Source organism: Ambystoma mexicanum, chromosome 1q, assembly GCF_040938575.1.
Source record: "Ambystoma mexicanum isolate Mex_15411 chromosome 1q, UKY_AmexF1_1, whole genome shotgun sequence".
Classification (NCBI taxonomy): domain Eukaryota; kingdom Metazoa; phylum Chordata; class Amphibia; order Caudata; family Ambystomatidae; genus Ambystoma; species Ambystoma mexicanum.
Genome location: NC_090922.1, coordinates 27506521 through 28455526, shown reverse-complemented (window position 1 = coordinate 28455526; position 949006 = coordinate 27506521). Strand labels below are relative to the sequence as shown.

The window sequence follows — 949006 nt, the reverse complement described above, 5'->3', positions numbered from 1 at the left end:
ATGCGCATAGCAAGAAACAATCAACTAAGTTAAGTCAACAAGTGGGAGGGATCTCTCTTTGTTTGTCCTGCTGACAGGGACAACCACTGGATGTTGTCTTAAAAATCTACTCTGCCCAGACGAAAGCAGTGACCTTATGTGGAGCACCACTATGGGGTTTTCAGAAAGCCCCTGATCTTTAAATGAAGGAGAATACATTTTTCAGAAGGCTATTGGGTCTCCCGGGATCCACCCCCTGTATCTCTATTCATAGGGAACTGGGAATGGAATTCTGGCAGGACCGATGGCCCCTGGCACCAATAACCTTCTGGATTCGACTTTGGTTGAATTAATACACTACCCTATGCCATTTCATCATTAGGACTTTAATGGCAAGGGATAATTGGAGGAAAATCCTGTGGCTCTACTATATTGATGAAGCTTTGTCCCGTGGAAACATTCTGGAACTTTCACACTTAGATAACCTGTTGACCAAAGGCCAAATGAGATCCTATTAAAGCAGCCTGGGAGAAGCATTCAAGATGAAAAGGGATTTCATGGAGTTCACAACCAATTCAGACAAAGCACATGCAGTGATCAGCCGGGTGAAGGAGATCCAGCCCTATTTAATATGGGCTTCTACTAAGAGAGATCGCTGGCTGTTCACCTGCGCTAGATTTGATTGCCTGCAGCTGAGGGGAACCACAGCTAAATGGGGTGGGTACCCTGATGTGGCGGGCAGTCAAGCATGTCGGGCTGCTAGAGAGGACATGGTTAATCTTTTATTGTTCTGCCCAACAACCAAAAGTATCAGACAGTCAACCCTACTGCCGGTCCTTAGGTCAGCTAACATCCGCACCTATAGGCCGGCACTTCTCTTTCTTTTGACAGTAGATTCTGTCCTGACAGCTTGGGCACTACTATCATTTTTTAAATGAGCCATTTTCAAAGAAAGGGACTGTTAACCCAAATGTTCTGAAAGGAATAGCCACCTACTGGGAAACTTGAACGAGTATTGGCCCTAATGAACTGGGGTATTTTGTGGTTCTCTTTCACTACTCAGCAATTCTTAGGAATATTTATAATCTATGAATTTTAAAGTATGCACCATATTGGATTGGATTGGAGTCTATGAATTTTTTGCGCTCTGTGTTATCGTTATTCACTTTTTGTCATGATGCCTACCCCTGGGCATCAGGACCAAGGCCCTCAGCTCCGGGAGCAGGCATCCAGACATTTGTTTAAACCTCAGCAGCCCCGGCTAGGGGCTGTCTGGGTTCAGTCCTGGCGCCTTAGGCGCCAGGCACATCATAGAAATCAGTACTGGCGCCATATGCGCCAGGCTCATAGACTTTACTTACCTGATGCAGACCATGCTGCAAAAGAGTCCAAGCCTACATGAGGCCTGGATGGGACTATTTTGTTACAGGGACTATTTTTTACTCGGGCATGGCTCTAGGGAACTTCTTACCTGGAACTACTTTGGAGGCTATTTAAACCACACCCGAACAGCAGCACATGCTTCGCGTTATTCTGCATCCAGCAGCGTGACGCTCACCGTGCCTGCAGCCAGCATCCAGTCTTCTGCCACGCCCGCCTCGAATCCGGAGCTCCTAGCATAAAGAAGAAGAAAAGGACAAGGTTAGAAAACAAACTTATTTCAAATTCCTCACCTAATTCCGGAACCATTTCATCTCCGGACCTGGAAAGTACATCAGTCCTGCATGCGTCGCTACGCCAGCTCCAGCACGGCGCCATACTCACCAGTTCTCACAGCATCTTTCGATCCGGCACTGTCTCCATCATTTCTTCGCCGTAATCAGGCACCTAGGGGACACAAGAAAAAACAAGGTGAGCCAAGGGAATCAACAAATACAACCTCTTACCACCATAGACTTACCTGATTTACCACCGGCGGTATTATTCCATAACTTCATATGCCGCATCTGTAAAGAGGGAGAAAAACAACACGTTAACGCATGCAATAGTTACCGGACAGCGTTGGGTAACACAGACTCTTACCTGAACGCCAGCAGCAGCTACGAGACCTTCTTCTCACGAACTCAGTTGCAATTTAAGGAAGGAAGGGGACAAGAGTGAACATCAGGCACATTGAACTCTTTGAACTTGATACTTACCAATCCCACCAGGGACTTCAGAGTCAATACTTACCGGAACTCTCCCAACGCCTTCAAACCAGTGAAGTAACTAGTATCTACGTGCCCCTGCAAGACACGCAGGATGGAGAGCTCATCTTTTACGAACATAAGGTGAGGTTACTAAGGGGATATCGGAGGTGATTAGTGGGGGAGAGCGAGAACAGTTGGGAGGCCATCACCAAAACCCACAGGTGGTTAATCCCTGTCTCCACTTGCAGGAAAATACTACTTCGGGTCCAGCAGACAAGACTAGGCGGGCCAGTCCAGACAGTCATCTCTGCACTACGCATCACGTTGAAGGAGACCGCAGCTGTCCGGGTCCGATCGACACCCCTGTGGGGTTCAGGTGAGCGTAGCAGAACGCAAAGCCTCTCTACAAATACCCTCCCGGGTGTTATGGAAACCTCGGAAACCGACCAACTGGCCTAATTATTGGGGGAACTTAGGGCGGAAGTACATGCCGCTCGCCAAGAGACTAATGCCCTGAGGAGAGAACTGATTGCCTCAAAGGAGCGCACGGATGATCTGGCTAGGCAACTACTGCAAAACCAAGCTGGGCAAACGTCCCTACCTGGATATGGGGGAAACCCAACCCCCGTTTCATCAAGCAATCCTGTGCAAGTGGTTTTCCCAGGAAATATTCCATTAGCTCCACCCGAACGCTTTGCTGGGGACCCCAAAAGGTTTGCCGTGTTTATGAACCAATGCCGCTTGCACTTTTTATGCAGACCGGGAGCCTTTCCAAATGACCAAGCCAAAGTAGCCTTTGTATTGCCATATCTTCGTGGCAGCGCACGGATTGGTCCATTCCATTAGTCAACCAGGATGATCCTCTTCTCCAGGATTTTCAGGGTTTTCAAAGGAGCATGGAAAAACTATTCTCCAGACACTCACAGGGTCAAGCCCTGGACAACGAAATTTTATCCTTACGACAAGGTAACCAGGATCTGCTAACCTATATTGCAACCTTCAATAGGTTGGTGGTGGAAACCGGGTGGCCGGAGGAAAAACGAATTACATTGTTTCATCGTGGACTTCGGGGAGAACTCAAAGATGTCTTGGCTCAAGTTGTGAACCCACCTCAGGATTGCACAGAATTTATAGACTTAGTGGTCCAGCTAGACCACCGACTTCAGAACCGAAAGACTGATCGAGCTAAGCTCGAGAACTGGGTATTGGTTAAACCCAATGTTGCCCCCAAAGGAACAGATGCATCTGAACCTATGCAGATCGTAGGGTTAAAGGACCCTTTACTCAAAAGGAAAGAGAAAGAAGACGACAGATGCAGTTGTGTCTGTACTGTGGAACCTCAGGACATTTTCTACGGTATTGCCCTACAAAACCACCCAAGAAGGTGGTAGGAGTTGCTGATAAAAGCCACATAGAGCCTGATTCGGAAAACAACCTTGCCCGACAAGCGTAGAGGTCCGCTTGCCGAGCTTAAAGAAGGACACTCAGACCTCGCATCTGATCATCCCAATGGTCCTACTTGATCCCAGGCAGCCATCACGTATGCATGCAGTAAGGGCATACATAGATAGCGGGGCCGTAGGAAACTATATGGACCACGAATTGGTGTCAAGGATGAATCTACCTCTTTGCAAAAAGACCACTTCGGATGTCATCACCACAGTTGATGGAACTGAGATTGCCTCGGGGCCTGTAACTCATTCCACTACAGAGATGACACTGTTGAGTCAAGATGGGCATCGAGAAACTATTGTGTTTGATCTAATCAAAGCCCCACAGTTCCAGATAATACTGGGGATGCCATGGTTGGAAACACATAATCCTTGTATAGATTGGCGAGAGAAGAGAATAACCTTCCCGGATTGTGCACACACCTGTTACCCGGAGAAAACTTTGAACAAAGGCCTGGCTACAGTCGTTAACCCAATCGTACAGTTACCTCAGGAATACCAAGAATTTCAGGATGTTTTTCAAAAAGAACAGGCCAATACATTACCTCCTCACAGATCATACAATTGTTTAATCGACCTCCTACCTGGTGCACAACCCCCATGCAGTAGAATCTACGCCCTCACGGAACCTGAAAATCGTCATCTACGGCAATACTTGGACCAATACCTTACTAATGGCTTTATTCGTCCTTCCAAGTCTCCTGCATCCTCAGCTTTATTCTTCGTGCCAAAAAAGGAAGGTGACCTTAGAACATGCATAGATTACCGTGCATTAAATAAGATTACGGTAAAAAACCGATACCCATTGCCTCTAATCCCCGAATTACTAGACCAAGTAAAGGATGCTTGTATCTACACTAAGTTAGATCTCCGAGGGGCATATCATCTGGTACGTGTCAAGAAAGGTGACGAATGGAAGACTGCCTTTTGCACCAAGTACGGATTATTCGAATATCAGGTGATGCCCTTCGGGTTGTGCAATGCACCAGCAGCCTTCCAGTATTTTATGAACGATGTCCTTCGTGAACTTATTGACGCCTGTGTCGTCGTATACATAGATGATATTCTAGTGTACTCCTCCTCAGAACCAGACCATGTTAAGCATGTGTGTGCAGTCCTTGAGAAACTACGCCAGCACAAATTATATGCAAAATTGGAAAAATGTGTTTTTCATGCTACGAAAGTTGAATTTCTTGGATTTATCCTGACTCCAAAAGGAGTCCGAATGGACTCTGGAAGGGTGGACGCAATTCTCAAGTGGCCATCACCCAGTTCAGTCAAAGGGGTACAAAGCATGCTCGGATTTGCTAATTTCTACCGCAGATTAATTCCGGACTTCTCCCATGTTGTACACCCCATCACAGCACTTTTGCGAAAAAACAAACACTTCTTGTGGACTGAAGAGGCTGAAAAGGCCTTCCAAGAGCTGAAAGCGAAATTCACATCAGCACCTGTCTTAAAGCATCCACGCCCTGAGCTTCCATACATAGTAGAAACTGATGCATCCAGTTTAGCCATGGGAGCTGTCCTGTTCCAGAAGGATCCTGAAACCGGTCAACTTCACCCAGTAGCGTTTTGGTCCAGAAACTATGCGGTTACCGATAAAGAGCTATTAGCCATCAAATCCGCCTTTAAGGCTTGGCGGCACTATCTTCTTGGTGCCAGGCATACTATTACCCTAATCACCGATCACTGGAACCTGCAGTATTTAAAAACAGCCAAAGCCCAATCATCGCGACAACTTCGATGGGCATTGTTCTTTGCCGAATTCGATTTTGTGATCACTTATCGACCTGGCTGCAAAAATGGCAAAGCAGATGCCTTATCCCGACCCGAATAGGGATGGGAGAAGCATATGCAAACCCGGAACCGGTGCCAATAATTCCCGAGCAAAGAATTCTTGGCATAACTACTCTACAGACACTAGAAGATATTCATTCAAAAATCCAACAACTCTTCGATCCAGCAACCCTGCAGGACTGGGTAAAGAAAGGCCCAGACTACTCAGTCGTCAATGACCTACCTTACTTTCAAGGACAACTTTTTCTACCACACAACGAAATACAAGAACTAGTCATCTCCAATTACCATGACACCCTGATGGAAGGGCACCCAGGTATCGCAAAAACTGAAGCGAAAATTAAGAGACAGTTCTGGTGGCCCACTTGGCGAAAAGATGTAAAGTCATTTGTGATGTCTTGTGGCATTTGCGCCCAAAACAAAAGCCAGAAGAAAAAACCTGCTGGTCTTTTTCAACGTTTGGATATTCCACGTACACCATGGCACACCTTGTCTTTAGACTTTATTACAGATCTACCTCCATGTAATGGATTTAAAACCATCCTAGTTATTGTGGATCTTTTTTCCAAGATGGCCCACTTTATTCCTTTAAAGGGGTTACCTTCTGCTTTGATTCTGGCCAAGGAGTTCCTTGAAAACATTGTTCAATTACACGGATTCCGTTCTGTATTGGTTTCTGACCGAGGTAGTCAATTTATCTCGCATTTTTGGAAGAAATGTTGTCAACTGGCACAAATCGACGTGAGGCTATCAACAAGTCACCATCCCCAGACCGATGGTCAGACGGAAAGGACCAACCAGACCCTTGAACAGTACCTACGCTGCATGCTACACCAGACCGAAAGCAATTGGAAAGATATTTTGTGGATTTCCGAGTACGCATACAATATCTCTGTACATTCAGGAACCGGACAAAGCCCTTTTTATACCATATATGGACATCACCCTTGAACCTCAGAACTCGATTCGCCTCAGCACTTAGAAATGCCCGCAGTTAGTCATTTGCACTCTACTATTGCACAAGCCTTTAAGGAAGCCACAGAACATTTGAAACAAGCAAAAGAGAAATACAAGAAAAATGATGATCAACATAGAAGTGAAACTCCACAATACCAGATTGGGGATCAAGTTTGGCTGGCTACAAAACATATACCTCTGAAGGGAACGCAGACTTTTAATCCTAGATATTTGGGACCTTACACCATTAAGGCCATTATCAACCCGGTGGCCGTCAAATTGGAATTACCCTCTAATATGCAAATTCATCCTTTCTTTCATGTTTCACTTCTAAAACCAGTTCAACCAGGGACAAGATTAACCAAACCACCTGACCCCATCTTGATAGATGGAGAACCTGAATTCGAGGTAAAAAATATCCTGGACTCCAAGATGATTAAATCAAAACTTTTTTATTTGATCGATTGGAAGGGCTACGGACCACAAGAAAGATCATGGGAGCCTAGCGACCACGTTCATGCACCTCGGTTGGTGGAAAGATTCCATTGGAACTTCCCAGACAAACCGGGGCCAGGGGGAAGAACAACTTTAGGAGGGGCCTTGGGGGGGAGTGCTGTCATGATGCCTACCTCCGGGCATCAGGACCAAGGCCCTCAGCTTCGGGAGCAGGCATCCAGACATTTGTTTAAACCTCAGCAGCCCCGACTAGGGGCTGCCTGGGTTCAGTCCTGGCGCCTTAGGCGCCAGGCTCATCACAGAAATCAGTCCTGGCGCCATAGGAGCCAGGCTCATAGACTTTACTTACCTGATGCAGACCATGCTGCAAAAGAGTCCAAGCCTACATGAGGCCTGGATGGGACTATTTTGTTACAGGGACTATTTTTTACTCGGGCGTGGCTCTAGGGAACTCTTACCTGGAAATACTTTGGAGGCTATTTAAACCACACCCGAACAGCAGCACATGCTTCGCGTTATTCTGCATCCAGCAGCATGACGCTCACCGTGCCTGAAGCCAGCATCCAGTCTTCTGCCACATCCGCGTGCCTGAAAAGAAAGGTTAGAAAATGAACTTATTTCAAATTCCTCACCTAATTCCGGAACCATTTCCGGACCTGGAAAGTACATCAGTCCTGTACGCGTCGCTTCACCAGCTCCAGCACGGCGCCATACTCACCAGTTCTCACAGCATCTTTCGATACAATTTGTATAATACTTATAATAACAACTGACTGAACCTAACCAAACTTATATTCAAAATTTAAAACCCAAACACACTACCACATATCCCTATTTTATAGTAGAAAACCAAACATCTCAAGACAAAAGACAATACAACACCAACAAATACAACACACAACACCGAGTATGAAAATAATAACCTCCATCTATTCCAGTCAAAAAATGAAGCATGCAATCAGTAAACCTCAACTGTATAATTAATTGAAGGAACCCCAAGTTCTAAGGTAATGCTCCTCCCTCTTTTGTTTCACTAACATAATTTTCTCGTAATCAGACAAAGTACGGACATCACTCAGCCATTCGTCCACAACCGGCTTTTTCCTTGACTTCCAAACTTTTAATATATTTTTAGCCGCTACCACTAATACACTATTAATCCATCCCGTTCTCACACTGCCCATGTCCTCTCTCTCTCTACTCAACAATAATATCGTTGAGTAAGGTGTTTGCGGTAGGGAGTCCCCTATCACAATATCTAAACTGTTCAAAACATCCCTCCAAAAGATGGACACCCTTGAGCATGACCAAAGCATATGAAGCAGGGAGCCCCCACTAAGACCACAACCCCAACAGAGAACATTATCCAACAATCCTAGCTTGGCCATTCAAGTAGGGGTCCAATACAATCTACATAAAATTCTCTGTCTAACATACCTCAACCATAAATCCAATTTGGACTGCAACCCTATACCAAGCAGACTTTCCCATTCCCCAGTAGGAATATCCATTCCAAGTTCCTCTACCCAATTCCGGCGCAATTTTTCCCATGACTCAACATGCGAGTTATCCAACGGCATAAGTCTCATGTATGTTGACACTGTGCATGGAAGAGAATGCATAACATCACAAACCATAGGCCTCTCCCTCATTGGTTCCCTTAACATTCTCCGTCGTTCAATTAAAAGGGAAGTCAGGTCTCTATATCGTGCAGGTTCCCTACCCGCAAGCCCGAAGGAATCTCTGAGGCGTTCAAAAGATATCATATGATCACCCTCCCATACATCACGTATTCTGAAAATGCCCTTATTGATTCAACTTTGCCAACAGAGTCTTATTTGCTATTTGTAATCCCTCCTTACGCCACAAGGAGGCATCGCAATGCACCCAGATGTTTTCCCCTGTAGCCATCATAAAAGTTTGTAAGGTCCCCCTAGCTGCACCCAAGGTAGGTAATTTCACAGCAGAATTCGGCAACTTAGACATCGAGTACATGTCACGTAGAGCATAAGGTGAAAACAGCGTACTCTCAATGATATACCAATAAAGCACATCAGTATCCACATCAGAAAAATAGAACACTGACTTTTTTAGAACGAACTCAGCACAATAATTCATTAAATTTGGATATCTGAAACCCCCTTTCTTCACATACCGCAGCAAATGCACCTAGGAATCTTAGGTCTATTTCCCACCCCCCAAAGGAACTCCTGGAAGACTTTGTCAATACTACCAATGATCTTCTTAGTGAACTTCAACGGAATAGATTGGATAATGTAAAGAACCTTTGGCAAGAGAACCATTGATATTTTTTATCTGGAATATTGTATTTTAAAAGCAAGAGTGGGTGGTAATTTTATTTTATTATGTATTGTGTTTTCGTACTTTGTATGTGTTTGATGGTTTATTGGATCCAAATAAACATATTGGGCCTCAACTCCAGCGGAAACTGTGCCAGTAAAACCGGCAGGCTGCCGCCGGAGTTGTAATTTATTCCGGCGCCTGGCTTCACGGAAACACTGGGGGATTACGACTCCAGTGTTCCTGGAAGTCAGGCGCCGGAAAATCGGTAATCCCCACTCCCATTGAGTCCCATAGGACTCAATAGCTATGGGGATGACAGAAGCACCGGCACAGTTAATAACGGTGCCAGTGCTTCCGTGAAAATCTGCATGCGGCTGCCGTCCCTGCCCGCCAGGTCAGACTCAGAGTGTGCCGGTCCGGTAACAATGGTGCCGGTAGGCTTACTGGCACTGTTGTTACTGGACTGGCACACTCGTGATGAGGCCCATTGACTGACTGACTGACATTTACCAAGCAGGAGATTATGAAATGTAGGGTAATCAATATTCGGACGTATCTATTGACAATGGTCAAGTTAGTGTGGGCAAGTGTGCCTATAACTATCAGTTATCTGCCCTCAGATCTTGCTCATGAATATGTACTTTCAATCTAAGGGACTTATGAATTAACGTGAGCACTCCATGTGAATTAGAAGAAAAGGATGTAAAATTCTGGAGGAGCCCTAAAGCTTAGTAAAGGACTCAGTGTCCGGGCCTGAGATCTGTGTTTATTGCAGTAGGATTGTTTTCACCCCGTGCCATTCACAGCAGGATTGTAACCTGTGGGCCTTTATAGGCTTATTGAGACCCTCAACATTCCAGCTTAATAACATACATCCTGGAGGGGGGAATTGGGGTACCTCGTTAGATGTGGTTTAGTGACGGTCATGATGTGAAGTTAGTTGCACTAAAGAGGCTGCATGTTGTGGATAACCCTGTGCTGTGATATGAAGTCATTTTAAGTTTTGCCTTGCTCTCCGGGAGCCGAGCCATTTCCTCCTCCAACCCCCTTTCTTGACCACAACAAGCAGTGATAATACCAACCCATGCCATCAAACAAACCCAAACATAAAACCTTGAGCAACTGCCCAAGGGCAACGTCGAGTCGCTCATCCATTTGCCCACACTTTGAGGGGGGAGGAGCTCCAGAATCATGCATTTTTGACAGAAATGTACTTAGGTTTTCTATCCTTAGGCATATGTTGGGGGATGATACCCCATTAGGCATCCTTGTGCTAGAGTCAAAGGTGCAATGAAAGAGAGTGTTCGACCGTTATATTGCATCGACATCAGGGACACTGTTTATTCAACTTACATCATAAAATTATACCCTTCTGTCGAGGTGTCGAGGGCGCTTTCCCATATTCTACTATTTGAAAAATTTAAGGGTGTTTCACTGCCCAGTCCCAGGGGGTCCCTTACTCAGCTGGCCAGGGAAGGGCCATCGCTATTCGATCCCGACCCTGGGGCAGACAAGCGAGGGAGGATCACCTGGGTAGGGTGTCCTCGGGAAGTGGGGAAGAGACACCCAAAGGCGAGACATGGTAGCCCCCATTTCCTGACAGCTATCTACCCAATATTCCCTCTGCATTTATGGGATACTACAACTCCCACAAATCCGATTCTCTCTCTGACAACCCAACTACTGAGATGCGGAAGAAGAAGACTGGGATTAGGAAGATCACTGCTAATGAGGCCAGGCAGGGTCAAGCATTCAGTCACAATTATACACACCTGAAACACATTGACGGCCAAACAGAGTATAAGAGGTGGAGCAAAGAAGCACACAGAGAACGCGAATGGATATGAGAAGGAACAGCTGAGCAAGGGCTGTTGTGAACCAGGCTGAGGAGAACAGAAAGCCGAGGGGCTAGCAGACTGCAGAGGAGAGCAAGCGAAAGCCAGGCGAGGGAGCCGTGTCTCTAAGAAGCCGAATGGGCTCCGGGAGGAAAGCTAAACAGCTGGAGGAATCCTTTCTTTGATGTGCCTAAAGGTTAATAGTTTCCCCGGACCAACAAGAGTGTCTGGGATGGTCCGAGGTGCAGGCGGGAGAGACCCTGACCTCGGACGTGAAAGCAGTGAAGGACCCATTCAAAGCAATCACACCCTGTGAGTTCTTGGATGAAGGGAGAGCCCGGTTTGTGAAGAAGTGAATGATAACAGAGTTGCAAACAAGGTTATGCGTATGACGACAGACGCATGGAGAGAAAGACTCTATTGTTAAGAAGTACAATGTAACAGAGTGGTCCTGCAGAATGAAATGCATTATCGAAAATCTCTGTGAACTGTGAAAGAATCTTAAACTACGATAACCAAGATGCATTGTGTCGAAGTGGTCATGCATAGGCCTGAGTAAATGTATGCAGTTTTGAAAATCTTCAACGTGAAAGTGAACCGACAACTAAGAAGGTTGGGGAAGGGAATCCTTTGGAGTGAAATATAAATTGAAAGAAGGTAAAGCCTAGAGAGGTCTGAACTTGGGTGAGGAAGCCTGAGGGGCCTGTTATAAAACTGTTGTGAATCGTTGTCTAAAGTAAAGAAAGGTCTAGACTCGGGTAGGGGAAACCTGAGGGACCTGTGGTGAAAGTGTCACCCTGAAATATCGTTATACCAGAAATGTGTTACATTGAGCTGATGGTGAATCAGACAAGGGAAGCCTGAGAGAACTGTGTTATATTGATCTGTTGGTGAATATGGCGAGGGAAGCCTGAGAGAACTGTGTTGTGTTGAGCTGAAACTGAATCAGGCGAGGGAAGCCTGAAAGACTTGTGTGAACTATTTGAACTGTGCGAAGTGGCCTCCCGAAAGGAACTCTTAAAGAACCCCAGGGGCTTGAACTTAGGGAATGCAGTTGTGAACCAAATCCATTGCCATTCTGACTTTCTTTTGATACACTTTTGTTTTGATACATTTCCCTACACTTAGGTATTGTAAAAGCCTGAGGGCAAGCATAGGTTTCTGACATAGGGGGTCATTCTGACCCCCATCAGTCTGGGTTCCTTGAATGGGGACTTACCGGGTCATTCCAACCTAGGAGGACCCAGTAAGTCCCCATTCAAAAAACCAATCCCCATTCCCATTTGAGCCCCCATAGGGCTCAATGGGAATGGGGAGGGAGCTAAGAATGGGCCCGCTAATAGCAGGCCCGTTCTTTGCTCCCTGGTCCCTTAGCAGCTCCCGCTAAGGCGGCTGGTAAAACCAGCCGCCCTTAGAGGGACCCGCTAAGGGACCTCGTAATAGGGCGGTAGGGGGTTAACAGCACCGGCATCCTTACCGGTGCCGTTAACCCCCTACCGCCAGGGTCGCAATGACCCCCATAGACTTTTCTTATTTTGACTGACTACTGACTGTTAGGGAGAATTCTCCAAATGTGCTAATTTCCTTTACCTTTTGAGACCCCCAGCAACTTTGCTGGATTTCTAGGATTTGATTTTTTACCTGGGAAGAGTGTGAGCCTTTTTTTCCCACTCTTCCATTTATTTTGTGTGTGTTTTACTTTTGTGTTCTTTGGTTATGGAGTTTTTAAACAACTCCAGTGGCATCATCTTTTTCTGTGTGTTACACAGCACCTTCAGTGCAGTGGCACAGGGGTGTCTTTTCAGGTGCCCAAAAGGTTTAAATACCTTCCCTGAGAAAGACTACTGTCTCTCAGGGCATGTAAAGTTAAATTGACTTTACTAATCTCTTTAAATGTACTGACCCAGCACACCTTATCTTACTATACAGTGCTGGAGGGGTTGCTTAGCTTCCCCCGAGTCAAAACATTCATGTAACAGTCAAATGTTACCTTTTCCTATTTTAAATGGCTGGTGGCAGTGGTTTAGATCAATTACTGTGATTTTTCGCAACCTCTAACAACGGTTGCTCAAAATCAGGGGTAGCCATGTTTTTCAATATGGCGCCCCAGCCCTATCTGTAAAAACAGACTCTGGTCATGTTTTTTCGCCATTTCTTTTAGGAAAAGTCCTTCTTGTGTTTGTCTCTGTGCGCCTAACCAGGTTTGATCCCTTTGTTCGTGCCCTTTGGTGGGCTTCTGTGCTGAAGCCCTCCTCTGGTGCCAGAGTGTCTTGTGTGGACAGAATGTGAGGGAGGTGCCCGAAACTCCCTGTGCTTAGTCTCCTAGGAGACCTGAATGCACTCTGGTATGATTGGCCGGCTGGCTGACCAGAAAGGACAGCCACCCTGCTGGTTGAGTGACAGCCAGGCTGAATGAATGGGGGGAAAACTGTTTAAAAGCAGGTCTCTGGGACTTGGAAAGAAGAGTTAACCACTGGAACGAAAGAACCGAAGAGGAGTGGAAGGAAGAGGGCTGCTGCAACACCTGGACAACCGGTGAAGCCCTGCTGAAAGTCCGAATTGCCTGAAACACCGACGACAGAGAGGCCCTTCAAGGTTAACTTCTTCCCTTGAGTTTGGTGGGAACAACCAACTCGCAAACCACCTGGACACCGTCCTATTCTGGTCGAATTTTCTTCACAGTGCTGTTGAAAACCGGATAGCCAGAGGGAAGGAAACCAGTGGGACTTTAAGGCACTCACACCTTAAACCGACGTCTTGCTACAGCTTTTAGCCTCTTCTCTGGGCAGTGCAGGAACCTCCCGACGTCCTCCTTCTTGTCCCCATGACTGAAGCTCAGGAACAGCGAGATCTGCTCGAACTGCCAGGAACAACTGCCTCAGCTACAGTTTTCTTCATTTAAAAAGGTACTGTGTAAACGCGGTCTGGAAATATTTTCGGCCATCGAGAAAGTGCGTGAAACCTTCCTCAACTACAAAGGCTTGTCCTTCCCTAAACATTCGTCAAACATTTTGCCTAGCCAAATCCTTTAAAAATCTGTGGCAAAGACTTAACGGTTACTTACCAGAACTGTGCTATCCTATACAAGAGACTCTGAACCATTGGGCCTCATTACGCGGTTGGTTGTAAGGGATCACCGGCACCGGTAAGGTCACCGGTGCCTGTATTCCATTACCACCCTATTCCGAGGTCCCTTAGCGGGTCCCTTCTTTAACGCCTGGTTTTACCAGGCATTATGGATGGGACCCGTTAAGGGACTACAGAGCTAATAAAGGTACCGCAAATTGCGGTACTGTTATTAGCTCCATTCCCATTCCCATTGAGCCCTATGGGGGCTCGAATGGGAATGGGGAATGGTTCCTGGAATGGGGACTTACCGGGTCATCCAAGGTTGGAATGACCTGGTAAGTCCCTATTTCAGGAACCCGGACCTGGAATGCGGTAAGGGGGTAGCCATGGTGCTAATAGCACCATGGCTACCTCCTACCGCGTAATGAGGCCCACTGACTTTGGCCCAGGCCTATTGAGAAGAATTGCTGGTTGTATTAAACTTGAACCCTTTGCCCTGCCTATGATTGTATTTGGACTGTCTATTCTTATAACATTGGGCCTCATTACGACCCAGGCGGTAAGTTACCGCCTGGGCCGTGACTTTACCACCATGGCATAAACTACGTTTACGCCATGGTGGTTGGCGGACTTACCGCCCCATTCCGAGGTTGGCGGGGCGGTAAGTCCCCAATACCCATTTACCCTTCCCCATTCCCATTTTTGCCCCATAGGGCATAATGGGAGTGGGGAAGGCGTTAATTACGCCACCGTAAATTATGGTGGCGTAATTAACTCCATGGTCCCTTAGCGCCATGGATTTTAACACCTGCTAAAAGCAGGTGTTAAAACCTCCATGGCGCTAAGGGACCTCGTACTCAGGCGGTAAGGGTCGGCGCTGTTTACGCCGCCGTAAAACCCTTACCGCCTGAGTCGTAATGAGGCCCATTGTCTTTTCCTCCCTTTTCTAAAGTGCCATTTTGCTCACACTTCATTTTTGAGATAAACTTGTTTAGTTACTTACCGGTTGGGTTTTTGTGGTATATTAGTGTGTGATATTGAGCTGCTTGTGCTAGTGTAATGTTTTATAACTGATTGAGTAAATAAATGTATATTCTTTTACTGAGAAACCCTGAGTAAGTGTTTACTTGAATCACTGTATTGGTTGGTCATTTGTGTAACTTGTTCTACTGCTCACTTAAACTCTTGAGATAAGTCTGGCTGCTCAGCCATCGCTACCACTTTACTGTGTAGTACAGGCTTGTACCAAAGGTGAAATTGTGCTTACACTTGTAGTCCTAATTACCTGTAGGGTTCCCAAAGGTTACTGCAGGTGATTCTGCCTAACACTGACATTGACTTTGTTATTTTTCCTTTGATGGTTGAGACTACTCCCATTAATGATATAGGGCCAGTTAGGAAGTCTCCAACCCCATTCAGAACTTATGAAGGTGTTGAAACTTGTATCTTTGTGTCTGTGTCTAACTCTTGGTACCATGCCTGCCTCACAACTCTCAGATCCTGCTCAACTCAGGGGCTCTAGGGAGTTCAGATAAGAGTGTGCTTCCCTCCCGGCCAGTAAAGAAGGTGTTTTATTGTTTTGAATGATAAGATGATTGGACAGGTAAAATATCGCATATGTCAAGCCTTTGTCCCACAAGCTGAGCTTTACAGAGGTGAATGATATTCGGGCCTTTTGGATAGATAATGTAAAGTCTGGGTAAAGGAGATTCTAGCCTCCTGATAGTTTAGTTCGCCTAATTTGCGGGCTCGCCTTAGAATCAGATCTCGATGTCTGTAGTTCAACAGTCTGACAATCATTGGGCGGGCATTTTGTCCAGGTGGAGGATTTGGACTAGCTACTCAATGTGCCCTCACCACCAGGAACTGTGTAGACAGGGCTGACAGAGCACTTCCCTAATGAACGTCTCCATAAAGATTTCCATGTTGCTCCCGGGAATAGATTCAGGTATGCTGACCACACGTACATTATTCATTCTTGGCTTGGATCCCGTTCACCTCCTGTTGCAGTGCTCTTATGATGTGGCGCACCTCTGAACTGCTGTCTTTCAGGATTGCTACTCAATGCTCTACCTCAGATATACGTTCGCTTTATTTCTCAATACTTTGTTGAATTTGCTGTTAACTGGGTCAAGCCCAATTTCATTTGGTTAAGCATGATGGACAATTCAGACTGGTCCCCTTCCTGTGCATTGGCCGGAGCCTCAGGCATCGAGGATTCCAAGGCCACCGCTGACCCATTATATTCTTCTGTTGAAGTCATCTTGGAGGAGGGAGCCTTCTGTCTGGGTGCAGCAGGGAGGTCTTTATTTGAAAAGGACAATTTAGATTGTCTTGTGTTTCCCTTGGCCATGTCAAAGACTAGGCCCGGTGGCTTCAATGATCTGCATAGTGTTAAGCTCTGTTAAGCTCTTCTGGCATGTTACCCTTAGGGCAGGATCATTTTAAATGGGACCACTCATGCACAACAATCCCAGCCACGTTTGCGTATAGGGTTGAGATGTTGGGGCTAACTAGTTGAGAGCAGGGGCTAGAAGCAGCTCTGGCAGTTGTGGCATCCCAACTGGAGGTTGATTGCTCAGAAAGGATTGTGATAAATCACAAGATTCAGTCACTTCTCCCAAGGGGGGAGCCTTCCCTGGGAGGCTAGGGAGGTGAGCCCGCTACGCGATACCCTACCTAGGTGTACAGGCAAGCAGGACTTCACTGGGAGAGACTGCCCCCTTGGGGACAAGGACTCCTGTTCTGCCAAGGAACTCCCTGAGTTATTCACTCTGGGACCATCAACAGCCTCAAGGCTCAAGAAGGGCCAAGAATATCAAACCACTGTTTGTTATTATGACCTAAGGTTTATGATTTAACCCTAAGAAATAAATGGTATTGGTACTGTGAAGAGGAAGAATGAGCGAGTGATGCTGATCACTCAGTGGAAAGAGAAAGAGGACTATAATCCTCTGCTGGGGAGGGTCAACCAAGTGACATAAACAGAGATGAAGGACTCTTATTAGAGAATCCTCTGCGGGAAGGAGAACCGCAGGAGCTTCAAACCTGAGTTGCAGTCACAGCTGATCGTATCCAGGAGGTCCTGTGTCCCGTGAAGGCAACCAGCTGGCGTGCGAGGGATGCGCCCGTAGAGCTGGGAGCAGGAGAATCAAGGGGAAGGAAACCCCAACCAAGAGAGGCAGTCATGAGAGGTGGTGTGATCCAAGAAGGGTGTGCTGTGCAGTCTGCTAACTGCGCTGAGGCCGCTGGTATTTGGGTACCGTGGAGTGGATGCTAAGAAACCGAGAGAGTCGAAGAGAACAGGGAAGCCATCCTGACCAGAAAAAGAGGCATTCCCATCCTGCGAACAAGTCTGGTGATGTCAAATCCCTGGAGAGCAAGTAACGGGGACAGTGGGAGACCCGGGAGGGATTTCGATGATGCCGAGCACCAGAATCATACTCGTCCCAGTAATATTGATGTGAGAAGACCAAGTGTGGATCATTACTGGCGCAACCTTACTTGTCCCAGTAATATTGAGGTGAGAAGGTCAAGAATGCAAATTTACTGGTACAGTCCCACCCGTCCCAGTAATAAAGAGAACTGGAAGTTAAAGTTGAATGATTACTGGACGAAGCATACTCATCTCAGTAAACCTAAAGGAGAAGAATTGAGTAAGAATCATCATTGGCATAATAATACTCGTCCCAGTGACAGCGGGAAGTATCAACCAAGTGATTATATGTGTTGGAAGAAACAGACTTTGTAATAAGAGTGTGTGGTAAAATACTGAAAAGGTGGCCAAGAGTGTTATTGGCTGGCTCAGCGAGGAAAGGAATGGGGCACTATATCCCAGGGCATAAAGAATATATTGAATGAAGAGGAAGAAGAAAGGCATTTCAGGAAAGAAAAGCCCAGTGTTAAAGTCAAACTTTATGAACTGATCAAAGTAGTGACTAGAAACTAGTTAAAGATTAACTATTGAAGTGACATTTGCTAAGAGCATAGTACAGGAGAAGGGAGTCATTCTCCTGTACTCTCGTAGGTTTGGAATAGTGATAGGGACAGAGCAGATTAGAATTCGACAGAGGACAGTGATTATTTTTGGAGACTCAACAACAACAGACAAACACCTGAGTTAGTTTGTTAGGTAGGCATAACATCTAGCTTAGGGCTAGCGAGGAGTTATTTTATTTTCCTTTTGATTTAAAAATAAGTAATTCAAATGCCTGCATTAAGTCTCACTCCTTCTTCTGATTCGCCACAGGATCCTCAAAGTAAACCAAACATAGATTCACCTGCGAGTTTAAAACCATATGGAGCACAACTGTTAGATACCATCCACCTTCCTTCTCTCCTGAATCTCACCTGCACAACCATGTGTCCCCAGAGGAACCTCTTGATGGATCTCGACTCGACTCAAAATGAGCGGAGTGGGGTAGTACTACTGCGGTTAATCACTATGTGAATCGTAGCCACCCCCAGCTCGCCAGCAGCTTGTAGGGGAGAGGCGGGCCCATTGTTCCCACGCCCATGCGCGATGGCTCCAGTACAAAACCAAATCCCTAAGCAGGTAATAGAGGCCCAGTCTACCTGTAAGGGTCCAACTCAGCAGGGCATCTATGGAGGTGGTCAAGGGAATAGTTCATTTACAGGCTGAAATACTCCCCAAATCTTGCCATCTCCTGTGTAATTGGGGCTAGGTTAGGAGAGGAGCTCTTCACTTATGATAAGATATCATCTGTATAAAATGAAATTATGTCTTTATAGACTACTAGCGTCAATCCCCTGTGTGAGGTAAACAGGTGCAGACAGAGATGGGATCCCTGCTTGTTAATGATCTCAATGGGAAACGTGCAGAAGAATGCCCAGCACCAAATACCCTTTGTCGAGGGCAGGAGTAGAAAAAGAACATGGAGTCTGAGAAGTAACCTGCAGCCCCACGACAGTGAGCATGTACCCTCAGGACACATAATCAAATGCTTTTTGGAGTCAACAAATGCAGCAACCACTGCATGATAGTTTTGAGTGAGGATGTAGAACAGACAGGGAAAATTCATGGTGCTGGATCGGCCAGGTATAAACCCTTACTTGGTCCAGGTGTGCAAGAATGTCAGCATATTTCAGCAGCCTGCCCACAAGAATATTGGGAGAAACGTTAGCATCTACATTGATCATCGATCGCAGTTTCTAAGGACCACATGTCTGGGGGGTGTCACAGTTTGACTTTACTAGCAGTACGATTATCATCTCACTCAAGCCATCAGGAAGTACACAAAACTGATTCACCTCCCCCACAACCACAGGAGATAGCACACACACCACAGAGATAGCAGGGGGTGCATGCTCTATCGCACCTGATAATCTTGGTTCTTGGTTCTTGGAAGGATGTCAATGCACAGTGAAAGGAGTATTCAGCTCTTCATGACATGGCAAACTGAAAGACTTCCAGGGTATGCTGTATGAGATAATAATATCACCAGATACCAAATCATTGTCAGCGTATAGCTCTCTATGAAAGGACTTGAACACCTTGTTGATCTCTTAATCAGCTATATACGCAGCATACTCTTTATGTTGTGGATATCCATGATAGGAGAACCCTTGGTCTTCATGAAGAAGCCATGCCATCCTACCTTGATTTGACCCTCACAAAATCTCCTTGCCAAACCAGGTTAACAAAGGAATGTGACCCTTTTGATCTGCCACAGACCAGATATAGTCCAGGTTTGGTTGTAGAGAATACACGCAAGCCGGGGCTCTGTTCTGGCATGCTCATTATCAAGGGTCCATAAGGGGGACAATTCATGCTTGACCATTTTGATAATTCTTCCTTCAACACCACTGTATAATATCCATTGTGTACTCCTTACATGTTTTCCTAGAGTGTAACTGGTGTGACAGGGCCAATAATTGGGCCTTATCAAAAGGTGGTCGGAAACCACTTTACCAGCCCTTTCCTTTCCTCTCTTGTTCCTTCAGTTGATCCCCATCTCATTTTGTTCCATACGGCTCTTTTCAACTCTTCACTCTCAAATGCTGTATTTCCTTCTTCCTTCTTAGCTATCCTCAAAAATCCTTCCTTGGACCCTTCCTCTCCAGCTAAATTCTGTCCTATCTCTCATCTGCCTTTCCTCTCTAAACACCTGGAGCACATAGTTTACTCCCACATCTCTCCTCATATCATTTCAAATGCACTTCTCTCCCCTCATCAATCAGGCCTACAACCTCTGCATTCCATGGAAACAGCTCTCCTTGCTATCTCCAACTCTCTCCTTACTGTGTGTTATTTTAAGCTCTCTTTTCGTCTTGTCCTACTTGATCTCTCTGCTGCTTTCAACACTGTGGAACACTCCTATTCTTCTTTAATCTCACCACAATCTTGGTTTCTGTGGTTCTGTCTTACAATGGTTTGCTTATTATCTTTCAGCAGGTACCTACTCTGTTTCCTGCCTCATAAATTCTACCTTTCCTTTCCACTTATTTATGGTGTTCCGTCCTAGGCCCTTTTCTTTTCTCCTTATATACGAGTCCTCTAGATTCCATTATTTCCTCCTTTAGAGTCTCCCACCATCTCTATGCAGATGACTCTCAAATTTTCCTTTCCTTTTCTTCAGACCAACAGTTTAATCTCTCTGGCTGTCTTCTTGCCATCCAATCTTGGATGGCATCCCATTACCTTCATCTGAATCCTTCTAAAATAGAGGTTATCTTCTTCCCTGTTTTATCCACCCCCTCCACTCTTTCCCTCTTCTATTGCCCCCTTCTATTGCTCTATCTCCTACTGCCAGGACTGGGGTGTACTTTTTGACTCTCATCTAACTTTTTCCCCACACATTTCTCCCATAGCTCGCACCTACCATTATCAACTGTACAACATCCCCAAGTCTCGCTCTTTTCTAACAACTCATGCTACTTAGCTCCTGCCTTCTTCCCTGGTATTCTCTCGACTTTTCTTTTGCTCATCTATTCTCTTCGGTCTTCCTTCATCAAACTTGCCCCTCATTGCTCAATCTGTAATTCTTCTATACATCTTATCTTCTCTCTTTCTCCCCGAGACTACATTAGTCCCACTTTTCTGTGCCTACACTGGGTCGCCTTCAACTCTTGTCTACTATATTATTTCCTCTGTATACTTTTTGAATGCCTCAACGATCTTGCTCCTCCTTTTGTTCTTTAATCTCACTCTATGCTCCTACTTGCACGCTTAGATCTTCGTCTCAATTTCTCCTGTCAAATCTTTGCCCCCCATGTGTGCCCTCAAGATTCCGTTCTTTTTCTTTTCCTTACTTGCTCCAATGTTTTGGAATGCTCCTCTTCTCTCTCTCTCCATTCTATCTCTACCTTTCCTCAGTATAAAGTTCGACTCAAGCAGCGTCTTCTTTGATCCTGATTACCTTTCCCAGACTGCATGCATTTATCATGTATTGTACCGATTCGGCTGCTTGTGCATTGCTTTGGTGTAAGGCACTTTAAAAATTGAATAAAATACAAATACCAGGGTTGTCGCCAGAGCCAGTTCTACCCCTGAGGTGGATGGTGGCAGCAGAGAAGGACCCAATTCCGGCCCCTCCTCCTTGTGCTCACTTGTTTCTCTGCAGAGCCATGTTTCAAGCTATGTCTCTGCATGCATATGCTTGTCATTCTCCTCATTCCATTTCGGATGCAAAGTCCACAATAAGAGAAGAACAGCCAGTGAACACAGAGACATGGGGAGAAAATGCAGGAATATCAGAAGTGACTACATATAATTCCAAAGCTCCAGCGCCACTGAGACCTGATCACTGCAGCGGAGCGGCGAGAGACAGAGAAACTCTGGCTCCCATCCTGCAGAGACGCAGAACAGAAGCACAGCTCAGCCTTGCAGTGGCTTCAGCTCGCTGGTAGTCCTGATCCACTAGACCAACATGGACTTGTAAGGGCAAAGGTCCCCAGACTTAATGGTAGGGTCCTTGAAAACGAACTTTGCACTCCATCTTCCAACACCGCCAGATGTCCTGGTGGCAAGTCCATGCAGAGAATGTCGGCGGACTAAGACCCATTTTAAAGCCTTTTCTCTCACAGACACGCCCGGGAGGGGAAGGAAGCAATAGGATTTGGGTAGGGACAGATGACCAGCCCTTTAGTAAGTCAGATATCTATAAGTAGGGGACAGGAAATGGGAAGTGTTGGTGAATCGGTTGAGGTCAGAGGAGGAGGTGGATGGCGACCAAAAGACCAGCAGAAGAAAGGAGGGAGCGGTGGATTGTGGAGGAGGCTTTGGAGTAGGTGAAGCATTAGCTTAGGAGTGTTAGTGGCTCTTTATTGTTAGTATGAATTTGTGTGAGATATGTGGGTAGAAAAGACAGTACAAGGTATGACTATGAGAAGACTGATGTAGCCCGGGCCCCCAAGAGACCTGTATATTAGGGGCTACATGCTTATCCCCTAAGGAACCCTAGAAATGAAGACACAGACACCAGGGTTAATTAATGTACGTCATTAAATGTTGTGTGTGTGTTTCCTTTTTTCTGTGCCTGTATGTGTTTTGGGTTAAACCATCCAGCCACCATGAGGGTGGATGGAATGTTCAGAAAAAAGTTAAGAAAGGTGAGAACAATGAAACAGAACATGCCTGCCCAAAAATGGACTGGGCAAGGGAGAAAAGAATCCAGTGAAGAAAAAAAAAGTTATTGAAAAAAGAAAGCAGGAGCACAAAAAGAAAATAACCCCCTGAGGGGCTGCTGCCTCGAGCAGTCCCCCAAGGCACAGACAACATGAAGCACCGGATGTCACATGAGGGAGCAAATTAACTATTCCCTTGACCAGCATCAAAGGAGTGAGCTAGCTGCTTGGCAGGTGTAGCCCAGCAGTCCCATGGACATGGAGGGTGTCGGCCCACCCGGGGGCAAGACCGAAGGGGCCTAGAAATGACAATGGGTCAGACGCCATGCGTGGGACCGCCCGGGCTGAAGAGGAGCAGCCCAGTCTGGGCTGAATGAGGGGGCAGCCCAAAACAGGCTGCCCAGCCATGCCCCAGTCAGCCCACCTCATGGCCGGCGAGGTGTGTGCCTACTAAAAGTCCTCCTGGACTGCATATGCCTGGCGTGACCTGGGAGGGTAAAAGTGGTGAGTCCCCTCCACCCCGGAGAGCACACCAGTGAAGAAAGTCCCAGACTGACTCAATGGCCAGCCCGGACGAAGAGCGATGCAGAAAAGTCCCAGGCTGCTCTGTCATGTAGCCTGGGTGAAGAAAAGTCCTGCTCTGCCGCAATGCAGCAGCCCGAGGGAAGACCAGCAATTAGAGACTGTGGGAGGAGTAGCAGGGAGGGGAGTAGGAGGTAGGGAAATTAGACATAGAGAAGATCAGTGGTTCCTACGTCTGTTGGGTTTGATGGTGAACAGTGTTCTGCCAGCACCAATAGCCAGATTGAGGATGCGCCACACCCAGCTACATCTCTGACTCCCTAATCAAGGTGCTTTCCATTACGACCTGACTCCAGCAGGATCGTCTGTGGTGGGCGGATCACAGGAGCCTCTAAATAGGCACTGCATTCCAGGATCTCACTCACCAGTGTACAATCTCAACAGACTCTTCCCTATCAAGTTGGGGAGCAACCCTGGGAGATCTCAAAGTCCACGACAAGTGGAACAAGGATGACTCTGAGGAACAAATACATTTCCTGAAATTGAAAGTGTCCTTCCTATCCTTGCAGGCATTCTTGCCAGTGATAGAGATCTTCAATATCCTTATACTGATAGACAATGTGACCACAATGTTCTACATCAACAAGCAGGGAGGCACCAGGTTGGGGAAACTATGTGCTCTGGCTGTGCACACGGAGTAACAACATACTGCCACAAGCAGCTCATCTGGCAGGAACAGACAATGTTCCAGCAGACGAGCTAAGCAGGAGATCCTTCGCCAATTTCAAATGCGAGTTGAGCAAGCAGGTCCTCTGGAAGATATTTACCTCCAGAGGTCTTCCCCCGGTGGATCTATTTACGATGGAACTGAACAACAAGTGTCTTCATTATGCCTCATGTCAGGAGAAAGGGAAACATTCCATGGGAAATGCATTGCCAGTCTCACAGAACAACCAGTTTGCATATGCATTTCCTCCTCTCCCTCCGATTCCGAAGGTCGTGCAGTGGTTCAGAGCCTCCAGTCATTGCGAATGTCTCCTACCAGCCCCCCCAATGCTTGCACAGGCATTGGTTCTCAGAGCTACTACTTATGGCAAGTGAATCACCTCTCCTTCTCTTCCTCATTCTGGACCTGCTTCACCAGCAGGGGGGAAAGTAATAGACCTTTGCCCATGACTACTTACTTTGGTGCTCTCACACATGAATTGATCTATGCTCATTTGGAATTATTGGATGACAACCTTGAGGTAATTGGGACATCCGAGAAGCCTTGTATGTGATCCCAACACAAAGAAAAACATTTTTTTTGCCATTGGATGCTGGGATTGTTAAGGGATTGCTACAGGCATCCATAGATGACATCCTTTCCTTCTTCACAAGTAATGTTCATTCTGGGTCTAGTCTCATCAGAGAGAGAAATAGGTGTCCACAAGCTTGTGGAACACTCCCATCCCATGCACACCTAATTTTATTGTGATCCACTCAACATTTCAAACTGTCTGGCTAATTACTTATGGATGCCTGTTATATTTAACTCTATAGAAATAACTTCACTTCAGTAGTTTTCATATATCAACAATCTCGATTATGTAAAAATATTTTTTTCAAACACAATATATTGTACACAATTGCTTTCAAACAACAATAGTTTCAACAAGGGAATGGTAAAGATTCTCAAATCAGTAATCCATGCATCATATAAGTTGTTCTATTGGTTAAACTTAAGTTAGTCTGCTGAAATAAAACTATTGAAGTGAAATTATTTCTATAAAGTTAAATATAACAGGCATCCATAAGTTATTAGCCAGACAGTTTGAAATGTTGATTGGATCACAATAAACTTCGGTGTGCAGGGGACGGGAGTGTTCCACAAGCTTGTGGACACCTGCTTGTCTCTCTATTTGGTAACACAATCTAGTGTCAGGGTTGTTTTTCTCTCCCGCTCCCTATCACTTATCTACAGAAGAAACCTACTACAAATTAATCTAAAGGATTGCTCCTTGACTATATAAATTAGCCCTCACATCTCATCAAGCAGACTGTATCTAGCGGCTATCGGGGCATACCTCTGAAATAATGACAAGCTGGTCTCCTTTGCCAATCCAGCCATCAGATGACACTTCAGGGGACTTGTCCATCTTTTCCCTCTGACACAACATTCTATTGTGAACTGGGATCTGAATATAGTCTTGATAGTTCTCATGCACAAGTCCTTTAAGCCAATCGCTCTATTTGATTTACGTCTGGTGACATGAAAAACATCTTTTCTAGTGGCAATTAACTCAGCCCGTCCTATCAGCAAACTGCAGGTTTCATCCATCGAGAAGCCCAAGAATGGTATTTTCCCAAAACCTCAGACAGAAGCAGATACATTTCTCCTTTGTAGGTTCGAAGGGATTTTGGGGTATTTTATCGAGAGGGCTAGTGAAGTATTTCTCAACACAAATTTGTTGAAGTAAAAGGATCTATTTAAGAATAGTGTTTAGCCCACCAGCTCAATAAACAGCACAAAAGCAACTGCTTGTTATGACATTCTATCTCTACATCTTTCCTCCAATGTTCCACATTCTATGTTCCACTCTCCCTTTCAGTGTTAGAGAGGGGAAACGTAGAATAAAGAACTCTGTAACACAGAATGAAACACCCCTCTCTCTTTTAAACAAATCACCAACATTTTCTAATTTATTTATAACATAAAACTATTTGTTCAATAGTAAATAAACAGTGTGAAAACTCCATGTATATTGGTTTACTAACGTGTTCTACACATTCCTAACAATGTAAAGAAGATATGAGAATAAAATTCACCAAGTCCTACAGATAAAATGCTTCTACAAACACATATTGTATATATATTGATTTACTAACAATATTCTACAAAGTCTTAACTGACTTAAGGCTTTTGCATGTGAGGGATTCAATTTATATAATCCTTCAAATATGAATGCTTCTTACAAACACGTTTGGTATGATATAATTCGTCTGTTGCACGTATCTACATTGTCTCCCAAGACTTTATTTTTTCCAGATACGTGATGTTTCAAACAATTCTTACCACTTTCAACTACAGTGGTACTCTGGGATTGTATTTGGAACATTTACATGCCCTGTTCACATTCCATACTCTTCCATCTGACACTTTTAAAGCTCCATGAAACCTCTCTAACACTTATGTGGCCGCTGACTACTTTGCATAACTGCCTGAAGCTGTTTGTGGAAGTTTTATCCTTACCCAATCACCCACTTTCACACCACATTCTTTCACTGCCTTTCTTGCATCAGAACATTTTTTATTACTTAACTGTCTATGCGTTATTTTCTTCTCAATATCCTTAAAATCAATCTCTCTTTTGCATGCTCTACCCACCCACGAGGGACAAACTCTTGTGTTGAGTTTTCTGCCTCTAAGCATTTCAAAAGGACAGACACCCGTAGTGGTATGCCGGGCAAATCTGTGCGCCACATCAGTGTCTTCAACAGCCTTCTTCCAATCACCATTACTCGCTAAAGCACCCATAATGCTATTCTTTATCACTTTATTGAATCTCTCCACAATACTGTTTGTTTGGGGATGATAAATAGAATTAGTCTTGTGTTCTACTCCATTGTCCTTAAGGAACGTTTTCATTTCCTGTGATACTAGTCGTACACCATAGTCAGTAATAATAGTTGTACGATAACCTTCTCTTTTGAAAATGGTATCCAAAAACAAAATAATATCTTTGGAACAAATATTTTGTACCCATTTGATTTCCACCCATCTCTATAGCATGTCAATTAGTACCATCCTTCAAAATTCCATTACTTCTTACTGGCCCCACAATGTATGTACCTAGTCGTTCCCAAGGTATTGTAGGTATAGACATGACTGTCATTGGTTCTTGCCTCCAATGTACCATTTAGCGGCATCATCACAACTACAGCATTCTCTAATAATTATTTCTACTTCTAAATCCATCCCAGGCCAACAATAATCTTGACTGACAGGCTGTTTAGTTTTCGTTATACCTTGGTGTCATTCATGTGCTATTTCAAAAATGTTACATCTTATCCCACTGGGCGGATACAATTTGTCACCCCTCAACACCACATTCTTATTCAAATGTAGTTCATCAAACACATGCCTGACAGCCTCAGGTAGATCACCTTTCCTGATTTCATCACCCTTTACTCCATCCTCAAGCCGCTTTTTTTTTTATAAGGACTTCATCCAATGCCATGACTTGTGCCCATTCATGTTCAGACACCACTTCTTGACTGGCATTTAATATTTGCTCATCATTGCTCTCAACCTCATCGCTATCAACAAAGATTGTTAACCTTGGCAAACCATCAGCACATTTATCTTGACACCAGGAACAAACTCTACATCCCAGTTATACTCTTGCAAACCTGATACCCATATCCGGATTCTTGATGATACCTTATCCAAACCTTTTGTGGTCAAAATCTCTTTGAGTGGCTTGTGATCTGATCTTACTACAAACTATGTCCCCCAAAGAAACGAACAAAATGTCTCAATGGACCATTTCACAGCCAACAGTTCTTTCTCAATGGTGGAAAATTGCATTCTGCCTCCTTTAAAACTCTCGAAGCAAATGCAATGGGTTACTCAATTCCACCTTCCACTTGGGATAATACAGATCCCAAACCATGATTACTTGCATCTATGGTGAGGATACTCTTTCTATTGGGATTAAAAGACTTCAAAGTGGGTGCACTGTTCAAGTCAGTCTTTATCGTGCTATAATTCACAATCACACTGATCATCCCAAACAAACCTGCCATTTTTCTTGACCAAATTTCTCATATGAAAACGTTTACTTGCCAAGTCTGGAATAAACGTGGCATAATATTCCACCATACCCAAAAACGACATCAGTTTATCTTTGGTATCTGGCTGGGAAACTTTAGAATGGTGTCTACCAACTCTTCTTTGGGTTTCATACCTTTATATGAAATTCCATGTCCTAGATATTGTATATTGGATCTATTAAACTTACATTTCTCCTTGCTGAGTGTGAGACCAGATTCCGGAAAAATATCTAAGACCTTACAAATTCTACCATCATGCTCTTTTTGATCCTTTCCATAAACTAAAACATCATCTTGGAAAAAGAGTACCCTTTGCATATGATGAAATAATTGATGCATCACATGCTGAAATACAGCCACTGAGGATATTAGTCTGAAAGGCATCCTAATACACTGGAATAAACCCTCAGTGGTAATAAAAGTAGCAACATTTCTGGACAATGGATGTAACATGATCTGATTATATGCTGATTTCAGATCTAAAGTACTCATTATTTTGGCATCTTTAATCATTCCTAGCATTTCTGCTACATTGGGTAGAGGATGTCTGTCTGGAATCACACATTTGTTCACAGATCTGAGATCTATACACAACCTAAGTTTTCCATTGGGTTTGTGTACTATTACTAATGGTGAAACCCATTCAGATAATTCCACTCTTTCTATCACCCCTTGTTCTTCCATCTTCTCAAGTTCTTCTTTCACAGCAGCCTTGATTGCTAAAGGAACTGGTCTAACCTTTTGTACCACAGGAATGGCATCACTTCTCATGCAAATGCTGTGCTTAAAGTTCTTTAAACTTCTTAGTTCATCCCTAAAAACAGGATGTTGTTCAAATTGTTCAGAATGTGCTTCTTGATCCACTGCATATACCATATCCTCAGCATTGGGATCCAGTTTTATTTTTACTCTTCTCTGATGGGACCAGCTCAATAATGGATGCATTCCTTTCTTTGAAACATATATTTTCCCTTTTGCTGTTCTGTCCTTGAATTTCATTGTTGACCAAAACCGCCCTTCTAGTTCAATACGTCTACTCCCATATGCAACAGGCTTAACATCATTCTCCTTCAAAGTGGTATTTAACTTGAGGTATTTCTAGAATATTGTTCTGGGCAATAGAGTGTATTTGGCACCAAAGTCAATAACCATCCTGACATTTGAGCCGCCAATTTGTACATTTGACATGCGTTTTTCAACATCTGCATCTTCATCTTCCACTACATTGATTTGTGAATCTTCGATTAAAAGGTGCATTCCTCTACCTTCTCACACAGTTCATCAATGCACTCTATATTCTCCATTTTCGTTCTGCAAAAGTTTGTAAAGTGCCCTTTTTGATTACATCTTTTGCATGTTTCTTTAATACCATGACACTTTTCGCTACTGGCTAGATGATGTATGCTATCACATCGATAGCATCTTCTTCTGGCATTGATAGCCCTTCTCTCTTTAAACTTGGCTATCTTTTTTCTTTCATATACTGGATCCTTTTTGAGAAATTGTCTCGTTTTTGTCATGTTCTTTTCCTGTACTAGTAAAACATCTGGTATTTAATCCATCTCCTCTTTTTTGTTTTCAGTTTCAACTCTTCTTTCAAGATCTTTTACACATGTATTAGTGTGTTCCACCTCTTCTGCAACTCTGAGGACTTCATCTAAAGATAGATTTCCTTTAGAGCATAGTGCTTCCCTCTCTTGGATGTCATTGCATGCTAGCAAAAATTGATCACGAAGACGTTCATCCAAATTACTGCCAAATTCACGTGAAGTAGATAATCCTCGTAATGCTGTAATGAATTGTTGAACTGTCTCTCCAGCTTCTTTTTTCTGCTTTCCGAAATATCTTTCAAGAATGACACTCACAGATTTCCTATAATGCAAAGTCTAACATTTGAATATATTTCTCATATTCTGTAAACCTGGATGCTTCTTCATTAGATAGAAGCGGAAGGTTCTCAAATTGTTCTTGGCCGTAATTTCCTAGGCGGTGTATAAGTAAGCTCTTTTTCCGTTCATTGGAGAAATTCAAACCATGAGCTGCAAAGACATAGGCCCTCATTACAAGTCAGGCGTTAAGGGTTTAACGGCGCCGTCAGCGCCGTTAACCCTTAACGCCTGATTCACACTTTAACGCCTGCTTTTTGCAGGCGTTAAAGTCCAAGGCGCTAAGCAACCTTGGTGCTAATTACGGCACCGTAATTTACGGTGCCGTAATTAGCGCCTTCCCCATCCCCATTATGCCCTATGGGGCAAAAATGGGAATGGGGAAGGGCAAATGGTGAATGGGGAATTACCGCCCCACTCACCTTGGAATGGGGCGGTAATTCGGCCATCCACCATGGCGGAATCCGGCATGGACCATGGTGCTAGTAGCACCATGGTCCACCGCCTGACTTGTAATGAGGGCCATAATGATCAAAACGTTTGTTCCATCTTTTCCAAGGCACTGTTGGCTCACTCTTTGTATCTAAAAAATAATTTGGTGGTGGTATGCCTTGCATAGTTGATGGCCAGCTGTTGAGTTTACGTTGACTCAGTAATGCACTTCCTCTTCTGGATGTTGAAATACACTATAATAAAAGTCACTGTTAATAAAGCAATAGTGATGGATTGTTGGTAGTGTAATCGAGCAAATCATTATTAGTTAGGCTTGTTGAGCCACTTCCAATGACACCCTGAGTGGATAGTCTTTCATTTGCCGTTGTATAAGTATTAACTATAACTATTTTCTATAACTTCCTCTTGAAATACTTGTAATTTACTTGTTTGCTCTCTAATGTTACTATTGTTATCACTCTTATTTTGTTTGTAATTTTTGCGGTTGCTGTGCTTATGATACTTTATCCGTGATTCATTTCTTTTAAATATCTGTGCTTAAAACAGATCAGATATGTTGGTGCTTTTCAGCGGATTAACTTGGTTTGAACTCAACCTTTATGGTTTGCGTAAAGAAACACTTAATTTTCATCTGTGCGTGCCACTTTCAAACATGCAATGACTTTGCATAACAATTGGAAAGGCTTTGTCTATGCGTGCATCTTTTAAATCAGTAATAACATCAGGTTACCACGGAAAGCAAGTTGGCGGCACATTTTTCATGACGTCAGAGGGTTTATTTTCTCTAAAGCGCGCGTTGCGTCATCACCTCATCGCTGATATGTAATTGTGGCTTAATTCGAAAGATGCACCGTCTCGCTCTGGTAGGTGCTGCCGCCTTAATATGCTCGCACAATGGTATAATTACGCTGCGATGTTCAGTTATTAGCAATAAAGTTACAAAACGCTGGCAGTGCTAGACTCTTGCATTGTATGCGCGCAATTTACTTTCCAGCCTGGTTTTAATTACGCACAAGTTACTTTTCATCCAGAAACACTGTTGTCTCACGGCTCGCTCTGTAAAATGACACTACTACCTTTAAATGCACGCAACTTTTTTCCAGCTTGTGTTTAAAATGCGTGGCTTACTTTTCATCCGGAGTAATGTTGTTAGGCAATTCGCTTACACAAGCATCAACTTTCCTCCAAGCACTTTTGCTGTATCACCTCTCAACCTCGTTTCTTGCCGCTGTGGTGTAGTCAGTATCGTATCTGCAAGGTTATTATCCTGGTACATAGATCACGCAGTGGGCTGCTGTTCCTGGGTAATCCCATCCTCGTCCTCACTGAAGTATTTCTCAACACAAATTTGTTGAAGTAAAAGGATTTATTTAAGCAATAGAACCCGAAGTCCCCGGGGCATTACCAGAGCCGGTAATGCCCCCGACGCAAGGGTTCTATTGCTATTAGTACCCCGGCCCGCAAAAATTGCGTGACCGGGGCACTAAAAGCTTTTTTTTTGTCCCGAAACGCTGCAGCGTTACGGAAGAAAAAAAAAAAGAAAATGTCCGCCGCTGTGGAAAGGGAAAACGGAGTCCGTTTTCCCTGTCCATGGCGGCCATCGGGAGCGGACGCGCTGGGAACACAAGTGTTCCCAGCGCGTCCACTCCCGAAAAAGGATCAAAAAGAAGGTGAGTGGGGTTGGGAGGGTGGGAGTGGGACATGGGAAGAGATAAAAAAAGTAAAACGTACCTGCGTCCCCGGCGGGGGACGAAGAAAGCCCCCAGCCGTGTGGTGTGGAGGCGCAGAGTGGGGATGGCCCCGCTCCGAGTCTCCACACGGCTGGAGGCTTCCCTCATCCCCCGCCGGGGACGCAGGACCAAGAAGGTAAGTTGGGGGGCGGGTGGGAGGGAGGGAAGGGAATAAAATTTTTTTTTAAAAAAGACTTACCCGAGTCCCCGGCGGGGGGCGAATGTAGCCTCTCAGCCGCGGGGAGGCTCGGAGCGGGGATGGCCCCGCTTCAAGCCTCCTCATTGGCTGAGGGGTTTCCACGCCCCCTGCCGGGGACAAAGGCCGTGGAACCCCGACGGAGGGATTCCCGGCCGGGTAGGGACCTGGCGAGAGCCAATCAGAATGTTTGTTGCATTCAGATTGCCTCTCGCCGGGTACTAATTAAGAATAGGGTTTAGCCCATCGGCTCAATCAACAGCACAAAAGCAACTGCTTGTTATGGCATTCTATCTCTGCATCTTTCCTCCAATGGTCCACATTCTATGTTCCACTCTCCCTTCCATTGTTAGAGAGGTGAACCATAGAATAAAGAACTCTGCTCTGTAACACAGAATGCTACAGCTAGGCTTCACAGGTCCTCAGACAGAGTGATTTTCACCTTTTGTGGAGTACATCAAGGTAGGCTGGTGGCTAAAACCACTATAGCCAGATGATTTTCTTGGTTTCCCACGCCCTGATGCCCGCGGGCTACCGGCGCGTAATAAGCAAGTACATAACATAACATAACGTACATAACATGAATAGTCTCATGAATTTCTCACGCTTACCAAGTGCAGGGCAAAATCCCTCCAAGACCTGCATGCCCACTTGACGAGAGCTAAGAACATGGCAGTAGCCTTCCAACGTCACAAACCCTGCGAGGCCATATGCAAAGCAGAGATATGGGCTTCCCCTTGAGCGCTCTGTAAACTCGACACACTGGATTTAAGATCCAGGGTTCACGCCTGATTCAGACAAGCAGTCATAAGGAATATCTTTACAACTGTGTAAATGCCATCCTGCCTGGGTCACAGTAGTGTTTTATACTTCCCCATAAATATGGAGGAAAGAGGATGGGACGAAAGAGTAAGGAAACGTTGCTCAGCGTAGCGGCTACTGTCCTCCTAGTCCAATGTCCCCTTTACTCCATCCACCTGCTCTCAATCCACCTAAGCTAGTTAAATAGGTCCTTCCAGTCCTCTTTGTGGGTCCGAGACTGAGGGGGAAGAGTGCAGGAAGCAGGGCATAGGGCTTGGTAGCGCTACATGCACATGGCCCGCTGCACTCTCTAACTACATAAAGAGGAAGAGCGCTCACTTGGGCTTGCCATAGCTCCAGTCGCATTCCAGCTATGCAGGAACTCATATAACTATGCAGGAAAGAGGACATTGACTAGAAATACAGTAGTTCCTGCAGTGAGTAACTTCTCCTTTCTCTTTTTTGGAGTACTCCCATCCATTTTTCTGGGAATACCAATTATGATATCATATTCAGTCCTGTATTATTTAGTATCTCTTTAATTTCGAGGGTTAATGCTGTACAAATATACTAAGGGGGTAATTCATAGAATTTAGCGCACAAGTGGCGCACGCGGCTGGCGCACAGTGTGCGCGTGAGAATCTATACGCCAGCCGCGTGTGCTAAAATCCATATCCGCGCACAGCGTATTCTTGGATTTTAGCTACCAAGACCAGCCGTGGCGCACAGTGGCGCAGCGACCCTGCAGCAGCGCCAGTTACGCCCCCAAGAACGCCCCTCGCGCAGGGAAAAGCCATCAAAATCCCCAATCCAGCGCAAAGGGCTGCGCTAACCCTGTACCAGCACGGCAAGCGGGGTACATGTATTACTGGGGTTCGCAGGAAGTTTTACACGCGATTGGCCCTGTGCGAGCGGGGTACGTGTATTACTGGGGTTCGCGTGAAGTTTCACACGCGATTTCAGCAGGGTACGTGTATTTTGGGGGTGCGCGGGAAGTTTGACACGCGATTTCAGCAGGGTACGTGTATTTCAGGGGTGCGCGGGAAGTTTTACATGCGATTGGCCTGGGTACGTGTATTTCAGGGGTGCGTGGGAAGTTTCACACGCAATTTCAGCAGGGTACGTGTATTTCAGGGGTGTGCGGGAAGTTTTACATGCGATTGGCGTGGGTACGTGTATTTCAGGGGTGTGCAGGAAGTTTTACATGCGATTGGCCTGGGTACGTGTATTTCAGGGGTGCGCGGGAATTTACACATGCGATTTCAGCAGGGTACGTGTATTTCAGGGGTGCGCGGGAAGTTTCACATGCGATTTCAGCAGGGTACGTGTATTTCAGGGGTGCACGGGAAGTTTTACACGTGATTTCAGCAGGGTACGTGTATTTCAGGGGTGCGTGGCAAGGTTTACACGCGATTGGCCTGGGTACATGTATTTCAGGGGTGCGTGGGAAGTTTTACACGCGATTGGCCTGGGTACGTGTATTTCAGGGGTGCGCGGGAAGTTTTACACGCGATTTTGCTGTCAGAGCGGGGAACGCATATTTCGGGGGTGCGCGGGGAGTCCTACACGTGAATTGGCAGTGTGGGTCCTCCCAGGTGTCCCCTCTACCCCCTGCACGGTCCCTGCAGACAGCCCACACCACAGGGGACTACCCTGCACCCCTGGTCATGTCCCCCAGCACCCCCACCCCCCCAGCAGTGAGGGGGACCTGCCAGCAGGCCCCCATGCATGTCCCCCTGCACCCCCACCCCCCCAGCATTGACGGGCACCTGCCAGCAGGCCCCCACTCATTTCCCCCTGCACCCCCACCCCCCCAGCATTGACAGGCACCTGCCAGCAGGCCCGACACATGTCCCCCCAACCCCCCATCATTGACAGGGACCTGCCAGCAGGCCCCCACTCATTTCCCCCTGCACCCCCACCCCCCCAGCATTGACAGGCACCTGCCAGCAGGCCCGACACATGTCCCCCCAACCCCCCATCATTGACAGGGACCTGCCAGCAGGCCCCCACTCATTTCCCCCTGCACCCCCACCCCCCCAGCATTGACAGGCACCTGCCAGCAGGCCCCGACACATGTCCCGCAGCCCCCCCCAAACCCCCATCATTGACAGGCACCTGCCAGCAGGCCCCCACTCATTTCCTCCTGCACCCCCACCCCCCAGCATTGACAGGCACCTGCCAGCAGGCCCCGACACATGTCCCCCAGCACCCACACCCCCCTGCAGTGAGGGGCACCTACCAGCAGGCCCCCACGCATGTCCCCCAGCCAACAGGTCATCACAATCTAGATCCCTGGCTCTTATGGCCACCCAAATCCCTCCCCACGCCACCCCAGTCCAAACACCCAACCAAGCTTTACATCCACTCTAAATTGAAATCCCCATTACATGATAGATCATAAATAAGCAGTATGCGCATGAGTACAAGTCTGTCAGACCCACACAATGGCAACACATGACTGAGAAAACCCACATTGTGACATGCTTGAAACCAATGAGAGAAGACCACACATTGAAGTAAGAAACAAAAATGTATTAAAGTCAAAATGAAGGGAATGAAATCAAAACACACAATAGACACACGGAAGACACTCCCATTCCAGGGTCCTCCTGCCCTCCGGCCGATGCCTGCCCCTCTGATGTAGATGGCCCCGAGCCATGATGCCTCCCACGTTGAGCCTGCCGCTGCCTCCGATGCAACTGCCTCTGCCAGCACGACGGCATCCAGGCTGATGGAATCCACCGACGCCGTTGTGCACGTGCCCTGCCCAATGATGCCGGCACATCCTCCATCTGCTGGGGTGCAGTTTCTGTGGTGTCCACCCCTGCAGGACCTCCGGATCCCGACTGTGGCATGGATGGGATCCCCACCGAGCTGGCTGCGTTGGTCAGGGCAGGTCCACAGGGGGCCCTGGTGGCATCTGGGCCGGAAGACGGCATGGAGAACGACTGGCGCATCGTCTCCACAGAGGAGGAGAGGGCCGCCAGAGTGGCCGACACATGTACAAAACCCTCGACCATGGACACTCCCAACTGGGCCACGTTGGCATGCTGCTCTTCGTGATGACGTACGTGCTCCCCCCGGGAAGCACGCACGTCATCACGAATGTCACGCGTGCGCAACGCAACACCAATCAGGACCTTCTCCATACGGCCAGGGGTCCCCTTGTCCGCAGGTAGAGGAGTGTCAGATGGACATCCCCCCTACCTGCGGACGGGCCTGGGATGGGGCATCCCTGCTGGTGCATGGTGGTGCAGTCACAGTGTCAGGGACAGTGACATGTACAGGCCCCTCCACGGCGACCTGTGCTGCCTCCTGGCCCTGCCCCTGGACTGCACCACTTGCACCAGTGGTACCACCCCCACAAGGCCCCATGTGCGGCTCAGTAGCGGCCTCCTCCTCCTCTGTGGAAACCACCAACCTGGATGGCTCCACACCGTCTTCCGCCGTTGCAAGCCCCTGTGGGGCTCACCCACCCCTTCGGCTGCAGCTGTAGTGACAGACGCAGCACCAGTCCCCTCACTCCCGGACGATGGTAAATTCTGGGAGGGTGACTGGGCCTTGCGTCGCCGGCCGGTGGGGGCATCCCCGCCGCTTTACTCCACAGCGCCGTCTCCGCCCTCTTCATCACTTGCCGCTGTGTAGAGGGAGACATAGAACACAAGCATCAGGGTATTGTACAATGGTCCCCTAGACAGGAAGCAATAGCAGATGAGTGGCACTGTCAAACATCACTTCCATCATGTCCCTCCACAACACATGGGTCAGTGCAGGCAAAACACATGCAGTAACAGGCATGGCGCATGCAATGAACATTAGCATACATGTCCAAGGGACTCTTGAAACCTACAATGCTGCTTTGAAACTCACATGCATCATGGGTCATGCCTATCACATGCACACAATTCACTGTAGTTTCATCCATCTGGCCTCGTACACCCCAGACACAGTGGATACAAGGATGAGTAGGCTGCATCAGTGAATCTGAACATTGTCACAGACATGTGTCATGCATCCATGGCATTTACAAGTCACAGACTCTCAAGTCAGGCACACAGACATGGCCACCATACATGTCCATGACCGCAGCACCCATCTCTCACACCCCATCCATGTCCAATAACAGAGACAGGCATGCATTAATGTGTGCATTCTGCATGCTGCCCCGCATGTTGCATTGTAACACATGCACCTACCATCTGGTTCACACATTACTGGTCTCACATGCATGACCATCATGTCCCTGCACACACAGATACGTACATTGCCTAAGCCACACATACAGGCAAGTATCAGACAACCAGCACCCTGCAACATGCCCTGTCTCACACAGCAATGCTTGGTCACTTACCGCTCAACTCCAGACGGATCTGCCTCTGAAGGATCTGGGCGTGGAGCGCTGGTCCTACGCGTTCCAGGACCCTCATCTGGATGGTACTCATGCTGCCCCGTTCCCCTCCACGAGGCGCCGGGCCTTTATGAGGGTCCTGGACCTCAAGTCCTCCCAGCGCTTCTTGACTTGCTTGATGTTGCGGGTTGCCACCCCCTCCACGTTGATGGCAACCACAAAGTCGTCCCAGATCCTATCCCGTCCTTCCTTGTTGGCGCGTGATGTTCCGAAGAGGGCATCATAATGCCTCAGGGCATGCTCCACCAGGACACCAACTTCCTTCTGACTGAAGCTGGTGGCCCTCTGCCCCTCTGGCTGGGGGTTGCCAGTGGTCTCAGATGGTGTTTGCCCCGACATGGCGACCCCCGAGGCAGGCGTGGGTGGGCAACTGGGTCCTGGGCTGGGCTGTGGAGCGATGGTATCCCAGTCGGGAGTCTTCTGTTCCAGCAGGGGTGGACACAGCAACTGGACCCCTGCAGATGGCTGATGTGCAGGCACCAAATAGCAGGGCACGTGGGCAGCAGGCAGTCAGGCAGCAGCAGATGGCAGGTGGGAGCGTGCTCAGGCTCTGGGGGCAGGAAAATGGCCTTCAGGGCAGGAGCGTGGTCTTCCGTGTGTTTTCGCGTGGCCAGCTTGATACGGAGTGATTTGGCACGTGAAAAAATTGCACATCAGCGTGTAATTCGAGGAAAGGCCCCTAGCGCATAAGCGCATCAGCGATTTCATTGGACCAAAGGCCCTTCGCGCATAAGCGCTTCTGTGACGTGCACGGGCGTGCGCGGGCGTTTCCCTCGTGACGTGGGCATAGTGGATTAGCGCGTGTGCGAAAAAAATGCACGTCCCAATGTGAATGCGTGCAATCCGAGGAAAGGGCCTACGCGCGTAAGTGACGTGACACGCGTGGGTATTTCCCTCAGCATGGGTTAAAGGTTAGCGGGGCCAGCAGTTCGATGTACGTGCCTTTCGTGGAGACCGACTTGTGTTGCTGCTTTGTTTTTTTTCGCGCGCCATCACAACTTCACAGCTATCAAGGACGTATCTCTTCTTTTGGCCGGGGTATTGGCTACGTGTGTTTTTCTGCATCGCGCTAGTCAGACGGTGAGTCGTGCACGCTATTTTTCCCCACTGCGGGTGCCCCTGTGTATCGCACCGATTTTGATGTCATAGTAGCCTGCGTATCCCACGCGTACGCGTTTTTCGTGTTACGGGGTGCCACCGCGTACTGCGGGAGGTTGAATCCACGCACGTAGGCTGCAGGGTTGCGTGCACGGTTTTCCAGCAGTTGTGGGGTGCCTGAGCGTTGCGTGACCCGTCACTACATCACCGGGGTCACATACAGCCTTGCAGTTGCAGGGGGGCTGTTAACATCTTGCTTCCTACCCCCTTCACCCCAATTGCCCAGGTCAATGGTGTTGTACACCTCCCATTGGCGCTACTCCATCTGTGCCGGCACTACTACATCTGTGCCATGGTTGGGAGGACACCAAAGGTGAGGGGCGCCTCAGCTGGGCGTCCTCCTCGTGGTGGGCGTGGTCAGGGACGTGGCCGGGGTGACCAGGGAGTAGGGGGACTCCAGGGTGTCCAGGGCAGCCGCAGAGGGGGAAGAGGCAGGGGTGCGCCACTTGAGCACGATGTCATGCCATGTGTCGGTGCAGTCATGCCACCACCCCCTGTGGTTCCGGGAGATACAGCTTCTGCATCTGGCACTGGCGCCTGTATGACCCGGCAGTCCGTTTCATCGACTGCCACAGGCCCAAGGGTAGTGGTATCTGCAGGTGCAGCTGTGGACACCGCCACCCAGGCTCAGGGTCTGCCAGCGCAGCCTGCATTGGAACTTGAGGAGCCCTTGGAAGATTTCCAACAGGCCAAGAGGGAAACTGTAGGGGCACGCAGGGCTGCCCTGACCAAGACACGTGTCCCTGGGGCAGTTATATCATCTGCTGCCCCAAACAGCCGGGTGTTGGCAAGTGCAGGGGCAGATGCACCCAACAACACCCCGGTTGTGAGTCTGCCAACCAGGACAGTTGCGGTCCCTGCCACAGCGGATGTTGCTGCGCAGGGTCCATTAGAGGGCACCCAGCTGCCACTGACAGAAGTCAGGCCTTTGGTCGTCCCTCCACCTGCCACTCCCTTGGCTCAATCCACCGAACCCAATGGCCATACTGGTCAGGGCGGCATTAGCCAGCCAGGGTCTGAGCCACAATCCAAGAGGAGGAAGGTTGCACCTGCAGCACAGGCTGGGACCCCACACACATCCACGACCTCCTGCACGTCGAGGAAGAAGCCTTTCTGCAACCAGGAACTGGACTTCCTTGTGGGCTACGTGCGGTGCCACAGCCGTGACATGCTAGTGGGTGCCAATAGTCAGACTACGACTGCCCAACGTGATGCCCACTGGAAGCATGTTGCGGAACATGTCAGTGCATTCGGCCATGAGGTGCGCGTGCCGCAAGAGTGAAAAAAGCATTGGAATGACATCAAACGCAGAGCTAAGGCTAAGCGTGCATGAAATTACAACTTGACTCTGATGACTGGCGGTGGGCCTGCACCAGAGGAGGAAGTCCTCACTCCGCATGAGTCACTCGTTGCAGAGTTCATACCATCTGAATTGGTCGAAGGAGTGGGAGAGATGCTGGACTTTGATGCCCAGTCCAGTGAGTGTTGCTGCGTTTCTGTTGAGGACGTGTGTGTTTTACTTGTGGGATGTGTTGTGCATGATTGCCACTACATGTGACGTGTACATGGTTCTGATGTGCAAGTAATGCAATGCTTCCGTGATGCATGTCTGCTCTGCTGGATGTTGTACATGTGGAGGAGACGGGGACTGGCCGCATCAACACTATTGCACCCTACTCACATGCTGGTAACCAGTATGCCCCTCCGGTCCATGTTCCAGCTCACTGGCTCTTCTGCATGTAGCGTGGGGTGACCTTCCTCTCAGCCCAGGCACAATGTCATAGCATGACTGACGTGCATGTGTCCTCTCCCTGCATGCACCCTTGCCCCTCCACCCCCGCTCTGCACCCCAATTCCACCTTTGCACTGGTCTGCTTCAATATTGCTGTTGGGTACTTCCCTGTTGATGCGTCCTGTGTACATGCTAACCTCCCACAACCAATCTGCCAGACATATGCTGTGTGGTACAGCCTTAGTACTTGATGCAGGAAGGGTATCTCACTTGTACTGTGCAGAGGTCAGATGCCCCGCAGGGACATGAGTGCCCATTCATGCTCCATGTGCATTGCACGCATGCCCCTATGTGTCCTTGACTGGATGATCACTGTAATACAAGTCCTGGGTGACATACATTGCATGGCATTTCATCAGCCTTCCCATGTCAACTGTGGCTCAGTACTGCATTGCACACATGTTTAGGGTCTGACAATCTGGGTGGGTCACAGGCCTCAGCCTGTTTAATGGCCAATGACTCTGTCCAACTGGTGTAGTGTCTTCTTCACACGTGGGTGGCCTCCAGACGTTTCATCATGTGTCCTGCTTACTGTCGCATTATCATTTGCAGTGTTGTCACTTGACTCACATGAAGCTGTTGATGCTAGTCAACACTGCCTGTCAATACCCAGGTCTATGGTCAGCCTTTTGATACCATGCTAGGCATCCATGCTTTTGCACTTGGGTGGAGGGGTACTTTACGTGTAGATATGCTACCCATTGAATGCATATTGCACGTGATGCCTGAAATTGACCTTGCACTGCCTTCACATTTTCTGACACACACCATGAAGTACGTGTACATGTAGGTAGTGAGTAACATACACATTGGCTGCACTGCATAGACCCACTTCAATGCAAACTGCCACCTTTCAACAGGTCTGATCACAGAAGCAGTTCCAAGTTGACCCAGCATGCATGGCAGGTTCTATTTTGTGTGTCACATGTCTGCCTGATGTTGTCGGTGTGTGTGTGTGTGTGTGTGTGTGTGTGTGTGTGTGTTGTGTGCTTCTGACATGTGTAGTGACCTTTTTTCTCTCTATTTTTCAGATGATGATGCAATGGAGCCGGAGGATGGTGTTGTCATGCCAGGCACAGGGTTGGTATCACTACATCTACCCGGCACAATGGGGGTCGTGGGGTGGCAGGCCACGAAAACCCTCAAGTGCTACAGGCCATCTTGTCTCTGGCTGCCTATGAGTCCAGCCCTGATGACGACTCTGACGTCCATGTCGAGTTGGATGAGCATCAGGTCCATGTGTCAGGGGTGAGTGATTCTGATGTGGACACTCCTCTGTCTGCGACACCTGCACTGAGGGGTCAGACAGTCTTAGAACCTCCGCCCGTGGTGGATCGGGACGCAGGGTCACCCTCCACACCAGTCACTGATGTGCCTGGGACATCACGTCGACAGGGGCATGTAGTCGTGCAGCCGCGGGCTGTGCCAACACGACGAGGACACCCGGTCCTTGGGTCACGCAGGGGTCAAGCCCAGCAACGCGGTCGCCGCGTGTAACCGCTGTATACTGAGTGGGAGCAAGACATGACTGCCAATTCAGAACGGCAGGGGGCAGCAATGGAGAACATCGCTGAGAGCATGGAGCGTGTGGCCCGATCCGTGCTCCCCTCTGCTAGGCAGGTGCTTCTCCAGCAGCAAGCGGCACGGTCCACGGCCTGCTCGCTCAGGCTGGGCATGGCGGCCTCAGACAGGGCACGCCAGGCTGAAATGTCGTCTCCGCGTCAAGCAATAGCTGCTCACGCAGAGGCACACATGGAGGCCCTGAGGGAGGAGTATGCTTCCCTCATATCCACTCTAGGTGTCCTTCTGATGTCCCAGAGGGAGCAGTCAGAGGAGAGGTTTGCACAGCTTGAGCGTACCATCTCGGCTGAGCTACAGGCTTGCCGGGAGGTGCAGCGGTTGTCCAGCCAGGCCTTGCAGGAGGAACTCTGTGTTATACGTGCTACCTTGCAAGAGGAAGCACGTGTATCACGGGCGGTTCTGCATGCAGACCTACAAGTCATCGCCACACAGAATCAGGCTCACCCGGTCCTGCAGACTTGCTGCCGACGAGAGGCAAGCTGCGGCTAGGCATGGCCAGGCTACTGTGCCACGTCCTCCTTTCCAGGATGAGCCAGACTCGGACGACAATCTTTCTCCCACGTAGGTCAGGCTGTGCAGGCGTTGAGCCCATGGATGTTTTTTTTTGGCTTAGCATCATCGTGGGTGTTGAGCAGCACCCTGTACCTCCCCCCTCCTGGGTGCCCCCCCCCGGGTCGTATGTGGCCATTTTTGATTTTTCTTTTAGTTTAGTTAGTTAAGTTTCTTTTTGATAGTTAGTTTAATTAGGTAATGTAGGTTTTTCATAGTTAGTGTAATTAGTTAATATAGTTTAAAATTGCTTGTCTATTGTGCTTTCATGTGACAGTGTGGTACTTTGTGGCTTTTGAAAGCATCCACTGTCTGTTCCAGCTGGGCCCTTCAGGCTTGTCTTGTGTATGTGTTTGCTGCTTGGGGTCCTTGACTCACATATGCCACTCCTGCTTCCCTTAGCCATGGGCTCGCAAGGATGGTTCGGTGTAACAGCCTATTACACAAGGGCTTTGGACTGTCATATCTGTGGCATGTCTGCTGCTGTGGAACTTGTGTTAACACCCCTAGTGGGAATGATTGGGGTGTTATTGACCACTGATCTGCTTTTGCTAGATGGGGTGTTTCATGATTCATGTGTACATTCATTGCTATGCATTGTGTAGTATGTTTCTTATCTTTACTGTACATGTGCTTGTTGCAATTCATGCCGTAGATAGTGTGTTCCACACTTTGGCTGTGAAAGACAGACTGATGGTGTGATTTCTGATGTACGTCTCTCAATGGTCCAGTGATGTGATGCCTGAAGAGACACACACAGATGAATCTATTGCATTAATCATGTGTTTCATGCCCTTTCTGCAGGGGGATGAGCCTCCAGACAACCTTTGCAAGCAGACATGGCCCATTGGACGTCTAAAATCTGGACATGTTTGGTGGTGCCCACATGCACATGTGTGCACAAGCAGAGGCACAGGGATTGCAATCATACATCCTAAAACTGCTGACGTGTTTCAAGGGACTCCAGGCAAGGTGAGCAGCACAGGGGGGCCACAACACAGCAAACCTTCCACCAGGCCAGTTGCACATGCATGCTTAGTAGCAGCACTGAGGGTGAGCTTGGACAAATATTGGTGTTGAAGCGCACAATACAGCTCAGATGTGTTGGTGGATTCATGGCTAGTTGATTGTAAGGTTGTCTGGGGCACCTGCAGGGGCAGTGGCACATACCCTCCGGTTCACCATGGTCCATTGAGGCACTTGTATCACCCATGTAGCGTTCCGAGACATGGGAAGAAGCAGCTCACAGGGACAGACAGCAAGGGACAGACTCGGGTGCAGTGCATTTCATTTCCATGTAGAATTTGAAACATGCACTGCCTACTTTATTTCGGTCATGGTGGAACACGACTTGTTCTGAAGTCATACCTTGCTATATGCGTCTGTCTGCTTACCCAGGGAACATTGCATGTTGTGTGAATCGTGACACATTGGTATTCCATTTGCCACGCACCCACCAGCGCCTGATTTATTGCATTGACTGTGTATGAACCATCACTGGGGTAATGTTATGTATGGGTATGAAGCATCCACACCAGGTTGTCTGTTTGTAGAGTAGTTTGTTACTTTGGGGCATATTTGGTGGTGTATTTCTGTGTTATGGGCACGCACAGATTTCTAACTGTGGCTCTCTTTGCAGCATTGAAGTGCTCCTGTTACCGGACCTGAGAGTGCGCAGGCAGGAGGCCAGCACTCACCCCAGAGATAAGTTTCTCTTTGACTTCCATTTCAGTGAATTGCTGCTATGTGCACGATAAGCAAGTTTGGTATGATTGTGTATGTGTTAATGTGAGTACGGCATTTTTGGGCATTCCCTACTTTCCCCTGTCAATCCTACTCCCCTCTCCTGCCCCTCATTCCGGTTATCCAGTATGCCAACGCCTGTCCCGACTGCATATACCTGACCCTCCTTCCCCACTAGGGTCTCAGAGGCCTGTGTGAGTTTGACCTTGCAGCCACCCAGACCACGGTGGGGGTTGTTGGTTCATGCCACTCCTGCGCCTGTACACGGGAGCAGTGACAGTACACATCCGTTTGTGGTGCATCATTCTATGTTATGTACCACACATGGTACACATCCTGTTGTGACATTGTTTTACTGTGCTACCTTGGTTGTTACGTCATTGTGGTAGTGCTTGGCCTTTGTGAGGTACTGCTACTTCAAGTCATCTACTGAAGGCTGTTCTGGTTAGTTTTTCTGCCTGCAGGCTTTTTGCTTGGCTTCTGTGTTGGCCTGCTTTGAGTTCTCTTGGATGTAGTGTTTTTGCAAATCAAGGTGGACTCTGAGGGTGCAGGCAACTTTTTACACACAAGTTGGGAGATGGTGACAAAGGGGAAGGGTGATCCTGTGGCCAGGTGAAATTCAAGGATGAAGGCTCCATAACCCCGGTGCAGTTGTTCAGTGGGTCATGGTGATTTGTGAGGGAGGGGGTGTGCTTTGTTGGTGATAGTTGCCTTGCCCTGCAGTGTGATGGGCACCCTGACATTGTAATTGTGGTATCCTATGTACATGATGTGTTCTGCTGATCAATGCCTGTTCATGTGTTGTGTTTACCTGTCAGGTGTGAGGGGATAGTTGTGGTTTGACATGCTGGGGTGTACACATGGTGAATGTTCACATGTGATGTGTAGAGGACACTGATGGTCACTTGATTGCACATGCATATGTTGAGTGCATGTCCCTACTGACCCACACACTCGCACTATAATGCACTACATGTACAACCACCCTTCCATGTCCACGTGTACACTCTGTTTTCCTTCTGGTGCCCACTGTGTCCCTGCAACATATGTCCTAAGACCAATTGTGGCTACTGTACATGCCTAATTTGCTTTTTGATGTGGTTTGTCGCTTATATGTGATGCTCAGAGTGTACATCACACGCAATGGCTGTTAACTTTGCTGTGCACTGAGCAGTGTGTTGCAGGAGGTGGACATGGCACACAGAAGCTGCAGTGTTGATTTTGCAATGCACAATGTGCATGTAGACAGGCATTCACTGTTATGTTACAACTACGATTTTTGGAATGCATTTGGGTATGACTTATTTTGGGTGGGAGGTTGTTGGTCATTCATTTCATCTGATTCCATGTTAGGCATCATTGTCTGATGCCAATTTACATTTTTCACCTGGCAATGTGTACCTTTTTGGTACTGTGTTGGTGTATGGCTATTGCTTGCCATGTCATGTTGTGGTTTGGGAGGGTTTGAGTGATATACCAGTGATAGTCATGGCCTGGTTTGCAGGTGTGTGTGATTCACACCTTGCATGTGTGCCTTTTGGTCACACAGGATTGCTTGTGTTTAAGTAGCTAGGGATGCACACAATGTGGCACTTCCATGGCAACAATCTCAGGGTGGTAAGCTTGTGACAGTTGACTGTCTCTTTGTCATCATCGATTGTCACCTGGTATGTGCCAGGCCTGTGTGCACTCCGCAGGGGTGGGAGTTTAGGTGAAAAATGTGTCCACAAGCTGGGTCCGGGCTTCCTCGCCACTTGCCCTATCCCCACCCATGGGCAGCGCCTGTGCCTGTGGTTGGGGATGTGGGGGCACCACCATGTCCACTGGTACGCCCTGACGTGTTGCAACATTGTGCAGGACACATGCTGCCACAATGATCCTGCACACTACTGGGGGTGCATAGAGTAGCTGCCCACCAGAGCGGTCAAGGGAGCGGAAGCGTGACTTGAGCACTCCGAATGTGCGTTCCACTATGGCCCTGGTTGCAATATGGGCCACGTTGTATCTTACCTGGGGTGGTGTGGTGGGGTTCCGGATTGGCGTCATCATGTGGTTGCTCAGAGGGTCGGCATTGTCCCCAGGAGAGGTGATAATGGTTGAGATTATTGGGGTTTGTGTATTTGTGTGTGTGACATGCATGCATGTGCAAGGGCATTTGTACTCACCTAGGAGCCATGTGTCGCCATGCTGCCCAGCTTCCAGGGCCCGGCTCAGGGCGGACATTCTGTATATGAAACTGTCATGGGTGGAGCCAGGGTAGTTTGCATAGACAGAGGTGATGATTCCCTTTGCATCGCATACCACCTGTACATTGATGGAATGCCAGTGCTTGCGGTTTCGGTAGATGTGCTCAGTGGCCCTAGGTGGACGTAGGGCCACATGGGTGCAATCTATGGCACCAAGCACTTTGGGGAAGTGTGCCACCCTGTAAAAATCCAGGACAACGGCCTGCCTTTCTGCGGGTGTTCTGGGCATGTATATGTGCCTGCGGACTGAGGGTCGCGCTGTCATGATTGCCAAGACCTGGTGTAGGCAGCGTGACTGCGTGGCCTGTGAGACCCCCCCCCCACTATGGCAGTAGTCCGCTGAAATGACCAAGTGGCCAAAAAATGCAGGACATTGAGCACCTTCTCCAAGGGGCTCAATGCTTGGGAGCAAAGGGTGGGGGGTGTAAGGTCATCTTCCCACTCCCTGACCAGGTCTAGGATGATACGGGGTGGAAACCTATACCTGCCATAGACCTGGTCGTCAGGCATCCCAAAAAGGCTTGTCCGTGGTGAAAAAATACGTGTCCTGGTTATTCTCCTCCTCCTGCGGTGTCCCATGATCAGTGCTGCGACAAATGGGGCATTCATCGTAGCTGTATATACGTGTTTGTTGTTTGCGTGCACTTTTATACTGTGCGCGGGGACGCTTCCGCCTGCTTTCGTGTGGCGGACGCATTCACGCCTGTGTGCGTCTTTTGCCGTGCGCGGGTTTCCCGTATTCGAATCCATGAATACGGGTTGTTCACGTGCGTGTGGGCGTTCCGTGTAGTTCCCTGCAGTACTTCCCCAGTTACGCCTTCTTTTTCACGCGTTATTCCCCATTCCGCGTGTTACGCCCACTGTTCCGCCTACTTATGTTGTGTGCGCTGCGCTATGTGCGCTTTTGCTGTGCGCGTAGCACACGCCGTTTGATGACGTGTGTGCCCGCATGCGACATGCACCGATTTAGCGCACAACCAGTGGGAATGAAGCGCAGCGCCTTCCTTGAATCGCATGCGTGCGCGTGCGCTTGCTTTCTTGCGCTTGCGCCTCCTTGCGCCTGCTTGCGCTGGGATTTTCGGTGCACGTTTGTTCCATGAATCGGCCCCTGGATGTTTTTGCATTATACTCTCCTGCTTGGAGTCCTCTCATCCATATTTGTGTGGATGCTAGCTATAGCAGCGGATTCAGTGCTGTAATATTGGTTATCTCCTTGATTTCAAAGGATAACATTTAACAAAATGCTGCTTGAACCTCCCTTGAGTTTGGGGGTGAAGGCAGTAGAGTATGTGCCTGCACAATATTCTTCTTTCGAGTCCTCTCATCATTTTGTTGTTGGGATGCCAAAAATAGTAGCCAAATGTAGTAGCCAATATAATGCCTTAATTAAGCTGACAATACAGTGACCTTGTTAAGAATTTAGCGGTACTGCTAGAGAGTATGCAGCATGCATTGCAAACACATGGATCCATGTTTTTCAAGTTGGGGGGTACCCCCACAAAAACCCTGTTTCCCTAGCCTTATTACCTCACCCTCACCCCAAAACCCTCCTCACCTATTTTCAACCCTTACCCATCCACCATATATATTTTTAATCAAAAATTTGACATTTTTCCGTTAAGGTTTCAGAACCGAAAATCAAAAGCAGATGCACTCTCAGACTTGAACGCAGACACGGGGCAAATGATTATCTGACTTCAAACAGGACCACAATTATAAACCTATTTAAACAGATACAGAGGCTGCGATACATACAGAGCAATGATTTTGAGGAACCCTATGACACAGGACGGAAGGACCGTTCCTACTTACATATCAGGTCATTAGTAATAAGAGACATGCTTCTGAAAGAAGTTGAAAGCTTAGAAGTTTTGGGCTATGACCTGATAGAATTTCAGCAAGTAAAAGAGAAACCAGTGGATGAAATTAAATCTAAGCCATCCAATTCTGAGCGAACACCTAAAGACGACAACACTCGAAGACCAGAGACCAACCAGGAATATGAAGAATGTAAGGGACAAACAAAGATGGGCAAAGGTAAGCAACCCTCATCTAGACAAAGGTCCAGAGAAGAACAGGAAAGCAATCAAGTGCACTGGACCCATCATACACAGGAGTATCTCAGACCCCACAAAAGGAACAACTTCACGGAACCGGATGAAGTACGAACGGAGGGGAAACGTAACTCAGATCGACAACTAAAGGGTTCAGCTCACAAAACAAAACTCAGTTTGGTACAATCACTCTCCTTATGCAAAGACAAGAACCAGTCTACATCACGTAGATTGGACAACAATAAGAAATCACCATCAAAGTGGACATGGAAATCTGTGGCACCACACCTAAGGCAGAAGAATTAGCAACCACAACTGATGGAATGGGATCCAACGGAGGACCCCATCTTAAAACCCTGAGTAACGCCCAAAATCCAGAAGAATTATATCAACATGGCCTCATGGAACACTAGAGGCTTTGGTCACTTAACAGTGAAGAGTGACGTCAACTTGGGCCGATGGGATATCCTCTGTCTCCAGGAGACATAGTTGCTCACCAAACTGGAGATGGATGGATACATGATATTTAATCCACCAGCCAAGAGGGGCAAGGCTGGACGTCCCACGGCCAGTCTACTGACAGCAATACACTCAGGTAGCGGTTTGGAGGTGACAGAACAGATTCACTCAACTTACTTATTTCAGGCTTTCATAATTATTTGGAAGCATTTAGACACAACATCAGCTACGGAAAAGGAAGAGAGGATACTACTGATAAACACATATTGGAACCCTGAAGTATCCTCTAATAAAAATTACTTGGAATTAGTGAACAACATCTTAAACGAAGCTAGTGCAAACTATCTGTATAATTACACAATAATAATTGGGGACTTTAATGCCATCTGTCCTGATATTGGAAATCAGCGGCCCCATCTGGCTAAGTCACCACCAATCCTGGAGCGAGGAAGGATCTTATAGAAAACATTTGCGGCAAGAGACCTGCATAATTTACACTGGCTCTGAACAAAGCTAATTCCGAGATTCCCTCATGGCAAAGGGGAGACCAAACAAGAACTATTGACCACACATACGTGTCAAAAGAACTCCTAGGGCTGATTGTCAGCTTTACGATAGAGCAATTTTTAAATAGTGACCACAACTTATTATGCACAAGATGGGCTGCTTTTCAGAAGCCTCAACAACACCTAGTGCATGAACTAGAAGTGACCGGAAGGGGAACCCGGCTGAAGCTCACGGAGAACGCCATCAAACAACCCTCAGAAAGATATACAACATCTTCCATAAAAAACACCAATGCCTTGGAAAACAGCAAGGGGGGAGTGGACTATATCCCTCTGTTAAAAAGTACACACAGAACGTATGCAAGAACAAAAGCATGTTTACTAAACATCTGCACACCTATAACATGGAAGTAGTAGCAAGAAGACAAACATTGAGAACAATAAAAATAACGTCAATTATATCAGGTACCCCTGCAAACAAGGCAAGATGCAAACAAGCTCAAAAAGAATATAAATCCTGGGTTCTGCAAAAAAGGCGCAATTTATATCAAGCAGACTCAGAATTAATGCTGAAAACACTACGTGGGAGGAAAACCAAAGAATTTTGGTCTTTGATAAAAGGGACAGCGACTTCTTGTAACAACGCATTACAAAACAGTGTAGGTGAAGCACAGTGGGTGACACATTTCACGAAGCTCTATGGTCAAGTCCCAAATGAAAACCGAGGGAATATCCCTCTGGGAACCTGAAGAGCAGGGTGTATACAGTTTTGGAATATCCCTTGCGAAGGAGATGAGATTCTGACCAAAATCAAGAAACTTAACAACTCAAGGGCACCTGGCCCAGATGGGATTTCGAATAGTGATCTGAAACAACACCCGTAATTATGATCTCGCTTTATCAGCAAAATGTTTACAAACTGCAACCAGGAACAAACCATCCCAGCTTCCTGGAGAAAAGTCATAGTCGTCCTCATCTTCAAACGTGATGATAGAGAGGACCTGTGTTACTATTGTCCCTTATCACTCCTAGATGTGATTGGGAAAATCTTTGGTGGACTTGCCTTGGAAGCTTTCTGAAATTGGCTTAACTTGGATAAACGCGGTGACCCATTTCAGACGGGTTTTGTTAAGAATGCGGGAACACCTACTAATATACTTATGCTCAGTACAATAAAAGCCAAGTTCCTTCAGGGCAGCCAGACAGTCCACATGGCGTTTATTGAACTGGTCCAGGCTTTGGAACAAGTCAATAGGGACTTGCTATGGCAAAAATTGGAACTCATTAACTGCCCCGGCTCAGTATTGGGCCCAATTCAAGCCTTTTATGAGGAAACATCGATGAAAGTAAGGCTCAGTCAAGAGGGACTATTGTCTAAAGAAATCAACACGGCCAGGGGAGTTAAACAGGGCTGTCCTCTGGCCCCCACATTATACAACGCTTATATTGATGACTATCCAAACACAGAAGCCGAGGTTAGAAGTTCTCCACCGATGATTGGAGGAGTAAAAGTATCTCACCTTTTATATGCAGTCAACATCATTTTGCTGGACACAACGCCAATCAGACTCCAGAGGCAGCTGACGAACCTGGTAATGTACTTGAAGATGAACAACTTGCAATTGAACACGACAAAAACTAAGGTGATGTCTTGGAAATCTTCAATAAGAACGAAACTGAACAAATCAACCTGGTTCTCAGACGGCTTAAAACTTGAAAAAGTTAACATCTTCAAATATCTAGGAGTCATGATGAGCAATAGTCCTTCAGAGAATTCGATGCAGAACTTGCTATGGGCAAAAATGAAGTTCCTAACGACGCAAGCTAAGGTAATGAATAAAAAATACGGCAGATTTTCTCTTGTTGCAGCAATTAATTTCTATAAATCAAAGGTGGTGCCATCGATTCTATATGGGACTGACGCAATGTTTTTACTACCTGAAAAGAGCTGGAACAAACTTGAGAGCTTCTTTTGGAGGAGAGTATTGGGTTTGTCCCACACTACACCAATGCTGCTCATCAGACATGAACTATGCCTCTCATCAATGAAGGCCATCAAAGAAAGAAATTCGCTGATGTTGTATCGGAAAACTCTCTTAGACACTAAACCAAAAGCATTGGAATTGGTCAGCAAAGAAATGGAAGCTGGAAACATCTATGCTTTGACAGACTTGAAGAACCGGAACTCCAGCCTATTGACAGGGCTGGATGCTTCCGTAGAACTTCTTCTAACTAATCGTGACAAGGTGACCAAAAAACTCTTTGAGTTAGATTGGATAACCACCGGAGAGACCGCAAATAAGTATAGTCTGACCAAATTGTTCCCTACGTCACCCAAGAAAGTAAATGAAGTGAGAAGTTATCTGGAAAAATCTCTAGACAAAAGTTTAAGCAGGATTTTCTTGAGATTTCGCTTGAACCAACTTAAAACAAATGAAATACTTTTTGTAAGGGAGCTAGCATCTACGGACAAGTGCAGATACTGCAAAAAACTGGACAAACTAGAAACAAGCAGACACCTTTTGCTGGATTGTGAGGGGACGGAATCTGTGAGATTAGCTACCTTAGGTAATATTATGATATCTTACACTACATTTACAGAAGACAACTGGTGGGCGGCGCTGACAAGCAGCGATGATAATCGCTGCGTGATTGCAGTAGCAACTTTTATTAAAAAAATTGACCTGGAGCAACAGGAAAGATGAAAATCGGAAGGAACTTCCAACGGGAGTATAAAACACCATGAGATCTAAAACGACTTTGTTTTACTGGCCTATTTGTTGGACTTGGTTAGATTTTTACTTACTCATTTTGTAAAAATTGTGTAAACAATTAAAGCAAATAAAAAAAAATAAAAAAAAGAATTCTGCATTTTTCCGTTATTTATTTTTAGTTAAAAAAAGTTATTTGTTATTTTCATTTTGTTATATTCACCTGTATACTCAAAAACATTTTTGCTGATTGACTCCTTACTCAGTCAAGGCCCACGCCCCATGGAAGCTTTGAGTACTCCCAGCAATTTAACATGGGGTTGCTAACATAATAAAGAATTCAGTGCAGCAATATTAAGTATCCCTTTGATTTTGAAGGGTAACATTTAACAAAACACCAGATGATATGGCCTTGTATTGAAGAGGTAAGTACACTAAGTGCCTGCATGATATTTTCTTTCTTGGAGTCCTACTGTCTAACTTTATTGGGAATGCCAACTATAACGGGAAATTCAACGCTGTAATATTTTCTATCCACTTGATTTCAACGGCAAACATTCAACAAAAATGCTGCTTGGGAAGTGAATACAGAATTTATCTGCACTCTGTTCTGCTTGTTGGAGTCCTCCTATCCTTTCCTCTTTTGTGTGGATGCCAAATATAATAGCTAATGTCCGAGCACCCACCATCTGAAACTCACTTCCACTAACTATCGGCTGCATAGAGGACCACCTCACTTACAGGAAGGCTCTCTAGACCTGGTTCTTCCCATCGGCACCCTAAAAGTCTTAGTCGGATCACTCGGGTGCCAACCATTCACTCATTCCTTCCCAGGAAACTGGAAGCACATGAGAAGCAAATAGGGGTGATATAGCACTTTCTATTTGGACCTATATGATACACTCTTCAAAGAAATAATCTATCTAGGTTTTCAGTCTACCACAACCAGACCGTCATGCACTTTTATCGCAGGGAATACAGCTGTGCCTCTGCGGGGGATTGACCTGCACAGCCACAAGCAACTGCAATACAAATAGCCTAAAAACACATCACCCTCAGAAGCGTAGACAGGGTAGGGCCTGAGCAGTGTTAATGTAACTGTGGTGGGTCCCACTACATTAGATTCAGGCTCCGCTTGTTAGACAATCCTGGCTATGCCTCTGATCACCCTTGGCCCAAATAGCTTTTTCAAGTAGAATACAGCTGAGTCCCACGCAAAACTTGGTCCAGGCATCTCACATAGCTTGACTTGTAGTGACTGTCATGACTTCTTTGACTCCTTCGATACTTTCATAGCACCGGCCCCACCTATTGATAATTAAAAGTTGTTGTTAGGAACCTAGCCACCCCCAACCTATGCTACCCTTGTAATGGCTATAAATGCACACACTAAGTTTACAACTCCTCATCACTTCTCAATCATCAGGCTACGGTCTTCCAAGGGCATTTAACCTCACAGCGCTTCTAGGCCATACTAATGGCAATAAGAGCTATACAGCTACCATAAAATGGGCTAATGTTTGACAAAAGGCCACTTAAATTGGTATTGTATTGGGGAGGGTTGTAGGACAAATGATCGAATCTAAATGGTCGACAGGACAAATGGTCGACACCAAAAGGTCGACAGGTCAAATGATCAAATTTTTTTTTTTTTCACTTTTTTGTTTTGTTTTTTTGGGGGGTCCCCCAACCCCCTTTTTTTGCTTAAAACCACTTTTTTTTTCCCTAAACTTAAACCTAAAAATATATATATAACTAAAAAAAAAATTTGATCATTTGACTGTCGACCAAATTGTGTCGACCTTTTGACTGTCGACCCTTTGTCTGTCGGCCATTTGACTAGACACATTGGGGAGTACATCATAAACATAAATCTATACTGTGACGCCTGCTGGAATTCATCCCATCCTTTTTTTCTGGGGATACCAAATATAACAACTGATATAGCATTGTAATATTTGGTATCCCCTTGATTTTGAGGTTTAGCATTTACAAAACACAGCTTGAACTATCCCTTGTATTGGGAAGGGGAGTGCATCATAGGTATACACTGTGACTCCTTCTGGATGCCATCTCTTACTTTTTTCCTGGGGATACCAAATTTAACAGCTGATATAGCTTGTAATATTTTGTATCCCCTTGATTTTGAGGCCTATTGTGTAACATATTATCACTTGAATTGACACTGAATTAGGGAGGGGAGTACTGTATGATTCTGTATTATATTGTCCTTCTTGGAGTCCTCCCATCCATTTTTGTTAGGATACCAACTATAAGAGCTAATATACTGATGTAGTATTTTGCATCCCATTGATTTCGAGGGCTCTCCTTTAACAAAACACTGATTTTCCATGCCTTGTATTTGGTAGGGTATCAGAGTATGTGCCTGCAGTATGTTCTCCTTCTTGGAGCCCTTCCATCATCCTTTTTTATGTGGATGCTAAATACAGCAGTTTATTTAGTCCTGTAGTATTCGCTTTGACTTTAAGGGCTAACTTTTGACACATTAGGCCTCATTACGAATGTTGCAGTAAGGCAACAATGGCGCCAGTAGGGCTACCGGCACTGTTGTTGCCATGCCGCAACATTACGAGTTTGCTCGCGGGGGGTGCTCTGCACGCCTGGTCAGACCAGCCGTGCAGAGCGGCACCCGCAAGCAGACCAGGATGGTAGCAACGGTACCGTAATGAACGGTACCGCTGCTACAATCCTCCCCATTCCCATTGAGCCTTATGGGGGCTTAGATTGGGAATGGGGATGTACCGGGTCCGGGTCCCGCGAAAGGGAATTACCAGGCCCTCCAAGGTTAGAATGGCCTGGTAAGACCCCTTTTGTGGGACCCGGCCCCGAGTTTGGAGGTAGCCATGCCCTTATTAAGGGCATGGCTACCTCCAAACTCGTAATGATGCCCAATGTCTCTTTAATTGGCCTTGAATTGTATAGGTGCATAGCGTATTGGTCTACGCCATATTATCCTTCTTCGAGTCCTTCTATCCTGTTTCGTGGGTAATGCCAACTTCAACAGCCCATTATGAGCTGTGATATTTCATATCCCTTTAACTTTGACGGTTAACATTTACGAAAATATACTTGAACTATGCCTTTTATCGGGCGGTGAATACATTATTTGTCTACACTATGACTCCATCTTTAAGTACTCCCATCCTTTTCTCCGGGGAAACAAATATATTAGCTAATTTAGAGTTGTAACATTTGGTATCCGTTTATTTTGAGGGTTAACATTTAACAAAACACTTCTTGAACTACCCCTTGTATTGGGGTGGTGAGTACATCATTTGCCTACACTATGCCTCCTTCTGTAAGTCCTCCCTTCCTTTTTTTCTGGGGATCCAAAATATAACAGCTGATATAGTGTTGTAATATTTGGTATCCCCTGGATTTTGAGGGTTAGCATTTAGCAAAACACTGCTTGAACTATCCCTTGTTTTGGGGAGGGGAGTACATAATAAGTCTACGCTATGACTCCTTCTGTTAGTCCTCCCATCCTTTTTTGTGGGGATACCAAATATAGTACCTGACGTGTTTTGTTATTTGGTATTCCCTTGATTTTGAGGAGTAACATTTAACAAAGCACTGCTTGAACTACCCCTTGCATCTGGATGGTGAGAACATTGTTTGTCTACACTATGACTCTTTCTTTAAGTACTCCTATGATTTGTTTCATGGGGATACCAAATATTATAGCTGATTTAGTGGTGTAATATTTGGTATCCCCTTCGTTTTTTTTTAAGGTTGACATTTAACAAAGCACTGCTTGAACTATCTCTAATATCGGGGCAGTGAGACCATTCTTTGTGTACACAATAACTACTTCTTTAAGTACTCCCATCCATGTTTTCTGGGGATACCAAATATAATAGCTGATTTAGGGTTGTAATATTTGGTATCCCTTTACTATTGAAGGTTAAGATCCCTTGTATTGGGGAGGAGAGTACATCATCATTCTACACTGTGACTCCTTCTGGAAGCCATCCCATCTTTTTTTTCAAGGGGATACCAAATATAACAGCTGATATAGCCTTGTAATATTTGGTATCCCCTTGTTTTTGAGGGTTAGCATTTAACAAAACACTGCTTAAACTATGCCTTATATCGTGGGGTGAGAACATTGTTTGTGTACTGTGAGAAACTCATGGTGGCATCAGTAAAGACAGAAACAATTGACGTCTAAGCTAAACCTAAATCTAAGATGGGAGCAAGCGTTGATCATCAAATGAAAAATAAGGCAGTTCTTGTGGCTTTGTGCCAAAATGAAAAGGCATATACTAAACAAAAACCTATTACCAGTTCCTTACAGCTAATCATAAAAAGGGTGTGGAATAAGGGTTCAATAAATCAAGAAGTGTTCACAAATAAAAAGTAGGATCTGATTTCTAGGGGTCTCTCTTCCACACATTTCTAGCACGGGGCAAAGTGGATTTCCTAAGCTCAGCACACACTTGACCCTTCCCAGCACGAGTTGACAGTTCTGCGTCAGCTATCAGGCTCTTCGATGGTTAAGTCTCTTTTTTGCAAAAGTCTCAAGCCCTCGAAACCCTGATATTCTTAGCAAACAAACAAACAAAGCTCAGTTCCACGAATACTTTGGGTGATGGCTTTACCCCTGGGTCCCCCTCTTCTGGACGCAGACCCTTCACAAATCCTGGATCGCCCTCGACTAGGCTCACACCCTATCAAAGTTCCTTAATTATTAAGTGCAGTTCCACTAAACAGTTCCTTTCCCAAGAAACTTTGGGTAATAACTTTTCACCCCTGGATCTCCCTTGGTTGGGCTCGGACCCCAAATGACAAGCAGGACAGTTCAATTCTCCTTGTCTTATAACGTTTCCTGTTTCACAAATCTTAATGGGCGTCATTATGTGTTTGGAGGTAGCCATGCCATTTTTACTGGCATGGCTACCCCCAAACTCGGGTCTGGGTCCCGAAAAATGGGAATTACCGGGCCATTCAGACATTTGCGGGCCCTGTAATTCCCATTCGCGGGACCTGGACCCGGTTGGTCCCCATTCCCATTTGAGCCCACATAGGGCTCAATGGGAATGGGGAGGATGGTAACAATGGTCCCGTTAATAACGGGATCGTTGCTACCATCCTGTTCTGCTAGCTGGTGCCGCTCTGCACGTCTGGTCTGACCAGGTGTACAGAGCGGCCCCGCGAGCAGAACTCGTAATGTGGCGGTAGAGTGATAACAGTGCTGGCAGCACTACCAGCACCGTTATCACTCTACTGCCAGGGTCGTAATGAGGCCCAATGTCTTTTCAAACAATCCAGTGTGAGCGTCCTTCAATTCGGTTTCCCGTTTCCAATCTTTGCAACACAATGTTCACACGCTCACTTCACCAAGCAGGGCTCGTTCCCTTAGATTTCCAATCATCTGTCGGTCAAAGACTTTCGACAGTACAAAGTATTTTAAAAGACCCATATATGAGCACTTTCACCTCTTCTTCTTTTTCCCAAGGCCTTCTGGTTTCAGTAGTTTTCTATCATCCGGTAATTGGCCAGAGATTTCTGTGTGAGCACCCATGTGGTGCCATACTCCTTTGTTGCTGCTTGCTGGTTTTCCCCCTCCTTCCTCAATAATATCTTTATGCGTTCACAGTTCAGTTTTAGCTGTTGGCTACTTTTCATTTAACACAGTTCAGTTTCTTATTAGTGCTTGACTTGACTCACCAGCTGTGATGAACTGCTGTGCTTTCTTCCTCCTTGGAGTCAAGGTCGATACCACTGAGACAAGTGTCTCTCACCGGCTTGGTAATCAGCAGAGGAGGGTTTTGTTTACCATTGACATCTGTTGCAACACACGTGGGCTATTGTTTGCAGACTTAGGTTTCCTTCTTCTGAGGTTTCACAGGCCTTGGTTAGAAAGGGCCAGGTCGATTCTCTCATTGTCACCCTCCTCTTGAACTGCTGTGCTGAGTTAGCTCTCATGGCGTGTGGTCTGCCTTGCTTGTCCTGTGCTATTGTGCTCCACCTTTTGTTCCTGTGGGGAAGGGAAGGGGCCATAAGGTCTGTGTGATTCTGGTCAATTGCCTGACTTTGCCTGACCCTTGTATTGGGACATGTCAGGTAAACGGCTCGGTGTTAGTCCGTTGTCTTTCGTGTTGTGCGAAAGTGTTAGTGTGGGAAAAGGAGGGTAGTGCCTTGGAATATCCTATGTGGTAGGATGGGGAAAAGGTGTTGAAAGAAGGGGGATACTGCGTCTGACCCGTCGGTGTCCCACTCTGCAAGGACCCCCATCAAGGTGATCCTCCCTCACTGGTCCACCCCCAGGAACTGGATCCAATAGCGATGGCCGTGTCCTGGACACCTGGATGACTTATCCCCAGGGAGTAGCTAGGGAGAGACTTTCAGGTTTCTCATAGTACACAATAACTACTTCTTTAAGTACTGCCATCCTTTTTTTCTGGACATACCAAATATAATAGCTGATTTAGTGTTGTAATATTTGGCATCCCCTTATTATTGAGGGTAAACATTTAACAAAGCACTGCTTGAACTATCCCTTGTATTGGGGAGAGAGTACATCATTAGGCTACACTCCTTTTGGAAGCCATCCCATCCTTTTTTTTTCAAGGGGACCACAAATATACCAGCTGTAGTGTTGTAATATGTGGTATCCCCTTGATTTTGAGGGTTACCATTTAACAAAGCACTGCTTGAACTATCCCTTGTATCGGGCGGTGAATACATCATTTGTCTACACTATGACTCCTTCTGTTAGTCCTTCCATTCTTTTTTTTCTGGGGATACCAAATATAATAGCTGATTCAGTGCTGTAATATTTGGTATCCCCTTCTTTTTGAAGGTTAACATTTAACAAAGCACTGCTTGAGCCATCCCTTGTATTGGGGATGGGAGTACATCATAAGCCTACACGGTGACTCCTTCTGGAAGCCACCCCCTCCTTTTTTTTCAAGGGGATGCCAAATATAACAGCTGATATAGCCTTGTAATATTTGGTATCCCCTTGTTTTTGAGGGTTAGCATTTAACAAAACATTGCTTAAACAATCACTTGCATTATGGAGAGGAGTACATCATAGGTCTACACTGTGATTCCTTCTGGACATCATCCCATCATTTTTTTCTGGGGATGCCAAATATAACAGCTGATATAGTGTTGTAATATTGGGTATACCCTTCATTTTGAGGTCTATTGTGTAATATAATATCACTTGATTTGACATTGAATTAGGAAGGGGAGTAGAGTATGTGTTTGTATTATATTGTCCTTCTTGGAGTCCTCCCATCCATTTTTGTTGGATACCAAATACAATAGCTGATATAGTGTTGGAATATTTGGTATCCCCTTAATTGAGGGTTAACATTTAACAAAACACTGCTTGAACTATCCCTTGAATTGTGCAGGGGCACGGGGCACCCAACACACAATTAATGTGGCAGAGATCACCCTTATGGCCGTGGTCACACGACAAGACCGCACCTGCCTTGGTCTCCCAGACAAGCAGCTGCTCTGCGATCACACAGAGGGCCAGTGGCCTGGAGGCCCCCAGGTTACACATGCTGGTCTGGGGGCACCCAGACCGCACCCAGACTAGCAGGGTTGCAGGCCTGTCATCACACAGGGTAGGCCTGCAGGCCCAACACAATGAGACACAGAGACAGAGTGCCATTACATTTAGTCTGCGGCTGTTGTAGTGCACGTGCATACGGAGGCTCCTTCATTTTCCAGTCAGTCATGAGGTTGACATGATACACCCATGATACACCCATAATAGGGGAAATACATGTTCTTAAAAACAAAAACACCACAAATACTCCCACTGGGCTGTACTTTTCACCACTGAGCAGCAGAGCACTCACACTGTGTAGCTCTCAGAACTCTCGAGCTTAACAGAACTCACACTCAGAAGCATCTGGAGGCAGCACACACACTGAGTAGTACTCACAAGCAGCACTACAATGGGAATTACTCACATTAAGCAACACTGACAGACAATACAACCACTGTGCTGTACTCTCACCACTTAGCAGCAGCGCACTCACATGGAGTAGCTGTCAGAGAGACAGAACTCACACTGTGCAGCACCCAGAGACAGCACTCACACTAAACAGCACACCCAATTCGCAGCAATAAACTGAACAGATCTCACTTGGAGAAATCACTTCCACTGAAGAGCACTACAAAGGGAAGCTTGCACAGCAACACAAAGCAGCAACTGCACTGACATTGGCCGGCATTCACAAAGGACACGGGTCAGACAACTTTAAGAGCAGCACTCAATAATACTCACACAGAGACACCCCAAAGGGGGGGGCAGGGAAGTACTAAGACACAGAGCAGCACAAATCTGTCCCTCTGAGATAGAGCTCGAAGGAACATCCCTCGGAAAAAGCAGCACTCACCCAAGCGCTGTGTTCGCACTGAGAAGCACTCGGGCCCTGGATCCACCTCTCAGGCATAACAGGAGCTACTGCAGTGCAATGTTTACTGGAAAGAGACACCCCACCCATCTTTTTTCCCAATACAAAGTGCTTTATTTTCCACATGGAGATTTTGAAAACAAAGTGCTTTATTGTCCACAGGTTTTGGAAAGTGTTTGGTGTGGTTGGTGTTTTCCAGTGGAAAAAAAGGCAAATGCAAGACTTATGAAGCATTTCACCATTTGATTTTTATTAGAATATGGACCTTCCACTGCATTCCAACCTGCAGCCTGTTTATAAGACTTGCCTCCGGGTTTCCTGGAGTCTTATAAACACCCTGCGGTGTGACATGTTTCATAAGACTCCATTGCATTAATATAAAAGCTTGTATACAGATGCATTCGGATGCTCATTTGGAAAGAAATCGGTGCTCAAAGTAATTTTTACAATGTGAGCCTGCCAATGCTTGCATATACAAGCTTTTATAATAACGCAATGGGGCCTCTTTTAAATAGTTTACCAGAGCAGGTATTGTGCAACCTGGCCTGGGGCCATGCCCGTTAGCCCTGCCCCCTCCTTCCACAGCCCCGCCCCTCCAAAGAGGTGACAGTTGCCCCAATATATTTTTTCCATTTCCACCACTGATAGTAGTACAGATGGGTATTTCAAAGTAAAAGAAATACATTTTGGAAAAAAAACATGAAGCTATTAGTAGTAGATGGCTGCACACTCAGCAGTGGGTGTAATTGGGATGACTGATGTTCTGTGCAAAACAATGACAACAAGGAGGTGACTTTATTACATATTTTCTTGCATTGTGCGTAAGTCTTGATAGTATAGTTGTAAAACCCAGAGGAGATGGTTTAGTTTCACGCTACTTTGCTTGTAGTTGTAATCTTCCAGTCAGGATTGGGAAAAAAAAGCCTCATTCATACAATTTTTACTCAAAATGTTGCTATGATGATGTATGATCTCTCTCTCTCTCTCTCTCTCTCTCTCTCTCTATATATATATATATATATATATATATCGTTAGCCTGGTTTATTGTGAGATTTATCTGCGTTTCATGTCAACCCTGTAAAACTGTAAAATGAAATACTATTTGTATGTGTTTTACATTTTTTACAAGCCTGTGGCGTGCCTGCCATGATACCTGCACCACTAGGCCACACCCTCAATTTCACAAGGAGGTAGTATTCCAGAGTATTTTTTCAATTTCCAGGCATATTTTGTGTACCCATTTCCATCACTGTTGGCAGCTGTGATTTTTTAAGCTACAAATAACCATATAACCCACTAAACCTCATTCAACTCAATGCAGGTCAGCTGACCGATCAAGTTGCTCATCAGGCCTTTAGAGGCTTCTCAAAACTACATTAACAAATTGAGCATTATGCTGCTGGTGTTATGTAATATTTGGTACCCCATACCGAGGCTCGGAACTCTCCTACTTTGGTCTGCGATCTACGAAGACAACCAAAGACAGGGGATGCCGGATCGGAATGGGATACCAAATATTACATAACACTGGCGCTTCTGGAGATCATATAGTTGATTAGTGCTGGAGGAAGCTGCCTGGTTATGCGGTTAAGTGGTGCACTGACGTTTCTACTAGCGGCTCATGTGTTTGACACAGACGTAGTCGTCCCTCTTGGGAGTCTGCAGCCACTCTGTCTCAGGTGTCTGCAGAGACTCCTTCTATTAGCTTGGGCCACTCCTTTTCCATAACAAACAAACAAATATTACTAAAACCTATGCAAACCTCTCCCCCGTTACAGAACAACATTACTTGGGCTACTTCCAAGTCGTATAAACAACAAAACAAAGGATATATTTCGGCTACACGCATGGGGCTCACCTAGTCATTGACATACTACTACACATGTTAACACACTCTACGCACCACCCGCGGATGACAGTCGCGGTTGGCGAACCACTGGTAAAATGATGGCAGCTCAACCAAATGTTTCAAACCCTTTATTAACCTGGGGTCTGGCACTGCAACCACCGAATGACGCCATGGTCAGACTACCTGCAAACCGCGGGATCACAGTTTCACTTAATGGGTTCCTCCCGAACCCACGTTACTCATGTACCTAACGTACAGGCTCACAGCATCAACCACCTGTTCACTGAGTCCTCTGTAATCAACTGCAGGGCTGTGGGAGACCAGTAAGTGTCTATTCAGGATAGCCATTTCCACAGGTCCAGGTCCGCAGATGTCACAGTTTGACAACCGGTAAAGCGCACCTGGTGGCACCAGGGTCCACATCAGTTTAGTCCTTGATGCTGGGCAGCCAGACGCAGGTGACTGGACGTCTAGGCTGCGTCACATGATTGTCAACAGGGCCGGGGTGTCAGGATATCACTCACCCCTACTTTCTTGCAACCAGTAGTGTCACTATGTGACTGGGGGCACAGGCGGGTGCACAGGCACTCGTGTGGAGCTGCAACCCTCTCCTGAACCTGGCTCTTTTATCCAGGTGACTGACTTGCCCAACACAGATGCTCGGGTGTCTGGGCCACTCCATCTCCTCCCATGCAGGGGTCACCTCCATTGACACTGCACATGTCCCAGTTCGGGGCTGGCAAAGATCACACCGAGGGCCACATCGGCCTGGTCCATGGAGGGTTGGCCCGGCAGGGTGCACACCAGTGGCAGAGCGATGAGGCAACTTGCTAGGCAGGCTGTGCAACACTGGTGGCAGGGTGTTGGGGCCGCCTGCTTTCCAATTCGCCTCCCCCCCCCCAGGCAGGACACTGTCCATGGCAGAGGGCACACAAGCACTCACACTGAGCTGCAACCCTTCCATGTCTGTACCTTGCATGTGCCAGTTTAGTCCTCCTACCGCTTCCCAGTGGTCCATTGCAATGTCATGGTTGGCTGAAGACCGAGCTCATCACATACTCTAGACTCTACTCTGCTACAGTCGGTGGTCGTTGGTTTCTTTTCTCCTCAGCTATCACCAAGCCTATTTACAGGGCTTGTCTACTACTTGTACACTCACACACATGCAGCTGCGTTGCTTCATTTACCTCCCTTCGTTGCCACAGATCTATTGAATGGCCCATCTCTTTGGTAAAGGAAGCAAAACACTGTGGTATAGGGCTGACCGCATTCCCCTCGTTGGACGTTCCATAGACCTTGCGCATCAGTTGCTTCACGGCCGTGCACGGGATCTGCAGGGGGACTTCTCCTTGTTCTTTTCAATGATGTGGCCATCCTCTCACCCGCCCCGCCACCATTAGAGCATCAGGCCTTTGGAGAGGCTGCAGAGTCATGGGAGCACTGCTCTCTGTACCAACACGCGCGGCCAGCCAACCAGAGCCAAAGCCTTGCTCGCTGGCAGAGCCCCGGAGCCTTCAGCGGATCACTTACCTGTGCCTGCACTGGGCCAGCAGCCCTCTTCACTAAGCAGCATTGGCAGGCCACTCCTGTTGCTTCCACGTTCCTGTCCTTCTTACCCACATCTGCTGTCTGACCTTGCAGCACGCTGTTATGCTGGCCCGGGATCACAAAAGGTGGTGTTCCACTTTCAGCCACGTGACTCTGCTTGTGTTCAAAAACTGGGAGGACCGGAGCACTTGTCATTCACTTCTCTGAGCTCCGTTGTGGGCCCCCCAGAGTGGTATGGACATCAGCCCTCAACAGGCCCAGTGCCTGTGGGGGTTGGGGCTAGCCCTGGACATCCAGCAGGCCACATGGCGCCAGAGGACTCCAGCACCGCATGAGGGTCCCACGCATCAGGGCATCCTGGGCTGTGCCTCCACTGGTAGGCCTGCAGGCCTACATAAATGCGACACAGACTCAGCCATTCCTCTTGGGAGTCTGCAGCCACTCTGTCTCACGTGTCTGCAGAGACTCCTTTTTATTAGCATGGCCCATGTTAAAAGGGCAATACATGGGGGAGGGACACATTCCCTTAAAATGGCAACACACTTAGGTGGGTCACACACCACAAAATATACACATTCTCTGCTTCAGCACTGACCTCCCCTTTCTACTCTAGGGCATCGGGTGTTGTGTTTTGAAGTATCCCATAGAACGCCTGTTTCAATACCGTTGAAGAGCCGTGATATATAAAAGGCTTCTTCGACATTTTAGGGCGAGGCGTTAGGTAGACAGGGAGGGAGCAGAATTATTACAGAAAATGATGCATTGAAAGTATACATTTGACTGCAAGGGTTCCACCAGAGCGAAATTAGGCCTTTTTCCTAAAAGGAATGTTTGTGGGAGCTGGTGTAATGTCAGCATCAAGTGGTGCAGTTTTTAAGCACATCGGCCACTGACATTGCCCATAGGCATGATAGGATCATATGATATTAAGGGCAAAGCGTAGATGTCTATTGGTACTTGAGCGCATGCCAATTAAGTGGCTGTTGTTGGTTTTGTCAGCTGCTGCTGTATTGTTGACCCAGCTGTATTTACAGTAATTCAATTTAAGGCCACCGCTGGTCTACGGGACTATCTTTGAGGTGTCCCTGGGAAGTCGGAATGCAGGGCTTCAAATTGTGGCCCCTGAATTCGTGCCATGGCAGAATGTCACTTGACATAGCATGACATATGCTAACATCAAATACATCATAACGAGTCAGTGTGTAAAAATCTGCAGCATTTAGACCTTATGTGGTGTTTGTGTTTCCTGATGTCGGGCTTGTATGCCCACGTGCATCAGGATGTTCCACTACTTAAATAAATAAAGACAGGCACGGAGCAGTGTAAGGAATGTCTTCTTTATACCTCACCATGGTTAGCCCCCCTTTTCATGATATTTTACAAAAAATGATCTGTTTAGTTAGATCTCTGTTAGATCCAGTTTGATTAACTATTTTTGAAGTTAGATCCCTACAAAATAGGAGTTATAAGCAATTCTTTAGTGTCGGGGGATAACCTGTATCTAGCCCACCCACAATCAAAAAATGGACCCAAATGCATGTCATTTGTTAGATCTTTGTTAGATCTGGTATGATCAACCATTTTGAACATTAGATCTGCTACAGAACAGGAGAAATGGACCAGCAACCAAGGCTTAAACTCTCAGGAGGTGATGCAGGCAGGTTCTTAAGTACAGTGTAGTCCCCAATGCCCCACAAAGGAATGTCCTCACACTGTTATGTGCTAACACAGTTATTTATATAAAAATGAAGTTCAAAGTATATACATACATCAATAACACACTTTGCACTCTGGAAATTCTAATATGGCAAATACATGCAATGTGTACGTGCTACCACACTTAGCTTCAGATTCCTTTAAAATGCAGCAACTGCTGACAGTTATAATGGCATACAAATCAGGCAGCAAGGTGTAACAGCATAGATCAAAGGAAGCAAGCCAAGGTAGGTTAAACAATGGCAGAATGCTTTGTCCAACTACTAAGACACAATTCTGAGTGAGGATCCCCCCACCTGGGCAACCTGTAATAAAGAGTATTAACAAGCCCAGTCCATACATTTTTAAATACGTCTTGCTTCCTTGTCAAAATGTTCAACCAACCCAATGTATATGAGATAGAAGAGTTTCTTCGAAGGTTCGTCGACGGATCCCTCGAGAGTGGACTCCCTTTAAAGCAGGAGCCACATGGCGTCGAGATTCCTCGAAGAAAAGTGAACACTTGCGTCGGGACTGCAGCTTCGACCTTCACGGTGCTCTTCGATGATCATTCATGGAAGTCCTGGGAAGATGAGGCTTGAGGTCCACCTCGATGCAAAGAGTTTGGTGCCACAAAGATTATTCGGTGATGAATGTAGGCCCAGCCGCAGGCGTCGGTTGTCGGGAGATGCTTTGGCGGTCCTCTGGCCTGTCGGTGGTGCAGCCGCAGCACGTACCGCAGGATAGCTTCGGCAATCGATATTCGACCACGGGCTGGACTTTGGATCTTCACGTCATCAGTGTCCTTGGGATGTCTTTGTCGGCTTCTGGTGGCGGGAAACCCACCAGCGGACTTTCCTCGGTAGGGGATGACCTCGACTTTCTCCGGCAGGAAAAAGCAGTCGATTGTGATGGCAAGGGAGCCCTTCCTTCAATGTTCTTAGGCAAGGTGGAGCGTTGCGGCTCCGGTCATCGAGCAGCATGGCATCAAGCTGTCCACGTTTATGGGCAACAGGGCTCGACTGGCTTCCAGCGGTTACAGAAATCCTCCAAACCCCGGTCGACGGCAATGGACTTCGATGGCCTCGATGTCCGGTGCTTCACTTCAAGATTATCGGTGGACCCCTTCTTTGCTCCACAGCCTTTTTGGGACTGGCTTGCAGGGTACCTCGATGGAGATTAGCTTCTGCACGATGTTCCCTCGTAGCTTGGGGAGAGGTCTCCTAGCCAGGTCCTGTCTTGGATCAATCCTCGACAGACTCGACAGCTTTTAGATTTCGTGGAAAGAAATGCAGCAGCAATTCTTCTTCTTCTAGCTCGGCTTCAAGGATAAGCAGCTTCAAGTTTCAACTTCACCTTCTGAACAAACTGGGAAGTGAGAGGTCCCCAGATATACACATCTGTCCCTCATTCAATCTGCCTGAGTCAGGCTCAATCAGCCAATCACACAGAAGGTCATTCTTGCAGGCAGGCAGCCATTCAGGCTCCCTTGCATTCAGGCTCCCTTGCATTCAGGCTATTCACTTCCCCCCAGATATCCAATATACCCATAACAAGGAATGTGGATTGGGCCAAGCACCCAGACTTTCAGCACACCACACTGCATTCATGTCAGTTTCAGGCAGGGCTGTCTCAGTCATTGTGTCACCACAACCAAAACGAGGAAGAGCTGCACGACCAGGAGTTCAGCTGGACTCCTGTGCAGAAGACAACACAGAACACACAGGACAATGACATGGATGCCCTGTCCCTCAAATGAAATTCCAGCATCACAGTCGCCCCCAGCCCCATAGACTGAGTTTAGGGAAGTCTAATCTCCCACGAGATTGACACCCTCATCCAGACGTTCAACATACTTTCTAGAAAGGCCATCTGCATTATCATGACTGTTCCCTGGTCTTTGCTCAATAGTAAAGTCTAGCCCTTGCAGGCTAATAGACCACCAGAGCAGTTTAGGGGTTTCACCCTTCATCTGCATAAGCCAATTTAAGGGCTTATGGTGGGTTTAGACCTTGAGGGTAGACTCAGTAAGGTAAGGCCTAAAATGCCAAAGGCTCCAAACTATACTGAAGCATTTCTGTTCAACAGTAGCCCACCTAGATTCTCTGTCTTTGAGTTGCCTACTGAGGAAGATGATAGGATGTTGCCTCCCTTTGTCATCTAACTGGGACAAGACAGCTCCAATTCCGGTGTCACAGGCATCAGTTTGAACAATACAGGGTTTGCTGTAATCAGGCGCACACAACACAGGTGCCCTACACAGACTTTCCTTCAAGCCAACAAATGCCCCCTGACAGTCTTCTGTCCAATTAACCTTCCTCGGTTGCTTGGGCGATGTCAGAGCTGTCAGAGGGGCAGCTATGGTTCCATAGTCCACCATGAAGTTCCAGTAATACCCAGTGAGGCCCAAAAAAGCTCTCATCTGGGTTTGAGTAGTGGCAGTTTCCCAGTCATGTACATCCTGTACCTTACGGGGGAGAGGTTGGATTCAACCCCCTCCGACCCCATGACCAAGGTAAGTTACTTTCCCCTGAGCTGTCTGGCACTTGGTGGCCTTGATAGTGAGGTTAGCCCTTCGCAAGGCCTGCAACACCCTATCCAAATGAGTTAAATGCTCTTCCCGGGTGGAACTATAGACAGCAATGTCGGGTAGGTAGGCCACACAATAGCCCACTGAGAACATGATTGAACAACCTTTGGAAGGTGGCAGGTACATTCTTCAATCCGAAAGGCATGACTCTAAACTGGTAGAGCCCCTCAGGTGTTGAGAACACAGTTTTTTTCTTGGCCTGGTCCATCAGAGCTATTTGCCAATAGCCTGAGGTGAGGTCAAACGTGCTTACAAATGTGGCAGCACCTATGGTGGCCACAAGTATTTCAGCCCTGGGCAATGGGTGCGTGTCAATCTTGGTGACGGCATTGACTCCTCTGTAGTCAACACAGAACTTCCAATCCTTGGTACCTGCCTGGAAACTTGCCTTGAGGACAAGGACCACAGGGCCGGACCAGGGACTGGTTGGGGATTCAATTACACCCAGATCAACATTTTGGTGACCGCAGCCTGGATGTGGTTCTTTACAGTATCTGACATCCGATAGAATCTTACACTGTCACCAGTGTCAATTTTGTGACTGCACCACGGGGTGAGGCCTGGTGTCAGTGAGAACAGAGGGGCATACTGCCGAAGCAAAGCCCTGCAGGCCCTCTGCTGCTCTGGTGTCAAATCTGGAGAGAGACACACTCCCTCCACTGAGCCATCCTGAGGGTTGCTATGCAGCAAATCAGGATGGTGCTCACTCTCATCCTCCTTTTGCCCTGAAGCTAGCAGAAGACATGAGACATCCTCTCTTCTGTGGAAAGGTGTCAAGACGTGAGTACCGCGTAGACTAAAAATACCTCCATCCCCAAGCACGAGTCAGGGAGATATTGAAATACTCGCTGACCAGTTATTGGAGCCACAGATGGCTGTGACAACTGCACGGGGCCCCCAGGTAGCTAAGGAGGAAACCAAGCAGGTTATAAGCAACACAGTATTACCATTAACAACAGGAGAACTAAGGAAACCACGAAAAGTACACCTACCAATTGGTGGCTTGGGACAAGCATAAAGGTGAGGGAAGGAAGCAGCGTCCCTGTACTCAGGAAGTGTTTCCCCCACTAGATTTGGTGCATCTGAGTACTGTGGCAAAACGTCCAGCCTCAGGTGGTTAATTCCTTGAGAGCAGAATCCGAACACTTGGTGATAGTTTGTGGTACAAAAGGAATGTTCAAAGGCAACGTCCGGGTCAAAGAGCAGTAGCACAAGAACAATGCATCAAAACAAAGTCCAAAGGCAGTCCGTTAAAGCAGTAGCCAAGGTCAGGATCTGGGAAGTCAGAAATGCTAGAAAAGAGGAGCAGGGAAGAACCGCTTGGCGCTGAGTAGAAACACAGCTGAGAAGCGACAAAACGAGCGCCAAGGGTCCTTTTGAGGAGTTGCTGTGGTTACCGATCACGTGATTGCGAACGTATCACGTGATCGGAAGGCAGTGCTAATCATGCGTCCCTAGTTTCCAAGGCAATAGCCATCGGGAACGCGGCCTGATCCGCCAATGACACAGTCTCCGCGAAGTGCCAGGAAGTTTCCTTTGATGGTAGGCACCGCTGTTCATAGAGCGTCATCTGCGCCTCTGGTTGGCAGTCCGCCGTAGTGAACGGTGAGCGTGCCTTATGAGCCTTGTGTTTCTGTGGACAGGTTGTGCGGGGGAATGTATGACAGAACTCCCACCAAAGTCCCACAACCCTGTGGGTTAGAAGGGTTCTCCCTATGAAACCGGGCTACAAGGACCAGGGGAATGAAAATTCTCTGCAGGTTCCCAGGACCTCTCCTCAGGGACGAACCCAACCCAGTATACTAGACAGTAAAGGCGCCCCTTAGGGGACATGAATCGAGTATCTCATGTACCTCATATTCCTCAGAGGAGACCAGTAATACCGGAGGGGAGGCAGAACCACCCAGATAGAAGGAGGAGAAGGTTTGAGGAGGGAGGTGGGGAAAACAGGATGAATGCATCAGGATATAGGCAGGGGAATGTAGAAAGCGACAGCATTGATGGCTTTAGTGACTCTGTAAGGGCCTACAAAACGGGGCAGTAACTTCCGACACCAAGGTATACAGAGATGTTTCGTAGACAACAATACCCTGTCATTGACAGCATTAGGAGAGGCCGGGGTGCGTCTCCTGTCTGCTGAACTGCCCATAGACGCTTGAGCCTCTTGAAGATGGGCGAGCGTCTGGTCGTGTACAACAGTAAGATCTCTAAGACAAGCATCGGCAGCCTGTGTGAGGAACACAGACAGATCAGAAATAGGAAAACATGGGGATGCTGGACATACAAGGAGTAAAAAGGGGAAACGCCAGTGGAGGAATGCGGTGTATTGTTAGGAGCGAATTCTGCAATGTGGAGAACGTGATACCATGAATTTTGATATTGCAGGGACAAACAATGAATTTACTGCTCGAGTGTTTGGTGAACATGCTCTGTTTGGCCGTCTGTTTCAGGGTGGTATGAAGAGGAAAAACGTGCATCAATACCCAAGAGCATTGTGAGAGCCCTCCAAAATCTTGAAGTGAATTGGGAGCCCTGGTCAGTGACCAAGACGGAAGGTAGACCAAAGAGACAGAACACAGGCACAGCGAGCCATTTTAGTAAATGCGTCTACCACGACCCATATGGTATCATAATCCTTCACCCTTGGCATGTCCGTGATAAAATCCATTGTCACAGTGTGCCCGGGTTTTGTTGGTAGAGGCATAGGTTGTAGTAAACCTAAGGGCCACCCTTTATGGTGTTTTGTACACAAATGGAACAACTATTTAGTATTCTGTAACGTCTCTACGCATGGAGGTGAAGAGAGATGGGTGACCCCTATTTTTGGTTTTCAGGGGACAGACTTCTTAGGGGACGGAAACATATAAACTAAGAGCACAGAAGGCAGTTACCCCATTCTCAAACACGACTTTTTTTTGGTTAGTGCACCATCAAAGACTTACATGCTCCCTAATTCAAATTTCAGGAGAAAAATATCCATTTCAAATGACTGTACCCAATCAAAAAAAAAACGTAGAAAAATACACCATTTATTACAAAATTATTAGAAACACAATACTAAAAAACATCCTGGAATAACTCAATTACAGATGTTCAAAGATAAAAGGAAAAACGAAATTAGAACAAGTGGGGTTAGTACGTGAATATGTTGTTCAAAACTCTGCACATGATATGTTGAAGAAAGGTCAGCTCTTGACAATTTCTGTGCATGTTATTATTGCACAATCACAAAGAGGGTGGTAGCAGAGGTGCAATATTTAAAGTCTCTGTCATGAAGGCTAAACTATTTATAGCCTATTAGATGGTCGACATATGTTTTGGCATACTGCATTCGATAAGGCACTATCTCTAGTGTCTTTCTTTGCTGTTTAGCCATCTTCAGGACAATGGCGCTGATTTTATGTTATATTAACATTACCCCTTCTTTCGTGTATTCTTATTGTTCAAGCCCACTATAAAACAAAACAAAAAGTACTTTTTAAATCAATGTCACTGGTGACAGTTTTAAAAACAATGTTAGGTGGGGAGTCATATAGATGCAATGGCAATGGTGGGCACTAACCTTAGTGTTTTTAGCAAGTCGAGTTGGAATGAATGTCCTTGTATCGATCAAGGTTTAACCATTTCTTAAAGTGAGTTCTTAAAATGAATTCGAGGCATTCAATTTTGCCTGTAATGTTAAATTAATACGTTAGTTATATTATCAACGGCCTATGTCATTACGCAATTAATCTTGTTATGAAGAAGCTCGCCATACTGACCTATCTACTGGATGGACTGATCAATGTATCCTTGTTAGGAACGTCACAAATAGTAACTTCAATGGAGTCCTGTGGTTTAGCCAGGAAGGGCGTCTCCCTGTATGATGAAAAAAGTAGTGAAGAGACTGACCCGGGTCCGTATGTTACTTACGGAAGGTGTCTTTTTTTAATTACTTTTGACTAACTTGGCAACTTTCTAAAAACATGAAAGAAAGACATTGTTTACACATACTTGATATTTCCTGATCTGACTTCATGTGTTTGTAGAAGTCTGCTTTGAGGAAATATATTTGCCTGTTTGTTTTCTCAGCCATTGGGTCGGCGTTGCCCTCAACTGTTTATTATGTCTCGCGGTGTGTGTGTTTTCTTTACTATTCTCCACGTGGCACACAGTTATTTCTGTATAGAAAACAGAATATTTTACTATCTGAAATGTTCACATATCGCTGAATGAATAAGAAAATCTCCTCGTGTCACAGTGTGATAGTTTTAAGAACAGTACTGAAAGAGAGCGTACTCACTTTTTCAAATGATATGGGTACGTCGGCATCTGTATATCAAATGATCATCTATGTACATATTGAATTTGATAGGTTTTTAGTAGCGCAACTTAACCATAACGTCCCCTTAACAACGTTTTTTCATTTAATATATACATAGATAAGAAATGGTTTGCTTACCCTTGTCAGGTTGCGTATGTCTGCTTGGACCTCTAGAACAACATATACTATGGTATAATATGAACAGATAAGATGAATGAGTCAGTGGCATTCCTACACCTCTCTACTTCACATGGCACCATTGGTAAAATACCATGACAAGCCCTTCCCCTTTTCCCTCAAGCATTGCCACCACTACGCCATTCTAACTGCCACAAATGGCAATGCTGTAAACCAATTCTGTGTGTGCTCAAACCGTGACACGAAAGTGTGGAGCCTGATAACCAGCACAACCCCAAGTGACCTTAGCAAACAAACAAGGAAACAATCATACTCCTAAAACTATAATTAAAACTGAAACACAACTCAATACTAATACAATACTAATTCTTCAATACAATGCAAAAAAAGTACATAGCAAACACACAAAGGGGACGGGACGTGCACTTGTTTGATTTTTTTGTGTTTTTTATTGGTATCCATATAGGTGTGGGAAATATTCACTTTTAAAACTGTTGTAAAGCAACAGAAAAGGGTAAAGGAACAAGGGGAAAAGACAAACTTTTCTTGTCATTTATTATGGGGAAAGTTACGCAATACACTACTACGCTCTGAACAAACACTTAGGAGAAGTGGAACAAATGGAATACTTCATAAACACACTTAACAGTAAAAAGCTACAGAAAGGACCAACGAAAGACAGACGCAACTTCTCCAAACTCATCAAAAGTCTTCTCAAAAGCTCCAAAATGCAACAACTGCCATCCAAGTGTGAGCCTGTCCCATACCTCTCAACTCACATGCTTATGACGAGTGTCACCTGCCATATAAGCAGCTGTTTCTCCCGACAAGCCCCTTACACGCCCACTTAAGTCAATGGACTTTCATCTGCAAAAAGCTAAATCCTTTGTTTTCACCTGGCCTGGGGCCTCAAAAGGTTGAGAGATATGCGGCCCTGTGCAACACCTCCTTCACAGTTAAACAAAACCCACAAAGGAACAGGGAGTGAGCCAGGCCTAATATTGTTGGTGAAAACTTTCTTCAGGAGATGTTGAGCCTCTGATTGGCAGCGAAAACTCAGATGAACTCAACAAACCACCAGAGAGGTCTCTTATTTGCCAATATTGCTCCAAATTGGACAACAAATAATTCTGCAAGAACCAGAAGGCCGCTGTGTGTTTGTCAGGGATTTGTGGGCACCAAAAATGTAAGTTCGGACAGGTGTACCTAATGCATGTCCTGCTCATCATTAATGGATCCAATTGAGTTTTGAACTATTTTGGTATTGAATACTTGATAGTTTCAGTAAGAGATTTTGCAGATTTGAGGATAAATTCAATTTTCTACAAAGATAGAGTCTACTGGGTGAAAGAAGGTACTAGACATAGTAATGTGAAAGCAAAGTGGTTTTCTTCTGCAATAATCGTGTGGCTGATGTTGTGGAGGGGATGTTCCAATTAACTTGCCAGGACACACAAGGTTGTAAAGCACCCAGAAAATGACAGCATCCATGAACCTTAATAAAAATACTTTTTACCATTATATGCAACAGATAAAGTTATGTGTGCCTCATTTAGGACCTGAGATATATTTAGTACCCCCAAAGAATCTCCAAATATATGAGAAGGAGTGAAATCAAGTTGATTTTCAACATCATACAACCATATAAAAATAGAAGCATCAGATATCATTATAGTTTAGGAGTTAAACAGATTTTAAATGTTAATCAAAAACATCCTGAGCAGCTCTTTAGCTCCAAGGTGGTGGACATACTATAGCCCTGTCAAGAATAGCAGGTGAGCACTGGGTGTTTTGCCATCATGATATGTGTAAAAAACAGGCGTCCATACAAAAGAACAACTGTTTTACTACTATTGTATATGTTATATATGACAAATAAAAATATATTTTGATATTTGAAACATTCTTACACAATTGTTCTTCACTGCCAGACCAGGGTGTGGCTGTTTATAGGTTCTAGTATCCTGACAATACCAAATGTGCCCTTAAGATGTCCAAATCTGTCCAACCATGGGGGTCTCTCAAAGGCCCTCTCCCTGCTCACTGTGCAAGGCTCATTTTAGCTGAGTGGGCTCGCTGATTAATGGCAACCGTTTGTGAATGCCTATGGTGGTTATAGTCTACAGTGCCCAGGAGTGGCACCACCTGGGGACCCCTATGATATGATAGGTTATTTATAACGTGCTTAATTCCCAGAGGTTTCTAAGCACGGATGCGGGGATCGAACCTGTGTTGCTCCGTGTCATCTTGCTCCCAAGGCGAGCACGTTGCCACTGAGGTCTCCTCTTATGCACATTCAGCAGTGGCAAATGCTGTGTGTTGGGCCTCGTGATTAAGGCATACAGCAGCTGATAGTTCCCGTGGTAGTGTGTTGGGATAGTGTGTGATGTGAAGAAAGCAATTTTGATGGATGCTCCCCCAATCTAGACTTGTATTTTTCGAAATAACCTCTTCATATTTAGAAAGCTTCATTGTAAATTGTACATGTGAAAGAAAGATATTGTTGGATATTTTTTTTAAAACCTTTTATTTTTTATTTGGTATTGATCAATGAAGTAGAAACAGTGAATTCAGATGTTATCGTTTGTATGGATAAAGTTGTGACCAAAGTGTGTTTTTCTTATTACTGCTCTGCTATTGCCCATGGGCAGTACCGCACCAACTCTGTCTACAGCCACTGGCCCAAGAACACATTTCAAACCCTGTAATCCTACAACGCAGCTCACATCACTGCTCCAAATTAAGTACTCATGCAACACATTCCATAATCATGGCCACCTTACAAAATCTTTCTGAGTCATAAATCCTTTGTCACCTTCTGCAGGTAGCACTTGTGCTGTACATAGACAAAATCAATATTTTCTCGAACTGACTGTGCTCATTTATTTAGGACGGGGTGATGGGATTGAGAGTGCCATAAACAGAGTTGGCCGGTGGTATGCAAATATTCATTTACACAGCTGCCCAATGAAGAGCACTTACTGTTCATGACCTCACTCTCATAAATACAAACGTCCAGTTTCCTGTAAAAATAACTTTTCCTCACAGACTCACTGTGTTCATGCGCGATGTATGGCTGGTTTCCTTTATGTTCTTTTCTTTACTTACAAAGGGAACAGCTTGTAAGGTTGGGATTGTGGCGTTTGAGTGTAGAAGCTTCAAAGGTTGACATCCAAAAAGAAGACGAAACTGTTAAACATCGGCAAGGCCAAATGTCGAATTCCCATAACGTTTTCAGATCGAAAAGTCAACTTAAAAAGAATTATTTTGAATTAAATGGAACAGTGAGTGGCAAAGGGTGAGGACAAGAGTCAAGAAAATGTTAACGTAAAGAGAAAAGAACGGGAAAGTGGTACAGCACATTTCAAATGTCGGCAATATTGGCTGGCACATGGACTACCCTTTGCGCAATACAAGGGCAATTGCCGTGTTGATTGACCTCTGATTGCATTATTTCTCCTTTCCCAATTGCGGATAGCGTGAGCAGAGCTAACAGCACGTCTCCACTCCATGCACAGTGTGGCACAAGACAGAATCTGCATTGACAATGCGAGAGGTGTTGGCAGTGCATGGCATATGACAGCGTTCATGCTTCTGTAAGCTTCTACCTTCTTCATACATGCAGTGTTGACTGTGAAGTGATATGGACACATCTCTGGATGAACAGCTGTGTTACTGTTGACAAATAGAACAAAACATGCTTACTGTATGTAATATAGGGTTAAATAACGTGTGCATTTTGGGCCAGAAGGTATGTCGCAGCCTGTGCAACAATGGTTGTAAAACAATGCTATTTTTTGTTCCTTCTCCGTATACATATTCACTTTTTAATAACAAAAACTATAGAAATCAAACAAAAAACATGTTTCTTTATTAAAATGGGTGGGTAAAGTGTAACAGGTACTTCGCGCTCATGTCCTGTTGTCTTAGATTCGATTTTCCAAAATCAAAGTCCATGTGATGTTTTAGTGAAAGATATGTCATCAATATCTTTATTAGTACAGGATGTCAGCCCACACGTGTTTCTGACGTTCGTCGTTATCAAGGCAGTCGTCATCTGTAGGATGGCCAATTTGAGTAGTGATCCTGTCTTTTAGTGTCTAATGTAACCAAAGCTTGTCCACAGTATAGAAGACCAATCATTTAATAATTATGCTGATTCAAAGCGCTGAAGGATGTAAGGTCCTGTCCATTTCGTCCAGCATCAAAAGGTTATTAGAGGCCGTTACGCCGTTAGGCAGTTGAACTTTTCAGAACCTGAATCCAGGGCTCAATCCCTGTGTACATGCACCCGACTCAAGAGAGCCAGAATTACTACTCAAATTGGCCAACGATATTGATGACATATCTTTCATTCAAACAGCATTTGGACTTGGGAAATCGAATCTAAGTCAGGGCATGAGCGCGAAGCACCTGTTACACTTTACCTAAATATGGGCACACCTATATTGTAATACTTGTGACGCAGCTCAGCCCCCCTTTTTTCAACTTTTTTGGGTGAACATAGCGCACGGCCCTAGGCCCTTCACCCATACTCACACATTTTATTAAAATGGGCATTGGAGTCTTCTTTGTGTTGGGTTTAGGTCAGAGCAACTCCATTATCACTTGCCTCCGACATTAGCCTTCATTCCTGCCGGCCTCTCACCAAGGAACATCGTGGGCCCTTCCCGCAGGTTTCTTCTTCTTGTTTGACTTCACCCGCTGTTCCTTCCCCCTTGAGCTCAATTGGGCTTCCGATCCCACTTCTCTGTGTAGGTATCTCCTATGCCTACTCCTCCCTGCGTTCACAGCCTGTGATGGCCCCCCTGCGGCATCTGTTTCTAACTCTGACTTTCCCATGATCTCTCTGCTGCAACCTTCACCGCCCACCTGCTTCACCTTAAGCGGCTCGGTGGACGCCTTCACTTCTTGTGCATATTTGCCCACACAAAATCAGCATTGCATTTTGCCTGTATGGTTTCACAATCGAATCTGGCTGTTTAGAACTGGTCTCCAACTCAGGATTGCCCAGTGCTGACACCTACATCAATGCTTCCTCCAAGCAGACTATAACAGACATCCTCTCTGCTGTCCCCTCTCCCGACCTATGGGCTCCTCCCCTGGTCTCTATCCTCACCCCTTTTTCCTCCTCACCCATTAATAGTGGAACCAGATGGAAAGTGCTCTTTACACACTTCTCATCATCGAGGTGCATCATTAATGTCTACTAGAATGGCACTATAATAATAATAATAATAATAATTTCACATTTATATAGCACTACGAACCCTCAGGTACCTGAGCGCTGCTTATTATTACCCACGGTGTGTGGTGCTCATTTATCGACCTCGGATGGATGAAAATTCGAACCTGCATCAGCAGGCTCTGTATGGATGTCAAAGCGAGCGCTCTACTCGCTGTGCCACTTGACTATCATGGCTCAGGGTTCTCAGCCCAACCTCCTCCTTCTTGACAGGCCTCTTCCCTCTCTCATTAAATTAACTTCCTACCTTTCCCTGCCACTCTTCTTTCTGCCACCTCCCTGGCCTCTTCGCCCCCACCGACAGGTGTACCTTGTCCCTGTACCCCGCCTTGGAAGACCTTTAAAGGTGGCAACCTGCTTGACCAAGTCACCTCAATTCTCGCTCTGCTGTCAAACACTCCTTTGACAATTGTCACCTCCTTGAAAACTTTGACCTTGATGTCCTCACTCTCACTGAGACATGGTGCAATGCCAGTTCTGTCACTGCTTTTGAAACTCACCTTCCTGAGGGTTACAAGATCCTCTCCAAGCCTATGTCTAACAGGTCTGGAGGTGGAGTGGCTCTTGTCTTCCCTGAATGTCGCTATCTATCTCTCCTATCTTCTTTAACTGCTTCTCCTATCCTTCTCCTATCACTAAATCTGTCCGGAAGAAACTTAAGGACAAACTGGGCTCCAACCCAGGCTTTCCTATTGCCGATACCTATGTCACGGCTTCCGCCAGAGAAACTCTCACAGACATCTTCTTTTTCATTAACTCATCTGACCTATGGACTTACTACATGGTTAGCTTTCTCTCTCCTATCGGCTCTTCTCCCATCAATGGTGACACTCGCTGGGAGGTTCTCCTTGACCTCTTCACCATTTCTAGAGTCATTAATGTATATTTCAATGGAACCATCATGGTTTAGGGTCCTCAACCCAACCTTCTTCTCTTTGACAGGCTCCTCCCTCGCCTCTCTAACCTCACCTCTTCCTCCAGCCAGGCTCCCTTGCCTTTTGTGCCTACTTCCTCCTCTGCACAAACTCCCTTGCCCGCGGTGCCTTCTTCCTCTGTTGCACAGGCTCTGTTGCTGACCGCGCCTTCCTGCTCCTCTGCACAGGCTCTCTCGCCCACTGCGCCTTCCACCTCATCTGCACAGGCTCCCTTGTCCACTGTGCCTTCCTCCTCTGCACAGGCACCGTGGCCTTGCCGCACTGTCCCGGCTCCTGTGTCGGCCTTGGCTCCTCTGCCATCCTCCACTATCCATCTGGCCCTCTTACCCCCCACAGAAGACCTTCAAAGATGGCAAGGTGCTCCACATTGCCAAGCTCAATGCTCGCTCCACTGTCAAACACTCGTCTGACATCTGCAACCTCCTCGAACTCATGGATCTCAATGTGCTTGCCATCACGGAGACATGGTTCAAGGATACCTCTGTCATAAGCTTTGACACACTCCTCCCTGAAGGCTACACAATCCTCTCTGTGCCCAGGCCAAAGGAGACAGGCGGGGGAGTGTGTCGTACTCCGTGCAGTCTACTACCAGATACTGCGAAGCCGAGCAGACCCACTCCTACCAATGATAATAAGACTTTCTTCCTGAGAGGACGGCTTGCAGGGTATAAAATCCTGTCTGGCCAAGGACTCAGGCAAAAGGGCAGGAGACACAGCAGAGCTAAAGGGAGAAAACACAAGGGAAACAATAAATACCGTTCCCTCCTTCTTGTCGTTAACACCACACTCGCCTCCTGCCCACAACCTTACCTGTAGCCGTCCCTTGATTGCAGTTCAACCTACTTGTGGAATAGCACAAGGTAAGTTGGAGCGGGTAGGCTCTGATGCATTCAGCAGAAGTGCAGAAGCAAAGATACGTTTTGAAGGTATGTGTTGTAGGTAGAGGAAACCCCTAACCCGGGCGGAACGAGGACACAACTGGGGCAAAGGAAGGCAATCCAAGGAAATACCAGCAGAGCGTCCATGCATATAGTCCAAACAATGGGAATACAAAGTCCTCTTACTCAATACAGCAGAGCATCCAGGAAAGTAAGAGGAAAGTGTGCCTTACGGAATCACAGGCGAGCACCCGACTTCCGTAAGAGGTGGGTGTGTCCTCGCTTAGCAGCAGAGCGTCGGACGAGGCAAGGACACGGGACACAATGTTGAAAGTTGGGATGCAGGTAAGCAGGAGGTACGCTAGGAAGAGTGACAGGGAAAATGAGGTAATAAGCATACAGACATGTAAGGGTCACGCAGGAGCAAGCTAGTAATCAATCCGAGGTCAACAAGGAACTGGGGGACAATCCGAAGCAACAGAACGCCAAACACAGAATCAGAGTCTGAGGCGGAGTCCAGAGAAACAAAAGCCAAGTCAAAATGCAGGAGCAGGAAAAACGTAGAATCACCAGGAAACGCTGCTTAGATGTTCCAAAGATAAACGGTTTAGGTGCACAGGCAGGTTGTGAAGGCGAATCCTAAGTAGTCAGCGTACTTCCGGCTGAGGCGTGGAACGCAGGATAGCAGGCGTTCCACGCCATCACTGAGCGCTAATCCTGCTGGGTAACGTAGTCCCATGAATACGGTGTCATTGGCATTCCCCTAAGCGCCATGGCAACAGCCAAGCCTTCTCCCACAGACATAGCAGAATCTCGGAGAGGTGTGGGATGTGGCAGAGTGGCACTGATCTTCACAAAATGGATACTTGTTTCCATCATTCTTACTCAGGCCTACTCCTACTTCGAGTGCCTAGTCTGCAGGCTCTCACTCTCTCCTATATCTTCCCTCCTTCTGGCCGCCTTCTATCAGCCACCAGGACAGTCCACTATCTTCTTCTCGGAATGGGCTGACTTGGTGTCCTTTCTACTTTCCTTCTCCTCTCAACTCTTCCTGATGGGTGATGTCAACATCCACCTGGACTCTCCTGACTCCTCAGGACCTTTCTGGAACCTATGCGACTCTCTCTCCCTCTCTACCCTACCTTCTGGCTCCATGCACACTGCGGGCCACACTTTGGGTGCTCTCATCTCTACTGACATCTCTCTCTCTATCCCTCTCTCTACCTCTCTCTCTTGGACTGACCACTCTCTACTCTCATCACACTTGAAGCCGGCCACACGGCTTCAAAGTCACCAGACCCATGAAAAGAGTGACAGCAGCTGCCTTTGCCTCCACCTACTCTCCTCCTCCTATTCTTGCGTCTGACTCCCACCCTGACACAGCCCTCGCTAACTTTATTCTCTCTATCTCCAACGCTCTTCTTGCCCCTGTCACGAGGTACCAACTGAAGCCTTCCAAAAAGTGCAACTCTTGGTATAACTCCAATCTTGCTGCCGTTAAACGCAAGTGTAGGGCAACTAAGCTGAAATGGAATATATCGGACGGACCCTGAGACAAACTGGCCTGCCGCCTCCTTTAAAGGCAATATCGACTCTGCATCCACTCGAAGAAAAGAGTCTTTATTCAAGCCTGCATCTCTGGGGCATCAAGCAACACGGCCAAACCTTTCAAAGTCTGTAAGGAAACGGGCAATCCTGCTGAAGCCTCTTCTTTTGTACCACCCATCTGAACATTGATCTCCTTTATATGAGAACCATATAAATCTAATTAGAGGGCCTATGCTTCAACCGCACTACTTTCCCGCCAACTCCTATATATGGTACTGCATATCTACTAGGGGTGCTCCCCCACAATTGCAATCTCAGCACCCACAAATGTTAAATATGACTCAACGGCTGCCATAGTTGCTACTTAAAGAACTTCTAACAATAGTGACCTGGCTCACGGATTGCATGCTTCTTAGTGGACCGAAGACCGAACACTAAATTAATGTTCCCCAGTTTTCGTTTTATGTAAATATCAAGGTACTGGATCTTTCAGTCTCACTGGCATGTGTAGCCTCATTTTTGGCTCAAAGAACCTGTTACAAATAAGCCCTTGATACTTTACATTGATCAAGGTACTGATGTATTCAGTCCTAATGGGAACTGGCGAACCCATCTTGGTTGACTTAGGGCCTCATCACGAGTCTGGCGCTAACCCTTAAATGCAGTGGTTGCACTCTTACCGCTGCATTTAAGGGTCTGTCAGATCATGGCTTTGGCAGATTTCCCCCAGCTCTGAGCTGGGGGGGAATCCGCAGCAAATTTGCTGATTTCTGGCGCTATTACCGCCGGCTGGAAATCCGCTGGGCGTAATAGCACGAAAATTCCCCATTGGGCCCAATGGGGAATGAGGAATTCCCGAATGGGCCCAATGGGGAATGGGAACCAACCATTCCGCCAAACCTGTGGTCTGGTGCTATTAGCGCTAATAGCTCCAACGCTAATAGCGGCGGGGTTACCGCCCAACTTGTGATGCGGCCCTTAGTCTTTCACAAATAGGCCATTATAGATTTCATACTGACCACACAACATATCCATCTGCGGAACCACTTTGTTAGTTCTCGAGAGCTCGCTGACTTCAATGACAGCTTTCTGCAAGAACCATCGGACACAAGCAGACGGAAACAGCAGGAGCCTAAGTTGCCTCTGCAACGTTTATACCATATCGACGTGCTTCGCGCAGCCGCATTCTTTAGTATTTATACTGAACGGCCAAACTGAAAGCTAATCACCATAGAAGCACACTAACAACATGGCAATGTTGCGCGCAACATTTTGTGGCGTAAGCTCACTATGCTTCAAAATCTTGTGATCACCATGACAACGCAGGTTTGTCATTCGGTGAAGACGCGTGCTGCTGTTCCACAATCTGCTTCTGTGAAATAAGGTATTTTGCAGCCCTGAGGGGCTTTCACCATTATTGTCAGGCTTGACTGTGTTTGCACCCTATTCTACAGCACTGAAGTGAATGAAGTCACCTATGCATTTTATGCACCCTCCAATCAATGAAGAATAAATTCAAATTCAAAAAAGAAACTTGAGCTTGGAAAGGATGGAATAAATACGCTTTTAATGTTTTCAGTAAACTGATTTAAATGTTGATTCACATCAAAATAATGTAGAGGGAGGCCTTTTGTTTGAATGAATAGTCAGTTAAAGTTTGAGCAAACCCTCGACACGTGTTTCTCCAAAATGAATTCATTTGGTTCCTCAGAAGGGAGCATTGGACATGAAGATTAGCTGAAAATAAAATACAATATATAAAAAACCTTGATGAAACTCCTTTTTTTTAAAAGAAGAAAAAAAGATTATAACTGTGCATCAACAAGTACTGATTGATTCTTGTTAAAGAACGAGATCTTGACTGACTAGAGATAGAATTTTCGGTAACAATCAATTTTTTGATTTTCCCTTGGAAGAGGCTAACATTGTATCATAGCTGCATGTATTGTTAGTACTTAAAGTATTGATTACAAGATAGATACTCACTTTTCTTACTGATTGCTGTTGTTTGACGTATATCCAATTATTACAATTTATCAGTCACTTTGGCTTTGATGAACATTTTTCTGAAATAAACTGTTGATTTGTCTGTGGGAGTGGTTCTGTCCCTTAGTTTATGGCAGCAAGGTTTCTACTTTTTCTGTTTAAAAAAATGGGGAAAGGCAGACCACCAGAGGGCGCAGACATGTTGGAACCTTAATCCATCGTCTCCCTCTTCGGGCTAAAACATGCCGGAAATATCTAGATGAAAACGAATCCTCCGTCCCTGATACCAAATGATTGGCAACGGGAACGGCTACACAGTGAAATCGTAAAAGGCTTTGTGGAGGAAACCGAGTACCAATGACGAGCCCCTGGCCTTGCTCTCCCGACTCGAAAATAGTGGCTGATTGATGAACTCCTGGCTGAAGAGGACCCATTACAACCCAACACGACTGAGCCAGCCAAATTATCAGGGTGATCCGGGGCACAGTGACAGGAGGTGTGCAGCGGCAGCTGGAGAGGGGAGCCGGGCCCGTCAGATCAAACGGGAGAACTAAACAGAGTACAGTATGTCATCCCTCCGCCACCCCAGTGCTTTTGCCAGCACAGTTCCACTCCAACGATCCGTAAGACACGCGTGCTCCTCATAGGCCATAATAGCGATCAGCCCGGCCCGTCGAAGGAGAGCTAGTGAGGCACCAAAAAGCACATAGTGAAATACCAGTGAGGTCGGGCTGCGGCTGCAGAAAGGCTCCAGCCCCCGGTGCATTGAGCAGAGGGCGCACAAGGCGGGCTGGAATTCCGCCCCCCCTCCACAGCATTTCCCGCTAGGCAAAAGAAGGGGTTCCACCCTGGACCGTAGGCCATATCCACGCCTACAATAATTATTGGCCTCGGAGCGAGTGGCAGCACCGTAGCCCCATAAATACTTGCTGCACGCACTGAAAAAACACTTCTGGCCCACGGTGTGCGGAACCCCTGAGCAGCACCAAACATACCCTTGGGCCCCGGAGTGCGACTGTAAAGACTCAGCTACTCCCACCCACTAAAACGAGCAATTGTGGGACTAACATTCATCAGCTAGACACCTTGCTCCCAGATTTACCCAGCCACTGCATGCAACCAAGAGGGGCTGGCCATAGAAGCAGAGCAGAGCACTCCTCGCCTGATTTTGTGAAATATGAGAGGAAAAAGGTTAGCAGGCAAATTCCGAACTGTATAAAGCGCTAGCTTTAATAACGTGCAGGTCAATGGTATTGGGGGAGCTCATACAGTAGCAGCAGATCACTAGTGCCAACTGAAAGAAAGCTGGACCCACATGCCTTAGCGCTACTTCAAACGTTTCGCCGAGCAGACACAGCCATGGAGTCGAGCGAAGTCCAAAGCTCCTCAGAGATTCCAGGCAATGACATCGACAGCGCAACCAAGTCAGACATTCGGCTTCTGCTTGGCGAGATTAGGTCAATCAAGTCCAGCCTTACAGAAACCGTCTCAGATCTGCAGACCAAGATGGCTAAAGTAGAAGACCGACTGGATGCTGTGGAGAGCAACCAGCATTCAGGAGATATAGCAACGATGCAGTACGAAGCCCGGCTTCAGTACTGCCGAGGCCCAGAGGACTTCAGAATAACATCGATAGAAGAAGCGGAGAGAGCCCTGCGACACCTCGAAGGTCCAGCAGAGGCCATGGATACCGACTCCTACAGGAAACCTACAGGGCCATTGCTAGACCCGGCCCCGAAATCCCCCAAGAGAGGTCGAGTACAAACAAAGTGGAGTACAAGCGCCTGAACACTCCATGATGTTATACACTGAATCTTTTCTTTTTCTACCATGCATTTTTCTCCCTGATTTTTGCAGACTGCTAGCTTAACGGAAGGAGCGAGACTCATTCTAGGAGTACTCACCTAAATGAAGGAGGGATGGATCTCATTCACCCATGTTACTAAACACTGTACCCATCGCATGTGCATAGTAATATGTTTACATTTTCAAATAACGGCCCTTCTTAGTTTAGGGCGTCTCCTTTGACGACAGAGAATGGTAGGTTTAGCTTTTCTCTAGGAATGGAAGGGGTGGGAGAACACTCAACTAGAAGGAATGTCAGAACCACAAAGTTAAATCATGCTCACATTCAGTATTACAAAAAAGGTAGCAGGTGCCCCTCTCTCGAAAGAACACGGCATGATAACCTGTTCAGTGGTAATTAACCACTTTGAGAGTTCGCAGCCTTTCACAGATTGGAAATACCCATTTGCATATCAGTCTTTGTCCCGCCCACATGGGCAGTCCAGCACTGAAATGCTATGGCAATTCCCTACTGAACAAGAGTACCAACAGCAACCCCATAGTTTGCAGACTGCTAGATTAACGGAAGGAGCGAGCCTCATTCTAGGAGTGCTCGCCTAAATGAAGGAGGGGTGGATCCGATTCACCCACGTTTCTAAACACTGTACCCATCGCATATGCATAGTTGTATGTTTACATTTTCAAATAAAGGCCCTTCTTAGTTTAGGGCGTCTCCTTTGAAGACAGCAAATGCTAGGTTTAGCTTTTCTCGGGGAACGGATGAGGGGGAGAACACTCAAGTAGAAGACAAGGAATATCAGAACCACATCGTTAAATCATGCTCACATTCAGCATTAGCAACATGAACATTCCGAAACATTGCAAGGGTAGAGTGTCCTACACCTCTTAGAACGCAAAATATGAAGGCTTCACACAACATACTTACACACCACTATGGCAAGGCTTGATGGTATAGCCTTTGGATCCCTGAATGTAAGGGGTTTAAACTCCCCTCATAAAAGATCCATGCTAGCACGACAGTTCAAACAATCCAAACTAGACATACTATTCATGCAAGAGACAAAATATAACCAAGGGGAGGAACGCAGAATCGTGGGAAGGGATATCGTTGATACAATATGGGCTTCTGGCCCCCAAAAAAGATGTGGGGTAGGTATTTTGTTTAGGAAATCCTTGGCATTCCGAATAGAACATATACACAGAGACGCTCAAGGTATATATGTAGCGCTAAAGTGGGAACTGGGACTCGGAAAATCACCCTCTGTTCAGCTTACGCTCAAAACCAAAGTCAATCGAGATTTATTTAACCCCTGTTCGATTTTTTAGAGGACTGGAAGGCAGGTACATTCATTTGTGAGGGGGGGGGGGTTTAATGTTGTAGCGGAGCGGGAACTGGATTGGAACCCGGTATGGCAAGCCACACAGCCGCTGAGCAACCTGCAAGGAAATCGATTGCTCAGTCAGCGTAAAGAGCACCACTTAATTGACACATGGCGCACATCCCATCCCAAAGACAGGAGTTTTACCTCCCCCCCTCCCCCGCATCAGATTTTCTCCAGAATCGACTATCTTTTACAGGGGGTAGAATGCGAAAGCGAAAGTGAGATTCTAGAGACATCCATAGAGGTAGTGGCTTCGACGGATCATGAGCTATGCACACTCAGATTGGACCTGGGCCCTGCCTTTAGAGCAGACAGACGGTGGATCTGCAATGACTTCTTGTGTAGAGAGTGTTTAAGCAGACTCTCTCGGAAGCCATCACAAGCTACTTTGAAATAAACGATGTGGATGGAAAGTCATTAAACACGGTATGGGAAGCAGTGAAGGCCACGATAAGGGGAATCCTAGAAGAGACTCGGGCTGCTTAGGCAGGCAGAACTCAAGTCTACCATTTTGCGTCTAGAATGTGATCTCCGTCAACACCCTGCCCAATCATAAGATAGTTTGTCTCAGATTGTGGGGGTGAGAGAGGAGCTAAAAGACATATGGAATGGAAAGGCACTCACACAACTCAAATACCTTAAACAAAATGTTTTCGAGAAGGGAGATAAAGCCCACACAATGCTCGTGAACTGGCTATGAAAACAGAGAGCCGACAGGGCTGGATACAAAATACACAACAAAACGGAGCTGCGCTTACAGACCCCTACGAGATAGTGAACTGCTTTTCCAGGTTCTATTCGCAGTTGTATACTGCGGAAGGGGACAGCACACTCTCAGTAATTGACAAATACTTGACTGCTCTCCCTCGTCCTCCCATAGTTTTAGAACATCTGGAAATATTAAATGCACCAATCACCACAATAGGAGCGATCTCTAATCTGAAGGCAGGTGCGGCACCCGGGCAAGATGGCTACAGCCCGGCCTTTTACAAAATGAATAGCGGGACCCTTTCCCCCTTCCTCGCCAAGCTGTTTAATTCAATATTAATGACAGGCCTAGCCCACAAATCGTTCACTAAGTCGATAATTATAGTAATTCCCAAGGAAGGAAAAAATCCCCTAGACTGTACGTCGTACCGCCCAATGTCCCTTATTGTAGATGCAAAAATGTACTCCAGCATCCTGGCATCCCGCCTCGCTCTGGTCCTCTCCCAGTAGGTACACACAGACCAGGTGGGTTATGTTAGGGGCAGATAGGGAGCAGATAATATCAGGAAAACCTTAAATGTAATGGCCGGCCTCCAGGAGGCCGATGGCGACCCCCTTCTACTGTCACTAGACACTGAGAAGGCGTTCGATCGCGTCGAATGGCCTTTTTTGAGGGCAGTATTGAAATGGGTTGGGTTGGGTACAGCATGGACGCAGGGAGCTGGTGCACTATACCACACAGCTCAAGCCATAGTTTCCATCAATGGCACCTCCTCAGCCCCCATCGCCATCACACAAGGTACTAGGCAGGGCTGTCCGCTCTCCCCCCTGATTTACGCCCTGGTTATTGAGCCCTTTGCCCAGGCATTGAGATTGAGCCCCCTATTTCATGGTATGACACGGGGAAACAAAGAATACAAACTGGCAATGTTTGCCGATGACATTCTGCTATACCTCACCCAACCGGCAGAATTTAACCCAGCCCTCTTCCAAGAATTGTTAAAATACAGAGCCCTGTGCGGTTTCAATGCAACCCTTCAGAAGACTATAGCAGTCCCATTGAGAACAGACGGTAGTCTCCCCCAGTCATTGGACGCGAACTGGGGCTTTCGGATACAATCTCAATCTGTGAGATACTTAAGGGTAACCATCAATGTGTCCCTATCGGACCTCTTTGAGGCAAATGATGTCCCCTTATGGAAGGCTGTTAGAGACATTAATACATGGTCTAAATTGTCCCTGTAGTGGGCTGTCAGATTCCCCTCTATTAAAATGAACATCCTGCCCCGGTTTATGTCCCTCTTTCAATCCCTCCCGATACTTGTTCCGAATCCTTTCTTGCTGAAATTAAACGTACGCTAGTATTTTTGTGAGCCAGAAGAAAGCCCAGAGTCCCCTACTCCACTCTCATTCTACCCAATAAATCCGGTGGCATGGCATTTCCAGACCTTAAGGAAAACTACATAGCCTCCCAACTCCGTGTTTTGGCCAACCACCTATGGGAAAACCCTGAGAAACAATGTGTAGCCATAGAAAACAGTTCCTTCGCATCAGTTACTTTGGGGGAATGTCTGTGGGTTCCCCTGCCAGCCATGACGCGAATAAATCGATAACACCCGGTTTTGAAAGTGTTATGGTCGATCTGGCGTCCTTCTCGAGCCATGCGGGGAGTTACTTTTTGACCCTTCACGCTAAGCTGTGTCTGGTCCCCCCCCATTCAGAATCTTATTTGTGATGTCCACCGCTTTCAGAATTGGTACGAAGCTGTGCTTGTGAGAGCGAGCCAAATGTGGAAGGATGGGGTGTTCATCTCCGTAGAGGACCTTCGGGAGGCCCTGCAGGGGGTTGACATTTCTCCCATGCAATACCTTCAAATGCGAAGTGCCCTTAAGGACCCCCGTTGGGGCGACTCCCTTTGACAACCCCTCACTTCATTTGAACTAATCCTTAGCGTGCCCCAAACCCTCATAGCCTCATTGCCGCGTGTACAAAGCATTGATCACAAGGGGCCACCTAATTCGCCCGTCATCCGAGGTGAAATGGGAGGCAGAATTAGATCTGATAGATCAACCCAGGGTTTGGAAGGCCACACGAAGAGCAGTATGGGCAACGTCTACCTCTACACAATATAAGATGCATAACGCGTGCATATGGGTCAGGTGGCACTACATTCCTAAAAGTTACAGCTCTTTGGTCTATTGCATTCACCTTGCATTCACCTTCTTTTGTGTTACAAAAATAGTCTTACTGACCTTTACTGTGAATTCAACGTGTATTATGTCAAACTTGTCATAAAATCCATAAAGATTTTTTTTTTTTAATAAATAGGGAAAGAGCAGTTGTGCTATGTCAAAAGTTTGTTAGCAATAGCCATAAGGGAAGCGCTTGGCTATGTATCCTAAGGGTCTAAATCTTACCTTAATTATTTGTGCTTGATTTTTGAGTAGGAAAAACAAGCAAATACCAAGATGACTTGCTGGCCTGATAACCGCGGCTGTATGCAAGTTTAACTTTCAAAATGGCTGCTTATTTAACGTTACGTGATGACCTGCTGCCAACCGTTACTTGATGACCTGTGTTTGGGATACCAATCATCCCAAACACATAATTTAAAATATCCCATACAGAGAATTTCTAAGAATTAAAAGAAATTGCACAAATACCAATGAATTCAATAAACATATAGTACAAGCTAAATGCAAATTCTTAGCAAGAGGCTTCGATGCTAAAAGACTCAACCAAGCCAAACACAAGACTATTCTAAGACCAAGATCTGAACTACCCCAAAACAAAGTCAAAAGCCAGTCAACAGTTTCTAAAGAAGTAAGATTCATTACAATTTACAATTCAGAGGCATCAATAACCCACGAAATATTAGAAAACATTGGTCAATACTCACATCAGATGAAGATCTCCAATATTATCTCAACAAGAATCCTTGCATACCTACCGGAAATCCAAAATCTCAAAAACCTGGTTTGTCCATCACATTTTCAAAAGAACAAACCACAAAAAGGACTACAACGACTTTGGAACAAGTTAACCCTAAAAGGCCACTACAAATGTGGGTCCTGTTCAGTTTGTGCTCACTCTGAAAACTCTAAAACATTTCAACCATTGTCAAATGGAAAAACCCATAAAATTCAAGATTTCCTCAGTTGTAATTCGAAATTTGTCGTATACGGCATTAAAATGCATTTGTCAAAAACTTTATATAAGCAGTACGATTCGTCATCCAAAAACACGAATTACAGAACACTTTAGAACCTTGAAAAATAGAGACATAAGGTACCCTCTTGCCTACCATTTTTACCAGGAACACACCAACGAGGACTTTAATCAAATACAATTCTTTGGCAGTGAGAAAATTGCCAAGCCGTCAAGAGGAGGCAACAGAGAAAAACAGCTGAGGCAATGTGAAGTCAAATGGGTTTGCCTGACAGACTCTTGCTTCACAGGCCTCAATTCGGACACAAAATTGATCCATTTCCTATAAGTGACATGCATAATTCTTGAAATTTTCTTTAATTTATTTGAAGAAATTGTATCCTTTTTTGCTTTGCAGCATTCAGACATTCTTCAATAATGTATTGTTCAATATGTAAAATGATAAGTAGGTCTAAAATGTTAACAATTAGCTACATGCTAATTCTTCAAGGTAACCACTAGTTCAATTGAAGTTCTAGTTCCGTATTTGATTACAAGGCATTTTATCTTTTATCTTTACATAACATGGAAAATTAGGTATAAGTTAAACAAAGTCCAATTTTTCTTCCTTTCCATTTTTGGCATTTCATTTACATGTTTTTCTAACCACTTGATATTAGGGCAATTATACTCATTATGCACATTAATGCATTACACAAAAATAAACGATAAACTATAAGATTTAATGATAATCAGATTTAGTAATAATAAAAAGCATGATCGAAAATGGCGTAGTTACACGATCCCCAGTGAACACATGATGACGTCATTACGTTGCAAAAAGACGCAGCAGATCATCACGTAACATTAAATAAGCAGCCATTTTGAAAATTAAACTCACATACAGCCGCGGTTATCAGGCCAGCAAGTCATCTTGGTATTTGCTTGTTTTTCCTACTCGAAAATCAAGCACAAATCATTAAGGTAAGATTTAGACACTTAGAATACATTGTCATGAACTTCAGATCACTCCCCTTTTGGCCCTCCCGGTCCTTGTCTCAACGGGGCTTACATTCTGTACTACTTCCAACATGGCCGTCCAGAGCTGAAGCCCTTGCTCGCTCCATGCGCTGAAAACGGCATGATCTATTTATAGACCACGCCTTCCGCGGCTCCGTGCGTCTCAATGCTATTGCAGAGTAGCCCAGACGTGTGTTCGTAGGTCGCGGTATTGTTTCCTTTGTCCCACTGCTATTACCCGCTCCTGTCCCTTTCCCCCTTCCTGGTTCCGAGCATTTCTAGCCTTTCTCAGTCTCCCGGATTCCTGGACTCCCCGTTCCCGGAACTAAATGCAACCTGGAACCAGACGAGACTCAAGCAGCGCTGTTCAGGACCAGGAGCGTTCGCAAGAAGGCAGCAATTGAAGACACCGGCAAACACCGGACCCAGGTGAGAAGGGGGGAACTCCTTGACATACATAGCCAAGCGCTTCTCTTATGGATATTACTATTGCTAACAAATGTTTGACACAGCACAATTGTTCTTTCCCTATTTTTTTAAACAGAAAAAGGAGAAACCTTTCTACCATAAACTAAGGGACAGAGCCACTCCGATAGACAAATCAACAGTTTATTTCAGAAAAATTGCAATCAAAGCCAAAGTGACTGATAAATTGCAATAATTGGATATACGCCAAACAACAGCAATCAGTAAGAAAAGTGAGTATCATACCTTGTAATCAATACCTTAAGTACTAACAATACATGCAGCTATGATACAATGTTAGCCCCTTGCAAGAGCAAATCAAAAAGATGGATTTTTACCGAAAATTCAATCTCTATTCAGTCAAGATCTCGTTCTCTCACAAGAAACAATTAGTACTTGTTGATGCACAATTATAATCTTTTTTTCTTCTTTTTTTTAAAAAAGGACTTCCATCAAGGTTTTTTATATATTGTATTTTATTTTCAGCTAATTTTCATGTCCAATGCTCCCTCCTGAGGAACCAAATGAATTAATTGGGAGAAACACGTGTCAAGGGTTTGCTCAAACTTTAAGTGACTAATCATTCAAACAAAAGGCCTCTACATTATTTTGATGTGAATCAACAATTAAATCAGTTTACCGAAAACATTAAAAGCGTATTTATTCCATCCTTTACAAGCTCAAATTTCTTTTTTGAATTTTAATTATTTCTTCATTAATTGTAGGGCGCAGAAAATGCTTAGGTGACTTCATTCAATTCAGTTATTTCTTTCAAACTGGACAGCCTCAGTTAGTAAGCACCTATCACCGCATCCCCAGGTACTATCAAGTATCTACAAATAGCTGTAATTGAGTACTCGCCTTAAGATTGTATTCAGGCTGTAATGTCTAGTATTCTACAGCACTCCTAAATTTTCACCCACTCCAATACAAGAATAGTTTACAGATCGTAAACTGTTATCCTGAATGAAAACGGGAACCTGCTCATGTTTAAAACTTTTACTCCACTGATATCTATACAGCAAGGTAGGACAGTATAATCATTTACTCGCTGAGTTTGCAATGTGTGCATGCTTTTTTTAGAACCTTGCCTTCATTTGCTCTTTCCACCACCGCACACATTTATTGGAACTTTGTGTACACCCTCTCACCCACAGGCAATCCAAACAACTCTGTCCCATAGGGCACAGATCACTACTGTGCACATTCAGTTGTACCGCTGATTATTCTTCCCAAGTCCTCACCAGAAGAAACCCAGGTACCTCCTCCTTTTTGGTTTTAAATGCAATTAGTTACATACGATATACAGTGACCTCCACACGCACCGTATGCTGTTTGCAATTCTTCTCATACAGACTATGGACTCGTGACTGATACGCTCATCTGTCGAGCAAAGGGGTGTCCCCTCGTGTGAGGAACCCGTCATTTTGGACATACACCCACACATCCCCTGTGAGAAGTACAGGGTAAGTGACATGTGGGGTTCTTTGAATAGAATGGGCAGTTAAGTTATTAAACTGTTGAGTATCTCAAACACTTTCATAGTACCATTCAAATACAATCTTTTTCTGCCCCCCCCAGGGTTCTTTTTCCTGCCCTGATGAAGGCATATATGGATGCCATCACTACTGGCACACCGAAACGTGTATCAATGCCCAGAAGAAAAGAAAGGAAACTGCTAAAACATTAGATTACAAACTTTCACGTCGGCACACTTAATACATGATTATTAATTAATTATGCCTCATTCTCCAGGGTATTAGCAATTATACCATGTAGTACATCGCAAAATGAATTGTTAATAATCAATATGACTGTTAGTTTCGTTTTGGTCCAAATTTTGTTTTTTGTTTTTTGTTTTTCATGTCATTGTATCATATTATATATATTTCTCTAGATTGTCATTGTTTTATTTAGTAATTGTATCACAATCTAGCTCATGTAAACAGGCTTCTTGTTTTTCTTTGTATGCCCAAAAAAGTCTCTTAAAAAACCTTCTTTGTCGCATGTACATTAAAATTAACCTCCATTTGAGATACTCTCCGTGATTTTTTTGCACTGTGATTTTTCATAAATAATTGTAATATATACAACATATTGAGATGTTTGCAGCATGGACACCTCTTCGTTTATTGCAGCCTCTTCCTCTGTCACACCCACCCAGGACCTTTGCTCGGCCCTGGCTGCACACTTCAACAAAACAAAAAAAAAACAAAAACAAGACATCCTTTCCTCCCTCATACAAAAGATATATCGAGGTCGTCCCTTAAAGCATGGAGTGGATTGGGACTAATGTGAGAAATATCTATACACCGAAAATATCCACTCTGCTGAAATGAAAAAAGTTTTTTTCTAAAGGTTTGTTCAACCAACGTTAATATTATAGTGTAACCTAAAGCAAGGAAATCACAAATATTATTTGGCCACAGTATTTATGCTCTGAAAACATTCCTTGTTTTAACAAGATAATTTATTGCAATTTTTGCAAGTGGATGAATGCAAACAAAATACAAAAACATATATAATGACAAAGCAAACAAAAAGAGGCCAGGTACCCTCAACTAGAGGGAAACTTTCAACCCACAAAATTCAAATATACAGGTGCCGCTGCTTTAGTAAATAAATGGAAGCAGGTCTGTCTCTAAAGACAGAGCGAACAAACAAAGGCCATATACCCTCAAATGGAGGGAAACTTTAAGCGGCCCACATTTCAATATACAGGTGCCACTGTTTTAATAAATAAAAGGATGCAGGTCTGCCGACGTGTAGGTGTTTGATGAGAAAGAAAAAACTCCTGATCAGAGGCACGCAAGTGTTCGTGCAAGAGCAATTCGAACTACAACTTGAGTTCCAAAATAGAGTTTTCCAGTCAGTGAAGATAGTTCAAACATCCATATCATGTTTCGGATCTGCCCCCTGCTGGGCATGTGCATTTACAATGAAGCCTTCCTCAGGGCGAGAACATGAAGAAAAAGGGGAAGTCAGACTTGTCCCTGTATGAAGGCAGACAAAGAAAGAAGGAGTATCATAAAACAGGTTTTATTTTAAGGAATGTTTTCAGCTTGCATGGCATAGGTCTGAATCCAAAGAAGATTATTTTCTTAATAGTTTTGCAACAACAATTAAAAACCCTAGTGGGAGCATGGTCCTTACCCTGATTCTGGGCATGGACTGAATAAAAAAAAACACTTGGGCTGGGATTGCGGTCTTCCACAGATAAGAGGGACGCAACTTGGAACTCGAGGGCCCCAGAGCGCAGCTACCCGCTGTTATGTTAGCAATTAACTGTGGCAGGGTAAGAAGAGAGACAAGAGCAAAAAACCAATGGGTCTGTCTTTCTGGCAATTCATATGTACATTGAATTAAAATGCTGGAAGGAGATATATTAAATAGTTTTCACATACCTATTATGAGTAAGAATCGTGTCTAGGTGACTCTTGCTCCATGTGGGGGGCGTGAGGTTCAATTGTGGATGTGGTCATACACAAACTAGAGGAGCCCAAAGCAAAAAGAGGACGAAAAACAGAGTCGGAAATAATTGCGTTGTTTTAAAATTGCGTTTTGCTGTATATTAGAAACCTCACAGCAGAAGCCTTAGTGCGGGTTTCTAACTTAAAAATGGTCAAAGATGGATGCGGTGCATTTCGTACCTTCATTTGAAATGGTTTGTGGAGTGTCCCATTGCAGTGGAGATGCCTTGCCTGTAGCCGCGAGTACACGCTTATCAGGCTGTCTCAGCTGACTGAATGCTGAGTCATAACTGACGAGCAAGCAGCACCACCGTTACTGCTGCGGGTGTGACTCGTCAAGCTTGATTGGCTGGGTCCGGTCCTGGAAAACCCTTCCTGGTGGGTGGAATAAAGGTGCAATGCGATAGGTGCGCTCGAGCTGTCAGTCAGTCAGTGCTGCCGGAGTGTGTCCCTCCAGCATTGGAGCTCGAATGGCAACCAAAGTGAGAGCCTAATGAGCTATCACCCTTCCTGATGGGTGAAGTAAAAACACAATGAGATAGGTGCGTTAGGGCTGTCAGACAATAAGTGCTGTGAGGTTGTGTCCCTCCCGCATAGGAGCTCGAGCGGCAACCTAAGTGGGAGCGTGAATGTACTGTCACAGCGGGTGCAGATGTCAGTAGGTGAGTCGAAGGGTGTCAATTCAATTGTGAACGCCGAGTACGGCGTTCATTCACAATAAAGGGAAAATATGTGTTGGATGATTGCTTCTCACACGGCAGCAAAGAAAGCAGCCGGAGAGCAAAAACCAGGGCGCTGGTCACTCCCCTAGCTGTCAGAAAAGGAGGTCCTGGATACTTGGGAGAGTCCAGGGTGTGCTTGGGGAGGCCAGTCGGATAAACACAAGAAACCCACTAAGGACACGCGACTGTCCCTGGCCGTGAGGTTAAAAAAGAGATATGCTCATTCATGGTGCTTTAAATTAAAGGAACATATTCTTCATTTAAACCATTCTCGTGACTGGAGAGTCTGTGCATCCACCTTGCTTCTTTTTGCTGGAGACTGCGCGGTATGTTGGCAGATCCCTTGACTACATCCAAAATCCACCACTTGATGTCATTAGGGGTGTGGTGTCTGTCTAAAAAGTGGTTCACAAGAGGTGCTGATGTGTTTTTGCATCTAATGCGGGATCGATGCTCAGAAATTCTGGTGTTCACTGATCTGCTTGTCTGGCCTACATACCTGAGGCCGCACGGGCATTCGATGCAGTAGATAGCTTGTTTTGTCTTGCAGTTTGTCATGAAGTTTAGGTGCCAGGTCTTAGTTCCAATATCGAAATTTTTGATTTTGCAAGTGAATTGGCACACTGAGCACGAGCCATACAGAAAGTGTTGAATGGTCGTTCTGAGGTCCCAGAGTCCAGTTCTGGGTGCTGGTTTTTTAAATTTCGAATGTACCAGAGTGTGACGTATGTTTTTTGCCCTTTTAAAAGCAAACCAAGGCATTGGGGAGTCTGGCAAACTTAGTCTTACAATGGGCCAATATTTGTGAATTAATTTCTTAATCCGAAAGGTGTGGGGGCCATGTGTGATCACACAAGTTATTTTGTCAGAGTCAGGGTGTACCCGAGTGGTGTTATTGGATAGAAGAGTGTCTCTATCTGTGAATCTGGCTAGTTTCTTTGAGTTTGAAATCAATTTTTTGGGTTAGCCTCTGTCAAGCAGGTGGTTTGTAAGGTCCTCAGATTGTTGGTAAAAGTCTGCAAGATTGGTACAATTCCTCCTTATTCTGAGGAACTGACCGTATGGTAAATTTTCACGAAGGTGGCGTGGGTGATTGCTTGAGAAGTGCAGGAGGGTGTTCTGTGCAGTAGTCTTCCGGTACACACTGCATTTCAAGATGCCATCTTCGTGCCTGATTTTAAGATCGAGGAAGCAGATTTCCTGGTTGCTGTTTTCCATGGTAAACTGGATGTTGTTGTCAACATTGTTTAGCCAGTTTAGGAAAAGATTGAGTTCTGTTTCAGGGCCATTCCAAATGAAAACGATATCATCAATATATCGTTTCCAATATGAAATGCGGGAATGGTAGGGGTTCTTGTCACATAAGATGTGGTTTGACTCAAAGTTGAACATGAACAGTATTGCAAGGCTTGGAGCAAATGTTGCGCCCATCGCTGTTCCTTTGGTCTGCATATAGAATTGCCCGTCAAATTCAAATACGTTTTTGCATAGAGCTAAAGTCATGAGTTCCAGAATGAAATTCTGTGGTACTCTGCGTTGTTGGTCATGATGAGTAAGTATTTCATGTATACATTCAATGGCCTGATCTTGCGGAATACTTGTGTACAACAATTTGATGTCCATTGTCACAAGTCTTTGTGTCCGAGGATCGAAGGGAAGTTTTTCAAAAACTTGAATAGTGTGTATGGTGTCTCGTAAGTAAGTTCCTGTTTTAATGCTTAAAGGTTTTAGAAAGATATCAATGAATTTGCAAACTGGTTCCAAAACTGACCCGCATCCAGCTACAATAGGTCTACCTGGTGGGGTAACCAAATTCTTATGGATTTTGGGTAAGGCGTATATAGAGGGGGTCCGGCCCTGGCTCGTGTTTAGGAATTGGAATTCTTTGTCACTAATCCATTGCCTATCATAGGCATATTGGGCCATGTCTGCTATCTCAGATTTAATTTCACTGTTGGGTCTTTTTTTATTTTCTTATAGCTTTCATGGTCTTGAAGCAATTGGTTAACCATGGTGCAATATTGATCATTGGTCATAATCACAATTCCTCCGCCTTTATCATCCTGTTTAATCACAATGTTTGGCATTTTAGAGAGCTCGGTTAGTGCCCTCTGTCCTTTCCTCCCTCAACATACACCAATACCAGTGCCTCCCATGCCCCCCTCCACTTCCCCTCTCTTCTCTCTCACCTGTCACACCCGATGAGGTCGCCAGACAAGTCCAGTCTATGAAGGCTTCATCCAAACAGGTGGACCCTGCCCCTCCAAAACCATTAAGGACAACATTGACTCCCTCCCTCCAGCCTTGGCTGATCTCTGCAATCTCTCTTCTGCCACTGGAGTTTTCACAACTGCTCTTAAACACTCTCGTGTACACCGCCTGCACAAAAAACCCTCTGTTAACCCCTCCATTCTTGCAAACTACCACCCTATCTCTATCACTCCTTTCCTGGGCAAACTCCTGGAGAAGTTAGTTATCTCTCAGCTGACCTTCCACACTGAATCTATTGGTGGCTTCCACAACCATCAGTCTGGCTTCAGAGCATCCAGAGGCACAGAAACTGCTCTTCTGAACATCTTAGAAGACTTGCTCTCAAATCTTGACACTAATCTCCTCTGTCCTCTTTCTCCTTGACCTCTCCTCTGCCTTTGAAACAGTTAACCACAACATCCTGATCGCACGTCTCTGTGACAACCTGGGAATCACAGGTCAGGCTCTGGTGTGGTTAACCTCCTTTCTTTCCGACCGCCCATCCCAGGTGGAACTCAGAACCTTTATTTCTACTATCGCTCTTTCAACCTGTGGCGTTCCCCAGGGATGTAACCTATCCCCCTGATTCTTCAACATCTATATGGCTGCCTTGGCATGTGTGAGTGTCACTTTCACCTCTAACTTCCAGTGTTATGTGGATGACATACAACTATCATTCAGGCTACCCTCAGCCGCCTTCTCTTCCTCGCTCATATCTGACTGTCTGTCCGCTATGCTGTCATGGTGTGCTGCAAACAAGCTCTGCCTCAACGCCAGTAAGACTTATATTTTTCGCATTGGGACCCCTGCTCCCGCGTTCCCACTATTACTCTGGCCGCCCCCCCCCTTGGCCATGGGGCCGCACCCGCCCGCTACGCTAAAAACCTTGAGGTCATCTTCGACTCCACTCTCTCCTTCTCCTCTCACTTTTCAGACATCTCTAAAAAATCTAACTATCAGCTACACCTCCTCAGAGGCACTCTCCCATTTCTCACTTTCCGTTAGCCGCTCACTGTTTCCAGGATCCATGGTTTTCTCTAGGCTGGTCTACTGCAATAGCCTCTTTCTCAACCTCCCTGCTTCTGCTCTGCGCCCTCTGCAACTCATCCAGAACAGAACCGCAAGACTTATCCTTGGCCTCAAGCCCATGGGCTGTATCTCTCTGGTGCTGAAATCCCTCCACTGGCTCCCCGTGGCTACAAGGATCAAGTTCAAGACCCCCTGCATTGTCCACAAGCCTTACCGGGGCCTGGGATCTACCTATCTGCAATGATGCCTTCCTAAATACTGTCCCCCCGAACCCTCCGGTCATCTACTTCCAACCTTCTGCGAGTGAGCCGGTTCTTCAAGCAGAGATTAGGAGGGAGGTCTTTATCCTCAGCAGGGGCCTTCCTCTCGAATAGCCTCCCTGCCGCCCTCCGTCTTGAGCCAGATCTCCTTAAGTTCCAGAAACTCCTCAAGACTTTCCTCTTCTCCTCTTCCTTTTCTCTCCCTCTACCCTGCTAACCTATCCCTCTGCTCTTTCCCTCTCTGCCTCCTGGCTGACTGGCCGCCTGGTATACCTCACAGACTCACAGGTCCCTGGCTGACCCGCCAGTCCTCTCACACTCGCCTCGGGGCCCTGTATTCGCCTCATCATCACTGCACTTGATATGATATGATATGGCATTTATAACGCCCCAATGGAGTGACATCTCTATGCACTTACCCGAGCCCCCACCGACTGGGTGCACTTGGACCGCCCGTATCCTCACCGAGGACTGGCCTGCCCACCCTGACCTCCCCCTCCCCTGTAACCGTCTGTGCACTTGCGCGATCTGAATGATCATGCGTGAAGATTGTCTGCATGTTCCCCCTGTCTTCACTCCCTAAATAGTGGCACCTTAAAGCACTTAGAAAAACTGCAGAATCGTCGTCAGGCCTGGTTGCTGTTATCTCCACAGTTAATTGTATTATATGCACTTACTCTGCCTGTGCAGACTATTATCGTTTCCCAATTTCAAGGGCTCTGAACGACTGTTGTTTCTCCCTGTGTTCCCTCCCTCCTTGAGCGCTTTGAAACACTTGTACAGGCGCTTTACAAATAAACATTACCACACCATATTTGTAATGCATTCAGTAACGTCCCGGCCACGGAGTCGGTTTACCCCCTGCTATCCGGCAATCTGCCGATCTGTCTTCGTCCTGGCCCAGTTGTTCCCTCTGCACCTGTCTCTCATCATGGTGGGCATACTGGTCTTTCACAGAGGCCATTCCGATTGTGGTTCAAGCCGCTGTCCCGTTGGCGGTTGCCTTGGCGACTGTACGATGTGCAGGGAACGCTCGCCTCCACTCACATGATGTGTAAGAAGTGACGTGACCAATTGCCAAGGTAACACGTATAAACGAATGCACAGCGCAGTAATCACTGCTTCTCAGCTGTGTCTCCAGTCGGCGTTGGGCGTTCCTTGTTGCTTTACTGTGTTTTGATCTCTTGTTACCTGACCTTTGGCTACACTCTTCTGGACTGCTTTGTTGGACCCCCCTGAACTTGTTTCCTCTGATTATTCTTCGTTTTGGACTGCTTCTGTGCCTGACCTTGGATTGCTTATTGGACTGGCGATTGGATTCCCAACATTGTACCTTGAACTGAACTACCTCTTTGCCTTTTTCCCTGGGTTTTTCTGGATTCCTACGTTGTTCCTCTGGTGGGTTTGCTCCTTGCATCCATTCCCACTGGTGCTCTCTACTGGCTGCTGGAACCTGCTTGTGACCCACACTGCACCACATCGAGTGGGGAAGTGCCTCCTGTGTATCGGGAGCTCTTCATCCTTCCCCCATTTCGGCGCCTTTCCACAGTCTCCCTTTAGGTAGGTGAAAGTTCTGGTTTTGCAAGTTACCAGTTAGTGACATACTGTATAGTTGCTAACCTGCTCTGTTTCCTTTGCAGCTATCTGGAGACCCGGTGCTGTTGTTCCAGCCACCTGTGGCTCCAATAACCAGTCAGCGAGTGATCATTCTCTACCTGACTGGTGCTTGGGGACGGAGGTACTTTAGTCCACGCGCTAACCCACGTCTTGACAGACTGAGAAGCCGTTTTTTTACAAGTAGCTGCTCTGGTACAGGCTATCATGGTACTACGGGCCGACATGTCTGCCGCTACTACGGCCATACATTTGTATTTTGTATTTTATTTATTTGTAGTGCGCATCGAGCCCTGGGGCAACTGAGCGCTAGTCTTACAATTTTATACAATTTTACACAAAGCAGTGTATAAACAGTTTGCACATGGCTAAATATATACAGGCATTGACACTGAAAGGAGAGTTATATGACATAGGCACAAGGCATAGAACGAGAACCTGTACAAGCAGAGGACTAGAAATATACATAAATACAGTCCTATATACAACAGAGGCTATAGTGTGGCGGAGCATGTGTTAGTGTGTGGGGAGGTTATGGTCCTGGTCCCGAAGCCAGGCTTTAACCTTATTACGGAAGACCGTGAAGGAGGTTTCTGCTCTTATGGTAGTAGGGAGTGAGTTCCATTTGTTTGCTGCTACGACTGAGAAGCTGACCCCAACCGCCCGTTGTTGGTTAAACCGAGGTATTACAATACTATGTGACTGGGCCGTTCTAATGGGCCGTGTAGAGGAATGACGTGTAAAGGTGTGGTATAGGTATACATCAACGCCTAGACGCTATACAGAGCGAGCGCCATGCCCTTCCTCCTGATGCAGAGTTCGGGGACTTACCTGCTCAACCAACTGCTCCAGGCAATGTGCAGCCCCAAACCCCTGTTTACGTCCCCACATATTTTCCCCTGGCCACCCCATAAAAAATCCACAGTGACCCTCAGAAGTTCCGGACTTTCTTGAACCAGTGTAAATTACACTTTTTTCTGCCGGTCTCAGGCATTCCCCAATTCTACCACCAAGGTCGCCTTTACTCTTTCGCATCTGAGTGGAATAGCGGCAGGACCTGGTTCAGGGCAAAGCTAGTCTCATAGAATACATCACCAGGTTTAATCAACTGCCAGTCGAGACCGCCTGGCCCAAAAATAAAAAGGCGGTGGTGTTTTACAGAGGTGTTAGTGACCCCATGAAGGACGCCTTAACCGTAGTCCCCATGTTACCCATCCAATACCCGGAACTGGTGGACTTAGCACTTCAAGTAGACGCACGTATGGCAGAGCGAAAAACCGAATCTAGTAGGTCTCCTTGCCTCCCTTTTTCAGACCGTTCTCCTTCTGTTGAGACCTTAGGGGAACCCATGCAGATAGGGGGAGTACGTGGCCCGCTGACTCCCACTGAACGAGAACGACGCTGCCTGTCCAATGCCTGTTTTTGCAGCGGGCAGAATGGACACTATGTGAAATAATGCCCCAAGCGGCCTAAAAGGCCTACGGTTTTTCAGAAGGCTCATCCCTAGAGAAGGGGCATGAATGAGCCCGGTTATGATGCCCTCTGTTCCTATGCATACCATTAGTTCGACTGCTCCAATGGCCCTCTGACGATACAAGACACATTCTTCATTTAGTAATAGACTCTGGAGCCACAGGCAATTATATTGATATAGCCCTGGCCACTTCCCTGAACCTACCCGTGCAAAGCAAGAATAGACCAGAATCTGTGCAGGCCGTGGACGGTTCCCTGTTGATTTTCGGACCTATTAAACAGCAGACCTTGCCTGTTACACTCATCATCCAAGACACGCATAGGGAAAAGGAGACATTCGACTTGATAACCACCCCTCAGTTCGGGGTCATCTTGGGTGTTCCCTGGTTGAGGGAACACAACCCGCTGATTGATTGGACTCAGGGCCCCATTTCCTTCGAATCCCCACATTGCCAGGAGCATTGCTTAACGCTAGATGATGTTCCCCATTCTCCTTGCCAAGCTCTTGTGCCATTGCCCATCTCAGTCCGTCTGAACATCGAGACGCACCACATTTTTCCACCACCCAAATGGTGGGTGCAGTTATGCCAGACATCCCACCGGAGTATCACAACTTTGCTAGTGTTTATGACAATGTCTGTGCCGAAACCCTACTACCTCATCGGCCGTACGATTGCCCAATAGACTTGACCCCAGGGACAGAGATACCATGTGGCTGTATATACTCACTGTCACCCTCTGAAGACCAGGCTCTTAGATAATAGATAGCTTTGTCCCTCCGCTTAGGTCACATTAGGCCCTCCCAGTCGCCCGATGCAAGCCCTATCTTCTTCGCACCCAAGCGAGAAGGGGACCTCTGTCCTTCTGTGGACTACAGACTTATTAACCAAATCACCATAAAAGACTGTTACCCCATCCGCTGATCTCTGCTTTACTAGAACAGCTAGGCCTCGCCACAATCTTCTCTAAATTAGACCTCAGGGGGCTTATAACCTGGTTCGGATCAGAAGCGACAACGAGTGGAAGACGGCTTTATGCACTCGACACAGTCATTTTGAATACACCGTGATGCCCTTTGGGTTGTGCAATGCCCTGCCACATTTCAGCAGTTTATGAACGACATTTTTCATGACATCATTGATTCCTATGTTATAGTCTATCTTGATGACATCTTGATCTTTTCCCCGTCCTACTAGACCCACGTACAGCATGATCTGGAGATTCTCACCTGCCACAAGGCCAATTCCCTTTATGCAAAACCAGAGAAATGTATTTTTCATGTAACAGAAATCGAATTCCTGGGGTTCTACATCATGCCTAAAGGTCTCTATATGAACACTGCTAAGATCTAGGCCATTCTTGAGTGGCCCGTTCCCACTTCCATCAAATCGCTTCAGTCTTTTTAGGCTTCGCAAACTTTTACAGAAGGCTCATCTCTAGTTTCTCCGCCATTGCATCCCCACTGACCAATCTTACTAGTCCAAAAAACCCTTTTGTTTGGACCACGCTGCACCAGGAAGCCTTTGATACATTGAAGGCGGTGTTTACGCCCGCCCGCCCCCATCCAACAACACCCTAACGCAGACCTACTGTTTATAGTGGAGGCCGATGCCTCATTGTCAAGACTCGAAGTGAAGTATGGGCTTTCTTGCCACTGCGCTAATCATGGGCCTACAACCTTCATCTCTCCAAATGTTTCTAACTACAGCTCCCTCCACCCCCAACCAGCGTGATCAATGGCGATAGGTCATATATATTGTAGTATAAAACATCCAGAGAGGTGAAGTTTACAAACCTCAAATTTTAGCGCTATGATAAATGCTTACTATCATATCACAGAGTCTGGAGATGGTGAGTAGTATAAGAGTTGTTTATTAATCTTCTGCAAATAAGGTGATGTGTGTAACAGCCCAAGACCTCTTCCACACCAGCAACTGCCTTTCACTTCTAATATAAACATTCTACCTCTGTATACAATCAACTCAGAGCTCTTCTATGGAATACAGGCACAGGACAGTTCCATGTACATTGCATCTAAACATAGGAAGAAACTATATACAAAATAAACATGAATTGCTCCTTGTTGTTAGTACTGGTGCCAAACCGTGAGATGGAACCACCATATATATATAACACACCTCCTTCCCTTTAATACAGATACATTTTTCTTTCTTTATATATTATTATGATTGTGTGTAAATGATGTAAAAGTGCATACATGGAACACAGCCTTCGGGAATCATGGATAACCGCCACCCTGTCTTTACACCACTTCTCTCCATCACTGAACAACACTGTACTTCCTAAATCCTTTACAACCCACAATGGCTTTGAATATGTCATGAACCCTTTATGTACTCTTCTGCCACTCTTCACCTTTACCACCTGTACCTTCTCTCATTACTTGCTCTTTTCACAGTTCTTACTGACGTATCTCACCTTTGACTTGATTTGATTATTTACAATCCTCTTGAATAAAAATTCTTCCAACACCATATTGTGTGCACACCCAAACTTGTTCATCCACCCCAGAAGCAATCTAGAGTTGGGCAATCTCCTCCTCAATGCTTCAAATGACGACATTCCTGTCACCTGGTGCGGAGCAATCCTATACTGAACTACACGTTTCATAACAACACATGCCCAATCCCCTCCCATGGCATTTGTAATTCTTATAACCTTCTTCAATGTTCTATTGAACCTCTCTACTGTCGCATTGCCCTTGGGATTGTACAGGGTGGTGGTGTGTTCTACACCATTGTCTTTTAAGAACTCCTCCATTTTTGTAGCCACAAACTGCAAACCACTATCTGAAACTATTTTATGACCATGTGTGCACTGATGTATTTTACCACACAGACCTCCAGCCACTTAGATAGTAAATCGACCATCACAATTACATAAGCATTTTGACAACCTCTTAGGCCCCAATATATCCATTGCAACCACATTCCAAATCGAGCTTGGGGCTCCACAACTCTCATGGGTGGTACCCTGGCAATGAGGGGCTTGTCACTGTGCCTGCAACCTTCGCATTCTTTAAAAAAACGTTCAATATCTTTATCCATACCGGGCCACCAGAAATCCTGAAGAATAAGACCCTTTGTCTTACAAATGCCCAAATGCCCTTCATGGGAAATCCCAAGCACTACTCCCCTCATCCCTTTCGGCACCACCATGCAATCTCCTCGTGTCAAAGTTCCTTTTTCAACACTCAACTCATGTTTTACCCTCTTGTACCCTTCCAGCACTTCATCAACTTCCTCCAAGGCACATCCCTCCTGAACATAACTCACTACGGTTCTCTAAACCACATCCTTCTCACAATGCTCCCTCCAATATTCCTCATTGGCTACTTTGCAATTGGCAAACACTTCTCCTTCCTCTTCACACTTGCTCCAGTCATCATCCTCTATGGGATTGCGAGACAACGCATCAACTATAATGTTTAATTCACCTTTCATGTGCCTCACCTCCACATCTAAACCCTGCATCGTTGTGATCCATCTTACAATCCTAATCGATTCTGTAAGAATAGACAGTCACTGTATTCACTTGACCCCACAACCAAAATGAAGGCTTACTACACAGGGATTCTACGTTTCAACCCTACAACCTTCACATTCTTGCACTTCAACTTTGGCTTTGCCCACTTCTGAGGGTGCGGCAGTTAGCCCAGGAATGTCTCAGCAGGCCGGACAAAGCCCCTAGTGTGTTTGAAAGCCCAGGTAATGTTACAAAATATCAATGTTCTCCCAGTATTCCCAGACTATGGAAGAAATTAACTTTTACAATGCTTAAGCGCTGCCACGCAAACTCCAATTTTACCCACAAAAGCTTGGAATACCACTTTGACCCCTGAAGCCCTGCTGTGTAAGAACTGTGACAGGTAAGCCAGGTGAAATACACAAACCGGTTTACACAATGTTACATTCCAGTCACAAATTATAAAGGAAATCTTTTATAAGAGTCCTGCAAAGACAGGGATGCTCCATCTGGGCGTCAATGTCCAATCGATAACTAGCTTCCATGTTTGGTTTACTACAGGCTTGGAACCGTCTGGAAGTCTCCTCCAGGAGATTGAGGCACTCAGTGAGTCTGACCAGCACTGACCCACTCTTCCATGCTCTTGGGTGGGCCTACAGAGTTTTCTGTTGATTGACCACCTCCCTGCTATAGGGCCCTGGTTCCTGGGACAACTCCTCAATGATCACCTCTACTATAAGCTCCGAGGCCCCCAGTTAAATGGCACCATCTCATACCTCCTCCCCCATTCTCTAGTGTCTGCTATAGACAGATCTGGGCCGTTAGAAGGGGTCACTGTTCTCCTTCCACTTTCTTCAGTACAGTGATGGCAACCCTTCCTATAATTCCTTGCTCACTCCTGTTAATGTTCAAGCTTTCCACGTCCTTCACCCTCTTTGTCTGTTAAGCTCTGGGTGGTTCCTCTTCTCCAAACTTCCCAGTCTAACTGTCTCCAGATGGTATTGAGTCCCCTCCAGCCTCCTCCCAACTTCTTATCTTTTTAAGATGGTTTGCCATCTCCACTTCCTGATGACCCTTCTCTCTTTATCCACCTTTTCCACACTCTCCCTCCAACCTGCCAGATCCCTGGGTGGTGCTTGAGGCTATTTGGGACCCTTGTGTGTTTAGGGCTATGCTATCTGGTAGTTAGATCACGCAGTGGATTTCTGGTTGCTGGGAAGGGGGCTCGCCTGAGATTACTTAAGGCCCTGCCACCATTTTGGAATTCAGTAGGTCGTGAACGTGTGTGGAGTTTCCATCCCACACCACTGAATCCTTGCTACCCTTGGCTATGTCAATCGGAGTATTCCAGTTCTCTCAGTATATGTGTTTGAAACCGAAAATACTCTGCTCATTCAGGAAAGCTCCCTGTTGCTGTTATCATACTGCTCTTGCACGGAATTAGAACGTTTGTGATCCCTGTGATGTTAGTGAAGTCAGGTTAATGGAGTCTGCTTAAAGGCAGAGGCACTAATTTCCATGCTGTCAGTCTCGGACTGGCTACGGAGATGTATTGGCTCTCCTATGGTGTCAGTTTTAAAAGAAGGAATTTCCTTAAGCGTTTTGGGCATTTCCTTGCCCTTTGAGTGATTGTTGGCATGGGTAAGGATAGTGGGTTTATGAGTGCCAGTCTGTGTGCGCTGGTGGTCCTGTGCTTCTGGAGTTGTAGATGGGGGAGCACCCTTCTAACTGTAGCCTGCCTTAGTGAGGGGGCTCACTTAAGGTGGTTTGGAGATACCCCATATACCTCCTGCAGGCCCCTTATCCCCTCGTCTGGGGAGGCACCCGGCCTCTTGAAACTTCCCACTGTGTGTTTCTAAGGTTAGGCAGGGTACTTCTTCACAACTCAAATGTAAATGTATGTGCGTTGTTACTGCAATCGCCAATTGCCACCTCCTAGGAAGATTGGAGCTTCCATTGTAATCTCATTTAGTAAACCTCTAACATGCTCCTTTAATAAAACAGTGCTCCGATGCCTATGAAACAAGTGCAAATCATGTGAATATTAATATTAATCACTCAAAAGAATTCCTGGAACTTGACCATGGAAATATAGCGTCCATGCTAGGAAGGTTTATGTTCAGACGGATTTCTGAACTCTGCCCTGGCGGCGCAGAAGTTCAGAAGGTCAACCTAATTACTTGGAACAGGGTAACCTCTGGACAAGCCAGACCAATCAGGGTAGCGATCGCGGCAGTCAAGACTAGGTCTCAAGAGGGGTGAGGGTGACTGAAAGCCCGCAATGAGCACTCAAAGCAAGGACACTTACAAACTACTCCAAACAGGTGTTATATTAAAAATATATACACATTTATTCCAAGGCCTTTGCAATAATGACCGTAGCGAGAAATCACAATAAAACTCTAGTAAACCAACACATACCAAATCAATACAATATATATACAAATACAAACGAGTCTAAAGCGTTAGATGCACGAAATGTGTAGTCCACCCAGAAGGGGAGGAAAACAGGCAGTGCGAAATAATGATTAGACCCAGTCCGCCTTCAGAGACACCTAACTAAAAGGAAGTCCAAGCCCTATGAAGAGTGGAGCCTTGTGCTCAAAAGTACCTGCACACGCTGGTGCCAACGGGCAAAAAGAGGAGTCTCTTCGAGGGAATCAGGCAGTTCAGTTTGGTGCACAAATGAAGAAGAACAGAGTTCCGCGACTCAAGCGCAGCCTCCACTGTGGGCAGAAGCAGAGCACGAGTACGGAAAGGCGTGCTGTTTTGACACAGCGGGGAAAAGCTATGGGCTCCTGCAGGAGGGCGACCAGTTCCTAGCTATGCTACTCACCGGTCCCGATGCAAGCAGACCCGGGCTTCTCCGCGTCAGTTTCAGTGCTGGCAGGTTCAGGAGAGCAGGGGACGTCTCGTCGTCGTGTAGATTCTGCAGCAGCAGAGTTGAGTTAAAGATGTCCCAAACGAAGTGAACCCGCACAGTTTGTTACCACAGCAGGGCAACGGAGCGGCCGTGTGTATCTCAGCCAAATGTACACTACTCACTTCAGACCTGGGAACGCCAAGTGTACGGCGGTTACAGAGCAAGACTCCTGGGTAGGCTGGTCAGTCTGCTGGATGGCCCAGAGACACTTCCAAAGGCTTACGTGCAGGAGATGGTGAAGATGCCGAGAATAGCTGTCCCCGCTATTCCAAGGGTCGAAGTACCAGTACAGGCCTTCTGGTTCGATCAGAGGTAAAAAGGGTTTCACAAGGCGACAGCAGTGCAGAGGAGCAGTCCTTCAGCGGGTCACCAGTGATTCCTCGGTTCAGCCTCGTGGTTGCAGGATACTTGGCTCCTGTATTCATTTGTTCGTGAGAACTCAGGAGATCGACATGGTAGTGGCGTTTCCAGCCCCCTCTTATCCACGGATCTCTTTGCGCCAAAACGGAGGGGACCCAATGGGAGATCCGCTTATCAACACTCACACCATACGTGGACCTATCACGGACCACGGTGGTCCCAGGCATTCACACCACCCTAGAATCTCTGGTACCCAGGATGTGTATTGGGACCAGACATCCCAGCCCACATCCTGGAGGCACACACAAGGCCTGTAGAAGCCCGCGAAAGCATCCGTGTTTTGCGGGAAAGTACATGCCCAAATAAGGAAGGCCCCGGGTCGGCTCGACCTGGGGAAGGTGAAGGGAGCAAGACGGTCAGCGGACAGGACAAAGGAGCCTCGTGGTCTGGCCATTTTTGGAGCCAGGCCACCATTTTGGGCTAAGTGCGAGAAACGCGCTTAAAACGCCAAAAGGAGCTCAAAACACAAGAAACGATCGCTGCCACCATTCCCGTCCGTGATTCACTTGCGCCGATCAGTTACAATCCAAAAAGAGTATCTAGGGCCTGTAGAAGGCTAGAGACCCAAGAGAGCAGTAACTTAGCTTACAGTGCCCTCTTGTGTCATGTTGCACGAAAGCCGCAACGTGATAAAGAAACTACGGAAAACAGCGTTTCCCGGTACTGACTGTCTTAAGGGCATGTCACTTTCCCCGTAAGAATGGAGCGAAAGCCCAGAGGAGTGCGGCAGAGGGCTGCACTTCTCTGGCAAAGTCTAGATCATGGTGAAAACAACAGCAAAAAGTTTAGGGGTTGCCACATGGAAGGAAAATTACCCACAATTACGACATCTTTCCTAACAGTTTACTCCCAGTATCTGGCCTACATGTTTTGTCAGGCATCTATCAAGTTGAACCATACTGAATCTTATGTGTGGTCAGATTCTTGGCGGCATATGCATGGACCTTGCGTGTCGACCTTTGTGTCAGGAATATAAATTCAATGTACTGTATGTAGCTCATGACATAAATGTTCTAAATATCTCTATTCTTCACTTCTTGTTTACTTTGGATTCATTTTATTGTGCTGGTAAATGTTTTGGATGTATTTTTGTTGAATATGCTTGTATGACACTATTGTTGAACAGAAGGGGATGCAGATGGAGATGAAGTAGATCACAACAGAAGGGTGCCCACAGATGTATGCACACAAAAACACACTTGTTCCATCGGCACTGGTTCTTCCGAGTTGTTCAAGCAGTAATGAGCCACAGAAGAATGTATATAGGGACCTGCAAAAAACAATCATACCATTGTCACGTTTCTGTCAATGTGCCCCCCTGATATACACAAAGTGCACACTTGCTCTGCCATCTTCTACATATCCTGATATTCTAGAACAATGTAAGAAAGGACCAGGAAATACATTTGACGCACTGCCATACCTGTTCGGAACCATTTCATCACCCATTATGAATACAATATTAAGGGGCCATAGGCAGTGGTCCAATACAGTACTACATAGCTAGTGCTCCTATAAAACCTCCAACGGCAACTTCCTAGTGCACTGTCATCCGTACACTTAGCACCACATTGTTATTGTGGAGTTATCTCTGCCAATGTATTTGGGAAGGTGGAGTTTAACTAGGAGTGCATTTAAAGGTGCTATTGAAGTAGCTTAATTTGTCACTTCAAGAGTTGAGTATTTACCAATGCCTACTGTTTGTGCCTTCTGTCCTTTGGAAATATATATGTTCAGTTCTCATAAATCGCAACACTTACTGAGACACGCAGGCTCTGAGAGAACAGGATGTACCACGTATAGAGAGTCCAATGACCTGCTGATAATGTGCGAATGTCAGTAAGTGGTAGAAGTCTGCTGTGAGTGTGGAGGTTTTTAGAGGTTGGGGCCATGACTGTGCAGCCTTTTTCTCCATGTGGTGATGAGGTGTAGACATTCCCTCAGCATCAAAAATTTGCTTCCCAACTTTGATGATGGTTCGGAGGCTTGGAGCAGGCATGGACCCTATACAACGCATCCAAGGCACAAACATGTCTGCGTGTCCTTCTATGAAAAGGTCCAAATTACCTTCAGTCCCTGGCTCATCATTACTACCCTTCAACAGGTCTGAGAGCATCCCATTCTGCTCCGATTTGAGAACAGAAGCTTAGGCAAAAAGAAGCCAGGATGTAGAACACTGAAATGACAAGTTGCGCCGCTATAGATCAACATTGATCAAAAACCTAAGAAACAACCAAACTATCAATGATGCAGGAACGAGCAGCAAATAAGGTTCTCTGATCACCAGTCTTTCCACCAAGGAAGTTACTGTACTTCACTGAGAGCACAAACACACCCCCTTCTCCAGTTGGGGCCAGGCCCCCCTATGCACTCAAGGCCATAGCTGTATCATTGTTAATGTGTTCTCCACTATGCGTAACAGATCACGCATAGCTGATGGTCTAAATCACCAGTTCTAATTAACCAATGTAATGTGCACCACTCATCATACAATGAGGAACAGGCTAGACCTACCCTTACACAACTATTTAGCATCAATGTGATCCACAAGGGCCAATGAGTGCTCACTAAAGTGGCCAAATAGCAACATATTCAGCGAATAACGAAATAAGTAAATACATAAATAAAGATTCAGGACAGTTGTTATCTAAGAATCTGTGATCGATATTACCTGAGAGTTTGGAAGAAATCATATTACCTGTTGTTGCTATTTATACTTTTTTGCACAGCATGGCAATGAGTAATTGCTGGATTGGAGGCAAGTGACTAGAGGATGGGGGCAGGTCATGTTGGTAGATGGGAAGCCTGTTTCAAAGAAATAGGTTTGGTAGAGCAGCAAGCTGCAAGTAGTTCCATTGCAACAGAACTTAAATTATCTGCACCATAGAGAACTGCCTTCAACAAAAAAATGACCTTATCATTATTAAATTAACCGTAACACATTTCAATATTGATCCACCAGCTTCCTTGTAAACACCCCAACTAAAATGATCTAAGTAGCTGATTAACAGCAAAACGATGCTTCTCTCCAATGTCCAGTTTTAGTCATGAAAGGGAATTTTTTTTCTTATAAATGCTCTTCCATGGAAGAATGAAGTTCCAGAAAATAAAGAAAGATTAATCAATAACACAAAGCACTGGTTGTGTGATCCAAGACAGGGCACATCTGTTATTACAGATGACATCATAAATATTAAAAGGCATTTTCCTGAATTATTGTGGGCTAACGATGATCATAGCAAGGCAATAGAACTCGCTTGTGTACCCTGTTCAGAATGTTCTGCTTGACTCATCCAAGCAGGAATGAGAACTCTGAGCAAATTACAGACACTATTACTCGGGGCTTTCTCAGAATCCTCTTCCCTGCCCAGCTGGGCCAAGCAAAATGCCCCTATCCTGACTCTCCCTGATGCTCTCCGCCTCCCACATACCTTCTTTCCCTCAGATGCGTGTGGGCGACTCAGCCCTTTCACCCTGCCACCACCATCCTTCTCCTTTTTCCTTCCTAACGACACTGCATCAGTTGTGTCATGTACCACCAATGTGCCTTCCCTCAGCCCACCAACATCACTAAGCAACATGGAGCTGAGGGAAGGCTTGCCTGTCCTAATATTTTGTATAAATCCTTTCGTCCGACCCCATGGATGCTAAGTGCTTTAGCAGTGGTGGGGGCGGGGGGGGGTTCAATCCCTGTGAATTAGAGCTTTCCTTAATGCCCTTGCTCCACTCTGGACATTAAGCTGGGCTTCCAAGTGCCTATTGTCTGGGAAGTCAAGCCTCCCAAAGCAATACATCTAAGATATCCCAGATTGGTTTGGGCGTTCATTAATGAGCATGCTATCAGCAAGTTATTAACATCAGATAAAATGGACATTAACTTTCATGGTGTGTCCAAAATAGCGGCCAACTACCTAGAGAACGAGGGTAATCTCAGTTGACCTCTCTTAGAAATTCAATAAACATCCAGGTGAAAGGCCATGCTGGTAAGAACTCTCCATACAGTGATTACCCAAATCAAAAGGATGTCATGAATCTTGGAGCAAGTGTTTCTCACAATGGCCCTCATTACGACCCTGGCGGAAAGTGACTGACCGGACCGCAACAGCGTAAATAGCGTTTCCGCCATTGCACGAAGGAGCAAAGTGCGGCTAATTACGACCCATCGGGCACGAGCATTACGCCATGGCGGAATCCGAAAGGCTGCGATGGCGGAAATGACCCCAAAACGGCCCTTACCGCCGCCGTACGCTGCACCAGGTGCAATACCGCCACCCATCTTAGCGGTCACCGTAATGAGCGGTCACCGTAACGAGCGTGCACCGCAAATTACGGGCACCGTAAATATACGGAAACGGAAGTAAAAGCATGTGGCCGGAACGGGAAACAGCACGCCGCACAACTATAAAAACCGAATCCCAACACAACCATTAAAAATCCGACCCTGACACACATCCCAACCCGTTAGCAACCCCAGTTAAAAAAATAAATATGGGAAAGGTAGCCAAGAAAGCGTGTGACCGCAAGCGGCAGGTACACTTCTCCCGAGAGGAACTGACCGTGCTCACCGAGACCCTCCAGGAAAATGCCGCCGTCGTCTTCTCCAGTCAAATGACCAGGACGGCCCTTGCCAACAAGAAGGCCATATGGGCCCTGGTGGCACAGCGCGTAAGTGCGGTGGGGACAACACCCCGCACGCCACAGCAATGTCGCAAGCGGTGGGACGACCTGCGGATCCGCGTACGCAGCATACTTTCTGCGAACAGGAACATCGCCACAGCTACCGGGGGGGGTTCAGAGTCGCCCATCAAGTTGACCCCCTGGGAGGATATCTGCGCCTCCACCATAGGAATGGAGAGCATAGAGGGAGTCGGAGGGATGGAGAAAGGAGTGCCGACATCCGGAGAATCAGGTAGGTTGGCCAAGAGAAACAATGCGAAATCCACAAACCACGAACATGTGCAGTACCATGTGACCCCATAGTGCAATACATACTTTGCCCTGACAGCGCCCTCTAAAAGTCAGAATGAACAAACAAATCAATCAAGATGCCATAAACAACCCCTACATGTGCAGCATGCACCCCCTAACTGCAGGCAGCCAAATGAATGCATCCTCAATCCACACGAAAATGAGACCACCTCCAAGGCCCAGTCCCAAATCAGCCTCATGTACCACCCCAATGCATTTGATACGTTGCCATTCCAAATCCGACAGACCCATAACTAACGCTCGCCCCTCTTTACTCCACCACAGGGTCCGATACCAACGACGAGCTGCAGGACACCCCTACCAGCACGCCTGCAAAGAGGGCCAGGACCAACGTCCCAAGAGCCTCCACCTCAGGTGCAAGGATCAAGACACGGCAGCAGCAGGAATCAAGTGGCAGCACACTGGAGGGGACTGCAACAGGCACCCCAGCAGCCAGCAAGTCCACAACCCCAGCACCACAGGTCCCCCCAAAGAACGTATCTGATGGCACTGCCTCTGGTGGTAGCAGCACCATAGGTGACACAGCTGTCATGCCAGCATGCTCCGACACGGAAAACAGTGCTGGCGACGTAGGTACCATCCATGACCTTTCCCAATCCCCCTGCATGTTCCATCCCCTACACCATGACGAAACCACGCAGGGGCACCCTGAAGACGACGACTGGCCAACCCCCACAAGTCCTGTGCCAAGGCAACATGTGTTGAGCAGCCCCCCTGTCACACCACCGCAAATGTCCATGGCCCAGCAGAGGCAACAGTCCCTCGACCTGCTGATCGAGCAACAGCAGGAAGTGTCCACGCTACTCAAGGACCATGCAAATGAATGCGGGGGTTCCAGGGCAGCCATGGAAACATCCACCGAGACACTCAGGGCACAAATAGAGAAAAGTAGTGAGAGCCTCAGGGGAGAAATGGAGAAAAGCACCGAGAGCCTGAGAGCACAAATGGAGAAAAGCACCGAGAGCCTGAGAGCACAAATGGAGAAAAGCACCGAGAGCCTGAGAGCACAAATGGAGAAAAGCACCGAGAGCCTGAGGGGGGAACTGCATGCGACGTCCAAAGACGTTTGTGCTGAACTTGCTGCTGTGCGCCGTGTGCTCTCGGAGCTCTCACAAACCCTCAGAGACATGCATGGACGCGAGCAGGCAGAGACATCATCCGTGGCAAGTTCCGTCCAGGGCAGCCCCCAACGCAGATCTGGCAGGAACCTGCGCTCCACGGGCAGGGGTGCCCCTGATACCCGTAGAGGGGGCTTGCAATAGCGTCCAACCACGGACAGCATGCATATTTGGACACTGGTGTTGGGGGGGGAGGTAGTAGGGTGGAGGGGGTGTGTTGGGCTTCACTGGGTGGCGGGTCCATAGGGTGTATAAATCAAATCACATTAACAATACAGCATCTCATTATCATCCAATGACATGTGTGGACATTGATATTTGCGTACGAGGCCTTCATAGGCGTACAGTCCACAATGTGCCTGTACTACACACACACAGTGCCACAGGTCCCCTTTCCGTGTAATAGGCACCATGCGTGGTTGCTAGAAGCATGCATCTATGATGCTCTGTCGGATTGCACGTGCATCCTGTGCCTCATGGACTCCTTGAGGTGCCTCCACATCCCCACCCTCATCATCATCATCATCTTCAGGTGCATGCAGTACAGCGTCAGGGGGCATGGCCACATTCCTACGTATGCACATGTTGTGCAGCATGACACATGCCATGACCATCTTAGAAACCTTCTCATGGCTGTACATGAGTGCCCCGCCAGACCTGCTGAGGCTGCGGAAACGAGCCTTCAGTAGGCCGAATGCCTGTTCAATGACCACACGGGTACGTGAGTGGGCATGGTTGTAGTCCTCCTCATGCTCGTTCTGTGGGTTCCGGATTGGTGTAAGGAGCCATCTCTTCAGTGGATACCCGGCATCACCTGTATGAGACGAATAAAGGGTGTCAGTGGAATGATAGTGCTAAGTAGCCCCCCCCCCCTCCTGCAAGGTCATTGACGCATCAAATGGGCCACGATGTCATGCATGGAATGAGACTCACCAAGTAGCCAGGATCTGTGCCCTGCGTGTCGCTCCATGTAGCGTGGTATTCTTGTATTCCTCAGGACCATAGAATCATGGGTAGATCCTGGAAATCTGGCACAACAATGCGTAAATATCTTGTTGGAGTCACACACCATTTGCACATTGATTGAATGAAATTGTTTCCGGTTGCGGTACTGGACCTCCATGGCATGTGGGACAACCAATTCAACATGGGTGCAGTCGATGGCACCAATGCAACCCGGGATGCCGCCAAGTGCATGGAATCCCACTTTTGCGTTGGTAATCTCCTGGTACGTGCGTGGTAGTGTGATGTGGTCGTCGGCGTGCTTCAGGAGGGCATCGTGCACTTGGAAGAGTGTCCGTGAGAACAGTGGCTGTGAAATGCCATGCAACTGTCCCACTGTGTGCTGGTAGGTGCCTGTGGCCAGGAAGTGGAGTGCAGACACCACCTTCAGTAGGGGTGGGATGGCGGTTGGGCTATCTATCATGCTCACGAGGTCAGCATGTGTCATGTCCACAATGGCGATTATGGTGTCCCGGTCCAAACGGTAGAGGGTGTGGATCTGCTCAGCAGTGAGGTTGAACGGATCGGCTCGGAGGCGTGGGATTGCGGGCCGCCTGCGTGGTGGTAGTGGCAGTGCTTGTGGGCCTTGCTGACCCTGCCTTGCCCTCCTCCTCCTCCTTCTCCTCCGTCTCCCCTGTGCGCCCGGTTGTTGTACCTGTTGTTGTTCGTCGTCTTCTTGTAGTTGTAGCACTTGCAGTGCTATCTGGTCCCCCAGGCCCAACATCGCTAGTCCTGCCGGTAGCATTTTGGAGTGGGAGTGGTTGTGGGAGGGGTTTGGGTCTGCAATATATGTGCTGTCGGCCTGTATGGCCTCCACCTGTGCTGATTGAATGAATCTGTGGCAGATGCAATCCCTTCTGGCCGAGCACGTCCCGCACGTAAGGCTGCATTTGGCCGCATGGCATCTTGGGATTGGAATCATGTATCAAATCCCGATGGCAGTGTGATGTACTTTGACTGATTTTCATGCTATGCTCCCATTGTTACACATGCTATGATTGCAGCCGCTTACATACCTGTGAAGAGTCAGTGGTATGTAGGGCTCGATCGATGGCCGACCCTCATGCAGCACAGTAACGTACTTCACCGACGGGCGTGGCGTCCCATTTGTGATTGCAGCCAGTTAGCATTATGACACACAGCCGCACTACATTGATGTAATTGTGAATGCAAGCGTTCACAGAAGCCTTTTCGACGTAATGTTGCAAGTGAGGAATTCGAAGGCCAGCATTTTTGGTTTTGAAGTAGCGGCGAGGATACGCCCACAGGTCTGGCTGCAAATGTAACGTTCTATTGTAGAATGTCCTTGGGACATGGCCCATAACGAGCAGGCAATGAATGATATGAATTGAATGGGATGCGCAATAGCGTAGTGGACGATAAGGCAGGACGTTCCCAAATCCATCTTGCTTCACAACACTACAGATCCGGCCAGGAGCACAGTGGTTTTTGCAGACTGCATTACGCACAGACGCGATGGAAGTTTCACATATTATGTGAGTGAATATTCATGCGTTTTCATTGCGGGATGAGGGAATGATGAATGGATGCATGGACTGATGATTCCGTTTAGGGTCTGCCATGTACATGGGTTTTTTGAATCACTCCCCTTCCCCTGCGCTATGTGATGCAAGGCTGCCATAGTGGGACTTACGTCTATCTGCCCTTGTCGGATCCTCCCTGTCTCGACGCGCCTTCATACACTTGTGTCTAGGCACGTTACTAATCCCATGTCATGGGTTCTATCTTGACGGACGCATGCACAGTAACCGACGTTGCCAATGGTGTATTTACCTCGATTGATTTCGTTATGATTCGATACTGATTTAGGGGTGTGTATATTCCTTTGGAGTGGGCTAGCATGCATATGGGTGTGGATTTGGTGTGTTGAATGAAGATTGTAATGCATCATGAGTCCCGTAATGCAATCGGTTAATTTGTGTTTCTTTTGGGTGACAGGTATCTCCTGCCCTATTGCAGATGCCATCTCTACGCCACTCCTCCAGATGGTTTTTACTCTCGACACCTGCAGCTTCGGGTGAATCAGTGGAGCACCATTTCGATCTTATGGGACGATCGCCAATGGGCCACATGCCCTTACGCTGTACTGGTGGCTAGGTGCAACATTTCGGCCTTTCAGCTCGACTAGTGCCTGCCTCATGGGACGGACCTGCGGTTCTTGCCGCTTCCATGTTGCCTTTTGGAACGTTGATGTAGGCCCTGTGTGCCATGATGGTACAGGGCGTCACACAAGTGGAAGCTGGTCAATTATTGCAGATGCAGCCCTCGGTGATGATGGTTGTTTTGGTGTTATTTTGCAAATTGCTGTGGGGCCTTTGTCATTTGGATGTGCATTTAAATTGTATTCCGATATTTGTCGTGTTGCGTTGTTCTTTGCAGGTGATGTGGCGATTTTCGCTTTGTGGCGGTATGTATTGCGAGATGATCTGCATTGTGTTCCGCCTTCTGAGTTGAGTTGTGTGGTACAGTACTGGCCGCGTTTGCCTACGTAGCACAGTATGGTCACGGATAGGGGCTGCCATTGTGACTGTTTACATGATGTGCTGTTCAGGGGCGGGGGATTGGCTTTTGGCCGACTGGTGCCTGTCAGCCAGGTCGATTGGTGGAATGATGGGATGTTCAGAATGTGGCTGGTCACAGGTGACTGTGTTTGCGTGCGTTTGTTGGAGGGGGACTGGGGTCATGTCCATTGGAATTGCTTCTGTATTGATGCCATCTGTGCCCTGCAGCTCCCATCGGCCCCTCTTGGGATGAGCCTGGCTGCTCAGTCACTCTGCCAACTTGTGTGGTACATGCTTCTGCTGATGGTTGGTTTGTTTACTGGCAAGAGTACAGGGCTGGTGCAATCCCCCTCAGGATGCTGTTTTGGATGTTGCCTTGCGCTGGTGGCAAGCGATGGGGGACTACTGTTGTTTTGTGTCATGTGTTCTTGATTTTCATTTTGATGTATTGTACCTTCACATGCCTGTGCTGCATCAGTACGGCTATGGTGACATGCCGTACATGGATGCCCACTCACGGGGCGCTTTGAGCCCCTGCATGCTTTTCTACGTTGGCATGCATGGGTGAATTGTAGATTTCACTGGTTGCATAGTGTGAGTACATTGCGCCTGCCAGGAGTTGTGCAATGTGGCCAGGGAGTGGAGTACAGGCACTCAGTGGGCCATTTACGGTTGGTTCACGATGCCGTATTTCTCGCCATGGCGGAATGGTACTTTACGACGTGCTTGATGGCGTTCAGTACATGTCCGCTAGGGTCGGAATTCGCGTACCCTTGCGCCATGGTGCTAATTACGGTTTGGCATGGCGCGCGCGCGCGTACTTGGTGCAGTTAGCGTTGCCGTTCACTGCGGTGTCGCTAATGGCATCGTACTTTACGGTGACGGGTCATAATCGCAACGAGCGGTGTTCGATGGCGGTATTGCATTTCCGCCATCATTTTTCCATTTCCGCCAGGGTCGTAATGAGGCCCAATGCATCTCCTCTCCCTGTGTCACTAGATGAAGGAATAGAAAGCATAGTTTACAGGGGTCTCTCCCTCTTCAAGCTAATGTTATTTTCCCTGCCAATCACGTGTTGGTAAAGTCCAATTAGACCCATAACACTACTATCCACACCATTAGCCTAGTAATGTGAAATATGGAAGAAAAAGTTTCAAACTGGGAACCAGAGACTGCAAATAATTCAAAGACGTCACTGAAGAGTATCTATCACACAATTCCTTCCCAAGAACATTGGGCAACTACTTTCACATATAAACCTGATCCAGTTGTCTTTGGATTAAAAGGAGTTCAGCCCCTGGGAAGAGCCCACTGAGTGGGACACGAGTGGCTTAACACAATCATTCCAGTGAGGCTTGTGTGCTCTCAGACAGTATTCAGAACCTAGAAATATATGCAGATGAGTGTGCAATTATTGATTTATATTATTCACCGCCTGCAACTGGCTGGTCTTCAGAAGCTACTGAGGGGTAATGAAACAGTTGATATGAATCCTTAAATGAATGGACCACCCTTCCCACCACCCCTGATAGGCCCTTTTGTAGCACTTGGCTGGATTTTATTTGCTGATTAATATTTTTTTGTGTTCTTGAACATCACCCATGGCTCAGGCGCTTCCGAGTGCTTTTGAGCACAGGGTTGCAGAGGAGAACAAGAGGCCAATTTTCAATTTATTTTGGCACAAGTGATGAGTTGCGCTAATCTATCTCCTTCATTTGTGGCAAGAAATTCAAGCCCAATCCACAAAAGTTAACTGAATGTGTCAATCGTAGATGTTCAAATTCCGATTCCTGTTAGAAACCCTCCCCTTTGCGCAGTAGTGCAAATAAGGGGGCATGGCTCCACATTTTGAAGAGTATCCCAAAATCATAAACAGGTGCTGCTTAAAATGCACAGAAAACAAACACAATCCCCTGTGCCTCTATTGAATTGAGAATCTTAAAAAAAAAAAAAAATGACCAGTTGATAACCTTTGGGTTCAACACAGATTTTCATGGAATATTATGCAATTGATTGTGTGCTTTTGTTTTATGTTCATGTAAATTTCAATGTATTGATTTTTTCTTTAGTGTCATGTCTGAATAAGTATTATCGGATATTTCATCTTAGGGCCCCATTACGAGTTTGGAGGTAGCATGGCTGCCTCCAAACTCGGGTCCGGGTTCCTTGAATGAGGAATTACCAGGCCATTCCAACCTTGGATGACCCGGTGATCTCTCATTCAAAAAACCCATCCCATTCCCATTTGAGCCTCCATAGGACTCAATGGGAATGGGGAGGGAGCAAATAACAGGCCCATTATTAACAGGCCCGTAATTAGCTCCCTGGTCCCCTTACGGGACCTGCAAAGGACGTCTGGTCTGACCAGACATCCAGAGCGGTTCCCGCAAGGGAACCTCGTAATAGGGCGGAATGGGTTTACCGGCACCGGCACCATTACCGGCACCATTAAACCCATTCCGCTCACTTCGTAATGAGGCCCGTTTTTTTGTGTCAAGGGGGGTCATTACGACCTGGGCGCAAAGGGATACTGGGCACCGTTAATGACACCGGTGCCGATAATCCCTTTGCGCCCTATTCCGAGGTCCCTTTGCGGGTCCTTCCCTTAATGCCTGGTTTTACCAGGCGTTAAGGACGGGACCCGCAAAGGGATACCGGGGTCAATAACGGTACCGCAATTTGCAGTACGGTTATTGACGCCTTCCCCCTTCCCATTGAGCCCTATGGGGGCTCAAATGGGAATGGGGAATGGCTTTTCAAATGGGGGCTTACTGGTCCCTGTTAGGAAAGATTTCTTAATTGTGGGTAATTTTCCTTCCATGTGGCAACCCCTAAACTTTTTGCTGTTGTTTTCACCATGATCTAAACTTTGCCAGAGAAGTGCAGCCTTCTGCCGCACTCCTCTGGGCTTTCGCTCCATTCTTACAGGGAAACTGACATGCCCTTAAGACAGTCAGTACCGGGAAAGGTTGTTTTCCGTAGTTCTTTTATCATGTTTCAGCTTTCACGCAACATGGCACAAGAGGACACTGTAAGCTAAGTTACTGCTCTCTTGGGTCTCTAGTCTTCTACAGGCCCTAGACACTCTCTTTGGATTGTTAACAAATGGTGCAAGTGCATCACGGACGGGACTGGTGGCAGAGATCGTTTCTTTGTGTTTTGAGCTCCTTTTGGCTGTTTAAGCGCGTTTCTAGCGCTTAGCCCAAAATGGTGGCCTGGCTTCCAATATGGCCAGACCACGAGGCTCTTTGTCCTGTCCGCTGACAATATTGCCCCCTTCACCTTCCCCAGGTCGAGCCGACCCGGGGCCTTCCTTATTTGGGCATGTACTTTCCCACGAAACACAGATGCTTTCGCGGGCTTCTACAGGCCTTGTGTGTGCCTCCAGGATGTGGGCTGGGATGTCTGGTCCCAATACACATCCTGGGTGCCAGAGAGTCTAGTGTGTCGTGAATGCCTGGGACCACCGTGGTCCGTGATAGGTCCACGTATGGTGTGAGTGTTTTGTGAGCAGATCTCCCATTGGGTCCCCTCCGTTTTGGCGCGAAGGGAACCGTGGATAAGAGGAGGCTGGAAACACCACTACGATGTCGATCTCCTGAGTTCTCACGAACAAAGGAATACAGGAGCCAAGTATCCTGCAACTACGAGACTGAACCGAGGAATCGCTGGTGACCCGCTGAAGGACTGCTCCTCTGCACCGCTGTCGCTTTGTGAAACCCTTTCTACCTCTGATCGAACGAGAAGGCCTGTACTGGTACTTCGACCCTTTGGAATAGTGGGAACAACTATTCTCGGCATCTTCACCATCTCCTGCACGTAAGCCTTCAGAAGTGTCTTTGGGCCATCCAGTGGACTGACCAGCCTACCCAGGAGTCTTGCTCTGTAACCGCCGTCAGGTTGCTGCTGTATTACTAGTCCTTGCCGCTCTCACACGATTCATACACTTGGCGTTCCCAGGTCTGAAGTGAGAAGTGTACTTTGGGCTGAAATACACACAGCCGCTCGTTGCCCTGCTGTGGTAACAAACTGTGCGGGTGCACTGCATTTGGGACATCCTCAACTCTAACTTCTGCTGCCGCGGAATCTACACAACGCCGAGACATCCCCTGAACCTGCCAGTACTGAAACTGACGCGGAGAAGCCTGGGTGTGCCTGCATCGGGGACCGGTGAGTAGCATCGCTAGGAACTAGTAGCCCTCCTGCAGTAGCCCATAGCTTTTCCCTGCTGTGTCAAACAGCACGCCTTTCCGTACTCACGCTCTGCTTCTGCCCACAGTGGAAGCTGCACTTGAGTCGCGGAGCTCTGTTCATCTTCATTTGTTCACCGAACTGAACTGCCTGATTCCCTCGAGGAGACTCCCCATTGCCCGTTGGCACCCGCGTGTGCAGGTACTTTTGAGCACAAGGTTCCACTCATCATAGGGCTCGGACTTCCTTTTAGTTAGGTGCCTCTGAAGGCAGACTGGGTCTAACTATTATTCGCACTGCCTGTTTTCCTCCCCATCTAGGTGGTCTGCACATTTCGTGCGTCTAACTCGTTAGCTCGTTGGTAATTGTATATATATTGTATTTGATTGTGATGTGTTGGTTTACTTGAGTTTTATTGTGATTTCTCGCTACGGTCAATGTTACAAAAGGCCTTGTAATAAATGTGTCTATATTTTTAATATAACACCTGCTGGGAGTAATTTGTAAGTGTCCTTGCTTTGTGTGCTCATTGCAGGCTTTCAGTCACCCTCACCCCTCTTGAGACCTAGTCTTGACCGCCGCGATCGCTACCTTGATTGGTCTGGCTTGTCCAGAGGTTACCCTGTTCCAAGAAACTAGGCTGGCCTTCTGAACCTCTGCCCCTCCAGGACAGAGTTCAGAAATCCATCTTAACAGTCCCGCCAAGGTCAGACTGGACCGGTAAGTCCCCATACCACCAAGTCGGTGGCGGTACCGGTATTGGTGCTAGTCATGGCGCTAACAGCGCCATGACTAGCACCAACCTCGGAATGTGGGCCAATGGCCCTCATTACGAGGTTGGAGGTAAGGGGTTACCGGCACTGGTAAGGATGCCGGTGCCGGTAACCCCTTACCTCCGTATTCCGAGGTCCCTTAGCGGGTCCCACTAAGGCCGGCTGGCCGGTAACCCCTTACCTCTGTATTCCGAGGTCCCTTAGCGGGTCCCAATAAGGCCGGCTGGTTTTACCAGCCGCCTTTAGCGGGAGCCGTTAAGGGACCATGGAGCTAATAACGGGCCCGCTATTTGCTCCTTCCTCATTCTCATTGAGCCCTATGTGGGCTCAAATGGGAATGGAGAATGGTATTCAGAATGGGGACTTACCGGGTCCTCCAAGGTCGGAATGACCCAGTAAGTCCCCATTCCGACTACTCGAACCCGGGTTTGGAGGCAGCCATGGTGCTAATAGCACCATGGCTGCCTCTAAACTCGGAATGACCCCAATGTATTGATTACCAATTCATTATATTTGAGAGTAACCATATATCTTCCAGATTTCTGCTTCTTTTTGAGATATTTTGTATCAATTAGTTTCTTTTGAGAAAATATTTTCTGACCTTTTGTCTTTCTTTTGAATTGTTGTCCTCGTGAGAGAGGAGGGAAAGAAAAAGGGCAGAGAATGGCAACAAGACTAAAAACAATGTCCTTCAACCTCTCCAGAGAACTCAGTCAGAATCAACCTTATATCGATTCACAAAAAAAAGTCCCTAATTTCCATCTTGGCCTGATCAGAATCCATTTATCTATCCAAGTATATTAGCCGACAAACAGAGACACTCAATCTCCCCAAAAAACAACCAGTGTTACCTGTCATCACATTGCACCTTTCCAGGATCCCATCTTCTTGATTACACCATTCTGGGTGGAAGTCAATTTTTTAAATGTTTGGTGGCACCTTTTGGACCTACCCAAAAGCCCCTCCCTCTTCCTAAATCTACCTGCCTCTACTCTCCGCCCTCTCCAATTAATCCAGAACAGGACTGCAAAACTTGTCCTTGGCCTCAAGCCCTGGGATCATATCTCTCCAGCTTTGAAATCTCTCCATTGGCTCCCAGTGGATGCAATGATTAAATTCAACACCCTCTGCATTGTCCACAAGGCTTTCTGGGGCCTCGGTCCAAAATACCTTCAGCTATCCCTCCATAAATACTTCCCCTCTCGAGTTCTTCATTCCTCTGCCTCTGAAAGTTGTTTTTCAAAGAAACGAGCTGGGGGTAGATTTGTGTCTTCAGCTGGGGCCTCCCTCTGGAATAGCCTCCTTGCCACTCTCATAACTTGAGGAGACCCATCTCCATTAACAGAAGCACCTCAAGACCTTCCTCTTTGCTTCTGCCTTCGCTCCACCTCTCCCCTGCTGATCTGCTCGCCCTTGGCACTGTGCACCTGTTCACCCTCTGTCCCCTAGGCCCAGGTACCTGCTCACCCTGCCACCCTCCTGCACTGCAACCAGGCCACCCCTTGAAATGGGGACTGTATCTGTACCCATACAGTCTCCCACCAACCCCCCAATTTCTTTGTTTTCTGCACTTATTCAGACTTACCCAGTTTGCTGCCGTAAACACTGCACTTGTCACTTGCTGGCTGCACTACCATTGTTTATTGCCTCTATTATCTATTTATTTGTATTTTTATGATTTAGTTTGACATCAAACTTTACAATATTTTCCTTTTACCATAAAACATATTGTTCATTAGCAAAAAAATGTTCTTACTAACTTTTCTGTTTGTTACGTATCATCTTGTCTGTTGCTAGTCCTCATTTTTTAATTTCAATGAGTCCCAGAATTGCACAACTCTCATGGTCCATCTTTTATCCTGCCCCAACATGATGTGAGACCATCTCTCTTTCTTGTCCACGTTTCTCTTATTTTTGGGCAACATTTTTGCAAACATTTGTCTTTTCTCGTTCAGGGCAGAACATTCCATTATCAAATGGTATGTTGACTCCACTTGTTTATCCTGTTTGCAGAATCTGCAGACATCCTTGTGTTTCTCTATCTGGTTTTTCTGCACCAAATATTCTCTCGTAGGTAGCGTGTTGAGTCTTAATTTTAGGAAAGTGTCTCTGATATCACGATCTGGAAATGTTTTCAAGTATTGCAGTAATTCGTTCAATCTTCTTATATCTTGATCTGATATAATATCCAATCTTCACTTTAAATTTTCAGTTTCACTTTCTGTGGTCTATTTAACAACATTTCCTCTTTAACATACACAGCTTGGAGTAGTTGTTTACAATATTTTTTCCAAGCGTTTATTGCAGATGCATTTCGCGCAGTTGGATAGTCTTGCGTTATTGTCATTGCTAGTATATTTTCATGTGTCATGGATTTCCTATATAGGTCAAGGGTTTTCCACTTCACTATCGTGACTAAGGATTGCAAACCTAACTCAAACCTGATTCTTGGCATTGGGTAGGATTTTGGCAGACCAAGTATCTTCCTCCAGAATATACCTTCGTACTTTACCCAATTTTCAGTCTGCATATTTATCATGGACTCACTTCTGTCTGTTAAAATCGCTACAGCTTTCTGTTTGTAGAAATTCCAAACTGGTAATATAGAAAATTTGCCATATTTCCTGTGAATGACCAATGCCTGACGCGCTAAAGATTCCGCCTTTGTCTTTAGAAGTTCACTCCATTGTCTATTTGTTGCTGATTGATTTACCCAAATTCCTAAATATTTTACTGTAGTAACAGCAAGTATCCTCGCACTTTTAACAAATATCTTTAAAGGTCTTTTTCCCTGGGTTAGCTCTTGTTGTCCAGGCCATTGTTTGAGACTTTCCTATCTTTATTTTTAAATTATTCTCCTCAGTAGAGTATATGAAAGTATGCATTCTTTGCTGTAGACCTTTTTGTGTTTTGTCAAATAAAACAACATCATCAGCGAATAGTATATACAGTATTTTGTCGCATTCAATATCGAAGGAAAACCCACCTTTGCCACCTTTGTTGGTTTTAAATCAGGAATGTATAGCAGGAACAACGTTGCAGCCAATGGACATCCTTGTTTGAGACCATTGTCTGTAGATATTTAATCTGATAACGTTCCATCCATTGTTAATCTGATCTTTATCGATGTTTGTGAGTTTAATGCTCTAATCGGCTCCAATATGTTGTTCGGACATTTCCATTTTTTTAATTTCTCTCATAACTTATATCTGTTCACAGAATCAAAAGCAAGCTTTAAGTCCACAAAAATAGCAACTATTGAGATGTTATTCTTTATTGCTTCTTGTTTTAAGCAATTTAATAGGTAGATGTTAAGATTGGTCCCGATATTCTTAGTAAATCCAGTTTGTCTTTCATCAAACAATCTTTCACTTTTTGTACAGGCGTATAGCTGTTTCTCTAGAAATGCCGCAAAGATTTTTTCCAGCGGATCTAGGAGTGCTAATGGCCGATAGTTAGCAGGATTGTCCCTAGGCCCCTGTTTGTAGATCGGAATAATTATTGCAGTTTTCCACGTATTTGGTATTTGCTGCACTTTTCCTTTTTTTAATTCATATTAAATAATTGGTAACATATGCCAGCCCAAATTTCTGGTTGTTCTTTCATTATAGCATTACTCATTCCGTTGGGCCCAGGTGCTCTGGATGAGTTCAGTTTTTTAATATGAAGTATTATTTCATCTAATATCCATGCCCTTTTCCAGTTATTCTTGTTCATATCTTGCATAACTTCTGTTGTATTTTCAGGTGTACTGTAGATCTCATCAAAATGTTTTTGCCAACTTTCATTTGACACACCCACAATCTGATTCATCCTCAGGTCCTCGTTATTATTCAATAATGTCCAGATTTCACTTGTATTTCTTTGATTCATTATTTTTAGAATTTTTTCAGCATCCATTTGAGACATCCATGTTTGTTGTGCACGTATCCAGTTTATATATCTTATCCTGATGTGACGGGATTCTTTCTTATATTCATTTATAGGCATTTTTTTAACTCGTGCAATGTCTTTCCTTACTTTTTTCTTCATTTGTACAATCGCCTCATTGATGTTTATGATTCCTTTTTTGTAGTATAGCTTTCTTCCTCTCCTTTTTATATGGGATCAATAATCCTACGTAGTTCAATTTAGATGTAATATGCACATTAGGATCTTCAAAACTATGTTTCATTTTTTGCATGTTCCTCTCATTCAATCTTAGCCTCATTCCTGCACTATCGGTACTCAATGCAGGTAATTGTCTCATCTCTCGTTGTTCAGAATCTTGTGTCCACCTCAAAATTACTTTTTTGTGATCACTATGCTGTGAATCGATCACTTCAAAGGCTTGAATTCTTGTTAATTGCGTCCGGGACACATAGATATAATCCAGCAGCGAGTTCGTATTTTTTCCCTTTCTCGTCATTTCTGGACCGTTCTTCCTTGCCATAGTTCATTTACCATTTCCAGGTCTCTTTTTTTCATTTCCTGTCCCCAAATTTTGACTTTTCTATGTTGTAATTCATATGGTATTCTAGTACCGTCATGCTTGAATATATGCATGTTGAAATCTCTGCATATTATTATCTCTAATGGTGCATACTTCAAGTTTAGCTCATCGATTTTCGTGCGTGTCTCATCTATAAACTCTTTGTAAGGCACTTCATAAGTGCTCCAGTAGATGTTAATTATTGCCACTCTTTTTTCTCTACTATTTTTTCTACCTTTTTCAGTAAAGTAGTTGTACTCATTATTCCCAATATTGATGCTTGAATAAATGGGTTTACGTTCACTATTTCTAGTCTTTACAACCGTATCTGTGTTTTGATAGCAGTAATTAAGCCAGCCGAAGAGCATCCTTTCTGTCTCTGGATGGCCGGATTGATTTTTATTTGGTAGCCATCTGAAGTTAATTGCCAAGTTTCCTGCAAACAGATAATATCTGCTAATTTAAATTCTTTATTGGAATCATTGAGTAGATGGCTAAAGCCCTGCGTATTCCAAGAACATAAAGTTAACTAATTCTTTTTTCGGATTTCTGGTTGTTAATCTTCATAAATTCGTCTTATGAGTTCTTTATTTTTGTCTTGTCTCCATGATTCAGACAAATTAGCGTTTGCATGAAAGAAAGTTTGAGGTCCTCTTATTTTTTCATAACTTCTATGCCTTTCTATCTCAGTCCGATTTTGGTCAATATCATCTAAGATTTCACTTTTTTTTTCCATGGATTTTTCCCATTTGTTCTTTCTTCAGTGCTCCATAGGATTCATATTCATTTGTTTCTTGTATGACTTGAAAACCTAATGTTTCTATTTTTTTCTCCATTTGCTACTATTAGGTCATATGTCCTTTTATTCACCAAGTCAATGAAGCATCATTGGGAAATGTTACGCATTGTATGTCTTTTGTCGAAATCATTTTTAAGTTAGTAATTGCCTCGAATAGTCTCAAGGTGTTAGTTCTATTTAATATTAGATATTCTTTTGTTCTTTTTTAATCTTTCAATTCTGAATTTATTTTCATCTCTTATTCTTCTGGGGCTAGTAAATCTTGGTTGTCTTAGCTGCTCATTTCCCTCATGTGCCTTTTCATAATATTTTTGTCAGGGATACAGGCGGGCAGAGAGATAGGCAGGCTACACACAAGGGTGTTGTGGGGCCTATTTTGCCAGAACAGGCTCTGCGTGGGAAGTTGCAACCATATAAAAGGCTGCTTTGCCCTATGTGCAGGAAAAACGCTCTAAAAACAACATTGCCCAGCAGCCGGCGCAGAGTGGCTACAATTCCCAGCATGCTTTGGGCAAATTCGGGCCAATCAGGAACCAGGAAGGGCGCGGCATCTCCATCGCGCATGCCCAGAGCCACAGGCACGGGGCTTGCGCTTGAGACTCCACGACGAGAGGACGTGTGGACCGGAGCTCCAGCAAAATCACACACGAGAGGCCCAGCCCCACCCGAGCAGCAGCCCGGCCCCTCGCCTTCACAAGATAAGTACCTCTTCATGCCTAAGCCTAAAAGGAATCGAGGGGAAAGTGCAGGGGGCCATCATTTGCCCATCCAGAGCCCCTGCAGTACTACGGAAAGATACGTGGGCATAACTTCGGCGCCGAAGTGCGCAGGCAGCATTTTCTGGGGAAATTAACCCGTGCAGGGGTCCGCATTGTTGTTGGGGTGTTTCCGCCTCTTGGAGACCAAGAAAGGCTCACAAGGCGAAAACACCAGTGACATCTTACCAAGTTTTAAACGCACACGCGTTTAAGTCTGCAGAAAGACTGCTCGTGTGAATCCAGTGAAGCCTATAATTACACTTGCAAGGGTCTGCAGGAAGACCGCTTGCTACTAGTCGTACACTCTGCTGTACATCACTGGTTCTTGGTGCATCTATCTTGCACAATCCGTGCCTTGAAAAAGGCAACACTGTGTGTGTGTGAGTGTGGCATGATGTGAATGCTGGCAAACTCAGAGGACACATTTTAATGCTTGTCATTTCTTTTAGCTTGGACCGTTGGAGAGAACATTTCACAGACGTGCCCAAGAACTCGACTGCCCTTCATGGACAGGACTCTAAAGACCAGAGCTAAGTCTGCATGATAATTGTATTGTTTGAAACTGTGCACTGGTCTGTTGACATAGGGCTAGTTAGTGGAGGGGCGAGCTTATGGGCAAATTGGTGACCATGCAAAGAATAGCTAGTAAGGGCTGAGGACACCTGAACAAAAGTGCGCAGCAATCAATCTTACCCTATATTCCCCCTGTCCTGTTCATAACCTCTCCCTTGTCCTCAGCCCGGTTTACCTAACTTCCCCCTACCTATCCAGCCATCGAGACCCTAACCCTCCTTCCCTGCTCTGGACAACGTCGCTCCTGCGCCTTGGATCTGGATATCGTGACAGAAGCGCAAGCCCACGAATTATTCAGGTGCCCGAGCGGCGTTGCCAGCCCCCATTGAAGTTATGGAAGAAATAGCCAAAGCCCTGCAGGATTTGCAAGGGGAGTTGGCGGCGTCCAGACAGGACTATGCTACCCTGTCTGCACAAGTGTGCAGTCCAGCAGCCCAAACAGTGCCATTGTCCCCTTAGCCCCCCCAGAGCGATATGCAGGAGACCCCCAGAAATGTTCTACTTTTATAACCAAGTGCCGTCTCCATTTACTAACCAAGACTGTAGCCTTTAGGTCAGTTCAGTCACAAACGGCCTTCGTAATATCGTACCTTTACGGAGACGCGGCTGCATGGGTAAACCCTTTAGCTCAGAAGGATCATGCCAACCTTTACGATTGGGATGATTTCCTGGGGGAGTTCGAGAAAATATTTAACCGGCGAGCTGCCACTCTTTGTAAAGACTGAGAACTGTTGAGCCTCAAGCAGGGGAATAAGGAGTTGGTGACTTATGTCACACATTTTAATCGGCTGGTAGCCGAAGCCGATTGACCCCACGACAATAGGATGTCCTTATTTTATCAAGGCTTGAGAGACGACATTAAGGACCTTATTGCCCAGATAGACCCACAGCCAAGGGAGTGCTCAGACACGATTGATCTAGCCATACGGCTAGATCATCGCATGGCAGAAAGGTGGGCGATAGGAGAAAGGGAGACTTGTGACCAGTGCCTCCACTGGATCAGTATAAGGGATCCCGGCGGGTGGCGGACAAATCTGAGGGAGACGAACCAATGCAAATAGGTTCCATCCGAGGTCCCCTAACCAAGGAAGAGAAGGAACAAAGGAAGAAGGACGATGTTTGTATGTACTGTGGCAAGGCTGGGCATTTTGTCTGCGAGTGCCCAACCAAACCTAAAACCCAGGGAAACGCTTTGGCTCGATGGTAGTGGGGGTCACCCGGTCGAGCCTATTCAATAGCAGGGCCCCAATGGCTGGCCATTCCAACTATGCCACGCATGTCACCTTGAATGGTTGTTTAGAATTCCTAACACATAAAAAACAGGTCACTATGTTAGTGGACTCAGGAGCAACGGGGAACTTTATAGATGCCCAGTATGTGGTTACCTTGGGTATTCCGGTACAGCAAAAATCTAAGCCGGAACCAGTACGTGCCGTGGACGGCACTCACCTATGCTCTGGGCCTATAACACATAATACCTGTTTGGTGACCTTACAATGCTGAACTTGGCATAGGGAGGATATTGCCTTCGATATCATTGCTGCCTCTCAATTTGGGCTAATCGTGGGATTACCTTGGTTGAAGAAGCATAACCCCCATATACACTGGACCACAGGGTTAATCAATCTGAACTCACCGCAATGTCAAGAACATTGTCGGCAAGAAGTTTCACCTTCTTTGCACACTATTAGCACCACTAGTGACCAATTGGAAGTGCGTTCCGAAGACCTACCCCAAGAGTATGTAGACTTTGTGGATGTTTTTAACAAACAAGCTGCAGAATCTTTACCCCCACATCGGTCCTTCGATTGCCGAATAGATCTGGAGCCAGGGGCAACCCTACCTTGTAGTCGGATTTACGCCCTGACGGAGGCTGAAAATAATCACCTCCAAGATTACATCAACACTAATTTAAAGAGTGGCTTTATTTGACACTCTAATTTACCAGTGTCGTCACCTTTGTTCTTCGTACCAAAGAAGTCCAGAGAACACTGGACTTGCATAGATTACCATGGGGTGAACCGGATAACTATTAAGAACCGTTATCCGCTTCCCCTAATCCCAGCCCTTCTTGATCAAGTCAGGGATGCGGCTATCTATACCAAGTTGGACCTTCGAGGCGCATACCATCTTGTACGGGTGCGTGAGGGAGACGAGTGGAAAACCGCCTCCCGAACTAAGTTCGGATTGTATGAATACCTGGTTATGCCATTCGGCCTTTGTAACGCTGCTGCAGCCTTCCAACACTTCCTGGATGAGGTCCTTAGGGAATATCTGGATGTGTGTGCCGTTGTATACATTGACGACATCCTCATATATTCACATAATCTCCAGGACCATGTCCAACATGTACATACGGTTTTGCAAAAGTTGCGAGAACACCATCTTTATGCAAAACTGGAGAAGTGCGCGTTCCATCGTACCACCGTGGAATTTTCAGGCTACTACTTGACCCCAACTGGAGTACAAATGGACAGTAAAAAGGTGCAGGCAATCTTGGATTGGGCTCCCCCTACTAACGTTAAAGAAATACAGTCTTTTCTGGGGTTTGCAAACTCTTATAGGCGCTTCGTTAAAAAAATGTCAGCATTGGTTACCCCAATCACGAAGCTTCTTCGTAAAGGCTGCCCATTCGAGTGGGACACCTCGGCCAAACAGGGGTTTCAGCAGCTCAAAAAGGCCTTCACCGATGCTCCGGTACTAAAACATCCAGATTTGTCCAGACCGTTTGTAGTAGAGACGGATGCGTCAAGCTACGCTCTGGGCACCATCCTGTCCCAACAAGACCCCCAAACAGACCTACTACATCCAGTGGCCTATTACTCTAGGAAACTACTCCCTGCCAAGCAGAATTACATCATTGCAGATCGGGAATTGTTGGCAATAAAGGCAGCTCTAGGTGAGTGGCGACAATATCTGATGGGGGCACGTCATACCATCACGGTAATAACGGACCACCGTAACCTCCAGTTCTTTAAAACCGCCAAGACCCTAAGCCCGCGGCAGTTACGATGGGCTCAATACTTCGCTGAGTTTGATTTTATAATTACGTATAGGCCCGGAGCAAACAATCGAAAGGCTGACATATTGTCACGATACCCAGAGTCAACAGGGCGGGAAGCTGGAATTGCACCCCAACCTATCATTCCTTCGACCCGTGTTATTGGTGCCACTTCAGATTTCTTTGAGACCATTCTGAAAGGTTTTACCATGCAAGAAATACAACAATGGTGCAAACAAGATCCTCGGAATGCACTCATTGAAGGACTCCCCTACCATGGATCAGCCCTATACCTGCCCACCAAACAATTACAGGAAATGGCCGTATCATGGTGCCACGATTCATCACTGGTGGGACACCCGGGAAAGTCAAAAACCCAGGAGCTGGTAGCTAGACATTTTTGGTGGCCTAAGTGGCGACAAGACATTTTACAATACGTCTCAAAATGCGAGGTCTGTGTGCGAAACAAGGCCAGTCACCAAAAACCAGCACACCATCACCATGGACCTTATTGTGGATCTTCCCGAGGTACAGGGGTATACCTCTGTATTAGTGGTGGTTGATACCTTTTTGAAGATGGCTCACTTTGTCCCCTGCAAGGGAGTCCCGTCTGCCGGCACAATCGCAGAATTAATTCTGCAGAATGTAGTTTGTCTCCATGGCCTCCCTTATTGTGTGGTTACAGATAGAGGCCCACAGTTCACCTCCCGTTCTTGGCGCAAATTTTGCAAGATTTTGGGAATGGAAGTCCGCTTGTCATCTGGGTACCATCCCAAAACTGACGGCCAAACAGAACGCATCAATCAATGCTTTGAGCAATATTTACGCTGTTTTGCCACAAGCAGAGAGGTAACTTGGGTCCAACATGCTTGGTTGGCAGAGTTGGCATATAACAACGCCACACATGCTTCCACCAAGAAGACTCCTTTTTATTGCCTTTATGGGCGACACCCACAAATTCTCCCTATGGCTATTCCATCTTCCAAACCAGAACTCCCTACGTTGGCAGGACAACGAATTGGCATAGAGCAAGTGTGGAAGGAGGTGCAAGGCAATCTCAAAAAAGCCAAAGACACATACAAATGCTACGCTGATAAGCGTCGCCGAGTTAGCTCACCCTACTGTGTGGGGGACAAGGTGTGGCTATCCACCTGCAATCTGCGCCTGGACGGGCCGAGAAATTTGCAACCCCGTTATTTGGTCCTGTTTCCAATAGCCAAGATTATTAACCTGGTTGCTGTCCAATTGACTCTACCTTCCCAAATGAAGATTCACCCAACATTCCACACCTTCTGAAACCTGCCCCACATGGAATGGCCACCAAGAAACCACCCTCCCTGTTAGCTCACGGGGAGCCTGAATACGAAGTTCAAGCAATATTGAATTCCAAACAAGACAAAAACGGCCAGGTGTTTTATCTTGTGGACTGGGTGGGGTACGGCCCTTAAGAGCGCACTTGGGAACCCTCACAGCATATTCATGCCCCCAGATTGCTGCACGCTTTTCACAGGAACTACCCTAGAAAACCTGGGAAAGCTACCTTCTGTGGGATAGGGAGTGCTGTCAGGGATACAGGCAGGCAGAGACATAGGCAGGCTACTCACAAGGGTGTTGTGGGGACTATTGTGGCAGAACAGGCTCTGTGTGGGAAGTTGCAACCATATAAAAGGCTGCTTTGCCCTATTTGCAGGAAAAATGCGCTAAAAACTACATTGCCCAGCAGCTGGCGCTGAGTGACTACAATTCCCAGCATGCTTTGGGCCGATTCGGGCCAATCAGGGACCAGGAAGGGCGCGGCACCCCCAACGCGCACGTGCAGAGCACCAGGCACGGGGCTTGCGCTTGAGACTCCACGACTTGAGGACGTGTGGACTGGAGCTCCAGCAAAATCACACGCAAGGGGCCCAGCCCCACCCAAGCAGCAGCCCGGCCCCTCGCCTTCACAAGATAAGTACCTCTTCATGTCTAAGCCTAAAAGGGATCGAGGGGAAAGTGCAGGGGGCCATCGTTTGCCTATCCAGATAAGTGGGCATAACTTCCTTCGGCGCCGTAGTGCACAGGCAGCATTTTTTGGGGAAATTAACCTGTGCAGGGGTCCGCATTGTTGTTGGGGTGTTTCCGCCTCCTGGAGACCAAGAAAGGCCCACGAGGTGAAAACACCAGTGACATTTTACCAAGTTTTGAACGCACACACGTTTACGAGGGTCTGCAGGAAGACCGCTCGTGTGAATCCATTGAAGCCTATAATTACGCTTGCAAGCGTCTGCAGGAAGACCGCTTGCTACTAGTCGTACGCTCGGCTGTACGTCACTTGTTCTTGGTGCATCTATCTTACACAATCCGTGCCTTGAGAAGGCAACACTGTGTGTGTGTGAGTGTGGCATGGTGTGAATGCTGGCAAACTCAGAGGACACATTTTAATGCTTGTCATTTCTTTTAGCTTGGACCGTTGGAGAGAACATTTCACAGACGTGCCCAAGAACTCGACCGCCCTTCATGGACAGGACTCTAAAGACCAGAGCTAAGTCTGCATGCTAATTGTATTGTTTGAAACTGTGTACCGGTCTATTGACATAGGGCTAGATAGCAGAGGGGCGAGGGTATGTGCAAATTGGTGCTCATGTAAAGAATAGCTAGTAAGGGCTGAGGACACCTGAACAAAAGTGCGCAACAATCAATCTTACCCTATATTTCCCCTGTCCATAACCTCTACCTTGTCCTCAACCCGGTTTACCTAACTTCCCCCTACCTATCCAACCATCGAGACCCTAACCCTCCCTCCCTGCTCTGGTCAAGAAAACCCTTGTAAGCTTTGACTTGTGGGCTCCGCGACCATAGTGGGGGTGGTTGGTACAGCGTCGCTCCTGCGCCTTGGATCTGGATATCGTGACAATTTTCCATCACCAACTTTCCTTTCCACCCTTGATGACTCTCTACTGTCCACCGTAAAGTTTGTGTTTAAAGATATTCTCGAATGATGTGAATATGATGAAAATTCTAGTTCAGTTTCTGATAAAGATTCAACTTCATTGTTCATGGATGCTTCTGATTCATGATTCATATTCATCTACCACATACAATGTTTCATTATTCTCTATCGTTACCTTAGTTGATTGTTCATTCCTTTCCACTTCTTGACTACTAGGATCTTATGTTGACAAATTTATCAATAGTTGGATCATTTCATGATTTGTAAGCTGTTTCTTTTCTAAATCATTTCCCTTTTTCTGGGGTATTAATGGGTTCTTGTCTTTTTTATTTGACAACTCTTGTTTTGGTTGGGATTTTTCATCTTTTTCCCTTTTTTTTTCTCTTAAATTTTGGGTTCAAATATAGAAAAGCTTTCCACTAATTTAGGATTTATGATGTCGATCTTCCCTTTTATGTTTGTTCTTTTTGTGTGTGATGTTTTTTCCCCAGTTTGTGTCCTTTTTGCCTGTTGTCATCACTCTTATCCTGAATTATTAAAGATTGTTCATTTACTTCAGGACTTATTGGTTCATTCCTCTGAAGCGGTCTCATTATATTTTGCACCATTCCAAGGTTATTTCTATTCCCGTGGTCTTCAGGTATGTTCTCTTTAACTTTATCTATTTTCTGACTCTCATAATATATTCTTTTATTTTCTTTCTCTAAATCTGCAATCATTTTCGCTGACTTTGTTATCATAGATAGATTTTCCTTGTGTGTTAACAACGTAATTTCTGTCATCACTTTTGCTAAGGCTGCTTTTCACAATCTGTCATTCATAATCATCTTATGTATTCTTTCTTGCCATTTTGTTGTTGTTTACGCTTCTTTACATATTTTTTGTTGCACTTTCTCTATAAATGATTCGAGAAAGATATGTTTCCTATGAATCATCGCTAACATCAATATTTGGTCTTTTATATTCTCGGCAAGAGTCTCATATAATGTCATGTATGGTTTGAGCACATGGGTTGCTGCTGCCATTAAGGTGTTCTGTAGATCCAACATAGTTGTTGGAATTGAAGGATACTGTGGGCTTTGATCGTCAGTGTTTTGATAGGCGATCTTCTCCTTATTTAAGTTATTAACATTACCTTCTTGTTGTTGAATTCCCGTCTGTGTTGTAGCTGGGTTAGTTTTCAAGACCTCTCTTCTAACCCAGTTCGAAGATTTTTTCTTGTTTCCATTCTCTAATTCTGTTTGCTCTAATCCCTTCTTCCTTTTTTGTATCGTATCTTGGGGTAGATGTCATCCTCATCAGTATTTGGGGAGTTTCATTAATATTTAAGGTGTTAAACAATATCCCTCGTTTCTCTTGATCCTGCATGAGGGATTCGATCTCTGTAATATCCAATGCGAGGCTTTGTATTTTCTGGCTCACATCATTGGATCTTGTTTTCTCAGTTTGAGAAATCTTAGTTCGTTCTTGATATTTCTTTTGCCATCTTTCCGTTGCCTGTTCGGCTTTTTGTTGCTGGGACAATTTGATGTTTATTGTTTCTCCTAAATTCACATGTTTTTCTTTGTTACTGCTTTGTTCAATTTGGTCATTACAACTAGGCAGTTCTGTAATTTACTTAAAACCTCTGAATTAATGATCATCTCCACTTCACTTGTGCACTCTTCTTGTTGTTTTTCATTGGACTCAACAAATGTATGTACGTTTTTTAACATTTCTTGTACTATCTTATCACCTGGATTTTATATCTGCATGTCATTCATCGTTGTTTTTTTTTGTTCGCCACTTTGTTCGCATTGTTTTAGCTCTTTCCTTGTTCTAATTTTTTGATCATTGCTCTCATTGAAATTTCTCTCTTTATTGATTGTCTCTTCCTTTTCAAATTTCTTACCGTTCAATGCAACTTTATTCATTGCATCTACTTTCTCTAACATCAGGTTTCCCTTCTCTTTCTTTTTACAGGGATTTGTTGATCTCTCCCTTATTTCAGTTATTCTTTCATCACATTGTACAATGCCCGAGAATGCAGGTTGTTGTTGGTCCAATGGATATATGCTTTTAGGGGGGCAAAAATTACTTTTCTCCTTCACCGCTTGTTTAATTATCTGGGTCACCAGCAGTTTCCTATCTATACTTTGTGTGTTTTTTCTATCTTTCTGTCTACCTTGATAGCTGCTTTCATACATCGCGCTTCTCAAGTTGTAGCTTTTCGACATTGCAACAGCAGTTTAGTAGCAGAAGTCTTTCGTTAATGCTTAATATATCAGTCCACTCACTATGGTTGGCAAATCTGCTCACAACTTATCGCTGTTTCCAGTGTTATTTGTTTGACTTTTGCGTAGTAAGTATAACTACAGGGATGAGACTCCTGTGGCTTGTAGTCCAGCACAATGCAGGTCAGCGATGGTATGACTTATCGCGGCACACTGTAGTTCCAAACTAACACATAAATATCTGCAATGTCAGTCTTCTGATACTTACCTTTCTGTTCCACCCCGATTTCAGCAGTCAGTTTATCAGCGTAAACAGTGAGAAACTGCAAGTTGACTCGTTCCTTTTCTCCGCTCAGGGCTTCTCACTGCAAGGGTTCAATGCAAGTGTTTTTATAACGCAGTTCCGGGGGGTGTGTCAATTGCTTCCTCATAGATTTAAAGCAACAGCCGCTTCCAAATGCTGCTGCTCCCCGGCCCCAAACTCTGCTATGAGACGTAATCCACAAGTGGCAGAATTCACCGATGTCACTCCTATATTGACAGCAAAGCTTACAATTAGCAGTGCAATCCCTTGTGTCACTTCTCGCCACAGCCACAGCGGGAAACAGCAAGTCGACTCAGCCTTTTTCTCCACTCAGGGCTTCTTTGTATTTATTAGTATTTATCTGTTCTCCTCTGCTCCGCACTCTCCACTCTCACCCTTCCATGCACTTTCTCCCCTTTCCCTTTCCCTTTAACTTGCGTGTTCTCATTGTCACTGGGCCTAGTAAGATCGTTGATTTGTTCTCCCCTGTTCCCCTCCCTTGCCTTGTCGCGCTCTGAAACACTATACAAATAAAATATCATATCATATCATATACCTGCCAATTCTTTTATGGACCTACAGCTCGGGGGGTCCCCGGGACAAGGGCTGCATAATATTGGGATGGTCGATAGTGGTCTCAATGCGAAAGAAAGGTTTGCATTGTGCACGCCATATTGGTGAATGGGTAAAACGCGATGATAATGCGTTGTTACAGTCTGGTACATATCTCGTATATTTAATGAGAATGGGATGAGTGTTACTATTAGTGTTATTTTGTGAATAGATTGATACATTTTATATTTGCATACATGTAGCAACATAATGACAATCATACAGATATGGTCTGACTACAATGTAGCTATGTGACTTGCATTTAGCGCCTAAAGATGGGAAGCAAGGAGCTTTATATGCACACGTGAGAGGAGAAATCCACAGATGGGGAAGCCACTGTGAGGGGATGCAGTAGTCATGAACACACATACATGAATATAAATATACAGGGGTTTTCAAGGGAGATGGGTTTGGAACATTTGGGCAACAGGGGGTGCATGGTTGTAAACCGCAGGTCTCTCATATTCGGTGTTAGTATAGGCCGCTGAAGCCTGGGTTGGTGAGATGAACTTTGTGTGACCTGGAGAGTTGGTTGATCGGTGCCAAAGGAAGGGGGAAGGCAGCTAACTGCATTTGACCAGCTGTGATAGTATCAAATGGTCATTCAATGTCAGGACAAAATGAAGTGCAAGTGGTCAAAGGTTTATGACTTGGTGCTGTCGTATATAAAGGTTATCATCTTCCTGAGAACATGGGAACCTGTTAATCAGTGACCGGAAAAGTCCAGCCACATGGCAGGGTTGACTTGGGGCCAGTTAATAAACCAGGTGCAAGAGGTGTTTAAGGGCAGAGGTGGCAAATGGTTCATGGGTTACAATTAGGTTCTCATGAAGATGACCAGGATGTGGCCAAAGGCAATGTGGGCTGAAATGGCAGTTGTAATAAATTAGCATCAAATGAGAAATACTGGGGACATCAGTAAGTCCCGGTAGATAAGATATTCAGTGCTGGTTCAAAGGAAACTTGTTTATTTCTCTCCCTCCTCATATTGATGAAGTGTTCTTGTAAAAGCCATGTGCATCACACCCGGAGTTAGAGGTCCCCGACTCGATGGATTGATGTAGGTGAATAAGTAATGATGTGCTGATGTCATGATCAACCATGGAAAGAGCCCAACAGGGGTTGTACCTGTAAATATGATGTAATGTAAATGTATGTTGAAAGGGATGGTGTTTAGAGGAATGTGTCCAATAAGAGAGTGGGAATTTATGGGGATTAGATGTCCTTGTATAGGGTAAGCCAATCATATTTGGGGGGATAACTTTGGAACAAAATATGTGGGTGTGTGTTAAATGTTGCAACAATGAATAGAAGGTGCAACTTTTGTGTGGTTCGAGGAGAATCTGGTTAGTTCAGTCTCTAAGGAGCCATCTAGCCCCTCCTGGCCGTTTGTATACAATAAACCTGCTTTACTGAGAAACGTGCACTCACTACTTGAGAGGTGGGCTTATTTTGAGTAGAGAGTTCTGAAGTCAGGCCTGACATTAAAGTCTCCTGCGTCAACTTCCACCAAATCTCCCAAGACAACATCCACATAGCCACTCCTTTGCAGCTTGTATCACACCGCAAAAGTGGTATCTATTGGCAAATGCTGCATATATAAGACCAACTCAGCGGAAGGCAGCCATCAAGGCTGCCGCTGCAGGGCCAGTTTAATGCATGCCTCTCCCTTCCCGTTGTCCTTTTTGTGGGGGAACCCCCATACCTTCCCCTCCCGCTGCACGGCCCTGCAGCCACACACACCCTATCTTCCCCACATAGCTGTAAATGCCCCCAGGCCTCCCTAATAGCCATCTCCAGACTAGGTTCTTCCACACTTGATACATTACTATTTGTGCTTACTCTTTTGTGCATTAGGTTTTGTGGAACACAGTCTACAGACCGCTAACGCAAAAGAGACTGGACCTCATCACAGCATTAATTTCCACCATTCCATCGAGCAGCTGCACAATCACAAGGATCATCTTGAGAGACATTGTTCGTTGGTAAGGGTTGGCACCCGAAGAGCTGAGACCCCACTCTACATGCCAACTGATTGAGTATGGGGTTAAAACTCTATTAAGGGGGGCAGGGGGAGGGTGGGGGTGTTGGCTTATGTTGGTAGGGAGAAAAGTGAAAAGGAGGAGTTGTTGGGTTTTGTTTATTTGCCATTGTCTATTTTTTGTGTTATGTAACAACTGCCAAGTAAATACATTAAAAAAAAACTCCATGATGCCTTCAATAGATTCTCCTCCAAGAAGGACATCCCCAATTCACATGCCCCAACAAGTTCAGACATCACTGCACTGTCAGAAGGTCTTTGTCACCTGAACATTCTTCAAACACCAGTTGACACAGCATAGTTAGCTGTTCTCTCCTCTTCGGTGTCTACCAAAAGGCAATGCTCAGCAGTTTTGCTGCCCTTCTTCTTTCTTTCCATGGCACTCTGTGCACTGGGGTTCAAAGCTAACTGGTCACTGCTGTCAAGTGCACGTTCCATCCCAGCTACCATTTTCATACCATCAGCCAACCCCCTGACCTCCACAATAGGTATGGTAGCAGACTTGATCAGACCTGATCAAAATGAATTTGGAAAGGTTGATCCCGCTCCACATTGCATCTTCCACTGACAGGAGTACCAAACATGTTGTTCCATATAGCCCAGTGCACTTAAAAGACCCTGCATGGGGAGTTGCACCTAAAGCTCTGAGTAAGTGTGACCCCTCGGGAATAAATGATAAAACCTAGGAAGTTCACTTCAGCAATCTATGTGAGGCAAACCTAGGTGTAGAAGTATCCCATAACTCCCCATAATTGCATCAATGGAAAAAAGTGCAAATTAAGTCGAAAATAATAAAATACAACTCACAGCAATGTGCCCCAGAAGACTCTCCCAGAGGGTTACCTTTTGCTTCTACCAGTGAAGAACCTGGCAATGAACAAAACTTCCCCATGAGAATGCATTGACCACTGTGATGAATCCTGCAGAGTCATCACTGATTCCCAGCCTACAGTCTCCTCCCAGGTGGCCAGGGGAATGCAGCTACTACCTGATCCTGACCCTGGGGGTGGTATTCTGAGGGTGGATCACATGGGAGGAGATAGCTTTCAATGTAGATGGGTCACTCCAGGAGAAGAGAAGCAGTAGTTTTCACTTTCTTGCGAGGATGAACCCTTTTCCAGATTTTTGGATGGCATGTTGTCATTATTCAGAACCATCTACTTTCTTAAAACAGAACTCTATTCATTCTTCATGTGTGTGTGATAAGTCTAGAACATATAACATCTAATGTTTATGATGATTGTTATTTAAATAAAACTGTCCAACACTGTAATTTAAAATCATCTGAAACGTCCTTGTACTCCAAGTCCCAGAAAGTACTGAAACGAGCAAGAGGAGGCAGGAGTCAATGTGGAGGAAATGTGACTCAAAGTACAACATGCAGTCTAGTTGTCCAGATCAAAGTCAGCTTCACAGGACATTTATACTTGGAAATCATCTGCAAGTATCAGATCAGAGAAGAAGATAGGAGAAAGGCTGCATTGTGCGCATAGAGGTAAGCGATTCCATCCAGAGACAGAGCCAGACTCACAGAGAAGAGCTGTAGGGAAGAGTGGGAAATGTTTGCCGGTAACAGACTGGAGACGTTCAGGAACGGAGAAGAGGAACGCCAGTGAAGTCACAGTGAGTGCCCTGGAGGGGCCGCTGAAAGTGAGCTGTGAGCAGCAGGACCGGAGAAGATGCAATTCTGGAGTGTGCCAATGGTTCCATCATTGGATGAATGAAAAGCCTATGCGGGACCCAAAAGACACTCTGCAAAGAAAGGAAGCTTGCTCAACAGAAACTCCTCATCGCAGCTGCACATTAAACCGGTGAGTCAACCCAAAACAGTAGGGAGCCCTGGTCTGTGCCAATACGTAAATGAACATTTCGGAAGCATTTTTGAATACAGACCAAACAGAATTGAGAAGCAAAGGTAAATGTGGTACAATTCTCCTGATAAGAGATGTCAATTGGGGGAAACCTGGAGCCAGCATTGCCATAAGCCAAAAGACATTACAGAAGAAACAAACAGGCAAACGTTGTACAATCCTTCTAACATGAGATGTCAATTTCAGGGAAACCTGGAACAAGCATTGCCAAGAGCCAAGAGATATTAAGAGAAAGTTTTACAAACAGAGCTTCAACAAACCCTTATATTTGGATGTCAGTATGGGGGAAATTGGAACAAATAATAGCTGAAGTCAACAAAGCTTTACTATTGAAGAAGTACAATTGTGTTATACCTAAGAGGAATGTGAATGTTACAGAAATACCTAATGAGAGACACACATCAGTTAGTGAAACCTTTGGCAATAGATGCTGGGCAGGAGAGTACACCAAGGGATCTGTATGGGTCAAAAGGGAGATATTCCAGGCAGGAGAGTAAACCAGGATATCAAGAGGGTCAACTGAAAAGTTTCCTAGTAGGAGAGTACACTAGGAAATCCATTGTGAACTGATGTTGTTAATGAGAAACATTGGGCCTCATTACAAATCGCCCGGTATGGAAACAGCGGTGGCGGTAAACCCGCCGCCACCGTTGTTTCCATGCCGGGTGATCACAACTCCTGCAGGCGGAGGTGTCAAACCCACCAGGTCTGACCTGGCGGGTTTAACACTGCCCGCCTGCAGGCGGACGTGGAAACACCAGCACCATCACGAGATAGTGCCGGTGTTTCCATGATCCCCATTCCCATTGAGTCCTATGGGACTCAATGGGAATGGAGATTAACACCATTCCGCCTCCGGAATTCCCGGGACACCAGGGTTGTAATGCCCTGGTATTTCCGGTAGTCATGGAGCCGGAATGGTAATACGAGTCCGGTGGTAACCAGGCGGTTTTACCACCTTGGTTACCACCGGACTCATAATGAGGCCCATTGTCATTTCCAGTTTTGTTTCAAATTGAACATTTGGTCAATGAGAAAACTAGAAAAGACTTCCTTTTGCCATAGTTTAACCAATATTGGAGAGAATACGTTTGTTTAAACCATTCTGAAAATTAGGAAATACTTTCCATTGCTATATTCCAAACACTGCTGTCTACAATCCTGATGAAAATATTAAGCAAGAGACATGTTTGTTGCCTTTAATGCACTATTGGTGAAGCAGAACATTTTTGAACAATTTTCCTTAAACAATTCAGGGGAAGGGAATCAACCACTGAACATAATAATTGTTTTGGCTGAAATGACATGTCTAGGTTTTTACACATTTTTGGTGAATTGAAATTAGAAACCTTTACTTAGCACTTTTTGATTGTGTATGTTGCTATGAGAGTTAGAGATAGTTTGGACACAAAATATGCATGCTTTAGTTTCATAGGAAGGGACATTGGGGGTCATTCCGAGGTTGGAGGTAAGGAATTACCGGCACCGTTAAGGGTGCCGATGCCAGTAATCCCTTACCTCCGTATTCCAAGGTCCCTTTGCGGGTCCTTCCTTACCTCCTGCTTTTAGCAGGAGTTAAGTACGGGACCCGCAAAGGTACTTCGGAGGAAATTACAGTACCGTAATTTACAGTGCCGTAATTACCTCCTTCCCCATTCCCATTGAGCCCTATGGGGCAGAAATGGGAATGGGGAAGGGCAAAAGGTGAATGGGGAATTACCGGTCCCTCCAACCCTGGAGTGGACCGGTAATTACTCCATTCACCATGCTGATTTTGGACGGTTTCGGAGGCAACCATGGAGCTAATTACTCCATGGTTAGCACCAAACCCGGAATGAGGCCCAATCTCTTTAGGATAGGGAAGGATAGGCCTTTATCCACACCCCTTTCCTTTAATAAAAATGGATGATATTGAGAACATTAGAACTTTGTGTCCACCTTTCATTTCTGACCCCTCACATCACATTCACAGTTCTAAAGACAATGGGCCTCATTCCGGGTTTGGAGCTAACCATGGAGTAATTAGCTCCATGGTTGCCTCCAAAACCGTCCCAAATCCGGCATGGTGAATGGAGTAATTACCGGTCCATTCCAGGGTTGGAGGGACCGGTAATTCCCCATTCACCTTTTGCCCTTCCCCATTCCCATTTCTGCCCCATAGGGCTCAATGGGAATGGGGAAGGAGGTAATTACGGCACTGTAAATTACGGTACCATAATTACCTCCGAAGTACCTTTGCGGGTCCCGTACTTAACTCCTGCTAAAAGCAGGAGGTAAGGAAGGACCCGCAAAGGGACCTCGGAATACGGAGGTAAGGGATTACCGGCATCGGCACCCTTACCGGTGCCGGTAATTCCTTACCTCCAACCTCGGAATGACCCCCAATGAAAATCTGTCAAGGGTTACCTCGAAACTCACCATAAAATTACAAATGTAGTCAAAAAAAGAGTATACGCCGGTGCAAGAAGTAACACAGTTTTATTCAGGGCACCAGAGGCAGCTGAGACAGCAAGTTCAAACAGATCACAGAACAGAACTGCATGAAAAGGCGCTGTCAAAGAAACACCCCAAAATCTAGAACTTTTATACAATGCAAAGTAATTAGCATTGGTGATTGCGCGAAATGAAAAAATCTCCCACACAAAGCTGATTGGTGTTTGCACTTTTTAACCCTTATAGAAAAGCATACATTATGTTCAATAATTGGGTCCACAAACCTTCCCAAACCGCCCTCAATTACAATATGTGACATCCCAATCCACCCCCAATTTCCACCGCACAAAGTTAATTCATTGAAACATTTGAAACGACCAGCGGAATTTTAATCATTTGCCCTGGTCGCCTCATCTCCATTAACATCAGAAGCGCTTACGACCATGTAACTGTCAGAGCCTTGACCCACGGACGTACTGCTACACCAATGTTGCATATCGGGGACACTCTAACCTTTTTCCCAGAGAAAATGTACTATGGGGCAATGTGAAACTGCTGTGGCTCTTTTCAGTTCCATTAGAAAATCGTATTTTACAAGTGAATTTTAAATTATAAAATGGTCATGCATTCATTACTTGTTGATGGAACCTGCAAACTCTAATCTATGACCTTGAAAAATAACAACCATTGTATACTTCTTTCAGTACTGGCCTGGGGTCGCAGACTCTGCAATAAATCACCAGCCACAGCAGCTTTTTCTGCACATACAAGGCTAACACACGTTTTCTGCAAAAGCAAGCTTTTAAGCCCTACTTACTGTGTTTCGTCCTACCACTTAGTTTGATTATACTTACCTGTGCATCTGTATTTATGAATTTGTTTTATTATGGATTTTATTTCACAAGCATCAGAATAAGCCCCCTCTCCTTTTACAGTGCTATGCTCGCAGCAAATTAGTGCATTCCTTTTTACCGCATTGAACTTGCATTTTTATTACAAAGTCTATATGGTAATGAACGAGGTGTCGGAGTCAGTCTCCACAGAGATATGCAGGCTTACAAGAGTGAGCCAGAAAAAAGCATTTTGGGATTCAGAAATTATGTTTCATGACTGTGCTTGCATGAAGTTGAAATTAGGCTTCCTTTGTGGAGCTAGGGCTCTCTTTATTTACCGCATGGCTTGTTTCCATGCTGGTCTCCACTATTCATCTTCTCCTGTGTTGTTATCTTTGCTTTTCTCCTCCTTTTTTCTTGAAATTATTTCTGGGAGCTTGTCCTCAGTTTACCAAGACCATCTGTATGGCTTTGTGCCACAAAGGTTTTGTAGGTCCGTTGTCTTAGTAACAGGAATGGTGGGCCCAGAGTTGTGAGCCGAAACTCTCCCGATAGTGGAGTCTCCACCAACAGGGTGTGTATATATGTAACCTGACACTATTTCTCTACTCTCACTACTATAGATAAAAAAACATTGAACTTGCAAAAAGCATACTGATTTGTTCTAAACAGGGTGCATTTCAGATATTTCAAATATGGCAGATATATGCTTATATGATAAAGGGGGACAACTGTAATCTAGAAACGTTGCTCACGGATTGATCAGGAACAATTATATTGACAGTTACTATGTGTAAGAATGTATGTATGGATGGGGTATCACGTAATTATTTTGACATTTTAGGGTGGCCTTAAAAAATGCATTGGTGCAATCAAACAATACATTAAGATAATTATCTTAAGTAAGTTGACTTGAAGAATGGTGTGCAATATACATTACAAAACTGCTTTTGATTTGGTGACAGACAGAAACTGTGGCATACTCTGCACATGTTATAATGTATGAGGACATGATACAGATCGTTCAATAGATTTACAGTCATAAAGCGAAGGAATGGTTTGATCCTCCTGGAAAATGAACAGTCAATTTTCCTATAAAGAAAGGTGTTACGCAAGGGTTCACTCAGGCACTCAGGCATGTGTTCTTGCAGGGATATACACAGAATTGACCAATGATCCCCTGTCGTTTTTGCTGATGACTGCAGTCATTTGAAAGAGAGGGGAACACACACAACACTCCAAAAACGTGTTGGTGTACTTAAGAATAATATATGTGCATACATTAAGTGGGTCACAGACTCCAACGGCCTGATACTCATTTCTTACAAAAGTACTACAGAAAAACCCTGTAGGAGCGCTGTCACACTAGCCCCAGGAAAACCAACCACGCACATCTAAAGGGTCAAGAAAATCAATAACATACTTTCATGATTTGTTTCACTGCCATATGGAAGTCTAGAAAAAAGCCAAATATAGAGGACTGGATTAATGATCTGATTATATTGTCTGAATATGAATTGATTCTATCCAAGAAGCAGGGTAAAGAAAAAGAATATTGGTTTTTGTGGAAACCTTTTACTGATTTGTATGGTGATATAACACAAGATGATGGAAGTGAGGTATGAGTGTATTTGGTTGATGGTTTGTTTGTTTGGTGTGGATTGTTTGTTGTTTGTTTTCTTTCTTTTTTTTTGTTTGGTTGTCTATTAGTTTGTTTTATCTGTGGTTGTTTTATGGATTTTGGGTCATTTTACTATGCGAGTATCTTTGTTTAATGATTATTTCTTATTGATTTGTTTAATCTGTCATTGTATTTCTTATTTGATGCTCATTTTTAATTAATAATTTTGGAAAATACTTCATGTGATCATCTTTATAATGCTTTTATCCTTTCTTGTTGTATTTGTTTGAAAATTGTAAATAAATATGTAAAAAAAAAACTAATAAAAGAAAATCAATAACAGAGACCATAGACACACAAGTGTTTTTTTAGTGGGAAAGGAAAGACAAGATGAGGGAAGACAAATAAATCATCCACGCAAACCACAAACACAGATGAAAACTCATGGCTGACCTTGCTAGTGGCACATTATTTAAAATTTAAGTACATATTTTACAAAAGGGTTTATGTTATGTTCCGTCTTACAGTTATAATTTTTTTCAAGAACAAATAGAGCTGTTTAAATTGATGAGAAAATAAAGTAAAATTTAAGCTTTTTCACCACACTTGATAAAACTAGTTTCAAAGATTCCCAACTAATTGTCTACAAAGAGTTCAAAGCACAAAGCACATTGAATTCCCCAATTTTGCATAAGATGTTTGAAAAAGAAGAATTTGCTAAATTGAGTCACTTGAATTATTCTAAGAAAAATAGAAGTCATTTCTCATGAAATAAAATGAATGGACTAAAAACATGGCTGATGATCCTAGTGTAGTGACTAAAAAGGGTTATAAAGCAGAGGCTATAGAACACATGACTACTGAATGTTATAGTTATGAATGTTTGAGACAAGCGATGAAACAACTAATTTACTGCTTCTAAAGGATCCTACACAAATTGTTATTACCGTAATTAAGGAGACATTAGAAGAAACTAGATCTAAGGGTTGGATTAGAGAGAATACCAAACATTTCCTTATTGACAAACATCCCACTATGCCTGTGTTTTGTGTATTACCAAAAGTATCTCAACCTCCAGGATGCCCCATTGTAGCTGCTACTAACAGCTTATTGGAACCATTGGCTCAATACTCTGATGATACTTGTCAAGCTTTCATTCAAAACACAGAAACATACCTTAGAAATTCTTCACACCTTCTAAAACTACTTGATGAGGCAGAATACTCAGATATGGACATGTTAGTTACCATTGACGTTATAAGCTTAGACACCTTAATCCCCATGCAGAGGGACTTGAGGCTGTTGAATGGTTTTATTGACTCATGACCTCACTGAAGCTAATCCTGTTTTTTTATTAACTATTTTGAAATTAAAACGGAATAATAACTTGTTTTGCTTTGAACAGTAATACTACATACACATATCTGGAACCTGCATGGGTGCCTATATGACACCAGTATATGCAAATACCTTTATGCATTTTTTTAACACCAAGACATTATTAAAACACCAGATTGCAATCACACATCAAATTCTATTAACAAGATATCAGTGATAGTTTCTTCTATGTGGCACGGGTCAGTAGAAAAATGTACTTACCCCATGTAACGTTCTTTCGACTGGATGTTCCTCCCACATATTCATCATCTTATGATAGCTTTGTTTCCAGATTCAGCTGCTTTGGAAATTATTTTCTTTTGTTCTTCTCAGCAGAGGGTGCTGTGCATCGAGACGGTCGACTCGATGTCCCTCGAGGGCTTCCATCTCAGCTGACGTCATTGTTGAGTACATATACCACATGCAGCACCCGTTGGATTCAGTTCAGTTTTTTCACCACCATATGCAGAAATACCACCTTTGATGAGTGTCTTTAATTGATCAGACCTTAAAATTGCGCAAGGTCTAAAGCTAGGAAATTCTACAGTGGGTTAGGTTGGGAGGGCGATGAGAAATAAGTGGGAGGAACATCCAGTCGAAAGAATGTTACCAGGGGTAAGTAACTTGTTATTCAAATGAATTGTGTCCTCCCACGTATTCCTCCTCTTATGAGAGACTACCAAAGCAGTATTAGGTTCTTTTGGAGGAGGGAGTAAGAATTTGAGAGTTAATGTTTGTCCAGAATGGATTATAGAACTGCCTTATGTAGGGTAGGCATTGTATCACAAGTATGACACTGACACAACAAATACAATTTGTAAAACCTTTATTTTGCCCTATAACTAAGATGGGAGTAGTCTCGACCATCAAACGATAAACAAAACAGTCCTAATGGAGTCCTTCAATCAAAATGACCTATGCTACCAAAAACCTAATGCATGCCCTATCTCTTGTACAAAAAAGTGTAAAAAGGAGAAATGTATGCAATGGAAAAAATCAGTGTTCAGAAGAATAAAGGTAGTTTAACCAGCTCTCCTCACGTTAAACCTCACAGAGCAAGGCTGTCCTTGTAGTCAGGATGACACACTCCGGCTCGGTATTTAACACTCTAAGCAGTTCCAATCCGTGGTTTCATTTTTAACTTTCAAAATTGTATTCCAATGTAAAGTTCACGAAGGTCCCCCTCTGCTCTGCTGGGCTCAGACCTTACAGCACACAGTTCACAAAGGTCCCCCTGTGTTGGGCTCAGACCTCTCACGTCACAGTTCAACACAATCTTGCAGGGGAGCTCCCTTCCCCAAGCTTATTGTTCTTTGGGTCTCCCTCAATCGGGCTCAGACCCCTTTCGGATGTCGAAGGCTTTGGAATGTGTGTGGCTCTCTTTACAGAACACAGCAGGATCACTTCGACTCAGAGTTCACGTTTTACTATAGCTTAATTCACTTTTGCCTCAAACAATGTACCTTTCACTAATAATTTTGAATGGGCTACTTCCTTTCGCCAGACCACTTCGTTACTTAGTATCACTGATCTCACAGCTGTTTTTTTTCTTCAAAGTTCATTCACAGGTCTGCCTTTCTTCGCGTCTCATCCACACGTGTGCAGACTTCACTTGTGATATAAAGTTGTACTTCATTCGCTTTAACACACACCGGTCTCCCAGGTCACTTGCCAACTCACTGGCTGTGTGCGCTTCTTTCTTGATTTGCTATTCCCGATTCACAAGTCAAGGTTAGTGCCACAGGCTTGGCCTCGCCTCCCTAACTCTGCCGTTCACCCGGGAGGGTCACAGGCATCCTTGAAACACAATGCAATCTTCAATTGTGGAATCTGGCCTTCTACCATGTGTCTTTTGCGGCTGTCGGAGGCAACGATCTGCAGTGGGGAACACTTGGGGTTTTCAGCCCGCTACTCTCATCCCTTGGTCCTTTGCTCTGCTCCAGTAGGTGTGCCTTCGTCCCGGAAGTTCTGCTCATACGCGTGTTCTGCCCTGCTCAAACTGTGTCTTAAGGTGTTGCCTTTTATTTGTGTGAGGAGAGCTAACTGCTATCAGGTGTATGCACTTAGGGTAAAGGGCCTGACTTCGCCTGACCCGATTAACGGGACATGTCTAGTACGATGTGAGAGAGTTAGTCTGGTTACTCTCAGTTACCCACTTCCTCTGCCCAGTGTTTGTGTGAAAAGGGGTCGGGAGTTGGGGATTTGGAAAATCCTACAAAATAGGATGGGGTATATAAACAGAAAAGGGGGGAATTCCACGTCTCACCATTGGCTATCTCACTCCCATGCCCAGAAGACCTCTCATCCAGATGATCCTCCTGCACTGGTACAGCCCCAGTATCTGGATCCAAAAGCGATGGCCGTGGCCTGGCCACGTGGATGACAGGTCCCTGAGGACTAGCGGGTGAGACACACTTTGGATGCTCACACTTACCAAATCTTCCTGCATTGTTAGAAGTGTCTAAACAATAATGTTTTGTGAACGTGTGGAAGGTGGACCAGGTAACTGCCTTGCAGATGTCATTTATTGGAACTCCCCTCTAAAGGGCAGTGGAAGTTGCCATGCCCCTAATGGAATGAGGTCTTAAACCTTCTAAGGGGTCTTTCCCAGCTAGCCTCTAGCACTCTGAAATAGCCAGTATGATCCATCTGGATAGTGTCTGTTTGCTAACTGACAGACTTAGTTTGTTCTCTGTATAACTATGTCATGATGCCTACCCCCGGGGAACCAGACCTGGTCCAGCAACCCTGGAAGCAGACATCAAGTTATTTTGAGCAAGCGCAAAAACCCCTGCTAGGGGCTGTTTGGGTGCGGTCCTGGCGCCTATGGCGCCAGGCTCATATGGAGAATCAGTCCTGGCGCCATAGGCGCCAGGCTCATAGAGTAAAACTTACCTGATGCAGACCATGCTGCAAGCTTACCTGATGCAGACCATGCTGCAGAGCTCCAAGCCAAATGAGGCTTGGAAGGGACTATTTTACCTAGGGACTATTTTTTACTCGGGTGGGGCTTGGGAGGAATACTTACCTGGGACTACTTTGGAGGCTATTTAAACCACGCCCGAAGAGCAGCACATGCTTCGCGTTATTCTGCATCCAGCAGCGCAATGCTCACCGTGTCTGCAAGCCTGCATCCAGTCTTCTGCCACGCCCGCCTCGAGTCTGCAGCTCCTAGAAAAAGGGAGAAACAGAAGGAGAAGAGGTTAGAATAAGAGCAAAACCTTCGATCCTTACCTGAATTCCGGATCCACTGCGCCTTCGAGCTGGAAGAAAGAAGCATTTTACGCGTGCCGCCTCGCCTGCTGCAGCGCCGCGCTAAACTCACCGGCCTTCGCAGCATCCTCACGATCCACCGCATCCTTCTGCACGTTCCCACCGCACTCTGGCACCTAAGGGGAACACAAGAACAGCAAAGGTGAGCCAAGGGAATAAACAGAGGCAATAGTAACTACCCCCATAGACTTACCTGATTACCGCCGGGGGTACTATTCCTCTTCACGGGTCGGCGCAGTCTCCATTGCATCCTCACCGTACCCCTAAGGGGAACAAAAGGACAACAAGGTGAGACGAAGGGACAAACAAGGGGAACTCTTCTCACCACAATAGACTTACCTAATTTTACCGACGGAGGCATTATTCCCAGAACTTCATATTTTCTCTCCACACCTGAATAAGGGAGCAAGCCACAGGTTACATTGTGACCTTATTTTATTGAACTGTGTAGGATAAGCCAAATCCTTACCTGAACTTCGTCAGCTACCACGAGGAACTCTTTGCTGGGGTCAAGCTGCAAACTGCAAGGAATTGGACAAGAGTGAAAGTCAGACATGTGAACTCTTACGAACTACTTACTTTTCGGAGTCAATATCGTTCTGGAACTCACCAATTCCTTCGAGCCAGTGAAGCAACTGGTTATCTACGCACCCCTGCGCTCAATGCAGGATGGAGAGCTCATCTTTTCAAACCATCAGGTGAGACTATAAGGGGGGACATCAAAGGTGATCTGTGGGGGGAACAGCAGGGGTGGGGGGATTTACGCTCAACCCCACGGGTGGTTAATTCCCTTTTTCCATTTACAGAAGAATATTCCTACGGGCCAAGCAAACGAAGCTAGGTGGGCCAGTCCAGTCCGTCATCTCGGCCCTACGCGTCACACTGGTGGAGACCGCAGCTGTCCAGTTCAGATTGACGCCTCTGTGGGAGCCAGGTGAGCGTAACAAACCAATGAAAAGTTGGTAATGCTGTTGCAACTTTGCCATCCTTGAAATATAAAACCTTAGAGCTCTCCTCAGATCGACTCTGACATCGTTCCTCTTCCTTGCCAGGATGAGGGGTAGGATAGAAGGCGGGAACCACAAATCTTTGTGCTAAGTGGTAATCCGATACAATCTTAGGTAGAAAAGAGGGTTTGACCTTAAGGACAACCTTATCCTTGTAAAAGATGGTAAACATACCTGCAACTCACTCACCCTGCGGGCTGATGTTATCGCTACAAAAAAATATCACAGGAATGGAGTGGCTCAAAAGGAGTGCATATCAAAAACTTTAAAACCAAGTTAAGGTCCTAAGTTGTTATTTGTAATGTTGTAGGAGGAAACACATTTGTGAGTCCTTTAAGTACATGAATTATTAAGGGTATTTTGAAGTAGGCCACCTCTTCCAAGGTGCGCTTAAATATGGAAAGAGTTGCTAGATAACCCTTGATAGTTCCAATCTGGAGCCCCAGATTTGCCAAATATAGTAGAAACGATAACACCATAGGTGTAACACATTGAAAATGGTCCACATCATTTTCCCTATAACAGCTGCAGAATTGTTCCAACAGCATGAGTATTTTGTTGCTGGCCTTCTGGCTGAAAGCAAAATCTTCATTACATCATCCGGGATGTCCCAATCCTTGTACCTCAGCCTCTCAGAAACCATGCGTGAAGGATGAGTATCTTGACCACTGGATGGACAACCCAACCCTCCTCTCGTGAGAGAAGATCCTCTCTTTGTGGAAGACGTATTGGAGGGCAGTTGGGCATGTCCATACAGTCTGGGTACCACATCCTCCTGGCCCAATCCGGGGCAATTAGGATCATGGATTTCCCAAACTTTCTCAACCTCCTAATCATGTGAGGAATGATGGAGACTGGAGGAAACATGTACAAGAGTGGAAACTCCCAGTCCACTATGAATGCATCCCCTAGAACTCGTCTTGGTGGAAATTCCATGGAACAAAACAGTTTGCACTTCCGGTTGACACCAGTCACAAACAGACCCACTTGAGGGGTACCCCAGATCTCTTGAAGGACTTCCTGAGCTAGTTCCCACTAGTGGGAGACTGTGCTCTGCCTGGTCAGAGCATCTGCCGCCGTGTTCTCCTCTCCGGCTAGGTGAACTGCCGATAGAGAGATTCCAAGAACTCGAGCTGCATTGCTTCTCTGCACAGTGGTAGTGACCCTACGCCTCCTCTCTTGTTGAGGTAGTACATGGCCACTGTGTTATCCGTCATCATCAGTACATTCTTTCCCCATGTAGAGAGCAGAAAGGCCTTCAGCGCTAGTCTGATTGCCCTCAGCTCCAAAAGGTTGATGTGTAGTTTGGACTCCGATGGAGACCAAAGACCGCTGATTGTCAGATCGGTGGTGTGGGCTGGCCACCCCGTAAGTGAGGCATCCATAACTACTGTTATCTCCGGCCATGGTTGCCAAAAAGGTTCTCCTTTCAGAATGTTGTCTTCGCAGGCCCACCACAGAAGGTCCTGTGAGACCCTGCTCAGAATCTGAAGGAAGTCTGACGTCCTGTCTGAGAATTCGTACCACTGTGTCCTGAGAGCCCATTGAAGGGATTTGATTCTAAGGCGAGCCTCTGGCACCAGAAAAATGCAGGATGCCATGAAGCTGAGCAACCTCAAATTGATGCAGGCCGGAAGACGCTGGACACTCTGAAACTTGGTGACCATCTGCAAAATGTTTTGAGGCCTCACATTGGGTGGCAAGGCTTTTCCCAAGGATGCATCCAAGACTGTTCCAATGAACTGGAGTCTCCGAGATGGTATCATGTGGGACTTCTTGTAATTGCGGGAGAAGCCCAATCTGTGCAGGGAGTGGCAGGTGATACTGAGATGTTCCTGGGCCTGTTCGGGTGAACGTGCCTTGATCAGCAAATCATCCAGGTAGGGATAAACATGAATCCCCCCGTTCCTGGAATTTGCTGCCACCACTGCCAAAAACTTGGTGAAAACCCTTGGGGCAGAGGTCAGCCTGAATGGCAGAACTCAAAACTTATAATGAGAACCGCTAATGGCGAACCTCAGGTACTTGTGCTTGTGATGGATTGGCAAATGAAAGTAAGCATCCTGAAGGTAAAATGATACCATGCAATCCTGGAGCTGGATGGCCTGAAGGATTTGAGAAAGTGTGACCATCTTGAATTTATCCTTCCTGAGGAACTTGTTAAAGTATTTCAAGTCCAAGATAGGCCTCAGTCCTCGTATAGCACGTTTCTCTAGCGGGGTCAAAATGTGCTGCAACAGGAATGGATCTGGAACATTTAGCGAATGGCTTCCTGGTGGATGATCCCAAGGTCTCTCTATAAAGGGGAGGCAGTAACCCTGGGCTACTGTTTCCAGTGCCCATGCATCTAAAGTAATACCTCGGCATTCTTTCAGATGCTGTGACAGTCTGCCTCCCACCAGGGTGTCGTGAGACAAGACCTCAGAGTGGTTTTGAGGTGGCTGCAGCAGCGGCTGATGGTAAAGATGCTGATGCTTGGGCGGGCTTTGCACCTCTCCCTCGTCCACCACAAGGGAATCTTCTATGTCCTCCAAAAATCTAGCAGACCTGTAGTAGGCATATTACACGCCGCTTTGAAAAACAATAAAAGTAGACACTCTGAAGTGGGCAAAACTAAACCTTTAGAAGGCGGGAAGATTTAGGGCGATAAAAATGAATGTTTTGCCAATGCTCCTCTTCCTTTACCAATCACTCCTGGTTATCCTTCCAAACGCTTTTCAAGCCGAAACCAAGTGCTTCCTTCTCGCTTTATTATGGGAGGGGAAAAAACCTTGCATTGCATACAATACAATGATTCTCCCCAAAAATAAAGGGGGAATGGCATACCCGGATTTCTGTGAGTTTTAGAGCGCAGCACAGTTGAGGGTGTTATTAGACCATCTCAGGGAATCTGACAGCAAACAATGTGTACATCTGGAAAATGGTTACTTTGCCCCAGTCATGCTTGGAGAATGGCTCAGGGCCCCTTGAAACACATTTCCACGAAGGGCAAGAGAAACCCCGATCCTAAGGGTCTTGTGGGCCCTATGGAAGAATAGACCAGACATGTGTGGTGTCATCACCTGGCCCTCCCCCCTTAGCTGTATATGGTGCCCCCCCCCCCGATCAGAGACATCATAATAGGTCTGATTTGTTTCCGTGCTCAATATGAGCAAGGGCTGATTAGAGCGGGAGAGATGTGGAAGGAGGGGGCTTTCTTGATGAAGGGAAGAATTAAAAGAAGCACAACAGGGCCTAAAAATCCAACCACTCCCATATTTACAACTGAAGTGAGCGCTCACAGACCCTAGATGGGATGACCAGCTATGGTGAGGTCTCGCCCCCTTCGAATCTACATTAGCTAACACGCAAACTTCAAGGGGCTGATTGCAAAACTCTACTGTGCATTTTTAGGAAGAGGACATCTTCCAACACCAAGCACCGAAATGAAGTAGGAGAGAGACTTGGGGTGGGAAGAAAATCAAGAGGGATGGGTTGCAATATACAGAGTAGTCTGGAGCGCCATCGTATCAGTTCAATACAAGATGCATAACAGTAGACTTCTAATGCAATGGCATTTAACCCCACAGGGCCGAGCAAAAAAATATACACAGGCATAAACCCCTATTGCTGGCCTGGCTCCGCGCAGATCAGCACCTAATGGCACCAGTGGTGGGAGTGCCCCTGCGTTCAGGTCTACTGGAAGGAAATCTTGGGATGGATGCATGATGTAGAGCGCGCAAAAATGGGGATATCAACTTGTGAAACTCTGTGCCCTATTTCATCTGTAGGTTTTATATGGTGTCGCATGTGTGTGAAAAAGTAGAGTTCCTCCACTCTGTGTAAAGTAATTTAAATGTTTGCTTTCACACAAAGTTATGCGCCACTCTGTATCTATGAAAACTCGATACAAGTAGTAGGTTTGAAACCTGTTCTAAGTTTTAGTGTATCTTTATTTATCACTCATTTGAGTCCTTTATGAGACACGTGTTTCGGCATCTATTGTGCCTTCTTCAAATCAGGTCATTGTCTATTTCATTTAAACAAACATCCATTATAATGCATGTTCCAATACCATCATCAATAATTGTGTATACATCAAAATAACATAAAAAAATGAAAAACGTTTAAAATACAATAGTCGATGGCATATGAAGTGTAAGTGATCAGAAAATGATGTGTTATGACATATACAGTACACAGATATGAGGGAGTGGGGACCAGGGAGGAAGATTAGGGTTGAAAGAAAACGACATGGAAAAAGAAAACAATGAAAGTGTAAATATACATGTACAAATGCAGCAACATTATCCAAATGTATACTGAAAAGTCACTATTTTATGACCAACTATTTATGTCTACATTTAATTAAATGGTAGATTCAATTCCTTAGTGTAATTGTCCACATTGCCAAACCGTGACTCATGTTGGTAAAATTTAACATCTCGTTGATAAATGCATATAAGGTATCTCATTTGGGAGTCCATATAACCCTAATGTGATAGGAAATGTACTTGTCATTTCCTTATTACGGCTGCATGGACTGCAAGAAGTGTTGATTTTGGATAGAGGGTCCCGATTTGTTCCTAGTTTTTCGGCTGATAATCACTAACCATTTTCTGCCACAAATGACCCACTTATCACCCCAGTGAGATGGTCAGACGGAGAGTAAATCAAGCTTTTGAGCAATTTCTCAAGTGTTTTGTAATACAGTGCCCAGATGAATGGAATATGTGGATTCCTATAACCAAATAGGTTTATAACAATTTATGTCATTCCACAACCAGTTTTTCTCCATTCTTTAGCATTTATGGATTTCACCTGATAATGTTCAGATCAGTTATGTCACATGTCATGATGCCAGGGACAAAAGAACTGGGTTGGAAGGTGCAGGAAAAATAGAAAAGGTGGTAACTCATGTAAGAAAAATCTAAGGAGGTGTACAAAGCCTTCGCTGAAAGGAAATGGAGGGACATTGGATGGCAGAGCCTGGTTATCAATCAAATATAAAGACTCTGGGGCATCATCCCAAGTTTGCACCTTGATTTGTGGGCCTGTTAAGAATACTAAAGGTGATCAGTGCAGTAGCAGTACGATTAGAATGACCGAAACATTGGAATAGTCACCCAATATTCCATATCTCACTTGCAAAACCAGTCAAACAGTTGCTTTGAAAAGAAGAACAGCATTACCCATACCAGTAGACCGTTCACTAGAATATGCGGTACAGGTTGCTGGTGTGATTGTTTGCTGTGACCCTAACGGCAGCACAAGCTCCCTTCTCGCCACTTTTGGCCCTTCCCATCAGGTGAGCTTGTGTGCCCAAGACCCTCCAGGGCCTCCATTTTGTTGGTTGGTGCCTGCCCTACAGCGCTTTTCCACGCTGTTGTCCTCTATCCCTCCCTCCCCTCCACAGCATTCATTTTCTGGTTCTTCCCTCCCACCTTCCAGGCCGCCTCCTCCAGCCCCGATTCATGCTTCTACTGGTCATCACTGAACCTCCCAGGGCAGCCCCTGCCCGGCAGCCCCTAGGCAAAGTGCGGCTCCAACAGAGGCGGCTCTAGCTGTGTCTGCAGGTGTCTGCAGGGGAAGCCAGCGGCCAGCCGTCAACCAGCAGCGACTTACAAGGTAGGAGCGGCCCTGGTTAGTCTTTTGAGCCTGCACTCTACCCTGTCAAGCCTACCCCATAGCAGATTCTCAGACATGCATTGTGAAAGTATTTAAAATTGCATTGTGAAACGTAGCCCCCGCCCCCCTTACATGACTCTCAGACTTAGGTGGGGTTTCCTAGGTGTGTTCAAACTAAATTGCATTGTGAAAGTATTTAAAATTGCACTGTGAAACCTAGGCCTTTTTCACCCCTTACAGGACTCTCAGACTTAGGTGTGTTTTTCTAGGTGTGTTCAAACTAAATTGCATTGTGAAAGTATTTAAAATTGCATTGTGAAACTAGGCCTACGTGTGTTTCACCAGTATCTAATTATCACTGTGATAGTAGGGCCACTGTGGTCGACTTCTTAGCTAAGCACCCATCTAGCAACTGTCTACCATTGTCTGAGTACCTGTCGTCCTGTCCAATTGGCAACTTGTCGCGTCTCTCTCTGTCACCTCTGCTTGCACCCCACCCTGTGTCCTTCCCTAGTGTTCTCCCTTACTCCTCCCACTCCCGTCCTCTTCTCTCCTCTCTCTACCCACCCTATGGTGCTCTCTGTCTCTCCTATCGTTTCTAACTGCTACTCTATTGACTATCCTGCTCTCCTCACTAAATCTGATAGGAAGAAGTTTAAAAAGGATATCCTGGTCTCCAACCTAGGCCTCCCTATCGCTGACACCTATACCAGCGCCGCCTCTAGGTAAATCTTCACTGACATCCAGTTTGTCGCCCCTCGCCAGAGCTATGGACTCTTCATATGGTCTCTGTGCTTTCTCCTTTCTCTTCTTCACCCATCAATGGTGGCACCTAGTGGAGGCTCTCCTGGCCTCCTTCCACTCATTTTAGGTCATCATTAATGTTTACTTGAATGGTACCATCTTGGTACAAGGCCCTCAGGCCAATCTCTCTTTGATAGACACTTTCCGTGCCTCATCAATTTCCTTCCTTCTCCTGCTGTCCCCTCTCTTCCCTCCATGGCTTCCATACCTTCCCCTGCTGTCTCCTCCTTGGCTACCTTGCCCTCTCCTCCGTCCACTTCTATACCTCCGCAGGGCATACCTCTGATTTGTACCCCTCCCCAGAAGTCTTTCAAGGACGGCAACCTTCTCCATATTGCCACTCTTAACTCTCGCTCAGCGTTCAAACACTCCTCAGACCTCTGCCGCCTCCTGGCGGAACTTGACCTCAATGTCCTTGGTCTCACTGAGACATGGTTCACGGCCAGCTCTGTCACAAGCTTTGACACTCTCCTCCCTGATGGCTACAAGATCCTCTCCTCGCACAGGTCCAACCACTCTGGAGGGCGTGTAGCCTGATCTTCCCCGTGTGGATTCCTGCCTCTGTCATTCCGATGTAGGCTTATTCCTCTTTTGAATGCCTCGGGTGCAGGCTCTCTCTCTCTCCTAGCCATTCCCTTACAGTGGCTACTATCTATCAGCCACCTCGTCAAATCTCCTCCTTCTTCTCTGAATGGGCGGACCTTTCATCTTCTCTCCTGGTCTTGACCATTCAACTCTTCCTTCTTGGAGACTTTAACATCCACCTGGATGCTTCCTGTCCTTCCTCTGGACTCTTTTGTGACCTCTGCGACTCTCTCCCACTCTCTATTCTCCCCTCTGGCCCGACTCACTCTGCTGGGCACACTCTGGATGTTCTGATCTCCTCAGATCTTCCCCTTTCTATCCCTCTCACCACTCCTCTCTCCTGGAACAATCACTTTCTCCTGTCCTCCCAGCTCACCCTCTCTTCCCCCCAGGCTAAGCCACCTCCATCACTGGCACCCACCTTCTCAGTTATCCGACCCATGAAACGTCTGTCAGTTGAGGTTTTTGCCACCACTTTCTCACCCCAATCCCCCTTTGGCTGACTCACACCCTGATACAGCCCTTTCCACGCTCCACTCTGCAATATCTGATACTCTCAATGTTCTTGCCCCTGTCATGAGGATCCGCTTGAAGCCCAAAGCCAAGTGCAATTCCTGGTATGACTCTGACCTCGTCACCCTCAAACGCAATTGCAGGGTGGCTGAACGGAAATGGCATGCCTCTGGTACATCCTCTGATAAACTGGCCTGCCGCCTGCTCCAAAGGCAATACCGGCTCTCTGTCCGCACTAAGAAGATAGCTCGCATCTAACAACTCGGCCGAACTATTTAAAATCTCCAAGGAACTGGCCAATCATGCTGCAGTCTCTACCTCTCCTGTCCCTTCCCAGGATCTGGCTTCACACTTCATCTCTAAAACTCAGGACATCCTGTCCTTACTCTCTTCCTCTTCCCGTGCCCAATCTACTCTCTGCTCTTCCTTTGGCCCTTCTTCGGCCACCTCTCCTCCCTCATTCTCTGCCTTTCCCCTTTTCTCACCAGACGAGGTTTCTAGACAAGTCCAATCTATAAAAGGGACATCAAAACAGGTTCAGCCCTGTTCCTCCAAAACCATCAAGGACCACATTGACTCCCTGGCTCCTGCCCTGGCTGATTTCTGCAACCACTCCTTCGCCACTGGAGTCTTCCCTCCTGAAGCACTCCCTTGTGCACCCTCTACTTAAAAAACCCTCTGCCGACCCGTCATGCCCAGCTAACTATCACCCAATCTCCATCACTCCCTTCCTGGGCAAAGTTCTGGAAATGCTGGCCATTTTCCAGTTTAATCTTCACACTGAATCTGTTGGTTGTCTTCATGACCATCAGTCTGGCTTCAGAGCTGCCGGAAGCATGGGAACTGCTCTCCTGAACATCCGTGAAGACCTGCTCTCAAACCTTCATTCCAACACCCCATGTGTCCTCATCTTACTTGATCTCTCTTCTGCCTTTGACACGGTCCACCATGCCATCCTGCTCAACCGTCTCCATGATAACCTGGGTATCACCAGTCTTTCTTCTCTGATCGACCCTCCCAGGTCCAACTTGGGTCCTTCCTTTCCACTATCTTTATCTCAACCTGTGGTGTTCCCCAGGGGTCTAACCTCTCTCCCTGGCTGTTCAACCAATACCTGGCACTTCTTGCCCAGAGCATTGCTGCTCTCTGCCCCAACTTTTAGTGCTATGCGGATGACACTCAGCTCATTTTCGTGCTTCCTTCGGCCACCTCTTGTCCGTCTCTCATCTCTGACTGTCTGTCTGTTATCCAGGAGTGGTGTGCCGCCAATGATCTCTGCCTCAATGCCAGTAAGACTGAGATTCTCCTCATCGGCACAGCTGCTTCCTCCTTTCCTGTCACTCTCTGGCCGGCCTCTCTTGGCCCTCTTCCTGCTCACACTTGCGAGGCTAAAAACCTCAGTGTCATCTTTGACTCCACACTCTCCTTTTCTCCTCACATCTCTGACGTCTCTAAGAAGTCACAGTACCAGCTGCTGCACCTCCTCAGAGGTATTCTTCCTTTCCTCTCCTTCCCCCAGAAGCTCTCTGTCTCCAGATCTCTGGTGCTCTTTAGGCTGAATTACTGCAACAGCCTCTTTCTAAATCTGCCTGCTTATACACTCTGCCTTTGGCAACTCTTCCAGAACAGGACTGCAAGACTTGTCCTTGGCCTCAAGCCCAGGGATCGTATCTCTCCAGGACTGAAATCTCTGCACTGGCTCCCAGTGGCTGCAAGGATTAAGTTCAAAACCCTCTGCATTGTCCACAAGGCCTTCTGGGGCCTCAATATCTTCAACTCTCTCTTCCTAAATCTTTTTTCCTTCTCGAGCTCTTCGCTCATCCGCCTCCAACTCCCTCAGAGTCAGTCGCTTCTCCAAGCAACGAGTTGGTGGTAGATCTCTTTCTTCGGCTGGGGCCTATATCTGGAACTGCCTCCCTGAAACTTGAGACAAACCATCTCCGGTTCCGTAAGCACCTCAAAACCTTCCTCTTTGCTTCTGCTTTCTCTCCTCCTCTCCCCTGCTGAATTCCTGGCTGAAACTGTACTGGCAACCTGACCACCCTCTGATCTCGGGCCCAGGCCCCCTCCCCTGCCAGTTACACACCTGCACTGCCTCCTTGGCAACCCCTGCGCTTGGGGACTGTTTCTGTATCCCTGCAGACCCCCACCAGAACTTGACACCTGATGTCTGCACTTATTCTTGCACTTGCCACCAACTGGCCTTACTTCTCTTATTGTTTTATTTATTCTATTACCCCTTGTACTGCACTGTCAGCACCCCCCTCCCACTCTGCACTTCTCCTCCTCCTCCCCCTTCTTCTGCACTTGCACGATTTGAATGACACTTGGCCTAGTAGGATTGCTGTCTCTGTCGTCCCTCTGTTCCCCTCCTTTGCCGCTTCGCGCCTTGAAACACTTGTGTATAGGCGCGTTATAAATGCCATATCATATCATATCATATCATAGGAGATGCACAAGGGAGCGGGGGACAGCTTCAGTATTTAATCGATTGGAAGGTGATGAAGGTTCCTGGGAACCAGCTGGCCTAGTACATGCCCCACAGTTGATTAAAGGATTCCCCAGGAACCTCCTAGAGAAGCCCAAAAAAGGAAGGGGGAGAATTAGAGTAGGGCGTACAGTCAGGTTTTGGGGAAACTGACTGGGTCATGCAGATTATGGCCAATATTGAATATCAGGGGCAACACCATTCAAAGATTGAGTGCAGCATAATCAAAGGAGGCACAAAGCAGTTGAGGGACTGATAGGGTAATGGCAGAGGAGCCTTGAAATAGAGAATGGACTCAGGCTTTGATGCTTGGCAACATTATGGTGTCCCTTAAAGTTCCTGCATATGCTGTGGATATTTGATCTTCATTTCCTGTTTGCTGTATAATGTCCTGTGTTCCTACCCTTCTTTTCTTGGCACACTAGTACATCTCATACTCCATTCTGCTTGCTTCTGGCATACCTTTACATCTTACGCTAATCCCCTTTTGCCCTTCCACGACACCCTGCATCCCACTACGTGACTCCAGCTTCCCCACCACTTGCGCACCAATCTTCACCTCAGCTTAATGGTACTGGGGACACGATTCCAGCTTCTTTTATTATGCAGCTTCTTAAGCTCAACATCACATGGTTAAGCAGTCTTTGAGTCAGCTATCGCAATGGCTTTCACTGGTGGCTCTATGATGTGAAGTGGCATTTAATAAGGTTCCAGCGGTCATGTCCTGAAACTATTTGGATGGACAGGCTTGATTGGCAATTTGATGGTTCAAGGTGGGACCGAAAAGCTCAGCAGTCCGTTGGATAGGGACATGGCAGTTTGATAGGGGATTTGACAGTTTTTGATGGATGAATGCCTGCTTAAATGTATTTTAGAGTCTAATGAGCAACAACAACATCCAGAAGTGACTCTTCTTGTCTCTAGGATGCTTGTGGACCTTCTTTTAAGAGCCTTTTCGATCCTGCAGTTCTTTGCCTACTAGCACATTGTTAGGAAAGATTTCTTAATTGTGGGTAATTTTCCTTCCATGTGGCAACCCCTAAACTTTTTGCTGTTGTTTTCACCGTGATCTAGACTTTGCCAGCGAAGTGGAGCCTTCAGCCATACTCCTCTGGGCTTTCGCTCCATTCTTACGGGGAAACTGACATGCCCTTAAGACAGTCAGTACAGGGAAACGTTGTTTTCCGTAGTTTCTTTATCGTGTTGCAGCTTTCGCGCAACATGACACAAGAGGGCACTGTAAGCTAAGTTACTGCTCTTTTGGGTCTCTAGTCTTCTACAGGCCCTAGATACTCTCTTTGGATTATTAATGAACGGTGCAAGTGAATCACGGACGGGACTGGTGGCAGCGATAGTTTCTTTGTGTTTTTGAGCTCCTTTTGGCGTTTAAGCGCGTTTATCGCCCTTAGCCCAAAATGGTGGCATGGCTCCCAAAATGGCCAGACCACGAGGCTCTTTGTCCTGCCCGCTGACCGTCTTGCCCGCTTCACCTTCCCCAGGTCGAGCAGACCCGGGGCCTTCCTTATTTGGGCATGTACTTTCCTGCGAAACACAGATGCTTTTGCGGGCTTCTACAGGCCTTGTGTGTGCCTCCAGGATGTGGGCTGGGATGTCTGGTCCCAATACACATCCTGGGTGCCAGAGAGTCTAGTGTGTCGTGAATGCCTGGGACCACCGTGGTCCGTGATAGGTCCACGTATGGTGTGAGTGTTTTGTGAGCAGATCTCCTATTGGGTCCCCTCCGTTTTGGCGCGAAGGGAACCGTGGATAAGAGGGGGCTGGAAACACCACTACGATGTAAATCTCCTGAGTTCTCACGAACGAAGGAATACAGGAGCCAAGTATCCTGCAACTACGAGGCTGAACCGAGGAATCGCTGGTGACCCGCTGAAGGACTGCTCCTCTGCACTGCTGTCGCTTGGTGAAACCCTTTCTACTTCTGTTCAAACGAGAAGGCTTGTACTGGTACTTCGACCCCTTGGAATAGTGGGAACAACTATTCTCCGCATCTTCACCATCTCCTGCACATAAGCCTTCGGAAGTGTCTCTGGGCCATCCAGCAGACTGACCAGTCTACCCAGGAGTCTTGCTCTGTAACCGCCGTCAGGTTGTGTTGTATTATGAGTCCTTGCCACTCTCACACGATTCGTACACTTGGCATTCCCAGGTCTGAAGTAAGCAGTGTACATTGGGCTGAAATTCACACGGCCGCTCCGTTGCCCTGCTGTGGTAACAAACTGTGCGGGTTCACTGCGTTTGGGACATCCTCAACTCTAACTTCTGCTGCTGCGGAATCTACACGACGCCGAGATGTCCCCTGCTCGTATCTGAACCTACCAGCACTGAAACTGACACGGAGAAGCCTGGGTCTGCCTGCATCGGGGACCGGTGAGTAGCATCGCTAGGAACTGGTCGCCCTCCTGCAGTAGCCCATAGCTTTTCCCCACTGTGTCAAACAGCACGCCTTTCCGTACTCGCGCTCTGCTTCTGCCCACAGTGGAGGCTGCGCTTGAGTCGCAGAGCTCTGTTCATCTTCATTTGTTCACCGAACTGAACTGCCCGATTCCCTCGAGGAGACTCCCCTTTGCCCGTTGGCACCCGCGTGTGCAGGTACTTTTGAGCACAAGGCTCCACTCTTCGTAGGGCTCGACTTCCTTCTAGTTAGGTGCCTGTGAAGGCGGACTGGGTCTAACTATTATTCGCACTGCCTGTTTTCCTCCCCATCTAGGTGGTCTGCACATTTCGTGCGTCTAACTCGTTAGACTCGTTGGTAATTGTATATATATTGTATTTGATTGTGATGTGTTGGTTTACTTGAGTTTTATTGTGATTTCTCGCTACGGTCAATGTTACAAAGGCCTTGTAATAAATGTGTCTATATTTTTAATAAAACACCTGCTTGGAGTAATTTGTAAGTGTCCTTGCTTTGTGTGCTCATTGCGGGCTTTCAGTCACCCTCACCCCTCTTGAGACCTAGTCTTGACTGCCGCAATCGCAACCTTGATTGGTCTGGCTTGTCCAGAGGTTACCCTGTTCCAAGAAACTAGGCTGGCCTTCTGAAACTCTGCCCCTCCAGGACAGAGTTCAGAAATCCATCTTAACACACATATATTTATGATAAAACGTAGATGGTCATAATATCCTTTCTGTTCATACTATAACATGTCCCTTGCTTTATTTGTACAAGTAACTATCCACCAATTTGTAGGTTGATGGTCCAGTGACAGCAGATATGACAGAACATTGACATACCAATGTATTTTAACATGAATTCAAAAGGGCTGGAATCCCCTATACTAAGAATGAACACGGCCAATTAACCTGTTCTATGAGTAGGTTACAACTAGGTAGGGTCTACAACCACATTTTAGCTCACTGTACCTTTCACAGAGGAGAACACAATTTAATTTGCATATCAGTCTGGTCCCACCTGCCTCCAGCTGTGTAGGTGTATCTTTGAATTGAGTACAGCAGATGGTCACTTTTACATGCAGACACTATATAGATGTCAGTGATTTAGTTATGGCCCCTTGATACAAAAGTATACCCAGTTTAATCCACAGACACAAACTTTTATAACTACAGGGCATGTGTGGAAAGTGGGTTTGGTTGGCGAAACACAATTTTATTATTATTATTATTATTTATGTAATGTGTTATAGTATAAAATGTACACATCAATAGTATAAAATCAACATGAACTAACAAGTTTCATAAAAAACAAAAATAAAATAGAGAACATAAACAGAGCTATGCATACAATTGTATCAAAAACATTTTGATACGTTCAATTAGTTTGCTGTTACTTTACATTCAATTTTCATTCATACACATTACTCAATTAAAACAAATCAACCATGACTCATTGCGCAGTTAATTTTTTGTTTAGTTGCTATTAGCCAAACCCTGTATAGGCTTAAATGCAAAGATCTACTTTGAGTGCTCAGACACCATACCAAAATGAACCAGTCCTAATGGTATTCATATGGTGAGACTTGGCTGAATGAGACTTCTGGCCCTGCCCTCAGCCTCGCCATCCCAAGCGGCTACACCATATTTAGGCAGGACCGTTCCTCTCATAGGGGCAGTGGGGTAGCTGTCATTGCCAGGGAGACTCTCTCTATCAGAAGGATTCAAGAGGAATCTGGTCAGAATTCCGACTACTTTCTGCTCAAACTGAAGCTCTCCCCCAACTGTACCATTGCCCTCCATGTCGTCTACCACCCTCCTGGCCCCACCACTGATTTTCATGAGGCCCTAATCCACGTGCTGTCAGACAACCCAAAAAACTCATCCAAAGTCATGCTCCTGGGTGATCTCAATCTATGGCTTAATGACCCTAACAATGCCCACTCCACCGCCCTGAATAAAGACTTATCTACCACAGGGTTTACCCAAGCCATTTCTTTTTTTTATTTTATTTTTTTAAAACTTTGTTTATTAGTGGTCACAGAGAGATTCACAGCACCTTTCCACATTGCACCATACACAATTAGTACACTTACATTTTATGGTCATCATATTCATTTGCAATCATATAGTTTCATCATCATCCAAGGCCATGTTACATAGATAAGTTCTGAATGGGCCCCAAATGTCCTTGGGCCTGCAGGTCGGTGGTCGGGTAAGGGCATATTGCTCCTCAGTTTCATTTTCATGCGTCAATTCACGAAGAAATTAATATCAGGTGGGCCCACACTTTTCCATTTTAGTAGGATGCACTTTTTGGCCACCGAACATGAAATATTAAACAACCTTCTAGTCTTCTCAGAGCATTTGCCTATGTCTCCGAATAAATATTTTTGGGGCACCAGGTCAGGATCGATCTGTGTTATTTCCTCTAGCATCAGCGCCACTTCTCTCCAGAAGCCTGCCACCACCTGACATTCCCAGTACATATGCCATTCTCCTGCCTGTGGCATCCTGCACTTAAGGCATGCATCAGAGACCTCCGGGGTGAACTTTGCTATTTTGGCCGGTGTATAGTGTAACCTATTCAATATTTTGAAATGGATTAGCCTCAGTCCTGCATTTAACGAAACTTTCTTAGTGAGTGAGCAGTATCTAGACCATTTCTCCTCCCCAATGGGTGTCTGTAAATCCATTTCCCATTTCTCTTTAATTTGGTTAATTGTAGGGGTCTGTGCCTGTATTGCTGAGTACAGTCTGGAGATTCCCAAGCCCTCGTTAGCGGTCACCAGTTGTACACATGGGTGTGGTTGGGGCTCGTCTGAAAATAGCGCCCATTTTCTCTGAAACGCCGACCTCATACGGTAGTATTGAAGTGTCCTAAGTGGCCCACCTCCCAGTGCCCTGAGTAGCTCCCCCAGTGTCGCAAATTTGCCATTTATAAACATGTCTCCTATTTTCATTTCATTATTCGGGTCCCAGGACTCCTGTATTGTATTGTCATGTGTGGGGGGTATGCCCGGGTAATTCCACAACAGTATTTCCTGGTTATAGGATGTAAACAACTGCAATTTTTTGTATATAGCCTCGCATGCCCTGACCGTACAACTGACCGGGTTGTAGTCACACGTGACTTTGTACTGCGTGTCGAAGATAACGGATCTTATATTTGTGGGATGTGTGGTGTATGCCTCTATCCATGCATGGGGTGCCTCGAGTGTGTCACTATACCAATATTTTGCAAATTGTGCTTGTGCAACATAATAGTAGAGCTCAAAGTCGGGGGCTGCTATTCCGCTAGTGGAGTATGGTTCTGTCATCTTTTCCCAGCTTATTCTAGCTGTTTTCCCATTCCAGAGGAACGTCACCACCATGGATCGGAGTTTGGAGAAAAACGTTCTGCCCGGCCATATAGGGATATTGACAAAGAAGTAGAGCAGCTTGGGCAGAATTATCATTTTAAGGACAGCGACCCTACCGTATAGCGATATCGGAAGATGCCCCCAGAATTGAAGCTTTGTATTGATATTCTGTAGTGTGGCCTCATAGTTGTCGGAGTATAGCGTAAGCTTGTCTCTGGACACAAGAACCCCCAAGTATCTAATATGGTGTTTGGACCATTTAAGACCGTTCAATGCGTTGGGGCACTTGGTGGCCGGTGTGAGTGGAAATATCTCCGAGTACCCCAAGTAGGCTGCAAAGTTCTGTACTTCTGCCATTATGGGTGCTATATTTATCTCTGGTTCACAGATATATAATAGCGTATCGTTGGCGTATAATGAGATCAATTGGGTTGACCCCTTCATATTTATACCTTTGTCAGCGTGTCGCAGTCTCACTGCAGCTGCCAACGGCTCAATAGTCAGTGCAAATAGCAGGGGCGAGAACGGACAGCCCTGCCTGGTGCCCCTACCCAACAAGAACAGTTCATAGATGGATCCCCAGGTTCAGTGTATAACAGTTTTACATATCTAATGAAATTGGGACCCATCCCGAATGCCTCTAGTACCACTAAAAGATACACCCAGGAAACCGAATCGAAGGCCTTCTCGGCGTCTAAAGATATGGCCGCTGTGCTTCTCTTTGGGTCTATCTGCGCCATTATGCCAAACAGCCTACAGAGGTTTAGAGCCGTAGACCTCGTCGGAATGAACCCATTTTGATCAGGATGAACCAGGTCAGGGACCGCCGGCAAGAGTCTATTGGCCATAACCTTTGTGAATATTTTAGCATCAGTGTTTATGAGTGATAATGGTCTATAGGAGGATACGTCCTGTGTTGGTCTCCGTGGCTTGGGGGAGCACCGTGATCACAGCCTCCCTCAGCCTCCTGCAGGGTGTCTCAGGTCGTCAGATGTGCACATATATAGAACGGGATCAATATTCCCCACTATTAGGGTATTTGCTGTCCCAGAAGGCCCCCTCGCTGCTGTATGAGGGTGTGGGCAGTGGCCGGCACTGATTTTTATAATTTCCTGGCGGGCAGGGACCCGCGAGCGCCGCGGAGGCCGGCTCCTGGTCTATCGAGAGTGTTGCACTAGCCAGAGCCTCTCCCCCTTTGCCGTATCTACAGTCTCCTTATCTCGCGCGGCCCGGAGCGTGTCGCTGCTCCAACGGGTGTCCGCGCGGTCAGATGTTGCCGCAGTTTTCCGTGGCTTCCCCGTAGTGGGTCAGTGGGGTATGGGGTTCGCTAGGGATCGACGGGCGGCGTACATCGTGAGCACCGGTGTCACCTCACCTCCTCTGCCTGCTCAGCTCCCGAACAGCAGCCGCCCACCACAGGCGCGAGTCGGGCACCGGCCGCAGGCAATGGCCCCGTCCCTCCGCGGCCTCCTTCTTGTCCGAGTCCTCGGCCCTGTGTTGTTTCCTCTCGGTGCTCTGAGCCGAATCGCGCCTGCAGCACGGGCCGGTCAGGATTCAGATCGCCACAACTTCGGCGCTCAAGACCGCAGCTTCCTAGGATTTTCAGGTGTTAGGGACTGGACCTTATTCTGTCTGCACCACCGTTTGTAGCTTCTCAGACGGCTCCGAAATGGATATTTGTTAGATGGATTTCTCACTGGAGCGGGAGCTCACAATTCAAGCGGCCATTTTTACTGTGTGCAACAGCGCCCACCCAAGCCATTTCTAGGCCTATCCACATTAAAGGTTGCAGCCTCAACTGGGTGTCCACTACAATTGTTCCCTCCTGGTCACTGTGATTACTCCCATTTCCTGGTCTGACCACCACTGCATTAAATTTGACCTCAATACTTCTAAAGGGACTCCTAAGCCTAACATCTCTCTCCCTGCTGCACTCTCGAGAAGCTGTTGAAAGCTCACTAAGGAGAATATCACCCCTTACCTCACGGTGCCCGCCCTCCTGCCCCCTTTCTCCAAGGACCCTGAGTTATTGGCAAATGCATTCAAAAGGGTCATTACCCAAGCTGTTGATAACGTTGCTCCACTTGCCTTTAAGTAAGCTAAAAGAGCGAAGCACTATAATGCCTATAATAGCACCCAGGAGCTCTTGGAGTTACGTTCCAAAAAAAGGGCAGAGCTTGCTACCTGGAAAAATAACCCTAATGATGCCTCTAAAGCAGCCTTCAAGGCTATGTCTGTCACGGAGTTCCCCCCTTCTCACCTGAGCCCGATCTTTGCTGGATTTCTTGGTCGATGCCTTCTTGCGGACGGATCGGGTCTTGAATAAGGCTGCGCGAGTCTCTTCTGACTCCAGCGTGTGTTCAAAGTTCCGGGATGCAACAATCCAGGAATCTGGGAAATGAAGAAAGTGCACTACTCAGCACACAAGTCCAGGAAGTAAGAAAGAAAGGAGAGGCACTAGGAATGGAGTTAGTAGGGACAGAATCAGGGAAGCAATACAGCGAGCTACGGAGCACACGTCTGGTCGCTACTTCGAAATAGCATTGAGACGCGCGGAGCCGCGGGGGCGTGGTCTATTAATAGAACACGCTACGTCCAATGTGTAGAACGCGGAAGGTGTTTCACGCTGGACGGCCATGTTGGGAATACCAGGGAGTGCAAGCCCCGTTGAGACAAGGACCAGGAAGTCCAAAAGGGGCGCGTTCTGTAGGTCATGACAGCATGCCTCCTCCGAAGACCCGTTCCTCCAGGTTTGACCGAGTGTATGAGGTGATATTTTCTGAGCAGTCGAGGGGCCTTGAGATTAGAAAGTGGTTCCCAATTTCTTTCACTAGGAGGATAGCCCTTCCATTCAACCAGGTATTGAAGCTGACCCCGTTTATACCTGGAGTCGCATATTCGGGACACTTCATATTCCAGTTGGTTGTCGACCAGCAGAGGAGGGGGTCGGCAGGATTTCCGGGAGGATTGGATGTAGGGTTTTAATAAGGATGTGTGAAAAACTAGGTGCATTTTCTTCCAGGAGTCTGGTAGTTTGATCCGGTATGAGACTGGATTTGTTTGGCTGTAGATGCCGGGGTAGTAATTTCGAGGACAACCAGACTTGATCACCAATTGCATAAGAAGGCCCTGGTCTTCTTTTGGAATCCGCATACCTCTTAGTCTGTGTTCTGGCCTTCTCTAAGTATTCCTTGGCCTCCTGGTGTACGTTGATGAGGGTTTCGATCCAGGAGTCGACAGTAGGTACTGGTGTAGGATGAGGGAGAACAGAGGGTAGAACTGATGGATGGAAACCTTGGCTACAATAAAAGGGACTTGTCTTAAGTGCTGAATGATCGGAATTGTTGTAGGCGAATTCAGCCACGGGTGTCAGGAGCGACCAGTCATCCTGAACCTTGGTGGTGAAACATCGAAGATACTGTTCCAGGGTCTGATTAGCACATTCTGTGGCCCCGTTGGTTTGGGGATGATAACCTGATGAGAGGGCGCGTTGGATTCCCAAAATGCGACAGAGATGTTTCCAGAATTGTGAAACGTATTGAGGTCCTCGATCAGATATGATCTTGGAAGGAAGTCCATGCAGATGGAATTTGTGTTCCAGAAAGATTCCAGCAAGTTCGGATGAGGATGGTAGCTTACACACGGGTGTAAAATGAGCCATATGAGTGAACAAGTCAATGGTAACCATGATGGTCGTGTATCCTCGGGAAGGTAGTAATTCCACAATTAAGTCTGTAGCAATGAATTCCCATGGCCTTGTTGGCAGTGTAGATTGCAGTAGAAGACCCGCCGGTCTCTTGTTATCATGTTTATTTTGACTACAGATAGCACAAGCTTGGATGTACTGCTGTACGTCGGTCTTCATTCCAGGCCACCAAAACTGTCTTTGTATGAGGCGCAGGGTGTTGGTTATGCCACGATGTCCGGAGTGGAGGGTATCATGACAGAGGTTTATTATTCTTTGTTGTAATTTCTGTGTGGGAATGACCAGTGCATTGTCCTTGAATAAATATCCTTCCTTGACTCTTAGATTCCATTGATTCTTCCTTGAAATATCCTTCCACAGATCAGAGGATTGGGTTTGCACTCAAATTTCTTCCAGGAGATTGACTGCTTGAGCTACAAAGATCGTGTGGGTAAACTTCTTAAGGTAGGCCCTATCTTCAGTAGTTACATAGTCAGGACGTCGAGATACGGCGTCAGCAATCAGGTTTTGTGATCCGGGAACATGAGTGATGTGGAACTGGTACGGGGCAAAGAAGTAGGCCCAACGCACCTGATGACTGTTCCTACACTCCAATGACTGTAGAATTTGAAGATTCCGATGGTCCATGCAGAACTGAACTGGATGTCTAGCACCCAGAAGTAGATGTCGCTATTCAGTGAAGGCTTGGCGGATGGCTAACAGTTCCTTTTCCAGGACGGAGTAGTGTGTCTCACTGGGAGTCAGGGTTCGTGAAAGGTAAGCAATGGGGTGTTCCAGTTTATCCTCAAATTCCTGCTTCAACACCGCTCCTATGGCGTAGTTAGAGGCATCCGTTTCCACTAGGAATGGTCAATTTATGTCGGGTTGGGCTAAGATGGGGGCTTGCGTAAACTCAGCCTTTAAACATTGGAATGCATTATCTTGCGGTGTAGACCAGATAAAGGGGGTGTCTTTCTTCAAGAGAGCAACGATCGGCTGAACGATCTCGGAAAAGGTGGATATGAACTTCCGGTAGAAATTGGCAAGCCCCAGGAAGGATTGAACTTGTTTCACGGAGTGGGAGTGGGTCATGCCAGTATGGCCTTTAACTTTGAAGGGTCCATATCAATTCCTTCTGGACTAATGATGAATCCTAGGTAGTGAACAGAAGTAACGTGAAACAAGCATTTTTCAGGTTTGGCTAAAAGTTTGTGTTCACGGAGTCGTTGTAATACTGCCTTTACATGTTCTTCATGCTTTAGAAGGTCCTTGGAAAAGATCAATATGTCGTCCAGATAGACAATGACGAAGAGGAATAACATGTCAGAGAACACCCTATCCATGAAACGTTGAAAAACTGTGGGTGCATTAGCTACTCTAAAGGGCATGACTAGATATTCATAGTGACCAAAGGGTGTTCTAAAGCCTGTTTTCCATTTCTCTCCTTCCCGGACACGGATCAAATGGTAGGCACCCTGGAGATCCAACTTTGTGAATATTACGGCGCCTCTCACAGCTTCCAGGATATCTGAGATCAAGGGCAATGGTTATCAGTCTTTGAGGGTGCATTGATTTAAGCCACGATAGTCGAGGCAAGGTCTGAGTTCCTTGGTCTCCTTCTTGGGAACAAAGAACATCGAAGCACCAGCTGGAGATTTTGAAGGTCTTATGGTGCCATTTTCAAGGTTGGTATCCAGGTATTCTCGGAGGGCCTTTTTCTCCGGTTCGGAAAGGATGAACATTCTACCGAAGGGAATCACTGCTGAGGGATCTGTATCTATGGCGCAGTCTCCAGGTCTGTGAAGGGGTAAGGCCTAAAATATGGCAGTTGAAAATACATCAGCATATCCCTGATAGGCCTCAGGGACTTGTATGATATTGGAAACCATGAGTGGTGTTTGCTGGTCTCTGCGTGGTTCTTTAGGGGGTGTCAAGGAGGGATCCAGGAATAGACAGTGAGACATACAAACCTCTGAGCCTAGGAATAGTGATCCTGCTGTCCAATTGATATACGGATTGTGCTTCTGTAACCAGGGCATACCCAATACCATGGGGTAATGAGCTGACTTAATGATGTCGAATCTAATCCACTCTTGGTGATGGTTTATAGAAAGCTGGATCTCTTTAGTCTGCAGGCTTTTGGGCCCTGAAGTGAGGGGTCTTCTGTTGATTGCTTCCACCGGCTGCATGGTGCTTCGTGTCTCGTATGGAATGTGATGACTAACAACCCAATCTTGATCAATGAATATTCCCAGAGCTCCGCAGTATACCAAGGCCAAAATAGAATAGGTCTTATTCTTGGAGGGCGATAGGAAGGCCTGCAGTATCACCAAATTGTTTTGTCCAGGAGAGTTCAAGGATGGAATTGATGTGGAGCAAACATCGCTCTCCCGAAGCTTTGCTCTATCTAGGATCGGGAGCTGGCGTTTCCCGAACGCCGAGGAGGGGCTAGAGGACATTCCCTAACCAAGCGTTTATCTGAGGCACAATACATGCACAACCCCGTATGAATCCTTCTCATCCTTTCTTGCGGGGATATAGGTCCACGGAAGGCTCCTATCTGCATGGGTTCTGGTTCAGTGACTGAGCCTGGGTTTGTGTCTGTCTTGGTGGTGCTCTCAAAGGACACTTTTGGAGGATTTCCTCTGGATTTCTTCTTCTCTGCCTTCCTTTCCTGGATACGAAAGTCTATTTGCATGGCAAGGTCCATTAGTGCCTGGAATGAGTTTGGGCGAGCCACTCTGGCCAACTCATCCTTAATCTCCTCATTCAGTCCTCTCCTGAAAAGAGTAAAACTCGCCTTAGGGGACCAATCAGCTTCCTTGGCCAATTGCTTGAATCGGGTTACAAAGGTGAGCATATCCTGGGATCCCTGCTGAAAGTCTAACAGGCGTTCCTGGGCACTGTAGACCTGCTCTGGGCAGTCAAACATGTTTTTAAGGGCCTGTATGAACCCATCATAGTCATCTAGGAGAGCATCGCCGGAATTAACGAGCGGCGTAGCCCAGGTTAAGGCATTTCCTGAAAGGTGAGAAATTATGAAACCCACCTTAGCCCTGGGAGTCGAAAAGTAGTAGGGCTTAAAAGTAAAGCAGACCAAATATGAATCCAGGAATCCACAAAGGGTTTTTGCCGACCCATCGTATTTGTCAACAATGCCGCCCAGCAACACACTTTCTTTTGTGGCAGAATCATGGGATAGAACTAATTGTTTGAGAGCAGCGTTTTCCGCCTTTAGATTCTGTACCTCGGTTGTTAGTTCTTGCATGCCACGCATCAGGTCCTGAACGGCCGCTTCCATGTCCATATCGAGTTCGGTCGGGTGGCGTCTGAAACTGTCACGGAGTTCCCCCCTTCTCACCTGAGCCCGATCTTTGCTGGATTTCTTGGTCGATGCCTTCTTGCGGACGGATCAGGTCTTGAATAAGGCTGCACAAGTCTCTTCCGACTCCAGCGTGCGTTCAAAGTTCCGGGATGCAACGATCCAGGAATCTGGGAAATGAAAAAAGTGCACTACTCAGCACACGAGTCCAGGAAGTAAGAAAGAAAGGAGAGGGACTAGGAATGGAGTTAGTAGGGACAGAATCAGGGAAGCAATACCGCGAGCTACGGAGCACACGTCTGTTTGCTACTTCGCAATAGCATTGAGACGCGTGGAGCCGCGGGGGGCATGGTCTATTAATAGAAAACGCTACATCCAACGTGTAGAGCGCGGAAGGTGTTTCACGCTGGACGGCCATGTTGGGAGTACCAGGGAGTGCAAGATTATAAAAATGCCATCATTAAGGCTAAAGCTGCATCTTTCAACACCAGGATAGAAAATGCTAAATCTGGGACGAAAGAAATCTTTGCCATCTTTGGAGAGCTGGAAACTCCCTCTTCCCCGCCTCCTACTCTCCTGAAGAATGAGACTTGGTGTAACACAATTCAATCTGCCATGCTTGATAAGTTGGACACTTTGCATACCAAAATCTTAGCCCACCAAAAGGCACTTTCTAACCTGGTAGCTAACAGTCACAGTATCCCGTCCCCAGTAACCTACTCTAGCCAATCCCCTATGTTTGAATTTAAGGATATGAGTGAACTTAAAGTCATTGCCCTCCTCAAATCCATCAAACCTTCCAATTGTAAAGGGGACGCCTGACCGGTCCAGGTCATTAAAGACTGTGCCTCCTTCCTTGCCCTGTTTATCACTGCCTTCATTAATTCCTCCTTCCAGTCTGGCCATGTCCCAACTGGACTTTCGGAAGCATTGGTCGACCGCTCCTTAAAAAACCCTCCCATGACCCATCGGCTCCAGGGAACTATAGGCCTATTACCACTGTCCCCTTTTTGTTAAAAATCCTGGACAAAGCAGCCTACCTGCAAGTCCAAAAATTCTTTGAAGATAACCATCATTAAATGTGGGATCCCACAGGGTTCGTGCATTGCTCTCACCCTCTACAACCTTTTCACAAGGCCTCTGTTCAAAATCCTGTACGCCCCGGGCATCTCATACATGAACTATGCAGATGACACCCAGGTGCTCATCCCCCTCTCAGGTGATTATTTGTCTGACTTGAACACCCTGAACTCCATCTACTCAATGTTCCAATCCTGGATAGCAGAAATTGGTTATGCCTCAACAGCGAGAAGACCGAACTTCTGTTAATTGGACCCCCGGCCACCTTGGGTAAATTGGACAAGCAATACAGCTCCTTCACCGTTGATAACATCCCCATCTCTGTCTCCCAAGCGGTTAAGACCTTCGGTGTATATTTGGAACCTAACCTGACCATGAATAGGCAGGTTAATGCCATAGCAACCTCCTTAGCGTACCATTTCAAATTGCTTAATGCAGTTAGACCTTTCTTATACCAACAGAACTGCCTCACCATTGCTAGGGCAATAATTGGGTCAAGACTGGACTACTGTAATGCCCTCTTTGTAGGGACCTCCTGCAAGAATCTTGCTAAATTTCAACTAGTACAAAATAACGCCCTCAGGCTGCCACAGGTATGTCACAAAGGGACCACATCTCTGAGGTCAGGAGGCAGGTCCACTGGCTTCCCGTTAAGGAAAGGATTGTTTTCAAAACCCCCGCCCTGACACATAAGTGTGCCCATGACTTGGCACCCCCTTACCTGGTCCAAAGAATCACCAAACCCATTCCATCCAGGCCAACCAGAGCAGCATGTTCCAACAGGATCACCGTACCCAAAACTCGCAGAGTTTGTGTGGGCGGTACCAGCTTCCCAACTATGGCCGCCACCTACTGGAACGCCCTCCCTTCTCATATCAGGTTAATTGGCTCTCATGCAGCTTTCCAGAAAGCCATCAAATCCAGGCTTTGTATGACACTGCACATGTACTACCTGTATGTATCTCTGTATATGTAACCTGTACCAAGCTTATTTTTTGTTGGGCTGCATTCCAGTAACCCTGAATTGAGCCCTCTTACGCTCCTGTTATAGCGCCTCAATGCCTGTGGGCTGTAGTGCGCTCTACAAATCCAAAAATAAAATAAAATAAATACATATTCTCCTAGGTGTCGCATATAGGTGGGGCCTAATAGAGTGCATGCAATTAGAACGTGTTTTTGACTTTCCATCATCGTTTGGTGAAGACAGATTTGACAATATCTCTCGGCCTTCGGAATCCTAGTTCTACAACTCACCACCAAAAGCACAGGGAGACAGTTCAAATGAAGTAAAAGTATGAAACGTCGTAGATTCTTGAAAGGACAAATAATTAAGTATGGCTGGGGTTTCATATAGTGTCTTGGTTACAAAACCATAGCTCATCAATGTTTTTAAGTGGGTAACATGTGACCCCCAGTCCCAAAGATCAATTATCTTGCTTAGCTCTTTTTTCAAATCATGGAATCCCAGATCCAAACTTGGACACCAGCCCATCGCTTCAAGAAACCCCACCATGCTATGTACTGTAATTTCTCTTCTTTTGTGCAAGCTTCCAGGCCGATGTCAGACACAAAGTGTGTATCCGGGCTAGTCTTCATCTGAATAAAGCTAATCTTTTAAGGACCATGCTTTCAATGAAATCAACCAAGCTCCAATCTCACAATTGCCATGGGAATACCCGATGGCAACCCCCAATAACTTCCTTCAGTACTTTCCCTGAATTTTCTACCGCCAATCTAGATCCATAATAGTCAGACTTTCAAGGCTGTATGTTATAGCTGTTAAGAAAAACTGTAAATACAATCTTCTTGCACTTTCTAATGTAAACCCCCAGTACGAATAACAAACCTGTGTATCAGAGATGTCATATGGGCAGCTTTTGTGATTCGAGTGATCTTACATGCTAGATAGCCCAGTTGTAACGACAGGTCATCTCCTAGGTATTCGTATTCAGTAACATACTGAATTATGCTAGATACCCCAGTTGCAACAACAGGTCATCTCCTAGGTATTCGTATTCAGTAACATACTGAATTATGCTAGATACCCCAGTTGCAACAACAGGTCATCTCCTAGGTATTCGTATTCAGTAACATACTGAATTATGCTACATAACCCAGTTGCAACGACAGGTCGTCTCCTAGGTATTTGTATTCAGTAACATACTGAATTATATCTTTCTCAACTACCAAGCGAGGCCATGAAGATTTTCTTGAAAAGAATAGCATTAGTTTAGTCTTGGCTACATTGATTTCGCAATGTGTTTTCCGCTGCATAATTCCATGATGCCTTAGCCTCACGACCAAGTCCTGCAAAAGTGTGATCTAAAAGTACTAGGTCGTCAGCAGAGGCCAATATCTGACAGTGAACACTGTGTATTTTAGGAGGACAGCTCCTCACCTTAGCTATAGTTCCTGGCAAAATCAGAAAGGTATAAATTGACAAGCAAGGGAGCCAAGGCACACCTCTGTTTTACGCTTCTCCCAAAAGGGATTGGTGCTGTCAAGGTTCCCTCGCCGTCCAATTTCACCCTAATAGTGGCATTGGTAAGGAGTAATCTAACAAAGTACACAATCTCAGCAGGACATCCTAAGCATTCCAGCTTCTCCAATAATCTCTTCCTGTCTACAGAGCAAATGCACAGCTAAAGTCCACAAAAAGGGTATCTGGAGAATCTCTCTTGCGTGTTCTCTCAATGACATGATCCATTAACATAAGGTTATGTGATGTTCAATACCCTGGCCAAATACCGCTCTGGAACCTATCAAGGAGACCAGAGCTATCGACCAAGCTCGGCAACCCCTTCAACAAGAATGATGAAAATAGCTTCCCGGTGCAGTCAAGCATAGACAAAAGATGATAACTGATGACCCCTTCTTAATCACAGGAATCAGGATGGAAGAACACCAGGACGATGGGATCCTGCCTTCAAATAAGATCTTGTCAAACAAAATGTTCAGGAGAGGTGCCCAAATAATAGTGTCCTGCTTCAAAACAATGTTAACCAGACCATCTGGTCCTGCGGCCCTTGAAGACTTGAAGCAAGAGATCCTAGTTTGTATGGTATCCCTATTGATGTCAAAATAATTACCATACATACTAATGCGTGTCGATTCATCCCCCTGTAGCCACTCAGCTGGAGACCATTCACTCAGGCTACACTTCCAAGTCTCCTTGTTAATGGGATTAAGAACCTTTTGCGTTTTATTACCTTTAGCAGATTTCAAGACATTAACCATTTTCTGCCATTGTGTATTGGTACACGATGTCCTCCACCAATGCACCCAATTCCTATATGTATTCTTAGCTGCCTTTGTTTGTCTGAAAGATTAGATTAAGGCCACTTTCTCTAATTGGGCGGACTTCCTGTCTCAATTGACGCTTTTTATCGCGTATAGATCTATCATAGCATACATGCCTTCCGATTGTCTGGATGTTGGGGCTCTCACCTCGAGCACCATTCAACTGTGAAAATGCAGAGAACCACTTCACAATCTCGTCAACATCCTGAGTCAGGAAATCCGTCATAGAACCAGAGTCATACACACTAGTAGAATATTTGGCATGCTGGAGATTCTTTAAAGACCAGCTGATTTGATTGCCAGCATGGTTTACTTCAACTTCACCGATAGCCTTTTGGTGTGACATAGGGTCACTTTCGAAGCGCAATACCAAGGTAGCATGGTCACTCCAATTATTCAATTTTTACTAATAATTAATGTATTGATGGAGACACTTTTATATTTACAAACAAATAGTCCAAAGTTGCCAGCTTCTCCCTGTGTCTCCAAGTAAATGCCCCTTGCTCGTCACCCTGTGCACGGCCATTGAGCATTTTAAAGCCCCAATTGTCTAGGAACAACTTCCAGTTTGCTCCAGAGTCATTGGGAATGCTCTGCTTCATCGTAATACAACCTCGTACTCCTTTACTTCAAACGCATTCCTCATGGCAGAAAATATGTGAGTTAAAATCGCCCCCAATGATAATGATGTCCTCACCATATCCCTCCACTCAACTGAAAAAGAATTCTTGCAATGTTGATTGAATATGAATACTGTTATTTGCCCAAACCGGATCATATATGTGGAGTACCAGCCCTGGTCGACCAAACAAAGGTAGCGGAAATACTACTTCCACCGCTAGCACATATTAATATTCTAAGGTAGGAAATCTGCGTGATCTATACTTGTGAGTACCCCTTTCACCCTTTTTTTGCCTTAGTCTGGTAGATAGTATAGCCATCAACATACATGTTAGTCGTTAACTAGGACTCCTGTAATAGGAACATGTGATTATCAGTTACTAGATTGATAGAACCAGTTCATGCGAAAAGGTGGGCAAAGCATCGGGTATTCCAGGACATTATTGTTAGATCTCAATTCCGGAAGGGAGTCAGCCAGCCATTTCAAACTTGACAGAATATCAGAGAGTTGAACGCTTGCAGTTTTTAGGCTGAGACAGGAGGGAATAGATCTAGCATTGCTCTTTGTGGGTTCTCTGCTCCGTAGTAGCATTGGATCTTCATATTCTTCATCTACGTCCAGCTCAACACCTACACTTCGGAGCAGTTTCTTAAAGCTACATAAAAATAGTACTGTCCCAGAGTTTTTTCAATGGATCTTGGATGTATGTGGGATTAGTACATTGTAGTGGTTGAAAGAACTCAAAATCTTCAGTTACCAACACTTGCTATTGGGGTATATGATGCAGATTCGCTAGGAATGCAGTGTGATATAACCAGGCAAATCTACTTTTCTGGTTCATGTTTTTTATTAACAGTTTCTCATCAGTCAATAATGGTACTGCTTTAGGTGTCCCAGCGCAAGCAGCTAGAATGTTATTTCCTTGCTTCTCCGTCATTTTATTAACTAACTTTGTTAACGGACACATCGACTCCATAGAAGCCACGTAATTAGATGTTTCGTTCAAGTCCTGAATTAAATCAATGGCTACAACTACTTCAGTTTCATCTTCATCCTGTGCCTGGGGGATGACCCAGTTCGCAAGGTTTCCCAACGCCATTTGCTGTTGTTTTTTGTTGTTCCGGGCAATTTTCTTATTTGCTTCTTCTGCTGTTCTATAGTTGGTGACCCTGCTTCCTTTGTCTCAATGAGGCTTTCTTGGCAAGCCGCTTCTGTCTCCGAGAATAGAAATGATCAGGTGCATCTGAAAAGTCCTTCTCTACCTCCATGTTATTTGGCTCTGCATTTAGATTGCTCTGTTCCACAGTCTCTATGACGTCTAGCGGGGCAATTTGTGGTATTATACAGCTCTCCACTTCATCCTGCAAATTTACCTCATTGGTCAGAGGATGAATAATAGGCAGAGAAACTTGTGATTGTACATGATCGAGGATTCTGCCACAAAGTTTTAGCAGGACCATTCCAAGATGGCTGTTTGCAGGGAAAGGATGTGCTGAGTGTAGCTCATCTCTGGCACAGAACGAAAGAGGAATGCTGCGCATCTTCTCTCCCTCCCCACTTCTTAAAATATAAACCTCTGGTGACCCCCACACACCTCCAATAAGAAAACAGAAACACGTTCAGGATATTACATCGAGGGAGTGCAGCGGGACGAAAGCAGGGCAAGGCACTCCCACAGGAGCAGAGAGAGGGAGCAACTTCATTGAGGGAACGGCCTCCCTTGCAGATCGTGGGACGGAGGAAGAAGTCCCCCCCCCCCCTTCGTGAGCGAAGGAGCAAAAATAGGCGGTGCATAGCAAACCACTGAAGGAGGCAGTGCAGAGGAAAGTGCCACACCTCTCATTACTATTAGAACAAATGGACTCTTTGGTATTGGCAACATAGAAGGAAACGACGACTCGCTGGGGGGTAAGGCACACAAACCTTATGACACTAGTTAAACTTACGGAACACTTATTGGCGGAGCTTATTTTCACCAGTACTTGGAAAACTCTCTGTTTCAATTGTCTTTTATACCGATATCAGAAGGTGAGTGGGGAAGGCAAAGCGGAGCAGGAAAGTGGGGGAAATTAAGATCACAAAGCGCAGGCTGCCAGGGAGTTGGGGAGGTCAAGCAGGAATAAAAACTCAACAGTCACCCCCGCCACTCCCACAGCCATAAAAGCCTCTGATTAAGGTGCAAGACCCTCAACATCATGTGTGAATTATGAAGGTTAGGTTTGCTGCCTTGGAAACAGTCCCTTTGGTGACAAGGGGTCCTGGGACACTGAAAAAGCCCTCTGAGAACCTAGTACCACAGTGATGCAGATGAGCCCTGCAGGACTGAAAGTGCGCTAGGGAGAGCATTCCATAGTTTGCGAGCTATGTGGGGGAAGCCTAGACCTCCGGCGTTAGCTCTTTTGATTAGTGGGACTTGCAGTTGGTTTGCATGGTGACTTCTTTTTGGTTCGGTAGAACTGACTCTGTTGATAGTATCAGTTAGATATGCTGGTGCAGTGCGACTCATGCATTTGTATGTGATGGTTAGGATTTTGAAGTTAACCCTTTCCTTCACGGGTAGCCAGTGAGCAGCTTGCCTGGCTTGAGTAATGTGTACTCTTTTGGGAATGCTGAGAGCTGCGCGCAGCACATTGTTCTGCACTATTTGGAGCCTGTTGAGATTTTTGGCTGAGGTGCCTGCAAGGATGACGTTGCAGTAGTCCAACTTAGCTCTGAGTGTGGCACGGGCGATGGATAGGCATTTTTGGTGGGAAAGGAAAGGTTTGACGGCATTGATGAATTTCGTGGTGAGGGCTGAGGCAGAGGCAATGGCACTGACCTGTCGAGTCATGGAGAGGGTCGAGTCTAGGTAGACTCCCAGGGTTTTTACGGAGGTGGAAACAGCGATAATGGTGTTGTCGATAGTGAAGTTGTCATACTTTTTGTTGAGTTTAGGGAAGATTTCTTTGGGACCCAGAAGTATGATCTCGGTTTTGTCCCCGTTGAGGCATAGACCATTTATAGCCATCCAGGTTTGTATGGTGGTGTAGATTTGGAGGAGGGCTGCTGCGTCTTGGTCATAGTCACCATAGAGGGGGAGCAGTACCTGTGTGCCATCAGCATAGTTCGTGTATGCAATGCCGATCGAGTCAAGTAAGTTAAACAGTGGCTTGGTAAATAAGTTGTAGAGGGTGGGGGCAGTGCATCATCCTTGGGATACTCCACAGCGAATTGTGTCAGGGGCAGCATTGGTCTGGTCGGCGTAGACCTTCATGGCTCTACCTTCTAAGAAGGATGTTATCCATGAGGTTGCTTCTATAGAGAAGTGGGCTGCGTTGGAGAGGTGGGAAGTCAGAATGTTGTGATCTACGAGATCAAACACGGCCAAGAGATCTAGGAGAAGCAGAAGGGCTGGTTTGCCCTTATCCATGATGTTGGTGATTTGGGTTTTGAGATCTATTAGGGCGGTTTCTATATCATAAGCAACCATGATTCGGACCAAAAAGAAGTATTTTAACTAGACTCATCTTCTTGAGATAGAAAATGGTGGAGACTTGGACAAGAACTCCCCAGTTGTATTAATCCTCTCTTATCTCTCAGTAGCATATGATACGTTCAATCCACAACACCTGGAAGATAGATTGCAAGACCTGTGAGAGTAGTGCACTGCGTTAGTTACTTCCTACAAATCAAGACTACAAAGATGAAAACAGAATTCAAATATGCCGCATCCCGCCTATCGAGTGGAGTTCCTGAGGGAGTCATTATCTCTTCATGGCTATTCAATATGGATGTGAGTCCTTTGTCCACAAGAAGCAAATCATTCATCGGCACCTTCCGAATGTATAACAATGGCTCACAGATACTGCTTAACCTCATCTCGGAGGCAAGTCAAAAAACACATATCACATCTTTCCCTCAAAAGAAACAAGGCTGGACAATTGATATTAGCACCTAAATGCAGTGAATATGCCGATGCTCTTTCTTTGGGAAGCCAATCCCTGTGTCATTATTATTCAAATTCCCTCCACCCCCAATGGGTCCACAATCTACCCCTTTTGCCAACACAAAAAATATAGGCTTGACATTTAACGAGCTGTCTCTTGTTGCAGTCTCTCAAAAAATCATTAGTAACTCCATTTCATTAAGAAAATAATTACGTCAAAAAGTGGAAGTTATCATCAGAATGCTCGTTGTATCAAGCCTCGGCTACAGTAATGGCTTGGACCTGGGAATAAACTAAGAAAGAACACATGAACCAATTCATTCTAAATGAATTGGTCAGATTCATCTGGTATGCACGTTTTGTGACACAAATACCTAAGCTGTGCATTTTCAACCAATTGACCAAAGGCTAAGGCTCAAGATGTGTATCAAACATGGGAGATTTGGGAAATGTTACCAGATCTATCATAACTCAAGCATTAAGAAATACATACCAAGAAGAAATCCAAGCTATTCAGCATGCAAAATCCTGATTGTGCCACCCTTCAAAGGTCACTGTGGTTGTGGCCGACTACTACTAGTAGCAAGAGCACCAGTTGCTCCCATATTGGAATCAAATCTCACAAAATTTAGGAATGGCCTTACAGTGTGGCTATTCACACAAACTTTCAAAGGTGGAGTCTGGTTCTAACAGTAGACTCTGCAGAAAACATGAGCCCACCTCTTCTAAGGCCTGTATTAATCAGAACCTCAGGGCATTCTGCTTGGATATCACATGCTAAGACACTGACCATGTGACATCGGATCTCTAGGACAATCAATCCTACTTATTTGACAATTGGAATATCACACCTTTGTCTCATTTACCTTGTTTCTATGTTACATAGTATTCTTCATTTCAGTTTTTTAAAGGTTAACACAATGGTCGCCTTCCTTCCTCTTCTTCATGCTTCCCTGACACTCCCTCGTCTCTCCCTCTTCGCCCACCCCCAACCTTTTCCGCATAGATCCTCAAAATCATCATCATCCTCATCAATAACTTTATTTCGGCCTGGGACCATAAAAGTTCATCATGACACATATAAAACATCAATAAAACATGACGAGATTATACATTCCAGCCACATTATGATTAAATCAATGACGGTGACCCTAGGACCCGGCTGTGCTCCATCATACTCAGTTCCCAGTAAGGACTTCTTCACATAAATTAATAATGAATCCAAAACAACTAATTTTTTCCCAAAAATATATATGGGGTGGGAGTTAAAGGGTTAAAACGGGTGGGGAGGGGTTCGGGTGGGCTTTCAAACATAGGTAAATGCGCTAGACAAACTGGTAAAAGGCTTAAACATAAAATGAGGACGTCTTCTAGACTATTTGCCCTCCCTTCACCTTTAACCCCTGTTTTTGGCAACAGATTTCTCCCTAGGTTTTCAGTCCCATTCCTTAGCCTGGAGGTCAGGAGGTTTCAGACAGCTTGGACAGCTTTTTGAAAATGGCCGCCCAATATTCAGGCTTGCAAATAAATCTTGAGACTGCCTGAAAAAGAACGTTTTCATTATTGTCAGCTGAACACATCTTCTCAATCATTTATATGTACTACAAACAAAGCAGCTGTTTCCGATGGGAACTTAAATGTGTGAGATTGCATTGGATGCACCCCTCACATTTACTTTTTTTGTTGGAGATGTTTGTTAGCCAGGGGACACTGATTCATTTAAGGGGGACGTGCTGTGCAATGCAACCCTTCTGGAGCAACACCCTCCTGCAGCGTAAACTGATTACTTTCTATTGAACATCCTGTAGATCCACCAGTACTACTGCCTGGAGATGTGGATCCAGGCACTCTAGACCCCCTTAAGGGTTCATCCTCAAAGCTCATTGCACTTTGCCTAACTGCAGCCAGGATAGTCATGACTCAAAATGGGCAATCCCCTAAACCTCCAAAGAAAGGTGGGCGGAAATGTGGCAAATGGCAGCTCTGGAGAAAATCACGCCTGTCTGGCTAATACATTGACGAGATCGCATACAATTTGGGCTCATTTCACTAGATTTATATTGACTAATGATTTCCATCATGTTTCATCATGAAGTACATGTTCAATCCCCTGGCACGCAACACTTTTCTATTTACTAATTGTTCATATTTGAATCTGAAGAAATAATGCACAATAACCTAAACAATGTTTGCCGGATTGTGTAGTAGAGCTTACCTCTCTGCTTTGGCATGCAATAGTCTCATTCCAGGCGTATGCCATGTGTTGCAGTCTCTAGCCAAGCCCCATGGGCGCCTGGCCAGGAGGGGACCTTTATAAGGGAGGCAGCAGCTCTGGTCCGGAGCAGCCTCTGTGAAGACTTGGCAGAGGAGCTTCCAAGACTCAGGGTGCTTTCCAAGGAAGAATCATGTAAGGATAGAATGCAAATAGATATGCTACTAATATTGCTGTGATTTATATATGTGCTTTTGTTTGCATGCCTTAACCACATGACCGTGCACGCACATTAGATTCAACAATCGGACCTGGAAGCAGTAGAGAAAGCTATGCAAATGAAAAGCTGCAAACATTGATTGTTCACTAATGAATAGGAGCAGATTTTAGTTGGAATCCGGCAGGGATACGAGAAAATAGTAAAATAAGGAGCAGAGGTGTGGTTTGTATAAAAGAGCTCTCAGTATACTTGCTGAGGGACCAGGAGGTTGGTTGCTTTGGGGCAAAGTTGAAGCACATCGGTTCTAATGATGCTGTAACAGCTAAATAATATATCAAATGACCTGGAAAAAATTCAAAAAATGCAAGGAGAATACTTTAGAAATGAGAAACTAGGAATATTATGTGTTTATCGGCTCATCGTTGTCCAACATCACAAGAGATAAAGGTACCCGGAATGGCACAGAGTGTTATGAAATTAGAAACATTTCCAATTGATAAAACAGTTGGGAAAGGTAAGAATATTTTCGATAGAAAAATGCGAAACAAGATGCTGTTGTTAGCCCCTTCCCGCCCAGAAACTATTCTAGAGTGTTCAAAGTAGTTTGGACATGTATAAATACTTCAGAGGTATATTTTGAAATGTAAATATTGAAGATAAAGTGGGGTCGCATCACAAAGAAGGTCCTATGAGTAAATTGCGAGGAAGTCAGAAATACTCAAAGTCATTTTTTTGTCCATCAGCCCCTATACTTTATAAACACCTTCCTGGCCAGTGCCTGTTTGGACATGGAAAATGTGCCCAAAACACCTCAGAACCACTTGCTTCTTGGAATGTAAACATCCAATTGCAGAGACAGATGAAGATTTTGAAGCAGAAAAGTAATATGCTATAATTTACGTGAACCTACCCAGAACTCATTCTAAATAGCAAAAAGTGCAGCGCCCAGTCCACAAAAGCATTATAACATGGTCATTAGGGGTGTTTCTGCAATATTGGCAATATTGGGCCAAATATGGAAAAGCTGACAGTTATTTGGCCAAAGCAGATAATATTTGTTTTGATAAGTCGATCCCCAACCTGGAAAAACAGTATTTACTTGAACAAAAATCACACTTTTCCGTTTCTGTTGGCGATTCCTCTATTCCTCTTTAATTTCATGAGCCTATGCGAGAGAACCCCACTCATTCCTTGCCCCTTCGCCCTTGCCAGTCAGCAAGGTATGGACCGGGAGGGTAGCTCAGGGCAATGGTTTTGTTTTGGAAGCACAGCAATCCGGCCCTGCGCTTAGAGAGACTGGTCTCCGGTATTCATGACGTCATCTCTAGCCATACCAATCCCCTCAAACCAACACATCATGAGGTTGTCATATGATCAGAATGAGCTGATCCAATTAGAAGGAGCCCTTTTCGGTTGGCCTATCACTTTGTGCCATTCTCCTTTCCAAAACAATACAGACCTCACCCTGAATCCTTTAGAACGTTTTGTGCAGTTTTTTCAAGGGAAATAAGGTTACAGGTGGTTACAATAAAGTTACAGGTGGTCCCAAAATGTATGCTTTCCTACTCATTCTCCATTAATAAATTGTTGGTCGCACCTAGAGCCGAACTACTAACCGGATTTGCATGACATTTTCTCGAGTATGGCTCACAATCCTTTTTTGGTTTGGTCCAAATCCATTGTACGATGTCTAGTGTTTAATATAATAATACATTAAACCTTACCTTTGACATTCACAACATTTATATATTTTTACTTTTTATGCAGTCACCTTAACGTTTTAAAAAAATGTTGCCCCCCAGTTATTTGTTTGTTTTGGTTTTTAAAAAGTATTGTACAATTTATATGTGAGTTATTTTGGCAGATTTGGGTTGGTGGGCAGGTCATCTTATACATTGTGCAGAATATCTTCAATTTTGTGGATTGCTTTTCATTTAATTGTGTCCCTTCAGTCCTACTGCCTCCGTACAATTGCCCTGCTGCATGTTTGCTGTGGCAGATCACCTTTCCAAACTCATTGCGCGTGACCAAATCAATAGCGATGTATGTGTGGGTGGGGGTGTCCGTGGGCTGTGGATTGTACCGTTTGTGTGGATTGCACCTACTGTGCATTGCTGCAGATAATGATACTTTTCATTGCAAGCTGAGTATCTCCAGTTGCTTGATCTGTTTTTGTGCATATCGGTGGCATTCACAACTTCAGCCTAATTCTGAAGTGTTTGCCAAGCATCTCAAAATCGAAGCAGCCACTGACTGTTGCCGTAAGCTGTGCTAAACAGTGCATTTTGCAGCCTCGTTGGAAAGCTCCATTCAAATTTGACAAGAGTGTTCGAATTGCAGATCACCAGGGGCCTGCCAAATGCCGTGAACTTTAATGGATGGGAACAAAGGTTACAGAAGAAAGAGTGTTTGCATTTTCCGATACAAAGTTCACTGTAACCCTTACTACACTGCCGCCATTGAAGCAGTACAATATCAATATTGACTATGGACCCATAAATCGCCCGTGGCCACAGGCTGAGTGGTAAATACTCAGAGACCTTCTGAGTACAGTACATACATTTGGCCGTATACTGTGACAGCAGTCATTATTTCATTTATGAAACCGCCATAAGCAGTTCATCAAGCTAAAAGTGCAATTGTGTGTTTGTGAGGTATTTTATAATTTGGATATTTTTAGCATTAAAATACTTTGAAAGTTAATGAGTGCATCACTTTCCTGCATTATGGCCGATATTATTTTGATCTACATTTTAAGGTTCCGGGACCATTGTCACCAATTCCTGCTCCAAGGCCCATCATCCCTGCTCCATGGCCTTAAAACCGCCAAGGCATAGCCTTACTCTGAAGCCCATCCCTGCTCTAGAGCCCATCGCTCCTCTGAGGCCTGTTGATGCCTATTGAAAGATAATTAGACCCCCCCATGCCTTTAGACTGCTCAATATGGGGGCTACATGCACGCCCTGTGAACCCCTGGCATTGAGCATGCCTCCAATTTGACATATACAAGCTGCTCATGCTCCTGCATATTAATTCTTCCGGCAGGTGCACTAATTTGTTTACAAACATCACTATCTCTGCTCAACACTTACTCCTCACTAAAATGGATAATTAGGGACATGGACACCTCCCACCTTTAGATGATATTGGCACCTAGAGGTACAAGTGTACCAAAAGAAGCATTAGAACTGTGACCCGAGCAGACGACATGGGTGCGTAACAGCTTGTAGGTTCCCATATCTCAAGGGTAAAGGCTGGCAAACCTTGGGGAAAGCAAGCCACTTACTGGGAAAATGTTTAAGGTGCAACTTGTTCATGGAGATTTGCAAGTGTCCCCAGTCAACGTTCCAACAAGTTGGAACAAGGACAACAAGCTAGAGGAGCATGTTTTCATATTTTTTGCATGAATCAGATTGCAGACACCTCCGTTTTGTACATATTGCATCAGTGAGTCTGGTGGTGCACCCATCCCATGCCCAATAAATTGCACATGCAGTAGTCAATTCTGACATCAAGAGGGCTGAAGCACGGTTGTATACTTGCTTCAGCCCTCTTTAATTTTTTTTATATCGGATAAAGGAATGGGATTTTTAAATTGCATAGCTGACTCACCTAAATTGTGCAACCAGATCATAAGGTGGCTGCTTTATGCAGATGATCTCCTTTTGATTTCCAAATCACCAATGGGCTTGCAAAACATGCTACATACTTTGGAAAAGTATGCATGTAATAATCAAATTACAATTAACGTCAAAAAGACTCAAATAATCCAATTTCGCAAAAGGAAACATCGTTAATCCTCCAATACCCGATAGATAGAAAAAGATTAGAGGTAATTACAAGCTATATCTATCTTGGAGTAAATATTAACAATGATACAAAGGATTTACCTTATGAAACAAGCTTGCAAATGAAAGTAGATACACTTATATCCTAGGCACACATTATAAATGGAAGATTTTGTAAATTAACCATTCAACCATTGGCCGTTTTTTATAAACAGAAAGTCGTGCCCATTTGTATGGCTCCGAAACAAAAAAAGGGAGGCGTCAACATTTTGGAATTTGATGGAAACTACATTTTGGAGAGCACTGCTGAAGTTGCCATCTTCTGTGCCAATAACATTGATTAGACATGAACTTGGTATGATCTCTTTATATGCAGGGTACAGATGGAAAGTGTGTGCCTTGTACAGAAAGTGTTTCTTAGGGAGAAATGGAAAGGGATTACAGTAAATACTGTAAGATAATAATATATATTATCTTCGGATATCAACTTTATGAATTGTTGGAGATCCAAGGCGCTGGAGTTTCTGAGCGCTGCAGATATAATAGAGGAATTGCTTCTGCAAAATCCCGACCGAGCCAAAACAAAATTATGGCAAACTGATTGGATTACCACTAGAAAGCATAGTGGCACATATAAAGCATTTGAAATGAATCCATTTGCTCCAAAATGCTATGGATCACTAGAACCATACCGTATAAAATCTCCCAATCCTTGGCATCGCTCTGGTCTCCTGCGTTTTCCATTTAATGTATGGAAACCTAGGGAAATTACATCAAGATGGTATCCCCTAGCCCAAACAAACCATATGTGTCGCTTTTGTGAAAAGGCAATTGAAACTCTAGAACATATTATTATCGAGTGTGCCAACATGTTGTTATTGCAGCTTAAATATTTTAAAGATTTATTTGACTCATTGATTTGTATGGATGCCAAGGATTTATGGAGATATGTTTTCCATATACACTCGAAATCAATTGGTTATGCGACTGTAAACTTTCTGCTTGAATTGCATCCAGAAGCAGAAGGTGCAGGAGACATACGAACAACCTAAAGTATTATAATAATTGATAAAGAAGGGATAGTTATTTTTGTTATGAAGAAAATTAGTGCAATATGTGATTCTCTCCTTACTTTATTTTTTTCCGCTGTGTTCTTTTTGTTATTTTAATGATGATCTTTTATAATATGAAAATGTTATGTTTATGAATGAAACAAAGTTTAATTGTAAATAATTCAGTATTGTTATGTTTATTATGTTGAAAAGGTTGAAAGTTTCTGCCAAATCAATTAAAAACATTTTATTTAAAACATTTCATTATCCTGTTGTGCCTGGTCGCATAAGGCATTTTGCGCAGTTTTGTGTATTAGACACAATTTGCATCTGGTGTAATTTGCGCATTTTGCTGGCCACAAATGCATTTGTAACCAATAACATGTTTTGCCAATCGCCCCTCTATGTTGAATGAAAAATGTGTTCACCTTATTGGGAGCTCTGTTGGCAAGACTCTCAAAGGGAAAGAATTATGTTTGTACCCTTGCACAAATACATGAACTGGAAACTATTTTGGGTGACCATGCTCATTTCCCTCGTCCGCATGCATAAAGTGAATGTGTTGTAAAGAATGCGAATATTTCAATGGTTATCACATACATTAGTGATTTACACATTTTCTAACTTTTGTGCACGTGCAATGAGTATGATGCATATGCTTTGGGTTACTTTTATTTGTCCATTGAAAAACATATTTTCTAGAATACATTGCACCCCTTGAGAAACACAATGTGACGAAAAGGCACTCATTAGCGCAAGCTGAAGGACAAGCGTATCCATCGCTAACAGCCTGTACCATTGTAGAATCCTCAAGAAATTGACAGGGTAATTCATAGAAATTCACACAAAAGTGGTGCACGCGGCTGGCGCACAGCGTGCCCATGCGAATGTCTGCACCAGCCGCGTGCGCTAAAATCGATTTCCGCGCACAGCGTATTCATGGATTTTCACATCCAAAACCAGCCGTGGCGCAGCGTGGCGCAGCGACCCTGCAGCAGCGCCAGTTATGCCCCCAAGAACGCCCTCGCGCAAGGAAAAGCCTTCAAAATCCCCAAATAATCGCAAAGGGCTGTGCCTACACTGGACCAGTTCACAGGGCTGGCAAACAGCAAACGCCAAGCGGGGAACGTGTATTTCAGTGGTTCGCGGGAAGTTCCGCACGCGATTGTCGTGTGTACGTGTGCATCAGGGGTGCGTGGGAAGTAACACACGCAAAAGCAGCAGGGTACGTGTATTCCAGGGGTGCGCGGGAAGTATCACACGCAAAAGCAGCAGGGTATGTGTATTTCAGGGGTGCGCGGGAAGTATCACACGCAAAAGCAGCAGGGTACGTGTATTTCAGGGGTGTGCGGGAAGTATCACACGCAAAAGCATCAGGGTACGTGTATCTCAGGGGTGCGCGGGAAGTATCACACGCGATTCCATCAGGGTACGTGTATTCCAGGGGTGCGCGGGAAGTATCACACGCAAAAACAGCAGGGTACGTGTATCTCAGGGGTGCGCGGGAAGTATCACACGCGATTCCATCAGGGTACGTGTATTCCAGGGGTGCGCGGGAAGCATCACACGCAAAAACAGCAGGGTACGTGTATTTCAGGGGTGCGCGGGAAGTATCACACGCAAAAACAGCAGGGTACGTGTATTTCAGGGGTGCGCGGGAAGTATCACACGCGATCCCATCTGGGTACGTGTATTCCAGGGGTGCGCAGGAAGTATCACATGCAAAAACAGCAGGGTACGTGTATTCCAGGGGTGCACGGGAAGTATCACACGCGATTCCATCAGGGTACATGTATTACAGGGGTGCGCGGGGAGCACCACACGTGAATTGCACGTGTGGGTCCTCCCAGGTGTTCCCTCTACACCCTCCACGGCCCCTGCAGGTGTCCCACACCACAGGGGCCTACGCTGCACATGTCCTGCAGGCACCCCATCCACCATGACCATGCCCCCCAGCCAACCCACATGTCACCTTGCACTACTGCCCACCAACGCATGTCCCCCTGCACCCCCAGCCACCAGGGGCAGCCTCCACCAGGCCCCCACCCATGTCTCCCATCACCCCCACCCCCCAGCAGTGCAGGGGCAGCCTCCACCAGGCCCCCACTCATGTCCAACTCATGTCTCCCTGCACCTCCACCCCCCAGCCACCAGGGGCAGCCTCCACCAGGCCCCCACTCATGTCCCCTATCACCCCCACCCCCCAGCCACCAGGGGCAGCTTCCACCAGGCCCCCACTCATGTCTACCACCACCGCCACCCCCCAGCAGTGCAGGGGCAGCCTCCACCAGGCCCCCACCCATGTCTCCCATCACCCCCACCCCCCAGCAGTGCAGGGGCAGCCTCCACCAGGCCCCCACTTATGTCTCCCATCACCCCACCCCCCAGCAGTGCAAGGGCAGCCTCCACCAGGCCCCCACTCATGTCTACCACCACCGCCACCCCCCAGCAGTGCAGGGGCAGCCTCCACCAGGCCCCCACTCATGTCTCCCATCACCCCCACCCCCCAGCAGTGCAGGGGCAGCCTCCACCAGGCCCCCACCCATGTCTACCACCAACGCCACCCCCCAGCAGTGCAGGGGCAGCCTCCACCAGGCCCCCACTCATGTCTCCCATCACCCCCACCCCCCAGCCACCAGGGGCAGCCTCCACCAGGCCCCCACTCATGTCCCCTATCACCCCCACCCCCCAGAAGTGCAGGGGCAGCCTCCACCAGGCCCCCACTCATGTCCCCTATCACCCCCACCCCCCAGCCACCAGGGGCAGCCTCCACCAGGCCCCCACCCATGCCTACCACCACCACCACCCCCCAGCAGTGCAGGGGCAGCCTCCACTAGGCCCCCACTCATGTCTCCCATCACCCCCACCCCCCAGCAGAGCAGGGGCAGCCTCCACCAGGCCCCCACCCATGTCTCCCATCACCCCCACCCCCCAGCAGTGCAGGGGCAGCCTCCACCAGGCCCCACTCATGTCTCCCATCACCCCCACCCCCCAGCAGTGCAAGGGCAGCCACCACCAGGCCCCCACTCATGTCTCCCATCACCCCCACCCCCCAGCAGTGCAGGGGGAGCCTCCACCAGGCCCCCACCCATGTCTACCACCACCGCCACCCCCCAGCAGTGCAGGGGCAGCCTCCACCAGGCCCCCACTCATGTCTCCCATCACCCCCACCCCCCAGGGGCAGCCTCCACCAGGCCCCCACTCATGTCCCCTATCACCCCCAGCCACCAGCAGTGTAGGGGCAGCCTCCACCAGGCCCCCACTCATGTCTCCCATCACCCCCACCCCCCAGCCACCAGGGGCAGCCTCCACCAGGCCCCCACTCATGTCCCCTATCACCCCCAGCCCCCAGCCACCAGGGGCAGCCTCCACCAGGCCCCCACTCATGTCTACCACCCCCGCCACCACCCAGCAGTGCAGGGGCAGCCTCCACCAGGCCCCCACTCATGTCTCCCATCACCCCCACCCCCCAGCCACCAGGGGCAGCCTCCACCAGGCCCCCACTCATGTCCCCTACCACCCCCACCCCCCAGCAGTGCAGGGGCAGCCTCCATCAGGCCCCCACTCATGTCTTCCATCACCCCCACCCCCCAGCCACCAGGGGCAGCCTCCACCAGGCCCCCACTCATGTCCCCTATCACCCCCACCCCCCAGCCACCAGGGGCAGCCTCCACCAGGCCCCCACTCATGTCTACCACCACCGCCACCCCCCAGCAGTGCAGGGGCAGCCTCCACCAGGCCCCCACCCATGTCTACCACCACCGCCACCCCCCAGCAGTGCGGGGGCAGCCTCCACTAGGCCCCCACTCATGTCTCCCATCACCCCCACTCCCCAGCAGTGCAGGGAAGCCTCCACCAGGCCCCCACCCATGTCTCCCATCACCCCCACCCCCCAGCAGTGCAGGGGCAGCCTCCACCAGGCCCCGACTCATGTCTCCCATCACCCCCACCCCCCAGCCACCAGGGGCAGCCTCCACCAGGCCCCCACCCATGTCTCCCATTACCCCCACCCCCCAGCAGTGCAGGGGCAGCCTCCACCAGGCCCCCACTCATGTCCCCTATCACCCCCACCCCCCAGCCACCAGGGGCAGCCTCCACCAGGCCCCCACCCATGCCTACCACCACCACCACCCCCTAGCAGTGCAGGGGCAGCCTCCACTAGGCCCCCACTCATGTCTCCCATCACCCCCACCCCCCAGCAGAGCAGGGGCAGCCTCCACCAGGCCCCCACCCATGTCTCCCATCACCCCCACCCCCCAGCAGTGCAGGGGCAGCCTCCACCAGGCCCCACTCATGTCTCCCATCACCCCCACCCCCCAGCAGTGCAAGGGCAGCCACCACCAGGCCCCCACTCATGTCTCCCATCACCCCCACCCCCCAGCAGTGCAGGGGGAGCCTCCACCAGGCCCCCACCCATGTCTACCACCACCGCCACCCCCCAGCAGTGCAGGGGCAGCCTCCACCAGGCCCCCACTCATGTCTCCCATCACCCCCACCCCCCAGGGGCAGCCTCCACCAGGCCCCCACTCATGTCCCCTATCACCCCCAGCCACCAGCAGTGTAGGGGCAGCCTCCACCAGGCCCCCACTCATGTCTCCCATCACCCCCACCCCCCAGCCACCAGGGGCAGCCTCCACCAGGCCCCCACTCATGTCCCCTATCACCCCCAGCCCCCAGCCACCAGGGGCAGCCTCCACCAGGCCCCCACTCATGTCTACCACCCCCGCCACCACCCAGCAGTGCAGGGGCAGCCTCCACCAGGCCCCCACTCATGTCTCCCATCACCCCCACCCCCCAGCCACCAGGGGCAGCCTCCACCAGGCCCCCACTCATGTCCCCTACCACCCCCACCCCCCAGCAGTGCAGGGGCAGCCTCCATCAGGCCCCCACTCATGTCTTCCATCACCCCCACCCCCCAGCCACCAGGGGCAGCCTCCACCAGGCCCCCACTCATGTCCCCTATCACCCCCACCCCCCAGCCACCAGGGGCAGCCTCCACCAGGCCCCCACTCATGTCTACCACCACCGCCACCCCCCAGCAGTGCAGGGGCAGCCTCCACCAGGCCCCCACCCATGTCTACCACCACCGCCACCCCCCAGCAGTGCGGGGGCAGCCTCCACTAGGCCCCCACTCATGTCTCCCATCACCCCCACTCCCCAGCAGTGCAGGGAAGCCTCCACCAGGCCCCCACCCATGTCTCCCATCACCCCCACCCCCCAGCAGTGCAGGGGCAGCCTCCACCAGGCCCCGACTCATGTCTCCCATCACCCCCACGCCCCAGCAGTGCAGGGGCAGCCTCCACCAGGCCCCCACCCATGTCTCCCATTACCCCCACCCCCCAGCAGTGCAGGGGCAGCCTCCACCAGGCCCTCACTCATGTCCAACTCATGTCTCCCTGCACCCCCACCCCCCAGCCACCAGGGGCAGCCTCCACCAGGCCCCCACTCATGTCTACCACCACCGCCACCCCCCAGAAACCAGGGGCAGCCTCCACCAGGCCCCCACTCATGTCTCCCATCACCCCCACCCCCAGCAGTGCAGGGGCAGCCTCCACCAGGCCCCCACTCATGTCTCCCATCACCCCCACCCCCCAGCAGTGCAAGGGCAGCCTCCACCAGGCCCCCACTCATGTCTCCCATCACCCCCACCCCCCAGCAGTGCAGGGGGAGCCTCCACCAGGCCCCCACCCATGTCTACCACCACCGCCACCCCCCAGCAGTGCAGGGGCAGCCTCCACCAGGCCCCCACTCATGTCTCCCATCACCCCCACCGCCCAGGGGCAGCCTCCACCAGGCCCCCACTCATGTCCCCTATCACCCCCAGCCACCAGCAGTGTAGGGGCAGCCTCCACCAGGCCCCCACCCATGTCTACCACCACCGCCACCCCACAGCAGTGCAGGGGCAGCCTCCACCAGGCCCCCACCCATGTCTACCACCACCGCCAACCCCCAGCAGTGCAGGGGGGGCCTCCACCAGGCCCCCACTCATGTCCAACTCATGTCTCCCATCACCCCCACCCCCCAGCAGTGCAGGGGCAGCCTCCACCAGGCCCCCACCCATGTCTACCACCACCGCCACCCCCCAGCCACCAGGGGCAGCCTCCACCAGGCCCCCACTCATGTCTCCCATCACCCTCACCCCCCAGCCACCAGGGGCAGCCTCCACCAGGCCCCCACTCATGTCCCCTCTCACCCCCACCCCCAGCCACCAGGGGCAGCCTCCACCAGGCCCCCACCCATGTCTACCACCACCGCCACCCCCCAGCAGTGCAGGGGCAGCCTCCACCAGGCCACCACTCATGTCTCCCATCACCCCCACCCCCCAGCCACCAGGGGCAGCCTCCACCAGGCCCCCACTCATGTCCCCTATTACCCCCAGCAGTGCAGGGGAAGCCTCCACCAGGCCCCCACTCATGTCTCCCATCACCGCCACCCCCCAGCCACCAGGGGCAGCCTCCACCAGGCCCCCACTCATGTCCAACTCATGTCTCCCTGCACCTCCACCCCCCAGCCACCAGGGGCAGCCTCCACCAGGCCCCCACCCATGTCTACCACCACCGCCACCCCCCAGCAGTGCAGGGGAAGCCTCCACCAGGCCCCCACTCACGTCTCCCAGCCAACGTGTCACCACAATGTAGATCCCTGGCCCTTATGGTCAGCCTCCAAATGGCAAACACCCACCCGAGTATTGCATCCACCCACTTAGAAATTGCAAAAACATGACAGAAGCCCAATTGCAAGTTTTGAAATGAACACATGTCCCTCACATACACCCAATGGGTGTCAGTGAATGTCAAAACCCATATCATGATATGCATGAAACCAATGAGATGATACTACACATTGAACTTTGAAGAAAAAATATGTATTAAAAGCAACATAAATTGAATCAAAAATAAACAAACAATAATAGAAATTTAACACAAAAAAAAACAGCAGGTCCGTGAAAAAATGCTAAACCACAAATCATAATGCAAAGGAAAGGTGTCCAAAGTCACAAATTAAAATCGAAAACCATTGCTCCATGGCGAAATCATAATAAAAATTGAAAATCCAAAAGTCAACTATGTACAGATAACTATCCAGGGTCCATGATTCCAACCGAAGAAATGAAACCTATCTAATAACACTACCTAAAAAAAATAACTATATACAAAAATGTGGCCCATTGTCCAAAAGGTCCAAAAATAAAGCCAAACCAAAGGAAACCTAACACTAACTATATAACTATTTACAAGGGCAGCGGGCTAGTCCGACGGCTCACTTCGGGCTGTTCCGTGCCAGGGCATTATCGAACTCCTGCTCAATGTCCCGGAGGCGCTCCTCCTCCATGGCCCCGAGGGTCCGCAGGGCCGTCCACATGTTCCCCCCAAACTCCCTGCGGATTGCCTCGAGACACTCGGCACGCCTCAGGGCCCTCTGCATGGAGTTCTCCACCCGGACCATCGTGAGCCGTGCCTCTTCCGCCCGCTGCCGCTCCGCATCTATGGTGTGGCCCAACCGCTGCCACACGGAAGACACTTCCCGTCCTGGGTCCTCCTGCCCTCCGGCCGATGCCTGCCCCCCCGATGTGGAAGGCCCCGAGCCATCATGGCTCCCACCACGTTGCTGCTGCTGCGCCTCTGCCCGTGCACTGCCTCCTGCTGCCTGCACATCCTCCGCTGGCTGGGGAGCAGTTGTTGATGTGGCCACCCCTGCTGGACGTCCGACTCCCGACTGTGGCAGGGATGCCTCCTCCACCAGCCTGGCCGCACCATCAGAGGCAGCTCCACAGGACACCCAGGTGACTGATGGGTGGGAAGATGGCACGGAGGACGACTGGCGCATAGGGGGTTCAGTTGAGGAGGGGGTCTGAGCAAGCCCCATCAAACGGAGGAACCCGGCCTGGGTGACCTGTCCCAGTAGGCCGACGCGGTCAACGAGCCATTCGAGATGACGTGCAGTCTCCTCATGAAAAGACTGCAGGTCACCTCGCATGGCCCGTTGACGCAACGCCACACCAGTCAGGACAGGCTCAACCCGGACACGGATAGCCACGTCCGCAGGCAGAGGAAGGCCAGTTGTCGTGAGCTCATCCCCTGCCTGAAAACGAGTCTGGACGTAGGCATCCCTGCTGGTGCAAGATGATGCAGTGACAGGATCAGGGACAGGATTGCACACAGGCACCTCTGCGGCGACCTGTGCTGCCTCCTGTCCCTGGTCCTGCACTGCACCACTAGCACCAGTGGAATCCCCACCTCCAGACCCAGTCTCTGTTGCTTGCACGGCCTCCTCCTCCACCAAACCCCCCACCAACCTGGATGACTCCGTGCCATCTTCCCCCGTTGGGCCCTTTGGGGTCCCAGCTGCCCCTTCTGCTGCCGAGGTGTCCAACTCCGACCTCCGCCTCTTGGACCTCCCCCCGGCAGCTGCGACCTGGGACGCGGCACGGGACTCCTCACTCCCCGACGAGATCACAACCTGGGAGGGGAGCCGGGCCTTGCGTCTCCGGCTGGCGGTGCGATCCCCGCCGCTGTGCTCCACAGCACCTTCTCCGCCCTCTTCATCAGTTGACGCTGCAGACAGGGAGAAATTAAACACAGGCATCAGGGCACTGTACAATGGACACATACACACATGACAGTTGCACATGAGTGGCATTGGCAAACCTCAGACATGGCATCACAATCGGCAACACACATGTCATTTCAACTTGCACACATGAGCCATACCACAGCCAGATCCCAACTGCCAGCACCATCCATACACATACAACAGCATGAGCAGGCAAAGGTGAGCCAGACATCACATGCAACACAGGGAGTGCACTACACATGCATGCACACCACCACACTTGCATGCATGTGTACACCTCAGCCAACTGTCGCAGTGTTCCGATGGGCATCCATGTCACATCTGCCAATCAGGCTTCCACATCCCGATGTCACATGCATCCATGTTGCATCACTGTTGCACCCTTGTCAAATACACACACATGCACATGTACACAGTGCTGATACATGCAGCTGAAAATAACATACATGCGTGACATCACGAACATGCCCACTTACATACACATTCATCCAAACATGTGTGCCCACACAACTGCATTTGGCATGCAAGCCTACACACACAAGCACCATCCATGTCTCACACATGACAGCCCTCGCATGTGTTAGCCTCACAGCCCTGTACACCCCCACCCATACTCGGCCCCATACAAACAGATGTGCAACCGGCACACTACTGGCACATCTCCACACGCACAGCTTACAATCATGATGCATGTACACTTACCGCTCGACTCCAGATGGGTCTGCCTCTCAAGGACCTGGACGTGGAGCGCTGGGGATATGCGTTCCAGGACCCTCATCTGATCTTCCGACAAGTGGCCCCGGCGCCCCTTAGCATCCGCTGCCTTCAAGAGGCGCCGGGCCTTGTTCAGGGTCCTGGACCTGAAGTCCTCCCAGCGCTTCTTGACATGTTGGAAGTCGCGGACTGCCACCCCCTCCGCGTTGATGGCAGTCACGATGTCCATCCAGATCCGAGTCCGTCCTTCCTTGTCGGTGCGAACACTTTCGTAGAGGGCATCATACTTCCCCAGGACTTGCTCCACCAGGGCACCAACTTCCCTGGCACTGAAGCTGGTGCCCCTCTGCCTCTCTGGCCGGGGGTTGTCAGTGGTGCCAGATGTTGCAGTGCCCGACATGACAACCCCAGAGGCAGGAGTGGGTGGGCAACTGGGTCCTGGGGCTGGGCTGTGGAGCGATGGAATCCCAGTCGGGAGTCTTCGGTTCCAGCAGGGGTGGTCACAGCAACAGCACCCCTGGCTGATGTGCAGGCAGCAAATGGCAGGGCACGTGGGCAGCAGGTAGTCAGGCAGCAGCAGATGGCAGGTGGGAGCATGCTCGGGGCTCTGGGGGGCAGTAATTCGGCCTTCTGGGCAGGAGCGTGGTCTTCCGTGTGCTTACGCGTGGCCAGCTTGATACGGAGTGATTTGGCACGTGAAAATCCTGCACGTCTGCGTGTGAATCGAGGAAAGGCCCTTAGCGCGTATGCACGTCAGCACGCATATGCGATTTCATTGGACCAAAGGCCCTTAGCGCGTAAGCGCGTCTGTGACGTGACGCGCGCGGGTGTTTCCCTCATTACACGTGATGACAGAGCACACGTGGATTTCCACCAATCGCGTGTGGAACTTCCTGCGCACCCCAGAAATACACGTACCCAGGCCAATCGCGTGTACGCTCACTTCCCTCCGATTACACGCGATGACACTCGGACGTGCAGTTTTACCACGTGTGCTCGCATATGCAATTTCATTGGCCCAAAGGCCACCATGCGCAGCTGTGACGTCACGCGCATGGCCGTAGAGAATGGCACGTGTAAAAATGAAGAGATACACGTCCGAGTGTCAAAGCGCGTAATTGGTGGAAATGGCCTCATCGCGTATGTGCGTCTGTGACGTGTGTATAAAAGGTACGTGTAGAATGCCATTTCCTTGTACGTGCTTTTCGTGGAGAGGGAGTGGGTGCATTCTGTACTTCTTGTCGGTTCACACACGATTTACTTCACAGCGTTTCCAGTTCGTACTCCCTGTTACCTCTGACAGCTTTTTCTCTTTTCCTCTTTTTCCTGGGCCTGTTTCCTCAAACAGCGTTCCCTTCTACTGTTGTCCTGTCTCCTCAGACAGCGTACAATTCTTCTTTTGGCGGGGGTGTTGCCAACGCGCACATGCGCATATTTTTCACGCTTTTGTTCCTGGCAGACGGTGAGTCGCGCACGTATTTAACATCTGTGCTTGCCCCGTGTGTCGCGTACCCCTTCAGAGGTCATTCTAGGCTGCGTGTGACACGCATACGTTCATTCTTGTGTTTCTGGGTCCCACAGCGTAGTGGAGGTTTATTTTTCCACGCACGTGGTCTAGGAGGGGTTGCGTGCACTGTGGGATGTATTTACCCATGCATCCTAGCCCTACCTCAAAACTGTGCAGTACTGACATGGAAAACATCATGATGGCCAGAGCTTCCCAGAAAATGCACAGGGAAATGCAGGAAGAATAGGCTGCCACCCATTTTTGCCGATGTTATGGGCACAGAAGGAAACTGCCTAAAACCACCATTGGACTACCCACACAGTAGTCTGAAACCATTGGGAATGGCAATGCTGATTGCCAAATGCAACCTAGAATTGTGGGGAATTCATTTTCTTAAATCCCAAAAATGGGTGCAGTACCAGTGCTCACCACTATCCAAAAGCCGGCAGTTTAAAACCACCCTGTGTTTCTCTGAAGGCAAGCCAAAGTGCCTATTTCAAACATTGCAATATGTGCAAAATATTTACTGAACACCAGCAGACATTTGGCAGAATGGAGTGTTGTGTGCCTACAAAATCTGGGAAATGAAGAGCCCAAAACAATGCTTATAACAAAACTGCTATGGAGTCAGCAGTTTAAGTTGCACTGGATTTAAAGACACTAAAATCGAAAATGTTTAGATTAAATGAGTGAGCTATGTTTGGTGTCACATGCCTTTGTAACTGTTTAAATGTCATAGTTTTAAACTTAGAATCAGCCTTCTAGCTGCATATGTAAAAATGTTTAGTTTTATTTGAATGCAGAAACTGGGGAACAAAAAGTGACATTTTATCTGAAACCCGGCTTAAGGAACTGAATTCTGCCTGGCAACTACCCCCATCAGGAGGAAAACTTGAGTCACCACTGTGTTCCCAGGCCAACCTTCCTTTTGCTGCCCACACTAAGGATATGCCATCTATCTGATAATTGAATTATCTGTGCTCTGCAGGAGAGTGAACAAAGCCCTCTTCACTCAGGCAAAGGTTTTTATTACCGCAGTCGTAAATTGTAGCTTCCTCTTGGCAGGAGCTGGGAGGAGCACTGCCTGTGAGAGCAAGCTGGCTTGGCAGAAACTGGAAAGACTGGTTTCTATACCATGTGACCTGGGAAACCACACCCCTTTGGAGCCAGAACATAACTTTAAAAAGATGAATAACTCATAGAGCGGACATGTGAAAATTTTATAAATGATACCATAATTCTTGTGATTTTTCTGCCCACATTTTAAGAGGTTTTTCGACCCGGTGGCATGTTCAGGGGGGTTTTAGCGGAAAAGTGGATATTACTCTAAATGTATGCATGTTAAAAATCTGAAACTTCATCAGTTAATGTCCCTACTCCCTGCACACATGTATGTAAAGTTGGGTCAATGTCAGAAATTGCAAAATCAGTTAAAAAGTGAAATATGTGCCATTTCTGAATGCAAGCTCCCAGGAAGAGCAGAGTTTGAACAGGGTATACCTCCTGTAATGCATGATGGGTGCATATGATTTTAAAACAATATGTACCTCTGCAAATATGTATTTGTTTCAAATCTAGATTTGTGTGTAAATTGACAGGAGGAGTGGACTTTCTGCAGGCTGTAAAATGACATCACTCTGACTCACAGTTCATTCCCCAATCAAATGATAAATGGAAGTTTGACCAATTAGAAGCTGAGAGAGAGGTAGGGTCAGTGATGCTAGAACACACCCACATTCTAAACACATAAAAGCAGACAGACAGGACAGATAGGGACCTTCAAAATCCATCTGCAGCGGGACGCTCTGCCGGAAAAATCCATACTTACTTCCATCAACCTCCAGAAAGCCAAACTAGAGACTTCAATCTATCCAGAACTAAGAGACCAGACCAGAGGGAGAAAGCAGTGCTGTACCCAGAGAGAAAGCAGTGCTGTGCCCAGAGAGAGACCCGAGGCCAGTCCAAAACCCTGACCAGATCCATGGCGAGGCCCATTTCACTCAAGAATATAGTGTGAGTACCTAGAAAACTGTGCAGAACCAATCTCTTAGTTAAAATAATATAATTCAATCTATTTTAATCTAAGTAGAACTGCCTCCTAAGTGTCACCTGTCATTTGTAAAGCTGTCACTTGTCATTTTCTAGTCGCAAGCTGCACTTGTCTTTTTGAACTTTAAAATTTCAAATCTGAAAAACGACCTTCACAAAATCACTCATATCTCCGCAACCGTTTGGGCTAGAGACTTGCAATAACTTTTATTTGATAGCTTAGAATCGTGGCTTTCCTACGAACCTAGAACCGCATTTCTACCCCCTATAGTTTTACCGCAATCACGGAACACGCATCCGCGAATTTTGCCGTGATTTGCAAATTTCTTCACATGTAAAAACTGCTGCTGCTTGCCTTCCATTTGCCAGAAATTCGTTTAACCTGCTAACTATCCCTGCATCATTGCTAGTGTGAGCCTGGACTAATATTAACTAGATACCACTCACCCTGAACCTCTGAAAGGGAATTAAAAGCGTTTCCAGCATATTTCTCATTCATTGCCAGCACATATCAAAGCAATTTGGGCCTGTGATTTCAAAACTCCTATCTGTTTTCTGTTGTCTAAGCTTGCTGGATTGAACTGATTACATTGATTGCATTTCTGAGAACTGTGTGCTTTCCTCCCATTTCCTTGCATTGCATAAAGAGGGGGGGAGTGAATAGCCAGAGAAAAGTGATTACATTGTTTGGTTGAAATCATATTGAGTATTTTCTGTACTGCATTCATTGAATATTGCATCCACCTGAGCTTACATAAAGCATCCTCTACCACATTATACTTTTGTTCCTATTTACCAGTGTGCTATCTTATCCATTTCATGTCAACTCATTAGTGATTATAAAGAAGTGTGCTAGTGCCAGATTCTCCATTGTTAATCTTTATCATATCAGATTAAGGGTGATATTCAATTATTAATTTATTATAAAGTGGGAGATATATACCTATTGTTTAAATTATCAAATAAACCTTTTAAACTTGCAAAACAGAACTACTTCTTGGCTCAGTGGGGTCAGGGGGATTCCAAGAGAGGGGTGTTATATAGGGGTAGTCATCCAGAACGCATGAACTGGACCTAAAGATATATCAATAAGGGTTTTCATTCAGTATTCTAGACTAGGCGTTAACTTAGCTGTAGTGCTGAATTGAATCCTCTTACAAAGTGGGGGCTCGAGCCGAGACGTTGGGTTAGAATACCATTTGTGCAGCTTAATACAGTGTGCTAACTGACGGGATACATACATCCGGTCGGATCACCACGCTGCATTACGCTGTGAAGCATTCCTCAAAAGGGACACTCCAAGAAAAGTTCTGTTCTGCAAAAATAAAATACAAACTTCTGTAAGTCAGGACAGAGACCAATCTCTAGAATGACGACCTTGGTAGATATGAAAATAGCCAGAGAGCACTTCTTACACAAACTATTTGTGAGAGGTGAATGGACTCACCAGGACCAAACAGTCTGGTTGCAGGCCATCACGCAACAGGTCACTGAAACAGGGTCAGATATATATAGAGATCAGGGTCCATTACACGTGGCCCTGAGTGAACTATATATGGCTCCTAAGGCCAAAGAGGAACACAATAAGATTGCCAGGATAGCAGCATACCTGTACCTATATATGGGAGACATGCAGGATAGATGTGTTGAAAGCCATGATCTGGCAAAAAGGCAACAGATGGCGTTAGAGAAGGCCCAATCTGATCTGGACTCTTCTGAGCAAAGGCTGCACAGAAGCCAGGAGTCAGAAAATGACAGCAGACAGTACATCACTAAAATAAAGGAGGATATGGATGTGCTGCAAAAGGAAAAGTCAGAACAGGATACCAGATTTCTGGCCTTGCAGAAGGAACACCAAGAAGGTTTGGACTCCCTACTGCAAAGCCAGAAAAAGCTGGAGCAACAGCTAGACTTCAATAGGGCATGTGCTGAGCAGGTAGTCACCCTGCAAGGCCACCTAGATAGAGTGAAGGAGGAGAGCAATAAACTGATTCTGAAAGACCTGGATACCCAGGCAGAGTTTGATCAGGAGCGCCAGAAAGCTGGTGCCTTCCAAAGGCAAAGGGACGACCTGGCGGCACAAATGCAGGCTCTTAGTCAGGAAAGAGACGCCTTAGGCCAGGAAGTCTGCCATTTAAAAAGAAAAATGAAAGAAAATCACCTGGCCCACCAGGGGCTGGGTGACCTCCAAAAAGAAAACCAGAACTTGGTAGAGCACACCAGAAGGGTGGAGGATGCTCTAGCAAGAAAGGAGCAGGCCAATAGGGACACAGCTCAGGAGGTAACCCTCCTGCAGCAAAGACTGGCCCAGTTCTCCAGGACCAACCAGGAAGCACAGAGGGAAAATGAGGCCCTCTGTCAACACAATGATAGGCTCCAACAACAGGTAGCGATGCAGGAGAAACTGATAGAGTCGAGAAAGGCCTTAACAGAGGAACTGAAAGCACAACTGCAGGCTCTTGCATTGCAACAGGGAGCAGGGGCGGATAGAGATGACGTCCGCTGGGAAAGAGAGACTCCTGACCATAACCGCAGGAGCCCTAACACCAGGGGCCTTCATCTCCCCCAGTCCCTGGGCTCTACCACCCCTATGTCCCCTGGCGCACATGAGCACAGGGCCGCAGGGATGGCAGATTACTATCCAGCTAAGAGTATGGGGCTCATAGGCCAGTACCACTCAGGAATGGAGGGGTGGGCATCCGGGTATGGGCACCCAAGTACAATACAGTTCAGTGGGGAACCCCAGGAGAGTAGGCCCATTAAGGGCATCCTGAAAACCTCTGCCCAGTTAGGTCAGTGGAGGGGGTACCCATCAAATCCTGGCAGCAAGGAGGAATCTGAAGACTCCTCTGAACTGCGCAGGACACAGGAGACCAGGTCCCCACATTCTGCCAGCCATTCCCAGGCTCGCAGAATCCGGGAACACCTGGAAGAACAGACGGGAACCTCTGGGAGCAGTGCCTCTGAGTCCGAGGAAGAATGGACAAGGGTTACCCGAACCAAAAAGGCCAATAAGGCAAAAAGGGCCTTGCTTAAGGACCCCTTAAAGCAGATTAAGGCGATCAGGAGCGTCATCACGCCTTACCATAAGAACGCTAAGTATTCTGTTTGGGAGCACTTAGAGTTGTTTGAACAAATGATGGAGACTTTCCATTTGAGGGACAGCCAAAGCTGCATTCAATATGTAAAGTGGACCTTCTCCCCGGAAAACTCCAGTTTCTTTGCGGGGCTGGAGGACCAAAATCATTTAAGATGGTCCACATATAAGGCGGCCATCCTGAAACATTTTTCTGTTCACAGAAATCCTCAAGAGGCTCGCAAGGCGGCCTACAATTTGCAATGTGGGGAGGATCAGGCCCCACGAGAATTTGTGCAGGAGTTAAAGCGTGCTTTTGCGCAAACCACCAGAAGGGTGCGCACAGATAGTAGAGAGTTTATAAATACGTTTTTCCATGCCTTGCCCAAATATATCATGACCCAGCTCGTGAGGGATTTTCATGAGAAAAGATCTTTAGACTGGGTCATTGAACAGGCTACCCGGATCTATGAGGTGCAGAAGCCCATAGAAAATAAAAGCAATGCCCAGAAAAACCCCAAAGCCAACAGCATCCCTGCTGCTGCCAAGGTGGCAGAGGTAAAGGTCACCCCCGTTTTGGATTTGGAGATGGGGGGGCCTAAAAACCTACCTGCACCTAATAATGCTAGGCCCAGAAGGTCCTCGGGCCAGTCACAGACATGGAGCCAGGGAGGCAGCCCCACAAATGGGGTCCCTCGCTCTCCTGACTATGTAAGTCCTCGCTACAAAGGTAACAGACCCATCCTGTGTTATGTGTGGACTCCTCCAGCCCAAGGGGGGGGATCCAGCCAAGCACCTAACCCAGGGAACTTCCCTCCAAACTTCCCACCGGAGGGCAGAAATTTACCAAACCCTGGGCAGAACTTTTTCCCCAGATATCCTCCTGACTTTCAGCCCCAAAACCATCCATCCTTCTTTCCCCAATTCCCTGAGCCCAGACCACTGAATCCGGGAGAGGGGAGGCCAAGGGTGGAGGGGTACCCAAATCTTCCCAACCAGGGGTACTACCAAAGAAGGGACAGCTACCCTTCCCGGGATCAGCCCAGGGGAGAAAACAGGGCCCCGTATCAGCCTGAGCGGGTTTCCCAGTTAGAGCGCCAGGTTCAAAACATGGCGCGGGATCTGGGTCACATACTGAGGGCTCAGCAGAACCCCCAGATGGGCGTGCCGGCGCAGAATGCACCCAACTCTGGACCTGGTGCTCCAGAACAATGACGGGCGCAGCACCCCGATAACTCACCGGTTCCCAGGGAGGAGGCACAAGGGGAAGGGGGGTGTAAAGCCTTGGAGGAAGCTTCCTTCCTCACTTGTAAACAGCCCCTGGAAACCCAGGAACCGGAAACAAAATCTCTTGCCCCTGAAAGTCTGCCTCCTAAGGAGCAGAGGGGGGGTAGGAGAAACAAAAGACCCAAACAGACTCAGTTTGAGGAGGAGGTACAGATCTTCCAATTTGAGGGAGAGGGATCCTCAGAGGATCCTGAGAAAAGGATCTTCTCCTTCAGAGAGGGGGGAACTCCCCCCAAAGAAAAATGGGTCCCTAGGGATGCAAATCCAGACTGGGGAGATGTGGAGACTGAGCTACCGCCGCCCACCATCTCATCCCAGAACCAACAGCAAGAAAATCCCCGGGTTCAAACCCATACTGGGGACTGCCTCCAAAAAGGGGGGGGCGGCCCAGAACTGGAACCAGGGGAACCCACAATGGCTCTGATCTCCAGTTGCCAAATTTTTCTTTCAGATTCCCAAGGCTCTCCACAGAATTCTGCCCAAAATTCTTCTCTCGCGATGTCCAAAACCAGAAAGTTAGCCCACCAGTTGTCCAAAAATGTACATTATCTGTGCCCCCTTGAGGAGAAGGAGGGAAGATATTATGCCCCGGTACAAGTACAGGGGCAGGGTACAATCTCGGCACTGGTGGACACTGGATCTCAAGCTACCCTTCTGTCCAGAAGGGCCTTTGATGAACTGAATGCAGGAAGGGGAGAGAATTACCAAATTCCTCTCACCTCACTTCCTGGACAACTCCAGAACTTTGACGGGAAGGAAATTCCCGTTGAGGGGACTGCAGACTTGGACATTAAAATTGGGCGACATAAGTTGAAACACCCGGTCATAGTTGTGACCCCGGAGGGCACCCCTTGTTTACTAGGGAATGACCTCCTGAGAAGGTTGTCACCCCTAATAGATTGTGTAAACAAGGTCCTCTGGACCCAGACTAGCCGACCAATAAAATTAAAACAGAGTGTCAACCATGTTAGTTTAAACGGCACCTGCCACATGGTTGAACAAAAATCTGACCAAGTAGAATTTCACTTCCAGAACAACCAGATTCCAGACGTGACAGTAATAGCAGTAGGACAACAGACTGGTGATGGGGGGTCCTCTCTATTTCTGAAAATCAACCTTCCTTCCAGTCTAAAGTGGTATTCCACGCTGGAAGGAAACACTCTGAAATTCTATACCAATCCACAATCTGAAACTCCCACTCCTATAGTCCAGAAAGATGTGAAATCAGCTCAGAGCCTGGCTGATATTCAGCAAATTGGAGAGCAGTTGTTCATCCCTGTTCAGTTAAATGATGGGAAGGACTCTGTTCTCGCTCGAGTGTGTGTGAACAACGGTAAGAGCTTCATCAGCGAAGCCATGTTTCGCCAACTCCCAAAAGATCCAGCCATTCCCACCTCCAAACTGATAGACAAATGGGAAATGGACCTGGAAGCACCTAATTCCAAACATCTCCTGCCAAGCAGGTGTATGCTCAAAATCTCCATTGGCAACAAGAGCATAGTCCACAATTGTTGGGTCGTGCGAGACGTCCCTGCCGCCTTTTACTTAGGCAGTGACATTCTCAATCGCTTTGCCATTAGTTTGGACCTAATAAACTTCAAAGCTTGGTCCCGATTAGCGGATAATCCCATGGGCTTTGATGATCCAGAAAAAGCATTTAGGTCAGCTCAATTGCTACCTTATGCAGTTGAAATTCAGACTAAAGAGGAAGTCACCATCCCAGAAAGGACCCGACAATTCTCCCTGGAACTGAAAGTTAAAAGAGGACAAGAGTTGAAAAACCCTGATGCTTACATACATCTAAATGCTTCTCTCCAACAGCAAGGGTTGGGGGTAAACCCAACACCATTAGTCAACATAGAACATGACACCATTCCAATAGAGGTGGATAACAGCGACTTAAAGAGTATTACTCTAGCCGCAGGCACCATTATTGGAATGGCGGTTGATGACCGACATTTCTCCATTGATCTTAGAAATGAACTGTTAGGACCAATCCCCAAGGACTGCGTTGACAGTGACAGTGAGGACCACGCAACACCAGACAGGATTTTTACCCGGCATGGGGGGAACTTCCTGGTGTACACTTCCTGCCCCTATGGTAAGGAAGATGTGACTTGCGACTTCAGGAGGGATGAGGTGATTTTCCAGGTCCATGAGGGCTGCCTTTCCCACCTGAAGCCTCCGGTCCAGATCAGCACTCTGACCAGGGACTTCTCCACCCAGCTGGAGGAGGCCGCGGAGATAGCCAAACCAGAAGTCTTTCCAGGCTTCAGGCAGATGGTGGAAGAGAGAGTCAACCTAGCGGATGCCTGTGTGACTCTGGAACAAAAGCAAAAGTTGAAACAAGTTTTCTCGGATTTCCAAGATCTCTTTGCGGTAGACTCATATGACTGTGGTCGCACTGACATCCACACAACAACAATCCCCACGGACCCTGGCATGACTCCTGTGTTTGTGAAGCAATATCGATTGCCTCTCGCATCAATGGAGTCCCTTACTGAAATAATTAAGAACCTTGAGTCCCGGGGAATAATCCGTCCTGTCCATAGCACCTTCAATAATCCGGTGCTGGGGATATTGAAGCCAAACGGCCAGTGGAGACTCTGCGCCGACCTCAGGGAGCTCAACAAACGGGTCCATACTTCCCGATGGCCTCTTCCCTACATTGACCAAGGGCTGGCCCAGATCCAGGGGTCACAGGTATTCACTGCAATAGACCTGACCAATGGATACTGGACTGTGCCTGTCAGTAGGGAGGACCAATACAAACTGGCTTTCACCTTTGGGGGCCAGCAGTACACATGGACCCGGACTCCCTTCGGATACCTCAACTCCGGCAATGAATTCAACATTTTTCTACACAAGGCCCTGCCCGACTTGGGTGCAAGGGGTAACCTGGCTTATGTAGATGATGTCCTCATCAAAATCTCAACTGTTGAGGAACACATAGCGGAGATCCGTTATGTTCTGACACAATTGAGGGCCGCCGGAGCAAAACTTTCCTTTCAGAAAGCACAGTGGTGTAAAACCCGTGTTAACTTCTTGGGGCATGAGATTACTCCTCAGGGTCTTTGTCCCCAGGAAAAGAAAGTGGAAGCACTTCAGAAACTGAAAGACCCCACAACTCTGCGGGAACTAAGGAGCCTCCTTGGACTGACTAATTACAGCAGAAAGTTCATTGAGGGCTACGCAGAGATCACCAGACCCCTGATTCATCTCCTGAAGGGGGGGGTCAAGTGGGAATGGGGTCCAGAACAAGCCGAGGCGGTAAAACAACTCAAGAGAAGCCTCTCACAAGCGCCTTGCCTAGCTTACCCTGTCAGAAACAAGGAGTTTTTCCTGGAGACGGGGTTCTCTAATACGTGCTTGACGGCAGTATTATATCAAAAGCATGACAAGGTCAATAAAGTAATCTCCTATGCGAGCAAAACTTTATCCTCTGTGGAGGAAAAATTCAACGATTGTGAGAAGGCACTCCTGGCAACGGTGTGGGCATTGAAGAATTACCGCCCGTTTATCCAGGGGGAACACATCATAGTGGAGACTCCACACCAGCCTCTGCAATATCTCCAGAGTGACAGAATCCGGGCCGGAAATGTGAGTAATTCCCGAATTACTTCCTGGATTCTGTCAATGCAAGGCTTTCCTGTCGAGGTCAGATATGGCCAAAACAAGAAGAGTCCCCTCGCGCAAGGTCTGGCTGACTTGCATGATTGTGCCAGAGAAAACTGTCTCGAGGACGAAAGTCTGAAAATCAAGGACAACATGGAGGCATACCTTAATTCCCCCCACAAAGTCTTTGAAGAAGACAAGTGTGAGGGAATGCCCACTGTGTATGTGGATGGATGCTCTTACCATGTTGACAACAACGGGGAGAAAGAACTGGTGGCCGGCGTAGGGAATGCATGGGTGAATGAGTCCCCAGAACCCTCCGCTGGATACAAAATTGGTCCCCGAAGTAGTCAGGTGGCAGAATTGATGGCTGTGCATCAGGCCATCCTCTCTGCTGTCCAGCATCACCTCCACGAACTGGTCATAATCACAGATTCGGATTATGTACGGAACGGGTTAGTGGAGCACCTGGTTAATTGGAAAACCAGAGGCATGTTATGTGCTAACAACAAACCCTTGAAACATGGGAAGTTGATCCTAAACATTGATGATCTGGTCACATCGAATGGGATGACCATCTACTGGAAAAAGATTAAGGGTCATTCCAAAGTAGAGGGACCAGACAAAACTGGAAATGACTTAGCTGATCAGCTGGCCAAAACCGGAGCCGTCCAAGGGGATCTAATTGAGATTGAGTCCCTGTTGGGGGAAATCCAGGTCACTGCCATCACTAGGTCCCAGACAAATGCTCACAACGACCTTTCAATTGCACAATGGAGTAAGGAGACCCCTGATGCTGATTTGATTACTGCTCAGAAGGGGGATCCAATTATTGGTAAATTTTACCAGCACCTTGAGGACCCTGAGAACTTTCCCCTGACGGATACCGATTACATTGGGAAAGAGGACCTAAGAGTGTTGATGAAATGTCCAAAAATGTTCCGGATCCAAGACGGTTTGTTGGTAAGGAAATCCAAAGCTGGCCACGATCAGTGGGTGGTTCCTACCTCATTCCGAAGCCTGATGTTAAGTCACGCCCATGATGCGGCCACTGCCGGTCATAGGGGGTTTCCCACAACATTGGAAATCTTAAGAGAGGTTGCATACTGGCCACACATGGGGCAGGACCTCGACCAATACTTGAAGGGGTGTCTTGTGTGTGCACAATTTCAGCCATCATCCCTCACGCACCGGGCGCCTTTACAAAAGAGGGGAATGACACTGCCATGGTCAGATTTACAAATCGACTTTGTAGGCCCTGTGATTCGCTCGGCTAGGGGGAATAAGTACATGTTGACTGTGACATGCTTGTTTACCAAGTGGGTGGAATGTCTCCCAGCCCCAAATTGCAAGGCAGAAACGGCAGCTGCCTTGATGATTAACCACATCTTTTCCCGTTTTGGTCTACCTCAAAGGATTGAGTCAGACAGAGGTAGCCACTTCACCAGTGAAGTAATGACAAAGATGTGGGAGATACTGGGGGTCAAAAGGAAGTTTCATATTGCTTATCGGCCAGCTTCTTCTGGGGCAGTAGAGAGATATAACCGGACAATTGTGAGCATATTAAAGAAGTTTGTGGCAGATTCTGGGCCAAGTTGGGATATCCGATTACCTCTGGTCCTAATGGCCATCAGATCTACCCCTTCATCTGCAACCAAAATGTCACCATTTGAGTTGATGACTGGGTGCAAGATGGTGCTTCCTCAGCATTTGCTCTACAGGACCCAAGAGCAGACACTAATAAATGCCTCCACTACTCATGAGTATGTAGAGAATTTAAGGAAACACCTCCAACATGCTTTTGCTTATGCTCAGCGGAATCTAGAAAGATCGGCTGATAGCATGAAGACCCATTATGACCTGAAAACTTCCAGGAAGGAATATCAGGTGGGAGACCGGGTCTATCTGTACAACTTCCAAAGGAACCAGGCCAAGCAGCGCAAATTTTTGCCTACATGGAAGGGACCCTTTGAGATCGTCGATAAGATCTCCCCTGTGGCCTACAAGATCTGCATCCCCAAAGGCGGTTCGGCAGAGGGGGAAGACAAGTGGGTACACATAAACCAGTTGAAGTGTTGCCATCCCAGGCACACTCTGCAACAACTGGAGGAATCCTCTGGAATCCTAGCGGGTACTGTCTCAGACTAATTCTGTTCCAATCATAAAACATACCACATCTAGTCTCTAAAATATTGTGATTTGCATGAAACTGTCTCTTAGTTGTACTGTTTTTTTATCAAAATAAGAATGTAATGTTTCGTCATGATGAAATGCATATGCTGTCCCACCATCTCAACAGTGGTGGAAAAACGTCTATGAGTAGGTATTGCCGCTCTTCCTTTGTCGTCCTAGGAGAAAGAAAACCTGAAGACGGGCCAAGGAGGATGATACGGAGACCGGGAACGAAGATCCAATGGGCCCAGTGGACCGCCCAATACTCCCATCAGGACTGGCGAGGAGAACCGATCGATCAGTACCGGATGGAGGAAAAGATGCTGAACTGTGCCATCTATTGGAAAAAGATGAGGAAACATCCCAGATCTTGCGAGTCCCATCAGTGAAACCGAATGGCCATCGCAAGAGGGGGGCTTGTGGGATGTATTTACCCATGCATCCTAGCCCTACCTCAAAACTGTGCAGTACTGACATGGAAAACATCATGATGGCCAGAGCTTCCCAGAAAATGCACAGGGAAATGCAGGAAGAATAGGCTGCCACCCATTTTTGCCGATGTTATGGGCACAGAAGGAAACTGCCTAAAACCACCATTGGACTACCCACACAGTAGTCTGAAACCATTGGGAATGGCAATGCTGATTGCCAAATGCAACCTAGAATTGTGGGGAATTCATTTTCTTAAATCCCAAAAATGGGTGCAGTACCAGTGCTCACCACTATCCAAAAGCCGGCAGTTTAAAACCACCCTGTGTTTCTCTGAAGGCAAGCCAAAGTGCCTATTTCAAACATTGCAATATGTGCAAAATATTTACTGAACACCAGCAGACATTTGGCAGAATGGAGTGTTGTGTGCCTACAAAATCTGGGAAATGAAGAGCCCAAAACAATGCTTATAACAAAACTGCTATGGAGTCAGCAGTTTAAGTTGCACTGGATTTAAAGACACTAAAATCGAAAATGTTTAGATTAAATGAGTGAGCTATGTTTGGTGTCACATGCCTTTGTAACTGTTTAAATGTCATAGTTTTAAACTTAGAATCAGCCTTCTAGCTGCATATGTAAAAATGTTTAGTTTTATTTGAATGCAGAAACTGGGGAACAAAAAGTGACATTTTATCTGAAACCCGGCTTAAGGAACTGAATTCTGCCTGGCAACTACCCCATCAGGAGGGAAACTTGAGTCACCACTGTGTTCCCAGGCCAACCTTCCTTTTGCTGCCCACACTAAGGATATGCCATCTATCTGATAATTGAATTATCTGTGCTCTGCAGGAGAGTGAACAAAGCCCTCTTCACTCAGGCAAAGGTTTTTATTACCACAGTCGTAAATTGTAGCTTCCTCTTGGCAGGAGCTGGGAGGAGCACTGCCTGTGAGAGCAAGCTGGCTTGGCAGAAACTGGAAAGACTGGTTTCTATACCATGTGACCTGGGAAACCACACCCCTTTGGAGCCAGAACATAACTTTAAAAAGATGAATAACTCATAGAGCAGACATGTGAAAATTTTATAAATGATACCATAATTCTTGTGATTTTTCTGCCCACATTTTAAGAGGTTTTTCGACCCGGTGGCATGTTCAGGGGGGTTTTAGCGGAAAAGTGGATATTACTCTAAATGTATGCATGTTAAAAATCTGAAACTTCATCAGTTAATGTCCCTACTCCCTGCACACATGTATGTAAAGTTGGGTCAATGTCAGAAATTGCAAAATCAGTTAAAAAGTGAAATATGTGCCATTTCTGAATGCAAGCTCCCAGGAAGAGCAGAGTTTGAACAGGGTATACCTCCTGTAATGCATGATGGGTGCATATGATTTTAAAACAATATGTACCTCTGCAAATATGTATTTGTTTCAAATCTAGATTTGTGTGTAAATTGACAGGAGGAGTGGACTTTCTGCAGGCTGTAAAATGACATCACTCTGACTCACAGTTCATTCCCCAATCAAATGATAAATGGAAGTTTGACCAATTAGAAGCTGAGAGAGAGGTAGGGTCAGTGATGCTAGAACACACCCACATTCTAAACACATAAAAGCAGACAGACAGGACAGATAGGGACCTTCAAAATCCATCTGCAGCGGGACGCTCTGCCGGAAAAATCCATACTTACTTCCATCAACCTCCAGAAAGCCAAACTAGAGACTTCAATCTATCCAGAACTAAGAGACCAGACCAGAGGGAGAAAGCAGTGCTGTACCCAGAGAGAAAGCAGTGCTGTGCCCAGAGAGAGACCCGAGCCCAGTCCAAAACCCTGACCAGATCCATGGCGAGGCCCATTTCACTCAAGAATATAGTGTGAGTACCTAGAAAACTGTGCAGAACCAATCTCTTAGTTAAAATAATATAATTCAATCTATTTTAATCTAAGTAGAACTGCCTCCTAACTGTCACCTGTCATTTGTAAAGCTGTCACTTGTCATTTTCTAGTCGCAAGCTGCACTTGTCTTTTTGAACTTTAAAATTTCAAATCTGAAAAACGACCTTCACAAAATCGCTCATATCTCCGCAACCGTTTGGGCTAGAGACTTGCAATAACTTTTATTTGATAGCTTAGAATCGTGGCTTTCCTACGAACCTAGAACCGCATTCCTACCCCCTATAGTTTTACCGCAATCGCGGAACACGCATCCGCGAATTTTGCCGCGATTTGCAAATTTCTTCACATGTAAAAACTGCTGCTGCTTGCCTTCCATTTGCCAGAAATTCGTTTAACCTGCTAACTATCCCTGCATCATTGCTAGTGTGAGCCTGGACTAATATTAACTAGATACCACTCACCCTGAACCTCTGAAAGGGAATTAAAAGCGTTTCCAGCATATTTCTCATTCATTGCCAGCACATATCAAAGCAATTTGGGCCTGTGATTTCAAAACTCCTATCTGTTTTCTGTTGTCTAAGCTTGCTGGATTGAACTGATTACATTGATTGCATTTCTGAGAACTGTGTGCTTTCCTCCCATTTCCTTGCATTGCATAAAGAGGGGGGGAGTGAATAGCCAGAGAAAAGTGATTACATTGTTTGGTTGAAATCATATTGAGTATTTTCTGTACTGCATTCATTGAATATTGCATCCACCTGAGCTTACATAAAGCATCCTCTACCACATTATACTTTTGTTCCTATTTACCAGTGTGCTATCTTATCCATTTCATGTCAACTCATTAGTGATTATAAAGAAGTGTGCTAGTGCCAGATTCTCCATTGTTAATCTTTATCATATCAGATTAAGGGTGATATTCAATTATTAATTTATTATAAAGTGGGAGATATATACCTATTGTTTAAATTATCAAATAAACCTTTTAAACTTGCAAAACAGAACTACTTCTTGGCTCAGTGGGGTCAGGGGGATTCCAAGAGAGGGGTGTTATATAGGGGTAGTCATCCAGAACGCATGAACTGGACCTAAAGATATATCAATAAGGGTTTTCATTCAGTATTCTAGACTAGGCGTTAACTTAGCTGTAGTGCTGAATTGAATCCTCTTACAGCACCTTACTTCGCTTTTTTGGGGTACCTGTGCGTTGCGTGACCCGTCATCTTTCCCCAGGGGTGACATACAGCCTTGCTAGAGCACTAGGGTACGATTACCATCTGGTACCCAACCCCTTTGACCCCCAATTGCCCAGGACAATAGTTCACATCGACTCCCATACGCACAATAACATCAGTGCCATGGCTGGGAGGCGACCAAGCCGTAAGGGTGGCAAAGGTGGCCGAGCCCCAAGTGGTGGCCGTGGTGGATCCAGTAGGGGACGTGGCAGTGACTTACAGGGTGCCCCTAACCCCCCATGTGTGGAGGAGCAGTCAGGGACACCCATGCCCCCCCCCCTGGTTGAGGTTACCGTGGCTGACACCATCCATGCTCAGCCCTTGTTGGACCAGCCCACTGTGGAACCAGACCTGGCACAGGGTGACTCCATGGCTGACTTCCAGGTCAGCAGGTCTAGGCCACGTGCGCCGGTGAACGTTGGTGTCATTGGGCCACATGGAACAGGGGCAGCTAGGTCATCTGCTGCCCCGCGTAGGCAGGCTGGGGAGGCTGTAGGGGCAGCTGCGGCTCCATCCACCCCACCTCTCACACACCCATCCAGGACAGTGTCGGTCCAAGTCCATCATGCTGACATTCCCCCTGACACCATCACACTTGAGCTAATGCCTGCACCAACTCCCATGCTGAGTGTGCAATCCCACGCTCCTGCCCCTAGTGTCCAGAGTGGCGTAGGACACTCAGGATCCCCACCACCTTCCAAGCGGAAGAGGAAGAGTGCTCGTCCAGTAGAGGCTGATGCCCCAGACACGGCTACACAGTCCGGCCCATCAAGGAAGCCCAGCTTCAATGAGGCCGAACTGAATGCACTTGTAGAGTATGTGTCCGCACATGACCGCAAAATGGTGATTGTTGCAGGATCCAAGACCACACCTGCACAACGTCAGGCACACTGGCAGACCATTACGGACATCATAAGTGCCCTTGGAATCGTGAGGCGCACAGCTAATGATTGCTACAAGCGCTGGAATGACCTGAAGCGCAGGGCAAAGAATAAGCTGGCCTCAAGTCATGCCGCAACTCTAGTGACTGGAGGTGGGTCTCCAGCAGACGACATAGAACTCACTCCACATGAGCAGGTTGCTGGGACCTACGTCACGGAGGAACAGATCCAAGGCGTGGGAGAACTGGCAGATTACGAGGCATTGTCCGGTGAGTGCACATGCATGTGTGTGTCATCCATGTGCATGGTGTGTGTGGAAGGGCTTCTGTTTGTGTGCCAGGGGAGGGTGTGTGTGCCTGAGTGGTTCGGCTCACCCATGTGCCTCTTCCTATACATTCTTGGCACCAGCATTTGGGTATAGCAGCATCCCTTCGGCCAACATTAGACATCCAGCCCAACACCACGCCAGTTGCCCTTGGAGTGTCATCTTGCCACAACACTGTTGCTTATTTACCTCTGTTTATTCAGGCAGATTGTTTGCATACCACCACTTTTACTCGGGATTTCTCAGTCCTATTGTCATATGTCTGACATGGCTATGGTACAGTGGACTGGCTCAGTTTCCTGGACATGATTAGTTTAGACATGTCCCTGTGCTATAGGACCATTTTTGACTGGCAGCTGCAGGTTAAACATTTGAACCATTACAATGAAAATAATCAATTATATGAGCAAACTGGACTGAATGAACAATTGGTGACCTCCTCTCCCTCTTCACTTCATGGCTAGGGTACATGCCATCTGTGTGATGGCATGTGTATTTGACCTGCCAATCACTGGCTAATGTGTGATGCCACTGCTAGGCAGCATGCAGCAAATGTGTTCATCTTCCATCTTGGTGTCATCAATGTGTGCCATCTGCCTCCCCATCACACGCAGTGACGGTGCATGCATGGGAGTGTTCTAGTCATGTGGGACATGTGTCAATCAAGTACTGTTTCTGTAGCCTCTCAGCCCTAATTGTGTGCCATAGTGCTAATGCCTGTTTCCATTTGTTTTCTTTTATGTCTTTGCAGGGGAAGACGCACTTGATACTGCTGGGGTGTGGAGATGGTGCAGACCCAGGAGGGGTCTGAGGGCCGACCGACCACCAGTGAGGGACGTGGTGTGGTGGTGGGTGAGAACCCACAACTGCTGCAGGTTGTGCTCTCAAGGGGTGTCTCTGGCTGCACCTCCCCCAAGCTGTATTCAGGTGTCGATTCGGATGATGAGACCTACGTGCCGTCGCAGGTGAGTGTTCCTGGGAGGGATTCTGTTCTGTCTGACCCACCTCCACCAGGGTTAGAACCCTCAATGGGGATGTCAGTGTTGGCAGGTACGCCTTTGGTGGTTACGGATGCAGGGTCACACTCCGCGACATCTGATCCTGTTCCTGGGCCAGCAGATCAGAGGGGGAATGCAGTCCTGCAGCCTCAGGCAGTGCCGGCACAGCAAGGCGCAGTTCGCCTTGCCCCAGACAGGTGTGGTTCCCGCCGACGTGGTGGCCGTACGCTACCTGGCAATACCGCATGGGAGCAATCCATTTACGGTATGGCAACCCAACAGGCAGCATCATCAGAGATGATGGCTCAGGCCATGGATAGGGTGGCCACTTCCATTGTCCCCCCCGAAAGGCTGATGGAGCGACTACAGCAGGCAACCGACTCCATCTACCAGTCACACAGGGAGGACATGTTGGCGTCCGACAGGGACAGGCGGGCGGCACTGGCGACTCTGCAGGAAGCCATCTCCATAGAGTCCCAGGGCCACAGGGAAGCCCTGAGGCTGGAACTCCACCTCAGGACGACTCTTGTTGAGCTTGAGGCTTCAACAAACCGAAGGACAGAACAGCAGCTGGAGCGTCTCACCCGTACGCTCTCAGCTGAGATGCAGGCAACTAGGGCGGAGGTCCGGGCATCCCGTGAGTTGTTGCATGGGGACCTCCGCACACTTATCCTCCAGAACGAGACCTACCACACCCGCATGCTTGCAGCCATGGAGGAACAGACTAGGGCTTTGCGTGGGCTGCCTCCCATAGTGCCACCACCTCCTGATGCAGCTGCAGAGGGTGAGGATAGCGACAGCAGTGATACTCCCACAATAGGGTAGCCGTGTAGGCCATGAGCCCATGGAGGTGTTTTTTTTTTCGCAAGATCCACACAGGTGGGTTTTGGTGTGCACCCTGTCCTCGGACCTCCTGGGTGGCCTCCCCCACCCCCCCGGGCCCATTAATGGCCATTTTTTTTTGTTTTTTGGGACAGTGTGTTGCCTTGTGTGGCTCCCGTGGGCATACGCTGCATTGTGGCTGAGCACATGCAGGCTTGTCATGGATTTGGTTCAGATGCTTGGGTTTTTGTCACACACACCCCTCCTGCTTCCCGTTTCCATGGGCTTGCAAAGGGTGTGCCCAAGTGACATTGACGTATATGGTGACATTGGACTCCCATGAGCTGTGTGGGCAGTCTGTAGTCAATACTGTGTATACATTCATAGTGCATATTGTTGTTGTATTGTACACTGCATGGTGTATTGATATGTGCCTCTGCATCCATCTCATCCTCCATATTTGCAGGTCCATTCCTCATGTCTTCACAATGCGGTCCACCTTGGAACTGGAGTCCATGTTGTAAGCAGTGCACCTACACTCTTGCGTGGCGCTAACACTGTATACTTGGAAGTGTTCGGAGGGCGGTCATCATCAGGTGGTGAGGCTAGCTAATTTTTAAGTCTGTAATGTCATGTTTAAGGTAAGTTGGAGGTTGTGTAGGTGATTGGTATTCTTGGTAAGTATTTGGTAATGTGGGTTGTAGGTCCTGCATTACTGTGAGCATTTCATGTGTGGACATGTTTCCATTAGGGACACTGTAGCTGGTGACACTTGGGGCATGTTGTGGGGATTAATTTCTTTCCTCTCACATTGCATGACATGCCATGGTGTGTTGTGTGGCCGTGCCGGGGAGGGGGTGGGTGACATGGCACTGTTTTCATGTAGTATTTTGCGAGTGGGTATTCATTTCTGCAGCATGGAAGTGTCTTTTCATGACACTGCATTGGTGGTGTTTGTGTAGGTAGGGATGCACACATTGTGACACTTCCACATGAACAATCTCAGACTGCTATGGTTCTGACAGTTGACAGTCCCTTTGTTCGTCTTAATTGTCAGGTCGAGTCATCATTGCTTATCAGATGGTATGTGCTAGGCCTGTGTGCACTCCACTGGGGTGTGATTTCTATGTGAAGTAATTAGCCACCAGCTGCATACAGGCTGCCTCACCCCGTGCCCTCATCCCTCCCATGCGCAGCGGCCGTGCATGTGGTTGGGGATGTGGGGGCACCACCATGTCCACAGCCAGGCCACGGCGTGTTGCAACATTGTGCAGGACACATGCTGCCACTATGATCCTGCACACTACTGGGGGCGCATATAACAGCTGCCCGCCAGAACGGTCAAGGGAGCGAAAGCGTGACTTGAGCACCCCGAATGTGCGCTCCACTATGCCCCGGGTTGCAATATGGGTTGTGTTGTATCTTACCTCTGGAGGCGTGATGGGGTTCCGAATTGGCGTCATCATGTGGGTGCTCAGAGGGTAGGCACTGTCCCCTGGTGAGGAGGTGATGGGTATCCTTAGTGGGGTAGTGACATAACTCTGCATCTGACATGCATGCATGTGCAGTGGCATTCATTCTCACCAAGCAGCCATGTATCGCCATGCCGCCCAGCTTCTAGGTCCCGGCTTAGGGTAGACATTCGGTAAATGAAGCTGTCGTGGGTGGACTCTGGATAGTTGGCATATACTGAGGTGATGATTGCCTTAGCATTACATACTACCTGCACGTTGATGGAATGCCAGTGCTTGCGGTTCCTATAGATGTGCTCAGATGCCCTGGGGGGACGTAGTGCCGCATGGGTGCAGTCAATGGCACCTAGCACTTTTGGGAATTGTGCCACACCGTAGAAATCGAGGGTGGCAGCCTGCCTTTCTGCAGGTGTCCCGGGCAGGTATATGTACCTACGGACTGATGGGCGTGCAGTGATGATGTTCAAGACCTGGTGTAGGCAGCGTGACTGCGTGGCCTGTGACACCCCACCCACTATGGCACTTGTCCGCAGAAATGATCCTGTGGCCAAGAAGTGCAGTACATTGAGGACCTTCTCCAGGGGGCTGAGTGCTTGGGAGCACAGGGTGGGTGATGTGAGGTCATCCTCCCACTCACTGACCAGGTCCAGTATTATGTGTGGGGGAAACCTGTACCTCCCATACACCTGGTCATCAGGCATCCCAAAAAGGCTGGTTATGGGAGTGAAAATTCGGGCCCTCACTATCCTCCTCCTCCTCCTTTGGTAACCCACGGCCACTGCTGCTAGGAATGGTATATTCATCCTGGCGTATGAGCTTGTTTGTTGTTTGCGCGCACTTTTATGCTGCGCGGGTCGACGTACGCCTGCTTCATGCTGGCGTACGTGTCTCAGGATTGGACCATTTATTTTTCGGCACATCGTAGGCGAACGTGTGAATCTTCCCGCCCACCCCAGGAATACACGTAGCACGCTCTCCCAGGCCTAGTCGCGGGTAAATATTCCCGCCCACCCCTGGAATACATGTACCCCACTCTCACAGGCCCAGTCGCGTGTGGAAGTTCACGCGCACCCCGTAGTACACGTACCCAGGCCAATCGCGTGTAGGACTTCCCGCACACCCCGAAGTACACGTGCCCAGGCCAATCGCGTGTGGAAGTTCACGCGCACCCCGAAGTACACGTACCCAGGCTAATCGCATGTGGGAATTCCCGCGCACCCCGTAATACACGTACCCAGGCCAATCGCGTGTGGAACTTCCCGCGCACCCCGAAGTACACCTACCCAGGGCAATCGCGTGTGGGACTTCCCGCGCACCCCGAAGTACACGTACCCAGGCCAATCGCGTGTGGAACTTCCCGCGCACCCCGAAGTACACGTACCCAGGCAAATCGCACGGCTGGGGAGTGGGGGTGCAGGGGGACATGTGTGGGAGCCTGGTGGAGGCTGCCCCTGGTGGCTGGGGGGTGGGGGTGGTGGTAGACATGGGTGGGGGCCTGGTGGAGGCTGCCCCTGCACTGCTGGGGGGTGGGGGTGATGGGAGACATGAGTGGGGGCCTGGTGGTGGCTGCCCCTGCACTGCTGGGGGGTGGGGGTGGTGGTAGACATGAGTGGGGGCCTGGTGGAGGCTGCCCCTGCACTGCTGGGGGGTGGGGGTGATAGGGGACATGTGTGGGAGCCTGGTGGAGGCTGCCCCTGGTGGCTGGGGGGTGGGGGTGGTGGTAGACATGGGTGGGGGCCTGGTGGAGGCTGCCCCTGCACTGCTGGGGGGTGGGGGTGATAGGGGACATGAGTGGGGGCCTGGTGGAGGCTGCCCCTGGTGGCTGGGGGTGGTGGTAGACATGCGTGGGGGCCTGGTGGAGGCTGCCCCTGGTGGCTGGGAGGTGGGGGTGCAGGGGGACATGTGTGGGAGCCTGGTGGAGGCTGCCCCTGCACTGCTGGGGGGTGGGGGTGGTGGTAGACATGAGTGGGGGCCTGGTGGAGGCTGCCCCTGCACCACTGGGGGGTGGGGCTGATGGGAGACATGAGTGGGGGCCTGGTGGAGGCTGCCCCTGCACTGCTGGGGGGTGGGGGTGATAGGGGACATGAGTGGGGGCCTGGTGGAGGCTGCCCCTGGTGGCTGGGGGGTGGGGGTGCAGGGGGACATGTGTGGGAGCCTGGTGGAGGCTGCCCCTGGTGGCTGGGGGTTGGGGGTGGTGGTAGACATGTGTGGGGGCCTGGTGGAGGCTGCCCCTGCACTGCTGGGGGGTGGGGGTGTTGGGAGACATGAGTGGGGGCCTGGTGGACGCTGCCCCTGCACTTCTGGGGGATGGGGGTGGTGGTAGACATGAGTGGGGGCCTGGTGGAGGCTGCCCCTGCACTGCTGGGGGGTGGGGGTGATAGGGGACATGAGTGGGGGCCTGGTGGAGGCTGCCCTTGGTGGCTGGGGGGTGGGGGGGAAGGGAGACATGTGTTGGTGATCAGTAGTGCAAGGTGACATGTGGGTTGGCTGGTGGGCATGGCCATGGTGGATGGGTTGCCTGTGGGACATGAGCAGGGGTGCAGGGTAGTACCCTGTGGTTTGGGCTGCCTGCAGGGGCCGTGGAGGGTGTAGAGGGAACACCTGGGAGGACCCACATGGCCAAATCACGTGTAGCATTCCCCGGCACCACTGAAATACACGTACCCTGCTGAAATCGCGTGTGAATCTTCCCGCGCACCTCGGAATACACGTACCCAGGCCAATCACGTGTGGAACTTCCCGCGCACCCCCACCTACCCAGGCCAATCGCGTGTGGAACTTCCCGCGCACCCCGAAGTACACGTACCCAGGCCAATCGCGTGTGGGACTTCCCACGCACCCCCACCTACCCAGGCTAATCGCGTCTGGAACTTCCCGCGCACCCCGTAGTACACGTACCCAGGCCAATCACGTGTGGAACTTCCCGCGCACCCAGGAACACGCGCACACGCTATTTTTCACACAGCGGGTGTCCGTGTTTGTCGGTGCCCCTTTGCACCTCATTTGTCCTAGAGGGCCACTGTATGGCCCATTCATCATGGCTGTATATGGGTGCTTTTTGTTAGCGCACATTTTGGCGCACATTTTTTTAAGTCGCAGGGGCGCTACCGCCTGCTTTCTTGTGGCGTACTTGTTTGGCCCTGTGCGCGTCTTTGACCGTGCGCTGGTTTGCCCTATTCGATTCCATGAATACGGGTTGTAGGCGAGCGTGTGGGCGTTCCGCGCACTTGCCTCCTGTACTTCCCCCGTGACGCCCATATTTTCAGGCGTTGTTCCCCATTCCGAGTGTTCCGCCCTGTGTTCCGCCTACTTTTGTGATGTGCGCCGCGCTATGTGCGATTTCGCAGTGGCCGTGGCGCACGCTGTTGGAAGACCTGTGTGCTAGCGTGCGCGGCGCACATTTTTAGCGCACATCCAATGTTTTTCTCGCGCACGGACTTCCATGAATTGCTGTGCGCTGGTTTCCCTGCGATTTTCGCACTTGCACTGCGATTTTCGCACTTTTCCTGCGATTCGCACGTTTTGGCACCTCTGCGCGGGAATTTTTGGCGCACATTATTTCCATGAATCGACCCCTGAGTTTCTGGTTAAACTAAACCCTTTTGAAACTGGAACCCGCATTTGAAACAATAAATGCAAAACAAAATAACTGAACGGAATACCTATAAAATCGGAGAACGGATGAAAGACACATTTGAAACACTCTCCCGATGATCCCTTTTTGAATGGATTATAAAGGGTGAAACACGTGTAGAGAAACTTTAAACTATCCTGTAACAACAAAAATTAACGAACACATTTATGCAAAACTGAAAGTGTGGGAACAAATGCTTTGGCGCTCACAACTGAAAGACAATTTAATTTAAGTTGTCGCAAGTGGATATGCATAAGCACTCATGAACCCAAATATCCTATCTTTGGCAATTAAGATATAGATGCAAAACCACAGCTGACAACCTACTTTAATAACTAGAAGCCACAAATTCTAAAAGAAGAATTTGCCCAAAGACTGAAGTCCGCTTATAATTGCCAATTTTGTGTCTACATAGTATTCAGGCACTAAGTGCATTTTTGTGGTTACCCAAAACAATTGCTACTTTGCGGATGGGGCAACTAACATTTAAACACTATGTTCCTGGCCATTACGCTAAGAATATCCAATTATGCAAATTACTTTGGGATGTGAGTGCGCAATCATACTTTATACATACATATTTTATTCACTCAATTCGTTGACCAGATTATGCATATTTGAGCACATGTGTAGATTGTAACTTTTTCCAGGTGTAAATCTGATTTACTGCTGCAAAATATTTTTTATTAGATCCCATTGGATCCACTAACCACTTCCTTCAACCCTCTCCCAACCGCACAATTAGCAAAGAGAACAGCCTGCAATGCATAGTGCAGTAACGTAATACAAAAGCACAATTTATAAAACAATGGGCCTCATTACGAGTATGGAGGTGTTAGGGAAAAAGCCTGGTAATGCATGAACTACATATTTTACTGCACCTCCACATTAACACATTTGTCAGGTGTTGGAGGAAAAAGCTTCAGCACCTGGCTGGAAGATTTTCTGAGAGAAAAATTGAGCATTTACGGCATGCGAAATGACCGTTCTTGGTAAATGCTCCCAACCCGACTGCAAATCAGACCTAGATGGCAAGCCCACTACTTGTAATGTGGCCGAATTACAGCTAAAACAAGCTTGTGGCAGCGATAAATGAGTTTGGCAGTACTCCGGAGGACCAATATCTCCAAAATACTTGAATGCACTGATTAGCTTCACGAATGTATCTGCTTGTTGCTCTCCTCACTACCATTGTCAAGAGGCAGCCATTAACTATGAATAATCAATTACCAGAGTGTGCTTTGTGACCCATCTTAGACTTGCTGACTGTTTTCCTTCCTTCCTAGAGAGGCGTGGATAATGAAGGTCTTCTACTTCCTGCTGGTCTTAGTGCCAATTACCTGGAGTGCTGCTAACGGTAGGAACTTTCAATAAAACTGACTTTTAGTTGCACAGTTAAAATCTCAAATTCAAATCCGATAGCTCCAAATCGTTGCATTGTTTTGCCAGAAAATTCCTCAAAACCTTTTCAAAACGTAACAAAGATTAGTTTGAGCAAGTTAGATGTGTTGCTAGTTAAAATGTCAGGCAAAAAATGAAAGTAAAGATGACGTTATTTTCAGAAATGTTGAGTGACATTTCTCAAGCTTCACGGGTTGTTTTGGCAATTGAACCAGGAAGGCATTGGGCCTGATTCTTTTTATAATGGCACAATCCCAGTGAAAAACCTAAGTAGGTGCTTGTGGGCAAACCCGTTCCAGTCCCATATGGTGGATTAGTGAGTGGGAGGTGGGGCTTCTGAAGACAATGGTGGCTACAATAGGACTACATTACAACTATCTAACCAGTGTTTGTCCTGAAATGGGCTGGAGGGTGGCCTTGAGCGCATTGTTAAATACTCGTTTTCTTAATGCAGCTTTGATCTGCTGTGGAATGAATGCCTTTGATGAGATCAGAATATTTTTTGGGTCACAAATAGTTCTGCTGTTTATTGCAGATCTTGGTGAAACCAGACATTTGATGTCAAAATCTATTGCTTTTAGATGTGCAAGAATGCATGGGCTCTATTTGTAAGAAGGTTGGCACTGTAGAACTGGTTGCCAAGTGGAGTCCTGCAGAGGGGGAACCGAAATATGGCGACCTCCTTCCCACAAAGAGTTTATTGCGCAGCTGCAAAGAGATCATGGACAAAGACAATACCTCAGAAGGTGAGATAATAATTCTACAAAGTTAGAATATGTTTCCCTACAATCCCTCTACTCAATATTTCCCATAAGGTTGTTTTCTATGAGAAAAGATATGTTCTGACTCCACTTCCACTGTTTGGATGAAGTTTCAGATATTGGGGAGATGGAAAAAATCTGAGAAAATGAATTTGTCAATGTGCTCTCTATGGGGAAGAATTGAGGGGGGGGGGGTAAATGTCTGCACGCACTTTAGAAGCCCATAAGGAAAACAATATTTCTGAAATGTTACTTTAATTAAGATTATTATAGCACCAACTTTCACAATGAAAGGGTCTTTTGGAGATCGCTCTGCGAAACTGAATCAGTAATAAGTAATCCGAGGACTGGTCTGAAATATCCGAGTGACTTGTACAATTGCAGAAATTACTGATTTCCTTGATTTCTCAATTATGTGTCAGACTCTTCAAAGGGATGGAATTTGGTTATGAAAGTTTATATATAAATCTGCAACCTGTGGGTAGTATATTTTATTAAAGCAACAAAGTGGGTATACAGTTAATATCTAATATAGAGCACTTAATGAATACAAATGTATTTTCAAATGTAATACCCGGAAAGTGAGGTAAACACAAAATGTTCAGACATGCAGGAATTCTACTTGGAATACAGACTTCTTTTTTTTTTTTTACTTTTATTTATTGGCGAACGTTAGCAGCAAAAACACATTTCAAGCATCGACTGTTACATACACAGGTATATAGATCATGTACAACTATGAATAATATTTACAGGCGTGTTGGCTTAGCGCATGCTAGTCTACTGACTTTAGGGCTCAGTGTGGTCGTGTATGAATAGCGTTTCAGGGGATTCCGGTTCTTCGTCACTTTGTCTGTTGAGATAGCTACAGAATGCAGTGTAGACATTTTTCGGGCGAGAGTGTGTGGGGAGGGAGTTAATGTATTCCTCTTCGCAGGTCTGAGTCCAGGTGAGTGCGTTCAGCCACATTTCAAGTGTAGGAGGGGAGGGGCACTTCCAGCACTGTAGTATACATTTCTTAGCCACCATACTGCTTACATTAAAAAACGTAGCCCTTTTCTTTGCCCCATCCCCGCTCCATATCCCAAACAACACTGCAATCGGATCCGGATCAATTGCAGTTGCCACAATTTCAGAGAGAATCCCCTATGAACTCGCCCCAGAATGTACTAATTGCATTCCCGAGCTCTTCACTCATCCGCCTCCAACTCCCTCAGGGTCAGTCGCTTCTCCAAGCAACGAGTTGGTGGTAGATCTCTCTCTTCGGCAGGGGCCTCCCTCTGGAACAGCCTTCCTGCCTGCCTGAAACTTGAGGAGAACCATCTCCGATTCCGGAAGCACCTCAAAACCTTCCTCTTTGCTTCTGCTTTCTCTCTTCCTCTCCCCTGCTGATTCCTGGCTGAAACTGCACTGGTTACATGGCCTCCCTCTCTGCTCACAGGCCTGGCCCTGCCAGTTGCTCAACTGCACTGCCTCCCTGGCTACCCCGCACTTGGAGACTGTTTCTGTATTCCTACAGTCCCCCTACCTGCACTTATGCCTGCACTTACCTTGCACTTGCCACTAGCTGGCCGTCTATTTATTCTTATCCTTCTATCCCATGTACTGCACGTTCCCCTCCCCCTGCACCCTCGCACTTTTCCCTTTCCCCCTTCCCATGCACTTGCGTGATCTGAATGACACCTGGCCTAGTAGGATCGTTATCTGTCTTCCCCTGTTCCCCCTCCCTTGCCACGTTGCGCCTTGAAACACTTGTGTATAGATGCGTTATAAATGCCATATCATATCATATGATTACATGACCAAAACATGTGTATATGGTCGCCGCTTTCAAAGTGGCATCTAGGGCAAGCGCGTGTCTGGCTCCGGTCAAACTTAGTCAGTTTATGCGGGCTGTAATATAGTCTGTTTAGCAATTTGTATTGCATACAGCAAAGCCTGAAGTTAAGTGAGACCCTGCGCGTATGTGAGCACATTTTTCTCCACGTCCTGTCCGTGATCTCGAGGTCAAGCTCTACCGCCCCTTCATCACGTCCTCTAGGGGGTTGGTCAGGAGAGTTAGCTAGCAGTATTTTGTACAGGGAGGAGACTACACTGCGGCTATTACTAGAATTGGCTATATATTGTATTTCGGGTGTATCTGGGGGCTCGTCCGGGTATAATGGCCGCATATCACGGGCTGCAGCCCGTAGTCTATAGTACTGCAACATCTTCAATGCTGCCCCAGAGTGGCCAGGGCACCATGTCTGTGGAGTGATAAACTTCCCCTCGGGAAATAGATCTGTCAGTGCCTGGTATCCCAATTCTAACCAGTGCTGGGAAAGGAGTTTCCCGTGTGTAGACACGAGCCCCTGGAAACCCCCACATAGGGAGCCATTTATAATAAGGCCGTGATTCGGACCACTCATGGAACAGCCGGGTCCATGCCATCAATGTGGTCGAGACGGGGTCAGATGGAGCGTCGGCCTCGTACTTGCGGTGGAGAAGGATGCAACATTATGTTCACTTCGGCCGCTGCTAGTCTTTCAAGTTTAACATGGGGGGAGCGGATGGGTTCTTGTACCAGTATGTGGCGTATTGGTCTTGAGCTGCAACCCAGTAGAGGGTCAGATCGGGGGCAATGAAGCCTCCTCTCTCATATGGTAGAGTCATGTGTTGCCATTTTCTGCGGATCGCGCCAGCGTGCCATAAGAATTGTGCACAAAGTTTGTGTAGATTGTTGAAATATTGGTTCGCTGGCCAGACTGGGACATTAGCGAACACATAGAGAATTTTATGGACCAGTATCATCTTGTTCAGCGAGAGCTTACCCGCCAATGAGACAGAATGCCATCTCCCTATCTTTGACTCAACGTAATGTAGCGTCGTAGTATAATTATCTGACAGCAGAGTCGATTTGGATAGCGATATTTGGACACCCAGATACCTGATACCACCCGAGGAGCAGTGGAGAGGGTATTCACATGTCGGCTTCTGGGTTACGCTCATGAGCGGAAATATTTCAGATTTAGAGTAATTGATGGTGAAGCTGGAAAAGGTGCCTATCATCGTTAAATCCTGTATAATGGGGTCGAGATGAGTAGTCGGGGACCTTACGAATAGCAAAACGTCATCTGCATATAGTGATATTATCTCAGGGGTATCCTTTAGGCGTATGCCTGTACGTAAGTGCCGTGCCCTGACATAATCTGCCATTGGCTCGATGGCCAAAGCAAAAAGGTTTGGGCTGAAGGGGCAGCCCTGACAGGTACCTCTTAGCAGTGCAAATGATGAAGAGGTTAGTGAATTGATCAGGACTCTAGCTGTGGGGTTTGTGTACAATAATTTCATGTAAGATATCATGTTTGGTCCTACCCCCATTTTCTCTAGAACTGCCCTCATATACTGCCAGGAGACCATCTCAAAGGCCTTTTGGGCATCGAGTGTGACCGCCACAGAATCTGCTTTTTGGTCACTCCTGGACAAAACGTAGAAGAGTTGTCTGCTATTAAGGGCCGTTGAGCGTACAGGAACAAAGCCACTCTGGTCTTCATGGACTAAGTGCGGCATGATCGGGAGGAACCTATTAGCTATTATCTTGGCAAAGATCTTAGTATCGATATTCATAAGCGATAGAGGCCTGTAGGACCCACATTCGTCGCTGGGCTTGCCGGGCTTGAGAAGAGCAGTTATAATTGCTTCTCGTAGAGATGGGGGAAGAGTGGATTCACAAAGAGATTCAAATCAGACTTCCAACATCATTGGCGCTAGAAGCGCCACATGCTCCTGGTAAAACTCTGAAGGGAGTCCATCGGGGCCAGGGGTCTTACCTCTTGGGAGATCTGTGATGGCCCTAACAATCTCGTCTAGCGTGAATGGGGTACCGAGTTGGTCCCTGGTGGATTTAGAAATGTACGTCATGGGGATCTGATCGAGGAGTTTGCATACGTCTTGTAAGCTGTGTTCATGATGTGGCGTATACAGGTCGATATAACATTTTGAGAAAATGTCAAGTATTTGTTGGTCTGACCATTGTTGAACGCCTTGTTTATCTCTAATGCATTAAATCTGGGTTCTTCCCCCCTTCACCCAAACCAGTCCGGCCATTGTCCTCCCACGTCTATCACCCTCACCATATTTCCTTGCTGCTTGTGGGTGAGTGAAGTATCGTATTTCCCTCAGGGCATGTGATTCAAACGCATCAAGTACCTCAATTATCTGTGCCAGTTTCGTGGGAGTAGAGGCGGTTGCGCATTCTCGCTCCAGTCCTTAAGCTTAGACTTGGAGCGGTGTAAATGATTTCTTATGGCCTTCAGTATTCCCGCTTCCCTGGAGATGGACATACCCCTTATGTAGACTTTGAATGCCTCCCAGCGAACCCTGATAGTGGTGTCATGTTGTGTATTACATTCAAAGAAGGTCTTTATATCAGAACGATCTCTGCCCTGAACACTATGTCCTGTAGTGACTCTGATTTGAAGCACCAGGCCAAGCGGGCAGGCGAAGTGGGCCCCAGCTCTACTAGCACCGTTACTGGGGCATGGTCAGAAAGCATGTGGGTAAGTATCTGAGTATCTGCGACCTTGCCCATTAGACCACCTGTTAGAAGAAACAGGTCGATCCTGGATGAACTATCATGCACAGATGAGTAATAGGTATATTTCCGCTCTTGAGGGTGGAGGGTCCTCCAGACGTCCTGTATGCCAAGCAACAGCATGTGTGTTTGTAATCTACGAGCGGCCCGGGAAATGGCCCTGGGCGATACTCCTGTCCTATCAAGGTCATTGTCCAATATTAAGTTCATGCCCACCCCCCCAGATGATTGGAACCCCAATGTAACCCATAAGAAGGGAAACCACCTTGTTGAAGAATTCAAGGGTATCAACATTGGGGCCATATGTATTCACAAGTAGGCACTCCCCATTCGATATTACACAATGCAAGACGATGTATCTGCCATCAAGGTCTATATGGCTCTTTTTCAAAACAACTTTAATAGATTTGTGAATTAACGTCAAGACTCCCCTGGATTGCATTGAATACATTGCGTAAAACCTATTAGGTCCACAGGACGGCGCTAAGCATGATGCCAGGCGACCCATGGCGTGGGTCTCCTGTAATAGGAGTACCTTCACCCCATGTCTCTGAGCGTAAGCTATGACTTTACGGGCCTTAATGAAATTACTTATCCCACGGACATTCCTTGACATTAGCCAAATAGGCATGGTGTTACTTTAGGGAACATCCCAGCAATGTTGCCTCTATGCATAGAAAAATACATAACCAGTAGTTTCAACTTACTCGCTCTCCATGTATAATGCCACGTCACCTCTGCCCTTTTTGGTGTAACATTCCTCAACATCTCCACCCCCCACCCTCACTGCCCTGACCCAGCCAGCATTGTGAACTTCCCCCTTCAGACTCTTTGGTAGTGAGCCTCCCCCAACTCGGCTCATGTACGTCACAGGCCCAACAGGGGCTTGAGTATAACAAAACCATCAGAGTAACTATTGCAGCCGCAAAGGGGTACGCCGCTGCCGCGTTACCAACATTCGCCTGAGACATCGAATAACCCACTTCATGTTGTGTGTTCAGGCGGTAATATTCACTCTGGGGCAATGAACATCATAGCTATAGACATCGAGTGTGTCACTCACTCCTGTAGCTCGGTAACACCACTGAAGCATGGGACAGGTGAGTGGCACATGTACGCCCCAACCAGTAACCCATGAGTGTAGGGAGTGCTAGGGACTGCCATAAGACCTCGCAGTGTGGGCAGCCACTTTCCAATTAACCCTGCTGTGTCTAATTTAAGAGGCAGATGATAACTGTTTGGGGTACTAACAACACATGGACAGGAGGATAAAGGAACTCAGTGGAAGGTCTCATTTGTAGGTAAGGGATGGTATCACCTCTCAGTCATTTTCCATCAATTCGTCCATGGGGTTTTCCAACAGGATGTGTGCCTCTATGAATTTCACCACTTAATCCGGAGCTGTGAAAAAGTAAAGCTTGTTCCTGAAGGTGAACTTTAGATGTGCAGGGAATAGTATTGCATATGCGACGTTCCTTTCTCTGAGCATTTTCTTTACTCCTGTGAATTGTCGCCTTTCCTTTTGCACTCCAGTAGAAAAGTCTGGGAACATTCTGATGACTTGAGAGGCCAACCTGAGTTCCCCGCTCTCCTGCGCCAGGCGGAGTAGGAGATCTCTGTCCCTCTAGCTTAAGATATTTGCATGGGGCTAGTGCGAAGTAGGGAGACAGCTCAGGATTGTCCAGTAGGTCCTTAAGAAGATTTTCCGTCGCAAGTTCCATGCGTCCCTTGAGGGCATTCTCAGGAACCCCGACGATGCGAAGATTGTTTCTGCGCGATCTAGACTCCAGGTCGTCGCATTTTGTTTTGATGAATTTCATATTGAGGGTGAGGTTAGCCACTGTTTCCTGCAGTGCTTGTATACCATCCTCGTTTGCTCTGATCCTGGTTTCAGCCTCGGTGATCCTGGTGCCCTGCTGATCGAGTTTGGATTTAAGTGATGCTACATTCGCGTTTATGTCATCAAGCTTTTCGTGAAAAAATGCAAAGTTTTTGGCCATGGATTCCAAAATGGTGGTCAAGTCAGAAAGCAGGCGGCCATTGGCGTATCTGCATCCTCCTGGGCAGGCGGGAACTGACCCCGATCAGACCTAGGTGTTGCCTTAGCAAATGTATCCATTGCGCCAACCTTCTTGGATCTTCGGGATTTGTTGGACATTATACAGGTAGGTGAATCTTCTCCCCAGAGCAGCCGAATGGTGTTTGAGCGTGCTGTTGTTCCACACAGACGTGATGCTCACGTAGTATCTAGGGCCTGAAAAGTGCAGCTGATTCAGTGGCAATGGTGGGAGCTCAAATACAGCACAGGAGGCACTCGTCTGTCCCCAGCCGGCCCCTAAAGCAGTTAAGCAGCGGGGAGGGTGTGGAAAACTCCTCAAGAATGTCCCAGTTGTGGTCAGGGGGTCCAAAGGGCGGTGGATCAAAAGCCCGGCCGTGGGGGAAGAGCGTCGGGTTACACATCACCCTCACAACGGATGCGTGCCTCGTTCTTCTGGCTGCCGGGATTGGTGGCAGGAGGCCGTTTGAGTGGCAAGGTGGTCCAACAGGGCCACAGGCTAAGAGAGGTTTGTCTATCCAGTGTGGGTCCAAATGTCAGGTGTGGTCAGAACTGTTGTATACACCAGATAGCGGGCAGCAGCTCAGGAGAGTAGGTGGGTTCTGAGTCTAGAAGGCTCTGTCAGGTCGCTAGTGGGTCATGGGCCCGCCTGCCTACTGCCCTGATATATGCCCGGGGGTCACTGGCTGTGGAGCCACGCACAGTGGACGGTATCTATGGGAAGGCCCCGGTGGTGGTGAAGGAGGAGGTGCTGGCGGAGGTAGCCGCAGGGTGTGTAGCGCATGGACAGCTCCCAATAGTAGCGCGGTTCAGGCGAGGTGGGTTGCGGCAGGAAGGCAATAGAGGTCCTCCGGGCCGTTGATGTGATTGGCGATGTTTGTTTCCCCCTGGGCGGTGATCTATGTTGAAGGCCGAGTGTTTCGGCTGCTGCAGTTGGATGGAACTAGCTTAATCAAGGGCGTGCAGCGAGTTAACAGCGTCACCAGAAAGCAGGAACCTTAAGTGCCAGCCGGAGAGTGCCCCAGGTGCACAGCTGCATCACCAATGGCCCAGCGTTCTCCCCAACAACTCAGGACTAGTGCCAGATCAGTGTCACTTCCGAGTGGTGCACTTACTAGTTGTGTTATGGAGTGCCGTTGTATCCACTATCTCGGGTCTGGCGACGGGCACTCTACACCCAGCTTGCAATGGTGTTGTGATCTGAAGCATTCTATGCCCCGCCAGGCCTCCGGTGAGAGGGATGCACGGCCGAATCCAAGGCTCCGTAGTAGGTAGGGGGCGGGGGTCCCAGGGCAGCAATGTTTGATCCACAGCGGGAGCAGTGATGGTCTCTGGCGGCTGGGGTCCGGATCCGCCCCTCCTCAGGCACCACAGGAGCCCAGTAAGGCCCTCCCCAGCCCGCCAGGTCCCACAGGGAAACATTGTCCGCTCCCAGCATGTGTCTGGGATGGGCGAGCCAGAGGGAGGTCAGGGCGGGCAAGCAGGCGCGCCTCCGCGGCCCGCTAGCAAGTCAAGTTTGGGGGCACATTCAGCTGCAGTGTGGCTGTCCGAGACCCCAGTACACCAAGTCTCGCAGGGGGCGCACCCCCACCAGGGGCCCTGTAGGGGCGCTCGCCACCCAGGTGGTAGGGTCAAAGAAAGACAGGGGCCCCCAAGGCTCGGCTGCAGGCACAGGGGCACAGTGACAGGTGCTGCCCCCAGGATAGCTCCAGGTGCCGAGTCGTTCACACAGATTGGCGGTCGCTGTAGCCAATGGCTCCCAGGGCGGCCGCCGGCCATTCGATGCTGCGCACAGCAGTCTCAGCAGGATCTCCGCCCAGGTGTGTTCAATCAGCCCAGGACTCAGGCCGAGGGCACCTCACCCCTTCAGCATCATCTGGTCCGCTTAAGGAGCCATGAAAAACCGCCATTTCAGGGATGTTTTTGTTGGTGTAACGCAGAGCTGTAAAGCTAAGCAGCCATCTTTGGGCTGCTCAACAGCGCCCCCGGAATACAGACTTCTAAGTAACAATGATAATACAAAATTCTGGAGAATAATTAATGCTTACCAGAAGCACTGTCCTGGGGAGTTGTTGAATCCGATAAGTGAGAATAATTGGAAAATCCATCTGGAAAGTGTGTATTGTATTGCACCTACATCTGTAATCCATTCTGCAGCAAGCGCTTAGAACACTTTTGCTATTGAAAACAGAATTAGGTCCATTATGGCCTTAAGTGCTTCAGACGGTCCACACGGCTGTCAAAACTAGTGGGGGAATGAGCGATGTCGACACTCTCCCCCGAACCACAGAAGCCGAATGAAGTCGACTCTCCACCCGTGGTTGGCACAGGTATCTGATTATAACTTGCAGAATACCACGTGGCAGCCAGTAGGGGGAAGAGGGTTAGGGAGAGGTGGTGGACGGGGAAGGGAGTATAGGAACACCGGAAAGAGGGTAAGGAAAGTCCTAGTGTGGATAGGTTAGGGGAAGCAACAGGAACAAAACCCTACTCTATCTAGTATCTTTACTAGCATATCATAAAACGAATACCTCTTAATACAGGTCTTAATGTACTGGTTCCTGAACACACAGTTATATTGTACCCCTTGATACAGGCACACACATGGCATGAACTACATTTAAGCAACATGTACATGGGACTAGTTCCCACCATGAAGAAACCATAACACATCGCCCTTAGGGCAAGCTGTTTGCACAGTTACACAACATAGAAACAAAACAGTGATCAACACATAGAACAACACAACCATGGTACATAGTGTGTCTTTCCCAGTAATTCGGTTGAATGCACTGAAAAACACTGTGCTACAAGAAGGTTTTACTATACTCTAAACGCATGCACTGTAAGCAAAGCAGAATAAGATTCCAGAGTTCCTAGATCTGCGTATTGGGACTTGCTCAGCGCCCTCTGAGCCATATGAACCACAGAATGCGTGAAAATGCCCATCAACATGCATATTACACCATGAAACAATTGCAAACAGTAGCGTTTTAAATAAAGAAACCAATGCAGCACTTATCTGTCGTCCGGGATGCTCGTAAGCCTTCCCGGACGTAATCTGTTATGGCTCGTAGAAGCAGCGTGAGTCTGTGTTCCTCGCTGCAAACGGAACGTGTTGAATTTCCAGCAGACCGCGTACCCGACGAGAACGTTTCCAGCATGAACGGCATGGAGCAGCGGTCTCTTAGTCCTCCAGCATGGCTTCGCCTCAAGATGCAAAATAAGCCACACCTGCCGTGCACCGTTGGCTGTTGATAAGATGCCCTAATGAGTGTCAGCTGGCCACACACGCGCACGGCATGAACTACAAATTGCCCTAGGAATGCTGGGCAATGCAGTTCATGCACAGCAATACCGTCTCCTGATGCCCTTTCTCCTCCATCCCAAAGTCCTAACATTACCTCCTCTCTCAGGGCCCTTTCCAGGACCTGGTTTACCTGGGTGTTGCTGATGAAATTGTTTGTCCAATCTAGGAGCATGCACTCCCACTGCCGGCTCCCAAGAACAATCCTCCGGTCCATAACCCTTCCAGTGAATCAAGTACCACAAATGATTCTTTCTCTTCTTCACATCCAGAATATGTTGCACTTCATATTCTTCTTGGCCTTTTGTCATGATCGCTGGAGGCCATCTGGTAATCGTTCCCGGAGCTGCAGGTTTAAGTAAAGATACATGGAACACTGGATGTATCGGTAGAGATTTAGGTAAATGCAATTTCATGGCAGTTGTAGATATACATTTACTAATCACATAGGGCCCAATGAACTGAGGTGTACATTTTCGTGCCCCAACCAAAGACAAATTCTGAGTAGATAACAAAACTCTGTCCCCCACTTTATATGTAGGACCTTCCTGTCGATGTTTATCTGCTTGATTCTTGTAATGTCTTTTGGCTCTCTCCAGATTTTCTTCTGTCTTCTGCCTAATCCCTAGAAGCAACTGTTTGCGCTCCTGCAATACTGGTATACTTTCTATCTCTGGCAGGTGCTCTGGTATCATATTTTGTTCTTGTCCATACAAACATTCATGAGGGGCCATCCCCAAGGACGTATGATAAGTATTATTATAGGTAAATTCAGCCAACCATAAAACGTGCACCCATGACTCCCTGCCATCACCTAAGTAACCTCTTAAATATTGCTCAAGTGTTTGATTCGCTCTTTCAGTCTGTCCATCAGTTTGGGGGTGATAGCTAGTGGACAAGGCACAATTGATTCCTAGCATTTGACAAAAGGCACGCCAAAATCTGGAGGTAAATTGTGAGCCCCTGTCCGAAACAATGCTCTTTGGCAACCCATGTAATCTCACCACATGTTGCAAGAATACCTCAGCCAACTTGCCTGTCCCAGGTATCCCCTCACAGGGAATAAAATGTGCCTGTTTGGACAGAAAATCCACCACAACCAAAATGGTGTCACATTGCCTATCTGGCGGCAAATCCGTAATAAAATCCATGGAAATATGCATCCATGCTTTTTCAGGAGTTGGTAATGGTTGCAATAACCCTCATTTCCTAACATGCTCTGCCTTGTTGCATGCACAATTCTCACATGAGTCTACATATTTTTCCATATCTTGTCTTAAAGTAGGCCACCAGAAATATTTCTCCAACATCATATACATTTTCCTCCTACCTGCGTGACCTGCTAAAGGAGATTTGTGACACCAAAACAAAGCCTTCTCTTGTAACTCTTTAGTTGGGAGATATAACTGCTTTTTATGATAGAGCAACCCATGCCGTATGGACCGGGCCGGATGACTACTTTGCCACTCTAACAATTGCCGTGGTGTGAAAGCTCTTTTGACTTGTTCAATAACCTGGGTAGTAATAGCTCCAACAATTTTATCTGGCGAGATAATGGGCTTAACTTCGCTTTTTACATTATCCATATTTTGTTGCCTGGACAGAGCATCGGCCTCCCCATTCTTGCTGCCCGGCCAAAAAGTTACAACAAAGTCAAACTCATTAAAGTTTTGTGACCATCTTAATTGTCTAGGACTCAGAGTATGAGCCGTTGTAAGGTATTGCAAGTTCTTATGATCCGTTACCACTATTACCTGGTGCCTGGCTCCTACTAAGTAATGTCTCCATTCCAAGAATCCGGATCTTATGGCCAACAACTCTTTATCAGTTATGGAGTAATTATGTTCACACCCTGACAACTTCCTGGAATGAAACGCTACAGGATGCCATACTCCCTGCTCATCTCTTTGGGACAAAATTGCCCCTATCGCCACATTACTGGCATCAGTCTCAACATGAAAAGCCCTCTCTGTATTTGGATGCTGTAACACAAGAGCAGTAGTAAAGGCTATCTCATTTCTTGAAAGGCTTTCTCTACCTCCTCACTCCAACTAAACTTCACTGCTTTCTTTAATAAGTGCGTGATTGGCGTGACAATCCTAGAGAAATTACTAATAAATCGCCTATAAAAATTGGCAAACCCCAAAAATGACTGAACATCCTTTACACATTGGGGAGAAGGCCAATCTCTAACAGCTTGCACTTTTTTAGGGTCCATCACAATTCCTGTATCTGTCAATATAAAGCCCAAAAACTCCACCTGAGTTACATGAAAAGAACATTTCTCCAATTTTACACATAAGTGATAATCCTGTAGTCTTTTCAACACCTTTTGTACATGTCTTACATGTTGTTCAGGAGATTCCGAATAAATTAAAATGTCATCAATGTACACAATAACAAAAGTATCAATACATTCATGCAATACTTCTTGCATAAAAAAATGAAAAGCTGCCGGTGCATTACATAAACCAAAAGGCATCACAAGATATTGAAATAAACCAAACTTAGTTCTGAACGCTGTTTTCCATTCATCCCCCTCCTTGGCCCGTATTAAAAGGTAAGCTCCCCTTAATCCAACTTGGTATACATTTTGGCCGCCCTTACTTGGTCTAACAGCACTGAAATCAAGCGTAATGGAAAACGATTCTTTCTAGTCACTTTGTTTAATGCCCGATAGTCAATGCAAGTGCGTAGGGTGCCTTCTTTCTTAGGAACAAAAAATAAAGGGGACGATACAGGTGATGTAGAATGTCTGATAAAGCCTTTTGCCAACATCTCGTCCAGATATTCTCTTAAATGCTGATTTTCCTTTTCTGTAAGCGCATAGATTCTACTACATGGCAGTTTGGCTCCCTCTTCGAGCTCAATTACACAATCATATGGTCTATGCAGAGGTAATTGCTCTGCAATCCTCTTGCCAAACACTCCACTAAATTCCACATACTGTGAGCGAATTTCTTCTGTTACTGCTCCTACCAAATGCTCTTCCGACCTCGTTTCTGTTAACAATTCTACGGGTCCTCCTTGCTGAAAAATGTGTGCCTGACACCTCTCTTCATTAAACCACACTGTCTTTTTTTCCCAGTCAATGCTGGGGTTATGTAGAACTAGCCAAGGCATGCCCAAAATGAATCCAAATTGAGGTGCTGCTATTAAATCAAATACTATTTCCTCTTTTTGACCGTGTCCACAGATCATGTTCAATTTTTCTGTTTGCTTTCGAATGGGCCCTGACACCAATGTAGAACCATCCACGGATTGAACTCCTTCCACTTTCACCTTGTCCAACAGCGGTAATCCTAACTGTTTTGCCAACGCAATGTCCACAAAATTACCAGTGGCTCCTGAATCTACCATGGCCAAAACCTCCTGTTTAGTTAATGCAAAACATAATGTCAGCAATATGTATAAGTGAGACGTTTTACTTCCCACTGTGTTTGCCGCCCATTTGGGGAACCTTATATCTATCAGGCCTGGCGCCTGTGTTCCCCTTACGGCCGGCCCAGCTCTTTTCCTGCCTCCTTCGTACTTTTTCCCCCACCAACACTTTTCTGAGGTGTATTAGGGCATGTTCGTATAAATTGTCCTGCCTGTCCGCAATAAAGTCACAACTTATTAGCCTTCCTCATTTCCTTCTCTGCGGCAGACAATGGTTCGGCACTCCCAATTTGCATTGGGTCTCCTTCACTTGCTCTTCGTCCTCTACTCCTATCTAAACGCACGAACGGCCCTGCTTCTGGTCTTTTCTTATCTCCTCTCCTCTCATTCATACGATGATCTAAACGTAACGCTAAATCAATCATGGCCGTGCATGTTCCTGGTTGCGGCTCTACTTGAGCAATTGCATTCTTCAATTCCTCCCATAATCCCTGGTAGAACAACACTGTTTGTTTAGCCCAGCGTTCTCCCCAACAACTCAGGACTAGTGCCAGATCAGTGTCACTTCCGAGTGGTGCACTTACTAGTTGTGTTATGGAGTGCTGTTGTATCCACTATCTCGGGTCTGGCGACGGGCACTCTACAACCAGCTTGCAATGGTGTTGTGATCTGAAGCATTCTATGCCCCGCCAGGCCTCCGGTGAGAGGGATGCACGGCCGAATCCAAGGCTCCGTAGTAGGTAGGGGGCGGGGTCCCAGGGCAGCAATGTTTGATCCACAGCGGGAGCAGTGATGGTCTCTGGCCGCTGGGGTCCGGATCCGCCCCTCCTCAGGCACCACAGGAGCCCAGTAAGGCCCTCCCCAGCCCGCCAGGTCCCACAGGGAAACATTGTCCGCTCCCAGCATGTGTCTGGGATGGGCGAGCCAGAGGGAGGTCAGGGCGGGCAAGCAGGCGCGCCTCCGCGGCCCGCTAGCAAGTCAAGTTTGGGGGCACATTCAGCTGCAGTGTGGCTGTCCGAGACCCCAGTACACCAAGTCTCGCAGGGGGCGCACCCCCACCAGGGGCCCTGTAGGGGCGCTCGCCACCCAGGTGGTAGGGTCAAAGAAAGACAGGGGCCCCCAAGGCTCGGCTGCAGGCACAGGGGCACAGTGACAGGTGCTGCCCCCAGGATAGCTCCAGGTGCCGAGTCGTTCACACAGATTGGCGGCCGCTGTAGCCAATGGCTCCCAGGGCGGCCGCCGGCCATTCGATGCTGCGCACAGCAGTCTCAGCAGGATCTCCGCCCAGGTGTGTTCAATCAGCCCAGGACTCAGGCCGAGGGCACCTCACCCCTTCAGCATCATCTGGTCCGCTTAAGGAGCCATGAAAAACCGCCATTTCAGGGATGTTTTTGTTGGTGTAACGCAGAGCTGTAAAGCTAAGCAGCCATCTTTGGGCTGCTCAACAGCGCCCCCGGAATACAGACTTCTAAGTAACAATGATAATACAAAATTCTGGAGAATAATTAATGCTTACCAGAAGCACTGTCCTGGGGAGTTGTTGGATCCGATAAGTGAGAATAATTGGAAAATCCATCTGGAAAGTGTGTATTGTATTGCACCTACATCTGTAATCCATTCTGCAGCAAGCGCTTAGAACACTTTTGCTATTGAAAACAGAATTAGGTCCATTATGGCCTTAAGTGCTTCAGACGGTCCACACGGCTGTCAAAACTAGTGGGGTAATGAGCGATGTCGACACTCTCCCCCGAACCACAGAAGCCGAATGAAGTCGACCCTCCACCCGTGGTTGGCACAGGTATCTGATTATAACTTGCAGAATACCACGTGGCAGCCAGTAGGGGGAAGAGGGTTAGGGAGAGGTGGTGGACGGGGAAGGGAGTATAGGAACACCGGAAAGAGGGTAAGGAAAGTCCTAGTGTGGATAGGTTAGGGGAAGCAACAGGAACAAAACCCTACTCTATCTAGTATCTTTACTAGCATATCATAAAACTAATACCTCTTAATACAGGTCTTAATGTACTGGTTCCTGAACACACAGTTATATTGTACCCCTTGATACAGGCACACACATGGCATGAACTACATTTAAGCAACATGTACATGGGACTAGTTCCCACCATGAAGAAACCATAACACATCGCCCTTAGGGCAAGCTGTTTGCACAGTTACACAACATAGAAACAAAACAGTGATCAACACATAGAACAACACAACCATGGTACATAGTGTGTCTTTCCCAGTAATTCGGTTGAATGCACTGAAAAACACTGTGCTACAAGAAGGTTTTACTATACTCTAAACGCATGCACTGTAAGCAAAGCAGAATAAGATTCCAGAGTTCCTAGATCTGCGTATTGGGACTTGCTCAGCGCCCTCTGAGCCATATGAACCATAGAATGCGTGAAAATGCCCATCAACATGCATATTACACCATGAAACAATTGCAAACAGTAGCGTTTTAAATAAAGAAACCAATGCAGCACTTATCTGTCGTCCGGGAAGCTCGTAAGCCTTCCCGGACGTAATCTGTTATGGCTCGTAGAAGCAGCGTGAGTCTGTGTTCCTCGCTGCAAACGGAACGTGTTGAATTTCCAGCAGACCGCGTACCCGACGAGAACGTTTCCAGCATGAACGGCATGGAGCAGCGGTCTCTTAGTCCTCCTGCATGGCTTCGCCTCAAGATGCAAAATAAGCCACACCTGCCGTGCACCGTTGGCTGTTGATAAGATGCCCTAATGAGTGTCAGCTGGCCACACACGCGCACGGCATGAACTACAAATTGCCCTAGGAATGCTGGGCAATGCAGTTCATGCACAGCAATACCGTCTCCTGATGCCCTTTCTCCTCCATCCCAAAGTCCTAACATTACCTCCTCTCTCAGGGCCCTTTCCAGGACCTGGTTTACCTGGGTGTTGCTGATGAAATTGTTTGACCAATCTAGGAGCATGCACTCCCTCTGCCGGCTCCCAAGAACAATCCTCCGGTCCATAACCCTTCCAGTGAATCAAGTACCACAAATGATTCTTTCTCTTCTTCACATCCAGAATATGTTGCACTTCATATTCTTCTTGGCCTTTTGTCATGATCGCTGGAAGCCATCTGGTAATCGTTCCCGGAGCTGCAGGTTTAAGTAAAGATACATGGAACACTGGATGTATCGGTAGAGATTTAGGTAAATGCAATTTCATGGCAGTTGTAGATATACATTTACTAATCACATAGGGCCCAATGAACTGAGGTGTACATTTTCGTGCCCCAACCAAAGACAAATTCTGAGTAGATAACAAAACTCTGTCCCCCACTTTATATGTAGGACCTTCCTGTCGATGTTTATCTGCTTGATTCTTGTAATGTCTTTTGGTTCTCTCCAGATTTTCTTCTGTCTTCTGCCTAATCCCTAGAAGCAACTGTTTGCGCTCCTGCAATACTGGTATACTGTCTATTTCTGGCAGGTGCTCTGGTATCATATTTTGTTCTTGTCCATACAAACATTCATGAGGGGCCATCCCCAAGGACGTATGATAAGTATTATTATAGGTAAATTCAGCCAACCATAAAACGTGCACCCATGACTCCCTGCCATCACCTAAGTAACCTCTTAAATATTGCTCAAGTAGTTGATTCGCTCTTTCAGTCTGTCCATCAGTTTGGGGGTGATAGCTAGTGGACAAGGCACAATTGATTCCTAGCATTTGACAAAAGGCACGCCAAAATCTGGAGGTAAATTGTGAGCCCCTGTCCGAAACAATGCTCTTTGGCAACCCATGTAACCTCACCACATGTTGCAAGAATAACTCAGCCAACTTGCCTGTCCCAGGTATCCCCTCACAGGGAATAAAATGTGCCTGTTTGGACAGAAAATCCACCACAACCAAAATGGTGTCACATTGCCTATCTGGCGGCAAATCCGTAATAAAATCCATGGAAATATGCATCCATGCTTTTTCAGGAGTTGGTAATGGTTGCAATAACCCTCATTTCCTAACATGCTCTGCCTTGTTGCATGCACAATTCTCACATGAGTCTACATATTTTTCCATATCTTGTCTTAAAGTAGGCCACCAGAAATATTTCTCCAACATCATATACATTTTCCTCCTACCTGCGTGACCTGCTAAAGGAGATTTGTGACACCAAAACAAAGCCTTCTCTTGTAACTCTTTAGTTGGGAGATATAACTGCTTTTTATGATAGAGCAACCCATGCCGTATGGACCGGGCCGGATGACTACTTTGCCACTCTAACAATTGCCGTGGTGTGAAAGCTCTTTTGACTTGTTCAATAACCTGGGTAGTAATAGCTCCAACAATTTTATCTGGCGAGATAATGGGCTTAACTTTGCTTTTTACATTATCCATATTTTGTTGCCTGGACAGAGCATCGGCCTCCCCATTCTTGCTGCCCGGCCAAAAAGTTACAACAAAGTCAAACTCATTAAAGTTTTGTGACCATCTTAATTGTCTAGGACTCAGAGTATGAGCCGTTGTAAGGTATTGCAAGTTCTTATGATCCGTTACCACTATTACCTGGTGCCTGGCTCCTACTAAGTAATGTCTCCATTCCAAGAATCCGGATCTTATGGCCAACAACTCTTTATCAGTTATGGAGTAATTATGTTCACACCCTGACAACTTCCTGGAATGAAACGCTACAGGATGCCATACTCCCTGCTCATCTCTTTGGGACAAAATTGCCCCTATCGCCACATTACTGGCATCAGTCTCAACATGAAAAGCCCTCTCTGTATTTGGATGCTGTAACACAAGAGCAGTAGTAAAGGCTATCTCATTTCTTGAAAGGCTTTCTCTACCTCCTCACTCCAACTAAACTTCACTGCTTTCTTTAATAAGTGCGTGATTGGCGTGACAATCCTAGAGAAATTACTAATAAATCGCCTATAAAAATTGGCAAACCCCAAAAATGACTGAACATCCTTTACACATTGGGGGGAAGGCCAATCTCTAACAGCTTGCACTTTTTTAGGGTCCATCACAATTCCTGTATCTGTCAATATAAAGCCCAAAAACTCCACCTGAGTTACATGAAAAGAACATTTCTCCAATTTTACACATAAGTGATAATCCTGTAGTCTTTTCAACACCTTTTGTACATGTCTTACATGTTGTTCAGGAGATTCCGAATAAATTAAAATGTCATCAATGTACACAATAACAAAAGTATCAATACATTCATGCAATACTTCTTGCATAAAAAAATGAAAAGCTGCCGGTGCATTACATAAACCAAAAGGCATCACAAGATATTGAAATAAACCAAACTTAGTTCTGAACGCTGTTTTCCATTCATCCCCCTCCTTGGCCCGTATTAAAAGGTAAGCTCCCCTTAATCCAACTTGGTATACATTTTGGCCGCCCTTACTTGGTCTAACAGCACTGAAATCAAGGGTAATGGAAAACGATTCTTTCTTGTCACTTTGTTTAATGCCCGATAGTCAATGCAAGTGCGTAGGGTGCCTTCTTTCTTAGGAACAAAAAATAAAGGGGACGATACAGGTGATGTAGAATGTCTGATAAAGCCTTTTGCCAACATCTCGTCCAGATATTCTCTTAAATGCTGATTTTCCTTTTCTGTAAGCGCATAGATTCTACTACATGGCAGTTTGGCTCCCTCTTCGAGCTCAATTACACAATCATATGGTCTATGCAGAGGTAATTGCTCTGCAATCCTCTTGCCAAACACTCCACTAAATTCCACATACTGTGAGCGAATTTCTTCTGTTACTGCTCCTACCAAATGCTCTTCCGACCTCGTTTCTGTTAACAATTCTACGGGTCCTCCTTGCTGAAAAATGTGTGCCTGACACCTCTCTTCATTAAACCACACTGTCTTTTTTTCCCAGTCAATGCTGGGGTTATGTAGAACTAGCCAAGGCATGCCCAAAATGAATCCAAATTGAGGTGCTGCTATTAAATCAAATACTATTTCCTCTTTTTGACCGTGTCCACAGATCATGTTCAATTTTTCTGTTTGCTTTCGAATGGGCCCTGACACCAATGGAGAACCATCCACGGATTGAACTCCTTCCACTTTCACCTTGTCCAACAGCGGTAATCCTAACTGTTTTGCCAACGCAATGTCCACAAAATTACCAGTGGCTCCTGAATCTACCATGGCCAAAACCTCCTGTTTAGTTAATGCAAAACATAATGTCAGCAATATGTATAAGTGAGACGTTTTACTTCCCACTGTGTTTGCCGCCCATTTGGGGAACCTTATATCTATCAGGCCTGGCGCCTGTGTTCCCCTTACGGCCGGCCCAGCTCTTTTCCTGCCTCCTTCGTACTTTTTCCCCCACCAACACTTTTCTGAGGTGTATTAGGGCATGTTCGTATAAATTGTCCTGCCTGTCCGCAATAAAGTCACAACTTATTAGCCTTCCTCATTTCCTTCTCTGCGGCAGACAATGGTTCGGCACTCCCAATTTGCATTGGGTCTCCTTCACTTGCTCTTCCTCCTCTACTCCTATCTAAACGCACGAACGGCCCTGCTTCTGGTCTTTTCTTATCTCCTCTCCTCTCATTCATACGATGATCTAAACGTAACGCTAAATCAATCATGGCCGTGCATGTTCCTGGTTGCGGCTCTACTTGAGCAATTGCATTCTTCAATTCCTCCCATAATCCCTAGTAGAACAACACTGTTTGTTTAGCCCAGCGTTCTCCCCAACAACTCAGGACTAGTGCCAGATCAGTGTCACTTCCGAGTGGTGCACTTACTAGTTGTGTTATGGAGTGCCGTTGTATCCACTATCTCGGGTCTGGCAAAGGGCACTCTACACCCAGCTTGCAATGGTGTTGTGATCTGAAGCATTCTATGCCCCGCCAGGCCTCCGGTGAGAGGGATGCACGGCCGAATCCAAGGCTCCGTAGTAGGTAGGGGGCGGGGTCCCAGGGCAGCAATGTTTGATCCACAGCGGGAGCAGTGATGGTCTCTGGCGGCTGGGGTCCGGATCCGCCCCTCCTCAGGCACCACAGGAGCCCAGTAAGGCCCTCCCCAGCCCGCCAGGTCCCACAGGGAAACATTGTCCGCTCCCAGCATGTGTCTGGGATGGGCGAGCCAGAGGGAGGTCAGGGCGGGCAAGCAGGCGCGCCTCCGCGGCCCGCTAGCAAGTCAAGTTTGGGGGCACATTCAGCTGCAGTGTGGCTGTCCGAGACCCCAGTACACCAAGTCTCGCAGGGGGCGCACCCCCACCAGGGGCCCTGTAGGGGCGCTCGCCACCCAGGTGGTAGGGTCAAAGAAAGACAGGGGCCCCCAAGGCTCGGCTGCAGGCACAGGGGCACAGTGACAGGTGCTGCCCCCAGGATAGCTCCAGGTGCCGAGTCGTTCACACAGATTGGCGGCCGCTGTAGCCAATGGCTCCCAGGGCGGCCGCCGGCCATTCGATGCTGCGCACAGCAGTCTCAGCAGGATCTCCGCCCAGGTGTGTTCAATCAGCCCAGGACTCAGGCCGAGGGCACCTCACCCCTTCAGCATCATCTGGTCCGCTTAAGGAGCCATGAAAAACCGCCATTTCAGGGATGTTTTTGTTGGTGTAACGCAGAGCTGTAAAGCTAAGCAGCCATCTTTGGGCTGCTCAACAGCGCCCCCGGAATACAGACTTCTAAGTAACAATGATAATACAAAATTCTGGAGAATAATTAATGCTTACCAGAAGCACTGTCCTGGGGAGTTGTTGAATCCGATAAGTGAGAATAATTGGAAAATCCATCTGGAAAGTGTGTATTGTATTGCACCTACATCTGTAATCCATTCTGCAGCAAGCGCTTAGAACACTTTTGCTATTGAAAACAGAATTAGGTCCATTATGGCCTTAAGTGCTTCAGACGGTCCACACGGCTGTCAAAACTAGTGGGGGAATGAGCGATGTCGACACTCTCCCCCGAACCACAGAAGCCGAATGAAGTCGACCCTCCACCCGTGGTTGGCACAGGTATCTGATTATAACTTGCAGAATACCACGTGGCAGCCAGTAGGGGGAAGAGGGTTAGGGAGAGGTGGTGGACGGGGAAGGGAGTATAGGAACACCGGAAAGAGGGTAAGGAAAGTCCTAGTGTGGATAGGTTAGGGGAAGCAACAGGAACAAAACCCTACTCTATCTAGTATCTTTACTAGCATATCATAACACTAATACCTCTTAATACAGGTCTTAATGTACTGGTTCCTGAACACACAGTTATATTGTACCCCTTGATACAGGCACACACATGGCATGAACTACATTTAAGCAACATGTACATGGGACTAGTTCCCACCATGAAGAAACCATAACACATCGCCCTTAGGGCAAGCTGTTTGCACAGTTACACAACATAGAAACAAAACAGTGATCAACACATAGAACAACACAACCATGGTACATAGTGTGTCTTTCCCAGTAATTCGGTTGAATGCACTGAAAAACACTGTGCTACGAGAGGGTTTTACTATACTCTAAACGCATGCACTGTAAGCAAAGCAGAATAAGATTCCAGAGTTCCTAGATCTGCGTATTGGGACTTGCTCAGCGCCCTCTGAGCCATATGAACCATAGAATGCGTGAAAATGCCCATCAACATGCATATTACAGCATGAAACAATTGCAAACAGTAGCGTTTTAAATAAAGAAACCAATGCAGCACTTATCTGTCGTCCGGGAAGCTCGTAAGCCTTCCCGGACGTAATCTGTTATGGCTCGTAGAAGCAGCGTGAGTCTGTGTTCCTCGCTGCAAACGGAACGTGTTGAATTTCCAGCAGACCGCGTACCCGACGAGAACGTTTCCAGCATGAACGGCATGGAGCAGCGGTCTCTTAGTCCTCCAGCATGGCTTCGCCTCAAGATGCAAAATAAGCCACACCTGCCGTGCACCGTTGGCTGTTGATAAGATGCCCTAATGAGTGTCAGCTGGCCACACACGCGCACGGCATGAACTACAAATTGCCCTAGGAATGCTGGGCAATGCAGTTCATGCACAGCAATACCGTCTCCTGATGCCCTTTCTCCTCCATCCCAAAGTCCTAACATTACCTCCTCTCTCAGGGCCCTTTCCAGGACCTGGTTTACCTGGGTGTTGCTGATGAAATTGTTTGTCCAATCTAGGAGCATGCACTCCCACTGCCGGCTCCCAAGAACAATCCTCCGGTCCATAACCCTTCCAGTGAATCAAGTACCACAAATGATTCTTTCTCTTCTTCACATCCAGAATATGTTGCACTTCATATTCTTCTTGGCCTTTTGTCATGATCGCTGGAGGCCATCTGGTAATCGTTCCCGGAGCTGCAGGTTTAAGTAAAGATACATGGAACACTGGATGTATCGGTAGAGATTTAGGTAAATGCAATTTCATGGCAGTTGTAGATATACATTTACTAATCACATAGGGCCCAATGAACTGAGGTGTACATTTTCGTGCCCCAACCAAAGACAAATTCTGAGTAGATAACAAAACTCTGTCCCCCACTTTATATGTAGGACCTTCCTGTCGATGTTTATCTGCTTGATTCTTGTAATGTCTTTTGGCTCTCTCCAGATTTTCTTCTGTCTTCTGCCTAATCCCTAGAAGCAACTGTTTGCGCTCCTGCAATACTGGTATACTTTCTATCTCTGGCAGGTGCTCTGGTATCATATTTTGTTCTTGTCCATACAAACATTCATGAGGGGCCATCCCCAAGGACGTATGATAAGTATTATTATAGGTAAATTCAGCCAACCATAAAACGTGCACCCATGACTCCCTGCCATCACCTAAGTAACCTCTTAAATATTGCTCAAGTGTTTGATTCGCTCTTTCAGTCTGTCCATCAGTTTGGGGGTGATAGCTAGTGGACAAGGCACAATTGATTCCTAGCATTTGACAAAAGGCACGCCAAAATCTGGAGGTAAATTGTGAGCCCCTGTCCGAAACAATGCTCTTTGGCAACCCATGTAACCTCACCACATGTTGCAAGAATAACTCAGCCAACTTGCCTGTCCCAGGTATCCCCTCACAGGGAATAAAATGTGCCCGTTTGGACAGAAAATCCACCACAACCAAAATGGTGTCACATTGCCTATCTGGCGGCAAATCCGTAATAAAATCCATGGAAATATGCATCCATGCTTTTTCAGGAGTTGGTAATGGTTGCAATAACCCTCATTTCCTAACATGCTCTGCCTTGTTGCATGCACAATTCTCACATGAGTCTACATATTTTTCCATATCTTGTCTTAAAGTAGGCCACCAGAAATATTTCTCCAACATCATATACATTTTCCTCCTACCTGCGTGACCTGCTAAAGGAGATTTGTGACACCAAAACAAAGCCTTCTCTTGTAACTCTTTAGTTGGGAGATATAACTGCTTTTTATGATAGAGCAACCCATGCCGTATGGACCGGGCCGGATGACTACTTTGCCACTCTAACAATTGCCGTGGTGTGAAAGCTCTTTTGACTTGTTCAATAACCTGGGTAGTAATAGCTCCAACAATTTTATCTGGCGAGATAATGGGCTTAACTTTGCTTTTTACATTATCCATATTTTGTTGCCTGGACAGAGCATCGGCCTCCCCATTCTTGCTGCCCGGCCAAAAAGTTACAACAAAGTCAAACTCATTAAAGTTTTGTGACCATCTTAATTGTCTAGGACTCAGAGTATGAGCCGTTGTAAGGTATTGCAAGTTCTTATGATCCGTTACCACTATTACCTGGTGCCTGGCTCCTACTAAGTAATGTCTCCATTCCAAGAATCCGGATCTTATGGCCAACAACTCTTTATCAGTTATGGAGTAATTATGTTCACACCCTGACAACTTCCTGGAATGAAACGCTACAGGATGCCATACTCCCTGCTCATCTCTTTGGGACAAAATTGCCCCTATCGCCACATTACTGGCATCAGTCTCAACATGAAAAGCCCTCTCTGTATTTGGATGCTGTAACACAAGAGCAGTAGTAAAGGCTATCTCATTTCTTGAAAGGCTTTCTCTACCTCCTCACTCCAACTAAACTTCACTGCTTTCTTTAATAAGTGCGTGATTGGCGTGACAATCCTAGAGAAATTACTAATAAATCGCCTATAAAAATTGGCAAACCCCAAAAATGACTGAACATCCTTTACACATTGGGGGGAAGGCCAATCTCTAACAGCTTGCACTTTTTTAGGGTCCATCACAATTCCTGTATCTGTCAATATAAAGCCCAAAAACTCCACCTGAGTTACATGAAAAGAACATTTCTCCAATTTTACACATAAGTGATAATCCTGTAGTCTTTTCAACACCTTTTGTACATGTCTTACATGTTGTTCAGGAGATTCCGAATAAATTAAAATGTCATCAATGTACACAATAACAAAAGTATCAATACATTCATGCAATACTTCTTGCATAAAAAAATGAAAAGCTGCCGGTGCATTACATAAACCAAAAGGCATCACAAGATATTGAAATAAACCAAACTTAGTTCTGAACGCTGTTTTCCATTCATCCCCCTCCTTGGCCCGTATTAAAAGGTAAGCTCCCCTTAATCCAACTTGGTATACATTTTGGCCGCCCTTACTTGGTCTAACAGCACTGAAATCAAGGGTAATGGAAAACGATTCTTTCTTGTCACTTTGTTTAATGCCCGATAGTCAATGCAAGTGCGTAGGGTGCCTTCTTTCTTAGGAACAAAAAATAAAGGGGACGATACAGGTGATGTAGAATGTCTGATAAAGCCTTCTGCCAACATCTCTTCCAGATATTCTCTTAAATGCTGATTTTCCTTTTCTGTAAGCGCATAGATTCTACTACATGGCAGTTTGGCTCCCTCTTCGAGCTCAATTACACAATCATATGGTCTATGCAGAGGTAATTGCTCTGCAATCCTCTTGCCAAACACTCCACTAAATTCCACATACTGTGAGCGAATTTCTTCTGTTACTGCTCCTACCAAATGCTCTTCCGACCTCGTTTCTGTTAACAATTCTACGGGTCCTCCTTGCTGAAAAATGTGTGCCTGACACCTCTCTTCATTAAACCACACTGTCTTTTTTTCCCAGTCAATGCTGGGGTTATGTAGAACTAGCCAAGGCATGCCCAAAATGAATCCAAATTGAGGTGCTGCTATTAAATCAAATACTATTTCCTCTTTTTGACCGTGTCCACAGATCATGTTCAATTTTTCTGTTTGCTTTCGAATGGGCCCTGACACCAATGGAGAACCATCCACGGATTGAACTCCTTCCACTTTCACCTTGTCCAACAGCGGTAATCCTAACTGTTTTGCCAACGCAATGTCCACAAAATTACCAGTGGCTCCTGAATCTACCATGGCCAAAACCTCCTGTTTAGTTAATGCAAAACATAATGTCAGCAATATGTATAAGTGAGACGTTTTACTTCCCACTGTGTTTGCCGCCCATTTGGGGAACCTTATATCTATCAGGCCTGGCGCCTGTGTTCCCCTTACGGCCGGCCCAGCTCTTTTCCTGCCTCCTTCGTACTTTTTCCCCCACCAACACTTTTCTGAGGTGTATTAGGGCATGTTCGTATAAATTGTCCTGCCTGTCCGCAATAAAGTCACAACTTATTAGCCTTCCTCATTTCCTTCTCTGCGGCAGACAATGGTTCGGCACTCCCAATTTGCATTGGGTCTCCTTCACTTGCTCTTCCTCCTCTACTCCTATCTAAACGCACGAACGGCCCTGCTTCTGGTCTTTTCTTATCTCCTCTCCTCTCATTCATACGATGATCTAAACGTAACGCTAAATCAATCATGGCCGTGCATGTTCCTGGTTGCGGCTCTACTTGAGCAATTGCATTCTTCAATTCCTCCCATAATCCCTGGTAGAACAACACTGTTTGTTTAGCCCAGCGTTCTCCCCAACAACTCAGGACTAGTGCCAGATCAGTGTCACTTCCGAGTGGTGCACTTACTAGTTGTGTTATGGAGTGCCGTTGTATCCACTATCTCGGGTCTGGCGACGGGCACTCTACACCCAGCTTGCAATGGTGTTGTGATCTGAAGCATTCTATGCCCCGCCAGGCCTCCGGTGAGAGGGATGCACGGCCGAATCCAAGGCTCCGTAGTAGGTAGGGGGCGGGGTCCCAGGGCAGCAATGTTTGATCCACAGCGGGAGCAGTGATGGTCTCTGGCGGCTGGGGTCCGGATCCGCCCCTCCTCAGGCACCACAGGAGCCCAGTAAGGCCCTCCCCAGCCCGCCAGGTCCCACAGGGAAACATTGTCCGCTCCCAGCATGTGTCTGGGATGGGCGAGCCAGAGGGAGGTCAGGGCGGGCAAGCAGGCGCGCCTCCGCGGCCCGCTAGCAAGTCAAGTTTGGGGGCACATTCAGCTGCAGTGTGGCTGTCCGAGACCCCAGTACACCAAGTCTCGCAGGGGGCGCACCCCCACCAGGGGCCCTGTAGGGGCGCTCGCCACCCAGGTGGTAGGGTCAAAGAAAGACAGGGGCCCCCAAGGCTCGGCTGCAGGCACAGGGGCACAGTGACAGGTGCTGCCCCCAGGATAGCTCCAGGTGCCGAGTCGTTCACACAGATTGGCGGCCGCTGTAGCCAATGGCTCCCAGGGCGGCCGCCGGCCATTCGATGCTGCGCACAGCAGTCTCAGCAGGATCTCCGCCCAGGTGTGTTCAATCAGCCCAGGACTCAGGCCGAGGGCACCTCACCCCTTCAGCATCATCTGGTCCGCTTAAGGAGCCATGAAAAACCACCATTTCAGGGATGTTTTTGTTGGTGTAACGCAGAGCTGTAAAGCTAAGCAGCCATCTTTGGGCTGCTCAACAGCGCCCCCGGAATACAGACTTCTAAGTAACAATGATAATACAAAATTCTGGAGAATAATTAATGCTTACCAGAAGCACTGTCCTGGGGAGTTGTTGAATCCGATAAGTGAGAATAATTGGAAAATCCATCTGGAAAGTGTGTATTGTATTGCACCTACATCTGTAATCCATTCTGCAGCAAGCGCTTAGAACACTTTTGCTATTGAAAACAGAATTAGGTCCATTATGGCCTTAAGTGCTTCAGACGGTCCACACGGCTGTCAAAACTAGTGGGGGAATGAGCGATGTCGACACTCTCCCCCGAACCACAGAAGCCGAATGAAGTCGACCCTCCACCCGTGGTTGGCACAGGTATCTGATTATAACTTGCAGAATACCACGTGGCAGCCAGTAGGGGGAAGAGGGTTAGGGAGAGGTGGTGGACGGGGAAGGGAGTATAGGAACACCGGAAAGAGGGTAAGGAAAGTCCTAATGTGGATAGGTTAGGGGAAGCAACAGGAACAAAACCCTACTCTATCTAGTATCTTTACTAGCATATCATAACACTAATACCTCTTAATACAGGTCTTAATGTACTGGTTCCTGAACACACAATTATATTGTACCCCTTGATACAGGCACACACATGGCATGAACTACATTTAAGCAACATGTACATGGGACTAGTTCCCACCATGAAGAAACCATAACACATCGCCCTTAGGGCAAGCTGTTTGCACAGTTACACAACATAGAAACAAAACAGTGATCAACACATAGAACAACACAACCATGGTACATAGTGTGTCTTTCCCAGTAATTCGGTTGAATGCACTGAAAAACACTGTGCTACGAGAGGGTTTTACTATACTCTAAACGCATGCACTGTAAGCAAAGCAGAATAAGATTCCAGAGTTCCTAGATCTGCGTATTGGGACTTGCTCAGCGCCCTCTGAGCCATATGAACCATAGAATGCGTGACAATGCCCATCAACATGCATATTACACCATGAAACAATTGCAAACAGTAGCGTTTTAAATAAAGAAACCAATGCAGCACTTATCTGTCGTCCGGGAAGCTCGTAAGCCTTCCCGGACGTAATCTGTTATGGCTCGTAGAAGCAGCGTGAGTCTGTGTTCCTCGCTGCAAACGGAACGTGTTGAATTTCCAGCAGACCGCGTACCCGACGAGAACGTTTCCAGCATGAACGGCATGGAGCAGCGGTCTCTTAGTCCTCCGGCATGGCTTCGCCTCAAGATGCAAAATAAGCCACACCTGCCGTGCACCGTTGGCTGTTGATAAGATGCCCTAATGAGTGTCAGCTGGCCACACACGCGCACGGCATGAACTACAAATTGCCCTAGGAATGCTGGGCAATGCAGTTCATGCACAGCAATACCGTCTCCTGATGCCCTTTCTCCTCCATCCCAAAGTCCTAACATTACCTCCTCTCTCAGGGCCCTTTCCAGGACCTGGTTTACCTGGGTGTTGCTGATGAAATTGTTTGTCCAATCTAGGAGCATGCACTCCCACTGCCGGCTCCCAAGAACAATCCTCCGGTCCATAACCCTTCCAGTGAATCAAGTACCACAAATGATTCTTTCTCTTCTTCACATCCAGAATATGTTGCACTTCATATTCTTCTTGGCCTTTTGTCATGATCGCTGGAGGCCATCTGGTAATCGTTCCCGGAGCTGCAGGTTTAAGTAAAGATACATGGAACACTGGATGTATCGGTAGAGATTTAGGTAAATGCAATTTCATGGCAGTTGTAGATATACATTTACTAATCACATAGGGCCCAATGAACTGAGGTGTACATTTTCGTGCCCCAACCAAAGACAAATTCTGAGTAGATAACAAAACTCTGTCCCCCACTTTATATGTAGGACCTTCCTGTCGATGTTTATCTGCTTGATTCTTGTAATGTCTTTTGGCTCTCTCCAGATTTTCTTCTGTCTTCTGCCTAATCCCTAGAAGCAACTGTTTGCGCTCCTGCAATACTGGTATACTTTCTATCTCTGGCAGGTGCTCTGGTATCATATTTTGTTCTTGTCCATACAAACATTCATGAGGGGCCATCCCCAAGGACGTATGATAAGTATTATTATAGGTAAATTCAGCCAACCATAAAACGTGCACCCATGACTCCCTGCCATCACCTAAGTAACCTCTTAAATATTGCTCAAGTGTTTGATTCGCTCTTTCAGTCTGTCCATCAGTTTGGGGGTGATAGCTAGTGGACAAGGCACAATTGATTTCTAGCATTTGACAAAAGGCACGCCAAAATCTGGAGGTAAATTGTGAGCCCCTGTCCGAAACAATGCTCTTTGGCAACCCATGTAACGTCACCACATGTTGCAAGAATAACTCAGCCAACTTGCCTGTCCCAGGTATCCCCTCACAGGGAATAAAATGTGCCTGTTTGGACAGAAAATCCACCACAACCAAAATGGTGTCACATTGCCTATCTGGCGGCAAATCCGTAATAAAATCCATGGAAATATGCATCCATGCTTTTTCAGGAGTTGGTAATGGTTGCAATAACCCTCATTTCCTAACATGCTCTGCCTTGTTGCATGCACAATTCTCACATGAGTCTACATATTTTTCCATATCTTGTCTTAAAGTAGGCCACCAGAAATATTTCTCCAACATCATATACATTTTCCTCCTACCTGCGTGACCTGCTAAAGGAGATTTGTGACACCAAAACAAAGCCTTCTCTTGTAACTCTTTAGTTGGGAGATATAACTGCTTTTTATGATAGAGCAACCCATGCCGTATGGACCGGGCCGGATGACTACTTTGCCACTCTAACAATTGCCGTGGTGTGAAAGCTCTTTTGACTTGTTCAATAACCTGGGTAGTAATAGCTCCAACAATTTTATCTGGCGAGATAATGGGCTTAACTTTGCTTTTTACATTATCCATATTTTGTTGCCTGGACAGAGCATCGGCCTCCCCATTCTTGCTGCCCGGCCAAAATGTTACAACAAAGTCAAACTCATTAAAGTTTTGAGACCATCTTAATTGTCTAGGACTCAGAGTATGAGCCGTTGTAAGGTATTGCAAGTTCTTATGATCCGTTACCACTATTACCTGGTGCCTGGCTCCTACTAAGTAATGTCTCCATTCCAAGAATATTATGGCCAACAACTCTTTATCAGTTATGGAGTAATTATGTTCACACCCTGACAACTTCCTGGAATGAAACGCTACAGGATGCCATACTCCCTGCTCATCTCTTTGGGACAAAATTGCCCCTATCGCCACATTACTGGCATCAGTCTCAACATGAAAAGCCCTCTCTGTATTTGGATGCTGTAACACAAGAGCAGTAGTAAAGGCTATCTCATTTCTTGAAAGGCTTTCTCTACCTCCTCACTCCAACTAAACTTCACTGCTTTCTTTAATAAGTGCGTGATTGGCGTGACAATCCTAGAGAAATTACTAATAAATCGCCTATAAAAATTGGCAAACCCCAAAAATGACTGAACATCCTTTACACATTGGGGAGAAGGCCAATCTCTAACAGCTTGCACTTTTTTAGGGTCCATCACAATTCCTGTATCTGTCAATATAAAGCCCAAAAACTCCACCTGAGTTACATGAAAAGAACATTTCTCCAATTTTACACATAAGTGATAATCCTGTAGTCTTTTCAACACCTTTTGTACATGTCTTACATGTTGTTCAGGAGATTCCGAATAAATTAAAATGTCATCAATGTACACAATAACAAAAGTATCAATACATTCATGCAATACTTCTTGCATAAAAAAATGAAAAGCTGCCGGTGCATTACATAAACCAAAAGGCATCACAAGATATTGAAATAAACCAAACTTAGTTCTGAACGCTGTTTTCCATTCATCCCCCTCCTTGGCCCGTATTAAAAGGTAAGCTCCCCTTAATCCAACTTGGTATACATTTTGGCCGCCCTTACTTGGTCTAACAGCACTGAAATCAAGGGTAATGGAAAACGATTCTTTCTTGTCACTTTGTTTAATGCCCGATAGTCAATGCAAGTGTGTAGGGTGCCTTCTTTCTTAGGAACAAAAAATAAAGGGGACGATACAGGTGATGTAGAATGTCTGATAAAGCCTTTTGCCAACATCTCGTCCAGATATTCTCTTAAATGCTGATTTTCCTTTTCTGTAAGCGCATAGATTCTACTACATGGCAGTTTGGCTCCCTCTTCGAGCTCAATTACACAATCATATGGTCTATGCAGAGGTAATTGCTCTGCAATCCTCTTGCCAAACACTCCACTAAATTCCACATACTGTGAGCGAATTTCTTCTGTTACTGCTCCTACCAAATGCTCTTCCGACCTCGTTTCTGTTAACAATTCTACGGGTCCTCCTTGCTGAAAAATGTGTGCCTGACACCTCTCTTCATTAAACCACACTGTCTTTTTTTCCCAGTCAATGCTGGGATTATGTAGAACTAGCCAGGGCATGCCCAAAATGAATCCAAATTGAGGTGCTGCTATTAAATCAAATACTATTTCCTCTTTTTGACCGTGTCCACAGATCATGTTCAATTTTTCTGTTTGCTTTCGAATGGGCCCTGACACCAATGGAGAACCATCCACGGATTGAACTCCTTCCACTTTCACCTTGTCCAACAGCGGTAATCCTAACTGTTTTACCAACGCAATGTCCACAAAATTACCAGTGGCTCCTGAATCTACCATGGCCAAAACCTCCTGTTTAGTTAATGCAAAACATAATGTCAGCAATATGTATAAGTGAGACGTTTTACTTCCCACTGTGTTTGCCGCCCATTTGGGGAACCTTATATCTATCAGGCCTGGCGCCTGTGTTCCCCTTACGGCCGGCCCAGCTCTTTTCCTGCCTCCTTCGTACTTTTTCCCCCACCAACACTTTTCTGAGGTGTATTAGGGCATGTTCGTATAAATTGTCCTGCCTATCCGCAATAAAGTCACAACTTATTAGCCTTCCTCATTTCCTTCTCTGCGGCAGACAATGGTTCGGCACTCCCAATTTGCATTGGGTCTCCTTCACTTGCTCTTCCTCCTCTACTCCTATCTAAACGCACGAACGGCCCTGCTTCTGGTCTTTTCTTATCTCCTCTCCTCTCATTCATACGATGATCTAAACGTAACGCTAAATCAATCATGGCCGTGCATGTTCCTGGTTGCGGCTCTACTTGAGCAATTGCATTCTTCAATTCCTCCCATAATCCCTGGTAGAACAACACTGTTTGTTTAGCCCAGCGTTCTCCCCAACAACTCAGGACTAGTGCCAGATCAGTGTCACTTCCGAGTGGTGCACTTACTGGTTGTGTTATGGAGTGCCGTTGTATCCACTATCTCGGGTCTGGCGACGGGCACTCTACACCCAGCTTGCAATGGTGTTGTGATCTGAAGCATTCTATGCCCCGCCAGGCCTCCGGTGAGAGGGATGCACGGCCGAATCCAAGGCTCCGTAGTAGGTAGGGGGCGGGGTCCCAGGGCAGCAATGTTTGATCCACAGCGGGAGCAGTGATGGTCTCTGGCGGCTGGGGTCCGGATCCGCCCCTCCTCAGGCACCACAGGAGCCCAGTAAGGCCCTCCCCAGCCCGCCAGGTCCCACAGGGAAACATTGTCCGCTCCCAGCATGTGTCTGGGATGGGCGAGCCAGAGGGAGGTCAGGGCGGGCAAGCAGGCGCGCCTCCGCGGCCCGCTAGCAAGTCAAGTTTGGGGGCACATTCAGCTGCAGTGTGGCTGTCCGAGACCCCAGTACACCAAGTCTCGCAGGGGGCGCACCCCCACCAGGGGCCCTGTAGGGGCGCTCGCCACCCAGGTGGTAGGGTCAAAGAAAGACAGGGGCCCCCAAGGCTCGGCTGCAGGCACAGGGGCACAGTGACAGGTGCTGCCCCCAGGATAGCTCCAGGTGCCGAGTCGTTCACACAGATTGGCGGCCGCTGTAGCCAATGGCTCCCAGGGCGGCCGCCGGCCATTCGATGCTGCGCACAGCAGTCTCAGCAGGATCTCCGCCCAGGTGTGTTCAATCAGCCCAGGACTCAGGCCGAGGGCACCTCACCCCTTCAGCATCATCTGGTCCGCTTAAGGAGCCATGAAAAACCGCCATTTCAGGGATGTTTTTGTTGGTGTAACGCAGAGCTGTAAAGCTAAGCAGCCATCTTTGGGCTGCTCAACAGCGCCCCCGGAATACAGACTTCTAAGTAACAATGATAATACAAAATTCTGGAGAATAATTAATGCTTACCAGAAGCACTGTCCTGGGGAGTTGTTGAATCCGATAAGTGAGAATAATTGGAAAATCCATCTGGAAAGTGTGTATTGTATTGCACCTACATCTGTAATCCATTCTGCAGCAAGCGCTTAGAACACTTTTGCTATTGAAAACAGAATTAGGTCCATTATGGCCTTAAGTGCTTCAGACGGTCCACACGGCTGTCAAAACTAGTGGGGGAATGAGCGATGTCGACACTCTCCCCCGAACCACAGAAGCCGAATGAAGTCGACCCTCCACCCGTGGTTGGCACAGGTATCTGATTATAACTTGCAGAATACCACGTGGCAGCCAGTAGGGGGAAGAGGGTTAGGGAGAGGTGGTGGACGGGGAAGGGAGTATAGGAACACCGGAAAGAGGGTAAGGAAAGTCCTAGTGTGGATAGGTTAGGGGAAGCAACAGGAACAAAACCCTACTCTATCTAGTATCTTTACTAGCATATCATAACACTAATACCTCTTAATACAGGTCTTAATGTACTGGTTCCTGAACACACAGTTATATTGTACCCCTTGATACAGGCACACACATGGCATGAACTACATTTAAGCAACATGTACATGGGACTAGTTCCCACCATGAAGAAACCATAACACATCGCCTTTAGGGCAAGCTGTTTGCATAGTTACACAACATAGAAACAAAACAGTGATCAACACATAGAACAACACAACCATGGTACATAGTGTGTCTTTCCCAGTAATTCGGTTGAATGCACTGAAAAACACTGTGCTACGAGAGGGTTTTACTATACTCTAAACGCATGCACTGTAAGCAAAGCAGAATAAGATTCCAGAGTTCCTAGATCTGCGTATTGGGACTTGCTCAGCGCCCTCTGAGCCATATGAACCATAGAATGCGTGAAAATGCCCATCAACATGCATATTACACCATGAAACAATTGCAAACAGTAGCGTTTTAAATAAAGAAACCAATGCAGCACTTATCTGTCGTCCGGGAAGCTTGTAAGCCTTCCCGGACGTAATCTGTTATGGCTCGTAGAAGCAGCGTGAGTCTGTGTTCCTCGCTGCAAACGGAACGTGTTGAATTTCCAGCAGACCGCGTACCCGACGAGAACGTTTCCAGCATGAACGGCATGGAGCAGCGGTCTCTTAGTCCTCCGGCATGGCTTCGCCTCAAGATGCAAAATAAGCCACACCTGCCGTGCACCGTTGGCTGTTGATAAGATGCCCTAATGAGTGTCAGCTGGCCACACACGCACACGGCATGAACTACAAATTGCCCTAGGAATGCTGGGCAATGCAGTTCATGCACAGCAATACCGTCTCCTGATGCCCTTTCTCCTCCATCCCAAAGTCCTAACATTACCTCCTCTCTCAGGGCCCTTTCCAGGACCTGGTTTACCTGGGTGTTGCTGATGAAATTGTTTGTCCAATCTAGGAGCATGCACTCCCACTGCCGGCTCCCAAGAACAATCCTCCGGTCCATAACCCTTCCAGTGAATCAAGTACCACAAATGATTCTTTCTCTTCTTCACATCCAGAATATGTTGCACTTCATATTCTTCTTGGCCTTTTGTCATGATCGCTGGAGGCCATCTGGTAATCGTTCCCGGAGCTGCAGGTTTAAGTAAAGATACATGGAACACTGGATGTATCGGTAGAGATTTAGGTAAATGCAATTTCATGGCAGTTGTAGATATACATTTACTAATCACATAGGGCCCAATGAACTGAGGTGTACATTTTCGTGCCCCAACCAAAGACAAATTCTGAGTAGATAACAAAACTCTGTCCCCCACTTTATATGTAGGACCTTCCTGTCGATGTTTATCTGCTTGATTCTTGTAATGTCTTTTGGCTCTCTCCAGATTTTCTTCTGTCTTCTGCCTAATCCCTAGAAGCAACTGTTTGCGCTCCTGCAATACTGGTATACTTTCTATCTCTGGCAGGTGCTCTGGTATCATATTTTGTTCTTGTCCATACAAACATTCATGAGGGGCCATCCCCAAGGACGTATGATAAGTATTATTATAGGTAAATTCAGCCAACCATAAAACGTGCACCCATGACTCCCTGCCATCTCCTAAGTAACCTCTTAAATATTGCTCAAGTGTTTGATTCGCTCTTTCAGTCTGTCCATCAGTTTGGGGGTGATAGCTAGTGGACAAGGCACAATTGATTCCTAGCATTTGACAAAAGGCACGCCAAAATCTGGAGGTAAATTGTGAGCCCCTGTCCGAAACAATGCTCTTTGGCAACCCATGTAACCTCACCACATGTTGCAAGAATAACTCAGCCAACTTGCCTGTCCCAGGTATCCCCTCACAGGGAATAAAATGTGCCTGTTTGGACAGAAAATCCACCACAACCAAAATGGTGTCACATTGCCTATCTGGCGGCAAATCCGTAATAAAATCCATGGAAATATGCATCCATGCTTTTTCAGGAGTTGGTAATGGTTGCAATAACCCTCATTTCCTAACATGCTCTGCCTTGTTGCATGCACAATTCTCACATGAGTCTACATATTTTTCCATATCTTGTCTTAAAGTAGGCCACCAGAAATATTTCTCCAACATCATATACATTTTCCTCCTACCTGCGTGACCTGCTAAAGGAGATTTGTGACACCAAAACAAAGCCTTCTCTTGTAACTCTTTAGTTGGGAGATATAACTGCTTTTTATGATAGAGCAACCCATGCCGTATGGACCGGGCCGGATGACTACTTTGCCACTCTAACAATTGCCGTGGTGTGAAAGCTCTTTTGACTTGTTCAATAACCTGGGTAGTAATAGCTCCAACAATTTTATCTGGCGAGATAATGGGCTTAACTTCGCTTTTTACATTATCCATATTTTGTTGCCTGGACAGAGCATCGGCCTCCCCATTCTTGCTGCCCGGCCAAAAAGTTACAACAAAGTCAAACTCATTAAAGTTTTGTGACCATCTTAATTGTCTAGGACTCAGAGTATGAGCCGTTGTAAGGTATTGCAAGTTCTTATGATCCGTTACCACTATTACCTGGTGCCTGGCTCCTACTAAGTAATGTCTCCATTCCAAGAATCCGGATCTTATGGCCAACAACTCTTTATCAGTTATGGAGTAATTATGTTCACACCCTGACAACTTCCTGGAATGAAACGCTACAGGATGCCATACTCCCTGCTCATCTCTTTGGGACAAAATTGCCCCTATCGCCACATTACTGGCATCAGTCTCAACATGAAAAGCCCTCTCTGTATTTGGATGCTGTAACACAAGAGCAGTAGTAAAGGCTATCTCATTTCTTGAAAGGCTTTCTCTACCTCCTCACTCCAACTAAACTTCACTGCTTTCTTTAATAAGTGCGTGATTGGCGTGACAATCCTAGAGAAATTACTAATAAATCGCCTATAAAAATTGGCAAACCCCAAAAATGACTGAACATCCTTTACACATTGGGGAGAAGGCCAATCTCTAACAGCTTGCACTTTTTTAGGGTCCATCACAATTCCTGTATCTGTCAATATAAAGCCCAAAAACTCCACCTGAGTTACATGAAAAGAACATTTCTCCAATTTTACACATAAGTGATAATCCTGTAGTCTTTTCAACACCTTTTGTACATGTCTTACATGTTGTTCAGGAGATTCCGAATAAATTAAAATGTCATCAATGTACACAATAACAAAAGTATCAATACATTCATGCAATACTTCTTGCATAAAAAAATGAAAAGCTGCCGGTGCATTACATAAACCAAAAGGCATCACAAGATATTGAAATAAACCAAACTTAGTTCTGAACGCTGTTTTCCATTCATCCCCCTCCTTGGCCCGTATTAAAAGGTAAGCTCCCCTTAATCCAACTTGGTATACATTTTGGCCGCCCTTACTTGGTCTAACAGCACTGAAATCAAGGGTAATGGAAAACGATTCTTTCTTGTCACTTTGTTTAATGCCCGATAGTCAATGCAAATGCGTAGGGTGCCTTCTTTCTTAGGAACAAAAAATAAAGGGGACGATACAGGTGATGTAGAATGTCTGATAAAGCCTTTTGCCAACATCTCGTCCAGATATTCTCTTAAATGCTGATTTTCCTTTTCTGTAAGCGCATAGATTCTACTACATGGCAGTTTGGCTCCCTCTTCGAGCTCAATTACACAATCATATGGTCTATGCAGAGGTAATTGCTCTGCAATCCTCTTGCCAAACACTCCACTAAATTCCACATACTGTGAGCAAATTTCTTCTGTTACTGCTCCTACCAAATGCTCTTCCGACCTCGTTTCTGTTAACAATTCTACGGGTCCTCCTTGCTGAAAAATGTGTGCCTGACACCTCTCTTCATTAAACCACACTGTCTTTTTTTCCCAGTCAATGCTGGGGTTATGTAGAACTAGCCAAGGCATGCCCAAAATGAATCCAAATTGAGGTGCTGCTATTAAATCAAATACTATTTCCTCTTTTTGACCGTGTCCACAGATCATGTTCAATTTTTCTGTTTGCTTTCGAATGGGCCCTGACACCAATGGAGAACCATCCACGGATTGAACTCCTTCCACTTTCACCTTGTCCAACAGCGGTAATCCTAACTGTTTTGCCAAAGCAATGTCCACAAAATTACCAGTGGCTCCTGAATCTACCATGGCCAAAACCTCCTGTTTAGTTAATGCAAAACATAATGTCAGCAATATGTATAAGTGAGACGTTTTACTTCCCACTTTGTTTGCCGCCCATTTGGGGAACCTTATATCTATCGGGCCTGGCGCCTGTGTTCCCCTTACGGCCGGCCCAGCTCTTTTCCTGCCTCCTTCGTACTTTTTTCCCCACCAACACTTTTCTGAGGTGTATTAGGGCATGTTCGTATAAATTGTCCTGCCTGTCCGCAATAAAGTCACAACTTATTAGCCTTCCTCATTTCCTTCTCTGCGGCAGACAATGGTCCTCGGCACTCCCAATTTGCATTGGGTCTCCTTCACTTGCTCTTCCTCCTCTACTCCTATCTAAACGCACGAACGGCCCTGCTTCTGGTCTTTTCTTATCTCCTCTCCTCTCATTCATACGATGATCTAAACGTAACGCTAAATCAATCATGGCCGTGCATGTTCCTGGTTGCGGCTTTCCTTGAGCAATTGCATTCTTCAATTCCTCCCATAATCCCTGGTAGAACAACACTGTTTGTTTAGCCTCTGGCCACTCCGTCTCAATTACCAATCTGTTGAACTGGGTGACATATTTTACCAGATCCCGCCCATCTTGTCTTAAACCCAATAACTCCTTGTCTTGAGCTAATGATACTTCGCGGCAATCAAATAACCTGCCAAATTCCCCTAAAAAACCATCCCAGTTGTATAACAAAGGATCATCCTTTTGTAATAGCGGCATAGCCCATGCTGAGGCATCCCCAGTTAAATATGAAATCACAAAAGCTGTTTTAGCCTGAATGGTTTCAAAAGATGAAGGTTTGCACACGAAATGAAGCCTACACTGGGTAAGGAAGGTCATATATTTCCCAGGATCCCCCAAAAATCTTTCTAGAGCTGCCAATGGAACACTACTAGGTGATTGAACAACAACTGTGGGATTTTGACCCGTGGTTCCTGTACTAGTTCCCTCCAGCGATGTCCGCTGAGCTACCAAACTCTGTACTTGCGTTTTCAAGTTGTCAGATTCCTGTCTTGCTTGCACCAATTCTACTTGAATATCCTGAAGTGCCTTTAGCACATCGGCCAATACAGGAGTAGTCGCTTCCATTTGGCTTGGGTGGTTGTAAGTATCCCAATATGGGGGTGGCTTATTATGTCAAAACTAGTGGGGGAATGAGCAATGTCGACACTCTCCCCCGAACCACAGAAGCCGAATTAAGTCGACCCTTCACCCGTGGTTGGCACAGATATCTGATTATAACTTACAGAATACAATGTGGCAGCCAGTAGGGGGAAGAGGGTTAGGGAGAGGTTGTGGATGGGGAAGGGAGTATAGGAACACCGGAAAGAGGGTAAGGAAAGTCCTAGTGTGGTTAGGTTAGGGGAAGCAACAGGAACAAAACCCTACTCTATCTAGTATCTTTACTAGCATATCATAACACCTCTTAATACAGGTCTTAATGTACTGGTTCCTGAACACACAGTTATATTGTACCCCTTGATACAGGCACACACATGGCATGGACTACATTTAAGCAAGCAGTATGAAACATGTACATGGGACTAGTTCCCACCATGAAGAAACCATCACACATGGCCCTTAGGGCAAGCTGTTTGCACAGTTACACAACATAGAAACACAACAGTGACCAACACATAGAACAACACAACCATGGTACTGTCATAGTGTGTCTTTCCCAGTAATTCAGTTGAATGCACTGAAAAACGCTGTGCTACGAGAGCGTTTTACCATACTCTAAACGCTTCACTGTATGCAAAGCAGAATAAGATTCCAGAGTTCCTAGATCTGCGTATTGGGACTTGCTCAGCGCCCTCTGAACCATATGAACCATATAATGCGTGAAAATGCCCATCAACGTGCATATTACACCATGAAACAATCGCAAAACAGCAGCGTTTTAAATAAAGAAACCCATGCAGCACTTATCTGTCGTCCGGGAAGCTCCTTATCCTTCCCGGACGTAATCTGTTATGACTCGTAGAAGCAACGTGAGTCCGTGTTCCTTGCTGCAAACGGAACATGTTGAATTTCCAGCAGACCGCGTACCTGATGAGAAAGTTTCCAGCATGAACGGCATGGAGCAGCGGTCTCTTAGTCCTCCGGCATGGCTTCGCCTCAAGATGCAAAATAAGCCACACCTGCCGTGCGCTGTTGGCCGTTGATAAGCTGCCCTAATGAGTGTCAGCTGGCCACACGCGCACACGGCATGAACTACAAATTGCCTAAAGGAATGCTGGGCAATGTAGTTCATGCACATCAATACCGTCTCCTGATGCCCTTTTTCCTCCATCCCAAAGTCCTAACATTTTCTGGGCAAAATTGCTACATTTATTGTTTAAACAGGTATATGAAACTGGTACAATCCTGCAATACCTGATGGGTGGCATATGTCACATATTAGTCTGATATTTAAGAAAGGATCCTGTGTGGATCCAAGTAATTATATAATGCTTGCTAGGAAAAACATTCAGTATCGTGATCCTGCATGAGATCATAGTATGGGTTGAGGAGAAGCAAATATTACCCCCTCATCAGACAGGCTTTGGGGCGGGTAACAACACTCTCTTTAATATAAGGATATTGCGGTTTGTTATGTATAAGGTAATCAGAAGGACTAATGAGCGTTTGTAGCTAGCATTTATTAACTATAAGGCGGCCTTCGATAATGTTAAACATTGGGTATCCCTGCAAACTTCTTATCATTTATTAGGCAGTTGTATGAGGGTACTAGTGTAAGAATAAGGTTACCTGAGCAAGGGGAAGTGTTGGAGAGAATAAAAACAGATAACAACTAAAAGCAGGGGTGCGTGTTGGCATCCCTGCTATTTAATTTAATTTATACATCTCCGATCAGATGTTTATATTAAGGAAGTGAATAATTACAGGCCCAGCAATAATGAGTAACGCATTATATGGCTGGGGTATGCTGACACTATTGTGGTCCAGGTCTACAAAGATTGTTGGATGCTCTAGTGACCTACTCTAAAGTCTATAGTCGTGTGATAAAATTGACGAAGACTCAAATCATGTGTGTGGGTGGAAAAAGCTCCTTATCAAATCGATTCACGTGGAAGATTGGGGATTGTGCTCTGGAACAATTACCCTCCTTTAATTATCTCGGGGCATTGTTGTCCTCTTTAAATTGTAGCAAAGCCCTGAAAAAGAATGTTATGAAGAAGCTGAATAACAAATGGTTGGCTAACTATAGTTCTATTAGAATGGCAAGTGGCAATTCCTTGGAGGGATAAATGAAGCTCTATACTACATGCATTGTACCAAGCATGATTGAGAAAGAACTATTCTGGCGAAAGGCCCTCGAGGATAATTTATGGTGCAGAGTCTTGGGATTGAGTAATGGGGTACCTGTGGAATGTATGAGATTGGACCTGGGGATATCCTCATTATATGTCAATTATAGGTTTAAGCAAAGTTTATGGCTAATAAAGTTGATGACATCTGAGGAAAACTCCACATTGGGTGACTTCCATGCCTTGATAAATAACGGCTCATTCAAGACTTATATATTTTTGAATGACCTAGTTATTTCTTGCAGTAAATTCCATCAGCACATCCAGTGGTCCTCAAATTTGGAATACAACTATTTGCAGGATAAAAAATATCTGAATAAAAAAGCTCTGCAATGGGATTGGTCCCAAAATATTAACCACCTGGCTGCTGCATGAAAAAATACATCAGAATATGCTAGGCAATCATTTAAGTTTTTAACAAATCAGATTCACGTAAAAGCTATTCCGAATAGAGATCTTTACCCATTTGCAATGCCCCTGCAACTAAATTGTCTCCCTTCCTTGGCAAAAACTGGTGTAATATTGATTATCAATCAAGGCTATGTAGGTTGTGCCACCACTGCATAGAGACTAGCCGTCACCTGTTAACCATGTTTGTCATCCTTGAATCAACCTATACGGGGCAATGTGTGAAATTTGTCCATGATTTGCAATCAGTTAAAGAGAACCAGTTCTGGTCTTATTTGTGCTCTGTACAATAAAGATCACCCCTGCTAACTGTGCAGGGAGTATTAATTATATTAAAGACTAAGAGGCAAGCAATATGCTTCAACTTCTTTATTCACTACTCTTCAGCAGTTTCAACAAACTTACAACAAAACACTGAAAAATGCCCAAAGTGACTTTTCTTCTTTCTGAACTACAATCTCCATAGTCTCTGTAGTCCATGCTCTCCTCTGCTCAGCTATGACCACATCCTGTCCCTGAGCTCCTCCTCTCTTTTACCTGCTCTGAACTAGCACTCGAACATTCCCAACCATGTCCTGCCAACAGAGCGAAGACTTCAATTACTGCAAACTGACACCCCGACAACTCTCGGCCTCTTGTCCAACTCCAACGTCTGTCATCTTTCCTCAATTATTCTACTGTTATTCCCCTAGGGAAATATAAAACAGCCGTATCAGGGTGGCATTCGTGTATTGCTATTATCATACAACATCATCAATTACAATACATGTTCGGGTGGGAAATTAATGCAAGCCTCCTAGTTTTTAAGAGAATTAATACTCCCTGCGCAATTAGCAGGGGTAATCTTTATTCTATGACAAGACTGAAGGCGAGCATTATGCTTGTTCAAAGCTTCCCCCACACTGTCTTTGCTAAACTCTTGGTTGGCTTAAAGTAAAATTCTTTAAATGTGCGATTGCTCGCCCAATCTGCTGCTAGCATGATCTCTCTCAATGACACTCCTGTTGAAAAGGCTTTGGATGCCATTGCTCCCCGCACTGAGTGCGCTCCGTACCTCCCCAGATCGATACCTGCTGCTTGCATTATCTCCTTAACCCATCTAGCAATCGTGGCAGTGGATACAGCGTGGTGAGGTTTTCTGTGCGCTATGAGCAATTGCGTGGTACTGGCTGCTCTATACTCCGCTGTCCTGCTCTCATTTTCTTTGATGCAACTTGCTATGCACCATTTCTTTCTATTCGCGAAGTATGGGTAGTGGACTGACGCGGTCCCTGTCTTAGTCCTTTTGGCTATGGCAAATGTAACTCCTTCTGGACCAAGGGATCTCCTATTGACCTCTAGCGCTATAACGTCTGATAGGCGCTTGCAAGATATGAGACATAACAGCATGGCCAGCTTACCTGACAGCTACCTGAGGGATAGATACTTGTCCGATGGCCAGTCCTCCAATAATCGGAGTACTGTCGACACGTCCCAGACTGTGTTATAACGAGGCTCCGGGGGCACCCTAAACTTCGCTCCTCGAATAAGTCTTACTACTGCTGGGTGTTCCCCTGCCGGTATTCCTTCAATCGGCTAGTGTCCTGCTGAGATTGCTGACCTATACACTCCTATAGTACGGAAAGCTCTGCCGTCTTGCAGCAGTTGTGCTAGGAAATTCAGGATCACTACTACAGGGGCAGAAATGGGATGAACACCTCTCCCCTTGCACAAGCTAGTTCATTTGGCCCAAGCCGCCTCGTAGCTCCTTCTAGTGGAAGGGGCCCAGGATTCTGCGATGGGCTATGCAGCTTGCGTCGAAATGCCTACCAGCGTCTCCTGATATCCTGCACGTGATGAGCGGGAGTGTGTCTCTCACTCTCAGAGGATGATACGACCCAGCTGGGTCCGTGAGCAGTCGGTCTCCTTCCGGTAGTATTCTCGGAAGGTCCACTGATAATTCCATCAGAGTGGGGAACCATACTTGTGACTTCCACAGTGGTGCGACTAACAGTAGTTCTGCTCTCTCCCTTCGACACTTCACTGGAATTCCGCTCAGCATCATGAAGGGGGGAAATGCGTAATGCGGTCCTCCTACCCATTCCTGCAGAAAAGCATCCGTTCCTCGCGCACCCGGATACCGCCTCCAGCTGAAGTAATCCGCTGTCTGCGCATTTAGGCAAGATGAAAAAAACTCTTTGTGTAATGGGCCCAACCTCAGATTCAGTGTTTGAAACACAGACGGATCCAACCTCCAGTCGCTGGAGTCCGTGCACTCCGGGCAGGTACTCCGCCGTCACTGACGTCTCTGACTGGAGGCAAAAATGCCAGAAATGCTTTGCTAGTTCGGCTAGCATCTTGGACTTTGTACCTCCGAGGTGGTTTATGTAGCGTACTGCTGAAATGTTGTCCATCTTCAGCAGTACGCACAATTTCATTTTCCCTTTTGTAAAGGCTTTGATCGCGAAAGAGCCTGCTACCAGCTGCAGACAGTTTATGTGGAAATAAAGCTCTTCTTCGCTTAATTTTCCTCCTGTCTGCATGTCTCCGCATCACGCTCCCCAGCCTAGACGACTGGCATCTGACGCTATGATCAGGTCTGGCCGATCTCCGAAAATGGCCTACCCATTCCAGGCATCCATATTCTTCAACCACCATTCCAGTTCTGTCACAGATTCTTGATCCAAAGGTACTAATTGATAATATCGCAATCCCTGTTGCAGGTGACGTATCTTCAACCTCTGCATGGCTCGATAGTGTAACGGCCCTGGGAATATGGCCTGGATAGAGGCTGCAAGCATCCCCACTATCCTTGCTAGTACTCTGAGGGAAACTACTTGTTTCTGCATACATCCCCGGATTTCTCTTTATATGTCTCTTACCTTCTACATTGGTAGCTCTTGCGTGGCCTTCCTGGTGTCTAGGACAAAACCTAGAAAGTCTAGTCTTTGAGCTGGAGTGGTGTCCGACTTCTCCACGTTCACCAGCAAACCCAGTGATCGGATCAGATCCTGTACCCACCTCGTCTGGTAGACCAGCGTCTCTCGGTCTTCGTCCAGCAGCAGTAAGTCGTCTAGGTATATAATAAGTCTAATACTTTTCTCCCGGATTGCTGCCGTGACCGACTTCATGAGCTTGGTAAAAGTACAGGGTGCTGATGCAAGACCGAAGGGCATCATCTATAATTGCCAAGGCTGCCCTTTCCAATAAAAAGCTAGTAATTTTCTGTACTCTTCTAGCACTGGATCTGTCAAGTATGCATCTTTGAAGTCTAGTCTCCTCAGCCAGTCTCCTTCCCTGAGGGAGTCTCGGAGCTGGTGAATGCCTTCCATTTTGAAATGGCGGTAGACTATCCAGCCGTTCAGTTCCTTCAGATTTATTACTGGGCGGACTTTCGCTTTCCTGTGTACCAGGGACATGTTGCTCACGAAGCTGGGAGGCTTCGGGCATCTCTCTATGGCGTTCGTCTGCGCGAGTTGCGCTAACTCGTGGTCTAAACAGTTCTTGCTCTGCTCGTGCTAGGTGCTGCTGAAAAGGCCTGCGCTCCTGTACCGGCTGCTCTATAAACTCTAGTTTCAGCCCTCTCACGGTTTGAAATATCCAGGCATCGCTGGAAAGCATGCACCAGTTTTCCCAAAACATACCAGTCCTCCCTCCCACCGGAGGGTAATGAACTTTTCTCACCTTGTGTGAATCCTTGTCCTTGTCCGGAACCTCTTCCTCTGCGCCCCCTAGGGAAATGTCCCCTAGCCGGGAAGAAGGAATCCTGCTGTCTGCTCCCTGTGGGAGGGCTGCCAGTCTGAAGACCTCGGGTTCCGAATGCTGTTTGGGTCAAACATATCCTCTTGGTCCTCCTTGAGGTGTTTCTCCTTGCGGGTTCTCTTATCCCCGCTGGGCTTAGCCCAATCCTCCTCTACTGTCCCTTCCTCGTCCTGTGAGGTTGGGTCTCATTCTGCTGGCTCTTGTTCCAAGCCTGGGTCATCCACTCCCATATTGTCTTCCCCTGAAGTGGCGGTTGTGAGGTTCGGCACTGTCTGGCGCTGCAAGTATGCTTCTCTGAGCTTTGCAAAAACATGGATAACATCCGGGGCCTTTTCTTTTGCCCCATCCAAAGGGCTATGGGGGTCAGAAGGGGCTTTCCTCTTCCGGGTCTGATTATTCCCCTTATACCCTGTTTCAGAGGGTTCGGTGGGCTTGCGCTCTGTCCCAATGGTGCTATCTCTGGGCTGGTTCCACATTGCCTCCATGGTCTCCAGCCTTTCTTGCAGGGGTCTTACCAATTGAGCCACAGCATCAACTAGTGAATTCCCCAGCACCTCCTTGAAGCTGGCAGCTAAGTCCCATGACTGCGCCTCTTCACTCAAATTCCGACATTTTCGGGGAGGGTGCTGTGTGCCTGAGTACCTGCAGCAGGTGTCTGTGCACGCCCACTTCGCAAGTCAGATGCTTAAATCAGAGTCTTAATTATAGATGTCTTGATAATGTTCTGAATTTAATAAAATATATATATTTTTTTTTACTCTTTATGTGGCTGCACCAGACTTATTTTGCTGATAATGCCTGAGATCGGCTGTGCCAATCCCATTGCCCTTGTTGGTGCTTCGTGTCTCTACAAGAGGCTTAATCCCCTTGTGTATTGTGTAGGTAACGGAGCTTCCTGCTCCTGTGCTCACTTGACAGCAGCTCCTCACGTAGTATGCCAGGAGCAGCGAGCGCTTCTGTAGTATACTAATCCTTTGTGGATTAGAATGTTAAACTCCCTTCTAAACGTTACTGGGTCACATGTGAGTGATCACCGCTGGGCCCGGCTCCCCACAGCTCTGAGTCGTGTTGAAGATGCGACGTGGAAGCTCGGGGCTTTGAGCCCTGGCTCCGCCCCCATGAAGGTGGGGACCGGAGGGCTCCGGCGTTCCTCCTCTCTGCTCCGAGGGCTAAAAAGCTCCACGGCAGCCAAAGATCCCCTAGGGTGCCGGTCATGCGGCACAGGGCAGGTGAGCCGCGGGAGCCCAAATCACTGAAGTGATAAGGTATGTGAAATGTTAACGCGACTCGAATACCAACTAATTCAAACTACGTCCTACGCGCTTATGCTATGTAACTCGTGGCAACAATCACTTCTAATCTTACGTCTAGACGACCTTCTATCTGATATTCTATGCACATCACAAATCTAGCTGTCTATACCCTCTCTGAGACTATAAATCACCTTTGTTTACGATAAATAGCGGGAGGTAAGAGAAATGGTACTTATCTGCTTGAAGAGCAGTAAAAGAAGAGGAGGCGCTCAGGGACAGGACGTGCTCATAGCTGAGCATAGGAGGGCATGGACTACAGAGACTATGGAGATTGTAGTTCAGAAAGAAGAAAAGCCACTGTGGGCATTTTTCAGTGTTTAGTTGTTAGTTTGTTGAAACTGCTGAAGAGTAGTGAATAAAGAAGTTGAAGCATAATACTCGCCTCCAGTCTTGTCATAGAATCGTTATTATTATCTAACTGCGCCTATAACACATGGAGTGTAGCTCTGAGGAAAGTAATTTGATTATTTTTAATGCATTTGTTGTAATAGATAAAATGTGTAATTTTATGTCGTTATTGATATATGATTCATATCCTGGTTTTATAATTCTCTTATCATGGTTTCTAAACCACTGTTAACTGCCAGTCTTATGAATTCCATGTATAATGTTTGTAAATGATGTATTATAGCCAAAATGTATTACCTTTGTGTTATATTTGTGTGGTTTTTAAGGTAAAATTCAACTGTATAACACTAATAATGAAAAAAAGAATACTGAATTATAGGAGATTACTCTGTATCTCTTGCAGGGAAACGTTTCCTGAATGTTCACATCAGTTTTAATATATTAAACAGTACTCTGAAAATAAACTAGCACAATTACTACAGTGAGTCAGCAATTGCTTTGAGTCTTGACAAATGAACATCAAATAGGTGAAGCTCGCCTATCTTCGGCTGGGATTCCATTCTAAAGTGGGCCGTATAGCCAGGCTTTTTTTTTTTTACAGCTTTTGCAAAACAGGGCAGCCTTCATGGCTTAGGAAGTACTAGTGACAGCAAATTCAGGGCAGCATATCGTGTTCAACTGTCACAGAAGTAGGTCTGTTTTCTGACACATGTGGGATAAGGCACCCACTGTAGTACATTATCAGGATATTGCAATTTACTGGGGACTTTTGTGACCAAACAACAGAAAGGGTCCAACGGACATCTTCCTTTAGAAGGTCACTGAATCCTAGGGTGTCTTGCAATATCCTTGTAGATTGTGCTAGTGGATATTTCATTCATTATGAGACATAGGCACAACTTTATCCGCTTCCACAAGATACCTTCCAATAGTGTATTCCTTATAATGTTCTTACATCAACATTCATTTTTTCAATGGGATTTATTTTCGAAATCCTTTTAAAAAAAGCTCGTCAAAAAATAAAAGTAGGGGGGGGGCAGAAAGTGCCTATAAGGGACAGGGGGTCACGAATAGATTATAACAACAACAGGCAATCTAAAAGAAGTGGGAAAATGTCGATAGTTGGCAACTCTCCTATGTTAATCTCCAGTAGTGAACTAAATAAACATACTAACATACATGTCTCCTTACCCTCTAATGGCGGTGAATGGTCACAAACAGTTCCTAAGAAAGGGACCTGAAAAGCTACACGTGCATAACACTGCACTTTCGCCAACTGGAATCCAGCTCTGTGGTGGCTCAGACGGCAGTACTTTGACATCACAACTCAATTTAACAACTTATTCCAGTGGTATAGTGAACAGGAATATTAATTCACCAAAATGTCTGGGGTACCAAAAGTGACATCACACACCCAATGACATCACAGGCAGTGATGTCATACTACCTTTGGCTCTGATGACACCCCATGAAATAAAATCACATGACAATTAACTCCAATGACATTGCTTGACGTGACTGACGAGTGTACACGACATACATAACCTTACATTTCATATACCAAACTGGTACTAATGTTGATATAAGACATTTTTACATACCAACCACATATTAACTAGGCTGCTGCCTTAATATGCCATAGAGAGGGTCATGTTATGACAGGGGTAGCCCATGGAAGCCAACAGAGGCTAGTGGCACTGGCTTGTTTATGCAACTACAGCCCCATATGGCCATTTACTGCCATTTTACAGTAATTATAGCAGCACATTTCAAGTCTAGTAATCATGTGCCAAATAAAGCCCCACATTCCCAAGTGCTACTACAATACAGTATGCTGCCATCTTAGAGTCTGGGTACAGTACACGTAGGTTAGTTACATCTTTATATATGCAGTTGCTTCTGACATATGCCAAGTGCATCCTCAAACGTACTGTAATGCCACCCAACATCAATTGATGCCTCATACACCTGGCATGGTTGCCGTATGCAAGGGAGAGCTTCATATGTCTAATTGCTGCCATCATGTGTGAAGTGCAGCCTTAAATGCCCCAGTAATGCCACTGAGTCCCATTCATGCATTGTATGAGTGAGCCTCACGTGTAATTGATTCATCATGTGCCAGGCTCAGACTCAAATGGTCCATAACCACCACATCATTTCATTTAGGGCCCATCTCTATGGAATACTAAACAATAAAAAAGCTTTTCCATCCTTTGGGGGATGGAAATGCCAGTGTCACTGCCGCCATTTAAACCACAGCTGTCACACTTAAAGAAAAATTCATGTCGGGGACAGAAATGACCCTGTCATGATTTGTGCCTCGCTCTACACCTGTTCCCAAGAGGAGTAGGGGAATGATCTCCATTTCTGTGCATTTAAAAGCGCATCCCGTTTGTTGATTTAGGATACGCTTTTCCATGATTCGCGCAAATGCGCTAAGAGTTGAAAAAGGGCATCTGTGAAAGCAATCTAAAATGCACTTATTCACCTGTCCTATGGCTTGGTCTGCTCCTTTTTTATTGCGCATGGGATAAGATGTGCTAGCACATCTCATCACTTCCTCTAAAAAGGTTTGGAGAATTTGTCCCTTGATATTATTCTGAGTAATGCTTTGCTTTCTTAATGCTAACACTTAGGCATTTCAGTAATGTATTACTTATATAGCTCTTTTGCCAAAGCACTTTACATAAAACACTCTTACATAACATTATTTTACACAGTAATCGAAATTAAGGCTCATTTGTTGACCTCAAAAGGATGGGTAGACCTGTGTAAGATCTAAACCTATGAAATGCAGCACACACAATGATCCCAGCATAACCCACTTAGCTATCTTATCAGCAATTTCCCGTTGGATGTGCATAGCACAGCATTTGGTAATGCTTTGGCTTTGGGGGTTGCAGTTCTCAGTATTATAACACTTATTAGCACATGGAGATCGTTATTGACCTCTTCTCTGTCAATCAAAATGTTTCGAGTGCTGTAAATAACTACTGGTATTGACTGCATTCAGAACATTCTGTCTTCAGAAGCAGACAGGGAAACAACAATGTAATTTCCAGGTAAGATTTCTTTCAACAAGACACTTCGGGCCTAATTTACAAAATATCTAGGGAGGTGCAAAGTTTGTTTGCGCCGTAAAAGTACACTTTGAACTGTGCTTAAAAACAATTTCCGAGTTACAGTTCAGACTTTGCGCTGGTCCTTCCTAGTTTGCGCTGTGCTGGTGGGCTTTGCGCGACACAGAGTGCAACGTGTGGGAAGGCCCAGCGCAAAGAACTAAATAAGGGGCGTAACATGCAAAATCCCCATTCAAGGAGGAAAATGGGTAAGAACATGGGCGTGTGGAGGGAGGTACCATGCAAACAATAAACATGCCCCAACAAGCTCTAAGGAAACCCTATTCACAGAAGCCATTGCGCAATTGTCCGTAGAACAAAGGAAAACACACATCTTGCAATCTTACCGCCACCCGTTACAACTCGCAAAGTCCAAAGCGCAATGAAAGCTCACTCATAATAGCGCAATGAAACCCAATGACCATAAATTGCAACAATAGATTTTATCCTGCATCGCTTTCATTGATACTATTACATGGAAGACGGAGGATGAGGAGGAGGCCCAGAATATTCCATCCAGAACAACATTATTCGGGATGCCAAAGGCGGAGGTGCATGGACTATACCGCTTCCCTCCCCATGTCATCCTAGACCTGGTCAGGGAGCTCGAGAATGACCTGGTATCACCCGCCATGTGCTCACAGGGCATGCCACCTCTGGTGAAAGTGCTATCAGCCCCTCACTTCCTGGTGACAGGATTATTCCAGCACACCATAGCCATTGTGGGGTGCATATCACAGCCCACACAATCACAGAGCCTACACCAAGTCTTGCGCTGCATCCTTGAACGTGTGCATAGGAACATTTACATGCCATGAACACTGCAGGCAAGGCAGAGAGTGTGCCAGGAACTCTATGCATGTGCACACTTTTCCCTAGTACTGGGAGCCATCGACTGCACCCATGTAGCGCTGCAACCACCCAGAGACACTGACCACATATTCCGAAACAGGAGACATTGCCTTTCCATCAATGGCTGGGGAACTGTGATGCCAAGGGGCCCATCATGCATCTTAATGCCAATTACCCAGGATGCATGCATGACAGCTACATCTTCCGCCGTTCCCCCAGATACCAGGCCCTTGCATCAGGAGCCTTTGGAAACACCTGGCTGGCGGGTGCACACACGCAGTCACATGACACCCAAAAATATGACAATACATGCAACAACCATTTACTCTGTTACAGGGTACAGTGGCTACCTGCTCTCACCATTCCTGTTATCACCCATCAGGAATCCAGCCGCCCCATGTGAGCCTACCTACAACACATAATCAATAAGGGCCAAGTAGAGCGCACACTTCGCTCCTTGGACCACTCAGGTAGCGTATTGCTATATGCACCCCTTGTAGTATGCAAAATCATTATGGCATGTTGTGTCCTGCATAATATTGCCACACGCCGTGGTATAGCAGTAGAGTTGCAGGAGGGCTTCCGCCTTCATCCACAGGCACAACCCATTCCCTTAGCAGGCCAACGGGCACAGGGACAAGACACATGCAACAAGGTAGTACAAACCTACTTCACATGAATACCAACCCCTGTGGAACACACACAGTAAAGCCACATCCCTGATGGCCTTCAATGATGCAATCCGGCTAATGCAGATTGCCCATAGGAATACCGTGAGAATGCGCCTCTCTGACTTCCAAACTGTGTGTGACCCACAACAAGAAAAGTTCAATGCTAACCCATTGACATCCATCACATGACGTGCACAAACAACCGCCATAGTCATTTCAAGTGGAATTAAAAGTGACCATGTCTCAGGCCCAAAATGCAAGACATGGTGAAGGCAGCCCCTGCCACAATGTTCCCACACCATCTGCCCCCCTGAGTGACATCTGTCAAGTGCAAGAATGGGCCCACCTGACTGCCATTGTGATGATGTGTCCCTCTGCACCATTGCTGCTGGTCCTGCCCACCTCCACACACCACTGTCATGTACGTACATTGCTCCTGCAATGGGGAAAATCAACAGCTGTCCACCCCCTCCACATGCATGTCTCTGATAACCTTCACATGTCTCACGTCCAAACATGAAGATGCCCTCCAGGAATACTAGAAAGCAAATTAGCCAGCCACAGGATACATAAACATGAATACAAATACAAATGTAAGGAAACAAACTCCACTCTATCAACAGTCCTTGACCATATCAATGAGAACACATCAGCAACATTACACTTGACACATGAGAAGGACATTGCAGCCCCTGACACCTACACTTCACCAGCAGCACACTGCATACACACATTCCCACATGCATACTTGGCAACTGGATCATCCATCCATGTGGATTGTGACAGTCCGGTGTTTTGCATGCTCATGGGACATGGACAGAGGTGGATTGGGAAATAATATGCAAACTGGGACCATACCACACTTCTACTATAAGGTCAACCCCATTCCCATAAGAAAATGTGAAAACACCACACAAAATAGGCTGAGGATGTAGAGTCCTACAGTAAAAGAAACTGAGTTCCCAATAGACCAGTCCACCCCTGATCAGGGAATGGCTACCCAACAACACACATGTTAGGAAATAGCATGCAAGGCTGACATGACAGGAGTGCAGATGTAATGCCACATAAAAAATGAAGCTACTGCATCAGCCCTCACAAAAAACATGTGCAAAGGAATATCCCGAAGAGACTGACTCCAAGCAGTAAGTCGTGGATGTGCAACCAGTAACACAGAGCACATGCATAGCTGATCAAGGAGACATGCACACACATAATTATGTAGGGCAACTTTCTCCTTCAGTGGCAGTGACCATCACCCAATCATTACCAAATCACATCAACCATGCACACCCAACCTGTGCCACATCATGATACAATTGGGATGCATATGTCACCAGCCATGAAGAAGAATGACAGTGCACAACCTCACCTGGTGGTACTCCAACTTCCCTAGTGTTCTCCCCTGACTTACCCCCCTCTCATCCCACCCTTTCCTCGGCTCTCCTCTCCCCACCTACTCTATGGTGCTCTCTGTCTCTCCTATCTTTTCCAACTGCTTCTCTAGTGACTATCCGGCTCTCCTCACTAAATCTGGTAGGAAGAAGTTTAAAAAGGACATTCTGGTCTCCAACCCAGGCATCCCTATCCTCTCTCTTCTTCTCCCATTAATGCTGGCACCCGGTGGGAGGCCCTCTTGGCCTCCTTCAACTCCTTTAGGGTCATCGTAAATGTTTGCCTGAATGGTACCGTCTTGGTCCAAGGCCCTCAGGCCAATCTTCTACTCTTTGATAGATGCTTCCTGCACCTCATCAACTTCCTTCCTTCTCCTGCTATCCCCTCTCTTCCCTCCACGGCTTCCTTGCCTCCCCCTGCTGTCTCCTCCTTGGCTACCTTGTCCTCTCCTCCTTCCTCTTCTGCCCCCCCTCGGTTCCATGTGTTAATATCCCTGCAAAAATATCGCCATACAAAAATATTGCCATATTTTTGCGGCAATATTAAGGCATGGAACCTGCAGGGACACCTCCGCAACCCCTGTATTAATTTAAAAGGAGCGGGGGACACCTCCCGCAACCCCAGCTCCCAAGAAACCCTAATATTATCCCCACTAAAAATATCGCCTATGGCTGTTCTCGACGAACATATATACGACAATATTTTTGGTGGGGATAATATTACCTAATACCCCCCGGGCTTCTTCTACACCTCTGCAGGGCATACCTCTTAATTGTACGCCTCCCCGGAAGGCTTTCAAGGGTGGCAACCTTCTCCATATTGCCACTCTTAACTCTTGCTCAGCTGTCAAACACTCCTCTGACATCTGCTGCCTCCTCGAAGAACTTGACCTCGATATCCTCGGTCTCACCGAGACATGGTTCACGTCCAGCTTTGACACTCTCCTCGCTGATGGCTACAAGATCCTCTCCGCGCCCAGGTCCAATTGTTCTGGAGGGGCTGTAGCCCTGACCTTCCCTGAGTGGATTCCTACCTCTGTCATTTCTACGCAGGCCTACTCCTCTTTGGAATGCCTCGTCTGCAGGCTCTCGCTCTCTCTCCTAGCTATTCCCTTACTGTGACTACCATCTATCAGCAAACTCTCTCCTCTTCCCTCCTGGTCTCGACCACTCAAATCCTCCTTCTTGGAGACTTTAACATCCACCTGGATGCTTCCTATCCTTCCTCTGCACTCTTTCACAACCTATGTGACTCTCTTTCACTCTCTATTCTCCCCTCTGGGCCGACTCACTCTGAAGGGCACACTCTGGATGTTCTGATATCTTGAGACCTTCCCCTTGCTAGCCCTCTCACCACTCCTCTCTCCTGGAGTGACCACTTCCTCCCTTCCTGCCAACTCACCCTCTCTACTCCTCAGGCCAAGTCACCTCCGGCACAGCCACAAACCTTCTCGGTTATCCGACCCATGAGCGTGTGTCAGTTGAGACGTTTCCTGTTACTTTCTCACCCCCCCGTCCCCCTTAGGCTGATTCCCACCCTGACACAGCCCTTTCCATGCTCCACTCTGCTATATCTGATACTCTTGATGTTCTTGCCCCTGTCATGAGGATCTGCCTGAAGCCCAAAGCCAAGTGCAACTCCTGGTACGACTCAGACCTCGTCACCCTCAAACACAAGTGCAGGGTGGCTGAGAGGAAATGGCATGCTTCCGGTACATTCTCTGACAAACTGGCCTGCCGCCTGCTCCAAAGGCAATACCGGCTCTCTGCCCGCACCAAGAAGAGAGCTCACATCCAAGCCCGCATCTCTGTGGCATCTAACAACTAGGCCGAACTCTTTCAAATCTGCAAAGAACTGGCCAATCCTGCTGCAGTCTCTACCTCTCCTGTCCCCACCCAGGCCTTCTGCATAGCTCTGGCTTCTCATTTCATCTCTAAAACTCTTCCTCTCCCCCTCCTCCCTCTACTCCCTGCTCTTCCTCTGGCCTTTCTTCGGCCACCTCTCTTCCCTCCTTCTCTGCCTTTCCCCTATTCTCCCCAGACGATGTTGCTACACAAGTCTGATCTATGTAAGTCTCGTCAAAACAGGTTCATACATGTTCCCCCAAAACCATCAAGGTCCACATTGACACCATGGCACCTGCACTGGCTGACTTCTGTAATCACTCCTTTGCCACTGGAGTTTCCCCTTCCCCTCTGAAGTATTCCCTTGTGCAACCTCTCCTTAAGAAACCCTCTGCCAACCAGTCCTGCCTGGCTAACTATCGCCCAATCTCCATTACTCGTTTCCTGGGCAAACTCCTGGGAAAGCTGGACATCTCCCAGCTTAATCTTCACACTAAATCTGTTGGTTGTCGCCATGACCATCTGTCTGGCTTCAGAGCTGCCAGAAGCACATAAACTGCTCTCCTGAACATCCGTGAAGACATGCTCTCCATCCTTGATTCCAACACCCTGTGTCCTCATCTTACTTGATCTCTCTTCTGCCTTTGACATGGTCAACCATGGCATGCTGATCAACCGTCTCCGTGATTGCCTGGGTATCACCCATCAGACCCTGACTTGGCTGACTTCTTTTCTCTTTGATCGACCCACCCAGGTCCAACTTGGGTCCTTCCTCTCCTCTATCTCTATCTCTACCTGTGGTGTTTCCCAAGGGTGGGACCTCTCTCTGTGGCTGTTCAACCAATACCTGGCACTTCTTGCCCACTGCATTGCCACTGTCTACCCCAATTTTCAGTGCTATGCGGATGACATTCAGCTCGTTTTCAGGCTCCCCTCCAACACCTCTTTCCTTTCTCTCATCTCTGACTGTCTGTCTGCTATCCAGGAGTGGGGTGCTGCCAATGATCTCTGCCTCAATATCAGTAAGACTGAGAGCCTCCTCATCGGCACGCCTGTCCCCTCCTTTCCTGTCTCTCTCTGGCTGGCCTCTCTTGGCCCTCTTCCTGCTCCCACCTTTGAGGCTAAAAACCTCAGGGTCAACTTCGACTCCACACTCTCCTTCTCTCCTCACATCTCTGATGTCTCTAAGAAGTCACATTAACAGCTCCACCTCCTCAGAGATATTCTTCCTTTCCTCTCCTTCCCCCAGAAGCTCATTGTCTCCAGAGCACTGGTTCTCTCTAGGCTGGACTATCACAACAGCCTCTTTCTAAATATGCCTGCCTCCACTCTCTGCCTTCTGCAACTCATCCAGAACAGGACTGCGAGACTAATCCTTAGCCTCAAGCCCAGGGATCGTATCTCTCCAGGACTGAAATCTCTGCACTGGCTCCCTGTGGCTGCGAAGATTAAGTTCAAAACCATCTGCATTGTCCACAAGGCCTTCTGGGGCCTGGGGCCTCAATACCTTCAACTCTCTCTTCCTAAATATCTTCCTTCTCGAGGTCTTCGCTCATCCGCATCCAACTCCCTCAGGGTCAGTCGCTTCTCAGAATCCCTCACCACCTCCACATATCACTGGGCATCCGCATTGGCGGTAGGAGGGTCAGTGTCCAGCTGAGGAATGTGGACTTTGGTGCAAATAGTGTGCTGGGGGGGGGGGTTCTCACAGGGAGTGTGGGCACTGAATGAGGCAACACACCTAAAATAACATTGGACAGTTGTTTGGACCAGCTAAAGGAGTATGTCTGACAGACTGTATGTATACACATCAATGGATACTGGAATGTTCACCTGTATGTGGGAGGCTGTAGAAGTCCACAACACCATGTCAGTTCACTCCCACTGAGCATGGCTGCATGTCCTGTCCCCAAGTCCGAAATTGTGCCGACTACCATGAGCAGTTGACTCACTGCCCACCTGAGCACAATGGCCCTGACATGAGGACAAAATACAAATACAGTCCACCTTGGATGGGGGTAAAAAAACAAATACAGTCCACCTTGGACGGGGCTAACAAACAAATAAAGTCCACCTGGGCCTGGGTAAAAAACAAATACAATGGCAAGAGGAGTGGTGTGTGTTGGGACATGGGCATTGGCACCACCTGCTTGGTTCAACTAGAAACCCCATCCAGTGGTGGTGCACTCTGACCATGCAATGCCCAAGCCTGGTCCTCATTGGCTACAGCCACTTGTCAGAGGGATGCATGCATGAGGTCCCCAATAGCTACTAGGTCCTGGTGATGCATGTCACGAGTGGCCAAAGAGTTATCATGCATGGTGACCATTGACGTCTCCAACTGCATGATGAGAGAAAGTCTCAAGGAATCCATCCCTTGGCGGAGGTTGTCCCTTGTGGCAAACATTTCATCATGCAGAGATTGCTTCAACAAATCTGTTTCTTGACGGCGGGACTCCCTTAAGGCCGACATCTCTGCCTGCAGGCCTTTACTCTGGGATTCTGCATCTTAACGTTGGATTTCCCTTGGTGTCAACATCTCCACATGCATTATTTCCCTCAAGGTGTCCATCTCCAGCCGCTGTTGGTCCCTTGAGGCCAAAAACTCATCATGAAGGGATTGTCTCAAAGCCAAATCATTGCAAATTTCCTGCCTCAGTTGTTGCACGTCCTCTCTCTTCTCCTTCCGCTAAAGGGAGTGTTCAGCAGTATGCACAACATTAGAGGAGACTGCATTTTCTGCCAGGCGATGGAGGTCCCTGGCCATCTCCTGCAGGACCTCGCCCTGTTGGGCACTTGCATGCAGCAACTGCTCCTCCCACTCTCAGTGTCCGGCAGGCACACGTCAACCACGTGTGCAGGGCCTGCCAAGCTGGGATGCCGTAGCACTGATATTGGGTGTCAGTCTACAACACTCCAACTGACACCAGCCTCTGCTGCTGACTCCATGATGGATGATGGCAAACTTGCAGACACTGAAGTCACCATTGATGCAGGGCTTCCCACTGCCAGGCCTACGGTTTCCTCGCTCTCCTCCTACAACTCAGTAGCCTCAAGGTACTCAAGGAGCTCTGTGGCATCTGGACTACTTAGTGGTGTACCCTCCACCATGTGCCTCAGTATGCCCTCCACATCAGATCCAGCAGCATCATCTGAAGAGTTGGCAGGCCTGCCGATGATGGACTGCAACACGAGGGGATTCTCACCAGGCACAGCACCCCGGGCAGCACAGGTGGGTGGCTGTGCCTCATCTGCCTCCCCCTTTTCCTCATCCTCTACCTCCTCATACCCTGAATTCTCACCTGCACAAAGTCAGTTGACAATATTCAGAGGCCTACCCATGTGGCTGAACATGCATATGTGGATCCAAATGCATACAGACACAATAGGGCCAGCCACGCATAGATCACACATCGACACTGGTCACTCTGAAATGTGAACAGCACAGCTGACTGACATTCAATGTTCTGTGCAATCATGCTGGTGCATATCAGGTCCTTCAACATGCCACTGATTGGGGAGTAGGTGCCCATACATACAGACATGTATGAGAGTGGAAGGCCTGTATACATACAGACATGTATGAGAGTGGAAGGTGGTAGACAGATGGAGGTCTGTGCCTCATTGCTGAGCCCCTCTCTACGTCAATAAAGAAGCCTGTTGTTGCCAACGGCAAACCCTCATGCACTCCTATCGGACTGTGTCCTTCAAGGAAATCTTCAATCCTTTGTAAATTAAGAGATCAATAATTTTAATGACTCACTCAAAGAGATCTCGTGTTACATATGTTTAAACAAAACACCCAAGAACTGGGCTTATCCACATATTTCATGACCAATTTTTTGCACAAAGTTTCACTCTTCAAGTCTCGCAACAAACAAAACAGAAAAGCTTAAACAAACAGTACAGCTTAGTTATAAAAAAATACAAAATTGAACTCCAATGGAAATCTCAATTTTAAATTAATCAGTGTCAACGCGTTTCGGATAAAACAAGTTTGCCATCTTCAGGGCTGTAAACTGTGCTTTCAATGGGGATTTTGTACAAGTTGTACATTCATCTGTGACCTACAACGAGTAATACATATCAATGATTCTGATGCTATAGCATAGGTGACTCATGTGATACTCAGTACAATTATAGTGAACTAACCTTCAGTCTACCTGTAATTAGATATAGCCCATTACCTAGGAATCTATTAAACAAATCATACTTTCCAACAAATTCCATCGTCAATTCGCCAAGAACCACACTTACACAGCTCATGTCTTAAGGCGTGTGCTGGAATCTTAGCGCAGTCTTCTCACCTCCGTTTAACTCGATCGTACTCTGATACGCGTTTTATATTTCTGGTCATGCCCAAATTCTTCTACAACAGCTGCCTGACTCAATGAGGGATCACTGCTGTGATGTCGCAATCACGAACGACGCATGCGCGAATCTCGCTCCGGGTCGCGCATGCGCGTTCGGAATAAAGAACGTCCGTGCGGCAGTTGCCGCCGGGACTCCGGAAGACACACATGCATGTCCCGTGTCTCCTTGTATGAATGTGAGTGCGTGTGTGCTATTGCGGGGCGGCCTGAGGCACGGGCTCGCCCACAACATCTGGCGACGAGGCGGGACGCGAATGGAGTGGTTCGTTGACACAACGCTACGTGTCAACCGTTGCAACGTTACACCGTTGCGTTCCCTGAATCCAAAGCGAGCAAAGCGGATGTGTTTCCATGAAAAGTGTGTGGCAGTAGCGGCCTGGAAAGGTGCTTGTGCACTGCCCACATTTTAAAGGAACAGCACCACACCAATTTTTGGAACCCTGACAGTCTTCAGCATCCAAGAGGACTGCACTTTAATCAGTGACCACGGCATGAGTGGTGACAAGATGAACACAGAAGCATAGAGGAACGCCCAACAACTGGAAGGTCCTACGGCTACGTTACTCCTCATGGCGCAGTGGGTTGAGGTACGTCTATTTGTCTGTCCAAGTCAGGTTTGCAGCCTCTGACCCCGGTATGAGGTGCCTGTGCGACCTGCGAACATGGCAGAAAGTGAAGGAGAAGCAGAGGCAGCGCAGGTGGTGGTGCGGAGACAACAGGGGTCTTTGTTACCCATGCAAGAATTTGACACATCGGGTCCCCCCTCAAAGTTGGGCCCAAAATGGTTGTTGTGGATAAAAAAATTGGACATGTACTTTACTGCGACGGGAGAAACCAACGACGATGCAAAAAGGGCGACTCTGCTATACTCTGCTGGTATGGACGTCCTGCGCATTTATGAGTCTCTTAACCTGCAAGTGGTAACCTATGACGCAGTCAAAACTGCCTTAATGAATCATTTCATTCCATTGTCCAATGTAGACTACGAGAGATTCCTTTTCTGTGGTGAAAAACAGCGGGAAAAGGAGTCACTTGACCAATTCTGCGCACGCCTACGACAAATGGCCACGACCTGTAGATGGGACAACTATGAGGCCATGATCAGAAATCAAGTGATCCAAGGTTGCAGTTCAGGCAAGCTCCGCAGACAGGTGTTGAGGGAGCCGGGCTGGACTCTTGTACAGATCCTGGACAGTGGGAGAACATATGAACTGGCTGAATCAAGGGGTGCCAAAATGGACGCGGCGGTGCAATCGGGAAGCAGTCGTCGTCGAAGGCGAGGTGGAACCAGAAACGCCAGGAGGTGGGTCCAACGCAAGGGGCTGCGTCCATATGTCAGTACTGCGGGTATGATTTACCACACTCTGAGGACTGTCCCGCCAAATCGAGATCCTGTGGCAGGTGCAATGGACCAGGACACTATGCCCGAATGTGTCGTGCTCCAGCACCAATCGCTATACAAAGGGGACCGGCCAGGTTGATGGGCGCCGGTTCAAGGAGGCAAAGGAGCATTGCGACATTGGAACAGGATGTTCAAAAGCTAAACATTGCCGAGGAAGAAGAGGAGGAAGATGAGGTGTTCTTTATTTCGAACATAGCGACAGGGGCAAAGAAAAAGAGGCAGCCCAAGTGTGTCGTGGACATTCAAGGGGTGCCGACACAGTGCTGATAGACACGGGAGCCTCAGTGTGCGTGCTTGCCACCGATCACTATCAGTCAATCCCGGGCCCCACCTACATTGGACACTTCCAAGGCGAAGATTTTCACTTTTGGCGGAGACACACCACTCCCCATTCAGGGCGTGTTCGTGGCGCCTGTTTCCAAGGGCGACACGACCATAAAAGCCTGATTTTTCGTCACTGACGTTAGCCCTCACTCTCTGTTCAGTTGTGCGGCGTCAGAGGCATTGGACCTTGTACATTTTGCATTTGAAGTTTATCAAGTAGATATCGAGCAGTTGTTGGCCAGTTTCTCAGGCATTTTGGGAAAGTTGAAAGCTCCTCCTGTACGTCTGCACATTGACGGTACCATCAGGCCTACGGCTCTCTAACATCGACGGATCCTCTTTCATCTCCGGGAGCAGGTGGAGGAAGAACTCTGTTCACTGATCCAAATGGACATCATTGAAAGGGTGGAAGGCCCGACGCCCTGGGTCTCGCCCATAGTGGTGGCCCCCAAGCCAAAACAGCCGGGAGCGGTGCGCATTTGTGTTGATATGCGCCTCCCGAATGCGGATATCAAAAGGGAGAGACATATAACACCCACTCTTGATGACATTATAGGAGAGCTGCAAGGGGCAAGAGTGTTCTCAAAGTTGGATCTGAGGTCGGGCTACCACCAGCTTGAGCTCCACCCAGATTCACGTTATATCACAACTTTTACGACGCATGATGGCCTCTATCAGTTTAAGCGCCTGAGCTTCGGCATTTCATCTGCTGCAGAAGTTTTCCAAAATACAATCAGGGGGGCGCTAGCAGGACTGAAAGGTGTATTAAATATGAGCGATGACATCTTGGTCTTTGCCGAATCTGAGGCAGAACACATGAGAAGATTAGAGCTCACCCTGAAGAGACTGGAGGAGTTGGGTCTTACCCTGCACCGTGAAAAGTGTGAGTTTTTCAAGAACAAAATTGGTTTCTTTGGTTTCATCTTTCATGCCAGCGGCGTGTCACCCGATCCTGCAAAGGTCAAGGACATTTGTGAGGCCGCAGCACCCCAGTCCCCCACGGAGGTAAGGAGTTTCTTGGGGATGGTCAACTACTGTGGGCGTTTTATTAGGGGTCCGGCTTCCTTGTCGGAACCCCTCAGGGTGCTAACCAAGAATGAGTCTGTGTGGGTGTGGGACAGGAAGGAGCAGAAGGCCTTTCAGGTCATCAAAAATGCCCTGTCGGATGGGGATACCATGGCGTACTTTGACCCCACCGCAGAGTCTGAGATTGTTGTTGATGCCAGCCCGGTGTGTGTGGGGCGGTCCTGATGCAAGCGGACAACAGAGGGGATATGCGACCCATCTTTTATGCGAGCAAAGCGCTCACAGACACGGAAAGGCGATATTCGCAAATAGAAAGAGAGGCCTTGGCGATTCTTTGGGGCTGTCGTCATTTTCGTCTATACATCTTGGGCAAGCCTGTCGTGGTCGTGACTGATCACAAGCCCCTGCTCCCCATCCTGGCGGGGGTGTCATAAAAGCCACCGCCCAGAATAGAACGATGGATGTTGGCTCTTATGGAATATGGGGTCAAGCTTGTGTACAGACCGGGGATCAATAATCCGGCGGACTATCTGTCTCGCCACCCAAACCATGAGAAGGCGGAACAGACCAAGGAGGCATCTGACTGTCAAGGGCTGCTGTGTCACGTGGTGGAGGTGCGTTGTCGGTGGCACTGTCCAGGCTCACCATAGCGACAGAATCGTCCAAGGATGAAGTGTTCCACATTATCAGAACTGCGTTAAGAAGCGGTGATTGGAGAGAGGTGCTTCAGAACAATTCCAGGCGGCAGGCAGATGCCCAAAGAGATCTTCAGGCACTTTGGAGGGTGAGGGACGAACTGTCCATTTCAGACGACGGACTACTGCTGAGAGGGAGGCAAATTGTGATCCCACAGGTACTGAGAACTCGTGTAATGGAACTAGCCCACATAGGGCATCAAGGGGTCGCCAAGACCAAGGCGAGACTCCGACCCAAGGTTTGGTTCCCCGACCTAGAGGGGATGGTTGAGCTCTTTGTGAGAAGGTGCTTACCGTGCCAAGAAGCGAGTCCGGGGGAGAGAGCTCCACCTATTAGCTCGATGGAACGGAGCGAAAAGCCCTGGGGAACTGTCCATGTGGATTTTGGATCAACGGGGCGAGGCATGTATTTTTTGGCGGTGGTAGACCAATGGTCAAGATATCCCAAGGTGAAGGTAGTGGAAGGCACGGTTACTGCGTACACCACCAGGGCCCTGGACAGAATGTTCGCAAACACATGGCTTCCCCCAACTACTATGTTCGGACAATGGCCCTCCATTTACGGGCAGCCAATTCGCTCAGTACCTAACAGAGAGGGGCATCCAACACAGGAGGGTGTCACCTTTGTGGCCTCGTGCAAATGGGGAAGCCGAGAGGCTCATGCGCACTTTGAACAAGGTGCTGAGGATATCTGCAAGTGGAGGGGAGGACCTACAGAAGAAGCTAGTGGAGTTCCTGAGAGAGTATAGGACCACGCCTCATCAGTCAACTGGTGTCGCCCCCGCTGAAGCGCTCTTCGGGCGCTGCCCCCGCGGAATGATACCCGAAATAGAAGGCCGGGGACCTGGGGTCATTGACAATGAGAAAGTAAGGGAAGAGCGAGCATCACACAACCAGAGGGAGAGCGAAAGAAGGGCTCTACAAGACAAGGAAGTAGCCGTAGGCTATTCCGTGCTAGTACGGAACCGCCGACCAGAAGGCAAACTGTGCCTTCCCTATGAACCTCACCCGTGGACAGTCACGCATGTGAAGGGAACAATGGTCACGGCGGCATGTGCACGAGGGACTGTCACTCGCAATAGGTCCTTCTTTAAGAAGGTGGACACTTCAACTGATGCGATTGATCCTGGCGAGGGCACCTCCTCCGAAACCGTCCAAGAGAATCCAGTGGAGGGCGCAGTGTGGGATGCCGTTCCGCTAGCAGAGGGTCCCAGCGTAGTTCCCTCAAGTACCCCGCGGTATCCCGCGCGACGAGACCGCAGACTGCCTGCTCGCCTCAAGGACTACGTCCTGGACTCTGGAGATTGAGCCGAGGTTACAGCAGTTCTACAACCCATGTTGGGTCACATGTTCTGTATTCACAGTTTGCACTGTTTTGCATTGGCAATGGTTATGTTGTTTTGATTAAAGAAAAAAAGGGATGTGATGTCGCAATCACGAACGACGCATGCGCGAACCTCGCTCCGGGTCACGCATGCGCGTTCGGAATAAAGAACGTCCGTGCGGCAGTTGACGCCGGGACTCCGGAAGACACACACGCATGTCCCGTGTCTCCTTGTATGAATGTGAGTGCGTGTGTGCTAGTACAGGGCGGCCCGAGGCACAGGCTCGCCCACAACAACTGCTACACACGCTGGTGTAAGGGGGGCTGGGGGAGGGGGGGCGGTAGAGTTTTGTGTCCCGCTCCCCAGCAGACCTGCAGTATTTTTGGGGGAAATTGTATGGACTGTTGGAGGTAGGCTGCTTGTCTGATGTGATGGGATGGGGTGGGGAGGGATGCACCTCAGATATTTTGACTTCTTCCAATGCCTGTGCATGGTGTTGCTACAAATGGGACTCTATATATGTGGTACCCAAGTTAGTCCCAGCCTTACCACAGTACACCACTTAATGGAAAAGTGAGTAAGTGAGCAGATTTCTTTCCTGTTCAACCATCAATGTGCGCTAGCACACAGGCTGGGCTCATGTGGGTTTGACGGTGCTGGCAGTAGTGGCGCTGATGGTGTTATGGATGCCATTTAATGATGTGAGGCGCTTTCTGTTCTTTCACAGAAAGGCTGTTTCTCAAAATGACTGTCGACATGTAGGGGTGAGCATCTGTTAACACTACAGCCTATACATCTGTGTTGTCATGTGCCTCAGTATTGCTGCTTTTCAGCAACAATTGTTCCCTTCTGAACTTTGATGGATCCTAACCTTTGTCTTGAATATCTTCCTTGTCATCATTATTGTCTGAATTATCAGTGGATGGGGTGGCAGAGGTAGGGAACTGGGATTATTTCAAATGCCTCCTGCTGTTCAGCTACTTCATTTGTTGTTCGTCACTGATGTTCGGTAGGTAAGATCTGTCCATCTTCCTCTTCTGCTGCTGATGCAGTGGATGGAACTGAATGGGCCCCAGAGTGACTTTGTACTGGGGGCATGGAACGTGAGTTGGAGGATACCTTTAATTGACCCCTGCAAACATTGCATTTCTCACCTCTCCAGTGTACACAGCTGCTGCAGGAGTGAAAGAGTCATGAGCAGTATGTCTCTCCCTGCCTCTGGCTGGTTTGGGTGCTAACATGTTGTTCCAAATGTGTCATATGCTCAGTAATTGATGTGTCTCCTGCCTACCCGAATCTCTGCTGCTGCCTCTCAGCAAAATCAGGCGAGAATATCTCTCCCACAATCTTCTCTCAGACAATCCAGACTCCTCTCACTCCTGCTAACAGGTGTCCCCCAATGGCATATGTCTCATCCACTCACTACATGAGACAGGAACTAGCTAGTGTGTCATCTGCCTCACCGAATCTCAGCTCCTTCCTCCCAGCAAAATGGCATGAGCATGTCTCTCGCAAAAGCATTCCTTAGAGACTTCCAGCTCCTCCTGCTCCTCCTTCCAAGTGTAACCTGATGGCACATGTCTCACCCACTCACCTCAAAAGACAAACACTGGTTAGTGTGTCACTCTCCTTCCTGAATTGCTGGTGATGAAACTTGTTTTGTTCACTCCACTTCAAATTACTTGTTCCCTTACTTTCCTAAGCCTTCCTTCAGCAAGGACATCCTGCATCCCTTAAAGCTGCCTGAAGCTGAAAAGGAGCTCCAACCATATGCTGCTCTTTAAGCTATGTGGTTGAACTTCAGACACATTTTTCAAAAACTCTATCAAAGATTCAGCCTGGACGAATCGCCTGAAATTCTTGCGATTCGTGGTTCGTGCAGGAAAGTTTGCCGAGGCCTAGATGCTGGTGATGTCTAAACTGACTCATTTTTTATAAGCAGTGCATGCTCACTTTCTGCGTTATCAGTTATTGCCTGTGGACCATGTCAGACAAGAGCACATATAGAACATGTGCAGATCACTGCCAACCTAGAGGACTCATTGAATTATTAAATTAACCATGATCAGAGATACCCTAATCTGCAATCATTTATGGCAGGCTTTCAATCTGATAATCTAGGGGTGCAGGAAGGAAGTCTCTCTTTTTAATTGTAATGGCTTGTAAATAATGCCACAATATTGCAGCTTAAAATGTGTGTTTGTCAACCCAATATGCATATTGTGATGAATCTAGTGAGATCATCCCAAGATCGCAATATGGGCCTCCTCTCACATGGCCAGGGAAAGCCAGCCGCTACCCGATCCTGACCCTGGGGGTGGTATTGTACAGGAGGATCACGTGGGAGGGGACTCATATCAAGAGGAGTTAGGGACTTCACTAATTTATGATTTCCCTAATGTTCCCAAAGTCTTAATGGCTTATTATAAACAAACTGACATTTTTCCCATAAAAACAATTATAGACTTCAAGTCCCATAACGCCTGGGGTACTGGGATGAGGAAGAGGACCTCAGAGTTAATGAAGCACTATGAGCTGTCTAGTTGTTGTGGTGGAAGGCCCCTGAGCAGGACCTTTAAAAGTAGGAATGAATTTCAGGTGTGAGAAGCAGCAGCAGGAGAAGGAGAAGTTGTTAATGTAGCAGAGGCAGCAACAGGACTAGGTGCAGGAGACACTGTTGTACCGGGGGAAGCAGCAGCTGGGGCCAACGTAGAAGAAGAAGTGTGGCTGTGCAGAGAATACGCAGATGGAGGTGTCTCTAAGGCAATCTACGCCAAGTGGGAGACGGGGCTCCTGACACGCTGTGTACCTCTCAGGTAAAAAGGTTAAACCGGAGTTCACACAGAGTTGTCAGTGCTCTCCTGAAGGACTGCGCACACTGCGGCAGTCAGACTGGAGCTGGCAGAAGTGTAGAGGGACCCGAGGAGATCCGCTGCAGCACACGCGAGTCGGACGGAGGTGCAGAGGGAGACCAGTGAGTTGGCCTGATGCAGGTGACCCCGGGGCACTCTGAAAAGGATAGCTAAGTAGAACAAATGAAACAGGGCAGACTGGGCACAAGCCTCGTAATAAGGGATAGCAATTGGGAGATCAACGTAACCCGCATTGCCAAAGCAATAGAAAAGTGATTCCAAAGCAGACTGGGCGCAACTCTCCTAATAAGGAATACCAATTGGGAGATTGTTGTAACCTTCATTGCCAGCAGCCAAGAGGTTGCATCAGAGTACAAAAGCTTTAGGAGCACAATTCTCCTTATATGAGATACAAATGGGGAGAAAACTGTAACCTGCATTGCCTACAGCCAAAAGGCAACCAAAGAATAACACAGAAGTTAAAAGACAAGAATGACTGGCCAATAGATTGAACAAGGTCCTCCCCCAGATAATCAATGAAGACCAAACAGGGTTCATTAAAAATAGAGGGGCCCATGACAACATCAGAAGCATAACAGACTTGATAGCACAGGCACCTAAACTCCCGGGGGGCTTTTCGTTCCTTTCCCTCGATGCTCACTGTGCGTTTGATAGCATGTCACGGGAATTCCTATGAGCTATTCTGCCAGCATATGGTTTCGGGCCTATCATTAGCAAATTAATCCTAGCCAACTTCTGGAACCACTTGCACAAATGATCCGAAATAGCCCACTCATAATAGGTCCGCGTCATGAAGGCAACACAAATAAAGTAGCAATGTACGCTGATGACGTAATTTGCTTTCTTCAAGAACCCATGTGTTCAATCCCTCCTCTGATGGAGCTCCTTAGCAGATTCCACATGGTTTCAGGATTTTGCATCAATCACCAGAAATCAGTGGGAATGGCAAATGGTATAGCACCCGAAATCCAAGTAATGATGCAATGAACATTTCCTTTCAAATGGGTTGATAACGAATTTACATACCTAGGTGTACACATCACCAAATCATTCAAAACCCTCATAGGGGCTAACATCACCTAACTATGGAAAGAGACAAAAGCCACACTGAACAGAAGGGAAACACAAGAAATATCATGGCTGGGGAAAATCACTGCAGTAAAAATGACAGTCCTACCTAGACTCTTGTTTCAAGGCCCTACCAACCATTATCCCTGACAAAGAGCTATTAGATTTACATAAAGCAGTGAATCAATACATCTGGCAAAATAAACCACCCAGAATTGCGCGTCATACAGTCCTCAGATCAAAAGGGATGGGAGGACTGGGGGTCCCGTCGATACAGAGATATTATCGCACGGATCAGATTGCGTCAATCTTAGAATAGGTGCTGGGAGACAGGGGGGCAAAATGGAAAATGATTGAGCAAGACTGTAGTCGTATCTCCTTGGCCCACTTGCCGTTCACATCCAAAATGGCCAGGGCTGGCTTGCTAGATGCCACTAGAACGACCCTTAGGATCTGGGACAAAGTGCAAGCACAGCCGGGTATAGGAGGGGTATAGGAGGGGGTCTAGGACCAATGTCGCAAATATTACAGAACCCAGAATTCTCCCCAGGCATGAGGAAGGAGATATTTATACAATGGGAATCGCTGGGGCCATTAAGACTTAGGGATCTCTACAGAGATGGGCTTGCCCCCACATTTACGGAATGTACAAGAAAAATCACCCTATACGCTTTCAATATCTCCAAATCAGACACTAGGTTTCCAACCAGCGAGTAAAACAGGCGGGCACAGGCCCCTCTATAAGAATTGAACTCCAACTTTCAGAGGAACTAGAAACTCTGAAAATATCCCACTGCTACCGCCTAGTGGAGAGGCTCTCATCAACGTCAAACTCTCGTACATGTCAAGCTGGGAGAAAGACATAGGGACAGAGATACTACCAGACTCGTGGCAGAAAATATGGTCCCGAACAGCTAAAAGCTCACGATGCACGGTTTCTGAAGAGTGTGCGATCAAACTGTGCTACAGATGGTACATGACCCCCCAACGGTTAGATGCAATATCACCAGACTATTCAGACCACTGTTGGCACAGCTGTGGCCAATTGGGAGACTTTATACACATGTGGTGGCAATGCCCGATGATACAGTCTTAATGGCAAGAAATCAAGTCAAGAATAAAAGATATAAATGGAGCCTTGCTCCCTATGTGCCCTTGCATCTTACTACTAAGAGATATGTCTGAGGATAGTGCATTCTCTTCCTCCGGCCACAGGGCGTAACTAATAACACAGCTGTTACTGGCGGCCAAACTGAACCGAGCACGCTTCTGGAAAACAAAAGAAGGACCGATCTTGTCCTACTGGTGGGTCAAGATTTGGGAAGTCGTCGCCATGGAAAAACTGACCGCACACACAACTGAAAAGATGGCACGATACTCCCAAATATGGGCCTCATTCTTCAAATATGTACAAGACAAAGAGCACATGTTTTTTAGACCTCAACCTCTAAGGCACCTTTTACAAGATTGAGGCATTAAGCAAAGAGAAACATTAAGGACTGAGGGGTATGTTGGAAGAAAGATTTGCTGAGTAGAGGCATGGATTCGGATACATAACTGAATCACTGAATATATGGTCAATATGTGATAGTATATAATGTGGTAGTGAGTGAAATGTGGACTCAATGTTGATGGGATGTGCCAAATGCCATTTATCTACAAGACCTAGCTGATATACAGCGTACAAACTCTGTTTTATTTGTTTTGAACAAAGAACTCAGATTTCCGATCCATATATGGATATAAATTATCAAAATCCCCACAAAGTATGAAATTCTGAGGAATCACATTTCAAGAAGTGTTTTTTTTTTAATTGGGCCAAAATAAAGGGTCGGAAATATTGGGATCTTAAATATCAAAGAGAGACTTCAGAATAAATTAACAATTTGATGAAACTCCATTTGCGATTTGTTTTTGTATTGTTAAAAGCGCATACCGAGGTCGAGAGCAGTGGAGCGCTGTACAAAGTCTGGGTAGCCTGCATTTGGGCTGGCATCTTTTAGTATTCGCGCCGTACTGTGTGTTAAGGTCTGTGCGTCAGTATGTGTATCCATTGGAACAAGTCCTTGGTCAGGTTTTGAAAAAGCCTTGTTTTGTGAGTATTACGAAATTGGAGAATTATGGGTGCATTCCAAGCTGACACCGGGATCGAGTGCTTAACAAGAGAAATATTGTGGCTCCTCTCTTTGCGGATGAGTTGTGATTCGGGCCAGTTGGTGGATTTGTTGCACGAGGAGCGTGTGTCACCAAAATATGTGGAGCTTAGCTGCCAGGTACGTTGGGTGCTGCTCCTGACTGCTTGTAGATGATACATGCATTCTTGAACAGTACCCTGGTCTGGAGAGGAAGCCAATGGCCCTCATTACGACCCTGGCGGAAATCGAAAAACGATGGCGGAAATGCAATACCGCCATCGAATAGCGCTCGGTGCGATTATGACCCGTCACCGTAAAGTACGATGCCATTAGCGACACCGTAGTGAACGCCAACGCTAACTGCACCAAGTACGCGCACGCGCGCCATGCGAAACCGTAATTACCACCATGGCGCAACGGTACGCGAATTCTGACCCTAGCGTACCTAGAAAGTACCATTCCGCCATGGTGAGAAGTACGGCATCGCGAACCAACCGTAAATGGCCCTACTGAGTGCCTGTACACCACTCCCTGGCCACATTGCACAACTCCTCGTAGGTGCAATTAAGTCACACAATGCAACCAGTGAAATGTACAAGTCACCCATGCATGCCAACGAACAAATGAATGTAGGGGCTCCAAGTGCCTTGTGAGTGGCCATCCATATTTGCCATGGCACCATTGCCGTACTGATGCAGCACAGGCATGTGAAGGTACAAGTACAGCAACATGAACTGAAATATGAGACAAACAAAAACAGGCCCCCCATCGCTTGACACCAGTGTAAGGCAACATTCAAAGCAGTATCCTGAGGGAGACTGCACCAGCCCTGTACTCCTGCCAGTAAACAAACCAACCATCAGCATAAGCATGTACCACACAAGTTGGCAGAGTGACTGAGCAGCCAGGCCCATCTCAAGAGGGGCCAATGGGAGCTGCAGGGCACAGATGGCACGAATACAGAAGCTATTCCAATGGACATGTCCTCAGTCTCCCTCCAAGAAACGCACGCAAACACAGGCACCTGTGACCAGCCATATTCTGATAATCACATCATTCCACCAATCCACCTGGCTGACCGGCATCTGTTAGACAAAAACTAATCCCCCTCCCCTGAGCATGACATCATTAAAACAGTCATAATGGCAGCCCCTATCCCTGACCTCACTGGGCTTCGTAGGCAAACGCGCCCAGTACAGTACCACGCAACTATACTCAGAAGCCGGAACCCAATGCAGATCTTCTCACAATACATCGCTCCACAAATAGGAATATGCTACATTACTTGCAAAGAATAACGCTACACGGTCAATATCAGAATAGAAATTTAATGCACAACAAAATCACCAAGTCCATACAGCCATTAGGTCATGAACTCCAAAATATATTTCATCATTGTGGGCTGCATCCGCAATAAATGACCAGCTTCTTCTTGTGTGACGCCCTGTTCCTTCATGGTACACAGGGGCTACATTCACGTTCAAAAAGGCAACATGGAAGCGCCTACAACCGCAGGGCCGTCCCATTAGGTAGGCACTAGTCCAGCTGAAAGGTCGATATGTTGCTCCTAGCCACTAGTACTGCGTAAGGGCATGTGGCCCATTGGCGATCGTCCCATAAGATCGTAATGGTGCTCCACTGATTAACACGAAGCAGCAGGTGTCGGGAGTAAAAGCCATCTGCAGGAGTGGCATACAGATGGCAGCGGCAAAAGGGGAGGAGATACCTGTCACCCAAATGAAATGAAAAAGAATAGTATGGGCATCAGAACTTCATTTGAATTACTCACTTCAATGATCACACTAAATCCACAGCCATATGCATGCTAGCCCACTCAAAAGGATTATTCCCACCCAAAAATCACTTGCGAATCATAACTATATAAATCGAGTTGAAAACACTATTACAAACGAGTCTTTGTGTGCATGCGTCTGTTAAAACAGAATCCATTAGATGGGATTAGTAACGTGCATAGACACAAGTGTTTGAAGGCGCGTCGAGACAGGGAGGGTTCAACAAGGGCAGATAGACGATGGTCCCACTATGGCAGCTCTGCATCACATAGCGCAGGGGAAGGGGATAGATTCCAATAAGCCATGTACATGGCAAACTCGCAATTAAATCATCTGTCCATGCATCCATACATCATTCCCTCATCCCGGTATAAAAACGCCTGATTATTTACTCACATAACATTTGAAATTTCCATTGAGTCTGTGCGTAATGCAGTCTGCAAAATCCACTGTGCTCCAGCCCGGAATTCTAGTATTGTGAAGTAACATGTATTTGGGAACGTCCTGCCTTATCGTCCACTACGCTATTGCGCATCCCATACTATTCATATCAATCATTGCATTCTCGCCATGGCCCCTGTCCGAAGGACATTAAACAATAGAACGTTATATTTGCAGTCAGACCTGTGGGCGTCTCCTCGCCGCTAGCTGAAAACCGAAAGCGCTGTCCTTCGAATTCCTCATTTGCAACATCACGTCGAAAAGGCATCTGTGACCGCTTGAAATCACAAATTCATCCATGTAGTGCGGCAGTGTGTGAAAATGGCAACTGGCTTCACTCACAAATGGGACGGCCCGCCCGTCGGTGAACCTCGGTACAGTGCTGCATGAGGGTCCACCGTTAATCGAGTACTACATTCCACTGACCCTTCACAAGTTTGTTCGCGACTGCAAAGATAGTATGTGAAACAATGGGACCATAGCAGAATGAACATATTAACCAATATTTCACTGCATCGGGATTTAATACATGATTGGAATAGCAAGATGCCATGCGTCAAATTGCAGCGTCGTGTGCGGGACGTGCTCGCCCAAAGGGGATTGCAGCTTGCACAGGTGGAATGAATCACCACAGGTGGAGGCTATACAGCCTGAAAACACATAAATTGCACACCCAACCCCCTCCCACAACCACACCCACTCCAAAATGCTACCGGCAGGACTAGCGATGTTGGCCCTGGGGGACCTGATAGCACTGCAAGTACTCCAACTTCAAGAAGAAGACGAACACCAACTACCACAACAACCGGCCGCACAGAGGAGACGCAGGAGGAGGAGGAGGGCAAGGCAGGGCCAGCAAGGCCCGCCAGCACAGCCACTACCACCACGCAGGCAGCCCGCAATCCCACGCCTCCGAGCTCATCCGTTCAACCTCACTGATGAGCAGATTCACACCCTCTACCGTTTGGACCGGGACACCATAACCGCCATTGTGGACATGACACAGGCTGACCTTGTCAGCATGATAGATAGCCCAAACGCCATCCCACCCCTACTGAAGGTGGTGTCTGTACTCCACTTCCTGGCCACAGGCACCTACCAGCACACAGTCGGACAGTTGCATGGCATTTCACAGCCACTGTTGTCACGGACACTATTGCAAGTGCTCGATGCCCTCCTGAAGCACGCAGACGACTACATCTCTATACCACGCTCGGAGCAGGAAATTACGAACACAAAAGTGGGATTCCATGCACTTGCCGGCATACCGGGTTGCATTGGTGCCATCGACTGCACCCATGTGGAATTGGTTGTCCCACATGCCATGGAGGCCCAGTACCGCAACCGAAAACAATATCATTCTCTTAATGTACAAATGGTGTGTGACTCCAACAGGATCATTACACATTGTTGTGCCCGATTTCCTGGATCAACCCATGATTCTATGGTCTTGAGGAACTCTACAATACCACGCTACATGGAGCGACACGCAGGGAACAGATCCTGGCTACTCGGTGAGTCTCATTTCATGCATGATAATGTGGGGTATGTGATGCGGCAATGACCTGGCAGGAAGGGGGGGGGATGCGTACGTAGCAATGTCATTCCACAAACATCCTTTATTGTCCACATACAGGTGATGCCGGGTATCCACTGAAGAGATGGCTCCTTACACCACTCCGGAACCCACAGAACCAGCATGAGGAGGACTACAACCATGCCCACTCACGTACCCGTGTAGTCATAGAACAGGCATTCGGCCTACTGAAGGCTCGTTTCCGCTGCCTCAGCAGGTCTGGCGGGGCACTCCTGTACCGCCATGAGAAGGTTGCAAAGATGGTCATGGCATGTGTCATGCTACACAACATGTGCGTACGTAGAAATGTACCCATGCCCCCTGACGCAGAACTGCAAGCACCTGAAGATGGTCATGATGAGGGTGGGGATGTGGCAGCACCTGAAGGAGTCCGCGAGGCACAGGAGGGCCGTGAAATTCGTCAGATTCTCATAGATTCATGCTTCTAGCACTCACGCCTGGTGGCTGATACATGGACACGGGACTTGTGGCACTGTGTGTGTCTGGAACATGCACAATATGGACTGTACGCCTATAAAGGCCTCGTACACAAAGATCAATGTCCACACATCTCATTGGATGATTGTGAAATGTTTATAGCATATGTGAAATTATGTTACACACCCCATCGACCCGCCACCCAAGTAAGCCCAAAACACCCCCTCCACCCTCCTACCTCCCCCCCGAACACCAGTGTCCAAAGATGCTCATTGTCAGTGGGCAGACGCTATTGCAAGCCCCCTCTCCGGGTATCAGGGGCACCCCTGCCTGTGGAGCGCAGGTTCCTCCCAGATCTACGTTGAGGGCTGCCCTGGACGGAACTTGCAACGGATGATGTCTCTGCCTGCTCACGTCCATGCATGTCCCTAAGGGTTTGTGAGAGCTCAGTGAGCACACGGCGCACAGCGGCAAGTTCAGCACATACGTCTTTGGACGTCGCATGCAGTTCCCCCCTCAGGCTCTCGGTGCTTCTCTCCATTTGTACTCTCAGGCTCTCGGTGCTTCTCTCCATTTGTGCCCTTAGTGTCTCTGTACTTCTCTCCATTTCTGCCCTAAGTGTCTCAGTAGATGTTTCTATGGCTGACTTAGTACCCCCACATTCATCAGCATGGTCCTTGAGGAGCGTGGCCAGTTGCTGCTGTTGCACGATCACCTGGTCGAGGGACTGTTGCCTCTGCTGTGCCATGGCCATTTGCGGTGGTGTCACAGAGGGGCTGATCACCTCATGTTGCCTTGCCACAGGGCTTGTGGGGGATGGCCAGTCGTCGTCTTGTGGGTGCCCCTGCGTGGTATCCTCATAGTGTACGGGATGAAACGAACAGGGGGATTGAGACAGGTCATGGATGGATCCTACATCGACATCACCGTTTTCTGTGTCGGAGCATGCTGCCATTAATGCAGTGTCACCTATGGTGCTGCTGCCACCAGAAGCAGTGCCTTCTGTGGCATCCATTGGGGGGACCTGTGGTGGTGCTGTTGTGGGCATGCTGGCTGCTGGGGTGCCTGTTGAAGTCCCCTCCTGTGTGCTGCCACTTGATTTGTGCAGCTGCCGTGTCTTGATCCGTGCAGCTGAGGTGGAGGCTCTTTGGCCGTTGGTCTTGGCCCTCTTTGCAGGTGTGCTGGTAGGGGTGTCCTGGAGCTCGTCGTTCGGATCGGACCCTGTGGTGGAGTAAAGGAGGGCGAGCGTTATTGATGGGTCTGTGGAAATTGGAATGGCAATGTATCACATGCATTGGGGTGGTACCTGAGGGTGATTTGGGTCAGGGCCTTGGAGGTGGTTTCATTATTGTGTGGATTGAGGATGCAGTTGTTTTGCAGCCTGCAGTTAGGGTGTGCCTGCTGCACGTGTAGAGGGTGTTTTTTGGATTTGTAATTATTTATGTATTTAATGTGACTTTTAAAGTGCGCTATCAGGCCAATGTATGTGGACGTTCTCCTGGACATGTGTTTCTGTTGCACTATGTGGACACATGGTACTTCACATGATTGGACATTGTGGATTTAGCATTGTCTTCTTTGGCCCACCTACCTGATTCTTCGGATGTCTGCACTCCTTTCTCCATCCCTCCGACTCCCTCTATACTCTCCATTCCAATGGTGGAGGCACAGATTTCTTCCCAGGGGGTCAACTTGATGGGTGATTCCGATCCTCCCCCGGTAGCTGTGGCAATGTTACGGTTGGCGGATAGTATGCTCCGTACGCGTATCCGCAAGTCGTCCCATCGCTTTCTGCATTGCTGTGGGTTGCGGGGTGCGGTCCCCACCGCACTTACCCGCTGTGCCACCGGGGCCCATATGGCCTTCTTGTTCGCAAGTGCCGTCCTGGTCATTTGCGTCGAGAAGACATTCTCCTGGAGGGTCTCTGTGAGCACGGTGAGTTCCTCACGGGAGAAGTGGACCTGCCGCTTGCGGTCGCACGCTTTTTTCGCTACTTTTGCCATTTTTATTGTTTTCACTAGGCTGGATGACGGGTTGGGATGTGTCTCAGGGTAGTGTTTTTAATGGTTGTGTGGGAATTCTGATTTTGTAGGTGTACGGCGTGCTGTTTCCCGTTCCGGGACCATGTTTTTACTTCCGTTTCCGTATATTTACGGTCACCGTATTTTCCGATTGCCGCTCATTACGGTGACCGCTATGATGGGTGGCGGAATTGCACCTAGGGCGCCGTACGACGGCGGTGAGGGGCGTTTTGGGGACATTTCCGCCATCGCGGACTTTGCACTTCCGCCATGGCGTAGTGCTCGTGCCCGATGGGTCGGAATTAGCCGCACTTTACTCCGTCGTGCAATGGCAGAAACGCTATTTACGCTATGGCGGTCAGGTCGGTTACTTTCCGCCAGGGTCGTAATGAGGGCCAATGTATTTTATGTAGGGTGGGGATGATTTGGTCACATTTCTGTGCAACCGTAATAAGACGTGCTGCAGTGTGATGGAATGCTTTTAGGGGAGTCAAGTGTGCAGCTGGGACCCCCATCAGGAGGGTATTTCCCGCATCAATGTGCGGGACTACAATGGCCTGCACTACGGTCCAGAAGTCTTGCGGTGGGATGAAGGGTTTGATTTTGTGAAGGGTAGAGATTCAGAGCCAGGCTGTTGGGACCTTCAAGGCTATGTGTTTCTGGAATGACAGGCTACTGTTAATAGTGAAGCCTAAGGCTATTGCTGAGTCTGAGTGTTGTGGATCAAATCCTTCTTGGTGCATAACATTGAGCCATAGTTGGACAAATTGTTGTTTAGCGGACAGACCGATGAGGATGAATTCAGTCTTAGTTTGAGGTAGGCAGTCGACGTCCAGAACTGTATGATGGCTAGCTAATCGCAGAGACGAGTGATGTCATGCATGCTATTTACTTTCCCAATACAACGCGTATTGATGGATGGCTATATTGGGATCTTTGAGCAGAGTGCCCAGAGGCTCCAGATAAGGTTAAAAAGGTTTGGTGAGAGGATGGAGCCTTGGGTGACTCCAGCAATGAGGAAGAGACATCTTTACATACACAAACACCTAAGAAACACAGTTTCTATTAGAACAGATAAAGTGGTACATGAAAGGCAATAGACAGGATACCACAAACATGTCAGATTTGTAGAACCACTAACAGAACGTAATACAACACAGCACATAGATATAGAGGATGCGGGGGGGGGCAGAAAGAGAGGCAGTAGAAGAGGAAACAGAAAGGTCAATAATGACCAGAGCAGATTACAGGAACCAACAACAGGCGCCAATGAGGAGGAACCCCAGAATGTAATCATTAATCTTTCTATGAGGAGTTTGGATGAAAATGAGACTAAGGTACTCGACAGAGGTATTTCATACGCACCTACTAAATTAATGGACTACATGAACACGCAAATAGATCTTTTTGGATTCATTTGACAATTGAATCTTAAGACATTTTTTCATGGGAACCCACAGGATAATGTAACTATTACAAGTAAGATCTCACCAAGTACTTTTACAATTAAGGACATAGAAGACACTAAATTAGTACTGTCATTAGACACTAACTACCATATCAGGACCTCCGATCATACAACATCTGGGTATTGAATCTGATACTATTGCAGACTCTACCCTTAGGATAAAATCGAAATGTATACCACCTGTTCCAGTGGATAGTAACATTGAAATATTTCATTGAGCTGTGCTTTCTGATATACATAAGAATATCGACAGACAGGGGTATGGGAACAAATTCTCAGCGCCAAAAACAATGACAACAGGAGAGATTCGGGCCCTACAGCAGTTAACCAATGACCATGCTATAATCATAAAGGAAGCTGACAAAGGGGGAAATTTTGCCATTCTTAATCATCACAACTATGTTCTTATGGCATAGAAACATCTGCATAACTTTGAGTATGTGCTTTAAAATGTCAGATTTGTGTTTAAGATCTGTCAAATACATTGGCATGATTACAAATACGGAATGATTACTATAATTTGATTGTGACTTCATTTAAGAAACGCTTTTATAGAAGTCGCTTTTGCTGCTATGCCACCCACTTTAATTTGTAGTAAGTTTCGGCAACATTAGGTTGTGCGCTGGGGCAAAAACAGCATAGCCGACCAACTCTAACTGAAATTGTTGATTTACTATATTTTTGTTAGAAGGCGCAGTTCCTCAGTACCCACAATCTAGCTTCTCCATTTCAGTTTACTCATTGCTGTATGCCTGGAGTTGGCCTAGAGTCCTTAAGCGGAGGCTTGAAAGGCGCAAAAAACTGGTGGTGGGCTGAGCAGCTGAGTGTCAGGGTCCGGTCACGTGACTAGCAGCCTACTGAATGATTTCTTCCTTGAGCTTGTCTAGAGTCCTTAAGTAGATGCCTGGAAGGCACTTAAACTTGTGGTGGGAGGAACGTGACCAGCAGCCGACTCAATGTTATCAAGGCCATTATAAGATTCACCTTATAGCAATTTATACCTAAACTTATTAATTAAGATAGAAACAACATTATTTTTCCCAAATGCAGCACTAGCAAAATAACCCCCCACCAAAAGTTTGTTTAATTGGGACAGAAACCTTTGTCTTTTGACTGGGCTATTGAAATCCTTCACATTACATGAAATACAATTCAATAGTATTGATTAATTTATGAGATATAAATATAATAACATGTTTTAATAGAAGGAGCCATTTGGACAATAAACATAACAACAATAGGACCCTCAAAGTAAATTTGAAAAAGGATTTTAAGAACATTAGCAAAGTATAGAAAATAAGATACTGCTTCAAATATTCAAAATGAGGAACACAGACAAAAGGAAAGACAGACAAATAATATATAAAACTGGCTCAACCTCACAATATATTACTGACAAACTTGTCAAAAAAAGAAGGTGTCAAATACGTCTGCAGCCATCAAGACCCAAGCAAATGATTCAAACTTAATAGGGAGTTAGGAACCAAATACAACAGGTCACCACCGCCAATATCTCAATCTACCATACTGAACGGCTATAGAAGGCTGAACGCTGGTTCTCTCAAGGAGACGATTATAGTATGGTGCTTGCTGTGTTAAGTCCTTGCAATAGCCATAGAAGGCAGCTGATTATCTGGGGAATGCAATGTATCCATATATTTCATTTTACAAGAGTGAACAAAGATCTACTGGGTCTTCAACAGTGGAAGTATGCCCTCAAAGTGTTACTTTAAAATTGCAAGGATGATCAATGCCATAACAAGCATTATGTGTTTTCAAGGCTGGCCAGACACCAAGACATGTTTTGCTCCGAATAACAGTATTATTTGTTAAATCATTTATTCTATAGCTCATGACATCTGTCATCTATTTTTGCAATTTAGCATTAGTACTTTCCATTAACAGTGTTGAGCCCTTCATTCCAATAAAACTGTCTGCATAATGCGATCAGAAGTTTACTCTTTTGGGGGAAGAGAATCGCTTTCAGGTCTTTAGTCTTGAGGGTGCTCTCTGTACCACGGGTAGCGTCTTCTTTAATGCTTCCCTTTTGAGCGCCATGTTGAGATATAGTACCCCTGAGGCACCAGGCAAGACAACAAGCCTTTGACCTGAGAATAAAGCACCCAGGAAGAGTAAAGTACTCCAATTTTAGAGAGCACAAGATGTTCGGATGGGCAGCAATTTAAAGTAACTTCTCAAAGTATTTAAATAATAATGCCACAGCCAAATATGCAAATACCAGCCAGGCATAAAGAAGAAAAACATTGTAACTAATATGCTGATTGGCTGCACTGAGCTTCCAAAATATTTATTATATGGAAGAGCAATCAATACATCAGTGAAGCAAGACACATTCAAATCTCATAGAATAAACGTTCAAGTGATTTTTCAGTTACTAAATGCAAATTGATCTTCTCTTCATAACATTGAAAGCACAGACTGTCTTCATATGCCTCTAAGTTTATTACATCCTGAAATAGCTGACATTTGAGGAGAAAGACCAACCCCTAAACGGCCCCTTCTCAAGCCATGCTTCCTCACAGACGTGGTGGTCATACGGAGAATGCTGATTCCACCTCAATGGAGCGAGTGCCACAGCGCCCACCCGCTTCAGATGTCCTGACTGCTGGGATGGCGAAGACAGCAGAGTGACGCTGCCAGATCGAAGAGAAAGGTAAGTCTTCTTTCTCTACCCGTGCCCCTCCATATCACAATTCACCTGTTTCAGATTCCGTTGCTGTAACTGTGGATAGGGAGCCTGCGGATTAGCCGGCCATGGTGTTCGGTGCTAAGCCATACACCTCACCTAATCATTATTTATATATTTATTTATTTTGCACTTTGTGTAGCGCCCCAGTCCGGAGGCATCTAGCCCTATATCAAACAATATTAAAATGTGTTATTAATTGAAGTCGCGCAAGGAAATATTGGAATTTTACATGTATGCATTTATAAAGATTTGTTATACTTTGCTACGTGCAGCTGAATGACTGTTCAAAGTGTGGAAATGCCAGTAAAAGCTTCAGATGTCACCAATGGCCATTTAAGCAATATGCCCTGAGCGGTGAGGGCATTACCGACTGTTAGGGAGAATTCACTGTTTAGGCTGAATTTCCTAACCTAGTGAGTCCCCCAGCAGCTTTGCTGGATTTCTGGAGTTTGATTTTTCTCCTGCCAACAGTGAGACTCTTTTTCCTCACACTCTTGGACATGATTTGAGGGGTTCCTTTGACTGTTAAAGTGTTTTATGGGCTATGGGGTCTTTTACTCCATAGGGTCTCATGTGTTTTTACTATGTGTGTTACACAGCACCCTCAGTGCAGTGACACAGGGGTGTCATAGTGACACCCCACCATAGACTCCATACCCTGGGACTGACTACTAGACAGTAGTAGTCCCCAGGGCAGTAGTAGTAGCAGTAGTCTCCCAGGGCATGTAAAGTCACCATTGGCTTTACTAGTCCCAAATTTAGTAACAGAACCAGTACAAACCATCATAATGTGGAAGTACTGGTAGGGGTAATTCGATTGCCCCTGGGTCTGTTTTTCAAGGGGGTACTCCGCAGTCCTCCCTCGTCGAGTTTCTGGCTGGTGACAGTGGTTAGCACGCAAATATTCCTTAAGAATATTCTCTATGGGATTTTCCCATGTATTTTAAACGCACCACTTTTTGGTGCAATGCTAAAGATACCGCCGGTTTATTTATTTAATATTAATTCACCGGTAGGGTCTTTTTGCCAGAACTTGGTTTTAAAATGGCTTTTGTGTTCGCCTCTGTAACTCCACACCAAAGGTCGAGCCCTTTGTTCCACTTTTGGCGGGCTTCTACACAGAAGCCCTCCAAAGTGGTGCCATTCTGTCTGGGTACCACAGGGGGCGTGGGAGGGGATTTAGGCACCTTGGACTAGGTTGCCTTGCCAACCCAAGTCGCACTCTTGCATGATTGCCCCAAGTGGTGAGCCGCCCCGCTCACCACTTAGCATGTTTCATTGACAGCTAGGCTGAATGAATGTGGGTTTCTTGCATAAAAGCAGGGCTTTTGGGACTGGAACTTCAAAAGTCGCCACAGGACCTGAAAATCCGAAGAGGGAGAAGCTGAGCCGACCTGCAACGACGACACCACCGGTGGAGCCCTGATGAACCGTCTCACCACTTCCCGACGACAGAGGAGATCTTCTTGCCGGAGAGTCTCTTCCCCTTGAGCTGGTGGGGACAACCAGTTTGCTTTCTTTTTTGCCTACCAGGACGTCTAGGGGTCGAATTGCCCGTGCCAAGCACCCCGGCAACCGGATAGCCACTTACTACTGAACCACGAATAAAAGGACCGCTCCTTTTAATCGAGAACTCTGCGGCTGGTTTCTTCCCTGGCAGTGCAACAACCTTCTGCTTTCCTCCCCGACGAGATATTCTCTTCCCCCGGATGAAGCACTGACTTGCACCCGCTGCCAGGAACAACTGCCCCCGCTGTACCGTTCTCACCATTTCAAGGTACTGTGTCCGCCTGGCCTCCCTTTCTATAGATTGCTACAAGGTGACAGTAAATCCTTAACCTTCTAGACTGGGCTGGTCTCTTGACCATCTAACTGGTCCCTTTCTTTTGGTCCAACTTCTTTCTGAACCTTTTCGAGACTTTTGTGCACTTTTCAACCGTGTGATCCTCTTAAAGTGGGTCCGGCTTTCTGAACTCTAACTTCCCAGTTTTATTCTGCCTTCCTCTCTTGCTGTGTTCTTCTGAAAGTGTTGGGATCTGTTTCAATGTATGCTCTGCCTTTCTCTCCCTTTTAAAACCGAATTATTAGAGGGCCATCTGCGTTAAGCGCTCACCGCTGTCTGAAAATAAGTGGTGCTTTACTTAAGACTTGTCTAATATTCTTTTAAGGGAGTGTATATACTTTAGTGACTGTGTTTTTGAACTGCTTGATATTAGTGCCAGTGTGTTTTTATAGATGTGTTTTTAAATAAATAATTATATATCTTTTACACCAAAGCTCTGGTCAGTGTTTGCTTGTTTTACTGTGTTTAACTGCCCTATTGTGTTTGCTCTGTATACTGCCTAACTCTTCTTGAGAGAAGTCTGACTGCTCAGCCACAGCTACCAGGTAAATCTGGGTGGTGCAGACTGCTACCAATTGGGTTTACTGCTAACTCATGTAGTCTTAAACTTTTTTCAGTGGTCCCTAAGGGAACTGCACAGGTTTCTGCCTAACACCGACTCAAGTAATGCCCCGGGGCCTTACCAGAGTCAGTAATGCCCCCCGTGAGGGGCATATAGCTATTAGTACCCCCGCCCACAAGATCTGCGTGACCGGGGCAATAAAAGCATTTTTTCCCCCCAAAACGCTGCAGCCTTTCGGGACAGAAAAAAGAAGGAAAAAAAAACAACAGAGAAAATGACCACCGGGAAAGGGAAAACGGAGTCTGTTTTCACTTTCTGTGGCGGTCATCGGGAGTGGACGCACTGGGAACAGAAGCGTTCCCTGCGCTGCCGCACCCGACAAAAAAAAGAAGGTACGTGGGGCTGAGGGGGCGGAAGGGAGGGAGGAAAAAAAAAGAAAACCAAACGTACCTGAGTTCCCGGCGGGGGACGACTTGGAGCGGGGGTGGCCCCTCTCCGACTCTCCATACAGCTGAAGGCTGCCATCATCTCCCACCGGGGACAAAGCAGGCTCAAGGTAAGTGGGTTGGAGAGGGCGAGGAGGGGGGAGGGAAACTATGAGAAAAACTCCATAGCCCATAAGCACAAAAATAGGTTGAAACACATATCAAAATACAACTAAGAGTGGGAAAAAGAGTCTCACTCTTAGTAGGAGTAAAAAAATAAACCCTGGCAATCCAGCAAAGCTGTGGGGGACTCTATAGGTACGGGAAATTAGTCTTTTAAGAGAATTCTCCCTAACACTCGCCTTCCCACCACCCAGACTAAGGACAGGAGGATCTAATCCACTCCTGGACAGTGGTCGAAGTGTATGAAAAGAAGTAGTGGAGCTATGTTCCCTGTCGGTCTGCTCCACTCCCCACAAACCCCATCGCTGCGCCCCTCCCACACACAGTCTAAACCCCCAAACAAACACACCTATTATTTAAGGGAAGGTTCAGTGCAGTGCACTGAAGTGCAAGCTTCAACTTCTTCCTACACTTTTACTTTAAAACGAAACCGTTCCGGAACAGTTTCTTTTTAAAATAAAAGTATAGGAACGGTTAAACTGAAAAATAAAAAGTATAGGAGCACCGCTCCCGACCGCTCCCGCGCACTTCGACCTCTGCTCCTGGATGAGTCTGTTACCTCTAGTCGGTTAAAAACATCCTAGAGAGACCATCAACATTTTGGTGGTGACATCCTGACCTGTGCTCAATGGTACAATCAAACCCTTGGAGGCAGATTGACCATCATGAGACAGATCCATAGTTTTGGGTTCTCCCCTTTCATTTGCATCAACCATCTCAAGGGTTGGTGGTCAGTCTGAATAATAAAAGTAGAACCATACAAGTATGGTCTAAACTTCTTCAGAGACCACATGATGGCAAAACATTCTCTCTCAATGGTTGCCCACCTTGTTTCTGGTTCCTTCAGTTTTCTACTGATGAAACAAATGGGGTGCTCCCTACCTTTCGCATCCAGTTGACTAAGGACTGCACCTATACCTGTATTGGAAGCATCTGTTTGCACAATGAAGGATTGGTGGTAGTCAGGAGCTCTTAGAACTGCAGCTTAACAAAGGGCTCTTTTCAGGTTTTCAAAGGCCTGATTGCACTCCTCATTCCATTTGACCTTTTTAGGAAATTTTGGAGAGGAGATTACATTCAGTGGAGAAGCTATGGTCCCATAGTTTTCTATGAAATTCCTGTAATGCCCAGTTAGGCCTAAAAAGGCTGTCACCTGGGTTTGAGTAGAAGGGGTTGTCCAATTTTGCACAGCTTCTGTCTTGCTGGGCAATGGCCTTATTTCACCACCTCCTACCGCATGACCAAGAGAGACCACCTTACTCTGATGAATTTGACATTTGCTTGCCTTTATGGTCAGTTGATCCTGTTCAAGAGCCTGCAAAACATATCCTAGGTGGTCAACATGTTCTTTCCAAGTAGGGCTGAACACTGCAATGTCATCCAAGTATGCCATGCAGAAGTCCTCCATCCCATTCAGAACCTGGTTAACCATCCTTTGGAATGTAGAAGGTGTATTCTTTAATCCAAAAGGCATAACCATAAATTGGTATAAGCCAGCTGGGGTGGAGAATGCAGTTTTCTCCTTGACATGGTCTGTCAAGGCTATTTGCCAATAGCCTGACATGAGACCAAATGTGCTGAGGTACTTGGCTGAACCAAGCCTATCCACCAGCTCATCTGTCCTTGGCAAAGGATGGGCATCAGTCTTAGTGACTGCATTTAGAGCTCTATAGTCCACACAGAATCTCAACTCCTTGGATCCTGCCTTTGGTACTAACACAACTGGGCTAGACCATGGACTAGTAGAGGGCTCTATTACCCCGAGATCAAGCATCTTGTTGACCTCTCCTTTGATGTGGGTTCTTACATTCTCTGACATTCTGTAACTCCTGCTTTTGATAGGTAAACAGTGACCAGTGTTGATAACATGCTGTCCCCAAGGTTCAAGCCTGGTGCCAGTGAAAACAGGGGGGCAAATTGATTCAACAAAACTTTACACTCCCCCTGTTGTTCAGAAGTCAGATTAGAAAAGAGATTAACTCCTTCTATTTTCTTATCTAAAGGTTCGCCTCTGAGAAGGTCACGCAGAGGTTCACTCTCCCCCTCCTCTTGAGCTGAAGCTAGAAGCAAAGCTCCCAGTTCTGGTCTCGAGAAATAAGCCTTTAGACGGTTGGTGTGAAAGACTCTTGGAGCCTCCTTAGGATTGCCTAAATCCACCAGATAGTTCACCTCTCATAGTTTTCCTACTACCTTGAAGGGTCCTATCCACTTATCCTGCAAGTCCCTCTGCCTTGTTGGCACCATAACAAGAACTAGCTGGTCTTGAGTGAACTCAACCATGTTGGCCTTCTGGTGATGCCAATGCTTAACCAGAGCCTGACCTGCTTTCAAGTTGTCACTTGCTTCAGCCATCATGTGTGACATTCTTCCCCGGAGTCCTATCACATAGTCAGTCACTCTGACTGGCTTGGAGGAAGGAGCACTCTCCAACCCCTCCTTAATCAGGGCCAATGGACCTCTGACTGGATGGCCATAGAGAAGTTCAAAGGGACTGTAACCCACTCCCTCCTGAGGGACTTCTCTATATGCAAAGAGAAGGCATGGCAGTAGAAGATCCCACTTTCTTTTAAGGTGGTCTTCTAAAGCTCCTATCATGCTCTTCATGGTTCTGTTGAACCTTTCTACCAATCCATTTGTCTGTGGGTGGTATGCTGTTGAGAACTTGTAGGTAACTCCACAGTTTTTCCACATGGCCTTCATGTAGTGGGACATAAAATGTGACCCCGTCAGATATTACCTCCTTAAGAAACCCAACCCTGGTAAAAATACCAAGGAGGGCCTTATCCACAGCCTGGGCTGTAACAGTCCTCATAGGAATAGCTTCAGGGTACCTAGTAGCATGGTCTACTACAACAAGTATAAACCTGTTGCCTGAAGAGGTTGGAGGGTCAAGAGGACTGACAATGTCGATTCCCACCCTCTCAAATGGTACTCCCACCACAGGGAGAGGCACTAAAGGTGCCATGTTCTTGGAGCCACTCTTACAAGAGTTTGGCAGGTGTGGCAACTCTTGCAATACTTTTCTACCTCAGCCCCCATTTTAGGCCAATAAAAGTAGAGAGAGAGCCTTTCCTTGGTCTTCTTGGAACTCAAGTGGCATGCCAAAGGTATCTCATGGGCTAGTTGCAAGAATTGGAGTCGGTTCTCTTGGGGCACTACAAGTCTTTTGTAGTCTCCAGGGGTTGACTCAGGCCATCTTCCCAATGCAACTTATACTTCCCAGGCTCTTGCCCTTCAAGCTGAGAAGCTGCCTGGTGATGAAGATCTTCTAGAGTTGGACTTTCTCTTTGCCCCCTACTGAAGTCTGACCTATTGGGCCCACCTTCTGTCAGTAAAGACTGCAGCTCAGGATGGTCCAAAGGGTCCAGATCTTCAATAAGATCCTGGCCTTCTACTAGATATGAATCCTCGTGCTCTAGTTCAACCACACAGGGTTGTAACTCACTCTCAGCCTCAGCTGGAGGAGGAGTCACAGGTGTGACTTTGGACAACCTAGGGGATGTCCTGGTTGGAAGCACAGGAGTGCTTGCTGCTGGTTTCTTCTTTGAAGTCTTGGGTTTCCCCTTTGCTTCTGGTTGCTTAGAAATAGCAGTTAGTAACTCCAGTGGAGTAGGAGTGATTTCATTTTCTATCATCTCCTCAGGAGAGCCCCTCAAAGTCCTCTCCCTTGCAGGTCTGGTGAGCTCATGCAGTCTTTTGCTGGGAGGTCTGGGAGTACTTGACACTACTCCAAGATCTTTAAGGTCATTTCCCAACAGAACCCTTCCAGGTACTTCAGATTGCACACTAACAGGTATTCTGACAGTCATATCATTGCACTGGATGAGAGCTGGTAACTGGGGAAGCATCTGCACAGGCCCTCCAGCTAACTTGGTGAGGCATTTGGGTGCCTTAGCAACAACCTCCACCTTGAAAAAAGATTTGTCCACCACAGTTATGCTGGCTCCAGTGTCTGTAATGGCAGGGGTCTCCTGACCATTCACTAGGACACTGTCCTTATAATACTCTTTAGTATTATTTGGGATAGAATTATAGACATCTAAATTCTGTTGTTCCCACAACCCCAAGGAAACTAAAGAGACACTAGCTGAAACTCTGATGGGGTCTTCAGCTAGTAGTTGAAAGTTTGCACTGACCATTTGTACTTCCTCCTCAGGAGCGAAGGCTAAGGAGACAGTGTGTACCCCTGAAGTTTTACCCTTACATCTCGGATCCCCTTTCACATGGTCAGTTGAACCACAAACACGACATTTTCCAAATGTCTTTATAAATGGTGGCTTGTTCTGACCTCCTTCTGGTCTGGGACCAGAACGTACACTAGCTTGATTTGGTTTCCCTTGTGGCTTACCCTTAGAGTTTTGTTTGTGGCCCTCTTTGGAAGTGGAATTATTTGAATTGTCTTTGTTGTCTTTCTTAGGCTGCTTTCCCTCATCCTCTTTCTGAGTGACCCCAGGATCCTTGTGAGTAGCCCTGTTGGCAACCTTAGCTAGTTTCTTGGAATCTATTTCCTTTGAATCACCCAAGTGCTGTCTGAGCTCAGGAGAGGAGGCATCATAGATAGACTCCAACATGACAAGACTTTTCATTCCTTCATAAGTGTTCACTACGTAACCCTTAATCCATCCCTCTAAGTTTTTCAAACACTCACTCACCCAGGTAGCCCAAGGGGTACCATCATGCTTTTTGAGGGTCCTAAATCTCTTAAGGTACTGGGAAGGGTTCTTCCCAAATCTAGCAATTAAAGCTAGCTCCACACATTCATAGTCCATCCTATCCACCTCCCCCAACTCCATTACCACATCAGATGCAACAGGGGGGGGCCTAGAGAATAACCAGGGAAGCAACTGATTCCCTGTGATTTCCTGGAGCCCATGATTGTACTCAAACATAGCTAACCAATCTAACACATCCAACTTAGGTTCATACATACCCACAATCTCTTTAGGCATCCAGGGGCTCTTTGGACTGGAAGATCTAAAGGATCCGGGGAGAGAAGAATTTTCCAAAGACAATTTCTTAATCTCTAACTCATGATTGAGCTCCATTTCTCTGAGCCTTAGTTCTTTGTACTTCTGTTCAGATTGGGCCTTAATTATTTTGAATTCAAGTTCAAGCCTCATTTTTTCTAGTGAGATAAACTCAGGACTTAATGTAGGACTAGACACAGGTCCAGTAGACAAGGCTTGAGGCCTTTGAGCAGGCAGAGGGCCAGTGGGGGCTTCATTGTCATCCTCCTCTTCCTCATCTGCTTCAACAATAACATCATCAACATTATGCACCACAACGTTTGCTAGAGTTGCTGGAGGAGTAGGCACTACAGCCCCATTCTCTAGACTTTGTTTCTCTAACAATCTTTGAATCAACTCTGTTTTCTTGCCTTTGCCAGGTAGACCTTTCTGTCTGCACAGATCCCTTAAATAATCTGCAGTATTTACAAGGAGGGTCTCCTGGCTATAGCTTTCCATATTTGACTTTTGTTTAAAATAAACTTTTAGTGATTGTTAAGCCTTGTGGTTAATTGAACCAAGGTACTAGCAGCACTCTAAAATGTAAACGCAATACTTTTTTCCTCACCACTGTACACCAGTGTTAGGCAGAATCCTATGCAGTTCCCTCAGGGAGCACTACAAAAGATTAGGACTACAGGTATATGCAATACATCCCCTTTTGGTATCAGTCTGTACCACAAAGATTTAGTTGGTAGCTGTGGCTGAGCAGTCAGACTTATCTCAAGAGGGAGATGAGCAGTATTCAGGGTTTACACAATAGGACTACAGCCCTATGGGACAAGGAAACACTGACAAAAGCTTTGTATCAAAAAGACTATATATATTTATTTTACACACTCTTAACTCAACACACAAATCACTATCATTAAAGCATGTTAAAACAGTCAAGACAATTATGCACAACTCCCTATTTAAATTGTAGACAAGTTTGAGCAAGAGTGAAAACTGAGCAAAACGGCACAGTGTAAACCAAGTAGAAATGGTACCCTAACAATTTCTTCAGAGGGAGGGAAAGGTCAAGTTATACAGGGTTAGACTCCGAAACGCACCAGCAACACTTCCCAATTGGATTGTGAACAAGTTAGGCAAGGTAGTACTTTAGCATAAGCAATACTTCGGTGAAAAACAGGCAAAATGGCACTTCAACAATGTGTAAAGGGGAAGGAAAGGTGGTTGTAAGAGTTTAGGTGCACCAACACAGTTCTTCATGAAAAGCAATCTAGAGAAGGCAGTTGTAACTGAAATAGCCAGAGTCAATAGGCCTGTGCCAGCGTCAATGGTACAGGGCAATGTGCCCAGGATCAAACGGTTCTAGTAGCTGCAGTCAAGTCTTTGTTTAACGATTGAAAAGGCGGTTGCAGAAGGTAAAAAGACAATGTTAAATGAAAGGGATGGCCAGCCCAGAAGGTAAGTAAAGGATTTAAAACACCTTTAGCAGTACCCAACGAAATGGGAGGCCTGGCGGACAATTTACTTTAAAAGTGGATGAGGCTCCTGCGGTGGCGGTAGTTCCTGGTAGTTCCTGCAGTTCGGGAGATCCAGCAGAGGAAGAGAGGCTCTCGTCATGGAGGAAGGTTCGAGTCACTGCACTGCCCAGGGAAGAAGCCGGCCGCGGTGATGCCAAAACGGAATAAAAGTTATGCTCCTTTAAATTGCGGTCGTGGTGGACGGGTCCCTGGCTATCCGGTCTCCTAGTGCTTAGCACTGGCGATTCGACCAAGGCAGGTCCGGGAAGGCGATTGGCGAACTGGTTGGCCCCACCAGCTCAAGGGAAGAAGGATCTTGCAGGTGAAGTTCTTCTCTGGTCGTTGGAGAAAAGTGGTGAGGATCTGCAGCAGGGCTTCACCGGTGGTTCAGTCATTGCAGATGTCTTCGGCTTCTCTCATCTTCGGATTTCATAGGTCCAGTGGCGACTTCTGTCTTCCAGTCCGCAGGTCCCTGCTTTTATGCAGAAAAACCCCCATTCATACAGCCTAGCTGTCACTCACACAGCGGGTTGGTTATCCTGGCGGGATAACCCCCCAGCCTATCAGGGCAGGTTGCCTATTACCCCTCCCACACATCCTGTCTACCCCAGACTCACTGGCGCCTAAAGGAGGGCTTCTGTCCAGAAGCCCACCAAAAGGACGAACCAAGGGCCCTGACCTCGGTTTGGATTACAGAGAAAGACACAAGAAAGAAATATTATTAAATATTTGGCAAAAAAACCCTACCTGAGTAAAGTTAATTATAAAATAATCCGGCGGTATGTTAAAGGCTATCATAAAAAGTGGTAGCCTCGAACAATGGGAACATCTCATAGGAAAATATTTGCGGTCGAATATTTACGGTAGTAACCACTGCCACCAGCCAGAAACTTTGGAGAGAGGGATTGGACAGTACCCTCTCGAAAATGAACACCAGGGAAAAACTATTAACCCTTCCCAGTACCTCCATAGTAAGATTGTGTGTACTGGTTTTGTTCATAACTATTGACTAGCAAAGTCAATGGTAACATTACATGCCCTGGGAGACATTAGTCAGTCCCAGGGAATGGAGTCTATGTTTGGGGGTCACTATGACACCCCTGTGTTACTGCACTGAGGGTGCTGTGTAACACACATTTAAAAAGATGATACCTATGGAATGAGAAAAACTCCATAGCCCATAAGCACAAAAATAGGTTGAAACACATATCAAAATACAACTAAGAGTGGGGAAAAGACTCTCACTCTTAGTAGGAGTAAAAAAAGAAACCCCTGCAATCCAGCAAAGCTGCTGGGGGACTCTATAGGTAAGGGAAATTAGCCTTTTAAGAGAATTCTCCCTAACATGGTCGAGAAGTCCTCATTCGCTGGCCAGGACTGAAAAAGTCTGAAGACCTTGTCCATGTCCCATGTTTGTGAGTACGCGGGTCCCGGGGGGCTTCAGAAGCCTGTCCCCCTTGAGCAGTCTGTACACCAGAGGATGCTCCCCTACAGAGGAGCCTTCCACGTGTGCGTGCCCTGCTGCAATAGCCGAGTGTGCCGTGTTAACCGCCTGGCAAGCTTTACCTTGTGTCGCCAAGGTGGCCAGGAAATTCACTATGTGCACTACATCTGCTCTAGCGGAATGAACGTCTCGAGCCAGGCACCTGCTACACCATTTTCCCCAGGCGACTTTGTATGCATTCCTGGTCCTGGACCAGGCTCTCCAGAAATCCTCTGGGCAACTAGAGTCACATGGCCCGCTTAAACCAGCTGATGCTCCTCTCCTGCTGTGCCCCACACTATTGTCGATACTCACGGCAGTAAAACAGGGATCTGGCAGGAGAGCTCTAACTGGCTCAGGAACTAGGCCTTCCCTCTCCAATCTAGAGTGACGAACACTAGCTTTGCTTTCTGCCTCCTGACCTGAGCCAGCATATGAGCTGTCATCACGAAGGGCAGGAACACATATTCTGTGCCTGGCCCCCATGTCTGCAGGTAAGCGCCTGCCGCTACTGCCTCCAGATCCGGCCTCCATCTGTAAAACTGCTGCAGCCGCCTGTTGAGTCTGGAGGCAAATAGGTCCATCTGGCAGGGCCCCCTCCTAGCCATGATCTCTAGGAATACTGCCGGGTCCAGTTGCCAGTTGCTGGAATCACTGAGCTATCTCGATTTCCAGTCGCCCAGCTGATTCTGGAGCCCGGGGAGGTACTCTGCCATGACACTGATGTTGTTCCGCCGGCACAAGTGCCAGAAATCTTTCACTAGCTCTGCTAGCATCCTGGACCTCGTCCACCCCCCCCCAACCGATTGATGTATCGGACCGCAGAGACATTGTCCATCTTCAGCAGTATGCAGCACTGGGCTCTCTCCTGCGTCCACCACTTCATCGTAAAGGAGCCTGCCAGCAAATCAAGGTAGTTGATATGGAGAGTGAGCTCCTCCTCTGACCGCCAGCCCCCAGTCGCCATGGCTTTGCATCGGGCTCCTCAGCCCCAGCGACTAGCATCCGATTCAATGACGAGGTCTGGGGAGGATCCAAATATCGCCCACCTGTTCCAAGCCTCTGTGTGATGGTACCACCAGGCCAGTTCGGTCCTCGCTTCTGAGGAGGGCGGTACACTTTGCTTGTAAGAGAGACCCCTGCAGAGATGCTGAATCCTGAGGCATTGAAGCACCTGATAATGGAGGAGACTGAGGAAAGATCGCCTGGATCGGCGATGCATGGTGTCCCACTAACCTCGCCAATTCCCAGAGCAAGACCTGGTCCTTTGACATAAAGGCCTTGATCTCATTCCTGATGGGGTTGACCTTCGCCAGCAGAAGCCACGAAGCCCAGGAACTTCATTGACTGGCACAGGGACGTGTCTGACTTGCCCCAGTTGATATACATATATATATTTGGTTATCTGTAACATGCGTAATACCCAAAGGTTTCTAAGGGTGGACCCGGGGATCAAACCTGTGTTGCTCCACATCGTCTTGCTTCCAAGGCAAGCGCGTTGTCCCTGAGCTATCCTCCCTTGATCAGGAATCCTAGCCCCTCCAGCAGGCCTACTGTGCTCGCTACTTGGTTCTGCAAAAGCTGGCTTTCCTGGCACATCAGGTACACGACGTTTAGGTAGATAATGAGCCATACTCCTTGCACTCTCAACCTGGCCACGACTGGCTTCATGATCTTGGTAAAACACCAAGGCACTGACGCCAGCCCGAACGGGAGACTGATGAACTCCCACCCTTTGATGTGCCAGAGGAACTGCAGGAAACACCGGAATTGTTGCGCTACGGGCACCGTAAGGTATGCACCCTTCAGGTCTATCCTTGCGAGTCAATCCCCTGGTTGCAGGATGTCCCGCACAAGATGAATGCCCTCCATTTTGAAATGATGGTATACTAAGAAGGCGTTCAGCGCCCTGAGGTTTATCACTGGGCGCAATTTGGTTTTTCGCTTGACCAGAAACTTTTTGCTCAAAAGGAGATCCCTTGCTCTGCAGCTGTACGATCTCTTCTCCTAACAATTGCTCATCCTCGGCTGCGAGCACTATGGGCAGCTGAGCTTGCACAGGCTGCTGATAAAATTGTAGACAGAACCCTTTCACTGCCTGCAGCACCCACGCGTCCTTGGTAATGTCTAACCATCTGCCTGCACCCTGCACTTGCCTCTCCAGAGTACTTGAGCTTCCTAGCTCACTTCGTGGCACGAACAGAGCTCTCACATGAGTTGCTGGGCTACTGTTTGCTGCCGTGCTTTCAGCCCCTTCCTCTTCCTCTTCCCCGGGATGCGAAGAATGGATTTGGCTTGCGATCATCCTCTTGCCAGCTTCAGCTGGAAGGAGCCCCGTAGCCAAAGGAAGGGCTGGCCGAGCAGCTCCTGTCTCTGCAAGCCCTTCCAAAAACTGTTTCCAAAGACTTTCTCTAAGGCGGCTTGAGCATTGTCGAGAGCTGCAAAGTTTTAAAGCGAATTTGCTCATGCCCTTAATTAAGCTGTCACTAAGCATCTCCTAGTGCTTCTGCAAGGCAAGCTCCCCGAGATTTGAGTCAATTCACACTAGAACTGACCTGCGTTCGTTCGTTCGTTCGTTCGTTCGTTCGTTCGTTCGTTCGTTTGTTCATTCGTTCGGACGCAATTGGAGTTCCTTAAGAGGCAAATTGCCAGTTGCGCCCAACCTGCAACGACCTCTGGGTCCACGGCCTGGCGCTGCCGCTTGACTTCCTCTGCCAGATTTTGGCGACCCGCCCAGCCAGGTCCAACACCTTATCCTGACATGCCCTCCAGGACCAATTGATTCCCTTCTTGATGTCTCTCCCGTGGCTCCCAACGAAGGTGAGCATCCGCTCATCTATTTCCAGGTTCTGGGCTGCCTTATTTGGAAGACGAGGGCACTCAGCCCTGAGCTTGCTTCTGGCTTCCTTATCTAAGGGGGTTTGCAGATATTTCCCCAGATAAACAGCGATCTTCTCCGGTGGCTCCCACTAGGCCAATGTGTGGTGGACGAGGCTGTCTGGATGGAAAACGTCCTGCTCTTCCTCCCCCAGCCGCTTTCTTTTTTTTCATTGCTTTGCCCGGTTTTTCCGCATCTGAAGAAGGATCTTCCCTCGGCTCTGAATTCACTTCCGAGGGGTCTGCCCAGCTGTCCTCATCTTGGCCACTCGGGGAGGGGGTTTCACCTCCGTGGCCCTTGCCTGTGCCGTCCCATGACCTTGCTCTGCTCCTGATGCGCTTAATGCTGGGAGAGCCAAGGGGGTCTGGGTGCTTCGGTCCCTACAGGCTTTGAGTCTTCCCCCTTGCTGGTAGCTTCTAAGCTCCTGCATGCCTTGTGAAAAGGCTCAAAAGTCCTCCATTGAGCTCTGCTGCTTGCCAAGCGGCTCCAAGCTAGCTGAAATTGCCTTTTGCACTATGCGTCCCATAGAGTGATGCAGCCTGTGGCTGGAGTGCAGCATTTCAAACTCCTCTGCGGAAGAAAAACCTCTTCTGCTCATCGTGCTGCTGGTGGCAGTGGGGCTCCTGGTGTAACAGATGAACTTGGGCCTGCCCCGTCAATAATAATATCAGATATATAAATATTCACAGGATGCACCAAAGCTAAAAGGCCTGGGAAGCACGACAATATTATCTTGGGACTGCTCCCGTCTGTGCCCAGTCCGTAGGCTGAATTCGGAAGAGGCAGGCTGGGGATGAGCTATGCGTGTTAAACTTTATGGCCACCATTTGGCACTGCTGCAAATCAACAAGCCGGCGAGCTGAGGGATATGCAGGCAGTCAGCCGGCTCATATCAGGCTGTGAGCCAAGAATAGAGTAAAGATAGGGCGATTTCACCCTGACTTGCTCCGGCACGGAGCTCGCGTTGCCGGCAACTAAAAGAAATCCAGCAGTAATGGCACGCGGAAGTGCGCAGGCGAGCGCCAGACCTGGCTGTCCCGTTGTGCGACTTGTGCCTGCATGTGGACCTCCGCAGAGCCCGCCCCCTGCTGCTGCTCTGAAGTGCTGGAATTCCGAGGCCCTGTTACCGGTACACCCCGTTTCGGCGCCGCCGGTTTGGCGCGGGCCGATTCGCCGCGGCCAGTTCGGCGCTGGGATGTTTTGGCGCGTCAGCGCCGAACCGGCGGCGCCGAAACGGGGTGTGCCGCAATACTCATACAACAAGTTGTGGATGAAATGTCCATTATATCCGGTATATATTCTACCTCTGGGACCTCAGAACAAATATCCAACTCATTAACAAGTTCAGGAAAACTATTGGGACGTCATGGGATGACCCATGTATCATGACCATTACAGTAGCCTTTACAGATAACAAGACTTGAGGCACATCTATGGTATTTTTATCTAACAGAGAAGACTGTTCCCGGAGCACTATTAGGTGCGTGCATAGAAGTCACCAGTTCCCTCAGAGGCAGCAGCATCTGGATATCAGAGCCACTTCAGGCAGAGCGATTACATTGTCAAGAACCCGTGGCCAGTTCGGCCGGGGTTCTGTGCGGCCAGTTCGCGGCCAGGCCAGTTCGGCGCGGGTTCTGTGCGGCCAGTTCGGCCTGGTGCACGGACATGCAATTACCAGCATGGACATGTCGGTAATAACGGATACAATCATGCCGTTAACACCAGAATCACGGTGCCTGTCGTAAATAGGAATCTGGTCTGTAGAAACCTGCCACAGGTGCACACAATCTGCACAGGTGGAGGCAATGGAGTCTGGCACAGCACAAAAGGAGCACTCCCACACACCACACACCACACCCCTCCCAAACCCAGCATGCTACCATTAGCACTAGCAGTACTGGAGCTGGAGGACATGCATGCACTGCTACTCATTGCTTTGGAGATAGTGTACCGCAACACAAAGCTGTACCATTCCCTGAATGTACAGATGGTGTGCGATGCACACAAAATCATCACACATTGCTGTGCAAGATTCCCTGGCTCCACACATGACGCCATGGTGCTGCGCAACTCCACGCTGCACAACGTACCTGGCTGCTGGGTGAGTGTTAGGCAGAAACCTGTGCAGTTCCCTCTGGGACCACTGCAAAAGATTTAAGACTACAGGTGTTTGGCAGTAAATCCACTTGGTAGCAGTCTGTACCACACAGATTCACTTGGTAGCTGTGGCTGAGAAGTCAGACTTCCCTCAAGAAGAGTTAGGCAGTATACAGAGTATTCACAATAGGTCAAAAGAACATAGTAGAACAAGTAAACACTGACCAGAGCTTGGTGTAAAAGAGATATAATTATTTATTTAAAACCACATCTAGAAAAACACACAGGCACTAATAGTAAGCAATTCAAAAAAACGGTCACTAAAAGATATACACTCCCTAAGCAAAATATTAGACAAGTCTTAAGTAAAGCCCCACTTATTTTCAGACAGCGGTGAGCGCTTAAAGTAGATGGCACTCTAATAATTCGTTTTAAAAAGGGAGGGAAAAGCAGAGAATAATATGAAACAGATCCCAACACTTTTGTAAGTTCAAAGCAAGAGAGGAAGGCAAGTAAAACCATGAAGTTAGAGTTCAGTAGGCCGGATCCACTTTAAGAAGATCAGAACGAAATGTGTACAAGGTCACACGGTTGAAATGCACAAGAGTCTTGCAAAGGTTCAAAAAGAGTTGGACCACAAGAAAGGGACCAGTTAGAGGGTCAAGGCGGCCAGCCCAGTCCAGAAGGTTAAGGGGTTATTATTACCTTGTAGCAATCTTTAGAAAGGGAGGCCTGGCGGACACGGTACTTTAAAGTGGTGAGAATACTCCAGCGGGGGCAGTTGTTCCTGGCAGCGGATGCAAGTCAGTGCTTCATCCGGGGGAAGAGAGGATCTTGTCGGGGAGGAAGACAGGAGTCCGTTGCACTGCCAGGGAAGAAACCAGCCGCAGAGTTCTCAGGCAAAAGGAGCGGTCCTTTTATTTGTGTCCAGTGGTAAGTGGCTATCCGGTTGCCGAGGTGCTTGGCACGGGCAATTCGACCACGAGACGGCCTGGGATGCGAAGAGAAGAAGGTAAACTGGTTGTGCCCACCAGTCAGGGGAAGAAGCCTCTCCAGCCGGGAGATCTTCTCTGTCGTTGGGAAGTGGTGAGTCGGTTCCGCAGGGCTCCGCCGGTGGTGTCGTCGTGGTAGGTCGGCTCAGCTTCTCCCTCGTCGGATTCTCAGGTCCTTTGGTGACTTCTGAAGTTCCAGTCCCCAAAGCCCTGCTTTTATGCAGCACACCCCCATTCACTCAGCCTAGCTGTCAATCAAACATGCTAAGTGGTGAGCCGGGCCGGCTCACCACTTGGGCCAATCACACAAGAGTGCGACTTGAGTTACCAAGGTAACTCAGTCCAGGGTGCCTAAACCCCCTCCCACACCCCCTGTGGTACCCAGACAGAGTGGCACCACTTTTGGAAGCTTCTGTGGAGAAGCCCGCCAAAAAAGTGGAACAAAGGGCTCGACTTGGGTTGGAGTCACAGAAGAGAACACAAACGCCATTTTAGAATCGAGTCCTGGCAAAAAAATACCAACCGGCGAATTAATATTAAATAAATAAACCGGCGGTATGTTCGAGGCTATAAGAATTTAATAATTAAAGTTGGTGCCTCGAACAATGGGAAAATCCCATAGGGATATATTCGCGGTCGAATATAAAAAGAAGTTTCCACTGCCACCAGCCAAAACTCGATCAGGGGGGACGGAGACGTGCCCCCTCGACTTACAGACCCCGGGGCAATCAAATTGCCCCAACCAGTACGTCCACAATATGATGGTTTGTACTGGTTTCTGTTCATAATTTGGGACTAGTAAAGCCAATGGTGACTTTACATGCCCTGGGAGACAGTAGTCAGTCCCAGGGTATGGAGTCTATGTTGGGGTGTCACTATGACACCCCAGTGTTACTGCACGGAGGGTGCTGTGTAACACACATGGTAAAAACACATGAGACCCTATGGAGTAAAGGACCCCATAGCCCATAAAACACATTAACAGTCAAAGGAACACCATAAATCATGTCCAAGAGTGGGAGAAAAAGAGTCTCACTCTTGGCAGGAGAAAAAAACAAACTCCAGAAATCCAGCAAAGCTGCTGGGGGACTCACTAGGTTAGGAAATTCAGCCTAAAGAGAGAATTCTCCCTAACAGTGAGTCTAACCACAGGGCCATGAGGGGTGTTGATTGGGGGAGGGGGGCTCACAAGCATAGGCATTGTGTCTGCTGGCTGGGCCATGAGGGGTGTTGATTGGGGGGGAATCACATGCATAGGCACGTTGCCTATGCATGCTGATCCATTGTACATGCACAGTCCATTTCCATTGGTAACACATCAATTAAATCTGAGGCCATCATGGACATTTGAACTTGATTTCTGAGAGTACAAGTCCACATTGAATGGTCTGTGGGATGGCAACTGCACTCATCCCCCCCCCACCCAAGGATAAGTCCTAGGTACACTTAGCTGGGGCATTGTAAATGGAACATGTCATGTGCAGTTATGAATCGTTAGTTGCATTTAATCATAAGCACTGTACAGTCAGTGCTAACATGGAATTACAAATTATTCACAAGTACCCTTTCCTTGCTCCCATGCAGGTGATGCTGGGTATCCCCTGAAGGCCTGGCTCATGACCCCTATCAGGCAACCAGTCAACAGGCACGAAGAGGACTACAACCGTACACATGCACGCACTCCTGTCACCATTGAGCAGACATTTGGCCTCTTGAAGGCCCGGTTCCACTGCCTCAGCAGGTCGGGGGTGGGGAGGGCACTCATTTACGGGCCAGAGAAGGTGGGAAAAATTGTGTTAGTATGTGTCATGCTACACAACATATGCATCCGGCGCAACGTCCTCCTGCCCCCTGACATGGACATGTTGCCACCTAAGGTGAGGATGATAATGAGGAAGATAGTGGAATTCCTCAGCGGCACAGTGTAAATTAAGGATGTGCAGCACAGCAAGATTGAATTGCCCACTACTTCTGATGGTCTGGAAAAGACAAGGCACGGGGCATGGGTCACACTGGGCACTGGGCACTGTACATAATTAAAAAGACACACACTCAAAAGCAATTTCCAGTCATGTCTTTTTCTTTTACACACCAGCTGTATTGAATAATGTAGAACTATTTACAGATTTGCATTGCTAACTACCACTACTGTTCCCTTAAAGAGACCCCCACAACCCCTACCCCACTATCCCCACACCCAATACCCCAACACCCCCTCACCCACACCCCCACAACAACTTCACAACTACTCCCTCCCCACATGCACTTGTGAGTTCTCCTCTTCACGCCCCCTTTTTGGAGGGGGGAGTGAGCCTCTGGGCGGTGAACAAGTCGCTGTGAGCGACGCACAGGGTTCATTTGCGTTGAACTAGCTGGTGTTGTGCTGGATGATGGACCGCGTTGGGGGATTGTGGTGATATTGTGGTGATATTACGTTGTTCCGCTATGACGGATGCCAACTGGGTGATGGACTGGGCCATGGCAGCCATGACTGCATTCCCTTCACGCACAGGCCTGGCCACGTGGTACACGGCTCAGCTCACCATGCTTGCAGTGCTTTGCAGGGCATCCTGCATGGCCTGCCGCGTCTGTTCTGTGTCCATCATGTACTGTGCGACCAGGGTCTGCATTGCCTGCTACCGCCCTTCCATGTGGGAGAGTCGCCCCTCGATGTCCCTGATGTGCTGTAGACCAGGTACTGGCAGGGGAGGCTTGCCTGCCGGGGTGGCATTTTTCCAACCTCTTCATGCTGGCTGTGGCTGGGGGAGTCTGCCTCCTCATGCTGGCTGTGGCTGGGGGAGTCTGCCTCCTCCTCCTCACTGTACAGTGTGTTTTGAGCCGCCTCACCCTGCTCACTCTGCACTGCAGATAGTCCCTCCTCCTGCTCGCTGGCCACGGGGATACCGGCTCTGCCACTTGAGGTGCCTCCTGTGCTCCAGATGTCGATGTTTGCCAGGAGGCCTTGCTGGCAGGAGTAGATGTTTGCCGGGGGGTTTGCTGGAGGTTGATGGTGGCTGCTCGGGCTGCTGGCCAGCCTGTGTTTCCTGTTGGCGGGGGGGTTGTGCCATGGATGGTGTGGCATGCTTCTGCCTTGCCGTGGAGGTAGATGGCTCCTGGCTGGAGATGTGCAGCAGCTCTCCGGGGTGTTGTGGCATGGTCGCCCTCGCTGTCTGTTCCTCTGCCTGTGGGGGACAGTGAGGCAGGGCATTAGTTATGGGTGTGCATCCATCTGACATACATCGATGCCAGTACATTCCGAGTCATGCGCATTCTCATGGACATGTTGGAGGGCCTGGCATGGTGCACACAAGAATGGGGGGGATGCAGTGTCGGAGGAACCATCCGGTGCGCCCATTTTGCGCACAGTGTCTGTTGGGTGAGGTACAGGTGTCTAGTTGTTTGCACAGGGGCTGTGTGCCATGTGGTGTTTCATTGTGGAACTGATGTGCTTCCATTCTGTACATTGATGCATTGATGTTCACTCTGCGTGTAAGGATATGGTGGGTGTGACAGGTGTGCAATGGGTGGAGGTGATGTGTGCATCTTGCCATGAGGTGCCACGGTGGTGACGGCTGCAGTTGTGCGGTGATATGTGTGTGTGTGTGTGTGTGTGCGCATGCTGATGGTACTTGTGTTGGCAATACAGGGGTCATGTGAGGTGTGTCAGTGGGGTTTGTTGAATGTGTTCCTGGCAGGTAAATTGTAGATGTCTGGGAGGTGGCTTTCAGTGGATGCAAATGCCACCTACTTGGCATTTGAACTTCGCATTGGGGATGAGGGTGTGTGGTGTGACTTTGGGATTGCGGTAAAGGACACTCATCGTCATCATCCAATGTTGCAGCGCCCATCTCTGCATTTCCAACACCCTCAATACCTTCCGTGTGAATGACAGTGCTGCAGGTCTCCTCCCACGTCAGTTTGAGAGGGGATGGCGGTCCACCTCCTGTGGCCAGCCCCTGGCTGCGTTCTGCAGCAAGGAGGTTGCGGACCCGCAGACGGAGATTGTCCCAGCACTTATGGCAGTCACGGACAGTCCGGGGTGTTGTCCCCACTGCCGACACCTTGCGGGCTGCCTTCTCCCATATGGCTTTCTTCCGTAATTGGGCTGGTCGCCGCAGGTCAGCACAGAAGACGACGTCGGCATGTTCAACGAATGTGTCCGCCAACATGTTTAGCTCTATCTCACTGAATCTTGGTTTCCGACGACAGACGGTGCCTTGCCTGGATGGCATGATGCTCTGGTTTGTTGCTGCCTACTCAGGTATCCCGTTGGACTGCTGCAGACTGAGGATTGCAATGGATTGCGTTTTTTAAGTTAGCCGCTGGTGCATTTCCCGTTCCGGCATGATGACGTTATTTCCGGCATCGTGGGTACCGGTAATTACAGCATTGTTGGTGCCGGTGTCGGTGCCTGCGGCATCGAGAATGCCTGTATCAGCTGTTTGGGGGCCATTACCGGCATGCCGGTGCTACCGTTTCTGGCATGCCGGAATGCGCTTGCACGCTGACTCGTACATTCCAGCAGCAGTGCTACATGGACACGGTAGCACCGTCATGCCAGTAATTTACTTTTTTTACCGGCAAACTCGTAATGAGCTCAATGTTACCTTATTTATGTTAAGGAAATCTGGGATAAGTTGTTGAGTTACTTTACTGATCAAGTGACAGCAGTGTGGTAGCCACACCTTTTTTTGGGGTGGGGGCAGTCCCCAATATTTTTAAATATGAAGCACTTCTTCACGCTTATTGTTGAAGAAATATATACATTTTTGGGCCATCCATCATTACCTCAGTATGCCTAATAGTGCTCCCTACATCCCCAATTTTGTCACTAAGAAAAGACATTTTCGAACTATAAATGTAGATTTATGTGAATTATTTTAAGATACTAACATCAAACAAAAAAACATTTCTAGCTTCCCATCATTAAAACATGGATCCCTCCAAACAGCTGACAAGCCCACAGAGTGACCTTCATGCATGAGGTAATCAGGATACCAGAGGAGAAAACAAAACTTTTCAGCAACACTGCATCATTCCTGAGAGACATGGAACAGATATGTTTTCTTCTGTTGCTAAATAAGCCAAACAAGAGAAAACTATTCTTTACCGTATTCAAATGTTATTTGTAAACATTACTATCCTTTTAATATTTTAATCACCGCTGGATGTGTCGTGTTTTGGCATGCTATTAAAGTATCAGGTTTCACAGTCGTTAGAGCCAGACGAGTCTTCCCTGCCCAGTACGTATTACAAACCACTGTTGCATTTTTCTTAGTTATCGCTTTTACGGCGTCACAGTATTCCATCAACCCCTCTAAATGGAACATAACATAGACAAGGAATGGCTGAATGTGTCTTGAACAATAAGGTGTTGTTAAAGATTCTCCGAAAAAAATATCACCTGTGGGTTCACCCACAGAGAAATCCAAATAGAAAAGAACTTAGGATGGTCTGGTATGGAAATGGCAGTACTCGCCCCTCAAGGCACAAATGGGGCACCAGAGCTCCCTTTTAACCAGCGTTAACACTCAGCGGCAGCTCGGAAGAGAACCTTGTCACCCCCTACCCCAACAAAAAGGCAGCAGCATAAGCGTTGGCCTCTTAGATTCAAAGTGTGTGGTTCACTACTGACTCCCACACATACTTTTTCCATCAAAGGAAAGGACCCACCCCAACTATATGGGCACGAGCAGCCACAAGAACCACATTTCAGAATTTGCAGGTCCCACCAAAGGGACTCGCACACCTACACTAACAGCAGGAAACCACCAACGACCAGTTACCATTAATGCTATAGGTATTTCAGTGCCAAAAACTCCTCAGCATTAACATTATCTTACATTTAGAGAAGTTGATAACGAGGCATATTTGGTCCAAGTACTTAGTGTACCCAGTAAATAACGGAGAGCCAGCTTGGCTCGAGCCAGTAGGGCAGTCCCTCTGTGTAGACCAAGAGAGGAACCTCATTCCTTGGCACTAATGTTACATCAACGTTAAGCTCTTTAAGCCATTCATATTTCCATAACTTTATACAACGTTTCCAAGGGGTTTGATAAATGTTCTTTTTTTAACTGTCAAACCATACCGTATAATGTTCCTTGATAGGCTCTTTAAGCTAATAACTTTATTTGAGCTACTTCTGAGTTGGCACACAGTAAAACAATGTGAAAGACCTTTCATTGATGCCACTAGCTCTCGTGTGTGTGCTGTCACAGCAACGGGTTCCACAGACAGCTGAAAAACCACACATAAGTTCACTTTCTTTTAACCAACAAAAAAGATGTACGTTTTTAAACTGAGCCCATGGGATGGGTTTACAGATTTTCATGAACCAGTCAGTTTTCTTTAAAAACCTGGGCCTCAGTCCTTCACTCTTTCGCTTAACTCAGGTGCGTATTCTTGATGGTGAACAGTCACTCAGAATCTGTGGGATTTATAGAGTCCGGTACTTTTTGTTCTTGGTTTCCGCTTGGTCGTTCTAGGATTGTAGTTCATCTGGCACCACCTCCTGGTCCTCTGAGTTGTTTTGAATTGGATCAGATGCGGCATCAGGCTCTTTATGTACCCCTAGAGTTATCAGACATCCCCTCCTTTTGTTTATGGGTAACTTCGCCTGACAGAACTTCTGGATCATTGGTTGCAACCTTGGGACTTGGGACACTCCCCGCTAAAATCCTGTTTAGTATGTGGTTCTGGGGATATATCTTGTGCACTCCATTTCCTCCTTTCACTTCTCTGCTCTTTGACCACATTGTGCATTTATTGTATTTATGTTACACTTCCTAAAGCAATGGTAGAGGCTTAAAGGCCAATCATAATAGCTTATTTTCTGGGCCGTTGAATTCCTTTGGTACCCATGTTTCAAGTGTTTCGATTTTTTGCAAACTCAAAGATGTGTGCGTATAATTTTCACATTAACAAAATTACTATTGTTTTCTTTAATTATCAGCATCTCCCAGAGACTTTTCAGAGGAAGAGAGGGAGATTTGAGAAAATGTATATTCTCCAACACTTTATCACGGTGTCGCTCCATTCTCCCATTCACTCCTTCTACTCTTATCCTCACATCCTGCACTTCCACTACTCTTTTGACACTTCTCTTTGGCCAGTTCACAATAGCATCTGGGGCTGTGTATGCATCTGTGTCTTTCTCATAACTAGCACAAAGGGGGAACAAGGAGGTGTGGGAGATGGCTGGGGGAGGGTAGGTTAATGGCATTAGAGCCCAGTAACACCTACAGGGCAACCTCTTTAGCTGGATGCGATGCACACACCCCCAACCCCTGCCTCTCATTTTACTTCTAGTAATGACACTCATACTTCTGGCTGTGGAAAGTCCCTTCTCCAGAATCTCACTGAGATAGGTGCCGTCCATTGAAGCTGTGTGAAGAGCAGGTGGAATTGTCTGCCCACTGCATACTGACACATTGTGGTGCATGGAAGATGAGCCACCCCCACTAATACTCTCTTATATTTCTGTTAATATTTGTACAAGGAGGCCTTACCCTCCCTGTGCATTTTTATGGTAGAGACTGGCTGACTGTGACCCAGGAACAAATCTTTCCCTCCCCTCTCAGCTGTTGCTTGCCAGGAATGACCCTATCCCATTCACTCCACTTGAGCGCAAAATCTTTAATGGCCCTCACAATAACAATGATTGATTCATCAGCCTCCTCCTAATCACTGTCTTCTCCAAGTTAATGCACTGAGGAGATTGCCGTTTGGTCATGTGTGTCACCAGACTTGTGTATTCAGCTGCCATTTCACATAATGGTTCTCACATCCCTGTTCTCCACGGAGGCCTAAGTACAACTGGGAAAACTCAGATGCAAATGAGAAATGTGTAAAAAGAGCATAGAGAGGGTAAATATAGCCTAGCTCTCCTCCCCGGGCACCATTTACTGGTTGTTCCATTGGCAATGAAAGCTTTCCCTCTTATTTCGGAAGGATGCAGCTGTGACCTTTCCTTATGGGAAGACAGCAATTCAAACATTTAGAATCACCAGGTCTTCAGCTATGGCTTAACCCCCCCTAGATGTTACCTTGGGTAGAAATTGACTAGGAGTCAATATCTTGGAAAATGCAGACCTTTCCAAATTAGGATACATATTATGAAAATGGCAGTGTTCTTCAAACTCTGAGGCTGGCTCCCCTAGGGGATACCAAACGAGGTTGGGAAGCAAGGCTCTTTTAAAAGAGGGGGCCTGCTTTTAATAGAAAATATAAGCAGATCAAGCATTGGGTGGGGCGACAGCCAACATTGTTCTTACCTATGGGGGGGGGGGCTCACCATAAAAAAACGTTGGAAACCCTGTTTTAGAACAATGTAAGATGAGAGACATAGTTACTCCCGTCATGCCACTGAGCTCCTCGCACACAAATTAGGCGGAGCACAGACAAAGAAAACCTTGAATTTTGTAATTGTTCTTGGGTGGCATTATGCCATATAAACTATTTTAAATATGTAAAGCCCCGGATTTGGACTTTATACATATTAAGCAAAGATGTATGGAAAAATTGAAATATTAACTCCAACACTGATAGCCATCTCTTCCTGGCAGGACATTGAATGATCTAGACGTGCTATATTACCTTGAATCAAGGACAACTCAATCAAGCTAGGTTACCACTTTACTCCTCGCAGGTTAAGCAAAATTAATTCTTGAACATTGGTATGTTTAGGCAGAATCCTATGCAGTTCCCTTAGGGAGCACTATTGAAGATTAGGACTACAGGTATATGCAATAAATCCCCATTGGTATCAGTCCGCACCACAAAGACCTAGGTTTGGATTACAGAGAGAGACACGAGAAAGAAATATTATCAAAGATCTGGCAAAAAAAAAACACTGGAGTAAAGTTAATAATAAGATGACCCGGCGGTATGTTAAAGGCTATCATAAAAAGTGGTAGCCTCGAACAATGGGAAAATCCCATAGGAAAATATTCGCGGTTGAATATTAATGGTAGTAACCATTGCCACCAGCCAGAAACTTTGGAGAGACGGACCGGACAGTACCCTCTCGAAAATGAACACCAGGGAAAAACTATTAACCCTTCCCAGTACCTCCATAGTAAGATGGTGTGTTCTGGTTTTGTTCATAACTATTGACTAGCAAAGCCAATGGTAACTTTGCATACCCTGGTGTTACTGCACCGAGGGTGCTGTGTAACACACATAAATAAGATGATACCTATGGGGGTGAGAAAAACCCCATAGAACATAAGCACAAAAATAGCCTCAAACACACATCAACCATATGTCTAAGAGCTGGAAAAAGAGTCTCACTCTTAGCAGGAGAAAACAATAAACCCTTCAAATCCAGCAAAGCTGCTGGGGGACTCTATAGGTAAGGGAAATTAGCCTTTTAAGAGAAATCTCCCTAACACTCGCCCCCCCAGACTAAGGGACAGGAGGATCTAATCCACTCCTGGATGAGTCTCTTACCTCTAGTCGGTTAAAAACATCCTAGAGAGACCATCATCATTTTGGTGGTGACATCCTGACCTGTGCTCAATGGTTAATCAAACCCTTGGAGGCAGATTGATCATCTTAATAGTTTTGGGTTCTCCCCTTTCATCTGCATCAACCATCTCAAGGGTTGGTGGTCAGTCTGAATAATAAAAGTAGATCCATACAAGTATGTTCTAAACATCTTCAGAGCCCACACAATGGCAAAACACTCTCTCTCAATGGTTGCCCACCTTTTTTCAGGTTCCTTCAGTTTCCTACTGATGAAACAAATGGGGTGCTCCCTACCTTTCTCATCCAGTTGACTAAGGACTGCACCTATACCTGAATTGGAAGCATCTGTTTGCACAATGAAGGGTTGGTGGTAGTCAGGAGCTCTTAGAACTGGAGCTTGACAAAGGGCTCTTTTCAGGTTTTCAAAGGCCTGATTGCACTCCTCATTCCATTTGACCTTTTTAGGGAATTCTGGAGAGGAGATCACATTCAGTGGAGAAGCTATAGTCCCATAGTTTTCTATGAAATTCCTGTAGTACCCAGTGAGGCCTAAAAAAGGCTCTCACTGGGGTTTGAGTAGAAGGGGTTGTCCAATTTTGCACAGCTTCTAGCTTGCTGAGCAAAGGCCTTATTTCACCACCTCCTACCTCATGGCCAAGGTAGACCACTTTACTCTGACCAATTTGACATTTGCTTGCCTTTATGGTCAGCTGGGCCTGCTCAAGAGCCTGCAAAACATATCCTAGGTGGTCAACATGTTCCTTCCAGGTAGGGCTGAACACTGCAATGTCATCCAAGTATGCCATGCAGAAGTCCTCCATCCCATTCAGAACCTGATTAACCATCCTTTGGAATGTAGCAGGTGCATTCTTTAATCCAAAAGGCATAACCCTAAATTGGTATAAGCCAGCTGGGGTGGAGAATGCAGTTTTGTCCTTGGCATGGTCTGTCAAGGTTATTTGCCAACAGCCTGATGTGAGATCAAATGTGCTGAGGTACTTGGCTGACCCAAGTCTATCCACCAGCTCATCTGTCCTGGGCAAAGGATGGGCATCAGTCTTAGTGACTGCATTTAGGGCTCTATAGTCCACACATAATCTCAACTCCTTGTATCCTGCCTTTGGTACTAACTCAACTGGGCTAGACTATGGACTAGTAGAGGGCTCTATTACTCCGAGATCAAGCATCTTGTTGACCTCTCCTTTGATGTGGGTTCTTACATTCTCTGACATTCTGTAACCCCTGCTTTTGACAGGTAAACAGTCATCAGTGTTGATATCATGCTGGCCCCAAGGGGTCAAGCCTGGTGAAAGTGAGAACAGGGGGGCAAATTGATTCAACACAACTTTGCACTCCTCCTGCTGTTCAGAAGTCAGATTAGAAGAGAGATTAACTCTTTCTATTTTCTCATCTAAAGGTTTGCCTCTGAGAAGGTCAGGCAGAGGTTCACTCTCCTCCTCCTCTTGAGCTGAAGCTAGAAGCAAAGCTCCCACTTCTGGTCTCGAGACATAAGCCTTCAAACGGTTGTGTGAAAGACTCTGGGATTGCCTAAATCCACCAGATAGTTCACCTCTCCAAGTTTTCCCACAATCTTGAAGGGTCCTATCCACTTGTCCTGCAAGGCCCTCTGCCTTGTTGGCACCATAACAAGAACTAGCTGGTCTTGAGCGAAATCAACCATGTTGGTCTTCTGGTCATGCCAATGCTTAACCAGAGCCTTACCTGCTTTCAAGTTGTCACTTGCTTCAGCCATCATGTGTGATATTCCCCTCCGGAGTCCTATCACATAGTCAGTCACTCTGACTGGCTTGGGGCAAGGAGCACTCTCCAACACCTCCTTAATCAGGGCCAATGAACCTCTGACTGGATGGCCATAGAGAAGTTCAAATGGACTGTAACCCACTCCCTCCTGAGGAACTTCTCTATATGCAAAGAGAAGGCATGGCAGTAGAAGATCCCACTTTCTTTTAAGGGGGTCTTCTAAAGCTCCTATCATGCTCTTCGTGGTTCTGTTGAACCTTTCTACAAACCCATTTGTTTGAGGGTGATAGGCGGTAGAGAACTTGTAGGTAACTCCACAGTTTTTCCACATCGCCCTCATGTAGTGGGACATAGAATGTGACCCCCTGTTGGATATTACCTCCTTAGGAAACCCAACCCTCGTACAAATACCAAGGAGGGCCTTATCCACAGCCTGGGCTGTAATAGTCCTCATAGGAATAGCTTCAGGGTGCCTAAAAGCATGGTCTACTACAACAAGTATAAACCTGTTGCCTGAAGAGGTTGGAGGGTCAAAAGGACCGAGAAAGTCGATTCCCACCATCTCAAATGGTACTCCCACCACAGGGAGAGGTACTAAAGGTGCCACATCCTTGGAGCCACTCTTACCAGAAGTTTGGCAGGTGTGGCAACTCTTGCAATACTTATCTACCTCAGCCCCCATATTAGGCCAATAAAAGTAGAGAGAGAGCCTTTCCTTGGTCTTCTTGAAACTCAAGTGACAAGCCAAAGGTATCTCATGGGCTAGTTGCAAGAACTGGAGTCTGTTCTCTTGGGGCACTACAAGTCTTTTGTAGTCTCCTTGGGTTGACTCAGTCGGTTCACTATAGAAGAGGCCATCTTCCCAATGCACAAAAGAAGATGCCCTGAACTAACAGGGTATAACTAGGGGCACACACAAAGAATTAACTAGTTCAGTAGGTCATAAACAAACATTCAAAACAAATACTTTTCAATTGTTCAATACTTAATTAATAATCAAGCATATGTCTCACTTCCAGGTAAGTGTCGATCTGTTTCCAAGACACTTTTAATTTCACCAAATAACCTATGTATACAGAATTCCTCAACCTTGGGAATGCTTACATAATCATTTCATTCAATTTCTCATGAAAAGTACCAAACATAAAAGTTTGTATTCATAAATAAACAAATAACATCATTTTCCAACACTTCCAAACATATATGTGTGTATGTGTATCTCCAAATCAACAGACAGGTAATGTTGTTCTATACCTATCTATCTAGCTACTACGCGTTTCGGGCCAATCCGGCCCTTCTTCAGGTAAAGGAATATCCAAAGTAATTCATTCATTAGGGTCTCCCAACTCCAAACTTTGAAAAATACTTTAGTTTAAACCAAAAACGATTCGTGTCTGTCAATATTCATTCATAATCATAAATAAATCAAAGAGATGCTGTTCTGTTCATCAGCCTTTACTGGGAGCGAGTTTTAGGGCGAGATCTGACACTTAGGTGGTCTTGACTGCAGTTTCCTTCTTCACAAAAGGACCCTGTGAGAAGACATCACTGTATTACTACCATCGATAGTATCGCCTAGTACAGTCATCATCGGAGTTTGTGTGGGAACAGGCGCAAAAGTATGCGCTGGGTCCCACTACAAACTCCTAGTTCCATAGATTCAAGTGTCATGTTCAACCATTCCAAAAGTACTCACTCATAGTATTCTTTTAATATGCTCCGAAATGAGTGATATCTGCAGATTCCCTTGGACTGCCCTGTCTGTAATGAGATACCCGAGTCTCCATTAGTGTGTTTTAGATTAGCCATAGGCGTGTCTCTGGTGACTTGTAAAAATAAGAATGGATAGGCATACCTGTGGGACTACGGTCCCCTTAGAAACGAGAAAACAACCCCCGTTGGCACGGATGAATCAGTTCTCAATTTTGCACCGTAATTCGTGTCGCCAGAGTTGTGATAATGGGCTCCTTATGGATGAAACTGCTCCTATTATAAATAATATGGGTCTAAATTATGGGCCCGCTAAACTCCAGTTTTTAAATATGCTTATTAGCGAACTTTGAAAACAATTCAGGTGTAAAACCTACCTCGCGCGGACGCACCACATGCAGCATGGAGCATGAAATGCGCCCGGCTGGTGCGCGTGAGCCGCGTTAGTGTTCGGCTACTTCCTCCGTGGGTGGACAATCTGTCGGAGCTGCTAATTCTCCCGACTACTCCGACCGAGTGGCGGGTACTGTGAGTAAACACTGTACCTTGCTGGTTACTCCCTCTAATCTACGCTGCCACATCTAGTGCGTTACACTTCAGCACCTTGACCTCCATTCTGGGTGAGTATCAAAGTACTCACCCAGAATGGTGTAGATTCTGCAAGTCATGTGATACGCGTGTTACGGTCACGTGATTTGTATTTACTAGATGCTAATATTTTAACCATCTATATGAATCAAAGTACTCACCCAGGAGGGTGCAGATTCTGCAATTTGATCACGTGATGGGCATGTTATGGTAACATGGTTAATATTAATTAGATGCTGATAGTATAACCATCTATATGAATAAACACTGTGAATGTGCTGATGTCGGCTATATTTCTTTAAAAGTTGATTATGAATCAGCTAAGAACCTATCTTTAATAATGTAATCTACGCGTTTACAGACTGATTATCGCGTGAACCAGCCCTCAACATGTCTTTCTAATGTTACACTCAAGTAGGGACATGTTAAATGCATATATTACACTAAATTCCTTACTTTGGACCTCAATGAAATTATTCAATTGCAGCAACACACATTTATGTACAACTCTTGCTAATATGTAATATCTTGATTAAACCTGCCTCTTGTTCAAAAAAACAGTGTTATCACATCTCCATAGAAAAGCACCATATCTTAGTTGGCATACACAGTGATGTAACCAATTTCTGCTTCAGTACTACCATAAGGGTTCTTGGATAACTCAATAGACAGAACAAATCCAATATTGATAGGTGACATACCATCTGGTCTATACATGTATTCTCATTGACATTAGTACATGAAAACATCAAAGCAAGGGAGCAAACTGTTTGGTATTAAAGAACAAATTACAACTTGATTTTCACAGGTAACAAGATAGATCCCAATCTAAATTCATCCCCCGGGGGCACATTGAATCGAGCTTGTCTATCCAATACACTTCTCTCTGTTGTAACAATTTCATTTGGTCCCCACCTCTTCTGGGTAAGATCACATGCTCCAGGATTATAAACTTGACTTGTGCCACTGTATGTTTGTATTCTTTAAAGTGCATAGCCACCAGGGATTTGGGTGAAGATTGTCTGATGTTCGACTTGTGTTCTCCCCATCCAACTTTGGCCTTCCTGCTCGTCAGGCCTACATAGAAAAAACCACATGGACATTTTAACCCATAAATTACATTCATAGTGTCACATGTGGACGTGTGTTTTAGTGGTATTGAAAACCCTTTATGAGGGTGATTTACTTGGTTGCCTTGGATCACATTATGGCAACAACTACAATTGTTGCATGGCAGTGTTCCCTTGTGGATTTTTAATGTATCTTTCTTGTGACTGAAATCTGATTTGATCAAAGAATCTTGCTATAAGCAAAGAGTGGTGTTGTTGGGAAGAGTCTTGCCAGATTTGGGTCAAGGGTTAACAATCCCCAATTCTTCTTTAGTATTTTTTTCACTTGATTGCTCTGCTGTGAGTAGGTGGTAACATATACTAATTCTGTACCTGATTTCTTGGTACTTGGCTCCAATGCTGATTCTCTCGTCATACTCTTGACCTTATCTGCCTGTGATTGTAGTTTTTGAGAATCATATCCTCTTGCCAGAAATTTCCTGGTGAGATCAACCGATTTTCTTTCAAATTCTTCCTCTTCTCAAATTATTCGCCCATCCCTAAGGAACTGGCTCAGTGGAATACTCTCAATGGTATTCTTAGGGTGAAAGCTTGATGCCAGTAGTATACTGTTCCTGTCAGTACTTTTTGTGTATACTGTGGTTTCTAGGCGATTCTCTTTGTAATATACAAGAACTTCTAAAAATTCAAGTTGCTTCTTGCTTGATTTGTGCGTGAATTTGATCCTAGGTGATAGTGTGTTCATCCAATCAAAGAAACTATTCAATTCCTCGTTTGTACCTCTCCACATGCCGAAGAGGTCATCGATGTATCTCACAAAGAATTGTAGTTTACCGTTCCATAGGGTACTGTTTAGAATCTGTGTTTCTTCCATGTATGCCATATAGATGTTAGCATAACTTGGGGCCATGGCGGCCCCAATTGATGTCCCAGAGGTTTGTAGGAAGTATCGATCTTCAAATTTAAAGAAATTATTATTCAGGATAATCTTGAGAAGTTTCAAAACAAAAACTTTGTCGGATTGGACATTTTGTGTGGTATTCAAAAGCATCCATTCCACTGCTTCTAGACCACTCTGGTGTGTAATATTAGTGTATAAACTTGCCACATCCATAGTAAACAGGATGTCAGTTTCTTCAATGAACGTGGAACCACTGAGTTTCCTCAGAAAGTCATTCGTATCTTTGTTGTAGGTGGTGATCGTCGGCACCAATGTTTGTAGAATCTTGTCAACATATTGTGCTAGAGGTTCAAGTAGGCTGTTGGAGGCTGCTATGATTGGTCTTCCGGGAGGATTATGTAAGTCCTTATGAATTTTTGGAAGAATATACAAAACTGGCATGATAGGGTGTGTATTGGTAAGAAAAGCTTTTGTTTTGTGAGTAATAAGTTCATCCATCTCTGCCGAATCAAGTGTAGCTTTAATAAGTTCTCTGACTTGTGCTGTAGGGTCATTGTAGATTTCCAAGTAGGTATCTTGATCAGATAGTTGTCTTTCTATTTCTGATTTGTACTTCTCTGTATCCCAGATCAAGAGAGCTCCCCCCTTATCAGCGGGTTTTATAATTATTTCCGGATTGTTCCACAATTTTTTCAAAACATGTTTTTCTCTATTAGTCAGATTCCCTCGAGATCGATTTTGAAATTTAATTTTCTTCATATCATTTAGTACAGATTTCTGAAAAGCATCCATTATGTTATTTTGAATGGGCGGCATAAATACACTTTTTGGTTTCATCTCTAGATATTTTGAGTCCGGCCCGGTGTCTGTTAGGTCTATTGAATCAAAGAACAACTTCAACCTCATTTTCCTTGTTAGTTTGAAGAATGACATTTTGTCTTTCAGTAGAGAACTGCTGTAATGTGGTGCAAAAATTTTCCTTGTTAGTTTGAAGAATGACATTTTTTCTTTCAGTAGAGAACTGTTGTAATGTGGTACAAAGGAAATTCCTTTTTGCAAGGTAGCTTTCTCAAACTTACTCAAATTGTACGCCAAAATGTTAACAACTAAGTCCTCTTTATTGGTTGACTTACTTTCCTTGGTGGATTTTTTCTTTTTCCCTCGTCTGCACAGACCCGATCTAAAAAAGAATAACTAACAGGAATGATTGAAGGTATCTGTCTGGAAGTACTGGGTCTCTGTTCTGAACTCTTGGGTTCTTCACTCCTTTCTGGTTGGTTCTTAGTAGGTGCTTCCGTGTTGTCAGCCTCTGTACTTGAGAAGTCCGATGTTGTTGGGGGGGATGAAGGTGTTTTTCTTCCTCTATTATAGGGCTGTCTGGGATTTTTCGATTGATCTTTCAAATGGTAATATTCTTTCCAGGTATAGACGATGTCTAATTTGTAGTCAAGAGTATCATGTCTGAATTTTCTTATTTTTTTAGATTCAGTCTCACTTTTGTAATCCTCCAACTTTGTGTTAACCTCTTCAAGTAGTTGTACTAGCTCGTCCTTAGTGACAAATGCTGAAAGTGCCTTTTTAGTATTCTCTATATCCGCTTCCAATGTAGTTAAAGATTTGGATAGTTCCTCTATTGTTAGTATAATGAGGTCCAGAGAGCATTTATTTAGTATCAACCTCCACTTTTTCACAAACTCAGGATTCTCTTTACAGAGTGTGGGCTCTAGATCAATCCATAGCCCCTTTGGGATGCGTTGGGCCCTATGATACTGAGCTAAGGTGGTAGCATGTAACTGTTGATTAATTTCTCTTCTAATGAGTCTCTCTAATTGAAAAACTAGCTCTTCAGGTTTCGCTGATGCTGAGACTTCCTTCTCCGTAGTCTTAATTAAATCCAGTATGCGTTTTGCATCCTCCTGGGAGAATGCTAATGTTTCTGCTCTGTTGGTAGTAAGAGATTCAATTTTCGAAAAGGACATATCTGTTAGAACTCAATGTAAGTGATGGTGCAACCTCTAAAGTTGGTGTAGCAACAAGAGATAGAATTAACAAAGCTAAGGGTAGAGGTGCACTCCTTAAAATTTGACTAAAGATTGAAAACAGCTTAAACAGATATCCTAATAGCCTTATCAAATTCCAGGTGCTCCCTAGTGAGTCTGTGCTACCAGACCGTAGAACATGTGCAAAAGAAGATGCCCTGAACTAACAGGGTATAACTAGGGGCACACACAAAGAACTAACTAGTTCAGCATTTTAATTAAACAGAGTAGGTCATAAACAAACATTCAAAACAAATACTTTTCAATTGTTCAATACTTAATTAATAATCAAGCATATGTGTCACTTCCAGGTAAGTGCCGATCTGTTTTCAAGACTCTTTTAATTTCACCAAATACCCTATGTATACAGAATTCCTAAACTTTGGGAATGCTTACATAAACATTTCCTTCAATTTCTCATGAAAAGTACCAAACATAAAAGTTTGTATTCATAAATAAACAAATAACATCATTTTCCAACAATTCTAAACATATATGTGTGTATGTGGATCTCCAAATCAACAGACAGGTAATGTTGTTCTATACCTATCTATCTAGCTACTACGCGTTTCGGGCCAATACGGCCCTTCTTCAGGTAAAGGAATATCCAAAGTAATTCATTCATTAGGGTCTCCCAACTCCAAACTTTGAAAAAAACTTTAGTTTAAACCAAAAACGATTTGTGTCTGTCAATATTCATTCATAATCATAAATAAATCAAAGAGATGCTGTTCTGTTCATCAGCCTTTACGAGGAGCGAGTTTTAGGGCGAGATCTGCCACTTAGGTGTTCTTGACTGCAGTTTCCTTCTTCACAAAAGGACCCTGTGAGAAGACATCACTGTATTACTACCATCGATAGTATCGCCTAGTACAGTCATCATCGGAGTTTGTGTGGGAACAGGCGCAAAAGTATGCGCTGGGTCCCACTACAAACTCCTAGTTACATAGATTCAAGTGTCATGTTCAACCATTCCAAAAGTACTCACTCATAGTATTCTTTTAATCTGCTCCGAAATGAGTGATATCTGCAGATTCCCTTGGACTGCCCTGTCTGTAATGAGATACCCGAGTCTCCATTAGTGTGTTTTAGATTAGCCATAGGCGTGTCTCTGGTGACTTGTAAAAATAAGAATGGATAGGCATACCTGTGGGACTACGGTCCCCTTAGAAACAAGAAAACAACCCCCGTTGGCACGGATGAATCAGTTCTCAATGTTGCACTGTAATTCGTGTCGCCAGAGTTGTGATAATGGGCACCTTATGGATGAAACTGCTCCTATTAGAAATAATATGGGTCTAAATTATGGTCCAGCTAAACTCCAGTTTTTAAATATGCTTAGTAGCGAACTTTGAAAACAATTCAGGTGTAAAACCTACCTCGCGCGCACGCGCCACATGCAGCACGGAGCATGAAATGCGCCCGGCTGGTGCGCGTGAGCCACGTTAGTGTTCGGCTACTTCCTCCGTGGGTGGACAATCTGTCGGAGCTGCTAATTCTCCCGACTACTCCGACCAAGTGGCGGGTACTGTGAGTAAAGACTGTACCTTGCTGGTTACTCCCTCTAATCTACGCTGCCACATCTAGTGCGTTACACTTCAGCACCTTGACCTCCATTCTGGGTGAGTATCAAAGTACTCACCCAGAATGGTGTAGATTCTGCAAGTCACGTGATACGCGTGTTAAGGTCACGTGATTTGTATTTACTAGATGCTAATATTTTAACCATCTATATGAATCAAACTACTCACCCAGGAGGGTGCAGATTCTGCAATTTGATCACGTGATGGGCATGTTATGGTAACATGGTTAATATTAATTAGATGCTGATAGTATAACCATCTATATGAATAAACACCGTGAATGTGCTGATGTCGGCTATATTTCTTTAAAAGTTCATTATGAATCAGCTAAGAACCTATCTTTAATAATGTAATCTATGCGTTTACAGACTGATTATCGCGTGAACCAGCCCTCAACATGTCTTTCTAATGTTACGCTCAAGTAGGGACATGTTAAATGCATATATTATACTAAATTCCTTACTTTGGACCTCAATGAAATTATTCAATTGCAGCAACACAAATTTATGTGCAACTCTTGCTAATATGTAATATCTTGATTAAACCTGCTTCTTGTTCGAAAAAACAGTGTTATCACATCTCCATAGAAAAGCACCATATCTTAGTTGGCATATACAGTGATGTAACCAATTTCTGCTTCAGTACTACCATAAGGGTTCTCGGATAACTCAATAGACAGAACAAATCCAATATTGATAGGTGACATACCATCTGGTCTATACATGTATTCTCATTGACATTAGTACACGAAAACCTCAAAGCAAGGGAGCAAATTGTTTGGTATAAAAGAACAAATTACAACTTGATTTTCACAGGTAACAAGATAGATCCCAATCTAAATTCATCACCCGGGGGCATATTGAATCGAGCTTGTCTATCCAATACACTTCTCTCTGTTGTAACCATTTCATTTGGTCCCCACCTCTTCTGGTGGGGACCAAATCACATGCTCCAGGATTATAAACTTGACTTGTGCAACTGTATGTTTGTATTCTTTAAAGTGCATAGCCACCGGGGATTTGGGTGAAGATTGTCTGATGTTCGACTTGTGTTCTCCCCATCCAACTTTGGCCTTCCTGCTCGTCAGGCCTACATAGAAAAAACCACATGGACATTTTAACCCATAAATTACATTCATAGTGTCACATGTGGACGTGTGTTTTAGTGGTATTGAAAACCCTTTATGAGGGTGATTTACTTGGTTGCCTTGGATCACATTATGGCAACAACTACAATTGTTGCATGGCAGTGTTCCCTTGTGGATCTTTAATGTATCTTTCTTGTGACTGAAATCTGATTTGATCAAAGAATCACGAATACTCCTGCTCTTGCTATAAGCAGAGAGTGGTGTTGTTGGGAAGAGTCTTGCCAGATTTGGGTCAAGGGTTAACAATCCCCAATTCTTCTTTAGTATTTTTTTCACTTGATTGCTCTGCTGTGAGTAGGTGGTAACATATACTAATTCTGTACCTGATTTCTTGGTACTTGGCTCCAATGCTGATTCTCTCGTCATACTCTTGACCTTATCTGCCTGTGATTGTAGTTTCATTTCGGAGCAGATTAAAAGAATACTATGAGTGAGTACTTTTGGAATGGTTGAACATTACACTTGAATCTGTGTAACTAGGAGTTTGTAGTGGGACCCAGCGTATACTTTTGCACCTGTTCCCACACAAACTCAGATGATGACTGTACTAGGCGATACTATCGATGGTAGTAATACAGTGATGTCTTCTCACAGGGTCCTTTTGTGAAGAAGGAAACTGCAGTCAAGAACACCTAAGTGGCAGATCTCGCCCTAAAACTCGCTCCCAGTAAAGGCTGATGAACAGAACAGCATCTCTTTGATTTATTTATGATTATGAATGAATATTGACAGACACAAATCGTTTTTGGTTTAAACTAAAGTTTTTTTCAAAGTTTGGAGTTGGGAGACCCTAATGAATGAATTACTTTGGATATTCCTTTACCTGAAGAAGGGCCGGATTGGCCCGAAACGCGTAGTAGCTAGATAGATAGGTATAGAACAACATTACCTGTCTGTTGATTTGGAGATCCACATACACACATATATGTTTAGAAGTGTTGGAAAATGATGTTATTTGTTTATTTATGAATACAAACTTTTATGTTTGGTACTTTTCATGAGACATTGAATGAAATGTTTATGTAAGCATTCCCAAAGTTGAGGAATTCTGTATACATAGGTTATCTGGTGAAATTAAAAGAGTCTTGAAAACAGATCGACACTTACCTGGAAGTGACACATATGCTTGATTATTAATTAAGTATTGAACAATTGAAAAGTATTTGTTTTGAATGTTTGTTTATGACCTACTCTGTTTAATTAAAATACTGAACTAGTTAGTTCTTTGTGTGTGCCCCTAGTTATACCCTGTTAGTTCAGGGCATCTTCTTTTGCACATTTTCTACGGTCTGGTAGCACAGACTCACTAGGGAGCACCTGGAATTTGATAAGGCTATTAGGATATCTGTTTAAGCTGTTTTCAATCTTTAGTCAAATGTTAAGGAGTGCACCTCTACCCTTAGCTTTGTTAATTCTATCTCTTGTTGCTACACCAGCTTTAGAGGTTGCACCATCACTTACATTGAGTTCTAACAGATATGTCCTTTTCGAAAATTGAATCTCTTACTACCAACAGAGCAGAAACATTGGCATTCTCCCAGGAGGATGCAAAACGCATACTGGATTTAATTAAGACTACGGAGAAGGAAGTCTCAGCATCAGCGAAACTTGAAGAGCTAGTTTTTCAATTAGAGAGACTCATTAGAAGAGAAATTAATCAACGGTTACATGCTACCACCTTAGCTCAGTATCATAGGGCCCAACGCGTCCCAAGGGGGCTACGGATTGATCTAGAGCCCACACTCTGTAAAGAGAATCCTGAGTTTGTGAAAAAGTGGAGGTTGATACTAAATAAATGCTCTCTAGACCTCATTATACTAACAATAGAGGAACTATCCAAATCTTTAACTACATTGGAAGCGGATATAGAGAATACTAAAAAGGCACTTTCAGCATTTGCCACTAAGGATGAGCTAGTACAACTACTTGAAGAGGTTAACACAAAGTTGGAGGATTACAAAAGTGAGATTGAATCTAAAAAAATAAGAAAATTCAGACGTGATACTCTTGACTACAAATTAGACATCGTCTATACCTGGAAAGAATATTACCATTTGAAAGATCAATCGAAAAATCCCAGACAGCCCTATAATAGAGGAAGAAAAACACCTTCATCCCCCCCAACAACATTGGACGCCTGAAATACAGAGGCTGACAACACGGAAGCACCTACTAAGAACCAACCAGAAAGGAGTGAAGAACCCAAGAGTTCAGAACAAAGACCCAGTACTTCCACACAGATACCTTCAATCGATCATGTTAGTTATTCTTTTTTAGATCGGGTCCGTGCAGACGAGGGAAAAAGAAAAAATCCACCAAGGAAAGTAAGTCAACCAATAAAGAGGACTTAGTTGTTAACATTTCGGCGTACAATTTGAGTAAGTTTGAGAAAGCTACCTTGCAAAAAGGAATTTCCTTTGTACCACATTACAACAGTTCTCTACTGAAAGAAAAAATGTCATTCTTCAAACTAACAAGGAAAATGAGGTTGAAGTTGTTCTTTGATTCAATAGACCTAACAGACACCAGGCCGGAATCAAAATATCTAGAGATGAAACCAAAAAGTGTATTTATGCCGCCCATTCAAAATAACATAATGGATGCTTTTCAGAAATCTGTACTAAATGATATGAAGAAAATGAAATTTCAAAATCGATCTCGAGGGAATCTGACTAATAGAGAAAAACAGGTTTTGAAAAAATTGTGGAACAATCCGGAAATAATTATAAAACCCGCTGATAAGGGGGGAGCTCTCGTGATCTGGGATACAGAGAAGTACAAATCAGAAATAGAAAGACAACTATCTGATCAAGATACCTGCTTGGAAATCTACAATGACCCTACAGGCCAAGTCAGAGAACTTATTAAAGATACACTTGATTCGGCAGAGATGGATGAACTTATTACTCACAAAACAAAAGCTTTTCTTACCAATACACACCCTATCATGCCAGTTTTGTATATTCTTCCAAAAATTCATAAGGACTTACATAATCCTCCCGGAAGACCAATCATAGCGGCCTCCAACAGCCTACTTGAACCTCGAGCACAATATGTTGACAAGATTCTACAAACATTGGTGCCGACGATCACCACCTACATCAAAGATACAAACGACTTTCTGAGGAAACTCAGTGCTTCCACGTTCATTGAAGAAACTGACATCCTGTTTACTATGGATGTGGCAAGTTTATACACTAATATTACACACCAGAGTGGTCTAGAAGCAGTGGAATGGATGCTTTTGAATACCACACAAAATGTCCAATCCGACAAAGTTTTTGTTTTGAAACTTCTCAAGATTATCCTGAATAATAATTTCTTTAAATTTGAAGATCGATACTTCCTACAAACCTCTGGGACATCAATGGGGGCCGCCATGGCCCAAGTTACGCTAACATCTATATGACATACATGGAAGAAACACAGATTCTAAACAGTACCCTATGGAACGGTAAACTACAATTCTTTGTGAGATACATCGATGACCTCTTCGGCATATGGAGAGGTACAAACGAGGAATTGAATAGTTTCTTTGATTGGATGAACACACTATCACCTAGGATCAAATTCACGCACAAATCAAGCAAGAAGCAACTTGAATTTTTAGATGTTCTTGTATATTACAAAGAGAATCGCCTAGAAACCACAGTATACACAAAAAGTACCGACAGGAACAGTATACTACTGGCATCAAGCTTTCACCCTAAGAATACCATTGAGAGTATTCCACTGAGCCAGTTCCTTAGGTATAGGCGAATAATTTCAGAAGAGGAAGAATTTGAAAGAAAATCGGTTGATCTCACCAGGAAATTTCTGGCAAGAGGATATGATTCTCAAAAACTACGATCACAGGCAGATAAGGTCAAGAGTATGATGGGGGAATCAGCATTGGAGCCAAGTACCAAGAAATCAGGTACAGAATTAGTATATGTTACCACCTACTCACAGCAGAGCAATCAAGTGAAAAAAATACTAAAGAAGAATTGGGGATTGATAACCCTTGACCCAAATCTGGCAAGACTCTTCCCAACAACACCACTCTTTGCTTATAGCAAGAGCAGGAGTATTCGTGATTCTTTGATCAAATCAGATTTCAGTCACAAGAAAGATACATTAAAGATCCACAAGGGAACACTGCCATGCAACAATTGTAGTTGTTGCCATAATGTGATCCAAGGCAACCAAGTAATTCACCCTCATAAAGAGTTTTCAATACCACTAAAACACACGTCCACATGTGACACTATAAATGTAATTTATGGGTTAAAATGTCCATGTGGTTTTTTCTATGTAGGCCTGACGAGCAGGAAGGCCAAAGTTAGATGGGGAGAACACAAGTCGAACATCAGACAATCTTCACCCAAATCCCCGGTGGCTATGCACTTTAAAGAATACAAACATACAGTTGCACAAGTCAAGTTTATAATCCTGGAGCATGTGATCTTACCCAGAAGAGGTGGGGACCAAATGAAATGGTTACAACAGAGAGAAGTGTATTGGATAGACAAGCTCGATTCAATGTGCCCCCGGGGGATGAATTTAGATTGGGATCTATCTTGTTACCTGTGAAAATCAAGTTGTATTTTGTTCTTTAATACCAAACAGTTTGCTCCCTTGCTTTGATGTTTTCATGTACTAATGTCAATGAGAATACATGTATAGACCAGATGGTATGTCACCTATCAATATTGGATTTGTTCTGTCTATTGAGTTATCCGAGAACCCTTATGGTAGTACTGAAGCAGAAATTGGTTACATCACTGTATATGCCAACTAAGATATGGTGCTTTTCTATGGAGATTATGATAACACTGTTTTTTCGAACAAGAGGCAGGTTTAATCAAGATATTACATATTAGCAAGAGTTGTACATAAATTTTTGTTGCTGCAATTGAATAATTTCATTGAGGTCCAAAGTAAGGAATTTAGTATAATATATGCATTTAACATGTCCCTACTTGAGCGTAACATTAGAAAGACATGTTGAGGTCTGGTTCACTCGATAATCAGTCTGTAAACGCGTAGATTACATTATTAAAGATAGGTTCTTAGCTGATTCTTAACCAACTTTTAAAGAAATATAGCCGACATCAGCACATTCACAGTGTTTAATCATATAGATGGTTATACTATCAGCATCTAATTAATATTAACCATGTTACCATAACATGCCCATCACGTGATCAAATTGCAGAATCTGCACCCTCCTGGGTGAGTACTTTGATTCATATAGATGGTTAAAATATTAGCATCTAGTAAATACAAATCACGTGACCATAACACACGTATCACGTGACTTGCAGAATCTACACCATTCTGGGTGAGTACTTTGATACTCACTCAGAATGGAGGTCAAGGTGCTGAAGTGTAACGCACTAGATGTGGCAGCGTAGATTAGAGGGAGTAACCAGCAAGGTACAGTGTTTACTCACAGTACCCGCCACTCGGTCGGAGTAGTCGGGAGAATTAGCAGCTCAGACAGATTGTCCACCCACGGAGGAAGTAGCCGAACACTAACGCGGCTCACGCGCCCCAGCCGGGCGCATTTCATGCTCCGTGCTGCATGTGGCGCGTCCGCGCGAGGTAGGTTTTACACCTGAATTGTTTTCAAAGTTCGCTACTAAGCATATTTAAAAACTGGAGTTTAGCAGGACCATAATTTAGACCCATATTATTTCTAATAGGAGCAGTTTCATCCATAAGGAGCCCATTATCACAACTCTGGCGACACGAATTACAGTGCAACATTGAGAACTGATTCATCCGTGCCAACGGGGGTTGTTTCTCGTTTCTAAGGGGACCGTAGTCCCACAGGTATGCCTATCCATTCTTATTTTTACAAGTCACCAGAGACACGCCTATGGCTAATCTAAAACACACTAATGGAGACTCGGGTATCTCATTACAGACAGGGCAGTCCAAGGGAATCTGCAGATATCACTCATTTCGGAGCAGATTAAAAGAATATTATGAGTGAGTACTTTTGGAATGGTTGAACATGACACTTGAATCTATGTAACTAAGAGTTTGTAGTGGGACCCAGTGCATACTTTTGCGCCTGTTCGCACACAAACTCTGATGATGACTGTACTAGGCGATACTATCGATGGTAGTAATACAGTGATGTCTTCTCACAGGGTCGTTTTGTGAAGAAGGAAACTGCAGTCAAGAACACATAAGTGGCAGATCTCGCCCTAAAACTCGCTCCCAGTAAAGGCTGATGAACAGAATAGCATCTCTTTGATTTATTTATGATTATGAATGAATATTGACAGACACAAATCGTTTTTGATTTAAACTAAAGTTTTTTTCAAAGTTTGGAGTTGGGAGACCCTAATGAATGAATTAATTTGGATATTCCTTTACCGGAAAAAGGGACGGATTGGCCCGAAACGCGTAGTAGCTAGATAGATAGGTATAGAACAACATTACCTGTCTGTTGATTTGGAGATCCACATACACACATATATGTTTAAAAGTGTTGGAAAATGATGTTATTTGTTTATTTATGAATACAAACTTTTATGTTTGGTACTTTTCATGAGAAATTGAAGGAAATGTTTATGTAAGCATTCCCAAAGTTGAGGAATTCTGTATACATAGGTTATTTGGTGAAATTAAAAGAGTCTTGAAAACAGATCGACACTTACCTTGAAGTGACACATATGCTTGATTATTAATTATTGAACAATTGAAAAGTATTTGTTTTGAATGTTTGTTTATGACCTACTCTGTTTAATTAAAATACTGAACTAGTTAGTTTTTTGTGTGTGCCCCTAGTTATACCCTGTTAGTTCAGGGCATCTTCTTTTGCACATTTTCTACGGTCTGGTAGCACAGACTCACTAGGGAGCACCTGGAATTTGATAAGGCTATTAGGATATCCGTTTAAGCTGTTTTCAATCTTTAGTCAAATTTTAAGGAGTGCACCTCTACCCTTAGCTTTGTCATCTTCCCAATGCAACCTATACTTCCCAGGCTCTTGCCCTTCAATCTGAGAAGCTGCCTGGTGGTGAAGACCTTCCAGAGTTGGACATTTTCTTCGCCCCTTACTGAAGTCTGCCCTGTTGGGCCCACCTTCTTCCAGTAAAGACTGCAGCTCAGGATGGTCCACAGGATCCAGATCTCCAATAAGATCCTGGCCTGCTACTAGATCTGAATCCTCAGGCTCTAGTTCAACCACACAGGGTTGTACCTCACTCCTAGCCTCAGCTGGAGGCAGAGTCACAGTTGTGACTTTGGACAACCTAGGGGATGTCCTGGTCGGAAGCACAGGAGTGCTTCCTGCTGGTTTCGTCTTAGCAGTCTTGGGTTTCCCCTTTGCTTCTGGTTGCTCAGAAATAGCAGTTAGTAACTCCAGTGGAGTAGGAGTGATTTCTTTTTCTATCATCTCCTCAGGAGAGCCCCTCAAGGTCCTCTCCCTTGCAGGTCTCGTGAGCTCCTGGAGTCTTTTTCTGGGAGGTCTGGGAGTAATTGACTCTACTCCAAGATCTTTACGGTCATTTCCCAACAGAACCCTTCCAGGTACTTCAGTTTGCACACTAACAGGTATCCTTACAGTCATTTCATTGCACTGGATGAGAGGTGGTAACTGGGGAAGCATCTGCACAGGCCCTCCAGGGAACTTGGTGAGGCGTTTGGGTGCCTTAGCAACATCCTCCACCTTAAAAAAAGATTCGTCCACCACAGTTATGCTGGCACCAGTGTCTCTAATGGCAGGGGTCTCCAGACCATTCACTAGGACACTGTCCTTATTATACTCTTTAGTATTATTTGGGATAGAATTATAGACATCTAAATTCTGTTGTTCCCACAACCCCAAGGACACTAAAGAAACACTAGCTGAGAATCTTATGGGGTCTTCAGCTAGTAGTTGAAAGTCTCCACTGGCAATTTGTACTTCCTCCTCAGGAGCGAAGGCTAAGGAGACAGTGTGGACCCCTGAAGGTTTACCCTTACATCTGGGATCCCCTCTCACATGGTCAGTTGAACCACAAACATAACATTTCCCAAATGTCTTTATGAATGTTGGCTTGTTCTGACCTCCTTCTGGTCTGGGACCAGAAGGTACACTAGCCTGATTCGGTTTCCCTTGTGGCTTACCTTTAGAGTTTTGTTTGGGGCCCTCTTTGGAATTGGAATTATTTGAATTCTCTTTGTTGTCTTTCTTAGGCTGCTTTCCCTCATCTTTTTTCTGAGTGACCCCAGAATCCTTGTGAGTAGCCCTGTTGGCAACCCACAAGTCAGCAGCCTTAGCTAGTTTCTTGGAATCTATTTCCTTTGAATCAGCCAAGTGCTGTCTGAGCTACGGAGAGCAGGCATCATAGATAGACTCCAACAAGACAAGATTTTTCATTCCTTCATAAGTGTTCACTCTGTAACCCTTAATCCATTCCTCTAAGTTTTTCCAACACTCACTCACCCAGGTTGCCCAAGGGGTACCATCATGCTTTCTGAGGGCCCTAAACCTCTTAAGGTACTGGGAAGGGGTCTTCCCAAATCTAGCAATTAAAGCTAGCTTCACACATCCATAATCCATTCTATCTACCTCCCCCAACTCCATTACCACATCAGATGCAACAGGGGGAAGCCTAGAAAATAACCAGGGAAGCAACTGATTACCTGTGATTTCCTGGAGCCCATGATTGTACTCAAACATAGCTAACCAATCTAACACATCCAACTTAGGTTCATACATATGGAAAAGACACGGTTGGGGAAATAGCACCAACCTGATGTCAACTTGCGCCCAAAAATAGTTATTTGTGGAGAGAACGTCAGGGTGTCGCAGTTTCAGGAGAAACAGAGGTCAACACCCCACCTCTCTCAATCAGAATTAATGGAGCCCCTCCAAAAATTGATTCTGCGCCACACTCAGCAAATTGTGCTTAAAATACGTGTTTGTTTAATGATCACAACAAAATTAGAAGAGAATGGCCATATGGGCAAAATATGACCATTCTCTTCTAATTTTGTTATGATCATTAAACAAACATGTATTTTAAGCACAATTTGCTGAATGTGGCGCAGAATCAATTTTTGGAGGGGCTCCATTAATTCTAGGTTCATACATACCCACAATCTCTTTAGGCATCCAGGGTCACTTTGGACTGGAAGATCTAGAGGATCCGGGGAGAGAAGAATTTTCCAAAGACAATTTCTTCATCTCTAACTCATGTTTGAGCTCCATTTCTCTGAGCCTTAGTTCTTGGTGCTTCTGTTCAGATTGGGCACTAATTCTTTTGAATTCAAGTCCAAGCCTCATTTTTTCTGGTGACAAACTCAGAACTTAATGTGGGACCTGACAAAGGTCCATTAGACAAGGCTGGAGGCCTTTGAGCAGGCAGAGGGGTAGTGAGGGCTACATTGTCAGCCTCCTCTTCCTCATCTGTCTCAACAATAACATCATCAACATTATCATCCTCAAGATTTGCTACAGTTGCTGGAGGGGTAGGCACTACAGCCCCACTCACCAGACTTTGTTTCTCCAACAATCTTTCAATCAACTCTGATTTCTTGCCTTTGACAGGAAGACTTTTCTACTTTTCTGCCTACACAGATCCCTTAAGTAATCAGCAGTAGTTACAAGGAGGGTCTCCTGGATATAGCTTTCCATATTTGACTTGATTCTTTTTTAAATTAGCTTTTAGTGATTGTTAAGCCTTGTGGTTAGTTGAACCAAGGTACTAGCAGCACTCTAAAATGTAAACTCAATACTTTATCCTCACCGCTGTACACCAGTGTTAGGCAGAATCTTATGCAGTTCCCTTAGGGAGCACTACAGAAGATTAGAACTACAGGTATATGCAATAAATCCCCTTTGGTATCAGTACGCACAACAAAGATTTAGTTGGTAGCTGTGGCTGAGCAGTCAGACTTATCTCAAGAGGGAGATGAGCAGTATTCAGGGTTTACACAATAGGACTACAGTACTATGGGACAAGGAAACACTGACCAAAGCTTTGTATCAAAAAGACTATATATATTTATTTTACACACTCTTAACTCAACACACAAATCACTATCATTATAGCAAGTTAAAACAGTCAAGAAAAGTATAAGCAACTCCCTATTTAAATTGTAGACAAGTTTGAGCAAGAGTGACAACTGAGCAAAATGGCACAGTGTAAACCAAGCAGAAATGGCACTCTAACAATTTCTTCAGAGGGCGGGAAAGGTCAAGTTATATAGGGTTAGACTCCTAAACACACCAGCAAGACTTCCCAATTGGATTGTGAACAAGTTAGGCAAGGTAGTACTTTAGCATACGCAATACTTAGGTGAAAACCGAGCAAAATGGGACTTCAACAATATATAAAGGGGAAGGAAAGGTGGTTATAAGAGTTTAGGTGCACCAACACATTTCGTTATGAAAAGCAATCTAGAGAAGGCAGTTGTAACTGAAATAGCCAGAGTCAATAGGCCTGTGCCAGCGTCAATGGTACAGGGCAATGTGCCCAGGATCATACGGTTCTAGTAGCTGCAGTCGAGTCTTTGTTTAACGGTTGAAAAGGAGGGTGCAGAAGGTAAAAAGACAATGTTAGATGAAAGGGACGTCCAGCCCAGAACGTAAGTAAAGGATTTAAAACACCTTTAGCAGTACCCAAAGAAACGGGAGGCCTGGCGGAACAATGTACCTTAAAAGTGGATGAGGCTCCTGCGGCGGCGGTAGTTCCTGCCAGTTCCTGCAGTTCAGGAGATCCAGCAGAGGAAGAAAGGCTCTCGTCGTGGAGGAAGGTACGAGTCACTGCACTGCCAGGGAAGAAGCAGACCGCGGTGATGCCAAAAGGGAATAAAAGGCACGCTCCTTTAAATCGCGGTCGTGGTGGACGGGTGCCTGGCTATCCGGTCTCCTAGTGGTTGGCACTGGCAATTCGACTAAGGCAGGTCCTGGAAGGCGATTGGCGAACTGGTTGGCCCACCAGCTCAAAGGAAGAAGGCTCTTGCAGGTGAAGATCTTCTCTTGTCGTCAGAGAAAAGTGGTGAGGATCTGCAGCAGGGCTTCACCGGTGGTTCAGTCATTGCAGATGTCTTCAGCTTCTCTCCTCTTCGGATTTCTCAGGTCCAGTGGCGACTTCTGTCTTCCAGTCTGCAGGTCCCTGCTTTTATGCAGAAAAACCTCCATTCATACAGCCTAGCTGTCACTCACACAGCGGGGTGGTTATCCTGGCGTGATAACCCCCCAGCCTATCAGGGCAGAGTGCGACTTGGGTTGCTTAGGCATCCCTGTCCAGGGTGCCTATTCCCCCTCCCACACATCCTATCTACCCCAGGCTCTCTGGCGCCTGAAGGAGGGCTTCTGTCCAGAAGCCTGCCAAAAGGACAAATAAAGGGCCCGACCAAAGTTTGGATTACAGAGAGAGACACGAGAAAGAAATATTATCAAAGATCTGGCAAACAAAAAACACTGGAGTAAAGTTAATAATAAAATGACCCGGCGGTATGTTAAAGGCTATCATAAAAAGTGGTAGCATCGAACAATGGGAAAATCCCATAGGAAAATATTTGCGGTTGAATATTAATGGTAGTAACAACTGCCACCAGCCAGAAACTTTGGAGAGAGGGACTGGACACTTCCCTCTCGAAAATGAACACCAGGGAAAAACTATTAACCCTTCCCAGTACCTCCATAGTAAGATGGTGTGTACTGGTTTTGTTCACAACTACTGACTAGCTAAGCCAATGGCAACTTTGCATACCCTGGGAGACAGTAGTCAGTCCCAGGGTATGGAGTCTATGTTTGGGGGTCACTATGACACCCCTGTGTTACTGCACCAAGGGTGCTGTGTAACACACATAAATAATATGATACCTATGGGGTTGAGAAAAACCCCATAGACCATCAGCACAAAAATAGCCTCAAACACACATCAACCATTTGTCTAAGAGTGGGAAAAAGAGTCTAACTCTTAGCAGGAGAAAAAAATAAACCCCTCAAATCCAGCAAAGCTGCTGTGGGACTCTATAGGTAAGGGAAATTAGCCTTTTAAGATAATTCTCCCTAACAGGTATACCGATGGAGGAAATGCATGGATTAAGAGATTGTGATACACATGTGGTGGGACTTCCCTAAAGTCCCCTTACTTTGGAAAGAGGTACTAGTCTGGACCAAATATGTTCCAAGGTTGCAACTGCCATGAAGTCCATTGGTTGCGCAGCCTTTGGTGTGGATTCCCTGGGTGTTTATACAATGGGATAGTTGCAGTCTGAAGTAACCTCGCACATGCTGGTTAGCGTGATGTTAAAAGTGGTACAGAGGTAGACAGAAGGAAGAATTGTGGTCAAAATTATAGAATCTGTTGGCCATGAAAAAGGTCACCTTCATTGTAACACAAATATTAATGTGCACATTCGTGCTGTTGACTATTACAAGAAAATGGGGCTTGTCTCCCAACATAGTGTTATTAAGATACTTTGATTTACACTAGCATTTGTGGTTCTTTACGGATGCACACATGTATTTATTGAGGTCCCTGAGGTAGACTAGGGCTATATAATATTTAATGACTGGAATAGATTTTGTAATACTAACAAAGGTTTAGGATATGCCAAAGACTGCCTGATATTGCCTTTACATCTTTTGTAACTGCACCAGATATGTTTTTCTGTCGGTCTGTATGTGCAATGCTCTGATGACGACATGCCTATCCAACCTAAAATGCAAAAAAGCATCAATTTAAAAAAATGCTTATCTAACTTACAGTCAGGCCAGGGCAGCTGTCTTATTTTTTGAAACGGGAAAATGCCAAATAATGAAAAATGTCATATTGTGTTTGCTATTTACTCTACAGATGGACTATACTTTCTCATCAGTGAAGCAGGTCTAGTTTACCAGACATACTGTGATATGACAACCAATGGAGGTGGTTGGACCTTAGTGGCCAGTGTCCACGAGAATAACATGCATGGGAAGTGTACTACAGGGGATCGCTGGTCCAGTCAACAGGGAAGCAACCCAAAGGTTCCCAATGGAGATGGTAACTGGGCAAACTATAATACATTTGGGTCTGCAATAGCTGCAACCAGTGATGACTACAAGGTAAGATGTCCATGGGTTAAGTTTCACATTGGTGGTACTTCCCATTCCTTGGATATATGCCACATTTGTGTATTGAAACCAATGTCCTGTTTTGTTTTTCCCATGTGATTTGATGCAGCACACCTGCGAGTCGGACATAAACCTGTGTCCGTGGGTTCAATGGTGGTCTCACTTGTACTAAAGAAGGCTCGTAGACATTTTTCTAGAAAAATGTTGCAACTCTAATTTCAGTTGGAACTAATTCACTCTGTTTGTCGAAACAATGGAAGACCACATTTTAATACTGCATTTTCTGATGTAGTCAAGGGTCTGTTGGCAAGATTAACAACTGGTATTTCACAGTCCATAGCTACCTCTGATACACACAGCATCTGGTGTGAAACATCCCTGGGGACCCCTGGTTCGTTTGTCCCTGATGGTATTGATCTGCGGATCTGCCTCTCCCCCATTCTCTCTCTGAAAAAAGAACATATATTGCTTGGGAAAGATTGGGAGCCGTGTTCGTATTATGACAGATCTTCAGGACTCGAATCACTGGAGTCTGAAAATATGACCCGTCTGCGCTATAGGTAGGGTTGGCCCCTGGAGGGGTATGATATGATATGGTATTTGTAACCCGCCTATACACAAGTGGGTAACCTCTATGATGTGTGCTAGTGTTCAATTGCAATTTGGTTACATAGGGCCTCATTACACGGATGGCGGTGAACCATGGCGCTATTAGCGCCATGGTTCATGCCGGTAAAATACCGGCACTGCCTTGGTGGAAAGGGGAATTACCGCCCTATTCCAAGGTTGGCGGGGCGGGAAAAGCCCCCTTCCACCATTGCCCTTCCCCATTCCCATTTTTGCCCCATAGGGCTCTATGGGAATGGGGAAGGCGCTAATTATGGTACCGCAAATTGCGGTACCGTAATTAGCTCCCTGGTCCCTTTGCGGGTTGGTTTTTACCGCCTGCAAAAATCAGGCGTTAAATTCCCCAACCCGCAAAGGGACCTCGTAGTAAGGTGGTAAGGATTTACCGGTACCGGTAAAATACCGGTACCGGTAAACCCTTACTGCCATCCGTGTAATGAGCCCCATAGTCTTCTGCAAGATAGGGATATGTGATCTCCTTAATGTTGTTTCAGAGCTCATTAGTTGTTTCAGCTATAGTCTTGGTCCTAAACTCACCAATTTCCTTGTTAATATCTGCCAAACTATACTTGGCACTCTGTACTGTAGTGTTTAATAAACAGTTACGTTGAGCTTCATCCAACTCCTGCTGTATTATGGAACAGACCCTTTGGGAGGTGGTGATTGCCAGAACCATCAATTCAACGCAGAAACAACTATCAACTATAGGTTCAACATGCAATGTCCACATAAGTAGAGTGTGCTACACATGGAGCACTATTGTCCTTAAGTGATTGCCTCTCGCAAGTTAGGGAGCCGAATCGTTGACCAGTTTCTTTTTAGCTAGGTTTTCTGCCATTGTTCAGTGCCTCTCTTTAAATATACAAGACTAGATCTCCATGGCTAGATTACCCGACGATATGCATTACTTTTCTTTGAATACACAATATACATTACACAGCACCTTTGCATTAGCTTCTATATTGTAAGATATTACTTTTCTCTTTGTTCTCTTTGTTGAATTGTCTTGTGTTCTCTCTTAAATACAATGGTGATAGCATTCACTGTGTGATATATGCATTGCTATGAGTTATGTGATGATGTTTTAAACCTTTTGTATATATATGAACTTTGTTAAGCACAATTCAATAATGATTACCTTTTTTTTAAAGTCTACAATGAATTAAACCCGAAAAGATGCATTCTTTATTTAAATCATTGTTCACATATATTGAACATAGTAAGTAGTGAGAATGAACTAGTAATATTAGACACAGAGGTGTCACTTCTTTGTTGACAAAATCCTATAGATTGGCAGCCAATGTACCATAATAATGTGGCATTGTGTGAACCCTGTTCCTACACTGTGTTATGAGTTTAACTGATGTATTTTCTACACTTAGCAGGTTAGCCAGAGAGTAACAAGGGGAAAAGGAGAAGGTAAAAGGTATATTTGGTTGGAAGTACAGCTAATTGGTAACACCAAATTGTGTGGAAATCCTTCCCACTACAGGATATAACATCCAAATCTGTGAACCCTATTATCTGTAGGGCTACTAATTACTTGGTGAAACCAGTGGGAATCTAAATGTGGTAGAGTAGAAGGTTGCAATGGAACGTCAATCTGCTTGTTTTTACAAAACATTCATGTTGGCCTGATGGTCATATTGGCATGATCTACACCTCTGCCTGTCACCAAATAGGGCGCAGAAAACGATAAGTGGTGACTCGTGAGTCAGAGTTTAGGAGAAGACATTACGTTACTGTGGTTACTGTGATTATTTTTGTTCTGTTCTCTAAACATCACAATTTTGGATGTCGTTAATCTGAATTTTGGTCACCACTTGTATTTTGTTGGTGCTTGGACTTGCATGGGGGCCGTGCCACGGGGTGCTGGTCACAATTAGCCTAGAGGAGACAATAAGGCTTTAACCCAATTTCAAGTTGATGAATTTATATATATTTTTTCTCGATTTCTGTTTATTTCTTTTGGTATTTTTTTATATTGTTTGCCTACATTGAACTGCTACTGCTGTACCACCCTCCTTACCTGATTCTTGGTATGTTTTTTACTTACACCTTTTTCAAAATTGTCATTTACTGAATATGTTGATTATATGATGCCACTGATGTTTGTGATCTAGCCTTGAAAACGACCTGAGTGTCGAAACACGTGTCGGCTATTTCTCAATCTACCTCAATAAAATACTGTACCTTGATTGCTGGTTGTTGTATTATAATGGTGTCAAGCGCACTCCTACCCCTTTTTACCATATAAGTGTTAATTTAGTATCTGCCTGTGTGGATTGTTTGGTGGGAATTGGATTGCTGCTTACACTTCTTTTTCATTTGATAATATGCCTTCTAAACTTATTAGTGATAAATAGCGCACAGGTACCCTGTTCGTGACTCCACACTCTCTGTTCCTGTTTCTTTGTCACTTTTACTTGTGCCAGCTGACCATCACTCCCTTTATAATGGCTGATTATATGACTAACAGAGACCAAGATAGAGCAGCCTTATTTGCCCCGAGGGGCAGTACGGCGAATGCTTTCAAAAGTAATTTCTCGGTCCCTGAGACCCTGAAACAGAAATTCATTAAACTTGAAAGATTATCAAAAAAAGAAATCAATAAGTACTGGGAGCAAGCATCCCTTACCAATTATCTTGAAAATAACCTCATTCCCAGGGGCTTACGTAACTTAACTTTCCCCAATTTCGATAATGAGGAGGATGCAGGCCTAACGGCCCAGTGGGTAGATAATCTTAATCAGAGCTCTGAGAACATGTTAAAATTACTCATTTTACATGCTACTAGAGAGCATAAAAGAGTACTCACTCAAATTCGGGAACTCAAAGAGGAAATCACCAAAATGCCAAACGCTGAAGAAACCAAACAAAAGAACTTTGATAAGATGCATGAAATTTTAGTAGAATACCAAGATGAAATTAGGATGTGCAAATGTAGAAAGTTTTTTTGAGATGATAAGGACTACCGTCAGGATAGAGTCTATACATTTCAAACCAAATATGACAATATTAACATCAGTTCGAAACCCTCCTCTGCTACTACCTCAGCAAACACCACTCCCGCTAGTTCTGATCCTGATTTGGAAACCGAATTAAGTGAACTACAGACTAATGATATTCCAACCAATGAACCCAATCTAAAAGGAAATTTTTTTTTAGGAGAAATTCGGCAGTACAAGAAAGGAAATGTAAGATTTGCAAGTACCAAACAAGTTCGCTTCAACAAAACTACCACAGTATTTCTCCAACCCTGCTAAACATACCAGGGGCAGGAGGGGGGCAAGTGGCAGCGGAAGCGGCAGTTCAGACGAAGATCAGGCCCGTCCGGGCATCTGACTCGCTCCAAAAAACGTCTGGGACAATAACTGATGTTGATTTAGTAACTAATCTGTCCAAACGTACTCTATCTGCTCATGAAATATCTGCCCTTAATAAAGATTTATCATTTTCACCTAGTGTGTGTACTAGTTTTGTTAATTTCCAGGTTGATCTCTATAAATTTCTGAGAAAACTCAAGCTCAAAAAGTTTTTTGCCACACAGGTGACCATGTACAATCCTAAACCCAAACTCGATCCCCCCGAGTACTTTCAGCATTGGAGATTTAAGAGCTATTGAAACCCTGGTTTCCTTGAATCAAGAGGCCGGTTGTGACACTTCGAATGTTATCCAGGATTTGAAAATTAATCCGCTCCATATGGACCTCAGGGAACTCAAACCCAAATCCAAATTTATGCCAGAATTTACTGGTGACAATGTTATTGAGACCTTTATCCAAGCATTGACTCGTGATATCCATCAATATTTGGACAAGCACTCAAAACCCCAGTGGAAATCCAATCTTACTAATAATCAAAAAATTGCTCTACGAGAACTAGCTAATGATACCAATATTGTAATTAAAGAGGCAGACAAGGGGGGTAATATTGTCATTTTAAACTCTTCTGACTATACCACCATGGGTGTTAAACATCTTGATACCCCTGGCTGCTATCAGATCCTCAAATCCAATCCTACTAAACGTGTCGTATTGGAACTAATTGACTTGATTGATTACTGGTATTCCAGAGGTTATATGACTGATGTTGAAAAGGATTTTTTGCTAATCACTGATCCCACTTTACCCACAATGTATTTTTTGCCTAAGATGCACAAACCTTATGATGTTCTACCTGAAGTTAGGCCCATTATGAGCGGAATCAACTGGGCTACCGAGGGCTTGTCTAAATATCTGGACGAAGCGCTTAAACCATTTGTAATTCAAATGAATTCCTACATTAGAGACAGTACTCATATCCTCCAGGACCTTTTTGCCATTACGTGGCATTCAGACTTTATGTTAGCTACTATTGATGTTGTTGCTCTGTATACCAATATCAATCATGACTTGGCATTGCTCACATTAGATCATGTCTTTAGAGACAGCTCGGCATCATTCCTTGAACATGTTTCTATGCTTAACCAATTTCTGCAATTTGACTTAGCTAATAATGTTTTTCTTTTCAATGAACAATTTTATCTACAATTGAAGGGGGTGGCCATGGGGGCTAAATGTGCACCCTCCTTGGCCAATCTCTTCATAGCATACTTTGAAGAAACCCACATTTTGAACCAAAATCAGTATGTCTCCAATATCATTACTTGGCGACGCTTCATTGACGACATTTTTCTGATTTGGAGGGGTACTGAAGAGACTTTCAATGACTTTCTAACCTTTGCTAATACCAACACATTTGGGATTAATTTCACTAGTAAATGTGATTACAAACAAATTGACTTTTTGGACCTACATATCTTTGTAGAGGATCAACAACTCTTCACCCGTACTTATAGGAAACCCACTGAGGTGAACTCTATGCTAGCAGCACAAAGTAATCATAGGCGAACCACCATCAACAATATCCCTACGGGAGAATTTCACAGGGCTAGGCGAAATTGTACTCGCCCCATTGATTTTGACAATTAATGTAATACTATTAATCAACGCTTTCTGAATAGGGGATATAAAACCTCTACTATCAATGAAGCCTATGCCACGTTCACCAATGTCACTCAGCTGGACCTCCTGAGCAAGGCGCCCAGACCCAAAGACTCTTCACCACATATTTTTTTGGTCACCCCATTCACGGCTGACTCTTCCATGTTGTATAAAATGGTTGCTGAACATTGGCACATCCTGAGACTCGACAAGGATCTTGAGCCATATCTGTCATCCAAACCCAAATTCACTTTTTTGAGATCACCCACTATTATTATAAATGGCTAATTCCTCTTGGCTACAACAACCTACTGGCTTTCATAAATGTGGGAATTGTAATCAGTGTCATGGGCCTTCTCCAAATGTCAAACTTTCACTGACAAGTTTGGAACCACAGTACGATTAAGGACTTCATTAATTGTAGGGCCACCCATGTGGTCTATGCCATTATATGTGTTTGTGGCAAACTCTACGTGGGTAGCACTATCCGCCAACTTAGAATTCGCATTAGAGAACACTTGGCCAGTCTCCGGATGTGTGAACCAAAATCCCCTCTGGCAATTCATTGGCAATCGGAACATCAAATGGATTCAACCTCTGATTTACGTTATATTGGATTGTTGAAAGCACATAAGGGGAAAAGGGGCGGGAATCTCCAGCTTAAACTGCGGCAGATGGAAGCAAGATTAATATGTCTGCTGCGATGTACCACACGTGGATTAAACTCTGATCACGAAATGCACGTCTTTTTGTGAATTTTAGCTCACTGAATCTCTATGTATTATTGCTGAACCGTTTTTTTTTGTATGTCTAGTTTGTTTTCTGATATGTTCACATTATGGATTTAGCCATTTATGGTTTTGTGGCCAGTCATCACTGTGGCGCACCACTGATGCGCGTTCAATCGCCAGCATCCACTTTCCGTATCTTCTATCAACGTTACTGGGAACATTCATATTTATCCTTTTTTGTTCGTACAGAGATCATGTTATACAGTAATTTCCTGGTATTTGCTACCTCTTCTAATATGTTTCATTAATGTGGGCTTTAGGGGTTGGCTCCCCTGTAGTACTGATTACGTTCTGTGCTTTCAATGATTATTGATTGTTCACCACTTCTTCCTGGTTAAATATTCTGATCTAATTGCATCTCAACGTGATGCTGGATTGTTTGCGGCATTTGCCATTACCCTGATTATTTTCTGGTGCCGTGTTTACATTGGACGTCATTGCTTGCGACTGTATTCACCAATCTCCTTGTTGATCGTCACTCTGTTGACATCACACGTCACTGCAGCGACATAACGTGCGAACGTACCTGCCGGCGTCACTCCCGTGACGCGCTTGTCGGCCTCCATTACTACGGAGCATTTCTGGTAAGCGTTGAATGGAATTGTCCAGATATACTTGAATCTCTCTCGATTTGTCGAGTAAGTATTCATTTCTTTTGACCCTGGCTTTTCTCTGTTTACATTCATGTCCTAGTCCCTGATTTATTCTGATTACCTTTTTAGGCAATATATCCGTGCAGGCCATTTGTGGCTTTTGACACTGTTTTCCTCATTCGCAATATACCCTGACTGATGGGAACCGATTAATCAATACTTGATAGGTGAGTGGCCTTATCTCCCATTTTTTGGTCCTTGACATACTGGAGTTCACAATTCAGTTCAACTTTAGTTTTCTCTTGAATAGGATACCGCTATTGAGCTGTTGTTTACAATTTTGAGGGGTAAGCGATCCATTGTTCCTTGCTATTCTCTGATTGACTTAGCACTTTACCACTGTGGACTTATATAGTTTCACCTTATTGCTTTTGTTGTTCCTTTCCCGTCACCAATTACTGGTTACTGTGATTATTTTTGTTCTGTTCTCTAAACATCACAATTTTGGATGACGTTAATCTGAATTTTGGTCACCACTTGTATTTTGTTGGTGCTTGGACTTGCATGGGGGCCGTGCCACGGGGTGCTGGTCACAATTAGCCTAGAAGAGACAATAAGGCTTTAACCCAATTTCAAGTTGATGAATTTATATATATTTTTTCTCGATTTCTGTTTATTTCTTTTGGTATTTTTTATATTGTTTGCCTACATTGAACTGCTACTGCTGTACCACCCTCCTTACCTGATTCTTGGTATGTTTTTTACTTACACCTTTTTCAAAATTGTCATTTACTGAATATGTTGATTATATGATGCCACTGATGTTTGTGATCTAGCCTTGAAAACGACCTGAGTGTCGAAACACGTGTCGGCTATTTCTCAATCTACCTCATTAAAATACTGTACCTTGATTGCTGGTTGTTGTATTATAATGGTGTCAAGCGCAATCCTACCCCTTTTTACCATATAAGTGTTAATTTAGTACCTGCCTGTGTGGATTGTTTGGTGGGAATTGGATTGCTGCTTACACTTCTTTTTCATTTGATAATATGCCTTCTAAACTTATTAGTGATAAATAGCGCACAGGTACCCTGTTCGTGACTCCACACTCTCCGTTCCTTGTCCAGAATAGATTATGCCTGGGCATCATGAATTACACTAGGCCGGGTCACAGAGATGGAAGTGGTGCTCTCGGACCATTACACTACTGATCAGGTGGAAGGGGGAACCACCGGGAACATGGAAATGCGGTTACCCTGCCCAGCTGTTGAAAGACCTTAAGCTGAGGGAGGAAAAAAGGATGGGCATAGGGGAATACTTCGGGGACAGTAGGGAAGGGGACACCTCTCAACAGATAAGGTGTGATGCCTTCAAGGCAACCATTAGTGGCAGGATCATAGCGATAAAAGCAAGGAGAGACAGAGAACTAAGGCAAGCTGAACAAGATCTCGAAGAGAGACTGAAGCAGGTGATGACCCGAATGGGGGAGGTGCAAATAGAGAAACTGGGAAGAGTATAGGGCAGTGAGATGGCAACTGGAGATGATCCAGGCGCAAGCGGTGGAGCACTCCTTGTTTTCTCTCAAACAGAGGTATTATGTCAAAGCCAATAGGGCTGGTAAATTATTGGCAAGGATGCTGAAAAGGGAGGAAAAAGCTAACGCCATTTTGAAAATCCAGCTAGAGGGAGAGGGGACAAGCACAGACACAGAAGATATCACCAGGGAATTTTGGGAAATATTTGCACCAAGATATACACCTCAGAGGAGGCATCGGAGAACGAGCATGAGGGGTACCTAGACAGCATGCCGCTCACACAAATCTCCGAGCAGGATAGGCGTACACTGGAACAGGAGATAATCGGCGATGAGTTAAGGAAAGCTATTTCGTCCTAACCTATTAACAAGTCCCTAGGGCCCGACAGATTCACCAAAGAGTTTTATAAGGCCTTTAGAGAATCACTACTTACATATGTGGTCTCCCTCTTTAATTAAATCGGAAGAACGGAAAACATTACGCCATCTATGGAGGAGTCAAAGGAAGTCCTGCTGCCCAAACAAGGTAAAGATCCCTCAGCCTGTCCCTCATTCAGACCAATCGACCTGATCAACGTGGACACCAATATTCATACCAAAATCTTGGCAAATCGCCTAGAGACCATCCTCCCCTGGCTGATCTCACCGGACCAGTCCGGTTTTATAAAGGTAAAGCAAACGAGCGACAACACAAGGAGGGTAGCCCACCTAATAGATAAGGGCAGTAAGAGTGGAGCACCTGCCCTTCTGATCGCTCTGGATGCCGAAAAGGCTTTTGACAGGGTCGAATGCCAATTCTTGTTTCTCACGATGCAGAAGATGGTGTTTGGGGAGAGGTGTATATTTAAGATCAAGGCCAGGTGTATATCTAAGATCAATAACCCATCAATACGCCTGGCAATCAATGGCCAGCTGTCACACGCCATTAAAGTCCAACGAGACACAATGCAGGGCGGCCCTCTATCACCCTTCCTGTATGCGATTCACCTGGAACCTTTATTAGAAACACTCAGGGCAAATAGGGAGATAAGGGAAATTACCTTTGGGGGTATGGAACTCAAAATGGCTGCCTTTAGGCGGATGACATGCTACTAGTGATACAAGATCCGGAAAAGTCTCTAAAAGATTTGGACGGAGAGTTGCAGGAATTCAGGGGAGTGGTGGGTCTGAAGATCAACACCCATAAATCCAAAATATTAAATATGGCAACCCCCCACTTATGGAAGTAGCAATCAGAAGGGAGTACCTGCATAGATGGGTCGAGAAGGGTATAAAATATCTGGGGGCCTATCTCACCAATTCCTTAGAAACTATGGCGAGAGTTAACTACCTGCCTCTTCTGGAGGGCATACAAAATAAATTAGTGGATTGGGGCCCTCTGAAAGTCACGTGGATGGGTAGAATTTGCGTCCTAAAGATGGTGGTGCTATCCCGGCTTCTATACCATTTCACGACCCTCCCAAAACAGGTCCCTCGGTCCTTTTTTCGGGCCCTACAAAGACAAACAGGGAGGCTCGTGAGGAATTTTAAAAAAAAACGAGAGTGGCAAGGCAAGTTATGATGATTCCCAGAAATAGAGGGGCAACGGGACAACCCAATTTTCAAGTGTACTATCTGGCGGCGCAGGAAGGGTAATGAGGGACTGGTTGGCGGATGACCGTGGGAAGTTGTGGAAGGCAATGGAAGAGGCAGTGGTAGCAGGGAAACGTAAGGAGGTCTTATGGAAACCTAAGATAGATAGACCCACCAGCATGTATAGAAGTGGAATTGTGACAGTGGTGGGGGAGGCCTGGGATGAGCTGGTGGGGAAAGCCTGATTCACAATGTTCCCGTCACCGTATACCCCCATATTCTATAACCCACAGTTCTCATCAAGGATGGGAGGCAAAGGATTTCATGCATGGCAAGAGGCAGGGTGCCAAAAACTTCAGGACCTGTTCGACGGAACCAAAATCAAATCCTTTGATCAATGTAAAGAGGATTTTGGGCCGGGAGAGGTGGAAATGTACAGATACATCCAACTACGGCACTGGGCAATGCAGGTCACGGTGAGGGAAGGGGCGACCAGGTTATTGACCCAGTTTGAAAAGTACTTGGCGACTGTCACAACCTGTCACCTGGCTGCGTTTTCTAAGCACTTTGCCACAAAAATGTGGAAATTACCCTGGCGCCTCTCATTCGGCAGTATCCGGGAAACTACAACTCCCATTGTTCCAGGTTCAAGGAGAGTCACGTGATCCATAGGCGGCATGCCTCCCATCATCCTCCATAGGTAAACCATAAGTACGGCAAGAGAACGCTTCTCGAGTGCTCCTTAACTGTGGGTTACCTCCTGTTAAGTCGCGCTTTGTTTATGTACCTCAGCTCCGTTATACTGACCTTGGACTGCTTTTGGATCAAGTCGTATCTGTTTGCTCTCGATTTCTGACATTTGGTCCCTTCCCTTCGACTTGCTTACCTGGTTTCCGAATCTCTGCCTGCTTTCGACCTTGCTTCCTGTGATAGCCTTTAGCGGAACGCTCATTCGGCGGACTCGCCTCAGGTCTATTGCTTCCCGACCTCATTGCTTGAACTTGCATTTCATCGGAGGAGTCAGCTGCCTTAGCTCACTGTACACTTCGGGATTTTGTTTGTTTTCTTTTGTTAAGTGACAACTGGACGCTCTGCTGGTATACATTTGTGTCACTTTAAACTCAACACTCCTTGGTGAACTTTTATGGACGCTCTGCTGCTCATTGGGAATTTGTAGGACGCACTGCTGTTTCCTTTGGGTTTGTGTGGACAATATTAGGTGCGCCCTCGTGCCGTTCGGTTAGGTTATTGGGACTTTACAACTTGGATTGTTCCTTTTTGCACCAGCTTCTTCTGTTCAACATCAGTACCTTCACAATCAAGTAGGTTTACAGCCTTACTCACGTTCATTGCAGGTAAGAGTTGGGTTGTAAAAGAGGGGGTTGCGCTTATCTTCCAATATTTAATGTTTATGACATTGATCTTGTGAACTGACCTTTTTTCCCTTAGCTCTGTTGCTGCTCCTGACTCCCCCCCCCCAGCCCCTGGCCTGTCAGGTGTATTTTATCTCCTGCAAGATGCACTCTTGAGGGGTAGGTTTTTTCTGTCTATGGTCCACGTTGCTACTGATGAACCGTTTTGAGATTGAAGACAGTCAACAAGGGTCAGATCTTCATTTCTCCTTTAGTTTATGACAGGATCTTCTTTCTCCCTTAGTTTATGATAGCAACAGAAACGGGGAATGCCCACATGGTGGGGGCAATTTACTCACAGGTCAAATAGGTAGAAATGGCAGGGGCAAAAAGCTACATGAGCAAATGGGAGGGGTGAACAGAACAGGAAATTGAGGAGGCAGACTGGCATCGACTGTGGAGAGACATCCCTAAATTAACTAGGTCCCTTCAAATCCAGGAAATGTGGTTGAAGCTGATGGTGCAATGGCATCTGAAACCGGTGAGGCTACATAAGAGCAATGACTCAGTCTCGAAGATGTACTGGAGGAAATGTGGCGGGGAAGGGGCGTGGGGCCACATTTGGTGGGAATGCCCACAGATAGAGAAGTTCTGGGGTACAATTTATGAAGCGCTAGAGACGGCCCTGGGGATAACAGTACAGGGAAACAAAGGACTGATGCTGCTGGGGATGGGGGCTAACTTAGAGGAACTATCCACAAGAGCCGAACGGAAAGTGCATGCAATAATGCTGATGGCAGGGGCACTCACCTTGGCGCAGAAGTGGAAATCGAAAGAGCCCTTTCAGGAGCACGAGTGGGTGGGAAAAATGTAGAACTTTGTAGCACTCAAATGAGTGATATATTCATTACAGGGGGACCATCAGGGCTTCCTCGCAGACTGGTCACAGGTGATGGAATACCTCCAGCAGGGGGCAAAAATGGTATGGTGCAGAGGAGAATGAGACTTTTGGATTTAATCTAGGGAACCAAAGGGTCTATACAGATGGTTGATGGCTTGGAAATAGATTGGGTAAAGGGTGGAACTGGTCACGCCTTCAGGGGTGGAAAGAACAAGAAGCCGGCTCCGGCCAAACCCGGGGTAGGGGTTGGGGGAGTTGTTAATTGTTCTTGTTGGAAAATCAATAAAAAAACGTATTTTAAAAAAAATAATGATGGGCTCACAGTCAGGAATCTTACTATGAAATACAGTGCAGTTTTAACTGTAATGTTGTCTTTGTAGACAAGGGCTACTCCAAAACCTGATTTATGATTATACGTTCGTTTGTTACGGCTTCAAGGCCTATCTGGCGAGCTTCATCTGAAGCAATTGGTTAAAGGGCCTTTTCACAAAGCTTTGACACACTTTGGATGGTGTTTGTTGCAATGAGAAATTCACCGTCCTTTATTGCCCAGTGAACTTACCTTGGGAAGACCACTTTTCTATCCCATTCACCATCTTCTCTAAAACCCAGCTACTGGGCTGCCACTGTTTACATGGACTAATGGTAATCCGTTTTCTAACTTGGATTTTGCATTTATGGATAAGCCCACAAGATCTTGCTGTACTAACTTGACTTCCACTTTTGTCTCTATTAGTGATCATCCGTCATATGAGATGGTCACTTGAATTGCATCGAACACACAGGATCACCAGGCTCCAGAATAAGGCCAGCATAAATTGTCAAGGGAACCGCATAGTGTGGGGCTCTAGAAACATCACCCATATTGTCATATACATAAATCTGCATGTCAAATCATTAATTAGTTGGCTTGATACCAGCAATTGGAGCATACAGTGTTTCATGGTGTGGTTGAATGGGGTGCTGCATTATCAATCTCGTGCTCATGGACAGTTGGTGCAGCATTCTAATTGATTTGACCCTTCTATACATAGGGCTAAAAGAAACCTGCAGAACTACATGACATCTATACGCACTTCTTGCCATTATGATGCTCACTGCAAGAGCAAATTACAGACTCTTGCTATTTCTAAATATAAGAACTGGCTAAGAAGCCATCGATTTTCCCTGCAATCTTCGAACTGGATGTCCTTCTGGGAAATGGCAAAAAATAATGATGAAAAAAGGTTCTGGGCCATGTGAAGACGCTCTATATCTAATAGCATGGTCATAGAATTGAATCCAATATGTGAGAGTGTTTGGGATGAAACCACAAGGAATCTATTCTATTGCCCTAGTATGGACCCCGAGGTAAATACTCCCTATGTATATAAGCAAGAATTTGCTGAGGGTTTCCAATGTGATGATGTCATCCATATAATCCATTCTTTGAATAACTCTCGTGCTCCTGGTCCTGACACACTATCCAGTGCAGCGCTTAAAAAAACTTTACACAGTATATAGTAAACAGGGTTTGGTAGAAACGGCAGAAGTGCACCATGCACGTATCTAAATTAATTCTACTCGGCATCGATTAGGAGATTTATCATCTATTTGCGCAGGAATATTCTCCCTACTTTGGAGCATATGGGCAGATGGAAAGCTCTACCCAGGGAGGAATGACTCTGTCGTCTGTGCAACCAAACAGTGGAGACAGCAGGTCACATCCTAACACAATGTCCAGCTATGACGTCCTCTATGAAAAAGGGTAGCCGAGTTTTGTCTCTCATAAGCAGAGCAGAGAAAATTATCCATTCTGGAGTACATTGGTTGGAGCAGAATAAGTTGTAATTTCTGCTCCAGCATATAATGTGTGGAACCGTGCTTGTGCACTTATTAATGAACATTGATGTAAACTCTTCTTCTTTTCTTCTATTTCTTTTAATGTTATTGTTCATTGTGATTGTAAAGATATTTTTATAATTATTCTTAGAATATGAAGATAAATAATACTATCTTATTTTATTATGTTATTGATGTGTATTGTATTTTATTTGATAGTATAAATTGTGTATAAAGTTTGTTTTAAAACCAATAAAGACATTAAAAAAAGAAAGCCAGCACTCACAAAACACTCCTAAGGAGTGCTAAACGACCCCTAAAAAAAGATCAAAATAAATGGCCTTCTGAAAAACCTTGAAGCATCCAAACCTTGTATTATAACCAAAGCTCAGACCAGAACAACAGATGTCCAACTCAACGTCATTCACAAATGCACCTGCCTGCCTGGAGTCTATTCTCCGCAAACGCCTGTTCCTCCTATAAGGCAAGCGGGCCATTCACTATATTATTAAGCGATCACTGCCCCTATCCTGTGCTACCTCTACCTCCGACCTACCATTCCTCTAGATGAGAGCCTCTCAGTGGCCACAACATTTTCACTGGGACACCTGATCAATTTGGCAGAGAATTATTGTGTTCTTGATGGGATCCCCTACGGAACTATGATGAAACTTTCAATTTTGCACATTTCGAACTCTGCCGGTCAGTGTCTCGAGTACTGCTCCAGCACGATTTCTGCCTCTTAGACTGTCTTGATCCCTCAGCCCGTGCCTCTACGTGTGCCTTCCTATGTATCACTTATTTAGTATAAAATATGAGGAAATAACATGGTCTGTTCTCTGCTGCCTACTACCTTTTCTACTATTTCCCCACCCTCCTTACCTTAGAACCTATTACCAACAGCCTCGACTATTATATTTGTCCAATTGTCGTCGGTCACTTTGTCTTAGTTCGTAGGAATCTTGCATGATAGGTTCGCTATCCGCGTACTATAATCTTACCGACTCATTACCACTTTTGCCCCCAAGATAGTGCCCACAGCCTCCTCCTCCTTACCACTGTAATATTCAGCTGTATTGTCCTCACCTCTATCATAAGCGATCCAGTTTCTGACCGCATTTCACATGTTTTACACAATATCCTACTGTCTTGACATGTATTCGATACCTCACTCATTTATCTCATATCTGTTGTTGTATTGTACCTTTTGTGTCCCCACAAGGGGTTCCCTTCATGTAGGTGAACTGCCTATTGAGACTTTTTGCACTTGATTGTTGACGCTGCCCTGCAACATGGGGTAGGCTCCATGCAGGTGAACTTCCTTTTTGAGACTTTTTGCACTTGTGTGTTGACGCCTCCTTGCAACATGGGGCAGGCTCCATGCAGGTGAACTGCATTCTGAAACATTGATCTGACACTTCCATTTTGTTGTGGTTACTGCCTTATAAGATGGGGTTGGCCCCACTAATGCTGCCCACTGATTTGACACTGGCATCTGTGTGATGCTGCCACCCTATAAGACGGGGTTGGTACTATGCATTTCGCCTTTAATATGCCACTGTATGTATGTGCTGACGCCAGCCTTAACCTGGCGCCTAGCTCAATGGATGTATCTAATCTGTACTCCCCTTTGTGCACTTTGCGTATGTTATGCTACCTTGCACGTTCTGTAATGTTGTACGCTTCCTTTCTGTAACCCGAAGCACTGATTCTACACTTAAGCGCCGAGATAACTCGGGGTCCCGTGCGCTATACAAATAAATAAAACAAACAAACAAACACACAAACTGGATAAATACCACCCTGGGCACCAAAAAATACTTTCAAAACGTCACAAAAGTAACAAGTATCCAAATGGTTCACTCCAAAGTAGAATCCCATCAAGAAAGAAAAATGGAAGCTCAAGAAAATTTGAGGAAGACACATCCTCCCAACAGACAGAGAAGAAACTATCAAAGAAAAAAGCCCATTAATTACATAATATCAAATCAGCACAACATGGTCAGAAGGAAGTCTTGAGAATCATTCAAGAATCCAAGAGCCGTGCATCCTGCAACACAAATCCAACACCTCTATGATTCCCTCGAAACAAACTTCAAAAATAAATTCATCAAACCCAATTCCACATGGATAGGAAAGGAGCAATAGTGCCCTTACCAGCTAGAAAAGTAACACAAACATAGAATTCCTCATCATCTTTAACTGCACGTTGTCCCTTTGTCACTCAGGACTTGCTTTCCATGGTCATCTGCAGCGCCCAGCATATACTCTGGAAGACCTGAAGCCCTACCGACCTATAACTAAGCAATCAGAATCAGCACCCCCCCACCCCTTCCTATTTCCTCTCAATGCCTTCATCAAACAGGGGACATGATGTACATAACAACCTTTGTGAAATCACTCCTCAAAAAACCTATGGCTGACCAAAGTGACCTACCTAACTACCGTCCGATCTCAAAAATTCTTGTAATATGCATAGTTCTTGAGTAATACATATACCAATAGCATTGGTAATGTTTTGAGACACGCAATCTCCTCCACTGAATCACAGGGCAGGTTCAGGTAAATAAAAGGGACAGGAACGACACTCCGCTCCATTTTTGACATGCTAAAGGACAATGCAGACAACAACTCAAACTGTGTACTCATCTCTTCCGCTTTCAACACCATTAGTCATGCAATCCTTCTAAGAAGACTAGAAGGGATTGGGTTAAGAGAAGTTGTCCCCCACTGGATTACATCTTTTCTGACCAAGGGAACAGAAACCACACCCATGGCCCTTTTTAAATAACCCCTTCAAAACCTGGTTCCAGCCTCTCCTCTTTGGCATATGCATGATCCCTCGTCTGGATCCCATCAGTAAAAGAGGCCTCACATGCTACAATTATGCAGATCAAACACATACTTTCTACTAAATCCCCAATGACCTATCGACAGACAAGCCTAGCCGCAACACATGCCTTGCACATTTGAAATCCCAGATGAACACAAACAGGCTTAGGCTCAACCCATCCAAAGCAAAGCTCGTGATCTGTAGTGCAATTTGACCAAACTCTCCAGAAAGGCCCTAGCCACACATAGTGGGCCCTTGCCCACTACCTACTTCGACTGTTAGCAATTAGCAATAATAATTAAGCCGCTAGAGGATGTAAAATAATTAATAGGAGGGATTGAGGTACTCCTGAATGATTTTGAAAACTGAGAAGGTTTTTCTATGAGTTCAAAGCCCTCACCCACACACAAGAAGATGGCAAAAGACAAGAAAACGATGACCCCTTCAAGACAAAAGACAGTAGCAGGATCAAACCTTATGTCAGTGCAGCTAAGCCCACATTTACTCAGGGAGTAGAAGGAGAAAAAAGGATCCCACTCATAGCAAAACGTTGTGGGGTAGATGATGCCTATTTAGCCCCATACAGGCTCCTTAGGAAATCTTCACGTATAGGTAGAAAATCATATAAGACACCCATTGAAGTTTATATTTAGATTGCCGAAGGGACAGAACAGAGTTAATAAATACATCCCCTAAAGTGAATCGGACGACGAGTAATCCCAGCCTCTACAAGGGAGTATTTTATTACAGAAAGGGAAGATCAGCCTATTGTATTTGATAATTCCATTCCACTCTCATATAGATTTTTCTCTCTAGCTCTCACTGAGGTTCAAGAAATTACAACCACTCATTTGTTAAATAGGACAACATTTTGATAAACCTCCCAATTCTAATGCAGGCACAGCTAAAGGAGGATGCATGCATACAAAAATAGGGAATAAATAAAAAGACTAGGGTTTAAAAAAATCTGTAAACCTGTTAATTCGAATCCCTCCATGGAGAATTCACAGCTTAAAGGTATAGGAATCTTACAATGATTTTCACCCATAATACTCTCAGATGCAATAACGAATTTATAGTGCGGGGGGATCTATGACCTTAGAAATATAATGGGTATACTTTAAAAGGATTTGTAGACCCTTGTATCAAGCACTGGAAAGGTGATAAAACTGATGCAAGGATTCCGCCATTATATTGATGTACTAGAATTGATAAGCGGTGTTGAGAAACTATAACACCTGATGTCACCTCTCACATAGATGCCAAAAGGAAAGATAGTGAAATAAGAAATGACATACGGAAAGCCCACTAACATAAGTAAGGCAAGTACAAAACCACCTCAGGATGATAAACACGGTAGCGCCCACAGGGTAATAGAAAGGTACTATACATTAAGTCCCCCACCTGACAACTACAATAAAAATAAAGCACAATCAGGGTAATTTGCATATGATAATGGTATTCCTAAACAAGAACATGGACGGCCAAAAATAGTGACGCGGGAGACATGTACTAACGTGGTCTTTATGAGGTTGATCCTGAAATTACCATGTGACTCTAGAGAAAGGGGAGATTTGCTACTAAAAAAATCCATACACTGGTTATAGAATGTTAAGGGGTGCTGTTCAATTATTCACAATGATATAATCTTTGCTAACTGCCACCCTGACTATTTGAATCTGAATTTCGGTTATATATACGCCTGTCTCTAGTACACCCAGATCTCGTTAATGTTCTTGTGTCCAGTGACCATAGAACCCTACCACCGAGAGGTTCTTATATAGAATTCAAAGCCACCCTGCCCTATGTCCAGAAGAGATATGAGGAATTCTGGTTACAAGATGACGATTTACCTTCCAATAGGCCTGTTCAAAAGGCCATCCCGAGTATGAAACCCTTACCCTTGCCGGTGAGGTGCTGACCCCATCCGCCAATGATTTGGTGCATGGGATCATTAACATGGACCGATGTCTTGCTGACAAACTCCAGGGAGACAGGGTAAGGACATTAGACCACAATAATTTTTGATATGATATGACATGATATGATAAGTCCTTTATAACGCGCCTGTGTTTCTTTGAGGTGAGGCAGGGACTAGAACGTGTAGATCACTGTGCTCATCATTTGATTATATTGGGTGCCTGCTGCCAGTGATGGGGTTCTTGGAAGACGACGCCCTTGCGTCTCGAAATTGGGTTGAGCAGAGATGGGTAGAACCTTAGTCACACAGGCGCTGGGTCAATGGTTATGTTGTCAGATATTGTTATCCATTCTCAAAAAACTCAACTGAGTCTGAAATGGTTGGTTACTGGGTGAGTTTAATGACAAGTTTAGCCAACACGTGTTTCGACCATGCTGGGTATTTTTCAAGGCATGTCGTAGGTCATTTGATACATCAATGTGACTGATGAGCTCTGTATAGATATGCTCTTGTTGGTTTGCAACCTGACAGGCCGGGGTCCTCTGCATTTGGAGGAGCGGCAATCTTTCAAATAATTCTTTACCTGGTTTCCTTGATAACAACCATGTGTCTTTTCCCCATTCTTTTATGGCATATTGTAGGGTGGATAAAGAATCTTGTTTGTTTACTGGTCAGCAACCTTATATGCATACCTCTCCCTTTATTACTGAGATGAGAAAGTGTGATGGAGGAATTAAGATCACTAAAAGCGACTGGCAGGCCCGGTTCCAGGAATATTCTTCTGGGTGGGCCAGGTTTGTGATAAGGGGGGGCCCAAATTCCTTTGTGTTTGAGTCTACGCGCACCCTAAAGAAAGTGCTGCCGTCGATCCAGTTTTCACAGGTCTGTGATCCTGCAAAAATGTCTTCCCAGATCTGGAAAAATACATTTACACCACTCTATAAAAAAACAGTACAGAGCAACAGGAGAAGCAGGGAAAATAGTGTTGAAAAAAAATCAATCCACCTATCTTCCCTTCCCATTTGTTCTTTCCTTGCTATTATATATTCCTTCCGGAATGTTCTCATATCATTCAGTTGGCTAGAGCTAATCAAGCACCAACATTTGCACTTTCCTTTTTGTTACTCTGACAGGGCCAGCTCCCTGGCCCTGTCAGAAAGGGGTGAAGGCACCCCACTGGTGCCTGAATGCTGGCATGCCCCCTCCCAACCCCTTTTTACCTGCAGCGACGGCCGACTCCGTACTGCGGCAGCCAGGGAAACAGACAAAGGAGGATGCCGGTAAACAGCGGGAGAGTGGCGGCATCCTGTGGATGCCCCCAAGCTTCACAACATTGGTCAGAAATGGAACACAGCTCCAGCTAACAACTATCAGCTGGAGCCCGCATGCAGATGCTGCCACTTATTGACATTCTAATGAATTAAAGGCCACACACAGGCCTTTTCCCACTAAACCACCAGGGATTTTATATGAAAAAACGATGGCCTTATCCACTATCCCTCCAGGGATTTGGGCAGCCATGCTGTAGGGACACGTTTCCTTGAGCTCCTTCAGATCCGTAATGATCCTGGCCTTAAACATAGGCACTAGTGCAGGAGGATTCCTGTCAGCACCACACTAGATGGAAGAAACAGGGTACCACAGGTGTGTGCATACAGAACGTTGGTGGAAGCAGGATTGCCGAGAGCGGGCTCACAAAGAGCATAACTCAGCCATAGGCGGCGAAAACAAAATGACGGACGCAAGGCTGGAGCTGGCTATGCATAAAGAACAACACGATCTGAGGTAAGGATAGAACGGTGGCAGGGACTCCAGTGTCCCAACTGTCCCTGTTTGTGGGTGAATGCAAGCACTTCGTCCTGCTCGACAGATGGAAGAAGTAGAGGAAGCGGTCGCCACAGCTGACGTGGCGTACCGTGTAGCTGAGGGTGCAGCACCCGAGGAGAGAAGGAAGAACAGTGAGCATGTCGGCAGCTGCTGGCGGAGCACCGGAGAAACCGCGCATAAAGCGGCAGGGTGTTTGGAGGTGCTGGGCCTCGGAGGACAAGTTGCCGTGCAGTACAGTAGGGTGCACGACAACAACAAAGCGGAAGCGAGGCAGGAGCCGGCATACGCCTCAGGACAACGTGGCCCGGAGCAGTGTTTAGCATGGCATGAGGGATTCCCAGAGGCTCAGCCGACCCCTGGTATTGGACTAATGCAGGCACTTGCCCTGTCCGGCTGATGGGAGGAACAAAGGAAGAGCTTGCCACAGCACGGGTGTCGTACCGAGTCGACAGGACAGCGACCACGTCGGCGACTGCTGGAGGAGCACCAGAGAAGCCACACGCAAGGGAAAGAGGGTGAGGTGGAGGTTGTGGCCCAGGGGACAAGCTGCCTCACAGTGCAGCAGGGTGGGGGCAACAACCTTGTCGTTGTGTGAATTCAGGGGTCCATGGAAGCCTGGAGGTGCCCGGTGCCCGCATTAACCCCTTATCCCTTGCCACCAGACTCTGTGCACCAGAAACTTGTGCAGGGACAGAAGCGGGTCACAGCATTTGACTACTAACGATCAGGGGCAGAAGCAGACCCCTGTCCAAAGCGGCAATAACAGAAGTAACAGTTTGGGAATAAGCCAACGGGGCGCACAGCACTGTGGTAGAACCCGACATCTATGCAAGCATGGCCCAGGAACGGGGACTAGTAAAAGCACACGCCGGAACAAAAACAAAGCCTGAAAACAAATATGCGCATAGTAATCAACGCCGATCACGGAGCAGCAACAGACCTGTCAACACACCCCAAATGGCAGCAGCACACTGCAAATAGAGCTGACAGGTAGGTGCGTAATACATGCACATGAGCACGGCACGATACAAGATGCTCCATCATAGGGTGAAGCCTATGCTGCAGAAACGGTTTATAAGCCAGCAGCCAGTTCCCAACAAGCAATAAGGAACCCTGCAGGAGAACTTGCAACTGTGATATGCCCCAGAAGTCGCAAACACGCGTGGGTGTGTGCCGTCAATTACTAACCCAACTCGGGCAGATTGGATCTGGCATCATGTGCAACACACGGTGGGGTAATAAGCCATTTCTCAATGTGAAGCAGCAAGCCAAACATCAAACCAAGGGGTAGAACGTCGTACATGAGCGAAGTACAAGGTGAACACCAGTAAGGCAACATTGCAGCACTAGAACACAAGAAGTTGCCAACAGCCAATATAGGCGAGCGACAAGAGAACAACCAACGATAAGTGCGGAACCAAGAGGTGGCAGAAGAAACGGATTGAGTTAATTAACTATGGCATCTAAGATGCAAAAGAATAAATTCAAGCAACCCACATTGGACATTTTCACTAAAACTACAAACCCAGCTGAGAATGCGACACCAGTGACCTAATCTCCACAAGGGGAACAGTCCCAAACGAAAGGGGATCAGCATGTTCTGGACACCATAGCGGCCCTGAAGATAGCATTAGACACAAAAATGGATGCCATTAGCCTGGACGTGAACCTCCTGAGGCAAAATGTTTGGTCACTTGCAGAGCGCACAGGAGCCCTTGAAAAGGAAGGTGCAGTGAATACTGCCAGCATTGGCGACACCATTAGAGACGTATCAATACTCTAGAAGTAAGTGAGGAATCTTGAGGGCAAAGTGGAAGACGCAGAAGGACAGGCCGGACGCAACAACATCAGAATGATCAGACTCCTGGAAGGGGAAGAGGGTGAAAACCCCACCAATGTTATAGAGAATATGCTATTACAAGAAATTGGCCCAGGCTCCTTCACCCAAGGGTTCACAGTAGAAAGGGCACACATGTCCCTAATGAGGAAACCGTCACCAGGAGCCCCGCCACGGCCCATTATTGCCCAGATTTTGAATTACAAGGACAGATAAAAGATCCTGGTACATTTCCGCAAAGGAGGTGCGATACAGCGAGCATCAGTCACTATCACTGCATACCCGGACTACACTTTGCAGGTGCAAAAACAGAGGATGCATTTCACATCAGTTAACGGTAAAGATATGGCTCAACCCGGCTGACTGTTTGCAGTGTGGACAACCTGTTTTATAAGAAACTCGGCCAATAATAAATTTGTACATTGCACGAGCCAGCGGTGCAGTTAATAACCAGGAACGCACGGAGGAGAAGTGTTCTTCAACTAAGAGTGCATTTGTTTACGGATACTAGCGGTTATGTATCTGCCTGCTGCACCCCATGCACCAGGAAAAGCTACTGGGGCGGGGGTGAGAAGCAGGGATGCCTGCGCACAAGGTTTTGAGCTGGGAAATTGTTTGGGGGGAGAATGGGAGTTGGGTTAGTTAGTGTGGAGTTAGCCTATATTTCCACACAAGAAATGCAGAATGCATACATTGGACTGTTGAGACATGCAAGAACACCAATTTATGATGGGGGAACTTAGACTAGCTTCATGGAATGTTAGGGGACTGAGGAGTTACATTAAACAAAATGGGATCATGACATACCTGCAGCGCCAAAAAAATTGACATAGCACTCCTTCAGGAGGAACATCTTACAGGGGGGAAATTAACTGCCCTGGCTCGGAAGGGGAGTAGCACAACTCTGGGGTCATCATATTCTGCATCTGTGAGGTGGGTCCTGATATGGGTGTCGCCGGCTTTGCCATTTAAAGTCATTAAGACCGTTAAAGATGAAGAAGGGAGGATGATCATAGTACGGGGTCTTGTAGAACAGAAGGGACTGCATTATCAACACTTATGCACTGAATCATGATACGGCAGTCTACTTCCGCTTGTTGTATCCACAAATCAGCAACCATAGAGACGGTACATTGGTATGGGGAGGAGATTTTAATTGTACGCTGAACCTGGAACTTGACAGCTCAGACGATAAATTAGCACACCCAGGCACTTCAGCTAAGACCTTGATTACACTGCTGCGAGCATTCATTTTGTCTGACATATGGAGGGTCCTATCCCCGCATGCCGGGGGTCATTCTCATTACACAGCCCCCAATGAGCGATACACTAGACTGGACTATGTGTTCACAGGGGCCGAGACTATAGGAGAATTCAAACAGGCTGGATACAAAGCACACATGTTATCAGACCATGGTCCCCTAGTGGTCACATGGCAGAAATCCCCCCCTCCCCAGGGAATGTATCCCGACCTGGAAGCTTAGAAGTGAATCCCTAGGAGATCTGATGTTTTGGGAACTCGTAAAAGAGGGGGTGAAGGACTATTTCAAAAACAATACGGGAAATGCAAAGTCGGCAGGCATACTGTGGGAAGCCTTTAAGGTAGTTATCAGAGGGACAGTGATAGCTAAAGCAAAGGGAATGCAAGCTAGAATAAAAAAAGGACTTACATAAGGCTGAAATTAAATTAGAAGTCATAGATTGCGCAGGGAACACATCTAAAGATAAGTGCTCAAGAAGTCACCCACCTTCAACAAGAGTGTTTGGAGCACTGGGACAGATTGGGCAAACTGAGCTATACAAAATAGGTAGAAAGGCAACATGCTAAAGGGGACAAGCCGGGATGCTTGCTGGCCTGGCGGAACAAAAGCGAGTCTAAACGAGACATGATATGTGAGATTGCGAGGGACAACTGGGAGGTTTGCAGGATGCAAGAAGGCATAAACAAGTGCTTTCATGAGTATTATAAGGCGTTATATGCAGAAACATTAGTAACACAGCTGGCAGACATAGATGAAGCCCTTGCACAGATAGATCTCCCCAAGCTGGACGCAGAAGCAGCAAGTAAGCTGGAGGCCCCCATAACCCGGGAGGAATAAGAATCTACTATTAGAGTGTTGCCGACAGGTAGGCCCCGGGGACAGATGGTTTTACCCAATACATTTTTATAAAGAATTCATGGCTGAGGTTGTACCCCCAATGCTTGCAGTGATAAATTAGGCGCTAGAAACATGCATGCTACCAATGATGTTACGAGTGTCTATTATTGTCCCACTGTTTAAGCCCAACAAGCCAGACACTTACTGCAGATCTTACAGACCCCTGTCGCTGCTTAACCAGGATGGGAAAATATTCACAGCTTTATTGGCCAACAGGCTTAAGCCAGAAATATCTAAGTTTATACACCCGGACCAGTCGGGATACGTCCCGGACAGGAATATTACATGCAACTTGAGGAGGTTACAACATATTATTGATCATACCTATGACAGTTCAGACCTGTATGCTGTGGCCTCGCATGATGCAGTCAAGGCATTTGACTGAGTCAGATGGCCATGTTTGCTGGCGGTCCTGAAGAGATTCAGCATGGGACCCACATACATAAAATGGGTACGGCTTCTATATAGCAGCTCAATGGAAAGGGTCAGGACAGGCACCCGCATTTCAGAACAATGGCAGCTAGAGAAAGGCACGAGGTAGGGTTGCCCATGGTCTCCTATGTTATTTATACTTGCTTTGGAGTCATTAGCGGCATACCTCAGGAAGGAATACCAAGAGGCACGCATAATAGTATGAGGCGTGGATAATCTGATTTAGCTATATGCTGATGAAATGCTATTATACTTACAGCACCCAGAAACCAACCTCCAGTATATTTTAGATGTACTTGAGCGCTATGTAGAACTATCGGGTATTATGATTAATGCACAGAAATCGTGCTTGTTTCCCTTAGCTGGGTATAGAGGGAAACCCCTGATCACATTGCCAGTGCTACCGATTAAGTGGGAAGTAGACACATTTAGATACCTAGGGGTAGGTATCTTTCAAAACCCTAAGACAGAACACTTGCAGAATACATTGAAAGCAGTAAATAAAATAGAGACGTCTATGATTTTCTGGGCCAGACTGCCGCTCTCAGTTATGGGGAGGGCAGCATTGCTAAAGGTGGTGGTGCTCCTGAGGCTCCTGCACTTCTTCACTAATGTCCCATACACCATACCCAAAAGCTTTTTTAAGAGACTCAATACAATATGTCGTAGTTTCCTATGGCATAACACAAGATGCCGAATAGCACTAGTGAAATAGCAAAGGCCGTACGACAAAGGAGGTATAAATGTGCCCAACTTTGAGACATACTTTATGGCGTGCAAGCTGTAATTTGTCACAAATTGGCTGCCTGAGGAGCAGAACCAGGACACGCAGTTGCTGCAGCCAACATGCGCCAGGTTCTTCTTGAGGGAGGTGATAGGGACTGAGACACTGTGAGTCCCGAAATCCCTGCTGCTGTTGATGCTAGGTAAGAGGATGTGGCATAGGGCTTGTCGCTTTCTAGAGAAGGAATCACCCACTCCCCCCAGATCCCATTGGTGACACTAAAAGATGAGGACCCACAACTCAGACTGAACGTAAGGAAATATTGGGAACCCATGGGATTAGTGACAGTGGGAGAATGACTACGATGGGGTAGACCAATGGACTTTAGGGCACTCACTTCAGAAATAGGAATAAATCAGGGACAACATATAATACACGCTTCACTCCTCACCAAGCTAAAGCAGAAATGGACAAGCACAGACGGGGTATTACAGGAAGATGAAAGAATAGAAACATTCTATGATATTTCGGAAGGCGGGCATGAGGTGTCTAGAATATACAAGGTATTAATGTCAGGTGGGAGGATATGCTTGAGAAGACCAAGGGTGGCTGGGAAGCAGAATTGGAAGAGAAACTGACAGATGCAGTATGGAAGAGAGCACTAGTTTATCATTAAAAAAGTATCTAGAAATGCAAGTCTCCAGCTGATTCAATTGTACACAACACACAGGGCGTATTTAACCCCAAAGGAGATAGCTAAATTTAACAATGCGACCAAACAGGTCTGCTCAAAATGTGGATAGATCAATGCAGACCTGGTGCACATATTCTGGGTTTGTAGCATGATCGGACAATATTGGGTAAAGATAGCCCATGCCTTAGCCAAGGCAGGTATAACATTAGGCATAGGATCTCACACAGCCGGTGTGCTTCGCATCTTTGCACGACCAAAGCAAGCAAGACATGTGAGTAAGCTGAAAGATCTGGCATACATTCTGGCGAAACGTAGGATAGCAATGGGTTGGAAAGCGCACAAGGGTCCTGATGCACCCCAGTGGTGGAGGGATCTCCAAAAATGGTCGCTGGCAGAAACCTCAGTGTGGCAAGAGGCGGCCTGCCGCAGCCAAGAAGAACAAAACGTAGATTTAGACTTGTGGAAGCACATGGTATAGGAATTGATGGACTCTGCGCAAATTGGGTACCAAGGGGTAACAAATGCCCAGTCACAACGGCCGGATTAGAGTTATTGAATATGTGTAGCACAGTTTGATGTGAAGAGGCAGAACAATATAGGTGGTATACGCTGGGGAGTGGGCGTGGGGGGTGGGCGGGAACATACAGACATCATCTGTAGTATATTGTCATGCAGCATAAGAGTCTGTAAATTATACTGTGTTAATAAAACAATAAAAATATATTTTTTTATGCCTACAGGCGTTAGAAGTGTTCCAGCATTCTGGGACCCCAGCAAGGTCCATGTTGGAAAAGGGGCAGGGCTTAGTAGCCCTTTTAAGCCGTGCATTGGACTTCCCCTGTCACACACCCTGAGGGATTGGTTGAGGTAAGTGGCCAATCCTGGAAGGGGGTGGTGGGGTATATAAGTGTGTGAGAATGTGTAAGTGTGTGGTTTAGTTGGGTGAGAACAGGAGGCGGATGGCTGAGAGACCAGTGAAGGTGAGAGTGTTTTGGAGTGTGGAGGATATTGTTAAGGAGGCGGTCTGTGGAGTGTTTGTGTGAGGAGTGTGGGTAGTAGAAGTAGGAGTAGAAGAGTGGGGTAGTAGTAGTGGTGGAGGTAGTAGCTGTTGGGAGTAGAGGTAGATGGAGTGAGTAGGAAGCAAAAGATATTAGTAGTCAGGTGGGGGTTAGTACAAGTAGGGTGAGTAGGGCACCATATACCTGGGTGAGCAGGGCCCCATATCCCTGGGAGTACTTGAGGGTCAAACAGCGACTAGTACAGAAGGTAAACATGGCACCATATCCCTAGGGGTTTGTAATAGTGAAAGAGGTGTGCACGAAATAATATCCCTGAGTGATCTGGAAGATAGCAGAGTGATACTGGAGTGGAACCGGTAGCTGTGGTAGTAGCGGAAAGAGTGACAGTGGGTGGGTGACTAGGAGAAGTTATCGGTATAGATCAAAATAGGGGTTAGGATTAGAGGAATAGTAGGAGGTGAAGAAGCAGAGTGAGAGGAAGGGGGGGAACGGAGATAGAGGAGTGGTGGGAGATATCAGTCATTATGAAAACAGGAGCGGGAAGGGAAGTAAGATCCAAGGGTGGAGGTGGAAAGGCAGAGTGAGAGATTGGCAGGGACAGTGATATGGTTGGAGGAGAATCTTTGGAAGGGATTTGTATAGGAAAGGGTCAGGAGTGAGAGGTTGTGGAAGGATTGTAAGTGATGTTGGGTGAAAGAAGGCACAACTCCCTATTTTCCCCAGCAACTAACAAACGATATGAGAGGGAGAGTTAGAAGTTCCCTATGAAGTCAGGTTGCCAACGACTTAGGGAGAACACCATTATTGGTAGTAAGAAAAGAGACAGATAGGGGTTACCGATCAGTAAACGACTAAGAGCCCCTAGTGGACATCTGGGGATGGGAGGTGAATTCCATGCAGGGGGCAGTCGAGAGAGGAGAGGGACGGACCTAGTACCAATCATCCCCAGTCCCATAGACCCCAAAGAATTAAGGAGAGAAGCACCATTTTGACAATTTATTGTAATAAACACCCTTGAACTTGTATTCAAGAGTCAGTGTGGTTATTTGTGGTGGGTCGCCCCATCACATTACTTGTCACAACCAGATCGTCCCATATACAATTCACATAATCTCTCTTTTTTTCTCACAAGGACATTTTCATAGGACCTTGTTACTGCTCCTAGTACTTCTATATACAGGTAATTAGGTGCTTTAATATGTTAACGAATACAATTTCTGCTTCCATGCAGTCTTTATCAAACCACAGAGTCATTTTGAGTGTCATCGTTCTTATGACATTTCTTCCAATTGTGATTCTATAGTCCTTTAACCAGGGGTTTCACTATCCCCACAAACTATTTCCAAGAAGAACAAAGATTCCATATATATTTTGGGTACAACCCCTGATTTGTTTACACACTCCCATTGAACGGTACATCAGCCATGCCAATTATATTAATTGTATTGAAGATAATTTATTGTATCTTTTTAATGAATCAATTGCCATTTGTCCATTTTATTTATATGCACGTTTATGGTTGATTAACCAAAATAAAGTTGATGATGATGATTAATTGGTACATTCCTAGAACCCCTATTCTAGAAATCCCCTCAAATTATTTTTAAGGACTGTGAGTTTACCAACATATAATCAATGTGACTAATACGGGCTGCGCTACCAAAGTGTGTTTGACTGGCTTTAAAAATGCCCATATTTGTGCCATTTTTAAAGCATGTTAATGTTGTCTCCTAGGTTTAGTGGTAAGCAATTCCAGTATGCCCCATGCCTCATCCTCATCATCTAATAGGCCAGCCATTATTTCAAAGGGCTGACATTTCAAATTCAAATCACCCACTGCTATAATACATGAATTTGTGGGGTGATTATTCTTCCAAGTCTCTATACATGATTCCACTAAGCGAATGATCTTCAGCCCGATCCCAGGCGACTGCCTGTTGTATATATGTATTAGCAACAAATATTTACTTCATTCTATGTTAGTTTTTTAATTTTTTTTATTATTTATAATGCTCAACATACCCGAGGGTAACAGGGTGCAACGGTTACAAGTATATGCGAAGCTTAGTTACAACAAAGGTATAAAATCAGCATACAATTAGTAATTAGATAAGGGTATATACAGACCAGGGTATATACAGGGGGTGCAAATATACAGGTAGAGGGAATAAGAACGGTATATACAAATGAAACAGATATCTTACATCAACAATGAAAGCCGGTAGGTTGTTAGTAGAGTATACAGGCAATAGGTGAGGCAGATGTGGTTGCCATGATGTGTTAGGTTAGGGAATGTGGAGGATGAACTCCAAAGCAGAGGTTGTGTCGGTAGTGGGTCCTAGCAGCTTACTAAGAAGGAATTATCATTTAATAATCAATTGCATTTCAGCCACATAATGATGTCGGATCTCAAGTTTTGGTACGATTGGTCAATTCTCAATGTAGGAGGTAGGGAATTCCACAATTTGGCTGCTTTCACAGGGAAGCTGTTGCCTCAGATTGTGGATCATTTGAAACTAGGAATAGAGAGGAGGTCTCTATAGGCTGTTCTAGGTGTTCTCAAGGAGATCTGTTTGTGGTATCAATCAGACAAGTAGCTAGGGGCAGCATTGATGAGAGATTTGTGGGTTAGCGCCAGAGTTTTTAGGAGGATTTTGTCGTTAGTTGTAAGCCAATTGTTCTGTCGGCTGCTCTCAGAGATGTGATCTCTTCTAGAGATACCTAATGCCGCCTGGAGGGCATTATTTTGTAATGTTTGGATTTTTCTGATAGTGGCTTTAGTTGATCCTAGATAGAGGGCATTGCAGTAGTCAAGGTGAGACAGGACGAGGGCTCTGGCCAGGATGGTGCAGCTGGTGTCAGAGAGAAACGGTTTACCTGTGCAGATGAGTTTGCACATATAAGCCGTAGAGGACGCTAAGGAGTTGACTTGTTTGGAAAATGACAAGTTTGAGTTGAGGTAGAAACCTAGTGTTTTTACCTCTTGTTCTACTTTGATGCTATTGCCATCGATTGTAAATGTGGTGTAGTCATAACCTAGTTTTTTTAAGTTGGCAGGGGTGCCCAAGATGATGAGTTTGGTTTTCTCATCATTCAGGCATAGTCCATGCGTGGTCATCCATGCCTGGATGATGAGGTACACTTTGATCACCGAGGCCAAATCCTTTTCATAATCTCCTGAAAGCAGGAGGAGGATCTGGGTATCATCTGCATAGTTAGTGTAGGTGATACCGAGATGATCCAGATCATGGGAAAGGGGCTTGATAAAAATGTTGTACAGTGTGGGCGAGACGCAGTAGACCTGAGGCACACCACAGGTAATAGGTATAGGGTCGGCCGCTGCTATGAAGTTTAATTTGATGCTCTTGCAATCTGGGCTACCATTACCTATAACTTCATCTAGAATAGCTAAGGTTGTATCAACCCAGACTATGAAGCCACCACTTGGTCTGCCTCCTTGCCCTTTTGTGGCATATGTACCTTTGCGGAGGCCCATCTCTCCTGAAACCAAATACGATGGTATTGCTTAGTAAAGCTATACAAGATGTAATCGTACAGGTTCTTCATTAATGTGGAGATATTCCATGAAATTAAAAAAAAGGTATTGGAGCTCCTCTACGGAGAGCGAACACTGCCAAATCACCTGCTCGTTGGGAAGGTGCCCACTCAGGAGTGACTACAACCACGTTTTAGCTCACTGTACCTTTCACAGAAGAGAATTCTGGATTACCCTCTGGGGCAACAACAGAAGATTAGAAGTTCACAATAAGATGTAAAAAGCTGAATACTTGAAAACAAATGGATAGGGACCCAAAAATAAAAATTGTAAGAGTAAGGGCCTCATCACGAGTTGCGCGGTAGGCCAGGCGCTATTTCCGCCGGGGCTATTAGCGCTATCGCCAAACCCCTGGCGCTATTAGTGCCGGATCAGGGGTTTGGCAGAACGGTTGGTTCCCATTCCCCATTGGGCCCATTCAGGGATTCCTCATTCCCCATTGGGCCCAATGGGGCATTTTCGCGCTATTACCGCCGGCGGATTAACCACCGGCGGTAATTGCGCCGAAAAATGACAAATTTAGGGCAGATTTGCCCCCAGCTCAGAGCTGGGAGAAAATCCGCCAAGCCCATGATCTGGCGGACCCTTAAATGCGGCGGTAATAGCGCTACCGCCGCATTTAAGGGTTACCGCCAGACTCGTGATGAGGCCCTAAATGTCAAGTGCCTGAATTTCAAGAAGTAACGAGAAATTATCATCATCAAAATAGTTTACTTAGAGACATGACATAAAACCAAATAAATACAAATTAGTGATACACACAGTATACATATTAAAATCCATATGGCAGTAAAGTCCATGCCCTACAAGCTAATACTATTATAAATCAAAAGACTTGTATAATTAAAACATTGTTCCTCCCAAAACATCCTGGTGCAGAATCATGTTGTCTTAGTTCTTATCAGTTTATCCCTCGAGCGCCTTGCTATTTGCATATACTTTGTTACTGCTTGTATTACGTTGAGGTTTGTAGTGGTTTTACAAAACTCTTCTGCTTCTCCTAAGGTTCATATCTGATGGTTATCCAAACAAGGTTTAAAGTTTCATTGATACACGTATTTATAAAATGGCCATAAAAAACATAAAGGGGCCGATTCATGGAACAAACGTGCGCCGAAAATCCCAGCGCAAGCAGGCGCAAGGTGGCGCAAGCGTGAGAAAGCAAGCGCACGCGCATGCGTGCGATTCAAGGAAGGCGCTGCGCTTGTTTCCCACTGGTTGTGCGCCAAATCGGTGCATGTCGCACGCAGGCACACGTCATCAAATGGCGTGCGCTACGCGTACAGCAAAAGCGCACATAGCGCAGCGCACACAACAAAAGTAGGCGGAACAGTGGGCGTAACACGCGGAATGGGGAGTAACGCGTGAAAAAGAAGGCATAAATGGGCAAGTACTGCAGGGAACTACACGGAACGCCCACACGCACGCGAACAACCCGTATTCATGGATACGAATACGGGAAACCCACACACGGCAAAAGACGCAGACAGGCGTGAATGCGTCCGCCACACGAAGGCAGGCGGAAGCGTCCCCGCGCACAGTATAAAAGTGCGCGCAAACAACAAACACGCATATACAGCTACGATGAATGCCCCATTTGTCGCAGCATTGATCGTGGGACACCGCAGGAGGAGGACAATAGCCAGGGCACGCATTTTTTCACCACGGACAAGCCTTTTTGGGATGCCTGACGACCAGGTCTACGGCAGGTATAGGTTTTCACCCCGTATCTTCCTAGACCTGGTCAGGGAGTGGGAAGATGACCTTAGATCCCCCACCCTTTGCTCCCAAGCATTGAGCCCCATGGAGAAGGTGGTCAATGTCCTGCATTTTTTGGCCACTGGGTCATTTCAGCAGACTACTGCCATATTGGGTGGGGGGTCTCACAGGCCACCCAGTCACGCTGCCTACACCAGGTCTTGGCAATAATGACAGCGTGCCCCTCAGTCCACAGGCACATATACATACCCAGAACACCCGCAGAAAGGCAGGCCGTTGTCCTGGACTTTTACAGAGTGGCACACTTCCCCAAAGTGCTCGGTGCCATAGATTGCACCCATGTGGACCTACGTCCACGTAGGGCCAGTGAGCACATCTACCGAAACCGCAAGAACTGGCATTCCATCAATGTACAGGTGGTATGCGATGCAAAGGGAATCATCACCTCTGTCTATGCAAACTACCCTGGCACCACCCATGACAGTTTCATATACAGAATGTCCGCCCTGAGCCGGGTCCTGGAAGCTGGGCAGCATGGCGACACATGACTCCTAGGTGAGTACAAATGCCCTTGCACATGCATGCATGTCACACACACAAATACACAAACCCCAATAATCACAACCATTATCACCTCTCCAGGGGACAGTGCCTACCCTCTGAGCAACCACATGATGATGCCAATCCGGAACTCCACCACACCACCCCTGGTAAGATACAACGCGGCCCATATTGCAACCAGGGCCATAGTGGAGCGCACATTCGGAGTGCTCAAGTCACGCTTCCGCTCCCTTGACTGCTCTGGTGGGCAGCTACTCTATGCACCCCCAGTAGTGTGCAGGATCATTGTGGCAGCATGTGTCCTGCACAATGTTGCAACACGGCAGGGCGTACCGGTGGACATGGTGGTGCCCCCACATCCCCAACCACAGGCACATGCGCTGTCATGGGAGGGGACAGGGCACGTGGCGAGGAAGCCCGGACCCAGCTTGTGGCCACATTTTTCACCTAAACTCCCACCCCTGCGGAGTGCACACAGGCCTGGCACATACCAGGTGACAATCAATGATGACAAAGAGACAGTCAACTGTCACAACGTTACCACCCTGAGATTGTTGCCATGGAAGTGCCACATTGTGTGCATCCCTAGCTACTTAAACACAAGCAATCCTGTGTGACGAAAAGGCACAAATGCAAGGTGTGAATCACACACACCTACAAAACAGGCCATGACTATCACTGGTATGTCACTCAAACCCTCCCAAAGCACAACATGACATGGCAAGCAATAGCCATACACCAACACAGTACCAATAAGGGACAAATTGCCATGTGAAAAATGTAAATTGGCATCAGACAATGATGCCTGACATGGAATCAGATGAAATGACTGACCAACAACCTCCCACCCAAAATAAGTCATACCCAAATGCCTTCCAAAAGTCAAAGTTGTAACATAACAATGAATGTCTGTCTACATTCACATTGTGCATTGAAAAATCAACACTGTGTTCCGTGTCCACCTCCTGCAACACACTGCTCAGTGCACAGCACAGTTAACAGCCATTGCGTGTGATGCACACCCTGAGCATCACATCTAAGCGACAAACCACATCAAAAAGCAAATTAGGCATGTACAGGATCCACAATTGGTCATAGGACATGTGCTGCAGGGACACAGAGGGCACCAGAACGAAAACAGAGTGTACACGTGGACATGGAAGGGTGGTGGTACATGTAGTGCATTATAGTGCGAGTGTGTGGGTCAGTAGGGACATGCACTCAACATATGCATGTGCAATCAAGTGACCATCAGTGTCCTCTACACATCACATGTGAACATTCACCATGTGTACACCCCAGCATGTCAACCCACAACTATCCCCTCACACCTGAAAGGTAAACACAACACATGAACAGGCATTGATCAGCAGAACACATCATGTACATAGGATACCGCAATTACAATGTCAGGGTTCCCATCACACTGCAGGGCAAGGCAACTATCACCAACCAAGCACCACCCCTCCCTCACAAATCACCATGACCCCTGAACAACTGCACCGGGGTTATGGAGCCTTCATCCTTGAATTTCACCTGGCCACAGGATCACCCTTCCTCTTTGTCACCATCTCCCACCTTGTGTGTAAAAGGTTGCCTGCACCCTCAGAGTCCACCTTGATTTGCAAAAACACTACATCCAAGAGAACTCAAAGCAGGCCAACACAGAAGCCAAGCAAAAAGCCTGCAGGCAGAAAAACTAACCAGAACAGCCTCCAGTAGATGACATGAAGTAGTCATGTACTACCACAATGACGTAACAACCAAGGTAGCACAGTAAAACAATGTCACAACAGGATGTGTACCATGTGTGGTACATAACATAGAATGAAGCACCACAAACGGATGTGTACTGTCACTGCTCCCGTGTACAGGTGCAGGAGTGGCACAAACCAACCACCCCCACCGTGGTCTGCGTGCTGCAAGGTCAAACTCACACAGGCCTTTGAGACCCTGGTGGGGAAGCAGGGTCAGGTATATGGAGTCAGGACAGGCGTTGGCATACTGGATAACCGGAATGAGGGGCAGGAGAGGGGAGTAGGATTGACACGGGAAAGTAGGGAATGGCCAAGAATGTAGTACTCACATAACACATACACAATCATACCAAACTTGTTCATCATAAACATAGCAACAATTCACTGAAATGGAAGTCAAAGAGAAACTTATCTCTGGGGTGAGTGCTGGCCTCCTGCCTGCGCACTCTCAGGTCTGGTAACAGGAGCACTTCAATGCTGCAAAGAGAGCCACTGTTAAACATCTGTGCGTGCCCATAACACACAAACACGCCACCAAATATGCCCCAAAGTAACAAACTACTCTCTCTACAAAGAGACAATCTGGTGTGGATGCTTCGTACCCATACGTAACATTACCCCTGTGATGGTTCATACACAGTCAATGCAGTAAGTCATGCGCCGGTGGGTGCGTGGCAAATGGAACACCAATGTGTCACGAATCACACAACATGCAATGCTCCCTGGGTAAGCAGACAGACGCAGATAGCAAGGTATGACTTCCAAATAAGTCTTGTTCCACCATGACCCAAATAAAGTAGGCAGTGCATGTTTCAAATTCTACATGGAAATGAAATGCACTGCACCCGAGTCTGTCCCTTGCCGTCTGTCCCTGTGAGTTGCTTCTTTCCATGTCTCGGAACGCTACATGGGTGATACAAGTGCCTGAATGGACCATGGTGGACCGGAGGTAATGTGCCACTGCCCCTGCAGGTGCCCCAGACAACCTTACAATCAGCTAGCCATGAGTCCACCAACACATCTGAGCTGTATTGTGCTTTTCAACACCAATATTCGTCCAAGCACACCCTCAATGCTGCTACTAAGCATGCATGTGCAACTGGCCTGGTGGAAGGTTTGCTGTGTTGTGGCCCCCCTGTGCTGCTCACCTTGCCTGAAGTCCCTTGAAACACGTCAGCAGTTTTCAGATGTATGATTGCAATCCCTGTGCCTCTGCTTGTGCACACATGTGCATGTGGGCACCACCAAACGTGTCCAGATTCCAGACGTCCAATGGCCCATGTCTGCTGGCAAAGGTGGTCTGGAGGCTCATCCCCCTGCAGAAAGGGCATGAAACACATGATTAATGCATTAGATTCATCTGTGTGTGTTTCTTCAGGCATCACATCACTGGACCATGTCAGAGACATACATCAGAAATCACACCACAGTCCGTCTTTCACAGCCAAAGTGTGGAACACACTATCTACGGCATGAATTGCAACAAGCACATGTACAGTAAAGATAAGAAACATACTACACAATGCATAGCAATGAATATACACATGAAATATGAAACACCCCATCTAGCAAAAGCAGAATAGTGGTCAATAACACCTCAATCATCCCCACTAGGGGTGTTAACACAAGTTCCACAGCAGCAGACATGCCACAGATATGACAGTCCAAAGCCCTTGTGTAATAGGCTGTTACACCGAACCATCCTTGCGAGCCCATGGATAAGGGAAGCAGGAGTGGCATATGTAAGTCAAGGACCCCAAGCAGCAAACACATACACAAGACAAGCCTGAAGGGCCCAGCTGGCACAGACAGTGGATGCTTTCAAAAGCCACAAAGCACCACACTGTCACATGAAAGCACAATAGACAAGCAATTTTAAACTATATTAACTAATTACACTAACTACGAAAAACCTACTTTACCTAATTAAACTAACTATCAAACAGAAACTTAACTAAACTAAAAGAAAAATCAAAAATGCCCACATACGACCGGGGGGGTGCACTCAGGAGGGAGGAGGTACAGGGTGCTGCTCAACACCCACATGTGATGATGCTGAGCCAAAAAAAAAACTCCATGGGCTCAACACCTGCACAGCCCGACCTATGTGGGAGATAGATGGTCGTCCGAGTCTGGCTCATCCTGGAAAGGAGGATGTGGCACAGTAGCCTGGCCACGCCTAGCCGCAGCTTGCCCCTCGTCGGCAGCAAGTCTGCCGGACGGGTGAGCCTGGTTCTGTGTGGCAATGAATTGTAGGTCTGCATGCAGAACCGCCCGTGATACACGTGCTTCCTCTTGCAAGGTAGCACGTGTAGCACGGAGTTCCTCCTGCAAGGCCTGGCTGGACAACCGCTGCACCTCCCGGAAAGCCTGTAGCTCAGCCGAGATGGTACGCTCAAGCTGTGCAAACCTCTCCTCTGACCGCTCCCTCTGGGACATCAGAAGGACACCCAGAGTGGATTTGAGGGAAGCATACTCCTCCCTCAGGGCCTCCATGTGTGCCTCTGCGTGAGCAGCAATTGCTTGACGCAGAGACGACATTTCAGCCTGGCGTGCCCTGTCTGAGGCCGCCATGCCCAGCCTGAGCGAGCGGGCCATGGACTGTGCCACCTGCTGCTGGAGAAGCACCTGCCTAGCAGGGGGGAGCACAGATCGGGCCACACGCTCCATGCTCTCAGCGATGTTCTTCATTGCTGCCCCCTGCCGTTCTGAATTGGCAGTCATGTCTTGCTCCCACTCAGTATACAGCGGTTGCGCGCGGCGACCGCATTGCTGGGCTTGACCCCTGCGGGACCCAAGGACCGGTTGTCCTCGTCGGGTTGGCACCGCCCGCGGCTGCACGACTACATGCCCCCGTCGACGTGATGTCCCAGGCATATCAGTGACTGCTGTGGAGGGTGACCCTGCGTCCCGATCCACCACGGGCGGAGGTTCCAAGACTGTCTGACCCCAGTGCAGGTGTCGCGGACAGAGGAGTGTCCACATCAGAATCACTCAGCCCTGACACATGGACCTGATGCTCATCCAACTCGACATGGATGTCAGAGTCGTCATCAGGGCTGGACTCATAGGCAGCCAGAGACAAGATGGCCTGTAGCACTTGGGGGTTTTCGTGGCCTGCCTTCCCCCGACCCCCACTTGTGCTGGGTTGATGTAGTGATACCAACCCTGTGCCTGGCATGACAACACCATCCTCCGGCTCCATTGCGTCATCATCTGAAAAATAGAGAGAAAAAAGGTCACTACACATGTCAAAAGCACACAACACACACACACACCGACAACATCAGGCACACATGTGACACACAAAATAGAACCTGTCATGCATGCTGGGTCAACTTGGAATTGCTTCTGTGATCAGACCTGTTGAAAGGTGGCAGTTTGCATTGAAGTGGGTCTATGCAGTGCAGCCAATGTGTATGTTACTCACTACCTACATGTACAAGTACTTCATGGTGTGTCAGAAAATGTGAAGGCAGTGCAAGGTCAACTTCAGGCATCACATGCAATGTGCATTCAATGGGTAGCATATCTACACGCAAAGCACCCCTCCACCCAAGTGCAAAAGCATGGATGTCTAGCATGTTATCAAAAGGCTGACCATAGACCTGTGCATTGACAGGCAGTGTTGGCTAGCATCAACAGCTTCATGTGAGTCAAGTGACAACACTGCAAATGATGATGGGACAGTAAGCAGGACACATGATGAAACGTCTGGATGCCACCCACGTGTGAAGAGGACACTACACCAGTTGGACAGAGTCATTGGCCATTAAACAGGCTGAGGCCTGTGACCCACCCAGATTGTCAGACCCTAAACATGTGTGCAACGCAGTACTGAGCCACAGTAGACATGGGAAGGCTGATGAAATGCCATGCAATGTATGTCACGCAGGACTTGTATTACAGTGATCATCCTGTCAAGGACACATAGGGGCATGCGTGCAATGCACATGGAGCATGAATGGGCACTCATGTCCCTGTGGGGCATCTGACCTCTGCACAGTACAAGTGAGATACCCTGCATCAAGAACTAAGGCTGTACCACACAGCATATGTCTGGCAGATTGGTTGCGGGAAGTTAGCATGTACACAGGATGCATTAACAGGGAAGTACCCAACGGCAATATTGAAGCATACCAGTGCAAAGGTGGAATTGGGGTGCAGAGCGGGGGGGTGAAGGGGCAAGGGAGCATGCTTACATGGAGTACCCGCATGCAGGCAGAGGACACATGCACGTCAGTCATGCTATGACATCGTGCCTGGGTTGAGAGGAAGGTCACCCCACGCTACATGCAGGAGGGCCAGTGTGCTGGGACATGGACCGGAGGGGCATACTGGTAACCAGCATGTGAGTAGCGTGCAATAGTGTTGATGCCGACAGTCCCCGTCTGCTCCACATGTCCACCATCCTGCAGAGCAGACATGCATCACGGAAGCATTGCATTACTTGCACATCCGGAAAATGTACACGTCACATGTAGTGGCAATCATGCACAACACATCCCACAAGTAAAACACACACGTCCTCAACAAACACGCATCAACACTCACTGGACTTAGCATCCAAGTCCGGCATCTCTCCCACTCCTTTGACCGATTCAGATGGTATGAACTCCGCAACAAGTGACTCATGCGGAGTGAGGACTTCCTCCTCTGATGCAGGCCCACCGCCAGTCACCAGAGTCAAGTTGTAATTTGAGGCACGCTTAGCCTTAGCGCTGCGTTTGATGTCATTCCAACGCTTTTTGCACTCTTGCACCGTGCGCACCTCATAGCCGAATGCACTGACATGTTCCGCAACATGCTTCCAGTGGGTATCACGTTGGGCAGCCGTAGTCTGACTATTTGCACCCACTAGCATGTCACGGCTGTGGCCCCGCACGTAGCCCACGAGGAAGTCCAGTTCCTGGTTGCAGAAAGGCTTCTTCCTCGACGTGCAGGAGGTCGTGGCTGTGTGTGAGGTCCCAGCCTGTGCTGCAGGTGCAACCTTCCTCCTCTTGGATTGTGGCTCAGACCCAGGCTGGCTAATGCCGCCCTGACCAGTGTGGCCAGTGGGTTCGGTGGATTGAGCCAAGGGAGTGGCAGGTGGAGGGACGACCAAAGGCCTGACTTCTGTCATAGGCAGCTGTGTGCCCTCTAATGGATCCTGCGCAGCAACATCCGCTGTGGCTGGTTGGCAGACTCACAACCGGGGTGTTGTTGGGTGCATCTGCCCCTGCACTTGCCAACACCCGGTTGTTTGGGGCAGCAGAAGACATAACTGCCCCAGGGACACGTGTCTTGGTCAGGGCAGCCCTGCGTGCCCCTACGGTTTCCCACCTGGCCTGTTGGAAATATCCCAAGGGCTCCTCAAGTGCCAACACAGGCTGCGCTGTCAGACCCTGAGCCTGGATGGCGGTGTCCACAGCTGCACCTGCAACTACCACTACCCTTGGGCCCGTGGCAGTCGATGGAACGGACTGCCGGGTCACACGGGCGCCAGTGCCAGATGCAGAAGCTGCATCTCCCGGAACCACAGGGGGTGGTGGCATGACTGCACCGACACATGGCACGACATCGTGCTCAAGTGGCGCACCCCTGCCTCTTCCCCCCTGCAGCTGCCCTGGACACCCTGGAGTCCCCCTACTCCCTGGTCACCCCGGCCAAGTCCCTGACCACGCCCGCCACGAGGAGGACGCCCAGCTGAGGCGCTCCTCACCTTTGGCGTCCTCCCAACCATGGCACAGATGTAGTAGTGCCGGCACAGATGGAGTAGTGCCAATGGGAGGTGTACACCACAATTGACCTGGGCAATTGGGGTGAAGGGGGTGGGAAGCAAGATGTTAACAGCCCCCCTGCACCTGCAAGGCTGTATGTGACCCCGGTGATGTAGTGACGGGTCACGCAACGCTCAGGCACCCCAAACTGCTGGAAAACCGCGCACGCAACCCTGCAGCCTACGTGCGTGGAATCAACCTCCCGCAGTACGCGGTGGCACCCAGTAACACGAAAAACGCGTATGCGTGGGACATGTAGGCTACTATGACATAAAAAACGGTGCGATACACAGGGGCAGCCGCAGTGGGAAAAATAGCGTGCGCGACTCACCGTCTGACTAGCGCGATGCAGAAAAACACGCATAGCCAATACCCCCGCCAAAAGAAGAGATACGTTCTTGATAGCTGTGAAGTTGTGATGGCACGCGAAACAACACAAAGCAGCAACACACGTCGGTCTCCACGAAAGGCACGTACAGCGAACTGCTGGTCCCGCTCACCTTTAACCCATGCTGAGGGAAACGCCCGCGTGTGTCACGTCATTTACGCGCGTAGGCCCTTTCCTCGGATTACACGCATTCACACAGGGATGTGCATTTATTCGCACGCGCGCTAATCCACTATGCCCATGTCACGGGGGAAACGCCCGCACACGCCCCCGCACGTCACGTCACAGAAGCGCTTACGCGCGAAGGGCCTTTGGTCCAATGAAATCGCTGACGCGTTCACACGCTAAGGGCCTTTCCTCAAATTACACGCTGAGGTGTAATTTTTTCATGTGTCAAATCACTCAGTATCAAGCTGGCAACGCGAAAACAGAGCCCCGAGCACGCTCCCACCTGCCATCTGCTGCTGCCTGACTGCCTGCTGCCCACGTGCCCTGCTATTTGGTGCCTGCACATCAGCCATCTGCAGGGGTCCAGTTGCTGTGTCCACCCCTGCTGGAACAGAAGACTCCCGACAGGGGTACCATCGCTCCACAGCCCAGCCTCAGGACCCAGTTGCCCACCCACGCCTGCCTCAGGGGTCGCCATGTCGGGGCAAACACCATCTGAGACCACTGGTGACCCCCAGCCAGAGGGGCAGAGGGCCACCAGCTTCAGTCAGAAGGAAGTTGGTGTCCTGGTGGAGCATGTCCTGGGGCATTATGATGCCCTCTTCGGAACATCACGCGCCAACAAGGAAGGATGGGATAGGATCTGGGACGACTTTGTGGTTGCCATCAACGCGGAGGGGGTGGCAACCCCCAACATCAAGCAAGTCAAGAAGCGCTGGGAGGACTTGAGGTCCAGGACCCTCGTAAAGGCCTGGCACCTCGTGGAGGGGGGCCGGGGCAGCATGAGTACCATCCAGATGAGGGTCCTAGAACGCGTAGCCCCAGCGCTCCATGCCCAGATCCTTCAGAGGCAGATCCGTCCAGAGTTGAGCAGTAAGTGGCCAAGCATTGCTGTGTGAGACAGGGCATGTTGCAGGGTGCTGGTTGTCTGATACTTGCCTGTATGTCTGACATAGGCCATGTACGTATGTGTGTGTGCAGGGACATCATGGTCATGCATGTGAGACCAGTAATGTGTGAACCACATGGTAGGTGCATGTGTTACTATGCAACATGCGGAATGCACACATTAATGCATGCCTGTCTCTGTTATTGGACATGGATAGGGTGTGAGAGATGGGTGCTGCGGTCATGGACATTTATGTTGTCCATGTCTGTGTGTCTGACTTGCGTGTCTGTGACTTGTAAATGCCATGGATGCATGACACATGTCTGTGACAATGTTCATATTCACTGATGCAGCCTACTCATCCTTGTATCCACTGTGTCTGGGGTGTTACAGCCTAGATGGATGAAACTACGGTGCAGTGTGTGCATGTGATAGGCATGACCCATGATGCATGTGAGTTTCAAACCAGCATTGTATGTTTCAAGAGTCCCTTGGACATGTATGCTAATGTTCATAGCATGCGCCATGCCTGTTACTGCATGTGTTTTGCCTGCACTGACCCATGTGTTGTGGAGGGACATGATGGAAGTGATGTTTGATAGTGCCACTCATCTGCTATTGCTTCCTGTCTAGGGGACCATTGTACAGTACCCTGATGCTTATCTTCTATGTCTCCCTCTACACAGCGGCAAGTGATGAAGAGGGCGGAGACGGCGCTGTGGAGCAAAGCGGCAGGGATGCCCCCACCGACCGGCGATGCAAGGCCCAGTCACCCTCCCAAAATTTACCATCGTCCGGGAGTGAGGGGACTGGTGCTGCATCTGCCACTACGGCTGCAGCGGAAGGGGTGGTTGAGCCCCCACAGGGGCTTGCAATGGCGGAAGACGGTGTGGAGACATCCAGGTTGGTGGTTTCCACAGAGGAGGAGGCCGCTACTGAGTCGCACATGGGGCCTAGTGGGGGTGGTACCACTGGTGCAAGTGGTGCAGTCCAGGGGCAGGGGCAGGGGCAGGAGGCAGCACAGGTTGCCGCGGAGGGGCCTGTGCATGTCACTGTCCCTGACCCTGTGACTGCACCACCATGCACCAGCAGGGATGCCCCATCCCAGGCCCGTCCGCAGGTAGGGGGGATGTCCATGTCATCTGACACTCCTCTACCTGCGGACGAGGGGACCCCTGGCCGTATGGAGAAGATTGGTGTCGCGTTGCGCACGCGTGACATTCGTGATGACGTGCGTGCTTCCCGGGGGGAGCACGCACGTCATCACAAAGAGCAGCGTGCCAAAGTGGCCCAGTTGGGAGTGTCCATGGTCGGGGATTTTGTACATGTCGGCCTCTCTGGTGGCCCTCTCCTCCTCTGTGGAGACTATGCGCCAGTCGTTCTCCATGCCATCTTCCGGCCCAGATGCCACCAGGGCCCCTTGTGGACCTGCCCTGACCAACGCAGCCAGCTCAGTGGGGATCCCATCCCTGCCACAGTCGGGAGTCGGAGGTCCAGCAGGGCTGGACACCACAGCAACTGGACCCCAGCAGATGGAGGATGTGCCGGCATCATCGAGCAGGGCACGTGCATGACAGCGTCGGTGGATTCCATCAGCCTGGATGCCGTCGTGCTGGCAGAGGCAGTTGCTTCGGAGGCAGTGGCAGGCTCAACGTGGGAGGCATCATGGCTGGGGGAAATCTACATCAGAGGGGCAGGCATCGGCCGGAGGGCAGGAGGACCCTGGAATGGGAGTGTCTTCCGTGTGGCAGCGGTTGGGCCAGCAGATAGGTGCAGAGCGGTGGCGGGCGGAGGAGGCACAGCACATGATGGTCAGGGAAGAGAACTCCATACACAGGGCGCTGAGGCGGGCTGAGTGCCTCGAGGGAATTCGCAGGGAGTTGGAGGTGGACATGGCGTTATCCCTGCGAGACCTTGGAGCCAGAGAACAGGCCCGCCTCCAAGACATTGAACAGGAGTTCGATGATGCCCTGGCCCATGACATCAACAAGTGAGCCGTTGGACTTGCCCGCCGCCATTGTATATAGTTCATTCGTGTTGTTTCATTTCTTTTTTCTTTCATTTGGGGCGCATGGACTATGCCCCACATTTTTGTATATAGTTAGTAATTAGGTAGGTTTCATTGTAGGTTTCATTTATGTCATTGGGCTCATGGACCCTGGATTTGCTATTTGTACATAGTTTTACAGTGGATTTTTCGCCTTCATCTTTATTTTTCTTCACCATGGAGCAATGGATATTACGCTTTTCTTTCCCTTTGGATTTGCTTTGTTGGACGGTGACTTTGGACACATTTTCATTTGGATTAATTTGGATTCTCATTTTTTCTATTTATCATTTTATGGGACATGCTGCATTTTCATTATTATTGGCATTATTGTGTGTTTTTATTTCATTCCCTTCAGTTTGACTTGAATACATTTTTGTTTCTTACTTCAATGTGTGGTCTTCTCTCATTGGTTTCATGCATGTCACAATGTAGGTTTTCTCAGTCATGTGTTGCCATTGTGTGGGTCGGACAGACTTGTACTCATGCACATACTGCTTATTTGTGATCTATCATGTAATGGGATTTCAATTTGGAGTGGATGTAAAGCTTTGTTGGGTGTTTGGACTGGGGTGCTGTGGGGTGGGATTTGTGTGGCCATAAGAGCCAGGGATCTGGATTGTGATGACGTGTTGGCTGGGGGACATGTGCCAGGGCCTGCTGGCCGGTGCTTGTCAATGATGGGGGGGTGGGGGTGCTGGGGGACATGAGTGGGGGCCTGCTGGCAGGTGCCCTGCACTGCTGGGGGGTGGGGGTGCAGGGGGTCATGAGTGGGACATGAGTGGGGGCCTGCTGGCAGGTGCCCTGCACTGCTGGGGGGTGGGGTGCAGGGGCCATGAGTGGGGGCCTGCTGGCAGGTGCCCTGCACTGCTGGGGGGTGGGGGTGCAGGGGGTCATGAGTGGGACATGAGTGGAGGCCTGCTGGCAGGTGCCTGCACTGCTGGGGGGTGGGGGTACAGGGGGTCATGAGTGGGGTCCTGCTGGCAGGTGCCCTGCACTGCTGGGGGTTGGGGTGCAGGGGGACATGTGTGGGACATGAGTGGGGGCCTGCTGGCAGGCGCCCCTGACTGCTGGGGGGTGGGGGTGCAAGGGGACATGTGGGGGGGCCTGCTTGCAGGTGCCCCTGACTGCGGGGGGGGTGCAAGCTGACATGTGGCTTGGCTGGGGGGCATGCCCATGGTGGATGGGCTGCCTGCGGGACATGACCAGGGGTGGGGGGTAGTCCCCTGTGGTGTGGGCTGCCTGCAGGTGCCGTGGGGGGTGTAGAGGGAACACCTGGGAGGACCCACACTGCCAATTCACGTGTAGGACTCACCGCGCACCCCTGAAATTCACATACCCCGCTCTGACAGCAAAATCGCGTTTGAAACTTCCCGCGAACCCCAGTTATACAAGTACCCCACTCGCACAGGCCCTTTCGCGTGTGAAACTTCCTGCAAACCCCCGTAATACACGTACCCTGCTGACATTGCATGTGAAACTTCCTGCGAACCCTAGTTATACACGTACCCCACTCGCACAGGCCCTTTTCGCTTGTGAAACTTCCCGCGAACCCCCGTAATACACATACCCTGCTGAAATCGTGTGTGAAACTTCCCGCGAACCCCAGTTATACACGTACCCCACTCGCACAGGCCCTTTCGCGTGTGAAACTTCCCGCAAACCCCCGTAATACGTGTACCCTGCTGAAATCCCGTGTGAAACTTCCCGCGAACCCCAGTTATACACGTACCCCACTCGCACAGGCCCTTTCGCGTGTGAAACTTCCCGCGAACCCACGTGATACACGTACCCTGCTGAAATCGCATGTGAAACTTCCCGCGAACCCCAGTTATACACGTACCCCACTCGCACAGGCCCTTTTGCGTGTGAAACGTCCCGCGAACCCCCATAATACCCGTACCCTGCTGAAATCGCGTGTGAAAATTCCCGCAAACCCCAGTTATACACGTACCCCACTCGCACAGGCCCTTTCGCGTGTGGAACTTCCCGGGAAACCCCGTAATACACGTACCCCTTGAAATCGAATGTGAAACTTACCGCGAAACCCAGTTATACACGTGCCCCATACGCACAGGCGCTTTCGCGTGTGAAACTTCCCACGAACCCCGTAATACACGTACCATGCTGAAATCACGTGTGAAACTTCCCGCAAACCCCAGTTATACACGTACCCCACTCGCACAGGCCCTTTCGCGTGTGAAACTTCCCGCGAACACAAGTTATACACGTACTCCACTCGCACAGGCCCTTTCGCGTGTGAAACTTCACGCGAACCCCAGTAATACACGTTCCCCGCTTGGCGTTTGCTGTTTGGCAGCCCGGTAAACTGGTCCAGGGTTAGCGCAGCCCTTTGCGCTGGATTGGGGTTTTTGATGGCTTTTCCCTGCGCTAGGGGCGTTCTTGGGGGCGTAACTGGCGCTGCTGCAGGGTCGCTGCACCACTCTGCGCCACGGCTGGTTTTGGAGGCAAAAATCCATGAATATGCTGTGCGCGGAAATGGATTTTAGCGCACGCGGCTGGCGCAGACATTCGCAGGCGCACACTGTGCCCCAGCCGCGTGCGCCACTTGTGCGCCACTTGTGCGCTAAATTCTATGAATTACCCACAAAATGTTAAAAGGTCATCAGAATGATTGCAAGCTGGGCATAAGGTGCAATGGACTGGTTTCCATGATACTTGCAGAAAACCTAGTCTCAGCTTTATAAATAACATTCTTGTATAAGGAGGTCGAATTTCGTCAAGATAATTTTCAAAACCTTGAAATGCTTAACAATTGTATACTCTGTGAACTGTGTTTTTAACCAAGCATTTTATTCAAGTTTGTTCACCTACCCAACAGTGGTAGGCTAATTTTACTTGTTGATATGTTATCAGTGATTGATGCAGGTTTTGGTCCATGCCTTAACTTGCCCTATCTTATACAAGGTTTGATTGACACATTTAAACCAGGGTAGCTGAGTTCCTCCATTACATCACACATCGTGTCTTTATATTTGTTAAGGTTGTGATAAGACCACAGGTTAATCCAAAAGTGAATAAGTTTTAGTTTAACCAACTTGTGTATTTCTGTCCATCCTAATTTGTAATGTAGCACACTGGTGCGAGTTGATTGAGGGAAGCCCAATAATCATTTTTGAAACTTGATTTCCAAAATTGATAAACATGAAGTACTACACTGGTCCTTTAGTTCAGCTAAATATAATGACGCTTTCTTGCCTTTATAGAAAATACCGGGAGGGCTGAGGTGACTGATTGTTTGCCGGTATCTGCAGCAAACATTGCAAACACCGCACTCACACTATGTTAGGTAAAGGTTAAATTGTTTTTCTTTATCTGCTCTCTTCAGCACTCTTGATCAGTGAAGCGTATGCCAGGCAATCATAAGAATTGATGTTCTCTAATCGGTGCCTACCTGCCTTAACATGCATTCCTTTCTTAAGTCTGTCTCTTCAACAACATATCATGGTCTTAGTTCTGCTCTCATTTATCTTTAGGTCTTTGGAGCTGCACATATCCGCAAATACATTTATTTGTTTACGAAGGCCAGTTTGAGTCCTGGAGGTTGGCAGAGCGTTGTCTACGAATAAGAGAACTCAAATCTTGGAACCGGCCAGTACTGGTGCATAAGCTTCAAGAGGTTTCAACCTTAAATTTCGGAGGGCATTCCCCATCTAAGCACCACCTAACTATTGCAGTATTTTCAGAATACAATACAACTATTGGGTTCAGTATTGCCTATAGGAAGGCCGAAGCCAGCTAAGGGCCACCATAGTTTCTGTCGCGGTAATCCGTGAAACAGAGCCTTCATGTCAACAAAGGTCATGTATAATGACATCTTTTTTAATTTGACATATTTCATCATTATTAAGTTCAACCTAACGGCATTATCAACTGTACTAAGTCCATTTTGGAGCACCACTTGAAAATGTGAGATCATGTTATTACTTATGATCCAATCTTCTAGCTGGGCATGGAGGGTCCTCCCAAAAATCTTACAGGATGCATATAATAGCTTGTCACCACAAATCTGGTGTACTACTATTTAATAATGTTTAGTTTAACAGGCAAGTCAGGTATGGGGCCCAGATTGCTATCTCTTCTTCAAATAAGTTTTCTTTTTAAAATAAGTTTACAGGAACACAGTCAGGGCTAGGAGCTTTATGCGAATCCTGAATCTTAATTGCTTCAGTAACTTCAGTTAAACCTAATGCCAGGTGCTGGAAATCACTGCCTGATATATGAATGGCCATGAATGAATCATCTTCCCCTTGTCCCTGATTGGCTGCGACTTTATATAAGGTTTCATATTGTGTATGCCATTCCTCCAGGGGACTACAGGCCTCCAGTCTCTGTTTATTACTATTTAACTCACCAACGACTATTTTCCAGAAATTTCTTGAATTTCCGGATTTAGTCACTGAAATCAAATTCTCCCATTTACAAGCTTCGTACTCTTTTTTTCTTTTTGGGGGGATGAGCATCGTAGAGTTAAAACGAGCATTTGATATTTTATTTCTATGTATTCCTCTTTCCTTCTTTAATGTTGTCATTAAACAAGTTTTGCTTAATCAATATTCTTTATCGTACCATCCACACCTTCGTCTGTGACATAGACTGCCATTTTGACCCTTTCCTTTGCCTTGTTGGGTGACAAAAGATGTAGTCACCTCCAGGAGGTAATGAAAAAGACCCAAACTTTGAGAATCCCTTCTTTTGGGTAATTCAGCATTTGTTCGTCAGCACGGATTGAAACATGTTTGTTAAAATCCTGTTGTTCATAATATTTAACCATTTTTAAACCTTTCTTGTATTAGTACATTCTATCAGGGAGTTGCAATCATTCAGGATTTTGAATGTGTTGCTCTCTACCTGTAAGAAATAGTGCAGTCTCACAGCTTTATGTTCGCTTTCTGTTCTCTCAACGATTTCCAACTTCAGTGCTCCAGCCCACTCACTCAGGTTTAGCAGATTCCAATCTAAGTGGCTCTTACATCCCCCAACTGCATAGGTTGGTTTCCGCTTGGATGTCCCTGTTAATTCTACCATTACAGATTGTATAGCAAAGGCACAACCATATTTGAGCCACAACCATGGCAAGACGTTTTTGTTTTTGGGTTTATTTTTCGTTAACATAGCATTACCCCACATTTCGTCCTCATCATCTGCCAATTAGTTTCTAATATCTAGCAGTTCAAATTGTACATTTAGGTAACTTGTGTTTAGTTTGATGATTCTTTTCTTATTGTTAGGCTCCCTATCTCATTGTACTCCATGGCCGATTGTACACATTGAGCACCAGCATCATGAGCTCTGATGTAAAATCAAGGGCTACTCCCTGAATATATTCAGGGGACCAGTCAGTAGATCTTTGCATCCAATATATGTCAGGGTTTGAAATTGATGGGAGTTGGGGGCCATTTCGCTCCTGCTTGAAGCCTAGAGGAGCCTGGTTAGCTTGACACTAACAGCTACCAGGAGTCATTTTTGGCTCCCCATGACAGCTGATGCCAAACCAACACATCTATATGAATTTAACTCTGATTAAACTATGAATAAACATTAGCACACATTAATACTATGTTTAAAGAATTATGGGTCATAAATAAGGGGCACAATTATAGGTTTGCATTTTATGTGGAAGTTAGATTTGCAGAACACTATGCTCTAGCTCCTGGTTCTCCAGTGGTAGCCCTGGTCACTGGTTAATGTTGGATACTCAGGATCTGGTTTTAGCTCATGCTTATCCAATCTTAATGTCGGTCCCTACATAGCCCTATATTGATCCAGATTGCCAATACCCCACTGGGATGTCCCAATCTCCCTTTTTTAGCACGTTTGTTATAGCACATGAAACCTTCCGTGGTATCCTGTTACAGGGATCATGTTTCTTGGAAACATATAACCTCAGATTAATTCACAAAATCTACCCAGTCATCAATGCCCAGTTTAGACATAATGCATGCAATGTTACAAGAGGTGATATCTACGTATCATTTTGCTGAGCACCGATGGATTTGACACGTATCACTTCCCCAGGCACAGTAAGTAATCCAGTGGAGGGGCCAATCATCAATCTACCAGGCTGGTCTTGTGCCTTGAATCGTCAACTGAGAAACCTAGTACTTCTGTAAATCCTTAGTATTCCCCTTGTGGACAGGTCTTTTATTCACTAAATCATTAAATAAATGTTGTACACTGGCAGATCTTTCCAGATCGGGTGCAAATGGTTTGAACTGTATGTGCAAAACTTTTGGAGGTAGGGTTGTGTGGTCAATAAACAAAAGGCCATTGACCAAATCTGGATGTACCAGTGATAACGTACTATAATCAAATTCGGAATTAGAAAGGTCAGGGTTCCTAGTTGCACTAATTATGTCCTCTCGATAATGAAGCAGCATCCTCTTACTCTGCTTATCCAGTGCACACTTTCATTAATTAACGAGTCATCCATTTCTAGGAAGGCTTATGGTAGTTTCAGGACTGAAGTTGTTTTTATAATGCCCTTGTACCTCAGATTTCGAGTGTGCAAAATTCTCTGGAGCATATAAAAGATGTTTGGTTACTTGTGCATTGTCTAAAATGGTCATTATAACAACCAAGTGGGGGATTTAAAGTAGTATGCCCTTCTAACACATTTTCCAATGTATGATATTGGTCTTCCTATTGATTTGAATTGTGGCTAGCTGGTGTCAATTTAATTGGGACATCCACATTGCGAGCACTATACTGCAAAAGAACCGGTCACACTGAAGGATGACTTTAATAAATATTATAAAATGGGATACATTTTCTTAGAAAATGAAGACGCCACTCTAGAGGATGGATGAATCTTTATTATATCTTATGGATGTCATGGAAAAGCAAGAGTTAATACATTAATTATTGTTCTTTATTGTTAATACTATGGAGGAAACAGTAATTTGGGTAGCATTTCAAGTCACTCTTTTAGGTCGGCTACTTGCTGCAAAGTCTGGAATATGAATGTTTAAAGGAAATAATGAAGACATCTTAAGGGTGAGAAAAAGGCTTCCAAAGGAACAAGCAAATAAAGAAACATCGGGAGTGAAATATGAGAGCGCTTAATAGTTTGAAAGAGCTCATTAGATACATTGAATTTGAACATGTTAATTGGTGCTCATATACTCAAAAACCTGTAAAGAAGGAATGCAATGTGAGAGGTTTTTTTAGCTTGCCATGTTGAGTGTTAAACAGATAGGATATGTTCCCCTTGCCTGGGGAATTTGATGACTAGCTGAATAAGTGAGACCTTCCACATCTTACTGATGAATAAAAAAAATGAATAGTTGGATTTAAACATCAAATCTCCTTGCCTTGAAAGGCTTGGATTGTTGTCGTAATCAGCAAATTAATTGGGTAAGTTCGAACAAGCTATGTGCCAAAATGGCAATTATGTGCAAACACACTCTATATTGTGAAAGCAATTAATTATGTTGAGATTATGAATTCCAAGTGTATTAGATGATGATGAAGCTGATGACATTTTGAACTGGGAAGTATTTGCAAAGTAATTGAAAAGTTTCCATCCCACTTCACCAGGGATTTTAAAGAAGGTTAAGACGGCTCAAAGACGAAAGTTGACAGGGTTCATTAGGATTGAAAGTGGAACCAGACGTGGATAACCCCTTTCACTATTCGTTTTTACTATAAATATGGACCGTTTGTCATTAGCAAGAAAAGTGAATACTGTGCTGAAAGAATTGTGCCTGCAGAAACCCACGATGTATGGTTGTATGTATGCAGATGCTTTGACCTCTTCTTGGAGGCCAGCTGTAATAACATCCAGAGACTGTTTTATGTCTTAGATAATTTCAAATGCAATGGAATGAAAGCAGAGTTGATATTATTAAAATCAGATTGCAATTACCTCCCATCAGCGTTCAGATTAAGCTAATTATGTAAACTGAAAAGGGATCAGGATATCATTTTATCAGATGGATTGGAAGATTTGTATTGGCTAAATTACATTCCGCTGGTACAGAAGATTAAAAACTAGTGTCTGGCTAGAGTAGGATCTTCTTGACAACTGGGGTATTTTCAATGGCTGGGCAAAACCCAAAACAATGGTCGGAAGAATAAATGTTATTAAAAGTGGAGGTGTTCCCAAAATGTAGTTTTTTCAGAAAAGTACTGAGTCATTTTTGGCAAAATAAAATTATGTTGTTTAGGATTATACATGGCAGCAACACGTTTCATATTAAATTAAATCAAAACACCAGAGAACTTCAGAAAGGGGGGCGGGGCCTGCACAAACTTGAAAAGTATTATTTGGCCTCAACTGCTCAATGAATTAGTCATTGGCTGGCACCAAGGTTATTGTTTGGCTATGAGAACTCATTAGTTACTGCAAGGGCAGTGTCTTATTCTTTTCCAGTCTTTCTGTGTATGTTTTCCCTCAAATGTTTATTGGTGAAGGTTTGATTGAAGCTGATATGTGTAACTTGGAGAAGGACAGTGCTGAAATCATCTAACCCTGAGGTTTATCAATTTTCCCCATTGTAGGTGATCCCTCTGTCCAAAGGTTAAGTAAGGGGATTTTAAATCACTGAAAAATGTTTTAAAAGGAACATGGCCTTTAATGTAAGGGTTCCTATTTCCGTTACTTTCAACTCAGGAGTTATTGCAAATAAATCAGACTTAGATATGCTGAACATGATTTTTTATCAGTACTCTAGTATTCAACATGCCCTAAACCATGATTGTCATAATTATCTCTAATTTTGACTGCTAGGTGACAGACAGAATATCAGGTAATTTGAGAAAAATGCAGAAGAGACCAAGGGATTTTATTCTCGGAAGATGGGTTGTATCAGCTATGTACTTTGGCTAATACATGTGATAAGAATAGACCTTAGAATAATCTAATATTATCACAGATGCTGATTATATTACATATCATCAACACTTGCTAACATATTTCCAAAGATATACTATATGTGCTGGCAGTTATAAGCAAAAGAAGGCAGTTGGTGATATGGTGATATTTATTTTGGTAATCTCATAATGCATCTCTTTTAATAAGCACTAGAGAAGTAGCTCAGAAATATCTATGATCCGTGGATTATATCTAATAGATCAATAACTCCTTTGGGAGTTGAACAAATTGAACCTAAATTGTATGCACCCCTTTGATTTTTATAATCTCTCCTGTAGGACAGAGTTTTATAGCTGCTAAATTAAAATGTTGATTAGCATCAACATCAGAGGAATGAAGGGGACAGATGAAATCAAGCATGAATTTGAAAAAAATAGTTTTACATGCACAATGAAATATATATCTTTAGATATGGTTGGAACATTGGCTGTATTTGGAAGAGTTTGATGTAAAGTGTTTACTGTAGTTGCCAGAGAGCTAACTGGTGAAGAAGAAGGTAGGTTGTGGAAATGATGGGAGAAAACTTCTCTGGTTATACAATGCTTGTACTTATGTATTAGAATTGATTTGATGTTGGTGAGAAGATTGACTATTTATGGCAAGGAATTGACTGAAGTTATATAATTTGTATCATATTGTACATTCTCAGAAATACGAAATACACATGTATAAAAAATGATCTGGTCAGATCTAGATGTTACCTCACCACACACTGTGAATATTTTCCAGCTGTACCGGAATCTGAACCGGAATGCTGCTTTTAAGTATTGCTTACATTTGGGCCTATCATACCCAAAATATTCATGTACTTGAATTGTTGTATCTATTTGTGTTTGTATTCATTTGAAAAGCAGTGATGTCAGTTTCGACTGAAAATGACTTATAATAACGTATGTACAGATGCTGGAGGCAATGACCGTAAGGGTACCTGTACAATAGCACAAAGACAAGAACAGGTAGTGAGACACTTTATGAGCCCGTGCACAAAATTGGACAAAGAGGCAAAACAATGTTAACATAAGAATAAAATGCATGCCGATTGTGTAATGAGTGAGGCTCATACTCGAGAAACGTTGAAGCATTTGTTATTAAGCTGTACAAACCTCCATGGTCTGAGAACAATTTATTTTAAGAAATATTATGAAATGTTTTAACTTTTTGTATAGAGTCATATTGGTCAGAATGTTTATCTGGTCGCTTTACTTCATTGGTAGTAGCAGTTATAGGTTTTCCTAAAACACTGAAGTTAGATGTGAACTCAATTTAGTTAAATACTTTGTTGTTAAATCGGATGAAATCCTTTTTTTATTGCTCTTTTAGTATTTGTAATTATATTTGCATATAAATTGCTAGATGAAATATTGTAATTGATTGTGTTTTTATTATGTGTTACCTATGTATGTTTGCTATATAAAGTGTTAAAGGTTGATATGTTTTCAACCAAATAACAATTTTTTAAAAACATACAATTTAAGAAACAGGTGAGCTACAAAGGTAACATTAACCCAGTTGGGCAAAAGCTTCAAACTAAAGCAGAGTACTGTACAAATATACACAATTACATTATTATGCAGCACTGTAGAGAGTGGTGGGGTCCATTAGGGAGTAAGGGGGAAAGGTCAGGGGGATCGTCAGCTTTATCAAGTAAATTAAGTTTAAGCCAAGCTTTGAAGAGATCCTCAGTAAGCTGTCTCTGATTGTGCTGTGCAACAGGTTCCAATGGAGCAAGGTGAATAGGAAGAAAGAGCGGAAGCGAGAGGATGCATTGGGGGACATAGGACAGTAAGGTTGAGTGCGAAGGAGGAGCAAAGGGAACAAGATGGTAAGGATAGAGCTATAATTAGACTGAGGAGCAAGACCATCTATAGCTTTATATACAAGGTGTACGAACTTGGAAAGGGACTGGATGCTCCTGAATTTAACAAAGTAGAGGACCTTTGTCTGGAAGAAGTATGGTGTAGAGCAGTGCTTAAGTTGTCTGAGCGGTAGGGTGAAGATTGGATTTTTTTGTAGAGTGCTGAGTAAGAAAATGACACATTTTCTGAATGTTGAGATGGTTAGTACAAGCAACAGAGCAGTGGTTAGTGATGAACAGTCCTCTATCAAATCCAAGACAGCCCCAAGACGGTGAGCCTTGGATGAGGGAGCAAGAAGTTCAGACAGGAAGGAGTTGGGGGAGTAAAGGATAGGGATGGCATTGGAAGAAAGATTACTTCTTTTTTTAAGAGTTAATCATGAGGCAGCAGAGAGCCATCCAGTTTTGGAATGCAGTGTGACAGTTGGTAATCCATTCCGAGATGGCTGGGGTGAAGGTGCAACAGTAGAACAATATTTGATTGTTGTGATGCTGGAAATGCCTTCTGGAGGGACAGGGCCTCCTAGTCCTTGTCCTACCACTTCTCTGTGTGTTTTCTCTATGTTTTCGGCCACTGAGATCCAGCTGGACCTCTGGCAGTGCAGCTCTTCATGTTTTCCGTTTGGTGAACAACACCCATGGGATACCCTTATGGCACCCATGTGTGGGGTACACCCTTATACCCCTTATGTGTGTTTTTGGCCACTTGTGTGTTGCACACAGAGCAGGGTATGGGCTGGTAGCAGCTACATGCTGACTTGGCGGTGGCTCTGAGTGTCCTCCATTTTGGGGCACCCAGGCCATGCAATAGGAATCAATGGATTCCTGATAGAAGTCAAGATGTCCCCTGTGGCCTCTTGGTTTCTAATGCATTTTGCCTTGTTTCCCAAATTCCTGGAAAGCCCTGTCTCTTTTTTTTTTTTTTTTATTTGTTTATAGTTCAAAGAACCTTTACAAAATAGCACAGTAATACAAAACAAGGAAAAAAAGGAAAATACAGAAAAGAAAAATTTGGAAAACCAAATAGAATACAGAACATCTCATTAAAATTATAAAAATAGCACAAAGCATTAACACAATTTCTATATGAGAATAGCCCAATAAAAACAAGATTTTAACACTGAAATAACGAAATCTCTTTCTCAATTACTTTCAAAAACTCAACCAAGGCAAAGATTAAAGCTCTCTCATTTCCTTGCATCAATCGAGTCCAAAGAGATATCATACAATCTTCGTAATTTATATTGATGAAACGTAGAAAATGCTTTGTACGTATATCTCTAAAATGTGGACATTCTAAAATCAAATGTTTAAGAGTTTCCTTCTGTTCAGTACACCTCGAAAAGCGACATTTAGTGACGCCTAGATTAGTTCCTACAGTTCGCCAGAATCTTGTTCGTTCAAGAGTATGAAATTGATTTAATCTAAATCTCATGTAGTACATTCTGATTTTATTACACGGAAACAACGCTATATAATCACAACAATCATCTCTTTTGTGAAGGAATTTTGCATATTCCTTATAGGTACTCAAAGTTGATATTTCATCCAGAGTTTTACACCAGTCGTTCGCAAACAATTTATATTTAACATAGTTAGGACGTATAAGCAAATCATCATTATCGATGCCCAATTTAATTAAAGTTTTAGCCATAGTTTCAAGGTAGCTGGTGAATGACCTGGATGAGCACCCCTTTGTAAATTCAAAAAGATCCTGGTATAAAGAATTATCAGGATAGTTAAGAATTTTAGAATAGTTTGAGAGAGCCCGCCAGGTAAACCTAGTGGACAAGGAAATCAGTCCCAACTCATATCTAATGACACAGTTTGGGATTGATATAGATAAACATAAAGCTCTCTTCACTAAAGTACCCTGTATGGAATCAAGTTGCCCATGCAAATTACTGACACAAATATCCATGGCATATAGAATAATAGGCTCAACCTTCAATTTAAGAAACTCTAATAGCGGAATCATTGAAAACTTACACAGCTTATGAAAGATAAATTTCATCTGGCTTAATAGTGGTCTGGCTTTCATCTTTATATATTCCACCCATAAGTTTATGCTATTCGCACTACTCAGGCGATATCCTAAATAAGTCGATTCTTGTAGTTCACACAGTTGAGTCCCCCCGATATTCCAGTTGAACTTTTTGAGTTTCTTATTTGATTTAAAAATCATTATACATGTCTTGGATGGGTTAGGTCGAAGATTATGTTCATACGCAAAATCTGTGAAAATATTTAACTTGGCCTGAAGACCAGCAGGAGTTAAATCGAAAAAGATGAGGTCATCTGCAAAGGCTAACCAGTGTATTCTTAGTGAGCAAAGCCTTGCTGGTATCGTGAGTGTGGATTCCCAGAGTTTATCTATATCAGAGAGATAAAGATTGAACAGCAGGGCTGCAAAATTGCAGCCCTGTTTTAAACCAAGATGAAGTTGCACTGGTTCAGTTAAAGACCCGCCCTGAGTTAGACGTATTCTGCAAGATGTATTGGTATGGAATTTCTTGATCCAATAGATCAAATATTCCGGAATTCCAAACTTACGCATTTTGGTCCATAAAACATTGCGCACAACAGTGTCGAACGCAGAAGACATATCAATGGATGCAATATAAATTGTGCTCAGTTCATTATTATTCACTCCGGCAATCAGATGTTTCATTATAGTTGCATTTAATGTTGTTCCCATTTGACGTCTAAATCCCACTTGGCATTTCGAATATATCTTATAAGTTGCTAGATGTTTGTCAAGCTCATTGATAACTAGTATAGCGAACACTTTTGCCGCTGCATCTGTTAACGATATTGGTCTATAATTCTCGGGCATTCGAGGGTCACCCTTTTTATACAATGGAATAAGAATGGAAGTAACCCATGAAGACGGGATAGTGCCACTCATTAAGATACTATCAAACTTGATTTTTAGGATCATACTCCAAAAATTTGGATCGGACCTATATACGCAAGATGGAATCCCATCAGGGCCAGGGGCACGAGAATTAGATAGGTATTTAATGGCCCACATAATATCAAAAGTAGTCCATACAAATTGTGTATCAATAAATGATACCTCTACTTCATCTTGGTTTGTTGCAAAGCGTTCTGGTAATTCATATTTTTGTTTAACATAAGCTATCCAAGTTTCAGCGCTGATTAAAGATTAATTACATAAATCCGCCGTATCCCCTTTTTTTAGGGCAACCCAAAATATCTCGGGAATTCCTACTGCAAATAGCTTTGATCATCTCACAATTTTCTTTGTTATATTGCTCTATATGTACTCCCTTTACATTAAATTTGTATTCTTGGATTATATTCTTCTTTTTTAGTAAGTAAAGTTTAAGAGGTAGTTTCGCTAATTCTAACTTTCGTATATCACGATTTTTATTTCTTTTCAGAATTTTAATCTTATAATTAAATCTATATTTGTGATTTGTCACAATAGAAGCTTGTTTTATTCCAAGTTTTATAAGAGTTTCTCTGATACACTCATTTATCATCTGATTTAAACATTCTATAGAGTATAATTCCGGCATTAAAGGATTGACCTCATGTTTTAGATGGTTTGAAAAATTCTCCACTAATCTCTTACATAAGGTAGGATTCCATCTAAGTGATATATTTTCTCTTTTCGTCTCTAAGGCTTGCAAGCACTGATTAGCATGCCATTGATTCGTGACCATGGAAGTGTTAAGAGTAATGGGGGCATGATCACTATAAATAATGTCCCCAATTATAACAGATTCAATGCATGGTAACAACAAATCAGAGACACAGAAGAAATCAATCATTGATGTAGTATCACCCCTTTTGCAAGTATAATTGTTAGAATCCATAGCGAACTTCACAAACGACATACCCCAGTCATCAAAATAATTCCGATATGTAGTTCCTCTCTTAGAGCTATTTAAATTTGCCTGTTTGTGGTCTTTATAATACTCTGGTGTTCCAATACAATTTGAATTAAAATCACCACCCATAATAATGTCATATTCGGGGTATAGTGTTGACGCTTGGTCAAAACAACAATCTATATCATCAAGTATCTCCAACAATTTATACTTCAAATGATTACAATATACATTCATAACTAAAATAATCCTTTTGTCATGTTTGTTTGGATTCAAGAAGACCGCTATAACATGTATGGATGAGTATACCAGAGTTATAGTGCAGGCGATGGAATTACTGACAGCAATTGTTAACCCACCAAAAGGTCTTCCTTCAACCCCTTTACTAGCTGGAGAACAATAAGAACAATAGTCAGGGATAGCAAGTGGTTCAATTTTCATTGTTTCTTGAAACATAAAAATTGATGGCAATTTAACAAGAGTGGGCAGCCAAGTCTCAATGTTTTTAAATCCACATGAGTTCCATGACAGTACTGTAAGTACTGTCTTATCCTTTACTTATGGGGTAAATAAGTTAGGACTTGCCTCAAATATCGTTTTCAATAGTGGTTCAATCCACGCCATTTCTCTATTTGTTCGAGCATTCGTTAATAACTGCGAAATACACATTTTTTGATGTCCTGTGCTGGATGACAATTCTCCATTTGTATTTTGCTCAGAAAGTACGGATTTTTGATTATCAAACAAGAATTCACCTGCCAATTTTTCATCATTAAATGTGAATAACAAGAAACCCATTTCCTGTAGTTCCCTTCTAAAAGACCAGATAAGTTTCAGCACATGTTCAGAAAATAAGTGACATGTCATACGGTAATTGTTAGTTGGAGCCAAAGAAATACAATCAATATCACTAGACGCAATTATCCTCAATGATGGAATAGTATATAGAAGTTCCAAAAAATATCTTCTATTAATACGTGCATCGCCTAGAATTTCTTGCTTACCTTCCAGGCCCAACATATTAATGCATTTCTTACTATTTACCTTAGTGTGGCAGGGCAAATGTCCAGTAATCTTACCCTCATTAGCATTTTCTGAACCATTTAACTTTACCATACGATCGTCTAGATTCAACACACTTTTCAAGTTGATGTGGGTTTCATTATGATGACTATCTGCAGGTTCAGATAAATTAAGTTCTCTGCATAAAGGAATACTTACAAATGATTGACAATACGAATTGGGCAGTGCAATATTTTCATCATCGCAGTCTTGGTACTTCGAAAACTGGTTAGTTATTTCAAGTGGTGGGATACTAGCTTTTACGGCATTAAGCATAAAATCATGCACATTCTTTACATCCTTATTTATACAAGGCAAAGTTTGCTTAGTTTTTACGTTACTATCGCCAGTCATCTCACATGATGGGATTCCACTTTTTTGTATATTCATCGTAGACTCATAAACATTGATTACATCGTTATTTATGCATGGTATTAGTTGAGTATTTTTTTCATGCGTATCATAAATATCACTGTTACCTTCACCCAAATCCTGATGGGGTAAACTCTCAATATGCAACTGTTTGTGAATAGTGGTAAGCTTTCCTCCACCATTTTGGATAACTGTTGCATTACCCATTGTCATAATTGTATCAAAGACAGGTTTTTTTAAGATTTCAGAGTACAAAGACGGAGCCGTTTTAGGCAATACAACAGAAGAAGATTTAATACCTTTGTTCAATACAATAGGAGAATTATGAGATTGTCCGTTTCTCTTTGATGTCTGTTTTCTGCATACACTTTTAAAGTAAGTCGGCAGAATTTTTTGAGTTGTTTGTACTTCTATTTCATCTACAGTTGTTTTAACGGGATCAGTTGGAGTATCAAGTATAGTTAATGAGTTTGCACAAGTTGAATGTACATCAACATTAACCATTTTAACATGATTGTTTGAAGTAGAAGGCTGTATTGTATCTAATGTCTTTATCGCCTCCATATTCCTTGCCCCAAGGTGTGATTGGCATTCTACAGAAAGCTGTTCCACATCAATCACATCTTCTCCCCCACTTTCTGATATCGCAGAGATTTTTTTTTTTGATTTTTTCATTTTTTCATTGGCGGATCTCAGTTTTTTTTCAGCACGTTTAACACACCGTTTTTGATTTTTGCGAAATCTTCTAGAAGAGTAGCCTATATAATCAATGTCACTATCGACAATACCTTCATTGTGTTTTCGTTCTTCTATAAGTTTAACTAAGACTGAGGGGCTATCAGCAGTATTCCCACTTATCTCTGGTAATATATTAGGGGTTGGAGGTTCAATTTTATTTTTAAGTTCAGCTATTGTAGAGCTGATAGATCCTAGTTCTCCTAGGAGCAAGTCGAATCATTTAAAGGGTTGATTGGCAAATCCTTGAAGAGAAGAGTCATTGATTTCAGTTTGTGTGCTTTGTTCATGACAAATGATAACTTTGGCCTCATTGGAATTTTTTGCTCCTACATTAAGCCCTTCCAAAGCAAGAATAAATCCTTCCATCCTTGTCACTTTGGACATAATCTCATTCATAGAGTATTTTATATCCCTTAATTCTAGGTGAGTGACATCATGTCCTTTGTCTAACAGATCCAATATCCGAATTATCACTGGGAAAGTAAATGGTTCTTGGTCTTTGGAATTAGGGGATGAATTAAGTTCACTCCCAACATTTTGTGAGTATGGAACATGAAGATCAGGGCTTATAGGAAGTTCCGAGTGAGAGGCATTATCTAAAGCTATATCATTTGCAGGTGACAGTGGCAGAAGTAAGTTTGATGGTAAATATACATCAGAATTATCTGCATTCATATGTGAATCACGATTTTTTGTTATTAGTGGAGTCAATAAGCCGATAGATAGCCTAATACGGGAGTCCAAATCAGCCAAAGTTTCAAGATCTAGATTACTGTTACAAGGCTGTGATTCATTAGTGGTGCCTGGAGACAAGTCATCGGGCTTTTTTGATTCTATATTCAGATCAACCGGATGTCTTGTAATATCCATATCGGCAGTACTCATGGAAGATGCCCCGTTATTAGTTTGGTCAATAAGATTAGAGGGGATCGCCATTTCTGAGCATTTTCTGCTCCTCAGACCACAGGCCATCATAAATGATGACAAAATAAATGCCCGATAAAATAACTCACACTTTTTTTTTTTATTATTTTTATAGTGATCACAGAATAGCTATGGATTTTAAATAGCAAGATCCTACCTAGAATACAATAGAGGACTCTACAAGTGTACTAATATAAAAGGAAGAACCTATATTTAATCCTAGAATAATCCACGAACGCCCTCCCGCTCACCCGAACAGCCAAACAGCCTTAGCACTTCCCATGCACTTCCGGATGCGCGCGCGAGATGCGCGGGCACCGGAGATGATGTAGGGAAGACGCGATCTGCAAGTGGGCGGGTCGGAGGGCGGGGCTAGGGGGAGAGAGAAAGAAAAAAAAAAAGAGTTGGCACGTATTTTCAAAGAAGGAAAATGCAAAAGTTGCACACAAGTCCAGCACAAGTCCAGCAGATCTTACTAAAGATCTACACAATATTGGTTAAGGTGTTTCCACACACCTCGCACTTCCTCTTGCCGACGGCTTCACTCGCGGCATGAAACGAGGAACAAAAGCGAGGAAAAGCAATCCTTGAGCAGCGGTCCCAGCCAAACAGCCTTAGCACTTCCCATGCACTTCCGGATGCGCGCGCGAGATGCGCGGGCACCGGAGATGATGTAGGGAAGACGCGATCTGCAAGTGGGCGGGTCGGAGGGCGGGGCTCGCACTTCCTCTTGCCGACGGCTTCACTCGCGGCATGAAACGAGGAACAAAAGCGAGGAAAAGCAATCCTTGAGCAGCGGTCCCAGCCAAACAGACTTAGCACTTCCCATGCACTTCCGGATGCGCGCGCGAGATGCGCGGGCACCGGAGATGATGTAGGGAAGACGCGATCTGCAAGTGAGCGGGTCGGAGGGCGGGGCTCGCACTTCCTCTTGCCGACGGCTTCACTCGCGGCATGAAACGAGGAACAAAAGCGAGGAAAAGCAATCCTTGAGCAGCGGTCCCAGCCAAACAGCCTTAGCACTTCCCATGCACTTCCGGATGCCCTGTCTCTTTTCCCTTCCTCCTGACTGGCTGTTGTGTGGAAATACCATATATGGCTCTGGTGCTGCCTCCTGTCAGACTGACTGGAGCCTTCCCAGGGGCTGTGTGTTGTGGTACACCGTAGGGGTGGGACCTGTATGAAGGGAGTCTGAAGTGAACTCACATTCTGGGTTATGGGTGCCTGGTTTCTGTGTATGTGTGACACAATGAATGAGACAGCCCTGACTGAAACTGACATGAATGCAGTGCAGTGTGCTGAAAGGCTGGGTACTTACGTCAATCCACATTGTTTGTTATGGGTGTCTGGGTGGAGTGAATGACCTGAATATCTGTGAGCCTAATTGGCTGCCTGTCTGCATGAATGCCCTTCTGCGTGATTGCCTGACTGAGCCTGGCTCAGCCAGAGTGAATGGGGAGCAGATGTGTATATCCGGGGACCTCTGACTTACCAATTTGTTCAGAACCTGAAGTCGAAGCTAAAATAAGAAGAAGCTGGGAGAGGGCCCAGAGAGAGTGGCCAAAACTCAGGAGTTCATAAAGCAAAATCAGAGGAGGGTCCCACCACCAACACCTCAGTTTTTTCCACCGTTCATCTTGAGCCAGTTGTTCCGCATCCATTCTCCCATTGCTTCCAAGCATACCCTAAACCTGGTGATGGACTTAGGAAGATCAAGGTCAAGGCGCACCAGAATCTGGGTATCGTCAGCGTAAGAGTGTAGAGAAGGAGCCAAGTACCCCACCTCAACCACCTTCGCCATATTGCCTATATGTTGGGAACCAGAGTGTGAAACACACGCAGAGCCATTGAAAATACAGATACCAAGGAGAATCCTGGAAGCAAGATTCCCATTGAGAAAGCCATACCTGCATACATGACAGTATGATGGCCATTTGAATGAAATCCCAGAAGAAACAGAGCAAATGTGTGGAAGAGAAGAATGGTGATGTCACACATGAAGCAAGACTGACGTATATAGAAGAGATGCAGAGACAAGAGAATGTAAAGAGTCTATAATGCATCAAGAAAGTATCAAAGATAAGTGACATCTTGGGCTCAAGATGAAGAAACTTATGCTACAGAAATGATGAAGATATCGATTCATTTTACACTTGTACATATGCAAAGAAACACAAGCAAAGTATTCTTGAGGCGAGCTTTATAGTGAATAGATTGTGGCATGTGCCAACGTATACAGATATAGGAGTGAGTAAAGACTGGATGTTTCCACTACTATACTATAGCAGTGCTGGACAAGAAAGGAAGGCCTTTCCAGTGTGTCGCAGTTAAAACAGCAATTGAATTAACAAGAGTGAATCTCAGAAAGAGGAGGCTGGATGAACCCCAAGAAGCCAAGGTCGTATCAGACTGGGATGAAGAGACATTAGTTACAATCGTGTGAAAGAATGAAACTCCTGTTCAGAAGGCATGGGCAAAAACAAGGAAGACATAAGAGGTCTATTAGAAAATAGTATTTTAAATGCACTGTAGCTCACTTTTGGGTTCTTCAGTCACGTGGAAGGATGAAGATGGACAAACATGACGAACCACACCTATGCATGAAGGCAGAGCGGGCCTTCACTCCCCTGAATTCTCCAGAACAAGGAACATTTCCAAGGACGAGTTCAAAGCCTTAACACTGAGGTGATGATAGATGATATGCTAATTGGTGGGAAGCTATGGTCAAGTAACACCAAGGCACCAACTCCACCCTGATCATGCTGTCGTGCCAGGTCATCCACCACAGTCACCAAAACACTCGTGGTGTCACAGCCTGGGCAAAAGCCAGATTGTGAGTAGTGAAAAATGTGAGTATTCAAGAAAAGCGCTAGGCAGTGGACCAAGGATTCCAATTGCTTCATGAGAAAGTGAAGCAAAAAAATGGGCCAGAAGTTAGAAGTTAGGGAGGAGAGGATCGAAGGAAGCTTTTATTAAAAGCGGAATGACCATGGCATGTTTAAGAGGTGCAGGAAAAAATCCTGTTCTGAAGGAATGGTTAAAGCAGCCAAGAGCAAGGGAGAAATGTGTGGAAGTATTTCTTTCAAGATCCACAGGTGAATAGGGTCTTTAGGGGAGGCTGACTTTAATTTCTTTAATTTCAAGACAGTAGCAGAGATGTGATCTGCCGTGAAGACAGGGAACATAGACCAGGTTTGAGATGCAGGCGGACTAGAAACAACAGTAGGAGGAGACACCACCATAATGCCTGAAGAACAGATGTCAGCACGTATTTTGTTGATTTTATCAACAAAGAAGAGGGCCAGGGAATCACAGAGATCCTGTGACAGAGGAATGGGTTCAAAAGAAACAGAAGGGAGAGAGCAAGCCACTTTAAACAGCTCCTTAGTATGATTGATAGAAACTTCAATGCGAGAAGAGAAATAAGCCTGTTTGGCTGGGAAAATGGCTTGATGGTATTTGGCTGAGGCATTTTGAAATGCCATTTTATCAGCCTGGTTGTACTTACAGTGCTATTTGGGCTCAGCTTGTCTGCGTACAAGACGCAGAGCACGCAATTCATTAGAATACCAGGACTCAGCAGGCCTAGCCGGAGGTCTTGAGGATTTTAAGGGTGCTAATTGATCAGCTACAGAGGCAAAAGTTGAAGCAAGAGCACCAAGCTGCAGGGCAGCGAGATCACTATGACCTGCCTTGAGCTGCGTCACAACCATTTTACCACTCTACAAGTCTTTAGGTACGGTCCACCAGCAGTTTCTGGGATAGAGAATAGTTCAGCAGGGAAGGAGAGCGAGCTCTGGGTTTGTTAACTGTCATTTGGCTACCTATAGCCCCATTCTAGTCCAACTCAAAACGTACACCTGTTTCTTCTTAGCCAGCCAACCCCCTTCCCTTTCTGCTCACCCACCTACACTCCCTCTCTCTTGGACTGTGCCCTTTCTAAATTGGCTTGCCTTAGCTATTTCTTCTACCCTTTAACATGCAATGATTTCACTTCATTCCTCCTTCTACTTACTTTTCTCCTTCACTTCTCTCAGCCTCAACTTGTAGTAACATCTGCATCAGTCTATGGCCTCACCCTCTTCCTCATTCCGCCTTGCACCCACAACGCTCAAATAAGACGCTCCTGTGCTCCCAGGATCTCCAACCTCATCTATCCCCTTCGCTTACCACACAACACTTGCTCCTTTCCCATACCTCCCATCACTCTTTCACTTGGCCTCTGGAATGCACAATCCCTCTGCAACAAGTCTCCCTACTTCACTGACCATTTCTGACTCTTATTACTCTCTACTTTCTCTTCTTGCCATCACAGAAACCTGGATCACCCTTCATGACTCTGCTACACTGGCAGATCCTGACATCAGCTCTTCTACCTTCTCCCACTCACCCAAACCTGTTGGGAAGGACATAGGTGTGGGGTTCATAAGGCCCTCAACACTCCCCATATATCACCTTCTCAAATCAACTCTTGCTCTTTTGAATATGCCCCCAATTAAACTCCTCCCCCCTACTCTCACTGTTGTCATGAACCACCGAATTCAACCTTTTTGGACTTCGTGGTCCATGATTCACTGCGGCGTAAGCTCAGTGTTCCCTCCAAGATGGCCAACGGCCCAGAAACGCTGCGCTCTAGCCTTGACGCGCAACACCCTGCCTTCTACAAAACAGGCACGCCCCCGCAGCTCTGCGCGTCTCAATGCTTCTGCTTGGAGTTGCTAGACGTGTGCTCTAGTCTGCTGTCCGTGTTTTCAACACTTCTAACCTTCTTATCTCCTTCCTGGAACCCTCTTTCAGTTTCCTACAGTCCCGTAGTTAATTACCTTCTTCCCAAATAGCGCCCTACTTTTGGTACCGTGTACCTACCCCTACGAGCGTAGCTCGTGCTCCTCCTTCCTGGATCCGTGACTACCTTCCTGGATATTGAACGCCGTCCAGTTTAGACAGCCGGACTTACACTCTGGAACCCGAAGAGCCGCGTTCCACCCTGTACAAGTCTCGAACAGCGAGAAAGAAGGAACTTGCATCCAAGAAGTCCTCTAGCAAGGAAGAACAGGTGAGAAAAAGAGAAAGTATTGACAGATTGAGACGCCTAAAGCCTGACATTGAAACTGACATGGAAGCTGCAGTCCAGGACCTCATGAGAGGTATGCAGGAATTAACTACAGAGGTACAGAACCTCAAGGCAGAAAACGCAGCGTTAAAACAACTGGTACTGTCCCGAGATTCCGCAGTCAAAGAAAGCGTCCTGGTAGGAGGAGTAGTGGATAAATATGATGGATCTTCAAAGTCCCTGCGTTCCTTCCTTGATTCCTGTCTAGTGCACTTCACCTTCAAGCCTTACTATTTTTCCACACCATGAACGAAGGTCGGATTTATGATATCTCACCTCACAGGCAATGCCTTAACATGGGCGACTCCCTTAGATAATTCAGAAGACCCACTCCTGGATAATTACGACAGGTTTGTGGATTCCGTTAAGGGCATGTTTGATCGACCAGAACTTGTCTACAGTGCACAAGAAAGACTTCTTGAATTTCAACAAGGCAGTCAAGATATGCTCACTTATGTGACACGCTTCAAGCAATTAGCTAAGGAAGCCGATTGGTCTCAAGAAGCCAGTTTCACTCTATTTTGAAAGGGATTGAATGATGAAGTAAAGGACGAGTTAGCCAGAGTAGCCCGTCCGAGTTCATTCCAGGCCCTTATGGACCTTTCCTTACAGATAGACTTCAGGATCAAGGAAAGAAAGGCAGAGAAAAGGAAGACTAAGATAACATCCCCTAGGGCAACTGCGGAATACTCTTGCCCTAAAGAAACCTCTATTCCATGTGCCTCAGAACCAGAACCCATGCAATTGGGTGCCTATCGTGGCCCTATTGCTCCTCAAGAAAGGCTCCGTAGGATCAATACTGGCCTTTGCATGTACTGCACCTCTGATAAACATCTTGTGAGAGAGTGCCCAATTGCACCACCCCGACGTTTGGGAAACGCCAGCTCCCGATCCTAAGCGGAGCACAGCTTCGAGAGAAAGATGCCTGCTCCGCATCCATTCCTTCCTTGAACTCTCCAGGACAGAATACCTTAGTGAGTCTCCAGACATTCTTGACAACTACTGAAAAAGAATCCTTCCCCATCCTTGCTTTAGTGGACTGCGGTGCCATGAGTATTTTCATAGATCATGACTGGGCTGTCGCTCATAACATTCCTCAAGAACCTAAGGCAATAGTTCAACCTGTAGAAGGAATTGATGGCAGACCACTATCTTCTGGACCCATTACTCACCAAACCAAGGAACTGCAACTCTCTATAAACAACCATAAAGAAAGGCTCCAATTTGACATCATAAAGGCCGCTCACTATCCCATGGTTCTAGGAATGCCCTGGCTTCAGAGGCACAATCCTTACATCAACTGGGCCGCTGGATCCCTATTTCTGGGTTCTGAATTTTGTATGAATCACTGTTTGTTTCAAGACACAATGCAAACCCTTTCAGTGTGCTCCCAGAACCACAAGAAATCATCCTTAAGTGTGTCCAACATTGTCCAAGTACCAGAGCTCTATCAATCATATATGGATGTGTTTTTAACAGCCATTGTTCAAGCTCTTCTGCCTCATAGACCTGAGGATTGTGCCATTGATACAGATTCCTCAGCCGTAATTCAATTCGAAAGAATGTTCATATTGTCTGAACCTGAGAAGAAGGTGCTACGAGAATACCTGGATACCAATTTGGCAAATGGAACCATCCGACCTTCAAAATCTCCAGCTGGTGCTTCTATGTTCTTCGTTCCAAAGAAAGACACTAAGGAACTTTGCCCTTGTTTGGACTACTGTGGTCTCAATCAGTGTACCCTCAAAGACCGCTATCCACTACCCCTTATTTCTGACATCCTGGAGGCAGTTCGTAGAGCCGTCATCTTCACTAAACTCGACCTTAGGGGTGCTTACCATGTCATTCGAATAAAGGAAGGTGATGAATGGAAGATGGCCTTCAGAACTTCCTTTGGCCATTTTGAATATCTGGTTATGCCCTTCGGTCACGCCAACGCTCCGGCGGGCTTTCAACGATTCATGGATAGGGTTTTCTCTGACATGCTGTTCCTCTTTGCCATCGTATGTCTGGATGATATCCTGATTTACTCCAAGGACCCCCAGATCCATCAAGATCATGTAAAGGCAGTTTTACAACGTTTACGTGAAAACAAACTCGTGGCCAAGCCAGAAAATGTCTCTTTCATGCTCAGACTGTTCGTTATCTCGGATTTGTGCTAAATTCCAAAGGAATTGGAATGGATCCGGCCAAGGTCGATTCCATACTCTTCTGGCTGGCACCCACATCCTTCAAACAAATTCAATCATTTTTGGGACTTGCAAACTTCTACAGAAAATTAATTCCCATATTTTCTGATATAGTACATCCCATAGTGGCACTTCTAAAGAAGGATACTCCATTCAGTTGGTCCACAGCTCAAGAAAAGGCCTTTCAACAATTGAAACTAAAATTTACCCAAGCTCCTATTTTGGCTCAACCCGACATCGATCGAACCTTCTTGGTGGAAACAGACGCCTCTGACTATGCCATTGGAGCGGTCTTAAAGCAAGAATTCAAAGACAAGATGGAACACCCTATAGCCCACCTATCCCGGACCTTGACTGCCAGTAAAAGCCATTACTCCATCCTGGAGAAGGAGTTACTGGCCATCAGACAAGCCTTCACCGACTGGCGTCATCTAATTTTGGGTGCTAAACATCCAGTGCAAGTACGAACGGATCATCGTAATTTACAAATTCTACAATCCCTGGAATGCAGGAATAGTCGACAAGCCCGTTGGGCCTTTTTTTTTGCCCAATTCCAAATAGATCACTTTCCTGGAACTAGCAACTTAGTTGCTGATGCCTTATCTAGGCATCCTGACTACGAGAATATAGAAGCCCGGGCCTTTCCGAAGATGTTCCCTAAAGCAGTGTTTGTGGCACAAGCAAATTCTCTCCTGGAAGACATCCGTGCAAGAACACCTTCTTCCGACCTCTGGAAGGATTATTCCACGAATAATAAATGGAACTTAGCAGCAAAGGATGGTTATCTTTTCAAAGACAAATGGCTAGCCATACCCACATAAACACTGAGAGACAAGATCCTGAACCTCTGTCATGACACCTTACATTCGGGACATCAAGGCATCACTACCACCCTCTGCCTCATACAGAGACAATTCTGGTGACCAAGATTGATTACTGACGTAAGAACCTACATCCAAACTTGCGCGGTGTGCAATCAGTACAAACTTGACAACAGGAAACCTGTAGGTCTTCTACATCAAGCCGCGTTACCAACACGCCCCTGGGAATTCATCGCCACTGACTTCATCGTGGAATTACCCTCATCCAGAGGATATACAACCATAATGGTCACTATCGACTTGTTTACTCACATGGCTCACTTTACACCCTTGTTCAAACTGCCATCATCGCTTGAACGGGCTGGAATATTCATAAAACATATATTCAGACTCCATGGGTTACCTTCCAAGATAATATCCGACAGAGGACCCCAGTACATATCCCAATTTTGGAAACAACTATGCCAAATATTGGGCATCCAGCGTGCATTGGCTTCGGGATACCATCCTGAGACCAATGGGATAACAGAACAAGTAAATCAGACCCTGGAACAGTATCTTTGCTGTTTTGCAACAAAGGTCCAGGATGACTGGTCACTTTTGATACCTGTAGCTGAATTCGCCTACAACAATTCTGATCATTCAGCCATCAAAACAAGTCCATTCTTTTGCAGTCAAGGATTTCATGCTTCGGTTCTACCTTCTGCCCTTCCAAATCCTACCCCAGTCCTTGTGGTTGATTCCTGGATAGAAATATTGGTGAGCGTACATAAAGAGGCAAAGCAAAACCTGGAAAAGGCCAGGATGAACGTCAAACGCTATGCTGATACTAAGTGGAGACTGAGTCCTTCCTATGCAATCGGAGATAAGGTTTGGCTATCCTCAAAACTTCTGCCTCGACATCTGCGGGCAAATAAACTGCCTCCCAAGTATTATGGACCTTTCTCCATTAAGGAAATCATAAACCCAGTGGCCTTTCAACTCCAGCTTCCTGAAACTTGGAAGAGGATTCATCCGGTCTTCCACACTTCCTTATTGAAACCTTATGTACCATCCACTCGAATTGCTCCAAGACCTAATCCTGTGCTCGTCAATGATCAGATTGAGTTTGAAGTCTCCAGGATATGTGATTCCAGATACAGGCGGGGTCAGCTCCAATATTTGGTCGAATGGAAAGGATATCCATCCAGCGAGGGCACCTGGGACCCAGTAGCCAACATGAATGCCCCTCGTCTAATACAAGGATTCCATCGAGTCCACCCGGGCAAACCCGGTGGTTCCGGGTTCAGGAGGAGGCATACTGTCATGAACCACCAAATTCAACCTTTTTGGACTTTGTGGTCCATGATGCACTGCGGCGTAAACTCAGTGTTCCCTCCAAGATAGCTGGCGGCCCAGAAATGATGCGCCCTAGCCTTGACGTGCAACACCCTGCCTTCTAGAAAACAGGCACACCCCCGCGGCCCTGCGCGTCTCAACGCTTCTGCTTGGAGTTGCTAGACGTGTGCTCTAGTCTGCTGTCCGTGTTTTCAACACTTTTACCCTTCTTATCTCCTTCCTGGAACCCTCTTTCAGTTTCCTACAGTCCCGTAGTTAATTACCTTCTTCCCAAATTTCGCCCTACTTTCGGTACCGTGTACCTTCCCCTACGAGCGGAGCTCATGCTCCTCCTTCCTGGATCTGTGACTACCTTCCTGGATACTGAACGCCATCCGGTTTAGGCGGTCGGACTTCCACGCTGGAACCCGAAGAGCCACGTTCCACCCTGTACAAGTCTCGAACAGCGAGAAAGAAGGAACTTGCATCCAAGAAGTCCTCTAGCAAGGAAAAACAGGTGAGAAAAAGAGAAAGTTTTGACAACTGTTCTGGCTATCTGTCAAACCCTTGGTCCTCTCAACTACTTATTCCCTGATCTGACCGTTCTCCTTGAGTCCCTTCCTACCGACATCCCCAGTGTCGTGCTGGGGGACTTTAACTTTGCCACCAGCCCTAAACCTACATCCCTCCTATCTGACCACTCCTTCTACGCCCTCCACTACCAGCCTACCCACTCTAGTGGGAACCCTATTGACTTTGTTTTTCCCTACAATTCACTCTCCTACTCAGACCTCTCCACAGACCCCTCTCCCTCTGCTCAATCAATTTTTCACTTTAACATCTTAGTCACTCTATATTCTACTCATCATCCTCCCCCTTCAATGACTAAGAGGAATTCAGGTAGGACTCTTTTGTCCCTTACCTTGGTGATGTGAGGACCTCTCTTCTGTCTGTTCCCCATATTCATGCCCATTCCACTGGCTGTGCTTACTCTGACTGTGACTATACACTTATGACTCTGTTTGTCCACCGCTATCCTGCTTGCACCTTCACACCTTCTCGTCCCCATCCTCAGCTTTGGATCACTACTGAAATTCAGACCCTGAAAGCAAACATGCGCCATGACCTATGACGCTGATGTAAATTACGGACATCTTCCCTACTCCTAGAATGCAAAAAAGCCCTTGCTGGTGTGAGAAACCTGAGGGTATTCTCCCAAGCCAGCCTCGAGAATCCCTTATTCAGGTGGCCTAGGAATTGCCGATGCTCTCGGTCCCAAACTCCAGGGGCGAACGGAAGAGAAAGGATCACCTGGATGGGGGAACCAGGGGTTGTGTGTGGAGAAAGGCCCCAGGTGAGGAGCGGTATTATACCGCAGAAGAGGGAGAAGAGGACGAGACCTCTGAGGCATTTGCAGGCTATACGACATGCACCTCCCTTCCTCTAAGTAACCTTCTCGGATCCAACTCCAAAAATCCTCTTTTTTCTGTTGTCCACCCTAATAATCCTGTTCATTTCCATTTGGTTAGCATACACCACCAATCTCACCTTTCCCACTTTACCAAAACCCCTAGGACAAAGAGCATCATTTTCTGTGACAAAACCCCTTTTTCTGACACGGACACTTTTGCATATCACAAAGGATGACGGACTACCACCCAAACCAGTTACCTGATATTGATACTGATATTTTATTTATATCGCGCTCGTGTACAAGTGTTTCAGAGGATGACAAGGCCAGGGAGTGGAACACAGGAGAACAAAACAGCGATCTTACTAGGCCCAGTGACATTGAGAACGCGCAAGTGCATAGGAAAGGGAAAAGGGGAAAGTGCATGGAAGGGGGGAGAAGTGGAAAGTGCAGAGCAGAGGAGAAACAATAAATGATAATAAATAAATAATAATGAAATAAAAGTGGTAGTGCAGCCAGCAAGTGGCAAGTGCTGAGTTTAAGGCAGCAGACAGGGTATGTCTGGTAAGTGCAGAAAGAGAAGAAGGGGATGGGGGACTGTATGGGTAAAGATACAGACCCCAGTGCAAAGGGTGGCCCGGAGGCAGTGCAGGAGGGTGGCAGGAGGGTGGCAGGGTGAGCAGGTACCTAGGCCAGGAGGACAAAGGGTGGCCAGGTGCATAGTGCCGAGAGAGAAATAGATCAGCAGGGGAGAGGGGGGGGGGTGAAGGCAGAAGCAAAGAGGAAGGCCTCGAGGTGATTCCGGAACCGGAGATGGTTCTCCTTAAGTTTCAGAGTGGCCACAAGGCTGTTCCAGAGGGAGGGGCAAGCCGAAGACTGAGATCTACCCCCAGGTAGAGGAGCAAAAGGCTCGAGAGGGGCGGTATTTACGGAGGGATACTTGAAGGTATTTTGAACCCAGGCCCCAGAAAGCCTTGTGGACAACACAGAGTGTTTTGAATTTAATCCTTGCATCCACTGGGAGCCAATCGGGATTTCAGAGCTGAGAGATACGATCCCAGGGCTTGAGACCAAGTACAAGCCTTGCAGTCCTGTTCTGGATGAGTTGCAGAGGGCAGAGAGTAGAAGCAGGCAGATTTAGAAAGAGGCTGAGAGAACCAGAGCTGTAGAGACAGTGAGTTTCTGGGTGAAGGAGAGGAAAGGAAGAATACTTCTGAGGAGGTGCAGTTGGTAGTTTGACATCTTAGAGCCGTCAGAGATGTGAGAAGAAAAGGAGAGTGTGGAGTCGAAGAGGACCCTGAGGTTCTTAACCTCAGAGGTGGGAGCAGGAAGAGGGCCAAGGGAGGCCTGTTCTGGATTAGTTGTAAAGGGCAGAGAGTAGAGGCAGGTACATTTAGAAAATGGCTGTTACAATAATCCAATATAGAGAGAACCAGAGCTTGGGAGACAGTGAGCTTCTGGGGGAATGCTAGGAAAGGCAGTGTAGCTCTAAGGAGGTGCAGTAGGAAGTTAGATTTTTTAGAGACGTCAGAGATGTGGGCTAAGAAGGAGGGTGAGTAGTCAAATATGACCCTGAGGTTCTTGGCCTCACAGTTAGGGGTAGGAGGAGGGCCAAGGGAGGCCTGCCAGAGAGTGAGGGGAAAGGATGGTGAAAGAGTACTGATGAGGAGGATCTCACTCTTTTTGGCATTTAGACAAAGATCATTGGTGGCACACCAATCTTGAATGGCAGTTAGGCAATCAGAGATGAGAGAAGGAGAGGAGGTTGTCAGCGTAACACTGGATATTTGAGTAGGAAATGGCAATTCAGTGGGCAAGAGTTGTCAGGTATTGGTTGAAAAGCCAGGAAGAGAGGTTAGACCCCTGGGGCACACCACAGATAGAGAGTGAGATAGATGATAGGAAGGATACGAGTTGGACCTGGGAGGGTCGATCAGAGAGGAAAGAGGTCAGCCAGGCAGAGCCTGATCAGTGATACCCTGGTTATCACAGAGATGGTTGAGCAGGGTGATGTGGTTGACCGTGTCAAAGGCAGAAGAGAGATCGAGTAGGATGAATACAGAGGGAATGTTAGTCTCAAGGGTGGAGAGCAGATCCTCACGGATGTTCAGGAGAACGGTTTTCATGCTTCTGCCAGCTCTGAAGCCAGAGTGGTGGTCATAGAGAAAGCCAACAGAATTCAGAGAGAAGGTTTAGCTGAGAGATGGCCAGGACTTTACCCAGAAAGGGAGTAATGGAAATAGGGTGATTGTTAGCCAGACAAGAAGGATCAGCTGTGGGTTTCTTGAGAAGAAGATGCGCAAGTGAGTGTTTGAGAGGGGAGGGGAAGGCTCCTGAGGCAAAGGAGAGGTTCCAAAAATCAGCAAGGGCCGGAGCAAGGGTATCAATGTGGTCCTTGATGGTTTTAGAGGAACTGGGATGAACCTGTTTAGACAAGGGTTTCATAGACTGGACTTGTCTAGCAACCTCATCCGGGGAGAAAAGAGGAAAGGATGAGAAAGAGGGTGGGGTTTAGCTGAGGAGGGTCAGCAAGTGCAGCCGGAGAGGGGAGAGCAGGGGGCAGGGAGGAGAGGGTCGACTGGATGTCCTGGGTTTTTTAGATAAAGTGAGAGGCAAGGGCATTGCAGAGAGCCTGGGAGTCAAGATGAGGAGTAGACACTGCAGCAGGGTTGGAAAGCTCTTTGCAGAGTTCGGCCGAGTTGTTAGATGCAGCAGAGACACAGGCTTGAATGTGTACCCTCTTCTTGATGAGAACGGGGAGTCGGTTTTGCCTTTGCAGCAGGCAACAGGCCAGTTTGTCAGTGGATGTACAAGAAGCCCTCCGTTTCCTCTCAGCCGCCCTACACTTACGTTTAAGTGTAGCTATCTCAGAGTCATACCAGGAATTGCACTTGGCTTTGGACTTGAAACGGATCCTCATGACAGAGGCAAGAGCATCAAGTGTATCAGAAATAGAAGAGTAGAGCAGGGACAGGGCTGTGTCAGGGTGCCTCAAATGACACACACTTCATGGGCCTGATGTCCGAGAAGGTAGATGGCTGTGTTGGGGTAGGCTTGGCTTGGTGGCAAAATAGGGAGAGATGTGAGGAGAGGAGACAGTGATCGCTCCAGGAGAGAGGAGAGGTCAGAGGGATAGAGAGGGGAGGCCAGAGGAGATCAAGACATCAAGTGTGTGTGTCCTGCAGAGTGAGTCGAGTCAGAGGGGAGGATAGAAAGGGAGAGGGAATTGCAGAAGTCACAAAAGAGCACAGATGAGGAACAGGGAGAATCAAGATGGATGTTGAGGTCACCAAGATGGAGTAGTTGAGTCCAAGAGGGAGGAGGAGAGGTCTGTGCACTCAGAGAGAAATTAGGTGATTTGACCAGGGGGCCCGTAGAGGGTAGCAACAATAAGAGAGTGGCTAGGAGAGATAGAAAGCTGCAGGCAAGGTATTTGAAAGAGGGAACTCTGGGTGGGAATGATAGAGGCAGGAATCCACACAGGAAAGATCAGTTCAAAGATACGTTCCAACACTAGGGTCAGGCAAAGTCAGGCAATTGACCAGAATCACACACACCTGACATCCCGTTCCCTTCCCCACAGGGATAAAAGGTGGAGTACGAGAGCACAATACGAGCAAGGTAGACCGCACGTCGAGAGAGCTAACTCAGCAGAGCAGTTCAAGAGGAGGAGAAAGACAGCGCACAGTGAGAGGGTGACAAGGAGAGGGATGACTTGCCCTTTCCGACCAAGGACCGTGAGACCTCAGCAGAAGGAATCGTAAGATGTGAACAATAGCCAGCGTTTGTTGCAGCAGATGCCAATGCTGCACCGGACCCTCCTCTGCTAATAACCAAGCCGGGGAGAGACACTTGTCCCTGTGGTACCAACCTTGGCTCAAAACAGAAGAAAAGCCAAGCAGTTCCTCACAGCCGTTGAGTCAAGGGGAGAGCCGATAAGAAACTGAACTGTGTTGAACGAAAAGTAACAAATGGCTAATTGAACTGTGGTAGCATAAATAACTATTGATACTAAAAAGGGGAATAGCCAGCATCAGTCCTGCACCATGTGGGTGCTCACTCAGGAAACTCTGGGTGATTACACGATTGTGGAAACTAACATTACCAAAAAGCCTTGAGAAAGGCGAGAAAGGGGGTCAAAGTGGTCATAAAGTGGTTCAGTTAAATCCTCTGTACAGTCGAAAGTCTTTGACGGGCAGATGATTGTGAAGCTAAGGGAAGTGAATCCCGCCTCGTAAAACTGATGACAAAGTTGGCAAAAATGAACCAGAAGGAGGGATGCCGATAAATCAGGCGCAACATCTAAAGTCGTAATATACTGTGTGTTGACAAGAGTGAACCCGGCTGATGGATGTCCACAGTGAACTGTTTAAAAAAGACATTAAGATTTGTGAATGTCATAGACAAAATTGCATATAAAGCAATAGTGAACCCGAAGGAAGGAGGTTAACAGTCGAGTAGGATCTGAGCCCGGAAGAGGGGGATCCAAGGGTGAGAAGCCAACACCCACCAACCCGTGAATGCAACAAAGAACAGTGCAACAGAGAAAGTCTTGGAATTCATGCCAGATTGAACCTGACAGAGGGAGCTGATATTCGAGAGGGGTCTGAGCCCAGAAGAGGAGGACCCAAGGGTGAGGAACCATCATCCAAAGTGCAACCAGAAAATAACTTTTGTGGAACTTTTATTATGTACTCTGAACCTGTCAGGCCCTCAGAAGCAAGAAAACCTCACTACCGTAGGTCCTGATATCATTAAGAACTTTTTGTGGATCAGAGTCCGGAAGATGGGATCCAGGGGTGAAAAGTCAACCCCACCGTACATACAAAAAGGCATTGCCCAACATATGTACCGAAAGGAACTTTTGTTTATTATTTTGAAACCCATCAGATCCTCTGAGGCAGAGAGACTTTTTGTAGAAAAGAGACTTAGCCACCGAATGCCCTAGTTGCTGAGAGCGCAAATGTTGGCTTGTGCAGGGAAAGCTCGAGCGTGTGCTGTGCTCCAGAATCCTACCTTATCCCGGGCTTAAAATGTTGGGAAGGAGACCTAAACTACTGCATCCTGACTTATTAATTGTGAACACTTCCTTCTTTCTTATGAACATTATCCCACACTTTGCTTTGTATTTAGCGTAATGATTGCCAATCGGTTTTCTTAGTATACGCCCTTTTATTTGACAAGACGCCACTAGGACTGCCTTATTATTATTTGATTGTCGAAGCTTGCTCCCATCTTAGATTTAGGTTTAGATTAGGTGTTTTCCAACCTACTGTCATTCGCCGTCCTGTTTGGCGTTTATATCCGCGTAGGCGGTTACGCACTGGAAGGGCAAGCGGAGGTTCCGCTACGTGATTTCTCCTTTACGCACCCTACGGTCTAGGCATACTGTCATTCGCCGTCCTGTTTGGTGTTTATATCCGCCTTGGCGGTTACGCGCTGGAAGGGTGAGCGGAGGTTCCGCTACGTGATTTCTCATTTACGCACTCTACGGTCTAGTGGTTTTCCAACATGGCGTCGCTGGGAAGTATTTCTTTCCTCCTCTCCCAGCGATCGCCGCGTTGCAACCCCCTTTACTGCGCTAGCTCGCTTCTTTGGGTTTACACACTAGTTTTTCCAGCCTCGATCGCCACGGTCACTTTTCTGTACCCTTTGGTCTGCCTCCCTCGGACTACCTTTCCCTCTCTCTCCCTTTCCTCGCCTCACCTCTTCTTTCCGCTTTCTCCTTACCTTCCGGCTTGTTTCCTCTTTCGGTGCGCTGTCCTCCGCGCCTGCCTTCTCTGCCTTACCTTCGGCTGCGCTGTCATCCAGCCGCCCTGGTTCCTGTTGCTCCGGAGTAGTTTTCTCCGCTGGTACCCTTTCCGGTGGCTCTCTTTCTCTCCGGGTCCTTCTCTACTTTGGATGTCCGGCTTCGCCTGCTCCCATAAACTACCTGCCTCAAGAACTCCACTACAACTGTTTGCTCTGGATCCTCTCAAGCCGCTGCACTCCTCAGAGGGTTTTTTCTGCCTGAACAGGCTTTTTCCCTTCGCACTGTCTGGCCTCGGGAAGGGGGCCCCAGGTTCGCTATACTTTAGCGCTCACTGTGGCTTCCTCTCGACACAGATACGTCCTACACAAAAAGGAGAAGGACTACCTCTCTCACAGGCAACTGCAACCAGAGGATTTCGAATCAGGTGAGGAGAGTGGGGAGGAACGGGAGTTAGCGGAATCTCCCAGCCAGGACAGATAGCAACGCCCATCAGAAGAAATGTCGGCAGAAGAGCAGATACAAGAACTATGGAAGGCTATTCAGGGAATGTCCCAAGAGTTACAAACTGTTAAGGCAGAGAATGTGGTCTTGAAATAGATGATTACTGCCCGCGAACCACAGTCCCCAGAACTTCCTGTCATGGCTCTTTCGGCAGGGAAGTTCGATGGAACTCCTAAAAAAGTCAAAGAGTTTTTGGAGGCCTGTCTAGTATATTTTACTTTCAGGCCCCGGCTGTTTGCCACCGACCAGACAAAGATCGGGTTCATGATATCGAACCTGACCGGCAATGCCCTGGCATGGGTTACTCCGCTGGTTACCGGGGCTAATCCCATTTTACACGATTTCGCTGGTTTTCAGACCCTGTTGAAGCAAACCTTTGAGAGGCCCGAACTGACCTACACCGCCTGCGAGGACCTTTTGGATATCCGACAAGGGTCATCGGATGTTCTATCGTACATTTCAGAGTTCAAGAGATTGGCTTCGGGTGCTTGGTGGTCTGAACAGGCACAATATGCCACATTCCGGCGAGGCTTCAAGGAGGAGATTAAGGACGAACTCGCCAGAGCATCCAGGCCGCCTTCTTTTCCGGATCTGCTTTCCGCAGCCTTACAGATTGAATATAGACTGCAGGAGCAACGGTCAGAACGCCGAAAACAACGAACAACTGTTCATTTTTCCGATTCCACCTCATCCTCCACTGTCTCCTCCTCTCCTTCCCATACTTCAGACAAACCCATGCAGATTGGATCTACTAGAGGACCTCTTCCCGCGGCTGAAAGAAGAAGAAGGAAGGAGAACGGTCTATGTGCCTATTGTAGGTCGGATCAACATCTCCTCAAGGAATGTACTGAACTTCCTCAGAAACGTCAGGTAAACGGTTTCCCTCGGCGCCAGTAGGGACCTGGTTCCGAGGGGCTTCTGAATCATCCACCAGTCCCTATGTTTCTCTCTCTATTTCGGCTCCTTACATCCCTGAGGATTCCAGGCTCATGGTTCTACCTGTTATTATAAAGGTCAACGGCAGAGCAGTTAAGTGCCTCGCACTTCTGGACTGCGGGGACGCCGGAAACTTTGTCGACATCATCTGGACCAAAAGAATGGGTCTCCGCACCCTGCCTCGCAAAGAAGATCAAAAGGTAGAAGGGGTTGACGGTTCTCCTCTCTCTTCAGGACCCATTACTCACACCACCGAGGACCTATCGGTGACCATATTTCAACATTCCGAGACAATCTGGTTCGACATTATTCGAGCTGCCCATTTTCCGGTTATTCTTGGAATCACATGGCTCAGAAAGCATAACCCTCATGTCAATTGGGCGGACAATCAACTACAATTTTGTTCCTCCTACTGCAAGCTCAACTGTTTTTCTGATGACGGTATACCTCAGATTGTTACAGGGTCTACCAAACAGCTGGCTGGGGTTCATGCTCTACCTCTGTACTGTTCCCCTTACTTGGAGGTGTTCGTCGAAAGAAAGCCAGCGACTTTACCTCCCCATAGGCCAGAAGATTGTACCATAGACTTAGAACCAAATGCTTTGGTTCCCTTCTGTAGGATGTTCTCTCTAACTCAAGCAGAAAGAAAGGTTCTAAGAGATTATCTTGATGCCAATGTTCAGAATGGGCTCATTCAACCTTCCAAGTCTCCTGCCGGAGCTTCTTTGTTCTTTGTCAAGAAGAGGGACTCTACTGACTTGCGCAGTTGTATAGATTACCGAGGCCTCAACAAGGTTACCATCCGGGATCGGTATCCTATGCCATTAATACATGAGATCATTGAAGCTGTTCAAGGTGCACGTTGGTTCACCAAATTAGACCTCAGAAATGCATATCATTTGTTACACATTGCCAAAGGAGATGAATGGAAGACCGCTTTTCGCACTCCTTTCGGCTTATTTGAGTACTGAGTCATGCCCTTTGGTTTAGTGAATGCTCCTGCTGTTTTTCAACGGTTTATGGATCGGATGTTTTCAGACTTATTGTCTGTCTCCATGATCATATACCTGGACGACATCCTGATATATTCCGGCAATCTAGCGGATCACAAAACCCATGTCCAACAAGTTCTGGAAAGGCTTAAAGACAACCAACTTCTTGTCAAACCAGAGAAGTGTGTTTTTGCTGCTACTTCAGTGCCCTATCTAGGGTATCACCTTTCTGAAAGAGGTATCTCCATGGATCCCAGCAAGGTAGCAGCTATTCTGGACTGGCCTTCTCCGACATTGATCAAAGAGGTCCAAAGGTTTCTCGGGCTCTCTAATTTCTATCGCTCATTCATCCCTAACTTCTCTGAAGCAGTCCTCCCTATTACTTCTTTACTCAAGCAGGTCAACAATCCCTTCCGCTGGACTTCCGAAGCCGAACAGAGTTTTCACGATCTCAAGAACCTCTTTTGTATTGCTCCCATTCTGCGCCATCCTGACCAGAGCAGACATTTCATCGTCGAGACTGACGCCTCGGCCATGGCCATTGGAGCTGTTCTGCTACAAGTATTCGAGGAACGGGAGCACCCAATTTGCTACCTCTCTAAAACGTTGACTCCCAGTCAACTCAACTACTCCGTACTGGAAAAAGAATTGCTGGCTATTAAACAAGCATGTGAGACTTGGCGACATCTACTGATGGGAGCAAGGCAGACCGTTATCATCAGAACGGACCATAAGAATCTCAAGGTCCTTCAGAATATGGAGTGTGTCAACTCCAGGCAGGCTCGCTGGGCATATTTCTTTGCCCAATATGATCTGCAAATCACTTACTTGCCTGGTACTAACAATACGCTTGCTGATGCACTCTCTCGGAAGGGTCCCAAATGTGAGGAGAAAAGACATACCCCAGAGTCGATGTTCCACAGGAATAGGATCCTAACTGTTGTTAAAACCTTTTTGGAAGAGGTTCGAGCTGGTGTTGCTTCGGAAGGTACTGTTCCGCTACCCAGAGGAGAGACATCCTACACCAAAAAGTAGGGTTTGCTATACCTCAACCATCGGTTATACATACCTTCCGGTCCACTACGTCTCAAGATCATAAATTGGTGTCATGATTCACTCACTGCAGGTCATCGTGGAACGCTTAATACCACAGAATCTATCACTCGTTCTTTTTTTTGGCCGGAACTCAAGAAGGATGTAGAGGAATACATACTCAGTTGCCCGATTTGTGCCATGACTAAGTCCATAACTGGCAAACCTTTGGGTCTTCTCACCCATCCTGAGGTACCCTCTCGCCCTTGGGGTTTGATTTCTACTGATTTCATCGTAGAACTTCCTGTTTCCAACTCCTGCACATGTATTATGGTTACAGTTGACACCATGACCAAACTGGCTCACTTTTCCCTATTGCCTGGTCTTCCTACCGCAACTGAGATGGCTGAGGTTTTCACCCAGGATATTTTCCGTCTTCATGGTCTCCCTGACAAGATCATCTCTGATCGTGGCAGCCAATTTGTTTCGAAGTTTTGGAAGGCTCTTTTTTCTCGCCTTGGTATGGAAATGGCCCCGTCGTCTGGTTTCCACCCACAGACTAACGGTCAAACTGAGCGCCTTAACGCCACATTGGAACAGTACCTTAGATGCTACAGCAATCGTCTTCAGGACAATTGGGTTTCTTTGCTTCCTACGGCCGAGTTTACTTATAATAACTCATTTCATACAGCCATTGGACTCTCTCCTTTCTTTTGCACCTATGGGGTACACCCAAGATCTCTTCTACCCTACATTCCGTCGCCCACCAATTCCCCGACGGCTGAAGAGGTTCTGCGGTCTATTTCTGATGCACACGTCACTGCCAGAAGGTGCTTGGAGAAGAGTCGTCAATACAACAAAACCCAAGCGGACAAACATCGTAGGTCTTGCCCTGAATGGAAGGTAGGGGACAAGGTTTGGCTGTCCACCAGATTCTTGCCACGATGGGTTCACCCTTCTAAACTCTCTCCTCGCTTTTTGGGTCCTTTTCCCATTCTTTCCAAAATAAAACCTGTTACCTTTCGACTTAAACTACCTTCTTACCTCAGCCGCATTCATCCTGTCTTCCATGCCTCTCTTCTCAAACCTTTCATTCCGGACGTCCACCAGAGAGCTGTTCCCGACCAGCCTTTTCCTCAGGTGGATTCCTCTATGGAGTATGAGGTCTCCACTTTACGTGACTCCCGCCACTACCGTGGTAGGTTGGAGTATTTAGTGTCTTGGAAGGGTTACCCTAGGTCGGAGGACTCGTGGGAACCGGCTTCCAACATTCATGCCCCTCGGTTGTTGGCTCAGTTTCATGCCCGCTTCCCCTTTAAGCCGGGGGTCCTACGCTCTAGGAGGGGGCATACTGTCATTCGCCGTCCTGTTTGGCGTTTATATCCGCCTTGGCGGTTACGCGCTGGAAGGGCGAGCGGAGGTTCCGCTACGTGATTTCTCCTTTACGCACTCTACGGTCTAGTGGTTTTCCAACATGGCGCCGCTGGGAAGTATTTCTTTCCTCCTCTCCCAGCGATCGCCGCGTTGCAACCCCCTTTACTTCGCTAGCTCGCTTCTTTGTGTTTACACGCTAGTTTTTCCAGCCTCTTTTTTCCAGCCCCTTTGGTCCGCCTCCCTCGGACTACCTTTCCCTCTCTCTCCCTTTCCTCGCCTCGCCTCTTCTTTCCGCTTTCTCCTTACCTTCCGGCTTGTTTCCTCTTTCGGTGCGCTGTCCTCCACGCCCGCCTTGGTTCCTGTTGCTCCGGAGTAGTTTTCTCCGCTGGCACCCTTTCCGGTGGTTCTCTTTCTCTCCGGGTCCTTCTCTACTTTGGATGTCCGGCTTCGCCTGCTCCCATCAGCTACCTGCCTCAAGAACTCCACTACAACTGTTTGCTCCGGATCCTCTCAAGCTGCTGCACTCCTCGGAGGATTTTTTCTGCCTGAACAGGCTTTTTCCCTTCGCACTGTCTGGCCTCGGGAAGGGGGCCCCAGGTTCGCTATACTTTAGCGCTCACTGTGGCTTCCTCTCGAGACAGATACGTCCTACACAAAAAGGAGAAGGACTACCTCTCTCACAGGCAACTGCAACCAGAAGATTTCGAATCAGGTGAGGAGAATGGGGAGGAACGGGAGTTAGCGGAATCTCCCAGCCAGGACACCTACCTACACAGTGTAATAAACAACCTTGAACTGTGATCACTTGTGTCTGTCTTTACTGTTGCCACCATGAGTGCCTTACACTGGCATAACCTCTCAACTGGCCTCTTCCAAATCCTCCTACTTCACAAACCCCCTTTGCAATTACCCCCACACATGTTCACCTGTCCTCCAATCTTTGCTCCCATCGCACAAACCAATATCCATTTCCTCCTCCCTTTCTGCTAATGACTTTGTTCACTAATTTGCTTCTGAAATGTCTCGTTCATTATACTCTCACAGCCATCCTCTCTCTTCCTCCTCTAACCATCAACTCTCTACCTGCCTCTTATACTCTTGACTACTTCTCCCACACCTCTCCTACAAATTAGCCCATATCCTTCACAGCGACATGCCATTTTGTGCCGCTTTCCACTAGTTTGCTCCTCAAAGACGTAATCCCAATCACCTGCCATATCACTTATTTGTTTAATTTGTATTTGTTTAAAGAATAGGTATGTCAATTTGAATCAGAAATTACTTACAATAAAACATTACAGATGGTGGAAGCATTCCCACAAAGGGTGCCTGTGCAATAGCATCAAGATGAGAACAAGTTGTGACCCAGTTTATGAGGGTGTATGAAATGAGGACATATTCCATTGCATAATGAAACACATGTAAACAAAATGTATATTAGAAAACAGGTGACTTTTAAATGTAACATTAACCTAAGGGGGTAAGTGCTTCAAACTAAAGAGGAGTACTAATTAAATGTACAAAATTAAATTATTAAGTGTCACTGGAGGCAATGGTGTATTGGTGTAGGTAGGAAAGATGGGGGAGAGAGTAGGGGGCTCCCTCATTAGCAAGAAGGGGACATTTAAGGCGAGCTTTGAAGAGATCCGTAGTTGGGATGGCTTTCATTCTTATGGGCAGTGGAATTCAGTGGATCGTGGTGGGTAGGGATTAAGAGCAGAAGCGAGAGAAGGCACCTGGAGTGTATCGGACAGTGAGGTTAAGTGCAGAGGCAAAACGAAGGGAACAAGATGATAAACTAAGATACAGTCAGAAAGGGACTGAGGAGCAAGATCATTGAAATGTCAGGAGCGCACAGGGCAATAGATATATGTTGGAGTACACACTGTAGTTTAAGAATGACTCGGGATTTAACACTTAGCATGTAACAGAAACAGGGTACATACCAGGCTGATCTTTATGGAGACAGGTTGTCACAATAACTGCAGGGGTAGGAGCGGGCTAAAAGCAAAGTGACACAGAGAGAAAGAGAAGGCATGCAAATATACTGGGTAACACGGATTGATCAGAATAAAGGGTGTATTGGAATATGATAAGGGGTCTCCATGAGATTAGGAAAAGCCCTTGGTCACTGGCAACTCACTGAATAAATGGTTCAAGAAACTCAGTGCACTAGTCATAGACAAGAGAACAAGAGAAAGGGCCGCTGTCAACCCAACGAATATGTGGTTCATGAAATTCAGTGCACTAGTAACTGACAAGAGAAGGCATTGCTGCAAACATGTGGTTCAGAAAACTAAGTACACTAAAAAGCAGGTACGTAAATTATGGACAAAGGGCTTAGCATGTAAAGCACGAAACTTGGATTGCAAAGCAACATGGGGGAGGGGCAGCTTTGCCAGATACAAGGTGAGCCTGTGAGCCAGGAGGTGAGGGTTGGGGGGGGACTGCTCTTAGCAAAACAAGGTTGGAGGATAGGCAAAAAGGCAGCACAAATACTTTCGGAAAAAGTATTAGCTTTAACAGCAAACAAGACAGAAACTGTAAAGAAGCTATAGCAGTTAGGATTTAGTAACTAAAAGCAAGATAACCCAAAAGGTTCAAAAACTGCACGAAGCAGGAACTCCAGGTAAAGGCAGTTCATAGAACACTGGGTCAACCTCAGAGTGAGCTTATGAAGCCCTCCTAGCCCACAGCCCAACAGGATGGAGCTGATTGCAACCTGGGGCAGCTGTGTCCAATTAAGCCCAGTCCAGGTTTCAGTAGCTTGCAGTAGTGGCTTGCAATTAAAGCCTCACCCTCTCTGGGTAGCCTATCCTGCAGGAGCGTCTAACAGGTGAATGCAAACAGGGTCTCCAACTTGTAGCAGCTTCTTGCAAGTGAATTGATTTAGTATGCCACCCCCAGCCCTTTGCCTTTTGGACAGCATACATCTACCAGAATGCATCAGCTGGTTTAACCCAAAACCTGGAATGGCCGTTTGTGGGTTTTAACATGAGAGTTATGCTATGAGCAAAGTCTATGAATCCGTGCATAAAGTGGTACTGGGTAGCATGTGGAATCTACATTCCTAACAGTATAGCTTTTTAGAGTAGGAAAATATATTAGAAAAGAGAGAGGTTGTGCATGAAGAGCCAACCAGCATGTTGTCGGTAGGCAGAAGTCGGGGAGGGACTGAATAGGTTATAAAGAGTGCGGGAAGCAAAGTGGAGAACTTTGTCTAGAGGGAGGGTGAGTAGAGAGGAAGACCAAAGAGTAAGCTTGGGCAGTAGTTTAGTTTGCTAAGCACAAGAGGGGAGATTATAGTTTTGTAGAGTGGTTAGTGAGAAAAGGACACATTTTCCAAATGTTGCAGTGGTTAATACAATGAGCATAGGTAGTAGTAGTGATGAATTGTTTCAGTCGTAGGTCGCTATCAAAGAGCACCCCACGACTGGGAGCCTTGGGTGAGGGAGCAAAAAGGTCAGACGAGAAGAAGATAGAAGAGAGGAAGATAGGGTAGGCATTGGAAGCTGAGAGAAAGAGGACTTCCGTTTTTTAAGTCTTCCTCGGGGAGCGGTATAGAGGGTGAAGAGCAGAGATCCAAGGACTGATCCTTGGGGGACATCGAGAGGTAGAGGGGCGGGTCAGAGGTTTGCGAGTCCCAAGATATTTTAAATGATTGACCTTCCAGGTAGAAGGCGGTCCAGGCAAGAGCAGATTTGCGAAACCCAAGGTCCGAGAGAGTGAGGAAAAGAGAGGATAAGTCAACCGTGTCAAAAGGGGCAGAAAGGCCCAAAAGCTTGAGTGTAGAAGAGAATTTGGAATGGTGATCATTACAGGGAAAGTTGGGGATATACATGAGTGCTTTTTAGGTACAGTGTTTACAACAGAAGCCAGATTAAAGTGGATCTCCAATGCCATTATCAAGGTTCTTAGTGATACAATCGAAGACCACCTACTCCAGGACCTTTGACTAATGAGTATGCTGGGATGTTTGGGTCAGCAAACGGTTTCTTCAATAGGGGTAAGACAGTTGCAGATTTAAAGGAGTCAGGGAAGAGTTCAGCGGAGAAAGGTTAAAGAGCTCATAGAGATGCAAGGGCAAGTGATGGAGACTAAGTCTTTGACCTTGTCATGTGCATCTCTTTCCCTCTTCTGAGAGAAGATGCCAAAACATGGCAAACCTGTATTGCTCAAAGCAGTCATCACAGGGGGCTTTCTTCTTGGGCGTGCAGCAAACATGGGATGCCCAAATCCAAAAAGCCAAGTTACATATAGATGCAAATGTCAACACGCACCTGCAGCTCACAAGAAAAAGTGAATTGGCATGACTGGTGAGAAGAGAACAATGATTATGTCTAAAACATTCAATGTGTTCCTTTTTTACAGAATCCTGGCTACTTTGATATTAAAGCAAATGATGTGGCTGTGTGGCATGTGCCCAATATGAAACCAATTAGTGAGTGGAGAAACAGTTCTCTCATGCAGTACCACACTGAGACTGGCTTCCTTCCGAAAGAGGGAGGAAATCTGTTCAACCTTTTCCAGGTAAGTTCAGATGTGAAAAACTGCTTGTATTTTTGGGACATTAATTTAATTTTAAAAGACTCTCTACTACTAACTGACCTCAGAAACATACATTGATAGGGATATCTACACAAGGTGTAGGTCGGGAGGACCGAAATCACAAATGGTTGTCTGGAATCCCCTTTATCAAAAGGCTACCTTCTTTTAGTTTCTGTTCCTTTCTTTGCAAGATCTCTTCTCTTTGCCTCCCCTTATCTGATCTTTGTTTTCCTTTTTGTTGTTAGTTTGTTCACATTGTTCCTTATTTTTATCATCACTTTATATTGTTATCTCTTCCTATTAGATTAATTATATAAAAGTTCTTGCGGGGAGAAGGCCCCTAAATCTTCGGTTGTATACTAATTGACCTTTTCACAATTGACCTCGGGAGAATTGACCTTGGGAGAATTGACCTAATTTCGAAGGTCAGTTAGGACAGATATACGGGGGGAAACCCCCCGCAACCCTCCACCCAATCCAAAACCATCCCTTACATTATTTATGATCCAAAACCAACCCAACACATATATACAGGCATGGCTACCACCGGCGTTGTAATGAGGCCCATTGACCTTTCACATTCTTACAAAAGAAAAACATTTTAAAACTAAAAAACACACTTCATACAAATCATACACAAGAGAAAAATTTGCCAGAAAAACTACCAGAAAAATGTACTGAATACAGATTAATCCAGCTTAATCAGCAAGTTGAGTTATTTTATTACTGTCATTACTTCTCGTGTCAACATTGTCTTGTGTCTCACATTAATGCGTTCCCAAAATGAATGTGTGTCTAACCACAAATCCTTATCCACACATTTTTTAAACCTTTTCACTCTCAGTACCTTCGTCCCATGGCAGTCGATCAGGACATGTCTCAAACTCTAAACACATGGGCCGTCACAGCGTTTACATAGATGATCAGAATATAAATCCTTGTGCCTATAAAACAGGATCTCTCTGGTAGGCAGAATGTTTAAGCGGAATCTGAAGAAATCAGCTCTACCAGTAGGACTAGGAAAACGCTTCAGATAACCCATTATTAAACCCTGAGGATTGTCCTGCATTAACAATGATTGGTGTATTTTCTGGTTGTGCATTTTAGAGATTGTTTGAATCCAATCATTTCTTTTTAGGCACTTGCTTCCATGCTCTAAATTGATATCAGTGACATGTTTGGCATGTAGTATGTTATTGTTATTGTGCATTTATATAGCGCCTTATATACCGTTGGTATGGTCTGAAGGCGCTGGTAGGTTGAACGCCCTTGGGAACCGAAGTTCATATCAGTAGAGAGAGTAGAGAGAGACAAAAGGGTGCGCGTGGGCACCGGGTATGTGTGCAGCTCGTGCGGTGTCCGTGTTATAGCTGCATTCTAGCGGTAGGTGTGCTGGTTGAGAGGTCAGGAGTATGTGTTCGTTCTGGCAGGATTTATCCAGAGCAGATGTGGCTGCGTTAGGCCTGAGGAGAACGCCTGGCTGGGTGGGGGTGTTACCAGCAGTGATTACTTAGAATGTTGTGGAGTGAGCAGCGAGTGTTGGTATGAGAACAGTTATACCGAATGGTGTCATAGTATCACTGTGTTCTAGTTGAGTGGTGATGTAAGGAGAGAGTAAGCGTGGTGGTGGGATACGATGGGTTATATACGCTTTCAGATAATCTCTGCATTCCAAATCATACTATATACGTCGCGTGCTCCAGACCGTTCCATGCATTCCTATTCACTCCATGGATCCCAGTCTGTTCCATATATTTAGGTCACGCATTCATGCATTCCGGCTTACCGCGTTCGTTTGAGTTCGCGCTTTGTGCTCCAGTTCGCCATGCGTACTCCAGTCATTGTGAGTTAAATGCTCTTTAAGCGTTCTCTGCGTTCTAACCCATACTTTATATGTTGCGCAATTCTATGCGCTTCAGTCCGTTCCATGCCCCCCTATCCAGTCTTGTTTGCCCCACACATGCACTCTTGTCTGCCTCAAGCATGTACCCACTCACCCCCTCTACCCAATCACCCCTCTACGCACTCACCCCCTCTACGCACTCACCCCCTCTATGCACTCACCCCCTCTATGCACTCATCCCTTCTATGGGAGATAAAAGGGAAGAATCTTCGTGTGAGTACACTGAATCCGCCATGATATGTGGTCTGCTTATGGCAAGCAAGGCATTACGGTTCCATGACAGGTTAAAGACAAGCATACCTGTGGCATGGCTGCATCATGCGAAGAGTACAAGGATGTGTCCGTTTCAGATATATTTTATGCTGCGACATGGATGCCTACACATCCATATGTTTAACATTATCACATGATTAGGGTTGATCTCAGTTAACAACGTTCGATTATGGGGTACTGATCCCTATGTCTCTGTGAAACTTTGTGGAATAATCTTTGTTACCATTGGATTGTCACAGGTATATCAGGTACCTGTATGTTGGTCATTTATGTCTTTGTGTGAACTGAATGGCATATCCTCTAAAGTAAGGACTGTGAGAAGGAAGGGCAGCTGTGATGGCAATGCCCCGATTAACTACAGTGCCAGTAATATTAACTACTCTTCATCCAGCTTTTCTCATCAGTCTTTTGAATTCATTGCCTTACCAGGCAATTCCGTGCAATGATCAGATCAATCCTCTTGGTAAGTGTGAGGTTCTTTATGAGGTTTTAAAACGGGAGAAGTTCCTACAAAGGATACAAAAGAAAACATATTTATGAAGGGCAATTGAGTTGCCTGTCTCAGGGTGATGTGCAACTTTGCCATGCCCGTGCCACCTCTGCACATAATCCTATGCCCACAGGCATGAGTAAACTACCATATACACTCATCAGTAGACCAAATACCGAACCCATGTATTGCCCCACCTGTCACCACCCGACCATGTGTGGGACCTCCCTGCAAAACCAGACTCCACGCTTGAACACATCACCTCACCACCACAGCATCTCCCCCACCAGACACTCCCAAAGTCACTACTCTATCGACTCTGACCTTCTCTCCCTCTCCATGCCCTGTTCACAAACCACAGCAACATCCTTCAGATGTCCATCCCACCACCCTATCCAAACTTTCACAGGTCTTAAAATGTGCCCTTCTAAATGTGAGATCCTTGGGTGCGCATGCCATCTACATCCACGGTCGCATCGTTGAACACCACTTAGACATCTTTACGATCACTGAATCTTGGCTCCACAAAGCTTCTGGCCCTCTGATCTCCTTAGCTCTCCCCTCTGACTACACCATACTCAGGTCTGACCGACTCAATGCCAGTGGAGGTGGAGTAGCCCTCATCTTCAAATCCTCCCTGCAGATCAGGCATTGCATCTTACCTACCACCCCAGGTTATGAATTGTTGCTCGTTAAGCTCAATACTGACCCCCCAACCACCTTTAACCAGCTTCTTGCTTACAGGCAGCCAGGATCCAGCCATCCTGACCTTGACATCCAAATCCTACTCACCCCCTTCATGAAACCCTTGACTAAATGCATTATCTTGGGAGACCTTAACCTAGGTTGCAAAGATGCCCAAGATCGTAAAGCTACGCTGCTCAGATCAGCTCTTAGCAATACGATTTTGACCCAAATGGGGTACTAAAGGGTGTACTCTGGATTGTACCTCACATCTAACATGACCGTCAACATCTCAGCTGTTGAGCCGGTTCTTTGGTCGGACCACCTCCTTATACAGTTTCAGATTTCTGTGACTAAACTCCACAAACCTCCAGCCACTAGACCAAATCCAATACTAGTTTGTAATACCTTCAACATGACCCACCAGGATCTTAAGCCTTCTCTGTTAGCCTATCTCATCTCATACACTCTGACCCCCAACCCTTCCCCACTAGACTTGGCTTACCAATACCATGCTTGTCTGCTTCAAACCCTCGACCTCCATGCACCTATCAAAAGCAAACTTCCTAAACCCTACCAACCCAAGAATACTTGGTTTACGGATGACCTAGTGACCCTACGGAGGACCGCGAGATCACTAGAACATCTTAGCAAAAAGCACCCATCAGCCCAGCAACCTCACAACCTTTGCCACTGCAGCTGATTCATACAAAAAAGCTGTAATTGCTTGCAAAGCTAATTCTTACAGTGTCAGAATGGCTAATGACAGTTCAAACACGAGAGAACTATTCTACATCCTTGGAGAGCTGGAAACACCCATTCCCCCTAGCTGGAGTTATCAAGCAGATAACGCCTGGTGTACTACAATACATGATGCCTTCTCTCAAAGAATTGACTCGCTACTGACCAAAATCAATCCTAAAAAGGCTGTGCTTGAAAACCAAAGCACCCCTGCCCAACCTGCCTGCCCAACCCTTAGACTTGAATGCTATTCCTGCTAACATTGTACCTTGCATTAAGCCCTAATCAAGGCACGCCATATCGGCCCTGGCTTCGCAGTGCTTACTGATGCTATAAACTGTACTATTCCCAATCTACATCGCACTGTGTTCACCAATGTAACCCTGAAAATAATTTGACGTATCTGGCAGAAAACCACATACAACGCTGCTAGCGTTTTGCAACCTTAACCCAGCGTGCCCTGAACTTTCCTGAACACTGGAACTTTTTACCACTAGGCTCCCTGCTCACTAACATCGACCTGGAATGTACTCTTCCTCAGCTGGTGTGTCGCTGGAATAGTTATTTGTGTTGCTCTCTGTTCACTAGTAACCTGCCTTGCTGCGCATGACTCCCCAGTGACTTTTCGGCAATTAAAGGTATCTTCCTGCCTTGTGCATTTGAAAACATGTTGCACCTTGCCCCCTAGTCTTAAACCATAGCCCTCTGTACTGCGATTGATGCAGGCATTCTACTCATACTACTGCTCACCCTCTATTATTTTATCAAATGTATACTGTGTCCTTTTTTTACTGCACCTAACCCCCCCCCCAACTTCTATCCAGCGTACACCTAATGTCACTGGCCACTTGGATCTCACTGCATTTGCTACCCTACTCACTAGAATCATTACAATGCATATCTTATATTGATTGTTGTAAACATTTAAAGCTTGCTAGATGCCGCTCATCGGCATACATTTGTGTGCACATTGCATCTGGTTTACCACATATAGCACTCCAATGACAATCCAGCTCACAGTGTCTCCTCTACCCGCCCCTGATCCCAAATCCGATTACAACCCACAAACACACTCTGCCCCCAGCAGGCCTTTCGTAAAAACAACCACCTATAGCCATCCAATTGACTACACCATGCCCAACTCATTGCCATGCACGGCAGGCGCCTTCACCCAGCTTGGAAACGGCCTGGCCAGTCTTTGGTGCCCCCGACACCACCCTCTACCCTGCCCGACACAATTTGTACCAATAACCCCCGCCTTCACATGCCCAGCTACTTTGCCCTGTAACTTCACCACAATCTCCTCACCTACAGAAATATTAGGCCACAAATTCCAAAACAAACCCATAGAGATCTCGCCTTCTAGTAACCCCACAAGCCCACCAAATACTACCACCCCATGCCTAGTACCAACACGCCACAAGCACATTAGCTCAAGAACACCAGTTGCTTTTCTCACCAATACCCGCCCCATTCTGGGCAGCACTAGGCTATCCAGACTAGCCTCACGAACAGAGCCCTATCACACCCATCAGTCTACTGCAAACCCAGAGCACCTCTTTCCCCCCTCTACACCTCATTATGTCCAGGATGCCACTCAACCCAAGGCACAGCCTACCTCCCCCACCTCACGACAGTGCGACCATGATCCCATACAAGCCACAACACACCCCCTAAACTCCACCACCTCCTCACCCTCGGATCTCTCCTCACACAGACCCTTGTCCAATACTAACTTTAACGGTGCCCTCCTCAATGTATGCTCCCTAGGAGTGCATGCCATCGACACACATGACCTACTCCTTGACCAACAACTAGACTTTCTAATAGTCACGAAACTTGGTTACATCAAGCCTCTGGCCCACTACTGGCCCTGGCCATCCCCCCCGATTACACCATCCTCAGGGCTGACCTCCAAGATGCAACGGGAGGATGAGTAGCCATCATAGCCAAAACTGCCCTGAATTTTAGAATCTGTGCATTAGACCCAGTAGTTGGATATGAACTCCTCCTACTCAAACTCACAACTGATCCCAAAACCACTATTAACTTTCTCATCATATACAGGCCCCCGAATAATGCCAACCACCCCGAATCTGACATCACCCTCCTTATCACCCCCATCCTCAAGCCCAATACTAAATTCATCATCTCAGGTGACATCAACCTCGGTTTCAATGACAAACTAGACCATAAAGCTACAGTTTTTCACACAGCCCTCCGAGAAATGCATTTCACCCAATTGGTCAACTCCCCTACCCATTCCAAAGGAAGAATCTTGGACTGTATTCTGGCCCTAAACATCAGCCTCTCGCTAGAGAGGTCAGTCAGCAAACTAATAAACTTCAATATTCCGACGTCCAGCTCCCAGAGCACACCGCAATCCACCCCAGATCCCATTGCAGTTAGAAACACCCGCAAACAGAAGAAAACCTAGCCCCCATTTGAACTAACCACCTTGTGTCTAACACAATGCCATCATCCACTCCTGATAGTATCTCCTCCATCTATCACAACTGCCTATACTCAACCATAAACGCTATCACTCCACTCCTATCTAAAATACCCCACCCTACCAAACACTGCAACTTCTGGTTCAATGAAGAGCTCATCACTCTTCGACTGAACAAAAGAGCACTAGAGCACATACGTAAAAAGTCTCCAACTATGGAAATGACAAATGCATATCGGGCAGCCAACAAAAACTACAAAACAGCTGTCATTGCTCACAAAGCTGACTCACTGAATTCCCGCATAAACAATGGCGCTTCCAACAGCAAACAATTATTTGCTATCCTCAAAGAATTGGAAGCTCCTCTGCCCTCCACTACCCCCATCAACTCAGGCAAAGCCTGGTGTACCACTATCTAGCTTGCACTATCGTCTGAAATCACCATAGTACAAGACAAAATATAATCAAAAAGGAAATTATTGGCCGGCAAAAGTCCCTCTGAACACCCATCACCATGGCTAACAAAACAGCTCCCCAATTCAACTTTGCAACTGTCTTTCAAGACCTAGTTCTGAATACCATCTCAACACTAAAACCGACAAACTTCAAAGGTGACAGCTTTCCAGCTCAACTTGTCAAACTCTGCACCTCCACCCTAGCCCCCATCATCACCAATTTCATTAGCGCCTCGTTCACCTCCAACTCGGTTCCTGCTAGCACCAAAGAAGCCTGGGTCACCCCCTCCTGAAAAAAACCCTCCTTGGGCCCAGCTACTCCCACCAACTATATTTCCATCACTACTGTCCCCTTCCTGGTAAAAATAATTGACAACATTGCCTATTCACAAATCCAACAGTACCTAGAAAATCACAAACTTTTAGGAGCCAGACAGTCAGGCTTCCGAACCAAGCACAGTACAGAAACGGCCCTACTGGACCTCAAAATCCAGATGCACCTCACAAGAGACTCTGGGAAACTGTGCATCCTCCTACTAGTGGACTTATCCGCCGCTTTTGATTTGGTGGACCATGACAAACTATGCAATGCCCTGACAGAAAATGTCAAGTTCTCCACAAGATGCTACCCCTTGGGCCAGGTCATTCCTATCGGAACGTACGTTTAGAGTCTCCATTGGCAAAGAGTTTGCAGACCCTATCCTAGCACCTATAGGGATCCCTCAAGGTTCATGCCTATCCCCCACTCTATACAACGCCTACACCAAACTCCTATTCACAGCACTTAACGCCATGGGATTCAGCTATACTAAATTTACTGACGATACCCAGATCCTCATCCCCATCACGGGCGACTATGAACAAGACACCTCGGCCATTAACAAGATATACGCCATCATACAAAACTGGATGGCCACAGTCTATGCCTCAATGATGAAAAACTGAGATCCTCATTGTTGGCTCCCCAGCCCAACTAAAAACCCTTCCCTCTGACTATGCGACCATAACCATTGATGGTACACCCATACCATTTCTCAAACAGGTCAAAATGTTGGGTGTCTACTTATCCGCAAACTTTACCATGAACAGACACATCAGCGCACTTGCATCCTCCACGGCCTACACAGCCAAACTCATTGCACTCAGATGCCAATTTCTCACCCCACAAAACTGCCTCCTCCTAACGAGAGCCCTATTACTCTTGAACTTGACTATTGCAACATCCTCCGTCTAGGCACCTCAAATAATAACCTGACCAAAATTCAATTGCTGCTCCAAAACAAAGCACTAAAGGCTGCCCATGGTCTAGAAAGAAGAGATCACATCTCTCACATCAGGAGAGATGCGGACTGCTTCCCATCCATGCCAGAATCCATTTCAAGGCAGTCATCATCACACACATATGTATCACCAATGATGCCCCTGCATACCTCAACAATAGTGTCACCTAAAAAAGCTCTACCAGCCCCCTAAAATCAGACTCCAGCACACACCTATTTGTCAATACATTCAAGACCACCAGGGCTGGGGGTGCAAGCTTCCCAGTCGCTGCACCTCAGATTTGGAATACACTGCCTATGCACATCAGAAATTAACCCTCCCACCAGCGCTTTAAGAGCCTCATCAAAACATGGCTGTTCAACAAATTCTAATTATACCATGTAATGTCTGACCGCTATTGTAACTCTGCTTCTCACAAACTGTTCTGTATTGTTTTCTGACTAATCCTACTTACTTTCCTTCCGATTTGTAACATCCTCTGTAACCAGACAAGTTTTTTCCATATAACTTACGCTGTGATAGCCCAGGGTTTGGGCGTGTAATAAATGTTATAAATAAATAAACCCATTGGGGCTCACCACCCATCACTTCCCCCTTTTACTTTCAGCAAAGTCTCACTAGAGCAAGAGACCACCACTATCCAATAGCTCAAACCATCTAATTGTAAAGGTCACCAGTGCCCTGCCCACCTAGTTAAGCTCTGCGATCCCACGTTAGCAACGATCATCACTGAATTTGCCAACGCCTTTTTTACTACAAGCTCTGTGCCTTCCAACACCAAATCTGCTTGCATATCACCACTTCTCAAGAAGCTCGCCCCAGATCCCTCCATCCCTACTAATTACCGACCCATCACCACTGTCCCTTTCCTTCTCAAAATCTTGGACCAGCTGGCCTATATCCAAGTGCAACAGTTCATAGAGCAACATCATCTACTCAGCAATAGACAATCTGCCCTCCGCCCTAAGCACAGCACCAAAACGTCTCTGCTGGATTTAAAAATCCAAATGGACATTATTTGTGATTTCTGCAACCTTGCCATCCTCCTCTTACTAGATCTCTCAGCTATGTTTGATTTAGTTGAACACAACACTCTCTGCCAGCAACTCAGACAACACTTCCACTTCTCTCCTGAAGCCACTGCGTGGATAAAATAATTTCACAATGAGCGTACCACCAGAGCATTCTTTGGGCACTTCACTCCTGACCCTATCCCAGCCCCCCTAGGTGTCCCGGAAGGTTCTTGCCTCTCGCCCAACTATACAATACTTACACAAAACCTCTTTTTGATCTCCTTGATCCCAGTGATATCATCTATACTTAATTTGCGGATGACACGCCAGTACTCATCCCTCACCCCCATCTCAGGCAATCACTCCCAGGACTCTGCTATCATCAATTCAAAGTATAGTACTATCCAAAACTGGATGGCCACCCACAACCTATGCCTAAACGATGACAAACTGAGCTCCTCATCGTGGGGTCCCCTCACTGCCTCAAAAACCTGGACTCTGCCTTTACTTCATTTTGTATTGATGCTACTACATTCCTGTCCTGAACCACATAAAAAACCTTGGGATTCCACCTTGAAGCGGACCTTTCAAAGGCTAGACACATCAATTCACTTGCCTCCTCCACTTCCTACACTGCCAGGCTCATCTCGCTGAGCAGGCAATTCCTTTCACCTGAAAACTGCCTAACTCTAGCCCGTGCACTCATCCTCTCAAAACTGGATTATTGTAATGTCCTACTCCTGCTGGGCACTACTGCTACTAACATTTCCAAACTACAATTACTACAGAACAAAGCACTTTGAGCAGCCCTGGGATTAAAAAGCTCTGATCACATCATAGAATCAAGACACGTGTCTCATTGCCTCCCCATCAAAGCACGTCAAATCTTCAAAACACTGACTATCGCGCACCGATATCTTTACAAGGTTGCACCCCGCTACCTCAGCAACTGCATCATTCAGAGCAACCCCACTCGCAAGCTAAGATCTAGCTCCAGCATTTTTCTGGTCACTCCCCGCTTCAAGAACAAAAGATTTGGTGGGGCCAGTTTTTGTGTCTTGGCTCTGTCTCTTTGGAACTCCTTACCAGCACCCATTAGAAATGAACATTCCTACACTATGTTTATTAAACTATTGCAAACCTGTTTGTTTGTCAAGTGCGAATAACACTGTTTCTGGCTCCCCCTACCTGCTACCCATATGAACTTCTATGATTTTTATTTCTGTACTTAATGCTGTGATCCCCTCGAGTCTGGGGTTGTCACAAATATTAAAATTAAAATAAAGAGTAAGAACTGTGATTAGAAAGTCTTTTATTCGGAGTAATGAAGATTGCCAGTACGTAATAATGGAAATCATCCATGTATTCCTAATAAGGCAGTCAACATGCACATAACCTGAATAACTACTAGCACAAACAGACAGTTTCCAACGTATCTTGGTAATTGTTTGTTTGTTTGTTTATTTATTTGGTAATGCGCTCCGAGCCCGTGGAAATCTAGGCGCAGCAGTACAAGAGGACTCGAAACTTAGTTACAAAGCCTGACACAGGCTAACACAGCAAAACAGTGGTCACTTACAGTGGGTGATACAATGCATATAAAATAAAAAGGGTTTAGGCGCATAAGAGTAACATATTAGCAGGTTGTATCGTTGCCGCTAGGGTGAGGGTCGTTGCATATCATTGTTGTGCAGCCATTTGAGAGCGTAGGATCTGAATCTTGTGTAGGGTAAAGGGCATCTAAGGTCAGGTAATGCTGAGGTTCATACACTACTAAAGCTCAGGTCTTGAGCCAAATTCTATGCAATCATTCAACATAGTATGGCCTTCTGATCTTCTAGGTGAATCATATTTGAGAATCTCAACTGAACATTTACTGTATGGGAGAGTACCCATTCAAATGTGTAATTTATGTTTTGGGAGCGCAAATATCTTGGTATTATTATTTGGATGGTTTTTATTTGCCAATATGTTCAAATAGATCCAACTTCTTTATTGGTATGTGATTTCAGCACCAGTACAAAGCTATTGGACTACTAGGCCCAACATCTCAGTGACCTGGGCAATGCTTTGAACCTTGTCCTGCTCTGACATTCTATATCTCATACTTTTGTTATGTATACACCAGTGTCGACCGCGACGGCGTGCTTACACTATGATGTTGGTCCGGAAGTCAGTGAGGAGATTGTTGGGTCCTAATGGCCTACTGTTGCATGGATTATAATTGAAGGCAGGAGATGCAGTCTCTCAATTGCCCCATTGATGGACTCTCCTTGTAGCATGCTAGGTAGTGGGTTACTTTCCCCATCTTCCTTGTTAAACATAATGGCCCTCATTACGACCCTGGCGGAAATCGCGGTGCTAAAAGCACCGCGGAGCACGGCGGAAAGCTGCCGATAGCGCCATGGAGGTTGGCGGATTTTCCGCCCCATGCCGACCTTGGCGGGGCGGTGAATCCCCATTCCCCATTTTACCCTTCCCCATTCCCATTTTTGCCCCATAGGGTATAATGGGAGTGGGGAAGGCGTTAATTGCGCCACCGCAAAATACGGTGGCGTAATTAACATCAAGGTCCCGTAGCGCCATGGATTTCTCCGCCCGGAAAAACCAGGCGGAAAACGTTCCATGGCGCTACGGGAACTCGTAGTAGGGCGGACGGGTCCGCCGCGAATAACGCTGGCGTAAACCCACTCCGCCAGGGTCGTAATGAGGGCCAATGAGTGCTACCAATTCCTTACTGTTGAGATGGATTTCCAAAATCACTTCTGGTAGGAGGATTTTGAGAGGCCACCCTATTATGATAAACAGAGAAGACTTTGAGGGATAAGCCAACTCCAACCAAGGTTGCATAGCAGAGCGGCCAGGCTTACTCTCAGGAAGGGTGTGAAAGTGGTCTAGGGGTACAATGAGCCCACACAGAGCAGCACCAGTAATTCAAGTTAGACAGTAAGTATATTAAAATGCAAAGGTTTACCAGGCCTTTAGTTTGATCATAGATAAAAATCATAGGTAAATATTGTCACACAAAACCTTATAAAAACATATATATACCTCCACCTTTAGGAGAAATAGAATTGCATATGAATTAATTACCAGTCCAAAACAGGTGAGTAGTCAGATGCATAGAAATAGAGAGCGCTCTTAAGAATTAACACAAAACATATATAGTCCAACCCAAGATGGATAGGGGCCTGTGCCCAGAGGTCAACAGTTCCAAAGAATACTGTAATAACAAGGTCTAGGCCAGAGATGACACTGAGACTGGTATAGGAACAGGAAACATCTTTACTGAAGTTCCAGTCTCAGTTACAAGGCATAGGTATACATTTAGGGAACATCAGGTAAGTTACATGGGCAAAACATCTACCGACATCTTCTCTCAGTCGAACCATTTTCCAACTGCCACTCACAGAACCATTCAGAACATAACATTATCAGACACATCATTCCACATCAGTCACACCTAGCATTCCATTCATACAGGGCAGGGTGCAGGGAAAGGCAAAACACAACACATACACTCCTTCAATTAACTTTATATAGAGATTTGAAGTGCCAGCGATTAAGATTATTAAAGAGTTAGATAAAAGTTCAAGTAAAGTTCAGGTGAGTTCTCAACTCAATGCAACACACTACGATAGGCCTAATGAAGGATCCTGAGCCTAGGTTCCACCACCAAATATCAGGTTAGAGTGAGCTAAGGTCAGGACCTTACACCCTGGTCACACTATGGGAGGCAAGGGGAGAAAACACAAGGCGTGCAGACTTATCCCCCTGACTGTGAGTTCTTTGGGTACTACTTGTGGAGCTTCCAGACTTCGTTCCAGGCTTGTTCTTCTGATTTTGTTCGTACCACGAGGGTCGTCTAGATATCTAGACACAAGAGATACATTGTTTTACAGGATTACGTTTCGGTCGGTCACAGGACACCGGAATCGGTTGAAGAGAGCTTCCAGTTGAAGGCCCAAACATAGACAAGCGAAGACTTCTTTGGGAGAAACGGCCAAAGGACACCTCATGGACACAAAGAAGAACAGATCAAATAAAGGTTACCACAGTCAGTCAACGACATGCGATTGTAAAGCGGCAAACACAAGTGAAGCCCCAGCACAGCTTCCCTTAAGTGAAATGGCTGAAAATGCAGGAGCAGGTGACTTGGGGCTGGTTGTTTGCACCGGTTCAGTGGTTGAAACCACTCGCAGTCTGCAGAGCACTTACCAAGAAGCCTGGGTCACAAAAGGTTGTGCACAAAAGCATGCTGGGCTGTTTCCTCGGGCCTCCAGGTACATGTTCTGCAGAGCACTGAAGGAACCACGAACTCTGGCGGCAGGAGCTCCGAGGAGGTGAGTAGGACCGGAGGTGGGACCGGAGGTAGGGGGACAGAGGGTGCCACGTATCGGCCAGTTGTTCGGGTGGTACCCCCGACAAGGAAGGGGAGACAGCCCAAACAAAATGATGGCACCTGTGTCATTGCACCATTTTGTGCTGCAATCCTGGGTCGACCTTTTGTGCGGAGCCTATAGATATAGAACTGTCAAAACACCAACAAAGTCCTTTTTTAGATGAAGACATTTAAGCAGGGCTTCACTGGGACAACACTAAAATCTATGCTGGTGTGCTTCAGGGGCCAACAACAGGTCGTTAGCGGGATGCTCATCTTCATGGAAGTTTTGGTTCCAACAGTGACCTGCCCAACAATCACAGGTGTCCTCCTTCCATCTAAGATTCAGGCTGGGAGCAAGCCCAAGCCCACCAATGGTATGGATCTTCATCATTCAAACAGCCAGTGGCTATCCAATCATGGATAGCCACTGGTCCTCAGATCTGCCCAGCAACAGACTTTCAGGCACCAGAGATGTGCATTAGGACTAGACAATCCCAGTCTCTTCCTCTTGCACACACACACACACACAATGCTTCTTCGTCTTTGAAATCCACAGCTATCAATGGGAGAGTGATGTCCATATAAGGAATTTTGTGACCTGAGAAGGCTGGAAAAAACCTTATGGCACAGCCATTTTACGGTGCTTGCCACCTTTAGTAGCCATTCACTGTAAATGCAAAATTACGTCAATAAAATAACCGATAAACTGTGAAAGTATCACATCTGCCACCAACTTGTCTTAGGCACATTTTTAAAGTGAACAAAAAGCCATTATTTAAAAAGATATAAGGATAATAAGTATCCTAACTGCAGTTCAATGTAAGGTGATGTTGTGTACAGTTGCAACAATACAGGAATTCACGAAGAGAGACATAGGGTCTCATTATGAGTTCTGAGATGTGGCCAAAAACGGTGGTAATAAAGTTACCACTGCATTACCGCACTGCTAAACTATGAGGTTGGAGGTAAGGTGGAGGAAAAATCTCCAAGGAAATGCTGGAAGTAATTCCACCAATTTTATGGCAAAAAACTGTCATTTTGGCAGAATTACCACCAAAATCCCCATGGAGTCCTGGACTTCATAAATGAGGACTAATGGCACCATATCACCACTTTTAATCCAGCAGTAATTCCGCCGGACCAAGTGGCGGCAACGGCAAATCTGTTTGGTGGTATCTCAGCAGATTTAATGAGGCCCAGAATCTCTCAGTCCTGACAGTCTTAGGGAATACGATTCCCCAAAAGAATGAGCAAAATAGGCAAGTGTAATAAAGCAGGAGACTTTGCTTGCCTCCAAAAAGCCATGACGGGGTTCAACACAAGCAAAAAGAAAGGGTGACCCATAGAAATCTATGGCGGTAAAGGTGCAAAAAGAAAATCTCGCCTAACTCTCACACTTAAGGAATGTCTTGAATCTATTCATATGGACTACCCTATTAGGATATTCTGGAATTCCGGTCACGGTGCACCTAATTAGGTGACATTCCTGTCTTTTTAGGAACAGTGTAGGTTTATTCTGCAGATCTTTCACAGCGGTAAGATATGTAGCCTTCATCACAAAGGACACTTCTCCAGCCCTGCCCTTTCACTTCCCTTGCCACCTTAGCATTATCGCATTCCGCTCTGACCGGCACTCCTCCCACCCCACTCCCCACTCCCCTGCACTTCGTCTTACTACACTTGCACAATCTGAATGACACAAGGCCTAGTAGGACCGTTTTTGTTATTCTTCATCCCTGTTCCCACCCACCCCCTTTTTTAAACAGCATTTGCTGCATAAACTCATTATATATACACAATAAACAAAATAAATAAATAAAATACGTTGCCAGTGTAACATTCTGACCAAACCTCTGCCTGATCAGCACCTTGCTCACCTTAGTTGTCCTTCGGGTTTGGTTTTCATTTGCAGTCAGTCACCGGCCTTTGCAAGAAATGGAAAAGAAAGGGGAATGTTAAAATATGAGTAGGAAGTGGGTTATCTCAAAGAGGGGAAATGAGCATGCACAATGTTCAGTAGATTTTAGCATGCCCAACTCAGTTCTGCATGAGCAACATAGTTCAGTAAGGGCAACACCGTTCAACACATAATTACTTTTTTTTGTATGGCAACACGTTACATGGGGAACAGGATTCAGCATGCATTGACAATATTCAGCACAAGCAATGAAATTCAGCAAAGGAATGCAAGTTTATCATGGCCAACACATTTCAGCATGGACAGCTACATTCAACATGAGAATCAAAGTTCAGCATGAGAAACACAACTGAGCTATGGGGAAAAAACGGTATCCAGTAATTTTAGTGAATAGAAAACAGAGAATTACTTTTTTTTTTTACCAAAACCATAATAACGAAAAAATACTGCATTTTTTATTAAAATGTATATGGTGGGAAGGGTGAACGGATAAGAAGGGGCGAGGAGGCGGTTGGGGAGGGTTTTAAAGCACAGGGGAACGGGGGCTTGGGAGAGAGGACACCCCAAATAAAATAAAATTTAAAAAATTATATTTTTTCATTGAAAAGGTTTCGTTAAAAAAGCATTCTCTGTAATTTCATTAGTTAACATCACATAGATCCCTTCCTACCTTGTTCTTGATCACGTCTTTGTCACTTCTGTTTCAATAAGTGAGCAAACAGCAAGGAGGCAGGAGCTAGTCAATTTTAAGTCAGAAATATCCTGAAGCAAATACATAAGATGAGCATTGATGCTGGGCTATAATATAAACGAAGCAAAGTCGACAGTGGGTCTGGCAGTTTCTGTTGTATAGAAGCCTGTGTTGTGACTCACAGTGAATTGTGTGGCCTCAAGGACCTACTTGTGAAGAGCCCACAATTAGCTCTCATCCTCCCAACACAATTTGAAAAACTGCTGGACTGTACAGTAGCACGTGGCCAAAGGAAGCTAAGGACCTGAAAGTCTGGGGCAGTCAGGGACAAGTTGTGCAGGAGGTGTAAGAATGCATGAGATACAACTTATGGGTAAAAACTTCTCAGAAGTAATTGGTATTGTGATACATCCCTGCCATTTTCCTGTGCCTGTGTATCTATTGACACCAAAATCCCCATTGACACTCATACAGACTTGCATCCATGGTAATGTGTTGTCAGTGTCAGAGGTGAGGCAGTGGTTGATGAACTGTGTGCTCCTTAAAACTACGGGGATTTAAGAGGCCACATTCTCAGCCCAATATTCACTGTTACTTACTGCCAAGAAAGAGGGGAGAGGGGCCTCTGTGTGGGGGGGGGGCGCTATCTTCTGAGGCTGGGCATGCTCCTGGCTTCTGAGTTTTCTGCGCTGCACAACTCAGACGGCTCACTCCAAACACACTCCTATGACTCACACCTCATGTATTTAACTCTTGATTTCATGTGTGCACAGGGCAGGATTTCTAAAAGGCAGGGTCCACGTGGTTTGGCTGCAAGGACCAGTGGCCATTGAGTGTCCTACTCATGAAAAGTGGAGTCGGTCTCCTCAGTGTTGCCTACTCTTACAAGAGTGTCTCCTCAACACCTAGGCCATCAGGTCGCCCCCGTGCCACCGGACTCGCTAGACGCCATCTGCCCCTCTCCTCCCCGCCACACTGTACAGCTGTACTCCTCCATGCCCCTCTGTATCCTACCTTTGCTGTATATCTGTTCCTCTGAAAAGTGCTGCGTTATGCATCTTTACTGTTGTATACCTCTGTAAAGCGCCCTGTTGCTTCTCGAAGCTAGGTCTGTGCTCAATAAATACCATAATAATAATAATAATAATAATAATAATAATAATAATAGTAAAAGAGAGGAACCTAAACTGGTCTTAGCGTCATAAGCTTCAGTGGTGGAGGTGTTGTTGGTTGGGGCTAGGTTGACCTTCAACAGGTCCTGCACAAGTATGCAGCCCTGACTAATTCGTTTCCACAGGTTAACCAGATGCAAGGTGAGAATGTAAAACTGGATGAGGGGAGAAGGGAGGTGAAGAACCCCCTTTTTACTGTGTAGGGGGCCTTACCCTGAGAACACTTGGAGGTTGTTAGTTGAAGTGGTCCTTATAGTTTATGACCTAAGAGGTAGCCCAGGACTCCCTGATTGAAAATCCAATTGTCAATCCGTTTGGACTACATTGTCCCTGGATATGGGCACTACCTTTTGACCCCTTGTTAGGCAGAAACCTGTGCAGTTCCCTTAGAGACCACTGCGAAAGATTTAGAACTACAGGTGGTTGGCATTAAACCCAATTGGTAGCAGTCTGTACCACCCAGATTTACCTGGTAGCTGTGGTTGAGCAGTCAGACTTCTCTCAAGATGAGTTAGGCAGTAGATAGAGTATACACAATAGGTACAGAGATACAGTAGCACAAGCAAACACTGACCAGATCTTTGGTGTGAAAGTATATAATTATTTATTTAAAGACACACTTGTAAATTACACTAGCACAAAAAGAGTTAAGTAAATTCAACACACAGTCACTATTATATATATATACAACCCTGATTACTTATTAGACAAGTCTTAATGAGAAACACCACTTATTTTCAGACAGAGGTGAGCGCTTAACATAAGATGGCACTCTAATAAGTTATAGAAAAAGGGAGGGAAAAGGCAAAGTTATGAAAGCACACAATTTCAATACTTTTCAAAGAACCCCAGTGAGGCAGGTTAGGCAAAGTCTACTGGAGAGCAATGAAGTCAATTGCAAGGCCCACTCTTGGAGAGAGCAAGCAAAATGTGTCCAGGATCACACAGTGGGGTCATGCCTTTGTAGATAGTTCATAAAAGATTGAGATCAAGTCAGGAAAAGTTAGTTAACAGGCCTCAGGCTAACCCAGGTTAGAAAGTCGAGGATTTACTGTCACCCCGACCGATCTGTCGCAAGGGAAGCCAGGCGGGACACAGTACCTGAAATGGGAAGAACGCTCCAGCGGGGGCAGTTGTTCCTGGCAGCGGTTGCAAGTCAGTGTTTCGTCCAGAGGAAGAGGAGGTCTCGACGTGGAAGAAAGATGAAGGTCGTTGCTCTGCCAGGGAAGAAACCAGCCGCGGAGTTTTCCGGTTACAAGGTACTACCCTTTTCTTCACGGTAGTGGTAAACCGTGGTTTTCCGGTTGCTGGGGTGCTTGGCACAGGCAAGGCGGCCACAAGATCGTCCAGGAAGGCAAAAAGACGGGCAAACTGGTTATCCCCACCAGTCAAAGGAAGAAGACTCTCCGGACTGGAGATCTCCTCTGTCGTCGGGAAAAGTGGTGAGACGGTGAGACGGTTCAGCAGGGCTCCACCGGTGGTGTCGTCGTTGCAGGTTGGCTCGGCTTCTCCCTCCTCGGATTCTTTAGGTCCTGTGGCGACTTCTGAAGTTCCAGTCCCCAAAGCCCTGCTTTTATGCTTTTATGCAGAAAACCCCCATTCATTCAGCCTAGCTGTCACTCAAACATGCTAAGTGGGCGGCTCACCAATTGGCCAATCACACAAGAGTGCGACTTGAGTTGCTGAGGCAACTCAGTCCAGGGTGCCTAAACCCACTCCCACACCCCCTGTGGTACCCAGACAGAGTGGCACCACTTTTGGAGGCTTCTGTGGAGAAGCCCACCAAAAAGTGGAACAAAGGGCTCGACTTGGGTTGGAGTCACAGAAGCGAACACAAACGCCATTTTGGAACCAAGTTTCGGCAAAAATACCAACCGGTGAATTTATATTAATTTAACAAACCGGCGGTATGTTCGAGGCTATTTTAAAAAGTGGTAGCCTCGAACAATGGGAAAATCCCATAGGAATATATTTGCGGTCGAATATAAAAAGTAGTATCCACTGCCACCAGCCAAAACTCGGACGGGGGGACTGGACAGTGCCCCCACGAACAACAGACCCCAGGGCAATCGAATTGCCCCGACCAGTACGTCCACAATATGATGGTTTGTACTGGTTCTGTTCACAATTTAAGACTAGTAAAGCCAATGGTGACTTTACATGCCCTGGGAGACAGTAGTCGGTCCCAGGGTATGGAGTCTATGTTTGGTGGTCGCTACGACACCCCTGGGTTACTGCACGGAGGGTGCTGTGTAACCCACATATCAAAAACACATGAAGCCCTTTGGGGTAAAGGACCCCATAGCCCATAGAACACATACTAAAGTCAAAGGAACACCTCAAATCATGTCTAAGAGTGGGAGAAAAAGAGTCTCACTCTTAGCAGGAGGAAAAAAATAAACCCCAAAAATCCAGCAAAGCTGCTGGGGGACTCACTATGTTTGGGAAATTAGCCTTTACAGAGAATTCTCCCTAACAACCCTCTGTTGGGTGACCCAGATGTTGCAAGCAGCAAGCATGTTCCTGAGAATGTAATCTTAAAAATATGATAAGGTGCTTTGAGTGAACCGTGCCAGAATGTGCTTGCACTGGCCTATGGTTGGACACTTGTAGTTGCAGGTTGCCTGTTCAGCACCTGGGCATGGAAACTGTTCACTTGCCACTGTGAGGAGATCGAGGACAGTGACCTTGGAGGAGTCTCGTGTGAAGAGACACCTCATGAAAGGTGTGTGGGTCTTGCCTGTCCACAAGAAACCTGAATGAGACTAATTGTGGCCATGTACTGTGTACTGTGGCACCATGTTGTCTTGGGAAGCTGTACCAAAAAGGAAATAATCCAACCCTTGAGGGAAACATCTGTACTGGACCAGGTGATAAAGAGGGAAGGACACATATGTCTGGTAGCTAAGGACACTCACCTGCATAATGCCTGTAAACTGTCAATAAAGACAGGTTGCATGGTCTATGACCTATGGACCGCCAAGTACTGACTGATTAAGAGGGGGCAGGAGACACATGTACCCAGACTTGGTCCGCCAATGTGGGTAATGCTGCTCCCTAACCTCTCAGAGGTGAGACAGGACAGTGACTCTGAGTGCTACCCACATCCCAGTCCCTGAGTTGTCAACCTTCAATTGAAAGAGGGCTGTCTAAGTGAGAGGTTTCCGGAGGTGCCAGCCCTAGACTCATAAACGACTCTTGTGCATCCATGTGGGTGCCCACCCACTGGATAAGAACAAAGCCTATCTGCTGTGGTCCAGTGGGGCACCCCTGAGGCAGAGCTGTGAGCTGGACTATGTATGTCCCACGTAGGGCGCATAGAGTTAAGGGCTATGGACCCGTCCCCTGAGGTTACCAAGGGCTGGTTAGTGGCTTGCAAAGTCTCCTTGGGTAATTCTATAGTGGCCTTAGAGGGTTCACTAAGTGAAAGAAGCCATGAATTACCTTTCCCTGTCTTAGCAGAGCCTCTCACAAGTTCAATGAGGCAACTCAGCTCCTGGGCAGGGATACTACAGTTTGGTGTCTCAGCGGGCAAAAGGTCAGTGACCCAAGAGGAGACTTGTGAAAATGCACCCCCTGAAAGTTCTGCTGTTGTTTACCTTTGTAGTGCAACAGAGCGCATGGAGAGTCAAGCGGTAAGGATAAAACATCCTGCATTGTGTCCCTTAAACACAACAACTGTACCAATACAAAGGAAGATGGGGACTTAAGCAATGAGCATGATCTCTGCATCAACAGTCAGGAGAATGGACAGAGTGATTGTATCCCTTCCCTCTCCTCTTAATGGAGGGCTGGACCAGGCCCAGTTGCAATGACCCAAGTCATCCACGCTTAGACTGGGGAGGAATGGTTGTCTTTGCACTGAGTGAAGCTGATGGGCATACACTGAGAGATGAGCGACCTAAGGGACCACTAAAGAAAGCTTTCAACCCCAACTCCAAGAGAATATGGGATGGCCACTATAGTTTGCCAGTCTGAGCAATCCCACAGAGGTGAATAGATCCCGCAGAAGGGCACTGGCATTACACACCCTCCTGGGGAAGAGAGTGGACAGGGCTACTTCCGAACCTCTTGTGTGAGCACAAAAAGGGCAAGCCCCACTCAACAGGATTGGATGGAGTTCTAGTTATAGACCTGCCCCTTCCTCTGTCCCCAGGGTGGGATGTGAGCATGGACATCGAGGGTACTTGGTTTCATAGTCCACCTTTGTTCAGTGAGACAGCGATTTGTTAAGGGATGCACCAGAACCACAAGAACGCATGCACTTCTGGCAACCAGAACCCCAAGGTTGGTGTTAGCCAGGAAAAACTGGTGCAAGATAGTCAAGCGCAGATTGCTCCCTGAAGTCAGAGCACTGGGATGATGATGCTGACACATTAAAGGATTAGCTCGCTGGGGTGACATGGGATGGATTTCCATCTGCTTTTTCATTATAAGTTCTCTATTGAATGAATTCTGTCTGAAATGTAGGTTTTCTAGACAGCGTTACTTTCATTAAATGGTCTTTTGTTATGTGCCTTAAAAGATGGTGTTAGTGGTTTCTGACTAGATAGGCTTTCCAGTCAATAGGGTGCGTAACTAATGTACTCACATCCATATATCGACACTGCTGCGCCGCACTATTTATTGGTATTGGTTAACTATTGGGCAACATAGCCCTCTTTCAGAAAATGGTGCATACAGTAGCCAAATTCAGCACCCATGTAATTTTCTTTAAACGCTGCAACAGAGGTCCATGTCTTATGCTAAGGGATGGCACTGGGGGCACCATGGAGACTGTTGACCAACATACGCTCCATGATATAGGGCCTGAAGGAAATACATAGAGGATCCCCATCCCCCAGGCCCACCAGTCCAGCAGTAGGCTTGAGTCTGACCAGTGATCTCCCCTTCCAGAGGATGACAAAGGTTCTCACATATGTCAGCAAGGGTTTCCTGCTGCTCCCATTGATAGAGAATTAACTAGTGCCCCAAAGGGAAATACCACTGTCTCCCTCTAGAGAGTTCCACGTAGCTCTTTTGAAAAGGGTTTACTGTTTAGGCAGGATAATGGGATACATTCTGCAACCAACGAAGATTTCAAGCAGCGAACCCAGCAGACCATGGAGCCGAGATTGTGGGTTACCTGCAAAATGTATGAGAGTGTTGTGTAATGGTTTTATCAAAGTTACTGCAGCATAGCAGCTAGCAATAGCTCACTTCTGCATGGCCCAGGACCACTGGTATTCGTGAGAGCTTACATACAAGAGGAAAGCCTTGGCTCACCCGACAAGTGCACCCAGAAACCCCATAGCCTGTAGAGTGAAAGGGTACGCTACGACAACGAAAAGGAATACAAAGTGGCAGACAAGCCCAAAGAGAGCTCAAGTTGCTGAGCCTCGCACAAGCCACCTGGTGATCGTTCGCACATGGGAAGTATGAAGTTCTGTAGCAAGGACTCAAATCAGAGCACTCTCTCACCACAGGAATACAGGTGAGATGAATCCAACAATTAAGTGACCTGCAGGTAGATCCACTAGACTATGAAAGTTAGAGAGTAAGAGAGAAAGGGGTTGGAATTGGGAGTTGCGGTCGAGGCCAGTACATTGCAGAGCTGCAAAGAAACAATTGGGGGGCAGAAAGGAAGAGCAGAGGAGGCCACAGGAGATGGGGTAGACACCACTGATAGACAGAGGGGTGGAAGGGAAGGAGGAGGAGGAGATATGATAGTTTATTTATGTAGCACCTATACACAATGTCTTTCAAAACGCTTCAAGGCATGGGAGGGAACAAGGGAAAATACAATGACATTCTTACAGTTCATGAACAGTAAGGATGTGAAATTAACTATCATACTCTGCCTGATGACATTTCAGATAGTGCAAGAGCTAAAATATAGACCAGGAAGGGAGGGGGAGACTGGGAAGAAATGGAAACAGACAGAAGACTACTGTACTAGGCCTGACGACATTTCTGGTAGAGCCGGAGAAAACAAAAGGTGAGGGAGAGGAGTGCAGAAAGGGAGGGGAGGAAAAAAACAAGCGACGATCGTACTAGTTCAGATGACATTTCAGATAGTGCTGGGGAGGGGGGTCAAGTAAGGGGAGGGGGGAGGAGACAGACAAAGTTGCTATCATACTAGGTCCAGGGACAATTCTGATAAAGTACATAGAAGAAAGTAAGGGGAGGAGGGGAGGAGATAGGGAAAGGGATAAAAGGGAGAGGAGGAGAGAACAGAGAGTAAGCATTCAAAAAGAGTGGAGAAGCAAGAGGGGAGAGCGAATACAATTGCAGAAGTCAGTAGTAACACATAATGTTGCAAGCCTGGATACAAGATGAAGATGGGAACAGCATAATTCAGGGCCACCATAAAAGTCAAATTCAGCATTGGCCACAAGACGGTGATGCTGAAACCAGAATGTATCAGGACAGACTCCTGCAGAAGTAGGTTGGAGGGGGGGTTAGGGGGAGGGTAGAGTAGAAGAATCAAGCAAAACAGGCAACACCTGTGTGTGAGAAGGGGGGGCACAAGGGAACATCACGGGGGGGTAGAGGGGTGGGGAAGGCCTGTGGGGACAGAGGGAGTAAACACATGTTGGTGCATGCTTACCTGCAGTCTGAGCAAAGGTTTGGGCCCTGGATCCTCCTGGTCCGAACATGTCCAAACAGGAATTGCCCTTTTCTTTGTCTGCCCTTCGCTTCGGACGCCCGTGCGTGAGACACCCATGATCTAAGAGTTAAGAGCAGGAAGGAAGGGGCAGGGCTAAGAAGGTGGGTGGTGCTTAGGCCAGGTGACCTAGATCCACTTGCACCTGCTCCCCACCTGCAAAGGAAAATAGGCCAGAGTGCTCCTTAAGTAGGGAAAAAGAGCAGCAACCAGGAAGGCACCAGGTGGGCGAGGCTTGCTAAGTGGGGAAAAAGAGCGGCAACCAGGAAGGCACCAGATAGGTGGGGCTTAGGCTAGGTGACCAAGATCCACTTGCACCTGCTCCCCATCGGCAAAGGAAAAGAGGCTGGAGGGCTCCTTAAGTAGGGAAAAAGAGCAGCAACCAGGAAGGCACCAGGTGGGCGAGGCTTGCTAAGTGGGGAAAAAGAGCGGTAACCAGGAAGGCACCATGTGGGCGGGGCTTAGGCCAGGTGACCAAGATCCACTTGCACCTGCTCCCCATCTGCAAAGGAAAAGAAGCTGGAGGGCTCCTTAAGTAGGGAAAAAGAGCAGCAACCAGGAAGACACCAGGTTGCCGGGGCTTGCTAAGTGGGGAAAAAGAGCAGCAACCAGGAAGGCACCAGGAGAGGGGCAGAAAGGAGATGAGGAGGAAGGGATGAGCACAAAGAAGGAGGGGAGACCACCAATGAAGAGTGGAGTTGAAAGTGGAAGAGCGGAGCAGAAAGAGGAGTAGGTGAGAAGACCATAAGTAGATGGTGGCGCTGAAGCAAATGATGGGAAGAGAGTCTGTCAGAAGGAGGATTGGAAGACATCAGAGTTTTAAAGGAGAATAAGGGGACAATGTGGCAAGAAGGCAGAATTAGAAGCAGTGCAGTTAAATTAAGGAGAAGAGAGAAAGAAGCTTGGAACACCAAAAAGGAGGAGGAGAAGGTGGAGGAGGAGAAACTGAGACTTACCATGACAAGGGTGATAATACCAGAGGAGGAAGAGAAGAAGACAAGAATAGGAATGTGAGGGGAGGAGGTCCAGGCCACAGTTCTGCAACTCATCAAGGAGAAAAGGAAGAGCTAAAAATAAGAGGGAAGGTGTGAGCTGATGACTAGAGATCAGAAAGAGGGAAGAGACCAGGAGGAAGACATTATCAAAAGAGGGGGCTGATTGAGACCCAATCGCCAAGAGAATCTCCTTGCTTGTTGGAGAAGCAATATCCCCCAAGGTCTCTGACAGCCTAGCAAGAGGTTACACCTGACCGCTCCGAAGCCTAACATGACCCTGCAAAAAATCTTCAAGTATCTTACGCCTGTCCTACGTGTAGATGGCTGAAGGCACTATGAGTGGTGGTGATAGTTTTGCTGGCAAAGAAGTGCAGATTCCTGACAACTCCAAAATACAGCAATGTCTTCCCGCCTGGTGGTTTTCATTACTAGTGGTTCTTAAACTGAACTGCAACAGCCATCAGATGATGTTGTAGTGATCTAATGATGTAGCTGCTGTCCATGCAAAAAGAGGTATTGGTATAGTGAATTCAGAGCGACAATTGCACCAAAGCTCATTCACTGCAAGAGCAGGGGTCAGGATGATGGATGAAGACCCATACAATCAGTTGAGGAAACAGGGAGAGCTGGAATGATGCTTACATGTAGTCAGACATACAAGCCAGGCCTTTCTCAAGAGGAAGTGAATGTGTTTCTTAAAATAAAGAAGCTAATTATTAATCCTGATTTTGGATTACACACCAGAGCTCTTTTTATTTGGGCTAAAGGAAAGGATTAGACACAGTCTCTTTTGGACCCTATAACATTCCACGCATGAAACAAACATAACCGAAACATTGAAGTCATTACGAATATATATGCAAAAATATATGTCAAACATACATCAAAATATAATGACATCAACTCACAATCGATTGTTAACAGTGCAAAATAATGGAACTATGTATTTTCTCACAATGCACCTTAATTTCAAACAAATCAAGCATGATTTAGGGATAAAATGACTCAAGTAAAACCGAGTGGATGGAATGGTTTCTTCTGGTTTCTCACTAAAAAGATATATATTGCCAATAACAGATGTATACAGGTAGACCTCACTCAATTTCCTGTGGTAGAGGTCTTAAGTAGCCAGTGAGCCCATTGCTACAGAGTTGATAGAGGCTGGGTGAAGTTCAGTGCTCAACGTGTTTAGCAGTTTAGCATAGGATGGGCTTGGCTCAGGCTTATTCATCCATAAAGAGGTAATATAAAATGATTGGAAGGTAGATCCTACAAGGGATGATGGTGCTGAAGGGGATCCAGTGATGTTAGATGTTTGACTACAATCTCATTGTAATTTGATATTTTTGGATGGAGGTCCCGTAGACATCAGATGATTTGAAAGTTTTACATTGGAGATCGTTAATCCAGGCCGTGTTAGCGCGAATGGGATACATTAGAATATCATTATTTTTGTTTGACAAAACAGCTTGCAGTGAGGGTTAATTGTGAAAAGAGACCAGCCGTGTTATGTGGTGTGGAAATACGGTAAAATACAAGGTTTATTCAAGTATTTGTTATACAGATCTGAGAATGGATGGGTCTCAGTTGATATGCACGGCTGTGGCCAATCTCAAGATTGCACACTACAGACATTTTTGGAGAAGCTGTAGGACTTGCAGCTGGATTCTGGGCTTGACTTGGACCAAGATGATTGTCTGTGTCTCTCAGATGGGTACCATACATATGTGTCTTTTCTAACGCAATTAGCAAAGTATTTATAATTCGAAGAAGTCAATCATAACACCAGTTTTCAAAAATGCTCCCAGAGATATGCCAGGGAATTACCGCCCTATCAGCCTGCCAGATGGCACAAGTAAGATATTGGGCAAGGGAATCCTTAATCATTTGGAGTTATGGGTAGAAGAAAATAAGATTCTTAACAAATGCCAATCAGGCTTTCGTACAGTTGATCACTTGTTCAAACTCCATCTCTTAAACTAGAGATTTTTTGTTATTATCAGAACTGCCCATTGCATTGGTTGTTTTTGGACCTTAAGACAGATTTGGTCAGTGTTCCGAGAGGCGAGCTGTGGAAATGTTTGTTGTCTTACAACATTCCTCAAAATCTTTTATGGCCAATAATGGAATTTAATAGCTGCAACACAGCCAGTGTCAGGTGGGGATTCTGTGGTGAGAGTTCGCCAGAATTCCCACTTGCTAAGGGTCTGCGACAGGGCTGTGTCCTGCCACATTGTTATTTAGCTAGTAACGGCAACAGACCCACTGAACAAATCATGGCGTTCAACTCTGATGCCTCTCAACTGATGGTTAAGAGACTAGGAATATCGCTTTAAGTAGGCAATGCTGTCTTCGTGTCAAAGACCCCCTTGGGCTTCAGCAAGCAATCCAAACTGTTCTGCGAAGGCTGTAAACGAATGTGCATGGAGGTTAACTGTAAAAACAAAGCTGTTGATCTATAAGCATTAAAACACAAAGTTGAGAAAATACACAAACAAGAGTGGCAATGTCATTATTAAAGACATTTCCCCATTTGACTTTTTGGGCTTTAGGTTCAGCAGTGATGGAGGCTGGGAGAAACACAGGGACAACAGCCTCCCACTCAAATGGATATAGATCCATTAGCGCTGCATGTGAAGTATACAGGGGCAAGCCTTGCTGAATCCACTATATGGGGCAGAGGTATATGGTTGGCTGAAAAGCCCAAAATTAGCTGTAATCAAAAATCAGTTTCTGAAAAAAAACTTTTGTGAATACCTCTAAGTGCCCCAAATGCACTTGTGTATTATGACCTGAATGTATAAAGTATAAGTTATGAACTGCGCATCAGACCTACACTCTATTGGATTAGTCTATGAACATAACCAAGTCAACACTTTATAAAAGAAGAACTTCTGGATGCTTCATGTTGTGGTGACATCCGTTGGATGTCCCACGTAAAATACTTTATTGAATCACTGAGACTTAGAGAATTTTGGATAAACCAGCAGTCCTAAATAATGCCCCAGAAAAATACCTCAAAACTGTCATAAAACTGATGAAGCTATACCAAGAGATGCTTTTAACAATACTTTGGCCCTTGGTTATTTTTAATTCAAAACCAGAAAGGGCTTTGAACACTTACCTGGACAATATGTTTCCGGTACAGAAGGGATGGCTGTTCGTTAGAATGCTTTTGGGGATTCTTCCATTCACTAGAGTTACAAATAGGTGGGACCCTGGAGTCTCTATATGCTGTTTTATTTGCAGCAGTAAGGCTAAAAGGCAACAACATTTTCATTTAATCTGCCGGTTTACAAATACCTAAGGCAGAGAGAGACACCTCAGGCCAAGTCTGAAACAATATGGGATTAGGACTTTGCTGGATGCCCAATATTTCTGCAGCTCGACTGATCACCCTGACGCAGTCTCTAGTGTGGCTACATTCATCTATAGAGCTTGGCCAAAAACAAAGAAGGATACAATTATCTATATACATTAAATCTACATTGGTCTGACAAGGTTTTGTGGATATTAAATGTTCTTTTTATTGATTCTTCGATGGCCAGTTATTGATTAAAAGCTAAAAGAAATGAATGAGTGAAATATAGAAGGAAACAGGGTTGTTTCACTGGTCCAGGAGAAACTATAGATGCACAGTACATAAGTCTTCGTATTTGTTATTATTATAGTACAAACCTTCTAATCTTAGTTGGTGTTGCCAGTGTTTTTGTCTTAAGCCTGGGGAGTGTGGGGAAGAAGATTTAGGCCTTACTGTATGCAAGGGACTTGGACACACTTCGTGCTTCTATGTTTTATTGCACGATTAGCTCAAGTCTTTATATATTACAACTTGTTTGCAATGATGAACTTATGTCATTGGTTTTAGTAAGACTAAGATAAGACCAAACGGATCTATGAGGTTTCCTCGCAGCAATTTGCCTGAGGCCCATTTGCACTAATAATTATTTTAGTACATTTTGCTGCAAAAATATTTGGGGGTAGACCACTGCAGCAACCACACACCCCCATCTTTAAAAAATGGTCTGCGAGGAAATGGGCTAGTTCTGACAAAATTACAATTTATGAATAGAATTATATGCATTGTTTTTATATCGTTGTAAATGTATATTTTGTTTAAAGATTTTGAAGGTGTTGCCCTAAATTCACTTGTTTTTGACTGACTGACTGATTATCTGTACATGGATTTAGGCAGGGGATTGGGCTGGGGTTTTTCTTTTACTTTATGGGACCTGTGAAGGCATCATGAATTATGACACAGACAAGAGACTTCAAGTTTAAACAAAAGGTATTTATTTTACTGGAATGTCAGGATGGTTGAAGGCCTAACCTGCCCTATGCTAAGGTGAGTTTTCCCTACCTTACTGAAACTAAGGAAAGTCTGCGTCGAAGAGTTCAACTTAAAAGTCTGTGTGTGTCCAAACCCTATCCTTGCCCTCACAACTGTAATCTACCAATGCGTAGGCATGTGAAACTCAAAAGAAACAGTGCTCAACACAAAGTTCTGAGCTTCTTCCAGCTCACAGCTTTCTTTCCTCCCCTTCCCCAAGCATAAGAAAGTTTCATGAAAGAAAAGTCTCAAAGGTCAACTTCTCCATTTCAAGGCAATATAGTTCACAACTAATCCTTGGGGTTCCCTTACCCATGTTTTAGGTTGTACAATGCAAAACAAAAAGGGTCTCAGGACTCTGTTCCCAAGACAACAAGTACAGTTCGTCAAGTCTCAGGATTCCCTTCTCCAACACTTCACTTGCTTTAGTCTTTTAAAAGTGTTGCAGTGATTTCATTGAACTTGTTTTGTGGTTTCCTTAGCTTTCATCATTCAGGATCTTCTCGTCTAGGTGCATTTGTCTGACCACACGGGCCACCCATCACAGGTCACACAACCAGGATCCCTGGCCCCTCGTTGGGCTTCTTTTGGGGTGTTTTTAGCTGTCATCATTCAGGAATCTCTGGTCTAGGTGCAGTTGTCAGACCACCTGGTCCACCCATCACAGGTCGCGCAACTAGGGTTCATGGACTCCTCAGCCCCACACACAAGTCCTTTGGCACTGGCTCCTGTGCACCAAGTTACTTTCACTTGGCTCTTCTGTACTGGCCTGGCCTCCTGGCTTTAGGATGCATCCTTATAGTCCCTTGGCTTCTCCTTGGCTGCCTCGTGGCAATGCCACCATGTTTCATACACCCTTCGCCAAGTTGTTGTCTTGCCACACTGCATTCACTCATTAAAGTTCATTGTTCACGTTTTCTTTAGCCTTTAATGTAGTCAACTGTTATGTTAGATGTAACGTGTTGTGCAACATAAGTTTACTATGATTTGGGTTTCAGTTCAGAGTTCAAAAGCGTTCCTATGTTGCTTAATTAAATTCAAGTTTTAATGCACAATCACGTCTCAAAGTTAAAGCGTTTTGGAGTTAGATTTTCATTCTGCTCAGTTACTTCAATGTGTAGTTTCCCTATAATGCAGTGTTTAATAGGCTGTGGTTTTATTTCAGTGTAAGTTTCAGATAGCGAGTATTCGGTATACCTGGGTTTCCTTGCAATGTTAACTTTTCGTATAGTTGGGTATTCAGTATACTTTGGTTTCTTGCAATGATAAAGTTCATATAGGTCAGTATTCAGTATACCTGGGTTTCTTGCAATGCCAAAGTTTTCGTATAGTTCGGTATTCAGTATATGGACTGGCACTTGCCTTCATTCCGTTTCAGAGCTCCCCAGTGTCTGCGTGTCCATCTGACTCTCACCACTGGTCTGCTCCTCTTGCCTGCAGTTAGTTTCGGAGCTGCCTGTGTCCGCGTGTCCCTCTGACACTCACCGGCGGTCTACTCCTTCTCCCGGCGCTTCTGCTGCTGTCTCCGCTCCACCTCCGCCAATGTAAACCCTGTTCGCCCTTCAGCTTCCTCACAGATGTGGACGGTGTTTGGGTCTGCTGGCAGCCTAGTTTGGCATCCAGTCCCACCACGGCTGCTCCCACGAAGAGCAGGTCTCCAGCTGACCTCTGCTACACTGGCCTCCCTGCTTCTTCTTCGCAGCTGTCCTTGCAGGTTCTCTTGCAGGTTCCTTTGCGGGATCTCTCTTCTCTCTGCCCCATGCCTCTTATTTTATATACCTGCAGCCTTCTAACAGGCTGCAGGTGTGTCTGGTCAATTCGATCTGCCTGACCATAGTTAGGCAGACATGCCTGACCTTACCAGTGTTCGGGATGCAGCTTCCTCGTCCCAGTACCTACGTGGTGAAGAGGGGTAATCTTCATCACTCTTGTTTGCCTCTTCTTCGTCTCAGTACTGTCAGGTGTTGTGTGTGGAAAAGGGAGGGGAACTGGCTTGTAACAGCCTAAAAAAGTTGGGGGAGGGTTAAGTTGACTGCCACTAGGAAAAGGGGGATACCATGTCTTGCCCAAGGGCATCCCACATCCAATCCTCAAGGACCCTCCATCCAGGTGATCCTCCCTCACTTCTCCACCCCCAGGGTCAGGAGCCAAAAACGATAACCTTTCCCTGGCCACCTGCGTTGATGAACCAAGGGGAGTAGGAGTGAGAATACCCTCAGGTCTCTCACAGACCACAGAGCTGTGTCTTTATAAGGGCCCAGATTAAAAAGCTACTTTTGGCTAGTGTCAAATCTTGATTTTTGAAAAAAGAAATGCCTGACTACAATTTTTCCTGCAGAGTGGCCTATGACATATATTTTGGAGTGCCTGATTTTAAGATGGCATAGCTTTATTACAGTTTCTAGCGATCAGGAATACAGTTCCTCAGCAGAGCATTTTGCCTAGCAATCAAGAAGCTGTGACACATTCCTGAGCAAGAAGCAAATGATGCTCAGGCTTCCTGGTGTAGGCCAGTGACTCGTACTGCATCTTCACTACCTGTTGTTTCTCACTTCTAGAAATTCAAATCCTGAAACACAGTAGCCATCAGGTGAAGTTGTGATGATCCAATGATGTAACTGGCTGTGACATGATTGTCTGGTGGAGTGGTTGGTGAGCGGCAATAGCGATGAAGCACACAATGCCAGATCAAGGGCCGGGACCCAAGATGAAGACTCAGGATTCCCTTCCCCAAGTTCCAAATCACACAAAATGACCTTCTAGTCAGGACTCAGGGTTCCCTTCCCCAAGTTCCAAGTTACACCATTCCAAAAGAAACACAGAGGGGCCGATTCATGGAACAAACGTGCGCCGAAAATCTCAGCGCAAGCATGCGCAAGCATGCGCAAGCGGAAAAAAACACGGGATGTGCGCCAAACCCGTGCATGGCGCACAAGTCACTGCAACATCGCGAAAGGCGTGCGCGACGCGCACAGTGAAGCGCACAACCTCAGCGCACACACCAGAAAGTGGGCGGGACATGGGGCGTAACGGGCGGAATGGGGAACAACACACGAAAATAAGGGCGTAACTGGGGATGTACTGCAGGGAAGCAGACGGAACGCCCACACGCACTCGAACCACACGTATTCATGGAATCGAATAGGGCAAAGCCACGCACAGCCAAAGACACGCACAAGCTGAAACACGGCCGCCACACAAAGGCAGGCGGTAGAGTCCCAGCGCATCAAAAAAGTGGCGCGTGGGAAGTTAAATACGCGATTGAGCGGGGTACGTGGATTTCAGGGGTGCGCGAGAAATGCTACACGCGATTGGCCTGGGTACGTGTATTACAGGGGTGCGCGAGAAAATCTACACGCGATTGGGCTGGGTACGTGGATTTCAGGGGTGCGCGAGAAATGCTACACGCGATTGGCCTGGGTACGTGTATTACAGGGGTGCGCGAGAAAATCTACACGCGATTGGGCTGGGTACGTGGATTTCAGGGGTGCGCGAGAAATGCTACACGCGATTGGCCTGGGTACGTGGATTTCAGGGGTGCGCAAGAAATTCTACACGCGATTGGCCTGGGTACGTGGATTTCAGGGGTGCGCGAGAAAATCTACACGCGATTGGCCTGGGTACGTGTATTATAGGGGTGCACGAGAAAATCTACACGCGATTGGGCCTGTGCGAGTGGGGCAGTGTATTACGTGGGTGTGCGGGAAGTTGAAGAGGTGAATTGCCAGTGTGGGTCCTCCCAGGTCTCCCCTCTACCCCCTCCACGACCTCTGCAGGCAGCCCACACCACAGGGGACTACCCTGCACCCCTGGTCATGTCCCGCAGGCAGCCCATCCACCATGGGCATGCCCCCCAGCCAAGCCACATGTCCCCTTGCACCCCCACCCCCAAGCACCGTGGGGCACCTGCCAGCAGGCCCCCAACCATGTCCCACTCATGTCCCCTTGCACCCCCACCCCCCAGCACTGTGGGGCACCTGCCAGCAGGCCCCCAACCATGTCCCCTTGCACCCCCACCCCCCAGCAGGCCCCCACTCATGTCCCCCTGCACCCCACCCCCCAGCACTGTGGGGGCACCTGCCAGCAGGCCCCCAACCATGTCCCACTCATGTCCCCTTGCACCCCCACCCCCAGGCACTGTGGGGCACCTGCCAGCAGGCCCCCAACCATGTCCCACTCATGTCCCCTTGCACCCCCACCCCCCAGCAGGCCCCCAACCATGTCCCCTTGCACCCCCACCCCCCAGCAGGCCCCCACTCATGTCCCCCTGCACCCCCACCCCCCAGCCCTGTGGGGCACCTGCCAGCAGGCCCCCAACCATGTCCACTTGCACCCCCACCCCCCAGCACTGTGGGGCACCTGCCAGCAGGCCCCCACCCATGTCCCCTTGCACCCCCACCCCTCCAGTCACCAGGGGCAGCCTCCACCAGGCCCCCACCCATGTCTCCCACCACCCCCACCCCTCCAGTCACCAGGGGAAGCCTCCACAAGGCCCCCACCCATGTCTCCCACCACCCCCACCCCTCCAGTCACCAGGGGCAGCCTCCACAAGGCCCCCACCCATGTCTCCCACCACCCCCACCCCCCAGCACTGTGGGGCACCTGCCAGCAGGCCCCCACTCATGTCCCCTTGCACCCCCACCCCCCAGCAGGCCCCCACTCATGTCCCCTTGCACCCCCACCCCCCTGCAGGCCCCCACTCATGTCCCCCTGCCCCCAGGTCCTGACGAAACGCAATCATGGCAGTAATGGGCAGCATACCCAGCACAAACACCCAGCCAAGGATTGCATCCACCCACATAGTAGATGCAATTACATGATACAACCCCAATGGCAAGTATGTAAATGAACACATGTCCGTCACACACACATACACAATGGATGCAAGTGAATGTCAAAACCCATATCATGACATGCATGAAACCAATGAGAAAATACCACAAATGTAAGTAATAAATATATGTATTAAAGATGAAAATGAAGTAAAGAAATAAAACACACAACAATGGGGATGACAAAACAAATGGTCCATGTCCGAGAACTAATAGAAAAAATCAAAAAACAAAGGAATCCAAAAACTAATGCAGTCCAAAGCAAAATAATGGGTGGAAAAAATAAGGAAACACCATTGCCTCATGGTGAACACAAATATAAATCCAACAAATGTTTTCCAAACATCAAACTATGTACAAGAATATCCCAGGGTCCATGAGCCCAACACCATAAATGAAACCTACTACTACTAACTAATAAAAAAAATATATACAGAAAAGTGGCCATTGTCCGAGCGGTCCAAAAAAAACTTAAAAAATAAAGGAAACCTAACACTAACTAACTAAAGAACTATATACAATGGCAGCGGGCAAGTCCTGCGGCTCACTCTGTGATGTTGCCGGCCAGGGCATCATCGAACTCCATGTCGATGTCCCGGAGGCGGGACTCTGTCCTGGCCCCGAGGTCTCGCAGGGACAACCCCGTGTCCACCTCAAACTCCCTGCGAGCTTCCTCGAGGCACTCAGCCCGCCTCAACGCCCGACGCATGGAGAACTCCGCCCTGACCATGGTGAGCCGCTCCTCTTCCGCCCGCTGCCGCTCCGCACCTATCCGCTGGACCAACTGCTCCCACACGGAAGACACTGCCATCCCAGGGTTCTCCTGCCCTCCGGCCGATGCCTGCCCCTCTGATCTTGATGGCCCCGAGCCATGATGCCTCCCACGTCGAGCCTGCTGCTGCCTCCGACGCCACTGCCTCTGCCAGCACGACGGCATCCAGGCTGATGGAATCCACCGATGCCGTCGTGCACGTGCCCTGCCAGATGATGCCGGCACATCCTCCATCTGCAGGGGGACAGTTGCTGTGTCCACCCCTGCTGGAACAGTAGACTCCCGACTGGGATACCATCGCTCCACAGCCCAGCCCCAGGACCCAGTTGCCCACCCACGCCTGCCTCGGGGGTCGCCATGTCGGGGCAAGCACCATCTGAGACCAGTGGCGACCCCCAGCCAGAGAGGCAGAGGGCCACCAGCTTCAGTGAGAAGGAAGTTGGTGTCCTGGTGGAGCTTGTCCTGGGGCATTATGATGCCCTGTTCGGAAGACCACGCGCCAACAAGGAAGGACGGGAGAGGATCTGGGATGATGTAGTGGTTGCCATCAACGCGGAGGGGGTGGCAACCCGCGACATCAAGCACATCAAGAAGCGCTGGGAGGACTTGAGGTCCAGGACCCTCAATAAGGCCCGGCGCCTCGCGGAGGGGGGCCGGGCACGCCTGCGTGACATCCAGATGAGGGTCCTGGAACGCGTAGACCCAGCGCTCCACGCCCAGATCCTTCGGAGGCAGACCCATCTGGAGTTGGCCGGTAAGTGGCCAAGCATTACTGTGTGAGACAGGGCATGTTGCAGTGTGCTGGTTGTCTGATACCTGCCTGTATGTGTGACATAGGCCATGTACGTATGTGTGTGTGCAGGGACATCATGGTCAGGCATGTGAGTAAGTACAGTGATGTGTGTACCACATGGTTGGTGCATGTGTTCTATTGCAACATGGGGGGCTCTGTGCGGAATGGACACATGGAAGCATGGCAGTCTCTGTTCCTGGACATGGGTGTGGGTGAGGGTTGGGTACTGGTCCCATGTACACGTATGGTGTCCATGTGTGTGTGTCTGACCTGCGTGTCTGTCACTTGTAACTGCCATGGATGCATGACACATGTCTGTGACAATGTTCAGATTCACTGATGCAGCCTAGTCATCCTTGTATCCACTGCGTCTGTGGTGTACGAGGCCAGATGGATGGAACTACGGTGAGGTGTGTGCATGTGATGGCAAGACCCATGATGCATGTGAGTTTAAAACCAACATTGTATGAATCATGAGTCCCTTGGTCATGTATGCCATGCCTGTTACTGTATGTGTTTTGCCTGCACTGACCCATGTGTTGTGGAGGGACATGATGGAAGTGATGTATGACAGTGCCACTCATCTGCTGTTGCTTCCTGTCTAGGGGACCATTGTACAGTACCCTGATGCTTGTGTTCTATGTCTCCCTCTACACAGTGGCAAGTGAAGAAGAGGGCGGAGAAGGCGCTGTGGAGCAGAGCGGCGGGGATGCCGCCACGGCTGCAGCGGAAGGGGTGGGTGAGCCCCCACAGGGGCTTGCACCGCCGGAAGACGGCGTGGAGACATCCAGGTTGGTGGTTTCCACAGAGGGGGAGGAGGCCGCTACTGAGCCACACATGGGGCCTGGTGGGGGCATCCCCGCTGGTGCAAGTGGTGCAGTCCAGGGCCAGGGGCAGGAGGCAGCCCAGGTCGCCGTGGAGGTGCCTGTGCATGTCACTGTCCCTGACACTGTGACTGCACCACCATGCACCTGCAGGGATGCCCCATCCCAGGCCCGTCCGCAGGTAGGGGAGATGTCCATGTCATCTGACACTCCTCTACCTGCGGACGAGGGGACCCCTGGCCGTGTGGAGAGGGTCCTGATTGGTGTCGCGTTGCGCACGGCTGGCATTCGTGATGAGGTGCATGCTTCCCGGGAGGAGCATGCACATCATCACGAAGAGCACCGTGCGTATGTGAACCATTTGGGAGCCGCCATGGTCGGGGGTTTCCTACATGTGTGTGGCCTTCTGGCGACCCTCTCCTCCTCTGTGGAGGCTATGCGCCAGTCGTGCTCCATGCCGTCTTCCGGCCCAGATGCCACCAGGGCCCCCTGTGGACCTGCCCCGACCAACGCAGCCAGCTCGGTGGGGACCACATCCCTGCCACAGTCGGGAGTCGAAGGTCCAGCAGGGGTTGACACACCAGCAACTGTCCCCCTGCAGATGGAGGATGTGCCGGCATCATCTGGCAGGGCACGTGCACGACGGCATCGGTGGATTCCATCAGCCTGGATGCCGTCGTGCTGGCAGAGGCAGTGGCATCGGAGGCAGCAGCAGGCTCGACGTGGGAGGCATCATGGCTCGGGGCCATCAAGATCAGAGGGGCAGGCATCGGCCGGAGGGCAGGAGAACCCTGGGATGGCAGTGTCTTCCGTGTGGGAGCAGTTGGTCCAGCGGATAGGTGCGGAGCGGCAGCGGGCGGAAGAGGAGTGGCTCACCATGGTCAGGGCGGAGTTCTCCATGCGTCGGGCGTTGAGGCGGGCTGAGTGCCTCGAGGAAGCTCGCAGGGAGTTTGAGGTGGACACGGGGTTGTCCCTGCGAGACCTCGGGGCTAGGACAGAGTCCCGCCTCCGGGACATCGACATGGAGTTCGATGATGCCCTGGCCGGCAACATCACAGAGTGAGCCGCAGGACTTGCCCGCTGCCATTGTATATAGTTCTTTAGTTAGTTAGTGTTAGGTTTCCTTTATTTTTTAAGTTTTTTTTGGACCGCTCGGACAATGGCCACTTTTCTGTATATATTTTTTTTATTAGTTAGTAGTAGTAGGTTTCATTTATGGTGTTGGGCTCATGGACCCTGGGATATTCTTGTACATAGTTTGATGTTTGGAAAACATTTGTTGGATTTATATTTGTGTTCACCATGAGGCAATGGTGTTTCCTTATTTTTTCCACCCATTATTTTGCTTTGGACTGCATTAGTTTTTGGATTCCTTTGTTTTTTGATTTTTTCTATTAGTTCTCGGACATGGACCATTTGTTTTGTCATCCCCATTGTTGTGTGTTTTATTTCTTTACTTCATTTTCATCTTTAATACATATATTTATTACTTACATTTGTGGTATTTTCTCATTGGTTTCATGCATGTCATGATATGGGTTTTGACATTCACTTGCACCCATTGTGTATGTGTGTGTGAGACGGACATGTGTTCATTTACATACTTGCCATTGGGGTTGTATCATGTAATTGCATCTACTATGTGGGTGGATGCAATCCTTGGCTGGGTGTTTGTGCTGGGTATGCTGCCCATTACTGCCATGATTGCGTTTCGTCAGGACCTGGGGGCAGGGGGACATGAGTGGGGGCCTGCAGGGGGGTGGGGGTGCAAGGGGACATGAGTGGGGGCCTGCTGGGGGGTGGGGGTGCAAGGGGACATGAGTGGGACATAAGTGGGGGCCTACTGGCAGGTGCCCCACAGTGCTGGGGGGTGGGGGTGGTGGGAGACATGGGTGGGGGCCTTGTGGAGGCTGCCCCTGGTGACTGGAGGGGTGGGGTGGTGGGAGACATGGTTAGGGGCCTGGTGGAGGCTGCCCCTGGTGACTGGAGGGGTGGGGGTACAAGGGGACATGAGTGGGGGCCTGCTGGGGGGTGGGGGTGGTGGGAGACATGGTTGGGGGCCTGGTGGAGGCTGCCCCTGGTGACTGGAGGGGTGGGGGTGGTGGGAGACATGGTTGGGGGCCTGGTGGAGGCTGCCCCTGGTGCCTGGAGGGGTGGGGGTGCAAGGGGACATGAGTGGGGGCCTGCTGGGGGGTGGGGGTGGTGGGAGACATGGTTGGGGGCCTGGTGGAGGCTGCCCCTGGTGACTGGAGGGGTGGGGGTGGTGGGAGACATGGTTGGGGGCCTGGTGGAGGCTGCCCCTGGTGACTGGAGGGGTGGGGGTGCAAGGGGACATGAGTGGGGGCCTGCTGGGGGTGGGGGTGGTGGGAGACATGGTTGGGGGCCTGGTGGAGGCTGCCCCTGGTGACTGGAGGGGTGGGGGTGGTGGGAGACATGGGTGGGGGCCTGGTGGAGGCTGCCCCTGGTGACTGGGGGGTGGGGGTGGTGGGAGACATGGGTGGGGGCCTTGTGGAGGCTGCCCCTGGTGACTGGAGGGGTGGGGGTGGTGGGAGACATGGGTGGGGGCCTGGTGGAGGCTGCCCCTGGTGACTGGAGGGGTGGGGGTGGTGGGAGACATGGGTGGGGGCCTTGTGGAGGCTGCCCCTGGTGACTGGAGGGGTGGGGGTGGTGGGAGACATGGGTGGGGGCCTGGTGGAGGCTGCCCCTGGTGACTGGGGGGTGGGGGTGGTGGGAGACATGGGTGGGGGCCTGCTGGCAGGTGCCCCACAGTGCTGGGGGGTGGGGGTGCAGGGGGACATGAGTGGGGGCCTGCTGGGGGGTGGGGGTGCAAGGGGACATGTTTGGGGGCCTGCTGGCAGGTGCCCCACAGTGCTGGGGGGTGGGGGTGCAAGGGGACATGAGTGGGACATGGTTGGGGGCCTGCTGGCAGGTGCCCCACGGTGCTGGGGGGTGGGGGTGCAAGGGGACATGTGGCTTGGCTGGGGGGCATGCCCATGGTGGATGGGCTGCCTGCGGGACATGACCAGGGGTGCAGGGTAGTCCCCTGTGGTGTGGGCTGCCTGCAGAGGTCGTGGAGGGGCTAGAGGGGAGACCTGGGAGGACCCACACTGGCAATTCACCTCTTCAACTTCCCGCACACCCACGTAATACACTGCCCCACTCGCACAGGCCCAATCGCGTGTAGGATTTCTCGCGCACCCCTGTAATACACGTACCCAGGCCAATCGCGTGTAGAATTTCTCGCGCACCCCCGGAATACACGTACCCAAGCCAATCGCGTGTAGATTTTCTCGCGCACCCCTGTAATACACGTACCCAGGCCAATCGCGTGTAGATTTTCTCGTGCACCCCTGAAATCCACGTACCCAGGCCAATCGCGTGTAGAATTTCTCGCGCACCCCTGAAATCCACGTACCCAGCCCAATCGCGTGTAGATTTTCTCGCGCACCCCTGAAATCCACGTACCCAGGCCAATCGCGTGTAGAATTTCTCGCGCACCCCTGAAATCCACGTACCCAGGCCAATCGCGTGTAGAATTTCTCGCGCACCCCTGTAATCCACGTACCCAGGCCAATCGCGTGTAGAATTTCTCGCGCACCCCTGAAATCCACGTACCCAGCCCAATCGCGTGTAGATTTTCTCGCGCACCCCTGTAATACACGTACCCAGCCCAATCGCGTGTAGTATTTCTCGCGCACCCCTGAAATCCACGTACCCAGGCCAATCGCGTGTAGGATTTCTCGTGCACCCCTGTAATACACGTACCCAGGCCTATCGCGTGTGGGAACACCCGCACACCCCTGAAATACACGCTCCCCGCTCTGCGTTTGCTGCTGCCCTTTGCGCTGGATTGGGGATTTTGATGGCTTTTCCCTGCGCGAGGGGCGTTCTTGGGGGCGTAACTGACGCTGCTGCAGGGTCGCTGCGCCACTCTGCGCCACGGCTGGTTGTGGATGTTGGAATCCATGAATACGCTGTGCGCCTGAATGTGTATCGGCGCACGCGGCTGGCGCAGACTACCGCACGCGCACACTGTGCGCCAGCCGCGTGCGCCACTAGTGCGCCGAATTCTATGAATTGGCCCCAGAATGTCTTTATCATTCATTTCATTTCGAAAGCTTTATACGGATAGACCTTTAGCAAAACATGACCATAAATAATTAATTTTATACATTATGATTAATACATAGGGTTAAAACACGCAGATACTATAAAAGTTATACAAAGAAAAGCAGAAGAAACTGCTAGCAATAGGGACTCCTCAGATAGGAAAGCAAGCTTGCAGTCTCTCAATGGTGGCATGTGCGTAATCATCCAGTACCCAACAATATGCTTCTTAAGAGCGAGGCGCGATGCGCGTGCTGTTGTAAATATAACCTTCCACTCCAAAGAACAGGTTAAAAACTGCATGGCATCACGTGTATTTCTTATGGTCCGCTCCAACAAGATGTGCCTCAAGTACCTACTTCTCAGAATTCGAGAAGCAGGGCAGATTAGCGTAAAGTGCAATAGAGTTTCAACAGATACTCGCCACAAAGGACAAACACCAGACTTAGAAACAGACCATAATCAAGTATAGTAAGCAATATATAATATCCCTAGTCTAAAGCGTACATAAAGGGAGCGCTCATAGGGTGGGTGAATCTCATCCCAGATATGCTTGCAATTCTCCATCATACTGATAGGTATGAATTCTGGCCCATTCTTCAGGGCACTGCCTGCAGACTCTAAGTTGGACCTGGCAACAAGCTTGGATTTTATTTTCAGGTCACCTTTAAAGGTAGGCCGGCATTCTGAAGAGGCAGTCCAAACGGATTCTGCGGTTAGCCCTATTAGCATGGATTACACATGCTGCACACACCCACAGTTGGCCGCACCATTAAATTAAAGGAAATCTCTAATCCGTAAGGAATGAAACCAGTGACGGTCCAATTTCTCACCCAATAAGCACTGGCTTTAGGGCAATCTGAGTGGCTACTGGCCATGTCTGCAGGTCCAGATGAATCAGTGATGTCAGGGCATTTTTAGGTAACAACAACAGTTTCTTGAGAAAGGTATTCTGAATTATAGATAGGCCTTTTGAGGGAGTATAGCCCCATATCTCAGCGCCATAAAACACAGTTGGGAGGGCTTGCTTGTCAAGCAATTCCACAGCCTCAGAGATTGCCCCACTACCATGGCTCCAGAAAAAGGAAGAAATTCCCCCCTGTACTTTGATAGGTTAACCTTAGCTTTCACCAATTGATCAGCACATCCTCCTACCTCTTTAAATTTGATCCCCAAATAATCAAAATACCTAACTTGCACCAATCTCCACCCTTCTACTTCGATTCTCAGTGTATGGGACTTGATAAACGGTGGCTTAAAAACAAATTACCTTTGTTTTAGTAAGATTTCATTACAGGCCAGGTTCCTTGCATTTCCCCAGTAAGATATCAAGTGCTATTTAAGTCCCTTCAGGGTTGTTGCAAGTATTGCATCATCATCAGCAAAGAATAAAGTGGGCCACCTCGTAGAAGCAGATCTAGGCACATCACATACAGCCTGTTGCAAGGCATTGACTATTTCCTGGGTATAGAGCAAAAACAGGAGCGGAGCCAGGACGTAGCCTCTGCGCACCCCCCTGTTTACCTCAAATGGCTTAGTATGTTCCCCTTCAGTCCCATACTGAAGGGGAACTGAGGCTTTCTCATGGAGCAATTTAATTGCTTCTATAAAGGGTTGGGGAGCATTTCTAATCTTTAGGACTTGCCACAGGTTTTCTCTGGGCACTGAATCGAACGCTGATTTCAGGTCGAGGAAGATAACAGATAGCTTTGTTTTAAGCAACTTAGTGCACTTTTGAATAAGTAGAAATAACACAAAACCATGATCAACAGTTCCTCAACCCAACCTGAACCCCGCCTGTGCATTGCTAATGATACCAGTGTCGTCCACGCATACCTGTAGTCTGGTTTGTAATACTTTGCCAAAGGTCTTCCCAATGGAATCCAGCAGGGATATAGGGCGGTACTTTTTGGGCTGCTTCTTGCCTTCCTTCTTATATACTGGGACTATTGTGGCCTCAGTCTAAGTACTAGGGTCCTTTTTTGCACATATAACCGCATTAAAAAGTCTTGTCAATACCGGGATCCATATTAATGATTCATCCCGGCAGAAATCCAACGGTATCAAGTCAGGCCCTGTTGATTTACCCAGTTTCTGGGAACACAAAGCCTCTCTCACCTCCAGGTTGGAAATAACCATTGCCCCTTCAGTGGGAGAGGTGGCAGCTCTTTATTTACTTCCCCCTCTGTCGAATAACCGCCATCTGTAAATAAATTTTAAAAATGCGCCCTCCAGGCAACGCCTGGGATATAACATTGCAGCGGCCACACGCCACCAAGGGCACAGGAGGTAACCAGTTTCCAAAACCTTGCCATATCTCTTTGGACCATTGCCTCAAAAAAACCCTCCCATGCACTTTTTTCATGTCTTTTCTTTGCAGCTAGAAGCTGTTTGTACTTTAGTCTATGTATCGGGTTAGGCTATCTGGCGTGGAGAACAAACTCTCTTTTTGCCACTGCACATTCCTCTTCATACCAGGGGTTATTTTTCTCTAACCTTCATTTTGCCTTCCTCCAGTGGGTGGACAAGAATGGTATTAGTATCTTTGACAGAGTTTCAAATTCCACAACAATTGGTCACACCAGATACAAGCACAGATAATACCCAGGTTATCCACAATGGCCCCATAGGCCTCATTTTTACCATCCCTGCCGATCCAATCCGCCCATTTTAAAGTTTTTCTGGCATGCCCCTCCACATTCATATTTTGGGTAGGTCTCCATGATGACCCCCCCACAAGGCCCACCACTAGCTAGATCACAACTAAGGGGTAGGGGCTTGTGATCACTCTCACTCCGATCGTTTATGACCAGGTCCGTGGTCCTAAACCAGTTGCTGGTCGTAATAATGAGGTAATCAATATGGGATTGACTCTAGGGCCCCTTAAAGGTTGTTTGGGCCGGCTGATCACCCTTCAACTTGCTCTTGCAAGATCTGAGTTTCAGATTGGTAATAATACATGTAGACTCCACTGCCGATTTATGGGCCCTCTTGTTAGGACTTGGGATTTCCTTCCCCAAGTTCAAATCACACAAAATGACCTTGAAATACAAGGCTTCTAATCAGGACTCATAGTTCCCTTGCCCAAGTTCCAAAGCACACAAAATGATTGAAATGAAAGAATCCTAGTCAGGACTCACGGTTGCCTTCCCCAAGTTCCAAGTTACACCATTCCAAAAGAAACACAGAATGTATTTATATTCCAGTTTGGTTAATATTGTTTTCAAGTGCACAGTTCAGATAATTGTGTAGTTTTTCCACGGGTTTAACATGTCACTGTGTATCAGGCTGCAATGTCCTTTGTTGGCCTGTTCTTGTCACCTCTCATTATATTTCAGCATACAATTGTTGGTTTTATAATTATCTTCGTTTTAGCACTTCAAGGTATAATGAATTGTACAGGTTTAAACTTTCTTTCCTCTTTTAAATGTCAACTGTTTAATTCTGTTGAGTAGCAAAGGCTTAGCAAAGGCTTAGTTCAGTTTAGCAGCAAAGTCTTACTTCAATTTGGTGTTCAATAATTAAACCGCTTGCCTAAGGTTTGTTTTCCCTTCATATTAAGTTCAAAGTGCAGGGACCTTCGAAGTTGTGTTTCTTATCACACACAACCACTCCGATGCAAGATCTTTCCTTTTGTTTAATGGTAGACATATATAACTGCTCGCTTTGCAGTAATTGGATAGTTCGGTGTCCAGAAACTTTCGAGAACATCTTTGTTGCTACACGTGACCCCTCTGATACAAAGTATTCCCCTTGTTTAACAAGTATAGATGTCCGTTCCACTTTAATTGAGCTGTTCACTGTTCAGAGATCTTTGAAAACATGCTCCTTACCTCATGCGACCACTCCGATACAATGTGTTATTATAAAGTGCTTAAGATCATCCACATGCACCTGGTTTCTCAAGCCCATTAAACTCACTGGTCACAGGATGTTTCGGCTGCAGCCCGGATCACACTGCCTCTTTCCTCTAATCCCAGGGCTCCAGTTTCTGCACCTCAGACACTCCTGGGGTGGTCCTCCACCACAGGGGAATTAGCACTTTAAATAGAAAGGAACGGTGCAGCCTTCCAGCACGCCTCCCTTCACCTTTCTCGGTCTGCTCTAGGGAGTCCCCACTCCCAGGCCATGCTGAACAGCCCTCTGCTGCTTGCTCCGGCCTCCTGATTTCTTCTCCTGTCGATTCCTGTTGATTCCCTCTACCACTGGGTTAGGCTTCATCTATACACATGCAGCCCTCTGACAGGCTGCATGTGTGGGTGATTATCCAGCCCTGTGCCTGACTCTCATTAAAGGGCCATGCATGACCCTCACTACTCATAGCAGGTACCTTCCTCTTCCCATTACTAGAGAGGTAAAAGAGCATAGTCTTCATTACTCTTAGCTGCCTCTTCTTCGTCCCAGTACTGTCAAGCAGTGGTAGAAGTGAACCAAAAAAAGTAGTGGAGCTGTGGTCTTGGCAGGGGAGAGGGTAGGTGGAAGCATAGTGTAACATGTGACAAGGTGTTGCAGTCGGGGCATTGCAATAGTCAGTGACTAGTAACTAAGGCTCCCATTAAAAGGTTACACTTGCACAGGAATGGACACATCCTCTACACAGAATGGTGAATATGGTCGTAAAAAGTATAGGAATGCTAAACCGAACAAAATAAAAGTAGTGGAACACCGCTCCCGACCGTTCCTGCTCACTTCGATCACTGCTGTCAAGTGTCAATTGTAAAGAAATGAGAACTGGTTTAGCCCATAAAGGTTGGGGAGGGGTTGTGTTGGTTGTCACTAGAGAAAGGGGGACACCATGTCTCGCCCAAGGGCACCTCACTCCCAGTTCCCAAGGAGCCTCCACCAAGGTGATCCTCCCTCCCTTCTCTGCTCCTGGCGTTGGGATCCAATAGTGATGGCCTTTCCCTGGCCACCTGTGCAGAGGATACAAGGGGTCTAGGTGTGAGAATACCCTCAGGTTTCTTACAGCATACAGTCGTGCAACTTAAGAGTAAACATTGGTATTCACATCTCTGATGAGCTCTGCAATCCGAGAACACCAGTTAAAAATTGATTAAATCAGCAGTACAAAAGCGATATAATTAGGACACTGCCTCAGTGGCACATCAATGGACTTTTAGTCGCACAACTGTTTAAGCATTATGGAGAAGTGCACTTTGTGGTACCCAGTTTCTATTCACTTTGTTGAAATGAAAATTATATTTTTTACATATTTAGAGAAACATTGGACACACAATGCTGTACTTCCTCAATATCCTCTTTTAATTTCACATATTCATACTTTTCCCACAGAAATATCCAGTAAGATTTGGAATTGGTAGTTGCCCAGCTGACCACGGCCCAGCAGTGCCAATCATATTCGACAAAGGCAGTGCCCAAAAAGCTGTTGAGTTTTATGCACCGAACAAAAGAGGTAATTTAACACTTTGTTTTTTTCCTATGCATACTTTTACACATTGGCCAGTTTATCTCTCAGTGGATTTTAGTTGTACAAATGTGATAGCAAATTCAGTATCAACTAAGCAAAACTCTATATAGTCTCGGGAGGATAGCTCAGGGGCAACGTGCTCGCTTTGGCAGCAAGACGGGACCATGCTTAGAAACCTCTAGATTTTAAGTGCGTTATAAATAACCTATCATATCATATCACATATTTGGTTTGTTACTGGGACGTTAACAATATGCACCCACACCAAAATAATGAATTCAAATGTATGAAAATTAATCTTTTGCAATAAGAATTTTTACAATTTGAAAAGGTGACCTGCACATCAGTACAACATACTGTATTGCTCTTGTTACTATTCTCTTTTTTAGTACAATCACCCATTTGTATGCCTTGTTATAGAGAGCTTTGACTTTTTTGCAAATCTATCTGGCTTGAACTGTGCTGTCAACCACCTGCTTTGTGAAGCAGAGAGTGCATAAAGTTGGCCCATTGCAACATGGCTCAATTATTTTCCACTAGTCTATTGTATCTTGACTTTGACTGTTAGAGCACCACAAGCCCTTTCTGCAGTGTAGCACTGTCCAGTTTAGAGGCCATTTTGAGCAAGGCAAATGGGCTGGCTGCGATTCTGCAGCTATTCCATGTGCCTCACACCACGGGCAGGACTTATTGTTGAGAATGGCAGCCGAGAGAGGATAATTCAGGTTTAGCTCACAACTACATTAGTGTAAGGGCAGTTAAAAAGGAGAAACACGTTAGCAAAAAGGCCCTATGGCTTTTGACGGTTTTCAAGAGATCCTGGCAGCACCACGTGCAATTGCAGGAGAGACAACAGTAGGGGTGTCCCAGGCGAGCAAGTCCTGCGGGATCCAATTGATTACTCTCAATGTAAAGGCAAGACTCACGCCTTGCAAATCCCTTCACTCATATGAATGAATATACAGATATGCGCTATAATGGATTACAGAGAGCACACACCATCTAATGTATGGCGTAAGATAACCTCCCTCCATCATGGTGTTAATTTATGGCACTCATAGATATCCGTGAAAGCTTATTTTCAGAAACATTACTCTTCATTCTCATACAATAACTCTGAGGTCTTTACTTTGAAAGAAAAATTAATTACATGACCTATTAGATGTTATGAAAAATGGTACTGTTAGGAGCACATGCACCAAGGTGGCTCCTGGGATATACAGTACAGTGCATTATAGGTCATATTCTTCACCTCAGCTTATATTCATTGATGGGGTTGTGTAAATTACTATTCAAAGTAGTGGTAATGGGCCAACTGTTCATAGTCAGAGAGGGTAGAAATATATTATGGTTTGTAAATGGGACTTAAACCATGCACTACAGCCATTTGCATTTTCTCCAGGAGCTCTTGGGCTTGGTTAATGGGTGGGGAGGGAAAGCGCATGTTAGCTTTACTATTATGTTGATGAGTGCAGACCGGAAGTACCCTGGGACCTGAATGGGTGTGACTTTCTAGGTTTACTATGTAAAGGTCATATAGGCATTTTTGTTCAGAAAGTACAACTCATATGCCCATATTGTTGGGATGCTTTGGCCAGGTTTATAGTCTCTAAGCATGTTGTAGAGGTGGATTATTCAGTTTGAAGTCTGTGGGGGATTCGGGGGGTTAAATGCTGCTTGTGAGTGGCTAAGGTGGTAAGCATATAGTGTGTTTGAGTGTATATGTTAAAATATTCATGGGTAAGGGGCACCTAGGTTGCTGTGAGACATTAGGGAGCAGTTATGGTTTAATTCCTCATATTGTGTGGATGTTTGAGAAAGCCAATCTCCTGTCTCACTCTCTGATGTAGCATGTGATCTGTAGTAGCACTTTGTAGCTGGATCAGTACTCTTCCTGATTGGTATGGAATCAGCTTTCCATGGATGAATTCAGCTCCTGGCCTCTGAAGTCCCAGTAGTAATTTTTCCACTGTGTTCTGGATGCGTTGAAGTTTCTTAGTAGGGCAAACAGGCATGCAAAGATATGCTGTTGGCACAGCCAATTCTGATAAAACCAGCCATATGCCAGCAAGAGTCATATGAGAGAAGGTGAGGAAGGGTGCTATCTTAGTGATGAGAAAGGATTGTAGAAGCATTTGCTCCTGAGGCTGTTATTTGTGGTTCCTGAGGCTGAGGCTATTATTTGTGGTTCCTGAGTTAATCCGTTGTCTGTAATCTGAAAGCTCATGAGCACTTTTAAAGTTTTGAAGTTATCATAGGGCAGGCTATTGTTGCTTGCTTCAGGTGTAACATTGGGTGATTTATGTCTTGTCTGGACTGTGTTTCAAGTTGTCAATCATGTGTTTCCTTAGGTTAGGCAGTTAGTGAGGGTGTTATTACTGTCCTCACTCATGGTAGATTTAAAATGGTTTGTGTGTCATCTATATAGATCTAGCAGGTGGTTCTGTGCTTTTTATGACCATCTTAAGTGGGGCAAAGTATATGTTGAAAATCAGTAGAGATAGTTTTGAGTCTTGCGTGGCACCACAGTTTATTTTGTTGAATCTGAAAGGTCGTTTTTGTTCTGTCCATGAGGAAAGACCTCACCCACTGTTGTGCTCTGTTGTGTGCACCTACTTGCTCCTTATTAGTGATGCATGGTTGACGATATCAAAAATCATGGATCAATTTACTAGTATGAGGGCTGAGGTGAAGTTAACATCCGTTTTTCCAAGATTTTTCCTGGATGCAGTGTATTGAAGATTGGTTGGTAGTTAGTGGGGTCATCTGGATTTACAGTGCTGTTTTTCAGGTGAGGAGTGGCTTGACCTAGTCTGTCATGATAAGTCCTGGTACGATTCCTGTTTCTAGCGAATACTTCATGAAATTTCAAAAGTAGAGAACTATTTTGTTTTTTTGATGAGGATCTATGATCAGCAGTGAACATCTGTGGTGCCTGCTTTGTTTCTCTCCTTCATCAGTTTAGTGAAATCCGCTTCAGTGAGGGACTTATATTGGTTGAGGGATGGGGTTGTGATTTTGTTTTATTTCAGAATGGAATCATTGTTTCAGTCAATTTGGGCTGCGTCTAGGGCTTGCTGGAAGTTTTTGACCTTATTTTGGAAGAGATTGGTCATGTCATTGCATGATTTGCAGAAGGGTGTGGTGCTAGGGTTTCTCCTTTCCTTATTATATTAAACATTACTATCGCCAGGCGAGTTGCTGTTCTGATGTGCTCAGCATAGTTTTGTTTTCTGGTCTTTCCAACTGTTGCTATGTAGTTTCAAATAGGTTGCTGGTATGCTGTTTTATTTTGCTGGTTGTAGTGCCTCCTCCAAGCTTGTTCTAGTTTCAAGCTTGGCTTCTTCAGGATTAGTTGCTAGGATGTAATCCCCACTCTGTTGCTTTTTCTGGAGGGGTGAATAGATTTAATGGTATAAGTATATCCACGGTTTACCGAATCTAAGTTTGCAGCATGTCTATTCTTTCCTCCAGGAGCAAGAGATCTGATGCAGATGTGTTTCACTTGGTGTCATCCATTAGTGTTTCAGGTTCCTCTAACTGAGCGGAGCACTGGAGAAGCGCCGGCACCTGTACCTGCATGTTGTGTGCGTCAGCAGAAGAACTTTTGGTGAATCTTGCCATACCAAAGGGCACCAAAGTTGTAGGCAGGCAGCTCAAGTTTTGAAGTGGATATTGAAGCCAAACCCCCCATATAAGAATGAGAGGCGATTCTTTGAGCTTTTTTAGAGAGCTTTTAAGGAGGCTCTGTTTGACTGGTTATGATTATGGGACTGCTGGGAATAGAGTGGGTAGCCCATCTGGAAGGGTAAGAAATGGTGACTCTTGAAAGCAGTATTACTGCGTAATCCCCACAAAGTGGGGAGTAGGGGTGCCAGTAATCTTTAGGTATAATCTAGCAGGACAACTTTCACGTATTTTCTCATGGACCCAAGGAAACCTAGCCCCAAGGTGTATACAAATAGAACAAGCTAATGGCCCACTACCGGTTCCTAATCTTTTATATATAAATATCACCAAACTCTCACATAGCTCTCAGTTGTTATCTGCCACTAAGGTATCCCTTCACTATTGGCGCAAAGCGATGCAGTGCTGGGACGTAACAGCCGGTCTAGGGCCATTATTCCCGATATGGAACAACGCTGAATTTACTTGAGAATGTCAAAATCATCATTTAGAAAATGGATTCATGGGGGTCTCAAGAAGGTAGTCCAGCTATAGGAAAATGAAATACCATTGTCTTTCATGCGATGAAAGGAGAGATTCAAACTTAACAAAAATGAGAGATATAGATGCACTCAACTCCGACACAGCCCATGGTCAAAGCGAAAGGGATTAGACCGGCAATGGACCTGGAACTGACATTTAAAGCAGGCCTTACACGTGCTAAACTCTCAACTTTATATAAATTATTGGAAAAAGATGATTAAAACAAGGACTTAGCATACATGAACAACTGAGGAAAGGGCTTGGGCTGGACAATGGATGTCGACACACGGAAGGCAATATGGGCATGCATCAGACAGCATCAAGATGTGCCGTGAATAAGGAATGTTCATTAAAGCTTTGCTATTGCTGGTAATTCCACCACACAAAACTGCATTAAAAGAATGCTGCATCCCCCCAAGACTCGGAGGGGATGCAGAAAAATGGTGACATTTGTCACATGTGGTGGACTTGTCTGAAGATTCTAAGATATTGGGTGGATATCCTAGAAAGTCTTGAGGCTATAACAGGCCTTCAGCTGCCGACAGATCTGCTAGTGCTGCTGGAGGCCAGGACGAAGAACAACATCTGTGAATAGGCAACATGGCTAGGCTCATTACTCAGCTGTTACTGGCAGCCACAGTTACAGTGGCAAGATATAGGAAAACCCTGAAAGGCCCTTTGAAACCCCTGTGGTGATACAAGGTGAGGGACATAATAGTGGCAGAGACGATCACAGCCCTCCTATACAATCTGCTCTTGAGATATTTCTAAAACTAGTTGCAATTAATAGATTTTAGCCAGGAATACCCATTGTTAACTTTTAAGCCAATCGCACTATGTAACTTTACATTGTACTGACAATTTACAGATGCTTGAACGGGACCGGACGATGAAAATTGGGCACGATCACGGGGAGTGTCAGGAGGGTTGATATGGGGAGGAAGGAGGGTTGAGATAGTCTCGGGGGATCATGCTATAATTATCCTCACAAATACATGGTTTGTTTATTCACTGGTAGGTATGCCACAACTATTAAACAAAGTTATTTTTAAATCCAAAATATTTTTAACATTGTGCTAGGTTTGACTGTGCAATCATTATCATTGATTGTCATCTGGCACAGAGTGGGACTATGTGCCTACAGAATGGATAGTTTAGCTAATGTCTGGTCCACTTCGAGTAGGTTTAAATTGTTGACATTTGTTATGGGGAACCATAAGCACTCCACCAGCCCTGTGCCAAGAAACACAGGCAAGGAAAATGTTTAAACTTTCTCTTCAAGGCTATGATTTTGACAGTTTATAGAATGCACAGCAGAAAAAGGGTTTCATTAGGAGTATGCCGATCCTGAATTAACGTGCCAGTAATTCCGTTTACCGGCACATTTCCGGAGCGGCATACTCCAAGTTTGCCAGTGGGATGGCCTGATTTACCTCCAGCCAACCGCTGGAGGTAACTCAGGCACCCCACCAGCAAAAAACAGCAAGTATATTACCAGTGCCGGTGATGCCGGCAATTCCCCCTTGGAGTCCTGTCGACACCATGGAATGGGGATTAACCTACTGTTGCCGGCACCTGTAAGATACCACGTAATGAGGCCCAAAATCTCAGCGATGATTGAACCTATTATGGAGGCTGATAGAATCATTGAAGGAAATAGAAACCCTCGTATTTGGTTTTAGACTCTAGAATTATCCGGCTGGTAGACTGTGTATAAGCTTTGTATTTAGAACAAGCTCATTTGAGAATCAATTGATTCACTTAACATGGGCTAAGTATTGATGATATTTTGCAGGTGACTTTGGGTAAACTAAATGCTCAAAGCATGCAGAAACCAGACATCTGTGAACTGCTTTGTATAGAGAGTAAACTACATAACACAGTACAGCGAAAAGAGGATATGTGAGATAGCTTTAAAAAAAGATGGTGCAATCGAGCCCAGAATTCAGTGTAATTCAGAAGTTCACAGATAGTCAGAAAACCTTGCCTGGCTTCAAAAATCGTGGCTAAAAATCTGTTAACAAAAAGAAAACTAAGGGCAGTAATAGCCAACCCAAGCTTTTTACCTGGCTTTATTAACCATGAAGAATAACCTAACCATAGTAATATCGTTTATTAGGAGTCCTGAGGTTGCTAAAAAACTAATTTTAATAGAGTTGTTAACAAATAAAGTATCACATTGGATTGGGCATAAGAGTGGCAGGCTTTCTTGATCAGAGATGATATTATAAAAGTTACACGGACACCATACTGGAATACTCTCGAAAAGGATATCCTCTGCGTAACGCTATCGCTTACGTTTTTTAATGGAAAGGTTTCTTTCAATTGATTTTAGTTCCCATCCCTGGAAAAGTGCACTTAATAAGTGTGTGTATGGTTAATTTTGTTTAACCTTACTTATCAGCTTTGAAAATGGCCAACGATTTTGTTTTTATTTGTCCAACTGCTCCTTAACAAAGATGTTTACCTGCACGACAGCGTGAAGTAGGGAATTTCATTATTTTGGACAGATGTGAAGGTCCTCCAATTCAAGAGAGAGGAACAGGATGTAATTGTAAATGTAAGGTGAGATGAGATGGGGAGATACATTTTTTATCCTGGAACATAACAAGGATTAAAAAAATAAAAATTGATAATATGGATTGGGCAGCTTTTCTCAAAAATGTTCAAATTATTTGTTTTCAGGAGACGTGGGCTTTGAAACCTATCATTCTTCAAGACTGTATCATCCCTTCAAGAAAAACACCACACATTTGCATCAGTGTGATATGGAACTGGGGGTGAGCAGAGAAAGAAGATATCTAATAAGAGAGGGGTCAGGCAGCGGTGTGCATTGGCCCCATTGCTCTTTCCTTTACATATTAATTCCCTAGCAGTAAGATAAACTGAGTTGCATGCAGATGCTCTATTGATGGAAAAGAAAATCATGCAATTTTATTTCATGGGGATGAAGCTGTGTTGATTGCTAAGCCACTTATTATGTGGGTTGGGGGTGTAATGTGAATGAAAGGCGTAAAAGCCTCGAGTAAGACTTAAATGCCTTTAATTTACATCATGCCCCATTTTCAATAATTTGTATGCAGAGAGTAGGGTGTGGAACGCAACTTGCATTTCTCCAGCATTGGATCTTTCATAGATTCATATGCTGTGAATATTCCCTGTCGTCAGGCTGGGAATCCTCGGTTAATTTTTGATTACCCTTGCCCTATGCAAGAAGAACTACATTTTATAGCCTAACACCCTTGTTACGGGTATTTGCGGTCCCAACCAATGGGACCTTGAGGAACTGTAGACTAGACCCTCCTCTTCCTCTTTTCTTCACATTCTAACTGCGTGTTCCGCTGAGGAAGTCCTCTGGTTCAACACTGTTAGAAAAAACAAGCTATTTCTTCTAAATCAACTTAAAAAGGACTTTACTTTCAAGGAAAAACTATTTTCCCCAGGAGGGGAAACTTTTCAAAGATGAGGAGTTTCATTCTAAGGGGATGAAGGGTAAAAGGAGACCTCTCTTCAGACGCTGTGCCACTTGTGGCCTTAAGAACGTTTATGAAGGGGACAAATACTCCGACTGTATTTACTGTCTCTACCCACATCACAGCCTGGAGGGCTGCACTATCTGCAGTGATCTTAGCTCCAAGACCCGCAAGGATAGACACAGATGGCAGGTATGCTGGTTAAACAAGTGAAATTATCCGGAATACCCCTCCGACATCGAGTCGACCAAAAGCATGGCCATTCCCGCAGAGAAGCACCCACGTTCGAATGAGAGGGCCCAGTCAAAGGAGCGCCTAGGGAAGAAGCATAAAATATCCAATGGCTACGGGCCGTCGGCGGGGGAGAGACCGGGAGGTGTAGGTGGCCTGGCATTGCCCGCAAAAGAACTACTGTCACCGGCGAGGAAGTCGTTGATGGGACCGGAGCATCAAGGCCATAGCTCAAGGTCAGTGAGAGAGGGCAAAACCCATTCCTCAGGGCCTAAGGTCACGTCAGCAACTGCTTCAAAGCCGCATAGACACAGCTCAAAAGAGGCTTGCGAGGAGCAAAGGACGTGTAAACGACCACCATCCACGGAAAGGCAGCAGAGATCAGCGAAACAGCAGACTCTGCACCCGTCCACTATGCCAACTACGAAAACTGCCTCGTCCACTAAAACGGACTTGTCGGCGACATCGCAAAAGACAAAAACCATCTTGTTGACGACAGCTCAAAAATCGAACCCATCTGCGACAGACCAGTCCTCGAAACATAAAGCTGCCTTGTCGATGACTTCTCAAAAATCTAGCCTGTCAACGGTGATGCATCATACTCCTAAACGTACAGGACCACCTTGTTGACATCATCTAAAAAGTCAGGTTCGTCCATGTCTAACTAACGTCAATGACGCCCTCGATAACGGCCCAGCCATTGGCATCGCCTGCGGCAGCCCAGGTGACGGAGGTGGAACAGCGGCAACCCCCACAAGAGGGGCAACTGATGGTCTTGGAGTAAAGCTCACAACCACAGGTCACCCAGGAGTCTCCAATTCAACACACTCAGAAATGCCAGAGGACATCTTGCAACATCAGGTGGATACCGATTTTGAGGTACAGCACCAACAATCAGACTCAAAAAGGTTGGTTATATGGCAGGACGAAATTTCAGCCAAACCATCTATGCCGGGGAGGCATATTCAGCAAGTTGACCCCACAAAAGGGGAAATTCCCCACTGAACCAATCACAACAGAAGGATGTCCCAGGTCCAACCAGGGGACACTCCCACCAACACATACAGTTCCAACAAGGGGATGTAAGGTTGATGCTCGCTAATCCGCAGGCCCTACTGTCTACCCAGGTCCTTTCATCCCTACAAAGGGTCATCACCCAGATAGATGCAGCACTGACAAGACCAGGACCTCCAGCCCTGCCACCCCAACCCTCCCTTCAACAGGAGTCTCCTTCCAGACCCAGGTCGGCATCAAGGGAAAAGGCGGCAAGGTCCACACCTCCCAGGACAAGGTCCACTTCAGGGATAAGATCAATGCACTCCTCCAAAGGACGATCACAGCCACGATCCTCCTTTCCATCACTGCCACACCGGCTCTGAGGCTACAACCAATCCGTAGACACAGAAGCAATTATCTGGTGCCATTTACTTCGTCCAGAAAGAGGCCTCATGCACTGACCCAATCAGTGTTAGAGGAAGGAGAACTAACCGGTATGGATACAGACCAGTCACAGGACACCACATCCTCCTCAACCACACCAAGATGGGATGATACTGGGAAACGGATTCCCCCAGGAAAAGGAATCTGAGAAACCATGTCCCCGCTATGACATCACAGCGTTCCACTCCACAGTCGTGAAGGCATGGAAGGAGTTTGGTCTCCTCCCCTTTCGAGGAAGACAAAGAATGCTTTTTATTCAACCTCATGGGCAAAGGGAGAAAGACAGTGGTTTCCATCCCAATCCTTGACCACGTATGGCAGGAGGGGGTAAAAGCACTGTGGCAACCATTCACAATCCCGGCCATCACAGGCCGCCTAGTTAAAAACTATAACCCTCCGGACAATGCCCCGAAGTGCCTCTCCTCTCAACCATCAACCAAATCAGTGGTTTCGGCAGAGGCAGGCAGAAAAGCAAAGTTGGAAAAGCAAAAATGTGCTGTCCCTCCAAACAATGAGGCTCATAAACAATACACCTTTAGGAAGAAGATACTAGCTGTGGTGCCACAACAGTGAAAGCAGCTAAATTCCTACTCATCATAGCTAGGTACGACAGAGAATGTGGCATAAACTTGCACCAATCCTGGACCACCTCCTAGTGGAAAAGCGTAAGGAGGCAAAGGCAATACTGAAGGAAAGTGAAGACACCTCCAACATAGGGATCACCATGGCAGTAGACCTGCCAGAGACAGGTTTTAGGCAGGTGGAAAATGGAGTAGTTCTAAGAAGGCAGGCTTGGCTCCGCTGTACGGGCTTCCGGCCAGACTTCCAACACAAGGTGGTAGGTATGCCATTCGAGAGGGAGGAGCTATTCTGTCCTAAAATCGACGAGGCCCTCAAGACAGTAAAAACAGACACAGAAACGGTCAGGTCTCTAACATCTCTATAGAACCGATGCAACTTTTGTCAATTAAGGGGAGCATCCGGCAGACGTCAACAGCCTCTTCCTACAAGAGGCGGCAGTTCAATAAGGGCACAGCATATTACTCACAGGGGTACAAAAAGGTGTACTAGGGGTATAAAAAGTCAGACCCAACGCTGCAAGCAACCATCCGTCTCCCAAAGGGGTCGGCGGGGTAAACCTCAACAATGACAGTCATACACACAGCACACTGGGGGAGAGAATCTCCAGGCTTGCCGGGGTATGGGACGCAATAACATCAGACAAGTGGGTGCTCGTTGTGGTCCGCTATGCACCTGTTAGAATTCGAATGGGCCCCCCCTCCCATGCCACCAAACCCCCAACCGCAAGCGCACAAGGACGCCCTACTACTAGACCTCAGAAGGTTAAACTAGTTCATAAAATGGCAGAGGTTTACCATGATCACTCTACAAAAGGTCATAGAAGTTATGCAGCACCACAGCCTCCTTGCATCCCTGGACCTCCAGGATGTGTATTTCCACATACCAATCCATCCGGGGCACCGAAAATTCCTGATTCATCATCTGTAACCAGCATTATCAACTCAGGGTCCAACCATTCGAATTAAAGTCAGCGCCCAGTTACCTTTGGGTTGGGAGCGCTATATAAATAAAAACAAACAAACAAACCATGCACCTTTACAAAGTGCCTTGCACCGGTGGCGGACAGCCTGCTGAAACAAGGTCACCATGTCTACCTTTACTTAGAAGACTGGCTCGTACGTTCATCCTCCAGGACTGAACTCTACGGTCAATAGCGGCAACAGTGGACTGGCTGCAAACACTGGGCTTCTCCATCAATTACAAAAAATCTTCCTTATGGCCGTCCAAGAAGCTCATATTCCTAGGGGCAGAATTCTCCACACACGAGCCAACAGTGCACCCATCTAACGACAGGATAAACGCCCTCAACACTTGGCTACAATACTTTATACCAAAGCAAGATAAAAAATGGTGCAACAATGAATCAATGGAACTACTCGGAACAATAGCATTGTGCATCCCACTAATGCCACACTGCAGGCTACACATGAGGTCACTGCAGGAGTTCCTGTCGGCCATCTGGTCGCAAACCAATGGGTCATGGGGAGACAAGGTTCAGATCCCTTCCAGAATCCACTCGCAGCTTCAGTGGTGGGCAACCAAACCCAATGTCCACAAAGGAAAGACGTTCCAAGACCCTACACCCACCAAGACGCTGGTGACGGATGCCTCCCTACAATGGTGGTGTTAAGGGTCACGCTGCTCCTGGCGCAGGACTGGAAATAACCAACCACCCCCACAATGGTCTAGATGCCTGCAAGTCAGTGCTTACACAGGCTTTCACGACCAGAGCAGAGAAAGAGGGTTAGGGTCTCGTTGGTTGGATAGGAAGGGGAAGTTAGGATAACCGGGAAAAGGGTTAGGTAGAGGTTATGGACAGGACTGGGGAGATTGGGGAGGATTTTGATTGCTGCACACGTTTTATCTTCTGTTCCACAAGGCAGCTTCCATGAAGCCTCTAGGCTGACTCACAACGTTACAACTTTATGTCCCAAGACAGTTCTAACAACTGTGTTAAAATTCACATAACACTGGGCATCAAATACAGGCTGTCAGTTAGCGAGTCACTGACACTGAATATCTACACATGCACACTTAGCTTTCTGCTGTCCAAGTCCGGTAACAGGGTCCTTAGCGTCACCAGTCGGAGCTGTCAGTCTCAGGCGGCGTCTTTGAGGTAGTCCAGGCAGGGTTCATGCTACAAGGAAAGAACACATTGTTATTGCCTGTATTGTAGATTCATACGGTCATCCTCTCTCCACACTACACGCGTGCATCCACACACACTTCCAATGGCGTGCGGCACCGCACGTGGTCCCCGCACACTGTCCTCATTAGATGACCCCCCAAAAGCTAGCTGTTCTATCATGCCAGCACGAGCGTCGCCGTGCGTGGCTTGCAGCTCCTAAGTTTGCACTTCGTTCTGCGGTGTCGGAGATATGTTTCTCCGTGACCCATGGCATGCGCCTTTACACGTGTTCTCGGAAATATTCCACGTTGGAACCTGTGTCCTCGTCGAGCGAGAATATAAGTAAAAAAAGTAAAGGGAGTTGCTTCAGATGCGGCTATTTATCTCTTTTTGCAGACGCAGGGGCGATTGGTATGGGCAGGGTGAAGGTGCCCCCTTCACTTCCCCAACTCCCTCTGCAACGCTTCCCACGTCTTTAGTTTTAGCCTCCCCGCTCCCTCTGCAGCGCCTCCCTGACTTATCTTTCAATAGGCGAGGGGCCGGATCCGTGATCTGGTGGGGCAGGGCCCCTCGTGTGAAGTCCGCGCCTGAGCTGCTCTGCACACGTCCTCCTCCGCTGAGTTCTCGAGCACAAGCCCCGTGCTTGGTAGCTCACGCATGCGCGATGACTCGCGTCACACCCAATCTGCTTCCTGATTGGCCGCCCATGCCCAAAGCATGCTCGGCAATGTCGTTTTTTAGTGCTTGCTGCCTGCAGAGAGGACAAAGCAGCCTCCTGTAAGGCAGCATACTCCTCTTTGCAATTTTCAAGGGTGTAACAATGTTTTTAAAGGGAACACAACATACAGTACCCACACACCCACCTGTCATGGCATTGTTTGTGTGTTTTCTCCGCAAGTTTTGCCTTTTCTTTGGTCTGCCCTGACAGGTGGGGAGCTCACTTAGACCAACTACACATCAAGGGCTATGGACGCCCCAGGAGACATCCCTGAACATAAATGTACTTGAACTGAAAGCGGTTCAGTGGGCACTCAAGTTCTTCCTCTCGGTACTACAAAATCAAATGGTGAAGGTCCTCACAGACAATACCACCACAATGTATATTACCTGTGAAAGCAGGGGGGTACCAGGTCTAAGATACTGTCCAGGGAGGCACAGCTCACATGGCACTGGGCCATAGCCCAACATATTAGCATGAAAGCATTGCACCTTCAAGGTATCTACAACCAAACAGCGGACAGCCTCAGCAGGTAGCTCTCCCAAAACCACGAATGGGAGCTCAATCAAACATCACTTAAGTTGCTTTTTCGCTGCTGGAGCCAGGAATAGATCTATTCGCCATGGCTTAGAACAAGAAATGTGTTCAGGTATGCCAGCAGGTGTTACGCTCACCTGGTGATGCAGAATTGGCTGCCCCGACCCGAGATGAGGTGAGTACCCCCTGTGGTAATCAGGTAAGTCTTTGGGGGTAGGTTGTATTGTCCTTGTTTTTTCCCCTTAGGGGCCGGGGTGCGGCGGTGATACAGGATTGACTGCGCCGACCCGAGATGAGGTGAGTACCCCCCTGTGGTAATCAGGTAAGTCTTTGGGGGTGGTTTGTATTGCCCTTGCTCACCTATTTGTTCTTGTCGTCCCCAGGTGTTAAAGAATGGCCTGGAGATGCTGGGTTCCCGATGGAGTAAAGGAATGCAGCCCCGGATGGTGAGTTCAGCGCGGCGTTGCGAGGTGCGTGGCAACGCACCTGTGAAGGCTTCTCTCTTCCAGATCGACGATGTGCCGGATCAAGAATTCAGGTAAGGGTTTTGTTCTGATCTCTTCTCCTTCTCCTTTCTTGTTCCAGGTGTTCCAGGGCTGAAGCAGGCGTGGCTAAAGACTGGAGCTGCTGAAGACACGGTGAGCGTTACGCTGCAGCACGCAGAATAACGCGAAGCACGTGTGGTTGTCCGGGTGTGGCTTAAATAGCCTTGGAAGAAGTCCCATGTAAGTATTCTTCCACTGCCCCACCCGAGAGGAAAGGAGTCCCGGAGGTAAAATAGTCCCTCTAAGCCTCATTTGGCTTGTGGCTTCGTGCAGCATGGTCTGCATCAGGTAGGTATGCAGCATGGTCTGCATCAGGTACGTTTTCTGTAATGAGCCTGGCGCCCATGGCGCCAGGACTGCCTTTATTCTTATGAGCCTGGCGCCATAGGCGCCAGGACTGTAGCCAAATAGCCCCTAACTGGGGATTTTGGGCATGCTTCAAGTGGCATGATGCCTGCTTCCGGGGTGGCTGGGCCTGGTCTGGCTTTCCGGGGGCAGGCATCGTGACAGCAGGACACTGCAGGAGGGATCCATGGGAAACTTGTTTACTTTTCAATGGGACGGCATCTTCGCATACGCGTTCCCTCCGTTCCCGATCACGCAGAACGCTGATGACAATCAAGAGATACACCTGCAAGGTGATTCTCATCACTCCATACTGGCCTTGCCAGACCTGGTTCTCTGAGGTAATCCAATTGGCTGTGGATAATCCTGTCCGACTCGGCACTCAATTAGACCTGATAACACAGGGAAAGGGGAAGATCCTACACCACAACCCGCAATCGCTACGCCTCTCAGCGTGGCTCCTGACATCACAGAGTTCAGAGGCCTTAAAATTCCCCAGGACTGTAGAGGGGTGTTGGAGGCAGCTAGGGCGCCCTCTACCAATAAGTCATACCGCCTATAGTGGATGCATTTCTGCAACTGGTGCAAAGCACAGGACCAACACCACCAAGGTATCCTGAACCCATTTCGGATAACGCCATAGCAAGTCTTCCCATATCTGCTAGGCCTAGCCAAACAGGGCCTATCTCACAACTCCATTAAGGTGCACTTGGCTGCCATCTCAAGATACACCAGAAAGGACAAGGGCATGTCCCTTTGTTGGAAAATGCTCATAAAACATTTCCTCAAGAGCCTCTTCAGAAATGTCCTGCCACTAAAATGGCTCTCGCCAGAGCGGAGCCCCAACACCGTTCTCTCAGGGTTAATGTGAAAACCATTTGATCCTCTTGCCTCGGCACCATTACGTTTCCTGTCATGGAAAGTTGCATTCCTAGTGGCTATTACGTCTGCAAGGATAGTGTCCAAACTACAGGCCCTCGCTATCAACCACCCATAATTGAGGTTCTAAAGAGAAATCCTGACCAACTCCTTGACCAACCCGCAGTTCACCCCCAAGGTCCGCTCGGAATTCAATAAAAATTAGGTCAAATCCCTGCCAGCATTCTTCAACAAGTCTTATCACCGGTGGTGTTGGCGCTACACTTGTTCGATCTTAAGTACTATATAGACAGAACGTAGTCGTTCAGGCATTCAACGCAACTGTTTGTGATATATGGGCAGGCAAGGAAATACAACGCTATCTCCAATCAAAGCATAGCAAGATGGATATCGTCGGCCATTGTTTTCTGCCACAAATCTGTAGGGAAGCACCTCCAGGCCCCCCTCATGCACACTAAACAAGAGCAACAGCGGCCTCTGCGGCATGCTGGTCAGGTGTATCGATTGCTGATATATGCCAAGCAGCCACCTGGGCCATGCCGAATACATTCACAAGGCACTATTGCCTGGAGAAACAACATGTGCGAACAGGAAGGGTAGTCCTACAACACCTGTTCCAGTAAGCTATGATCCTCGGATAAGTGGTAAGGTTGGGTGCAAAAGGTTCTATTCCCAGCAAACACCTCCTATACCTGTGTACTGCTACGTAATCTATTCACAGCGTGTGAATCTATGAAAGATCCAGTTCTGGAGTAGTAGTTTCTTACCTGTAACTTCTGTTCTCCAGCATTGGTATCTTTTATAGATTCACATGCACCCTCCTTCCACCCCATCGGAGAGAAAATCCCTCGCCCACCAGTGACTTCCGGTTACACAGGGTTAGAATGTGAAGGGAAGAGGAGGGTCTAGTCTACAGTTACCCAAGGTCCTATTGGCTGGGACCAAAAGCACCCATAACAAGAGTGTTAGGCTATACAATTTAGTTCTTCTTGCCTAGGGCAGGGGGAATCAAAAATTAACTGAGGATTCCCAGCCTGACGACGGGGAATATTCACAGCATGTGAATCTATGAAAGATACCAATGCTGGAGAACAGGAGTTACAGGTAAGAAACTATTTGTTTGTCCACTCCCTTCCACTCCACCATATAAATGTTCCAGCATCTGCACCAGCATGGATTTTCATGCCGGTGGAAATGCTGAAGATCCCTATGTTTTCCGCCTGTTTTGTGCATCAGCATAAAACTGGTGGACCCGCGTAGGGATCCATTGTACACTATCCCTGACATGATCGCGTGTTGAGTAGGGTTTCATTTCACTTGGAAACATTGCTTAACATGCACGCATGGTAAGTAGTGTCCCCAGTTGAAGTTAAAGCAGTCATCACGCATTTCAATTAATCAGTCACTGAATTCAAAACAACAACCCTAAAGCATTACACATGTAGGACATTCCTCAGGGGTATAAATGGTGGCTTCTCCATAACATTGAAAAGAGTAATCCTATGGGGAACTCATAGACAAGGGCTCCCCAAGGCCTTAAATGGTCCAAAACGTTCTTCTATTAGGCCAAATGAGAAGTGAAGTGATATAACCCATCCATGAATTCTACAAGACAAATCAAAAGCAAATTAAAAAATGCTATGTATAACTCTCATAGGTCATTGTAATTCAATAACCCTTCAAAACAATACATGTATGATTCAGCCTCACAAACAACCTAAATACCTGGTAATTATCCAATGGTGTAGGTCTGGCACATAAATTCAGTGTATTCACTTCAGTTGTGCCAATAATCAAGCAACCATATCAATAAACAACATCCAACTCTAGCAAGGTAATAGAAATTTCACTTATTCCTTCAAATCCGCAGATATCCCAAAGTAACAGAACTCACACACTACCCTTACCCCTCAAGATCAGTGCCATCAGAGGGCCCCTTGTGGGCAACACTGCAGCTGTTTAGGAAACGTCCTAAAGCACGTTTTTTTAATGTCCAAACTGAACAATAAACAACACACAATAAACTTCCTTAAATGACTTCTCCTGTTACTATGATACAGTGACTGCACGTAGGTCCCCTTTCCTTCTCCACTCTTCTATGTCTGCCTGTTTGTTTGTTATATAAGCGCCCTGAGACCTTTGGCTTAGTGTGTGCTATATATGAATGAATTTAGTTAGTAAGTTGTAAACCATTAACCGGTTGCAGGGGCCTCTAAATGAATTATACATGGACAGAAAGGTGTGACTGTATATATCGCATGCAATTCCATAGACGGCTGTAACACCCACAGTAAATTATACCTCAAGTCCGTATCCACTGCACATGAAATATGATCACTTATAGCCGCACATAGCAGCTAAACAAAAAATGATACATGAATGCTAATGGCAGACTCGTAACTGGGAGACCAATGCATACCATACTGCGCAATCATATAAAGTGAAAGCAACCCTTTAATAGGAACATATACGGTCTGGGAACCCCAACGTTACTCCTCAGAAAATAGACAGCAGCGTGGCTGCATGTTCAAAAAGGGCCGCTGACCAGTACTGGAAATAGCGTCCTGTACCAGCTGCTGGCGTTCAAAATCACGTGACGTCAACATGTTGATGTGCAGCATCGTGCAACAACTAGATCGCAGCATTACTGTAAAGTCTGAATACATATAGTCAAATGCACAAGAACGTCCATGCGAATCTAAAGGTCATAAATACCAATTAGTATGGAAGAAATTGCCCACAAGCGCAACTCCAGAGAGCAATAAACGCCATCATTGTAATCAGAGCACATCATCATAGCTGCCAGTTCAGTAAAAGGTAAAACAACCCAAACATGGAGAAATGGTTTAACAAACAGAAATAGTAGGTATAAGTAGATATGGATGGAACCCTATATATGTCTATTTCCTGCAACAACCATCACAATACAACTGCAGGTCCCAATGATTTTCCATAATCCAAGCATGGTAAATGCCACCCTACCTAAAGGCAACAGCATTACATTATCTCACCTTATGCCACCCCACAATGTCCTTCAACCACAAAATATGGCTCTTGGTTGGAAAAATGTATTTCTGTTGCAATCTAAGCAGTATGAGTATTCCTTTGACTTTCATCAGTATCACTCTTATTTAGTTCTACAAAGCTATGCCCCATCCTCAGATGGTTCTACCATGGAAGCATTTTCGATGTTATTCCTCATACTACTGCGAATGTCAATGATATGAGACTTGACACGATTAGTCGTATTGCACAAGTGCACTGTGATCCCCCCACCTCTTTTGCCTTCTCGATTGACCTGGATGATTTTAAAGTTGTTTGAGAAGAGTGTGTGTCCTACCACCTCCTAATCATCTGATTGCCATTTTGTCCAGGATTGATAGAATGTTGTTAGTTTAGGATTGTGTGGATTACTGATCTGTACTTACACATAAAACAAACATTTATCAGGTTGCAATGTTTCTTAGATTCTGAGTCCTTCTTTGATGCTGCTTATAAAGCCCTATGTTGCTCGTGCCTCTGGGGTTTGTCGTATCCTCGTTGTTAGTATTAGTTGGGAAGGGAATGTGGGTGAGCTGCCATTATCAGATGTTCACCCCAGGTTCTTTTAATTGAAAATTCGCTTTTAATTGAAGCTTGTGGGTATGAATACAGAGATCGGATCTTTAAAACATCCGTGGCAAAGACACTGGGCCTGGGTTCCTCTGAGAGAATGTCTTATGTAGTCTATATATGTGTGTATCGGTGGAGGTCTGATGGATGTGTGGTTTACAATGTGTTTTTGTATTTAATAGTTTGAGTTGTGCGTGTATGAATTGTCTATTTGATATTAATATCAAGAAATTAGCAATATACAGAAATGTGCACGAAATATAGCAACGATAATATTCAATATTCAAATGAAGATTGGCCTTACAATAGAATTGAAAGGGGAAAATCGGATAATTGAACATGGTAAATGTCACATGGGTCTGTCCCTGTGGGAATAAGTAATTTGCTCCAACTGATAGTACTGATTTTCGAAGAATTTCTAAGTGGGACAAGACGTGGCATATATTAGAAATATAAAAGCTTGGTACTTAAATTGCAGACATGCTGCAGGATGGGCCAATTATTAGTTAAATGTCTTTATCACTTTTTATGCATTGAGAGGTTCCTAGTTGCCAGCTTTGCTACACCAGGGAACACACATAAGAAGTAACGTGGGGATGTCAGTACAGAAGCTCCCAATGCAGTACATGAACACCTTGATCATGGAATGGCGACCCGACCCTGTGGCCTAGGAGGGTGAGAAAGATTAGGCAGGGGCCTCTGCGCGAGCTCAGGCTATCCCACAGCCTTAGGTGTTTAATTCAGGCAACGTAGGGTCCTGAGGGTTCCTAAAGGCTGACAGAAGGAGCCAAAGAGAAGGACTCTTGATGTCTGAACACCTTTCCTTTTCAGCCCTTTTGGACTGGAGACAGAGACCCAAGATAACCTTAATAACTCCCTGTTGTGGGTTTCTAAAAGCAATCCTTAAAAAGGGAGGGTTTGTGTAAAGAACTGGGGAAAATCCAGCATCTCACCTGAGTGAGTTTTTTGGAGAGAAGGAGGTATGCCGCTATCAAAATGTAGGTAGCGTTGAATGCTTCCGAATCCTACCCCTTTCAGGAGCACTAGACAGAGCATTGCAGCACTGCACGGCATGTCTAGCACTGAAGAGGTTGAGGTTTTACCAAACATTCACCACGGGAAAATGGTAGACTGGGGGTGTCCCAGGGCCAGAGGCAAAGGCAGATGTTTGCAGCATATGCATCTCCAGATATTTTGGACTTCATCTGCCAAGACCCCCACCGTTGAACATGCTGGTAGGAATTCTAGTCCAAATCATCTGGAGGTTAAGACTGCGGCCTTATAGGGAAAGACATGAAGTCCTACACTGAGTGTTTGGCACTGACTACGCAACTGTAATGCCTCTCTAGGAATGCTCCTAGTATGATCAGAAACATCCTTTTTATAGTGGCCATTGGTGTTTGAGTGTGGGCATGTTCCTTTGTCACAGTATGTATGTACTGCAAGAGGTTTGTGTGTCTGTGAGTGCATGTGTGAAAGAGTGCAGTCTGTGAGTGTGTGTAAGTGAGTGTGTGTGTGTGTGTGTGTGTGTGTGTGTGTGTGTATATGCTGATATATATTGGTAAAATCAGCTACATGAAAGGTTTTTGCAGTGACAATGATGACATCTGCTATATGCATCAGTATATGAATCAGTGTCATGAAAGCATTTTAAAGCGTTATTGAGGACATATATTTCGGACACATTAACACAAGTAATTTGTAGTGGCAATGATGACATATATTGTGGGTACAGGCATCGCAAACGTATACTATACCGTGCCAGTCGTAGCTGAAATTGGGGGCATAAGCATTTTGAAAATGGGTTGTAAAATTCACCTGTGTACTGTTGGTGACTTGTGTTCTACTGGATTTTTTCTAATGTGTTACGTCACATGGCTGATTGTAAATTGTACGGCATTTTTCCCCACTTCAGCAAAAAATCTGCTGTGAAACTGCAACATTTCAATCAACATTTAAAAAGCATTTGCAGACGGAGACAATACCCCTTGGTTGGTTTTAGCACACGTGCAACGCTCAGTCCCCCATCCAAATGTGTGTGGAATGTTTATGCTACTCCACTGTCAATTTCACCAGCTGCCACTGCCTCGGGGACCCCGTAGGGAACTTCTGACGCACTGTGCGAAACATAAAGCATTGGGTACATTCCTTAACTTCCCATAAAACAGTCTCTAAACCAATCACTTTATAGCCAATATTGTTGGGGAAAATGTGCAGAGATAACTCCACACTTTTCCTGCCTCTTCACCCTGTTTACTTTGCTCCTTATTGCCCCACTTTCCCTCCCTAACACCTTTCTTCTCTCATCACCACTCCTCTTCTCTTCTATCCGTCCTTCCCGTGATCCTCACGTACCTTGCATCCAAACCAAAACTATTGTCTTTGGCAATGCTTGTATTACATTCTCATCGGTGTGAATTTTACCACTTGTGAATTTTACCACTGTTTTTAATGTTTTGTCACATTTGGATTGTGTTTTCCAGTGAATTGTTTACATCATCTTTATTGCACCTGGGATAAGTGAAATACCATTGATTTGATAAAAAATGTAAATATGTTTTTTCTTTACAAGAAGTGGGTGTTCTTTATCAGACTGAGGATTCATAGACCCCTAAAAATAAATAAAGGAGTTGTGATAGTAAGTTGTTTAGTTTATTCGCTTAAGAAAATCAACAGGGATACACAGATTTTGTTTAACATTTCAATAGTGATACTGTACTTTTTTCCCTCCCTCTTTTAGACGGGTATGTAGGTGGGTTCATTCAGTTTCGGCCGATAAACGAAGAGAAAGCTGCTCTTGCCATATGTTCTGGGCTGAAGCCTGTTACTTCCTGCGGCACCGAACACGTAAGTTGTACAATTCTGTGTAAAACATGCAAGTTACGCATTTTTGAACATGACAAAAGCAACAGCAGGACCAGAAGCCCTTTTGCATACATTGGTGGAAAGTTTTTCATGCTGGTGAATGGTTTATTTCCACAGGTATCCAAAGGACAATGTTTATTAGACAAAAGAGTATAAAATAGTAAAACTGCTGTGGCATACATTGGCTGATGGCATCATAAAAGTCACTGTGCAAGACATTTTCAAGACAATGGGCCTCATTATGAGTGTTGCGGTAAGGCAACAAAGGCACTGGTAATGCTACCGGCGCCGTTGTTACCTCGCCGCAAAATTCCGAGTTTGCTCGCAGGTGCCGCTCTGGACACCTGGTCAGACCAGACGTCCAGAGCGGCACCCGCTAGCAGAACAGGATGCTAACAACGGTCCCGTTAGTAACGGGACTGTTGTTAGCATCCTCTCCAATCCCATTGAGCCCTATGGGGGCTTAAATGGGAATGGGGACGCACCGGGTCCGGGTGCCGCAAAAGGGAATTACCGGGCCCCCCAAGGTCGGAATGGCCCGGTAAGTCCACTTTTGCGGGATCTGGACCCAGGTTTTCAAGGGCATGGCTACTCCAAACTCGTAATGAGGCCCAATTAATGAGTACATTCATTTAAGTATAGAGCTTTAATGAATTAACCGAGAATTGGTGCCCGCTTCATTATGACAATAATGTTGAAGTCGTGAAATTCTTACAGCCTTCATCTATATCATTCTGCCTAATTTACATTTATCTACATTGAATCTAAATGCTCTAAAATCATAAGAACTCTCAATCCAAGGAACACAACTCTGTATTGTTGCTCAGTGTAAAAGATTGATTGTAGCAGAACAGCTATGCTATGTGTCGTAATATCATAAGAGGTCATACAGTTTCGATGGTTGGCAATATTTATATTCTGGAAAATCCCATTCTTTCTTCTTTCCAATATGGGGTTTGAATGTCCATGAGAAGAATTCCAAGATTTGGAGAAATAGAACTAGTATGAACAAAAAATGCTTCTCCTTTGCTTCCTGGCGTGAATTACAGTGGGCCTCATTACGAGTGCGGCGGTAGCCATGCCGGTAAAACCGGACTTGTGGGGATTTACCAGCTCTGTACTTGCCGTAATTACCGGGGCATTACAGCCATCCTGTAAATCCGGAGCCAGCATTCTGTAAATCCCCATTCCCTTGGAATCCCATAGGACTCCATGGGAATGTGCAAGTGGAAACACCGGCACCACATGGTGCCGGTAGATCCCGCGTCTGTCTGCGGCTGGTGGCGTTACGCCCACCAGGTCCGACCTGGCGGGTGTCACACCACACGGCCACACAACCTGTAGTTAGCCGGTCCGGAAAATGGTGCCGGTACGGACCGGCTAACATGTAATGAAGCCCAGTGTCTCTGCTTTGTGTTTGAATACCGCTACTGTCTTCCTGGCCCAATACTCTCGTCCAGTGCAGACCTGGAGCTATTGGGCCATTGTTTTGCCATCTTTTGCTTCATCTCTTTTGATAAAAATTTGTAATTTACACCTAGAACCCACTTTATCTTTATTTTATTTTGCTACTCTGCAGTCATTAAGCTCTTTTAAATACATTTCTTACTGATCCAATGGTCAGAATTGACACCTAGTTTTATTTTCTTTTATATTCAATCTACTTCATAATATATGTCATTGTAGCATCAAACATTTGTTCGGTTCTTTTAGTGATCCCTGCCTACTCCTAAGTAATGTATTGCCAATGCTATGATCAGTGTTATTTTGATTGCTATAATTATTTTCCGCCTCCCTTGCACTTCCTTGTTTTTCTATCATTTCTTGTAATGCTGAAGACACCCTGTCCACTCAAACTATAAATTATAACATTCATCGATCAGACCAACCCCCACATCCCTCACTTAATTTGCCTCTGTTGTTTCCACTCCTTTGCAAACATTGAAGTGCATTTCTTGAAAAACATTCAGTGTCTGACTTGTCTGTGTCTGCTGGTCCACATGCAGAGTATACATCTGAATATAAATCCCACAATGTGGTCTATTTCCAATCCTGTATCAGTTCAATGTCTGCTGACATCTTGTCTCTATCCCATAGTGCTTTTGTGTTCGCTCTTCAGCCAACCCTTTGTACTCTTCCCCGATTGAGTGCTTCTGATGCCCCTCTATGTGCACATCTGCACAGACCCACTAATGGCATATCTAGCTGTTTTTGCATCCATCTGTCTGTCTGAAGTGAGGTTCACCCTGTCCTGAGTTATCCCCATACTACCTCTGTCAAATTCATTCCTCCAATCCCGACCCCTAATATGTTTAACCTCTTCACTTTTTCCTTACCTAAACACTTAAGCAATCTCTTCATTCTCTCTTCTAAACAGAACCAATTTTGATCAAACCCCTTCTGCAGAATTCCATCTTCGTTCTTTCAAAACATCTTAAAGTTCTGGTTCGCCCACAGCTGTCCCCGTCAGTCAAATGCCACCATTTTCTATTTCCACTGCTGTCTTGATTTGGCTCTGTTCACTCAAAGCCACATGCCAATAGCCTATTTACTATTTAACTTTGCATGTCTCTTAGCCCCACCTTAATCTTCCTAACATCAATATTTTATAGGTCATTGCCGTAATCCTGTTCTACATTTACCTATTGCCCTAAATGGACGCCCTGTGATATAATTTGAGTCTATTATATATGTTTAACTCATCTTTTATTTTTTCACCAAGATCTTTTTCCCTTACCTGCTACAACATACTCTTTCACAATCACAGAAACACCCTTCCACAGATAGGACCTTTACTCAGTCTCTTAGTTAGTCTTGTGCATTCGCATCCCCTCAAATTTTATTCTACCAAATGCTCTTCACCCTTCCAGCCAATTTGATTGCTGATGGTTTATTCTTGAACAACACTTTTCTTTTGACACTTCATCTCCACTTTGCTTATTTTAATCTCTCTTCATTTTAAATCCTCTATTCTGTGGATTGCGTTTAAATGTAATCCAGGACCAATTTCGGTAGAGCTGTATGCTTTTATCTCTCTTAATTCTCTCACACAAGCACTTTGAACACTACTAGCCCAATCACACGTCTTCAAAATACCACCCATTTACAGATGAACCCTGCCACTTTCATTAAAAAGATGAATTATTTAAGATTCTGTCAATGTCATGATTGTGCTCCAGGACACTGAGACCAAACTAGGCGGTAAAGTTCTCACCAATAGACTAAATACAATGATCAATTGCATTGCCTCCTCTGAACAACAAGACTTCCTCTCATATAGAAGGGCCATAATAGACACTAACCTGTCAATCATGCCAGAAGACATTTTTCTTTTAGCTGTGATTTGGTGGGAAGCTGAGTACGCCAGATTAGTTGGTTGTTGCCCTGGCTATTGATGTCTAAATTTGGCTTTCCATATCAATTAAATAGCTAGGCTCAGTCAGTTTATTACAACTCATGGACGATTGACAGAGTTAGCTTTTTGTGCCTTTGCTCGCAGGTAGTACCTGAGAGGGGCACCATCATTATAAGAGATTGAAATTCACTGCTAGCTGGTGAACATTTTTAGTGTAGGGGCACTAATATTTCCCTACAGTTAGTGACTACAATTGAGTGTAAAGAGAGAGGCCCGAAAAATGTGGGGGATTTAGGGTGTTCTTCCATTTTGAATCTTTTAAAATACTGGGTTAAAATCGTGCAGTTAACAGTACCATGTTTAAGAAAAATGGCATAAAAAGGCACAATACATATAGGTATTTCCACAGTAAAAACACCTTCCTGATGCTGCAGGTATTACCACTGTGAAAAACCTGAATGTGTTTCACAACTCAGTCCCCGGGGATCCCTTATACAGGTGGCCAGGGAAGGGCCATCGCTATTGGATCCCAACCCTGGGGGTGGACAAGCGAGGGAGGATCACCTGGGTAGGGGATCCTTGGGAAGTGGGGAGGAGAAACGGAATGTGAGGCATGGTATCCCCCATTTCCTGACGGTTATTTACCCCATATTCCATAAGGTTATTTACCTTATGGGATACTACAACTCCCATAAGTCCCTTCCTTTCCTTATCAGCCCAACTACTGAGATGAAGAAGAGGAAGACTGAGACAAGGAAGATTACCACTAGTTACATGTACTGGCCTTGTCCCGCTAATAAGGCCAGGTAAGGTCAGGCACTCAGTCACAATCATGCACACCTGAAAATCATGAACTGTTTTCCAAACTATAAAAGGTGGACCACAGAAAGATACGCAGAGTGAGACAAGGGCCAAGAAGGAAGGCAAGCTGGATGGTGAGACACGAGGAGAAGCTGAGAGAGAGCTTCTGAGAACCATGCCAGGGAGAACGGGATGCTGAGATGCTGACAGGCAGCTGAAAGCATGGCGAGGGAGCCGTGTCTCCAACAAGCCGGGAGAGTTCAGAGAAGGGAGCCTAGTGACTGGCTAATCTCTTTCCTCCATTTGCCAGCAGACTGCTTGTTTCCTCCCTGGGGCCGTGCGGCTTCCCAGGAGTGTCTGAGGGGCAGGTGGGCAGGACCCTGACCTTGACGAGCTTAAAACAGTAGGACACGCAAAAGCAATCAAAGCCAGAGAGTTCAAACAAAGGGAGAGCCCGGTTTGTGATACGTGCGATTGTGGAAAGCTACAGTGTTATACGCAAGGCTAAGCGTTGAAGGATAAAGCTATTAAACTGAAAGCTTAAATGTATTTAGCCGGCAAGGGAGCTGATGAGAAACAAAGTAACAGAGCGGTGCCATATGACAAGGCATGTTGGTAAACGCTTCTTGAAAGATAACAGAACAGTGAATGATGAAAGCAAAATGTGTTAAGCCACTGGAGGAAAGGGCACGAGGGAAAGAGAGCTTGCAGAGATCCTGAAAGGCTAATGTGAAGGTGAATGGATATTTTTCTGAAATGAGGAAGAGAGTAGCCTTGGGCCCATTTTGCGAAACCAAGTGCAAGAGGCACGGACATTGAGAAACCAACCCTACTGTCAGAGTGGTCATGCGTAGGGATGAGACTACTGTGCGGTTGTGAAAGTCTCTGTCAAGGCGATAATGATAAAGACTCTGCTGTCGGAGTAGTCATGCCTGGGGGTGATAATACTATGCGGTTGCACAGTCTCTGGCAGGTAAACATTGTGCAAGAGAAGTACAAAGGTTGGGGAAGGGAGTACTCCGTGAGCTCTATGAGGTGGAGCTGTTTGGCTGGAAAAGGTTTCACACTTAGAGAACACACAGATTCTTTACTGGGGTAAATTTAAGAAAGGCACACATCTCTTGCTTGGCTTTCAAGTCTGTGTTAATGCATTGTGTCGTGCTAAAAGGCACATGTTTGCCCACTCTGGGCTAGACACATGTCTGCTGCTCTTCGGATGAAAGAACTGACATTTTTTAATGGGTTTTCTCCGTCAGGCAGGTGCAGATGTGTTTTTAAAAACAGGGAAGAGAAGGTTCTTCAGTGGGTTCCTCTCTTAGAATATTTGGTATTGCTGGATCCTCAGAAATAACTTCCAAGGAGGATCCTTATCAGGAACAGGCTGACTCTGTGCAATATCTGTTGAGCACTAGATCAGTTTGTTCTTAAAGCTGACCGGTTTCTGTGGTACAAGGTAGCTAAGCCACATTCCTCAGGGCTATATGGAGGGCATCAGATTGTATGCCTTCTTGGTTGCAATGGCAGCATGGTCTGCACTATTTGGAATCCTCTACCCTTTCTGTGTGAATGGTTGTTCTATGCACGGGGGGTGAGGCGGCCTGAAACCTCCTGCTCGTGTCCGTGGAATCAGGCGGGCCGCGCGTCATGCCAGACTCATGCGGTCTCACAGGTAGATCTTATTGGCAAGTAACCACAAACATGGTAATGCCCTAGGACCTGGATGGCCTTGGGCGGAAACGGCCAGAAAAAAGTAATCAACATTGGAATATTGCAACCCACGCCTGTGCAAAGCGCATATAGCTGGGTAGCAGAGCCTCCCATGAACTGGAAGCTGAGAGGACCTGCCCTCCATTATTGCAGTTCAACACCCAAGGGATCCCAGGGATCATAGGACTTATGGCCTGATCACGAGTTGGGTGGTATCCCGGCAGTAAAACCGCTGGGATACTGCCCAACGTTAATTGAGTTAGCGCCACCTGGTCACAGGTTGGGTGATAATGGGAAATCCCCATTCCTCATTGGGTCAATTGAACCCAATGGGGCATTTACAGCGCAATTACCGCACGCTAATACCACTGGTGGTAATGCGGATAAAATGGGGTGCTAAATGGGATTTTCACCTCCATCAAAATGCTGGAGGTAACACAGCCCATTTAGCACCCAACTTGTGATCAGGCCAGCCCTTAAATGCGGCGGTATTGGTTGCATTTAAGGGCTACCGCCCAACTCATGATCAGGCCCTTTAAATTGTACTGTGAGTACTCCTTGCTTGCACCAATTAGTTAGCTGTAGCTAACTGTACCCTCTTAAATTTTGATTCACTGCAGTCTGCTTCATGCTCTGGGGGTGAAAGGACCCTCGATGATCAGAAGCATCTAGGGGAAGTGCTTGGAATTCAGTAGCAGTGGGATAATCTTGCTCTGCCACGGCCCCCCACCCCCTAACCACAACAACACTATCAAGTACGTTTTCGGGGCTATGTATGCTAAAACAAACAGCTAAGCCATTGGCCTCTCGCTTCTTGCTTTTCCATTCTTTCTTTGGTCTTGCTAGAGATTCCCCTAATCAGCTTGCTCTGCCCCTACCACAACAGTGCCATCATCTCTGAACCAAACAGCCTCAAGTGTCTACAAACTACTGAATATGGACCACAGTGTTGGAATCTGGTTGCTCCGTTAGCCAATCGAGCATTCTGTCAACTTATGACGCAACACGTACTCACCTGACCCAGTTGCTCGTTCATACACATATTCTATATGACCGAGGGTCAATGAATGTTGTTGAATTTGATAGCTGGAATTGTGAGGGGTTTTTCTGTCTTTTTTAACAGACAATCAGCTCATCTTGTTTGATTTTTATACATTAACAGTATTGTGAGACCTTTTAACCAATAGATTGCCATTTGCTCCTATCTTAGATTTCAGACATCGTGCACATTTTCCACAATTTGCACATACTACAAGTGGCACCTTGACCTTTTTACACTTTGACAGTTACACACTCTTTGTTCTGACAGTCTTATTTCTTGGGCCAAGCTTTATATCCACTCGAAGAGATAAAGAGGCGTACTTACTTTTCACTTTTGCCTATTTGCACTTAATTTCCTCTAAGGCAACTCAAAGAAAACTGTTTCCCAGATCCCTACCCACTGCTTCAAAGAAGCATAACCTTTCCCTCTTCCTTATAGAGGGGGCAAATGTATTGATTAATGGTATTGTGATCCTTCTGAAGGTTTTAGACCCCAATGCAAAACCTCAAGGGACAAACACCGGGAAGGTGGAGCAGGAATAATAGCCGGCCTCAGTCTGTGATGGACAAACTAGCCTATGTTTTATCTTTGGGATACAACTGAAAAAATAAGGGAACATTCTACTTACTCATCCACTTACCCAGGCTAGATCCCAAGCAATGGAGGGCACTACTAATAAACCGATAGGTCAAAAAATCCAATCCATGGTTCCACAGCCCAATTCTCGTTTTCTTCTAATCTACCATGTACAAAGCCTCTAGAGTCAACCCTTCTCCCACTTTTAATAGGCGTGTTGGACCACCTTATCCCCCTAGAAGGCTTACTTTTGGCAACAAAACCTCTGAAACACCTCCCTCAGTGGTCCATAGAAATACGGTGGCATGCTCATCCTGCCTAAGCCAAGAACCTGCTCCTTTAGGAACCCTGGCAATTGCTTCTTTATGACGAATGTCCATACGGTTAAAAGCAACATTAAGGAAAGCTGCGCTGATCTTATTAACTAAGTTATTCATTGTATCCGACGCAAGAAAGGGTGTTTATGTATCATATGGGAAGATACCTAGGATGTCCGTAGAATATCCGATCAAAGATCACCAGGGATGAATCCGATCAAAGTATCACTTACAAATTCATATCTAATAAAGGGTTTACTCTCCATTGAGCAAAGGACCCTCCCCCATTGACACTTCAAATAGGTATCCGCATTTGTGAAGAACACAATGGTCCATGGCAAATCCACTCCTGTAAACTTAACACTGCTCGCCCTAATACAGCAAAAGTTATTTCACCCTGCAATAATATTAATCCACCAATGGGCCCACCAAACTCTACCTTAGATGAGCTAGATTGACATCTTACATTCCATGCCATCGACCACGCGTATGTCAGCATCCCTCTTTCCGCATTTAGAGCCCACATCAGAGCTAGGTATTATATATTGCAATGGCACAGTGCTCAATGCTAAAATGCAGGACTTAGAGTGACAAACTTTCCCGGATCAATTCCAGGTGATCTGCCTCCAAGAAACCTAGTCTGGTAGAAATCTACCAAAGCCAGGCTATGCCAACTATTCCAAGCCGGCCATTCCCGGACCAAGAGGCAGATCAATCAGTGATATAGTGGTATGGCTAGATGTAAGTATTAGTGCCCAATTTTAGGATTTGGAGACTCTGGCCAAAGACTACAGTGTTTAAAGTTAATCTTTCCAAGCAGGATAGTATTTATTTTTAGTACATACCTACGTACAGGGACTTGAGGTAATATCACCTCAGTGCTAGGTGAACTAGAGGAAGTGTCATCTCAATATACTAATAACCGGCAACAATTGTCCTACTTAGAAAATATTTGTGGGAGATTCTGATACCCAAATCAAGCCAATTCAGAGTCTAACTAGCCTATACAATGGCGAAGACCTGACAAGGGGCATCCCGTAGCTGTACGGCTCTCTGCCCAAGCATAGATATCATCACGCTAAAGAGATTACTATTACTTTTTTCTTTCTGGGTATGTGCGCCTGCAATGGGCGCTTGCCTGCGGATCATCTTGCAGTACCTACTTTCAGGAGAGCGTTATCATTAGGCCATATAGACGTCATTTTTATAGAAGTGGGCCCTTGGGAACTGGGGAAATCCTTAGTGGATATCATGATCCTGTGAGGGCCTGAAATTAGCCAAGACATTTCTTTTTAGTGACTTGACATATCTGGTACAAACCTTCAGCACTGATCTAAGTCTCACGAGTAACCACAGGAAGATCTGGTGGGAGGGTTTTGATTATGATGGAATGGCCCCTTTGATTTTTGAGATTCTCCTCTTATTATTTGAATCAGTTCTAATACAAGAGTATGTTTACCGAATGTCAATGGAAACTCTCTATCTTTCGATGATTTCAGAGCTCATACCCATGGTGACTTAAAATTCTGTAGTCATAAACTGTAAATCGCGGTCCAGATTTCCCTGCCATCTAGCTAAGAGTGCCCATCTAAGAGAAATTAAAACCAATAAACTCTCTGATCCGATCCCTATACTAAGGACATTTTACAAGGTCATGATTAAAACCGATAAAAGGGCAGAGGTGTAAGCGAAATGGGAATGCCTATTGGATGCTACGGTGAATAATAAGCCATGCTCATTGTGGAATCTTATCTCAGAATTATTATCAGGTTTACCCTTTTTCTGTGAAATTGAATCATTCATCACTCAGGACATTTGGTTTTGTCATTTTTGGCTCTCCATTCTTAGGGATTGAAATTACACCCCCCCAGCAACACATTATTCCTGAGCACTCCTTTGTATTTTCCATCGAAGAAACCTGCACTGCACTTGGGATGCAAAAGAAGGTCAAGGCACCTGGAATTAATAGGATCCCCACCAACCTCTTTAAGGAAGATGATAGTATTTAGGCTCCTATACTTGCCTATTTAACTATGTCCCCTCTAGCTGGTGGCAGGCAGAGCGTGTGCTTAGCTACAAAAAAGGTGATTATTTAGTACCAAGCAATTATAGGCCCATTACACTGATTGATGGCCCCTCGAAAGTATATGGGAAACTACTCCTCTCCCGATAAGAGAGTTGGGCAGCAGACAGCAACATTATCTCAGACCCCCATGCAGGGTTCAAAAAGGGGGTTGATACAATCAAGCAAGCTTTTTGTCTTTTTGCTATTTTAAGTAAATATGTGGTGCTAAAAATAAATCTTTCAATTTTTGTTGTCGATTTTAAATTTGCATTTGATTCTATTGACAGTAGCATTTTATAGAACATTTTAATTGATCTTTAAATTCCTCAAGAATGTTTAAGCGCTCTAAGGAAACATTAATAGAATAAAATGTTGAGCTATCTGTACTAAGAGATTTTGCAAATAAAAAAGTATTTTAAGAAATTGTACAATAGTTATGGTGTGCCATGCCTCACAGAAAATGAAAACCAATATCGGTATTGAAGGTGAACGGCTCCAGTATTCCTCTTGAATACGGTGTACCCCAAGGGTCGGTACTTGGTCCTTTCCTATTCTCTCTTTACACCTCCCTCATTGCCCCTGTTATCTCCTCGTTTGGTTTCTCCCACCACTTTTATGCTGACGACACTCAACTCTTTCTCTCTTTCTCCTCCTTCTCACCTGACCTTCTCCAGAAACTCTCCTCCTGCCTTACTGCTATTAAAAACTGGATGTCTTCCCGATTTCTCTCTCTTAACCCAGACAAAACCGAAGTTTTATTCTTTCCCTCCAACTCTCTTCCACCTCCCTCCCCTCCCCCATTCATTCACTTTCCTCCCTCCAATCTTCCTATCTCTCTTCAAGCTCGTAATTTAGGGGTTCTCTTTGACTCCTCTCTCTCCTTCTCTCAACATATTTCCCTCACTTCCCGCACCTGTCGCTACCACCTCTTTAATATTCGCAAAATCCGTCCTTCTCTCACCTTCCATGCTACTAAACTCTTAATCTCCTCCCTCATCTTCTCCCGCCTCTTTTACTGCTCCTCCCTACTCTTTGGGCTTCCTACTTCTCACCTTGCCCCTCTTAAATCCATCTATCACTCTGTGGTTCCAATCCTCTGTCTACTTACCACCCGTGACTCCATCTCTACCTCTCTCTCTTCCCTTGCCTGGCTTCCTTTCCATTCCCAACTTAAATTTCAATTTCTCTGCCTTGTCTTTAAATCTCTCCATGGTCTCGCTCCCCCTTATCTCTCCTCCCTTCACTCCTTCTACTCTCCCTCCCGTTCCCTTCGTTCAGCTGACCACTTCCTTCTCACTGTACCTCCCTCCCCCTGTGCCTCCTCTCGCTTCCGCTCCTTCCAACTCCTAGCACCTCTACACTGGAACTCCCTCCCTCTTGCCACCCGCTCTACCCCCACCTTCACCTCCTTCCGCTCTTCCCTTAAATCTCTCCTCCTCCATTCTCCTCCCTGAATCACCTCCCCCTCCTACTCGCCCCTCTCCTCCCTATTCTTCCCCTAACTATCCCCCCTCACCTTCCCCATCCCTCCTCCTACCATTTTTCACCACTCCCCGCCCATCCACTCCCTCTCCCCTTCCCAACCTAACTCCCTCAGTTAATTGCTCTTTTCATTGTTTAGTCGACTGATTCATAATGTATTTGCTTCTACTGTTATTGTTTGTTTATGTAATCTGTTGTTCAATAGTACAGCGCTTTGGCGTAAAGCGCTTAATAAATCAATAAATACAAATACAAATATAGTGGGTTCATTTTTATGATTACTTGGGTTACTTGGGGGCCAGGTTTAAGAAGAATGTAAACATGGACATCCCAATTAGATATGAGGGACCATACCCTCGAAAGAGTCTTGGGAGTTGTTAGGAACATTTTCTCTTTTCAGCAGCTTTCCCTCCATTTCTGTGGGTCCCCAAACTTTTTGCTTTTGTTTTTGTACCCTATCCTAACTTTTTCTAGTGAAGTGCAGCCTTCAGCTTCACGCCACTGCACATGTGCTCATTGTTATGGGGAAACTGATCAGTCCTTCAGACTGTCAGTACTGGCAAGCTATGTTTCCCTTTGCTTTTACATGTTATCTATCTTTTGTGTAACCTTTTACCATTGCACCATGGATCTTAGAATGCAGTGCAATGGGGTTTATTTTGTATGACCTTAGACTACACTAAAAGGAATTTCTTTGGTTACTTTTGATGTGCCTAAGGACAAACTGGTGGCAGCAGTTACTTTCTGAAAATGTTTACTGTATGTTTTGTCAGCCTTCTCATGTTTACCACGTTTGGCTGCTAACAGTGGCTTGTGTCCCAACATGGGTGTGCTGCAAGGTTTTTTGTTTGTTCCTTGGCCATCCTGTCCTGTTACCTTCTTCTTACCTTGCCAGGAACTTCCTTTTTTGGTCATGCACTTCCTAGGAAAGCCTTGTTTTTTGCGGGCTAGTGCAGGATGTGTGTTCACAGGAAGTGGGTTGGGACTCCCTGGTCCCAATCCCCAAACTGGTTTCTGTATGTCTAGAAAGTATTCATGAGATTCACCATCAGTATTCCTGATTGGACCACTGCTTCAGTGTGTGAGATGGGAAGATCTTCCATTGGGTGGGCTGAGTGTCTGTCTCACATGAGTTCCTGGATAAGAAGAGGAGTCCTGCAGCTATCCCACAGAGATCCTACAAAGGAGCCAATTATCCTGCCCAGGTGTGAAGACTTAAGAAGACCCATGGACCCATCCTAAGCAGGCCTTGCAACCAACTTTTGCTGCAGTTCCTGTGGAACCCTGTCTGGTGATCTTAGGAGACCTTCATCTGTGCTTCGTCCCATAGAAGTGGTGGGAGCAACCATTCTCTTCCTCTTCTGGTAACCCAGCAAGTTGGAGCCCTCTGAAATGTTCCTGGACCATTCATTGAACTGACCAGTTCCAAATTGGGCTACCATGGTAAAAGTGACATTGTTTTGTGTTTTGGCTCAAAACTTGAGGGGTCGCAGCTTTTCCTGAAAGAGTTCTTCCTGTGTTTTAGCATTGATTGAGGCCAAGATAGAGGACAGACTTCGACTGTGACATCTGTGCCCCCTTCTGTCACACTGCAAAGGTGACGTCCCTGAAACTAGCGTTCTCGCATCTGGTCGTCCGTCTTGAAGAGTCCTGCACCGGTGGCTGCTGCATTGTTTGCCAGGAAAAGGTTGCACCAAGCTCCTGTCCCCGACACAAACTCCTCTTGCACCCGCTGTTCCTGGGCTTCTTAGACCAGAAACAACGGTGGGAAAATCAACATCAGGTGACCCTCCAACAACCTGTCAAGTCTGAGGAAAGTTACAGCCGTACTTACCTGCACGCCTATTTCCACCTTTAAATGTTTTGAATACTTTTGAAAACACTTTCAATTGTTTGGCCTTGGCAACACTTGTTGCCAAAAGCCCTCCAAAAGCTAGGAACAGTCTTACAAGTATACAACTTCATCTATCTTCAGGAACCATTTTCCCACCCACAAGACCCTTCTCTTAACATTTTCCCAGCTCCCAAATCTTTTGGAAACGTTATGATTGCTTTGGGCACAAGGCCCCAGTCAACTTAGAGTTGGACGTCCCAAGTTAGGGTTGTATTCTTGTGGACTGCTATTGCAAATAATAACCACTACCTTCCCTTTCAGGATTGTGGGCTGGGGGATTGTGATTTTATTGCACTGGCTACTGTGGCTGTATATATGTATTTTAGTACTACTGTTGTGTGATAGTATTACCTGCTGGTAGCCATTTTCATAGAGTATTCTTTGGCCATAAATAAATATACTATTTTTATAACTGATTGTCTAAGTGTAATCTTCAATTACTTGCGGTGTGAACTCATTGTGGACCCCTTACCACACTCACTCACTCTTGAGACTTTGCCTTGACCACTCGCCATGCTATCTTGATTGGCTTGCTACAGCTCCCAGAGTTGTCCCTGTTCATTATAACTATGATGGCCTCCTGTTAGGCAGAATTATATGCAGTACCCTTTGGGAACACTACACACAATTAAGACTACAAGTGACAGTACAGATTCACCTCTGTGACAAGCATGTACTACACAGAAAAAGTGGTAAAAGTAGCTGAGCAGCCGGACTTATCTCAAGAGTAAGTGAGCAGTATCAAATAGTTACACAAAGGACAGCAATTACTATGATTCAGGCAAACACTGACTCAAGGTTTTCAAGTAAAAGAATGTACATTTATTTCACTCTTCAGTTGTATAACATTACACTATTATAAGCAGTTTAAAAATCACACTCTTAATACACCACACCACTTCCCTTAAATTCCAGCCAAGTTAAGCTCACAAAATGAAGTGGGAGCAAACTGGCACTCCATCAATTTAAAAGGGAGGGAAAGACAAAGTTAATAGAAATTAAATCACACCAACAGGTAAGTACTCAGTGCAATTGAACAAGAGGAACTACAGTGATAGAATGAGGTAGAAAAGGCTTAGGGCCAAAGTCAATGGGTCAAAAGTCTTTTGCTCAAGATCACACAGTTCAGGGTAGTTCGCGATAAAGTTTGTTCCACGGATTTCGGACAAGGTTGGTTGGTAGAAAAGTTAGTTCAAAGAGAAGAGAAGGACAAGCCCTCAGATTGGAGAAAGATTTCAAACACTTTCACTGCGGCTGAACGAAACGGACAACTGGATTTGCACAGTACCTTAAAACAGAGAGAGAGCTGTAGCTGAGGCAGATGTTCCTGGTGGTTCCTTCAGGCTCACGGATCCTGAAGTGACTGTCGGACTGACATGAAGTAGGAAGCTGGAGGATCCTGCACCACTCAGGGAAGAAGCCAACAGCAGAGACAAACAATGAATAAAAGGTGCGCCTCTTAAAACCCAAGCAGGGTCCGACCTTCCTAGCTATCTGGCCCACTGTAGCTCTGTTCAGCAAATTCGACCAGAGGAGGGGTCCTGGCTTGTAGTTTGGGTGAACTGGTTGGTCCCACCAGCTCAAGGGAAGAAGTTTCCTGGAGGATCTTCTCTGTCATCGGATTCTGAAGATTCGGACCTGCAGAAGGGCTTCACCGGGCGGTTCAGTTGTTGTAGGGGTCCTCTTCTGTCAGTGCCTCATTGGTTCTTTCGTTCCAGTGGTGACTCTGCCTTTCCAGTCCTATAGACCTGCTTTTTATGCAGTTTTCCCCCATTCATACAGCTTGGCTGTCAATCGCTCAGTAGGATGGCTGTCCTGGCAAGGACAGTCCCCTCAGCCAATCAAACAGGAGTGTGAGTTGGGTTACTAAAGGAACCCATGGCAGGGGTCCGAAGACCCCTCCCTCACATCCTGCCTACCTAGACTTTCAGGTACCTTAAGGAAGGCTTCTGTGCAGAGGCCTGCGAAAAGACGGCAAACAAAGGAATCACCACTGGTTTGGAACACAGAGTAAAACACGAGAAAGACTTTAACAAAAGGAAATGGCAAATAAACCCAGCCGGAGTCAAAATAAAATATATTTGGTCAAGCGGGTTTATTTTCAAGGCTAATATAGTAGCCTAATACAATACCATGGTTATGTAAGAGAAACAGACAAAAAGGGATAAGAATGAACCCTTTCCAATACTCCATGTAAGATGGGGTGTACTGGGTCTGTGGTTTAAAGAGACTACATAAAGTTAATGGCAACTTTACATGTTTCTGGGAGACAGTAGTCAGTCCCAGAAAAATGGAGTCAGTTGGAAGTCTAAAAGACAATCCTGTGTCACTGCACTGAAGGTGCTGTGTAACACACATAAAAATAATGCTCATGGAGTAGGTCAGGCTCCAGAGTCCAAGATCATACAAATGGTAAAAACACACACAGCAAAACATATGTAAGAGTGGGGAAAAGGCTCACACTCTTACCAGGTGAAAAAGATAAACCCTAGAAATCCAGCAAAGCTGCTGAGGGACTCATTAGGTAAGGGAAATTAGCCATTTATGAGAATTCTCCCTTACACTCACCCGCCCACCCCCACACTAACGGACAGGAGGATTTAATCCACTCCTGGATGAATCTCTACCTCTAGTCAGTTAAAAACATCCTTGAGAGACCATCAGCATTTTGGTGGTGACATTCTATATTTGCAGACTATAGGACCTAGAAACCTGTTGAGGTACATCATTCTTTTTTAATGTATAGGGGATCTGATCTAACAGTCCCTCAGAAGTTGTAACAACCTCTGAACCTACAATAGGCTTTTTCAAGGAGCCCTTAGAAAGGATCCCTTAGATCTAGAGGGGCATCCATGGTTCCTCACCACCTCTCTCACCAGAACAGGTTGGTTCTCAGGTATCTTGGTTGGAGGGGCTGTGGTCAAGCAAGGTACATGCTGCCACTTCCTCTGAAATATGAACTTACCTATTCTAGAAGTTTCTCTCCTAATACTAGGATTTACATTGGAGTCTTCAGTAGAAGCTCCAATAGTCTTAAGGTTTTTAGCCTTAGACCTATTTTTCCTGGTTTTCCACCAGCTTTGAGAATGACCAGTTCTCACAGGCCTAGAGAGGGGTCCAATCTGCCTATCCACCTCTTCCTTAGAAGCAGGGGGAGTCAAAGACTTTACAATTGGATGGGCCATGATGGAGCTTGGTTGGGGCTCCCATTTCCCTACTATACCAGCCTCAGATTTGCCTGGGTTAGAGGTCAATTTACTAACACCAGGGCTTGCAGTTGGGTTCTCTGTAGAGGTTCCCACAGGCTCAGAGTGGTCTCTTAAGGTTGCCTCTCTAGCCAATTTGGTTTGGTTCTGTTTTCTCTCACTGGGAGGCCTGGGGGTACTGGATACCACTCCTAGAGCTTTTAGATCATTCCCCAACAGGACTCTCCCAGGCAACTCATTCTGGACACTGACAAGGATCCTTACTGTCATATTGTTACACTGAATGAGAGCTGGCAGAATTGGAACCAACTGGACAGGGCCTCCAGAACATTTAGTGGGACCTTTTGGGTGCCTTAGCAACATCCTCACGCTTGAAAAAGCTTTCATCCACTACTGTTCTGCTGGCCCCAGTGTCTCTCATTGGAGGAGTGTCCTGGCCATTGACAAGAACACTGTCCATATAATATTCCCTAGAGTTTTCTGGAATAGAATTGTACACATCCGTATTCATTTTCTTACCCAGACCCATGGACTCTAAGGATACAGTTGCCTGAAGACCCAGGGGTGCTTCAGCAAATAGTTCAAAGTGGGTACTATCCATTTGTACTTCCTCCTCTGGGGAGAAGGCTAAGGAGGCAGTTCTGATCCCTACAGGTTTACCCTTGCACCTGGGATCTCCTTTGACATGGTCAGTTGACCCACACACATAGCATTTGCCAAATGCTCTCTGGAATGGGGGCCTCTTCTGACTTCCCTCTGGTTGAGCACCAAAGGGTTCACTAGCCCTGTTTGGTTTCCCATGTGGCTTACCCTGCTTATGTTGTTTGTGGACCTCTTCTGGTTGGGAGGTATTTGAATTCTCCTTGTTATCTTTTTTTGGCTGTTTCCCCTCATCCTTTTTCTGAGTAGCCCCAGAATCCTTGTGAGTAGCCCTGTTGGCAACCCACAAGTCAGCAGCCTTAGCTAGCTTCTTTGGATCTGTCTTCTTAGAATCAGCCAAGTGTTGTCTGAGCTCAGGAGAGCAGAAATGAAAATTAGACTACAACATAACACGATTTCTCATTCCTTCATAAGTGTTTACTCTGTAACCCTTAATCCAACCATCTAAGTTTTTCAAACACTCACATACCCAGGTAGCCCAAGGGGTACCATCATGCTTTTTGAGGGTCCTAACCTCTTAAGGTACTGGCAGCGGTCTTCCCAAATCTAGCAATTAAAGCTAGCTTCACACACTCATAATCCATCCTATCCACCTCCCCCAACTCCATTACAACATCAGATGCAACAGTGGGTAGCCTAGAGAAGAGCCAGGGAAGCAATTGATTCCCTGTAAGACCTTGAATACCATTGTTATATTCAAACATTGCCAACCAATCCAAAATATAAAGCTTAACCTCAGACATACCCACAATTTCTTTAGGCATACGGGGTCTCTTAGGACTGGAAGACCTAGAGACTATGGGAGAGAAGCATTTTCAAGAGACAATCTTTTTATTTCTAGTTCATGATTCAACTCCATTTCTCTGAGCTTAAGTTCTTGGTGCCTGTGTTCAGTTTGAGCATTTAAATGTTTGAATTCCAGTTCAAGCCTCATTTTCTCTAGAGCAATGAATTCAGGACTGAGTGTAGGAACTGTGGGGGGTCCCAGTGTACAAGGGTTGAGGTTGCTGAGCAGGCAAGGGGGCAGAGAGGCCTACATTAAGAGACACATCTACCTCTTCCAACTCATCATTAACAGACATATTATCATCCTCAATTCTTTCCACATTTGCTAGAGAGTCAGGTATTTTAGACCCACTCCCCAGACTTTGGTTCTTTAACAACTTTTCAACTACTTCAATCTTTTTGCCTTTGGCAAAGAGTTTCCTTTCTTTACACATGTTTCTTAAATAATCAGCAGTGTGACTCAGGAGGGTCTCCTGACTGTGGCTTTCCATATCAGACATGATTAATATTGCTTTTTAGTGATGTTAGCCTTGTGGTTAGTTGATCCAAGGTAATAGCAGCACTCTAAGTGTAATTACTATACTTTGATCCTCACCGCTGTACACCAGTGTTAGGCAGGATTATATGCAGTACCCTTTGGGAACACCACACACATTAAGACTACAAGTGACAGTACAAATTCACCTTTGGTACAAACCTGTACTACACAGAAAAAGTGGTAAAAGTATCTGAGCAGCCGGACTTATCTCAAGAGTAACTGAGCAGTATCAAATAGTTACACAAAGGACAGCAATTACTATGATTCAGGCAAACACTGACTCAAGGTTTTCAAGTAAAAGAATATACATTTATTTCACTCTTCAGTTGTATAACATTACACTATTATAAGCAGTTTAAAAATCGCACTCTTAATACACCACACCACTTCCCTTAAATTCTAGACAAGTTAAGCTCACAAAATGAAGTGGGAGCAAACTGGAAATCCAGCAATTTAAAAGGGAGGGAAAGACAAATTTAATAGAAATTAAATCACACCAACAGGTAAGTACTCAGTGCAATTGAACAAGAGGAACTACAGTGATAGAATCAGGTAGAAAAGGCTTAGGGCAAAAGTCAATGGGTCAAAAGTCTTTTGCTCAAGATCACAAAGTTCAGGGTAGTTTGCGGTAAAGTTCGTGCCATGGATTCCAGACGAGATTGGTTGGTAGAAAAGTTAGTTCAAAGAGAAGAGAAGGACAAGCCCTCGGATTGGAGAAATATTTCAAACACTTTCACCGCGGCTGAATGAAACGGACAACTGGATTTGCACAGTACCTTAAAACGGAGAGGGAGCTGTAGCTGAGGCGAATGTTCCTGGTGGTTCCTGCAGGTTCCCGGATCCTGAAGCGACTGTTGGACTGACATAAAATAGGAAGCTGGAGGGTCCTGCGCCACCCAAGGAAGAAGCCAGCAGCAGAGCAAAACAACAAATAAAAGGTTATATAAGCCAGCAGCAGAGCAAAACAACAAATAAAAGGTGCGCTCCTTAAAAGCCCAAATGGGCTCCTTCCTCTCTGACATCTTTTTCTCCACCTGTGGTGTCCCCCAGGGATCCAACCTCTCTCCCTGGCTTTTCAACCAGTATCTGGCACTCCTTGCCCACCGCATCGCCGCTCTCTGCCCCCACTTCCAGTGCTATGCGGACGATACCCAGCTCATTTTCAGGCTACCCTCGGCCTCCTCCTCTTCTTCCCTCATCTCCGACTGTCTGTCTGCTATCCAGGAATGGTGTGCCGCCAATGACCTCTGCCTTAATGCCAGTAAGACTGAGATTCTACTCATCGGCACACCCACTCCCTCCTTCCCTGCAGCTCTCTGGCCAGCCTCCCTTGGCCCCCTTCCTGCCCCTACCTGCAAGGCTAAAAACCTTGGGGTCATCTTCGACTCCACACTCTCCTTCTCTCCTCATATATCTGACGTCTCTAAGAAGTCACACTACCAGCTGCACCTCCTCAGAGGTATTCTTCCCTTCCTCTCCTTCCCCCAGAAGCTCACTGTCTCCCGAGCCCCAGTTCTCTCAAGGCTGGATTACTGTAACAGCCTCTATCTTAATCTGCCTGCCTCCACTCTCCGCCCTCTGCAACTTATCCAGAACAGAACTGCGAGACTTGTCCTTGGCCTCAAGCCCAGGGACCGTATCTCTCCAGGACTGAAATCTCTTCACTGGCTCCCAGTGGCTGCGGGGATTAAGTTCAAAACCCTCTGCATTGTCCACAAGGCCTTCTGGGGCCTGGGGCCTAAATACCTTCAACTCTCTCTTCCTAAATATCTTCCTTCACGAGCCCTTCGCTCATCCGTCTCCAACTCCCTCATGGTCACCCGCTTCTCGAAGCAACGAGCTGGGGGTAGATCTCTCTCCGCAGCAGGGGCCTCCCTCTGGAACAGCCTTCCTGCCTCCCTGAAACTTGAGGAGAACCATCTCCGGTTCCGGAAGCACCTCAAAACCTTCCTCTTCGCTTCTGCCTTCTCTCTCCCTCTCCCCTGCTAAACCTGCTTAACTCCCCACTGAAATTCTGCACTAAACCTGCATCTTGGCCACTCTCAGCGACCTCGGTCCAGGGCCCAGCCACTCCACTTGCACTGCCTCCCTGGCTCCCCCTGCACTGTGGGACTGTCACTGTATCCCTACAGCCCCCTTCCTAGCACTTGCTCTGCACTTACCTCGCACTTGCCACCAGCTGGCCCTTTTATTTATTATTTTATTACGCTACTTACCGTGTACTGCACTTTCCCCCCCACCTCCTCCCCCTGCACTTTCTCCTTTTCCCCTTACCTCTGCACTTGCCCGATCTGAATGACACCTGGCCTAGTAGGATCGTTTGTCTGTCTTCCCCTTGTTTCCCTCCCTCCCTGCCTCGTCGCGCCTTGAAACACTTGTGTATAGGCGCGTTACAAATACCATATCATATCATATCATATCATATCAAGCAGGGTCCGACCTTCCTGGCTATCTGGCCCACTGTAGCTCTGTTCAGCGAATTCGACCAGAGGAGGGGTCCTGGCTTGTAGTTTGGGTGAACTGGTTGGTCCCGCCAGCTCAAGGGAAGAAGTTTTCTGGAGGATCTTCTCTGTAGTCGGATTCTGAAGATTCACCTGCAGCAGGGCTTCACCGGGCGGTTCAGTCGTTGTAGGGGTCCTCTTCTGTCAGCGTCTCATTGGTTCTTTCGTTCCAGTGGCGACTCTGCCTTTCCAGTCCTAGAGACTTGCTTTTTATGCAGTTTTCCCCCATTCATACAGCCTGGCTGTCAATCACACAGCAGGGTGGCTGTCCTGGCAAGGACAGTCCCCTCAGCCAATAAAACAGGAGTGCGACTTGGGTTACCAACGGAACCCATGGCAGGGGTCTGAAGACTCCTCCCTCACATCCTGCCTATCTAGGTTTTCAGGCGCCTTAAGGAGGGCTTCTGTGCAGAAGCCCACGAAAAGACGGTGAACAAAGAAATCCCCCCCGGTTTGGCACGCAGAGTAAAACACGAGAAAGACTTTAACAAAAAGAAATGGCGAATAAACCCAGCCAGAGTCAAAATAAAATGTATTTGGTCAAGCAGGTTTATGTTTGAGGCTAATATAATAGCCTAAATTAATACCATAGTTATATAAGATAACCGCGGTAGAAAAGTTAGGGTAGTTACCACTGCCACCAGCCAAGTCTTGATGGAAAGGGAGCGAAACAGTGCTCCATGAGAAACAGACAAAAGGGATAAGAATTAACCCTTTCCAATACTCCATGTAAAATGGGGTGTACTGGGTCTGTGGTTTAAAGAGACTACATAAAGTTAATGGCAACGTTACATGCTTCTGGGAGACAGTAGTCAGTCCCAGAAAAATTGAGTCAATGGGAAGTCTAAAAGACATCCCTGTGTCACTGCACTGAAGGTGCTGTGTAGCACACATACAAATGATGCTCATGGAGTAGGTAATGCTGCAGAGTCCAAGATCACACAAATGGTGAAACCACACACAGCAAAACACATGTAAGAGTGGGAAAAAGGCTCACACTCTTACCAGGTGAAAGAAATAAACCCTAGAAATCCAGCAAAGCTGCTGAGGGACTCATTATGTAAGGGAAATTAGCCATTTATTAGAATTCTCCCTAACACCTCCTAAACTCTGTCCATCAGGCCAGAGTTTAGAAATCCAGTCTAACAGTAGCAATACACTCAATTAACACTCAAACTGGCCGGCACTTTCCATTAACAGTATTAGATGTATTTGTGACACAGGTGTGGTCTGCAGCCTTATACTGCAGTGAGATCTGGGGATACAACACTATCCCTCTTTGACCACAACAGCAAACAAATTTGTAAAGAAAATTCATAGTCTCCCCACAAGCAGGCCTACGGTCTCACTACTGATGGAAACTGGCATGACAACTCTCAGATTTCAGGCCACGAGTAAACCCTTATACTTCTGGCTTTGTGTGAAAAAATTCAACTCCATTTACATTGACATATTCAAAGATGTAACCATCTCTCCCAATGCCACATCTTGGAAGTGGTAAAGGCATCTGTATAGTGTTTTAAATAGAAGTAGCAGCCTCACGGGGGAGCTAGCCAATCAGGTGGCTAGGAACGTGGGCTTGAACCACCAGTAAAAGCCTGCGTTCCATGCTGCCTGTCAGCCGGCTCCCCCACGACCATCTTCCCCCCACCCTCTGTTCCCTTATCGTTTTTTTTGTTGCCCTTTTCCCACCCCCACTTACCTGTTTGTTGTGGCGGCGCAGGCTGCGGCCGCAGCTGCTTCCCCGCTTCTCCAGCCACCATGGAAAGGGAAGAGGTGCTCCGAAGAACCCTGCCATCCCTTTCCAGGGTGGCAATCTTGGAAAAGGATTTCATTCATTGACCAGGATGCCTCACGCGTCCCTTTCAATGAATGAAATACTTTATTTTTGTAGCAACCCGGGTTACCACTTTGGTAACCTGGGGTGCTAATGTGGCGTTAAGCACCCGTTCCAGGGGCTTATTCCAGCCCCTGGAATGGGTGCTTAACCAAACATTCACTAAGGCTTTAATATGCGATTTCTCTATCTTTTAAAATATTTTGTGGCAGGGACCTAGTGGGTTACTTTCTGTTCTTGATTGTTTGTTCTCTATTATTTTTCTTTGTATCACTGCAGAGGAATCAGAACAAACTGCCAGTTTATACATTTATTATTATTATTAGCTAATCATGGCAATAGTGTTAGTATCATTTGTAAGAGCGTGGAAGGAGGAGACTGGCATGCTTTTCAGTACAGACTTTAATTTATAACAAGAAAAATTAAAGAAACCTAGCTATACCTAACTATAAGAGAGGTATCCCTGCCTCAACTAAAACAAACAAAATGTCAGAATGTCCATAGCTAAGAAGTCCACTGTCCTGTGTCAAAATCCTACTTCAAATGGATTGTGTCCTCACATGTATTCCTCATTTTATGATAAATATCTCTCCAGCTTTGCTGCATCGGAAATATTTTTCGACAGAGGGTGCTGTATGCAGTGTCTTCGAGTCGATGTCCCTCGAGGGCTTCCATTCAACGGTCAAGGTCATCATCAGTATAAATAGTGCATGCAGCGCGTGTTGGCTTCAGTTCTGTTTTTCCAAGGTAACGCTTCGAGTGAATTACGGTGCGCTTCTTTGAAAGATTTTCGTTAGAAAATGTCTTCTTCTACAACTCCATCGACGCCCAAGTCGGGTTTAAAAAAATGCCAGGACTGTGGGTCAAAAATGTCGATTATCGACTCTCGCCATGTCTGTCTGTGGTGTCTGAGCTCCGGGCACTGTAGTGAACCCGAAGGCCCTTTAAGACGAGGTAACAGTATCTGAGACGGATGGTGTAAGAGGATTCAATTCAACACTACAGCTAAGTCAATGCCTAGTCTGGGATACTGAATGGAAACCCTTATTGATATATCTTTATGTCCAGTTCATGCGTTCTGGATGACTACCCCTATATAACACCCCTCCCATGGAATCCCCCTGACCCCACTGAGCCAAGAAGTAGTTCTGTTTTGCAAGTTAAAAAGATTTATTTGAAAAAATTTAAACAATAGATATATATATCACACTTTATAATAAATTAATAATTGGATATCACACTTAATCTGATATGATAAAGATTAACAACGGAGAATCTGGCACTAGCACACTTCTTTATAATCAATGATGAGTGGTTATAGGATGAATAAGATAGCAACAATACTTTTATGGTTTCAAATGGATGCCAGGTGGAATGAAAATGCAGTACAGAAAATACTCAATATGCGTTCAACAAAACCATGTAATCACTTTTCTCTGGCAATCCCCTCCCCCCTTTATGCAATGCAAGGAAATGGAAGGAAAGCACACAGTTCTCAGAAATGCAATCAACTGTAATTCAGTTCACCCCAGCAAGCTTAGACTACAGAAATTGGAAACACAGGCCCAAAATGCTTTTATATGTGCTGGCAATGAAGTGAAAAATATGCTAAAATGCTTTTAATTCCCTCTAGAGGTTCAGGGTGAGTGGTATCAAGTTAATATTAGTCCAGGCTCACTTTAGCAAGGATCTAGGAGTAACTAGCAGGTTAAACGAATTTTTGGCAAATGGAAGGCAAGCAGCAGCAGATTTTTACACGTGAAGAAATTTGCAAATCGCGGTAAAATTCGCGGTTGCGCCGGGCGCGATTACAGAGGAACTACAAGGACGATCACTATCGTTTTGGGGTCCTAGGACAGCCTAGGATCCCAGCTTCCAGATGAAAGTTACTGCAAGTCTCTAAGACAAACGGTCGCGGAGATATGAGCGATTTTGTGAAGGTCGTTTTTCAGATTTGAAATTTTAAAGTTCAAAGTGACAAGTGACAGTTTGCAACTACAAAATGACAGGTGACAGTTAGGAGGCAGTTCTACTTAGATTAAATAGATTGAATTATATTATTTTAACTAAGAGATTGGTTCTGCACAGTTTTGCTAGGTACTCACACTATATTCTTGAATTAGATGGGCCTCGCCACGAATCTGGTCAGGTTTTAGACTGGACTCTGGTCTCTGCACTTCACAGTGATCTGGGTCAGCTCTCTCTGGTTCTGCTAACAGCGGTCTGGTCTGGGTCTGCTCTCTCTCTGGATTCTGGAGATTGATGGATTTGAAGTCTGGATCTTTCTGCACAGCTTTCTCTAGAGATTGATGGAGGTAAAGTATGGATTTTCCCGGCAGAGCTTCCAGCTGCAAATGGATTTGAAGGTCCCTATCTGTCCTGTCTGTCTGCTTTTATCTGTTTTTAAAATGGGTGTGTGTGAGCAGCATCACTAGCCAGCCCCTCTCCACTTGTCATTGGCCACTTCATCCGCTTCCACTTGATTGGGGGAATGAAATGAAGTGTCATCATGATGAGGTCTGTTTATGGTACAGAGAACCCACCCCTGTCAACTTTACACACAATCTATATTTGCTCAAAAAGACATATTTGCACAGGTACACATTTGTTTAAAATTACATGCACCCATCATGCATTACAGGAGGTATACCCTGTCCAAATCTGCTCTTCCTGGGGGCTTGCATTCAGAAATGGCAATATTTGCACTTTTTAACTGATTTTGCAATTTCGGACATTAACTCAAATTTACACACATGTGCGCAAGGAGTATGGACATGAGTTGATGAAGTGTCAGATTTTTCACATGCACACATTTTGAGTAATATCCCCTTTTCCGCTAAAACCCCCCTGAACATACCACCGGGTCCTAACACGTCTTAAAATGTGGGCAGAAAAATCACAAGAATTATGGTATCATTTAAATAATTTTCACAAGTCCGCTCTATGAATGATCCATCTTTTTAGAGTTAGGTTCTGGCCCCAAAGGGGTGTGGTTTCCCCCCAGCACAAGGTTGGATTTCTGGTTTTTCCAGTTCTGCCAAGCCAGCTTGCTCTCACAGGCAGTGCCCCTCCCCTGTCCTTCCAGGAGGAAGCTCCATTTACGACTCCCGCCAATAAAACATTTGCCTGAGTCAGGACAGGGCTTTGTTCAGAGCTCCTGTATTCTGTGGGGGCTCCCCTTAATTCAATTATCAGAGAGATGGCATATCCTTAGTGTGGCCAGCAAAAGGCAGATAGGCCTGGGAACACAGCTGTGACTCAAGTTTCACTCCTGATGGGGGGTAGTTGCCAGGCAAAATTGGAATCTCTTTAAGCCAGTTTTTAGCTACATGTCATTTCTGTTACCCAGTTTAAGTCAAGACAATGTTTACATATGCAGCTAGAATGCTGATTCTAAGTTTAAAACTATGACATTTAAACAATTGCAACCTATGTGACACTCAAAGTAGGTCACTCATTTCTTTTAAACATTTAGATTTTTAGTGTCTTTCAGTCCAAATTTACTTAAACTGCTAAAATCCACAGCTCAGCCAGTCTTGTTATAAACCTTCAAGTCACTTCAGAATATAACTTTACATTGGATCCACCTCTCAGTAAGTCTTTCTTTGGCTTGCCTTGGGTTCATTTATTCAGTTTTACACAAAAAAAGTAAAATCTGGTGTTGTTTTAAAACGCCGGCTTTTTGATAGTGGTGAGTACTGGTACTGCACCCCTTTTTGGGATTTAAGAAAATGAATTCCCAACAGTTATGGGTTTGCTTTTGGCAATCAGCATTGCCATTCCCAATGGTTTCAGACTACTGTGTGGGTAGTCCAATGGTGGTTTTAGGCAGTGTCCTTCTGTGCCCATAACATCAGCAAAAATGAGTGGCAGCCTATTCTTCATGCATTTCCCTGTGCATTTTCTGGGAAGCTCTGGCCATCATGATGTTTTCCATGTCAGTACTGCACAGTTTTTGAGGTAGGGCTTGGATGCGTGGATAAAAACATCCCACAAGCCCCCCTCTTGCGATGGCCATTCTATTTCACTAATGGGACTCGCAAGACCTGGGATGTTTCCTCATCTTCTTCCAATAGATGGCATAGTTCAGCATCTTTTTCTCCATCCGGTCGGATCGATCGGTTCTCCTCGCCGATCCTGATGGGAATATTGGGCGGTACTCTGGGCCCGTTGCGTCTCTGCTCCCGGTCTCCGGATCGTCCTCCTTGGCCCGTCTCCAGCTTTTCTTTCTCCTAGGACGACAAAGGAAGAGCGGCAATACCTACTCATAGACGTTTTTCCACCACTGTTGAGATAGTGGGGCAGCATATGTATTTCATCATAACGAAACATTACATTCTTATTTTGAAAAAACAAACAGTATAACTAAGAGACAGTTTCATGCAAATCACAATATTTTAGAGACTAGATGTGGTATGTTTTATCGTTGGAACGGAATTAGTCTGAGACAGTACCCGCTAGGATTCCAGAGGATTCCTCCAGTTGTTGCAGAGTGTGCCTGGGATGGCAACACTTCAACTGGTTAATGTGGACCCACTTGTCTTCCCCCTCTGCCGAACCGCCATTGGGGATGCGGATCTTGTAGGCCACAGGGGAGATCTTGTCGATGATCTCAAAGGGTCCCTTCCATGTAGGCAAAAATTTGCGCTGCTTGGCCTGGTTCCTTTGGAAGTTGTATAGATAGACCCGGTCCCCCACCTGATATTCCTTCCTGGAAGTTTTCAGGTCATAATGGGTCTTCATGCTATCAGCTGATCTTTCTAGATTCCGCTGAGCATAAGCAAAAGCATGTTGAAGGTGTTTCCTTAAATTCTCCACATACTCATGAGTTGTGGAGGCATTTATCAGTGTCTGCTCTTGGGTCCTGTAGAGCAAATGCTGCGGAAGCACCATCTTGCGTCCAGTCATCAACTCAAATGGTGACATTTTGGTTGCAGATGAAGGGGTAGATCTGATGGCCATTAGGACCAGAGGTAATCGGATATCCCAACTTGGCCCAGAATCTGCCACAAACTTCTTTAATATGCTCACAATGGTTCGGTTATATCTCTCTACTGCCCCAGAAGAAGCTGGCCTGTAAGCAATATGCAACTTCCTTTTGACCCCCAGTATCTCCCACATCTTTGTCATTACTTCACTGGTGAAGTGGCTACCCCTGTCTGACTCAATCCTTTGAGGTAGACCAAAACGGGAAAAGATGTGGTTAATCATCAGGGCAGCTGCCGTTTCTGCCTTGCAATTTGGGGCTGGGAGACATTCCACCCACTTGGTGAACAAGCATGTGACGGTCAACATGTACTTATTCCCCCTCGCGGAGCGAATCACGGGGCCTACAAAGTCGATTTGTAAATCTGACCATGGCAGTGTCATCCCCCTCTTTTGGAGAGGCACACGGTGCGTGAGGGATGATGGCTGAAATTGTGCACACACAAGACACCCCTTCAAGTATTGGTCAAGGTCCTGCCCCATGTGTGGCCAGTATGCAACCTCTCTTAAGATTTCCAATGTTGTGTGAAACCCCCTATGACCGGCGGTGGCCGCATCATGGGCGTGACTTAACATCAGGCTTCGGAATGAGGTAGGAACCACCCACTGATCGTGGCCAGCTTTGGATTTCCTTACCAACAAACCGTCTTGGATTCGGAACATTTTTGGACATTTCATCAACACTCGTAGGTCCTCTTTCCCAGTGTAATCGGTATCCGTCAGGGGAAAGTTCTCAGGGTCCTCAAGGTGCTGGTAAAATTTACCAATTATTGGATCCCCCTTCTGAGCGGTAATCAAATCAGCATCAGGGGTCTCCTTACTCCATTCGGCAATTGAAAGGTCGTTGTGAGCATTTGTCTGGGACCTAGTGATAGCAGTGACCTGGATTTCCCCCAACAGGGACTCAATCTCAATTAGATCCCCTTGGATGGCCCCGGTTTTGGCCAGCTGATCAGCTAAGTCATTTCCAGTTTTGTCTGGTCCCTCTACTTTGGAATGACCCTTGATCTTTTTCCAATAGATGGTCATCTCATTCGAGGTGACCAGATCATCAATGTTTTGGATCAACTTCCCATGTTTCAAGGGTTTGTTGTTAGCACATAACATGCCTCTGGTTTTCCAATTAACCAGGTGCTCCACGAACCCGTTCCGTACATAATCCGAATCTGTGATTATGACCAGTTCGTGGAGTTGATGCTGGACAGCAGTGAGGATGGCCTGATGCACAGCCATCAATTCTGCCACCTGACTACTTCGGGGACCAATTTTGTATCCAGCGGAGGGTTCTGGGGACTCATTCACCCATGCATTCCCTACGCCGGCCACCAGTTCTTTCTCCCCGTTGTTGTCAAAATGGTAAGAGCATCCATCCACATAGACAGTGGGCATTCCCTCACACTTGTCTTCTTCAAAGACTTTGTGTGGGGAATTAAGGTATGCCTCCGTGTTGTCCTTGATTTTTAGACTTTCGTCCTCGAGACAGTTTTCTCTGGCACAATCATGCAAGTCAGCCAGACCTTGCGCGAGGGGACTCTTCTTGTTTTGGCCATATCTGACCTCCACAGGAAAGCCTTGCATTGACAGAATCCAGGAAGTAATTCGGGAATTACTCACATTTCCGGCCCGGATTCTGTCACTTTGGAGATATTGCAGAGGCTGGTGTGGAGTCTCCACTATGATGTGTTCCCCCTGGATAAACGGGCGGTAATTCTTCAATGCCCACACCGTTGCCAGGAGTGCCTCTCACAATCGTTGAATTTTTCCTCCACAGAGGATAAAGTTTTGCTCGCATAGGAGATTACTTTATTGACCTTGTCATGCTTTTGGTATAATACGGCCGTCAAGCACGTATTAGAGAACCCTGTCTCCAGGAAGAACTCCTTGTTTCTGACAGGGTAAGCTAGGCAAGGCGCTTGTGAGAGGCTTCTTTTGAGTTGTTTTACTGCCTCGGCTTGTTCTGGACCCCATTCCCACTTGACCCCCCCCTTCAGGAGATGAATCAGGGGTCTGGTGATCTCTGCGTAGCCCTCAATGAACTTTCTGCTGTAATTAGTCAGTCCAAGGAGGCTCCTTAGTTCCCGCAGAGTTGTGGGGTCTTTCAGTTTCTGAAGTGCTTCCACTTTCTTTTCCTGGGGACAGAGACCCTGCGGAGTAATCTCATGGCCCAAGAAATTAACACGGGTTCTACACCACTGTGCTTTCTGAAAGGAAAGTTTTGCTCCGGCGGCCCTCGCCCTCAACTGGGTCAGAACATAACGGATCTCCGCTATGTGTTCCTCCACAGATGAACTTTTGATGAGGACATCATCTACATAAGCCAGGTTACCCCTCGCACCCAGGTCGGGCATGGCCTTATGTAGGAAAATGTTGAATTCATTTCCGGAGTTAAGGTATCCGAAGGGAGTCCGGTTCCATGTATACTGCTGGCCCCCAAAGGTAAAAGCCAGCTTGTATTGGTCCTCCCTACTGACAGGCACGGTCCAGTATCCATTGGTCAGGTCTATTGCAGTGAATACCTGTGACCCCTGGATCTGGGCCAGCCCTTGGTCAATGTAGGGCAGAGGCCATCGGGAAGTATGGACCCGTTTGTTGAGCTCCCTAAGGTCAGCGCAGAGTCTCCACTGGCCGTTTGGCTTTAATATTCCCAGCACCGGATTATTGAAGGTGCTGTGGATGGGACGGATTATTCCCCTGGACTCAAGGTTCTTAATTATTTCAGTAAGGGACTCCATTGATGCGAGAGGCAAGCGATATTGCTTCACAAACACTGGAGTCATGCCAGGGTCCGTGGGGATTGTTGTTGTGTGGATGTCGGTGCGACCACAGTCATATGAGTCTACCGCAAAGAGATCTTGGAAATCCAAGAAAACTTGTTTCAACTTTTGCTTTTGTTCCAGAGTCACACAGGCATCAGCTAGGTTGACTCTCTCTTCCACCATCTGCCTGAAGCCTGGAAAGACTTCTGGTTCGGCTATTTCAGCGGCCTCCTCCAGCTGGGTGGAGAAGTCCCTGGTCAGAGTGCTGATTTGGACTGGGGGCTTCAGGTGGGAAAGGCAGCCCTCATGGACTTGGAAAATCACCTCATCCCTCCTGAAGTCACAAGTCACATCTTCCTTACCATAAGGGCAAGAAGTGTACACCAGGAAGTTCCCCCCATGCCGGGTAAAAATCCTGTCTGGTGTTGTATTGTCATCACTGTCACTGTCAAAGCAGTCCTTGGGGATTGGCCCTAACAGTTCATTACCTAAATCTATGGAAAAATGTCGGTCATCAACCGCCACTCCAATAATGGTGCCTGCGGCTAGAGTAATACTCTTTAAGTTGCTGTTATCCACCTCTATTGGAATGGTGTCATGTTCTATGTTGACTAATGGAGTTGGGTTTACCCCTAACCCTTGCAGTTGGAGAGAAGCATTTAGATGTATGTAAGCATCAGGGTTTTGCAGATATTGTCCTCTTTTAACTTTCACTTCCAGGGAGAATTGTCGGGTCCTTTCTGGGATGGTGACTTCCTCTTTGATCTGAATTTCAACTGCATAAGGTAGCAATTGAGCTGACCTAAATGCTTTTTCTGGATCATCAAAGCCCATGGGATTATCCGCTAATCGGGACCAAGCTTTGAAGTTTATTAGGTCCAAACTAATGGCAAAGCGATTGAGAATGTCACTGCCTAAGTAAAAGGCGGCAGGGACGTCTCGCACGACCCAACAATTGTGGACTATGCTCTTGTTGCCAATGGAGATTTTGAGCATACACCTGCTTGGCAGGAGATGTTTGGAATTAGGTGCTTCCAGGTCCATTTCCCATTTGACTATCAGTTTGAATGTGGGAATGGCTGGATCTTTTGGGAGTTGGCGGAACATGGCTTCGCTGATGAAGCTCTTACCGTTGTTCACACACACTCGAGCGAGAACAGAGTCCTTCCCATCATTTAATTGGACAGGGATGAACAACTGCTCTCCAATTTGCTGAATATCAGCCAGGCTCTGAGCTGATTTCACATCTTTCTGGACTATAGGAGTGGGAGTTTCTGATTGTGGATTAGTATAGAATCTCAGAGTGTTTCCTTCCAGCGTGGAGTACCACTTTAGACTGGAAGGAAGGTTGATTTTCAGAAATAGAGAGGACCCCCCATCACCAGTCTGTTGTCCTACTGCTATTACTGTCACGTCTGGAATTTGGCTATTCTGGAAGTGAAATTCTACTTGGTCAGGTTTTTGTTCAACCATGTGGCAGGTGCCGTTTAAACTAACATGGTTGACACTCTGTTTTAATTTTATTGGTCGGCTAGTCTGGGTCCAGAGGACCTTGTTTACACAATCTATTAGGGGTGACAACCTTCTCAGGAGGTCATTCCCCAGTAAACAAGGGGTGCCCTCTGGAGTCACTACTATGACCGGGTGTTTCACCTTGTGTCGCCCGATCTTAATGTCCAAGTCTGCAGTCCCCTCAACGGGAATTTCCTTCCTGTCAAAGTTCTGCAGTTGTCCAGGAAGAGAGGTGAGAGGAATTTGGTAATTCTCTCCCCTTCCTGCATTCAGTTCATCAAAGGCCCTTCTGGACAGAAGGGTAGCTTGAGATCCCGTGTCCACCAGCGCTGAAATCGTACCCTGCCCCTGTACTTGTACCGGGGCATAGTATCTTCCCACGTTCTCCTCAAGGGGGCACAGATAATGTACATTTTTGGACAACTGGTGGGCTAATTTTCTGGTTTTGGACATCGCTAGCGAAGAGATTTGGGCGGAATTCTGTGGAGAGCCTTGGGAATCTGAAAGAAAAAGTTGGCAACTGGAGATCAGAGCCATTGTGGGTTCCCCTGGCTCCGGTTCTGGGCCGCCCCCCCCCTTTTTGGAGGCAGTCATCAGGATGGGTTTGAACCAGGGGATTTTCTTGCTGTTGGTTCTGGGATGAGATGGTGGGCGGCGGTAGCTCAGTCTCCACATCTCCCCAGTCTGGATTTGCATCCCTAGGGACCCATTTTTCTTTGGGAGGAGTTCCCCCCTCTCTGAAGGAGAAGATCCTTTTCCCAGGATCCTCTGAGGATCCCTCTCCCTCAAATTGGAAGATCTGTACCTCCTCCTCAAACTGAGTCTGTTTGGGTCTTTTGTTTCTCCTACCCCCCCCCTCTGCTCCTTAGGAGGCAGACTTTCAGGGGTCGGAGATTTTGTTTCCGGTTCCTGGGTTTCCAGGGGCTGTTTACAAGTGAGGAAGGAAGCTTCCTCCAAGGCTTTACACCCCCCTTCCCTTTGTGCCTCCTCCCTGGGAACCGGTGAGTTATCGGGGTGCTGCCCCCGTCATTGTTCTGGGGCACCAGGTCCAGAGTTGGGTGCGTTCTGCGCCGGCATGCCCATCTGAGGGTTCTGCTGAGCCCTCAGTATGTGACCCAGATCCCGCGCCATGTTTTGAACCTGGCGCTCTAACTGGGAAACCCGTTCAGGCTGATATGGGGCCCTGTTTTCTCCCCTGTGCGGATCCCGGGAAGGGTAGCTATCCCTTCTCTGGTAGTACCCCGGGTTGGGAAGATTTGGTTACCCCTCCACCCTTGGCCTCCCCTCTCCCGGATTCAGTAGTCTGGGCTCAGGGAATTGGGGAAAGAAGATTGGATGGTTTTGGGGCTGAAAGTTGGGTGGATACCTGGGGAAAAAGTTCTGCCCAGGATTTGGAGAATTTCTGCCCTCCTGTGGGAAGTTAGGAGGGAAGTTCCCTGGGTTAGGTGCTTGGCTGGATCCTCCCCCTTGGGCTGGAGGAGTCCACACATAACCCAGGATGGGTCGATTTCCCTTGTAACGGGGACTTACATAATCAGGAGAGCGAGGGACCCCATTTGTGGGGCTGCCTCCCTGGCTCCCTGTCTGTGACTGGCCCGAGGACCTTCTGGGCCTAGCATTATTAGGTGCAGGTAGGTTTTTAGGCCCCCCTATCTCCAAATCCAAAACGGGGGTGACCTTTACCTCTGCCACCTTGGCAGCAGCAGGGGTGCTGTTGGTTTTGGGATTTTTCTGGGTATTACTTTTGCTATCTACCGGTTTCTGCACCTCATAGATCCGGGTAGCCTGTTCAATGACCCAGTCTAAAGATCTTTTCTCGTGAAAATCCCTCACGAGCTGGGTCATTATGTATTTGGGCAGGGCATGAAAAAATGTATTAATGAATTCTCTACTGTCTGTCCGCACCCTTCTGGTGGTCTGCGCAAAAGCACGTTTCAGTTCTTGCACAAATTCTTGTGGGGCCTGATCCTCCCCACATTGCAAATTGTAGGCTGCCTTGCGAGCCTCTTGAGGATTTCTGTGAACAGAAAAATGTTTCAAGATGGCCGCCTTATAGGTGGACCATCTTAAATGATTTTGGTCCTCCAGCCCCGCAAAGAAACTGGAGTATTCCGGGGAGAAGGTCCACTTTACATATTGAATACAGCTTTGGCTGTCCTTCAAATGGAAAGTCTCCATCATTTGCTCAAACAACTCTAAGTGCTCCCAAACAGAATACTTAGCGTTCTTATGGTAAGGCGTGATGACGCTCCTGATCGCCTTAATCTGCTTTAAGGGGTCCTTAAGCAAGGCCCTTTTTGCCTTACTGGCCCTTTTGGTTCGGGTAACCCTGGTCCATTCATCTTCTGACTCAGAGGCACTGCTCCCAGAGGTTCCCGTCAGATCTTCCAGGTTTTCCCGGATTCTGCGAGCCTGGGAATGGCTGGCAGAATGTGGGGACCTGGTCTCCTGTTTCCTGTGGTGCTCAGAGGAGTCTTCAGATCCCTCCTTGCTGCCAGGATTTGATGGGTACCCCCCCCACTGACCTAACTGGGCAGAGGTTTTCAGGATGCCCTTAATGGGCCTACTCACCTGGGGTTCCCCATCAAATTGCACTGTGCTTGGGTGCCCATACCCGGATGCCCGCCCCTCCATTCCTGGGTGGTACTGTCCTATGAGCCCCATGCTTCTGGCTGGATAGTAACCTGCCATCCCTGTGGCCCTGTGCTCATGTGCGCCAGGGGACATGGGGGTGGCAGAGTCCAGGGACTGAGAGAGATAAAGGCCTCTGGTACTAGGGCTCCTGAGGTTATGCTCAGGAGTTTCCCTTTCCCAGCGAACCTGGTCTCCATCCGCCCCTGCTCCCTGTTGCAATACAAGAGCCTGCATTTGTGCTTTCAGTTCCTCAGTTAAGGCCTTACTAGACTCTATCAGTCTCTCCTGCATCGCTACCTGTTGTTGGAGCCTATCATTGTGTTGACAGAGGGCCTCATTTTCCCTCTGTGCTTCCTGGTTGGTCCTGGAGAACTGGGCCAGTCTTTGCTGCAGGAGGTTTACCTCCTGAGTGCCATCCCTACTGGCCTGCTCCTTTCTTGCCAGAGCCTCTTCCACCCTTCTGGTGTGCTCTACCAAGTTCTGGTTTTCTTTTTGGAGGTCACCCAGCCCCTGGAGGGCCAGGTGATTTTCTTCAATTTCCTTTTTTAAGTGGCAGACTTCCTGGCCTAAAGTGTCTCTTTCCTGACTGAGAGCCTGCATCTGTGCTGCCAGGTCGTCCCTCTGCCGTTTGAAGGCACCAGCTTTCTGGCGCTCCTGATCAAACTCTGTCTGGGTATCCAGGTCTTTCAGAATCAGTTTATTGCTCTCTGCCTTCTCCCTATCTAGGTGGCTTTGCAGGGTGACTACCTGCTCAGCACATACCCTATTGAAATCTAACTGTTGCTCCAGCTTTTTCTGGCTCTGCAGTAGGGAGTCCAAACCTTCTTGGTACTCCTTCTGCAAGGCCAGAAATCTGGTATCCTGGTCAGCCTTTTCCTGTTGCAGTATATCCATGTCCTCTTTTATTTTAATGATATACTGCCTACTATCATTTTCTGACTCCTGGCTCCTCTGCAGCCTCTGCTCAGAAGAGTCCAGATCAGATTGGGCCTTCTGTAATGCCAGCAGTTGCCTACTCGCCAAATCTTGGCCTTCAGCACATTTGTCCTGCATGGCTCCCATATGTAAATATAAATATGCCGCTACCCTGGCAATCTTGTTGTGCTCATCCTTGGCCTTAGAGGATATATATAGTTCACTCAGGGCCACATGTAAGGGACCCTGATCTCTCCATATATCTGACCCTGTTTCCGTGACCTGTTGCGTGATGGCCTGCAACCAGACTGTTTGGTCCTGGTGAGTCCACTCACCTCTCACAAATAACTTATGTAAGAAGTGCTCTCTGGCTATTTTCATGTCTACTAAGGTCGTCATTCTAGAGATTGGTCTCTGTCCTGACTTACAGAAGTTTGTATTTTATTTTTGCAAAACAGACCTTTTCCTAAGAGCGTTCCTTTGAGGAGTGCTTTACAGCGTAACACAGCGTGGTGATCCGACCGGATATGTGTATCTGGTCAGCTGGCACGCTGTATTAATCTGCACAAATGGTAGATCTAACCCAAACGTCCGGCACGAGCCCCCAATTTGTAAGAGGATTCAATTCAACACTACAGCTAAGTCAATGCCTAGTCTGGGATACTGAATGGAAACCCTTATTGATATATCTTTATGTCCAGTTCATGCGTTCTGGATGACTACCCCTATATAACACCCCTCCCTTGGAATCCCCCTGACCCCACTGAGCCAAGAAGTAGTTCTGTTTTGCAAGGTAAAAAGATTTATTTGAAAAAATTTAAACAATAGATATATATATCACACTTTATAATAAATTAATAATTGGATATCACACTTAATCTGATATGATAAAGATTAACAACGGAGAATCTGGCACTAGCACACTTCTTTATAATCAATGATGAGTGGTTATAGGATGAATAAGATAGCAACAATACTTTTATGGTTTCAAATGGATGCCAGGTGGAATGAAAATGCAGTACAGAAAATACTCAATATGCGTTCAACAAAACAATGTAATCACTTTTCTCTGGCAATCCCCTCCCCCCTTTATGCAATGCAAGGAAATGGAAGGAAAGCACACAGTTCTCAGAAATGCAATCAACTGTAATTCAGTTCACCCCAGCAAGCTTAGACTACAGAAATTGGAAACACAGGCCCAAAATGCTTTTATATGTGCTGGCAATGAAGTGAAAAATATGCTAAAATGCTTTTAATTCCCTCTAGAGGTTCAGGGTGAGTGGTATCAAGTTAATATTAGTCCAGGCTCACTTTAGCAAGGATCTAGGAGTAACTAGCAGGTTAAACGAATTTTTGGCAAATGGAAGGCAAGCAGCAGCAGATTTTTACACGTGAAGAAATTTGCAAATCGCGGTAAAATTCGCGGGTGCGCCGGGCGCGATTACAGAGGAACTACAAGGACTATCACTATCGTTTTGGGGTCCTAGGACAGCCTAGGATCTCAGCTTCCAGATGAAAGTTACTGCAAGTCTCTAAGACAAACGGTCGCGGAGATATGAGCGATTTTGTGAAGGTCGTTTTTCAGATTTGAAATTTTAAAGTTCAAAGTGACAAGTGACAGTTTGCAACTAGAAAATGACAGGTGACAGTTAGGAGGCAGTTCTACTTAGATTAAATAGATTGAATTATATTATTTTAACTAAGAGATTGGTTCTGCACAGTTTTGCTAGGTACTCACACTATATTCTTGAATTAGATGGGCCTCGCCACGAATCTGGTCAGGTTTTAGACTGGACTCTGGTCTCTGCACTTCACAGTGATCTGGGTCAGCTCTCTCTGGTTCTGCTAACAGCGGTCTGGTCTGGGTCTGCTCTCTCTCTGGATTCTGGAGATTGATGGATTTGAAGTCTGGATCTTTCTGCACAGCTTTCTCTAGAGATTGATGGAGGTAAAGTATGGATTTTCCCGGCAGAGCTTCCAGCTGCAAATGGATTTGAAGGTCCCTATCTGTCCTGTCTGTCTGCTTTTATCTGTTTTTAAAATGGGTGTGTGTGAGCAGCATCACTAGCCAGCCCCTCTCCACTTGTCATTGGCCACTTCATCCGCTTCCACTTGATTGGAGGAATGAAATGAAGTGTCATCATGATGAGGTCTGTTTATGGTACAGAGAACCCACCCCTGTCAACTTTACACACAATCTATATTTGCTCAAAAAGACATATTTGCACAGGTACACATTTGTTTAAAATTACATGCACCCATCATGCATTACAGGAGGTATACCCTGTCCAAATCTGCTCTTCCTGGGGGCTTGCATTCAGAAATGGCAATATTTGCACTTTTTAACTGATTTTGCAATTTCTGACATTAACCCAAATTTACACACATGTGCGCAAGGAGTATGGACATTAGTTGATGAAGTGTCAGATTTTTCACATGCACACATTTTGAGTAATATCCCCTTTTCCGCTAAAACCCCCCTGAACATACCACCGGGTCCTAACACGTCTTTAAATGTGGGCAGAAAAATCACAAGAATGATGGTATCATTTAAATAATTTTCACAAGTCCGCTCTATGAATGATCCATCTTTTTAGAGTTAGGTTCTGGCCCCAAAGGGGTGTGGTTTCCCCCCAGCACAAGGTTGGATTTCTGGTTTTTCCAGTTCTGCCAAGCCAGCTTGCTCTCACAGGCAGTGCCCCTCCCGTGTCCGTCCAGGAGGAAGCTCCATTTACGACTCCCGCCAATAAAACATTTGCCTGAGGGCTTTGTTCAGAGCTCCTGTATTCTGTGGGGGCTCCCCTTAATTCAATTATCAGAGAGATGGCATATCCTTAGTGTGGCCAGCAAAAGGCAGATAGGCCTGGGAACACAGCTGTGACTCAAGTTTCACTCCTGATGGGGGGTAGTTGCCAGGCAAAATTGGAATCTCTTTAAGCCAGTTTTTAGCTACATGTCATTTCTGTTACCCAGTTTAAGTCAAGACAATGTTTACATATGCAGCTAGAATGCTGATTCTAAGTTTAAAACTATGACATTTAAACAATTGCAACCTATGTGACACTCAAAGTAGGTCACTCATTTCTTTTAAACATTTAGATTTTTAGTGTCTTTCAGTCCAAATTTACTTAAACTGCTGAAATCCACAGCTCAGCCAGTCTTGTTATAAACCTTCAAGTCACTTCAGAATATAACTTTACATTGGATCCACCTCTCAGTAAGTCTTTCTTTGGCTTGCCTTGGGTTCATTTATTCAGTTTTACACAAAAAAAGTAAAATCTGGTGTTGTTTTAAAACGCCGGCTTTTTGATAGTGGTGAGTACTGGTACTGCACCCCTTTTTGGGATTTAAGAAAATGAATTCCCAACAGTTATGGGTTTGCTTTTGGCAATCAGCATTGCCATTCCCAATGGTTTCAGACTACTGTGTGGGTAGTCCAATGGTGGTTTTAGGCAGTGTCCTTCTGTGCCCATAACATCGGCAAAAATGAGTGGCAGCCTATTCTTCATGCATTTCCCTGTGCATTTTCTGGGAAGCTCTGGCCATCATGATGTTTTCCATGTCAGTACTGCACAGTTTTTGAGGTAGGGCTTGGATGCGTGGATAAAAACATCCCACAATGGGGATGCAGATCTTACTCATACATATACAATAATCAGGTCGACTCAGGAAGTTGGCACGCCACACAAGCAATCTCAATGCATTTCATGTTAAAGCATTCTTTTATAGCAAAACCTTGTCATTACTGATGTCATCCTACCTGGCAAAATAAGAAAATCTACTGGGGGATGTGATGGGATTAAGTGGAACATCTAAGTATACTTTCTATGGGAAATGGAATCGTGATTGGGTCTCTAAGGTCAGGTGGACAACTATGCCCACCCTAGTGCAAGTCATCTTCCGCGTCATAAAAATACATGACGTTTCTTTGGCTTCCAAACTATAGGGCTCTCTGCTACGTGGCCCTCTACAATTGGATGGCATGCTTTTACCCTTCTGGAATATTCCACTCGCTAGCAGCACACAAGCTGTTACTCCAGGTGCTGGAGGGTTAGCTTGATCATGCCTCCCCACCTAATTAACCCATCACCTATCATCACTCCTACTGCCTGCTGGTCAATTAAAGTGACATTTTAGATTAAATCTATTGCCTTTGGCCCTCTGTACTTCTAATTGGAAGGGGTTGTAGTGCTTACTGTCTGCACTGTTTGACCATAGTTGAATCAGGAGTACAATTTTGTTACTCGGCACTGCTTATACTTGTGCTCGGATGAGATGGACCCTCCCATCCATTAGAAACACAGGTATAAGAATAATTTATGAATCTATGACATTTTTTTAAAATACAGACATTTTATCTCGGGTGATTGCTGTTGCAGACTTGTTATACTCGGCTTGCTTTTGTAGGCAAATATATCTTAGTTAACTGATCATGAAATACTCTAGCCAATCTACTCTGCACTGAATAATCATTATGATTTTTTAAATTATTTTGTTTATCTGAACTGTGTCTAAATTCCTACTATCAGATATTTTACCCTATATCCTATTTTTTATTATAAGTTTGTGTTTTATGGCATGTTAATTCCGAAATAAACATGAAGATGATGATGATGTTGAAATGTAAACTCTTGCTCTCTGCCAAAAAGCAAAGGTACTTCTGGTAAAACTGATATACTAGGATGTGCAACTATACATCCTGAAGGGTCTTGATTAAAACCAATACAACGAAAAACAATACAATACAATACAATACAATACTCTATTTTGGATAGCATAATACATATGCATAAAACACAAATAAATACATGGAATCGCTAAGATCAAGTTTCAAATGCAAAATCAATAAAATCAAATGAGTCGGTCCACACCAAACCCCTCAGTAAATCAGGAGTGACCTGGTACCAAGCTAACATCCGATGCCTTTCCATTCTTTTATTTATAGGTACTCCAGACCAAATCCCCCAAGATAAAATCCTCTTTTGACCCAAATACCTGAATGAAATTCCTTCCAGCACCTAAATCTTCTGCGGTTTTCCTACCGCTCCCCTGGTCTAACGGGTTACAAGTTCCTATTTCAGAACACTTAACCATGAAGATGGTAACACATGATTCCCAGGCAACGTAGCAGTAGTAACGAAAAACAATGTGATGCTTCATCATGTGGTCTTGGTCTGTAGCACAGACAAGTCTGTGCTCGTCTTCTCTCAAGCGGGTATCCTAGACTTAGCATTAGCATTTTAGCCTGACATATAATGAGGGTCATCCGATTCTGCAGAAAAAAGTAATTAGATGCCACCCGCCCATCACTTAATACCACAAGGGCCTCATATCGTATCAGAAATTCCAAATATTCTGCAAACGTATTCCAAAGGCACCTACAAGTCGTCCAGAGAAACTGAGAGCCTTTAATATCAAAGCGCTGATGCCAAGACGTTCCTGACAATGGCATTGATCCTGATATTATGTATTAACAGGTTAACAACCCAGGTTTGCACGTGGCACCAGCCACAGAACCTTTCTCTCTACTATCTGAGTAACAATACAATTGGTATAGAACAAAAAGAGAGAAGCAACACAAATTATGAGCAACACATGCGAGTGACTCCCATCCAATCCCCTATTTACTGCTACACACAACAAAATGCATAGTTAAACATATACCTTTATTATAAAATTCATATATTAAAGGTGTTACATAAAATGTAACATCAAATAAAACCCACTACACACATAAACATATATTGCGCGTGTTTATAAAAACAAAATTCCATTTGCATTAATAATCAAACCCACACACAGGCTTTAGCACAAATCTTTAGTAGATCAGAGTGTGTGGTTATGTAAACAGCCCGACAGGCTTCAGTCCCCAAAAATAGGTACTGGCACATTCTTCAGGGGCTAAACAGCCATAAATTCTAAAATGATTGAAGGGTGGGTGAAATGGTCTCCACAGCATAGCAACCACACCATAAACTGCTTCCTGTGCACAGTATTTTCTTTAGTGCATAAATGCAGTCATGCTCCCCTTATGTAGGACTGATGTTGGTTACGAAAGGGCATCCAAAGATTACCCACGCCAAAACAATTTTTGGTAGCAATTTGACTCCCACTTGCTTCATCCACACTTCAAAGGCTCTGGTCATTGTCATTTCCCTGCTAGCCAGCTTCAAAAACGGACATTCGCATAACTGGCTGCAACAGTGCAGCAACACCAACGATTGATTCTGTTATTGAATTTGTTTGATGTTCAGAAGTAGAGAAAGAAAAAAACGAATCAAGTCGTTTTTTTCTTAGCTGCTGTCAGAACCAAGGAACTTGCAGTGGTTGAGCAATGAGGAAGGAAGGTACCTCACAATCCTTCATCTTGAAGGAGCCGAAATAAGGAAAATCTGTACTATCGGCTCCAAGTACTATTGCACTGGAGGACTGCATTCTTGCTCATAGCACAAACATGTTTTAACTGGTTTCAAGGAAAAACTCAATATAGCCATGTTCTTTCCATAGGTTACACAAAAGCGGGATCTTCCTTATGGAGCTGAGAATCTCTGAATACATTAGTATATAATACACTGAGCCTTTCATTTCTAGTCTGACAGGCCTAGTCTCCATAAAAAAAGTTGACTTGGTCCCTGGCCAGGTGGAAATTAAAAAGCATAGCCAAATCCAAAAGGTGCAGTATTTTAAAGAATGCCTCAACATCAATGAGCATTGCCAATGAATAGCATCTCTGAGACCAGACACTTCATGCTGATTGTGTGGTAGGTGATCGACAAGACCCTCAAACACCCAGTGATGATGAACAGAGGGACATCATTGAGCACCACCCCTATGGAGAACATTTTGATGATGTCCTGCTTCCTTGACCACAACCAGGAAAGGAGCATCGCCACTTCAGAAAGACAAACCACCATCAACTTTGAGGCAGCTACAAAAAGGATTTGGGGTGTCCTAACTTATCCTATGAGTGATTTGCATTATCCCTATGTCTCTTTACTGCAGTCTAAGGTGACTAGCCTTACATGGAGACTGAAATTGTTGGTCTCAGCAAAGGGGCCAGGAAAGTCTTTGGCCCTCATTACGACCCTGGCGGAAAGTGACTGACCGGACCGCAACAGCGTAAATAGCGTTTCCGCCATTGCACGAAGGAGCAAAGTGCGGCTAATCACGACCCATCGGGCACGAGCATTACGCCATGGCGGAATCCGAAAGGCTGCGATGGCGGAAATGACCCCAAAACGGCCCTTACCGCCGCCGTACGCTGCACCAGGTGCAATACCGCCACCCATCTTAGCGGTCACCGTAATGAGCGGTCACCGTAACGAGCGGGCACCGCAAATTACGGCCACCGTAAATATACGGAAACGGAAGTAAAAGCATGTGGCCGGAACGGGAAACAGCACGCCGCACAACTATAAAATCCGAATCCCAACACAACCATTAAAAATCCGACCCTGACACACATCCCAACCCGTTAGCAACCCCAGTTAAAAAAATAAATATGGGAAAGGTAGCCAAGAAAGCGTGTGACCGCAAGCGGCAGGTACACTTCTCCCGAGAGGAACTGACCGTGCTCACCGAGACCCTCCAGGAAAATGCCGCCGTCGTCTTCTCCAGTCAAATGACCAGGACGGCCCTTGCCAACAAGAAGGCCATATGGGCCCTGGTGGCACAGCGCGTAAGTGCGGTGGGGACAACACCCCGCACGCCACAGCAATGTCGCAAGCGGTGGGACGACCTGCGGATCCGCGTACGCAGCATACTTTCTGCGAACAGGAACATCGCCACAGCTACCGGGGGGGGTTCAGAGTCGCCCATCAAGTTGACCCCCTGGGAGGAAATCTGCGCCTCCACCATAGGAATGGAGAGCATAGAGGGAGTCGGAGGGATGGAGAAAGGAGTGCCGACATCCGGAGAATCAGGTAGGTTGGCCAAGAGAAACAATGCGAAATCCACAAACCACGAACATGTGCAGTACCATGTGACCCCATAGTGCAATACATACTTTGCCCTGACAGCGCCCTCTAAAAGTCAGAATGAACAAACAAATCAATCAAGATGCCATAAACAACCCCTACATGTGCAGCATGCACCCCCTAACTGCAGGCAGCCAAATGAATGCATCCTCAATCCACACGAAAATGAGACCACCTCCAAGGCCCAGTCCCAAATCAGCCTCATGTACCACCCCAATGCATTTGATACGTTGCCATTCCAAATCCGACAGACCCATAACTAACGCTCGCCCCTCTTTACTCCACCACAGGGTCCGATACCAACGACGAGCTGCAGGACACCCCTACCAGCACGCCTGCAAAGAGGGCCAGGACCAACGTCCCAAGAGCCTCCACCTCAGGTGCAAGGATCAAGACACGGCAGCAGCAGGAATCAAGTGGCAGCACACTGGAGGGGACTGCAACAGGCACCCCAGCAGCCAGCAAGTCCACAACCCCAGCACCACAGGTCCCCCCAAAGAACGTATCTGATGGCACTGCCTCTGGTGGTAGCAGCACCATAGGTGACACAGCTGTCATGCCAGCATGCTCCGACACGGAAAACAGTGCTGGCGACGTAGGTACCATCCATGACCTTTCCCAATCCCCCTGCATGTTCCATCCCCTACACCATGACGAAACCACGCAGGGGCACCCTGAAGACGACGACTGGCCAACCCCCACAAGTCCTGTGCCAAGGCAACATGTGTTGAGCAGCCCCCCTGTCACACCACCGCAAATGTCCATGGCCCAGCAGAGGCAACAGTCCCTCGACCTGCTGATCGAGCAACAGCAGGAAGTGTCCACGCTACTCAAGGACCATGCAAATGAATGCGGGGGTTCCAGGGCAGCCATGGAAACATCCACCGAGACACTCAGGGCACAAATAGAGAAAAGTAGTGAGAGCCTCAGGGGAGAAATGGAGAGAAGCACCGAGAGCCTGAGAGCACAAATGGAGAAAAGCACCGAGAGCCTGAGAGCACAAATGGAGAAAAGCACCGAGAGCCTGAGGGGGGAACTGCATGCGACGTCCAAAGACGTTTGTGCTGAACTTGCTGCTGTGCGCCGTGTGCTCTCGGAGCTCTCACAAACCCTCAGAGACATGCATGGACGCGAGCAGGCAGAGACATCATCCGTGGCAAGTTCCGTCCAGGGCAGCCCCCAACGCAGATCTGGCAGGAACCTGCGCTCCACGGGCAGGGGTGCCCCTGATACCCGTAGAGGGGGCTTGCAATAGCGTCCAACCACGGACAGCATGCATATTTGGACACTGGTGTTGGGGGGGGAGGTAGTAGGGTGGAGGGGGTGTGTTGGGCTTCACTGGGTGGCGGGTCCATAGGGTGTATAAATCAAATCACATTAACAATACAGCATCTCATAATCATCCAATGACATGTGTGGACATTGATATTTGCGTACGAGGCCTTCATAGGCGTACAGTCCACAATGTGCCTGTACTACACACACACAGTGCCACAGGTCCCCTTTCCGTGTAATAGGCACCATGCGTGGTTGCTAGAAGCATGCATCTATGATGCTCTGTCGGATTGCACGTGCATCCTGTGCCTCATGGACTCCTTGAGGTGCCTCCACATCCCCACCCTCATCATCATCATCATCTTCAGGTGCATGCAGTACAGCGTCAGGGGGCATGGGCACATTCCTACGTATGCACATGTTGTGCAGCATGACACATGCCATGACCATCTTAGAAACCTTCTCATGGCTGTACATGAGTGCCCCGCCAGACCTGCTGAGGCTGCGGAAACGAGCCTTCAGTAGGCCGAATGCCTGTTCAATGACCACACGGGTACGTGAGTGGGCATGGTTGTAGTCCTCCTCATGCTCGTTCTGTGGGTTCCGGATTGGTGTAAGGAGCCATCTCTTCAGTGGATACCCGGCATCACCTGTATGAGACGAATAAAGGGTGTCAGTGGAATGATAGTGCTAAGTAGCCCCCCCCCCCTCCTGCAAGGTCATTGACGCATCAAATGGGCCACGATGTCATGCATGGAATGAGACTCACCGAGTAGCCAGGATCTGTGCCCTGCGTGTCGCTCCATGTAGCGTGGTATTCTTGTGTTCCTCAGGACCATAGAATCATGGGTAGATCCTGGAAATCTGGCACAACAATGCGTAAATATCTTGTTGGAGTCACACACCATTTGCACATTGATTGAATGAAATTGTTTCCGGTTGCGGTACTGGACCTCCATGGCATGTGGGACAACCAATTCAACATGGGTGCAGTCGATGGCACCAATGCAACCCGGGATGCCGCCAAGTGCATGGAATCCCACTTTTGCGTTGGTAATCTCCTGGTACGTGCGTGGTAGTGTGATGTGGTCGTCGGCGTGCTTCAGGAGGGCATCGTGCACTTGGAAGAGTGTCCGTGAGAACAGTGGCTGTGAAATGCCATGCAACTGTCCCACTGTGTGCTGGTAGGTGCCTGTGGCCAGGAAGTGGAGTGCAGACACCACCTTCAGTAGGGGTGGGATGGCGGTTGGGCTATCTATCATGCTCACGAGGTCAGCATGTGTCATGTCCACAATGGCGATTATGGTGTCCCGGTCCAAACGGTAGAGGGTGTGGATCTGCTCAGCAGTGAGGTTGAACGGATCGGCTCGGAGGCGTGGGATTGCGGGCCGCCTGCGTGGTGGTAGTGGCAGTGCTTGTGGGCCTTGCTGACCCTGCCTTGCCCTCCTCCTCCTCCTTCTCCTCCGTCTCCCCTGTGCGCCCGGTTGTTGTACCTGTTGTTGTTCGTCGTCTTCTTGTAGTTGTAGCACTTGCAGTGCTATCTGGTCCCCCAGGCCCAACATCGCTAGTCCTGCCGGTAGCATTTTGGAGTGGGAGTGGTTGTGGGAGGGGTTTGGGTCTGCTATATATGTGCTGTCGGCCTGTATGGCCTCCACCTGTGCTGATTGAATGATTCTGTGGCAGATGCTATCCCTTCTGGCCGAGCACGTCCCGCACGTAAGGCTGCATTTGGCCGCATGGCATCTTGGGATTGGAATCATGTATCTAATCCCGATGGCAGTGTGATGTACTTTGACTGATCTTCATGGTATGCTCCCATTGTTACACATGCTATGATTGCAGCCGCTTACATACCTGTGAAGAGTCAGTGGTATGTAGGGCTCGATCGATGGCCGACCCTCATGCAGCACAGTAACGTACTTCACCGACGGGCGTGGCGTCCCATTTGTGATTGCAGCCAGTTAGCATCATGACACACAGCCGCACTACATTGATGTAATTGTGAATGCAAGCGTTCACAGAAGCCTTTTCGACGTAATGTTGCAAGTGAGGAATTCGAAGGCCAGCATTTTGGGTTTTGAAGTAGCGGCGAGGATACGCCCACAGGTCTGGCTGGAAATGTAACGTTCTATTGTAGAATGTCCTTGGGACATGGCCCATAACGAGCAGGCAATGAATGATATGAATTGAATGGGATGCGCAATAGCGTAGTGGACGATAAGGCAGGACGTTCCCAAATCCATCTTGCTTCACAACACTACAGATCCGGCCAGGGGCACAGTGGTTTTTGCGGACTGCATTACGCACAGACGCGATGGAAGTTTCACATATTATGTGAGTGAATATTCATGCGTTTTCATTGCGGGATGAGGGAATGATGAATGGATGCATGGACTGATGATTCCGTTTAGGGTCTGCCATGTACATGGGTTTTTTGATTCACTCCCCTTCCCCTGCGCTATGTGATGCAAGGCTGCCATAGTGGGACATACGTCTATCTGCCCTTGTCGGATCCTCCCTGTCTCGACGCGCCTTCATACACTTGTGTCTAGGCACGTTACTAATCCCATGTCATGGGTTCTATCTTGACGGACGCATGCACAGTAACCGACGTTGCCAATGGTGTATTTAGCTCGATTGATTTCGTTATGATTCGATACTGATTTAGGGGTGTGTATATTCCTTTGGAGTGGGCTAGCATGCATATGGGTGTGGATTTGGTGTGTTGAATGAAGATTGTAATGCATCATGAGTCCCGTAATGCAATCGGTTAATTTGTGTTTCTTTTGGGTGACAGGTATCTCCTGCCCTATTGCAGATGCCATCTCTACGCCACTCCTCCAGATGGTTTTTACTCTCGACTCCTGCAGCTTCGGGTGAATCAGTGGAGCACCATTTCGATCTTATGGGACGATCGCCAATGGGCCACATGCCCTTACGCTGTACTGGTGGCTAGGTGCAACATTTCGGCCTTTCAGCTCGACTAGTGCCTGCCTCATGGGACGGACCTGCGGTTCTTGCCGCTTCCATGTTGCCTTTTGGAACGTTGATGTAGGCCCTGTGTGCCATGATGGTACAGGGCGTCACACAAGTGGAAGCTGGTCAATTATTGCAGATGCAGCCCTCGGTGATGATGGTTGTTTTGGTGGTATTTTGCAAATTGCTGTGGGGCCTTTGTCATTTGGATGTGCATTTAAATTGTATTCCGATATTTGTCGTGTTGCGTTGTTCTTTGCAGGTGATGTGGCGATTTTCGCTTTGTGGCGGTATGTATTGCGAGATGATCTGCATTGTGTTCCGCCTTCTGAGTTGAGTTGTGTGGTACAGTACTGGCCGCGTTTGCCTACGTAGCACAGTATGGTCACGGATAGGGGCTGCCATTGTGACTGTTTACATGATGTGCTGTTCAGGGGCGGGGGATTGGCTTTTGGCCGACTGGTGCCTGTCAGCCAGGTCGATTGGTGGAATGATGGGATGTTCAGAATGTGGCTGGTCACAGGTGACTGTGTTTGCGTGCGTTTGTTGGAGGGGGACTGGGGTCATGTCCATTGGAATAGCTTCTGTATTGATGCCATCTGTGCCCTGCAGCTCCCATCGGCCCCTCTTGGGATGAGCCTGGCTGCTCAGTCACTCTGCCAACTTGTGTGGTACATGCTTCTGCTGATGGTTGGTTTGTTTACTGGCATGAGTACAGGGCTGGTGCAATCCCCCTCAGGATGCTGTTTTGGATGTTGCCTTGCGCTGGTGGCAAGCGATGGGGGACTACTGTTGTTTTGTGTCATGTGTTCTTGATTTTCATTTTGATGTATTGTACCTTCACATGCCTGTGCTGCGTCAGTACGGCTATGGTGACATGCCGTACATGGATGCCCACTCACGGGGCGCTTTGAGCCCCTGCATGCTTTTCTACGTTGGCATGCATGGGTGAATTGTGGATTTCACTGGTTGCATAGTGTGAGTACATTGCGCCTGCCAGGAGTTGTGCAATGTGGCCAGGGAGTGGAGTACAGGCACTCAGTGGGCCATTTACGGTTGGTTCACGTTGCCGTATTTCTCGCCATGGCGGAATGGTACTTTACGACGTGCTTGATGGCGTTCAGTACATGTCCGCTAGGGTCAGAATTCGCGTACCGTTGCGCCATGGCGGTGATTCCGGTTTTGCAAGGCGCGCGTGCGCGTACTTGGTGCAGTTAGCGTTGCCGTTCACTGCGGTGTCGCTAATGGCATCGTACTTTACGGTGACGGGTCATGATCGCAACGAGCGGTGTTCGATGGCGGTATTGCATTTCCGCCATCATTTTTCCATTTCCGCAAGGGTCGTAATGAGGCCCTTTCTCTGAAGAACGGTTATTCCCAGGTATGTGTCTGACTATGCCGTTTTTAATCGGAAGGATGCTGGTTTGCTTTTCTACCAAAGATCTGCATGGCATTCCAGTGGAGACCTGGCTGCCCACAATGTTGATGTAGCTACAAGGAAAACAGTCATTTGGAATTCCATGTTTACAAAGCCTGTGCCATAGCTACTATTCAGAAGAGACATAATTTGGAGCGGAACAAGCAGCTTTCTGGCCAGAAACGGACAGATATCCTGCCAGAAAACTGTTTCATCTGAGTGGATGAAAACAAGATACATCCACCTGAAAGAAAACCAGTGGAAACAGACTGCACACTTAGAGAAATACCCTAAATTAAGGCAAATGCGGTCAAGTATGTTTTCAAATTGAGTTGCAAATATAACTAAACGAGCTGGATTGGAACAGGGTTCTATGGGAAGCCAGGGTTAGAATGTGACAGAAAATAGTCCCACAGGCACGAGTAACAATTTGTTACTTTTCATGAAAACCTGGTATATAACTTTTTTTTTGCAAAATGTGTGTAACAGTGAGTTTAAAAGCACAGATGGCCAGCAACATAGTTTAAAACTATACATAGCAAAGTTCATATAGTGGTGCCTTGGCTTGAAGATACTGGAGCCAGCCCGAGGGCTCTTCGGCTGGCTGGAAGAATGTACTACTTCTTCTATTTCTTCACCTTTGTAAAATATGTGGCTATCACCAATCAACCTGTTTTGCGTCAGTTGGTTAAACCTATATCTGTCTCTCTGAGTTGTGGCAACCTCTTGGGCAAGGTAAGGTGTGCATGCTGGGCTCTACCCATTTTGGGCCAGATTGAGAATATTTGGGACATTTGGTGCGCTCGAAGCGCATTGTACTTTCCTGGTGTTTCCCGCCTCATGAGACTCCCTGACCCGCCCCCTCGCGTGATTGGCTGACTGCATCCACCGTCCTCGCCACCACCATCACTCTCCAGGAGGATGCCCACGGTGAGTTTGCCCCCAGATAGCCCCACAACAACCTAAAACACTGTAAATGTGTTTTAATATGGCTTTTGCTAGCGTGCTCGGCGCTCGAGTCCCCTTCCTCCTTCCCCCCCCTCCTTCCCAGCCCAATCCCGCCTCCCAACCCTCCCCCGGCACCCTGATTGGTCTCTTGGCCACATATCATACACCCTCCCAGGGCAGCCCTCTGCCCGGCAGCCCCTGCGGCTAAAGCCCAAGGCCAAGGGCGGCTCCGACATTGGTGGCTCCATGCATTATTAGAGAGATATGTGACCATCAGCCTAAACCTATTCATGGCTGGACAGCAAACACTGCCTGCAGTATAATTTAACTAGTACCATACCCCGAGAGAACCACAAAGTTTAGCCTGCGTCGCATCTAGATAGAAATGTGATTGTTGGCATATGCCACACTTAGATGGAATTTCAGAAATATGATCGCTAGCATATGTGATTCTTAGCTGCACCACACTTTGAATTCTGAACCTGGCTTGCGTTACATCTGGATAGAAGTGTGACTGTTAGCATTTGCCACACTAGTATGGAGTTCTGAACTTTAGAAGTGCATTTAGAAGTTGAATTTAAAGTGTACCCAATAGCCTCGCTGTGAATCTAGAAGTGTTCCCAATAGCCTCTTTGCAGAGATTGTCTGAAAGGGCACGTATGTGCGTGCCTTGGTTGAATTGTGAAGTGTGCCTAATATCCTCTCGGTACAAAGTTGATTCTAGAAGTGTATATAACACCACCACTCTGACATAGCGGGATCGACAGTGTCCCTAATAACGTCACTGTGCCAAAGTCTTGAATGTCTACCTATATAGGGTGAGCGGGTGAAGTGGATGCCCTATATCGGGTGAAATATGTGGATGGAACGGGTGAAGGGCGTGGACGGAACGGGTGAAGTGTGTGGATGGAACGGACGGGAGTGCATGGAACGGGTTGGAGTGCACAGAATGGCGGGACGTACATGAAATGGTTTGGAGGGCATGGAACGTCTGAAAGAGCATTGAAAAGCATTGAAAGGAACGGTCTGAGTGCTTGAAATGGTCATAATGCACGGAACAATCGGAGTACATGGAACGGATGAAGTTCATGGAACGATTGGAGTGGGTGCAATCTCAAGCACCTACAGTAAACCACCGTATTCACATCTCCACGCTTACTCTCTTCTTTGCACCACCACTCAAATAGAACACAGCGATAATATGACACCATTCGATATAGCTGTTCTCATAACAACATCTGCCTCATACTCCCCATCACTCTAACTAAACACTGCTGGTTACACCCCCCCCCCCCAGCCAGGCATTCTCCTCAGGCCTAACACAGCCACGATCGGTCTGTATAATTCCTGCCAGAACGAACACATACTATTGACCTCTCAACCACCACACCTACCGCTAAGAAGCAGCTATTACTCGAACGCCACACCAGCTGCACACATATCCGGTGCTCAAACGCACCTTTGACTCTCTCTACTCTCTCTACTGACTTGAACTTCGGTTCCCAAGGGCGTTCAACCTACCAGCGCCTTCAGACCATACCAATGGTATATAAGGCGCTATATAAATGCAAAGTAACATAACATAACTAAGGCAGATGAACATGAATTCCTGTTAAGTGTCTCGTCCCCAGTCAACATATTAAGGCGAGATTCGTTGTGAAAATCAAACTGTACCAGTCACTGTACACCTGAAGGAGTGTTCTTAGAACCATATACCAAAATACAGAAAATGTGCTTGCCACTCTTCAGGACGAGCCACTTACACTAGCAGCCCCTAAAGATGTCAGTCTCAAGAACGATATTATTGATGTATTATCCCAAGTTCTCATGCGTCTCTGATCCCAGCTTGGTAATGAAGTAGGTTGCCTATACAACATACAGTGCATTATGGTCCGGGTAAAACCCTTCATCCCCTTCCTGGAGGTTCCTTAGTATTCATTACACAGCAAAGCAGAGGTGGGAAAACTGACTTGAATTAACACACTTTTACGAAAAAGGAATTTCTGTCCCAACTACCAGCCCTTGTAACACTCCCATTTTACCTGTAATAAAGACACCCGGCAAAGACCCTAAACATTGTGTGCAGGACTTATGTGCTGTAAACTGTGTAGTGTTACCCTCTCGCCAGTGCATCCCGAATCCTGCTACCATTATTTATTGCAATCTGCCTTCAGCTACTGTATTTCTTTTGTAGATCTTTGTGACGTTTTCATTTATATACCTATACATCTAGTCTGTCAACATGTATTTGTCATCGCACATCAAAGCTTACAATGTACCTGGACTAGGGTATCACAGGGATACAAAACATCTCTGATCTTATTTTCCTATATATTGAAAATGAATTTAAATGACATGATATCGCATTCAAATTCTATACGTGTAGAATATCTGAATGACCTTCTCCCACCATTATGAAGCAGGTACACAATAAACACTAGGGCTTTTTACTGCCCTTAGATGTGAAAGATCATAAAACCACCAAAGAGAAGCTATATATATCCTCCATGGTTTTCCCTTTTCAGCACACTGCTAATAAAATTTAAGTGCTACCTGGATTTTGCTGTTCTGCTTCCTTCAATTCACCGCAGAACACTTTATTCTTTGGCTGCTCTGGGAGTGCAGCCCACTTGGCTACATGTACTTGCTACAAAGTTTTTTTAAAAAAAAGATATATATATATGACAATGCATTACTTACCGTAAAAGCATTTCTGATGGTTGTATCTGCTTAGATTCACATGCTGTGCATAGGTCCGACATCCAGTGGTCACTGCGGAGTATTGCATTTTGTTTTTCGTAGTCGAAAAGGGGACGTCGACAAGGCGTGTCTGTAACACTATCCCTATAGTGGCGTGCGTTGTACCCACAATCCCTCACGCGTCGAGGTCCCTCTGTATGTATTTTTCTGCCCTGAGGGAGCTTTCTATACGTGAGTGAGTACAGAAAAGAGAGAAATATAGGAAAGGATGTCTATGTTCCTTCCATCCGAGCGGGGAGGAAGGGTGGGCGCATGTGAATCTAAGCAGATACAACCATCAGAAATGCTTTTACGGTAAGTAATGCATTGTCTTCTGATGTTTGTTAATCTGCTTAGAATCACATGCTGTGCATAGACTAGCGAGCAGTACCCGGAGTTGGCGGTGGGTTATGAGAAGGAACAGTAGAGAAAAGATGTCTTAATACTGCCTGTCCCACCTGGGAGTCAGATCTAGAGTGTGCATCTAGACAGTAGTGTTTTGTAAAGGTGTGCACAGAACTCCAGGTAGCCGCTTTGCAGATGGACTCAAGGGGAACATTTGCAATGAATGCTATGGAAGCCCCAGTGCCTCGAGTGGAATGTGCTCTTGGCTTGAAGGGTAGTTCTCTCTTAGCAAGAGTGTAACAGAGAGTGATGCATTGTACAATCCATCTAGATATAGTGGACTTAGAGACTGCATCTCCTTCTCTTCCTGCTGCCACCGAGACAAAGAACTGATTAGTCTTTCTCAGTGTTCTGGTTCTTTCCATGTAGAACATGACAGCTCTGCGTACATCTAGTGTATGCAGACTTTTTTCTCCCAAGCTGGAAGGGTTTTGAAAGAACGTTGGTAGTTCTATAGATTGGTTTACATGAAATTTCGAGATGAATTTTGGTGTAAACCTTGGGTGTGTGCGAAGAACCACCTTATCCTTGTGAACTGTTACGAAGGGGTCTAGTACAGAAAGAGCCTGTAGTTCACTTACTCTCCTAATGGAGGTGATAGCTATTAGGAAAGCAGTCTTAAGAGTGAGGTTTTTAAGAGTTGCCTTGTGCATGGGTTCGAAAGGAGTGCCCATGAGTCTAGAAAGTACCACGTTTAAGTCCCATCCGGGAGCTGGGTTAGCTATCGGGGGGTGTATTCTCTTTACCCCTTCCATGAAGGCCTTGATAACTGGTATCTTCCACCACGACACTTTAAGTTGGGAAGTGGTGTATGCAGAAAGTGCCGCTAGGTGGACTTTAATGGAATTAAACACTAGACCTGAATCCAGTAAATGGGTCAAGTACAGAATAATGTTAGTGGCAGAGCAGTCAACCGGGTTGATGTTCTTACTTCTACACCAGATGACAAATCTTTTCCACTTGCTAGAATAGCAGTGGCGAGTATTAGGTTTTCTGGCTTCCCTGAGGATGTCCATACATCTTTGAGGGAGATGTAAATGTCCAAATTCTATGATCTCAGGAGCCAGGCTGCTAAGTTCATGGTCTGAGGGCATGGATGCAGTGTCCTGCCCTTGTCTTGTGACAGCATGTTGTACGGGCAGGGAAGTTTCATTGGGGGGGATAGGGACATCTCCATTAAGTGAGCGAACCATGGCTGCCGGGCCCACATTGGGGCCACTAGTATCATGGTAACCTGCTCTTGGTGCATCTTGTGCACCACTTTGTTAAGGAGGGGAGTCGGGGGAAAGGCGTAAACAAATTTCCCTGACCATTGCATCGACAGACCGTTCCCCTTGGACTGGTTTTGGGGGTACCTGGAGGCGTAACTTTGGCATTGTGAGTTCTCCAGGGTTGCGAACAGGTCTATTTCCGGGAACCCCCATTGCGTGAAGACGTCTAAGACGATGTCTTCGTGCAATTGCCATTCGTACTCTTTGGGCAGGGGGAAGTCTCTGCTGAGTTTGTCTGCTAGCAGATTGAGTTCCCCTGGTACATGTTGTGATAGTAGGAACATGTTGTGTTTGAGAGCCCACTTCCATATATTCTGGGACAGCCTGGACAGTCCTGGAGAGTGAGTGCCCCCTTGCTTGTTGAGGTAGTACATGGCTGTGGTGCTGTCTGTGAGGACCATCACTGTCTTTCCTTGTAAGTGTTCCTGAAAGGCTTTCAGTGCTTTGAACACCGCTAGTAGTTCCAGCAGGTTTATATGCTTGGATGCTAAACTCGGAGTCCACACTCCGTGAGCAGTCTGATGGGATAGGTGAGCCCCCCATCCTGTAAGGGATGCATCTGTGGTTAGAGTGGCTTCCACTGCGGGTGTGGCAAAAGTCTTCCCTAATAACAGGTTTTCCTTTGTCCACCACCGCAGCGAGAGAACCAAGGCCTGCGAGACCACCACTAGATCGTCCCATTGTCCGCTGGCCTGACACCACTGGCTGTAAAGCCACTCTTGCATTGGGCGCATGCGCAAGCGCGCGTGAGGTACCAAATAAATACATGACGCCATCATCCCTAGCAAGCGCATTGCTTTGCGTACCGTCACCTCTCGACCCGCCACATAACAGGGGATCTGAAACAGCATGTTTTGGACCCTCTCGTTGGAGGGGAAGACGAGGCCGTCCCTTGTTCGAATTAGAGCCCCTAGGAATTGTTTGATTTGGCTGGGGTCTAAGCTGGACTTCTTTTCGTTGATGGAGAAGCCCAGTTGCGACAAAAGGTCTACGGTCTTTTGGGTATTGGAGAAGCATGTTTCGTAAGAATCCCCTGTTATTAGCGAGTCGTCGAGGTAAGGGTATACCGGGATGGATAACCTGCGCAGGTGGGCCGCTGCCACTGCCAGTACTTTCGTAAATACCCTTGGTGCAGATGCTATCCCGAAGGGTAGTACTCTGAACTGGTAGTGTTTGTTCTCTATCTTGAACCTGAGGTATTTTCTGTGCGCTGGCAACATTAAAATATGAAAGTATGCATCTTTCATGTCTAGTGTTGTCATGTAATCCCCGTGATAACAGTGGGATTACTTCCTGCAAGGTCACCATACGAAACCTTTGGGGTTTGACAAACTTGTTCGCTGGACGCAGATCTAATACAGGGCGCATGGTTAAATCCTTTTTGGGTACAAGGAAGTACACTGAATAAATACCTTCTGTTACCTGAGATAGGGGGACAGCCTCTATAGCTTCTTTTTTCAGTAGCTCTTCTACTTCTTGAAGAAGAATAGTGAGGTGTTCCAGTGTCATGCGTCGGTTCCGTGGGGGTCTGTATTTCGGGGAACCGTTGAATTCGATGCAGTATCCGTGGGCTATGGTGGATAATACCCAGCGGTCTGACGTTATTCCCTCCCATGCTGAAAGGAACGATGTTAGCCGGCCCCCGACCGGTGATGCATGGGAGGGGACCCGAATCTTCGGGTCATTTGTTGGTATTGGGCATGGGGCCTTTGGGACTGGAGCCGCGCCCTCTTCCTTTGCCACGACGTTGGCCTCTTTGACTGAACTGGGTGCTTTGGTTAGAGGGCCAGTTGGTAGCAGAGTAAAATTGCTGTTGGCTTTGTTGCTGGCGTTGGCCACGACAGGAGCGTCTATTGCCATAGCTGCGTCTGTTAGGTGGCCTAGAAATTTGGTCAAGAGTCTTGATGGTATCAAACTCCTTCTTCGCATGTTCTAGGGCCTCATCAACTGCTTTTCCAAACAGATGTGTTTGTTCTATGGGTTTATTTATCAGGGAAGCCTGTGTTTCCGGCTTAAAACCCGAATTGCGCAACCAGACATGGCGTTTGAGAAGTATTCCCTGAACCAGGGAACGGCCAGCTGTCTCTGCGGCATCTAAGGAGTTCTTTACGATGCCCTGGTTTACAAGAGTTCCCTCTGATATTATAGCTAGCAGGCGTGAACGCAGGGGTTCTGGTGCGTCCTCTGCTTCGCTGCGCAGCTTGCTCCACTGTGCATCTGCGTAGCTAGCTAGTAGGGAATTGTTATTTGCAATCCTGGTTGAGAAGGCGGCGGAGGTCGTGATTCTCTTCCCAAGTGCATAGAGCTTCTTGCCCTCTTTGTCAGGTGGTGCCTCACTAGTAGATAGCGGTACCCCCGCTCTTTTTCTGGTATTAGTCACTACAAGGGAGTCTGGAATAGAATGTCCCCTGATGTACAAAGGGTCAGAGGACGAAGGGCTGAAGAGCTTTTCTATCCGAGGGTTGACCCCTCTGACTAAGGCCGTATTGGAAAGGGAAGGAGTTATTCTTCCCCTTATAGAAGCCAGGAGCGGAATAGACTGACTGACCGGGGCTTTTTCTTTAATAACTCTTTCTACAAAGTCTATGTCCGGAAGAGTCTCCCCTGTATCTATTTCAAAATGCGCTGCTGCCTTGCGCAACAGTGCATTAAGTGAAGGTTGGTCATCTATGGGGGAGGTGTTTCCAATAGGTGAGTCCTTGGGAGGAGAAGGCTGAAAGACATCAGGGTCTGAGTGCACTGATGGGGATTGCCAAGGCTGCACTGATGGGGAGTGCCAGGGCTGTGAAGTAGCTGTATCCTCTTCAAAAGCTCCTGCACTAGTGTAAGGGTCTTCTTCAAACCTCTCTTCCTCATGTTCTTCCTCTCCACCCAAACACTCCTCCTCTTCCTGGAGGTATTGCTCCTCTTCAGTGAGGTCATATGTGTCTGTAGAAGGGGGAAACAGCCTAGGAATCTTGACCCTGGGGTCATCCTGGGTCCATTCTCTTGGTCTTTTGGGTGTGGGTGGGTTTTGGCTACCCAAAAACCTTTCCATTTTTTCCATACAAGAATGGAGTCTTTCAAGGGTCTCATGGGGAACCCCTGAATAGTCTAGAGGGGGGAAATCAGTGTTTTCACCTTCAAAACGCTTAGAACGCTCCCACAACGTCGACGAAAGGTTTCCGTCGCCCTCAGAAAAGCCCTCCGGTAGTTCAGAAGTGCCCTTAGATGAAGGGGGCAGTTCCTGGCTACTTGTGTGCTTTTTCGGCGTTTCTATATCTTTTGGTGCGGTATTCGACGTCTGTTTCGTCGTCCGCTTACGTTTGTCCTCGGAAACAATTCTCGCCAGGCTCTCGACAACGAGTTCGTCAATTGAGGGTTCTGGAGTCGACGTTGCCTGCGTTACAGGTTGTTTCTCGACGGCCGCTCTATGGAGCGTTACGTCGGATGTTTTTGAGGTAGCGCCCATGTTAGATGAAAGCCCAATCGCTGGTCGCGGCTGCGTTTGCGGGTGGGGCTTGAGACCCTTACGGTCTGAGGTAGACGCCGGAGTGCCCTGCGTCCCCTTCGGCGCTGATGGATCCTTCGTCCTCGACGAAGAAGAGCCGTGGGTTGTGTGCTTAGGCCTATGGGGTCTGTGTGTGTCCTTGTCGCCGGGGTGTTCATCCCCATAAGCAGGGCGTGAGCCGAGCCCGTCGGGGCCGGGGACAGACATCGAGGAGCGCGAGCGCTCCTTCTGGGGGTTAATGACTTCCGTAACGGACGTCGAGTTATCACCCTCCTCGTCACTTTCTGTAACAGCGGCGGCGGGTGAGGAAACTGACTTCGACATAGCGTAGTCCACCCACCTCTTAACTTTCCGTTCTTTAAGAGTTTTTGGTTTCAAGAGCTTACAGGCCGCGCAGCTGTCCTCTTTATGATCGAGAGGCAAGCAACGATTACAGAGCTTGTGTTTGTCCTTCCAAGTGTATTTGCCCCTACAGCGTGGGCAAAACTTAAAAGGTGTCCTCTCCATAGCTGAGGCAATAAAAACTGGTGATAACAACCCCAAGGGAAAGATAGGGGAGAAAGAAAGACATTCTCGACGAGAAGATAAAAGTTCGAACCCCCACTCTCCCTACTGTATGTTGGCCGGCGAGGCCTGGCCACGTGTTCGGCAGGGCCGAAGGATCTCCTCCGTCTCTTCCCCTCCGTCGAAAACTTGCTCGGCGGAGAAACAGCTTCACAGCTAACGTCGAGGGGAGGGATCTTCAACAATAAGTATATATAAAGGACCGAGGCCCGTAGTAAGTGTTTAGCAATGTCTCTCTAGGAGCTCCGCGTAAGGCGACCATAAGCTGGGCGGAAAAAAACAATCTGAGGGACCTCGACGCGTGAGGGATTGTGGGTACAACGCACGACACTATAGGGATAGTGTTACAGACACGCCTTGTCGACGTCCCCTTTTCGACTACGAAAAACAAAATGCAATACTCCGCAGTGACCACTGGATGTCGGACCTATGCACAGCATGTGATTCTAAGCAGATTAACAAACATCAGAAATATATATATCCAAACAAAGAAAAAATGAAAGCGAATTGCAGCTTTCTGGGCGGCACTCTCCTCAATAATAAAGATCACCCGGATGCAAACAAAAGGATCTCCATCAAACGTCCTTTATTTTAGCAAATAAGAAAACAAAACAACAACGCCTTACAGGCTTCATCAGATTGTAGACATAAACAACAGGCTTCTCTTTTTAAACACTTTACAAATAGAAAAGTCCTTCTTTGCTTTCCATTAAGCAAAATCATTGTTCACAGTTCCTATTTGCCTGAGTGCCATCTTGGAATAGTCAAATACAATGAGAAATGTTGACAAAAAAATAGGTGTCTCGTGCTTTGCATAAAGTGCATGGTGCTCATAATGAGGCGGCAACCCATCAACAATATTAATGGTTCATTCATGTTCCCAAAAATACTAGTTATTTTTATAAAGTGCATAGTGCTTGCCATTCATAAAAATGCATAACAATTGCACCTCAGTGCTAATGTATTTTCTAATATATTTGTTTTGTTTTTTTCATACATAAGTTATTACTCTTTGCCAGATGGAAATGTCCGACGTAATCTATATTCAATTATACCTACGTCATACATATATTACATTTCCCATATTTTTAAAGTGTCTAATGCTATGAGTAAAGTGCATAGTGCGTCATGCGCATATTGCACTTCCCATCTCGCTAAAGTGTCTAGTACTTTGAGTAAAGTGCATAGTGCATTATAGCAGCAATTATCCCTTGAGTAAAGAGCATAGTGTGCCATACGCATATTGCACTTCCCATATTGCTAAAGTGTCTAGTGCTTTGAGTAAAGTGCATAGTACATTATCGCCACTATCGCACTATCGCACAGAACCAGCGCTTCCTGGAGGCGGGACCACAGTGGTGGACGAGCAGCCTTCAGACTTTCGCTGAGCCCAGCAACGCCAACAAAAACAAGTTTTCTACTTGCGTTCCGGTTTTCTAACAAAGCCAGAGAAAGCATCAGTGAGCCCAGGGGAAGGCCACTGATGGAGAAAGCCAGAGAGAACATCAGCAAACCCATGAGAAGGCTGCTGCTGAAGGAAATCAGAGAAACTGGTACTGGCAAGCCACCAAGAAGGCTGCCGAATAGACTGCCAGATAGTGGCCCAACGCAAGGTAGTCTGCCACTGGAGCTACCGCCCTGCCCTGCAGGGAGTACCACTGAGCATCAGGTATGCAGTTTGGGCATGAGAAAGAGAGAAGAGTTGGGCAGTCACGCTCCGCAACAAACACTGGAAAGTACATGACTGACTGATATCTAAGGGAGGCAAAGGTTTTCAGAATGATGGCCTCCGACCTCATGCGAACAAAGGCAAACATATAGGTCTAAAGTGCCAAGATAATGAGGTGGACCAGGAGGTCCATGAGAGAACGTTGACCATAGCACAAACACTGACTACAGCCCTAAGAAGAGGCCCTTCAATGAAACATTCAAGTTGGAGGATGACTGAAAGGGCAACCAGTTAATTTGAAAAGGCCTGAGAAGAGAATCCTATTTTCATAAACTGCAGCAAACTGGAACAACATTTGTTTAAGAAACTGTTGGCAAGAGTTTAAAAAAAAAGAAACTGTTGGCAAAGGCCAAATGCAGAGAATTGTCATTTTTCCAAGAACTGTTCAAGAGACTGTTGGCAAAGGCCAAATACAGGGAACTGTGATGTACATTTATTTTCAAGAACTGTTAACCGAGGACAGGGTTAGCTACAATATCTACGTTTAGCTGTTGCAATTTCTATATAGTGGTAGGGCCAGTCATTTAGGACAGAATGCTAGGTTGACTAAACCTCCTGATGAGCACCTTAGGTTTTTAGTTGTAAATAGGGAGTCTCCTCATAGCAGTAGGGCCAGCTATGGCAGGTTTTTCTTTTAAATTAATAAACCTTTTTTGTTGAAATCATGTCCAATTGTGTGACTTCTATTTCTAGCACACCACAGCTCCCAGTCATCAAAACAAAAGTATTCACAACCAATCTTCTTTCCTTAAGTGCATTCTTCCTCTGCCAAGCGTCTATGATAGGAGCGTGGTCTCATCCCACAGTTTTCTTTCTGGTACTTGGGATGTCCCCGTCCACAGACCCATGGCTCAAGAGCAAACCGATATTGTTTGGGTTTACCAGACCTCTCTCAATCTTAAGTCTCTTATTGGTGGTTCTTCCATGGTGGTGGGTTTGGAGCATCCTCCTAAGCATAGCCCTATAGTCATTCATGCCCTTCTCCCCCTCTCAGTTGTTTCTCCTGTTCTCTTTTCTGTCTTGTCTTATCTCAGGTTCTCCCTCTAGCTCAATTTCAGGGAATACGGACTCTCTTCTTAGCACCATCTGTCCCAAGTCCTCCCATATCTCCAGCTTTTCCTCTCTTCACTACTCCTGATGGTCCTTCTTGTGTCTAGAATCCTCCCCCTCTTGCTAGCCTCTCTTACAACATGTTTTCTCACTGGTCAGTCTCTCCCCCACCTCACAACCCTTCTCCTCTCAGTGGCATACCACTCCATAATTCTCTTCTCTGGTCTTCCTCTCCTCTCTATCCCAATCCTTCCCCTTGTGAGGGGCTCTCTTTGTGCAAGTCTCCTCAGTAATTGTTTTTTCCACCTTTGTTTCCTCCAGATTCACTTTGCCTTTGTCTCTCACTTTCCCACTATTATTCCTCAAAGTGTAATCTCAATCTCTGTCCTCCTGTCATTTTCTCCTGCTTGCCTGATGTTACCCTTACCTTCTACTCCAAGGTATGTAACAAACTCATGGTGGCAACAGTAAAGACAGACGCAAGTGATCACAGTTCAAGGGTGTGTATTAAACTGTATAACTGGGTGAGACAAATGCCTAATCTAAACCTAAATCTAAGATGGGAGCAAGCTACGGCCATCAAATAATAATAATAAGGCAGTCCTAGTGGCATCTTGTCAAATAAAAAGGGGCCTATACTAAAAAAACGTTGCCAATCCTTACTGCTTAGTTACAAAATAGTGTGGGGTAGAGTTCACCAGAAAAGAAAAAAGTGTTCACAAAATGATAAGTCAGGATGGCATGGCTGCGGTCTCCCTTCCCCACGTTTTAAGCACGGAACAAGGCAGGACTCCTGAGCACAGCACACTGCTGGGCCTCTCCAACACAAGGTTCACAATTCCATTCAACGATACCAGGACCTTCAGGGGCCAAGTCTCTTTTCTACAAAGTCTCGTGCCTTAGAAGGCCTGATGGACCAAAAACAACAAACAAATGTTCCTTCCGTGATCTTGCACATTGGGCGATTGCTCTTCGCCCCTTGGATCTACCTTCGCCGGGTTCTGATCCTTCATGCAACATGGGCCTCCCTCCATGGGGTTCACTGCAGCCGTTCACTCTTAATATAAACATGGGATTTGCCCCTTCATGCCACTGAGCAAGTGTGCAGTTATATTAGGAGTCTTTCCAGTTCCCACCTGCCACTCGCCACTACTCTTCTTCAGCTAGAAACCTTGGTGTCATCTATGACCCTTCCCACACCTTTTCTACTTTCACCTCCAAAACTGCAACAGCAGCTCACCTCAACCTCCTAAATATTAGGAAAATCAGGCACTTCCTTGCCTGCCAAGCATCTCTTTTTTTTATTTTAACATATGATTTTTATTGAAATCTCAATTAACATGAGATACTCGTTACATCACAAAAATAGGGCATTGAAAAACATCATGACATCAAAATTTCATTTTTAAGAACTTGTAACTGTGTAACTGTTTCTGCCAAGCATCTCTTAACCACTCTTGTCTTCTCTAAGCTGAACTACTGTGCCAGCATCCCATGTGTCTCCCCAACTATGCATTTTGTCCTCTCAGCAAGATCATTAACTTTGCTGCCAGGAATCTCCCTCACTTCACACCTACTTCCTCTTCCCATCAATAGGCTGGATGGCTGATGATGCAAAACAGGGCCAGATTTAAATGTCTTCTCCTGCTTTGATTATGTTTCCATGGTAAAGCAACACTGTATCCTCCTCTATCCAAACTCTACAAGGCTTCAGTAATCTCCACTCCTCGACTACCCTTCTGGCTCCCCTCCCTTCTCTTCTTGCTCTCGCTTCCGCTCTTTCTCTCTTCTTTTTGCTCCACTTGCATGAAATTCTCTTCCCCCGGATATCCAAGAAACAGTTCACATGGTTTTGTTCAAAACCAAAATAAAAGCCTGCCTCCTCGCCTCCGAGATACCCTGTTAACCCACTTGTCGTCTGTCTTCTAGCTAAAAATGTTCCCTCGACTCTAACCTGCCTCTTTCCCTCACTTTCTCCTCCTCCACTCTAGCACTTCATCATGATCAGATCCCGAGCACAGCTGGCCGTATCACCTACCTGCATTTAAAAATGTCTAATGCTGCTTGCCCTTTAACTATGTGTATTCCCTTATGTATTGTCCCCAGTGACTGTTCCATTCACTCCCCTCCACAACCTGGTCAGAATGTGTGTCATCTGCACCCGTCCTCCTGGGAAAAAAGGTGTGTTCCCGTCCATCCGTGACCTTCTCTTAGCCAGCTATCTTGCAGTGGCTTTTAAAATAGTTTAATTTCTGTGTGTTAGTTGCCGCATTCGGCGTGTGTAGGACTTCAGCTAGCCTCAGCCCCTTCCTTGTTCCCTTCTCCCTAACCGTCCCTCCCACCTGATGCGTGTTTGGCCCTGTTTCTTTGCTGTGTGGAATCACCTGTGTAGCAGAGGACTGGCACACTTTTTTCATCTGTGGCCACCCTCATGGGAAAGATGGTGTGTTCCCTTCCATCCATGCCCTTCTCTTAGCCAGCTACCTTGCAGTGGCTTTTAAAATAGTTTAATTTCTGCGTGTTAGTCACCATGTTCTGCGTTCGTAGGCCTTCACCAAGCCTCAGCTCCCCCTTGTTCCCTTCTCCCTGGCCCTCCTCCCCTCCCCAACCCGTGATTGTTCCTGTTTCTTTTCTGTGTGGAATTACCTGTGCAGCAGAGGACCAACGTGCTCTCTTCATCTGCAGCCGTCCTCATGGGAAAGAAGGTGGGTTCCCTTCAATCCATACCCTTTTCTTAGCCAGCTACCTTGCAGTGGTTTTTAAGATAGTTTAATTTCCCTGTGTTAGTCGCCATGTTCGGCGTGTGCAGGCCTTCACCCAGCCGCAGGCCCCCTTCTTTGTTCCCTTGTGCCTGACCCTCCCCCCCAAACCGTGAATGGCCCTGGTACACTTTTTTCTCCAAACTGTAGGAAAGCCCCTTGCCCAGGCAGCCCCTGCAGCTAAGGGCCTAGAGGCAAAGGGCAACGCCACTGAAACAGCTCCTGTCTGTGTTTGCCTGTGTTCATCTTTGGAGCATGCAGCGCAGCCGTCAACCAGCAGCGATTGAAAAGGTAAGAAAGATGCGGCCAGGGGGATCAGCCTTTACTGCTCCCTATGTATCTGTCCCTCCTCTCTTACCCCTATTAGCTAAGTTTCCAGTTTGATGTACGTCGCAGTTCATGTTATCTATTTCTGGCACTATGTGAATTGTGTTAGTCAGTCATTGGGGGCTTTTTCTGTGTATTTTGTACAGTGCTGTAGTGTTTGGAAAAAATAGGCTTTTCCCCCTCTTTCTAGGAGAGTCACATTTGTGTGTGTTTTTATAGTGCTGTTGTGTTTAAAAAATTAGGATTTTTCCCATCTTTCTAGGTAAGTCGAATCTGGGTGTTTGTTTACAGTGCTGTTGTGTTTGAAAAAATTGGCTCTTTCCCCTATTTCTAAGAAAATCGAATCTGTTTGTTTTTTACAGTGCTTTTGTGTTTCAAAAGTAAGCTTTGCCTTGTATCCATCTGCCTAGGATTTCGCCCTATCCTGATAACTCGCTTCCAGGTGTCCTGCTTTTCTGTTGTATGATGTAACCTAGGACTTTTTTTCCCTCTCCTGCACGGTTGCTTTGCTAGGTGGTGTATTAAAACCATCAGTTACTTTTTTATTACTACTGTAAGTCAAGTGTGGTAGACACTGTCAATCATGCAGTGACACTCAGTTAAGGAATTATTTAGTAAACCAACCCTGTTACCAGGATACTTTTCTGAATAACGGAACACAGATTCCAGGAACAGTATAAACCTATAACTACATTCAGGATAACACTCAATTATACCAGGTGAGTGAGACCTTTTGGTGTGATATACAATTACAGTTGCTTTTCAGATCAATGGAACACAGACTAAGGTAAGAAATAACTTTTAACACTAATTTAGGATTGCACCAGGCAGACCAAGTTCAGCTACACCTGCAGGGCACTTTTTAAGAATGGCACACCGCTATTCTAGGCAAGTAAAACCTAAGGGTGTAATTTAGGCGCCGATTCATGGAAGAAATGTGCGCCGAAAATCTTGACGCAAGGTGGCGCAAGCGTGAAAAAGCAAGCGCACACGTACGATTCATGGAAGTGCCTGCGCGTATTTACGGCGGAATGTGCGCCAAATCCTTGCGTGGCGCACATGGGCGCACACGTCATTCAAACATCCCGAACGCCGTGCGCGACGCTCATAGCGATAGCGCACAACGTCGGCACACACACCAAAAAGGGGGCGGGACACGGGGCGTAACACGGGGAATGGGAACAACGCATGAAAAAGAAGGTGTAACTGGGGAAGTACTGCAGGGAAATACACAGAACGCCCACACGCGCACGAACATCACGTATTCATGGAATTGAATGCGGGAAACCCGCGCATGTTAAAAGACGTGCACAGGCTTTAACACGTCCGGCACACGAAGGCAGGCAGAAGCGTCCCAGCGCACAGTACAAAGGTGCGCCCAACAACAAACACGTATATGCAGCTACGATGAATGCCCCATTTGTTGCAGCACTGATCGTGGGACACCGCAGGAGGACGAGAATAGCCAGGCCCCTCATTTTTTTGTCCCAGACCAGCCTTTTTGGTATGCCTGACGACCAGGTCTATGGCAGGTATAGGTTCCCACTTCATATCATCCTAGACCTGGTCAGGGAGTGGGAAGATGACCTTACATCACCCACCCTGTGCTCCCAAGCATTGAGCCCCTTAGAGAAGGTGCTCAATGTCCTGCATTTTTTGGCCACTGGGTCTTTTCAGCGGAAAACTGCCATAGTGGGGGGGTCTCACAGACCACGCAGTCATGCTGCCTACACAAGGTGTTGGCAATCATGACTGCAAGCCCCTCAGTCCACAGGCACATATACATGCCCAGAACATCTGCAGAAAGGCAGGCAGTGATCCAGGACTTCTACAGGTGGCACACTTCCCCAAATGCTTGGTGCCATAGATTGCACCCATGTGGCCCTACGTCTACCTAGGGCCACTGAGCACATCCATGGAAACCGCAAGCACATGCATTCCATCAACGTGCAGGTTGTATGCGATGCAAAGGGAATCATCACCTCTGTCTATGCAAACTACCCTGGCTCAACCCATGACAGTTTCATATACAGAATGTCCGCCCTGAGCCGGGCCCTGGAAGCTGGGAAGCATGACGACACATGGCTCCTAGGTGAGTACATATGCCTGTGCACATGCATGCATGGCACACACAGACAAATACACAAACCCAACTATTCACAACCATTATCACCTCCCCAGGGGACAGTGCCTGCCCTCTGAGCAACCACATGATGATGCCAATCCGGAACTCCACCACACCATCCCAGGTAAGATACGAAACTGCCCATATTGCAACCAGGGCCATAGTGGAGCGCACATTCGGAGTGCTCAAGTCACGCTTCCGCTCCCTTGACCGCTCTGGCGGACAGCTACTATATGCACCCCCAGTAGTGTGCAGGATCATTGTGGCAGCATGTGTCCTGCACAATGTTGCAACAGGGCAGGGCGTACCGGCGGACATGGTGGTGCCCCCACATCCCCAACCACAGACACAGGCGCTGCCCATGGTAGGGGAAATGGCAAGTGGCGAGGCAGCCCAGACCCAGTTTGTGGCCACATTTTCCACCTAAATTCCCACCCCTGCGTAGTGCACACAGGCCTGGTACATACCAGGTCACAACCGTTGATGACAAAGAGACAGTCAACTGTCACAACCTTACCACCCTGAGGATGTTTCCATGGAAGTGCTACATTGGGTGCATCCCTAGCCACTTAAACATAACCCATCCCGTGTGATCAAAAGGAACACATGCAAGGTGTGTATCACACCACCCACAAAATTGGCCATGACAATCCCTGGTATGTCACCCAAACCCTCCCAAACTACATCACCCTTGTCTGCCACACCATGACATGGCATGCAACAGCAAAACCCAAACACATGACCAACAAGATACGGAGTGACATGTGAGAAATGGAAAGTGGCCCGAGACAATGACGCCTGACACGGAATCAGATGAAATGACTGACCAACAACCACCCACACATAACAAGTCATACACAATTGCCTTGAACCAGTGGTAGCTCCAACACAGCACTGAATGCCTGTTCACATGCACATTACGCAAGGCAAAATTGCTACTCCCCAACCCGTGTGCTGTGTGTCTCTCCTGCTACACACTGCTCAGCACACAGCACAGTGAGCATCCATTGTGTTGGGGATACACCTTGAGCATCACATGAAAAGGACCAAGAAAAAAAATTACCTATTTACGCATGTACAGGATCCCCAATTGGTAATTGATCATGCACTGCAGGGACACAGCGTGCCCGAGAAGGCAATATGTGTGCACCCGTGGGCATCGAAGAGTGGTTGTACGTGTGGTGGAGCATTGTGTAACTGTGTGTGACAGTGGGGACATGCACTCAATATATGCATGCAAAATCAAGTGACCCTCATTGTCCTGTACACATCACATGGGAACATTGCCCATGTGTACACCCCAGCATTTCAAACCACAACAATCCCCTGACACCTGAAAAGTAAATACAACACAGGAACAGCCATTGATCAGCAGAACACATCATGTACATAGTACCCCACAATGACATTGTCAGAGAGTGCCCAAACACTGTAGCCCAGGCTTACTGTCCAACAACAAAAGGCCCTCCTTCATTCACACATCACCATGACCTTCTGAACAACTGTGTCTGGGGTATGTAGCCTTCTCCCTTTCAATCTACCTGGCTACAGGATCCCCCTACCCCTTGGACTTCATGTTCCACCTTGCGTGTAAATAGGGTCCAGCCCCCTCAGAGGCCTCCTTGACTGGTAAAAATACCAAATCGCAGAAAACTCCAAGGAGCCAAATGCCCAAACCAGGGCAAAAGGCTCTAGACACCAAAAAACCCTTGAAAAGTCTCCAGTAGATGACTTAAAGTGGCAAAAAAGTCCAGGCACATGTACAAGCAGAATGATAGAACTACCAAGGTGGCACAGTTGAACAATGGTTCAACAGGATGGGAACCTTCTTCTGGAAACAACATACAATGAGGATGCAACAACTGATGGGTAGTGTCACAGCTCCAGTCTCGTGGCGCAGGAGTGGCACGAACCAACCACCCCCTCCGTGGTCTGGGCGGCTGCAAGGTAAAACTTACGCAGGCCTCCGAGACCCCGGCGGGGAAAGAGGGTCAGGGATCCATTGGTTGGACAGGCATTGGTATTCAGGATAACCGGAAAGAGGGGCAGGAGAGGGGAGTTGGATTGGCAAGGGAAAGTAGGCAAAATACAAAATAAAACTATTGACAATAACACATACTCAGAGAAACCATGTTCTACATGCACATTGTACTAAATGAGTCAAATGAAGGACAAAGAGAGACTTATCTCTGGGGTGAGTGCTGGCCTCCTGCCTGCGCACTCTCAGGTCCGGTAACAGGATGAGTTCCATGCTGCAAAGAGAGCGTGAGTCACTAATCTGTGTTTGTTTACAACACACAAACACAACACCATTCATGCCCCAAAGTGAGTGATTCCTACACAAACAAACACTCTTGTCTGGTGCTATGTACGTATACGTTACTTTGCCACCGTGATGGTTCAAACACTGTCAATGCAGTAAGGCCGGAGCACATAGGCGCGCAGTAAATGGAAGACTGATGCCTCCAGAATCACACATGATAAAAAGGTCCCTGGGTGAGATGCTAGACGCGTATAGCGAGGTGCGACTTCACTACAAGTCGTGTTCTGGCAGCCGTGGATTACAATAGGAGTGCAAATGACATGCACTGCACATGAGTCAGTGCCTCGCTGGGTGTCCCTGCGCGCTGTATAAGTTTCTGGCTCAGAACACTACTGTGTGAATAACTCAGCTTCTATGGAGCAGGGGGGACTGGAGGATATATATGACGGCCCCTGCGTGTGCCCCTGACAACTTGTCAAGCTACTTGGCATTTGTCCCTCAACACATTTTAGCTGTACTGTGTGCTTCTACAACAATATCTGGCCAAGCTCCCCATCAGTGGCGCTACTTAGCATGCATGTGCAAGTGGCCTGGTGTAAGGTTGGCTGCGTTGTGGCCCCCTTGTGCTGCTCACCTTGCTTGGAGCTCCTGGACACACGTCTGCTTCTGTTGGACGTTTGAGCACAAGCCCTGTGCTACTGCTTGCGCACCCATTCGCATGTCGGCACCACCGGGGAGCCAGGTGTCTGTAGCACTTCGCCCTGTGTCTGCTGGCAAAGGTGGTCTGGAGGCTCATTGTCCTGCAGAAAGGGCATAAAACATATAAATAACGCTTGAAAGTTCCCTGTGTGTGTGTCTTCATGCTTGTTGTCACAGGGCCATGTTAGAGACCCACATCAGAACTCCTCCCACCATCAGTGTGACTTTGACAGGCAAAGGGTGCAGGCTACTGTCTACAGCATGAAGTGCATCAAGCACATATACATGAAAGAAAATAACATACATCTCAATCTAGATCAATTAATGCACACATCAATCATGAACCCACCCAAATTTATCAGAGACATGCCGTGGATAAAACCCCCACAATCTCCACTAGGGGTGTTAACACAAGCAGTACAGCAGCAGACAGGCCACAGATATGACAGTCCAAAGCCCTTGAGTAAAATTTTGTTACACCGAACCATCCTTGCGAGCCCATGGATAAGGGAAGCAGGAGTGGCCTATGTGAGTCAGGACCCCAAGCTGCAAACACATACACGAGACAAGCTTGAAGGGCCCAGCTGGAACAGACAGTGGATACTTTCAAAAGCCACAAAGCACCACACTGTCACATGAATGCACAATAGACAAGCAATTTTAAACTATATTAACTAATTATACTAACTATAAAAAACCTACATTACCTAATTAAACTACCTATCAAAAACCATATTAACTAACTAAACTAAGAAGAAAAATCAAAAATGGCCACATACGACCCGGGGGGAGGGGGGGTACAGGGTACACCTCAAAACCCACATGCGATGATGTTGAGACAAAAAAAAAACCTCTATGGGCTCAACGCCTGCACAGCCCGACCTGTGTGGGAGATATCTCATCGTCCTCATCACCCTCTTCCTAAAAAGGTTGACGAAGCCCAGTACCCTGACCACACCTAGGCGCAGCTTGCCCCTCGTCGGCAGCAAGTCTGTGGAATGGGTGAGCCTGGTTCTGTGCGGCGATGACACGTAGGTCAGCATGTAGAACCTTGTGTGATACGCGTGCTTCCTCTTGCAAGGTAGCACGTGTAACACAGAGTTCTTCCTGCGTGGCCTGGCTGGACAACTGGTATACCTCCCGGCAAGCACGTAGCTCAGCCGAGATGGTACTCTCTAGCTGCTCCAACCTCTCCTCTCACCGCTTCCTCTGGGACAACAAGAGCACACCCAGATTAGATATGAGGGAATCATACTCAACCCTCATGGCATCCATGTGTGTCTGTGCGTGAGAAGCAATTGCATGACACCAAGACAGCATTTCAGCCCGGCGTGCCCTGTCTGGGGCTGCCATGCCCAGCTTGAGTGAGTGGGCCGTGGACTGTGCCGCCCGCTGCTGGAGTTCCACCTGCCTAGCAGGGGGTAGCACGGATTGGGCCACACGCTCCATGCTCTCAGCAATGTTATCAATTGCTGCCCCCATGTGTTCTGAATTGGCAACCATGGCTTGCTCCCACTCAGTATACCCCAGTGGCGTGCGGCCACTGCGTTGGTGGGCTTGACACCTGCGAGGCCCAAGGAGCCGACGTCCATGTTGGGTTGGCACCGCCCGCGGCTGCAGGACTACATTCCCCCGTCGACGTGATGCCCCAGGCACATCAGCAACTGGTGTGGAGGGTGACCCTGCATCCAGATCCACCACAGGCGGAGGTCCCACCACCATCTGGCCCCTCAATGCAGGTGTCGCGGACAGAGGAGCGTCCACATCAGAATCACTCACCCCTGATGAATGGACCTGATGCACATCCAACTCGACATTGTCGTCAGAGTGATCATCCGGGCTTGACTCATTGCCAGCCACAGACACAATGGTCTGTAACACATGTGGGTTCTCGTGATCTACCACCCCACGACCCCCACTTGTGCTTGGTTGCTGGTGTGATAGCAAACCTGTGTCTGGCATGACCATCCTCTGGCTCCATTGCGTCATCATCTGAAAAGTGGAGAATAAATAACATTAGAACACATGTCAGAAGCACATAACGCACACACACATAGACATCACACAGACAGCCAACACATGAAGCAGACATGTCATACACAAATGAGAACCTGGCATGCATGCCAGGTCACTTTGACATAGCATCAGGGAGTAGGCATGTAGAACGGTGTAACATGGCTCAGAAGTGGGTTGATGCAGTGCAGAACATGTGTACATTACCCACTATCTACATGAACAAGTACATCATGATGTGTATCAATAAATGTGAAGGCAGTGCAAGGGCAAGTTCAGGCATCACGTGCAATGTGCATGCAATGGGTTGCATGGCTACAAGCAAATCCCCCCACCCCCCAAGTGAAAATGCAGGGATGCATTGCATGGCAGCGAAAGGGTGACCAGAGACCTGTGTATTGGCAGTGTTGACTAGCATCAATTGCATCATCTGAGTCAACTGACAACACAGCAGATGATGAGACAGTAAGCAGGACACATGATGAACCCTCAGTAGTACACCCATGTGTGCAGAAGCTGCTACAGCAGTTGAACAGAGTCAGTGGGCCTGAAACAGGGGGAGGCCTGTGCCCCACACATACTGTGACACCCTAAACATGTGTGTGATGCAGGACTGAGCCAGAGTGGGCATGGAATGGATGATCAAATGCCAAGAAATGTAGGTCATCCTGGACACGTACTACAATGATTATCCAGTCAAGGACACATAGGGGCATGCATAGAATGCACATGGAGCATGAAAGGGCACTCATGTCCCTGCGGAGCATCTGCCATCTGCACAGTCCAAGTAAGACACCCTGCATGAAGGGCAGAGGATGTACCCCACTGCATGTGTCTGGCAGGTTGGCTGGTGGAAGTTTGCATGTACACCGGAACCTTGAACAGGCCATTGCAGTACACCAACATGATGCACACCAGTGCCATAGTGAAATGGTGGTGCAGGGGGGGAGGGACAAGGGAGCATGCCTAGGTGGAGTACCCGCATGCAGGCCGAAGACACATGCACGTCAGTCATGCAATGACATAGTCCCAGTGCTGAGAGGAAAGACACCCCAGGCTACATGCAGAAGGTCCAGTGAGCTGGAAGATGGACCGGAGGGGCAGCCGGGTGACTAGCATGTGAGTATGGTGCAAGTGTGGTGATGAGGACAGTCCCCGTCTGCTCTACATGTCCACTATCCTGCACAGCAGGTACGCATCAGTGAAGCATTGCATGACTTGCACATGAGAACCAGGTACACATGACATGTAATGGCAGTCAAGCACAACACATCACAGAAGCAAACCACACATGGCCTGGACACACACGCAACAACACTTATTGGACGGGGCATCAAAGTCCAGCATCTCTCCCACTCCTTCGACCATTTCTGCTGGTATGAATTCCGCAGCGACTGACTTGTGCGATGTGAGGTCTTCCTCCTCAGGTGGTGGCCCAGTGCCTGTCACCAGAGTCATGTTGTAATCAGAGGCACGCTTTGCCTTAGTACTGCGTTTGAGGGCATCCCAATGCTTTTTGTACTCTTGAGCTCTGCGCACCTCATGGCCGAATGCACTCACATGATCCACAACTTGGTTCCAGTGGGACATTCGATGGGCAGCCGTAGTTTGACAATTCAGCCCCACTAGCATATCACGGTTGTGGTCCCGCACGTAGTCCACAAGGAAGTCCAGTTACTGCTTGCAGAAAGGCTTCTTCCTCGACGTGCCGGAGGCCGGAGCTGTGTCTGGGGTCCCACACTGTACTGCAGGTGCAACCTTCCTCCTCTTGGACAGTGGTGCGGACCCTGGCTGGCAAATGCTGCCCTGATAAGTATGGGCAGTGGCGCTGGTGGATTGAACCGAGGGAGTGGCAGATGGAACAAGGACGGAAGCCCTGACTTGCGTCAGTGGCTGCTGGGTTCCCTGGAATGGACCCTGCGCAGCAACATCCACTGAACCAGGGTCATTGACCGGGACTGTCCTGGATGGTAGACTCACAACCGGGGTCGTGTCGGCTGCATCTGCCCATGCACTTGCCAACACGCGGCTGGTCAGGGCAGCAGATGACATTACTGCCCCAGAGACACGTGCCTCGGTCAGGGCAGCCCTGCCTCCACCTACAATGTGCCTCCTGACCTCCTGGAAATCTTCCATGGACTCTTCAGGTGCCAACGCAGCCTGTGCTGGTAGGCCCTGAGCCTGCGTGGTGGTGTCCACAGCTGCACCTGCAGCAACCACTACCCTTGGGCCCGTGGCAGTGGATGAAACAGACTGCCGGGTCACATGGGCGCCAGTGCCAGATGCAAGAACTGCATCTCTTGGAGCCGCAGGGGGTGGTGGCATGACCGCACCAACACGTGGCACAACATCGTGCCGAGCTGGCGAGCCCCTGCCTCTTCCCCCTCTGCAACCACCCTGGCGGCACTGGAGTCCCCCTACTCCCTGGTCACCCCAGCCACGTCCCTGACCACACCCGCCACGTGGAGTATGCCCAGCTGAGGCGCCCCTCACCTTTCGTGGCCTCCCAGCCATGGCACAGATGGAGTAGTGCCGGCAAGGATGTAGTTGTGCAAATGGGAGGTGTACACAACAATTGTCCTGGGCAATTGGGGTAAAGGGGGTGGGATACAAGGTGTTAACAGCACCCCTGCTCCTGCAAGGCTGTATGTGACCCCGGTGATGAAGTGACGGCTCACGCAACACTCAGACACCCCAAAACTGCAGTAAAACCGTGCACGCAATCCCCGGTAGACCACGTGTGTGGAATTAACCTCCCGCAGTACGCGGTGGTACCCAGGGACACGGAAAACACGTACGCGTGGGACAGGCAGGCTACTATGACCTCAAAAACGGGTACGTAATACACAGCGGCACCCGCAGTGGGAAAAATAGCATGCGTGACTCACCCTCAGACTAGCGTGATAATGAAAAACATTTGTAGCCAATACCCCCGCCAAAAGAAGAGATACGTCCTTGATCCGCTGTGAAGTTGTGATGGCACGCAAAACAACACGAAGTAGCAACACACACCTCTGTCTCCACGAAAGGCACGTACAGTAAACTGCTGGCCCAGCTCACCTTTAACCCGTGCTGAGGGAAACGCCTGCGTGTGTCACGTCACTTACGCGCTTAGGCCCTTTCCTCGGATTACACGCGTGTATTTTCACGTGCTGAATCACTATGCACCCGTCACAAGGGAAACGCCTGCGCACGTAACGTCACAGACGCGCTTACACGCTAAGGGCCTTTCCTCGAATTACACGCTGACGTGCAGTTTTTTCACGTGCCTATTCACTCCGTATCAAGCTGGCCAGGCGACAACACACGGAAGACCACATTCCTGCCCAGAAGACCGGTTACTGCCCCCAAGAGCCCCGAGCAGCCTCCCACGAGCCATCTGCTGCTGCCTGCCTGCCTGCTGCCACCGTGCCCTGCCATTTGGTGCCTGCATATCTGCCATCTCCAGGGGTCCAGTTGCTGTGAACACCCCTGCTGGAACAGAGGACTCCCGACTGGTATTCCATCGCTCCACAGCCCAGCCCCAGGACCCAGTTGCCCACCCACACCTGCCTCGGGGGTTGCCATGTCTGACACAACACCATCTGGCACCAGTGGCAACCCCCCAGCTGAGGGGCAGGGGGCTGCCAGCTTCACTTTCAATGAAGTTGGCATCCTGGTGGAGCAAGTCCTGGGGCATTATGATGCCCTCTTCACACCATTGCGCGCCGACAAGGAAGGACGGATGAGGATCTGGACGGACATAGTGGGTGCCATCAACGTGGAGGGGGTGGCACCCCGCGACATGAAGCACGTCCAGAAGCGCTGGGAGGACTACAAGTCCAGGACCCTCAAGAAGGCCCGGCGCCTCTTAGACGCAGCAGATGCAGTGGGGCGCCGGGGCCAGTTTACCAACCAGCAGATGAGGGTCCTGGAGCACATTCGCCCAGTGCTTCACCACCAGATCCTCGGGATGCAAGCCCATCTGGAGTCGAGCGGTAAGTGGCCATGCATTGCTGTGTGAAACAGGGCATGTTGCAGTGTGCTGGTAGTTAGCTATTTGCCTGTATGTGTGACATGGGCCATGTATGGATGTGTGTGTGCAGGGACATGATTGTGCTGCAGGTGAGACCAGTCAGGCGTGAACCACATGGATGGTGTATGTGTTACAATGCAACATGCGAAGCAGCATGCGGAATGCACACATGAATGCATGCCTGTCTCTGTTCTTGGACATGGTAGGGCTGTGAGAGATGGGTGCTGCTGTCATGGACATGTATGGTGTACATGTCTGTGTGTCTGAGTAGCGTGTGTGTGACTTTTAAATGCCATGGATGCATGACACATGTCCGTGACGATGTTCTGATTCACTGATGCAGCCTAGTCATCCTTGTATCCACTGTGTCTGGGGTGCACGAGGCCACATGCATGAAACTACGGTGATGTGTGTGCATGTGATCAGTATGACCCATGATGCATGTGAGTGTCAAACCACCATTGTATGTTTCAACAGTTCCTTGGAAATGTTCTTTGCATGCGCCATGCCTGTTTCTGCATGTGTGTTGCCTGCACTGACCCATGTGTTGTGGAGGGACATGATGGAAGTGACGTTTGACAGTGCCACTCATGTGCTATTGCTTCCTGTCTAGAGGACTATTGTACAGTACCCTGATGCTTGTGTTCTATGTCTCCCTCTACACAGCAGCGAGTGAAGAAGAGGGCGGCGACGGCGCTGTGGAGCAAAGCAGCGGGGATGCCTCCACCGGATGGCTACGCAAGGCCCAGTCACTCTCCCGGGAATTACCATCATCTGGGAGCGAGGGGACTGGTGCTGCGTCTGCCACTACGGCTGCAGTGGAAGGGGTGGGTGAGCCCCCACAGGGGCTTGCGATGGCGGAAGACAGTGTGGAGCCATCCAGGTTGGTGGTTTGCACAGAGGAGGAGGAGGCCGCTACTGAGCCGCACATGGGGCTTGGTGGGGGTGGTACCACTGGTGCAAGTGGTGCAGTCCAGGGGCAGGAGGCAGAACAGGTTGCCGTGGAGGGGCCTGTGCATGTCACTGTCCCTGACACTGTGACTGCACCACCATGCACCAGCATGGATGCCCCATCCCAGGCCCATCCGCAGGTAGGGGGGAGGTCCACGTCATCTGACACTCCTCTACCTGCGGACGAGGGGACCCGTGACCGTATGGAGACCGTCCTGATTGGTGTTGCGTTGCAGACACGTGTCATTCATGATGACGTTCGTGCTTCCTGGGGTAGCACGCACGTCATTACGAAGAGCTTCGTGCCAACCTGGCCCAGTTGGGAGGGGCCATGGTTGGGGGTTTCATACATGTGTCGGGCACTCTGGCAGCCCTCTCCTCCTCTGTGCAGACTATGCGCCAGTCGTTCTCCATGCCGTCTTCTGACCCAGATGCCACCAGGACCCCCTGTGGACCTGCCCCAACCAACGCAGCCAGCTCGGTGGAGATCCCATCCCTGCCACAGTTGGGAGTTGGAGGTCCAGCAGCGGTGGACAACCCAGCAACTGGACCCCAGCAGATAGAGGATGTGCCGGCATCATCAGGCAGGGCACGTGCATGATGGCACTGGTGGATTCCATCAGCCCGGATGCCGTTGTGCTGGCAGAGGCAGTTGTGTCGGAGGCAGCGGCAGGCTCAACGTGGGAGGCATCATGGCTTGGGGCCATCAACATCCGATGGGCAGGCATCGGCTGGAGGGCCGGAGGACCCTGGAATGGGAGTGTCTTCCGTGTGGCAGCGGTTGGGCCAGTGGATATGAAATGATATGATAGGTTATTTATAACGCGCTTAATACCCAGAGGTTTCTAAGAGCGGACCCAGGGATCGAACCTGTGGCGCTCCGTATCGTCTTGCTTCCAAGGCGAGCACGTTGCCTACTGAGCTATCCTCCCGAGACGAGGATGAGGAGCGGCAGAGGGCAGAGGAGGCACGGCTCACTATGGTCAGGGAGGAGAACTCCATGCGCAGGGCATTGAGGTGGGCTGAGTGCCTCGAGGCAACTCGCAGAGAGTTGGAACAGGCCATTAGTGCATCCCTGCGAGACCTCGAGGACAGGGAAGAGGCCTGCCTCCGGGACATCGACGTGGAGTTCGACGATGCCATGGCCCGGAAAATCACAGAGTGACCCGTAGGACTTGCCTGCCGTCATTGTATATAGTTAATTAGTCTTAGGTTTCCTTTCCATTTTTCTTTAATTTGGGGCGCATTGACTATGCCCCACCTTTTTGTATATAGTTGTTTATTAGGTAGGGTTTTTTTGTAGGTTGCATTTGGATTGTTGGGCTAATGGACCCTGGATTTGGACATTGTATATAGTTGAAGACTGGATTAGACTTCATTTTTTTAATTTTTTACAATGGAGCAATGGATGTTAATTTTTCTTTTTTCCTTTGGATTTGCTTTGATGGACGAACCCTTTGGAGCCATTTGCATTGGGATTTATTTGGATTCTGCATTCATATTCTATTCGTTTATTATTTTGGACATTCAGTCTTTTGTTTATTATTTCTATTATTGTGTGGTTTTCTTTCATTCCCTTGCTTTTATATTTAATACATTTTGGTTTCATACTTCATTTGTGTGGTATTCTATCATTGGTGTCATGCATGTCACAATGTGGGTTTTCTCATTCACTTGCACCCATTGTGTGTGTGTGATGGACATGTATTGATGTGCTTACTTGCCATTTGGGATGTATCATGTAATGGGGATTTCAATGTGGGGTGCATGGGATACTTGGTTGGGTGTTTGGATAGGGGTGGAGTGGGGTGGGATTCGGGTGGCCATAAGGGCCATGAATGTGGATTGTGATGACGTGTTGGGGGGGACCTGAGTCGGGGCCTGCTGTCAGATGCCCATCAATGCTGGGTGGCTGGGGATGCAGGGGGACATGAGTCGGGGCCTGCTGGCAGGTGCACGTCAATGCTGGGTGGCTGGGAGTGCAGGGGGACATGAGTTGGGGCCTGCTGGCAGGTGCCCGTCAATGCTGGGTGGCTGGGGGTGCAGGGGGACATGAGTCAAGGCCTGCTGGCAGGTGCCCATCAATGCTGGGTGGTTGGGGGTGCATGGGGACATGAGCCTGGGCCGGCTGGCAGGTGCCCGTCAATGCTGGGTGGCTGGGGGTGGAGGGGGACATGAGTTGGGGCCTGCTGGCAGGTGCCCGTCAATGCTGGGTGGGGCATGTGTTGGGGCTCACAAGTGCATGGTGCCATGTGGGCTGCCTGGGGGGCATGCCCAGGGTGGATGGGCTGCCTGCGGGGCATGGCCAGGCTGGATGGGCTGCCTGCAGGGCATGGCCAGGGGTGTAGGGTAGTCCCCTGTGGTGTGGGGTGCCTGCAGGGCCTGGGGAGGGGGCATACCCGGGAGGACCCACACTGCCAAATTGCGTGTAAAACTCCCTGCGCACCCCTCAGAATACACGTATCCCTCTCGAGCTAGCAAAATAATGTGTAAAACTCCCCGCCCACCCCTCAGAATACACGTACCCCTCTCGCACTAGCGAAATCGCGTGTAAAACTCCCCGGGCACCTCTCAGAATACACGTACCCCTCACGCGCTAGCAAAAACGCATGTAAAAGTTCCAGCGCACCCCCGAAATACACCTACCCCCTCCCCAAGGCCTATCGCGTGTGAAACTTCCCGCGTTCCCCACAAATACACGTACCACGCTTGCCCAAGTCCTATCGCGTGTGAAACTTCCCACGTACCCCACAAATACACGTACCACGCTCGCCCAAGGCCTGTCGTGTGTGAAACTTCCTGCATACCCCACAAATACATGTACCATGCTTGCCCAAGGCCTATTGCGTGTGAAACTTCCTGCGTACCCCACAAATACACGTCCCACGCTCGCCCAAGGGCTATCACGTGTGAAACTTCCAGGGTACCCCACAAAAACACGTACCCCTCTCGTGCTAGCAAAATCACATGTAAAACTCCCCGTGCACCCCTCAGAATACACGTACCCCTCACACCCTAGTCCCCGAAATACACGTACCCCCCTCCCCAAGGCCTATCACGTGTGAAACTTCCCACGTACCCCACAAATACACGTACCACACTCGCCCAAGGGCTATCGCATGTGAAACTTCCTGCGTACCCCACAAATACACATACCATGCTCGCACAAGGCCTATCGCGTGTGAAACTTCCCGCAACTCCACAAATACACGTACCCCGCTCGCACAGGGCCTATTGCGTGTGAAACTTCCCGCGCACCCCTGAAATTTGTGCAGGCTGCGCATCCACCCTCCCCATGCCTTATAGGCAGCCCTTCCACCGTGGCCATGCCCCACAGGCAGCCCACACCACAGGGGGGACTTTTTCCACACAATTTACCTGGCGCGATAGGGGTATGTATATTCTGAGGGCTGCGTGGGGAGTTTTACGCGCGATTTCGCTAGCGCGAGGGGGGTACGTGTATTCTGAGGGGTACATGCAAAGTTTTACACTGGATTTCGCTAGCACGAGAGGGGTACATGTATTTTGAAGGATGCGCGGGGAGTTTTACACATGATTTTGCTAGCGCAAAAGGGGTAGGTGTATTCTGAGGGGTGCGCGGGGAGTTTTACACGTGTTTTCATGCTTGAAGGGCTGTATGCTGGTCCACTAGCCTTTGCACCATGTACTGGATTTGTGCGCTGTTCATGGTGCATGGGGCGGGGTTGGGGGCGTAACTGGCACTGCTGCAGGGTCGCTGCGCCACTCTGCGCCACAGCTGGTTACGGATGTTAAAATCCATGAATACGCTGTGCGCTGAAATGGGTTTTGGTGCACGCGGCTGGTGCAGACTGCCGCACGTGCACACTGTGCGCTAGCCGCGTGCACCACTTGTGTGCCGATTTCTATGAATTACCCCCTAAATATGCAATAAGCGTAGGCACCATGTATTTGCCTATTGCTGGACTTTCGCATCTGTGTCCTGCTCCCACCCTGCTACATGGGGTAGGCACCCTGTATTTTCCCACTGATCTGACCTTGCATCTGTGTGCTTCTGCCGCCATGCAACATGGGATAGGCGCCATGTATTTGCCCATTCCAGGACTCTCACATCTGTGTGTTGCTGCCGCCCTGCAACATGGGGCAGGCACCATGTATTTGCCCACTGATTTGACTTTGCATCTGTGTGCTGCTGCCGCCCGATAACGTGGGGTCTGGCCCAATGGATGTGATCACCTTGTACTTGTCATTTGCACTTGGCGTATGATTATTACCTTTTGCACGTTCCACGATGTAATTCACCTCTCACGCTTCCTTTTCTGTAACTTGAAGCACTTACTGTAACCATATTCTTAAGTAAAAGCGCCTGGATACCTCTGGGTTTTGTGCGCTATATGAGTATCAAAATAAATAAATAAATAAATAAAATACTATTACAGTTGCTTTTCCGATCAGGGGAACAGACTAAGGTAAGCAATAACTATGTAACTTAGTTTAGGATGGCACAAGACAGACCAAGGTATACACTTATTAAGAATTGCACACAGCTTTTCAAGGTAAGTAAAACCCAAGGCAGACTTATTCTAGACAGGCTATACAGCAGGTCAGAGAAAGCAAGATCCAGTTGGTAAACCTATACACTAATATCCTGAAATAAATAGTTAAATGAAGCCAGCAGCATTACTTTTGGGAAAGAGGCACAACCAATTCACAGGCAAGTAAAATAACCTTACATATATGTTTAAGAATGGCAGAACACATTCAAGGAAAGTAAGAACTTTCACTCTCAGAAGGGCAGTTACCAACCAACTCTTTCACAAGTAAGTAACTTTTAAACACTTGTTATACTTTTCAAGGCAGAATCCTTTCCCTATTCAGTCCTTCCCTAGTTTATGGCATGAGTTCACTGAGAGGCAGAAGAGGGACCCTAGTGGTTTAGGTGCCAGCTGTAGGCAGTGTGAGATAGGGTTCAGTTGCAAGAAAAGTCAGAGTTCCTGAGGAAGTCTCTTCAAACAAGTAAGTATTTCACTTTAGAGTTAGTTAGAGTCCAGAGACCTCTGTGAAGGCACCCTAGGAGGATTCCAGCAGTGGGCCTTGGTGAACTGGATGATGGGACTCCCAATCAGAAGAAACACCCCAAAGCTACACAAGAATCACAAAAGGCTTAAGGTGAGTAAATACCCCAGCCAACACAGTACCTCAGCATAGAAGATGAGTTGCAGCAGGAAGACTTCAGGATCTGCAGCCAAAAATCCGGTCGATGGATTCCTTTGTCATGAAGACAGAAGACAGGGCTTTAGAAGGGATTTTTCAACATGAATCAATGGGGAAGACTCCAGGCAAGAGTTTCTTTGTGGCTGGATGTAGCTCTGTGGTTTTGGCACCCTTTTCAGCAGCCAGGAGAAGACTGACTATCGCTGGTCAGATTCTCATCTCTAATCTGGTCCAGCACTCTGATAAGGGGTCTTCAAGGACTTAAATCGTGTCTCTGGAGAGCCAGGAGCGGTCCACCAAAGTTTCAGCTGGATTCTGGATTCAGAAGACCATGTCCCAGGGTATTGGGGTAATGCAGCCCCGCAAGGCCACAGCATGACATGGGATGGCTCAAAATGCAGGTCTTCTTGGGTCTAGTGGATCATACAAGGTTCTGGGTAGGGATTGTCATTTTTGGGGCCCACAGGTTGATTGGAGAGAAGGGTAACAGCAGGTTCTGGTTACACAGCAGGCTCTCTGGTCGATGGAGATAGCTACAGTCGTCTTTTCTTCATCTTCCTCTTTGGTTTCAGCTCCAGTGGTCAACTTGTCAGCAGCTTCTAGGTTCAGAGTATTTAACAGGAACCACAGCACAACTTCTGCAATCTCTCCCTGCATTTTACAGAAAGGGATGGTCTGGCTGTCCATTCAGGACAGCCAGCCCTCCATTGAGACTGGTATCCTTTCAGGCACGGTGGAAGACGAAGGGCTGCAGAGTTTTGGACTCTTCCCTCGCTTCTTGCCTTCTCCGACACTCTGGAGCCTTGGCAGCGAATACAAAGGATTCATGCTGAAGACAAAACTCCCACTGAAGTCGTTCCCGCCTCGAATCGTGGAGAAAAAAGGAATCCATAATTTTACAAAAATGGTGTCCCTTCTGTGTATTGCAGAGGCTGATTTAGCAGCCTGCAAGTAATAAGACAGAAAAATCACTTTGGTAAAACCACTGCCACCAGACATTCAAGTAAACTTGCAATTGTAGCAAATGGTCTACAAGTAAGTAAGCAAGGGGATACATTGTATCCCCCAGCACTCCACATAAGGTGGGTGTGCTGGCTCACTATATAAAATGTAAAGGGGGATGAAACTCCCTCTTTACCGCTTAAGAACAGTAGTTCCCCCAAGTACATTAAAGAGAAATTAACACAGAAGCCCAAAGGGCCAACCCAGCCCAAAGGTTACAGGAAACCATAACTCCAACCATACACTATGGAGAGACATAAAATGATAACCCATAAATAGAGTAAAAGATAAGGTGAGAGGGTAATAAAATTCCCCTTCACCTAGGGACAAGGTAAAATAGTTACCTAGGCAAAGCAAAAAGTTCTGGGGTTGACACAGGTCAGGAAGATATATCATAGATATGAAAATCTTACCTAACAATAAGAAATCCTCAATACAATCAAGGAAAAGGTTTGGAGGTCCAAGTGGTCGATAAAATAATGCAATTTTTAGAGCATCTCCAGGCAGAGTTTCTAGTGAGAAGACACCAACCTGTGAGAACTCATCCCAAGATAGTTCTTGAACATTATATATGTTTAAAAAGGCCTTACAAATGACAGCAATGCTGCCTCCTCTATGTGTTGCTCTGTTGACCCACTTATTGGAATACTCTTTTTGTATCAAAAGATGAAACCAAGCTTGAGAGTCATATACCATCCATGTTTCAGCAATGAAAAGTATATCACATTTATGGTCTAATATAAGATCATTTTAAACAAGGGTAGGAGCCTGTCTACTGAGAATGAACATGGGTCAAATACCGTGTTATATGGAATTCCTGCCACTCAACCACGTTTTAGCTAAATGCATCCTTCAAAAAGGAGAACTATCCATTTGCTTATCAGTCTAATCCCACTCACAATGGCAATCCAGCACCGGAATGCTAAGCAATTCTCACCTGAACAAGAGTGCCATCATCAGCCCCAGACATGTGTTTCACTCTTGTTGGGCATCGTCAGTGAGATGAAGCTGAGCCTCTCTAAGGCACAGTGAGCATGGTGTCCACAACGGGATTGCCCTCAGTAATTTAGGGTGCAACCCCAGGTCTTACAAAGTAAACAAGTGTTTGGGAGCCCCTGTATTGAGAACGGGCTGAACTGGGACAGCCGACCCAGCCCTTTCAGACGACGTAGCAATACTTTGAGATGAATGGGGATGCAGAATATACTCAAACATCAATAATCAAAACGTCTCAGGAAGCTGGCAAAGTTGACTGTTTTAATATCAACTATCTAACACATCAACAGACGTCTCATAGTATGGTATCTCAATGCATTTCATAAAAAACATTCTTTTTATAGCAAAAACTCGTCATTGATGACGTTAACCTTTGTATTTGCTAACGTCATCCTACGTGGCAAACTACAAAAACCTAGTGACAAATGTGATAGGCTTAAAGGGAACATCTAAGTATACGTTCCATACTAGTCTAAAAAAGTGATAGGCTCTTCAACATCAGATGGGACTACTAAGCCCGCCCCTCAAACAAGTCAGTATGAACGTCACTAAATACACAACGTCCCATTGATTACACAAGCTATAGGGCTCTTAATTATTCAGCCCCCTACAATTGTTTGGCACTCTTACTTCCGTCAGTACTTTTCCACCCACGTTAGCAGCACGCAGGCTGGACTTCCAGATGCTTGTGAGCTGGTCATAACTATAGCTTCAAACCAATTAGCATTTCATCTATCATCACCTCAGTGGTCTGCGCATCAATTAAGGCTTTGAACTTGGCCTTGGAAATGTTCCTTGCTCTGGAGAATTCAGGGGAGTAGAGGCACACTCTGCCTCCCTGCGTAGGTGTGGTGTGTCATGTTTGTCCAGTTCCATCCCTCCACATGACTGAAGACCACAAATTTGAGCTCTGGTGCATTTAAAATAATATTATTTAATGAACCTCTGACGTCTTCCTCGTTTTCCTTCATGTCTTCTAAACAGGAGTTTCATTCTTTCACACGATTGTAACTAATGTCTGCTCAACCCAGTCTGATACGACCTTGGGTTCTTGGGGCTGATCCAGCCTCGCCCTTCTGATATTCACTTCTCTTATTCAATTGCTTTTCAACTGCGACACACTCAAAAAGAGGCCTTCCTTTTCTAGGTCAGCTATGCAATAACACATAGTGGAAGCATCCATTCTTTACGTACTCCTATAAATGTATATGTCGGCACTTGCCGTAATCGATTCACTACATAGCTAGCCATAAGAAGACTTTGTCTGCTCGCATTTCTTTGCATCTGTACACTTGTAAAATGACTTGATATCTTCATTGTTTCTGTAGCATAAGCCTCTTCATCTCAAGCCCGAGATGTCACTTATCTTTGATACTCTCTTTATGCCTTATAGACTATTTTCATGTTCTTGTCTCTGCATCTCTTCTATGTGCGTCAGTATTACTTTGCATGTCACCAGTCTGCTCTTTTGGTCTTTTTTCATGCTTCTTCTGGGATTTCATTCAAATGGCCATCATACTGTCTTGTATGCAGGTATGGCTTTCTCAAGGGGAACCTTGCTTCCAGGATTCTCCTGGGTATCAGTATTTTCACTGGTACTGCATGTGTCTCACACTCTGGTTCCCAACATGTAGGCAATATGGGCGAGATGCTTGAGGTGGGGGTCCTTGGCTCCTTCTCTACACTCCCCCCTCTGGGCAAGTCATCTACCACTCTCCCATCATCCTTCACATCTAGACATCCTCGTTTGAAGAAATGCTTCTTTGGGACCCATATCTTTCTTACTCTTTTCAGGCATCAAGCTGATTTCACATGCTCATCCTTGTTCCAAGTCGTAAGCATACACTGTCCACTTGGACTGCAATAGATCCATTTTCTCACATACTTCTTATAGTTCCTTGTGTACAGGAACTTCGTTCCCTCAGGTGCATGAGTGCTTGCTTTCACAAAATCTCTGATTTCTTCCTCCGTCAGCTCCTTGGTTTTCCATCCTGACTCAACATCAATCATGATCTTCATCCCTATGGCTTTCTTTGCAGTCTTTTTGCATTGTGAGATTATTATCCTAATCACACCTAATTCAAGCAATAACATCACTATCAGGGCTCCAAGGAATTTGAACATATCTGCCATCTATTTTGGAACCCAAGAAAAGAGTGATCCAAACAAGCTATCATCAACAATGTCTTCCACTTCATCCACCATTTAGACGTGCAGCTTTGTCAGCATCTCTATGGCCTCTGTCAAGGCGCCATTCTCGTCATCATGAGAAGGTGTAAACATGCAACATGATTCTCCAATTTTTGCACATACACCTCCATCCATAGCTGTGATCATGGCCAGGACATATCTGTTCTGAAGAGCCATCAGTCGAATGGATCTCAGTTCTTCTCTGATAGCATTGGGTCCCTTTATGGTAGTGTTGATTGTCTGCAACAGCTCCCATCTGGTGATCTGCTGTCATTTAGTATTTGCTGCAGTCTGGATCCTTGCCATAGCATAAAGATCATCGTAAATATCGAGGAAGTCTGGCTGAACAATCTGTGCTCATATGAAATGGCATCAAAAGCTTCTATTGACTTGAAATAGTTTCCTCTCTTCATTCTACTTATCGACTCCACAGATCTCTTCTTCCTCAGGTGAGCATCTGCTTTAGGAAAGCTTCCAATGTTCAAGTCACCTTTAGGAATCACCAACACTGGAAGGTGAACATTTACTATGGAGCATCGTCCTCCCCAGTCCTTGGGCAGCTTCATATAAGCTCTGGATCCACATGCCCAGTAGTGATCCATGATCAATGCTGTTCCACTGTTCATTCCTGGTACATCAAAGATTCGACCACAGTTCTGGTTTTCTCAAACTTTTCTTTTGCCATTGTTTCTGAAGCACAGCTTTGCACTTTCCAAAGGCACTATCTGCAAAGCTCTTCCTATATCTTCGACCCATGTCAGTAGTTTAGCAAGTTTCGGCCGTAGAGGCTTGCATCCATTCTGTACTATGTCAATGCTTGGCTGCTAGAAACCAATCACTACCCAGGCTCTGGAGATAACCACTCCTTCTTCCCATCCATCTGGTGAAAGCACTGATCCCCAAATCTGCATCTGGCCTCTGTTCTTCCATCTATGAATTTCTTCTGCAGACTTTCCTGGACTTTCAAGTCTCCTGTTTACTTCTCATGTGATTACAGCTCCTTTTTACTCCAGGCTTTTTGTATCTGATCACGTGATTCATAGTATGAGCTCTTAGCCTCGTCTTTGTGCCTTGGACATAATCATCTTCTTCTGGATCTGTCCATTCAGTTGCCCATTTGAGATAGGCTGTTCAGCCCATTAACTGACCTCTGATATGGCAGAGTGCTATGCGTGATAGACATTGTGCTGTCTGGACATCTATTTCAATAGCTGTGAAGGTCTCAGACTTCACATTGCTATAAGGCTGGAGTGCACATACAAAGCATTCCTCCTTCGAGGTCCTCCTTCCTACTTCTTTCATATGTTGATACCATATGATACCATATGTTATTCTCGAAGTGTGCTGTACTATCAAGGTGATCATTCAGCTCATGATCATCCTCCCTAGCTCTTCTGTTAGGTCTCATTCTTTTCTTATGGGTTCTATAATCATCTCATGATGTATGTCATCATAATTCCTTCTTACTGGACCGATTACAGAAACATTTGTCAGTGCATTCCTCAATCAGATAGTAGAAAACCAACCCTACTAGTCTATGAGCATTATCATCAGATAGGGGCATTTGTGTTTTCTCCACTGTACTCAGGATGTTGGAGAACTTGCTCTGTTATGGCTGCGAGAAATCTCCTCGCGATTGGGCCATTCTTAGGAACTTGCAGGAACAGATGAACACTAGTAGTTCTTCCCACAAGTGCAGGATATGTACGAAGAATGGAAAAAAAACTGTAAGAACGATCCAACAAATGTAGCCATTAGACAATACCATGGGTGCCTCTGAAAAGAAACTCAGTGAGAAAGGAATCGGGGAACTGTTCCCTTTTCCAGTTGTCAAAAAGGAACTCCAGATCTGGCATCTTTCCTTCTCAATCAAGACTTAAATGTGTCTCAGTCTAATGTAAGCAAGCTCCTGTGGCTCAACAACAAATAGCTTTCTATCACTTCTTTTTAGCAGCTTAAAAGAGTGTCCCGAAACAAGCCAAAGTCCAAAGTGATCTTTATCTGTTTATTTGGCTATTTCTGTACCCTTCTTCCTCATCATGGATCTCGTCTGCACGTGCTGAGGTTTTTCCCTGATGCTTGCTTCTGATTGGGGTGGGGCAGAAGGGGGTTCTCCAGTGTAGATCTTTACGTCTCCAAGAAATATCCACGCATGTCCTCCTAGCACTTTCACTGCTGACGGCGTGACGTCCTCCATGACAAATGGGCCATTAAAGCGCAGCTCGTGCAATTTACGTGAAAAGTTCTAATTAGGATCTCATCACAGGGGAAAAGTTTGGGAAGACGTAGTTTTTAAAATCCGGTTGTTGTATGGTCTCCATCTGTGTTCCGAGCTCCACACCTCTTTCGCTTGAGCTGTTCTGAAATGACAGGGATACTCGTAGTCATACATGTTAAGTAGGCATGTAACTCCTTTTCTAACAATTCTGCTGTCATCTGGGCATCACTTCTAGTTCTAGATGGAGGTATGAGGAGTGTCTTTATTCGTCTCCCTGTCACTATTTCATGGGGCGTGAGATGGTGGTCGGAACCTGGTTGATTTCTCAACGCATACAATGCCATTGGTAGCCAAGGCAACCATCCTTTCTTCAAGGTAAGCTTCAATTTGGCTATTCTTTCTTTAAGCAAGCCGTTGAGTCTCTAACAGATCCTGTTCGCTTGCAGGTGATAAGCTGATGAAAACTTGCGCTTTATACTGAGCAACAAGCTTATCTGTTCAAAGACTTCATTAACAAAATGAGGCCCATTATCTGATCTTAATATTTAACTCATTCCCCATCTAGGAAACACTTCTTGTACTAAATAATTTGATGCACAGGTGGAATTTGGATGTGTGCATGACCAGCTTCAATTCACCTCGAAAAGGGACATACTGCCACTATCATATATCTGTATCCATTACATACCTGTAGCATATCGACATAGTCGATGTGTAAATGCTGAAAAGGACCATTAGGTCTCGGATGACTCCTCTAACTGTACACAGCGTGTGCCCAGCAGTAAACTTTTGACGTACGATGTAGTTTGCTACATAAAATGCGATGTGTTCTACCAAATTCGGAATGAACCATTCCTCTGCAATGATCGCATCACCGGTTTACCGGCGCTTTCTGTGGTTCAGAAGGTGTTAAAGAACACCCCCCTCCCCCGCGCCCACAGGTCTTTCTCATCCTGTGGTGCTTCCCTTGTATTTCCATCAACTGAGCCGTAGACAATTTATTAAAGCTCTCATGCACACTCATCATTACCACCATGCTTTCATTCACATCAGGCATATCAAATTTCATAATGATTTCTGAACATGTACTACGTTTTGCTTCCTCATCTGCAGCTTCATTTCCACATGAGATAAAATGCTCCTTTAGTGTGAGCTGCGCATTTAACTACTGTGGTGGCTACTGGGAGTTGTAGTGCTCTAATACGTCTGTCCAATAAAACGGCATGTTGCACTGGAGTACCATCCGCTCTGAGGTAGCCCCTCCTTTTCCAATGTGCTAGCCCTGTGTGTACCGTCGACGTCACATAGGCAGAGTAACTGTACACAGTTACTTCCTGGTCTGCATATTTCTCGAGCGCGACAATCAGCGCCACTAGCTCTGCAGCCTGTGCTGAAAAGTGAGACGGTGGTCGTGCACTTATCAATACTTCAAACTCTCCATTGGCTATGTGCTTTACCATAGCGGCACCAGTATATCTCTGTCCATCATTCTGATCGATTCGAGAAGAACCGTCAATAAAGAGAATCTCCCCAGCTGCCAAAGCATTTTCTTTTACCCTTGGGATCTCATCATAGAATTCCTCATAGTTTGAGCAATCATGCAAATGCTCATCTTCTGCCAGTGGTTCTGCTATAAACATGGCAGGGTTCACTATTCTGCATCTGACTATTTTGATCGCTGGATTAGATATGACTACCTCTTGGGGAGAAGCCCTTTGAGAACTCAACATACCCTTAGGTTATTCCAAAATGACAAACAAAGCATGTACAACAAATAACGTTGTAGAACATCCCATTACTATGCTAGCAGTCTTCTCAATGGTGAATGCGGCAGCTGTCAAAGATTGTTCGCTGGGAAAATGACCCCTCATTACTGGGTCCAGAATCGCACTGTAATATGCTAGAGGCTTGTACCTCAACGTGATTCTCTGTGCGAGTACTGCTGCCATGACTGTGCCATTTGTGTGTGAAAATAAGAAGAATTCCTCAGCATAATTGGGAATCTCTAGAACTGGAGCTGTGCAAATTGCCTTTTTCAACTCATCAAACTATTTTTCCATGTCCTCAATCCAGACAATTTTTTCCTGAGTTGCCTATGCTTTTTTCAGAGCTTGCAACAAGGGCCTTATATATGAACTGTAATCAAAGACCCATGCTCTCACATAATTGCATAGTACCAAAAATCTTTGCATGTGCTTTATTGTATGTGGCTTTGCTTTTTTTAAAATAGCCTCAGATGTCTCAGGAATAACTTTCTTTCCTTCATGTGTAAATTAGCTGACCTATGTATAGCACTTCCTCTTGACAATACGGTAATTATTCCTTGTCTACTTTAGATCCTTTCTCTGTGATAATAATCATTAGCTGTACTGAGTCCTGTCTGCCCTCTTCCTCTGAGCTGCTACAGATTTAGATGTCATCTACATATTGCAGTACAGCACTTTCAAATCAATATTGCTTAAGTCCATCTGCAAAACTCTATGGAAAATCGATGGAGACTCGCAGTACTCCTGAGGTAATCTCGTGCTTTTTAACTTAGTCTTACAAAACGTAAATGAAGTCAGATCTTGAGAATCCTTATGCAATGGGATTGAGAAAAACTGATTTTTCAAGTCAATCACAGTGAAATATCGTGCCTCAACAGGTATACTACATACGACTGTCACCGGATTAGGACCTAGAGGGAATTTGGCCTCTACAATCTGGTTAATCGGGCGTAAATCCTGAATTAAATGCAAAGACCCCCCCTTAGATTTCTTGATAGGGTACACTGACATATTACATGGTGACTCTGACATCACTAAGATACCTTTTTCCATCATGGCGGATATCGTCTTGAAAATACCTTCGACTGCCTCTCGAGACATGGGATACTGTCGTGCTCGAGGCAAAGCTGCTCCTGGTTTCAGTTTAATCTTAACTTCTCCAGCCCTTTTCAATAGGCCTATGTCATAGGGGCCTGTTGTCCATAATGAAGCTGGCACTTTTGCCATGTCTTCATCAAAAAATTCGGGACGCTTCAGTGCTAACATCATCTTTTGAGGAACCTTGCGTCTTATTGCTCTCATTTCTCATTTCAAATATTACTTCGTCATTTGACGGATGGTCTCTAAACATATCCTCGTCAGTGACGTCAGCCAATCTATAACATTCCCCAATGGCAATCACTGTGCACCATCGTCTTCCTTCATAATCAACTCCATCAAGCATAGCCAATTCTCCTCGCACTATAACTGATTGGAATTCTAAGGGAAAGATGTGCCCTCCCTCTTCATCCATAGGTATCCTTGGCCTAAATAAAAACTCATAAGGTAATCTCACAGTTTTACCCACTAAACCTGGCAGCCATGTTAACCAAATGCGTACCCCATAGTGAAAAAGCTCTGGTTCAAGCGGTATTCCTTGTATGGCCATTTGTCCTGTGAACGACCATAATAAATTCACTCACATTTAAATAATGCATTACTGGCATTGAACATACTATGCCATCGTCAGTGAATGAAATCGTCATGTTCAACTGTCATTAAATCTCGACCCAATATATTTACAGGTGTCTCTCTCGAATATAATAATGGCACAGACATATCACATTCTCCTATAGAGACTGGCAATTTTTCAGTAAAAGGAACTCTACTTGTAGCTCCTGTGAAACCTTGAGCATTCATGGCATTTCCAGACAGTGTACATTTTCCCTCTCGTATACATGAGTGTGTTGCACCTGTGTCTACTAAAAAAGAAAAGGATTTCCCCCCTATAGTGATGTCAACCCTTGGTTCCTCGTGAGGATTGGGAGTCACTGATAGAACTGAACACATCAAGTCTCCCAGTGAGCTGTCCTATTGTGTGTAGATGTTTATTCCCGTACCTGTGAAAGGATTTCCTCCTTCGGGTGACACCCTCTATCCCAGGAGGCATTATTTTCCCTGTACTTGTGCCCTGCTGTATTTGCATAGGTGAATGCTGTGACTGCCCTTGCGGCGGATTCATTACTGTTTGCTGTATTTGCAAACCTGGTTGCATTCTCGGCACTTGTGTTTGCGGTACTGTTTGATTTTGGGCAAACCCTTCTCCACCTTGCTGAGAGTATGCAGGTGGGTATGTAGACCCCTGCTGAAAATTGCCTGTTTTGCACAAATCCTTGGCTTCTACACATGCGTGCAAGTTGCCCTGACATAATGCATGTCCAACATATAGGAGGTCGCCTAATTTTCCCTCCCTGCATGTTTTGACTATCATCCTGTATGTTTTGAAATCCACTCTGATTATTCTTGAAATTTCCCTGATTATTCTGGAAGCCTCTGCCTCGGAAGCTTCCCTTTCCCCGTGCTAAAAAAAACATTATTACCCTGATCAAACTGCCTTTGGTTATTCACCTGCGGCATGCCTGCTGCTTGCTGTGAACCTGGCCCTTCCCCTCTAGTCAACATCACCCCTTCTATGGCATATTTTGAAAAAAATGTTCTGCACTAATGTTGCTTCTTCACCTTTCCTAGCGTCATTTTTCTTTCGATTCTTCTCCTGCAGTATTTCTGACCAGAGTTTCGCTTCCATACCTACTAATTTCTTGAGCTGCTTTTGTACTGGGTCTGTCAGCCCTTGGAATAGTATATGATAAAATATAGATATAGATTCCCCCCAGTTTGCGCATTTCCAAAAGACCACTGCTCTTGGAAATTTTTGATGTAAACAAGAGGATCCTCCCCTTCCTGCATCTTCCTTGCCATTATAGCTGCCATACCTGATGTATCCGGATATAGCACTCTAAGCGCTTTCCAAACTGCCACTCTACAGTTATTAAATGGTGCTCCATCATGAGACGTGTTCTGTGCAGTGACACTTGAGTATCCTGCTCTCGACCAAACATCGTCTGCTCTCTGACCAAGGAAAATGGCGAGAAGATATTTAATGTCTCCTATAGCTAACGTGTTTCCTCCTGTCATTTTTTCTAACTCCTGGATCCATTTTCCAGCACCAGAAGTTAAACTCGGAAGTTTACACCTTAAATTGTCCTTATCCATCTGTGGCATGGTATGTATTGTGGTCTGTCTCCTCCTTTTTCTAACAAAGGAAACTGCGATATCCCAGAATCACATTTGTCCCCCATCGTCTGTCTGTCCATAGCAGAGACAATGGTTCCACACCGCATTTTTCCTGGTAGCGACCTTAGCCTGCTTACATAAGGTGGTGAGTCCCCCCTCTCACTATGGGATCGCCCTCTAGGTTGATTTAACCATGCCAGAGATTCTGATGCCCGAGATTTGGGTAGGTCTAGATCTCACCATCTCACTTCTCTGTCTATCGGATGAACATCCTTCGGGACCACATGCGTCACCTCCCTCCTCCCCACGGAAGGTTCTCTATCCTCGTCTGATATATCCTGTCCTCAACTTGTATGGCTTCCCTCTTTTTTTGTTTCTATTCAGAGTTAGTCTGTCTAAAGACAACTCTTTAGGCTCAAAACTACAGAGCCTCCCTCTCTGTCAAATAACTGTGCACTCTTGAGTCAATCATTTTTACCCTTCCCTTTTGATTCTTGTTTAGTCCTCATATCATGATAGACTTTATCGATTGCGTCCCCAATGCATCTAGAGTCATACGCATCCTCTTGATTTGCTCTAGACAGACCTGGCATTGGTTCATATGCCGGGAAGAATTCTTCTATGTCCTCCCATGCTACTACGGGATTAGGATCCATTACTTCTTTTTCTACACACACGATCAATGTCACATGCTCTCTGCCTTCTTTTACGTGCTATTTCATCATCAAGCGCTCTTCGTTTCCTTGCTTCATCTCTTACCCTTTCCTCTTCATGTCTTTTCATGTCTCTTCTCTCATTTGCCCTTCGTATTTCTTCGTCTCTACGTCTTTTTATTCTTTTATCCCTTAATTTTTGTTCTTCCTCTCCCTTTCATTCTAGCCTTCCTTGTTCTTCGATTGCCCTCTGTCTGTTGTCATATTTTCTTTGCTCTTCTGCCCAGTGCTTAATTTGTAAAAAAATAATTGCCAGTGCCCAAAAAATATTGGCCCCATAAAGCCGGGCGCGGCGCCGCCCTCAGTGCGGGCACAGCGCCCCCCTCAGTGCAGGCGCGCCGGCCGCGTCAGTTCAGTGATAGACCTACCTAGATCGGGCCACCACCAGCCCATCACACTGCTGCTGCTCCATGTCACATGTTTGGCGCTGCCGCAACTGCTGGCACAGGCTAGTAGTAAATACGCAACTAAGACATGCTCCTCCTGTAACTGTGCCCCGATGCCCCCAGGCTGTGTGAGCGCTTTAAAAATGCAAATAAATAAAAAAGCATTCTGTTTCAGTCACTGTTGCACTTTATTTGTCTATACCCCTTCTGCCCCATCTGACAGTCTGTTAAAGTACACCAAGTATTGTTAATCGGTTACCTCCTGGAATAGCACTCTCCCCTCACCCCGTTCTTCAGTCACCTCATCCAGGTGTTCTGTGTAATCAATTTACTCTCAAGCCCTTATCAGTCATCACATCTCATAAATGCATCCCCCCTCACCCTTCCTTCATGGTGTTGTATAACTTGGAAAAAGTCATTTCTGCAAGACATTGGGCCTCATTACGAGTTTGGAGGCAGCCACGGTGCTGTTAGCAACATGGCTGCCTCCAAACCGGGCTCCATTACCGGGTTCCTTCAATGAGGAATAACCGGGTCATTACAACATTGGAGGACCCGGTTATTCCTCCTTGAAGGAACTATTCCCCATTCCCATTTGAGCCCTCATAGGGCTCAATGGGAATGGGGAGGGAGGTAACAACGGGCACATTACGAATGGCCCGTCATTACCTCCCTCTTCCCCTCGCGGGACCCGGAAAAGACGTCTGATTTTACCAGATGTCTGGTCCGGGTCCCGCAAAGGGAAACTCGTAATTGCGCATCCCGTAATGAAGGGTGCCGGGCCCGTACCGGCACCCTTCATTACGGGAGAGCAGGCCTCGTAATGAGGCCCATTGTTGTGAAATCAACGGCCTGTGCTACTTCTGCTTTAGGGCCTCTTTCCACCTTAACACATATAAAAAACTAAATATGTTTTGTCACCCAATATTCAGGAGCCAGAGGAGAATGCATATTCGGATATCTCCTTCCCACTGACATGTTCTTGACATACTTCACTAAACTGCGGAATGTAACAGACACCCACCTCCCTATCTGAGGATTTCTATCTGAGGATTGCATGTGCTCTCATTCAGAGGACATGCTCGGAGCGTACTGTACCCAGGTTAAGGGGCCACATCTGGTGTATAAACCACACATCAGGATAGAAAACATGCACTGGAATTATGTAAAAAAATGACAGCAAAAGACGGTTGAGAATTATACACGAATACTCAACTAGTGCTTTTATTTATGATGACAGATTAGTGGGCACGGGCACCATGTTTATCCCCGTCTAGTTTCCATGTATGTATCTTTAAGCCTGAAAAGGCATTTCAGAAGTTCGTCTTTGCATGGGGTTTTCTCGCGAAGTACAGCCGGTTTGGTTGCAGCCCAATACGTGCACCGTTCCAGGTCCCCTCGCTGAAGCTTGTTTGTGAACTAATGAGGTCGATAACATTAAAAGGAAGAACGGAAACACCCAGGCGCAAATTCACAGTTCATGTTTCGCTTAGATGAATGCTATCCAGGGTCGGACTGGGGCATACAATTGTCTCGAGCCGGGCTCGGCACCAATGAAAAAGTGGCCAAAGTTGCAAATGACAATTCATTCCTTTTGTGATAGACACTAGTGGGAGCACGTAGAGCCTGTGCCCCGCCCAGCCCTGGGCTTTGCCCTGCCTTGCCTCAATCACTTAGGCTACCTTCCATGGGGCCACCACCGCCACTGCCATGCTGAGCCTGATGATGACAAAAATAGGTGCGCGGTGCAGCGGCCCAATGGAAGGTAAGATTTTAAAAGAAAAAACGTATATTTGGGTGGCTGGGGCCCATCACTTTCGAAGTGATGGCCCACAGCCGCCACTCAAAATAAGTTATTTCTTTTAAAACCTACCTTCCGTGGGGCAGGGCCCCGGCCACCAGCCACACGGAAGGTCAGGTTTTCAAAGAAAAAAGTAAAAAACCTACTTTTGGGCACAATCCATGGGCCCGGCCGCCCGCGGCAGAGTCATCTGACTCAGTCTGCGGCAGCCGCCAGCACCTGGTCACAGAAATGCACTGGCACTGACTGCAGTCAGCAGCACACTGCACACAGGTCACACAGACAGAAGCCCGGGCGTGGACGGGCCCCTGGTGTGGTGCTGACTCCTGGGCAGTCAGGACACCACCAGGGGACTGTGCCGCCACCTGGGCCCCAACCTAGGCCTTCCTTGCCCGATCACTTGACTGTGACAGGCTCAGGCTGCACCGCACGCAACAACAAGTGACTTACCTGCTTTGCCGGCTGGGACTTGGTCTCCTGTCGGGCCTCAGGGTGGGGGAGGGCGGTTGCGCACACTGGCACCCGCACAAATGAAAAAGCAGGCAGAGGGGGCCCCAGGAAGCAACTAGGCCGCACCACGCAGTCCAGCAGGGCAGGCTGTCTATCTCACAAGTCAGGACCGACGACGCCACGCCTCGACACCTTCACTTCACAGTAACTCGTGAAATTAAGGTGGCGCTGCGCTGCCTCCTGTGGCAACAACAACACGTCACCATGTAATTTCACTGGCTCAGAAGAACAGCCAATGAAAACTGCACATTCTGTGTTACTATGCAGAATGTATCAAATACTGCATAGTAACAACAGAATGGTAGTTTTCATTGGCTGTTGTTTTTAACAGTTTGTTGTTCATTGCTGTTGCTGTCCCTTCCCAGGACCAGCCAGCCATGGCCTGCAACCTGCAAGCACGAGAGAGATCGAGATCAGAATGACAAATCCCAATGATTTATAATCGAAGCAAAGTGAAGTGGAAGAACAAACAAAGCAATTGCACGTGCGCTGGCCCCGCATGAATTTCCGGTTTCCGGTTTCCGGCAACCACCCCCACAAATTAAGCACTGCTTCTGCCCTTTCCTGCTTTTTCAGTTGTTCCTCTTGATATAACTGTTCCTGTCTTGGTCTATCCTTCCTTCTTGCCCCATGTTCTTTCAATCATTCCTCTCTGTCTCTATCTTTTTTGTCTCGTTCATCTCGATTTTCCTTTTGCCTTACTTCCTCAATGCTCTTCCCATCAAGTTTGTGCAAAATCTGACCACCCATCCATTCATTCTGTATGAGCGCTACTGTGATGCTGGAAATGCATTGGAGGGAAATGGCCTCCCTGTCCTTGTCCTGTAGTCCTTTTTCACTTATGTTCTGTATCATTTTCTGCCCAGGAGTCCATGTGGGACTCCTGGCAGTGCAGCTCGTCCTGTTTTTGGTTTGGTGTACAGACCCATGGGATACCCTTATGGCACCCATGGGTGGGGGGTACAACCCTGTGCCCCTAGTGTATGTTTTTGGGCACCTGTGTGTGGCCCACAGAGCAGGGTATGGGCTGGTGGCAGCTCCATGCTGAATTTGACAGGTGCTCTGAGTATCCTCCATTTTGGGATACCCAGGCCCTGCCATTGGAACCAGTTGATTCCTGATAGGAAACAAGATGGCCCCTGTGGCCTCTTGCTTTCTATTGCCTGTTACCTTGTTTTCCCAAAGTCCTGGGAAGGCCTGACTCTGTCCCTTCCCCCGACTGGCTGTTGGGTGGAAGTTCCATATATGGTGTTGTTGTGAAGTCCAGGCCAGACTGGCTGGAGCCTTCCCTGTGACTGTATGTTGTGGGTACACCCTGTGGGTGGGACCTGGTTGAATGGAGTGTGTGACCAATATGGACTTCTTGTTGTGCCTGTCTGGTTTCTGGTATGAGAGACAAAGACTGAGACAGCCCTGCCCGAAACTGGTCTGAATGCAGTGTGGAGTGTTGAATGGCTGGGAACTTACCCCAACATTCCTTGTTGTGAGTGTCTGAGAGGGAGGAGTATGGCTTGAATGCACTGTATGCCTGATTGGCTGACTGACTGCATGAATGTCCTTCTGTATGATTGGCGGCTGAGTGTGACCCAGCAGTGTGGATGAGAGACAGAATAGTATATCTGGGGACTTCTCACCACTGGAAATTGTTCAGAAGCTGTGTCTACACTTGAAGAGTAACTGCAATTGCTGATCATCGATGCCCAGCTGGAAGAAGAAGAACTGCTGCTGCATTTGCTTCGACCCGATCCGAAAGCTGTCGAGTTCGTCGAGGACTGATCCGAGAGAGGACCTGGCTAGGCGCCCTCTTCCCGTGCTCCGAGGGACCATCGAGCACCGCTAACCTTCACCGAAGCTCCCTGGAAGACAAACCGCCTGGATTGACACCGTGGTCTCGGCACCCTCGAACTTTTCATCGACGCCATCAACGCCAAGTTCACCTTCTTCGACGCCTCTCGATGATCCGTGGCTCCTGCTTTAAAGGGAGTCACTCAAGAAGGATCCATCAATGCCTCTTCGACAAACTCTTCTCCACCAGGTACATTGGGGGAGGTAGAAACATTATAGAAAGAAATAAGTCTTATAGAACAATATATGGACTGGGCTTGTGGTATATCTTTATTTTACAGGTTGCCCAGGTGGGGGGATCTCCACACAGAACTGTGTCTAGTGGTAGGGGACAGTATTCTGCCAATTGTTCTAACCAACTGCTTTCCTGCTATGTCTATTGTTGGTTCCCTTTATTAATTGATTTGTGTGACATTTTAACCAGAGTACAGTTGATCCACTTTAATGAGATCTGATAATAATTGTGGTCCTACGTAGAACTGTATATATTTGCCATTGTAGATTTTCTGAGCACAAAGTGAGTTTTGTGATAGTGTACATAACCTTGAATATTAATTATATAAAGAATGTGTTTTCAGTAATACAGTGTGTGGACATTCCTGTGTGGGGGCTTGGGGACTACACTGTACTTAAGAACCAGCCTGCATCACCTCCTGAGAAGCTTGGCCTTGATTGATCGACCACGTACCAATAATAGAGAATCTTGTCTGGGGTCCTTTGTGCCTCTCCTCTGCCATATAGAGAGCAGACACCCCCCTCCAGTCTTTACAATGGTGGCAGTGGTGGGATGCTTATGGTTTTAAGAATCAGTGTATAACCGTGCCACTTACAAAATATCTGCACTTTGTTAAATTAAGGTCTGGTTGTGTACAAGATAACTGCATTACAAGCAATGGAGTCTATTGCAAATGGTAAATTGACTAGGATGAGCTTAGAGGCTCTCCAGAGTGCTTGTGAAGCCAGTGAGTTAGACCTTGTGGATAAGTCTAGGGCTTAGCTGATAGCTGCCCTGGTGGACTACCAGACTGATGGTGAAACTCTTGAAGGGGGGATGCAACCAATGAGGACTCTGCCCCTGGGGTTTTTGCTGAATCTGTTTCTGGGAATGCCACCATTCCTGCTGCCTCTGTTCCAAACCCCAGCAATTCCTTGGAGCTTGAGTTATTCAGGATGAAATTGGCCTTTGAATACCGCAAGTTGGAAATAGAAGCTGAGCTTAAGAAAGAGGAGCTGGCACAGCAAGTGGAACTGAAGAATAGGGATCTTGAACTCAAAGACAAGGACACTGAATGTCAGAGAATCCAGCTAGAGAAAGCTAGAGTGGAGACTTCAGCTAAACCCAGTGAGGGTGTCAGGTCCCCAGCCACCAAGTTTATCAAAGATTTGGTTGGTGGGTTTGTGGAGGGTTCAGATATCCTCCAATTGATTGAAGCGTTTGAAATGGCTGATGCAATTCATGATGTTGATAAGAGAGACTGGGCTAAGTGTTTGTTAAGCAGAGTGCCTTAGATTGGATATGACTATTCTGAAACTGAGTGTGGAAGAAAGGGGTCAGTATGAGTGCATGAAGTCTGCTTTGATTGCCAAGCTTGGCAAGACACCTACCCAATACCTTGAAAGGTTCAGGGAATTTAAGAAAACAGAATGTGTCTTGGGTTGACTGAGTGAGTGCTGCGCTCATGAACATGATGGGGTGGATTGATGGTTACAAAGTGAAAACGTTTGTTGAATTGCATTTTTCTGAAGCCTGTTCACCAGAGCTGTGTCAGTATGTTGCTGACCAGAACATTTTGGATCCATTTAAGCTGGCTAGGTTGGCTGACAAGTGGGTCTCCCAACGGGTGTCCCCTAAGGATTCCAGTGGGAACGACAAGGACAAAGGAAAGGGGACTTTTCAGAAAGCTGAGGAGTCCCAAAAGCAGTCACAGTTGGGTAAACCAAAACCTTCCTCTCCTCAGACCCAGAAATCTAGTGGGGATAAGTTATCTGTGGGTGGGAATGAGTAGTGGTCAACCTGCTGCAAAGCAGGCTCCCAGTGGTTCCAGTACCGTACCCCACATTCCTGGCACCTGTTGGGAATGTGGGGCTCTGGATCACAAGGAGGGTGACTCCAAGTGTAAGGGTAAGGCACTTGGAGTACAGGCTTTCAGCCTGACCTACCCTTACCCATGTCTGAGGTGGAGGCCACTGTCCTCCCCTCCTCTACAGGGATCACATTTGGTGCTCTAGTAGAGATCTCCTTAGTGTCCCATGGGGCCTGGGACCAGTATGCAGAAGTACTGGCGACTATCCCACAGAACACCCGTAGGTTTTTGAGAAGTGTCGTCTTGAATGGCCAGCCTTCTACTGGTTTGAGAGACAATGGGGCAAGCATGACAGTGGTGGACAGGACCCTGTTCAAGCCAGAGGACTATGTAGATGCTCCTCTGAGAACCACCTGGTTAGCTGATGGGCCTCCCAAATTATCACCTGTAGCCTTAGTCACACTCATGATTGGAGACAAAACAGCAAAGCTTCCTGTCTTGGTTCAGGACAATGTCCCTGCTAACAATCTGTTAGGTAATGATCTACTAGAGTTGGGGATGATCTCGGATGGTCTTCCCATGACTGCTGCTGCAGTCACTAGGTCACAGGTGACACAGGGTCTGGCTGTGAGTCAGGTACCCGAGCCAAAGGCGAGGCCTAAGGCAAGAAGAAGGAAGAACAAGAAGGCCATCTCTGCAAATGGGGCTCCTTCTCTTCCTGCTGTTCCTACAGCACCCATTGGGATCCATGTTGCGGATGGGCTTGGTCCAGTGGAACACCCTAATTCAACTCCTGAGGGAGAAGAGACAGAAGACTCTCCTGTGGGAGAGGTTGTCAACCCGGAGGACCACCCTGACCTTCAATGACTGTTGGCTGAAGGAGGACCCTCCCGGGCAGACTTCTGATGGGACAGAGAGAGTGCCCCTCTCTCTCTCTCTCTCTCTCTCTCTCTCTCTCTCTCTCTCTGTCTCTCTCTCTCTCTTTCTCTCTCTCTCTCTCTCTCTCTCTCTCTCTCTGTCTGTCTGTCTCTCTCTCTCTCTCTCTCTCTCTCTCTCTCTCTCGAGTCTGAGGAAACAGGCCCTGTCCCAGGCACAAGGAGAAGTGCCTAGGACATTCTGGATCTATTGGGAGGGTGAGCTCCTTGTTAGTGAGCCCACTAAGCCTGAACCTGGTGCCCTCAAGAGGTTGGTAGTACCCCAGGTTTACAGGCCCTTCCTGCTGCAGTTGGCATATGAGGTGCCATTAGCTGGTTATCTTGGTACCAAGAAGACTAAGCAGAGGCTCTCTGCCCATTTCTACTGGCCTCGGATGGGAGTAGAAGTCCCACTGCAGGACCTGCCCAACTTGTCAGTTGTCTGGCAAGGCTGGAGGCAGTGCCAGTGCCCCACTGCAGCCATTGCCAGTGGTTGGCACACAGTTTGAGAGGGTGGGCATCGACACTGTCAGTCCCCTTGACCCTCCCATTTCAGGTGGACATCGGTTCATCCTGGTCTTGGTTAATCATGCCACCAGGTACCCTGAGGCTATACCCCTTTGGACTGTTACTGCCAAGGTGGTTGCCAGGGTCCTCCGGGGCCTTTTCACCCGTGTTGGATTTCCTTAGGAGGTTGTTTTTGACAGAGGATCCAACTTCATGTCTAGTTACATGAAAACCATGTGGAAAGAGTGCGGGTTAACCTATAAATTCTCCACCTCTTACCACCCCCAGACCAATGGTTTGGTTGAGAGGTTTACTAAAACTATCAAAGGCATGCTAGGCGCTTTGGAGGAGCCCCTAAGGAGGAAATGGGGTCTCCTCCTGCCATGCCTGCTGTTTGCTTACAGAGAGGTACCTCATGAGGGTGTTGGTGTCAGCCCCTTTGAGTTCCTATTTGGACATCCCCTGAGGGGGCCCCTTGCCTTGATCAGAGAAGGTTTGGAAGCCACCCCTTCAGGTCCCACCAAGCAAGTGGGGTACTATGTGTTAGGCCTCAGACGGAGGATGACACAGATGATGGGTCAGGCAACAGCAAACCTCAAGGCCAGCCAGGAACTGAATAATTACTGGCATGACCTTAAAGCCTTGCAAGTGGATTGGACTCCGGGACAGGAGATCCTTGTGATGGAGCTTACCAAGCCTAGAGCTTTGGCAGACAAGTGGACTGGACCCTTCAGGATCATCTCCAAGATGAGGGAAGTCAACTATCTGGTTGACATGGGTGTCCCCGGCGTAGCCCCTCTGGTATTCCATGTTAACAGGCTCAAGCCTTTCCACAGGTGAGCAGAAGTCTCATGTCTCTTGCTAGCTTCACAGCAAGAAGAAGATGAGAGTGAGCCCCTTCCTGATTTGCTGCATAGCAACCCTCAGGATGGCTCAGTGGTGGGAGTACATCTCTCTCCCGATCTGACGACAGAGCAACAGAAGGCCTGCCGGGCTTTGCTCCGGCAGTATGCATCTCTGTTCTCACTGACACCAGGCCTTACACCATGGTGTAGGCATGAAATTGACACTGGTGACAGTGTGCCTTTCAAAAGCAGGTGCTACCTTATGTCAGATACAGTTAAGAACCACATCCAGGCTGAGGTCGTCAAGATGTTGGATCTGTGTGTTATTGAACCCTCAACCAGTCCCCGGCCCAGTCTCGTGGTCCTTTTCCCCAAGGCAAGTTCCCAGGCAGGTACCAAGGATTGGAGGTTCTGTGCGGACTACCAAGGAGTCAATGCCGTCACCAAAACTGACACGCACCCATTGCCCAGGGCTGATGAGCTTGTGTACACTATAGGTGCTGCCAAATTTGTAAGCACATTTGACCTTACCTCAGGCTATTGGCAAATAGCTCTGACGGACCATGCCAAGGAAAAGACGGCGTTCTTAATACCTGAGGGACTCTACCAGTTTAGGGTCATGCCTTTTGGCTTGAAGAATGCCCCTACCACCTTCCAGAGATTGGTCAATCATGCGCTCAGTGGGCTGGAGGCCTTTTGTTTGGCCTACTTAGACGACATTGCCGTCTACAATTCCACCTGGGAAGAGCATTTGACACATCTGGATAAGGTGTTGCAGGCCTTGAAAAGGGCTAACCTCACTATCAAGGCCACTGTTAAGACGGATTTCTGAACTCTGTCCTGGTGGCGCAGAAGTTCAGAAGGCCAACCTAATTACTTGGAACAGGGTAACCTCTGGACGAGCCAGACCAATCAAGGTAGCGATCGCAGCGGTCAAGACTAGGTCTCAAGAGGGGTGAGGGTGACTGAAAGTCCGCAATGAGCACACAAAGCAAGGACACTTACAAATTACTCCAAACAGGTGTTATATTAAAAATATATACACATTTATTCCAAGGCCTTTAAAACAATGACCGTAGCGAGAAATCACAATACAACTCTAGTAAACCAACACATACCATACCAATACAATATATATACAAATACAACAAGTCTCAAGCGTTAGATGCACGAAATGTGTAGTCCACCTAAAAGGGAAGGAAAACATGCAGTGCGAAATAATGCTTAGACCCAGTCCGCCTTCAGAGGCACCTAACTAAAAGGAAGTCCGAGCCCTGCGAAGAGTGGAGCCTTGTGCTCAAAAGTACCTGCACACGCTGGTGCCAACGGGCAAAAGGGGAGTCTCTTCGAGGGAAATCAGGCAGTTCAGTTTAGTGCACAAACGAAGAAGAACAAGTTCTGCGACTCAAGCGCAGCCTCCACTGTGGGTAGAAGCAGAGCGCGAGTACGGAAAAGGGTGCTGTTTTGACACAGCGGGGAAAAGCTATGGGCTCCTGCAGGAGGGCAGGAGGGCGACCAGTTCCTAGCTATGCTACTCACCGGTCCCCGATGCAAGCAGACCCAGGCTTCTCCGCGTCAGTTTCAGTAGCTGGCAGGTTCAGAAGAGCAGGGAACGTCTTGAGTCTGCAGCAGCAGAGTTGAGTAAAAGACGTCCCAAACGAAGAAACCCGCACAGTTTGTTACCACAGCAGGGCAACGGAGCGGCCATGTGTATCTGAGCCAAATGTACACTACTCACTTCAGACCTGGGAACGCCAAGTGTACGAAGCGTGTGAGAGTGACAAGGACTCGAAATACTACACAACCTGGCGGCGGTTACAGAGCAAGACTCCTGTGTAGGCTGGTCAGTCAGCTGGATGGCCCAGAGACGCTTCCGAAGGCTTACTAGCAGGAGATGGCGAAGCTACCGAGAATAGCTGTTCCCGCTATTCCAAGGGTCGAAGTACCAGTACAGGCCTTCTGGTTCGATCAAAGGTGAAAAGGGTTTCACAGGGCGACAGCAGTGCAGAGGAGCAGTCCTTCAGCGGGTCACCAGCGATTCCTCGGTTCAGCCTCTTGGTTGCAGGATACTTGGCTCCTGTATTCCTTCGTTCGTGAGAACTCAGGAGATCGACCTGGTAGTGGTGTTTCCAGCCCCCTCTTATCCACGGTTCCCTTCGCGCCAAAACAGAGGGGACCCAATGGGAGATCCGCTCATCAACACTCACACCATTCGTGGACCAATCACGGACCACGGTGGTCCCAGGCATTCACACCACCCTAGACTCTCTGGCACCCAGGATGTGTATTGGGACCAGACATCCCAGCCCACATCCTGGAGGCACACACAAGACATGTAGAAGCCCGCGAAAGCATCCGTGTTTCGCGGGAAAGTACATGCCCAAATAAGGAAGGCCCCGGGTCGGCTCGACCTGGGGAAGGTGAAGGGAGCAAGACGGTCAGCAGACAGGACAAAGGAGCCTCGTGGTCTGGCCATTTTGGGAGCCAGGCCACCATTTTGGGTTAAGCGCGAGAAACGCGCTCAGAACGCCAAAAGGAGCTAAAAACACAAGAAACGATCGCTGCCACCATTCCCGTCCGTGAACCACTTGCACCGATCAGTTACAATCCTAAACGAGTATCTAGGGCTTGTAGAAGGCTAGAGACCCAAGAGAGCTGTAACTTAGCTTACAGTGCCCTCTTGTGTCATGTTGCACGAAAGCCGCAACATGATAAAAGAAACTACGGAAAACAGCGTTTCCCGGTACTGACTGTCTTAAGGGCATGTCAGTTTCCCCGTAAGAAAGGAGCGAAAACCCAGAGGAGAGCGGCAGAAGGCTGCACTTCTCTGGCAAAGTCGAGAACAAGGTGTAAACAACAGCAAAAAGTTTAGGGGTTGCCACATGGAAGGAAAATTACCTACAATTACGAAATCTTTCCTAACACTCGCCCCTCCCAGACTATGGACAGGGGGAACTAATCCACCCCTGGATGAGTCTCTTGTTCAGGTCGGTTAAACATTCTGGACAACCCATCAGCATTGCTATGTTGGACCCCTGGCCTATGCTCAATAGTGAAGTCGAAGCCTTGTAGATTAAACCTTCCCCAGTACGTCTAGTAGGGCCAATAGCCCTACTAGACGTACTGGGGAAGGTTTTTGCAACCATGCTTTTACAGAAACTGAACACATGGCTAAAAGAAAGCAAGGCAATCGATGCCCGACAAGCCGGCTTTGTAAAGGGCGTGGGATGCAATCTAAATTTGCTAATATTGAATTTAGTAAAAATGGAAGCAATTAGATCTGGCCAGAAAGTATATATAGCCTTGATTGACCTGGCCCACGCCTTTGATGGGGTTGACAGAGAAACGTTATGGCAAAAACTGAAAGATCGAGGATGTCCAGTGAGCCTCATCCTGGCCATAAAAGAATTATATTCACAAACATCTGTAAAAATCAGATTGGATGATCAAGGGAATCATTCAAAATCAATACCAACGGCCAGAGGGATAAAACAAGGCTGTCCACTGGGTGCCACTTTATTCAATTTTTACATATCAGAAGTAGGTAGGGCGTTTGAAGAAGTTCGAAGTATGCCCCCCACGATAAACGGTAACAAACTGAGTTGGCTACTCTACGCAGACGATATGGTAATCTTAGATCTTACACCTATAGGGCTTCAACGAAAACTGACAGCACTCAAAGAATACACAATAAAAATGGGCCTGGTGGTCAATGCAGAGAAATCCGAGATCTTGACACTAGAAAATCTAAAGGGTCCCTCATCAAGGAAACGACAATTCCAATGGTCACTCGGAAACGAGATACTTAAAAAAGTAAAATGCAGTAGATACCTAGGGGTGTACATCAACTCAAGTTTGCGAGATGAACCTATGGTAGCTAAGACCCTGAGTAAATGTAAACAGCTGACAGCACAAGCTCAGGTAATCCATAATAAATACGGAAAATTTTCATACAAACCTGTGATTAACTTCTATAAAAGTAAGGTAATTCCAGCCCTAACCTTCGGTGCAGAATGCATGTTTGGGTGCTCCAGTGAGATCTGGGCAAGATGTGAGGGGCAATTTTGGAAAAAGATTCTGCAAATACCCCAAAGTTACCCGACCGCTTGTGTAATCTATGAAGTTGGTGTCGCAACGCTAGATGCAAAAATCACATGGAACATGCTAAACCTGTACAGGAAAATAATTGAAAATGGTGTCCCCCAATTCGAAATCTTGACAGAACGGAATAATATACAGGCCCACTCGATCTTACAGCAATGGAAAACAAACTGTAAAAGGATTCTAAAAGAGATAGAAGCAGACGAGAAACAGCTTGTCAATAACCCAAACGGAGTGAAAAAAAAACTAATGGAGCTGGATTGGATCAAAACAATAGAAAAAAGAAACTCCCATAAATGCATGAAGAACCATCCTGGAGAAGCAAAAGGGAGAACGCAGCTAGCACAATACCTTGAACTGTTTCCATGTAAAGACCTAAGGAGAGCATACTTGCGATTCAGACTGAATTTATACGAAACCAAGGAAGCCCAAATCTACAACAGGAAATGGCCAAAGGAAGATACAACATGCCGTTTCTGTCGAATAGAGTCAGAATCTCTAAAACATTTGATACTTTACTGCAGCGAACTTAAGGAATTAAGAACAAAATACCTGGCAACGGAAAGAAAATCAGTTTCCACGTATAGTGAGGAAGAATGGTGGGGATGGCTACACTACAGTAATAACAAAAAATTGGTGGTGGCACTCACACTGCTCTTGAAACAAATAGAAATCATGTGGGTGAAAATGGAGGACCAAACTCCTACTTAATCGGTACACAAAAGAACTAATTTTTGAGACACTAAGAAAGGACTCCCTAAGAGACTGTGACATCGTGCAAAGGTTCGATAAATGTGACATTGAGAAATGAAGAGAAGAATTAGAAATAGAGAAATTTTAAGGGAAACTCGAGCCCTGGATAGAGCTGAGGGAGCAATTGGATATTGCATACTGTAGAAACACATAAGTTTCGATACAAAAAGATTTTCTAAAGTTTGTATAAACTAAATGAAAATAAAAAAAAAAAAAAAAAAAAAAAAGATTTATGGACCACCTAAGCAACTTTGGATTCTCCCCCTTCATGTTCATTAGCCACTTTAAGGGCTTATGGTCAGTTTGTACAGTGAAGTGGGTCCCATAGAGGTAGGGCCTCAGCTTCCTTAGGGCCCACACAACAGAGAAACATTCTTTCTCTACCGTCGACCATCTGAGCTCTCTGTCCTTAAGCTGGCGGCTAATAAAACCAATAGGGTGTTCCTTACCCTTCTCATCTACTTGCGATAGTACAGCTCCTATCCCAGTGTCAGAGGCATCCGTCTGCACGATAAAAGGTCTTTGATAATCAGGGGCCCTGAGGACAGGGGCCTGGCACAAGGAGTCTTTTAAGCCATTGAAGGCCTTCTCACGCTTGTCGGTCCAAGTTACCTTCTTGGGTTTCTTCAAAGTTGTGAGGGCAGTCAGAGGGGCAGCTATGGTGCCATAGTCTGCCACAAAATTGCGGTAATACCCTGTGAGTCCTAAGAAGGCTCTCACTTGGGTTTATGTAGTGGGGGTAGGCCAGTCTTGTACTGCTTGTACTTTACTGGGTAGAGGCTGTATCCTCCCTCCACCTACTTCATGTCCAAGGTAAACCACTGAGCCTTGTCCAATCTGGCATTTACTAGCCTTTATGGTCAAGTGTGCTTTCTGAAGAGCCTGGAGCACAATCCCGAGGTGATTCACATGGTCTTCCCAGTTGGCACTGAAAACTGCTATATCGTCCAGATATGCAAGACAGAATTCGTCCAACCCATTCAAAACATGATTCACAAGCCTCTGGAAAGTGGCAGGTGCATTCTTCAACCCGAACGGCATTACCCGGAATTGGTAAAGGCCGTCTGGAGTAGAAAATGCTGTCTTCTCCTTGGCATGTTCTGCTAAAGCTATTTGCCAATAGCCAGCAGTGAGGTCAAACGTGCTGAGGTACTTGGAGGCACCCAAAGTATCCACCAGCTCATCTGTTCGAGGCAAGGGGTGTGCATCTGTCTTGGTGACAGCATTCAGAGCCCTGTAATCCACGCAGAACCTCAATTCAGAAGTGCCTGCCTTTGGAACCAAAACCACAGGGCTGGACCAAGGACTACTAGAGGGTTCAATCACCCCAAGGTCTAACATCTTGTTGACCTCGGTCTTAATATAAGACCGTACTTTGTCTGGCATCCTGTATCCCCTACTTTTGGTAGGTACACTGTCTCCTGTGTCTATGTTATGTTTGCACCAAGGTGTCAAACCAGGCGACTGTGAAAACAGGGGGGAAAACTGCCTAAGCAAACTTTTCACCTCAGCCTGCTGATCAGAAGTCAGGTGAGGGGCCACTCGGACACCCTCAAAGGAGCTATCTGAAGGACCGCTTTGGAACAGGTCGGGGAGAGGTTCCGACTCCTCTTCCTCAACATCTGAAGCCAGTAGCAGTGCTGCGATTTCGACTCTTGGGACGAAAGCCTTCAGCCTATTCACATGAAACACTTTTGGAGCCTGTCCAGGCCTTCCAAGGTCCACTAAATAGTTACCCTCACCCAGGGGCTCCACCACTGTGTAAGGGCCTGACCATTTGTCCTGTAAAGCTCGAGGCCTTATGGGATTCATGATCAGGACTTGCTGACCAGGTGTAAAGTTGATGAGGGAAGCTTTCTGGTCGTACCAATGTTTCACCAGCGCTTGTCCTGCCTTCAATTTATCACTAGCCAAGCCTATCAGAAGTACCATCTGTTTTCTGAGCCCTAGCACATAATCAACTACGTTGGTAGTAACAGGGGGAGTGGGCATCTCCCATCCCTCTTTGACTATGGCTAAGGGTCCCCGTACAGGATGACCGAACAGAAGTTCGAAGGGGCTGAAGCCAACACCCTCCTGTGGTACCTCTCGGTAGGCAAACAGTAAGCATGGTAAAAGAAGATCCCATTTTCTTCTCTGAGGTTCTTCCAGAGCCCCAATCATGCTTTTTAACGTTCTGTTGAAACGTTCCACCAGACCATTGGTCTGGGGGTGGTATGCAGAAGAGAACTTGTAGGTGACCCCACATTCTTTCCACATAGCCTGCATATACTTCGACATAAAGTTGCTGCCACGATCCGACACAACTTCTTTAGGGAAGCCAACCCTAGTAAATATGCCAAGTAAAGCTTTTGCAACTGACTTGGCAGTTACAGTTTTCAATGGGATGGCCTCAGGATATCTGGTTGCATGGTCGGCCAGCACCAGGATAAACCTATTGCCCGAGGATGTTTGCGGGTCAAGGGGACCAACGATGTCAATCCCTACCCGTTCAAATGGTACCCCCACAACTGGGAGCGGTACCAACGGAGCTTGGATTGTCGAGCCAACCTTACCAGATAACTGGCAGGAGGCACAACTCCTGCAGTGACTTTCTACTTGCACCCCCATCTTGGGCCAGTAGAAGTGCATGGATAACCTTTGCTTGGTCCTCTTAATACCAAGGTGACCAGCAAGGGGAACTTCATGCGCCAACTGCAGGAGGAAGGGCCTAACAGCAAGGGGAACCACCAACCTCCTATGGTCTCCTTCTGTAGACTCTGTGGGCTCACTATACAGGAGTCCACCTTCCCAATAAATCCTATGCGTCCCAGGAGGTTCACCCTCAAGCTGGGAGCAGGCCTGTCTCCTTAGGCCTTCCAGAGATGGGCACTCACGTTGGCCTTTACTGAATTCGTCCCTATCAGGACCTCCTTCAACTAACAAGTCTTTTAGTTCAGGATGGTCGTTGGGGTCAAATACTTCAGGCATCGCCACCTCCTCGTCAGGCCCGGGCGATTGACCAACTTCCTCCACCGCAGTGGTAGGCGAGCTCGGGGGAATATTCTCTTTCCCTCGTCTTGACTCGTTGACTCCTTTCGCCTTGGGTTTCCCCTTCGGCTGGGGCGGCGTATTGGTCTTGGCCAATGCTGCCCGTGCTTGAGACCGTGTGTAGGGTCTTTCGGCAGTGTCTCCTACGAGCCCTAAAGCTCTGAGATCATTACCTAACAAGACCTTTCCCGGGACTTTTCTCTGAATGCTCACTGGAATCCTGACTGCTGTACCATTTAAAGTAAGATTTACAGGTATTACTGGGAACATACGGAGTGGGCCGTCAGCCAACTTAGTGGGCATCAGAGTAGCTCTTGCAACTTCCTCTGAGTCTACCAAGGTAGAATCCACTACAGTTCGACTGCACCCACTATCCCTAAGAGCTGGAGTATCTACTCCATTGATCAGCACACTGTCTTTAAAGTAGTGCTTGGTATTATCTGGAATCCTAGCATAAGCCTCTGCGACTTTAGGCTCCCAGGAACCCAGGGAAACTAAAACTACCTCAGCCTCTATCCCGCTGGGAAATGAGTCTGAGGAGAAGGATGCTCCTGTAATCTCTTCTTCCTCGTAGGAGGAGAAGGCCAGATTAGCGGAGTGGACCCCCAAAGGTCTAACCTTACACCGGGGATCCCCCTTCACGTGGTCAGTTGCTCCACAAGCAAAACAAGATCCATTGGGTCTGTTTACATAGGGAGGCTTATTGTAACCAGAGTTCTGTTTCGCAGGCTGACCTCCACTACCCTGTGAGTTCTCTTGTGTCTTACCCTTATTTTTCTTTTTGTGGCCCTTATGAGAAGAAGATTTATCAGATTCTCCACCCTCCTTATCTTTGGACTTTTTCCCTTCCTCCTGCTTACCAGGATGAGTTTTGTCCTTATGGGACACTCGATGTGACACCCATAAATCTGCTGCAATGGCCAGCTTCTTAGGATCTATCTCCTTCGAATCGGCCAAATGCTGCTTAAGCTCCGGGGAAGAAGATGCAAAAATGTGTTCCAGCATGACAATATTTATCATGCCTTCGAAGGTAGAAACCTTATAACCTTCGACCCAGCCAGTTAAGTTTTTCAAGGATTCAGTGACATAAGATACCCAAGTACCACCTTCCTTTTTCTTATACTCTCTGAATCGTTTCAAATATTGGGCCGGAGTCTTCCCAGACTTTAAAATGAGAGTTTGCTTTAACATTGAGAAATCAGCTCGCTCAGCCTTCGACATTTCCATAATGGCACTACAGCCAGAATGGGGCAGTCTGCTGAGTAACCAGGCAATCTTATCAGCATTGTCAACTTGTTGAACTTCGCATGCATACTCAAACGCATTCAGCCAGTCCATAATGTCATTCCTTTCCTCATACACACTGAGCAGATCTTTCGGAAACCGTGGATGAGAGGAGGCCCCAGACCCATGTCCAGGACCCTTGGACCCATTTGCAACCTGAAGCTTGGACAGTTCCAACTGGTGATCCCTGTCTTTCTGTTTTTCTGCCTGTTCGATTTTTAGTTTGGCTATGCTGAATTCAAGCTCCTTCTGCCTAAACCGCAGCTCTTGCTTCTTGAATTCAAGCATAGCCTCCCCATCAACACTGGCAGAGGAAACATTAGACATCTCATCCTCCCTGTCCTCGTGGTCGCGGTGGATCAGTGCAGCGGCAGAACCGTCGGTTCTACCAGTGAGAGCAGCCCCACCTCCTTCCGCACTGTCCTCAGAAGTTATAGCGTCAAGCTGCGCTTCTTGCCACGCCACGATTCTTTGGATCATATCCAATTTCGTGCCTTGACAGGAAACACCTCTCTCCGCACACATCTTTTTCAATGTTTCTGATTTGGAAGCATTTAAAGTTAACAAGGTATTTGTTTCCATACTGTTAGATAGGACTATGGCCTTTTTAAAGTTATACTATAACAATTCACTACGTGTCCTGTTAGGAATAACTTGAAATGCCTTAGTTCGTGCGCAACACTGGATACCTTCAGTCGTATCCCACCGCTGTACACCAATTTGTTAAAACGGATTTCTGAACTCTGTCCTGGTGGCGCAGAAGTTCAGAAGGCCAACCTAATTACTTGGAACAGGGTAACCTCTGGACGAGCCAGACCAATCAAGGTAGCGATCGCGGCGGTCAAGACTAGGTCTCAAGAGGGGTGAGGGCGACTGAAAGTCCGCAATGAGCACACAAAGCAAGGACACTTACAAATTACTCCAAACAGGTGTTATATTAAAAATATATACACATTTATTCCAAGGCCTTTAAAACAATGACCGTAGCGAGAAATCACAATACAACTCTAGTAAACCAACACATACCATACCAATACAATATATATACAAATACAACAAGTCTCAAGCGTTAGATGCACGAAATGTGTAGTCCACCTAAAAGGGAAGGAAAACATGCAGTGCGAAATAATGCTTAGACCCAGTCCGCCTTCAGAGGCACCTAACTAAAAGGAAGTCCGAGCCCTGCGAAGAGTGGAGCCTTGTGCTCAAAAGTACCTGCACACGCTGGTGCCAACGGGCAAAAGGGGAGTCTCTTCTAGGGAAATCAGGCAGTTCAGGTTAGTGCACAAATGAAGAAGAACAAGTTCCGCGACTCAAGCGCAGCCTCCACTGTGGGCAGAAGCAGAGCGCGAGTACGGAAAAGGGTGCTGTTTTGACACAGCGGGGAAAAGCTATGGGCTCCTGCAGGAGGGCGACCAGTTCCTAGCTATGCTACTCACCGGTCCCCGATGCAAGCAGACCCAGGCTTCTCCGCGTCAGTTTCAGTAGCTGGCAGGTTCAGAAGTGCAGGGAACGTCTCGTCGTCGTGTTGAGTCTGCAGCAGCAGAGTTGAGTAAAAGACGTCCCAAACGAAGAAACCCGCACAGTTTGTTACCACAGCAGGGCAACGGAGCGGCCGTGTGTATCTGAGCCAAATGTACACTACTCACTTCAGACCTGGGAACGCCAAGTGTACGAAGCGTGTGAGAGTGACAAGGACTCGAAATACTACACAACCTGGCGGCGGTTACAGAGCAAGACTCCTGTGTAGGCTGGTCAGTCAGCTGGATGGCCCAGAGACGCTTCCGAAGGCTTACTAGCAGGAGATGGTGAAGATGCCGAGAATAGCTGTTCCCGCTATTCCAAGGGTCGAAGTACCAGTACAGACCTTCTGGTTCGATCAAAGGTGAAAAGGGTTTCACAAGGCGACAGCAGTGCAGAGGAGCAGTCCTTCAGCGGGTCACCAGCGATTCTTCGGTTCAGCCTCTTGGTTGCAGGATACTTGGCTCCTGTATTCCTTTGTTCGTGAGAACTCAGGAGATCGACCTGGTAGTGGTGTTTCCAGCCCCCTCTTATCCACGGTTCCCTTCGCGCCAAAACGGAGGGGACCCAATGGGAGATCCGCTCATCAACACTCACACCATTCGTGGACCAATCACGGACCACAGTGGTCCCAGGCATTCACACCACCCTAGACTCTCTGGCACCCAGGATGTGTATTGGGACCAGACATCCCAGCCCACATCCTGGAGGCACACACAAGACATGTAGAAGCCCGCGAAAGCATCCGTGTTTCGCGGGAAAGTACATGCCCAAATAAGGAAGGCCCCGGGTCGGCTCGACCTGGGGAAGGTGAAGGGAGCAAGACGGTCAGCGGACAGCGGACAGGACAAAGGAGCCTCGTGGTCTGGCCATTTTGGGAGCCAGGCCACCATTTTGGGTTAAGCGCGAGAAACGCGCTTAGAACGCCAAAAGGAGCTCAAAACACAAGAAACGATCGCTGCCACCATTCCCGTCCGTGAACCACTTGCACCGATCAGTTACAATCCTAAACGAGTATCTAGGGCCTGTAGAAGGCTAGAGACCCAAGAGAGCTGTAACTTAGCTTACAGTGCCCTCTTGTGTCATGTTGCACGAAAGCCGCAACATGATAAAAGAAACTACGGAAAACAGCGTTTCCCGGTACTGACTGTCTTAAGGGCATGTCAGTTTCCCCGTAAGAAAGGAGCGAAAGCCCAGAGGAGTGCGGCAGAAGGCTGCACTTCTCTAGCAAAGTCGAGAACAAGGTGTAAAACAACAGCAAAAAGTTTAGGGGTTGCCACATGGAAGGAAAATTACCTACAATTACGAAATCTTTCCTAACAGCCACCAAGTGCCAGATAGCTCAGGGGAAAGTCACGTATCTTGGTCATGAGGTAGGAGGGGGTCAAATCCAACCTCTCCCCAGTAAAGTACAGGATGTAAGGGACTGGGAGACTCCCACTACTCAAACCCAGGTGAGAGCCTTTTTGGGCCTCTCTGGGTCTTATCGCAATTTCATGGCGGACTATGGAACCATAGCTGCACCACTGACAGCTCTGACCTCACCAAACAACCTAGGAAGGTTAATAAGACTGAAGACTGTCAGAGGGCCTTTGATGGCTTGAAAGGAAGTCTGTGTAGGGCACCTGTGTTGTGCGCGCCTGATTTCAGCAAACCCTTTATCGTCCAGACGGATGCCTGCGACAGTGGAATTCGAGTTGTCTTGTCCCAGTTAGATGACAAAGGGAGGAAAAACGATCATCTTCATCAGTAGACAACTCAAGGGTAGAGAACCTAGGTGGGCTACTGTTGAAAAGGAATGTTTCAGTATAGTGTGGAGCCTTAGGAGTTTTAGGCCCTACCTCACGGGGTCTACCTTCAAGGTCCAAACAGATAATAAACCCCTGAAGTGGATTATGCAGATGAAGGGTGACAACCCGAAACTGCTGCTCAGGTGGTCCATTAGCCTGCAAGGGCTAGACTTCACCATAGAGCATAGACCAGGGAAGAGTCACGATAATGCAGATGGCCTTTCCAGAAGGTATGTTGACCGTCTGGATGAGGGCGTCTATCCCGTGGGAGATTAGGCACCCTAACTTCAGTCTGGGGGGGGCGACTGTGATGCTGAAAATGCATTGGAGGGACAGGGCCTCCATGTCCTTGTCCTGTAGTCCTTTTTCATTTATGTTCTGTATTGTTTTCTGCCCAGGAGTCCATGTGGGACTCCTGGCAGTGCAGCTATTCCTGTTTATGGTTTGGTGTACAGACCCATGGGATACCCTTATGGCACCCATGGGTGGGGGGTACAACCCTGTGCCCCTAGTGTATGTTTTTAGGCACCTGTGTGTGGCCCACAGAGCAGGGTATGGGCCGGTGGCAGCTCCATGCTGAATCTGACAGGTGCTCTGAGTATCCTCCATTTTGGGATACCCAGGCCCTGCCATTGGAATCAGTTGATTCCTGATAGGAAACAAGATGGCCCCTGTGGCATCTTGCTTTCTATTGCCTGTTACCTTGTTTTCCCAAAGTCCTGGGAAGCCCTGACTCTGTCCCTTCCCCCTGACTGGCTGTTGGGTGGAAGTTCCATATATGGTGTTGTTGTGAAGTCCAGGCCAGATTGGCTGGAACCTTCCCAGTGACTCTATGTTGTGGGTACACCCTGTGGGTGGGACCTGGGTGAATGGAGTGTGTGACCAATATGCACTTTTGTTGTGACTGTCTGGTTTCTGGTATGAGAGACAAAGACTGAGACAGCCCTGCCCGAAACTGGTCTGAATGCAGTGTGTAGTGTTGAATGGCTGGGTACTTGCCCCAATACACATTCCTTGTTGTGAGTGTCTGAGAGGGAGGAGTATTGCCTGAATGCACTGTATGCCTGATTGGCTGACTGACTACATGAATGCCCTTCTGTATGATTGGCTGCTGAGTGTGACCCAGCATTGTGGATGAGAGACAGAATAGTATATCTGGGGACCTCTCACCACTGGAAATTGTTCTGAAGCTGTGTCTACACTTGAAGAGTAACTGGAACTGCTGATCCTCGATGCCCAGCTGGAAGAAGAAGAACTGCTGCTGCATTTGCTTTGACCCAATCTGAAAGCTGTTGAGTTCGTCAAGGAGTGATCTGAAAGAGGTCCTGGCTAGGCACCCTCTTCCCGTGCTCCGAAGGACCATTGAGCACCGCTAACCTTCGCCGAAGCTCCCTGGAAGACAGACCCACGAAAGGCTACCGACCGGAGACGGGGTCCGCCGAGGAGAACTAAGTGAAGCACCCGGGCATTGACGCCATCGAAGTCCATTGCCGTCGACCAGGGTTCGGAGTATCGCTGTAACCGCTGGAGGCCCATCAAAGCCGTGTTGCCCAGAAGAGGGGACCGCTTGACGCCACCCCGTCGGCGACCGGAGCCGCTCGCTCCTTTGCCTAAGACTGTTGAATCGAAGGACTACCTTGTCCGCACCGTCAACCGCTTTATTCCGCCGGAGAAAGTCAAGGACGCCGATGCTCCGAGGAGAATCCGCCGGTGGGTTTCCCGCCACATAAAGACCACAAAGACTTTGACGAGTCGACGCCCTTGTTGGGCCACAGATATTCAGAAACTCTTTGCGGTCCTGAACTATCCAACGCCGAGGTCCCCCGCACACCTCATCCTCGCAGGACGTCGCCAACAAGTACCGCCAGGATCGACGCCGTGGTCTCGGCACCCTCCAACTTTTCATCAACGCCGTCAACACCAAGTTCACCTTCTTCGACGCCTCTCGACGATCCGTGGCTCCTGCTTTAAAAGGAGTCGCTCAAGAAGGATCCATCAACGCCTCTTCAACGAACTCTGCTGCACCGGGTACATTGGGGGAGTAGAAACATTATAGAAGGAAATAAGACTTATAGAAAAATATATGGACTGGGCTTGTGGTATATCTTTATTTTACAGGTTGCCCAGATGGGGGGGATCTCCACACAGAACTGTGTCTAGTGGTAGGGGCCGGTATTTTGCCAATTGTTCTAACCAACTGCTTTCCTCCTATGTCTATTGTTGGTTCCCTTTATTAATTGATTTGTGTGACATTTTAACCAGAGTACAGTTGATGCACTTTAATGAGATCTGATAATAATTGTGGTACCACGTAGAACTGTATGTATTTGCCATTGTAGATTTTCTGAGCACCAAGTGAGTTATTGTGATAGTGTACATAACCTTGAATATTAATTATATAAATACTGTGTTTTCAGTAATACAGTGCGTGGACATTCCTTTGTGGGGCTTGGGGACTACACTGTACTTAAGAACCAGCGTGCATCAGCTACTGAGAAGCTAGGCCTTGATTGCTCGACCACGTACCAATAATAGAGAATCTTGGCTGGGGTCCTCTGTGCCTCTCCTCTGCCATATAGAGGTCAGAAGTACAGACACCCCCCCTCCAGTCTTTACAGCTACCTCATCAGGCTTATCCTTTTGTCCTTTCCATCTCTTTATTTCCGGTCCTATATCTAAGGATGTACTTGGTTGATCACTTCTTTCCTTGTCCCGTCTCTCTTTGTCCCTCTGGACTTTAGAGATCACATCTTTTTCGGGAATCTTCTCTGAACCCTTGTCGGTGCTATGTGCAGACGACTCAAATGCCGGATTGCTGTACCCTGTCGCTGCCTTAAGTTCTCTTAATGGGTACAATCCATCATCATTTGTACTATGACCTTGATTTCAGGCGCGGCAGGGGGAGCAGGGGGCTCCTAGCCCCCCTCTTTGCGTATGTTAAGTATCCAGTCCTCAGGAGATGGCTCTTTTCTTTCCTCCTGGTACATTTTCCAGAGCTCTAAGCTTTCTAGCCTTTTGTCTAACTTTTTTCCCATGTATGCTGCATGCAAGTATGTCGTCATGTGTTGCAAAACTGCTTTTGATAGTGATCCCCCTTGCTGCCATGCCATGAACATCTTTTCTGCCGTGCCCTTAACACATTCCGCACTGTACTGTTTAAGCTTGGGTGCTTGTTTTGGTAGCTGCTTGCATAGATAGTAATAGCCTCCATTTTGAGTGGTCACACTTGACTGTCAATATTCACCTTTACACTTTGCACTTTTCAAAAATACATTTCAGAAAAATAATATAATAGGAGCGTGCACCATTCGTCGCAGCTCCAAATCCTTTATATCATGTTTCTACTTCAATCTATTGACTCACTAAACATCATCAATTCAACTAAACAAATAAATAATGGTGACAAGGGAGTGTTCTTTGTGTTAGTTTCCAGATCGGATTGCCTTCCGTTCCAGTGCTCGAGTGTTTTCACTAGCTCCATTGGTGTAAGGAGGAGCTAGTGATTAAAAACCCCTCTCACTCGCGGAGCGACGCGGAGTGACGAGGGAGTGTTCTTTGTGTTCCTTGGGTGACGAGGGTCGACAGACTAAAGGAACTAAGCTGACTTTATTTTTATTTTTATTTTTTTGGCACCCAACTAAAATCAAAACTAAACTAAACTATAGAAACAAGGCATCAGCTATGCGCGTGAGTGAAATCAACGCGCTGTGAGTCTGCCCCTGCACTGATACCTGTACGGCTACTGAAACAGCCGTTGCTGCAATTTCAAGTAAGTAAAGATGTCAATATTCATGCCAATAATCAATCGAATTCGTTGATATTAGACAAAGACAAAGACCTTTTTGAGCCTTGCCTTGATATTGCAGTGTCAGACACTGAGTGCCAGGATTTCGAGGAACTTTCGTCTATTGGTGTGGATAAGCTAGGAAATAGAATAGTTGCGCCCGATTTAATGCCCTCGGGTGAGGTTGCTGTAAGAGAAAGCTCAGCGGATGTTTTAAGCTTCTCGCCGAGCGTCCCCCAGATTAATGAGCCCGATTAACCTCTCTTACCTCTCTTGCCCAAAAAAACAATTCCACCGCTGCAGTCTGACTCCTCTGCATACTGCCCTCTGAACAAAAGTGAGTGTAACTCTGCTCCACCTGCCAGCTTCAAACCAGGCTGCGATACAACTTGTTCAGACATGGCAGCTAGATTGCCTTGGGACTCTGCCATAGAGACTGAGATACAGTGCGCTGGTGACCCTATGGACCCTATAGAGGGTGGATGTATGCCTCAAGGAGAACTAATGAGTGACATGGAATGCTCAGCACCTACCTATCAAACATCTATGACATTGCGCGGGTTAAATAAATGGACTGGCACTCAATGCCCTCTGGTGACGAGCAGTGCTCAGCCTGTGATCCTGAAGAAATTAGCTATACTTCAGTTGAGAGAAACTAACGACCTGCCCATTGCAATTAATGCGATTACAGGAAGAAATAGTCTCTCCCCTGATATCGACCCAACTGAAGCCCTGCGTGTCTGGAATAATTCTCCTGACAAAGATAATTAAAGACATCATGGCCGTAACAGAAAAAGTTAACTTACGTAAGGAGAGGGAATTGGGCAGCAAACTGTCTATTGGTAAGCACATTGATTCTACAACCACGGATTCTGAGACTGAGATTAACAACCATCACAGAGACTATATACGATTAAGAAAAACTGAAAAAAGCAAAATTCCTAACACAGCTTCAAGAGATGTGAGAACCAAAAGAAGACGAGTGGATTCTAGCCCAATGGCAGATGTGTGCTGCTCTCAAAAAATAAATGTAAAGACTATGAAAGGTAATCTCAGGAAAGAGGATAAATTGACTCCTAAAAGTAAGAGACAAGAGCATGGGAAACCGATGACAACATCTTTTTCAGATGACTTCTCCGATGAAACCACAACTGATGTACTCCCCAGCAAGGATCTTATAAACCTATGAGACCTTATAATAATGCTAAATTGTGAGTAAAAGGCAAAGAACTGATACAAATGAAATTCATTAATGAAGTGACAGAAAATGTAATCAACAAACTAAGGCCTAATCTATTGTCTGCAATGGATATTGCAATTACACATCTAACCAAAATTTATGAACAATTTAATGAAAGTTACAGAGACCAGAACACACTTATCACTCTTGTAAACACGAAAATGGTCAGTTTGGAGATGAAGTTACAAGAATTGAAAATTCAGGCCCAAAAAGATAAGCACAAAGATGAATTAACAGCAAATATTTTGAAGGAGGCATTCAAAAGTTCAGGAGAAGATAAAAGGTTGTTGGCAGAGGTGGCCAAAGAAGCTCTATCGATTTTAACAAAACATCATAGTGATGGAAACAAATGTGTGGATTTACAATATGAGGCTCATAAAGACCTGAGCGTATCACAACTGAATAAAAGAATGCTCGACACGATACGGCCAGAAATAAGACTGGTAGCAACGTCGACCCCGACAAACTCGCAAAATGCAGAAAGCCTTACCTTTGAAAATCTGAGTGCGAAGGACAAGCTGACAGCTAAAGAACAAAATCAAACTAATCTAGAAGTGGCTCTGCCTGTGAAAAAGACTACAGCGGATGCTTGTGTATCCTTACCCAATTACTCACCATATGTGGCCTCGACTCCTACAACCTTGAAAAATGCACAAGGCCTTACCTTTGAGAACTTGAATGTGAAGGATAAGCTGTGAGCCAAAGCGCAAACTCAAATCAACCCAGAAGCGGCTATGCCCGTGATAAAGCCAACAGCAGATGCCTCCGTACCCTTACCTAATAATCCTCTATCTGCACCCGGTGATGAAGACTTTGTGGCTAACTCACCCAAAGAAAGTTACTCCATGTTTGAAAAAGACAAAAAAACACTAGAGAAAGTTAAGAATCAAAACAACACAAAAAAAGAAGTGTTAAATATGAAGAGAAAAATAAAGAATATGATAAAAGGAAGAAAATCCTAATGCAAAGAACTTGTGTAAGTTCTTGAGAAATCTAAAGGCACTGAATGTAACAATTCAGACGACAAACAACAGTGTAGCAGGAAAAAAAGCAACGAAGTGCACAATGACGAAAAAACAAACATCTGAAAAAAAGATGTTATATTTAAAGATACTCAACTAAACATTGATTCCCGAGTGGAGGATGCAACAATAGATGATTTACTTAATGTATCAATTTACGAAACTAGTGATGAAGAAGGAGGAAGAGAACAATCCCTAGAAGATGAGGATGAGATGTGAAATCAATCAGCCCATTCTGCCCTCAATGACATTGCACATCAGGAAAATGAACCTGTAGGGGAAGAAGTTGCAGTATGGAAAAGGACTGTGGCAAAAATGTCTCCAGAAAAGAAAAGGAAAGATGATGATGATGAAAAGAGGGAAAAGGTATTGGCCTTTCAAGAATTTCTTACAATTAAAGAGCGAAGAGAAAGGATGCTCTTTAAACTAAGGGTCGCTGAGAAGGGAACCAAAAATTGCCTCTTGGATCAAATCCCAATCGTGCCTCGGGAAAGGAAACAAAATCTGCATCTAATAGATGAAGTAGAAGTGTTGCCTAGACAGAGTATACCAGTAGATGGGCCCTCTGACAAATCTTGGAGTGTCGACAAAAGAGCTAAACCAGTGAGTAAAGTTCCTTACAATAAAACGACCCAAAGAAGAGCTGATTTTCAGATCCTACTTGAGAGAACTGAACCTAAAGAAGATGGTCTGATCCTAAATCGCTTCAATGTCATGCAGCTCTTAAACCATCTACCAAATATGAAGATGATCTCGTCTAATGAAATCAAAAGAGTGGAATTCATTGGCGAATCTTCTCTTGACAGAGTATTGCTGCACATTCATCCGAAGATTGTGTATGATCTTATTTTGAGGAATGCTGAAGAGTTATACTACCTTGGGTTCCTTATTAAGGCGATTAAAACCACCAATGAGCTGGAGAGAAAGCTGTCAAGAGGAATAATTAAAGGAAATGAAGAACAGCCTATCATTTATGGGCCCGCAAAAGGCCCTAGAAAGATAAAAGATAATCAAATAGCTTGTATAGAAGCTGAAGATGAGCTAAGCCGGGATGAAGAAAACCTCAATGAGTTGATGAAATTAAAAAAACCTTTTAGAGTCACCATTGAAACCCAAAACTGTAGAAAAAGTATGAACCAAAGAGACGAAGTAAAGCTAAGAGGAGCCATTGAAGATAGCTGGACCTGGGTTATTTGAGCTTTACATGCTAAAAACGACAGTTATCTTAAGGAAGAAGTAGGTAAAAATTGGAAAACTGTGGGCTCCTGGAATGGCTTCACTCACTTACTGCAGAAATCAAACAATATCTTGAAACCTGTTGACATTATTTGTTGCCAGGAAACATGTCTGATAGATCCTCCATTAGTAGACGGCTTTGATCTTGCTTTTAATCCTGCTATATGTCAGGAAAGAGGTCATCCCATTTCTGGAATGCTTACTTTGGTAAAAAGAGAAAGTGGTCTACGAATCAGTAAATCAAATAATATATCTCCTTACATACAGATAACCTCAGTTGTGAACCAAAGTTTGGAAGATATATATACAACAAAGATATATATTATCAATATATACTGGCATCATAACGCTGCTGGAGAAAGTGCTTTTGTTGATCAAATATGCGACCTGGTGGATCAGACAACAGAAACTGAAGATAATGCTGCTATAATAATATGTGGAGATTTCAACATGAATCTACTATTAGTTAATGCGAAGGGAAGAAAAGAGACACGTCTACATAAGCTGAGACAAACAATTTGGGAAGAGCTTGATGTCAGAAGCATGGACATTCTTAATGGGAATATTCCAGGTGACATCCCAGCACAAGTAACGTGGGAAAGAGATACACAAAAATCCATCCTAGATTACTTTATGACATCGAAAAGTATGACATTGAAGATCAAAAGTATGAAGGTCATTAAAACCACTTTAAGTGATCATAGCTTGGTAACAATCACTTACTACATGGAACCTTCAAAAGATCAAATGAAATGGAGCCAAGAAATTGAAGTGGAACCAGGTGGAAATCGCCTGCGAATGAGTAGCTCAAAAATAAAAGATCTCACAGTTACACTAAACAAGTGGGATAATGAACAAATGGTGAAAAGATTGAATATGATACACTTCTACAGGTATACAAAATTCAAACGCATAAAAATAAAAAAGATAGCGTGAAGAAACATGTATATGATCTAGAAGTGGTGGGCAAAAAAAGAGACCTAAGAAAACAACTCCGAATAATAGAAGCAACCAATAAACTAAGAGCTGAAAAAGACAAAGATAAAGAGAAAAAAAAAAGAAAATGCAATATAAAAACTGGATGAAATGGCATAAATCTGCCATGGAACAAAAGGATGCTGAAAATATGATGCTATGTCTAGCTCAAAGAAATTCCAGAGACTTTTGGGCAACAATAAATGAGATAGAGAGACCACGAATTGCCAATCTAAGTAATGTGGTCACAGAAAATCAATGGCCCGCTCATTATACTGCACTTTTTCAGAAGAACAAAGAAGATGAACCATCGAAAGCGATGATGTTGGGAACTAGATATAGAGAGAAATGACATCCTCAGCAACATCAAGAAATTAAGTATGTCTCGGGCTCCTGGACCCGATGGTCTAACGAACTATATCTTAAAGGCAAACCCAGAGGAATGGGCCGATTTTTGTTATAAGCTGTTCAAGATGGTATTAAGCCTGGGACGAGTTCCGAAAACATGGAAAACCGCTATAATTGTGCCCATATTTAAAAAAGGCTCAAGGTTGGTACCAAACAATTACCGACCCATCACACTACTTGATGTAGTAGGCAAACTCTTTGCTAGTCAGCTGTTGAACCAATTAACAGCATGGATCACCAAGGCGAATGTAGCTGACCTGAGGCAAACTGGCTTCAGTAAAGGTGTTGGTTGTAGTTTGAACTTATTCATTCTGAATATGCTGAAAATTAAGGCGTTAAGGCAAAAAACATCAATCTACATTGCATTTATCGATCTGGCCCATGCCTTTGATGGAGTGGATAGAGAGATGCTGTGGGAAAAAATGAAGAGCAAAGAATTCCCATCAAGTTTGATTGCTGCGATAAAGGCGCTCTACTCAGAGACTTTTGTTCAAGCCCGATTAGATCAGAGAGGGCATATCACCGCACCTATACCAACCACTCGTGGCGTCAAACAGGGTGCCCCCTTGGAGCAACTCTTTTCAACCTTTTTATATCAGACGTGGGGGAGACGCTGAGTACTGTAAAATCGTTTCCTCCTAAGATCAATGAAGAACATCTTAATATGATCTTATACGCAGATGATATTGCAATTTTGGACCTAACACCAATTGGACTCCAGAGGAAGATAACTGCCTTGAAGGCTTACATTGAAGATACCAAGCTGGTGATTAATGTCCAGAAAACAGAGATTCTTGTATTGAAGAACTTACAAGGCTCCTGTAAGCAAAATGTATCCCGTAAATTTCAATGGAAGCTGGGCAATGATGTACTTAAGGTTGTCTCGTGGTATAACTATAAGTGCAAGCATTTGTGACGAACCCATGGTTAAAAAGCTGGTGTCTAAATGCAATCAGCTCGCTGCACAAGCTTCAAAACTCAATACAAAATATGGGATATTCTCCATGCTGCCAGTTGTTCGCTTCTATAGAAATAAAATCATACCGACATTGACATATGGAGCCGAGACTCTGTACGGAATCAGTCAAGAGTTTTGGTTAAGATGCGAACATGTGATATGGCAAAGAATCTTCAAATTACCCAAAGATTTTCCAACTGCCTATATGAGGTATGAATTAAGTCTATCATCTATGAATGTGATCACTATATGGAATTCTCTGTTGAAGATGATAACATTCCACAATTTGAAATTCTAAAACAAACGAAAGAACAGAAGTTGGATGGTCTTTTTAAAACTTGGAAAGCATCCTGTGAAATTATCCGAAATCAGCTAAATACCAACACACAAACTTTGGTTCAGAATCCAGATGCAATTAAAAAAAAACTGCTAACACAAGACTGGATTGAAACGCAAGAAAAGACAGCACAAAAGAATGAAAAATGCTCCCTTCTAAGCAAAAAAATTAAATGCATTACCTAAGTATTTGACCCAATTCCCGTGCAAAAGAAGGAGAAGAATCTTTATGTATTTCAGATTTAATGAATGGGAAACAAAGGAGACAAGGTACCAACGAGGAGGGCGGCCTCAAGATGATCCCACATGCCGCCTTTGTAACTCCTGTGAAGCTTCGTTGAAACATCTGGTACATTTTTGTCCCATTTTGCGTGATAATAGAATAAGGTGTTTGGGGCAGGAGCTAAACAAATACTCTACATACACTGCTGACGATTGTTACTTTCTCCAAGATGCGTCATGCATCTTGGAGAAAGTAACAAATTAACTTTTGCTCTGACAGCTTTCTTAGAAGTGATAGCAAGATCGTTGAAAACTGAAAGTGACGAGGGAATGCAAGTTAGATGTGCTCAGATCTAGATGCTATCCGACTTTTGGGTGAACACAAAATGGCCTTTTTTAACCCTTTTTGTAGGTGTGATATGGAATAAGAATCTGTGCACCGTTTTGGGAAAAGAACACATATGTACAGAAATGAAGGAAAATGGCTTTGCTAGGAATTTTGTAATTAACCTTTTTTTAAAAAAGTTTGTAATAAACTAATACATTTAAAAATTATATAAATAAATAAATAATTATCTCTCAAATCTCCTGTTTTCTTTTTCACGTCTCTTAATTCATCTATTATTTCTTCACCTCATATATATTTATGCAACACATAAAACTGACGGACAAACTAACAGATTCAGCCGGCCTACATATATCTTTAGCCTGTGTTCCTCAAGACCATATCCTTTTATCCACGCCCCTAAAAAAACTCCTACAGAGTTTGAATTGTTCTCTTCAGACAGTCTTTAAATGTGTCTGTAGTCTACGTCATCCGCTAATGGCACTCTAGATACGCCTCCTTCTGATACATACAATGACGCTGGACACTGGGCTTACTCTACTGTGACGTTCCTCGTCTCGCAGTTTCTCAATTGCTTGGCCCCTCTCCTCAAGTCAATTACTTAATAACTCAACGCTCATCGTCTTGAGTCGTTTACCCGAACCTCCATCCATTACTCGTTTCCCCTTATCACTTTCTCCACTCACTGCCCATTCACAATTTTGCTACCTTACTCAGTTTTACTCCCCATTCGCTTTTTCGACTTCTGACTCTCGGGATCGTTTGCCCTTACCAGCCTCTTCAATGTCCCGTCCGCTCAGCTTCCTGTAAAAATCGGGAGGGGTTGCCACCTGAAAACAAGGACCCGTCTCACCTACGCTTGCAAGCCTTATTGTAAACTAATATCCGCTATCTACAGGGAGCTTCACGTCCTTTCAGCCGAATGGCAGAGGACATCTGATATTGCCGGGACCCCAAAGCTTAGTATGTAAACGGTTCCTTAACCATCAACGGTTCTCTGCTACCACGTGAACCGGGACAGCCGACCCAGCCCTTCAAGATGAGGTGGCAATACTTTGAGATGAATGGGGATTCAGAAGATTCTCAAACATCAATAATCAATATGACTCAGGAAGTTGGCAAAGTTGACTGTTTTAATATAAATTACCTAAAACAGGGAGTACAACGGACATCAACAGACGTCTCGTAGCATGGTCTCTCAATGCATTTCATAAGTAACATTCTTTTTATAGCAAAAACTTGTCATTGATGACGTTAACCTTTGTATTTGCTAACGTCATCCTACGTGGCAAACTACAAAAACCTAGTAGCAAATGTGATAGGCTTAAAGGTAACATCTAAGTATACAGTCCATACTAGTCTAAAAAATGGATAGGCTCTTCAACATCAGGTGGGACTACCAAGCCCGCCCTCAAACAAGTCACTATGAACGTCACTAAATACACAATGTCCCATTGGTTACACAAGCTATAGGACTCTTAATTACGCATCCCCTTACAATTGGTTGGCACTCTTACATTCGTCAGTACTTTTCTACCCACGTTAGCAGCACGCAGTCTGGACTTCCAGATGCTGGTGAGCTGGTCATAACCATAGCTTCTCACCAATTAGCATATCATCTATCATCTATCATCACTTCAGTGGTCTGCACGTCAATTAAGGCTTTGAACTTGGAAATGTTCATTGCTCTGGAGAATTCAGCGGATTAGAGGCAAACTCTGCCTCCCTGCATAGGTGTGGTTCGTCATGTTTGTCCAGTTCCATCCCTCCAGATAACTGAAGACCAAAATTTGAGCTCTGGTGCATTTAAAATACTATTATTTCATGAACCTCTGATGTCTTCCTTGTTTTCATTCATGTCTTCTGAACAGGAGTTTCATTCTTTCACACGATTGTAACTAATGTCTGCTCATCCCAGTCTGATATGGCCTAGGCTTCCTGGGGCTGTTCCAGCCTCGCCCATCTGAGATTCACTTATATAATTCAATTGCTTTTCACCTGCCACACACTGGAAAAGAGGCCTTCCTTTTCTAGTCCAGCTCTGCTATAACACGTAGTGGAAGCATCTATTCTTTACTTACTCCTATATATGTATACGTTGGCGCTTGCCGCAAACTATTCACTAAATAGCTAGCCTTAAAAAATACTGTCTGCTTGCGTTTCTTTGCATCTGCACACTTGTAAAATAACTTGATATCTTCATCGTTTCTGTAACATAAGCCTCTTCATCTCGAGCCTGAGATGTCACTTATCTTTGATACTCTCTTGATGCCTTATAGACTATTTTCACGTTCTTGTCTCTGCATCTCTTCTATGTGCGTCATTATTACTGTGCATGATGTCACCAGTCTGCTCTTTTGCTCTTTTTTCATGCTTCTTCTGGGATTTCATTCAAATGGCCATCATACTGTCTTGTATGCAGGTATGGCTTTCTCAATGAGAACCTTGCTTCCAGGATTCTCTTTGGTATCAGTATTTTCACTGGTACTGCACGTGTCTCACACTCTGGTTCCCAATATATAGGTAATATGGGCGAGATGCTTGAGGTGGGGTTACTTGGCTCCTTCTCTACATAGCATGGGTCAAATACCCTATTCCATGGAATTTCTTCCACTCGCTGGTGCAACTAGACTTATATGGATTCTCCTCTGTGAAAGATGCAGAGAGCTAAAACGTGGTTTTAGACCATTCGGAGTTGGATAAATCCCATAGAACAGGGTATTTGGCCCATGTTCGTTCTCTGTAGAAGGGCTCTCGCAGCCTTGTTTAAATAATATAATATCATGTATAATTGGGGATTTATTGTGGATTGATCTGCAGTTGATCTTGACAGGTTCATTTGATATTGTGGGTTTTGGGCCACTCGTCAGATTTGAGGAGGGTGGATATGCTATAGTCCGTGCTATGTTAAGTACTCTAAGTTATTTTAGAGTTTGCAAGGTAATGTGACCGGGTGAGTTCTTGGCCATAATTAACTCACTAAAAACATGTGTAAGAGCACATTAACAAACAATGGGAGAGGCACCAATAGTAATTATTATTTATAATAATAAAAATAATAATGAAAAAAGTCTTCCAAAAGCACATGAGTAATTTGATGGCTCATCCACAAACGAGCAGTGTGCAGCGCCAACTGCCTAGCCTTGTCTAAACAGGCATTAACAGGCCTTACACTAGATTCTACAAAATGGCTTACACTATAACAGAGCTTTCACCATAATGCACGCTTTCTGTAGCATGCAGCGGCCGATTGATGTCAGGCCAACTCCACTGCTGCAAGAGCTCTGGCAGGAATCAAACGCCCTCTGTAGGCAGTGCTACAAGTATTTATGTGTTATTTACGTAGTGCTTTGACACAGTGCTTTTCTCTGATCAATTTATTTTAAAAAACAATTACTACCCAATTGAGTCATCTTTTCCGGGATTTTAACCATTGAACTGCAGATCACACACATATCTCAGCAGCCAGTGCTTTACTCGCTGAAGGTGCCAGTTTCAGTAGGTTGAACTTCCTGAACCAACAGTCCTCACTCAGGTTATACACCATATTTAAGCTTCAATGGCATAGGTAAGACGTAGAAACAAAGATAGAGTTCTGTTTCAGATTCAGATTATAAAATCCATTTTGACAAATGACATGAAGGCTTGCAATTTTGTATCATTTCTGAACATTTTTATGTTGGGTAGTTATTGTGCATGAACCTAGCTTGGAGAAGCACGTTGATGCAGTATCATTTACATGCATGCTATAAAAACATTCATGCCTATTGTACGAAAAGGCATGCAATATGCAGAGAAAACAGCACTACTTTCTCAGTCATATCTCATATGTTCATTGCGTCATCTTTAAGAAACAATTATGCTGTTTCCTTTCATATTATTACTGGTAAAAGAAATGTAGCTTTTATCTCAAGATGAACTCACTTTTCTGATGGAATCGATTCTGTGTCATTGCGTGGCTGTTAATAAATAGTAATCTGTGGTAAGTGGTATAATGGCAGGTTCCGAGGCAAGATCTCATTAAAATTGTATGTAGAAAGCGTTAAGACCCATGGGTATTATAGAGCTTAAACCAGCAGGTTACCAATACAAAAAGTCCAATTAGAAACGAAAGCAGTATGATACAAATGTGTTTTAAGATGTCTATTGAAAGGTAACATCTCTGAGATGCATCTAAAATGAATTAAGCAGAAGTTTCCATAAACAAGAGCCCTGTACAGCAAACACGTGGCCATCCAACAAATGCAATCTGAACCTTGGTATTGACGCTAACTGATCTCCCTTTGACCTCATCAGACCAGTAGGCCAATATGAGGCAATATTTGCTCTCAGACAGTGTCCTTCCCGGAAGAGATGCTCTTCAGCAAAATCTTTAGTTTTCTGACAGAAATTGAAGACTTGGCTGTCTTGAACACAGTCCTAGATGTTACTGGGGTAATCTAGGGATCCACTCTTTGTCTGTTGTATTTATACTGATGCAGGCCTGCTTAGATACTCATATGGGTCATTAGTGTCATACAAACGACCAAAGCAATCAAAGCCAGCTGACAGCTGATGAACACATTTGGGAAACAGCACTGTAGTGTTAAATTGAATCATGGCTTAAACTGGTAACCAATACAACGTTTGAGGCATTGGGGTTGATGAAGCAAAAAGGGGCGCATTGTCAGGTGAAGTAAATGGGATGCACATGGCGTTCTCCGAGTGTCAGGTAAGTTGGAAGGTAATTCCATTATTAATTATAAAAGGTAATTAACTAACTACAAACATGTAGGTCCCACTTGTGTCCACCACCCATGTAACTGGCATTCAACAGTCCTTGGTGGAACACTCAGGGAAACCCTTCAATCAGTAACATCACATAAACTATGACATCACACACTCAGGAATACATATATAATGACAGGAAGCAGCCATGTGCTACAGATCTTCACACTTTATCAAGACACACACAAACAATACTGACACCAATGCACTACCCACTGAACACAATTGGCAGGGAAAAGAGAAAAGCAACATCCACCTGACTGGATGTGAGGAACTAAGCAACGCCCAAACCAGAACATGCATATACGTGCAGCCTCTCACAGATGGGCATGCCGAACTCCAAGAAGCCTGAACACAAAAGAATATCTGAGCACAAGTGCACAATGAACCAAGGTAAAGGCAAGGAGAAGAATTGCCGGCACTAACCAAATCAGGCATCCAGACACAAATGCAGCCGCAATGGCCCATGTGTGCCACACAGCCACCAAGTGAAATGCTACAGCTCTGACATCCTGTGTGAGCCTCAGAATCGGTCCAAAAGAGTCCTGACTCCAATAGAACCATACACACAAAAAACAATGTCATGTTGCTGAGCTGACCCATCCGGTTATTTAAACAACACCCATGCAATCTCCCCCAGTGCGCATAGCAAGATCCAATCATGACAGAGCAACACTTCTTCTGGACACACATGCATGCTCAACAACAAACACACAGGGTGCACCACTGCTCTCAAACACAGGCATAACCATGCACACTCTACAAATTCCATTCTACAGACATGCATGTGAAACTTGGACAGCTGCTAATCCAGCACAACAACCACCAATGCATGCATTGGCATTACAACCCCTCGTGGATTGCCATGAGTGGGTGGTGCAAGGATAAACTGCAATGGGGGGAAATTCATTTGCCAATACCCACCATCACAACCAACATGCGCTACTAAAGATGCCACTCTGTCCTCAACAAGAGTGAAGGCGAAGATGATACGCTACTGAGGATACCAGCTTCTCCTCAACCGGTGTCAACGTAGCACATGCAAAAGAATGTCACAGTACTAACATCTTCAGTCATGGAGCATCAAACATCTAAACCCCAAGGCCATCTGCGGAAAGATGATGTCCATGTCCGTGGAGAAGTCTGAGTCTCAGGTAAGTTGCAAGGTGAGTTATTTATAAAGTATAGCAAGTCATTATGTAACTATAAACATGTACCAGCCATTGGTGCTCACCGCCCTGGTAAATTATCTCCAACAGTCCTGGGTGTTACACTCAGGGGACAACACTGCATCAATGACACCTTATGCTCTCTGACATCACACACACTCAGAAACACAGGGACAGGAAGCTGCCAAATGATACATCATGTTAACCTCCACAATAGCCTGGGCAATATGACTTAAATGATTACAAGAAAGAAAGGGTTTGATTTTTTTCTAAGAAGACATAATAAGTTGACAGACTCATTATGAAAGCTCATTTTACTCGTAGAGAAGAGGAATACCTATGTGTAAAATCCATGTGTAAACATTGTATGCGTGGAACTTTATCTCTTCTACGTTTTCCTTCATTTATATGACGCAGCGGGGCACGAAATGCAATATCCTTGTCCGCCTTCCCTAGATTCTCTGCCATACAAATGCGACAACATTTACACCAGCATGAGATGGTTATGCTGGCATAAATGCTGTGAGTTCTGAGGAAATCCGCCGGCTTATTACACAAGCAAAAAGCCAGAGGATTCCAAAGGAATTCATTGTAAACTCTGCCTGGTATACATAAACGGTGCATAGGCGATAAAGTCCAATAACAAATGCATATACAGGAAATGACGTCTTCATTTACACCTTTGTTTTTCATTTTACAGCGCAAATGCAAAAATTGTGTCAGGGGACCTGTTTACAGATAAGTGCAAAAATAGGCAATTTACCGGGACTTGGACCATGAATTCCTCAGAGATATAGTTTGGGGTACAATGTAAAGTGAGACATTCTGAATGGTGACTTGCAGGTGGATCAACTCAAATTTTCTAGTATTATGTTTAGTACCAGCAACAAATTGCATGGACTCTATTTGGCTTAGCCTACAGGCTATAAAGACAAGCTATGCTTGTGCAACAGTCATTATCCTCTTGATGGATCATGTGACAGATTAAAGTAAAACTGTGTGGCTGTGTCATTGCTTTGGAAACCACCATCAAGATGTATCAAGCGATCGGGGAGAGGTTTGACATACATGTATCGAAGTGATCGGATTTGACATACATGTATAGAAGTGGGAAGAGCAGTGATCCATGTGGAACATTGAAGGGGACTTGCATTTTTGGTGTAGATAAGTTATTCTAGGTCGCATGAGACATTCTAATAGAGCAAACCATTGCACCGCAGATGACTCCTTGGACACTCAAAATAAACACTCCAAAATAATCTGATGGTCCAAGGTCTCAAATCTCCGTTCATCAGTGACCATATACAATGCCACTGTTCATTATTTTGTTACCAGAAATGTTGCTTTCTTGAAGTTTTATCAACCTTTATAGAGGTTTGAATGAGCCAAATGGCTGCATGCAGCACTTAACAAAAACCCACCAACCCATGTTCAATGTCATTATGCACATCACAAGACATGGCAGTTTGAGACTCCATTGAACTCAAGTGTATGGCACGATTCCCAACTCTAGCATTCAAAGTAAATATTGATAAGGTCTGAAATGATAGTTTTTACTTGCGCCAAACTGCAATATGTGTACTTGGCGATTGTAACCCGTACTATTCTTCTACGGGACATACACAGCCAAGCCAACTTTTTCATTCGTTTGGGCACTGTTTGTAGTTACTTAAATATAAGAATGCAAGAAATAAATGCATGAACGCCCACTGTCTCAATTCTAAACAAGGCTAAAAAATGAAAAGGAATAGCAACAATGGGGCTCATTAGGAGTTTACCGGTATCCCGTCGGTAATTGCGGCGGGATACTGGCAAACGGACCTCCCGTTACCGCTGCCTGATATTACCGGGATATTCCAGGTGCGGTCATTCCCCATTCCACGGAGTCCCATAGGTGCATAATAATGGTGCAGGTAATACCGACTATGTATCTTGTTGGTGGGGGTCCGATTTACCTCCAGCTCTTGGCTGGAGGTAAATCAGTTAAACTCCACCAGCAAACTTGTAGTTTGGTGTTGCAGGAAAAGTGGCGGTAACAGACTTTAAAGCCATTTTTCCTGCACCGCCAAACTCCTAAATGTGTTGCTTCCATCATTTGTCATTTTTTTAACACCCTAGACAACTGATGGTAATTTTATCCAATTAGATGGAACTTAATTTATCAACCTCAAATTTAAGAAGGATTGAGTTGTTTTTGTTGGGATTGCATACTGTAACTTAAGTATGGGCACAGATTTCAGTTGCCAATTCTTTCTTCAATACACTAATATTTTCTCCAAGACAATGTGCTACTTTTATATGGGTACATTGTACCGGATCTTCAATTCTGTTATCTTCCTCAATGGGGCTCGTAGGACTGGGCCGCAATGTTGGTATTTATTCCAGCACTCTGTATGGAAAGAGTTATCACATAGTCTAGTGAGGGTTTTCGTATCTGAAATGATCAGTTCAGCTTTGCCGATTCAGCTAATCCCATCATTTAACAGAAGGGTAATATATACGTGCAAGATTGTACCTCCAATAGTACATTATAAGGCTATTGTAGATCACAAGGGAGTTTGATGACCATACAAAGGCACGCCGAGAGCTTTTTTAGGCCCTGGACCTCCAATGTGATTGCATTACCTTTCATAGAGCAATTTTGAGGAACAATGAATGGAAAAGAAATCAGTATTGATTACCAGGCACATATTAATTTGAATAAACACATGAATAAAGAAATTCTGTGTGTGGCCCCTATGTCCTGTTAAGGTTGCTCGGAAAACAAAATGTGAACAGAAGCTTGTGCATTTGGATGCAGATTTTAGTGTGAGTGCTAATTATTTTATTTCATGCAGCAACGAATGGACACAGTTTCTCCCTTGCCTGTAAAATCTGTTAATTAAATTGAAGGAGGGAGTTTGCTTTTTCTCCACTGAGAGACCTTGGCAGACAGGGGGTTTAATTTGTGGCGAATGACTGAGCCAGCCTGTACACTTGATGCTGGAATTAAAGTGCAGGCTGAAAACTGGAGTTCATTCTGCAATGTGAAAAGATAATAATGATGCTTTTTACATTGACAGACGAGTCTTTATTTGTCTGAAACTGTTCAAAGTGCTCAACAGTGTAGGACTTTATCACTTCTCGGCCTTTTGGCTAAGATCAAGTGTAGTACCTGTTTGGGAACTTTTGTGGGATCTCTATGAGTAACTGAAGTTGTGTAGCAGTTTACTCAGGGTTTGCCTGGGCACAGTAGCTGGGCACCGTTGTTTCGGTGGCCCCCAGAAGGAAGGCAATAAAAACAAGTCTGTAAAAAAAAAAACAGTGTAGGACTTTCAGGCTTTTTTTAGTTTTGGCTATGAGGTCGCACACTAGCACCACCTACAAGATAGTACAGATAGTCAGGTTGCGATGTGAGGAGGAACACACAGCTTCCGGGTGTTATTTAGGTGTTTAGTCACCCGTGGCCATTTTCACCCATTAAACGCCCATCCTGATTCCAAACACCCCTTGCTAGCATCTCTTTGAGCTAACTCTTACATACAGTAAAATCAAACTATGTAATATTATGGGGCTGCCTTTGTAAAGTATAAGGAGTCTTCTAAATTGCAATTCCTTCATTACAGTTGTAAATAAACTTGTCTAATAAAAATGTCTTGATAAAAGGGTGCCTTCTGTTACTTATCTATAAGCAATGCCATTCTACAGCTCGCTTGAACTTCAAAAACCACAAACAATCATTTAATAGGGCACACTGCTGGCTACTGTTTACGGACACTGTCCTGAATATGCATGGGTAATCGTGCAAACCATATTGATGTTATCATCCAGCACGTAACAGATTTGCCATAGGCCAGTGTACCTTTTACAGCGCATCTCAATGCATGACTTACAGTTTGGCATCTCAACCAAATGTTTAATGCACCAATCCTCTTTAGCTGAGAATTCAGTGCTTAAGTTAAGACAACATATGTCCATAGTTCAGTGAAGCAAAGAGAAGCAGCAACCTAACAAGATTATTGTTAAATGCTGGAGACATATTTCTCACCCACATTTCTGACTAGTGCCTGCAGCTCTTGGCCAAAATGGCAGTGATTGCTTTATGCACGTAATGTCTTTTTTAAGGTTGCACCCAGCGACGACCGCAGCGAAAACCAGAACAATGCAGAGCCTCAGCAAACACCAAGTATGGACTCTGAGAAAAGCCTCAATCATCAACCCGACTCTTAGGGTACGTCCTTCACGGGATGCATCACTGAAGAAGACGAGGACGTGAGACGCCATCCAGCGTGTGAAAAGACACACAGAGACCAGACGAGGACGTGAGACGCCATCCAGCGTGTGCAAAGACACACAGAGACCAGACGAGGACGTGAGACGCCATCCAGCGTGTGCAAAGACACACAGAGACCAGACGAGGACGTGAGACGCCATCCAGCGTGTGAAAAGACACACAGAGACCAGACGAGGACGTGAGACGCCATCCAGCGTGTGAAAAGACACACAGAGACCAGACGAGGACGTGAGACGCCATCCAGCGTGTGAAAAGACACACAGAGACTCCCATGTGAGAGCAATGCATTTGTGTTCAAATGATCTAAGTTTGGGAGGAATGTGATGTCAGTGGACGGCCCGAGTTACGTGAGCGAGTGGGAGCCAACCGCTCGTGACAAAGGACAGGATGAGGCCAATAAAGAAGGAAATGCCCAGAAGGACTTTACCCAGTGACACTGACTCCTGGCTGGTTGTGCTTTCTATGAGCTCAGCTTAACCGTGTGAGCATGAGTGTGTGAGCGCCATCCTGACCTCCCTGTATGCCACCGGAGGTCAGAACGAACACCATCACAACTACATCTGAACAGGCCACAGCACCATTAGCACACTTATGACAGTAAATGTTTTTATTGCATAGCCTTTCTTTTTGTGCAAGGGACAGCAAGGAATGTGGTGGCTCGCCTCAGGTCACCGGGGCGGGCCACACCATGTGTTGGGACCACCCGACGGGGGTCCTGTGGGCTGCGGTCACGCAGCTCGCCTGATGCAGGGATCACCCTGCCCAGTCCGGATCACAGGACGGATACCTCTGCTGGGGGCACTCAACAATTGGCGGCTACGGCCTTGGGGGCACACAGGCTGAGCCAACGCACACAGGCCACAATCATGTGGCAACCCTCAATTCAACAAATGGGACACAGACACAAGTTGCCGCTTCCTGGGGCTCTGCTGCACTGCCGTGTGCATGCCAGCAGAGCTTCTTTTATTAGAGGGGCGTCATGACAATGTCATGACGCTCTTTCGCACAAAACACTAGACCCACACATAACATCCCTCCTTTATTATAACAAAAGAAAAATCACCCACCACTACAAAACAGCGACCCTGTACTGGGTCTAACGTGGTGCATTCCAGTCCACACACCCGTTATAATCCTACATGACCACTGCAAATATCAGGTGCATTCCAGTCCGAGCACCACCTAATAACTAGTTAAAACTTTCACCTTTGAACACTGAAACCAACAGGTGTGTTCCAGTCCTCACACCACGGGGCCCAACAGCGGGCTGTTCCGACTCAGAATATTCCGGGATCGAACTGACATTGACGCTGCTGCAGGACAAGAAGAATATGTTTTCTTCATCTTTCTCCTCTTACACATCATGCTGCATTCTCCTTTGGTCTTCTGCCACCTGGACCGCGGCAACTTTCTCCCCTTCGACTCACTCCCCCGATGTCCCCAACATGCTGGTGGGCGTCGGGGTGAGGCACACCCGTGCAAAGTGGTCCACCTTCCCGCACCTCCCACAGATGTGTCCCCTCGCAGGGCAGACCTGCAGGTCTGGAAGATCCCACCCGCACTGATGGCATATGGTGGCACCGGGATCTCTCCATGGCCAATCCCCTCTCCTCGCTGGCCTTGCTCCTTGCCACTTGCCGACAGCGGACACCTCCTCCAACTTGATCCATTGCATGGTGGCCTCCAGCTTGAGATGATGTCTGGACGAGTCCATGACTGAAGCCCGCACCTGCGCCAGCTCCTGGGCACGGCCGAGTGCCAGTATGCGATCGAGGGTTAGCGCTGGGTCCCTTAGAACTTGTTTGCACAGCTTCAACGAGCTGCAGCCGTAGATGTTCTGCGCCCTGATCTCATCCTCCTCGAAATTGCCCAGCGCACAGGACAGCGCAATGCCCCGCAGTTTTCCATGAAATGCGTCAAGACTCTCCCCTTCCTCCTGTCTCGTGCACCTCATTCTGAAACGTTTGTAGTCCCTGTTGACCATGGGTCTGAAATATTCATTCAGAGCTGCAATGGCTGTGCCATTGGACTGGTCAACGGGCTGTAGGGTCTTGAACAGCCTCTGGACAGCCAGTCCGGCAGAGTACAGGAGGGTTGGGCATTTTACTCGGTCCTTGATCCCCACCGCCTCAAAGTACAGCTCCAGGTTCTCTACCCAGGCTGTCCACCAGGATCCTAAACTGGCGGGTGCACCTACCACGTCAAACTGAGGTAACGGTGCCAGCTGCCCTCCTTGTCGACCCACCACCCCATTTTCATCGTCCGACATGATGAGTACTTTGTGAGGCGCAGGATGTGACTAACTGCCGGTGGGCCTTGGGTTATCTGCCCCCTTGTGGACATCTTTGAGGGCGCACAAGCACTCCTGAAGAGCCGCTACCCTATTGGTGCTTTGTTGTTGGCGACAATTTGACACTGGCTCTTTGACCCCGCCAGGCTGAGGTTCCAGAGGGCGCACTCCAGGTGGAGCCACTACCTTCGGGGCAGATGTAAAAACCCAGAGGGGTTATTGACACACCTGTTCCCCACCCTCCAGAGGATGGCCTTCTTCCACCGTATCACCTCACATTTGTAGAAGGGAGAAGAAAAACAAATGTTGTTCTCCCCTCCCCCTTTCTTTTCTGTTGGTCTGTTGTGTAAAGGGAGAGAATAGGACAAAATGTTATAATTTTTTCCTTTCTCTCCTCTCCTGTTGTTCATGGGCAGCCCTTGTGCCCTGTCCGCCGGGGCCGCTGCCTCGTGTATTCAATTCCTTTCACCACCGCAGCCCGGATCCACAGGCCACGCCCCTTTCCTTGTCTCCAGGGTGCAATGATGAGGCCGCGCCCCCTCCAGGCCGCACCAACTGCCGGTTCAGATGTAAATTCAAATATTACTTTTTGTCTTATCTTGATTTCACCCCTGCAGGCCTGGGTCTTGATGGGGGGGGGGCCCGCTTCCGGCGGGATGTGTAGGTGGTTCCCCGCCCCATGCCCAGGTCTCCAGGATCCGCCCCCTTTCCTTTGTTCAGGCCTGGGCACTCTTACCCCACGCGGTCGATGCCGTCACAGGTCAGGGTCGCCTACAATGACTGGCTGTCCCTGGTCCCACTGCCGCCTTCCAAGCACCAGGCAACCCGTGCCAGCACAGCTGCACAAGGTCTCTGGGCCGCCTGTGGCATAATAAGGTCCTCCCCCTTCCTTCGCGGCCGACGCCACATATCACTGCACACAATGGGCTTCCAGCAGCCCACACACTGCAACGGTGCACAGAGCCCGGACCGCCCTCGTCGCCAATGTGGTGGCCCGCCTCCGGTCACCGGGGCGGGCTACATCATGTGTCATGACCACCCGACACGGGTCCTGTGGGCTGCGGTCACACAGCTCACCTGATGCAGGGATCACCCTGCCCAGTCCGGATCACCGATGGATACCTCTGCTGGGGGCACCCAGCACTCGGCGGCTACGGCCTTGGGGGCACCCAGGCCGGGCCAACGCACATAGGCCACGATCATGTGGCAGCCCTCAATTCAACAAACGGGACACAGACACGAGTTGCCGCTTCCTGGGGCTCTGCTGCACTGCCGTGTGCGTGCCAGCAGAGCCCCTTTTATTAGAGAGGCGTCATGACGATGTCATCACGCTCTCTCGCACAAAACACTAGACCCACACATAACAGGGATCAGTTTGATGCCACATACTGCCTTTCAGATGGGCTGTGTATGCTAAGGCAAAGAACAGTGTGTTAAGCAGTCGTCTATCCATTTGCCCCGAGATTCTGTCCCATTTATATCTCCAAGCTGTGACACTCTGGGGAAGGGTAGGTGCAAGCAGTAGGCAAACTAGACGGCTGCATAGGGTGGTGGTAAACCAATCTGAGCAATAGAGGCTGTATGAAACCCTCCTGAAACTAGGGTGCCCCCTGCTGCAAACCACAGTTCTCACATGACTAGGACTCATTAAACTGGTAGTGAACGCAGAGCTATTGCCTACTGAAACCAGTTTTTAGGCTGAATAGCACATGGTCTGGCTCAAGTAAAAACACAAAGGCCTGGAAGAAAAATCTATTGTTAAATCAACACGACAGGACCAGGTCCCTCACAACAGGCAGGTTCGAGTCACGATAGATCCTTCCTGGAACATCTGGAGGCTGAACATGCGACAGCCAAAGTAGACTCATCACAAGGAGGAGCTGGAAGGAGACAAGGTGGGAAACGGGTCTCACATATGTTCAGCAACAAAGAGTTGAAGGTCTTGTCCACATAATCTCAGAACAGAAACAAGTGTGTTGTGCTTGCAGAATATGTTTTCTTAAACATTTTCATTCATATTACCATCTAATACTTAAACTGTGCTGAAAGGCTGCCTCTGAGTATTGACCCCACATTTGGTTTGTTGTATCAGGTGTAAATGTTGTTCTTCTAGCCTGCACACTAGAGCTCTTAAAAAAACTTTAAATGGCAATACTGATTTTATGACCCTCAGAAAATTGAAAATAAACGTAACCAAATCAGCAGTACTAACAATGGGCAAGCCAGAGAATCAGTCAAAATACTTTTTTGTAAATAGATCCCAGCTGGAGAAAGTACACCAATTCCATTACCTAGGAATCCGTTTTGCTGCAAATGGCTGTGGAAATCATTATATCCTTACTTGCAGAATGTAGCACTTTAATTTTGGCTAAATTAATCTGTATAAAAGGGGACGATGACTGGAGTGGCTCTTGCCAAATTTAAAAAAGAATATAAATCCCTCCTGAAAGAAAAGAAAATATTGCATTCGGCTTAATTATGGGACTTGATGGAGGAGGCCATCTTAAACAAAGCTATTAAAAAATGTTGGAAATTAGTGGCCAACGGGTTTGCCGAAATGCAGGCGCTCCGGAGGGGGAGAGGAGCCATCTCACCAGCCGATTGGGTCAATCACTACCAAAACATCTTCTTTCAACCAGGGCTAGTTGAGGATGGAAAATCAAGTCCCAATAGGGGAGAGGATATAATTTTTTTCTGAGGGGGAATTTGCCCTCTCTATTAAAACTTTGTCATTGGGGAAGGCCCCTGGCACGGATGGCTTTGGCTCTGATATCTATGAATGGTTTTGGGAATGGTGGTGTCCTTTACTTATATGGCTTTTTAATGGGTATCCGTATATATTAACGGAAAAAAGGAAGAAAATGCTAAATACGGCATTGAAAAGAAAATGAATCCCAAAAATGTCGATCAAGAGGAGCGGGGGCTGAAGGGGTGTCCCCCGCTCACCTTGATCGACATTACGGAACTTCAGGGGTTGCAGGGGTGTCCCCCACTCCCAAAAAAAGGAAAGCGGAGGACAAGCAAAGGAAAAAATAAATAAAGGATAGGACCCTGTGGCACCGGTTTCCATCCAAGTGTGTGAAGGGAACCACCGTCGCAGAGGGATGGCTGAGGCGGCAGCACACTTCGCTGTGTGCCGCCAGAAGGTGAGTAAGGGATGGGGGGGACCGGGTTTTCAGAAATGTCTGTGGGAGACAATCATCCTGATTTTTTTTTATTTAGTTTTTATTGGCATTTTCATGTTAAAAAACAAACAAATAACAACAAACCCCAACACCCCCCACCCCCCTCCCTCCCTCCCTCCTCCCCAACCCCGGGTATGAGAGAAGTACAGTGCTGCAACGCTTGCCCTGCAGAGCAATCCCCGCCCGTCCCACTCCTGTATGCCCTTGTAGTATGAAGTGACCCGAATAGATAAACTCCTTCAAGTGTCCGCTTCCCCTGGTGCGTCTGTTACTATGCCCAAGAGTCTCATGCTCCGGGGACGCCATCACTGCTTTGTACCGTCCAGCAGGTATTCCAGTAAGGCTGCCCAGTCCGCCCTAAATTTGAGATGCTTGCCTTGAATTGAGTACATGAGCCATTCAAGTGCCACCAAGTTCCAAAGCTTAGCCACCCAGTCATGATCCTGAGGAGGGTCCTTTGTCTTCCACCTGTGGGCCAGTACCAATGCTGCAGCCATCATCATTATTGCATAAAGATTACGGCTTACCTTGCTCTTAATTGCTGCCAGAGAACCCTGCAGGCCCAGCATCGCTAAGCCTTTGTTACTCCCAGCCTCCAGTCCCAATACTTGGTAAAGTGCCTCCCAAATCCTGGCCCAGTACTTCTCAATTAACGGGCACTCCCACCATATGTGCTCCCAAGAGCCCACTGCGCCACATTCTCTCCAGCATAGGGAAGAGGGCCCGGGGTAGATTCTGTGAAGTTTGGAAGGGGTCAAGTGCCACTGGGTGAGCAGCTTCAGCCGCATCTCCCTTATTTGAAGGGGCCTTGTCAACTTGGGTATCTGTTTCCATAACCAACACCAGTCATTATCCTTGAGTGCGGATCCTGCAGCAATTTCCCAAGCCTTCATGTAGGATCGCACTGGCGGGTCCTCACCAGCCTTCATATACCTATATAAGGCTGTGATTAGGTGCGTGTCCCCCGATTCCCTACTGAGAAACTTTTCAAAGGGGGTGAATTGTCGGGTCGCCGCTCGTTTTACAGAGGGATGGCTGAGTCAATGCATTAGTTGACAGTAACGGAACCTTTCCTTTTCCCCCAGAGTGAAGTCTGTTTTACACTGTTCAAAGGGCTTGACCCGGCCCTCCCCTTACATGTCCTGTAACATTCTACATCCCCCCTGATGCCAAGCCTGAAATGCGGAAGTGTTGTGACCTGGGGTGAACTGCGGGTTAGTAAAAAGGGGTGTGTAGGGGGATGGATACGTCCTTAAATGAGCCTGCTGCATCGCCTCATTCCAAGTACGACCCACCAGGGCCAGGATCGCACTGCAGTACATTCTAATCAGCCTATCCTGTTTCGGCTTCCACAGGACCCCTTCGAGATCCTCCCCCAGTACCGCCCAATCCATAGCTCTCCATATTTTCCCCCGGTCATCCTTCTGCTAGTCCCAGAGCACCTTAAGCTGCATGGCCCTATAGTGCACCCTGAAATTGGGTAGACCCATGCCCCCCCGCTCTGCGGAGGTTCACATCACCTTGGATGCTATCCTTGGGGGCTTATTGGCCCACACAAACCTGCTGGTGATTTTGTTCAGAGACCTGAAGAAGGTTGGGGAAAAGTGCACTGGCAGGGCAGCAAAGCTGTACAAGAGCTTTGGGAGGACTGTCATTTTTAGGGTGTTGATACGTCCTAGCCATGAAACCGCTAAAGGACCCCAGTCTATCATCTTACTCTTTAGTTTCTCCAGTAAGGGCGGATAATTTGCGTGATAAAGTTGTTCAAGCCTTGCGGTCAATTTTATTCCCAAGTAGGTAATAGAGTGGTTTCAGTTTTGGAGGGATTGACTTTCAGGCCCGCCATGCTCCCAAAGTGGCCCAGTTGCGCTTCGAGTGCAGGTATGGCCATAGTCGGACTGGTAAGAGAGAGTATCACATCGTCAGCGAAGGCTGCAATTTTATGTGATTCCCCTGCAAAGGGGATTTCTGGTATGAGGTGGTTAGAACGTACCGCTTCGAGGAACGGTTCCAGATGGAGAGCATACAATATCGGGGAGAGCGGGCACCCCTGTGTAGTGACCCTTTAGACACATACCGGGTCCGATAGCTGTCCATTCACCGCTAGCCTGAGGGTTTCTATAATTAGCTCTGATCATGTCCATAAATTTGGGACCAAAGCCCATCCTAAGCATAGTAGCAAAAAGGAATCCCCAATCCACCCTATCAAACGCCTTATCTGCATCTATTGCCATGAGGAGAGCGGGGATTCCTCCTTTGTGGGCCTTCTCCACGAGGTGGGCCAGCCTCCTCACGTTATCACTGCTCTGCCTGCCTTGAACAAATCCCGATTGGTCCGGGTGGACCAGCTTCGGGACCAGGTGGTCTAATCTCTTGGCTAAGATCTTGGCATGTATTTTAGAATCGACATTGATTAAAGCTATGGGATGATAGGAGGCACATTCGGTTGGGTCCTTGCCCTTTTTGTGAATGAGGACAACTTTCGCCTCTTCCATAGTTCTCGTAATTGAGCTGTCCCTCCCCATTTGATTGAAGAGCTTGGTTAATATAGGAGTAAGTACTTCCTTATGCCGTTTATAAAATTCCGCCACATAGCCGTCCGGACCCGGCAATTTAACATTAGGCAGTTCTCTTATTGCCTCCCTTACCTCATCCTCTGTGATATCACTTTCCAAAGCTTCCATCTCTTCTTGCATTATGCGGGGTAGATTGACCCTATCTAAGTAATTTAGCTGTTCCACCTGCGCCGGGGCTGCAGACGAGTACAGGGCAGAATAGAATCAAGAGAATTCCCTCAAGATGTCTTCACTATTGGTGGATGTGTTCCCACCCACCACCTTAATCTTTATAATTGTCCTCCCTGCCAGATCCTTTCTAAGCATTCTCGAGAGCAGCCGGTCGGCCTTATTGGCTTTGATATAATATTTCTGCCAGAGATGCAGCAGACTCCACTCCGCTGCCCGAGTCTAAATCAAGTCTAGCTAGCCACGCACTGCCCTTTACTCCCTTTTGGTAGCCTGAGTCTGATTTGCCCCATTTTAGCCACTATCCCCCTTAGTGATTCCTCTAGCTGGGCCTCCTCCAATCTCAACTCCCTGTCCCTTCTCGCCTTGATCCCTATAATTGACCCTCGGAGGATAGCCTTAAAGGCGTCCCACCTGACTTGCGGGGACGTGTCCCCTGCGGGATTCTCAACAAAGAAATGTTCTATTCCCTCCTCAACCTCTTGGACCAACACTGGGTCTTTGAATAGGGAGATAGGATAGCGCCATTTCCACAACCCCACGGGTCTGCCCATCGCCTTCAAGGATATGGTTAGGGGGGTGTGATCCGACAACGTTGTAGAGCCCATCAAGATGTCCAGCACCCTCCCCAGGTGATTGACTGATAGCCAAATGTAATCTATTCTCGATTGGGACCGATGAACGTGGGAATAAAAGGCGTACCCCCCCCGCTTCTCCCCGTACCTCCTGCCACGCGTCAACTAGGGCCAGTTTGGTGATTTTCTCCTTCAGGGCTTGTGATGGTCTCCCCTGTGGGCCCGCCCCTCCCGCCGTTCTATCTTTCCCTGGATCCCATGCGATATTGAAATCACCAGTAAGAATAATAGGGGACATGGCAAAGTTCTCCAGTTTTCCCAGGGTATCTTGAAGGAAGCTATCTTGTGCAGTGTTGGGGGCATATATCGTTGCCACCGTTATGGGGGAGTCATTTCCCTCGACAGAAACCGTTAAGAACCTCCCTTGGTCATCTGCCACTTTTCCAACAATATGTAGCTCCAGCCCATACATGAGTGCCATTAGGACTCCTGCTTTCTTTACCCATTGATTCGCCTGTAATGACCTAGCGTAGTCTACATCATCATTCAGGCATGGATGGCCACACATGGCCTCTGCCTGAATGATGATAAGACAGAATTACTCCTAGTCGGATCATCCAATAACCTTCTCAAACTAAGTCCTCATTACACAAATATCCTCATCGATGGGAACAGTATACCATTGCCAAACATGTAAAAACTTTAGGTTTCTACCTCGATGCCCAGTTCAACCTAACTAAGCAGATTAACATGACCTCATCGGCCACAGCCTACACAGGCAAGTTGATCAGAGCCTGTAGACCTGTACTATCCCCCACCACCTGCCTTACGCTGGCGAGAGTGCTCATAAAATCTAAACTGGACTATTGCAACAGCCTTTATCTAGGAGCGAACAAAACCATCTTAAATAAACTCCAGATCATGCAAAACAACGCGCTCAGAGCAGCGTTGAATATTCCCAAAAGAGAGCACATATCAGAAACTAGAAAGCACTACAGGTGGCTCTCTATACATGACAAAATTGTCCTAAAAACTATCCGCCTCACTCACAAAGCGCTTAACTACCAAGCCCCCCCCTATCTCACAGACAAGTTCACATGGAATGTATCCAACAGAATCACTAGATCATCCAACATACCATGTCTGGCGGTGCCCAGATACAATCTAAAAAGAGCCGGAGGTTCTAGCTTCCCGGTATTACCCACCCAGCTTTGGAACACTCTCCCTCAGAATATTCAGATTATTCAAACCTTCAACAAATTCAGAAGCCATGTTCTCACATGGATTCTCAACAAAACATAAAACAACAGCTCTTGATACCACTAACCGCGCAATGATCTGTACAACTAGTATGTGTCATCCATCCTATACTACTGCTATGACCTATGTATAATATGTATAATATGTACAATGTTTAATATGTATATATGTACCATTGTAATTTTTTTACGTGAATGTTATACTATGTAATGTAACCTTTACTATCCTCTAGTGCCCAATTACCTCCGGGTCAGGTGTGCGATATAAATAAAATAAACAAACAAAACCCCCAAAACTTGACCCTTCCCCTGTCACCTGTTTGAATGTGGGTCTCTTGGAGAGCGTGACAGTGTCCGGTCTTTCGCGCCTGATGAGGCACTCCACTTTCTTATGCTTAATCAGCGAGTTTAGGCCATTGACGTTAAACGAGAAGATTCTCAGTGCTCACTGGCTAGACATAATGGTTCAACTGAAAGTAACATATGTCTCTCTGAACTCCGTAAAGTAACTGGCACTCATTGCTTGGAGTCCCTTTTTCTGATGCACTGCAGAAGCTCTGTTTGCCTCCTGGTCCCTTGACTCTCCCAACCCCCCCTTGCCCTCCCCCTTCCCTCAGGCAGTGTGGGACGACTGGCCTCAGCCCCCCTCGATTCAGAACCTCGAGAGTCATCCCATCGAGTGCCCCCCAAGTGTTCCAACGCGCAATGTCCCGATCCCATTCCAAGATGTGTGCCCCCCCTCCCCAAGACCCTTGCTGGATTAGATGCATGACCTGACACTGACAATGAAACGTTTCTGCTGTTGTGCCCACCCCAGGCATCTTTTCTCTGCTCCGTTGGCGATACTGCTTGCTGAGGAATCATTTCTGCAAACCCTGGCCACTCCTTGGTGGCAGACCCTTCAGGACCGGTTGGTTATAATTTTTCCTCGACTTCTTAGAACGGGCCGTGAACCACTCCCACTCCCTCTGGGCGGCCTTCTGAGATGACGGCGGGGGCGATGGTGGTGGAGCTTCCTCATCGAGCCCCAACAGAGCGAGGCCCTACTCACATGTGGTGATTTTCTGAGGGTTCCCTTGCCATTCGAAGCCCAAGCCAAAGGGGTGTAGCCATCTGTAACGAGCGCCTTGTGCTGTTAAGTGGGAAAGTACCAGGCCCATCTTTTGTGGTCTGTGTAAAGTTACCTGCGCCAGATCCTGATACAGCGCAATCTCAGTACCATTGTACGTGAGACGACCAGCCTTCCATGCAGCTGTTAGGATTCGCTCCTTCACTGTGAAGCTGTGCATTGCTACCAGAACATCCCTGGGTCTGGCACCTGGGTCCGCTCGCTTGGGGCCCACTCTATGTATCCTGTCAAAGGTGATGTCCTCCGATCCCACCTCCTCCAGGAGGTCCGCAAAAATACCCTTCACAGCTTGGGGGAGATCTTGATCCAAGATGTTCTCTGGAAGGGCCTTGATCCGAATGTTCAAGCGCCTAGACCTGTTTTCCAGATCCTCCACCTGGAGCTCCAGATTATGCGTGGCGGTCGCCAGTGTGTCCAGGAGAGTGGCGGCCTTCCTTGCGTCCTCAGCGATGTTCTGGATCGCCCTCTCATTTGTGTCCACCCTTTCCTCTATCTTGCTAATGTCCCTTTTGATCTCCTGGAGACCTTCCGCCAGGTCTTCCCTAAGGACGTCCATTTGCTTTTGCCCTGCAGTGGTGATCTTCTCCACTATGTCGGCCAGCAGGAGTTTCAGCGCTGCCTGGGTGAGAGGTTGATCCAAAGCGTTTGTGTCCGCCGGAGGCTCCTCTGGCGGCCACTTGCTGGGGCATGCTGGCTGGGAGTACTTTGTGTCCTTGGCCCATATCTTAGTGAGAGCATTCTCCTGTGGTCTCCTCGGGGGTCTTTGAAGGGCTTGGGGATCCTTGACTTTATTCTTAGACATGATGCCGGGGCTCAGGGTGCTGTGGTCAAAGACTGGAGGTTCTGGTTCCCCGCAGAGCCGGATAGATATAACTGAGCACTGAAATGGGGGGGAGCCTTTGGAGGCGCTGATAGTTAGAGCAGCCCTCTGCGCGCCGCTGCAACCCTCCAGGCACTGGCGGGGCCCTGCAGTATGGATTTCCGCTGAGTATGCTGGAACGTGGGGGCGCCAAAAGTGCCCAGGCAGAAAAAAGGGGACTGCAAACCTACTCCTTCAATTGCAAAGCTGTAGAGTCTGCTGTGCCAAACCAGTCCCCCCACGACCCCACTAGAGCTCAGGCTGTACCTTGTGTTTTTGATGCCTGGGGGGTGCCTGACAGCGTCCCCCGCTACCCTGCCGCAATCCGCTCCGGCTCTGCAAACTCCCGGCCGCAGGTGTTGTCTCAGAGGGGGCGCCCCCCACCGTGGGCCCTACCACTCTCCTCCGGGGCTTCCAAAGGGCAGCCCCTCCAGTGCCGGCTGTTCCGCATCCTGCTGGCATGGGCGGGCTTTCCGCTGGCCGGATCCTGGGTCCTGCTCCTCTCCTCCGGTATTGACGCCCGAGCGCGGTGCTAGGTCCCTCCGCCGCGCAGAATGACAGAGCGCCTAGGAGGGGGAGAGGAGACATTAAGCGGCATCAGCTGGGGCCCTCCAGAGGTGCGAGACACTTCCCCTCCATGACCGCTTGCGCTCTGGCCACCACCTACTCTTCTGGTGCCCCTGCGTCCAAGGCAGGGGCCGGTCACGGGTCCACGGGTCCCCCTGGGTCGGGCCTCACCAGGCTGCCGCTCTCCACCGCCTGCTCCCAAGAGTGCCACGGGGGCAGTCACGACCAGGTTCCACTCCTCGTCCTCCGCGAGTCATCCGCCGCCTTTTACCGTCACCTGGGGTGGGCTGCGCCGGTCACAGGGGCCAAAAGTAGAGACTCGGGGACAGGAGCTCAGTGGCCGCGGAGTTCACAGCATCGCGGCCATCTGGGAATCCCCCAATCATCCTGATTTTTAAAAAAAGTTCTACTGCCGACCCCAACTATTATCGACCAATATCCTTATTGGAAACGACTAATAAACATTCCAGCAAATGTTTGATGCAAAGGCTGGAAGAATGGGTCAAGTGTAATATTGAGTGCCACCGAAGCAGGGTTTAGGAAAGGATTTTCTACCCTCGACCACTGTTTTATCCTGAATGTTTTAATTGAGATGTTTTGCAAGATCAGAGGAGGCAAGTTGAATGTAGTATTTTTATACTTGAACAATCTTTCCATTCTACAGATAAGAATATCCTTTGGAGGAAGCTGGAAACACTCACGTTTCCAAGTGCTTTGTTGAGGCTGATATAAGCTTGCTACTCTGATACTCATGCAGCCATATTGTCCATCTAAGGGACGTTTTACCCAGAATTCTAATACCACAAAGGGGGTAAAATAAGGATATTCATTGGCCTTGTTCTAGTTTATCCCTTTTCCCTCTGATTTTAGCCCTGAACAAAGTGAGCAAAGAATTGTTCCATCGTCACTACAAAAAGTGTCAAATAGTTCACTCTTATTTGCTGAAGATACATCATTATTGGCTCTCACACCATGAGGGTTACAAAGGAGTTTGGAATACGCAGATCATTATTTCTGCTCGAACGGCATGAAGCTTAATATGGGGAAAACAAAAATATTGGTATTTGGGAAAGTCAAGAATTATATATGGAATTAAATGAGCAAGAAATCGAAGTGGTAAGCTCTTTATGTTACCCGGGGCTGACCTTCGATAAGTCTTGAAATTGGACCATGCATATTAACGCTGTAGCTGCAAAATTAAGGCTGAGGATGGTCGGCCTGATGAGGTTTTATTACAATTGCAGGGCAAGATCCTAAATAAATGCATGGAAGTCTATAGCGCCAAAGAAGGGACAATGCTCCTTTAAGGGAGTAAAATTTGGGGGTTTGCCAAATGTGACCAGTTGGAGTGGCCCAGAATAAAATGTTATCAAAATTAACAAGCTTCCCCAGGGGCCACCAAATAGTCCAATTAGGGTGGAGTTAGGAGTCGCAAATATAGCTACATTGGCAAATCTGAGGAACCCTAATATACAGAACGCATTGGCATAGATGATCTGTTCAGAATCCAGAAGGAAATAGAAATGGCATAATGAGGGCTGTGCGATTTTGACCAAATGGGACAAATGGACGTGAAGGAGCTGTCTGCCCAGGAATTCTTAACAATTAAAAAAGAATTGACGAGGAAAGTGGTCTGCTTTGATAAAGAATTAGACAAGGCTATGGTGAGCACATTACCGTCCTTCGCATTGTATAAGGCCACCTGGCTGCACTCTGAGGTGGGAGGAGAAATATACAAGTCCCACAAGTGTAAGAAATACCTACTGATGATCAGACAATGTCCTCCCATTAAATACTCCCAACATTTGTCAAAGAGGGGTGGTGTCTACAAAATCTAATTGCGGAATGGAAGTCGACGAGGGCCTGGGGCGTTTTCTGCTAATATGTGCAAATTAGTGTGTTCAACAAAAAAAGAGACCTAGGCCCAATTTTTGAAAGGCCAAAATCAAAACGTATCAAGAGCCCCTATTTTACATAATGAATTGCAGTGATGAAGATTTTATGTTTAGCCTTTTGTACATACGAGAAACTTTTATATATAGGAATGTTTTATTTAACAATTGTATTTAGGAATTTTAGCTGATATTATGCTCTGCCAATTTGGATGCTTTAATATTTGAATTGTGTAATTTTTGTATATGCTTTAATGGAGAAATCGGAATAAAAATATTTTGATTGATTGTCTTTTAAATATATATATATATATATATTGTTATGATCTAAAACTAGTCACTCCCAGAATGCATTTATTTTAGGTACATTGTAGATGTATACATCTCTCACAAATGGTGATTTCAACAAAGTTAGTATTGAACTGCAACAAGCTTTGGTTGCAAAGTTTAACTGCTTATTGTTCAGTTGTTTCTTCAGCCCTATCTAAAGTTCTGTGACAATAGGTTGTTCAGGTTTGAGTGTGTTTCTGTGGTAACTGTTTGGTTCCTTGCTGAGTTGTAGACCTTCTTAGATATTCATTAAAGTCATTTGTATTTCTACATACAACTAGGAGATTTACCTCTTCACATCAACGTCTCTTATTATCTGATCTGAGGTATTTGCAATCATATGCCATGTGTTATCATTCAAGTATTCTTAACGTTTTAGCCAAGAAAATAATGTAATACAGTGCTGTGAAAAAAGAAAATTAGTCTTGCTTTTGCTTGACGTGACATTTTTTCATGTTGTCCTCCTTGGGTACTGTTCAGTTTTCTCAATAGCACAATAACGTAGTTCTTCTATATTTTCACAGCTGTTTTGTAGTGCAGTGTAGGGCTAGTGGGTGTTTCGCAAATCTAATTTTGATGTCTCTTAAATGTTCATGAATTCTGTTTTTCAAAGGTCTGATTGAACTTCCTATGTACACTTTTCCACAGGCACATGTCTCAGGCAATGTTCCATCATCCATTATAGGGAGGACACCACTGGAGTGAAATGAGAGTCCAGCTAGAATTAAAGTGTTCTAGGAAATCCTAATCCTTTAATATTTAGGAAGCCAATCAGCTTAATATGTTTGTGGTGCGCATGAAACATGTGAGAACTATGAGGCTATGCATTGCCTTAGGACATTTACTAAAGGCTATTATTAAATAGGACTAAAAAGGCTGGTGGTTACCTTTTCATATCCTTCATTTGCATTTTTATATGGCAACTTATGTAATTGCTTTTCATATCATATTTATGTAGTGCTATATATAATGTGAATCTTATTTTGAATTGCTTTATTAAGGAAATGTGTATTTTGATTTTTTATACTATTATAAGGTATGTTCAAAATAAAGCAAATTGATTGCACTTCAAAATTTCTTAATTTTGGAAAAACGCTAATCTTGTTTTAAGAGAGGTCAAAGAACTCTACTTTAACATCTGTACATGAATGAATGTCTTGATGTGTTTGTTTTCTTTCCACTGTATGACCATTTTTAATATGGCATTGCCTCTGTCTATTTTTAGTTTTGCATTGGTGGAGGAGGTTACTTTCCTGAAAACACGCCCCGACAATGTGGAGATTTTGCCGCCTTTGATTGGAGTGGATATGGAACCCATAAACACTCCAGCTCATCTAAAGCGATTACAGAGGCTGCTGTGCTGCTGTGGTACCGCTAATATCATATTCAAGTTGGAACTAATACATCCAATTTCATTCATTCTTGATATGATTATGATACTAAGAATTGGGACAAAGCCCAGGTGTGAACATGTACACAGGCATGGGCTTGTCAAATAGGTTTCTAATGAAGATTGAAATTGTTTTCATTGTTTGCTGTATTTCTAATGTATACTATTAACTTTTTAATGATTTATTTGTGCTGGACAAAATAAAGCAAGACTTTCAATGTCAGAAAATAAAGCTTGTCTGCCTTCACTTCAGGTTTTTAATACCATGTTATCAATCGTTCTGTAGATGTTCATAATACTTTTATGTGCAACTTCACCCTTTTGATTCCCTTCTGCTATTTTGAATCTATATTAATTGCGTATGTATGCATAATTACAAAGTGGGAAAAGAAGCTGTACATAGGAGACGCATGCAGGCAGTTACATGTAATGTGCTGGGGTAGCAAAGGTAAGGTTCTAGGATGGGTAGCGGGAAGCTGGCGATTCTAATTGCTCGAGAGTGGGAGAATGAGAGTTGAATGGACCGATCAGCATTGGCCGAGATTCAGGCCTTCAAGTCCTTCCTGACGTGTAGGATGAAGAGGGTCAGTCTTACATAGTATAACAACCGCAAAACGAATGTAAAATAAAAAATGTTAATGGGTCAGAAAAAGTATATACATTACAGTAAGGCTGCCATCACTGAACACAAAAGGAAATCCTCATATATTTAGCAACAACTGATAAGTAAATCTGAAGTGAGAGGAGGGAAAACAATTAGAAGAATCAATTAATATCAAATAAAAGGATATGCAAAAAGATGATTTAGAAACTTTCTCAAAAATCATTCTTGTTTTTCAAGATATGAGCACAGAACAGCAAAGCAAACGGGAGATCCCAGTGAACCACGAAAAGGCTTATCTCATCCCTACATGACTCAGAAAGGTGTAGATGTTAGGCTGCAACAGGTGGGTTAATTCACTAAAATTCCAAGGGTATCACAAACAACATCATGTGCACAAAGACAAAACCGCTTGTGACATAACGTTAACTTTGAACTCAATGATATCAGAGGATGTGATCCACGAGACCTTTGATCGAGATGAGACCACAGGAAGTGACACCACTATGTAAATAAACTATGCAAATCATATATTCAGTAAATGAGAAATAGCTATTGAAGGAGACAAAACATAATTTTGTTACTATTTTAACTTGGATTGGCTGGTGCCTTGATATGCCATTGGTGCCGTTATGATATGTCATGTGCAATGTTACCTCTAATTATTTTTCTCTATATGCGGAATTGGTTGGCTGTCGTGCGCACATTATTTTCCATGGGCGTAATTGATAATAAGGTAAGCCACTTGGTGAGCATGTGTAGTTAATGAGCTACTGTCTCTGAATAGAGTTTGGAAAGGAATTTCCGCTTTCCATCCACTGCAATTCTTTACAAATATGTGTAAAAATTGCATCTTCCAACACTTTTTCCAAACACATATGCTAAACGCATATTTGAAATGTTATTATAAAGATTGCTCATCAACTAGTCCAAGACTTCAAGATTTGCCACAGTACTCACGGGCACACAAAGAAGGACTATCTTAGACCAGGAATGCTGCTATTATAGGCCACTATCACATGGCCAGTTATTGTAATCTTTCATCAGCTATAATCATCAAATGCCAGGCACAGCATCCAAAGTCTGGGAGCTGCCACCTGATGTCATACAAAACCTGGTATAATTATCATGTTTCAGCCTTTTATAAATATCCAGGTACCATAACATCTTGACTTGTATGTCACACATCCAAGACTGGATGATCAACAGCCGCCTCTGAGTGCTTCAAAGTGTGAAGTCATCTTCATGGGTATGGAAATCTCGTCTTCTCTTCAATTTTCCTGACCATCGACTATGAACCAGCCACCCACCCCAGTTAAAGCAAAAAACCTTGGAAACTTATTAGATAAAAATCCCTCCTTTGCTAAACAGATAAGAGAACTAAGAAATCTCCCTATAACCTATGCATGCAAAAGGTGTGTTTCCTCTCCCAAAACAGGCCCATAAAACATTGGTAACCGAGATTTGGGTCCTAACATTCATTGATTACTGTAACAGCATCTACTTAGGCCCACCCTATAATCTTCTGTAGTAAATGCAGAAACTCCAGAGCAAGATGGCTAGGGTGGACATGGGCCTGATATGTCAGGATCACATTGCAACGGCTTTGTGCATTCAACACTGGAAGTCACAGAAAATATCCCACCAAGGAACATCAGATCTCCATCTCCTCATTCAAAAAGATGCCTTAGAGGACAAACCCTTGCAGTGGGTACTCCTGTGGAATGTTCCTTCTTCGATATAAGCAAGGTTCATAAAAGCACTATGAACATATTTATTTAAAAAGTGTTTGATAACTTAATCACCCATGGTGTCAATCTGCTGGCATCAGCCCTATTGGATATTTCCCCCTCGCCCTTACGCATAGCTCTTTCCTGTACTGAAATGCTCCACAGAATTTGAATGATAATCACTGTTGTTGTTGTTGTGGTTGTTTCTGTAACTTCATTCCATCCCATGCCCCTTTCCTTGCCATGAAGTGGATTTTCCATAGTGGGTGCCTTACAATTCAATAATACATACATACATATATATAAGATACAACCTCAAATGTCCAGGTGTGGCCACAATATGCTTTGTGTAGCCCTTGTTTCCCCTTAGACACGATGTGATACCAGTAAATGCTTCAAATAAAATGTATTATATAGTCATACCTTGCTGATTGTATGACCTGCATTAAAGTAGTAGAGTTTAGATCCAGCCAATCAAGAATAAATCCAGGCATCCCCCAAGGACCTACACTATCCCCTGCATATATTCAACCTCTGGCATCCATGCAGACTCAATTATCTCCCAGTGTTCAACTCTATGCAGACGATGGGCCTTATTACAACTCTGGCGGTAGCCGTGCCGGCAAAACCGGCATGGCAGCCGCCGGAGTTGCATTTTTACCAGCACCCCCGAATGGGCAAGAACCGGATCATGCCGAGTTCGGCAGACATGGTATTGCCAATTTGCGGTGCCGGCAATAAGGGACTCGCCATCCCCATTCGGCCCCATAGGGCTGGATGGGAATGGGGAGCTCGGATGCACCGGCACCATTCAGAATGGTGCCGGTGCATCCGACGTGTTGTGCTCGCGGGTGCCGCTCTGACCTGCCAGGCTGACAGGCGCCCGCGAGCACAGCTCGTAGTATGGCAGTTGGGAACTATGGTACCGGCATGCTTACCGGTACCGTCGTTCCCGGACCACCATGTTTATAATGAGGCCCGTTGACTCTAACCTAAACAGAAATGCCATTCACCTTTAAAGATCCCAAAACAGCATCTGGGAAACCATGAGTTGTTTTGTTTCCCCTCAATTCCTCAAAGAAAGAAATCCTCATGTTTGGCTTCCCCTACCCCTTCACCTTCCTCTTTCAATGACTGGACTCCTAAGTGACCCCCGCCTGTGTCATCACAATCACTAAAAAAACAAGACTTCATCCAGTACTTTGAGATATTTAGCAACCTGGAAGTTGAGGAAATTTCCAGCAAAGCATATTACAAGCTTCATATACAGCAAAAATTCAAACCACCCATAAAGCTGGCTCAGAAAATTGAGTTTACAGAAAACAGACTCACCAACACTGTTGCATCCAAATTATACTACTAGACGGATGATGAGCCCCAGCAAGAAAACTGATCAATTCAGCCTCCAAGGCATTATAATGACTTCCCCTTGAAGGCAAACTTCACATAAAAGCTCTTTGCTTGACACACCTGTGCCTATCTAACAAATGCCCTAAAGAAATCAGAACATTTACTGATCCCTAAGGCCCCAGCTAGGAAACCAGGTCCTCACATGAACACCTTGTGATGCTCACCAAATTTCTAAGGTAAAAAACATGGGTGAACAACATGTTGGTTACCGCTAATGAAATAGGGACATACACAGTTTCCTGAAAAATGAATGCAAATTCTGCGTGTTCAAAAGAACACTGCATTCAGTCCTGTTCAAAAACATTCCCATCAATTTAGAGAACTTGACAAGATCTTGTGTGAAGTCCTCAGAAGTCCTGAAGGCAATACACCCCCGACCCCCAGGAGGAGCCCTTCCCCAGACACTCGATAAGGACCATACTGGGTAGAATGCCCCCCAGGCAGGAGTGCTATGTGACACACCCCCTTGTTCTGTAAGGCCAAAACAGGAGCTGCAGTAAGGGCTACAAACATAGGCTGTTAATACAGATTAAATATATTGCAAGGCTGAACTAGATGTTCAGAACAGAAAGTATCCCATTCCTCAATAGAACTCCTTACCCAATATGATGCTGCTGTCCACTTTAAACCTGATTGCACATAGTTGAGGCAAGCAACAAAACTAACTAAATAGGCCTAAATACCTGGTTCCTGCAACATAACGTGCCGCCTGGATCCGTATTGATGACCGTTGCGAGAACGCTCGCGTATGGTATAATGCTACCTTATATATCCTGGTAAACACCAGAGCGAGACCATGCAGGTTAAAGGAAAGGACCTACGTGTGTGGCCCACTCTGAGCGCTGTCCTGTCATTGGTCGCAAATCAGATGACGCAGACTGTGTCACCACGCTCTTAGTTGCTAACTCGCGTCTCAGCGCTGCCGGGCCGCCAATCTCCGACTCGCCGAGGCATGCAGTACGCTTGCAAGAAGGAATTTCCCTTTGGTGCCTGCTGCGACCCCTCTCGAGTCACCTGATGGACCTGGTAGGTCCTAACAGTATCGTCTTTCATCTCTTGTACAGGGCCAGCTTCGTACAGGCGCAGGACTAGAGCTCATGTTCTGGTTCTTGTGGCTTCCTCCTTCCTCTGCATCAGGCTTCCTCGTCTCAGTATTGTCATGATGGGTATATGCATCTTTAGGTGGCGTTGTAGTATCACAGAGTGGGGAAAGTATGGTGATTACTTCTTCTGTTGTTGAGGTCCTGTGTTTCGTCACATCCCCTTGCCCTTTTGTTATTGGCTCCCCCATCTTCCGCCAATGGAAACATTGAACGCAAGTCCACCTTCCCTTGTTCCATACCCTTCTAGTGTTCCACCGAGAAACACAAGAGCCGGAGATATAAGAACCAGCGTATAATCCGTGCGTTTGTGTCTTTTCTGAAGGTGAGCCAGGTAAGGGTGAAGTAGTCTGTTACCAGTTTGAACTTTCTCCCTGTCAGATAATATCTAAGGCACCCTACCACCCACTTAATAGCTAAAGCCTCCAGATCTATTGTTGCATACTTTTTTCTCTGGGGAAGAGTTTGCGACTGATATATAATACTGGGTGTTTTATCTCATCGTACTCTTGTGACAATGCTGCCCATATCCCTGCCTGAGAAGTGTTGGTTTGAAGGATGAAATCTTTATTAAAGTTTGGAAACTTTAACACTGGTTCACTACATAAAATGGTTTTTAAGAAATCGAAGCTGGTTTGGTCTTCTTTGGTCCACCAGACTTTTTGAGGTTCAGCGAATCTCAACTTGTCTGTAAGACATGACGTTATTTATGAATATCAAGGAATGCACCTATGGTTATAACTGGTAAAACCAAAGAAGGCTCTTAAGTCTTGTTTGGTTTGGGGAGGAGGGATTTCTTGTACTGCTCTAACCTTTCCCAAGTGGGGCTGAAGAAGACCATTCCCCACAAAGAATCCATGTACTTGACACCTGACTGGGACAGATGACATTTTTTGGGGTTAGCCATAAGACCCGCGGTTTTCAATGCTCTAATAATGGTAAAGAGGTGACACAAGTGTTCCTTCCAGGTCCGACTGTGGATGACTATATCGTCCAGATATGCTCCACAGAAACTGGACGCAATATCTGGTCCATCAGCTGCTGGAAGGTAGCCAGAGCTTCATGAAGTCCAAAGGGAAGCACTTTAAACTGAAACAATCATTAGGGTTAGAGAAAGCCGTTTTTTTCTTAATCCTCAGAACTCCGGGGTACCTGCCAGTAGCGCTTCAACAGATTGATCGTAGAGATATAGACAGCCTGTCTCAGTTTGTAGATGAGGTCATCAATTCTCAGAATTGGATAATTATCAAACTTGGACATGGCATTCAACTTGCGGAAGTCTATGTAGAATCTCCACAATAGATCTGGATTGGCAACAAGGACTATTGGTGAGGACCAAGAACTCTGATACGGCTCGATGATATCAGCGGCTATTGTTTTCTCTGTCTCTTGGCAGATAATTTCCTTCTTTGCCTCTGGAATATGGTACGGTCTTAAATTAATGACCTTACCTGCTGGGATTATACCTTTTACTCTGCCTGGTTCTTGGTTGAATACATCTGATAAGTTTCTGATTAAATCCTGGAGATCTTGTTGTTGTTGTATAGTAGGTCCGGGAGTACTAAGTGGTCCTGAGTGTCACCATCCGTTAGTAAGGTGGCCATAAAAACAGTGATTGATTCTATGGGATCTTCCTTCCACTCTTTTAACAGATGAATGTAGTATATCTGTTGTTTAAGACGTCTATCAGGTTGCGCCCCTCAAAAATTACATGGATCTGTTTGTTCCAAGATCTAATATGGACCATACAAGTGGTTTTTACTGCAACCATGCTATAGTTTTCTTGCCCTCGATCTGTACCTTACATGGGCAGTGTTGCCTCTAATCTAAGAATCTCTGCTCCCTGCATAGACTCTATCTCTGTGTCCTGGTCCCTCTGCTCCCTCGGCTGCCATTCAGCTGGACTTGCAACAACGGTGAGGATCCGGCTTTCCCACACCTCCTGCTGCTGAGGAACACACCAGTCTGAAAACTTCCTCTTTGAAGTACTCTATTTCTCTTTAACTTCTGTCTGCAGCCAAGTGTATGCACTGCTTAGTCTTCTGTCAGTTCTTCCGGCAGAGCACTTTTCCTGCCACTGTGTTGCAGTGTCTCATCCACTCCTTCTGCATCCACTGCTACGACCACTATTACTACTGCTCTTTCTCCCGTATTGTCACTCGTCTCTTGTACGGGGCTGGCTTCGTACTGGTGGAGGATTAGAGTGCGTGTTCTGGTTCTCGTGGCGTCCTCCTTCATCTACCTCAGGCTTCATCATCCCAGTATTGTCATGATGGGTATATGCTTTGATTGTGCAGGCATACATCTCTTTAGGTGGAGTTGTAGTATCAGAGAGCGGGAAAGTATAGAAATGTTGTCATAATGTTCTTGCTTTTCCAAAACATTGAATTCAGTGTCACTGACTTCCACATCCTACAGGTGATAGCTTCTTACTTTGTTGAGGTCCTGTGCTTCGTCACACCTCCTATTCACTGTTAGTAGGAATAAAGGTTGGGAAAAAAGGAAAGACCAGGAACCAGGCGAGACTGACAAAAAGCTGAAGGGAAGAGAACCCGCCCTGCCAATGTCATAAGGACACTGAATGGTGGAGAAGGACTCCCAGCGTCGTTTTGCTTCATGCGCCAATGCTCCTGCGACCTGCCATTCACACTGCCTCCCTGTTCTATGAGAGTACCTATCCCAGTCCCCATTTTACTGACCAACAAGGACAGTTTATGGATAAATAATAAAATCAGTCGGACATTTGATTTTGCCCTGTTGGTAATGAGTCAGTTTTCTCATTTTAGTGTTTGTAGTTTTGCTCATATAGAGTCCTTTCCTATATAAATTGTATTTCATGCATGTAAAAAGTCAAGTTACTCCCTGTTTTACATCCCAGCGATATCTCTGTCAATGTCTGTCCCTCTTTTTAACATATAGAGATTCTGGGTCCAGATCTGGATGCAAATTATGTTTCAGAACATTATATACTTGTTTTGTTTTATTTTTCTGTTTAATTTTGAAGCATATATGTTGTCATTTCTCTTTTTCCTCTGGTTATGGTAGTGAGTTTCTGTTAATCTACGACACCATCTCATTGCTTCCATTAGTCATTTTTCTGAGGGAATTCTGAGTAAAGCATAGGCCATTATTTGTTTTAAAACCTGTTCTACTTCAAGAAACTCCTTTTTATACCAATTCAAAAATTATTTTTCGTTCTTTCCGAATCTGAATAGTAAATGTAACTTCCTGTACAAAATGTATTTTCCATTTGCTTGTACACTCCCAGGTCACATTCTAATGTTACCCATACTTTGGCATTTCCTCATTGCTTCATTGTCCAAATGATATGATTGCGACAATACTATCAACATTCTGCAAGGACTTTCTGGTATGTTTTTCCACCGCACTAATGTTGTGTCTCAGTTTCTTAGGTTTGACCATCATCTGTTAAAATACTTCTATTTTAGCATGTTCAAACATTTGGATGGTGTTATCATTCAGGTTTATTGCAATAAAGGTAATGTTGGAGGTGAGTAACATAATTTAATGCCAAGTGGGCTGGGTGTCTGTTTCCAAATCCTAAAACAAGATTAAAGTTATGATTCTATGAATTGTCCTTTCATTTAACGAAAATGTACCCATCTTGGGTTGTATCGTTTGATAAAGTTGTTGTTTGCATGTAAAATTCCACTATCCATCATTTCCTACAGAATCTCAACAGATCTACTTTCAAGTTGGTGCTCTTGCATGTAGTTGTGGTGGCAAAGGCCAAATCCAGAGTTAAGACTCTAGACTCTGTCAAAATCTGACAAGATATTTTAACAGCTGTGTCATAATCATCCTATGGTATTTGCGAGTCTTGCAACATGAATTGTTCTCCTTTTACATGTTCTCACACATCATAATCATAGTTAAATGAATGCCTGATTCACTCAAACACCATCAGGGCCTACAGTAAATACAGATCCCTTTGTCAATTGATGTATAGGTAAACATAAAAAAGATTGATGCTCATTACACACAGACAATTGCAATACGTATGACACTGTCTGCAACTTCTTAGTCGATTGTGAACAACTCTGGCTCAGTACTGGGCTAATGGCAGAGAGTCTGGAAGGGAGGGTCAGTCAGAAGGGAGCTGAAAGCTTCCAGGCAGTGGTCTCACATTCCATGGATGGTTTAGGCATCCTAGAAAAATTGTCAACACACTTACTCTCAGTGTCCAATTTGGTAGGGCGTGGTCCAGGGGCAAGGCTTAAAGTGCTGTGACAAAGTCACCTACCTTGCTCTTGTGGTAGAGGGTGGGGTGGCTATATGGGGCAAGTGCCACTGCTCACTATGGGATATGGGCCTGGCAATTGTGTGGGGAAGGTCTCCTGGCTGTAGGGAGCATGAGCAATTGCACACTTGATGTGGTTTAACAAGTGGTTTATTAAGTATTGAGTCAGGGAAGTGGTTTGACCAAGCACCAAAGTAATTAGGGAAATCTCTACAATACGAAGGACATTCCTCACAACAACAGCAGTTTCAGGCAAGAGGCAACACAACATAGGATATTTCTCTGGTGTCCAACACTTTGAATAGTGTTCCAACAAAGCATAAAATTAAAACCTTTTCTTACAAGTCCTTGTCACTTCATTGGGAGAAACCTGAGGATGTTTTCCCAGTAAGACCTCGAGAATCCCTTATTCAGGTGGCAAGGACACGGCCATCGCTGTTAGATCCAGTTCCTGGGGGCGAACCAGTGGGGGAGGATCCCGTGGCTAGGACACCTGGGGTTATGCTTGGGGGAATACCCCAGGTGAGACGCAGTACCATCACGGATAGAACGGTGAGGGGAACAAAGTCCTTGAAACTTTTATAAGCTATGTCCGCTCATCATCTCTTCCACCCAGTGAATCTCCCTTACCCAAAGTCAAAACCAATAACCCATTTACATCTGATAAATACCCTAGGAGCACAAACCCCTTCAGGATCAAAAACCGCCTCTCTCGGAATCCTTGCTTTCCTGTTCCCTATCCGAATACTCCCAGTTATTCTTCTTCCTGTCCCTCTGACTGCTATCTTTCGCACTCGCAACCTGCGCAGATATAATACTACAATTCCCACAATCCCCTATGTTCTGTTCTCCATCCTGGCCATTCTCGTCCATTCCACAAACCTTCCCTGTCCCGTCCATTTTTGTGAACTGTTTGTGAACTGTTTACCTGACACATCCCAACCCAACAGTCAGGCAAGGTCAGGCAATTAACCTGAATCACAGACACCTTCCTTTTCCCCACAGGGATAAAAGGTGGAGCAAGAGAGCGCAGTAAGAGCAAAGCGAGCACAGCAGACAGCACAACAGCGTAGCTATGCAGGCATGGCAGTTCAAAAGAAGGAGAAAGGCAGCAGGAATCGAGAGGATGGCGAGGAAAGAAGTGACATTGCCCTTTTCATCCCAGGCCCTCTGAACCTTCGTGGAAGAGAGCCTAAAAGAAGTGACATTGCCCTTTTCATCCCAGGCCCTCTGAACCTTCATGGAAGAGAGCCTAAGACTGCGAACAATAGCACAAGTGTCTTGCAGCAGATTTCAACGGTAACCGGGGCAAGCTTATGCCGATAAGCAGGATCGAGGGAAGCTCTGCTGCCTGTGGTCGAGGCCTTGACTCCAGGAAAGCCAAGTGGTTCATCACAGCTGGTGAGTCGAGGGGAGAATCGATAAGAACCGGGCTGTGTTGAATGAGAAGCGCAAAGTGGCATGTTTGAAACAAGTTTAATGAACTGTGTAAAGAACTGTAAAAGTGTTAAGGGGAGACCAGCTGAAGAGGGAAAACTGGCATTACGTGGGTGCTAATTCAAGAGACTCTGGTCGATCCCCATCTCAGCAAAAATACGGGTACCAGAAGGCCTTAGGAGAGTTGCCGAAAGATGTCAAAGTGGACATACAGGAGGTCTAGTAAAATCACTGTACAATCGAAAGACTTTGATCTACATCAGTGTAAACGAAAGGGAAATGAATCCCGCCATATGAGAAAGCAAGGGAAGTGAATCCTGCAAATGCAAGTGAATGTGAAGTTTACAAGAATTAACCCAGCAGGGAGATGCTGATGAAAAGGGGGCAAGTCTAAAGTCCCAAGAAACAGTGTGTTGACAAGAGTGAACCCGGCAGAGGAATGTCCATTGGAGATGTTTAAAAAGACATTAAGATTTGTGAAAGAGGGGTGAAGCCATCACTTAAGTACTGACAGCCCAGAGAGGTCTGAGCCCGACTGAGGGAGATCCAGGGTTGAAGCCAACACCTGAGCACTGACAGTCAAGAGGGGTCCGAGCCCGAATGAGGGAGATCCAGGGGTGAAGCTATCACCCAAAAGTTCATTGAGAAAAGAACGGTCATATAATTTGGGAAATGAGATATGTAAGATTGGTCAGCGCCAAGAAGAGGGTGACCCAGGGGTGAAGCCATCACCCTGCGTAAAACTGTAGTAAGAAATTGAAAAGGGTCAGTGCCTAGAAGTGGGGGACCCAGGAGTGAACCCATCACCCAGTAAACATTGGAAACAAACTTTCATTTGTTAAAGGAACTATATTTTGGAACCAGAGAGGCCCTTGAAAGCGAGAAAACATAGCTATCTGAGGACTTGCTATCCTTAAAGAACTTTCTAGGGATTTGCGAACAGAGGAGGGGAATCCTGGGTTGAAAGTCGTCACCCAAAGCCCATGGAAAAGAGGCTTTGTATTTGGCAAGAGGCTTTCAAGGAAACGAAACTTAGCCATCAACGGCCCTGAGAGCTGCTATTAGAACTGTCATCACATGCTGGAGAAGGCCGAGACTGTACTGTGCTCCAAGCTCCCATCTTACCCATGTCCAAAACGTGGGGAAGGGAGACTGTGGATACGGCATCCTGACATATTATTTGAGAACACTTCTTTCTTTTCTTGAGAATTATCACACACCCTTTTTGTATTAGTTTGTGAGGTTTGGAAATAGGTTTCTTATTATAGGCCCTTTTTATTTTGATACAACGCCACTAGGACTGCTTTATTTTTCATTTGATGGTCGACGATTGCTCCCATCTTAGATGTAGGTTTAGATTAGGCATTTTTACAACCTGCATACAGCATTCATTATTCAATAAACACCCTTGAACTATGATAACTTGTGTCTGTCTTTAATTGTTGCACCATGAGTTTCTCACATCATTGCCACCCTAACCTTCAAATCAATATTCAAAAGTTTGTCCAAATGAGCATTTTAAAACTGTGCTTGACAAATCCTTAGCCTTCAGGTTAATCCCTAAACTATAACAAAATGTTTCAATTCTTGTCCAACCAAAGAAATCATCAAATATATTCTACAATGTCTAGTCCTATTCTATATCCTGTGAAGGATCTTCTGCTTCTAGGGTTTACTCACAGTCCATACTCTCCTTTGGTCTTCCTGCTTTTAACCTCCCTTAGGTCACTGGCTGTTCAGACTTCTCTTTGGCTTCACCCCCGACAATTTGTCGTCTATCTTGAATGTCTCAGCACTTCTCGCTGCAATGTTGGTATATCACAGACCTTTGGTACTTCACTTGACAAGAAATGTATCTCATAAACCTTAGCATACAGGAAAGGTCTTTCCCAGACCTCAGGATTTCATCATTCACAGGTTCAGGTCTCTCCACAACTTTGGCTTCTCAACAATCGGTTGGTCAAGGCTCTCCACAACCTGGTTCTAAACTTTCAATTTTAGGTCTCTCTATGACCTGGTTCTCATCATTCACTTGGGTAGGCCTCTATAACTTGGTTTTACAACATTCACTTGGTTAGGTCTCCCAACGACCTGGTTTATTAGTGTTCAGCATTCAAGTGCTTTCTAGCTTTCTGACTAGTGTGAGGGGTCAGAAATATGAGCCGGACAATTTGGTAAAGGTTTTTCACAAGATGCCATTTTATTAACTCAAAAAGGTTGGATAAAAGCCTCACTACCCCTAACCTAGCGAGGATTCCCTGCTTATCAAAATAAACTAAAGGAAACACTCTAGTAAAAGGAATCCGTCCCTTGCACTTGAAGTTCAACACAGAACTAGTAACTGTATATCCTTATAACCTGGGTTGGATCCCCTTCCCCAGATTCAAAGCGTGCAGCCACAATCATCTGAGGAAGAGGGCAAGAGCCCCTGCCCGCACCAACCATTCACCCTGAAGCTGCTGCTGAGAGCAGCCCATCACGCGATCCCACATCCACCAGCATGGGATTCATATCATCAAGGGTGAGATCTGGAAGCCCCTGTTCACCCAGCATTTGAAGCCCCTGTGCACCCTTTGAGCAGCAATCGTACTGCTATTCTTGCCTACTTTGAAATCCCTGCCTGACTGTGACCCATTTTTCCGCCTGACCTTGCAATGGCGGGCGCAGTGCGGGATGAAAACGAGGCTCCAGCCTCGTGGCCTGATTGCTAGGCAACCGAAGGCCATCTAAGTTGGAAACAAACGCCCGCCAGGAGGCGAAGGCCAGAGAAAAAGGCCTTGTTTGCCGTTGTTCGCCGGTGGATGCCGCTAGCCGCCTATTCCGACTCCAAGGACAAAGTCATCTCGCCCCACTACTACTACCCACCGCTCGCCCAGTTACTACTACTCTGCAAAAGGTGAGAGCCCCATCTGGTTGCTATCCACCCAGCTTCTCCCTAACCCTCCTTCACTTGAACCCTCACGCCCACTTCAGCTCGCCTAGCACCACCCACGTGAGCTCCACTACGAACACCTGATGCTGCCATCCCCGACCGACGGATACTCCTGCCGTTCACGCTACCCATTGAGGACACAAACTTTCGTTAGCGTACGGCGCAAACATCAGACTGCTCACGGGCCCCCTCCAGCCATGCCACTTGTGCTTGCTGATCAATTACTATTGTTTACGTATCATCTGTATAATCTGCTGACTTCCGGCTAGCACCGTATGTCCTATTAGAGCTAATCCCTCATTGTGCCCCATTGCACTGCCTGTGTGCTACCAGAGACCATATCACTGATTGCCCTGCTCATATCACTGCAGCATTGTATTTACAGCCAGTGCTCTCCTGTGCCGCTTTTGCCCAATTGCCACTCTGATCCTTTGCTTACACTTTATTCTAATACTGTAGCTAATAGCCTAGCTCTCAGCCTAATGTTGTCCCATGTGCATCAATGGTATTTAGCCTAGTTTGTGTCTTACCTAGAACCGCTTTTAGCCTAATGTTGTCCCATGTGCATCATTGGTATTTAGCCTAGTTTGTGTCTTACCTAGGATTACCGCTTTCAGCCTAATGTTGTCCCATGTGCATCAATGGTATTTAGCCTAGTTTGTGTCTTACCTAGGATTACCGCTTTAGCCTAATGTTGTCCCATGTGCATCATTGGTATTTAGCCTAGTTTCTGTTTTACCTAGGATTACTGCTTTCAGCCTAATGTTGTCCCATGTGCATCAATGGTATTTAGCCTAGTTTGTGTCTTACCTAGGATTACCGCTTTTAGCCCAATGTTGTCCCATGTGCTTTAATGATATTTAGCCTAGCTCGTGTCCCTCTTAGGATTATTGTTGTTAGCCTAATGCTTCCACATGTATGATAATGTTATCTAGTCTAAACTGCGCCCCTCCTAGAATTATTGATACTAGCCTACGAGTACTTTACTATTGACTACTGTATCTAGCCTAATTGGTGTAGACAAAGTGAGTCTAGCCTCATCTTACACCACCCCCATATCCTTAGCTATGATAAGTTGGATATTGTGCATCATGTTCCCCTTCTGCCTTGTCCGAGCGGACACCCCGTGCACTGGCAACCACTTCCTCGCCCTCAGTAATGGGCTCACCAAACTAGCTTGCCCAAGACACCATCCTATCCCCTGTCCAACCCCCTTCCTCCCTACCACACCTCCGTTCCCATCCTCCTCCATTCTCACTCCCTGTCCCAAGGACCCCTACCCAACCAGTAAGGAACACCATCCCACCCCGGCCATCTTTAATGATCCACATGTACTCCCCAACCCCTCAAGCAATGGTAAAACACACCCTATCCTAGGATATGAGAGAACATCCCGATTAAGAGCACGCACAAGGTTACCACACCACAACCCCACTACCAGTACCCAGCCACCCAGATCACCCAAACCCACGGCCCACACAACAAATAATAAACACACCCAGCCTACAGCAACTAAACCTACTCCACTAAGTTGCCCACCAACTAAAAATACGCCCACTAAGGATCCCAACCCTCCCATTAGTCTCAAAAATGCACTCATCAATGCCCGCTCCCTTGGAGCCCACGCCATTGAAATTCATGACCTCATCATCGAACTTGACCTAGACCTGTTAGTAATCACAGAAACCTGGCTACACCAAGCTTCAGGTCCTCTGCTAGCATTGGCCATCCCACCAGATCACACCATTCTCAGATCTGATAGAACCACCACTCCAGGAGGCGGTGTTGCCATCATTACAAAAAACACCATCAAACTAAGATCAAGTTCCATTGAAATAATCTCAGGGTACGAACTATTGCTCGCCAAACTCACTTTGAATGAAAACACAACAATTAACATAGTGGTCATCTATAGATCCCCTAGCACAAACAGCCACCCAGAAACAGACATCCCACTAATACCGGCGCCCTTCCTTAAACCCAAAACGAAATGTATCATCATTGGTGACTTGAATCTCGGTTTTAATGATAACCAAGATACCAAAGCAACCGCCCTTCTCCTGGCACTAAATAACATGAATTTCTGCCAACACGTCATGTCCCCACCCATACCAAGGGCAGAACCCTTGATTGGATCCTCTCCCTCAACACCAACATCACTTTAGGCTCGATCACCCCACTTAGTTGGACAGACCACTACTGCATAGAATTTACTATCATTAGTGACGACCCTTGCACACCCAAGAAAATAACTATGGACACCATTGAAAGTAGAAACTCTAAAAAGCTCACAGCTGAGAACTTTGACCCCACCTTGAACAAATTGCTAGATACCCACTCAATCCTCAGCAATGACCCAACTACTATCGCTGAGTACTACCACAAATGCCTCTCCACAGCGATTGACACCATACCACCTGTCACCTCCAAACTAAGACGCCTCAATAAAAAATCCAACTTCTGGTTCAACGAGGAACTAATCGCCCTTAGAAGGAAAAAACGCTCTCTCGAGCATGCCCATAATAAACATCCCTCCCCGGACTCAGCCAAAGCATTCAAAGACGCAAATACCCTCTACAAATCAGCTATCATCACCCATAAAGCAAACGCCTACAATGCTCGTATTAGCAATGCAGCATCAGATTCCAAAGAGCTCTTCTCTATCCTTAGAGAACTTGAAAATCCACTTCCGACCGACACACCCACAAACACAAGCAAAGAATGGTGTACCACCATACAAGATGCTCTTGCCTCCAAAATCACTATGCTGCAAAATAAAATCAATTCCAAAAAAACACTCCTAGCAACCAAAAACTCCCCCACCCCTTATCCCTGTACCCTTTCCAGCGACAACTCCAACCCCCCCTTTCAATTCACACCAGTCACCCACGATCTCATACTCGACACAATCTCCAAATTAAAAGCATCCAACTGCAAAGGAGACACTGTCCCAGCCAAATTAGTCAAAGCCTGTGCACCCACCCTGACCCCCCTCATCACTAAATTTGTCAATGCCTCATTCAACTCCAATACAGTTCCGACCTGCATTAAAGAAGCCTGGGTTACCCCGCTTCTAAAAAAACCAAATCTAGACCCCACCATTCCAACTAATTATTGCCCCATAACCACGGTCCCATTTTTACTCAAAATCATCGACAAACTAGCCTACAACCAAATTCAAACCCACTTAGAATCTAACCAGCTCCTCGGTACCAGACAATCAGGTTTCAGGCCCAACCACAGCACTGAAACAGCTCTCTTGGACCTCAAAATCCAGATGGATGCCATCAGAGATTCAGGGAAACTTTGCATTCTCCTGCTGTTGGACCTCTCAGCCGCGTTTGACCTGGTGGACCACGACAAACTCTGCAACTCACTTGCCCGCGAGTTTAATTTCTCTAGGGCAGCCACTGCTTGGGTGAAATCCTTCTTAACCGACCGCACCTCCAGAGTGTCCATAGGCAAAGAAGCAGCCAACCCCATCCCAGTCCCCATAGGAGTACCCCAAGGCTCTTGGCTTTCTCCCACGCTGTACAACGCATATACCAAACTCCTGTTCTCAGCACTTGACGATATGGGTGTCATATACACAAATTTTGCGGATGACACCCAGATCCTTATACCTCTTACAGGTAACTATGACCAGGAAACATTAACAATCAATAAAATTTACGTCATCATACAAAACTGGATGGCACTAAACAGCCTATGTCTTAACGATGAGAAGACAGAAGTCCTCATCGTAGGATCTCCAGCCAAAATAGCAACCCTTCAGCCAGAATATTCAACCATCAATATCGACGGTACCAATATTCCAGTGTCGAAGCAAGTAAAAACACTGGGCGTGTACATCGATGCCAGCCTGACCATGACTAAACAGATCAATGTACTTTCCTCCTCCACGGCCTACACCTCCAAATTAATTGCGCTCAGCCGACAATTTCTGACCCCAGCAAATTGCCTCACCCTAGCCAGAGCACTGGTCCTATCGAAATTGGACTACTGTAATGTATTACTACTGGGCACCTCCAACACCAACCTAGCCAAAATGCAACTTTTGCAAAATAAAGTCCTGAGGGCAGCTCTAGGCATAAAAAAATCAGACAATATATCCAAGACTAGGAAAGATGCCCACTGGCTCCCCATCAAAGCCCGAATTATCTTCAAAACATTATGCATCACCCACAAATGCCTTACCAAAAAAGGACCTATCTACCTCAATAACACGCTGCATCCCAAATCTGACATGAGATTACTTAGATCCAATGACAAACTCCTCCTGGACCCTCCCGATTCAAAACCACAAGAGCAGGGGGCAGCAGCTTCACCACTTTAGCCCCCAAACACTGGAACACCCTACCCATCAACATCAAAAAAGCATCCTCCTTCACGGTCTTTAAGAAACAGTTAAAAACCTGGTTATTCAACCAATATTAGCACCCAAAGATAGGACCCCGTCCATCGTATACTGTTGTGAATATTTAGTCCACTGTATATTGTTGTGAATATTTTGTAATTTATATCATGTAATGCAACTAATGTAATGTTTGAATTCTACTAATTTCTAAGCTGTTTTATAACCACGCCGTGGCACCCGAGGGTCTGGGCGTGTAACAAATAAATAAAATAAAATAAAATAAAGCAGGATTTCCAATCAAGTTCTAATTATCAAGTTCTTCTTGCTCCAAAAGACGTCCACATGGTTTTAGCCAACAGTTCAAATAGACGACAAATCTTTATCTCTCCACTTGCAGCAAAGAGTTCAACATAACTTCTTTTTGGGAAATCAAAATGCTTCCACATTTCATCTGTATAAACAGTAATGTCAGGATGACTTCACAACAGTTCATAAAAACATTTAAGTGGTCTTTCCACATCTTCTTCACCGTCTTTAACCACGTCACAGTATTTAAATGACTTTTTCTTGGTTCACTAACCTGCCAGGATTACTAATTCAAGGTTTCCTGCCCTGGTATACTTGCCTGCCAGGAGTAAAAGCTTATAACACTACTACACCTACTTCTGTGCTAAAGTTCACTTCAAACCATTTGGCAAAATCTTCGACTTCCAACAGCATCAAAAGTTATTACTTCTTCTAGGAAGACAGGGTACACATTGGTGTTATTTGTATCAACATTGGGCCACCATTGTGATTGCCACATGCAATGCAGGTTATACTCTTCTCCTGAATACTTCCTATGAGGAGGGCTTCTCTCCTGCCACTCGTGTTTTCCCACTTTCACTTCAAACAACTGTTGACAATGGCTTTCTAACACTCTTGCTCTTCTTTGGTTTAGACAATGCTTGTTGGGGTCTCTTCCAACGATTGCATCTTCCTTACTTTGGCAAGAAAGGTTATAATTAACTTGCTTCAACTTTGGCATTTCTTGGCTTTGGCAATGCAGGTTGTTGTTAACCTGTTTTAATAATACCTTCTCTTGGCTTTGGAAATCAGGGTTATGGCTAACCTGTTTCAATAATGCCCTCTCTTGTCATTGGCAATGCAGATTATTGTTAGTTGGCTTTAATATTGCTCTTTCTTGGTTTTGGTAATAACGTTTACTTTCAGGGTAATAATTACAACCTTTCCTTTCTTGTCTGTTCAAAAAGTTCTTATCGTGCCACTTCAACTTCATTGCATCAGTTCGGTATTCAAAATAATGACCAGTGGCCAGCGTGCGATCGTGGAGCATACCGGCTTACCTAATGTTGGTAAACTCACTGGTTGCTGTATACGTGTCTGCTCGCTCCGCTGCCACAGTGCTTTCTGCTTCCTCCATCGCTTCCTGCAGGGCATACTCCTTTTGTCTGCTTCCCACAACGCGCGCTGGCTGGAAAAGGAGCGTTCCTTGCTCCAGCAGTACTCCGATGCTCTCCTGCCACCAGAGTACACTTCTTTAGGAGGAAAGCTTGTCAATGCAACGCTTCCCGCAGCGCAACCTCAGCATGGCCATCAGGGGGAAAGCTTTCCACAACCAAGCCTCCCACTGCGCAACCTCGGCATACAAGGCCATCAAAGGTAGAGACCCTTTCGAGATCAACACCGGCTCTCTGGATAGTGGCGGCTCTGGCGTCTCTGTTTCTCTTTGATTTCTGCTGCCATGGCAACATGGAGTCACAGCAAGAACTTCACCTTCTGCTACTTTGGCTGCTACTGCTGCTTCTCATATCCTGCACCTGAGTAGGTCTTATATACTCAAAAGTCCCGCTCAGGAGTGGGTCATTAGAACCACTAGACTGCACCTTGCAGTCTAACTCCTCTGAGTCCCTCTGCCTTTCCCGCCTTTCCATGGCCATTTGAGAAGGGTTCTAGGCCAGGTTTTTGGGGAGAATCACCTCTGATTCATCACACACCCTTGTTTTAGGGTTCAGGTCACCAGTAGTTCTTCCAGAAAAGTAGCCACTGTGTGCCAAGTGGCCTTCTACCTACTTCGGCAGAAAGTAGCAAGGAACAATTCCTGTCTGCTCCTGGGCTGCTGCCCCCACTGGGTTCTGTCAGGTTATTTTACAGGTTCTACATGATTACACTAATTGTACCAACCTTTGTGATTTGTTCGAGCCATTGGGGTATTGTGTCAGGTTTTTGGATTGGTCTCTTCTTTCAAATTTCCCCTAATGGATCTTTAAATGTGTAGTAATGAGCCTTTCTGCATTGGTTAATTACTGAATTTGCCTCACCTGTTGTTTCTGCAGCTTTAAAGGCAGTCCATGACATCAGCGGCAACTTGGATTCTCTCGTGCACCAGTTCTTCAGTATGCAGCATTCTGCAAACTCGACAAACTGACGAACCATCTCCTGCGGCATCTCTGTCTGACCACGCAACTCGCAATTTCCCCCTTTCTTCTCTCCCTACAGCGGGAACATTCAGGAACAGTTACTTGAGAAATCCTTGAACTTTGCTTGTTTGTAACTGAACGCAGAGTGCTTTATTACAGTTTCCTGGCCTGACATGCTTTCTTTTGGAGCTATGCTCAAAGGGGTGTTTGACTGGCACACCCATTTAAGTGTTGGGGTTTAAAAAACAAAACTCATGGTGGTTTTTGGCACTGCTGATGGAATCATACTGCATCTTGGAATTATTGCAGAGCCTCCAGGATCCCACTCATTCCATCCTCTGTGAGGCACATCAGGTAGTCGGCGGACCCAGTCAGACCCTTGTGGCTTACCCCTACACACAAAAGAATGGGGAGTCCTATGAACTAGCCACATGCTCCACTCCATAATATGGTAACCCTTTGTCAGGGGCTTGTCACACTAGTCCAAAACATGGTTTTAACCCAATTAAGGAAGCACCTAGCGGGAGTCAGATTACTGACACTCATTTAAGCCCAGAACACTATTGTGCTCAAATGTCATGCTTCGTCGTCCCTGGCGATTGTGGAATAGATGGCGCTTTGGGCGCCATTATTGACACACCACGTTACTTCCTGAACGTAATCAGCGGTCTAGCTGTTTTTCAACAGGGCCGCTGCCTGTCCAGTTTTTATTCAATTTGAACTTGCGCTCGGCGCGTTTCAACCCCTTTCGCTCTCTGTGGTTTGGGTACGACGCTGCCAGTTTTTCCTCTTGGCTCAGGTGAGCCCCTCTTTCCTACATTTCGTTTCCTTGTCTTTATTCGTCCGCTGCTGTCCCTATCCGGTCCTCTTTCATTGTTGTTTTCCTTTCAGCTCTCACTCCGCCTTTTTTCCTTGCGCCGTGGCCTACCGGCGTGGTTTTTCTGTGCCTTACCTTCGTTCGGCATTCTTCTGCTAATCCTCACTCCTGGTCGATTCTCTTACCTTTTCACCCGTTCCAGAGTTCTCTTCCCGTCTTCTTACTTACCTTTGTGTTCTGCTCTGTATAGCTCGTCCTCGCTCTTGGACCTGCTTCTTCCCCTTTTGTTTTCTATTTACCCTGCAGAGGTATACAGTGCCTTGAGTTTGCTCTTCCATTCCATTCTCCTACTAAAGTCACACCGACCCTTCTTCTTAGCCTTCATCTTCGGACCCTGCTTCTGAGTCATCAGTCTTACCGTTACTGGAAGTTTCCTTCCCGAGAACATCTCTTACAAGCCACCACATACGACACCAGGTTTTTTTTGCGCCTGATAGGCTTTTTCCCCTATAGGCTATTCCGGCCGATTCACCACCGGACTACTTGTCCCAGAAGTACTCATGGTGGCGAACTCCCGGGGTAGACCATATCTTCATGAAAAGAAGGACTACGGAAGAAGGCGAAATACTACCATTAGCCTCGCCAACACAGGTGAGGAGTCGGTGGAGGCATTTTCTGACGATGAGAGTGACAGTTTGAAACGCCCATAACCTCCCATCATCAACATGGCCACATTGGAACTTTTACAAGAGGTGGTAGTGGCTGTTCAGAATTTGACTCTTGAGGTGCAGAATCTCAAAACTGAATTCAACAAATTCTGCCAACAGGCAACTGTGAGAGAAACCCCTGCACCTGAATTACCGCCCATGCCTCTTTCTGTTGGCAAATATGACGGGGTACCCAAGAGATTGAAGGAATTCTTGGAAGCATGCTCCGTTCACTTTACCTTTCGACCACAAACCTATTCTTCCGGACATGCTCGAGTCGGCTTTTTGGTGTCAAACCTTTCAGGCAATGCCTTGGCATGGGCTACTCCATTTGTGATATGGAATGATCCTGTTTTACAGGATTACAACGCCTTTCTTACATTGATGAAACAGACTTTTGAACGACCTGAGATAGGTTTCAGCGCTTGTGAAAATCTTCTGGATGTTCAACAAGGAACATCGGATCTACTTTCGTACATCACTCAGTTTAAACGTCTAGCAACAGAGGCGAATTGGCCTGAACATGCCCAGTTCGCCATCTTCCGACGTGGTTTACAAGAGGATCTGAAGGATTCCCCGTCCTTCTACTCTCTCTGATCTGTTTCCGGCAGTCTTGCAGATTGACTTTCGTATAGGGGAAAGAAGGTCGGAAAGAAAGAAGGGCAAGGCCTCCTTTTCTTTTTTGGCTCCTCCTGTGATGCATTCCTCCACTGGATCAAAGCCTCCTAAAGATGAACCAAAGCAGATCGGCACTACAAGAGCACCCCTGACTCCAGAGGAATGCAAGAGAAGAAGAGATGGAGGTCTTTGTCTTTACTGTGGCTCCGCTAACCACATACTTAGGGATTGTCCGGATGTTCCCCCGAGACGTCAGGGAAACGAACGACCTCAGTCCTAGAAGGGCCGGGTATCCGAGGTTCGTTAAATAGTTCCTATTTTTCAGTTACAGTAACTAGTCCTGAGGAGAGAGAAGACACGCGTCTCATGGTTGTAGCCTTGCAGATTCAGCTCAATGACAGACAAATCGACTCTTTGGCCTTTATTGATTGTGGAGCCGCCGGTAATTTTATGGATACAATATGGGCCGACAAGGTCGGTATCCAGCGTTTGGAGAAGAAGGAAGATCAGAAAGTGTAGGGTGTGGACAGCACTCCCCTTAGTTCCGGACCAATTACACACACCACTACCTCTCTACAGATTAACATCATGCAACATTCTGAGAATCTTACTTTCGACATTATCAGAGCGGCACATTTCCCAATCATCCTAGGGATTTCATGGTTACGGAAGCACAATCCCTCTACAAACTGGTCCAACAATGTGCTTGACTTTCAGTCTCCATTCTGTAAACAGCATTGCTTGCCCGAGACGAGTCATCAGAGGGTTACTACCATGACTAGTGTTTCCTCTTCCACTATACATTGCTTACCTGCGGAGATGAAGGATTTTCAGTCGGTGTTTGCAGACAAGGACATATTGGATTTACCTCCTCACCGCCTGGAAGACTGTTCCATTGATTTAGTTCCTAATGCCGTTCGGCAGAATGTTCTCCTTGTCTTTAGTGGAGAAGGAAGCTCTTCGAAGATATTTGGACATCCATCTGGAAAATGGTCTCATTCAGTCTTCTCGATCTCCAGCAGGGGCCTCGTTATTTTTTTGTGCCAAAGAGGGATTCCCACGAACTATGACCATGTATTGACTACAGAGGACTCAATAAAGTTACCATCCCGGATTGCTCCCCCTTCCCACTCATCTCTCACATCCTCGATGCTGTGCATGGGGCTACTGTCTTTTCCAAGCTTGACTTAAGGAGTGAATACCATCTGCTACAAATTAAAGAGGGTGATGAATGGAAAACGGCCTTCTGCACACCTTTCGGCCACTACTAGTATCGGGTTATGCCTTTTGGGCTAGCTAATGCTCCCTCCATAGTCCAGCATTTCATGGATCGCTTGTTTTCCGACCTGTTATTCATCTTGGTTGTTGTCTATTTAGGCAATATTCTGGCCTTTTCTGTCTCCGATCAGGAACATATAGACCATCTTCGTGCTGTACTAACACTTCTTCAGAATAACCAATTGCTACTAAAACCAGAGAAGTGTCTGTTCGTTGTCAGAACAGTTCCCTATTTGGGTTTCATCCTATCTGGGGATGGCATAATGATAGACCTCCGCAAGGTGGAGGCAGTTTTGGGATGGCCGGCACCTTCCTCAGTCAAGGATGTCCAGAACTTCCTGGGTTTTGCTAACTTTTATCGAAAATTCATACCCCATTTTTCTGAGATCATGTTACCATTGACAGGATTATTAAAAAAGTCTAGCTGTCCGTTCAGTTGGTCTAGCGAGGCTGATAAGGCTTTCTTACACCTTAAGGAATTGTTCTCTTCTGCTCCCATTCTCCAGACAAAAAGATTCATCTTCGAAGCCGATGCGTCTGCCAGAGCCATCTGGGCAGTCCTGTTAAAAGAGTTTGAAGGCATGGAACATCCCATAGGCTACTTATCTAAGACACTCACTCCCAGCTAATGCAACTATTCGGTGATCGAAAGAGAACTCTTAGCCATGAAGAGGGCTTAAGAGGAATGGAGGCATCTCCACCAAGGCAGTTCCTAACCTTTTGTGATACGCACTGATCATAAGAATCTTAAGACTTTACAACGGATGGACTGTGTTAATTCCAGACAAGCTAGGTGGGCACACTTCTTTTCACAGTACTCCTTTGAAATTACCTATTTGCCAGGGTCCCAGAACATATTAGCGGATGCCCTTTCACAGAGAGATACCCCAGTTTCCTATTCTGACTTTCTACCAGATTCTTTATTTCCCAGGAATAGGATCATATTACATATATCTTCCTTCATCAAGGAAGTGGAAGAAGCCACTATTTGCTTCAAGGATTCTATTCCCATCCATTTGTGCTCTGAAACCGAAAAGAGAAGGGATTTGATATTCATCAAACAGAAACTTTTTCTCCCAAACCACAAGCTTCGTTCTAAAGTCCTATCCTGGTGTTATGACCACATTTCGGCTGGACACAGAGGAATAAAGGGCACCTTAGAGTTGATATCCCGCTATTTTTTTGGCCCAACATGACCGCTGACATCAGAAGATAAGTTGACTCCTGTGCAGTCTGTGCCAGAAGCAAGAACCAGACCCAACGACCCATCGGTCTTTTGGAACAAGCCGCACCTCCCTCCAGACCGTGGAGTCATATTGCCACAGACTTTATTGTTGAACTGCCTATATCTGAGGGTTGTTCTTGTATAATGGTCACTGTTGACTACATTTCCAAATTAGCCAATTTTTTCTTATTGGTAAGTCTACCTTCTGCCTCTGAAACTGCCAAGGTCTTTGTACGGGACATCTATCATTTACATGGGCTACCAGACAAAGTGGTCTCTGACCGAGGTAGCCAATTTACTGTTTTTGGTCTGCCCTATGTGCCAGGCTGGGTATTGAAAGAGCGTTATCGTCTGGGTTTCATCCCCAAACGAATGGTCAGACAGAACGTCTCAATGGCACACTTGAACAATACCTTCGGTGTTATGTCAATTCCCAACAAGACAATTAGGTAGCCCTTTTACCCACGGCAGATTTTTCCTACAATAACTCAATTCACTCCGCTACAAGAATGAGTCCTTTTTATTGTACCTATGGACTTCACCCTCGCAGCGTATTGCCCCTGGATTCCACTCCCTCAAACATCCCGTGCCTTGAGACACTTTTAACTCCCAGCACGGAAGCTCATCATCTGGCTCAGAATAATCTTCAAGACACCCAACTCTCAATCAAGAAACAGGCAGACCGCAAACGGTCTCTCGGTCCACCTTTGACAGAAGGCAACATGGTGCGGCTCTCCACTAAATTCTTACCCAAATGGGTACACCCATCCAAGCTTTCTCCCAGATATATAGGCCCTTACAAGATAACTTCACGTATCAACCCAGTGGCCTACCGACTCAAATTGCCTCCCAGTCTCAGCCGGAATCATCCTGTTTTTCACTCATCTTTACTCGGTCTGGCTGATTCCAGAGCTGCTCCTTGGCCCATAACTACCAAGACATTAGCCCAGAAGAATGAAAGAGAGGAATATCAGGTTTCTCAGATGTGGGATTCCTGATTTGACAAAGGCCGAGTGGAGTATTTGGTTCAGTGGAAAGGGTACCCTACCTCGGAAGATTCCTAAGAACTTGGCTCTTATGTCCATGCTCCTATTCTGGTTCGGAAATTTCATCGTACCCACCCCGGCAAGCCAGGCATTCCAGGAGTTAAAGGGGGGCATACTGTCATGCTTCGTTGTCCCTGGCGATTGTGGAATAGATGTCGCTTTGGGCGCCATTATTGACACATCACGTTACTTCCTGAACGTAATCAGCGGTCTAGCTGTTTTTCAACATGGCTGCCGCCTGTTCAGTTTTTATTCAGTTTGAACTTGCGCTTGGCGCGTTTCATCCCCTTTTGCTCTCTGTACTTTGGGTACAACGCTGCCAGTTTTTCCTCTTGGCTCAGGTGAGCCACTCTTTCCTACATTTTGTTTCCTTGTCTTTGTTTGTCCGCTTCTGTCCCTTGCCGGTCCTCTTTCATTGCTGTTTTCCTTTCAGGTCTCACTCTGCCTTTTTTCCTTGCGCCGTTGCCTACCGGCATGGTTTTTCTGTGCCTTACCTTCGTTTAGCATTCTTCTGCCGATCCTCCTCTCCTGGTCGGCTCTCTTACCTTTTCACCCGTTCCGGAGTTCTCTTCCCGTCTTCTTACTTAACTTTGTGTTCTGCTCTGTATAGCTCGTCCTCGCTCCTGGACCTGCTTCTTCCCCTTTTGTTTTCTACTTACCCTGCAGAGGTATACAGTGCCTTGAGTTTGCTCTTCCATTCCATTCTCCTACTAAAGTCACACCGGACCCTTCTTCTTAGCCTTCATCTTTGGACCCTGCTTCTGAGTCATCAGTCTTACCGTTACTGGAAGTTTCCTTCCGGAGAACATCAATTACAAGCCACCACGTACGACACCAGGGTTTGGACAGAGGAGGAGGAATACAAACAGAGTTGAAGTTGGAGAAAAGGGCTTGAAGGACAGGAAGGAGTAGTGACACTAAGAATAAAGAGTGGGTGGTGAGAAGTAGTACAAAAAAGATGCTGGAAGGAGGAGAAATTAAAGAAGAGGAATAGAGGAAAGAAGTATAAAGGAAGCAGGAGGCCACATCAAGGGGGAGAAGTGCTGTACATTGAAGAGGAGGGAGTAGATACAAAGAGGAGAAAACAGGAGTGCATTGAGGAGGTGGGTGTAGCAGATACTTGGGAAGGGACCTTCTGAATTTTAGAGGCCTGTATTGAAAGGTTTTGTGTTCAACCTGGAGACTTTTTGTTGATCATAAAGACTTGTTTGTTTGACTGCCAGCAGAAGATACTGGCCCTCATTACGACCCTGGCGGAGATCGTGGTGCAATATGCACCATGGAGCACGGCGGAAAGCTGCCGATACCGCCATGGGGGTTGGCGGATTTACCGCCCCATTCCGACCTTGGCGGGGCGGTAAATCCCCATTCCCCATTTTACCCTTCCCCATTCCCATTTTTGCCCCATAGGGTATAATGGGAGTGGGGAAGGCGTTAATTACGCCACCGTAAAATACGGTGGCGTAATTAACAACAAGGTCCCGTAGCGCCATGGATTTCTCCGCCCGGAAAAACCAGGCGGAAACCGCTCCATGGCGCTACGGGAACTCGTAGTAGGGCGGAAGGGTCCGCCGCGAATACCGCTGGCGTAAACCCACTCCGCCAGGGTCGTAATGAGGCCCACTGTGTTGTTTTCCTTAATATAGTCCCTTTGTGTAATGATCCTCAATAAACATACATCTTTCCACTTTGAACCTCTGTGTCTCTCCCATCAATTGATCCTGCTCAGCTGTGTAACAGTGTTAATGAAAAAGCGATCTGAAAACAAAAATAAGTCTTTAAATATCCTTTTATAAATTCATGGGAGGATGCTCTAAGTCATTAACATGCACAGGTCATTGAGGACAACTCCTCCTGAGCAATCATATTACTGGCAACATAAAGTTAGTTTGCACTGTTCCAATCATGTTTAAATTAAAAGACTTTTCGAATGAGGACTGCAATGAGAATCCTGTTCCACTGAAGGTTTATTAGAAGTTGTTTGTGGTTTTCACATTATCATTTACAGATGTCTACGATTTGCAGTAATCGTCTGCATGACATTACATACATTAATCCATTGTTTAGGTGGGATTACAAAAAAGTAACATAAATATGTGAGACTTTACATACATACATTGTGAACTACATAGCTGTTGTTAAGAAGTAATTCACACATGCCTAGAGTTGCATAAAGAAACTGTGAGCAGCGTGTTCACCCTCCCCTGCTGCTTCACAACACTGATGTTTTAAAACACTTTCCTTGACAACAAAGAAGCATACCTTGATGTATGTTGATGTAAAGACACAATACATCTATGTTGTGGTTACAAAAGCAATGCATGGATTACTCTGCTATACAAATTCACAGCCTCAACTGAAATTAGTGATTGATATTTACCAACTGTCTGTGTGAAACGAAAAGTTCAACATGAGGCACACAGAGGTGTTGGCTTAGTGCTGCTTTGAGGCACTGACAGGAAACAAGGAGAAGAAGCAGGAAGTGACAAGGAGGAAAGGGAAGCGACTGGAAAGGAAGCGGATATCCTCAGAGATACACTGTAGAGGTGACTCAAGAAGATAATTGCACATATATTCTGTGTTTGCATGAAGTGTGCCTGAATACCCCACATGCGGGCTCATTGCCTCTGCTGCTGTTATCACTGGAAACCTGAATTCATTCGTGATCACCAGAATCTGAATATATATCCCAGCAAAGGTCTGAAAGGGGCTCTTCCATTTGGGGATCATCCAATTAGAACATTGAACAATGGTTAAAAGAAAAGCCCAAAGCCCTCCCACCCTGTGTGGTGAGAAGTCTGGCATGTTCTCAGTAATATGAAGAAGAAAAGCAATAGCAAGGAGGGGGACAGACTGCAACCCTCCCTAGATGACTGTTTGGTGCAAGTGACAGGACAGTTGGAGGAAAGGATTAAAGAAACTGAACATGCCATCAACTCTACCATTAGCTGGGGATGTCACTGGCGATGCCACTAAGGACGTCATTGCTTGTGATATAGGTGAGGTGCGGGAAACTGGTGGCAAGGCAGAGGAAAGTACTACCATCTCATTGGAACCTATCATGTGCAATGGTCATGTGGGGGATCTCTACACAGTACACACGCCCAGTTGGGCATCTACCGACTGTCTGACCCCCCAACTATTACCACATCTATCAGGTGGCACCCAGCCCGCTGGCCCTCACCCTCTGTGTCAACCCAAGGGTGAAGCCACATGTGAAGAAAGTGTGAGTGTGGTCCACTTAAATACCGCCCTGTCAGCTCTCAAAAAGGACTATAAACATCCTATGTCCACACGTTTGCTCGAATGGATGATTTTATGAGGTATTTTAAGAAGGACGTTTTCAAAGCAGTGGACAATGTGCACAGTTCACCTCAAGTCACAATGGTGGCAGTTTCACTTAAAGTAAATTCCACAACAAACATTTCTGCAGTGAGCAGGCATGTGGAAAAGACTCTCTCTGGGTCTAATATGTCTGTCAAACCCCAAGAGGTTATTATGGTGGATATCCACAATCCTGTAGACGAAATGAAAGACGCTTGTCAGCTGGAACCCACTCATCCTCCAGGCCCTACGTCTTATTCTGATACAATGCCACTCCCCACTGACGCCTTACTTTTGGTGGCTGTGATTGTCAATTTTTCCACCCATTCAGGGCAGGTCAACCAGAGGAACGGATAACTCCGACATTCAAAGTAGTCCATTGGATTAATATCAAGTTAAACGTGAGACCTATTAACCTATGCCATATCCTTATGGCCATAAGTGTATCCTGGTTTGGACTGTCAATTAAATCCATCAACAGGGACTGTATGTGATGAATTTTGCAAACCCCAGAATTACTGACTATGTGACTAGATTGAGTACCCAGCTGGTCCCTTTGAACTTCTTCTATTCGGCCAAGGGAGTGTATAATGACAAGGGGAAGCATGCTAGTCAGTGTCAGCTAACAACTAGTGCCCCGCAGCCTTTTTAAGAAATCATTTGGAATATGGTGCAAAGGGGAAGAGGGGCAGTCCTGCTTATCCATGAAGGAGGAGGTCAGTTGGGGCTGTTATGAATCTGGCGATGTCACCAAAGTCTGTCCCCATGTGGCCAGGGAATGGCAGCCTCTACTTTATCCAGACCCTGGGGGTGGTTGCCTGAGGGAGAACCATGTGGAGGGAGACAATCCTATTGGGAGTAAAGTGGACTTGTCAGATGGAACGTGGTATTCCTGCCAACCAAGGGACCCTAAACCACAGTCCAATAATCCTAAGAACAATCCCTCCACTTATAGACTCATAAATTGTACCTCTATTACCATTCCCCTAAAAAGTATGGTGATGAGGAAGAATAAGAGTCACCTCAATGAAGATCGCTTTCTCAGTACTGTGACTACAGTCTAGTCTTTCTCCAAATCCTATTGGTCAGAGCCAATATAAAAGCAAGATACACTCAGTAAGTGTGAGAGGAGCCCTCCCATGGCAAACCATATAGAAGGAGTAAAGCCAGTCCAGAGAAGTCAGAAGAGGGAAGACTGTGACGCTTACTTGAAGGCAGTGTAATCCCTGATAGATGCAAGGAGGAGAGACTGGCCCAGTAGAAGGAGAAAGAGCTGACCAGGATGACTGGTGCTCACAGTACACAGACCGCAGAAGAGCCTGGTCCAGCATAGGGTGAGATAACCAGCCAGCTAAGGAGGATCTAAATGATTGCAAGGTTTTATGGAAACAATGCCACAATTGGATCATGGTGGGTGATGCCACCGTAGATGGCTTGGGAGAGGCCGTTTCTGAACACCAGGCCCACTGCCACTCGAAATATTGTTTTTAGGTGGCAATTTCGTTTACCACCTTTTTTGAAAAAATAAAAACCTCAAAAAACAGAAAAATACAAAAGTAAATACATGTTACCTTGTTTTTTTTACCCATTGCTACATGTGTAATCCCTAATGTTCTTCTCGTCCCAGTTCCACCCTTCTCCTTCCCTTTCCCCTAAAATGGCCCTTTTCAGGGCCAACCTCTAACTTATAAAAATAGACAAAATAAAACACAAACTGCACTAAAATATCACATTTTAGGTGATCTAATGTATGCAGTTTGTGCTGCTGAAATGTGTTTCCTGCAATTCTTTCGTAATAGCTGCGGGTATGGAGTTCATTGACTTTATTCATAGCTGCGGCTATCAAAGGCCCAGTGCGGCCTGAATATAGACACAAATAGGTGTCGTGAGATTCAATTAGCTATCTCATAGTCGCAGGTATGACCTACAGGTATTGCTGGGATTAACCGCGCCTCAAAGCTCGCCACCCCGTTGGCTGCTGCCATAGCTGCTGTAATTCATTTATATTTTAAAAATATATGTATATTTACATATGTATATATGTGTGTATTCAGTACCCCTTGTATGAGATGTGTAAGAGATGATAGGAGTAGGGTGCAGTAGCATGAATAGATTCTGTGGCGATAGGATGAGTAGGGGTCAAGAGGGTGGGGGTAGTCTGGATAGGGGTAGAGGAGATGTGGCTAGAGTGTATGAAGTGTGGATAGACTGTCAACAGGGTGAGTGGGTGGGGTTAGTCAGAGTTAGGTAAAAAAGGTAATATTTCATATTTGATATGTACACTACATAGATAATGAGCAAGGTATAATTATCACTCTTCTGTCTGTAAACAAAAAGAAAACATAATTAGTTAGAGAACATACTTTCTGAAATACAATTAGTTATAGTTGTACACATGTTTACTTTTTGAACCTCATATGCAGTGTATTATATGCACTATGTTCAATACAACATTTGTGCAAACTCCACATATAATAATGATTGGGCCATCAGCAAAAAATCCAAGGTGGATTAAAAAAAAGCATACCGTAACACATTGATACGGTAAATGGGTGGGAGTATAATGGAGGGATTCACTTAGTGCAGGGTTCTGCAACCTTTGGCTCTCCAGATGTTTTGGACTACAAATCCCATCAGCCTGAGCCACGATAGTCAATGGTGAGGGATCATGGGAGTCATGGTCCAGAACATGTGGAGAGCCACAGGTTGCAGACCCCTGACTTAGTGGGTATGTGTATAAAGGGTGCAGTAGGGTGTGTGAGAATACAGAGGCTGAAGATACAGTGGGTGGGGGAACTGAAAGTAGGGTAGGGTGGATAGGATAGAAAAGAGCGGGTAGGATGGGTTAGTTATAAAGAGTGAGGGTATGATCCACAGCGGTACAGAGGGTGAGGGTATAATGCATGGGCAATGAGAGGTTGGGTGGATGAACAAAGCACCCAGCCGCCCCTCAACAAAATTATGTGGCAAAAACAAAAACTGCAGGCAATTGGAGGTACTTCACGGGGGAGCAGCACCCCTCCTTAAAACAAGCAAAAAATGTACAGTGCAGCATCTGCAAAAAGAAGCTACGCCATGGATCATCTAACGTCCCATCACAGAGCTTGGGGACATGTATCTTCATACAACACTAGGACAACGTTGATGAGGACTACCAGAAGGCCCATTAGAAATACAAAATACAGGGGGCACATTGATCCCGGCTGCCGCAGACCCTGACCCCCGACGCAGCATTCGCCACACAGCAGATGTGGCGGACCCTCGGTGAGGCATCTGAGCTCCTGCGGCCGTCCTGGCAGTGGTCCGCTGCTTCAAGGGTCCTCACCCTGCCTCCCGCAACTACGTACTGTGGACAAGAGCCCTGACACCGACTGGGGGCCCCGCTCCGGAGGAGTTACCCCGCGCCAGTCACCAGCGCAGCGGCACCGCGCCATCCGGTTACTGCTCCGGCTCCGACTCTTCGGGGGGAGCTGGTTGAAGCCTCCTCCATCAGCACGTACCCCGCTGTGAAGGCAGCAGAAGGCGGATTATCCCGAAGACGACGCCGCTCTGGTCTCCGCGGGTGTTCTCCGGGGCCCAGTGCTCTCGACTTCCTACTGGTCCTAACGCTCTCGGCTCCCCTCTACAAGCACCAAACTCAGCCGACAGCGGCCGGAGCCCTGAGCGGGGGTGGGGGGTTCGCTCCCGGAACAACATCCTGAGTCTAAAGGGGGAAGACGGCCGTCTGCACTACACCGAGGCAGGAAAACTCGAAGTATTACTGAAGCACCATAACTCTATCATGGCAGGGGATCCCACCACACTGGATAATCTTCCAGAATACCTGCGCACTACACCCTCAACGGACCCTTCCCAGCTGGAAGCTTTAGAATCCCATATCACGAGCGAAGAAATCATGGAAGTAATTAAAAACCTAAAGAACACCGCGCCGGGCCCTGATGGCCTATCAGCGAACTTCTATAAAAAATATGCCAGAATTCTAGCACCGCACATGGCCTCCCTTTTCAATTCTTTCCTACTCTCGAAATCACTCACCGGCTCAATGGCAGAATCACTTACGGTGTTGCTGCACAAACCCGGGAAAGACCCTAAAATGGCCACCTCATACCGCCCAAACTCACTCCTCAATAACGACAGCAAAATCTTCGCCAAAATACTGGCTACCAGGCTGGGCCCGATCCTACCATTCTTGATCGATCGTGATCAAAAAGGCTTTATACCAGGGAGAGCGACCCATGATAACATCAGAAGAATGATAAATATCATTGAGAGCGCCCATAGACTACAACTGGGAATGGCGGTCATCTCCTTGGATGCCCACAAAGCCTTCGATTTGGTTGACTGGGGATGTATTCGGGCTGTTCTCAAACACCTCGGCTTCGGTCCAAACTTCATCACTTGGGCAATGGCCAACTATCAGTCCCCCACCACGCAATTACGAATCAATGGCTCTAGGTCTGAGACAATCCACATATCCAGAGGCACCAGACAGGGCTGTCCACTCTCACCCCTTATATTCGCTTTATCCATGGAGCCCTTCGCAGCTAAAATCAGACAAAATCCGGGAATAAAAGGAGTATTAGTGGGAGGTCAGGAATACAAAATAGCATTATATGCTGATGATGTGTTAGTAACCGCATCCAATCTTGCAGAATCCTTGGGCGCCCTGAGGGAGGAGAACACGGCATTAGGGAGACTATTTGGGTTCAGGGTTAATCTCCATAAATCCATCGCCCTCGCAGTCAACCTAACTAAACAGGAAAGGGCTTCACTCAGCCCCCTCATGCCGATCCCATGGTCTTCAGGCCCAATCACTTACCTAGGGGTCCAGATTCCCAATGACCTGTGACGCTTATACTCCAGCAATTTCCCGAGCCTGAACAGAGAGCTCCAGGAGGATCTGAAAAGGTGGAAACCGCAGGAGATCTCCTGGTTCGGTCAAATTACCGCCGTCAAAATGAACCTACTCCCTAGATGGCTATATCACTGCACAGCCCTAGCAACCCAGATCCCCGGCCCAGCACTAATGGCGTTACAAAAGAAAATCCAAGAATTCGTATGGGGGAGAAGAAGCCCCGCATCAACAAACGCATAATGATGAGGGGGAGAGCGCAGGGGGGGTTGGGAGTCCCTGACTTGGCTAGATACACCATGGCGGCGCAGCTATCCCACGCATTCACCTGGGTCCAAGAATCAGACCCACCGAAATGGACGAATATTGAGGAAGCCTGGTGCCCTGTCCCACCCCCTGCCCTACCACATCTGCCCACCCTACCAGCCCCATCCACATGCAGCCCACTAACCGCAACCAGCACTACAGCTAGATGCTGGAAGGCCGCGGCCCGCAAATGGGGAATCCGTTGCTCTCTGGGTCCCCTCACCCCCATCTGGTTGAACCCAGACTTTTCTCCAGGTTTGTCCCTGCAGAACTTCCATGCATGGAGGGAGGGCGGCCTACGAACAACCGGTGACTTCCTCGAGGCAGGTACGCCCATCACATTTGAGAGATGCAAAATTAAATTCGGGGTGAACGAGCGAGAGAGATTCCGCTACGCTCAAATCCGACATTGGCTATCTGATAGAGAGACTAGAGAGAAATGCTCCAGAGAACTAACAGCATTGGAATTATCCCTCACAACCCCAACTATCAAAGGCAGAACCTCGACTATTTACCGACTCCTAGATAGGGCCGGCCCATCCACAAAAGAAAGGTACATGCTTGAATGGGAAAAGGACCTGGGCAGGGAAATCGATAACGAAAACTGGGGGAAAATCTGGAGTAGGCTGCACAAAAGTTCGCAATGCATCACAAACAGGGAGGGGGCTACAAACTTTGCTACAGGTACTATATAACCCCTGCTCAAATCAACAAGGCCAACCCGAACATCTCTGGTTCATGCTGACGCGGGTGTGCAACGCCAGGCTCCCTATTTCACATGGTCTGGTCCTGCCCGAAAGCCGAGCGATACTGGAGAGAAATAATTAAACACATCAAAGACATCTCCGGCCTATCCATTCCCTGGGACCCTGGAATTATCTTATTGGGCGATACTGGCGAGGGCGCTCTCCCACTCTCGGGCCGCATCCCCCGGCTGTGCTCTCACCTCCTCCTAGCGGCGAAAATCGCTATGGCCAGGGTTTGGAAAGACAAAGATGGGCCCTCAGTGGCCCTCCGGTGGGCGAAATGCTGGGACATAGCGGTCGCAGAAAAAATCACCGCAATCCGTTCCGGCTCTCTGAACAGAGCCTTAAATATATGGGACCCATTCATGGACTATGCTGCCAGATATCCGGCCCTCACCAGAAGGCCCCCATTAACTAGATGGCTGCAAATGACCCCACTACACTAATCACCATTTAGGGCCCACCACAACCCGGTCCGCCGAAACCCCCCCCTTGGCTATCCTGAACATTTCAGCCCTCGAATGTGATCACTCACCGCACCTAACAAGAGACATTGGCATGCTCCTTGATCAAGATTGTTGTTCTGTTGTTTTGATTCATGATATAATGATGTAATGCTTACCTATGAAAACCCAATAAAATGTTGTTATGAAAAAAAGAAATACAAAATACAAGCACCTGTGCCAAACTGTAATTGTCTTCATTATAAGAACCAGTCGGTCATTGAGGAAAAAAACCCAAGGTGGATTGAAAAACCATATAGTTTGTCAGACAACTCCTTTACTTTTCCTAATTGCTTTTTCTTCTGACTTCTGCCAACAGCTGCCGTGGCATCAACCTCTACACCAGCAACCACTGTGGCAACCTCTGCGCGATCCACCTCCAGCACTGTACCTTCCACAACCTCCACTGGGAAGGTTTTGTGCTGCAAATATTGTTTCACGGTGGGTGGAGAATAGTGGCACTATATGCCATCTGATAGCAGTCGTTAATATAGCTTGCACACACAGCACTACAAATACATCTTTAAATATGTAAATATCTGCTGACACTTTCAGATAAGTCACACATTCAGCATGTGCAGAGTGTGAGTTCTGCAATCAAAATGAGAAAAGTGGACACAATGGTGGCTTTTATACTTTCCACAATCAATAGCACAAAAAGAGGACTATATAGTAAGCACAATACTAAAATGTCTGACACTTTATCACTGTATCCTGTTCTGGCTCAGAGCTTCAATGCTACCTGTGCGGGTGCGGGTTGGGTAATACCTCCCTCTTGGTCTAGCGCGATTATTCTGCCGATTTATAAATAGGGGCCCTGGGCATCTCCTGAATCATACAGACCTATATCGCTATTGGACTCTAGTTTTAAAATCCTGGCTTGTGCAATTCTGGCCTGCCTTGAGGATTGGGTCACGAGCAGTTGGATTCTCTCCCAGGTCCAATTGGGATTTAGGCCACGGCTGGACACGGGAGAGCAGGTCTATCTGGTAACCGCACACTCACTACATGTTAAGGAGGCGCCTATCTACTTGGCATTCATGGACCTGACTTTTGACAAGGTGAATTGTGCCAAGTTGTGGGATGTGCTCAGGTCCCTGAACTGCCCTTCAGCTTTGGTAAGTCTTTTGTCCAGACTCTACACAGGCGAGTGTAAGGAGTGGCACCAATGGACATTCTACATGTTTTTCTGCAGTCGAACTGGGGGTGCCTGCCTGTATATTAATGGCCCCTACAAACACCTTCTAAACTCCTCCCCTGATATACCCAGGATGGGTGTTAGGTCTCTCCCGGTTCATTTATACGCAGATGACTCTGTCTTGATGGCATGTACCCCGAGAGCTCTACAGTCCCTTATCTCTGATTATGCTGCTTTTATGGATGGATTAGACCTAGTGGTAAATGCAGCAAAGTTGGCTGTAATGGTCTGTTGGAAGGGAAGGTGCATGATTAAATTCAGGGCCATGCATTGTAAGAGCAGTGTGATTCCCAGGGTCGATTATTTCGACTATCTGGCGGTCAGATTTCCCACCATCTTTTGTGCAACTGTCCATATAGCAAAACAGGCTGTGCGGTTCAAGCAGGCTCTGGGTGAGGTTACCAGGGCAATGACCATGTTCAAAGCCAGACCAATCAATCTATTGCTCAAACTGTACAAAGGCAAGGCGGCCTCTGTGGCCAGATTTGGCATGGAGCTGTGGGGTTATGCGAATGCTGACGCTGTGCACATAGTGGAGAATAATTTCTTCAAGAAATTGTTGGGCCTGCCATCGTTGGCTCCAAATTCTGGAGTACACATTGAACTGGGTTATAGACCAATGGGGTATGTGGTTTCGATGCAGCCCGTCCTGCACTGGCTTAGGCTTTGGGGTAATGAAAGAGCTACTCTCACTCATGAATTGATAACCTCTACGATTGCCAAATATCCTGGTGGTAAAATCTCATGGCTGTGCCACATTATGAAACAACTGAGGGCAATTAATATTACACATTTGTTTCCAACCTCGCAGTATGATTTCACAAGGTGAGATGAAACTGTGGACCGCACGTTTCTATGATCATGTGAGCTCTAATAGAGAAAGTGATGAGCTGGTGAAACACAAGAACAGAGGGCTAATGATCATCATGTCCCAGGTGTGCAGAAATATTTGGTGTGGGCAGAATTCCTGACAGACTGTGTACTCATAACTAGGGCACGGTTTAACTGTGCCCCACTAAGGGCAGTGGTGGCGGCTTGGTCTGAGGGGATGTTAATCGGTCCTGCCCTTTGTGTGATGCGCCCTATGAGGACATTGCACACTTGGTATTTTTTCCCCTGCATATGTAAAAGTGAGAGACCCTGTTCTGCGGCCCTTTCTGCTTGAAATGGGATTTGTGTTAATGTTAATGTTAATGTTAAAGGATATTTGCAACGCTAACTATCACCACCGGAGTGATCCCCTGGCGCTCATTTGTGCAGAAATATATGCTAAGAAGTATGACATGATAAGTGAATCTGTATGTGTACCATGCTAGGATGTGAGTTGTCTCTGGGATACATAGAGTTCTTATGGAAATGGTTTTTACTGTAATGTATTTGTATTGTATTCTGTATTTTGTATTGTTTTTATTAAATGTAATTCACATTTCTGAAAAGAAACATAATGATGATGACTGTAACCTTTCACAGGCAAATACACAATTACAACAGTAACACCAACCAATTTCAAACACCTAAACTCATAGAAACCTTTTGTTTTACAACCATCCCTTTGTAGCCGTTGCTATACAAGTCGCGGCTATAAACACTGTCTTGTAGTGCATATACACATACATGTTTTACTAACTAGAAAACAGACATTGCCAACCTTTAAAAGTTCAAATGAGACAGGGGTGGAGGTGAGGACATGATATCGGAAATACATGTAACATTGTGTGGTATAACATCCACAAAATAATATGATTATTGCACAGAAATGTATGGCTAAATACCTGCGGCTATTCTTCATAGCCGTGTGTAGACCAGCAACCAATCAATTGATGAGATACGTTAACGTGCCTACGTTGCGACTGGCTACTTGTTGTATACCTGCGGGTATAGTGATACCCGGTGAGGTTGTATGTTTCGTAGTCCTGGATATTTAAGAAAACAACAAAAATGTTTTCCTATACTCCCAAGCCCTCACCAAGTGAACCCCAACACATATGTCACCTCCTTGCACTCCCCTGTTGTCCTCCTACCTCCCCTGCCCTCCCCAATTCACCCTATAACACACATTTTTTCAATGACACAGTTTCGATCAAAATGTCAGTTAGTCGCAGCTATGCAACGAGGGAAGAAAAAACAATGTGCCATTGGCCTGTATATAGCCGCAGAAATACAGGGAACCCTGGATAGCCGTGACTATGTGTGCCGTGCAGTGATATGTGATGTGATGTCGTAGCCACGGATACACACTCAGTCTGTGTCGCTATAATCAGCATGGGTGGTTCGCCCACTCACATTGCTTTTCATATAGCCGCGGCTATGAATTGCTTAACAAAAATATATATTTACAAATGTATATATGTGTGTTTTTAGTACTTGTATTTTGTATTTTGAGATGTATACAGTATAAGAGAAAATCACCTAACAGTACAGAAGCATGACTACATTCTGTAGCGGAAGAATGGGTGGGTAGTGGAGAACAGGGTGTGGGTAGGCTGCTTAAGGGTACAGCAAGTGTGGGTAGAGTGTATGGATAGAAAAAGACATGGTGGGGGTACTGTAGTAGTACTAAATCTCTAAATACGGCGAGCACATGGGGAACATCAGGGATAGGTAACCATGGAGAGAATAAAGAGTCAGCACAGTAATATGCACAGCGGTACACACACTTGCCATATACACAGTAATAGGTGCACAGTGATTATGTCATAATATGCACTTTTCAGTATGTAAAAAAGAAAATATAATTACCTACAGAACACACTTTATGAAACACAATTAGTTACAATTCTACATATATGTTTAATTTGTTTGACCCTAATAAGTGGAGATTCTCCATGAAAGAGGTGCACTGAAAGTTTAAGACAAGTGCAAGCAAACAAACCTTTACCCTCAGTGACCTGCGTACAAAAAGGGAAACATTTAAACATGAATGCTGTTATATGAAGCCTTGCTCTAAAGTAACTTGTGCTGATTTATTACGCAACATCCCCTGAGGGAGCCGGCAGTTTAGGCAGTCCCAGTTACTGCATGGATAAGAGTCCCAAATGCTTACTTTGTTACATGGCCAGTGATTTATCACCCCGACGTCACTATAGCTGTAAATATATATATATTTTTTAAACCTGTAACCACGGGTATACCTTTACTGTATGTATCTGCTGTTATGATGCCAGCCCTACCAGAGGAGGTGTTGATTGGCACATGCTTTCCTCTATTTTATCAGTGCCTAAAGCACTGAGAGAGTAAAAGTGACCAATTGAGTTGTGTGTTTGTGAGTGGGAGATTGACTGGAGGAAGGCTAGAAAGAGAGGGAAGAGTAAGTGTGAGGCAGGTGTGTGTGTGTGTGTGTGTGTGTGTGTGTATGTGTGTGTGCAGTGGGGCATGTTGGAGAGAGGGAAGACAATGAGGGAGTTGTCCAGTTGATTTTTGGAGATAGGAGAAGTGGGAGAGACCAGCAAGATCACTGGAAAGAGAGAGGAGAGAGACAGAGTAAGAAGGAGGTTGAGGGTGCGAGAGAGAGACAGAGAGGAAGGAAGGCAAGGGAGTGAGAGATAAGGCCACTGCCTTTAGGCTCCCCGTAGGGTAAGTGATAGATCCATACACTATCGTCTACCAAAGTTTGAGAATTATTGTGGGGAATAGAGAAACAAGAACTAGGGAGATGGGAGCCAACTTGCAGGTCGAGGTGTGTTTAATTATTTATGATATAAGATATAAGACTTTGTTACTGAAAATTATAGGTTGTCCCCCAATGTTTACCTGTGGACCAACATCTGCCCCCACAACCGAAAAAGAATCCCTGGAGTTGCCACTGTTCGACATGGGTTAAATTGCAGGATATACCTATTACAAATAATGAAATATAAGAATGCATCATGTTAGAACAAGGAGTGCTACATGTGCCACACCAAAGAGCACCATTGTATTCATGTGAATCAGTCTAGTGCTCCATGATACCACAGTGCTCAGCAACCTGGAGCTTTACAGGTATTTTGGGCTACAACTCCCATCATCCCTAACTATTGGCTATGATGGCTAGGGCTGAGGGTGAGTGTAGTACAATACATTTGTCGAGTGAAAGGGTTCACATTTTTACATTAAAAACTCTGGTATTCCCTATTACTACTCAAGTAAAGTAAGTTTTGAAAAGTGTTCACTGGCCATTAGCAGCCATCTTTTACTCTTTTAGGAGTAGGCTGACTGAGCCATAGAGAACCCCAATCGATCTGGGCTACCTTCAGTTAGAGTATGACTGGTCCTGCATCAGACCTACCAGCCTTTCCCTCTTGGGAAACTTACTGATTTCACTAGAGGGCAATAAGCATCTACTTCTTCGGGGTACTTGATCTAATGACAAAGTTGAGAACTGCGATCTTTGATCACACAGTCTTAAATCTGGACCCCCACACTTGTTGTGCTACTTTGTAGTTCCTATACCTTCCCACAATCAAGTTCATGCATCTGACAAAACCAAGAGCACATAGAAGGGTCTAACTGCCAGGCTATGAGGGAGTGACATTGCTGCTCTCATTTTTTCCTGATCATTGCTGTGGATTGTTGCCGTGAATCTGGCTGCTTGCTACATCCAAATAAGCCCTTCAGGTCTCGTGTGCCACACAGACAGGACTCTATTTTCAGTGGCCATCACTGCATCGGGAGGAGGTGCAGGCTATATAAACTCACTGCCTTGGTGGAGTGAGCTCAGTGTTTTGTGTTTGGCTGTGAGGAGGTGAGCGGGGACTTGTCTTATATTTGTGATCCTCTGTCAATAAAGATGAACCTGGCTCTGCTGTCCTTCGTAAGGGGTGAGTACTTGGATGATTGCTTCTAGCAAACCTTATCAGCTGTCTGTTTGCATCCATCCCAATCCCCCCATGCTCCTCCTTTACGTGACTCTGCCTTGTGCGTGTGTACTAATGTACCAGGTTTCCTCCACAAAGCATTGCGCCCGTGAAAAGTGAATGTAAACAAATTGAAAATACTTTGAGGTATTCTATAAACGTCCCTCCCTCTGTGTGCTTGCTGCAGTAGACCTTGTTGGCGGTCTCCGGATGCCGCCGTCCGTGAGCCCCCCACCCCCCGTGACACAGAGACACGGAGACAGCGGTGTTACCAGTGTGGGCTCCCCGGTGACTGTGTCGTCACGGGGAACGCCTCGTTTATTTAACTGCGCACGCGACGGAGTGAACGTCACCCCGTCGCGTGCGTACCCTTAAAGGGCCAACGCCACACTCCTCCTTTTCCATAACAACAAATTGGAAACAGGAGGGACTAACTATCACACATTTATAAAGCACACAACTCTGTCAACTCCAAAAACCCCCATTTATTCACAGCCACCCTGGATCCCCCGCGGGTACCTCTCACGGCCTGACCGTTACCCCCGGTCAGCCTCCCCAGCTTAGTCCGTCACATAGTCTATGAGACGGGCAGGTTTCCCACGCCCTGTTCTCAGGGGGTACCTCCTGCCAACGTCCCTGGCCGGTGTCTCTTGACCTGGTCTGCCTCGAGCCGGAGAGTCCACGGCGGGGCTTTCACCCCCACCTTCATCCAAGGCACCCTCACCCTCTCGGTTGTCCGGGCTGTCCACTCTCGGGTCGCCGATTCTCCTGAAGAAGGAGACATTCCTTGTTACAGACGACGTCCCGTCAGAGGCTGTCACCATAGAGCCCTTGACCGCCACGACATCTAGAGGAGCGGGTTCATACGTGAGGGACAACTTTCCTCGTGGGTGGCGATTCCTCACCAAAACCTCATCTCCCGGCGCGATGTGCGGGGGTCTCAGGCCCCTCCGGATGTTTTCCATCTGCGTCCTGATTCGTCTGTCCTCTTCGACCTGCTCATTGTCAATGACGGCAGGGTCCCTGTCCCCCACCTCCGGTATGACGTCTCTCGGGCATCTCTGGAAGAGAGCCTCCGCTGGGGCCACACCCATTGAGGAGTGAGGTGTGGTCCGATATCCCCGCAGGAAGACGTACAGGGCCCTCTGCAAGCACTCGCCCTTTCCATGGGCGATCCTGAACACTTTGTTGAGGGTGCGCATCATGCGCTCTGCCTCCCCGTTGGCCCGGGGCCACAGTGGGGTTACCCGCCGGTGTTGAATGCCATACTCCCTCATGAGCTCGGCAAAACTCTCGCCTTGGAATGGTGCCCTGTTGTCGGAGCACAGCACAGAGGGCAGGCCATGGGTGGCGAAAATCTTCTCCAGCGCCACCACCACGTTCTCAAATGCGACGGACTCTATGAACTCGACCTCCGGGTATCGAGACCACTCGTCCACCACAACTAGGAAGTGAGTGCCTCTCGACGTGGACCCGGAGTCTGCGTGCACTACTTCCCATGGCCTGATCCCTCTGGGCATCGCTTCAATGGATGGTTCCGCTGGGCCGGTGCCGCAGCCTGGCACCATACGCACGACGCCACAAATGCTTCCACCTTCCGCTCGAGTTCCGGGAACCACACCTTCTGGCGGAGGCGAGCTTTGGTTTTGGGCGCCCCTTGATGACCCTGGTGCGCCAAGATGATGACCTGTGCAATTTTGGCCTGGGGCACCACGATTCTCTCACCCCTCAGTAGCAGCCCCGACTCTGAGAATGTCAGTTCTTCTCTCACTCTCCATAACTGCTCGAGGGCCACTCTGGCTTCACATGTCCTGCGCTCCACGGCCTCCAGTACCGTCTTCGAGGTACCCCTCTGCATGGCTTCCCTCAGGATGGCGAAACATTCGTCGCCTTTTGATGCAACCTTGAGCTCTTCCACCTGCATGGAGTTTGGGGTGGCCGTCTCCACAACCAGGCGGACATGTTCGTCGGCCTCTTCCGCTGATGCAGGCTCCTGCGAGTCCCCTCTTGGGTGTCGAGAGAGGTAGTCTGCCGCGTTGTTAGCCCCTGGACGATATGTCAATGAGACTCCATACTCGAGCAGGGCGAGCATCCAGCGCTCTATTCTCACTGGTGGACGGGATGATGAGCCCGCCATGATCGGCAACAACGGCTTGTGGTCCGTGACCACAGTCATGGGGCGCCCCAGAATGTAGAGGCGAAAATGTCTGCAACCCCACAGCACAGCCAGGGCTTCCCTCTCAATCTGGGAGTACCTTTGCTCGGTGTCGGAGAGCGCCTTACTGGCGTATGCTATGGGTCGAATCTCCTGGTCATTCCCCACTTGTGTAAGTACTGCCCCCAGTCCATATGGGCTGGCGTCCACAACGATCTCTGTCTGCAGACTCGGATCGAAGAACGCCATGGTGTCGTCCGCCGCCAAGGCACCTCTGATGTCATCGAATGCCGCCTGCTCAAGGGGGCCCCACTGCCAGGTGGTGTCCTTCTTTGTGAGCGATCTCAACGGCTCTGAACGGGACTCCAGATTCCTGATGATACGGCCACAGTAAGTAACCATACCCAAGAAGCTCCTCACCTCCGCAACATTCTCTGGCGGACGCGCCTCCTTTATGTCCCTCACTTTGCGGGGGTCCGGCGACACCCCATCCGCCTTGAACACGAACCCAAAGAATTCGATCGTTGTTTTCAGAAATTCACACTTGTCCTTGTGCAGCGAGCGCAGGCGTTCAAAGGTCTTGGCCAGGCGTGCCAGATGCTCCGTCTCCGACCTGACATACACCAAAATGTCGTCGCTAATATTAAGGACTCCATCCAAATCCGCTAGTGCCCCTCTTATGATGTTTTGGAAGACCTCCGCCGCGGAAGACACCCCAAAACTCAACCTCTTGTATCGGTAAAGACCTCGATGAGTGGTAAAGGTTGTGATGTAGCGGGACTCGGGGTGCAGGACCACCTGATGATAGCCTGCTCTCAGGTCCAGTTTGGAAAAGAACCTCGCCCCTTGCAGTTCTGCTATGATGTCATCGATGGTAGGGGTCAAGTGTCGCTCCCTCTTTATGGCCTTATTGGGGAGTCGCATGTCCACACAGATCCTCACCGCATCCGGCTGTTTAGGCTTGCGCGCGATGACAATGGGAGACACCCACGGGGTGGGGCCCTCAACCTTTTCAATAATGTCCAGCCCCACCAGATTGTCCAGTTCTCGATCCACCAGATCCCTGAGATGAAAAGGAACTCGCCGGTGCTTCAGCGCCACTGGTTGGATTGACTCATCTATGTGGAGCCGGACCGGCTCACCCACCAACTGTCCAATGCCTTCAAACAGGGAGCTGTGTTTGGCCAGGAGTACCTGAATGTCGTCTAAGTACACTGAATATGCAAATGTGACAATTCCCAGCGCCTCAGCTGCAGCGCAGCAAAGCAAGGTGTTGTCGCTTACCGGGGTGACATAGAATCTGGCCCGGATGTGTGAGTCCCCATATTGAACATCAGCCACGAATACGCCGTCCAGAGGGAGGGGCTGATCGCCGCCGAAAGCGAATATGCGTGCTCTCGGTGCGATCAGCGTGGGCGGGGCCTGCATGGTATCATAGTGCTGTCTGGCCATCACATTCACGGACGCACCGGTGTCCACTAGCATTGGTACAGAGTCACCATTGACAAGCACGTTGCACCTGGGCTGTCTCTTGGAGCGGGATTTCAGCATGCTCACACTGGACACGAAGAAGACGTTTTCCTCGTCCTCTTCCTCCTCCTCCTCTTCCTGAGGCGCCCCTTCGTCACCCTGGTCCACCTGAGCGACGTTGGACGTCCTTTGGGGTCGGAAGAAACCAATTCGAACAGGCCCCCTAGGCACTATCTTGGGAGCTGCAGATCTGCACATCCTGGCGAAGTGGTCCGCGCCTCCGCACCTACCGCACTTAACCCCAGTCGCAGGGCATTCAGCTGGGTGCGGGAGATCGTACCCACACTTTGGGCACGAGGAAGTGGTCCCAAGCGGGCGCGGGCTCTGAGTGTTCATGGGGCGCCTCGCTCCACGGCCTCTTCCGACCACACAGACCTCCTCCACCTTGCCTGGGTGGGCACCAGCTTCCATTCTGGTCGCCCGCAATTCCGACACCTCGTGGCACCTTCCCAGTTCTAGGATGCGAGGAAGGGTGATGCCAGGCTCGCGCAATATCTGGTGCCTCAGTTTCCCAGAGACACACCCCTGAATGAGTTGGTTGCGAATCATGACTTCAGGGTCGTTCCACGCACATGGCGCAGCCAGTCTCCGCAGCCGCCCATAGAATACATCTAGAGTCTCGTCATCCTTCTGTCGAGCCGTTCCCATGAGAAAACGTTCATAATCTGCGTTGGCCATTGGCAGAAAATGATTATGGAGTGCATCCTTTGCCGCCGCAAACGACCCATCCGCCGGCTGCAGGGACAGAAATATCTCATGCACTGCTGGGCCAGCAGAGTACAGGAGAGTGGCCAGCTTGCTGTCGTCGCTTGTCTCCATCGTGGCCCTGAAGTACATCTCAAGCCTATCCATCCACATCTTCCACCTCTGTCCCAGGCTTGACGGAGCACCCGAGGTATCAAACTCAGGCATTGGCTGTAGGGACCCAGGTGGTTTCAGCGGGGGAGCAGGCGGAGGCACAGCAGCAGCAGCAGCAGCTTGACTCATGGTGGATAGCGCACAGGCACCCCAGAAGATATAATTGATGGGGCCGCAACTCACCACCAGCAGTCAGCCTCCAGAGATGGATTGAATTCTGCCTCTCACCAGGCACACTCCTCGCAGATGTATCACTCAGGCCAGCAGGCAGACAATGAAGTGTCCAAAAATTGAGCAGGGGGAAAGACCCCTAGTGCATTCAGCAGGCTTCCTATAGCTTCTCACCCATCTACTCGGTGAAAAACAGTGAAAATGTCAATGAATCATTCTGAAATTGACACGTGCTGTTTCCAGCGACTGTCCGCCGCTGAAATATTCAAAAATTATGTCCGGATGCCTCACCAACGATTCGCTATGAAGCCGTGAGTCTCCGAGGCCTATTCATCAAGATGGCCGCCGGCCGCGTGTGTTGCTTCCTTCTCCGCGGTCAGAATTCGCTGGAGCGTTCACGTAAGATCATCTACGCTCCCAGCAAATGTCTCCGCCTGTTCCAGGAAGTGATCCCGGCACTCGTCGCCACTGTTGGCGGTCTCCGGATGCCGCCGTCCGTGAGCCCCCCACCCCCCGTGACACAGAGACACGGAGACAGCGGTGTTACCAGTGTGGGCTCCCCGGTGACTGTGTCGTCACGGGGAACGCCTCGTTTATTTAACTGCGCACGCGACGGAGTGAACGTCACCCCGTCGCGTGCGTACCCTTAAAGGGCCAACGCCACAGACCTTTTTCAACAAGTGTCATAGCATCGAGCCAATCATTATCTTCCTTACTGTTCCGGAACAGAGGTGAAAGACTCGATTGCTTTGCATGTCTTACTAACACCTAATGACTTTCCAAAAACCATTGCATTTTTTAATTCTCAATAGCCCAGTTGTGTGCTTGCTGCAGTAGACCTTTTTAAACAAGTGTCATAGCATCGAGCCAATCATTATCTTCCTTACTGTTCCGGAACCGAGGTGAAAGACTCGATTGCTTCGCATGTCTTACTAACACCTAATGACTTTCCAAAAACCATCGCATTTTTTAATTCTCAATAGCCCAGTTGTCCACACCTCATCACTTCGCCAAGTTTGCCTTGTATTGGCGGGTGTGTGTAAAACCTGTAACGGGCCGGAACGGTACCTTAATATACAAAACAGCAGCGAAACTCACCTGATAATGACGCACACACACATGAAGAACATTTTGAAATGAGAAAGGTGCACCAATATGCTGCCATTAACCCACTACTGCCCAAAATCTACATTTTATCACGAAAAAGTACCCGGAATGGGCCGGAACGGTACCCTAATATATAAAACGGCAGAAAACTCACCTGAAAATGATGCAAACACAAATGAAAAACATTTTTAAATGAGAAAGGTGCACCAATATGCTGTGATTAACCCACTAATGTTCAAAACCTACATTTTATCATGAAAAAGTACCCGGAACGGGCCGGAATGCTACGTAATATATAAAACGGCAGCGAAACTCACCTGAAAATGATGCAAACATACATTCAGAGGGGAGGGGAAGGCTCCAGAGGCGAAGGAGTGGTTGCAGAAGTCGGCCAGAGCAGGAGCACGGGTGTCGATGTGGTCCTTGATTGTTTTGGATGAACAGGAAATAACCAGTTTTGACGATACTTTCATAGATTGGTCTTTCTGGAAATCTCATCAAGGGAGAACAGAGGAAAAAATGAGAAAGAGGGAGGAGAGACAGTTGCAGGGGGGCCAAAGGTAGCAGAGAGAGAAGGGGAGGAGGAGAGCAAGAGAGGGTGGACAGGATGTCCTAGGTTTTTGAGATGAAATGAAAGGCAAAGGCCATGCATGGCCTTGGAGATGACAGGAGAGGTAGAGCATGCAGCAGGGTTGGCCAGCTCCTTGCAGATTTTAAAGAGTACAGCCAAGTTGTTAGATGCCACAAAGATGCAGGCTTGGATGTGGGCTCCCTTCTTAGTGCGGACAAGGAGCTGGTATTGCCTTTGAAGCAGGTCGCAGGCCAGTTTGTCAGAGGATTGCACAAGAAGCCCGCCATTTCCTATCAGCCACCCTAAACTTGCGCTTAAGGGTAACTAGGTCAGAGTCATACCAAGAGTTGCACTTGGTTTTGGGCTTCAAGCGGATGTTCATGACAGGGGCAAGAACATCAAGAGTATCAGAGATAGAAGAGTAGAGCATGGAAAAGGCTGTGTCAGGATGTGAGTGAGCCAGAGGAGGAGGAAGGGGAGAGAAAGTGGAAGTGAAAGCCTCAACTGACACACGCTTCATGGGTCGGATGACCGAGAAGATATATGGCAGTGTTGGAGTTGGCTTGGCCTGATGGGCAGAGAGGGAGAGATGGGAGGAAAGGAGGGAGTGATCACTCCAGGAGAGAGGAGTGGTCAGAGGGAGAGAGAGGGAGAGGTCTGAAGATATCAGAGCATCCAGAGTGTGCTCAGCAGAGTGAGTTGGGCCAGAGGGGAGAATAGAAAGAGAGAGAGAGTCACAGAGGTCGCGAAAGAGTGCAGAGGAGAAACAGGAAGCATCCAGATGGATGTTGAAGTCTCCAAGAAGGAGGAGTTGAGTGGTTGAGGCCAGGAGGGAGGAGGTGAGGTCTTCCCACTCAGAGAGGAAGGAGGTGATTTGACCATGTGGCTGATAGATAGTAGACATGGTAAGAGAGTGGCCAGGAGAGAGAGAAAGCCTCATACAAGACATTTGAAAGAGGAGTAGGCCTGCATGGGAATGACAGAGGCAGGAATCCACTCTGGAAAGATCAAGGCTATACCCCCTCTAGAAAGGTTGGATCTGGGTGCGGAGAGGATCTTACAGCTATCGGGAGGAGAGTGTCAAAGCTTGTGACAGAGCTGGCCATGAACCATGTCTCGGTGAGACCGTGGACATCAAGGTCAAGTTCTTCTAGGAGGCGACAGATGTCAGGGGAGTGTTTGACAGCTGAGCAAGAGTTTAGAGTGGCAATATGGAGAAGGTTGCCATCCTTGAATGACTTCCGGGGAGGGGTACGAATCAGAGGTACGCGCTGCAGAGAAGGAGCCATGAGGTGGGGGGGCAGAAGAGGAAGGAGGAGAGGCCAAGGTAGCCAAGGAGGAGGCAGAGGGGGGGGGGCAAGGAATCTGATGAATGGATAGACGGGGCAGCAGGAGAAGAAAGGAAATTGATGAGGTGTGGGAAGCATCTATCAAAGAGGAGCAGGTTGGCCTGAGGGCCTTGGACCATGAGGGTGCCATTAAAGTAGACATTAATGATTACCTTAGAGCAGTGAAAGGGGTCCAGAAGTGCCTCCCACCGGGTGCCACCAATAATGGGTGAGGAAGAGAAGGGAGAGAGTACAGAGACCATATGAGGAGTCCAAAGGTCTGGTGAAGGAGCGACAAAGAGGATGTCGGTGAGGGTCTGTTTGGAGGAAGCACTGGACTAGGTTTCAGCGATAAGGAGACTAGGGTTAGAGGCCAAGATATCCTTTTTGAACTTCTTCCTACCAGACTTAGTGAGAAGGGTAGAATAGTCAATGGAGAAACTGTTAAAAAAAATAGGAGAGACAGAGAGTGCAATAGGTGTCGTGGAGGAGGAGGAAGAAAAGAGAGAGTAGCGGATGGGGGTTGGGGTGGGGACAGGATTGGGAAAGGAAGGATGAGGGTAGCAGAGGATAGTCACTGGGCGCAGCCAAGGTCAAAAAATCAGCAAATGGTACTAATAGCTAACTTTAAAATAGCAGCAAATGGTACTAACAGCTAACTTTAAAATAGCAGCAAATGGTACAAACAGCTAACGTTAAAATAGCAGCAAATGCCATTGAGCCATGTGAGCCTCCGCCAGCTGCTTCTTTGTCTGTGTTTCATACTTTCTCTGTTCTGGAAGTGACCACTGCTGTTACTAAGCTCAGGTCATCATCCCCTCTTTATCCTATTCCTCTTCATCTTATTAATGATATCCTTCCTCACATTGCTCATTTGTTGACAGAAGCAGTTAATACATCCCTCTCTGTGGGAGTGATCCTGGCCTCCCTTAAACCGGCCACTGTGATCCCACTGTTAAAGAAACCCTTGTTGGATCCACTGATCCCTTCTAACTTCCGCCCTATCTCTCTTTTACCTTTCCTGAAGAAACTTCTTGAATCCGTGGTCTGTCCACTACTCTCCACTTTTCTTGAGGAATCCTCTTTCTTTCACCCCTCACAATCGGGGTTTCACCCGGGACGTTGGAACAAGAGTGTCCTGGTCTCTGTAATGGACGACCTGGTGGGGCCTCATGACGGGGGCAGGGTCAGTGCTCTGATTCTCTTGGACCCGTCAGCCGCCTTTGACACCATAGATCGTGGAGTCCTGCTAGGCCACCTGGCAAGTGCCGGCCTCTCGGGCACTGTACTTGATTGGTTCTCTTCCTTCCTCACCGACCGTCGTTGTCAACTTCGATCACTCCCTCCTTTTTTTCCTGTGGCTATGGCTAGATCATGTGGGTTTCCTCAAGGATCCGCCGTATCCCCGGTCATATTTAACGTCTATGTCCAGCCTTTGACCAAACTGATATTCTCTCACGGCTTCCTCTGTTATTCTTACACCGACGACACGCAGATACTGTTCTTCTGGATCTCTCCAGCCCTGAGTGAGCTGCCAGATTTCGTACCTGCCTGGAGGCCTTGGGAGAATGGATGAATTCAAACTGGCTTAAGCTGAAACAGAGGTTTTGGTGGTGCTGCCCCCGCACCCCTCAGCTGCTACTCTTTGGATGCCAGCTTTCTGGCCTGCCTCCCTGGGCCCCTTTCCTCAGCCAGTCTCAATGGTCAAGGACCTTGGGGTTAAACTCACTGCGTCCTTGTCCATGGAGTCACAAGTCAGCTCTGTGTGCCAGCGGGGTCATTTTTAGTGGAGGCTCTTGTGTTGGGTCATCCCCTATATCCCAGAGCATCTCTGTGTCTTTGTCATGTCTGCTTTGGTTACGTCCTCATTGTACTATTGCAACTCTCTGTACTTTGGCCAACCTGCTTATATACTTCATCGCCTGCAAGTCCTCCAGAATGCTGCTGCCCAATTGGTGACTTCTACTCCTCGTGACTGTCACATCTCCCCTGTTCTGCGCAAACTCCATTGGCTGCCGGTGGCCAAACATATTCTTTTATTTTTTATTTTTTTTTTATAACACAATTTATTGATTTTGTCATATTGGTTCAAACATCAACAAACATTACATGGTAACATAAAACATAATTTACGGGTTCCTACACATGATTCACAACCTTTGGATCCAGTTCTTTGCACATTATTAACTCTTACATTATACATGCAGTTCACAGCTCAGTCGCACCCAAGGTTCCCTAACGAGACACATTTCTACTTAACATTAACATTGACATTAACATTGCTCCCATTTTTGCAAGATTTTATGGGCTTTCCCAGGGCATCCTCTGGCTGTGTATATTCGGTGTTCCATTGCTATGCATGCATCTACATTCGCCACCGATTGATCATAATGTAGACCAGCATCCGAACCCCACAATTGAGAAACATTTCTTTTGGCTAGTCCAGTGGCCGTTGAAAGCAATAATTTCTCAAAGCGGGTCATTTCTCTTTCCTCCTCAACCCCTTATATTATCAATTTAGGATCTCTAGGGATGGATCTGCCCAGAACTGCAGATAGTCTGTCGCAGCAGTTCTGCCAGAATTGTTGGATATGCAGGCATTCCCATAGTATATGAAAGAAGGTGCCCTCATCTTGGTGGCAGCGCAGGCAGTTGGGGTTCATCCACTCGCGGATAGTACACTCTGTGATCCTAGCGGATATAGCGGTTTCCCGGGGGTACATTAGGAGCATGGTCCAATCTTCAGGCTGTAATGGGCCAACATCGCTTTCCCATTTGGATTTCAAACTGCAAAGCTCTGGTGTGGCAAAGGAGGAAATCGCATTATACATGATTGATGTGGTTTTGACATCCACACTGTTCAGCCCAATATTTCTTTCTACGGGTGTACATTCAGGCAGGCTAGAGAGATCTGGTATATGTTTACGAATTGCATGAAACAGTTGCATGTAATGGTAGCGCTCAGTTACAGGGAGATCAACGCGGGTCGCTAGATCTTCAAAGGGTATGAGTCTGCTTTCTTTTATTACATCACCAATTTTTGATATGCCCGCTATTTCCCAGTTGGGCCACCTCTGGAGTTTATTAAGCTCCGGGAGATATCTATTCTTCCACAGTGTTTGTACCAGAGTGATTTTCCCGTCCCATCCTATGTGTTTGTGCGTTTCCACCCATATCTGTGTTGTGTGGATTGCCATTGTGCGAGGAGGTGGATGGCCTTTGGTCTGATGCAGACTCTCCAATGGGGTTATTCCTTGTCTCGCAATTTTGTCTGCTCGAATGTGTGGTAATTCTGTATTTCCATGCAGCTCATTATTTATCACCGCCATTTGGATGGCCCAGTACGTTTGTAGGTGGGGAGCCCAATATCTCCTTCCCATACAGAACGTTGGAGGGTACGCAGCGCTATTCTCGGGTGTCCTCCTCCCCATAGTAATTTACGAAGTGTCCTGTCAATTTTACGGAATTCAGCCGTGGAAATGTGTAAATGGTGTGTTTTGTACCCCCATACTCTGTTACATCCTGCACTCTGTCACATCACACTGCTACACCAACCTCATCTCTTCTCTCCATTTTTACTGTCACAAACTATCCAGGACCATCGGTTTTTACCCTTCTCCCCCCGACCACACTTCATTCTTTCGTCTCTCACTGCAAATCCCTGATCTCACTAGCCTCCTTTCCCTCCAACCCCTCAGTACCTTCTCTCCACTAACCAACATTCTCATCCCCCATTCACTCAGATTTTTTCCACACTTCCCATCCTTTGCTCTGCCAACCCTTCCTGTGCGCCCACAGACCTCTTCGTACCCCAGAATGTTAAAGGACTGACATCGCTAAACTGCACCTCCCATCCCCCTTTTTTATCCTGTTCCTTTCATTAGATGGCCACTGTCATACCCCTCTTAAATACCCATATGGCTGAGCCCAACAACCCCAAAACCATGCCAACCACTCGGACAGACCTGGTATACCCCTGCCAGGTACTAACACAAATAGACATTTTCTTGAGGTTGGCATTTTTCTGAGTATTCTCTCTTTTATCCTTTTGAAATCTTTAGGATGACATCCTTGCTTTACCACATTCTCATAGTTCTTTCAACCCTTTGTACTCTTCAGGATGTATTTGCGTGATTTATCAAATTTGTATCACGTATAATGCCACTGGTATCCCCTTGTGCTCTTCGGAATATCTTTGCATGATTTACAAAGTTTGTATCAAATATAGTACCACTTGCATCCCTGTGTGCTCTTTGGGATATGCCTGCATGGGTTTTCAGTTGCTCTAGCTCCCTTAATGCCCTCCCCACCAGCCCAACCCTTTCCCTACCTTTCGGAATCGTCTGGGTGGTCTCCAGTCTCATCAGGTGGCAGAGCAGAGTTTGTCTGCTGCAGGTCCATTTGGCATTCTCTTTCCCATGGTTCCACAGCTCTGGATTCTTACTTGTGTCTCCGGCTGCCTGTGTTCTTGGTCTGCTATCAGCGGTTTGGCTTTTGTTCTCTCTGCCTCTGGCCACGTCCGCCTTGCTTGGACCTCTCTCTCCTTGCTACACGCCTCTGCGTCTCAGCTCTTAGCCTTTGTATTCTGTGGCATAGAACAAGCATCTTGTTCCTTGCTCCTCCAGAGCGGATTCCACTGACCATTGACTCCTTCTTCCCTTTTTATGATTGGGATTGCTTCTTGACAACTCTACCATGTGTATTGGCTCCACGGTGGAATTGTGCCCCCTTCATCTCAGTAATCCTTTGCATTAAGCTAGGGTGAGTCTCCCTCTTCCTCATCCCATTCGTGTGAATTATACATTTCAACCCACTATCACATAAAAAAGTATGGGGGACCAGAATGGTCTGAATAGAAGATAGGAAAAGTGGGGACTTAGTTGGGTGAAGGGAAGTAGAGGACAGAAGTGAAGGAGGGGAATACTGCCTGCTCCCAAGTGGATTGTCACTGGTCCCATGAGGGGTTCCCCTCCCCATGCAATCCACCTGATGAGTACCACCCCCAGAGGGGCTATCGGGTAGCTGCCTCACCTCCCTGGCCTCATGGGAAATAGCTTGGGATTTGGCACAACATACATAGACTACTTCTGCACTGTTACCACTGTTGCAGTAGATATAAGAGGTGAAATGTTTCACTTCTTTTGCATTATGTTAATTTGGTACTTCAGTGATGACACAGGGAGGCCAGGCAGGGGTAGGTATCTTCTTTACTTACATACAAGTTTCTAGGATATTAGGTAGCAGGTAAGTACCAAAGGATCTTCAAGTACAGAAAGACATAAGCGACATACACTGGCACCCACTCAATCCAGCAGCCCACTTCCAACTGTCCCCAAGGAACACACAAACACGCTCTGAACATTCCACAGCCAAGTTTTCTACAAGCATTCCACAGCACCCAGAGTTACAGCACATGATCAGGGGAGAAAGCAAGACAAAACACATCACCCGCCATAAAACCAACAAGAGTAAGGGAACAGAACAGAGAGACAAAAGTACAATCCCAAAAACCAACCATCTCTGAATGACCCATGACAGGTCCAATATTTAGTCACTATAAAACTTGCTCAGAACACAGAAACCTGCCACTCAAACCATCTCAAGCGTCAAGCGGGCTAACAGACTGGGACAATCCTTCCCAGTCCTCTCAGCCAAACTTTGGAATTCTCTCCCCCTGACCTTGAGACAAGAACAAAACAATGCACAATTCCGACAACAACTACAAACCTTTCTTTTTAAGTAATGCTCCCTTTGACATGACCCAACTTTCCTGACTTCTGTCCCGTCTTTCTGTATGTCTTTTGGTGTTGATATTACCTGGAGCCCCAATCAATGCCTGCGGGCCATCGGCACCATATTTAAATAAATAAATAAAATGAAAATAAATAAAATCCCCTCAACCGTCCTACCAATGAAATGCTAGAAAAACATCACAACCCAAAACACGTCACCATCCACATTGTTGACCAAACAGCTGGAACTCACACAGGGGTCTGGCCCCACACCCCTCGGAACAACTGCTGACTACCCACCTCAACCAAACAAAACCCCTTTATCACCTAACTAAACCAACACTGAGGCTGCTCGATAAGACAAGCAACACTGCACCACCGCAAATAGATGGCGCACGAAAATGCACCACCATTGCCCCAAAAAGGATCACCCCAACCACAAGAACAATACATAGGTTGAGACCACCACATCCATGGTGTGGGAGTGACACCACCACAAAGGGTACTGGGGTCCCCCAACACACAATGGCAAAATACACTTATACACTTGACCAAATGGCAAAAAAAACATGTGAGTGTGGGTCTACCTCCACAGAAACAAACTAATGAGATAAACTACACTCAACAACATTTCTCCAGCCAAAACCATAAATGCAAATGGCACGGGCACATAATACCTCCCCAAAGTGCTGTGGTGTGCCATGTGCTGGCAGCTAGCAGCCCAGGTGGCTGGTACTACCCTGCCACACAAAACAGAAACAAAACTATCTAACCCCACAAGGTGGTTTGGTAGGCCACCCAGTGAGCACAACACACACCACGTACACAAGTAACCCCCCGTAAATCCATGCCCTATTCTCACGTCCATATTCTGAAAGACCTGTGGAGGCAAAATTTAAAACAACATGAAAGAACAAACCAAATTTCAACTTCCTTCAACTAACAAAGGCAACATCTTTTCCAAAATACACCAGACACGTCCCAGATCCACCACAATCTACAACGTACCAATGGACAACTTACATCCAAACAGGCTTCACTTTACATAACACTGTTGAGCAATATTCACGGTTCACCATGGACAGTTCCTGAAAAATGACATAAAGCCCTGTTCTAGCTCGTGGAAAACTGCCATATATTGACTTCTTGGATCACCCAGGTCAGCCCCACAACCAAGGCAAAAACCCCAGATCTCTTCCCAGCAAACAGTTAATTCCTGCTTCCCAGAGATGCAGTCTGGATACAGCATAGTGCCATCCACACCATACCCGGCTGGTACCTGTGACCCCAACCCCAACACACACTGGGACCAAACTCCATCACTGCCAACTTCTTGACTGTTTCATGTACCAGCTGTTCACTGAGCTGACTGTGCTCACAAGGCTCTCCAAACACAACATCCAGCTGTCACTATGCTGACAGCACACACACGGCTCTCCTGAAACAACTCCCAGCTCCGGCTCGGATAGCATTCCATGCTGGGGGCCCGCACTAGACGTTACCTGCCGCTTTTTCTTTTCAGCAGCATTACCACCAGGACACAGCTCCTCCTCTGAGACTCACTTCAAACCCTTAGAGGCGTGCACCGGCAAACCGTTGTACAGTGTGTGTTGCTGTCCATGCCCCTCAATGGCACATCATTCGACATCCTCAGCCATTAGCCACGTCACAACATCCTCTCTGATTGGCCACTGAAGCCTCAATGCCATCATTCGATCGCCGGCCTCCAAACTTTAAGAGCTATTAAACACTCTCTCAACATTCCAGGGGCAGGCATTCTACAAGCATTCACAGCACCCAGGCTCACAACATAGGAACAGGGGAGAAAGCAAGACATAACATATTACACAGAGAAAACAATGAAACAGCTTTCTTCAAGATGCACATTTAGGTTTCTCCTAGGAAGAGATGATGTGTCTGATTTTTAAGGGCCCTTTCATAGGCATTCATGCTTCCTTGTTTGCATGAAATGTGTTTATAAGCTGTTGAGCCACATGAAGACCTTTTATGATCCTTGCTGTGTGACATACGAGGCTGGGCCCTGTCCACTTGAAGACCTCTTTCCAACCAAGTAGTGAAAAGGCAGGATGGTCCTAAATTTGTCAAAGTTGCTGCAGCAGAGCTTTTCTATAAGAAATGTTCTGGTCATCATGAAGCAATCCATTGTTGCACTCTTATGCTCAAGGCTTGCAGAGAAAAAAAAACAACATACATCTTACCTGTATCTAAGGTGATCAGCACAGACACGGTGATGCTGCAGCATTTAAGTGAAGAAGAAACATGTGAAATGTTTCCTGAAACAAGGCTATGGAAGCGATAAAGGAAAACCTGACTATGAGCACAATTTAACAGTTACTGCTCCCTCTAGTGTTGAGTAAGGTGTATTCACCCTATAGTAATATTTACAAATAAATAATTTCCCTTCATATCAATTAAATCAAAAGTGTTACAATTCTACCTTTATCTGACTAGAGTATATTTAGGGAGATGAGGATTTTCTAGTACAATATATGTCATCACAAAGTCCCTCTTTGAGTTTACTTATTAGCTGCCTTTTTACTGCAGAAGATTTTGGGCAGTAATGGGTTAATGACAGCACATTGTTTAACCTTCCCCATTTCCAAAATGTTCTTCATGTGTGTTTGCATCGTTTTCATGTGAGTTTTGCTGTCGTTTTATTTATCAGGGTAGCGTTCCGGGTACTTTTTCGTGTGAAAATGTAGATTTTGGGCAGTAATGGGTTAATGACAGCACATTGTTCAACCTTCCCCATTTCCCAAATGTTCTTCATGTGTGTTTGCATCATTTCCAGGTGAGTTTTTCTGCTGTTTTATATATTAGGGTACCGTTCCGGCTGTTCCGGGTACTTTTTCGTGTGAAAATGTAGATTTTGGGCATTAATGGGTTAATGACAGCACATTGTTCAACCTTCCCCATTTCCAAAATGTTCTTCATGTGTGTTTGCATAATTTTCAGGTGGGTTTTGCTGCCGTTTCATATATTAGCGTACTGTTCCGGCCCGTTCCGGCCTGTTCCGGGTTTTACACCGTTCCTAAAAATGCAATGGTTTTTTGGAAGTCAGTTGTTAGTAAGGCATGCAGTTTGTTTTTGAAGGAATGGAGTCTTTCACCTCCCTCCTCACAGTGAGGAAGATAATGATTGGCTCAATGCTATGACACTTGTTGAAAAAGGTCTACTGCAGCAAGCACACAGAGGGAGGGACGTGTATAGAATACCTCAAGGTATTTTCATTTTGTGTACATTCACCTTTCACACACGCAATGCTTTATGGAGGAAACCTGGTACATTAGCACACACGCACAAGACAGCTGATAATGTTTGCTAGAAGCAATCATCCAAGTACTCACCCCTTACGAGGGACAGCAGAGCCAGGTTCAGCTTTGTTTCCGAGGATCGCGTATATAAAACAAGTCCCCGCTAAACCTCCTCACAGCCAAACACGGAACACAGCTCACTCCACGAAGGCAGTGAGTTTATATAGCCTGCTCCTCCTCCCGATGCAGTGAAGGCCACTGAAGATAGAGTCCTGTCTGTGTGGCACATGAGACGCTGAAGGGCTTATTTGGATGTAGCAAGCAGCCAGATTCACGGCAACAATCCACAGTAATGATCATGAAAAAAGGAGAGCAGCAATGTCACTCAACTCACTCTGTTATACTGGTAGCCTGGAAGTTAGACCGCTTCTATGTGCTCTTGGTTTTGTCGGATGCATCAGGGCCATCTTAAGCACTTTTGAGGCCCTGCGCACGAACATCTTTGGGGCCCGCCTGCACCAAACCAAACAAATAAAGGTATCAAGAATAATGGTTGCACCGCCCACCCTGACCCGTTGCGCTCACAACCTATAGGTTGATATGCTGTCTCACAGCATAATAAGCATGTTTACTCCCTTTAAGTCCCCTTACTGTCTTCATTCTTGCTCTAAGCAGAATGATAAACAAATAGCATTTGAATACCAACATTAGCAGTCTACGAATAGGTTACTGCTCTAGTGCATACAGGATAATTGTTATCAATAACATCCAGGAAGGTATGCAGCCTGTAGTATTAATTCACCTCTTGGACTAACAGTTTATGCCATAGTTGGAGGCGATTGCCTAGGTTTTACAACACCTCATCTGAACAAACCAATTTCTAGACCTTCACCATACGGATGACAAGTTAGTTTTTATAGCATTCCCAATCTGGTACAGGTACATTGCTGATACCAGCAGATGTTGTTCTGCAAAACCAAGTACATATGCAGGCAGTTTTATAAACTTCAGACATAGGAAAGGCTCAGCCAGCCTTGCTGGAATATGATATTCTAATTTTGCATATGAACACATATCTCTGCAATGGGTGCTTCACTGAGCTAACTTCTGAACCATTGTCGCACTCAATTTATCAATATGCATTTCACTGTTGCCCATTGCACATGATCAACATAATTGCCACAGGAAGGAAAGAAGGCTACAGAGTTGTGCCATAAGGAACACACAAACTATGTATACCACAGTGAACACAGAAAGCAATACATGAGGAATTGATCAAGGCAGAATGTACATGTCAAAAGAGAAAGGCAATGGGTTTAAGAATTTAGCAGCACTCCATAGAATATCCTGTTGTGTGGTATTTAAGACTGGCTAACAATGTAATCTTGCTTATTCAGATCAGGCAGCCTTTTTGGGGCCCCCCTCCAAGGTGGGGCCCTGGGCAAGTGCCCCGTTTGCCCTCCCATAAAGACGACTCTGGGATGCATGAACTTGATTGTGGGAAGGTATTGGAATTACAAAGTAACACAACAAGTGTGGGAGTCCAGATTTAACCCCGGGTGATCAAAGACCCCAGTTGTCAACTTTGTCATTAGATCAAGTACCCCAAAGAAGTAGATGCTTATTGGCCTCTAGTGAAATCAGTAAGTTTCCCAAGAGGGAAAGGCTGGTAGGTCTGATGCAGGACCAGTCATACTCTAACTGAAGGTAGCCCAGATCGATTGGGGTTCTCTATGGCTCAGTCAGCCTACTCCTAAAAGAGTAAAAGATGGCTGCTAACGGCCAGTGAACACTTTTCAAAACATACTTTACTTGAGTAGTAATAGGGAATACCAGAGTTTTTAATGCAAAAGTTTGAACCCTTTCACTCGCCAAATGTATTGTACTACACTCACCCTCAGCCCTAGCCATCATAGCCAATAGTTAGGGATGATGGGAGTTGTAGCCCAAAATACCTGTAAAGCTCCAGGTTGCTGAGCACTGTGGTATCATTGAGCACTAGACTGATTCACATGAATGCAATTGTGCTCTTTGGTGTGGCACGTGTAGCACTCCTTGTTCTAACATGATGCATTCTCTCTCTCTGTCTCTTGCACCCTCACCCTCTTTCTTACTCTATCTCTCTCCTCTCTCTTTCCAGTGATCTTGCTGGTCTCCCCCACTTCTCCTATCTCCAACAATCAACTGGGCAACTCCCTCATGGTCTTCCCTCTCTCCAACATGCCCCACTCCCACCACTAAACCTGTCTCTATTCTCCACTAGCCACCTGACTCTCACTTTCCTTTCTTTCTCTCTCTCTCACACACACACACACACACACGTCATTCAAATGCATGCACATTCACTTACACACACACACACACACACACACGTCATTCAAATGCATGCACATTCACTTACACACACTCACAGAATGCACTCTTTCACACATGCACTCACAGGCACTCAAACCTCTTGCAGTACATACATACTGTGACAAAGTCCCCTGCCTCCCCTTGGGGAATGGCAGTTAGGTAATAAAGGGGGCAAGCTGCCCTGAGCTTGTAGATACTGGTTCTGGAGGAGGTATACGAGGCATACCCAGAACACAATCCCTGCAGTAAGGAAGGAGCCGGCACATGAACATTCCCACACTCAAAAACCAATGGCCACTATAAAAAGGATGTTTCTAATCATACTAGGAGCATTCCTAGATAGCCATTACAGTTGCGTAGTCAGTGCCAAACACTCAGTGTAGGACTTCATGTCTTTCCCTTTAAGGCCGGAGTCTTAACATCCAGATGTTTTGGACTAGAATTCCTACCAGCATGTTCAACGGTGGGGGTCTTGGCAGATGAAGTCCAAAATATCTGGAGATGCATATGCTGCAAACATCTGCCTTTGCCTCTGGCTCTGGGACACCCCCAGTCTACCATTTTCCTATGATGTGGTGAATGGTAAAACCTCAACCTCTTCAGTGCTACACATGCCGTGCAGTGCTGCAATGCTCTGTCTAGTGCTCCTGAAAGGGGTAGGATTTGGAAGCATTCAACGCTACCTACATTTTGATAGCGGCCTATCTCCTTGCTCCAAAAACTCACTCAGGTGAGATGCTGGATTTTCCCCAGTTCTTTACACAAACCCTCCCTTTTTAAGAATTGCTTTTAGAAACCCACAACAGGGAGCTATTAAGGTTATCTTGGGTCTCTGTCTCCAGTCCAAAAGGGCAGAAAAGGAAAGGTGTTCAGACATCAAGAGTCCTTCTCTTTGGCTCCTTCTGTCAGCCTTTAGGAACCCTCAGAACCCTACTTTCTGCCTGAATTAAACACCTAAGGCTGTGGGATAGCCTGAGCTCGCACAGAGGCCCCTGCCTAACCTTTCTCACCCTCCTAGGCCACAGGGTCGCCATTCCATGATCAAGGTGTTCATGTACTGCATTGGGAGCTTCTGTACTGACATCCCCACGTTACTTCTTATGTGTGTTCCCTGGTGTAGCAAAGCTGGCAACTAGGAACCTCTCAATGCATAGAAAGTGATAAAGACATTTAACTAATAATTGGCCCATCCTGCAGCATGTCTGCAATTTAAGTACCAAGCTTTTATATTTCTAAGATATGCCACGTCTTCTCCCACTTAGAAATTCTTCGAAAATCAGTACTATCAGTTGGAGCAAATTACTTATTCCCACAGGGACAGACCCATGTGACATTTACCATGTTCAATTATCCGATTTTCCCCTTTCAATTCTATTGTAAGGCCAATCTTCATTTGAATATTATCGTTGCTATATTTCGTGCACATTTCTGTATATTGCTAATTTCTTGATATTAATATCAAATAGACAATTCATACACGCACAACTCAAACAAACTATTAAATACAAAAACACATTGTAAACCACACATCCATCAGACCTCCGCCAATACACACATATATAGACTACATAAGACATTCTCTCAGAGGAACCCAGGCCCAGTGTCTTTGCCACGGATGTTTTAAAGATGCGATCTCTGTATTCATACCCACAAGCTTCAATTAAAAGAACCTGGGGTGAACATCTGATAATGGCAGCTCACCCACAATCCCTTCCCAACTAATACTAACAACGAGGATAAGACAAACCCCAGAGGCACGAGCAACATAGGGCTTTATAAGCAGCATCAAAGAAGGACTCTGAATCTAAGAAACATTGCAACCTGGTACATGTTTGTTTTATGTGTAAGTACAGATCAGTAATCCACACAATCCTAAACTAACAACACTCTATCAATCCTGTACAAAATGGCAATCAGATGATTAGGAGGTGGTAGCACGCACACTCTTCTCAAACAACTTTAAAATCATCCAGGTCAATCGAGAAGGCAAAAGAGGTGGGGGGATCACAGTGCATTTGTGCAATACGACTAATCGTGTCAAGTCTCATATCATTGACATTCGCAGTAGTATGAGGAATAACATCGAAAATGCTTCCATGGTAGAACCATCTGAGGATGGGGCCTAGCTTTGTAGAACTAAATAAGAGTGATACTGATGAAAGTCAAAGGAATACTCATACTGCTTAGATTGCAACAGAAATACATTTTTCCAACCAAGAGCCATATTTTGGGGTTGAAGGACAATGTGGAGTGGCATAAGGTGAGATAATGTAATGCTGTTGCCTTTAGGTAGGGTGGCATTTACCATGCTTGGATTATGGAAATTAATTGGGACCTGCAGTTGTATTGTGATGGTTGTTGCAGGAAATAGACATTTATTGGGTTCCATCCATATCTATACTTATACCTACTATTTCTGTTTGTTAAACCATTTCTCCATGTTTGGGTTGTTTTACCTTTTACTGAACTAGCAGCTATGATGATGTGCTCTGATTACAATGATGGCGTTTATTGCTCTTTGGAGTTGCGCTTGTGGGCAATTTCTTCCATACTAATTGGTATTTATGACCTTTAGATTCGCATGGACGTTCTTGTGCATTTGACTATATGTATTCAGACTTTACAGTAATGCTGCGATCTAGTTGTTGCACGATGCTGCACATCAACATGTTGACGTCACGTGATTTTGAACGCCAGCAGCTGGTACAGGACGCTATTTCCAGTACTGGTCAGCGGCCCTTTTTGAACATGCAGCCACGCTGCTGTCTATTTTCTGAGGAGTAACGTTGGGGTTCCCAGACCGTATATGTTCCTATTAAAGGGTTGCTTTCACTTTATATGATTGCGCAGTATGGTATGCATTGGTCTCCCAGTTACGAGTCTGCCATTAGCATTCATGTATCATTTTTTGTTTAGCTGGTATGTGCGGCTATAAGTGATCATATTTCATGTGCAGTGGATACGGACTTGAGGTATAATTTACTGTGGGTGTTACAGCCGTCTTGTCTTACACGTCATGGTCTATGGAATTGCATGCGATATATACAGTCACCCCTTTCTGTCCATGTATAATTCATTTAGAGGCCCCTGCAACCGGTTAATGGTTTACAACTTACTAACTAAATACATTCATATATAGCACACACTAACCCAAAGGTCTCAGGGCGCTTATATAACAAACAAACAGCAAGACATAGAAGAGTGGAGAAGGAAAGGGGACCTACGTGCAGTCACTGTATCATAGTAACAGGAGAAGTCATTTAAGGAAGTTTATTGTGTGTTGTTTATTGTTCAGTTTGGACATGCTGATGCATAAAGCAGGCGGAAAACATAGGGATCTTCAGCATTTCCACCGGCATGAAAATCCATGCCGGTGCAGATGCTGGAGCATTTGTATCGTGGAGTGAAAGGGAGCGGGCGAAGGAATAGTTTCTTACCTGTAACTCCTGTTCTCCAGCATTGGTATCTTTCATAGATTCACATACTGTGAATATTCCCCGTCATCAGGCTGGGAATGTTCGGTTAATTTTTGATTCCCCTTGAACTAGGCAAGAAGAACTAAATTGTATAGACTTACACCCTGGTTGTGGGTGATTTTGGTCCCAACCAATAGGACCTTGAGTAGCTGTAGACTAGACCCTCATCTTCCCTTCACATTCTAACCCCGTGTAGTCACTGGTGGTCGAGGGATTTTCCCCCCCGATGGGGTGGAAGGAGGGTGCATGTGAATCTATGAAAAATACCAATGCCTGAGAACAGAAGTTACAGGTAAGAAACTACTTCTCCAGAATTGGATCTTTCATAAATTCACATGCTGTGAATAGATTACGGAGCAGTACACAGGTATAGGAGGTGTTTTGCACCCAACCTTACCACTTATCCAAGGATCATACCTTACCGGAACAGGTGTTGTAGGACTGCCCTTCCTGTTCACACTTCCTCTGCATGTTGTTTCTCCAGGCAGTAGTGCCTTGTGAATGTATTCGGCACGGCCCAGGTGGCTGCTTGGCAGATATCAGCGATCAATACACCTGACCAGCATGCTGCAGAGGCCGCCCTTCTCTTGTTGAGTGTGCATGAGGGTGACCTGGAGGGGCTTCCTTGCCGATTTGTGGCAGAAAACAATGGCCGACGATATCCATATTGCTATGCTTTGTTTGGAGATAGCATTGCATTTCCTGGCCTGCCCATATATCACAAACAGTTGCGTCGAATGCCTGAATTACTGCGTTCTGTCTATATAGTACTTAAGATCAAACAAGTGTAGCACCACCACCGCCGATGATGAAGGCTTGCTGAAGAATGCTGGCAGGGATATGACTGAATTTTTATGGAATTTCGAGCGGACCGTGGGGATGAACTGCAGGTTGGTCAGGAGTTGGTCAGGATTTCTCTTTGGAACCTCAAGTATGGGTGGTTGATAGTGAGGGCATGTAGTTCGGACACTATACTCGCGGACGTAATATCCACTAGGAATGTGACTTTCCAGGACAGGAAACGTAATGGTGCCGAGGCAAGAGGCTCAAACGGTTTTCACATTAACCTTGAGAGTACGGTGTTGGGGCTCCAATCTGGCGAGAGCCATTTTAGTGGCACAAAATTTCTGAAGAGGCCCTTGAGGAAATATTTTATGAGCCTTTTCCCACAAAGGGACATGCCCTTGTCCTTTCTGGTGTATCTTGAGATGGCGGCCAAGCGCACCTTAATGGAGTTGTGAGCTAGGCCCTGTTTGGCTAGGCCTAGCAGATATGGGAAGACTTGCTGTGGCGTTATCTGAAATGGGTTCAGGATACCTTGGTGGTGTTGGTCCTGTGCTCTTCACCAGTTGCAGAAACGCTTCCACTTTAGGCGGTACGACTTTTTGGTAGAGGGCACCTAGCTGCCTCCAACACCTCTCTACAGTCCTGGGGAATGTTAAGGCCTCTGAACTCCGTGATGTCAGGAGCCACGCTGAGAGACTTAGCGATTGAAGGTTGTGGTGTAGGATCTTCCCCATGCCCTGTGTTGTCAGGTCTGATTGAGTGCTCAGTTGGACGGGATTATCCACAGCCGATTAGATTAACTCAGAGAACCAGGTCTTGCAAGGCCAGTATGGAGTGATGAGAATCACCTTGCAGGTGTATCTCTTGATTGTCATCAGCGTTCTGCGTATGATCGGGAACGGATGGAACGCGTATGCGAAGATGCCATCCCATGCAAAAGCAAACAAGTTTCCCATGGATCCCTCCTGCAGTGTCCTGCTGGCGTACCTGGCACATTTCTTTTTCTGGGCCGCGGCGAATAGATCTATTGCCGACCCCAGTGGCGAAAAAGGACTGAAGTGACGTTTGATTGAGCTCCCATTCGTGGTTTTGGGAGAGCTGCCTGCTGAGGCTGTCCACTGTTTGGTTGTAGATACCGGGCAGGTGGAATGATTGAATGATAATATTGTGGGCTAAGGAGCAGTGCCATGTGACTTGTCCCTCCCTGGATGATATCTTAGACCTGGTACCCTCTGCTTTCACAGGTAATATACATTGTGGTGGTATTGTCTGTGAGGACCTTGACCGTTTAATTTTGTAGTACCGCCAGGCAGGACTTGAGTGCCCACTGAAGCGCTTTCAGTTCAAGCATGTTTATGTGCAGGGATGTCTCCTAGGGCATCCATAGCCCCTTGATGTGTAGCTGGTCCAAGTGAGCGCCCCACCCTTGTAGGGAGGCATCCGTCACCAGCGTCTTGGTGGGTGTAGGGTCTTGGAACGTCTTTCCTTTGTGGCCATAGGGTTTGGTTGCCGACCACCGAAGCTGCAAGTGCATTCTGGAAGGGATCTAAACCTTGTCTCCCCATGACCCCTTGGTTTGCGACCAGTTGGCCGACAGGAACTCCTGCAGTGGCCTCATGTGTAGCCTGCAGTGTGGGATTAGTGGGATGCACAATACTATTGTTCCGAGTAGTCGCATGCATTCATTTTTTCACCGTTTTGATCTTGCTTTGGTATAAAGGATTGTAGCCAAGTTTTGAAGGCGTTTATCCTGTCGTCGGATGGGTGCACTGTTGGCTCGTGTATGGAGAATTTTGCCTCTAGGAATATGAGCTTCATGGACGGCCATAAGGAAGATTTTTTGTAATTGTTGGAGAAGCCCAGTGTTTGCAGCAAGTCAACTGTTGCTGCTATTGACCGTAGAGTTCGGTCCCTGCATGGTGAACGTACAAGCCAGTCGTCTAAGTAAGGATAGAAGTGTTGACCTTGTTTCAGCAGGCTGGCCGCCACCGGTGCAAGGCAATTTGTAAAGGTGCATGGTTTGTTTGTTTTTATTTATATAGCGCTCCCAACCCAAAGGTTTCTGGGTGCTGACTTTAGGTTGCATGGTAGGACCCTGAATTGATAATGTTGGTTCCAGATGATGAATCAGGAATTTTCGGTGCCCCGGATGGATGGGTATGTGGAAATACACGTCCTGGAGGTCCAGGGACGCAAGGAAGTTGTGGTGCTGCACAGCTTCTATGACCTGTTGTAGAGTGATCATGGTAAACCTCTGCCCTTTTATGAACTTGTTTAACCTTCTGAGGTCTAGCAGGAGGGTGTCCTTGTGCACTTGCGGTTGGGGCTTTGGTGGCATGGGAGGGAGGGCCCATTTGAATTCTAACGAGCACTCACTTGTCCGTTGTTATTGCGTCCTATACCCCAGCAAGCCTGGAGATTCTCTCCACCAGTGTGCTGTGTGTATGATTGTCATTGTTGAGGTTTACCCTACCGCCCCCTTTGGGATATGGATGGTTGCTTGCAGTGTTGGGTCTGGCAGAAGTCCTTTGACTTTTGATACCCCTGGTACGCCTTTTTGTACCCCTGTGAGTAATATGTTGAGCCCTTATTGAAATGCCGCCTCTTGGAGGAAGAGGCTGTTGACGTTCTGCCGGATGCTCCCCTGAGTTGCCGAAAATTGTATCGGTTCTGTAGGGGTGTTAGAGACCGGACCGTTTCTGTGTCTGTTTTTATTGCCTTGAGATGTATAGATATATACAAGAAGTAACAGAAATTACCAGGATGAGGTGGGTAAAGGCAGTTACCGGATCCTCATCTTAGAGTTACATAAGGGAATTGGTTGGGTCTTGGGTCAGGAGCCTGGATTTGGCTTTGTTCTTGAAGACAGAGAATGAGGGTTCTTATGTTAGTGAAGTAGGTAGAGATTTCCATAGTTTGGAATGAGCACCGAGAAACTAATCCCGCCTGATTTTTTAAGTTTGTATCTAGGTATGGAGAGGCAGTGGGTTTGAGCTTCTCTTTGTGGCCTCTTCGAAGTTTGCTGTGAAAATCAGGTAGCCAAGTACACTGAAAATTGTCCATCAAGCATCTGTGTGTGAGGGTCAGGGCTTTAAGGGACACTCTTTGCAGAGAGCCAAAGCAGATTGCGTCGGGTGTCCGAGATGTGTTGGTACCTGGGGATGTTCAGAGCAGCTCTGATAGCATTATTTTGAATTACCTGAAGCTTACTAATGTTGCGTTGGCTAGTCCCTAGGTAGAGGGTGTTACAATAGTCTATCTTAGACATAATTAAAGTTCTAGCAAGTGTGATGCAGTTGGTTGAAGTGATGAATCGTCAGCAAGCAGTGATAAGTTTGCAAATGTATGTAGATGCAGAGGTCACCGCATTGGTTTGTCTCATGAGAGATAGGGAGGAGTCGAGGTAGATACCTAATGTTTTTGTGTCGTTAGTCACCTTTATTGTATTTCCATTGATGACAAAGGATTTGAATATGGGGCCTAGTTTACTCAGTCGGTTAGGGGATCCCAAAATGAGGAGCTCAGTCTTATCATCATTAAGAAAAAGCTCATTTTGGCCCATCCACATCTGAATGATCATATAGACGTTGTTTAGGGCTTTGGTGTCAGTTGTGTGGTTGCCCGAGATGGGCATGAGTGATATATCTGGGTGCCATTGGCATAATTCGTGTAGGTGACATCCAGATAGTCCAGTATTTCGAAGAGCGGTTTTGTGAACACATTGTAAAGTGTAGGTGAAACACAAGAACCTTGGGGGACGCCGCAGAGGACTGGAGTGGGGTCAGCTGATGCGAATGGGGAGAAGACCCTCATGGATCTCTTGGCCAAGAAAGATTTAATCCAAGTGGTGGCTTTGTCAGAAAAGTGGGGTGCCACTTTGAGATGGCGACATAAGATTTGATGGTTCAACAAATCAAAAGCGGCCGACAGGTCCAGCAGTAAGAGGAGGGTGATCTTACAGTTGTCTTTCATATCCTCAATTTGGGTTTTTAAATCTAGCAAGGCTGTTTCTGTGCCATGCTTGGGGCGGAAACTGTACTGCCTAAGACCAAGGAGGTTGTTACGTTCCAAGTAGTCCTGGATCTGAAGAAAGGCTGCGTGAGCCAAGGTTTAGGAATGGTACGGTTGTGCTAGGTCTGAAGTTGGTGGGGGTGTTGGGGTCTAGCGAAGGCTTTTTTGGAAGGGGGATAACACAGGCATCCTTCAGGTTGTCTGGCACAGTGCCTGTGCTGAATGATGCGTTAATAAGCGTCGTGATGAAAGGAGCTAGCTCATGTGAGGCCTCTTTTATAATAGGAGCAGGGCAGGTGTCACCCTGGCAGTTGGAAGGTTTGAGTTTGCTAATGATGTTCTCTACCTCAGAAATGGTTACAGGTGAGAAGCTGAATAGTGTAAGGGGATGGGTAGTACGGTTGGTTTTATGCGGGGGAGGTTGGGTAAAGCGTTAGGTTGGATTGTACTTTTTTTCTGTAAGGTCTGTCTGTACCAGTTAATTTTTATGGATGGTCTGTATCTGTACCAGTTAGTTTTCCCTCCTCTAATACTGATTGGGTCGGTGTATGAATCCTCTTGCGGGACAAAGTAAATGGCACCAGAGAATTGCTTCTGTGTCTATGGATTGGTTGTAGCCTCAGAGATGGTGTGGCAGTGATGGAGAGGACGATCGTGGCTGTGATCGTCCTTTGGAGGAGTGCATTGGCCTTGTCCCTGAAGTGGACCTCGCCCTCGGAGGTGTGGACCTCGCTGACTTTTCCCTTGAAGCCGACTTGGGTCTGGAAGGAGACTCCTGTTGAAGGGAGGTTTGGGGTGGCAGGTCCTGGTCTTGTCAGTGCTGCGTCCAGCTGGGTGATGACCCTTTGAAGGGATGAAAGGACCTGGATAGACAGTAGGGCCTGCGGATTAGCGAGCATTGCCCTTACGTCCCCTTGTTGAAACTGTATGTGTTGGTGGGAGTGTCCCCTGGTTGGACCTGGGACCTCCTCCTGCTATGATTGGTTCAGTGGGGAACTTCCCCTTTTGTGGGGTCAACTTGCTGAATATGCGTCCCCCGCGTAGATGGTTTGGCTGAAATGTCATCCTGCCATGTGACCGACTGTTTTGAGTCTGATTGTTGGTGCTGTACCTCAAAATCGGTATCCACCTGATGTTGCAAGATCTCATCTGGCATGATCTCAGTATATTGAATTGAAGACACCTGGGTGACCTGTGTTCATGAGCTTTCGTCCAAGACCATCAGTTGCCCCTCTTGTGGGGGTTGCTGCTGTTGCGCCTCTGTCAACTGGGCTGCCGCAGGCGATGCCATTGGCTGGGCCGTTATCAAGGGTGTCATTGACGTTAGTTAGACATGGATGCACCCAACCTTTTAGATGACAAGGTGGTCTTGTATGTTTTGGAAGGAGTATGATCGATTTTTGAGCTGTCGTCAACAACAGGGTTTTTGTCTTTTGCGATGTCGCCGACAAGGCCGTTTTAGTGGACGAGGCAGTTGTTGTAGTCAGCGTAGTGGATGGGTACAGAGTCCATTGTTTCGCTGACCTCTGCTGCCCTTCCGTGGACAGTGGTCGTTTACACGTCCTTTGCTCCTCGCTAGCCTCTTTTGAGCCGTGTCTGTGTGGCTTTGAAGCAGCTGCTGATGTGACCTTAGGCCCTGAGGAATGGGTTTCGCCCTTTCTCAATGACCTTGAGCTATGGCCTTGATACTCCGGTCCCATCGGTGACTTCCTCGGTTTATGGTCATAAGACCGAAAAAAAAAATCTCGAAAAAAAAAATCTCGAAAAAAAAGTCCGAAAAAAAAGGCGAATTTTTTTTTATGACGTTTTTTATTCGAAATGGGGGGGGTTCCCCCCAAACCCCCCTTTATTATTTTTTTTCCCTTTTTTTATTTAATCCCGGACCCCAAAATAAATATATAATTAAAAAAAGAGAAATTCTTATTTGTTAGTCGAGATTTTTTTTCCCCAGATTTTGACCGACCACCGACTTCCTCGCCGGTGACAGCCTTTCCTTCGCGGGCAATGCCAGGCCACCTACACCTCCCGGTCTCTGACCCGCCGACGTAGCTGTGGGATATTTTATGCTTCTTCCCCAGGCGCTCCCCCGACTGGGCCCTTTCCTTCGATTGCGGGTGCTTCTCAGCGGGAATTGCCATGCTTTTGGTCGACTCGATGTCGGTGGGATATTCAGGATAATTCCCCTCGTTTAACCAGCATACCTGCCATCTGTGTCTATCCTTGAGGGTCTTGGAGCTAAGATCACTGCAGATAGTGCAGCCCTCCATGGTGTGATGTGGGTAGAGACAGTAAATACAGTCAGAGTGTTTGTCCTCTTCATAAATGTTCTTAAGGCCATAAGTGGCACAGGGTCTGAAGCGAGGTCTCCTTTTGCCCTCCATCCCCTTAGAATGAAACTCCTCACCTTTTAAATGTTTCCCCTCCTAGGGAAAATAGTTTTTCCTTGAGAGGAAAGTCTTTTTTCAGTTGATTTAGAAGAAATAGCTTGTTTTTTCTAACAGTGTTGAAGCAGAGGACTCCCTCAACTGAACACGCAGTTAGAATGTGAAGGGAAGAGGAAGAGGAGGGTCTAGTCTACAATTACTGGAGGTCCCATTGGTTGGGACCGAATGCACCCATAAAAAGGGTGTTAGGCTCTAAAATGTAGTTCCTCTTGCCTAGGGCAAGGGGAATAAAACATTTACTGAGGATTCCCAGCCTGACAATGGGGAATATTCACAGCATGTGAATCTATGAAAGATACAATGCTGGAGAAATGCAAGTTGCATTCCACACCCTACTCTCTGCCACACAAATGATTGAAAATGGGACATGATGTAAATGAAAGGCATTTAAGTCTAACTCGAGGCTTTTACATCTTTCATTCACATTACACCCCCAACCCACATAATAAGTGGCTTAGCAATCAACACAGTATCATCCCCATGAACCAAAATTGCATGATTTTCCATCAATAGGGCATCTGCATGCAACTCAGTTTATCTTACTGCTTGGGAATTAATATGTAAAGGAAAGAGCAATGGGGCCAACGCACACCCCTGCATGACCCCTCTCTTATTAGCTAGTTTCTTTCTCTGCTCACCCCATTGCAAATGTGTGGTGTTTTTCTTAAAGGGATGATACAGTCTTGAAGAATGATAGGTTTCAAAGCCCACATCTCCTGAAAAAAAATAATTTGAACATTTTCGAGAAAAGCTGCCCAATCCATATTATCCATTTTTATTTTTTTATCTTTGTTATGTTCCAGGATAAAAAAATGTATCTCCCCATCTCATCTCACCTTACATTTACAATTAAACCCTGTTACTCTCTCTTGAATTGGAGGACCTTCAAATCTTTACAAAATAATGAAATCGTTGGCCATTTTCAAAGCTGATATGTAAGGTTAAACACAATGAACCATACACACACCTATAAAGAGCACTTTTCCAGGGATGAGAACTAAAATCAATTGAAAGAAACCTTTCCATTAAAAAACGTAAGCGATAGCGTTACACAGAGGATATCGTTTTCGAGAGTATTCCAGTCTGGTGTGCGTGTAACTTTTATAATATCAACTCTGATCAAGAAAGCCTGCCACTCTTATGCCCAATCCAATGTGATACCTTATTTGTTAACAACTCTTTTAAAATGTGTTTTTTAGCAACCTCGGGAGTCCTAATAAACGATATTACTATGGTCAGGTTGTTCTTCAAGGTTAATAAAGCCAGATAAAAACTTGGGCTGGCTATTACTTCCCTTAGTTTTCTTTTTGTTAACAGATTTTTAGCCACGATGTTTGAAGCCAGGCAAGGTTTTCTGACTGTCTGTGAACTTCTGAATTACACTGAATTCTGTGCTCGACTGCGCCATCTTTTTTTAAGCTATCTCACATATCCTCTTTTCTCTCTACTGTGTTATGTAGTTTACCCTGTATACAAAGCAGTTTACAAATATCTGCTTTCTCCATGCTTTGAGCATTTAGTTTACCCAGAGTCACCTGCAAAATATCATCAATGCTTAGCCCATGTTAAGTGAATCAATTGATTCTCAAATGAGCCTGTTCTAAATACAAAGCTTAAACACAGTCCACCAGCCGGATAATTCTAGTGTCTAAAATCAAATAAGAGGGTTTCTATTTCCTTCAATCATTCTATCAGCCTCAATAATAGGTTCAATCATCGCAGAGATTTTGGCCCTCAGTACGTGTTTGCTGGTATCCTACAGGTGCCGGCAACGGTAGGTTAATCCCCATTCCATGATGTCCAAAGGACTCCACGGGGGAATCGCCTGCATCACCGGCACTGGTAATATATACTGGCTGTTTTTTACTGGTGGGGTGCCTGAGTTACTGGCAGCGGTTGGCTGGAGGTAATTCAGGCCATACTCCTAATGAGGCCCTTTTTCTGCACAGCCAAACTTAGCACAATGTTAAAAATATTTTGTAATTAAAAATAACTTTGTTTAATAGTTGAAACATATCTGCCAGTGAATAAACAAAGCATGTATTTGTGAGGATAATTATAGCATGATTCCCCCAGACTATCTCAACCCTCCCTCCTCCTGATATCAACAATTTTCATTGTCCGGTCCCGTTCATGCATCTGTAAATTCTCAATACAATGTTAAGTTACATTGTGAGATTGGCTTAAAATTTAACAATGGGTATTTCTGGCTCAAATGTATTAATTGCAACTAGTTTTACATATATCTCAAAAGCAGATTGTGTAGGAGGGCTGTGATCTTCTCTGCCACTAATATGTCCCACACCTTGTATCAACACAGGGGTATCAAAGAGCCTTCAAGGGTTTTCCAACATCTTGCCACTGTAACTGTGGCTGCCAGTAACAGCTGAGTAATGAGCCTAGCCATGTTGCCTATTCACAGATGTTGTTCTTCGTCCTGGCCTCCAGCAGCACTAGCAGATCTGTCGGCAGCTTAAGGCCTGTTATAGCCTCAAGACTTTCTAGGATATCCACCCAATATCTTAGAATCTTCAGACAAGTCCACCACATGTGACAGAAGACACCATGTTTACTGCATCCCCTCCAACAGTCTTAGGGGGTAATTCATAGAATTCAGCGCACAAGTGGCGCACGCGGCTGGCGCACAGTGTGCGCGTGCGAATCCCTGCGCCAGCCGCGTGCGCCAAAATCCATTTCCGTGCACAGCGTATTCATGGATTCCAGCCACCAAAACCAGCCGTGGCGCACAGTGGCGCAGCGACCCTGCAGCAGCGCCAGTTACGCCCCCAAGAACGCCTCTCGCGCAGGGAAAAGCCATCAACATACCCAATCCAGCGCAAAGGGCTGCGCTAACCCTGCACCAGCACAGCAAGCGGGATACGTGTATCACTGGGGTGCGCGGGAAGTACCTCACGCGATTGGCCCCGTGCGAGCAGGGTACGCGTATTTCAGGGGTGCGCGGGAAGTTCCACACGCGATTTCATCATGGTACATGTATTTCAGGGGTGCGCGGGAATTTCCACACGCGATTGGGCCCGTGCGAGCAGGGTACGCGTATCTCAGGGTTGCGCGGGAAGTTCCACACGCGATTCCATCAGGGTACGTGTATTTCGGGGTGCGCGTGAAGTTCCACACGCGATATCAGCAGGGTACGTGTATTTCAGGGTGCAGGGGAAGTTACACACGCAATTTCCGCAGGGTACGTGTATTTCAGGGTTGCACGTGATGTTCCACACTCGATATCAGCAGGGTACGTGTATTTCAGGGTGCATGGGAAGTTACACACGCGATTCCAGCAGGGTACGTGTATTTCAGGGGTGCGTGGGAATTTCCACACGCGATTGGGCCCATGTGAGCAGGGTACGCGTATCTCAGGGGTGCGCGGGAAGTTCCACACGCGATTCCATCAGGGTACGTGTATTTCAGGGTGCGGGGGAAGTTTCACACGCAAAATCAGCAGGGTACGTGTATTCCAGGGGTGCGCGGGAAGTTCCACACGCGATTCCATCAGGGTACATGTATTTCAGGGTGCAGGGGAAGTTACACACGCGAAATCAGCAGGGTACGTGTATTCCAGGGGTGCGCAGGAAGTTCCACACGCGATTCCATCAGGGTACGTGTATTTCAGGGTGCAGGGGAAGTTACACACGCGATTTCAGCAGGGTACGTGTATTTCAGGGGTGCGCGGGAAGTCACACACGAGATCTCATCAGGGTACGTGTATTTCGGGGTGCGCGTGAAGTTCCACACGCGACATCAGCAGGGTACTTGTATTTCAGGGTGCAGGGGAAGTTACACACGTGACTTCCGCAGGGTACGTGTTTTTCAGGGGTGCGCGTGAAGTTCCACACGCGATATCAGCAGGGTACGTGTATTTCAGGGTGCAGGGGAAGTTACACACGTGACTTCCGCAGGGTACGTGCTTTTCAGGGGTGCGCGTGAAGTTCCACACGCGATATCAGCAGGGTACGTGTATTTCAGGGTGCAGGGGAAGTTACACACGCAAAATCAGCAGGGTACGTGTATTCCAGGGGTGCGCGGGAAGTTCCACACGCGATTCCATCAGGGTACGTGTATTTCGGGGTGCGGGGGAAGTTGGACACGTGATTTCATCAGGGTACAGGTATTACAGAGGTGCGCGGGGAGCACCACACGTGAATTGCACGTGTGGGCCCTCCCAGGTGTTCCCTCTACACCCTCCACAGCCCCTGCAGGTGGCTCACACCACAGGGGCCTACCCTGCACATGTCCTGCAGGCACCCCATCCACCATGGCCATGCCCCCCAGCCAACCCACATGTCAACTTGCACTACTGCCCACCAACGCATGTCCCCCTGCACCCCCAGCCACCAGGGGCACCCTCCACAGGCCCCCACCCATGTCTCCCACCACCCCCCAGCAGTGCAGGGGCACCCTCCACCAGGCCCCGACCCATGTCTCCCACCACCCCCACCCCCCAGCCACCAGGGGCAGCCACCACCAGGCCCCCACCCATGTCTCCCACCACCCCCACCCCCCAGCCACCAGGGGCAGCCTCCACCAGGCCCCCACCCATGTCTCCCACCACCCCCACCCCCCAGCCACCAGGGGCAGCCTCCACCAGGCCCCCACCCATGTCTCCCACCACCCCCACCCCCCAGCCACCAGGGCAGCCTCCACCAGGCCCCCACCCATGTCTCCCACCCCCCCACCCCCCAGCAGTGCAGGGGCACCCACCACCAGGCCCCCACCCATGTCTCCCACCACCCCCACCCCCCAGCCACCAGGGGCAGCCTCCACCAGGCCCCCACCCATGTCTCCCACCACCCCCACCCCCCAGCAGTGCAGGGGCACCCACCACCAGGCCCCCACCCATGTCTATCACCACCCCACCCCCAGCCACCAGGGGCAGCCTCCACCAGGCCCCCACCCATGTCTCCCACCACCCCCACCCCCAGCAGTGCAGGGGCACCCACCACCAGGCCCCCACCCATGTCTCCCACCACCCCCACCCCCCAGCCACCAGGGGCAGCCTCCACCAGGCCCCCACCCATGTCTCCCACCACCCCCACCCCCCACCCACCAGGGACAGCCTCCACCAGGCCCCCACCCATGTCTCCCACCCCCCAACCACCCAGCAGTGCAGGGGCACCCACCACCAGGCCCCCACCCATGTCTCCCACCACCCCCACCCCCCAGCCACCAGGGGCAGCCTCCACCAGGCCCCCACCCATGTCGCCCACCACCCCCACCCCCAGCAGTGCAGGGGCACCCACCACTAGGCCCCCACCCATGTCTCCCACCACCCCCACCCCCCAGCCACCAGGGGCAGCCTCCACCAGGCCCCCACCCATGTCTCCCACCACCCCCACCCCCGGCAGTGCAGGGGCACCCACCACCAGGCCCCCACCCATGACTCCCACCACCCCCACCCCCCAGCCACCAGTGGCAGCCTCCACCAGGCCCCCACCCATGTCTCCCAGCACCCCTACCCCCAGCACTGTGGGGCACCTGCCAGCAGGCCCCCACCCATGTCCAACTCATGTTCCCCACCACCCCCATCCCCCAGCCACCAGGGGCAGCCTCCACCAGGCCCCCACTCATGTCCAACTCATGTACCCCTGCACCCCCACCCCCCAGCACTGTGGGGCACCTGCCAGCAGCCCCCCACCCATGTCTCCCACCACCCCCACCCCCCAGCAGTGCAGGGGCACCCTCCACCAGGCCCTCGCCCATGTCCCATCCATGCCCCCCTGCACCTGGGTCCCACCAATCCCCAATCATGTCCGTAATGGCCATCCTCCCCTGCCAAAAGGCCCAACCAACTATCACATCCACCCACATATCAAAGGCAATTACATGTTACACACCCAATGTAAATAATGCAGATGAACACATGTCTGTCACACACAATGGCTGCAAGTGAATGTTAAAACACCCAACATGATATGCATGAAAGCAATGAGATGATACGACACATTGAAGGATGAAAATATAAATGTATTTAAAATCAACTTGAATGGAAATGAAATGAGAAAAACCACAAAGCAAAACAACCAAAAGAAGATGAATGTCCATGAAAAAAATCAAAAACACACAGCACAATCAAAATAAATGGTGTCCAAAGTCACAGTCAGAAAAGAAATCCAAGGGTAAATGATAAACAAAAACCATTGCTCCATGGCGATGAAAAAACTCCATAAAAAAGAACAATCCATTGAAGAACTATTTACAAGATAATCCCGGGTCCATGAGCCCAACCAAATAAAACCTAACTATGACAACTAACTAAAAACTGAACTACATACAAAAACGTGGCGCATTGTCCAATCGCAACCAAATAAAAAAAAAAATAAAGGAAACCTAACACTAACTATATAACTATATACAAAGGCGGCAGGCAAGTCCAGCGGCTCACTCCGTGGTGTTCTGGGCCAGGGCATCATCGAACTCCTGTTCGATGTCCCGGAGGCGGTCCTGTTCCATGGCCCCGAGGGTCCGCAGGGATGACGCCGTCTCCTCCTCCAACCCCCTGCGGATTGCCTCGAGGCACTCGGCCCGCCTCAGGGCCCTCCGCATGGAGTTCTCCGCCCTGACCATTGTGAGCCGCACCTCTTCCGCCCGCCGCCGCTCCGCACCTATCTGCTGGCCCAACCGCTGCCACACAGAAGACACACCCCGTCCTGGGTCCACCTGCCCTCCGGCCGATGCCTGCCCCTCCGATGTTGAAAGCCCCGAGCCTTCATGGCTCCCACCACGTTGCTGCTGCTGTGCCTCTGCCCATGCACTGCCTCCTGCTGCCTGCACATCCCCCGCCGGCTGGGGTGCAGTTGTTGATGTGGCCACCCCTGCTGGACGTCCGACTCCCGACTGTGGCAGGGATGCCTCCTCCACCAGCCTGGCCGCACCGTCAGAGGCAGCTCCACAGGGCACCCAGGTGACTGATGGGTGGGAAGATGGCACAGAGGACGACTGGCGCGTAGGGGGTCCAGTTGAGGAGGGGGTCGGAGCAAGCCCCATCAGACGGAGGAATCCGGCCTGGGTGACCTGTCCCAGCAGGCTGATGTGGTCAACGAGCCATTCGAGATGACGTGCAGTCTCTTCATGAAAAGAGACTGCAACGCCACACCAGCCAGGACAGGCTCAACCCGGACCTGGATAGCCACGTCCGCAGGCAGAGGAAGGCCGGTTGACGTGAGCTCATCCCCTGCCTGAAAACGGGTCTGGACGTAGGCATCCCTGCTGGTGCAAGATGATGCAGGGACAGGATCAGGGACAGGATTGCACACAGGCACCTCCACGGCGGCCTGTGCTGCCTCCTGTCCCTGGTCCTGCACTGCACCACTAGCACCAGTGGGATCCCCACCACCAGACCCCGTCTCTGGTGCTTGCACGGCCTCCTCCTCCACCAAACCCCCCACCAACCTGGATGACTCCGTGCCATCTTCCCCTGTTGGGCCCTGTGGGGTCCCAGCTGCCCCTTCTGCTGCCGAGGAGTCCAACTCCAACCTCCGCCTCTTGGACCTCCCCCCGGCAGCTGCGGCCTGGGACGCGGCACCGGACTCCTCACTCCCCGACGAGATGACAACCTGGGAGGGGAGCCGGGCCTTGCGTCTCCGGCTGGCGGTCGGATCCCTGCCGCTGTGCTCCACAGCACCTTCTCCGCCCTCTTCATCAGTTGAAGCTGCAGACAGGGAGAAACAAAACACGGGCATCAGGGCACTGTACAATGGACACATACACACATGACAGTTGTACATGAGTGGCATTGGCAAACCTCAGACATGTCATCACAATCCCCAACACACATGTCATTACAACTCGCACACATGAGCCATACCACAGCCATATCGCAACTGCCACCACCATCCATACACATACAACAGCATGAGCAGCCAAAGGTGAGCCAGACATCACATGCAACACAGGAAGTGCACCACACATGTACACACACCACCACACTTGCATGCATGTGTACACCTCTGCCAAGTGTCGCACTGTTCAGACGGGCATCCATGTCACATCTGCCAATCAGGCTTCCACATACCGCTGTCACATGCATCCATGTTCCATCACTGTTGCACCCTTGTCAAATACACACACATGCACATGTACACAGTGCTGATACATGCAGCCGAAAACAACATACATGCGTGACATTACGGACATGTCTACTTACATACACATTCATCCAAACATGTGTGCCCACACAACTGCATTTGGCATGCAAGCCTACACACACAAGCACCATCCATGTCTCGCACATTACAGCCCTCGCATGTGTCAGCCCCACGGCCCTGTACATCCCCACCCATACTCGACCCCATACAAACAGATGTGCAACCTGCACACTACTGAATAATCACCACACGCACTGCTCACAATCAGGATGCATGTACACTCACCGCTCGACTCCAGACGGGTCTGCTTCTCAAGGACCTGGACGTGGAGCGCTGGGGATATGCGTTCCAGGACCCTCATCTGTTCGTCCGACAAGTGGCCCAGGCGCCCCTTGGCATCCGCTGCCTTCAAGAGGCACCGGGCCTTGTTCAGGGTCCTGGACCTGAAGTCCTCCTAGCGCTTCCTGACATGTTGTAAGTCGCGGACTGCCACCCCCTCCGCGTTGATGGCAGTCACAATGTCAGTCCAGATCCGAGTCCGTCCTTCCTTGTCGGCGCGGGAACTTCCGAAGAGGGCATCATACTGCCCCAGGACTTGCTCCACCAGGACACCAACTTTGGTGGCACTGAAGCTGGTGCCCCTCTGCCTCTCTGGCCGGGGGTTGTCAGTGGTCACAGATGGTGTTTGCCCCGACATGACAACCCCAGAGGCAGGAGTGGGTGGGCAACTGGGTCCTGGGGCTGGGCTGTGGAGCGATGGAATCCCAGTCGGGAGTCTTCGGTTCCAGCAGGGGTGGTCACAGCAACAGCACCCCTGGCTGATGTGCAGGCAGCAAATGGCAGTGCACGTGGGCAGTCAGGCAGCAGCAGATGGCAGGTGGGCGCGTGCTCGGGGTTCTGGGGGGCAGTAGTTCGGCCTTCTGGGCAGGAGCATGGTCTACCGTGTGCTTACGCGTGGCCAGCTTGATACGGAGTGATTTGGCACGTGAAAAATCTGCACGTCAGCGTGTAATTCGAGGAAAGGCCCTTAGCGCGTAAGCGCGTCTGCACGCATACGCATTTTCATTGGACAGCGCAAGCGCCCCTGTGACGTGACGCCTACAGACGTGCATGCGCATTTCAGCGCGCGTGAAAAACTGCATGTCCGCGTGTAATACGAGGAAAGGGCCATGCGCGTAAGCGCGCGTGGAAACTGCACGTCCGCGTGTAATACGAGGAACGGGCGATGCGCGTAAGCGCGTGTGGAAACTGCACGTCCGCGTGTAATATGAGGAAAGGGCCCATGCGCGTAAGTGACGTGATGCGCGCGTGCGTTTCCCTCAGCACGGGTTAAAGGTGAGCAGGCCCAGCAGTTCGCTGTACGTGCCTTTCGTGGAGACCGACGTGTGTTGCTGCTTCCTGTTGTTTCGCGCGCCATCACAACTTCACAGCTATCAAGGACCAATCTCTTCTTTTGGCGGGGGTATTGGCTACGCGTGTTTTTCTGCATCGCGCTAGTCAGACGGTGAGTCGCACACGCTCTTTTTCCCACTGCGGGTGCCCCTGTGTGTCGCACCCATTTTCGATGTCATAGTAGCCTGCGTGTCCCACGCGTACGCGTTATTCGTGTTACTGGGTGCCACCGCGTACTGCGGGAGGTTGAATCCACGCACGTAGGCTGCAGGGTTGCGTGCACGGTTTTACTGCAGTTTTGGGGTGCCTGAGCGTTGCGTGACCCGTCACCACATCACCGGGGTCACATACAGCCTTGCAGGTGCAGGGGGGCTGTTAACATCTTGCTTCCCACCCCCTTCACCCCAATTGCCCAGGTCAATTGTGGTGTACACCTCCCATTGGCACCACTCCATCTGTGCCAGCACTACTACATCTGTGCCATGGTTGGGAGGCCACCAAAGGTGAGGGGCGCCTCAGCTGGGCGTACTCCTCGTGGCGGGCGTGGTCAGGGACGTGGCTGTGGTGACCAGGGAGTAGGGGGACTCCAGGGTGTCCAGGGCAGCCACAGAGGGGGAAGAGGCAGGGGTGCGCCACTTGAGCACAATGTTGTGCCATGTGTCGGTGCAGCCATGCCACCACCCCCTGTGGTTCCGGGTGATGCAGCTCCTGCATCTGGCACTGGCACCCATATGACCCGGCAGTCCGTTCCATCGACTGCCACAGGCCCAAGGGTAGTGGTAGCTGCAGGTGCAGCTGTCGACACCGCCACCCAGGCTCAGGGTCTGCCAGCGCAGGCTGAGTTGGCACTTGAAGAGCCCTTGGTAGATCTCCAACAGGCCAGGGGGGAAACCATAGGGGCAGGCCGGGCTGCTCAGACCAAGACACGTGTCCCTGGGGCAGTCATGTCATCTGCTGCCCCGAACAGCCGGGTGTTGGCAAGTGCAGGGGCAGATGCACCCAACAGCACCCCGGCTGTGAGTCTGCCAACCAGGACCGTTGCGGCCAACGACCCTGCCAAAGCTGATGTTGCTGGGCAGGGTCCATTAGTGGGCACCCAGCTGCCACTGACACAAGTCAGGCCTTTGGTCATCCCTCCACCTGCCACTCCCTTGGCTCAATCCACCGAACCCACTGGCCATACTGGTCAGGGCGGCATTAGCAAGCCAGGGTCTGGGCCACAGTCCAAGAGGAGGAAGGTTGCACCTGGAGCACAGACTGGGACCCCACACACAGCCACGACCTCCTGCACGTCGAGGAAGAAGCCTTTCTGTAAGCAGGAACTGGACTTCCTCGTGGACTACGTGCGGGGCCACAGCCGTGACATGCTAGTGGGTGCCAATAGTCAGACCACGGCTGCCCAACGTGACACCCACTGGAAGCATGTTGCAGAACATGTCAGTTCATTTGGCCATGAGGTGCGCACGGCACAGCAGTGCAAAAAGCGTTGGAATGACATCAAGCGCAGCACTAAGGCCAAGCGTGCCTCAAATTACAACTTGACTCTGGTGACTGGCGGTGGGCCTGCACCAGAGGAGGAAGAACTCACTCCGCATGAGGCTCTCATTGCGGAGTTCATACCACCTGAATTGGTCGAAGGAGTGAGAGAGAAGCTGGACTTTGATGCCCAGTCCAGTGAGTGTTGATGCGTGTTTGTTGAGGACGTGTGTGTTTCACTTGTGGGATGTGTTGTGCATGATTGCTGCTACATGTGACGTGTACATGGTTCTGATGTGTAAGTAATGCAATGCTACGTCATGCATGTCTCCTCTGCCTGCATGCAGGACTCCATGTAGGCATGCTCCCTTGCCCCTCCTCTGCCACTCTGCACCCCAGTTCCACCTTTGCACTGGTCTGCTTCAATCTTGCCAATGTGTACTTTCTTGTTCATGTGTCCGGTGTAGATGCAAACTTCCAGCGTAGAATCTGCCAGACATATGCCGTGTGGTACAGCCTTAGTACTCGATGCAGGGTATCTCACTTGTACTGTGCATGGGTCAGATGTCCCGTAGGGACATGAGTGCCCATTCATGCTCCATGTGCATTGCACGCATGCCCCTATGTGTCCTTGACTGGATGATCACTGTAATATAAGTCCTTGGTTACATACATTGCCTGCCATCTCATCAGCCTTCCCATGTCAACTGTGGCTCAGTCCTGCGTTGCACACATGTTTAGGCTCTGACAATCTGTGTGGCTCACAGGCCTCAGCCTGTTCAATGGCCAATGACTCTGTCCAACTCTTGTTGTGTCTTCTTCACACGTGGGCGGCCTCCGGAGTTTCCATCATGTGTCCTGCCCACTGTCCCAGCATCATTTGCAGTGTTGTAATTTGAATCACATCAAGCTGTTGATGCCAGTCAACACTGCCTGTCAATACACAGGTGTATGGTCAGCCTTTTGATTCCATGCTAGGCATCCCTGCTTTGGTACTGGGGTGGAGGGGTGCTTGGCTTCTAGACATGGTACACATTGAGTGCACAATGCCCATGATGTCTGAATTTGACAGTGCACTGCCTTCACATTTCCTGGCACACACCATGTAGTGCTTGTACATGTAGGTAGTGAGTGGCGTACACATTTTCTGCACTGCATAGACCCACTTCCATGGAAACTGCCACCTTTCAACAGGTCTGATCACAGAAGCTATTCAAAGTAGACCCAGCATGCATGCCAGGTCATATGTTGTGTGTCACATGTCTGCCGGATGCCTTTGCTGTCGGTGTGTGTGTGTGTCGTGTGCTTCTGACATGTGTATTGACCTTTTTCTCTCTATTTTTCAGGTGATGACGCAATGGAGGCAGAGGATGGTGTTGTCATGCCAGACACAGGGTTGGTAACGCCACATCAACCCGGCACTAGTGGGGGTCGTGGGGTGGTAGGCCACAAAAACCCCCAAGTGCTGCAGTCCATCTTGTCTCTGGCTGCCTATGAGTCCAGCCTTGATGACGACTCTGACGTCCATGTTGAGTTGGATGAGCATCAAGTCCATGTGTCAGGGGTGAGTGATTCTGATGTGGACACTCCTCTGTCTGCGACACCTGCACTGAGGGATCAGACAGTCTTGGTTCCTCCGCCCGTGGTGGATCGGGACACAGGGTCACCCTCCACACCAGTCACTGATGTGCCTGGGACATCACGTCGACGGGGGCATGTAGTCGTGCAGCCGCAGGCGGTGCCAACACAGCGAGGACCCCCGGTCCTTGGGTCCCGCAGGGGTCAAGCCCGGCAAAGCGGTCGCCGCGCGCAACCGCTGTATACTGAGTGGGAGCAAAACATGACTGCCAATTCCGAACGGCAGGGGGCAGCAATGGAGAACATCGCTGAGAGCATGGAGCGTGTGGCCCGATCTGTGCTCCCCCCTGCTAGGCAGGTGCTTCTCCAGCAGCAGGCGGCACGGTCCACGGCCCGCTCGCTCAGGCTGGGCATGGCGGCCTCAGACAGGGCACGCCAGGCTGAAATGTCGTCTCTGCGTCAAGCAATTGCTGCTCACGCAGAGGCGCACATGGATGCCCTGAGGGAGGAGTATGCTTCCCTCAGATCCACTCTGGGTGTCCTTATGATGTCCCAGAGGCAGCAGGCAGAGGAGAGGTTTGCACAGCTTGAGCGTACCATCTCGGCTGAGCTACAGGCTTGCCGGGAGGTGCAGCGGTTGTCCAGCCAGGCCTTGCAGGAGGAACTCTGTGTTACACGTGCTACCTTGCAAGAGGAAGCAGGTGTATCACGGGAGGTTCTGCATGCAGACCTACGTCACATCGCCACACAGAACCAGGCTCACCCGCCCGGCAGACTTGCTGCCGACGAAGGGCAAGCTGCGGCTAGGCGTGGCCAGGCTACTGTGCCACGTCCTCCTTTCCAGGATGAGCCAGACTCGGACGACCATCTATCTCCCACATAGGTTGTGCTGTGCAGGCGTTGAGCCCATGGAGGATTTTTTTTGGCTCAGCATCATCGCATGTGGATGTTGAGCAGCACCCTGTACCTCCCCCCTCCTGGGTGCCTCCCCTCCCCCCCGGGTCATATGTGGCCATTTTTGATTTTTCTTTTAGTTTAGTTAGTTAAGTTTCTGTTTGATAGTTAGTTTAAATAGGTAATGTAGGTTTTCCATAGTTAGTGTAATTAGTTAATAGTTGATTTAGTTTAAAATTGCTAGTCTATTGTGCTTTCATGTGACGGTGCGGTGCTTTGTGGCTTTTGAAGGCATCCACTGTCTGTTCCAGCTGGGCCCTTCATGGTTGTCTTGTGTATGTGTTTGCTGCTTGGGTTCCTTGCCTCCCTTATCCATGGGCTCGCAAGGATGGTTCGGTGTTACAGCATTTTACACAAGGGCTTTGGACTGTCATATCTGTGGCATGTCTGGTGCTGTGTGACTTGTGTTGACACCCCTAGTGGGGATGATTTAGGTGTCATTGTCCACTGTTCAGCTTTTGCTAGATGAGGTGTGTCATGATTAATGTGGACATTGATTGCTATGCATTGTGTAGTATGTTTCATATCTTTCCTGTACATGTGCCTGTTGCAATTCATGCTGTAGATAGTGTTCCACACTTTGGAGGTGAAAGACGGACTGATGGTGTGATTTGTGAGGTGACTCTCTGACATGGTCAAGTAATGAGATGCCTGATGAGACACACACAGATGACTTTGAAGCATTAATCATGTGTTTCATGCCCTTTCTGCAGGGGGATGAGCCTCCAGAGCACCTTTGCTAGCAGACATGGCCCATTGGACGACGGAATTCTGGACCCGTTTGTTGGTGCCCACATGCACATGTGTGCAGAAGCAGAGGCACAGTGATTGCAGACCCACATCCTAGAACTGCTGACATGTTCCAAGGAACTCCAGGCAAGGTGAGCATCACAGGGGGGCCACGACACAGCAAAGCTTGCACCAGGCGAGTTGCACATGCAGGCTTAGTCACAGCACTGAGGGTGAGCTTAGACGAATATTGGTGTTGAAGCACACAATGCAGCTCAGATGTGTTTGTGGACTGATGGCTGCTGATAGTAGGGTTGTCTGGGACACATGCAGGGGCAGTGGCACATACCCTCCGGTACACCAAGGTCCATTGAGCCACTTGTATCAACCATGTAGCCTTCCGAGACATGGAAAGGGGCAGCTCACAGGGACATACAGCAAGGGACATACTCGGGTGCAGTGCATGTCTTTTCCACGTACTTCATGATAAATGCACTGCCAACTTTGTTTCGGTCATGGTGGTACGCAACTTGCTCTGTAGTCATGGCTTGCTATATGGGTCTGTCTGCTTACCCAGGGAACATTGCATGTTGTGTGAATTGTGACACATTGGTGTTCCATTTGCCACGCACCCAGCAGCGGCTGCCTTACTGCATTGACTGTGTATGACCCATCACAGGGGTGATGTTATATATGGGTACGAAGCATCAACCACAGATTGTCTGTTTGTAGAGTAGTCTGTTGCTATGGGGCATGTTTGGTGTTGTGTTTTTGTGCAATTGGCACGTACAGGTTGTTGACTGTGTCTCTCTTTGCAGCATTGCAGTGCTCCTATAAACGGACCTGAGAGTGCGCAGGCAGGAGGCCAGCACTCAAAACCAGAGCTAAGTGTCTTGTTGTTTTTCTTACGAACTGCTCTGCATAGGCTTGCTGGGGAGTGTACTGATGCATGGATGTATGTGTGGTTCAATTTGGTATGTTTTTTTCTCCCTAATCACCCGTGATCCTATGCAATTTTGAAACCTGTACCCTCTACCCGGTGTTCCTGCTTCCCGTGCCTATCCAAGCAACGTTCCCTGACCCTCTTTCCCCACTGGGGTTGTGGATGCCTGTGTAAGGCCCGAACTTGCAGGCGCCAAAACCCTAGAGGGGGTGGTTGGTTCGTACCACTCCTGAGCCTGGACTACAGAAGGCCATGACAATGATGTCCAAGTCTGTTTGGATTGTGTATGTGTTCATGCAGGATGTACATTTTCGTGCATTCCCTAGTTTCATGTGTCATTCCTCCTCCCCTCTCCTGCCGCTCATTCCAGTCATCCAGTGTGTCAACACCTGTCCCGACTGCATATCCCTGAACCTCCTTCCCCACCAGGGTCTCAGGGGCCTGTGTGAGTCTGACCTTGCAGGCACCCGGGACATGGTGGGCGTGGTTGTTTCGTGACACTCCCGCACCTGTACAGGGGACCTGTGACAGTACACATCCATTCATGGTGCATCATCCTATGTCATGTACCACACATGTCTCACATCCTGTCGTGACATTGTTTTGCTGTGCTACCTTGGTTGTTGCATCATTGTGGTAGTACTTGGCCTTTGTGAGGTACTGCTACATCAAGTCATCTACTGGAGGGTGTTCGGATTCGTATTTATGCCTTGGATTTTGTGATTTTGGAAATGAGTGTGGATTCTGAGGGTTCAGGCATCTTTTTACACACAAGGTGGGAGATGGTGACGAAGGGTAAAGGTGATCCTGTGGCCATGTGGAATTGAGGTTTGGAGGCTCCATGACCCAGGTGCAGTTGTTCAGTGGGTCATGGTCATTTGTGAGGGAGGGGGGGGGGTTGTTGTTGATAGTTGCCTTGCCCTGCAGTGTGATGGGAACTCTGACATAGTAATGGTGGTATCCTATGTACATTTTGTGTTCTGCTGATCAATGCCTGTTCATGTGTTGTGTTTTCCTTTCAGGTGCGAGGGGATAGTTGTGGTTTGACATGCTGGGGTGTACACATGGTGGATGTTCACATGTGATGTGTAGGGAACACTGATGGTCACTTGAGTGCACATGCATATGTGGAGTGCATGTCCTTGCAGAACCACACACTTGCACTCTGATGCACTACATGTACTCCCACCCTTGCATATCCACGTGTACACTGTTTGCCTTCTGGTGCCCACTGTGTCCCGGCAGCACATGTTCTGTGACCGATCATGGATCCAGTACATGCCTAATTTGATGTTTGACGTGGTCTGTCACTTAGATGTGACGCATCACACACAATGGCTGTTCACTGTGCTGTGCGCTGAGCAGTGTGATGCAGGAGTAGGACACTGCACACATGAGCTGCAGTGTTGATTTTGCAATGCATAATGTGCATGTAGACAGGCATTCATTGTGATGTTACGTCTACGCCTGTTGTAATGCATTTGGAAATGACTTATTTTGGGTGGGAGGTTGTTGGTCTGTCATTTCATCTGATTCCGGGTCAGGTAGCAGTGTCCGATGCCACTGTGCATTTAGGACATGGCAATGTGTACCTTATCGTTACTGCATTGGTGTATGGGTATTGAGTGCCATGTCATGTTGATGTTTGGGAGGGTTTGAGTGACATGACAGTGATGGCCATGGCCTGTTTTGCAGGTGTGTGTGATGCACACCTTGCATGTCCGTGTCATCCGCTTCTCAGAGCAACTAGCTGGGGGTAGATTTCTCTCCGCAGCAGGGCCCTCCCCCTGGAACAGACTTCCGGCCTGACTTGAACTTGAGGGGAATCATCTCCAGTTCTGGAAGCACCTCAAGACCTTCCTCTTTGCTTCTGCTTACTGTCTGCCTCTCCCTTGCAGAATTCTCCACTGTAACTGCACAGGAGCTGCAACTGGCCCACTCTCACCGACCTCGGTCCCTGGCCCAGCCACTCTCCACTTGCACTGCCTCCCTGGCAACCCCTGCACTGCAGTACTGTCTCTCTATCCCTACAGCCCTCCCTTCCCAGCACTTGTCTGCACTTACCTTTGTAGTTGCCACCAGGCGACCTATGTATTATTTTTTTGGGCTACTTCCCCTGTACTGGACTCCCCCCCTCCCTTCCCCTTGCACTTTTCCCATTCCCCCTACCCCTGCACTTGCACGATCCCAATGACACCTGGCCTAGTAGTACCGTTCCCTGTGTTCCCTTGTTCCCCCCTCCCTGCCTCATTGCGCCTTGGAATACTTGTGTATGGCCCATATCATGTCATATGTCATATGTGTGCCTTTTGGTCACACAGGATAGCTTGTGTTTAAGTAGCTAGGGATGCAGACGATGTGGCACTTCCATGGCAACTTTCTCAGGGTGGTAGGGTTGTGACAGTTAACTGTCTCTTTGTCATCATCGATTGTCACCTGGTATGTGCCAGGCCTGTGTGCACTTCGCAGGGGTGGGAGTTTAGGTGAAAAATGTGGCCACAAGCTGGGTCCGGGCTTCCTCGCCACGTGCCCTGTCCCCTCCCATGGGCAGCGCCTGTGCCTGTGGTTGGGGATGTGGGGGCATCACCATGTCCACCGGGACGCCCTGCCGTGTTGCAACATTGTGCAGGACACATGCTGCCACAATGATCCTGCACACTACTGGTGGTGCATAGAGTAGTTGCCCACCAGAGCGGTCAAGGGAGCGGAAACGTGACTTGAGCACTCCGAATGTGCGCTCCACTATGCCCCTGGTTGCAATATGGGCGGCGTTGTATCTTACCTGGGGTGGGGTGGTGGGGTTCCGGATTGGCGTCATCATGTGGTTGCTCAGAGGGTAGGCACTGTCCCCTGGGGAGGTGATAATAGTTGAGATTATTAGGGTTTGGATATTTGTCTGTGTGTGACTTGCATGCATGTGCAAGGGCATTTGTACTGACCTAGGAGCCATGTGTCGCCATGCTGCCCAGCTTCCAGGGCCCGGCTTAGGGCGGACATTCTGTATATGAAACTGTCATGGGTGGAGCCAGGGTAGTTTGCATAGACAGAGGTGATGATTCCCTTTGCATCACATACCACCTGTACATTGATGGAATGCCAGTGCTTGCGGTTTCGGTAGATGTGCTCAATGGCCCTAGGTGGACGTAGGGCCACATGGGTGCAATCTATGGCACCGAGCACTTTGGGGAAGTGTGCCACCCTGAAAAAATCCAGGACAACGGCCTGCCTTTCTGCGGGTGTTCTGGGCATGTATATGTGCCTGCGGACTGAGGGGCGCGCTGTCATGATTGCCAGTACCTGGTGGAGGCAGCGTGACTGCGTGGCCTGTGAGACCCCCCCCACTATGGCAGTGGTCCGCTGAAATGACCCAGTGGCCAAAAAATGCAGGACATTGAGCAGCTTCTCCAAGGGGCTCAATGCTTGGGAGCAAAGGGTGGGGGATGTGAGGTCATCTTCCCACTCCCTGACCAGGTCTAGGATGATATGGGGTGGAAACCTATACCTGCCATAGACCTGGTCGTCAGGCATCCCAAAAAGGCTTGTCCGTGGTGCGAAAATGCGTGCCCTGGCTATTCTCCTCCTCCTGCGGTGTCCCACGATCAGTGCAGCGACAAATGGGGCATTCATCGTAGCTGTATATACGCGTTTGTTGTTTGCGCGCACTTTTATGCTTTACGCGGGGACGCTTCCGCCTGCCTTCGTGTGGCAGACGCGTTGACGCCTGTGCACGTCTTTTGCCGTGCACGGGTTTCCCGTATTCGGATACGGTCCGAGTGTCATCGCGTGTGATCGGAGGGGAGTGAGCGTACACGCAACTGGCCTGGGTACGTGTGTTTCGGGGTGCGCGGGAAGTTCCACACGCGATTAGCCTGGGTACGTGTGTTCCGGGGTGCCGGGAACTTTCACACGCGATTGGTGGAAATCCACGTGTGTTCTGTCATCACGTGTAATGAGGGAAACACCTGCACGCGTCACGTCACAGACGCGCTCACGCGCTAAGGGCCTTTGGTCCAATGAAATCGCATATGCATGCTGCCGTGCATACGCGCTAAGGCCCTTTCCTCGTATTACACGCGGACGTGCAGTTTCCACGCACGCTTACGCGCATGGGCCCTTTCCTCGTATTACACGCGGACGTGCAGTTTTTCACGCGCGCTGAAATGCGCATGCACGTCTGTACGCGTCACGTCACAGGGGCGCTTGCGCTTGAGGGGCCTTCTGTCCAATGAAAATGCGTATGCGTGCAGACGCGCTTACGCGCTAAGGGCCTTTCCTCGAATTACACGCTGACGTGCAGATTTTTCACGTGCCAAATCACTCCGTATCAAGCTGGCCACGCGTAAGCACACGGAAGACCACGCTCCTGCCCAGAAGGCCCAACTACTGCCCCCCAGAGCCCCGAGCACGCTCCCACCTGCCATCTGCTGCTGCCTGACTGCCTGCTGCCCACGTGCACTGCCATTTGCTGCCTGCACATCAGCCAGGGGTGCTGTTGCTGTGACCACCCCTGCTGGAACCGAAGACTCCCGACTGGGATTCCATCGCTCCACAGCCCAGCCCCAGGACCCTGTTGCCCACCCACTCCTGCCTCTGGGGTTGTCATGTCGGGGCAAACACCATCTGTGACCACTGACAACCCCCGGCCAGAGAGGCAGAGGGGCACCAGCTTCAGTGCCACCGAAGTTGGTGTCCTGGTGGAGCAAGTCCTGGGGCAGTATGATGCCCTCTTCGGAAGTTCCCGTGCCGACAAGGAAGGACTGACTCGGATCTGGACTGACATCGTTACTGCCATCAACGCGGAGGGGGTGGCAGTCGGCGACTTACAACATGCCAGGAAGCGCTGGGAGGACTTCAGGTCCAGGACCCTGAACAAGGCCCAGCGCCTCTTGAAGGCAGCGGATGCCAAGGGGCGCAGGGGCCACTTGTCGGAAGAACAGATGAGGGTCCTGGAACGCATATCCCCAGCGCTCCACGTCCAGGTCCTTGAGAAGCAGACCCGTCTGGAGTCGAGCGGTGAGTGTACATGCATCCTGATTGTGAGCAGTGCGTGTGGTGATTATTCAGTAGTGTGCAGGTTGCACATCTGTTTGTATGGGGTCGAGTATGGGTGGGGGTGTACAGGGCCGTGGGGCTGACACATGCGAGGGCTGTAATGTGTGAGACATGGATGGTGCTTGTGTGTGTAGGCTTGCATGCCAAATGCAGTTGTGTGGGCACACATGTTTGGATGAATGTGTATGTAAGTAGACATGTCCGTGATGTCACGCATGTATGTTGTTTTCGGCTGCACGTATCAGCACTGTGTACATGTGCATGTGTGTGTATTTGACAAGGGTGCAACAGTGATGCAACATGGATGCATGTGACAGCGGTATGTGGAAGCCTGATTGGCAGATGTGACATGGATGCCCGTCTGAACAGTGCGACACTTGGCAGAGGTGTACACATGCATGCAAGTGTGGTGGTGTGTGTACATGTGTGGTGCACTTCCTGTGTTGCATGTGATGTCTGGCTCACCTTTGGCTGCTCATGCTGTTGGATGGTGGTGGCAGTTGCGATATGGCTGTGGTATGGCTCATGTGTGCGAGTTGTAATGACATGTGTGTTGGGGATTGTGATGACATGTCTGAGGTTTGCCAATGCCACTCATGTACAACTGTCATGTGTGTATGTGTCCATTGTACAGTGCCCTGATGCCTGTGTTTTGTTTCTCCCTGTCTGCAGCGTCAACTGATGAAGAGGGCGGAGAAGGTGCTGTGGAGCACAGCGGCGGGGATCCGACCGCCAGTCGGAGACGCAAGGCCCGGCTCCCCTCCCAGGTTGTCATCTCGTCGGGGAGTGAGGAGTCCGGTGCCGCGTCCCAGGCCGCAGCTGCCGGGGGGAGGTCCAAGAGGCAGAGGTTGGAGTTGGACTCCTCGGCAGCAGAAGGGGCAGCTGGGACCCCACCGGGCCCAACAGGGGAAGATGGCACGGAGTCATCCAGGTTGGTGGGGGGTTTGGTGGAGGAGGAAGCCGTGCAAGCACCAGAGACGGGGTCTGGAGGTGGGGATCCCACTGGTGCTAGTGGTGCAGTGCAGGACCAGGGACAGGAGGCAGCACAGGCCGCCGCGGAGGTGCCTGTGTGCAATCCTGTCCCCGATCCTGTCCCTGCATCATCTTGCACCAGCAGGGATGCCTACGTCCAGACCCGTTTTCAGGCAGGGGATGAGCTCACTTCAACTGGCCTTCCTCTGCCTGCGGACGTGGCTATCCAGGTCCGGGTTGAGCCTGTCCTGGCTGGTGTGGCGTTGCGTCAACGGGCCATGCGAGGTGACCTGCAGTCTTTTCATGGAGAGACTGCACGTCATCTCGAATGGCTCGTTGACCACGTCAGCCTGCTGGGACAGGTCACCCAGGCCGGATTCCTCCGTCTGATGGGGCTTGCTCCGACCCCCTCCTCAACTGGACCCCCTACGCGCCAGTCGTCCTCTGTGCCATCTTCCCACCCATCAGTCACCTGGGTGCCCTGTGGAGCTGCCTCTGACGGTGCGGCCAGGCTGGTGGAGGAGGCATCCCTGCCACAGTCGGGAGTCGGACGTCCAGCAGGGGTGGCCACATCTACGACTGCACCCCAGCCGGCGGAGGATGTGCAGGCAGCAGGAGGCAGTGCACGGGCAGAGGCACAGTAGCAGCAGCAACGTGGTGGGAGCCATGAAGGCTCGGGGCCTTCGACATCGGAGGGGCAGGCATCGGCCGGAGGGCAGGAGGACCAAGGACAGAGAGTGTCTTCCGTGTGGCAGCGGTTGGGCCACGCCATAGATGCGGAGCGGCAGCGGGCAGAAGAGGCACGGCTCACAATGGTCAGGGCGGAGAGGGCCCTGAGGTGGGCCGAGTGCCTCGAGGCAATCCGCAGGGGTTTGGAGGTGGAGATGTCGACGGCCCTGCGGACCCTCGGGGCCATGGAGGAGGACCGCCTCCGGGTCATTGAGGAGGAGTTCGATGATGCCCTGGCCCGGAACATCCACAAGTGAGCCGTGAAACTAGCCCGCTGCCCTTGTACATAGTTTCTAGGTAGTGTTAGGTTTCATTTTTGTTTTTATTTTATTTGGACCTTTCGGACATTGGCCACATTTTTGTATATAGTTTATTTTATTAGTTAGTGTAGTTAGTTAGGTTTCCTTTATTTTGTTGGGATAATGGACCCTGGATTGTTCCCATGTACATAGTTGACAGTTGGATTGTATTTTTTTTTCTATTTTTGACCATGGAGCAATGGCTTTCTTTTTTATTTCCCATTGGATTTTGTTTTGTGGACATTGACTTTGGACATTACTTTGGATTTTTATTTTTGGTTTTGCTTTTTTTGACGGACATGCTTCTTTTCATTTTTGTACATTCACGTTTCTGTTTCTTCATTTTTTATTCTATTGATGTTTCCTTTAATACATATTATTTTTAGTGAACTTCAATGTGTGGTATCTCATTGGTTTCATGCATTTCATGATATGTGTTTTGAGATTCACTGACACCCATTGGGTGTATGTGAGGGAAATGTGTTTGTTTCGGAACTTGCAATTGGTGTTCTGTGATGTAATTGCAAATTATGAGTGGGTGGATGCAATACTCGGGTGGGTGTTTTGCATTTGGAGGCTGACCATAGGGACCAGGGATCTAGATTGTGATGACATGTTGGCTGGGGAACATGAGTTGCACATGGGTGGGGGCCTGCTGGCAGGTGCCCCACAGTGCTGGGGGGTGGGGGTAGTGGGAGACATGGGTGGGGGCCTGGTGGAGGCTGCCCTGCACTGCTGGGGGGTGGGGGTGGTGGGAGACATGGGTGGGGGCCTGGTGGAGGCTGCCCCTGCACTGCTGGGGGTTGGGGGTGTTGGGAGACATGGGTGGGGGCCTGGTGGTGGGTGCCCCTGGTGGCTGGGGGGTGGGGTGGGTGGGAGACATGGGTGGGGGCCTGGTAGAGGCTGCTCCTGCACTGCTGGGAGGTGGGGGTGGTGGGAGACATGGGTGGGGGCCTGGTGGAGGCTGCCCCTGGTGACTAGGGGGTGGGGGTGGTGGGAGACATGGGTGGGGGCCTGGTGGAGGCTGCCCCTGCACTGCGGGGGGGTGGGGGTGGTGGGAGACATGGGTGGGGGCCTGGTGGAGGCTGCCCCTGCACTGCTGGGGGGTGGGGGTGTTGGGAGACATGGGTGGGGGCCTGGTGGTGGGTGCCCCTGGTGGCTGGGGGGTGGGGAGGTGGGAGACATGGGTGGGGGCCTGGTAGTGGCTGCTCCTGCACTGCTGGTGGGTGGGGACGGTGGGAGACATGGGTGGGGGCCTGGTGGAGGCTGCCCCTGGTGACTGGGGGGTGGGGGTGGTGGGAGACATGGGTGGGGGCCTGGTGGAGGCTGCCCCTGGTGACTGGGGGGTGAAGGCGGTGGGAGACATGGGTGGGGGCCTGGTGGAGGCTGCCCCTGCACTGCTGGGGGGTGGGGGTGGTGGGAGACATGGGTGGGGGCCTGGTGGTGGGTGCCCCTGGTGGCTGGGGGGTGGGGGGGTGGGAGACATGGGTGGGGGCCTGGTAGAGGCTGCTCCTGCACTGCTGGGGGGGTGGGGGTGGTGTGAGACATGGGTGGGGGCCTGGTGGTGGGTGCCCCTGGTGGCTGGGGGGTGGGGGGGTGGGAGACATGGGTGGGGGCCTGGTGGAGGCTGCCCCTGGTGACTGGGGGGTGGGGGTGGTGGGAGACATGGGTGGGGGCCTGGTGGAGGCTGCCCCTGGTGACTGGGGGGTGGGGGTGGTGGGAGACATGGGTGGGGGCCTGGTGGAGGCTGCCCCTGCACTGCTGGGGGGTGGGGGTGGTGGGAGACATGGGTGGGGGCCTGGTGGTGGGTGCCCCTGGTGGCTGGGGGGCGGGGGGGTGGGAGACATGGGAGGGGGCCTGGTAGAGGCTGCTCCTGCACTGCTGGGGGGTGGGGGTGGTGGGAGACATGGGTGGGGGCCTGGTGGAGGCTGCCCCTGGTGACTGGGGGGTGGGGGTGGTGGGAGACATGGGTGGGGGCCTGGTGGAGGCTGCCCCTGGTGACTGGGGGGTGGGGGTGGTGGGAGACATGGGTGGGGGCCTGGTGGAAGCTGGCCCTGCACTGCTGGGGGGTGGGGGTGGTGTGAGACATGGGTGGGGGCCTGGTGGTGGGTGCCTCTGGTGGCTGGGGGGTGGGGGGGTGGGAGACATGGGTGGGGGCCTGGTAGAGGCTGCTCCTGCACTGCTGGGGGGTGGGGGTGGTGGGGAACATGAGTTGGACATGGGTGGGGGCCTGCTGGCAGGTGCCCCACAGTGCTGGGGGGTGGGGGTGGTGTGAGACATGGGTGGGGGCCTGGTGGAGGCTGCCCCTGGTGGCTGGGGGTGCAGGGGGACATGCGTTGGTGGGCAGTAGTGCAAGTTGACATGTGGGTTGGCTGGTGGGCATGGCCATGGTGGATGGGGTGCCTGCATAACATGTGCTGGGTAGGCCCCTGTGGTGTGAGCCACCTGCAGGGGCCGTGGAGGGTGTAGAGGGAACACCTGGGAGGACCCACACGTGCAATTCACGTGTGCTGCTCCCCGCGCACCCCTGCAATACACGTAGCCCGCTCCCCCAGGCCCGATCGCGTGAGAAACTTCACGCGAACCCCTGATATACACTTAGCCCGCTCCCCCAGGCCCGATCGCGTGAGAAACTTCACGCGCACCCCTGATATACACGTAGCCCGCTCCCCCAGGGCCGATCGCGTGAGAAAGTTCACGCGAACCCCTGAAATACACGTAGCCCGCTCCCCCAGGGCCGATCGCGTGTAAAAGTTCACGCGAACCCCTGAAATACACGTAGCCCGCTCCCCCAGGCCCGATCGCGTGAGAAACTTCACGCGAACCCCTGATATACACGTAGCCCACTCCCCCAGGCCCGATCGCGTGAAAAACTTCATGCGGACCCCTGAAATACACGTAGCCCGCTCCCCCAAGCCCGATCGCGTGAAAAAGTTCACGCGCACCCCTGAAATACACGTAGCCCGCTCCCCCAGGCCCGATCGCGTGAAAAACTTCACGCGCACCCCTGAAATACACGTAGCCCGCTCCCCCAGGCCCGATCGCGTCAGAAACTTCACGCAAACCCCTGATATACACTTAACTCGCTCCCCCAGGCCCGATCGCGTGAGAAACTTCACGTGCACCCCTGATATACACGTAGCCCGCTCCCCCAGGGCCGATCGCGTGAGAAAGTTCACGCGAACCCCTGAAATACACGTAGCCCGCTCCCCCAGGGCCGATCGCGTGTATAAGTTCACGCGAACCCCTGAAATACACGTAGCCCGCTCCCCCAGGCCCGATTGCGTGAGAAACTTCACGCGAACCCCTGATATACACGTAGCCCGCTCCCCCAGGCCCGATTGCGTGAAAAACTTCAGGCGAACCCCTGAAATACACGTAGCCCGCTCCCCCAAACCCGATCGCGTGAAAAAGTTCACGCGCACCCCTGAAATACACGTAGCCCGCTCCCCCAGGGCCGATCGCATGAAAAAGTTCACGCGAACCCCTGAAATACACGTAGCCCGCTCCCCCAGGCCCGATCGCGTGAGAAACTTCACGCGAACCCCTGATATACACGTAGCCCGCTCCCCCAGGCCTCATCGCGTGAAAAACTTCACGCGGACCCCTGAAATACACGTAGCCCGCTCCCCCAAGCCCGATCGCGTGAAAAAGTTCTTGCGAACCCCTGAAATACACGTAGCCCGCTCCCCCAGGCCCGATCGCGTGAGAAACTTCACGCGAACCCCTGGAATACACGTAGCCCGCTCGCACAGGCCCAATTGCTGTATGTTGCCACTTTTGTAATGCGCAGGGACGCTACCGCCTGCCTTTGTGTGGCGGACGTGTTTCGGCTTGTGCGTGTCTTTGGCTGTGCGTGGCTTTGCCCTATTCGATTCCATGAATACGTGTGGTTCGAGTGCGTGTGGGCGTTCCGTCTGCTTCCCTGCAGTACATCCCCAGTTACGCCCTTATTTTCGCGCGTTGTTCCCCACTCCGCGCGTTACGCCCCGTGTCCCGCCCACTTTCTGGTGTATGCGCCGAGGTTGTGCGCTTTCACGCACGCCTTTCGGGATGTTGCAGTGACTTGTGCGCCATGCACGGGTTTGGCGCACATCCCGGGGTGTACACGCGCAGGGACTTCCATGGATCGCACGCGTCCGCGTGCGCCTGTTTTTTTCCGCTTGCGCCTGCTTGCGTGAAGATTTTCGGTTTGTGCGCGTTTGTTCCATGAATCGGCCCCTTAGGTGGATGCATATTCTTTTAATGCAGTTTTGTGTGGTGGAATTACCAACAATAGCAAAGCTTTAATGAACATTCCTTATTCATGGTGCATCTTGATGCTGTGTGATTACATGCCCATATTGCCTTCCGTGTGCCGACATCCATTGTCCGGCCCGTGCCCTTTCCCAGTTGTTCATGTATGTTAAGTCCTTGTTTTAATCATCTTTTTCCAATACTTTATATAAAGTTGAGAGTTTAACACGTGTAAGGCCTGCTTTAAATGTCAGTTCCAGGTCCATTGCAGGTCTAATCCCTTTCACTTTGACCAGTGTCGGAGTTGAGTGCATCTATATCTCTCATTTTTGTTAAGTTTGAATCTCTCCTTTCATCGCATGAAAGACAATGGTATTTCATTTTCATATAGCTGGACTACGTTCTTGAGACCCCCATGAATCCATTTTCTAAATGATGATTTTGACATTCCCGAGTGAATTCAGGGTTGTTCCATATTGGGAATAATGGCCCTAGACCGACTGTTCGTCCCAGCCCTGTATCGCTTTGCGTCAATAGTGAAGGGATACCTTAGTGGCAGATAACAACTGAGAGCTATGTGAGAGTTTGGTGATATTTATGTATAAAAGATTAGGGACCGGTAGTGGGCAATTAGCTTGTTCTATTTGTATCCACCGTGGGGTTAGGTTTCCTTGGGTCCATTAGAAAATACGGGGAAGTTATCCTGCTAGATTATACCTAAAGATTACTGGCACCCCTACTCCCCACTTTGTGGGGATTACGCATTAATACTGCTTTCAAGAGTCACAGTTTCTTACCCTTCCAGATGGGCTACCCACACTATTCCCAGCAGTCCCATAATGATAACCAGTCAAACAGAGCCTCCTTAAAAGCTCTCTAAAAATCTCAAAGAATCGCCTCTCATTCTTATATGGGGGGTTTGGCTTCAATATCCACTTCAAAACTCGAGCTGCCTGCCTACAACTTTGGTGCCCTTTGGTATGGCAAGATTCACCAAAGGTTCTTCTGCTGACGCACACAACATGCTGGTACAGGTGCGGGCGCTTCTCCAGTGCTCCGCTCATTTAGAGGAACCTGAAACACTAATGGAGGACACCAAGTGAAACACATCTGCATCAGATCTCTTGCTCCTGGAGGAAAGAATAGAGATGCTCCAAACTTAGATTCAGTAAACCGTGGATATACTTATACCATTAAATCTATTCACCCCTCCAGAAAAAGCAACAGAGTGGGGATTACATCCTAGCAACTAATCCTGAAGAAGCCAAACTTGAAACTAGAACAAGCTTGGAGGAGGCACTACAACCAGCAAAATAAAACAGCATACCAGCAACCTATTTGAAACTACATAGCAACAGTTGGAAAGACCAGAAAACAAAACTATGCTGAGCACATCAGAACAGCAAATCGCCTGGCGATAGTAATGTTTAAAATAATAAGGAAAGGAGAAACCCTAGCACCACACCCTTCAAGAAACTATGCAATGACATGACCAATCTCTTGCAAAATAAGGTCAAAAACAACCATCAGGACATAGACGCAGCCCAAATTGACTGAAACAATGATTAAATTCTCAAATAAAACAAAATCACAACCCCATCCCTTAACCAATTTAAGTCTCTCACTGAAGCGGATTTCACTAAACTGATGAAGGAGAGAAACAATGCAGGCACCACAGATGTTCACTGCTGATCCTACATCTACAAAGACCTCCTCACCAAAAAAACAAAATAGTTTTCTACTTTTGAAAACTCATGAAGCATTCGCTGCAAACAGGAATCGTACCAGGGCTTATCATGACAGCCTACATCAAGCCACTCCTCACCTAAAAAACACCACCGGAAAACCAGATGACCCCACTAACTACCAACCAATCTTCAATACACTGCATCCAGGAAAAATCTTGGAAAAACGGATGTTAACTTCACCTCAGCTCTCATACTAGTAAATTGCTCAGCGATTTTTGATATTGTCAACCATGCATCAATAATAAGGAGCAAGTAGGTACACACAACAGAGCACTACAGTGGGTGAGGTCTTTCCTCATGGACAGAACAAAAGTTGACCTTTCAGATTCAACAAAATACACTTTGGTGCCACGCAAGACTCAAAACTATCTCTACTGATTTTCAACATATACTTTGACCCACTTAAGATGGTCATAAAAAGCACAGAACCACCTGCTAGATCTATATAGATGACACACAAACCATTTTTTAAATTACCATGAATGAGGACATTAATAACACCCTCACTAACTGCCTAACCTAAGTAAACACATGATTGACAACTTAAAACACAGTCCAGATAAGACAGAAATCACCCAATGTTACACCTGAAGCAAGCAAAAATAGCCTGCCCTATGATAACCTCAAAACTTTAAAAGTGCTCATGAGCTAAGAGATTACAGACAACGGATTAACTCAGGAACCACAAATAACAGCCTCACGAGCAAATGCTTCTACAATCCTTTCTCATCAGGAAGATAACACCATTTCTCACCTCCTCTCATAGGTCTCTTGCTGTCATATGGCTGATATTTATCAGAAATTGGCTCTGCCAACAGTATATCTTTGCATGCCTGTTTGCCCTACTAAGAGACTTCAACACACCCAGAACACAGTGGAAAAACTACTACTGGAACTCGACAAGTGGAAGTGCACAATACCAGTTCGAAGTGAAAACCAGTGGCTGTCAATTAAGAAAAGGATTCATTTCAAAGCACTGCATGTGAAATCCAGTGGCTGTCAGTTAAGAAAATAATTAATTTCAAAGCGCTGCATAACCAACAGTGCCCTTCAGAGGCCAGTGATCCTCGCACTGGCATCCACACAATATGAGGAATAAAACCATAACTGCTCCCTAAAGTCTCATAGCAACCTATGCTCCCCTTACCCACAAATATTTTAACATATGCACTCAAAAACACTATATGCTTACCACCTTAGCCACTCACAAGCATCATTTAACGCCCCCCCACACCCCTCCAGCAGACTTCATACCGAATAATCCACCTCTACAACATGCTTAGAGACTACAAACCTGACCAAACCATCCCAACAATATGGGCATATGAGTTGTACTTTCTGAACAAAAAAGCCTTTACGACTTTGTTAAGATGGATTTCTGGACTCTGACCTGGTCAGCAGAGGTTCAGAAGGACAGCCTAGTTTCTTGGAACAGGGTAACCTTCTTGACAAGCCAGACCAATCAAGGTAGCTTGGTGGCAGTCAAGACTAGGTCTCAGGAGGGGTGAGGGTGATTGAAGGACCTCAATGAGCACACAGAGTAAAGGACACTTACAAATCACTCCCAGTCAGGTGTAGATATATTGAAAATACATATACATGTATTTCAAGGCCTTTGAGTTTCAACACACAAATCAAATCACAGTAATACTATTAAGCCAACACAATCCTATCTAAATATATATATACAAGACAAACTGGGTCCACAACCTAAAAGGGGAAGGAAACAGGCAGTGCAAATAGTCTTTAGTCCCTTCTGCATCCAACACACTCCTAACTAAGAGGCAGTCCAATCCCTACGAAGAGTGTAGCCTAATGCTCAAATGTACAAGCAATGTAAGCGCATGCGGTAGTTCAAATGGCCAAAACATGGTCTCTTCGAGGGTCTGTAGCAACTCAGGAAGGTGGGTGAGGTGATGAAGAATAGGTTCCCAGTATTCGAGGAGGGTCTCCACTTGAGGGCAGAGTCGATTCCAAGAGCTGCGAATAGTTTGCTAGATCACACTAGCAGTGGAAAGGAGAGGGGCCCTCAGGGGCCACTTGTGCATAGAAATGGATGGAGGCGCTAGGGGCCACCGGCTAGGGTTGCAATTACTCATCGACCCCCACTGCACTCCGGCCCAAACTTCGGCAGTCGAGTCCACTTCGTTTGCAGGTTCAAGTGCAGCAATTTGGCGGCTCTGTGGCTTTCAGCAACAAAGATAAAGTGGTGATTCCCAAATGGGACCGTCGCGATTTCTCTGCTCCTGGTGGATGGATCAGGCCAGTTTCACTGCAGCAGGCTTCAGGGGCAAGAGCGTCACAAATGCAGCGCACCTGCAAAGATTGTCACCATGGCAGGGAGACACGGTAACCGCGTGTGCTCCGGTTCTGGCACACTCGTCTCACTTGAGACCTGCGAATGCCAAGTATACAAAATTCAGTGTGAGGGTGCAGTGAACAGAGAGCTAGCAATATACCAAGTTTTGAGGGCCTCCTCAAAACGGTGGCACAGACAGAGCAGAGGTCCTGCGCACGCTGGTTAGCCCACTGGTTGGCCCAGGGACAATTACGAGCAGGCTTACTTGCAGGGTTTGATGAAGGTGCCGAGACTAGTTGATCCCACTATTCCAATGAGTCGAAGCATCTTCGCAGACCTTCTAGGACGACCAGATGCAAAGGGGTTGCACGGGACGACAGTGGGCTCAGGGTACCAAACCTTCGAGTGGGTCACCTGCGGTTACTTGATTCGGCTTCTTAACTTCAGGATACTTGGATCATATCCTTCGTTCAGTGAGAACTCCAGAGCTCAATATGGTATGGGTGATTGGAGGCTTCTCTTATCCAGAATCTCCTTTGCGCCAAAACGAAGCGGACCCAATGGGAGATTTGCTCACATACAGGCATACCATACATGGACCAATCACAGACCACGGTGGTCCCAGGCATTCACAGCACTCCAGACTCTCTGGCACCCAGGATGTGTATTGGGGACAGACACCCCAGCCCACATCCTGGAGGCACACACACAAGGCATGCAGAAGCCAGTGAAAGCTTGGCGTTTCGTGGGAAAATGCATGCCCAAAAAAGGACTGATCCAGGTCGGCTCAACTTGGGGAAGGCGAACAGGCAAGATGGCCAAAGGACAGGACAAAGAACCTCGTGGCATGGACATTTTGGAGCCAGGCCACCTATTCGTGTCAAATACGGTAATCACCATTTACCTGGCAGGAAAGGGTTAAAAATACATCAAAAGATAAACTGCCACCAGCCCTGTCCATGCCAAATCTGCACATCTCCTAAAAAATCCTTTGAGAGTATCTATGGCCTTTGGAAATGACGGAGAGACGCAAGTGTACTGTACTTGAAGGTACATTGTACACTTGTTACATGTTGCAGAAAAGTTGCAACATTTGAAAGGACTAAGGGAAACTAAGAGGCCGATTCATGGAATTAATTTGCCCTGCGCAAGCGTGCGAAAGCATGCAAATTGCAGCGCAAGTGCGAAAATCGCAGCGCAAGCGTGCGAAAGCCACGCACATCGATTCATGGAAGTCTGTGCGTGTGTAAATCCTGGGATGTGCGCTAAAATCCTGCGTGGCGCACGCGGGCGCACACATCATCAAACGGCGTGCGCTACACACACAGCGAAAGCGCACATAGCGCAGCGCACACAACAAAAGTGGGTGGAACACGGGGCGTAACATGCGGAATGGGGAATAACGTGTGAAAATGAAGGCGTAACTGGGGAAGTACTGCAGGGAACTACACAGAACGCCCACACGCACGCGAACAACCCGTATTCATGGATTCGAATACGGGAAACCTGCGCATGGCAAAAGACGTGCATAGGCGTCAATGCGTCCGCCACACGAAGGCAGGCGGAAGCGTCCCCGCGGACAGTATAAAAGTGCGCACAAACAACAAACACGTATGTACAGCTACGATGAATGCCCCATTTGTCGCAGCACTGATCGTGGGACACCGCAGGAGGAGGAGAATAGCCAGGGCCTGCATTTTTTCACCCCGGACAAGCCTTTTGGGATGCCTGACGACCAGGTCTACGGCAGGTATAGGTTTCCACCTCGTATCATCTAGACCTGGTCAGGGAGTGGGAAGATGACCTTACATCCCCCACCCTCTGCTCCCAAGCATTGAGCCCCTTGGAGAAGGTGCTCAATGTCCTGCATTTTTTGGCCACTAGGTCATCTCAGCGGACTACTGCCATAGTGGGGGTGTCTCACAGGCCACGCAGTCACGCTGCCTACACCAGGTCTTGGCAATCATGACAGCGCGCTCCTCAGTCCGCAGGCACATATACATGCCCAGAACACCCGCAGAAAGGCAGGCCGTTGTCCAGGACTTTTACAGGGTGGCACACTTCCCCAAAGTGCTTGGTACCATAGATTGCACCCATGTGGCCCTACGTCCACCTAGGGCCACTGAGCACATCTATCGAAACCTCAAGCACTGGCATTCCATCAACGTGCAGGTGGTATGCGATGCAAAGGAATCATCACCTCTGTCTATGCAAACTACCCTGGCTCCATCCATGACAGTTTCATATACAGAATGTCTGCCCTGAGCCGGGCCCTGGAAGCTGGGCAGCATGGTGACACATGGCTCCTAGGTGAGTACAAATGCCCGTGCACATGCATGCATTGCACACACACACAAATACACAAACCCCAATAATCACAACCATCATCACCTCTCCAGGGGACAGTGCCTACCCTCTGAGCAACCACATGATGACTTCAATCCGGAACCCCACCGCACCACCCCAGGTAAGATACAACGCGGCCCATATTGCAACCAGGGCCATAGTGGAACGCACATTCGGAGTGCTCAAGTCACGCTTCCGCTACCTTGATCGCTCTGGCGGGCAGCTACTCTATGCACCCCCAGTAGTGTGCAGGATCATTGTGGCAGCATGTGTCCTGCTCAATGTTGCAACACGGCAGGGCGTACCGGTGGACATGGTGGTGACCCCACATCCCCAACCACATGCACAGGCACTGCCCATGTGAGGGAATAGGGCATGTGGCGAGGAAGCCCGGACCCAGCTTGTGGCCACATTTTTCACCTAAACTCCCACCCCTGGGGAGTGCACACAGGCCTGGCACATACCAGGTGACAATCGATGATGACAAAGAGACAGTCAACTGTCACACCCTTACCACCCTGAGAATGTTGCCATGGAAGTGCCACATTGTGTGCATCCCTAGCTACTTAAACATAAGCAATCCTGTGTGACCAAAAGGCACATATGCAAGGTGTGAATCACACAGACTTGCAAAACAGGCCATGACTATCACTGGTATGTCACCCAAACCCTCCCAAACCACAGCATGACATGGCAAGCAATAGCTATACACCAACACAGTACCAATAAGGTACACATTGACATGTGAAAAATGTAAAGTGGCATCAGACAATGATGACTGACATGGAATCAGATGAAATGACTGACCAACAACCTCCCACCCAAAAGAAGTCATACACAAATGCATTCCAACAGTTGTAGTTGTAACATAACAATGAATGCCTCTCTACATGCACATTGTGTATTGCAAAATCAACACTGCAGCTTCTGTGTGCCGTGTCCACCTCCTGCAACACACTGCTCAGCGCACAGCATAGTGAACAGCCATTGTGTGTGACGCACACCCTGAGCATCACATCTAAGCGACAAACTACATCAAAAAGCAAATTATGCATGTACAGGATCCACAATTGGTCATAGATCATGTGCTGCAGGGACACAGTGGGCACCAGAAGGCAAACAGAGTGTACATGTGGACATGGAAGGGTGGTTGTACATGTAGTGGATCATAGTGCAAGTGTGTGGGTCAGTAGGGACATGCATTCAATATATGCATGTGCAATCAAGTGTCCATCTGTGTCCTCTACACATCACATGTGAACATTGACCATGTGTACACCCCAGCATGTCAAGCCACAACTATTCCCTCATACCTGAAAGGTAAACACAACACATGAACAGGCATTGATCAGCAGAATACATCATGTACATAGGATACCACAATTATAATGTCAGGGTGCCAATCACACTGTAGGGCAAGGCAACTGTCAACAACAAAACACCCCCCTCTCCCTCACAAATCACCATGACCCACTGAACAACTGCACCTGAATTATGTAGACTTCATCCTTGAAGTTCACCTGGCCACAGGATCACCCTTCCCCTTTGTCACCATCTTTCACCTTGTGTGTAAAAAGTGTCCAGCACCCTCAGAGGCCACCTTGACTTGCAAAAACACCAAATCAAAGAGAACTCAAAGCAGGCCAACACAGAAGCCAAACAAAAAGCCTGCAGGCAGCAAAACAAACCCTAAGAGCCTCCAGTAGATGACTTGAAGTAGCAGTACATCACAAAGCTCAAGTACTACCACAATGACGCAACAACCAAGGTAGCACAGTAAAACAATGTCACAACAGGATGTGTACCATGTGTGGTACATAACACAGAATGATGCACCACAAACTGATGTGTACTGTCACAGCTCCCGTGTACAGGCGCAGGAGTGGCATGAACCAACCACCCCCACCGTGGTCTGGGTGCCTGCAAGGTCAAACTCACACAGGCCTCTGAGACCCTGGTGGGGAAGGAGGGTCAGGGATATGCAGTCGGGACAGGCATTGCTATACTGGATAACCGGAATGAAGGGCAGGAGAGGGGAGTAGGATTGACACGGGAAAGTAGGAAATGCACAAAACTGTACTACTCACATTAACACATACACAATTACACCAAACTTGATCATCATGTACATAGTAACAAATTACTCAAATGGAAGACAAAGAGAAACTTATCTCTGGGGTGAGTGCTGGCCTCCTGCCTGTGCACTCTCAGGTCCGGTAACAGGAGCAGTTCGATGCTGCAAAGAGAGCCACAGTTACTAATCTGTGCGTGCCCATAACACACAAACACACCACCATATATGCGCCCCAAAGTAACAAACTACTCTACAAACAAACAATCTGGTGTGGATGCTTCGTACCCATACATAACATTACCCCTGTGATGGTTCATACACAGTCAATGCAGTAAGTCAGGCGCCGGTGGGTGCGTGGTAAATGGAAGACCATTGTGTCACGATTCACACAACATGCAATGTCCCCTGGGTAAGCAGCCAGACGCATATAGCAAGGTATGACTTCAGAACAAGTCGTGTTCCACCATGACCAAAATAAAGTAGGTAGTGCATGTGTCAAATTCTTCATGGGAATGAAATGCACTGCACATGAGTCTGTCCCTTGTTGTCTGTCCCTGTGAGCTGCTTCTTTCCATGTCTTGGAATGCTACATGGCTAATACAAGTTCCTCAATGGACCATGGTGGACCGGAGGGTATGTGCCACTGCCCCTGCAGGTGCCCCAGACAACTTTCCCATCAACTAGCCATTAGTCCACCAACGCATCTCAGCTGTAGTGTGCGCTTCAACACCAATATTTGTCCAAGCTCACCATCAGTGCTGCTACTAAGCATGCATGTGCAACTGGCCTGGTGAAAGGTTTGCTGCGTTGTGGCCCCCCTGTGCTGCCACCTTGCCTGGAGTCCCTTAAAACACGTCAGCTGTTTTTGGATGTATGAGCGCAATCCCTGTGCCTCCGCTTGCGCACACATGTTCATGTCGGCACCACCAAACGTGTCCAGCTCCCAGACGTCCAATGGGCCATGTCTGCTGGCAAAGGTGGTCTGGAGGCTCATCCCCCTGCAGAAAGGGCATGAAACACATGATTAATGCTTTAAAATCATCTGTGTGCGTCTCTTCAGGCATTTCATGACTGGACCATGTCAGAGACGTACATCAGAAATCACACCATCAGTGCGTCTTTCACAGGCAAAGTGTGGTACACACTATCTACGGCATGAATTGCAACAAGCACATGTACAGTAAAGATAAGAAACATACTACACAATGCATAGCAAATAATGTACACATGAATCATGAAACCCACCATCTAGCATAAGAAGAACAGTGGTCAATAACACCCCTATCATCCCCACTAGGGGCGTTAACACAAGTTGGACAGCAGCAGACATGCCCTTGTGTAATAGGCTGTTACACTGAACCATCCTTGCGAGCCGATGGATAAGGGAAGCAGGAGTGGCATATGTGAGTCAGGACCCCAAGCTGCAAACACATACACAAGACAAGCTTGAAGGGCCCAGCTGGAACAGAAAGTGGATGCTTTCAAAAGCCACAAAGCACCACACCGCCACATGAAAGCACAATAGACAAGCAATTTTAAACTATATTAACTAATTAGACTAACTATGAAAAACCTACATTACCTAATTAAACTAACTATCAAATTGAAACTAAACTAACTAAACTAAAAGAAAAATCAAAAATGCCCACATACGACCAAGGGGGGAGGCACCCAGGAGGGGGAGGTACAGGGTGCTGCTCAACACCCACATGCGATGATGTTGAGGAAAAAAAAAACCTCCATGTGCTCAACGCCTGCACAGCCCGACCTATCTGGGAGATACATTGTCATCCGAGTCTAGCTCTTCCTGGAAAGTAGGACGTGACACAGGAGCCTGACCACGCCTAGCTGCAGCTTACCCCTCGTCGGCAGCAAGTCTGCCGGACGGTTGAGCCTGGTTCTGTGTGGCGATGACACGTAGGTCTGCATGCAGAACCTCCCGTGATACACGTGCTTCCTCTTGCAAGGTAGCACGTGTAACACGGAGTTCCTCCTGCAAGGCCTGGCTGGACAACTGCTGCACCTCACGGCAAGCATGTAGCTCAGCCGAGATGGTACGCTCAAGCTGCACAAACCTCTCCTCTACCCGCTCCCTCTGGGACATCATAAGGACACCCAGAGTGGATCTGAGGGAAGCATACTCCTGCCTCAGGGCCTCCATGTGTGCCTCTGCGTGAGCAGCAATTGCTTTATGCAGAGACAACATTTCAGCCTGGCGTGCCCTGTCTGAGGCTGCCATGCCCAGCCTGAGCGAGCGGGCCGTGGACCGTGCCGCCTGCTGCTGGAGAAGCACCTGCCTAGCAGGGGGGAGCACGGATTGGGCCACACGCTCCATGCTCTCAGCGATGTTCTCCATTGCTGCCCCCTGCCTTTCAGAATTGGCAGTCATGTCTTGCTCCCACTCAGTATACTGCGGTTGCGCGCGACGACCGCATTGCTGGGCTTGACCCCTGCGGGACCCAAGGACCGGGTGTTCTCGTTGTGTTGGCACCACCCGCGGCTGCACGACTACATGCCCCTGTCGATGTGATGTCCCAGGCACATCAGTGACTGGTGTGGAGGCTGACCCTGTGTCCTGATCCACCACAGGCGGAGGTTCCAACACTGTCTGACCCCTCAGTGCAGGTGTCACGGACAGAGGAGTACCCACATCAGAATCACTCACCCCTGACATATGGACCTGATGCACATCCAACTCAACATGGACGTCAGAGTGTTCATGTCAAGTATCCTGGTCTTGCGCAGAGGTAGCACGTACACCTGCCTCCCCGTTGGGTCTTGGTGCCTGGATTATTACTACCACAGGCCTCCGCGACCCGCCGGGGAAAGAGGGTTAGGGTGCGCTGGATTGGATAGGTTGGAGGAATTAGGGTAACCGGGTTGAATTAGGGTAAGGAATTGGATGGGGTAGGGTAAGGGTAAGGGATTGAAGGGGTAGGGTAGGTAGGAATGAGTTGTTTGAAGGCTCCCTCCTGGGTGCCTGCGATGTTGATCTCCGCCCACTCTCTCTTGCATACATCAACTTCGCCCCAAGTAGATTACACTTTCTCTATCTTAGGGATATGGAACCTACAACATGTTCCCAGTAACAGATTCCGATTGCATGAACACTTTTTGAGTTTTACATCACTCAAACATAGCCCCACAATAGTTACTATCCACAATGATTGTTAAGAGTCACAACCACACATATCATGCTTAACAGTTTTAGCTGCACTTAGCTCTGAATGATACTGCAGATGTGGCTGTTTCCGCTACAGGCTTTCGTTTTCTATGATTCTTGGTTCACAATGAAACGGGAGCGCCGCTACAAGAGAAAGAAGCATGCATGAGTTTTTACGTCTGTACACTCGTTTGACCGCACTCCAGTTCCCACTGCTTGTGGGCAGAATCTGTGCCGTAGCCCCGACACACACACACTCTGTACTCTGATGGGCCTTGAGCCCCAAGACCCTCTGATTCAGACCACCCAAACGCAAGCTTCTCAGTGCTCGCAATACTGCTTTGAAGTTTGGGGAGTCGTTCACTCTCCGGAGCCCATGTAACAATGCAAATTCCCTCCCAAAGGTTCGCAGTCTAGTACTGCGATAGTAACAAGAGTTAGCACTTATCTCTAGCGTTGTGCGGGGCCTGCAGGAGAAGCAGGCGGGGTACGGCCCTACGATTCGCAGCCTGCAGGAGCCTCTGGGACGTGCGTCTGACTTCTCAGGCGTCCATGAGCGCAAGCGGGGCTCTCCGGGTCCGTTGTGCATGCGTGAAGGCCAATGCGACGTCCCATTGGGTTCTGGAGGCTTGTGGCCACACGAGCCTCCTGGGTAATGTAGTCTTTTGGCATCCTTGTGCCCCCAGAGGGCCTTGCACCTCAACATAAAGTTCCTCCTGCACATAACACAAAGCAGGGTTCTGTAATATAGGCATTTCTTGTGCTTTGTTACATTGACAAGGTGGTTTGACGTAGAACATTGTTTAGCTTGAGAATCACTGGCCCCTATTACATGTGAAACCCTGACAGTTCATCAGGGCTGGACTCATTGCCAGCCAGAGACAAGATGGACTGTAGCACATGTGGGTGTTCGTGGCCTACCACCCCACTACCCCCACTTGTGCCGGGTTGCTGTAGTGATAACAACCCTGTGCCTGGCATGACAACACCATCCTCTGGCTTCATTGCGTCATCATCTGTAAGGTAGAGAGAAAAAAGGTCACTACACATGGTAGAAGCACACAACACACACACACACAGACATCACACAGACACCAAACACATCAAGCAGACATGTCACACACAAAATAGAACCTGCCATGCATGCTGGGTCAACTTGACATTGCTTCTGTGATTAGGCATGTAGAATGGTGTCAGTTTGCACATAAGTGGGTTGATGCAGTGCAGCAAATGTGTACGTTACTCACTATCTACATGTACAAGTACTTCATGATGTGTGTCAGAAAATGTGAAGGCAGTCCAAGGTCAATTTCAGGCATCACGTGCAATGTGCATTCAATGGGTAGCATGGCTACAAGCAAACCACCCCTCCCCCTAAGTGCAAATACAGGGATGCCTAACATGGTATCAAAAGGCTGACCATATACCTGTGTATTGACAGACAGTGTTGACTAGCATCAACTGCATCATGTGAGTCAAGTGACAACACAGCAAATGATGATGGGACAGCAAGCAGGACACATGATGAAACCTCTGGAGTACACCCACGTGTGAAGAAGACACTACACCAGTTGGACAGAGTCTTTGGCCATTAAACAGGCTGAGGCCTGTGAGCCACACAGACTGTCACACCCTAAACATGTGTGCGACGCAGGACTGAGCCACAGTGGACATGGGAAGGCTGATGAAATGCCATGAAATGTAGGTCACCATGGACTCGTACTACAATTATCATCCAGTCAAGGACACATAGGGGCATGCGTGGAATACACATGGAGCATGAATGGGCACTCATGTCCCTGCGGGGCATCTGACCTCTGCACAGTCCAAGTGAGACACCCTGCATCAAGTACAAAGGATGTACCACACAGCATATGTCTGGCAGATTGGCCGCTGGAAGATAGCATGTACACAGGACGCATGAACAGGGAAGTACTTAATGGCAAAATTGAAGCAGACCAGTGCAAAGGTGGAATTGGGGTGCAGAGCGCGGGGTGGAGGGGCAAGGGAGCATGCCTACATGGAGTACCCGCATTCAGGCAGAGGACACACGTCAGTCATGCTATGACATAGTGCCTGGGCTCAGAGGAAGGTCACCCCACGCTACATGCAGAAGGGCCAGTGAGCTGGAACATGGACTGGAGGGGCATCCTGGTGACCAGCATGTGAGTAGGGTGCAATAGTGGTAATGCGGACAGTTCCCGTCCGCTCCACATGTCCACCATCCAGCGGAGCAGCCATGCATCAGGGAAGCATAGCATTACTTGCACATCCGAAACATGTACACGTGACATGCAGTGGCAATCATGCACAACACATCACACAAGTAAAACACACATGTCCTCAACAAACACGCAGCAACACTCACTGGACTGGGTATCAAAGTCCGGCGTCTCTCCCACTCCTTCGGCCGATTCAGATGGTATGTACTCCGCAACGAGTGACTCATGCGGAGTGAGGTCTTCCGCCTCAGGTGCAGGCCCACTGCCAGTCACCAGAGTCAAGTTGTAATTTGAGGCACGCTTAGCCTTAGCGCTGCGTTTGAGGTAATTCCAACGCTTTTTTCACTTTTGCGCCGTGCGCACCTCATGGCCGAATGCACTCACATGTTCCGCAACTTGCTTGCACTGGGTATAGATGGTGGGCAGCTGTAGTCTGTCAATTAGGACCCACTGGCATGTCACGGCTTGTGGTCCTGCACGTAGTCCACAAGGAAGTCCAGTTCCTGGTTGCAGAAAGGCTTCTTCCTCGGCATGTAGGAGGTCGTGGCTGTGTGTGGGGTCCCAGCCTGTGCTGCAGGTGCAACCTTCCTCCTCTTGGATTGTGGCACAGACCCTGACTGGCAAATGCTAGTGGCACCGGTGGATTGAGCCAAGGGAGTGGCAGGTGGAGGGACGACCAAAGGCCTGACTTACGTCAGTGGCCGCTGGGTGCCCTCTAATGGACCCTGCACAGCAACATCCGCTGTGGCAGGGTCATTGACCGCGACTGTCCTGGTTGGCAGACTCACAACCGGGGTGTTGTTGGCTGCATCTGCCCCTGCACTTGCCAACACCCGGCTGTTCGGGGCAGCAGAGTGACATTACTGCCCCAGGGACACGTGTCTTAGTCAGGGCAGCCCTGCATGCACCTACGGTTTCCCTCCTGGCCTGTTGGAAATCTTCCAAGGACTCTTCAAGTGCCAACACAGCCTGCGCTGGCAGACCCTGAGCCTGGGTGGTGGTGTCCACAGCTGCACCTGCAGCTACCACTACCCTTGGGCCAGTGGCAGTTGATGAAACGGACTGCCGGGTCACACGGGCACCAGTGCCAGATGCAGAAGCTGCATCTCCCGGAACCTCAGGGGGTGGTGGCTTGACTGCACCGACACATGGCACAACATCGTGCTCAAGTGGCGCACCCCTGCCTCTTCCCCCTCTGCGGCCACCCTGGACACCCTGGAGTCCCCCTACTCCCTGGTCACCCCGGCCACGTCCCTGACCACGCCCGCCACGAGTAGGACGCCCAGCTGAGGCGCCCCTCACCTTTGGTGGCCTCCCAACCATGGCACAGATGGAGTAGTGCCGGTGCAGATGGAGGAGTGCCAATGGGAGCTGTACACCACAATTGTCCTGGGCAATTGGGTGAAGGGGGTGGGATGCAAGATGTTAACAGCCCCCCTGCACCTGCAAGGTTGTATGTGACCCCGGTGATGTAGTGACGGGTCACGCAATGCTCAGGCACCCCAACACTGCAGTAAAACTGTACATGCAACCGTGCAGCCTACGTGCGTGGAATTAACCTCCCACAGTACGTGGTGGCACCCAGTAACACGAAAAACACATACGCGTGGGACACGCAGGCTACTATGACCTCAAAAATGGGTGCGCTACACAGGGGCACCCACAGTGGGAAAAATAGCGTGTGCGACTCACTGTCTGACTAGCGTGATAATGAAAAACTCGCATAGCCAATACCCCTGCCAAAAGAAGAGATACGTCCTTGATCCGCTGTGAAGTTGGGATGGCGCGCGAAACAACACGAAGTAGTAACACACGTCGGTCTCCACGAAAGGCACGGACAGCGAACTGCTGGCCCTGCTCACCTTTAACCCATGCTGAGGGAAACGCCTGCGCGCGTCGCGTCACTTACGCGCGTAGCCCCTTTCCTTGGATTACACGCATTCACACGTGGATGTGCAGTTTTTTCACGCACGTGCTGAACCACTATGCCCACGTCATGAGGGAAATGCCCGTGCGCGCTACATCACTTTCCTCGAATTACACGCTGACGTGCAATTTTTTCATGTGCCAAATCACTCTGTATCAAGCTGGTCACGCGAAAACACACGGAAGACCACGCTCCTGCCCAGAAGGCCATTTTCCTACCCCCAAGAGCCCCGAGCACGCTCCCACCAGCTATCTGCTGCTGCCTGCCTGCTGCCCATGTGCCCTGCTATTTGGTGCCTGCACGTCAGCCATCTGCAGGGGTCCAGTTGCTGTGTCCACCCCTGCTGAAACAGAAGACTCCCGACTGGGATACCATCGCTCCACAGCCCAGCCCCAGGACCCAGTTGCCCACCCACGCCTGCCTGGGGGTCGCCATGTCGGGGCAAACACCATCTGAGACCACTGGCGACCCCCAGCCAGAGAGGCAGAGGGCCACCAGCTTCAGTGAGAAGGAAGTTGGTGTCCTGGTGGAGCATGTCCTGGGGCATTATGATGCCCTCTTGGGAACATCACGCACAAACAAGGAAGGACGGGAGAGGATCTGGGGGAATGCAGTGGTTGCCATCCACGCGGAGGGGGTGGCAACCTGCTACATCAAGCACGTCCGGAAGCGCTGGGAGGACTTCAAGTCCAGGACCCTCTACAAGGCCCAGCGCCTCTCGGAGGGGGGGCCGGGTCAGCATGAGCAACATCCAGATGAGGGTCCTGGAACGCGTAGGCCCACCGCTCCACACCCAGATCCTTCGGAGGCAGACCCGTCTGGAGTTGAGCGGTAAGTGGCCAAGCATTGCTGTGTGAGACAGGGCATGTTGCAGTGTGCTGGTAGTCTGATACTTGCCTGTATGTGTGACATAGACCATGTATGGATGTGTGTGTGTGTGCAGGGACATCATGGTCATGCATGTGAGACCAGTAATGTGTGAACCACATGGATGGTGCATGTGTGCCAATGCAACATGGGGAGCTGTATGCAGAATGCACACATTAATGCATGCCGGTCTCTGTTTTTGGACATGGAGGGGGGTGAGGGATGGGTGCTGCTCTCATGTACATGTATGGTGCACATGTGTGTGTGTCTTAGAAGTGTGTGTGTGACTTTGAAAAGCCATGGATGCATGACACATGTCCGTGATGATGTGTAGATTCACTCATGCAGTGCCGTCACCGTTGGATCCACTGTGTCTATCCACTGTGTCCGTGGTGTACAAGCTATGATGCATGACCCTCCAGTGATGTGTGTGCATGGGATCAGTGTGAGCCATGATCCATGTGAGTTTGAAGGCAACATTTTGGTTAAAAGAGGCCCTTGTACATGGATGCTGATGTTGATTGCAGGCGCTGTGCCTGTTTCTGCATGTGTGTTGATTGCATTCACCCATGTATTGTGGAGGGACAGGATGGAAGTGACATTTGACAGAGCCACTCATGTGTTATTGGTTCCTGTCTAGGGGAATATTGTACTGTACCCTGATGCTTGTGTTCTTAGTCTTCCTCTACGCAGCGTCAAGTGAAGAAGAGGGCGGAGACAGCACTGTGGAGCCAAGAGGCGGGGATGCCTCCACCGGGCGGCGACGCAAGGCCCAGCCACCCTCCCAGGAATTGCCTTCATCCGGGAGCAAGGGGACTGGTGCCGCGTCTGCCACTACGGATGTAGCGGAAGGGCCGGGTGAGCCCCCACAGGGGCTTGCAATGGCAGAAGACGGTGTGGAGACATCCAGGTTGGTGGTCTCCACAGAGGAGGAGGAGCCCGCTACTGAGCCGCACATGGGGCCTGGTGGGGGTAGTACCACTGGTGCAAGTGGTGTAATCCAGGGCCAGGGTCAGGAGGCAGCACAGGTCTCCGCAGAGGGGCCTGTGCATGTCGCTGTAATTGACCCTGTGACTGCACCACCATGCACCAGCAGGGATGCCCCATCCCAGGCCCGTCCGCAGGTAGGGGGGAGTGCCACGTCATCTGCCTCTCCACTACCTGTGGACGAGGGGTCCCACGACCGTATGGGCTCCGTCCTGGTTGGTGTCGCGTTGCCCACGCGTGACATTCGTGATGATGTGAGTGCTTCCTGGGCGGAGCACACACGCCATCACGAACAGCAGCGTCGCGACGTGGCACTGTTGGGAGGGGCCCTGGTTGGTGGGTTCCTACATGTGTCACGCACTCTGGCGGACCTCTCCTCCTCTGTGGAGACTATGCGCCAGTCGTTCTCCCTGCCTGGCTCACAATGGTCAGGGCGGAGAACTCCATGCCGAGGGCACTGAGGTGGGCCGAGTGCCTCGAGGCCATTCGCAGGGAGTTGGAGTCCAACATGGCATCCTCCCTGCGAACCCTTGGGGCCATGGAAGAGGACGGCCTCCAGGACATCGAGCAGGAGTTCGATGATGCCCTGCCCCGGGAAATCGGGAAGTGAGCCGTCGGACTAGCCCGCCGCCATTATATATAGTTTGTAGTTTTAAGTTTCCTTTATCTTTTTCATTCATTTGGGGCGCTTGGACTATGCCCCGCCTTTTTGTATATAGTTCTTTATTAGGTAGTTTTTTTGCTAGGTTTAATTTCATTCTTTGGGATCATGGACCCTGGATTACGTCTTTGTACATAGTTGAACAGTGGATTTATCTATTATTATTTTTCTCACCATGGAGCAATGGATTTTACCCGTTTCCGTTTCCTTTGGATTTGATTTGGTGGCCGGAGACTTTGGACACATTTTCATTTTGATTTATTTGGATTCAGACTTCATGTTTTTCTTTTTGTGTTTTGGACATGCTGCATTTCATCTTTTTTTCAATTTTTTTTTCATGTTTTCATTTGATTACATTCTTTTTGTGTTCAATACATTGGCCCTCATTACGACCCTGGCGGAAAGCGAAAAACGATGGCGGAAATGCAATACCGCCATCGAATAGCGCTCGGTGCGACTATGACCCGTCACCGTAAAGTACGATGCCATTAGCGACACCGTAGTGAACGCCAACGCTAACTGCACCAAGTACGCGCGCGCGCGCCATGCCAAACCGTAATTAGCACCATGGCGCAAGGGTACGCGAATTCCGACCCTAGCGGACATGTACCTAACGCCATCAAGCACGGCGGAAAGTACCATTCCGCCATGGTGAGAAGTACGGCATCGCGAATCAACCGTAAACGGCCCCACTGAGTGCCTGTACACCGCTTCCTGGCCACATAGTACAACTCCCCGTAGGTGCAACGAAGTCACAATGCAACCAGTGAAATGTACAAGTCACCCATGCATGCCAACGAACAAAAGAATCACAAGAGGGGCCAATGGGAGCTGCAGGGCACAGATGGCACGAATACAAAAGCTATACCAATGGACATGACCTCAGTCTCCCACCAAGAAACGCACGCAAACACAGGCAGCATAATTCCGATAATCACATCATTCCACCAATCCACCTGGCTGACCGGCATCTGTTACACAAAACCTACCCCCCGCCCCTGAGCATGACATCATCCAAACAGTCATATTGGCAGCCCTCACCCCTGACCTCACTGGGCTTCGTAGGCAAACGCGCCCAGCACAGTACCACGCAACTATACTCCGAAGCTGGAACCCAATGCAGATCTCCTCACAATACATCGCTCCACAAATAGGAATATGCCACATCACTTGCAAAGAAGAACGCTACACGGCCCATATCAGAATAGAAATTTAATGCACAACAGATTCACCAAGCCCATACAGCCATTAGGCCATGAACTCCAAAACACATTTCACCATTGTGGGCTGCATCCGCAAGAAATGACCAGCTACTTCCTGTGTGACGCCCTGTTCCCTCATGGTACACAGGGGCTACATTCCGTACGAAAAGGCAACATGGAAGCGCCTAGAACCGCAGGGCCGTCCCAATAGGGAGGCACTAGTCCAGCTGAAAGGCCGAAATGTTGCTCCGAGCCACTAGTACTGCGTAAGGGCATGTGGCCCATTGGCGATCGTCCCATAAGATCGTAATGCTGCTCCACTGATTAACACGAAGCAGCAGGTGTCGGGAGTAAAACCCATCTGCAGGAGTGGCATACAGATGGCAGTGGCAAAAGGGGAGGAGATACCTGTCAACCAAAAGAAAAGAAAAAGAAAAGGATGGCCATCAGAACTACATTCGAACAACTCACTTCAATGATCACACTAGATCCACAGCCATATGCATGCTAGCCCACTCCAAAGGATCATCACCACCCCAAAACCACTTGCGACTCATAACTATCCATATCGAGGTGAAAACACCATCACAAACGAGTGTACCTGTGCATGCGTCTGTGAAAACAGAATCCATCAGATGGGATTAGTAACGTGCATGGACACAAGTGTCTGAAGGCGCGTCGAGACAGGGAGGGCTCAACAAGGCCAGATAGACGATGGTCCCACTATGGCAGCCCTGCATCACATAGCGCAGGGGAGGCGGACAGATTCCAAGAAGCCCTGTACATGGCAAACACCGTATCAAATCATCTGCCCATGCATCCATTCATCATTCCCTCATCCCGTAATGATAACGCCTGTTTCCATACTCACATAACATGTGAGAATTCCATTGAGTCTGTGCGTTATGCAGCCTGCAAAATCCACTGTGCCCCAGCCCGTAATTCCAGTGTTGTGAAGTAACATGTATTTGGGAACGTCCGGCCTCATCATCCACTTCGCTATTGCGCATCCCAAACTATTCATATCAATCATTGCATCCTCGCCATGGCCCCTGTCCCAAGGACACTGAACAATAGAACGTTATATTTGCAGTCAGACCTGTGGGCATCTCCTCGCCGCTAGCTGAAAACCGAAAGCGCCGCCCTCCGAATTCCTCATTTGCAACATCACGTCGAAAAGGCATCTGTGGCCGCTTGAAACCACAAATTAATCCATCTAGTGCGGCTGTGTGTGAAAATGGCAACTGCCTTCACTCACAAATGGAACGCCCCGCCCGTCGGTGCAACTCGGCACAGTGATGCATGAGGGCCCACCGTTACTCGAGTACTACGTTCCACTGACCCTTCACAAGTCTGTTCGCGACTGCAAAGAATACACGTGAAACAATGGGACCATAGCCGAATGAACATATCAACCAATGTTACACGGCCATCGGGTACTAATACATGATTGTAATAGCAAGATGCCATTCCTCGAATTGCAGCGTTGTGTGCGGGACGTGCTCGCCCAAAGGGGAGAGCAGCTTGCACAGGTGGAATGAATCACCACAGGTGGAGGCCATACAGCCTGAAAACACATAAATTGCACGCCCAGTCTCCTCCCACAACCACTCCGAAATGCTACCGGCCGGACTCGCGATGTTGGCCCTGGGGGACCTGATAGCACTGCAAGTACTCCAACTCCAAGAAGAAGACGAACACCAACTACAACCGGCCGCACGGAGGAGACGCAGGAGGAGGAGGAGGGCAAGGCATGGCCAGCAAGGGCCGCCAGCACAGCCACTACCACCACGCAGGCAGCCCGCAATCCCACGCCTCCGAGCACATCCGTTCAACCTCACTGATGAGCAGATCCACACCCTCTACCGTTTGGACCGGGACACCATAGCCGCCATTGTGGACATGACACAGGCTGACCTTGTCAGCATGATAGATAGCCCAACCGCCATCCCACCCCTTCTGAAGGTGGTGTCTGTACTCCACTTCCTGGCCACAGGCACCTACCAGCACACAGTCGGACAGTTGCATGGCATTTCTCAGCCACTGTTCTCACAGACACTATTGCAAGTGCTCGATGCCCTCCTGCAGCACGCAGACGACTACATCTCTCTACCACGCTCGGAGCAGGAAATTACCAACACAAAAGTGGGATTCCATGCACTTGGCGGCATACCGGGTTGCATTGGTGCCATCGACTGCACCCATGTGGAATTGGTCGTCCCACATGCCATGGAGGCCCAGTACCGCAACCGAAAACAATTTCATTCACTGAATGTACAAATGGTGTGTGACTCCAACAGGATCATTACACATTGTTGTGCCCGATTCCCTGGATCAACCCATGATTCTATGGTCTTGAGGAACTCTACAATACCACGCTACATGGAGCGACACGCAGGGAACAGATCCTGGCTACTCGGTGAGTCTCATTTCATGCATGATGATGTGGGGTATGTGATGCGGCAATGACCTGGCAGGAAGGGGGGGGGTGCGTACGTAGCAATGGCATTCCACATAATTCGTTTATCGTCCACATACAGGTGATGCCGGATATCCACTGAAAAGATGGCTCCTCACACCAGTCCGGAACCCACGGGACCAGCATGAGGAGGACTACAACCATGCCCACTCACGTACCCGTGTAGTCATTGAACAGGCATTCGGCCTACTGAAGACCCGTTTCCGGTGCCTCAGCAGGTCTGGCGGGGCACTCCTGTACCGCCATGAGAAGGTTGCAAAGATGGTGATGGCATGTGTCATGCTCCACAACATGTGCGTACGTAGAAATGTGCCCATGCCCCCTGACGCAGAACTGCAAGCACCTGAAGATGGTCATGATGAGGGTGGGGATGTGGCAGCACCTCAAGGAGTCTGCGAGGCACAGGAGGGCCGTGAAATTCGTCAGCATCTCATAGATGCATGCTTCTAGCACTCACGCCTGGTGGCTGATACATGGACACGGGACTCGTGGCACTGTGTGTGTCTGGTACATGCACAATATGGACTGTACGCCTATGATGGCCTAGTACACAAAGATCATTGTCCACACATCTCATTGTTTGATCGTGCATTGTTTATGGCATATGTGATATCATGTTGAACACCCTATCGACCCGCCACCCAAGTGAGCCCAACACACCCCCTCCACCCTCCCACCTCCCCCCCGAACACCAGTGTCCAAAGATGCTCATTGTCAGTGGGCAGTCGCTATTGCAAGCCCCCTCTGCGGGTATCAGGGGCACCCCTGCCTGTGGAGCGCAGGTTCCTCCCAGATCTACGTTGGGGACTGCCCTGGACGGAACTTGCAACGGATGATGTCTCTGCCTGCTCACGTCCATGCATGTCCCTAAGGGTTTGTGAGAGCTCAGTGAGCACACGGCGCACTGCGGCAAGTTCGGCACATACGTCTTTGGACGTCGCATGCAGTTCCCCCCTCAGGCTCTCGGTGCTTCTCTCCATTTGGACTCTCAGGCTCTCTGTGCTACTCTCGATTTGGACTCTCAGGCTCTCGGTGCTACTCTCGATTTGTGCCCTAAGTGTCTCAGTTGATGTTTCTATGTCTGCCTTAGTGCCCCCACATCCATCGGCATGGTCCTTGAGGAGCGTGGCCAGTTGCTGCTGTTGCACGATTAACTGGTCGAGGGACTGTTGCCTCTGCTGGGCCATGGCCATTTGCGGTGGTGTCACAGAGGGGCTGTTCGCCTCATGTTGCCCTGCCACAGGGCTTGTGGGGGATGGCCAGTCGTCGTCTTGTGGGTGCCCCTGCGTGGTATCCTCATGGTGTACGGGATGGAACAGACAGGGGGATTGGGACAGGTCATGGATGGATCTGACTTCGACATCCCCGTCTTCTGTGTCGGAGCATGCTGCCATCAATGGGGTGTCACCTATGGTGCTGCTGCCACCAGAGGCAGTACCTTCTGTGGCATCCATTGGGGGGACCTGTGGTGGTGGTGTTGTGGGCATGCTGGCTGCTGGGGTGCCTGTTGATGTTCCCTCCTGTGTGCTGCCACTTGATATGTGCTGCTGCCGTGTCTTGATGCGTGCAGCTGAGGTGGAGGGTCTTTGGCCGTCGGTCTTGGCCCTCTTTGCAGGTGTGCTGGTAGGGGTGTCCTGGAGCTCGTCGTTTGGATCGGACCCTGTGGTGGAGTAAAGGAGGGCGAGCGTTATTAATGGGTCTGTGGGAATTGGAATGGCAATGTATCACATGCATTGGGGTGGTACCTGAGGGTGATTTGGGTCGGGGCCTTGGAGGTGCTTTCATTTGTGTGTGGAGTGAGGGTGCAGTTGTTTGGCAGCCTGCAGTTAGGGTGTGCCTGCTGCACGTGTAGTGGGTGTTATTGGGGTTTTTAATTATTTATGTATTTATTGTGGTTTTAAAGTGCGCTATCAGGCCAATGTGTGTGGACGTTCTCCTGGCCATGTGTGTCTGTTGCACTATGTGGGCACGTGGTACTTCACATGATTGTACTTTGTGGTTTTGGCATTGTTTTATTTGGGCCACCTACCTGATTCTCCGGATGTCTGCACTCCTTTCTCCATCCCTCCGACTCCCTCTATGCTCTCCATTCCGATGGTGGAGGCACAGATTTCGTCCCAGGGGGTCAGCTTGATGGGTGATTCCGACCCTCCCCCGGTGGCTGTGGCAATGTTGCGGTTGTCAGAAAGTATGCTACGGACGCGTATCCGCAGGTCGTCCCACCGCTTCCTGCATTGCTGTGGGTTGCGGGGTGCGGTCCCCACCGCACTTACCCGCTGTGCCACCAGGGCCCATATGGCCTTCTTGTTGGCAAGTGCCGTCCTGGTCATTTGCGTGGAGAAGACGGCGGCGGCATTCTCCTGGAGGGTCTCTGTTAGCACGGTGAGTTCCTCACGGGAGAAGTGGACCTGCCGCTTGCGGTCGCACGCTTTCTTCGCTACTTTTCCCATTTTTCTTGGTTTCACTAGGGTGGATGACGGGTTGGGATGTGTCTCAGGGTGGTGTTTTTAGTGGTTGTGTGTATTTTGTGGTTTTATAGGTGTACGGGGTGTTGTTTCCCGTTCCGGGCCCATGTTTTTACTTCCGTTTCCGTATATTTACGGTCGCCGTACTTTACGGTTGGCGCTCACTGCGGTGTCCGCTATGATGGGTGGCGGTATTGCACCTAGGGCGCCGTACGGCGGCGGTGTGGGCCGTTTTGGGGTCATTTCCGCCATCGCGGACTTTGCACTTCCGCCATGGCGTGGTGCTCGTGCCCGATGGGTCGGAATGGGCCGCACTTTGCTCCATCGTGCAATGGCGGAAACGCTATTTACGCTGTGGCGGTCCGGTCAGTCACTTTCCGCCAGGGTCGTAATGAGGGCCATTGTGGTTTATTACTTTGATGTGTGTTATTCTCTCATTGGTTTCATGCATGCCACGGTGAAGGTTTTCACAATCACCAGCACCCATTGTGTGTGTGTGACAGACATGTGTTGATGTACATTCTTGCCATTTGGGTTGTATCAAGTAATGGGCACTTCAATGTGGGGTGGATGGGATACTTGGTTGGGTCTTTGCACAGGGGTGGCGTGCGGTGGGATTTGGGAGGCCATGAGGCCCATGATTGTGGATCATGATGACGTGTTTGGGGGACACGAGTCGGGGCCTGCTGGCAGGTGCCCGTCAATGCTGGGTGGGTGGGGGTGTTGGGGGACATGAGTCGGGGCCTGAGCCTCACTGCTGTGGGGTGGGGGTGCTGGGGGACATGAGTCAGGAACAACTTAAATATGGAGGAAGCCCGGTATACAGTTGACTGACATAAGTTAGCAACGTATACTCTGTCTGTGTCCGGGGGGACAAAGATCTGTAGTTATGGTGAAGACAGAGCTAAAGTGTAGATGCCACACATTTACAGGACTCCCAGAATCGGGAGACCACACAAGGACCAGTCGTTATTAAAAAGAGATAAACATCAAATTTAATAGGTTCAGAGTCTAAAAAGTGATTAAATAATGTGGTCCACAATACATACAATTCATAAACAGAGTAACAGAAAAACAAACAGGCGTTACGTGACAGGCTAAAATTTAGCTGATTTACAATGTATCAAACTGTAGACACATTCACTGTCTGTAGGTACATTTTAACAAATAGTGTACCATACCCTACACTGGTTAGGTTTAGTTAAGACAAACAATTAATAACTCTGGTGAGAAATACAGAGTATTAGCTCGACATGTTTCAGTTCCTACAATTATTATGGAACATTCATCAGGAGGTATATGATTAACCACGTAACCAGGACAACAGTCAGTAGACAACTAATAACATTCGCGGAATTCGTAGCATCTATAAGATAAAAGACAAAACGCAAAACATAAACTTACAATTAGCAATTCATGTTGCAAGTTCAAAATTCATGAACTACGGAATCAAAAAAGAGGGGAATAGATACCTCCATTGATGCCGAGTGGGTGCTCTCTACTCGAGAAGTAGTAGGCGGTATGGGACCGAAAATCGTTCCTACCTAGAGTAAAAATACATACACATGAGCGCTAAAAAGTAGCTCATTAACAAAAGCAGGAAACGTGCTAAAGCTTAGCAGCTAATGACATAAGTGTAAAGTGTGAACCATCTAGAGATGGAAGTATAGACAGAGAGAGTCTAATGTGGTAAAATGAACAAACATGTCCACAGGGTGCCTCCTACGTAGCTCCGAGCTGTAGTGCATTGGGTAGCTCTAATCAAAGAAGATTCATCAAAGCGTGACACGGTGTCTCGTGCTACACCGTTAATAGGCCCTGAAGTAAGGGAATTGGGCGACTAGAGTAGCAGAAAATTAGTAAATGCCGCCATTAGAAACCAAGCAAGTCATATATCAACGGCGGTCCCCAAACCGGGAATCAGTGTGCATCTAGCCTTACCTACGAAATGTAAATAGCAGTGCCGGGCGAGAACGGATCTGGCAAACGGCTCCAGGAATAGACGCTGCAACCAGCGATAAGTGCTGCAAGGTTAGTACAGCGAGCCCCGTGTTCTGGGGAGATAACAGGGTCATTAGGCTGGATGACCGGTGCTTGAACGGTAGTCATGGAGACACAGTGGTCCTACAACTATGTCTGGCCAGGAAGAGAGCAAGCAGACCAACGTAGTTCTGAACGGCCGCCATCTTGGAGTGGCAAGAGCCGGTCGCAGAGCGAAAACAGAACTCCTGAGTGCTAAAAAGATAGACATACGGGGAAGCTGTTGGGGATAGTACCAAAACTATAACAGTTCTTAAGGAGCTACTCCAAGAGCAAGAGGACCGTATAGAGATAATAGAATAAATTATCTGTAAATATACTCATTAGGGAGAATACAGCTAGTATGTAGAGAGATAAGGGTAAACAATTATCCTTATAGGTGTACAGTGCATGGTAAACAGTGTAACAAATAATACAGCTACCAATATTAGTCCTGAGAACTCTGAGGTACCTCGTACACACAATACAGAGATAGCAGAAAAAAAGATCAAAGAAATGGTCAAAAAAACAGGCAATTAGATATTGTACCATTCGACAGAGTCATTGAGACCCCTGATATCACTCTGCAAAGTATAAATCATCTTTTGTTCCATAGTAAACAGTTTTTTCTCACGGGTGGCATAATTAGAACCTTTGAGTGATAACAGTATTGTCCATTTAAAGTCTTCATAGTGATGTTTCAGAAGATTGAAATGCTTCACCATTGGGGCATTTTCAGTCCTGTTTTTAAGACAGCTCCGGTGTTCCATGATCCGAACTTTGGCCTTGCGAGTTGTTTTCCCCACATAATGCAGTCCGCATTTACAAGTGATCAGATATACCACAAATTCTGTGTTACAGTTAGTTAAATTTTTTTGTGTCCAGAGCTTTGAGAGTCCAACATCAATATTTTTAGTTACAGAGGTCAATTTGCAGACCCCGCATGAACCACAAGGGTAATGACCGGTGGGTTCAGGTAGACCCCATAGAGTGGTCAATCTGGGTTCCTGGATAGGGATGGATTTAAGTTTGCTATTACTAACTCTGTTGCCTATTGTTGTGCTTTTTTTATAAGCAAAAATTGGCATGTTCATAGTTGGAGAGGAGGATTGAAAGATTTTCCAATTCTTCTTAATGATGTTGGTAATATCAAAGCTCTGGTTAGAAAAGGTACTCACACAAACAATCCGGTCATCTTTAGGTTTGACTGGTTTAGGTTCTAATAATGCCTCTCGATTGTTATTGAAAGCCCTTTTGGCTGCTTTTTGCACCAGTTTCTTAGGGTACCCTCTCTGTCTCAGTTTTTTTGCAAGGGTGTCAGCCTCCGCCTCATAAGTTTCTTTAGTAGAGCTATTCCTTTTCAGGCATAGAAACTGCCCAAAGGGGAGGTTGTCACGAAGATGTTTAATGTGGTGACTGGAGTACTCTAGAAGGGAGTTTTTATCGGTAGGTTTATGATAGGGCTTAATTTTCAGGACTCCATTCGAAGCAAAAATGGTTAGATCCAGAAAGTTAGTGAACTCGTTGCTAGACGTCATAGTAAACTGGAGGTGAGGGTTACGGTTATTAAGCCAGTTGAAAAAGTTGTTAGCTTCAGTCAAGGTGCCTCTCCATATGACCAGGATATCATCAATGTACCGACTCCATTTCACAATGTTATTATTGTAGGGATTAAGATTACTATAGATGTTACTTTTCTCGAAAGTCTCTACATATAAGTTCGCAACACTCGGGGCCATGGTAGCACCCATGGCAGTCCCTTCCGTTTGTTGAAAAATCCTACCGTTGAACTCAAAATAGTTGCGTTTCAACGCCAGTTCGACACACCACAAGATAAAGGACGTGGGAACCGGATCCTTGTCAGTACGGCCCAGAAGTATTTCTTCAATCGCCTCTAAAGATGCTTGCTGAGGAATATTGGTGTAAAGAGATATGATGTCAAAGCCGAGTAGCAACTGGGTTTTTGGGTCGAAGGCCAGGTTTTCGTGACTGTTGATAACATCCCGAGAGTCTTTAAGGTAAGATGACATTTTTTGCACAAATCCCTTCAGATAGTGGTCTGCAAAAGTGGAAAGGGGTTCGAGAACCGAGTTAATCCCTGCCACAATGGGTCGTCCTGGAGGATTGACCAACGTTTTGTGTACCTTAGGTAAGATGTAAAACGTAGGGATGCTTGGTTTTTTGTTAATGAGGAAATCCGCCTCTTGCTTCGAGATCCATTCTCGGTCTTTAGCTTTGGACACTTTATCAGAAACAAGTCCTATGAGTTCTGGGGTTGGGTCCATAGTAAGGGGACGATAATAATGAATATCACTCAGTTGTCTTTCGCATTCCGTGATGTAATCAGTGCGATTAAGGACCACGATGCCTCCACCTTTATCCGCCTTCTTGATGACAATTTGAGAATTTTTAGACAAGGAGTCAAGTGCTTGGAGTTCTAGATTAGAAAGATTATGGAACAGTTTCGAAGGTTTACTTTCCAAGGCTTTTATTTCCGCAATCACTCTCTTTTCAAAAACCAGTGATTCAGGCGAGAAACTCTGTGAAGGAGGATAGAAGGTAGAGGGTTTGCGGAGTCCCGTACAATTCGTAGGTCCTTCAGCGGTGCTCGCGGTGTCCCAACCGAAGAGGAAGAGGTCAACCATCTCGACGACAAAACAACGGAGGAAGAAGAGGTAATCAGGGCCGTTTTTTATACCAGGCCCCAAACAGAAGCAGCTGGGACGACCCAAAACAAACCAGAAGCGGGAATCGCTTTTGATCAATCTGTCTGATTACACCCTTACGAATACTGAACAACAAGTGCTTAACAAAGGTCTGGGCTACGTGATGACTAAAGCACATGACCCCTTTGAATTCCTAATTGATTTCAAAAAATTCATGAGGAAAATTCATTTGAAAGAATTCTTCGCCTCAGACACCGCGAGCACCGCTGAAGTTCCATAATCTTTCTAATCTAGAACTCCAAGCACTTGACTCCTTGTCTAAAAATTCTCAAATTGTCATCAAGAAGGCGGATAAAGGTGGAGGCATCGTGGTCCTTAATCGCACTGATTACATCACGGAATGCGAAAGACAACTGAGTGATATTCATTATCGTCCCCTTACTATGGACCCAACCCCAGAACTCATAGGACTTGTTTCTGATAAAGTGTCCAAAGCTAAAGACCGAGAATGGATCTCGAAGCAAGAGGCGGATTTCCTCATTAACAAAAAACCAAGCATCCCTACGTTTTACATCTTACCTAAGGTACACAAAACGTTGGTCAATCCTCCAGGACGACCCATTGTGGCAGGGATTAACTCGGTTCTCGAACCCCTTTCCACTTTTGCAGACCACTATCTGAAGGGATTTGTGCAAAAAATGTCATCTTACCTTAAAGACTCTCGAGATGTTATCAACAGTCACGAAAACCTGGCCTTCGACCCCAATACCCAGTTGCTACTCGGCTTTGACATCATATCTCTTTACACCAATATTCCTCAGCAAGCATCTTTAGAGGCGATTGAAGAAATACTTCTGGGCCGTACTGACAAGGATCCGGTTCCCACGTCCTTTATCTTGTGGTGTGTCGAACTGGCGTTGAAACGCAACTATTTTGAGTTCAACGATAGGATTTTTCAACAAACGGAAGGGACTGCCATGGGTGCTACCATGGCCCCGAGTGTTGCGAACTTATATGTAGAGACTTTCGAGAAAAGTAACATCTATAGTAATCTTAATCCCTACAATAATAACATTGTGAAATGGAGTCGGTACATTGATGATATCCTGGTCATATGGAGAGGCACCTTGACTGAAGCTAACAACTTTTTCAACTGGCTTAATAACCGTAACCCTCACCTCCAGTTTACTATGACGTCTAGCAACGAGTTCACTAACTTTCTGGATCTAACCATTTTTGCTTCGAATGGAGTCCTGAAAATTAAGCCCTATCATAAACCTACCGATAAAAACTCCCTTCTAGAGTACTCCAGTCACCACATTAAACATCTTCGTGACAACCTCCCCTTTGGGCAGTTTCTACGCCTGAAAAGGAATAGCTCTACTAAAGAAACTTATGAGGCGGAGGCTGACACCCTTGCAAAAAAACTGAGACAGAGAGGGTACCCTAAGAAACTGGTGCAAAAAGCAGCCAAAAGGGCTTTCAATAACAATCGAGAGGCATTATTAGAACCTAAACCAGTCAAACCTAAAGATGACCGGATTGTTTGTGTGAGTACCTTTTCTAACCAGAGCTTTGATATTACCAACATCATTAAGAAGAATTGGAAAATCTTTCAATCCTCCTCTCCAACTATGAACATGCCAATTTTTGCTTATAAAAAAAGCACAACAATAGGCAACAGAGTTAGTAATAGCAAACTTAAATCCATCCCTATCCAGGAACCCAGATTGACCACTCTATGGGGTCTACCTGAACCCACCGGTCATTACCCTTGTGGTTCATGCGGGGTCTGCAAATTGACCTCTGTAACTAAAAATATTGATGTTGGACTCTCAAAGCTCTGGACACAAAAAAATTTAACTAACTGTAACACAGAATTTGTGGTATATCTGATCACTTGTAAATGCGGACTGCATTATGTGGGGAAAACAACTCGCAAGGCCAAAGTTCGGATCATGGAACACCGGAACTGTCTTAAAAACAGGACTGAAAATGCCCCAATGGTGAAGCATTTCAATCTTCTGAAACATCACTATGAAGACTTTAAATGGACAATACTGTTATCACTCAAAGGTTCTAATTATGCCACCCGTGAGAAAAAACTGTTTACTATGGAACAAAAGATGATTTATACTTTGCAGAGTGATATCAGGGGTCTCAATGACTCTGTCGAATGGTACAATATCTAATTGCCTGTTTTTTTGACCATTTCTTTGATCTTTTTTTCTGCTATCTCTGTATTGTGTGTACGAGGTACCTCAGAGTTCTCAGGACTAATATTGGTAGCTGTATTATTTGTTACACTGTTTACCATGCACTGTACACCTATAAGGATAATTGTTTACCCTTATCTCTCTACATACTAGCTGTATTCTCCCTAATGAGTATATTTACAGATAATTTATTCTATTATCTCTATACGGTCCTCTTGCTCTTGGAGTAGCTCCTTAAGAACTGTTATAGTTTTGGTACTATCCCCAACAGCTTCCCCGTATGTCTATCTTTTTAGCACTCAGGAGTTCTGTTTTCGCTCTGCGACCGGCTCTTGCCACTCCAAGATGGCGGCCGTTCAGAACTACGTTGGTCTGCTTGCTCTCTTCCTGGCCAGACATAGTTGTAGGACCACTGTGTCTCCATGACTACCGTTCAAGCACCGGTCATCCAGCCTAATGACCCTGTTATCTCCCCAGAACACGGTGCTCGCTGTACTAACCTTGTAGCACTTATCGCTGGTTGCAGCGTCTATTCCTGGAGCCGTTTGCCAGATCCGTTCTCGCCCGGCACTGCTATTTACATTTCGTAGGTAAGGCTAGATGCACACTGATTCCCGGTTTGGGGACCGCCGTTGATATATGACTTGCTTGGTTTCTAATGGCGGCATTTACTAATTTTCTGCTACTCTAGTCGCCCAATTCCCTTACTTCAGGGCCTATTAACGGTGTAGCACGAGACACCGTGTCACGCTTTGATGAATCTTCTTTGATTAGAGCTACCCAATGCACTACAGCTCGGAGCTACGTAGGAGGCACCCTGTGGACATGTTTGTTCATTTTACCACATTAGACTCTCTCTGTCTATACTTCCATCTCTAGATGGTTCACACTTTACACTTATGTCATTAGCTGCTAAGCTTTAGCACGTTTCCTGCTTTTGTTAATGAGCTACTTTTTAGCGCTCATGTGTACGTATTTTTACTCTAGGTAGGAACGATTTTCGGTCCCATACCGCCTACTACTTCTCGAGTAGAGAGCACCCACTCGGCATCAATGGAGGTATCTATTCCCCTCTTTTTTGATTCCGTAGTTCATGAATTTTGAACTTGCAACATGAATTGCTAATTGTAAGTTTATGTTTTGCGTTTTGTCTTTTATCTTATAGATGCTACGAATTCCGCGAATGTTATTAGTTGTCTACTGACTGTTGTCCTGGTTACGTGGTTAATCATATACCTCCTGATGAATGTTCCATAATAATTGTAGGAACTGAAACATGTCGAGCTAATACTCTGTATTTCTCACCAGAGTTATTAATTGTTTGTCTTAACTAAACCTAACCAGTGTAGGGTATGGTACACTATTTGTTAAAATGTACCTACAGACATTGAATGTGTCTACAGTTTGATACATTGTAAATCAGCTAAATTTTAGCCTGTCACGTAACGCCTGTTTGTTTTTCTGTTACTCTGTTTATGAATTGTATGTATTGTGGACCACATTATTTAATCACTTTTTAGACTCTGAACCTATTAAATTTGATGTTTATCTCTTTTTAATAACGACTGGTCCTTGTGTGGTCTCCCGATTCTGGGAGTCCTGTAAATGTGTGGCATCTACACTTTAGCTCTGTCTTCACCATAACTACGGACATGAGTCAGGGCCTGCTGGCAGGTGCCCACCAATGCTGGGTGGGTAGGGGTGCTGGGGGACATGAGTCAGGGCCTGAGCCTCACTGCTGGGGGGTGGGAGTGCTGGGGGACATGAGTCGGGCCTGCTGGCAGGTGCCCGTCAATGCTGGGTGGGTGGAGGTGCTGGGGGACATGATTCGGGGCCTGCTGGCAGGTGCCCGTCAATGCTGGGTGGGTGGGGGTGCTGGGGGACATGAGTCGTGGCCTGCTGGCAGGTGTCTGTCAATGCTGGGGGGTGGGGGTGCTGGGGGACATGAGTCGGGGCCTGCTGGCAGCTGCCCCTCACTGCTGGGTGGGTGGGGGTGCTGGGGGAGATGAGTCGGGGCATGCTGGCAGGTGCCTGTCAATGCTGGGTGGGTGGGGGTGCTGGGGGACATGAGTCGGGGCCTGCTGGCAGGTGCCTGTCAATGCTGGGTGGGTGGGGGTGCTGGGGGACATGAGTCGGGGCCTGCTGGCAGGTGCCCGTAAATGCTGGGTGGGTGGGGGTGCTGGGGGACGAGAGTCGGGGCCTGCTGGCAGGTGCCTGTCAATGCTGGGTGGGTGGCGGTGCTGGGGGACATGAGTCGGGGCCTGAGCCTCACTGCTGGGAGGTGGGGGTGCTGGGTGACATGCGTCGGGGCCTGCTAGCAGGTGCCCGTCAATGCTGGGTGGGTGGGGGTGCTGGGGAACATGAGTCGGGGCCTGCTGGCAGGTGCCTGTCAATGCTGGGGGGTGGGGGTGCTGGGGGACATGAGTCGGGGCCTGCTGGCAGCTGCCCCTCACTGCTGGGTGGGTGGGGGCGCTGGGGGACATGAGTCGGGGCATGCTGGCAGGTGCCTGTCAATGCTGGGTGGGTGGGGGTGCTGGGGGACATGAGTCGGGGCCTGCTGGCAGGTGCCCGTCAATGCTGGGTGGCCGGGGATGTTGGGGGACATGAGTCAGGGCCTGAGCCTCACTGCTGGGGGGTAGGGGTGCTGGGGGACATGAGGCAGGGCCTGCTGGCAGGTGCCCGTCAATGCTGGGTGGGTGGGGATGTTGGGGGACATGAGTCAGAGCCTGCTGGCAGGTGCCGTCAATGCTGGGTGGGTGGGGGTGCTGGGGGACATGAGTCGTGGCCTGCTGGCAGGTGTCTGTCAATGCTGGGGGGTGGGGGTGCTGGGGGACATGAGTCGGGGCCTGCTGGCAGCTGCCCCTCACTGCTGGGTGGGTGGGGGTGCTGGGGGAGATCAGTCGGGGCATGCTGGCAGGTGCCTGTCAATGCTGGGTGGGTGGGGGTGCTGGGGGACATGAGTCGGGGCCTGCTGGCAGGTGCCTGTCAATGCTGGGTGGGTGGGGGTGCTGGGGGACATGAGTCGGGGCCTGCTGGCAGGTGCCCGTCAATGCTGGGTGGGTGGCGGTGCTGGGGGACATGAGTCGGGGCCTGAGCCTCACTGCTGGGAGGTGGGGGTGCTGGGTGACATGCGTCGGGGCCTGCTAGCAGGTGCCCGTCAATGCTGGGTGGGTGGGGGTGCTGGGGGACATGAGTCGGGGCCTGCTGGCAGGTGCCTGTCAATGCTGGGGAGTGGGGGTGCTGGGGGACATGAGTCGGGGCCTGCTGGCAGCTGCCCCTCACTGCTGGGTGGGTGGGGGTGCTGGGGGACATGAGTTGGTGATCACTAGTGCAAGGTGACATGTGGGCTGGCTGGGGGGCATGCCCATGGTGGATGGGCTGCGTGCAGGACATGACCAGGGGTGCTGGGTACTCCCCTGTGGTGTGGGCTGCCTGCAGGGGCCATGGAGGGGGTAAAGGGCACACCTGGGAGGACCCACACTGCCAATTCACATGTGGGACTCCCCACCCACCCCACTGGATACACGTACCCTGCTCTGACAGCGAAATTGCGGGTGAAACTCCCCGTGAACCCCAGTAATACATGTACCCCGCTCGCACAGGGCCATTCGTGTGTGAAACTTCCCACCCACCCCACTGGATACACGTACCCTGCTCTGACAGCGAAATCGCGTGTGAAACTCCCTGCGAACCCCAGTAATACACGTACCCCGCTCGCACAGGGCCAATCGTGTGTGAAACTCCCTGCGAACCTCAGTAATACATGTACCTCGCTCACACAGGGCCAATCGCATGTGAAACTCCCCCCGAACCCCAGTAATACACGTTCCCCACTCGCACAGGGCCAATCGCGTGTGAAACTCCCTGCGAACCCCAGTAATACACGTACCCCGCTCGCACAGGGCCAATTGCGTGTGAAACTCCCCGCGAACCCTAGTAATACCCGTACCCCGCTCGCACAGGGCCAATCGCGTGTGAAACTCCCTGCAAACCCCAGTAATACATGTACCCCGCTCGCACAGGGCCAATCGCGTGTGAAACTTCCCACGAACCCCCGAAATACACGTACCCCGCTCGCACAGGGCCAATTACGTGTGAAACTTCCCGCAAACTCCCAAAATACACGTACCCCACTCGCACAGGGCCAATCGAGTGTGAAACTTCCCGCGAACCCCCAAAATACACGTACCCCGCTCGCACAGGGCCAATCACGTGTGAAACTTCCCGCGAACCCCCGAAATATACGTACCCTGCTCGCACAGGGCCAATCGCGTGTGGAACTCCCCGCGAACCCCAGTAATACACGTACCCCGCTCACACAGGGCCAATCGGGTGTGAAACTTCCTGTGAACCACCGAAATACATGCACCCCACTCGCACAGGGCCAATCGCGTGGGAAACTTCCCACGCACCCCCAAAATACATGTACCCTGCTCGCACAGGGCCAATCGCGTGTGAGTCTCCCCGCGCAGCGGGGTACGTGTATTCGGAGGGGTGCGTGGGGAGTTTTACAGGCATTTTCGTGGATGGGGGCCTGTATGCTGGTCCACTGGCCTGTGCGCCATGTACGGGATTTGTGCGCTGTACATGGCGCACGGGGAGGGCTTGGGGGCGTAACTGGCGCTGCTGCAGGGTCGCTGCGCCACTCTTCACCACAGCTGGTAATGGATGTTAAAATCCATGAATACGCTGTGCGCGGAAATGGATTTTGGCGCACGCGGCTGGTGCAGATTGTCGCACGCGCACACTCTGCGCCAGCCGCGTGAGCCACTTGTGCGCTGAATTCTATGAATTACCCCCTAAATCTCCTAGTACTGACTGTCTTAAGGGCATGTCAGTTTCCCCATTAAAAGTGTGTGAAAGCCCAGAGCGGTGCAGCCGAAGGCTGGGCTCCCCTGGTAAAGTCAGACTATTGTGATAAACAGCAGCAAAAAAAGTTGGGGTGTACACAACTGGAGGCAAAATTACACATAAATGGAAATCTTTCCTAACAGACCTTTCCATAGTAAACCTAGAAACTCACCCCCATGGCTGTAGTGCATGGTATAAGTCCCATTTACAAACCATAACATATTTCTACCCTCTCTGACTATGAACAGTTGGCCCATTATCACTACTTTGGATAGTAATTTACACAACCCCATCAATGAACATAAGCTGAGGTGAAGAATAAGACCTATAATGCACTGTACTGTATATCCCAGGAGCCACCTTGGTGCATGTGCTCCTAACAGTACCATTTTTCTTAACATCTAGGTCATGTAATTATTTTTTCTTTCAAAGTAAAGACCTCAGAGTTATTGTATGAGAATGAAGAGTAATGTTTCTGAAAAGAAGCTTTCACGGATATCTATGAGTGCCATAAATTAACACCATGATGGAGGGAGGTTATCTTACGCCAAACATTACATGGTGTGTGCTCTCTGTAATCGATTATAACGCATATCTGTATATTCTTTCATATGAGTGAAGGGATTTGCAAGGCGTGAGTCTTGTCTTCAGATTCAGAGTAATCAATTGGCTCCCGCAGGACTTGCTCGCCTGGGACACCCCTACTGTTGTCTCTCCTGCAATTGCACGTGGTGCTGCCAGAATCTCCTGAACACTGTCAAAAGCCTTAGGGCCCTTTTGCTAATGTGTTTCCCCTCTTTTAACTGCCCTTACACTAATGTGGTTGTGAGCTAAACCTGAATTATACTCTCTCAGGTGGCAACCTCAACAATACTTCCTGCCCTGTGCAGTGGCAGCAATGTTGGGGTGAGGCACATGGAATATCTGCAGAATCGCAGTCAGCCCTTTTGCCTTTCTCAAAATGGCCTCTAAACTGGACAGTGCTACACCTGGAAAGGGGTTGTGGTGCTCTAACAATCAAAGTCAAGATACAATAGACTGCTGGAAAATAATAGAGCCAAGTTACAATGTGCCAATTTGATGCACTCTCTGTTTCACAAAGCAGCTGATTGACAGCAGAGTTCAAGCCAGATAGATAAAAGATTTGCAAAAAAGTCTAAGCTGTCTATAACAAAATATACAAATGGGTGATTGCACTAAAAAATAGAATAGTAACAAGAGCAATACAGTATGTTGTACTGTTGTGCAGCTCACCTTTTTAAATTGTAGAAATTCTTATTGCAAAAGATTAATTTTGATACATTTGCATTCATTATTTTTGTGTGGGTGCATATTGTTGACATCCCAGTAACAAACCAAATATATGATATGATATTTATAACGCACTTAATATCCAGAGGATTCTAAGCACGGACCCAGGGCCTGAACCTGTGGTGCTCTGTGTCGTCCTATTTCCAAGGTGAGCACGTTGCCCCTGAGCTATCCTCCTGAGGCTCTATAGCGCTTTGCTTAGTTGATACTGAAGTTGCTATCACATTTGTACAACTTAAATCCACTGAGAGATAAACTACCCAATATGTAAAAGTATGCAGAGGAAAAAAAGCAAAGTTTTAAATTACCCCTATTGTGCGGTGCATAAAACTCGACAGCTTTTTGGGCACTGCCTTTGTCGAAGATGACTGGCACTGCTGGGCTGTGGTCAGCTGGGCAACTACCAATTCCAAATCTTACTGGATATTTCTGGGGAAAAAGTATGAATATGTGAAATTAAAAGAGGATATTGAGGAAGTACAGCATTGTGTGTCAAATGGTTCTCTAAATATGTTAAAAATATAATTTTCATTTCAACAAAGTGACTAGAAACTGGGTATCACAAAGTGCACTTCTCCATAATGCTTAAACAGTTGTGGCACTAAAAGTCCTATGATGTGCCACTGAGGTAGTGTCCTAAATTATATCGCTTTTGTACTGCTGATTTAATCAATTTTTAACTGGTGTTCTCAGATTGCAGAGCTCATCAGAGATGTGAATACCAATGTTTACTCTTAAGTGTCACGACTGTATGCTGTAAGAAACCTGAGGGTATTCTCACACCTAGACCCCTTGTATCCTCTGCACAGGTGGCCAGGGAAAGGCCATCACTATTGGATCCCAAACCTGGGATCCGAGAAGGGAGGGAGGATCACCTGGGTGGAGGATCCTTGGGAACTGGGAGTGGGGTGCCTTTGGGTGAGACATGGTATCCCCCTTTCCCTAGTGACAACCAACACAACCCCTCCACAACCTTTATGGTCTGTAGTAAACCAGTTCTCATTTCTCTACAATTGACAGTATTGGGACAAAGAAGAGGCAACTAAGAGCAATGAAGACTATGCTCTTTTTCCTCTCTTGTAATGGGAAGAGGAAGATACCTGCTATGAGTAGTGAGGGTCATGCATGGCCCTTTAATGAGAGTCAGGCAGGGCTGGATAATCATCCACACCTACAGCCTGTCAAGGGGCTGCATGTGTATAAATGGAGTCCAACCCAGTGGTAGAGGGATTCAATGGGAATCAAAAGGAGAAGAACCAGGAGGCCGGAGCATGCAGCAGAGGGCTGTTCAGCATGGCCTGGGAGTGGGGACTGACCGAGAAAGGTGAAGGGAGCCGTGCTGGATGGCTGCACCGTTCCTTTCTACTTAAAGTGCTCATTCCCCTGTGGTGGAGGACCAGCGCATGAGTTTCTGAGGTGCAGAAACTGGACCCCTGGCACTAGAGGAAAGAGGCAGTATGATCCGGGCTGCAGCCGAAACATCCTAAGTGACCAGTGAGTTTCTGGGGCTTGAGAAACCCGGTGTGTGTGTGTGATCTTAAGCATTTTATAAAATGCATTGTTTTGGAGTGGTTGCATGCGGTAAGGAGCACATTTTCAAAGGTCTCTGAACAGTGAGCAGCTCAATTAAAGTGGAACGGACATCTATACTTGTTAAGTATACAAACAAGAGGAATACTTTGTATCAGAGGGGTCACGTGTAGCAACAAAAATGGTCTTGAAAGTTTCTGAACACCGAACTATCCAATTACAGCAAAACAAGCAGTTATATTTGTCTACAAAAGGAAATATCTTGCATCGGAGAGGTTGCGTGTGATAAGAAATACATTTTTGAAGGTCTGTGCACTTTGAACTTAATATGAAGGGAAAAGAAACCTTAAGTAAGGGGTTTAATTATTGAACACCAAATAGAAGTAACACTTTGCTGTTAAACAGAACAAAGCCTTTGCTACTCAACATAATTAAACAGTTAAGACTTTGCTGTTAAACAGAACAAAGCCTTTGCTACTCAACATAATTAAACAGTTGACATTAAAAAGAGGAAAGAGAGTTTAAACCTATACAATTCCTTATACATTGAAGTGCTAAAACGAAGATAATTATAAAACCAACAATTGTATGCTGGAAAATAATAAGAGATGTGACAAGAACAGGCAAACAAAGGAAATTGCATCCTGATACACAGTGATGTGTTCAACCTGTGGAAAAACTACACAATTATCTGAAATATGCACTTGAACCCAATATTAAACTGGAATATAAATACATTCTGTGTTTCTTTTGAAATGGTGTAAATTGGAACTTGGGGAAGGGAACCCTGAGTTCTGACTAAGAGTCTTTCATTTGAAGTCATTTTGTGTGATTTGGAACTTCGGCAAGGAACCCTGAGCCCTGATTAGAAGCCTTGTATTTCAAGGTCATTTTGTGTGATTTGTAACTTGGGGAAGGGAATCCAAGTCCTAAAAAGAGGGCCCATAAAGCGGCATTGGAGTCTACATGTATTGTTGCCAATCTGAGCCTCAGAGCTTGCAATGGAAGATTAAAAGATGATCAGCCGGCCCAAACATCCTTTAGGGGGCCCCAGGGTTAATCCCATATTGATAACTTCTTTATTACAGCCAGCAACTGGCCAGCAACTCGTTTAGGACCATGGACGTGGTCATAAACGATCTGAGTAAGAGTGACCACAAGCCCCTATCCCTTAGTTGTGATCTAGCTAGTGGTGGGCCTCATGGAGACCTACCCAAAATATCAACGTGGAGGGGCACGCCAGAAAAACTTTAAAATGGGCAGCTTGGATCGGGAGGGATGGTAAAATTTAGGCCTATGCGGCCATTGTGGATAACCTGGGTATTATCTGTGCTGGTACCCGGTGCGATGGGACAATTGTTGTGGAATTTGAAACTCTGTCAAAGATACTAATATCATTCTTGATAAGCCACTGGGGGAAGGCTAAATTAAGGTTACAGAAAAATAACACCTGGCATGACGAGGAATGGGCAGTGGCAAAAAGAGAGATTGTTCTCCACGTCAGATCCCCAAACAAGATAGACAGGGGCATGCTACAAGTCCAAAGACTAAAGTACAAACAGCTTCTAGCGCAAAGAAAAGAGAACATGAAAAAAAGTACATGGAGGGTTTGTTTGAGGCAATGGTCCAAAGAGATATGGCAAGGTTTTGCAAACTGGTTACCTCCTGCGCCCTTGGTGGGAGTGGCCGGTGCAATGTTATATCCCAGGCGTTGCCTGGAGGGCGCATTGTTCTAATTTATTTACAGATGGAGGTTATTCGAAAGAGGGGGAAGTAAATAAAGAGCTGGCAGCCTCTCCCACTGAAGGGGCAATGGTTATTTCCAACCTGGAGGTGAGAGAGGCTTTGCACTCCCAGGAACTGGGTAAATCAGCAGGGCCTGACTTGATACCATTGGATTTCTGCCGGGATGAACCATTAATATGGATCCCAGTATTGACTAGACTTTTTAATGCGGTTATATGTGCAAAAAAGGACCCTAGTTCTTGGACTGAGGCCACAATAGTCCCAGTATATAAGAACGAAGCCAAGGAGTAGTCTGAAAAGTACTGCCCTATATCCCTGCTGGATTCCATTGGGAATACCTTTGGCAAAGTATTACAAACCAGACTACAGGCATGGGTGGACGACACTGGTATCATTAGCAATGCACAGGCGGGGTTCAGGGTGGATAGAGGAACTATTGATCATTGTTTTTTGTTATTTCTACTTATTCAAAACTACACTAAGTTGCTTAAAACAAAGCTATATGTTATCTACCTCGACCTGAAATCGCATTCGATTTGGTGCCCAGAGAAAACCTGTGGCAAGTCCTAAAGATTAGACATGTTCCCCAACCCTTAATAGAAGCAATTAAATTGCTCCATGAGAAAGCCTCAGTGTCAGTACGCTATGGGACTGGAGGGGAACATACTAAACCGTTTGAGGTAAACAGGGGGGTGCGCCAAGGCTACGTCCATGGGCTGATCAATTGATCAATGCTAAGGTTAACTTATCAAAGTACAGTGGGGGCATTTCTTTCTTTTTCCGGAGCCATGGTAGTGGGGCAATCTCAGAGGCTATGGAATTGTTTGACAAGCAAGGCCTCCCAGATGCGTTATATGGCGCTGAGATATGGGGCTATACTCCCTCAAAAGGCCTATCTATAATTGAGAATACCTTTCTCAAGAAACTGTTGTTGTTACCTAAAAATGCCCCGACGTCAATGATTCATCTGGACCTGCAGGCATTGCCCGTAGCCACTCAGATTGCCCTAAAGCCAGTGCTGTATTGGGTGAGAAATTGGACAGCCCCTGGTTTGCTTCCTTACAGATTAGAGATTTCCTTAAATTGGATGGTGCAGCCAACTGTGGGTGGGTGCAGCATGTGAAATCCATGCTAATAGGGCTGACCGCAGAATCTGTTTGGACTACCCCTTCAGAATGCCGGCCTATGTTTAAAGCGGACTTGAAAATAAAAGCCAAGCTTGTTGCCAGGTCCAACATAGAATGGGCCATAATTCTTACCTAACAGTATGATGGAGAATTGTAAGCATATCTGGGATGAGATTCACCCGCCCTATGAGCACTCCCTTTATGTACGCTTAGACTAGGGATTTTATATACTGCTTACGATACTCAATTATGGTCTGTTTCTAAGTCTGGTGTTTGTCGTCTGTGGCGAGTATCTGATGAAACCCTATTGCACTTTATGCTAATTTGCCCTGCTTCTCGAATTATGAGAAGTAGGTACTTGAGGCCCATCTTGTTGGGCCGGACCATAATAAATACATGTGATTCCATGCAGTTTTTAACCCGTTCTTGGAGTGGAAGGTTATTTTTTCAACAGCAAGATACGTGCATCGCGCCTGGTTCTCAAGAAGCACGTTGTTGGGTATTGTATGATTAGGCACATGCGACCGTTGAGAGGCTGCAAACTTGCTCTCCTCTCTGAGGCGTTCCTATTGCTAGTATTTTCTTCTGATTTTCTTTGTAGAACTGTTATAGTATCAAAGAAAAGATTGACTCCATGACTCTGCGCCAGTACTTGTGGTGAAAACTCTGTGTTTTATTCACAATTATTTCATATAAGTGCCCATTCGTAGTGATTACACGTGTTTCGGCTCAACTGTGCCTTTGTCAAATAAGGGCAATTTCTGTAAACATTCATTAACACCACATGATTTCATAAACAATAATATAGTATTATTCCAGTATATTGACGTAATGTTTCCAAGATCATACACATAATCCTTTTTTTTTAAAATAAACATACATTGTCAATAATCAGTTATATCAGTATCCAAGACAGAGATTGCGGGTTGGTATAAGGGAGTATATCTGGTGAGAGATATAAAGAAAACACAAACAGGAAACAAAAAAGATAATAAAGTAAGCAAAAAGGATAATTTATTGAATTTTAGTGTCCATTATTGAGTAATAGTTACTTGAATAAATCAATAATATTGTAACTATATTTCTTATTTTAAAACCCACAAATGGGTACCTTACCCGATTGCACTTATTGGATTATTCCTCAAAGCATCAGTATTAGCTAATTAAAATGTGCTTAGTCCCATGTTCCATGTTTCTGTAATAAATATATTCCGATGCACCTTAGTAACCATGACCAGCGTTAATATGAATTACTGTCTATCCTACGGTCAATATGTTAATATCCAAATCACCTTTTTGATAATATCCATTATCCATTTACATAGGACGAAAAGTGTCTTCCAAAACTAAATGTTAAGATCTATATCTATGCGTACGTGAGCGCAAACCAATTAGATTAGCGCTGTGCTCGTAGGTAATGCATAAAAAATATTATCCAATTCAATAATACCTTTTGAAGTGGTAACTCATGGTCTAATCATTCGAGAGCTTAATCTAAAAAATAAAGCTTACCTGTAACAAATTACAGTCCCTTGTGTTGGCTTAAACACTGTCTCATACGGCGGCGGCATCTTATCTAATGTTGATATAGCGTTGGCATGGCCACATAGTTCACGTTGTCATAGCAATGCCGGAAGGAACCCTAATCCACTGTGTGAGAAAATATATCCGCCATTTTGAATTTATTTACGAATTGGACGGCAATGGTTTCCAATAGTACAAATAACGCCAGCATTAGCCAAAAATGGTTTATATGGGTATACTTTATACTGCACAATTTATACACATCTTAATATTGTTATTATCCAAGTTTGTAGATTTATCTGGAATTAATTTCTACCTACGTGAAGATCTTGTTGTACGCAGTGACGTATTCCGCAAACAAGTGTTATTTACACACGACACAGCAATTTGCAATTTCGATTCTGCTGTCTGCATAATACAGAATAGTGTAACTCCATTGGCGCCAATGTAAGGGTGCTCAAAAATGTACGTTCTCTTTTGAATATTATACATACTTGGCATATAGATGTTTGTATATTTTTATATTGATATACTGGTTTGAAAATTGGTATTAGGCTTCGAATTAGTGACACAAGTACATAATAAATTGCATTACCACGTTGCATGTTAATATAAAAAATACTGCAGTTACTGTTGACCAAATTAGTCAGTATGTTATGATCCGCAGAACACGCCCCTTTTGGACCTCATGGTCCTTGTCACAACGGGGCTTGCACTCCTTGATACTCCTAACATGGCCGTCTAACGTGCAACATCTTCCTTGTCCTTACGTCAGACGTAGCGTATTTACAAATAGGCTGTGCCCCCGCGGGCCAGCACGTCTCAATGCTACTGCAAGCAGCGACTAGATGTGTGCTCCGTAGTTCGCTACACTGTTGTCCTTGTTCCTGGACCTCCTAATTCCATTCCCATTAGCCTCTTCCTTCCTCCTTGTTTCCCGGACTCGTGTGCTGTGTGCTTACCCTCTTCATTCCTGGATCCGGGAGTGTCTGAATCCTGGAGCTCTGAACGCACGCTGGAGCCAGAAGAGGCTCGCGCGGGCTTATACAAGACCAGGTCCGTGCATAAGAAGACACTGCCCAAGAAATCCTACAAGGATCGCTCCCAGGTGAGAAAGGGGGAATTCTGTGACAGTTTGAGATGCCAAACGACCGAAGTCGAAGCCGACATGGAAGCGGCTGTTCAGGATCTCATGCGTGGCATGCAAGAACTAATGACCGAGGTACACAATTTAAAGGCGGAAAACGCCACTCTCAAACAATTAGTTCTATCCCGTGATTCTGCCACAAAGCAAAGCGTATTGCTGGGCGGCATTGTTGACAAATACGATGGGTAGGCAAAAACCCTTCGTGGATTCCTTGATTCTCTTGTTTGGTTCACTTTACTTTTAAGCCCTACTACTTTTCAACCCCTAGGGCTAAGGTTGGCTTCATAATTTCACACCTTTCGGAAATGCTCTAACTTGGGCTACACCCTTAGTCAATTCTGGTGATGCCCTCCTGGATGACTACGACAGTTTCATTCAAGCCCTTAAAAACATGTTTGACCGCCCTGAGCAGGTCTATAGTGCCCAGGAGCGCCTGCTAGACTTTCATCAAGGATCCCAGGCTATGCTTACGTATGTAACCCGATTCAAGCAATTGACCAAGGAAGCTGACTGGTCTCCTGAAGCAAATTTTACACTTTTCAGAAGGGGACTGAATGAGGAGATCAAAGATGAATTGGCCAGAGTGGCTCGCCAAGCTCGTTACAGGCCCTTTTGGACCTTGCCATGCAAATAGATTTTCGTATCCAGGAAAGAAAGGCAGAAAAAAGGAAATCCAAAGCAACCCCCCCGAAGGCATCCTTCGAGATTACCTCCAAGACTGACACAAATCCAGGGTCAGCTACTGAACCAGAACCTCTGCAGATAGGAGCCTTCCGTGGACCCATATCCCTGCAAGAAAGGATGCGAAGGATTCATACGGGGCTATGCATGTACTGTGCCTCGGATAAACACCTGGTTAGAGAATGCTCTCTAGCCCCCACTCGGCGTTCGTGAAACGCCAGCTCCCGATCCGAGATGGAGCAAGGCTTCGGGAGAGAGATGTTTGCTCCACATCTATTCCATCCTTGAACTCTCCTGGACAAAACAGCCTAGTGATTGTACGGCCCTTCTATCGCCATCCAAGAATAAGACCTACTCCATTTTGGCCTTGGTTGACTGCAGAGCTATGGGAGTATTCATTGATCAAGATTGGGTTACGTGTCACCACATTCCATACGAGACACGAAGTACCATGCAACCGGTGGAAGCGATCGATGGAAGACCCCTCACTTCAGAGCCTATAAGCCTGCAGACTAAAAAGATCCAAATTTCAATAAACCATCACCAAGAGCTGATCAGATTTGATATCATTAAGTCTGCTCATTATCCCATGGTCCTGGGTATGCCCTGGTTACAGAAGCATAATTCTTATATCAACTGCGCAGCAGGATCCTTATTTCTTGGATCTGAGTTTTTTATGTCTCACTGTCTATACCTGGAATCATCCGTGACACCTTCCAAAGAACCATCAATAGATCAGCAAGTTCCACTCATGGTTTCCAATATCGTATTGGTTCCAAAGGTCTATCAGAGTTATGCTGATGTGTTCTCAACTGCCATAGTCCAGGCTCTACCCCCTCACAGACCTGAAGACTGCGCCATAGACACAGAACCCTCAGCAGTGATTCCCTTTGGGAGGATGTTCATCCTATCCGAACCTGAAAAGAGAGCCCTACGAGAATACTTGGATACCAACCTTGAAAATGGCACCATAAGACCATCGAAATCCCCAGCTGGAGCCTCACTGTTTTTTGTTCCCAAGAAGGACACCAAGGAACTTAGACCTTGCCTCGATTATCGTGGATTAAATCAATGCACCCTCAAGGACCGCTACCCTTTACCCTTGATCTCGGATATCCCGGAAGCGGTGAGAGGAGCTGTAATCGTCACAAAACTGGATCTCAGGGGTGCCTATCATCTGATCTGTATCAGGGAAGGAGATGAATGGAAAACAGCCTTTTGAACACCCTTTGGACACTTCGAATATCTGGTAATGCCCTTTGGACTTGCTAATGCCCCTGCTGTCTTTCAACGTTTCATGGATAGGGTGTTCTCCGATATGCTGTTCATCTTCATCATCGTCTACCTGGACGATATCCTGACCTATTGCAAGGACCTTCTAAGGCATGAAGAACATGTTAAGGCTGTCTTACAACGACTAAGTGAACATAGACTCCTAGCCAAACCCGAGAAATGCCTATTTAATGTGACCTCTGTTCATTACCTAGGATTTGTCCTTAGTCCAGAAGGAATTGGTATGGATCAGTCAAAGGTAAAAGCCATATTATCCTGGCCGGCTCCCACTTCTGTGAAACAAGTTCAATCCTTCCTGGGGCTAGCCAATTTCTACCGGAAGTTCATACCCACTTTTTCTGAGATTATTCAGCCGATCATTGTACTCTTGAAGAAAGACACTCCCTTTCTCTGCTCTATACCTCAAGACAAGGCATTCCAACGTTTAAAGACAGAGTTTACTCAAGCCCCCATCCTAGCACAACTCGACATAAATCGACCATTCATAGTGGAGACGGATGCCTCTAACTACGCCATAGGAGCAGTGCTGAAGCAAGAGTTTGAGGACAAGATGGAACACCCCATTGCTTATCTTTCAAGAACTCTGACTCCCAGTGAGACACATTACTCTGTCCTGGAAAAGGAACTGTTAGACATCCGTCAAGCCTTCACCGAATGGCGACACCTACTCCTGGGAGTGAGATATTCAGCCCAGGTCCGCACTGACCATTGGAATCTTCAAGTTCTACAATCCTTGGAGTGTAGGAACAGTCATCAGGCCCGTTGGGCCTTCTTCTTTGCCCAGTACCAGTTCCACATCCATCATGTCCCCGGATCACAGAACATAATTGCTGATGCCTTATCCCGACGTCCTGACTACGAAACAATTGAAGACCGGACCTATCCCAAGATGTTTCCCCACACAATTTTTGTAGCCCAGGCAGTCAGTCTCCTCAAAGAAATTCGGATACAAACCCAATGCTCTGAACTCTGGAAGGATATTTCAAGGAGGAAACAATGGAAGCTAAGAATCAAGGATGGATACTTGTTCAAGGATAATGCTCTAGTCATCCCCACACAGAAATTACAAGAAAGGATAATCAACCTCTGCCACGATACCCTTCATTCTGGACATCGTGGCATCACCAACACCCTCCGTCTTATACAAAGACAATTTTGGTGGCCTAGAATGAAGACAGACGTACAACTGTACATCCAAGCCTGTTCTATTTTTAGTCAGAACAAACACGATAACAAGAGACCAGCAGGTCTCCTACTACAATCTACTCTACCAACAAGACCATGGGAATTCATTGCTACAGACTTCATTGTGGAATTGCCACCTTCCAGGGGATACACGACTATCATGGTTACCATTGACTTGTTCACTCACATGGCTCACTTTAAACCCCTGCATAAACTACCGTCCTCATCAGAGCTAGCTGGAATCTTCCTGGAACACATTTTCCGCCTACACGGATTCCTTCCAAGATCATATCAGACCGAGGACCTCAATACGTCTCACAATTCTGGAAACATCTCTGTCGCATTCTGGGAATCCAACGCGCTCTCTCATCAGGTTATCATCCACAAACCAATGGAGCTACGGAATGTGTAAACCAGACCCTGGAACAATACCTTCGCTGTTTCGCAACTAAGGTTCAGGACTGTCAGGAATCTGAGGAAAGCTTCAGGTCAGCGCTTCTTGCTTTGCAAGAAGCGATAAACTACATTTCCCATGAGGCGTTGGGAAAGGTGTAGTTCTCCTCTCGCGCGCTACAACAGCTGCTCATTAGCAGCAACTGTTAAAACTTGCCGCCGCCTGTGCCTCGGTGCAGGTAATTAATGATTTCCAGCACGGGCGGCGGCAGTTTAGGAGCAGGCATGCAGAAATTCTCAGACGCCGAAGGACTCTTGGAGCTTCCCCGGGCCGCGACGGTGGCGAACAGCTGAATAACCACGGGCCGCGGCGGTGAACGGGCTCCCAAAGGCTTCGGGCATCGCTCTTCAGGGTCCGGATGTCCTTGTGGCGCATCCGGACCATCACTTAAGTGTTTTTGACCCAAGTGTTCACATTCTGGAGTTGCTATATGTTTCTTGTTTATTAATTGACTACTTCAATGCTGTAGTGGGTGTGTGAGGTAACACGCCCTAAGATACATGCCATGCATTAGACACGCCATGTGGAGAAAACATGCTATAAAGCTCGGAACAGATAAAACTGGGCACTGGGAAAGATATAGAGACTATGTACACGCATGGGTCCACACAGTACAAGGGCATGTTCGTGTGTGTCTTTTTCCCTAAATCATTGTTTGTGGCTTCATTGTGCCCGACGGGCCATGTGTCTCGTGTCTTCATAAAAAGGGACACCCTTTTGTTTGTGCCATTTAGCTTGTAAGCCAATCTATGTGTGTTCAAGAAATGACTGTCAAAGTCCTATGTTATGTTCAAGCCCTATGTTATGTTCAAAGTCCATGTTCCAGGTTATTCGCTTATGTTCTGTGAGATGCAAAGTGGAGTTTAAATAGCTCTTATGATTCGTATGTAACAAGGTCATTACAGGTATATGAGGTCAGGTTAGGTGTTCAGGAAATAGAGGTACAGGTTCAGGAATATCGCTGTATTGTATGTATTTGCTTGTTTATGTTTCCCTCCTTTCCTTTGTCACTCCATCCCCTTTTCCCTAACTCCATCTTCCCCCCATTGGCTGCCACGTGGCTTCCTGTGATATCAGTCTTCAGGTGCCCGTGCCAACCATGGTGGGAGGGGTCAATCTATTTGGCTTCTGTGGCTCGGAAGAGGGAATTGAGACCCCTATTCCCTTATAAGTTTGACAAGGACGACTGGTCGCTCCTAATACCCGTGGCTGAGTTTGCGTACAACAATTCCGATCATTAGGCAATCAACACCAGCCCCTTTTATTGCAGTCAAGGATTCCATCCATCAGTGTTACCCTCTGTTCTTCCACATCCCACACCTGTTCCTACCATTGACTCCTGGATGGAAACACTCATCAATGTACACAAGGAAGCCAAAGAACGCTTAGAGAAGGCCAGAATACGAACTAAACAAAATGCTCATTCTAAAAGAAGACCAGGGCCTTCATATGCAGTTGGTGAGCAAGTCTGGTTGTCCTCGAAGCTACTACCCCGACACTTACGGCCAAACAAACTAGCCCCCCGGTACTATGGTCCATTTCCCGTCAAGGAAATCATAAATCCTCTCTCATACCGACTCAAGCTACCCGACTCCTGGAAGAAGATTCACCCAGTTTTTCACACTTCTTTATTAAAACCCTACATCTGATCTTCCCGGAAATCTTGCAGACCCCCTCCGGTGGTGGTGGACGACCAAGTGGAATATGAAGTGTCCCGAATATGCGATTCCAGGTATAAACGGGGTCAGCTTCAATACCTGGTTGAATGGAAAGGATATCCTCCAAGTGAAAGAACCTGGGAACCAGCTTCTAACCTGAATACCCCTTGATTGCTCAGAAGATACCATTTCATACACCCGAGCAAACCCGGTGGAATAAGTCTTCGTTGGGGGCATGCTGTCATGATCCGCAGAACACACCCCTTTTGGACCCCATGGTTCTTGTCACAACGGGGCTTGCACTCCTTGATATTCCTAACATGGCCGAATAATGTGCAACATCTTCCTTGTCCTTACGTCAGACGTAGCGTATTTACAAATAGGCCGCTCCCCCGCGGGCCAGAGCATCTCAATGCTACTGCAAGCAGCGACTAGACGTGTGCTCCGTAGTTCGCTACACTGTTGTCCTTGTTCCTGGACCTCCTAATTCCATTCCCATTACCCTCTTCCTTCCTCTTTGTTTTCCGGACTCGTGTGCTGTGTGCTTAACCTCTTGGTTCCTGGATCCCGGAGTGTCTGAATCCTGGAGCTCTGAACACATGCTGGAGCCAGAAGAGGCTCGCGCGGGCTTATACAAGACCAGGTCCGTGCGTAAGAAGACACCGCCCAAGAAATCCTACAAGGATCACTCCCAGGTGAGAAAGGGGGAATTCTGTGACACAGTATCTTATAGTCTCATGTCAATGTAAACAACTACAGGAACGATGCCATCTCATTATCAGTGTTCAATCCAGTTACTGTCGAATTAAAGCGACATATTAGTCGTGCCTCTGCTTGTCGTAATGCTCGAATCCTATCCCCTCCTCTTTTGTTCAATGTGATGTGTTGCAATCCAATGAATTTAATATTAGTCTTCTCATCCATTTGATGCAACCTTTGCCAATGTATGTGTAATGGCAAAGACGGGTCCTGACTCCCAATCTTTGATAGATGCTCACAAATCCTCGTTCTTAATTCCCTCTTCGTACTCCCTATGTATATCTTGCGACACACACAGATGATACCATACACCACATACTTTGTTCTACAGTTGACGCCTTGCTTAATTTTGATTGATTTGTCATTAATGTCTTTGAATTCTTTAGTTTTCTCTACTGCATATTTGCAGATTGAGCAGATACCACATCTGCTGAATCTGATTTCTTCTGTTTGTATTTCTAATTAGTGTTTTCAAAGTATCAGCTCTCTTGTAGATCATTAGTGGTTTATACTCTACATATTTACTTATATGATCACCCAATTTAAGCAGATGCTAATGTTTCTGTAATGTCTTGCAAATTTTCTGGTGATCCTTAGTAAATTGAGTTATGAACATGACTTCCATCGTTCTATCAGATAGCGGTTTTGACTCAATTTGTAGCGTGTCTTGTTTCAATGTTTTAGTTTTATTATATGCCTTTTTCACATATTTCAATTGGTACCACCTATTCTTAAAGCGATTTTTTAACAGTAACTGGATTGAACACTGATAATGAGATGGCATCGTTCCTGTAGTTGTTTACATTAACATGAGACTATAAGATACTGGCCCTCATTACGACCCTGGCGGAAAGGGGTTTACGCCGGCGTAAACCATGGCGCCCCTTTCCGCCTGAGTACGAGTTCCCGTAGCGCCATGGTGATTTTTACGCCTGCTTTTTGCAGGCGGTAAAATCCATGGCGCTAAGGGACCTTGTTGTTAATTACGCCACCGTAATTTACGGTGGCGTAATTAACGCCTTCCCCACTCCCATTATACCCTATGGGGCAAAAATGGGAATGGGGAAGGGTAAATGGGGATTGGGGACTTACCGCCCCGCCAAGGTCGGAATGGGGCGGTAAGTCCGCCAACCACCATGGCGGAGTTGGCAGCTTAGCGCCATGGACCATGGTGCAAATAACACCATGGATCTCCGCAAGGGTTGTAATGAGGGCCACTGACTAATTTGGTCAACAGTAACTGCAGTATTTTTTGTATTAACATGCAACTTGGTAATGCAATTTTTTTTCAAAATGTACTTGTGTCTCTATTTCGAAGCCTAATACTGATTTTCAAACCAGCATATCAATATAAAATATAAAAATATACAAACATCTATATGCCAAGTATGTATAATATTCAAAAGAGAATGGCCCTCATTACGAGTTCGGCGGTAACCATGCCGTTATTGGCGGCATGGCTGCCGCCAAAATCGCGTCGGGGTCCGGGTCCTCGGAATGAGGACTTACCGGGCCATTCTGAGTTCGGAAGGCCCGGTAATTCCTACCTCCAAGGACCCGAACACGGTCCTTCCCCATTCCCATTTCAGCCCCTATAGGGCTGAATGGGAGAGGGAGCAAACAACGGGCCATTACGAGATGGCCCGTTGTTTGCTCCCTCTTCCCCTCGCGGGACCCGTTAAGCATGCCTGGTTTTCCCAGGCGTGCTTACCGTGTCCCGCGAGGGGAACTCGTAATGCGGCGGTACGGAGTGAACGGCGCCGGCACCTTTTATGGCGCCGTTCACTCCGTACCGCCAGGGTCTTAATGAGGCCCAATGTACATTTTTCGAGCGCCCTTAAATTGGCACCAATAGAGTTAGACTATTCTGTATTATGCAGATAGCAGAATCGAAATTGCAAATTGCTGTGTCGTGGGTAAATAACACTTGTTTGCGGAATACATCATCACGTACAACGTGATCTGCAGGTAGGTACACATTAATTCCAAATAAATCTACAAACTTGGATAATAACAATATTAAGATGCGTATAAATTGTGCAGTATAGGGTATACCCATATAAACCATCTTTGACAAATGTTGGTGTTATTTGGACTATTGGAAACCATTGCCTTCCAATTCGTAAATAAGTCCATTGGGCCCAGGTACCTGCTCATCTTGCCACCCTCACGCACTGCCTCTGGGCCACCCCCTGCACTGGGGTCTGTATCTGTACCCATACAGCCCTCCCCTTTTCTTCCTGCACTTTCAGACCTACATGGCCTGCTGCCATAAACCCAGCACTTGTCAATTGCTGGCTGCACTCCCATTGTTTTTTGCCTTTTTATTTATTATTTTATTATTATTTTTGTTTTTTCCTTCTCGCTCTGCACTCTCCTTCTATTCCCCCTTCCATGCACTTCTCCCCCTTCTCCCTCTACCCTGCACTTGCACGTTCTCAATGTCACTGGGCCTAGTAAGATCGTTGTTTTTGTTCTCCCCTGTTCCCTTTCCCTTGCCTTGTCACGCTCTGAAACACTTGTGTATGAGCGTGATAGAAATAAAATAATAGTCAATCAATTATAGGGAAACTTCACATTGAAGTAACTGAGCAGATTGAATAGCGAACTTAAAAACGCTTTAACTTTGAGACAGCGTGATTGTGCAGTAAAACTTGAATTTAATTAAGCAACATAGGAACTCTTTTGAACTCTAAACTGAAACCCAAATCATAGTAAACCTATGTTGTACAATAAGTTACATCTAACCTTACAGTTGACTACATTAAAGGCTAAAGAAAACGTGAACAATGAACTTTAATGAGTGAATGCAGTGTGGCAAGACACCAACTTGGTGAAGGGTGTATGAAGCATGGTGGCAGTGCCACGAGGCAACCAAGGAGAAGCCAAAGGACTATAAGGATGCATCCTAAAGCCAGGAGGCCAGGCCAGAACAGAAGTGTCAAGTGAAAGTAACTTGGTGCACAGGAGCCAGTGCCAAAGAACTTGTGTGTGGGGCTGAGGAGTCCAGGAACCCTAGTTGCGCGACCTATGATGTGTGGACCGTGTGGTCTGACAACTGCACCTAGACCAGAGATCCCTGAATGATGAAAGCTAAGAACACCCCAAAAGAAGCCGAACGAGAGGCCAGGGATCCTGGTTGTGTGACCTGTGATGGGTGGTCCATGTGGTCTGACAACTGCGGATAGACGGGAAGACCCTGAATGGTGAAAGCTAAGGAAACCACGAAACAAGTTCAATAAAATCACTGCAACACTTTTAAAAGACTAAAGCAAATGAAGTCTTGGGAAAGGGAATCCTGAGACCTGAGGAACTGTACTTGTTGTCTTGGGAAAAGAGTCCTGAGACCCTTTTTGTTTTGGATTGTACAACCTAAAACCTGGGTAAGGGGACCTCAAGGATTGGTTGTGAACTATATTGCCTTAAACTGGAGAAGGTGACCTTTGAGACTTTTCCTTCATGAAACTTTCTTATGCTTGGGCAAGGGGATGAAAGAAAGCTGATAGCTGGAGGAAGCTCAGAACTTTGAGTTTAGCACTGTTTCTTTTAAGTTTGACATGCCTACGCATTGGTCAATTACAGTTGTGAGGGCAAGGATAGGGTTTGGACACAGAGAGACTTTTAAGTTGAACTCTTTGACACAGACTTTCCTTAGTTTTGGTCAGATAGGGAAAACTCACCTTAGCATAGGGCAAGTTAGGCCTTCAACCGTCCTTACATTTCAGTAAAATAAATACCTTTTGTCTAAACTTGAAGTCTGTTGTCTGTGTCATAATTCATGATGCCTTCACAGGTCCCATAAAGTAAAAAAAAGACCAAGCCCAATCCCCTGCCTAAATCCATGTACAGATAATCAGTGAGCCAGTCAAAAACAAGTGAATTAAGGGCAAAGCCCTCAAACTCTTTAAACAAAATACACATTTACAACGATATATAAACAATGCATATAATTCTATTCAGAAATTGTAATTTAGGTCGGAACTAGCTCATTTCCTCGCAGACCATTTATTTGTAGATGGGGGTTCAATGTAGGTATTTAGAAAGGTGTTGGGGGTGTGTGCGGTTGCTGCAGTGGTCTCCCCCCAATATTTCTGCAGTGAAATGTACTAAAATAATTATTCATACAAATGGGCCTCGAGCAAATTGCTGCGAGGAAACGTCATAGATCCGTTTTGGTCTTATCTTAGTGTTACTAAAAACAATGACATAAGTTCATCATTGCAAACAAGTTGTAATATATAAAGACTTCAGCTAATCGTGTAATAAAACATAGAAACGTGAAGTGTGTCCAAGTCCCTTGCATACATTAAGGCCTAAATCTTCTTGCCCACACTCCCCAGGCTTAAGACAAAAACGCTGGCAACACCAACTAAGATTAGAAGGTTTGTACTATAATAACAACAATACGAAGAATTATGTACTGTGCATCTACAGTTTCTCCTGGACCAGTGAAACCACCGTTTCCTTCTATATTTCACTCATTCATTTCTTTTAGCTTTTAATCAAGTACTGGCCATCGAAGAATCAATAAAAAGAACATTTAATATCCACAAAACTTTGTCAGAAAAATGTAGATTTAATGTATATAGATAATTTTATCCTTCTTTGTTTTTGGCCAAGCTCTATAGATGAATGTAGCCACACTAGAGACTAGGTCAGGATGATCAGTCGAGCTGCAGAAATATTGGGCATCCAGCAAAGTCCTAATACCATATTGCTTCAGACTTGGCCTGAGGTGTCTCTCTCTGCCTTAGGTATTTGTAAGCCGGCAGATTAAATGAAAATGTTGTTGCCTTTTAGCCTTACTGCTGCAAATAAAACAGCATATAGAGAGACTCCAGGGTCCCACGCATTTGTAACTCTAGTGAATGGAAGAATCCCCAAAAGCATTCTAACGAACAGCCATCCCTTCTGTACCGGAAACATGTTGTCCCGATAAGTGTTCAAAGCCCTTTCTGGTTTTGAATTAAAAATAACCAAGGGCCAAAGTATCGTTAAAAGCATCTCTTGGTATAGCTTCATCAGTCTTATGACTGTTTTGAGGTAAGTTTTTTTTCAGAAACTGATTTTTGATTACAGCTAATTTTGGGCTTTTCAGCCAACCCTATACCTCTGCCCTATATAGTCGATTAAGTAAGGCTTGCCCCTACATAATTCAAATGCTGCACTAATGGATCTATCTCAGTTTGAGTGGGAGGCTGTTGTCCCTGTGTTTCTCCCAGCCTCCATCACTGCTGAACCTAAAGCCCAAAAACTCAAATGGAGAAACGTCTTCAATAATGACATTGCCACTCTTGTTTGTGTATTTTCTCAACTTTGTGTTTTAATGCTTATAGATCAACAGCTTTGTTTTTTACAGTTAACCTCCAGGCACATTCTTTTACAGCCTTTACAGAACAGTTTGGATTGCTTGCTGAAGCCCAAGGGGGTCTTTGACATGAAGACAGCATTGTCTACTTAGAGCAATATTCCTAGTCTCTTAACCATCAGTTGTGAGGCATCAGAGTTGAACGCCATGATTTGTTCAGTGGGTCTGTTGCCGTTACTAGCTAAATAAGAATGTGGCAGGACACAGCCCTGTCGCAGACCCTTATCAAGTGGGAATTCTGGCGAACTCTCACCACAGAATCCCCACCTGACACTGGCTGTGTTTCAGATATTAAATTCCATTATTGGCCATAAAAGATTTTGAGGAATGTTGTAAGACAACAAACATTTCCACAGCTCGCCTCTCGGAACACTGACCAAATCTGTCTTAAGGTCCAAAAACAAACAATGCAATGGGCATTTCTGATAACAAAAAAATCTCTAGTTTAAGAGATGGAGTTTGAACAAGTGATCAACTGTACGAAAGCCTTATTGGCATTTGTTAAGAATCTTATTTTCTTCTACCCATAAATCCAAATGATTAAGGATTCCCTTGCCCAATATATTACTTGTGCCATCTTGCAGGGAGATAGGGCAGTAATTCCCCGGCATATCTCTGGGACCTATTTTGAAAACTGGTGTTATGATTGCATTTCTCTTTGGAATTATAAATAATTTGCTAATTGCGTTATAAAAGACACATGTATATGGTACCCATCTGAGAGACACAGACAATCATCTTGGTCCAGGGCAAGCCCAGAATCCAGATGCAAGTCCTACAGCTTTTCCAAAAATGTCTGTAGTCTGCAATCTTGAGATTGGCCACAGCCGTGCATATCAACTGAGACCCATCCATTCTCAGATCTGTATAACAAATACCTGAATAAACCTTGTATTTTACCGTATTTCCACACCACATAAAATTGCTGGTCTCTTTTGACAATTAACCCTCACTGCAAGCTGTATTGTCAAACAAAAATAATGATATTCAAATGTATCCCATTAGCGCTAACACGGCCTGGATTAACGATCTACAATGTAAAACTTTCAAATCATCTGATGTCTACGGGACCTCCATCCAAAAATATCAAATTACAATGAGATTGTAGTCAAACATCTAACATCACTGGATCCCCTTCAGCACCAACATCCCTTGTAGGATCTACCTTCCAATCATTTTATATTACCTCTTTATGGATGAATGAGCCTGAGCCAAGCCCATCCTATGCTAAACTGCTAAACACTTTGAGCACTGAACTTCACACAGCCTCTATCAACTCTGTAGCAATGGGCTCACTGGCTACTTAAGACCTCTACCACAGGAAATTGAGTGAGGTCTACCTGTATACATCTGTTATTGGCAATATATATCTTTTTAGTGAGAAACCAGAAGAAACCATTTCATCCATTCAGTTTTACTTGAGTCATTTTATCCCTCCATCATGCTTGATTTGTTTGAAATTAAGGCGCATTGTGGGAAAATACATAGTTCCATTATTTTGCACTGTTAACAGCCAATTGTGAGTTGATGTCATTATATTTTGATGGATGTATGACATATATTTTTGCACACATATTCGTAATGACCTCGCTGTTTCGGTTATGTATGGTTCATGGGTAGAAGGATATAGGGTCCAAAAGAGACCACGTCTAATTATTTACGTTGGCCCACATAAGAAGAGCTCTGGTGTGTAATCCAAAATCAGGATTAATAATGTGCTTCTTTATTTTAAGAAACACATACACTTCCTCTTGAGAAAGGCCTGGCTTGTATGTTTGACTACATCTAAGCATCATTCCAGCTCTTCCTGTTTCCTCAATTAATTTTATGGGTCTTCATCCATCATCCTGACCCCTGCTCTTGCAGTGAATTGGCTTTGGTGCTATTGTCTCTCTGCATCCACTACACCAATACCTCTTTTTGCATGGATAGCAGCTACATAATTAGATCACTACAACATCATCTGATGGGTGTTGCAGTTCAGTTTATGAACCACTAGTAATGAACACCACCAGGCGGGAAGACATTGCTTGTATTTTGGAGTTGTTGACAGGAATCTGCAATTCTTTGCCAGCAAAACTATCACCACCACTCCTAGTGCCTTCAACCATCTACACGTAGGACAGGCGTAAGATACTTGAAGATTTTTTGCAGGGTCATGTTAGGCTTTGGAGTGGTCAGGTGTAACCTCTTGGTAGGCTGTCAGAGACCTTGGGGGATATTGCTTCTCCAACAAGCAAGGAGATTCTCTTGGCGATTGGGTCTCAATCAGTCCCCTCTTTTGATAAAGTCTTCCTCCTGGTCTCTTCCCTCTTCCTGATCTCTAGCCTTCAGCTCACACCTTCCCTGTCATTTTTAGCTCGTCCTTTACTCCTTGATGAGTTGCAAAACTTTGACCTGGACCTCCTCCCCTCACATTCCTATTCTTGTCTTCTTCTCTTCCTCCTCTGGTATTATCACCCTCTTCACGATAAGTCTCAGTGTCTCCTCCTCCACTTCCTCCTCCTCCTTTTTGGTGTTCCAAGTTTCTTTCTCTCTCCTCCTTAATTTAACTGCACTGCTTCTTATTCTGCCTTCTTGCCACATCGTCCCCTTATGCTCCTTTCAAACTCTGATGTCTTCCAATCTTCCTTCTGACAGATCCTCTTCCAGTCATTTGCTTAAGTGCCACCACTTTTGGTCTTCTCTCCTACTCCTCTTTCTGCTCCCCTCTTCCTCTTTCAACTCCACTCTTCATTGGCGGTCTCCCCTCCTTTGTGTTCCTCCCTTCCTCCTCAACTCCTTTCCGCCCCTCTCCTGGTGCCTTCCAGGTTGCCGCTCTTTTTCCCTACTTAAGGAGTCCTCCAGCCTATTTTCCTTTGCAGATGGGGAGCAGGTGCAAGTGGATCTTGGCCAGCTAGCCTAAGCCCCGCCCACCTGATGCCTTCCTGGTTGCTGCTCTTTTTCCCCACTTAGCAAGCCACGCTCACCTGGTGCCTTCCTGGTTGCCGATCTTTTTCCCTACTTAAGGAGCCCTCCAGCCTCTTTTCCTTTGCAGATGGGGAGCAGGTGCAAGTGGATCTTGGTCACCTGCCCTAAGGCCCGCCCACCTGGTGCCTTCCAGGTTGCCGCTCTTTTTCCCTGCTTAGCAGTCCCCACCCACCTGCTGCCTTCCTGGATGCTGCTCTTTTTCTCAACTTAAGTAGCCCTCCAGCCTCTTTTCCTGTGCAGATGGTGAGCAGGTGCAAGCAAGTGGATCTTGGTCACCTGGCCGAAGCCCGGTCCACCTGGTGCCTTCATGGGTGCCGCTCTTGCTCTTTTTCCCTACTTAAGGTGACCTCCAGCCCCTTTTCCTTTGCAGATGGGGAGCAGGTGCGAGTGGATCTTGGGCACATGGCCTAAGCCCCACCCACCTGGTGCCTTCCTGGTTGCTGCTCTTTTTCCCCACTTAGTAAACCCTGCCCTCCTATTTAAGGAGCCCTCCAACCTCTTTTCATTTGCAGATGGGGAGCAGGTGCAAGTGGATCCTGCTCACCTGGCCTAAGCCCGCCCACCTGGTGTCTTCCTGATTGCTGCTCTTTTTTCCCACTTAGCAAGCCCCGCCCCCATGGTGCCTTCCTGGTTGCCGTTCTTTTTCCCCATTTAAGGAGCCCTCCAGCCTCTTTTCCTTTGCAGATAGGGAGCAGGTGCAAGTGGATCTTGGTCACCTGGCCTAAGCCCGCCCACCTGGTGTTTCCTGGTGTCTGATCAATTTTCCCACTTAGCAAGCCCCCCCCCCCCCGGTGCCATCCTGGTTGCCACTCTTTTTCCCTATTTAAGGAGCCCTCCAGCCTCTTTTGCTTTGCAGATTGGGAGCAGGTGCAAGTGGATCTTGGTCACCTGGCCTAAGCCAACACACCTGGTGGCTTCCTGGTTGCCGCTCTTTTTCCCTACTTAAGGAGCCCTCCAGCCTCTTTTCCTCTGCAGATGGGGAGCAGGTGTAAGTGGATCTTGGTCACCTGGCCTAAGTCCCACCCACCTAGTGCCTTCCTGGTTGCTTCTCTTTTTCCCTACTTAGCGAGCCCCGCCCACCTGGTGCCTTCCTGGTTGACGTTCTTTTTTCCTACTTAAGGAGCCCTCCAGCCTCTTTTCCTTTCCAGTTGGGGAGCAGGTGCAAGTGGATCTTGGTCACCTGGCCTAAGCCCCGGCCACCTGGTGCCTTCCTGGCTGCTGCTCTGTTTCCCCACTTAGCAAGCCCTGCCCACCTGGTGCCTTCCTGGTTGCCGCTCTTTTTCCCTACTTAAGGAGACCTCCAGCCTGTTTTCCTTTGCAGATTGGGAGCAGGTGCAAGTGGATCTTGGTCACCTGGCCTAAGCCCGCCTACCTGGTGTTTCCTGGTGTCTGCTCTTTTTTCCCACTTAGCAAGCCCCCCCAACTGGTGCCTTCCTGGTTGCCGCTCTTTTTCCCTACTTAAGGAGCCCTCCAGCCTCTTTTCCTTTACAGATGGGGAGCAGGTGCAAGTGGATCTTGGCCACCTAGCCTAAGCCCCGCCGACCTGGTGCCTTCCTGGTTGCTGCTCTTTTTCCCCACTTTGCAAGCCACGCCCACCTAGTGCCTTCTTGGTTGCCACTCTTTTTCCCTACTTAAGGAGCCCTCCAGCCTCTTTTCCTTTGCAGATTGGGAGCAGGTGCAAGTGGATCTTGGTCACCTGGCCTAAGCCCCGCCCACCTGGTGCCTTCCTGGTTTTCACTCTTTTTCCCCACTTAGCAAGCCCCGCCAACCTGGTGCCCTCCTGGTTGCCTCTCTTTGTCTCTACTTAAGGAGCTTTCGAGCCTCTTTTCCTTTGCAGATGGGCAGCAGGTGCAATTGGATCTTGGTCACCTGGCCTATGCCCTGCCCACCTGGTGCCTTCCTGTTGCCGCTCTTTTGCCCGATTTAGCAAGAACTGCCCACTTGGTGCCTTCCTGGTTGCCGCTCTTTTTTCCCTACTTAAGGAGCCCTCCAGCCTCTTTTCCTTTGCAGATGGGGAGCAGGTGCAAGTGGATCTTGGTCCCCTGTCCTAAGCCTGCCCACCTGGTGCCTTCCTGGTTGCAGCACTTTTCCCCCACTTAGCAAGCCCGGCCCACCTGGTGCCTTCATGGTTGCCGCTCTTTTTCCCTACTTAAGGTGCCCTCCAGCCTCTTTTCCTTTGCAGATGGGGAGCATGTGCAAGTGGCTCTTGGTCACCTGGCCTAAGCCCCACCCACCTGGTGCCTTCCTGTTGCTGCTCTTTTGCCCGACTTAGCAAGAACCGCCCACCTGCTGCCTTCCTGGTTGCCGCTCTTTTTCCCTACTTAAGGTGCCCTCTAGCATCTTTTCCTTTTCAGATCGGGAGCATGTGCAAGTGGCTCTTGGTCACCTGGCCTAAGCCCCACCCACCTGGTGCCTACCTGGTTGTCGCTCTTTTCCCCCACTTAGCAAGCCCCGCTCACCTGGTGCCTTAGTAAGCCCGACTGAGCAAGAACTGCCCACCTGGTGCCTTCCTGGTTGCCGCTTGTTTTCCCTACTTAAGGAGCCCTCCAGCCTCTTTTCCTTTGCAGATGGAGAGCAGGTGCGAGTGGATCTTGGTCACCTGTCCTAAGACCCGCCCACCTAGTGCCTGCCTGGTTGCCGCTCTTTTTCCCTACTTAGGAGCCCTCCATCCTCTTTTTCTTTGCAGAAGGGGAGCAGGTGCAAGTGGATCTTGGGCACATGGCCTAAGCCCCACCCACCTGGTGCCTTCCTGGTTGCCGCTCTTTTCCCCCACTTAGCAAGCCCTGCCCCACTGGTGCCTTCCTGGTTGCCGCTCTTTTTCCCTATTTAGGGAGCCCTCCAGCCTCTTTTCATTTGCAGATGGGAAGCAGGTGCAAGTGGATCTTGTTCACCTGGCCTAAGCCCTGCAAACCTGGTGCCTTTCTGGTTGCTGCTCTTTTCCCCCACTTAGCTAGCCCCGCCCGCCTGGTGCCTTCCTGGTTGCCGCTCTTCTTCCCTATTTAAGGAGCCCTCCAGCCTCTTTTCATTTGCAGATGGGGAGCAGGTGCAAGTGGATCTTGGTCACCTGGCCTAAGCCCGCCTACCTGGTGTTTCCTGGTGTCTGCTCTTTTTTCCCACTTAGCAAGCCCCCCCCACCTGGTGCCATCCTGGTTGCTGCTCTTTTTCCCCACTTAGCAAGCCCCGACCAACTGGTGCCTTCCTGGTTGCCGCTCTTTTTCCCTACTCAAGGAGCCCTCCAGCCTCTTTTCCTTTATAGATGGGGAGCAGGTGCAAGTGGATCTTGGCAACCTGGCCTAAGCCCCGCCGACCTGGTGCCTTCCTGGTTGCCCCTCTTTTTCCCCACTTTGCAAGCCATGCCCACCTAGTGCCTTCTTGGTTGCCACCCTTTTTCCCTACTTAAGGAGCCCTCCAGCCTCTTTTCCTTTGCAGATTGGGAGCAGGTGCAAGTGAATCTTGGTCACCTGGCCTAAGTCCCGCCCACCTGGTGCCTTCCTGGTTTTCACTCTTTTTCCCCACTTAGCAAGCCCCGCCAACCTGATGCCCTCCTGGTTGCCATTCTTTTTCTCTACTTAAGGAGCCTTCGAGCTTCTTTTCCTTTGCAGTTGGGGAGCAGGTGCAATTGGATCTTGGTCACCTGGCCTATGCCCTGCCCACCTGGTGCCTTACTGTTGCCGCTCTTTTGCCCGACTTAGCAAGAACTGCCCACCTGGTGCCTTCCTGGTTGCCGCTCTTTTCCCCCACTTAGCAAGCCCCGCTCACCTGGTGCCTTAGTAAGCCCGATTTAGCAAGAACTGCCCACCTGGTGCCTTCCTGGTTGCCGCTCGTTTTCCCTACTTAGGAGCCCTCCAGCCTCTTTTCCTTTGCAGATGGGGAGCAGGTGCGAGTGGATCTTGGTCACCTGTCCTAAGACCCGCCCACCTGGTGCCTTCCTGGTTGTCGCTCCTTTCCCTACTTAGGAGCCCTCCAGCCTCTTTTTCTTTGCAGAAGGGGAGCAGGTGCAAGTGGATCTTGGGCACATGGCCTAAGCCCCACCCACCTGGTGCCTTCCTGGTTGCCGCTCTTTTCCCACACTTAGCAAGCCCCGCCCCACTGGTGCCTTCCTGGTTGCCGCTCTTTTTCCCTATTTAGGGAGCCCTCCAGCCTCTTTTCATTTGCAAATGGGAAGCAGGTGCAAGTGGATCTTGTTCACCTGGCCTAAGCCCCGCAAACCTGGTGCCTTTCTGGTTGCTGCTCTTTTCCCCCACTTAGCAAGCCCCGCCCACCTGGTGCCTTCCTGGTTGCCGCTCTTCTTCCCTATGTAAGGAGCCCTCCAGCCTCTTTTCATTTGCAGATGGGGAGCAGGTGCAAGTGGATCTTGGTCACCTGGCCTAAGCCCTGCCCACCTGGTGCCTTCCTGTTGCCGCTCTTTTGCCCGATTTAGCAAGAACTGCCCACTTGGTGCCTTCCTGGTTGCCGCTCTTTTTTCCCTACTTAAGGAGCCATCCAGCCTCTTTTCCTTTGCAGATGGGGAGCAGGTGCAAGTGGATCTTGGTCCCCTGTCCTAAGCCCCACCCACCTGGTGCCTTCCTGTTGCTGCTCTTTTGCCCGACTTAGCAAGAACCGCCCACCTGGTGCCTTCCTGGTTGCCGCTCTTTTTCCCTACTTAAGGTGCCCTCTAGCCTCTTTTCCTTTGCAGATGGGGAGCATGTGCAAGTGGCTCTTGGTCACATGGCCTAAGCCCCACCCACCTGGTGCCTACCTGGTTGCCGCTCTTTTCCCCCACTTAGCAAGCCCCGCTCACCTCGTGCCTTAGTAAGCCCGACTTAGCAAGAACTGCCCACCTGGTGCCTTCCTGGTTGCCGCTCTTTTCCCCCACTTAGCAAGCCCCGCTCACCTGGTGCCTTAGTAAGCCCGATTTAGCAAGAACTGCCCACCTGGTGCCTTCCTGGTTGCCGCTCGTTTTCCCTACTTAGGAGCCCTCCAGCCTCTTTTCCTTTGCAGATGGGGAGCAGGTGCGAGTGGATCTTGGTCACCTGGCCTAAGCCCCACCCACCTGGTGCCTTCCTGGTTGCCGCTCTTTTCCCACACTTAGCAAGCCCCGCCCCACTGGTGCCTTCCTGGTTGCCGCTCTTTTTCCCTATTTAGGGAGCCCTCCAGCCTCTTTTCATTTGCAAATGGGAAGCAGGTGCAAGTGGATCTTGTTCACCTGGCCTAAGCCCCGCAAACCTGGTGCCTTTCTGGTTGCTGCTCTTTTCCCCCACTTAGCAATCCCCGCCCACCTGGTGCCTTCCTGGTTGCCGCTCTTCTTCCCTATGTAAGGAGCCCTCCAGCCTCTTTTCATTTGCAGATGGGGAGCAGGTGCAAGTGGATTTTGGTCACCTGGCCTAAGCCCTGCCCACCTGGTGCCTTCCTGTTGCCGCTCTTTTGCCCGATTTAGCAAGAACTGCCCACTTGGTGCCTTCCTGGTTGCCGCTCTTTTTTCCCTACTTAAGGAGCCATCCAGCCTCTTTTCCTTTGCAGATGGGGAGCAGGTGCAAGTGGATCTTGGTCCCCTGTCCTAAGCCTGCCCACCTGGTGCCTTCCTGGTTGCAGCACTTTTCCCCCACTTAGCAAGCCCGGCCCACCTGGTGCCTTCATGGTTGCTGCTCTTTTTCCCTACTTAAGGTGCCCTCCAGCCTCTTTTCCTTTGCAGATGGGGAGCATGTGCAAGTGGCTCTTGGTCACCTGGCCTAAGCCCCACCCACCTGGTGCCTTCCTGTTTCTGCTCTTTTGCCCGACTTAGCAAGAACCGCCCACCTGGTGCCTTCCTGGTTGCCGCTCTTTTTCCCTACTTAAGGTGCCCTCTAGCCTCTTTTCCTTTGCAGATGGGGAGCATGTGCAAGTGGCTCTTGGTCACATGGCCTAAGCCCCACCCACCTGGTGCCTACCTGGTTGCCGCTCTTTTCCCCCACTTAGCAAGCCCCGCTCACCTCGTGCCTTAGTAAGCCCGACTTAGCAAGAACTGCCCACCTGGTGCCTTCCTGGTTGCCGCTCTTTTCCCCCACTTAGCAAGCCCCGCTCACCTGGTGCCTTAGTAAGCCCGATTTAGCAAGAACTGCCCACCTGGTGCCTTCCTGGTTGCCGCTCGTTTTCCCTACTTAGGAGCCCTCCAGCCTCTTTTCCTTTGCAGATGGGGAGCAGGTGCGAGTGGATCTTGGTCACCTGTCCTAAGACCCGCCCACCTGGTGCCTTCCTGGTTGTCGCTCCTTTCCCTACTTAGGAGCCCTCCAGCCTCTTTTTCTTTGCAGAAGGGGAGCAGGTGCAAGTGGATCTTGGGCACATGGCCTAAGCCCCACCCACCTGGTGCCTTCCTGGTTGCCGCTCTTTTCCCACACTTAGCAAGCCCCGCCCCACTGGTGCCTTCCTGGTTGCCGCTCTTTTTCCCTATTTAGGGAGCCCTCCAGCCTCTTTTCATTTGCAGATGGGAAGCAGGTGCAAGTGGATCTTGTTCACCTGGCCTAAGCCCCGCAAACCTGGTGCCTTTCTGGTTGCTGCTCTTTTCCCCCACTTAGCAAGCCCCGCCCACCTGGTGCCTTCCTGGTTGCCGCTCTTCTTCCCTATGTAAGGAGCCCTCCAGCCTCTTTTCATTTGCAGATGGGGAGCAGGTGCAAGTGGATCTTGGTCACCTGGCCTAAGCCCTGCCCACCTGGTGCCTTCCTGTTGCCGCTCTTTTGCCCGATTTAGCAAGAACTGCCCACTTGGTGCCTTCCTGGTTGCCGCTCTTTTTTCCCTACTTAAGGAGCCATCCAGCCTCTTTTCCTTTGCAGATGGGGAGCAGGTGCAAGTGGATCTTGGTCCCCTGTCCTAAGCCTGCCCACCTGGTGCCTTCCTGGTTGCAGCACTTTTCCCCCACTTAGCAAGCCCGGCCCACCTGGTGCCTTCATGGTTGCTGCTCTTTTTCCCTACTTAAGGTGCCCTCCAGCCTCTTTTCCTTTGCAGATGGGGAGCATGTGCAAGTGGCTCTTGGTCACCTGGCCTAAGCCCCACCCACCTGGTGCCTTCCTGTTGCTGCTCTTTTGCCCGACTTAGCAAGAACCGCCCACCTGGTGCCTTCCTGGTTGCCGCTCTTTTTCCCTACTTAAGGTGCCCTCTAGCCTCTTTTCCTTTACAGATCGGGAGCATGTGCAAGTGGCTCTTGGTCACATGGCCTAAGCCCCACCCACCTGGTGCCTACCTGGTTGCCGCTCTTTTCCCCCACTTAGCAAGCCCCGCTCATCTCGTGCCTTAGTAAGCCCGACTTAGCAAGAACTGCCCACCTGGTGCCTTCCTGGTTGCCGCTTGTTTTCCCTACTTAAGGAGCCCTCCAGCCTCTTTTCCTTTGCAGATGGGGAGCAGGTGCGAGTGGATCTTGGTCACCTGTCCTAAGACCCGCCCATCTAGTGCCTTCCTGGTTGCCGCTCTTTTTCCCAACTTAGGAGCCCTCCATCCTCTTTTTCTTTGCAGAAGGGGAGCAGGTGCAAGTGGATCTTGGGCACATGGCCTAAGCCCCACCCACCTGGTGCCTTCCTGGTTGCCGCTCTTTTCCCCCACTTAGCAAGCCCCGCCCCACTGGCGCCTTCCTGGTTGCCGCTCTTTTTCCCTATTTAGGGAGCCCTCCAGCCTCTTTTCATTTGCAGTTTGGAAGCAGGTGCAAGTGGATCTTGTTCACCTGGCCTAAGCCCTGCAAACCTGGTGCCTTTCTGGTTGCTGCTCTTTTCCCCCACTTAGCAAGCCCCGCCCACCTGGTGCCTTCCTGGTTGCCGCTCTTCTTCCCTATTTAAGGAGCCCTCCAGCCTCTTTTCATTTGCAGATGGGGAGCAGGTGCAAGTGGATCTTGGTCACCTGGCCTAAGCCCGCCTATCTGGTGTTTCCTGGTGTCTGCTCTTTTTTCCCACTTAGCAAGCCCCCCCACCTGGTGCCATCCTGGTTGCTGCCCTTTTTCCCCACTTAGCAAGCCCCGACCAACTGGTGCCTTCCTGGTTGCCGCTCTTTTTCCCTACTTAAGGAGCCCTCCAGCCTCTTTTCCTTTACAGATGGGGAGCAGGTGCAAGTGGATCTTGTTCACCTGGCCTAAGCCCCGCCGACCTGGTGCCTTCCTGGTTGCCCCTCTTTTTCCCCACTTTGCAAGCCACGCCCACCTAGTGCCTTCTTGGTTGCCACCCTTTTTCCCTACTTAAGGAGCCCTCCAGCCTCTTTTCCTTTGCAGATTGGGAGCAGGTGTAAGTGAATCTTGGTCACCTGGCCTAAGCCCCGCCCACCTGGTGCCTTCCTGGTTTTCACTCTTTTTCCCCACTTAGCAAGCCCCGCCAACCTGATGCCCTCCTGGTTGCCATTCTTTTTCTCTACTTAAGGAGCCTTCGAGCTTCTTTTCCTTTGCAGTTGGGGAGCAGGTGCAATTGGATCTTGTTCACCTGGCCTATGCCCTGCCCACCTGATGCCTTCCTGTTGCCGCTCTTTTGCCCGACTTAGCAAGAACTGCCCACCTGGTGCCTTCCTGGTTGCCGCTCTTTTCCCCCACTTAGCAAGCCCCGCTCACCTGGTGCCTTAGTAAGCCCGACTTAGCAAGAACTGCCCACTTGGTGCCTTCCTGGTTGCCGCTCGTTTTCCCTACTTAGGAGCCCTCCAGCCTCTTTTCCTTTGCAGATGGGGAGCAGGTGCGAGTGGATCTTGGTCACGTGTCCTAAGACCCGCCCACCTGGTGCCTTCCTGGTTGTCGCTCCTTTTCCCTGCTTAGGAGCCCTCCAGCCTCTTTTCCTTTGCAGATGGGGAGCATGTGCAAGTGGCTCTTGGTCACATGGCCTAAGCCCCACCCACCTGGTGCCTACCTGGTTGCCGCTCTTTTCCCCCACTTAGCAAGCCCCGCTCACCTCGTGCCTTAGTAAGCCCGACTTAGCAAGAACTGCCCACCTGGTGCCTTCCTGGTTGCCGCTCTTTTCCCCCACTTAGCAAGCCCCGCTCACCTGGTGCCTTAGTAAGCCCGATTTAGCAAGAACTGCCCACCTGGTGCCTTCCTGGTTGCCGCTCGTTTTCCCTACTTAGGAGCCCTCCAGCCTCTTTTCCTTTGCAGATGGGGAGCAGGTGCGAGTGGATCTTGGTCACCTGTCCTAAGACCCGCCCACCTGGTGCCTTCCTGGTTGCCGCTCGTTTTCCCTACTTAGGAGCCCTCCAGCCTCTTTTCCTTTGCAGATGGGGAGCAGGTGCGAGTGGATCTTGGTCACCTGGCCTAAGCCCCACCCACCTGGTGCCTTCCTGTTTCTGCTCTTTTGCCCGACTTAGCAAGAACCGCCCACCTGGTGCCTTCCTGGTTGCCGCTCTTTTTCCCTACTTAAGGTGCCCTCTAGCCTCTTTTCCTTTGCAGATGGGGAGCATGTGCAAGTGGCTCTTGGTCACATGGCCTAAGCCCCACCCACCTGGTGCCTACCTGGTTGCCGCTCTTTTCCCCCACTTAGCAAGCCCCGCTCACCTCGTGCCTTAGTAAGCCCGACTTAGCAAGAACTGCCCACCTGGTGCCTTCCTGGTTGCCGCTCTTTTCCCCCACTTAGCAAGCCCCGCTCACCTGGTGCCTTAGTAAGCCCGATTTAGCAAGAACTGCCCACCTGGTGCCTTCCTGGTTGCCGCTCGTTTTCCCTACTTAGGAGCCCTCCAGCCTCTTTTCCTTTGCAGATGGGGAGCAGGTGCGAGTGGATCTTGGTCACCTGTCCTAAGACCCGCCCACCTGGTGCCTTCCTGGTTGTCGCTCCTTTCCCTACTTAGGAGCCCTCCAGCCTCTTTTTCTTTGCAGAAGGGGAGCAGGTGCAAGTGGATCTTGGGCACATGGCCTAAGCCCCACCCACCTGGTGCCTTCCTGGTTGCCGCTCTTTTCCCACACTTAGCAAGCCCCGCCCCACTGGTGCCTTCCTGGTTGCCGCTCTTTTTCCCTATTTAGGGAGCCCTCCAGCCTCTTTTCATTTGCAGATGGGAAGCAGGTGCAAGTGGATCTTGTTCACCTGGCCTAAGCCCCGCAAACCTGGTGCCTTTCTGGTTGATGCTCTTTTCCCCCACTTAGCAAGCCCCGCCCACCTGGTGCCTTCCTGGTTGCCGCTCGTTTTCCCTACTTAGGAGCCCTCCAGCCTCTTTTCCTTTGCAGATGGGGAGCAGGTGCGAGTGGATCTTGGTCACCTGGCCTAAGCCCCACCCACCTGGTGCCTTCCTGTTTCTGCTCTTTTGCCCGACTTAGCAAGAACCGCCCACCTGGTGCCTTCCTGGTTGCCGCTCTTTTTCCCTACTTAAGGTGCCCTCTAGCCTCTTTTCCTTTGCAGATGGGGAGCATGTGCAAGTGGCTCTTGGTCACATGGCCTAAGCCCCACCCACCTGGTGCCTTCCTGGTTGCCGCTCTTTTCCCCCACTTAGCAAGCCCCGCTCACCTCGTGCCTTAGTAAGCCCGACTTAGCAAGAACTGCCCACCTGGTGCCTTCCTGGTTGCCGCTCTTTTCCCCCACTTAGCAAGCCCCGCTCACCTGGTGCCTTAGTAAGCCCGATTTAGCAAGAACTGCCCACCTGGTGCCTTCCTGGTTGCCGCTCGTTTTCCCTACTTAGGAGCCCTCCAGCCTCTTTTCCTTTGCAGATGGGGAGCAGGTGCGAGTGGATCTTGGTCACCTGTCCTAAGACCCGCCCACCTGGTGCCTTCCTGGTTGTCGCTCCTTTCCCTACTTAGGAGCCCTCCAGCCTCTTTTTCTTTGCAGAAGGGGAGCAGGTGCAAGTGGATCTTGGGCACATGGCCTAAGCCCCACCCACCTGGTGCCTTCCTGGTTGCCGCTCTTTTCCCACACTTAGCAAGCCCCGCCCCACTGGTGCCTTCCTGGTTGCCGCTCTTTTTCCCTATTTAGGGAGCCCTCCAGCCTCTTTTCATTTGCAGATGGGAAGCAGGTGCAAGTGGATCTTGTTCACCTGGCCTAAGCCCCGCAAACCTGGTGCCTTTCTGGTTGCTGCTCTTTTCCCCCACTTAGCAAGCCCCGCCCACCTGGTGCCTTCCTGGTTGCCGCTCTTCTTCCCTATGTAAGGAGCCCTCCAGCCTCTTTTCATTTGCAGATGGGGAGCAGGTGCAAGTGGATCTTGGTCACCTGGCCTAAGCCCTGCCCACCTGGTGCCTTCCTGTTGCCACTCTTTTGCCCGATTTAGCAAGAACTGCCCACTTGGTGCCTTCCTGGTTGCCGCTCTTTTTTCCCTACTTAAGGAGCCATCCAGCCTCTTTTCCTTTGCAGATGGGGAGCAGGTGCAAGTGGATCTTGGTCCCCTGTCCTAAGCCTGCCCACCTGGTGCCTTCCTGGTTGCAGCACTTTTCCCCCACTTAGCAAGCCCGGCCCACCTGGTGCCTTCATGGTTGCTGCTCTTTTTCCCTACTTAAGGTGCCCTCCAGCCTCTTTTCCTTTGCAGATGGGGAGCATGTGCAAGTGGCTCTTGGTCACCTGGCCTAAGCCCCACCCACCTGGTGCCTTCCTGTTGCTGCTCTTTTGCCCGACTTAGCAAGAACCGCCCACCTGGTGCCTTCCTGGTTGCCGCTCTTTTTCCCTACTTAAGGTGCCCTCTAGCCTCTTTTCCTTTACAGATTGGGAGCATGTGCAAGTGGCTCTTGGTCACATGGCCTAAGCCCCACCCACCTGGTGCCTACCTGGTTGCCGCTCTTTTCCCCCACTTAGCAAGCCCCGCTCATCTCGTGCCTTAGTAAGCCCGACTTAGCAAGAACTGCCCACCTGGTGCCTTCCTGGTTGCCGCTTGTTTTCCCTACTTAAGGAGCCCTCCAGCCTCTTTTCCTTTGCAGATGGGGAGCAGGTGCGAATGGATCTTGGTCACCTGTCCTAAGACCCGCCCATCTAGTGCCTTCCTGGTTGCCGCTCTTTTTCCCAACTTAGGAGCCCTCCATCCTCTTTTTCTTTGCAGAAGGGGAGCAGGTGCAAGTGGATCTTGGGCACATGGCCTAAGCCCCACCCACCTGGTGCCTTCCTGGTTGCCGCTCTTTTCCCCCACTTAGCAAGCCCCGCCCCACTGGCGCCTTCCTGGTTGCCGCTCTTTTTCCCTATTTAGGGAGCGCTCCAGCCTCTTTTCATTTGCAGTTTGGAAGCAGGTGCAAGTGGATCTTGTTCACCTGGCCTAAGCCCTGCAAACCTGGTGCCTTTCTGGTTGCTGCTCTTTTCCCCCACTTAGCAAGCCCCGCCCACCTGGTGCCTTCCTGGTTGCCGCTCTTCTTCCCTATTTAAGGAGCCCTCCAGCCTCTTTTCATTTGCAGATGGGGAGCAGGTGCAAGTGGATCTTGGTCACCTGGCCTAAGCCCGCCTATCTGGTGTTTCCTGGTGTCTGCTCTTTTTTCCCACTTAGCAAGCCCCCCCACCTGGTGCCATCCTGGTTGCTGCCCTTTTTCCCCACTTAGCAAGCCCCGACCAACTGGTGCCTTCCTGGTTGCCGCTCTTTTTCCCTACTTAAGGAGCCCTCCAGCCTCTTTTCCTTTACAGATGGGGAGCAGGTGCAAGTGGATCTTGTTCACCTGGCCTAAGCCCCGCCGACCTGGTGCCTTCCTGGTTGCCCCTCTTTTTCCCCACTTTGCAAGCCACGCCCACCTAGTGCCTTCTTGGTTGCCACCCTTTTTCCCTACTTAAGGAGCCCTCCAGCCTCTTTTCCTTTGCAGATTGGGAGCAGGTGTAAGTGAATCTTGGTCACCTGGCCTAAGCCCCGCCCACCTGGTGCCTTCCTGGTTTTCACTCTTTTTCCCCACTTAGCAAGCCCCGCCAACCTGATGCCCTCCTGGTTGCCATTCTTTTTCTCTACTTAAGGAGCCTTCGAGCTTCTTTTCCTTTGCAGTTGGGGAGCAGGTGCAATTGGATCTTGTTCACCTGGCCTATGCCCTGCCCACCTGATGCCTTCCTGTTGCCGCTCTTTTGCCCGACATAGCAAGAACTGCCCACCTGGTGCCTTCCTGGTTGCCGCTCTTTTCCCCCACTTAGCAAGCCCCGCTCACCTGGTGCCTTAGTAAGCCCGACTTAGCAAGAACTGCCCACTTGGTGCCTTCCTGGTTGCCGCTCGTTTTCCCTACTTAGGAGCCCTCCAGCCTCTTTTCCTTTGCAGATGGGGAGCAGGTGCGAGTGGATCTTGGTCACGTGTCCTAAGACCCGCCCACCTGGTGCCTTCCTGGTTGTCGCTCCTTTTCCCTGCTTAGGAGCCCTCCAGCCTCTTTTCCTTTGCAGATGGGAAGCAGGTGCAAGTGGATCTTGTTCACCTGGCCTAAGCCCCGCAAACCTGGTGCCTTTCTGGTTGCTGTTCTTTTCCCCCACTTAGCAAGCCCCGCCCACCTGGTGCCTTCCTGGTTGCCGCTCTTTTCCCACACTTAGCAAGCCCCGCCCCACTGGTGCCTTCCTGGTTGCCGCTCTTTTTCCCTATTTAGGGAGCCCTCCAGCCTCTTTTCATTTGCAGATGGGAAGCAGGTGCAAGTGGATCTTGTTCACCTGGCCTAAGCCCCGCAAACCTGGTGCCTTTCTGGTTGCTGTTCTTTTCCCCCACTTAGCAAGCCCCGCCCACCTGGTGCCTTCCTGGTTGCCGCTCTTCTTCCCCATGTAAGGAGCCCTCCAGCCTCTTTTCATTTGCAGATGGGGAGCAGGTGCAAGTGGATCTTGGTCACCTGGCCTAAGCCCTGCCCACCTGGTGCCTTCCTGTTGCCGCTCTTTTGCCCGATTTAGCAAGAACTGCCCACTTGGGGCCTTCCTGGTTGCCGCTCTTTTTTCCCTACTAAAGGAGCCCTCCAGCCTCTTTTCCTTTGTAGATGGGGAGCAGGTGCAAGTGGATCTTGGTCCCCTGTCCTAAGCCTGCCCACCTGGTGCCTTCCTGGTTGCAGCACGTTTCCCCCACTTAGCAAGCCCGGCCCACCTGGTGCCTTCATGGTTGCCGCTCTTTTTCCCTACTTAAGGTGCCCTCCAGCCTCTTTTCCTTTGCAGATGGGGAGCATGTGCAAGTGGCTCTTGGTCACCTGGCCTAAGCCCCACCCACCTGGTGCCTTCCTGTTGCTGCTCTTTTGCCCGATTTAGCAAGAACCGCTGACCTGGTGCCTTCCTGGTTGCCGCTCTTTTTCCCTACTTAAGGTGCCCTCTAGCCTCTTTTCCTTTGCAGATGGGGAGCATGTGCAAGTGGCTCTTGGTCACCTGGCCTAAGCCCCACCCACCTGGTGCCTACCTGGTTGCCGCTCTTTTCCCCCACTTAGCAAGCCCCGCTCACCTGGTGCCTTAGTAAGCCCGATTTAGCAAGAACTGCCCACCTGGTGCCTTCCTGGTTGCCGCTTGTTTTCCCTACTTAAGGAGCCCTCCAGCCTCTTTTCCTTTGCAGATGGGGAGCAGGTGCGAGTGGATCTTGGTCACCTGTCCTAAGACCCGCCCACCTAGTGCCTTCCTGGTTGCCGCTCTTTTTCCCTACTTAGGAGCCCTCCATCCTCTTTTTCTTTGCAGAAGGGGAGCAGGTGCAAGTGGATCTTGGCCACATGGCCTAAGCCCCACCCACCTGGTGCCCGCCTGGTTGCCGCTCTTTTCCCCCACTTAGCAAGCCACGCCCCACTGGTGCCTTCCTGGTTGCCGCTCTTTTTCCCTATTTAGGGAGCCCTCCAGCCTCTTTTCATTTGCAGATGGGAAGCAGGTGCAAGTGGATCTTGTTCACATGGCCTAAACCCTGCACCTGGTGCCTTTCTGGTTGCTGCTCTTTTCCCCCACTTAGCAAGCCCCGCCCACCTGGTGCCTTCCTGGTTGCCGCTCTTCTTCCCTATTTAAGGAGCCCTCCAGCCTCTTTTCATTTTCAGATGGGGAGCAGGTGGAAGTGGATCTTGGTCACCTGGCCTAAGCCCGCCTACCTGGTGTTTCCTGGTGTCTGCTCTTTTTTGCCACTTAGCAAGCCCCCCCACCTGGTGCCATCCTGGTTGCTGCTCTTTTTCCCCACTTAGCAAGCCCCGACCAACTGGTGCCTTCCTGGTTGCCGCTCTTTTTCCCTACTTAAGGAGCCCTCCAGCCTCTTTTCCTTTGCAGATGGGGAGCAGGTGCAAGTGGATCTTGGCAACCTGGCCTAAGCCCCGCCGACCTGGTGACTTCCTGGTTGCCCCTCTTTTTCCCCACTTTGCAAGCCACGCCCACCTAGTGCCTTCTTGGTTGCACCCTTTTTCCCTACTTAAGGTGCCCTCTAGCCTCTTTTCCTTTGCAGATGGGGAGCATGTGCAAGTGGCTCTTGGTCACCTGGCCTAAGCCCCACCCACCTGGTGCCTACCTGGTTGCCGCTCTTTTCCCCCACTTAGCAAGCCCCACTCACCTGGTGCCTTAGTAAGCCCAATTTAGCAAGAACTGCCCACCTGGTGCCTTCCTGGTTGCCGCTTGTTTTCCCTACTTAAGGAGCCCTCCAGCCTATTTTCCTTTGCAGATGGGGAGCAGGTGCGAGTGGATCTTGGTCACCTGTCCTAAGACCCGCCCAACCTAGTGCCTTCCTGGTTGCCGCTCTTTTTCCCTACTTAGGAGCCCTCCATCCTCTTTTTCTTTGCAGAAGGGGAGCAGGTGCAAGTGGATCTTGGGCACATGGCCTAAGCCCCACCCACCTGGTGCCTTCCTGGTTGCCGCTCTTTTCCCCCACTTAGCAAGCCCCGCCCCACTGGTGCCTTCCTGGTTGCCGCTCTTTTTCCCTATTTAGGGAGCCCTCCAGCCTCTTTTCATTTGCAGATGGGAAGCAGGTGCAAGTGGATCTTGTTCACCTGGCCTAAGCCCTGCAAACCTGGTGCCTTTCTGGTTGCTGCTCTTTTCCCCCACTTAGCAAGCCCCGCCCACCTGGTGCCTTCCTGGTTGCCGCTCTTCTTCCCTATTTAAGGAGCCCTCCAGCCTCTTTTCATTTGCAGATGGGGAGCAGGTGCAAGTGGATCTTGGCAACCTGGCCTAAGCCCCGCCGACCTGGTGCCTTCCTGGTTGCCCCTCTTTTTCCCCACTTTGCAAGCCACGCCCACCTAGTGCCTTCTTGGTTGCCACCCTTTTTCCCTACTTAAGGAGCCCTCCAGCCTCTTTTCCTTTGCAGATTGGGAGCAGGTGCAAGTGAATCTTGGTCACCTGGCCTAAGCCCCGCCCACCTGGTGCCTTCCTGGTTTTCACTCTTTTTCCCCACTTAGCAAGCCCCGCCAACCTGATGCACCCCTGGTTGCCGTTCTTTTTCTCTACTTAAGGAGCCTTCGAGCTTCTTTTCCTTTGCAGTTGGGGAGCAGGTGCAATTGGATCTTGGTCACCTGGCCTATGCCCTGCCCACCTGGTGCCTTCCTGTTGCCGCTCTTTTGCCAGACTTAGCAAGAACTGCCCACCTGGTGCCTTCCTGGTTGCCGCTCTTTTCCCCCACTTAGCAAGCCCCGCTCACCTGGTGCCTTAGTAAGCCCAACTTAGCAAGAACTGCCCACCTGGTGCCTTCCTGGTTGCCGCTCGTTTTCCCTACTTAGGAGCCCTCCAGCCTCTTTTCCTTTGCAGATGGGGAGCAGGTGCGAGTGGATCTTGGTCACCTGTCCTAAGACCCGCCCACCTGGTGCCTTCCTGGTTGTCGCTCCTTTTCCCTACTTAGGAGCCCTCCAGCCTCTTTTACTTTGCAGAAGGGGAGCAGGTGCAAGTGGATCTTGGGCACATGGCCTAAGCCCCACCCACCTGGTGCCTTCCTGGTTGCCGCTCTTTTCCCACACTTAGCAAGCCCCGCCCCACTGGTGCCTTCCTGGTTGCCGCTCTTTTTCCCTATTTAGGGAGCCCTCCAGCCTCTTTCATTTGCAGATGGGAAGCAGGTGCAAGTGGATCTTGTTCACCTGGCCTAAGCCCCGCAAACCTGGTGCCTTTCTGGTTGACGCTCTTTTCCCCCACTTAGCAAGCCCCGCCCACCTGGTGCCTTCCTGGTTGCCGCTCTTCTTCCCTATGTAAGGAGCCCTCCAGCCTCTTTTCATTTGCAGATGGGGAGCAGGTGCAAGTGGATCTTGGTCACCTGGCCTAAGCCCGCCCACCTGGCGTCTTCCTGGTTGCTGCTCTTTTTTCCCACTTAGCAAGCCCGCCCCACTGGTGCCTTCCTGGTTGCCGCTCTTTTTCCCTATTTAGGGAGCCCTCCAGCCTCTTTTCATTTGCAGATGGGGAGCAGGTGCAAGTGGATCTTGGTCCCCTGGCCTAAGCCCGCCCACCTGGTGTTTCCTGGGGTCTGATCTTTTTTCCCACTTAGCAAGCCCCCCTACCTGGTGCCATCCTGGTTGCCACTCTTTTTCCCTATTTAAGGAGTCCTCCAGCCTCTTTTCCTTTCCAGTTCGGGAGCAGGTACAAGTGGATCTTGGTCACCTGGCCTAAGCCCCACCCACCGGGTACCTTCCTGGTTGCCACTCTTTTTCCCTACTTAAGGAGCCCTCCAGCCTGTTTTCCTTTGCAGATTGGGAGCAGGTGCAAGTGGATCTTGGTCACCTGGCCTAAGCCCGCCTACCTGGTGTTTCCAGGTGTCTGCTCTATTTTCCCACTTAGCAAGCCCCCCCCACCTGGTGCCATCCTGGTTGCCGCTTTTTTCCCCCCACTTAGCAAGCCCCGCCCACCGGTGCCTTCGTGGCTGCCGCTCTTTTTCCCTATTTAAGGTGCCCTCCAGCCTCTTTTCATTTGCAGATGGGGAGCAGGTGCAAGTGGATCTTGGTCACCTATCCTAAACCCACCCACCTGGTGTCTTCCCGGTTGCTGCTCTTTTTTTCCCCACTTAGCAAGCCCCGTCCACCTGATGCCTTCCTGGTTGCCGCTCGTTTTCCCTATTTAAGGAGCCCACCAGTCTCTTTTCCTTTGCAGATTGGGAGCAGGCGCAAGTGGATCTTGGTCACCTGGCCTAAACCCGCCCACCTGGTGCCTTCCTGGTTGCCGCTCTTTTCCCCCACTTAGCAAGCCCCGCTCACCTGGTGCCTTAGTAAGCCCGACTTAGCAAGAACTGCCCACCTAGTGCCTTCCTGGTTGCCGCTCGTTTTCCCTACTTAGGAGCCCTCCAGCCTCTTTTCCTTTGCAGATGGGGAGCAGGTGCGAGTGGATCTTGGTCACCTGTCCTAAGACCCACCCACCTGGTGCCTTCCTGGTTGCCGCTCTTTTTCCCTACTTAGGAGCCCTCCAGCCTCTTTTTCTTTGCAGAAGGGGAGCAGGTGCAAGTGGATCTTGGGCACATGGCCTAAGCCCCACCCACCTGGTGCCTTCCTGGTTGCCGCTCTTTTCCCCCACTTAGCAAGCCCCGCCCCACTGGTGCCTTCCTGGTTGTCGCTCTTTTTCCCTATTTAGGGAGCCCTTCAGCCTCTTTTCATTTGCAGATGGGAAGCAGGTGCAAGTGGATTTTGTTCACCTGGCCTAAGCCCCGCAAACCTGGTGCCTTTCTGGTTGCTGCTCTTTTCCCCCACTTAGCAAGACCTGCCCACCTGGTGCCTTCCTGGTTGCTGCTCTTTTTCCCCACTTAGCAAGCCCCGACCAACTGGTGCCTTCCTGGTTGCCGCTCTTTTTCCCCACTTTGCAAGCCACGCCCACCTAGTGCCTTCTTGGTTGCCACCCTTTTTCCCTACTTAAGGAGCCCTCCAGCCTCTTTTCCTTTGCAGATTGGGAGCAGGTGCAAGTGAATCTTGGTCACCTGGCCTAAGCCCCGCCCACCTGGTGCCTTCCTGGTTTTCACTCTTTTTCCCCACTTAGCAAGCCCCGCCAACCTGGTGCCCTCCTGGTTGCCGCTCTTTTTCTCTACTTAAGGAACCTTCAAGCTTCTTTTCCTTTGCAGATGGGGAGCAGTTGCAATTGGATCTTGGTCACCTGGCCTTTGCCCTGCCCACCTGGTGCCTTCCTGTTGCCGCTCTTTTGCCCGATTTAGCAAGAACTGCCCACCTGGTGCCTTCCTGGTTGCTGCTCTTTTTCCCTACTTAAGGTGCCCTCTAGCCTCTTTTCCTTTGCAGATTGGGAGCATGTGCAAGTGGATCTTGGTCACCTGGCCTAAGCCCGCCTACCTGGTGTTTTAAGGTGTCTGCTCTATTTTCCCACTTAGCAAGCCCCCCCCCCACCTGGTGCCATCCTGGTTGCCGCTTTTTTCCCCCCACTTAGCAAGCCCCGCCCACCGGTGCCTTCGTGGTTGCCGCTCTTTTTCCCTATTTAGGGAGCCCTCCAGCCTCTTTTCATTTGCAGATGGGAAGCAGGTGCAAGTTGATCTTGTTCACCTGGCCTAAGCCCTGCAAACCTGGTGCCTTTCTGGTTGCTGCTCTTTTCCCCCATTTAGCAAGCCCCGCCCACCTGGTGCCTTCCTGGTTGCCGCTCTTCTTCCCTATTTAAGGAGCCCTCCAGCCTCTTTTCCTTTGCAGATGGGGAGCAGGTGCAATTGGATCTTGGTCACCTGGCCTATGCCCTGCACACCTGGTGCCTTCCTGTTGCCGCTCTTTTGCCCGATTTAGCAAGAACTGCCCACCTGGTGCCTTCCTGGTTGCTGCTCTTTTTCCCTACTTAAGGTGCCCTCTAGCCTCTTTTCCTTTGCAGATGGGGAGCATGTGCAAGTGGATCTTGGTCACCTGGCCTAAGCCCTCCTACCTGGTGTTTCCAGGTGTCTGCTCTATTTTCCCACTTAGCAAGCCCCCCCACCTGGTGCCATCCTGGTTGCCGCTTTTTTCCCCCCACTTAGCAAGCCCCGCCCACCGGTGCCTTCGTGGCTGCCGCTCTTTTTCCCTATTTAAGGTGCCCTCCAGCCTCTTTTCATTTGCAGATGGGGAGCAGGTACAAGTGGATCTTGGTCACCTAGCCTAAACCCACCCACCTGGTGTCTTCCCGGTTGCCGCTCTTTTTTTCCCCACTTAGCAAGCCCTGTCCACCTGGTGCCTTCCTGGTTGCCGCTCTTTTTCCCTATTTAAGGAGCCCACCACTCTCTTTTCCTTTGCAGATTGGGAGCAGGTCCAAGTGGATCTTGTTCACCTGGCCTAAGCCCGCCCACCTGGTGCCTTCCTGGTTGCCGCTCTTTTTCCCTACTTAAGGAGCCCTCGAGCCTCTTTTCCTTTGCAGATTGGGAGGAGGTGCAAGTGGATCTTGGTCACCTGGCCTAAGCCCCACCCACCTGGTGCCTTCCTGGTTTTCACTCTTTTTCCCCACTAAGCAAGCCCCGTCCACCTGGTGCCTTCCTGGTTGCCGCTCTTTTTCCCTATTTAAGGAGCCCACCAATCTCTTTTCCTTTGCAGATTGGGAGCAGGTGGAAGTGGATCTTGGTCACCTGGCCTAAGCCCGCCCACCTGGTGCCCTCCTGGTTGCCGCTCTTTTTTCCCTACTTAAGGAGCCCTCCAGCCTCTTTTCCTTTGCAGATGGGGAGCAGGTGCAAGTGGATCTTGGTCACCTGGCCTATGCCCTGCTCACCTGGTGCCTTCCTGTTTGCTGCTCTTTTCCCCCACTTAGCAAGCACGGCCCAACTGGTGCCTTCCTGGTTGCCGCTCTTTTTCCCTACTTAAGGAGCCCTCCAGCCTCTTTTCCTTTACAGATGGGGAGCAGGTGCAAGTGGATCTTGGCCACCTGGCCTAAGCCCCGCCGACCTGGTGCCTTCCTAGTTGTCCCTCTTTTTCCCCACTTTGCAAGCCACGCCCACCTAGTGCCTTCTTGGTTGCCACCCTTTTTCACTACTTAAGGAGCCCTCCAGCCTCTTTTCCTTTGCAGATTGGGAGCAGGTGCAAGTGAATCTTGGTCACCTGGCCTAAGCCCCGCCCACCTGGTGCCTTCCTGGTTTTCACTCTTTTTCCCCACTTAGCAAGCCCCGCCAACCTGGTGCCCTCCTGGTTGCTGCTCTTTTCTTCTACTTAAGGAGCCTTCGAGCTTCTTTTCCTTTGCAGATGGGGAGCAGGTGCAATTGGATCTTGTTCACCTGGCCTATGCCCTGCCCACCTGGTGCCTTCCTGTTGCCGCTCTTTTGCCCGACTAAGCAAGAACTGCCCACCTGGTGCCTTCCTGGTTGCTGCTCTTTTTCCCTACTTAAGGTGCCCTCTAGCCTCTTTTCCTTTGCAGATGGAGAGCATGTGCAAGTGGATCTTGGTCACCTGGCCTAAGCCCGCCTACCTGGTGTTTCGAGGTGTCTGCTCTTTTTTCCCACTTAGCAAGTCCCCCCCCCCACATGGTGCCATCCTGGTTGCCGCTCTTTTCCCCCACTTAGCAAGCCCCGCCCACCGGTGCCTTCGTGGTTGCCGCTCTTTTTCCCTATTTAAGGAGCCCACCACTCTCTTTTCCTTTGCAGATTGGGAGCAGGTGCAAGTGGATCTTGGTCACCTGGCCTAAGCCCGCCCACCTGGTGCCCTCCTGGTTGCCGCTCATTTTCCCTACTTAAGGAGCCCTCCAGCCTCTTTTCCTTTGCAGATTGGGAGGAGGTGCAAGTGGATCTTGGTCACCTGGCCTAAGCCCCGCCCACCTGGTGCCTTCCTGGTTTTCACTCTTTTTCCCCACTTAGCAAGCCCCGTCCACCTGATGCCTTCCTGGTTGCCGCTCGTTTTCCCTATTTAAGGAGCCCACCAGTCTCTTTTCCTTTGCAGATTGGGAGCAGGCGCAAGTGGATCTTGGTCACCTGGCCTAAACCCGCCCACCTGGTGCCTTCCTGGTTGCCGCTCTTTTCCCCCACTTAGCAAGCCCCGCTCACCTGGTGCCTTAGTAAGCCCGACTTAGCAAGAACTGCCCACCTAGTGCCTTCCTGGTTGCCGCTCGTTTTCCCTACTTAGGAGCCCTCCAGCCTCTTTTCCTTTGCAGATGTGGAGCAGGTGCGAGTGGATCTTGGTCACCTGTCCTAAGACCCACCCACCTGGTGCCTTCCTGGTTGCCGCTCTTTTTCCCTACTTAGGAGCCCTCCAGCCTCTTTTTCTTTGCAGAAGGGGAGCAGGTGCAAGTGGATCTTGGGCACATGGCCTAAGCCCCACCCACCTGGTGCCTTCCTGGTTGCCGCTCTTTTCCCCCACTTAGCAAGCCCCGCCCCACTGGTGCCTTCCTGGTTGTCGCTCTTTTTCCCTATTTAGGGAGCCCTTCAGCGTCTTTTCATTTGCAGATGGGAAGCAGGTGCAAGTGGATCTTGTTCACCTGGCCTAAGCCCCGCAAACCTGGTGCCTTTCTGGTTGCTGCTCTTTTCCCCCACTTAGCAAGACCTGCCCACCTGGTGCCTTCCTGGTTGCTGCTCTTTTTCCCCACTTAGCAAGCCCCGACCAACTGGTGCCTTCCTGGTTGCCGCTCTTTTTCCCCACTTTGCAAGCCACGCCCACCTAGTGCCTTCTTGGTTGCCACCCTTTTTCCCTACTTAAGGAGCCCTCCAGCCTCTTTTCCTTTGCAGATTGGGAGCAGGTGCAAGTGAATCTTGGTCACCTGGCCTAAGCCCCGCCCACCTGGTGCCTTCCTGGTTTTCACTCTTTTTCCCCACTTAGCAAGCCCCGCCAACCTGGTGCCCTCCTGGTTGCCGCTCTTTTTCTCTACTTAAGGAACCTTCAAGCTTCTTTTCCTTTGCAGATGGGGAGCAGGTGCAATTGGATCTTGGTCACCTGGCCTTTGCCCTGCCCACCTGGTGCCTTCCTGTTGCCGCTCTTTTGCCCGATTTAGCAAGAACTGCCCACCTGGTGCCTTCCTGGTTGCTGCTCTTTTTCCCTACTTAAGGTGCCCTCTAGCCTCTTTTCCTTTGCAGATTGGGAACATGTGCAAGTGGATCTTGGTCACCTGGCCTAAGCCCGCCTACCTGGTGTTTCCAGGTGTCTGCTCTATTTTCCCACTTAGCAAGCCCCCCCCCACCTGGTGCCATCCTGGTTGCCGCTTTTTTCCCCCCACTTAGCAAGCCCCGCCCACCGGTGCCTTCGTGGTTGCCGCTCTTTTTCCCTATTTAGGGAGCCCTCCAGCCTCTTTTCATTTGCAGATGGGAAGCAGGTGCAAGTTGATCTTGTTCACCTGGCCTAAGCCCTGCAAACCTGGTGCCTTTCTGGTTGCTGCTCTTTTCCCCCACTTAGCAAGCCCCGCCCACCTGGTGCCTTCCTGGTTGCCGCTCTTTTTCTCTACTTAAGGAACCTTCAAGCTTCTTTTCCTTTGCAGATGGGGAGCAGGTGCAATTGGATCTTGGTCACCTGGCCTTTGCCCTGCCCACCTGGTGCCTTCCTGTTGCCGCTCTTTTGCCCGATTTAGCAAGAACTGCCCACCTGGTGCCTTCCTGGTTGCTGCTCTTTTTCCCTACTTAAGGTGCCCTCTAGCCTCTTTTCCTTTGCAGATTGGGAGCATGTGCAAGTGGATCTTGGTCACCTGGCCTAAGCCCGCCTACCTGGTGTTTCCAGGTGTCTGCTCTATTTTCCCACTTAGCAAGCCCCCCCCCACCTGGTGCCATCCTGGTTGCCGCTTTTTTCCCCCCACTTAGCAAGCCCCGCCCACCGGTGCCTTCGTGGTTGCCGCTCTTTTTCCCTATTTAGGGAGCCCTCCAGCCTCTTTTCATTTGCAGATGGGAAGCAGGTGCAAGTTGATCTTGTTCACCTGGCCTAAGCCCTGCAAACCTGGTGCCTTTCTGGTTGCTGCTCTTTTCCCCCACTTAGCAAGCCCCGCCCACCTGGTGCCTTCCTGGTTGCCGCTCTTCTTCCCTATTTAAGGAGCCCTCCAGCCTCTTTTCATTTGCAGATGGGGAGCAGGTGGAAGTGGATCTTGGTCACCTGGCCTAAGCCCACCAACCTGGTGTTTCCTGGTGTCTGCTCTTTTTTCCCACTTAGCAAGCCCCCCCAACTGGTGCCATCCTGGTTGCTGCTCTTTTTCCCCGCTTAGCAAGCCCCGACCAACTGGTGCCTTCCTGGTTGCCGCTCTTTTTCCCTACTTAAGGAGCCCTCCAGCCTCTTTTCCTTCACAGATGGGGAGCAGGTGCAAGTGGATCTTGGCAACCTGGCCTAAGCCCCGCCGACCTGGTGCCTTCCTGGTTGCCCCTCTTTTTCTCCACTTTGCAAGCCACGCCCACCTAGTGCCTTCTTGGTTGCACCCTTTCTCCCTACTTAAGGTGCCCTCTAGCCTCTTTTCCTTTGCAGATGGGGAGCAGGTGCAAGTGAATCTTGGTCACCTGGCCTAAGCCCCGCCCACCTGGTGCCTTCCTGGTTTTCACTCTTTTTCCCGACTTAGCAAGCCCCGCCAACCTGGTGCCCTCCTGGTTGCCGCTCTTTTTCTCTACTTAAGGAGCCTTCGAGCTTCTTTTCCTTTGCAGATGGGGAGCAGGTGCAATTGGATCTTGGTCACCTGGCCTATGCCCTGCCCACCTGGTGCCTTCCTGTTGCCGCTCTTTTGCCCGATTTAGCAAGAACTGCCCACCTGGTGCCTTCCTGGTTGCTGCTCTTTTTCCCTACTTAAGGTGCCCTCTAGCCTCTTTTCCTTTGCAGATGGGGAGCATGTGCAAGTGGATCTTGGTCACCTGGCCTAAGCCCTCCTACCTGGTGTTTCCAGGTGTCTGCTCTATTTTCCCACTTAGCAAGCCCCCCCACCTGGTGCCATCCTGGTTGCCGCTTTTTTCCCCCCACTTAGCAAGCCCCGCCCACCGGTGCCTTCGTGGCTGCCGCTCTTTTTCCCTATTTAAGGTGCCCTCCAGCCTCTTTTCATTTGCAGATGGGGAGCAGGTGCAAGTGGATCTTGGTCACCTAGCCTAAACCCACCCACCTGGTGTCTTCCCGGTTGCCGCTCTTTTTTTCCCCACTTAGCAAGCCCTGTCCACCTGGTGCCTTCCTGGTTGCCGCTCTTTTTCCCTATTTAAGGAGCCCACCACTCTCTTTTCCTTTGCAGATTGGGAGCAGGTCCAAGTGGATCTTGTTCACCTGGCCTAAGCCCGCCCACCTGGTGCCTTCCTGGTTGCCGCTCTTTTTCCCTACTTAAGGAGCCCTCGAGCCTCTTTTCCTTTGCAGATTGGGAGGAGGTGCAAGTGGATCTTGGTCACCTGGCCTAAGCCCCACCCACCTGGTGCCTTCCTGGTTTTCACTCTTTTTCCCCACTAAGCAAGCCCCGTCCACCTGGTGCCTTCCTGGTTGCCGCTCTTTTTCCCTATTTAAGGAGCCCACTAATCTCTTTTCCTTTGCAGATTGGGAGCAGGTGGAAGTGGATCTTGGTCACCTGGCCTAAGCCCGCCCACCTGGTGCCCTCCTGGTTGCCGCTCTTTTTTCCCTACTTAAGGAGACCTCCAGCCTCTTTTCCTTTGTAGATGGGGAGCAGGTGCAAGTGGATCTTGGTCACCTGGCCTATGCCCTGCTCACCTGGTGCCTTCCTGTTTGCTGCTCTTTTCCCCCACTTAGCAAGCACGGCCCAACTGGTGCCTTGCTGGTTGCCGCTCTTTTTCCCTACTTAAGGAGCCCTCCAGCCTCTTTTCCTTTACAGATGGGGAGCAGGTGCAAGTGGATCTTGGCCACCTGGCCTAAGCCACGCCCACCTAGTGCCTTCTTGGTTGCCACCCTTTTTCACTACTTAAGGAGCCCTCCAGCCTCTTTTCCTTTGCAGATTGGGAGCAGGTGCAAGTGAATCTTGGTCACCTGGCCTAAGCCCCGCCCACCTGGTGCCTTCCTGGTTTTCACTCTTTTTCCCCACTTAGCAAGCCCCGCCAACCTGGTGCCCTCCTGGTTGCTGCTCTTTTCTTCTACTTAAGGAGCCTTCGAGCTTCTTTTCCTTTGCAGATGGGGAGCAGGTGCAATTGGATCTTGTTCACCTGGCCTATGCCCTGCCCACCTGGTGCCTTCCTGTTGCCGCTCTTTTGCCCGACTTAGCAAGAACTGCCCACCTGGTGCCTTCCTGGTTGCTGCTCTTTTTCCCTACTTAAGGTGCCCTCTAGCCTCTTTTCCTTTGCAGATGGAGAGCATGTGCAAGTGGATCTTGGTCACCTGGCCTAAGCCCGCCTACCTGGTGTTTCGAGGTGTCTGCTCTTTTTTCCCACTTAGCAAGCCCCCCCCCCCACATGGTGCCATCCTGGTTGCCGCTCTTTTCCCCCACTTAGCAAGCCCCGCCCACCGGTGCCTTCGTGGTTGCCGCTCTTTTTCCCTATTTAAGGAGCCCACCACTCTCTTTTCCTTTGCAGATTGGGAGCAGGTGCAAGTGGATCTTGGTCACCTGGCCTAAGCCCGCCCACCTGGTGCCCTCCTGGTTGCCGCTCATTTTCCCTACTTAAGGAGCCCTCCAGCCTCTTTTCCTTTGCAGATTGGGAGGAGGTGCAAGTGGATCTTGGTCACCTGGCCTAAGCCCCGCCCACCTGGTGCCTTCCTGGTTTTCACTCTTTTTCCCCACTTAGCAAGCCCCGTCCACCTGGTGCCTTCCTGGTTGCCGCTCTTTTTCCCTATTTAAGGAGCCCACCACTCTCTTTTCCTTTGCAGATTGGGAGCAGGTGGAAGTGGATCTTGGTCACCTGGCCTAAGCCTGCCCACCTGGTGCCCTCCTGGTTGCCGCTCATTTTCCCTACTTAAGGAGCCCTCCAGCCTCTTTTCCTTTGCAGATGGGGAGCAGGTGCAAGTGGATCTTGGTCACCTGGCCTATGCCCTGCTCACCTGGTGCCTTCCTGGTTGCTGCTCTTTTCCCCCACTTAGCAAGCACGGGCCACCTGGTGCCTTCATGGTTGCCGCTCTTTTTCCCTACTTAAGGTGCCCTCCAGCCTCTTTTCCTTAGCAGATGGGAAGCATGTGCAAGTGGCTCTTGGTCACCTGGCCTAAGCCCGCCCACATGGTGTCTTCCTGATTGCTGCTCTTTTTTCCCACTTAGCAAGCCCCGCCCCCATGGTGCCTTCCTGGTTGCCATTCTTTTTCCCCATTTAAGGAGCCCTCCAGCCTCTTTTCCTTTGCAGATTGGCAGCAGGTGCAAGTGGATCTTGGTCACCTGGCCTAAGCCCGCCCACCTGGTGTTTCCTGGTGTCTGATAATTTTTCCCACTTAGCAATCCCCCCCGGTGCCATCCTGGTTGCCACTCTTTTTCCCTATTTAAGGAGCCCTCCAGCCTCTTTTGCTTTGCAGATTGGGAGCAGGTGCAAGTGGATCTTGGTCACCTGGCCTAAGCCAACACACCTGGTGGCTTCCCGGTTGCCGCTCTTTTTCCCTACTTAAGGAGCCCTCCAGGCTCTTTTCCTCTGCAGATGGGGAGCAGGTGTAAGTGGATCTTGGTCACCTGGCCTAAGTCCCACCCACCTGGTGCCTTGCTGGTTGCTTCTCTTTTTCCCTACTTAGCGAGCCCCGCCCACCTGGTGCCTTCCTGGTTGCCGTTCTTTTTCCCTATTTAAGGAGCCCACCACTCTCTTTTCCTTTGCAGATTGGGAGCAGGTGCAAGTGGATCTTGGTCACCTGGCCTAAGCCCACCCACCTGGTGCCTTCCTGGTTGCCGCTCTTTTTCCCTACTTAAGGAGCCCTCCAGCCTCTTTTCCTTTGCAGATTGGTAGGAGGTGCAAGTGGATCATGGTCACCTGGCCTAAGCCCGCCCACCTGGTGCCCTCCTGGTTGCCGCTCATTTTCCCTACTTAAGGAGCCCTCCAGCCTCTTTTCCTTTGCAGATTGGGAGGAGGTGCAAGTGGATCTTGGTCACCTGGCCTAAGCCCCGCCCACCTGGTGCCTTCCTGGTTTTCACTCTTTTTCCCCACTTAGCAAGCCCCGTCCACCTGGTGCCTTCCTGGTTGCCGCTCTTTTTCCCTATTTAAGGAGCCCACCACTCTCTTTTCCTTTGCAGATTGGGAGCAGGTGGAAGTGGATCTTGGTCACCTGGCCTAAGCCTGCCCACCTGGTGCCCTCCTGGTTGCCGCTCATTTTCCCTACTTAAGGAGCCCTCCAGCCTCTTTTCCTTTGCCGATGGGGAGCAGGTGCAAGTGGATCTTGGTCACCTGGCCTATGCCCTGCTCACCTGGTGCCTTCCTGGTTGCTGCTCTTTTCCCCCACTTAGCAAGCACGGCCCACCTGGTGCCTTCATGGTTGCCGCTCTTTTTCCCTACTTAAGGTGCCCTCCAGCCTCTTTTCCTTAGCAGATGGGAAGCATGTGCAAGTGGCTCTTGGTCACCTGGCCTAAGCCCGCCCACCTGGTGTCTTTCTGATTGCTGCTCTTTTTTCCCACTTAGCAAGCCCCGCCCCCATGGTGCCTTCCTGGTTGCCATTCTTTTTCCCCATTTAAGGAGCCCTCCAGCCTCTTTTCCTTTGCAGATTGGGAGCAGGTGCAAGTGGATCTTGGTCACCTGGCCGAAGCCCGCCCACCTGGTGTTTCCTGGTGTCTGATAATTTTTCCCACTTAGCAAGCCCCCCCCGGTGCCATCCTGGTTGGCACTCTTTTTCCCTATTTAAGGAGCCCTCCAGCCTCTTTTGCTTTGCAGATTGGGAGCAGGTGCAAGTGGATCTTGGTCACCTGGCCTAAGTCAACACACCTGGTGGCTTCCCGGTTGCCGCTCTTTTTCCCTACTTAAGGAGCCCTCCAGGCTCTTTTCCTCTGCAGATGGGGAGCAGGTGTAAATGGATCTTGGTCACCTGGCCTAAGTCCCACCCACCTGGTGCCTTCCTGGTTGCTTCTCTTTTCCCTACTTAGCGAGCCCCGCCCACCTGGTGCCTTCCTGGTTGCCGTTCTTTTTTCCTACTTAAGGAGCCCTCCAGCCTCTTTTCCTTTCCAGTTGGGGAGCAGGTGCAAGTGGATCTTGGTCACCTGGCCTAAACCCCGGCCACCTGGTGCCTTCCTGGCTGCTGCTCTGTTTCCCCACTTAGCAAGCCCTGCCCACCTGGTTCCTTCCTGGTTGCCGCTCTTTTTCCCTACTTAAGGAGCCCTCCAGCCTGTTTTCCTTTGCAGATTGGGAGCAGGTGCAAGTGGATCTTGGTCACCTGGCCTAAGCCCGCCTACCTGGTGTTTCCTGGTGTCTGCTCTTTTTTCCCACTTAGCAAGCCCCGCCCAACTGGTGCCTTCCTGGTTGTCACTCTTTTTCCCTACTTAAGGAGTCCTCCAGCCTCTTTTCCTTTACAGATGGGGAGCAGGTGCAAGTGGATCTTGGCCACCTGGCCTAAGCCCCGCCGACCTGGTGCCTTCCTGGTTGCCGCTCTTTTTCCCCACTTTGCAAGCCACGCCCACCTAGTGCCTTCTTGGTTGCCACTCTTTTTCCCTACTTAAGGAGCCCTCCAGCCTCTTTTCCTTTGCAGATTGGGAGCAGGTGCAAGTGGATCTTGGTCACCTGGCCTAAGCCCGCCTACCTGGTGTTTCCAGGTGTCTGCTCTATTTTCCCACTTAGCAAGCCCCCCCCACCTGGTGCCATCCTGGTTGCCGCTTTTTTCCCCCCACTTAGCAAGCCCCGCCCACCGGTGCCTTCGTGGCTGCCGCTCTTTTTCCCTATTTAAGGTGCCCTCCAGCCTCTTTTCATTTGCAGATGGGGAGCAGGTGCAAGTGGATCTTGGTCACCTATCCTAAACCCACCCACCTGGTGTCTTCCCGGTTGCCGCTCTTTTTTTCCCCACTTAGCAAGCCCCGTCCACCTGGTGCCTTCCTGGTTGCCGCTCTTTTTCCCTATTTAAGGAGCCCACCACTCTCTTTTCCTTTGCAGATTGGGAGCAGGTGCAAGTGGATCTTGTTCACCTGGCCTAAGCCCGCCCACCTGGTGCCTTCCTGGTTGCCGCTCTTTTTCCCTACTTAAGGAGCCCTCCAGCCTCTTTTCCTTTGCAGATTGGGAGGAGGTGCAAGTGGATCTTGGTCACCTGGCCTAAGCCCCGCCCACCTGGTGCCTTCCTGGTTTTCACTCTTTTTCCCCACTTAGCAAGCCCCGTCCACCTGGTGCCTTCCTGGTTTCCGCTCTTTTTCCCTATTTAAGGAGCCCACCAATCTCTTTTCCTTTGCAGATTGGGAGCAGGTGGAAGTGGATCTTGGTCACCTGGCCTAAGCCCGCCCACCTGGTGCCCTCCTGGTTGCCGCTCTTTTTTCCCTACTTAAGGAGCCCTCCAGCCTCTTTTCCTTTGCAGATGGGGAGCAGGTGCATTGGATCTTGGTCACCTGGCCTATGCCCTGCTCACCTGGTGCCTTCCTGGTTGCTGCTCTTTTCCCCCACTTAGCAAGCACGGCCCAACTGGTGCCTTCCTGATTGCCGCTCTTTTTCCCTACTTAAGGAGCCCTCCAGCCTCTTTTCCTTTACAGATGGGGAGCAGGTGCAAGTGGATCTTGGCCACCTGGCCGAAGCCCCGCCGACCTGGTGCCTTCCTAGTTGTCCCTCTTTTTCCCCACTTTGCAAGCCACGCCCACCTAGTGCCTTCTTGGTTGCCACCCTTTTTCACTACTTAAGGAGCCCTCCAGCCTCTTTTCCTTTGCAGATTGGGAGCAGGTGCAAGTGAATCTTGGTCACCTGGCCTAAGCCCCGCCCACCTGGTGCCTTCCTGGTTTTCACTCTTTTTCCCCACTTAGCAAGCCCCGCCAACCTGGTGCCCTCCTGGTTGCTGCTCTTTTCTTCTACTTAAGGAGCCTTCGAGCTTCTTTTCCTTTGCAGATGGGGAGCAGGTGCAATTGGATCTTGTTCACCTGGCCTATGCCCTGCCCACCTGGTGCCTTCCTGTTGCCGCTCTTTTGCCCGACTTAGCAAGAACTGCCCACCTGGTGCCTTCCTGGTTGCTGCTCTTTTTCCCTACTTAAGGTGCCCTCTAGCCTCTTTTCCTTTGCAGATGGAGAGCATGTGCAAGTGGATCTTGGTCACCTGGCCTAAGCCCGCCCACCTGGTGTTTCGAGGTGTCTGCTCTTTTTTCCCACTTAGCAAGCCCCCCCCCCCACCTGGTGCCATCCTGGTTGCCGCTCTTTTCCCCCACTTAGCAAGCCCCGCCCACCGGTGCCTTCGTGGTTGCCGCTCTTTTTCCCTATTTAAGGAGCCCACCACTCTCTTTTCCTTTGCAGATTGGGAGCAGGTGGAAGTGGATCTTGGTCACCTGGCCTAAGCCCCGCCCACCTGGTGCCTTCCTGGTTTTCACTCTTTTTCCCCACTTAGCAAGCCCCGTCCACCTGGTGCCTTCCTGGTTGCTGCTCTTTTTCCCTATTTAAGGAGTCCACCACTCTCTTTTCCTTTGCAGATTGGGAGCAGGTGGAAGTGGATCTTGGTCACCTGGCCTAAGCCTGCCCACCTGGTGCCCTCCTGGTTGCCGCTCATTTTCCCTACTTAAGGAGCCCTCCAGCCTCTTTTCCTTTGCAGATGGGGAGCAGGTGCAAGTGGATCTTGGTCACCTGGCCTATGCCCTGCTCACCTGGTGCCTTCCTGGTTGCTGCTCTTTTCCCCCACGTAGCAAGCACGGCCCACCTGGTGCCTTCATGGTTGCCGCTCTTTTTCCCTACTTAAGGTGCCCTCCAGCCTCTTTTCCTTAGCAGATGGGAAGCATGTGCAAGTGGCTCTTGGTCACCTGGCCTAAGCCCGCCCACATGGTGTCTTCCTGATTGCTGCTCTTTTTTCCCACTTAGCAAGCCCCGCCCCCATGGTGCCTTCCTGGTTGCCATTCTTTTTCCCCATTTAAGGAGCCCTCCAGCCTCTTTTCCTTTGCAGATTGGGAGCAGGTGCAAGTGGATCTTGGTCACCTGGCCTAAGCCCGCCAACCTGGTGTTTCCTGGTGTCTGATAATTTTTACCACTTAGCAATCCCCCCCCTGGTGCCATCCTGGTTGCCACTCTTTTTCCCTATTTAAGGAGCCCTCCAGCCTCTTTTGCTTTGCAGATTGGGAGCAGGTGCAAGTGGATCTTGGTCACCTGGCCTAAGCCAACACACCTGGTGGCTTCCTGGTTGCCGTTCTTTTTCCCTATTTAAGGAGCCCACCACTCTCTTTTCCTTTGCAGATTGGGAGCAGGTGCAAGTGGATCTTGGTCACCTGGCCTAAGCCCACCCACCTGGTGCCTTCCTGGTTGCCGCTCTTTTTCCCTACTTAAGGAGCCCTCCAGCCTCTTTTCCTTTGCAGATTGGTAGGAGGTGCAAGTGGATCTTGGTCACCTGGCCTAAGCCCGCCCACCTGGTGCCCTCCTGGTTGCCGCTCATTTTCCCTACTTAAGGAGCCCTCCAGCCTCTTTTCCTTTGCAGATTGGGAGGAGGTGCAAGTGGATCTTGGTCACCTGGCCTAAGCCCCGCCCACCTGGTGCCTTCCTGGTTTTCACTCTTTTTCCCCACTTAGCAAGCCCCGTCCACCTGGTGCGTTCCTTGTTGCCGCTCTTTTTCCCTATTTAAGGAGCCCACCACTCTCTTTTCCTTTGCAGATTGGGAGCAGGTGGAAGTGGATCTTGGTCACCTGGCCTAAGCCTGCCCACCTGGTGCCCTCCTGGTTGCCGCTCATTTTCCCTACTTAAGGAGCCCTCCAGCCTCTTTTCCTTTGCAGATGGGGAGCAGGTGCAAGTGGATCTTGGTCACCTGGCCTATGCCCTGCTCACCTGGTGCCTTCCTGGTTGCTGCTCTTTTCCCCCACTTAGCAAGCACGGCCCACCTGGTGCCTTCATGGTTGCCGCTCTTTTTCCCTACTTAAGGTGCCCTCCAGCCTCTTTTCCTTAGCAGATGGGAAGCATGTGCAAGTGGCTCTTGGTCACCTGGCCTAAGCCCGCCCACCTGGTGTCTTCCTGATTGCTGCTCTTTTTTCCCACTTAGCAAGCCCCGCCCCCATGGTGCCTTCCTGGTTGCCATTCTTTTTCCCCATTTAAGGAGCCCTCCAGCCTCTTTTCCTTTGCAGATTGGGAGCAGGTGCAAGTGGATCTTGGTCACCTGGCCTAAGCCCGCCCACCTGGTGTTTCCTGGTGTCTGATAATTTTTCCCACTTAGCAAGCCCCCCCCCCGGTGCCATCCTGGTTGCCACTCTTTTTCCCTATTTAAGGAGCCCTCCAGCCTCTTTTGCTTTGCAGATTGGGAGCAGGTGCAAGTGGATCTTGGTCACCTGGCCTAAGCCAACACACCTGGCGCCTTCCTGGTTGCCGCTCTTTTTCCCTACTTAAGGAGCCCTCCAGGCTCTTTTCCTCTGCAGATAGGGAGCAGGTGTTAGTGGATCTTGGTCACCTGGCCTAAGCCCCGGCCACCTGGTGCCTTCCTGGCTGCTGCTCTGTTTCCCCACTTAGCAAGCCCTGCCCACCTGGTGCCTTCCTGGTTGCCGCTCTTTTTCCCTACTTAAGGAGCCCTCCAGCCTGTTTTCCTTTGCAGATTGGGAGCAGGTGCAAGTGGATCTTGGTCACCTGGCCTAAGCCCGCCTACCTGGTGTTTCCTGGTGTCTGCTCTTTTTTCCCACTTAGCAAGCCCCCCCCCCCGGTGCCATCCTGGTTGCCACTCTTTTTCCCTATTTAAGGAGCCCTCCAGCCTCTTTTGCTTTGCAGATTGGGAGCAGGTGCAAGTGGATCTTGGTCACCTGGCCTAAGCCAACACACCTGGTGCCTTCCTGGTTGCCACTCTTTTTCCCTATTTAAGGAGCCCTCCAGCCTCTTTTCCTTTCCAGTTGGGGAGCAGGTGCAAGTGGATCTTGGTCACCTGGCCTAAGCCCCGGCCACCTGGTGCCTTCCTGGCTGCTGCTCTGTTTCCCCACTTAGCAAGCCCTGCCCACCTGGTGCCTTCCTGGTTGCCGCTCTTTTTCCCTACTTAAGGAGCCCTCCAGCCTGTTTTCCTTTGCAGATTGGGAGCAGGTGCAAGTGGATCTTGGTCACCTGGCCTAAGCCCGCCTACCTGGTGTTTCCTGGTGTCTGCTCTTTTTTCCCACTTAGCAAGCCCCCCCAACTGGTGCCATCCTGGTTGCTGCTCTTTTTCCCCGCTTAGCAAGCCCCGACCAACTGGTGCCTTCCTGGTTGCCGCTCTTTTTCCCTACTTAAGGAGCCCTCCAGCCTCTTTTCCTTCACAGATGGGGAGCAGGTGCAAGTGGATCTTGGCAACCTGGCCTAAGCCCCGCCGACCTGGTGCCTTCCTGGTTGCCCCTCTTTTTCCCCACTTTGCAAGCCACGCCCACCTAGTGCCTTCTTGGTTGCACCCTTTTTCCCTACTTAAGGTGCCCTCTAGCCTCTTTTCCTTTGCAGATGGGGAGCAGGTGCAAGTGAATCTTGGTCACCTGGCCTAAGCCCCGCCCACCTGGTGCCTTCCTGGTTTTCACTCTTTTTCCCGACTTAGCAAGCCCCGCCAACCTGGTGCCCTCCTGGTTGCCGCTCTTTTTCTCTACTTAAGGAGCCTTCGAGCTTCTTTTCCTTTGCAGATGGGGAGCAGGTGCAATTGGATCTTGGTCACCTGGCCTATGCCCTGCCCACCTGGTGCCTTCCTGTTGCCGCTCTTTTGCCCGATTTAGCAAGAACTGCCCACCTGGTGCCTTCCTGGTTGCTGCTCTTTTTCCCTACTTAAGGTGCCCTCTAGCCTCTTTTCCTTTGCAGATGGGGAGCATGTGCAAGTGGATCTTGGTCACCTGGCCTAAGCCCTCCTACCTGGTGTTTCCAGGTGTCTGCTCTATTTTCCCACTTAGCAAGCCCCCCCACCTGGTGCCATCCTGGTTGCCGCTTTTTTCCCCCCACTTAGCAAGCCCCGCCCACCGGTGCCTTCGTGGCTGCCGCTCTTTTTCCCTATTTAAGGTGCCCTCCAGCCTCTTTTCATTTGCAGATGGGGAGCAGGTGCAAGTGGATCTTGGTCACCTAGCCTAAACCCACCCACCTGGTGTCTTCCCGGTTGCCGCTCTTTTTTTCCCCACTTAGCAAGCCCTGTCCACCTGGTGCCTTCCTGGTTGCCGCTCTTTTTCCCTATTTAAGGAGCCCACCACTCTCTTTTCCTTTGCAGATTGGGAGCAGGTCCAAGTGGATCTTGTTCACCTGGCCTAAGCCCGCCCACCTGGTGCCTTCCTGGTTGCCGCTCTTTTTCCCTACTTAAGGAGCCCTCGAGCCTCTTTTCCTTTGCAGATTGGGAGGAGGTGCAAGTGGATCTTGGTCACCTGGCCTAAGCCCCACCCACCTGGTGCCTTCCTGGTTTTCACTCTTTTTCCCCACTAAGCAAGCCCCGTCCACCTGGTGCCTTCCTGGTTGCCGCTCTTTTTCCCTATTTAAGGAGCCCACCAATCTCTTTTCCTTTGCAGATTGGGAGCAGGTGGAAGTGGATCTTGGTCACCTGGCCTAAGCCCCGCCCACCTGGTGCCTTCCTGGTTTTCACTCTTTTTCCCCACTTAGCAAGCCCCGTCCACCTGGTGCCTTCCTGGTTGCTGCTCTTTTTCCCTATTTAAGGAGTCCACCACTCTCTTTTCCTTTGCAGATTGGGAGCAGGTGGAAGTGGATCTTGGTCACCTGGCCTAAGCCTGCCCACCTGGTGCCCTCCTGGTTGCCGCTCATTTTCCCTACTTAAGGAGCCCTCCAGCCTCTTTTCCTTTGCAGATGGGGAGCAGGTGCAAGTGGATCTTGGTCACCTGGCCTATGCCCTGCTCACCTGGTGCCTTCCTGGTTGCTGCTCTTTTCCCCCACGTAGCAAGCACGGCCCACCTGGTGCCTTCATGGTTGCCGCTCTTTTTCCCTACTTAAGGTGCCCTCCAGCCTCTTTTCCTTAGCAGATGGGAAGCATGTGCAAGTGGCTCTTGGTCACCTGGCCTAAGCCCGCCCACATGGTGTCTTCCTGATTGCTGCTCTTTTTTCCCACTTAGCAAGCCCCGCCCCCATGGTGCCTTCCTGGTTGCCATTCTTTTTCCCCATTTAAGGAGCCCTCCAGCCTCTTTTCCTTTGCAGATTGGGAGCAGGTGCAAGTGGATCTTGGTCACCTGGCCTAAGCCCGCCCACCTGGTGTTTCCTGGTGTCTGATAATTTTTACCACTTAGCAATCCCCCCCCCCCGGTGCCATCCTGGTTGCCACTCTTTTTCCCTATTTAAGGAGCCCTCCAGCCTCTTTTGCTTTGCAGATTGGGAGCAGGTGCAAGTGGATCTTGGTCACCTGGCCTAAGCCAACACACCTGGTGGCTTCCTGGTTGCCGTTCTTTTTCCCTATTTAAGGAGCCCACCACTCTCTTTTCCTTTGCAGATTGGGAGCAGGTGCAAGTGGATCTTGGTCACCTGGCCTAAGCCCACCCACCTGGTGCCTTCCTGGTTGCCGCTCTTTTTCCCTACTTAAGGAGCCCTCCAGCCTCTTTTCCTTTGCAGATTGGTAGGAGGTGCAAGTGGATCTTGGTCACCTGGCCTAAGCCCGCCCACCTGGTGCCCTCCTGGTTGCCGCTCATTTTCCCTACTTAAGGAGCCCTCCAGCCTCTTTTCCTTTGCAGATTGGGAGGAGGTGCAAGTGGATCTTGGTCACCTGGCCTAAGCCCCGCCCACCTGGTGCCTTCCTGGTTTTCACTCTTTTTCCCCACTTAGCAAGCCCCGTCCACCCGGTGCGTTCCTTGTTGCCGCTCTTTTTCCCTATTTAAGGAGCCCACCACTCTCTTTTCCTTTGCAGATTGGGAGCAGGTGGAAGTGGATCTTGGTCACCTGGCCTAAGCCTGCCCACCTGGTGCCCTCCTGGTTGCCGCTCATTTTCCCTACTTAAGGAGCCCTCCAGCCTCTTTTCCTTTGCAGATGGGGAGCAAGTGCAAGTGGATCTTGGTCACCTGGCCTATGCCCTGCTCACCTGGTGCCTTCCTGGTTGCTGCTCTTTTCCCCCACTTAGCAAGCACGGCCCACCTGGTGCCTTCATGGTTGCCGCTCTTTTTCCCTACTTAAGGTGCCCTCCAGCCTCTTTTCCTTAGCAGATGGGAAGCATGTGCAAGTGGCTCTTGGTCACCTGGCCTAAGCCCGCCCACCTGGTGTCTTCCTGATTGCTGCTCTTTTTTCCCACTTAGCAAGCCCCGCCCCCATGGTGCCTTCCTGGTTGCCATTCTTTTTCCCCATTTAAGGAGCCCTCCAGCCTCTTTTCCTTTGCAGATTGGGAGCAGGTGCAAGTGGATCTTGGTCACCTGGCCTAAGCCCGCCCACCTGGTGTTTCCTGGTGTCTGATAATTTTTCCCACTTAGCAAGCCCCCCCCCCCCCGGTGCCATCCTGGTTGCCACTCTTTTTCCCTATTTAAGGAGCCCTCCAGCCTCTTTTGCTTTGCAGATTGGGAGCAGGTGCAAGTGGATCTTGGTCACCTGGCCTAAGCCAACACACCTGGTGCCTTCCTGGTTGCCGCTCTTTTTCCCTACTTAAGGAGCCCTCCAGGCTCTTTTCCTCTGCAGATAGGGAGCAGGTGTTAGTGGATCTTGGTCACCTGGCCTAAGTCCCACCCACCTGGTGCCTTCCTGGTTGCTTCTCTTTTTCCCTACTTAGCGAGCCCCACCCACCTGGTGCCTTCCTGGTTGCAGTTCTTTTTTCCTACTTAAGGAGCCCTCCAGCCTCTTTTCCTTTCCAGTTGGGGAGCAGGTGCAAGTGGATCTTGGTCACCTGGCCTAAGCCCCGGCCACCTGGTGCCTTCCTGGCTGCTGCTCTGTTTCCCCACTTAGCAAGCCCTGCCCACCTGGTGCCTTCCTGGTTGCCGCTCTTTTTCCCTACTTAAGGAGCCCTCCAGCCTGTTTTCCTTTGCAGATTGGGAGCAGGTGCAAGTGGATCTTGGTCACCTGGCCTAAGCCCGCCTACCTGGTGTTTCCTGGTGTCTGCTCTTTTTTCCCACTTAGCAAGCCCCCCCAACTGGTGCCATCCTGGTTGCTGCTCTTTTTCCCCGCTTAGCAAGCCCCGACCAACTGGTGCCTTCCTGGTTGCCGCTCTTTTTCCCTACTTAAGGAGCCCTCCAGCCTCTTTTCCTTCACAGATGGGGAGCAGGTGCAAGTGGATCTTGGCAACCTGGCCTAAGCCCCGCCGACCTAGTGCCTTCCTGGTTGCCCCTCTTTTTCCCCACTTTGCAAGCCACGCCCACCTAGTGCCTTCTTGGTTGCACCCTTTTTCCCTACTTAAGGTGCCCTCTAGCCTCTTTTCCTTTGCAGATGGGGAGCAGGTGCAAGTGAATCTTGGTCACCTGGCCTAAGCCCCGCCCACCTGGTGCCTTCCTGGTTTTCACTCTTTTTCCCGACTTAGCAAGCCCCGCCAACCTGGTGCCCTCCTGGTTGCCGCTCTTTTTCTCTACTTAAGGAGCCTTCGAGCTTCTTTTCCTTTGCAGATGGGGAGCAGGTGCAATTGGATCTTGGTCACCTGGCCTATGCCCTGCCCACCTGGTGCCTTCCTGTTGCCGCTCTTTTGCCCGATTTAGCAAGAACTGCCCACCTGGTGCCTTCCTGGTTGCTGCTCTTTTTCCCTACTTAAGGTGCCCTCTAGCCTCTTTTCCTTTGCAGATGGGGAGCATGTGCAAGTGGATCTTGGTCACCTGGCCTAAGCCCTCCTACCTGGTGTTTCCAGGTGTCTGCTCTATTTTCCCACTTAGCAAGCCCCCCCACCTGGTGCCATCCTGGTTGCCGCTTTTTTCCCCCCACTTAGCAAGCCCCGCCCACCGGTGCCTTCGTGGCTGCCGCTCTTTTTCCCTATTTAAGGTGCCCTCCAGCCTCTTTTCATTTGCAGATGGGGAGCAGGTGCAAGTGGATCTTGGTCACCTAGCCTAAACCCACCCACCTGGTGTCTTCCCGGTTGCCGCTCTTTTTTTCCCCACTTAGCAAGCCCTGTCCACCTGGTGCCTTCCTGGTTGCCGCTCTTTTTCCCTATTTAAGGAGCCCACCACTCTCTTTTCCTTTGCAGATTGGGAGCAGGTCCAAGTGGATCTTGTTCACCTGGCCTAAGCCCGCCCACCTGGTGCCTTCCTGGTTGCCGCTCTTTTTCCCTACTTAAGGAGCCCTCGAGCCTCTTTTCCTTTGCAGATTGGGAGGAGGTGCAAGTGGATCTTGGTCACCTGGCCTAAGCCCCACCCACCTGGTGCCTTCCTGGTTTTCACTCTTTTTCCCCACTAAGCAAGCCCCGTCCACCTGGTGCCTTCCTGGTTGCCGCTCTTTTTCCCTATTTAAGGAGCCCACCAATCTCTTTTCCTTTGCAGATTGGGAGCAGGTGGAAGTGGATCTTGGTCACCTGGCCTAAGCCCGCCCACCTGGTGCCCTCCTGGTTGCCGCTCTTTTTTCCCTACTTAAGGAGACCTCCAGCCTCTTTTCCTTTGTAGATGGGGAGCAGGTGCAAGTGGATCTTGGTCACCTGGCCTATGCCCTGCTCACCTGGTGCCTTCCTGTTTGCTGCTCTTTTCCCCCACTTAGCAAGCACGGCCCAACTGGTGCCTTGCTGGTTGCCGCTCTTTTTCCCTACTTAAGGAGCCCTCCAGTCTCTTTTCCTTTACAGATGGGGAGCAGGTGCAAGTGGATCTTGGCCACCTGGCCTAAGCCACGCCCACCTAGTGCCTTCTTGGTTGCCACCCTTTTTCACTACTTAAGGAGCCCTCCAGCCTCTTTTCCTTTGCAGATTGGGAGCAGGTGCAAGTGAATCTTGGTCACCTGGCCTAAGCCCCGCCCACCTGGTGCCTTCCTGGTTTTCACTCTTTTTCCCCACTTAGCAAGCCCCGCCAACCTGGTGCCCTCCTGGTTGCTGCTCTTTTCTTCTACTTAAGGAGCCTTCGAGCTTCTTTTCCTTTGCAGATGGGGAGCAGGTGCAATTGGATCTTGTTCACCTGGCCTATGCCCTGCCCACCTGGTGCCTTCCTGTTGCCGCTCTTTTGCCCGACTTAGCAAGAACTGCCCACCTGGTGCCTTCCTGGTTGCTGCTCTTTTTCCCTACTTAAGGTGCCCTCTAGCCTCTTTTCCTTTGCAGATGGAGAGCATGTGCAAGTGGATCTTGGTCACCTGGCCTAAGCCCGCCTACCTGGTGTTTCGAGGTGTCTGCTCTTTTTTCCCACTTAGCAAGCCCCCCCCCCACATGGTGCCATCCTGGTTGCCGCTCTTTTCCCCCACTTAGCAAGCCCCGCCCACCGGTGCCTTCGTGGTTGCCGCTCTTTTTCCCTATTTAAGGAGCCCACCACTCTCTTTTCCTTTGCAGATTGGGAGCAGGTGCAAGTGGATCTTGGTAACCTGGCCTAAGCCCGCCCACCTGGTGCCCTCCTGGTTGCCGCTCATTTTCCCTACTTAAGGAGCCCTCCAGCCTCTTTTCCTTTGCAGATTGGGAGGAGGTGCAAGTGGATCTTGGTCACCTGGCCTAAGCCCCGCCCACCTGGTGCCTTCCTGGTTTTCACTCTTTTTCCCCACTTAGCAAGCCCCGTCCACCTGGTGCCTTCCTGGTTGCCGCTCTTTTTCCCTATTTAAGGAGCCCACCACTCTCTTTTCCTTTGCAGATTGGGAGCAGGTGGAAGTGGATCTTGGTCACCTGGCCTAAGCCTGCCCACCTGGTGCCCTCCTGGTTGCCGCTCATTTTCCCTACTTAAGGAGCCCTCCAGCCTCTTTTCCTTTGCAGATGGGGAGCAGGTGCAAGTGGATCTTGGTCACCTGGCCTATGCCCTGCTCACCTGGTGCCTTCCTGGTTGCTGCTCTTTTCCCCCACTTAGCAAGCACGGGCCACCTGGTGCCTTCATGGTTGCCGCTCTTTTTCCCTACTTAAGGTGCCCTCCAGCCTCTTTTCCTTAGCAGATGGGAAGCATGTGCAAGTGGCTCTTGGTCACCTGGCCTAAGCCCGCCCACATGGTGTCTTCCTGATTGCTGCTCTTTTTTCCCACTTAGCAAGCCCCGCCCCCATGGTGCCTTCCTGGTTGCCATTCTTTTTCCCCATTTAAGGAGCCCTCCAGCCTCTTTTCCTTTGCAGATTGGCAGCAGGTGCAAGTGGATCTTGGTCACCTGGCCTAAGCCCGCCCACCTGGTGTTTCCTGGTGTCTGATAATTTTTCCCACTTAGCAATCCCCCCCGGTGCCATCCTGGTTGCCACTCTTTTTCCCTATTTAAGGAGCCCTCCAGCCTCTTTTGCTTTGCAGATTGGGAGCAGGTGCAAGTGGATCTTGGTCACCTGGCCTAAGCCAACACACCTGGTGGCTTCCCGGTTGCCGCTCTTTTTCCCTACTTAAGGAGCCCTCCAGGCTCTTTTCCTCTGCAGATGGGGAGCAGGTGTAAGTGGATCTTGGTCACCTGGCCTAAGTCCCACCCACCTGGTGCCTTCCTGGTTGCTTCTCTTTTTCCCTACTTAGCGAGCCCCGCCCACCTGGTGCCTTCCTGGTTGCCGTTCTTTTTCCCTATTTAAGGAGCCCACCACTCTCTTTTCCTTTGCAGATTGGGAGCAGGTGCAAGTGGATCTTGGTCACCTGGCCTAAGCCCACCCACCTGGTGCCTTCCTGGTTGCCGCTCTTTTTCCCTACTTAAGGAGCCCTCCAGCCTCTTTTCCTTTGCAGATTGGTAGGAGGTGCAAGTGGATCTTGGTCACCTGGCCTAAGCCCGCCCACCTGGTGCCCTCCTGGTTGCCGCTCATTTTCCCTACTTAAGGAGCCCTCCAGCCTCTTTTCCTTTGCAGATTGGGAGGAGGTGCAAGTGGATCTTGGTCACCTGGCCTAAGCCCCGCCCAACTGGTGCCTTCCTGGTTTTCACTCTTTTTCCCCACTTAGCAAGCCCCGTCCACCTGGTGCCTTCCTGGTTGCCGCTCTTTTTCCCTATTTAAGGAGCCCACCACTCTCTTTTCCTTTGCAGATTGGGAGCAGGTGGAAGTGGATCTTGGTCACCTGGCCTAAGCCTGCCCACCTGGTGCCCTCCTGGTTGCCGCTCATTTTCCCTACTTAAGGAGCCCTCCAGCCTCTTTTCCTTTGCAGATGGGGAGCAGGTGCAAGTGGATCTTGGTCACCTGGCCTATGCCCTGCTCACCTGGTGCCTTCCTGGTTGCTGCTCTTTTCCCCCACTTAGCAAGCACGGCCCACCTGGTGCCTTCATGGTTGCCGCTCTTTTTCCCTACTTAAGGTGCCCTCCAGCCTCTTTTCCTTAGCAGATGGGAAGCATGTGCAAGTGGCTCTTGGTCACCTGGCCTAAGCCCGCCCACCTGGTGTCTTCCTGATTGCTGCTCTTTTTTCCCACTTAGCAAGCCCCGCCCCCATGGTGCCTTCCTGGTTGCCATTCTTTTTCCCCATTTAAGGAGCCCTCCAGCTTCTTTTCCTTTGCAGATTGGGAGCAGGTGCAAGTGGATCTTGGTCACCTGGCCGAAGCCCGCCCACCTGGTGTTTCCTGGTGTCTGATAATTTTTCCCACTTAGCAAGCCCCCCCCGGTGCCATCCTGGTTGGCACTCTTTTTCACTATTTAAGGAGCCCTCCAGCCTCTTTTGCTTTGCAGATTGGGAGCAGGTGCAAGTGGATCTTGGTCACCTGGCCTAAGTCAACACACCTGGTGGCTTCCCGGTTGCTGCTCTTTTTCCCTACTTAAGGAGCCCTCCAGGCTCTTTTCCTCTGCAGATGGGGAGCAGGTGTAAATGGATCTTGGTCACCTGGCCTAAGTCCCACCCACCTGGTGCCTTCCTGGTTGCTTCTCTTTTTCCCTACTTAGCGAGCCCCGCCCACCTGGTGCCTTCCTGGTTGCCGTTCTTTTTTCCTACTTAAGGAGCCCTCCAGCCTCTTTTCCTTTCCAGTTGGGGAGCAGGTGCAAGTGGATCTTGGTCACCTGGCCTAAGCCCTGGCCACCTGGTGCCTTCCTGGCTGCTGCTCGGTTTCCCCACTTAGCAAGCCCTGCCCACCTGGTTCCTTCCTGGTTGCCGCTCTTTTTCCCTACTTAAGGAGCCCTCCAGCCTGTTTTCCTTTGCAGATTGGGAGCAGGTGCAAGTGGATCTTGGTCACCTGGCCTAAGCCCGCCTACCTGGTGTTTCCTGGTGTCTGCTCTTTTTTCCCACTTAGCAAGCCCCGCCCAACTGGTGCCTTCCTGGTTGTCACTCTTTTTCCCTACTTAAGGAGTCCTCCAGCCTCTTTTCCTTTACAGATGGGGAGCAGGTGCAAGTGGATCTTGGCCACCTGGCCTAAGCCCCGCCGACCTGGTGCCTTCCTGGTTGCAGCTCTTTTTCCCCACTTTGCAAGCCACGCCCACCTAGTGCCTTCTTGGTTGCCACTCTTTTTCCCTACTTAAGGAGCCCTCCAGCCTCTTTTCCTTTGCAGATTGGGAGCAGGTGCAAGTGGATCTTGGTCACCTGGCCTAAGCCCGCCTACCTGGTGTTAACAGGTGTCTGCTCTATTTTCCCACTTAGCAAGCCCCCCCCACCTGGTGCCATCCTGGTTGCCGCTTTTTTCCCCCCACTTAGCAAGCCCCGCCCACCGGTGCCTTCGTGGCTGCCGCTCTTTTTCCCTATTTAAGGTGCCCTCCAGCCTCTTTTCATTTGCAGATGGGGAGCAGGTGCAAGTGGATCTTGGTCACCTATCCTAAACCCACCCACCTGGTGTCTTCCCGGTTGTCGCTCTTTTTTTCCCCACTTAGCAAGCCCCGTCCACCTGGTGCCTTCCTGGTTGCCGCTCTTTTTCCCTATTTAAGGAGCCCACCACTCTCTTTTCCTTTGCAGATTGGGAGCAGGTGCAAGTGGATCTTGTTCACCTGGCCTAAGCCCGCCCACCTGGTGCCTTCCTGGTTGCCGCTCTTTTTCCCTACTTAAGGAGCCCTCCAGCCTCTTTTCCTTTGCAGATTGGGAGGAGGTGCAAGTGGATCTTGGTCACCTGGCCTAAGCCCCGCCCACCTGGTGCCTTCCTGGTTTTCACTCTTTTTCCCCACTTAGCAAGCCCCGTCCACCTGGTGCCTTCCTGGTTACCGCTCTTTTTCCCTATTTAAGGTGCCCACCAATCTCTTTTCCTTTGCAGATTGGGAGCAGGTGGAAGTGGATCTTGGTCACCTGGCCTAAGCCCGCCCACCTGGTGCCCTCCTGGTTGCCGCTCTTTTTTCCCTACTTAAGGAGCCCTCCAGCCTCTTTTCCTTTGCAGATGGGGAGCAGGTGCATTGGATCTTGGTCACCTGGCCTATGCCCTGCTCACCTGGTGCCTTCCTGGTTGCTGCTCTTTTCCCCCACTTAGCAAGCACGGCCCAACTGGTGCCTTCCTGATTGCCGCTCTTTTTCCCTACTTAAGAAGCCCTCCAGCCTCTTTTCCTTTACAGATGGGGAGCAGGTGCAAGTGGATCTTGGCCACCTGGCCGAAGCCCCGCCGACCTGGTGCCTTCCTAGTTGTCCCTCTTTTTCCCCACTTTGCAAGCCACGCCCACCTAGTGCCTTCTTGGTTGCCACCCTTTTTCACTACTTAAGGAGCCCTCCAGCCTCTTTTCCTTTGCAGATTGGGAGCAGGTGCAAGTGAATCTTGGTCACCTGGCCTAAGCCCCGCCCACCTGGTGCCTTCCTGGTTTTCACTCTTTTTCCCCACTTAGCAAGCCCCGCCAACCTGGTGCCCTCCTGGTTGCTGCTCTTTTCTTCTACTTAAGGAGCCTTCGAGCTTCTTTTCCTTTGCAGATGGGGAGCAGGTACAATTGGATCTTGTTCACCTGGCCTATGCCCTGCCCACCTGGTGCCTTCCTGTTGCCGCTCTTTTGCCCGACTTAGCAAGAACTGCCCACCTGGTGCCTTCCTGGTTGCTGCTCTTTTTCCCTACTTAAGGTGCCCTCTAGCCTCTTTTCCTTTGCAGATGGAGAGCATGTGCAAGTGGATCTTGGTCACCTGGCCTAAGCCCGCCTACCTGGTGTTTCGAGGTGTCTGCTCTTTTTTCCCACTTAGCAAGCCCCCCCCCCACCTGGTGCCATCCTGGTTGCCGCTCTTTTCCCCCACTTAGCAAGCCCCGCCCACCGGTGCCTTCGTGGTTGCCGCTCTTTTTCCCTATTTAAGGAGCCCACCACTCTCTTTTCCTTTGCAGATTGGGAGCAGGTGGAAGTGGATCTTGGTCACCTGGCCTAAGCCCCGCCCACCTGGTGCCTTCCTGGTTTTCACTCTTTTTCCCCACTTAGCAAGCCCCGTCCACCTGGTGCCTTCCTGGTTGCTGCTCTTTTTCCCTATTTAAGGAGTCCACCACTCTCTTTTCCTTTGCAGATTGGGAGCAGGTGGAAGTGGATCTTGGTCACCTGGCCTAAGCCTGCCCACCTGGTGCCCTCCTGGTTGCCGCTCATTTTCCCTACTTAAGGAGCCCTCCAGCCTCTTTTCCTTTGCAGATGGGGAGCAGGTGCAAGTGGATCTTGGTCACCTGGCCTATGCCCTGCTCACCTGGTGCCTTCCTGGTTGCTGCTCTTTTCCCCCACGTAGCAAGCACGGCCCACCTGGTGCCTTCATGGTTGCCGCTCTTTTTCCCTACTTAAGGTGCCCTCCAGCCTCTTTTCCTTAGCAGATGGGAAGCATGTGCAAGTGGCTCTTGGTCACCTGGCCTAAGCCCGCCCACATGGTGTCTTCCTGATTGCTGCTCTTTTTTCCCACTTAGCAAGCCCCGCCCCCATGGTGCCTTCCTGGTTGCCATTCTTTTTCCCCATTTAAGGAGCCCTCCAGCCTCTTTTCCTTTGCAGATTGGGAGCAGGTGCAAGTGGATCTTGGTCACCTGGCCTAAGCCTGCCCACCTGGTGTTTCCTGGTGTCTGATAATTTTTACCACTTAGCAATCCCCCCCCCGGTGCCATCCTGGTTGCCACTCTTTTTCCCTATTTAAGGAGCCCTCCAGCCTCTTTTGCTTTGCAGATTGGGAGCAGGTGCAAGTGGATCTTGGTCACCTGGCCTAAGCCAACACACCTGGTGGCTTCCTGGTTGCCGTTCTTTTTCCCTATTTAAGGATCCCACCACTCTCTTTTCCTTTGCAGATTGGGAGCAGGTGCAAGTGGATCTTGGTCACCTGGCCTAAGCCCACCCACCTGGTGCCTTCCTGGTTGCCGCTCTTTTTCCCTACTTAAGGAGCCCTCCAGCCTCTTTTCCTTTGCAGATTGGTAGGAGGTGCAAGTGGATCTTGGTCACCTGGCCTAAGCCCGCCCACCTGGTGCCCTCCTGGTTGCCGCTCATTTTCCCTACTTAAGGAGCCCTCCAGCCTCTTTTCCTTTGCAGATTGGGAGGAGGTGCAAGTGGATCTTGGTCACCTGGCCTAAGCCCCGCCCACCTGGTGCCTTCCTGGTTTTCACTCTTTTTCCCCACTTAGCAAGCCCCGTCCACCTGGTGCGTTCCTTGTTGCCGCTCTTTTTCCCTATTTAAAGAGCCCACCACTCTCTTTTCCTTTGCAGATTGGGAGCAGGTGGAAGTGGATCTTGGTCACCTGGCCTAAGCCTGCCCACCTGGTGCCCTCCTGGTTGCCGCTCATTTTCCCTACTTAAGGAGCCCTCCAGCCTCTTTTCCTTTGCAGATGGGGAGCAGGTGCAAGTGGATCTTGGTCACCTGGCCTATGCCCTGCTCACCTGGTGCCTTCCTGGTTGCTGCTCTTTTCCCCCACTTAGCAAGCACGGCCCACCTGGTGCCTTCATGGTTGCCGCTCTTTTTCCCTACTTAAGGTGCCCTCCAGCCTCTTTTCCTTAGCAGATGGGAAGCATGTGCAAGTGGCTCTTGGTCACCTGGCCTAAGCCCGCCCACCTGGTGTCTTCCTGATTGCTGCTCTTTTTTCCCACTTAGCAAGCCCCGCCCCCATGGTGCCTTCCTGGTTGCCATTCTTTTTCCCCATTTAAGGAGCCCTCCAGCCTCTTTTCCTTTGCAGATTTAGAGCAGGTGCAAGTGGATCTTGGTCACCTGGCCTAAGCCCGCCCACCTGGTGTTTCCTGGTGTCTGATAATTTTTCCCACTTAGCAAGCCCCCCCCCCCGGTGCCATCCTGGTTGCCACTCTTTTTCCCTATTTAAGGAGCCCTCCAGCCTCTTTTGCTTTGCAGATTGGGAGCAGGTGCAAGTGGATCTTGGTCACCTGGCCTAAGCCAACACACCTGGTGCCTTCCTGGTTGCCGCTCTTTTTCCCTACTTAAGGAGCCCTCCAGGCTCTTTTCCTCTGCAGATAGGGAGCAGGTGTTAGTGGATCTTGGTCACCTGGCCTAAGTCCCACCCACCTGGTGCCTTCCTGGTTGCTTCTCTTTTTCCCTACTTAGCGAGCCCCACCCACCTGGTGCCTTCCTGGTTGCAGTTCTTTTTTCCTACTTAAGGAGCCCTCCAGCCTCTTTTCCTTTCCAGTTGGGGAGCAGGTGCAAGTGGATCTTGGTCACCTGGCCTAAGCCCCGGCCACCTGGTGCCTTCCTGGCTGCTGCTCTGTTTCCCCACTTAGCAAGCCCTGCCCACCTGGTGCCTTCCTGGTTGCCGCTCTTTTTCCCTACTTAAGGAGCCCTCCAGCCTGTTTTCCTTTGCAGATTGGGAGCAGGTGCAAGTGGATCTTGGTCACCTGGCCTAAGCCCGCCTACCTGGTGTTTCCTGGTGTCTGCTCTTTTTTCCCACTTAGCAAGCCCCGCCCAACTGGTGACTTCCTGGTTGCCACTCTTTTTCCCTACTTAAGGAGTCCTCCAGCCTCTTTTCCTTTGCAGATTGGGAGCAGGTGCAAGTGGATCTTGGCCACCTGGCCTAAGCCCCGCCGACCTGGTGCCTTCCTGGTTGCCGCTCTTTTTCCCCACTTTGCAAGCCACGCCCACCTAGTGCCTTCTTGGTTGCCACTCTTTTTCCCTTCTTAAGGAGCCCTCCAGCCTCTTTTCCTTTGCAGATTGGGAGCAGGTGCAAGTGGATCTTGGTCACCTGGCCTAAGTCCCGCCCACCTGGTGCCTTCCTGGTTTTCACTCTTTTTCCCCACTTAGCAAGCCCCGCCAACCTGGTGCCCTCCTGATTGCCTCTCTTTGTCTCTACTTAAGGCGCCTTCGAGCCTCTTTTCCTTTGCAGATGGGGAGCAGGTGCAATTGGATCTTGGTCACCTGGCCTATGCCCTGCCCACCTGGTGCCTTCCTGGTTGCCGCTCTTTTTTCCCTGCTTAAGGAGCCCTCCAGCCTCTTTTCCTTTGCAGATGGGGAGCAGGTGCAAGTGGATCTTGGTCCCCTGTCCTAAGCCTGCCCACCTGGTGCCTTCCTGGTTGCAGCACTTTTCCCCCACTTAGCAAGCCCGGCCCACCTGGTGCCTTCATGGTTGCCGCTCTTTTTCCCTACTTAATGTGCCCTCCAGCCTCTTTTCCTTTGCAGATGGGGAGCATGTGCAAGTGGCTCTTGGTCACCTGGCCTAAGCCCCACCCACCTGGTGCCTTCCTGTTGCTGCTCTTTTGCCTGACTTAGCAAGAACCGCCCACCTGGTGCCTTCCTGGTTGCCGCTCTTTTTCCCTACTTAAGGTGCCCTCTAGCCTCTTTTCCTTTGCAGATGGGGAGCATGTGCAAGTGGCTCTTGGTCACCTGGCCTAAGCCCGCCTACCTGGTGTTTCCAGGTTTCTGCTCTTTTTTCCCACTTAGCAAGCCCCCCCACCTGGTGCCATCCTGGTTGCCGCTCTTTTCCCCCACTTAGCAAGCCCCGCCCACCAGGTGCCTTCGTGGTTGCCGCTCTTTTCCCCTATTTAAGGAGCCCTCCAGCCTCTTTTCATTTGCAGATGGGGAGCAGGTGCAAGTGGATCTTGGTCACCTGGCCTAAACCCACCCACCTGGTGTCTTCCCGGTTGCCGCTCTTTTTTTCCCCACTTAGCAAGCCCCTTCCACCTGGTGCCTTCCTGGTTGCCGCTCTTTTTCCTGAATTTAAGGAGCCCACCAGTCTCTTTTCCTTTGCAGATTGGGAGCAGGTGCAAGTGGATCTTGGTCACCTGGCCTAAGCCCGCCCACCTGGTGCCTTCCTGGTTGCCGCTCTTTTCCCCCACTTAGCAAGCCCCCCCACCTGGTGCCATCCTGGTTGCCACTTTTTTTCCTTATTTAAGAAGCCCTCCAGCCTCTTTTCCTTTGCAGATGGGGAGCAGGTGCAAGTACATCTTGGTCACCTGGCCTGAGTCCCAACCACCTGGTGCCTTCCTGGTTGCTGCTCTTTTTTCCCTACTTAGGGAGCCCCGCCCACCTGTTGCCTTCCTGGTTGCCGCTCTTTTTTCCTACTTAAGGAGCCCTCCAGCCTCTTTTCCTTTCCAGTTGGGGAGCAGGTACAAGTGGATCTTGGTCACCTGGCCTAAGCCCCACCCACCGGGTGCCTTCCTGGCTGCTGCTCTTTTTCCCCACTTAGCAAGCCCTGCCCACCTGGTACCTTCCTGGTTGCCGCTCTTTTTCCCTACTTAAGGAGCCCTCCAGCCTGTTTTCCTTTGCAGATTGGGAGCAGGTGCAAGTGGATCTTGGTCACCTGGCCTAAGCCCGCCTATCTGGTGTTTCCAGGTTTCTGCTCTTTTTTCCCACTTAGCAAGCCCCCCCCCCCACCTGGTGCCATCCTGGTTGCCGCTCTTTTCCCCCACTTAGCAAGCCCCGCCCACCTGGTGCCTTCGTGGTTGCCGCTCTTTTCCCCTATTTAAGGAGCCCTCCAGCCTCTTTTCATTTGCAGATGGGGAGCAGGTGCAAGTGGATCTTGGTCACCTGGCCTAAACCCACCCACCTGGTGTCTTCCCGGTTGCCGCTCTTTTTTTCCCCACTTAGCAAGCCCCTTCCACCTGGTGGCTTCCTGGTTGCCGCTCTTTTTCCCGAATTTAAGGAGCCCGCCAGTCTCTTTTCCTTTGCAGATTGGGAGCAGGTGCAAGTGGATCTTGGTCACCTGGCCTAAGCCCGCCCACCTGGTGCCTTCCTGGTTTTCACTCTTTTTCCCCACTTAGCAAGCCCCGCCAAGCTGATGCCCTCCTGGTTGCCGTTCTTTTTCTCTACTTAAGGAGCCTTCGAGCTTCTTTTCCTTTGCAGTTGGGGAGCAGGTGCAATTGGATCTTGGTCACCTGGCCTATGCCCTGCCCACCTGGTGCCTTCCTGTTGCTGCTCTTTTGCCCGATTTAGCAAGAACTGCCCACCTGGTGCCTTCCTGGTTGACGCTCTTTTCCCCCACTTAGCAAGTCCCGCTCACCGGTGCCTTAGTAAGCCCGATTTAGCAAGAACTGCCCACCTGGTGCCTTCCTGGTTGCCGCTCGTTTTCCCTACTTAGGAGCCCTCCAGCCTCTTTTTCTTTGCAGATGGGGAGCAGGTGCGAGTGGATCTTGGTCACCTGTCCTAAGACCCGCCCACCTGGTTCCTTCCTGGTTGTCGCTCCTTTTCCCTACCTAGGAGCCCTCCAGCCTCTTTTTCTTTGCAGAAGGGGAGCAGGTGCAAGTGGATCTTGGGCACATGGCCTAAGCCCCACCCACCTGGTGCCTTCCTGGTTGCCGCTCTTTCCCCCACTTAGCAAGCCCCGCCCACCTGGTGCCTTCCTGGTTGCCGCTCTTCTTCCCTATGTAAGGAGCCCTCCAGCCTCTTTTCATTTGCAGATGGGGAGCAGGTGCAAGTGGATCTTGGTCACCTGGCCTAAGCCCGCCCACCTGGTGCCTTCCTGGTTGCTGTTCTTTTTCCCTATTTAAGGAGCTCTCCAGCATCTTTTCCTTCACAGAATGGGAGCAGGTGCAAGTGTATCTTGGTCCCCTGGCCTAAGCCCGCCCACCTGGTGTTTCCTGGTGTCTGATCTTTTTTTCCACTTAGCAAGCCCCGCCCACCTGTTGCCTTCCTGGTTGCCGCTCTTTTTTCCTACTTAAGGAGCCCTCCAGCCTCTTTTCCTTTCCAGTTGGGGAGCAGGTACAAGTGGATCTTGGTCACCTGGCCTAAGCCCCACCCACCGGGTGCCTTCCTGGTTGCTGCTCTTTTTCCCCACTTAGCAAGCCCTGCCCACCTGGTACCTTCCTGGTTGCCGCTCTTTTTCCCTACTTAAGGAGCCCTCCAGCCTGTTTTCCTTTGCAGATTGGGAGCAGGTGCAAGTGGATCTTGGTCACCTGGCCTAAGCCCGCCTACCTGGTGTTTCCAGGTTTCTGCTCTTTTTTCCCACTTAGCAAGCCCCCCCCACCTGGTGCCATCCTGGTTGCCGCTCTTTTCCCCCACTTAGCAAGCCCCGCCCACCTGGTGCCTTCGTGGTTGCCGCTCTTTTCCCCTATTTAAGGAGCCCTCCAGCCTCTTTTCATTTGCAGATGGGGAGCAGGTGCAAGTGGATCTTGGTCACCTGGCCTAAACCCACCCACCTGGTGTCTTCCTGGTTGCCGCTCTTTTTTTCCCCACTTAGCAAGCCCCTTCCACCTGGTGCATTCCTGGTTGCCGCTCTTTTTCCCAAATTTAATGAGCCCACCAGTCTCTTTTCCTTTGCAGATTGGGAGCAGGTGCAAGTGGATCTTGGTCACCTGGCCTAAGCCCGCCCACCTGGTGCCTTCCTGGTTGCCGCTCTTTTCCCCCTCTTAGCAAGCCCCGCTCACCTGGTGCCTTAGTAAGCCCGACCTAGCAAGAACTGCCCACCTGGTGCCTTCCTGGTTGCCACTCGTTTTCCCTACTTAAGGAGCCCTCCAGCCTCTTTTCCTTTGCAGATGGGGATCAGGTGCGAGTGGATCTTGGTCACCTGTCCTAAGACCCGCCCACCTAGTGCCTTCCTGGTTGCCGCTCTTTTTCCCTACTTAGGAGCCCTCCATCCTCTTTTTCTTTGCAGAAGGGGAGCAGGTGCAAGTGGATCTTGGGCACGTAGCCTAAGCCCCACCCACCTGGTGCCTTCCTGGTTGCCGCTCTTTTCCCCCACTTAGCAAGCCCAGCCCCACTGGTGCCTTCCTGGTTGCCGCTCTTTTTCCCTATTTAGGGAGCCCTCCAGCCTCTTTTCATTTGCAGATGGGAAGCAGGTGCAAGTGGATCTTGTTCACCTGGCCTAAGCCCTGCAAACCTGGTGCCTTTCTGGTTGCTGCTCTTTTCCCCCACTTAGCAAGCCCCGCCCACCTGGTGCCTTCCTGGTTGCCGCTCTTCTTCCCTATTTAAGGAGCCCTCCAGCCTCTTTTCATTTGCAGATGGGGAGCAGGTGCAAGTGGATCTTGGTCACCTGGCGTAAGCCAGCCTACCTGGTGTTTCCTGGTTGCAGCACTTGTCCCCCACTTAGCAAGCCCGGCCCACCTGGTGCCTTCATGGTTGCCGCTCTTTTTCCCTACTTAAGGTGCCCTCCAGCCTCTTTTCCTTTGCAGATGGGGAGCATGTGCAAGTGGCTCTTGGTCACCTGGCCTAAGCCCCACCCACCTGGTGCCTTCCTGTTGCTGCTCTTTTGCCCGACTTAGCAAGAACCGCCCACCTGGTGCCTTCCTGGTTGCCGCTCTGTTTCCCTACTTAAGGTGCCCTCTAGCCTCTTTTCCTTTGCAGATGGGGAGCATGTGCAAGTGGCTCTTGGTCACCTGGCCTAAGCCCCACCCACCTGGTGCCTACCTGTTTGCCGCTCTTTTCCCCCACTTAGCAAGCCCCGCTCACTTGGTGCCTTAGTAAGCCCGACTTAGCAAGAACTGCCCACCCGGTGCCTTCCTGGTTGCCGCTCGTTTTCCCTACTTAAGGAGCCCTCCAGCCTCTTTTCCTTTGCAGATGGGGAGCAGGTGCGAGTGGATCTTGGTCACCTGTCCTAAGACCCGCCCACCTAGTGCCTTCCTGGTTGCCGCTCTTTTTCCCTACTTAGGAGCCCTCCATCCTCTTTTTCTTTGCAGAAGGGGAGCAGGTGCAAGTGGATCTTGGGCACGTGGCCTAAGCCCCACCCACCTGGAGCCTTCCTGGTTGCCGCTCTTTTCCCCCACTTAGCAAGCCCCGCCCCACTGGTGCCTTCCTGGTTGCCGCTCTTTTTCCCTATTTAGGGAGCCCTCCATCCTCTTTTCATTTGCAGATGGGAAGCAGGTGCTAGTGGATCTTGTTCACCTGGCCTAAGCCTTGCAAACCTGGTGCCTTTCTCGTTGCTGCTCTTTTCCCCCACTTAGCAAGCCCCGCCCACTTGGTGCCTTCCTGGTTGCCGCTCTTCTTCCCTATTTAAGGAGCCCTCCAGCCTCTTTTCATTTGTAGATGGGGAGCAGGTGCAAGTGGATCTTGGTCACCCGGCCTAAGCCCGCCTACCTGGTGTTTCCTGGTGTCTGCTCTTTTTTCCCACTTAGCAAGCCCCCCACCTGGTGCCATCCTGGTTGCTGCTCTTTTTCCCCACTTAGCAAGCCCCGGCCAACTGGTGCCTTCCTGCTTGCCGCTCTTTTTCCCTACTTAAGGAGCCCTCCAGCCTCTTTTCCTTTGCAGATTGGGAGCAGGTGCAAGTGAATCTTGGTCACCTGGCCTAAGCCCCGCCAACCTGGTGCCTTCCTGGTTTTTACTCTTTTTCCCCAATTAGCAAGCCCCGCCAACCTGATTCCCTCCTGTTTGCCGTTCTTATTCTCTACTTAAGGAGCCTTCGAGCTTCTTTTCCTTTGCAGTTGGGGAGCAGGTGCAATTGGATCTTGGTCACCTGGCCTATGCCCTGCCCGCCTGGTGCCTTCCTGTTGCTGCTCTTTTGCCCGATTTAGCAAGAACTGCCCACCTGGTGCCTTCCTGGTTGCCGCTCTTTTCCCCCACTTAGCAAGCCCCGCTCACCTGGTGCCTTAGTAAGCCCGACTTAGCAAGAACTGCCCACCTGGTGCCTTCCTGGTTGCCGCTCGTTTTCCCTACTTAGGAGCCCTCCAGACTCTTTTCCTTTGCAGATGGTGAGCAGGTGCAAGTGGATCTTGGGCACATGGCCTAAGCCCCACCCACCTGGTGCCTTCCTGGTTGCCGCTCTTTTCCCCCACTTAGCAAGCCCCGCCCCACTGGTGCCTTCTTGGTTGCCGCTATTTTTCCCTATTTAGGGAGCCCTCCAGCCTCTTTTCATTTGCAGATGGGAAGCAGGTGCAAGTGGATCTTGTTCACCTGGCCTAAGCCCCGCAAACCTGGTGCCTTTCTGGTTGCTGTGCTTTTCCCCCATTTAGCAAGCCCTGCCCACCTGGTGCCTTCCTGGTTGCTGCTTTTCTTCCCTATTTAAGGAGCCCTCCAGCCTCTTTTCATTTGCAGATGGGGAGCAGGTGCAAGTGGATCTTGGTCACCTGGCCTAAGCCCGCCTACCTGGTGTTTCCTGGTGTCTCCTCTTTCTTCCCACTTAGCAAGCCCCCCCCACCTGGTGCCATCCTGGTTGCTGCTCTTTTTCCCCACTTAGCAAGCCCCGCCCCACTGGTGCCTTCTTGGTTGCCGCTATTTTTCCCTATTTAGGGAGCCCTCCAGCCTCTTTTCATTTGCAGATGGGAAGCAGGTGCAAGTGGATCTTGTTCATCTGGCCTAAGCCCCGCAAACCTGGTGCCTTTCTGGTTGCTGTGCTTTTCCCCCATTTAGCAAGCCCTGCCCACCTGGTGCCTTCCTGGTTGCTGCTTTTCTTCCCTATTTAAGGAGCCCTCCAGCCTCTTTTCATTTGCAGATGGGGAGCAGGTGCAAGTGGATCTTGGTCACCTGGCCTAAGCCCGCCTACCTGGTGTTTCCTGGTGTCTCCTCTTTTTTCCCACTTAGCAAGCCCCCCCCACCTGGTGCCATCCTGGTTGCTGCTCTTTTTCCCCACTTAGCAAGCCCCGCCCCACTGGTGCCTTCTTGGTTGCCGCTATTTTTCCCTATTTAGGGAGCCCTCCAGCCTCTTTTCATTTGCAGATGGGAAGCAGGTGCAAGTGGATCTTGTTCATCTGGCCTAAGCCCTGCAAACCTGGTGCCTTTCTGGTTGCTGCGCTTTTCCCCCATTTAGCAAGCCCTGCCCACCTGGTGCCTTCCTGGTTGCTGCTTTTCTTCCCTATTTAAGGAGCCCTCCAGCCTCTTTTCATTTGCAGATGGGGAGCAGGTGCAAGTGGATCTTGGTCACCTGGCCTAAGCCCGCCTACCTGGTGTTTCCTGGTGTCTCCTCTTTTTTCCCACTTAGCAAGCCCCCCCCACCTGGTGCCATCCTGGTTGCTGCTCTTTTTCCCCACTTAGCAAGCCCCGACCAACAGGTGCCTTCCGGGTTGCCGCTCTTTTTCCCTACTTAAGGAGCCCTCCAGCCTATTTTCATTTACAGAAGGGGAGCAGGTGCAAGTGGATCTTGGCCACCTGGCCTAAGCCCCGCCGACCTGGTGCCTTCCTGGTTGCCCCTCTTTTTCCCTACTTTGCAAGCCACGCCCACCTAGTGCCTTCTTGGTTGCCACCCCTTTTCCCTACTTAAGGAGCCCTCCAGCCTCTTTTCCTTTGCAGATGGGGAGCAGGTGCAATTGGATCTTGGTCACCTGGCCTATGCCCTGCCCACCTGGTGCCTTCCTGTTGCCGCACTTTTGCCCGATTTAGCAAGAACTGCCCACCTGGTGCCTTCCTGGTTGCTGCTCTTTTTCCCTACTTAAGGTGCCCTCTAGCCTCTTTTCCTTTGCAGATGGGGAGCATGTGCAAGTGGATCTTGGTCACCTGGCCTAAGCCCACCTACCTGGTGTTTCCAGGTGTCTGCTCTTTTTTCCCACTTAGCAAGCCCCCCCACCTGGTGCCATCCTGGTTGCCGCTCTTTTCCCCCACTTAGCAACTTAGCAAGCCCCGCCCACCAGTGCCTTCGTGGTTGCCTCTCTTTTTCCCTATTTAAGGTGCCCTCCAGCCTCTTTTCATTTGCAGATGGTGAGCAGGTGCAAGTGGATCTTGGTCACCTAGCCTAAACCCACCCACCTGGTGTCTTCCCGGTTGCCGCTCTTTTTTTCCCCACTTAGCAAGCCCCTTCCACCTGGTGCCTTCCTGGTTGCCGCTCTTTTTCCCTACTTAGGAGCCCTCCAGCCTCTTTTTCTTTGCAGAAGGTGAGCAGGTGCAAGTGGATCTTGGGCACATGGCCTAAGCCCCACCCACCTGGTGCCTTCCTGGTTGCCGCTCTTTTCCCCCACTTAGCAAGCCCCGCCCCACTGGTGCCTTCCTGGTTGCCGCTATTTTTCCCTTTTTAGGGAGCCCTCCAGCCTCTTTTCATTTGCAGATGGGAAGCAGGTGCAAGTGGATCTTGTTCACCTGGCCTAAGCCCCGCAAACCTGGTGCCTTTCTGGTTGCTGCGCTTTTCCCCCATTTAGCAAGCCCTGCCCACCTGGTGCCTTCCTGGTTGCTGCTTTTCTTCCCTATTTAAGGAGCCCTCCAGCCTCTTTTCATTTGCAGATGGGGAGCAGGTGCAAGTGGATCTTGGTCACCTGGCCTAAGCCCGCCTACCTGGTGTTTCCTGGTGTCTCCTCTTTTTTCCCACTTAGCAAGCCCCCCCCACCTGGTGCCATCCTGGTTGCTGCTCTTTTTCCCCACTTAGCAAGCCCCGACCAACTGGTGCCTTCCTGGTTGCCGCTCTTTTTCCCTACTTAAGGAGCCCTCCAGCCTCTTTTCCTTTACAGAAGGGGAGCAGGTGCAAGTGGATCTTGGCCACCTGGCCTAAGCCCCGCCGACCTGGTGCCTTCCTGGTTGCCCCTCTTTTTCCCCACTTTGCAAGCCACGCCCACCTAGTGCCTTCCTGGTTGCCACCCCTTTTCCCTACTTAAGGAGCCCTCCAGCCTCTTTTCCTTTGCAGATGGGGAGCAGGTGCAATTGGATCTTGGTCACCTGGCCTATGCCCTGCCCACCTGGTGCCTTCCTGTTGCTGCTCTTTTTCCCTACTTAAGGTGCCCTCTAGCCTCTTTTCCTTTGCAGATGGGGAGCATGTGCAAGTGGATCTTGGTCAACTGGCCTAAGCCCACCTACCTGGTGTTTCCAGGTGTTTGCTCTTTTTTCCCACTTAGCAAGCCCCCCCACCTGGTGCCATCCTGGTTGCCGCTCTTTTCCCCCACTTAGCAACTTAGCAAGCCCCGCCCACCAGTGCCTTCGTGGTTGCCTCTCTTTTTCCCTATTTAAGGTGCCCTCCAGCCTCTTTTCATTTGCAGATGGTGAGCAGGTGCAAGTGGATCTTGGTCACCTAGCCTAAACCCACCCACCTGGTGTCTTCCCGGTTGCCGCTCTTTTTTTCCCCACTTAGCAAGCCCCGTCCACCTGGTGCCTTCCTGGTTGCCGCTCTTTTTCCCCATTTAAGGAGCCCACCACTCTCTTTTCCTTTGCAGATTGGGAGCAGGTGCAAGTGGATCTTGGTCACCTGGCCTAAGCCCGCCCACCTGGTGCCTTCCTGGTTGCCGCTCTTTTTCCCTACTTAAGGAGCCCTCCAGCCTCTTTTCCTTTGCAGATTGGGAGGAGGTGCAAGTGGATCTTGGCCACCTGGCCTAAGCCCCGCCCACCTGGTGCCTTCCTGGTTTTCACTCTTTTTCCCCACTTAGCAAGCCCCGTCCACCTGGTGCCTTCCTGGTTGCCGCTCTTTTCCCCCACTTAGCAAGCCCCGCCCACCAGTGCCTTCGTGGTTGCTGCTCTTTTTCCCTATTTAAGGTGCCCTCCAGGCTCTTTTCATTTGCAGATGGGGAGCAGGTGCAAATGGATCTTGGTCACCTAGCCTAAACCCACCCACCTGGTGTCTTCCCGGTTGCCGCTCTTTTTTTCCCCACTTAGCAAGCCCCGTCCACCTGGTGCCTTCCTGGTTGCCGCTCTTTTTCCCTATTTAAGGAGCCCACCAGTCTCTTTTCCTTTGCAGATTGGGAGAATGTGCAAGTGGATCTTGGTCACCTGGCCTAAGCCCGCCCACCTGGTGCCCTCCTGGTTGCCGCTCTTTTTTCCCTACTTAAGGAGCCCGCAAGCCTCTTTTCCTTTGCAGATGGGGAGCAGGTGCAAGTGAATCTTGGTCACCTGGCCTAAGCCCCGCCCACCTGGTGCCTTCCTGGTTTTCACTCTTTTTCCCCACTTAGCAAGCCCCGCCAACCTGGTGCCCTCCTGGCTGCCGCTCTTTTTCCATACTTAAGGAGCCTTCGATCTTCTTTTCCTTTGCAGATGGGGAGCAGGTGCAATTGGATCTTGGTCACCTGGCCTATGCCCTGCCCACCTGGTGCCTTCCTGTTGCCGCTCTTTTGCCCGACTTAGCAAGAACTGCCCACCTGGTGCCTTCCTGGTTGCTGCTCTTTTTCCCTACTTAAGGTGCCCTCTAGCCTCTTTTCCTTTGCAGATGGGGAGCATGTGCAAGTGGATCTTGGTCACCTGGCCTAAGCCCACCTACCTGGTGTTTCCAGGTGTCTGCTCTTTTTTCCCACTTAGCAAGCCCCCCCCCCACCTGGTGCCCTCCTGGTTGCCGCTCTTTTCCCCCACTTAGCAAGCCCCGCCCACTGGTGCCTTCGTGGTTGCCGCTCTTTTTCCCTATTTAAGGTGCCCTCGAGCCTCTTTTCAGTTGCAGATGGGGAGCAGGTGCAAGTGGATCTTGGTCACCTAGCCTAAACCCACCCACCTGGTGTCTTCCCGGTTGCCACTCTTTTTTTCCCCACTTAGCAAGCCCCGTCCACCTGGTGCCTTCCTGGTTGCCGCTCTTTTTCCCTATTTAAGGAGCCCACCACTCTCTTTTCCTTTGCAGATTGGGAGCAGGTGCAAGTGGATCTTGGTCACCTGGCCTAAGCCCGCCCACCTGGTGCCTTCCTGGTTGCCGCTCTTTTTCCCTACTTAAGGAGACCTCCAGCCTCTTTTCCTTTGCAGATTGGGAGGAGGTGCAAGTGGATCTTGTACACCTGGCCTAAGCCCCGCCGACCTGGTGCCTTCCTGGTTTTCACTCTTTTTCCCACTTAGCAAGCCCCGTCCACCTGGTGCCTTCCTGGTTGCCGCTCTTTTTCCCTATTTAAGGAGCCCACCAGTCTCTTTTCCTTTGCAGATTGGGAGCAGGTGGAAGTGGATCTTGGTCACCTGGCCTATGCCCTGCTCACCTGGTGCCTTCCTGGTTGCTGCTCTTTTCCCCCACTTAGCAAGCACGGCCCAACTGGTGCCTTCCTGGTTGCCGCTCTTTTTCCTTACTTAAGGAGCCCTCCAGCCTCTTTTCCTTTACAGATGGGGAGCAGGTGCAAGTGGATCTTGGCCACCTGGCCTAAGCCCCGCCGACCTGGTGCCTTCCTGGTTGCCCCTCTTTTTCCCCACTTTGCAAGCCATGCCCACCTAGTGCCTTCTTGGTTGCCACCCTTTTTCACTACTTAAGGAGCCCACCACTCTCTTTTCCTTTGCAGATTGGGAGCAGGTGCAAGTGGATCTTGGTCACCTGGCCTAAGCCTGCCCACCTGGTGCCTTCCTGGTTGCCGCTCTTTTTCCCTACTTAAGGAGCCCTCCAGCCTCTTTTCCTTTGCAGATTGGGAGGAGGTGCAAGTGGATCTTGGTCACCTGGCCTAAGCCCTGCCCACCTGGTGCCTTCCTGGTTTTCACTCTTTTTCCCCACTTAGCAAGCTCCGTCCACCTGGTGCCTTCCTGGTTGCCGCTCTTTTTCCCTATTTAAGGAGCCCACCAGTCTCTTTTCCTTTGCAGATTGGGAGCAGGTGGAAGTGGATCTTGGTCACCTGGCCTAAGCCCGCCCACCTGGTGCCCTCCTGGTTGCCGCTCATTTTCCCTACTTAAGGAGCCCTCCAGCCTCTTTTCCTTTGCAGATGGGGAGCAGGTGCAAGTGGATCTTGGTCACCTGGCCTATGCCCTGCTCACCTGGTGCCTTCCTGGTTGCTGCTCTTTTCCCCCACTTAGCAAGCAAGGCCCACCTGGTGCCTTCATGGTTGCCGCTCTTTTTCCCTACTTAAGGTGCCCTCCAGCCTCTTTTCCTTAGCAGATGGGAAGCATGTGCAAGTGGCTCTTGGTCACCTGGCCTAAGCCCGCCCACCTGGTGCCTTCCTGGTTGCCGCTCTTTTTCCCTACTTAAGGAGCCCTCCAGCCTCTTTTCCTTTGCAGATTGGGAGGAGGTGCAAGTGGATCTTGGTCACCTTGCCTAAGCCCCGCCCACCTGGTGCCTTCCTGGTTTTCACTCTTTTTCCCCACTTAGCAAGCCCCGTCCACCTGGTGCCTTCCTGGTTGCCGCTCTTTTTCCCTATTTAAGGAGCCCACCAGTCTCTTTTCCTTTGCAGATTGGGAGCAGGTGGAAGTGAATCTTGGTCACCTGGCCTAAGCCCGCCCACCTGGTGCCCTCCTGGTTGCCGCTCATTTTCCCTACTTAAGGAGCCCTCCAACCTCTTTTCCTTTGCAGATGGGGAGCAGGTGCAAGTGGATCTTGGTCACGTGGCCTATGCCCTGCTCACCTGGTGCCTTCCTGGTTGCTGCTCTTTTCCCGCACTTAGCAAGCATGGCCCACCTGGTGCCTTCATGGTTGCCGCTCTTTTTCCCTACTTAAGGTGCCCTCCAGCCTCTTTTCCTTAGCAGATGGGAAGCATGTGCAAGTGGCTCTTGGTCACCTGGCCTAAGCCCCACCCACCTGGTGCCTTCCTGGTTGCCACTCTTTTCCCCCACTTAGCAAGCCCTGCTCACCTCTTGCCTTAGTAAGCCCCGCCCACCTGGTGCCTTCGTGGTGCTATTTTTCGTTACTTAAGGAGCCCTCCAGCCTCTTTTCCTTTGCAGATGGGGAGCAGGTGTAAGTAGATCTTGGTCACCTGGCCTAAGTCCCACCCAGCTGGTGCCTTCCTGGTTGCCGCTCTTTCTTCCTACTTAAGGAGCCCTCCAGCCTCTCTTCCTTTCCAGTTGGGGAGCAGGTGCAAGTGGATCTTGGTCACCTGGCGTAAGCCCCACCCACCTGGTGCCTTCCTTGTTGCTGCTCTTTTTTCCCACTTAGCAAGCCCTGCCCACCTGGTGCCTTCCTGGTTGCCGCTCTTTTTCCCTACTTAAGGAGCCCTCCAGCCTGTTTTCCTTTGCAGATTGGGAGCAGGTGCAAGTGGATCTTGGTCACTTGGCCTAAGCCCACCTACCTGGTGTTTCCTGGTGTCTGCTCTTTTTTCCCACTTAGCAAGTCCCGCCCACCTGGTGCCTTCGTGGTTGCCGTCTTTTTCCCTATTTAAGGAGTCCTCCAGCCTCTTTTCATTTGCAGATGGGGAGCAGGTGCAAGTGGATCTTGGTCACCTGGCCTAAGCCCGCCCACGTGGTGTCTTCTTGGTTGCTGCTCTTTTTTTCCCCACTTATTAAGCCCGGCCCACCTGATGCCTTCCTGGTTGCTGCTCTTTCTCCCTATTTAAGGTGCCTTCATGGGTGCCGCTCTTGCTCTTTTTCCCTACTTAAGGTGCCCTCCAGCCTCTTTTCCTTTGCAGCTGGGAAGCATGTGCAAGTGGCTCTTGGTCACCTGGCCTAAACCCCACCGACCTGGTGCCTTCCTGGTTGCCGCTCTGTTTCCCCACTTAGTAAGCTTCGCCCTCCTATTTAAGGAGCCCTCCAACCTCTTTTCATTTGCAGATGGGGAGCAGGTGCAAGTGGATCTTGGTCACCTTGCCTAGGTCCCACCCAGCTGGTGCCTTCCTGGTTGCTGCTCTTTTTTCCTACTTAAGGAGCCCTCCAGCCTCTCTTCCTTTCCAGTTGGGGAGCAGGTGCAAGTGGATCTTGGTCACCTGGCGTAAGCCCCACCCACCTGGTGCCTTCCTTGTTGCTACTCTTTTTTCCCACTTAGCAAGCCCTGCCCACCTGGTGCCTTCCTGGTTGCCGCTCTTTTTCCCTACTTAAGGAGCCCTCCAGCCTGTTTTCCTTTGCAGATTGGGAGCAGGTGCAAGTGGATCTTGGTCACTTGGCCTAAGCCCGCCTACCTTTTGTTTCCTGGCGTCTGCTCTTTTTTCCCACTTAGCAAGCCCCCCCACCTGGTGCCATCCTGGTTGCTGCACTTTTCCCCCACTTAGCAAGCCCCGCCCACCTGGTGCCTTCGTGGTTGCCGTCTTTTTCCCTATTTAAGGAGTCCTCCAGCCTCTTTTCCTTTGCAGCTGGGAAGCATGTGCAAGTGGCTCTTGGTCACCTGGCCTAAGCCCCACCCACCTGGTGCCTTCCTGGTTGCCGCTCTGTTTCCCCACTTAGTAAGCCCCGCCCTCCTATTTAAGGAGCCCTCCAACCTCTTTTCATTTGCAGATGGGGAGCAGGTGCAAGTGGATCTTGGTGACCTGGCCTAAACTCCGCCCACCTGGTGCCTTCCTGGCTGCTGCTCTGTTTCCCCACTTAGCAAGCCCTGCCCACCTGGTGCCTTCCTGGTTGCCGCTCTTTTTCCCTACTTAAGGAGCGCTCCAGCCTGTTTTCCTTTGCAAATTGGGAGCAGGTGCAAGTGGATCTTGGTCACCTGGCCTAAGCCCGCCTACCTGGTGTTTCCTGGTGTCTGCTCTTTTTTCCCACTTAGCAAGCCCCCCCACCTGGTGCCATCTTGGTTGCTGCTCTTTTTCCCCACTTAGTAAGCCCCGCCCTCCTATTTAAGGAGCCCTCCAACCTCTTTTCATTTGCAGATGGGGAGCAGGTGCAAGTGGATCTTGGTCACCTGGCCTAAGCCAGCCCACCTGGTGTCTTCCTGATTGCTGCTCTTTTTTCCCACTTAGCAAGCCCCGCCCCCATGGTGCCTTCCTGGTTGCCGTTCTTTTTCCCCATTTAAGGAGCCCTCCAGCCTCTTTTGCTTTGCAGATTGGGAGCAGGTGCAGGTGGATCTTGGTCACCTGGCCTAAGCCAACACACCTGGTGGCCTCCTGGTTGCCGCTCTTTTTCCCTACTTAAGGAGCCCTCCAGCCTCTTTTCCTCTGCAGATGGGGAGCAGGTGCAAGTGGATCTTGGTCAGCTGGCCTAAGTCCCACCCACCTGGTGCCTTCCTGGTTGCTTCTCTTTTTCCCTACTTAGCGAGCCCCGCCCACCTGGTGCCTTCCGGGTTGCCGTTCTTTTTTCCTACTTAAGGAGCCCTCCAGCCTCTTTTCCTTTCCAGTTGGGGAGCAGGTGCAAGTGGATCTTGGTCACCTGGCCTAACCCCGGCCACCTGGTGCCTTCCTGGCTGCTGCTCTGTTTCCCCACTTAGCAAGCCCTGCCTACCTGGTGCCTTCCTGGTTGCCGCTCTTTTTCCCTACTTAAGGAGCCCTCCAGCCTGTTTTCCTTTGCAGATTGGGAGCAGGTGCAAGTGGATCTTGGTCACCTGGCCTAAGCCCGCCTACCTGGTGTTTCCTGATGTCTGCTCTTTTTTCCCACTTAGCAAGCCCCCCCACCTGGTGCCATCCTGGTTGCTGCTCTTTTTCCCCACATAGCAAGCCCCGCCCAACTGGTGCCTTCCTGGTTGCCGCTCTTTTTCCCTACTTAAGGAGCCCTCCAGCCTCTTTTCCTTTACAGATGGGGAGCAGGTGCAAGTGGATCTTGGCCACCTGGCCTAAGCCCCGCCGACCTGGTGCCTTCCTGGTTGCCGCTCTTTTCCCCCACTTTGCAAGCCACGCCCACCTAGTGCCTTCTTGGTTGCCACTCTTTTTCCCTACTTAAGGAGCCCTCCAGCCTCTTTTCCTTTGCAGATTGGGAGCAGGTGCAAGTGGATCTTGGTCACCTGGCCTAAGCCCCGCCCACCTGGTGCCTTCCTGGTTTTCACTCTTTTTCCCCACTTAGCAAGCCCCGCCAACCTGGTGCCCTCCTGGTTGCCGCTCTTTTTCCCCACTTTGCAAGCCACGCCCACCTAGTGCCTTCTTGGTTGCCACTCTTTTTCCCTACTTAAGGAGCCTTCAAGCCTCTTTTCTTTTGCAGATGGGGAACAGGTGCAATTGGATCTTGGTCACCTGGCCTATGCCCTGGGCACCTGGTGCCTTCCTGTTGCCGCTCTTTTGCCCGATTTAGCAAAAACTGCCCACCTGGTGCCTTCCTGGTTGCCGCTCTTTTTTCCCTACTTAAGGAGCCCTCCAGCCTCTTTTCCTTTGCAGATGGGGAGCAGGTGCAAGTGGATCTTGGTCCCCCGTCCTAAGCCCGCCCACCTGGTGCCTTCCTGGTTGCAGCACTTTTCCCCCACTTAGCAAGCCCGGCCCACCTGGTGCCTTCATGGTTGCCGCTCTTTTTCCCTACTTAAGGTGCCCTCCAGCCTCTTTTCCTTTGCAGATGGGGAGCATGTGCAAGTGGCTCTTGGTCACCTGGCCTAAGCCCCACCCACCTGGTGCCTTCCTGTTGCTGCTCTTTTGCCCGACTTAGCAACAACCGCCCACCTGGTGCCTTCCTGGTTGCCGCTCTTTTTCCCTACGTAAGGTGCCCTCTAGCCTCTTTTCATTTGCAGATGGGGAGCAGGTGCAAGTGGCTCTTGGTCACCTGGCCTAAGCCCCACCCACCTGGTGCCTTCCTGGTTGCCGCTCTTTTCCCCCACTTAGCAAGCCCTGCTCACCTGGTGCCTTAGTAAGCCCGATTTAGCAAGAACTGCCCACCTGGTGCCTTCCTGGTTGCCGCTCGTTTTCCCTACTTAAGGAGCCCTCCAGCCTCTTTTCCTTTGCAGATGGGGAGCAGGTGCGAGTGGATCTTGGTCACCTGTCCTAAGACCCGCCCACCTGGTGCCTTCCTGGTTGCCGCTCTTTTTCCCTACTTAGGAGCCCTCCATCCTCTTTTTCTTTGCAGAAGGGGAGCAGGTGCAAGTGGATCTTGGGCACATGGCCTAAGCCCCACCCACCTGGTGCCTTCCTGGTTGCCGCTCTTTTCACCCACTTAGCAAGCCCCGCCCCACTGGTGCCTTCCTGGTTGCCGCTCTTTTTCCCTATTTAGGGAGCCCTCCAGCCTCTTTTCATTTACAGATGGGAAGCAGGTGCAAGTGGATCTTGGTCACCTAGCCGAAGCCCTGCAAACCTGGTGCCTTTCTGGTTGCTGCTCTTTTCCCCCACTTAGCAAGCCCCGCCCACCTGGTGCCTTCCTGGTTGCCGCTCTTCTTCCCTATTTAAGGAGCCCTCCAGCCTCTTTACATTTGCAGATGGGGAGCAGGTGCAAGTGGATCTTGGTCACCTGGCCTAAGCCCGTCTACCTGGTGTTTCCTGGTGTCTGCTCTTTTTTCCCACTTAGCAAGCCCCCCCACCTGGTGCCAACCTGGTTGCTGCTCTTTTTCCCCTCTTAGCAAGCCCCGACCAACTGGTGCCTTCCTGGTTGCCGCTCTTTTTCCCTACTTAAGGAGCCCTCCAGCCTCTTTTCCTTTACAGATGGGGAGCAGGTGCAAGTGGATCTTGGCCACCTGGCCTAAGCCCCGCCGACCTGGTGCCTTCCTGGTTGCCCCTCTTTTTCCCCACTTTGCAAGCCAGGTCCACCTAGTGCCTTCTTGGTTGCCACCCTTTTTCCCTACTTAAGGAGCCCTCCAGCCTCTTTTCCTTTGCAGATTGGCAGCAGGTGCAAGTGAATCTTGGTCACCTGGCCTAAGCCCCGCCCACCTGGTGCTTTCCTGGTTTTCACTCTTTTTCCCCACTTAGCAAGCCCCGCCAACCTGATGCCCTCCTGGTTGCCGTTCTTTTTCTCTACTTAAGGAGCCTTCGAGCTTCTTTTCCTTTGCAGATGGGGAGCAGGTGCAATTGGATCTTGGTCACCTGGCCTATGCCCTGCCCACCTGGTGCCTTCCTGTTGCCGCTCTTTTGCCCGACTTAGCAAGAACTGCCCACCTGGTGCCTTCCTGGTTGCCGCTTTTTTTCCCTACTTAACGTGCTCTCTAGCCTCTTTTCCTTTGCAGATGGGGAGCATGTGCAAGTGGCTCTTGGTCACCTGGCCTAAGCCCCACCCACCTGGTGCCTTCCTGGTTGCCGCTCTTTTCCCCCACTTAGCAAGCCCCGCTCACCTGGTGCCTTAGTAAGCCCGACTTAGCAAGAACTGCCCACCTGGTGCCTTCCTGGTTGCCGCTCGTTTTCCCTACTTAGGAGCCCTCCAGCCTCTTTTCCTTTGCAGATGGGGAGCAGGTGTGAGTGAATCTTGGTCACCTGTCCTAAGCCCCACCCACCTGGTGCCTTCCTGGTTGCCGCTCTTTTCCCACACTTAGCAAGCCCCGCCCCACTGGTGCCTTCCTGGTTGCCGCTCTTTTTCCCCTATTTACGGAGCCCTCCAGCCTCTTTTCATTTGCAGATGGGAAGCAGGTGCAAGTGGATCTTGTTCACCTGGCCTAAGCCCCGCAAACCTGGTGCCTTTCTGGTTGCTCCTCTTTTCCCCCACTTATCAAGCCCCGCCCACCTGGTGCCTTCCTGGTTGCCGCTCTTCTTCCCTATTTAAGGAGCCCTCCAGCCTCTTTTCATTTGCAGATGGGGAGCAGGTGCAAGTGGATGTTGGTCCCCTGGCCTAAGCCGGCCCACCTGGTGTTTCCTGGTTGCTGCTTTTTTTTCCCACTTAGCAAGCCCTGCCCACCTGGTGCCTTCCTGGTTGCCATTCTTTTTCCCTATTTAAGGAGCTCTCCAGCCTCTTTTCCTTCGCAGTTTGGGAGCAGGTGCAAGTGGATCTTGGTCCCCTGGCCTAAGCCCGCCCACCTGGTGTTTCCTGGTGTCTGACCTTTTTTGCCACTTAGCAAGCCCCCACACCTGGTGCCATCCTGGTTGCCACTCTTTTTCCCTATTTAAGGAGCCCTCCAGCCTCTTTTGCTTTGCAGATTGGTAGCAGGTGCAAGTGGATCTTGGTCACCTGGCCTAAGCCCGCCCACCTGGTGGCTTCCTGCTAGCTGCTCTTTTTCCCTACTTAAGGAGCCCTCCAGCCTCTTTTCCTTTGCAGATGAGGAGCAGGTGTAAGTAGATCTTGGTCACCTGGCCTGAGTCCCAACCACCTGGTGCCTTCCTGGTTGCTGCTCTTTTTCCCTACTTAGCGAGCCCCGCCCACCTGGTGCCTTCCTAGTTGCCGCTCTTTTTTCCTACTTAAGGAGCCCTCCAGCCTCTTTTCCTTTCGAGTTGGGGAGCAGGAACAAGTGGATCTTGGTCACCTGGCCTAAGCCCCACCCACCGGGTGCCTTCCTGGTTGCTGCTCTTTTTCCCCACTTAGCAAGCCCTGCCCACCTGGTACCTTCCTGGTTGCCGCTCTTTTTCCCTACTTAAGGAGCCTTCGAGCCTCTTTTCCTTTGCAGATGGGGAGCAGGTGCAATTGGATCTTGGTCACCTGGCCTATGCCCTGCGCACCTGGTGCCTTCCTGTTGCCGCTCTTTTGCCCGATTTAGCAAGAACTGCCCACCTGGTGCCTTCCTGGTTGCTGCTCTTTTTTCCCTACTTAAGGAGCCCTCCAGCCTCTTTTCCTTTGCAGATGGGGAGCAGGTGCAAGTGGATCTTGGTCCCCTGTCCTAAGCCCGCCCACCTGGTGCCTTCCTGGTTGCAGCACTTTTCCCCCACTTAGCAAGCCCTGCCCACCTGGTACCTTCCTGGTTGCCGCTCTTTTTCCCTACTTAAGGAGCCCTCCAGCCTGTTTTCCTTTGCAGATTGGGAGCAGGTGCAAATGGATCTTGGTCACCTGGCCTAAGCCCGCCTACCTGGTGTTTCCAGGTGTCTGCACTTTTTTCCCACTTAGCAAGCCCCCCCACCTGGTGCCATCCTGGTTGCCGCTCTTTTCCCCCACTTAGCAAGCCCCGCCCACCTGATGCCTTCGTGGTTGCCGCTCTTTTTCCCTATTTAAAGAGCCCTCCAGCCTCTTTTCATTTGCAGAAGGGGGGCAGGTGCAAAGGGATCTTTGTCACCAGGCCTAAACCCACCCACCTGGTGTCTTCCCGGTTGCTGCTCTTTTTTTCCCCACTTAGCAAGCCCCGTCCACCTGGTGCCTTCCTGGTTGCCGCTCTTTTTCCCTATTTAAGGAGCCCACCAGTCTCTTTTCCTTTGCAGATTGGGAGCAGGTGCAAGTGGATCTTGGTCACCTGGCCTAAGCCCGCCCACCTGGTGCCTTTCTGGTTTTCACTCTTTTTCCCCACTTAGCAAGCCCCGCCAACCTGGTGCCCTCCTGGTTGCCTCTCTTTGTCTCTACTTAAGGAGCCTTCGAGCCTCTTTTCCTTTGCAGATGGGGAGCAGGTGCAATTGGATCTTGGTCACCTGGCCTATGCCCTGCGCACCTGGTGCCTTCCTGTTGCCGCTCTTTTGCCCGATTTAGCAAGAACTGCCCACCTGGTGCCTTCCTGGTTGCTGCTCTTTTTTCCCTACTTAAGGAGCCCTCCAGCCTCTTTTCCTTTGCAGATGGGGAGCAGGTGCAAGTGGGTCTTGGTCCCCTGTCCTAAGCCCGCCCACCTGGTGCCTTCCTGGTTGCAGCACTTTTCCCCCACTTAGCAAGCCCTGCCAACCTGGTACCTTCCTGTTTGCCGCTCTTTTTCCCTACTTAAGGAGCCCTCCAGCCTATTTTCCTTTGCAGATTGGGAGCAGGTGCAAGTGGATCTTGGTCACCTAGCCTAAGCCCGCTTACCTGGTGTTTCCAGGTGTCTGCACTTTTTTCCCACTTAGCAAGCCCCCCCCCACCTGGTGCCATCCTGGTTGCCGCTCTTTTCCCCCACTTAGCAAGCCCCGCCCACCTGATGCCTTCGTGGTTGCCGCTCTTTTTCCCTATTTAAAGAGCCCTCCAGCCTCTTTTCATTTGCAGAAGGGGGGCAGGTGCAAGTGGATCTTGGTCACCTGGCCTAAACCCACCCACCTGGTGTCTTCCCGGTTGCTGCTCTTTTTTTCCCCACTTAGCAAGCCCCGCCCACCTGGTGCCTTCCTGGTTGCCGCTCTTTTTCCCTATTTAAGGAGCCCACCAGTCTCTTTTCCTTTGCAGATTGGGAGCAGGTGCAAGTGGATCTTGGTCACCTGGCCTAAGCCCGCCCACCTGGTGCCTTCCTGGTTTTCACTCTTTTTCCCCACTTAGCAAGCCCCGCCAACCTGGTGCCCTCCTGGTTGCCTCTCTTTGTCTCTACTTAAGGAGCCTTCGAGCCTCTTTTCCTTTGCAGATGGGGAGCAGGTGCAATTGGATCTTGGTCACCTGGCCTATGCCCTGCAAACCTGGTGCCTTCCTGTTGCCGCTCTTTTGCCCGATTTAGCAAGAACTGCCCACCTGGTGCCTTCCTGGTTGCCGCTCTTTTTTCCCTACTTAAAGAGCCCTCCAGCCTCTTTTCATTTGCAGATGGGGAGCATGTGCAAGTGGCTCTTGGTCACCTGGCCTAAGCCCCACCCACCTGGTGCCTTCCTGGTTGCCGCTCTTTTCCCCCACTTAGCAAGCCCCGCTCACCTGGTGCCTTAGTAAGCCCGATTTAGCAAGAACTGCCCACCTGGTGCCTTCCTGGTTGCCGCTCGTTTTCCCTACTTAAGGAGCCCTCCAGCCTCTTTTCCTTTGCAGATGGGGAGCAGGTGCGAGTGGATCTTGGTCACCTGTCCTAAGACCCGCCCACCTGGTGCCTTCCTGGTTGCCGCTCTTTTTCCCTACTTTTCTTTGCAGAAGGGGAGCAGGTGCAAGTGGATCTTGGGCACATGGCCTAAGCCCCACCCACCTGGTGCCATCCTGGTTGCCGCTCTTTTCACCCACTTAGCAAGCCCCGCCCCACTGGTGCCTTCCTGGTTGCCGCTCTTTTTCCCTATTTAGGGAGCCCTCCAGCCTCTTTTCATTTACAGATGGGAAGCAGGTGCAAGTGGATCTTGGTCACCTAGCCGAAGCCCTGCAAACCTGGTGCCTTTCTGGTTGCTGCTCTTTTCCCCCACTTAGCAAGCCCCACCCACCTGGTGCCTTCCTGGTTGCCGCTCTTCTTCCCTATTTAAGGAGCCCTCCAGCCTCTTTACATTTGCAGATGGGGAGCAGGTGCAAGTGGATCTTGGTCACCTGGCCTAAGCCCGTCTACCTGGTGTTTCCTGGTGTCTGCTCTTTTTTCCCACTTAGCAAGCCCCCCCACCTGGTGCCAACCTGGTTGCTGCTCTTTTTCCCCTCTTAGCAAGCCCCGACCAACTGGTGCCTTCCTGGTTGCCGCTCTTTTTCCCTACTTAAGGAGCCCTCCAGCCTCTTTTCCTTTACAGATGGGGAGCAGGTGCAAGTGGATCTTGGCCACCTGGCCTAAGCCCCGCCGACCTGGTGCCTTCCTGGTTGCCCCTCTTTTTCCCCACTTTGCAAGCCACGTCCACCTAGTGCCTTCTTGGTTGCCACCCTTTTTCCCTACTTAAGGAGCCCTCCAGCCTCTTTTCCTTTGCAGATTGGCAGCAGGTGCAAGTGAATCTTGGTCACCTGGCCTAAGCCCCGCCCACCTGGTGCTTTCCTGGTTTTCACTCTTTTTCCCCACTTAGCAAGCCCCGCCAACCTGATGCCCTCCTGGTTGCCGTTCTTTTTCTCTACTTAAGGAGCCTTCGAGCTTCTTTTCCTTTGCAGATGGGGAGCAGGTGCAATTGGATCTTGGTCACCTGGCCTATGCCCTGCCCACCTGGTGCCTTCCTGTTGCCGCTCTTTTGCCCGATTTAGCAAGAAATGCCCACCTGGTGCCTTCCTGGTTGCCGCTCTTTTTCCTTACTTAACGTGCTCTCTAGCCTCTTTTCCTTTGCAGATGGGGAGCATGTGCAAGTGGCTCTTGGTCACCTGGCCTAAGCCCTACCCACCTGGTGCCTTCCTGGTTGCTGCTCTTTTCCCCCACTTAGCAAGCCCCGCTCACCTGGTGCCTTAGTAAGCCCGACTTAGCAAGAACTGCCCACCTGGTGCCTTCCTGGTTGCCGCTCGTTTTCCCTACTTAGGAGCCCTCCAGCCTCTTTTCCTTTGCAGATGGGGAGCAGGTGCGAGTGAATCTTGGTCACCTGTCCTAAGACCCGCCCACCTGGTGCCTTCCTGGTTGTCGCTCCTTTTCCCTACTTAGGAGCCCTCCAGCCTCTTTTTCTTTGCAGAAGGGGAGCAGGTGCAAGTGGATCTTGGGCACATGGCCTAAGCCCCACCCACCTGGTGCCTTCCTGGTTGCCGCTCTTTTCCCACACTTAGCAAGCCCCGCCCCACTGGTGCCTTCCTGGTTGCCGCTCTTTTTCCCCTATTTAGGGAGCCCTCCAGCCTCTTTTCATTTGCAGATGGGAAGCAGGTGCAAGTGGATCTTGTTCACCTGGCCTAAGCCCCGCAAACCTGGTGCCTTTCTGGTTGCTCCTCTTTTCCCCCACTTATCAAGCCCCGCCCACCTGGTGCCTTCCTGGTTGCCGCTCTTCTTCCCTATTTAAGGAGCCCTCCAGCCTCTTTTCATTTGCAGATGGGGAGCAGGTGCAAGTGGATCTTGGTCACCTGGCCTAAGCCCGCCCACCTGGCGTCTTCCTGGTTGCTGCTCTTTTTTCCCACTTAGCAAGCCCTGCCCACCTGGTGCCTTCCTGGTTGCCATTCTTTTTCCCTATTTAAGGAGCTCTCCAGCCTCTTTTCCTTCGCAGTTTGGGAGCAGGTGCAAGTGGATCTTGGTCCCCTGGCCTAAGCCCGCCCACCTGATGTTTCCTGGTGTCTGACCTTTTTCCCCACTTAGCAAGCCCCCCCCACCTGGTGCCATCCTGGTTGCCACTCTTTTTCCCTATTTAAGGAGCCCTCCAGCCTCTTTTGCTTTGCAGATTGGTAGCAGGTGCAAGTGGATCTTGGTCACCTGGCCTAAGCCCGCCCACCTGGTGGCTTCCTGCTAGCTGCTCTTTTTCTCTACTTAAGGAGCCCTCCAGCCTCTTTTCCTTTGCAGATGGGGAGCAGGTGTAAGTAGATCTTGGTCACCTGGCCTGAGTCCCAACCACCTGGTGCCTTCCTGGTTGCTGCTCTTTTTCCCTACTTAGCGAGCCCCGCCCACCTGTTGCCTTCCTAGTTGCCGCTCTTTTTTCCTACTTAAGGAGCCCTCCAGCCTCTTTTCCTTTCGAGTTGGGGAGCAGGTACAAGTGGATCTTGGTCACCTGGCCTAAGCCCCACCCACCGGGTGCCTTCCTGGTTGCTGCTCTTTTTCCCCACTTAGCAAGCCCTGCCCACCTGCTACCTTCCTGGTTGCCGCTCTTTTTCCCTACTTAAGGAGCCCTCCAGCCTGTTTTCCTTTGCAGATTGGGAGCAGGTGCAAGTGGATCTTGGTCACCTGGCCTAAGCCCGCCTACCTGGTGTTTCCAGGTGTCTGCACTTTTTTCCCACTTAGCAAGCCCCCCCCCACCTGGTGCCATCCTGGTTGCCGCTCTTTTCCCCACTTAGCAAGCCCCGCCCACCTGATGCCTTTGTGGTTGCCGCTCTTTTTCCCTATTTAAAGAGCCCTCCAGCCTCTTTTCATTTGCAGAAGGGGGGCAGGTGCAAGTGGATCTTGGTCACCTGGCCTAAACCCACCCACCTGGTGTCTTCCCGGTTGCTGCTCTTTTTTTCCCCACTTAGCAAGCCCCGTCCACCTGGTACCTTCCTGGTTGCCGCTCTTTTTCCCTATTTAAGGAGCCCACCAGTCTCTTTTCCTTTGCAGAATGGGAGCAGGTGCAAGTGGATCTTGGTCACCTGGCCTAAGCCTGCCCACCTGGTGCCTTCCTGGTTTTCACTCTTTTTCCCCACTTAGCAAGCCCCGCCAACCTGGTGCCCTCCTGGTTGCCTCTCTTTGTCTCTACTTAAGGAGCCTTCGAGCCTCTTTTCCTTTGCAGATGGGGAGCAGGTGCAATTGGATCTTGGTCACCTGGCCTATGCCCTGCACACCTGGTGCCTTCCTGTTGCCGCTCTTTTGCCCGATTTAGCAAGAACTGCCCACCTGGTGCCTTCCTGGTTGCCGCTCTTTTTTCCCTACTTAAGGAGCCCTCCAGCCTCTTTTCCTTTGCAGATGGGGAGCAGGTGCAAGTGGATCTTGGTCCCCTGTCCTAAGCCCGCCCACCTGGTGCCTTCCTGGTTGCAGCACTTTTCCCCCACTTAGCAAGCCCTGCCCACCTGGTACCTTCCTGGTTGCCGCTCTTTTTCCCTACTTAAGGAGCCCTCCAGCCTGTTTTCCTTTGCAGATTGGGAGCAGGTGCAAGTGGATCTTGGTCACCTGGCCTAAGCCCGCCTACCTGGTGTTTCCAGGTGTCTGCACTTTTTTCCCACTTAGCAAGCCCCCCCACCTGGTGCCATCCTGGTTGCCGCTCTTTTCCCCCACTTAGCAAGCCCCGCCCACCTGATGCCTTCGTGGTTGCTGCTCTTTTTCCCTATTTAAAGAGCCCTACAGCCTCTTTTCATTTGCAGAAGGGGGGCAGGTGCAAGGGGATCTTTGTCACCTGGCCTAAACCCACCCACCTGGTGTCTTCCCGGTTGCTGCTCTTTTTTTCCCCACTTAGCAAGCCCCGTCCACCTGGTGCCTTCCTGGTTGCCGCTCTTTTTCCCTATTTAAGGAGCCCACCAGTCTCTTTTCCTTTGCAGATTGGGAGCAGGTGCAAGTGGATCTTGGTCACCTGGCCTAAGCCCGCCTACCTGGTGTTTCCAGGTGTCTGCACTTTTTTCCCACTTAGCAAGCCCCCCCACCTGGTGCCATCCTGGTTGCCGCTCTTTTCCCCCACTTAGCAAGCCCCGCCCACCTGATGCCTTCGTGGTTGCTGCTCTTTTTCCCTATTTAAAGAGCCCTACAGCCTCTTTTCATTTGCAGAAGGGGGGCAGGTGCAAGGGGATCTTTGTCACCTGGCCTAAACCCACCCACCTGGTGTCTTCCCGGTTGCTGCTCTTTTTTTCCCCACTTAGCAAGCCCCGTCCACCTGGTGCCTTCCTGGTTGCCGCTCTTTTTCCCTATTTAAGGAGCCCACCAGTCTCTTTTCCTTTGCAGATTGGGAGCAGGTGCAAGTGGATCTTGGTCACCTGGCCTAAGCCCGCCTACCTGGTGTTTCCAGGTGTCTGCACTTTTTTCCCACTTAGCAAGCCCCCCCACCTGGTGCCATCCTGGTTGCCGCTCTTTTCCCCCACTTAGCAAGCCCCGCCCACCTGATGCCTTCGTGGTTGCTGCTCTTTTTCCCTATTTAAAGAGCCCTACAGCCTCTTTTCATTTGCAGAAGGGGGGCAGGTGCAAGGGGATCTTTGTCACCTGGCCTAAACCCACCCACCTGGTGTCTTCCCGGTTGCTGCTCTTTTTTTCCCCACTTAGCAAGCCCCGTCCACCTGGTGCCTTCCTGGTTGCCGCTCTTTTTCCCTATTTAAGGAGCCCACCAGTCTCTTTTCCTTTGCAGATTGGGAGCAGGTGCAAGTGGATCTTGGTCACCTGGCCTAAGCCCGCCCACCTGGTGCCTTCCTGGTTTTCACTCTTTTTCCCCACTTAGCAAGCCCCGCCAACCTGGTGCCCTCCTGGTTGCCTCTCTTTGTCTCTACTTAAGGAGCCTTCGAGCCTCTTTTCCTTTGCAGATGGGGAGCAGGTGCAATTGGATCTTGGTCACCTGGCCTTTGCCCTGCGCACCTGGTGCCTTCCTGTTGCCGCTCTTTTGCCCAATTTAGCAAGAACTGCCCACCTGGTGCCTTCCTGCTTGCTGCTCTTTTTTCCCTACTTAAGGAGCCCTCCAGCCTCTTTTCCTTTGCAGATGGGGAGCAGGTGCAAGTGGATCTTGGTCCCCTGTCCTAAGCCCGCCCACCTGGTGCCTTCCTGGTTGCAGCACTTTTCCCCCACTTAGCAAGCCCTGCCCACCTGGTACCTTCCTGTTTGCCGCTCTTTTTCCCTACTTAAGGAGCCCTCCAGCCTATTTTCCTTTGCAGATTGGGAGCAGGTGCAAGTGGATCTTGGTCACCTGGCCTAAGCCCGCCTACCTGGTGTTTCCAGGTGTCTGCACTTTTTTCCCACTTAGCAAGCCCCCCCCCACCTGGTGCCATCCTGGTTGCCGCTCTTTTCCCCACTTAGCAAGCCCCGCCCACCTGATGCCTTTGTGGTTGCCGCTCTTTTTCCCTATTTAAAGAGCCCTCCAGCCTCTTTTCATTTGCAGAAGGGGGGCAGGTGCAAGTGGATCTTGGTCACCTGGCCTAAACCCACCCACCTGGTGTCTTCCCGGTTGCTGCTCTTTTTTTCCCCACTTAGCAAGCCCCGTCCACCTGGTACCTTCCTGGTTGCCGCTCTTTTTCCCTATTTAAGGAGCCCACCAGTCTCTTTTCCTTTGCAGAATGGGAGCAGGTGCAAGTGGATCTTGGTCACCTGGCCTAAGCCTGCCCACCTGGTGTCTTCCTGGTTTTCACTCTTTTTCCCCACTTAGCAAGCCCCGCCAACCTGGTGCCCTCCTGGTTGCCTCTCTTTGTCTCTACTTAAGGAGCCTTCGAGCCTCTTTTCCTTTGCAGATGGGGAGCAGGTGCAATTGGATCTTGGTCACCTGGCCTATGCCCTGCACACCTGGTGCCTTCCTGTTGCCGCTCTTTTGCCCGATTTAGCAAGAACTGCCCACCTGGTGCCTTCCTGGTTGCCGCTCTTTTTTCCCTACTTAAGGAGCCCTCCAGCCTCTTTTCCTTTGCAGATGGGGAGCAGGTGCAAGTGGATCTTGGTCCCCTGTCCTAAGCCCGCCCACCTGGTGCCTTCCTGGTTGCAGCACTTTTCCCCCACTTAGCAAGCCCTGCCCACCTGGTACCTTCCTGGTTGCCGCTCTTTTTCCCTACTTAAGGAGCCCTCCAGCCTGTTTTCCTTTGCAGATTGGGAGCAGGTGCAAGTGGATCTTGGTCACCTGGCCTAAGCCCGCCTACCTGGTGTTTCCAGGTGTCTGCACTTTTTTCCCACTTAGCAAGCCCCCCCACCTGGTGCCATCCTGGTTGCCGCTCTTTTCCCCCACTTACCAAGCCCCGCCCACCTGATGCCTTCGTGGTTGCTGCTCTTTTTCCCTATTTAAAGAGCCCTACAGCCTCTTTTCATTTGCAGAAGGGGGGCAGGTGCAAGGGGATCTTTGTCACCTGGCCTAAACCCACCCACCTGGTGTCTTCCCGGTTGCTGCTCTTTTTTTCCCCACTTAGCAAGCCCCGTCCACCTGGTGCCTTCCTGGTTGCCGCTCTTTTTCCCTATTTAAGGAGCCCACCAGTCTCTTTTCGTTTGCAGATTGGGAGCAGGTGCAAGTGGATCTTGGTCACCTGGCCTAAGCCCGCCCACCTGGTGCCTTCCTGGTTTTCACTCTTTTTCCCCACTTAGCAAGCCCCGCCAACCTGGTGCCCTCCTGGTTGCCTCTCTTTGTCTCTACTTAAGTAGCCTTCGAGCCTCTTTTCCTTTGCAGATGGGGAGCAGGTGCAATTGGATCTTGGTCACCTGGCCTATGCCCTGCGCACCTGGTGCCTTCCTGTTGCCGCTCTTTTGCCCAATTTAGCAAGAACTGCCCACCTGGTGCCTTCCTGCTTGCTGCTCTTTTTTCCCTACTTAAGGAGCCCTCCAGCCTCTTTTCCTTTGCAGATGGGGAGCAGGTGCAAGTGGATCTTGGTCCCCTGTCCTAAGCCCGCCCACCTGGTGCCTTCCTGGTTGCAGCACTTTTCCCCCACTTAGCAAGCCCTGCCCACCTGGTACCTTCCTGTTTGCCGCTCTTTTTCCCTACTTAAGGAGCCCTCCAGCCTATTTTCCTTTGCAGATTGGGAGCAGGTGCAAGTGGATCTTGGTCACCTAGCCTAAGCCCGCTTACCTGGTGTTTCCAGGTGTCTGCACTTTTTTCCCACTTAGCAAGCCCCCCCCACCTGGTGCCATCCTGGTTGCCGCTCTTTTCCCCCACTTAGCAAGCCCCGCCCACCTGATGCCTTCGTGGTTGCCGCTCTTTTTCCCTATTTAAAGAGCCCTCCAGCCTCTTTTCATTTGCAGAAGGGGGGCAGGTGCAAGTGGATCTTGGTCACCTGGCCTAAACCCACCCACCTGGTGTCTTCCCGGTTGCTGCTCTTTTTTTCCCCACTTAGCAAGCCCCGTCCACCTGGTTCCTTCCTGGTTGCCGCTCTTTTTCCCTATTTAAGGAGCCCACCAGTCTCTTTTCCTTTGCAGATTGGGAGCAGGTGCAAGTGGATCTTGGTCACCTGGCCTAAGCCCGCCCAACTGGTGCCTTCCTGGTTTTCACTCTTTTTCCCCACTTAGCAAGCCCCGCAAACCTGGTGCCCTCCTGGTTGCCTCTCTTTGTCTCTACTTAAGGAGCCTTCGAGCCTCTTTTCCTTTGCAGATGGGGAGCAGGTGCAATTGGATCTTGGTCACCTGGCCTATGCCCTGCAAACCTGGTGCCTTCCTGGTTGCAGCACTTTTCCCCCACTTAGCAAGCCCAGCCCACCTGGTGCCTTCATGGTTGCCGCTCTTTTTCCCTACTTAAGGTGCCCTCCAGCCTCTTTTCCTTTGCAGATGGGGAGCATGTGCAAGTGGCTCTTGGTCACCTGGCCTAAGCCCCACCCACCTGGTGCCTTCCTGTTGCTGCTCTTTTGCTCGACTTAGCAAGAACCGCCCACCTGGTGCCTTCCTGGTTGCCGCTCTTTGTCCCTGCTTAAGGTGTCCTCTAGCCTCTATTCCTTTGCAGAAGGGGAGCATGTGCAAGTGGCTCTTGGTCACCTGGCCTAAGCCCCACCCACCTGGTGCCTTCGTGGTTGCCGCTCTTTTCCCCCACTTAGCAAACCCGCTCACCTGGTGCCTTAGTAAGCCCGACTTAGCAAGAACTGCCCACCTGGTGCCTTCCTGGTTGCTGCTCGTTTTCCCTACTTAAGGAGCCCTCCAGCCTCTTTTCCTTTGCAGATGGGGAGCAGGTGCGAGTGGATCTTGGTCACCTGTCCTAAGACCCGCCCACCTGGTGCCTTCCTGGTTGCCGCTCTTTTTCTCTACTTAGGAGCACTCCATCCTCTTTTTCTTTGCAGAAGGGGAGCAGGTGCAAGTGGATCTTGGGCACATGGCCTAAGCCCCACCCACCTGGTGCCTTCCTGGTTGCCGCTCTTTTTCCCTACTTAGGTGCCCTCCATCCTCTTTTCATTTACAGATGGGAAGCAGGTGCAAGTGGATCTTGTTCACCTGGCCTAAGCCCTGCAAACCTGGTGCTTTTCTGGTTACTGCTCTTTTCCCCCACTTAGCAAGCCCCGCCCACCTGGTGCCTTCCTGGTTGCCGCTCTTCTTCCCTATTTAAGGAGCCCTCCAGCCTCTTTTAATTTGCAGATGGGGAGCAGGTGCAAGTGGATCTTGGTCACCTGGCCTAAGCCCGCCTACCTGGTGTTTCCTGGTGTCTGCTCTTTTTTCCCACTTAGCAAGCCCCCCCACCTGGTGCCATCCTGGTTGCTGCTCTTTTTCCCCACTTAGCAAGCCCCGACCAACTGGTGCCTTCCTGGTTGCCGCTCTTTTTCCCTACTTAAGGAGCCCTCCAGCCTCTTTTCCTTTAAAGATGGGGAGCAGGTGCAAGTGGATCTTGGCCACCTGGCCTAAGCCCCGCCGACCTGGTGCCTTCCTGTTTGCCCCTCTTTTTCCCCACTTTGCAAGCCACGCCCACCTAGTGCCTTCTTGGTTGCCACCCTTTTTCCCTACTTAAGGAGCCCTCCAGCCTCTTTTCCTTTGCAGATTGGGAGCAGGTGCAAGTGAATCTTGGTCACCTGGCCTAAGCCCCGCCCACCTGGTGCCTTCCTGCTTTTCACTCTTTTTCCCCACTTAGCAAGCCCCGCCAACCTGATGCCCTCCTGGTTGCCGTTCTTTTTCTCTACTTAAGGAGCCTTCGAGCTTCTTTTCCTTTGCAGATGGGGAGCAGGTGCAATTGGATCTTGGTCACCTGGCCTATGCCCTGCCCACCTGGTGCCTTCTTGGTTGCCGCTCTTTTTCCCTACTTAACGTGCCCTCTAGCCTTTTTTCTTTTGCAGATGGGGAGCATGTGCAAGTGGCTCTTGGTCATCTGGCCTAAGCCCCACCCACCTGGTGCGTTCCTGGTTGCCGCTCTTTTCCCCCACTTAGCAAGCCCCGCTCACCTGGTGCCTTAGTAAGCCCGACTTAGCAAGAACTGCCCACCTGGTGCCTTCCTGGTTGCCGCTCGTTTTCCCTACTTATGAGCCCTCCAGCCTCTTTTCCTTTGCAGATGGGGAGCAGGTGCGAGTGGATCTTGGTCACCTGTCCTAAGACCCGCCCACCTGGTGCCTTCCTGGTTGTCACTCCTTTTCCCTACTTAGGAGCCCTCCAGCCTCTTTTTCTTTGCAGAAGGGGAGCAGGTGCAAGTGGATCTTGGGCACATGGCCTAAGCCCCAACCACCTGGTGCCTTCCTGGTTGCCGCTCTTTTCCCACACTTAGCAAGCCCCGCCCCACTGGTGCCTTCCTGGTTGCCGCTCTTTTTCCCCTATTTAGGGAGCCCTCCAGCCTCTTTTCATTTGCAGATGGGAAGCAGGTGCAAGTGGATCTTGTTCACCTGGCCTAAGCCCCGCAAACCTGGTGCCTTTCTGGTTGCTGCTCTTTTCCCCCACTTATCAAGCCCCGCCCACCTGGTGCCTTCCTGGTTGCCGCTCTTCTTCCCTATTTAAGGAGCCCTCCAGCCTCTTTTCATTTGCAGATGGGGAGCAGGTGCAAGTGGATCTTGGTCACCTGGCCTAAGCCCGCCCACCTGGCGTCTTCCTGGTTGCTGCTCTTTTTTCCCACTTAGCAAGCCCTGCCCACCTGGTGCCTTCCTGGTTGCTATTCTTTTTCCCTATTTAAGGAGCTCTCCAGCCTCTTTTCCTTCGCAGTTTGGGAGCAGGTGCAAGTGGATCTTGGTCCCCTAGCCTAAGCCCGCCCACCTGGTGTTTCCTGGTGTCTGATCTTTTTTCCCACTTAGCAAGCCCCCCCACCTGGTGCCATCCTGGTTGCCACTCTTTTTCCCTATTTAAGGAGCCCTCCAGCCTCTTTTGCTTTGCAGATGGGAAGCAGGTGCTAGTGGGTCTTGTTCACCTGGCCTAAGCCCCGCAAACCTGGTGCCTTTCTGGTTGCTGCTCTTTTCCCCCACTTAGCAAGCCCTGCCCACCTGGTGCCTTCCTGGTTGCCGCTTTTCTTCCCTATTTAAGGAGCCCTCCAGCCTCTTTTCATTTGCAGTTTGGGAGCAGGTGCAAGTGGATCTTGGTCCCCTAGCCTAAGCCCGCCCACCTGGTGTTTCCTGGTGTCTGATCTTTTTTCCCACTTAGCAAGCCCCCCCACCTGGTGCCATCCTGGTTGCCACTCTTTTTCCCTATTTAAGGAGCCCTCCAGCCTCTTTTGCTTTGCAGATGGGAAGCAGGTGCTAGTGGGTCTTGTTCACCTGGCCTAAGCCCCGCAAACCTGGTGCCTTTCTGGTTGCTGCTCTTTTCCCCCACTTAGCAAGCCCTGCCCACCTGGTGCCTTCCTGGTTGCCGCTTTTCTTCCCTATTTAAGGAGCCCTCCAGCCTCTTTTCCTTTGCAGATGGGGAGCAGGTGCAAGTGGATCTTGGTCCCCTGTCCTAAGCCCGCCCACCTGGTGCCTTCCTGGTTGCAGCACTTTTCCCCCACTTAGCAAGCCCTGCCCACCTGGTACCTTCCTGGTTGCCGCTCTTTTTCCCTACTTAAGGAGCCCTCCAGCCTGTTTTCCTTTGCAGATTGGGAGAAGGTGCAAGTGGATCTTGGTCACCTAGCCTAAGCCCGCTTACCTGGTGTTTCCAGGTGTCTGCACTTTTTTCCCACTTAGCAAGCCCCCCCCCCCACCTGGTGCCATCCTGGTTGCCGCTCTTTTCCCCCACTTAGCAAGCCCCGCCCACCTGATGCCTTCGTGGTTGCCGCTCTTCTTCCCTATTTAAAGAGCCCTCCAGCCTCTTTTCATTTGCAGAAGGGGGGCAGGTGCAAGTGGATCTTGGTCACCTGGCCTAAACCCACCCAGCTGGTGTCTTCCCGGTTGCTGCTCTTTTTTTCCCCACTTAGCAAGCCCCGTCCACCTGGTGCCTTCCTGGTTGCCGCTCTTTTTCCCTATTTAAGGAGCCCACCAGTCTCTTTTCCTTTGCAGATTGGGAGCAGGTGCAAGTGGATCTTGGTCACCTGGCCTAAGCCCGCCCAACTGGTGCCTTCCGGGTTTTCACTCTTTTTCCCCACTTAGCAAGCCCCGCCAACCTGGTGCCCTCCTGGTTGCCTCTCTTTGTCTCTACTTAAGGAGCCTTCGAGCCTCTTTTCCTTTGCAGATGGGGAGCAGGTGCAATTGGATCTTGGTCACCTGGCCTATGCCCTGCAAACCTGGTGCCTTCCTGTTGCCGCTCTTTTGCCCAATTTAGCAAGAACTGCCCACCTGGTGCCTTCCTGGTTGCCGCTCTTTTTTCCCTACTTAAGGAGCCCTCCAGCCTCTTTTCCTTTGCAGATGGGGAGCAGGTGCAAGTGGATCTTGGTCCCCTGTCCTAAGCCCGCCCACCTGGTGCCTTCCTGGTTGCAGCACTTTTCCCCCACTTAGCAAGCCCAGCCCACCTGGTGCCTTCATGGTTGCCGCTCTTTTTCCCTACTTAAGGTGCCCTCCAGCCTCTTTTCCTTTGCAGATGGGGAGCATGTGCAAGTGGCTCTTGGTCACCTGGCCTAAGCCCCACCCACCTGGTGCCTTCCTGTTGCTGCTCTTTTGCCCGACTTAGCAAGAACCACCCACCTGGTGCCTTCCTGGTTGCCGCTCTTTTTCCCTGCTTAAGGTGCCCTCTAGCCTCTTTTCCTTTGCAGAAGGGGAGCATGTGCAAGTGGCTCTTGGTCACCTGGCCTAAGCCCCACCCACCTGGTGCCTTTGTGGTTGCCGCTCTTTTCCCCCACTTAGCAAGCCCCGCTCACCTGGTGCCTTAGTAAGCCCGACTTAGCAAGAACTGCCCACCTGGTGCCTTCCTGGTTGCCGCTCGTTTTCCCTACTTAAGGAGCCCTCCAGCCTCTTTTCCTTTGCAGATGGGGAGCAGGTGCGAGTGGATCTTGGTCACCTGTCCTAAGACCCGCCCACCTGGTGCCTTCCTGGTTGCTGCTCTTTTTCTTTATTTAGGAGCCCTCCATCCTCTTTTTCTTTGCAGAAGGGGAGCAGGTGCAAGTGGATCTTGGGCACATGGCCTAAGCCCCACCCACCTGGTGCCTTCCTGGTTGCCGCTCTTTTTCCCTACTTAGGAGCCCTCCATCCTCTTTTCATTTACAGATGGGAAGCAGGTGCAAGTGGATCTTGGTCACCTGGCCTAAGCCCGCCTACCTGGTGTTTCCTGGTGTCTGCTCTTTTTTCCCACTTAGCAAGCCCCCCCACCTGGTGCCATCCTGGTTGCTGCTCTTTTTCCCCACTTAGCAAGCCCCGACCAACTGGTGCCTTCCTGGTTGCCGCTCTTTTTCCCTACTTAAGGAGCCCTCCAGCCTCTTTTCCTTTAAAGATGGGGAGCAGGTGCAAGTGGATCTTGGCCACCTGGCCTAAGCCCCGCCGACCTGGTGCCTTCCTGGTTGCCCCTCTTTTTCCCCACTTTGCAAGCCACGCCCACCTAGTGCCTTCTTGGTTGCCACCCTTTTTCCCTACTTAAGGAGCCCTCCAGCCTCTTTTCCTTTGCAGATTGGGAGCAGGTGCAAGTGAATCTTGGTCACCTGGCCTAAGCCCCGCCCACCTGGTGCCTTCCTGTTTTTCACTCTTTTTCCCCACTTAGCAAGCCCCGCCAACCTGATGCCCTCCTGGTTGCCGTTCTTTTTCTCTACTTAAGGAGCCTTCGAGCTTCTTTTCCTTTGCAGATGGGGAGCAGGTGCAATTGGATCTTGGTCACCTGGCCTATGCCCTGCCCACCTGGTGCCTTCTTGGTTGCCGCTCTTTTTCCCTACTTAACGTGCCCTCTAGCCTTTTTTCTTTTGCAGATGGGGAGCATGTGCAAGTGGCTCTTGGTCATCTGGCCTAAGCCCCACCCACCTGGTGCGTTCCTGGTTGCCGCTCTTTTCCCCCACTTAGCAAGCCCCGCTCACCTGGTGCCTTAGTAAGCCCGACTTAGCAAGAACTGCCCACCTGGTGCCTTCCTGGTTGCCGCTCGTTTTCCCTACTTATGAGCCCTCCAGCCTCTTTTCCTTTGCAGATGGGGAGCAGGTGCGAGTGGATCTTGGTCACCTGTCCTAAGACCCGCCCACCTGGTGCCTTCCTGGTTGTCGCTCCTTTTCCCTACTTAGGAGCCCTCCAGCCTCTTTTTCTTTGCAGAAGGGGAGCAGGTGCAAGTGGATCTTGGGCACATGGCCTAAGCCCCAACCACCTGGTGCCTTCCTGGTTGCCGCTCTTTTCCCACACTTAGCAAGCCCCGCCCCTCTGGTGCCTTCCTGGTTGCCGCTCTTTTTCCCCTATTTAGGGAGCCCTCCAGTCTCTTTTCCTTCGCAGTTTGGGAGCAGGTGCAAGTGGATCTTGGTCCCCTAGCCTAAGCCCGCCCACCTGGTGTTTCCTGGTGTCTGATCTTTTTTCCCACTTAGCAAGCCCCCCCACCTGGTGCCATCCTGGTTGCCACTCTTTTTCCCTATTTAAGGAGCCCTCCAGCCTCTTTTGCTTTGCAGATGGGAAGCAGGTGCTAGTGGGTCTTGTTCACCTGGCCTAAGCCCCGCAAACCTGGTGCCTTTCTGGTTGCTGCTCTTTTCCCCCACTTAGCAAGCCCTGCCCACCTGGTGCCTTCCTGGTTGCCGCTTTTCTTCCCTATTTAAGGAGCCCTCCAGCCTCTTTTCATTTGCAGTTTGGGAGCAGGTGCAAGTGGATCTTGGTCCCCTAGCCTAAGCCCGCCCACCTGGTGTTTCCTGTTGTCTGATCTTTTTTCCCACTTAGCAAGCCCCCCCACCTGGTGCCATCCTGGTTGCCACTCTTTTTCCCTATTTAAGGAGCCCTCCAGCCTCTTTTGCTTTGCAGATGGGAAGCAGGTGCTAGTGGGTCTTGTTCACCTGGCCTAAGCCCCGCAAACCTGGTGCCTTTCTGGTTGCTGCTCTTTTCCCCCACTTAGCAAGCCCTGCCCACCTGGTGCCTTCCTGGTTGCCGCTTTTCTTCCCTATTTAAGGAGCCCTCCAGCCTCTTTTCCTTTGCAGATGGGGAGCAGGTGCAAGTGGATCTTGGTCCCCTGTCCTAAGCCCGCCCACCTGGTGCCTTCCTGGTTGCAGCACTTTTCCCCCACTTAGCAAGCCCTGCCCACCTGGTACCTTCCTGGTTGCCGCTCTTTTTCCCTACTTAAGGAGCCCTCCAGCCTGTTTTCCTTTGCAGATTGGGAGCAGGTGCAAGTGGATCTTGGTCACCTAGCCTAAGCCCGCTTACCTGGTGTTTCCAGGTGTCTGCACTTTTTTCCCACTTAGCAAGCCCCCCCCCCACCTGGTGCCATCCTGGTTGCCGCTCTTTTCCCCCACTTACCAAGCCCCGCCCACCTGATGCCTTCGTGGTTGCCGCTCTTCTTCCCTATTTAAAGAGCCCTCCAGCCTCTTTTCATTTGCAGAAGGGGGGCAGGTGCAAGTGGATCTTGGTCACCTGGCCTAAACCCACCCACCTGGTGTCTTCCCGGTTGCTGCTCTTTTTTTCCCCACTTAGCAAGCCCCGTCCACCTGGTGCCTTCCTGGTTGCCGCTCTTTTTCGCTATTTAAGGAGCCCACCAGTCTCTTTTCCTTTGCAGATTGGGAGCAGGTGCAAGTGGATCTTGGTCACCTGGCCTAAGCCCGCCCAACTGGTGCCTTCCGGGTTTTCACTCTTTTTCCCCACTTAGCAAGCCCCGCCAACCTGGTGCCCTCCTGGTTGCCTCTCTTTGTCTCTACTTAAGGAGCCTTCGAGCCTCTTTTCCTTTGCAGATGGGGAGCAGGTGCAATTGGATCTTGGTCACCTGGCCTATGCCCTGCAAACCTGGTGCCTTCCTGTTGCCGCTCTTTTGCCCAATTTAGCAAGAACTGCCCACCTGGTGCCTTCCTGGTTGCCGCTCTTTTTTCCCTACTTAAGGAGCCCTCCAGCCTCTTTTCCTTTGCAGATGGGGAGCAGGTGCAAGTGGATCTTGGTCCCCTGTCCTAAGCCCGCCCACCTGGTGCCTTCCTGGTTGCAGCACTTTTCCCCCACTTAGCAAGCCCAGCCCACCTGGTGCCTTCATGGTTGCCGCTCTTTTTCCCTACTTAAGGTGCCCTCCAGCCTCTTTTCCTTTGCAGATGGGGAGCATGTGCAAGTGGCTCTTGGTCACCTGGCCTAAGCCCCACCCACCTGGTGCCTTCCTGTTGCTGCTCTTTTGCCCGACTTAGCAAGAACCACCCACCTGGTGGCTTCCTGGTTGCCGCTCTTTTTCCCTGCTTAAGGTGCCCTCTAGCCTCTTTTCCTTTGCAGAAGGGGAGCATGTGCAAGTGGCTCTTGGTCACCTGGCCTAAGCCCCACCCACCTGGTGCCTTTGTGGTTGCCGCTCTTTTCCCCCACTTAGCAAGCCCCGCTCACCTGGTGCCTTAGTAAGCCCGACTTAGCAAGAACTGCCCACCTGGTGCCTTCCTGGTTGCCGCTCGTTTTCCCTACTTAAGGAGCCCTCCAGCCTCTTTTCCTTTGCAGATGGGGAGCAGGTGCGAGTGGATCTTGGTCACCTGTCCTAAGACCCGCCCACCTGGTGCCTTCCTGGTTGCCGCTCTTTTTCTTTATTTAGGAGCCCTCCATCCTCTTTTTCTTTGCAGAAGGGGAGCAGGTGCAAGTGGATCTTGGGCACATGGCCTAAGCCCCACCCACCTGGTGCCTTCCTGGTTGCCGCTCTTTTTCCCTACTTAGGAGCCCTCCATCCTCTTTTCATTTACAGATGGGAAGCAGGTGCAAGTGGATCTTGGTCACCTGGCCTAAGCCCGCCTACCTGGTGTTTCCTGGTGTCTGCTCTTTTTTCCCACTTAGCAAGCCCCCCCACCTGGTGCCATCCTGGTTGCCACTCTTTTTCCCTATTTAAGGAGCCCTCCAGCCTCTTTTGCTTTGCAGATGGGAAGCAGGTGCTAGTGGGTCTTGTTCACCTGGCCTAAGCCCCGCAAACCTGGTGCCTTTCTGGTTGCTGCTCTTTTCCCCCACTTAGCAAGCCCTGCCCACCTGGTGCCTTCCTGGTTGCCGCTTTTCTTCCCTATTTAAGGAGCCCTCCAGCCTCTTTTCATTTGCAGTTTGGGAGCAGGTGCAAGTGGATCTTGGTCCCCTAGCCTAAGCCCGCCCACCTGGTATTTCCTGTTGTCTGATCTTTTTTCCCACTTAGCAAGCCCCCCCACCTGGTGCCATCCTGGTTGCCACTCTTTTTCCCTATTTAAGGAGCCCTCCAGCCTCTTTTGCTTTGCAGATGGGAAGCAGGTGCTAGTGGGTCTTGTTCACCTGGCCTAAGCCCCGCAAACCTGGTGCCTTTCTGGTTGCTGCTCTTTTCCCCCACTTAGCAAGCCCTGCCCACCTGGTGCCTTCGTGGTTGCCGCTCTTCTTCCCTATTTAAAGAGCCCTCCAGCCTCTTTTCATTTGCAGAAGGGGGGCAGGTGCAAGTGGATCTTGGTCACCTGGCCTAAACCCACCCACCTGGTGTCTTCCCGGTTGCTGCTCTTTTTTTCCCCACTTAGCAAGCCCCGTCCACCTGGTGCCTTCCTGGTTGCCGCTCTTTTTCCCTATTTAAGGAGCCCACCAGTCTCTTTTCCTTTGCAGATTGGGAGCAGGTGCAAGTGGATCTTGGTCACCTGGCCTAAGCCCGCCCAACTGGTGCCTTCCGGGTTTTCACTCTTTTTCCCCACTTAGCAAGCCCCGCCAACCTGGTGCCCTCCTGGTTGCCTCTCTTTGTCTCTACTTAAGGAGCCTTCGAGCCTCTTTTCCTTTGCAGATGGGGAGCAGGTGCAATTGGATCTTGGTCACCTGGCCTATGCCCTGCAAACCTGGTGCCTTCCTGTTGCCGCTCTTTTGCCCAATTTAGCAAGAACTGCCCACCTGGTGCCTTCCTGGTTGCCGCTCTTTTTTCCCTACTTAAGGAGCCCTCCAGCCTCTTTTCCTTTGCAGATGGGGAGCAGGTGCAAGTGGATCTTGGTCCCCTGTCCTAAGCCCGCCCACCTGGTGCCTTCCTGGTTGCAGCACTTTTCCCCCACTTAGCAAGCCCAGCCCACCTGGTGCCTTCATGGTTGCCGCTCTTTTTCCCTACTTAAGGTGCCCTCCAGCCTCTTTTCCTTTGCAGATGGGGAGCATGTGCAAGTGGCTCTTGGTCACCTGGCCTAAGCCCCACCCACCTGGTGCCTTCCTGTTGCTGCTCTTTTGCCCGACTTAGCAAGAACCACCCACCTGGTGCCTTCCTGGTTGCCACTCTTTTTCCCTGCTTAAGGTGCCCTCTAGCCTCTTTTCCTTTGCAGAAGGGGAGCATGTGCAAGTGGCTCTTGGTCACCTGGCCTAAGCCCCACCCACCTGGTGCCTTTGTGGTTGCCGCTCTTTTCCCCCACTTAGCAAGCCCCGCTCACCTGGTGCCTTAGTAAGCCCGACTTAGCAAGAACTGCCCACCTGGTGCCTTCCTGGTTGCCGCTCGTTTTCCCTACTTAAGGAGCCCTCCAGCCTCTTTTCCTTTGCAGATGGGGAGCAGGTGCGAGTGGATCTTGGTCACCTGTCCTAAGACCCGCCCACCTGGTGCCTTCCTGGTTGCCGCTCTTTTTCTTTATTTAGGAGCCCTCCATCCTCTTTTTCTTTGCAGAAGGGGAGCAGGTGCAAGTGGATCTTGGGCACATGGCCTAAGCCCCACCCACCTGGTGCCTTCCTGGTTGCCGCTCTTTTTCCCTACTTAGGAGCCCTCCATCCTCTTTTCATTTACAGATGGGAAGCAGGTGCAAGTGGATCTTGGTCACCTGGCCTAAGCCCGCCTACCTGGTGTTTCCTGGTGTCTGCTCTTTTTTCCCACTTAGCAAGCCCCCCCACCTGGTGCCATCCTGGTTGCTGCTCTTTTTCCCCACTTAGCAAGCCCCGACCAACTGGTGCCTTCCTGGTTGCCGCTCTTTTTCCCTACTTAAGGAGCCCTCCAGCCTTTTTTCCTTTAAAGATGGGGAGCAGGTGCAAGTGGATCTTGGCCACCTGGCCTAAGCCCCGCCGACCTGGTGCCTTCCTGGTTGCCCCTCTTTTTCCCCACTTTGCAAGCCACGCCCACCTAGTGCCTTCTTGGTTGCCACCCTTTTTCCCTACTTAAGGAGCCCTCCAGCCTCTTTTCCTTTGCAGATTGGGAGCAGGTGCAAGTGAATCTTGGTCACCTGGCCTAAGCCCCGCCCACCTGGTGCCTTCCTGTTTTTCACTCTTTTTCCCCACTTAGCAAGCCCCGCCAACCTGATGCCCTCCTGGTTGCCGTTCTTTTTCTCTACTTAAGGAGCCTTCGAGCTTCTTTTCCTTTGCAGATGGGGAGCAGGTGCAATTGGATCTTGGTCACCTGGCCTATGCCCTGCCCACCTGGTGCCTTCTTGGTTGCCGCTCTTTTTCCCTACTTAACGTGCCCTCTAGCCTTTTTTCTTTTGCAGATGGGGAGCATGTGCAAGTGGCTCTTGGTCATCTGGCCTAAGCCCCACCCACCTGGTGCGTTCCTGGTTGCCGCTCTTTTCCCCCACTTAGCAAGCCCCGCTCACCTGGTGCCTTAGTAAGCCCGACTTAGCAAGAACTGCCCACCTGGTGTCTTCCTGGTTGCCGCTCGTTTTCCCTACTTATGAGCCCTCCAGCCTCATTTCCTTTGCAGATGGGGAGCAGGTGCGAGTGGATCTTGGTCACCTGTCCTAAGACCCGCCCACCTGGTGCCTTCCTGGTTGTCGCTCCTTTTCCCTACTTAGGAGCCCTCCAGCCTCTTTTTCTTTGCAGAAGGGGAGCAGGTGCAAGTGGATCTTGGGCACATGGCCTAAGCCCCAACCACCTGGTGCCTTCCTGGTTGCCGCTCTTTTCCCACACTTAGCAAGCCCCGCCCCACTGGTGCCTTCCTGGTTGCCGCTCTTTTTCGCCTATTTAGGGAGCCCTCCAGCCTCTTTTCATTTGCAGATGGGAAGCAGGTGCAAGTGGATCTTGTTCACCTGGCCTAAGCCCCGCAAACCTGGTGCCTTTCTGGTTGCTGCTCTTTTCCCCCACTTATCAAGCCCCGCCCACCTGGTGCCTTCCTGGTTGCCGCTCTTCTTCCCTATTTAAGGAGCCCTCCAGCCTCTTTTCATTTGCAGATGGGGAGCAGGTGCAAGTGGATCTTGGTCACCTGGCCTAAGCCCGCCCACCTGGCGTCTTCCTGGTTGCTGCTCTTTTTTCCCACTTAGCAAGCCCTGCCCACCTGGTGCCTTCCTGGTTGCTATTCTTTTTCCCTATTTAAGGAGCTCTCCAGCCTCTTTTCCTTCGCAGTTTGGGAGCAGGTGCAAGTGGATCTTGGTCCCCTAGCCTAAGCCCGCCCACCTGGTGTTTCCTGGTGTCTGATCTTTTTTCTCACTTAGCAAGCCCCCCCACCTGGTGCCATCCTGGTTGCCACTCATTATCCCTATTTAAGGAGCCCTCCAGCCTCTTTTGCTTTGCAGATGGGAAGCAGGTGCTAGTGGGTCTTGTTCACCTGGCCTAAGCCCCGCAAACCTGGTGCCTTTCTGGTTGCTGCTCTTTTCCCCCACTTAGCAAGCCCTGCCCACCTGGTGCCTTCCTGGTTGCCGCTTTTCTTCCCTATTTAAGGAGCCCTCCAGCCTCTTTTCATTTGCAGTTTGGGAGCAGGTGCAAGTGGATCTTGGTCCCCTAGCCTAAGCCCGCCCACCTGGTGTTTCCTGGTGTCTGATCTTGTTTCCCACTTAGCAAGCCCCCCCACCTGGTGCCATCCTGGTTGCCACTCTTTTTCCCTATTTAAGGAGCCCTCCAGCCTCTTTTGCTTTGCAGATGGGAAGCAGGTGCTAGTGGGTCTTGTTCACCTGGCCTAAGCCCCGCAAACCTGGTGCCTTTCTGGTTGCTGCTCTTTTCCCCCACTTAGCAAGCCCTGCCCACCTGGTGCCTTCCTGGTTGCCGCTTTTCTTCCCTATTTAAGGAGCCCTCCAGCCTCTTTTCCTTTGCAGATGGGGAGCAGGTGCAAGTGGATCTTGGTCCCCTGTCCTAAGCCCGCCCACCTGGTGCCTTCCTGGTTGCAGCACTTTTCCCCCACTTAGCAAGCCCTGCCCACCTGGTACCTTCCTGGTTGCCGCTCTTTTTCCCTACTTAAGGAGCCCTCCAGCCTGTTTTCCTTTGCAGATTGGGAGCAGGTGCAAGTGGATCTTGGTCACCTAGCCTAAGCCCGCTTACCTGGTGTTTCCAGGTGTCTGCACTTTTTTCCCACTTAGCAAGCCCCCCCCACCTGGTGCCATCCTGGTTGCCGCTCTTTTCCCCCACTTAGCAAGCCCCGCCCACCTGATGCCTTCGTGGTTGCCGCTCTTCTTCCCTATTTAAAGAGCCCTCCAGCCTCTTTTCATTTGCAGAAGGGGGGCAGGTGCAAGTGGATCTTGGTCACCTGGCCTAAACCCACCCACCTGGTGTCTTCCCGGTTGCTGCTCTTTTTTTCCCCACTTAGCAAGCCCCGTCCACCTGGTGCCTTCCTGGTTGCCGCTCTTTTTCCCTATTTAAGGAGCCCACCAGTCTCTTTTCCTTTGCAGATTGGGAGCAGGTGCAAGTGGATCTTGGTCACCTGGCCTAAGCCCGCCCAACTGGTGCCTTCCGGGTTTTCACTCTTTTTCCCCACTTAGCAAGCCCGCCAACCTGGTGCCCTCCTGGTTGCCTCTCTTTGTCTCTACTTAAGGAGCCTTCGAGCCTCTTTTCCTTTGCAGATGGGGAGCAGGTGCAATTGGATCTTGGTCACCTGGCCTATGCCCTGCAAACCTGGTGCCTTCCTGTTGCCGCTCTTTTGCCCAATTTAGCAAGAACTGCCCACCTGGTGCCTTCCTGGTTGCCGCTCTTTTTTCCCTACTTAAGGAGCCCTCCAGCCTCTTTTCCTTTGCAGATGGGGAGCAGGTGCAAGTGGATCTTGGTCCCCTGTCCTAAGCCCGCCCACCTGGTGCCTTCCTGGTTGCAGCACTTTTCCCCCACTTAGCAAGCCCAGCCCACCTGGTGCCTTCATGGTTGCCGCTGTTTTTCCCTACTTAAGGTGCCCTCCAGCCTCTTTTCCTTTGCAGATGGGGAGCATGTGCAAGTGGCTCTTGGTCACCTGGCCTAAGCCCCACCCACCTGGTGCCTTCCTGTTGCTGCTCTTTTGCCCGACTTAGCAAGAACCACCCACCTGGTGCCTTCCTGGTTGCCGCTCTTTTTCCCTGCTTAAGGTGCCCTCTAGCCTCTTTTCCTTTGCAGAAGGGGAGCATGTGCAAGTGGCTCTTGGTCACCTGGCCTAAGCCCCACCCACCTGGTGCCTTTGTGGTTGCCGCTCTTTTCCCCCACTTAGCAAGCCCCGCTCACCTGGTGCCTTAGTAAGCCCGACTTAGCAAGAACTGCCCACCTGGTGCCTTCCTGGTTGCCGCTCGTTTTCCCTACTTAAGGAGCCCTCCAGCCTCTTTTCCTTTGCAGATGGGGAGCAGGTGCGAGTGGATCTTGGTCACCTGTCCTAAGACCCGCCCACCTGGTGCCTTCCTGGTTGCCGCTCTTTTTCTTTATTTAGGAGCCCTCCATCCTCTTTTTCTTTGCAGAAGGGGAGCAGGTGCAAGTGGATCTTGGGCACATGGCCTAAGCCCCACCCACCTGGTGCCTTCCTGGTTGCCGCTCTTTTTCCCTACTTAGGAGCCCTCCATCCTCTTTTCATTTACAGATGGGAAGCAGGTGCAAGTGGATCTTGTTCACCTGGCCTAGGCCCTGCAAACCTGGTGCCTTTCTGGTTACTGCTCTTTTCCCCCACTTAGCAAGCCCCGTCCACCTGGTGCCTTCCTGGTTGCCGCTCTTCTTCCCTATTTAAGGAGCCCTCCAGCCTCTTTTAATTTGCAGATGGGGAGCAGGTGCGAGTGGATCTTGGTCACCTGTCCTAAGACCCGCCCACCTGGTGCCTTCCTGGTTGCCGCTCTTTTTCTCTACTTATGAGCCCTCCATCCTCTTTTTCTTTGCAGAAGGGGAGCAGGTGCAAGTGGATCTTGGGCACATGGCCTAAGCCCCACCCACTTGGTGCCTTCCTGGTTGCCGCTCTTTTTCCCTACTTAGGAGCCCTCCATCCTCTTTTCATTTACAGATGGGAAGCAGGTGCAAGTGGATCTTGTTCACCTGGCCTAAGCCCTGCAAACCTGGTGCCTTTCTGGTTACTGCTCTTTTCCCCCACTTAGCAAGCCCCGTCCACCTGGTGCCTTCCTGGTTGCCGCTCTTCTTCCCTATTTAAGGAGCCCTCCAGCCTCTTTTAATTTGCAGATGGGGAGCAGGTGCAAGTGGATCTTGGTCACCTGGCCTAAGCCCGCCTACCTGGTGTTTCCTTGTGTCTGCTCTTTTTTCCCACTTAGCAAGCCCCCCCACCTGGTGCCATCCTGGTTGCTGCTCTTTTTCCCCACTTAGCAAGCCCGACCAACTGGTGCCTTCCTGGTTGCCGCTCTTTTTCCCTACTTAAGGAGCCCTCCAGCCTCTTTTCCTTTACAGATGGGGAGCAGGTGCAAGTGGATCTTGGCCACCTGGCCTAAGCCCCGCCGACCTGGTGCCTTCCTGGTTGCCCCTCTTTTTCCCCACTTTGCAAGCCACGCCCATCTAGTGCCTTCTTGGTTGCCACCCTTTTTCCCTACTTAAGGAGCCCTCCAGCCTCTTTTCCTTTGCAGATTGGGAGCAGGTGCAAGTGAATCTTGGTCACCTGGCCTAAGCCCCACCCACCTGGTGCCTTCCTGTTTTTCACTCTTTTTCCCCACTTAGCAAGCCCCGCCAACCTGATGCCCTCCTGGTTGCCGTTCTTTTTCTCTACTTAAGGAGCCTTCGAGCTTCTTTTCCTTTGCAGATGGGGAGCAGGTGCAATTGGATCTTGGTCACCTGGCCTATGCCCTGCCCACCTGGTGCCTTCCTGTTGCCGCTCTTTTGCCCGACTTAGCAAGAACTGCCCACCTGGTGCCTTCCTGGTTGGCGCTCTTTTTCCCTACTTAACGTGCCCTCTAGCCTCTTTTCCTTTGCAGATGGGGAGCATGTGCAAGTGGCTCTTGGTCACCTGGCCTAAGCCCCACCCACCTGGTGCTTCCTGGTTGCCGCTCTTTTTTCCTACTTAAGGAGCCCTCCAGCCTCTTTTCCTTTCCAGTTGGGGAGCAGGTATAAGTGGAGCTTGGTCACCTGGCCTAAGCCCCACCCACCGGGTGCCTTCCTGGTTGCCGCTCTTTTTCCCTACTTAAGGAGCCCTCCAGCCTGTTTTCCTCTGCAGATTGGGAGCAGGTGCAAGTGGATCTTGGTCACCTGGCCTAAGCCCGCCTACCTGGTGTTTCCAGGTGTCTGCTCTTTTTTCCCACTTAGCAAGCCCCTCCCCCCCACCTGGTGCCATCCTGGTTGCCGCTCTTTTCCCCCACTTAGCAAGCCCCGCCCACCGGTGCCTTCGTGGTTGCCGCTCTTTTTCCCTATTTAAGGTGCCCTCTAGCCTCTTTTCAGTTGCAGATGGGGAGCAGGTGCAAGTGGATCTTGGTCACCTGGCCTAACCCCACCCACCTGGTGTCTTCCCGGTTGCCGCTCTTTTTTTCCCCACTTAGCAAGCCCCGTCCACCTGGTGCCTTCCTAGTTGCCGCTCTTTTTCCCTATTTAAGGAGCCCACCACTCTCGTTTCCTTTGCAGATTGGGAGCAGGTGCAAGTGGATCTTGGTCACCTGGCCTAAGCCCGCCCACCTGGTGCCTTCCTGGTTGCCGCTCTTTTTCCCTACTTAAGGAGCCCTCCAGCCTCGTTTCCTTTGCAGATTGGGAGGAGGTGCAAGTGGATCTTGGTCACCTGGCCTAAGCCCCGCCCACCTGGTGCCTTCCTGGTTTTCACTCTTTTTCCCCACTTAGCAAGCCCCGTCCACCTGGTGCCTTCCTAGTTGCTGCTCTTTTTCCCTATTTAAGGAGCCCTCCAGCCTCTTTTCCTTTGCAGATTCGGAGCAGGTGGAAGTGGATCTTGGTCACCTGGCCTAAGCCCACCCACCTGGTGCCCTCCTGGTTGCTGCTCTTTTTTCCCTACTTAAGGAGCCCTCCAGCCTCTTTTCCTTTGCAGATGGGCAGCAGGTGCAAGTGGATCTTGGTCACCTGGCCTATGCCCTGCTCACCTGGTGCCTTCCTGGTTGCTGCTCTTTTCCCCCACTTAGCAAGCCCGGCCCACCTGGTGCCTTCATGGTTGCCGCTCTTTTTCCCTACTTAAGGTGCCCTCCAGCCTCTTTTCCTTAGCAGATGGGAAGCATGTGCAAGTGGCTCTTGGTCACCTGGCCTAAGCCCCACCCACCTGGTGCCTTCCTGGTTGCCGCATTTTTCCCCCACTTAGCAAGCCCTGCTCACCTCTTGCCTTAGTAAGCCCCGCCCACCTGGTGCCTTCGTGGTGCTCTTTTTCGTTACTTAAGGAGCCCTCCAGCCTCTTTTCCTTTGCAGATGGGGAACAGGTGTAAGTGGATCTTGGTCACCTGGCCTAAGTCCCACCCAGCTGGTGCCTTCCTGGTTGCCGCTCTTTTTTCCTACTTAAGGAGCCCTCCAGCCTCTTTTCCTTTCCAGTTGGGGAGCAGGTGCAAGTGGATCTTGGTCACCTGGCGTAAGCCCCACCCACCTGGTGCCTTCCTTGTTGCTGCTCTTTTTTCCCACTTAGCAAGCCCTGCCCACCTGGTGCCTTCCTGGTTGCCGCTCTTTTTCCCTACTTAAGGAGCCCTCCAGCCTGTTTTCCTTTGCAGATTGGGAGCAGATGCAAGTGGATCTTGGTCACTTGGCCTAAGCCCGCCTACCTGGTGTTTCCTGGTGTCTGCTCTTTTTTCCCACTTAGCAAGCCCCGCCCACCTGGTGCCTTCATGGTTGCCGTCTTTTTCCCTATTTAAGGAGTCCTCCAGCCTCTTTTCATTTGCAGATGGGGAGCAGGTGCAAGTGGATCTTGGTCACCTGGCCTAAGCCCGCCCACCTGGTGTCTTCTTGGTTGCTGCTCTTTTTTTCCCCACTTAGTAAGCCCCGCCCACCTGATGCCTTCCTGGTTGCTGCTCTTTCTCCCTATTTAAGGAGCCCTCCAGCCTCTTTTCCTTTGCAGATTGGGAGCAGGTGCAAGTGAATCTTGGTCTCCTGGCCTAAGCCAGCCCACCTTTTGCCTTCCTGGTTGCCGCTCTTTTTCCCTACTTAAGGAGCCCTCCAGCCTCTATTCCTTTGCAGTTGGGGAGCAGGTGCAAGTGGATCTAGGTCACGTGGCCTAAGCACCACCCACCTTTTAGCCCTGCCTCTTCCTTCCTGCTCTTAACTCTTAGATCAAGGGCGTCTCTGACTTGGGCATCCGAAACGAAGGGCAGACAAAGAAAAGAGCAATTCCTGTTTGAACCTGTTGGGATGAGGAGGATCCAGGGCTCAGACAGCAAGTAAGCATGCATCAACATGTTTTTACTCCCTCTGTCCCTATAGGCGATCCCCACCCCTCTGGTCCCCCATGATCTTCCCTTGTGCCCCCCCTTCTCGCACACAGGGGTTGCCTATTTTGCTTGATTGTTCTACCCTGCTTCCCCTTTGCCCCCTCCAGCCTACTTCTGCAGGAGTCTGTACTGATACATTCTGGGTTCACCATCACCGTCTTGTGGCCAATGCTGGATTTGACTTGTATGGACTTCATTGATTCACAAGGCATCACTCTTTCTCATGGTGGCCCTGAATCATGCTGTTCCCATCTTCATCTTGTATCCATGCTTGCAACATTATGTGTTACTATTGACTTCTGCAATTGTATTAGCTCTCCCCTCTTGCTTCTCCACTCTTTTTGACTGCTTACTCTCTGTTCTCTCCTCCTCTCCCTTTCTCCCTTTTCCTATCTCCTCCCCTCCTCCCCTTACTTTCTTCTATGCACTTACTCTATCTGAATTGTCCCTGGACCTAGTATGATAGCAATCTCGCCTGTTTACTCCCCTCCCCTTACTTGTCCCCCCCCTCCAGCACTATCTGAAATGTCATCAGGCCTATTACGATAGTCGCTTGTTTTGTTCCTCCCCTCCCTTTCTGCACCCCTCTCCCTCACCTTTTGTTGTCCCCGGCTCTACCAGAAATGTCATCAGGCCTAGTACGATAGTCGCCTGTTTGTTTCCATTTCCTTCCCACTCTCCCCATCCCTTCCTTACCTATGTCTTAGCTCTTGTACTATCCAAAATGTCATCAGGACGAGTACGATAGTTAATTTTACATCCTTACTGTTCATGGTCTTTAAGAATGTCATTGTATTTTCCCTTGTTCCCTCCCATGCCTTGAAACACTTGGAAACACATTGTGTATAGGCGCTATATAAATAAACTTGGGTTACCTGCCCTAAGCCCTGCCCACCTGGTGCTTTCATGGTTGCTGCTCTTTTTCCCCACTTAGTAAGCCCCGCCCACCTGGTGCCTTCCTGGTTGCCACTCGTTTTTCTGCCCCCCAATTACTTCTTTGCAGCTCTGCAATGTACTGGCCTCGACCGCAACTCCCAATTCCAACCCCTTTCTCTCTTACTCTCTAACTTTCATAGTCTAGTGGATCTACCTGCAGGTCACTTAATTGTTGGATTCATCTCACCTATATTCCTGTGGTGAGAGAGTGCTCTGATTTGAGTCCTTGCTACAGAACTTCATACTTCCCATGTGCGAACGATCACCAGGTGGCTTGTGCGAGGCTCAGCAACTTGAGCTCTCTTTGGGCTTGTCTGCCACTTTGTATTCCTTTTCGTTGTCGTAGCGTACCCTTTCACTCTACAGGCTATGGGGTTTCTGGGTGCACTTGTCGGGTGAGCCAAGGCTTTCCTCTTGTATGTAAGCTCTCACGAATACCAGTGGTCCTGGGCCATGCAGAAGTGAGCTATTGCTAGCTGCTATGCTGCAGTAACTTTGATAAAACCATTACACAACACTCTCATACATTTTGCAGGTAACCCACAATCTCGGCCCCGTGGTCTGCTGGGTTCGCTGCTTGAAATCTTTGTTGTTTGCAGAATGTATCCTATTCTTCTGCCTTAAAAGTAAACCCATTTCAAAAGAGATACGTGGCAGTTCCTCTGGGTAAATTAAGAGACACTCCCTAGAGGGAGACAGTGGTATTTCCCTTTGGGGCACTAGTTAATTCTCTATCAATGGGAGCAGAAGGAAACCCTTGCTGACATATGTGAGAACCTTTGTCATCCTCAGGAAGGGGACATCACTGGTCAGACTCAGAAGCCTAATGTTGGACTGGTGGGCCTGGCGGATGGGGGTCCTCTATGTATTTCCTTCAGGCCTTATATCATGGAGCGCATGTTGGTCAACAGTCTCCATGGTGTCCCCAGTGCCATCCCTTAACCTATTTTATTTATTTATTTATTTATTCACATTTGTTGAGCGCACAACAGCCCGGGGGCATTGTGGCGCTTGTTACAGTGGCTGATCTTGGCTTGGTTACATCAGGCCGTGATCATGGCTTAGTTACATACACAGAAGATGGACGAGCATGCTAGGAATAGATAGACTGTGAGTAGCTGCAAAATCCATATAAAGCGTGTAGATAGTTAGTTGAACAGGGCTGTTTTAAGATTTTTGCGGAAGGCATAGAGAGACGTTTCAGATCTAATAGCGGTAGGGACCGCATTCCATAACTTGGGGCAAAATAAGGGAAGCTAGTTCCTCCCGCTTTGGCTTTATTGATGCGTGGTACCCTGAGCTGGTTAGTGTAGCAGAGTCTGGTAGGCCTTGTAGAGTGTGTTCTGGAGAGTGCATCTGATAAGTATGAAGGAGTTGATAAGTTGATACATTTGTGTGTGGTTGTAAGAATTTTGAATGTGAAGCGGTCTTTGACTGGGAGCCAGTGAGCCGTCTTTCTTGCTTGTGTGATGTGGTCTCTTTTCGGTATACTAAGAGCTGCTCTAAGTGCGTTATTTTGTGTGATTTGGAGTCTTGTTAAGTTTTTCTTTGATGTGCCAACTAAGAGTACATTACAGTAGTTCAGGTTGGCACCTATAGTTGCTCTAGCAATTGAGAGGCAATTGTCCTTGGTTAGAAACGGCTTAATGGCATTAATAAGTTTGGTACTCAGAGCGGAGGCAGAAACAATAGCACTGACTTACTTATCCATGGACAGTGTGGCATCAATGTGGACTCCTAGAGTTTTAACAGAAGATAGGACTGGGATAACACAGTTATCGATGCAGAAGTTTGAGCAGAGTGAGTCAAGAGTGGCTAATGTGGACTTTTGACCAAGAATGAGGATTTCAGTCTTGTTCCCGTTGAGGCAGAGACCGTTTGTGGCCATCCAGGCTTGGATGGTGGAGTAGATTAGGTGTAAGGTTGTGGCATTTTGGTGATAGATCCCTGTCAGAGGAAGGAGCACTTGGGTATCATCAGCATAGTTTGTATATGTGATCCCAAGTGCATCCAGCTTATCAAAGAGTGGCTTAGTAAAATGATTGTAAAGGGTGGGTGCAGTACAAGATCCTTGAGGGACACCACAATGAATGATAGTGGGCTCTGCGTTTGCAATTTTGGAAAACACTTTCATTTGCTCTGTCTTTAAGGAAGGAGGTGACCCAGATCACAGCTTGAATGGAGAAGTGCGCAGCATGTGTAAGATGGCTGGTGACGGTGTTATGATCAACCAGGTTGAACGCCGCTGAGTGGTCTAGGAGGAGGAGGAGAGCAGGCTTGCCCTTGTCAAGGATATGGTTTATTTGGTTCTTTAAATCTATTAAGGCGGTTTCAGTACCGTGCCCTTTACGAAAGCCTGACTGTCTCTTTCCTAGGATAGAGTTGGATTCAATGTACAGTTGGATCTGCCTGATATCTGCCTGAACCTAAGACATGGACCTCTGTTGCAGCGTTTAAAGAAAAGTTATGCACCCTATTGACTGGAAAGCCCATCTAGTTAGAAACTACTGACACCACCCTTTAAGGCACATAACAACAGACCATTTAATGAAAGTAACGCTGTCTAGAAAACCTACATTTCAGACAGAATTCATTCAATAGAGAACTTATAATGGAAAAGCAGATGGAAATCCATCCCATGTCACCCCAGCGAGCTAATCCTTTAATGTGTCAGCATCATCATCCCAGTGCTCTGACTTCAGGGAGCAATCTGCGCTTCACTATCTTGCACCAGTTTCTCGTGGCTAACACCAACCTTGGGGTTCTGGTTGCCAGAAGTGTATGCCCTCTTGTGGTTCTGGTGCATCCCTTAACATATCGCTGTCTCACTGAACAAAGGTGGAGTATGAAACTATGTACCCTCGATGTCCATGCTCACATCCCACCCTGGGGACAGAGGCCATCTCAACCACTTTTGGGGCCCTGGGCATGGACATCTTTGGGGCCCCCCTCCACCAAACCAAAGGAATTAAGTGATCAAGAATATCGGTCGCACCCCCCACCCACTCATCCTGATCACAACCTATAGGTTGATATGCTGCCTTGCAGCATTTAAAATAGGCATGTTTACTCTCTTTACGTCTGTTATCATCTACATCCTTGCTCTAATCAGAAAAATAAACAAGTAGCATTTGAAGGCCAACATTAGCAGTCTACAAAGAGGTTACTTCTGTTCTAGTATAGATACAGGATACTTTTTATCAATAGCATCCAACAAGGTGTGCAGCCTGTAGTATTAATGCAGGACCTTATGTAAAAGGTACATGTAACCCAGAATAGACAGAGCGCTATATAAATGCCAAATAACATAACATAACAGAGAACTCACATTAGCTGCCTCACAGAATGCAAAAGTGTTCAAGCATGGATAGACGAGACCAATTGGAAGGAAGGAGAATTCTGCACATACCATGGCATGATATGGTAGTGGATGCAGATTAGAAGCTATCAGGAAGGTGTCTGTATCCAGAAAGACTGAGATAAGAATTGGGATATGGTTTTCAAATAGTGTTGCCATTAGAGATCAAAGAACAAGTGCTGTGGTGTGCAATATATCAATGCTCACTATTATAGTAGAAGGAATACTGTAGCCTGTGAACCTATGAGTGAGGCTTTTATGAAGATCATACCTTGCGAAGGAAATCACTCTGAAAGGCTGACAATTTTGAAAGGTTTAGGGACTGGCAATTTTGAGAGGTTAGGCAATCCAAGATTAAATGAAATGTCCATGATCACACATTGATTAAGGAGTGGATTTTTTGCCAATTCGAGGTGATTGCCTAGGTTTTACAACACCCCATCTGAACAAACCATTTTCTGGACCTTCACCATACAGATGATACGTTACATTTTATAGCAACCCATATCTGGTTCAGGTACATTGCTGATAATAGCACCTGTTTTGCTATAAAACCAAGTACATATGCAGGTAGGTTTATAAACTTCAAACATAGGAAAGGCTCTGACAACCTTGCTGGAATGTGCTATCCGAATCTTGCATATGAACACATATCTCTGCAGTGAGTGCTTGACACACTGAGCTAACTAAACGATTGTGGCATTTAATATATCAATATGCATTTCAACTTGAGCTATTGCACATGATTAACATAATTCCCACAGGATGGAAAGAATGCCCCAGAGTTATGCCGTTGGGAACACACCAACTATGTATACCACAGTGATCACAGAAGGCATTACATGATGAATTGATCGAGACAGAATGTACTTGTCAAAACAGACAGGCAATGGCTTGTAACCTCAACAGCATGCCATAAAATATCCTGACACGTGCTATTTAAGTCTGGTGAACAATGGAATCTTACTTCTTTAGATCAGGCAGCCTTGTGGGCCCCCCCCACCAGCCCCTCTCCATGTTGGGGCCCTGGCCAAGTGCCCCTTTTGCCCTCCCATAAAAACGTCTCAGGAGAACTCCATCCAATCCTGTTGAGTGGGGCTTGCCCATTTTGTGCTCACGCAAGAGGCTCGGAAGTAGCCCTGTCCACTCTCTTCCTCAGGAGAGTGTTTAATGCCAGTGCCCTTCTGTGGGATCTATTCACCTCTGTGGGATTGCTCAGACTGGCAACTATAGTGGCCATCCCATATTCTCTTGGAGTTGGGGTTGAAAGCTTTCTTTAGTGGTCCCTTAGGTCGCTCATCTCTCAGTGTATGCCCATCAGCTTCACTCAGTGCAAAGACAACTATTCCTCCCCAGTCTAAGCGTGGATGACTTGGGTCATTCCAACTGGGCCTGGTCCAGCCCTCCATTAAGAGGAGAGGGAAGGGATACAATTACTCTGTCCATTCTCCTGACTGTTGATGCAGAGATCATGCTCATTGCTTAAGTCCCCATCTTCCTTTGTATTGGTACAGTTGTTGTTTTTAAGGGACACAATGCAGGATGTTTTATCCTTACCGCTTGACTCTCCATGCGCTCTGTTGCACTACAAAGGTAAACAACAGCAGCACTTTCAGGGGGTGTATTTTCACAAGTCTCCTCTTGGGTCACTGACCTTTTGCTCAGAGTAGGCAACACTGAGGAAACTGACTCCACATTTCATGAGTAGGACACTCAGTGGCCACTGGTCCTTGCAGCCAAACCACGGTGCACCCTGCCTTTTAGGAATCCTGCCCTGTGCACACATGAAATTAAGAGTTAAATACATGAGGTGTGAGTCATAGGAGTGTGTTTGGAGTGAGCCATCTGAGTTCTGCAGCGCAGACAACTCAGAAGCCAGGAGCATCTGTTCCAGCTATGCATGCCCTTCCTCAGAAGATGATCCCCAGAGAGGGAACTCTCCCCTCTTTCTTAGGAGTAAGTAACACAGTGTATATTGGGCTGAGAATCTGGCCTCTTAATCCTCATAGTTTTAAGGAGCACACAGTTCATCAACCACTGCCTCACCTCTGACACTGACAACACATTGCAAGGGATGCAAGTCTGTATGTGTATCTATGGGGATTTTTGTGTCAATAGATACACAGGCAAAAGGAAATGGCAGGGATGTATCACAATACCAATAACCTCTGAGAAGCGTTTACCCACAAGTTGTATCTCATGCATTCTTACACCTCCTGCACAACTTGTCCCTGACTGCCCCAGACTTCAAGGTCCTTCGCTTCCCTTGGCCACGTGCTACTGTACAGTCCAGCAGTTTTTCAAATTTTGTTGGATGAGAGCTAATTGTGAGCTGTTCACAAGTAGGTCTTTGAGGCCACAAAATTCACTGTGAGTCACAACACAGGCTTCTATACAACAAAGACTGCCAGACCCACTGTCGCCCTTGCTTTGTTTATATTATAGCCCATCATCAATGGTCATCTTATGTATTTGCTTCAGGATATTTCTGACTTAAAATTGACTAGCTCCTGTCTCCTTGCTGTGGCTGTAAACTAGCAGTTTGGTCACTGGTTGAAACAGAAGTGACAAAGATGTGATCAAGAACAAGGTAGGAAGGGATCTATAGATACACAGGCACACGCCCTGGCTTTTCAACCAATACCTTGCAACTCTTCCCCACTGCATTGCCATTTTCTGCTCAAATTTTCAGTGTTATGCTGACAACACTCAATTCATTTTCAGGCTGCCCTCGGCCACTTCCTCTCCCTCTCTCATCTCTGATTGCCTAACTGCCATTCAAGATTGGTGTGCCACCAATGATCCTTCTCTGAATGCCTGCAAGACGGAGATCCTCCTCATAGGCACACCTTCACCATCATTTCCCCTCACTGTCTGGTCGGCTTCCTTTGGCCCTCCTCCTACCCCCACCTGCGAGGCTAAGAACCTCAGGGTCATCGTTGACTCCACACTTTCCTTCTCCGCCCACATCTCTGATGTCTCTAAAAAGTCAAACTTCCTACTGCACCTCCTCAGAGGTACTCTGCCTTTCCTCTCCTTCCCCCAGAAGCTCATGGTCTCCCAAGCTCTGGTTCTCTCTAGGTTGGACTATTGTAACAGCCTAAATCTACCTGCCTCTACTCTCCGCCCTCTGCAACTAATCCAGAACAAGACTGCAAGACTTGTCCTTGGCCTCCAGCCCTGGGATCGTATCTCTCCAGCTCTGAAATCTCTCCATTGGCTCCCAGTGGATGCAAGGATTAAACTCAAAGCCCTCTGCATTGTCCACAAGGCTTTCTGGGGCCTGGGTCCAAAATACCTTCAGCTATCCCTCCGCAAATACCTCCCCTCTCGAGCTCTTCCCTCCTCTACCTCTAACTCCCTCAGGGTCAGCCGTTTTTCAAAGAAACAAGCTGGGGCTGGGGCTTCCCTCTGGAACAGCCTCCTTGCCACTCTAAAACGTGAGGGGAACCATCTCCGGTTCCGTAAGCACCTCAAGACTTTCCTCTTTTCTTCTGCCTTCGCTCCCCGTCTCCACCTGCTGATCTGTTCTCTCTTGGCACCGTGGACCTGGCCACCCTCTGTCCTCCGGGCCCAGGTACCTGCTTACCCTGCCACCCTCCCGCGCTGCCTTCGGGCCACCCCTTGCACTGGGGTTTGTATCTGTACCCACACAGCCCCACCACCCCCTTTTTCTTCCTGCACCTGTCAAACCTACCCTGTCTGCTGCCTTAAACCTAGCACTTGCAAATTGCTGGCTGTACTACCACTGTTTGTTACCTTTATTATTTATTTATTTATTATTATTTATCTGTTTCTCCTTTGCTTTGCACTTTCCACTTCTCCCCCCTTCCATGCACTTTCCACTTCTCCCCCCTTCCATGCACTTTTCCCCTCCCCCTCCCCCGAGCACTTACGCAATCTCAATTTCACTGGGCCTAGTAAGATCGCTATTTTGTTCTCCCCTCTTCCCCTCCCTTGCCTTGTCGTGCTCTGAAACACTTGTGCACGAATGCGATAGAAATAAAACATCAATCAATCTATGCGATGTTAACTAATGAAATTACAAAGAATGCTTTCTAATTGAAACTTTTTTTAATGAAAAAATATAAATTTTTTACATTTCATTTTATTTGGGGGAGGTCCCCTCTCCCAAGTCCCCGTTTCCCTGAGCTTTTAAACCCTCCATAACTGCCTCCTCACCCCTTCTTACCCCTTCACCCCACCCCCATATCCATTTTAATAAAAAATGTGGTATTTTTTCGTTATTATGGTTTCGGTAAAAAAGTTATTCTCGGTTTTCTATTCGCTAGAATTACTGGATACCGTTTTTTTCCCCATAGCTCAGTTGTGTTTCTCATGCTGAACTTTGATTCCCATGTTGAATGTAGCTGTCCATGCTGAAATGTGTTGGCCATGATAAACTTGGATTCCTTTGCTAAATTTCATTGCTTGTGCTGAATCTTGTCACTCAATGCTGAATCATGTTGCCCATGTAACTTGTTGCCATACAAAAAAGTAATTCTGTGTTGAACGGTGTTGCCCTTACTGAACTATGTTGCTCATGCAGAACTTAGTTGGGCATGCTAAAATCTACTGAACATTGTGCATGCTAATTTCCCCCCTTTGAGATAACCCACTTCCTACTCATATGTTAACATTCCCCGTTCTATTCCATTTCTTGCAAAGGCCGGTGACTGACTGCAAATGAAAACCAAACCCGAAGGACAACTAAGGTGAGCAAGGTGCTGATCAGGCAGAGGTTTGATCAGAAAGTTACACTGGCATCTAATTGTATTTATTATTTTATTTATTGGGTATTTATAATGAGTCTATACAGCAAATGGTGTTTAAAAAAAGGTGTGGGTGGGAACAATGATGAAGAATAACAAAAACGATCCTACTAGGCCTTGTGTCATTCAGATTGTGCAAGTGTAGTAAGACGAAGTGCAGGGGAGTGGGGAGTGGGGTGGGAGGAGTGCCGGTCAGAGCGGAATGGGATAGGGAGGTGAAGGGCGGGGCTAGGGAAGTGTCCTTTGTGAAGAAGGCTACACATTTTACAGCTGTGAAAGATATGCAGAATAAACCTATACTGTTCCTAAAAAGACAGGAATGTCACCTAATTAGCTGGCACTGTGACCGGAATTCCAGAATATCCTAATAGGGTAGTCCATATGAATAGATTCAAGACATTCCTTAAGTGTGAGAGTTAGGCAAGATTTTCTTTTTGCACCTTTACCGCCATAGATTTCTATGGGTCACCCTTTCTTATTGCTTGTGTTGAACCCTGTCATGGCTTTTTGGAGGCAAGCAAAGTCTCTTGCTTTATTACACTTGCCTGTTTTGCTCATTCTTTTGGGGTAAATTGACTATTCCCTAAGACTGTCAGTACTGAGAGACTCTGGAACAGATTTGCTGTTGCCGACCACTTGGTCCGGTGGAATTACTGCCGAATTAAAAGTGGTGAAATGGTGGTGTTAGTCCCCATTTATGGAGTCCAGGACTCCATGGGGGTTTTGGCGGTAATTCCGACAAAATGACATTTTTTTGCCATAAAATTGGTGGAAATTCCTCCAGCATTTCCCTGGAGGTTCTTCCTCCACCTTACCTCCAACCCCATAGTTCAGCAGTGCAGTAATGCAGCGGTAATGCAGTGGTAACTCCATTACCACCGTTTTTGGCCACACTGCAGAACTCATAATGAGACTGTATGTCTCTCTTCGTGAATTCCTGTATTGTTACAAATGTACATAACATCACCTTACAGTGAAGTGCAGTTAGGATACTTAGTATCCTTATATCTTTTAAATTATGGCTTTTTGTTTACTTTTAAAATGTGCCTAAGACAAGCTGGTGGCAGAACGTTCACGTTTAATTGTTATTTTATTAAAGTACTTTTGCATTTACAGCAAATGGCTACTAATGGTGGCCAGCACCCTAAAATGGCTGTGCCATAAGGTTTTTTCCAGCCTTCTCATGTCACAAAATGCCTTATATCGACATCCCTTTCCCATTTAAAGCTGTGGCTTTCACAGACTGAGAGGCGTTGTGTGTGTGTGTGTGTGTGCGCCAGAGGAAGGGACTGGGATCTTCTAGTGCTAATTCACATCTCTGGTGCCTGAAAGTCTGTTGCTGGGCAGATCTGATGATCAGTGCCTATCCATGATTGGATAGCCAATGTCCGTTTGAATGGTTCAGATCCATAGCATTGGTGGGCTTGGGCTTGCTCCCAGCCTGAATCTTGGATGAAAGGACTCCTGTGATTGTTGGGCAGATCACTGTTGGAACCAAGACTTCCATGAAGATGAGCATCCCGCTAACGACCTGAGGTTGGCCCCTGACGCAAACCAGCATTGACTTTAGTGTTGTCCCTGTGAAGCACTGCTTACATGTCTTGATCTAAAAAAGGGCTTTGTTGGTGTTTTGACGATTCCATGTCTATATGCCACACACAAAAGGTCGACCCACGATTGCAGCACAAAATGTTGCAATCACGCAGGTGCCATCTTTTTGTTTGGGCCATCTACCCTTCCTTGTCGGGAGTACCACCCGAACAACTGCCCGATATGTGGCACCCGCTGTCCCCCTACCTCCGGTCCCACCTCCGGACCCACTTAACTCGTCGGAGCTCCGGCCTCCGGAGTTCCCTGTTCTTTAGTGCTCTGCAGGGCACGTACCTGGAAGCCCTGGGGAACAGCCCAGCATGCTTTTGTGCACAACCTTTTGTGACCCGGGCTTCTGGGTAAGTGCTCTGTAGACTGCGAGTGGTTTCAACCCCTGAACCGGTGCAAACAACCAGCAATGACTTCTGCTGGAGGATCCATGCCGACTGAGCCTTCAGAAGTGTCAGCGGACCAAATAAGTGACCAGCTTTCTTCTAGCCTACCTTGCTGCAACCGGCATCTTTTTGATCAGAGCCTTGTAAATTTGCATATCTTCAGCTTGTGCCCCAAGTCACCTGCTCCTGCATTTTCAGCCATTTCACTTAAGGGAAGCTGTGCTGGGGCTTCACTTGAGTTTGCCGCTTGTCGTTGCCTGACTGTGGTAACCTTTATTTGATCTGGTCTTCTTTATTGCCATGAGTTGTCCTTTGGCCGTTTCTCCCACAGAAGTCTTCACTTGTCTGTGTTTGGGCCTTCAACTGAAAGCTGTCTTCAACCGATTCCTAAGTCCTGTGACCGACTGAAATGTAATCCTGTGAAACAAAGTATCTCTTGTGTCTAGACATCTAGACAACCCTCGTGGTACGAACAAAATCAGAAGAACAACCCTGGAACAAAGTCTGGAAGCTCCAAAAGTGGTACCCGAAGAACTCACAGTCAGGGGGATAAGTCTGCATGCCTGGTGTTTTCTCCACTTGCCTCCCATAGTGTAACCAGGGAGTAATGTCCTGACCGTAGCTCACTCAGACCTGATCTTTGGTGGTGGAACCTAGGCTCAGGATCCTTCACTAGACCTATCGTAGTGTGTTGCATTGAGTTGAGAACTCACCTGAACTTTACTTGAACCTTATCTTACTCTTTAATAATCTTAATTGCTGGCACTTCAAATCTCTATATAAAGTTAATTGAAGGAGTGTATGTGTTGTGTTTTGCCTTTCCCTGCACCCTGCCCTGTATGAATGGAATGCTAGGTGTGACTGATGTGGAATGCTGTGTCTGAGAATGTTATGTTCTGAATGGTTCTGTGAGTGGCAGTTGGAAAATGGGTCGACTGAGAGAAGATGTCGGTAGATGTTTTGCCCATGTAACTTACCTGATGTTCCCTAAATGTATACCTATGCCTTGTAACTGAGACTGGAACTTCAGTAAGGATGTTTCCTGTTCCTATACCAGTCTCAGTGTCATCTCTGGCCTAGACCTTGTTATTACAGTATTCTTTGGAACTGTTGACCTCTGGGCACAGGCCCCTATCCATCTTGGGTTGGACTTTATAAGATTGAGGTACGCTGTTTTGTGTTAATTCTTAAGAGCGCGCTCTATTTCTATGCATCTGACTACTCAACTGTTTCGGACTGTTAATAAATTCATATGCAACTCTATTTCTCCTAAAGGTGGATGTATATATATATGTTTTATAAGGTTTTGTGTGACAATATTTACCTATGATTTTTATCTATGATCAAACTAAAGGCCTGGTAAACCTTTGCATTTTAATATACTTACTGACTAACTTGAATTACTGGTGCTGCTCTGTGTGGACTCATTGTACCCCTAGACCGCTGCCACACCCTTCCTGAGAGTGAGCTTTGCGACTCTGCTATGCAACCTTGATTGGGGTTGGCTTACCCCTCAATGTCTTCCCTGTTTATCATAATAGAGTGGCCTCTCAAAATCCTCCTACCAGAAGTGATTTTGGAAACCCATATTAACATTAACGAATCAGTAGCACTCAATTTGTTTAACAAGGAAGAGGGGGGGGGCGTGGATTGAAGCGCCATCTATGTGGTTGCTCCCTTGAAGCCGCCCGTGGGATACCCGCCGTCGCTGTTAAAATTAGGCGGTTCCTTTGAGCCCAACGGGCCACCGATCTCATCCAAGGCAATCGGAACTGCTGGTGAATGTTGAGGCCAAAGATGACTGTCTGATGCAGTGGCGTTGTGCCTGAAATTAGCCGCTGAAGCGGGCATTCAGCGCCGGCTGGGAGAGGCAAGATGGCGGCCGTATAGGAGCCCGGGAGCGCGGAAGCTGAGGGAGCCGAGGAGGAGGAGTGGACGGCCGTCTAACGCCGCTTTAGCACCCCCGGACCAAGCGACATCGAGCGGCCCGACCCTGCTCCCCGCCCGGGGCACACATCAGCTGCAGCCACGGGGTGGCTCCTGCCAGGCTCCGTTCGTGCTCTGGACCCCAGCGAGCATTGAAGACATGCAGCGGTTGGTCCCCTCCCTCCCTCACCCGCCCCCGAACTGACCTGCAGCCTTGCGAGGGGAGCACGGCGGAGCCGGCAGGGAGAAGCGGCGGACCACCATCAGGCGTCCCCGGACCAGCCGATCAAGTGGAGCTTAGCGACCCAGAGCGGGGGAGGGGTCCCCGGCGGAGGATCCAGCCTCGTCTCCCGCTCGAGCTGCACAGTGCACACAGCTGCGGGAGGCCCTGCCAGGCCCCGCATACGATCAAGACACCAACACAAAGCAGCTGGCCTCTTCCCCCTCCCACCACCCCCGGGCCAACTCAACAAGGAAGAGGGCGAAAGTAACCCACTACCTAGCATGCTACAAGGCGAGCTCAACAGTGGCTCAATTGAGAGAATACATCTCCTGCCTTCCATTATAATCCATGCAACAGTAGGCCATTAGGACCCCACACTCTCCTCACTGACTTCTGGACCAACATCATAGTGCAAGCACGCTGTCAACACTGTAGTATAAGTATGAGATATAGATAGTCAGAGCAGGTCAAGGTTCAAAGCATTGCCTAGATCACTGAGATGTTGGGCCTAGTAGTCAAATGGTTTTGTACTGGTGCTGAAATCACATAAAAATAAAGAAGTTGGATCTATTTGAACATATTGTCAAATAAACACAGCCCAAATAATAATAATACCAAGATATTTTTGCTCACAAAACATAAATGACACATATGAATGGGTACTCTCCCATACAGTAAATGTTCTGTTGAGATTCTCCAATATGATTCACCTAGAAGAGCAGATGGCCATACTATGTTGAATGATTGGATAGAATTTGGCTCAAGACCTGAGCTTTAGTAGTGTGTGAACCTCAACATTACCAAGCTACATCAGAAACAGTCTGTCTGTGCTAGCAGTTATTCAGCGTGTGTGCATGTTGACTGCCTTATTAGGAATACATGGGTGATTTCCATGATTATGTACTGGCAATCTTCATTACTCCAAATAAAAGACTTTCTAATCACAGTTCTTACACTTTATTTTAATTTTAATATGTGTGACAATGCCCAGACTCGAGGGGATCACAGCATTAAGTACAGAATAAAAATCATAGAAGTTCATATGGGTAGCAGGTAGTGGGAGCGATAGCCAGGAACAGTGTTATTCGTACTTGTCAAAAAACCAGGTTTACAATAGTTTAATAAACGTAGTGTAGGAATATTCATTTCTAAAGGGTACTGGTAAGGAGGTCCAAAGAGACGGAGCCAAGACACAAAAACTGGCCCCACCGGATCTTTTGTTCTTGAAGCGGGGAGTGACCAGAAAGATGCAGGAGCTAGATCTTAGCTTCTGAGTGTTACGCTCATCTGGGTTCTACAGGGGCGCTGAACGAAGCTGGACTGCAGCGGTCTCCACCAATGTGACTCGTAGTGTAGTGATGAGCGATTGCACTTGCCCACTCAGTTTCGTCTGTCTGGCACGTAGGAGGATTTTCCTAAAGTAGTAAAATGGTAATTAGCTGACCGTGCTAAAAGGGGTTAACTTTGTCTTTTCCGAAAACCACCTTGTGTTCCCCTCATCATGTCTCACCTTATTGTTAGGAAGGATGGGCTCTCCATCCTGCGTCGGCGTGCAGGGGTGCGTAGAAACCAGTTAACTTCACTGGTCCGTAAGCTTATGGCATAGTTTTCAGACAACGATGACTCCGAGGTACGTTTTATGCCAATCCAAAGTATAATGCAAGTCTTTGAGTTTGATTGTCTTATAGTTCACTCTTGCTCCTTTTATATATTTCTTCCCTTGCAGAATGGCCCAAGGTGAATGTTCCGTCTCCGAAACGATTGAGGTAGCGCCAAGGTAAGAGTCAGTTTTGCACCAAGCACAAATCTTAGCAAGCGATATTGTTCATTAAGAGATTAACCAATTGTCCTCTATATTTTGCAGGTGTGGTGCTTCTCCGGAATGAGGGAAGTAGGATGATGACTAGCGGCACCTCGAGCGGTAATGTACCAAGTAAGTATCTTGCGGTATGAATTTGAATGTCTTTTGCAGAGCGCAGCTCACCTGTTGTTTTTCTTTCTTTTGCAGATGCAGATGCTCCGAGCGGCGATTTCAACATAGTGCCTCGCGGAATCGTGTGGATGAAAGGAGCATTGGTGAGTATGCCGCGGCACTGCTGCTGACAGTGCAGCGCTGTAACAGATGTTTTCTTTTCCTCACAGGTGCGGCGACTCCGCGATGAAAGCGACGACTAATGGTATGGGTCCTGTTCTCAGCTGCTTTTCCTCTTCTCTTTTGCGGGTTCGGTTCACGGAAAACAAGATGGATGTAGCTGTAGACTGGATGCTGAGCTGCAGGCACGGTGAGCGTTAGCTGCAGAGATGCAGAATAACACGAAGCGTGTGCTGCTCTCCAGGCGTGGTTTAAATAGCCACCATAAAGTAGTTCCCAGGTAAAATAGTTCCAGTATCACACCCAAGAAAAATAGTCCCTGGAAGGAAGTAATCCCTTCAAGACCTCACAGTGGCCTGTGCATGATTTCTCTACAGGATGTCCTGCTGAGTTTTAAAAAGGCAATATGAGCCTGGAGCCAACGGTGCCAGGACTGAGTCCATAAAGCCCCTAGGCGATCCCTTGAGCCTCCCTGAGTTCTCATGGGTGCCTGTACTCTGGGCAGATGGGTCTGCTTCTGATGTCTGGGGGCAGGCATCGTGACACTGAGTGGGGTTGCTCAGAATGATGCAGTTGTTGAGGTAGCGGGGTGAAACCTTGTAGAGAAATCAGTGTGCGATGGTCAGTGTTTTGAAGATTAGATGTACTTTGATGGGGAGCCAATGAGACTTGAGTCTTGATTCTATGATGTGATCAGAGCGTTTTAATCCCAGGGCTGCTCAAAGTGCTTTGTTCTGTAGTAATTGTAGTTTGGAAATGTTAGTAGCAGTAGTGCCCAGTAGGAGTGAGACATTACAATAGTCCAGTTTTGAGAGGATGAGTGCACGGGCTAGAGTTTCAGGTGAAAGGAATTGCCTGCTCTGCGAGATGAGCTTGGCCGTGTAGGCAGTGGAGGAGGCAAGTGAATTGATATGTCTAGTCTTTGAAAGGTCTGCTTCAAGGTGGAATTCCAATTTTTTTTTATGTGGTTCAGGACAGAAATGTAGTAGCATCAATACAAAAGGAAGTAAAGGCAGGGCCCAGGTGTTTGAGGCGGTGAGGGGACCCCACAATGAGGAACTCAGTTTTCTCATTGCTTAGGCATAGGTTGTGGGTGGCCATCCAGCTTTGGATAGTACTTTACACTGAATTTATGATAACAGAGTCCTGGGAGTGATTGCCTGAGATGGGGATGAGGGATGAGTATTGGCGTGCCATCTGTAAAGTAAGTATAGATGATATCAATGGAATCAAAGAGAACCAATAGAGGTTTTGTATAAGTATTGTACAACTGGGCGAGAGGTAAGAACCTTCCGGGACACCTAGAGGGGCTGGGATAGGGTCAACTGTGGAGTGCCCAATGAATACTCTGGTGGTACGCTCGTTGTGAAATTATTTTACCCACGCAGTGGCTTCAGGAGAGAAGTGGAAGTGTTGTCTGAGTTGCTGGCAGAGAGTGTTGTGGTCAACTAAATCAAACACAGCTGAGAGATCTAGAAAGAGGAGGATGGCAAGGTTGCAGAAATCACAAATAATGTCCATTTGGATTTTTTAAATCTAGCAGAGCCATTTTGGTGCTGTGCTTAGGGCGGAAGTCAGATTGTCAATTGCTGAGTAGATGATGTTGCTCTATGAATTGTTGCACTTGGATATAGGCCAGCTGGTCCAAGATTTTGAGAAGGAAAGTGACAGTGGTGATGGGTCAGTAATTAGTAAGGATGGAGGGATCTGGGGTGAGCTTCTTGAGAAGTGGTGATATGCAATCAGATTTGATGTTGGAAGGCACAGAGCTTGTAGTAAAGGAGGCGTTGGCAAATTCAGTGATGATAGGTGTTAACGTGGGAGCCCAGAGCTTAACTAGGTGGGCAGGCCACTGGTGACCTTTACAATTAGATGGTCTGAGCTATTGCATAGTGGTGGTCATTTGCTCTAGTGAGACTTTGCTGAAAGTAAAAGGGGGAAGTGATGGGCGGTGAGCCTCAATGGGTTTATTTATTTATAACATTTATCACACGGCCAAACCCCGGTGTATCGTGCGGCGACTGGGAATCTTGAAACCCCAGCCCTGGTGGTCTTCAATGTAGGGACAAATAGGTGTATGCTGGAGTCCAATCTTAGGGGTCGGTTCGAGCTTTTTCTGGTGACACTATTGATGATTTATGCAGTGGCATCATTGGTGATACATTTGTGTGTGATAATGAGGGCCTTGAAATGGATTCTGGCTTGGATGGGAATCAGTGGCCTTCTCTCCTGATGTGAGAGATGTGATTTCTTCTTTTTAGGCCATGGGCAGCCTTTAGAGATTTGTTTTGGAGCAATTACATTTTGGTCAGGTTAGCATTTGAGGTGCCTAGAAGGAGGATGCTGCAATAGTCAAGTTTCGAGAGTATTAGGACTCTCGCTTGGGTGAGGCAGTTTTGTGGGGTGAGAAATTGGCGGCTGAGTGCAATGAGTTTGGCTGTGTAGGACGTGGAGGATGCGATTTCGCTAATGTGTCTGTTCATGGTAAGGTTTGAGCCTAAGGTTGTGAGGTTGCTCGGCTGATGAGTGCTTTTTGCTAAGATGTTCTAGTGATCTTGCGGTCCTCCATAGGGTCACTAGGTCATCCGTAAACCAAGTATTTTTGGGTCTGTAGGGTTTAGGAAGTTTGCTTTTAATTTAAAAGGTGCATGGAGGTTGAGGGTTTGAAGCAGACGAGCATGGTATTGGTCACCCAAGTCTACTGGGGAGGGTATGGGGGTCAGAGTGTACGAGCTGAGAAAGGCTAACAGAGAAGGCTTAAGATCCTGGTGCATCAAGTTGCTGGTATTACAAACTAGATTCGGTTTAGTGGCTGGAGGTTTGTGGAGTTTAGTCACAGAGACCTGAAACTGGATGAGGAGGTGGTCCGACCAAAGAACCGGCTCAACAGCTGAGATGTTGACGGTCATGTTAGATGTGAGGAGCCAATCCATAATACACCCTTTAGAGTGTGTGGGTACATCAATCATTTGGGTCAAATCCGTATTGCGAAGAGCTGATCTGAGCAGCAAAACTTTATGATCTTGGGCATCTTTGCAACCTAGGTTAAGGTCTGCCAAGATAATGCATTTAGTCAAGGATTTCATGAAGGGGGTGAGGAGGACTGGGATGCCAAGGTCAGGATGGCTGGATCCTGGCTGCCTGTAAGCAAGAAGCTGGTTAAACGTGGTTTGGGGGTCAGTATTGGACTTAACAAGCAGGAGCTCGTTACCTGGGGTGGTAGGTAAGATGCAAGGCCTGATCTGCAGGGAGGATTTGAAGATGAGGGCTACTCCACCTCCACTGGCATTGATTCAGTCAGACCTGAGTATGGCGTAGTCATAGGGAAGAGCCAAGGAAATCAGAGGGCCAGAAGCTTTGTGGAGCTAAGATTCAGTGATGGTAAAGATGACTAAGGGGTGTTCAAGGTTGTGATCGTAGATGTCGATGGCATGCGCACTCAAGGAACTCACATTTAGAAGGGCCCATTTTAAGACCTGTGATAGTTTGGATAGTCTGGTGGGATGGGCAGCTGAAGGATGTTGTTGTGGTTTGTGAACAGGACGTGGCGAGGGAGAGAAGGTCAGAGTGGATAGAGTAGTGACTTTAGGAGTGTCTGGTGGGGAGATGCTGTGATGGTGAGGAGATGTGTTCAAGCGCAGAGTCTGATTTTGCAGGGAGGTCCCACACAGGGTCTGGTGTTGCCAGGATGCGCAATATATGGGTTAGGTATATGGTTACTGATGAGTGTATATGGTAGTTTACATATGTCATTGTCAATGCAGGACATGCCTCTGGGTTTAATAATGGTTTATCTGAAGCGTTTTCCTAGTCCTATTGGTAGAGCTGATTCCTTCAGATTCCGCTTGAACATTCTGCCTACCAGAGAGATCCTGTTTTATAGGCACAAGGATTTATATTCTGATAATCTATATAAACGCTGATGGCCCATGTGTTGAGAGTTTGAGACATGTCCTGATCGGCTGCCATGGGATGAAGGAACTGAGAGTGAAAAGGTTTAAAAAATGTGTGGATAAGGATTTGTGGTTAGACACACATTAATTTTGGGAGCACATTAATGTGGGACACGAGACTATGTTGACATGGTAAGTAACTACAGTAATAAAATAACTCAACTTGCTGATTAAGCCGGATTCAACTGTATTCAGTATTTGCTTTTTTTTCTTTGCTCATTTTTCTGGTCGTTTTTCTGTCAAATTTTTCTCTTGTATATAATTTGTATGAAGTGTGTTTTTTTGTTTTAAAAACGGTTTCTTTTGTAAGAATGTGAAAAGTCAATGTGAAAAGTCAATGTTGTTGGCGAAACACATTAAATAAACAAAATAAAATAAGCATGAAAGCCAGTTGTAAATTGCTGGTAAACAGCAAAGGCCATGTGAACATCTATTGTCTAAACGGCTACCTCTTTAGCAGATGAACAACGTCCTTGCTGATATGAAAGAAGGATGACATTTTAGCTTAGATCCTAGGACAAATAACAACCTTGTTATACAGAACATATTAGTGAGATTCCAGACATACCAATAATCCTATCTCATCCAACCTTCTATCTGATCTAATGGTGACCAGAAACCAAGCCTTTGTTGACCACATGAAAGGTACATTATTCAGCGGCTTGAAAGGGGACACTTGAAGAGCTTGGAGTACCAGAGGCAAGACCCATGGTGTCTACACACTCGGTTTATGATTTTCAAAGCAATGGTGCCAATGCTCCAACAATGTCACTACCTGTGACACCATACTACATATTTCCCTGCAGCATCAATTAAAGCTCACTGTCCTTGAGAATAAAAGTAAAACAGCACACTTTGAGTCCTGCCAAATCAAGTTCAAGGAATTAATCACTGTCCTTGTCTTGCACCCCTAAAAGGAACATCAAATAGGAGAATTATCCTCTGGCAGGCATAAACTGAGAGAATGGAATCTCTGTGTGACTTTGGAATTAAATCCGCTGTCACCCTTGAACAACTCTTCATTTACAGACCTATACTTTCAATCTCCAAACTGCTAGGCTGCGAAATACCAGTATAGGATAATCCTAGAAAGCCCAACACAGCAGGCAGGAAATCATAAGCAGCATCCAGGGCCCTCCCTGAATCAGGTGCCACCAATACAAGAGTCAAACACCCCCTTTAAACCCCCACAGAATAAAGGAAATGCCAATAAAATGCCTGAGGGCCATTGACGAGAGTGGGGGCCTAGAATGCAAGATGCCGAAAACACTTGGGCGAGACAATCTGCATGTCCATTCTCCAACAAAGGCAGAATCATCATTGCCAGATTTAAGATATTCTCCTCCAAGCTTGACCCCTTAACCTATATTGTGACCCACATGAGCCAAAACAGCTCCTTGTGCCCTCTGTCTGTTGGCATAAACAAAGGAGACTTGACTCAGTAACCACCTTCCCCAGTTTGTCTTGAACAGGGCCTCAATGTAAGTCAAGCACTATAATGGTTGGAATATTGATACGTTAGTCAAAGTCTTATAGAAAGAAGGGGCATAAATCCATCAGGTTATTGGGAGACATGTACTCCTCGCCTGTACAGAACACCCACAGAGCAGGCAACATTTAAGTGAAAACCCTAGAGCGGATGGTAGCTCAAGAGGCAACACCTTTTTCACTGGTTTATAAACTATACATTTGTTAACAGTCTCCGAAATGAGGATCAGCCAGAATCCAACAGAACATGTATTCGTTAAAAACAGGACTAGATATATTGCAACCCCCTCCTTTGGTGGCAATAGGCAACATAGGAGATATTTCCAATTTCCTCAAAAGCTCATGGGACCCATCCGAAAGAGCCTCCCTTTTCTGAGGACACCTTGGAAAGAGAGTCCTGACCATTGGCTAACAGAGGGGGAATGTGACTGAAGTCAACAGAGTAGCCTTTCTTAACAACCTGTAAAACACGGGATTCAGTCACAGCTTCCCATTGACCAATAAAAAAAAGACATGCAACCTCCAATAGGGAGCTTCAAGTATAGGACGGCAGTCCTTTTATAGTTATACCTTGGATGTAGTGTGTTTGATGTTGTGCAAGGAAGGGAAGGTTTTGATTTTGTCAAGAAAAAAGACCCAACGACCACAGGCCCTGCACTAAAAAGGACATATATTTGTTTGCAGCAAGTAGATGATGAATGACTGCCCTCTGGGGAAAGGATGGAGCAGTTCTGGCCACAACCTTGCTCTAGATGGAAAGTATCTTCTTATCCTGACTGCTTCCGTCATAAGCTCCTCCAATTGTGGTTCAAACAGCTGGGAACCCAAAATTGGAAGAATCAGAGCATGGGTTATCTGTGCACTGACTGACTTCCAACCGCTCATCCTTGTTTGTCACCGGTTTATCAACAGATAAAGATAACCAAACTCAGAATCAGGGAGGATGCATGCATTTTAGCCAACAATGCCTCATACTCCTCCCCAATCTGGATACCCTCATACAGTTGCTGAAAGTCTGATGAGAATCTGGGCAGCATAGACCACATAGGTTTCAGCTCAAGAAGAGAAAAATGTCCATTGCATTGCTCTGTTCCATTGTATGCCCATGTTAACATTATATGGTCAATCAGCTGACGTAGCATCCTCTGAGGAAGCTGAAGTCTTGCTTGAGAGTTCTACCATCCAGAGTCGACTATTCTCACATATGAACATTTTTCAAACCATCCAGGGTGCACCTTTTGTTCCAATTAGTTGTCAGAATCTTTCTAGCCGCATGGAATGGCAGAGCACCTCAATCAGGAGTACAGTGATGAATACAAAAAGTCTGCCCTGCATGGTACAGCCTGGGATCCCCAAGCTAGTGACTGTCAATTAGGCCGACAGTCCAGTCTCAAGAGAGCTGCCATTTTAGATCAGGCAGAACAGCGATGTTAGCCATGAGGTGAATGGCCTCCACATTTGGACATTGTGGAATACAAAAGGGCACTCGTCTGCATGCAGACCCACCCCGACACCAGCCCCAATGCTCTAAAGCAGGATTACTTTGGGGGAACCTTCCGGATGTTGCTCAAGCTTGGTATTGCATATAGGGGCTGCAGTCTGACTGAATTATGATTTGGGACCCTAAAAATGTAGTTTCTCAATTTAAAAGCAGCCGGTTCTATGTTCTTTCACCCTCAGGCAAATAAATGCCATTGAAAAAAACTAAAATTTTAATTTTGGGGGGTCCCCCCATCCCCCTGTACCTATGCTATTCCCCCTACCCCAACCCCCACTCTTTTAACCCCCTTCCCCCATATATTTCGTTGAGTCATTTCAATGGAATTTTCTCTGCATAAATTCCATCGAAAAAACTCCTCTCAGCCAAACACAGGATATCAAACAGCCAACACAATAGCAAATAACGCTATTTCAATGATGGTTCCGTTTCTCTCTTCTTTTGTAAACCAACTATTAATGATGGCAATAAGTTGTTCTTTCCCTGTAGGGTTTAGCTGTGCTTCTGAGCTCCGCTTCTCAAAATCCCTTGAAATATGATCAAGTGGAAGAGCAAAGCCATGAGCCGATCTCATGTCTAGAAGGTTTAGGTTCCTTCTCCCTGCAAGAACATTTATATAATGAATCTAATAGGAAGACTGAGATACATTATTTTCCAAGACTAGCTGTTAACTAAAAAGTGATGACAATATGAAGTGATAATAAAAATAAGGAACAGTGTGAACAAACTAAAAATAAAAAGGAAAAACAAAGATCAGATAAGGGGAGGCAAAGAGAAGAGATCTTAAAAAGAAAGGAAGGGAAACAAAAAGAAGGTAGCCTTTCGATAAAGGGGATTCCAGACAACCATTTGTGATTTAGGTTCTCCCGACCTACACCATGTGTAGATATCCCCATCAATGTATGTTTCTTAGTTCAGTTAGTAGTAGAGAGAGTTGTAGAGTCTTTTTAAATTAAATAAATGTTCCAAAAATACAAGCAGATATTCACATCTGAACTTACCTGGAAAGGTTTGAACAGATTTCCTCCCTCTTTCGGAAGGAAGCCAGTCTCAGTGTGGTACTGCATGAGAGAACTGTTTCTCCACTCACTAATTGGTTTCATATTGGGCACATGCCACACAGCCACATAATTTGCTTTCATATCAAAGTAGCCAGGATTCTGTAAAAAAGGAACACATTGAATGTTTTAGAAATAATAATTCTTCTCTTCTCACCAGTCATGCCAAATCACTTTTTCTTGTGAACTGCAGGTGCGTGTTGACATTTGCATCTATATGTAGCTTGGCTTTTTGGATTTGGGTATTCCATGTTTTTTGCACACCCAAGAAGAAAGCCCCCTGTGATGACTGCTTCGAGCAATACAGGTTTGCCATGTTTTGGCCTCTTCTCTCAAAAGAGGGAAAGAGATGCACATGACAAAGTCAAAGACCATCATTTGCCCTTGCATCTCTATGAGCTCTTTAATCTCTCTCCGCTGAACTCTTCCCTGACTCCTTTAAATCTGCCATTGTCTTAGCCCTATTGAAGAAACCGTCTGCTGACCCAAACATCCCAGCAAACTCATTAGTCAAAGGTCCTGGAGTGGGTGGTCTTCGATTGTATCACTAAGTACCTTGATAATGGTCTTGGAGATACACTTTAATCTGGCTTCTGTTGTAAACACTGCAGCTAAAAAGCACTCATGCAAATCTCCAACGTTCACTGTAATGCTCACCATTCCAAATTCTATTCTATACTCAGGCTTTTTGGCCTTTCTGCCCCTTTTGACACAATTGACTACTCCTTCTCTTTTCCTCACTCTCTCAGACCTTGGGCTTCGCAAATCTGCTCTTGCCTGGACCGCCTTCTACCTGGAATGTCAATCAATTAAAATCTCTTGGGACTCACAACCCTCTGACCCGCCCCTCTCCCTCTCGACGTCCCCCAAGGATCAGTCCTTGGATCTCTGCTCTTCACCCTCTAAGCCTCTCCCCCAGGAAGACGTATCTTATCCTTTGGCTTACACTATCACCCTTTTGCTGATGACACTCAAAAATGTGTATCCTTTCCCTCCTTCACCACTGCACTCTCGGAACAGATTATAAACTGTTTTACTGTAATTCGTCACAGGATGCATCCCCACTGCTCATGCTGAATGCAAAAAAACGGAAGTCAGCTTCCAATGCCTACCCTATCTTCCCCTCTTGTATCTTCTTCTTGTCTGACCTTCTTGCTCCCTCACCCAAGGCTCATAGTCTTGGGGTGCACTTTGATAGCAACCTACGACTGAAAAAATGCATCACTACCACTGCCTATGCTCGTTGTATTAACCACTACAACATTTGGAAAATGTGTCCTTTGCTTATTAACCACTCTATAAAAACTATAATCTCCCCTCTTGTTCTTAGCAAACTAAACTACTGCCCAAGCTTACTCTTTGGTCTTCCTCTCTACTCACCCTCCCTCTAGACAAAGTTCTCCACTTTGCTACTCACACTCTTTATAACATACTCAGAGCCTCCTCCACTTCTGCCTACCGACAACATGCTGGTTGGCTCTTCATGCACAACCTCCCTCTTTTCTAATATCTTCTCCTACTCTACAAAGCTAAACTGTTAGGAATCTACCCGCCTTCTACCCAGTACCACTGTATGCACTCATTCATAGACTAGCATATCTCCCATGTTAAAACCCACAAACGGCCATTCCAGGTTTTGGGTCAAACCAGCTGATGCATTCTGGTAGATGTATGCTGTCCAAAAGGCAAAGGGCTGGGGGCGACATACTAAATAAATTCACTTGCAACAAGCTGCTACAAGTTGGAGACCCTGATTGCATTCACCTGTTGCACACTCCTGCAAGCTAGGCTACCCAGAGAGGGTGAGGCTTTAATTGCAAGCCACTGCTGCAAGCTACTGAAACATGGACAGGGCTTAGTTGGACACAGCTGCCCCAGGTTGCAATCAGCTCCATCCTGTTGGGCTGTGGGCTGGGAGGGCTTCATAAGCTCACTCTGAGGTTGACCCAGTGTTCTATCAACTGCCTTCACCTGGAGTTCCTGCTTCATGCAGTTTTTGAACCTTTCAGGCTATCTTGCTTTTAGTTACTAAATCCTAACTGCTATAACTGCTTTCCAGTTTCTGTCTTGGGGGCAGAACACGCAGAGTAGGCAACAACACGCGAAAATGTGTGCGTAACGGGGGAAGTTCAGCAGCGAAAATCCCTGCAACGCCCACACACGCGCTAACAACACGTATTCATGGAATTGAACAGGGCAAACCCGCGCACACCAAAAGACGCACAAAGCCACAAACACGTCCGTCAAGCGAAAGCAGGTGAAAGCGCCCCCGCGCAGCATAAAAGTGTGCGCAAACAACAAGAAGCAAATACAGCTACGATGAATGTCCCATTTCTCGCAGCAGCGATCGTGGGACACCGCAAGAGGAGGAGGATAGCCAGGCCCTGCATTTATTTTACCCAGGACCAGCCTTTTTGGGATGCCTGATGACCAGGTCTATGGCAGGCATACATTTCCACCTCATATCATCCTGGACCTGGTCACTGAGTGGGAGGGTGACCTCACATCACCCACCTTGTGCTCCCAAGCACTGAGCCCTCTGGAAAAGGTGCTCAATGTCCTGTATTTTTTGGCCACTCGGTCATTTCAGTGGACAACTGCCATAGTTGGGGGCATCTCACAGGCCACGCAGTCACGCTGCCTACACCAGGTATTGGCAATCATGACTGCACGCTCCTCAGTCTGCAGGCACATATACATGCCCCTAACACCCGCAGAAAGGCAGGCCGTGGTCAAGGACTTTTACGGGGTGGCACACTTCCCCAAAGTGCTTGGTGCCATTGATTGCACCCATGTTCTCACCAGGCTACGGACTAATGATGCCTAAACACTACATCCTCATGGACTCCCTGCCCTACCCACTCCCGACCTCTTTCTCTAGGACTGCCAGGCCTGACTATATCAACTGCATTTGTTTTTTTGTATCACTTGCCTGTATCTTGGTATATCTACTGGGTCCTTGTCACTGCTAACTTGTGGCAGTATTATTGCTTCTTGTTTACAACCTTGTTTATCATTCTATGTATATATTATATTCTATGTATGTACCTACCTTCCACCACTGTAACTAAGCTTCCTAAGTATCCTTGTATTGCTTGCGCCCAGCTACCTGAGGGTTTTGGTTTTGCGCCATATCAAATAAACAAACAAACAAACAAACAAACAAACAAACACACAAACTAACTAACTAACTAACTAACATGTGGGCCTACATCCACCTCGGGCCACTGAGCACATCTACTGCAACCACAAACACTGGCATTCCATCAACTTGCAGGTTGTATGCAATGCCAAGGGAATCATCACCTCTGTCTATGCAAACTATCTTGGGTCCACCCATGACATTCATATTCAGAATGTCAGCCCTACACCGGGACCTGGAAGCTGGGAGGCATGGCAACACATGGCTCTTTGGTGAGTACAAATGCCTGTGCACATGCATGCATGTCACACAGACAAATACACAAACCCAACTAATGACAACCATTATCATCTCCCCAGGGGACAGTGCCTACCCTCTTAGCCCCTACATGATGACGCCAATACAGAACCCCACCACACCACCCCAGGTAAGATACAATGCATCCCATATTGCAACCCGGGGCATAGTGGAGCGCACATTCAGAGTGCTCAAGTCCCGTTTCCGCTCCCTTGACCGCTCTGGTGGGCAGCTACTATATGCGTCCCCAGTAGTGTGCAGGATCATTGTGGCAGCATGTGTCCTGCACAACGTTGCAACCCGGCGGGGCGTCCCAATGGACATGGTGTTCCCCTCACATCCCCAACCATACGCATGGCAGCTGCGCATGGGAGGGGAACGGGCACGTGGTGTGGCAGCCCGTACCCAGCTTGTGGCTACATTTTACACCTAAAATCCCCCCCCCCCTCCTGTGGAATGCACACAGGCCTGGCACATTCCAGTTGACATTCGATGATGACAAAGGGACAGTCAACTGTCACAACCTTAACACCCTGAGAATCTGTCCTTGCAATTGCAGCAATGTGTGCATCCCTAGCGACTTAAACAAACACAATCCCATGTGACCAAAAGGCACACATGCAGCTACAGATTCCACCCCCATGCAAAATAGCACATCCAAATGCTGGTATGTCACATAAACCTCCCTCAACCCCATGTCACCCACCCCAAACACCATGTCATCGCATGCAATGTGAAAACTTCAATACAAATATAAACACACATGACACAACTGTCACAAAGCGTACCGTTGCAAATGGAAACAGGCCACAGACAATCCTCTCAGAGACGGACTCTGAAGAAAAGAGTGAGCAAAAATATCCAACCTACACTAAAAGTATGTAAATGCATGCAACCAAAGGTGTGAACACCAAAACCTCAAACCTTTGGTGGCATGCATATCAGGGAATTCCAGAAAAGAAAAGAAAATGTGGGTGCTGCGGGGGTGTCCCCCGCAACACCCTGCTCACTTCACAACACAGTACAGTGAGTGGCGTTTGCAGCCTGGAAACCCCTGCATCTGTATAAAAAACAAAGGAAGAAAATGAGCCTGTGGTGCCAGTTCACGATTCAAAGCAAAGCAAACTTGTGCAGCAGGGACACAGCATGCCTCAGAAGGCAAGTAGTGTGGCCGTGGGGGGATGTTGGGGTGGTGCTGGGGGAGGGGGCAGTGTTGTGTGTGTTGTGGGTATATGTTTGAAGGGCAATTCAAAGCATGTTAGCATGGGAAATGCATGAACCTTCAGTGTTGGGTACATTTCCCATGTGAACCACTCCGTTGTGGACACATCTGCAATGGAAACATATTGCCGATCCCATGACACATCATAAGCAAAACCAACAAAGGACTATCAATTTACCAGCATAACATATCATGAACACAGGACCCAACAGTCACAATGTCAGAGAGCACAAGTGCCTCAATGTGACAATGCCACTGCACGTCCCCCTTCCATCATGAGAGTGGCTTCGACAGCTAAAGTGGGCTTGGGACCGCATACAGCATGAAGTGTACCAACAATGTATACAGTCAAGGCAATACATGAAATCGTGCAAAGTGAACAATATACTCACCAAAATGCAGTCCAACCATGCACTGGAGAAACCGTCATGAATCCCCACAAGTAGGACTTCAGACTGGCCACAGATAAGATGGAAGCCCAATGCCTCTGTGCAAGTTACTGTCACACGGTACCATCCTTGCGAGCCCATGGAAAGGGGAAGCAGGAGTAGCATATGTGTCCGGACCCCAAGTCACAAACACAAACATGAGACAAGCCTGTACGGGCAAAGCCTAACACACAGTGGATGCCATTGTATGCCACAAAGCA

General features: G+C 47.8%; 1 protein-coding gene and 1 pseudogene across 1 annotated transcript; both read left to right on the top strand.

The window, feature by feature from the left end:
- The first annotated feature begins 188242 nt into the window (after nt 1-188242).
- Nucleotides 188243-669201, top strand: LOC138520953 (intelectin-1-like). The gene is made up of 8 exons (XM_069633410.1): nt 188243-188295; nt 229133-229203; nt 229829-229993; nt 360611-360858; nt 448850-449008; nt 495075-495195; nt 516650-516756; nt 668790-669201. The coding sequence occupies exons 2-8, from the start codon at nt 229146-229148 to the stop codon at nt 668940-668942; spliced, it is 1011 nt and encodes a 336-aa protein (XP_069489511.1). The 5' UTR covers nt 188243-188295; nt 229133-229145; the 3' UTR covers nt 668943-669201.
- Nucleotides 651577-651732, top strand: LOC138565572 (U2 spliceosomal RNA; annotated as a pseudogene).
- Nucleotides 669202-949006: the final 279805 nt, after the last annotated feature.

Excerpts from the sequence above, each read along its gene's own strand:
- LOC138520953 (XM_069633410.1), top strand. The coding sequence starts at position 229,146 with ATGAAGGTCTTCTACTTCCTGCTGGTCTTAGTGCCAATTACCTGGAGT. Across the intron at positions 360,859-448,849 it reads CAACCAGTGATGACTACAAG|AATCCTGGCTACTTTGATAT; the intron begins GTAAGATGTCCA and ends CCTTTTTTACAG. Across the intron at positions 516,757-668,789 it reads CTTCCTGCGGCACCGAACAC|TTTTGCATTGGTGGAGGAGG; the intron begins GTAAGTTGTACA and ends GTCTATTTTTAG.